Source organism: Leptinotarsa decemlineata, unplaced genomic scaffold (assembly GCF_025532065.1).
Source record: "Leptinotarsa decemlineata unplaced genomic scaffold, Ldec_3_MD MMD2_tig00026294_RagTag_RagTag, whole genome shotgun sequence".
Lineage (NCBI taxonomy): Eukaryota > Metazoa > Arthropoda > Insecta > Coleoptera > Chrysomelidae > Leptinotarsa > Leptinotarsa decemlineata.
In genome coordinates this window covers 9535278-10688710 of record NW_027412674.1, presented here as the reverse complement: position 1 = coordinate 10688710, position 1153433 = coordinate 9535278, and the positions used below count along the sequence as shown (strand labels likewise).

General features: G+C 35.1%; 13 protein-coding genes and 6 long non-coding RNA genes across 33 annotated transcripts; 9 read left to right on the top strand and 10 right to left on the bottom strand.

The window, feature by feature from the left end:
* Positions 1-53839: 53839 nt before the first annotated feature.
* Positions 53840-62796, top strand: LOC111515919 (cilia- and flagella-associated protein 144-like). The gene is made up of 3 exons (XM_074180343.1): positions 53840-53993; positions 54050-54191; positions 62644-62796. The coding sequence occupies exons 1-3, from the start codon at positions 53897-53899 to the stop codon at positions 62777-62779; spliced, it is 375 nt and encodes a 124-aa protein (XP_074036444.1). The 5' UTR covers positions 53840-53896; the 3' UTR covers positions 62780-62796.
* On the bottom strand, positions 62787-202267 carry LOC111515918 (ATP-binding cassette sub-family G member 8). Its single transcript, XM_074180342.1, has 14 exons — positions 201960-202267; positions 124166-124331; positions 110676-110807; positions 103258-103395; positions 98078-98219; positions 94229-94419; positions 90882-91032; positions 83919-84284; positions 78713-79118; positions 75624-75807; positions 70638-70926; positions 68578-68698; positions 66145-66428; positions 62787-63101 (listed from the first exon to the last, which is right to left on the bottom strand). The coding sequence occupies exons 2-14, from the start codon at positions 124309-124311 to the stop codon at positions 62862-62864; spliced, it is 2790 nt and encodes a 929-aa protein (XP_074036443.1). The 5' UTR covers positions 124312-124331; positions 201960-202267; the 3' UTR covers positions 62787-62861.
* A 2427-nt stretch (positions 202268-204694) lies between these two features.
* On the top strand, positions 204695-243654 carry LOC111514451 (ATP-binding cassette sub-family G member 5). The gene is made up of 11 exons (XM_074180354.1): positions 204695-204882; positions 212435-212552; positions 214735-214925; positions 217576-217720; positions 222097-222369; positions 224221-224443; positions 229478-229595; positions 229656-229749; positions 229810-229948; positions 234303-234488; positions 238523-243654. Exons 1-11 carry the CDS (start codon positions 204829-204831, stop codon positions 238914-238916), a joined length of 1935 nt encoding a protein of 644 aa, XP_074036455.1. The 5' UTR covers positions 204695-204828; the 3' UTR covers positions 238917-243654.
* Positions 243655-250558: 6904 nt separating this feature from the next.
* Positions 250559-252303, bottom strand: LOC141484883 (uncharacterized). Its single transcript, XR_012466855.1, has 2 exons — positions 251469-252303; positions 250559-251032 (listed from the first exon to the last, which is right to left on the bottom strand). It is a non-coding gene; the product is annotated as an uncharacterized lncRNA (long non-coding RNA).
* Positions 252304-273378: 21075 nt separating this feature from the next.
* Positions 273379-312296, bottom strand: LOC111504069 (lipase member J). Its single transcript, XM_074180341.1, has 7 exons — positions 312094-312296; positions 299256-299448; positions 296242-296356; positions 286050-286296; positions 281851-282006; positions 273659-273889; positions 273379-273541 (listed from the first exon to the last, which is right to left on the bottom strand). The coding sequence occupies exons 1-7, from the start codon at positions 312262-312264 to the stop codon at positions 273380-273382; spliced, it is 1275 nt and encodes a 424-aa protein (XP_074036442.1). The 5' UTR covers positions 312265-312296; the 3' UTR covers position 273379.
* Positions 312297-344346: 32050 nt separating this feature from the next.
* LOC111511248 (lipase member J) lies at positions 344347-364299 on the top strand. The gene is made up of 5 exons (XM_074180340.1): positions 344347-344408; positions 350030-350279; positions 355141-355293; positions 361649-361873; positions 363999-364299. Exons 2-5 carry the CDS (start codon positions 350040-350042, stop codon positions 364152-364154), a joined length of 774 nt encoding a protein of 257 aa, XP_074036441.1. The 5' UTR covers positions 344347-344408; positions 350030-350039; the 3' UTR covers positions 364155-364299.
* Positions 364300-371391: 7092 nt separating this feature from the next.
* Positions 371392-402992, top strand: LOC111511152 (lipase member J-like). Its single transcript, XM_074180500.1, has 7 exons — positions 371392-371517; positions 382271-382463; positions 385040-385154; positions 390451-390700; positions 393644-393796; positions 396720-396944; positions 402837-402992. The coding sequence occupies exons 1-7, from the start codon at positions 371392-371394 to the stop codon at positions 402990-402992; spliced, it is 1218 nt and encodes a 405-aa protein (XP_074036601.1).
* A 21803-nt stretch (positions 402993-424795) lies between these two features.
* On the top strand, positions 424796-1074016 carry AstC-R2 (Allatostatin C receptor 2). 4 transcript variants are annotated; one of them, XM_074180323.1, is made up of 8 exons: positions 424796-424973; positions 688511-688557; positions 851662-851702; positions 958294-958383; positions 1049918-1049993; positions 1064479-1065416; positions 1069228-1069431; positions 1072656-1074016. In XM_074180323.1, exons 6-8 carry the CDS (start codon positions 1064524-1064526, stop codon positions 1072867-1072869), a joined length of 1311 nt encoding a protein of 436 aa, XP_074036424.1. In that variant the 5' UTR covers positions 424796-424973; positions 688511-688557; positions 851662-851702; positions 958294-958383; positions 1049918-1049993; positions 1064479-1064523; the 3' UTR covers positions 1072870-1074016. The 4 variants fall into 4 exon arrangements, with proteins under 4 accessions (XP_074036424.1, XP_074036426.1, XP_074036425.1 ...); XM_074180325.1 differs by lacking the exons at positions 424796-424973; positions 688511-688557 and adding an exon at positions 850643-850999 and having other exon boundaries at positions 851088-851702; XM_074180324.1 differs by lacking the exons at positions 424796-424973; positions 688511-688557 and having other exon boundaries at positions 850643-851702.
* Positions 485471-501016, bottom strand: LOC141484837 (uncharacterized). The gene is made up of 2 exons (XR_012466833.1): positions 500339-501016; positions 485471-495651 (listed from the first exon to the last, which is right to left on the bottom strand). It is a non-coding gene; the product is annotated as an uncharacterized lncRNA (long non-coding RNA).
* On the bottom strand, positions 510815-511879 carry LOC141484882 (uncharacterized). Its single transcript, XR_012466854.1, has 3 exons — positions 511688-511879; positions 511534-511626; positions 510815-511230 (listed from the first exon to the last, which is right to left on the bottom strand). It is a non-coding gene; the product is annotated as an uncharacterized lncRNA (long non-coding RNA).
* On the top strand, positions 623133-624702 carry LOC141484836 (uncharacterized). Its single transcript, XR_012466832.1, has 2 exons — positions 623133-624530; positions 624589-624702. It is a non-coding gene; the product is annotated as an uncharacterized lncRNA (long non-coding RNA).
* On the bottom strand, positions 824714-902343 carry LOC111515617 (uncharacterized). 9 transcript variants are annotated; one of them, XM_074180332.1, is made up of 3 exons: positions 847868-848251; positions 842288-842539; positions 824714-825661 (listed from the first exon to the last, which is right to left on the bottom strand). In XM_074180332.1, the coding sequence occupies exon 3, from the start codon at positions 825656-825658 to the stop codon at positions 824720-824722; it is 939 nt and encodes a 312-aa protein (XP_074036433.1). In that variant the 5' UTR covers positions 825659-825661; positions 842288-842539; positions 847868-848251; the 3' UTR covers positions 824714-824719. The 9 variants fall into 9 exon arrangements, with proteins under 9 accessions (XP_074036433.1, XP_074036435.1, XP_074036434.1 ...); XM_074180330.1 differs by lacking the exons at positions 824714-825661; positions 847868-848251 and adding exons at positions 838702-839687; positions 864588-864703; XM_074180329.1 differs by lacking the exon at positions 824714-825661 and adding an exon at positions 838702-839687 and having other exon boundaries at positions 847868-848008.
* LOC141484838 (uncharacterized) lies at positions 851702-853302 on the top strand. The gene is made up of 2 exons (XM_074180337.1): positions 851702-852579; positions 852637-853302. Exons 1-2 carry the CDS (start codon positions 852313-852315, stop codon positions 853282-853284), a joined length of 915 nt encoding a protein of 304 aa, XP_074036438.1. The 5' UTR covers positions 851702-852312; the 3' UTR covers positions 853285-853302.
* LOC111516783 (uncharacterized) lies at positions 911766-941045 on the bottom strand. 3 transcript variants are annotated; one of them, XM_074180322.1, is made up of 2 exons: positions 940868-941043; positions 911766-912788 (listed from the first exon to the last, which is right to left on the bottom strand). In XM_074180322.1, exon 2 carries the CDS (start codon positions 912769-912771, stop codon positions 911803-911805), a length of 969 nt encoding a protein of 322 aa, XP_074036423.1. In that variant the 5' UTR covers positions 912772-912788; positions 940868-941043; the 3' UTR covers positions 911766-911802. The 3 variants fall into 3 exon arrangements, 2 of the variants coding, with proteins under 2 accessions (XP_074036423.1, XP_023026173.2); XM_023170405.2 differs by lacking the exon at positions 940868-941043 and adding an exon at positions 926074-926242; XR_012466831.1 differs by lacking the exon at positions 911766-912788 and adding an exon at positions 934652-937192 and having other exon boundaries at positions 940868-941045.
* Positions 977780-991986, bottom strand: LOC111512339 (uncharacterized). Its single transcript, XR_012466830.1, has 2 exons — positions 991636-991986; positions 977780-978854 (listed from the first exon to the last, which is right to left on the bottom strand). It is a non-coding gene; the product is annotated as an uncharacterized lncRNA (long non-coding RNA).
* LOC111512340 (uncharacterized) lies at positions 1001482-1012343 on the bottom strand. Its single transcript, XR_012466829.1, has 2 exons — positions 1010410-1012343; positions 1001482-1002527 (listed from the first exon to the last, which is right to left on the bottom strand). It is a non-coding gene; the product is annotated as an uncharacterized lncRNA (long non-coding RNA).
* A 10880-nt stretch (positions 1074017-1084896) lies between the features above and the next one.
* On the top strand, positions 1084897-1089267 carry Rala (Ras-like protein A). Of its 2 annotated transcripts, none has more exons than XM_074180339.1 (5): positions 1084897-1085063; positions 1085177-1085499; positions 1086205-1086379; positions 1087307-1087409; positions 1089155-1089267. In XM_074180339.1, exons 2-5 carry the CDS (start codon positions 1085186-1085188, stop codon positions 1089169-1089171), a joined length of 609 nt encoding a protein of 202 aa, XP_074036440.1. In that variant the 5' UTR covers positions 1084897-1085063; positions 1085177-1085185; the 3' UTR covers positions 1089172-1089267. The 2 variants fall into 2 exon arrangements, with proteins under 2 accessions (XP_074036440.1, XP_074036439.1); XM_074180338.1 differs by having other exon boundaries at positions 1084898-1085063; positions 1085169-1085499.
* An 8741-nt stretch (positions 1089268-1098008) lies between these two features.
* On the bottom strand, positions 1098009-1142312 carry mio (GATOR complex protein mio). Its single transcript, XM_074180321.1, has 13 exons — positions 1142085-1142312; positions 1141343-1141558; positions 1140855-1141172; positions 1137568-1137760; positions 1133519-1133715; positions 1125576-1125745; positions 1125281-1125525; positions 1118665-1119025; positions 1107242-1107380; positions 1107039-1107174; positions 1104092-1104290; positions 1100887-1101062; positions 1098009-1098230 (listed from the first exon to the last, which is right to left on the bottom strand). The coding sequence occupies exons 1-13, from the start codon at positions 1142197-1142199 to the stop codon at positions 1098158-1098160; spliced, it is 2538 nt and encodes an 845-aa protein (XP_074036422.1). The 5' UTR covers positions 1142200-1142312; the 3' UTR covers positions 1098009-1098157.
* Positions 1142313-1143868: 1556 nt separating this feature from the next.
* LOC111512070 (uncharacterized) lies at positions 1143869-1146491 on the top strand. Its single transcript, XM_023168164.2, has 2 exons — positions 1143869-1144144; positions 1144470-1146491. Exons 1-2 carry the CDS (start codon positions 1143983-1143985, stop codon positions 1146339-1146341), a joined length of 2034 nt encoding a protein of 677 aa, XP_023023932.2. The 5' UTR covers positions 1143869-1143982; the 3' UTR covers positions 1146342-1146491.
* The last annotated feature ends 6942 nt before the right edge of the window (positions 1146492-1153433 follow it).

The window sequence follows — 1153433 nt, the reverse complement described above, 5'->3', positions numbered from 1 at the left end:
AACACAATGGTATTTTCAGATCCATAAAATTATCAACGGTTTGTGAGATATTTGCAAAAAACTGAAAATGACAGATTTTATTTTTCTGCTCTAACGCCTACATTTTCAGTAATATCAAGAAATGACAAAAAACTTTTTGCTTTATTTCATGTGTTTTATATTCTGAGTAAATCATTTTTCAATGCAACGTTTAGTTCATTAAATTCCATCATTAATATATGTTTTTTAAATACGGACATGTATATTGTTTCATTCATTTTCGTAGTCATTATAATTAAAAATTTGTTGATATATCACATTTATATTTCCCGACGTTTCTTCCCGAAACCACATCATCACTATCATTTTTTATTAAAAGCTCGAATTTCCAAATGTTACTGAAATCCAGAGTTCTCCTGTCGATATGTCGTTCATTGAGATTATGAATATTAGTATTCGCTGAAATCCAACTAAATTTCTGTCAGGGTCGTCTTGAAAAAGAGAGACTAATAATCTTTGTATCAATACCAAGCCATTCATAATTTCCAAATGTCTTTTGAAAATTTGTAGCTACCCAAAAATTTCTGTTCAGAATTTTCAACAAGAATTAATTAATGAAAATAATGTATTGAAAAAGTCAAAGATTTTCACGAGAAACATGATAGGCGATAATTCATTTTTTTGAAGTAAGCCATGAAATGTGCTTGATTTGGTGAATGAGTTTTATGAAACTGGTTCAGTGACAAAAAAAAGTACTGAATGAAGCAGCTCGAATTCAAATTTTGAGAAAATTTTCTGCAGAGCACACAAGCTCCTCACGATTGGTATCATAACCAATGAAAATGTCACGCAAGACTGTAAGAAAAGCATTGAAAATGCATAAATTGCATCCCCATTAGGCACCTTCTTCAAGAGCTCCACGAGAATGATCATGATAGAAGAATAGAGTTTTATGAAATCATGTCTCATCAAGTCAATACCATCACAAATTTTTTTTGAACATTCGTTTCAGCGATGAGTGTTCATGTTTTTTGAATGGCAATGGTAATAGACAAAATTGTCGCTATGGAAGTGGAGAAAACTCAGATATTTTTCGGGAAAGGAATACACAACACCTACAAAAAGTTAACGTCTGGGCTGGAATTTTTGGAAATGCAATTATTGGTCCATTATTTCTGTAATGGACCAATAATGGATCTGTTTGAAGAAACTATTGATCCTCTTATAATTCCCGAGCCAGAAACTCGAATGGATGCAGAAGGTCATGGACTTTTTCAGAAGGATCTGTTGCATATCCAGCATATCCACCTCATTATTTCCTTCCTGTCCGACAGTGGTTGAACGAGAGATTTCCGGATGAATGGATCGGCAGAAGGGGGGCCGTAGAATGGCCTCCGAGATCACCGGATTCAACACCCTGAAATACGACCTTTTGATATGAATGGATGAATGGAATATAGAATGTTCCAATACAACTGAAAACCATTCATCAAACGTTTTGTAGACGATTTGATGCTGACCATACCTGCAGATGGAAAAGAAGAAACTTTGAAATTTAATTCATATGATCTCAATATCCAATTAACTATTGAAGAGGAATTAAACAACTCTATTCCTTTCCTCGATATGAAGTTATTGAGATCAGAACAAAATATTATCATCACTGAATGGTACAGAAAACCAACATCAAGTAATAGATTCATTAATTACCATTCCTATCATCCAAATAAAATGAAAATCAATTTAATAAAATCATTAAGAAACAGAATCATCAAAATTACCCATCCCGACTCACGAAACCACAAATTTACGAAAGTTTGTCTAATTTCAGTAAAATTATGATCCAAAATTCTCATCCTAAATCTTTAGTAAACAGAATTTCATTTTGTGAAAGAACAAACTTTCAAAATAACAATGAAGAAGTTGAACATAACAACGTTAGACCTTCATTCATATATAAATCACTCCCATATATTCAAGAATTGACACCAAAATTAATCAATGTATTCCGAAAGAATAACCTCAAAATATCTAAAACAAATGTCACTTCTATATCTAAACTATACAGTAAACTAAAAGCTCCAATCTCAAATAAACGAAAATCCAATTTAGTATACAAAATTTTTTGTATGGATTGTTCTAAAACATATATAGGACAAACATCTAGACCTCTAAGTAGTCGCATCACTTCCCATAAGAGCGACTGTAGACGAAATGTTAATTCTTGTGCATCAACAGAACATGTTAATTCGGAGGATCATAAAATGAATTTTGAAAATCCAAATATTTTAGATAGAGAAACCAATACAACTAAAAGAATATTTTTGGAAATGATACATATCAATAACGAAGAACATTCAATGAATAAACGAACTGATATTGATAGTCTTAGCAAAATTTACACGTACCTACTGAAATATGATAAAGAAAATAAAAGATCTAGTAATTCGAGTATCATTCAGAATTTTCATACTTGACATTGTCAGCCAAAAATTTTTATCAACTGTCATGTTTAAATGTTTTTCTATCTGTTTTTGAACCATTTTATATTTTATTCTCACGTTAGTAAGTTCTCCATATTTATATATTTTTTCCAAGATATATAATCTTATTATGGAACCACCTATTGGTGTGACACCCAAGTCAACTTACCAAGTTTTTATGTCAGTGTTGGTGGTTTGACCCATCAACCGACAACTGCGGTAGCAGAAATTTGGGAAGCTAACCTGAAATGCCATCGGAAAACGAATCCACATGTTTCTAGAAATGATATGAAATCTAGAAAGGTTGATGCAGTCAAGCTGCTGGAAAATGATTCCATGAAAATCAAATAATAAATAGATAAGTACTCTTTGATCATTCCCATATTGATTTCAATTTGAAAGCCACCGGTATACAGCCTATTGGGCATCGTCAGTACCGGGCAGGCGATGTCACACCAATAGGTGGTTCCACTTATGTTTCGCTTGCGTATACGTAGCTATTTTTATTGAGTACTTTCTTGTTTTTTTTTCATTTTGTATTCAATCGAGGACCGCCTGCCCGGTACTGACGATTCCCAATAGGCTGAAACAGCTGTATACCGGTGGCTCTTAAATTGAAATCAATATGGGAATGATCATATATATATATATATATATATATATATATATATATATATATATATATATATATATATGATGGTTTTTAAAATAGTAATATCAACACGAAGAACAACTTTTCGAGCCCAGAAGTAGATTTCAATCAATTTCAAAATATCGGCAAAACAACAATTGCCTTCAAGAAAAAAATGATCCTGTTACCCAACAAACCTTTCTGCAGAAATATTATTGAATCTCTAAGCTAGTGAACTGAGAATAATCTTTCCGTTCCAAAATAACAACTTCAATATAGGAACAAACAAGTCAGAAAACAAGAACAAATAATAGATCTCTCTATCGTTTAGTATATATCCTAAAACTTGTGTTCTCAAGAAATCCAATTTTGAGATTCAATTAATTCATTGTGCTTCCTTGTATAGCCGCAGGTTTTGTGAACATATCGAGTTGGAACATGGAACGATACTGTTTGATACAAAGTACAAAACAATTTTGTTTCTCAGAGCCCACTCCTTTATACGAGATCGATTGAATAGGAATGTAATATAGTTCGTAATGAGTTGATTTCGTCATTGATATTGTTATTTTATTTATTTATTTGAAAATAGGAAATCCTAATATAAATACAAGTACAATGGTGAAAATGGTACCTATATAAAAAATATTAAAATAGTATAAAAATTCTTCTAACAATAAAATACGTTCAAATAATATATAAATACAAGAATCTGAAAAGCTAGAAATAGAAATGTGTTCCTGAGAATATTGTCCCAAAACACAGAACAAATCAGGAGTATTCAGAATAGTTACTTCCGTATTACAATTATACTAGGGCATAAAAACAATTATTCAGGTGGGTAGGGAATGAAATATTTGACATATTACAATGTAACACGATGTAACACAATGTATACAGAACACATAAAAGCTCGAACCAATAAAACAATTCGATGATGTGAAACATAAAAATTAAAAAAATTCCGAAAATTCATAGCGTACGTGATGTAACATATATTTTTAACTGAGCCTCGAATGAATATAAAGTAACAGAATCTTTAACGTGGTAAGGTAATTGATTGAAATCATTCAATCCTCTGAAAAACAACGATTTCATAGATTGTCCTAGAAATTTGGAATTGATTGGTGGTTCATGTAGTCTTGAATTTGATTATTGAAGAAATCAAAATATTTTGGTAATAAATTTCTCGTTATTTTATAGATAAGTATCATACTTGAAGTAATACAGTCTATCTGCCACATCATACCACTTGAGGACAGTCGGCATGCATTGAATGGAAGTGTATCTATTACATTTTGAGATGATTTTTAAACCTCGATTTTGCAGTTTCTGTAACTTCTGTATATTGTTTTCATCTGAAAGATGAAGCAGAGTGGAACAATAATCAGAATGGAGCTGTATAATGGTTCTGAATATTGTTATTTTTGAAAACATGGAAACTTCCGATAAAATCCTGGAAAAAAAATAGTTTTTTTCATATCTTTTTACAAATATAGTCACAGTGTGTGCATTGAGTGTTAGTGATTCATCCAACACGAAGCCTAAATACTTGAATTCTGACACTCATTCAATTTTGTCCCCCTCCACTTCGACTTGAAGCTTTTCATAGTCAATTGATTTCAGTTTATGTTTCCTACTGATTATCATTGATATGATTTTATCCGTATTAGTTTTTAGTTTATTTTCGTTTAAATATATTTCAATTTTTTTCAACAATCGATTCATGCGCTCCACTGTTTCTACAGCATGCAAATAACGTGTCATCTGCAAATGAATTCAAAAAATTATAACTTTGTATATAATTTACATCATTCAGGTAAATTATAAACCAGGACACTCCCTTGAGGTACGCCTATATTGTTTGAAATTCCATTTGAGAAACATTTCCCCACTCTAGTTATTTGTGACCTGCCATTGAGATAATTTTTGAACCAACTTAAGGCTATTCCATCGATTCCATAATATCTCAGTTTACGAAGTAATATTTGCCTATCGATAGTTTCAAATGCCCTCTTGAAATCAAGGAACCCTGCTAGTATAAATTTATCACTATCGATTTCATTCTTCCATTTTGAAACTGTTGATTGAAGGGCAGTTTCACACGAGTGTTGTTCTCTAAATCCGGATTGATTTCCTATAAACAGGTTATTTTCAGTAAAGTACCTAGCAATTTTTTCATGCACAATTTCCAAAACTTTCCCAATAACCGGCAAAGAATGTATTGTTCTGAAGTCTGACAAAACAGTTTGAAAATAGTGATTATGACTTGACCTCAAGTTAAATTTCAGTTGAGTAACAGTTTTCAGTTGAGGTTTGTGGAAAATTTCGATCTGGTTATCCATTCAAGAATTTAGGTTCCAATTATGTCATGAAGCACGTTTTACCAATGATACTATCACTGAAAAGTGTACATACGAATCAATAAGGGGTGACTATTTATAGTTCTGGAATTGGCAACACTAAAGTCAAAAGGTAAAATGTGGCAACAACATAATACATTTTTATATTTTTTAGCATAAACGTACTCGCAACGTTTTTCTGTACAAATTCTATTTGTTTTGAATAACTTTTTTCTAGATCAGTTGCCCTAACACCAAATTGATATTTTTGCACTCGACGCGCGTTTTGCCAACAAAGTTAGCATCTTCAGGAGACGAAAATTGATACCTAGTCTAGTCTGGTTAGTCCTTATATACTAAAATTTGTTACCTGAGGTTGTATACCTGAAGTCCAATATGGAATTTCTCGGTAATTAACTACCTGCAAGTGCTTAGTAATTATTCTCTTTCTAACAGAAGATTAAAAAGTGGGCTAAACGAGATGGGTCCCTTATCGCCATTCATGCTGTTTTTACATTTTTCTATTTCTAGACTTTCACATGCATCGAGTAGCCTGGTGTCATGCACATGCTTAATCAGTTTCAGATTGTTTTCGCCAATTCTGTGGTCCTTGTCTAGAGCATGTTGGGCGACACTGGATTTTTTTATCCTTCCGTATTTCATGTGTGTACAATGCTCCTTGAAGCGGGTTTTAATCGATCGTCGGCTCTGACCGATGTATTTGCTGTTGCAATCTTGACAACTGATTTCGTAAAACCCCGACTTTTCTGTGTTTTCCAGTATATCTTTTGGATTACCAAGAAGCTGTTGCAATTTATGAGAAGTTTTATATGCAACTTTCATATTCACTTCATCGAATATCTGTTGAAGCCCTCTCGTGTATTGGGGTTCATATGGGATTACTATAAACTTGTTATTACTCTCCTCTCTTTGAAAAGTAGAAGATTTACGAAGTGCTTCCCTAAACTTGCATTTTCTGATTATCTTGTCAACTATATCTGGGTTAAAACCGTTTGCTTCAGCTTCATACCGATGAAGAATCACTCTCTTCTCATTGTCGTACTTATCTTTCTTTAAAGGAAAAGTTATTAACCTGTGTACCAGAAATTGTAGTGCCGCCATTTTGTGTTGTGGACAATGATTCGAGTCATTGGGAATGTATCTGAAAGTGCCCGTGTCTTTCCTGTAAATGTCAAATTCTATTTCGTTCTGTTCGTTCCTTATGACCAATACATGTAAAAAAGGCAACTTTCGTTCTTTTTCTACTCCATATGTGAATTTTATACTCTTACACCTATTGTTTAGTGCTGAAAGGATATTCTCAATTCTGGTTATCCTTGTATCCACTACAGCGAATATGTCATCAACATACCTGTTCCAGACCCTAGGGAAGTAACTGAGTTCTTTCCCAGCTTCCAACTTAGCAAATGAAGCTGTTGAAGAATACATTCAACTCACCAAGCTTTGCATGGATCAAAATTGTTTTCAATATAATGGCTCATATTATGAACAGCGTGAAGGAACAGCTATGGGTAATCCATTGTCTCCATTTATAGCGAACATTTTCATGGGTAGGTTTGAGACGGAAACATCTTCACCAACAACAATAGTTTTATTCGTCAAATTAAATTGCTCTATAGCTGTTTCCATATTCAGTACGTCGGCATCGTCTAACCAATATATTTTCGCCAATAAACTTATCCTTCAACATTGAAATGAACCGAGATTTGTTGTGAGTATTTGCAAGAAATTTCTGTTGATTGGTAGAAACTGTCATGGGTTCATCAAATACAATATCGAAAGATGAAGATGTTGCTAAAGTTCGACGACATTGTTCTGCAGCTTTAATATTTCTCGTGCAATCATCATAACCATCAAATACGACCGTAATTATGGCACCAAAATGTCTACGTACATACTGAGCGTATTTATCTAAAATAATACTAAATGTTTCTTCACTATCCCACACAACACGATGTAGTAAGTATCCACCGCCAATGATGTATGTCGTATTAGTATTGGCATACTTATGCATATAATGGCGATTACAACTTTTACAACTTTTTGACTAGTCGTATCTCAGAAACGGTGGCTCTGAGAAAAAAAAGTATCGATAATTTTTTTGTAGAGAATTTTATGATCTACAATTTTTATCTGAAGTTATTTTATGATAAAACTCACCGTTTTCCTGAAAATCGGGAAATTACAAATTTTTTTCGAGATTTTTGACCTTTGACCTCGAATAAATTTTTTTCCAGGCATCGCAATCATTCGGAATTTCAAAATCTTGTTTTTAACAATGTTTTGGATAATTACACGCATTAGCAGCTTGTTGTAAATTTATGTACCTTCACTCTTATTTTTTAGTCTAATTTTATCGGACTATTTCCATGGTTATTCACATTTTGTCTTCAATCGAGGACCGCCTGCCCGGTACTGACGATGCCCAACAGGAGGCTGAAACAACTGTCTACCGGTGGCCTTTAAATTGAAATCAATATGGGAGTGATCAGAATAGTTCACATGAACATCTATTAAACAAAAGTTTAATAGATGTTCATGCGAATTCATGATTCATCAGAACTCTTCGTTTAATTTTGATTTCGAATACATCTTTCAATTTCCTACTCTTTGAACTGAATTATCAAATATCAGTAGTATTTTTCCTCTATTCCAGGATCGAAGAAAATATACTCGAACTCTATCGAAATCATTTCATTGATAAACAACATGTCACTTCTACAATATACAATATAATAGTCCTGAGTATATGATGTTTAAAAATCGAGACTTCAAGTTGAATGATTACCGGGTGTTTATAACTTGGAATGTAAAACAGATTTCGATTGAAATGAAACAGCCAGAAGTGGGAACTGGAAAACAAAGAATTTATAGGATAAACGATTCAAATATGCTATACTTTGATTATATTTGACTCAATTTCAAATTTTTAGTCTGCATAAATCCATCAACAACGATTGAGAGAACATTTATTCCGTATTAATAAAATAATAAGAATTGAATATAGATGAATCTTGAGTTATGAAAAACAAGATGGAGCAGATTTGATCTCACTTTGAATCGAAGAAGAAAACCCTACTTCATTGTGGATTTTCGATTTCTCGCTATATCGAATTTACGATCAGCACATCTAATATTCTGTCCCTCCCTTCAAGCAACAGAGTCCTCCAAAACATCATCATGAATTGTGCACGTGATCTTTCAGACAAGGCTGCTTGTACAGAGTCGCACCTATAAACAACATTACAACTCAGACAAGAAAATGAATTAATTTATTAGTAATTTTACACAAATGAAGTTTTTGAAACTAGATGCCAATTCAGGTAAATAACATTTAAAAAATCACTATCGTCGATCAAGTTCTGCATTCTGCTTTTGTTTACATATCTGAAGTGATTACAAAAAGCAAAGACGTTTCGGAATTCAACAAATATTTACATGTTGAAATCAGAAAGTGGCTGTCACATATAGAAGCTTTTCATACCTACTGGAGCCTATTTTGGTATTTTTGTATTATAATTTATTGTTGAAACTATAAGTACCTCTATGTTTCAATAAAAAATGAATTCGGTCTAAGAGAAAATCAAATTTTATTTAGAGAAAATGCTCTTATTTGAAAAAAGATAAAATGTATGTTCAAAACAAGAGATTGACAAATTTGAATCAACGTGGAGGATTTTTCAGTTCAAATTAATATACTTTGCTTGCAGAGCTCGGCAAATGTAATAATGCATGTGTGAAAAATTACGGAGCATTGGTATAATATTCGCGAAATGAGGGCAAAATTAAGAGTTGTCGTCAAAGTTTACCACTTTCTCTTCGGTACTACGTATACAACGTGGTACTCACTGATATAGCGGAGTTTTATCTAACTATAATACTTACCCATGAAAATATCTTTCAACTGTTCAAGACCCCAGTCTTGTAAAATCTGTTCCACTATGGTAGATAAAAAATAATCGGAAAGAAATTGCACTGCTCACAGACACATAAAACACTTTCTTCTCAAAATCGCAACACACCAACATCACTTTCCAACACATACTGGCGCGTACGCGATGCTCACAACGGAATTCCCTGCGCCCCTCTCACTTGAGAAGATCATAAAAAGACCAGAGCACCACAGTTTTTCTCAAACTGAAATGAAATGAATGAAATACTTCTTTAAAAGAAACCCTGTTCCTTCTATACAAAATTCCTGTTATCTTCAGTCGATCATAATATAGTTTTGTATGTAGATTCACAAAACTCTTGTTACAAACGAATTGAGTAGGGATACAGTATTAATTTCAAACAAACACTATGTGTCCAGATTGAGTTGATATTGCTCTCCATTTGAAACAGTTTATTTTTCCCTTCAAATAGGTGGTGGATTTTGAGATGGAAGTATATTTTCTTGATTCAAAATAGTTCTTCTTTGCAATTATATAATCAAACGAATGATGTCGTTGAAAGGCCAAGAAATTAAATTTCTTTATTGAAAAAAGTGTGATTTTCTGGTGGAACATGGCGATATTGGCGTAAAGTAATAGTTTTTCCAAAAGAGATGAAAATTTCAAAGCAACCTATGATCTTCTTTGAAAGAAATACTTTTTACTGTGTATGTACACACCACGGGCGTTAAAGCGTAACTGACTACTCCGACACTATAACAATGAGTTCCGCCAGCCGACTGCAGTCAAATCTGATTGGCCAGCATAATGAATTATGTTTATTTTATCCAATAGATGCAAATGTGTGTGTTGATCATGCTTTGATCACGCATCTATCTTTGTTTGGGTTACTCTGCTTTTTGGATGAATATAATTCAGTAAATGTGATGGAATTGGCTAATACTTGATGAAAATACATACCGAAAAATACTTCATTGTGAAATTTCGAATATGCAGTTTTACGGAAACACCACACGTATTTCGCTATACAATAGCTTTTTCAGGCGTCTCTTTTCTAACTAACATCTACGTATTACATGCTTCATATATGTTTTTACAATCTCAAGTACCTTAACCTTAATAATTTCAAGTATCTGAGTTTACCCAGCCAATCAATGTTAAATAATTCAAATAATTGAATAGAACTGGCAGATACTTACTTGATGAAAATCCATATCGAAACTAATTAATACATTTCATTGCAGCGTGAACTACGCTTGAGAAAGCTATTGTTTAGCGTGTCGCGCGTTTTTGTTGAACACTTTTATAGTGAAAATCATCCAGTGTATAAAAGCCAAATGAAATACATTCATCATTTTGGTTACTGTACTTATTTAAGAATAATCCCGAAACACGTCAAATGTAAATTATAATTTGACATACTTCAACATTAAAATGCCACCCTAACTTTCAACCCCCTTCGAATGTCAGATACAACCACAATTTTTTTAAATGGGGAGTATAGGTTTGTGATATATCTCCATTCAGAAATGTTATCGCTCTCAAGTTTATCGCAACAATTCAGATGAAATAAATTTAAATCATGTGATTACCGAAATTCGATAAAATACACACAAAACTCAAAATGTAATGCAAAACGTAATAAAATGTAGAATACGAAAGAGAACTATAGATGTTAACGAAGTAGATGTTCGAAATGTTCACCGCGAACGTCTTGGAAACATCCTAATCTCAAATAAAACTGTCTTCTATCATATCAGCCGTGACCGACCTAATCGCAAGCGTTATTCGTTTTATAAGTCATTCAACCCTGAAGGTTGAGTTTTGTACACATTGCTATTTACATATCCCCATGAGAAGAAATCTAATGATGAAAGATCAGGTGATCGCGCTGTCCATTCAATCAATCCTCGCCTCCCTATCCACCGATTGTTATTGTTGTATTGAGGTATTGCCGGATATTAACTTGGTAATGCGGTGGTGCTCCATCCTGCTGAAACCATATCGTTTTCACTTCATTTTGAGGGTTTTCGGAATCGGGATATAAATTTGCTCCACTTGGAATGACATCATTTTGAAGTAGTGCCAAATAACTATCGCCATTCAAGTTGCCCTCAATGAAAAAGGAACCAATGATATGGTTTCCTACAATCCCTGCCCAAACATTAACCTTTTGAGGATATCGCGTGTGTTCTTCTCTCATCCAGTGAGGATTTTCCGTTGACCAGTAGCCGCAATTTTGCCGATTAGCATGACATTTAAGAGACAAAGTACACTAATCAGAAAACATAACGTCTTCTAATTGGATGATATTGTTATCCAACATGTCCATTATTTGCTCACAAAAATAAAATCTTTTATCAAACTCGACTTCCATGAGCTCCTGAGTTGGTGTTATTTTATAGGGATGTATTTTATTTTCTTCTAATATGTTTACTATCGATGTATGCCTAACATTGAATGTAGTGGATGCCTGTCTACTTGATGTATGTGGGTTTTTCTCAAACTCAAGCATTAAATCTAATTTGAGTTGGTACTGGCATTGCATTGGCAGCTTTTTCTTTTATCTGCTCCACATGATCAAGCTCGCGAAATTGCTTCTCTATTTTGCTTATTGTTCCTTGAGATCTGGGCGGTAAATTAGGAAATTTCTCATGAAATAGGCGAGCTATTTCCTGTTGTGTTCGGGTTTTATCTCCGTAATCAATCATTTGTAAAACTGTTATCTTACGCATTTCCGCTAATCTAACCATTTGTCAGACTTGAAGTTAACGAACTTTAAACTCAAATTGAGAAACTAACCACTGATGTTGTAACAAGTTGACAAAGCGTTTTGAACTAACGTTGCCACGGAAATTATTTACAGTTTTTTAAAGGATACCTTCTAAAAAGAACAGTTTTCTATATTTTCCATTATCATTGAAGTTCCTCCAAAATATGTCTGCTGCTCATTTCAATTTTATGTTTTCTATTATTTCTTATTACTGTTAAGTTTCCCGAACATCAGTTGAATTTCAATTTCCCCATGAAATCTACTGATTAACAGTTACGGGTACCCGTTCCTTTCTTTCATCTAGGTTTTGTTCTTGCTGAAATGATAATTACCTCCTGAAACGAATATATGAGTGGCCACTGCCTACACACAATATAGGCTATTCAGCTAGCATGTTCTGACATTCATAAGCTGCTGTCTGCAATGAAGAATTACATAAACGAGAGAATATATTCACAAACAATGGTATGAAAGATGTAAGTGGCTACTTTCTGTCCGGTAGGAAAGCCCACAATGAATAATAACTCATGAAGGAAAGGAAATTGAAACTTTCTATGTTTTTTAAAACTTTTATTTGTAACTGACGTTACTGAAGTTTCGGCCTATGAGGACATTTTCAAACTTATACATCAAACTTACAATGGTAAACTGAAAGAGGTAAAAGAACCGGCTACATCCATCAATTTCAGTAATAACTCACATTTGAAGCTCGGAACTTAATCGGAGTATCACTATTGAACTTTAAAAGGAAACAAACTTCTACACTTGTTAGGTACTGATTAAAAAGTAGCATGATTAATTTAGAAAATGAGAAAAATTGTATACCATATATCCACTTGTAGTATAACTATAACTACAAAATAGTAGGCACTGAAGTCTCAGAAATTACTGAAGTTCTTGCAGTGGCGTACGGAAATTATACGAAGCAGGTGGTGAAAAATGATGATGAAATATTTAGAATCACAACCTTGACAATGATGTTTTTATTTCAATGCAATACTATTTCTGGGAATGTAGTGCCTACTATTATTATGGAGTTGTACTATAGATGGATATAACATTACTTCACATTCAAATATACTTTTTTTTGAGGAGGAGGAGAATCTTCAAAAGACAGAGTATCGGATTCAAGAGTGAAGCCCTTGCCTACCAACAAAAAACCTCCCCCTTGTTTTTTTTGCCCTAAGAAGAAATCTGCATGGAATCATCCGGACGGATATACCTCATGCAAGTTCGGCAGACTGGTCCACTTTATATCTCTCTAACACTTGAAGTGTGCGCTCTTCTTTTTCTTTCAGAGTCATGATAGTTTTGACATACTTGTGAATAACATTCCAGTTCTGGTGACTCTCACACTTGGGTTGCTTTAGGCTGTCGACTGTCAATTGTCTTCCTAATTGGGTCTTCATCGCATGCCTCTCTCGGCTCCACCTATCACATTCCAGAGCTGTGTGTTCAGGAGTATCTGCCTGACAGTATGCGCACTTATCATCTTCTCTTTTTCCTATTCTTGATAGGTGACTTCCAAACGATCCGTGCCCGGTTAGGAACTCAAATCAAATCAAATCCTTTATTTTCCTGTTCGACAATTTCATAAGTAATTGTATTAGGAATAGTCAGTAAAGCTAAAATTATAAACTACTACACTAAAACTAGAAGCACACACGAAAACGCATGCACACACCACACATACACTTACGTTAAATAATCATCAACACTGTAATACGCATTCAGAACTAAAAAAATTTTAATCTTTGTTTTGAACATCTCTAATGTTTTGCTTTCTTTTATTTCAGTTGGTAAAATATTGAACAAACGAGGACCTGCAACATTAGGACCTATAAGAGCAATCCGCCCTCGAGCTAGAGGAACTTGATATATTTTTTTGGCCTAGTGTTAATTGTATGAGTAGAGCCTATTAAAGGAAATTGTCTTTTATTTTGAAAAACGTAGACACAAATTTCCATTATGTACAAGCAGGGTAAAGTCAGTATTTGTAATTTCTTGAAAAAAGGTTCACAGGACTCCATGTAACTTATACCAGTAATACTTCTGATGATGTTTTTTTGAGCCAAAAAAACTTTACCTGCGTTGGTTGACCAACCCCAGAAACGTACACCATAGCGCAATCTCGACTCCACTTCAGCATAGTATATAATTTTTAGTTGATCTAGACTGAGAATATAGCTAAGATTTCGTAGCTTGAATGCTAAAGAATGCAATTTTGGTATAAGGCCATCACAATGTACTTTAAAATTAAGATTTTCGTCAATTTCAACACCCAAAAACTTAGTACTTTTTGACAATGGAAGCAGCTGATTATTCACATCAATATATAGTGGGTCAAGAATTTTTTGATAATTACAAAATTGAATAATTACTGTTTCATTTGCATTGAAAACAAGCGAATTACTGAAAAACCACCAGTTCAATGATCTCATTGTTTGCTCGCATTTTCGTTGTATACTTGTTTGGTCGGAGCCTGTTACAATCGTGGCAACGTCATCAGCAAATTCCACACACTTTGCATCAGGAACAGATTCGTCAATTTTATCTATATATACTCGGAATAGTACAGGTCCCAAGACTGAACCTTGTGGTACTCCGAGTGATAGAGGTATCCGTTGAGAGTTCATTATTCTTTTTTTACCATTAATTACATTGGTGATGGTTACATATTGGCTTCTGCTAAACATAAATGAATCGATCCAATTATTCCAAATTTCCCCAAAACCCAGCTCATGTAACTTTCTTGATAGTACCTGAGGATTGACGCAGTACCTGGGTCAAGAAGTAGTCCAGCTTTCTGAAATTGCATGCCAGCCATGGTTCCATTCTGGGGATTAATGTTTTAGTCCACTGCGCCGTGTGTGTATGCTGTGCCTACCGAGTCTGCCATTTTGCAATAGAATCCAGTCTCATTTTAGCCTTACTCCTGTGACCCTCATCATCATACCCCTTGGCCTTCCCATTGATGAGTATGTCAATAGGAATAACACCTGTTATAACATACAGGCCCTCCGTAGCCGCAGTGCGGTATGCACTCGCTATGCGCAGAAGCATTCGCCTCTGTACCCTCGTGGCCATCCTGTGATATCTTTTGATACGCAGAGCGCCGTGCCAGATGGGCTACACCGTTCAGAACCAGCCTCCGCATGCTTCCCATACCCTCTCATATTTGGCATTATCCTTGTGAGCGCAGCAGTAAGTGTCTCCGCTTTCTGAACCGTTTCTCTTATATGCTGTCAGAAATAGCATTCATCATCCAGCCGAATCCCAAGGTACTTCAGTTTCCTGACTGCTATTATGGTCTTTCCGCCCACTACGAAAGTGATGCCCTCACGTTTTCTGGGACCCTTCACAATAACGGCTTCTGTCTTCTCGAGTGCAAGCTGAAGATGTCTTCGGGAAATCCATCTGGCGATCCTCCTTATGGCATGATTTGCTCCCTCCATAAGGCCATTTCCATCTTGGGCTCTCACGATGAGGACCAGGTCGTCTGCGTACGCGGCAGTGTACCACTCCTCAGGTAGTTCCACCCTCAGAACTCCATCATACAAGATATTCCACAGGCACGGCCCGAGCACTGATCCCTGTGGGACACCCTGGGTCTGGTACATTTTTCTACGGCCCATAAATACCTCTCTATCAGTAAAATAGCTATCGACGATGTTCACCAGATATTGGCTTATGCCTATGTTTCCAAGTCTCGCCAGGATTAAACTCCATACTGTATTATTGAACGCATTTTTGATATCGAAGGTGATGACCGCTGCCCATTTTCCTTGAAATTTCTCCTAAACCAATGTTCCTCTCTGTGCAAGATCTCAGCTTGGGACCACTCGATGTTGTGTTGATGGGTCCAAACATGGTCTGCTATTCCTGATTTGCTGGTTTCCCCTCGCTGTGTGTGTTTCTTGTGCTCGGCAATGCGAACATTCAATGTTCCAAACCAAGTTACTCCCCGACGTTTCGATTGTTAGTATCCACCATCGTCTTCGGGTGATAACTGAACTTATTCCTTAGAGATCTGACTATTTACAGGTCATTCGAGTGCTTTTACCTATCCCCTCTTCCCTCTCTCCGCTTCATCGGTTTTAGCGGAAATTGACCGTTTGGCGGGAGGTGATCGTGTTCCGCTTGATTGGAGGTTTCCATATGTTGCGCATCCCTACGCTAGCTTGGTTAAATGCGTTGTTGGACAACATATATGTGGCTCCTTTAAATTTTCTCCTAAAACAGTGTTCCTGTGTTGATTGTAGATACTAACAATCCAAACGTCGTGAAGTAACTTGGTTTGGAATCCTTTAATTTCCATTTATTGTTGATGATTTTTTTTATTTTCTCGTGTTCTTTTTTTTTGGTTGTTGCTTGTATTTTATTTCATTGTAATTGTAGTTTTTTTGACTAACTTTTCTTTGTTTAACACTAAGCAAAAGATTCAGGACAGGATAAAAACTTTTCAAAGTTTTTGTTCTGGGTTTTCTCGGAAGTTTCACTACTGTCTTTTTGTATTTTGAGTCCTGAATTTGGACAATAATCTCTCAATATTTCACTAATCCATGTATTGATCTGAAATTTCAATTGGTTTCGCTTCCTTCCAACATGTCTCTTTGAATATTTCCCAAATAATTCGAATATGATTTTTAATGTCTACCCAAGAAAGTATTCAGTTTTTAACATGAAGAACTTCAAGAAATCCTGCTTGGATTCACATTGCAGTGTTGAAATGTCAGTCATCAGAAAATAAAATAGCTGGACGTAATAAATCCCCGGAAGCAGGCAATCTCGATACTACGTGATGAAAATATATATCATTCATTCTATTCTCCCATTTTTCATTTGTCTTCAGTATCCCACAGCTTATGGAATTTTGTGGTATTTGGAATCCGCTAGAGGCTTTTGGAAGGAATTCAAAATTATTTCCTATATCCAATTAAACATTTCACGATTTTGTTTATGCACAAATAGGATGGAACAGAAACATGACATTGCAAACTCAGCAGTGATTCATGGATTTTGAAACCAATACATTGATTGCATTGATGAATGTAGTGAACATTAGAGCAGGGTCGATAATTTTTTAAAAAAACAAATAATAGGATGAAACCGATTAGAAAAGGAGAAAAACATGATAAAAATGAAAGGAAAAATAAATTACAGGCGATCTGAGTTCCGGAAGTGGAAGGGGTTGAGTTTTTAAGGGTAAAAAAGTTCCGGCAAAACTACAAGTCTTATGGAAAACAATTGAATGGCAAAGTTGTAGGTAATGAAAAGATCTATAACTTTTGCATTCACAATTCTTTCACGTATCCTCAGAATTTATGCGAAAAATTCAAACAAGTTTTTAGTTTTTTATTTTTCTTTTTCAAATAAAAAAATAAATTAACGAAATTTGGTGAAAACTCACCTTTTTATGTCCCACATACATAGTAATTCATTTGATTCGAAATATTTATTTAATACAGTGTGATATATTTTTAATGGAAACACTCCCCTAAAATTTGAAGTTGTAAACCGATTTCAATAATTTTTTTTAAATGTCAAGTACTGGAAGGTCTACCTTGGGACAAGATTTGAAATGTTTATTGAAGTTTCAGGGCATACTACGATATTTTTTCTTAGTCGAAAATCGGGATTTTTTATTAGCGATTTTTTTATTGGAAAAATCACTACGTCACCGGATTCAGAGTGCCTCTAAACAAGTGTGACCAAAATTTCATGAAGAAATATTCATTATTAACAAAGTTATGACAACTCAAAAATTCGAAAACTCACACAGCTAACAGTCACAAAAAACACTCTATATCAACAGATATAGCCATGAGAATATTTTTTTATGATTTCAACAATAAAGTGCCACCAGATGAAATGAAAATAATGGAATTACATTCAAGTTTTCACGCAAATTAACTAAAACTAAGACCTAACATTTCAATTTAAATCTTAGTTGCCATGGAAATGATATTACAGTTTGACACTTGTGAAAGACTTAAGTGTAATATTGTCAACAATATTCACCTTACAGTTCTTCGAATTATTTTGTCATGATTGCAAGATTGGGCGTAAGAGAGAAAATTGAAATTGTACGCCTTTCGGGATATGACGTTAGAAGTGCTAGAGAGGTTTGTAGAGTATTTAATGAGAGACATCCAGATCGTCCTCGTATTAGCTGCGGTACGGTGAATAAAATAAATAAAATATTTAGTGAAACTGTTGCAGTATCAAAAATGATGTTAGAAAGTAATCCTGTACAAAGACAAAACATGAATGACAGGAATGATCAAATCATCTCAGATTCTTTCGGAAATAATCCTAATGCCAGTTTAAGGAATGCCACTTTAGATTTGAATATTCCACGAGAAACTATTCGGAGATGTCTCAAGGCGAAGAATATTAAACCTTTCAAGCCAAAATTTTTACACACACTTCAAGAAGGCGACGAAGCAAGACGCCTGGAATATTATTTATGGGCCCAAGGGGAATATTTAAACAATAGAAATTTCCTAAAAAATATTTTATATGCCGACGGAGCCACTTTCACTACAAATGGAGTAGTGTCATCACAGAATTGTCGCTATTGGGCAGCGGATAATCCTAACTGGGTAATACACTGTAAAAGCCAGTATTCCCAAAAAATCAACGTCCGGTGTGGGATATTGAACGAACGAATTATTGGCCCTTTCTTTTTTGAGGAAAACATCAATGCGCAGAGGTTTCTAGAATTTTCAAACACAGAGTTTTGGGATGCTATTCACGAGCTGCGAATCAATGAACGATCAAATTTAATTATCCAGTTAGATGGGTGTTCAGTTCATTATACTAGAGCTGTAAGGCAATGGCTTAACGAACATTTTCCAAACCGATGGATAGGCCGTGGTAGTTCGTTTATAGAGTGGCCACCCAGATCTCCAGACCTCACAGTTTTGGACTTTTTTCTCTGGGGACTCCTCACACAAAAGGTTTACAAAAACCGCTCAAGAGATAGAAATGAACTTTGTGCAAGAATTCGACAAATATGTGCAGATATTAGCCCTCAAGAACTAAGGAACGTAATCAGAAACATTCGTAAGCGCTACGACACATGTATCGAAATACGTGGTGGATTAGTAGAGGCTACTAGAATATGAGTTAGAATTAATTGTTGCACTGAAACGAAACATTTCAATAATTAGTTCTCAGTTACGTTTATTAAAATTTTTTGATTCATTGTTAGTTGAATTGTGTGAATGAAATTCCGTTATTTTCATTGAAAATATTTACGCTATCTGTTTGTTTTTCATCTGGCGGCACTTTATTGTAGGAATCATAAAAAAATGATATATTGTGACTGTTAGCTGTGTGAGTTTTCGAATTTTTGAGTTGTCATAACTTTGTTAATAATGAATATTTTTCTATGAAATTTTCGTCACACCTATTTAGAGGCACTCTGAATCCAGTGACGTAGTGATTTTTTCAATAAAAAATCGCTAATAAAAAATCTCGATTTTCGACTAAGAAAAAATATCGTAGTATGCCCTGAAACTTCAATAAACATTTCAAATGTTATCCCAAGGTGGACCTTTTAGTACTTGACATTGAAAAAAAATTAATAAAATCGATTCACAACTTCAAATTTTAGGGGGGTGTTTCCATAAAAAATGGGTGACACTGTATATACTTTTATTTTGACTCAAAGCACCCTCATTTTCAATCGAAAATTCTGACGTCGAAATATCAGCTTTTTTCAAAAGGCGATGTGTTTTCTGTTCGTTGAAATCTCTACTTCCTGATGGTGTAAAAAAATATACATTACTATATTAAATGTTCTCAGAAAATGCAAAGATTCGAAAAACTCGAATTCCAAAATTTTCTTTCAATCATTATGTACAATTTCATCAAAACAATGTAGTTGCTGCAATTTTATTCAGTTGAAAAGTTTATTTATTAAATTTTATCACACTCATGTTATAGAAAATCTTATAAAATATAAATATACATGTAAATCGTATTATTGAATTTAGGTACTTCATTCTGATTACGTTATTGATTATAATATTTTCAAAAGTGTTGATCTTGATATTTATAAATACCTTATCTTGAGTTTCAATCACTTATCGATTAGTTTTTGTCTCTTTGATGGCATTTCTTCATCGTTAGAATCGACAAACCTTTCCAAACCTTTCCAAGGTTTGTCGATTCCGAGAGCTTAGAGCACAAAAACTGACAGTGTTCTTTCCTGTCCAAGCGGGAGTCAATGAAAATACCGAGAAATTTACACTCTTCATGGACGGATAACTGGGTGTTATTCAGGAATATATCTAAATTTTCATGTTCCTTCTTTGTTGGGTGGAACAGTATTAAATTTGTTTTTTCAGCGTTGAAATACAGACGAATTTTATTAAACTAAGCAACTACTAGTTGTTTCAAGGTAGATTCACAAGTTTCTTTTGAGGTATCGAGATTTTTGTGAGATATAAGTAAAGAGGTATCATCAGTATAAATTGTGAGTCCAACGTTTGGGAACGATTTCGTTATTTCATTAATGTATAAAATGAAGAGAACCGGGCCTGAAACAGAGCCCTACGGGACACCCATATCAATTCGACCCTCTTAAGATTTGATGTCCTGAAGTGAGTTGTTACTAAAATATTTCAAACTGACAAACTGTGAACGGTATTTGATGAAAGACTCAATCCAACTGAGACACCATGATTGCATAACTTCGATATGAGAATATCATGATCAACACAGTCGAAAGCTTGACTCATACAGAAAATGACATAAGGAATCTCTCTTCGATCAATGCGGTCTAATAGATCGTTAAAATAGTGATTAATAGCAGTTGTAGTTAATTTTTCTCTTCAAAAACCGTGTTGGCTGCTAGTTGAAATGTTAAATTCCTTCAAAAAGGCAATGAGTCTTTCTAAGTAACAATATTCGAAAACTTTTGAGAAGCTGCTGGAAATTATTATAGGTCTATAATTTTCCAAGTTTTCTGGCCATTTTTTCAATATACATGTATAACTTTCCCGATTTTGAGATCAGAAGGAAATTTGCCGGTTTTGAAAGAGAGATTCACCAAAAATGTTGAAGGATCAATACAATTCTAACAATTCTTCTCAGAATGAATATAGGAACTTCGTCGGGTCCTGACGAAGATTTATTTTTGAGCTTGTTCCTCAATAAAACTAGCAGTTCATTCGGCAAGTACGACCTCAAAAAAAAGTATGAGTTTGAATTTCATGCATTACGTTAGTTATATTAGGAACAGAGAGTTCACTCATGTATATGAATTATTTCAAAATAGCAATAAATAGGCATAGATTCTACAACCTTCTGAAAATATTGTGGATGTCCTATTAAATATTGATTTCATTAACTTTGTATGTTAATTATAGTAGTATATTTCGATTTGCAATTTTTTTGTTAATCAATTTAACATTAAATCTTATGTTTTGTGAGTAATTGAAGTGTTTGTTTTATTAAACAGCTCAAAATTGTACATAATAATTAAGAAAAAAATTGGAATTCGAGTTTTTCTCAATTTTTTGCATTTTCTGAGAACATTTTCTATGAGTGAATGTTCGATTAAAGATAAGGGGCTTTTTTGATATTGAGTCAATAAAAGTTAAAAAAAAAAGTTTTTTCATCAAATGAATAACAGTATTTGAAACATGAAAATGTAAGTTTTCACCAAATTTCGTTATTTTTATTTAAAGAATAAAAAATGAAAAACTTGGTTATTTGAATTCTTCACATAAATTTTGAGGTTATGTGAAAAAATTGTAGATCCAAAAGTTGTAGATCTTTTTATCACCTACAACTTTGCCATTCAACTTTTTTCCATAGGACTTGTAGTTTTGCCGGAAATCGAGATAAACCATTTTTTACCATTAAAAACTCACCCCCGCCGACTTCCCGAACTCAGGTCACCCGTAATTTTTATTTTTCCTCCCATTTTTATTATTTCCCCTCCTTTTTCAATTCAATTTTTTTCAGTTTTTACCATTTTTGAAGGCTTCAGTCCTGGTCTATGGAGTATGAAACTGATTTGTAAGTACAAATTATAGTTCGGTCAAATTAGACAAAAAAATAAGAGTAAAGGTACATAAATTACAACAAGCTTCAGATGCGTGTAATTGTCCCAAACATAGTTTAAAATAAGTGGCTCTAAGAAAAAAAAGTATTGATAAATTTTTTGTAAAGAATTTTATGATTCACAATTTTTATCTGAGGTTATTTCATGATAAAACTTACCGTTTTCCTGAAAATTGCGAAAAACCAATGCTTTTCGAGATTTTTGACCTTTGACCTCGAATACATTTTTTTCCAGGCATCGCAATCATTCGGAATTATGAAATTTCATTTTTAACTATGTTTTGAACAATTACACGCGTTTGCAGCTTGTTGTCAATTTATGTACTTTCCAATGTCTAGATTGACCGCATTATTATTTCAAATAGCTAAGCAGTTCACATGAAACATCCTTTGTCGATTTATGGAAAAACGCAATACATAATAGAAAATGAATATTTCGAAATAAAAAGTCGAAACATTCATCTCTCTTTATTAACGTACTTACACCGTAGCTTCCGGTAAATGCCTGCCGCAGAACTACTTTTCCGGCTAATACCACGCTAGACATTGATTCACATCTGATAGACATTTATGCAAGATACATCGCAGATGGCAGTTTCGCAGATTTTTTTCGTTTATTCAGCAGCAGGACTATGCAGAAATCAGTCGAGTATATTACCCTCCAACATGTAGGTTATTTATGTATCTCTCTTCGATACAGTCTCCAATCGTACAACGCAATACACCGAAATAGCATAATAACTCCCCATGGATTCACGGCTGTGGGAGATTACAAATGAGTTGTATTCCAGAGAGAAATTATTCGTGGACCATTCGCTTGAATGAATATTGGATTTATGGTTACTCCAGATATTATATCAGACCCAATGAGTTATATCGAAAACATTTCACATTCTTTTATATCAAGATATGCCAAAAATATGGTGGAAATTTCTGTTCAAATCGTGTGGGATCCACATTTCGAATTTTCTACCTTTACCAATATGTTTCAAATCATCGAAAACCACATGGGACCTGACGTCCACTTGTTTCTCCATTCCACGCACCGTTTGTGATGGGTCAGTCCATCCAACTGACACCAACAATTTCGAGACAAGCTCAGGGACGTCCAGTTGTTTCGCCATTCCACGCACCGTTTGTGATGGGTCAGTCCATCCAACTGACACCAACAATTTCGAGACAAGCTCAGGGACAAATTGTCTAGAAAATCACTCATAGTCGATCTCAGAATATCTAAATATTATTCAGAATTTAACTTTTTTCATAAATGCAAATAGAAATTTTATCATCCATGAGCATAAAAAACAATAAAACTGAATTTTTGTTGGAATCCCCTTTGTCTGATGAAATGGGGATTTTTGAAGCCCAGAAGTGAATAGTTCGGTGATTGAATATTCCCCCACGTGAAAATTGTGATTTATCAGTCCATATAAATTTTTTCAAAAAGTTTGGATCTTCGTATGTCCATGTTAGTGCCATTTCGCAAAATTATACCCGTTTTGGTGGGTCATCTCTATACCAAGCTTGCAGCCTATTGAATTCAAATCGTGCATATTATGTTTTTGTGAAATTGTCCCCATAAAAGGTCTAGATACTCCCAAATCAACCGCAGCACTAGATATTGATGAGGATAAGCACCAGGATCTCTAAATTCTCGTCCTGGGTTACTCAACAACGTTGAGGTCTTTTATTAGGCGCTTTATATCTTTAAATTTGAGAGATATCATCGAAATTTTTATTCGTTCCAAAGATCTTTTGATGCCATTATGTGTGAAATATAACATCGTTCAAATGTCCCATTTTCCATTACTCTCGCGCATTGATGAGGCTGAATTTGACCGATGGCAGGAGTTATGTTAGCTTTGAGGGCCGCTGTGGTTTGTGACTTATACATTCTGCGTTTTCTTCTTCAACTTATCACAGCAATAGTAACAACAATTAGGTAATCATTGGCTGTCGCGGGCCAGATTGATGATAGTAAATCATTGGCTGTCGCGGGCCGGATTGATGACACTGGCGGGCCGGATTTGGCCTGCGGGCCGTAGTTTGGATTTGAGACCCATTCGAAAGAATGGATGATGTGAGAAGAAAAAACTAATTTCGCTTAGGCGTTTACTGAAAATGTGATAATAAAAGTTTTTCACCAATTCACGTACTAATCATTAATTATTTTGACATGTCATTTTTCAGTTCAATTGTCTGGAAAACGTTATGTTAGTTTTGAGGACCGCTGTGGTTTGTGACTTATACATTCTGTGTTTTCTTCTTCAACTTATCACAGCAATAGTAACAACAATTAGGTAATCATTGGCTGTCGCGGGCCAGATTGATGATAGTAAATCATTGGCTGTCGCGGGCCGGATTGATGACACTGGCGGGCCGGATTTGGCCTGCGGGCCGTAGTTTGGATTTGAGACCCATTCGAAAGAATGGATGATGTGAGAAGAAAAAACTAATTTCGCTTAGGCGTTTACTGAAAATGTGATAATAAAAGTTTTTCACCAATTCACGTACTAATCATTAATTATTTTGACATGTCATTTTTCAGTTCAATTGTCTGGAAAACGTTATGTTAGTTTTGAGGACCGCTGTGGTTTGTGACTTATACATTCTGTGTTTTCTTCTTCAACTTATCACAGCAATAGTAACAACAATTAGGTAGTCATTGGCTGTCGCGGGCCAGATTGATGATAGTAAATCATTGGCTGTCGCGGGCCGGATTGATGACACTGGCGGGCCGGATTTGGCCCGCGGGCCGTAGTTTGGATTTGACACACATTCGAAAGAATGGATGATGTGAGGAGAAAAAACGAATTTCGCTTAGGCGATTACTGAAAATGTGATAATACAAGTTTTTCACCACTTCACGTACTAATCATTAAATATTTTGACATGTCATTTTTCAGTTCAATTGTCTGGAAAACGTTATGTTAGCTTTGAGGACCGCTGTGGTTTGTGACTTATACATTCTGTGTTTTCTTCTTCAACTTATCACAGCAATAGTAACAACAATTAGGTAATCATTGGCTGTCGCGGGCCAGATTGATGATAGTAAATCATTGGCTGTCGCGGGCCGGATTGATGACACTGGCGGGCCGGATTTGGCCCGCGGGACGTAGTTTGGATTTGAGACACATTCGAAAGAATGGATGATGTGAGAAAAAAAAACGAATTTCGCTTAGGCGTTTACTGAAAATGTGATAATAAAAGTTTTTCACCAATTCACGTACTAATCATTAATTATTTTGACATGTCATTTTTCAGTTCAATTGTCTGGAAAACCTCTTCAAGCCGTGACATTATTCAGCTTCAACATTGAACTGTTTCTCTCTTACAACAATTAAAAGCCGTTCACTGGAGAACGATGAATTGATTGGAATGATCAACGGCAACTCATCAAATTAGCAACTGTCAAGTATGATACTAAATCTGTTCAATCGCACCGAAGTATATTCATCTCCTTTCAGATTGGAAAATAATAATTTCATCGAAAATAGTTTCGTTATAAATTGTACGAGATATCCAACGACATTATTTTCAATTTCAATTCTTTCGGTCTATACACTTGATAAACACATGAAACAGAAGAAAAAGAATTCTACAGTCTTTTCCTCATGTGTGAATGCATGAGTTACACTATCAGACACATTATATTCACGCTCTAAAAGTTCCCGTTTCAGATCGGAGAAGACTTGTGAAATCTGGGGGATTGAAAGAATTTATGTTTGTCCCTTTCCGGATTCGTGTTCGGACGATAGATTATAGAATGAGCAGTTGAGATTACATAATATTCATTTCTCCTTTCTCTATATTGAGTGTTCGTAATTGGAGATGGTGGAAACAAAGTGTAACCTCAGTTGATAAACTTTGTTAGACATTTTGTATTTGGTAAAAGTGAACATCAAGCATCGATTCCCTAGCATAATAATCAGTGAATTGAAGATGCCCACTATTGCTTGCATCAAAAAATTATCTTTTCAAATTCCTTTTTTGATGTTCAGGATTAAGAAATTTTTCCAACATACTAACACGAGTTCGTTTTTGAATTCGGAAGTTAGGTTAGATGTTGAGGGTAGATGCTTTTTTCCAAATAAATCATTCTAAAATACGTTAGTTTTTACTTCAGATTTCAGGTTACATATGTTGGTAAGGATAGGTTATGTTAGGTTAGTGTACTTGAAAAATACTCGATTTTATTTAATTCATTTTCGATGTGTTTAATGGTAACTACAAACATCTAATTTCAGCTACAATCAACTCCATCGTTTGTAGTTTGAGGACAATTGTTATTTTATGATTTGAAGTCTTATTATCGTAGCTTTTTTGCTATACTTCAAAACAATATGAAATATAGTAATATTTTGTTGTTACTTCAATAAACTACAATCCAGTTAGAACCTATTTCAGAACTTTTTGGCACATTATTACTCGTCCTTCGTAGTTAGAATATCAATAGTGCTTTTTCAGTAACCAATAAGACTACAAAAAAATGAACATTACTACATTTATTAGTATCGTTTGTAGGTAAAGTAGGCTAAAAAAGTTGGATTTTTTTCAAAGCGAGTTCTAGCGTTCCAGCGTGTTTGCTGCCCATGTAAAACCAAATTATGTAGCTAATAATTCATGATTTATTTCCATATGATCATCATATACAACCGATATTTTACAAATACAATGTTCACTGGGATAGTTAATATTGAAAAACCATAACGAGGACTTCTGGTCACACTATAGACATTTGACATTTTGTTTCAATTCATAAACCTTGTTAGAGATACCATATCTGTTTGAAAAAATCTTGTTTTTCCGTTAACCAGCTGTCGTACCCGTAGGAACGACAACCCTCAGAAGTCGAAACTTGTGCCAGCTAAGGACTAACGAGGTCTTACCTTTTAACGTGTGATTTCACGTCCAACACGGGTTGGACGATAGCGAGTGAAAATCGATCTTTGAGCCAGGGGCTTGAATCATCGACCAACACGGCAGTTGAGTGAGTGAACAAAGCACTCACGTTGAACCGACCGGCCACCGATATAATAATAATGTTTATTCGAATTCAAATCACAAAAAGACATAACTAAAGTAATACATACAGTTGAATAAACATTGTAGAAACCACAGAAGCATCAGATGTTGCTTATATGTGGTGAAAGAGAGATCTAGAGGAAAAAAATGAATATATGATAAATATCAAAGTATGAGAATGAATTATATATAAAGGGAATTTGCATAGAAAAATGAACTACTTAATATATGAAATTAAAAACACATAAGATAATATAAAATCACAAATAAAAGTGTAAATATAAAAAGTTGTCAGTTTTGATATATAATATTATTTTTTAATATTGAATTGTACAAAAAGGATTTGAAACTGTATATCTTCTATTAATTATCTGCGAGCGCTTTCGACAGTTGGTAGTACTGTCACTTTCTAGGCACTCCTCAAACTGAACTTGTCATCCTGTCGTCTGCCTCTTTATACGGTCCGACCGTCTCAACTCAGGTATTTCAGGTACTTTAGGTAAATTTGCCTGTATTTGTACTGCATCAGGTACTCTTCTTTGTGTTAGTTGCATCATTCAAAATAATTTTATTTGACTATAAATAATACAATATAAAACTTAATTGACAGTTAATAATATATAAAAACATGTTGAAATCGATATAGATGTTGTTGAGAATGGATGTGACATATATTTACAAAACGATAGTGCCCATATATACACATACAGTGTGACAAGTACTGAAAGGTCTACCTTGGGACAAAATTTGAAATTTGAAGTTTCAGGGCATACTACGATATTTTTTCTTAGTCGAAAATCGAAATTGTTTATTAGCAATTTTTTTATTGAAAAAATCCACTGGATTCACAGTGCCTCTAAATAGGCGTGACCAAAATTTCATGAAAAAATATTCATTATTAACAAAGTTATAACAACTCAAAAATTAAAACTCACATAGCTAACAGTCACAATATATCATTTTTTTATGATTCCAACAATAAAGTGCCGCCAGATGAAAAACAAACAAATAGCGTAAATATTTCCAATGAAAATAACGGAATTACATTCACATAATTCAACTAACAATGAATAAAAAAATTTTAATAAACGTAACTAATAACTAATTATCAAAATGTTTCGTTTCAGTTCAACAATTTGTATGTACGACACATGTATTTCGATACATGTGTCGTAGCGCTTACGAGTGTTTCTGATTACGTTCCTTAGTTCTTGAGGGCTAATATCTGCACATATCTGTCGAATTCTTGCACAAAGTTCATTTCTATCTCTTGAGCGCTTTTTGTAAACCTTTTATGTGAGAAGTCCCCAGAGAAAAAAGGCCAAAACTGTGAGGTCTGGAGATCTGGGTGGCCACTCTATAAACGGACTACCACGGCCTATCCATCGGTTTGGAAAATGTTCATTAAGCCATTGCCTCACAGCTGTGGCATAATGCACTGAACACCTATCTAACTGGACAATTAAATTTGATCGTTCATTGATTGGCAGCTCGTGAATAGCATCCCAAAACTCTGTGTTTAAAAGTTCCAGAAACCTCTGCGCATTAATGTTTTCCTCAAAAAAAAGGACCAATAATTCGTTCGTTCAATATCCCACACCAGACGTTGATTTTTTGGGAATACTGACTTTTACAGTTTATTACCCAGTTAGGATTATCCGCTGCCCAATAGCGACAATTCTGTGATGACTACTCCATTTGTAGTGAAAGTGGCTTCGTCGGTATATAAAATATTTTTCAGGAAATTTCTATTGTTCAAATATTCCCCTTGGGCCCATAAACAATATTTAGGCGTCTTGCTTCGTCGCCTTCTTGAAGTGTGTGTAAAAATTTTGGCTTGAAAGGTTCAATATTCTTCGCCTTGAGACATCTACGAATAGTTTCTCGTGGAATATTGAAATCTAAAGTGGCATTTCTTACACTGGCAATAGGATTATTTCCGGAATAATCTAAAATGATCTGATCATTCCTGTCATTTCTTTTCGTCTTTGTACAGGATTACTTTTTAACATCATTTTTGATACTGCTTCAGTTTCATTGAATATTTTATTTATTTTATTTACCGTACCGCAGCTGATACTAGGACGATCTGGATGTCTCTCATTAAATACTATACAAACCTCTCTAGCACTTCTAACGTCATCCCTCGTCGAAAGGCGTACAATTTCAAATTTCTCTCTTTCGCTCAATCTTGCAGCCATGACACAAAATAATTCGAAGAACTGTAAGGTGAATATTGTTGACAATAGTACTCTTGAATCTTTCACAAGGGTCAAACTGTAATATCAATTCCATGGCAACTAAGATTTAAATTGAAATATTAGGTCTTAGTTTTAGTTGATTTGCGTTAAAACTTGAATGTAATTCCGTTATTTTCATTGAAAATATTTACGCTATTTGTTTTCTTTTTCATCTCGTGGCACTTTATTGTTGAATTCATGAAAAAAATATTCTCATGGCTATATTGTTGATATAGGGTGTTATTTGTGACTGTTAGCTGTGTGAGTTTTCGAATTTTTGAGTTGTCATAACTTTGTTAATAATGAATATTTTCCCATGAAATTTTGGTCACACCTGTTTAGAGGTACTCTCAATCCAGTGGCGTAGTGATTTTTTCAATAAAAAAATCGCTAATAAAAAATCCCGATTTTCGACTAAGAAAAAATATCGTAGTATGCCCTGAAACTTCAATACACATTTCAAATTCTGTCCCAAGGTAGACCTTTCAGTACTTGACATTTCAAAAAAAATTATTAAAATCGGTTCACAACTTCAAATTTAGGGGGGTGTTTCCATTAAAAATGGATCACACTGTATATACATACATATATGAGCACATAAGACTTACAGAATTGTAACAATATAGCAAAAGTTCATATGGTTTTTTTCCATCTACTCGAATAGAGGTAGAAGTTCAAGTTCAACGACCCTGACCATTAGAGGTGTAGTATACTGATCTCTTTGACGGGTGTGATATTGATGTGATGGAAGCGATGCCGTATGTCTATTTGTATGATATTTAGTGCTAGAGCATAAAAATACAACTGTCGTTTGTCTAACAGACGAGTTTTGATGTATAATTTATGAGAGATATAACTGAATACTGTCAATAACAAAACATTATAGATTTATTTCTCGATCTCTATCAGATAATTCATGATGAATTAATTTCATAAACTCATTTTGAGTTGAATAAATCACTGTTTGAAAACTGATTGATTGATGCAAATACAAAAGAAACAAAAGTCATGATTTCAATTCAAATCGAATAACATGTTTATCAATCCATTGTTGATGACATTTAAGGATATCGAACGCCTACATGTTGTTGAATTTTCAGTTCAACAATGCGTTTTCACACTTCAAGAACTCTAGGACTTTTCCAGAATTGTTTACGTGAATCTATTTATATGCTGGGTAGCGATAATAACATCAGAGAATACCGGCGTGAAGCGTTCATTCATAAACAAAGATATATTTCAACGATTATAAATCATAAGAAAATGGTAACTATATTCGTTGTATAGTCTATCCATTCCTGATTGGAACGGCAATAAAAATAAGAGTACAGTCATAAACATTTCTTGCCTGTGGCCCCTAGTCACCCAGATAATTGGTAAACGTGGTATCAATATAGTTGAGGAATAAAGGCTCGGCTAGCTGGACTGGCTGAATACTAATTTTTTGTCCGTTTCACAATATTTCTTTATAAGTGCCGTGTGTTCGTAGGGTTAGGTGAGGTAGTGAGTGGTTTCGCAAACCGATTTTTGAAAACTTTTTCTAGAGATCAATTACGCAAACACCAAACTGATATTTTTGCACTCGACGCGCGTTTCGCTGACAGGGTTAAAACCTTCAGGAGAAGCAAATTGATACTGAATCTGAAGACAAGGGTAAGCTGTTTAAATACCTAAAGTTTTTTGGTCCGATGTGGACTTTGTTTGTTGAATGATGATTATCCTAATTCATTTTTCGGTAATTAACTAGTGGAACTACTACTTACAAATTAATTTGTCAACAATAGATTAGGAAGCGAATAAATTAATTTGCAGGTAGTAGTTCCACTAGTTAATTACCGAAAAATCAATTAGGATAATCATTATTTAACAAAGTCCACATCGGACCAAAAAACTTTAGGTATATGAACAGTTAACCCTTGTCTTCAGATTCGGTATCAATTTGCTTCTCCTGAAGATGCTAAACTTGTTAGCGAAACGCGCGTCGAGTGCAAAAGTATTAGTTCCGGAATTTGAAAATAAGGACTTACATGTTCAAGTTCAGGAAGTAATTTAAAATATTAATGAATGCTTGAAGAAGGAAAACTGTCACACTTCACAGAATGCTATTGTGAATAGAATATGCGAGTTAACGAAACTATCTCGTTCGACAGTTCTTCGAGTCAATAAATAGGGGATGTCATTTACCATGCAATGAAACAAAAACAAAGGAATAAAAAATTCGCAAACGTTGATGGTGCTACAAAAGATGTGATTAGGCGAACAATTTATGGTATATACCAAAAAAATGAAATACCAACCTTGAAAATGATTTGGTATGAATTACTCGACTATCCCGATTACAATTACAAATCTTTAGAAACTCTACGAGGTGTCTTATTGTCTTGTGGTTTCAAATATAAAAAATTGAACAATCGGATGGTCATAATGGAATCGACACGCATTGTTCAACTACGACAAGAATATTTGAGGCGAATGAAAAGCTACCGAGAATCCAGCAGACATATAATAAACCTCGACGGAACTTGGTTTGACACCCATGAAGTTGTCAAATATGGCTGGGTAGACGAAACAAGTATTGTGCTTTGAACACACCTCCTTCAAGGGGAAAACGTGTTATAATTTTGCATGCCGGGAATTAAAGTGGTTTCGTACCTAACGCTTTGCTTCTGTCGGCCAAAAATATAAAATATCGTCTGCTGCTACCACGAAGATATGACTGCGGCTTTATTCGAAACGTGGTTCAGGAGCAGCTTCTGCCAAATATTCCTCCAAACTCGGTTATTGTTATGGATAACGCTTCGTATCATTCTCGGTTATTGACTACAATTCCAAACAATAACACAAAAAAAGCAGATATTGTTGATTTCATGCGAAATCATGACATGGAAATACCCGAAAAGATTCCAACGAAAGAGGTATCACTGGTGACCATAAAACAACGTAATTTCAAAAGAAAGTATATGATTGATTCGATGTGTGAAACACGTGGTCATATTCTCTTACGTTTGCCTCCATACTATTTTGTGTTCAATCCAATTGGAATGGTTTGGCCCACAATTTTGTTTTCTTTGAAGTGGTTGAATATGTTCACTCGTAGACGTTTTCATGCAACATGCATATTTTTTTTGTGCCACAATGAAAGAAAGCTTGCGGAAATGTAATCAGTCACCGACTCTGAATGCTGTAGTGCTTGACAATATAAGGGGAGTGGTGAATGAAGTAGGTAATAGTGATGTGTGGAAGAACTGTGTGGCCCACCATGAAAGAAGAGAACAGATATTATGTGCAAAGTTCCATAAATCCGATCGTTATTCAACTCGATGATGATTCCATCTCATCCAAATATGGCAAAGAAGAATTTTGATTTTTCTAGCAATTTTGTTGGCTTCTATTATTTTGTAAATAAATGTTTGATGAGAATTCGGTGTGATTATTTGAGTTTTCTTTGTATTTTAGAGTTTTCGACTTGGAAATCAACTACCTTCAATTTCTAAGTTTTTTATAATTACCCATGGTGGAAAAATTCAGTTGAGATAACTTTTTCATGGGGTGATCATTTGCTATGATTGTAAGAATAAGTAACTGAAAAACTACCACTGAAAAGTAATATGCCGACGCCTATGTCGAGGCGGGAATTCCTTTTCTGTGCTGTTCCAAGTGGTATTGGAAATACTATACCACAAAGTACATATTTCATTTTTGGAATTGTGTGGGAAGTGAATGTTTCAATAGTGCCGCACAGGTTAGGAAACTTAAATGTCAACATTTTCCTTGCCATAGTGTTACATCAGCTTGTAACTATTGGGTTATTTAAAATATTCGGTCCGTTTCAATGTCATGTGTTTTCATGTGTTTTTCAGCTCCATATCTTTGTAAATATTCATTCTACAGTGTCGTCGTATAAACTGATTGATAGAGCATTTGGTACTCTGTACATTGATGCTGTTCATTTTTCCAAATTTCAGTTTTTGGCCTCTTTTCAGCTCGTAACTATATGACGTCGTTTGACTTTTTCCAGTTTTCCTCTAAGAATTTAAGGTGAACCAAAGCGCCGACCAAACATCCCGAAAATCAACCAGTTATTTGGCAATGATGATAATAATAAATGAATTTTTCGACGTTGGTTTGCAAAATTTCGTTCCGGAAATTTCAGCTTCGCAGATGAGCCCTGAAATGGTCGACATACAGGAATCCAGGAGTAGCATTTGAGGAACCTGTAGGAAAGTGACCCAACACAAACGGTGCGTGAGATGGCGAAAGAACTGGGCGTCAGCTTCCATGCGGTTCATTATGGTTTAAAACTTATTGGTAAGGTCACAAAGTGGGTACTCCACGATTTGAACAATCTAAAGAAATTATCACGTTTAGAGATTTGTTTTCCTCTGCATTTGCGCATCCAAAATCATCATTTTTGGGTCGGATCGTCACGTACGATGAAAAATAAATCCTCTACGACAAGGAAAGATGTTCAGGACAGTGGTAGGACACCGATAAGCCACCCAATTACTTTCCACCAGAGAATACCGTACTGTACGGCTGGTGTAACTCACTATAACTTTCTGCAACTGGACCAAGCTGAGACCTATTGTGAGGAAATCGACGAAATGTATAGTTCAAGTAAACGATATAGTGCAACCCACCTTTCAATAGCTCCCCATTAATGATATAGTTAGAGAGCTAACTAATTTCGTTATTCAATAATCATTTATACAGGGTGTAACATAAGTACGTTAAAATATTCAAATGACGTATTCCTGGGACAATTACAAGAAAAAAAGTCTATATGAACTTGGGTTCGAAAATGCTTCGTTTTGGAGATACGGAGTGTTGAAATTGAATTTTTTTGTTCGCTTTTTGAAAACAACTCTTGCAAAAAATAAGTTATTTGCACGAAATTCGGTACCCGGGGTTTTTTGACGTGGGAAATCATAATTTCATATTAATTTTCATGTAACATCTAGAGGGCGCTGCGTACGCTGTCATTATTTATTTCAAATTGAAAGTAACTTTTGGTACTTCTCATGAAAAAACCTAATTTCCACACCTTTTCCAAGTAAAAAAGGTACACCTCCTCAACAACGCTGAAATGGTTGATATGGTTTTTGCATATGGCTTGGCTGACGGAAATTCAAGCGAGGCCAGACGCATCTATCAGGAAAGGTATCCCTAACGCGTGACTCCTTGTGCAGCGACATTTGCGAATCTTTTCCGGCGACTTTCCGAATATGGAAGCTTTGAAACAAATTCTGCAGTAGGACGGCCACGGACTACAAGAACTGTAGAATTGGAGGAGGCGGTTCGCGAAGAAATTAGTGAACATCCAGAAACAATTACAAGAAAAATTTGTCAAACTTTAAATGTGAGTCACATGACAGTTTACAGAATTTTAAAGGAACAGCAGTTATATCCTTATCATATTCAGCATGTCCAGGCACTTACGCTACGTGATTTTCAAGCACGTATCAAATTTGCTCAATGGCTTCAAAGAAAAGTCGAACAACATCCGCAAATTTTATCGAAAATCCTCTTCACAGATGAGGCTGATTTTTCAAGAAATGGTATCATGAACGTCCATAACAACTTCATCTGGGCGAAAGATAACCCACATGCGATAACGCAAACTCATTTCCAAGACAGATTATCGTTTAACATATGGGTAGGCATAATTGATGATTATTTAATTGGGCCCTATTTCCTCCCCTTACGTTTGAATGGAGATGCTTACCTACATTTTTTGGAATACAAGCTTCCCCAACTTATGTAAGATGTTCTCATTGGTCTCAGTTTATGCACGATGGAGCTCCTGCTCATTTTAGTGTGATAGTAATAAATTTTTCAGACGTAGCATATCCCCAACGATGGATAGGAAGAGGAGGCATTGAGCATTGGCCCCCTAGGTCACCGGACCTCAATCCCGTCGATTTCTCCTTTTGGGGACACCTAAAATCACTAGTTTATGCTAGTCCCATTGAAAACGAGAAAATATTGAGGGATCGCATCATAGCTTGCTGCGAAACGATGAGAAACACTTCGGGCATTTTTCAACGGGTGCGGAATTCTTTGTGACGAGAGCAGAAGCTTGTATTACTGTTGGGGGTCGTCACTTTGATCAATTGTTGAAATAGATGTTTCGTTCAATTTTTATATGTTTATTTTCCTCATAAATAACATAGTTCTTTTCCGTTCTCAGTTCAGAAGAAGTCTGTACGGGTAAACTGCGTATAAAGTTTGATGAAAATAACTAAAATTGCAAAAAACTTATGACAAAAACCCAACATGTTTTGAAAAATTTCAACAATCTGTATTTTGAAAATGAATTATTCTTCGTTAGACATTCTATAGGAAAAAGTTGTTTATTTTGACGAGATCCACCACATACTTAGTTTTTGTACTGTTCTCAGCAACTTCACTTAGCGCCCTAGGAGCTAAGTAATATTATGCATCGATATAGAAAATTGATCTCGAAAAAGATCACCTACAGCATTGTTGAGAAGAGGTACCTTTTTTACTTGGAAAAGGTGTGGAAACTAGGTTTTTTTCATGAAAAGTACCAAAAGTTTACTGTCACAAAAGTTAGGTCAATTTGAAATAAATAATGACAGCGTACGCAGCGCCCTCTAGATGTTACATTGAAATTAATACGAAATTATGATTTTCCACGGCGAAAAAACCCCGGGTACCAAATTTCGTGCAAATAAGTTATTTTTTGCATGAGCTGTTTTCAAAAAGCGAACAAAAAAATTCAATTTCAACACCCCGTATCTCTGACACGAAGCATTTTCGGACACAACTTCATATAGACTTCTTTTCTTTAAATTGTCCCAGGAATACGTCACTTGAATATTTCAACGTACTTATGTAACACCCTGTATATACATATAATTAAAATAGATTTTTGATTAACGACTAAAGGTAGTATATGGAAGGTAGGAACTAACGGGACTCTCAGTCAAACACGTTCAAAAAACAAACTTACTCTATATATTTCACAAATCGCTAAGCTTTCGTCTCTGAATAGAGACTTCTTCAGGATACTGAAATGAAATACAATAGAATAGAACTGAAAGAAATGGACAATACTCACAAGTAATCTTAGTTTCACAACTTAATAGTATATTATGCAACGATCATGTAATGATGGTTATTAAGACACGAGAATTAACCGGGATACGAAACGAGCCGAAGGCGAGTTTTGTATGGTATATGCGAGTGTATTAATAACCATTACATGAGAGTTGCATACGCTATTTTTTCTAAACCCGATAAATAATGAAAAACTATAAATATTATATTTGTATTGAACACATTTACAGTAATTAACTCATATTTCTAAAAAAAAAACACAAACTTGATGGTATTATCATGGATATATGAAAACTATAAAGATTCTAATTATATTTATATTGAATATAACAACTGTAATTAATCTGATCTTTTAAAAATATTGGAGTCGATGGTATTCCTTGTATATCGCTGTTTTCAGACATTTTGATAATATAGGTAGGTAATATGAAAACTGATTTTGACAAATAAAGCAATTAGTTACTTAGGTTAGAATCTAGGACAAACAAAGGAACAGGATTCTTGATTGAAAAATTATGGGTTTCTATTGGTTGATAATCTGTATCGTTATGAAAAATCTGTATCATAATGGATATCATTATGAAAGGGATTATGGTCATATAAGTGTATTGTTAGAGTACGGGTGTAGAAAATTTGAATATTGATGTAAACATTTCAAAAAATTGACGCATTGGTATTATTAATGTCATTTTCAGATATCTGATGTGAGTAATATCGTGTTCAAAGCTTACTGTAATGACAAGAATGACATTTTCTTTGAAAATAATTCTATTCCATAAATGCTCATTGAATGAATTTCATACAACGTGTGATTATTTCAAATTGAGAATATTACTGATATTTATCTTTGTCTAATAAATGATTATAAAATATACTCAGATTTTCAATGTATGCTTTTTTGTTCATATTATTAGGATTTTTGTTAATAAAATAAGTCTTTTGGACATATTTTTTTCTGAATATAAAACTTTTGCTTGATTAAATTTAATTTTGTGTCCTGTTTCAATAGAATGTTGAGCTAGTGCACATGAATTTTTGTTTAATCATATGTCACTTTTGTGTGAAGTTATTCTGCTTGATAATGTTCTGGAAGTTGTTCCAATATAATTTAAATTCATATTTCATTCTGTCTTCTATCTGACTACAATGCTTGCGGTATTGTGTAGCCTGAAGATGCTAATATATAGCGAAACACGTGTCGTATTTTTGTAAAACTTCAAGTGGAAATCTCACATTGAAGTTTGTTTTTTGAATACGTTATAATGAAGTTCTAAAATTATAGGTCAGTTCTATCAAATGTTTTTAATTCTTTAAAGAAATTTTCAATTTAAGATATATGAAGGGTGACTTTCCGACCGAGCTCGACGTACCATGTAGCGATTCACTAATCAAACTCACAGTCGATGATACATCATATCTCCAAAAATTGAATAACTTGTTGGCACTACAACGTCTGAAATATCAATTTTCAGGAATATTCATAAAATGGAAAATATTCGAAAGCACATATCTCTCGAAGAACAAATACTGAGGTAATAACCTGGAATTTTAGATTCACAAACATATTCGAGGGATAACATCAACACATCCTTTCTAGTTGGAACAAAAAACTCTAGACGGTCGTTGAATTTTATGCATGTTAAATAAGTACGCTGTAAAACTCAAAACAACGGAAAACGCTTACGAAAACTCCTCGAGAAGAACATTTGTGTCAATGATTACGACAAGTCACATTTATTCCAAAGGAATGATGGTCGGAGAAAAATATTCAAGTAAAGAAGAATAAGGTCTTTTGTTGTCGCTTAATATAAAATAATGTGTTGAATGATAAAAGGAAGCTTCACTCGAATTCTGAGCCCTTCACTTGTTGTCATTCTTTTGCTTTAAGAGTACGACGTCTGTTCGAAAAATAAGGTAAATTTTCATTTCGTCAAAAATAATTCAAATATTCATCAATATATATGTTGTCCCCGTCAAAGTAGACCCCCTCAGATATAATTTACTTGGGCCAGCGTTTTTTCCAGTCCTCGAAGCAGTTCTGCTATTCACTCTTTGGTATGTGTCAAGGTCTCTCAGCAATTCTGTTTTTACCTCTACAATGGTCGCGCTATTCTGTGTGTCTCTTCAATCTTCGGAACGCAATGGGCTGAATCTGGTGAATACGGTGACTGAGGCATGAATATGGTTGAAGGGAAAGATAATAATAATAATAATGTTTGTTTGAAGGTGATTGCCAATGTTTCATGATGAATTTCACTAGTTCGGACTCCCATTGTCTACTATTATAAAATGATTTGAAATCCCTGAAAAAACTAAAAAAGAAGAAATAAAAATGAATAGCTGAGAATAACAATTATATTAAGTAAAATAAACCTGAAATGAAATAATAGTGAAATAAAATACAGGTAAAATAGAACAAGTGAACAAAAAAGAATAAAAATAAAGGAATGAAAAAAGAAAATAAAAATGAAAAGTTGAGAGATTCCAAGTCACGTTAGTTCACGACGTTTCGGTTGTTAGTATGTACAAATGTCTTCGGGTGATGACTGGACTGATTCCTCCGAGAGATGATTATTTATAGGTCGTTCGAGTACTTTCACTCATATCTGCTTTCCTTTTTCCGCTTCACTGGTTCCGTGGCCATTTTTCGCTTGATGATGGGTTTCCATATGTTGCGTATTTCTACGCTGGCTTGGCTGAATACGTTGTTGGACAACATGTATGCGGCTTCCTTGAATTTTCTCCTAAACCAATGTTCCTCTCTGTGCAAGATCTCAGCTTGGGACCACTCGATGTTGTGTTGATGTGTCCAAACATGGTCTGCTATTCCTGCTGGTTTCCCCTCGCTGTGTGTGCTTCTTGTGCTCGGCAATGCGAACATTCAATGGCCTCTTAGTTTCACCAATATAGGATTTCCGCACTCACAGGGTATCCGGTAAATGCAATTCTTGGAATTGCAGTCCGCGTTTGGTGGCCTGGTTTTCGTAAGGCTGCTACGGATAGTGTTACCGGATCTGAAGCAGGTTCAGATGTTGTACTTGAAACCAATTCTTCTTATCCTCTCTGATAATCCTCTGATGTAGGGAAGTGCAAGCACTGGTTGTGACAGCTTCTCTTTCTTGCGAGGCTCCCGCTGTCTTTTAGCCAAGGTCTTTTCTACCATCGCTTTTTTTGATGATGTCTAGTTCCTTCTCGAGACCTATCTTCATGTTTCGAGCTCTGTAACAATCGAAACGTCGTGAACTAACTTGACTTGGAATCTCTCAACTTTCTACTTTTATTTTCTTTTTTCATTTCTTTATTTTTATACATTTTTGTTCAATTGTTCTATTTTTTTTGTATTTTATTTCACTATTATTTCATTTAAGTTTTATTTTGCTTAATATAATTGTTATTTTCAGCTATTCATTTTCATTTCTTCTTTTTTAGTTGTTTCAGGGATTTCAAATCATTTCATATAGTAGACAATGGAAGTCCGAACTAGTGAAATTCAATAATAATAATAATAATAATTCATTTAGAAATGAAAATTTCTATGTTTTTTACCACTTTTATTTGTAACTAACGTTACTGCAGTTTCGTCCTATATGAACATTTTCAAACTTGAACAATAAACAATAAAAGTTTATTGTTTTATTTGAAAATGTCCATATAATAAACAATAAAAGTTTATTGTTCAAGTTTGAAAGTGTCCATATAGGACGAAACTGCAGTAACGTTAGTTACAAATAAAAGTGGTAAAAAACATAGAAATTTCCATTTCTCTTTCCATCATGATCTCCTACCACATAGTAACGGCTACATCCATCACTTTATTATAATTCATTTATTTTGCTTGTTGAAAAGTTCATAACAGTGGATAATTCTATCAGTACAATAACAAGGAAAACTTCATAAGATTCTGTACTTTTCATATACATATATTCAAACTCAAGTATTTATCTAAATATTTTCAAAGAATTGAGATGAAGAGATGAAAAATATATATAGACACATAAAATTAGCGAAATACTACAACAGTAAAATTGAGGGTCATGGTTATAATTGAAAAGTTTGAAATAATGGTAATGTCAAATAGTGACGAGAATGTTAAAGAAGACAAAAAAAACACCTAACCTGAAATTTCTCAAGGATGTAGCATTTTTTTTTCTATGAGAGCAGCTTTCAGTCTTGATTTGAAAATATTGACATTTGGCGCATTCTTTACCAAATCATCAAGCTTATTGTAAAACTTTGGTCCAAGAAAAACGTGGCTTTTTTGGTATATGGTGGTTCGATACATATGGGGTATTATTAAGTTTTTAGAGCGGGAAGGGTATTTATGCTGATTAGATATAAAATTATCACCATTCTTGTACATGTATATGCATAATTCGTAAATATAAATACCCGCAACAGTGAGTATTTTGAGTTCTTTGGAAACGTTTCTACATGATTGCCTTCATCCTATACGAGCAATAGTTCTGATGGCACATTTCTGTGGTGTAAAAACACTCACTTCAGACGATCCAGTGCCCCAGTTCAGTATTCCTTATTGTATATGACAGTGCATTGATCCATAGGAATGTGTTAGGAATCACACGTAAAAAGGTAAGATCTCGTTAGTCCTTAGCTCGCAAAAGTTTCTCATCTTCTGAGAGTTGTCGTTCGTTGTCGAAGGAGCAAGATTCAACATACAACTCCTCGTTCTCATAAATGCTAAAATTGTCATGAGCAGAATTCAGCGAGAATTTCATTGATGATGTTTTCGTGATGTTCTGTGATAGTTGATTTTTTTTGTCCATGTTACTACCTGCTCATAGACATTCCCTGTTTTCTCTGCAAGTGCTATTGCATTGCTCTCCTTGATGAGGAAGTTGGTGTCGTCTGCATAAGCAATCACATGTATTTCCGTGAAACTATTCATGAACTGCAACAAGTCATTCGCATATATAAGGAACAGTGAGGGGCCAAGAATTGAGCCTTGTGGAACACCCTATTCAATGGTTGCTGACTGACTTACAGTTTTCCGAATCACTACTTTTTGGGTCCTGCCATGCAAATGAGAATTCATTGATTTCAATGCGGTTCCCCTCACGTCATATCGTTCCATTTTCTGAAGTAGAAGTACATTATCGAAGGCTCTGGAGAAGTCAATAAACGAACCACAGATACTTAGTTTGCCATCAATAGCATTTATGACATGTTCCTGGAATTCATACATTGCCGTTTCAGTACTTCTGTTATGGGTGAAACCATATTGATTTGGTGAAAATTGTTCATAAACACAAAAAAATTATAATAATTGCTTTTCAATATGCAAAAGTTCCTCGTTCCATCGATAAATTCAAGATGTATGCCAAAGGTTCACATACCTGAAAAACACATTTTTTCAATGACTACGTGCATTGGAAGTTTTCAATATTTTTACAAGGTCTACAATGTCATGCCTAGTTATAGGATGTAAGAAAATGGAGTTTTGGCATACTTTCATGTTACTTTACAAAAAATTCAAATCTATAGCTACTTGTTTATGAGCTACGGAAAAATGTTTATAGAAGTTGTTGGTCATTTCAATTTCAGGGACAGTTTTATCACTATCATGAATTATGATACTGTGAAAATTGTTTACTTTTTTCTGGATTTGGTTAATAATTTGCCACATTGTTTTCGATTTATTGTTCGAATTGGTTATTCTTTCATCTACACTATGTGATTATTTTTAAGTTTTTCTCTATAAGTCTGCGTTATTTGCCTACTAATGTCTACATAACGCTCATTAACTCTTGCGCTGTCTAAGTTTTTCAATTCTTGAAGTTCTGGTGTTAGTAAGCTGGGGTCAAATTTTTTCATTTGTTTGTGGGGTGGTTTCAGATGAAAGGCAACTTCAATGTAATGTTGAACTATATTATGGAAAATTTCATAGGCTTTGTTTGGGCAGATTTCGTTGTAGATATCCTTCCATGACTCATTTTTCAAGGAGAGTTTGAAGTTTTTTATATTATTTTCCGAAAACACTCTACCGTAGCTTGAAACATTTTCTACCTGTTTTTCACTTCTTGAAGTTGGAATTCGAATAATTTTACAAAGTGATCAGACAGATTGTAGTTCTTGATTGCAACTTCGTAGTCAATATTTTCACTGATTATAACATTATCTAGGCAAGAGTACTTGAGTTAGCAGTTACCCTTGTTGGTTCATCAACAGTATATTTGAGATTAAAACTTGCTAATTGGTCACGAAAGAGGTCGAGTTCCCTACTGGCAACCGAGAAGTTTATGTTGAAGTCACCAGCTATGATGATGGTATTATAGTTTTGACTCACCAGAGTAGGTAAGCATTCCCATGAAAAGTTTTGAAAAATATTTTAGATTGCTTGATGGAGGTCTGTAAATACACACACAAACCGTACTAGATTTATTCAATGTTATATCACAACACTCGAGGACTCATTCCTCGCAAAAGCCCGTTAAGTCTAGTTCATTAATAAATAACATGTTCATCATTGCCCCATCTGCCCTTGAACGGGGTAATCAAATGCATATTCGAATCGCCCAATTCCCGGATGAGGAAAAACAAATCATATGTAGTAAGAGGACATATTTGGAGACTGGTTGTGAATCAAATTATCTAAAAGGGCAATTCCTCCAGGCCAGTCTCAACTTACCCACACTATGCCAGTAGACTCCAGACTTCCAGACTTCGATATGGCATCTGCCTTTGGGAAAGGTCTTCGGGAGCAAATTATTTATTGTCTGCGTGAAAGAGAGTGATGTTTCAGATGTTTAGCTCTTTATATAAAGTTGTGTTGATGTATTCAAAACCTGTAAAATTATTACGCTACCATACCTCTTCATCGTTGGAGTATATGTTAATGTATTTAGTAATTATAACAGCTCTTCAACCATATATGGAATTCATAAACATGACACAAGAATGAAAAATCAGCTGAATATACCCTTTGCTAGGGTTCAAATATTTGAAGATTGTCCTGATTTAGTTGGTCCTTCATTATTTAACGAATTACCAGATCATATGAGGAAAAGTTGAACCTTAACATGTTTCAAAAAATATGTTGAAAAATTTACAGTTGAAAGATGCTATTATGGAGTTGATCAGGTAGGTACTATGATTTGTATTTGTGAATCCACTGTGATTCGTCTATTATACTAATCAACTGAATATAATGATATATTATCTACTGTTCATTTCAACTGTTCACTATTACTACAGATGAACGACTACTCAGGCACTGTGACAAGTACTTGTGAATATATGGCTACTGGAGAAAAACAGAGGTTACATCTTTTGGTGCAACCAACTGATCTTCAGCCTTTCCCGTTTATTTAATGTATCATTATGGGAATGAAGACCTATTTTTTTTTCACCGTAGTGTGCGCTGATCAGGCCCTATCCCCCGAAGCCCCAATACATTCGGAAGGGCGCGCCAGCATAATCAACCAATGACCACTCCCCACACCGTGGGGTAAGTGATCATTGTGTCCAAGAATCATGTGCCCTGAGCAAACGCAGTGAGCCAAGAATGATAGCCTTCTGCATCTGTGCGGCTAAGATTTCTGCCTTAGTGCGGCAAGCCGGTATGATTTTGAGATTCGAGAGTAGAGAAGACATCATTCCACCAAGGACTCCAATAATCAGAACAACCATCTTGACAGAGTGGTCTGGATAGAGTCTGCGGAGTTCGAAGAGAAATTCTCGATATTTTATCCGTTTTTCCTCCTCTTTTCTGACGATATTCGTCTCGCCAGGAGGTGAAAACTCCACGACAAATATCGTTTTGGTCTGGTGGTCGAGAAGGACCACATCAGGCTTATTAGCTTATATGAGCCTGAGGGTGGGGAACGAATAGTTCCAATAAATTCGGCACTTCTCGTTCCCCACAACGGATTCAATATCTTCCGGAGCGTAGGGCAACACCGGTGTCTCGTCAATACCGTAAGAGTGCCGTAGATGGTAATATAGCACTCTTAGGGCCGCGTTATGTCGATGGATATAGGCAGAGACCGCATATGCTGGACATGCTGATAGCAAGTGCATTAGGGTCTCGGGCGCCTCGCGGCAGGCCCTGCACCTTGTGTCAGGAACCTCTATACACATCACGCGACTGCGGTAGACTAAGATGTTGAAGACACCATCCTGGCAAGCCATGATGAACCCTTCAGTTTCCGACTTCAATCCACTCGACCTGAGAAAATCGAACGTCAGGCGCTTTGATTAGCCATTATTATTATTATTATTATTATTATTATTATTATTATTATTATTATTTTTTTTTTTTCACCGTAGTGTGCGCTGGTCAGGCCCTATCCCCCGAAGCCCCGATACATTCGGGAGGGCGCGCCAGCATAATCAACCAATGACCACTCCCCACACCGTGGGGTAAGTGATCATTGGGTCCGAGAATCATGTGCCCTGAGCAAACGCAGTGAGCCAAGAATGACAGCCTTCTGCATCTGTGCGGCTAAGATTTCTGCCTTAGTGCGGCAAGCCGGTATGATTTTGAGATTCGAGAGTAGAGAAGACATCATTCCACCAAGGACTCCAATAATCAGAACGACCATCTTGACAGAGTGATCTGGATAGAGTCTGCGGAGTTCGAAGAGAAAATCTCGATATTTTATCCGTTTTTCCTCCTCTTTTCTGACGATATTCGTCTCGCCAAGAGCTGAAAACTCCACGACAAATATCGTTTTGGTCTGGTGGTCGAGAAGGACTACATCAGGCTTATTAGCTTGTATGAGCCTGAGGGTGGGGAACGAATAGTTCCAATAAATTCGACACTTCTCGTTCCCCACAACGGATTCAATATCCCCCGGAGCGTAGGGCAACACCGGTGTCTCGTCAATACCGTAAGAGTGCCGTAGATGGTAATATAGCACTCTTAGGGCCGCGTTATTTCGATGGATATAGGCCGAGACCGCATATGCTGGACATGCTGATAGCAAGTGCATTAGGGTCTCGGGCGCCTCGCGGCAGGCCCTGCACCTTGTGTCAGGAACCTCTATACCCATCACGCGACTGCGGTAGACTAAAGTGTTGAAGACACCATCCTGGCAAGCCATGATGAACCCCTCAGTTTCCGACTTCAGCCCACTCGACCTGAGAAAAGCGAACGTCAGGCGCTTTGATAAGCCAAGGTCGTCGATGTTATTGAAGAAGACCCCATGCATCGGCTTATCCCTGTGTCTCCGCAGAAGTAAGGTGATCTCTGCGGCTTTTATCTGAGCTTTTTGCTGAACGGGTTATTATTATTATTATTATTATTATTATTATTATTATTGTTAAATGTACAGAAAAATGGATTATCGGAGTCTCTCAGTCAAAAATCGAAATCAAAACTTTGGTTCAATTGGTCAAGCTTTCGATTCTAGTAAGGAGCTTATTCAGGGCTTATAATTTATTGAGTTGTAAATATTTTTTTAATAACAATAAAAAAATACTTACAGTGAAAATGAGTATATAAGAAACATTAATTCAAACATATAAATTGATGAAACGCACTGAAACATGTTTCTATAGAGTATTGTGCTGATGCATATGATTTCTCATTGAGTATATTATCATGTACTATTTATTGTTTTTACTTTAGATGAACGACTACTCCTGTACAATACTTGTATCGACCTTCCAGAGAGTAGAATATTATTTCAATTTATTTTTTAAAACCATTTCACATACAATCATTATTATCAAAACAATCAATAATGTGAAAATGAATAAAATAAATAAAATAATGGATATTGAATAGTTGTTTGAGATTTTTTTTAATGACGTGAAGTAGACCCACGCTAGGCAAATATAGCCTGTTTTGTGATGTCTAAATCAGCATGGCATTTGTACAATTGTATATCTTATGTAACTGTATTCACATGGTGAGTGAAGCTCTCTTACATTTTTAATGAATATAGAAAGAGGATAAGAGAGATAATTTAAAATTAGAGTTCAAATGTCAGGGGTCAATATCTTTTACATTTTTAGGTAAGACGGTGAATATTTTTGGACCATGAACGAAAAAAGAATTCTGGGTGACCGTTTTATTAAAGAATTCAATTTTCATGTCCTGGTTCATTTTTGATCTTGTATCTCTTGATACAAGATCGGTGAATAAGACGGTGAATAAGACGGTGAATATTTTTGGACCATGAACGAAAAAAGAATTCTGGGTGACCGTTTTATTAAAGAATTCAATTTTTATGTCCTGGTTCATTTTTGATCTTGTATCTCTTGAATGTTTTTGCGCGAAATCTGCTCGTTTATGGAACATTCTTATTATGCAATGATAGTGAATGAATATTCAAAATGTTGGTTTCTGGATATAACTCTTGTTGAAGAGGGTCTATATTTTCAAAGATAACTTTCAATAAAGTATTTTGAGCGGTTTGTAATGGGTTAATAGCATTTTTGAGAGTCGCACCCCAAGCAGGAATACAATATTCTATTATACATTCGACAAGAGAGGTATAGAGTATTATAAGATTTTTTTGACAGTATGTCACGAAGTTCATAAAAATTGTGCATTAATACTCGGAGCGTTTTTGTTACAAAGATGATATGTTTCGTCCATTTTAGGTGCTGATCTAAAATAACTCCGAGGTATTTTACAGATGTGATTTGTTCTATGGTCTAACAGTCGCAAGTATTTTGATTATTACAGTGCGGTATATGCCTTTTCATTTTGTTTTTTGTGGGTTGATCACGAAGAGTGGGGGAAAAGGTCAGTTACTTCGTCTTGTTTACATTCAGTGATAGTTTAGTACTATTCAGCCACATGTATATTCTTTGTAAATTTGTTTCTACTGTCTTTCTTATCTGATGCCGTGTAAATTAGAGCAGTATCATCGGCTTAGCATATTATATCGCCTATGGAATTGTTGATTTCTGTTATAATGTTAATGTAAATCAGAAAAAGTATCGGTCCCAAAACGGTCCCTTGTGGTATACCAATTTGTACAGTCAGTTCGCTACTCATTTCGTTTCCAATTTTCACTCGTTGGATTCGATTTGATAGATAGTTCTTCATGAAAGCCTCGAAAACCATAGTTCTACAATTTTTTCATTAATAGTTCATGGTCAACTATATCGAATGCCTTGGCCAGGGCCAGGAAAACGGCCAAGAATTTGGTTGGCCTGTCCATGGCCTTTACAGTGGTTTCGAGAAAATCCATTTTGACATTCTCCGTGTTTGAATTTTTCACGAATCCAAATTGTCAGTTATTGAATGATGTTTATCAAAAAAATTGTGTAGTCTTTTTTTGACACACATAGTTATTAATTTGGGATTTTTTTCCTGCTTTGAAAATGGTGTTACATTGCTGGTTTTCCATTGCCATGATCGACGCTCGTTGGGATTGTCTGATTGATAATGTGGACAAGGAGGACTAAAATGTTGGTATGAATTGATTTCAGAGTCTTCGAGTTTATTTTTGTTGAATTTGTTGAATGCGTTCGATTTTGCTGCGTTTGATAGCTGCGAGCTGATATCATTGTTTTCAATATCTTTCTATTTCTTCACCTTGTATGTTATTTATTATATTTCATATTCTACGGTTCACGGTCAATTTATATTTACAGAATATCAACGAGAAAAAAATTATCAATCATTCAAAATTAAGTGTTCTCTCCTATGGCCATCTAGTAATCAATTACTTCAAACTGTGTATGAGCTACCGAGGTGACACCTACATAATTTGAAGTCGACCTAAGCATTAAAATGAAGATTACGGATACATTTATGTCTGCGCCATTGTCTGCGCACTAACTGCAATTCTATATTGATTTCCCAGTGTATGATTTTTCTAAACACTAACAGAGGGCGATACTATTTATATTCTTGGACGGAATATGTATGACACAAAGGTATGACTTTGAGAAATAACTTCATAATGTTATTAATGGAGGGCGGATGTATTCACTTTTCTGATGATGTTTCAAAAACTAAGATGTTCTTTAAATTACATTGTTATATCATTCAGAAAGTATACTATCAGGAATTACGTCACCATTTCAAATAAATGCAGAAAACTATCAATTTTTTTTAAGGAACCACGTTTCTTTACGTTTTTTGTCACCGCAATTTCACCTATAAGTGAATGTTATAACTACTCGATTATCTTTGATTTGGTAATATGTTTTCACTGACTCACTGCTACCCCCAACTAGCAATTTCGTATTTTATAATAGCTGCGAAAACGTTTCGGAGAAACAAATTATAAAACTATATTTCTCCCAGAAATGTTTTCAATGTGTTCATAAAACTGCTATAAATAGAAAATTGGCACCGTTTTATAAAACATTATAGTTATTATCAATATTTTGTAAGGCCTTTTACAAACACTACAAAACAGTTTTATAAACATTTTGGCAGTTACTACAAAATTTGTCTAACACTCTTAAAAAGTAGTTTTGTAAAGAATTCCCTCACTGCAATTTTGCAACGTATTTAAGCAACATTTGAGCAACATATTTTAGTAGTTCCAAGTAGGCGTTATAAAATATAATTCAGCCAAAAACGATAACAATAAAATAAATAAAAATAAAATAAAATAAAAAAGGGCGACTCAAAGCTTCCAGAAAGTTTTTTTATGGAACACCAAGTCATTTCTTCGTCTATTTGAAGCACTCCGAACTGAATCTAAAACTATTATATACCCATCAATAAATGAGTTATTATTTATTTATGATTCATATATTCGGAATACAAACAGAAAAATTCACTACAGTATCCACACAATGGATACTGGATTATCGAATTGAGAGTATAACATATATATACACATATATATGCATATCATAGTGTCTAAAATCAAGGATGAATTAAAAATATTGAATTTACTTATGGGGTCCTATACTCAATAAAAATCAAATATTTAGAAATGGCTGGAGAGCTAATTTCCACCACGATATCGATGGTGTCCCACTTGAATAACTAAACAAAAATATTCTTACTAAACATAACTAAAATTCTGAAGAATTTTTCAAAGTTCTGATTAGGAATCGATGTCAGCTGGTTGTTCTAGAATGCTGCATTTCATTCTTGGTGGCAGCAAAGCGGAAGCAATTTGATTTTATAACAGTTATATTAGTGTTTTTGAATTGTAGTTAATTCACCATACTATAAAATAGTTGGGAAATTATCATTGAAGTGACAATATGGTAATGAAAATAAAATAGTATCTGAAAGTATTCCAATGAAATAATTTCATTAAAGCTACAGGAAACAGTTATAAAATAAGCTTGAAATAGTTTTATAACTATAATAAAAATATCGCAGAAAAGTGTTATAAAACTGCTACATAACAATTTACTTTTATAGGAAAATAAGTTTTATAAGTTGCAAAAACGTTTCTGTGATAATTTCGTGACTATTTTATAATGGTTTTTTAATTTTATTTCATAAACGTTTCTATGACAAATTTATATAACACTTTTATTGCCTACAACTGTATTGTGTTCACCAATCATCCAATATAATCAATTAGCATTTTGGAAGTGATTATAAAATACTAATAAAATAAAACTGTTGCAACACAATAGAATTATAAAACAACTTTGCTGGTTTGATAACAACAAAAAAAGTGCAAAAAACGGACATTATGCAATATTCTTTCAATTTGTTATCAGCTAACACAGGTTTCTTCTTGAAATTATTATTATCCAAGAATATACAGAGGTACAATACACATTCAGAAACACAGGGTGATTTCAATAAGATGAAAGAGGAAATTAACATAAATGAAATTTGGATACGTATCCACAAACACGGTAATTCAATCCAAATGAGAGGATAAAGTCAAGCTCACCGATAATGCTATCAAACCGGAGACAAATTCCGTTTTCCCCACAGCTAGTCTCCTAGGATCCCTGGCGGATATCCCCTTCGAAGCTTGATACCAAACAGTTATGGACTACAGTAGGGATGGATTACCATGTCTAACAAGCCCTCTTACAGGTCACTGTTATTTGATTCATCTCATACAGAGACTTGGACTGTCGGAAGACAGTTTGTGTCGCCTCTGTTTGAAAAATGATGAAATAGCAGAGCTTTGGGTCTGCCCAGCTGGGCACCGAATCAGGTTTTCAGAGCTCGGCAGAGCCTGAAAGACCACTCACCATACAAACTAATCGGCTTCGTTAGGAAGCTGGGTTCATTTGGTCGAATGTGAATAGGTTTGAGCCACAATAAACCCTTGCGGGTTACGGTGGAGGGTCGAATAGACCCACTCACTTTTGACCTAACCTAACCTAACGTAATATTAACTTCTTCATGGATAGCTGAGTGCAAAATTTGGAATTCCATTTGATGATGAAGTCTTAAAATCAATTAAGTATGTATTACCTTGAGAGTCACAATCAACATATCCCTCTTACGATATTGGTGTTTCTTCTTGACCTTCATCTATTTCACTTTACCATACATAGTTCTTCTTTTCTTTCCCATGAATCGTAATTGAAATTTATTAACGAAGTTATTATCATCATCATTATTGATAATGATTATTACTTCATTACATTTTTATTTCGATTCACTTTAGAATGATTCCAAGAGTAAATCATCATTTCAGATCAGATCCGACATCATCGATTAATTTAACCTAATAGCTCCTGGTATACGAGTGATCGAAAAACCCAATTGGTTTCTTCTTGGTGCCCCATTATCTGATGATGTCTTAAAATTTTGTTTGGAAGAACAATTACAATCCCTTCGTGTCATGTCAGGACGTTTATCTATTTCACCAACCCATGTTGCATTCCACTTATTTGAGTTGTAGAATTGGCCGCGGTGGTAGTGCGCCCGACTCACGATCGTAAGATCGTGGGTTCAATTCCCGCCTCGACCAGATATTTTCCTCGAGAGAATTTATCTGGTTGAAGCGGAGATGATTCTGCAACCGTGTAAGGAATCACACGTTAAAAGGTAAGACCTCGTTATTCCTTAGCTCGCACAAGTTTCTCAGCTTCTGAGAGTTGTCGTTCGTATGGGGGCGACAGCTGATTGTCGGAAAACAGATTTGAACAAACAGATTTATTGAAGAATTCATTAGCAATTCCAAAATTATTTTATATTTTGAGGTGCCCTACTTGGCATGACAAACAGGGATTATAAAATATCGATGACGAATTGAGAAGGATGCTGGAACTCATCACTAATAACAGTATAGAAGACGAAACTTGGTTACAGGCATCACTTCCAGTTTCTAGAGGAGGATTAGGAATTCGTTCAGCCACTTCACTTGCTTTGCCATCATTTCTGTCGTCATTTTGCAGTGTTGCCGATCTGATAGAAATCATCTTACTATACCCAAAGCCAATATCTGATTGTGTTTTTGATCGGGGAAAATCTCTTTGGGAATCTAGAAGTGGCAATACAAGGAAAATTGAATACATGAAAAACCAGAGGGCATGGGATAAACCATTACTAGATTAAGCAACTAGTATTTTCCTGAAGACAGGTTCACACTTTAAAAAAATAAGGCTGATCTCCTCGCAGTAACTGTGAAAGAATCTAGTGCTTGGTTAAATGCTGTTCCTGTAGCATCACTTGGGACTCTATTGGATGACGACTCTTTCAGACTTGCCATCGGATTTCGACTTGTATGTTTAACACAGGTGTGGTGCATTTGTGGATGAATCAGGTACTCATGGGTTGAGCTGCCGTTTTAGCGCTGGTCGTTCATTTCGCCATTATGCAATAAATGGTCTAATCAAAACGGCTTTGACTTCAGCAAAAATTCCTGCGATTTTAGACCCCATAGATACATTAGCAACTTGCCAGTCACCTTCCTGCTACTTCTGCGAAAGCCGGTGCTGCTGCCTCTTTAGGAGAACGGAAATATCTGAATTTGGGAAATAATTATATCCTTCGCCCAATAGCTGTTGGAACGTTTGGTGTTTTTGGCTTTGAAGCCTTATCTTTCATCAATGAAATTGAAAAAAGGTAACCGATGGAACCCACGAATCAAGAGACACATCTTTTCTCATTCAGAAAATTAGTATCTATAGCCATCCAAAAAGAAAATGCAGCTTCGTTTTTCGGTAGTCTTCCTGATTCCAAAAAACTTGATGAAATCTACATGTTTCCTGAAAACCAATTTTTCAAAGAAAAGAGAGGTAATAACAAACCACTTTATGGAATATAAAATTAAGAAAATGGAAAAAATACTTTCTCTCAGCAAAATTCTCGAATGGGTTTCAAAGATATTTCGGATTGTTCAGTGATGAATTCTTCAGTCAAAACCTTTGGGTTAAATGGTTTAAAAAATGTTGGTAACAGTCGTTACATGAATAGTGTAATTCAATGTTTATCAAATACGAGATGGTTATTGGAATATTTGAAAAAGGATGAATTCATGAAAGATATCAATACTAGTATTTCTAGTATGAAAGGTGCTTTAATCGAAGCGTTTGCAGAAGTCATCAAAGAGTTGTGGTCAGAAGTTTTGCTCCTCGATTCATGGGTAATTCCCATCAAGACGCCCAGGAGTTTCTTCGTTATCTTTTAGTAGGTTTACATGAAGACGTTAATATAATTGATGAGAAACCTAAACCAATTTTAACGGAGATTGACGAAAAATTGAGCGACAGTGAAAATGCACAAGAGACATGGCTCAGATATTTGAGGATGCATAACTCTGAAATTGTAGATAATTCTGTTGATCAGTTGAAATCTACGATGAAATGCACACACTGTGGACACTCACCAGTAACATTTGATCCTTTCTGGGATTTGTCTCTCTCCATACCACAAAGAACCGACTAATTGAGTTTGTGGCAATGCTTGGATTCGTTTACAAGAGAAGAAACTTTGGATGGAAATGAAAAACCGACGTGTTCGAAATGCAAGGAAAGGAGAAAATACACAAAGTTTCTATCAATCCACTAGTTTCCCCACATTTTAATAACACATTCAAAAATATTTTCTCCAACGGAAAGTAGAGGCAAATTGAATGTCATCGAATTTCCTCTAAAAGGATTGGATATGGACAATTTTGCAGCAAAAAATGTGGCTACTTGTTGGTATAATCTATATGCACTTTTGAATCACAGTGGGACTGCTAATAGAGGGCATTATACAGCATACTGCAGACACGCGTATACTGACGCGTGGCATAAATAAAACGATTCACATGTGTCACCAATTTCACCAAAATCGATTGTGAGTGGAGAAGCAAACGTCCTCCTTTATGTAAAGGATGCAACAAAATCGCACCTCCAAGATAACCGAGGCAAAGTTTTTTTGTGCAATTATTATTTATTTTTGTTAATTTCTTACATGTACCTATTTCGTCAATATATTCATAGTTATTAATCTGACATGTGTCAGACTTGACAGTCGGATCAAATTTTAGAATGAAAGGCAAACTTCCTGATAATTTTATAAAAGAGAGATATTTGAAAGATGACAAATATATTCATGTTTATGATACATATACTTTCAATTACAATAGTAAGTTTTGAATTCTTTTATATTCTGGTCATCAACAGATTTTCATTTTCCACCAGAAACGAATGTAACGGCAAAGTTCTACTCGAAATATGAGGGACATTATGAAGAACCTGATCCAGTTCTTCTCGAAAATCTAAAGAGAGCAAAAGATTACGATCCCAAGCAAAAATTGCAATGGCCAGAAACCGAAAATCAGTGGTAAGTGAAACGTGAATGAACAAACTCATGAATATCCAGATGAATAATAAGATTCTCTAGAATACTCATTGGATTACCTTTTAGTTCAGTATTGATTTTGACTGAAACAACAGAAATAACTTTTCCATTGTTGAATTTTGAGTTACTCTTTTTTTTGCTGATATAGTAATGATCATGGTGTTCATTGGTTGTTATATAGAGTTCTAACCTGCAATTTAAGGCACTACAGTTCTTTACCACCACTTCCTTCGAAGCCAGATACGAAAAGTGGCAAAAAGAATATAAGAAATATAGGAACCAATGTAAAGAAACACGGAGTATCATAAAGTATCAAGTTGTCAAGTTTCTTTACTTGAAATTTCAACTTTTTTTCCTGAAAGTACCTATTCTCAATCATCCAAAATCATATTTCGTTACATAATTTTTGCTCAGAAGCGACTAAGCAGAGGTCTGCAGAATATTCCGGTTGACACCACCTAAACATTCGTATACCTGTGTGAATGAAATATCGTTCCACCTCATCGCTACTAGAAGGACAGAAAACTGCATCACCAGATTGAACGGCGATGCTAATCATGTCAATACACAGGCGTCACGTGATGCCTGGCAGATGTTGACCATCAATATTTTTGTAAACCATGCCCTAAAGAAAATAACACCGGCCGCCACTGGTAGCCATAAACCAATTGTGATGTGTAACCTGTAAAGGTCCTTTGTTCAGGAATACGAACAGGAAACCTGAGGAATCACCTGACCATGGTGTGGTACGGTCATTAACAACCTCCAAGGGTGACAATACCTTTAAGGCAAGATATTGTCGTAGCGCAGGAGGATCCGGTCGTGAAAACTGTACAAGAATAGTTTGACAAAAGAGTGAGGCTTTGATGGCAAGAGATCTCCAAGTACGGCCAGCAAAAAAGGGGTTACTGGCTACAATAGGACTCTGTGTGCCTACGAGTTGACCTACTCACTCGAAAATGGAAAAGCTCAGATAGGAAAACCCACAAATTCAAGATAATTCTTCTGCAGAAGCGTATCCCGAATATACTCGAACAACTCCACGATAGTCGCACTGGAGGACATTTCGGAGTAAATAGAACTGTAGCGAGAGGGCGTGACAGGTACTATTGGGTCAATTGCCATCTACACGTGGAAGGTTGGTGTGAGCAGTATGACCTGTGCTCTTTGAGAAATGCTCCGAAGACAAGGCAAATGAGAAAGTTGAAGCAATACCCAAGTGGGTCCCCTTTCGAGAGAATCGCAGTCGATATTCTGGGACCAGTCCCTATGACCAAATCCGGTAACAAGTACCTTATGGTTGTGATAGACCAATTCTACCAATGGCCTGAAGTAGTAGCCTTAGCCAACCAAGAGGCTAAAACGGTGGCAAAAGCCCTGTTGCAGTAGGTAATTGCCAGACACAGGATACCCAAGAACTACACTTGAATCAGGACCGGATGTATGGAAGGAAATGATGACTTTGTTGGGAATGAAGAAGATGTGAACAACTGCTCTTCATCTATAATCCGATGGAATGGTCGAGAGGCATAATCGCATCATTGATTACTACCTTTCGATGTTTGTTTCCGAAAACCAAAGAGACTGAGATGAATTGGTTCCTCTTTTTCTGCTGGCATACAGGAGCTTCCAACATGACGCGACAGGTTACACACCATCCATGCTGTTAACTGGTAGGGAACTGAAGCTTCCGATAGATGTATTGTATGGCAGTCCTTTTGATGAATCTCAAGAGGTACCTATATATTTCAGAGTATGAGAATGACCTGAAGGAGAGACCGAAAATTGTACACAAATCTGCCAGATCCAAATTACAGCTTTCCAGCGACATGATGAGGATAATATTTATCAAAGAGTCGCTGCCATTTGGCTTAATGGAGGGCGATGCAGTGTGGCTCTACCAACCCCAATGTCGAAAAGGTTTATGTCCCGGATTGCACAGACCTTGGCAAAGACCTAACCTGGATAAACGATCTGGTGTACAGAATCCAATTGTCACCCAGAAGCAAGCCTAAAGTTGTCCACATAGAGAGGCTGAAGTCTTACATGAGTCGAGATGTCTCCTTTCAGAATGTTGTTTGGGGCGAACAACTTCGGGGAAGGGGGTTGTAAATCATGCCCTATAGAAAATAAAGCTGGCTGCCGCTGATAGACATAAACCAATTGTGACGTAACGAAGAGCTCGCTCAGTTCGATCGACATTTCGCGACTAAACTATCGACTTCAAAGGAATTCCGTCTTCGATTGCCAAATAAAAGCGCCATCCACTCGCCCATCGAGTAGTCAAGTGGAAGTTACAATGCGGTACGCGAAGCGATCTAGTAAGGCGATAGACATTCGAATAATGAAGTTTTTGTTGAAGTGTTTGTTGTATTTGAAGAGAAAAAAAGTCAAGTTTGATTATTGTTCAGTCTAGTCAATTATTGGTCAACCCACGGGAAATACGTAAAAATATTAATATTTCATGACCCCTGTGATGATTATTAAAAAATTCCAATGTGGCTTCAATATATCAGTAAAATATAATATAATAGAGAGGATCGTAAATTATGGATAAAAAAATGAATATTTCAATATTTTCAATATGAATTATAGTTAAACTCAAAATTTTTCAATTTTTCCAACGGGAATATTTTTTGAAGGCTTTTAAGAAAAGCTCCAAAAATTGAAGAAACTTTTGAGGTTTTTAGTTCGAAAATTATCAGGTTTTATATGTAAATTTAAATGTACATGAAAAGATTCGGGGTAGGGGAGAAAATAGATGAATGTCACAAGCGCGGATGGAAGATGAATGTCAATTTAAATGCCCGGGCCACCGGTAGAGACCAGCAGTGTTGCGGAACCTTCCTCGCAACCAGCTTATCACTTGATGAATCGCGTAGTGCTAAATTCATATTGTTCTTGTGGCTTATTGTTTTTCCTGAATTGTTGGTGTATAAAAAAATAATATTGGATACCAGCATCATGGATACTCTGGATTCTGCAGAGAGTAGTGATGAGGTGGGAAAAGTTCCGACCAAACTGACAAAAAAGAGGAAACCGATTGAGAGAATGAATGAGGTTATGAAGAAACTGAGGCTCTCTTCGCATGAACTAGGTCCTGACTGTAAGTGTTCTCGGCTTAAATGTTTTCAAACTGTATCTGAATTTGCGAGGATGAAATTGATAAAGGAGTTCAACGAAATTAGGTCCTATGACGAACAAAGGTCCTTTCTTTCTAGACTCATTAATGTGCTACCCGTGCAGAAACGAAAGAACGTGGAAGGTAGTAGTCGCGAAAAAAGGCTTCTTACGCTTTTAGAGTGAGGGTCGATGTGCGTGGGACCAACAGAAATTTACCTGTTTGTTTCAAGGCGTTCACGTGTATTTTTGGTATTACGCCTAAACGAGTTCAGACGATTCAACAGTCATTAACTGAGAAGGGTTGCAGTCCCAAAGATAATAGGGATAAACATGCAAATCGACTTCATAAAATCACTGATCGAACTCGTGATCTTGTGAAGGAGTTCATAAATTCATTGACGGGACGGAAATCCCATTATTCTTTAAATGATTCGGACAAAATATATCTACCCGAAAATCTTAATTTGTCTAAATTGACCAAGATATAATGAAATTCACAAAGAGAAGTACATTATGACACATTCCGATCAATTTCCAACAATGAATTTAATATATCGTTCGGCTATCCGAGAAAGGATACCTGCAGCACATATGACGCCATCAGGTCTCAGAAATCAGCAATTTTTTTTTAATATACTTTATTGTCTGAAGAATAAATTCTTATTGACAAAGCCTTGTGCGAAATATAAGTAACATATACATGAAATCACAAAAGTAAAATCACTAAAAGTAGGTTATAACATGAACTGAAAAGAGACATGTAAATAATAACAAACGTTCAGGATATAAGAACATGGTCAACAAAATGTAAATAAATCAATTTAAAGTAAATTGAATGAAATGAAATCAATAAAATACCGTAGATATTACAGTTAGTCTTCTCAAATAAAATTATCATCATAGAATTCTGCTAAGCTATAATAAGGTCTCCCAGAGAGCAAGTCTTTCAACTCTTTCTTAAGAGCTCTAAGGTCATTTATGGTTCTTATAGCTTGAGGAAGGTGATTGAACATTTTAAGACCGTTGTAAATAATGGAATCTTTAACTAGCGACGAAGAAGGCAGCGGTAATTTAAAGCTGAATCTTTGCCTGGTTTGATACATTGGCGCGTCCAAGTTGTTAAACAATACCCTATTTTTGAAGACAAGGATTTGATTGAAGGATTTTGTTAGAGGCAAAAAGAGGTCGACAAGAGTGCCTAGGCTTGGCTTTGCATATGCATCGTATTGCACGTTTTTGTATTAGTAATACTGATTGAAGGCATGTGGTAGAACACACACCCCAAAAGCAAATACCATAACGGAGGTGTGGTTCAAAAAGGGAATGATAAACCATTCTAGCTTCTGTAGATTCGAGCTCAAATGCAGTTACTCGTATGGCATAACATCCAGAGGAGAGCTTCGATTTCAAAGTATCTACATGATTGTTGAATTTTAACCTATTGTCAATGAACAAGCCAAGGAATTTAGAAGCTGGTACGTTATCTATTTGAATATTATTTAGATGTACGGCTGGAATCTGGCAACGATAGGACACTAATTTTGTTTTTGATAAATTCAAGCTCAAGAGATTTGACTCAAACCAGTCCTTCACTATCGTGATGTCATTCTCAATAACTTCATACAACGTATGGTTGTTAGGAGCATGCCATAAAATTGTAGTATCATCAGCAAATAAAGTGAATTTTTCTTGGATGTTTATAGACGATAGGTCATTAATGTAAATTAAAAATAAAAGTGGGCCCAGTACCGAACCTTGTGGGACGCCGCAAGTAATTTTACCTTCATTTGAGTATGAAGTGGTTTTGACCATCTGGGTGCGATCTGCTAAGTATGACTCAAACCATTTAAGACTTATTCCAGTTATACCGTATCTACTGAGTTTCCGCAAAAGAATTTTATGATTCACACAATCAAATGCTTTGGCTATATCACAGAAGACGGCAGCTACTATTTCTTTGTCATTTATGTTAGGATAAACATTGTAAAGAAATGAAAATATGGCATCGGAAGTGTTTTTTTGCTTTTGGAAACCAAACTGGCAATCACTTATTATTTTGTTTCCATTCAGAAAGCACAGGAGTCTTGTTTTAACTAGTTTTTCTATCAATTTAGCCATTGCAGAGATTAGAGAAATTGGACGAAGACTTGATGGACCATTGATGTTTTCTCCCTTTGGCAGTGCTAACACAATCGACTTCTTCAAAGAAACTGGAAAGATTCCTTCTCTAAATGAATTATTTATTAGACTGACTAATTTATCGAGTATTCTTATCGGAATATTTTCTATGATTTTTATAGAGATTTCGTCTGAGCCTGTGGCGTTTTTGTTTTTAATGGAAAATAATGTTTCATGCAGTTCGGTAATATTTGTATCATATAATATAAAGGTATTCGTAACTTCGATATTCACATAGTCTAAGGGGTCACGGGCTGCTTTTATATTTTTCGTCAAGTCCTCCGCAATAGAGCAATAGAAGTCATTAAGTTCAGTAGGAGAAAACGGAATGTCTACAAATTTTTTGTGTCTCTTGCCAGTAAGTTCATTAATGATACACCAAGTTTCTTTTGATTCATTCGAAGCTTTATCCATTCTACTTTTATAATATTTGCTTTTTGCTAGTTTAACTACTTTTCTGTAAATGGTGCGATAGCGGAGGAAGTAATTAAGAAAAAATGGAGCAGATGTAAATTTTCTCAAATAATGTAATACCCTCATTGATTCAGGCACCGCAACCACTCTTCCAGACTTGCAAAAAATATTTGATCCCAAAAAGGATATACAAAAATTGGAAACTGAGCACAAATTTCACCTATCGAAAGCTGAAAAATTTTATTCAATCAAAAGGAATTTCAAAAAAATTAGTAAAAGAAATCATGCTGTTGCTGCCATTGCCATGGACTTTCAGAAGAATCTACCTACCCCCAACATAACCACCAACGACGTTTACTAAGAAAGACAGTTCAACTTTAACAGCTTCAACATTAACAGCTTCAACATCCACGTTCTGTCTACCGGAGATGCAGCTCTTTACACGTACAATTAGAGCGTTGCCCGTAAAGGATCCGACGACGTTTACTCCATGTTCGATAACTACGTAACCAATTTTTTGTCTGAAGAAGCTCGTAATCTCGTCATATTTTGCGATTCCTGTGCTGGGCAGAATAAAAATTATACCCCAATTCGATACCTTCATCATTTAGTGACTGAGAAGCATCGTTTCGACAGTGTTGAAGTATATTTTCCCATTCGAGGGCACTCGTACCTCGAATGTGATAAAAGCATGAGTTACATCAACCAGCAGACTTACGTTGAGTTGCTCGATGAATGGAGGGATGTTATAAGAAATAGCAGAGAGAGGCCGTTGCCTTCTGCTGTGATCAACTGCCAGCAAGAACTTTTCAAGACATGGACAGAATTCTTGACGCCTATGTACTTGAAAAATTGCCCCTTTCCCACTAGGCCCGTGCGTTGTTTAAAGGTCATGAATGAACATCTTTCAAAAATTTTTCACCGAAACACTTATTCTGGTTGTTACATGGACGTTGAAATCCTTTGGAAGCCATCAAAAAGGGGAAAAACGCAAGAAAACATCCTGCTCCACGTAGACCTTTAACTAACCTGTATGATGGGCCATTGCCGATTTCTCAATCAAAGTTCAACGACTTGCAACACCTAAAAAGATTTTTGGTTAACCCTGCTGCGAAGGTGTTCTTTGAGAATTTGTCCACCATCAATCCAGCAGCTGTTCACGATGACAGCGAAGATGTATACCTGGATTACCCAGATGAATGATTTTTCATAAAATTTGCTGTTCATTGTCAGTAAAATAAAGTTGTTCATTAAATTCATTGAGCTTTTTTTTTCACCTTCATCATTTCACCTAGAAGCTAAATGGAACTGCATATATTGATTACTGAAATCTAATAGGAATAATGCCTAATATATGTTAGTTATCAATATCAATTATTATTAATACACTAAAAAAAGGTATGATTATATCACAAAAGAAGTTAATAGAAATCAGTCTTTGTTTTACATTTTTCTCGAAATCACTTTTTGGTCACTTTCATCTTTTTTCCCCCTGGCCCTTCATATGTCATGAAATAATCACGAAAAAAAATTATTCCCATGTGTTTTCGTTCATTAAAGTGTCTAGAGGGTATGTGAATTTTTTTATAATGATATTTAATGGGTTAAAATAATTTGTATTGTTCAAAGTTCCGTATCGGCGCGCATCGCTCGCTTTAGCGCTATTCCGAATGGAACGAGCCCTGGAATATAATTTTAAGTGCCCTTGGACAGCAGTTCCAAAAAAAGGGTATTGTGATCCAGACTATAGAAGTTTTTGTCACATAGTTGTATGTTCAATATAAAGTATCTTGAAGAAATGCGCCGTTTGCGACAAGCAATACGGTGAAAACTTCCGTTATTGTGGAGAAACAAGTCGTGGCTTTCGCATTAAGGTGCGTATTCACCAAAAAAGCGAGCACGAGCGAGCATGAGTGAGCATTTGTGTATGTTTGCTCGTGTTCACTCATGTTTGCTCGACATATTGATGCCTCGTCCACACCAGAGCGAATATCTTTTGATGTACCGCCTTCTTCTCGATCTTTTCTGAACGCGAACAAGCATACGTTCGCTCGCTCGCTAGCTCGCTAGCCTGTACTTACCAGACGATTATTGATGCAGAATGCTCGTTCACTCTTGTTCACTTTTGTTCGCTCGTGCTCGCTTTTTTGGTGAATACGCACCTTTACGATAATGCACCTGCTTAGTCGTCATTGCCTGTTCGTTATTTTTTCGCCAAAACAACACCAAGATTGGAGAGACTCATGAAAGGACGGCGTTTTGCGACGATGAAGATTGAGGTGATAAAAACCGAATCGCTAAGACATACCAAAAAGTGCATATCAGAACTGCTCTGATGAGAAGAAAGTTAGCACAAGTGTATTATATCTGGGGTGGACTACTTTGGAGTAGTAATCAAATATGAAATATAATGAAGGGTTCTGTATTTGAAACAATCAAGAGAATATTAATCAAATTCACAAATTTTTCAATAACACCCGAAACTAATTGTTCATTTTATAATATGCTTCTTATCTCCTAGTCGAAATGATTCATACGAATTTCAATCGAACCTATCTCAATTTATATAATTAAATTTGTTTTTCTTTCATTATTACAGTGATTAGTTTTTGTTTTTAATTTATTACAATTGTATGAGATAATCCCATTTCACGTGCATACATTCATCAGATTATTTCAATACGTAACTCCCCTTTACACAATTTTCTGAAAATTCCAGGTATGGTTGGTTCAATGAACCTTTCGTAGAAGTGGATAAAAATGATGCTAGACTGTATTTTCCACAGAGATCTAGTGAACTAACTAAACATGGTTTGAAAATGCTTCAAGAAAAAATCCCAAAAAATCGAAAATAAAAACACATTCAACAAAATGTATTGTTTTATTCCATCATATATTACAAGATAAGATACGATTATAAGTTAAATAATGATTACTTCAAGGTTTATTGGCATCGTTCCTCCCCATCTGTTTTGAGCTTTTACCACTTTTGAAACAATTCGTAACGAACGCAACACAAGCAATTACAAAAAATGTAATATAAAACACTATCATGGCCACAGGAATGTTGTAGTCTGGAACTAAATTGTCGGATTTGAAAAATCCAAAATTTCTTAGGTTAGTGGTTCCGTTTGCTATAGGACACGGAGACTGAACAATTATATCTTGATGTTGAATCTGAAAATAATTTCAATAATGAGATAAATGAAGATCATAATAAAAAAATACTTTCAGTTAAAATTATGATCAATCAAAGCAAATCAAAATATGCTTTATTGTCTGAAGATTCATATCTTACTGACAAAGCTTGGTTGAAATAATTAAATAAAATAAAACAAAATTACACATATAAGCTATCGCTACTCAGTCATATAAAACTATGAACTATACAATAATATACAATTTCAAGTAGATACTGAATATATACAGTGTCACCATTAAAGTGTGCACCATGAGGGAAACTTTTTTTTTTTTTAAGTTTCAATGAAGTTTCACTTCGGCACGTGTTTATGCTTTGAATTTAACTCAAAACGATGCGGCCAACTGCAACCCACTAACGTTCAGTGTTTGTCAAATTCAACTTTTTTTTTGAAAAAAATTGAAAAGTTGCATTTCTGGATCGAATTTAATAAAAAGTTACTTGAAAAATTTGTGTCTACGGCAATTTTATGTCCATATGCCAAATTTTATGCAACTAGGATGAAATTAACGTTCTGCTTATTTTTGACAGATATCCCCTTTATTTTGAAAAACAAGTTCGGTTAATTGTCATCAATTCATGTATACACAACAAACTCATCATGGAATTTTACTTTTCTGATACTTTTTTACTTATACGGACATTTTTGGAAAGAAATTGAAAATGTGCTATAAAAATTTTAACATGACTGGTGCAAAGTTTCAATCCCTTGGCTAATTCCTTAAAAAAACGTCAGTACCTTCAATTTTGAAAAAGTAGATACAACTCAGAAACTGCAATAAGTATTAATAAAATTACTACTGGTTCCAGTTAGAAGGAACCACAAATGTGCAGTTGGCTCCAGTTGTTGACTCCGTGCGTTTGTGTTGTTTCCTGCTTTTGGCAAACAAGTGTTGCTCATCTTCACACTTGGCTGCACCGCGCTGATGAGGCCAATAGCCAGAAACATGTGTCCGAGATTTGCCCCCTTGTTTGGAGTGTTGTATCCACGAATTTTTCATTTTTGATTTATATCATGCACACTCGATAAAATCTCTATTTGTATTTATATCCTGGACCCCGGAAGTCACGCAGGTAGCTATAGCTGCCTACGTGGTCGTGTTAGATGTAGCCTGGGAAATCTCTATTTATATATATATATATATATATATATATATACATATATATATACATATATATATATATATATATATATATATATATATATATATATATATATAAATATATATATATATATATATATATATATATATATATATATATATATATATATATATATATATATATATATATATGATATTTATGATATTTATGATTCGTATACTGAAGGAATTCGCCGGTATCAGAGCGGTCAAATCTCTGTATTTCGAACTCTTCCATAGTCACATGGTATACGGCATAGTGTTGTGGGGGGATTCTTGTCATTCCAAAAAAATTCTCATATTGCAGAAAAGAGTTATACGTCAAATATCTAATGCCAACTTGAAAGATCATTGTCGCCCACTTGCGAGCGCTTTCGACAGTTGGTAGTACTGTCATCTTCTGGCACTCCTCAAACTGAACTGGTCATCCTGTTGTCTGTGTGAGATCTTGTTGTGTTTTGATTTGTACTTGTTCCTCGATAAGTGATTTATGACTGTTAAATTTATGGATGTTCAAGTTTTCCCAAATGTCCATGCGGTTTCCCTTGTTGACTTGTTTTATGAGTTTTATGTTCTCTGGTGGGGGGAAATTATGTTTGTTTTGTATGGCGTGAGTTGCGAGGTTTGATTTATATACTATTGGATTTATGTATGCCTTTTTGTGCTCATTGTACCTTTGGATCAGTTTTTTCTTGGTTTGGCCGATATAGAATTTGTCGCAGTCCGAGCATTGTATAATGTATATCCCGTTTTGGTCTTTGTCTTCTTCTTTTTCATAGTTGTTTATTTTTTGTGTTATCTTCGTGTTCGACTTGTATGTGATGTAGATGTTCAGTGGTTTGAAGATGTTTGTTAGTTTTTTGGTTTGGTGTCCTACGTACGTAAATGCTGTCCATCGTTGTGTTGTTTTGTCTGAATGCGTTATACCATCATACCCGCAAGTTCAAACCATCCACCATCACACAAAATGGCTGCCTATATATATAAACCAAAAATTCACGGCCTCCAAACCTGGATAATAGTGACACTGAAAACATTGGCCGCAAAAGCCTCAACCAGTTTTGTAGTATTCAATTAGTATATGGGGAACTACTTCAAATACATCTTCAAAACCATGTTGAAGTTTTCAGAATGAAGCTATTGAATGCATTTTCCATCTACCAAAACCTTTACTTGATTTCAATTCTATTCTTGAATTAAAAGTATGCACCTTTCTGCAGTTTGTTATGAACAATGAAACATTTCACTATGAAATGTATTGGACATAGAAATTAACATGACCATCAAACAAGACTGCTCAATAAATAATCTGTTAAAAAAAATTCAAATTTGCATTTTGTTTTACGAAGGAATAATCACCAAATAAATTTGAACAACACAAAAAAATTCATAATAACTTCATAATAACTACTTATTTCATCAATTCGTATAAACAAATTTGTTCGATTTTTCTGTTATCAGTTAGACCGATTCTGAAATAGCTCCCTTGTTTGAATAATTCCCTGTAGAAACTATTGTGAATTCTTGGAGAAAAATAATAATCAATTTCTGTAATCGAAAACAATTGAATTGAAAGGGGTATATTCCCAGAAAAGATCAGTTTTCAACAAAGAAAGATTTCGGCGTTCTGTTTCTCCATCTTTACATGAAAAAAATATGAGAATCTTCCAAAGGCAGGAAGGAACCGATTATTTTCAAAATAAACTCTTCACATTTTTTTCAATATACACATGGAGTTGAAAGCCAAAACATGTCTTTCCCAGAAAACAATTACTTCAGTTCTAACGGAAAATATCAGAACCCTCATAACTATTTCGAGACTTTCCTTTGATGATAGTCAAGCACAACACGATTTCTAGGTAGTAAATACTCCAATTACCTGTTTATTGCGGCAGAATGTTGCTGTATTGTGAAGACTCTCAATAGCTTCTTTTGAGAGTTCCCTATTTAATAAAAATGGTAGCAGCCAGGATGTGGGACTTATATTCTGCAACCATTTCAGATAAGAGGGCAGATCTTTCAAATGTAAAACGTAGCCGGAAGATAGAAATAATCCAGTTGAAATCGTTGACGCAATAACTGCTGAACTATTCTTCAAAGGAACTAGGTAAATAAACGCCAGCACAAACATTTGAATACAGCTCAAATAAAGTAACATCAAACCTGTGAACAGAAACATTATTGAAGATGATATATCTACAGGTATTAAATCCAATAGAGAACCCACTTTGTAATTTCAGTTCAAGTGGGCTTTGAAAAAAAAGAATGTAAATTAAAATTTTTTGTAAATTACATTAGACAATCGAAGAATAACATAATTCTTATAAGAGTGACAGAGACTACAGAAATTATCACAACTTATTAACGGAAATTTTTTTCATCCTGCCTTTGAAACAGTCTAGAGAGATTTCAAAATATTGAATATCATTGCAAATTCCGTTAAAGGTTTTGAGCATTCTATGAAGTGGTGAATTTTGAGCAGCATTTGTCCTTGTGCAAGTTACCTTAAAGAATTCTGTACGCCTCAACGTTCTACCCTGAACATTGAACTCAATTTTGGAATAAAGCTCTGGGCAGTGGACTAATCTTTTTATCAACTTGAAAATCATGATAAAATCCGTTCTACTATCCTTCATAGAGATAATATTGTATTAGGGCATAATGGGACTGTACTCGCTATTCGTAATTTGAAAATTCAATTTTTGACTAATGTAGCGGAAAAATTTGTTTTTGACTCTCTCAATACGATCTATGTTTGTGTGTTACTAAGGATTCCAAACAACCGATGCAGAGCCTACTATGTACATATGCATAATATAAATTGAGGAGAGGTTTAGCCATACTGAAATTTTGAGAGATTCTTTTGAGGAATCCAATAATACTATTACATTTATTGACGGTTTTTTCTATATGTGAATTAAATGACAACTTCCAGTCCATAAATATTCCCAAGTCTTTAACTTTTGAAACTGATTTCCGTTCGTGATATTCAAAGTAATAATTATTCCTGATTGTATTTTTGTCACTGGAGAATGAGATTTATACGATTTTTGTGGATTGAGAAACAAATCATTATCATCACAGAAATTTTTGAGCTGCTTCAAGTTCTCCTGAATTTCTCCGCAGTCATATGAATCCTTTACTGTGTGATATCCAGTCATCGGCATATAGTAAAAATTTACACTTATTAAAGCAACTAGAGATTTCGTTGATGTATATGATGAAGAATAAAGGACCCAATTGGGTGCCTTGAGGAACTCCGGAGGATACCGTGAAGGAAAGTGACGTAAATCCATTTATGGCCACTATTTGTGACCTGTTATTCAAATAGGACCATATCCATCTCAATAAAAAGTAATTCACACTGGCTTCAGCAAGTTTCTTCAACATTAATGTTGAATACATTAAAATGGTTATCAGTAAAAAATTACTTTCGTTATTTAGCATTAATATTTATTTTTAAAATTAAAACTGGTGATGTTCCTGTATATCTACGTGACAAATTAAAGTATAACTTTGAATATCATGAATACAATACAAGAAGTCGCAATAACTTTCATATACGTCAGACTAGTAATGTCAATTCAAATAATACAGTTTTCGTTAAAGGAGTTCAAGCATTCAACGAACTACCGGAGGATATTAAGAATGCTACCTCTCTAAATATATTTAAAAGAAAATTAAAAGTGCACCTTTTAGACCTACAAAGTGTTTAGTATAAGAACCTACTAATACAGTTTTTTTTTTTCTTCTTTTTATTTTATTTATTGTGCTGTTTTTATTTATATGTTTCAATGTACATGATTTTAAATTTTAAATTTTAATTGTGACATTTAAATTTTTAACCTAGATTAAGACTAATATTGTAACTGCATTAGCTTGTGCTAAATAAACGATACATATATACTAATCTGAAATTGACTTACTGAAATTGGTGTATACAATATCAACCTGAACCTGATTATCCTTCATCAAAAAAGCATTCAACAGACGATTCTTCAGGTAATTTTGAGACCAAATATTCATATAAACATGGGTCCGCAAATCCTTTGTTCTCAAGATACAGGGTGTTAAAATAATAAAAAAAAAGTTATTCGTAAATATCTTAAATATCATTCATCTAATTTTATTGTAATTTGGTAATATTATTTATAAAATCAAGGAGCTGATTTAGCCCGAACGTGATTCAATTTATCAAGTCCAGTGGCGTCTCGAGCGGGATTTGAAAGAATATTACAAAAGTTTCAACACCAAAAGTTGTTTTTCATGTTGAACATACTCCAATGGAAAATATCTACTTCATTATACTTACCTATGTAAATGTAGAATCCGTCGTAGTTATTCAAGCTCTGCATGAACAGTCCACTCATTGAATAGCTTGGCACTACGTAAATTAGCCAAACGAAGAGAGACGGAAATAGGTTCAACAATGTCTGAAAATGAGAAAAAAATTGAATTGTGATTCATTACATGAAACTTGTTTTTCAAAATTTTTAAATATATTAAATTGGAAGGGGAAAACCTCTTTCCTAATTTTTGGGAAAGAAAGGCTCTGGCTTTCTACTTCTCCATCCTTTTGTGAATAATGTGTGAATATTTCAACAATACTCCAAAGAGGGTCTTATCTGAGCTTTATAAAGCATCAAAAGTTGTTGAGGTCTGGTTCGGAAGAGAGTTCCGAAGTTTTTGAGAGGCAGCTTTTACAACTCCAGCAACATAATTGTTTCAAGACATATTGGTGTCCATAACTTCTCTGAAGAGGTGAGATACCTTGTTACTACGCTCGACAGTAACATGGAACTCTTACGTATACAGTAGAGCAAAGAAAAAATATATGGCTTATGAGTAATATCGAAGGCAAATGAGACGTACATGGGGGCTTTCACTCCATGTGATCACCTCGATCTACACTGCTGCAATGCCCATGTTGACAGAAAGTTCTACAAGCAACGATCATCAAAAAATCATATCAAATACAGCGATTGGCTTGCTTAAATATCACAGGAGCCAGAGAATAACACCAACCGTGGCAATGGAATTGAATACTGGTCTAAGCCCTCGGGACCTGTAAGTTAAGGAGGTTGCGTTAATGGCTCTGTTACGATTGCGCACGGCTGGTGTATACCTCAGAGTAGGAATGAGTCAATTGAGGCTGAGCCTATGGCGAGAAGTGCTTACTGCGCCACCTCTGCTGCAGGCAATCAGTGATACAATTGAACCCAGGTTTGTGTTTGATTAACCCTACAAAATACAAATAAAACATAGTACAGAGTCAGATGCTAATGAAGTAATACGCATATATACAGACAGTTTGAGAACCAAAGAAGCCTCACTAAGGCTAAGGATTATGTGAAATGAAGAATGGGGAAAAATATCAGCGTTGTTCAAACAGAACTGGCTGGTATCTCAATCACTCCAAAAGAAATAACCAGGAAAGACATTTCTGGCAAAAACATAACAATCTGCACTGATAGTAGACAAGATCTATTAGTTTTGAACAGATAATGTGTTACATCAGGGCTAGTAATAGAGTGCCACCAAGATTTAGCCAGAGCATCGGTAGATAATCCTGAAGTGGGTTAAAGGGTACGACAGGATTGAAGGTAATCGCATTGCCGACTCTTTAGAGAAGGAAGCGGCTGGACTAAGAATTTTAGGACCCAGTGGCACCTACGGCCTGATAACTTTGACAATTGCGGAATCAGCCAAACGTCACACCTATGCTCATTTCCTGAAGAGATGGGATGAAACCAAAGGATGCAGTCTTACCAGGATCACCCTTTGCGAGATTGAGAAGCTGGCACCAAAGAAACTGAGGAACCACCTCCATAATATGGGACTAGTGGACACATTTCTGAGCAGGATGTTCGAACAGGAAGATTAGACGGTCAGGCATGTCCTATGCGAGTGCCCGGAGTTATCGTCAATGAGAGAATGTGAGTTTGGCGAGTCTTGGCCCACACCTGTCGATATAAAGGAGATGTCTCCCAGTGACCTGTCCATCTTCCTGGAAAGGACAGAATGAACGATGCCCTAGGGGGACAACTCCTCTGGAGTGCACTAAGTGGCCTAAGTGCACTTACCCTTCATACTCTACAGATACAGATACAGATTGGTATCCATTTTCACCCCCGAACAACAAATAGAATGAGTGTGCTGTCGTTAGCAAAGCAATCTATTGGATCCATCGTTTTTTTCCAAAAAGTCGTTGATAAAGCAATTGAAACATCAAATATGACATTGAAAAGAACAAAACGCCGTACACAACCCAACAACTGTTTTTAAAAGAAATCATTTCTGTTAACAACTTTATGCCTTGAATTTTTTCATTGAGGCATTACTGAGGTACACTTATCAGATTGATCATCATACCTTGGTTATTACGTATGTTGTCCTACCATATAGTCCATCCATTATGTCCCTCTCGACGGTTTTTCTATTACTATTGACTTCTGACAAGGTGAGATGTAACAGTACTGGCCATAACATGACACACATAACAGTATAATGGAATCCCTGCCTGTCGTTGAGGATTAGCTGAGGATCAGAAGCAGGAGTGTCCCAAAATATTGCACCGAGAATAAGCGATATACTGGCTGAGAGAATGATCATCTTTAACCAGCTGAGGAAAGTTGCTGATTGTGTATATACGATGGCTTTTCTGAAAAAAAAAATCATTTGAGAAAATCCTAGAAAATCCCGGTTGAGATATATAGATCGAATACTTAAAAAATATTGACCCGACCATAAATGTGGGGAAAATAATGATTTTAGGTAAATTGAAAGGGGTATGTTTTTAGGTGAGATTGATTTTTGAGAAAGGAAGGTTCTGACTCTCTACTCCTCCATCTTGATATAGAAAAATGTGGGTAGTTTCTAAGGAAAGGAAGGAAGTATCAAATTTCAAAAAGGTAACTGGATACAAAGATGTGTTGATTATGCGAGTCTTAAGTTTCACAACGAAACATCGGATGTGTACCAGTGAGGATGACAGTGTTCCATGTGAGTGAAATTTCACTTCTTTCAATCACTATACAGGGTGTTTCATAACTACGGTAGAAAACTTCAGAGGGTGATTCATTGGGTCGTTTTAAGAAACACATCGATTCAGTTGAAATTTGCTACAGTCATTTGAAGTAATGAGGCGCTTGAGCCCAAACTAGATTGGAATTATTGGGCCCAGTGGCGTCTCAGTGGATACCAGAGCCAACAATGTTGAGAAAGGAAAGAACGTCACTGGCTTTTTGTAGTTTTGAATTCTTGTCGCTTGTGTTTTCTTCATATCAAGCTTCGTTTTGAAAAAAAAAATCACTTTCTTTTTGCATATAAATGACATTAGTATGCCAATCATATTCCTTTATAGTCAGCTGATCCTGATTGTGAATGCTTGATCTCACATTTCTGTTGATTCCATATGAACGCAGTTCATTAGATGAAAGAGTTCCTAAACAGTGGAGTTTGAGGTGTACTAAGTTGAACCTAAAAACGATGAGCAGCCACAGTCTGTCGCGTATTTCTAATATATACCGCTCTTGGTGAAATTAAATGTGCCAAGTCACTTTTCCAGTCAGGTGGGTGGCTCTTTTCTGGATAGAATTCAACAACTTCAGGTTTGTTTGGGGGCAGAGCTCCATACATGAGAACAATATCCCAAAGGAGGTATAATCTGAACTTTATATAGTATCGAAAGTTGCTGAGGTGCTTCGGAACAGTGTTCCAAGCTTTTGAGAAGCAGCATTTGCAATTACAGCGATATGATTGTGCCAAGACATATTGGTATCCATTTTAACCCCCAACAAACTTATCGAAACAGAAAGCATAATTGTCTGATCTGACATTATTATATCCGTTTCGGAGACATTCATCTTCTTGGAGAAAACCGACGCCTGGGTTTTTGTGTCATTGAATTGAACCTGGTTACTTCCACCTCAATTCGAAATCACTTCTAGATCCTTATTGAAATATGCAACATCCTACTGCTGGTGAAGATGTGCCTCCGTAATTCCGTCTTGTAATCCAAATGAAATGCTGTCGTCAGCCAAGCAATATATTGGATTCTTGTTTTTTGCCGTTGTTGTTGCTGTCGTTGATATACAATAAGAAGAGTGTTGGAGACAATATGTATCCCTGGGTAACACCAGCGTTGATGGTGAAAGTATTCGCTGGTTTGTTTGGAGGTGGTTGACAATGTTCCGTGGTGTATTTCATCAGTTCGGACTTCCATTGTCTAATATAATATAAATTGATTTGAAATCCCTGAAAAAAAATTGAAAAGATTATTGACGGTAATTCGTTGTGGAATTGCCTTTCTTAGACGTATTGGTGAAGAGGACCGACACTAAATGGGAAACATCTGTACATCGAAAACCCACTCACACAGGACAGTATCTGAAGCAGAAATCCAACCACCATCAATCGACTAAGAGATCTACTAGACCGTGCTTTGGGGCTCTGTAATACAAAGGAAGGTCTCGAAAAGGAACTAGGCTTCATCAAAAATGACCTTCAACGGAATGGTTACTCCATAGTGATGGTAGAACAGGCTTTAGCTAGAAGACAGCGAGAGCTCCACAAGGAAGAGAAGCCGCCACAACCAGTACTTGAACTTCCCTACATCAGAGGATTATCGTAAAGAATAAGAAGGATTTGGTCCAAGTATAACAGCAGGACCTGCTTCAGATCTGGGAACACTATCTGTAGCAGCCTCACGAAAACCAGGCCACCAAACGTGGACTGCGATTTCAAGAATTGCATTTAAAGGATACCTTGCGAGTGCGGAGAATCATACATCGGTGAAACTAAGAGGCCATTGAAAGTTCGCATTCCGAGTATAAAAAACACACAAAGCGAGGAGAAACCAGCAAATCCGAAATAGCAGAGCATGTTTGGACTCATCAACATGATATCAAGTGGGCTCATGCTGAAATCATCCACAAAGAGAAACACTGGTTTGGGAGAAAATTCAAAGAAGCCGCGTATATGTTGTCCAACAACGTATTTAGCCAAGCTAGCGTAGAGATATGTAACATATGTAAACCTCTAATCAAGCAAACAACGACCAACTCCCGCCAAACGGTCATCTCCCGCTAAAACCACTGAAGCGGAGAGAGGGAAGAGGTGATAGGTGAAAGCATTCGAATGACCTATAAATAGTCAGAACTCGGAGGGATAAGTCCAGTTATCACCCGAAGACGATTGTGGATACTAACAATCGAAACTTCGTGACGTAACTTGGTTTGAAATCTTTAAAATTTTATTGTTTTCATTTTTTGTTAATAATATTTTTTAATTTTCAGCTTCTCATTAATATTTCCAATTTTATTTTTTTTGTTGTTGCTTGTATGTTATGTTTTTGTCATTTCAGTTTTTGTTCAATAAAATTCTTATTTTATTTTCAGTGATTTCAAATCAATTTATATGGAAGTTCGAACTGATGAAATATTCGAAAGTAATTCATCGACGGTTACTTGCACGAAACGTTCTTTCAGAGACCTGAGGAGCCATCCACAAAAATGATCCGACAATCCATAGCACGGAAGTTTGGCCAGCAAACCCTCGTACCACACACGATTGAAGGGCTTAGAAATATCAAGCACAACAGCTCTTGATTCTCCATGTTTCTCGATTGCGTTATTCGAAATATGGGTAACATTCAATATGGCTTTTCCGAAAGCCATATTGATGATCGCTCAAGATGTTGAAGCCTTTCAAATATTTGAAGATATGGTTGTTTACTACTTTCTTCATGATTTTTTATATCATTGATAGCGAAGCGACTGATCTATAGTTATTTGGAAGATTTTTCTAGCACTTTTTGGGAATGAGCTGAACGCGAGCAATCTTCCAACAAGAAGAAAAAGTCACTTTCACATAAAAAAGGTTGAAAAATCTGCAAAATTCTGGTTCGAGTTCATTCACACTGTTATTCTTTCGGAAGGATTAATTCAAATCAAGCCAATAAATCCAATTCTAGTCAGGAAGGAACTTCATTGACGTTTTTACAATTTTTTCAATATTCAACTGACAAATCTTGTTCACAAACAAATGAAAGAATAGTAAAAACGTCCATAAAGTCTCTTCTTGACTGTAGTTGGATTTATTGGCTTGATTTGATCAATTTTTCTAAAACAATAACATTGGTGACCCCGACGTGATCACGATATGGAGCAGCGTAAATCACAAAGACTTGGTGCCGGTTTCAATCGAAGCCTATCGATGGATTATGTTCGGCCCGACCAATGTGACAAGTCAAATCGATCCCAAATTCCAGAAACTTCAAATGACCAGTAAGAGAAAATAGTCGTGAAAGAGCCAACTTCCTTGAGACATCACCAAAAATCGGAAGTATGCTCAAAAATTTCTAGAAAGACTGAATGTTCCCGTAGAAGTTATATAGATTTGGAAATGAAGAGAAAAGCTATAGAAATAGAAAAATAACGAAGAAATCTGGAATTGAAACAGAAAGAGATAGAAAATAGTTTAAATTTGCTTCAGATGGAAGAAGAGTTACACAAAGCTCAGCTAGAAGAAAAGAAAATGGCAGTACTCGTGATAGCGTTCGTCTTCAATATGAAATAGTTAGTTTGACTTCGAGAGAAGAGTTAGTTAGTGAACAAGAACACAGAGATACTGTAGCACAATGGGTTGAAAATATATCTATCAACCGACAGCAAACACCTGAAATGATAGAAAGAGTAGGAAAAAGTGACGAGAAAAATACATGTATCAGTGACATTAAAATGCTTGTGAAACAGTTACAAATGTTCTCAAATCAGTTCTAATACCAGTTCCAGTTGTTTCGAATCAATCCTCGAATGCACAATTTGCCAGAGAACTCGATAAATTCCAAATTCGGAAGACACTGGAGAAACATTTCCCACATTTTGATATAAATCCTCAAGATTGGTTCTTGTTTTATGAATCGTTCAAGAATCTTCGCAAACTCTGTGATTACAGCAATGAAGAAATTATGTTGAAATTGTAAAGATATTTCAAAGGAGAGGCTAAACCCGCAGTTGCTGGAATGTGTTCAACGACTGAAAACGTGGACAATGTCATTTCTACTTTGGAAAACAGATTTAGGTGACCAGAATATATAATTGATACAGTAAGAATCAAAATGGTGAATTTTGCTCAGGAAAATGAAGATAGAAGTTTCTGTATTTGTAATGTATCAAAATATATGAAAACTATGATGTTGTTTGCGACAGAATATTTTTGTTTCGATATTTCATTTTCTGATAGTTCAGTAAGTGAGAACATAAATTGAATGACCAAATCGTTTGAGTATTCCACCCCCACTCAACCAGATTGTTTCCAACAATGCAAAATATTCAAATTCCTTAAAAGAATTCTTACGTGAATAGCACAAATCCTTGAACTATGCAGTTGGAGTTCCTCACAGTCATGGGTAAGGTTGCAGGGCGCCCCGGGTCGCTCATGGGTTCCTGTTTCTGCCTAAAAATCTCTGCTAATTGTTCTATTCGTTGGGAAGATTCCAGCATGGCTTCGGCAGAGAGGTCGTCCAGAGTTACTAAATCAACTGAAAAATAAATCACTGTAGAATTGAACGCGCTCATCTTCCACAATGAGACTTATTCTCAAATTTTCAACCCGAATTGGATGAAAAGTAATAATGAATTATAATAATAATAATGTTCATTTCGAAATGTACAAAAAGATAAAAGACAAACATCCAACAAGTAAAGAAATAAACATAACAAATCACTGAAGCTCACAGAGCTTGTGCGTGATATTTATTAGATTTACATATATACACATATACATACATATATATGCATACACATATACATGCATCCACCCATTGACAGAAGATAGTGAACAAATCAAAAACCACACGAGGCCTTGAGTTTGAGTATTTGATTCATTCAAAAAAGATTAAATTGGAAGCAATGTGTAAAATAATCAAATATAGTATCGACGTAGGGGAACATGTTTTATGAATGGAATAGAATACATATATACACACGCATATACACAACCTACATATACATACATATACGTAGACACATTCTTGCTAAAATGAACTCAAACATATAAATTTACAAAGATCTACAGAGCGTTGATGGTGGGAGAGGATGATATTCAAATGTATTGATCGTTTTAATTGATGAGAAGGTGTAAATCCATTCTTGGGTAGTAATGTATCCAAATTTTAAGCTTTTTTTTATAAAGCGGATTTGAGTTAATACATTTCAATTCTATTGGTAATGAATTGTGGATTTTGGGTCCCAAGTATCAATACGATTTTTGAAATTTGGTTTTTTCGGGTTTGGGGACTTTTGATGCATTTTCTTTATGTCATGTTGAGTGGGGATGGTCTATCATTATGAGTTCAGTTTTATTTCTAGGCTGCCTCAATAGTAGACTATAAACAAATATTTGCTTCAGATCAAAAAGTTTTGTTTCTTCGAAAAGCTCGTTGGTTGGATAGGTATACTTTTTTTTATACCTACATTATTTTTAGGAAATATTTTTGAAGTACTTACAGATTTCTTAGATGGATATCTGCAGTTCCCCACCAAGCTACTATTTCATAGGTCAGATGACTTGCTACAAGAGCATAGTGAAGGATTTTGAGATGTTATATATCTAGTATGTCTGACAGAAATTTGAATCTTGGTAAAATAGATCTCACTTCTTTACAGACATACATAATTTGCTTATTTCACTTCAGATAGCTGTCAATGTATACTCCTAGATATTTACAATGTTCGGTGGAACGTATGGTGACATCGGAATTATCTGTAGGGATTGATAATGTTCGGAAATCTGGTTGCTTATTTTTATTGCAAGAAAATGGGATAAAGTAAGTTTTTCAGAAATTAACTGTTAATAGTCTATTGTTGAACCATGCAAATATATCTTGAAGATCTGTTTCAACTTTGCATTTTAAATCTGTTCTTCTCTCGTAGGTATGTTTATGGTCGATTGGAAGTTCGATCCGGCTAGTACATTTAAATAATTTTTTGAGTTCTCGGATGAATCTAAGATATTTATGTTCATGTCCCCTAGTAAAACATGCACATCTGCAGATTTTTCACATTCTTGTAAATATTCATGAAGATTTTTTATGAAAGGTTCAACGTCTGTGGAGGGTGGCCGAATTATGAATATAAAATGCAGCAGGTGATCGAACGTTGAAAGAAAACGTTCATATTTTCCTTTGATGTGCACAATAATTCTGAGAATAGAAAGTTGCTTGTGAGAGGATATGGCTGAAAGGAATTGAACAACTTGAATTGGGTCAGAAAAAAATACAAACCAGTAAAAAGGAAAGCTGAGATGGGTGAAGCTAACATTCACACCATCAACATTTCAATGAGGGTTATATTCTGTACAATTTCTGCAATCAAATGATCTTCCTCTTCAATGTCACTCTATGTTGACTCCAATTGATTCTCAATGTTTCGAAAACAATTGATAGAATTTGTTTCGACAGGTTTTTTTCCAATTTGTGTCTAAAAGTTACTTTTTTGCATGATCTACACATGTTTGTAGATAATTTTTTTCAAATGATTGCTTTCTTCTTTTTTTTGAAAAATTTCCCAAATTTTTCAGTATCAAGATGGAGAAGTAGAAAGCCAATACTTTTTTTCCACTAGTTATCCTCTTCGAATATGAGTGGGATTCACTCAAATAAGCGAATGATGTCATCACGTACTTTCATTGATGACTCGGATAGATTATGTGAATCAGAAACAAATCCCTTTAGAAATTAAAACCCAAAATTTGAAAAATCAATTTGAATACTTTTCGAAGTGAATTTGAAAAACTCATGGAATAAACTCAACTTTATTTTGTTCAAATTTGTATTTGCTGTAATAACCCAAATTGAGAAACATTCCCCATTCCATAACGAATGTTTGGAATACAAGAACACAGACTTTCAACAATGGTACGTTTATTTATCTTAGAGCTATGCATTTATGTATTTAATAATAGAGAAGACTTTACTTTGAATGTGAATATTCTGCTTGTTACCTGGGACCAAAACTTTTTAATAATCTCCCACAAGAGATTAGGGAAACAGGGTGCCTGAGAAAATTTAAATTTCTATCAAAAAGATTTTCAATCAACAAAAATCCCTATACGATACAGAAGTTCCTTTTGAAGTAGCGCTGCAAACATTCTTATGTATATGTAGATTATGTATATGTATATGTATATGTGTGTGTATACGTGTATACATGAATAAAAGTTATATATGTATATTTATATTTCTATTTTATGATAAACGTGACTAATTACTGTCTCATTTTAATAACATGTAATACTTTTACTTTTACTATTACTATTATTGAGTATGCTATTCTCTATGTACCTGACGAATTCTATACGTGTTCAATCATGTCAAGAAGAAAAATAGAGATTATTATTATTATTATTATGGTGACATATATATTATTCATAATAGAAACACTCACGATAGTAATCTGATGGGTTTTTATACGATGGGCAGGGATATTCAACTAATGCGAAATATGGCAGCATATCCCTTCGCTTCCCGCTGTACATTGTCCTTCCAGCTGATATTAGGAGAATCCTAGAAAGCATGGTAAAAATTTCGTATGTGGGTGGGTGCATGGTGAATATAACAATCCTTCCGAGAGCATTTCCCGCCCCTCCATTTGCCCATTGTTTCAAGTATTCAACTAGAAAAAAAGTGTCGAAAATGTCCATTCCTCTAGTTGGTTGATCTAAAATCACTATATCTGTATCTAATATGAGATGGCATGCTACGTTCAGTCTTCTTCTCTCTGAAATGGTCATCGATGAAACTTTGGTGTGTCTCACCAGTTCCAAGCCAAGATCTTCGATTAAAACGTTTATCTGAAAATATATTTTGATATTATATGTATATCTAAACGGAAATGAATTCACAACAGCTTTTGCTGGAAGTGATAGCTTGATCAATTACAGGAAATTCCTGTTGTTGAGCAGCATTTGAAAATGATAATCGCCTTTATTCCTCACAAATAGTTTACTTTATATTAGTGACCATTACCTAATCAACAGGGAGGAGTTCATTCAATTCAAAAACAAGACCTCTACTGAAATGTTCCATCACTCAATCCCAAAATCTGAAGTTTATTTTTGAAAACAAACTATTATACAGAAACAATTCCCAAAGAGTTGTATAACAGGCTTGCTTGTTCACGAGTAATCTTCAACAACTGAAAGGAAAAGGGGATACATATGTTAATATCAGTGGAACCACCAACTTCACTCTTTCTCACTGAATGTTTCTGGATCAGTTTGAGGTGTATCTAATATTGGACCAATACTCAAAGTGATTTGTAGAGATTCGCTAGCTGTAGTTGCCTTACTACTGACTATGAATCCCCTATATCAATACCAATTTCACCCAGCTGAGCAAGTTTCCTGGTGTGCCTTAGAGGTTTCTCAGTTTGTTTTCCCGAAGTTTATTTATTTTATAATCGAGGTGAGGGACTATCCAATTCCAAAGTTTATGCTATAGTTACTATAATGAAATGAATAAAAATGCATTTGTCTAATTAGCACTGGTAGTAATTCATTTCATTGAAGTGATCATGAATCACAACAACATAAACAAGTCATTAATCACACATACTATGGTTACTAGTAATACGTCTAATATTGCTGTATCTTGATCATTTGCTTATTTCATTAAAGTCAGTACCCCCACCAAAGTCAGGAGTGTTCATTCACGTCACAGCTCATTATGAGCAGTGATGTGACTGCTTGGCTGATCCTCACTAGCTATTTTACCTCCCTGGTTAATGGTTGTCTTGGACTATCTTGAGAGAGGTATGCATGCCTCGCCTGCCATCTTCAATATAATTCACGTAAATTCTTTCATACAAAATTTACTTGAAGACCGTATACTCCATTATTTTCTGATATTTCTATACATTTTTCTGATCTTTCTGAGATTTTGCTATACAATTTCCTCCTGCAGATCCAGGGTTTTTGTATGATCATGACAGAATCTCCAAACTTCCTCATAGGCATCACATTAGCAATAGAGAACCCCTCACTGAGTTGTAGGGGACTGGTTCTTCTATTATTACAAATCACAGGAGGTGATCATAGTGATCTTAAGTTCCTACTAAAATAGAGGAAGCATGGTACCACCTTGTATGAATGCAAGGCTAGGTACTCTAGAAGATCCGTTGCTTTTCTAGGTCTCAGAAAATACATTGAAAATACCTGATGAGGTCTTCGGATAGATGTGAATCTCATCTGGAAGTTATTGAAAATATTTTTTGTTGAATGCTAGATATTTTTCATGATGTTCATATTGTTAGTATCCGTTGTTGTCTTCTGGTAATGACTAAGTCACTATCTGTACTAATAGTGAAGGAAAGAGGTTGAGCAAACCGGCCATCGGATGCCTGCTTCCACGTAGCCCCGCTGTATATGGAAATGACAGAATCACTTGTGGTTCTGTTATTTCCTAACTGAATGACATCCCAACGATGGCTTAATCCTAAAGTGTGTGTATCCGTGCCGAGAGAATGAATGACACTGAGCCTATCAGCTGTCTCTACAGATCCTTCGAGATACCGGGCGCCCTCTCGTCGTAGCATCGCCTTGTCACGGTAATGCGGGGCTCTGCCGTGATTGACCTCATTCCCCTAGCTACTCGTGGGACTTTTGTTGACACAGTAAAGTTGAAAATTCTTTCTGACGCTGAGTCTATAGAGGAGATGGATGTCAAGCTTACGACTCCAATTGACCTCCCTGTAAACTTAGATCAGTAGCGAGTCTACAGAGGAGATGGATGTCGAGTTCACGACTCCAACTGACCTCCCTGTAAATTTAATTCAGGAATGAGTCTACAGAGAAGATGGATGTCGAGTTTACGACTCCAACTTACCTCCCTGTGAATTTAATTCAGGAGAGAGTCTACAGAGAAGATGGATGTCGAGTTTACGACTCCAACTGACCTCCCTGTAAATTTAATTCAGGAATGAGTCTACAGAGAAGATGGATGTAGAGTTTACGACTCCAACTGACCTAACTGTAAATTTAATTCAGGAGCGAGCCTACAGAGGAGATGAATGTCGGATTTACGACTCCAACTGATCTCCCTGTGAATATAATTCAGGAGCGACTCTACAGAGGGGGTGGATGTCGAGTTTACGACTCCAACTGACCTCCCTGTACATTTAGTTCAACAGCGAGTCTACAGAGGAGATGGATGTCGGGTTTATGACTCCAACTGACCTCCCTGTAAATTCAGTTGAGGAGCGAGAGCTTCTCAACACCCCAACTTCTGATCCAACAACTGAACCTTGAAAAAAGGTTTGGTGGTGCAGCCAGGAAAAGACTGAGTCGTCTCCCCGAAAGCGGGGAGACGACTTGCACCAAACTCTTGAGCGGCGTACGCAGAATCTGTCTCAGGTGGGGGAACAAACCTCCCCATGAGCAGGTTAGCAAACGTTTGCGCTCAAGTGATGATTCAACAAAACCAGAGGCGAAAAAGCCCTGCATGGCTGAATCTAAGCCATCGTCAGGTGTAGCTGACGTGCAAAAACCCTCATATGGAAAGGTTGTCGTGTGTATCAAGGTGGGATTCTTGCAACTTGACTATTCTACTACCTCATTAATAGAGCATATACTTCGTGTCTGCGCCGCTGGGGACCGAATCAGATCTATAGATTTCGACAGAGCCATACTCTCAATATTTGACCTGGAAGACCACTCACCATACAAACTAATCGGCTGCGTTAAGAAGCTGGATTCACTTGTCCGAGTATGAATATGAGTGAGCCACAATAAAACCTTGCGTGTTGCGGTAGAGTGTCGAATAGACCCACTCACTTTGGACCTAACCTAACTCTAGAAGATCGCTTGCTTTTCCAGATCTCAGAAAATTCATTGAAAATACCTGATGAGGTCTTCGGATAGATTTAAATCTCATCTGGAAGTTGTTGAAAATATTTTTTGTTGAATGCTAGATATTTTTCATGACGTTCATATTGTTAGTATCCGTTATTGTCTTCTGGTAATGACTCAGTCACTATCTGTACTGATAGTGAAGAAACTCGAGGGATAGGTAGGATAGATCTGAATTGAGTACTTCTATTCGACCTCTAGCTGCAACCCACATGGTTTCATTGTTTCTCATATCAATTATAACTCGACCAAATGAATCAGGTTTCTATTCGATGCCGATCACTTCATTTGATGGGTGAGTCTTCAGTGCACCTTGCCTCCTGGTTTGGTTCAGCAGAACTAAGAAGCTCCTGATTTGTTCCGATGTTACAGGTTCCATAGTTGAAGCCGATCGATTAAACTTCATCTCCTCTATGAGCTTAGCCCAAAAGCTGGAGAACTAGTTAGTTGTTTCTCTTGATTCGTCGTTGAATCGATGTTGATTAAAGTTATTTATAGGACCTACTCAAGGAAAGAATGTTTTTTCTCCTGATGCGGATTTTGCTCCTGCTGCTCAAAAATTTGATTCATGGCAGCTTCATTAAATATTTTGCTCTTAAATAGATCGTAGGTTGTTTTCAGGCTGCAACACCTAGTCGCTTGGGTTTACTTTAGGAGTTGGAGAACTGGGGAGCTCCTGCTCTTGATTTCATATTACAGAAAGGATAGTTGAGGGTTGCTTCATCAACACGCATCCCTTCTGTAAACACAGACCAAAAGCCGGAGAACTGATACGCTCTTTTTCTTGATCGTTCTCAAAAAAAAAATGTTGGGGTTTTTAGTCGATGACCACTTTCTCTTTACATTCAGGTTTGGGTGTTTGATTTCTTCATGGTCCATAGTATGCACCATGAGTAGCTGGGGAAAAAAGGTTCATTACAGAAGAAGTTCGAATTGACAACGCTTCATTCGACTGAGGGGCGCCCGATATTTCGTATGTTTAATCAGTGAATCTCAATCATACATCCTTGAAGCACAGATTTACACACCTGATAACAAGGCTTCATTTTCTTTTAACTCTATGAGCAAAACCTCATTCAGCAGGGGTACCTCCAGCCCCCCGTTAGGAGGCAAGGCAAAACATAAGCATGATCCCCTCTCTTCAATATTCCATTGAATGATCACTATATGCTAACTGTGGTATTGTCTGAATCAAATAATTCTTCTACTAAAATGGTAATAGAGAATACAGTATTCATTTTGTTAACGATATGAATATCAGAGAAGAATGATTCGTTTTCACGTATGTAATAATAGGTTATACATCTTCAGTAGAGGTTTGTCCTGAATAGATGAGCTCGAATGTCAGAAAAACTAGTTTTATGAGACGACGTATGGAGAAGTAACTTCTAAGGCCTTTCAAAAAACTATTCGTTTGTATTTTTGAAACTTGTGATGCACTGTTTGGATCCTTTGGTGTAGTAATGAATATTACTGCATTTTTTCCCAACACTAAACCGTTATTTCAACACCTCGACACGTGTTTCGATCACCAAGTGATCATCTTCAAGATTATCAGAAGATCAAACTGTTTGACCTTCCTCTTGAAGATGATCACTTGGTGATCGAAACACGTGCCGAGGTGTTGAAATAACGGTTTGTTGTTGGGAAAAAACTCCAGTAATATGTATTTTTGAAAGTTTTGAGAACTCAATTTCATGCATCTGCTTCTGAAGTTGATTGCAATCCACCCAATGCTATCCTTACCCTGTCCATGGCGTCGATTTTCAAATATCCTAATTTATCGGTGGGTTTCTTGAGATCGTAGTGAAACCTCAAAGTCTGTACAACTGTCATGTCTTTACATAAATGAGAATCACTTTGCACATATGCTACTCTGGACTTCAAAGAATGCGGCCGGACGTTCTGTCCATTCAAAAGAACGCTTCCTAGCACTGGTGCTCTCAGACCTGCGACAATATCCAGTAGAGCTGTACCTTCCTCTTCAGAAGTTGCCATCAGTGCCATGACTTCACCACCTCGTATTTCGAACGACACCTCATTGAGCAGGAGATGCTGATTGGACTGGAGGCAGCAGTTGAAAGATTTAGGGAAAATTCCAACACCACACACCTGGGAATGAAAGCATGTTATGTAGACAACCAGTTCAATTCTGAAGAATGAATTCTTATTGACAAAGCTATGTGCGAAATATAAATAACATATAAATCAAATCTCTGAAGTAAAATCACTAAGTAAGTGATAACATGAACTTAAAAAAGACATGTAAATAACAATAACCTAATACAAACGTTCAGGATATAAGATTAAAAAAATTAAATAAATCAATTCAAACTAAATTGAATCAAATCAATAAAATACCGTAGAAATTACAGTTAGTCATACTCAATTAAATTATCATCGTAAAATTCTGCTATGCTATAATAAGGTCTCACAGAAAGCAAGTCTTTCTCAAGAGCGCTAAGGTCATTTATGGTTCTTATAGCTTAAGGAAGATGATTGCACATTTTGAGACCGTAAATAATGGAATCTTTAACTATGGTCGAAGAAAGCAGCGGTAATTTGAAGCTGAATATTCGTCTGGTTTGATACATTGGCTCGTCTAAGTTGTAGAACGAGTTCCTATTTTGAAAGAGAAGGCAGATTGTCTCATATCTAAATAAGGAGACCACAGTTAGGATTCTGTTGGAGGCAAAAAGAGGCCGACAAGAATCCCTAGGCTCGGCTTTGCCATGCCTAAGGATTCTTGTAATAATGATAGCAGGCATGTGTTAGAACACACACCTCAAAAGCAAATATCATTACGGAGATGCGATTTGAAAAGGAAATGATAAACCGCAGATCCGAGCTCAAATGCGGTTACTCGTATTGCATAACATCCAGAGGAGAGCTTGTAATTGTTTGTTGAATTTTAAATTGTTGTCAATGAACAAGCCAAGGAATTTAGAAGCTGGTACGTTATCTATTTGAATATTATTTAGATGTACGGCTGGAATCTGGCAACGATACGACACTAATTTTGTTCTTGATAAATTCAAGCTCAAGAGATTTGAGTCAAACCAGTCTTTCATTTTCATGTCATTCTCAATAGATTCAAATTCAGATTCTTTATCAACCATTTGTAGCCAAGTTGTGCTTGGATATGGCAAGTCATATCGTGGGCGTACAAGCAGAACCTTCTAAGTCCACTTTTTTCGAAAATGAAGAATGTGTCACGTACAACTCTATATTAGGGTAACGCTCCAGGCAAAGAAACATTCAAGTCCATTTTGCGTTTGTTACTGGACATACACCGATTGAAATTCACTTAAGTCTAACTTCGTCATAATTCCAACATGCAGAATCGGTCAAGTGCACTTAAACGATTTTCAGTTTCTACTGACCAATAAGCGACAAGTCTGAACAGGAAAAAACCCGTAAGTCTGTCATTTGGTGTTTATTGTTGCGTGGTGTAGGATCCTAAGAGTTTATCCATATTGCATAAATGTCTTCCAGAGGCAAAAATATTGTTTTTTTAGCATGCAGTGAATAAGTGAGCCATGTTATCGATAAAAATAGTGTCACTTTTAAAACATCTATGAACAATCATGAAAACTTGATATGTGGAAACATCATTGAAAATAGGTGTGAAACATCATGTGCAGGTGAGCAGTAGTTAATTAAGATCACGGTTTTCTAATGAATTTATATGCATAGAAAATAATAGCATGCTAGTAAAGACAATAATTAAATCATTCTCTGATCTCCAATTGATATTGGGTATTTGGTTGGACTTATGTGGTTCTTCTTGTTAGTGGTGGTACCTGCACTTAAGACTTAATTGTTTCTTAAACCAAGAGAGTGAAAACTATTGATCAATTTTCTGCTTGTTTTCAGGTGATAATTGTGCTGATGAAAGTTTTATTGATGACTCAAAATTGCCAAGTATATCCACGAAAATTGTTTCTCAGCAAATTTTGAATAAAGACAGCAATTATTCATCCCCAGATTCGGACACTGAAACACTTGATGCTACAAACAACGGTAATAGACCTTCAGAACGCATTTTTTGGTTTATTAATTGAGCCTGATGCTCGTGCTTTCACTACCCACACTCATTCGAGCTCAATTGCAAACAACAGATTTTTTTTTATTCTAGTTGGAAATGATGCTGCTCAAATATATGGGAAAACCTCATCGAGAGAAAAAAGAAGTGAATTGTATCAGCTATCGCTGAATGAAGACAGTGATGACTCAGTAAAAGATCCTGATTATAGTGCAAATAATACATCAGAGTCAGAAAAAGGTAAAAAATAAGTTTATTATGGAAAACTACTCTCTACACCATTTTTGTTTTAGAGGAGGAAACGGAAAATGAAAAAAAGAAAAACAGCTAACAAGATGGAAAAGAAGTCATCCTAGTGATTGGAAACGCAATATCGCAAAAAAGAGAAGAAGTGATGGTTTGAAATATGAGATTAATAAGCGGCAAAGACCACCTAAAAAACTTCGAGCGGTCAATTGTGAAAAATGTCGTTTCAAATGTCAGACTAAATTCTCAGATGCTGAAAGGGAAGCTATTTGTTCACAATATTGGAAAATGGACAATTTCAAATGACAAAAAGATTTCCTACTTTCCAATATTACAAGCATGTCTCCAGAGAGAAGGAGACAAAGAAATGGAAATAGAGGCCCCAGAAGTAATTTCAAACAGTACTACTTCGAAAAAGATAAAAACAAAATGAGAATATGTCAAGCTTTTTTTCTAAAAACGCTCAGTATAAGTGGTGACGTAGTTAGAAACGCCTTTCAAAACAAGGGACCAGTTGGTACCTATATTGGAGAAGATAAACGTGGAAAATATGTGCCAGGAAATAAAACCGTTCCTGAGCTTGTTGCTGCTGTTAAGGAACACATAGAGAGCTTTCCAACAGTGATATCACACTATTCTCGTAAAACTACGAAGAAAGATTACCTGGACAGTAAATTATCTATTTCAAAGATTTACAGTCTCTACAAAGAAAAATGTGAAGCAGAAGAAAAACAATTCGTGACATTTATAACGTATAAGAGAATTTTTGGAGAGCATTATAACTTATCATTTTTCAAACCTAAAAAAGATTTATGTGAGAGGCATAAAACAGCTGAAAATGAGGCAAACAATAATGAGAATTATGGAAGTCATATAAGGCGGAAAAAAGATTGCTACATAGCTAAAGATAAGGACAAAGTACGAGCTACTAATAATGAAAGTTTTGTTCCATCAACTTTCGATTTGCAGCCAGTTCTTCAAATTCCCTGCTCAGATGTTAGCCCCATGTACTACTCAAGGAAAATTTGCGTGTACAACCTCACAATTTACAATTCAGCCCCACCGAATGATGCCTATTGTTATTGCTGGTCGAAATTGAATGGAAAAAGAGGCAGTGCCGAAATAGGTTCCTGTTTATATTTACACCTGACAAAAAATTTGCCTTCACATGTAAAGGAAGTGTCACTATGGTCTGACACATGTGGAGGACAAAATCGAAATCGGCATGTTGCCGCTTTGCTTATCTATGTGGTACAGTTTTCACAGCTCGAAACTATTCAGCACAACTTTTTGGAAAGTGGACATTCCTATATGGAAGCGGATTCCATGCATAGTGCTATTGAACATGCTAAAAAATTTGTACCAGTTTATACAATCAATGATTGACTCAATATATTCAGACTGGCAAGATCAAAACGGAACAAAAACAAAAAAAATGAGCCCTACAACGTACAAGAATTGAAGTTCACAGACTTTTACGATTTGAAAGCATTGTCAAAAATTTTGATCAGAAACAAATCGAAAGACTCGGAAGGACACACTGTAAACTGGTTACTTATCAAGAGCTTAAAGTATTCGAAAGGAAATCCAGGCGTTATCGAATACAAATATATACACGATGATCCGTTCAAATGTATCAATGTTTTTGGAAGAGGAAAGAGACCCACATTTCCTAGGCAGCTGAAGAAACTCTACAATGAACCATTACCAATAAGTGTAAAAAAAATTCCCATCAAATTCCATGGATGGTACAAATCATTACCTACCTCGACAAATGCGCTAGATCAATCTGCTGAGCCATGTGTAGATGATAGCGAAGTAGACGACATAAGTGACTCTGATGATGAACTGCCACTAGTTCACTTATGGTCACTTATGGTTAACATATGGAAGAGGAAGAAAACCTTAAGTACAGACTTGTGAAAAAACTGAAATGAAAAATTCTTTTTTTTTTGTAAATGTTTGTTTGATTGAATTATGTGCCTTAAGAAATAGCATACAAACTCTCCTTTGGTGATCAAAATCATTTATTCATGAAAACAAATTTTACAGGTGGATTTGAACATTCAATTGCGATTTTCTCGTTATTCACTTTTATGGACTTACATGATTCTGCTTGTATGCCCACGATAACACTCATTAATGTCAATTTTTAAAAAATTAGAAATTCAATAAATTATTTTGAAAGTACAATATTCATACAGGGGCATACTTACATATAATATTAACATAAATTAGGTACTTTTGCAATAGATCACAAATTCTTCAAGGCTGTAGAAAGCATTCATTGTCAGCATTTTTTAAATTTTTCTCTTGAAGAGGGGGTGCGATAATTCTTTATTATATAGTGTAAGTCCATTATGTTGTGGTGATTTTGTATAATATGTGTGATTGAATTTTTCGATGCTAAGGGTATCTTTGTTTCTTGTTTCAACTTCATAGAGCGTACGGTTGCTAGGAGCATGCCATAAAATTGAGGTATCATCAGCAAATAAAGTAAATTTTCCTTGGATGTTAATAGATTATATATCATTAATGTAAATTGAGAATGAAAGTGGGCCCAGTACCAAATCTTGTGGGACACCGCGAGTAATTTTTACCTTCATTTAAGTATGGGAGTATTTGGATGCGATCTGTTAAGTATGACTCAAACCACTTAAGATTTATTCCAGTTATACCGTATCTACTGGGTTTCCGTAAAAGAATTTCATGATTCACGAAAACAAATGCTTTCGCTATATCACAGAAGACCGCAGCCACTGTTTCTTTGTTATTTATGTTGGAATAGACATTGTAAAGAAATGAAAGTATGGCATCGGAAATGTTGTTTTACTTTTGGAAACCAAACTGGCAGTCACTTATTATTTTGTTTTCATTCAGAAAGCAAAGGAGTCTTGTTTCAAATAATTTTTTTTATCAATTTACCCGTTGCAGAGATTAGAGAAATTGGACGAAGGCTTGATGGACCATTGATGACTTCTGCCTTTGGCAGTGCTAACACAATCGACTTCTTCAAAAAAAACTGGAAAGATTCCTTCTCTAAATTAATTATTTATTAGACCAACGAATATATCGAGTACTGTTATAGGAATATCCTCTAGAATTTTTATAGAGATTTCATCTGAACCTGTGGAGTTTTTATTTTCACTGGAAAATAGTGTTTCATGCAGTTCGGTGAATTTTGTGTCATATAATATAAAGGTTTTTTGGGAAAGAAAGTTTTTGGATTTCTACTACTCCATCTGATACAAAAAAATGGATGAGAGAATCTTCCAAAGAAAGGAAGGATTAATCAATTTGAAAATAAGTAACTCTATACATGGATGTGTAGATCATGCAAAGAAGTAACTTTCAGACACAAACTGAAAGAAAGTCCTCCTGAAACAGCTACTTTCATATAAACATTGAATTACACGAAAGAAAAAATTCTTTCGAAACAAATACTTCTATATGAACACTGAATTATACAGAAGACACTTTTCTCTATTCAGTTTGTATATCGAACATTTGTGGAGGAATAAGAATCAGATATCATTCACATGAGTTCTACTTTGAATGAATGGTAATAAATTGTACTCACATGGAACACTGTCACCCTAACTGGTATACACGTGTTTCGCCTTAAGACACTTGCCCTAAGGCTCTTCAGTACCAAATTGGATAACATTATAGAAAATACACACACTTTATTCATGAATTACGATTTTGAATGTCACGGAATAAGCTTGATCTGCTTATGTCATCGATGACATCGTAATGACATTCATTCACCTATTTGATTTAATCCCAGCCATGAGGAATCTTATTTGATTTGAAAGGGTTATATATAACTTTCTTTCCCAAAAAATTAATCACTCCTAAAAATATAAGAATTGGCGATCCAGAACCAGGCAACGCTCTTTCGACCCTCCAAGGTCTCATCAGTGGTGCTAGGCTGAACCACGCATGCATCGCTGAACTAATTTTTCGTTAAAGGGGAATTCGTGGATTGGTGTCTACGAAAGATAAAACGTCATCAATTTTACTTATTCAGCTTTGCCCTCCGGAAGACAATTGAGTACAGTAATGCATTTGTGGTTCACTTCAGCCTCACTGATGAGGGCTGAGCGGGTCGAAATAGCGTTTTCTCTGTTTTGGAATACGAATACTTTGTTTTTGCTATCTGGATCCATCTGAATGTTCAATAATTGCAGTGAAAACTGATTATTATATTGAGACTTCAAGATCATATAACCAATAGGTATTGTTTCGAATTTTCATCATTTTTATACTCTTATATCCAAAATATCAAAAAAATATCATTTTTTGTTATTGCTCCAAATGAATTTTACTGAAATTTCATTTCAGAAATGACCTTTTTCTCTATTACTTTTTTTTTACTATTTTCTCTTGTCGCTTTGTATATATTGAATGAATACCTGCAAATTAGGATACATGAACGTAGTTTCAGGTTCTTCGTCTTGGCTGAGGTAATCTGTTCGTAAAACTGAAGGTGGACCTCTCCTTGATAGTGGTATCGAAACATGGCTCTCGGTTTTGGACATTGGTCTGCTGATTTGACTCATTACACTGAAAAATAAAAACCTTCAAATTTGAAACCTGGTTAACACTGGTACAAAAAATTTCAGCTAATATAAACCTCACTTTCCACTTTGAAATTCTTGCAACTATACGAACTTGATTAAAGACATCACTTTCTCCATAATGAAGCTTGTGGTGTACTCCAAGGATAAATCCTCGGTCCTGATTTTTTTCTTACTTATATAAATTCTTTTGCCGATTTGAAATGTATGGTATAAGCAAAGTATTTGCTGATATTACTACTACCATATATTTCTCAGAGAGTAAAGAACAAATAAAAAATTGTATGAGGATTTGGATGGAATTCTCATTTGAATTGATGAATATTAATTGAGGCTCAATTTCAATAAATTTCCATACATGAATATTTATCTGAGACTCATTGATACTTTGAATAATTTGATCGTGTTGGATCATAATTTAATTGAATGAACTGAAACAATATATAAATGAATGAGGAATCATCATGGAATAAAAAAAATGGAAAAAATATCTTCTATTATTGGATTTTTTTTACAAGACTAAACCTTTATACATGTAAAATTAAAAAAAATATGTATCAGTCTCATTTATTCACATTTACACTATCTTATTTCTGTTTGGGGTATAGCAAGTCAATCTATAATCAAACCACTGAAAATCATACGAAACAAAATAATTAAAAGCATTTATGAATTATTATATTTGGAATATTGAACTCATATTTATTGGACTTGAATTCCTTTTACAAACACAAAATCAGCTGTTTCAATAATTCTTGAATTTGCTTCGAATTTGACATATTCATAATCATGTCACAATACACCCATAGGTTGGGCTACCTATTGGGCGCGTCCCCAGGTGGTGGATAGAGGAACGGCCAGGGAACTGAGGACCCTGTCCGGGAAGCCAATGCGGCCCTACTAACGGGATCGTCGGACTCCTGGTTGATGGCAGAAATGAGTAGGGTGAGGGATACTAAAACTCCTCAAAAGCCTTTGCGAAACATGCCACCGTGGAGCAGCCTACCCAATCTAAGGTGTAAGGAATCGTGCTGACAGATGAATGCTCGCAGGGTGATATGGGGTTACGAACGATTGCCTTGGGAAACTGGACGAAACCTCATTATAATCAGCCTACCTCTGGTAATGCGGAGCTCTGCCAACTCTTCCCTTGCTACTCGTGGGAACACACATGAATGAAACAAACACAAAAACAGAAACCAATCCTGAGGCTGGACAGAAGTGCTCACCTCAATCTAAGGCGGTTGCTGGGGATGAACAGAAATGTCCACCCCGATCTACCGCTCGGAATGAGGCTGGACATAGCGAATCACCTCGTGATGTAAAACAAAGGCCAAAGCGTAAGCACATTTGCGACTACCTTCTCCTCCCCCACTCCACCTCTGACAGCAAAGGCACTTTCTGCGGCGGGCGCCAAGAGCTTCGCCTTGAATGAAAGCAAAGAATCGGCTGCCCTTGCAGGAAAGAGGCCTCGGGTGTCCCTCCACGGAGGGAACCCCAAGAAGGTTGAAGAAGCCGTGCATCGACAGTAATGTCGCTGCACCTTCCACGGAGGCCGCCGTGAGGCACCTCAAGGTTGCCAAAGAGAGTGTGTGTTCAGTGAGTTTTGGCCTACACCTGCCGATATAAAGGAGATGTCTCCCAGAGACCTGTCCACCTTCCAAGAAAGCACAGGATGGACGATGACCTACGAGGACAACTCCTTGGGAAGATGTACAACCGAAATTTGCCAATTAATTTCCATAAACAGCTGATCATTACTCAAATAATGAACAAAAGTAACTTTTTAGGAAGAAAATCAAAGTTTTATCGACCTTTGTTCATATAAAACTTGTATTCTAGAACTTCATACAAGTATTGCGAATTTATAGTTTTCATCAACAGGCACAGTTATTCTTCCTAAAGATGGTTTTAGTGATTTCACACCTTCATTTATTCTCTCATTCTTGAATTTATATACACATACATTTCCACCCGAGTATCAACGGTATATGAAGGAGTTTGGTCTGCACTAGGCTTCATATACATCAAGAACAGTATTAAGAACATAAATCTTTTCGTTATTATGAAAAGCACATTTGCTCATTCGTTTTACTCAAGAGAAAACTGAAGTTGCCACTTTGATTCACACACGCAGGGCTTTATCATAAACTCATGTTCTTCAGATAATAAAGTACATAATTGAAGCACTATCCAAACGGATCGAATCAAATCATGGCGTCATCTTCTTTTCCAGCCAAAATTAAAAATATCTCAGGCATATCTGATTCAATCAGGTGTGCTGTGCAGTTATGTAATACATTAAAACGTGCTTTTCATATCACTATTTGGGAATTACCATCAAACTTCAAAAATAAAAACGAAATTAATCAATAATGCGAGTGTTCCATATTTCCATCACTTACCGTATACTATGAAAGTCTTTTGAGATTTTTTATAGCAAATCATATGAAAGCATTGAATGCTTGAAAAAATAGTACATTTTTCACTTTTTATATGAAGGAGATGTCTCCCAGAGACCTGTCCACCTTCCTAGAAACGACATGATGGACGATGACCTACGAGGACAACTCCTTGGGAGGATGTACGAACGAAATCTGCCAATAAATTTCCATAAACAGCTGATCGTTACTCAAATAATGAACAAAAGTAATTTTTTAGGAAGAAAATCAAAGTTTTCATCGACCTTTGTACATATAAAACTTGTAATCTAGAACTTCATACAGGTGTAGAAAGGGCAAACTTTATAGTTGACCCCGATAAGTTACTGAGTGAATTCAAAATATTTTCATTGAGGAAAATATTCTATTCAAAAAAATACCTTCGACATCTATCGAGAACGTTTCAAAAATCAAACGAACCAAAGAAGAAACTGCAAGATTGAATAGATTCTTTTAGAATTTGATGACGAAGGCAGAAACGTTGAAATCAGTATTTTTCAGCTTAGCCTCTGTTTTTGATAGACAAAATCATCAAAAGCAACAAGTTACTGATGGATTGAATATTTGTTTTTCATGCAATATACTTGGAATTTATGCAGTAAGTGGTCTGAAAAAAAGTGTGCCCTGCCTTGATCTGCACGAAATTCTCCTCTACTATTTGTATATCTTTCAGATTATGAAATGTTATTACACCTAAAAAAATTCGATGAAAAACCAGTACAATTTCACACTGAATCTCACCTGTGATCAATGTCATGACTATGTACATATTCAGCCACACTGTGTCTTTTGGGGTCTCTCAGATGATGGTGGTGTACGTTGTAGTCTGTAGCCAGTAGGTTTGCTTCTGAATTGCTTTTGTTTCGGTTCCACTGATTTGCAGTTCTAATTCCGCCTTGATGCATCGCAGCTAGCGGCAAACCCGGACTTCCCTGTGTGAAGTAAAAGTGTTTTGTTTGGGTAATTAAGACCACCGCATGTTACACACTTTGAATCAGTTACACAATTAGATATCATTGTAAGTGGGTCAAAAAGACATGAATAGTTTCCAAGGTTGTTTGCAACAGAGTTGTCTTCAAAGATATACCAAAAAAATGTATAGAAACTGTTTGTACGTATGATTGAAATATAAGAAATGTCGCAGTTATATTTTGAAACAATTTCGTCTTTATGAAGTACAAATCAATTTTTTTTTCTTCCATCCGCTGTACACACTGAAATATAATCTTGATTTTATACTTCTCCAACTTCATACAAAAAATATGGGAATCTTGTGAAGAAAGAAAAAAAACAATCAATTTCCGTATAGAGATGTAGATCATACAATGTTACTTGATGTTACTTTCAGTAACAAACTGGGAGAAAGGCCCTCTAAAAACAATTAGTTTCATATAAACAACAATTCTCCAAAGAAGGTATAATCTGAGCTTTATAAAGCATCAAAAGTTGCTGAGGTGTGTACAGTTTTCTGATTCAGAACAGTGTTTCAAGCTTCTGAGGTGGAGCTTTTGCAATTCCAGAGACATGATTGTGCCAAGATATATTGATGTTCATTTTAATCCCCAACAAGCTCAATGAAGCAGAAAGCGGAATTGTCTGTCCTGACGTTATTAGATCCTCATTAAAATATGTAACCTTCTGCTGCCGGTAAAATGTGTATTCGCAGCTGATACAGAAAGCCAAAACCTACCTTTCTCAAAAACTATTTCCTCTCAATAATATATTCCTTTCAATTATTTTAATTCTTGCAATGAAATCAATGTATTTATTATTTTCATGAAACCTGTACGATGAATCATTTCAGCGATGACCTCATATCATCCATAGAGGTGGAAAAAAAGTTGAGTGGTTAGTATCAGTTAAAAAACAAGTAATGAACAATTGCATTTTTTTATAATAATCTCCAATTGAAGAATTTGTTTTCAGTAATCGAAAATTTTAAGAATTTGAAAATATCCTCTGGGAAAATACACCTGAAAGAAACAGTGAAACCTCTGTTGTGAAATGAATTGATCAGAAAAGATTACTTGCATACATATGAACTGAAACACTTTTATCGATGCGCGTTCTCTAAGCCAATTGGCATCGAAAATATTGCAGTTCTGACATGTCGCAGCCGTGATTCTTGGTGGATCTGATATCGTCGATACAGTCTTTGAATGCATACGTTAGAAAAAACAGAGACGAAACGCAGAAATGATGACAGGAGAATTAACACCGGAAACATGATAGGAAAGATGCTCAAAAGAATGAAAAGCTGGGAAGCCGTTAGTAAACTCTCCAAGACCATCCTGAAAAGAACTAGATGAATATAAATGAAGTACTGAAGGAAAAGAAAGAGCCCTGAATCATCACTACAGTCTGCTATTCCGAAGTAGTGCCTGAGGGTGGTTCCAGAGTAGCCTGCGTGACTCATGAGTGATTTTTAAGTCGGTTAAAATCCTACACTACCTGGTCACAGGGCGACCAGTTGTCTTTCAAAGATTTTTCCACTCGCCGAAAAAAAAAACACGAAAAACCCAAATTTATGCATCGATATGTAACAATGGATGAAACATGGCTTCATCATTTCACACCAAACTCAAAACGATCGTCATCTTAGTAGACTGCAGTTGGTTAATCGACTCCATAGAGTAAGAAGTTGCAAAAGTCGACTGGCAAGGTTATGGTATCAGTAGTTTGGATTGCGCATGGTAATAAATTCATTAAAAGGATTTTGAAAAGCTGAATACACTTATTTGAATTAATGAATCGAAGAGGTTTTGTATTAAAGTGTATAATATTTTAAAATTCTTGCAAAGCGCTTTCGACTTTCGTCATCATCAGTGCTCACTTGTCAGGCAACGGGAAGTATCAAGATAAGTGAATTGTACATTGTAATATTTGAATTATATAAAACAAAATAGGCTTATAGCCAATAAAATACATTTTTGGATTGAGGCCATGTGGTTCAGTCAAAGTATTGTCGGTGATTCAGCCCAGTGGATCTGATGAAGTTAACAACTGATATGACTGATTTTAGAACTTCAGACATATCCAAACATTTTCCGTACAAGGACTGTTGATGAATGATACAATGTAAGACTAATGGTTTTGAACCACCATCATTTTCTACAGACTTTGACACAAGTGCAACCACTCCTTTATTTTTACCATACATATGTTTGCCTCCATCAGTTGTTATAGATTTCAAATTTCTCCATCGAAGGTTCTTTTTATTAATGGCATTCTCAACTCCCTAAAAAATATCTGCCCCAGTTGTCGTGCGGTGAATACTATCAATATCAAGAAGTTCTTCATACACTTCATAGCTTTTATCTACTCCGCGAATAAAAATCAACACCTGAGCAGTATCTGACACATCCGTTGACTCATCCAATGCTAGAGAAAACCACTCATGATGTCCATTGTTGTCAGACAGTTGAGATAATATATTTTCTGCGATGTGTTACACCCTCCGAGCCACGGTGTTTGCTGACAAACTGACACTTTTAAATAAATTTACATTTTCAGGGCATATTTCTTCGGTTACTGCAGTCAAGCATTCTTTCTTGATTTGTCCATCGGTGAATGGTTTGCCACGTTTTCCGATTTCAAGAACCACACGGAAGCTGGCGCGAGTTGCAGACTCTTGTTCAGTATTCGCCTTGGTAAACAAAGATTGCTGCGATATGAGTCCGTGTTTCAAATCTTCAAATTTTTTTTTCTGCAAACTTCCTGTATACTTGGAGTAACTTTGAAGATATTTCGATTCATAGTGTCGTTTAATGTTATAGTCGTTGAAAACAGCTATGGTTTCTTCACAAATTAAACATAGCGCCTTATTACTGGACTCAATCACAAAATACTGAAAGTTCCATTTTTCTTGGAACGTTCTGCATCCACTGTCGATTTTTCGCTTCTTTCCCATACTAACAAATCACACATAAAAACAATCACAACTCGAATCAAAATACTTTCATTGACGGGTGTTACTTTATTTCACAATAGGCAGTTTCACTTCCTTCGCCTTTCCTACGCAGACTAACTCACAGTTGCGCCGCTAGCCTTTTTATATGCAATTATTACTGCCATCTCGAGGTGATCGGAATACACTAGCTAGAACTAGAACTTTCTCGAACCAACGCGGTTATTCCAAATATTCAATTACGCCTAATGCCACCTAGCGGGTAGCTGAAAAAGATTGTACTTAGTACCACTACTCGCCACTAGATGTCGTTAAGTGTCACAATACACAATAATGATTGAGATGCAAAAAAAGCGTAAGTTCGCTTAGGTCACGCACTTTGCGACTATCCTAGTCTAGAAATATATTCAAGGACAGAAATTGGCCCTTGGAACAAACTGAACAAATCATTATGGCCCGAAGGCTTCAAAGTTTGGAGACTCCTGCTCTGATACATTTGATCCCACCAAAAGACTTTATTCAGACAGTTTCACTCAATGCATGTTCACCTGTTCAATGGACGTCAAAATTATTGAAAAACGTTGAATGTTGGCAATTAGTTAAATGATGCATACAAATGGAACCATCAAATACACACAGTAGTATGTGAAATATTTAAACGGTAATGATTATAAAAGCCCTACCCCTTGGTACATATTCTGCATTCGAAAATCCGGATCGGAACGATATTTCCGGCTGTGTTTGTAGTGGTTGGATGTTTCATTATCCGAACTGTCATATCCGGAACTGCCGTCTCTTGGGCCGCGGCTTCCTGGTTTCATCGCCCTGAAAATCGAAACAATTCATAAGGAGTTTTTCATTCAGAATGGCCAATACTCAATGAATGAAAGTTCGATTATGTGTCGTCCCAATAGATCTCAAAAAAAATTCATAACGAAAATTATATTGAATATAATGTATGGAATATGGATTGGGAGTATGCTTGATAATTGTTTTCAAAATTATTTGCCAGAAAAATATTTTAATGGTTTTCTTAAGGAGAAAACGGAGCTTATCGTTACCCCATTTTCGATCCAGTTCCTTTTCTCATATATGTATTTTTTTCTGATTTGAATGTTAAAGACAGAGTTTGAATGTTTGCCAATGACACAATTTCTATTGACAAAGACAATTTTAACTTAGCTGGGTTTGATGACGTTTGTATAAATATTGTTAAAGCAGTCGAAACTGAAATCTCACCAATTTTTTAAAGTTTTTGAAATTTTTGAATATATTAATGAAGAAAGTGATACAAATCATGAAATTATCGCTGTGCTAGAACAATACTAGGACATCTTGAAAAATGGCCAATTTAAGAAATCTGTTACAAAATATTACTGAGAAATTGCTCTTTCTGGAACTATACTGGGATATGTTACATTCAAAACATTGAGTACGAAATAACCGATATCTCACTATTGCAGTTTATATTTTTTTTAATTTATTGTTCAATAGTGAGACTTGTTGAAAAGTTTATTTTTTTCGTTCGATATGCGACTCATATTCTCATGTTTTGTTTTGTGAATTAGTAGGACATTTTGAGTTGTCTCACTGTTTCCCCAGCTATAAGGATATTTTCTATAAGGTTTCTTCATTTTTGAAGTTATCCTAGTAACGTTAGTTAATATCCACGTTAATATTCAATACCTAAAAAACATTTCAAATATCTTGTATCTTGTCTTTGTATTGAACCAGATGAAGGTTGCAACTTGTCTGTGCGAATCAGTTTGTCGCTGCTACAGTAGGGAGCAGATGAAACCGAAGTTGAAACTTGTTTTCACAATGTCCAATAGGACACGAAGGCCGCAAAATGTGGTGCATCACTAAAAAATGTTGGGAATACGACGAATTAATATACAGAGTGAAAATTTCATGAAGTAATTATGTATTTTTTTAGGATACTGATAATTTTCCATCATAGGGTGTCGTTATCAAATGATAGCGGGTCATTCCCAAAACGAGGGATGCATTCATGCATAGAATCTTCGAAGAAGAGAGCTTTGTTGAGTGGGTCCTTGTATACTCCACAACAAGTGGAAATGGTTATCAAATTGGCAAAAAATAGGAAAACTTATTCAGTAAATAATATTGAATATTCTGACATATTAGATTGAGAAAGTTTCTCATCTAGTTTTTTATCGACCTTTTTTTGGGTAATTGTTACCTTCCACAATCTGAAAAAATATAAAAATTATAATGGAGAACTTTATACAACTTTATACATCTAATTTCAGACCCTTGATCAAAAATACTGATGGTGAGAAAGTACTTTGGGTTACCATCATTACCAGAGATCAGAGGATTTTTGAGGAATTCCACATTTAACGAAATCAAGAAAAAAACGGAACAGGTCAAGTTAATACACCAGAATGTACAGTCCCTAGGAAATAGTGTCGAAAAATTAGAAGAACTTTTGAATGAACATGATGATTGTTTATTTTTATGTATCACTGAACACTGGAAAACTGAAGACCAATTAAAAACTTTAGCGATTAAAAACTACGAGTTGGCGTCTTTTTTCTGCCGAGCCGAAAATAAACATGGAGGATCAGCAATTTTCTGCCGAAAGGGAGTTAAATACAAATTGATGAAAAATCTCAATACTTTGTCAGTTTGTGATCAATTCGAATGTGCGGCTGTTGAAGCAACAGTTGGTAGGTGCAATATGATTGTTATTTCGATCTACAGACCATCAGGTGCTTCTATTGATATATTTATGTCTAAAGCTGAAGAATTATTATTGAAAACGTTCCAAGAAAATACATCCATATTTATAGCTGGTGATTTCAATGTAGAATTGAGAGACACCAATAGAATAGGTGAGGATATGCTGTCACTATTCAGCTCATTCAATCTTATTCAAACAATATATTCACAAATCATGATCATTTCAATATTGCAACAGTTTTAAAAACTCATATTTCTGACCACTATGCACAATATATAAAATTTTCTATTGATATTATGAAGGAAAACAAATATACATACCGACGAATTTTTAGTGAACAAAGCAAAATTGACTTTAGTAACAAATTGAAGAATGAAAATTGGATTGAAACGTATAGTCACAGTATCTCCTCAGTCGATTTGCAATGGAAATCGTTCATGAGCAACTTTATCAACATCTTCAATGCATTTTTTCCGCTTAGATACATAAAAACTAAACCATACACCCACAAACATGTATATATCGATGATAATGAAGAACTGAGCCAGTGTAAACATAATCTTGATGTATTGCTAGTTTTGTCTGGGAATAATCCAAATTTCAAAGATCAGTATAATATTGCTAAATCGAAATATAACGAGTTGCTAGTTAAAGCCAAAAAAGATACGTACCATAAAAAACTGCAACGTACAGATAACAAAACTAAATGCATGTGGAGCTTCTGCAATGAACTTACAGGTAAGAATAAAATTTCTCATCGTCGAAACAGGGAAACCACAAGAGGATGCAGAAGAATACAATTTGTTCCTAACGAATACTGTACCTAATATAATAAGAAATATCCCAGATGTACCATTTCAGTGTAATATAAATGAAAACAACCAGTCAATTTATTTGAAACCTTTGTCTATGGAAGACTTAATTAATTTATCACGCAAGATTAAGAATAAAGAAAGTAGCGGGGATGATGGTATACCTTCAGCATTAGTCAAAGAAAATATTCCTAACATGTAGATCTACCAAGGTAGATCTACAATGTCAGCCATCTCCCAATTCACTCAACATGTATTGAATTTCATTGAAAAAAAATATTTATCTTTAGGAATGTTTTTAGATCTTTCTAAAGCATATGACTGTTTGGACAGATCTCTTCTGATGTATAAATTAGAGAAGTATGGAATTAGAGGACACGGTTTGAAATGGGTTAGTTCATACCTGAATGGTCGAACTCAGAGAGTTTCCATTAAAAGTGAGGGAATGATTTATAAATCATAGATACTTCAATCAAATATTGGAATACCGCAAGGTAGCATTCTCGGACCGATTCTATTTATAATCTTTACCAATGACTTATGCTCAATGAATACCAGAAATGATCAGTTCATAACAAGCTATGCTGATGATACAAATATATTGATTGGCGGTTAAAATTTTCCCAGAAATCATAGAAAATACTGAAAATCTCTTTGAAAAAACAAAAGAATGGTTTGATAGCAACAAATCAATTCTTAACGAATCAAAAACCCACACAGTATTGTTTCGCTCAAGACAGTTGCAGTTGGAATGTCCACCGACAATTAAAATAGTTACAAAAGACAGAGAAATAACATCAAAATCAAAGTTTCTTGGTTTATATATCAATGAATTTCTGACCTGGTCAGAACATATAGAAGATCTATGTATGAAACTCAATAGGGTGCAATATATGTTTATGAATAATTTTGCAACATATTTTATATCTACTTTATAATTTAATTTTTTTTTAGATTTTATATATACAAATGTTTAATGTTTTTCTCTGTGACGCCTTTTCATTCTATGTCTTCATTACTGCTTCAGCTGTATTAGTCTGCATTTTTTGAAATAAAGTATATTATTATTATTATTATTAATATAAAAGTATTGCGTATCACCAAAGAGGATCCAAATTCAAATGATTATAAAAATACTTTCGATACAGAATCTTAAAAAAAAATTATGATCACTCAAAAAAATAACGAAGGAAATAAAAGACCTAGTGCAGCGTATATTGACAGGCCAAAAATATTGTTTGAAAAACATACAGATTTTTTTTAGCTTACTCAAACATCTCCCAGTAGAACATCATGATTTCTTGAAGAGTTTTAAAGCCTTCAATAAAGGGCAAAAGGTAGATCATGAGGAGAGTGAGTAAACTTAAAGAAATTAATACCTTTTTCATGCTTTTCGTCATCAAATTTCCTATTTTTGTGCCAAGGAATAGTACCTAATAGTTAGTTTTGTTCAGTGTTGAGAATTTATATTCGTTTTACTTGTATAAACAAATGTTTTTTTCTTCCTATAGCTGTTCGACATTTGAAAGATAACATAAGAAACGAAAATAAGAGACAAATTTCTAAAATTTTCCTCAACAATCCATGCAATACAAGGTTATTGTCAAAAATGAGAAACAACGTTAAGTTTGTTCAAAAAAATATAGAACAATACAGGGACTTATTCAACAAAAGTAGGAATAACTTGTACCAAAAACAAAAAAGTAATTTCAATACTGAGATAACTTCATTCAAAAACCGAGATATCTTCAAAATATATTTTTTCCCAGTATAATACCTTAGAAAAAGGAGTTAAAAAACAAAATTGACACTTTATAATAATGATATTAACATTAGGCTTCCATATACCTTAGACACTAAATACCATAAAATGACATTGTCAGTTTGAAAAATATAAATATCAGCTACAAGCACAACATAGTATTGTTCTAACACAGCGTTATGAAACAACAAAAATCAATTGGCGCAGTGGGACGACTTCATTGATTCCAGTGGCGCATTTGTTTTTCAGCTGCAGGAAAACCCGTAAAAACTGCAGCACCACATAACTTGTATTTTATCCTTAAAAAAAACATGAGGGGACATTGTGAAATCAATTCAAGACTAGTAGATAAGGCAATACTGTTAAATTAATTTAAGACACTTAAGACGCAGATACCTAGAGGAAGTATCTATGGTATAAATAAGAATAACTTTGTAAATATGTTTAGTTCAATATTCCTCTTGAAGATGATCACTTGGTGATCGAAACACGTGTTGAGGTATTGAAATAACGGTTTGGTGTTGGTATTAAACTACAATAATGATAAGTAATATTATAGAGACATTGTATTTTTTATATCACCTGTTTTGTGGTCTTGTTGATGCGTTCCTAACGAAATGCTGAGGTGTTCCAGAACGGTTGGATCCATTGTGGTTTGGAGGAAAAACTCTAGGTAGTCCAAATTTCAAATATGTATACATATTGGAACCGAGAGCTGATCTGTAAAATTTCGGTATAATAATCTTATGTAAAAAAACAAATTTCGTGATGGAATTGGCTGATACCCGAACGTTCTTGTAAGGGTTCAATGGAATAGTTAATAATTGTAAAACGCTCAAACAGTTATATAATGAATCATATGTATCAAATTTGTCAACTGATTTTGAAATTCTCATAATTGTTTTTTTTGGGAAAGAAAGTTTTTGGCTTTCTACTACTTCATCTTGATACAAAAAAAAAAGGGATGAGGAAATCTTCCAAAGAAAGGAAGGAAGTAATCAATTTGAAAATAGTAACCCAAAAATTAATCACTCCTAAAAATATAACCCCTTCAATTCAAATAAGATTCCTCTTGGTTGGGATTAAATCAAATCATCGATGACATTAGGAGATCAAGCTTATTCCGTGACATAAAAAATCGTAATTCATGAATGAATTGTGTGTGTTTTCTATAATGTTATCCCATTTAGTACTGAAGAGCCTTGGGGCAAGTGTCTTAAAGCGAAACATCGGTGTATACCAATGAGGGTAACAGTGTTCCATGTAAGTGCAATTTATTACCATTCATTCAAAGTTGAACTCATGTGAATGATATCTGATTTTAATTCCACAACGAATGTTTGAAATACAAACTGAGTAGAGAAAAGTTTCTTCTGTATAATTCAGTGTTCATATAGAAGTATTTGTTTCGAAAGAATTTTTTTCTTTCGTGTAATTCAATGTTTATATGAAAGTAGCTGTTTCAGGAGGACTTTCTTTCAGTTTGTGTCTGAAAGTTACTTCTTTGTATGATCTACACATCCATGTATAGAGTTACTTATTTTGAAATTGATTACTTCCTTCCTTTTCTTGGAAGATTCCCTCATCTTTGTTTTTTGTATCAAGATGGAGTAATAAAAAGCCAAAAACTTTCTTTCCCAAAAATTAATCACTCCTTAAAATATAACCCCTTCAATTCTCATAATTGTATTATTGAATATGTTGAATGAAATTTGTTCCTGATTCTTTATGAAAAATTACAGTTATTATTTAACTGCGTGAAGAACTATTTTGACTTTTTGTGAAAAAAAATTGTTCAAGTGTCATGGTTCTACAATTTCGAATAATGAAAAAATATTAAAAAATTTTATGGGTGAACGTTCAAAATATCCATGAGTGGAATCTGTATCAATACGTTTTCATGTAGTATTTGCAGTAAAACGGATATGGGAGAATTTATAAAAAATTCCTATACCTACTTTCTGTGAAATCTGAATAGAGCTTCGAGGGAAATTCTTTCACAAATGATAATTGCTAATGCTATATGTAGTACTAACTGTTCCTCGCTATTTTACCCGCCTTACCGTGGAAACCTACCCCATGTGTTATTCCATGTCACGATCTATCTATATACCAACTCACATTTGAACCCGGTGATCTGTTTGGGCGTGAAAAAGTAAAAAACGTAAATACATTCATTACATTCATCATCCTCACAAACTTAACGCATTTATGATATGAGTGAGAGTAGGATTGGTAGGATTAAAAATGTATTTCTTTCTAATCCTTCCAGTTTTTTTGCTGATCCTATTCAATACTGTATAAGTGGGTACCTATTGATTAACTGACACCCTTATATTGACGAATAACCGAGGCTATTGATAGTCCATTGAAAAGTTGCATTTAGGGTTGCGTTTTTCAGATCAGGCAATTTTATTTCTTCTATGTGTAGGGGGGTCAGTAGAAGCCTAAGTTCAAGTTTGTTAGGTCGCCACCCTTGGAAAAAGGGGTGCAACCCTACAGAAAATTTTTTTGAACATCAAATGTAGGAAATGAAATTTTCTACAATTTCATTTTCATTACTTTTTTTCGTCAAGACATCAACAAAACAGTTATAAACAAAAATAAGTGAAAATTTTGTAACACGTTTTTTTTGGAGGTTATAACTTTTGTCCAGTTCATTTTACAATAAAATTACATCACAGTAATTTTGTAGAGGGTTTCTCAACGAATAATTTTTACTTAAAAGATGTTTGATTTCATTTATTTATATATTTATATAGCACTCCAATCTTGACCAGATTCTCGAATTCTCATAAAAACAAAACGTTAGGCTTACTTTTCTATCTATATATTTTTTTATTCATACAATTTATTATGATCTTAACATTCCTATGCTATTATCAAACTATTTTTGACCTTCCTTCCACAACCTATGAGGTAGAGTCTGGAGGCGCGTTTTTTTTATGTGGTATCCCCAGTAGGCCTAATCCATGGGCAATTTCTAGACAAAATATTATTATTTATTCTCATATGTGGAAAAGGTCTAGTTATTATTTTTTTATTCTTTTCGATGGACCAGGCTGCGAGAAAAGATCTGAATCAGTATCCGAGGTGAATTTTTATGGTGTAATGGGAGCGCTGAATTTTTTACCCACAATTCATCTTCTGAAGCATTTTCTTCACTTAATGTTGATATGTCGTTGCTGCAGCTTTCACCACCAAAATGGAGGTACACTGCTGAACATTTGAGGCCACTTCCACAGTTTCTTTTGCATTTGCAAAAGGTTAATTTCATAAACTCGGGAGTGCTGGTGGCTTGGAAGTTTGGATTTGTTTCCAAAATTTTCCATGCTTTCTCTAACCCTAATGTTCTGGATGACAATGTTTACGGAACCATGACTGAATCTGGTGATACACTCGGAGACTGTGGAAACGGGTTGCATCTTGTGTTGAAGGAAGTGGGGAGAGATTAAATGCATTGTTTATCACTATCTTAGCGAATCGTTTGTATCTTAGGGTGTCCAGAGAATCGTTTTTATTTCCTGTGCCACTTGGGATAAATTATAATAATAACAGTAATAGCAGATGTTCATTTATCCTCAACAACTACATGGGCATTTTCTACCTGTTTAGGGTTCTAAGTTTGTAGTGGGGAGAAGGGTCAAAAATAGTTTGATAATAGCATATAGTCCGGTCAAATTAGACCAAAAAAATAAGAGTGAAGCTACCTGAATTCCCACCAAGCTATGATTGAAAATAAAATTCGAATGTTCTCCATCTTTCCCCTGTATGGAAAAAATGTTATTCAAAGTCAAAAGTCAAAAAATGAGTTTTTCCCGACTTTCAGCATAACGGTAGATATTATCATGAAAATACTTCTGATAAAAATGGTAGACCAAAAAATCTATCAATACTTTTTTCATACGAGCTACCGTTTTTGAGATATAACGATTCAAAAAGTTGTAAAAGTTGTAATCGTCATAATATGCATGAGTAAGCCACGTACTCGTACATACATCTTTGTCTACTTTTGTAAAGTGTCAAAATCATGTACTATTCTTACACGCAATAACTGGCTGTGATATGACATCGGCACTTTACAGGTGGGGTGGAAAAACAGTTTTGAAAATGTTTGAAAAATAAAATTTAGTTCAAAGTGCTGAAGTTTTCAAAAATAGTAATTCAACTCGAAAAGAAATTATCACTAACGGCATTCGCTATCTTCTTTCTATTAACGGAGCTCCTAAAAAACTACCTGCTCAGATATGTATAGATATGGATGTTTCGTTAAAAATACCAAAAGTAAAAAACAAGTACAATTATCTTGTCTTCTTTCAACCTCAGTTGCTGCTCATCAACATCTTTTTCGGGTATATTACCAAGTTCAAGTGTGGCTTGGTTATCAGCTAGACCCTACAAACTGGGGTTGGAAGTTGGTCAACAATTAATTAGAACCAGTCCAAACTTTACTTCCAACTGCTGAAGACAATTTTTTGCAACTGATAAAAAGGAGAAAGTGCTAAATGTGGTTGCAAAAAGCCGGACTGTTTTGTTTTCTGGCATTTACACATTGTCAAGGCCGGTCGTGCTCTAATATTGAATCACCAACACTGGAGGATCCGTTTGATTTCATTAAGGCGACATGCGATACATCGATAAATTGCAGTTTACATGAATTCAGGATGAAGATGCAGACGAACAAGAAGAAAAACAAGACGAACAACAATAAGAAGATCAAGAAGAAGAACAAGAATTTGAAACTTACGACTCGGACCATTAAATTTCACATTTTTTTTTTACCTAATATGTTTTCATCTTTCCAATCTCTACTAATATTCATTGCAATTGTTCCTAATTAAACAGGACCCGTGGAATAGGCCTACTGGGGAAACCCCATTAAAAAAAAACGTGCTAAGTACACTACCTCACAGGAGGCGTGGAAACGTGTGCATATCATGCTGATTACAACTTTTACAACTTTTTGAATCGTTATATCTCAAAAACGGTGGCTCGTAGAAAAAACTGTATTGATACATTTTTTTGTAGATAACTTCATGATCTACAATTTTTGTCTTGGAGTATTTTCATGAAAAAACTATTTTTTTTTGAACTTTCACTTTGAATAAAATTTTTACCATAGAGGAGAAAAATGGGGAACTTTAAAATTTCATTTTCAATCATACTTTAAACAATCTCACTGATTTTTAGCTTGGTGGGAATTCAGGTAGCTTCGAATGTCTAAATTGACCGGACTAATAGGAATGTTAAGATAGTAATGAATTGGGAAAGAAAGTTTTTGGCTTTCTACTACTCCATCTCGATACAAAAAACGATGAGGGAATTTTCCAAAGAAACGAAAGTAGTAACCAATTTGAAAATAAATAACTCTATACGTGGATGTGTAGATCATGCAAAGAAGTAACTTTCAGAAACAAAAAAAATTCTTTCCGAACAAATACTTCCACTGAATTATACAGAAGATACTTTTCCTTTACTCAGTTTGTATTTCAAACATTCGTCGTGGAATAAAAGTCAGATATCATTCACATGAGTTCTACTTTAAATGAATGGTAACAAATTGCACTTACATGGAACACTGTCATCCTCACTGGTATACATAGATATTTCGCCGTAAGACACTTGCCCTAAGGCTCTGCAGTACCAAATTGGATAACATTATAGAAAATACACGCACTTCATTCATGAATTACGATTTTTCAATGTCACGGAATAAGCTCAATCTGCTTATGTCATCGATGACATCGTTATGACATTCATTCACCTATTTGATTCAATCCCAGCCAAGAGGAAACTTATTTGAATCGAAAGGGTAATATTTTTAGGAGTGATTAATTTTTGGGAAAGAAAGTTTTTGGTTTTTTATCGACCTTTTTTTGGGTAATTGGTACCTTCCACAATCTGAAAAAATATAAAAATTATAATGGAGAACTTTGGATAGTGGCGAAATGGCAACAAACTGATATCGGAGAGTACCTTGTATTACATCGAATATTTCAGTTGTCAATCAACAACATTGACATAATTTCATATTTCAAAACTTCTTTGACATCTGTCGAAGAAGTAAAGAAATAAGCTCTCAAAAAAGGAATAACTGCGTATATATTCGAATTTTTATCCATTTCTGAAGACGGAGGCAGATTTTGGCCTCCGAAACATAAAAGATAAGTATAATTTCTTGATATTTTTTTTTTTTTTTGATAGGCAAAATTGTGAAATACGACAAGTTACTGATAAATAGAAGATTTTTCTTTGTGAAAAATACTTTGATTTTTACGCAGTAACTTATCGGGGTAAACTAAAAAGTTTGCCCTTCTACACTTGTATAAAGTTCTCCATTATAATTTTTATATTTTTTCAGATTGTGGAAGGTAACAATTACCCAAAAAAAGGTCGATAAAAAACTGATTTTTTCCTCCACAAAAAATGACTTTTGTTGAATATTAAAGTTTTTGTTTGATGACTGGTCATCACCCGAAGACAATTGTAGATACCAACAATCGAAACAATGGAAGTCCGAACTAGTGAAACTCATTAAAGTTTTTAGCTTTTTACTACTTCATCTCGATACAAAAAAAAGATGAGGGAATTTTCCAAAGAAAGGAAGAAAGCAATCAATTTGAAAATAAGTAACTCTATACATGGATGTGTAGATCATGCGAAAAAGTAAGTGTAATGTGTTACCATTCATTTAAAGTAGAACTCATGTATACATCTCACATCCGTGTATAGAGTTACATATTTTCAAATTGATTACTTCCTTCCTTTCTTCGGAAGATTCCCTCATCTTTTTTTCTGTATCGAAATGGAGTAGTAGAAAGCCAAAAACTTTCTTTTCCGAAAATTAATCACTCCTAAAAATATAACCCCTTCAATTCAAGCAATGAATTGTTTCGTTAAAAAAATATATAGATAGAAAAGTAAGCCTGATAGTTTGTTTTTATTGTATCCCTATGAGCATTCGAGAATCTATTCAAGTTTGGAGCGCTGTAAAACCTAGATAAATAAGTCAAATAAACAGCTCTATAGTGAAAATTGTTGTTGAAAAACCCCCTACAAAATTGCTGTGACGTCATTTCATCGTAAAATAAACTGAAAAAAAGTTATAACCTCCAAAAGAAAACTTGTTATAAAATTTTCACTTATTTTTGCTTATAACTTTTTTGTTGATCACTTGACGATAGGAAAAAATGAGAAAAAATTTTTAGAAAACTTCATTCGCTACATTTTATGTCCGATTGAATTTTCTGTAGGGTTGCTAGTTCACAAGATACAGCGCGCAAACCCTTTGCACACCTTTCCCAAGATGGCGGCCGGGGGACAAGGGCGGCGACCACACAAACTTGAATTTAAGCTTCTACTGCCCCCACTATACATAAAGAAATTGAAATTGCGTTCTCTGAAACACGCAAGCTAAGACCTAGAAAATATTACATTTCAATGGACTATGAACCTAGAATCATAAAATATGGAGGTAGGTTCTTTGTACAGTGTAAGTAAGCAGCATCTAGAAAGGGAATCAGGAATTCGTCAATTTTGAAGTTAGAAACCTGAAGTTTTGGGTGGAAAAAAAATATTGTTGCTTTTTGTTCAAAATGGTAGGTTATGAAACTTAATGTGACAAACCAGATTCTACGCAGGCGAAGCCGCGGGCTACAACTAGTATAACATAAGTTTTTTCACTATTAAAAAAATCACAAGCTCATAAAATTGTTTTGAGGAGTGTATTATCATTTCTGTTACACTCAAACCCGACTCCAGTTTTCCAAATTATCACAGGATATACCAAGAGGTGATTCAGTTATGTTCACCCTTCGATAACCATTTGTGGTGAGACGTTGTTCATCACACCGTGGACGGAAAAGTAATTTCATCAGATTCATTTAACGGTGGGGGCCCTCACGTTCTTTGAAATGTGTACGTTGAGTCAATAAATTTGGGGATGAAATTGATTGCTCGTTGTACAAAGTAATCATCACGAGAAGGCATATAATACTTACTTGGGTCCGTAACGGGGGTGAGATAGGATAGACTGCACGGTGGTGTCACGTAATTGGAAATTTCCGTAGGGAAGTGGACTTTTATCCGTCGATCCAAGCGCGCTATCTGTGAAATCGGAATTGAGATTCTGCCTGAAACAAATTGGTTAAGGTCAGTAGTCTTCGGAATAGGAATTGGTTGATTATGCAAAAATTTCCTATGGAAATGTTTGTGATAAAAATGATGCGACGCAAAGAAATAGGTTAATTTGAATCCAATGATTTGACGAAGTTCGACCGAATATTTGTTTTTTCATCGAAGGGTAAAATTTTATATGCAGTGCATAAATTCATCTTCTGCTATATTTCACAATTTCAGCGATGCTTTAATGTTATTTATGAAATGACACCATTCGGTAGAAAACTTCAACTCGGTCTGAGGGGAAACTATTACTCCGAATTTTTCTTTTTTTTAACGACAAAACCCAAGCACTACAGAAAAATCCTTATGGTGCTTCCAAAGAGCAGGACATTAATCCCACATAAACGCAGTTATCCAGATGAAAGGGTTCTTTAACAGTGAAGTTCTGTACTGAGTTGAAACTCAAAGTGATGAGCAGCCCCTTTCCGTCGCGTATTTCTGATATGTACCGCACTTGGTGGAATCAAATGAGCCAAGTCACTCAAATACTTCCCGTGAAAGTATCTATAGAAGAGAGACAAACATCTTCGATGTTCCAGGCTATCAAGGTTGCACGTGATATTCTCGACTCCAGTCAAGCGGATGGTTCTTTTCTGGATGGAATCCAGCAACTTCAGGGTTGTTCTCATACATGAGAACGATACTCTAAAGAAGGTCTGATCTAAGCTTCATAAAGCATCAAAAGTTGCTGAGGTGTGTACAGTTTTGTGGTTCGGAATAGTGCTCCAAGCTTTTGAGAAGCAGCCTTTGCAATTCCAGCGACATGATTGTGCCAAGACATATTGGTGTCCATTTTAACCTCTAACAAACTTATCGAAGCAGAATGCGAATTGGTCTGATCTGACAGTACGATATACAGTTACGAGATATTTATCTTCTTGGAGAAAACTGATGTCTAGGGTTTTGTGGCACTGAATTGAACATGTTTACTTCCACCCCAATTCGAAATCACTTCTAGATCCTTATTAAGATATGCAACCTCCTGCTGCCTGTGAAAATGTGTCTCCGTTGCCGGTGTCCTGGAATCCAAATGGAATGACGTGACAATTGTTTGTCGTCAGTAAAGCAATATATTGGATTCTTAGTTTCTTCCAGTAAGTCGTTGATATGCAGTAAAATAAGGATTGAAGACAATACAGGGTGTAACTAAATAAGTGTAAAACATTCAAGAAGGTGATTCCTCATCGAAAAAAAGATAGGATCTTTGATATAAAGGAATTTCATTGAAGCATCCCTTGTTAAGATACAGCATACAGATAAAGGGGGTACATAAAATTTGTATAACAATTTTTTTCACAAGCACTAAAAAGTCACAATATTGAAATTAACCTGAGGTTTTGTACTACCAAAAAGAACCTTAGCCAGAAATTCATTTGGTCTACCCCATTTTTGTAAGGGGTAAAAAACGCAACCCCTAAAATTTATTCCCATTGTAACTTTTCGTCTGAGAGCCTGTTTCATTCTAAACATAACATTTCTCTTGGGTTTTTTGCCCAAAATAAACCAGTTCGCTGCAAAAAATTATTTTACGAACAACTACAGAGATTCATCGTCATAAATGCGAAAATACCAAACTAATCTATCTAGTAGGTGGCTGTTAGTGATAGTGACAATTAAATTGGTATGACGCTGTTAGTTTGTGAATTATCGAAATTGAATTAATACTAATTGTGTGTTGTTGTTCCTTTCCAAATTTGTTACTTTAATAATTCACTTGTTATAAAAATGGCGTACACAAATGAGGAAATGGCTGATAGACATTATGTTTACGGTCTGTCGCAGGGGAATGGGTTAGAAGCTTCTGAAAGATATGCTGAAATGTATCCCTAACGGCAGCATCCTTCACATTGAATATTTGCTCGACTTCATCAACGATTACAAGAATATGGTTCATTCGACAAAAGAACGCAGGATTGTGGTCGCCATCGAGAAGTACGAACACCACAGCTTGAGGAAGCAGTACTTAATTTGATTGAAGAACAACCTACTAACAGTACTAGAAAGATTGCTTTTCAGCTAAATGTTGATCAAATGACGATATTTCGAATTTTAAAGGAATAACTCTTATACCCTTACCATCTGCAATGAGTACAGGCACTGTTACCGCGAGACTTTCCGAACCGTCTTAAATTTTGCAATTGGATGCTGAAAATGATTTGAACAAATTTTGACTTTCTGAAGACGATAGAATTCACAGACGAATCTAGTTTTTCTCGGGACAAGATTATTAATTTTCATAATTACCACATATGGGCTGATGGAAACCCCTTACGCTATTGTCGAAACTAACCATCAATAACAGTTTTCTCTCAACGTGTGGCTCGGAGTTATTGGGGATAATTTAATTGGGCCTCATTTTCTACCTTCTCGATTAAATGGTGAGGCATACGTTCAATTTTTAAGAGAAGTGCATCCAGTACTGCTGGAGGAAGTTCCTTTGGGCGTCAGAAGGGATATGTTTTTTATGCATGATGGGGCTCCCGCCCATTTTAGTCAAGTAGCACGTCAGTATTTAACTGAAACATATGCAAATCAATGGATAGGAACTGAGGGAACTTTTTTTCACGAAGCTGAAGAGCCACACACAAAGATGATTCCACAAGCCATAGAATCGACGTTTGGTCAGCAAACCCTTTTGCCACACACGGTCAAATGCCTTAGAAATATCATGCGCTGCAGCTCTTGATTCTCCATGGTTCTCGACTGCGTTATTCCAAATATGGCTTAGATGCGATAACAGGTCGCCTGTTGATCTTTGTGTTAGGAATTACACGTTAAAGGGTAAGACCTCGTTAATCCTCAGCTGGCACAAGTTTCGACTTCTAAGGGATGTCGTTCGTAGGGGTGCAACAGCTGGTTAATGGAAAAGCAGATTTGAAACAGATTTTCAAATAGATATTGATGATCACTCAAGATGTTGCAGCCTTCCAAAAATTTTCTCCAGGATTTTTGATATCACTGATAGCAAAGAGACTGGTCTATAGTTATTTTGAAACTTTTCCTTGCCTTTTTTGGGAATAGACTGAACGCTAGTAATCTTACAACAAGAACGAAAAATTTCTTTGTTGTAAGACAGGTTGAAAACAACATACAGAATGGTTTCCACTTACATGATGTACATTTTTTTCGAAAGTTCCTTACATATAGTATTCATTGAGTGATACAGTTAAAATCGATATAAACTATTACAATATCTGTTTAAAATCTGTTTTTTCCGTTAATTAGTTAATAAAACAATAAATAATAAAATGGCCGTAAAAAGATTCAGACACATTTGAGCATTCGGAGGAGTTGTCCCTCTGTAATACTGAATATATTCAGTTCACAGTTCCTCGCCATTTTGTTAACTGTTTCGAGACATTGTTGAAGAGGAGACAAATTGTATGAGATACGAAATAGATTGTATCTTCTTCTCAGTCTTACGTCAGGTACAATAAAATCAATATTATAGAGAATTTCAAGTACTTTCAGTTTTCGAAAAATGTTAAAAACAAAAATCACTTCCGAGGATTCACGGCGGTCTTTCAATGGTTGCATGTTAAATTCTTGTAATTGGTTAGAATACGATATAAATAAAGGCCAAACATTGTGTTTTCTGAGAAAAAGGGTTCTTAATAATCGTTTCTGGACTTTTTCTATAGTTTCAGAATATAAAAAATCTTTGGATTCCAAATGACACAACCATATTCCAGCTTAGAACGAACAATGGAGTTAAAGAGTAACAAACAAATATCGTGATTGAATTCACGGCTAGATCTTAAGATAAAGCTCATTTTTCTATAACATTCAGATACTAAGTATTCAATGTGCCCAGAGAAACTGAACACACCAGTAAAAATGATCCCGAGATCTTTCATCTCATTGATTCTCTGTAAATTCGTATGATTAATGAAATAGTCCTTGATAGTAGGTGACTTCTTTCATGTGAAACTCATTATTTTGCATTTAGCTTCGTTGAGAGACAGGTCAGATACTGAAAAGTAAGTAAATAGATTATTGAGATCATCTTGAAGCATATCAGAATCTTTTTCGCTTTCGATTCTTCTAAACAGCTTGAGATCATCGGCATATAGGAGAAATTGAGAATGCCCGATATATCGAGAAATATCATTAACAAATAACACGAAACGGAGAGGTCCCAAAATCGAGCCCTGCGTAACTCCCGAAGTAGCGGTGAATTTGAATGAAGATACGTTGTTGAACTGTATGAACTGAATTCTGTTGGATATATAGCAGTGAAAGAAATCAAGTGTGTTGTTTGTGAAACCGAATGCTTTTAATTTCAGGATCAAAACCTCGTGGTTAATTCTGTCGAATGCCTTGGCCAGGTCAGTGTATATAACGTCTATTTGATAACCATTTTTTATTCCATCCGTAACAAAGTAACTTAATGTGCATAAATTGGTAATGGTAGATTTATTACGCATAAAGACATGCTGTTGGTCGATTATTACTGAATCCACGTGATTGTATACTCGATTATATATTACTCGTTCAAATATCTTCGACAAAGCTGGTAAGACTGTTATAGGTCTGTAGTTTCTTTTATTGCCGCTTTTGTGTATGGGGCTTTTGTGTATGCCAATTTTGAGAAAGCTTGGAAAACGATTTTCTTTCAGAGAAAGATTGAATATCAATGTCAGTGGTTGCAGTGGTTCAATAAGCCTTGAAAAAGTAGGCGGGATTGCCATCGATTCCAATGGCTGCTTTGGGTTTCAGTGTCTTAATAGCATTTTCAAACTCATGTTCCTTAATATCACCAATTTCAATGATGTCTAGGTTATACTCAGGAACTAGTGTGAGGTATGTTTTTCACCACCCTCATAATTTGTCGTCACATCTCTAGCAGTATTACTACCTAATTTTAAATGTAGTCTTGATAATACATGTAGGTGGATCATCCCAAAGTACATGGTATTTAACAAATCTGTCCCTCACCCCATATCACCAAATTGGATATAAATTTATTTCTGAGACTTCAAAAGTTCCAAGAGTCTAAGGAAAAACAATACAGTTACTGGAGCACAAACGAAGCTGTTTGAAAAAAAATCTGTCAAGGCCAATTTCATTTTAATTTATTCCTGTAGAAGTCAGAACTGAAATCCTCCATTCATGAAACTGATATCATATCGATCATTTATAAAGAAGAAAAATGTTGCAGAATATAACATTTTATTTGGGAAACCTGAAAAATGAGTGTTCAAGTTAACTGTGCATAAACTCTTTCAACGAGTTTATTATAACCGGATTATATTTTAATTATATTTTGTGTAATAAACTCACAGAGTACGTCCCAAATCGGAAAAGAGATTTTGTTTTGGATTCTTTTTTTCATTAGTGGAGGCCTTCAAGTAAATGGCATTGAAATAAAATCCCCATGGAGAAATTGCAAAATATCCCATTATAACAGTCGTTCAACTAGTTTCTCTAAATTATGAGCTCGATGATATTCGAAATGATTCAAATGGTGCAAACCAGGTGGATTGAATAGAAGCACAAAAATATATTTTTCAATAATACCAACTGAACCGGTTATTGACATCAAATATTTTTCAAAATGTAGGTAGCGAAGAATTTCAAGAAATTCTATTGCTTCAGTTGGGTGATTTTATGTGTTAATACAACTCTGAAGAAAAAATGTTTGCCGCAAAATATTCTTTCGTAACACTTAGTTCTGCTATGGAAATTATCAATTATCAAAAATCTGTTGAAACATATCCATTTCAAGTGAATACAATTAATATATCTCAAGTACCACTATAGCACAGACAATCTCTAGGTTAGGAAATCCGTGTTAGGAATCACACGTTGAAAGGTAAGACCTCGTTAGTCCTTAGCTCGCACAAGTTTCTCGACTTCTGAGAGTTGTTGTTCGTATGGGGGCGACAGCTGATTAACGGAAAAACAGATTTGAAAGAGATTTTTTGTATATGGTTACGTACGGTTCAGATGCTATCATTTTCTCATAAAAAGAGTGTATGGCAGTGATAGTGCAATCATTTTCGAAATCTTCTGGATCAGACTTTTCAAAAATAGGCGAGACAAGTGAATTCTCCAGTCTAGACGGGAAAATTACTTCTTTTAGAGATAGATTGATTGTGTAGGTGAGAGGGGCGATAGCGAGTAAGTTGTTGCCTTCAAAAATATCGCCAGCTGCAAAATTAAAATAAATGAAAGCAAGTAACCTCACAATCAAAGAATTAGGAATCAACTGCTTGTCAATCTCAACGGATCTAGGTTCTTCTGGTCGGTAGCCAATGCCATTAACACAAGCTGATGGTTCAATTGCAACAACAGCCATGGAAAAAGCAAATATATCAGCTGAACAATTTGAGTCCCAGTCCTGAGTCAATTTTCTGGTGAGGGCACAACCCACTATTCCCACACTAGAATTCACAATGCCAGAAATTACTTCTGAACAACATCTGGTCAGGTGAATTTTGGAACAGCTCAATATCAACAAAGCGTCTGGTCTAGATCGTACTTGAAAAGTACGACAATGAACTCACAGACTTTTCAACCTGTCTTACAATGTAGAGGTTTTTTTATTCTTATTGGAAGATTGCTCGCGTCCAGCCTATTTCCAAAAAGAACAAGGAAAATCTTCCAAATAACTATAAACCAGTCGCTTTGCTAACAGTGATATCAAATATTATGGAAAAAGCCGTGAACCACCATGTCTTTGAGTATTTGGAAGGCTTCAATATCTTGAGCGATCATCAATATGGCTTTCGGAAAAAAAGATCATCAAGCGACCTTCTTGCGTATGTCACCTATATTTGGAAGGACGCTATCAAGAAACATGGAGAGTCAAGAGCTCTTGCGCTTGATATTTCTGAAGCTTTTACCCGTGTGTGGCATGAAGGTTTGCTGGCCAAATTTCGATGATATGGCTTGTTGGGTCAGTTGTGTATGAGTCTTCAGCTTCCTGATAAAATGTTCCCTGCAAGTGGCCGTCGATGGATGTCTTTCGAACACTTTTACCATCATTGCTCTATTGCTAGGGAGCAATTTCGTCTCCAATTCTTCTCTTAATGTATATCAACCACTCACTGGAAAAAGATACTTTCAATATATGGCTTTGCAGACGACAGCATACTTGTCTCGTCATTCCATTTGGATTCCAGGACATCGACTGCGAATGCACATCTTCACCAGCAGCAGGAGGTTGCATATTCTAATGAGGATATGTATTTTCCATTGAGGATCTAGAGGTGATTTCGAATTGAGGTGAAAGTAACCAGGTTCAATTCAATGCCACGGAAATCTAGGCATCGGTTTTCTCCAAGAAGATTAATGTCTCCGAACCGGATATGAATGTCAGGACAGAAAATTCTGCTTTCTGCTTCGATAAGATTGTTAGGGGTTCAAATGGACACCAATATGTCTTGGCACATACACGTCGCTGAAATTGCAAAGGCTGCTTCTTAAAAGCTTGAAACCCTGTTTCGAAGCAGAAAACTGTACATCTCTAAGCGTAAAAAAATTATAGTAAAATATCAAGATTTTCTCTTCGAACTCCGCAGACTCTTTCCAGATCACTCTGTCGAAATGGTTGCTCTGATGGTATAACTTTAACACCCCCGAAAACCGGAGGCACAAGGTCACCCATTTGATACGGATCAAGACCCGAAAAATGATGCATCTATATAGGAGTTTGCATCCCGAATCGTCCGTTCCACGGACAACAGGGAGGCCGTGGACTATTGAGTTTGGATTATCTGCATGACAGAATGGTGCTGGATACAGCCTGTAAAGTCGTCAGGAGTTCGGATCCCCTTCTCTGCATGGTCCGTGACCATGAGAGAGTAGGTATTGGATCATTTCTCTTTAGGGCAGTTGCCTGAGCAGCTGATGAACTGGGTATAGTTTTCGACACTAAATGAGGTGACCACAACTCTGTCACCGAGTTGGAACCTGTTCAGCAAAAAGCTCAGGTAAAAGCCGCAGCGATTACCTTACTTCTGCGGAAACACAAGGATGAGCCATTGCATGGGGTCTTCTTCAATAACATTGGAGACTTTGGCTTGTCAAAGCGCCTGACCTTCGGTTTTCTCAGGTCGAGTGGACTGAAGTCGGAAACTGAGGGGTTTATCATGGCTTGCCAGTATGGTGTCTTCAATACCGCAGTCGCGTGATGGGTATAGAGGTTCCTGACACAAGGTGCAGGGCCTGCCGCGAGGCGCCCGAGCCCCTAATGCATTTGCTATCAGCATGGCCAGCATATGCGGTCTCGGCCTATATCCATTGACATAACGCGGCCCTAAGAGTGCTATATTACCATCTACGGCACTCTTACGGTATTGACGTGTCACCGGTGTTTCCCTACGCTCCGGGGGATATTGAATCTGTTATGGGGAACGAGAAGTGCCGAATTTATTGGAACTATTCGTTCCCCACCCTCAGGCTCATACAAGCTAATAAGCCTGATATGGTCCTTCTCGACCACCAGAGCGAAACGATATTTGTTGTAGAGTTTTCAGCTCCTGGTGAGACAAATATCGTCAGAAAAGAGGAGTAAAAACGGATAAAATATCGAGATTTTCTCTTCGAACTCCGCAGGCTCTATCCAGATCACTCTGTCAAGATGGTTGTTCTGATTGTTGGAGTCCTTGGTGGAATGATGTCCTCTCTACTCTCGAATCTCAAAATCATATCGGCTTGCCGCACTAAGGCAGAAATTTTAGCCGCACAGATGCAGAAGGCTGTCATTCTTGGTTCACTGCGCTTGCTCAGGGCACATGATTCTCGGACCCAATGATCACTTACCCCACGGTGTGGGGAGTGGTCATTGGTTGATAATGCTGGCGCGCCCTCCCGAATGTATCGGGGCTTCGGGGGATAGGGCCTGACCAGCGCACACTACGGTGAAAAAAATAATAATAATGATATTTTTTCACCATTTTTGATACACTTGGGTATATATGGTAGGTCAGTTGTACTACAAGCTAGTAAAGATAAAAAGAGAAGGAGAAGGATATATACACATATATACATATACATATATACACACATATACAAGTAAGCATAGATGCTCACAAATCAACTGAACATTTTGCATCATTCACATAATTTATTCTAAATAAAATTACGTCCACTGTGAATTTGATTGTGAGATTGTCAATTAAAAAATCTTGGTAACTGTAATAACATCTTTCTAAAACCATAGTTTTAACATAATCATGGAAAATTTGTCACTTGTGATTTTTTTAACTACATTTGGCAGCTTACTGGAACACGTAATGACATTATACTGAGGGAATTTTTTATAGCTTGTCATGAGATGCTGTGGGATTTTTAGAAGAACACCATTTCTTGTATTATGACTGTGATTTGAAGCAGTTTTATCATATAATTTATTGTTTTGCCTAGCATATGAAAAACATTCAAAAATGAAGATGGATGGGGCTGTCAATATTTTTTTGTCTATAAAGAGGGGCCGGCAGCTATCCCAGAAATCCATATTGAAGACTAGCCTCATGATGCGTTTCTGTGCTATGAAGACTCTGAAAAAATCCCTTGCTCTGCCCCAAGCCATAATATTCAGACTTATATGAGGGAATGCCATGGCATAATATATGCTGAGTAAGCCAGTTTCATCCAAACAGGATTTCAGCAGTTTTATGGCACATATGCTCTATTTTACTCAGCACATATATATCCCAATTCAGATTGGCGTCTAGGTAGGTCCCTAAAAATTTTCTTTCTTCAGGAGTTTTAATATCATAGCTAGAGTATCGACCAATTGGAATATTTCTTCTGAAGTGGAAGTTAACACTGATCGATTTAGAAGTATTAAGAATGAGTTTATTTCTTTGGCACTAGGTAGTGAACTGATCAATAATATGTTCAGATTTGCTGATGAGTTGCTCAGCATTATTGCCTGCTATAGTTATCGTTGTATCATCAGCAAACATTGTGACGTAGTCTCCCTTTATATATTGAGGAAGATCATTAATATAGAGAAGAAACAGTAGAGGTCCTAGAACAGAGCCCTGTGGCACCCCGAGTTTAACCGTCTTTGACTCAGATGTCGCTCCATTGCAGAATACAACCATTTCTCTGTTTGTCATATAGGATTGTATTCAATTTATTATATTTCGTAGAAACCCATCACTTCTTGTTCAGCAACATATGCCACGAAAGAACTATCAGGTATACTCGTGAACTTCTTGTGTTGATTTGGTCGCTAGTGCGATGGATAATTTGTATGAAAAAAATCTTTATAGATTTCAGAATTGAAGTGTGGTTTTTGTAGCACACTCTCATTAATGAAGAGTGGAATATTTCTAATGTTCTTCGGTCCATCATTTAGTTCGTTAATACCATTCCAAGCGGCTTTTTTCATGTTCGATGAGAAATATTTTATGTTTGAATGAAATTGACTTTCAGTCGATTTTATGAGGTCGTTATGTGGATTTTCTGCCGCTTTATGGTGTTGGTGTTGGTGTTGGTGAGTGTCTGATGGGTTTAAATGTGATCCTGCTCCTAAAATTCTGAAACGGCTTTGTCGTGAATACACCACCTAAGATCTCTTGTTCATCGGAAACGGAAAGCTGCGAATCCGCACGACAACGCACGAACGATCCAAACACATGGATCGGTAGGAGACCGCGTCCACTTGGCCAGTATCGTTCGTCAGTTTTCGTTCGACTAGATGCAAATTGTGAACCGATCCCGTTCTGCTGGGATTTGAATGCGATCTAATTCGAAAATAGTTACAATAATGTATTGAAATGTGTCTTTTCTCATTCGAAAATGAAAAAAGTGGTGGTCATCGTCGATTTGAAGATCATGCCACGAATGAGTAAATTCACCGAACTCCTTCAATTTTGCGTAAATGGGATTCACCCACATTTCCCGCTTTCGTCAGTATCGTCTGTGCCTGATTAGACGATGAATCAAAAGTGATAATTCCGAAGCGAAAAATTCTTTATCAGAATAATTGATGAACCCGTTCCAAAGAACCAACTCACCTACTACGAATCCGGACGAATACTGAGCAATGGACGATGGGCATGCACGATTTCGTAAGAACGGCATTCGCACGAATTCGTTGCTTCGCAGTTCTCAGCTTTCCGCTCTCAGTGGACGAGAGTTCTAATGATACCAACACTAAGTTTTTTAATGAAATCAGGAATTGCCAATTGAATTTCTATATTGCAGAAATTACACAACAACAATGGTTGCACAATATTTCCAACTTGTGCTCTATTGATTGATTACCACTATTGTTTACTGTTCTAGGATAGCGAAGATGGACAGATAAAGCAATACGTGTTAGGTATGTTAAGTATCCATGAAGTTTATTGTGAGATAAAAGCCAGACTCAGTTTGTGTATTATAATCGAGGATTGGGAAATTGGATGTTCACTTCCTCTGTTTTTTTTTACAATTTCGACATGATTGCGAAAATTGAATATGGTTTACAGCAACTCTTCGGTTCAACATCTTTGTTAATGACATTACATCATTTTTAGAAAATTCAAATTTCCTGATGTTCGCAGATGTCCTTAAAATTTTCAGGCCAACAGATTCATTGGACGTTACTTTGTTGCAACGTGATTCAAATAGCTTGGTGAGGTGGTATATTAAAAACAATTTACACACCAACAATGACGTAAAAACAAAGGAAAAATCTTTCTATTATCCCATATATGAACGAGTCAAATTTAGGTTTTCCTACTTCCAAAATGAAAAAAATATCAAAATGTTATCAAAACATTTCCAACACGTATTCAATCAGTATCATTACCGCTGAAGAGTCCTGGGCCTAAAAAAGAAAACTTTTTTTTTTTTCGTAGAAACTTGGCTTTGTCCGTCAACATAATCTCCATCGAAAGCCATCCAATCATTACAGCTCCCCTCTAACATTCCAATACTACTTTTGTGAAACGATTCATTTTTGCCACAAAATAGGCCTCAGTTTCAGAAATAACCTCTTCATTTGAGCGACGTTTCTTACCGGTGAGTATTTTTTTGAGGTTTTCGTAAAGCCCGTAGTCGCTGGGAGACAAATCTGGCAAATACTGTGGATGTGAGAGCAATTTGGAGCTCAATTCATGTAGTTTCACTATCGTTCTGATTTACTTGTGACTTGATGAAAGGATATTTCAATCTTTGCCATATGTGGATTTTTTTTTTAAATTTCGGCCTTCAAACGCTCCAGTAACGCTAAATAATATTATCCGTTGGTGATATTTCCTTTTTTGAACTAGTCGATGAATATTACACTACGTTTCTAAAACACTTTCCAGCCGACTGTTGTGCTCTCAGGCGCTCTCCATTGAGAAGACGATTGTTTTGATTTTGGAGTGAAGTGATGGATCCATGTTTCATTCATTGTCACATATCGATTCAAAAACACAATCATCCTCATCAACTTGTTTTGCAATCTCTTCAGAATGGAGATATCAGACGAAGCCTCTCATCCCCGGATGCCTGAATTATATATGATGGCAGGTTTGAACATCGTTTTGTAGATCTTAGTTTATTCTTCAGGCTTAGTTTGGATCGTCTATTGATCAGAGGGTACAGACATTTGATCCGACCATCGATCTTTGCCTTCACGGTTATGAAGTGCGGGTTTCAGGTGAGCCTATTGTCTATTAGAAGACCAAGGTACTTTACCTGCGCTTGCCAGTCGATCTCCCTTCCCCTTTTCTGTCCGGAGAAGATATCGTTCTTTCCATAGTTATCACCTGAGTCTTGACCGGGTACATACGGATCTTCCATTCGAGGTACCAGCGCTCAAAGTCCCGACCCATGGAAGACGAGAGGAGAGCCGTGTTGTCGGCGTAGAGAGATATTTTTACACGCTCAGACCTTGGAAGTCACTGGTGTAGAGATAGTACCGCTTGGGAGAGAGCACGGCCCTCTGTAGTACTCCAGCGAGGATCTCTCTGTTATCAAGCAGAGATCCCTCTACTCTAACCTGAAAAGTTCTGTCTTTTTTTAGGAAAGACCCAATCCACAGGATCAGGCTCCGAGGCAGGTCGAACGCGACTTTTTTATGCAGAAAACCTTCGTGTCATACACGGTCGAAGGCCTTCGAGATGTCTGATAAAACGGCATGAACTCTGCGATTTTGATTCAAATCTGCCATGGTGTTTTCAACCAGACTAAGTACCTGTAGCTTAGTGGAGTGTTCTCTCCTGAAGCCACAAACTCATGAGTAGAATATCATGGAATTTCAAGGTTTTAAGTCAGTACTAACTGAAAAAACGGTGAATGCAAAAAGACTAGTACCATCTATGTGTTAGGCCCAAGCCCATGCAGTATGAATATTCAATTGAGAATCAACACTAACCTGTAAATTGACCAAGCATGGAGATCTTCACTGGCAGTTCCTCCAGAAAAAGCTCGAGAGTCAGGATTAGAGGGAACTGAGTATTTCCTCTCCATTTCGAAGCCCTGCGAGCCTCCCCCTTGCGAGGGAGTGCGACTCCGCACCATTGCTCACAGCTATCTTCTTTCTGTAAAAAAAATATATCAACGTCTTGAAAATCACTGATTGTTTTCAAAATTGAGATTTTAAAAATTGACTATCAAATCAATTTTGACTATTTTTTCAACGCATGAAAATGATTAACAATTTTGATTAACATACAAAATTAAATGGACTAGATCTGTTGAACTGAATGAAGTGAACATAAATCGGTGTCTATAATAATTTCAGTTTACGAGTATATGTCCTTAGAACGACATGCTCAATCAACAAGTAATTTGCCTTAGGAAACACAGGAATTAACCTCAGGGGTCCATTCTTGGTCCATTCTTTCGTATATGAATGATCTGACATCGTTGAATATAATGAAAAAGTTATTCGCAGACGATACCACAATACTATGGCACAGTAAAAATACTCCAGATCTCCACAAGATTATATCTTCAAATATCGGGATTATCAAGTAGCGATGCTGATCCCTTATCTTTAAATGGAGTTCTATTGATAACTTTCCAATTTCTATCAATGAAAGTGGTATCGAGAATGAATTGAGCACTAAATTCTGGGATATTATCATCGATAACGAGTTGAGATTTGAAAACCACATCACAGCGCTCACTTAAAATATTTCTTTGGGTAGTTATGCGGTAAGAATATTTTCTAAAGAAATGGGATACTCTGCAGCTGAATCCGTTTACTATTCACTGTAAAACTCACACTTGGGATATGGAATTCCAATCTGGGGACTATATTCTAGAACCCATATGAATTCTGTGTTTGTACTCCAAAAAAGAGCGATACAGTATCTCTTCAAAATGAAACAAGACTACTGTAGGCCTATATTCATCATAAATAATATTTTGACAGTGGATGTCATTTTCATATCAGAAACGGCTTGTTTGGTAAACAAGTATGAAGATGAATTTCCTTGGCTTCCCTCTAACCACTCTACTCGTCAGACTGACCATTTCAGACTACCAATACCCACCTTCCACTTACTGAAAGCTCAGTAATTTACAACGGCCTGAAAATATTCAACCACATTCCAAAATACGTTAAATATATAGAAAGACCCTTCAAATTTAGAAAATCAAAGTTACATTTTCTGATAGATCCTATTATAGTTTGAACGAATTGTTTGATGATAACTTTCACTAACACTACTCTGGAATACATCGTATCCTAAGTTGATGTAAGTTGCCAAATTAAATCATAAGTTCATTCAGATTCTGCGATAACACACCAATTTTACGTTTTGTGTAATTTTCCTCGTGATTTTTATATTTCATTTTTTTATCGCCACATTCTAGACATGTGGACACTTTCTTTATTGTGGTAAACATCTTTTTTAGAACATTTCCATATGTATATATGTGTGCATATGTACGTATAAATATTTTTATAGGTTTTCAATTATATTGACTTAGTACATGCCTGTATACATTTTTTTGTATACATTTATAATTAACTCTTATATCGGATTTAGCAACTTCTTAACCAATATATCATCAACCAAGAGCAGATCTACAGAAACGCTACTGCAATGCATTGTCACAGGCTAAGAAAAGATATAATCATGATTTGAAGATGAAAGCAAATGATAAATCAAAAACTGTATGGAAAATTATTAATAATTTGAAAGGACGTTGTAAAAACAATATACCTATTCCAGATGTCTGCCTCGGAAATGACTATTAGAGAACCATTTTCGGTAAATCAGCATGATCTGGATTATCTAAAGTTGAATATGCCAGTGTCAAAAAAATCGTTTTTTGAAGCCAGATACACCTGTAGATGTTGAAATATTGATTGGTGATTTAAAATCTTCCAACTCAAGTGGATTTGATGAAATATCAAACAACCTAGTTACTAAAAAATCGTATGCAGGCTTATGTGAACCATTGGCTTTTCTCATCAATCTTTGTTGAACAAAAAAGGTGATTCTGATGACTTTTCCAATTATAGAGCCATCAGTTTATTATCAAGTATCTCTAAACTCATTGAAATGGACATCGCTAATCAACTCCCATCATTCTTGTGGAGTCAGAGACTGTTATCCAGAAATCAACATGGATTTTGTTAAAATATGAGCACAGAATCTGCTCTGTGTGATTTTCAGAAATGTCTTGTAGACAATATTGATAAAGGAAAATATGCTCTGGGTTTATCCATTGACTTTTCAAGAGCTTTCGACTTAGTCAATCATAGGCTTTTATGTGTTAAGTTAGAATCGTATGGAATTATTTGAATCATATTTAAATGGCACAAGTCAGGTTGTTAGACTGAATGGAATTCTGAGTAGTTACCGTGAAATGAATAGAGATGTACCTCAAGGAGCTGTATTGGGACCTTCATTGTTCAATATATTTGTGAATGAATATAATCCGTCTGATGGAAAGAAACCACGATATGAAAATAGTGTGTTATGCAGACGATACCAGTTTACTAATTTTTGAAGAAAACATAGACATGCTACTGAGTAAAACTGAGAAGATTTATGAAGATATCATTCGTTGTTCTGAAAAGAATTGTCTGTTACTGAATCACAACGAAACAGTCACAGTATTTTTGGGCGCTCCAAACAAAGATCACCTGTGTTATTCAAAAATACAGAAAAACAAGTAACTTGTAGTGATGAGGTGAAACTTTTGGGAGTAATTTTCGACAAACATATGCAATGGTCAAGTCATATAGAACTATTGTCTAATAAACTGAAAACTAGTTGCTAGAGCATAAAGTATATGAAAGACCACTGCAGGAAAAATGTCTTGCTTACGCTGTACTTTGCACATTCTCACTCCCACATGAAGTATGATATACTGAATTGGGGAAATAGTGCCCATATGAATCAGATCTTCATTCTTCAAAAATACGCAATTCGAATTATGGAAAGTATTGATATGATAACCAGTTGTCGTCAATACTTGATAACTCTTGGTGTATTAACAGTTTACAGTTTATATATACTGAAAGCTTGCACTTATATCTATAAGAATGAAAATAAGTTTGCAATAGATAACAATCATTGCTATAACACTCATCATAGAAATCTCTTGCAGCCTGATTTTTATAGCAGATCTCTGTATCAAAGAAATGTTTATTGTATTGGTTGTAAGCTCTATAATATTCTTGATGATCATATAAAATCATCCCCCAATGTTCACATTTTTAAATCAAGACTGAAAAAGATCCTATTTAGTGAGTGTTGTTATTCCATAGACGATTTCTTTTCCTGATAATAATTTTAAACTATATAAACTATTTAATTGATTTTTTTATATATACATGTATATGTAAATTTGTATTGTTGACATGTCTTTGCTCAATGTAATTATGTAACTGAAATATTGACGTTTTTAAATCATTTATGTAACCTTTGTGCGTTCAAATGATGAAATAAAGAAATATTATTATTATTTTTATCTTATTTACACACGCTTTGTCAGTAATATTCCTTCTTCTGGAAAATTACTGGCTAAAACCTTGGCTAAAACCACGAAAGGCGTTGGATTATACCCGACAGGAGTCAGTGCAGGATTATTCACTGAAGTTATTCCTGCATATGCTGTTGCCGATACAACTGGTGGAATCGGTTTTCAATTACTGTATCACACTTGCAGACCGGTTTGGGACTGCTTGGACACTCGTCAGTGCAAGGTAGTATCTATCATCAACATGAAGTCGATGATTTCCGATAATTGAGAATCGAATTCCTTCCAGAGTATCATTCCTTAAACTTTGCAGAAGTGAACAACAAACATCATGTTTGTCAACGCCCTATCTGCCTGTGAACGAGGTAACCAACCGCATATCTGAAATTTGCCCAATTCTTTCGGCAAGGAAGAAAACTTCACAAAACGAGTGGGCAAGTCATACATAGGTGTCAGTTCATTAACTCACAGTGTAGATAATATGAAGACTGGCCTGAACGAATTGCTCTTTCAGTAGCAGGGGAGCCCACGATGCAAAATGGGGATTTACTCGAGCATCATTGAGACATATTAGGTTGCAAAGCTTAGATGATGAGAAGAAGATGGGGGAAGTGGCTATACATTTTTAAATATGTAAAAAAATACTGCTGCATGGACATACTCGAGCGCATAAGATATTGATAGCATCAATGTCCTACGTATTTTTAATAATGTTGGTATGTTAATCTGATCGTTTGCATGATGTGGGTGGTTGTACGTAAGGGTTAAAAGTTCAAAGAAAAAAAATTTATCTGAACGCGTCAGATTTTTTAAGGGGGTGTTGAGTGCAACAAAAAAAAGCTCTCATTCAATAATCTGACGATTTCGATCTGACGCAAACTCGCGGCGATTATTATAATGTGCAAAATTCAAGTCACCATTTTGAAATACTCAAGCGCGTCAGATTGAAATATGTATGGTTCATCTTCATATTTTAGACGTGCTGTCTCATAATCTGACGATTATCTAGAGGGATTGGCTTAATCTGACAAAAACAATATTTTTCTTTTATTTTTTTAATTCATTGAGTTCAATCAACTGAAGAACTCAGGAAATAGCATGCAAATAAATAAGTGTATGTTTTTTAAGTATAATACTTGTATTTATAAGAAAATATTTTTTTTTAAATGCTAAAAAAAATAATTTTTTACAATCAATTGATTAAGAAAAGAGAAATGAAATTTTCTATGTTTTTTCCCACTTTCATTTGTAAGTAACGTTACTGCAGTTTCGTCCTATAAGCACATTTTCAAACTTATATATTGTATAAGTTTGAAAATGTCGTTATAAATTGTATAAATAAAAGTTGTTAAAAACATGGAAAGTTTAATTTCTCTTTTCTTCATTATGATTTTCCACCACATCCATCAATTAATTGATTAATTAATCATCTTCAACACGAACGAGTCTCTGTGATCAGCTGTGATGGCAATAGAATTCAGAGTGGGAACGGAGTAAGAGAGTAACATATAGAGAAAAAGTTAATAGAGAATACAGGAATAGAAACTTGGAAAGGGAAATACAGGTATCACACAGCTGCACGCATTAAACTTTATCGACGATTTTTTGTTATTTCGGCTTGCGGAAATCGTCAGATTATATATTTTTCGTTATCCTTGAATTATTTCCTTCAAAATGTCGAAATGACGTTATTTTTTACAACTTTGCTGCCCTCCTCTTTCTTTACGTCACTCTCAAATTGTCAGATAACTGGAATATACACTTTTTACCAGGTAATTCACTCACCCTAATTTATTCTGACGTGCTCGAGAATTTCTGATGATCAATTTTTTTTACTAATCTTATCCTTTATTCCTCACAGGCTCATATTATAGATAATTCGAATAATGAATCTAACAATGGTATTTCAACGATCAATAATTCGTGTCAATAACGGTGTAACTAGCCATGAAAACTTAGGAGATAATTTGTACAATTTATTGATTATTGCCATATCAAGATTTGATTGATATTACTCAAGACACACCTGCCAAATGGTTAACGGAATAATAATAGTTGAATATTTGTGAATAATAGACATACAAAACGCGACTCATACATGAATAGGCAACAGATGGTATGCGTTGTGTAGAAGACGTACTTTTATTGTTCTACTCAGAGCTGAATGGGATGTAATTGCTATATCATAACATATATATCTAAAAAAAAAATCAAAAATTTCGAAAATCATTGCAGGTTTTGAATAAGCTAGTGAGAGATTGTATCGAAGTAATTTCTAACTTCTTATGCAATTGTAAGTTAAGCGGAATTGAATTGTGTGCGGAGAGATTGAAAGAATCCAACGTCATACACAAGTCAAAAAAAAATTCTCGGACAGTCGTTAGGAAGTCTTGGCTCCTACCGAGCAACGTCTAAATTGGTAGCAAATTGCCAAAAACGACTCTCTTCAATAGAAAGACTTGACCCTTGCGGGTTACAGTGGAGGGTCGAACAGACCAACTCACTTTGGATCTAACCTAACCTAACCCAATTTCGAACTTGAAACATAATTTCTGTTACTGAGACATTTGAAAAAAGAAAATGGAGGCATTTTTTTTTCGCTTCAAAATATCTAGAATTATCAATCAACATCAAAATTTCAGATATCTAGAATACTAGTAGAGCATGAAAAGAGCATGTGCTTCATATTATGAATCTTTCTGAGTTATAGGTGAAGTTATTTGTATTTTGATATTTATTCGAGTCGATTTTGAATGAACTTTGAATAATTTTGAAAATAATTCCAACGATACGAACTATGGAAGATGTATACTACATTTGCGAGTCTACAACTATCACGAATTCCTCTTTCTATCACGAGACATTGGTCTGAATCGAACAACTAGGTATTATTTTGCTATATCTTATTATTGCAAGATGGAAATTCTTCGTATGGAAGTCATTTTGTTTCAGAAAGAAAGTTTCGGAAAAAAATTCTCCAAAATGTTTATGACCTCCTTTTCAATGAACTTGTTTTCTTCACTAGTTTGAGAAAGTTTTTGTTCACATATTTATCGTATTCTAATGGTCAAATTTTGGATCTTCCGTTGCCACCGCCATCCATGCCTTCTATGATCTAGTGCCTCAAATTTACATAAGGTGATGTCTCCGACTCTTAGCTGGAGCTGATGATTCAGTTATACAACCCCAATATATTCAATTTTCCGTCAAAGAGACAGTTGCCATTACAATTCCACTTCACGAGAAGAGGAGGAAAGAGTTACTCATGAAGGTTTTATTATTATCAACACGCATTTATTAGCGTCACCTGTATGTATGTATATATGTATGTTTGTTTGTTTGTAACTCTCACGCTCGGAATTTGTATTTGACAGAACTATCGACATTATTGCTTGATCTATTCGCGGGCAGATGGCGCTGTACATAACCCCATTGATATAATTCGAACTCACTTAACATGTATTTCTTCATTTGAAAAAAGCATTTTTTTTCATCAACACGCGCGCCTGCTGTCTTATTTGTAACCCTCCTTTGCGCGCCTGCTGCCTTGGGCTTGGTAGAGTAGAGTATAGTAGAGTACTTTATTTGACCATTTTACATACAGTTGTACATTTATGGCAAATCACAAATACAGAAATCCTTGATCAGAGATAAAATTCATCTACTATGGAATAAGTATAAGTAAAGAATATAAGTATGAATAAAATCATAAATATAAAAGCTTTCAAATATGTCGCTAAAATTAAAATGTAGGTAAGTTGATTTAATGAGGCCTTTCGCAAGTCAAAGATCCCGCCATTTCAATATATTCCTCTATATTATAAAAACAGTGTTGGAGGAGAAAGCTTTTGATAACAAATTTAAATTGAGTAAGGTTGAGCCACTTCACAGATGTATGAAGATGATTATAAAGATTTAAGTTCAGTGAATATCTTTGACTGATAGTCAGATTATGTCCCCAAATGAGAATACCATAAGAAATAACTAGGTGAAATAATCCGAAGTAGGATCTTTTCAGCGTCATTAAGGTGACCACATCGTTCAGTCGCCTCAAAACGAAGAAAACAGTAGAGAATTTGCTGAGCATAGCTTTGATATGATCAGACCAGCTCAATCTATGGTCAATAGTGAATCCTAAAAGCTTAACACTTTTAGATTGGGGAATATTGCGATTGGAAGATACGCTCATATTTTGAGTTTCATCTTCATTCAAGGTGAGTTTGTTAGCAGCAAACCAATTGTAAGCTAATGTTTTGCTATTTTTCAACATTTGTTGCAACAATGTGCTCTAGTAAAGTGTTTACTAGAGCACATTGAAGTTATATGATTTGCAAACAAGATACAACATGCTGGTTTCATGAGACTGCATAGGTCATTGATGTAGATCAAGAACAATAGTGGACCTAAAACGGATCCCTGAGGAACATCATGCTTCATTTCTTTGAGGTCTGACTTTACGTTGTTCAATTCAACAAATTGGCACCGATTTGTTAGATGAGATTGGACGAGCTTGAGAACTGTACCCCGGACACCATAGTAGCTCATCAAAATACTATGCGATACACAATCAAATGCCTTAGTCAGGTCACATAATGTCAAAGATGAGTGCTTTCCCTGATTAAGACCTTCGACTATGTTCGACACTAGCTAATTTTCAAGCTCCCTTTCCGGAATCGGAAAATATTAATGGTCATTTTTTTAAACAATATACGGCTGATTGATCCCAAAGTTGAGATAAAATAAATATAGTTTGAAGAGACTAAAAAACGCGCTTTTATAGCATACGAAACTGAAAAATGAAAAATAAATATAGTTTAAAAACTAAAAAACACGCTTTTAAAGAACATCGAAATAAAAAATAATTTTTTTATTTAAATAAGCTTAAAACAATAACGAAGGGAAAAAACTTGCATTATTGTAAAGAAAGTGTGGGCGCTGTGTGCCATATTTTTTATATATCAAGCACCCGTCGCTTTTTTCCCAATTATACTAGTATTTTTCGTTCTTCATTGTGTTAGGCTTATTTAAAAATAAATAGTTTCAACTTTTCAGTTCGATGTTCTTCAAAAGCGTGTTTTTTTGTTTTATGAACTATATTTATATAGATGATGGCCTTTTCCTGGTTCTGCTGTATGCCATGAGCGCTTACTTCGCTTGATTCGTCCGCCATGGCTTCTCTGAGTGGAACGCATCCGAAACGTCCAATTTTCCATAATTCTGGCGCATGAATCAGGTTGAATTTGACCAATGGCATGGGTTATGTTGGCTTTAAGGATCGCTGTGATTTGTACCTTATTTGCATACACTTGCAATTTAAGAAAAAGTCTAACGGGATCAAATCGTACGATCGCTGTGGCCACTTCACATCACCCCCACGTGAGATAACTATGCCCTCAAATCGCTGTTGCAGAATATCCGATGTGGTTGAGCTGTGTGTTACGTAACGCCGTTCTGTTGAAACCATATGTCATTGGTGTCCTGATCCAATAAAGACCAGAAGACGTAGGTCATCATCAACCTATAATGCTCGCCGGTGACAGTGATGGTCTGGCAAATGTCGTTTCCGACATTTAAATAAACCAATGACGCCACCAGGCCAAAATCCACCTCAAATAGTGACTTTTTCGGGATGCATAGGACGCTAATGGATCTCATGTGTATTAATATCGTCTCAAGTTCGTTTGTTCACGTTCCCATCCAGAAATGGACCTCAACGCTGAAGATATTTTTTCGATGAAAATAAGGGTGAGTTGCCAACTGATCCAGAGCTCAATTCAGCGAACACACGTCGTTGTTTATGGTCGTTCACATTCAGTTCCCGGGTTAGTTGAATTTTGTACTGGTGTAGGCTCAATAGTGCAAAATTCGCAAAACTTTGGTCTGCGAAAAGCCGAGTAAAATTGCGAGTAAAAAGCGACGTAAAATTGACTGCAGACTCTCATAGACAGACAGACGACGTACGGGTGTTGGTCGATCGTTTACTGAATCAGTGGACTCAAATTTATCCAACACATTGCGAATAGTTTTCATGGTAGGACGATTATGACCACCGTAAAATAGGCGAAGCGCCGGTACGTTCGCGTTGTCCGAATAGAACACCCATTTTGATAAAACAATTCTATCATTTGCAAGTGTTGTGGAATGCAATGTCCGTCTAAGATGATTTGACAAAATAGTTCAATTTGACAGATGTGGCTTCAACAAGATGGCCGTTATCAATTGTCATAGTTCAGAAGTGCCTGTTGAAAGACTAATTATTAGATACATTGAAACAATGACCTCTTACTCATCGAAAATCATAACAAAAAATTATCAACGTGTTGGATATTCAGGATATCATGAGTAGTAGGTCCCAGCTCGACTTTTTTATCAACTCTGAACCTCGAAATATTTCTCAAATGATATGACATATTCCTCTCGAAGCTGGAATCGAATTGAGTTATTTCCCTAATGTACAATGCACATATGTCTTGTTAATGTATAATTATAGCTAATGGAGCACCATTTCTCATCATGACCAGACTGAATAATTAATATCCCGCTGTAGTTTTTATAATGGAGCACCGTATGTAGGTCAGATTACTCTCCAATTAACCGGTAATTGCGGCAACTTCCATTATTTTGAAACCAATCACATTCAAGCGAAAAAATGTTTGTGAAATGTGTCGGACACATCCCAGTTTCGTAGAAACTCAAACGAAGATATGAAACGATTGAGAGAATGTATATTTTTCTTTTTTATTCTTTCAAAGTCATGAAGATACAGAATGATAACTTCATCAAGTCATCAAAGTGATCTGTATTCGCATGTGGAGTCCATTACTCAAGATTTCAAAATGTTATTGAATCACATTTATTCGGGAATTCGAAGGATTCACTTCCCAAGGATTTCCAAGAATGTTTACGACTTCGATGTGTATTTGAGAATTAATTCAGTGAAATCATACCTGTGGTGACTCAATACTATTTCGAAACTGAAATCTTTCACATCCGTATCGCAGATTGACCTTATAGAGACAATGTTAATAATTTTCAATGATAGGTCAAACGTGCAGCTGAGAAAAACAATTTCAATTCTGTCGCGGAAAAGATATTGAAGTATATTGGATGGAAGTGGAAGAAAATCAGTTTTGAAAATTTTTCCACGTTTTGAAATAGTTATTCACTGAACTTCAAATTGCTCACTTTTTCTTCAACTTTTTGTGTTGTAACTTCGAAATGAAAATAGTGATGAAATTCCTTACAAAAGAACTGTGATAAAACTGTTTTCAGCTTCATGCAGACAAGTTAAAAACCGTGAGATGACAGTTTTTTTTTGAGAAATTGTTTGACTGTTTTCGTAGAAATTTTTCACTTTTTTCATTCCGAAGTTACAACACAAAAAGTTGGAGAAATAGTGAACAATTTGAAGTAGAGAACGGAAAGATATTGGTGTATGTTGAAAGAACATTCAAGTTGAAAGTGGAATAAAGGCAATTTTAAAAACTGTTCTATATTTTAAAATACTTATCGACAACACTTCAAATTGATCACTTTTTCTTCAACTTTTTGTGTTGTAACATTGAAATGAAAATAGTGAAACAATTTTCCACAAAAGAACTGTGATAACACTGTTTTCAACTTCATGCAGACAAGTGGAAAACCGTGATATCAGTTTTTTTTTTTGAGAAATTGTTTCACTGTTTTCGTGAGACATTTTTCACTTTTTTCATTTCGAAGTTACAACACAAAAAGTTGAAGAAAAAGTGAACAATTTGAAATAAAAAACGGAAAGATATTAGGAAATATTGAATGAATATTCAAGTTGAAAATAGAATAGAGGCAATTGTAAAAATTTTTCTACATTTTGAAATAGTTATTCACTGAACTTCAAATTACTCATTTTTTCTCCAAATTTTTGTGTTGTAACTTCAAAATGAAAATAGTAATGAAATTCCTTACAAAAGAACTGTGATAACACTGTTTTCAACTTCATGCAGACAAGTTAAAAACCGTGAGATGACAGGTTTTTTTTGGGAAATTGTTTCACTGTTTTCGTGAGGAATTTTTTCACTTTCTTCATCTTGAAGTTACAACACAAAAAGTTGGAGAAAAATTGAACAATTCGAAATAAAAAAGGGAAAGATATTGGGAAATATTGAATGAATATTCAAGTTGAAAATAGAATAAAGGCAATTGTAGAAATTGTTCTACATTTTAAAATAGTTATTCACTGAACTTCAAATTACTCATTTTTCCTCCGAATTTTTGTGTTGTAACTTCAAAATGAAAATAGTAATGAAATTCCTTACAAAAGAACTGTGATAACACTGTTTTCAACTTCATGCAGACAAGTTGAAAACCGTGAGATGACAGGTTTTTTTTGGGAAATTGTTTCACTGTTTTCGTGAGGAATTTTTTCACTTTCTTCATCTTGAAGTTACAACACAAAAAGTTGGAGAAAAATTGAACAATTCGAAATAAAAAAGGGAAAGATATTGGGAAATATTGAATGAATATTCAAGTTGAAAATAGAATAAAGGCAATTGTAAAAATTGTTCTACATTTTAAAATAGTTATTCACTGACCTTCAAATTGCTCATTTTTCCTCCAAATTTTTGTGTTGTAACTTCAAAATGAAAATAGTAATGAAATTCCTTACAAAAGAACTGTGATAACACTGTTTTCAACTTCATGCAGACAAGTTGAAAACCGTGAGATGACAGGTTTTTTTTGGGAAATTGTTTCACTGTTTTCGTGAGGAATTTTTTCACTTTCTTCATCTTGAAGTTACACCACAAAAAGTTGGAGAAAAATTGAACAATTCGAAATAAAAAAGGGAAAGATATTGGGAAATATTGAATGAATATTCAAGTTGAAAATAGAATAAAGGCAATTGTAAAAATTGTTCTACATTTTAAAATAGTTATTCACTGACCTTCAAATTGCTCATTTTTCCTCCAAATTTTTGTGTTGTAACTTCAAAATGAAAATAGTAATGAAATTCCTTACAAAAGAACTGTGATAACACTGTTTTCAACTTCATTCAGACAAGTTAAAAACCGTGAGATGACAGGTTTTTTCAGGAAATTGTTTCACTGTTTTCGTTAGGAAATTTTTCATTTTTTTCATCTAGAAGGTACAACACAAAAAGTTGGAGAAAAAGTGAAGAATTTGAAGTAGAACAGGGAATGTATGTAGGGGTGTATGTTGAATGAACATTCAAGTTGGAAGTAGAATGAAGACAATTTCAAAAACTGTTCTATATTTTGAAATAATTATTCACAACACTTCGAATTGATCACTTTTTCTTAAAATTTTTTGTGTTGTAACATTGAAATGAAAATAGTGAAAGAATTTTCCACAGAAGAACTGTTTTCAACTTCATGCAGACAAGTGAAAACCGCGGTATCACAGTTCTTTTGTGAGAAATTTTTTTCACTCTCTTTATGAGAATTTTTCTCTATTTTCATTCCGAAATAACAACACAAAAAGTTGGAGAAAAATTGAACAATTTGAAATGAAGAAGGGAAAGATTTTGGGAAATATTCAATGAATATTCAAGTTGGGAATAGAATAAAGGCAATTGCAAAAATTGTTCCACATTTTAAAATAGTTATTCACTGAACTTCAAATCACTCACTTTTTCTCCACCTTTTTGTGTTGTAACTTCGAAATTAAAATAGTAATGAAATTCCTTACAAAAGAACTGTGATAACACTGTTTTCAACTTCATTCAGACAAGTTGAAAACCGTGAGATGACAGGTTTTTTTGGGAAATTGTTTCACTCTTTTCGTTAGGAAAATTTTCATTTTTTTCATCTTGAAGTTACAACACAAAAAGTTGGAGGAAAATTGAACAATTCGAAATAAAAAAGGGAAAGATATTGGGAAATATTGAATGAATATTCAAGTTGAAAATAGAATAAAGGCAATTGTAAAAATTGTTCTACATTTTGAAATAGTTATTCACTGAACTTCAAATCACTCATTTTTTTCTGAAAATTTTTGTGTTGTAAATTCAAAATGAAAATAGTTATGAAATTCCTTACAAAAGAACTGTGATAACACTGTTTTCAACTTCATTCAGACAAGTTAAAAACCGTGAGATGACAGGTTTTTTTAGGAAATTGTTTCACTGTTTTCGTTAGGAAATTTTTCATTTTTTTCATCTAGAAGGTACAACACAAAAAGTTGGAGAAAAAGTGAAGAATTTGAAGTAGAACAGGGAAAGATATTGGTGTATGTTAAATGAACATTCAAGTTGGAAGTAGAATGAAGACAATTTCAAAAACTGTTCTATATTTTGAAATAATTATTCACAACACTTCGAATTGATCACTTTTTCTTCAACTTTTTGTGTAACTTCGAAATGAAAATAGTAAAAAGATTTTCCACAAAAGAACTGAGATAACACTGTGTTTAACTTTATGCAGACAAGTAAAATACCGTGGTGTCACAGTTCTTTTGTGATAAATGTTTTTCACTATTTTTGTGAGAATTTTTTTGTAAGAGCATGCATGGATAACTATTATATTATTATGCACAAGCAGTACAATCGTACAAAGAGCTTATAAATTGATTGGAACAGTTGAAAGATTTAATCGAGGCATATCATTCATTTCGATAGTTGATATTGAAGTAGAGTTTTCCCTTCTTCACTCAATCTTTATACTGTATATCACGTTTCATTTTTGTGGTTTTCTGATAGATAATGTCCAAACTTGACATGTTTCAGCGCATAGTAATTTAAAAAGTGAAGTAATATTAAAGAATATGAGTAAAACATTAAAAAATATCTGAATGTTCATTTGTAGAGGAAACAAACTTTTGCGACCTGGAATGGAAACAAAATAATGAACAGTTCGAACAATAGGTGGAAAATCAATGATAGCAAAAAATTAAGAAAAATTATGAGAGTTCAAAAATGGAACAAATGGAACACTAGTAGGAAATGAAGTTCAAAAACCAAGTTATACTCCACAAACTTCCAATTTGTAGTGTATACACTACAACACTGCAGCCGTGTTAGGAATCACACGTTAAAAGGTAAGACCTCGTTAGTCCTAACTCGCACAAGTTTCTCAACTTCTGAGAGTTATCGTTCGTATGGGGGCGACAGCTGATTAACGGAAAAACAGATTCAAACAAATTCTGTGATCTGATGTAATGATATGATGTAATATAATGGAAACCATACCAACAGCAGCAATTAAAATATTGGTTGATGACTCATAATGAGAAGAGCAGACTGAGAATTCACCGAGTAAGAAGGGTAACTTCTCGTTCGCAGCATTAAACACGAAGACTGAAAAACGAGCAGTCATCTCAACAACCAGCTTGTCAGAAACACTTGGTATTTGGACGGGTCCATATTTATACGGTGAGACTTTTCTACAAATGTAAGCTACCTGCACACAATCACACGTTCAGAAAGGATGGAGTGTACTCTACTATATGATCTTTCACAGTGGAAGATATGTTAATTTGAGGCATGGTATTCGTTGCATTGATGAACCAAACAGTGATATCGATACTGATCTTGGAACGGTGTGGAGGATTGAAAAAACTGTTTAGGAATATATCGGCTCTGTATCATTATCAGAACATTCAGGAATCATAGGTAACAAAAAAGCCGATGAGTGTGCCAGGTACGGGTCATCAACTATAAATACAGGTTCTGAATCTGCTGTGGAAGTAGCAAACTCTTTGAAATGGGTACCGTAATTAGGAACCATAAAGGGGACTGGAAAAGAAACCTCAGGAAAACTTTTATGCTTACAAATGGATGATTTTGGTGCACACAATGCAAAAAGGGTGGATCAGAAGAATAAGTCAAACATTCAAGAGAGAATTGTATGAGTTGGTAAGGGGAACAAAGATTTTTGGGATGAATGTCATGAGAAAATTGAGGAAAAACGCCATGAGTCCGTGAAACTGCAGTGTTTTCCAGAGAATTGAAAGAAATGAGCAGGCCCAATGGCTCCCAAGTATCAGGAAGAGTAGATTTGTGTAACAATTGAAATTATATTCTATTTATGCAAATGACATTTATAATTACAAAATAAAATAATCACAAATATTCAATGTAGCCATCAAGCAATTGTCAGGAATTGGTCTGACTCTGTATGTAAATTGGTTTAGATATGTTTTGAAGTTAGAACATTTTGTTTTCGTTAATTGAACTGTCAGATTTTGATTTATTGTAACTGTTAAGGACATTTTCATTGAAACTATATTTTTACCAATCTATTCGTTCTCCTGTCCTTTGAGAGTAGTACCTTTACAACGGTTAGCTATGTTTGTATGTGACAGCAACTATTTGAATAGACATGAGCGAGTTTTCAAATTAGTATGATTGCAAAAGCAAATAATATTCGATAAAACCATTAAGCACCGTAAGCATGACTAAATCATAAGGATTTTCTCATGGGAGCATTGATTTATCATCAATATGTGATATCTCGGTAGTTTGAGTCACGTTCATATAAGGAATGTGGGAACTTTCATTGAATCCTTTGGGACATTCAAGACTTGTTTCCAACATTCACTGTAAACGGGTTGTGATCTATTGAAGGTTTCATGAGCGCAAATAACAATTGAGCGCTATCACCGCTATTAAAGGAATGAAAAGTTCGAATGCTACTTACTTTTTATTCGTTTCATTCGACATTTTCTATATCAGTTACAGTAAAACGACTATTTCACGATTAGTGACACTGTATTGAAGGTTGTTTGGTAGATAACTTGGAAGTTACTTTTTTCAAGATAACGAGGGTCAGCCTGGGAAAATCGGAAACCACGAGAAATGCAAAGGCGATTGAATTAGAAAAAACATATCAGTTCAGAGCTCATTCAATTGATATTTCGAATTTCAGGAAATTTAGAATAGTTTCGGAAATTTGTTTGAAGGTGATTGACAATGTTTCATGATGAATTTCATTAGTTCGGACTTCCATTGTCTGATATTATATGAAATAATTTGAAATCTCCAAAAGAATCAATACAAATGAAAAATCAAAACAGAATAGCTGAACATGACAATTATATTGAGCAAAAAACCTGAAATGAAAAACAGTGAAATAAAATACAAGGACTAACAGAACCACTGAACTGAAAATAAAAATAAAAATTGAGATATTCCAAGCCAAGTTACTTGTGAAGTAACTTGGCTTGGATTCTATTAATTTTAATTTTCATTTTCGGTCCAGTTGTTCTATTTTTACTTGTATTTTATTTCACTGTTATTCCATTTCAGGTTTCTTTGCTCAATATAATTGTTATTTTCAGCTATTCTTCTTTCAAGTTATTTCAGGGATTTTGAACCATTTCATATATCAGATAATGGAAGTTAGAACTAATGAAAGTTCTGGAAATATTACAAAAGAACCATAATTCGCCTATTCCGTTTCAATTTTCCTCTGACTTAATTTGGAAAAATATAAAAAAAACGCCAAATACTTTCAATTCGAAATTTTGTCATCAACAAATCATCAATTTCAATTTTTTCTTTTATCTGCTTGTGGTAACTCATAAAATGTTGCTAAAGAAGAAACCAGATTATCTACTGAGGAGAGATGTGAGATTTTCATCCCAGAATAAATCTCACACTCGCAATCAGAAAACTTTCATTATTCCTAGACACTCCTTCTCTCTATCCAAGCGCAGTTTTATATATAACTCAAATAAAAAATATAAGTGGAATGAAATTTTGCTTTAATATATTTGTTATTACCAACTGTTTTTTTTATTTTTCTCAGTTAGTTTTTACAGGGATTGCAAATCATTTAATATTTCATTTAATATCATGAAATATTGTCAATCACCTTCAAACAAATGTGAAAAATATAAAACATCACCCTGTGAATTAGGGCAATATTCCATTTATAATTTCAAGAAAAAATTAAAAGTTCATTTTGAATCAACTTGAGATTTTCTCCAACTGGAAACTGGAAAATTTTTTTTGCTGTTTCCTTACTGGTTATTGATTTCCTCGTAATATAAATCTTAGTCAAATGTTCTTTATACCCCAGCTAATCAATCATTCTAGTTCATTGTGATGTATTATATAGCAAAATTATTTCAGAGCTAACTTGTAATTTACATTTACTTAGTTTTTTTAATATGCTTTTTATTTTTTTCACTTGAAGTTAATAAGTTGTGCGTGAGCTGAACTTTGTCTTTCAACGGCAATCTTGTAACTTATGTACAATCAATAGAGACCATCAATTATTATTATTAATATTTAAGATACAATCAAATGATATAGATAAAATACTCTGTCTAATTTACACTTACTTAATGTATTGATATTAATACGACCAAGGTTTCGGTTTTCACACCATTCTCAAGTATTCTAACACTAACAGTGAGTAGTGTTAGAATACTTAGAATGGTGTAAAAACCGAAACCTTAGTGTTAGAATACTTGAGAATAGTGTGAAAACCAAAACCTTGGTCGTGTGGAAATTGGAAAGTGGAAATTAGACAAAGTATTTTATCTATATCATTTAATTGTAGATGAACTTCCACAAAATAAATGAGTTATCAATATCAAAAATTTAAGATACAAACTGTACATACATGTTGGGAATACGAAGTAACTTGGCCATAATACTACAATTCGATTATACTGGATAAAAGACCCCTTGAAGGAATGGGCATGCATTTCCTTTCAGCCCAACTTATCAATCGAAATATCTGAAATTGTGTTGAGAATGTATGTTTCTATTCTATAATAAGATGAATATAAACAACTGAATCATTTATACATTCATTGGTTTCAAATTCAATCCAAGAGACATTCAATCATGTAGGTATTCAAGAAACACTACAGAGTTTTCCAAAAATGCTACACATGTTCCGCTCTACAATAGATTTTTCATAGTGTCTGTACTAACATATAATATAACTCATCAGTTCGGACTTCCATTGTCTAATATAATATAAATTGATTTGAATTCCCTGAAAAAACATTAAAAAGATTAACCAAAAATAACAATCTTATTGAACAAAAAACTGAAATTACAAAGAAATAACGTACAAGCAGCAGCCAAACAAAAATAAAAGAAATTGAAATATTATTACAAGCTGAAAATTGAAAAATTAAAAAATATATTGACAAAAAATGGAAATTGAAATTCGAAAGATTTCAAAGTTATGTCACGACGTTTCCATTGTGGACCCACCCAACAAGCAATTTCGTATTTTATAATAGTTGCGGAAACGTTTCGGAGGAACAAATTATAAAACTGCATTGCTCCCCAATGTTTTTATAAAACAGCTATAAATAGGAAATTGGCACCGTTTTATAAAACATTATAGTCTTTATCAATATTTCGTAGGACCTTTCTCAAACACTACAAAACAGATTTATAAACATTTTGGCAGTTACCATGAGATTTTTCTAACACTCTTAAAAAGTAGTTTTGTAAAAACCTCTCTTACTGCACTTTTGCAACATATTTTGGCGATAAAATAATTAGAAAACAATTTTAAGAGTTTTTTAGTAGTTCCAAGTAAGCCTTATAAAATATAATACAGCTGAAAACGATAAAAATAAAATAAAAAAGTGTTAAAATTGTTTTCTTGAAGGCGCCAGAAGTAATTTTGTATTGGACACTAGGAAAATATAATAGATATGTCGCCAACTGAAAACTAACAAATAAAAAGTTTGAAGCCATTTTAAAATTTCACTTTTGTACTCATAAAACTGTTGAATACATTGTTTTTGTTTCGAAGATTGATATTTTTACTGGAAATGAAATTTTATTGACAAATATATAGCTTATTATTAGCAAAATTTAAGCGCGCCACTCATTTATAAGTATTTTCGGAAAAATTAATAATTATACAAAAATTCACTTTGTCAACGTATTGATTTTCTAGTCGCAAATCTAACTCCTTTGGTTCTAAATAATATAATAATTATAATATCTATGCACAGCTGTAAATATCACTATATATGCGGTATTTCATATTTTCAACTCATCTATTTCAGTTTCCCGGATCGCTATCATTTAAAATGGCGTCGTTCTATAAAATAAATTGGTATTAGTAGTAAGCATTTCAACGTATTTTAGCTACTCTGTTACCCTTATAAAACTGTTAAGAAATACTTAGTTCTAGGAGTGATGGTATTGCGGCAGAGTCGAACTACTTTTAAAGCTATAGGCTTCTACAAAAGTGTTAGTATGAATAAATGATTTCTCACATATAGTTTGGATAAATATTATCTAACGGGATGTTTCAGCTAGAAGTTTCTTCCATCGTTTATAAAGGCTATACGACGGGTTTAACCATTATAATAACCTTTTCCTATTTCTAGCAAGGAAAAAATTGGAGCTCTAGGTTATGGGGGATAGTTTGAACTGTTTTTTTAGTATTTCCAACATATAGGGCGACTCAAAAAGCTTCCAGAAAGTTATTTTATGGAACACCCACAAATTTCTTCGTCTTCGTTGCGTTAGAACTTAATATTGTGATTTTTTCAGTTGTTGTAGTAATGAAAACGTTCATTATTATTATTAATTTTCACCACGATATCGATGGTATCTCACTTAAATAACTGAAAAAATATTTTTACTTAACACAACAGAAATTGTGAAAAATTTTTCAAAGCTGTGTTTAGGAATCGATATCAGCTGGTTGTTCTTGAATGCTGCATTTCATTCTAGGTGGCAGCAAATATATATTTTCGAGAGCAATTTGATTTTATAACAGTTATATTAGTGTTTTGGAATTGTTGTAAGTATACCATACTATAAAATAGTTGGAAAATTTCAATATGGTAATGGAAATAAAATAGTGTTTGAAAGCATTCCAATAAAATAATTTCATTGAAGCTACAGGTAACAGTTATGAAATAAGCTTGAAATAGTTTTATAACTATCATGAAAATCTCGCAGAAAAGTGCTATAAAACTCGTACATAACACTTTAGTTTTATTGGAAAATAAGTTGTATAAGTTAGTTTTAAAAACGTTTTCGTGATAATTTCCTGACTGTTTTTCAATTTCATTCCATAAACGTTTCTATGACGAATGTATATAACACTTTTATTAATCAAAACTGTATTGTGTTCATGTGTACTATAATATAATCAATTAGCATTTTGGAAGTAATTATAAAATACTAATAAAATGAAACAGTTGTAGCATCATGAAATTATAAAACAACTTTGTTGGTTGGGGCAGTTATCACACGAAAACGAATGTGGATACTAACAATTGAAACGTCGTGACATAACTTGGTTTGGAATCATTCAATTTTTAATTTTCATTTTTGTTGATATATTTTTTAATTTCCAGCTTATAATGACGATACAATTGATGAAAATAATCGTTGAAATCAAGCATCAATGAATATAGTTAAAAAGAAACAATAAAAATTAATTGGCGCTCCGGTCCGACTTCATTGATTCCAGTGGCGCATTTGCTTTTTCAGCTGCAGGAAAACCCGGAAAAACCTGCAGCACCACATGTCCTCTCTTTCATGAAACAAAATGTAGGGTGTCTCCAGAGGAATAAATTCAATGCATCGCCAGAACACTTCGAGACACGACTATCGTCAAACTTAAACCAGTCCGTTTCGTCTTTGACCAAGGCGTAACGCCAAATTCAACGCCAGAACCAGAGCTTGTATTATTATTTCAATTTTTTAAATTTTTTTTGGGTGTTGCTTGTAAGTTATTTCTTTGTAATTTCAGTTTTTTGTTCAATAAAATTTTTATTTTTCGGTTATTCTTTTTAATTTTTTACAGATTCTTTCAGAGATTTCAAATCAATTTATATTATATCAGACAATGGAAGTCCGAAATGATGAAATACAACACGGAATTTTGTCAACCACCTGCAAACAAATATAATGTAACAATGATGTTTTTCAGTTTTTCAACTTGAAATAATGGTGGGAAAAAACAAATTTGTATCGCTTCGATAATTCTCTATGACTTCTTCGATTGACGACTTGTTTATTTTGTGGAAATTCATGTTCACTGAGGATACACTACAAAAACACACTTTTGTCTATTTTTTGTCTATTTTCCACTAAGAAATATAGTGGAAAATAGACAAAAGTGTGTTTTTGTAGTGTATTTTGTAGTGTATTTGTCTATTTTCCACTAAGAAATATAGTGGAAAATAGACAAAAGTGTGTTTTTGTAGTGTATCCTCAGTGAATTCTCTATGAGACAGAAAATAATGAAAATTATGGTTACTTTTCTTTGTACTTTGGAGTTGTTCTCTCCTTTTGTGTTACAACTTGACTACCGACAAACATACTTGTTAGCTTAGTTTTGAAGATGTTCTCTCCAGTATTTTGCAAAGTTTTTCAATATTTGTGTCTACCTTAAATCCACACAAACTCATTTCGATGTGTATTCGCCAACTTTCATTCATTTCCATATTTTTCCCATACTTTCCCAGTGTAATACTTGAAATATTCAGACTTAAGTGTTCATTCCATTATTCACCTCTGCTTGGCTGCGTAGAGATAAGTCATCTGAAGAATATAAAACCGTTTCCAGTTCACATCGCCAGGCAAGGAATAACTAGTGAAGTAAGTGCAAAATAAGAGAGGACATAAGACGTTGCCCCAGCCATTGGCCCAGTCAGTAACCTCTCCAAGGTCTCTCCGCAACCTCTTTATTTACCTTTGAATGTGTATGCGTAACTCAGAACGGATGATGCAATGGGGAATATATTTTCCGCCGTCGTTATTTCAGAGTCTCTTGGGAGGAATCACAGAGTTCATTCAAATTGTCAGGCTGCCTTTATTAATACATTTTCTACTAAAGGTCAGGTGAGTAAAAATATCGGCAAGTTACGGCACCGAAATCAATAACTGGGAACATTGAAAATATATACATAATACGAAAAACAAGCTTTGAGATAAATGTCAGTTCAGGTGAAGTCCCATGATTCCAAGATATGAGTTGAAAATAAGTTCAACTAATAATTCCACCATATTATCGATTGGAGTGGTCTTCTATTCACAATCTTCTATCATCTATGTTTGTTTGAAGGTGGTTGACAATGTTTCGTGGTGTATTTCATCAGTTCGGACTTCCATCGTCTGATATAATATAAATTGATTTGAAATCCCTAAAAGAAAATTAAAAAGATTAACCGACAATTTTATTGAACAAAAAATTGAAATTACAAAGAAATAACATACAAGCAACAACCAAAAAAATAAAAAATAGAAATATTTATTTATTTACGGTAATGCCTATTTTTTACAAGATAATTAACAAGTTCACACATATGTATTTAACAGTAATATGAGCTAGGTTTAAGGAAAAAATATATAAAATAAAATATAAAAATTGTTAAAATAATGAATTACAATCCTCTCACAATCTTTTTGAATGTTTTCAAAGAAGAATTAAAAATTTCTAAATCTACATTGTTATTTGCAATTTTCAAAATTCTACCTACAGATTCATTCCGGCCATAGTTGGTGCGACAAAAGGGTACTTTGAAGATATTCTAATTTCTTGTTCTCCTTGGATTCACATTTAAAGTTATAAGTTCGACAACTTCCGGGAAATTGATGCTACCATTGATTATTTCATGAATTAGTGTGAGGTCTGCTTCTAATCTTCTAGGAGCCAGAGTATTGAAGTTAAGAATGTCCAGTATAATTTTATAGTCATATTCACCAATATGATATCCCAGTTTATATGCAGAGTACCTTAAAAACTTATTTTTTGTACTCCCGTACGTGAAATAGTACTTTCACACACGTTCACGAATCGTAAAATATAATTTTACGCCCTTGTGCGTGAAATTATTTTTACGCCCTAGGGCGTGAAATAAACCCTTAAGAATAACATGGTACATTCAAGTGTTTTTATTACCAGTGCGTGAAATATACTCATAAGAAATACATTGTAGTCTGTCCATAAGACCTAATACATGAATATTTCGCTGATAGGCGGCCAAAGTGCATCTTTTGTTTAAGAGCAGCAATAAATCATAAATAAACTGGCAAAATAGCTTGATCATTATTGTTGTGAGCTCATTGTTGAGAGTTAATTATTAATATTTTAACATTATATTATAATGGATTTTGATCATTCAGATATACGAAGTACCCCGCCGGATGTTATGGATGCATCCAATGAGGCTATTAAAACTTTATTACCCCAAAAATCATTGAGCGTGTATGAAAATACGTATGAGAAATTCATGGCATGGAGGAAAACAAAGAATATCAATTCAATTTCTGAAAACGTAATATTGGCATATTTGTCAGAATTATCCAAGAACTTTAAGGTAGCAACACTTTGGAGTAATTTCTCAATGCTGAAAAGTAACATCAGCATTAAAAAAAACATATATATTGACTATCCTAAGGTACGTGCTTTTTTAAAAAGGAAGAGTGAGGGATACGTTCCCAAAAAATCCAGAGTTTTGGAGAAAGAACAAATACTGAAGTTTATACAAGAAGCTCCTGACGAAAAATTTTTATTGACCAAGGTAAGTTTAATGTCTCACGGTAGTATTAAATAAATAGAAAATAATATCTATAAATAAAGTAGATCCTAATAAGTATAGTTGGCCAAATCAGATATATTATCTAAAACTATGTTAATGTGATATCTAACTATGATCTTCTAAATTATTTCAAATTGGGCGTTGAGAATCGCGTTTTCACACATATATTTGTAAATACGAATGGTTCAGCGGTAGTGCGTCGGCCTCGCGCGCCCAAGGACCGATTTCTGACAGCCATAATCTTTTTTTAGTTTCTATATTGTAATTTCTTTTTCTTTTAGGTTATACTAATATTTGGATTCGCTGGAGCTCTTAGAAGAGATGAACTGTATAAACTGAAATTAGATGATATTGAAGATTTAGGTACAATACTCATAGTAAACGTCCATGATACAAAAACCAGAATCTCTAGAAAATTTACCATCACGGAACATCTTGAATTATACCGAAAATATACGGCACTCCGTCCGCAAAAATACGCAGAAAAAAAATTATCTATTAATTATCAAGGTGGAAAATGTACCTGCCAGATCGTTGGTATAAATGAAATTGGTAAAGTTCCTTCGGTAATCGCAAAATACCTAAATTCACCTCATGCTGAACAATATACAGGCCACTGTTTTAGGAGGTCATCCGCCACGTTATTAGTAGAAGCTGGAGGCGATTTGCTTACCTTAAAAAAACGTGGAGGTTGGAAATCCTCTGCAGTGGCAGAGCATTATATAGAAAACTCAATTACTCAGAAAATTGATGTGGCAAATAAAATTTTATCGCCTCAAAATCAAATTTCCTCAGCCCCTATCGCCACTACTTCTATCATCTCAACTTCCAAGTCAAGAAACACACTAATAGAAAAATCATCATCGCCTGAGGGCTCGTGTCGCAAATTCCACGCTTGTGTAAAAAAGTTGATTTCACGCACTTGTTACACAATATACTATTGAACACTTTCAAGCATGTCAATATCCACATGATATGAAGGGCACCAAATTTTGGAATTGTATTCGATTATTGATCTAACAATTGAACAATATATGATTTTTATTGAAGTGAGAGATAATTCAGTTGCAGATATAAGAATGAAACCTAACATTTTTAATGCTTTAGAAGTAATATTTGCAGTATGGGGTTCAAATGACATTTTTGGGTCGAGAGTGATTCCTAAATCTCTGATTGTGTTTGTTGTTTTCAGTTCTGATTGATTGATTTTGTATGGCCAGTTAATGGGATTTTTGTTTCGGAAAAAAGTAAATTTTTGACATTCGTCTATATTTAATTGCAGTAGATTTATATCACACCAGCGAACAAATTAGATAAATCGTACTGTAATAATTTTGTATCAGTTGAGTCATGAATAACTTTAAATATCTTCAGGTCATCAGCAAAAAAAATTAACTATAAAAAATAACATCTTTCAAGTCATTGACAAATAAGTTGAAAAACAATGGCCCTAAATGACAACCCTGTGGTACACCCGAAGAAACTGTGATTAAGGAAGATACTGAGTTACCATATTTTACAAATTGTACTCTTGTATTAATAAAAGCTGAAAATTGAAAAATATTATTACCGAAAAAGAAAAATTAAAAGATTTCAAACCAAGTTACGTCACGACGTTTCGATTGTTGTATCCACAATCGTCTTCGGGTCATAACTGGACTTATTCCTCCGAGATCTGACTATTTATAGGTCATTCGAGTGCTTTCACCTATCCCCTCTTCCCTCTCTCCGCTTCATTGGTTTCAACGGAAGATGACCGTTTGGCAGGAGTTGGTCGTTTTTTGCTTGATTAGAGGTTTCCATATGTTACGTATCATATGTTACGTTGATGAGGAAACAATGTCCAAATGCATAACGAGAACAGGACATATATGAAACCGCCAACGACATCAACATGAGTTCCCGTTCGCTCACGGACATAGAGGAATATTTGTTGAGGAAACGTCTGAACTTCGCCATTGCACCAACATCCGAGCCCACTTCGGAAATAATAACTGCAGGAGAATCCACCAGTTCCCTTATTGAGCAGATCGAGGCAGAAGAATTCAGATGGAAAATCAGAGAACAGCTAGATTGAGAAGCAGTTCCAACTTCTAACATCAGCAATGAAGAACGAAGAGCCCTAAACGTGCTACGTAGAGACAACTCCTGCAGATATTGCTACTGTTGTGATGGATACTGATCTCTACGAACAGAAGATCAAAGAAGTGCTTCAGGAAGTAAAATTCACGAAGATCGTAAGAAACCCTACTGAATCAATTGAAAGTAAGTTATACCAGACTTTGAAAAAACATCAATTCTATTCTTCGAAAAAAGAGAGATCATCGCTAACACCGCACCACAGTAAGCGCTCTCACTTGTAAGGACTACCCAAAATTCACAAAAAGGATGTTCCGCTCAGATCGATCATTAGCTCAAGAGATTCAGCCACTCAGAACTCGTCCAGATTTTCACTACCAATAATCAAACCACTACAATGTAAAACTTCTTTTGTGGAAAACTTATTTTGTTTAAAATTCAAGACATTTTGTTGAACTACTAGGGGAAATCGAAGTCAAAGAGTAGGATCAACTGATCAGTTTCGACGTGGAAGGCCTCTACACCAACGTTCTTGTCGAAGAAGCACCTCAAATCATACAGAAGAAGTTATCCGAAGATGAGGACCTGAAAGATAGAACACAACCGATACAATACAATCATGGAATTACTAGGATGCTGTGTACGAAACTGCTACTTCCAACTGAAGGATGAATTCTTTACGCAAGATGAGGGACTGCCAATGGGATCGCCATTTTCATCGATTATAGCCAATATATATGGGGTGGTTTGAAACTCTGGCCATTGAAGAAGCCCACAAGAAGCCTCGAGAGTGGTTGAGATACGAAGATGACACCTCCATAATATGGAACCATGGGAATGCAGAATTAGATACTTCCTGAAGTTCATCAACAACGTAAGTATTTCCATCACTTTCAGAATGGAGAAGGAAGTCCACAACGAATTGCCTTTCTAATACGTATTGGTGAAGAGAACCGACACTACATGGGAAACATGTGTATATCAAAACCCACTAACACAGGACAGTATCTGAACCAAAAATCCAACCACCATCAATCAACTGAGAGAGGAATCATCAAGACTCTAGTAGACCGTGTTTTTGGGCTCTGAAATACAATGGAAGGTTTCGAAAAGGAACTAGGCATCATCAAAAATGATCTACAACGAAATGGTTATTCCAGAGTGATGGTAGAACAGGCTTCAGTTAAAAGACAGCAAGAGCTCCACAAGGAAAAGAAGCCACCACAATCAGTACTTGTATTTCCCTACATCATAAGATTATCGACAAGGATAAGAAGGATTGGCTCCAAGTATAACATCAGGACCTGCTTCAGATCTGGGAACACTATCCGTAGCAGCCTCACAAAAAGCAGGCCACCCGGATACCCTGCGAGTGCGGAGATTCATACATCGGTGAAACTAAGAGTCCAATGAAAGTTCGCATTGCCGAGCACAAGAAACACACACAGCGAGAAACCAGCAAATCCGGAATAGCAAAGCATGTTTGGACTCATCAACATAACATCAAGCGGGCTCAAGCTGAAATCATGCACAAAGAGGAAAACTGGTTCAGGAGAAAATTCAAAGAAGCCGCGTATATGTTGTCCAACAACGCATTCGGCCAAGCTATCGTAGAGATACGCAACATATGGAAACCTCAAATCAAGCGAAAACCGACCAACTCCCGTCAAACGGTCATCTCCTGCTAAAACCAATGAAGCGGGGAGAGGGAAGAGGGGATGAGTGAAAGCACTCGAATGACCTATAAATAGTCAGATTACGGAGAAATAAGTCCAGTTATAACCCGAAGACGATTGTGGACACTAACAATCGAAATGTCGTGACGTATGTTTTGGAATCTTTTAATGTTAATTTTTCATTTTTTGTTAATACTATTTTCAAATTTTTTAATTTCAAGCTTTAATTGATATTTGAATTTTCCATTCTTTGGTTGTTGCTTGAAGTTATTTCTTTATAATTTCAGATTTTTGTTTAACAAAATTGTTATTCTCGGTTAATATTTTTGATTTTTTTTTCAGGGAGTTCAAATCAATTTATATTATATTAGACAATGGAAGTCTGAACTGATGAAATTCTATCTTCTATACTATTATAAATGTAAAAGTTTCACGCCTGAACGACTGAACGGATGTAAATGATTCTTTCAATAAATATATCAGAAAAGGCTACAATTTTCAAACCTATACAGGGGGATACCTAGTACCCGGTTATGTACCTCCACCAAATATGAGTCTCATATATAAGGCCGCCTGTGAGGGATAAAGGATCAGATTATTAAAAAAAAATGATCATCAGAAATTCTCGAGCGCGTCAGATTAAGGCAAGGTGAGTTAATTACCTGCTAAAAAGTGCATATTCCAGTAATCTGACAATTTGAGAGTGACGTAAAGAAAGGGGAGGGCAGCAAAGTTGTAAAAAAATAACGTCATTTCGACATTCTCGAGCGTGGCCAATTTTTTTTTATTTTAAAAGAAATAATTCAAGGATAACGAAAAATATATAATCTGACGATTTCCGCAAGCTTAAATAACAAAAATTCGTCGATTAAGTTCAATGGCTGCAGCTGTGTGATATCTTTATTTCCCTCTCTGAGTTTCTATTTCTCTATTCACTTTTTCTCTATCTATTACTCCCTCACTCCGTCCCCACTCTGAATTCTGTTGCCATGACGCCATTACAGCTGATCACAGAGACTCGTTTGTGATGAAGATGAAGATAATGATTAATTATTCAATTAGTTGATGGATGTAGCCATTACTACGTGGCGGGAAATCATAATGAAGAAAATAGAAATGAAACTTTCTATGTTTTTTACCACTTTTATTATTTCTAACTAACGTTACTGCAGTTTTATCCTATAAGAACATTTTTGAACTTATACAATATATAAGGAAATTTTCAAACTTATACAATATATAAGTTTGAAAATATCCTTATAGGACGAAACTTCAGTAACGTTAGTTACAAATAAAAGTGGTAAAAACATAGAAAGTTCAATTTCTCTTTTCTTCATTAATTAGTCAATTGTTATGAACAGATAATTTTTTGAGCATTTTTTAAAAATCATTTTCTTATAAATACAAGTATTCTATTTAAAAAAACAAACACTTATGCATTTGCATGCTATTTCCTGAGCTTCTCAATCAATTGAGTTCAATGAATTGAAAAAAACAATAATATTTTTGTCAGATTGAGTGAATTCCTCTAGATTATCGTCAGATTATGAGACAGCACGTCTAAAACATAAAGATGAACCATATATGTCCTAATCTGACGCGCTTGAGTATTTCAAAATGGCGAATTTTTTTGCACATTATAATAATGGCCGCAAGTTTGGGTCAGACCGAAATCGTCAGATTATTGAATGAGAGCTTTTTTTGTTGCTCTTAACACTTCCTTAGAAAATCTGACGCACTCGAATAAACTTTTTTTACGCTCAAGTAAATCCCCATTTTGCATCGTGGGCTCCCCTACTACTGAGAAACACACAATAACATCAATCGATTTGGCATAACTCAGTTCGAGTTTTGATTAATCCCATTTTGTAATCACACATAACAATTTTCTGGTGAGATATACCCCATTTCACTTCCCGAATTCATGTATATTCCTGTTTTTTCGTAAGAAACCATATGTCTCAAAACCGAATAGAAAATTTTCAAGACTTACTTGCGATTGAATGTTAAGAAACAGAAACACTATTCATAGCGGAATTTCATACCTGAAGAATGTTATTTTGAAAAAGTTCCAGGCTGAACATCTTGTTTTATTAAAATTTGTTAAGAACATTTCATTTTCATCTCTGTCTCATAAAATAATTCACATTGAATTTGCAACAGTTGTGTTTCATAATACGAAATACGTTGGCAGTATCTTCAATAAATCATTGAAAAAAAAAATCTAACAACTAAAATACGAATTGAACTAATGAAATAGAGTCATACCCTCATTCAATTCCGAAAGTAGTCATTGACATGAAAAAATGATTCCCGCTGTTCAGAGAAATTATCTTCAAGGTGTTTGGTGGTGATGCCGGATGGAGTTTTGAAATAAATTCCTCTCGAATTCCATCATGTGGGCAGGTTGATGGGTGTTTCATATTGGTAATGACATGACTAAACAAACCTTTGATAATTCGATTGGTATATAATTGTGACACAACTATTACGGAATATGAATATTTCGTTGAAAATGATCGAATTAATGAATCATTTACATAACTGAACTTGTGAGTTAAATTTGTTCTACAGTTCAAATTATTTCTTGATGACGAACTTTATTTTGAAGCATTTCCGAAACTATCGATAGAAATGAGAATTTCATTTCTGTTCGGTAGAGTTCATTGAACTGTTTATTGGCAACAAAAATTCAAGAAAATGTATCTATTGTCTATGTTGTGCTTTGCTAAGGTGCAAAGTCGCGAAATTATTAGAAACATTTAAAGAAAGGAGTAGTTTTTTAGGACAGATTGATTTCAGAAACGAATGATTTGGGCTTTTTACTTCCCTATCTTTACACAAGAAATGTGAAAAACTTTCAAAGAAAGGAAGGAAGCAATGAATTTCAAAGAAGTAACTCCATAAAGATGTGTATATCATGCACAGAAATAACTTTGAGACTTGAATTGGCAGAAAGGCCCTACCGAAACAGCTCCTTCCATATGAACTTTGAATTACACGAAAGAAAAATATTTTCGAAACAAATACTTTCTTATGAACATTGATTTATACGAAAAACAATTTCCTCTATTCCGTTTGTATTCCCAACATTCGTTATGAAATCAAATCATGTGCCATTCACAGGATTATAATAATAATCCTGTGAATGATAATAATAATAACGTTATGCATTCATTTGAAAGGTTTCACAAAGCATTATAATAATAATAATAAAAATAGTTGAATAAAGATAAATAACGATAAATGCAAAAGCACTTGCTTCGTATAACAAGAATGCAATTTCAAGAATTTATTGAAACACAGATATAGTATAGGTATAGATATAAAGTTAAACATTAATGATAGTAAAAACTATTCTTAAGAGTTCAAGATATAACTATCGTTAGTGGCAATTTCAGTTACATAACGTAAAATACAATTTTGCCAAAGAAAGTTTTTGGCTTTCTACTACTCCATCTTGATACAAAAAAAAGGATGAGGGAATCTTCTTTGGAAGATTCCCTCACCCCTTTTTTTTGAGTAGCGATGAGATGGAGTAGCCATGGAAAGCCAAAAACTTTCTTTCCCAAAAATTAATCACTCCAAAAAATATAACCCCTTCAATTCAAATAAACAATTTTGTTTTACGGCAAAGTTTCGGACTTTATTAAATCCATCATCAGGACTCTATGATAAAATAATTCAATAAGTGAACAGTATATGACAATACATATTACAAAATTTATAATGTTTTTGAAATCTCATATAATGTAAAACAGAAACAAACAGATGCACTTACCAAACATTAGTTATCCATGTCAAAGAAACGTTTAAAATATGTCACACAACATAGGTACAAACGAAAATGAGAACTAACCAAATGAAAACACATACAACACAGACACATTAAAAATGAAAACGATATCAAGGAAGACAAACTGATTAGAAATGGACGTTTTTGTTTGCCTTTAAAAAAAAAAATATATGGAACGATAGAAGGAGAATAATTATTTTTAATAAGAAAATCTTCTACAATTCTGATGTTTTTGTTACGAAACTCGGTATCAGAAATTGTGAATGCTTTTGATTTTAAGTTCCTAATGATATTAATTTCATTGTTGAAACTGTATTGTGAAAGTTTTATTAATTATTTATTGGTGAAAAAAAATTATAAATGAAAATAGACAACTTACCCTGGAAATTAACAATTCAAAATATTTCAAAATTCCTTATGTAACTTTTCTGAAAAACTTAGATAATGAACACATCAATATTGCGTTTGCAAATGCTAACACTGTGGGTAAAATATTTTTTTCCAAACAAAAAACAAAAACTCTGATGAATATGCAATCAAACGTCGTTTATAAAATTAACTGCAAGGATTGTCTAGAATGTTATGTAGGGCAAACGGGACGTTACTTAAAAACAGGTTGTCTGAACATGAAAGAGATACAAGGAAGTTGAACGTTGCCAATTCAACAGCCCTCGTTGAACACACAAGAGAAAACAACCACAGTTTTGACTTTGCAAACCCCAAGATTTTAGATATTAAACCTTTATTAGGTAAACGACTGTTTAGTGAGATGATTCACATTTTCAAACAAAAAAGTGTTCATTTTTAGGTACCTATTAATATTTTTTCCATTGCTCTGAGCGTTTTCTACAATGAACTTCGAATAAGAAAACCTTTTATGATTATTTGAAACATATCTACATCAAAAGTATATTATATGTGTTTTGATGAGCAGAAAAAAAAAATGGTAGTCATAATAATATCCGAAACGAACACTATAATTATGAAGAAAATTGAAATGAAGTAAGTAATTTATATACACAAAAAAATTAAATGTGCAATAAATGTTCGAATTGGAGTCCTTCCATTTCGAGACAAATAATGAGACGATAAGATGGTTTGCAAGATTACCAGATCTTACTATTTTGGACTATTTTCTATGGGGGACATTGAAAAATAGGAATTATACTGGCAGAGAGATAGAAAATGTGGAAGACTCGAGATTGAGGATTTTGAATGATTTCGCAACAATGCAATGTATTAAGGGCAAAAACCGAGTTTAAAAATGTCTCGAAATGGAAGGACTCCAATTCGAACATTTATTGCGCCAATAATTTTTTTGGGTACCTATATAAATTACTTCATTTCAATTTTCATTATAATTATAGTATTCGTTTCGGATGTTATTATTGCTATCATTTCTTTTTCTGCTCATTAAAATAGATATAATATATTTTTGATATAGATATGTTTCAAAAAATCATAAAAGGTTTTCTTATTCGAAGTTCATTGTAGAAAACGCTCAGAGCAATGGAAAAAATATGAATAGGTACCTATAAATGAAAAAAAAACTCTCGAAAAACTTTACGATACATAGGGAGACGTGAAAGTTGCTATTGTGTTTTTATTCAACCCAGTCAACCAATTTCCAGGGCCGTAATTCAAAAGGGAATAATTCATACAATTATAATCGAATATTCCCGAAACATCCCGAAATATAAAATGTAATTTAATTTCTCAGTTTGCAGTGAATGTGTACGATCCAAAAACTACAACAAAAAATACAGGTCGGTATTTAAAAATTCAAAGATGGGGGTGGCCCGAGTCAGATGACACCCTGTATAAAAGATTCATGGATATATTCTGAGAGCCCACATCAAGTGCCTAAAGCAAAATGTGGACAAATTTTCAATATTTCTGTATATCTCCAGAACCAAACCCAACTAGCAATTTCGTATTTTATAATTGTCGCGGAAACGTTTCAGAGAAACAAATTATAAAACCGCATTTCTCCCAAAAATGTTTTCAATGTGTTTATAAAACTGCTATAAATAGGAAATTGGCACCGTTTTATAAAACATTATAGTTATTATCAATATTTTGAAAGGCCTTTTACAAACACTACAAAACAGTTTCATAAACATTATGGCAGTTACTATAAAATTTGTCTAGCACTCTCTAAAAGTAGTTTTGTAAAGGCTTCCCTTACTGCATTTTTGCTACATATTTAAGCTATACCTATAAAATAATTAGAAGATAGTTTTATTTTATTAGAGTTTTTTAGTAGTTCCAAGTAGGCGTTATAAAATATAATACAACCGAAAACGATAACAATGAAATCAAAAAGTGTTGAAAATGCTTTCTTGAAGACGCAATAAGTAATTTTGTTGTGGACATTAGGAAAATATAATTGATATGTCACCAACTGAAAACTAAGAAATATAAAGGTTGAAGCCATTTTAAAATTCTGCTTTTGTACTCATAAAACTGTTAAAGACATTGTTTGTGTTTCGAAGATTGATATTTTTACTGCAAATGAAATTTAATTGACAAATATATAGCCTATTATTAGCAAAATTTAAGCGCGCCACTCATTTATAAATGTTTTCGGTAAAATTGATTATACAAAAATTCACTCTGTCGAGATATTGATTTTCTAGTCACAAACTTAACTCACTTTATTCTAAATAATATAATGTTATAATATTTATATATTTTTCAGTAGTAAATATCACAATATGTGTGGTATTTCATATTTTCAACTCATCTAATTTCAGTATCCCGGATCGCTATAATTTAAAATGGCGTCGTTATAAAATAAATTGGTATCAGTAGCAAGCATTTCAACGTATTTTAGCTACTATGGTACCCCTATAAAACTGTTGAGAAACACTTTGTTCCGGGAGTGATGGTATTGCGGCAGAGTCGGACTACTTTTAAAGCTGTAGGTTTCTACTGAAGTGCTTGTTTGAATAAAGGATTTCTTACATATAGTATGGATAAATATTATCTGTCGGGATGTTTTGGCTAAAAAGTTTCTTTCATCGATTATGAAGGCTAAGCGATGGGTTTTAACCATTATAATAACCTTTTTCTGTTTTTCGCAAAAAAATTGAAATACTAGGTTATGTGGGATAGTTTGAAGTGTTTTTTTAGTATTTCCAATATACAAGGCGACTCAAAGCTTCCAGAAAGTTTTTTTTTTGAACACCAACTGAAATTTTGAATAATTTTTCAAAGCTGTGATTAGGAATCGATGTCAGCTGGTTGTTCTTAAATGTTGCAAATATATATTAGTAAAAGTAATTTGATTTTATAGCAGTTATATTAGTGTTTTTGAATTGTAGTTAATATACCATACTATAAAATATTTGGGAAATTATCATTGAAGTGACAATATGGTAATGAAAATAAAATAGTATCTGAAAGCATTCCAATAAAATAATTTCATTAAAGCTTCAGAAAACGGTTATAAAATAAGCATGAAAAATTTTTATAACTATCATAAAAATCTCGCAGAAAAGTGTTATGAAACTGCTACATAACAATTTACTTTTATAGGAAAATAAGTTTTATAGATTAGTTGCAAATAGTTTCTGACTATTTTATAATGGTGTTTTGATTTTATTTTATAAACGTTTCTATGACACTTTTATTGCCTACAACTGTATTGTGTTCACCGATCATCTAATATAATCAATTAGCATTTTGGAAGTAATCATAAAATACTAATAAAATAAAACTGTTGCAACACCATGGAATTATAAAACAACTTTGCTGGTTGGGAAAGAGCTATATTCGATTTCTTTACATCATTAAATAGGTCTCTAAAATACAGAACTTTGCCACAATTCGACAGACACTCTATATTTTATCGTTTACGAGATCCCCATGTACAGAAACGAATTTGAATAGCCCTGTATATACACGTATATTTACATCTTTCATCACACTTTGTCAATGAGAATTCATTCTTGGACAATAAAGTATTTATCTATCTATCTATCACCACCATACTCCCCAGACTTCTTCCTAACCGACTACCATCTTTTCAAGCACTTTGATAACTCTGTCACCGGTAGAACCTCGCCATTCAGGACTAGACGAAAACGGCCTTCGTTGACTTCTTCGAATCCCCAGCACACAATTTTTATGCCGACGGAATTATTCAACTAAATGTTACGTTGGCAGAAATGCACTGATTCAAACAGCGCTGATTTCGGTTCACTCTAATATTACAAAAGTAGGCTCAGAAAAACGAATGAAACTTTTGAAACAAAATAGATCTCATTTATACTATATATATAGTTTATCCTCATCGTTGACTGATTTTATTATGCCCGATGATCATACAAATTGAAAAAATAAAAAAGTGAACGATGGAAAATTATTATCATCGCTTCAAAGCCTACTTGGAACATATGTCAATTATCCGTTATAGTCTGTATTCATTGTTCGGTAGTTAATGTTATGTAACAGTTATCAGTTGAAATGATCTTTCTCGGTCACTGAAAAATCTTAAGACATTCGCCATATGGTGCGACCGACCAGAATACATGTAGGTATGTACTCTTAATTCATTTATTTACATGTTTTAGTTGAACGGAACCTTATAAATAATACTGCACGCATTTTGATATTACCAATGATTTTATTTTACTCATTGGCTACAAGATAACTGTTGAGAATTGAGTCAAAGTGGATTGAATAATTGTTAAATAAACAAAATGACTAGTATAATCCAGTTCAAAGTTTGCCTCTACGACATATTCTCTAAACTGCAAGCTGAGTCATATCAGTTGGTAATTTTATATACTGGAGTGATTTTTCTCAACGATTTTAATTTTTCAGGCAAACTGTTATGAGATATCTTTTGTTTAGAAAGTTTTGTCCGTTTCAATCTCATTTGTTTTTGTTGCTCCACATTTTAATAAAAATTAATCTACTGTGTCATGGTGTATACTAAAATTGTTCCATGTCATCTCGATTTTATTTCTCTATATATTTTTGACAGTTGATAATACGTTTGTATGTACCGTTTTTTGTTTTTGATGTTAATGAGTGGAAATGAAGGCTCTAGCCTCCCATAGTTCAATCTTTTGTATATATGAAAAAAACTAACTAATACAGTCCATTGAATGATTTTCACTATAACTTTAGTTTATGCTTATAATCTTCCGTCGTTTACTTCACACGTGTTGCGGTTTTTGTAGAATCTTTTATAGCGAAAATCATACAATAAACTGAATTAATTAGTTTTAAATTCTCCCGTCGAATATGTATTATACACCAACGACCTCTTCCTCTACTGCCAAGGCAAAGTCACGGTCAGTACTTGCACCTCACTTCAGGCCCTAGACAGCATCCACAATTGGTCTCTCAAATCCGAATTTCACTTTTCAACAACCAAATCTGAAGTAATCCAGTTTAGCAAAAGACTTAATCCTTCACCTACACAATTAGATCTCAATGGGGATCAGTTACAAGTGGTTGATCAACATATATTCTTGGGAGTTATCTTTGATAAAATACTCACATGGAGACAACATATTCAGGAGACAAAAGATAACTGTCTGAATCGTATCAACATTTCAAAATCATTAGCTCATCACCAATGGGGAGCAGAAGAGGAAATACTAATACGGACTTACAGATCATTGGTTCGCTCCAAACTGGATTACGGAAGTATCCTTCATATGAATGCCTGCAGAACATACCTCAAATACCTTGACACAATCCAAACCACAGCACTAGGAATATGCCTGGGTGACTACAGATCCAGTCCGATGGAAAGCATTCATATTGAATCCTCTGAACCACCTCTCTTTATACGACGAAAATACCAACTATTATCATATTTCTCCAGGGTATCTGTTAACCCACAAAACCCGGTATTTAAATTAATTGATTCTATACAACCAGCTCCCCAAAACAGACCCAGAACGTCGCTTTCACCTCCACAATTATCATACCCTATTTCAAGAAACACCAATATCAAAGCTACAACTCTTATAAAACTGTCTAAAACTCCGCCATGGACCAAAAATCCGCCATTTTTGTATACATGCCTAAGGAACTACAATAAGCAGGATACGCCTAACATAGTCTTCATACAAAGATTCAGAGAAATAATAAATAACCAACAATTCGACAAAATCCTTTATACTGACGCATCCAAAGAAGTTAATGGTACCGGATGTGCTGTAACTACACTCGATGCAATAAGAGCAACATACAAACTTCCCAATGTCTGTGGTATATACACAGCTGAACTATATGAAATATTACAAGCGTTGAGGTCTCCAGTACAAGATAACAGTAACTTGTCATATGCACAGACTCCCTTTCATCAATATTCTCTATCAAAAATAGTTACTCACATCATCCTTTGGTTCAAGATATCTTCGACACCTGCCACCACCATCGTACCAGAGGTCTTGTGAATATCATCTGGATCCCTTCTCATGTAAGAATTACGGGCAACGAACGTGCAGACCAAGCAGCAAAACAAGCTTGTTCCTCCGAATTGCCAGAGGAGCAAATCCAACTTCACCAAGACTTGAAATCAGCAGCTCGACAAATGATGATACGAACATGGCAAACACATTGGAACACATGTACCACCAAACTACATACAATCCAACCCACAGTTTCTGCGCTGGACCTGCCCCCAATGACAAGAAAGGACAAAAGTGTTATAAGAAGTGAATTTCGTGGTAATGCGAGACTCACAAATGAGCACATACTTCTGAATTGTATACACTACATCCCAACTCGCCGCAAACACAAACTCAGTGGAACTCTCGGCCTACCTAACCAGCTCAGTGTCGTGATACAGTTCCTCAAGGACTGTCGACTGTTTCATTCAATCTGGTTTTTTTTGGAAAAGAAAGTTTTTGGCTTTCTACTACTCCATCTGATACAAAAAATGGATGAGAAAATCTTCCAAAGAAAGGAAGGAAGTAATCAATTTGAAAATAAGTAACGCTATACATCGATGTGTAGATCATGCAAAGAAGTAACTTTCAGACACAAACTGAAAGAAAGTCCTCCTCCATGTATAGCGTTACTTATTTTCAAATTGATTACTTCCTTCCTTTCTTTGGAAGATTCTCTCATCCATTTTTTTGTATCAGATGGAGTAGTAGAAAGCCAAAAACTTTCTTTCTCAAAAATTAATCACTCCTAAAAATATAACCCTCTCAACTGTTTTTTTTTGTTTTTGTATCATTATGTAAATATATCACAGATCCCGTGTCAGTGGTCATTAGATGCCGAGACACGTTAATATTAATAAAAAAAATATATGGATTTTCATCAAGTATCGGTCTGTTCTATCCAATTATTTCATAGATATGATTTTATAAACTTCCGTTGCTCACCAATTTTAAAGAAATATTATTTTTATCATTATTCACATGTCATTGTGACCATTCATCCAATTCGTGTAAGTATTTTATACTTTATTGTATCAACTATTCTTATATTATTCTTCTTTTATTGTAGAATTTCAAATAAATGATGATGAATCTATATAGGTTTGAACGGCTTCACCGTTCTAACATCTGAGGGCGATAATTCATTGTGAAGACGACTATGAGTTTTTATTCTTCACAAATCTACTGCATCCTCTTTAAGATATAATGTACTTCTATACCATAGGCGATCTAGATTTGCTGAAAGGGTTTTACCTGGGTATAGTTATATGGTTGTGACATCGAAACCAAATACCAATCGTTCCTGAGAAATTGTCCAAAAGAGCCAAGACCAAACGGAGCACGCAGAGTTCTATCAAGTATCAAGATTTTGCTCACTATTTCCTTGCTGCATGGTCGTACGGTCAAGAAGGAGTATCATCTTGAAGTTATGCGCTGTTTACGAGAAGCAACACCAAGAAAACGTCTGGTATTGTGGGAAAACAATTCATGACTTTTGGCAAAAGACAACAACGTAATCATGTATCAGCCACCGTATTCACCTGATTTAGCCCCCTGCGTCTTTTTTCTGTACTCAAGATTGAAGAGTCCCATGAAAGAATGTCGTTTTGCGACGATTGAAGAGATAAAACCAAATCGCTGAGAGAGTTCAAAGACAATTCAAAAAGTGTATATCAGAACTACTTAAAACAACAACTGATATGGTTTTATTAGTGTGTGTGTGTCAGTCGCAGCACAAACCGCGTTTTCATAATATTTTCGCACCTAAGCTAAAATGGATCCTGGAAAGCGTAAAGTGGACAGTGAAAATAGGATGTTTCTGGCAGAATGGACTGAACAATATTGTTCAATATTGAACAATATTGTTCAGTCCATTTAGACTTCTTGATGGGCCTCAAGCGGTTCCAGAGTGCCTTATATGCAATAAAACTTTCGCTATTGTTCAGAGAGTAAAGAAAAACTTCATGTATATCTCAGTTCTCACAAAAAAAGCACGAAATTACTAGTTTGTTGCATGAGCGGGTAAGAAAAATCCACAGAAGCAGCGTTACGTGTGTGTTGGACGCTTAATAAACACCAGAAGCCATTTTCAGATTCTGAGATGGTGAAGAATATATGTTGGAAGTAGTCGCGGCACTTTTTGAAGAATTTAAAGATGTTGTCGCTGCGTTTGAAAGTATTTCATTATAATCGAGAAGTAATACACGAATAACGGAAAATGTCTTCATAGGACAAAACTGCAGTAACGTTAGTTACAAATAAAAGTGGTGAAAAACAGAAAGTTTCAATTCTCTTTTCTTCATTATGATTTCCTACCACTTACTAACGGCTACATCCATCAATTTGCTGATATAGTTATATATATCTAGTTATCATAAAATAGTGTCGCTTTCAACTGACGAGGCCCCAGCAATGATTGGCAAAGAAAAAGGTGTAGTAAAGAGAATCAGGGATACAAACTTGGGTCTAATGTCGTATCAGTGCACAATTCACCAGGCAGTTTGGTCAAGTTAATTAATTTCATGAGGTCTCATTCTGCTCTTCAGCACCGACATTTCCAGGAGTTTCTTTCTGAACGTGATTCAGTGTATTCTGCCTTACTGCAACACAACAAAGTTTGTTGGCTAAGTAGAGGTCAAGTTATTGAACTTTTCTGGCTGATAAAAGAAGAAGTAACCTCCTTCTTGCAAAACTTAGGTACGGAGAGAGTCAGAAAGCAATTTGAGTTCATAACAAACAAGCGTAATATGCTGGTCGTGTCTTTTTTAAAAGATACACAGAATTACAAGGAAATGGAAAATGAACATGTGATCTGATACAAAGCGTGTCTGCTCTTCGTCGCAAGCTGGATATCTCTGAAAATGATATTGCAAAACAAAAATTTGTTAACTTTCCGACAATTCTTGAATATCAATAAAACTCTGAAGAAGAGATTGCAGTGTTTGTAAAACTTCCGGCCAATCTCAGGAACGAATTTGCTACAAGATTTCAAGACTTTGCAGAGATAGGCAAGCTATCTCCGTTTCTTAAATCGCCATTTGAAGTTGATGTAGCAGCATGATGGACATATGTGGCTGCCAAGTTGTTCAATCTATCAAAGGCATAATTTCAAATAGAGAAAATTGATTTGCAAGAAGATGTGTCTCTGCAAATGTATGAAACGATATCCACTGAAGAATTTTGGGCCAAACATGTCCCAGAAAATTACAAGAAACTAACTATAAATTTGGCCACTATGTTTGGCTCAGCATACATATGTGAAACATATTTCCCAAAGATGAATTTTTTGAAAAAAAAAGTATCGTTCGGGATTAACGAACTAGAAGACACTCCCAATTCGAATTTAATGAATTCATTTTCGTTATACTTGTGAATCTTGACAGTTATCAGACTTATTTCATCAAATTTGTTTAGTTGTATTTATACGTCCATATCAATGATTTTGATAATATTTTACCAAATTCGTGTCGATCATCTTAAAGAGAAGTCCTAGTGAAATAATTTCTCTTTACTTTGTTTTTCACTACTGTAGTGGTTTACATTAATGGATGTAGGTGTCGCCTACGGGTACTAGTTTGCTTGGTATAAAAATAACTCACATGTCAGAATAAGAATACATCAGTGACTCAATACCCCTTTTTCCTCATCAAATTGAATCTGAGATGTTAATACTTCGTCAATGTCCGTATTTTTGATAGAATGTTGTGTCTATCGGTTGGTATTTATGTTTTCCTTGATGAATTCCTTCTGGAATATGTTCACAATGATGGAGACACAGAAAGCCATCTTGGACGCAAGCTAAAAGTATAAATCAAATTATCTGTCACTCGTAGAAATGACATGAAACAGTAATAACATCGACTGAATAAGTGGAAGTCTTGAAAAAGGTGTTGATGAATGAAATAACAATGACGTAATCAAAACTTCAACTCGATAGAAAGCAATAATACTTTGTATTTAACGATATAATGTTTCAAGTTGGTGGAATAGATATATTTACATGTGTACCTACTAGCAATTGTTGAAGTGAATTAATCTTCTATTGGTACTTATGAAAGCGAAAGTCAACCACTTAACAATCACCCATTCATTTCTCTTTCTCCGTACTGGTGAGTCCAAGGAAGATAAAATCAGGAATATAGGTGCTTCTTAGGTCTCAGATATATTCCAACTGAGGCGCTCCCCGTGGCGGTAAAAGGAACGCGCTTACATATGAAAATTAACATTTTGTAAACGTGTATTCTAAATTAATGGCGGCCACTTCCAAAAGAAATTAAAAAACTGATGTGATATGTAAAATTTACTCTGATAAATATGATCTCATGAATACATTCAATTGTCCAAAAGCCAAAATCGGTGAATTTTCTCTCCAAATTCTTTGTAAAATCAAAATGAATATTATATTTTCAGGAAATTTATTGTTCAACCGTTTGTGGGTTGGTAATGAATCTAGTTAGATATATCCGTGAATCAACAGCAACTTATTTCAATTATAAGCTATCATTCAGTATCTCGTAAAAATTCAAAATGAGTGATAACGATCAAGTGATTTATGCTACCCTACCTGATATAACCGAGCAAGCAAATATTGCGATGAATAATCTGCTGACAGCCAATTAAAAAAAAATAGTAATATAATTTCGAAACCTTTGTAAGTCGGAGAGAGAAGAAAAACATAACTTCGTTTTCCGAAAACATTCTTTTCGTTTATTTCGAAGATTTAGCAGAAACTTTGAAATCGTCGTTATTATGGGCAATTTATCCCTTGCAGCCTAGAAGAACCTATAGTCTATTTCAAAAGAGTGTAGAGTAATAAAATCTCATTAAGTATTCAAAAGCGCTACAGGGTGATCCGTCAATAAATTCTGTCACTTCCCTAGTCCGCATTGCAAAATTATGTCGTTTCATAAAGAGCAGGTAGGTATCACCCTGTTTTAAGGGATTTGTCCATTGTTATCGACGGATAAATACTGAGCCAGAGGCGTGCTAGTGGGATAATTGCCAAAAGAATATGCATTCATAAAAATTATATTAAAGGAAATAAAAATTTAATACAGCAGAACAGTGTTATTAAAAAAATATAAAATGTAACAATAAAATATATACGAACCGAAATCGGGAAATACTCACAAACACACACGAACGAACTTTACGTATTGAAACACTTGTGGGGACTTTAAATCAATTTATTCACAAAAACGACAATAACTTTACTGGATACGTTATTACAATTTGACACTTGAACAATACTAAAACTGTGAACTTGCCTTAACGTTTAACAACACTCTATTTATACCCTAATTGAATGTTCTAGAGATTACTAGGTACAATTTTCGAGAACCTTCCGAGAAAATAATTATTCAGACTACCCTTAATTCTAAACCCTAACCTAAGCAAAAGTGTCACTGTCACTGATACACTGGTCTCTGTCCAGATTGCTTATCCCGCTACAGTATATTTACAATTCAATTAAATTATTCTACATCAGTATAGTCTTCATCCGAAGAACTGTCATCATCCCCTGGTGTTATAATTATAGGGTCAACCACCTGATCGACCAAGTTGTCCAGTTCCCACATTTTATCTTCCTCTTTTAAAACATGCTGGATTGCTTTTTGCCAGTTTTCTGATGTGATTTCCATAATGGCTTGATCAAACAATACCTTGACATCTTTCATTTTAAATGTGGTATTGTGCCTTGCAACATATCCTTTAACTTGTGCCCATATAAGTTCTATAGGATTTAATTCGCAATGATATGGCGGTAGGCGCAGCACAGTTACTTTATACTTTTCTGCTACATCTTCTACGGCATATTTCATGAAGCGAGATTTATGTTGTTTTACTATGGCTAGTAGTTCCTTCTTTACTGAATTCGTCTCAAACTGAATACCTTTATTTGACAGCCAGTTAATAATTTCTTGCTTTCTCCAAGCTGAAGTTGGTACCTTCTCTAAGCGCCTTGAATGGTAGCTTGCATTATCCATAACCACGACCGAATCAGCTGAAAGAAATTTTAACATTTCCCCGAAGTAGTCTTCGAAGACATCCGAATTCATGTCCTCATGATAATCTCCCGTCCGGCACGACTCAAAGCTTAACAAACCTTCTTTTAAAAATCCGTCTTCGCTTCCAATGTGAGCAATTATAAGCCTCTTCCCTTTTCCCGAAGGCACTTTAATACCCGTCGAAAGGCCTTCTATGAAAGCTTGGCGAGAACTTGTTATATTTTTATCTTGCCACATTTTTTTGACTATATAACCTTCGTTTATCTTTTGCTCTCTGCGGTACTGCTTTATAGTTGTCAAATATTTTCGTCTCCAGCAAACAATTTCATCACTTTCCAGTAATAGTGCCTTTCGATTGTGCTTTTCCCAGGCAAAATTCATACTTTTTAAAGTTTTCCATAAAAGTTTTCTGGATATCAAAGGAATATCGTTATCTTGGCTCATCTCGATAAATATTTTTTCAAGAGTGGGTATTTCCTTTTTAAAATAAAACGAATGAACTTTTCTTCGAATGTCACATTTGGTGTCTTCATCTAAGATTTTTATTGGTCTTCCTGATTTTCTCTTGCATGGACTTACCTGGCCTGATATCTTTCTTTCTCGCAATAATTTAAAAATCGTGGACTGTCCAATTCCAGTCATTCGGGCACATCGCTCAACACTTTCTTGCACAGACAAACTAGGGTGATCGTGTTTTATGCAATCATATACATTTAAAATTATAACTTTTTCGCAAACAGATAGCGGAGAATTTTTTACACTTCTTTTCTTTGGAGTAAATGTCCCCATTTTATAACTTTTTCACTATTTCTATATCACAATATCACTGTACGTTTAATTGGTGTAGTAACAATTACTATTATAACTCGAATGTTTAAGACACCATTACAATATATTTAAACCCTTTTTCTTAATTACCTGGGTTTAATAGGTATTGCATGATTGGTGGGCAGGGTCAAAAAGGGATTATTATAATGACATGGCACCTCGGAACTAAGTGTTAACCCTTTTTTGAGAAATCATGCTCAAGTATATGAACCCAAATTGCATATTAAATAAGTTTACAAGAACCACTAAAATTAATCTTAATCTTTTTTTAAGAAATTTTACTTACCTAAATACATGTAGGTACTTAGTTTTAGACCAAATTACTTCCCAAAAATGGCCTTTTATTATTATCTATGTCTGTAATTTTTAATTTACTTTAATTATTAAGTTTAATAATCCTAAGATTTGCCTACGCCCATGGACGACAACGAAATTCAGGCAAATTTTATGACACTTCATGATTTATTACTCTACACTCTTTTGAAATAGACTATAGAAGACACACTTCCAATTTGCTGTTCCTCTTGAGAACCAAACAATACCGTTGGTTTAATTTCCCACATTGATTTTAGGTCTATTGTTTTATAATTCAGAATTTGATTTGAAACCAAAATAATACAAAGGTAGCACCTAATTTTCATCAGTTGGTGTTTTTCTGGACCGCGTCAAAATTTTCCCGCAGTATCCGGATTCCACCTAAAACTACTTGCCAATCCCTGACTTAGAGCTTTGGTGACCCAACGAATTATACGCACAATAATATTCTGACAAGATAGTAGAAAAGTATTAATGAAGATATATCGCAGGAGATAAATAACAAGGAATACAAAACGGAAATTGCCTGTAAACAATTAACTTTGAAATCTGCCCAATAATATTTCAATGAATATGTTCGTTGCCTGTCTAGTCTAATGAAGTATCTTCTTGACTCAACAGCATTCTTTGTTATGGTTTTGGCCTCATGTTCATTATTTTCGAGACAAAAAACTACACATTTTTCAACTCTTGTGTAGCTGTTTTGACAAGTTTGATTGTCTATAAATTATTCATGAATAATTGATTATTCAGTCATTAGTTGCATACAATAGATATACTCTAATCAGGTAACCTTGGAATTTGTTGTTTACAATACCTTCGATGCAAAGTAGTCGCATATTTGTTTCATATTATCATCGTTTTGTTACTTCATTCATTAGATGGGCTCTCAATGATTTATTTCGAAACTCCGACAAAATTTGACTGGATCATTAACATTCATTTCTGTTCAGCCGGAGGGCTTCACTAATTGCTCAACAATATCAGAAATATATAACCATAAATTCTTATTGTGAATTTGAAATTTAGCTTCGGAATCACAGAAAGACAATCTATAATTAACCATGATGAGGGGTTGAATAATGAGAGTCATCTTAGTTCTTGTAACGTTGAAATTAACATGAAATTCAGAAGAGTTTTTCATATAATAGGAATTTATGGTTATATATTTCTGATATTGTTGAGCAATTAGTGAAGCCCTCCGGCTGAACAGAAATCAATGTTAATGATCGAGTCAAATTTTGTCGGAGTTTCGAAATATATCACTGAGAGCCCATCTAATGAATGAAGTTACAAAACGATGATGATATGACGCCTCTGTAAATGAATTCTGTTTTCACCTTGAGAAGACAATGCGCAATATGCCATCCACTAACAAGAGCAATGTACGAACTATTCTTAGGAAATTTTTTATGGTGCTTTGATTTAGCCTTCTCAAAAAAAAGGAAGGTAGCTAAAAATCGAAACTTTTCGGATAAAATAATCTTATCAGACAAATTGAAAAAGGACTTAGAAAATCTAAAACACTTAGACTGGTTAAGGAAAAGAACTGATGATATTGAAATTAAAACTCACTATATAAAAATGAAAATAGAAGTGGATGAAAATATTAAAAAGAAAAACGCGAATTCTACGACAACAAAATGAAAAAATCCAGTAATAAATCCAAAGCAATCTGGACTATCACAAATAATTTTACAGGGAAATTCAAAAAACAGAAACAATTAGAAATCTCTTATGAAGGTCATTTAACCACGGATCCAAAGATTATCGCAGATCTATTTGGCAACTACCTATCCACTGTTATTGAAAAAAAATGACTGAACATTTCGGAAATAATATATCGAAGTCGTGCACACCCTCCAACAGCATAAGTAATTCTCTTGTATTAATATCGGCCACTAAAGAGGAAGTTGAAGAAGTTATCGCTAACTTACCTAATAAAAAATCTAATGGATTAGATGAAATCCTGGTTGATATAATAAAAAAGTGTGCTTGTATTATATCACAATACCTTGCTGACATTATAAACCTATCAGTGAATTCAGGCACTTTTCCTAGTGTTCTGAAATCGGCTGCCATCATTCCCATATTCAAAAAAGGTGATACGAGCAACATAGAGAACTACCGCCCAATTGCTCTCCTGAGCATATTTTTCAAAATCATTGAAAAAATCATTTGCAAAAGAATTACAGATTTCTTCACAAAGCATAAAATACTCACTGATTGCCAGCATGGTTTCCGCCCTGGCCTATCTACCGAAACAGCCATAACAGAACTTGTCCAACACATTAATGATCTGATGGACAAAAATGAGTATGTAGTTGTCATATCGTTTGACCTAACGCGGGCATTCGACACGGTTAATCGTAATTTCGTCTCCGAAAAAATCAACAACCTAGGTCTACGTGGCCCAGTGAACGACTGGATAACGTCCTTTCTTGAAGATCGGAAGATCATCGTGAGAATCGGTGAAACCAAATCGAAGGAATACGATTTAGATCTTGGAACACGGCAGGGAAGTGCCATGGGTCCCTTGATCTTCCTTACCTATGTCAATGACTTGCCTCATAACATAAAGGACGGTAGAGTTTTCATGTATGCTGATGACACCTCTATTGTGGTGTCTGACACTGATCGCCAAAGACTACAGCAGAAAACTGACTCAGTTTTGAAAGATTTTGCGGATTACTGTATGCAGAATACACTAATAATGAATCAAAGTAAGACAGTAATAATTGAGTTTCACACAAAAAATGGAATATCTTCTAATTTCACCTTCGAAGTCAATAATAATATTGTTGAAACCTCCACTTCATCTAAATTCTTAGGAACGCTTATAGATTGTAACCTAACATGGGAAGATCAGATACAAATAGTATGTAAACAAATCAACAAAAGCTTTTATATTTTGGCAACACTAAGAAATATTTTGAACACAGATTCATCATCACAGGTTTACTATGCATTTGTGTATTCCGCAATTTCCTACAATATTATAGTATGGGGTCAGGCATCAGACATAACAAGAATTTTTGTTGCTCAGAAAAGAATTATAAGGCTTATCTTCAACATTAGTAGTCGCCAATCATGCAGACAGGTTTTCAAAACTAAACGGATCCTCACGGTTACATCAATTTATTTAATGAAACTATTATCATATATTTTCAATAACAAACATTCATTTCCCATTAATAGTGATTCACATTCTTACAATACCAGAAATAAAAAATGATATCAAATTGAACAAGCCCAAACACTCCTATTACAAAAAATGCAGGCTGCCGTTTTTTTAACTGTCTTCCGAAAGGAATAAAATACGCGGGATCCCTGGCGGTTTTTAAGTATAGACTTAGGGAACTCCTTATCAGAGAATGTTTCTATACTGTTGAGGAATTTGAATTATACTTTTCAATTTTGAGATGATATCGAAGTGTATTTTACATAGTCTATGTTAGTCATCATTGTGCTTGTTTCGTCCTGTTTGCCAATTAAAACTTAATGACACTGCTTTTGACTTATCCTATCTATTGTTAACAATAGTTGAAAGGATTAATAAATATTTTATTTATTTATTTTATTTATTTATTTTATTTATAACCCAAATATATTTTGGGAGAAGTCATATGAACACAGGACGAGAAAATGAGACTCTTGCGGAGGTGATTTACTTGCAGTTTTCGCGAAAAAAAATCAGTAATTTACAGATAATCAACATTTCATAGCTCCATCTGATAGCACACATTATTATATCTTTGACAAATATTGTATTGAATTATGACAAAACTATTGTAATATGATTGAAGATTTGATAACTTGATAAGAATAATCGATAGAATAAACAGTTTCAACTCATATTCTTCCATCTCCAGGATAGAACCCAGAGAGTGAAAATCAAAAACCGTTATAGCAACCCCCTTTCAATCACCATAGGCGTACCGCAAGGAACAGTAATGGGGCCCATACTCTTCCTAATTTATATTAACAATATTGGAGTACTGAGAAACACCGAAAGCTCAGTAATCTCATATGCTGATGACACAGCGATCATGATTTTGGAGATTCTTGGACAAAAGTGTACGAACAAGCCGAACGAGAGTTAAGTATATATTTCGATTACATTGATGACAGTCTTTTAACCATAAATACCGATAAAACAAAATTTATCACATTCAGTGCTGATATTAGAGACCAACCAGAGTTTGAGGGAATCACAGTAAAAAAAGGAACTTGTGGCCATATACACTGTACATGTCGAACTATAAAAAAATTGATGAAATCAAATACCTGGGTGTAATCTTAGACCAACACCTTCGATGGTCTGACCATGTATCGTATACAATTCTGAGACTTCGCAAACTTATACGTAAATTTTATCAGCTGAGAGATATTTTAAGCAGGAGAACCATTATGATGGTGTAAAATGCACTAGCAGAGTCCATTATACGTTACTATGTCATTATTTGGAGGGGTATGTACAAAACAGCCTTATGTGATCTAGAAACTACTCTAAACACAATAATGAAGATTATACTTAAAAAATCAAAACTATTTTCCACAAATGAGTTATATCATGAAGCTAACTTACTGAATCTTAAACAAATTTATATATACCAATGTATACATTGGATGATGAAAACCAAAACTTACACATAAACTAGTCATTCCTACAATACGAGGTCTATTTCTAATAATCTAGTGTCTGTTCCTTTTTATAAAAAGTCTCTACCACAAAGATTCATAACTTATTTTGGCCCAAAACTCCTCAACATGGTTCCCGAGTACATACGAAAAATCAAATCGAAACTTAAACTCTCTATAGAATTGAAAAAATTCATTGAAGAGATTTATGTCAAGCTTGGAAACATTGTTTACTGATATACATGTATGCATTAAATCACTGTGAAAAACAGGTCGTTATCACCACACGTAGTATTTGCAACAACAATTTTCTCTCTCTCTCTCTCTATGATCGTAGTTTCTTCTTTCCCTTCTTTTTCTTTTTTGATTGTATCTACCAACCAATATTATTATTAGGTATTCAATCATTTAAATTTAATTTAAGATTTTTTTTTATTTTTATATTTTGAAAAATGACTCTCTAGCACAAGGTGTGTTGTAATACAAGCCATTGGCTTAGATAATGCACCTAGTGCAAAGCATAAAATTATCTTGTAAATATGTCTGAATAAATATGTCTAAATATGTCATCTACTTTCTGGTAATTCTTTATTTTGAACAAACTGCATTTCTTAGTCAATAACTTCTTGTAGAAATTCACAATCCAGTGAGATGATGACAATAATTACAATTTTTCTCCTCAAAGGATACTCTCATCATTAGGTACAGAGGTGTTATGTGTTGTTCATTGGCATTTTCTATTCATTTCCAAGGTTACATGGATGAACAAGATCAATGTCAATGCTGGCTTATGCTGAATCGACATTCGGCAATACGCAGTTCTTAAAACAATGACACAAATATTCTTTATTTCTTGTTCCTCTTTTCAGACTATGGAAACAATATTTCCTTCTATCTGTACCATCCATAATGTGAATGTTTGTGGGAATGGATGTACGTATGTGGCTCTTCACATCAGAATAATACATGGGTTATAATTCACAAAGGTTCTATGTGATTTTGATCATAATGTAATGATATTAGGTATGTCGAAGAAATTCTTTCTCCCTGATAGTTACCTAGGCGTGCGCTGCCTATACCGTTGGAGTTATATGCAAATAATGTACCTACCAGAAGATTGTTTTTCTCAAATAGTTCTAAATGAAAGTAGTCAGTGATAACATATATCTACCTCTTAACGAGGCTTTTTACATTTCGGGATTAGAGAACAAAAACGAATAATAATCATCGAAATGCACTTTATTGTTTTTCAAAATATTCCCCATCAAGATCTATACACTTTTGGATGCCTTTGAACCAATTGTCGAAGCACTGTCACTAATTCAGGACTATACGACGGATGACTCATCAAATCGATGTTTTGGGTGCTCAAAAATGTAGTTGTTTGAGCCGATGTGTGAGATCTCGCATTGTCGTGATGGAGAGTGATCCGTCTTCGGCGGTTGGTTTTCCTGATTTCTTTGAAGACAACTGGCAAACAAATGGTTGTGTACCACTCAGAATTGACTGTTCTACGTTATTCTAGTCGTACGGTTGCGACATGTCCAGTTTTTCCGAAAAAACAGGAGATCATTTGTTGTTCGTGGACGAACAACTTTTATTGGATTTGGCTCATCTTGAAACACCCATACAGTCGACTACTGTTCACTTTCGGGCACATACGCGTAAATCCACGATTCATCATCCGTCACGATGTCATAGACTTGTTTCGAAGCACCGCGATCGTATTTTTTGAGCATTTCCTTCGACCAATCGATACGAGCCTTGTTCTGAGTGATTGACAAATTGTGTGGGTTCCAACGCGAACAATTTTTTTTGACATTCAAATGTTTATGCAATATTAAATGTATGCTGGTCCCACTATGCGTAAGGCTGTCTCAATCTCATTATAGGTGGATAGATGGTTGGACCCATCAACATAATATCGAATGACCCCAAGCAGAGATCATACACAGGAATTAGTCGAGTCATCACCCGAAGACGATTGTGGATTCTAACAATCGAAACGTCGCGTCGTGAAGTAACTTGGTTTGGAATCCCTTATTTTTTTATTTTTTGTTTGATTGTTCTATTTTTACTTGTGTTTTATTTCAATGTAATTTCATTAGCGGGTTTTTTTTGCTTAATATAATTGTTATTTTCAGCTATTTTTCATTTTTCATTTGTATTGGTTCTTTCAGGGATTTCAAAACATTTTATATAATATTAGATAATGAAATTCATCATGAAACACTGTCAATCATTTTCAAACAATCATTCACATACTATTCAAAAATGAATTTTATTACTCCTTCAATAACACATATTAGTAGGGTCCACTGTCAAATTGGAATAATTAAAAAATCAGCATTTCTTTTTCATTCACGACATAAAAGTTGTTTTATATTTTTTATTCAACTATATTCATAACTATAAACCTTTTTTATGACGTCAGGAAACAAAAATGTGTTGAGCGAAAAGCTGTGCTGAATTATTTATTCCACAGAAGATTCGAATCTCCCGCCACAATGTTCTGAGATGCAAAAGCGTGTGCTCTGATTGAATGGCGAGTTGCGTGACAGTTTGAGGACGCAACATGACAATTTGGTACACTCTGATTGGTTCACCGCTGGGTGACAGGACACCACGTGATAATTTGGTTGACTGGATGGTTTGTCTGCCTTAAGCTCAAAAATGTCCAACTTTACGATAGAGCTGTTAGATGCCAGATATCGTATGTGCTACCCGCTATATGCAAAATACTGAGCCATAAATATAATTGAATTGGATACCTTGTTTACAATGCACATTTAAGAAATGTTGGATTCTCATTAAAAATTGCTACAATTGTCTTTTCCAGTATTGAATATAGATAAACTGTGTCTTTTACACTAAGTAATTTGAACAAATCGTTTGAAAGTTATCACGATAAGATCAACTCGACGCAATTCAGTATGCCATTACGCGTCACGTCTTCTGTAAAACGATGAGAAATGATGCGCGAGGGTAGAGGGGTGGTCTAAGCAATGAAGCGCCATCGCCGAAACCGCAATCCGAACGCGGGCAGACTCGTGAGGGCAGACGTCGTTGACGTTTGTGTTAGTTTTGCGAATTTTTTCATAATATTAATTCGATTCTTGAAGCTATTCATAATTTGGTACAGATGGCATATTTTTTCAGTACCTGTATTTTTAAAGTAAAAAATATAAATAATAGCTGTTACCCGCTCTTATATTACTGTGCAGCCGAAGCTACTGCACCTAGAAACTTGAAATATGCGGGCAGGTTCTTTGTATAGGGTAAATGAGCATCAAGAAAGGGAATCAGGAATTTCCACCCCACAAAGGGGAAAATAGGGGTTCACAGATTGTATTGAATTTCATCAGTTTGGAAGTTGAAAACCTGAAGTTTTGGGTCGATAAAAAATATTTAATAATAATAATAATACGTCTTTATTCACCATAAAAATACAAATGGAATAGACAAAAATTAAATAGAACAGAATACAGGAACAATAACAAAAACAAAGAAAAAAAACTTCCAGTATATGGTGAATAGGCGGAGTATCAGCCAAGGCTGTTTTTCAACTCAACCTGGGAGAAACTATAGATAAATAATATGAACACAAGTCGAGTTAACAATATCAAAAAATTTTAGTTATTGCTTTACTTTAGAAAATTCATTTTAGAAATGCCAAGGTCGGGAACGGGCAAGAGGCTAATGAGATAAATAAGTCTTCAGTCTTTTTTTAAAGTTTACGATGGTGTATGATCGAAATTCGCAGGGTAGTTGATTGTAATATTTGGGTGCATTATACGAGAAGCAGCGGGTGAAGATGGAAGATTTGTGTTTGGGGATGACTAGAACTGAACTGTTCCTTGTAGTAAAGCTGTTAATCGTAGAGAATGTTTTAAGCTTCTTCAGTAAGTAATCAGGTTGTCGAGTTATCAAAACTTTATGTGTGTTGGTAAGAAGGTGTAGAGTTCTAAGCTTCCCAACATTTAACCATCCTGATTCTTGCATTGCTGGGGATATATGGTCATATTTCCGAATACCAAACGAGAAACGTAGACAGCTATTCTGAATACGCTGTGGTCGGAGAGTATCCGATTATTTCAAAGCAGGTCCATAAATACTATCGCAATAGGAAATTTTTGACATAATCAGAGACTCGCATAGTCTGAGTTTTAAGTTTGTGTTGAGCAAATCACGATTAGGAAAAAAGCTGTCTGAGAACGTTATAAGAAGATTGGTTCAGATAGCTGACATGTTTAGTAAAGCGGAGATCCAGATCAAATCACAATCCTAAATTTTTTATCTCGTCCACGGAGGGAAGTATATCGTTTTCGATGTGAACTTGAAAGGTAGAGTTGGTAAGCTCTCTGTTCTTCTTAGCTCCGAACATCTTTATTGCGGATTTATCTGAATTGAGCTTGAGCTTATGGGCAGTAGAAATGTCAAAGACGGCTTGAAGATCGTTATTAATATGCGACAGAGCAGATGTAGACTCGCCTGGCGAAAAAGAGAAATATAACTGCGTGTCGTCTGCATAGTGATGTATATTGCATTTTTTCGCGGACAGATGAAAGTCACAAATATACAAGCTAAAAAGCAAGGACCCAGGGATAGATCCTTGTGGCACTCCCTTCAATACCGGCAGAGCATCTGAAATAACTTCATCCACAACAACTCTTTGAGTACGATTCTTCAGATAGTTTTCTAAGAGAGACACTGCTTTCCGAGAAAAACCGAAGTAGACAAGTTTGTCACACAATATCACATGATCTAGAGTGTCAAATGCCTTGCTGTAATCTAGGAGTATTTTAATTTTAATTTTTTTGTTCAAAATGGTCTGTCACGAAATTTGTTGTGACAACAAATTCTACGCAGGCGAAGTCGCGGTCAACACCAAGTTATATTCATATAAATTCGTCCTGCGTGGCGAAATGAGTGAGTTATAGTTGTACTTTCAAGTTATAGTTGCAACACGCAGTTACAAGTTTGTTACTTCTTGTATTCATATTCAAAATTATATTTCGTATTCTGTAACTCTAAGGAACACAGTTTCCCTATTTCGAAATGGATAATTTTTAAAAACTTATATTTCAAAAGTGAGATATACCAGAAGTAACTCTCGTCTTCATTTTTTCAAGTATCGCTAATATTTCTGAATTATAATTACGAGTTGCCAAAATAAATATTGATTCAACTCATTGTCAATACACCGTTCGCACGACCTAATCAATATTTTAACGTAAGAATGTAGGTTTTTGGGTGTGACTAACTGGTTAGGTTACACACTGGTTTTCAATGAAGCAACTTGTATTTAAAAATCATCTATTGTAGTGTGAAATCACGTCTTTTTAATATGAACTTGAATTATCGGTGTTAGTGTCACAAAAATGTGGATTTCGAATATCATCAAACCAGTTATTTTAAATTCCACTAGTTACAACCAAAATATTTTTTAACATGAATAATGGAAACAATCGCGTTCAATATGAAATGAATGAATGAATTGAGCGTTTATTGGACAGAACTCATTAAATTCATCAAGGACAATTTCTCTCTCAGATCAGATTACTTATATACAGGGTGTAATAAAAATATAGGTCATAAATTGAACCACATATTCTGGTGTCAAATATAAGTCCATTGTGACTGTGACTAATACGTCAGTCAGACTAATAATTATAATAATAATAATATCGTTCATCATGCATAAAAATACATTTATACATGAAATGAAAAGGGTTAGCCAAAGGCTATCTTCCACCCCTCACAAAAATTATACAGTGAGTATAAGAAAATAATTATAAACATACTTATTTACTATCATAACAATAATAAAGGAAAGAAAAAAAGAATACATCAAATAGTTGCTAATAACTCTCAATATTCCTAACATTATTTTGGTCAATTTAACAATTTCATTGCACTACCATGCATTGAATTTTAAATTTTTTGAATTAGTACTGGGCAGTAAGCATTTGTGATTTTATTTCTTTCCTAAATTGATGAATAGTATGATTTAAAATAAAATTTCTTTCAGAAAGGAAAGGGCTATATGAGAAAAACATCGTTGAAATTTGGAAGTACGGTGCCTAGGTATGTTGAATGAGTTAATTCTCAAATTGACCATATGTATGTCAGAATGCCTGCTTAAAAAACTATATAAATAACTAGGTGTTATAGTTTGGAGCAACTTAAGCAAAAACATTTTCATCAAAGAAAGTTTTTGGCTTTCTACTACTCCATCTGATACAAAAAAATGGATGAGAGAATCTTCCGAAGAAAGGAAGGAATATTCAATTTGAAAATAAATAACTCTATACATGGATGTGTAGATCATGCAAAGAAGTAACTTTCAGACACAAACTGAAAGAAAGTCCTCCTGAAACAGCTACTTTCATATAAACATTGAATTACACGAAAGAAAAAATTCTTTCGAAACAAATACTTCTATATGAACACTGAATTATACAGAAGATACTTTCCTCTATTCAGTTTGATTATCGAACATTCGTGGAGGAATAAGAATCAGATATCATTCACATGAGTTCTACTTTGAATGAATGGTAATAAATTGTACTCACATGGAACACTGTCACCCTAACTGGTATACACGTGTTTCGCCTTAAGACACTTGCCCTAAGGCTCTTCAGTACCAAATTGGATAACATTATAGAAAATACTTCCTTTCTTCGGAAGATTCTCTCATCCATTTTTTTGTATCAGATGGAGTAGTAGAAAGCCAAAAACTTTCTTTCCCAAAAAATTAATCACTCCTAAAAATATAACCCTTTCAAATCAAATTTTCATCAAATATTGGACTCTGTATCTCACATTCAGCTACTTCATTTTCAACGAAAATGGAGTTACATGTTCACCATATGGTATACAGCATATGAATCGCTTGCAAGTATTTTTTATACGTTATAACTTCTGTTTGTTATATTGCGGCAGCAAATTGTAATACACCGAACAAAAATACGCGATATGGGGATAAATAAGGGTTTAAACTAACCTGAGTTTCATTTCTTCTGATAACTGATACTTGAATTTATATAGCGATTTGAGTTTGAAGAATGATACTTTGAAAATGTTTGTCACATGTTCATGAAAAGACAAAGAGCTATCTATGGTTACGCCTAGATTTTTAGCACTGTCTACCAAGTCAATGTCTGCGTTACCGAGAGTGAGCCTAAAGTTACACTGAGTTTCTATTTTTACTTGTGTTTTATTTCAATGTAATTTTATTAGCGGGTTTTTTTTGCTCAATATAATTGTTATTTTCAGCTATTTTTTATTTTTCATTTGTATTGGTTCTTTCAGGGATTTCAAAACATTTTATATAATATTAGATAATGAAATTCATCATGAAACACTGTCAATCATTTTCAAACAATCATTCACATACTATTCAAAAATGAATTTTATTACTCCTTCAATAACACATATTAGTAGGGTTCACTGTCAAATTGGAATAATTTAAAAAATCAGCATTTCCTTTTCATTCACGACATAAAAGTTGTTTTATATTTTTTATTCAACTATATTCATAACTATAAACCTTTTTTATGACGTCAGGAAACAAAAATGTGTTGAGCGAAAAACATTTTTATCAAATATTGGACTCTGTATCTCACATTCAGCTCCTTCATTTTTAACGAAAATGGAGTTACATGTTCACCATATGGTATACATCATATGAATCGCTTGCAAGTATTTTGTATACGTTTTAACTTCTGTTTGTTATATTGCGACAGCAAATTGTAATACACCGAACAAAAATACGCGATATGGGGGTAAATAAGAGTTTTAACTAACCTGAGTTTCATTTCTTCTGATAACTACTTGAATTTATATAGCGATTTGAGTTTGAAGAATGACACTTTGAAAATGTTTGTCACATGTTCATGGAAAGACAAAGAGCTATCTATGGTTACGCTAAGATTTTTAGCACTGTCTACCCAGTCAATGTCTGCGTTATCGAGAGTGAGCCTAAAGCTACACTGAGCTACTATTTGTCTTTGAGACCCTATGCATAAGGCCAACGTTTTATTTGGATTGATTTTCAGTCCATGATTGTCCGAGTATAGGAATGTTTTGTGCAAATCTGTGTTTATATTGGCCACGCAACTTTCTGTATTGGTGTTATGAGAAGACAAATATAACTGTATATCATCTTCGAATAGATGTACTTGACAATGTGGTAAGAAAGTAGGGTAATCAAAAATAAACACTGAAAACATCAAGGGCCCTAAAATACTTCCCTGCGGTACACCTGAGATTGTTTCTTCTAGGGATGACCATGAGTAATCATCCAGTTTGACCCTCTGTGATCGGCCTGTGAGATGGCTGGTCATCAATTCGAGAGCTTTACTCTGATCAAGCAGTATCAAAATGGTGACTTTTGATTGATCTCTGAATCTCGTAAGATCGTCGATTACTTTCAAGAGGGCAGTCTGGGTTCCGTGTTTTTTGCGAAACCCAGACTGCTCGTACGGGAGTATTCGACACCAATCTGCAAGATTTCTCCATGTCATTTTTGAAATTTCTTTTTTGTTCAAAACAAATTGTATATGTATGTGCTGTTTTTTCACGTTTTAATGTGTCATTGACGTAGTTGCGTGAAGTTACATAGTACTGTCTAGCGGCTGCTGTCTTTTCTTTAAGATATTTGGCATGAGCTCTATCACGGGTTTTCATCATCAATTCGATATTATAAGTTATATACGGGGATGATTTATGTTTTCTGTTTACAGTGCAAGTTGGAGCATGTTAGCCAAAAAGCATAATGATGCATTCGTTGAGAAAATTCACTTTGGAATTAATATCTTGCATAGTCACAATATCATCCCATGGTAATTTGGCAGCATCTTGGGAAAAAAGTTCATGATTGAAATTCTTGAAAATTCTATAAAAAATAAAGTTTTGATAAGTATCTTCGCCTTCAAAATCAATATCTCAAAATACCATCAGATGATCAGTTATACCATTCATATCACGTGTATTACAATTTCTTACCATTATTTCCTTACTAATGCAAATGACATCAAACAGAGATTCAGAAGTTGTCGTTATCCGAGTAGAATTTTCTTCAATTTGACTCTTATCAAAACAAGAAACTAGGGCAGTGAATAGGTACAGGAATGTGTTTTGAACAACGCAGCACGTTTCCGATTTCGGAGACCAGAAAAGTCTTGTGTCGCCCAACAGACCCTGGAGAACGGCCGTAGAATGAATAAACCCTATCTGAATCGATGAGATCAATTTGGATGCTTTCAAAAGTCTGAACATAGCAGCGTGAAATTGGCTCCACTTCGAAAAGCGAATTATTCATTTTCATATGTATAATCTGCCAAAAACTAACAAGAACTTTCACGAAAAAATGTTCCGCCAATTTCAAATGTGAATTTCAAACTAGAAGTGAAAATTTACCTTCTAAGATTTAAAAAAGTTATAATATTTTTTCAGAGTAACGATGAAAGCCCACGTCACTTCTGGAAAATGTCAAAACGGTTGATGGAATGTGCGTTAAGAAGAATGTTGCACTTCTGGTCTTTGGGAGCGATAATTGTTTTGATTTCTTTCATGTTAGGAGTTCTAGTTCTTCTTTCCATCTCATTGATCAACAAATTAAATAACAAATTTTTAAAATAGGGTTTAAAATGATTAATTGAAAAACTACCAATAAAGGTCGATTCTTTTATAATAATGATGATGATAAAAAGGTTTATTCACGAATTTTTACAAAATAAATTTCACAAATACATAGTAATACAACATAGAGATACAGCATATAAATAGGCAGGTATATAATAAAAATAGGTATATAATAAAATTGATTTGTGAATAAACAAGTGCAGTCATTAGGCTGCTAATGCGTGATATTCAAACTACTAAAAATTTTTGGGAATTTTATTAAAACAACGATAAAAATAAAATAAAAACAACAATAAAAAATTATCAGCGCTCCGGGGCGACTTCATTGATTCTAGTGGCGCATTTGCTTTCTTCAGCTGCAGGAAAACCCGGAAAAACCTGAAGCACCAGATCATCTGACACAATGTCCTCTCTCTTATAAAACAAAATGTAGGGTGTCTCCAGAGGCTCCAATAAATTCAATGCATCGCCAGAACACTTCATGACACGACTATCGTCAAACTCAAACCAGTCCGTTTCGTCTTTGACCAAGGCGTAATAATGACCAAATTCAACGCCAGAACCAAAGTGAACAATGACTGCATGAATATTATAATAGTGGTCTGCTAGGTTGAAATATTCATCTAATTCTAACCTTCCAAAGAGTTTCTTGCTTCCGTTAGAGGTTGAGTCTTGTTTGAAGGTCATCAGTGTTATTATTAGATTGACTGGTGCCTCAGCTATACTTGTTTCCGTATAACAGTCAGTTAGTTTGGCGCATGTTTGACAATACAGTCGATCATCACCTGCTAAAAATTCCATTTTTATGGTTATTAGTCATATTAGGAAAAGCTAGATGAAGTTCCAGAAATTCACATAAGTTTTCGCTACTTCTTGAACATTTACTACAAAGTAAACAAGTGAGGATTTTTCCAGCAGAAGATTTACAAACACAAGACGAGATGGGCTGTACGGAATTATTCAGTCCAGAGCGGTCAGGAGTATTGATTTTGCTATTGTTTTGCTCACGAAGAGTATTCAACAAGAACCCCAAGAATTCGGAACAATCCTCTTGTTGTCCTAACGAGTATCAAGTGGACTCCAGGAAATCGGTTGGAGGGAAAGATGATACCTTCTTACGAAAGGCTGCATGAACAGGTGTTTGAGTTTGATGAATAAGTAGGAAACATTTCCGTTCTCGTTCATCATTAAAACTTCGTTCTTGAAATTCTTCGTCATGAACAACACTTGTAAAATGCTATTCATGTAGCAAGTGTTTCTCAATTTATCCAATCCAATTTTCTTCTCTAGATTTTCAGGACAACTCTCTATTGATTCGTAAGGAAGAACATGTTTCACAGAATCTCCTTAAGAACCATTTCTCATGCTGCGATCGATCCTTCCAAGTGAAGATGGGTTTCGTAGAGGGATCGATTCGGCTCTTGCTTCATGAAGCTTTGTCACAATAGTGTGTTTGGCATCATAGTTGGTAGGTATAAGTATATTGTCATATTCGGTATATTGTCACTTTCGGTTAGCTCCATTTCTATAAATTATAAAACAAGGTATGCTCATTTTCCATTATCCATTACTCAAGTTTATTTTTATAATAATGAAAGCTTGAAATATTTTCAAGGTCTTCAGGTATCAACGACCATAATCTGGGCGCGACATATTTTCTGTTCCTTTGGCCAATTGTTTCTTCACTTCGAGGAAAAACCAGTCATCATGTATTCTCGTATGGTGAGTATGCTTATGATACTTCAGTATTATTTTTCCTTTTTTTTTAAATACAAATTTTTTTTTACAAAATAGTTGACGAGAATCCATTATTTGAATTTCTTTATACAGACTTTCAGAGGAAGAGCTGATATTTTTTTCAAAAATTATGTTCAAAATTCATTTTTGTAATACGTTTAGAATCTAAAAATGCTTTCAAATATTTGAATTTTGGAAGTATTCCTCGTATTTTAGTCGAAAGTTGCTTCATTTGAAGGTTCCATCTGAAATGCCGATCTAGCATTATTCCAAGATATTTTATAGATAGGGCTTCAGAAATTTTTGAATCTAGATCTATACCAACATCAATATCTCCCAAATGTGGCAATTCTGTTGAATAGGAACAGAATGGTAGATAACAGCTCTTATTCAAGTTGAGAATAAGTTTAATAGCCATTTAGCTATGTTAGGAAAATTATTCTCAATATTTTCCTGGAGTTCATACCAAGTGTTTGCTTTGTAAATAACAACAGTATCATCTGCAAAACCAATGCTTTCCCCCAAACTATCTATTTCGAAAAGACTATTTATGTATAGAATAAGAAGTACTGGTCCCAGAACAGACCCTTGCGAAACACCTTAAGTTATTTTTCTAGAACTGCTATCATGTGATAACATTGTTATATTCTAAACCATTACACATACGAAGACGATTGAATGGGAAAAAAGTTAACTGTCATCGGTAATAAAACAATGGTCGAACAAAAGTTACGGAGACTCTCGCCCTTCTCGAGTTATACGGGGAAAACAAAAAATGTTGTTGCTGAGAACATCAAAAAATGAAAGAGAAAATGTTATAGTATTCAAAGTGTACTATGACGATGTAATAATAAATATTCGATAAAACGTTTCGTGTCAACATGGCCACCATCAACTTTTTTTTTTAAATACGGGGCTGTATTTTTTGTTACAGATATTGATAAAGCAATGAATTCACAATCTGAGAGTGTATCATATTTGATATTTTTACAGCGTATCATTTGAAATAACTACCATCATTAGTGACAACTATTTTGAATTACGGTCCTGTCGTTACTTCTTCTGTGAATTGTTTCACTTTCATAAACATATAATTTAGACGACCCAATAAATTCAACAGGCAGGTATCCTAACACAATGAAAATTCGAACTTTTTCATTTTGGAAATTTTTGTATTGCCGTAATCCTTATTTCAAGGCTTATTTCTCCATAATTGATTATAATTTGTAATATTTTTATAATTCTCAATACTGGAAGTAACGGAAATATCACTTTTTCGTCGATTGTTCGTAATTTTTCAAATAATAGCAACACCGCAATCATGTCTCAGTCACCGTATTCACCAGTCTTGATTCCCTGCGAGTTTTTTTGTTCTCAAGGTTGAAGATGGTAAAAACCAGAACGCTAATAGAGCTCACGGACGATAGAAATTGATGAATGAATGAGAAATTTTTGAGAAACATGAAAATTCCACTTTATTTTTTCAACAGACACCATAGTAGATCAACGGAAAATGTTGCTACATCATGCTTCATTCTATATCGGTACAAATAAAATTCCATGAAAGGTACTCAGTCGTTGAAATCAAAACTCTCGATTCTCGAATAAAGGAAAGTGAATACCACAAGAACATATTACGTATATGAAAGAATGTTAACGAGTGTATTGCAAATGAGTTTCTTTCAACTTTCCTCTACATCTCTATGTTCTATATACAGCAAACCAATGAGGTAGAAAAATGTATTTATTGAAAGTGATCTCATTTCCTCGTTTCATACGATAATATATAATCTTTGATTTCATGTTCATTGCTGTGAGATTATTATCATGAAGAAATAGCGCAAACGATTCATCATGATCGGTTGATGACACAAAGAGCAAACTAAATATTTTTTCTGTCATTTATCCATTCATTGTTAGTTGCGTGCAATTTTAGAAAGTGTAATAATTTATCTGGTTACGTGAATGTGTGTCATTATTGAATGTGCAGAATGAGATGAAAAAATATTTCCAGTAATTTTCAACAACGCAGGTATTAGTTATTCAACGAAAGTCATTTTTCGTAGAAGAAAAAATCAGTTTTTTATCGACCTCTTTTGGGTAATTGTTACCTTCCACAATCTGAAAAATATAAAAATTATAATGGAGAACTTTATACAAATGTAGAAGGGCAAACTTTTTAGTTTACCCCGATAAGTTACTGCGTAAAAATCAAAGTATTTTTCACAAAAAAAAATCTTCTATTCATCAGTAACTTGTCGTATTTAACAATTTTGCCTACCAAAAAAATTATTAAGAAATAATACTTATCTTTTACGTTTCGGAGGCCAAAATCTGCCTCCGTCTTCAGAAATTGATAAAAAAAAATTCGAATATATACGCAGTTATTCCTTTTTTGATAGCTTATTTCTTCACTTCTTCGACAGATGTCAAAGGAGTTTTGAAATATGAAATTATGTCAATGTTGTTGATTGACAACTGAAACATTCGATGTAATACAAGGTACTCTCCGATATCAGTTTGTTGCCATTTCGCCACTATCCAAAGTTTTCTTCAAGATGGGTAGCCAAGTACGGTCTATTTCTAAGTTTCTAAGGAGCTATTCGAGATACAATTCTCTCCAGACATGAGGATATACGCTGATTCTTTTAGCTTACGTCTCTTAGAATAAGGCTCATTGGTAATCTTTCTTGTCCTATTCCATTCCACCCGATAATCACCGTCTGATTTTAAAATGTGTTCTGATAATTTTGATCCTATCAATAACATCAAGATTATATGAAAAATAGACAATTGACAGGATTAAAATTATCAGAACACATTTTAAAATCAGACGGTGAACATCAGGTGGAATGGAATAGGACAAGAAAGATTACCAATGAGCCTCATTCTAAGAGACGTAAGCTAAAAGAATCAGCGTACATTCTCATGTCTGGAGAGAATTGTATCTCGAATAGCTCCTTAGAAACTTAGAAATAGACCGTACTTGGCTACCCATCTTGAAGAAAACTTTGGATAGTGGCGAAATGGCAACAAACTGATATCGGAGAGTACCTTGTATTACATCGAATATTTCAGTTGTCAATCAACAACATTGACATAATTTCATATTTCAAAACTTCTTTGACATCTGTCGAAGAAGTAAAGAAATAAGCTATCAAAAAAGGGATAACTGCGTATATATTCAAATTTTTTTTTTATCCATTTCTGAAGACGGAGGCAGATTTTGGCCTCCGAAACGTAAAAGATAAGTATTATTTCCTAATAATTTTTTTATAGGCAAAATTGTTAAATACGACGAGTTACTGATAAATAGAAGATTTTTCTTTGTGAAAAATACTTTGATTTTTACGCAGTTTGCCCTTCTACACTTGTATAAAGTTCTCCATTATAATTTTTGTATTTTTCAGATTGTGGAAGGTAACAATTACCCAAAAAAGGTCGATAAAAAAAGCAGGTATTAGGTTTTTACAGAAGTTTCGGCTCTTTTCAGCCTAATAAAATATGATATCTTTGAGCAATTCCCGAAACAGCCCGAAAAATAAACTTGGCATTTGGCAATGATAGTGTTGATGAACGAAATTTCATTCCGAATATTTCGTCTTTGAAGATGAGCCCAATAGTCAGAGTCAGAAATGCTTTATTGTCATGAAAGTTCAGGTTTTGTTAACAAAGCAGGCTTAAGAACTGAAACATTAACATAAAGATCAAGATTTTAAAACAAGATATTGAAATGGCTCAAGCACACTTCAAAAAGTCTATGGTAAAAGTCTGTGATAAAAAATTTTGTAAGTTGCAATTATAAATTGAGAAGTCATCCGAAAAAAAATCCTTAGTTCTATAATGAGCTTTATCTAGCAGAAGTTTTTTTACTCTTTTTCGAAACTGTAGCATTTCAACTTTCTGATTGAGAGGAGAAGAACTTTGAAATATTCCTTGTTATTATAAAGAATCGAATTTTTAATTTGTGCTGTTGACGGGAAAGGAAAAGGAATATTGAATGTGAAACGAGTGGGATAACTTTGAGTTGAGTTCGAAATGTTATCTTTGTGCTTTTCGTGCATTAGGCAGACTGTTCCTGAAATAAAGAGGCAGTAGACTGTTAATATGTGATTTGTTAAAAAAAGGGCTCACAGAAATCAGGGACTCTAGCTCTGGTAATGAATCTCACTGCTCTTATTTCAATTGTGAAAACTTGACTCATGAAGTTTTGATAGCTGCTCCCCCAGAAACAAACTCCGTACCGCAAGCGGGATTCGAAAAGTACAAAGTATGCTTTTCTAGCAGAGTGATAGTCCAAAGAGTTAGAGATATACCTTATCGCATAATAATTTGAAGATAATTTTCTGCATAGTATACTAATATCCCAACCAGCAAAGTTGTTTTATAATTTCATGGTATTGCAACAATTTTATTTTATTAGTATTTTATAATCACTTCCAAACTGCTAATTGATTATATTAGATGATCGGTGAACACAATACAGTTGTAGGCAACGAAAGTGTTTTATAAATTTGCCATAGAAACGTTTATGAAATATAGTTAAAAAACCATTATAAAATAGTCAGGAAATTATCACAGAAACGTTTTTGCAACTAACTTATAAAACTTGTTCTCCTATGAAAGTAAATTGGTGTGTAGCAGTTTCATAACACTTTTCTGCGAGATTTTTATGATAGTTATAAAACTATTTCTAGCTTATTTCATAACTGTTTCCTGTAGCTATAATGAAATCATTTTATTGATATGATTTCAGATACTGTTTCATTCTCATTACCATATTGTTACTTCAATGATAATTTCCCAACTATTTTATAGTATGATATATTAACTACAATTCAAAAACACTTATATAACAGTTATAAAATCAATTTGCTTTTGCTAATATATATTTACTGCCACCAAGAATGAAATGCAGCATTCGAGAACAACCAGCTGACATCGATTCCTAATCACAGCTTTGAAAAATTTTTCAAAATTTTAGTTATGTTTAGTGAGAATATTTTTGTCGATATCGTGGTGGAAATTAGTTCTTCAGCAACTTCTAAATATTTGATTTTTATTGAGTATAGGTACCCCCTAAGTATATTCAATATTTTTAATTCATCCTTAATTTTAGACAGTATATATATGTGTATATATATGTTATACTTTCAATTTGATGATAATTCCATTGTGTGGATACTGTAGTGGATTTTTCTGTTTATATCCCGAATATATAAATGAAAATAAATAATAAATCAATGGTGGCCATTTTGAACAATTATTGGGGGGTATATAATAGTTTCAGATTCAGTTCGAGGTGCTTCAAATAAACGAAGAAATGACTTGGTGTTCCATAAAAAACTTTCTGGAAGCTTTGAGTCGCTCTGTAGATTGGAAATACTAAAAAAACACTAAAACCACCTAACCTAGTGCTTCAATTTTTTGGCAAAAAATAGGAAAAGATTATTATAATGGTTAAAACCCGTCGTTTAGCCTTTATAATCGATGAAATAAACTTTTTATCCAAAACATCCCGACAGATAATATTTATCCAAACTGTATGTGAGAAATCCTTTATTCATACAAGCACTTATGTAGAAAACTACAGCTTCAAAAGTAGTAATGATAGCGATCCGGGATACTGAAATTAGATGAGTTGAAAATATGAAATACCGTACATATAGTGATATTTACAGCTGAAAAGTACATAAATATTATATTATTCAGAATGAAGTGAATTAAGTTTGCGACTAGAAAATTAGTACGTCGACAGAGTGAATTTTTGTATAATCAAAAATTTTACCGAAAACATTATAAATGAGTGGCGCGCTTAAATTTTGCTAATAATAGGCTATATATTTGTCAATAAAATTCCATTTGCAGTAAAAATATCATTCGTCGAAACATAAACAATGTCTTTAACAGTTTTATGAGTGCAGAAGTGAAATTTTAAAATGGCTTCAACTTTTCTATTTGTTAGTTTTCAGTTGGTGACATATCTATTATATTTTCCTAGTGTCCAATACAAAATTACTTCTTGCGTCTCCAAGAAACCATTTTTAACACTTTTTTATTTTATTGTTATCGTTTTCGACTGTATTATATTTTATAACGCCTACTTGGAACTACTAAAAAACTCTTATAAAATTGTCTTCTGATTATTTTATAAGTATCTCTTCAATATGTTGCAAAAGTGCAGTAAGGAAAGTCTTTACAAAACTACTTTTTAAGAGCGTTGGACAAATTTTAGACTAACTGCCAAAATGTTTATAAAACTGTTTTGTAGTGTTTGTAAAAGGCCTAACAAAATATTGGTTATAACTATAATGTTTTATAAGACGGTGCCAATTTCCTATTTATAGCAGTTTTATAATTTGTTTTTCCGAAACGTTTCCGCAACTATTATAAAATACGAAATTGCTAGTTGGGATTGCATTTTCGGTAATTTGTTGAGGAGAGCTATAATATGTGAAATTATTGGTTTCGTCAAAAGACTCCTTCAAATCCAAAATCATCTATCTTCGAATCAGAGTTGCTGATTCATGAAAACTGGACGAGTTCTACAAGAAAAACCATATACCTGAACAAAAAATCAGTCAATGACCTTCATGCGTAGGTGCTTTTTACACTGTAATTTTTCTGTCCTTTGTTCTTCTCATTCATTAAACTTCCTAATGCCTCCTCATCATTAATCATATTGCACACTGCATATGAGTTCCTTGTATTTTTTCGAGAGGTAATGATTATGTATTGAATAATTCCACAGAATATATACTCTGTAATAAAAATGAACCATATTTGAAAAAGAAAAGAGCGGTTGGTTTTGAAATAAATAATCGACTGAATATTCATAAATGTTTCACTCGAACATCGTAAGTAATTTTCAGAAAATGAATAGGAAGACTAACAAAGTTAAAGAAGTCATAGTGGTTTTCACTATCAGTTTCAGAATGGGGAGTTTAAAAACGAGATTCTTGGTCAACCCACAGTCGCTCTTATGCAAACGCAACCCTTTAAAATGGAAAAACCGTAGGGACAATGGATTGAGGAAGTTTAACCTCTGAATGTGTGCAGCCTAACAAAGGGAATTTGATGGATTTGACCACCAATCCAAGAGCCAAACCTTGCGTGGAAACAGAATAAAGAAATGAATTGCTGAAAGATTCTGAATTCCTCAGTTGAATAAGATAAACAATTCAGAAACAAAAAATATTTGAAGATAACAAGTTATTTTGGAATGCTACTCCAGCTCCGAATGAACAGAAATGATTTGCATATAATGGGAAAGACGACATTCATTCGACATTCGACATTTCGAAATAATTTGTCAATAATGAGATGAAAAATTAGCAACGTAACGAGCGAAAACAATGGTTTTCAACTTTTTATCAGCAGTATTTTATATATAGCAAAACTGTGTTGATCTGTTAATCCCCTTCATCAGGAAAATTGGACGATCTAACGCCACTTTCCCTCAATGGTGAGGCCATTCCATTTGGCATTGTCCTTGATAAAAACTCACCTAGAACGCTTACTTGGAAAAAGTTTTACACAAAGCCAGACTGTCACTATGGACATGTCGAAGGATTTGTGGTAAAACTTGGGATTTAGGCCCCAAACAAATCAATTGGATACATGTGATGATTGTCAGTCCAATGATCACTTATGATGCAATCGCCTGGTGGCCGAAGGCTCTACAGAAAACTGCCCAAGCGAAGGTCTCTGGCTTACAGAGACCGGATTGTCTGGCCATCAGTATTGCCATTAGTACCACACCGTCAGCGGCCATGGATATCCTTTTAGATCTACCTCCTCTCCACATTTTTCTGGAGAGAGGGGCAGGCTGGACTTTAAACAGACTTGTTCACATTGCACACATCAATTAAATGCAGAGTGCAACAGCCTGTTGGTTGACACTGGAAGTCGCAGCATTCTGAAAATGACTTCTGACTTTATGCCTCCAACTGTCAACTACGAACTGTCCCATAAAGTACTGTTCACGAGTAGAGAGGACTGGATCTTTGGTGAGAAGGAAATATTAAGAGTAGATAGTTGTTGGTTCACAGATGGATCAAAAACACTATCCAATTCTGGTGCAGGTGTTTTATGTGGCAGATCCAGGACAGAGATATCAACCTGCCAAGGAACCTATGACACTGTATTTCAAGCGCTATTGAATTGTATGCGCAAATCAATATAAATATTCTCGGACAGTCAAGCGGCGTTGAAAACTCTTGGCTTCTACCGAGCAAAGTCTAAATTAGTGTCAAATTGCCAAAAACGACTCTCCTCGATAGGAAGACTTAACAGATCGTCTCTGGTCTGGATTCCTGTCTATACTGGCCTGGAAGGCAATGAGGCTGCTGATTCCCTTGCAAAAAAGGGTGCTGCAAGCAGCTTCATCGGACCTGAACCTGTAATTGGCATCGCTTTAGGCTTTGCCAAATGAAAATTGAACATCTAGATGGAAAAAAGGTTTATGGACTTCTGGCTGAATCTTCCAGGATTGGCTCACACCAAGGCGTTCATTTATCCTTCGAAGCTTGATGCCTAACAGTTGTTGGACTACATTAGGGATGAGCTACGGTGTCTAACAGGCCTTCTTACAGGTCACTGTCATTTGAGTAATCATATGCAGAGATTCGGACTGTCGGAAGACAGTGTGTCGCCTCTGTTTGGAAAATGATGAAACAGCAGAGCACATACTTTGTGTCTACCCCACTAGGGACCGAATTAGGTTTTTAGAGTTCGGCAGAGCCGTACTCTTACCATTTGACCTGAAAGACCAATCACCATACAAACTAATCGGCTTCGTTAGGAAGCTGGGTTTATTTGGTTGAGTGTGAATAGCTATGAGCCACATTGAACCCTTGCGGGTTGCGGTAGAGGTTCAAATAGACCCACTTACTTTGGACCTAACCTAATTGTACCTAACCTAATATTTGGCGCAGTGGTTGAGTACCCAGCTCTCAGCCCTGAGATCTTGAATTCAGACCCAATTTCGACCGTATAGTTTTCTGGCAAAAATTTTTTCTAGTTCGTTATTGGTGTAATAACGGCCATTGCGAGAGTAACATAAAATATTATTTTATTCATTGAGATCGAAGTCGATCACCCGTTTCTTCGGTGTCGATATTTTTCCAGTTGAAAAAGCGCTGAATTACTTTATGACTGTCGAACCTTCGAGCGTCGTTGTGGTCATGTTAAAATTCACTTAGACTAAACAAATAAATGTATTGCATCCTGCCGATGATCATGCACTTAGAAAGGTTGAAAAAACGTTGATATGAGGTTTTTGTGGATAGCGTAGCTGACGCGATGGCTTGGGAGTTTCTTACGATACAGACAAAAAAGGTCGGTCACCGGACCTCGTTGTGACGAGATCGGGGGTCTCATCCTCCCTCACCTTCGAGGCTGAGGGAGGTGGCCTAAATAGGGGAGATATTTTGTTTGTGAGCGCGTGGGGCGAAATTTAAGTAAAAACGATAGTGAAATCTTAAGCCGGTATGGGGTACAGGGGAGTTTAAATTAAAAGTGTTGGTGTAGAAGACACACCGGGTGAACGAAACCTATGGTTGACCACGAACCACACAAAGAGGCGTTATGTAAGTGTTTGTTATTTTTTTCTACTAACCAGTTGATATTTAGAGAGAGTTCACATAATATTTTATCTGAGTCCACTTCCTATTTACAAAGAGGTTACATATTGTGGGGTTCCTAGTGCTGATAGTTAAGCTAGAGTACAATTACAAAAAAAAATGGTGAAAATTTTAAGTTATACACCACTCTCCCTGAAGTAAAAGTAAATCAAAAGTATTGTTGGTATGTTTATAGTTGTTTAAGACTTTGAATTAAATAGTGAATAGCACAGTAAACATTTGCGGCGAATTATTTGTTCTATTTTCTCTTGTTTTATTGCAATTCAACATTTTTTGTATTAGATTTTACACGTTGTTTTTTTATTATTTTGTCCATAGAGTCGTATTCTACTTATTATACTTTATACTTGAAACTTTGGACTTTCATTTTCTCTTGGACTGAGAAAAATACCATCCTAGTAGAGTAATATGAAGTAAAGAGAACACAAACAAATAAGAGACCTTTTGTCAATCTATCGAGAAGAGAATAGTGAGTGAAAAGCATTTCAATTAAGATTAAAATTCAGTTCTGGAACCGCACAATGAGAGAGAATATAAGTAAGTATACCAAATGATCAGATTTAAAAAAAACCCGGCCTTCGTGCGATCGGCACGAACTCTACAGCTTTTTCGGACCTGCCTTGATATTCAAAATTTGATGCGGAGAAATCTGCATCTGGTGACAGCGCTGCTAAAATTCATTTCAGAAAATAAATGAAGGAAAAACGAGCTAGAAAGCTCCTATACTCGAAACTTTGAAACCTTCAGTTTACTTCGTTTTCTCTTGTCCTGAGAAAAGGACTATATTATTACATTGGGTTGATTCTGCTACTTCAAAAGGATTGACGGAAGTGAGAGAATCCATGATGTTTTCTACGTCGAAGATTCAAAGATACAAAGATGATATTTGTTCTAGTTGATGTCATTCACACAAAAAAAGGGCTGATTCATTGAGTAAGCTGTGCGTTCATTTTTCTCATAGTTGGCAGTATACGACCACGTTATTTGAAATGACTCACGAAGTTATTCATGACAACAGAAGTGAATGAACTGAAATATATCTTTATAACATTAGGGTTCATATAAGACACCCAACTTCAGCACCTAACTTTTCAATGACTTGCTAGATCGTTTCATTCATCCTCACTTCGATTACATACTTTTTTAATATTTTCTTCGATTCAAAACTTTCCATTTAGATCTCAGCTATACAAGAGACACTAATGGGACTGGCACAATTGATTCTGAATACTGAAATATCGTAAAATTTAATTTAAATTCCTGAGTATATTTTAACATAATTATTGTTATCAGCATCAGTTACAAATATTTACAAGATAGGAACAAGATAAAATCAAATTCATCACTCGATATACCCGAAAGAAGAATTTTAAAATCACCAAACCTATTCAATTACTCTCGAATTTTGATTATGATATCGCTTTAAAACAAGAAAGGATATTTCTTCCACTGCGTGTTTATTCTATTAGGTTAAACCTTGGAAATATGACTCTACCTATTTCAAACTTTTCACTGAGATATCATTTACCGTTGTTTACTATTGTTATAACGATTCGACCTAGTACACAGATCCATTCGTTAAAGTCTGTGTAAATTCTCAAAACGGTAACATCATTGAAATTCGTAATGTGGGTTATTTATAGTATAACTGTTGATAATTACGTGGAGACTATGAATATCACACGGAAATTTGAGTCCACCATTTTGTTTGAATCATGATATTAGTTTCACAAGATATTTCATTCAAATTGAATTTGTTTTTGTAAAAAACAAAGCCGCAAAATTGTGTTGGAACATCAATCATAACGCAGGAACGTCCGAACGGCAGTAAAACATTTGAAAATAGAGTGAATATCAAACGAATGAACTACACTTATTTGTTTCGGTTGATTACTGGGTTTTGCCGTGGTCTTCTTTGCTTATAATCTATAAACGTTTCAACTGCAACTGCAGCAGTCATCTTCAGTGGCGTGATCGAAGTACTCTTTTTGACGTATCAACTGTAACTTTTAGTTTCGAAAATAGGTCCTAATATGAAAGATACTTCGAGATAACGAGCGAAAACAGTTGTTCTCAACTTTTTATCACCAGTATTTTATATATTTTTGTGTAATATTTGTCAACTCCAGCAAAACTGTGTTGATCTGTTGATCTCCTTCACCAGGAGGAGAAAATTGGACGATCTAACGCCACTTTCTCTCAATGGTGAGGTCTTTCCATTTGGAACGGAGGTGAAATATCTTGGCATTGTCGTTGATAAAAAAACTCATCTGGAACACACACTTGGAAAAAGTTTTACACAAAGTCAGACTGTCCCTATGGACATGTCAAAGGATTTGTGGTAAAGCTTGGGGTTTGAGTCCCAAACAACTCCATTGGATTTATGTGATTATTGTCAGTCCAATGATCACTTATGGTGCAATTGTCTGGTGGCTGAAGGCTCTACAGAAAACTGCACAGAAGAAGCTCTCTGGCTTACAAAGACAGGCTTGTTTGGTTTTGCCATCAGTACCACATCGTCAGTGGCCATGGAGATCTTTCTGGATCTACTCCCTCTCCACATTTTTCTGGGGAGAGAGGCTAGATGGACTGTATACAGACTTGTGCACATTGCCAATTGCACAAATCAATTCAATGTTGGTTGACACTGGAAGTCACAGCATTCTGGAAATGACCTCTGACCTTATGCCTCCAACTGTCAACTACGAACTGCCTAATAAAGTACTGTTCCCGAGTAGAGAGGACTGGATCCTCAGAAGGAAGGAAATATTGAGAGTAGATAGCTGTTGGTTCACAGATGGATCAAAAACACCTTCCGAATCTGGTGCAAGTGTTTTAAGTCAGACAGGACAGAGATAGCAACCTGCCTAGGAACCTATGCGACTTCATTTCAAACGGAAATTTACGCTATTGAATTGTGTGCGGAGAGATTGGAAGAATCCAACCTCGTTCGCAAATTAATATAGATACTCTCGGATAGTCAAGCGGCGTTGGAAGCTCTTGACTCCTACCGAGCAACGTCTAAATTGGTAGCAAATTGCCAAGAACGACTCTCCTCGATAGAAAGAATTAACAGATCGTCTCTCGTCTGGATTCCTGGCTATACTGGCCTGGAAGGTAATGAGGCTGCTGATTCCTTTGCAAAAGAGGGTGCTGCAAGCAGCTCCATCGGACCTGAACCTGTCATTGGCATCGCTTTAGGCTTTGCCAAACAAAGATTGGACACCTGGATGGCAAGAAGATTTATGGACTTCTGGCAGTATCTTCCAGGATCGGCTCACTCCAAGGCGTTCATTTAACTTGAAGCTTGATACCGAACAGTTGTTGGACTACGATGTCTAACAAGCCTTCCTTCAGGTCACTGTCATTTGAGTCATCATTTGCAGAGACTCGAACCGTCGGAAGACAGTGTGTCCTGTGTTTGAAAAATGATGAAACAGCAGAGCACATATTTTGTGCCTGCCCCCCTAGGAACTGAATCAGGTTTTCAAAGCTTGGCAGAGCCGTACTCCCACCATTTGACCTAAAAAAACAGTCACCATACAAACTAATCGGCTTTGTTAGGAAGCTGGGTTTATTTGGTTGAATGTGAATAGCTGGGAGCCACAATGAACCCTTGCGGTTTGCGCTGGAGGTTCAAATAGACCCACTCACTTTGGACCTAACCTAACCTAATAGTTGGCGCAGTGGTTGAGTACCCAGCTCTCAGCTTTGAGATCTTGAATTCGGACCCAATTTCGACCGTATATTTTTCTGGCAAAATTTTTTTCTAGTTCGTTATTGGGTTGATTCTGCTGCTTTACAGGATTGACGGAAGTGAGAATATTCATGATGTTTTCTACGTCGAGGATTAAATGATAATACCCCTCCCAGAATACACGGATAATATTTGTTCTAGTCGATGTCATTCACACAAAAAAAAGGTATGATTCATTGAGTAAGCTGTGCGTTTATTTTTTTCATAGTTGGCAGTATACGACCTCGTTATTTGAAATGACTCACGACGTTATTCATATCAACAGAAGTGAATGAACTGAAATGTATCTTTATAACATTAGGGTTCATATAAGACACTAAACATTTGTTTCATCTCAGCTCTTAACGTTTCCATTACTTGCTAGATTATTTCATTCATCCTCACTCCGATTACATACTTTTTTATATTTTCTTTGATTTAAAACTTTCCTTCTTAATCCCAGCTATACAAGAGACTTTACATGAGGCTGTTTTGATTGATTCTGAATTTTAACAGTTTACTGAATTTATGTTCCACATTGGAAAATGTATATTTCTGTCAGATACTGATTTTTGGGGAAGGAGGATGTTGCCTTTCCACTTCTCCATCTTGATGCAAAGAATGTAGGAATCTCAGAAAGAAAGGAAAAAAACAATAAATTTTGAATTGAACTATCATCAAAACTATGTAGATAATTGGCACTAAATGTAGATAATTGGCACTAAAATGTATAACTCCTTTCCTGGAAGCATTAAATCTATTTAAAAAAAAAAAAAAACATTCAAATAGCATCTTACAATTTTTTTACTCCGGACTCCTAGATCATATTTTATTACCATGATTGAATCGAAGGGTTCATAGAAATTCAATTTTGTTTCAGTCTATTGTATTTGAAGTATTGTCATTGTGTTTTATTGTATTCAAATTTTATATCATGTATTTTATTTGTAGTACCGGTATTCAATTGAATTTTTTGGATCCTATATTATTTTATTGTAGCATTACTATATCTGTTTTTTACACCTTTACATTTTACGTATACACTTGATTTGTTTTTTTCTTTTTCCTCTTGAAATTTTCACTATTTTGCATTGTATTTTTCATATATAATCATATTTTCTATATTATTACGTTGTTCTTATATCCATATAATCATATTCTCATATTGTTATTTACCTGTACTTTGGTTATGAGAAACAGGTACTTGCACTAATCTCCACACTATTCTATTCAGATCAGTCATGTAGCCACTCAGTTTTATCTATTTTTCTTTTACTCTGTATGAAGTTATTATTATTTGTATGCGAAGAAGTAACTTTCAGACACGAACTGAATGAAAACCCTATCGAAATAACTACTTTCAAATGAACATTGAATTATACATAAAATACATCTTCCTATTCAGTTTGTACACCAAACATTCGTTATGGAATTGAATCAGATATCATTCATAGGATTTCTACACAATGTATTCGAAAGAGGTAAAATCTCACGGACATCGATGTTTCGGACACTTGCCTCATTGTCTCTTCAGCACCAATTTGAAAATTCAGAAAATTACGACTTCATGTCACGAATGAGTTGAATTTATTCATATATATATATATATATATATATATATATATATATATATATATATATATACAATACGCAATAACATTCATTCGCTTATTTGATTCATTGCCAGCAATAGGAATGTTGTTTAAATTGTAAGAAATATATTTTTAGAAGGAAATAACTTTTGGAGAAAAAAGTTTTCGGTTTTCTTCTTCTTCATTTTCATACAATCTTCTAAAGAAAGAAAGAAAGCAAATTATTTCAGAATGAACTCTTCACAAAGATGTGTAAATCATTCAAAGGAATAACTTCTAGACACAAACTGAGAGAAACAACTACTTTCATAAAAACATTGAATTTCACGAAAAATAAAATGGTCATTCGGACCATAATAACTTCTTGTTCATCAAAACACACACAGTGTTTCTCAGGAATGATATAAGAGGTGTGATGGTTTCAAATTTCCTCACTTTCAAAATTGAACAGGTATATTTTTAGGTTATAGGATTGTGTTCTTTTCAGTAAGTATCAATTCGAAGATTATTTTCCAGTTTTGAAGAAAGTCGGTTTCGACTGACAAATAGAAGTTTTTTTTCAAATATATTTTTTGTAAAACACTGTTGGACAAGGGTTATCAAAACTTTCCACTGACAGTTTCCAGAAAAATTCTTTCTTTGAATATTTTTGTATATCAATATATTGTAAAACGGTTGAATGAACACGACACATCTGACCGCATAGTGCTCAATATTACAAAATTACCACTTTTTGGGAAAGAAAAGTTTTGGCATTCTACTTCTCCATCTTTAAACAAGAAATGTGGGAAACTTATTTTTCTCTCCGGTTTGTATCTGAAAATAATTTCTATGCGTGATCCACACACCTTTCTGAAGAGTTTATTTTGAAATGATCTGCTATTCTCCTTTCTATGGAATTTTCCCACTATTTTTGTATAAATAATGAGAATCAGAAACCTAACGTTATTACCCAAAAAATAATCTTTCCCAAAAGTATACCCCAGTGAATTTCACATTCTATCGTTCAAATTTCGGTTCGAAATAAATTGGACGAGTACAGAAGGTTCCGTTACATGAACTTGAAGGGTCAGAATCATAACATTCGTTCCTGTGGTTACAAGAAATGTTTTTTTCATGTGTAATCCTATAAAACTGTACGAAGTCAAAGAAATCGGGGGTTACTGGGATTAGTTGATTGAAGTTAACTGAAATATTTGTTAAAAAAATATTAAATATGAATAGAATATGAAAATATTCATATTAACTGTATTCAATTGATATTGAATACAATTAAGGCAGAAAGTTTTTTCAGCTCCCCGATAGATATCAGCGGATATTATATATTCTTTGAATCTCAGTGAAACAACTTCAAAGCAGACATTGGAAAAGTTCAACATATATCGCGAAATCGAATTATTAATATCAATTTCAATTCTCCGAAGATGCTCCGCATGGATAACAGAGTCTTCATATCTATATGCTCTGGAATGTGTACTGGAGATTTCAATAGACGGGTAGAACAGATTTCAGAAAGTAATCTAAACTGGATCGTTCATGAATATTTTGAACAAACAACAAAAATATATTGAGATTTTCATGCAAGTGAATTTTGAATAAACAGATTTTCAGATTAATATCTTATAACTCACCGATCATTCTGCACGAATTGAAATCCACTCAACGAGTTCAAAATATATCAAATATTTCTGGATATATACTTGAAATAAACAATGAAACCAGTCACAACAGAGTCAAGTATAAACCGCTCGAACTCACTATTGTAGAGAACTAAGTACAGAAAAGTCTATAATATGTATTTCAAATATTGTAAACCCATTGTTTTGTTCAAATGTAGAGGTTAACAAGCACCACAGCTATACACTCACGGACTGAAAAGCCGATGTACTTTAACAAAAGTTTTCTCCTGACGTATTGAAGAATTCACTGCCAACTTCAACATAATACGTTTTACCAATCACGGTGTACCGTAAGCGTGGTTAACGTGGAGCGGAAGATAATTTTGAGCCCCCTGATATAAAATTTGTTGAAAATTGAAAATCGCCAAAAGAATTGGTATAATACGGATATGATATTGCATGTCAAAACTGCTGCACAGGTCTACTATATCGAAGGAAAGAAAATGAAAATTTATGATGATATTTTTGAACAGAATTATGATCACAATGAAATGATCCTCAGTGAACAGTCTGATTGATTCGGACTATGATATGAGTGCCACTATACCGATAATGAGCAGATTGTTTGATACATTGAATTGTAACACAAATTGCAACCGACAGTTTATCTAAAAATCTGTCTAAAATCTGGGTTAGTCATTGAATCACCGTTGATGTGGATTAAAAATGAATCTCTACTATGAGACTTGGGATGGTTCGCACCAGAAATCGCTTTAGCTCAATAAGTTTTGACGTTTGAGGTTTGAGGTCATACGAACTGAAAAGTTCAATTCCAGCCATTATTCATGAGATACAAAACTGTTCAACGGAAAGTAGTTTGTATGCTTTCAAAATATTGGGATATTATCGTTTTTTCGCAAGTTATAGTAACAATCCTGACAAGCAGTTTGGTTTTAAAGAAAACACGTCAACAGAAGATGCAATCCTGGCCCTAACCACGAAACTAAATAATGCTTTGAATGAAAACAAGTCTTGTCTATGTAGTTTCATAGACCTATCAAAAGTATTCGACACTGTAAGTCACGTCCTACTTCTGAAAACATTAGAAGACATTGGTATTAGAAATGAAAACCTGATATTATTTGAAAGCTTTGTCACAAATAGACGGCAGATCGTAAAGGTACAGATGTTCTCACTCAGGAAAAAACTATTGAATATGGTGTGTCTCAAGGTAGTGTTCTGGAACTTTTTTTGTTCAATATGTATTTATACATATTGTAACAATTGATAGTGATTTGAAATGGAAAAATCACATTCTGTATGCCATCAAAAAACCACAGAGCAGCCTTTATAAATTCAGATACCTCACTAAATTTTGTCATTCAAGCATATGAAAACACTATACTTTGATCCAGTAGAAAGTCACGTTACGGCCTAGTATGTTGGGGTAGGGCCCTACGAACACACATCATACTACTAGAGATAGTTTAAAACAGATTCCTGGAGTTGATTTTAGAAAAACCCCACCGACATTCTACAGATCTGTTGCCTGAGATAACTGTATCGTTTGAATGTTATATTGAAATATATAAAAATGAAAAATCAGGCCAGTTCACCTACGCTAGGCGTTCAATTTCATTCCTGACAATATTAAAGAAATAACGAACTTTATCATGTATAAAAATAAGGTAAAACGATTCATATACGAAACACCAAGAGCCAAATTTAATGAGATTGTCGAACCAAATTTATTTCATTTCATTTTATTTATAGTCACCTTTTCAATTCTAGATGAACGGGTTCAATTTTTATTTTCAAAACTATTACTTATTCTAAAATGTTTGTACTTTTGAAATGTTCTTGAATGTGTTTGTTTTTTTAAGTACCCCGTTGTTCTTATATATATTTTTAAGCGTATTGCTTTTTTCGTGGTGTTCTTCTATTAGACTGAATATTTATTAGGTAGTTTAGTAATGTACTTTCATCTCGAAACAGGTGTTTGCTCACTTATCGAGCATGTATCATCTATGCAAAAAAAATGACTGTATAAATATTTCCATTATTGTGTTTACTTTTTGTATTACACTGTCATTTCTATATATATTTTTTAAGTGTGATGCATTTTTTTCGTATGTTCTTGTATTGGATTGAGTATATATTTTTTTATGTAGTTAAGTATAATAATTTTATCTCGAAACAAGTATACAAGTATACTGTATTTGCTGTATACTTTATCTCTTTTCATTAGTAAATAATATTATTACTTTTTTTTATCACCGAAGTGTGCGCTGGTCAGGCCCTATCCCCCGAAGGCTCGATACATTCAGGAGGGCACTCCAACGACCACTCCCCACGCCGTGGGGTGAGTGATCATTGGGTCCAAGAATCATGTGCCCTGAGCACTGAGTCAAGAAAGACATTAGTATTACTTATTATTATTATTACTCCATAGGCATCGCTATTTCAAACTTCGTTGCAACCAGTGTAATTTTTGTGGCGTCTAAACAATGTAATCACAAAAGCCTTTGACTTTTCAATTTTTCACATCATTTTTAAACGTTGCGGGCAGAATGAAACTTAAATTCCCAATTGATCACTGAAATCAAGATGAAATTGATAGGTATCACAAAATTCATGAACTGAACCTGAGTCACTTAATTGAATCTTGCTCAGTCTGTCTCCCAAACGCAGCAGCGTCTAGTTAGACAAAACTGTTTTCCTCTTCTCACCTGGCTGGTAAAGTCAACTGGAATCAGTCAGCTTTGTCTACCTGTTGAACAAGCAATACAGGTATCTTGTATCAATTGTTTTCAAAATGTCGTAGTTAAGTTGTTGTATTAATCATTGTGTTCAATAACGGGCCTATTTTCTGAAAACCACGATGATTTCGAGCGATTATCTATTGGAATTGTGCAATGTGTTCTATTCAGGACAGGTAAACATTAAACATTATATACGAACATTTATTTTTCGGTAGCAATTTACCTTAGCACTCGTCGTTGATGCTCTTCGATCATAAATTAGTTCAGGATGTAGTGAATAATTCTTTTATAATTCAGCACTTTTTGCATTCATTAACTAACAAAATATGAAATTATTTTCATTCATTTGAATAATTAATTGATGATATTACATATCTCATTCTGTCCATACCTAAATAAAAAAGTCTTCAATTTGGAGTATTGCGTCAAAACTATTTCACGGATATGTTATCCGTGATCTGCAGGTATTTATGTCGGACGTTTCGTCTACGTCTGTGGTATACATTATAGAAGGCGATTCAATGTGCAATCATGTTGAGACTCATAAAATTCTGAATATAATAACCTCGGCTAATTTTAAGCCTATCAGTCAATTGAAACTGTGATAGCATTTTCTCGATTACGCAGTTCATATATTGGTTTGGACAATATTTTCAAGTAAATCAGTTACAAAATGTTATAAAACTGATATTCACATAACACGTTCAACAAAAACAAAAACAACAAAAAATAACATTGATAAATATTAGTAATGAATATTATTCCTTCTCATAATTGTATAAGTTAGTGAATAAATATAAAAGAATACATAAATGTCCTGTGAATATAAAAATATAAATAAAATATAATGACAATTCAAGTATAAAAATACTGAATAACAACAACAGTGCTTGAAACATACATACACATAAAACATGCATAAAACAAGTCAAAAATGATCGGTATAGAACTCAGTCAAACAGTAATAGAGTCTACTGCTCAAAATTTATTCAATAATTTTATGTACTGCAACATCTTCACACCATTGTAAAATAAGGAGTCCTTGATCAGAGAGTTGCAAGGGAAAGGTAACTCAATTTTTTTTTGCACGCTCTGACGAGTTGTATAGTGATATGTGGTGACCTCAAGTTTCACAAGATGTTTCTTAATTAAACACACTGTCTCCAGAATAAAAAGAGTTACAACTGTCAAAATTTTTTCATCTATAAACAGTTGCCTGTATGAGTCACGAGGTTTAGCTTAGCACAAGTATCGTATAGCTCTCTTCTGTAATACAAATACAGACTCCAGCAAATTAAGGCTACACACACCCCAAAAAGGCATACCATACCTTAAGTGAGACTCTACCAAAGCGTGATATGCTGTTTTTGCAGTATAAACTCCCAGTTCTCTAGCAATAACTCTTACTGCATAACAGCCCGTAGAAATTTTACTTCTCATTTTTCTGATGTGAGCGTCAAATTTCAGTCCACCGTCTATATACAGTTCCAGAAATTTAGTACACTCTCTGTTCTCAATGATACCGCTCGCTACAGATAAATTCTGAAGTGAACATTTGAGTGTCATAATATTTGTTTTAGAAATATTAAGGGAGAGTAGATTGGAATCACACCAAGACTTGATTTTTTGTATATCATGAGCTATTGTCTCATTGAGTATATCTATATCTTCACTTTGCCACAATATAGTGGTGTCCTCAGCGAAAAGAGTGAATGTTCCAGATACACTTATGTTCATCAAATCGTTAATATACAACAGGAACAATATGAGACCGAGAACCGATCCCTGTGGTACACTTGTATTTATTTCAATACTGTTTGAACATTCTAACTGAAATAACAATTAGGACTATACATCGTTTTCACAATTTGACTTCAACCATTGAGATACGACTCAAACCACCGTAGTGTTATACCTCTACATCCATAAATATTCATCTTTCGTAGCAGTATTTTATGATCAACGCTGTCAAACGCTTTTGTAAGGTCACAAAATACTGCTGCAGCAGCATCTTCATCATTCATATTGGAATGCACCTCAAACAGGAAAGAGAATATTGCATCATGTGTGCTCTTGTTGCTCTGGAATCCAAATTGATTTATCCTTATGGCGAAGGAGAAATTCATTGAGTCTTTTCTCAACTAGTTTTTCAATTATTTTTGCAATAGTAGGAATGAGAGATATCGGTCGTTGATCATCTACACAGTTACCTTTATATAAAGGAATCACTATCGCACAATTTTAGAAAGGATGGAAACCTATTTTCGAATGAAAGATTGATTAGTGATACAAGAGTTCTTTCTGAGCGCTTCCATCGGAAGATTTTCAATAATTTTGTTTGAAATTTCATCATAACCAGATGTGGACTTATTCCTTATATCACCAAAAACTTCAAACAGTTCATCAATGTTCGTACCATCTAATTAAAGAAATTCATTGATTGCAACATTTTCTAAATTAAGGAAGTGCATGGATTGCGTTTTCTATAACCATTTATTTGTTTCGTCACTTTATTGACTATAATCTGATCTAAAGGGTTGTGTCTTTCTGAAAAAGTAACAGATTTGTGAATCTACTATAGGGTGATATTTTCTTCAATGCAAGGTATAAAAGTCTGTTGTTACAGATATTAGTAGTGCTAAACAAAATTATTACGTAATCTTCAGATCTGTAATGCAGTGTATCGTTAAACATTTCACTTGTGAAATATGAAAGTTTCATTTCTGGTTTCAGAATTTCTGTTATTTGGTAATTGGCATTTTTAGTTTTTTTTCTCAAAACAAAAAAAAATTTTTTGCATACTGATCTCCTATGACTAATATTTTCTTAGTGTTATTAGGCTTTTCCAAGTCACTTTCAATAATTGAATTCGCAAAAGAGACTCTTGATATCTCCTCAAAAATAAGTTGACATTACCCAAATCCTTGAGAGTTGATTCTTCATCCACATATTAAACTTCTGCTTCAATATTTGCTGTTACTGGCTTGTTTTCATGAATTATTTATCGTGTGAATTCAGTTATGAAGGAGAGCGATTTATCTCAAGTAAATAATTATGAAAATAACCGAAACTTTCAAACCCACAAAAATCTACAAAAATAACATATATGTATGAATTCAAATAAATTTTTCAATCAAACAATCCAACAAATTTTCCATTCTCAAGTCAATTGAGATCCAACAAATATTCCATTCTCAAGTTAATTAAGTATTTCCATATTTCGTAGTTATACTATTTGTAATATCTTCATAGTTGCTCTTTCTGCCATCCTTGAAGCGTTGCCATATTTTCCCAATTTTCTATCGTTTTATATTTTTATATGGCTCACAGGAGAATTTTAAAAGCCCTGGATTTGGTTTTCTAGCAATAAATTAATCTGCAATGATAAAAAAGCATCCTTCTTAAGATTTAGTTATGCCCCAAATGGTCATGATCACAGTTTACTGTTAAAATCACAGCACGGTTTAATGAAACAGGTGAATTCAATAAAATTTCTAGGACTTACTCTCACTGAAGATTGTAAATAGAATCAACATAATAATGAAATATGTAAAAAAATAACGCCTATGTGTTACTGTATCTATCAACTCAGTAAAATTATAGATAAGTCCGTGGTACTCATGTACTATCATGCCCAATTACACTCAACAATTTCATATAGTATAGTAGCTTGGGGCCTATCACGTGAGTGAGTCACAAAGGGTATTTATTTTACAGAAGAGACCTGTCACAAACATTCAGAGTGTAAACCGACGTACTAGCTGCAGAGATCTATTCAAAGTTTTAAGCATATTAACTCTCCCATGCATTTATATGTACCAGCTGTTGATTTTTGTAAAATCGGATCAGCGACCTTTTACCTTCTTAAACAAAAATAATTACGGCACAAGAAATTCAACACTGTTAGAAATACCAAATCATAGACTGGCTAGATCAGAATCAAGTACAATTTTCATGGGCATCAGGCTATTTAACAAATTGCCGTATCATGTTAGAAAAATGTTACTAAGAAAATTTAAACCGTTCCTAAAAAAATTTCTGATTGATAAAGCCTACTACTCCATTGAAGAGTTTATAAATAACTTATCAGTATAACTGAAAAATTGAGATTGTCATCTAGGGATGTGAATATATTATAATTTTACTTAGTTATAAGTTTCAATATATAATTGTTTTTATAAGTTTATTTATATCATATTGCACTGACTTGTTCTATATCATTGAGTTATGATCCAGAAGAACCAATAAAATATTATTATTATTATTATTATTATTATTATTAGCAAGCTGTATAAGTTACTTTGATTTTTCTTAATTGTGCTGAACATTATTGAACACTTTATCTGTTGTTATCTATATTGATAATATATACACGCCTGAAGAGGTTATTGAATAACGGAGTGTTGCGTTTTTGTAAAACTGTTCAGTGCACGGAAATGAAAATTTTTTGAATGAAAGAAAATTCAGTACATTCAATGAAATGAAAGTGTCATATATGCACGACAAAATATTTTGTTGATGCAAGAAAGAATTATTCTTGATTCCCAATTATTTTTTCAAGCATATATGTTCATTGTATCCGACAAATCTTTGAATGAAACACTCAAATCGATCAATTATTTCAGTTCAATAAAGAATTGAATTCAAGGAATATTTTGCCTAATTGATAGCGAGAATGATTCAGAGTAATTCGAATATTTTATTAAACAAACAAAATTTAAAGATGGGTGAAATAGTGGAACTGATTGAAATAATCAAATGTATTTTCTATTTGAGTAAAAGTTATGTTGAAGAAACATAACATACCTGCGGGATGATGGGGAACTTTACTTGTTTTGATAATGGGAAAATTTTCACTGAAGTAATGATTTTGTTTAACAAATAACCAATAGTAGTTGAACGAACAATGTTTATAATTCATTGTGAGTATCTTGCCTTTAGAGTAAAGCATTTCAAGAGTTCAAAATGAGTATGAATAATGATGAACCAAATGAAATAAAGTTAAAAATCAAAATCCTTTCCTCTTGTTTGGATTTGGTTATTGAATTTAATCAACCAAATATTATACTAATTTGAGTACCAGCATCTCGTTGGTAGTAATGAACTTCAGATCGGTTCAACTGAAAATTACTTTCCTCTAAATTACTTTACTCTAAAACTTCAATATGTTTTTTACCATAAAATATTTTCCCATGAAAAAATAATTAGACCATCGATTGTTGTCATCTCCTGCTGATGCTGATTCGATTAGTACATGAAGTTTGTAGATAAAAAGCATAACGTAGTTTTAGTATTGAGAAAAGTACTTTTTGGCAGAATCAGAAATACGGAGAGTCAGTAATTGAATTTACATGAATCTCCAATCGAAATAGATCAAGTTATTGAATAATTGTGAGAATATATTATAGTTTGTTCAACAACTCAATTTCTCAATACATGAAATACAAGTAGTATCATTTTCTCAACTGAATGATTGATCTACTAACGTATCACGATTTTTTAATCAGCTGCTGACGGGACGAGAATGAACAAACTGTAAATAAAAATCGAGAAATTCTAGTAACAAATTTATTCAAACAATTAATAAATGACCTAAAGTTTTATAAAAACAACGATAAAAACAACAATAAAAATCAATTTGCGCTCCGGGGCGACTTCATTGATTCCAGTGGCGCATTTGCTTTTTCAGCTACAGGAAAACCCGGAAAAACCTGCAGCACCACATCATCTGAAGATCTTGATCTAACAATGTCCTCTCTCTTATAAAACAAAATGTAGGGTGTCTCCAGAGGCTCCAATAAATTCAATGCATCACCAGAACACTTCGTGACACGACTATCGTCAAACTTAAACCAGTCCGTTTCTTCTTTGACCAAGGCGTAATAATGACCAAATTCAACGCCAGAACCACAGTGAACAATGACTGCATGAATATCACAATAGTGGTCTGCTAGGTTGAAATTTTCATCTATTTCGTACCTTCCAAAGAGTTTCTTGCTTCCGTTAGAGGTTGAGTCTTGTTTGAAAATCATCAGTGTTATTATTAGATTGACTGGAGCCTCAGCTATAGGTACTTGTTTCCTTATAACAGTCAGTTAGTTTGGCGCATGTTTGACAATACAGTCGATCATCACCTGTTGAATTCCATTTTCAGATGATTTAACAATAAGCTTTGCACGGACTGGTTATTAGTCTCATCAGGAAAAGCTAGATGAAGTTCCAGAAATTCACATAAGTTTTCAGTAGTTTTTGAACATTTACCACAAAGTAAACAAGTGAGGATTTTTCCAGCAAAGGATTCACAAACTCAAAACGAGATGGGTTGTATGGAATCATTCAGTCCAGAGCGGTCAGGAGTATTGATTTTGCTATTGTTTTGCTCACGAAGAGTATTCAATAAGAACCCCAAGAATTCGGAACAATCCTCTTGTTGTCCTAACGAGTATCTAGTGGACTTCAAACACTCCAGGAAATCGGTTGGAGGGAAAGATGATACCTTCTTACGAAACTGCAGCTGCATGAACAGTTGTTTGAGTTTGATGAATAAGTGGGAAACATTCCCGTTCTCGTTCGTCATTGAAACTTCGTTCTTGAAATTCTTCGTCATGAACAACACTTGTAAAATGCTATTCATGTAGCAAGTGTTTCCTGAATTATCCAATCCAATTTTCTTCTCTAGATTTTCAGGACAACTCTGTACTGATTCGTAAGGAAGAACATGTTTCACAGAATTTCCATAAGAACCATTTTTCAAGCTGCGATCGATCTCTCCAAGTGAAGAAGGGTTTCGTAGAGGGATCGATTCGGCTTTCGCTTCAAGAAGCTCTTCCACTGAAGGGGATATATTGTATTATATTGTAATTATAAATTGTAATAGATTTCTACAAATGTTTAGATAAAAATATAAATTTTCACAAATGGTTAATTGATTTCGAAACCTTTCACTGAAGTAATGTTCTGAGATGAAAAAGAACTGAGATTAGAACAGAAATGTAGTGTCTACATTTTCGCAATTATACTATTGGATCAATTTCTAATAACTAGCTTGGATATTATGTCATAGAAATATAAAAATCTATTTTTTTTGTACAAATCCAATTTAACATACTGAGGTATCCTTATTTTATGATAATAGGAAAAAGACAATGATGTACCTCATCACAGAAAACTTTGATTAGAAATATGACTGTGATGACAAAATTTACTTAGCTCTCCAACCAAAACTTTCAGGCCTTCAGATCTACTAAATTTGAGAATTCTAGCATTTAATTACTTAGGTACAGACCTGAATAATAATAAGTATCTACAGCAAATCGCAAAATATATAGTTCTTCAAGAAAACTGAATATGTTTTTGATTGTAATGGTATACATATTTATTATAAAAGTTATGAATGAAAGACATACCTCTGTTATATATGATTCTTAATTCATTGCATCAATTGCTTCCTTGGTTGCCAATTTTTTGCCAATTCATGAAAATCTCACCATAACGTGTTTCCTTAATAACATATATTTATTATTTTATATAGTTTGGCAAGATTCACTGTGATCTCGTGAGGAAAAATATTTCGAAATACAAGTAGATGCGAAAAAATTTTTAATAAAGTAATGCTTTCGCGGTTCTTTGAATTCCAAACACGCGAGTGTTCATGTCACTGTTCATTTTGAATCACTATATTTTTCAGTGAGTTGAAAACATATTTGTTAACTGTGTTTTTCTCAGGTGGAATCCGGGTCCTGTATTCAAAGAGTAGCGGGAAGTATAAAAACTGGAATTATTCTCAAGGATGTCTCTATGGCAGTACATTCTGGAGAAGTTATGGCAGTATTGGGATCAAAAGGTGAATATATTCTTTTTTATTTTCATCAAAAGAAGATTCTGTATGTCATGGAATGTATTTTCCGCATTCTCCCAAACCTCAGTGGATTATAAATAAAAAATAGTATTTTGAAAGTAAATCTGCCTAGATTGTGGAGCGAAATCATTTCCTCTTCAAGTAATGTTATCTCTACCGTATTTTCATGATACGTTGGAATAATCCAAAAAAAGTAATTCATTATTCTTATCGTTGTTTTATATTACTTCGTTCCCATTAATCTATTATAAAAATAATCACGGTGAAGAGGTTTTTAATTTATTCATGTATCGCTGCAGATGACGCTGGAAGTCGCTTTGAATAAATATATTGTGCATGAAGTAATGATATCCTGACGTTATCTGAATTTAATTTGTGAGTAAATATAATTGTTTTTATTTAATTTGAAAAAATTGAAGTAGTGAATCTTCACGAAATTTTTTATGTTTCCAGAGTTCTCACCTCAAATTATTTTTCTCACTAACATTTTGATATATGAAAAAATACCTGATCTGAGAAAAGTTTTTGCTTCTTCGTCAAAGACGACTCGTTTTTTTAAACCTGAAAGTATTCTCCAAATCCATGATCAACGAGCAAAGGTCAATCCCATCACACCTTTTGTTACTACAATTCTAGGACACGCTGTATATTTAGTTATTGATCTGAGATGACGGAATTCTTCATACGATCTACATAAATCGCTTTTAATCTATCCATATACTTCATTTCCTCTCCCCTATAATCTATATGTTAAGTTTTGATATATAATCTCCATGAATCCTTTACATTTTTTGTAATTGGGTATATTCCGTTTGAATACTATCATTTTTATTATCATTATTATTGTGTGTCAACGTATGAATCAACCACCTGCAGAACATTAATCTTGGGTGACAATTTCGAAACAATAGAGCTTTGACCCGGGTACAGAAAATTTCTTTTTAGAACTGTTTAGAAACTTTTTGGGCTCGCTTCCTGCTGCAGTGTCATCTTCCTTGTACTATTTGAAGGAGCTTCTTCTGTCGCCTCAAGTATAACTTCTTCTAGTTCAGGCGTTGTTACAGTTTCTGGTCTTCTACCTGCATTTTTATCAAAACTCCCCGTTTCACATAATCTTGCATATAGCGTTCTGAATGTTTGAGCACATGAAAGTAAATGTATTTTCAGTTGATTGATCTGAAGAAATAAAAAACAACAAGTCAGTGGTGTACTTTCATTTCACAATATTATTGACACACCGAAACTCCACTGAACCTAATAATTCAATCTAGTTAGGAAGAAGAAGAATATATTTATTGAAATAGGTAATCCTAATACAGAATATTATATAAAAGATATTACTAACATAGAAATTGAAAATAATTATATAAAAAAACTCAAAATGTAGATATAGTTCAGAATTGAAAATGAAAATTTTCAGTTTGAAAAATCACGACATATGCTATTGAAAATACATTGCAATATAGGTGCAGCTCCAATACAATGATAAAAAGCAGAAAACAATATACAAAAACAATATTTAATATTATCTTACCGAGTATTATTCTATCTAGCATTATGGATGGATTTCAATAACTGTTTTTTAAGAATACCTAATGATGGACTAGATTCAATTTCATTTGGTAATTTATTGAATGCATCAAACCCCTTGGAAAATAAAAAATTCATGGCACTTCTCCTATTTGTTCTTCATAAATGCAAATTAGTATGATTTCTTGTGGCATATTTGTGCACTTCTGAATTTGAAGTAACAAATTCAGAAAAATATGAAGGTGATCAGTTATTCCGAATTTTATATATAAATGTCATAGTTGAGTAATACAACCGTAAACTACAACCGTAGGGCTGAATAAACTGCCTCATCACTTTAAATAACTGCAGCAAATTTCAACCAAGTCGGTGTAAGGATATTTATGATATTTTATAAACACTGTTTTTTGAACAACGCCCTGTATCTCAGAAACGAAGCGACTTCGGACATATTTTCATCGAAACTTTATATTTTTGAACGACCTGACGACTCATCCACTGAAGTTTCCTACAGAAGTTAGGAAACACCCTGTGTTTACATAACTCGATAACAATTTTCTCACATACCTATTTTCGAAAAGTGACGATGAATTGGTGAAAGGTCAATTTCATCAATATTGTCATTGTCAAATTTCAGGAAGCGGTAAGAAGGCTCTACTAGATGTGATTTCACGACGAGCTCAAGGACCAGTCAGAGGACAAATCCTTCTGAACAATCATCCAATGAGTTTATGCTTATTTCAACAGAGATGTGCTTATGTTACACATAAATGCGATTTCATCCCTGGTTTGACAGTGGAACAAACTCTATATTATACACCAACAAAAGTGAGTGCAACTAATTTCAATTCATATTATTGTTCATTAATTTGTTTCGTCACCAATTTGATAGTGTATAGTTTAACACATGAGTGGCCAACCCATGTATCAAATAAGTCAGAATTGATCTGAAAATAAGATAAAAATCATCAATTATCGTTTCGAGAACATAAAGGAAATATGGAAATAATATATTCGCGATACAATATAAACTACCTAGTAGTAACAATAGATAAACACGTACGCTGAGATCGTCACATAATTGACATAACAAAAATATTAAGATAGAAAATAGAAATTAATAGGAAAACATACCAACCTGAAAATACCACTCAGTTGGGATAGGTCAATCAAAACCCATTAAATCTCTTGGATGTCCTACAAAAATTCGGACGAGGCAATTATCTCAAGAATAGGCAGCAAAAAGTTATTCTCGAAGACAAATGCTCTGAATATTTGAAACTAAAGTCGGGTATCCAGCAGGGATCTATACTGGGGCCTCTTCTGGTAACTATATACTCCTCTCATCTGGTGACTGGAATAAAAGCCAGCAATATTCATTTATATACTGACTTTACTATAGTTTCCTCCCACATATGGTGGATGATGCATGCAATCTTATTAATAATGATCTTGGGGCCTTCGCAAAAGCTGCCAAAGACCATTGCCCACTTATTAATCCTGAAAAATCAAAAGTTTTGTATGGAAGTAGACTTCAGCGTGAAAAAGTGGAGGAATTTATCAATATTAAGGTAAGTAATAAGAAGCTGGAAATTGTTAAGGAAGCAACAAACGTAGGAGTAATTATGGACCCCGACTTCAGATTTGAAAAACATATAAATAGACAATCACAACAGGCGTACTGTAATTCGAAAATGATATATAATAATAGACATTTGTTACCCATTGAAGTTGAAAAATCATAATGTCAAACGCTAGTTTTATCGGCTTTAAATTATGATGACTCTCTCTACGGCCCTAATTCCACAACACTCTATAAGATAAAGACACAGAAACTGCAAAACTCATGTCTGAGATTAATCTACAGTATGAAAAGACGACAAAGAGTTTCTCATAAATTGAAATAAATCAGGTGGTTGAATATGGATAATAGAAGAAAACATAATGCTGTTGTTCTCTACTACGAAATAATTAAAAAACAAGTTCCCTCTTACTCACCGTACATATGTACATAATCTGAATATTCGAAATAAAGGCCTACTGACTGTACTTCCCTTTAGAATATTTTTGACGGTTATTTGGCTACCAAATCTATTCTCTGTGCAATCCGGTTCTGAATATTATAAGAACACAAAATGCTCACAAATTCAGACAATTTCACAAAGAACATCTTCCTGAATCTCCAATTCATAAAAATGATTTTTTGTTCTTATTCAGTTTTTAGCCAAGTTTGTTTTCTTTGTATCATTACACAGGTTTGTTAGGGTTAAGTGGAAGAATATTTTTTGTCGTGTTTTTACAACGGAAAGTAAACTTCGCCTTTTATTTCCATATATGAACCTTGCTTTCTGATATTTATTGTATTCTTTTGAATGTGGAAATAATAAAGACAATTATTATCATCAATATAATTATTATTATACAGGACACGATTCGAATAACTAAGTTGATTACCATTTCAAATCATTCAATCTAGAATGTTTCAACGTAGTTATAATGGTTTATAATGTTTCAATATAGCTATAAGCTTTAATTTAATAAGCTTATAGCTAGTAATGTCCATTGTTATGTGTATTTTGAGTTCATTTATAAACATTATTATTATTCTCATTCAATCAATGATGCATATTTCAGTAAGAGTTTTGAAGAAAAGTTACTCATCTTACCGTCACACTGGCATATGTCTGTCACACATAATAGAATCATCAGCAACCAAATAATCACAATATAGGATATGAAATTTTGTGCAAATAACTTATTTTTTGCAGTTATTTTTTGAAAACGAACAAAAACTTATTTCAATGTACTTATGTTACACCTCGTATATCAATAAGCGGAAATGAGTCGGAAAATTGAAATTTGGAAAAAAAAAATTACAGTATATATGTTTTGAATCAACCTCATATCTGCTTGGTTTGACTATCCAGTTGGAAAAATCAAAGCTATTGCTTTATATGATTAGCAGATGAATTTCAGTGATAGAATAGAATAGAATAGGATAGAAGTTTATTTAACCACATTACACTTTACATGTTTGCAGCAAGTCATGACAAATTTGTTACATATGCTTACGCACAGCAAAAGTAATTTCAGATCGGATGGGTATAAAATATAATTTAAGATAAAAAGTAGAGCAACATAAAGATTAACATTAAAAACATGAAAGAACAACATGATATAGCATATTTCCGGTAGTCAGATGAGTATGTTGCTTGTATGTTGAGACTTAAGAGCGATTTTTAAAATACAGAGACAGAGTAAAAGCAGCCCTCCAATAGTAGTTGTTTAATGGATTGTTTGAATTTATTCATACTAAGATCTTTCAGCTTGACTGGTAAACAGTTATATAAGTTTTTGATATTGTGTTTATTGATTTGAAACATCAATTGAATCAAAATGAGTACATCTGTTGAATAATGGTTTTATTTGTTCTGATTTCATAAGGAGTTAAAAGGATACGGTATATTCTCTGTTGCAGTTTTCTGGTTATTTGAAACGATCCAAAGTGAAACAGGTTATGGCTGATCTGGCGCTGTCCCATGTAGCTAACAGGTGCATAGAAGATTTGACAAAAAGTGAATATAGAAGGCTCATGATTGGTGTGCAACTGATAAAAGACCCAGGTATGACATTTTGTATTAGTATCAGTATCAAAACCTTCCATAATTCACCAAAAGTAACCAAAAGTAACTTCCGAAGGTGCTATCCCGTTCTTGATGGAAAAACTAGTATTATCAGGTTTCGATAATCAGCTTGATGTCATTCATTACTTAGAAAACACTAAAACAATGAATCATTTCTACCAATCTCATTTGCAGAGTTACAGAGCTTCAACTTGTCCAGTTACACTATTATAATTATGTCAATTTGAATAACTTCTTCCAATTGTCAAATAGAACAACAAACTTTGTTTTGAAGCTAGAAAAATATGCTGAAGAGAATTTTTGACTCAATCATGTATGTATATAGAATTCATCAAGTTGACACAAATCACTGATGACAATCGGAATATTGAATATTAGTGGAGTTTTTTCCCAACACCAAACCGTTATTTCAGCACCTCGACACGTGTTTCGATCACCAAGTGATCATCTTCAAGAGGTACATCAAACTGGTTGGATCTTCTTCTTGAAGATGGTAGGTTGAACTGGTTTGATCTTCCTCTTGAAGATGATCACTTGATGATCTCCCAATTTTAACCGACTACTTCAACGGTCCGGTCGCTACCGTTCCCATTAACCGACTTTTTAGTATTTCCAAGTCCGAAAAAGTGTCCCTAACACTCCTCCCTTTCACCGTCCCCTGATTGGTCTGATCTTTGTTTAATATTTCCGAATTTTTCCATAACCCTTCCTACTGAAGACCTATATCTTCTTTTCATTGAAGTCATTGGTCAGTTTTTTTAAATACATTTTCGGATCCACCTATTCAGATATAGCCGAACTTCCTGAAATGCAAACTTTTTCACGTTCCCAGTATTATTACTTATCAACAGAATTCGTTCGTTCAGTCTACTTTGAAGGAAACATAATGATGCCGTCAAGGTTCAACAATCATAACTTAAATTCAACGTTTACTCTGTTGGACAAATATCAATATCGAAAAACCGAGTGACCTACCGCGATCTTTATGAATGAAATGATATTTTTTGTTAACTATCACAATGTCAGTTATTACCCAATGGAAAGTGGTAAGTAAAGTAGAAAAACAACTTCGAAATGAATTTGAATAGGAGTGGTTATCCAAATACATCAATTCGTACTGCTGCACCAGATGGAGCATTTCTAAAGTGTCTGAAGTGCACGAAATCTTCACAAATTGTTGCATATGAAATATTAGAGCTGCCAAAACAGCCCGGAAAATTAACCAGACATTGGGCAATAATATTGTTGATAACCACAATATTCTACGTTGGTTTGGATTCCTGAGATTCGAGATTCGAATATGAGTCACGATGTGATTGACCTACAATAATCCAGGGCGAGGATATAAGGAACCTAGTGGAGGACCTATCACAAACGATGCGTGGGATAGTGGAATATCTGGGCGTCGGTTTTTATGGCTTGAAATGTATTGGAAAGTTCAAAAATCCTGAAAAGTTGGTGCTTCATGACTTGAACGATCGACAGATTTTCTTACATTTTGGGGACTATTCTTCTTTGCTTTTGCTCAACCGAAACGGGACTTCCTTGGATAGGATCGTGGCGTATGACGAAAAGCGGATCCATCGACAGAAGAAGACGTTCAAGACAGTAGTTCAACATCAATGAGTCACCAATGCATTTTCGATACCTAAGCGAAAACCCACCAAAAAAACCATGGTTACTGTATGGTGGTCAGATACTGCTGTGATCCACTACAACTTCCTGAATCCGGGCCAGACTATCACAGCGGAGTCCTATTATGGGCAAATCGATGAAATGTACTGAAAATTGCATCAGCAGCAGCCGGAACTGGTCAACAAAGTGGTCCCATCCTGCTTCAGGACAACTCCTGTCGGCATGTTCCATAAATCACCGTCCGAAAATCAAACGAAACGAGAGTCAAAGTTCTGCGCCATCCACCGTTCTCCCTAGACCTCTCGCCAACCGAAAACCATCTTTCCGAGCACTTCGATAACTTTCTCACTGATAAAACCTTCGTCAACCAGGCCCTGGCAAATACGGCTTCCTTCGACTCCATCAAATCCTGAGCAACCAATGTTCATGCTGACGGAATAAAACAACTTGTGTTACGTTAGCAAAAAACAGTGATTCAAATGGCGCCCATTTCGATTGAATTGAGTGGATACTCATTGATATATTACAGTTCAAAGTGGACTCATGAAAACGAGCAAAACTTTTGAAACAACAATTTTCCATCGATGTCATTATTCGTTTCTGTATATAATGCCTTCATTTCAAAAATTCCCACCCATAGTAGTTTTAACCCGCTTACCCCTAGCTACTCCCACTTAATAATTTTACATGGCACCCCCTATCTTGTAACACATCATTTTAAAGATCTTAAAAACCCTCACTCAACCCCGTTTAGAAAACTGAAATTGGTTGATCCGTTCTGTAAAAAAGGGAAAAAAGAAAATGAAAATGCAAAAATTTATGGAACCGCTACCAGTGAATCAATAACGATATGTTTACAGAGAGTTTTTTGCTTTAACTGAAAGTGAGATAAGGGCACACCATTGCTTCTTGGCGTCAGTTACAATTAAACGGTGAAAAAATTTGTTATTCCTGATTTTTAACTGTTTGTCAAGTGGTGTCAGTTGCACTGACAGTAATACAAATCGTAATGGTGTACACTTTACAAGAAAGAACTGAAAATAATTTTATTTATGGTGCTGAAGATAAGTGTGTTCGTAGGACAGCCCGGGTTTTTAATGAAACACATGCAGGCCAAAATGTGAGTCACCGATATGTTCGAGACCTTGTTCAAAAATTTGAAGAGACCGGTTCTGTGTGCAACAAAGCAGTAAAGCAGCCGAGAGTTCTTAGGGAAGCCACACATATTGAGATTTCAGGCCAATTCGCTGATGAGTCTACTACTTCAATTTCGAAAGTCGCTGAGTTAGTAAATATTTCAGTTGGTTCTATACACATAGTTTTAAAAATAAACAAGTTATTTCCTCACAAAATGAGTATTCTTCAGCAACTCAGTGAGGATGACTATGATAGGAGGATTGAATTTTGTGAAAAAATGACTGCGAGGATTCAAAATGACCCGAATTTAATAAAAAATATTTGCTTCAGTGGTAAATCAACTTTATTTCTTAATGGCTATGTGAATTAGCATAACTGTATATACTGGGATAATGAAAATCCACACTTGCTTCGAGAGGATCATACGCAATATCCACAAAAAATAAACGTCTGGGCTGGAGTTCTGTGAAACGAAATAATTGGCCTTATTTTTTTTTAAAGAAAATTCAACTGGTCAATTGTATTTGAACTTATTGGAAAGTGTAATCGATCCACTCATAACACAGTCCTAGAACGCCAACTTGATGAAGAAGACAACCCGCTCTTGGATGAACAAAATTTACATTTTCAACAGGACGGCGCACCGCCACACTACGCATTGCAGTGGCTCGATCAACGGTATCCTGACAAATGGTTTGGCAGAAGGGCGCTCTGGAATGGCCGGCGAGATCTCCTGATTCAACGCCATTGGATTTCTTTCTCTGGGGTTATTTGGGGTTATTTGAAGACAATGGTATACGTGACTCCCCCGCAGGACATTTAAAGTCTAAGACACAGGACTACTGACACATGCAGAAAATTAATAACGAAACATTAACAAAAGTCCGACAGGAATTCGAGAATAGATTGTACGTTTGCTTAGCTACCAATGGTGAACATTTTGAACACCTAATAAAGTAAGGTATATTTATTTAATTGCAATAGCTATTATTTCATTTTTTATAGTAATTAATTTTCTTTTTGTCCTATTTTACGAGAACGGATCAAAAACTTTCAGTCTTCTAAACGGGATTGAGTGAGGATTTTTAAGACCTTTAAAATAATGTGTTACAACGTGTGATTCCGTGTTAGGAATCACACGTTAAAAGGTGAAACCTCGTTATTCCTTAGCTCGCACAAGTTTCTCAACTTCTGAGAGTTGTCCTTCGTATGGGGGCGACAGCTGATTAACGGAAAAACAGATTTTGAACTGATAAAATTATTAAGTGGGGGTAGCTAGGGGTAAGTGGGTTAAACCTAAAATACCACTGGCACTGGTTTTGAACTTTCCTCTCGATATTTAAATTGACGTATTTTTTGCCTACGGCAAATTCTTCCTGCTAAACGAAGTACCAGCGGTGGAAAGTTTTGAAATGAAGGCACTGTATGTATAACATCATATTTTGTTTGTTCCTTGCATCTACTTGAATCTGATTCTTTTTCCTATATGAAGTACTCATTCAATGATGGTTATTCAAAGAATATTCCAATCTGCCGAGAAATCTAACCAATAATGGAAAATGACTCTTATCACTTCTTTTCAGTGGTTTTATTGTTAGATGAACCAACATGGGACTTGGATCCATTAAACACCTACTTGGTCGTGTCTATTTTATCGAACGCCGCGAAGAAATACGGCACTGCAATCATTCTTACAATGGAGAAACCCCGATCGGATGTATTTCCATTTTTGGAACGGGTTCTATACTTATGCCTCGGCGATGTCGTTTACACCGGTGGTACAAGGCAAATGCTGGAGTATTTCAACGCTATCGGGTTTCCCTGCCCGCAACTAGAGAATCCTCTTATGTATTATCGTGAGTATTTCATTTTTGTTTATTTTTGTCTGTACGAGAAATGAGATATGGCTATGGCGGTTTCGATATACTCTTGAAATAGTAATAGTAATAATATAGGTCTATATTTCCCATAGCTAATACATATGAATCAATAAATTGATGGATGTAGCCGTTACTACGTGGTAGGAAATCATGATGAAGGAAAGAGAATTGAAACTTTCTATGTTTTTTACCACCTTTATTTGTAACTACCATTAATGCAGTTTCGTCCTATAGGGGCATTTTCAAACTTATACATTAATCAATCATTGTTAGTTTAATCCACTTAGTCCGCTTACTACCTCTAACATAATAATAATGATAATGATAATAATAATGTCTTTATTTTTACAAATTACTTTGCACATCAACAGCATGATAATGCAAATAGGAAAAAGGAAAACGTCAATAGATTCAAATAGAGAAATGATATAAGGAAATGTATATACATATGAAATGACAAGAATGATTAAATATCTCTGGATGTGTATAAAACTATCACATCCACATCACAAACAATTATTACAAATACTACGAAACCCTTTTTTACTTGGAAGGATCGATCGCAGCTCGAGAAATGGTTTTTATGGAGATTCTGTGAAACGTGTTCTTCCTTACGAATCAGTAGAGAGTTGTCCTGAAAAATCTAGAGAAGAAAATTGGATTGGATGATTTAGGAAACATTTGCTACATGAATAGCATTTCAAGAACGAGGTTTTAATGATGAACGAGAACGGGAATATTTCCTACTCATTCATCAAACTCAAAAACCTGTTCATGCAGCTGCAGTTTCGTAAGAATGTATCATATTTCTCTCTTGGGGTTCTTGTTGAATACTCTTCGTGAGCAAAGCAATAGCAAAATCAATACTCCTGACCGCTCTGGATTGAATGATTCCGTACAGTCCGTCTCGTTTTGTGTTTGTTAATCTTTTGCTGGAAAAATCCTCACTGGTTTACTTTGTAGTAAATCTTCAAGAGGTAGCGAAAACTAATGTGAATTTCTGGAACTTCATCTAGCGTTTCCTAATGAGACTAATAACCAGTCCTTGCAAAGCTTATTGTTAAATCATCTGAAAATGTAATTTTTAATAGGTGATGATCGACTGTATTGTCAAACATGCGCCAAACTAACTGACTGTTATAAGGAAACAAGTACAGCTGAGGCACCAATCAATCTGAAAATAACACTGATGATCTTCAAACAAGACTCAACCTCTGACGGAAGCAAGAAACTCTTTGGAAGGTTCGAAATAGATGAACATTTCAATCTAGCAGACCATTATGATAATATTCATGCAGTCATTGTTCACTATGGTTCTGGTGTTAAATTTGGTCATTATTACGCCTTGGTCAAAGACGAAGCGGACTGGTTTGAGTTTGACGATAGTCGTGTCATGAAGTGTTCTGGCGATGTATTGAATCTATTGGAGCCTCTGGAGACATCCTACATTTTTTGTTTTATAAGAGAGAGGACATTGGTAGATCAAGATCTTCAGATAATGTGGTGCTGCAGATTTTTCCGGGTTTTCCTGCAGCTGAAAAAGCGAATGCGCCACTGGAATCAATGGCGGAGCGCAAATTGATTTTTATTGTTGTTTTTATTTTTATCGTTGTTTTATATAAAGTATAAATATAAAATATATTAAAGTTACTGATTCTTCGTATGTAGAAATAAAAAAGGTGTAAGTATATTAACCCATTACTGCCCATGGGGTCGCTAGCGACCCACTTATTATAGTTTCTCTTTAACCTTCTACTAATCATCTTCAAACAGTTTCTTCTCATCACTCAATCGCAACATTATTGAACGGAAACTTTTTCTTTGCAGTTTGTCTTTCCACTGTGGATCGAAGGTCAAGGGAAAGGTTCATGGAAAGTAATCACCAAATATCAGCACTTGTGGAAAAATTCAAAATTGAAGGTGGCATTTTCAGAAAGACTTCGACAATGACTGGTCCCAACCATACTTCGGAACATGGAATACATAGCAACAAAGTTCCAATACTCCTTGGAAAGCCTGGGTCTTTTCCAACCGGATGGAATATTTATCTGTAAGTGATTATCGATTACTCCATTGAACCTAATATTTCAGTTGTACCTTTTCAAATTAGTTCGGGTCGTGTCTTCAGAGGTCTGTTGAAAGCTATGCAGTAGCGTTGATATGACTCTGCGTCCTGTCATATGGTTCGTGAGTGGTAAGTGACTGTAAAATAAACGTTTTTGTTTTCAATGAAAGCAGCAATCTGAAAAAAAGTGAATTTCAATATTCTATGTCTTCACTTCACCATGCAACAGATTTTTGCAAGAGAACGTGGTTCATGAACTGGGTTCACTTTTATGTCCACTCATCTTCGTAAGGGAAACAGAGCAACATCGCCTGTGAATCGCGGAGCGCTCAGCATCATCACTGGCTTTACTAGCATTCATGTTTTTCATCAACAACGTATCACAGTTGATAGAAATGATACTTTCAGTCTCCTTCAACAATCTAATAGAAGGTTCAGTCATCAGAGGCCTATCTATTTGGTGTTGTCAAACCAAAAGTCATATGCCTATGGATCTCAAGTCACTTCAGAGAACATTGGACGAAACTCGACTAGATATTGTTTCGGATTTCATCACTTCATCTTTGTAATCTTCCTCTGACAAAGCTTCTCTCTCAAAGCCTTCAATATTAAATAATTCGGAGCTTGATTAAACGAATCACCTGTTGCTTTTTCGAAAACACAATTAGATAATGGTATTTTCAGGATAGCGATTGGACTCAAATCAGGTATAGATATATTTGTACCCCTCATAAATATATTTGTGGTAGTGAGGTAAATGACGTTTTCCATCACCAAGCCAACGATATCATAAAAAGCGCTTTGATATCAGCCGGGATACCTTCAATCCTAGAACCACTAGGTACTAGCCGCGATGATGGTAAACGTCCTGATGGATGACCCTTGTTTCCTGGAAATGTAGCAAAGCTGTTGTTTGAGATTCTACATGTGCGGACACATTGGCTCCATCTCATTTAGTTTGACCGTCCAAAAATGCAGGTGTGGCTGCCATAACTGATGAGAAAACAAAACAGCAACAGTACCGAAATAACTCCATATTTTATCATGTGGCAGTAGAAACTTTCGGTGTATTTGACCCCTTATCTCCTAATTTAGTCAATGGAATTGGCATAAGGTTGACTGAAGAAACGGAAAAAAAAAGTGTACCACCTGTATGATCCAAAAAATCATGAAGCAAGAGCCGAATCGATCTCTATACGAAACCCTTCATCACGGAAGGATCGATTGCAGCTTGAGAAATGGTTTTCTGTAGATTATGTGAGACATGTTTTTTCTTACGAATCAGTAGAAAGTTTTCCTGAAAATCTTGAGAACAAAATTGGATTGGATAATTTAGGAAACACTTGCTACATGAGTAGCATTTTACAAGTGTTGTTCATGACAAAGAATTTTCAGAACGAGGTTTTGAAGATGAACGAGAACGAGAATGTTTCCTACTTATTCACCAAACTCAAACACCTGTTCATGCAGATGCAGTTTCGTAAGAATGTATCATCTTTCCCTCCAACCGATTTCCTGGAGTCTCTGAAGTTCACTGGATACGCATTAGGATAATCAGAGAATTGTTCCAAATTCTTGGGGTTCTTGTTGTATACTCTTCGTGAGCAAAAAAAATAGCAGAATCAAAACTCCTGACCGCTCTGGATTGAATGATTCCGTACAGTCTAACTCGTCTTTTGTTTGTAAATCTTCTGCTGACAAAATCCTCACCTATTTACTTTGCTCTAAATATTCAAGAGTTAGTTAAAACGTATGTGAATTTCTGGAACTTCAACTAGCGTTTCCTAATATGATTGATAACCAGTCGGTGCAGAGCTCAATGTTAAATCATCTGAAAATGGAAATTTTAACGGGTGTTGATCGACTGTATTGCCAAACATGTGCCAAACCAGTAAATCTAATAATAACACTGATGATCTTTAGACGGGACTCAACTTCTGACGCAGGCACCAAACTCTTACGAAGGTTTGAAATAGGTGAACACTTCAATCTAGCAGACTACTATTATAATTTTCATCGGTCATTGTTCACTGTCGTTCTGGCGTTGAATCTGGTTATTATTACGCTTTGGTCAAAAACGAAACGGACTGGTTTAAATTTGACGATAGTTGTGTCACGAAGTGTTCTGGCGATGTATTCAATTTCTTGGAGCCTCTGGAGGCACTCTACATTTTGTTTCATGAAAGAGAGGACATTGGCAGATCAAGATCTGCAGCACAGCACTGATCAATGGAGTCGCCCCAGAGCGCCAATTAATTTTTATTGTTGTTTTATAATTTCATTATTTTTAATAAAGTTTAGCTATGAAGCGTAGTAACTCAGCTTCTGTTTTTCCATTCCACATTCCACATTTCCATTTCCTTCGTCACATTCACTGAATGGAGTTTTCCTTCACTCCGCTTTTTCCAAACAATATTTATACCCTGGTCATATTGAGAGATTGATTTCTCATTCAACCTTCCATATTTTTGGTGATATTTTTTATAAGTTCCCAGCAGAGGATACAGAGAAATATGAACAAGTTCTGAAAATTTGATTTTTCCCCATATATCTGCCTTACATCTAACCAATTCAGTTTCAAGCTGTTCAATTTTGAATTTTTCATCCCGCTGCTAAAATGATTGGGAGAATCACGGCATCCGTGTTTTTTCGGAAGAAGGCAGCAATGGCGAACATAGTATCAATAGGCACAACATTAGATGGTGGGTTGAGAAACACCTGTTCAATGAACAGTGTAATCCAATGTTTATCAAACATTGAAGTTGTGGTCTGAAGACTTATTTGATGAGGAAATAAACACATTCTACTTCGAAAGTCATATTCAAAGATTTGCCCCTCGATTCGTGGGTTGAACACATTAAGCCGCCCAGGATTTTCTACGATGTTTGACGAAGAGATATTACCTCCACAAATGCCCTATCAGCTTTTCAACAGTGGAGACGGGAGTGGGTATGAAGAAAGAAGAAAGGAGTAAATCAATTTGCGAATCTTTTATTGATGAAAGTTATGGAGAAGAGAGCGTTGGCAAATATAAAGAAAGCCAGTTATTTTTTCAGCAATAATAGAAGGTAAAAAAATTGTAACGAAGATTGTCAGTTTTAACTTCCGTGACAAATCTACAAAATTTGATTTCTTCACAAGGAAAAATAAATTATATTAGGATGAAGGATTTTGTCACAATGATTTTCTTGTTGTCTAATTCGACGATTAAATTATCTACCTTCAAGTATGCATTCCATCGGTTTACAGTTGTTTAAAGGTAGCAAAGGTTTCAAAATTTCAATTACAACACACTAAACTAAGTAAAAGTACCTTATATCTAGGTGATGTGGGTAACGCTGACAGTTTTGGTAGTGCTATTCCTGTAATGCCAATGCGTCGCGTTCAGACCCAAATGAACGATAAAAAGGAACAATATTACCTTTGAGACATGAGGCATACGATCATCCGCTTTTATGTCACTACCAATAGTGGCGAGTCATCTAGGAGTCCAAGAAGTGGAGATTCGCCAACCGCTATTCTCAAAGTTGGGGAGATTTTAAGGGCGTTATCAGTTAGCAACGAATATGCAAATAGAAAATGAAGGACTAAAAATTCATACATGTCTTGACATAATTTCTTACAAGCAAGAAGGTCGTATGAAACCTGAGATGGAGTGTGGCCTTTTGAGATGTCCGAGTTCTTCCACAAGGTAAACTTCAATTTGAAATTTTCCTACATATTCCTACATAAATTCCTACATAAATCCTACGACAGTAGATAATTGATTATCTCCTTTGAGATAATCAATCAGTTTTCGATTCAGAAATACTTTGAAACTTTCTTTAAAATCCGCAAATTTGCGATGTTCTTCCCGTGTCTGGTCCAAAACCGAAAAAAGAAGGAAGAGACGTTTTCTTTCTGAAGTTTCGAAATGTCGAAGTGACATGATATGTCATAAAACACAGAAAAAAGAAACGATATTTTATAAATAAACTTGGTGAATCTGCCGATTCAAGCAAAGATAAGAAGACTCGTTTTATATTCCTGGCATATACAGGGTCATCATGAATTGTATTACGAAATGAATTATTTTTGTTATATTTTAATAATTGAGGTAGTGATTTTGAAACCGTAACAGAGATTGACGAAAACTTGCGCGACAGCGAAAAAGCACAAGTCCTGGCTGAGATAATTGATGATGTACAACTCTGAGATTGTAGACAATTTTGTTGGTCAATTGAATTACACTATGAAGTGCACTTTGGACACTCATCACTAACTCTTGGTAATTTTTGAAATTTGTCTCTCACCATACCTCAAAGTATTGGCTAATTGAGTTTGTCACAATGGTTGGATTCCTTCACAAAAGCGAAAACTTTAGATGGAGATGAAAAACCAACGTCTTCGAGGTACAAGGAAAGGAATGTGAATGGACAAAGTCCCTAACAATCCATACGTTTCCTTTTACTTCAGTACATAATTCATTTGAAAATATTCTCTTCAACGGGAAGGTTCAGAGACAAATTAAACGTTGCCATTGACTTCTCTTTAGAAGCATTAGAAATGAGTAATTATTCAGCAGACAATATGCCTCCTTTTCGTTCTGATCAATATGCCCTTTCGAATCACCATGGAACTACTTACAACGGGCATTACACAGCATATTGCAGACACCCATATACTGTTCGATTTACACCTGTCCCCAATTTCTCCAAAATAGCTTGTGAGTGGAAAGACATATGCTCTTTTTTATGAACAGAAGAGAACGAATTCGCACCTTTGAGGTTATTTTTTTTTCATGAATTATTTGTAATTTATATTTCTAATAACTTTTCAGACACAGATCTGAAAAAACATGGTAACACCAAAATATCGTTTTAAAATCAGTAAACTAACTTGGACTTGAAAGTAACTGTATCCATTGCTGGATATATATTATAATATATTATAATATATAATGAATATTCTTAGGACACTTGCTATATTGCATAAATTATGAAAATGATTCACACATGCTCAATAGTTTAATTTTTTCAGGAGGCTTCTCTCGGCTACCCTGAATTTCAAGAAGGCAGGGTTTCGACAGTTGTTTCTCAGACTGTTCTTCTTACCGTTATTTTTCTTTTTCTTATGGATTTTCTATAGAGAAATGAAAGTAATTAATATCGTCAGATATACATTGAATTCAAATTCGTTTACTGTGAAATAATTTCAGGATTTTCAACACACCTTCATAACTAGGAGTGGACTCATTCTGAATTGCTTGTGTGGAGTTTATTTCATAGGAATCATGAATACGGTTTTCATGTGTAAGTATAGTAAAATGTCGACTGAGTGGATTTGTTCAATTCAATTCAATGGTTTTGCAGATCCCATATATCGGACGAGATATTTTCAAGAATCCCAAGAAGGTCTTTATGGAGGAACATTATTTTTGTTAACATATAATCTGGTTTCAATACCATTTTCATTTGTTTCGACCATCGCAGCGACTGCAATCATATATCCGTAAGTCCATGATAGCTATTTATGATTTGAGTGTTGAAAATAAGGTTGTATTTCGTGAGTGAAAAAGTTTGCGAAACGAGCGTAGCGAGTTGAGCAATTTTAGGAACAACATGAAACTTACTTTCAACACAAATATCATACAAAGTTTTTTGTACAACTGTCGTGTTTTCACGATAAAATAGATAAATTCTATGAATTGAAGGGGTTATATTTTTGGGAGTGATTAATTTCTGGGAAAAAAAGTTTTTTGGCTTTTTACTACTCCATCTTGATACAAAAAAAGGATGAGGAAATCTTTCAAAGAAAGGAAGGAACTAATCGATTCGAAAATGAGTAACTCTATACATGAATGTGTTGATCATGCAAAGAAGTAACTTTCAGATACAAACAAAGAATGTCCTCCTGAAACAGCTACTTTCATATAAACATTGAATTACACGAAAGAAAAAAAATTTTTCCGAAACAAATACTTCTATATGAATTTTTAATTATACAGAAGATACTTTTCTCTATTCAGTTTGTATTTCAAAAAATTTACCAAAAATCAATTACTCCCAAAAATATAACCTCTTCAATTCAAATAAAATTCCTCTTGGCTGGGATTAAATCAAATAGGTGAATGAATGTCGTCATTACGATGTCATCGATGACATAAGCAGATCAAGCTTATTCCGTAACATTAAAAATCGTAATTCATGAATGAATTGTGTGTATTTTCTATAATGTTATCCAATTTGGTACTGTAGAGCCTTGGGGCAAGTGTCTTAAGGCGAAACATCGGTGTATACCAGTGGGGGTGACAGTGTTCCATGTAAGTGCAATTTGTTACCATGATCTACACATCCATGTATAGAGTTACTTATTTTCAAATTGATTACTTCCTTCCTTTCTTTGGGAGATTCCTTCATCCTTTTTTTGTATCAAGATGGAGTAGTAGAAAGCCAAAAACTTTCTTTCGCAATAAATTCTATATTTTCATAAAAACACATTTTGACATCGCTTGTGGGTTAACTATTTTCATGTTATCGCATATGCTGTGAAGTGGCCGTGTCAGGTGATACCAAATCACCTGGTTACCAACAAACAGTATTGTTTACAGCTCATGGGTTTTATTTAAAGTTACATTTGAAGATTTTGCTGGTGTTCAATGTCTTGCATAGTGAAGAGCAATAGTGAGGAATTGTGTGTCCTTGACAATATTGAAGAGGCTGCAAAAAGAGCTTCAATTGAATTGTTAGCAAAAAAAATCGGCTCAGCAGTGCGACATCGCTTATTCTAATGTTCTTCTTGCTAGTATAGACGTAAAAAAGTCAAAGGACATTTCAGCGGAACCGTCTTCTTAGCCTATCTAGAAGATAAATAAAAAATATGGAACTCGTCAACTTTGTGGAGCAAGTTTTCAATGATGAAGTCGATTGCGCTCGTTGAAAATCAGCAAATACATGCAAATATTTCACAAAGCGGAAAAATTAAAGATATAGGCCCAAAAAATCAAAAACACTTCAGACAAGTCCAGAGTTTTGTAAATGAGGCACCAGATGAAAAATATTTCATGAAAAAAGTCGCTAGTATTTTCGGGATATATGGAGTCTGCTGGCGTGAAAAGCTTCGTCATTTATTAATATTAATATTAAATTAATGGATAACTAATTAATTCTCTAAATTCACAAATACAGAAGCATTGTTGGAAAATCATTGACTATTTCAATAAATTCGTTGCATTACGCCCTTCTATTATCAATGATCAACATTATTTTCTAAAATACTCAAATTATAAATGCAGTGCCAACCCAGTTGATCTAAACACGTTTGGAAAAAATGCCCTCTACCGTTGCTGAGTTTCTCAACCTCCCGGAACCGAAAGGAATATTCAGGTAAATGTTGCTAACAGAATCAAAGGCAAAAATAACGGATATTAAGAAGGACGGAGGATGGAAGTCTACGACAGTAGCTGAGGGTTACACCGATCATTCTTTTTTTTATAAAAAGGCTACTGGGCTCTTTAACATCGCAATGTATTGATATCAGCGGTTGTTCTAATTGTACTTTCCATATTAATATTATTGAATAATAATGATTATGTGATAATCAATGTATATGATATATTTGTAACATAATAATAACGGTCCATCGAGGGGCGGACCGTTCTTATCTCTAAAAGCGGATATTTGTCGATTTCTAAAAATTACAGACCGATAACATGCTTGAATTCGTGTTATAAGTTGTTTACAAGCATCTTATACACACGAATACTCACCGCAGTTGACCGAGTGTTCGAACGGATATATGAGCAGAGAGGGTCGAAGAGAGGAGTCGCTGGATGTAAAGAGAACCTGCTCATCGATAGATGTGTGACACAGGACTCGATACAATATAAGCGTAACCTCTCTATGGCCTGGATCGACTACCGTAAAGCATTTGATACAATTTCGCATGAGCTCATCTTGCATTTGCTCAGATGCCTTGCGCTACCCGACAACATAGTGAGATGCATTGAACAACTGATACCACTTTGGCGAACTCGCTTCACCATAACATCTGGTCAAGAAAGAGTCCAAACAGGGTGGGTCACTTTCAGAAGGGGTGTATTTAAGGGTGATTCCCTCAGTCCCCTTCTATCCTGCATCTCACTATTGCCATTATCCGTTGCGCTCAGAAATACTCGAGGGTATAACTGTGGCACCCCCGGAAACCGGAGGCACAAGGTCACCCATCTGTTTTATATGGATGATCTTGAACTTTATGCCTCTGGAGAGAAGGATCTCCATCAGTCCTTGAGGGTGGTGGAAGAATACACGCATGCTATTGGTATGAAATTTGGGATAGACAAATGTGCAATGGTTCATCTCAAAAGAGGACGATGCGGGGACTATGGAGAGGATGTGCAGCTCGTAGAAGGAAGCATCCTACACCATCTGGATGCCGGAGAGACGTATACTTACCTCGGGGTGGAACAGCGGCTCTCACAAGAGGTAACTGCGGTGAAAAACTCTCTCCGCGGCAAGTATCAGCACAAACTTCGACAGATCTGGTCATCGGAACTGTCGGCCAAGAACAAAGTTGCTGCAACAAATATGCTTGCCGTTCCAATCTTACTCTACTCGTTTGGAGTAGTGAAGTGGACTCGTGAGGAGCTGTATCAATTCGACGTTAAGACCCGAAAAATGATGCATCTCTATAGGAGTTTGCATCTCGAATCGTCCGGTCGTCCACGGTTGTACTTCCCCCGACAACAAGGAGGCCGTGGACTTTTGAGTTTGGAGTGTCTACATGACAGAATGGTACTGGATACAGCCTGTAAAGTCGTCAGGAGTTCGGATCTTTTTCTCTGCATGGTCCGTGACCATGAGAAAGCAAGAATTGGAGCATTTCTCCTTAGGGCAGCTGCCCGAGCAGCTGATGAACTCGGTAGAGTTTTCGACTCTGAACGAGTTGACTACAACTCTGTCACCGAGTTGGAACCCGTTCAGCAAAAATATCAGATATAAAAGCCGCTGAAATCACCTCACTTCTGCGGAAACACAAGGATGAGCCAATGCATGGAGTCTTCTTCAATAACATTGGAGACCTTGGCTTTTCAAAGCGCATGACGTTCGCTTTCCTCAGGTCATCTTTCTTCTGTCATCATTTCTCATGAAGAGTAGTCATGAGTACTCTGTACCTATAAGGTTGAGTTTGGTCGACAGAACGTGAAAATTCATTCGATTTATGATTTTCTGATGATAATAATCTTCAACGGAACGTTGAAAATCAAGAAATTAACTGGATTCTCGAGGTTGATCGGTGTTATATGAAACCATTTCATCTGTTCGGGAAATGAAAACAGCAAAGCACAGACTTTGAGCCTGCCCCGCTGAGGACCGAATCAGGTTTTAAGAGTTCGGTAGAACCGTACTCGCAACTCTTGCGGGTTGCGGTGGAGGGTCCAGTAGATCCATTCACTCTGGAACTAACCTAACCTAACCCCTTTATGAACATTTCTGATTTCAGTAAAGGAAAATAAAAAGCATTATTTTTTCAAAGTATCTAAAATTCAATGAAACGATTTTCTGGTGTTCCACCTTTTTCTGTTGCAAAGCCCTAATGAAATTATATGTATCTTTAAAAAAAACTGTTTTTGCGTTAATCAGATTTCGCCCTTATACGAACGACAACTCTCCATAAGTATCTCCATAAGTAGATTGTTGTTCCGTTATTCAGGAACGATATCTTCCGTTGACAGAATTGAATTCTAACAAATGAAATTATATGAATCGATTCCAAAGAAATGTCCCAGTGGACTGTAATAAATGATATTGAAATCTCCCTTTGTTCAGTGTAACGAGTTATCAATGACCAATTTGTCATGTTTCAGATTAATTGCCAATTTCAATCCGCTTAGCGAATACATTTACTTCAGTCTCACTCTATGGGCGTGTTATATTTTCTCGGAACAGCAAACAATGGCCATTATGATGACAGTCAAGAGTGATCTCACTGCAGCAATCACCAGCATTTATATCACCGGAATATGTATAACACTTGGCAGTGGTATTTTGAGGTGAGTAATTGTGTGTTTGGTGTTTTAAATATTGTCAATATTCGATTTCCTGAACGAGGTCTTTTGAAAATAAGGTGAATGTTTAAATTTCGCAGGCTACGTACGTTCAATTATTCATTTTCGAATTTGGGATGCACTGTTTGGAACCTTTGGTGAAATAATAAATATTAGTGAAGTTTTTTTCCAACATCAAACCGTTATTTTAATACCACGACACGTGTTTTGATAACCAAGCGATCATCTTCAAAAGGAAAAAATCAGTAATATTTATTTTCGGATTATTTATGTTGGTACACTCGTCTCGAATATATATTTACAGTTTTAACCTTTTAGCACGTATAGTTTGTTGGTCGAAAATAACACAGGTCTGGGATGTACTATTACGGAAAACACAGTATAAAAATTTTATCACCTATAGATAACGTGGGTTTTTAGGTTCGGTATGGGTTCGATGTTTCTTTATTATACAGGGTGCAACTGAATAAGTGTAAAACATTCAAGGAGGTGATTCCTCATCGAAAAAAAGATGGGATCTTTCATATAAAGAAATTTCATTGGATCATTCCTTGTTAAGATACATCCCCTTAAAGGGAGTACATAAAATTTGTATAACAATTTTTTTCACAAGCACTGAAAAAGTTACAATATGGAAATTAACCTGACGTTTCGTACTACCAAAAAGACATTTGGCCAGTAATTTATTTGATTCACCCCATGGTTGTGAGGGGTAGAAAACGCAACCCCTAAAATTTATTTCCAATGTAACTTTTTGTCTTATTATTTGTTTACCATTTAAAAATTTATTTCCGATAGCCTGTTTCATTCTAAACAAAAAATGTCTCTTGGGTTTTTTGCCCAAAATAAACCCAGCAAAAAGATATTTTACGAACAACTACAGAGACACATCGTCATAAATGCGAACTGGATTTATTGTTATTTTGTACCTGCATTAAACGATTGAAGAATAATAAACAAAACTAATTTATTAATGAACAAAAAACACACATGTAGAAATCATAGCAAATGTTCAATATGTCTATCTCAGATATTACGCATGCGTCTAGACATCGGCGCATTGAGCCACGTATTCACTCAAATATTCCTGGAGTCTCTCTGATTACCCTGCATGCATTGATGATGCGGTTTCTTGAGTCCTCTACATCGCGAACAGGAGTAGGGAACCCTGTAAATGGCCCGAAATAGAGAAATTGAGAGGATTGAGATCCGGGGATCTAGCGGGCCATTTATGTGGTTTTCCTCGACCTATCCACTGATTTGCATATGTTTCAGTTATATGCTGACGTGCTACTTGACTAAAATGGGCGGAAGCTTCATCATGCATAAAAAACATATCCCTTCTGACGCCCAAAAGAACTTCATCACCATTTAATCGAGGGGGTAGAAAATGAGGCCCAATTGAATCATCCCCAATAACTCCGAGCCACACGTTGAGAGAAACTGTTCTTGATGGTGGGTTTCAACAATAGCGTGAGGGTTTTCATCAGACCATATGTGGTAATTATGGAAATTAATAATCTTGTCCCGAGAAACACTACATTCGTCTGTGAATTCTATCGTCTTCAGAAAGTCACAATTTCTTCTAATCATTTCCAGCATCCAATTGCAAAATTCAAGACGGTTCGTAAAGTCTCATGGTGACAGTGCCATGGTACTCGTTGCAGATGGTAAGGGTATAAGAGTTGTTCCTTTAAAATTCGAAATACCGTCATATGATCAACATTTAGCTGGAAAGCAATCTTTCTAGTACTGGTAGTGGGTTGTTCTTCAATCAAATTAAGTACTGCTTCCTCAAGCTGTGGTGTTCGTACTTCTCGATGGCGATCACAATCCTGCGCTCTTTTGTCGAATGACCACAGAACTGGCCCGCTCGATCCCCGGATCTCAATCCTTTCAATTTCTCTATTTGGGGGCATTTGGTTTATCGTACTCCTGTTCGCGATGTAGAGGACTTGAGAAAACGCATCATCGATGCGTGCAGGGTATTCAGAGAGGATCCAGGAATATTTGAGCGAATACGTGGCCCAATACGCCGACGTCTAGACGCATGCGTAATGTCTGAAAGTAGACATAATGAACATTTACTATGATTTCTACATGTTGTGTGTTTTGTTATTATTGAATTATTTCTGTTTATTACCCTTTAATCGTTTAATGCAGGTACTAACTACAAAATAACAATAAATGGCATTTATGACGATGTATCTCTGTAGCTGTTCGTAAAATAATTTTTTGCTACGAACTGGTTCATTTTGGGCAAAAAACCCAAGAGACATTTTTTGTTTAGAATGAAACAGTCTATCGGAGATACATTTTTAAATGGTAAACAATTAATAAGACAAAAAGTTACATTGGAAATAAATTGTAAGAGTTGCGTTTTCCACCCCTTACAACCATGGGGTGAACCAAATAAATCACTGGCTAAGTGTCTTTTTGGTAGTACAAAACGTGAGGTTAATTTCAATATTGTTACTTTTTCAGTGCTTGTGAAAAAAATTGTTTTGTACCTCCTTCAAGGGGCTGTATCTTAACAAGGGATGCTCCAATGAAGTTTCTTTATATGAATGATCCTATCTTTTTTTAGATGAGAAATCACCTCTTCAAATGTTTTACACTTATTCAGTTACATCCTGTATAAGCGGTAAATTGAGTCTAAATTATGTCTAGACTTAAAGAAAGACATATGTCAGCCTTCTGTGTTTCATTTTCATGCTACCGATTTAGAGAAAGGGAATTTGTCTCTTTTTTTACACAATAAGGTGATCTAGTTTTCTACAACAATGTACCCGGCGTCATGGAAATGTTCAATATAACGTATGAACTAGAGAAATGGTGACTTTTCATCGATTTATCAAAAAGAAGTTTGATCATTCCCATATTGATTTCAATTCAAGAGCCACCGGTAGACAGCTGTTTCAACCTATTGGGCATCGTCAGTACCGGGCAGGCGGTCCTCGATTGAAAACAAAATGAGAAAAACCAAGAAAGTACTTGATAAAAATAGCTGCGTGAACGCAAGCGAAACATAAGTGGAACCACCTATTGGTGTGATACCCAAGTCAACTTGCCAAGTTTTTATATCAGTGTTGGTGGTTTGACCAATCAACCGATAACTGCGGTGGCAGAAATTTGATAATCATGCGTCACGCATGCGTCACGCATAATGTGAATAAGGGTCTGACGAAAAACAATATTTTATAAAAAATAATCTCAAGAATGTAGAATTGTATATCAAGTTTCATCTTCTCCAATGTATCAACATTTTTTCTTCAACATCAATGTAACCATCCTCACATAAGATTTTCCCTGATGATGGAAATAAAATTTTCCGAAAGCTTGGACTAACTTAAAAGAGTACTCATTTACTTGCTACAATACCCCACTATCCAATAGTTTTAATTTTTCTTAGTTATATATATATATATATATATATATATATATATATATATATATATATATATATATATATATATATATATATATTGATATATATTGAGTGAGATGGTATTATCAATGGAAAAAGGTTATTGGACAAAGCACTCATAGGAAGGTGGGCAAACCGCAGACACGTGTTTCTGGCTATTTAGCCTTCGTCAGTACGGTACAGCCGGATGTCACGCAGGTTGCTAAAGCTGCTCCCGTGACGAAGTTGGGAGTTAGTCCTTGTAATCTCAAGATCTTCCAATGATGACACGAAATCGCAGTTGGCCCCTGATGATGAATCCGCTTGCTTTGTTTGACTCATTTCTTGCAACCAAGTGTTGTCTATCTTTTACACTTGGCTTAGATTTAGTAGTTCAAATCCACAAATTTTCAAATCCACAATGGAATAAATGAGTATATCGATACCAGTTTTGAAAGAACGACTGAGGAATCTCAATTGACTTAAAGTTCCATCTAAACTGTTTTGAAAGACATGTCTGTCAATTTTTTCCTGAACCTGACTGCGTACAATGCATTATATCTGTGTTCACCGCCAGTTATGTTTACATCCTGATATCATTTTGATTTTACAGATCCATCAAAGGTCTACAACACTGGCTGTTTTATTTGACGTATGCCACTCAAACACGATATGCATCAGCTTTCCTAAACCGCAAGGTGTTCACAAACCCTCTTCTGAATCAAGCTCTTCCATATGACGAACAGCACAACTGCACAAGTATGAACCTGATAGAAACATCCCTACTGAGCGGAGCTAATGATCCTTACTGTAGGTATGCAAGTGGACAGGCTTTCTTAACGGAAAGATATAGCAGGGATCCCACTGATGTCATTTTCAGCGGAATTTTGGAGGAGGATTTCAATATCGGAGTCACTTTTGCTTTTGCATTGGGAATGATCGTATTCAATTTGTTCATGTACCTCATTCCTTTGCCTGCATTCGTGAAGGCAAAGTTCAGAGAATAAAAGAATGGATTGGTCGTGATGTGTATGTGGTTGAGCAATGAATGGGGTGCATTATTTTTGGAAGGAATGTAATCTCCTCGTTCTGGTGTTCTAGAAAACTGCAGTATCATAGATTCATCACTTTTTTTCAATATTTTCACAACCATTCCTTCAATAATCTCGCCCTAGAGGTCTTTTGTTGAATGTTTGTCATATTTTTCTAGATTCAATTACGTCTATGAATAACTCATCTGACTGAACACATCTACGAAAACACATCACGTCTCTGTATCTGTAGAGTAGGGAGAGTGAGTTCAATTATCCTTCCAATGGTACCCTGACCCATTATGTACCCACAGCACTTAGGCCACATGTGACCCATTGTACATCCTCCCAAGGAGTTGTCCTCCTAGGTCATTGCCCATCCTGTCCTTTCCAGGAAAGTGGACAGGTCACTAGGATACATATCCTTCATATCGCCAGGTGTAGGCCAAGACTCGCCAAACACACACTCTCTAATTGACGATAACTCCGGACACTCGCATAGGACATGCCTGAGAGTTTCATCTTCCTGTTCAAACATCCTGCATAGAGGTGTGACCACTAGCCCCATATTATGGAGGTGTTTCTTCAGTTGACAGTGACCAGTCAGAAATCTTACTGTTGTGCGTTGATTTCATCTGGTCATCGCTAGATATTTCTTCGGACCCAGCCAGTGGATCCTAAAATTCTTAGTCCAGCCGCTTCTTTTGCTAAAGAGCCGGCAATGCGATTACCTCTACTCCTGTCGTGCCCTTCAATCCACCTCAGGATAATATTATTATTTACCAAGGCTATGGCGAAATCTTGGTGGCACTCTAGTACTAGCCCTGCGGTAACACGTTGTCTCTCCAAAGCTAATAGGACTTGTCTGCTATCAGTGCAGATTGTTATGTTTTGCCAGAAGTTTATTTCCTGATTATTTCTTTTGTGGCGATTGAGATACCAGCCAGTTCTATTCGAACCACGCTGGTATTTTTTCCCATTCCCCACTTAATCCTTAGGCTTTGTGAGCTGTAGAACACTTCACATCCTGAGCCTTCTTTAGTTTTTGAGCCCTCTGTATATATGCGTATTGCATTTGTAGCATCTGACTCTGTGTTCTCATTCATTTGTATTTTTGTAGTTTATTAAATACAAACCTCGGTTCAATTGCATCACTGGTTGCCTGCAGAAGAGGTTGCGCAGTGAGCGCTTCTCGTCATAGTCTTAGCCTTATTTGACCCATTCCTACTTCGTGGTGTACACGGAAGATTCAGGATCGGCTTCAAAAATATTGATCCTCTTATTTCATTTTTATTTCACGTGACAAGACTGCCCTTATTTATGGAAGACATATATGTATCAGCTTCAGTTTGTGTAGAAAATAAATTTCGACGCCAAGAGATACGCGATCATATTTGATGTTCATCAACCACGTGTTAGTAAAATCATGTTTGTTCAGATCTGTTGTATCCCAACTCTTGTTTTTTCTCTTGAAGACGTTATTCGAAGTGGATGGATTTGAATGTGAATTTATTTGGTTCTAATAGTTGCCGCAAACTATAACGGGGTACATATTCAAATATTTTTCTGAAATGGTATCACTCATTCCCAAACAGGGATTTTATTTGTTAGTGTCAGTAACAATGTAGGAAGACAAGGTCCTACTTTCACCGTTGAGTCCAGCGATTGATCCCTTGGTTTTTTGAATCGGTCCATTCGAAACGTTAGCTTGTTTCTAATGGTACAATCAATTCTTCAGAAAATTTCTGTTTCATTTAGTAGATCGTCAAAACAAACAGTTCATGAGGAATATACAGGGTGTTCCTCAAACACATGCTAATATTTAAGGAGGTATATCTTAGACCCATTTTGAGGAAAAAACGTCCTATGGACGTATGTCCTAAACGACTTAACTTTTGATACACAGGGTGACAAAGTTTTCAAAAATAATTAGTTTTTTAATAATAACTGAGATAATTTTGTAGACATCTTTGGCATATTTGGTACATATGTTCCATGCCTCAAGGCACATTTTCTGATGTACAATTTTCCTAATTTTCTCTGCCAGTGGCGTACGTACGAGTTTTGAAATGTATATTTTTGGCGAAAAAAATACTACGCCACTGCTTTATCTTGAATTAAAAATTATTTTTAAAATCTCCATATATTTTTGAGCACATTTGATTTGCTGGGTTTTCTTTGTCCGACGCATGGACGCAAAAAATTGAAAATCGCTTTACTTAAGGATAAATTCCTTAAAAATTTGATGCGGTATCGTGCATCGATTGAAAGCAAACTAAGAGATCAGATTTGTTGCAGAATAATTGAGGATCTAAAAGGTATTTGTTTGTTGTCAGATGCACTGTTCTCAATTAAAATTACGTCATAACGCAGCACCGCTTAATAATTTTTGAAAACATAAATTTAGTTATCCTGGAATAAATGACGTGTAGCAGAATTTATTTACTGCACCTCTTGGAAATATGGAGTTTGTCGATATGTGATTTCTTTTAAAGATTAAAAGCAGAAAAAACAATGTACCCATCATAGCAATAAAAAACGAATTCTCTGTATGTACAAACGTCAGTAGCTGATATTGATGTTGGTTTAAAGTAAGGTGTTGGTGTTAAAAACTGTCACAGCGCGTTTTGATTGATTTTGAAGTGTTATTGAAGTTATTTTGGAGGTCCGCTGTTTTTCTGAATATCAGTAAATATATGGTAAATTATACGAATGCGGAAATGGCGCAAATGCATTACGTATATGGCCTTGTCGATTGTAATGCAACAGAAGCCAGGCGCATTTATCAGGAAAGATATCCTAATCGTGCCTTACCAGATAGCCGAACCTTTTCAAATATTCATCGTCGACTTGGGGAATTTGGTAGTTTCAAGAAAGGGACTCCGGAAGGTAGACCTCGTGTAGTAAGAACTCCTGAAATTGAGGAAGCGGTGCTGCAAGAAATTGAGGAACATCCTGAGACGAGTACGAGGAAGATCGCTAGAACTCTGGATATTTGTCATCAAATTGTTTGGCGTATTTTGGTTGATTTTTTGTTATACCCATACCATATTTCAAGAGTGCAGGCATTACTCCCCAGATATTTTCCACAGCGTGTGAACTTCAGTCAGTGGTATCTACAAAGTATTGCACTAAATCCGCAGTTTGTGACACAGACGAAGCAAATTTTTCTCGGAATGCCATTAAAAATTTCCATAACAATCATGTGTGGGCTGGAGAAAATCCCCATACAATAACCGAAACCCATTTCCAACACCAATTTCCGGTTAATGTATGGGCAGGATTTATATTTATATTTTATTCTTCTCGAAGAAGACTAACCTGGGTTATTGGAAGATGTGCCACTTGCGCATACTAAGTGCAGGTGGCCACTTCCAACAATTTTTATAATCAGTTTTGGTATTATTACTAATTAACAAATTTGTGCTATTCGTTTAGACTTACTGTCACAAAATAAAATAAAACTCGTTTTTGTGAAAAATTTATTTTTTTGCAGATTATGTTTTCAAATATTATTAGGGAATTGATAATGCGTTATGAAGCAATTTTCAGATTCTCATTCATTTTAGAATTGATCTAATTTCTTAATTTGCTTTCTGTCGATTTTTATTTTTTTGAGTGAAAATCATGCGTCGGACAAAGAAATACCAAGAGATCAAATTTTCTCAAAAATAAATGAAGATTTCAAAAATGACTTTATTTTGAGAAGAAAGCATTGGCGTAGTACTTTTTCCCCAAAAATATTCAATGCGAAACCCGTAGGGATGCCACTGTTTGAAAAAATACAAATTTGTGTACATCAGAAAATGCGCCTTGAGGCATAGAACATATGTACCAAATATGCCAAAGATGTCTACAAAATTATCTCAGTTATTATTAAAAAACTGATTATTTTTGAAAACTTTGCCACCCTGTATCTCAAAAGTTAAGGCGTTTAGGACATACGTCCATGGGAAGTTTCTTTCTTAAAATGAGTCTAAGAATTACCTCCTTAAATATTAGCATGTGTTTAAGGAACCCCCTGTATAAATTATATAATGATGACACTTCCAAAATACATATCAAGAAGGATATTTCGAAATTTCAATTATATACGTATTGAGATAATCTCAATTCTCAGTTTACTGTGGTATTTGAAAAAAACTATCAAAAGTAAATTTCTTGTACTGTGAATTTGGGAAATTTATGACACACTTAGACAATATTCCATAGTGGGTGTTCAATTCCATATCAATATTGACGTTGATCAGATAGGAAAGTCAGCGTTTCAGAAAGTTGAAACACTATTTTGAATCAGAAATTTGCACATATTGAAACTTGCTGAAACGATATTGGAACAACGCATTCTTCAACCTCTAGATTTATCCAATTTGGTACAATCGTGGGCTGGAGAGGTGAAATTTAGAATCAGTTTTTGAACTTGTATTGGTATGTTTAGTATTTCTCATTCATTTCATGATTTCTCCTGTTCTAACAAACAGTAAAAGCTCTAAGAGCTAAGAAAATAATAATTGTTGTAATATTATTTTTATTTCATAGTTGAAAACTGGTATGTGGAAATTCACTGTCAAGGTGGATACCAACCAGTTATATTTTTAATGTTTTACTAAAACTATTCAACTTTAGTCATTTATTTATTTTTTTTGAAATGTATATATGTTTAAGTGAGATTTGTCGTACTACATTAGATATAAGAATAAATGTATGTTGATACCTCGAGTTTCTTTCTCAATTCGTGACAGGGTATTCCTACATACTTTCAAGTTTAACCCTAATATACTGGACATTCGTAAAATGTACGAGGCGCGCATAAAGTCATTAAAGTTCGAGTACTTCCGGGTTATGTACCGCCGGGAGCTCCTAGATATTTTCCTTTTCCTGATTAGTCAACAGCTAGCCAGTGGTGCGTGCGTTTGTCGTATTTTTCACCGCTTAGTGATATATTTCGCGGGCTCGTCGTAAATTTTACAAAAGTCCAGTCTTTCCGTTAATTTTTATTGTAACTTGATCGTCGATAAATAAGGCTATTTTTGATCCTTTTGAAAGGTAAGGTCCTTTTTTTGATTTTCTGATGCTTAGGTAATAGTTTTTTTGTTAGATGGCGCGTAAACCCTTAACAGAAAAGGAAATAGAGGCCGAAATAGAGCGTATAATGGTTGGTGAAGAATTAGAGCCCGATCCTTTTGAAGATAGTGGTAGTGATTGGGAAGAGGACCATCTAGAATTCGAAGCAGAAGGTTCAAGTGATAAAGATATTTTTTTACCCGAGCCTCAGCCCAACGTCAAGCAATACAATCAGTTTGAAGACTCTTCAGCTCCGGAAGAAGAACATTCAGAAGAAGGAAATGGTGATAACGTCGAAAAAAAATTTCAAACCGACGTGACTCAGTCCCTTCCTGCTGGAAGTGACGATTCGGAGATAAATATAGTAGATAACCCTTTTTTACCTAAATATATAGTACAGCCCAGGAACACCAGTTTGAAAGGAAAAAATGGCCATAAATGGTCAGCGGTGTTACCTTCCAAGCATGGTATAACCAAAGCAAGAAATAGTATCCATTTTTTGCCTAGTCCCAAAGGGAATGCTAAAGATTGTTCAACTTTATATGATTTTTTTTACACTTTCTTTTCAAACGAAATACTAGATAGCATTTGTTTGCATACAAATGACGAAATTTTCAGACAAGCGCAAAAATACCAAAGCAATGCTAATGTATCACCAACCTCAAAAAACGAGATAAAGGCTCTTTTTGCGATTTTGATAAGGGCGGCAGCGATCAAAGACAAATATTTGTCTGCTAAATATATGTTCAATACTAAATTATCAGGAACATTTAACAAAGCCTGTATGAGTGGTGAGCGCTTTTCATTCCTAATACATTGTCTTAGGTTTAATGACAAAGAAACTAGACCGGAAAGAAAAAATATAGATTCGTTTGCACCTATTCGTGAAATATGGGATATTTTTGTTTCGATATGTCGAGTCTCGTATACACCTTCGTATTACTTGACTATTGACGAACAGCTGGTTGGAACGTTGTCCCTTTCGCAGGTATATACCGAGTAAACCATCCAAATATGGAATAAAAATAATCATGGTTTGCGATTCGTCTTCGAAATACATGTTGGATGCCAGCCCCTATTTAGGAAAAAACACAAAAACAAATGGGTTGCCACTGGCAACGTATTTTGTACAAGAGCTAACTAAATCTGTCCATGGTAGCAATCGAAACATTACTATGGATAATTGGTTTACATCGGTGAGTTTGGCTGATGTTTTACTGAAAGATTCCTATAAACTTACTCTCATAGGGACCCTCCGTAAGAACAAAAAGAAAATTCCCAAGGAAATGTTAGATGTTACAGGGAGAAATCCTAACACGTCTATGTTTTGCCACGATCAGATGAAAACCATAGTATCATACATGCCATACATGGTAATATTTTATGAAATGGTAAATATTGCAAGTATGAATTTCTACGTACTTTATAACTCAAAATTACTCAGACTAAACCAAGAAACCAATGTCAAGTCAATGTCTTGCGGAACCATGGCTTAAGGAGAGGCTCAATAATAAAACTTTGCGGCGCAATATTCGGCAAGGTATTGGTAATATACTAAATATTTCTGTGGAAAATGTGAAACCAGAGTGTCAAAATAAAACCGGAAAATCTGTTTTTACTGCCCTAGTAATAAAAGACGCATGACCACTATATACTGTAACCAGTGCGAACAAGCTATATGTGGTGAACACCGTGGAAATATATGTACGGCATGTGCAACTGTTTAAGATTTTACTTCCTAAATATACTTTTTTTACAATACTGTATATTATAAAATTATGTGGATTTTTTTGTAATAAAATATTTTTCTGAATTCAGTGTTTTATTGAACGTCGTAAATATTACGAACATATGAAATAGTCCAGTATACCAGGGTTGAAAGAAATATATTTTGAGAAACGCCTTCTCTCAATCTATATGAACCTGATAGTAGGGACTCCATACAACAGATGCATATTCCAGCCTAGATCGAATAAAAGTGAAATAAAGTAATTTGAATGTTGAAGCTCCATGGAAGCCTTCAGTATTTCTAATTAACATGCGATGAGCAGCTGTCAGAAAGTGTCAATTTGTTTATTGAACGAAAAGGATGAATCAATAGAATACCTATATCAGTTAGTGTGTCAGGACTCTCCAGACGTTGATTGTTTATGACGTAGTTTCGTAATGTCAGATTCCTTTCCAGTGAATAGGCCATTACATTACATTTGGATATGTTGAGAGATAGGGTATTTTTTTGACACCATGTAGCAACACGATTTAAATTCAAACAAAACTTTCGCAATCATCACAAACACGTTATGCTGTATAGAGTCTCAAGTCATCTGCGTATAAAAGGGAATTGCCATCAATCTCAGCTCGGATATCATTGATAAACATATTGAAAAGTAGGAGTCCCAAGTTTGGCCCTTGTGGTACACCAGATGTGGCTAGATATTCGACAAACTTGGGGCCATTGAATTGGACGTACTGCTTTCGGTTGTAAAAATACGATTTGAAGAGAGTAATTGAGTCATTGGATAACCCAAAGTCGAAAGCTTGTTGAGCAAAATATTATGGTCGAGTCTGTCGAACGCTTATGTCATTGTAATGCACTGTTTGGAACCTTTGGTGTATTAATGAATATTACTGAAGTTTTATCAAACCACCAAATCGTTATTTTCAACACCTCGACACGTGTTTGGTGATGGGATAAAACTCCAGTAATATGGATAACATCAGTTTGAGACTGCCAATCAACACCCTCCGCAACACATTGAGTAATTGTTACAAGATTGGTAATGTTGGAATTAATTTTCACATTTTGCAAATGCAAATTGTTTTGTGACTTCGATTCAGCTTCATGAAAATGTTAATTGCCACCAGGAATAACTTCAAGTGCTTCAACGAAATTTATACCTAACTTCTAATATTACCTGCACCGTGAGATGAAATAGAAATGAGTTTATCGCCCAAGAACTTCAAGTAGCTGAAACTCCTAGCATATATTCATCTAAGACTTTGGAATGGAAATTACCTACTTCCGCAAGTTGTTTTCAACTTTATCATGCATGAAAGTTCAGGAACATCAAGACAAATATCTTGTAGATAGGAAAATTAGCACAAATATATTCTTTTTCTTTTTAAGTGAAGATGAGACACTATTCCGTACAATGTTCTACTTATCTCTTGTCTCTCAACTTTACCCAGGGATAAAATGAGGGGATTAGTTTCTCTCAAGGATTTTACCGCTCTGAATTATATTACTCTAGAGTTTAGAGATATAAATCGTACAAGTCAAATGCCAGGCACAAATTGCGGTAGATTCTGAAACAACACAATTTTAAAATTGAATAGTTTGTATTGTAGATCGAAGAAAATAATTTTCTCTGACATCAAACTTTTCTCACAACAGTAATTGATATGGAATTGATTATGGAATGAATTCATTTTTGAACAAATAGGCTACTTCAGATGGAAATTTTTAAAAAGGTCAATATTTGATTTCAAATTACGTTTTCCATATATATACCTGACAGTTGGGCTGAAAGTTCTTAGGCTGGCATAGAAAACATTTTTTTCGTGAAATTTGATTGAATTATGCAATATAAATGCCAACGAGAGCGATAAATTATCATATGATTTGTCTTTAGCTTCAAAATAGTTCTCAGTTTCGAGACTACCACTTCATCGGCACTAAATTTCTTTCCGGCGAGCATTCTCTTGGGGTCTAAGAGCAGAAAAAAGGCGCTGAGGGGCAGCACTGGAGAGAACGGTGGATGCAGAAGCAATTTGAAGCACAACTCATGAAATTTTGCCAAAGTTTCATTTGATTTGTGCATTTTCTCGGTGAAAGAGCACTCCGTCCTTCAAATCAATCAATCAATCAAAAATGTATTCAATCAGTTTTCTTTCACAATCACATTAGACAAGAAAAAAAAACATAACATCATCATAAAATACTGGCTGATTCAACAGGTCAAACAAACATAAAAAAGATAAAAGAGTCAATATAAAACATAAAACATACATAAAAAATAAAAAGAATAAGCTGCAATCCAAATAAAGTATCAAGGAGAAACTCATCCACAGAGTAGTATGCTTTTTGCAATAGGAAAATCTTGAGTCGCCTTTTAGAGACATTGATATTTGAGGATTTAATGTCCTCACTAAGCTTATTATATAGTTCAACCCCACAGCACATGGGGTGATTCTTTGATACTGTCAAGATACTATGAGGTTGATGTAGTTGGGAGTTATTTCTGGGGAAATGTTAATGGATTTGCTTATTTCTAGGAATAATTGAAATTTTGTTCTTTATATACAGCGTGACTCACGGTCGATGGTAGGTTAGACGTGGAAAACGCAAAGCATGATTTTTCTGAAAATTTCACCTCTCAAATTTTCTTACCTGTTCTATCGATCTAAACTATTTTCAGCATTGCGGCGTTGCCACTTCCATCAAAAAGTCCTAGCAACTTTATTTTTTCAAATAGAACACCTCGTATATTAATACATTTTTGGAATTGCTCTGGTATTTTAATACTTTTTTGTCGATAATGTCCTATACCTATCTCTATATGTTTTCGAGATAAAAAATAAATTGTGCTAAATATGGTCCAAAACATAGCCTTAATTGAAATTAAGTACATCAGTACTCTCAATTCATGAAAAGTTGATATTTTGATGATAGTTTGGACAAACTCAAAATAATCAAATAACACCAAGAAATCGACTCCATATCATACAGGGCGTGCTAAAATTACTATTACTTCCATTGTGCATAAAAGTAGTCAAAAGTTCATTTTTTCAAATAAAACCCCCTGTATATTACTCAGTAAATTGAAAGATGGTGGAAAATGCTTCAAGATGATATATCATGTCCCTATACAAAAATCGTCAAGTTTTCTCAATAAAGTCGCTTCTTCTAGAAACATTATTTTTTTTAGAATTTGGATTTAGGTAGCAGTGAAATTATCAAGCTTATAGCAGTTTGGTTACTTTTATAAGTATTTTACGGTGTTTCCAATCATCTTCCAAAATGAATGCAAATATCGATTATTCAAACGAAGTTCTTATGAAATTATTTATTATACACATGAACAAAGTGATCAAATCATTGTCAGAACGTGTGAAAAATTCAACCAAATGTATCCTGATTCAACACCAATGAACGAGAGGAAGTTTGTAAGGATACAAAATAATTTCCTTAACTATGGCTCAAAGTTTCCAGGGAACAACTGTACCAAAAATCAGTCATTTCTAGGTAAAAAGTAAGATTTTGTGGGCTGAAACATGTGAAAGTACAGACAATAACAGAATAGGATGATTCAAAATAAAAAAATTGTAAAGAAAATATCACATTTTCACAATAAATGCTGAAAATGTTGTCCATTACATTCTAAACACTTTGAAATATTTTTTTGTACGCGACTTGTGGTTGCTTTTTCAATTTCCTGGGATGCAGATCTTCAATACTCCGTACTATTCGTCGTCGCAATTCTTCTTTGGTAGGCACTGGAGTACTGTATACCCTTTCTTATAAAACACCCCATAAAAAAAGTCAAGTGGGGTGAGATCGGGTGATCTCGGTGGCCAATCCCACGGCCCTAAACGCCTAAACCAACGATCGTCGAAGAGTTCTTCAGGTTTCCTGGAAACTTACTCGGTGGAATGAGCTGGCGCTCCGTCCAGTTGAAATCACAAATTTCTATATTCCTCTAAAGGCAAATTTTCAAGAAAATCGGTTACAGTCTTCCTTAATATTTGGAGATATCTCTCTGCATTCAGTGTGTCTTCATAAATAAAAAAGCTAATTTTATTGTTCTTCAGAATACAGGAAAACATTCAGGTCAAATTTTTCTTGAAAACCCATTCCTTTTGTAACATGAGGATTATGATCAGCCCAAAAATGTTTATTCCTTCTATTGAAAATACCATACCTCGTCAATTTTGATTCGTCGCTCCAAATTATTTTTGACAAAAATTCCCGATCTTCCTGTGTATGAATCAGAAGGGATTCACAAAAATGCATTCTACGTTCGAAGTCTTCTGCTTTTAGAGCTTGAACTTTGGTAAATTTATATGGTTGCATTCCGTGATTTTTCAAAATTCGTTGTACTGAAGCATGTGATACCCACATAGCAATAGATATTCCAGGTATATTTCATGAATATACATTTAAGGATATTGTATTATGCTATGAATATGCCATGGATATATATATCTTCTGGAGAATATTCCCTGGAAGTGCTCCTGGCGAACCTTTGATATATTTTAAGAATATTCCTTGGGAATATTCTTGGAATATCTTATAATATTCTTAGAATATCTAAGGTATATTCCATTAAGAATATTCCAGGAATAGAACCCGAGGAATATTCATAAAATATTAAGGATATTCTTAGTTTATTGTAGGAATATACAATAGAGAAACACCATAGAATATTCTTTAAATATATTTTATGAATATTCTAGGAATATCTGGAATATTCCAAGAATGTGACGAGTAACCGCTATTAGGCATGTATATATTGCATTTTGATACAAGATTCACACAAGTAATAAAACACATATTATTCATAAACAAATATATTTTAAAAACAATATACACTGAAATATTTGACGTTTCAACCAATATTAAAAATAAAAAATCTAATTCAAAATATTTATTCACTGAATAAAATATTCCTGAATACTGTCATATTACAAATATTAGAAATGTATTCAAATTAGGATGTTCCTACTCTCAAACAAATGTATACTAAAAAATATACTAAAATAACAACTCTGTGAATTCATCAGCACTAATTAAAAAATAATAAATATATCATTTCATTGAAAAAGAAAAAGTGTATTACATCAAGAAATAGGTTAGGTTAGGTTTCTCTCTTCGAAAAATAAACCCACAAATGAAGTTTTTAAAATGAGTAGTATGATGGGTTCTTCAATGAATTTCACTTACTAAAAGTTATTCAAACTTTGCTCACCAGAATAGTTTTCCTTATATTCGTCCAACAATGCATCAGCCAGTGTTTCAATAGTAATATCTGGAACAAAATGTACATTAACGTTCATTATCACTATTTGAAAGTGGCACAATAAAACTGGAATAAATATCAAATAGATATTTTTCGCAAAGGTTACTCATGAACATTTACAACATTTTATGACTTGGAGAGCAACTTGCATTGTCTTGTTGAAAAGTAATCATTACGTTTTCATTTCCTTGGCGCACCTGCCTATACCAGGTACCACTCTGTTTCCTTTTGGGCAAATTGATACTATCTTGAAAACGAGTGATAAAAATTATGAAAACAAATGATACAAAAGAATGTGTCATTCAATTACTTTTCTCTATTGAAGATACACAGCCCTCTGTGTATCTTCAATCACTCTAGTTCAAACATGTACTTAGTCAAACCAACAAATCCCACATGATTAATCACCATGACTTTACTATCGATACTATTGCATTTTACTTACTTTTCTTGAAGACTGAATAGATGCAACTCTCCTGTTTGAAGATCCAAAATCAAACTATTCGCTGTACTGCAAAGTGGACAACCCCAAATTATAAATGGTACACTGAACGTGACAGAATTATACTTTGATAATAACACCAACACATCATGCATTACACACGCGAACCTGCCACGTCAACCGCCATGTTGAATCAAATGTCGAATTTAACGCAAACGCAAATGTACCATGCATTAAGGGACAGTCGCTTTCACAGAGCTTATTCGACTGTCGCGCGCTACACTTCAAATGACCAATGAGAAACGTTTACTCCAATTATTCACTTCCCCATTTCTTTGTTTCCAGGATTTTTCGGTTTGTAATTAAATAATTTCAAATACAAAAAGACAAATAGGATGAGAATTAACCAATTTATTGATGCAATTGGTTCATTTATTGGCCCATTCAAATTTTTTTGTCGTTTCCAACAGTTGTTGTTGGAGCAATTCATCCAGAATCTTTGCGTTGAGTTCAAAAACTGGTTAACACTATCAGGGTTATATACATTAGGTTATGCTTTCGATTAAGATCTTCAAATATTTTTGTTTTTAATAATATTGAATTATTTGAATACGTTATTATAAGATAATTCAAAATTCCATTGTATAGAATATTCCAAAATATACCGTGGAGATATATTCTAAGAATATACCATATGGTATATTCGATCGACAATATTCTTAGAATATTCAAGGGAGAATAATCCATTTATAGACATTCTATGCACATTCTTTCGGGAATAATCCTGCCATATTCATTCAAGCATATTCTATGAATATTCTAAAGGCATGTATATATTCCCAGAATATTCTATGAATATTTGGAATATATACGTTCGTTTTATGATATACAGGGAATATTCCATGAATATCTAGTGCTGTGTGGGATACACCTAAATCTTTTTTCTGCACTGCGAATGGAAGCTTCTGGATATGCATAACAATATGCCAAAACGTTAACAGTATTGTCCTCATTTGAAGTAACATGTTTTGGTAATGTTGAAGGCGCTTTCAACATGGAGTCATAGTTAAGGAAATTATTTTGTAATCTCACAAACTTCTTCTCGTTCATTGGTGTTAATTCAGGATACATTTGGTTGAATTTTCTACAAGTTCTGGCAATGATTTGATCACACTGTCCGTGTATAATAAATAATTTCATGAGAACTTCGTTCGAATAATCAATATTTGCATTCATTTTTGGCGATTTTTTGAAACACCGTCAATAACCATTTATCAATTACTTATAAAAGTCACCAAACTGTCATAAGCTTGATATTTCCACGGCTACCTAGAAATCAAATTCTTTAAATATTATTTTTTGTACAACTGTTATTGAAAATCTCTTTGATAGAAACACTTCAATCAGAACACCTACCAAAAAATCATTTAGAAATGTTCACACATGCAGTTCTATAGGTAATATTAAATCCCTGTGAAGTTACTGACGATGACGAAGTAGTATTCAGTCCAACTGTAGAAAGTCCTTCATGACTAACCGTATGTAGTATGTAGTTGTAACATATGCCTTGTAATCCAAAGATCGTGTGTTCAAATCCCATGGACCCTATAATTTTTTTTATTATCAGCAGTAACGTTATACAAAAAAATTTGTATGATACATTTGTTAAAAGTGATTTAATTTTGCTCGTGAGTTTGCTCCACTTGCTGACGCTCGTTTTGCAATAATCCCCACTCACAAAATGAAATGCCACTTTCAACACTTGTAGGTAAAACGTGAATAACTATTTTTCCACAAAAACGGCTTTATTAAGAAAACTTGACGATTTAGGTATAGGGACATGTATATCATCTTGGAGCATTTTTCACCAGTTTTCAATTTATCGAGTAATATACAGGGGGTTTCATTTGAAAAAATTAACTTTCGACTAGTTTTATGCACAATGGAAATGATAGTAATTTTAGCACGCCCTGTATGATATGGAGTCGATTTCTTGGTCTTATTTGAATATTTCGTTTGTCCAAACTATCATCAAAATATCAACTTTTCATGAATTGAGAATACTGATGTACTTAATTTCAATTAATGCTATGTTTTGGACCATATTTAGCACTTTATTTTTTATCACGAAAACAGATAGAGATAAGTATAGGACATTATCAACAAAAAAGTATTAAAATACCAGAGCGATTCCAAAAATGTATTAATATACGGGGTGTTCCTTTCAAAAAAATAAAGTTGCTAGGACTTTTTGATGGAAGTGGCAACGCCGCAATGCTGAAAATATTTTAGATCGATAGAATAGGTAAGGAAATGTGAGAGGTGAAATTTTCAGAAAAATCATGCTTTGCGTTTTCCAGAAACGTCTAACCTACCTTCGACCGTGAGTCACGCTGTATAGTTTTGGTTTGTCGTGCGCAACGATCGCTGAACACATGAATTTCAAAAATGGCATTTTCTTTAAAAAACAACCATGAAATTTCCCGTAACTCGCTGAACTGTTTATCACTTTCGTGTTGATAAATCATGAACGGTCCAGACGCAGCACTTCAGAAAGTCTAGTTATATAAGAGTTTGGGAAATTGCCGTCGTCTGTCCAGCTCGATGACCGATGTCTCTTCCGGTCGACTATTCGTGAGTTATATGGATCATTGTTGTTGGAATAACTGTGGGATATTTTTATAAGACAGGAGATTTTCCTGATTTATAACTGTTGACTCTGGAAATATCTTCGTTTAGTTACACTGAGAAAAGTAAATACCGAGTTAGGGTGACTGAAAATTTTGGGATTCAACCTTTGCTCATTATTTGAAAAATATTAACATTTTTGAAGTTTGAATATTGAATATTTCAGGTAGGAGTGAAAATAATAAGAAAGACTGTCAAAATAGTTGAATTTATCGTGTCCAAGTCACCGTCATATGATTTCATATGCATTCAACACTGATGTTTTGGAATGTTTGGAATGAATATTCCTTCAATTATATCTGCTATTCAAAAATTAAGTTGATTGTTCAAATTCAACCGGGTACGTACATTCGACTAGCGATTTTTGAAGTGATAACTTTCTATAGGAGGGTGAACCGCAACGTTACCAAATGCGTAACGGCTCCAGTTTGGTTGGCTTCCCTTTCTCCCTCGCATACGTCAGCAAAAGGCAGGCTCCTCCTCTCTCGTCAGACAGAAGCTCAGTCTTCAGTGTGCGTTGTGCGATAGACATATATTGTTGACAGTATTATGAAAATCTAACCAGCAAGCACTTTCTAAGTGTTAATAATGTAAAAGAATTGTGTATTTATATATATACACACATCGGAAAAGTCTAGGGATATTTTTAAAAATGGCAATAATTTTTTTTTAGATCGCTTTAGGGAAAAAAAAGTTGACGGATGATTATTAAACGAATGTAACTTACAACAAAATGTAATAAATGGTCAAAAATACTGAGTGCGCATATAAGCAAAACTAAAAAAAAATATGGCTCTTCTTTGGCACCCCGAAAAAAAATCATAATACAAAAAAAATTGGAATCATTAGAAAGTATGGCCTCCATGCTGGTTTATTACGGCTCTACATCTATCGTGCATTGACAAAATGAGATTGTCAATGTCTTGTTGAGGTACATTTGCCCATTCAGCGATAAAAATCTCTCTCAATTGAAACGTTGTGTGAATGTTCCCCATATGCGGAGTAATTCTTCGTTGAAGCATGTCCCACACATGCTCGATGGGATTCAGGTCCGGTGATTGTGCTGGCCATGGCAATACATCAACTCCTTCGTTGGTGAGCCAGTCAGTCACTAGACGCGCGACATGTGGACGAGCATTATCGTGCATTAGGTGGAAGTTTTCACCAACAGCACCAGCAAACGGACGGACGATAGGTAGAAGAATGGTGTCGAGGTACTGTCGAGCTGTGAGGGAACGATTCGGAAAAACGAGATCGGTTCTGCCGCCGATCATGATTCCGCCCCATAGCATTACTGTACCACCTCTGTATGTGTGGACTTCATGGACGTGTCTCAAACGTTCATTATTTCCAGGTTGTCTCCACAGTCTTACTCGACGTATCTGGATGAAATCCAAATCTGGATTCGTCTGTAAACAAAACTGTGGCCCCATCATTTGCATCCCAGTTTTGATGTTCTTGACACCACTCTAATCTTCTACCGCGATTGCCTCTCGACAAAGGTGGACATCTAAGTGGCCTTCTGTTGTGGAAATCTGCTTCATGCAGTCGATTTCTGACAGTATCACGACCAATGGTTACCTGGTGCGTCTGCTGCAACACGTTAACCAACTCAGATGCTGTGATTGTCGGTTGTCTTCTTGCGGTTAATACCAAAAATCGGTCTTGAACTGCAGTTGTAGCGCGTCCTCGCCCTGGATGTTGTTCGGCTGGACTGCCAATTTCACGGAAACGCTGCCACAATCGACTGATAACACCTTGGGAGACCCCCAAACGAAGAGCTACATCATTTTGTCGCATGCCACCTTGAAGAAGCCCTACAGCTCTATTCATCTCAGCCAATGGTAAGTGATGGCGTTCCATGTTAAAGCACAATATTTCCAGTGTAATTGCTGAGCAAGAACTGCATAGAATATACAAACTCGACACTTTCAGATTATTCATTTTAGCCGAAAACCTACAGTTTGTAAAAAACTTGATAAAATATTAGTTACCGTTTTTTCAGGCTTTGTTTAACCCATAGAAATCTACGGGGTGGTCGAGTGTACCAATTTAATCGAAATTAAACGACCTCATGCATTTATTTTTATGATATTTAGTATGTTATAAAAATATCTCTAGACTTTTCCGATGTGTATATAACATGTGAAATGTTGAATACTCAAAATACTCAAATATACCAATATACAGGTACTAAGTGCACTTGGGATTACTTTGGTGCCAAATATTGATATCAATATTGGCCTATTGATTTGGCCTAAATATTCATTTCTTGACTCGTAGTATAGGTACACAAGGTTCAATAAGTTTGGTCTCATTGAAGATCTGAGTTGTAGCGATGTGGTAAAAGAATATTAGTTCGATATCAAAAATCTCAGACTCTTCATAGAGAGCATCACTCGCGTGTCTGTTGTTTTTGAAAAGTATCATTCTTAGGAATCTTTTTGCGATACTTCAAGTGGCCGCGAATCCGACTGTTCCACATTTTAGGTGGGATTCTATCAAATTTTGGTAAAGACTTTTGAGCTGTCTGGTTAGTTTTTTTAATAAATAATCTATATGTGAGTTCCATTTGAAGTGCTAATCAATCATTATACTAAGATACTTAGTTTTATCTGCTGAAATAATGGTGAAGTTATTACCGTTAGAAATTTGAGTGAAGTGCAGTGAATAAGTTTAATTGCTGCTGAAAGTTAAGTAAATGGTTTTTCTGAAATCAATTGACAGCAATCTATAATTTTTATTATTTTCGAAAAGTCATTTTCGGTTTTATGTTATAATTCCTGCCAAGTGTCACTTTCGTAGAACAGGACAGTGTTGTCCGCAAAACTTATTAGTTCACAGTTATTCAAGTATGGTGACAACATATGGCTTGGTATTCTTGATAATAACATTATTGGCCCCCACTTTTTTGAAACATCTTTGACCGGACATCTTATCAGGGACTCTAAAAAATTTGCCACACGACGGAGCTTCACCACATCGCAGGAGAATGTGCAGAGATTTCCTGAATATAACTATGTCAGGAAGATTAATGAGAAATTCTTGTCCTATTGAATGGCCACCACGCTCACCAGACCTTTCCCTTCTAGATTTTCCGTCATGGGGCTTCATAAGAGATGAAGCATTCAGAACAAATTCTGAAATTATTGAGGAAATGAAAGATTTAATCAGGAGAGCCTGGCATGGATATCACTCCACAGATGTTACAGAACTGCCACAAGCACACTTTTTCTAGAGCAAGTATTTGTTGAAGACATGATAGAAGACAATTTGAACATTTGACGCGATATCGCGTGAGATGGTAACTTAAAATCTGTTTTAAAATCTGTTTTTCCGTTAACCAGCTGTCGCACCCCTACGAACGACAACCCTCAGAAGTCGAAACTTATGCGAGCCAAGGATTAACGAGGTCTTACCTTTTAACGTGTGATTCCTAACACGGGTTGGACGATAGCAAGTGAAGATCGATCGTTCAGACTAGGGCTTGAACCACCGACCAACACGGCAGTTGATTCGAATGAGTGAACAAATCATCCCCGCCGATCCGCTTGGCTACCGACCGACCAGAATGTAACGAGAGGCATTCCGTTATGATGTTCAGTATTATTTCGTTACATTCTCTTTCGCCACTATTTCTTTTCCAGTGTGGTGTATAACGATACTATTCACCATGTGCTTGCAACGGTATTTAGAAATTTGATTTCTCATTGAAAAAAAAGTTCAATGATGGAAATTTGATGGTGTTTTTCGAAAGAAACGTCGAAAACTAGATATGTTGTATGTCAATGAACTTTTAAATACAATGACTATCAAAATATACAAAAAAGTGAACAGGTTTGTATCAAAAAAATATTGATGATGGATTTCAATGAACGAAACGTCGCATTGAAAAATTGATTCAACTCGATTATGAAAAAGTTAAATGAAGCAGAAAGTTCCACTGTAATTTTTTGAGATCATTGAAAATGGAGGAAGTAGAGCAAAAAACAAAATCTGTCATTTTCAGTTTTTCACAAATATCTCAGAGAAGGTTGGCGATCTCATCGATCTGACAATACCATATTGCACTCCTGAACTTTTGTTCCATTTAACCGTTTTTGTAGGACATATCGTGTCCGAGATAGCAATAGGGGTATCATCTGTAAAAAACGGCCTGTATATAAAGCATTGAATAAATTTGTACATTTAAGTTAGTATAGACAGGCTTGAAGAAGCTATTTCATGCGTTTTTGTGTTCGCAATCTGATGAAATAGGTATCAAATCGAATCAAATCAAAATATACATTATTGTCCGCAGATTTGCATCTTATTGACGAAGTCCAAGAAATACAATATAGATATATAAAAAGGTCCAAAAATGTATAAATGTAAATATGAAAAAAGTTCTAAAAATGTATAGATAAAACATCACCATGTATAAAGTGATAGTACAAAGAATAAATTGTAAATTTATTGTTAAAAGGATTCGCTAAAATACTCTTCCAAACTATAATAGGGTCTATCAACAAGTAGGTTCTTCACCCCTTTTTTTAAATGAATATTGCTAAGATTTGAGGATCTCATTTATAATTGATTGAATAACTTACTATTATTATAATATAAATTCGAAGTTGGGATGGGAAGTCTAAAGGTATAATTGCTATTACGAGTAGCATAAGGAGTAGAAGTAAAGTTGAACTTCGATTTATGTTTATAAATAAGGCATACCGCCTCTAGGATGAAAAGTGCGATGACTGTCATTGAACAAGTTCCTGCACGAATCTCTGGGCTCAACTTTACAGAGACATCTTAATGCCCTTTTCTGTAATATCAATACAGAAGAGAGAAGTTTGTATCCACTTGTGCTGTTAACCTTCAACCTGAAGTAGTTCATCCGTTTCAAACTTTATGGTATCTGCTGCATGTCGATCGGAAAGTTGTCGATTTATTTCTGAACTACTTTCCTCTCATGAATGAGTTTCAAAAGTCGATAAATTGAATTGTGGCAGATTTACGAGACTGCACTAGTTTGTAAAGCTGCATCAATTGAAACTTGTCGAACTGGGGAAGTCTTTGATTTAGATTCCGTTCATTAATCAATATTTTTTGCTGTTGATCTCTCAGAAAGAAAATAAATATGTGTATCTGATTCTTTTATATGGAACTCACGATTCGTTATCTGGTTTGGTGAACTTTGGAACAGTAGAAAACTTTGAATGTTTCCCGTTTGTGTGGAGCTCGTTTCAGATCAGCGATCAAAGCTATAAACATTACTTATTATAAGAACAACTCTGAAATACTTATTGTCAACTGTGAGCATTTCTTTTTCGATAATGTTACATTACGGATAAATTATCATTAAATTGGTCAAGAACCTATATTCAATTTTATATGGCATTTTTGAGGAACCCAAATCCAAAAATTTTTGTTTATCCTCAATGGTTTCATTCTGATATCATAAAAAACATTAAACAGTAGGCTAAATTAAAAAAAAACAGGAAATTTAGACGTGATGAGGATATATTTGGATTCCAACGTTTGCGTGCTATGATTAAAAGTCAAACAAAAACCACAAATGATAACTATCTTGTTAACATACAAATAATGTAGTCTAGAGATCCCGGCAGATTCTGGTCATATGTTCACTCAAAAAATAACAGCACAAGAATAGCAGGATCAGTAACCTATTCAGGAAACAAACTTAAGAATCCTCAAGATATTTTTGATGCCTTCAGTTATTTTTTCAGCGAGGTGTATTCAAAATCTGGCTTTTGAACAAAGTTGGTATACTGAACATTAACTGAACTAACTGAACTGAACTGAACTAAAGGATAAACTGACATCGGATCCAGATATGATTTCATCATTTTTGCATTAGCAGAACCTTCAAGAAACATTTTAATTTATGTCTGATATCTGAAACATTTCCAGATATTTAGAAATCAGCTAAAATATGTCCTGTATACAAAAGTGGTGAAAAAGCATATATGGAGAATTACAGACCCATATCTATTATTTTAGGTATGTTTTCTAAAATTTTTGAGATTATTTTATATAATCGCATATATGCTTCTGTTTAACGGCAACTATCACAACATCAACATGAATTTGTTACTAATCGTTCTACTGTAACAAATCTAGTCATTATTACTCAATCTATTTTCGAAGTAGGTAATTAGAATCAGTTTTTCTTTTTGTTCATTTTATTTTTTATTGTTCATGGTTGAGTATTGTGAATATAATTTCATATCGTCCTGTAAATGGGTAACTGTTGGACAATGAAGCTATTATTATTATTAGTATCATTCCGTATGGCACTCACTAGAATGAATTATATCATATACGGCGTGTACAAAATCAATCGAGGCAAAATCTAACATGATTTTTTTTAATGCTTTGAAACCATTTTGTACGTGATTCAAAGGTGGATGAAAAATGACGATATATCATGTTTCCATGTTCAAACAGCTAGTAATTTATATTTACACTTAAAAAATTTAAAAAAAACTAAAGAAATATGCCAATTGCACAAAGTAATGAATAGCTTCGAAAATCGAATTATGTTACTAATGAAGAAATTCACAAAAGTAACACAACCGTCAAAGACGTCTACCCTCACGCGTCTGCCCGCGTTCGGGTCGCGTTCTCGGCGATGGCGCTTCATTGCTTAGACCGCTCCTCTGCCCCAGCGCATCATTCCCTGTCATCTTACAGTCTTTTACTGCATTATGTCAAGTTAATCATATCGTGATAACTTTTAAGTTATCTAGTTCTTGTTCTAGTTCTAAGAGAGCAAGAATTTTTCTGACTTGCTTAAAGCTCATCGTTATATTATGACCGAAATTAACCTATATTATGTTATTCTGATGTATAAGCTGTATTTATGTGAAGTTTCATCCAAATCCGTTCAGTCGTTTAGGCGTAAAAGAGACACAAACATACATTCATACATACATTTACCCATCCTCACAAACTTCCACATTTGTAATTTCAGTATAGAAGTTTTGTGTATCAAATAGAAATCACATTGAATTTTGTTCTCAACACACAAAATTATTGGGAATAACAAAAAAGTATCCCGTTTGTAGGAGATACCATTGGGGGGATTTTGGATTTGTGAACGAAAACATACTTGCGACTCTCATTTGAATATTTAGAATCTTAGCGGGATTTAAAGCTTGAGCAAACTATTTATCATGCATAGAATATAAATCATCAGTTTATTGGAAAAGTATCCCGGCTTCGCTAGAAACTGGAAATGAACATGGTTATTCCAGCGACGGAAAGCAGATAATCAACATGTCTGGATTTTACGTGTTTATTCACCTCTGGCGTGAAAAATACATTTTCCGATACGAGATAAAATGAAATGTTTCATTGGGTTAGCATAGTGTTAATGTCAGTGTGACAAATTTGATTGTTATTTAAGTTCTCGTTATACTTTCATTATGGTTTCCCTAAGTAGGGTATAGACCTGATAAATGACTTGGTTTCGTAGTTTCTTCACAAGAATGAAATTGATAATATCTTATTTATAACTATTATTGATAGCAATTCATTCAGAAAAAATGACTAACCGTCACTGAAATCACTGACTAACCGTCGGAAACACACTCTGTATTTTTGAATATATTCCTAGGAATGATAGATAGATAGATGCTACTTCAAGAAAAAGTTTCTGTAACCTCTGTTTTCACCAATGTCTTTACATTTTTCAATAATAATAATATCAATAATAAATATGCTTCATTGTCCAAAGAGAAACTCTTATTGATAAAGCTTTATTGTCCAAAGAGAAACCCTTATTGACAAAGCTTTGGTGAACATTGCATTTTTTGAGAAATAAAAAACATAGTTATGAAATCAGAATATGAGCTAGTAGTTATTCACTTTCTCATTGAATACATTTTGATATGTTCGATTTAACGAACGTGCCAATATCTACCACTCAATGACCACAGAAGGGAAAGTAGTACCCACTTCGATGTGGGGTACCTTCTGTGGTCGCCCCTGGAGTATAGTCTGCTTGATGCTCTTGGCAGAAGAAAAGTAGATCTGCAAGCTTATGCAGTTAACCTTGTCAAGGTCCACGTTGAAAGGGGTACCTTGTAATATCCACCAAAGTTCGATGGACCCAGTTCACAGTTGTTGACAAGAGGACAAAATTGGACGATTTTACGCCACTTTCCCTCAATGATTCGAAATAGAGGTTGAATATCTTGGCATTGTCCTTGATAATGAACTAACCTTGAACGCTTATTTGGAGAAAGTTTTACACAAATACAGGCTGTCCACATGGACATGTCGAAGGATTTGTGGTTGAATTCGAGGTTTAGGTCCGAAACAAATCCATCTGATATATGTGATGATTGTCAGATCAAATATTGCTTATGGAGCAATAGCCTGGTGGCTGAAGGCTTTACAGAAAACGGCCCAGGCGAAGCTCTCTGGCTTACAGAAACAGGTCTGTCTAGCTATCTGTAGTGCAATCAGTACCACACCGTCAGCGGTCGTGGAGATCCTTCTAGAACTACTCCCTCCTTACATTTTTCTGAAGAGAGAGAGGCTAGATGGACTGCATATATACTTGTGCCCATCACCAATTACACAAAGCAGTCTAATGCAAAGTTCACTAGACTGATCGCTTTCACTGGAAATCACAGCATTCTGGGAATGACTTCTGACATTATACCTCCAACTGTCAACTACGAACTGCCTCATACAGACTTTTCCCGAGTAGAGAGAATTGGATCCTCCAGGAAAAGGAAATAATAACAACGGATAGTTGTTGGTTCACAGATGGATTAAAAACACCTTCAGGCTTTGGTGCAAGTGTTTTCAGTTGTAGACCCAGGACAGAGATATCAACCAGCTTAGGAACCTCTGCGTCTGTATTTCAAGCGGAAATCTACGCTACTGAATTGTGTGCGAAGAGATTGGTAGAATCCAACCTCACACACACAAGTCAATAACATCGGCATTGATTCAGGTTTTGCCGAATGAATATTTGAACACCTAGATGTCAAAGAAGAATTAAAGATTTCTGGCAAAATCTTTCAGGAGTGGCTCACTCCCACGAATCTTTAAACCAAACAGCTGTTGGCCTACAGATGCAGGTCATTGTTTTCTCTATTATCATATGTAGAGAATTGGACTGGCGGAAGACAGTATGTGTCGCCTCTGTTTGGGAAATTATGAAACAGCGGAGCATATTCTTTGCGCCCGCCCCGCTGCGGACCGAATCTGATTTTCAGAATTTTGTGGAACTAAACATTTACAATCTGACCTAAAAGATCACTCACCATATAAACCAATCGGCTTCGTCAAGAAACTGGGTTTATTTTATCGAGTTTGAATAGGTAAGATCCACAATGAACCCTTGCGGGTTGCGGTGCTGGGTCGAACAAACCTACTCACTTTTGACCTAACCTAATCTCACCTACCACTTAATGAAATAAATTATATACTAATCCAGTTACGACCCATTTCAGTTCGAATCTTTCCTGACAAAATGGACGATGAAATGAAATACTAGATTTGATTTTAATGTGAAGGAAATTGCTTGGAAACGACGTGTTATATCGGAGCAAGAGGAATTCCATACTTGATAATTTCCAGTATGACGAAGAAGCATTGCATGTCTTCAAATGATTCTATTGAATATTCAGTAATAAATTGTGTGAATATTGGATCAAACATGAGCTTCATGAGCTTCATGAGATGGTAATAACGACACATGTCTCCATACTGGAACTGGGCTGCTTTTTCTACAATTTTCTAAATTGCCGGTATTATATTTATGGGCCTCAAATCATTTGATGTTAAAGGTTAAGAAATTTTGTTTGTAGAAAAAATAATAGATTGTTTTCATAGTTCCGGAAAGATACTAGTTTTTGATCATTTTGATAGATATCTTATCTAATTGCATATTGATTTGATGAATTTAAAAATTTTTTTTTTTTCGAAATTGCGTTGTTTTGTAGAAGATAAGAAAAGTATCCGGACGCTCAGTAGAAATTTGAGTGACCCGAAGTAATGAAGTGATTGTTCATTTAATTTGGATTAGAAAGACTTTCAGGAATATCTGTCCTGACTTTACGATTGATTATGTCAAATAAGTGTAAGGTGTCCCATAGATGTTTAGCATTTTATTGTTTTTTGACGAAATTCAACTAGGCTTTTTTTCTTTCAGTATAGCAGCAGTCACCATGTTTCTCAAACCCTAATAGGGTTTGTACCGTATTTCGCGAAAGCTGAGTCTTTTCTCTTATTCATGATCTTCAAAACGTCAGTCAACCAAGGAGCTTTAGGTTTGCTTATTCTCGTCATTATTATGGGGGCATGAAAATCAAATACGCAAAGTAAATAATCGTTGAAAGTTTTTACAATTTCATCTACATTTTCTGAAAGATATGTGTCATGCCAAGGCATTTCTATGATATCATTTAGAAAGTTATCATAGTTGGAATACTTATAATTTCTGAAAATACGATAAATATGTTTTGTTTTCACTGATTGAAAAATCAACTCCCAAAAAACTAAACTATGATCGAAAATTATTTCTGCATTTAATATTTGTACGTTTTCAGTTTTATACTTGGTAATGGGCTCAAACATGAAACCGGTCGTATAAATAAAATCAACTAGTGGTAATTGGACAAGAGTTTTTTATTAATTTCATTAAAGTATTGTCTGTACGCTCAAAATATGTTTTGTATTGGTCGGTCGGTAGCAGGTCGGTTCGACGTGGGTGCTTCGTTCACTCGGTCAGATTGACCGCCGTGTTGGTCGGTGGTTCAAGTCCCAAGCTGAACGATCGATTTTCACTTGCTATCGTCCAACCCGTGTTAGGAATCATATGCTGAAAGGTAAGACCTTGTTTGTCCTTAGCTCACACAAGTTTCGACTTCTGAGGGTTGCCGTTCGTAGGGGTGCGACAGCTTGTTAACGGAAAAAACAGATTTTCAACAGATTGGGTACATCAGTGATATTAATCAGGGATGCACCTGAATTTGTTACTCTAGAGCAGGATTCTCCAAACTTTGAAGCCTTCGGGCCATAATGATTTTTCCAGTTTGTTCCAAGGGCCAATTCCTGCCCTTAACTATATTTCTAGAGTAGGATAGTCGCAAAGTGCGTGACCTAAGCAAACTTACGCTTTTCATGCATTTCATTTATTATTGTGTGTTGTGACACTTAACGACATCTAATGGCGAGTAGTGGTACTATGTACTATCTTTTTCAGCTACCTGGTAGGTTGCATTAGGCGTAATTAAAAATTTGGAATTACCGCGTTGGTTCGAGAAAGTTCTGTTTCTAGCTAGTGTATTCCGATCACCTCGAGATGGCAGTAATAATTGCATACAAAAAGCTAGCGGCGCAACTGCGAGTTAGTCTGCGTAGGAAAGGCTAAGGAAGCGAAACTGTCTATTGTGAAATAAAGTAACACCCGTCAGTAAAAGTATTTTGATTTGACTTATTGTTTTCATGTGTGATTTGTTAGTATGGAAAGAAGCGAAAAATCTATAGTGAATGCAGAACGTTCCAAGGAAAATGGAACTTTGAGTATTTTGTGCTTAAGTCCAGTAATAAGGCGCTATGTTTAATTTGTAATGGAACCATAGCTGTTCTCAAAGACTATAACATTAAACGACACTATGTATCGAAACATCTTCAAAGTTACTCCAAGTATACAGGAAGTTTGCGGAAGGAAAAATTTGAAGCTTTGAAACGCGGACTCAAATCGCAGCAATCTTTGTTTACCAAAGAGAATACTGAACAAGAGTCTGCAACTCGCGCCAGCTTTCGTGTGGTTCTTGAAATCAGAAAATGTGGCAAACCATTCACCGATGGAGAAATGATAAAAGAATGCTTGATTGCAGTAGCCGAAGAAATATGCCCCGAAAAGGTAAATTTATTTAAAAGTGTCAATTTGTCAGCAAACATCGTGGCTCGAAGGGTGCAAGACAACGCAGAAAATATATCATCTCAACTGTTTGACAAAAATGGACATCATGAGTGGTTTTCTCCAGCATTGGATGAGTCAACGGATGTGTCAAATACTGCTCAGGTGTTGATTTTTATTCGCGGAGTAGATAAAATCTATAAAGTGTATGAAAAACTTCTTGATATTGATAGTATTTACGGCACGACAACTGAGACAGATATTTTCAAGAGAGTTGAAAATGCCAATAATAAAAAGAACCTTCAATGGAGAAATTTGAAATCTATAACAACTGATGGAGGCAAAAATATGTATGGTAAAAATAAAGGAGTGGTTGCACTTGTGTCAAAGGCTGTAGAAAATGATGGTGATTCAAAACCATTAGTCTTACATTGTATCATTCATCAACAGTCTTCGTGCGGAAAATGTTTGGATATATCTGAAGTTCTGAAACAAGTCATATCAGTTGGTAATTTCATCAGATCCACTGGGCTGAATCACCGACAATTCCGCGAGTTTATTCAACATATTGGAGAAAATGATTCACGCCCATTTGCCGATTTAGAAAATACTGAATGGATGTGGAAGTTAGCCTTCTATGTCGATTTGACAAATCATATGAACGAACTGAATTTGAGATTGCAAGGAGAAAATCAGCTTCTCCCTGATTTATACACCAATATCAAATCCTATATAGCTATGTTCCTGTTGTTTCTGTAACTATCAAATCGAAATTGTATTTATCTATAATCTCTTTCAAACGGTCGAACCCACCAAACAGCGATTTCAGAGTTGCGATTTAGAGATTCATAACTAAGAGTACCTCGAGCAAAAAATTGCTTCATAATTGAGATCAAATCAGTGGAACTGAAGATACAGAGAATCCTAAATTCAAATGCATGTTCATATGTTTATATGATGGTGGAAAAATGAACACAACATTTTTATTGACACTTGGAATATAAAAAGCATTCTGAACATTATAGAAAGAAAAAAAAATCATATGAGTTGAATGTATCAACATTATCGAAAGACATTAAATTATAAACTAAGTTGATGAACTAATATTAAATTATAGTTTATTGAATACAGTGTGTTGCAAATTATTGAATCTTCGTCATAGTTAAATTACTTTTCTGATTTCAATTTTGTCACATCAGTAACACATATTTTTTTCTTTCTTCTGGTGCTATTATTATAAACTCTCAGTGTAAAAATGAAATATATAAGAGACTCAAGGAAATGAAACTACCTGGGAAAAATTCCATGAATTCATCACTTCTGTAGGTTTTCATGATGCCCATATATTTCATTCGAGGATGAAATTCATCCAGATAAAGTGACAAAAAATTCATCATCGTCTACCAAACTCGCATCAACTGAAGAAAAATGAAGCTCGTTTCAATTTATACTGGCACATTTCAGGATGAGGGGAAATTTCCTATAAATCGCATGATTTAGCTCCGGCTGGTAATTAATTAAACCTGGGGATTTCTAGTGGAAAATCCGGATATTTGAATCCACGCATACCCGCATCAGGGGTCATATTTTAGCGGGCTTCACAATCATTACAGATTTTGCGCTTTCAACGATTATACAGTTGATATTTCTTTTACGAATACGATGATTGGAAAATCTTTGGCACTTGAAATCGAGAGTGCACAGTTCTGAATTTCATAGACAGTGGCGGGGCAAGACCTAAATTCAATGTGGGCTAGGTACATTTTGCGAGGCCCGCTGATGGTGCAAGAAGGAGGGTTTATGAAATGAAAAACACTTAGAATTGAAGCCTTTGGAAACACCCTACATTTTGTTTTATAAGAGAGAGGACATTGTTAGATCAAGATCTTCAGATGATGTGGTGCTGCAGGTTTTTCCGGGTTTTCCTGCAGCTGAAAAACCAAATGCGCCACTGGAATCAATGAAGTAGCCCCGAGTGCCAATTGATTTTTATTGTTGTATTTATTTCATTTTTATCGTTGTCTTAGAATTAAACAATTTTTTATTCGTTAAGAAAATCTTTTTTTATCAACCTCCCACTCCTTGGCATCAAACTGATGGAGTTCATTTTGTCACAGACATTTTGAAATAAATCGAGTCACTATACTTCAAATTGATATTTCAGATTTGAAAATGGATGTGGAAATCGTTTTGTATATTTTTTCATTGAGTCTACCTGGAAGGACTGTTATATTGGTTGAAAACGAAATATAACATATAATATGACAATGTTTCGTGGTGCATTTCATTTGTTCGGACTTCCATTGTCTAATATGATATCAATCAATCAATCAAAATATACTTTATTGTCCAAGAATAACAATTCTTATGACAAAGCATACAGTCACCATGATAACATCACAAATATACAGTTAGCAAGGAGATCATTAACACACATAAATTCACACTTACAATAAGCGGACATAATTACATATACAGAAGCAACAAGATTTACACCACTAAGCTAAATAACATTGAACAACAAAACTACGATGTGCCAATTAAATGAATAAAGTAACATGCCGGAAAAACAAAAAGAAAACATTTTTAAATTTTGTACATAAAATTACAAGGACTACCTCTAAATATATAAAGAATCAGGCATACGTTATATGACCGCCGCCAAAGATAGAGATCTCAGCAAAAAGAATCCTGAAAGTATTCTTCCAGGGTTTAGTAGGCTCTCCCAACTATAAGCGTTTTTACAGATTTTCTGAACTTGACTTCGCTTTTGATGACACACAAGGTTAGGGGAAGGTGATTGAAAATTTTCTTGCCCTCAAAAATTAGAGAGTTGCGAATTAAGGTTGAGGAGGGAATTGAAAGCGTGATCAAGTGAGAGGAGCGAGTGTTATAGGTTGACTCAGAAGTAATTATAGCTTGGTATTTCTTGTGCATGAGGCAAGTCATTTCCAAAATGTAGGTACAAACCAATGTCAGAACTCCATGTTGCATAAACAAGGTACGACAGGATTCACGGTAATCAGAACTACATAGGTACCTATCTAATTGTCCTTTTTTGGAGAGAGAATACTCTTTGAAATAAATACTGAGCACAAGCGCCCCAGAAGCAGAATCCATAACGAAGATGCGATTCTATTAGTGCATAGTATACGTTCTTCGCTATACCCAAATTCAACTCATTAGCAACGACACGAACCGCAAAGCAACCTGAAGCTAATCCATTGCATAGTTTTGTAATATGGTTATCAAAACTTCAATTTATTATCAATCAGAAGTCCCAGAAATTTATTATCCGTAGAAATGGAGATTTGTTCCTTGTCCAAATGAACATCATCTAAGTCGCCCTTGAATGTGATGATATTTGTTTTGCTTATATCGAAAGCTAGAAGATTGGAATCACTCCAATTTTAACTTTTTCTATATCTATGCTTATGTGGTAGTTAAGCTCTGAAGAGCTTTTGTTGTGCCATAGAATCGATGTATCATCTACAAAAATAGTAATTTCACCATTGATGTCTAAGTTGGTGAGGTCGTTAATATAAATGAGAAATAGAGTCGGGCTCAAAACTGATCCTTGAGGAACTCCACTCTCAATTACTTGCTTTCCAGACTTAATACCATCAAATGATACAATTTGGCCACGCTCCGATAAGTACGACCTGAGCCAGGACAGTACCGTGCCTCGAAACCCATGAACTTCAAGTTTGCGGAGCAGTATTCCATGATTTACGCAGTCGAATGCCTTTGATAAATCAAAGAATATCGCCGCCGCAGCCTCTCGTTCATTTAAATTAATATAAAGAGATTCTAAGAAAGTGAAAATGGCGTCCTGAGTGTTCTTAGAACATTGAAATCCATATTGGCGGTTACTGAGAATATTAAATTTTTTGAGAAATGCTGTCATTCTCCTCTTCATAATATTCTCGACAATTTTTGACAGAACAGGTAGTATAGAAATTGGTCTGTAGCTGGAAGGCGACTCGAAATCACCACCCTTGTGAAAGGGAATGATAGTTGCCAATTTGAGGCATGACGGAAATGTCCCACGGGACAACGACAAGTTCATGGCTTCAGCTAGTACATTCAGAGCTATACCAGGTAATTTGAGAAGGATATTCACTGATATAAATCGATTTGAAATTCCTAAAAAAAATTAAAAAAGATTAGCTGAAAAATATCAATTATATTACGCAAAAAAAAAAATTAATTATATAAAGCAAAAAAACTGAAATTACATTGAAATAAAATACAAACAACAACCAAAAAATACAAAAAATTAACTATAAACACGAGATGGATGGAAAATTATAAAGAAATGAAAAAAATTAACAATCAAAACGTCGTGAAGTAACTTGGTTTGGTACCCTTGAATTTTCAAGTTTTTCATTTCCTGTTAATAATTTTTAATTTCATCTCGTGTTATAATCAATTTTTTTGTATTTTTTCGTTATTGTTTGTATTTTATTTCATTGTGATTTAAGCTTTTTGCTTTATTAAATTGATATTTTTCAGCTAATTTCTTTTCAATTTCAAAATTTTTTTTCCCAGATTCTTTCAGGTATCTCAAACCAATTTATATCATATTAGACAATGGAAGTCCGAACTAATGAAAGATAACATCTGAGATTTGTGTCTTGCAGGCAGTTATCAATTCTATGAAAAACACTTATCAGAATGTTTACTTATGTATTTTTTCGACTCAGAAGTAATAAAAAAACATCTTGTGTAGGACGCCGTATCAAAACCCCAGTCAAAGTTACTGACACTGCGGAATTTTGTTCAGTTTACTTCAAATAAAAAAAAAAACAACAATTTTCGTTTTTTATTGCTGAACCAGATTTTCATTTCTTCCCTTTATCTCTTTCTCTCTTAGCCCAAGCCTGATATGATTGATGAATTATTGTATTCGTAACCTGGAGGTGGTTTCTAGCGCCACAATTATAATATATGTAACAAATAATAGGCATAAAATTCATCGTGTATAGAAAAACTATAAAAAATGTGAGTGTGAATATATTAAATATATTTTACTTTATTCTTAATGAATGAAACCCCCTGACAGCAAAAGTAGGTGAAGATCTTATCCTCTCCTATGCTTAGGTGAACATTGTTATATATTTTTTTTTAATATTTTTTTTCATTGATTCATGGGCAGCAGTTATAATTTTAGAAATAAGAAAATTGATTCAAGATAGAGGACTTTAACGCACATAATGTACATTTAAACAAACTTTATTGACACGGTATTCAACAAAAAGTAAGGTCAAATGTTATGATATTGAGTATTATTGCGAAAAAAACAAAAGACTTCGAAGTTTCTGGCAAACATATCAATTCCAAATAACAGTCCTCAGTCCATAACACCGGACTCCATGATTCTATGTTTTCAATGAAATTGGATGTTCGCTGCTCACTTTTATTTGATTCCAGAAAGTTTACGTCGTTCTCATTGAGCCATTCAAGTTCGTGGTCCTCTAAATTTTGAATAATGCACATAAGTTCATTAGCACGACGAACATCGACAACATTGTGCGTGTTTTCGATGAGTCGATTTGGTGACGACGAAAGCATGATGAAGACCACACGTTTTGCATGTTTGACTTGATACCTTCAATTTTATCGTCGTACAAAATAATCGTGAGGCATTCGTGAGAAATTTTTGGGTGAACCATTCAAGCCTATAGATGGATAGGTTGGAAGATTGGGAAATTGCCCTTTATTATCCGAAACAAAGTCATCAACTGTTTGTTTTACTTTCATTGGTGGTGAAAGGAACCTGTTATCTAGTAATTGCTAGATTGCTCGCATTCAGCCGATTCCCGAAAAGGAGCAAGAAAAATCTTCCAAATAAATACAGACCAGTCGCTTTGCTATCATCGTAAATCACCATATCCTCAAATATCTGGAAGGCTTCAACATCTTGAGCGATCATCAATATGGCTTTCGGAAACAAAGATCAAGAGGCGACCTTCTATCGTATGTCAGCCATATTTGAAATAACGCAATCGAGAAACATGGTGACTCAAGAGCTGTTGCGCTTGATATTTCTGAGGCCTTTGACTGTGTGGGGCATGAGGGTTTGCTAGTCAAACATCGATGCTATGGCTTGTGGGATCATTTTTGTGTATGGCTCTTCAGATTCGTGAAAGAACGTTCCCTGCAAGTGTTCATCGATGGATATCTCTCGAATACTTTCACCATCAACGTTGGTGTTCCCCAGGGATCCATATGGTCTCCAATCCTCTTTCAATTGTACATGAACGACTTATTGAAAAAATCAAGAATTCATTATATTGCTTTGCTGACACAGCACACTTGTTTCATTATTTCATTTGGATTCCAGGACATTAACTACGGAGGCACATCTTCACCGGCAGCAGGAGGTTGCATATTTCAATGAGGATCTAGAAGTAATTTCGAATTGGGGTGGAAGTAACCAAGTTCAATTCAATGCCAACAAAACCCAGGCATCGGTTTTCTCCAAAAAGATAAATGTCTCCAACCCGGATAGGTCAGACATTTCCGCTTTCTGCTTCGATAAGTTTGTTGGGGGTTAAAATGAACACCAATATGTCTTGGTACAATCATGTTGCTGTAATTGTGAAGGCTGCTTATCGAAATCTTGGAACAGTGTTCCGAACCAAAAAACTGTACCCACCTCAGCAGCTTCTTATGCTTCAAGAAGCTCAGATCAGACCTTATTTGGAGTATTGTTCTCATGTATGGAGCACTGTTCACGAAGGGCAGAAAAAACGTTCCCAAGAAGTTTATTCTACATAAACGCAGTTCTCCAAATGGAAGAGTTCTTGAACAGTGAAGTTGGAGTTGTCCTGAGTTGAACCTCAAAAGGATGAGCAGCCACAGTCTGCCGCGTATTTCTGATATGTACCGATCTTGGTGGAATCAAATATGAAAGTATTTATGGAAGAGAGACAAACCCTCAACCGTTTTTCGGTGTTCCAGGCTATCAAGGTTGCACGTGATGTTCGCATCTCCAATCAGGTGGAAGTCTTTTTTCTGGATGGAATCCAGCAACTTCAGAGTATGTTTGGGGGCAGAGCTCCATACATGAGAACATGAGAGCGATACATCATTAGTAAATTTTTGCTAGAAAGGAACATTAGTAGTAGATGCCCGAGTCAGAACATGATTTTTTCAATAGAAACAATTTTCTTCTATTGCTCAAGAGCTTCCATATGAGAATCATAATTGTTTCTATTGATGCAACGAGAATTGAGCAATCACGATGTTTTCACATCTTTTTTCTGATAGCAGACCCAAACATTTTCATATTTTCACCTCCAAAAGGCGATTTGGATCAAAAAATTACACATATTCACTTCATGCCATAATCAGTTGTACTCATAGTTTTGACACTATTGACAATACTTTTGTAAGTTTCTTCAACATTTTTTCCATAGGCAAAATCATTGTGTGCTGCGTCAAGGTAGTGTAGCGTCTTGGGGCAATTCAACTCATTGTAGAAGTTGTTAACATCCTGAAAATTGAAAAAAAGGGTTTTTCAATCTAGTCTTTACTGATATTTACGAAACTACATCTCAAGAGATAATAGAAACATGTATTGTATTCATATATAATCTCAACATTATCTCACCTCTTCTGGAGCAAGGAAATCTTGTTTTCCTGAGAAGATATGGATTGGAATGGTGAAATCTCCCAAGTTATATTCTGGAGGGTCGCTGGAGTTATATATTTTCAAGTTATTCGAAGGTCCATAGTCGTAAAACTGGAACCGTCCAGATTTTGAATATATCTGACAATAATGTTCAATTGTTTTGATGGGGAGACCAACAGGGAAATTAGTGAGAATCAACGGCATGATTTCCTGTAATCAAAATGGAACGTAAAATTCTTTTCAAAAACTTTCTTGGTGAAAGTGACAAATGCAGAATTTTGAGCCTAGCACGAGAGAATGACTCTTAGAATATGACTTCACAGATATTCAGTGCAAAGATATTGAAGTTGGACAAGAATGAATGATTAGAAATCGTTTTTGCTATATTTTGATGAAAAAGCCAATGGTGTAACATCCCTCAGTGCAGAGGAGGAGCTTTCAACTGTTTTTATTATTAACACGCTTCTATTAGATTCACTTCTGAGTTTGTATGTTTGTAACCGAGTCCTTTCGACTCGATTTTGACTAACTTCAAACGGACAGTTCATTTTAAACTTTGTACACTCAAGGATCGGCCATAATATAATATTTTCATAAGTTATCTCATTATCCTGACCAGGATAATGAGGTAAACTTATGAAGCAATGGCCTCACGAGGCGTGAGTTTGAATCCCGTCCATGACTGGAAACAAATATTCGTTTTTTTTTCAGCAATTTCAGCGATTCCAGAAATTGGTGCCTTCCTTGAGTTGTAACATCCGTAGTCGTTGATTGAAATGGGTAACTTTGTTACTTAGGAACTAAATTATGGGCTGCCGGAACTCGGCGGAGAGGGATGGTGGGCAAATATAAGTCCACTTTGAGGATAAGTGTATTGTTTCCTCAAACACGCCAAGCTGATGGTGATTACAGGCATATGGCCCAGAAGTGTACTTTTGGGTTCACAGATATAAATGTAAACAACTTATCATTAAACTTGAGGTGTGATAAATACTTGGTTTATTCTAGAATTCGTAATTTGTGCCGCAATGTTGATTCGAGGTCGTGCGGAAGGGTGTAACACATAACAGGAAAGACCTTACATGCGTGGGATATGGGAAAGTAGTCTTCAACAGCACGATCCAACTCCTGTATGCAGTCCATTCAGGCAATGATATTTCCCATGCAGATGACTTGCTCCTTGGAAGACCGTAATCAGATATATAAGGGGTGTAGTGGTCTAGCCTTGCGAGAGATACACCAGGATATAGTTAACAATATCGACTTGAGGTGGTAATAAGAAGGACGTAGTTATTGTGTGGCCTGAAGATTGGAGATTAACAAGAGAACGGGTACTTAATAAAAATATAAAAATCTCCAATGCTGTGGGTGAATTATTCCTTCATATAACACAAATATAATTATTCTTGTATTGAATATTTTGGTTTCTTCAAATCCACAATGCGATGAGCTCAAAATACTCGCTCCAGAGAAGATAACCAAACTCAAGTCTCATTCCGAAAGAAAGAAGAGAAAGGAAAAGAAAAAAGAGAAACTATTTTTTCTTTTCCTTTTTTTTCTCCCTACATTTCAAGGTCGAATCATTCTGATTCCCTTTAGGCAATAAAAAACTGAAACTGAATTGTTTTAAATATTATACAGGGTGGATGCTGTGCATAAATATATGAATTTAATACATTATTTTTCTTTTATCTTATAAATACGCTCTTGCATTCTGAGAACCGTAACAACCCCCCTTTCTTCAAAAAAAAGTCTGGGACAACCGAACTAATGTTCTACAGGATTGATTTATATCTGAATCTACATGCCTCAACCTTCCACCTCATCATCTTGATCGTTTACGTCCTCGATTGGGTGAGCTTTCAAATCTTCGGCATGCCAAACTTCTCGGTTATTTCCCTCAGAGTCTATTAACTCATAAGACCAGGGAGATAAGAACTTTGGAGCGAACTTTGAAGTGAAACCCTGAGCTGCGTTGGGCAATGCATAATTTCGCTTTCGTCTCAGTTAGTATCATTCATCACGACGTCTTAAATTGTAACGTTGTCGGCTGGTTTCATATGGTCGTTTGATATTAGCGGAGACATCCTGGAATAGGTTATCCAAAGCTTTGGAACGTGAAGAAGGATCGTATGTATTCTGAGTGAGTATGTGAGCCAATAGATGACCATTTGCTCCTGAAAGTTGCAATTCTCGACCAAACATAATAAAATTTGGTGTGTGTTGAGTTACCTCGTATGTAGAGGTACTGATAGCACAAGCTACTTGCTGAAGACAGCTGTCTCATTTTCGATGATTTGATGAGACGTACGACGTTGAAATTGTCTTCATGACTCGGTGAGATCTTTCTACAGGTTTTGCCTGCGCGTGGTAGTTGGGAATATACAACGGTACAATTTTGTGGTTGTCGAACAAATTAGCCAGTTCCCGGCTTCGAAACTGTTGTCCGTTGTCCATAATGACTCGTTGCGGAGCTGCAAATAGAAGAATCACATCGTCCTCGAAGAGTGTTACAATCCGGGAAGTGGTAGCAACGGGAATAGCAAAATAAATCTGCTAAGAAGTGGTGTTTTAAATTTTATACAGGGTGGATGCTGTGCTTAATATATGAATTTAATACATTATATTTCTTTCATCTTATAAATACACTCTTGCATTCTGAGAACCGTAACAGAATGTGGTAGTCGTTTCTCAGACTTCCTTCAATACTTTAGAATTACCACAATGGGCTCAGTTAGGCTAATTTAGATTTTGATTGAAAATTATATATTATGAAAGTAAATCATCTCCCAAGTATCCCACAACATTTTCCGGTTTTTATGTTAATTAACAACTGAGCAAGACAATTGAAAATGTGAGATCGCCCGCGATACATTTTGACGTCACACCAAGCAACGAGCTTCGAGCGGTGGCAACCGGGCCTGTAGTTGGAGATTATGAATCGCTGCCATCGCGATCGCCGCCATCACTCCCTTGTCGCCGAGAGTCGACTGATGTGACGTCAAGCTTGACCACATTCAACTATTAATTTGAGAGGGAAGATAAAGAGTGAAAATTCAGATTTTTTGCAGATGTACTATTTGAAACATAAACTTTCAAATAATGAAATGAAAAAAATTGTTAAATGAGCCCACTATCCAAGTAAACGTAGGTAGGATCTAAGGAACCACAACTGATCTAATGAGCCATTTGATATTTCACATGATATGACACACATCAAAATAACTTCGAGTAGATTGTCACGTGATGTACTAAAAATTGCGTCCCTCCATTGCTACAAAGTAAATGATTTCGTGTTGATACAAATAGATGAAAACATACAGTGCATTCCATTCAAAAGGAGCCACACTGAATAACTTTTGGTACAATGATTTTCAAGAAAAATAAAAAAACACGTCAACAATAGTATATAGGGGGACACATTTTAACATGTTCACATTTGATGGTACTTCCCTATCGCACCCCCAGAGCATGTCACCAATTTTTTCAAATGGATAACCCTATATTGTTTCGCATTATCAGATGCTACATGAGCAGATTTCAACAAAATATAAACCATACGATCTGAAGCTTATGGTTCGGGAGCTACAAATTATCTGAGTTGAAAATGAGCCACACTGAATAACTTTTGAAACAATGTCACTAATTATACAGGAGCAATAAATCAGAAAAAGAGATTTTTTATTAATTCTTGAATCAAAATCTGATGACTGGACAGTGAAAAAAACTCCTTTAGTAAATGTTTCAAAAAATATCCACCAACTTCCATACAATGGTACAAACGAGTTTCCATTGCCGCCCTCAGATGATTGAGAATCTCGGAAGTTATTTCTCTGCAATGCCTCATGATATTCTCTCTCAAATCTTCTAATGTTATCGATTCTATCTCATACATTTTAGACTTCAAATAACCCCATAGAAAGAAATCTACAGGAGTGAGATCTGGAGACCGTGGTGGCCATTCTGTAGGACCTCTTCTGCCAATCCAGCGACCAGGAAAATAATAATTGAAAAATTGTCGCACTCGAGTTGCATAATAAGGAGGTGCACCACCCTGCTGAAAAACTATTTCGTTTTCGAATGAATGTATATCCTACTCAATTGCCCTAATGATGCACGGTATTATTCGATTCTCCAACATATCCTAATATTCATCAGTAGTCAAATCATCATCGATAAAAAAGGCTCCAATGATGTGGTCACCTGAAATTCCTGTCCAAACATCCAGTTTTTGAGGTCGTTGGGTGTGAATCTGACGGTATAACTCGTTTTCACTCCAATATCGACCATTCTGCTGATTCACCCCTCCATCCAAACTGAACGTACATTCATCCGAAAAACAAATTTCATACAAGACATCCTGATGTAAGTTGATCCTTTCAGTGAGACTTTCACAATATGTTAATCAAAATCATCTTCGTCAATTCATGAATTGGTCTAATCTTATATGGATGAAATTTGTACTTATGAAGGATCCTGTACGACTGATTCCTGACTCTCGGGAAAACTTAGTGGGAGATTGCGAATTTTCCATTAGTGCAACGTGACCTAAAACTACAGTACAAATAGCTTCATCGTTGACTCATGAAGAGTTATGTTGATTCGTACATTGAACATACGGGCAGCAGCTCCAACACTATTTCCATTCTGGAAGTACAAACTCACTATTTCAATCCATTCTCGAAGCGTATAAACCATTTTTCACCAGGAATTCACAAAAACAGAAACACCAATTGTAACTTCACCTGGTAGGTGATCGTTATTGTAGAATGAGACAAATCAAAATAAAGAGAATATTGAATTCAAACTCAACTAGGCAAAATAAGACTTTTTTGGAGTTTACTTCACAAAAACACCTATGAAACCTAGATAACAGATTGTACTGAAGTTCATTTAGCAGGGTGGCTAGTTTTCGCTATACAATAACTTTATCAATGATAAATTAATTTATGCTTGAGAAAGCTATTGTACAGTGTGTAACAACGAAAACTTAACAGAGCCGTTTTTGAATATAGAAAGTAAGATTAAAAAAAAAAGCTCAGACACGTCGATTTCTAATCAAAGGAGGACACCTTTCAGATTAATCAGATTTTTTGTAGTACGCACCCCTTCGGAGGGGTGCGTCCGACGACCCTTATTTAGATAGGGAAAGTAGGTCGAGTGGCACCTTGTTTAAAAGGTTTTTCGAAAACCTTCACAACTCTATTAAAAGAAAATGTTTGTAACGATTAGTTTTCGAGATAATTTGAAGTTAAAATTGCCATGTTGATAATACATCAGACAGACCACTCGGTAATTTGTATACCTAAATAAAAAATTTTTTGAGCAGTTCTTCCTATCAGTTTTTTGTTAAATGAAATCCCTTTTTTTAAAATCAAAACCCACTCCTCTTCTTCCAGTTTTCGTTAGTACATAGTTCGATTGTTTTGTTTGAACGGGTCATGTATTGTTATTTGATAAAAAATGCCTTACACTAATGCTGAAAGGGTTACAGTTATTGCTTTATTTTTTGGCAACGACCAAAATGCTGATAGAACATCAATTTAATTCAACGAGCAAAACCCTGGTAAACACCTAAGCAGAAATCACGTTCTGGATTTGGTCACAAAATTCAGGGAGACAGGTTCGGTTTTAAATAAGAAAAGAAATGTTGAGAGAAGGGTAGTGAATGACGATAATGCGATTGGAGTGATTGGTCAAGTCATCGCCAATCCCAGGTTAAGTACCAGAGGTTTATCAGCAATGGCCGGAATAAGCCATATAAGCGCATGGAGAATCCTTGAAAACCACAAATTCCATCCTTACAAAATTAAACTTGTTCATGAACTCAATGAGGATGATTTTGATCGAAGACAGGAGTTTTGTGAGGGCATGAGTGAGAGATTAATGCAAAATCCCGAGCTGCTTTATAACATCTGTTTTTCGGATAAAAGCTCATTTTATTTAAATGGTTGCGTGAACCGTCACAATTGCCGTTATTGGTCGGATGAAAACCCAAGACAATACGTAGAAATACATACCCAACACCCCCAAAAGTTGAATGTCTGGGCCGGAATATTAGGCAATCATATTAAAGGTCCATTTTTCATTGATGGAAATTTAACCGGTTATTCTCATTTACAACTTCTTGAAGAGGCAATACAACCTTGTATAGTTGAAATAATTGAACAGGATCCAAGATGTTGAGATGGATTTATCCATTTTCAACAAGACGGTGCACCACCCCATTATGCCCAGCAGGTTCGAAATTTTTTGAAGAATCATTTTGAAGGACAATGGATTGGCAGAAGAGGTCCAATTGAATGGCCAGCACGATCACCAGATTCAACACCACTGGACTTCTTTTTGTGGGGATATTTTAAGTTTAAAGTTTATGCTACACAGCTAGCCAATTTGGATAAATTACGTCGTAGAATTATTGATGAATGCCGAGCTATAACTCCTGAGATGTTGAATAATGTAGGAGCAAAATTCGAACAAAATCTTTATAGTTGCATGGAGCAAAATGGCGCACATTTTGAACATTCACTCTAAATTTCCTATGTGAGTTACCCTTATTAGGTGTTACTTTTTTTGTGTGTGCTTTAAAAACAATTATTGGGATTTATTAACCCTAAAACAGTTTTTTAAACTTTTCTGTGTCATCAGCATCCAAAGAAATCAGCAGGTTGTATTCGTTGGGTAGGTAAGTCTTTAGTAATTGACTTTTTTATCAGAAGCATAAAATATCCATGTCAAAAGGCAACCTTCATAAGGAGGTGCCACTCAATTTACCTGAAACGTAAGGGTGGTAACCAACCCCATCTCCCAAAAAAATTTCCTCGTAATAAACAAATAATTCTTACTTTTTTACGAAATCAAATGGACACGTATTAGCAGGTTGTCATAAAAAGCAAAAATTAAATTTTTTTCATGAAAGCTCTGAATGTAAATTGTACCTTGAAAACAATTTGATTTATTTTAATAAAATATAAAATACATTTAATAAAAATACATTTAAATCTTCAAATTATCTCGAAAACTAATCGTTACAAAAATTCTTTTAACGCAGATGTAAAGGTATTCAAAAGACCTTTAAAACAAGGTGCCACTCGACCTACTTTCCCTATCTAAATAAGGGTCATCGGACGCACCCCTCCGAGGGGGGGCGTACTACAAAAAATCTGATTAGTGTCCCCCTTCAATTAGAAATCGACGTGTCCCAGATTTTTTTTAAAATCTTACTTTTTATATTCAAAAACGGCTCTGTTAAGTTTTCATTGTTACATACTATATAGCGAAACACGTGTCGCGTTGAATTTATAACCTTTATGTTGGGTCTCAGTATTTCAAAAATTGTTGCAATAAGTTGTTTTACCTTCGGAAACGAATATTTGACATCTGAAGCTTCCTTAATGAATTGATTATTTGTTCAGTGGTGAGCGTCGACGATTTTTTCGGTTTATAACCATCAAATTTGCGTTTTAGAAAGGAACGTTATTTGGAATATTTGCTGATATCCACATTTTTCTTGATATTCAGGGTACTTTCAAGCATAGAGTAAATTGCCCATAATGACGATGATTTGAAATTTTTTCCTAAATCTTCGAAATAAACGAGAAGATTGTTTTCTAAAAACGAAGTTATGTTTTCCTTTTCTCTTCAACTCATAAAATTTTCAAAATGTTATCCATATTTTTCTCTTGATTTTGCTGGCGGCAAATTATTCATCGTAATATTTGCTTGCTCGGTTATATCTGATGGGGTAGCTCAAATTTCTTGATCGTTATCACTCATTTTGATTTTTTTACAAGATACTGAATGTCAGCTCATGATTAAAACAAGTGATTGTGGATTCACGGATTCATTACACGGATTCATTACACGGATTCATTCACGGATTCATTACCAACCCACAAACTGTCGAGCAATAAGTTAACTGAAAATATGATTTTTATTTCGATTTTACAGAAAATTTGAAGAGAAAATTCACTGATTTTTGGCTTTTGTACAACTGAATGAATTCATGAAATCATATTTATCAGAGAAAATGTTACATATCCTTTGAAATTATTTAAAATTTCTTACGGAATTTAGAATACACATGTATTCTAAATGAGTATTACTTACCTGCTGTCAAAACCGTAATGATTAGTTTGAAATGGAGGGAGTAGAAAAAGTTTTATACTTACAGGTCTTGCCTGTTCAAAAACTAATCCAGTTGAGAAGGCTTCCAATAATTTACAAGGAAGAATCAAGGGAAACCTAGAGCAGGTCAGTTTCAGTATAAACCTCTGCAACGTTGTAAATTGACCAATGGCGTGTATGCCAAGGAGTTCCAAAATTTTCTGTGAAGAAAAATTATTGATATTAGATGTGCTGTGACTGACTGTTTCAACGTAAATTCTATTCAATCATTTCGTAAATTATGGATTCGGTAGTGTTAAAAAAACTTTAAAAACCAGCTTTCATTAAAGTGCCCTAAAAAGATCGAAATGAAATTTCAAATAACATCAACCACATTCATTTATAACTTTACAGAATTGAAATTATAATAAAAGCTTGTCGAGATGCCTAAAAGGAATCTCTACATATTCAGTCAGATGAAATTCAAATAAAATTTCAAATCACATTGAATCATCTGTCAGAATGTTTCTCAATTCAAATTTCATCTGTGTGAATATGTAGAGATTTCTTCTAGGCATCGCGACAAGCTTTTATTATAATTTCAATTCAGTAAAGTCATGAATGAATGTGGTTAATGTGATTCAAAATTTTATTTTGATCTTTTAAGGGTACTTAAATGAAAGCTTGTTTTAAAAGTTTTTTTTTTTAATATTTTTTAGTTACAATCGATAATTATCGATCAATACGAAAGTCCATCTATAAAACGAAGAGTCCTTCAAAATAATTGTTTTATGCTGGGCTTGTACAGTTCACAAAATGCAGGGTAGTACGGTTGACCATGCTGTTGTATACTTGGGTTCAAAGTTGTTCGCTGCCGGCCAAACGTACGTGGCTTTAAGTAGGGTCACATCAATAGAAGGCCTCCTGATAGAAGAATTAGACTGTTCGGAACTTACTGGGACTTGGCCATGTAATAATGACGCCATCAATGTAATGAATAGACTAAGAAATATAACAAGCTAATTCTTCTATAAGGTATGCCGGAGGAGTAGGTACCTACCAGAATATAGTCTATCCTATTAATAGTTTTTGCCTTTCCTTGAGTTTTTCTGTTGAAGGACTCTCCGTTTCATTGATGGACTTTCGTATTGATCATATTTGATTTTGATTTTCATTGAAGCTAACCCTGCATGTGGCATTTATTTCATGGTGGGCCTACCAACTGCCTATCATTAACGAATGCGTATACAGAATTTCTTGTTCCTGCTATTTACCACTGCGAAGATCTTTCATACGGAGCCGATCCTGGCAGCAGTATCAGGTCACGTTGATGAATAACATGCATTGTCATCGGTTGTGGACCAGCATGCAAAATTCCAGGTCAATCAGATACCGGGAAGTGGGTCAAATTAAACTTGCAAGATTTGTTGTTAACATACATACAAGTCAAGTTTAAATAAAAGCTTTCATTGAAAGCTTCCAAAAACCTGTTTTTATCTGGTTGAAGCATACAGGATGTGACAGTACGCTAAAATATTCAAGTGAGACAATTTCAAAAAAACAATCCATATAGATTTGTGTCTGGAAATGCTTTGTTTCAGATATACAAGGTGTTGAATTTGATTTTTTTTTGTTCGTTTTTGAGAAATAACTTTCGAAAAATGTAAGTTATTCGAATAGAATTTGGTACCCGGGGTTTTTTTGACGTAGAAAACCACAAGTTTTTATTCATTTCCATGTAACATATAGAAAGCACTGCGTACGCTCATTATTCTTTTCAAATTGCTCTAATGTTTTTGACAGTAAACCTTTGGTACTTTTCATGAAAAAAGCTATTTCACACAACTTTTCCAAGTAAAAAAACACAATTTCTCAACAAGGCTGGAGGTGATCATTTTCGAGATATTTACAATTTTGTATATCCATGCATAATACTCAATGTATTATGCATGGATATACAATGTTACAAAAAATAAGTATGGAGTCAAAAGGTGAAAAATCAGATGTTACAACTAAAATTTTGATAATGTCGTTTCCTGTTATTTGTCTGTTAGTTCCGTGCATGATACGATGTGGGTAGGTTTTCTTCGAAAAATATTTATGATGGATCAAGAAAGTGAGTTTGAAGTTTTGATGCCTTTATAACTGTTTCACTTTTGTAAGCAAAAAATCAGCTCCGGCAGCTGTTGATGAAGTGTGTACCTATGACATGGCCATAGGTGAGGTTCTGTGGATTTGATATTATATTCATGTCAATAGTACCAGGTAGACGACACCAGGTAGAATTTGTATACCAATTAACACTCTCAGTTCTTGGACAACAGGTACATTTTTGAGTTTGGATAGACTCTTTGGTATTATTTAAAAATGTTTATCAATGGTGAGTTGTCAGCCTCCTGTTGGTCATTCAGCAGTCAACCCAAAGGTTTCCCATCATTTCCAGAGTCTCCAAAAGGTTCAACCTCTGTCTCTTAGGTTCTACAAGAAGTATGTCGTACATAGTGTTGAAATCGTGATTGTTCCCCAGAAGGTCCCATATAGGTGAAAATGGTCTTCTTGAATTCAAAACTCGTTTTGTGTTTGAAGATTCTTGTTTTGAAATTTTTTTTGTCCTCCCAACATACTCTCTTAGGAATTATCCGCCCACTTAGAATACTTCCACCATCAGATTTTAAACAGATAAACAGAGATCAAAGCTGGTATTCTCCAGGAATCATTAAAAAACGAAGATTCCAATGTATTACACTTGTCTCACCATTTCATTTCGATTCCAGGACATCAACTGCAGCAGGAGGTTGCATATCTTAATGAGGATCTAGAAGTGATTTCGAATTGGGGTGTAACCAACCAGCTCCAATTCAGTGCCACAAAAACCCAGGCGTCGCTTTTCTCTAAAAAGATAATTGTCTCCGAACTGAATATATTAATGCCCGGACAGACAATTCTGCTTTCTGCTTTGATGAATTTGTTGGGGGTTGAAATGAACAGCAATAAGTCTTTTCACAATCATGTCGCTGGAATTGCAAGGGCTGCTCCTCAAAATCGTGGAACGCTGTTCCAAACCAGAAAACTATACACACCTTCTTTGAAGTATTTTTTTAATGTATGGAGCTCTGCCCCTATGCATACCCTGAAGCTGCTGGATTCCATCCAGAAAAAAACCATCCGCCTGTTTGGAAACGCGAATCTTAATCGCAACCTTGATCTGTCTGGAACACCGGAGGAAGGTTGAGAATTTGTCTTTCCCCTATCGATACTTTCACGAGAAGTGTTCAAGTTACTTGGCACATTTGATTCCACCAATAGCGGTACATATCAGAAATACGCGACGGACTGTAGCTGCTCATCATTTTGAAGCTGAACTCAGTATATCTTGAACTTCACTGTTTAAGAACTCTTCCATTTGAAGAACTACGGTTATGTGGGATAAAGTTCATGTGAAATTTTTTCCAAATGGATCAATCTACAGTGATTCAAATCCAATGTACATCGCCAAATCCACAGAGGTACCTCTCCTGAAGCGCCTTGAGGATTTTCCTGTAATGCTTGTGTTTTGTGCTTAAAAAAACCTGATCTGTTATCCTTGTCTCTTTGTGACTTGTTGTAACTACCCAGGAAGTTAACAGTTTCATATACTATGTTGAAATTTTGTTTATTCAATGATCTTTCTGACGTTTTTCCGGTATATGTGAGTATACTTGGTTAATAGTTTGTTTGAAACATTTTACATCAAGGATGTGATGAATTACATTCGAGTTAAAGTTGTTATCCACTGCAGTTTGTTTCATCCTCATTGAAATTCTTTGTGAATATTGGTATGTTAATGAGTATGTGGATCACAACTGCTGAATTATAATGATAATAATAATCGTTTTCATCATTTTCAAATTCAAAAGAATACAATGAATATTAGAAATCAAGGTTCATATATGGAATGCTTGTTTATAGTTGTGTCTGTATGGGTTGATCAACGGTGAACTGTCAAATCATTGTGGAAATTGTGTGATTATGAATGATGGAAAGTGTTATTAATTTTCATCAAGTAACGGGTCAGTCCATTCACAACCTGAATAGGTTTTCAAAATCATTACTAGAAACCATAAAATACATAAATTATTTCAACTTGTAATCATTTCATCGAACATGAACAGTTTATCAATCTGTCAATGTCGGACAGATTATTACATGAACCTGAAAATAGAAGTTCGTTTTTGAAAGTTTCTTGGCCAATCACAAAATACTAAACATAGCAAAATACACTTACCACAAGAATGTCATGAAAAGGAATGATTAAGGCTAACACACCACGTAGTTGGAAAAATTTAATAACCGGTGCGAGATGAATTATTCCTTTCAAGTACTTTCTGGCATGATCGCTCCTCAAAATGGAATAAACAGTTGAGGCTGTGGCTCCCATAGAATGGCCAATATGAATGATATCAGTGCGGTTAGTATGTTTTGAAATTTCTTCAAGTATTGCTGGTAAATCATATATTCCCACTTCGTGAAAGCTAAAAAAAATTAAGCATGTTGAATAATTGCAATGACAACGATTGGGTGAAGGTTCGTTAACATATGAAGGGTCCTCAACATATGAAGGGTCCTTCAAATCACCCAAATTGAGGCAATCCTCAATTCACGTCCGCTATTCCCTTTATCATCCAGCCCTGATGATATGGATGTCCTTACTCCTTCCCATTTCCTCATTGGACGACGTTTGACTTCGTTACCAGACCCAGATGTTTGGGAAGTTTCAACCAACAGACTGTCCAAGTTTCAACATCTCCAAATGCTTCTTCAACATTTCTGGTCCCGCCGGTCTTCCGAATACATCACTGAACTGCAACAACGATGTAAATGGATGAAGGAGAAAGTCAACCTACAAGTTGGACAACTCGTCCTCATCGAGGATGATAATCTGGCCCCGTTGTATTGGTGTATGGGACGTTTTTCCTGGTCCACATGCAAAGTTTCCAGTCGCCACTGTAAAAACTTCAAATGGTGCAGTGACACGTGCCGTAACAAAAGTATGTCCACTTCCTGAAGTGAAGATATGCGTTCCACAAACTGTTATGTAGAATAAATTGAAGCTTAGTTTAATTATATGTAGTGCATCTCTGTGGAAGTCATTGGAGTGGAGTCGAGTCATTGAAGGCGGTATCGAGTGTGGATACCTGGTGAAGCATAGCCGTCGTGAAACAGTGGCGGAGATAACAATTTATAGTGAATTGGTGAGTCTTTCAATTATCATTAAAGCTACAGAAAACAGTTATAAAATAAGCTTGAAATAGTTTTATAGCTATCATAAAAATCTCACAGAAAAGTGTTATAAAACTGCTACATAACAATTTACTTTTATAGGAAAATAAGTTTTATAAATTAGTTGCAAAAACGTTTCTGTGATAAGTTCCTGACTATTTTATAATGGTTTTTTAATTTTGTTTCATAAACGTTTCTATGACAAATTTATAAAACACTTTTATTGCCTACAACTGTATTGTGTTCACCGATCATCTAATATAATCAATTAGTATTTTGGAAGTGATTATAAAATACTAATAAAATAAAACTGTTGCAACACCATGGAATTATAAAACAACTTTGCTGGTTGGGTAATCATCTAAGAAAGTGAACAATAGATACAGACAGCAAACACTGGAGATTTTCTTGGTTAGAATAATTGGAGTTCGAATTCAAGGGAATAAACCCCAACATAGTGGTTTCCAGATTCAATTGAAGTATTATTTTTTTTATATAACACGTTGAAGAGAACTTTTATCAATTTCAACTTGTGTCACACTGCAAATCATAAGAAAAAAATTGAACGAATCTTTCTTCAGAATAATCATTGAGTTTGGCTGTTTTGTTTATAACGCAAAATAGCATAGTTACACACTCACTTTTTGGCTTTATATTGGGTTGCAAAATTTCTCTCCATCTTTATGAGTCTACTTCAAATTGTAATATCTCAGTGAATACTTGTTTAATTCAATCGAATTGAACGCCATTTGAATCGGTGAATTTCTGCTAATATTCAATGCAACAGAATAATATAATATAGAAATGGAAAATCTATCAAAACCAACAAAAAATCGAAAAAACTCGACTAAGAAATCCCGTTGGATCCCAGACGCTGAGATGGTGAACATTATTCAGGTTGAATCGTATTGCTGCCCCTGTGAAATGGGAACTCGCGTTTCCTGAAGCTTCAGCTCACATTATTCCTGCACGATTTTCATTAAGGAATCGTCATATCTCAAATAATAGTTGTAGCCAATGTGTTGTCCTATGCTTCAGTCGCAGATTCAGGACAGAGATACCAACCTGTCTAGGAAACTATGAGACTGAATTTCAAGCGAAAGAATCCAGCCTCATACACAAGTCAATAAGAATATGCAAGGACAGTGAAGCGCCGTTGAAAACTTTTGGCTCCCACCGAGCAATGTCTAAATAGGTAGCCAATTGCCAGAAACGACTTAACAGATTGTCGCTGGTCTGGATTCCTAACCATATTGGCTAGAAGGCAATGAGGCTGCTGACCCCCTTGCAGAAAAGGGTGTTGCAAGCAGGTTCATAGGACCAAAACCTGTCATTGGTATCGCTTTAGGCTTTACCAAACAAAGGTAGAACACCTAGATGGCAAAAAGATTTATGGACTGGCAGAATCTTCCAGAATTGGCTCACTCCAAGGCGTTCATTCACCCTTCGAATCTTGATATCAAATAGTTGTTGGACTACACTAGGAATGAACTATGTTGTCTAACAGGCCTTCTCACAGGTCACTGTCATTTTAATCATCATATGCAGAGACTTGGACTGTCGGAAGACAGCAGAGCACATACTTTTGGAGATGAATGAATCTAATCCTTTACAAGAAAGTTGGCAGGAAAAAACTTTAGTTATTCCTTGAGGATGCTAACTTGCCTAGCAAGTCTGGAAGAGCAATTGAATGATAACTAGTTATCATGTAAATTGAACTTTGACTTTTATCTTCATATAATAAATGAATTGTACCTGAATAACTCATTTCAAATGTATTAGAAGATAATAAAGATGATATTAAAATGATTATCATTAAGAGTGCACTAGTTCTATGAGACACGACCGTTTTCAGTCGATATAAACTATGATGTTCAATATTCAGCTATAATATCCCAAGGACATTGATAACTAACGAAATGATTTTATCACAGTTTTCGTTGGTAACATCCCGACGCCGAAGGCGGAGGGATGTTACCTAAAATAACGTGCTTGAGGAAGTTGTGATAAAATTATGAGTTATTTATCAATGTTCGAGGGATATTCGGTGAGAAAATTTTTTGCAATTCGAACAAAATTATTTATTGAACACACAGTTATTAAAAGAACAATTCGTATAATGATATTCCGTTGATCTTGCTGTATTTGCCTCGGTTACTGCATAGGTGTTTCCACGCATAGTATTGATTATTTGGTTATGATGTTCCTGATCAATATTCAAATAAGGTTTTATGGAATTTCCATTATTGTGCCCAGTAATTTTCAACAATTGCTGTTCTTGAACTCAACTCTTAGCTAGTTTTCTGATTGATTCGGCCGTTACTTGATGAAGATCCATAGTAATTTCACAAACTACACTTAAACGATTTGATCTCCACTAACTTTATTGAAAATAATCATAACATGTTTCGCTAAAACATTAGCTTTTTCAAATGATTAATACATCCAAGCATCCTTACATTCATATTTATATACTACAGGTAAACCACAATCGAGACTACCTGTAAGAAATTACCTGAATCTCTACATCACATACCTGCTCGATTATGCTTACCTAAAGCAAATTGCCTACCATCTACATCAATAATAATTCTTTATGGGTTTTTAAGAAAACAAGTTCAATAATGGTGATCTATTCAAATCTAATTGGTCATTCATTAGAATATTTGAATTTTTAAGTTTATTAATTTCCATTGCTTCTAAATGATTCAGTTTGAAACCTTTATTTTCAATGTGCAAAATTTCGAATTCTTCATTAAAGATGTGATTTTCTTCTAGAAGATGATTTGAATACGTTGAATTTGTTTTCTTGTTTACATAGCTCTTATGATGTTCCTGGATTCGATTCCTAAATGTCCTGCCAGTTTGACCAATATATACCTTAGGGCACGTTCCACACTTTAATTTATATACCCTGATTTCTCGAATTTAGATGTCTTATCTTTATTATTTTTAACTAGCTTTCCCAACGTATTACTTGTTCTATATGCAATTTTAATATCTCTATTTCTCAAAAATGAAGCCACTTTTTCCGTTGGTTGTCCAAAATAGGTTAAAGCTCTATAATTTTGATTATCTACCTTATCAATGGGAAAAACGTCTCGCATCGCTTTTGTGTAGACTTTCTTGGCAAGTATTTTGTTTATTAATTCGGCTTTAAACCCATTGTTTACCGCAATTTGCTTGATGATATTGAGTTCTTTATTAAAATTATCTATTGAAAGAGGAACATTGACTAATCTATGAATCATGCTATTATAAGCTGATACTTTGTGTTGATACGGATGGGTAGAATCGTAATGTATCGTAATATCCGTATAGGACGGTTTGTGATAAATTGAAAAATCATGTTTGTTGTTCCTCCTACTAATTGTTAGGTCCAAAAAATTGATTGAGTTGTCTGTTTCTATTTCAATAGTGAATTTAATGTTCTCATGAATTTTGTTAATATCCCGATGAAAAGTATCTAATTGCCTCTTAGTACCTGTAAAACATACCAAAACGTCATCCACATATCTATGCCAATACAAGAAATTCTTAATCAAAGGGTGTTTAAAGATTGACTTCTCTAGATTATCCATGAAAATTTCTGCAAGTAATGGGCTTAATGGATTTCCCATAATTAAACCTTTTGAGGAGGAATAAATATTGTTGTTGAATTGAAAATAATTTTGGTTGAGACATAATGACAGAAGGTCAATTATTTCTCGTTTTATGACTGGGTTCACTCTATTTTCATCTAATAATTCTATTACTAAAGTAATAGTATCATCTGGAGGTATACTGGGAAATAGATTCTGCACATCAAAGGATAGTAATTTTGCGTTGTCTGGTAGAGATAAGTTCTCTATTTTATTGATTAAGTCATATGAGTTCCGTAGACTAAATTTTGGTTGGAAGTTACAATGGTTTAAGATGATATTGATAAGCCTTTCTGATAATTTCACTGATGGTGCAGTGACAAAGGAAACCACTGGTCTAATTGGAAAACCCTGTTTGTGCAGTTTTATGAGTGAATATAATTTTGGCATTTGGGGGTTCATCAATGTTAATTTGAACTTTTCCCTTTCTGTAAAAAGTATGTTAGAATTTTTCAAAAAATCTTTCACTTGTCTTTGAAATAAATTAGTTGGATCACGTTTCAGCGTTTCAAAATTTCCTAAATTCAAGAAATCAAGGGTTCCGTTGACATAGTCCTTTCGATCAATAGCAACTACAGTATTGCCTTTATCTGCTCTAGTTAATATAACATTATTTTCGTTAATTTTACTACGTATTGATTTAACAAGTTTCAATTCATTCGTAAAAGTACCTTCTTTCAGAAATTCTGACTTTATGATATGTGACGCCAAATGTTTGTTATTAATGTTATTCAATGTCCCTCCTAATGCCATTTCAGTTTCTATTCCCAAAATTTCAAAGTTGTTAGTGCTATTTTTATGTCCAATGTTGTATTTGAAACCTTTTTCTATCAACCCATTTTCCGTGTCTGTGAACTGAACTTTCGATAAATTTATGAACCTGTCATAAAATTTATGATTCGAGAAATTGTTTCTAATAGATAGAGATGGTTTCTGTGCTATTAGTGAATTTAGTTTTTTCTTTTGAATGCAGTACTTTTTATGAAAGAGTAAGAGAACAAGTAAATCAAATCATTCATAAAAAGTACTGCATTCAAAAGAAAAAACTAAATTCACTAATAGCACAGAAACCATCTCTATCTATTAGAAACAATTTCTCGAATCATAAATTTTATGACAGGTTCATAAATTTATCGAAAGTTCAGTTCACAGACACGGAAAATGGGTTGATAGAAAAAGGTTTCAAATACAACATTGGACATAAAAATAGCACTAACAACTTTGAAATTTTGGGAATAGAAACTGAAATGGCATTAGGAGGGACATTGAATAACATTAATAACAAACATTTGGCGTCACATATCATAAAGTCAGAATTTCTGAAAGAAGGTACTTTTACGAATGAATTGAAACTTGTTAAATCAATACGTAGTAAAATTAACGAAAATAATGTTATATTAACTAGAGCAGATAAAGGCAATACTGTAGTTGCTATTGATCGAAAGGACTATGTCAACGGAACCCTTGATTTCTTGAATTTAGGAAATTTTGAAACGCTGAAACGTGATCCAACTAATTTATTTCAAAGACAAGTGAAAGATTTTTTGAAAAATTCTAACATACTTTTTACAGAAAGGGAAAAGTTCAAATTAACATTGATGAACCCCCAAATGCCAAAATTATATTCACTCATAAAACTGCACAAACAGGATTTTCCAATTAGACCAGTGGTTTCCTTTGTCACTGCACCATCAGTGAAATTATCAGAAAGGCTTATCAATATCATCTTAAACCATTGTAACTTCCAACCAAAATTTAGTCTACGGAACTCATATGACTTAATCAATAAAATAGAGAACTTATCTCTACCAGACAACGCAAAATTACTATCCTTTGATGTGCAGAATCTATTTCCCAGTATACCTCCAGATGATACTATTACTTTAGTAATAGAATTATTAGATAAAAATAGAGTGAACCCAGTCATAAAACGAGAAATAATTGACCTTCTGTCATTATGTCTCAACCAAAATTATTTTCAATTCAACAACAATATTTATTCCTCCTCAAAAGGTTTAATTATGGGAAATCCATTAAGCCCATTACTTGCAGAAATTTTCATGGATAATCTAGAGAAGTCAATCTTTAAACACCCTTTGATTAAGAATTTCTTGTATTGGCATAGATATGTGGATGACGTTTTGGTATGTTTTACAGGTACTAAGAGGCAATTAGATACTTTTCATCGGGATATTAACAAAACAATGGGTTTAAAGCCGAATTAATAAACAAAATACTTGCCAAGAAAGTCTACACAAAAGCGATGCGAGACGTTTTTCCCATTGATAAGGTAGATAATCAAAATTATAGAGCTTTAACCTATTTTGGACAACCAACGGAAAAAGTGGCTTCATTTTTGAGAAATAGAGATATTAAAATTGCATATAGAACAAGTAATACGTTGGGAAAGCTAGTTAAAAATAATAAAGATAAGACATCTAAATTCGAGAAATCAGGGGTATATAAATTAAAGTGTGGAACGTGCCCTAAGGTATATATTGGTCAAACTGGCAGGACATTTAGGAATCGAATCCAGGAACATCATAAGAGCTATGTAAACAAGAAAACAAATTCAACGTATTCAAATCATCTTCTAGAAGAAAATCACATCTTTAATGAAGAATTCGAAATTTTGCACATTGAAAATAAAGGTTTCAAACTGAATCATTTAGAAGCAATGGAAATTAATAAACTTAAAAATTCAAATATTCTAATGAATGACCAATTAGATTTGAATAGATCACCATTATTGAACTTGTTTTCTTAAAAACCCATAAAGAATTATTATTGATGTAGATGGTAGGCAATTTGCTTTAGGTAAGCATAATCGAGCAGGTATGTGATGTAGAGATTCAGGTAATTTCTTACAGGTAGTCTCGATTGTGGTTTACCTGTAGTATATAAATATGAATGTAAGGATGCTTGGATGTATTAATCATTTGAAAAAGCTAATGTTTTAGCGAAACATGTTATGATTATTTTCAATAAAGTTAGTGGAGATCAAATCGTTTAAGTGTAGTTTGTGAAAAGATCTTAGCTAGTTGACTGACTGCAGTTGCTCTATTAGAGTGATTGGTTATTTTCCTCTGTTTCGTATCCAAGCCAATTGCTTCAGCAGAAGATTTCGTCCATCCGTTGATTATATTTCTACCCAGAGGCATATTGTCATACCAGTTATCGCTTCCTGTCTTCCAGTGACGATTTGGCCTTAAAAATAGTCTATTCGTCTTGATATTTGTGCCTCGTTTTGATAATAATTTAATGAATAATCTGACAGGACAAGCATTGTTATCACTATTTTGAACCAACCATTTGCTAGAGGCGCAGTTCTTTGAAGCCCTTGGCAGGTTTTACTGAAAATTGGATTATATTCTATCCTATTAGTTGGAGATCCATTGTTGTCCTTTTCGATATGAATCAACTAAGCAAGCAGCACCTTCACCACCTCTCCAAGCCAATTCCACCGCTGCTATGTGATAAAATTTGCGTAGGAGTCCTATAGGGGTATTTTCATCCCAAAAGTTTATAATTTCACTCATTTCTTTTGAAGTTAATGATACTGAGCTTGTTTTGCGTTTAGTGGGATCTGTTTGTAAATTTCTTCGTGCTGCATTTTGCACATTGAAAATAAAGGTTTCAAACTGAATCATTTAGAAGCAATGGAAATTAATAAACTTAAAAATTCAAATATTCTAATGAATGACCAATTAGATTTGAATAGATCACCATTATTGAACTTGTTTTCTTAAAAACCCATAAAGAATTATTATTGATGTAGATGGTAGGCAATTTGCTTTAGGTAAGCATAATCGAGCAGGTATGTGATGTAGAGATTCAGGTAATTTCTTACAGGTAGTCTCGATTGTGGTTTACCTGTAGTATATAAATATGAATGTAAGGATGCTTGGATGTATTAATCATTTGAAAAAGCTAATGTTTTAGCGAAACATGTTATGATTATTTTCAATAAAGTTAGTGGAGATCAAATCGTTTAAGTGTAGTTTGTGAAAAGATCTTAGCTAGTTGACTGACTGCAGTTGCTCTATTAGAGTGATTGGTTATTTTCCTCTGTTTCGTATCCAAGCCAATTGCTTCAGCAGAAGATTTCGTCCATCCGTTGATTATGTTTCTACCCAGAGGCATATTGTCATACCAGTTATCGCTTCCTGTCTTCCAGTGACGATTTGGCCTTAAAAATAGTCTATTCGTCTTGATATTTGTGCCTCGTTTTGATAATAATTTAATGAATAATCTGACAGGACAAGCATTGTTATCACTATTTTGAACTAACCATTTACTAGAGGCGCAGTTCTTTGAAGCCCTTGGCAGGTTTTACTGAAAATTGGATTATATTCTATCCTATTAGTTGGAGATCCATTGTTGTCCTTTTCGATATGAATCAACTAAGCAAGCAGCACCTTCACCACCTCTCCAAGCCAATTCCACCGCTGCTATGTGATAAAATTTGCGTAGGAGTCCTATAGGGGTATTTTCATCCCAAAAGTTTATAATTTCACTCATTTCTTTTGAAGTTAATGATACTGAGCTTGTTTTGCGTTTAGTGGGATCTGTTTGTAAATTTCTTCGTGCTGCGTCGCGTGCATTCCGCGCTTGTTTGAATGCAACACTTTTAAAGGGGTCTAGCATGATATTATACTCCTTGTAATACTTTTCTTGTAATAATATGCTTGTTATATTTCATACGGTTTTAACAGTAGCCTCCTTAAACTCTGTGCTATCCTTTTTTCTCATATTAATCGCCCAATCCTTGAGTATTAATGCAAGCTCTTCGAGAGTACGATTTCCATCCAATTCATATTTTCTGGCGTCACAAAACTCCATAAATATTTTCCAAGAGTATTTTTTACTATTGACAGTATTTTTTGGTGTATTTTCTTCAATGATTTTGTCAATTGCCGCATCATTTTGAACACCAAAGCGAGTAAGTGACATTTTCGAAATAAATTGAATTACTGAAATGTCAAACAACTTTATTGTGTTGGTTGCTTAGCAATGTCATGACATAAGTGATAACTACCCGTGAAAACTATCCATGGGTAGTTATCAGTGTAATGATGGTTTCATTGGTTATTTCGACACACATGACTAGAAATAGACAAATTTGATAGGATAATTTTTTTGGCAAAAAATTTTCAGCTATAATATCCCAAGGACATTGATAACTAACGAAATAATTTCATCACAGTTTTCGAAAGCACGTTATTTGGTAACATCCCGACGCCGAAGGCGGAGGGATGTTACCTAAAATAACGTGCTTGAGGAAATTGTGATAAAATTATGAGTTATTTATCAATGTTCGAGGGATATTCGGTGAGAAAATTTTTTGCAATAAATTGAATTACTGAAATGTCAAACAACTTTATTGTGTTGGTTGCTTAGCAATGTCATGACATAAGTGATAACTACCCGTGAAAACTATCCATGGGTAGTTATCAGTGTAATGATGGTTTCATTGGTTATTTTGACACACGTGACTAGAAATAGACAAATTTGATAGGATAATTTTTTTGGCAAAAAATTTTCCCTGAAATATACCTGTAATTCCAATAGTCCTTTTCAGAAATAGATGGATTAGTATGTTTCAATGAAAAAGGAGTTCCTCTTGAATTGACTATCCATACGTCTAGTCCGGAATTGGCCAAATAAAAAGCTGAAATGTAAAGAAATGATAATATGAATTTATGAAAATACCGAGTTCATCTAATAATATTATGAATAAAAATTGTATCTGCATAAATATTATAGTATAGTTAATTGAAAAAAATATTTGTTTATAGTCTTCAATTGATATCCAACACTTTCTTTCCTTTTTTGAAATAATTTTTTTTAAATCACAAATACATTGAGGTAGTTAGTTATTTTGAGCGAATTGATCTTTTGAAAAAGGGTTGGTAATTCAATTAGAAACTGGCCTTGTGGTAGATTATCAAAAAAAATTGAGTAAAATTGTTTTATCGGCGAAAAATACACTGAAAACATATGATGGGTCCAGAAAAAAAATCTTTATGTCCATTTGTATGTATTTTGCGGAAATAGGAAAATTAAGTTCACAATCAAAAAGATAGTAAAATTTGGGTTGTTAAATTTGTTAAAAATAACAACCATGTTCAAAAACAGTTTATTGCATAGATAGTTGAAGAAGAAAAATTGAAATTTTCACACAATAATGTTCAATGGGAGTGAATTTCCAGAAATTCTCCGGACAACAACATATCTCCCCTAGTATGTTGATTCATTAGCGGATATTGGCGGGTCATCCGTATATTCATCCTCATTCGCATCCTGATCACCTATGTCTGCTTGTAAATTGGGAGTAGAAATTTTTTGAATCCACTGCTTTAGGTTTTGATCTCTGTATTCACCCAACTTAATTGCAGTTGGGCCAACGGAGGGCTCAACGTCGTGATGCCTTTCTTTTTCATAGTGTTTTTCTGAATCGAAGACTCAATGAACGCACCAAAATATGAGCTCTTGTGCAATAGGAACAATTTTGACTTCTCTGATAGTTTTCTTCCGCACGGGGCATGTTTCTCCACACATTTCAGATAGATACTGTGTCCATGTTTGGAACTGTACATCTACTCAACAGTTCACAAAGATGAACGGTGACGTTACTTTGCTGTTTTTTAATCCATCACGGTAATCATCGCGTCAATACTGTGTAACATTCAGGGAGAAACCTTGCATCGTGGACATTTGTTTCTTTTTCATGTTAGGTTAGGTTAGGTCTGAAGTGAGTGGGTCTATTCGACCCTTCATCACAACCCTCAAGGATTTATTGTGGCTCACACTTATTTACATTCGACCAAATAAATCCAGCTCCTTAACGAAGCCGATTGGTTTGTATGGTGAGTGGTCTTCAGGTCAGATGAGTGTACTGCTCTGCCAAACTCTAAAAACCTGATTCGGTGCCCAGCGGGACAGGCACATAGTATGTGCTCTGCTGTTCCATCATTTTCCAAACAGAGGCGAGACACACTGTCTTCCGACAGTCCGAGTCTCTGAATATGATGATTTAAATGACAGTGACTTGTAAGAAGGCCTGTTCATCCCAACTGTTGTCCAACAACTGTTTGGTATCAAGCTTCGAAGGGTGAATGAACGCCTAGGTGTGAGCCAATCCTGGAGATTCTGCCAGAAGTCCATAAATCTTCTTGCCATCCAAGTGTTCAATGTTTGTTTGGCAAAGCCTACAGCGATGCCAATGACAGGTTCTGGTCCGATGAAGCTGTTTGCAGCACCCTTGTTTGCGAGGGAGTCAGCAGCTTCATTGCCTTCCAGGCCAATATGGCCAGAAATCCAGACCAGAGACATTCTCTCAAGTCTTCCTATCGAGGAGAGTCGTTTTTGGCAATTTGCTACCAATTTAGACGTTGCTCGGTAGGAGCCAAGAGCTTCTAACGTCGATATCCGAGAATATTTTCATTGACTTGTGTATGAGGTTGGATTCTCCCAATCTCTCCGCATACAATTCAATAGCGTAAATTTTCGCTTGAAATACAGTCACATAGGTTCCTAGGCAGGTTGATATCTCTGTGCTGGGTCCGCGACTGAATACACCTGCACCAGAACCTGAAGGTGTTTTCAATACATCTATGAACCAACAACTATCTGCTCCCAATAGATCCAGTCCTCTCTACTCGGAAACAGAACTTTATAAGGCAGTTCGTGGTTGACAGTTGGTGACAGAGGTCATTGGTGACTTCTACTGTCAACCAACAGTCTGTTGCACTGTCTGAACAAGTCTGTATGCAGTCCATCTAGCATCTCTCTCCAGAAAAATATGGAGAGAAGGTAAATCTAGAAGAATCTCCATGGCCGCTGATGGTGTGGTACTAATGGAACCACTGATAGCCAGACAGGCCTGTCTCTGTAAGCCAGAGAGCTTTGCCTGGGCCGTTTTATTCCTTTCTCATATGCTCCCGGTCCTAATCACCATTATTCAGAGGATCTTAACGTTCTTTTCCCTGAAATGAATATGTAATCTAAAATTCAGTTTGGGTTGGGTTTGATGCCACCATTAACTCAAAATCGATGTTCATTGATGTTCATTATTTTTCCATCATATCAAAACTCAATCTGTCAAGTTGATGTTTCGAATTCCTGCACCATAGATTTCCCTAGGAATAAAATAACATTGATGCCTAACAAAATAGTTCGAAATCTTCTTAATTTCATAACCCGGTTTGAGAGAGAGAGAGGTTGCAATATGTAAACACTTTGATATCATTCGATGCAGCTTCACTGTTCTGGAACATTTCCATAGATTATTTGGAGGAATGGTGAAGAAAATAAAAGAAATTAACAGGAATCTGCTTGGAACATAATTACTCTCAATTTAGCAGTTGCTTCTTCGAACAGGATGATCCCTGACTGGAAATTGAGATGAGAGTTTTTCCTATTTTTTAGGAATCAGTTTAGGTCATCTTCTGATAATTTGTATTAGACTGGTGGGTCTGTTGTCAAAAAACGGTTACCACACTATGGTGAACAAGAGGTGTTTTATTGGACTAAATTAGTGTTTTCAATTTTCAAAAACTGGATATTACCTAAAGAATTATTTCCCGAAATCATCCAGGATACACCATCGACCAGAACTCCATGTTGCAGTGCAACGGGTTGTCTACTTTTTTGTATCTTCCTTTGGGTATCCAGAAGTCGGAATATTGTGAGAATATAACCATCTTTGGTCGTAACTAAGTGGTCTTCTATGAGAAAACCATATCTTTTAGCAATCTGGTACTGAAAAAAATATTTGGGATTAATGTGATGTTTCAATGTTGGACTTCTTCAGACAAAAAACATTATCATAGACAGCTATCGGCGGAGACTTCCATTCAATCACATACTGACAGGGATTCAGGAAATATTAGTTTTTCTGAAGTTTGTTCATTCTGATATCATTTGTTTTTGTAGTTCTATATCTCAATTAATATAATATAAATTGATTTGAAATCCCTGAAAAAAATTAGAAAGATTCATCGAAAATAACAATTTATTATTGAACAAAATATTAAATGAAAATTTGAAGATTCCAAACCAAGTTTCGTCAAGATGTTTCGATTGTTAGTATCCACAATGGTCTTCGAGTGATAACAAGACTTATTCCTTCGAGATCCGACTATTTACAGGTCAATCGAGTGCTTTCACCTATCCCCTTTTCCCTCTCTCCGCTTCATTGTTTTTTAGCGGGAGATGACCGTTTGGCGGGAGTTGGTCGTTTTTCTATTGAGTAGAGGTTTCCATTTGATACGTATCTCTACTCTACTAAATGCGTTGTGGTATAACATATACGCGGCCTCTCTGAGTTTTTTCCTAAACCAGTGTTCCTTTTTGTGGATGATTTCAGCTTGAACCCACTTGATATTATGTTGATGAGCCAAACATGCTCTGCTACTCCGTATTTGCTGGTTTTTCCTCGCTGTGCGTGTTTCTTGTGCTCAGCACTGCGAACTTCCAATGGCCTCTTAGTTTCACCGATGTATGATTCTCCGCATTCGCAGGGTATCCGGTAAATGCAATTCTTGGAATCGCAGTCCGCATTTGGTGGCCTGGTTTTCGTGAGGCTGCTACTGATATTGTTCCCAGATCTGGAGCAGGTCCTGATGTAATACTTGGATCCAATCCTTCTCATCCTTTCCGATAATCCTCTGATGTAGGAAAGTACAAGTACTGGTTGTGGCGGCTTCTCTTCCCTGTGGAACTCTTGCTGTCTTCTAGCTCAAGCCTGTTCTACCATCAATCTGGAGTAACCATTTCGTTGAAGGTAATTTTTGATGATGTCTAGTTCCTTTTCGAGACCTTTCTTTGTATTACAGAGTCCGAAGGCACGGTCTAGTAGAGTCTTGATGATTCCTCTCTTAGTCGATTGACGGTGGTTAGATTTCTGGTTCAGATACTCTCCAGTGTGTGGGTTTTTGATATACATATGTTTCCCATATAGTATCCGGTCTATGGTCTATGGACTCTATGGAAAGTGATGGAAGGACTTACGTTGTTGTCTAGTTTTACATTCCCATGGTTCCATATTATGGACGTGTCGTCTACGTATCTCAACCAGGGATTTTTTGGGAGCTTCTTCAAGGGCCAGAGTTTCAAACCACTACATATATATATATATATATATATATATATATATATATATATATATATATATATATATATATATATATATATATATATATTAGCTATAACCGGTTAAAGTGGCGATCTCATTGGCAGTCCCTCATCTTGCGTAAAGAATTCGTCCTTCAGTTGGAAGTAGCAGTTTCGTACACAATATCCTAGTAATTCTATAATCACTTGTATCGGTAAGTTTGTTCTATCTCTCAGGTCCTCCTCTTCGGATAGTTTCTTCTGTGTGATTTGAAGTGTTTTTTCGACAGGAACGTTGGTGTAGAGGCTTTTTTCTTGCTGTTGATTTGTTGATTTTTTACCTAATTTGAAATGTTGCCTTCCTTTAGCTCTTTATTAAAGAATGTTGATGAGCGATTTTTGTCCAATTTTTCTCTACGAATTCAAATTAAACCAAAGCGCTGGCGAAGCAATCCGAAAAAACACTCGACAATGATGGTATTATTGAACGCACTGTTGCAAATTGGTTAGCGAAATTTCATTCTGCAGGTTTATGCCTCCAAGACGAGCTCCGAAGTGGTCGACCTACAGTTTCACAGGACAAGGATTTAAGGACCCTGGTGGAGACTGATCCGTCACAAATGGTGCGTGGAATGGCGGGAGAACTGGGCGTTATTTCCAATAATGTTTTTTAATGTTTTAAATGTATCGAATAAGTCGAAAAGCTCGAAAAGTGGGTGCTGCATGATTTGTACGATCAACAAAATCTGTCACGTTTCGAAGTATGCTCTTGGGATATAATTACAGTTATATTAATTTCTCAACGGTTGATTTGTCTGGTGCAAAGTCCGAATAATGTTTAACAAGCCACGCTTTGGCTTTACCAGTATTCTTTTCGCCAAAAAGCAATGCTTTATCAACACACGGAAATTCCTCTCATTCGTTTCCTTCAAACTAACAAAAGTGGCTTCGCTTAAAATTTTCTATCCCACGAACAAGTTTTTTTTGTAGATCAGCGTCAACAAAAAATCATATGGAGTCAATAATAGAAGCTCCATAATAGTAGTAGTAGTAGTAGTAGTTTATTTGACCAGATTATGTAGTTTATACATTTATGGCAAGTCACAGCAAATTCACAGTCATATTATTAAAATTAAAAATATATATATATATATATATATATATATATATATATATATATATATATATATATATATATATATATACAGTGTGTCCAAGATAAGGATCCTAAGCATGGGAATCTCAGTACCTGTTGGAGATACAGCTTAGGTTAAATTAGCAAAAAGTTGTGTTCTTCAAAGCTCATTTACATGCCGTTTAAAACTTGAAGAATTTTCATGGCCTGCTGAGATATTTGGGAAAAACGAGAATTTAACAATATCAATTTTATTTTTTTCTGACTTTAATTGGAAAGATATCAAAAAACGAATAACACTTTTTCATTGGCACTTTCAAGGTACTACACGATGGTATTTTTAGATTTTATATCCGACGTTTCGTTTTCAAGAAACCATCATCAACTTTATTTTTTTATATGACTCGAAACAAAAGTACACCCTGTAACTGATTTCATTTTTTATTACGAATTCAACGATGTATCACATGCCATTATTTTCTTTTTAGTTTAAAGGAAAATTACATTTTTTCTATTTAAAAAAAAATCTTTAAGTAGGCGTTGCAAACAAATGCTTTGACGTAAATACCTGTCACCGAGCCTGTCAAATATTATTTAATTACACGATAAAATAGTAATTGTCGTTGTTGTTAGCCTGTTTGTCGAGTTGTTGTTTTTAGAGTTATTGTTACTGTTGTCGTTATTATTGTTTATTGTTGAATAGATAATATTGTGTTATTATCGTCGAATATGCCGGGTGAGCATTATAGCCATGAACAAAAGTTTGACATGCTAACGTGCTACATTTTGTGCCACAAAAATACTGTGAATACAGCAGCAATGTATCTTAATACATATCCAGAAAGAAAGCAGCCATGTAAGTCCATTTTCTTAGAGCTGGCTCGAAATTTAAAAGAATATGGTTCATTTAAAAAGCCTGTTTTATTTCGAAAAAAGTAATCTTCAGAAGAAGCCCAAAATAATGTTATACAAGCAGTTGTTGAGAACCCTGAAATATCAACTAGGCAAATCGAAAATAATGTAGGAGTAACCAAATCCACAGCTCAATTTATTTTGCGTAAAAATAGATATCACCCCTATAAATTTAGGATTTGCCAAGGACTTGAACCAGGGGATTTCGAACGGCGCCGAAATTTTTCCGAATGGTATACACGCGCGTGTGAAGAAGATTATAATTTCCCTTCAAAAATAATATGGTCCGACGAAAGTATGGTCACTAATAATGGTATCTTCAACCGCCGCAATACGCATTACTGAGCTCAGCAAAATCCACGTGGTAAGAAAATATCAAGACATCAAGAACGTTTTGGGTTTAATATGTGGTGTGCAATTTTAGGAACTAAAATACTAGGTCCGTTTTTTTACTATAATTCCTTGACCGCCGAACGATACCATCATTTATTGCAAAACTATGTAGAAGACTGTTTAGATAATTTACCTCTGGCATAGGTCAATAACTGTTGGTTTCAACAAGACGGTGCTCCTGCATATAATTCTAGACAAGTTCGAGAGTAACTTTCGCAGCGATTTCCTGGAAGGTGGATTGGAACCTTTAGTGAAGTGTCTTGGCCAGCGCGATCCCCTGACTTAACTCCTCTGGACTTCTTCATATGGGGTTTTGTTAAAAACCGGGTTCACCAATATTCTTTTGAAACTGAACAGCAGTTACGAGAATGTGTAACTGTCGCATTTAACAGTATTACACCAGAGATGTTACGTGATGTTTTAAGTTCTACAGTTAGAAGATCATACTTATGTTTGGAAAATAACGGAAACCTGTTTGAACACCTCCTTTGAATTAACAAAAAAATGCGATAATTTCTTTGTTGTTTTCATTACTTTAAAAAATCATTATTAACCTACTTAAAAATACATTTTAAAAATAGAAAAAATGCAATTTTCCCTTAAACTAAAAAGAAAACAATGGCATGTGTTACATCGTTGAATTCGTAATGAAAAATGGAATCAGATACAGGTTGTACTTTTTTTTCGGGCTATTTAAAAAAATAAAGTTGATGATGGTTTTTTGAAAAAGAAACGTCGGATATAAAAACTAAAAATACCATCGTGTAGCACCTTGAAATTGCCAATGAAAAAGTGTTATTCGTTTTTTGATATCTTTTCAAATAAAGTCACAAAAAAATAAAATTGATATTGTCAAATTCTCGTTTTTCCCAAATATCTCAGCAGGCCATGAAAATTCTTCAAGTTTCTAAACGGCATGTAAATAAGCTTTAAAGAACACAACTTTTTCCTAATTTAACCTAAGCTGTATCTCCAACAGGTACTGAGATTCCCATGCTTAGGATCCTTATCTTGGACACACTGTATAATTAAAAGAACAATTTACGTCTAGTAACAGATTATCAATATATAGTATAAGATTTGAAATTCAGACATGTGCAATATATATTAAAATACAATAAAATACAATAAAAGATCATGATTAACCGTACTTATGATAGCTCATGAGGCTTAAAGTACCTAACTGAGTCCATATACTCATCGGTACTGTAAAAGCAATTGTCTAGTAGGTAGTTTTTTAGGACTAATTTGAATTTTTTGAATTCCAATATTTTGATAGAGTGGTGGAGAATGTTATATAGATTCAGATTAAGGGAGTTTCTGCGGCTTAAAGATAATCTGTGATGACGAGTATTTAGTAAGTCAGCTGATCTGGTATTGTGGTTATGGATGTCGGGTTTTTTTAGTAAAGTATCTTTATTGCGATTCATTTCTAGCAGAACAGTATAAATATATAAAGTAGGCAGAGGCATAATACCCAGACGAATAAAAAATTGATGGCAGTGGTCTCTGTATCCCAGGTTAGCCAAGATGCGTATGGCTTTTTTCTGGCATCTGAAAGCAGCAATTGCATTAGTAGAGTTTCCCTAAAGGAGAATACCGTACGAAAGTACAGAATGAAAAAGGGAAAAGTAAGATATTCTCATAATATACGGGTTCGTTACATGTTTTAACCTTCTCAGAACGAAGAGAGCACAAGATAATTTGCGAACAGCAAGGTCAAGATCATTTCTTCAGCTTAATTTGTCATCAATCGTAATGCCTAGAAACGATACATTTGCCCCCTCGCGATAATTTGTATTTATGGACACAATCAAATTTTGGGTTTTTCTTTCAATCAATTTGAGTTTATCCTTCGTGAACCAAAGCTTAGCTGAATTTTGTACTGTGATGATGGAGTCCTTCAAATTAGTGTAAGACTTGCTTGAGCAAATAATTGTTGTGTCGTCAGCGAATAGAAAACATTTGGTAGGTGCCATGGCGTGGCATAAGTCATTTATATACACAATAAATAAGAAAGGTCCCAAGATTGAACCTTGAGGGACGCCATGCTCGATTTTTTTGAAATCAGATTTCACATTGTTCAGCTCAACACACTGAAATCTGTTTGTAAGATATGAACGAAGGAGTTCAAGAGTAGTGCCCCTCATGCCATAATAACTTAGTTTTTCAATGAGTAGGGAATGTGAAACGCAATCGAAGGCCTTGGTCAGGTCGCATAATGTCAGAGAAGTATGCCTGCTCTGATCAAGGCCTTCAACTATCTCGGCAACAACCTTGGAAGCAGCGTGGGTAATATTTTTGTTTTTCCGGAAACCAAACTGTGATTCGCTGAAATAAAGTTTGTTTTCAAAAAAAGAGTAAAGCCTATCTTTTAGGATGATTTCAATTATTTTGCCAATTAATGGAATGATACTGATTGGACGTGTTAAGCCTTTGAATTATGCAACTCACTTAATATTCCAGACACAACCAGTCGCCATGGGTGTTCCTCAGGGCACTGCCATGAGTCCAATTCCATTTCTAATATATATATCAACAGCATTCACGACCTGAAGGACTTCGATGATGATATTGTTCCATTTGCCGATGATACGACATTGATTTTCTATGGTAACACACAAAATGGATTGAACATTATATTCTCATGGCTGAATTTTAGTCTCCTGAGTCTAAACATCGACCAAACAAAATTCTTTACCTTTTCATCAACAATAAGAGACCACTATAGGGAAACATTTTCATACATACTCCCAATTGCCAAACTCCTTTAATTTGTTCTTGTTCACGTATGAAGAAAACGGATACAATGAAATATCTGGGTGTGATACTTGACCAACATGTACGCTGGGACAAACATGTAGATTTTCCCGCGAAAAGACTTAGAAAACTTATTTTTGAATTTTACCAACTCAGAAACATTCTAAATAAATATTTATTACTGATGACATACGATGCATTAGCTGAATCAGTTATAAGGTACTGTATTATTGTTTGGTGTGGGTTGAATAAAACACACTTACATAATGTACAAGTGATACAAAACACATTGCTTAAAATAGTATTGAAGAAAGATAGAAGACATCCAACTGATAGCTCATACAAAGAGGCTAGTTTATTCAATATCAGAAAATTATACACCTATCACTGTGTACTATGGACGTTGAACTCGCCTCTCACATATCTGACACACATACCCGACACCCGAGCCAAATCCTAGAGAACAATTAGTGTTCCTTTTTGTAAAAACGTATATACCCAAAGGTTTCTTACTTACTTTGGACCGAAACTCAAGTTCCTATTGAACTTAGAAATATAAAAAATATTAATGAAGACAAGAAAACAATTAGATCCTTCATTGATCACAAGTTTGATTCCTTAAAAGGAATATTTGAATCAACTCAGTGAATTATGTCTGATTTTTTTTATCTCACACCTGCCTCCTCTTCGCCTTATTGTCTGATTCAATACTTCTTGATTGCTCTCCATTTTTTTTAATTATATTATACATTTGTATTCCTTACTGAAAGGTATTGATAATTTTTTTTCTCAAATTCGTGGTTGTGTTCTGGGAAAATACGCAACACAAGCTTGGCTTAGGCGTTTTCCAAAAACTGAACACCACCACTTATTTATTGTTATTACCTTTTTTTTTTAATTTTATTAATCTACTGTAATTATTATCAAAGATATGCTAACATCTATTATAGACAAGAATATGTATCTGAATTGAATAAATTGATTGATTGATTCGCCTCACGCCAGGGTTAAAAATCATATTAGTCGTCCTGTAATTCATCATATATTGGATACGAGACGCACGTTCTCTTCCCGATCTATAGAATATCATCATTATCATCATCATTGTTAACATGAACATCCTTTTTTTCTGCCTCTGAATTAAAACACGAGATTTCACTAACGTGAACGTTACAAATCATCAATTCTGTGAAACACTGTGTCAATTCGGTTTCTTCGTGAATGCATACTGATATTAAAATCTTATGTTTGAATATGCTCAAAATCCAATGTCATATATCTACCTTCGAACTCAACATCCAAACAACGAGAAACAGAAAAAAATATATCTCTTCTTTCACTTGGGAGTTGAAAAATTATTCAGTTCGCAAGGACACCAGTCATAATAACATGCCTTTTTCATTAATCATTCTTCATGAAACTTTCAGATCAATGCTCAATCAACATAATTAGTTCATGTGTCGGTAATGATTCTGAATATAACTTCAAATCACAACTATTCAAATATTTTGAATTTGATGAAATTGATTTGGAATTTGTAATGATTTCACCTCGAAGTCAGTGTTGAATAGTTTCATGAATACTCGTTATGTGCGTCTGTTCATGAATATTCAGAAAAATAATTTCAACATATATATATTTTAATTCTCTACCTGAAAATATCATCTAACTTTATGAATGAAAAGACCATGAATTTATCATAATGGTAGGAACACAAATTGTTCCTACATGATGATATAGCTTTCTTGTGTTCTGTTATTTCTCGGATGCGAACATCAGATATTCCGAAAATATTGCTTACGACATTATTGCAGGTAACATATACTCATGTTCTTAGACTTCCAAATATATAGCCTTCAAGAACAATGCCTATTGGGAGCATGCCTTTTACTTTTCTCTTGGAATTTGTCACTCCTCGTTCTGTAATTCATTCCTGAATTCTTGATTAGTGGTCGTTATTATATTATAATGATTGATACTTCGAGAAACTGTCTTCAATCGAGGACCACCTTCCCGATACTGACGATGCTCAATAGGCTGTAACAGCTGTCTACTGGAGGCTCCTAAATTGAAATGAATGTAGGAATATATATATATATATATATATATATATATATATATATATATATATATATATATATATATAAATCAAAAATTAAACAATTTGTGTACACAACACTCAAAAAAGGGGGGCAAACCGCGGACACGTGTTTCTGCCTATTGGCCTCATCAGGGCAGTGCAGCCAAGTGTAAAGATGGGAAACACTTGTTTGCCGAAATCAGGAAACAACACAAACGCACGGAGTCAACAACAGGAGCCAACCGCACATTTGTGGTTCCAGTTAGAAGACCTAGAATTCCCAGGCTACATCTAACATGACCACGGAGGCAGCTATAGCTACCTGCGTAACATCCGGGTCCAGGATAAATACAAATAGAGATTTAATCGAGTGTGCATGATATAAATCAAAAATTAAACAATTTGTGGACACAACATTCAAAAAAGGGGGGCAAACTGCGGACACGTGTTTCTGCCTATTGGCCTCATCAGGGCAGTGCAGCCAAGTGTAAAGATGGGAAACACTTGTTTGCCGAAATCAGGAAACAACACAAACGCACGGAGTCAACAACAGGAGCCAACCGCACATTTGTGGTTCCAGTTAGAAGACCTAGAATTCCCAGGCTACATCTAACATGACCACGGAGGCAGCTATAGCTACCTGCGTAACATCCGGGTCCAGGATAAATACAAATAGAGATTTTATCGAGTGTGTATGATATAAATCAAAAATTAAACAATTTGTGGACACAACACTCAAAAAAGGGGGGCAAACCGCGGACACGTGTTTCTGGCTATTGGCCTCATCAGCGCGGTGCAGCCAAGTGTAAAGATGGGAAACACTTGTTTGCCGAAATCAGGAAACAACACAAACGCACGGAGTCAACAACAGGAGCCAACCGCACATTTGTGGTTCCAGTTAGGAGACCTAGAATTCCCATATATATATATATATATATATATATATATATATATATATATATATATATATATATATATATATATATATATATTTGATACGATCCTGCGATAAAAATTTATTAATTTGTTAATTATGATTTTTTACAACTATTGCAAAATGAAATATCTAAAAGTTGTTGATGAAAATTTTTTTTCAATTGATATTTAGCTAAGTATGTCTGTTTTCACATTGAAAAATGGCAGTTATTAACATCGATTTTTCTATATTTCGATTGTTCAAATAATTAGTTGAGATATAATTTTGCTTTTAAAAATCATAATTCACACTTTTAAATAGTTTAACTAAAAAATATATATATATATATATATATATATATATATATATATATATATATATATATATATATATATATATATATATATATATATATATATATATATATATATATATATTTGATACGATCCTGCGATAAAAATTTATTAATTTGTTAATTATGATTTTTTACAACTATTGCAAAATGAAATATCTAAAAGTTGTTGATGAAAATTTTTTTTCAATTGATATTCAGCTAAGTATGTCTGTTTTCACATTGAAAAATGGCAGTTATTAACATCGATTTTTCTATATTTCGATTGTTCAAATAATTAGTTGAGATATAATTTTGCTTTTAAAAATCATAATTCACACTTTTAAATAGTTTAACTAAAAAATATATATATATATATATATATATATATATATATATATATATATATATATATATATATATATATATTTGATACGATCCTGCGATAAAAAATTATTAATTTGTTAATTATGATTTTTTACAACTATTGCAAAATGAAATATCTAATAGTTGTTGATGAAAATTTTTTTTCAATTGATATTTAGCTAAGTATGTCTGTTTTCACATTGAAAAATGGCAGTTATTAACATCGATTTTTCTATATTTCGATTGTTCAAATAATTAGTTGAGATATAATTTTGCTTTTAAAAATCATAATTCACACTTTTAAATAGTTTAACTAAAAAAAATTCAATAATTATTTAATTGTCTATTACTTTAACAATTTGTTATAAACGAATATTGACCAACGTTATATTAATTTTCCGAAGCAGAAAAAAATTATAAAAACAGCTATATATAAAACAGTGCCATACATTTTTTTTTCATTCATTATAGAAGTTTTATAATTATTATGAATGTATTACAATGAATAAAAAAAATTTATGGCACATTTTCATATATAGCTGTTTTTATAATCAGTTTTTGCTTCAGAAAAAAAATATAACGTTGGTCAATATTTGTTTATAACAAATTGGAACTAATAAACAAATAAATGATGAATTTTTCTTCCACACTATTTAAAAGTGTAAATTATGATTCTTGAAAGCAAAATTATTTCTTGATTAATCATTTGAACAATCGAAATATAAAAAAATCGATTTCAAACAATTAAAAATCAAAATTAGGACAAACATTTTTTTCAAATCAAAATTATATCTATACATCAAAATAGCAAAAAAAAAATTTTGTTCAGAACAATTTGATAAACAAATCACGTGAAAAATTCATATCCTATGTTAATAACTGCCATTGTTTAATGTGAAAACAGACATAGGTAAAAATCAATTGGAAAAAAAATTCATCAACAATTTTTAGATATTTCATTTTGCAATAGTTATAAAAATTCAAAATTAACAAATTAATAAATTTTTATGAACTTTCAATATCAATTTTTTAATATCAAAAGGGCTCCACAAAGTTTAAAATTTATAGGCAATTATTTATACCTTTTATCCCATCATTTATGTCAGCGGAAATTGAAAAAAAATTTTTCAGTTAACAATTGAATAACTTTTTGAAAAATGTTGATACAACTTTTTTTTCTACGGGACTCGATTCATTCAAGTGTTGAGAATATACTAGATTTTTCAAATTTTTAAAATGACATTTTATGTTATGAAAAGATTATTTCTTTTGACAAACTCTTTTTAGCGGCAGCGAGCGCTTGCCGTTACAGTCGCGCGGAACCCTATTTTCAACGTCAAAGTAAAATTATGAATAATGGAGATAAAGTTTCGGGAGTCGAAAAATTTTTATCGGAAATTTCCTCCTCTTCAACGAGCTCTTTTCAAAATTGCTAAAATATGTATTTTTTTTCAGTTAATAACGAAAACCTAAACACCTTTTATTTTAATCCTATTTTTGACCTGCACTAAAATCCTTCAATAACATTTTTACAGAGGTGATTTCGAATCGAATGAGCTATTGCTCATATTTTTAGGAACCTCATCTCTATTTTTCATGTTTTTGAACTTGTTAATTATACTATAAATAGAAAATGTGTTTTATGTTCATATAAAGTCATTTCGAAAGTATATTTTATTTCGTGTAATTCCAGTTTGTGTCTGAAAGTTACTTCTTTGCATGATTCATTATAATATAGAGCGTGATTATATAGAGCTTATTCTGATATCAATTACTTCCTCGTTCTCTTCGAAAAATTTCTACATTTTCAGTAAAGAGATGAAGAAGTATAAAGCCAAAACCTTCGTTTTTAAAAAAAAATCTACCCTGAAAATAAACTTCTTCTAATTCAAAACAAACATCATACACGGACACACCACACAATATAATATATGAAAAAGTATTATTATAAAATTATTGTCAGATGGACCTCAATATTTTCAAGCGTAAACTAGAACATGTTCTTGTTGATCTGCGTCCTTATACCACAAAACAATTCAGTAGCAATTCAGCTTTAATTTAGTTATACAACATATGCAATTTTAATTGTATTTTTGTATGTTTTTATGAAAGATAATATTTGTAAATGTGAGACTTTTCTACTGCTTTTATCAACTTGTCCAAAATCACATGCGATCTTACAGGATGAATAAATTATTGTGTTGTATTTTTGAATGTAATATTTTTTAAAGAGCACACCGTACATCAATGGAACATGTAAAGTTCAAGTAAGAAATAGATTGATATTCTGAAGAATCGGCTTTCACGTGAAGCTTATAATTCATAGCTTGAATTGAGAACTACGTAGATTCAATAAATCTTAAAAAAAATTAAATTTTTCAGACACTCAAGAGACTTACCGGCGTCGAATCCGCATCTGGATTATAATAACAATTTTTATCGTCGTTCACATTCGCATATGCTTCAAATGTTTTGCAAACGTTATTTCTTCTGGCCGGAGCACACCACACTTCTGTCATTGATAGACACAACAAAAATAACAAAATCATGGCAAGTGTATCATCTATCATAGTAACGATCACCAGCAGTAACGTAAAACGATTGAAATAGACGAAATAATTATTTCGTAACATGATATTGAACTTACAAAAAATGTTTTTTGCCGTAGATCCTTGAGGTGTTTACGTAGTTACAAGATGATAATTAATTAATGCGTGATAAATAGCATTTTTATCTATGAATATTATCAAACAATTAATTGAAAAAAATATTTGGACTTGTGTTTGAGATGGTCTTCAGTATATTTCATCTCGTTATATTTCTTCATTAGCAGTATTTATCCGGTCAATTCAGACATCCAAGGGTACAAAAATTTAGATCCAGCTCAAAGTTGATAGTTGATCCGAAACCTGGAAAAAAATTTACACGGAATCAAAGGTTACAAACAAAAACGGGTCTTTTGCGATTTTCAGCAAAACGGCCAGTTTCATCATAAAATTAGTTCAGACAAAAATTTCAGACCATAATTGACTATAAAAATCCTTTTTTTTTTCTAGATCTACGTGGCTAGTTAGTCCAGCCGTACACGGACCACATATTTCCAGTTGAGGCAACCACAACATTGTGGCCACGTTGACTACACTTCGCGGTTGACCCAACGACATTTTTGTAGTCGATTTGCCGTCATATAATAGTCCAGTCATTATAGTAAGTTCACCTCGGAATTCGAGATACCCAGCTGTAAGTCTGTAAATACTTGTATATTGACACCCTAAAAGTTGTCTCAAAACCAACACATAGTAGGGTGTAAGCAACTATTAAATTTCAAGGTCAAAGGTCACAAAAATCGGTTTTTTGCGCTTTTTTTGGAAATATCTCATTTCCTATGAGTTTTTTGCTATTTGTATTCATCATCAATATTGTAGAATACAAAATTTTCTACAAATTTTGTTTGAAAAAAATTTTTACACGGTGAACAGTTTTCGATATAGAGGGCGGAGAGCACGCGGTCACAGCATCACTTCAGGTCAACCGGTGCCTCCGGTCGAAAACGCGCCATATATAGTTGATGAACTATCGATAAATCAATGATTATAAATATTTGTCAATTTTTATTAACTATTATATTATATTTTATCATTTTCTTCCTAACTTATCCACTTTTTATTCAGTATTAATTTATTTAACAACACTTACCTGCCCATGTAATTGCAGAATTGTTAATGAAAATATAGGAATTATATTTGAATTTCAACCTAATTGATATTTATAACTTCTTACATGATGAAAAAAAAACAAATAAATTATGAATTGATCTTTTTATTAAAAAATATCATTGAATACATTTATTTTTATTGAAAGTAAAAAAATGGAATAAAGGGTACAAAAACTACAATTTATAATTTTAGTCATCTTTTTCCTCTTCATCGTCGTCTTCTGGCTGCTGGTAAATTTCAAACTGGTCTTCATTATCGTCTTCGACGACATTTGTCTCAAGTTCTTCAATGATTTCGGGGTCAAAGGTTCCATCTTCGTTAATGTCGCTCTGATATGGTAGAGCATTGAGACAAGCTTGCCCATTACATTGGCCACAAGCTAAAGAGCATTGCAAGCCCGCTTTCCTGCATCCGCATCGCGAACCACAACCACTCTTGCAGTTGCAGAAAATTGTATTTAGCAAATCTTCTGGAGCAGGTGGTAAAATTGTCATGATAGGCTCCAGAAAATCGTTTCGCATTGCCCAACCCCATACCTGGGGTTCCAAATCATGTCCTAACCAAGTTTGAACTTGATAATATACACGGTTGAAATGTTGATGAGCAGCTGCACTTGTTGGTGGAATATTTGAAAGCTGCACAGGTTTATTGAGTTTTGTAGACTTGACGTAATGCATATAACGAAGATGATCGAGACCTTTCACAGATTTCGGAGCATTATAGACTGCCAATAAGGTTTGAGTTCCACTCTCTAATAATCTCTGGGCCGAACAATTTTCTTCCTCAAATGCTGCAGCTAGTTCATCCAAATTTGTCAGTTTCTCAAAAACTTTTAAAAATAATTTTTTCCCTTTTTAAAAAGCGCAGAAGTTGTGACACAGCCACTTAATGCGTGCAGAAATAAAACATGTTTTTTAGAATGAGGATAATTATCGAAACTTTTAGTCGAGTATATCTCCGTTTTTACATTACCTTTCTCAACTTTTTTAAAGAAAATTTCTTGTTCGTAAGACAGTGTATGCCCAATTAAAATGACAAGTAAATCAATATCTGCAGTTTTTTTAGACTTTGATTCTTCAATTGCAGTTTCAACAATAAGAACATCCGCATCATCTCTGGCTTGTTTAGTAGTAATATTTGCAGCTTGTAATTTTTCAATTAACATATTAATGAACTTATCTTTGTTATTTCGATTTGATAAGAATTTTTCTTGAGTAACTGGTACAACCATTGTTTCATCGAAACAAACTTCATACGTTTTTGAAAGTGCAGCAGGTCTTCTCTGCTGCTCCATAGTAGTGGAAGAATTTTAAAATTTACAGATTTTGAAGAGGCACTAAATTATTTTGTATTTAAAATGTCATTACTGTAAATGGGAATGTAATTATATTATGATTTAAGTTTTTCTCTTGATTATTTTTTAATTTTAGTAAACGGTTATCAGTATTATTGAATAGATATAGATTTAATGCATGAAGAAAATGATAAAATATAATATAATAGTTAATAAAAATTGACAAAAATTTATAATCATTGATTTATCGATAGTTCATCAACTATATATGGCACGTTTTCGACCGGAGGCACCGGTTGACCTGAAGTGATGCTGTGACCACGCGCTCTCCGCCCTCTATCTCGAAAACGGTTCACCTTACAAAAAATTTTTCTTCACAAAATTTGTAGAGAATTTCGTATTCTACAATATTGATGATGAATACAAATAGCAAAAAACCCATAGGAAATGAGATATTTCCAAAAAAAAGCGCAAAAAACCGATTTTTGTGACCTTTGACCTTGAAATTTAATAGTTGCTTACACCCTACCATATGTAGGTTTTGAGACAACTTTTAGAGTGTCAATATAAAGACAAGTATTTACAGACTCACAGCTGGGTACCTCGAATTCCGAGATTCTTACCTAATTTAAGCTTAAATGACTGGATTAATAAACCGCACTTGCAGTTGAGGCAACTGACATCTGTATTTTGTGGTGTCAGAGTTTAGTGCCAGTTTCAATATGGATTTTGAAGAAGAAGTACTTGACAAGGTTGACAAGGTTGACAATGTTTCGTAGAGCATTTCATTAGTTTGGACTTCCATTGCCTAATATGACATAAATTGATTTGAAATCCCTGAAAGAATCTGTAAAAAGATCAGCAGAAAAAACAATTTTATTGAGCAAAAAACGGAAATTACAATGATATAACATACAAGTAACAACCGGTAAACTCCGGCAGAACGAAAAAACATTTTTAATCACTTCAGAATGTCCATTAGTTTGAATTGAAAAGGTTATATTTTAAGGAGTGATTAATTTTTGGGAAAAAAAGTCTTTGGCTTTGTACTACTCCATCTTGATATGAAAAAAGGATGAGGGAATCTTCCAAAGAAAGGGAGGAAGTAATCAATTTGAAAATAAGTAACTCTACACATGGATGTGTAGATCATGTAACTTTCAGACACAAACTAAAAGAAAGTCCTTCTGAAACAGCTACTTTCATATAAACATTGAATTACACGAAAGAAAAAAATTCTTTCGAAACAAATACTTCTATATGAACACTGAATTATACAGAAGATACTTTTCTCTACTCAATTTGTATTTCAAACATTCGTTGTGAAATAAAAATCAGATATCATTCACATGAGTTCTACTTTAAATGAATGGTAACAAATTGCACTTACATGAAACACTGTCATACATGAAACACTGGTATACATCGATGTTTCGACACTTGCCCCAAGGCTCTTCAGTACCAAATTGGATAACATTATAGAAAATATACGCAATTCATTCATAAATTACGATTTTTTATAACCCTTTCAATTCAAATAAGATTCCTCTTGGCTGGGATTAAATCAAATAGGTGAATGAATGTCATTACGATGTCATCGATGACGTAAGCAGATCAAGCTTATTCCGTGACATCCGTACGTTTGAAACTGAGTTATGATGATGAAAGCATTATCACTGAAAAATCGGAAGCATCAACATTCAAATGCTCAGTAAACAATCATCATGATATTTTGATTCAAGCTAGGTAAAAAAAAAGAATTGAAATGAAGGATTGCTGCAGCAATCATTCGCATAATTTGGGCGAGCGATTTGAAAAATTGAAAGTTAAATTTAGAGAATTATGAATTTGACCAATTAATTTCTTAATTCTTTCAATTCACCCCGCTTTCATTTTCAACCCCTACCAATATCTTTTATTAATAATAATAATAATGGCTTTTATTGATGGTTTCATGCATGATTTCATACAATTACAACCAATCAAATGACAGGATTCAATTTCTGCGTATGATAATTCATCGCAAAGATTGCTCTTCCATCCATAGTTTCAAATTGAACAGAATCACAACATATTCGTGGAATAGGCCAGGGAAACCATGTTGAAAAAAACGCAACAAGTACACCACCTTGAAGCTCTATGAGGATGATTATGGAAGAAGAATAAAGTTTTTTGAAGTCATATCTCATCAAACCAGATGAGATATGAATACCTTTCCTAGTCTTCTGTTGAACATCTTTCAGTAATGAGTGTTAATTTTTTCTGAATGACAAAAAGTTGATGTTTGGGGTGTCTCTATTAGTCCATCATTTCTGGAATAAAAATCGACTGGCAATCTGTACTTCGAAATGCTTGAAGAGACTATCGATCATCACACACAGATTAGAAACACACAAGTAAGAAACTCAAATGGATGCAGAAAGTAATGAAATTTTGCAGGAGGATGTGTTACATTTCCACCAGGACGATGCTTCACCTCATCATTTTCTTTCCGTCCGACAGTGGTTAAACGACGAATTGGTAGAAGGGGACCAGTTGAATGGCTCTAAGATTTCTTTCATTGGAGACATCTTGAATACGTTGTTTATAAAATATAAGTTTCTGATATTGAAGAACTTGAAAGACGAATTATGGAAGCATGCCAATCGATTCCTAGTGAAAGTTTTTTGTGATCTCAGAGGGGAGTTCAAAAACAGACTTTATTACTGTTTGGAGCAAAATGGACGACATTTCGAACAGTTAATTCTAAGGTAAGCGTGATTGGATTTTATGTTTGAAATGCCTTTTTTGAAAATTGAATTTCATTTGGTAAAATAACAAACAACAACAACTGAAAAACCCCACGCGTAATACATTTATTTCTGTCATTTGAGGGTTGAAACGGTGCCATCTACTCTTCGAACTATTCTGATTGAAAGGAGTTAATACAATGATGCATCTCAGAACAGGCGAATTCTTATTACATGTGTTATTTAAGAACGCTATTTTTGAAAAAATGTACATCGAAATATAATGAGTCAGGGTACCGTGGGTTGGGCTACCCATGGGCGCGTCCCCAGGTGGCGGATGGGGAAACGGCCGGGGGACTGGGGGCCCTGTCCAGGAAGCCAATATGTGACCTCACGGACGGGATCGCCGGACTCCTGGTAATTGTAATCAGCCTTACTCTGGTAATGCGGGGCTCTGCCAACTCTTCCCTTGCTACTCGTGGAACACACATGAATGAAACTAGCACATAAACAGAAACAACAAAAACAAAACCAATCCCGAGGCTAGACAGAAGTACTCATCTCAATCTATGGCGGTGGCTGGGAATGAACAGAAATATTCACCCTAATTTACCGCTCGGAATGAGGCTGGACATAGCAGATCACCTCGTGATGTAATACGAAGGCGGTGCATTTGTGGCGCCGAGGCCAAAAGGAGAAAAAGAGCAAAAGAGGCAGGAATGGCAGTAACCATAAGTGCACCCTCCTCCTCTTCCACTCCATCTCCAACTGCAAAGGCACTTCCTGCGGCAGGCGTCAAGATCTCCACCTTGAATAAAGGCAAGGAACCGGCTGCCCCTACAGGAAAGCGCCCTCACTTGAACATCTCCACCAGAGGAACCCCAGGAAGGTTGAAGAAACCGCGCAACGACAGTAATGACGCTGCACTTTCCAAAACCTTCACGGAGCCCGCCGTGAGATACCTCAAGATTGCCAAAGAGAGTGTGTGTTCGGCGAGTCTTGGCGTACACCTGCCGATATAAAGGAGATGTCTCCAAGCGGCCTGTCCACCTTCCTGGAAAGGACAGGATGGACGATGACCTAGGAGTACAACTCCTCGGGAGGATGTACAATGGATCACATGTGGCCTAAGTGCTGTGGGTACATAATGATGTGCCACTTGACCTTCTTCCCATTCAGAATTCTATTGGAAGTATCTATCCCTCCTAGGGGGTTGAACCACGAGGACTACAAATAGTACTTGAAACTGTCCCCCTTGACAATTGAATTGTCCTGTCATTTCTATTCCTCATATTGTTTACTGGAAGAAAGATGTTAAGGGTGGGAAGTTTTCAAAATGACCCCCTTTATAAGTGTTAACATTGCTGATTATTTTAGTTTGTTGTGTATTCTAGAATGTCCTCATAGGACGAAACTGAAGTAACATTAGTTACAAATACAAGTGGTTAAAAAATAAAGTTTCCCATTTTTCATAATAATAATTCATTCATGCAATACATAAATACAGATATCATTGCAAGAAAAATTTGTGTGATTGGTGACTTGTTTACTTTATGGTAATTCATGATCACTTAAATAAAATAAATAGAAACACTTTTGTCTGAATACCACTGTAAAATTTTATTGATACGACCGGTTTCGTGTTTGATCCCATTAACAAGTATAAAACTGAAATCTGAATTTTGAAACATCGATTTTATAGCAGGTATGCTGCAAGGACAGGTATTTGAGAGACAGGATGCAGAACTTGAAATAACATCCTGAAAATTCTAGGGGTTGCTGAACTCATAAATTCAGGAGAGGAGACCTACATAAATCAAGTTGCTCGTTTAGGGGTATATGTTTCTGGTTTTTAATTGATTTGTTAATTTCTATGGCCTCCAACAGATTCATGTTTCTCCCTTTATTACACATATGTAGGATTTTGAGGTTATCTTCATTTATCTTGTGGTTTGATTCTTGAAGATGTTCGTGCATTGTAGATTTTTTGTCCAAACAGACGTGTTCACGCAGTCTTATTTCAAAATTTCTCCCGGTTTGGCCTGTATATACTGCAGAGCATTCGCTACACATACAGGCTGATTCACGGTGGATGGCACATTAGACGTTTCTGGTGAACCAGACAACGGATCACTTTGAAAATTTAATGGAGGGCATATTCGGACATTCTCTAGCCAACTAAAATATTTTCGACAATGCGGTGTTGCCGCTTCTATTAGAAAGCAGTAGCAACTTTGATTTTTCAAATGGAACACTCTGTATATAATATTATTTTTGGAATCTCCAACAATTGCCCGACAACTTTTTTTGATATCTCCCTATACCTATCTGTTACCGTTTTCGAAATAAAAATTAATTTCAATTTTTTTCTTCGAAAATCATGACTTCTAAAAATGCCGATATCTTTCAGTTAAGAAGTACTATGATATCGAAATTTGGTTTGTAGTTAGGTGATACTTGGACACTTCCCACACGTCAGCCTAATCTCCGTTACTTCAATACAGGGTGGTAAAAAAATACAGTTTTTTCGTTTGCTTGAAAAAGTTGCTGAAATTTGATTATTTTGAAAGGAACACCCTGTATATTATTGAAAATTCGGAAGGCTGCTGAAATTTGCTTTCTTTCTATGTATATCATACCTATACCTAACTAGTCAAGTTTCGGACTTATGAACATTTATTTGTGAAAATGTCCCTTCAGAATGGTATTTGGTAAGCAGGCCATGATTACTATTTGACAGTAGCGTTGTGACATTCTCCTAATAATATCGACATTTTCGTCACTTCAGAAGTTGCAAATACCTTCAAAACGATGGAACAAAACTATTCAAACGAAGTTCTTATGAATTTGTTTATTATTTTTGGACAGTGTGACAAAATTATCAGCAGAACATGTAGAAAGTTCAATGAAATGTATCCGAATCTACCGCCAATGAACCTCAAGAAATTTGTACGAATTCAGAACAATTTCAATGCATTTGGATCAACTTTAAAAGCACCAAGAAACTTGCCTCGACCCGTAACTTTCGAAGACAACCAGATTAATGTCTTAGCATATTTTCACGCATTTCCCGAGTCATCGATAAGAAGTGCTGAAGAAGATTTGGGTATAAAATATTCATCGGTTCAAAGAATCTTGCGAAGACATAAAATGCATGATTATAAATTCACCAAAATTCAAGCAATGAAGCCTCAAGATCCTCAACAGAGAGTAGAATTTTGTGAAATGTTGTTGACACGGATTCAAGAAGATCCACTTTTTTTAAATAAAATTATTTGGACTGATGAATCGAAATTTTCGAGAGAAGGGATTTTCAATAGAAAAAATCGTCATTATTGGTCCAGTGAAAATCCTCACGTCACAAAAGAAGCCGGATTTCAAGAAAAATTTAGTTTTAATGTCTTCTGCATGTTGATGGACAACAAATTGAGGTACGTGATATACGAGGAGTCATTAACATCCAGAAGCTATCTGAATATTTTGGAGAATACTGTAGACAGTTTCGTGGATAATCTGCCACTCGAAGATTATCGAAACTGTTGTTACCAACTAGACGGAGCTCCTGCACATTGCACAAGAGAAGTGAGCGCAGAACTGGATAGACTATTTGACGATCGGTGGATGAGGCGCTTGGGACCATGGAATTGGCCAGCGAGATCACCCGATCTTAATCCATTAGTTTTTCATTTGTGGGGAATGTTTAAAGAAAAAGTTTACAAAATACCCGTGCGTTCGAGAGATGAATTGTTAGAAAGGATTGCCCAAACATTTGAAGATTTGGATCCCAATGAAATCAGATCTGCCACCACGAAAGCAGTCAACACCTGCATTTTAAAGTGCTTGGAAGTGAACGGCCAGCGATTCGAACATATTTTGAAATATTCCACATGATTGTTTTACTTTTTTATAATTATTCATATCAATATTTCCAATTTCAAGTTTCTTGGTGCTTTTTTGAAGTTTATCCAAACATATTGAAATTGTTCTGAATTCGTATAAATTTCTTGAGGTTCATTGGCGGTAGATTCGGATACATTTCATTGAACTTTCTACATGTTCTGCTGATAATTTTGTCACACTGTCCAAAAATAATAAACAAATTCATAAGAACTTCGTTTGAATAGTTTTGTTCCATCGTTTTGAAGGTATTTGCAAACTCCTGAAGTGACGAAAATGTCGATATTATTAGGAGAATGTCACAACGCTACTGTCAAATAGTAATCATGGCCTGCTTACCAAATACCGAATGGAAATACCATTCTGAAGGGACATTTTCACAAATAAATGTTCATAAGTCCGAAACTTGACTAGTTAGGTATAGGTATGATATACATAGAAAGGAAGCAAATTTCAGCAGTTTTCCGAGTTTTCAATAATATACAGGGTGTTCCATTTAAAATAATCAAATTTCAGCAATTTTTTCAAGCAAAAGAAAAAACTGTATTTTTTTTACCACCCTGTATTGAAGTAACGGAGATTAGGCTGACGTGTGGAAAGTGTCCAAGTATCACCTAACTCCAAACCAAATTTCGATATCATAGTACTTCTTAACTAAAAGATATCGGCATTTTTAGAAGTCATGATTTTCGAAGAAAAAAATTGAAATTAATGTTTATTTCGAAAACGGTAACAGATAGGTATAGAGAAGTATCAAGAAAAGTTGTCGGGCAATTGTTGGAGATTCCAAAAATAATATTATATACAGAGTGTTCCATTTGAAAAATCAAAGTTGCTACTGCTTTCTAATAGAAGCGGCAACACCGCATTGTCGAAAATATTTTAGTTGGCTAGAGAATGTCCGAATATGCCCTCCATTAAATTTTCAGAGTGATCCGTTGTCTGGTTCACCAGAAACGTCTAATATGCCATCCACCGTGAATCAGCCTGTATATACCTGACTTTTTCATTTTATTCCGTTTGGGTTTTGGAATAAACAGGGTTGGTTCTACTTAAATTATTATTACTTGTGAAAGCTGTTGAAATTTTGTATTTAGAGAAATAATTTTGAATATTATCTGAAAGTTTACCTGAGTAATTGATGCTACTGTACTTGACTATATGAGTTTATGAGTTTCACAACCCTTAGAATTCTCAGGATGATATTTTAAGTTGGCATCCTGTCTCTCAAATACCTGTCCTTGCAGCATACCTCAAAATTCTATGAAATCGATGTTTCAAAATTCTGATTTCAGTTTTATACCTGTTAATGGGATCAAACCGGAAACCGGTCGTATAAATAAAAAATGTTCCAGTGATATTTAGACAAAAGTGTTTTTATTCATTTCATTCAAGCAAGAAAAATCATCAATGAATAAACACAAAGGTAGAAAGACATACGGGATTTATTCGTGTACGTGGGTTTGTACATTTTTCAACATGAGATGAAATGAGAGTTGAGATATCTAGATGTGAATACAACACACGCTATTTCAGTGAAACCACAACAGATACTATGAAATATATCGATTCTAATGAAACAATTAATTTGAAATTGATTTTTTTTTTTTGAATTGGCATTAGTGAACTATATGACTGGAAATGTACCTTTTTTTAATACAAAATCAAATAAGACCTGAAAGAACTTTTTATGGGCATTTATTGATCTGGACAGCAAACTCAGTATCAAATTGACAATAAATGGTGTGATGAAGTTGAATTTCATATCAACATGCATATTGAATTGAAATTCAGTCTGCCTTGAAGTAATCACTTACGAGTATTTCCTTTACAATAACATATGTAATTCTGCTTACGTACAAAGAGGTTTACATTTCCATAGAATGAGGATGTATGATGATTAAAATTATAGCTGATGAGCCTTGTGTGTAAAATCATTAATATTAATGGAAATATACAACATACGAGGTCTCTTTGAAAAATAAGGTGAATTATAATTTTTCCAGAAAATATTTATTCATTCATCAATTTTGATAATGTTCCCTCCAAAGTATTTTCCTTCAGATATAATTCACTTGTGGCAGCGTTTTTATCAACTTTCGTAGTTCTGATATGCACTTTTGGGTATGACCTTGAGTGTTTTCAGCGAATCAGTTCTCATCTCCCAAATTGTCGCATAACGTCGCAAAACATTCATGTGTCTCTCCACTCTTGGGAACAGAAAAAAGTCGAAGGGGGACAAATCTTGTGAACACGGTGGCTGGGATATGATAACGGTGTTTCTCCACAAAATTATGAAGTAATGATGACTGAGTAAGTGCATTATCGTGATGCAAAAGCCATGAATTGTTTTTTTCAAAATAGCAGGCATTCTCATCTTATTCTGTCTCGCAAACAGCTCCATATCGCCAAAGTTATATCACCCATTGAAAGGAAACACTGTGCAGAACCTTGACATTTGAAGTCAATTGACAGTTGAAAACCTAACAAAACTATCATATCACTGAAGGAGAGAGACGAAGGCATGCTCCAAGTTTTGGAAAGATAGATGAGTAGATGAGTCTGCCAGACTTGCGTGAAGTATATCCGTCCGGATGATTCCGCGCACGTTCTCTTAGGGCCAAAATTAGGAGGAGGTGTTTAGTAGGTAGGCATGCGCTTCAGTCTCGAATTCGACACTCTGTCTTTGAAATATTTTCCTTCTCTAAAAAATGTTCAGAGTGACTGGGTCTATTTGACTCTCCACTGCAACCCGCAAGGGTTTATCGTGGCTCACACACATTAACACTGCCAAACTCTAAAAAGCTGATTCGATCCCCATCGCGGCAGGCACAAAGTATGTGATCTGCTGTTTCATTTTCCAAACAGAAGCAACACACACTCCCTTCTGATAGTCCGAGTCTCTGCATATGATGATTCATATGACAGTGACCTGTGAGAAGGCCTGTTAGACATCGCAGTTCATCCCTACTGTAGTCCAAAACTGTTTGGGTATCAAGTTTGGAAGAGTGAATAAATGCCTTGGAGGGAGCCAATCCTGAAAGATTATGCCAAAAGTCCATAAATCTTTTTGCTATCCAGGTGTTCAATCTTTGTTTGGCAAAGCCTAAAGCGATGTTAATGACAGGTTCTGGTCCGATGAAGCTGCTTGCAGCACTCTCTTATGCAATGGAGTAAGCAGCCTCATTGCCTTCTAGGCCAATATGGCTAGGCACCCAGACCAAAGACCATCTGTTAAGTCTTTCTATCGAGGATAGTCGTTTTTGGCAATTTGCAACCAATTTAGATGCTGCTCGGTACGAGCCAAGGGCTTCCAACCTCGCTTGACTGTCCGAGAATATTTTATTGACTTGCGAATGGAGTTGGATTCGTCCAATCTCTCCGCACACATTTCAGTAGCGTAAATTTTCACTTGAAATACAGTCGCTTAGATTGCTAGGCAGGTTGATTTTTCTGTCCTGTGTTTGCGACTGAAAACATCTGCACCAGAACCGAAAGGTGCAATTCCTGAGCGATGTTCATGGGACGGTTTTTTTTTGTCAAATTTCAGCCATTCTGGAACGAACTCCGCTGCCACACGCACCATACCTATTTGAGGACTTGATACATATGCTTCTCTATTTGACCTGATAAAGGCTTTTGATTGTGTCTCAACTGATATATTAAAAACTAAAGTTTTACAACTTTCATTCTGATAGTATAGCCTTTCTCAGGTCCTACCTAACAGAACGTTCTCAGTATGTTATACATGATGGTGTCTCTTCAGATATTATGCAGTTGCATCATGGAGTCCCACAAGGCTCAGTTTTGGGGCCTCTACTCTTCCTGATCTTTATAAATGACTTAAAAGTCAATGTAGCTGGCTCAAAACTCATACTATTTGCGGATGACACCACTCATCTGCAAGTATATATATCACCCGTCAGAACGAATTCAAGAAATTGTGGCTGAGGGACAGAATCAGATAAATGATGGAATCGGCCGATACTTGATGAAAATCCATAACTAACGTATTCCAAAAACACTTTATTGTGAGATTTTCACTAAATTGTTTTACAAAAACGCAACACGTGTTTCGCCATACAATGGCTTCATCTGGCGTGTTGAAAGACACGCCAGATGTCAAAGATTATTTGGTGAAGAAAGCCTTTTATTCAATTCAGGAATTCCTGGATAATAACTTCGATGACCTAATATGATTGTTTAAATTGTATTCAACTCAATGTTATTTTACTCATTTTATTTTTTAAACTGTAATTTTATAATTGAATATATTCTTGTGAATACATACATATTTTTTAAGCACTGAATTCAATTCTTCATACAAAAGTTGATGCAATTCTATAATCCCTTTCAGTCGATAGCAGAAAATTGCCGAACGCGCAAAACACTTCTAACTTCCATGCCTCTTATCAAAAAACTAAACATGCTGAACAGCTGAAACTCTTAACATATCTTTGAAACAAGCGTACCGACATGAAAAAATTGAAAAAAAGGCGCTAAATCGAATATACGTAGCCCGAAAAATTTAAACATTCGCCTCATTTTTTGAACTGACCTCGTATTCAAATACTCATACCAATCCAATTGAAATGTCTTCAGTTAGGGAAACGCTTTTGGCCTTCTTTCGAGTATTATAATTGTGGCTGATTTGATGACCTTGTGTTTTTGTTCTATTTGTGTATTCATAGATATTATACTAGTAAAGCTATCGGATATTCTTTCTTATTAGTCAGTGGGCTATGCTTGAAGACTGGCAGTAAACAAATCTAAAGCAAATGAACTTCAAACATTCAAGCCTGTCTCGATATACCTATACAGTAGGTTTAATGGACTGACGCCTATCAGAAAACAACTATTCCCCTGGCTAATACCACAAAGGGCGGTGAATTATATCCGACAGGCGTCAGTGCAGGAATCCTCACAAAAAATTTCCTGCATATGCAATTGGCAATGCAACTGAAAGTGTCGACCTCCAATTCTGGAACGGGCACACTTGCAGACCGGTTTTGAGTTTATTAGCCACTCATCAGTGCAAGATAGTGACCATCATCGACCTAAATTCAATGATATTCCACAATTGGAAATCGGAATTCTTTCAGAGTATTTCATTCCTCTTCCGAAGTTGGAGCGAACATCACAAAGTGTCACTCCATCTAGTAGACGATGTACTAACCAACTGCACATCCGTAATTTGCCCGATTTCTCTGCATAAGGAAGAAAAACTTTCTTATTAGTCAGTGGGCTATGCTTGAAAACTGGCAGTAAACCAATCTTAAGCAAATGAACTTTAAATGTTCGAACCAGTCTCGATATACCTACACAGTACACACACACACGGATATTCTTCACTTTGACCTCAAAATATTGTGAATTTTTATTTTTTCTAATGATACCAATAATGTCTTTTCTAATCGATCCCATCCATACTGAGAGGTGGAGTATTTTGCGGGAAAACAGAGAAAAAATGGAATAGTATCATTGACATTATAAACTGAAAAATCCAGATGCTCCAAATTTTTGGGAAATGTGTAACCTGAACAGTATTTACAGAGAATTGATGTCATTAATGCTCGAAATCAACCAACATCACTAACATAGAAATTTAACTTCTTTTGTTTATTTTGTAGGATTCCTGTGAATGATTTCTGATTCGAATCCATCAGGAATGTTTGGAATACAAAAGGAATTGAAAAATTCTTTTTGCTACTATGAGTGTTATTCAATAAAGGCTTGTTATTTTTGTATGGTATGCCAATTTCTAGTATTTTCAGGCGGGTAACCTTTCAAACAGATCTAGATGACAGTAGTGGAAGTGAAAGCCGTGTTGGTGATGAAGATGAAACTGAACTGACTGGATCATCAGATTCTGTGTCTATCATGAAACAAGTGTCTAGGAATTCCTGACCTCTTTACGTAGCTGTTTTTGGGACATCTAAAACGATCAAAGAATAAGATGGCTATCGTTGAAATGACAATGGTCGTCGTGTTGGTCATGAACTTGAGTTGCCATCAGAAAAAAAAATTGCTAACAAATCCCTGGGTCCTACAATCAAATTGAGTTTTGATTCTGATATAAGCCATTTCAAAAGAGGATTCAACCGTCGCTGTTTAGATCAATATACTCCTCGCTTAGTGAACATAATTATTTTGGAAGGTGATCTATGCATTGTGTTTTTTCTCCTAGTAGTAGTAAGATAAGTGGAGCTATTCGACGCTCCATCGCAACTCACATGTATCCACAATCGACCGAATGAACTCAGCTTCTTAACGAAGCCGATTAGTTTGTATGATAAGTGGTATTTCAGGTGAGGTTCGACTCTGCCAAACTCTAAAAAACTGATGCGGTTTCCTGCGGGGCAGTCACGAAGTATGTGCCCTGCTGTTCCATCATTTTTTAAACAGAGGCGACACACACTGTCTTCCGACAGTTCGAGTCTCTGCATTTGTTGAATTAAAGAACAGTGACCTGTAAAAAGGCCTGTTAGACATCGTACTTCATCCTTACTGCAGCCTTACTGCAGTCTAACTACTGTTTGGTATCAAGCTTCAAAGGGTGAATAAACGCCTAGGAATGAGCCAATCCTGGAAGATTCTACCAGAAGTCCATAAATCTCTTTGCCATCCAGGTGTTCAATCTTTGTTTGACAAAGTCTAAAGGGATGCCAATGACAGGTTCTGGTCCAATGAAGCTGCTTGCAGCACCCTCCTTTGCAAGGGAGTGAGCAGCCTTATTGCAGCCTTAAGCCTTGTGGCATGTGTCTTAAGGCGAAACATCGATGTATACCAGTGAGAATGACAGTGTTCCATGTAAGTGCAATTTGTTACCATTCATTTGAAGTAGAACTCTATGAATGATATCTGATTCATGTTACACAACGAATGTTTGAAATACAAACTGAGTATTTGTTTCGAAAGAATTTTTTTCTTTCGTGTAATTTGATATTTATATGAAAATAGCTGTTTCATGAGGAGTATTACTAATCTGATCCTTCATTCCTCACATATATATATGAGGCTCATATTTGGTGGAGGTACTTAACCGGGTACAAGGTATCTCTCTGTATAATAATCTGCCGCGCTTTAGTGAATCCCAGCTTGGGCTCCCCTATTATTAGGTCTTTCTATCGAGGAAAGTCATTTTTGGCAGTTTCCTATAAATTTAGACGTCGCTTGGTAGGAGCCAAAAGCTCCCAACGTGGCTTGACTGTCCGAGAATATTTTTATTGACTTGTGTATGACGTTGGATTCTTTCAATCTCTCCGCACACAATTCAATAGCGTGAATTTTCGCTTGAAATTCAGTCGCAAACGTTCCTAGGCAGGTTGATATATCTGTCTTGGGTCTGCGACTGTAAACACCTGCACCAGAACCGAAAGGTGTTTTTGATCCATCTGTGAACCAACAACTATCTGCTTTTAATATTTTCTTCCCATGGAGGATTCAGTCCTCTCTAGTTCCTCCTAGTATCACTACAGTTGAAGTTGTTTCGGCATCAGTCCTTGTCATACATAAAGTTGGAAGATATGCAAGATGATTGTAGAGAATACCTCAGCAGTCACTACCACAAAACTTCAACAGCTGCTGCGGAACCTTTCTTTGGAATTCTTTCAGTTGATGTTGAGATGCAGTGGTCATCAGAAGAAGAAAACAAATAAATATGGTCGTCGATTAGTTTTTGTGTCATATTTTGTGGAACTGTTCCACACGGACTTCCATTGTCTATTATATAAAATGATTTGAAATCCCTGAATCATCTAAAAGGAAGAATTAAAAATGAATACCTGTAAGTAATAATTATATTAAGCAACAAAACCTGAAATGAGTTGCCCATTTTTTGTTTGATGATGGGTTTCCATATGTTGCGTATTTCTACGCTGGCTTGGCTGAATACGTTGTTAGACAACATGTATGCGGCTTCCTTGAGTTTTCTCTCAAACCAATATTCCTTTCTGTGTAAGATCTCAGCTTGGGACCACTCGAGGTTGTGTTGATGGGTCCAAACATGGTCTGCTATTCCTAATTTGCTGGTTTCCCCTCGCTGTGTGTGTTTCTTGTGCTCGGCAATGCAAACATTCAATGGCCTCACAGGGTATCCGGTAAATTCAATTCTTGGAATAGCAGTCGGCGTTTGGTGGCCTGATTTTTGTGAAGCTGCTACGGATAGTGTTACCGGATCTGAAGCAGGTTCTGATGTTGTACTTTGAACCAATTCTGCTTATTATCTGCGATAATCCTCTGATGTAGGGAAGTGCAAGCACTGGTTGTCTAGTTCCTTCTCGAGACCTTTCTTCGTGTAACAGAGACCGAAAGCACGGTCTTATAGAATCTTGATGATTCCTCGTTCAGTTAATTGATGGTGATTGGATTCGTAGTTCAGATACTGCCCCGTGTGAGTGGGTTTTCGGTATACAAATGTTTTCCACTTAGTGTAGGTCCTCTTCACCAAAACGTCTAAGAATGGCGATTCGTTGTGGATGTCCTTCTCCATTGTGAAAGTGATGGAAGGTCTCACGCTGTTGATGTGTTTCAGGAAGGCGTTCAGTTCAGTATTCCCATGGTTCCATATTATGAAGGTGTCGTCAACATATCTTAACCAGACTCGAGGTTTCTTGTGGGTTCCTTCAATGGCCAGACTTTCAAACCACTCCAAATATATGTTGGCTATGACTGGTGAAAGTGGCGATCCCATTGACAGTCCCTTATCTTGTGTAAAGAATTCGTCCTTCAGTTGGAAATAAGTTGGAAACAACAGTTTCGTACACAGCATCGTAGTAATTCCTCAATTACTTCTATAGGTAGATTTGTTCACTCTTTTAGGTTCCTGTCTTCAGATAGCTTTCTCTGTATGATTTGGAGTGCTTCTTCGACCGGAACGTTGGTTTAATGGCTTTCCACGTCGAAACTAATTAGTTTATCTTCCTGTGTGACTTCAAGTGACCTTAGTACTTCGACAAAATGCCTTGAATTCTCCACAAAAGACGATGTTTTTCCTTGTAATGGGGAGTAATGTTTTATGGGGTGTGAAAATCTAGGCAAGTTTTCTACAAAACCTACGTTAGTCCAATCATGGAGTATACAGGTCCAGTGTGGTGTCCTGTTCTGGTGCGCGATAGGGATTTGTTGGAAAATGTATAGCTTCAAGCCACACTATGACTTTTGGCGAAGTGCGTCCAACCTATCCCGAAAGACTGAGGATGGCACAACTGCTAGCTTTCGACCAACGTCGACTCCGTGGGGACCTCATCATATCTTTCCGTATAGCTAAGTATAACTATGCTAATCAGAAAGAACTTTTTGTTTTCAACAATGATTCGCGGTTACGTGGTTACACACTCAAATTAAAAAAGGAAAAATTCGCAACGAGGCAGAGACAATATTTTTCGGTGAATCGTATTTTCGAAACATGGAATAACTTACCCAACGATGTTATGAATTCCGACTTAGTGAACAGTTTCAAAAACAAAATAGACATTTGCTTATTTCCTTAATCGCCTCTATGCGTATATTATTCATTTTTCCTTTCTTTTTGCATGCATTGTATTAACTTGTTCATATTCTCCATTTTTAGGCTTACATAGGACTTTGTCCTCAGCCTTTATTTATAGGTAATAATGATAATAATACTATTTCGTGGTGAAATGACAGGACAGGAGCTATTCAGGACAGTGGTTTGACATTGACGAGCCACCCAGGCACTTCCCGAGGGCGAAAACACACACAAAAAAGACCATGATTACTGTATGCTGGTCAGCAGCTGGTGTGATTCCCTATAACTTTCTGCAACTTGGCCAAAGCATCACAGCAGAGTCTTGTTGTCAGGAAATCGACCAAATGTACCAAAAATTGCGTCAGCGGCACTGGTCAACAGAAGAAGTACGGTCCCGCTCCACGACAACGCCCATCCGCACGTTTCACAAATCACCGTCCGAAACTTGAATGAATTGAGCGTCGAATCTTTGCCTCATCCACCATATCCCAAGACCTCTCATCAACCGACTATCGTCTTCTAAAGCACTCTGTGATTTCATCACTGGTAGAACCTAAGACCTTCGTCAACTTCATCGAATCACGAACATACATTTTTCATGCTGACGGAATTATTCGAGTTAGATATTACAGCTTGAAGCAGACTCATAAAAACGGACAGCACTTTTGAAACAACCTTATATCTATAGACAACATAATCAGGTATGATAAAAAAACTCAGCTATGTCATCTATGAAAGGAGGAAGAACTAGAATGCGTGATGCTATTCATGGAAAGAATTAAAAGTAGAAAATCCAAACGAATGATTTCGTGATAACATATTCATTTTCGATGTTTCATTAATGTTCGTTTCGTATATATGAATAATATTATTTTTACTCAACCCGATGTACGCATGTAAATATTCGAATCTTCACGAATAGTCATTATATCTCTGGTGATTTCAGTTTCGATGAAAAAGGTAGGTATGTCACGGCAAACTTGAACGAACTATGTTACCCAAGAGACAAGGTCTGTTTTCAATATATTTGGAACGTGTATATAATTCTATAAATTATGCTCAACGTAATGATCGTTACTTTTACGAACACTCCTATCAAGAATGTTACATTAACTATGCAACTCATTACGTTGGCGACCTACTAATTCGACTTTATCTATTCTAACATCTTATTTATATATTCGCGAACTCATTCATATTTGATCTGAATAAGACACCCAATATAATCCAACTTTGTTATTTTCATTTGTTTTTGAATATAATATCTCCGATCCATGAATTTGAACAGCATCAATCAATTGTACAACCGTTAAAAAATCTAGAATTTTTTTAACAATTCTATTGTTTGCAGTGGTAATTTCATGAATAGCTTATCAAATATGAAAACGAAAAATCACCTACGAGAAATGAGAGAAAATTTAAAACTGAGAACACTAAAATCAAATTCACCAATGATAAATTGCTTCCATTATGAAAACGAAGTGAAAAATATTATTATTCATTTATTCATTTATCCTGAATATATACAGACAGAGTCCTATTACATATACACAGTACCTAAACTACACTAAAAGTAACACATATATAGATAAAAAGATACAATTGACAATAAAATTATTATAAATATAAAATCCCTATAATGAAATATATAAAATCATTGCAAATAGGTGTTGAAAAATATAGGAAATAGAAATGGGCTAGTGTGTAAATTCATAATATATATGTCATATCTGTAAAAATAAAAGAAACATGTAACATTAATTCATTCTTATTGAATAGAGAATAACAGAGATCTGAGATTGGTTGGGGTAATGTTTAAAATATTGATATCAGTGTTTTCAACTAATTTGTTTGTAGTTATCAAGGAGCAATCAACTGACGAATTTACGTTGAAGTTATGAAATATGCAATCTCTTCGCCTCAGGCGGATATCTGGTATACTGAAATTGATGGAAGCGAGTACATCGGGAAGAAAAATGTTGTATCGTAATAAATTGAATATGAATAATATTTGAAAATTTTCTCGACGTTTTTAAGGGCCCTTAAATTAAAATTTTCCATTTGTTTTAATAGGATATCATAAAAGGGTATATTCCATATTTTTTCAGATACATTGACCTGAGATATCGTTTTTGTACCTTTTCCAGCATATCAGAATGCGTCAGCGTTTGGGATGACCATATTACACACGCATATTCGAGTTTTGAACGAATGTAAGGATTAAAAAGTACTTTATAAGTCTTAAAGGTAAATTCATGACAAGTCCTGAGGATGAATCCATGAATCCAATTACCGACCGACATGATTTTCCTGGTATAAGATATGAATTTGAATTTTTTTAACTAGGTTTGTAGCGCTGACAACGAAACCTAGTTTCATCGTATCACGTCAGCTTTTTAGTAAAATTGTCAGTTTTATTTTCTGCAGCAAAAATAAATCGAAGTTGCAAGTTTTGGTGCTGTTTTCTTGAATTGCGCGATCTCTCGTGAAAAAATTGATTATTAGTTGCAACAGGAATACATCCAATTGCAATGCGTAACAGTAACTTCAGTTACAAAATGTTCACTGAAGTAGTGCAGTTGCGTTTGCAAAGCAAAAATAAAAGAATAATGAGTTTGTGGAAAATGCGTATACGAGTATTGCTTATTTTGGCCATAAAATTCTATTGGAATCGTGTACTACGCAGTTAGTGTGTACTGTGTTGAAGAATTGAGTAGCGGACAAATGGCAAAAGACAATCATCACATTACGAAGAAATAACATGCAAGCTATAACCAAAAAATTGAAATATCAATAAAAGCTGAGAATTAAAAATATTATCAACAAAAAAATTAAAAATAAAAATCAAAAGATTCCAAAACAAGTTACGTCACGACGTTTCGATTGTTAGTATCCACAATCGTCTTCGAGTGAAAACTGTACTTATTTCTCCGAGATCTGACTATTTATAGGTCATTCGAGTGCTTTCACCTATCCCTTGTATCTGTATCTGTAGAGTAGGGAGGGTGAGTGTAAGCCCACGCACTTAGGCCACATGTGACCCATTGTACATCCTCCCGAGGAGTTGTCCTCCTAGGTCATCGTCCATAATGTCCTTTTCAGGATGGTGGACAGGTCGCTGGGAGACATCTCCTTTATATCGGCAGGTGTAGGCCAAGACTCGCCGAACACACACTCTCTTATTGACGATAACTCCGGGCACTCGCACAGGACATGCCTGACAGTCTCATCTTCCTGTTCACACATCCTGCATAGAGGTGTGTCTACTAGCCCCATTTTATGGAGGTGTTTCTTTAGTTGACAGTGGCCAGTCAGAAATCCTACTGTAAGGCGTAGATTTTTCCTGGTCATCGCCAGATATTTCTTCGGCGCCAGCTTCCCAGGGTCGCCCACAGTGATCCTGGCAAGATTACATCCTTGGATTTCATCCCATCTTTTTAAGGATTGAGCATGGGTGTAACATTTGACTAGTTCCGCAATTGTCAAAGTCATCAGGCCATGGGTGCCACTGGGTCCTAAAATTCTCAGTCCAGCCGCTTCCTTGGCTAAACAGTCAGCAATGCAATTACCTTTACTCTTGTCGTGCCCTTTAACCGTGCGCAATCGTACCATGGCCATTACCGCAACCTCCTTAACGTACAGATCCAGAGGGGTCAGACCCGTGATTAATTCCATTACCGCGGTTGGTGTTGTTCTCATGGCTCCTGTGATGTTCAAACAAGCCAGTCGCTGTATTTGATATAATTTTTGGATGGCCGTTGCTTGTAGAACTTTCGGTCCCCATGCAATGGCACCATACGTTAACATAGGTCTTATCATTGCAGTGTAGATCCAGGTGACCACACGAGGTGAAAGACCCCATGCGCGTCCCACTATCCTCCGACATTGCTCATAAGCCATTGCTCTACTCTGTAGATGAGAGTTCCATGTAAGCTTCTTTTCGAGGATACTTTCAAGGTATTTCACCTCTTCAGGGAAGTTGAGTTTGCTTTTGAAGATTTCGGGAGGTTTTAAGCCCGTTAAACGTCTTTTCCTGGTGAAAAGGATCATCTCAGTCTTCTTGGGATTGATCGACGGTGAGTGTTCCTCACACCACGTTTCTATCAATTTGAGCCCATCCTGTGCTCTATCGCACAGTATGTTTACAAATTTGCCGGTCTGCAAGATAACTATGTCATCTGCGTATGCAATTGTGTAGAATCCATTTTTGTTGAGGTGATTGATTGTGGTATCCACAACTATGTTCCAGATAAGGAGTGATAAGACCCCTCCCTGTGGACATCCCCTCATGACCAGTCCTTTCACTGTGATGTCTTCTACATTAATACTTATTGCTCTGCAAGAGAATGTCTGGAGTATCTATTCTCCTACTACCAGGGGTACATTCCTGGAGTGTAGTTGCTGGGTAATTGTTGGAAAGGTTGTTTCATCAAACGCTCCCTCGATATCTATGAATATACCCAGGGTGGATTCTTTGTTGTCCAATGATCTCTCGATTCTGCCAACCACATGGTGAAGGGCCGAATCAGTAGACCTTCCCGGGGTATATGCATGCTGATTTGGATGAAGTGGGTTGTTAACAAGTACTTCATCTCTTATATACCGCTCACATAGCCTCTCCATGGTTTTTAAGAAAAACGATGTGAGACTAATTGGTCGAAATGCTTTTGGTAGGGTGTAGTCCATCCTACCTGGTTTGGGTATAAATACTACTCTTACTTCTCTTCACTTACTGTGAATATACCTCAGAGCTAGAGAGGCTCTGAATATTCCAACCAGGTGCGGCATAAGAGTGTCCAGTCCCCACTGAAGAAGGGCTGGTCTTATACCGTCAGGTCCTGGTGACCTGAAGGGGGAAAAGCCCGATGTAGTCCATCTTATTTTGTCCTCATCAATTACTGCACGAGCATATTGCCAGTCGTAGTGTGAGGATATTGTTGAAACATCCATCCAGTGTGGCGTTCCAGGAAAGACAGAACCTGGGAAGTGAGTTTCCATAAGAATCTCAACACTCTCCTGGAAGTTGGCGGCTTTGTCGCCATTTTCCCTCGTTAGGATGCCGATACTCTTATGGTGGTCATTTGAGAGTGCTTTCTGAAGCCTAGAAGCTAGTGGAAAGGCTTCTCTTTGCTTTCGTCTGCAGACTTTTTTGAACTCTCTGAGTTCCCTCTTTTCGCTTCATTGATTTTAGCGGGAGATGAACGTTTGGCGAGAGTTTGTCGTTTTTCGCTCGATTAGAGATTTTCATATGTTACGTATTTCTACGCTGGCTTGACTAAATACGTTGTTGGACAACAAATACGCGGTTTCTTGAATTTTTTCCTGAACCAGTGTTTCTCTTTGTGGATGATTTCAGCTTGAGCCCACTTGATATTATGTTGATGAGTCCAAACATGCTTTGCTATTCCGGATTTGCTGGTTTCTCCTTGCTGTGTGTGTTTCTTGTGCTCGGCAATGCGAACTTTCAATGGCCTCTTAGTCTCACCGATGTACGATTCTCCGCACTCGCAGGGTATCCGGTAAATGCAATTCTTGGAATCGCAGTCCGTGTTTGGTGGCCTGGTTTTTGTGAGCCTGCTATAGACTAATCCGATCTATTCCTTGTTAATAGGATATGGATGCAATGAAATTTGAATTTGATAGTGTTCCTACATCTGAAGCAGCAAATATTTGAAGGCTCCTCGTATATTACGTGTGTTTCACTGTATTTTGTTGGTGTATGTTTAGTTTCAGGTGATGCACTAACTTTTATCAAGAAGAAATTTTCAAATAGACGTTGTTTCCTTTTTGTTAAAAAAACTGATATGGGAGAATATTTGGTAGTTCTTTATTCGAAGCACGCAATTTTAGTGATTTGAAATCCAAAATTTTTTATTTGTAGGTCGGTTTATTCTTAAACAAGGATATAGAATATCATTTGATATTTCTATGAAGAGTATTTATATTGAAATAGATCTACCAATACGGTTATGCAACAAATTGTTACAGATGAAACCTATTTCACACACATTATAGTGATATGTGTAAATGGAATTTGTGGGTAGAAAGGAGAAAAATGAAAATATATAAGATTAAAATGCTGGAAAATTGATGGGGAAGTTTCTCAAAACCAGTGAGTATTAGAAAAAATATTGCAATATGAATAACTAAAAAAAGTCTCGACAAAAACATGAAACAAAAACAGGCATATAATTTGTAATAATTCGTCTCGAAAATATCATTTTTCAAGTATTTTTTTACCATGTATCTAATACGTCTGATTATTTCAAAATAGTTATACTTTCAACACGAAGAAACTCATTTTCGAGCCTTGAAGAAGAATTCAATTGAATTCGAAACGTTGGCAAAAAATTGTTCAAACAATCATCCTGTTACCTAACTAACTATCCTTGAAAATATTTTTTGCCTTATAGTTCAGTATATTCCATAGAAGAGAGGACATTGGCGGATCAAGATCTTCAGATAATCTGGTTGCTGTAGGTTTTTCCGGGTTTTCCTGCAGCTGAAAAAGCAAATGCGCATTGGAATCAATCAAATCGCTCTGGAGCGCCCATTAATTTTTATTGTTTAAAAATCTGTTTAAAATGGGTTTTTCCGTTAATCAGCTGTTAATCAGTTGTTGTTTCATAATTCCATGATTTGTACTGCTCAGTAATTATTTGAAAATCAACTAGCTGTATTATAATGGAAAATATTTGAGAAATCAATTGAATGGACTATTAATAATTTGAATGAAAATCACCATAAATGAACTCTACTAAAAAATGAGGTGTACCACAATTCATACTTAGCTTTGAAAAAACACTTTGTTTTCCTTTATTATCATATAAATTTAATGTTTCCATCAATGTAATTGCTTTCTATCAATTGACTCAAATGTAAACACGATTTTGCAATAAAGGAGCTCTTACATCCCAATTTGCTGTACAAAAACAATAAAACGATATGTTAATCCAAAGTCTGAGAATATTTTAACGATAAATTGTTGCAGAAAAGTATATATGGGGTCTATTCAAAAAACTTAATGAATTTATTTCTGACCGGGATATTATAAGCTTATATCGTCATAGTTACGCTACCAATAAAGAGGGTCATAACTCCCTTAGGACATTATAGATTTTATAATTCCCTCTACCTTTCACAAGTAAAAATAAATAGAAATGAAAACTGAACCATATTTTATTTATTCACGTCATTACAAATAATAAATGTACAATTTTGAAATGTTCCCTGAAAATTACTTCCGCCACTGGAAACAATTTCTTCTTTTGTATGGCTGGAGCTTCTGTTCACTACAGTCGAGGTACCTGCCTCTTCTGATGACAAAGTAGACAACATATAAAACAGCAGACTTTTTCGGCTTATAACTCTTACTCTTCCGTTTCAAAAAAGCCTGTAGTTCATTGAACTTGGTGATATCTCGTTTCTCATGTATAGTCACCATCGATTTTAGCATTGACCATTTAGTCCATAAAGAATTCGGACTATACGTTTCTGACTGAAACGAATAAACACAATTACTACCAAATCTACCGAAAAACATAGAAAATTTCTTACCAGTTCTTAAAAATATGCCAGAAATACAGTTTCAGTGACATCTTTTGGCATAACATTTTTCCGTGTCAGCCAGTCCAGATATATCTTGTACTCTTTTTGGTATACGGCTTCACTTTTCGATGGAATTAATGATTCTCTTGCTTGTTCAGCTTTTTTCAAAATATCCTCCATTATATTTGGGGTAGAAAACACGTTTTCACCGCAAACACAGCTTGATAACAAAGTTCTGTTTATAAACAAGTAACATAGCAACAACCTAGCAACAAGAAAACTCTACTATAATCAACGGTACCTGATTCGAATATACCGGGAAGGTAATGAATTGGTACATTTTTCCGTTTCAAAAATGAACAAAATTTTATTGAAATCGGTCAAAAATAAAATTATCTATGTACCACGGGAATTAATGAGCCATAATAACCTCAGGCAATTGCTGTCCCTCGGGCCAGAGGCCCTCGGGACGCAAACTTTGCCATCGGTAATTAAGGCCCTCCTAATTCCCTTGATACATAAATAACTATTATATTTTTCTCAAAAAATATTTATTCATCAACTTTCATTTTGTTTCCTAGGGTATAACACACTTGTGTGTGTTGTGTTTTAGGACGAAACACAAGCACTACAGCAAAATTCTTGAGGCGCTCTCAGCCTGTGCGAAAGTAGCGATTCACATCAGATTTGAATCGCTGGAGATTAAATCCCCTTGGGAAAACGTTCTCAGGAAGTTGATTCCACATAAACGCAGTTCTCCAGACGGAAGAGTTCTTAAACAGTGATGTTCGAGGTGTACTGAGTTGAACCTCAAACCGATGAGCAGTCGCAGTACGTCTCGTATTTCTGGTATGCACCGCTCTTGGTGGAATCAAATGTGCCAAGTCACTTCAACACCTCCCGTGAATGAAGGGACACACATCTCCAACCTTATTACCAAGGTTGCCCGTGATGTTCGCGTCTCCAATCGGGCGGTAGGCTCTATTCTGAATGGAATCTAGCAGTTTCAGGTTATGCTTAGGGGTGGAGCTCCATGCATGGGAACAATACTCCAAAGAAGGTCTGATCTGAACTTTATAAAACATCAAAAGTTGCTGAGGTGTGAATAGTTTTCTGATTCGGAAAAGCTTTCAAGCTTTTCAGAAGCAGACTCTGCAATTCCAGTGACATAATTGCGCCAAGACATATTGGTGTCCATTTTAACCCCCAACAAACTCATCAAAGCGGAAAGCGGAATTGTTTGACCTGAATTATTTTATCCGGTTCGAAGACATTTATCTTCTTGGAGAAAACCAGTGCCTGAGTTTTTGTGGTGTTGAATTTAACCTGGTTGCTTTCATCCCAATTCAAAATCACTTCTACATCCTCATTAGGATATGCAACCTCCTGCTGCAGGTGAAGATGTGCCTCCGTAGACGATGTCCTAGAATCCAAACGTGATGAAGAGATAAATGTGCTGTCATCAGCAAAGCAATATATTCAAATCAAATCAAATATGCTTTATTGTCCAAAGTATAAACTCGTTGACGAAGCTAATCATGTATAAATGAGTTTCACTATAATAACTATACGTTATACATATACATTGGTTTAATGTATGTGTCATACTGACATATGGTTACGATTTTTAGTGAACAGCTAAAACAGTTATAGATAAATAAATGAAAATGCATATATAAACGCACATAAATACCACACACATACATATTTATATACATCCTAAATGAACGAATAGTCAGACATCAACAGGTAAATGAGGAAGTCAATAAATAAAATATATAAATAAATAAGATAAACAGACACTGTTTTCAAAATTGCAGGAGCTATTAAAATCAAGATAAGCAGTGCTTGAACAGGGAATAATTTTATTTCAGAGTTCCATCCATATCTTTATCAAAGTACTCTTGAACACTATAAAACACCTGGTCAATGAGAACTTGCTTTACAGATTTCCTGAACTGATAAGGTGATTGGATATCTTAAAGACTGGTCGGTAGATGGTTATATATTTTAGCTGCATTATAGATCAATGAGTTTTTAATCAAATTTGATGATGGAATAGGCAGTCTTAATTTGTCGCTTTGGCGAGTGAAACCAACAACAACATCGTAAGATGATTTGTTCTTATGTACTAGGCACACAGTTTAGCGTATGAATAAAGACGAAAGTGTTAGTAATTTTTGCTCCTTGAACAAGGGTTTACAAGACTCTCTAGGCCCAACTTTGCACAAATATCGGATGGCACGCTTTTGGAGAATGAAGACTGTATTGAAGTGTTGTTGGTTGCAGGTGCCCCAGAATGATATGCCATATCTTAGATGCGATTCAACCACAGCGTGGTACACAATTTTTGCAGTTACAATACCCAATTCATTTGACACCGTTCATAAAGCATAATATCCCGAAGCTATTTTTTTGCTCAGCAAATTGATATGGTTATTGAAATTGAGGTTGCTGTCCAGATTGATTCCAAGAAATTTATTTAGTTTTATGTTTGATATAATATCATTACCCATCGGAATGCCTGACAAGTTGCAATTGAATGATATCCGAATTTTTTTTCTATATTGAAGGATAGCAGATTGGAGTTGCACCACTCTCTCACTTTAAGAATATCTTGTGCTATTTTGTTTTGAAGATCATTTTCAATAGTGTCATGCCACAGGATGGTTGTATCATCTGCAAAAATTGTGAACGTTCCCTTAGAATCAATATAAGCTAGATCATTGAAATACAACAAAAACAATACTGGCCCCAGTACCGAGCCTTGGGGTACTCCGTGTCTAACAGGGACAATATCTGACAGTGTGTCAGTTCTCACAACTTGGGTTCTTTGACTCAGATATGATTTCTTGGTTTTTTCCACTGAGTCGTTGGTATGCAACAAAAAGAAGATTGGAAACAATATGGATCCCTGGAGAAGACCAACGTTGATAGTGAAAGTATTCGAGAGATATTCATCGACGGCAAAGGAAGGTCTCGGAAAAGAAATAGGCATCATCAAAAATGACCTTCAACGGAATGGTTACTCCAGAGTGATGGTAGAACAGGCTTTAGCTAGGAAACATCAAGAGCTCCACAAGGAAGAGAAGCCGCCACAATCAGAACTTGTACTTCCCTACATCAGAGGATTATCGGAAAGGATAGGAAGGATTGGGTCCAAGTATAACATCAGGACCAGCTTCAGATCTGGGAACACTATCAGTAGCAGCCTCACGAAAACCATACCACCAAACGCGGACTGCGATTCCAAGAATTACATTTACCGGATACCCTGCGAGTACGGAGAATCACACATCGGTGAAACTAAGAGGCCATTGAGAGTTCGTATTGCTGAGCACAAGAATCACACACAGCGAGTAGAAACCATCAAATCCGGAATGGTAGAGCATGTTTGTACTCATCAACATAATATCAAATGGGCTCAAGCTGAAATCATCCACAGAGAGTAACACTGGTTGAGGAGAAAATTCAAGGAAGCCGCGTATATGTTGTCCAACAACGCATTTAATCAAGCTAGCGTAGAGATACGTAACATATGGAAACCTCAAGCAAAAAACGACCTACTCACGCCAAACGGTCATCTCCCGCTAAAACCAATAAAGCGAGAAGAGGAAAGAGGGGACAGGTGAAAGGTGAAAGCACCCGAATGACCTATAAAGGCTTCAACCTCGGCAAAGGACACAACACCGGTGCAATCTTCCTAGACGTCTCCAAGTCATTCGACATCAAGGACTACTGGCCAAAATGAGCGATTTCGGATACTCAAAACCAATGGTAAGATCAATTCAGTATTTTCTAGGTGACAGGCGATGCCGATGCAGAGTAGGAGACGAACTATCAACAATTCGACAACTGGAAGCAGGGGTCCCGCAAGAAGCAGTCCTTTCGCCGCACCTTTTCTCCGTATACACAGCGGACGTGCCCAAGCCGGAGAACAACTTTGAAAAGTTGGCGCTCTACGCAGACGACACGGCCCTGCTGGCGAGATCCACGTGCCAAGTGCATGTTACAAGATACTTGCAGCAGCAGGCAGACAGATTAGAGGAGTGGACCAACCTGTGGAAGATCAGTATAAACCCTGACAAGAGTCAGGCGATACTGTTCACCCGCAGGTTTATACAACCGGTAGGCAACGTCACCTTCAACGGACAAGAGATTCCGTGGACCAGCAAAGCGACATACTTGGGGGTCATCTTAGACGGGAGATTAACATTTCAGTCTCATGTACGGCAGAGGATTGGAATGACTAGGCACGCCAGACAACGACTGGCACCTATCATAGGACGCAGAAGCAACATGGGGAAAAAGTGAAGTTGCTAATGATCAAAACCGTCCTCATGCCCATGATACTGTATGCCTCCACTGCCAGGGGCCAGTGCGCACAGACATACAGGAAGCAGATACAGTCGTTTATGAACGCGAGCGTAAGGGCTGCCGTAAACTCGCCGTACTATATCCCAAATAGATAAATATACAGAGACTTAGACCTGGACACGCAATATGTGGACGTGTATATGAGAGAACACGCAGGAAGCGTGTTCGATAGAATCAGATCGCACAACAACCCAGCGCTACGCGATCTACACGATGCGTTCAACATGGATGACCCCAGGTTCCGAGAAAGCGACAAACATCCAAAACCGACCAAGCAGAATCAACGACCGCCCCCACGAGTCGCCGTCAGGCGACTCCGATAAACATACTAATCAGATTCTCTTTCAGCAAGTTCACCGCAGAACAACTCGACCGCGATCCAATTATCCTTAGATTCACTGAGGAACGCACGACGTTAATAACAATAGCCACCGGTTAGTTTTTGGGGGCCCCTATGCAAAAATTCAGTTAGGAATAGTCAGACAAAACATTTTTTACCGATCGCGAAAGAATAGCACCTAAAGGCTGACTTTCGACCAAAAGAGGTCAGATGTCGATCTTGCTGAAGTGCCCATCAGTAAGTTGAGGACCGCTCGGAGAGCGGGGGTGGATGGAGTGGGGTAGTAGGTTTTCCTCGCCAAATAGCTGGGGGGGGAAGCTTCTACTTCAGGGCACTCAACCCGGGAGGCGGCATGGGGAGGGAATGACCTATAAATAGTCAGATCTCGGAGGAATAAGTCCAGTTATCACTCGAAGACTATTGTGGATACTAACAATCGAAACGTCGAGACGTAACTTGATTTGGAATCTTTTAATTTCCATTTTTATTTTTCATTTTTGCTAATAATATTTTATAATTTTCAGCTTTTATTAATATTTCCAATTTTTATTTTCTGGTTGTAGCTTGTATGTTATTTCCTTGTAATTTCAGTATTTTGTTTTATTGAATTTGTTAGCTTCGGTTGATCTTTTATTTTTTTCAGGGATTTCAAATCAATTTATATTATATTAGACAATGAAAGTCTGAACTGATGAAATAGTAAATTTCATATTAAACTGTACGTCATTCGAAATGGGGGACCCCCGTTGCTCGGCAGGAACGAAATGAAAATGTTCAATATAGGAATATGTAAAATTAATTTTAACGATCAGGTAGCTTTAGCCCAAAAAAGTTTTTCTGACAAAATACGTTTTTTGTTAAACTCTTATAAAGAAATTTGGGAACAATTGGGAACTTTCAATAAATTTTAAGTATCTTTGAAATAGAAAACGACCGACCGCTAGTCCAAAATTTGTCAAGGCTAGACCGGCCCCTTTCGCAATTGAACCAAAAATTGAAGCGGAAATAAATAGGTTGGTACAAAATGGAGTTTTGATTCCGGTGGAGTTTTCGAAATGGGCAACAGTTGTTCCAATATTAAAGCGAAAGGGAGGCATTAGACTACGTGGCGATTTCACGATCACCCTTAATCCACAACTAGAAAATCAACATATTCCTCTACCTAGAATTGAATATATTTGAAGCGAATTACAGGGTGGGCAAACAGATTGTTTTAACGCCTGAATCACAAAAGTTAGTCACCATTACAACTCATAAAGGAGGAGTCAAGTCAGATCAACATACAACTCTCTCTACCTCCGATCCAAATTACTGGGATTACAGGTAATTTCGACTAGATAATGAAATTTAAGACATGAAAGAATTCACAAGTACGTAGTACGTAGAGATGTAACTAGTACATATTCCTCTTTTCACTCTTCCATTAGCTATGGGAAAATTCTATGGGAGCTGCGAATATTATCAAGATTTGAAAAAAGACTATAATAATCATCATTCACTCTGATTACAGAGAGCATTTCCAACATCTTTTCATGAAATTCAAAATAATGCTATTACCTACATTATACATACTTGCAGTTTCAGTTGAAATTCACAAAAAGTCGAGTTTCTTGATCAGACAGTCTGATGCACATATATAATCGTATTTTTCTTGAGTTTAAAGTTCTCAGTAAATCAAAGTTTGAAAAATCGCTGAAAAACAATCCTCTGAGATACTGTTTTGAGTCAGTCAATGAATATTTCAACAACCTGATTTTGATAATACGTCGGCCTAAGATGCAAATGTCCCAACTCCAAAAATACAAATTTTACATGAGAGACAAAAAACTTCTCATTTCCCAAATAAAGTGAAACTTGATTTTTTTTTCTCTCAAGTGATGATTAATACTATGATATTATTAGGGTTATGACTTTTCTCATGATAAAGTGAAGGTTTTCCATTAAATACAGAAGATTGGCCATATTCAAGAGCTGTGTAGGCACTTTTGTGGAGTTAGGTTACCTCATATCTGTGAAGGAAATAATAATGGAAAATTATATATAAGGATGTTATCTTTATTCATACAACTCTGAAACTGAATTTGAGGCATAGTGAACTTCTACAAATGTGGTAAACTATCATAGAAAGCATGATAGTCCTTCTTTTGGGATACTTTGAGGCTCATGAGATCCTGAAATTTCTCATTTTCATGGGTATAGGGATACATCAGTGGCAAGTCATTATAATACCAAATTTTCTTATCTTACTGCATGGTAATTGTTTTCAGGACTCAGAATGACAGATTTTATAAATGATGCCATTTTCGTTATACTGAAGTGCTGTTATATTAGTCACAGTAGGATCGCCTGTTGCTCTTCCTGATCGAATAGACTTGATAATCTGAACATGTTGTAAATTTTTTAAAGTGTGATCCAGGTATTTTACTGTGTAGAACATGGTTTTGCATACCATGATTCTAGTAGTTGTTTCTAGATGAAACATGTATGAAAATTCTCTTCTTGATTCGTTCTCAACTTATCAATCTCTAGCTCTCTTGATTGGCAGTTTTTCAACTAGTACTAAAAGAAAAATTCTCTTCTCACTTCACGAAAGTTTCCAAAATGTTTCGAATATTTGTATCCTCTGTTGATCTGATATTCCTTTACATTTCAAGGCTGATTTTTCCCCACAGTTGCACCTTGCTCCCATCACTTTGGCTCCTTTCAGTACATTAAAATCCGATTCCTTCTCATGCTTTTTTCCAAAACATTTTTTTCCAGATTGTCTATTCAATTTATTCTTGTTTTTTTCCAGGTTGCTCGATCTATATGTCTTCTTTTTCTGCGCTTTCTCAGAGAAATTTCAGCTGCTTCTTCATTTCTTGGCATTTCTTCTCGATCTTCTTTGCCACTGGTATCAGTTTCCATGTCACTCTTCCTTTGTTCGTATGTCTGGTCGTTAGAATCAGAATGAGAATTAGGCTCTTGGTTATCATTTCCATGATCTTGATTATTGTGTTCATAATATTCGCGAGTCTCAGTTTCCAGAGTATCATGTACTAAAGTGTCAGGAAGTAACGTGTCAGGTACTTGAATATTAGCAGGTCCTAAAGTAGCAGGTTTTTGGGTAACAGGTTCATGAGTAGCAGGTTCTCGAGTATTAACTTCTTCAATGGCAAGTTCTTGATGAGTATCAGGTTCTTGAATACCATTTAGACCTCGAAAAGTGATTTCTTGTTCATAAATACAATTCAGTAGATTTATTTTTTCATCAGCTGCTTGCAATATTAAATCATCAGAAATTGAAGCTCCAGATGTAAATATTGCAACAATATCATTATTTTCAACCATTTTATCTACTTGAATATCGTATGCCTCAAAGAATACTACATTTTTAGTAGTTAATTCAGGAGGTAAAGAATCCAAATTCATTATATTAGTGCAAGTAGATGTTATCGGTTTGATAAATGATATTTTTTCTGAAGACCGTGTATCTGTTGCGGAACTAAACGTGGTTTGAATGTTAGCCCGGTTTATGTTATTTTCTATATTGAATGAATTTTGTGAATTGACACCCGCCATGGTGAGCATTCTATATGATCTTGATTGTTTGTTCATTCTGTAAAAGATACAGTCAATAATTATGAACAATCGTGGGTAAGTTTTTACTGAAAGTTGATAACATAGATTCCAGCAACATTGAATTCAATTTGGAGAGCAGATGACCAAACTCCTATCTACAGAAGACCGAAGATGGCCTAACTTCTCACCAACAAATTTGTGGTGAAATTGAATGAAGAATTACATATTTCAACTGAAACTATTTTTTGTATGCTCCATAAATCACCAAGATTCATTTTGAATAATATCATCGAATATTACTCACTTTTGAACGTACATTTTAACACATAAGAGAAGACATACACACAAACTTTGCTCTCTGTGTTGGAACTGGGAGTTTGGCAATTTGCTTATTGAATTTGACTGCAGTGGAGATTCTCCAAACGCGTTGTATTGTGAAGATAAAACGACTGTCATTAGATGAGGTGGTCGTTTGACTACCAGAGAGCAGCGAAAGCTCGATTTTGGCATAAAGTGGAGTTAGGACATTTGCATCTTAGGCCGACGAATAGTTAATGTATTATTTCTTCTTCTGTTTTCATTTGTGGGTTGATCATGGTTTGTGTAGATATTTTTTCTGACTGCAGATAATGTTAGATATTTTTGTGCTGTGTTGTCCAATATTTATAACTCAATTTGATTGTAAATGACCAGCTGCAAACATATTTGGGTATGTAACGTAGTCAATAAACTTACTTCACATTACTTCAGCTCAACTCGATCAATACTTGTGAGCTCATGTCCTTTTTTTTAATAAAAAAAAAAAGTGAAACAATTAGAGTAGGTATACGAAGCATTATTTGTAGACGAGAAGTTCAGATATAATTTACACATAGTACAGACGAACATTTGGAAAATTCAATAAGTTCTTCAAACCAAGTCACTTCACGTTTCGATTGTTAGTATCCACAATCGTCTTCGGGTTATGACTGGACTATTCCTCCAGGAGATGATTATTCATAGGTCATTCGAATGCTTTCACCTATCCCCTCTTTCCTCTCTCCGCTTCACCGGTTTGAGGATGCTTGACTGTTTCTCCGCTTCTTTGAAGGTTTTCGTATGCTGCGTATCTCTACGCTAGCTTGACTGAATGCGTCGTTGGACAACATATATGCAGCTTCTTTGAACTTTCTCCTAAACCAGTGTTGCTCCCTGTTTATGGTCTCAGTTTAGGACAGCTTGATGTTGAGTTGATGAGTCCAAACATGCTTTGCTATTTCCTATTTGCTGGTTTCTCATCGCTGTGTGTTTCTCTTGGGCTGAGTAATGTGGAATTTCAATGGCCTCTAAGTTTCATCGCACTCACAAGGTTCGGAAAATGGAATTCTTGGAGTCTGCTAAGAATAGTGTTTCCGGATCTGAAGCAGGTTTTGATTTTGTACTTGGACCCAATTTTTTAATCCTTCTCGACAATCCTCAGATGTACCGAAAAGCAAGCACTGGTTGTGACGGCTTCTCTTTCTTGTGAGGCTTTTGCTGTCTTCTAGCCACAATTTTTTCCACCATCACGTTGAGGTAACCATTTCGTTGAATATATTTTTTGATGACTCCTAGTTTCTTCTCGAGACCTTCCTTTATATTAAAGGGCCTGAAAGCACGATATGCTGGAGTCTTCATGATTTTCGTTTTGGTAGATTGATATTGGTTGGATTTGTGTTTCAGATACTGTCCCGTGTAAGTGGGTTTTCGTTATGCAGATGTCTAACACTCAGTGTTGGTCCTCTTCACCAAAACGTCTGAAACTGGCAATTCGTTGTGGATTGCCTTCTCTACTGTGAAAGTGATGGAAGGTCTCACACAGTTGATGTGCTTCAGTTGATGTGTGTTCTTATCGTTTCTTACTGTATCTGTAGAGCAGGGAGGGTGAGTTTAAGTCCACAACACTTATGCCACATGTGACCCATTGTATATCCTCCCGAAGAGTTGTACTCCTGTCCTTTGATTCAATCCCATCTCTTTAGGGATTGACTTCGACAGTTGCGGAACTTCAAGATAGTTACGCAATTGTCGAAGTCATCAGGCCGTAGGTGTCACTGACTCCTAATATTCTCAGTCCAGCCGCTTCCTTGGCTAAAAAGTCGGCAATGCGATTACCTTCACTCCTGTCGTGCCCTTCAATCCACCTCAGGATAATGTTATCATCTACCAAGGCTTTGGTTAAATCTTGGTCGGACACTAGTACTAGCCCTGAGGTTACACGTTGTCTGTTCAAGGCTAATAGAACTTGTCTGCTGTCAATGCAGATTGTCATGCTTGTACCAGAAATTCCTTTCCTGCTTATTTCTTTTGTGGCGACTGAGATACCAGCCAGTTCTGTTTGGACCACGCTGCTACTTTTTCCCATTCCCCACTTAATCCTTAGGCTCTTAGTGATCTGGAGTACACTCCACATCATGAGCCTTCTTTGGTTTTTGAGCCGTCTGTTTATATGCGTATTGCATTTGTAGTATCCGACTCGGTGTTCTGTTTCATCTGTATTTTGTAGGGTTTATTGAACACAAACCTGGGTTCAATTGCATCACTGGTTGCCTGCAGCAGAGGTTGCGCAGTAAGCGCTTCTCGCCGTAGGCCCAGCCTCAGTTGACTCATTTCTACTTCACGAGGTTTACACCAGCCGTGCGCAATCGTACCTAGGCCATTAACGCAACCTCTTTAACGTACAGGTTCAGAGGGGTCAGACCTGTGATGCATTTCATTTCCGCGGTTGGTGTTGTTCTCATGGCTCCTGTGATGTTTGAACAAGTCATTCGCTCTATTTGATATAATTTTTGGATGGCCGTTGCTTGTAGATCGTTTGGTCCCAACGCAATGGCTCCGCACGTTAACATAGGTCTTATTATTGCAGTGAAGATCCAGGTGATCACACGGGAATGAAAGACCCCATGTACATCCCACGGCCCTTCGACTTTACTCATAAGCCACATATGCTGTTTTTGCTCTACTCTGTAGGTGAAAGTTCTTTACTATGGAGGTGTCATCTACGAATCTCAAGCAGACTCTACCAACTCTCAACCAACCAGGGCTTCTTGTGACCTTTTCAATGGCCAGAGTTTCAAACTACTCCATATATATGTTAGCGATAACTGGTGACAGTGGCGATCCCATTGGCAGTCCCTCAACTTACTCAAAGAGTTCGTCCTTCGGTTGAAAAAAGCAGTACCGTACACAGCACCCCACTACTAAGGGAACTTTTGTATGATTTGAAGTGCTTCTTCGGCAGAAACGTTGGTGTAAAGGCTTTCCACGTCAAAACTAAATAATTGCTTGCGAAATTATAATAGCAGCTTTATCAAGTTGGCTCATTCTATTGCTTACAGTGGAAACTATCTCATTTATGTTTTCAGTTTTCATGAGATGGCAGTATATGATATGCCAGCAGTGATCGAGTACATATCAAAGATAACAAGGCATAGAAAAAAAATTATCTATATAGGTCACTCTATGGGAGCAACAATATCATTCGTTTATTCGAATTTGTTGAGGAAACATGCTGCACAACATCTGGAAGAGATAATCGCGCTATCTCCGGTAATATATACGAAGAATATGGAAGGTATAGCACCGCTTCTGGCACCATTTAGTAGAATTTTAAAGGTACGTGCATATCGTCATTGACTGGGAGAAGGAATTCAATACTACGCGCTTCATATTAGCTTCACCTGTATGTATGAATGTGTGTTTGTTTGTAACTCTCAAGCTTGGGATCTGTATTAGAGAAATATCGACATTATTGCTTGGTCTATTTGCGGGCAGATGGCGCTGTACTTAACCTTCTTGATATAATTCGAACTCACTTCACATGTATTTCTTCATTTGAAAAAAGTTTTTTTCTATTATAACACGCCCGCCTGCTGCCTTATTTGTAACCCTCCTCTGAGCGCCTGCTACCTTGGACTTGGTAGCTGATTTTTAGGCTCCCTCTCCGGAATCGGAAAATATCAATGGTCATTTTTCTAAACAATATACGGCTGATTGATCCCAAAGCTTAGATAATATAAATATAGTTTGAAAAGACTAAAATATACGCTTTCATAGCATACGATACTGAAAAATGAATAAAGTTCAAAAAACTAAAAAAAACGCTCTTGAAGAACATCGAACTGAAAAGTTGAAAATATTTTTTTTAAATGAGATTAAAACAATAACGAACGAAAAAACTTTTCAGTTCGATGTTCTTTGAAAGCGTATTTTTCAGTTTTTTAAAATTATTTGATCGATTTTTATCCAGTTTGATTATTTTTCTGACCAATAATTCAGTTACAAACTAACGCGAAATATCATATTGTTCTGTAAAGTGAACTTTGACCTACAGTTCCACAACTATTAAAAAGACTTTCGATCCAGCGATTTGTACTAAACATAATATGAAATTTCGTGATTTTGAACATTACAAGACGAATGCAACATATCGGGAAGAAAATAGTAGATACTGATCAAATCGAAATTGAATTTTCTCTTAGTAGGCTTTTGCAACAAATTTTTAGTTTTGGTTAATGTCAAATTCTTGGGTTTGAATTGCGAATGAATCGAATTGTTTTGTGTAGATACAGATTTTCGTTCATTTATAATTCTATAATTCACAAATAAGTTTAGTGGAAATCGTTCATGTATGTCATATCGAAATGTTACTTGTATTTTCAATCACCGGCATCCAGGAAGAAATATTCACTTCAGTAACGTGAGAAGAATATTCAACATTCAAAGGATCTGGCTCTGTGGACAATCGCTTCAAGAAACCACATAATCCAATGAAGTTTAAATTTCACTAGTTCGGACTTCCATTGTCTAATATATAAAATGATTTGGAATCCCTGACTCACCTCAGTTTTTTGTGCAGAGCAAGAGACAACATCATCCCCAAAGGTTTTCTGCTGAAATCGCTAATCCCAGGAGAGAGAGCTAAACGCATATTGGAGCGCGCTAGCCGAGCACTCGAATCGATTATCACCGTTGGAAGAGGTCAACTTTGTTGCAGGATGCCATGAAACGATTTGAAGAAATGAGAAGAGAGACATTGGAAGATGATCATGGAAAAATCTTTGCCAAGATTGAAAGCACGTGCTTGAAGATCCGACAAGACATGGAGAATACACACAACAGAAAGTGGGGGAAGTTAGTGAGGAAACAATGCCCAAATACAGACCGAAAACAGGATCACTATGGATCCGCCAACGTCATCAACATCAGTTCCCGTCCGCTCGCGGGAATAGAGGAATCCTTGTTGAGGAAAGGCCTAAATTTCGCCATTGCGCCAACATCTGTGCCCACTTTGCACATAATTACTGCAATGGAATCCACCAGTTCCCTTATTGATCAGACCGAGACAGAAGAATTCAGATGGAAAATCAGAGAACAGCTGGATCGAGAACCAGTTCCAACACCTAACATCAGCAATGAAGAACGTAGAGCTCTGAATGGCCTACGTAGAGGCAACACAATCAATACCCTACCTGCAGATAAAGGAAACGCTACTGTGGTGATGGATACTGTTCTCGACGAACAGAAGATCGAAGAGGTTCTTCAGAATGGACGATACACCAAGATCGTACGAGACCCTAATGTATCAATTAAGATTTTGAAAAAGCATCAAGTCTATATTTCGGACGAAGACAGATCATCGCTAACACCGCACCACAGTAAGCCCCTCCACTTGTATGGACTACCCAAAATCCACAAGAAGCATGTTCCACTTAGACCGATCATCAGCTCCAGAAATTCGGCTACTCAAAACTTGTCTAGATTTTTATTTCCCATGGTACAACGATTACAAGGAAAAACATCGTCTTTTGCGAAGAATTCAAGGCATTTTGTCGAACTACTAGGGTCAATTGAAGTCACACAGGAAGATCAACTAATCAGTTTTGACGTGGAAAGCCTTTACACCGACGTTCCGGTCGAAGAAGCACATCATACAGAGCTATCCGAAGACGGGAATCTGAAAGAGAGAATAGAAGTAATTATGGAATTACTAGGATGCTGTATACCAAACTGTTATTTCCATCTGATGGACAAATTCTTAAAACAAGATGAGGGACTGACAATGGGATCGCCACTTTCACCAGGCATAGCCAACATATATATGGAGTGGTTTGAAAGTCTGGCCATTGAAGAAGCCCACAAGAAACCTCGAGTCTGATTGAGATATGTTGACGACACCTTCATAATATGGAACCATGGGAATACTGAACTAGACGCCTTCCTGAAACACATCAACAGCGTGAGACCTTCCATCACTTTCACAATGGCGAAGGAAATCCACAACGAATTGCCATTCTTAGACGTTTTGGTGAAGAGGACCGACACTAAGTGGAAAACATCTGTATACCGAAAACCCACTCACACGGGACAGTATCTAAACCACGAATCCAATCACCATCAATCAACTGAACAAGGAATCATCAAGAATCTATAAGACCGTGCTTTCGGGCTCTGTAATACAAAGGAAGGTCTCAAGAAGGAACTAGACATCATCGAAAATGATCTTCAACGGAATGGCTACTCCAAAGACTTTGGCTAAAAGACAGCAGGAGCCTCGTAAGGAAGAGAAGCCGTCACTTTCCTACATCAGAGGATTATCGGAGAGGATAAGAAGAATTGGTTCCAAGTACAACATCAGAACCTGCTTCAGATCCAGTAATACTATCCGTAGCAGCCTCACGAAAACAAGGCCACCAAACTCGGACTGCAATTCCAAGAATTGCATTTACCAGATATCCTGTGAGTGCGGAAAATCCTATGTTGGTTAAACTAAGAGGCCATTGAATGTTTGCATTTCCGAGCACAAGAAACACACACAGCGAGGAGATACCAGCAAATCAAGATTAGCAGACCATGTTTGGACCCATCAACACAAAATCGAGTGGTCCCAAGCTGAGATCATACACAGAGAGGAACATTGGTTTATGAGATAATTCAAGGAAGCCGCAACATATGGAAACCAATCATCAAGCGAAAAATGGCCAACTCCCGCCAAACGGTCATCTCCCACTGAACTAGTGAAGGTGAAAAATGTAAAGCGGGGATGAGTGAAAGTACTCGAACGACCCATAAATAGTCATCTCTCGGAGGAATCAGTCCAGTCATCACCAGAAGACGATTGTAGATACTAACAATCGAAACGTCGTGAACTAACGTCGCTTGGAATCTCAACTTTTTATTTATATTTTCATTTTTATTTCTTTATTTTTATTTTTTGTTGATTCGTTTTATTTTCACTTGTATTTTATTTCTCTATTATTTCATTTCAGGTTAATTTTGCTCAATACAATTGTTATTTTCAGCTATCCACTTTCAATTCTTCTTTTTTAGTCGTTTCAGGGATTTCAAATAATTTCATATATTAGGCAATGGAAGTCCGAGCTAGTGAAATTCATCATGAAACATTGTCAATTACCTTCAAACATACTAAATGTTTGTTTGAGCGTTGTCGAAAACGGAAAACTAATATTTGTAGTATTAGTGAAGATACATAGGTTGGCAGAAAAACTGTGAGAAGAATTTTGACCAAATATAAATTCCATCTCATAAGCCACTCATAAAGAAAGAGATTTCAATATTTGAGTAGGATTTCCATTTTGGTTTCAAGATGAGAGAGAAAATTATATCGCAGGATTTTGTGGACAGACGAGGTGAATTTCACGTTGAACAGTTAGTTCCGAAATTGTCGCTGGTGGGTCCAACAATACTCCAGATTTTGTGATAGGATGCCGTCACCAATATTCATTCAAGATAAATGTGTGGTGTGTGTGTTATTACATAACCAAATAATTGGATCATATTCCTTTGGAGAAAATTGAAAGTAGGCATGTACAAATAACAAGAGTGTGATAAGAATGAAGAGAAATACATTTACTCGATTACAACGTCCATACATTGAAAATCCAAATCACTTCAACAATGAAATGGAAAAACCAGATGAACTTTGCTACAACAAAGACGAATATCTGGAGGTGTATTTATTTCTTTTTCTAGTAACAGGTCAATGCGGGTATTTTCTGGGCAAAATATGATATTGACGTCTCGTATTCATCAAAAACATGGAATTTGATTCGTTTGAATCAATAGAGCGAAAGATTCGAAAAATTAACAAAATTGGAAAAAAGTCGAAGTGACAGTCGATAGTACAAATTTCGAGCAAGGGTGTGAATTGGAAACCGAGCAATTTTTTTGGCATTTTCCGAAATTTAAAAAAAAAAAAGTTTTTTTGATATTTTCGAAAAAATCTCAAATTTGACAGATTTCCAAACCTCTCAAAATATCCTCTTTCTTTCTGTCATATGCTACTCTAGTAGCATTTTTCAAGCACAAAATAACTGCGAAGTCAAATTTTCATCATATGTATCTATAAAAAACCCTTCCATATGTCGCAAACTTTATGTGTTACATTGTATATCACAGTTTGCATCTAGAACGGATAACACTTTTTCTTTGAAATGAACTCAGTAATTCGTTACAGATATATCTGAATAAAGCCGGAATACACAAAACAGGGTATGACTCAGCTTTCAACAATATTTCCAGTACCTTCTGTGGAACATATCCAGGAATAATGTTTTGTGAAATGTTGTTATCAATGGCTTGTGGATTTCCACGGAAAGACTTACTTTCGGTAATAACTTCTCTTTAAATTCATTAACTCATTCAAAATATCCAACATTATTATTATTATTATTATTACCATTATCATTTTTTTTTCACCGTAGTGTGCGCTGGTCAGGCCCTATCCCCCGAAGCCCCGATACATTCGGGAGGGCGCGCCAGCATAATCAACCAATGACCACTCCCCACACCGTGGGGTAAGTGATCATTGGCTCCGAGAATCATGTGCCCTGAGCAAACGCAGTGAGCCAAGAATGACAGCCTTCTGCATCTGTGCGGCTGAGATTTCTGCCTTAGTGCGGCAAGCCGGTATGATTTTGAGATTCGAGAGTAGAGAGGACATCATTTCACCAAGGACTCCAATAATCAGAACGACCATCTTGACAGAGTGATCTGGATAGAGTCTGCGGAGTTCGAAGAGAAAGTCTCGATATTTGATCCCGTTTTTCCTCCTCTTTTCTGACGATATTCGTCTCGCCAGGAGCTGAAAACTCCACGACAAATATCGTTTTGGTCTGGTGGTCGAGAAGGACTACATCAGGCTTATTAGCTTGTATGAGCCTGAGGGTGGGGAACGAATAGTTCCAATAAATTCGGCACTTCTCGTTCCCCACAACGGATTCAATATCCCCCGGAGCTTAGGGCAACACCGGTGTCTCGTCAATACCGTAAGAGTGCCGTAAGAGTATTACCGTAAGAGTATTATTATTATTATTATTATTTTATTTTTGTTCACCGTAGTGTGCGCTGGTCAGGCCCTATCCTCCGAAGCCCCGATACATTCGGGAGGGCGCGCCAGCATTGTCAACCAATGACCACTCCCCACACCCTGGGGTAAGTGATCATTGGGTCCGAGAATCATGTGCCCTGAGCAAACGCAGTGAGCCAAGAATGACAGCCTTCTGCATCTGTGCGGCTGAGATTTCTGCCTTAGTGCGGCAAGCAGGTATGATTTTGAGATTCGAGAGTAGAGAGGACATCATTCCACCAAGGACTCCAATAATCAGAACAACCATCTTGACATAGTGATCTGGATGGAGTCTGCGGAGTTCGAAAAGAAAATCTCGATATTTCATCCGTTTTTCTCCTCTTTTCTGACGATATTCGTCTCGCCAGGAGCTGAAAACTCCACGACAGATATCTTGTTGCTCTGGTGATCGAGAAGGATTACATCAGGCTTATTAGCTTGTATGAGCCTGAGGGTGGGGAACGAATAGTTCCAATAAATTCGGCACTTCTCGTTTCCCACAACGGATTCAATATCCCCCGGAGCGGCAGATATTGAATCCGTTGTGGGAAACGAGAAGCGGGGGATATTATTATTATTACAAATAAATAAAGGTTGAGGACAAAGTTCTATGTAAGCCTGAAAACGAAGGATATCAACATGTTGGACGCACTTCACCAAAAGTCATACGTGTGGCTCGACGCTGTACATTTTCCAACAAGTCCCTATCGCGCACCAGAACAGAACACCACACTGGACCTGCATACTACATGATTGGACGAACTTAGGTTTTATAGAGTTTTATGGAACTTGAATATGATAGATGGAGGAACGTTTTGCGGATGAGGTAAATCAGTGTGTTTGCGCGTTTGCATGTGGGTGTTATATGTTCGGACCAAGTTGAGTCGGTATTATTAATCACTCCCAAGTCTACATGTGAGGACAATGTACGTGATGATTGACGTATGGAGTGGATTGCTCTTTCCTTGTCGATTACGACGCATTTGTCGACGTTAAGAGGTAGAAGCCAATCCTCGCACCACTGACTAATCGAGTTGAGGTCTTCTTCAAGGAAATGATGTTCGACTAAGGCATTTCCATACAGTTTAGTATCATCGGCATAGAACGATTTGCTGGACTTCATGTGAAGAGCAAGATCACTTGCATAAACAACGAAGAGGAGCGGGCCAAGAACAGATCCCCGGGGAACTCCACTTGTGACTTGTCTGTGCGAAGAAAAAGAGTGACCCACTTTGACCGAGAAAGTTCTATCTGTCATGTAATTTTCAATCCATAGGTTTAGTTGGCCTCGAATACCGTGTGTGTCAAGTTTGTGCATTAGCCTCCTCACTGGGACCCTGTGTCGAAAGCCATGGCAAAGTCAAGATAAACGCTATCTGTCCGTATTTTCCTATCGTAAGCTGTCGTCCAATCGTTCATGCATTGTAGTAGATTGCTGGTGGTTGATCTACCTTTGACGAAACCATGTTGTTCTGGTGGTTTGCGTTTTCTGACATATCTTCTACGATGATGGATTTCATTACTTTGGAAGGTATGGATGAAAGACTAATGGGCCTGTAGTTAATTGGATTGAGTTTATCGCCTATTTTGAAAATAGCGGTGACAGATGACTTCTTCCAAGCCCGTGGGATGCGAGATTTTGCGAAAGAAACTGACATAATTGTTGACAACGGAGAGCAGAGAGTTTCGGCAAAGTTTTTGAGAAAAAAGGGGCTCATTCCATCCAAACCAGAAGATAAATTCGATTTAATGTTCAATAAATGATTTTCAATTTTTTCCGAAGTAAACGACACATTAGTCAGATTATCACGTAGTCGTTCTGCTATAATTTTTGGTAATTAGTCATGTGGAGGCTCGACCATGAAGAAGCTTGTAAAAGAATTGGCCAAAATCTCTGCTGATTCGATGTCTATAGAACACAAGGGACCGTCAGGTTTTCGTAGGAGCGGAATGATTACTTTGGTGTTCAAGTTGAATCGTATGAACTTGTACAGTTTTTTATTGTTTTCAGAGTCTGCAATAGATTCTTCGAATTCACGACGTGAAGATTGTATTGTTGATACCAAGTGTTTTGAGAAATTTCAATGAGCTTGGTAATCTTTTGTGGCTTTTGATTTTTTGTATCTTTTCCAGAGTCTTTTTTTGTGATGTATGAGTGACATTATTTCGGCATTGATCCATTGGGAATGTTTGTTCAAAAAAGATTATTGTGATCATTCAAGATCGATCTGACGAAACTCTTTCATTCATGATAACGATTAGGCAGTTTTACAACTGAAATTTTCATTCTAGATCCTTTTCGATAACTCCACAATATTCGAAGAAAAATTATAGCTCACAATATTGCAAATGATACGGAGTATTTTTGTCAGATGTATTTCTAATGACATCATCGAAAGTACACGTTTGCTTTTCATCAATATATATTGATAATAATAAAAATAATAATACCACTCACAAGAGGTAACAGCAGTGAATATTTTTCTCCGCAGCAAGTATCACAACAAACTTCGACAGATCATCGAACTGTCGGAGAAGAACAAAGTTGCTGCAACAAAAATGATTGCCGTTCCAATATTACTCTACTCGTTTGGAGTAGTGCAGTGGACTCGGGAGGAGCTGTATCAACTCGACGTAAAGACCCGAAAAATGATGCATCTCTGTAGGAGTTTGCATCCCAAATCGTTCGTTTCGCGGTTGTACTTCCCCCAACAAGAGGAAGGCCGTAGACTTTTGAGTTTGGAATGTCTACATGACAGAATGGTACTGAATATGGCCTGTAATGTCATCAGGAGTTTGGACCCCCTTCTCTGCATGGTCCGTGACTATGAGACAGCAGGAATTGCAGCATTTCTCTTCAGGGCAGCTGCCCGAGCAGCACGGTTTATTTTTCGACACTGAATGAGGTAACCACAACTCTGTCACCGAGTTGGAACTCGTTCAGCAAAAAGTTCATATAAAAGCCTTAGAGATCATCTCACTTCTGTGGAAACACAAGGATAAGCCAATGCATGTGGTCTTCTTCGATAACATTGGAGACCTTGGCTTATCAAAGCGCCTGACGTTCGCTTTTCTCAGGTCGAGTGGGCTGAAGTAGGAAACTGAGGGGTTCATCATGGCTTGCCAGGATGATGTCTTCAACACCTCAGTCTAACGCAGTCGCGTGATGGTATAGAGGTTCGTGACACAAGGTGCAGGGCCTGACGCGAGGCGCTCGAGACCTTAATGGACTGGTTATCAGCCAGTCCAGCATATGCGGTCTCGGCCTATATCCATCGACATAACGCGGCCCTAAGAGTGCTATATTACCATCTACGGCACTCTTACGGTATTGATGAGATACCGGTTGTCCTACGCTCCAGTGGATATTGAATCCATTGTAGGGAACGGGACGTGCCAAATTTATTGGAACTATTCGTTCCCCACCCTCAGGCTCATACAACCTAATAAACCTAATTAGGTCTTTTTTGATCACCAGAGCATGACGATATTTGTCGTGGAGTTTTCAGCTTTTGGCGAGAAGAATATCGTCAGAAAAGAGAGAGAGAATCTGATAAAATATCCAGACCATTGTGTCAAGATGGCTGTTCTGATTATTGGAGTCCTTGGTGAAATGATGCCCTCTCTACTATCGAATCTCAAAACCATACCGGCTTGTCGCACTATGGCAGAAATCTTAGCCGGACAGATGCAGAAGGCTGTCATTCTTGGCTGACTGCGGTTGCTCTGGGCACATAAATTTCGAAACCAATGATCACTTACCCCACAGTATGGGGACTGATCGTTGGTTGATAATGCTGACGCTCCCTTCCGAATGTATTAGTGCTTTGGGAAATAGGACCTGACCAGCGCACATTACGATGAAAAAAAAAATACTATACAGACCTCTCTGTCAAGTTGGTTGTTCTGATTATTGGAGTTCTTGGTGAAATGATGCTCTCTCCACTCTCGAATCTTAAAATCATACCGGCTTGCCGTACAAAGGCAGAAATTTCAGACAGACAGATGCAGAAGGCTGTTATTCTTGGCTCACTGCGCTTGCTCATTGCACATGATTTTCGGACCCAATGATCACTAACCCCACGGTGTGGAATGTGGTCGTTGATAGATAATGCTGGCGCACCCTGCCGAAGATTTTGGGGTTTCGGGGGATAGGGCCCGACCAGCGCAAACTACGGTTAAAAAAAATATAATAATAATAATAATATATGGTGTTTATTTTCCTCTTTATGGAGTTCAGCTCACGCTATTCTATCACTCATTCAAGAATTTTTTCATACATAGTCATACAGTAGCATAACTTGAAACTAGGACCTAATCTAGGTTTCAACATCATAAAATAAAAGTAAATGTTGGTGAAATAACAAAAAAACATGATGAAGTAAAATTAATCGAATAATTCAATTAGTTTCAATTTGATTTAACTAAATTAAATTTAGGCAGATTCATATTTCAACTGATTTTTCATTCAGTTGGTTACAATTTCGAATGAAAACGAGATTAGACTCTGTGATAGTTCAGATGAAATTGAAGCTAATAAAATTAGAACCCTCAAATAGTTATATCCTAGTTATAACCCCAAACCCTATTTTCCCATTCATGTTTCAATAAAATTGATCATTATCATTGAACTGTTGATCATATCATTGTATTTTTGATTTATTTTTTCGGCATTGGTTACCAATATTCTTCAAAAGCCACAAAGTTGAACAAAATCATGTTTAAAAAATGAAATGAATCAATTCATCAATCAATTTCAAATAGTAAAGCTATTTTCCTAGTTTTTTGTCATGATCTTCAGGTTTTTGTTTTATTCATTTCATTTCATTGATCCATCACATAAAATCATGTTTAAAAAATGAAATGAAGTGTTGAAGCTATTTTCCGAGTTTTTTGGTCGTGTTCTTCAGATTTTTGTTTTATTTATTTCATCTCATCGATCCATGACATAATAATTAAAAACGTTTCGGCACAAAATTTTTGTATGAGGAAATCAAATTTTTGATTACGTTATTTCGGTAGAAGATGACTACACTCTTTTTGTATCATTTGAATTGTTCATTCAGCATTCCTAACTCAACCTCAATTAATATTACTCGAGTTCAATTTCAACACCAAACCGTTATTTTAACATCTCGACACATGTTTCGATCACCAAGTGATCATCTTCAAGAGGAAGATTAAACTGATTGAATTTCCTTCCAAAGATGATTATTTGGTTATCGAAAAACGTGTCGAAATGTTGAATTAACGATTTGGTGTTGAAATAAAACTCCAGTAATATCCATTACCACATCAACGGTTCCAAACAGTGCATCACAAATTTATTTCATTTTTTTTTTAATTTGAAAATCTATTGAAACAACAATGAACATAAAAACAACAATGAAAAGTAATTGTCGCTCCCGGGCGACTTCATTGATTCCAGTGACGCATTTGCTTTTTGACACGACTATCGTCAAACTTAAACCAGTCCGTTTCGTCTTTGACCAAGGTGTAATAATGACCAAACTGACTTGACTGAGTGGGGGAACATCTTCATTTATGAAATATTCATTGTAGTTCTTCTACGAGTTCATTCACTATATCAGTATGTGATTTTTTTTCCATATTTTAGGATATTTACCCCTCATTCTTCAATAATTTTCCAAGAGGTGTATCGCTGAAAACGCTAAGCCATTTTGCACAGTGCATAGTTTCCGGAAATATCCAAATGTATGATTATGGGAGCGAGAATATCTTCAAATATAATTCAACCTCACCTCCACTCTATGAAAGTGGAAAAATGTCCCTACCCATCCATTTTTTTGTTGGACTCAAAGATTATTTGGGAACCAGAAAGGTGAGATACTTGTGTCTGGGAATATATTAGTTTGAAAGAGTAGATGATTTTGTTCTGTATGAAAAAACAATATAATGCCTACTCATATAACGAATACCTATTGAATATAAACCTGCGCCATTAGGAAGCTTCAAACGCAAGATAAAAAAATATCTTCTTTCAATAAATAAATCCAACTAATTGAAATATGTCGAAATCAATCAACCTTTTTCCAAGATCAAAAAATATATATATTTTTTCAATTTTGCTGTATATACTGTTGCATTGTTTTTGATCGCATACTGTTCTTTTCTTGTCTCACGGTTGGGTGGAAGAGCTCTGCGATGATTTATCATACGCAGATATTGAATCCTTCTCTTCTGAATGTAATATGTCGTATTCATGATTAAACTCATGTCCTTCTGCTAAAAGATGGTTTGCAAATGTGGAATTGGTCTTTTCATTTACAAAACTACTTCTTTGCTCTTTAATGCTTTGGAAAACGTTCTCCCTGTTTGGCCTATATACAGTTTTGGGCAAGAGCCACAAGTCAGCTTATATACTGATCTATCCGATACCGAAGTTTTGTTTTTATTGTTTTTAATAAATTTTTTCAGGCTAATATTCGTTCTGTTAGCTACCTTTACGCATTCTTCATTGAAAAAACGGGCAATATTATTGGTTGGTTTACCCAAATATGACAATTTCCTATAACTGACGTTATCGCATCTTGAGTTTGGGTAGACCAGATCCATAGCTTACTTTTGTAGTTTTTTGGGAACAATGGAGTCGATAATATCTACTATATAACTGTTGTTAACCGCGATGGAAATTACTCTCAGACAGTGGAATATTCAATAGTCTGTGAAGCATACTATTAAATGCAGCAACTTTATGCTGGTAAGGGTGGGTTGAGGAGTTATGTGTGATAATGACCGTGTAAGACGGTTTGTGGAAAATTGCAAATTCATGTTTATTGCTATTTTCCGTAACGGTTGAGTCGAGGTAATTTTTTGAATTATTCACTTTACTTTCACTGGTGAATTTTATTGACAGGTGGATGGAATTGGCATATCCAACAAACTTGCCTAATTGCCTATCTGTACCAGTAAAACAGACGAAGATGCCATCTACGTATCTATACCAGTACAAGAAACTGTTAGTTACCTGATTATTATGGATTTCATACTCTATGCTATCCATGAAAATATCAGCCAGTAAAGGACTCAAAGGGTTCCCCATTATTAGTCCTCCACTGCAAGAATAATGTTTTCGTCGAAATGGAAATAATTTTGAGATAGACGAATAGTAATGAATCTCAAATATTCTGTTTTAGTAGTGGATTCACGTGGTTTTTGTCTAAGAAAGGCTCAACCAGTCCAATGGTTACAATTGGCGAAATACTGGGAAATAATGGACATCATACGATATTCATTTTGCGTTATCGGGAAGAAATACGTTTCTAATATTGTTCACTAATTGATGAGAATTATTTATACCAAATCTCGGCTCAATACTGGTATAGGTTTGAATCAATTTTATGAGGATTTCTGAGATTTTTACAGTAGGTGCCGTTACAAACGACACCAAAAGTCTAATCGGGAAATTGGTTTTGTGTAATTCAATAAGAGAATACAGTCTTGGTGGTTGTGGATTCATGATCAATGCTCTACATTTATCCTTTCCATTCACAACCAATTATACTGTCCTAAGGGTTTCCTTAACCTTTTTTTGGTACATAGTTTTAGGAAATCTAGGGTTTTACTTACGTAGTCATTTTTGTGTAATGCAATAATCGTTCGATCTTTATCTGTTCTCGTAAAAATCATTTCATTATCCTTTTGCCTAATTGATTTGGCATGTTGCGTTTTTGTGAAACTGTTGATTGAAAATCCCTCAATAAATTGTTTTTTGAATATATTAGTTATGGATTTTCATGAAGTATCGGCCAATTTCATCTCATGTGTAATAGTATAAATATTAGCCTCCACTCAGAATATTATATTAGCCAGTAACCTATGAATGTTAATGGATACAAGTATATTACAAAAACAAGTGGTTATTCAATGGAAAATTTGAAAAATATCAATGATCATAACTCTTCCCCAATGAATTCACGAATTTCATTAATGAATTTTTTTTTCAGGATGTCGAAAATTTGCATAATGAAATGAAGAGGAATGGAGTTCCCACTTCAATACATTACTTCGACTATACCCATAATGAATTTTTTCTAGGAAAAAACCTAGAAGAATTTTATGGAACACTGCTGAAAGTCATGAACGGTATTTCGAAAACTTGAATGAATACTGATGATGAGGAATAAAAGTGGATTCGATAAAAAGCTGTTAACAGTATTCAAAATAGACGATCTACATGGTAGGTGTTGAGTAGGTGTTATTCTGTTATTGTGTTGTATTAGAAATAAAATGACTTCATCATTTCAAGTTTTCAGTTTTCCTGGTAATTATCAGTGTTCTTCAAAAATTTAAATTTACCATACTCTAATTCACAACATATTGCATTTTTGAATGCTTGAAATCTCATATAACCTAAAAATAGGTCCACATTTTACCTGAATTATTCATTGGATGCGTTTAATTTTGAGAGTTGTCCAACTATGATTGTGGGCCTTGCGAAAAGGATTTATTGTTGAGTGCCAGACGAAGGTCCTCGGTGTTGTTTGATTGTCCTTCCTCTAGTCGGAAGTAATTTTCATAAACCAGTTGCGACAGAGAAACAAAAAACTAAATTAAATCAATTCTCATGAATAAAACTCAACTAATCAATTTGATTAGGTGTCAAACATAATTCAAATTCCCTGAGGTATTTGATTCCTTGTGATATATATTGAAATATAATATTCATTCTACATATAAATAAAATAATTATTCAGTCTATAAAACTGATAAAATAAAACTATCAATGAGGCTAAAAATAACATATACCGGAACGGTACTGTTGATTTTAGTTCTTGCCTTGGAGAAAAGAAAACTGAACTAGAGAAAAAACGAAAACAAAGAAGAGAAACAGAAGAGGAAGAAAAGAGGGAAGAGGAAGAGAAAACATGTTGAACGTTCATACTGAAATTTTTCAGAAGTGTGAAATCTATGAAATCAATGACTTCCTACTTGAGCAGCGATGAGATATTTTTTGTAACAGCACTTAAATAAGGAAACTTTAGTACCTTTACATTTTTGTGGAATATTATTATACAAACTATGTATGTTATAAGTGAAGGATCGACGATATAGAGTGGTTCTATGGGGCAGAGGGAAAAGTAACCCTTCAAACCTCAAATTTAAAGTATGTACATCGCTACGAAATGTCATATTGTTATACAAATATGATGGATATTTGTTAATTAATATTTTGAAGAGAGGATAGCCAAGTGTAAAACACATATATTTTTCATAGTTAACCATTTGGTTTCCTTAAGTTCATTTCAAGTTCAAATTCTGTCATATTGTCTGATACCATACCATACCAATACCACAAAAAGGATTTGAAGCTTATATGCGAGTGCTTTCGACAGCTGGTCGTACTATCATCATCTAGACTCTACTCAAACTGAGTTTTGTTTGAATTGATTTTGAGGTTATGAGCTTCAGATGTTGAAATGAGACAAGCTAGATCTTCATTCAATTTTCGATTAGCAGTAGCAACGTCATTAGGGTTAAATGATATGTATAGTTGTGTGCCATCCGCATACATATGTGAAATACAATGTTTCCACACAAAAACTCAATCACAAGTGTATACGCAAAATAATGAGGGTCGAAATATAGATCCCTGAGGCACTTCAAATTCAATAAATTCACTGCTTGATTTTCCCTTCGAAGTTTTCACAAACTGTGAACGATATTGGAAATAGATTTTGATTAAATTTACAGCAAGTTCAGAGAAGCCGATAAAGTTCAAAATAGCAGATAAAATTGAATAACTAATGGTATCAAAAGCCTTGGAGAAGTCTATAATTATCATAGCAGTCGTGTTACCTATGTCAGCAGCTTCAAAAATATCATCGGTTATTTTCAACAGAGCAGTTGTACAGTTGTGTTCTGTGTTCTGTACGAAATCCTGATTGGTTGATTGGTGAAATGTTGGAGGAGTTTAAACAGCATTTGATTTGAAAACCCATTCTTTCTTCCAATGCTTTTGTACATGTAGGTATTCAGAAAATATAAATGATCTAGATGATACGACCGCTTGGTAAGGTCTCTTTCCTGTTTTGGATCATTTGCTCATTTCGATGATACTTTTTAGAAACGGTTTCCCTATAAACAAGGACTTCCGAACATTAACAATTGATGACGGCCATCTTGTTGAAGCTACATCTGTCAAATCAGTTGTTATTTATTCGGACTGTTTGACAAATTATCATGGACGAATATAGCGTTCAACAACACGAGCTTTGATGTCTTATATTCGGGCAAATTAACGCGCGACCAAGGAATCTTGGTCCTCATGATCATTCTATCAAGAGAATCATTTGCAATGTGGTAGATGAATTCGAGTCCACTGGTTCAGCAAGCGATCGACCACACCCGTACGTCGACAAAAATATCGCTGATGTCTGTGAGAGTGTGCAGGAGAATCTGAGGTAGTCGATTTTGCGTCACTAACAAGAAGTCGTTCTGGCTAATGTGCTCTGAAACAATTGGCAACTGGCCCTGGTATTGATAAAAAAATCATCTTCAGCGGTGAATAGGTACGTGAGCAAACAAAATTGTCGAATATTTGAAGGTGGTTGACAATGTGGTGTGTATTACATCAGTTTGGACTTCCATTGTCTAATATAATATAAATTGTTTTGAAATCCCTGAAGAAAAATTAAAAAGATTAACCGAAAATAACAATTCTACTAAAACAAAACACTGAAATTACAATGAAATAAAATACAAGCAACAAAAAAAAATCAAAATTGGAATATTAATGAAAGCTGAAAATTAAAAAATTAAAGAATATTACTAAGTAACAAAAAATGAAAAATTAAAATCAAAATATTCCAAACCAAGTTACGTCACGACGTAACTTGGTTTGATCTGATATCTGACTATTTATAGGTCATTCGAGTGCTTTCACCTATCCCCTCTTCCCTCTCTCCGCTTCATTGGTTTTGGCGGGAAATGACCATTTGGTGGGAATTGGTCGTTTTTGCTTGATTAGAGGTTTCCATATGTTACATACCTCTACGCTAGCTTGAATAAATGCGTTGTTGGACAACATATACGCGGCTTCTTTGAATTTTCTCCTAAACCAGTGTTCCTCTTTGTGGATGATTTCAGCTTGAGCCCACTTGATTTTATGTTGGTGAATCCAAACATGCTCTGCTATTCCGGTTAATCTGTTTGATTTTTTTTTTTCAGGGATTTCAAATCAGTTTACATTATACTAGCTGACCCTGCGAACTTCGTTCCGCCTCAGAGGCAATAAAAAAGCACATTTTCTTATTTTATTAATTTAATTTTTTTAATTATCAGGTATTTCAATTATTCTTCATTAGGTTGCACTCTTTAGTCGAGCACTTTGTGATACACGATATTTTTTGTTTTATCAGGCGCAAGTATAAACAACTCAGATGGCCTTCCGACCCGTTAACAGGCCACATATAATTAACCATGTGAAAAACATTAATTTTCCAGATTCAGACCACACACCTTCCAGGATTGGCCTTGTGATTTGTTATTAGTCATGGCGAATGCAAGACGAATTGGAAATTGAAGTCTTTTAAACTCAAACGGCATATCGGTTGGGATCATTGGGATCCTCGAAATGAGAACTTCCTCACCTTCGAATTTTTCTTTGATTACACAACACAACAAAGTTTTTGTTTCGGGGTTGAAATTAGATGATTTTAATGTATTTCCACGTGTTAAAACCGAAAGTGACCATAAAAATTATATATTAGCTCTTGTTTTCAAGATATAGTATCATTATATTATATATATATATATATATATATATATATATATATATATATATATATATATATATATATATATATATATATGTATATTGAGTTTTCAACAAATGAAATATTTCATCACCAACAGTTGGTACACATTTTTGTTAAATAACACCCCTCTCATCAGCTGTTCTTAAGTAGTAAACATAACCTATGTGAGTTTGTCAATTGTACGCACGTGGTTGCTAGTGAAATTATCGTGTTAAGTTGATTTTTAAATTAATTCAAGTGCTGATCTGAAATGCCTCGAAAGTGTGTGAATTCTGTCGATAGCTTTTGCTATATATGTGGTGAAATAACATTCAAGACTCAGAAACGTAAAATGACACCTATCGTTAAGACAGCCTATGAACATTATTTTGGTGTGAAAGTTGGGACCAAGATAAATCATGGGCTCCTCATATATGTTGTAATTCTTGTTCCGTCATATTGCGAGAGTGGCTGAAAAATAAAAACCGGGCAATGGCTTTTGCAGTACCTATGGTTTGGCGTGAGCCTACCAATCATACAGACGACTGTTATTTCTGCTTAATTCCTCCCATTAAGCAAGGTTTATCTATGAAGAAAAGAGGAACGGTTAAATACCCTAATCTCCCATCTGCTCTTCGGCCTGTACCACACTCAGACAATTTGCCAGTCCCTTCTCCACCACAAAACTATGAAATTTTAGAGGAAGGTGATGAAGACTATTTAGAAGGAGCAACCCATCCTTCTATATCCTATGACCCTGATTTTGAGGTAAGCGATAGGTCTAGTGATCCGCACAGAATTAGTCAAGCAGAGTTGAGTGACCTTATAAGAGATCTTCGCTTGTCTAAGGAAAAGGCTGAGCTGTTAGGGTCAAGACTATAACAGTGGAATCTTCTAAAACATGATGTGAAAATATCTCAGTACAGACAGCGTCAAAAAGATTTGCTTCCTTTTTTTGAGAAAAAAGAAAACCTCGTAGTTTGTTCTGATGTTAATGGATTGATGGACTGCTTGAATTTGGATCACACTCCATCTGAATGGAGACTGTTTATAGACTCTTCAAAACTGAGCTTGAAAGCTGTACTTCTGCATAATGGAAATCAGCTACCCTCTATTCCTATAGGTCATGCAGTTCACATGAAGGAAACGTATATAAATATGAAAACACTTCTCCAATCAATCAAATATGAACAACACAAGTGGCACATCTGTGGTGATCTGAAAGTTATTGCTATACTCCTAGGAATGCAATTTGGGTTCACCAAGTACTGTTGTTTTTTGTGTCTGTGGGACAGTCGGGATAGAAAATCTCACTATAAAAAAATGAACTGGCCTACACGAGACCTAAACCCTAATGAGAAAAATGTAGTTTACGAGCCTTTTGTAGATCCTAAGGATGTTCTCCTTACCCCATTACATATTAAGTTGGGACTAATGAAAAACTTTGTGAAGGCCATGGACCAGGAAGGACAAGCTTTTAAGTACTTGAGGGCAAAGTTTCCCAGGTTGAGTGATGCTAAAGTCAAGGAAGGCATCTTTATTGGGCCTCAAATCCGTGAAATCGTAAATGATCCTGCTTTTGACATGATTTTAACAGGAAATGAAAAAAGAGCCTGGGAAGCCTTTAATGGGGTTGTACATGGGTTTTCAGGTAACAAAAGAGATGATAACTTCACAGCATTGGTTAAAGAGCTTCTGCAAGCTTACCACCAACTTGGATGCAACATGTCCTTAAAAATTCATTTTCTTCCCACAAAACTGTGGAGCTGTGAGTGACGAACATGGAGAAAGATTCCACCAAGACATTTCCTTAATGGAACAGAGATATCAGGGCCGTTGAAATGAAGCAATGCTTGCAGACTACTGCTGGTCTGTGTGTAGGGATGCTCCAGAAGTGTTTTTTATAAGACAAGCTAAACGACAGCGATCTTACAATGAATCGGATGGACTTAATTGAAATTTGGTGGTACAAACTTCTTTTATTTGTCAAAACACTAAGAATAATGTTTTTTTTATTAATTTTGTACTTGAAATATTCTAAAAAAAGCATAACAATATTGTTTTATGTACTTCCACTTTTCACGTATAGTATAACTACTCTTTAAGATTAAGTACTGTGTATCTCAAAAACCAGAGCTAATAAACATTTTTCATTGTTATTTTCGTTTTTATCACCCCATAATTAGTAGAAATTGACTAATTTAGTGTAGGAAACATTCAAAAAATATTTTTTTGTTGTGTTGTGTTATCGTCGCCTAAATCACCTTTTTCATCAATTCACTTACCACCAAACATGTACCGTTGCAAAGTTTTGGTGGGATTATGTTTCGAAGCATGAGTACTACGGAGCCAACCTTCAGGCGTAAATTTAGCGGTGGTAAGCCAGGCACATCCAAGGAGTTTAAAAACTCAATTGGATAGTTGGTAGCTTCATCTTCATTTGTTACTCAGTCAATTGATTTGAATGAATGCATTATTCCAATGATATCATTCTGAATTATGTAGTTTAGGTAATCTACATCTTTATTCTTAGCCGCTAAAATTGCTCGCTCACTCAACCATTTATTTTTGTAGTTAGTAATTATGTTTGGGAATACTTTGCTGGTAAGTCCGTCTTTCGATGAGACAAAGTTACAGAAATTCTAAAGAAATGAAATCAATCCGCTCGATTCGTCGACCGGTACTCGACAATCACCGATATTCAGCAATTGCTCAGAGGAATCTTCAGCAGATGTTTCATTAAGCAATGCAACTCTCATGTTTGTTGTCAGCTGAAGTTTCATCACATAGCGCCATAGATTCGATGATTTGAGGCAAGCGTTTATTTTGTTGGCAGCCGTTGATCTTGCAATTACTGCCAGTATTTGACGGAAATCGCCAGACAGTAAAATCATTGCACCTCCAAAACATCTCGAGTCATTGCGTAGATCTTTCAATGTTCGGTTAAGTGCTTCTAATGCACGTTTGTGCGCCATTGTGCATTCGTCCCATATGATGATTTTCGATGCTGATGAAACTTTGGCCATTGCGGAGTTTTTCGAAATATTGCATGTTGGTTCTTCAATAGATTGAAGATTTAACGGCAATTTTGATGCTGAATGAGCCGTACGGCATCCTTCTTACAATGTTGCTGCTATTCTAGAAGAAGCAACTGCAAGCGCAATGTTGGATCTCGCACGAACAGTAGCTAAAACTAATGGCATCAGGAATTTCTTACTAGTTCCAACAGGGGCATCCAGAAAATATAAATCACCATTTCCATCGTCAATTGCCTTCATTAACCATTAACTAAATTACGTTTAGCTGTCACTTACCCTCTTTTTGTTATTCCATGTCAGATGCGTTTTTGCTATATCGCGTTTTATAGTGACGTTTTATAGTTTTATAGTGATAGTGGCGTCATCAGTACATATTTTTTTGAGAACGACGTTAGCTAGGCCACCAGAGGCTGCCCTCAAGGTGTGGTACTATCTCCCCTTCTGTGATCACTCCTGATGGATAGTCTGTTTGATGTCTTCGACCTTGTCATCTTGGCGGGGTTCACGTCGGGAAGGATAGCTTGTGATATCCTCCAAAGCACGATGGAAGTTGTTCACAGTTGATGCCTGAGAAAGTAGATGTCTGTAAACCCAGTAAAACTGTGATAATCACCTTCAGCAGGAGGAGAAAATTAGACGATCTAACGCCACTTTTCCCCAATGGTGAAGTCATTCCATTTGCAACGAAGGTGAAATATCTTGACATTGTCCTTGATAAAATAAGTCACCTCGAACGCTCACTTGGATAAAGTTCTACACAAAGCTGTCCCTATAGACATGTCGAAGGATTTATTGTAAAACTTGGGGTTTAGGTCCCAAACAAATCCATTGGATGTATGTGAAGATTGTCAGACCAATGATCACTTATGGTGCAATTGCTTGGTGACCGAAGGCTTTACAGAAAACGGCCCTGGCGAAGCTCTCTTGCCTACAGAGACAGGCTTGTCTGAGCATCAGTGGTGCCATCAGATCCTTCCAGATCTACCTCCTCTCCACATTTTCCTGGAGAGAGAGGCTAGATGGACTGCATATAGACTTGTGCACATTGCCGATTGCACAAATCAATTTATTGCGGAGTGCAACTGACTGTTGGTTGACACTGGAAGTCACAGCATTCTGGAAATGACCTCTGATTTTATCCCTTCAACTGTCAACTACGAACTGCCTTATAAAGTACTCGTCCCGAATAGAGAGGATTGGATCCTCCGGTAGAAAGAAATATTGCGAGCAGATAGTTGTTGGTTCACAGATAGATCAAAAACACCTTCTGGTTGTGGTGCAGGTGTTTTCAGTCGCAGACAAATGACAGAGATATCAACCTGCCTAGTAACCTTTGCGAGGGTATTCCACACGGAAATTTACGATATGGAATTGTGTGTTGAGAGATTGGAAGAATCCAACCTCATACACAAGTCAATAAAAATATTCTCAGACAGTTAAACGGTATTGGAAGCTCTTGGCTCCTACCGAGCAATGTCTAGATTGGTAGCAAATTATCGAAAACGACTCACCTCGATAGGAACACTTGACCGATTGTCTCTGGTCTGGATTCCTGGCCATACTAGCCTAGAAGGCAATGAGGCTGCTGACTCCCTTGCAAAGGAGGGTACTGCAAGTAGCTTCATCGGACCAAAACCTATCATTGGCGTCGCTTTAGGCTTTGCCAAACAAAGAGTTTCATCATTTTCTCATCATTCAATATTATCTGCTCAACATTTAACAACACGTGATTAATGATAACTATATAATGAGCTATTGTCAATTGTTGGGAAAAGTAACGTTATAAGTTCTGGTGAGGATACTTCAAAGATTTATGGCGATGGTAGATAGCTGGTGTGATGTCAAAAATGAATTAGGAAAGAATTACCACTCAGTTTGCATTCTTCCACAGTAACTCACAGAAAAATTCTCCACGTGGCTTTCATATCCCCTTCTGAGTATTCACCGACATTTACTTTCAGATTAATGATACTGAATATAAAAAACATAAATCTTGCATGTGTTGGGCAAATAAGTATGTAAGTGTTAATGTCGAGCCACACAAATTATGTTACGAAATGTACAGAATGAATTATTAATATAAATATCTTGTTTACTCAATACTGCTTCATATGAAAATTCCATACCATTTTTTGGTTGACTGACACCTACTTCCTTGATTGATGAAGTGGGAAAAGTGGGAACATGTATCGTCTGATAAATCAACGTACAATGCGGTTGATAAGCTGTACTTGAGTAAGTTTTCAAACTGAAATGTAATCATCCAACCAGCATCTAGTTTTCAGAAACACAAATATTTGACATTCGTCAGTTTTTCTGTCAAAAATTATGAAATGAAGCATGGCCATAACAGTGGGCTGCATATAATTGCTTCGGTAGTACCGAAGGCTCAACAATTCATCACATTTCTTACCATCTGAAGAAATAAACTTCAAACGTTCAAGCCAGTCTCGAAAATACCTACAAAGTAGATTGAATGGACTGACGCCTATCAAACAACAACTACTTCTCTGGCTGATACCACGAAGGGCGTTGGATTATATCCGACAGGCGTCAGTGCAGGAATCTTCATAGAAAATTTCCTGCATATGCAATTGGCAATACAACTGGAAGAGTCGATTTTCAATTTTGGAACGTGCACACTTGCAGGCCGGTTTCGGGCTCATTAGCCACTCATCAGTGCAAGATAGTGGCCATCATCAACCTAAAGTCAATGATATTACCTAACTGAGAATCGGAATTCTTTCAAAGTATTTCATTTCTCTTCCTAAGTTGGAGCGAAAAACAAAATGTCACTCCATCTAGTGGATGAGTTACTAACCAACTGCATATCCTTAATTCGCCCGATTCCTCTGAATAAGAATGAAAAACTTTCTTATTAGTCAGTGGGATATGCTTGAAGAGTGGCAGTAAACAAATCTAAAGAAATGAACTTTAAACTTTCAAGCCAGTCTCGAATATACCTACACACTAGGTTGAATGGACTGACGCCTATCAGAAAACAACTACTCCCCTGGCTAATACCACGAAGGGCGTTGGATTATATCCGACAGGCTGCAAGTGTGCTCGTTCCAAAATTGAAGGTCGACAATTTCAGTTGTATTGCCAATTGCATATGCAGAAAATTTTCTATGAAGATTCCTGCACTGACGCCTGTCGGATATAATCCAACGCCCTTCGTGGTATTAACCAGGGGAGTAGTTGTTTTCTGATAGGCGTCAGTCCATTCAACCTACTGTATAGGTACCTATACAGTGTGTAACAACGAAAACTTAAAAGAGCCGTTTTTGAATATAAAAAGTAAGATTTTTAAAAAAAGCTTGGACACGTCGATTTCTAATTGAAGGGGGACACATTTCAGATTAATCAGATTTTTTGTAGTACGCACCCCCTCGGATGGGTGCGTCTGACGACCCTTATTTAGATAGGGAAAATAGGTTGAGTGGCACCTTTTTTTTAAGGTCTTCCAAATTCCTTCACAACTCTGTCAAAAGGAAATTTTTGTAACGATCAGTTTTCGAGATAATTTGAATATTTAAAGGTATTTTTATTGAGTTTGTTTGGTACAATTTACGTTGAGAACTTCCATAAAAATAATAAATATTTGCTTTTTATGACAACATGCTAATACGTGTCCATTTGATTTCGTAAAAAAGTAAGAGTTATTCATTTATTACGAGGAGATTTTTTCGGGGGATGAAGTTGGTTACCACCCTTACATTTTTGGTAAATTGAGTGGCATCTCCTTATGAAGGTTGCCTTTTGACTTGGATATTTTATGCTTCTGATAAAAAAGTGAATCATAACTTTCAGGCCTTCAAATCCACTAAATTTGAGAATTCTAGCATTCAATTACTCAAGTACAGACCTGAATAATAATAAGTATCTACAGCAAATCGCAAAAATATATAGTTATTTGAGAAAACTGAATATGTTTTTAATTGTAATGGTATACATATATTTATTATAAAAGTTATATGAATGAAAGACATACCTCTGTTATATATGATTCTTAATTTATTCCATCAATTGCTTGCTTGATTGAATATTTTTCTTTTGCCAATTGGGGGAATCATTTCTTTCATTTCTTCATCAGTGAGCCTTTTAGCTATGTCTAAGGTTACATCATTTTCTGTTTGAAAAGTATGTGTTTTAAATATATTAATGGAAGATAAATAATATATGTATTTTTTTACCTTTAAAAACGCCTATCATGTCATTTAATCCCAAGTTATTGAGAAAATCCTCCATGCCTAAAAATAAAAGAAATTATATTGCATGTTTTGAGTTTGTGCAGTTTTGTTGGATGCCATCATTTCTGTAAATATGTTACAAATAACTTTCCTTTTTCGATCTTACTGATTTTAATAAAATAATACAAGAGAAAACTGTGATTATTTCACAATGTTCTTTGAAAGAAAAATCTTAAAAAGAGGTCCCTTCAAGGATTCAGTATATACTATCATGATGAAAATGAAATTGTTTACGACACCATTCAATTATTTATGATGTAAGAAATTTACAATTCGAAATAAAGGTACAGTTCTTCGCTGACATTGTATACCTACACCTATTTCTGTGGCAAACACCTTAATTGTATTTACTCTGAAAATGTCCAATTCCTCCGTATCCAAAGATCAAAAGTCAACCAGGTACCTCTCTACCTCTCAATGATAATCATTTCACTCGACAACTTCTACTTTCTTAAAAGCAGAATTGAAAACAGGAAAGCTTTCCTTCAGTCATTACATTGAACAAAAAGAACTCCAAGCCACTTTTATAGATAGCTGTCGAGAAAAATGTATGGGCACGTGCTTGAAAAAAAAGATGTCCAATACATACTATTCATAATTATTATTAACGGTTGAATTTTTCAAACCAACAAATAATAAAAATATTGAAATGAAATTATCCATAGGCTTGAAATTATTTCCAAAATTAGTTAAATGTATTGATATGTTTTGTTGAAGTGAAAATAAATATTCAGTTGATTCAATTATATATTAGTGTCAAAACAGCACCCCATACTGCTAAACTGAATTGAAAAGTTTTCATTCAACAGACGTACTTTTGATTTGATGAAATTATATTGTTTGACTCAACCGAATTATTTTGAGAACTCAATAAATGATCCACAATTCATTTGACTAAGTAAAATACCTCTTGAATTGAAATATAAGAGAAATTAAAATGAGAATTACAAATTGTCTCCGCAAAATTATCATCTAATCGATACAATACACACGTCGTTTGAAATGAATGATATTTAATCAAAATGATGAAATAAATTCGACTAAATAAATTTCTTTGAAGGAACAAATCCTTTTTTTCCGTGTAGTCGATTTCGCGTCAGTCACAAGAACTCGGTCTTCCTCAGACCACAAATTGGCAACTTTTGGGTGGTGTTTTGGGCCTGTACCAATACAAATTTCAACTGACCCAGGAACTGAAGGAAAACGACAATAGAGAAAGACTTGTGTGTCTGAATGGGCTATGGAGCAGTTGGCAATCGACGCTAATTTTCATGAAAAAATCATCTTCAGCGATGAGGCCCATTTCAGGTCATTATTACGCCTTAGCCAAAGACGAAACGGACTGGTTCAAGTTTGACGATAGTCTCACTCAATATTCAGGCGATGTATTTTATTGATTGGAGCCTCTGGAGACACCCTACATTTTGTTTTATGAAAGAGAAGACATGGTAGATCAATATCTTCAGATGATGTGGTACTGCAGGTTTTTCCGGGTTTTCCTGCAGCTGAAAAAGCAAATGCGCCACTGGAATCAATGAAATCACCCCGGAGCGCCAATAAATTTTTGCTGTTGTTTTATAATTCAGACTAGACTGATTGTATTCGGTAGTTTAGGGGAAAAAATTCTGAATAATGATGGAAAAGTAGAAAGCCGAAAACTAATGTGTTCGAATAGGATATCACCTTTTCAAACTATCCAAAATATTCATATTTTCATATTCGAATCTAGGTTCTATTTGCTTTGTTACCGGCTATGGAAATTGAATGCATTTATTTATCTGTACCACTAATATTCATTACTCTCTCCTAATGACAGCTAATTAAAGTTTCAGTAATAGCAAAACTGAAGTTGTCAGGTATGCATTTGAAGACAATTTTTATTGTTAAACCAGTACGTGCTTATAAACTAATTGAACGTTTGATCTTGGCATAGTTGTGCGAGAAACTTTTTTGTTAAGTTATTCAAATTGACCCTGCAATTTGAGCATTCATCTGTGAAATGTCCACTGTACTTAGTTTTCTAAGTCATATTACGAGTAGTGACGGGCGTAGAGCAAACGATGTTGAGGTTCATACCCTTTGCAATTTTATTGCCAAGAATTTTCAGTGTAGCTCTAGTTCAAAATAATGTTTGTTCCACTTTACAAGATTACGCGAAACTAAATACCAGTAGAAATTGTTGGTTCAGTCCGGACTTACATTCTTCACCAGTGAGTATTTTTTCATGAAAATCACTCTATATATTTTATTATTTGTTTCCGTCCTGAATTGAATATTTTTATATGCAAATATTATATATACATAATTTGAGATAACATCTTTATTAACCTTTCAGCAAAACCGAACAGAGGCTCTGAAAATGAGTATAGAAAGTCAACCTCAGATTAGTTATAGCTAATACTTTAAGCCTCAGATTGCTCTGATTGCCAATATGTTTATTGCTCACACAAAACAAATGTATTTCATGCAGTGATATGATATCTAGAATTTGATAAAAAATAATCAATTTTCAGAAGTGATGGAAGGAAAGCCAATTTGATTTATGCATTTCACCACAATTTATGATTTTTTTAAAAAAGTTTACTGATAAAATATTGATGGGTATTCATTTTCGATATGAAAATCGTTTCTGCCAACATTTCATTCAAATTTGCAAACGAATTCAAGGGATTCCCATTATTTCTGATACAACCCGCTTCACATGAAAGGCCATGTAATTGAAACAATTCCAAATCGAATGATCTATAAAAGAAATCTATCAAAATAGGGAGGACTGGATCCTCTGGGAGAAGGAAATATTAAGAGCAGATAGTTGTTGGTTTTCAGATGGATCAAAAACACCTTCAGGTTCTGGTGCATGTATTTTCAGTGGCAGACCCAGGACAGAGACATCAGCCAGCTTTGGAACCTACGCGACTCTACTGTGTAGAAAGATTGGACGAATCCAACCTCAAACACAAGTCAATAAATATATTCTTGGATAGTCAAGCGCCGTTGAAGCTCTTGGCTCCTACCAAGCAACGTCTAAATTGGTGGCAAATTGCCAACAACTACTCTCCTTCCTAGAAAAACTGACCAGATTGTCTCTGGTCTGGATTCCTTGCCATATTGGCCTGGAAGGCAATCAGGCTGCTGACTTCTTCACGAGGGAGGGTGCTGCAAGCAGCTTCATCGGACCAGAACCTGTCATTGGCATTGCTTCATGACAAGAAGATTCATGGACTTCTGACAGAATCTTCCAGTATTGGATCACTCCAAGTTGTTCATTCACTTTTCGAAGCTTGATACCAAACAGTTGTTGGACTACAGCAGGGATCAACTACGATGTCTCACAGGACTCCTCACAGGTCACTGTTATTTGAATCATCATATGCAGACAAGGATTGTCAGAAGACAGATGATGAAACAGCAGAATACACACTTTGTGCTTGCCCCGCTGTGGAGTCATGTTTTCAGAGTTTGGCAGAGCCATTCTATCACAATCTGACCCGAAAGACCATCAACCATACAAACTAATCGGCTTCGTTGAGAAGCTGGGTTTATTAGGTCGAGTGTGAATAGGTGTGAGCAATAATAAATCCATGCAGGTTATGGTGGAGGGTGGAGAGATACTCTTCCCGTGAAAGTATCTATAGAAGAAAGATACTTCTCCAACCTATCTTCGAATCCAGTAACTTCAGGGTATGTTTGGGTGCAGAGCTCCATAGATGAGAACAATACTCCAAAAAAGGTCTAATCTGAGCTCTTCACAGCATCGAAAGTTGCTGAGGTGTGTACAGTTTTCTGTTTCGGAACAATGTTCCAAGCTTTTGAGAAGCAGCTTTTGCAATTCCAACTACATTATTGTGCCAAGACATATTGGTGTCCACTCCCACCTCCATCAAAATTATTGACGCAGAAAGCGGAATTGTCTGACCTGACACCATTATATCCGGTTCGGAGACATTTATCTTCACGGAGAAAATCGATGGCGGAATTTTTGTGGCATTGAATTGAACCTCGTTAGTTTCACACCAATTCGAAATCACCTCTAGATGCTTGAAGAGAGGGATGCAACAGGTGGTGACATTGTCTGAACTTTGAAGAGATACCGATTCCATGTGTCAAGGAGACATTTTTGAAAATGGTTTTTCTGTGCCTGGCTTCGCTTGAGAACACACAGAAATGATTTGAATAAATATTTTTGGGAATCATCCCTTCGGGTGAATTCCAACTATCAAGTTCTGCCAGGTAAGAACAAAAACATAAAAACAAAACTGAAACAATAAAAAACTAGAAAATAGATGGAGAAGTAGAAGCCAAAACCTATCTTTACCAGAAGAAAATGGAATGAATTTAATAAATTGGAAAAAAGGAAACAATAAAAAAATTTAAAATTTGACGAAGTCGATGACCTTGGAAATACACTGAATATTTAGAGGTTTCATTATACGCGAAAAGAAAATAATCTTTGACGTCTCTGTCTGGACTGTAAAACATATATCTGAGGTGGCTACTGTCGGAATCCCTGATCTCAAGAATCAGAGGAGTCTAATTGGAGGAGTATAGAATGGAAAGCTTGAGTTTCCTTCATGTTTTCTGGAAGTAGGATTTCGATCAAGAGTCATTACGTTCAGTACACTCAACCACAGGGAAAAACCCTGTATTCTGTTACATTTCCTACCGAAGCAACAGTTGGGGACTGTAGAAAATTTCAGAACTTCAATAATATGATTTCTCTTTACAGTGACAGTTTGAATTCGATGATAATCATTCATTACTCTCATTCATTTGAAGATTGGGGATGCAAAATCATATTTAAACTACTAAGTAAACTTCATTCCTTGTTTCATTGGCATGCTAACCTAACCATAACGGCTCTATATATATTTCAATGTCTTGTCTATATCAAGGCAGAAAATAACACCCCTCAAGTTGATCGTCACCATGAATATTTGACCAGAAATTGCCACAATCTTCTTATGACACAGCATTAACTGGCAATTACTCATAAAAGCTTTTTTCCTATGACGATAAGGCTCTTCAACCATCTACCATCATATATGAGGAAAGTACATGTGATTAAATTCAAAAATAAAAGGGCTGCTGGTTGATCTCTGCCCTTATGACCCTCCGTTTTAGTCACCAAGAGGACTGAAACGGAGGGTCTCGGACCTCTAAAACTTCGAGGTGAAGAAATACAAGTGTCGGGGGAGGTTGAATATCTGGGAGTAATCCTAGACTCCAAACTGACCTGGAACCAACACTTGGACAGGATAAAGAGGAAAGCGGAGGTAGCACTGATGCTCGCCAGACGCATGGAAAAACATGGCGGCTGAAACCAGACATGGTATATTGGCTATACACGATGGTGGTTGAACCTATGATAACATACGCATTTCTGGTCTGGTGGCCAAAGATGAAGCAGGCGAATGCCATCAACAAACTAGTCAAGGTGCAAAGACTTGCATGTTTGGGAATGACGGGAGCAATGAGAACTACCACAACAGCTGCATTGGAGACACTCCTGAATCTACCTTCTTTACACTTTGTGATAATGGGGGAGGCCAGGATGGGCCAATTCAGACTGGAAAAATCACCGAACTACAGAAGAGCGGACCGAACAGAAATTTCGGGACAAGTGGAGGAGTACATATTGAATATGTGCACGGACCACATGACACCGAAGTACACCTTTAACACAAACTTCACGGCCAAAATCATAAGCCGTGAAGAGTGGAAGACCATTAGTCATCCCGAAAACATGTTTGGAAAAAACATCTGGTATACAGATGGATCGAAGACCAAACATGGAACGGGAGCTGGAATATACCGAGCGGATAGAAATCTAAACTACAGCTATCCGCTAGGACTATACACATCTGTACTTCAAGCGGAAGTGTATGCTATCTTGCAGTGTGCAAGGCTTTTTAAATTGAGACCTTAAAGAAATGAGCGGATCAATATTTTTATAGACAGCAAGAGCGCACTAGGGACTCTGACAAACCCGAAGGTGACATCAAAACTGGTCTGGGAATGCCATGAAGAACTGAATGAACTTGCAAACAGGAACAAATTAACTTTGTACTGGGTGCCAGGGCATTCAGGAATCACAGGTAATGAAAAAGCTGATGAATGCGCTAGACGCGGGTCATCACCTTCATATATAGGTCCTGAACCAGCTCTGGGGGTATCAAAATCACTGGTACGAAACCAGATTAGGATATGGACCAATAAGAAGCACACAGAGTACTGGACAAATTTATCTGGCAACAAACACAGTAGAACCTTCATTGGGGAACCGTCCGAGAAAAGAACCGAAGAACTACTTCAATATAGTAGGGACCAGCTCAGAATAATTACAGGGCTACTGTAATTGCCCGCTCAGAGAACACCTGAATAAAATGGGGCTGTAAAATGGAGACCTCAGCTGCAGATTATGCAACGAAGGGATAGAAACAGCTCTACACACCTTATGCGAATGTGAGGCACTGAATCACAGGAGGCAGGCAATATATGGACGTACGAAATTGCATCCAGAAGAATATGACGAACATCCAACACGGAACCTGTACAAACTAGTACAGGGAACGAGACTGATGGAATGGGTATCATGAGAAGATGTGAAAACAAACGCAATAAGCCCAAGAGGCTGCAGTGTTTCCTGGAGACTTGGATTAAATGGACAAGTCAGACAGCTCCCAAGGTTAATAAAAAAAAATGCTTCGCCTTTTTAATGTGTATGTATCAATGTGTATGTTTTGTATTATATTCATCTACCTTGACGATGCTAAATCTGTTATATTGATAATAAGCAGATACATTGATTGATTGATTGATTGATTGTATCTTCCATCCCACTGTAACCAAGTATGTCTTGTGAAAAGTGTAGAACAGGGGTATAGTATTTCTGGATATTTCTGTAGATGACGTCCAAATAAGAACTTTCAATTTGGTGATCCTTTTCAGCACCCACAATTCAGAGCTAGTCATCCAAACTAGGTACAAATACTACTTTTCTGCTCTGACTCAAGAAATGATCATGGATACGATATAGGGTAAAAAAATATTTGCATTTTCATTTTTTTTGTAACGAATGTAAATTATTCATGAAATGCAATGATGTAAAATATTTTGAGCTACTGTGTGACAAGTAATTATCGTTATTTCATGCGGAATAACCTGATTGATTGTTCAATTCTCTGCTTAGGTTGAGATCGCCCGAAGGAATGGCTATCATTTGGAAGAGCACACGATAATCACAAAAGATGAATATATCCTCACTCTATACAGAATATCTCCAGACCACATTCAACTACGATCAAGAAGAGAGCCAGTTTTACTACAACACGGTATAGGTGGAACCGCTGTTATTTGGTTGTTGCAGAGTTATAACTCGATTGGTATGAATACATGAATTGATTGAATAGAGGTCGTCCCGCATTCGATCGCGAATAATTTGTGGCTGTCTGATTGATAACAAAAGTAATACTACAAGTACTCAAAATTTCATCAATAAATTTCCATTTTTCAACAAAATTTTGTTATTTAGCAATACCACAAGAGCAAAGAGTATGATAAAATCACAAATCCGTAGGACGGTCAATTGGTCGATTGGTATTGCTCAAAAATAGAATTTGAGTATGAAAAAATTAACATGGTATTCGTAAAAATTATTTCCTGAAATATTCTCAGTTGAATGCATCAATATAAGAACAAAATAGGTATCATTTCTCGAATTGAATTAATTTTATCAACTGAATGATGAGACATTTCATTCCCATGAATCATGGGAATGATTCCATCGATGAATTACATTTTGAAGTAGACATTTTGTGGTGGAATTGCTTTTGATTCAAAAATTTAGAAAAATCTTGGACAGTTTCGTCGATAATATGGCTGAATTCATCATATTTATAACAAAATATTATGAGGAAACTCTATTCATTTCGAACCATTTGATTGAACCTGGAGATTTCGATAATATTAATTTCATTTTGTGAATACAGAGCAATTCCAATTTGAATCTGTACTTTTGAAAGGAAGGGGATAAAAGTAAAATCGTGTCGGAGTTGGATACTACTGCAACTTTAGTGATACTAATGATAATAATGATAGTCATCAGGAAATTGGATCCTCTTCTCTGGATGGTCTGCGATCTGAGAGAGAGAGAGAGAGAGCACGGATAGCTCTCTGCTGGTGGACTTGGTTCAATTTCCGACATCGAACGAGATAATCACAATAATTCTGTCACCAAGTTGGAACCTGCTCAGCAGAAGTTGCATATAAAAGCCGCAGATATCATTTCATACCCACGGCTAAACAACTTCTACGTCGTCTCCACATTTTTCTGAAGAAAGAGGCTAGAAGGACTTCATATAGACTTGTGCATATTGCCAATTGCACAAATGAATTTGATGCAGAGTGCAACAGACTGTTGGCTGACACTAGAAGTCACAGCATTCTGGATATGATCTCTGAACTACGAACTGCCTTATGTACTGTTCCCGAGTAGAGAGGACTGGATCCTCCGGGAAAAGGAAACATTAAGTGCAAATAGTTGTTGGTTCATAGATCAAAAACACTTTTCGGTTCTGGTGCAGGTGTTTTTAGTTGCAAACCCAGGACAGAGATATCTACCTGCCTAGGAACCTATGCGACTGTATTTCAAGCGGAAATTCACTCTATTGAATTGTGTGCGGAGAGATTGGGAGAAATCAACCTCATACACAAGTCAATATTAATATGTTTGGACAGTCAAGCGGCGTTGGAGGCTCTTGGCTCCTACTTGGTAGCAAGTTTGCCAAAAACTACTCTCCTCGATAGAAATACTCAACAGATTGTCTCTGGTCTGGATTCCTAGCCATACTGGCCTGGAAGGCAATGAGGCTTCTAACTTTCCTGCAAAGGAGGGTACTGCAAGCAGCTTCATCGGAGCAGAACCTGTCATTGGCATCGCAATAGATTTTGCCAAACAGAAATTGAACACCTGGATGGCAAGAAGGTTTATGGAGTTCTGGCAGAATCTTCCAGGATTGGCTCACTCCAAGACGTTTATTAACCCTTCGACGTTTGATACCAAACAGTTATTGGACTACAGTAGGGATCAACTACGATTTCTAACAGGCGTTCTTACTGGTCACTGTCATTTGAATCATCATATGCAGAGACTCGGACTGTCGGAAGACAGTGTGTGTCACTTCTGTTTGGAATATGATGGAACGGAAGAGCATATACTTTGTGTCTGCCCCGCTGAGGACCGAATCAGAGTTTTAGAGTTCGGCACAGCCGTACTCTATCTTCGTTAAGAAGCTGGGTTCATTTTGTCGAGTTTGAATAGGCATGAGCCAAAACTCACCATTGCGAGTTGCGGTGGACGGTCGAATACACCCACTAACTTCAGAGTCAACCCAACCCGACCTTGGCTTAGCAAAGCGCCAGGCCGAGTGGGCGGCAGTCGAAAACTGAAAGGTTCATTATGACCTGCTGCAGTCGCGTGATGGTGGAGGTTCCTGTCACAAGGTGCAGGGCCTGCCGCGAGGCGTTTCAAACGCTAATGCACTTGCTGCCCGCATGTCCAGCTTATGCGGTCTTGGCCTATATCCATCGATATATCACGGCCCTAAGAATGCTTCATTATCACGCCCTACGCTCCAGAGGTTATTGAATCCGTTGTGGGGAACGAAAAGTGCTATTTCTATTGAAATTCTTTGTTTTCCACCCCCATGAGAAGAAACGAATGAATATTGAAATTTTTTCTTCAAACTCCGCAGAGTCTATTTAGACCACTCTGTCCTTGGTGGTATGATGGCCTCTCTGCTCTTGAATTTTAAAATCATGCCGGTATGTCGCACTAAGGCAGAAATCTTAGCCGGACAGATGCAGAAGGCTGTCATTCTTGGCTCACTGCGCTTACTCTAGGCACATGATTCTCGTTTTATAGCTTTCACACACAATAGTTAGTTTTGATTTCTTTTAGCATTTGTTTTGTCGAGAAATGGATATGATGTATGGCTTTCGACAATCAGAGGTGGAACGTACTCCGATCGGCATAAGAAACTGACTGTTTTAGATACAGAATACTGGGATTTCAGGTAAGTCAGTTCGGAAATAACCGTTAAAGTACTCATATTATTCAGAAACGTATTTCAATATCAAAGATATTTTTCGACAGTACTTGATATATGGTCGAATATTAGGTCACTTTGAATGTTTTCTTATGAAATAAATTTTTTCTGTCTGAATTCATGAAAAATACTCCTGAAAATGAATTGAATTCCATACCAAATTTTCACGAATTCTCAATGCATTAATTCAAATTGAAAAATATTGTTTGAAAATGTTAGGAAAATTTTCTGGTTTTCTGGGTTCAGACTGGGTCATTTGTCTCTGAATCTCGAAACGTTGTTACAGGTGTGCCCCAAGGTAGTGTTTTGGGGCCTACACTATTTATTTTATTTGTTAATGACCTTTCAAAAATTAATCATCCACAGTGCTCTATACAATTTGCTTATGACACATCTTTTACTGTCAGTGGTTCGGAATGTGAAACATTGTCAGTAAGAGCAAATGATGCTGTATTCAACATGCAAAATTATTGTTCTAAAAATGGCTTGATTCTAAATAATCTTAAAACCAACACCATTCTCTTTACAATTCAGGAAACTGATTGTAGTGTATTGGTTAGGTCTGAGATTAAAAGTATTGAACAGGTAAACTATAAAAAATTTTTAGGAGTTTTTATTGATTCACAACTCAATTGGAATCATCATGTTGATTTCATACTGAAGAAATTAGCGACACACTGTTTCGTTATATGGAATCTGCGTAATTTTGTGTCTATTGAAATTCTTAAAAGTTACTATTATGCATATGTTTACTCTGCCCTCAATTACTGTATTATTTGTTTTGGCAACTGCAATAGAATCAGTGACTTATTGATTTTCCAAAAAAAGATTATTAGAACAATTTGTTTTGAAAAAACACTCGATTCCTGTAAACCACTTTTTGCAAAGTTGAATATACTAACTGTTACTTGCATGTATATTCTTAATTGCGTAATCTACGTTAAATCAAATTGCTCCAAGTTTCAGAACAGAGATGATACATGTCTTCTTTCGGGCTTCACCCTGAGAAAAAACTATAACATTTTAATTCCTAGTCATAAGTTAGCCAAGGTCACTAATGGACCTCATATCATGTCAATAAAACTGTACAACAAGCTCCCAATATCCATTAAAAAATGACTAGTGTAAAGCTCTTTAAACAAAAAGTTCGGAAACTATTATGTGAAAAGGTATTTTATTCGCTTGATGAATTTTTTCAGTCTGATTTGGAATTTTAAATTTTAATTTTTGTGAATTTCACTAGTTCGGACTTCCATTGTCTACTATATAAAATGATTTGAAATCCCTGAAACAAGTAAAAAAGAATAATTAAAAAAGAATAGTTGAAAATAACAATTATATTAAGCAACAATAAACCTGAAATGAAATGATAGTGAAATAACCTACGAGTAAAAATATAATACTTGAATAAATAAAAATTAAAGGAATGCAAAAAAGAAAATAATAAAAATGAAGTGTAGAGATTCCAAGTCACGTTAGTTCACGACGTTTCGATTGTTGGTAACTACAATCGTCTTCGGGTGATGACTGGACTGATTTCTCCGAGAGATGACTATTTTATAGGTCGTTGAAATACTTTCACTTTCTCTACTTTCCATTTTCCGCTTCACTGATTCCGTGAGGGATGACCGTTTTGGCGGGAGTTGTTCATTTTTCGTTTGATGATGGGTTTCCATATGTTTCGTATATCTACGCTGACAACATGTATGCGGCTTCCTTAAATTTTCTCCTGAACCAATGTTCCTCTCTGTGCAAGATCTCAGCTTGGGACCACTCGATGTTGTGTTGATGGGTCCAAACATGGTCTGCTATTCCTGATTTGCTGGTTTCTCCTCGCTGTGTATGCTTCTTGTGCTCGGCAATGCGAACATTCAATGGCCTCTTAGTTTCACCAATATAGGATTTTCCGCACTCACAGGGTATCCGGTAAATGCAATTCTTGGAATCGCAGTCCGCGTTTGGGGGCCTGGTTTTCGTGAGGCTGCTACGGATAGTGTTACCGGATCTGAAACAGGTTCTAATGTTGTACTTGGAACCAATTCTTCTTATCCTCTCAGATACTGTCCCGTATGAGTGGGTTTTCGGTATACAGTTGTTTCCCACTTAGTGTCGGTCCTCTTCACCAAAACGTCTAAGAATGGCAATTCATTGTGGATTTCCTTCTCCATTGTGAAAGTCATCTCTCGGAGGAATCAGTCCAGTCATCACCCGAAGACGATTGTAGATACCAACAATCGAAACGTCGTGAACTAACGTGACTTGGAATCTCTACACTTTATTTTTATTATTTTCTTCTTTGCATTCCTTTAATTTTTATTTATTCAAGTATTATATTTTTACTTGTAGGTTATTTCACTATCATTTCATTTCAGGTTTATTGTTGCTTAATATAATTGTTATTTTCAACTATTCTTTTTTAATTATTCTTTTTTACTTTTTTCAGGGATTTCAAATCATTATACATAGTAGACAATGGAAGTCCGAACTAGTGAAATTCATCACGAAACATTGTCAATCACCTTTAATTTTTGTATCCCTTTTATGGCCTAAATGTTATATAGTATATCTTATTATTATGTTTTCTTATGATTGTGACCTCATTGTAATTGTTCTGAGTAATGTGACTTTTTCCATGCCTTCCCTAGGTCTACGGAAATAAAGATTTTTTGATTTTGATTTTGATTTTTGATTTTGTAGCGTTTTGCGAAATTGTGAATTGCGATACATTGCAATAAAGGTGAAGGGGACTTCTTCGCCATTGTGTAGCAAAACACGTGTTGCATTTTTATAAAATTGTCCAGTGGAAATCTTACAATTGAGTGTTTTTGGAATACTTGTGTGAACTTTTGTGTCACTACTTGTGATGCTCTATTTGGAACCGTTGATGTAGTAATGGATATTACTGTAGTTTAATTTCAACACCAAACCGTTATTTTTAACACTTCGACATGTGTTTCGATCACCAAGTGATCATCTTCAAGAGAAAGACTAAACGAAATTGCATACAATATATTCCTCAGATACCTCTGCTAGGTATCTGCATCCCAATTGTCTTAAATCAATTCTACATGTTGCTTTATCTATTAGTCTCAAAACTATCTTAGAATGTTCTCTTTTTGACAATGAAATGTTATATTCGTGCTGTTGTTTTCGAATATCGTTTGTCATTTGTACTATGACACTTTTAACCTTTTTCTAATATGTTCTTGTTGTGTCTTTTTTAATCAAGTCGGTAGGTTCTATGAATTTTTTATATTTCTATATACTTATATATTTCACTTCTTTTATATTATTGACTTATGAATGTATTCATATCATTTAAATTCTTTTCTGTAATAATTATGACGTTATCGTCAGTTTCTGCTTGAATGTATTCATACATTTATGCTTTTCAACTGAAAAATAGAGATTTATTATTATTATTTATTATTATTAATATTGCCTCATCTAACAGGACTTCCTCACTCAGAGCCTTCTAGAAAATACAAAGGACAAAGTCGGGATTTCGGAAAAATCTAATTCATGAAATTGAATGTGAGAACTGCGATGCAAAATATTATGGACAGACTGAAAGATCTTTTAAAATGAGATATAAGGAACCCTTAGCACACCTAAAATATAGAAGACTAGAAAAATCAGCAGTCACCTATCATATTTTACAACAAATCCATTCCATAGACTTCAGTTCATTAAGATCAGTTAGACAAGTTAACAACAACAGAGTGTAGAAATAAGTATAGAGTGTAGACGTAAGTAAACATAGGAAGATCATGAATAACGATAGTGGACCAATACCTGATAGTATACTGTATAGCTTGTTGATTTAACATTTTAGTATCAGATTTACCTGAATGTTACATGAGGCAATATTTTAAAATTCATTTGAGACCATTAAGATGCAGATACCTAGCAGCGGTATCTATCAACTAGTTTAGTAATCCAATAATTGTTCTGAAAAAAGTTTAGTTGGGTAACAGGATCAATTTTTTATTGAAATACAATTGTTTTCTTGCCAACGTTTCGAATTAAATTCTTCTTCAGGGCTCTGTAACAATGAATTTTCATAAACATACCTTCCACAAAACTTATACGATCATTATCGTTTCAATTTCGTAAGAAATAATGGGTTCTTAATTGAATTATCCACCGAAAAGTAGTTTTTCGTGTTGATATCATTACTATTTTATAAACCATGACAAATAATAGAAACATATTGAAAAAAAAATGCAAAACAAATAAATTTCCGAGACAACACCAATACAAAACGACACGAAACAAACGAATGGCTTCATCTGTGATTCTGATAACGTGGTGTTTGTTTTTTAATCAATGGCGGAAAGAAAAAGAATGAAAAAGGGTAACTTATTGAGGTATTTCTGTTTAAAATCTGTTTAAAATCTGTTTAAAATCTGTTTTTCCGTTAACCAGCTGTCGCACCCCTACGAACGACAACCCTCATAAGTCGAAACTTGTGCGAGCTAAGGATTAACGAGGTCTTACCTTTTAACGTGTGATTCCTAACACGGGTTGGACGATAGCAAGTGAAGATCGATCGTTCAGACTAGGGCTTGAACCACCGACCAACACGGCAGTCAATTCGAGTGAGTGAACAAATCACCCACGCCGAACCGCTTGGCTACCGACCGACCACTTATCACTTATCAAATTGAAATATACAGTATAAAGGCCATCGACATCTCTTCTCACTATAGCATTTGATGATATGTTGGATGATCAAAATCAAACATGTGTCCATATTCTTTTTCATGTTCAACGAGAGCTGTAGGATTTTCTATATTCAGTTTCTTAGAGTCTCTCATGTGTTCTGAAACTCGTGTTTTAAGATACCGTCCGGTTTGACCAACATATCATTTGTAATAGTTCCCACAGTTTAATTTGTACACTATATTGAATTGTATTTCTTGTGGTGTTTTTGTTTTTTGTTTCGAGGCCATTTTAATTTATTCGATACTGCGTAGCATTCCAAGTTTATCAGAAAGAGAAGAAAACAATTGTCTTTCCAAGAAAAAATGGAACCTGTTATCCATCCAACCTGTCATAAATAAGGACAATATTGTATGTAATTGGTGATGGAGACACGTGTCGAGATGTTAAAAAAACCGGTTTGGTGTTGGCATTGAACTCGTATTACTGGTATGTTCACTGTGTTCGTAAGATCACGAATATGGTAATTTTTCAGTTTTTTTTTTCATCAGAATATTTGCAATGAACACTAATGAAATTGGATTATGTTTCGTTACAGCTTCCATGAAATGGCATTCCTAGATCTTCCTGCAATAACAGAATATATCTCAAGGAGAACAAATTATAGAGAAAAAATCATCTATATAGGACATTCGATGGGAACAACCATAGCCCATCTTTATTCGAACTCAATGAATGAACACGCCTCCGCACATCTGAAAGGAATTATCTTGTTATCTCCAATAATATACTCGCAGAATATCAAAGGTGTGACACCACTCTTGGTTCCATTCACTGGATTAGTAGAGGTAAATGAATATGAAAGTTCTTATGGTATCTTATCCGATGAAAACGCTTTTCCTAAATCAGAACTGTCTCTCAATGTGCGTTTCGCCAAACAAGCCAACATCCTCAGATGCTTTTTTACTTCAGTTCTGGTGTGGATGAAGTGTTATCATCAGATTCAGAGATCAAATTGTAGTCTGTGAAAGTTGTTGTATCTTCTTTCAACAAGTTGATTGATATCCCATTTGAAAAATCAAAAAGTGACGCCTTCTGTATGTGTAGAAGAGGGAGGGTGAGTATAGGCCCACAGCACTTAGGCCACATGTGACCCATTGAACATCCTCCCGAGGAGTTGTCCTCCTAGGTCATCGTCCATCCTGTTCTTTCCAGGAAGGTGGACAGGTCACTGGGACACATCTCCTTTATATCGGCAGGTGTAGGCCAAGACTCGCCGAACACACCCTCTCTTATTGACGATAACTCCGTACACTCGCATAGGATATGCCTGACAGTTTCATCTACCTGTTCACACATCCTGCATAGAGGTGTGTCCACTAGCCCCATATTATGTAGGTGTTTCCTCAGTTGACAGTGGCCAGTCAGAAATCCCACTGTTGAGGTTTTTCCTGGTCATCGCCAAATATTTCTACGGCGCCAGCTTCCCAGGGTCGCCCAGGGTGATCCTGACAAAACTGCATCCCTTGATTCAATCCCATCTCTTTAGGGTTCGAGCATAGGTGTGACGTTTGGCTAGTTCCACAATTGTCGAAGTCATCAGGCCGTAGGTTTCAATGGGTCCCAAAATTCTTAGTCCAGCTGCTTCTTCGGCTCAAGAGTCGGCAATGAAATTACCTTTACTCCTATCGTACTCTTTAACCCACCTAAGTAAAATGTTAATATCTACCGAAGCTTTGGCTAAATCTCGGTGGCACTCTAGCACTAGCCCTGAAGTAACACGTTCAAGGCTAATAGGACTTGTCTACTACCTATGCAGATTGTTATGTTTTTGCCAGAAATTTCTTTGCTGGTTATTTCTTTGGTAGCGATTGAGATACCAGCCAGTTCCGTTTGAACCATGCTGGTATTTTTCCCACTCAATCCTTAGGCTGGAGTAAACTCCACATCCTGGTTTTTGAGTCGTCTGTATATATATATACGTATTGCAATTGTAGCATCTGGCTTTGTGTTCTGTTTTATTTGTATTCTGTAGGGTTTATTAAATACAAACCTGGCTTCAGTTGCATCACTGGCTGCCTGCAGCAGAGGTTGCCCAGTAAGCGCCTGTCGCCTTAGGCTCAGCCTCAATTTACCCATTCCTACTTCGAGGTTTGAACCAGCCGTACACAATCGTGACATGGCCATTAACGCAACCTCCTTAACGTACAGGTCCAGAGATGTCAGATCAGTAATTATTTCCATTGCCGCGGTTGGTATTGTTCTCATGGCTCCTATGATGTTCAAATAAGCCAATCTCTCATTTGATATAATTGACGCCTCATTAATTTAATTAGTACATTGTCAAAAAAATGTATGAGATATTGGTTGAGATATGTAGACGACACCTTCATAATATGGAACCATGGAAATACAGATCTAGACACTTTCCTAAAGCACATCAACAACTTAGTCCTTCCATCACTTTTACAATGGAAAAGGAAGTCCACAACGAATTGCCATTCTTAGACGTATTGGTGAAGAGGACCGACACTAAATGGGAAACCTCTGTATATCGAAAACTCACCCACAGAGAACAGTATCTGAACCAGAAATCCAACCACCATCAATCGACTAAGAGAGGAATCATCAAGACTTTACTAGACCGTGCCTTCGGGCTCTGTAATACAGAGGAAGGTCTCGAAAGGGAACTAGGCATCATCAAAAACGACCTTCAACGGAATGGTTACCCAGAGTGATGGTAGAACAGGCTTTAGCTAGAAGACAGCGAGAGCTCCACAAGGAAGAGAAGCCTCCACAAACAGTACTTGTATTTCCCTACATCAGAGGATTATCGGAAAGGATACGAAGGATTGGGTCCAAGTATAACATCACGACCTGCTTCAGATCTGGGAACACTATCCGTAGCAGCCTCACGAAAACCAGGCCACCAAACGCGGAATGCGTTTCCAAGAGTTGCATTTACCGGATACCCTGCGAGTGCTGAGAATCATACATCGGTGAAACTAAGAGGCCATTGAAATTTCGCATTGCTGAGCACAAGAAACACACACAGCAAATCCTGAATAGCAGAGCATGTTTGGGCTCAAGAGGAACACTGGTCAGGAGAAAATTGAAAGAAGCCGCGTATATGTTGTCCAACAACGCATTTAGTCAAGCTAGCGTAGAGATACGTAACATATGGAAACCTCTAATCAAAGGAAAAACGACCAACTCCCGCCAAACGGTCATCTCCCGCTAAAAACCAATGAAGCGGAGAGAGAGAAGAGGGAATAGGTGAAAGCGAATGGCATATAAATAGTCGGATCTCGGAGGAATGAGTCCAGTTATCACCCGAAGAAGATTGTGGATACTAACAATCGAAACATCGTGACATACCTTGGTTTGAAATTTTTTAATTTTTATTTTTCATTTTTTGTTAATAATTTTTAATTATCAGCTTCTACTATTATTTCAATTTTCATTTTTTGGTTGTTGTTTGATTTTATGTTTTTTTCTTGTAATTTCAGTATTTCATTCAAATAAAAATGTTATTTTCGGTTAATCTTTTCAATATTTCTTCAGGAACTTCAAATCAATCTATATTATATTAGACAATGGAAGTCCGAACTGATGAAATATGGAAGGAGTTTAATATAACAGTTATTTGCATAGCTGCGAAAATTCAACTTTGCCTTTTAGTATAACTTTATATATGTAGTTAGAAATATTGTGATTTTGTTTGTGGTTGTAGTAATGAAGACGTTTATTATCATAATTGTTATATACATTTCATTTTATTTCTGTTTCAGTCTGTGCTGAAATCATTAGGAATATATGCTTTAGGTTATCAGCCGGTATTGAACCGTTTTACGAGTACTTTCTGTGGAACATATCCAGGCATAATTTTATGTGAATTATCGGTTATTCTGTCAAGTGGTCTGGCATTGGAAGAAGCACGTCCGGTATTGTATATATTTTAATCACTTTCATTTTTGTAAAAAATAGGTACGCTGATATCAAATTCAAATGAGTTTTCTTTTTCATTGTTTATGATTGTTTTTATATTTTTCGATGTTCAAATATTTGGTTGAGAAATTATTTGTTTTCATCATGATTGACATTTCTCAACAGGGCAACAGATTACAGCTGAATATAACAAAAAAAATATGAAAACTTCTTGAAATAACCCTTTTTTGAAATCCACGTTAGCAGAAGGTTGATTTTTTTGAGAAAAACAATGATGAATATTTCAAACTCTTGAGGATATAATGAGATACACACACATTCATGTTTTTTTATATGAAGTATCAATTCATCTTTGAAATCAGCTGAAGATCAAATTTGTATTGCTTCAACTCATGAAGACGCGTCAAATTCTAGTATTTGGGAAAAATGCTGGTTTTGAACCTAATTGAATCTATAACCAGCCTTATTAACCAGTATATTGCTGAGGATGTTGCTGATAACCAGTGTTCCCTATTTATTATACCTGTATGTGGTAGAATTATTCAAATAATATTAGGGGAAGGTTCGATGACGTTTCTTTTGAAACATAACACCCTATATGGTGGGTGTTTTGGGTTTTTCCCGGAATATTATGAAAGATTATACAGTGTGTTTGATCGTTACATGCCAAAATTCTCGATAAAATACAAAAAAAATTATCCAGCCTACTTTGATGGTGTATTGATAAAGAAAATTCGAACTGAAACAAAATTTGGGTGTAAATACAAAAGAAACGGTGGCATTCACACTTTTCACGAATTAAAACGTCACCGGGCAAAAATCAAAAGAGCCATTAGAATAGTTTATAAAAAAATCATTCAGAAAACTGAGAGCGAGATAATCCATAATTACAATAAGTTCTGGTCATAATAAACGAATCGAATCGGATATAAAATGTTACATGAAGGCAAGCTACTAGATAATTCCTCAGATATTCTTGATGGTTTTGCAGATTTCTTCAATAGTTCTTATATAGTATCAACATCAAGTGACCATATGAACAAAAGTAGTGATATTCCCAGCTTAGTAATCAAAAACTTTAGTATTGAAGATGTTTATCATACCCTGAAAAAATTAAAGCCCAACCTTACTGCGGGACGTGATCATATTCCAGCATTTATCATTAAAGATTGTGCCTCAGCTCTGGTTGAACCACTTACAACTCTAATTTATATATGCCTGAAAACATCAACTGTACTTTATGCTGTACTGTACTGTATGCCACTATTGTGAAGAGAGAAGGCAATCTATTGTCATGTCAGCAACATTATTAGCCCCAATCAACACGATTTTATGAAAGGACGTTCAACCACCACCAATCTTATAACAATCACTTTATGTTTTGCAAAGGGGATTGATTGTCAGTCTCACACTGATCTCATCTACACTGGTGTTTCTAAAGAGTTCGACATACTTGACCATAGTATCCTGCTCAACAAGCTTTCGACTTTTGGGTTATCCAATGAATTAATTACCCTCTTCAAATCGTATTTTTACAACCGTAAGCAGTACGTACAAGTCAATGGCATGGAGTCTATCGAATATATAGCCACGTCTGGTGTACCACAAGGATCAAATCTAGGAACCCTACTGTTCAATATGTTCTTTAGTGATATCGGAGCTGAGATTGATGTCAATTTACTTTTATACGCAGATGACTTGAAACTCTATCACAATTTAACATGTTCTAATGATTGCAAACGTCTCCATCTGAATCCAAATCGCGTTGCTACATGGTGTCGAAAAAATCTCAACTTATCCAAATGTAATGTAATGTCTTATCCACTGAAAACGAACTTGACTTTACACAACTACGTCATAAACAATCAAGTTCTGGAGCGTCCTGACACACTCACTGATCTAGGTGTTACTTTTGATTAATCTCTCTCTTTGAATAAACATATTGACACAACTCTATGAGCAGCTTATCGCATATATGAATTCTTAGTTAGAAATACAAAAGACTTCGAAAAAGCTTCAACATTGAAATTATTTTATTTCACTTTTGTTCGATCTAGGCTGGAATATGCGTCTGTCGTGTGGAGTCCCTAATATCAGGTTCATATAAATCAACTAGAAGCCCTACAGAGGCGCTATCTGAAATATATGTCTTTAAAACTACTGTGGGAATACCCTATTATGAATTTCTTGTAACTTACAATTTTTGTAGTCTCGAGGTAAGGCGTGAATATTATTTATTTCTTCTTTATTCAAGGTCATAAACAATATCATCACCTGCTTTCAACTGTAACATTGTTGAACTTCTGGATTTCTAGACGGCCATCTAGGAATAGTGTCACATTTTATCTCAAAACTCCGCGTACAAATATAATGAAAAAATATCCAATTTATACAATATGCGATACTTCTAATTTTGTTAGTCATATGTCCTAGATATATTCAATTGCCAGATTAAACAAATCAAAAGACATTTCTTAGCTAACTGACAGTACTGTTTTAATTTGTTTTAATATAAATTCACAAATTATATTATGTAAGTACATATTTGTAACTGCCACTGTTACTCCTTATTCTGTAATTGGGTTCATCTTGTAGAATAGTGCATGAAATAAATAAAAATAAAATAAAAATTCCATAATTCAGGCGGTGAAAACTGTTCTTGAGAATTGGTTAGCAGCCTCTTTGTTCAACTTTTCAAAACTTTCGATTATGATTGTAGAGAAAAAAGTATATTTACCCGAAGACGAATGTGAATAGTAACAATCGAATCGTCGTGAAATCACTTGGTTCGAAACCTTTTTGATTGTTTTCATTTGTTTCTATGATTTTTTTTTTCAATTCTTAAATGAATATCATCATCAATGTTTATAGATATTCATACGCAAATTATATGAAGTGAATTATAATTTCAATTTTCAGGATCTTCTTCCACTTTTCTTCGATTATTTTCCAAGAGCCGTATCGGTGAAAACCTTGGTTCATTTTGCGCAGTGCATAACTGTAGGAAGGTTGCGAATGTATGATTATGGAAACGACAACATTCTAAAATACAATGCAAGTGATCCTCCTTTCTACGAGAACAATATAAATCGGATACCCACACATTTCTTCGTTGGAACCAAAGACTTTTTAGCAACAGAAGAGGTGAGTATCTGAAACAAGTACTTTTACAGTTTCTGTTACACTATACCAGGGGTCTCCAAACTACGGCCCGCGGGCCAAATCAGGCCCGCCAGTGTCATCAATCCGGCCCGCGACAGCTAATGATTTACTGTCATCAATCTGGCCCGCGACAGCCAATGATTACCTAATTGTTGTTACTATTGCTGTGATGAGTTGAAGAAGAATACACAGAATGATAATTACTCGGTTTTATTTACTTGCAAGGTAAAACTCAACGACAGAAATGATGACAAAGAAAACTTAACTTAAGTATCTGAGTTTAAGCATATTAATAACTAACAAATAATTGAAATGAATCACAAAAACACTAATGAGATTTATGTAATTGTGATTTTCCACCGACAATACTTTGTAGTTGTGGATCAATTTTACTTGTACCAATTATCAAAAGAGATTTAAGATGTTCATCGGTTAATTGAGATCAATAAATATTCCAAAATTGACAGGAAATTCAGTCTCTGTAGTGTGGCTGAATATTTCACATGTTTCAAAATGTGTGAAACATTTTTTACGTAATTGCGATTGAAATAGTATTATTTTTTGCCTGAAGGATTTGATATTGGTGTATAAATCAGGGAGAAGCTGATTTTCTCCTTGCAATCTCAAATTCAGTTGGTTCATATGATTTGACAAATCGACATAGAAAGCTAACTTCCACATCCATTCACTATTTTCTAAATCGGCAAAAGGGCGCTGCTTCTCATTTAAAAAAATTTCGATCTCTGCTCGAAGTTCAAAAAAGCGCTTAAGGACTATTCCACGCACTAAGCCAGCGTACGGCAGTATGATATGTTAAATCATTTTCTCCAATCTGTTGAATGAACTCGCGGAATTGTCGGTGTTTCAGCCCAGTGGATCTGATGAAGTTAACAACTGATACGACTTAGTTTTAGAACTTCAGACATATCCATTTTCCGCACAGACATTTTCCGCACAAGGACTGTTGATGAATATCAAGAAGTTCTTCATACACTTCATATCTTTTATCAACTCCACGAATAAAAATCAACACCTGAGCAGTATCTGACACATCCGTTGACTCATCCAACAGTTGAGATGATATATTTTCTGCGATGTCTTGCACCCTCCGAGCCACGGTGTTTGCTGACAAACTGACACTTTAAATAAATTTACCTTTTTGGGGCATATTTCTTCGGCTACTGCAATCAAGCATTCTTTTATCATTTCTCCATCGGTAAATGGTTTGCCACGTTTTTCGATTTCAAGAGCCACACGAAAGCTGGCGCGAGTTGCAGACTCTTGTTCAGTATTCGCTTTGGTAAACAAATATTGCTGCGATTTGAGTCCGCGTTTCAAAGCTTCAAATTTTTCCTACCGCAAACTTCCTGTATACTTGGAGTAACTTTGAAGATGTTTCGATTCATAGTGTCGTTTAATGTTATAGTCTTTGAGAACAGCTATGGTTTCATTACAAATTAAACATAGCGCCTTATTACTGGACTCAATCACAAAATACTGAAAGTTCCATTTTTCTTGGAACGTTCTGCATTCACTGTCGATTTTCGCTTCTTTTCCATACTAACAAATCACACATAAAAACAATTAGTCAAATCAAAATACTTTTATTGACGGGTGTTACTTCATTTCACAATAGACAGTTTCGCTTCATTCACCTTTCCTACGCAGACTAACTAGCAGTTGCACCGCTAGCCTTTTTATATGCAATTATTATTGCCATCTCGAGGTGATCGGAATATACTAGCTAGAACCAGAATTTTCTCGAACCAACGCGGTAATTCCAAATATTCAATTACGCCTAATGCCACCTAGCGGGTAGCTGAAAAAGATAGTACATAGTACTACTACTCGCCACTAGATGTTGTTAAGTGTCACAATACACAATAATAATTGAAATGCAAAAAAGCGGAAGTTTGCTTAGGTCACGCACTTTGCGACTATTCTAGTCTAAAAATATAGTTGAGAGCAGAAATTGGCCCTTGGAGCAAACTGAAAAAATCATTATGGCCCGAAGGCTTCAAAGTTTGGAGACCCCTGCACTATACGGTTTCTTTTATGGGAAATATTAAATTGACTGATCAGGTTATTAGAAGCTACTGGAAAAATCTTTTCAGCCAGACGAAAACATTTTTTTTCTGAATCAATAGATATTTTCACTCATTCATTTGGATAGGAGGTGGTCTATTTTTTTCGTATCAATGGATTTCTGACTGACCACTGTCAACCATTGTCACTGTCACTGTCACTGTCAAATATTGGGCTAGTGGACACACCTCTATGCAGGATGTTTGAACAGGAAAATGAGACTGTCAGGCATGCGAATGCCCAGAGTAATCGTCAATGAGAGAGTGTGTGTTCGGCGAGTTTTGGCCTACACCTGCCGATATAAAGGAGATTTCTCCCAGAGACCTGTCCACCTTCCTGGAAAAAACAGGATGGACGATGACCTAGGAGGACAACTCCTTGAGAGGATGTGCAATGGGTCACATGTGGCCTAAGTGGCCTACTCTACAAATACAGATTGTATCAATGGCATCGGCAACTATAGTATTGTTCTTGATACTCTATTTTGTTAACTCCTAGAGAAATCATGTGTATTCACAGTTCTGTCAGCCGTCTAACATAGCAGAATCAATCCACCTTGACCTAGATGAATCTCCACAAGGAAAATACCTTGTAGAATATGAAGACTTGTGACAAAAACCACGAACAGATATTCTAGCCATGTCCGTTGCTTGTATGCTTTCGAATCCAGGTCTTGACTCTGGTTTGTTGCATTAGATCTGACAAATGCATTAGAGTATGCATTTGTGACGATCAAATCACCTTGACCTCGTTAACAAAAAATCCTGCCCCAAACCTATAAAATCGTTGCGATGAATAACACTGAGCATTGTTATTGTCCTTATTAGGGTTGGGTTAGTTCACTTTTCGTTATTGTCACATTCAGAATAATTGCAAATTCTCTATTATAATCATTTTCATGGCTTCTTTCGTTACTGAATCCTCGAACATCAGAAATGAATAGAGTTTGAGGCTTCCCAAGGCGGTCAAATGTGAAGCCAGGCTTTGCAATTGACCGCCTCTGTTTTCCACTGTAAAGCAACTAGTTCAAAACCCGAATACAACACATTCATGTATCAACACCAGATAGCTCTGTTTCAATCCAACATAGGTCACATCAATGGTGCTGCTGGACCAGAAATGCGTTAATAGACTCATATGTACAAGTCTAAGTGAGTGAGATTGTTGACGTCTTCCTTTGAGAAGATTTCATTCATGGTATCGACAAATAACTCAATTCTCAATATAATAATAATAATGAATCATTGGCTCTATTGATATAAAAAAACACTACTAAAATACATAGGAAAATAAGTTAATAGAAATTTTGGTATTCATTGGCGAAGTCTAGCTCAGAGCTACTTACACTCAACCAACAAGCACCACTCCATAATGCACGCAAACATACAGAAGTTAAAAAAACAGTTACCAATGATGGTACCATGAAAAAATAAAAACAAATAAAATTATTAATTTGTGATAGTCCCTAAAGAAAGTTGATGAATGAGATTGATATCTGTTGCGAAAATTGACATTACTGACTATCATAGATGAAATTTACATATTTGTATTTGGATTTTCTGATATTGAATCTCTTCAATTGCTCAGGCAATGAATTGTAGAGTTTCACAGCACCAAAAAGAAATGATCTCTGAAACTGCGCAGAAAGATGTCGCGGCATAGTTAATTCGTTTTTATTTCCAATGTTTAAAGAGTGGATACCTTTACGAAGAATTTTTTTTATTGAAAGGGGAGACTGGAAAAGGGTAATCAATTTATGAACAAAACAACCCAAATGATGAATCATACGGCTTTTCATATTACGCCAGCGAGAGCTTCTTCAGAAATTAAACCTTACTTACGAATTCCATAAATTAGGCAACAAGAATTTTGAACTATTTGTAATTTTTTTTTATCTGAATCATATAAGTATGGCCCATAAATAAAGTCACAGTATTTGAAGTGGCTTGGCACCAAACTATCACAAAGCATTTTTTTAGAGGTTGGCTTGAAATAAAACGGTTGCAGTATAACAGTTTCAATGACATATAGGCTATTTCTATCAAAGTTTCAACATGACCGGTGAATCTAATGTCGGTGTCAAGCATCACCCCGAAGTATTTTGCTGTATTGACAGGAGTTAAAGAGCAGGAGTTTTCAGCAAATTTACGATTCTTCTACGATCCAAAATGCATCATTATTGTTTCATTAGGATTGATTTTCAAATCATGTTCACTTGATAGCTAAATGATCAAATATAGATCAGCTTCAATGAGATTTTGTGCCTCGGCATACTCATCGATTTTAAAGTGCATATATAATTGTAAGTCATCAGCCTAAGCCAGTATTTCACGATTCTTGATTGACCATGTGATATCGGTAGTATAAATGATGAACAATAAAGGTCCCATCCTAACGTCACTCTAGTTCACTTTCATACTGTGTGACGGAGATAGGTAAGTACATTTGTTTTTGGACGGCAAAAGTTATTTTTTGTGCATTTGTGTCGAGTCTCATAAATATACTAGAATTTTCTGTAGATATACGTCATTTCATGTATTTTTAATGTGCCATGACATGTATGTTTTATGATATCACTCTCCGTTTTCATGAATGAATATCGATTCAGAGTTATTTCAGATGGTTATATTTTGAAATGTGTTTTGAGGCTGGCTGTTTCAACTTGACGTGGGCTGATGGTCATATGTGACGAACAACACCATATATGTGGGCTGCATTTTTTGTTGGCTTTTTGAGCTTCGGCTACAAACAATTTTCTTTGTTTTAGAAAAAATCATAAAAATGTCATGGCATCGTATGATGAAGTCTGATCAAATAGTATTACACACAGTGATACTGCGTGCTGCAAAAGAAGTGATTTTGTGATCAAATATTATCGCACTCTGACACGGTTTTGCAAAAACCTCACTGTCGAAGAGATAAGAAACACGGTTTTATCAATACCATCAACAAAAATTGGTTATCAAAGGTATAGGCGAATCTTCACCGACAAATAGAAGAACGTATCAGAAAGACACATACTTATGGCTTCAAGTATTTATTTCGGTTCGTCTCCCTAAAATATTCGAAAATAAGCGTTACATTCACCAGGTTACATTTGCCATACCAGGCTACCAGGTTACATTTACCATTATTGTGATTCCTTATATTCACTGAGTTTTAGACTGACTAAATATAATTTTGCTAGGATGGGTATTTTTAGTTTACAAGAATTGCGGCCTGATGGATATTTTCTGTATTTCAGTTACCAGAAGAAAGTTATTCATTTAGAGCAAATATGTTTCTTTTTTACAAATGATACACTTTTTCCTCTTTTTAGATATAATCAATCACGTATATTATTCCACTCTCAATGAAAATATTCATTTGATTGTTTTTTAATTACCGTTATTCACCTATGTGACTAGCCAAATACTGTGACAACGATCCCCGGCCCGAGGTTGAAAGTCACACTTTTTCTTTTCCGTAGGAATTGTTATATATCCTCTAAGGATCATGTTGGAGAAATTTTTTTTTCAAATGAGTATGAAAACACTATCTACTGATAAAAATATCATTAACAATTTATAAAAAAAGGACACTGAAAGTGCAAAAGACAAAAAATGTGACTTTCAACCCCGGTCTCCCCAAATTTCTCAATGAAGTGATTCAATTCCATTGGAATGCCATAGGAATGAATTCATTCCCGTATGACTGAATTTGGTAAAAGACGAATCGAATTAACTGTCAGTAGATATGTTTCGAAAACAGTATACTATTTCTATTCAGTAATGTTTTTTTTTCTTGCAGGATGTAAATATCGCATACGATATGCTAGTATCTAGGGAAGTTCCTACATCAATTCAGTTCGTCAACTTTGCCCATAGTGACTTCTTCTATGGAAGGAATTTCGATGATTTTTATGGAAAGCTATTGAAACTCATGAATAAGATTTCAGAAACTTGAAAGTTTCCTTTACAAAATCCATTCTTTTTTCATTTTTTCAGTAAGGTTATTTACTATATTAAAAAAATTGTTCTGTGATAGTCAGAAGTCGGATAAGTCAATTTTTTAATGTGCCCGATGAAAATTTCGTTAAGATTAAATTAGAATATTATTTGATCTGTCATAATTTTATGAGTTGACACATGATCTATCAATTTTTCATTGTGAACAATAATGATAATTCTGAAAAAAGGTTTGAATTTAATTGAATTCGAAAGGGCGGCAAGAAAACAATTGTTTTTTAAGAAAAAATTGATCCTGTTACCCAACCAACCTTTTTTTAGAAAAATTATTGGATCACTAAACTAGTTAACTGAATAGTGATAAGTTCAACTAGGTAGAAAATCAATTTATGAAAGTGTCACCCGATTTTGGTTGGACAGTTATGATGCTTGTTTGTAACTTCCAAATAAGGCTCAGTACTTTTTATTGAATGTATTCCATTTCAGCCCAAAATATGCAAAATTACATATTCTACATACACTAGTCTTTTTTAATTTCTATCTTCTTTGTACATTTTGCGTATTGTATTTTCTGTTCGACATAAGTCGTACCACCATATAAATGTTATTTTCCAAAGAAGCATGTTGATTTAACAGGATAATCATAAATTATAAAAAGAAAGTTATTGATTGATACATTTTCATGACATTGAGAATATTAGTAACACATATAGTCTGCTACTGGAACTACACCAAGAACATAACAATCATGAAAATCATATTTGTCAATAAATCTCTTTCCAGAATTGATGATTATCCTATCAAATCACCACGCTTCATCGAAAAATGACATTTAAGTGAAGGTACGACTTTTCTCAAACGAAAAAATTTCAGACACATGTATTTATTTGTTGTTACCGGTTTATATGTTCAATTTATTGTGTCGAACTCATATTTACTGTAAGTATACAGGGTGATTCAAAAGTACTGTGTCAAACTTCAAGAGGTGATTCCTCACAATATTCTAATATGAATTGTCCAAATCAATAAATGTCCGGAAACGCTTCGTTTCCGAGATACAGGATGTTGAAGTTTTATTTTTATTTTCGTTTTTTTTTTTCAAATAACTTTTGAAACTCTGAACTTAATTAAACGAAACTTGGTAATAGGAGGTTTTTGAGGTGTCAAATTCGAACCTGATGTTCTTATTGCTCTTACTCGTAGCGGACGCCACCTACACGTCTTTTTCTTTTTTAAAGATTAATAACTTTCTGGGCGTACTTCCAGCACATTTTTCAGTAAAAAAATCGATTCCTCTATCATATCTACGTAAATAAGCTACCCTTGTTACTAGTCGCTGTAAGCAACCGTTTTCTGAATATTTGGACTTGAATACTTCAAGTCGATTATTTGATAAATAATCGATGCGTGTTGAAGTTATTACGAATATTTTGCATTTTTCACACTAATGCTTTGTAAATAAATTTGACGTTTGTGAGTAGTTTTGGTAATTACATATTTCGTGACAGTTAGACGTTTTGTTGAAGTTTCTGTAAGTAGAAGTAGAAAACACTTATTTTGAAAAAATGGATTATTTAAACAATACAAAGCAAAACGTATTTACCAGGAGCGATTTCCGTATTTACCAGGAGCCTTCAGCTCCAACATTTGCTAGTCTCCACCGTCGTTTGGCAGAAACAGGTAGCTTCAAGAGGGCACCTGATATTATTGGAAGACCACGTACAGTCTGAACCCCAGAATTGGAAGAAGCTGTTTTGAACGCTCTCGAGGAGAATCCAGAAACAAGCACAAGAGTAATTGCTGAAGCTGTCAATTCTACCCAGTCCACAGTTTGGAGAATTATCCACGATCAACAGTTTTATCCATACCATATTCAAAGGGTACAAGCTCTTTTGCCACGAGACTTTCCCCAACGCATTACTATGTGTCAATGGTTTTTGAGAAAATTGGCTGGAAATTCTCAATATTTAAGATATGTACTCTTCACGGACGAGGCAAACTTCTCCCGAAATGCTATCACAAACTTTCATAACAACTATGTTTGGCTCTCGAAAATCCGCATGCAGTTAGTGAAAGGCATTATCAGTATCAATTTTCTGTAAATGTGTGGGCGGCAATAATTGATAATTACTTAATAGGTCCTTTCTTTCTTCCGCTCCGACTGAATGGCGCAACTTACAGACACTTTTTAGAAGATGAATTGCCGGGACTACTTCAGGATGTTCCATTAGAAATTCGTATCCGCATGTGGTTTATGTATAATGGGACTCCGGCCCATTTTAGCGTTGTAGTCTATCCAAATCGATGGATCGGTAGGGGTGTAGAAGGGCACCAAGGTCCCCAGATGTAAACCCGATAGATTTTTATTTTTAGGGACATTTGAAGTCACTAGTTTATAAGACTCTAGTAGTGAACAAGGAAGATCTAAGAAACCGAATAGTAGACGCCTGTGAAACAATAAGAAACACACCAATAATTTTTAAGCGGGTACGAGATTCAATGACTAGACGGCTGACTGCCTGTATTTTCGCTGAAGGTGGACACTTCCAACAATTTATTTGAATACAATTCAGTTTCGTTTATTTTAGTTTATTCTACATATTCAAAATTTCCTGAAATAAAATGCTTGAGGATGTCATAAAGAACGTACCCAACAGTAACGACCTCTTCAAACGAGTAAAACGTCAAATTCATTTCCAAAGCATTCTTGTGAAAAAAGCAAAATATTCCTAATAACTTCAACATACATCGATTATCAAATAATCGACTTGAAGTTTTCAAGTCCAAATATTTAGAAAACGGTTGCTTACAGCGACTAGTAACAAGGGTAGCTTATTTACGTAGATATGATAGAGGTATCGATTTTTTCACTGAAAAATGTGCTAGAAGTACGCCCAAAAAAGTTATGAATCTTTAAAAAAGAAAAAGACGTTTAGGTGGCGCCCCCTACGAGTAAGAGCAATAAGAACATCAGGTTCGAATTCGCCACCTCAAAAACCTTCTATTACCAAGTTTCGTTCAATTGGGTTCAGTATTTCAAAAGTTATTTGAAAAAAACGAAAATAAAACTTCAACATCCTGTATCTTGGAAACGAAGCGTTTTCGGACATTTATTTATTTGGACAATTCATATTAGAATATTGTGAGGAATCACCCCCTGAAGTTTGTCAAAGTACTTTTGAATCACCCTGTATATTGTAATTTCATTCAAACATAAAATCCATAGCTGCTTTCCAGTAAGAAGCGAAAGCCTCAATATTTATCTTGAAAATATTTTGAGTGGGGCATTCAATTTTGACTATTTTCTAAACCGGTAGACAGCCAAACGTGATCTCTTAAAGAGTCTACTAGTTCATCTGATATGAAGCCTCTAGATGTATCTGAGGTAATGCGTGACATCTAAAGTATACGATATACACGAAGGTGCTTGCATTTCAAAATATGGGAGGAGATTTTATTATTGGCAGGAAGTGAATAATAGTGAATATTTATTGAAATGAACTGGAGTGAGTTTGAAATGATATTTTTTACATGGGGCTTGATTACAGTGTTGTTTTTGGCCAAACAGTTACGATCGAATGAAGAGTGAGCGGGTGTATCATTTCTTCGCATTGCTTTTCGCAAGCGGTGCATAATTTCAAGATAATACTCCTTATTGACCGTACGATCATTTGACAAGAACTGCTGATACACTATAGTCCGGTCAAATCAGACTAAAAAATAAGAGCGAAGGTACATAAATTTACAACGATCTGCAAATGCGTGTAATTGTTCAAAACATAGTTGAAAATGAGATTTTAAAATTCCGAATGATTGCGATGCCTGGAAAAAAAATTATTCGGGGTCAAAAGTAAAAAATCTCGAAAAAACTTGGTTTTTCGCGATTTTCAGAATATCATAGAACAACCTTAAATAAAAAAATGTTCCAATATTTTTTTTCTTAGAGCCACCGTTTCTGCTGCCATTTACGATTGTTTACAACAGGTCAATATTGAAATTAACAATACTAATACGACATACATCATTGACGGTGGATACTTACTACATCGTGTTGTGTGGGATAGTGAAGAAACATTTAGCATTATTTCAGATAAATACTTTCAGTATGTACGTTTGGTGCCAGAATTATAGTCGTATTTGATGGCTATGATGATTGCACGAGAAATATTAAAGCTGCAGAACAACGTCGTCGAACTATAGCAACATCTTCATATTCCGGTATTCTATTTGATGAACTTATGACAGTTCCTACCAGTCAACAGAAATTTCTTGCAAATACTCACAACAAATCTCGGTTCATTTCAATGTTGAATGATGAGTATATTGGCGAAAATATATTGGTTAAACAGGCTAATAACGATGCCGACGTACTGATTATTGAAACAGCTATAGAGCAATTCAATTTGACAAATACAACTATTGTTGTTGGTGAAGATGTAGACTTACTCGTACTTCTTACTGCTCGAAGTCCACCTGAAAAAAGTATTTTCTTTTTAAAGCCTGGAAAAGCTCAAAGTCAAACCGAAATATTTTCGTCAAAAAGTTCATCTACTTTTGCAAAGAGTCAAAATCATGTACTATTTTCACACGCAATAACTGGCTGTGATACGACGTCTGCTTTTTACAGGAGGGGTAAAGCCAACAGTCTTGAAAATGTTTGAAAAACAAGATTCAGTTCAATGTGCTGAAGTTTTCAAAAAAAGTAATTCGACTCAAGAAGAAATTATCACCAACGGGATTCAGTTTCTTCTTTCTATGTTCAAAGCTCCGGAAAAAACCACCTGCTTAGATGAGTATCGATATGCATGTTTCGTAAAAAACACTGAAAATAAGAACCAAGTGCAATTAGCTTCTCTTCCTCCAACCTCAGTTGCTGCTCATCAACATCTTCTACAGGTATATTACCAAGTTTAAGTGTGGCTTGGTTATCAGCTAGACCCAAAAGATTGGGGTTGGAAGTTGGTCGACAATGCATTAGAACCTATTTAGACTTTACTCCCACCTGCGCCGGAAAAACTGCTGAACACAATTTTTTGCAACTTTAAAAAGGGATGCAGCGCTAAATATGGTTGTGAAAAAGTTGGACTGTTGTGTTCTCTGGCCTGTACACATTGTCAAGGCCAGTCATGTTCTAAAGCTGAGTCAACAATAGTGAAGGATTCATTTGATACCAACGAGGAAACATGCGATATATCACTCTTGGCGTAGTTTACCTACACCCAGGATGAACATCAAGAGGAAGGATAAGATCAAGAAGAAGAAGACCAAGAAGAAGAACGACAAGAAGAAGTATTTGAAGGATATGACTCGGATGGATGAATTTCAAAATTTTTTCAATTTCAATAGCTTTTATAATTTCCAACCCTTCCTAATATATTTTATTGTGCAAGTTTTCAATTTGACAGAATCATAACAGACATGTGGAATAGACCTACTGGGGAAACCACGTTAAAAAAACGCGCTGAGTATACTACCTCACAGGTGGCGTGAAAACGTGTGCATATAATGACGATTACAACTTTTACAACTTTTTGACTCATCGTATCTCAGAAGCGGTGGCTCTAAGAAAAAAAAGTTCAATACATGTTTTGTAGAGAATTTTCTGATCTTCAATTTTTATTCAGGGTTATTTCTTGATAAAATTCACCGTTTTCCTGAAAATCGCGATAATACAATTATTTTCGAGATTTTTGACCTTTGACCTCGAATACATTTTTTTCCAGGCATCGCAATCATTCGGAATTTCAAAATCTCATTTTTAACTATGTTCTGAACAATTACACGCATTTGCAGCTTCTTGTAAATTTATGTACCTTCAAATGTCTAGATTGATCGGATTATTACGCCACGGTAATTGAAGAAAACAATAAGCAAAATTTTGACATTTGATCAAACTTAGCGTGCTTTTGTTGGTGTAATATTTTTCAATGTTTGAATAAATCCATAACAGGCTTTGGAAAGTATATAAGGATTTGATGTTTATTAATTTGTTGGTGTCACAATCTGTGCAATCTATGTTTCTTGAAGATTATTTATAATAATACTGTTTGCACGCAAGTCATTGTACTATGAAATGTACCGAAGAAACTTCAGTTCATTGTTGTGAAAACAAACATCACAATAAAAATAAGGTTTTATGAATGACAATTCATGGAATACTACTTTAATGATTCGACAAACACCAATGATCTCATGAGTTTGCATTTCTGAAGAGCACGCAGGTTTCTATATATTGATAGGTACACTTATCCCGAGACATTTCTGTTTTTACGATGCCACAAACTTTTTACGTCTTATATGTGGAGTGACATTCGCATCAATGAGAAATCGAATGACATCAATTCGCTGAGTTCCTGCGTCGATCAAGCAATTTTCGAACGCCTCTACCGATAATAATGATTCCCATCTTTTGACGTTACAGGAAATTGGGTGCGTTTGCAATATTCGCGAGTTATGGTAACTTTTTACCATTTTTTTATCGTAACGTACACTCTCATCAACCGCAACCTATTCAGATTCATTCCTTGATTTGGAAATGGTAGTTTTGTAAAACTTTGTTCATAATCAGCTGTATCGCATACCTACTTGAAGACACGAGTGGATGAAGGTGTTGAGCAGTGCTGCCGTTAAGGTACTATTGTACCGCATTCGGTACTATTCCATGATTTTGATACGAAGATACTACCCGGATCAATATGTAGACTATTCGGTACTATTTACTATAATCCCAATTTTTTACATTTTCACGTTGACTCCCATCGAGTACAGTGAAAAATAACAACAATATGTGTGGCAACAATGCAATTCCGTGTTTCAAGTTCCAGATCAGCAAATACCGTACTTGTGTCAAAATTGCGAGCTATCATCATAACTCTGCATTGTTTAATCTTGTGTTCTGTATTGTGCCTGTGAACTGTGGTTCTGTCATATGTCAGTCAGTCAGCAGAACAGCAGTTTCAACTTCTAACCTCACACCTCACCTTGAGAAATTGGTTTTATTGTTTTGTCAAAATAAAAAGGAATATGGACAGGTAAAAATAAATTCTCGAATCTAGCTACTTGAAAACGTCTTTAGTATTGTTCATTCTATTGTGACAGAAACCTAATTGAAACAAAACACATTTGCAATCGTGAAAGAGCAATTTGAAGAAGAAAAAAGACACCTTTTTATCAAATGTTCTGATTATGATCTTTCTCTTAAGGAATATTTCTTAGTTTTCAGCAAATTTTTCACTCCATATATTTTCCGAATTTAAATGGATAACATTATTACACGTTTGGCATTACTGGCATTTGGTCTGAAATGACTTATGCGCATTTGCCATGCCTAGTCTTGCGCAGTACATTTTGGGTACTATTTTCTTGTAAATTTCGGTACTTTTTGAATTGACGTTGCGGCAGCACTGGTGTTGAGTTACATATCCGAAAATTGAGGTCAAAGTTCAACTGATGGAACTTCTTCAGTTTAAGTCCTGATATAATTACACTAGCCAACAAATGAGAAAATGAATTGCGATTAATATTATGATAACTATGCATGAGACTTCAAAATCAAAAGTTGTCCGTCACGTAAAGATTTTGACTTATATTTATTTTTATTTTATACAAAAATGTCCACATATAAGAGGGAAATATAAGATCACAACAAGAAAAAAACAATATATTTTGAGGATAACAGACTTAATTTACAACACATATGAAAAAACATGAAGTCTTTTGTGCTAAACATTTTTACAAATGTTGACTTTCGTTCATATGTTTCATTGTTTTCCCTCATGAGGAACCAAAAATGATCCCCCATCATTGCTGCATCCCATCTGCCTTGTTAACGTTACACCATTATCAGTATGTCTTGGAGCAGAACGGCTTTTAAAATTGTTTTAGACGAATCTATAAATGAACGCCATTCGCTTGGGTTATCACACTATTTGGATTTGTGTCTTCCGACAGTCCACGTCTCTTCATATGATGATTCAAATGACAGTGACCTGTAAGAAGGCCTGTTAAACATCGTAGTTCATCCCTACTGTATTCTAATAACTGTTTGGTATCAAGCTTCGAAGGGTGGATAAACGCCTTGGATTGAGCCAATCCTGGAAGATTCTGCTGGAAGTCTATAAATTGTTTTGCCATCCAGGTGTTCAATCTTCGATTGGCAAAGCCTAAAGCGATGCCAATGAAGCTGCTTGCCGTAGCAAGAGTGTCAGTAGCCTCATTGCCTTTCAGGCCAGTATGACCAGGAATCCAGACCTTAGACGATCTGTTAAGTCTTCCTATCGAGGAGAGTCGTTTTTGACAATTTGCTGCCAATTTAGGAGCCAAGATCTTCCAACGCCGCTTGACTATCCAAAAATATTTTTATTGGCTTGTCTATGAGGTTGTATTCTCCCAAGTTCTCCGCACACAATTCACTAGCATGAATTTTCGCTTCAAATACAGTCGCATAGGTTCCCAAGTAGGTTGATATCTCTCTCCTGGGTCTGCAACTGAAAACACCTGCACTAGAACGGAAAGGTGATTTTGATCCATCTGTGAACCAACAACTATCTGCTCCTAATATTTCTTTCTCCCGGAGGATCCAGTTCTCTCTACTCGGGTAGAGTACTTCATAAGGCAGTTCAGAGTTGACAGTTGGAGGCATAAAGTCAGAGGTCATTCCCAGTATGCTGTGATTTCCAGTGTCAACCAACAGTCTGTTGCACTCTGCAATAAATTCATTTATGCAATTGTCAATGTGAACAAGTCTATATGTACTCCATCTAGCTTCTCTGTACAGAAAAATGTGGAGAGGAGGTAGATCTAGAAGAATCTTCATGGCCACTGACGGTGTGGTACTGATAGCACCACCAGGCCTCCAAATGCGGACAGCGATTCCAAGAATTGCATTTTCCGGATACCCTGTGAGTGCGGAAAATCCTATATTGCACAGCAAAAAATATTTCTTCAAAAGAAGATCGTAGGTTGCTTCGAAATTTTTATCTCTATTGGAAAAACTATTACTTTATGCCAACATCGCCATGTTCCACCAGAAAATCACACTTTTTTCAACAGAGAAATTAAATTCCTTGGCCTTTCACCGACATCATTCGTTTGATTAAATCATTGCGAAGATGAACTATTTTGAATCAAGAAAATATAATATCATCTCAAAATCCACCACTTATTTGAAGGGAAAAATGAACTGTTTCAAATGGAGGGCAATAACAACTTGATGTGAACACATAGTGGTTGTTTGAATTCAATACTGTATCCCTTCAAATAACTCTATTCGTTTATAACAAGAGTTTTATGGATCTACATACAAAAATATCTCTTTCAAAGAAGTATTTCATTCATTTCAGTTCGAAAAAAACTGGTGCTCTTATCGTTTTATGACCCTCTTAATTGAGAGGGGAGCGTTGTAAGCATCGCGTACGCGTCAGTATGTGTTGGAAAGTGATGTTGGTGTGTTGCGGTTTTGAGGAGGAAGTGTTTTATGTACAGACACATATGTTTCATGTGTTTGTAGGCAGTGCGATTTCTTTCCGATTATTTTGTATCTACCATAATGGAACAGATTTTACAAGACTGGGGTCTTGCACAGTTGAAAGATATTTTCATGGGTTAGTATTATAACTGGATATAACTCCGGTATATCAGTAAGTACCGCGTTGTATACGTAGTACCGAAGAGAAAGTGGTAAACTTTGACGGCAACTCTCAATTTTGCCCTCATTTCGCGAAAATTATACCAATGCTCCGTAATTTTTCACACATACGTCATTATATTTGCCGAGCTCTGCAAGTGTATAATAATTTAAACTGAAAAAAATCCTCCACGTTGATTCAAATTTGCCAATCTCTTGTTTTGAACATACATTTTATCTTGTTTCAAATAAGAACATTTTCTCTAAAATCGCCAATAAAAATCGACACCTGAGCAGTATCTGACACATCCGTTGACTCATTCAACGCTAGAGAAAACCACTGAAGATGTCCATTTTTGTCAGACAGTTGAGATGATATATTTTCTGCGATGTCTTGTACCCTCCGAGTCACGGTGTTTGTTGACAAACTGACACTTTTGAATAAATTTACCTTTTCGGGGCATATTTCTTCGGCTACTGCAATCGAGCATTCTTTTATCATTTCTCCATCGGTGAATGGTTTGCCACGTTTTCCGATTTCAAGAGCCACACGAAATCTGGCGCGAGTTGCAGACTCTTGTTCAGTATTCGCTTTGAAAAACAAAGATTGCTGCGATTTGAGTCCGCGTTTCAAAGCTTCAAATTTTTCCTTCCGCAAACTTCCTGTATACTTGGAGTAACTTTGAAGATGTTTCGATTCATAGTGTCGTTTAAAGTTATAGTCTTTGAGAACAGCTATGGTTTCATTACAAATTGAACATAGCGCCTTATTACTGGACTCAATCACAAAATACTGAAAGTTCCATTTTTCGTGGAACGTTCTGCATTCACTGTCGATTTTTCGCTTCTTTTCCTCACTAACAAATCATACATGAAAACAATAAGTCAAATCAAAATACTTTTATTGACGGGTGTTACTTTATTTCACAATAGACAGTTTCGCTTCCTTCGCCTTTCCTACGAAGGCTAACTCGCAGTTGCGCCGCTAGCCTTTTTATATGCAATTATTACTGCCATCCCGAGGTGATCGGAATACACTAGCTAGAACCAGAACTTTCCCGAACCAACGCGGTAATTCCAAATATTCAATTACGCCTAATGCCACCTAGCGGGTAGCTGAAAAAGATAGTACCACTACTCGCCACTAGATGTCGTTAAGTGTCACAATACGCAATAATAATTGAAATGTAAAAAAAGCGTAAGTTTGCTTAGGTCACGCACTTTGCGACTATCCTAGTCTAGAAATATAGTTTAGGGCAGAAATTGGCCCTTGGAACAAACTGAAAAAATCATTATGGCCCAAAGGCTTCAAAGTTTGGAGACCCCTGTATTAGACAATGAAAGTCCGAACAAGTGAAATTCATCATGAAACATTGTCAATCACTTTCAAACAAACAAAGAAGAATAACTTCTTGCGGGCGTACATAAGTAAATACACACTTCATTTTCATTATTATTATCATTTAACTTATCTGAGTATAATCGAAACCTCTGAAAATGCGCGTCCAAAAACAGTATTTTTGTTCTGGTATGTGAAAGTATGTTCAATTGTTACAGACGATATGGACGATTGAAGTACTGAGGCATTTGAAAAGCCGTTTTCACAATAAGAACCTCAGAAGACAATTATGTTTTTGGCCCCAGTTTTGGGGCCAATACTTTTTCTCATTTACATTAACAGTATAACGAAAATTAACAATTTCGAAGGTGATATAATATGCTATGCCGATGATACTGCTCTAATTTTTACGGGAACATCTTGGAATGAAATAAGGGAGACAGTAGAAACAAATTTACAAAAAATATACATGTGGTTGAATAATTCTAAACTATCACTGAATGTAAATAAGACAAAGTATCTAACCTTCTCCCCTATACGTCGTGATCAACCCAAAAACTACGAAATGAAAATGCATATACCGCTCTGTGATAATCAAGGTAGTTGTAACTGTCAGACCATAGAACATACTACATCTATAAAATACCTCGGAGTTATACTAGATCAGCACCTAAAATGGACAGAACATATCAACTTTGTTACAAAAAGGCTCAGAGTATTAATGCACACATTTCATGAACTACGTGACATACTATCAAAAAAAAATCTTATAATACTCTATAACTCTCTCGTCGAATCTATAATAAAATATTGTATTCCTGCTTGGGGTGCAACATTCAAAAATGCTATTAGCCCGTTACAAACTGCCCAAAACATTCTATTAAAAATCATCTTTAAAAAAAATAAACAATTTTCAACAAGAGAGTTATATCGAGAAACCAACATGTTAAATATTCATTCGCTATACGCTTATCACTGCCTAATAAGAATGTTCTATAAACGAGCAGATTTTGCGCAGACACATTCAAGAGAAACTCGTTCAAAATGAACCAGGACGTAAAAATTGAATTCTTCAACAAAACAGTCACCCAAAATTCTTTCTTCTTTCATGGTCCAAAAATATTTAACATCTTACCAAAAAATATAAAAGATATTACATCCTTCAAACGATTCAAAAAAGAAGCAAAAAAGTATGTATATAATCATCCAGAAAAATTTGCAATTTTATAATGTAATAAATACTTACCTTTAATTGTTCCTCTATATTGTGTATCTAGGCTCTTCACATACACTACCGGAAACTTACAATAATACCACACCAAGTTTAAGGTTAGGTTATACCCCAATCGAAATGTTCAAATTGTCCAGTCTCTTTCGAATGCTAATTTCGGAAATTTAAAATGATATGTATATATATGTATAATCATAAATAATGTAAGTGAACTGCATATGCCATCTGAATACAATTACATAAGACATACAATTGTACGAATGACATTCTGATTTAGACATCACAAAACAGGCTATAATAGCCTAGCGTGAGTCTAATTCAGTGAGTCATTAAAAAAAAAATATTGAACTGACCTATGTTAGTAAACTTGAGAATTCAATGAAAAACTTGAGATCGGTTTTTTATGGCTAGAAGCTACATGAAAATTATTTTTTGAAATTTTCATCTGATATTCTTCGAAAAATTGTTATAAACAAATTCTTTGTGTGTGTATAGATGTTGAATTCTGCCATTTGTTAGGATAGGTTAGTATGTCTTGTACTGAAGATAGTTATTATTATTATTAAACACTTATTAAACTTATTAAACTTATTATTAACCAAATTCTATGATTTTCATCACTGAACACTATGTAATTGGAGTTTTCTTTACCTATTGCTATCTGCTGCAAATTAAATCCACAGTAAACTCAATTTGTGAACACCGATATTAATGCTTAGTACCCAGACATGATTATTGGAGGTTAGTTATTCGGAAACTGTTCCCCAGGCAAGCATCCAATGTGACTTTGTCCAGTTAAATTTTGTATGTAATTCCGATTTAATGTTAACTGGGGTAAAATTGGTTTTCGTCTGGACCGACGAGCTGAATTGAATAAATGGAAACCTTCCAATGTTTTCGATTGTGAAGTAATTCTTTCAATTCATTCATTCTCTATTCGTACTTGAATCCGAATTTATAGGTTTTATATATGAGAAAAGAATTGCATTCAGAGATGAGCAGCTGAAATAACTACCGGTCTGTCATTTACCGATTCATTTTTGAGCTTACAGACGAAAGAAAAACATAATAAATTTCTTTCAATTTGAAGGAACGATATCTTGAATGAATCCTGCAAGTTGATTCCCTCACAACTCCTTTAGTGTTGTCACATTATTTGTCATTTATTCAGTCTGGTTTGCCGAATCACCATGGACGGATGAAGAATTTAAAAACACGTGTCAAAAATAATTTTTTTTCATCAAAATGGGTGTTCAAGAAATGTATCGCACGCTTCGCTCATTTTACGGTTGCAATAATCGTCCTATCGGAAGGACTATGCGAAATATGGTGGATCAAATCAAATTAAATGAAATTAATTAAATCCGTTTCCTATCATACAATGGATTGGACGTGTGAGATGTAAAACCCACACACTTACTACAAAAAGAGTTACTCCACACACTTACTACAAAAAAAGTTTACTCCTAAAGTACTAGTTCACAGGTTAAAAAATAATTTACATTGACAAAATAAAGTAATACATACATGGACATACTACAATGACACATGAAAACAATTTACAAGACATCTTGATATAAATATGAAATATCATAATGCACAATAAACACTATGAACTCAGTTAACACTGCTAGAAAAGAAGTCATCAAATTCCCCTAGGCTATAAAAACAATGATTCGTTAAAATTTTCTTCAACCTACTTTTGAAAATTCCGTGTTACTATTTTTATATTATCAGGAAGCCTATTGAAGTAAGACGCTCCAACGTCAGAGGTGATTTTTTGTGGAAACTGTGCTTCTGTTGTTGCTTTTGATTAATTTTGTTCACTTTTGTTCACTTAGTATGTTAAAATAATTGAATGAATATGAATTGAATGAATATGAATTGAATATGAATAAAGCGTGCTGGAATTTAGTTAATTTTGAATGTAATAGGAAATCTAACTCATAAAGATCTGATATACTATTGGCAAATGATTTAAATATTTTTTTCTGTACAGTGGCTGAAAAAATAATAAAAAATATTCCAAATATGTCTATTAACGCTATAGACTACCTTAAATCAATACCTCCGGTTATTTGTAATTTCTTTTTGTGCAAGACGACCCCCTCTGAGGTACTCCAAGTTATACAGATGCTGAAAAAGTCTTCAACAACGGATGTATATGGTTTGAGTGATTCACTCTTGAAAGAAACTGTAGACAGTTTAGTAGAACCGTTCACAGTTTTGATTAATAACTGTTTTATCCAGGGTATATTTCCAAATGCATTTAAAATATCAAAAATTTTACCTCTACACAAAAAAGATGATCTGGAAGAGCTTGACAATTACAGACCAATTTCTATTATCGTTATTTTTTCTAATGTTTTTGAAATACTGCTGAAAGACAGACTTTCGAGATATTTGGAGAGATTTGAACTGTTGTCTTCAGTTCAATTCGGTTTCAGTAGAAAAAAATCTACAACAAAAGCCCTCCTAGAGATTTTAGAAAGCATAGTCGAGAGTTTTGAGAGACATGGTCATTCAGTACTTACCATGTGTGATCTCTCCAAAGCTTTTGATTGTGTTTCACACGAACTTTTAATAGAAAAACTTACATTCTATGGCATTAGAGGCACGCCGTTGAACCTGTTCAAGTCTTACTCAGAAGCAGTGCTGCCGTTAAGGTACTATTGTACCGCATTCGGTACTATTCCATGATTTTGATACGAAGATACTACCCGGATCAATATGTAGACTATTCGGTACTATTTACTATAATCCCAATTTTTTACATTTTCACGTTGACTCCCATCGAGTACAGTAAAAAATAACAACAATATGTGTGGCAACAATGCAATTCCGTGTTTCAAGTTCCAGATCAGCAAATACCGTACTTGTGTCAAAATTGCGAGCTATCATCATAACTCTGCACTATTTAAACCTGTGTTCTGTATTGTGCCTGTGAACTGTGGTTCTGTCATCTGTCAGTCAGTCAGCAGAACTGCAGTTTCAACTTCTAACCTCACACCTCACCTTGAGAAATTGGTTTTATTGTTTTGTCAAAATAAAAAGGAATATGGACAGGTAAAAATAAAGTCTCGAATCTAGCTACTTGAAAACGTCTTTAGTATTGTTCATTCTATTGTGACAGAAACCTAATTAAAACAAAACACATTTGAAATCGTGAAAGAGCAATTTGAAGAAGGAAAAAGACACCTTTTCATCAAATGTTCTGATTATGATCTTTCTCTTAAGGAATATTTCTTAGTTTCCAGCAAATTTTTCACTCCATATATTTTCCGAATTCAAATGGATAACATTATTACACGTTTGGCATTACTGGCATTTGGTCTGAATTGACTTATGCGCATTTGCCATGCCTAGTCTTGCGCAGTACATTTTGGGTACTATTTTCTTGTAAATTTCGGTACTTTTTGAATTGACGTTGCGGCAGCACTGCTCAGAAAGTAGACAACAGTTTGTCCATCTCAACAACAGTTCTGATTCAGAACTGAAAATCATAAAACATGGAGTACCGCAAGGTTCTGTTCTTGGACCTCTGTTGTTTATCATCTACATTAATGACCTATGTTTTCACATGAGGACGAAATGTCAAATTGTCCTATTTGCGGATGATACCTCTTTCATCAGTTCAAACAGCAACATTTCACGTCTTCTTGATAATGCTGAAACCTTGATGACTAAAGCGGAAGCTTGGTTCTCTGCCAATAACCTTCGACTGAATGAAGGGAAGACACAAAACCTCATAATTTCCTGTAATAATCAGATCACGTTAGGTAAGCCTTGTAAATTGCTTGGGGTTGGTTCAGATGATCGTTTGAACTGGACCCCTCATATAGATATATTGAGTAAGAGACTGTCCAGTCTCTTATTTTTGCTTAGACAGCTCAGGTACTGCCTCAATTCGAGCATGTTAAAAAATGTTTATTTTGGATTATTTCATTCTGTGATCAGCTATGGTGCGATTCTGTGGGGTAATGCTGTTGATTCCTCAAAAATATTCAGGTTACAAAAACGCGTGATAAGTCTATTACCTGGGGCTAGGTATAGAGACCACTGTCAACGACTGTTCAAAACAATGAGGATTCTACCACTCCCTTGTGTGTATATATACCAAAATTTACTAGAAATCCATTCAGAAAGGCAGAATATACAAAAAGTTTCTGGCCTGCATCATTACACTACCCGGGCTGCTACGACTGATGATTTAGTATTGCCACGTTACAGGTTGTCCAAATCTGAGAAAAATTCATTAGATTTTAAACTATATAATAAATTGCCCTGCGAATTTAGATCCATGAACGAGAAATTGTTCAAAATTAATGTAAAAAATTATCTTCTCGAACATTGTCTTTATTCTAGAGACGAGTTTATTCAGACAAAAATTCAATTTTGACGTGTATTACCCAATTTGTGTGATTTTGATATATTTTATATTGTATACCTGAAGGTATATATGATATATTAATTGTGATTGACTTGCTATAAACCATATCATGTATGAGTTACATAGTTAAATAAATATCTATCTATCTATCTATCTATCTATGTTTATAAAAAAAGACGATTTTGACATTGCAACTCATTGCATTTCATGATCAAATTCTTGCTCGGTGAAGAAAGTGCATCGTGCACTTCTTCCAATTTATGCGCAGTTTCGTCGTCCTACTGAGGGAGCTATTCGAATTGTGACTAAATTTCGAACTCAGTTTACATTATTGGACATTAAACCACCAACACGCACACGTAGACTGAGGACCGAAGAAAATATTACGGCTGTATCCGCCAGTGTTCGTGATGACCGTGAAATTCGATTCGCCGCCGTTCGCAGCAATTGGGCCTCTGTTACTCCACTACGTGGAAAATTTTGCGAAACGATTTGGGTGTAAAACCTTATAAGATACAGCTAATGCAAGAATTGAAGCCACACGACCTCCCACAACGTCTAACATTTAGTGAATGGGCGCTGGCAAAGTTGAAGGAAGATCCACATTTTTATTGAAAAATTGTGTTCAGTGACGGGGCTCATTTCTGGTTGGATAGATACGTTAACAAACAAAATTGCCGCATCTGCAGTGGAGACCAGCCACAAGCATTACAAGAGCTACCGATGCATCCCAAAAAGTCACTGTTTGGTGTGGATTATGGGTCGGTGGCATCATCGGGCCGTACTTCTTCAAAGACAACAATGGCCAGAACGTTACTGTGAATGGCGAGCACTACTGTGTGATGATTGACGACTTTTCTTGCCTGACATGTGGTTTCACCAAGACGGTGCCACACTCCACACGGCCGCGAAACAATGTCCCAATTGAGAGCCGCCTTCGGTGAACAGTTCATCTCATGTTTGACCGCCTAGATCGTGTGATTTAACGCCTTTGGATCATTTCTTGTGAAGTCACGTTAAGGCTCATGTCTACAGGGATAAACCAGCAATGACTGACGCTCTGGAAGCCAAATCCAATACTTCTTAAAAATCACCCGTTAATAGGAAGGCTTCTATTCCCCAAAAAGTGTACTCGTCGCCAAAGTTATAAAAAAACTCTCAAATAAAACACGATAGATCTGAGCCAATATCATAAGGTGACAGTTTCAGCTGTCTAGCATGTTTAGTTTGTTGGTGAGAAACATAAAAGTAAAATATGTTTTGCAATTTTCTGCTGTCGAAAAAAAGTCACCAAAAATTTGTATAAAATTTTGTGTAAAAATGAATGAATTTGTGGCCACTTGGGGGAATTGTAAATGTTTATAGGGGAAAGGATAATAAGATTAGAGTTGTGGACGTCAAAACAAAATCAGGAACCTATAAACGGCCAGTTACAAAGATCTGTAAATTGATGAGTGGTACAGGTTCTTAACGACAATGAATTGAAGACTATGTCAAATACAGTGATTTCATCACGAGGGGGAGAATGTTGTTGCTTTCAGTTGATTTTGTTCACTTTCGTTCACTTGCTATGTTGAAATAATTGATCATAAATTTGTCTATAAAAAAAGATGATTTTGACATTGACAATAATTTGAATAGTTATAAAATAAAGATATTGACTTGAAACGTTTGATTCCTGGTTTATTTCGACTTTAAATCCAAGGAATTCACAGTAGGACTGACTAGTCCTAACAGTTTCGATTTTTTTTTGCAACGAGTTGTTTTTATGCCTTGTATTGTGGTTGTGAATATCAGAATTTTTTGGAGGTTTATTTCGGTTTAGGTAGATATGGCTCACTGATTCATATAAGTAAATAGAAGTAACAGTAAGAATTTTTTGATTTTTACATACAAGGTAACATGAGGTTTGATAAAGAAGGTCAAAAATTGATCGCAATATTCTTTTTTGTAATACAAATACCCTTTGATTATCACGCCCTTGCCCCCATACTATGATATTATAGGAAATCTGAGAGTAAGCATAGTAGTAGTAGTAGTAGTCTTTATTATAGGATACATCCTAATCTTACAAGCCATAATAACTTATTAACAATTTAAATTTCCACAGTGCCAAACATATCAATAAAATTCAAATCTGTTTATAGATAATAACAATAATGAAGATAAACTGAATAAAAAGATGATAATAAAAAATATACAATTTATAAGACCCAATGTTGAAAACCAATATTGATACAGTTACCTATATATAATATACATATTTTCCAACTAACTAACGCTCTAGGTATTCCAATAATTTACTTTTAAACCCTCTTACATTATTTTCCTCTTTAATGGCATTTAGTAAATTGTTAAATTCCCGTAGTCCCTTGTAGAATAAGTTTTTCGTTCCGCCACCAGTGTGAAATCTATATATATGAAAATTATTATAAGATTTTGTCTCATGTTCATGTATTTGATTATTAAAAATCAAAAATTCATCAAAATATGTTGGTTGGGGACTTTCGATTATTTTAAATATAAAAAACCATTGTTAAAAAGAATAATCGATTGGAAATCGACAGCCATTGTAGTATATTTAACATGTGATCAATGGAAGTATAACAACTTCATCCTAATATAATTCTCATGCCCTTATTTTGGAGTTTTTGAAATTGGGAAAGCCTACTTTGGTTTATTAAATGCATTAAAGTTGGACAGAAACTCAAAATGAGGTTCAGTTATACAATTATATGTTAATATTCTGGAGTTAATAGTCAAATCATTCGCTACCCTAGAAAAAAAAATTGAATTTTTTTTTATAACGTATTCAGCATGACTGTATTATCTACAATAACTCCCAGATACTTTATTTTAGACTCATATTCCAAGTGAGTGTTACCAATTTCAATTTTTATTATGCATAATAGTCACTCAATAAAGTATCCCTATCTAGCATAGATTTCAAAACAGTCAATAGATAGAAACACTGGTTGATTTTTTCACTACTACTACTACTACTACACTACTAATTTGTGCCTCCCAAGATAGATTACAGTCGAGTATGGTTCCGAAAAATTTTGAAGACTTCGATGTACTGATTGAAGAGTTATTTAATAATATTGAGCAATCAAATGGTAATTTTTGAGCTGTATGGTATTCAGTGCAAACCGTTTTCAAAACATTTGAATGATGTTATATCTAATACATGCTGGCGTCAATATGTCTTTCGAATGAACCAACAGTTTTGATTATATCTCATACACACTTTGTTTTATTGAAATTCCAAGATAGAAAGTGCTTGATGGAATATGTGATAGCCTATGGAAATTTCTAGTAGAGGTTGAAAACCTATGCTTGTACTGATAATTGAAAACACTGCTAGGAACATGGAACACACACTATCATGGAATTTTTTGTTTTTTTTTAATAATCAATTTTTTGAATGAAAGGTTTTTAACGTACTCGGGCAACATTAATTGTCGATGAAATTTTCAGAAGAGGACGTGAAAAACATCGTGTTTAAACTGACAGAGATATATGCTGCTGTATCATACGTCGCATCGTGTTTTATTATTTTTAACTCGCTTTTATTAGCTTCACCTCTATGTATGTATGTTTGTTTGTTTGTAACTATAGAATCATCGATATCATTGATTGATCTATTCGCAGGCAGATGGCGCTGTACGTAACACCCTTGATATGATTCAACTCACTTTTCATGTATTTCTTCATTTGAAAAAAGTATATTTTTATTATTATTTTATCACGCTTTATTAGTTTCACCTGTATGTATGTATGTTTGTTTGTTTGTTTGTAACTTTCCTTTTCATTTCATATTGTAAACTTTTTTTCGAGACAGGCACAGTCCCTACTCAACTCAAAACATCAAAAGTTATACCTGTGCACAAAAAAAAACTATAGAAATAAATTGGATAATTATAGGCCAATCTCTTTAACACCATCACGTACGCCGGCAACATTAATTGTTGATGACATTTTCAGAAGAGGACGTGAAAAACATCGTTTTTCACGTCACAGCAGATATATGCTGCTGTATCATACGTCGCATCGTGGTTTTGTTATTATTAACACGCTTTTATTAACTTCACCTCTATGTATGTATGTTTGTTTTTTTGTTTGTAACTCCAGAATTATCGGGAACGGGCACACTTGCAGACCGATTTCGGGCTTATTAGTCACTCATCAGTGCAAGATAGTGGCCATCATCGACTTAAAGTCAATGATATTCCATAATTGACAATTGGAATTTTTTCAGAGTATTCCATTCCTCTTCGTAAGTTGTAGCGAATAACAAAATGTCACTCCATCTAGTGGACGAGGTACTGACGGATATAATCCAACGCCTTTCGTGGTATTAGCCAGGGGAGTAGTTGTTTTCTGATATGCGTCAGTCCATTCGGTCCATTTTTAATCACTTTGAATACCTCACTAGTTGCACAATAAAAGAGAGCATCTTTATCATAGCTTGTAACTTCAAATGTCTTTAGTCATGAAATGCATCAAAAACTGTTCAAATTGAGTGATATTTATTCAGATGTATTCTCATAATTCACGATCCCCCAAAATTGAATTGGAAGAGTTCGAAATGTTGGGGATATATCAGAATCTATTCAGAACCAAATTTGTCACATCTCTTGAAATCCTATGACTTTATCTAGCAAAAGATTTATTGGCTTCAATTTGCAATCACCAAGGCACACATATTGCTATTTTACTCGATCACCTTGTTTCCAATTTGATGTAGAAGTTGAAGTCAGTGATTTCAGTTGTTATGACAGCGATATTATCTTTTCATTCCTCCAACAGTTATATCAGGTTCTCGATAGAATCATCTGAGTGCTCTTGTTGCGATCATTACTATTAACCAGAAACCAATTCACCATAATAACCTCATTTCCAAAAACACCAATTCTCTTCCAATCCGGAAAGTCTGAGGAAAGAGGATTCAGTTCCTTTGGACCTTTATGTTGACAGGTGATATATAACCAAGCAATAATAAATGGATTCCACCCAATCCCCAAAACATTTTGGCTACCATTCAACCGACAATAGCGAGATACCGACTATAAAAAGATAAAAAGATTGTTAGTCTCCACCAGCACATCATATCCACCCCCATAATCTCTTTTCCACTTCGGAGCGCATGCCTTCAAACTTTATGCTGGCCGTGAGCTTTTCGAGCGTCGCGACGGCAGTTGTTTTGTCGACGCTTCGCGTGAGAGACATTGTTTCCACTCGATTTCTGGGACTTCGATTTCAGACGTGCGTTCACCTGCGACCACTTGATCACGTGTCGTCATCTTATTATTTTCTTGTATTCTTCCATTGAACAGTTAATGTTGTTGAGGTTGTTTTTTGTGAACATCACGATGCCGCTGCTTCAGGAAGGTTAGTAATATTTTTTATATGATTGTTACGTTTGTGATCTTATCCAGTGAATGAGGTGATCAAAACTTGTAGAAATGATCAACAGAATTTTTCTGCCATTTTCTGAAAATACTGGAAATAATAATAATGATAACTGTATTCGTCTTTTCCATAATTTAAACGATATAAGACATGTCATAAATGAAAAATGTAACAGTTATATAAAACAATAATAACGGTTCACAGTATAGCATAGATCGAACACTTGAGATAGGTACTCAACCATATACATATATAAAAAATAAAAAAATACATATACATAAAAGTAAATCAATCTTTAACTAGGGTGAAAGAAATGCAGTGAAAGCAATAATCATCATAACATTGAATCTTTTTCTAAGATATCTTCTACGCTATAGTATCCCTCATTAGTTAATAGTTCCTTTGTTTGTTTTTCGATTGGTATAATATGCAGATCTTTAATATTTCGAGGCAACAACATTCCTTAAATGTCGATGTTTTATGTTTTGGGATAGTCAATAAATATCAATTTCGTGTTGCATAGTTATGAATTATTGATTCATCTCTCAGATTGGGTACATTATTTTTCACATGGAGCAGAGCTTTATATAGATATATAGATGCACAGTAACGTTAGCATCTTGTTCTTACAGAAAGCTATCCGTGAGTGTAATATTGAAGATAGTTCTAATTAATCTTTTATGAACAATAAAAACGTTTACCCTCGCAGAAGATTCCCACATTAATATATTTTCAGCCATATGTGAATAAGCCAATGAATAGTGAACAGTCCTGACACCATCTGAACCAAGCACGTCTTTGATCTGTCGTATTGCAAATATTGCTTGATTCAATTTTTTGCAGGCATGATCAATATGGGGCTCCCAAGACAAGATTTATTCTATAAACATACCAAGGAATTTGTCTGTTTCTGAGAGTTGGATGTTGTTAAGTGTCACTGTTTTCCTTAACGCGAAGCCTGAATGGGCTGTTTTACTGTAATTCAGTTTCAGTTGATTTATATCACAGCAAAAAATTATGTCATCCATGACTGAACCAATGTTGTTTCCTAGCTCCTCCGCAGTATTTCCGGAAACTGTCATGGTAGTGTAATCTGCGAATAGAATAATAAAAAACCTTGTTTTGTATACTTCGGAAGATCACTTATATAGATGGAAAAAAGCAGTGGGCCTAAAATGGACCCCTGTGGTACCCCAAGGATAACATGTTGAATATCAGATACTGCATTAGTCATAGTCACTACCATTTTCCTATCTTCCATAAAAGAGTTTATCCATTCCAAAAGGAACCCTCTAATGGCAATGTTATATAACTTACTAACCATTATATCACTATTTACTGAATAAAACGCCTTAGCCAAGTCAAATAATATGGGAACTACGTAATTGCCCTTAAAAATTTCCTTGTAAATAAACTCGAATTTTCTAGGAATAGCAGTCTCAACTGATCTAGCTTTTCTAAAGCTATGTTGATGATCGATTAGAATCTTTTATTTTTCGGGACACACAATAATTCTATTTACTACTATTTTTTTAATAAGTTTAGATGGAATATTCAGTAATTATATTTGGCGACAGTTATCTATATCTTCATATGAACCCTTTTCATGAATAGGAATAACTTTGGCTCTTTTGAAGACACTCGAAAACACGCCATCCGTTAAAGAGTGAATAATAAGATTCAATTGAATTTTAGATAAAGATGAATAACATTCAAATAACTAATAACAAACGAATTGTTTTTTGCCATTCCTGAAAAGAATCATATACATCCGATTTTACCCACTTCAAAGAAATTGGTTCACAATTTGAAATGTATGTACTGAGTGGACCAAATTGAAATGTTTTGAAGGGAAACTTCTGGTTTCAAATTAGATATATGGAAACTGATGGCCGTGTCTAGGGGTCAAATTTTATGACAAAGTCAATGGTGAAAACCGTATACCGATATCTATCAACGTTTCTGAGTTACAGCATATTTTTCGAAAAAATGCATTTGAGAAAAGTTGGAGTAACTTTTTTCCTGTCAAAGCTTTCTTGTTTTCATGAAAACATTTCCACTTTCAGTGATGCAGAAAACTGTAAAAAACTCAGTTTTTCATTTGAGATACATACAATTATTGATGGAAAACTTTTTTTATGAAACACCCTATATATTCCTAAATATTACAATAGAACGTGAGATTACCTTTCCAAAAATGTAGCATACATGTTTTGGTAGAGTCATTTTTTAAATACAGAGCTTTTAGGTTTATTCATGGAGACTTTAAAACGCACACTTTCATCAAGTAGGCTTTGGACGCTGCTGTGAGAAAGTTCCTCACAGCAGTAATTAAAAGGCATAGTTTCAATAAAACTGTTAAGAATTCATACTTTATTTACTACTCCATTATAATAATGATGGAGAACAAACAATGTAATATATTTGTTCAGAGACGGTGTTCGAAGTGTCTACCACTTTTCCTACTTACAGGCGACGACACTTTTTCTGAACGTTTTTTTTACCGGATTAGTTAGTTCAATAGGGGTGAGATTAGCAATACTTGGCATCACTGACGCCTGAAATTCGTAACTAGAATTGGTGAACAATTCAAAAATAAGATCCATTAACCTTTTCCAGAGGTGAAAGTCCATAGCCGTTAGATCCGGTAACCTGGCCGGTCGAAGGTTGGTTCCATGGTTGGGTATTCAGTTATTATCAGAATTTGTTGCCAAAAAACGGTGAGAATTGCAGTGTTGTGAGGCGAAGCCCCATCTCGTTGAAAATATATTTTTCTGAGTTCTATTTGTGGCAATTCATTAACGAGAGTTTCAATATACTGCCTTCAAATTTTTAAATTCCTCTGAGAAGTGACAGTGCCATCAAAATGAACGGGTCGCTAGTTCTACCATTGAAAACACCTACCCACAAACTGAATCCAAATATTCATTGACTCCTCTGCTCCACAATAGAATGGGGATTTTCTTGTGCCCAATTATAGGAATTGTAGCGGTTGGAAATGTCGTCATGGCTCACATAAGCTTCGTCTGTCCAGATACAATTTAACGAAAAATCACGCACTTGGTTACAACTTTTCAGGAAGCACTGGCAAAAAGCCATGCGGCGTTTAACATCTCCTGGTCTGAGTTGATTGTCAACAGCTCCTACAATGACAATTTCTTCCAACTTCTTATCCCTATATAATGATGTAATAATAATAAAATGTTCATTTTCTCATACACTGATACAAATTACATGGAGTGCTTTCGAAAATAAACAAGATAATCACAGAAGCCATAGAAATCTATAGCTTGTTCGTGATGAGACTATGTTGTGCATTAAGTATATAATATACATAAACATTTCATTAAAAAAATGATGAGTGATCAATCAATTAATAAATAAAGCCAATAACAAAAACAGTGGTTACAGACTTTATACATAGTTATTTTCATCTATTCAATAATTGTTTGAGTCAAATTGCTGTTTGGAATAGTTTGATTATAGTTTTGTCACATCGTGGTGCATTTGAAAAGTTTCCTCTCCCTTTTCCCTAGTATTGTAGAAGTGAATGATTGGTTCTATTTTGATGTTTCCTTTTTTAACATTACTCAGTATGCTCATACAAAAAGTTCTCGAATATCACATACACTTGCTTCTTTGAATAAGGCCTCAGTTGGATGAGTTTTTTTTCTAATAAATACAATTTTCAGTGTCCATTTCTGTGTGACATTTAGATTCCTAAGATTCATATGATTATGGCCTTTTTTTCAAATTGACCATCATCAAGGTTGTGTCGCAATCTTGCGAACATGTTTCTTAAAGGTTGTCTTCTCTCTGGATACCTCTTGTGACACAAATTGCTTGCTGCTTCTGCATTTTTTCCGGTTTGTATTAAACATACTATCTTATCCTATTTTTTATCATTCTTATACTTCACTGCGAATGTGTTTAAAAATTGAACAAAAACCACTAACTGAAGCGCATCTCTTCGAATCAAAATTAGACAGCTACCACTAAAGACGTGCATTCTGTTTATCGCTACATCGTCCAAAACATACTTGATCGAAGTGGGCGTTTCAAAGTCTACAACTAGCAATTTCGTATTTTATAATAGTTGCGGAAACGTTTCGGAGAAACAAATTATAAAACGACATTTCTCCCAGAAATGTTTTCAATGTGTTTATAAAACTGCTAGGAAATTGGCACCGTTTTATAAAACTTCATAGTTATTATCAATATTTTGTAAGGCCTTTTACAAACACTGCAAAACAGTTTTATAAACATTTTGGCAGTTACTATAAGATGTGTCCAACACTCTTAAAAAATAGTTTTGTAAAGACTTCCCTTACTGCACTTTTGCAACATATTTAAGCGATACTTATAAAATAATCATAAGACAGTTTTATAAAAGTATTTTAGTAGTTCCAAGTAGGCGTTATAAAATATAATACAGCCGAAAACGATGACAATAAAATAAAAAAAGTGTTAAAAATGCTTTCTTGAAGACGCAATAAGTAATTTTGTATTGGACATTAGGAAAATATAATAGATCTCACCAACTGAAAAGTAACAAATAGAAAGGTTGAAGCCATTTTGAAATTTCACTTCGCACTCATCAAACTGTTAAAGACAAACTGTTGAAGACATTCATTTGCATTTACTGCAAATGAAATTTCATTGACAAATATATTGCCTATTATTAGCAAAATTTAAGCGCGCCACTCATTTATAAAGGTTTTCGGTAAAATTATTAATTATACAAAAATTCACTATGTCAACGTATTAACTTTCCAGTCGCAAACTCAACTCTCTTTATTCTAAATAATATAATGTTTAATATTTATGTACTTTTCAGCTGTAAATATCACTAGATGTGCGGTATTTCATATTTTCAACTCATCTAATTTCAGTATATCAGATCGCTATCATTTAAAATGGCGTCGTTCTATAAAATAAATTGGTATCATTACCAAGCAATTCAATGTATTTTAGCTACTATGTTACCCCTATAAAACTGTTAAGAAACACTTAGTTCTGGAAGTGATGATATTGCGACAGGGTCGGACTACTTTTAAAGCTGTAGGTTTCTACAAAAGTACTTTTATGAATGAAGGATTTCTCACATACAGTTTGGATAAATATTATCTGTCTGGATGTTTGGCTAAAAAATTTCTTCCATCGATTATGAAGGCTTAACGACGGGTTTGAACCGTTATAATAACCTTTTTCTGTTTTTCGCAAAAAAAAAATTGAAGCACTAGGTAAGGTGGGATAGTTTTAAGTTTTTTTTGGTATTCCAATATACAGGGCGACTCAAAGCTTCCAGAAAGTTTTATTTATGGAACACCAAATCATGCATTCGTCTATTTGAAGCACCTCGAACTGAATCTAAAACTATTATATACCCCCCAATAAATGTTCAAAATGTCCGCCATTGATTTATTATTTATTCGGGATACAAATAAAAAAATCCACTACAGTATCCACACAATAAAATCATTATCGAATTGAAAGTATAACTTATAATACACACATAAATATGCATATCATAGTGTCTAAAATTGAGGATGAATTAGAATTAAATACAGTAACAATGAAAACTGATTATTAGTTATTGACAAAATGTATCAATGACTTATAATTTATGAAAATAATGAGTTTTCAATATTTTTTTGGCCGGAAGCTACGATGTATTAGAAGTATGGAAGTATTTTGCAAGAGTGATACCTCATATTACTGGAGTTTTCTCCCAACACCAAACCTTTCTAGATCCACTATCAAGATTTCCGACCGTATTTTTTTAATAGATAGATTTTCTGAAATATCAACCAAACTAACCCAAACCAACCATTATCTCTTCTTTTACTAAAAAAAAAAAATTATGAGAAAATATTTTTTACAAATAGAGTATTCGAATCCGCCACAAAAATTAAGCATACGTTAATTAGTCAACATCCCAACATCAAAGGCATTTACATTAACGAATACCTATGGATACGAACACTGTCACGAATTAATTATAGAAAGCGGGTAGCGAACCTATACAATCGAATTCGAACGCGAACGCATATTTACGCTCAAATCACACAATTACCGGTAACCTAGATACTCCCAAATGGATGAAATATAATGAATTACCTTGTATGTGTAGCACCCCGTTATTTTGATGTTTTTTTTCACACAGAATACTAAGAATACGGCCCTGTTAATATTTGTATGCCTTTCTGCTTCGCTGTGGCTCTACTGTCGGTACACAACTGTTGTGATTGTTTACAAGACAGTTGGCAACATTTTTGCCAATAAACGACACTTTGGTGACTCTTATAATATAAGTTACTTATATTCATCACATATTACCTTTTTTATGATGAATATCCGTTGTCTAATGCTAAATACATTACAAATATTAGACATAACGTAAATGAACGCCGATGAAAAATTGATATTGATATTTAATTTATCGTGCGTTTAAAGGAAATGCCGGGTAAGTTTTTGATGTCAGGATATATCTTTTGATTAGCTTCAATAATTGACCAAATATTTGATAATTCAGGCCTATATTTTCAGTTGATAGGTTTGTCTGTTCGAAGCTGGATTTGACTTATTTTATCTACGTTTTAGGTAGATATGTTCACCATAGTTCCGTCGTCATCCATAAACCAAAACAAAGTCATTTGATGACCTACCAAATTACTGAAGAAGAACTATTAGAACGAATGCTGAAGAATGACGATACAGAACAAGAAGAAATTATCGATTATATGCAACCCAAAAAGCACCGTCTATATGACAGTAGGTATAAGTTATTCGAGGAGTTACTTCTGAATATTTTCTGTAAAGCATACTTTGCTGTACCTGAATTTGCCGTCATTCAAAGGGTAGTAACACAAAGCTGCTTCACTCAGAACGAAATATTCACGTTTTCCAAATAGATAACTGAAAACTGAAACTTGAAAGTGCAAACCCTTTGTATTTTAGTCTCCAAATTGTGAATAATAAGGTTTAGTTACTAAACCCAATGCCTTAAAAATATTGAATTCACTTTGGGGGTGCCTAAACTCAATAAAAATCAAATATTCAGAAGTTGCTGAAGAACTAATTTCCACCACGATATCGATGATGTCCCAATTGAATAACTAAACAAAAATATTCTCACTAAACATAATTAAAATTTTGAAGAATTTTTCAAAGCTGTGATTAGGAATCGATGTCAGCTGGTTGTTCTTTAATGCTGCATTTTATTCTTGGTGGCAGCAAATATATCTTATCAAAAGCAATTTGATTTTATAACAGTCGTATTAGTGTTTTTGAATTGTAATAAATATACCATACTATAAAATAGTTGGGAAATTATCATTGAAGTGACAATATGGTAATGAAAATAAAATAGTATCTGAAAGCATTCTAATAAAATAATTCAATTAGAGCTACAGGAAACAGTTATGAAATGAGCTTGAAATAGTTTTATAACAATCATTAAAATCTCGCACAAAAGTGTTATAAAATTGCTACATAACAATTCACTTTTATAGGAAAATAAGTTTTATAAGTTAGTTGCAAAAACGTTTCTGTGATAATCTCCTGACTATTTTATAATGGTTTTTTAATTTTATTTCATGAACGTTTCTATGACGAATTTATAAAACTCTTTTATTGCCTACAACTGTATTGTGTTCACCGACAATCTAATATAATCAATTAGCATTTTGGAAGTAATCATAAAATACTAATAAAATAAAACTGTTGCAACACCATGGAATTATAAAACAACTTTCCTGGTTGGGAAGCCCTTCATTTCAAAGATGACTGTAGCAAATCACCAATTGTGCTACATGGTCGGTCGGTTCGACGTGGGTGCTTCATTCACTCGCTCAAATCGACCGCCGTGTTGGTCGATGGTTCAAGCTCCAGGCTGAACGATCGATTTTCACTTGCTATCGTCCAACCCGTGTAAGAAATCACTCGTTAAAGGTAAGACCTTGTTAATCCTCAGCTCGCACAAGTTTCAACTTCTGAGAGTTGTCGTTCGTAGGGGTGCAACAGCTGGTTAACAGAAAAACAGATTTCAAAACAGATTTTTTTGGGAAGACAATTTGACGCTCTATTAAAAATAGTTTTTCTACCAATAACTACTGATGTCTCATTTGGAAAAGTAAGTTATTTTTCACCATTACTGCGTAAGAAAATGCTCCGGAAATGTCTTCATAGGAATAAGAAACTTCTGACAGGAATAATGTTACAGCAAGTTTTCGAAATTGCGACATCAATTCCTGATTTGAGCAGAGGTTATTAGTTTGTTATAGGAGGAATCGTTTGATCCGGGGTTTAACGACATTTCTTGAAATACGGAATACCAATTGAGAATAGACAAAAATACGACTTTGTTCAAGAATCAACTCAAACTGATGCTAAATTCGAAAGTATAAAAATGGATGTGGTAAAATATTCATTATGTGAATATTAAGTATTTCACATTTTCAGGCGCCATTCATGTTCTTCACACCATCAAATCCATCAAAACACTTACTTTCAAAACCATAAAGTAACAGTCAAATCCTTTATTACAACTCTGAAGAGACTTTATCTGTTTCATATTATGTTATAACATTCCTGTAACGGCACCACATTTTGTTTTAGAGTTTCACAGTGCGGCCTCAGCTATTAATAAATGCTTTGAAAATGATTAAACTGTTTCGACTGACACTTATCAATCATTCAGCCGAACATCATTACAATTTCAGTAGTGAACTGTATGTTATAATTAGATGATGGGATGATTGAGATCAATGAATAATATAATTTGAAGAAAAGATAATTGAAACTTTCTATGTTTTTACCACATTTATTTGTAACTAACTCTACTGCAGTTTCGTCGTATAAGGACATTTGCAAACTTATACATTGAACTAACGATGATTGATTACAGTAACTCTTATATAACACCACTGTAGGTAATAATAGAGGTATTCAGCTCAATTGAATACCTGAATTTCATTTACTGGTGACAACAAGCATAAACATTGCGGGTGCAACCTGTTAAATGATAAAATCGATTTAGTTTATTCACCGGTTTTCAAATTAACATATCCATAGTGTCACCAGTAAATGAAATTCAGGTTCTCAATCGAACTTGGTACCTCTATTATATATATATATATATATATATATATATATATATATATATATATATATATATATATATATATATATATATATATATATATATATATATATATATATATATTAGAAATTTCCAAAAATAATTCTTTACAAGTCAAAGTTGGTAACAGCTTTTATCACTAGAACCACTGACATATGTCATGTCAACTATCTGTCAATCCCTCCAAATTAACGTTTTGTGAAATTTCGACATGTGACATTATTCTTCCTTCAAACTAATTTTAAACTGTAACGTTTTTCACAAATATTTTATCCAATATTAGACATCCTTTAACCAGTTTTATAAATGTATTGTATCAATGTTCATCCATCATGTTGTGTCCGATATTTTACATAACCATCGTATGAAACATTCTCAAAAAGTTGTAAGTCTAACCATTCATAATTATATATTAATATTACTTACACCCTCAAATTGTAGCATATATATATGTAGCATATATATATATATATATATATATATATATATATATATATATATATATATATATATATATATATATCATTATAAAATGATGATGATGTTGTTGAATGATTTTGAATTTGATTTGGGTTTTGGAAAATCTAAAAATTTCAAATTTTTCAATATTATTATTATTTTTGATGAAAATTTCAATCGGCTAGACTCTTATGTTGAGTTTAAATTCTATACCTCAGTGTATAGAGATTTTTCTCAACCTCTCAGGTGGATTCAGGCACAAACACAACAATTACTCACCAAACTTTGATTTTTCTAGTAGATTTCACCTGTGAAGAAATTTGGAAAGACACAATTGATCTTAGAAAATATATAACAGTTTTAATTTTAAGAGTGAAAATATGTGGAATTCAAAAAATATATAAATTTATCAATTGCCAAAAGAGAAAATTCGTCAAATCTAAGAATGTCCTAAATCTACAACGAACAAAGAACTATTCAAAGTGAATACACTGAACAAATTTGGTGAATGTCAGTTTATAATTGCAGATCACTGTAATTCGGCAGACTTAAATATTTGGTTCAAACTTCTATTTTTATGGTCATGTTGAGTTCTTGGATATTTTCATTAATATATGCATATATCATTTAGAAATGGTATAGGTAAATACCCTACTTTCCTCCAACGCTGGTGTGTGTGTGTGTGGTGTGATATTTCTGCGAAGCCGGAACTCATGGATATCTTACTAGACTTGGCTGGACAGGTAGGTTTTTTCACTGAATTTATTATTACAAATCAGTATTGACTGCTATTCTGTTTACTTCTTGAATTATATACTATATACTTAAAATTGTAAGGAGAGAAAAATTTAGCGTGGCGTCTCTTTCGTTGCTTCAAGAAGAAATTCCGTTGCTTCAAGAAGAAATTCCGTTGTTGATAAAAAAATTGAAAATTTATCTCGTTTCCCTAGTTACCATCTATCAATTTTCACATATACAAATTTTCAATTTCTTTATCAGGAAAATTATCTATTCTACTAATTTAACATTGGCTCTTGAATTTAGATACATTTTCATTTCATAGTTTCGTACAAAAATAGTCAACCTCACTTTTATGTAAATATAAATATTTTCCAAAAGCATCACTTGATGTCATTTTCTAAGGAAGTGATTTACAACAATAAATTTTTAATTTTACATCATTCCTAAATAATAATAATTAGTTTATTATGCCTTTTTTGTTTTTTCATCACAGATTTTAATTTAATTTTAACTGAAATTTCTTTCTTACCTATATCGGTTATCAGTTTTCCGTATTTCGATGCGGTTTGATGAAAGAATCTTTACCTATATTCGAAATTCCCGCTCTCATTTGCTTGTTTCCGGTCAAAGCTGTGGGTTTCAATATATGTACAGGGTGTCCTTGCTGTAATCATCTGTTTTATTTCGAGTCTTTCCGTAACAATATATATATATATATATATATATATATATATATATATATGATGTGTTGTTTTTCCGGGTGTTCATCCGTTGTGTACTATTCGATAGTCGACGTTTCGCCATCATGTGTAACTGTTACACCTCTCGAAGCGAAGCAGTAACTCGTCTTGATAATGCCATCTGAGATGATGGCGAAACGTCGACTATCGAATAGTACACAACCGATGAACACCCGGAAAAACAACACATCATATTCTACCATCCGTGAAAACCTACATTGTAATATATATATATATATATATATATATATATATATATATATATATATATATATATATATATATATATATATATATATATATATATATATATATATATATATATATATATATATATATATATATATAATATATATATTTTATTTTATTTTTTTGAATTAAACAAGAGTAAGAGTATCTACTCTTACTCTTGTTCAATATGGATATTTTATAACAAAGTAAATTACCAAAGTTCAACTATTGAAAAAGAGACCAGATCTGTTATAAAAAGGTCTATCCATCTACCTTTATTCAAAAAAGTCATTCACAGAAATCTGTATATTACTTTGGCCCAAAACTTTTCAATTTACTACCACCCGAGTCAAGGAATATTATAGACATAAAGAAATACAAAATTGCTATAAAAACATTTCTACGCTACAATCAACTTATTATTGAAAAATTATATTGAACACATATACTTGAAAGCTCCATTCTCCAGAAATATCAAATGTATATAAAATGTCTGACAGAATAAAAATAAAAATCTCCTTTTAAAAAAGGGATACCTATCACACAACACAAGCGCATTTGCGCTTAGGTGAAAGGTCCCAATATATGAAAGGGGATAAGAAATATTTATATATTATTATTATTTATTTGTAATTATTATTTGTAATTGTAATAATAAAAATTGTAATAATGCAACTAATTTTCCTTTACTTTCAGTATTTCAATATTGAATGTGGGTCACAAAAAGGATTTGAAGCTTTATAACTTCTATTTAATTATCTGCGAGTGCTTTCGACAGCTGGTCGTACTGTCATCATCTAGGCACACAAACTAGGCACTTTGAGTAGTGCCTAGATGATGACAGTACGACCAACCATCGTACTGTCATGCCTAATGCCTAATAGCATTTACTCATCACATTCTTGGATTATTCCAAATATTCCTAGAATATTCATAAAATATATTTGAAGAATATTCTATGATGACTCCCTTTTATATATTTCTACAATAAACTTGGAATATCCCGCATATTTTATTAATATTCCTCGGGTTCTATTACTGGAATATTCTTAATAGAATATACCTTACATATTCTGGGAATATTTCAAGATATTCCAAGAATATTCCCCAGGAATATTCTTAGAATGTGTCAAAGGTTCGTCGCACTTCCAGAGAATATTTTTCAGAAGATATATATATATATATATATATATATATATATATATATATATATATATATATATATATATATATATATATATATATATATATCCATGGCGGATTCATAGCATGATACAATATCCCTAAATGTATATTCGTGAAATATTCCTGGAATATCTATTGCTATGTGAGTCCATCGCTTTCATACTCCACATTTTTTTTATGGCGTAGATGGAACGAAACAAACCAAAATAATGATGTAAAAAGTATATATTTCAATACAAATTCGTTTCTCACGAAACAGTTAGCTAGAAATTTGTATAACCTCAGCCTACTTCAATTGATTACAATAATAAACGCCTTCATAGTTCAACGAGGGAACTATATTGATGCTTCTTGCGAATTGACAGTTAGGCAAATAAATTCAAGATGATTTGTGTGCGAGCCATAATCGTTCTTTTATTATTCCAAGAAATTGGTTTGCTTCCTTTGCCTCGATGCGAAAACAGATTGATAGTTCTCATCCGATGTGTTAGGCCAGAGTAGTGAACAAAATAGATGAGAAATTGAAATCATTCGGTTTTGAATATGCGCTGGTATTGACCGATACTTATGAAACGCTGTATTACTCTTTATTGTCAGAAATATTTATTCTCCTAACAATTTATTTGTTTGAATTTAATTGATTTATGCATTTGTTCAACACATTAAAAAAGATTGATTGCGAAATTTGTTCTATTTTGAATGACACTTGATTCAAAATGTTATATTAATAAAATTGTTATTTGAATAAAAAAGACCAATGAAATAACTAGCTTTTATTGATTCCGAAGAAAAATATTGTTTCAGAGTATTGGAAAATGAAATACCAATTTACTATATATGATGCTGAAAAATAATCTATATACATATAGTTCAACTCAACAATGAACAAAAATTTTCATTCAACAGTCAGTGGAATGTATTACTCGAGTAAATTCAACAAACGTTTCAATTCCGCATATAATTTTGACCTTTGAATAAAATGTTAGTTATTCATATGACTGTTAAATGATAATGAAACTTTTAATTCACTTCCTAAAAGTAAGTTTAGGAATAAAATTTCAATGAATATATTTCAATGTATGTCAAAGTTTTCCCATGAAACATTGTTGGTAATAAAAATAGACTTTCGTTTGTCTGAAAATATAGCAAATTAACTTTCCATACTGAATATTTTTATGAATAATAAAGATTGTTATATTTCAAATTTACTGAAAGTGTTGAAAATTTCCAACACTTAATGCATTCAATTTAAAATTTGGTTTCAACTTTTGTGCAAAACATTCTCAAGCAAATATCATTTCATTTCATCAATCTTTTTGAAAACCTAATCTCTGACGAAGAATTAAATTTTTTGATAATTTAAAAAGTTTGTTGTATTTGGAAGATACATTTAAAACAATTGTTGATAATTTCAATTCGGTGCTGGTGTCGAGCGGATTTATCAAGAACTTCAAGTGTCACATTTAGCAACATGCTAGTTCGTTTATAGTACAACAAAACGCCGTTCAACTGTGGCGCCGAATAAAAATTATTAACAATAAATTCAATTAATGTGTCACTGAAATTCAACAAACAAAATATTTCAGCTCATTTCAAAGGAATATTAATGATTGGTATTTTGTAAAAATGAATTGTTTTGACTGTTGCATGTAAGTGATACATAAATTAAATTGATTGTTGATAATTTTTATTTGTCAATGCGGTAGAACGGATTATTACCATACTATGTCCAACACCATACATATATGCAGTTATGTAGTTCCACAAAAATACGCCCGCGATGTCAGCGCCGAATAAAAATTATCAACAATCAATTGATAATCATGTATCGCTGAAATTCAACAAACAAAATAATCCAGCTCATTTCAAAGGAATATTAATAAAAAGTAAAACGGCGGGGCAAGCCGTTTTACTTTTTATTAACTTTTATTAACTTTCCATTGGTATTTTGTAAAAATGAATTGTTTTGATTGTTGCTTTTAGGTGATACATGAATTAAATTGATTGTCGTACGGAATATTGTGTTACTATCACTAGACTATCATGTTGCCAGATTTAAAAATTCAGCTTCTGCAAGAATCCGCTCGACGCTAGCGCCGAATTAAAATGATCAACAATCGTTTGAATTCATGTATCTATAATTATCAACAAACAATTTTATTCATGTGTCACAGAAATTGTCGTAAATTATTCGATAGTTACAAAAAAAGTAATATATGTCAAACATTTACTTTCAAAAATTTCAAACAATGAATCTATATTGTAACTGTTTGCAACTTTTCATCAAACAAATTAATTCATGTAATATTTTAAATCAAGTATCATTTAAAATAGAACAAATTTTGCGAACAATCGCTTTTCATGTGTCGAACAAATGCACGAATCAATTAAATTCAAACAAATAAATTTTCAGTTGAATAAATTGAGGAATGAATATTTGTGACAATAAAAAGTAAAACGGCGTTCCATAGATCATCTAGACATTTGAACTGATGGAAAAAATGAAGTTGTGCCTGAAAAAAAGAGAAAACTAAAATGAAACTCTGAAATGTGCAACTTTCATTAATATTGTGCACCCAGTGAAAGCATTCTTTTATTTCATGGCAATTCATTCGCGGTTGTTTTTTATTATGAACAGTGGTCTGAAATAGATATAGAATTAATTATTTATTGTTGAAATTTTAATTGCATGTCATCTGCAGGCAATTCACTAGGGACCAACGCTCCTTATGATTTGAAATTCTTCAGTAAACAAAGGGAGGAAATAAAAGCTTTGCCTACGGAAAACTGAGTGTGGTTTGATGATTCGCCTTCTATTTTCGAGGAATTAGTAACTTTGTCGCGATACTAGTATGTCTATGAGAATTGAATTATTGAGCATGCACATAATTTGAAATCAATTAAATTTCAACCAGTAAGTATACAAGACAACGTGAATTTTTTCGAACATTGTATGGTAATGATTTGAAACTAGTATCCCACTATTTTTTCTACCCGCTGTCATGATGTTTGCTATCCATGAACTTCTCAGATGGGATCCCATATTCGAATCATCTAAAGTTCTAAAGGAACAATTTGTTCAGGCGAATCTCAACTCCCTACACTGTAGGTTATTGGACTGGCACATATCAAAAAACAACTACTCGCTGGCTAATACCACGAAGAGCCTTGGATTATATCCGACAGGTTTCATTGCAGGATTCTTCACTGAAGTTATTTCTACTATGCTGTTGGCGATACAATTGCCGCAATAGATTTCCAGTTATTGGAACACACTTGCAGACTGGTTTCGGGATGTTTGGCCACTCATCAGGCCACTCATCATCAACATAAAGTCGATGATTTCCGATAATTAAAAATCGAATTCCTTCAGAGTATCATTTCTCAAACTAGGCTGGAGCGGACAACAAACAACAGATTTGTCATCGCTTCATGTGTCTGTGAACGAGGTAACCAACCGGATATCTCTTTCGAACATATCCGCTCCTTAGTTTTGAGAACTTTCCTGCACCGTGCAGTTCTTTCTGTTTGCACCCTGTTACTCATTTTGATGTCTCTTCAACCATAAAGTCTTTTAAAAATTCTATTTGTCTTGATATTCATGAACTAAATAGTCGAATCTTGAAGGAAACCAATTTAATTGCTGTAAAACCTTTCACTGAGCTCATCAATATCATGTTTAATACTGGTATATACCCTAACATTTTTAAATTATCTAAAGTATTACCTCTTTTTGAAAAAGATGATACCTCGCTTAACGACAATTATCGCCCCATCAGTATTATTTCGATATTCCGAAAAGTCATTGTAAAATTAATGAAAAAACAATTGTATGAATATTTTGATTCAAACGGATTCTTCAATAACTCTCAATTTGGCTGCAGAAACTCCCGCTCAACAGTACAGGCAGTTCTTAATGTTGTCGGTGACGTTGTAGAATCACCTGAACAAGACAATCGTATGGCTATAATTCTGTGGGATATTTCGAAAGCTTTTGACTGTGTGTCACATAGCATTCTCTTGGAAAAACTAAACAATTATGGTGTTAGAGGAATTCCCTTATTAGTTCTTATCTTCCCAATAGAAAACAATGCGTTTCAGTGAACAGTAAAACATGAGACTTTCAGATTGTTAGTCATGAAGTACCCCAAGGTTCGGTTTTGGGCCCCCTCTTTTTTATCATCTATATTAATGACCTCAGCTGCTTTGTGCCACCTTATAGGTCAGTTCTCTTTGGAGACGGCTCAACGTTTATTATTTCTGAGAAAGACAACGTAAACTTGGATGCTACACTGGATTGCGCTACTAACAAGGCAAATGAACGGTTTGCAGCAAACAAATTAAAATTGAATAGTAATAAGACACAAATAATGCAAATATCAGCAAATAACCGATCAACTGTTAGTCAAGAAACAAAAAGCGTAAAACTGCTTGGATTAGTGCTGGACCACAGACTGAACTGGCAGACACATATTGATCAATTAGTTGAACAACTATCTAGTTCCTTATTTATTTTACGACAATTGAAAACAATACCTAACTAATTTTATAACTCTTAAAACCACGTATTTTTCACAGTTTCACTCCCACATTAGCTATGGCATTACTCTCTGGGGTAATTCCTCCCATGTGATTAGAATTTTTAAAATGCAGAAGGTAATAAGGGTACTTGCCGAAGTTGGTTTTAGAGATCACCGTCAAAAGTTTTTTAAAAAATTAAAAATTATGCCTTCAACATGTTAGTTTTTATTTCACATTTCAAGTCAGTCGGGGTTGCCGAGAAATTCGGATGTACACAGCTACAACACTCGCAATGCTCATCTTATCCGAAGCAGCCGTTTTCGACTAAATATTTTACAGCTTTTTAACACATTGCCATCAAATGTAAAAAAAAAATGAGAATTAATGCCTTTAAAAAAGTATCTCCTCGAATACTGTTTTTACACTATTGAGGATTACATTGTGCATTGCTGAGTCAACCGCATTGCCGCATCTCTGCTGTGATAGTTTATTAACATTTTCTAACTCAATTCTTAAATTCCTGTTTTTACTGTATTTGCTGTAAAATTTTATGTAAAAAATTTTTTATTGGACTTTCGTTTTTGACGTGCTACAAACAAACATATATTGTAAAATAGTTAAATAAAATCTATCTATCTATCTGTCAGAAATTTTTCCAATTCCTCGTATAAGGAGAAAAGTTTTTCTCAAAAAACTACGAAAATTTTCAAACCTACACTTCACACTTCACACTTTTTTTATCATCTGATAGCTTTGTGATATAACGGTAGCTTGCTAATGAATGATCAGTACTGTAAATAGCATTCTTCTTGCTTTCACAACCGTGCTTGTAATTGTTTTCTGAAATATACTGGTAAGTATGACAAAATGCTGCATACCAGATCATCAGGATTTAATCTCGTTACAATTGAAACAAATGACGTCCTGACTTATCTCTGGCTTTTCAAAGATAAACGATAATCGTTTTGCTATTAATAGAGTCTGGTATCTTTCACCATGGATCATATCAGAAGGTCAGTTACATTGTACGATGATTCAGTGGTTCAATGCGGGTAAAGATGAAAAGTTCACAACAGAAAATTGAATGACAGTAAAATTCGAGAATGTGATTTATACAGGGTGGGGCACCGAAAACGAAACGTATCGAAAATCTCCAAAACATATGTGTTGTGAAAAAAATGCAAAAACACATCGATTTTCAATCCAAGGGGGACATCTTCCTATCATAACCTCAACTGTTATACCTCTTCCCCCACCCCTCGGTGACTATCACCCAAACAATTTGTATAGGAAAGGTAGTAAGTGTGACACATTGTTAAAAAGGTAATTCCATAAAGAATTCAGTCATGTCAATTTAAGCTACCTAACTTTCGATTTTGGCGTCTTTTTACGGAAAAAAAAACTGTTCCATATTCCAAATTATGATACTTCATTCGCAAGCTAATTTGACAATAATTTGGTGACAATGCATTATGGAGTTTTTCTAGCGAAAAAACAAGATTGACGGCTTCACAATGGCAGACAAGATTTGCAATTATGGTCCGATTTGATTCAAAATTGATGAGTGGAGGTTTTCAGTATGACAGTTGAGGTAACGATAGGATTTGTCACCTTAGGTGATTTAAAATTGACGTGATTTTGCATTATGTTCACAACATATGTGTTTTGAAGAATTCGTTTTCGATGTCGGGTTAAAACAAATCCGACATCAAAAACGATAACGATAACAATAATTACAAATTCCGTCTGCCATTTTGGAGTCACCACCTTGATTTTTTGCATTGAAAAACAATTCATAAATTCGGACCCTGAAAACCACCACTCATCAATTTAAAATCAAATCGGACCACAATTGCAAATCTTGTTCGCCATTGTGAAGCCACCATCTTGTTTTTTCCCCTAGAAAAACTCCATAATGCATTGCCACGGAATTTATGTCAAATTAGCTTGCTAATGAAGTATCATAACTTGAAATACGCAACAGTTTTTTTCCCGCAAGACGGCGCTAAAATCGAAAGTTAGGTAGCTAAAATTGAGATGTCTGAATTCCTTATCAAATTACCTTTTTACGATGTATCACACTTACTACTTTCCCTATTCAAATTGTTTGGGTGATAGTCACCGAGGGGTGGGGGAAGAGGTATGACAGTTAAGATTATGATAGGAAAATGTCAACCTTGAATTTCAAATCGACATGTTTTTGCATTTTGTTCAGAGCACATGTGTTTTGAAGATATTCAATCTGTTTCGTTTTCGGTGCCCCACACTGTATAATAACTATTCTGAACTGAACAGTAGGTTTTTGTTATTCCATTCATTTCTTAATTCTTCAACTGAATCCATTTTCCGCAGTCTGCCAGTAGTCTGATATAATGTTGGGTCGATGTCAATTGCTCTCTCTATTTTTGTCAATGGTTTCTCGATAGCAATAGAAATGAAAATAATCTGAAGGCCAATTTTTTCGTAGCCCACCAACTGATAAATTACATTCATTGAAAAAAATATGTTCATTCTGTTGAAAATATACGGTTTAAATATAAGCCATCGAACCAATTATCTTAACAAATTGACTTGCTTTTGTCAGTGTTTTGATGAGTATCTGACTAATTAAGGAATCATACTCCAATGCATTGTTCTTCGTAAAATCAGATATTGTTGAAGAAAGTACCTTTCATTTTCAATTTCTTCGGCATGATCAATATGACGACGGAATTTTTAACAGATTCATCATCATCATATTGCTTTCTCCCAATTCTTCTTGTGAAATTTTTCCATCCGACTGAAGACGGATATTCCTCTGTGAAGAAAAAATCTTCATGAATCAAAATGAATGAAACTTTCGTATTTTTTTTTTTCTCTTCAGTCAATTTCATCTTCTTGTCATTATAAACAACAATGCTTATAGATGCCGTTTTGATATCTTTATCCATTTTTCAAGATGCATAAAAAATTGAGAAGAGGAATCTTCAACTGTGTTTCAACTTGTGTTTACCAAATCAAGTATATTTTATATTCATTCGAATTGATAGCATATTAGTTTTTCAATGGTTGTGATGATTTGAAGTATTCAGGCTGTGAAAGCAAACGTTGTTGGCAGAAAAAAGTACATTATACAGTACGTAACTGAATAAGTGTAAAACATTCAAGGAGGTGATTCCTCATCGAAAAAAAGAATAGGATCTTACATATAAAGAAACTTCATTGGAGCATCCCTTGTTAAGATACAGCCCCTTAAAGGGGGTACATAAAATTTGTATAACAATTTTTTTCACAAGCACTGAAAAAGTTACAATATTGAAATTAACGTGACGTTTTGTACTACCAAAAAGACACTTAGCCAGAAATTCATTTGGTTTACCCCATGGTTGTAAGGGGTGGAAAAGGCAACCCCTAAAATTTATTTCCAATGTAACTTTCTATCTTATTTTGGGCAAAAATGCGAACCGAATTTATTGTTATTTTGTAGTTAGTACCTGCATTAAACGACTGAAGGGTACTAAACAAAACTAATTTATTAACAACAAAACACACAACATGTAGAAATCATAGTAAATGTTCAATATGTCTACCTTCAGACATTACGCACGCGTCTAGACGTCGGCGCATTGAGCCACGTATTCGCTCAACTGCACGCATCGATGATGCGGTTTCTCAAGTCCTCTACATCACGAACAGGACAACGATGAACCAAATGCTGTAAATGGCTCCAACTAGAGAAATCAAGAGGATTGAGATCCGGGGATCGAGCGGGCCACTTCTGTGGTCCTCCTCGACCTATCCACTGACTTGCATATGTTTCAGTTGAATGCTGACGTGCTACTCGAGTAAAATGGGCGGGATCCTCATCATGCATAAAAAACATATCCCTTCTGACACCCAAAGGAACTTCCTCCAGCAGTACTGGATGCATTTCTCTTAAGAATTGAACGTATGCCTCACCATTCAATCGAGGAGGTAGAAAATGAGGCCATATTGAATCATCCCCAATAACTCCGAGCCACACGTTAAAAGAAAACTGTACTTGATGGTGAGTTTCGACAATAGCGTGAGGGTTTTCTTCAGCCCATATGTGGTAATTATGAAAATTAATAATCTTGTCCCGAGAGAAACTACATTCGTCTGTGAATTCTATCGTCTTCAGAAAGTCACAATTTCTCCTAATAATTTCCAGCATCCAATTGCAAAATTCAAGATGATTCAGAAAGTTTCGCAGTAACAGTGCCTGTACTCGTTGCAGATGGTAAAGGTATAAGAGTTATTCCTTTAAAATTCGAAATATCGTCATATGATCAACATTCAGTTGGAAAGCAATCTTTCTAGTACTGGTAGTAGGTTGTTCTTCAATCAAATTAAGTACTGCTTCTTCAAGCTGTGGAGTTCGTACTTCTCGATGGCGACCACAATTGTAAAAAGTTTTTTTTGAAAATCATAATTATCTCTAGACAACAAAATATTTTTCAAAAATATTGAACTTACCTATTTGTTTAAAACAATTCAATAAACAAATTACGTAAAAATGCATATTCTATGTTTATAACTGACATTGTTCATTGTGAAAACAGGCATAGCTAAACATCAATAAAAAAAAATTATCAACCACTTTTAGATATTTCATTTTGCAATAGTTATGAAAAATCATAATTACCAAATTGATGAATTTTAATGAACTTTCATCGCAGGATCGTATGAAGTATATAATATATCAAAAGGGCTCCACGGAGTTTGAAATTTGAAAGCCAATTATTTATACCTTTTATCCCATTATTTATGCCAACCGAGACAGGGAAAAATGTTTAGTTAACAATTGAATAACTTTTTGAAAAATGGTGATAAATTTTTTTTCTACGGGACTTAATTCATTTAATTGTTAAGAAGATAATAGATTTTTTCAAATTTTTAAAATGACATTTTATATCATGAAAAAATTATTTTCTATCGGAAATTTTCTCCTTTTTAACAATTTTTTTTCAAAATTGCTTGAATATTGATATGTTTCAAGTTATTAACGAAAAACTGAATTCCATTTTTTCTTAATCTTGTTTTGCAATTGCAATTTTTCACCTGCACCAAAAGCCTTCGAAAAATGTTTTCTAGAGGTGTTTCCGAATCGAATGAGCTATCGTTCATATTTTCAGGACCTTTATTTCTATTTTTCATGTTTTTGAACTTTTTGATCAGACAACTTGTTTTTTTATAATAGTCAGTTAGTTTGGCGCATGTTTGGCAATATAATTGATCACTATCTGTTGAAACTTCCATTTTATGAGTCATATTAGGAAACGCTACGTTTTCGCTACCTATTGAACATTTTTCACAAAGTAAACAAGTGTGAATTTTTCCAGCAAAGATCTATACACACAAAACGATGCAGACTGTACGGAATAAATCAATCAGAAGAACACCAAGAATTTGTAGCAATCCTCTGGTTGTCCTAACTAGTTTCTAGTGGACTTCAAAGACTCCAGTAAATCGGTTGGTGCAGTTGCAGTTCTCATGAAACTGCAACTGAATAAACAATTGTTTGAGTTTGGTGAATACTAATCATTTCTATCAAAAAAGAAGTGGAACGGTATTTTTTCGTTGCTTGATCTATTTTCCTTCCGAGTTCATGAAAGAATAACAGAGATTCCGGGTCATGAACAACAAAAGTTTCAACCACCACTGGATGGAACAGATAGTTGTCACCAAGATTTTGGTAGTATTTTCGTATTAATTTTTCACCAGACAATGCCGAAAGATGACTATTTATAGGTCGTTCGAGTACTTTCACGTATCACCGCTTTAGATTTTCCGCTTCACTGGTTCCGTGGGAGATGACCGTTTGGGGAGTTGGCCATTTTTTGCTTGATGATGGGTTTCCATATGTTGCGTTTCTACGCTGGCTTGGCTGAATACGTTATTGGACAACATGTATGCGGGTTCCTTGAATTTTCTCCTAGACCAATGTTCCTCCCTGTGCAAGATCTCAGCTTGGGACCACTCGATGTAGTGTTGATGGGTCCAAACATAGTCTGCTATTCCTGATTTGCTGGTTTCCCCTCGCTGTGTGTGTGTTTCTTGTGCTTGGCAATGCGAACATTCAATGGCCTCTTGGTTTCACCAATATAGTATTTTCCGCACTCACAGGGTGCGGAAAATACTATATTGTAGTCTTTTCTACCATCGCCTTGGAGTAGCCATTCCGTTGAAACTAATTAGTTGATCTTCCTGTGTGACCTCAATTGACCCTAGTAGTTCGACAAAATGCAGTGAATTCTTTACAAAAGACGATGTTTCTCCTTGTAGTGGTTGTATTAAGGGAAGTAACAGTCTGGACAAGTTTTGAGTAGCCGAATCTCTGGAGTTGATGATCGGTCTAAGCGGTCTAAGTCTAAGTGGGAAACATCTATATACCGAAAACCCACTCATACGGGACAGTATCTGAATCACGAATCAAACCACTATCAATCGACTAAAAGAGGAATCATCAAGACTCTATCAGACCGTGCTTTTAGGCTCTGTAATACGAAGGAAGGTCTCGAGAAGGAACTAGACATCATCAAAAAATGATCTTCAACGGAATGGCTACTTCAAAGCGATGGTAGAAAAGACTTTGGCTAGAAGACAGCAGGAGCCTCTCAAGGAAGAGAAGCCGTCACGACCAGTGCTTGCACTTCCCTACATCAGAGGACTATCGGAGAGGATAAGAAGAATTGGTTCCAAGTACAACATCAGAACCTGCTTCAGATCCAGTAACACCATCCGCAGCAGCCTCACGAAAACCAGGACACCAAACGCGGACTGCGATTCCAAGAATTGCAATTACCGGATACCCTGTGAGTACGGAAAATCCTATATTAGTGAAACTAAGAGTCCATTGAATGTTCGCATTGCCGAGCACAAGAAACATACACAGCTAGGGGAAAAAGGGCCAACTCCCGCCAAACGGTCATCTCCCACGGAACTAGTGAAGCGGAAAACGGAAAGCGGGGATAAGTGGAAGTACTCGAACGACCTATAAATAGTCATCTCTCGAAGGAATCAGTTCAGTCATCACCCGAAGACGATTGTAGATACTAACAATCGAAACGTCGTAAACTAACGTGAATCTCTCCATATTTTTTTTTATTTCCGTTTTCATTTCTTCATTTTTATTTATTCAATTGTTATATTTTCACTTGCATTTTATTTCACTATCATTTCATTTCAGGTTTATTTTGCTTGATATAATTGTTATTCATTTTTAATTCTTCTTTTTTAGTTGTTTCGAAGATTTCAAATCATTTTATGTAGACAATGGAAGTCCGAACTAGTGAAATTCATCATGAAACATTGTCAAACACTTTCAAACAAACAGGTCAAATTATGACTTTAGGTTTCACTTGGGAGCCTCTCCAAGCAAAATTTCAAATTCACGAGTAAATTCATCCAACTAGCAAACATATGGGGTTTTCTATTGAAGCGCTTTTTCCCTTCTCAGTAAGCTTCTCATTCCTCCTATGTCGATCTTCTTTTCAAACAACTTTTTTCTGCAGGCCTCCCTATACACATTTTCATTTGTATGGTGGAGGTGAGACGGCGGATCCATGAAACTCAGTATCGCGAATATAAAAGGCATTTGGAAGATTGTCAGTCGTAAATCCGTTTCATTGTGCCGACGTCCATCAAACTGTTTTATTTCGACATGCGAACTCCTTTCAATGCATGAACGATGTTTGGGGCGTGGGAAATGTTTCTATAAATGGAAAAATTTTCGAGGGGTGGATATTTCGTTTTCATTCCTATTCGAATCCCACGACATTGGTAACATTATGTAGTCATGTGCTGTGATGGAATGTCTTTTCGTACAGTCGCCAGGCATGTATGGAATGCACAGGAAAAGGTGCATTAAATATTCTACTCAAATATTATATTGTACGCTGTTTGTTCAAAAAATAATGTGAATTTTATTTCTTCTCATGAAATACCTTTTTATTTACTCATTCATCAACTTTAATTTCGTCCCCTTTGAAATATTCCACCTCAGATATGAGAGGAAATATTTCAAAGCGTTTTTTACAATCCTAGAAGAAGTTCTGATATGCACTTTTTGTTATGTCCTTGAGCTCTGTCAGCGATTCGGTTTTTATCTCTTCAATCGTCACAAAACGCCGTTGTATCATGGGTCTCCTTAATCTTCGGACGAGGAATGTCGCAGGGGACCAAATCTGGTGAATACGGTGGCTGAGGCATGATAACGGTGTTGTTTTTGGACAAAAAATCACGATTAAGCAATGACGAGTAAGCAGGTGTCTTATCGTTATGCAAAATTCATTTATTGTTTTTTCACAATACTTTTCTTCATATTGGTTCACGCAAGCAGCTCACAACTAAGAAATAATATTCTTTGTTGACCGTGAGACCTCGTGGAAAAAACTCCTGATGCACTACGCTATGATAATCAAAGAAACTAGTTCTTCTGCATCTCACTATTGACAATATTCGTTACGCTCAGAACTACTCGAGGGTGTAACTGTGGCACCCCCGGAAACCAGAGGCACAAGTTCACCCATTTGTTTTATATGGATGATCTTCAATTGTATGCCTCTGGAGAGAAGGATCTCCATCAGTCCTTGAGGGTGGTGGAAGAGTACACGCATGCTAACGGTATGAAATTCGGGATAAACAAATGTGCAGTGGTCCATCCCAAAAGAGGACGATGCGGGGGCTACGGAGAAAATGTGCAGATCCTAGATGGAAGCATCCTACACCATTTGGATGCCGAGGAGACGTATACTTACCTCAGGGGGAAACAACGCCACTCACAAGAGGTACCAGAAGTGAAGAACTCTCTCCGCGGCAAGTATCAGCACAAACTTCGACAGATCTGGTCATCGGAACTGTCGTGGAAGAACAAAGTTGCTGCAACAAATATGCTTGCCGTTCCAATCATACTCTACTCGTTTGGAGTAGTGAAGTGGACTCGGGAGGATTTGTATCAACTCGATGTAAAGACTTGAAGAATGATGCATCTCTATAGAAGTTTGCATCCCAAATCGTCCGTTCCACGGTTGTACTTCCCCCGACAACAGGGAGGCCGTGGACTTTTGAGTTTGGAGTATCGACATGACGGAATGGTACTGGATATAGCCTGTAAAGTCGTCAGGAATTCGGATCCCCTTCTCTGTATGGTCTGCCACCATGAGATATCAGGAATTGAAGCGTTTCTCTTAATGGTGGCTGCCCGAGCAGCTGAAGAACTCGGTTTACTTTTCAACACTGAACGAAGTGATCACAACTCTGTCACCAAGTTGGAACCTGATCAGAGAAATCTCATATAGAAGCTGCAGAGATCACCTCACTTCTGCGGAAATATAAGAATAGGCCAATGCATGGGATCATCTTCAATAACATTGAAGATCTTGGCTTATGAAGGCGCCTGACTTCCGCTTTCCTCAGGTCGAGTGGGCTGAGGTCGGAAACTCTCGAATTTCAAAATCATACCGGCTTGCCGCACCAAGACAGAAATCTTGCTCAGGGCACGTGATTCTCGGACCCAATGAGCATTTACCCCATGGTGTGACGGATAGTCGTTGGTTGGTAATTCTGGCGTATCGGGGCTTCGGTGGATAGGGACTAACCAGCGCAAACTACGGTAAAAAAAACATTTCTCATTACCTACATCAAGTACATGTCTGCAACTCTGCACATGACTTATATTGGAGAATTGAGCATTATATTAGTTTTCGCTCTGAGAGGTCTGAAAATGGACTGCGATCGTGAAACTGGCCGTGGTACGTTAAATCTAATTTGTTCCAGAATTTAAGGACATTCTACTCTCCCATGCACTGAATTGAATTAAAATATGAGCGATGCACACTATCTGCGATATTCTAAACTAGAAAGTTCCAAACGTTCATATATTTCAATAAATTCTTTGAGGTAGCCGTTACTACGTGGTAGATCGTCATGAAAAATGAGAAATGAAAATTTTTATGTTTTTCACCACTTCTATTATCAACTATCATTACTGCAGTTTCGTCTCACAAGGACATTCTCAATCTAATACATTAAAACTGAAAATAAAACTGAACGCCACTGTAAATAATGACAGAGGTACTCAACTAAATTGAGTACCTAAATTCTGTCGACCTGTGGAAACGAGTGAGTAAACAAGACCGATTTGATCCTTTAGCGGGTTACATCCGCAATGCTCATGCTTATGAATTTTCAAGGATTATAAATAATTGAGTTTTCAACCTTTGCTTGCAAAGTGCAAAATTTCCGTACCGCTCAGATTCGGGAACTTGTGATTGCATCGCAAGGAATGGTTTAAAAACGTCGAATCATTTTTACCTAGTCTGAAAGACCTTTCCTATTCAGCATAACGTCTTGAGAGAAATTTCTGCCACTTTGTCCCACAAAAACCTATTACACTCCGGACACTTGAGCTTATAAACTCCAGATTTCTCCAAGTTGTCCACCCTATCTTTGGCATTGAAAAGAAAATCAGATGACCTGGCATGTGGTCTGATTGGCACTTCCACATTGTTTTTCTTGGAAAAAACGCAATAGTCTCTGTTCTTTCACCAAAATATTTTAGATTTGCAAATGTCTTGATTTCTCATTGTCTCATCTGGGGATATACAGGGTGTTCCTTGAATACATGCTTATATTTGAGGAGGTAATTCTTACACCCATTTCAAGGAAAAACCGTCTTATGGACGTATGTCCTAAACGCCTTAACTTTTGAGATACAGGGTGGCAAAGTTTTCAAAAATAATCAGTTTTTTAATAATAACTGAGATAATTTTGTAGACATCTTTGGCATATTTGGTACATATATTTCATGCGCATTTTCAGATGTACAGTTTTCTTAATTTTCTCTGCCAGTGGCGTACGTACGAGTTTTGAAATGTATATTTTTGGTGAAAAAAATACTACGCCACTGCTTTATCTTGAATTAAAAATTATTTTTAAAATCTCCATACATTTATAAGCACATTTGATTTGCTGGGTTTTCTTTGTACGACGCATGGTTTTCGCTCAAAAAAATAAAAATCGCTTTACTTAAGGATAAATTCCTTAAAAATCTGATGCGGTATCGTGCATCGACTGAAAGTAAACTAAGAGATCAGATTTGTTGCAGAATAATTGAGGATCTAAAAGGTATTTGTTTGTTGTCAGATGCACTGCTCTCAATTAAAATTACGTCATAACGCAGCACCGCTTAATAATTTTTGAAAACATAAATTCAGTTATCCTGGAATAAATGACGTGTAGCAGAATTTATTTACTGCACCTCTTGGAAATATGGAGTTTGTCGATATGTGATTTCTTTTTAATATTAAAAGCAGAAAAAACAGCGTACCCACCATAGCAATAAAAAACGAATTCTCTGTATGTACAAACGTCAGTAGCTGATATTGATGTTGGTTTAAAGTAAGGTGTTGGTGTTAAAAACTGTCACAGCGCGTTTTGATTGATTTTGAAGTGTTATTGAAGTTATTTTGGTAGTCCGCTGTTTTTCTGAATATCAGTAAATATGGTAAATTATACGAATGCGGAAATGGCGCAAATGCATTACGTATATGGCCTTGCCGATAGTAATGCAACAGAAGCCAGGCGCATTTATCAGAAAAGATATCCTAATCGTGCCTTACCAGATAGCCGAACCTTTTCAAATATTCATCGTCGACTTGGGGAAACTGGTAGTTTCAAGAAAGGGACTCCGGAAGGTAGACCTCGTGTAGTAAGAACTCCTGAAATTGAGGAAGCGGTGCTGCAAGAAATTGAGGAACATCCTGAGACGAGTACGAGGAAGATCGCTAGAACTCTGGATATTTGTCATCAAATTGTTTAGCGTATTTTGGCTGATTTTTTGTTATACCCATACCATATTTCAAGAGTGCAGGCATTACTCCACAGAGATTTTCCACAGCGTGTGAACTTCAGTCAGTGGTAACTACAAAGTATTGCACTAAATCCGCAGTTTGAGATACAAATTTTGTTCACAGACGAAGGAATTATAGGTGATCATCTAATAGGCCCATTTTTTCTACCAGGACGCCTTGATGGTCGTTCTTATTTACACTTTCTCGGAGACTTACCTGGGTTATGGGAAGATGTGCCACTTGCGCTAAGGAATCGAATATGGTACATGCACGATGGCGCCCCTGCTCATTTCAGTATAATTGTCCGAAACCATTCAAATACAGTTCATCCCAATCGTTGGATAGGTCGCGGAGGACCTCAGCAATGGCCGGCAAGATCCCCCGATCTCAACAGTTTGGATTTTTTTTATGGAGTCACCATAAAACTCTTGTGTATAAAACTCCCGTTAATACTTTAGAAGATTCAAGAGAGCGAATAGTTGCCTCGTGTGAAACTATACGAAATACGCCGGGAATATTTGAACGGGTGCGTAATTCCATGCGTAGAAGGGCGGAAGCATGCATACTAAGTGCAGGTGGCCACTTCCAACAATTTTTATAATCAGTTTTGGTATTATTTCTAATTAACAAATTTGTGCTATTCGTTTAGACTTACTGTCACAAAATAAAATAAAACTCGTTTTTGTGAAAAATTAATTTTTTTGCAGATTATGTTTTCAAATATTATTAGGGAATTGTTAATGCGTTATGAAGCAATTTTCAGATTCTCATTCATTTTAGAATTGATCTAATTTCTTAATTTGCTTTCTGTCGATTTTTATTTTTTTGAGTGAAAATCATGCGTCGGACAAAGAAATACCAGGAGATCAAATTTTCTCAAAAATAAATGAGGATTTCAAAAATGATTTCATTTTGAAAAGAAAGCATTGGCGTAGTACTTTTTCCCCAAAAATATTCAATGCGAAACCCGTAGGGATGCCACTGTTTGGAAAAATACAAATTTGTGTACATCAGAAAATGCGCCTTGAGGCGTGGAACATATGTACCAAATATGCCAAAGATGTCTACAAAATTATCTCAGTTATTATTAAAATACTGATTATTTTTGAAAACTTTGCCAACCTGTATCTCAAAAGTTAAGGCGTTTAGGACATACGTACATAGGAAGTTTTTTTCTCAAAATGGGTCTAAGAATTACCTCCTCAAATATTAGCATGTGTTCAAGGAACACCCTGTATTGATCTGTGATCTGTATAATTGTTTTGATTTCCCTATCTAGATTGTTGGCAGATGAAGGCTACGTGAATCCTCTGTATAGCATTGAATTGTAGGCTGCTAATTCATGACTGTCATGATGAAAAGAATCACTTGGGATTATAATGTCTATACTGGACGGAATCAGATCAGATACCATCAAGAAATGCATTGACCTCTCAATTTATCCTATTGAAAGAATCGTTAATTTGGTCTTGGAAACTGGTGTATTTCTAGAAATATTGAAAATCGCTGTAGTGAAACCTCTCTATGAGTCAGGAACTAAAAGTTCCCTTACAAATTATAGACCTATTTCAGTTATTTCGAATATTAGTAAAATAATAGAAAAATTATAAAAAAATGAATTTTCAGTTTTGTACTAAAGTACAATTTGATTTCTGATAATTAATTTGGTTGGGGGTGAATCAACACAAGATGCAATGGCCAATTTAATCAGAAAGATGTACGCAGTGGTAGACACTACGGAACTGGCCATCTGTGTCTTCATTGATTTGGCAAAAGCCTTCGATACTGTGAGCCATCCAGATTTGATGAAATCCCTCAAAAATATAGGATTCAGGGGAAAATCATGGAATTTAATGAATAGCTATTTGAATAATCGGCAACAATGTGTACAAATAGATAACACTCCGAGTAACAATGTAGCTATTCGTTATGGAGTTCCACAGGGCACTATTTTAGGACCTATTCTTTTCATACTTTATATCAATGAGATGTTTAACCTACCCATTCCTGGAGATATAACTGGCTTTGCTGATGACACGGTTGTTTTTTTCAAAGATCGAGACTGGAACACTCTGAAAGAGAAAATCCAAAATGTACTACCAGTTTTATTCAAGTTCTTCAATAGTAAACTTCTGACAGTAAATGTTGGAAAAACAGTATACTTACCACTGACCAGTTATAAACCAAACTTACCCGATTTCGACCGAATTGAAGTTAGAATTGAAAACCAATCTGTGCTTCTGATGGAAAACAGAACTGTTTAATATCTCGGTATCACAATAAATAGTCATTTGAGATGGGATGCTCACATCTGTAACATAATAAAAGAACTCCGATTCTTTTTGAGTAAATTCAAATATTTAAAACAATTTTTTGATATACATCACCTTCGCATCATGTATTATACACTTGTTCAAACACACATCAATTATGGAATTATTGCTTGAGGTGGAGTAATTAACAACTACCTGAAAAATCTCGAAACATTACAGAAATGGCTCATAAAAATTATACTCGGTAAAAAACGTGACTATTCTAGTAATGATCTTTATAGGGAATCAGGGTTTCTTGATATACGCCAAACTTTTTTACTCACACTCTTAGTATACCAAAGACAATATATTCCATCAAGCAAACACGTACATCATATATACACTCGATATAAGAAAGTAGCCTTGAAAGTACCTGAGATGGCTAAAACTATTGGACAGAGATGTTATGTTTTTCTTTCTCCCAAACTATTCAATAAAATTCCAACTGAAATTAAGAATCTCAATTCACTGTCCCTATTTGAGCGGGAAGCCAAGAAATGGATCAATATGAAACCAAGAAATGAGATACACTGTTTGATAGACCTCAAAAATGCAAATTGAAATGTATCCATGTTCTGAAATTGTATCTACTTGTGTATCATTTGTAAAATTATATATATATATATATATATATATATATATATATATATATATATATATATATATATATATATATATATATATATATATATATATATATATATATATATATGTGACTGTACTTCAATTATAATTATCGATTTTCTTGATTTTCTCCTCATTAGTATTTTAATATTATGTAATTGTGTTTGTGTTTGTTTACTAGCGTGAAATTATTTTATATATTTTATTTATTTATTTAATTGCTTTTCGATATTTCATCCAATATTTTATAAATTTACTATATATTTACAAATAACTAGTTACTTATTTTAGAATTCATTGTATAATAACATTAGTGATCCACGCGCAGGTTAGCCTTTGTGGATTTTCTCGGTGTTAGTTTACTCGCATTCTTCAATAATGAATTGAAAGTGTATGTATTAATTCTTTGGCAAATAAATATTATTATTATCATTATAACTTGGTTTTCTGAATAAATTGAACTCAAATTCATTCTGATCATGTGTAACATTCAGGTCTAAGAAATTATCAGTTTCTCCATCTCTGTGTTTCGAATGTGACCTGTATGTTTCTATTGAGATTATTCATAAATAAAATGAACTGATTGAACTGCCGTGTAGTACCACTGAAACAGGCGAGAATACCGTCTACATATCTGTACCAAGAAGAAATTTGTGTATTACCTATGCCTGAATTCATTATAGTGGTCTTTAAGCTGAAGAGCACTATATTAAACTCTTTCGATGCATATTTTACCTATAAATCTCATAGAATGGACTCCATATGATACTTACATATTCGAAATTCGAACGTATGACAACTTGATATCTTTAATATAATGAAAGTTTCTGCAATATCTAACAACAAAACCATAAGCTTTTGAGGACTCTGAAACATTTATCGACATATGTCTTTCAAATTTCAATTTTTGGTCAAGTATTACGCCTAGGTCTTTGACATCATTGCAGGTATGAATCTTGAATTACATACGAGAAGGTATAAACCTTCTTTTTTCGACTATTACATCCCTAATTACGGAAAATAACTTCAAGTCATCAGCAGAACATAACCGCTCTCAAGTTAAACTTTCACATAAATCATTAATGAAAGAATAACAACAAAAGAGATCTTAGGTTGGAGCCCTGAGGCACACCGGTAGGAGATAGATATGAATTTTCTAAGAAATTCTCCAATTTGGGTTGATACACACACGTTTCTGAAAAATCACGTTATGGAAGGAAACTGACAGTATTTCACAATCTCATTTGCAACATAGAAATATGTAGCAAATAACAAATATGTGAACATTACTCCTTCGCCATTTCAGAGTATTCGTCATACCCCGGTTCAATGTTTGAAGAAAGTTGCTCATGTAGAAGAAAATTCAGTAATTATATGCCAAGGTTCATGAGATTTTTATAGAAATGATAAACTCGACATTCTCAGGATGAATTGTCGTCATCGATATCATTTTCAATTGAATACAGAAAGTAATTTTTCAATTCTTAATCCACTAGAGATGTGGCAATGTATCAAGTTTCATATCTCTATCTAGCGAATTACTTTTTAAAAATTGAATATTGCCTCACCAAAGATATCTTGCGACTTCCCTTCTAATATTATTTTCTTCTACTACAGCTGGTCAATATATCATTCCACAATATAGGAATCTAGATGAAATAGGGGAGAATTATATTTCATGTTTCACATTCTTATCATCTTTATGGAGAGAGAGGGCCGAAAATTTGAATTAGATTTTTTTATCAATTGATTTATGTATATAATCATTTTATTCATGAACTTCAAAGAATGAAATGAACTTCAGTTGCTGAAAAAGTTGATGCGGATTATAAACTAGAATAGCTGGAAAGAATAAAGAGATTAGGATGAGCATTAAAGTTTGCTATTGAAATGGTTATAGAATATAATTATTCATGACAATATGGGTACCTTTCTTGATATTTTACAAAGTAACCATGAAACTGCTAGTGGTACCTATATAAAAATTTCATCATGGTCGGATTAAAACTCAAACTAAATTATTGTTTTCGTTATGAAAACAGATCTCACTGAAAAATTTGAGGTTCATCAAAAACCCACATAAATCAATGAGTGAGAACAGTCTTCGAAAAATATCAACTTATTGGAAAAAAAAGGTTTTGGTTTTCTACTTTTTCATTCTTATACAAAAAAAAAATATGGAAGTTTTTCAAAAAAATCAGGAAATTTTCCAGATTAAACTCTTCACAAAGATATGTAGATCATGCAAATGAATAACTTTCAGACAGAAACTGAAAGAAGGGATCCATCCAAACAGCTACTTTCATATAAACGACTTTTCTATTATAAATATTGAATTATATACAAAACACTTTTATCTATTCAGTTTGTACTCCAAACATTCGTTATGAAATCGAATCAGATATAATTCACAGGATTGCTACACAATATCGTATATGCAGAAGTTAATATTTCACTAATATGTAACACAGTCATCCTCGATGGTGAACATCGATGTTTCGGGCTAAGACACTCGTCTTGATGTCTTTTCAGCATCAACCTGGATAACATTAAAAGATAAAGCACCCAATCCATTTATGAAAGTGCGACCTTATCTTACGAATGGGCTGAATTTACTCTTGTCATCGACAGCAGCACCTACTGACATACATTCGCTTATCTGATTCACTCTCAGCCATAGGAAACTCATTTAAATTAAAAGGGGTATATTTTAAAAGTGATTATTTCTTGAGAAAGAAAGGTTTCGGCATTCTATTTCTCCATATGCATTCCCTACAATTTCGAAAATAATTGCTGTAGATAAATAATTTACTAATGGAAATGAAGCAGCGCTATTATAATAAAAGAAAATAAAATACAGAGTGTCAATTTGAAAACTTCTCATCCTTGTTATCTTCCTTCCAGTAAACAATATGAGAAATCAAAAAAATAAATTTCATTGTCAAGGGAGACACTTTGAAGGACTATTTGTAGCACTCGTGGTTCAACCCCGTAGGAGGGGTAGATGTTACCCTTACAATTTTTGAAGGGAAAAAGGGTAAAGTGGCACAGCAATTTTACTGGCGTTCCATTCAGCTTCCAATGGTACCCTGTCTTTTTTTTTTCGATGAGCACTTTCTGAAAAATAGCGTTGTCAACTTACACATGTAATTAGAATTTTGCTGTATCAACCCTTGAATGACAGAAATGAATGTATTATGCGTGGGATTTTTTATTTGTTGGTTATCGTCCTTTTACAAAATGAAATTTAATGTGCCAGAAAAACATTTCAAACACAAAATCTACTTACGCTCATTTCATAAACTGTTCGAAGTGTCGTCTATTATACTCTGAACAGTAATAAAGTCTGTTTTCGAATTCTCCTCTAACATTACGGAAAACTTCCCTAGGAATCGACTGGCATGCTGCTGTAATCCGTCTTTCAAGTTCTTTAATATCAGGAGGCAATGTTTCATAAACAACGGATTCAAGATGGCCCAGAAGGAATTCTAAGGGTGTTGAGTCCGGTGATTTCGGTGGCCATTCAACTGCTCTTCTGCAGCTAATCCATCTATCCGGAAATCTTTCGTTAAACCACTGTCGAAAGGAAAGTAAATGATGAAGGGGGCACCATCCTGCTGTTAATGTAACAGATCCTTCTGCAAAAGTTCAATACCTGCTGCATCCATTTGAGTTTCTAGCTCGTGAGGTATAAGTTTTCTTCCAGAAATAATGGACCACTGATGGCATTTCTGAGAATACCAGCCCAAACAATAACTTTTTGTGGGTGTTGTGTATACCTTCCCGCGGAATATGCGACAATTTTGTCTATTGACATTGCCATTCAGGAGAAAGGAACACTCATCGCTGAAACAGATGTTCAACAGAAAATTAGGGATGATATTGACTCGATGAGCCATGATTTCACAAAACTTCAATTTGAGCTACGTTCTGAGGCAATTTTTTTATCTGTCACTGAACCACTCCCGTGAAACTCATTTACCAAATGAAGCACCTACTGGTGATTCACATTACAATTTGGATCTTTTTCGTTGAAAAGACAAAAAAGGACGGCTATCTGTACAATTTCTGCGATGAGAATTGAAAATTCAGCATTTACTGAGCATACCTTCAGTACTATCTACGTTTCACTATCAGACTACATTTTGATGTGAATTATTTGAAGCTTATGATTAATGTTACCCCTTATAGAGGACTAGAACGGTACCACCTAATATTCTTACCAATTCTGATCAAACCTTGCATCTCAGTGAAGGCGTACTAATAATTACTCCTGTTAGTTTAAAACGCTATTTTTCGAAAAATGTTCATGAAAAAATAACAAATCAAAGTACCATTAGAAGCAGGATTGGACACCAATCAAAATGATGTGCCACTTGACCCCCTTCTCATTAATAATAATAATAATAATAATATTTATTTGACTACGTTACACAATACAATATGTTTGTAGCAAGTCATGTTTGGCTTTACATTTGAAATTTACAAGTTAAAATTTACACAACAATCACATATTTATGTAAAAACTTTGAAAATCAAAAAGAAGTAGTGACTTGTATGTTACCACAAAAATGTGTTCTGAAGTCATCGACAGAATAGAAGCAATGCCTCAACAAATAATTTTTCAATTTTCTCTTGTATGTGTTCAGACTGAGTTCTTTGAAATCTTGGGGCAAAATTGTGTACAGAGAGTAATCTATGGAATTGTTTCGCGTCAAGTGAAGACGAAATTGATTTATTCTAATGTGGTGAGCGTTTCGTGTGTTATGCTCGTGGATATGACATTGTTTCACTAAGTATGGTTCCTTTTCATGGATTTCAATCAAGACGCAATGAAAAAATGAAGTTGGCAATGGCATAATTCTAAGTTTTTTCAAATATTCTTGACAGTGATCCCTGTATCCAATATTAGCCAGCACTCTCAATGCCTTCTTTTGAATCCTGAATATTTGAATGGAATGACATGAATTTCTCCGAAGTTGTACACCATAGCTGATATGAGAGTGAAGTAGTGAAAAATATGAGGTTTTTATCATATTTGCACTAGTGATGCACTTCTATTGGCGAAGAACGAATAGAGAACCCGAGAGTTTTCTCTTCAGCTTAGAAATATGTGCTGACCAGTTGAGTCTATCATCTAATGTAATGCCCAGTAATTTAACTTCATTAGTTTCATAATTAGAAATAATTTGATTACTAGCAGAAATCTGTATGTATTGTGTTTTCTGACAATTTAGTTCCAGCTTCTTCAGCACTATTTGATACATCGTCGAGATGAGGCTGTAACATATCATTATTTTTATCCGACAGAATGAAAGTGGTGTCGTCCGCAAAGAGAAGCGATTTGAACGGCATCATATGTTTGCACAAGTCATTCACATAAATGACAAATAGAAGATATGTTCTCATTAAGTGAAGCGGAATACCTCTAACTCCGTAATAGTTTAATTTTTCCAATAGAATTTCATGTGAGACGCAGTCGAACGCTTTCGACAGGTCACAAAGCATCAATTGTGTGATTGCCATGCTCAAGTTCCTCAATCACGACGTCGAACACTGCATCTATTGTTGAGCGCGACTTTCTGAAACAATTTTGTTAGTTTCTGAAAAATGTATTATTCTCAAATTAGGCATAGAGCTGAATCTCAAATATAATTTCAACCACTTCACTAAATATTGAAATAATACCTATTGGAAAACGTATTCCAAAAACACTTTATTGTGAGATTTTCACTAAATTGTTTTACAAAAACGCAACACGTGTTTCGCCATACAATGGCTTCATCTGGCATGTCTTTACACGCCAGATGAAGCCATTGTATGGCGAAACACGTGTTGCGTTTTTGTAAAACAATCTAGTAAAAATCTCACAATGAAGTGTTTTTGGAATACGTTAGTTATGGATTTTCATCAAGTATCGGCCGATTCCATCAAATACCTATTGGTCTATAGTTATCGATGGCTTTTTCATCACCTTTTTTAAAGAGGGGCACTACTTTAGAAGACTTGAAGATATCTGGAAAGATACCAGTACATGAGATTAAATTGATCAGTATAGTAAGAGGTTTGATTATTATAGACGAGGTTTCCTTTAGTATTCGACTATTGAGTTCATGAGTATCTGAACATTTGGAGTTATTCAGTGAATTAATCGCTTCCAGATCTTCTATCTCATGCACGGGTCGGAAGAAAAATGACTTACACAGAGCGGGAAATTTTTTAAAACCTAAAAGCTCCTCGTTTGCAACATACGGAAGAGAATTAATGATATTATCACCAATGTTACTGAAAAAGTTGTTCATCTCATCAGATGATAGTTAGATTGTTGGTTTCAAATCGTATTTATTTCTCTCAAAATTTATTATTTTTCAGCAAGCTTTAGATTTATTATTGGACGAAGAAATGTATTCATCATACGCCATTTTTTTAGCGGATATCAGTTCATTACCATATTCTTTCTTGACATGTATGTACGCTATGAAACCACTTGGGGTCTTGGTTTTGTCTGCTATTTGTTTGAGGCTGTGCATATTATTTCTTGATTTGAGTTGATTAACAATCTCAGATCATCTGAAAACCATTGAACTAGTGATTTGTTCACTTTTCGTTCACATTTTTTCAGAGGAAAAAGTTTTAATGCGAGAGTATTATAATTGTCGACTAAGAAATATGCTAAAAAATTTCGATCAGTTTGGTCGCTAAAAAATATTTACCAATTAATATCACATGAGTAATTTTACGCCTAGTTATACCGTTAGCTGATATATGTCTTTTGTATTCATGATAATTTCCATGTAGATTATTCATAAGATCGATTTTGGCAAACTGGCCTCTATGGTCATATGAACAGGGTTCATTGACACCCGTGGTAAGCAATTCATCAGTAATGTTTGTAATTATATTGTCAATGCACTTAGAAGAAGTAGCTGTTACTCTGGTATCTTCTCTAATTGTGACTGATAAACCAAATGAAATTAACAGGCAAGTAAAGTTCAAAAGGACTTCGGATTTAACTTTGAAGTTTATATTGAAGTCTCCTAGAATTATTATTTTATCATATTTATTTGTGAGCTGGTGTAAAAAAAATTCAAAATTCGTAAAAAAACATCGATATCGCCCAAACCTGATATATAAACAAGTACGACAGCCGTTTTCAACTGAGTTAGGTAGATTGCAGTAAATTCATAGTCTTGTTCAATACTGAGTTCTTTCAAGTCAATAAGAGAGTGTTTTAGGCCCGAGTCATTACTGTCATTTAGGTAAATGGCTAAGCCACCATGTATTTTGGTGACCCTGCAAGAACTGCTAATCAGTTTATAACCCTGAATAATAATTAGTTTGAGACACTCTTCACTCTACCAATGTTCGGAAAAACATAGAACGTCGTAGCTATTGTCAATAAAAAAAGCCTTGATTTTTGCAACTTTGTTAGCTATACCTTATATGTTAATGTGGTACATAACCATTAACTTCTGTCGATGGTGGTCAAACATTTTGAGGAAGTCTCTTTGTTGCTTTTGCCATTATTTGTTGTGATTGAAAATTTTTCATGTATGTTATGGTTTGGAGCTGATGAGGATTCGTTCAAAGTTTCACTGTTTTCTGTCATACATCCAATATGATCTGGGACAATTGAGGGTATAAAAAATTATCTTCTGAAGTTTTGAGCTGATGGTCTCCACCGAGGTCATCCATTTCTATGAGTGTTTGGTTTGGTTTTTCGGAATTCTGATTTTTTTGAAGATATTATGAGGTCAGTTGAACATCAGGTTTTACATGAGCTATCTCCTGATGGCTTAATTCCTCGTTACATTCGGTGATTATTCGGTAGGTCTTCGTTAGATTGAGTTTTTTACAAACTTCATAATTGCTTTACTCAAGAAAAATTCTCCTTGAAGATTTATTATGTTGCCGTATTCATAGTTGAATCTCCTCAAGTAGTTATTGCACTCAAATATATATATATATATATATATATATATATATATATATATATATATATATATATATATATATATATATATACAGGGCTTTTCATGATGTGCGTTAATTAGCCGTTTCCGGCAAACTATTCAACGGATCAACCTGAAAATCCCACAGTATGCATAAGTCAATATGACCTATACGCCTAAAATATTTCAGATGAAGCGGCGTTGTTTCTTCTACTATAAAGTAGCGGCTTCTTCGATTTTTCAAATAGAACACCCCGTATATAATATCATATTATGATTCACTATTACTTTGTCAACAAATTCATATACTATTTCCCTATATTTATCTATTACCGTTTAGAAGATATAAATTAATTTCAATATTTTTTTTACCAAACATGTACTTTTCTAAATGCTGATAATCTTGAACTCTCTTGCACTGAAACGATCAAATTTGAAATAGAATGGAACGATACTATGAGGATCTTCACTCCGAGTCATATTTTCATTTGCCTCATACAGGGTTTTCAAAAAATGCAGATACTTTGATCTCATGAATAAATGAGTGAAACTCAATTTTTTCAAATGGAACACCCTGTATATCTCAACATTTTTGAGTTCTACATTCAATTTTAGATTAACTTTGTTCGGATAGTACTATTTCTATTTTGAACCGTTTTCGAGATAAACTGTTTCAAACGGAAATTGACATTTTTGTAAAACAGATTTCGTTTGATGTTTCTCAATTGGTTACAGATAATACAATGAAAAGATAATTATCAAAATACTCCTCAACCATCGAATGAAACTTCTCTTCAAACAATAGTTTCATTAACGCTGAAACACGAACTGAAAATAATAAACCCATAAATTAATGAATTAATTTAATCGTCAGTGTATTTCAGAATATGTTTCAAACACAACTCCACCTCTACTTGAACAAACATGTAATCTCTTCAAAAGATTGTCATGTATAGCGCTTCTGATCAAGTCTGGAGTCAAACTATTGAAAGCAGTTGTAACTCTCGATTTCATATCTTCCATTGTTGTTATTGGAGTAGAGTAAACCATATTTTTAATGAAACCCCACACGAAGTAATATAATGGATTGCCATCTGGTGTTTTAGGAGGCCAACGAAAAGGTCCATTATTACCTATCCATCTGTCTTCGAAAATTTCGGTTAAAGCTTCTCTGACTGAATGAGAATTATAGGGTGGAGCACCATCCGTTTGGTACCATACACGTTCTCTTCCTGGTCTATTATTTAAAATCATTTGAATTCCATTCCTCAGTAAATCTTCATATTTTGATGCATTCAAATTATCATCATAAAACTCGATATAAAAAATTGACTCATTTTTTATGGCACAAAATACATTGAATTTCCATCTTTCTTGAAAATCCCTTTGGCGGACAACATGGAGATTTTCTGGCGCCCAATAATGACTGTTGTGTCTATCGAAAACTCCATTTTTTGTGAACTTGGCCTCATCTGTCCATATGATATTGTCAAGGAAATGTTCATCCTCTTGAGTCTTGACAAGTAACCATTCAAAGAATTCCACTCTACGAGGTGAATCAGTCTCTTTCAAATGTTGTACACAGTAGAACTTATAGGGATGCCATTTATGCTTATAAAGAATTCGACAAATTGTCACGTAGGGTATACCTATCTCCCTTTCAGCCTCGTGCAGAGAAGCATTTGGATATGCATCATTCACTTTAGTCTTCTTACGAATGATTATTGTTCTTCCAGACAATTCAATTTACAGCCAGCCCACTCAATATGTGAAAAAAACCTATTAAACTTCAGTTATCACTGAATAGACAATTAAAATACCTCCCAAATAGGACTAATCATGAACCTCAAGGTGATTTGAAAACCATCTATTCGGTTACCTTCTCAAAACCGATTGAAAACCATAAGGCTTTCAATGAAAAAAATGTTGAGGAGATTAACGATTCTGCAACATAATTTATACGCTCACTTTGATAAACAATGAATTAATTCAGTTTATGATGCACAACTTGATGCTGTCCATGATTTTTTTATGCACCTTACTCGGTCAAGTTTACATTGATCAAAATCTGGTTGATATCCTTCACCTCCGATGTACTTCCGAAATTCATCAATTATTTTCATCTCGATGGTATTTATTTTATTGAGTTCCAAAATCCATTATGATGATATAAATTTGTTTTACGGTTTGTTGACGTTGCATTAAACGAAATTTATGGTTACTACATGTTCTATTCAAAACATTTGATTCAGTACTGGAGATTATTTTCAATTCCACTTCCAATAAAACTATTTATAATCTACTCTAATGTCTAATAGAAAACTGTACAGTGTGTCCAACATGAGGAGGGCTGGCATGGGAAAATAAAAAACCGTAAATGATAAAAGGATCGTTTCAAAAGTTTTCTGTTTTTTCGAGTCTAGTTCAGACATCTCAGTAGATACTTATTCAATAGAATCAAAATGAGCGATGAATCGATGTACTTTTGCTCAACAGAAATCGAATAATTCCATCAGTATAAAAATTGGTCGCTAGGGATTGTATGGAGCCGACAAAGATTGTTTTTGCGCGATCCGGTAAAAAAATTGTCGAAGTGATCGGGAAAATGGTAGTCGATTGGCAAGAAGTCTGGGGAGTATGGTGGGTGAGGCAGAACTTAGGCACTCAATTCGTTCAATTTTTGGACGGTGGTAACTGGAAATACGTATTTTAACAAGATATCAGTAAACTATTAGGAATTGATCTACCATCGTTATTCATAATATTATTATGTTCACTTTATTCTACACTCTCATAGGCATACAGATGCCTGTTGTTGTTAACTTGTCTATCTTATCGTAATGAACTGCTAAGTGTTTCTTATATCTCATTTCATCAGATCTTTTTTGTCTGTCCATAATATTTTGCATAGCAAAGATTTCGCGAAGTCCAAAGTTTTTCGAATTCTCGACTTTGTCCTTAGGATTTCCTAAAAAGCTTCGTTGTGTATGACATGTTTTAGAAATCACTTCCATACCTAGTTCCTTGAAAATCGTTTCAAAGTTCTTCGTGTATTGGTGGTATGGAACTGAGATATATTCATCAGGGTTTTTTTCGTTTCTAAAAGTCGAGATTTCGTTCATTTTCAACCTGAACTTTTCCTTCCTTATAATATCATCTACAATACCGCTCGAGAACCCGTTAATCACTGTTATTTCCTGTGTTCTAACTTTTTCTTTTGAGAACCTCTCATGTGTGAGAGAAAACGTCAAAAGACGATGCACTAGAAAATTCACACCAAAACGCCAAGAAATAGAAGTTGGCTTTTATTTTCTAACTCAAACGTGAATTTCATCGATAGAGATCTGTTATTTTAAAAGGAAATGAAGTCCTCAATAATCGATTTTTTCATTATCGAATATCGCAAAAGCATCATCCACCACATTCCTAAGCCGTATCCTAAAAATACTCTGACGTTTATTTGTTTTCCATTTTGAATTGGCTCATGAATAGGTCAGCCAGGCAAGGTGACAAAGGGTTACACAAAGCCGTTCCTTTCTGTTTCTCATAAAAGCAACCTTCTACCTGGAATCGGTTTTGTTTCATACACAAATCAGTGGGAGAGATGAATTCATCAATTTCGTTATCATTGAATTTATTTTTCTCTTGTAAGTAGGTATGTGAATTATGCATACCTATTCATGACTGTAGTTTCTTGGGAAAGGTCTATTAAATCTTTAAATACGTTTCGAACTATTTAACCACATAAGAGCTGACGCCCAGTTTTTCTGCCATCCCAGGCACCGTTTGTGATAGGCCAGATCCAGGTCCTGGATTACTGTAGGTCGAGCACTTAGGGACTGATCTTCCAGGCTGAAATCTTCGAAACGAAATTTCATAAACCTACGTTGAATAGTGCGTTCATTAACATCATCATTGCCAAATGCCTGGTTGATTTTTCGGGCTGTTTCAGCATTTTCCTGATTCAATTTGAATACGTAGAGGAAAATTGACCAAAAGTCTATTGAAATATGGAGTTACAGAAATATATGACGATAGAACGGACAAAACTTCCAAACTTGGTTGAAGGTATTTTTTCCACCAGGTATACTACTGCTATAGCGAGAGATGTCTGTTTTTAGAGATGTACTTCCATGTATCACAAAACCGGCTATTCGGGTGAAGTTCCACTGTTATGCTTTACTGACAAAAACAAGAACCGTCTAATATCCGATAATGCGAATCACTCGAAATGAAAATCATTCGAAATAAATTACTACTTCAATTCAATATCTGATGAAACACAATATTGGCTAATATGAGAAATGTGTATTGTATAACAAAACAGCACACAATAACACAGTACCAAACACTTGAAGAATTTTGAATTTGAAATCAGTCACAATGATTTCAAAACTGACAGCTGGCAGCTCTCCGGGCCGACTTGATTGATTCCAGCGGCGCATTTGCTTTTTCAAATACAGGAAAATCCTGAAAATCTGCAGCACCACGTCATCGGAAGATCATGATCTGCTAATGTCCTCTCTTTCATAGAATAAAATGTAGGGTCTCTCTAGAGGCTCCAATAAATTCAAGACATTGCCTGAACACTTAGTGACATGACTATCGTCAAACTTAAACCAGTCCGTTTCGTCTTTGATCAAGGCGTAATAATGATCAGATTCAACGTCAGAACCACACTGAACAATGGCTACATAAAGATTATAATAGTGGTCTGCTAGATCGAATTGTTCATCTATTTCAAACCTTCGTAAGAGTTTGGTGCTTCCGTCAGAGGTTGAGTCATGTTTGAAGATCATCAGTGTTATTGTTCCTTTGACTGGTGCCTCAGCTATACTTGTTGTTTTATAACAGTCAGTTAATTTGGCGCATATTTGCTAATACAGTTGACCGCCACCCGTTGAAAGTTCTATTTTCAGATGATTCAACAATAAGCTTTGCACGGACTGGTTATCAGTCGTGCAACTTCTACTTCGTTACCTAAAACGCTAGTAGAAGTTCTAGAAAGTCATTCACGTTTTTGGTACCTCTTGAACATGTAAAATTATTTGTTGAGTATGGGTTTGTGCAAAATCAATTTCTCATTCAAAGGCGTATTAAATGATTCATGATCGTTAATTTTTCGTGCACTAAAGTCTATCCAAATTCAAGATAGAGTAAAACAAAACAAAACCGAAGCGTGATCTTCACGTGATCGCCCAGTGTTAGATGGAAAGGGCGGGGTTCATTGGTGAATTCGCCTTCTTGGTACGAGTTCGGTACCAGAACAGAGTTGTAATCAGTCGTTTGCGTGTTTGTGTGGCGTGCGTTATAGTATATTGTTTAAAATTGTTTTCCAAGATGTCCAGTACAGACACTGCTGATGACACTGTGAGCTATCCTCTGAGTCCAGCCAGGAAACGATCCAAAAAAGACATTTAAGTGTTGAGATGGAAGAAGTCATTTTAAATGTGTTCAAGAAAGAGATGGAAGAAATTGAGACATCGACTGTCGACGAAGTCGTATCGAAAGTTTCCGATAAAATTGGAGTGTGTTGCGCTTCGATTTACAATGTTTTACGGGAATATAAACAAAATCATACATTTTCCAAACCGAATACAAATCAGAATCGTCAAACCATTATAAAATCAATAGATGCTGCTGATGAACATGCAATCAGGATGAAAGTGCATGAGTACTTTTCCAGAAATGAAATACCCACGATAGACAAAGTACTCACAGAAATAAATGAAGATGTTTTATTGCCAAGTTTCAAGCGGTCAACATTTCATGAAGTATTGAAACATTTGAATTTTGTATGGATAAAACGAGGGCGCAATAGTTTATTATTGGATAGAGAGGAAATTGTGTTATGGAGGAGAGAGTATTTGACCAAAATTAAATATTATAAGGAACAACAGAAAACTATTTATTATATAGATGAAACCTGGGTTGATGCTGGTCATACTACCCCTAAAGTATGGGTCGATGAAACTGTGACCTCATCTAGGAGGGCCTTTCTAGATGGACTATCTACCGGATCAACAAATCTATCAGGTAAACTTATATTTATATTAAGACCTGCCTCAATCTCGAAATATAAAAAGTAATCCTCGTATTTGTTTTATTTACTTACATACCTTTTCATAATTTAAGGTAAAGGAAAACGGCTTATTATTTTTCACATCGGCAGTGAGAATGGGTTTGTTGCTGAAGGGCTGTGGTGTTTCGAGTCGAAGAAAACGGGATATTATCACGAAGAAATGACCGGTGAATCTTCCGAACAGTGGTTTTCCAATGTTCTACCCCATCTGGAGGATAATGCTGTGATTGTAATGGACAATGCACTTATCATTCGCGACGGTTAGAGAAGATTCCGACAACGTCTTCAAAGAAGGTTGAAATCCAAAATTGGCTACGATCAAAGAATATTAGCTTAAAAACTCAATGCTAAGAGTACAGCTACTAAAAATTGTCAAGGAGCGCAAGCTTGAATACCAAAAATATATAGTCAATGAGATGGCAGCAGGCCAAAACAAAATTGTCCTTCGCCTACCTCCATACCACTGCGAGCTCAATCCCATCCAGTTAATATGGGCGTATGTGAAGTATTTTGTAGCTCAGCATAACACCATGTTCAAATTTGCTGAGGTTTTGAGAAGAGTCACAGCGGAGAGGATGACACTACTGATGAAGAGACAAATTCATCCAGTTGAATAATTTGGATTGAAATTCCTTTTGATTTTACATAAAATAAAAATTATCAATAAATAAATAATTACGTCTCTTTTCATATAATGCTTGGGTGCGCTGTGGAAAATTCAATGAAAATCTTTTTATATCACACATATCATCTACATTTTTCCTGCTGAACTGCAAAACTTCTACATTCCACTCGTTATTATAAAAAAGTTTTCCCAAGTATGATATAGCATTTGCGATCAATAAGATGTTGGTTCTGAATACGACCCTGGCCAATTCTTGGGATTTTCAATATCACGTGCGTAGGGCATGTCAATGTTTACATCCACTCTATTTCGGATTTGAATTTGCTTCAGTGAAAAGGGAGCATGAATCAAGAAATTGGTTTATTGATTACCGGATGATCACCATTGGTAAGTGAAAAATTAGTCTGGTGGAATGCCTACACTCATCCATCATGGGATAAAATGTTTTCCCGTGTTGTTTACTGAATACTATTAATACCGAGTTCAATAATATGTTTTAATTACAGACTAATCTAGAGATTAGATACAAGTATTTGTAGAACATATGTGTTTATCTTGCGTTCCGATAGGGTCGGATCAACAATTATAATAAAAAAGATAACTCAGAGAAACCTGTCAGCTTCAATAATCTGTCTGGATGTGGCTTTGGTATTTCATCAGATTGGTCATTCAGTCGAATCTTGAGAATATTTTTTTGAGAGCCCTCAGAGGCGATTTCGACTTTGAAGATTTTTCTTTTATCAAGTATTAACATTGCTAAATTCTAACCCGTAACAGATACGAAGACGATTGAATAGGAAAATATGTAACTGTCATCGGAAACAATACAATGATCGAAAAGAAATTACAGGGACTCTCTCCCTTCTCGAGTTATATGGGGAAAACTAAAAATGCTGTTTTCGTTTTTTTCGAATGGAATTGTTATTTCGGATAATATCAAAAAATGGAAAAGGAAAATGTTATTGTTTTCAAAGTGTACTATAACGATGTGATAATGAATATTCGATAAAACGTTACGTGTCAACATGGCCACCATGAATTTTTTTTAAAACGGACCTGTCTTTTTTATTACAGATATTGATAAAGCATGAATTCACAATTCAAGAGTTCATCACATCTGATATTTTCATAGCGTTCCATTTGAAATAACTACCACCATCTGCGACAACTATTATAAATTACGATCATGTCGTTACTGCTTCTGTAAATTGTTTCAATTTCTTCAAAATATAATTCAACCCAATAAATTCGACAGGTATGTACCCTAACACAATGATAATTCGTACTTTTGCATTTTGAAAATATTTGTATTGGCGTAATCCTTCTTTCACGGCTTATTTCTCCATAATCAATTATAATTCGTAATATTTTTATAATTCTCAATCCTAGAAGTAACGAAAATATCAGTTTCATGTCAAAATTCGATTGTTGTATAATTTGATATGGTGAAATGTATCTCCATTTTTGTTTGAAGGTGATTGACAATGTTTCATGATGAATTTCACTAGTTCGGACTTCCATTGTCTAATTATATAAAATGATTTGAAATCCCTGAAACAACTAAAAAAGAAGAATTGAAAATTAATAACTGAAAATAACAATTATATTTACCAAAATAAACCTGAAATGGAGTAATAGTGAAATAAAATACAAGTAAAAATAGAACAATTGAATGAATAAAAGTAAAGAAATGAAAAAAGAAAATGAAAATAAGAAATGGAGAGATTCCAAGTCACGTTAGTTCGAAACGTCGTTAACTAGTTCGAAACGTCGTGAACTAACGTGACTTGAAATCTCTCCACTTTCTATTTTTTATTTTTTTTTTCATTTATTCATTTTTATTTATTCAATTGTTCTATTTTTACTTGTATTTTATTTCACTATTATTTCATTTCAGGTTTATTTTGGTTAATATAATTGTTATTTTCAGTTATTCATTTTCAATTCTTCTTTTTTAGTTGTTTCAGCGATTTCAAATCATTTTATATAATAGACAATGGAAGTCCGAACTACTGAAATGTATTTCACTAGTTCGGACTTCCATTGTCTACTATATAAAATGATTTGAAATCCCTGAAACAAGTAAAAAAGAATAATTAAAAAAGAATAGTTGAAAATAACAATTATATTGAGCAACAATAAACCTGAAATGAAATGATAGTGAAATAACCTACAAGTAAATATATAATAATTGAATAAATAAAAATTTAAGGAATGAAAAAAGAAAATAATAAAAATAAAAAAGTGTAGAGATTCCAAGTCACGTTAGTTCACGACGTTTCGATTGTTGGTATCTACAATCGTCTTCGGGTGATGACTTCGTCATCACCCGATGACTTTTTTATTTTTAATATTTTCTTTTTTCATTCCTTTAATTTTTATTTATTCAATTATTATATATTTACTTGTAGGTTATTTCACTATCATTTCATTTCAGGTTTATTGTTGCTTAATATAATTGTTATTTTCAACTATTCTTTTTTAATTATTCTTTTTCACTTGTTTCAGGGATTTCAAATCATTTTATATAGTAGACAATGGAAGTCCGAACTAGTGAAATTCATCACGAAACATTGTCAATCACCTTCAAACAAATAGTGAAATGTATCTTCATTTTCTATTCAATAAATTTGATGGATAATAAATTTGATGGTTACTTAGAAGAATTGCCACTGGATATCTGCCATGGAATTCAATATTTCCAACAGAATGGCGCTCCTCTCCATAATGCAGCAATAGTAAGGAAACAGATTGGAAACAATGGACCAATTAACTGGCAAGCTCGATCCCCAGATCTTACTCCTTTAGAGTGTTTCGTCTGCGGATACATAAAAAATTATGTTTTTCAACAGCAAGTACAGATATCAATCATCTCAAAAAAAAAAGACATGCATGTATTAGTATTACACCTATTATACTAGAAAATTGTCATAGACATTTTCTGGACCGACAATCTATGTGCATTCAACAAAAAGGTCGTCAATTCGAGCATTTGATGTAGATTGCAATGTATCTTTGATTTTCCTTAATGGTTTAACTTTTCCCAAAAGTTCATAATGAAATGATTTTTTTTTTCTGTATGATTGTCGTCAATGATGATGGTGGTTATTTCAAATGAATCGCTATAAAAATATTATATGGTGCACCCTTGGATTGTAAATTCATCGCTTCATCAAAATTTGTGATGAAAAAAGACAGGTCCGTATTTAAAAAAAAGTTGATGGTCGCCATGTTGACACGACACGGTTTATTGAATATTTATTATTACATCGTCATAGTAAACTTCCAATACAATAACATTGTTTTTCCATTTTTCGATATTCCTCGAAATAACAATTCCATCTGAAAAAAATGAAAAACAGCATTTTTGGATTTCCTCGTATAACTCGAGAAGTGCGAAAGTCCCCGTTAATTTCCTTCGACCATTGTATTAATAAAAACCATATAAAGACAAAAAAATCTTAATTTTATTTTATTTTTATCGATATGTATTGAAAGTAAATTATAGAAATTGGTTTTATATTCGATTTATCAAATATCTTCTCGAACGAATATAAAAATCCATTGAACATTGAAAATAATTACCTGTATCTTTGAAATCAGTTTCCGTGCTACAAAATGGAATCAAATATCTATATATTATTCAGGAATAGCACTTATTAATTCTGATATGGGGTTTGTCTCAGGAAAGTTATCTGAATAATGAATCCGCAAATTAGGAGAAATATTAATACCTACAAAATTTTCAAGTGTCTTATACAATTTTTTTTATTCATTTACATTTTTCGATATTTTCCTACACATAAGATTAAGTGAAATTTGAATATGTTACCACATAATGGTATTGTTTGGAACCATTGGCATAGTAATGAATATTACTGAAGTTCAATTCCAACACCAAACCGTTATTTTTAACACTTCGACACAAGTTTCAATCACCAGGTGATCATTCACAAGTGGAAAAAATTATCGTTATTTCCATTTCTCATTCATAATTTCTTCCATATCTACATTCTGGTCGTAGAAATGTCGATACTTACTGATTTATTCTCTTCCAAGTTTCAAATTAATCAAGGCCTTTTCAGATAATAGAAATTCTTCCAATATTCAACTCGAATTCATTGTTGTAATCCATTCAGAACAGTTTTTTTCAAACTGCGTTTTATTATTTCTCCAAGTTGAGTGTTCTCCATTTTCTTCGGTGAAGTGGTATTTACTTCCCAACAACAAAAACAAGGACAGAACAGCCCCGATTATATAAACCGTCAGAATTACCATTGAGTCTATATTTTTATTTTTACCACGAATTTTTTCTGCAACGACTTCCCAGGCATAAAATGTGACATTAACAAATGTTGTGGTGAACGTGTATAACTCAGGACATTATTTATGTATACTTTCTCCCCGAAGAAGATACCAGAGTACGGTTGCTGAAAAGATAAATAACGTAATTAACATTTCAAAAAGAAAAATGACAAAATACACTGCTTCTCCGCGCTAAAACATCAGAATTATCCGAGGGATGAAATTAAAATGAGATACAAATGTCCTGAGCTTTCCACTAAACGACTTTCAATAATGCAAGTGACATGTGATGAGATGCAGAGTCATGCTAACTTTTGCCACCACAGCTTCCCATGGACAACAGAGCATATATGCAAAATTACGTTTTTCTCCCATAATGTTGCGTCGGCTTCTAACTGATAACGATGACCTTTCACAGACCTGTTAACGAAAGTATTCTCATCACCATCAGCTTCAATTTTGAAATAGGTGATTACCTATCGATACTACTACAACACAAAACAAACTTGCAACCTCAACCTCCAAATTGATCCAGCATGTATCTACAACGGAATCAACGCAATCGCATCCTTTTTTCATCACGAAAGAACTCTGCGGTGGTAATTTGGCCCACTTCTGGTGAGTTGTTGTATTTGAGAAGTACCTGAGTGGTTCATCAGTATCCAATCACTGTCTTGATCGTCTCCTGTCGTAGAAGAATTGTCATAGAGGATCCACTTTTGATAACACGTGCCTTGAAGGATTATTCAGCGCGAAAGCAAGAGCAAAGAACAGATCTCGAAACTTGGCAATTTTTTTCGATCATTTAAATCGTGAGCTTCTTCGAGTTTCTTGACTTTTCCTATTTGTTTTAAATCACCCAAAAACCGCATGGGGCTGACGCCCAGTTCTCCACCATCCCACGCACTATTTGTGATAGGTCAGTCGTCACCTGGGTTCTCAAATCCTAGTCCAAGATTACTGTAGGTCGAAAACTACGGGGCTCATCTTGTAGGCTGAAATCTCCAGAATGAAATTTCGCAACCCAACGTTGAACAGAATAGAATCAAAGAAGTGATCAATGATCGACTCAGAACAGTCACAAAGCTATTCACTGAACACTTAATAATAATGATAATAATAAATCGTCTTATGGGGAATGAGAAGTGCCGAATTTATTGGAACTATTCGTTCCCCACCCTCAGGCTCATACAAGCTAATAAGCCTGATGTAGTCCTTCTCGAACACCAGAGCAAGACGATATTTGTCATGGAGTTTTCAGCTCCTGGCGAGAAGAATATCGTCCAAAAAGAGAAGGAAAAACGGATAAATTATCGAGATTTTCTCTTTGAACTCCGCAGACTCTATCCAGACCACTCTGTCACGGTTGTTCTGATTATTTGGAGTCCTTGGTGGAATGATGTCCTCTCTACTCTCGAATTTTAAAATCATACCGGCTTGCCGCACTGAAGCAGAAATCTTAGCCGTACAGATAAAAAGGCTGTCATTATTGGCTCACTGCGTTTGCTCAGGGCACATGATTTTCGGACCCAATGATCACTCACCCCACGGTATGGGGTGGTCAATGGTTGATAATGCTGGCGCGCCCTCTCGAATGTATCGGGGCTTCGGGAAATAGGGCCTGACCAGCGCACACTACGGTGAAAATTATAAATCGGCTTTATTGATGATACAGAAAAAAAAACAATACCAAAAATTCATTTGAGAATGAAAATAGGTTACAGGAGATTCTGGTACTCCTTGGCGAAGTCTAGCTCAAAGCTACTCAAACTCAAACAACAAGCACCACTACAAAATGCACTCCAACATACAAAAATAAGACAATTAATAGTGATGGTACCACGAAATGAGAAACGTAAGTGAAGATAATAATTTGTGATAACATATAAAGAGAGTTGATAAATAATTAAATTCAATTGATCTGTTGTTTAATATTATGTCCAATGAGCAAACGTTAACATTACTGACTATCATATATATATATATATATATATATATATATATATATATATATATATATATATATATATATATATATATATATATATATATATATATATATATATATATATATATATATATATATATATATATATATATATATATAATTAGAATAATTAGTGACTGAATTAACTATAAATCGATTTAATTCGTGAGGTTGCAGTCAATAGCTGGGCTGTTACAAAGAAAACTCTTCGTCACCTTCGTCAGGACAATTACAATAATAAGATTATATATCTTGTAAAAAATATATAAATATGGAGAACTTACTAACGTGACAATAAAATATAAAATGGTTCAAAAACAGATAGAAAAACATTAATAAATGACAGTTGATACAAATTTTGGCTGACAATGTCAAGTGGGAAAATTCTGAATGATACTCGAATTACTAGATTTTTAATTTTCTTTATCATATTTCAGTAGGTACGTGTAAATTTTGCTAAAACTATCAATATCAGTTCGTTTATTCATTGAATAAATGAATTTTGAAAATCCAAATATTTTAGATAGAGAAACCAATACAACGAAAAGAATATTTTTGGAAATGATACATATTAATAACGAAGAACATTCAATGAATAAACGAACTGATATTGATAGTCTTAGCAAAATTTACACGTACCTACTGAAATATGATAAAGAAAATAAAAAATCTAGTAATTCGAGTATCATTCAGAATATTCCCACTTGACATTGTCAGCCAAAATTTTTATCAACTGTCATTTATTAATGTTTTTCTTTGTAACAGCCCAGCTATTGACTGCAACCTCACGAATATATCTATATATATATATATATATATATATATATATATATATATATATATATATATATATATATATATATATATATATATATATATATATATATATATATATACCTTTAATATTTGTATTTGAATTTTCTGATATTGAATCTCTTCAATTGCTTGGGCAATGAATTACAGAGTTTTACAGCAACAAAAACTCTGAAACTGTGAAGTGCGATGTTGTGGCATAGTTAATTTGTTTTTATGTCTAATGTTGCTTGGGTGAATATTTTCACACATAATTAGTTTTTGTATTGAAACGGGAGAATGGGGAAGGGAAATCAATTCATGAACAAAACAATCCAAATGATGAATTATACGGTTTTTCATATTGAGCCAGCGGGAGTTTCTGAAGGATTCAGAAATTGAATCATACTTACGAAATCCATAAATTAGGCGGCAACAAGAATTTTGCACTTTTTGTATTCTTTTTTTTATCTGAATCATATAAGTATGACCCATATATGAAGTCACAGTAGTTGAAATGGCTTAGCATCAAACTATCACAGAGCATTCTTTTTAGAGGTTGGCTCAAAATAAAACGATCACAGTATAACAGTTTCAATGATATATAAGCTTTTTTCAATAAATTTTTAACATGACTAGTGAATCTAAGATCAGTCTCAAGCATCACCCCTAAGTTTTTACCTGTTTTGACAGGAGTCAAGATAGTATGACCTAGTTCTAAATGGAAATTGTTTTCTGCAAATTTACGATTCTTTTGTGATCGAAAATGCATCATTATCGTTTCATCAGGATTAATTTCCAAATCATGTTCATTTGATAGCCCATTGATCAAATCAAGACCAGTGTTGAAACTATTTTGTGCCTCAGCATTCCTATCGATTTTGAAGTGCATGTATAAGTGTATGTCATCAGCATACGCCTGTATTTTACATTTCTTGGTGGAAGAGATAATGTCAGTAGTATAAATGATAAACAATAAAGGTCCCAAAATGGAACCCTGTGGTACTCCTGATAGAATATCAAGAGGTAAGGAGTGATGACCATCAACAACAACTTTTTGAGATCGACCAACTGAATAAGACCAGATGAGAAATGAGGCAGCACTATCAAAACCATAATATTTGAGTTTAATTCAAATCAGCTCATGATTGATGGTATCGAATGCTTTCGAAAAATCTAGTAGAACCAGAGTGCTAATCATTCTCTTATCAAATCCCTCAACAATGTCACGTGTGACAGTTGCAAGAGCTGTAGCTATGCTAGAACCGTGCCTAAAACCACATTGCGATGGTGATAACAGATTATTGGTATTGAAATATTAATTAATTTGTACATAAATAACTCATTCAAGAATTCTAGTCATGGTTGGGATTATACTGATAACCCTGAAATCAGAATAACTAGCCGGATGATTGGACCACTGAACAAAATAGGTTTGTCTGATGGAGTCAGCTCATCATATTTTATAAGAATGTAAGATTTTGAACCACAAGGGATAGAAAATTCAGGACAAACCAAATTGTGACCAGAAGAATATGACATATGTCCAGTAGGAGACCTTACGGAGGAGTACAGGGAACAAGATTATCGCAATGTTTGTGAAGAAACGATGAGGGAAAGCGCAACGATCGACAGCAAAGAGGCTGCAGTTTTTTGGAGCTGTCCAAGAAATGGGCATGTCAAACAGCTTCCAGGAAGCGTAAAAACTGAAAATTCGCTCGGTAGCAGTAGGTTGCATATCTCAATGAGGATCTGGAAGTGATTTCAAGTTGGGGTGGAAGTAACCGTGTTTAATTCAATGCCACAAAAATTCAGGCATCGTTTTTCTCCAAAAAGAGTAATGGCAGGGCAAACAATACAGTTTTCTGCATTGACGAGTTTGTTGGGGGTTGAAATGAATACCAATATGTCTTGACACAATCATGTCTCTGGAATGGTAAAAGCTGCTTATCAAAAGATTGCAAAATTGTTCCGGACCAGAAAACTGTACACACCTCAGCAACTTTTTATGCTTTATAACGCTTAGATCAGACCTTCTCTGTAGTATTGTTCTCATGTATGAAGCCCCGCCCCTGACCATATTCTGAAGGTGCTGGATTTCATTCAGAAAAGATCCATTCGCCTGACTGGAGAAGCGAACATCACTTGTAACCTTGATAATCTGGATCATCGAAAAAATGTTTCTTTTAGAGCAACTTGAGGATTCTCCTGTAGTGCTTGTAATTTTTCCTTGGAAAAATACAGATAGGCGAGGCAATGGGACTCCCCTGTTTGCGGGATGAGTTTGTGATATGTCTAGTTGAATACTATTTCATTTAAAATACATATCATGATTCCCCTGGATGAAGTTATGAATTTCGATAACAATTATATATTACCTTCAAATAATTCACTATTAGTTATTCTTTGTTGAAGACTTTGAATTACAAGTAAAATCTTTTTCATGTTTGTAACGGAACTCCTGCAAGCGCAAATGCTACGAACTGCATATATTGCATATTGCATATTGCATAATTGCATATATTTTTACTGAGTTTTAATAAAAGCATTCTTTTCCATTGTGTTCAAAGTTACTTAATCTATAAATGAAGTGAATGATTGGAATTTTTCAGGTTACGTTTTATAGATTCGCAAATGTTCCGAAAAGTATATACGTAAGTCCAATCGAGAGATTTTTCACTAATAATTTTTTAGGTTTCTGGATCGGAAGAAAATTACCTCACTAAATACTTATCATGATGAGTTATCCAAGTTTGAAAATACATTTGATTCATTCATCCTACTCATGGTCAAAATTTATGAATACGTCAATTCACTGACTTATTATACCAGAGTTCTCTTCACTATATAAATTTCGAATTCAAGTATATATTTTTCAGATTGTGGAAAGTCAGATACCCAAAAAACATCAGAGATAATATTTTTTTTTAATTGAACAGGGTATATTTTTATGAGAGAATACTTTTTGGTGAAGAAATGTTTTGAATTCCTATTCTCTTATCTTCATTCAAAAAAATGTGAGTATCTCTCGAAGACAAGACAAAAGCTAATGATTCTTAATGAACTCTGCGCCAAGATGTGTGAAATTTCAAAGAAGCAACTTTCATGCAGAGGAGTAACTTTCAGACTCTCTGGCTTACAGAGACAGGCTTGTCTGGCCATCAGCGGTGCTATCAGTACCACACCGTTATCGGTTATGGAGATCCTTCTAGATTTACCTCTTCTCCACATTTTTCTGGAGAGAGACTAGATGGACTTCATATAGAACTGTGCACATTGCCAATTGCACAAATCAATTCAATGCAGACGATAATAGATTGTTGGTTGACACTAGAAGTCACATCATTCAGAAAATGACCTCTGACTTTATGCCTCCAACTGTCAACTACGAACTGCCTTTTGAAGTACTGTTCCCGAGTAGAAAGGACTAGATCCTCCGGGAGAAGAAACTATTAAGAGAAGATAGTTGTTGGTTTACAGATGGATCAAAAATACCTTCCGGTTCTGGTGCAGACCCAGTACAGAAATATCTATCTGCCCAGAAACCTATGCGACTGTATTTCAAGCGGAAATTTGCGCTATTGAATTGTGTGCGGAGAGATTGGGAGAATCCAACCTCATACACAAGTCAATGAGAAGATTCTTGGACAGTCAAGTGGTGTTGAGAGCTCTTGGCTCCTACAGAGCAACGTCTAAATTGGTAGCAAATTGCCAAAAACGACTCTCCTCGATAGGAAGACTTCACAGATTGCCTCTGGTCTGGAATCATGGCCATACTGGCCTGGAAGGCAATGAGGCTGCTGACTCCCTTTCAAAGGAGGTTGATGCAATCAGCTTCATCTAACCAGAACCTGTCATTGTCAAACTTTGAACACCTGGATGACAAGAAGGATTATGGACTTCTGGCAAACTCTTCCAAGGCGTTTGTTCACCCTTCGAAGCTTGATACAAAACAGTTGTTGGACTACAGTAGGGATGAACTACAATGTCTAACAGGCCTACTTGCAGGTCACTGTCATTTGAATAATCATATGCAGAGACTCGGACTGTCGAAAGACAGTGTGTGTCGCCTATGTTTGGAAAATGATGAGACAGCAGAGCACATACTTCGTGCCTGCCCCGCTGCGGACCAAATCAGGTTTTTAGAGTTCGGCAGAGCTGTTATCTTATCATCTAACCTGAAAGACCACTCACCAAAAAACTAATCGGCTTCGTTAAGAAGAAGAAGAAGAATGCACCTACCACGTTCAGTGACCTACGGTCTATTAGCATTCCGGCCTCATTCTCTAAAATATTCGAGAAAAATGTTTTCGTTCAAATGAAAGCTTTTCTTGAAGAAAATCGAAGACTCCCTTACGATCAGTCTGGGTTACGCAAAAAACACGGAACACAGACTGCCCTTTTGCGAGATTCAGAGATCAATCAAAAGTCACCATTTCAGTACTGCTTGATCGAAGTAAAGCTTTCGATTTATGTAATTTCGATTTACTCATCAGCAAGCTCAAGTTCATAGGATTTGATGACATTACTCTTAAATGGTTGACCAGATATCTCACAGGCCGATCACAGAGGGTCAAACTGGATGATTACTCATGGTCAACTCTAAATGAAACAATTTCAAGTCTACCTCAAGGAAGTATTTTAGGACCCTTGATGTTTTCAGTGTTTATTTTTGATTACCTCACTTTGTTATCACATTGTCAAGTACATCTATACGCAGATGATATACAGTTATATTTGCTTCTCATAACACAGATACAGAAAGTTGCGTGGACAATATAAACACAGATTTGCACAAAACATTCCTATACTCGGAGAATCATGGACTGAAAAATAATCCAAAGAAACTTTGGCCTTATGCATAGGGTCTCAAAGACAAATAGGTAGTAGAAACTTTAGGCTCACTCTCGATAACGCAGACATTGACTGAGTAGACAGTGCTAAAAATCTTGGCGTAACCATAGATAGCTCTTTGTCTTTCCACGAACATGTGACAAACATTTTCAAAGTATCATTCTTCAAACTCAAATCACTATATAAATTCATGTTTCAGAGTTATCAGAAGAAATGAAACTCAGGTTAGTTAAAACTCTCATTCACCTCTATATCGAGTATTGTTGTTCGGTGTATTACAATTTTTTGCCGCAATATAACAAACAGAAGTTACAACGTATACAAAATGCTTGCATGCGATTCGTACGCTATATACCATATGGTGAACATGTAACCCCATAAACCGAATGAAAATAATCAACAAACAATTTAATTCATGTATCAATGAAATTCAACAAACACAATAATTCAATTCTGTTCAAAGGAATATTAATGAAAAGCAAAACGGCGTACCACGCCGTTTCCGGTTGCCACCTTCTGAAGATCCATCACCCCTGAAATACACCCCTGATAAATGTTTTTTTTATTTGTATTATTGGCTTGTTGAAGTATAATTTTGATAAAGCGCAACGTTGTTGAGGGTCATGTTGTTTGCAATAAACTCGGCGCCTTCACCACATGTCGCGGCCCAAATGACTCGCGAATTGGGGGTTAACTCAGGTTTAGGATTTGTATAAAAATAATAATAATAAGTGAAAAATACTAAAATTTTTTGAAAATATTAAATATTTTCGGAAATTAGTATTTTCGACAATTTGGCTTTTGACAATATTAGACAATGGAAGTCCGAACTAATGAAATACACCACGAAACATTGTCAATCACCTAATTAATACTATGCTAACGTCTATGAGTTTTCATTCTGAGTTGTCTTTGATTATTATAAAAGAAATTACTAGTATATGTGATACTATTTGAAAAAACATGTGGATGCATTTGTAACGGAATCAAAAATTTTAGGAGCGTTTAGGTTATTTTCCATCTGGGTATTCAGTGATAAATACTTATCGAAAATTGAAGAGCAACATTTCGAAATTTCATTCCGAAGTGTATATTTTCCAGTTGATTGTGATGGAAATTAAATTTCGGTATGCTCATTTTTTTTCAAATTACAAAGATAAACGAGACGAATTTCACAATTCTGTGCGAAAAATAGCCACAATGATGAATGAGTTTATAGACAATGTTGCCAGTGCCCATAAAATTCAAGTTACTGACGCAGAGGTGGAAAAATACAAAGAGACTTTATTTATGTGCTAACAAATCCTTTCTCTCTGAACGTAATAGCATGTCAACTACAGCTCTTTGTATTCTGCTTTCAGAGAATGAATGTGATGAATATGTGTTTGTTGCGTAATTGAAGTGAATCAAGATTATCGAATAGTCGGAAACAAAAAATATCATTATTGAGGACAGAATGAAAAAACGATCATGAATTATTCGTCTCTATTTGTGTTTCACAGCCTCAGCTGACATATTTTTGAGCTAGGTTATGTTTTCTGATAGTTGGGAAAATACTCGTATGATGATGAGAAATATGTAATAGTTGAACATCTGTTCAAAATCAATACAACCGTTACTCCATACCATTACAATTATTTCCCGAAGATTCAAGACAGGCGAAGAATATTGACAGCTTCACTGCTAAACGCAAATATGAACATAAAGTTTCGTAAGGGAAATACTATTATTTGATTCAAATTTGAAGAGTATAGGTTTGGTTAGGTCCAAAGTGAGTGAGTCTATTCGACCCCCCACTGCAACCCGCAAGGGTTTATTGTGGCTCACACCTATTTACATTCGATCAAATAATAATAATAATAATACTAATAATATAATAATAATGATGATGCAGAAGGCTGTCATTCTTGGCTCACTGCGCTTGCTCAGGGCACATGATTCTCGAACCCAATGATCACTTACCCCACGGTGTGGGGAGTGGTCATTGGTTGATAATGCTGGCGCGCCCTCCCGAATGTATCGGGGCTTCGGGGGATAGGGCCTGACCAGCGCACACTATGGTGAAAAAATAATAATAATAATATCGTTTATTATGCATAAAAATACATTTATACATGAAAGGAGAAGGGTTAGCCAACCCTTCCACCCCTCCCAAAAATTATACAATGAGTATAAAAAAATAATTATAAACATACTCATTTACTATCATTACAATGATAGACAGGAGAATAAAATAATACATCATATTGTTGCTAACAAATTGATTTTTTCCAAAGGAATAATAATAAAAAGTAAAACGGCGTACCACGCCGTTTTACTTTTCATTAATATTCCTTTGAAATGATCTGAATTATTTTGTTTGTTGAATTTCAGTGATACATAAATTAAATTTATTGTTGATAATTTTTATTCAGCGCCACGGTTGAACGGCGTTTTGTCGTACTATGAATGAACTAGCATGTTGCCATATGTAACACTTGAATTTCTTGATAAATCCGCTCGATACCAGCGCCGAATTGAAATTATCAACAATCGTTTTGAATGTATCTTTCAAATAGAACAAACTTTTCATATCATCGAAAAATTTAATTCTTTGTCAGGAATTGACTTTTTAAATAGATTATTGAAATAACAAGATACTTGCTTGAGAATGTTGTAAACCAAACCAAAAGTTGTAACCAAATTTTAAATTTAATGCAATAAAGTGAATGTTGGAAATATTCAACACTTCCAATAAAATTGAAATATAGCAATCTTCCTTATTCATAGAAAAATATTCAGTATGGAGAGTTAATTTGCTATATTTTCAGACAAACGAAAGTCTATTTTTACTACCAACAATGTTTCATGGGAAAACTTTGACAGTCATTCAAATATATTCACTGAAATTTTATTCCCAAACTTACTTATAGAAAGTGAATTTAAAGTTTCATCATAATTCAACAGTCATATAAATAACTAACATTTTATTCAAAGGTCAAAATTATATGCGGAGTTGAAACGTTTGTTGAATTTACTCGAATAATACATTCTATTGATTGTTGAATAGAAATGTTTGTTCATTGCTGAGTTGAACTATATGTATATAGATTATTTTTCGTTTAATTGGCGTTCCATTTTCCAGTACTCTGAAACAATATTTTTCTTCGGAATTGATAAAAGCTTGAAGCTATTTCATTAGTCTTTTTTATTCAAATAACAATTTTATTCATGTAACATTTTAAATCGAGTGTCATTCAAAATAGAACAAATTTTGCGAACAATCGTTTTTAATGTATCGAACAAATGCATGAATCAATTAAATTCAAACAAATAAATTGTTAATTGAATAAATTGAGGAATGAATATTTGTGACAATAAAAAGTGAAACGGCGTTCCATACAATTTGTCTTTTGACAATATGATATAGATTGATTTGAAATTCCTGAAAAAATCTGTGAAAAATAAAAACAAAATTAGCTGAAATATAACAATCATATGAAGGAGAAAAACCTAAATTACAATGAAATAAAATACAAGCAACAACAAAAAAATAAAAAATTGAACTATTAACATGAGATGAAAATTAAAAAAATCATTTACAAGAAATGAAAATTTAAAAAATCCAAACTAAATTTCTTTACGACGTTTCGATTGTTAGTATCCGCAATGGTCTTCGAATGATAACTGGACCTATTCTTTGGAGATCTGACTATTTACACCTAGGTCATTAGAGTGCTTCCACCTATCCCCTCTTCCCTCTCTCCGCTTCATCGGTTTCAGCGGAAGCTGACCGTTTGAAGTCATCAACATAACATCAAGTGGGCTCAAGCTGAAATCATCCACAAGGAGAAACACTGGCTCAGGAGAATATTCAAAGAAGCCGTATATATATTGTCCAACAACGCATGTAGGCCAGCTAGCGTAGAGATACGCAATATGTGGAAACCTCTAATCAAGCGGAACATGACCAACTTCTGCGGAAGCTAAAACTGATGAAGTGGAGAGAGTCAAGAGATGATAGGTAAAAGCCCACTTATCTAGTCATTCCATTTGGATTCCGGGACATCGGCAGCAGGTGCACATCTTCACTGGCAGCAGGAGGTTGCATATTTCAATGAGGAACTAGAAATGATTTCGAACTGGGGTGAAATCAATTCCACAAAAACCCAGGCATCGGTTTTCTCCAAAAAGATGAATGTATCCGAACCGGTAATAGTGATGTTAGATGAGGCAATTCCACTTTCTGCTTCTATAAGTCTGTTGGGGGTTGAAATGGACACCAATATGTCTCAGTACTATCATGCCTCTACTCAAAAACTTGGAAAAGTGTTCCGAACTAGGAAACTGTACACATCTCAGCAGCTTTTGATGCTTTATAAAGCGCAGATCAGATCTTCTTTGGATTATTGTTCTCATGTATGTGTTGTTACTATATTTTTCTGTTTAATTAATTCCTTGCATCGATTCAACTCCAATTGAATATATTTCCTGTATCACGAACACCCTATAAAAGTAGTCAGTTCATCATACATTTTTTTTCTATGCGACAAAAACTCTTGGGCTCGGTACTGATTGGAAACGACGTAAATGAGATAGCGATTTCTGGAGAAAATCATGAAGATATCTGCCTAGTAAATGTGTTTTTAACTATCATTGATTGATTTTCGCAAAAGTGCGGATTTACATTTCAAAGGCTGTTAAGGGTTGAATGTTTGATGCATTTTTGGGTTATTTGAAAGTGAATTCAACCCTTGTTTCAAACGAGTTTGGATTAAGATAATACATTGATTTCGAAACGTCTCCTGCTGTGCTAGGGATCTCGACACAAGGAGGTAAGCGTTCAACATTTTTTTAGAAACATAAACTTTGAAAATACCTTGAACTGTTCATAATTTCAGACGTTTCATTTCTCACGGACCACGTTCCATATTTATGAGTTTCCTACACTCGTTTTGTATCCAGAAGAAACTTTTAGCCTGTTTTACTTCCTGAAGTATTGCGACTACTTAAAGTCTGGTATTGCTACACCTTTTTACCTGGTGATGCAACGGACTTGGATAATAGAATCGACGAGGATAAGTACCTCGTAGAGGATTTTCTTTTTCTTTGAAAAAAATCGTTACGGAAGCAATAAACATAAGAATTGAAAGATCATATTTTTGTGAAGTGAATTAATTATGGACAAACCGATGCCTATATTTTATGTTATACTAGGAACCGTATTCATAGTTAAGAAGAATTGAATGATTGATGTGTTGCCTATTCACATTCAATTCTTCCCACCAAAGTTCTTGCAAGAATCGGCTCATTATATCGTTGAGTAGAACATTAAGACTCAATGACCTTGAAGTTTTTTTATCGTGATTTATCATATCCATATATTAGGTCACACCCTGGATATTAGTTTAGGATTGAATCTTTTAGTTATCTCTTGTATAGTTTAGTGATTTTTGTAATAAAAGCCAGCCAAATCACTTGGCGCCCATTTTGATTAGAAATCTTTTACTTTATTGGTAATAACATCTTTGATCCACGGCCCTGTTGAATGTTTCGAGTTGCTAACTAAACCGACCGTACCTAAACCAAAACAAAAAGTAACTACGTTATATCTGGAAATTAATAAACCTACGGGTAAACGTAATAGTGTTTTCGCCCCTATGCATACCCTAAAGCAGCTAGATTCTATCCAGAAAAGAGCAATCCATATGATGGGAGACACAAACATCATTTGCAACCTTAATTGTCTGGAACATCGAAGAAAGATTGGAGATTTGTCTCTCTTCTATTGATACTTCCATGGGAAGTGTTCAAGTGACTTAGCATATCTGATTTTACCAAGAGCAGTACATATCAGAAATACTGCTCATCGTTTTGACGTTCAATTCAGTACACTTCAAACTCCACTGTCAATACCATGAGATTGCCGTAGGTGGTATTGAAGCATTCTTAGGGCCGCGGGTATAGACCTAGACCTCGTATGCTGGACATGCTAACAGCAAGTGCATACTCAGGAAGTTGGATCGTCAGACGGAACATTCCATTGACCATTTTGAATTTTTTTTCCAAAGATGCCCAATATCCAATTATCTTATGTTATGTTCTCGTAATGGAAACTTTATTTGGGATAGGAAGGAATTGAAGTACAAACAGTTATCAGAAATGTTTTCAGTTGAAAAAAAAATTGAATTGAATTTCTAAAAAGCGCAATAATTCGATTTTTCCTGTCTTAGTAACACAAGTCTATATTTGATTCCTTGATTGATTTTCAGAATAGCATTGACTTTCTATCATAAAAATATCCATTTACCTTTCAAGCTGAAAATATAAGGTGTTTTTCAAGATTTCTCATGATGAGGTAGATAAAAACGCTTGATTTTGACAGTACGCCTACATCTCAATATCACTGGAAGAGTTTGAACTTTATTCCTACTCCAAAAATTGTGTAATTATGGTATTAGAGGTCATGCTCTGCAACTAATGCAGAATTATTTAAAAGAACGAACTCAAACTGTTAAAATTGGTAGCAAGCTCAGTACAACATTACAAATCAATGTTGGTATACCCCAGGGTACAGTACTTGGCCCGATTCTTTTTCTTGTTTACATAAACGCAATTACACAAATTAATGAATTTCACGGTCATATAGTGTGTTATTCTGATAATACGGCCTTGATCTTCACTGGTGAAAGTTGGGATACAGTCTATGAAACTGCTGAAATCAATGTGAGAAAAATTCTTCTTTGGCTGAATAATAATCTATTGAGTCTAAATGTGAATAAAACAAAATTTATGGCTTTTTCACTAAATTCAGATGATCAGCCGCATATTGATGAACTAAAATTACACAAAATGACCTGCACAAAAAATTACAATTGTAAATGCTCGATAATAGAAAAAACTGTATCCATTAAATATTTGGGTCTTGTTATTGATCAACATATGAGATGGGACAAACAAATTTCATATGTAATACAAAGGATGAGGCTACTCATGCGTAAATTTTCTTTCTAAAAAAAACTTATTATCAATATATCAGTTCTTGGCAGAATCCATTATAAGATATTGCATGACATCATGGGGGGGTACTTTCGACAACCACATCAACAGCTTACAAATAACACAGAACTCAATTTTGAAAATAATTTTGAAAAAAAATAGACGATTTTCAACGGATCATTTACATCAAGAGACTAAATTACTAAACGTAAGATCATTATACAGTTACCTGTGTCTAATATGGATGTTCCCGAAATTTAGTAATTACTCAACACATATAACGGTAAGAACTAGAGCAATCGAGAATTTAAATATCAAAATACCTCTATACAAGAAAAGCCATACACAAAGATTCGTGTTTTATTATGGTCCGAAATTATACAACATACTCCCAGTAGAATTGAAAATTATCAAAGGAATTAATAAACTTAAACAAAAGCTCAAACAATTCATAATCGAAAACCCTAAAAAATTTGACATATACTAAAAGAAATAAAAAAGAATTTTACACATTGAATAGCAATTCCTATACCATTTGTATATTGTATTTTTTTTGTTTTTGTTTCCTCAGAGTTTGAAAAAAAAATGTTTATTTTATTTTTTTCTCTTTCTCACTAATCGTATTACCATGGATTATTATAATAATATCATATTTTTTTATTATTTTATGAAATGTACTTACTGAGCTCTCATCTTGGTGAGTAACAGATCACAATACAGGCATTTCAATGTCTAGGTGAAAGTTACTCATTCAAGATAATTGAAATTTATTAATTATGTATGTCATACAACAAATTGTATATTAACATGGAATAAATAAATTTGATTTGATTTGATTTGAAATTTGATTTATTTCATTCAATATCAGAATAAAATATTTTTTAATGGAAAACGCCTTCTTCAGCACCGAAGAATTCCTGCACTGTGATATAAGTTCCTTAACCATGTAGACATTTGTCGTTGTTTGAAAATACCCAATTTTAAATTTTACTGCTTTGTTTTAAGATGTGCTCGTCGTCATAACTCAGATGTACTCATAAGATATAAATATTTTTTATAAAAAAAAACTCGTTCTATGAATTGTAAGCATCTATTGTTTATGTAAATATTAATAGATGCCTGACATATACTAATTTTAATTATATGTACATATTGACTTGTGTAAATACTGATGAATGTATGAAACACCAATGAATTATCTATCTATCTATCTATCATTCCCACGATATATGGAAGAATCAGATTAATATTTATTTTCACACAATATACCGGGAGCAATATTACAACTGTGAGATGATTTCAGATTGCAGAGAATTACATTTCTTTCCATGAGATTGTGCTGAACCTTTTATGTTGTTTTTCACGAAAAAATTATAGCCCGTCAAACTGTTTATTGGTATTTTTTCCACACAAGAACTCTGATTGACATAATTATTCCATTTATATTGAAAGTAATAAAATCACTGAAACTCTTTCCGATGTTAATGGGTTTCACTTTTTATGACGATTTCACTGCTTCACAGAAAGTGTTTTTCGAAACATAGAATGTTATGGCATCAACTTTATAAAACAAGCAAAAATTAGCTTGCATTCTATGATGAGGGTTGTTGAAAACAGTGTGACCGAAATAATTCGTACCGTCTTAGAATTGATAAATGTACCAAATTATGATCTGGACACAAGTGGCCAAAGGCTTTACAGAAAACGGCCCAGGCGAAGCTCTTGCACAGACAGGCTTGTCTCAGTGGTGCCATCAGTACCACACCGTCAGTGACCATGGAGGTCTTTCTAGATTATTTGTTCTCAAAGTGGGCGATAACGTCCTCCTTGTGGGTGCTGGAGACCTATAGGGGGGCAGTAAAGAGCACAGAGAAGATTGGAGGGCGTTGAAGCGGTTTGGGGGGCGATAACTAATTTAAAAATGTTTTTTTTGCTTTTAACACAAATTTCACCACTTCTTCAGGCTCAACGCGTGTTTTCTGGTGTAACGCCATCTAGGGGACTAGACAGTAACTATTGCCTGTCCGATAGTTGTGAAACTGTACAATAGATGGCGGTAAGCTTCAAGTTTTTAGTCTCCAATATCAAAAGTACTATGCCTGCCCGCTGCCTCATATGAAAGCGTGGGCGCCATCCAGCCACTCATTCTACTCCCTCGCTGACAAAGCGTTGGCTTTTGCTGACACGATGGAACGTCAGTTTCAACTTAACGTTGACGACAACGACGACATTGACCGCGATATTCTGCTTGAAGATCGGGTTCACCGCATCCTCAGGGAGGATGACGATGATGACAATCGTCCGGCTTCTGTGGAAAAATTAAAGGGCTATATCAAGGCCGCAAAGGCCAAGAAAGCCCCGGGGGTTGACTCAACAACAAACAAGTTATTGAAGAAGCTCCCGCAAAACTGATGGAGAGCTTACTGTCCATCATTAACAGCTCTCTGGCTCTAAGATACTTCCCCAGAAGATGGAAACATGCGGTCGTCGTTATGCTCCCAAAACAGGGGCAGAACCAGCTTTTCCCGCAGAAATATCGCCCGATTAGTCTGCTCTCGTCGGCGGCTAAGCTGGCTCAAAGAATCGTACTTCAAAGGCTCAACGAAGAAGTTGAGGACCGAAATGTTCTGCCTGACGAGCAATTCGGCTTCAGGAGAGAACATACCACTGAGTTGCAGGCTCTGAGACTGGAAAATACCATCGCGGAGCTAAACAGGAACAAAAAAGTTCACTTAGTCTTATTAGACATTTCGAAGACCTTCGACCGTGTTTGGCATGAAGGCCTTCTACACAAATTAATCGCGTTCGACCTGCCTCGGGGCCTGATCCGGTGGATTGGGTCTTTCCTGGAAGACAAAACATTTCAGGTTGGAGTAGAGGGCTCTCTGTCTGACAACAGAGATATCCTTGCTGGAGTGCCACAGGGGGCCGTGCTCTCTCCCACGCTTTACTCCCTTTACACCAGCGACCTTCCGAGGTTCGAGCATGTGAAGGTATCTCTTTACGCCAACGACACGGCTCTCCTCTCATCTTCCATGGGTCGGGAGCTCGGGATCGTCTATATGCAATGTGCATTGGGCGACCTCGAGCGCTGGTACCTCGAGTGGAAGATCCGAGTGAACCCGGAAAAAACTCAAGCAATAACCATGGGAAGAACGATAGCTTCTCCGGCTATGAAAGTAAGAATCTCTGGAAGGGAGATTGACTGGCAAACGCGGGTCAAGTACTTAGGTCTTCTTATAGACCGTAGGCTCACCTGGAACCCGCACCTGTTAAGCGTGAAGGCAAAGATCCAGGGTCGGGTGGCAAGCCTGTACCCTTTGATCAATAGAAAATGTATGTCATCATGTATGCTTCAGGCGTTTGGGGACAAGCGGCTCCGACTAACATCTCCATCTTGGAGACCTTACAAAATAAAATTCTACGGATGATTGTGAATGCTCCGTTCGTGCGGAATAAAGCCATCTGCAGATATTTGAAGCTGCGTTCCATTCAGCAGTCCATCCAGTCGAGGAACCGGCGAGTTTTAGATTACGCTGAAACTCACGAAAATCCGTTAGTCAGAGAAGCTATAGATTACGTTGTAGACGACCCCTCTCGATATAGAAGGCCCCGAAACTCTGTCGAATGAGGCCTCTATGTCCTCCGTTAACAGATGAATAATATCTTCATCCATCTCATCCCAGCCAGGTAGGGGAACACCGCGAAAGGCGGTATGGATGTCTGAGGACTTTCATGCCACCAACAAAAATCAGTCATGACTCATTTGTCCCTCTGAGGAAAACCAGCCCAAAGGGTAAGGGAGCAAGGCTCCAGCCTGATTAAAACGACGATGAACATCGCAGCCAGTCATTCGACTGGTTAGCGAATTTAGTTAGCGACTAGCTAGGTTAAGTGCTGTACGTGCGGTGGTGAATACTGTGAGCAAGTTTTTAATACTCGATTCTCTACTTCGGCTTTTTGGAAGACAAAATTATGACGGAACAAAAAAAGAATAAACGGCAGTATAGCGCCAAATATATAAAATATGGATTTATTGAAAATCCCATGAATCCATCTTCGCCTATGTGTCTTCTTTGTCAAAAAACATTTTTGAATGAAGCGATAAAACCCTCAAGTGTGAATTATCTTCAAGAACTGGAAAAGAAACACTTAGCTCAGCCAAATGTGTCAAAACTTTTTTCAGCGACTTCTAAGCAAGACGACGACGGACTCCGAGCTTCCTACAATATCTCCTTGTTAATTGCTCAAACCGCGATTCCAAGAATTGCATTACCGGTTACCCTGCGAGTGCGGAGAATCATACATCGGTGAAACTAAGAGGCCATTGAAAGTTCGCAGTGCTGAGCACAAGAAACACGCACAGCGAGGAGAAACCAGCAAATCCGGAATAGCAGAGCATGTTTGGACTCATCAACATAACATCAAGTGGGCTCAATCTGAAATCATCCACGAGGAGGAACACTGGTTTGGGAGAAAATTCGAAGAAGTTGGGTATATGTTGTTCAACAACGCATTCAGCGAAGCTAGCGTAGAGATACGTAACATATGGAAATCTCTAATCAAGCGGAAAACGACCACCAAACAGGGGATAGGTGAAAGCACTCGAATGACTTATAAATAGTCCAGTTATCACCCGAAGACGATTGTGGATACTAACAATCGAAATGTCGTGACGTAACTTGATTTGGAATATTTTAATTTTCAATCTTCATTTCTTGTCAATAATATTTTTAAATTTTTCAATTTTCATCTCGTATTGATATTTCAATTTTTTATTTTTTCGGTTGTTGCTTGTATGTTATTTCTTTGTAATTTCAGTGCATTGTTTAATATAAATTGTTATTTTTCGGTTATTCTTTTTAATTTCTTCAACTTGTTACAGATTCTTTCAGGGATTTCAAATCAATTTATATTATATCAAACAATGGAAGTCTGTACTAATAAAATACACCATGACACATTGTCAACCACCTTCAAACATTCATCGGTTGTTGATGTGCTGGAGCGTCCAGAGTAAGCGTCTTCACCAACATTTTCTTGACGTTCTGTGGAGACCTTGTACCACTAATAATTTCTCTTATCCAGAGTAAGAGTATTTTTGAGCACTCAATTCTACTTTTCACACCTTACTTTTTCAACAGTCCACGTATATGACAAGATGTCGTAGAAATAAATGTAAGACTAATAACCTTCAAATGATACTGTTCACGATCCTTCCTGAAACATGAAATTCAAACACGCCAAACTTCCACTCGTCGGTTCTATCTGTGGCCTGTAACAAAATTAGGAAGTTGAAGATTATTGAATTAGAGAAGTTTCAGTATCATTATTACTGAACGCGACTTTTATTGAATTTGTTCGCTCTACTGTCGGGATTACTCTCATCGTGAGATATTTACAAAGTAGACATCAATATCCAAAGAGAAGAAGCTGAGATGAATAAAGGTTAGAGACAAATAGGTATATCAGATTGATTGAACTATTCCATCATGCTCAGAAATAGATGGAACTTCAGAAATATCCGTCTTTATGTATCTCTTATTGGACATCTTGAAATCATAATATCGGAGGAAACGATGCAGCACATTATGTTGAATCCTCATCAATATCATACATATAATATGATATATAATATATATTCCATATAATATGAGTTGAATGGGGTGCTATAGTTACGGATACGTTTCCGGAGCCACCCTTCATGAATTTTTTGGAGAGACAATAAACCGAGTATCTTATTCCGAAACGTCGAATGTCCGCCTTTGAGGATGACAGTGTTCAATGCAAGTGAATTATTTATCTTTATCACATAGTTTCTTGTGTAGCAACCCTGTGAATTATTTCTGATTCAATTCCGTCTCGAATGTTTGGCGTACAATTTGTTTTGTGTATAATTTAATGTTCGAAACTTTCTATATTTGTACCACTTTCATTTGTTACTAATGTTACTGCAGTTTCGTCGTATAAGGACATTTTCAAAAAACTAACAAACATCTTCAAACCTCTGAACATCAACATCACATACAAGCCGAACACGAAGACAACACAAAAAATAAACAATTATAAAAAACAAGAAGGCAAAGATCAAAACGGGATATACAGTATACAATGCTCGGACTGCAACAAATTCTATATCGGCCAAACCAAAAAAAAACTTATCCAAAGGTACAATGAGCACAAAAAGTCATAAATAAATCCAATAGTATATAAATCAAACCTCGCAACTCAAGCCATACAAAACAAACATAATTTCACCCCACCAGAGAACATAAAACTCATAAAACAAGTCAACAAGGGAAACCGCATGGACATTTGGGAAAACTTGAACATCCATAAATTTAACAGTCATAAATCACTTATCGAGGAACAAGTACAAATCAAAACACAACAAGACCTCACATTCAATATATTAAACAAAATCATACACATTCCTAGAAAAGATCTGACACAAAGAAGAGTACCTGATGCAGTACAAATACAGGCAAATTTACCTAAAGTACCTGAAATACCTGAGTTAAGACGCTCTGACCGTATAAAGAGGCAGACGACAGGATGACAAGTTCAGTTTGAGGAGTGCCTAAAAGATGACAGTACTACCAACTGTCGAAAGCGCTCGCAGATAATTAATAGAAGATATAAACTCAAAACTCCATCGTTTTGATTTACTATCTCAATATGAATGCTTTCGTATCCAGGTTAATTGAAAAGGTTTAAATTTTACGACAAAATAACACAATATTTATTAGTATGAGAACGATTATTAATTACAGATAATTAAATCTGAGACGAGATATATTGGAGTATTGTATGTATGGTGCTCTACCCCCAAACATACTCTGAAGTTGCTGGATTCCATCCGGGAAAGAGCCATTTGCCTGATTGGAGACGCGAACATCCCCTGCAACCTTGATAGCCTGGAACATCGAAGAAATGTTGGAGATTTGTCTCTCTTCTACAGATACTTTCACGGGAAATGTTCAAGTGACTTGGCACATTTGATTCCATTAAGAGCGGAACATATCAGAAATACGCGATGCACTGTGACTATTCATCGTTTTGAGGTTCAACTCAGTGCTCTTCGAACTTCACTGTTCAAGAACTCTCACATTTGGAGAACTGCGTTTATGTGGAATTAACTTCCTGAGAAGGTTTTTCCAAATGGGCTCAATCTCCAACGACTCAAATCCAATGTGAATCGCTACTTTCGCACAGGCACCGCTTTCAAGATTTTTCTGTAGTGCTACAGTTTTGTCCTTGAAAAAATTCACCAAGCTGTCTGTGGAATATTCAGAATATGGCATTACTCACTCTGTAGTACCACGAAGAACGAAATTCCCATGCCTTGGTGATGTATAAACGAGTCTATTTCACTAATTGAATTATTGATCGCATGTATTTTCCCCGTCATTGTTTGCCGTCTTTCATATAAGGAGCACACCCTTGTTAATTCAGATTTCAGTAACGCTCCAATATATTCTGAGCAACCAAGCAATCTCTGGTTAATGAATGTTCTTGGGATATTTACTCACCGACTTTATTGAAATAAAAGTAGAATCCAAGGAGTGAGTGAGGAAATACTAAAGATATTTTTTTCAATCTTGAGTTCGCTTACAAAACAGAGACAAAAATTCACTTAGAGTTTTATAATAAGTATTCTCTCACAACACAGAAATTCGGTACCTGCAAATAACAACCATGTTTCGACAAAATCGGTACTCGACATAGTTGAGTGCTATCGAATTTCAAATATACTAGTTTTATGAATTCAACTTTACTACCCACTACAAACTGATATTTCAGAAACACACCGAAGTAGGAGACGTGGAATTTTTTTCAAAGTGTGTAAAACTGGTAGGAAAATATTGAAAGAGAACATGAACATACAACACTGAAAAGTGACGTTTCCGTCTTCTTCCAGAACAAAACCCTTATGGAAAAGTAGAGTAAACTACAATATAACCCCAGTTAACAAATTTGTTGTTTTTCAAGAATTCAAATAAGAATTTTCAAACTGAATTATCCTACATCCTGCTAATAAATATCTTGTTGGAACTATCCCACATTTCAATTGATCATTTGAAAAAATTGCTGTGACCCCATCATTTTGTGGATAGTTTCAGCTATAATTGAAAACTTGAAAAGTCTAACTGTTCCGAAATATACGGACTGAACCGCAAAATTCTAAATGATGTATAAAAGTTATTAGTAGGGCCTCCTACCAATCTAATCAATCTATTTCCACATATAGTCAGTGGGCATACTTGAAGACTGGCTATAAATTAAATCATCTAATGGAACAATTTTTCAGGTCAGTTTCAATTCGTTCAGGTCAGTCTCAACTTGCTTCACTGTAGGTTAATTGATAATAACTACGCCCACGATGGGCGTTTGATTATATACGACAGGTGTTAGTGCAGGATTCTTCACTGAAGTTATTCCTGCATATGCTGCTTGCAATACAACTGCTGCAATTATACCCACTGACTCTATGTAAAAAGTTCTGTTTCCTTAAACGAGGAATTGGGCAAATTTTGGATATTCGGTTGGTTACCTCGTTTACAGGAAGACAGGGCCATGACAAACCTGTTGTTTTTTGTCCGCTTCAGCCTAGTTGGAGGAATGATACTCTGAAGGAATTCGATTTTGAATTATCGGAAATCATCGACTTTATGTTGATGATAGACACTCCCTTCCACTAACGAGTGACCAAACAGTCCGAAACCGGTCTACAAGTGGAAAATATATTGCGGCAGTTGTATCGCCAACAGCATACACAAGAATAATTTCAATGAAGAATCCTGCACTGACACCTGTTAAATATAATCCAACGCCCTTCGTAGTATTAGCCAGGGGAGTAGTTGTTTTCTGATAGGTGTCGTTCCATTAACCTACAGTGTAGGGAGTTGTGACTGGCCTGAATATCATCAATAGGAAAAATAATTGAGAAAATTGTGAAAATCAGATTTATATCTCATATGGACAAACACAAACTTTCAAACCAAAAACAGCTTGGACTTAGGAGTTGTAATTCCACAGTTCTAGGAGTTCAGTAGTTGGTTGTGGATAAAATAGACGGTTTCGAATCGAATAGGTTTATTATTGCAGTAACTATGTGTGATCTAAGTAAGGCGTTCGACTGTGCCTCACAGGATTTTTTCTTGCAAAAACTTGAACATACAATGGAATTCGAAGTATGACATTGATTTTTTTCAATTCATATCTCACAAACAGAAAACAAGTGGTTCACTGTAAACGAAATGGACCTGGTTTTCAAATGATCAAATATGGAGTACCTCAAGGGTCAGTCTTGGGACCTACCCCATTTATAATATATGTAAATGATATTTCATATGATTTACAGCCTTTCTCATGTATTATGTTCGCTGACGATGTAACACTATATGGATCAAGTGATGATAAAAACCTGTTAGAGTTTTTCAGTTGAAAAGAAAGCTGGTGAATACTTTGTAGCGGATAATTCTAAGCAGAAACCTGATGAAAACGTAGACTCAGATGTTCGTGTAATCATCTGAATTGAAAGTATGGAAACACCAATCTCCTAGGGCTCCTACGAAATGGCATTGCCACATCGACACACTAACTAAAAGTTTCATAACCAGTTAAACATTCTGAAACAGTTCAAAGAAGCAACAAGTTGTGTTACTTTGAGAACAGCCTATTTTTCTATTTCATTTCCATATCTGTTATGGTAAAAGGCTTTGGGGTAACTTCAGCTTATATTCTAATATTGTCAAGTACCAAAAAAAGGTATAAATTCCTTGCAGAAATTTGTTCAGTGATTAAAATCCATAAAGATATTTTCTGTACAAAGCGTGACAATTCGAAAACCAACAATGACTTTATCCGAGCAACCAAGGAATTTCTGAAAACAACTTCCATAATAGAAAGGGAAAAAACAAAATGATGTGAAAGCTAACATGTTTTCACTTACTCCTCACCCCCAGAAACTTGAGGAATGCCCTCCAGTGGTGCCCCTACATTCGGTGTGGAAGTTTTTGGTTTATTGAATGAAACACTATTTATTCAAATTGAAATGTCATTTTATAATAATAATTTGAGATTTCAGGTGGCCCCAGAGAATAATATCGAAAGAAAATAGGTCCGGAGATTTAGGAGGCCATTCAGTAGAACGTCTTCTTCAAATCCATCGATAAGCATAATTATTATCTGACTGGAACTACATAATGAGGAGGTGCCCTATGCTTTTGAAAAACGTAATAAATTTTCTTCCGAAGATGGATTGCCATGTAAGTCCCTCTGATTCTCTGGGTCATGAATTATCCAATGTTCGATAGATCTTTCTAGCATGTGAGCATACCTTTCGCCATTTGAATTTCCTTCTACAAATGATGGACCAATAATTGCATTACTCAATATAAATTTTTTGGAGTCGTTTGTCATCATCATTCAGTCACGTTGGATCACAAGCAGTTGTGGATCGTTGAAGCCCTTCCGTGTTTTGAGAACATTGTTTAACAGTTTTGTTGAATTACTCTCGATTATTATTACACCCACAAATAAAGAACGATGTTTCATCAAATAAACAGCTGGTAACAACTTTTCAACCTTGTTGCAACTGCAGTGAAATTGAACTACTCTAAAAATACACAAGTCATAGATATACTATGGAATAAAATATTAGTAAGCAATGATAATAAACGGCATAAACTATATCTTATCAAGATTATACAGATAACGTTTGGATTAAAATCATAGTCATCAATATACAAAGGTAACGTTCGAATCAAAATTGATGTCAGCTTTTTCCGGGTTTTATCTCTGTGGATAGCCCAGGAAAAGTGGGCATCGTAGTCCAGGAAAAGTGGCAAAAATGTAATTACTCCAGTAATGGCAGTTTTGTTCATTTGCCTGTCCATTGGAATAAGAAGTGCACTCGTCACTGAAGAAAATATTTTTAAATACCGAGGTTGTTACGATAATTATAGGTATCATAATTTCACAAAATTCAATTCTTCTGTCTTGAAGGATATGCATTTTATATGGATGTATGTAACTTGAGTACTTTTCTTACAGATTCGCGCGATAATCGGGTTGTTGTAGCTGCCTGACGAGTCGATAAAGTATAATTAACTGCAAACGGTCCAAGTACTTCAATTTGCGTTGATCTTGGTTGATTTTTTTTAATGTTTGACAGTACACGTGACTCACATTCCTGTACGGGTGTCTCTGGTTGGATACTTCAGTTGTCAGTAACAAACATTGTTCTTCTCTACCAAGAATGAAAAACATTCCCACACGTTCAGCCGTGTTGTACACCATTGTAGTAGATGGAAATGTTGTTTCTAGAGTATGACGTATCGATATGAGAATCAAATGTATTAATAATAAGAGTATCGTTTTCCGTCTCGAAGTAAAAAATACTGGGACCGAGGGGTAAGTGGAAACAAGTTAGCTACCACATCATTTTGTTTTTTCCTCCCTATTATGGAAGTTGTTTCCAGCTATTTCTTGAATTTTATTTTGTTTTTCAGATATATCCATTGTATGTTTTGAAATTGTCACCCTGTATACATATAAATTCATAAGAATGTTGCAAAATTTCAATCTCATCCTGAGTAAAATAACTACAACAGAAGAAATAATAATCATCGTTTATTTCTAGATTTCTACATCAGTTGGTAGTTCCTTTGATTTAAACTTGTTAAGTGAACTAGCACATGAGGTGAAGAACGAGAGTCATGAAAAGTTTCAAAATACAGTCAAGCAGTTCTTTATCGAAAATTATTTTTACACTGTGAACAAATATAAACTTTGCAACGTGTATTGCTACAATCATGACTATGTAAATTTTCTCAAACTCATATTTTCTCATCATGTATTAGCTTGCAATAAAATTCAGTACTGATTTTTGTATGTGCCAACCATATTCATATTTTTTTTTTCGTATTTATAAGTACGGTGTACATTCTCGTTGTGTATGTTCATGTTTTCAACGTATTGTAGTCAAAACATTTCTTTACTCGGAGAATTATGGACTGAAAATCAATCCAAATAAAACTTTGGCCTTATGCATGGGGTCTCAAAGACAGATAGTAGAAACTCAGTGTAACTTTAGGCTCGATAACGCTGACATTGACTGGGTAGACAGTGCTAAAAATCTTGGCGTAACCATAGATAGTCTTTGTCTTTCCATGAACATGTGACGAACACTTTCAAAGTATCATTCTTGAAACTAATATCGCTATACAAATTCATGTATCAGTTATCAGAAAAAATGAAACTCGGGCTAGTTAAAACTTTTATTTACCCCCATATCCAGTATTGTTGTTCGATGTATTACAATTTTTTCCGCAATATAACAAGCAGAAGTTATAACGTATACAAAATGTTTGCATGCGATTCGTATGCTGTATACCATATGGTGAACATGTCACATCATTTTTGTTGAAGATGAAGCAGGTGAATGTGAGGTACAGAGTCCAATATTTGATAAAAAAATGTTTGTTCAAGTTGCTTCAAACTACAACACCTAGTTATTTATATAGTTTATCAAGCAGGCATCCTGACATACATATGGTCATTTTGAGAATTAACTCATTCAACATACCTAGGCACCGTACTTCCAAATTTCAAGGATGCTTTTCTAATATAGCCCCTTCTTAACTGAATGAAATTTTACCACTTTTAAATCATAATTATCATAAATTTAAGAAAGAAATTAGATCACAGTTGCTCACTGCTCAGTGCTAATTTAAAAAATTTAAAATTCAATGTATGGTAGTGCCATGAAATTGTTAAATTGACCAAAATGATGTTAAGAATATCAAGAGTTATTAGCAACTATATGATTTTTTTTTCTCTTCTCTATCATTGTTATGATAGTTAATAAGTATTCTTATACTCAATTTCTTACACTCACTGTATAATTTTTGGGAGGGGTGAAAGATAGCCTTCGGCTTACCCTTTTTCTTTTATGTTAAAATGTATTTTGTATGCGTAATAAACGATATTATTATGAAAAAAATTAAAGTATCTATCTATTTACCATAGATAGATAGATATATATTTATTTTCCATGCCTTCCTTTCTGTCAAACCTGGAAATGATTTCTAATAACATGCTATCATGATCAACCGTCAACGTTGAAATGAGGAGAAAAACAGTTGACGATTCGAATTTTCAATAATTTCATATGATGAAAAGTGAGTCACAGTCTATGGACTATTCCCTTTTAGAAAACTTAATCAATAATGTCATGTTAGGATTCAACCCATCATCAATCTAAGATACGTCAATGTTGGCTGAAGTGGAAGAGAATCTACTTTTTTCGTTCTCCAATAAGATTAAATCGAGAAAAGCCGTTTCATGATTCAGCATCATACATTAACGTTCCAATTACTTTCTTTTTCTCGTACTAGCCAAAGAAAATAGAATCGAAACTATGTCTAATAAACTTTAGCCTGAAGAAGAGACACGGAGGCAATTATTTCTTTTTATGTGAGGCTGTTACTGTCAGCATTTCTCAAACAATTTCATTGTTTGGAACGAATAATATTCGCATTGAGTTGTTGGGTTAGAAATTATTAATTCTATAAGTTTACTGCATTTGATCGCGGTAATATAGTATGAAATTTGGATAGGAACCCTTGAAATTGTCATGATATGTTCTGAGAAAATTAATTTCATCTGTGAAACCGGAACATCTGGCATAAAAGAACTGGAAAAATTGAAACACATTGGATTGAAACTTCAATCAGGAGGAAATTAGTTTTGATGCATTTAGACTGAATACATCTAGAAGGATCAACATGAAATTACATGTTGATTGACAAAAATTGCCTTTTTTTGTTCAAGGAAAAGACACAAGCACTACAAGAGAATCTTTGAGGCACTTTGAGAGCGGAGCCTGTGCGACTCAAATCCAACAGATATCATGATCGATTTGAATCGCTGGAGATTAAATTTTGTGCATCCGCAGATGAGACAAGTGTGATGTCATCAGAAAAGCTATACAGTGTCATCCACAAAGAATGCACCATATGGAAAACTTATTTATTAGGGGTTTTTCAACAAAAAGTTATTCTTGATAAAAGTTTGTGCATCTCCTAAAACTAAAAATGCACCAACAAAATACTGTTAATCACACGTAATATACGAGGAACCTCCAAATATTTCATTTTGAGACAAGAATAAAGTACTCTTATTTTGAAAAATTTCAAGAAATGTTATCGAGCAAAGTTGTTCAGCATTGAAAAATACATCATGGCCATCTAAGTGAAGTTTTACTTTTTACCCACTTTTTTGAGATGGGGATTACGAAAAAAAAAATGCTAGAACAATAAGTAGGTAACATCCTGTATACGACGGTTTATTTTAAAAGCCTGCAATATTACAAATTACACAACTATGGTGTTAACCACGATCAATTCTTTTGAAAAGTAAAATAATCAACTGCAAAGTCATTTTTATTATTTGTTAACACCGAAAATTACTAAAAATTATTCAGTATTATAACAAGAACTTGATTATCAATAATATCAAATTACAAAACTTCAAAATGAAATAGTTATTTCGGAACAATCTCATTAATTTTCTGGAGACTTTCTTGTCCAAAATGATTCTCCAAAATAATCTCCAATTTGTTTCAAAATTCCCATTTCATTTCGATGTTTTTTGATTTGATATTATTGAATATTGAGTTCTTGTTACAATACCATATAATTTAGAGTAATTTTCGGTGTTAACAAAAAATAAAAATAACTCTATACCAAAAACTTTGGTGCAAACTCTTCAAAAAAATTGACCGTGATTAACACCATAGTTGTGTAATTTGTAATATTCCAGGCTTTCAAAATAAACTGTCGTATGCAGAATGCTGTCTACTTATTTTTTTAGCAATTTTTTTTTCGTAGTCACCATTTAAAATAATGGGTAAAAAAACAAAACCCCACTTAGATGGCCATGACTTCAAAGCTAGATTCGGGCGTTCGATTGCATCAGTCATACAATCTTATTGAATAAACTATCTCGATACGGTATCCGAGGTGTCACTTATGAATGGATAAAAAGTTTTTTGAATAAACGTAACAATCGTGTCACTATTGGTAACCATATGTCATCGTGCAATGATTATTCAGGAGTAGGTGTCCCTCAGGGTTCAGTTCTAGGACCTACTTTTATACTTTATATCAATGATATTGCGAAGATATATGATAGCTCAATCATTGTTCAAGCTGATGATACATCAGTTATTGTATCATATAGGGATGAATATTGTATACATCAGAAATGTAAAAAAATTCTTTTGATATGGCTCAGTGGTTTAGAGCCAACTCACTTCATCTAAATACAAATGAAACAAAATGTATACGCTTTCACAATAGACAAAAAGAAGCTAGTGTAGTTGATTTCGGAGACTTACAGTCAGTTGATAAGACCATCCGATTTCTTGGATTATATATAGACGAACATATTTCCTGGGGAGAACACTGTAAAATCTTAATCAATAAATTGAATTCTATTTCCTATCAATCACGTAATTTGAGATCAGTTCTGTCTAATGATCAGTTGCTGATGTTCTACTATGCCCAAGTGGACTCCAGACTTCGATATGCCATCTCCCTCTGGAGAAGGTCTTCGAGAGCTAATTATGTATTTGTTGCAAAAAAGAGAATACTCCGAGTAATGTTTAGTCTATCCTCTCGACAAAGCTGTGTTGTTGTATTCAAAACATGTAAAATCATGACGCTACCATCACTCTTCATCTTTGAAGTTTGTGTGTATATATTTAGTAACTATAACAGTTTTTCAACCAGATCTAGCATTCATGAACATGACACAAGATTAAAAAATCAGCTGAATATACAATTTTCTGGGGTCCAATAATCTGAAAACTCTCCAAACACACCAGGTCCTTTATTATTTAATAAATTACCAGACTATGTAAGAGAGAGTCGAACCTTAACATGTTTTAAAAAAGTCCTAAACATTTTTTAATTGAAAGATGCTATCATAAAGTCGATCAGGCACTATAATAAGTTTTTGTGAATCCTTTATGATTTGTCTGTTATTTGTGTATTTGGGTGAATATATGTCTGTATATGTATACAGCGTGACACACGGTCGATGGTAGGTTAGACGTTTCTGGTAAACGCAAAGCATGATTTTTCTGAAAATTCCACCTCTCACATTTCCTTATCTGTTCTATCGATCTGAAATATTTTCAGCATTGCGGCGTTGCCACTTCCATCAAAAAGTCCTAGCAACTTTATTTTTTTAAATGGAACACCCCGTATATTAATACATTTTTGGAATCGCTCTAGTATTTTAATACTTTTTTGTCAATAATGTCCTATACTTATCTCTATCTGTTTCCGAGATAAAAAATAAATTGTGCTAAATATGGTCAAAACATAGCCTTAATTGAAATTAAGTACATCAGTACTCTCTATTCATGGAAAGTTGATATTTTGATGATACTTTGGACAAACTCGAAATATTCAAATAACACCAAGAAATTGGTGCTAAAATTACTATTATTTCCATTGTACATAAAAGTAGTTGAAAGTTCTTTTTTTCAAATGAAACCCCCTGTATATTACTCGGTGAATTGAAAGATGGTGAAAAATGCTTCAAGATGATATATTATGTCCCTATACCTAAATCGTCAAGTTTTCTCAATAAAGTCGCTTCTTCTAGAAACATTTTTTTTTAATTTGGATGTAGGTAGCAGTGGAATTATCAAGCTTATAGCAGTTCGGTTACTTTTATAAGTAATTCACAAAGAGTTATCGACAGTGTTTCGAATCATCTTCCAAAATGAATGCAAATATCGATTATTCAAACGAAGTTCTTATGAAATTATTTATTATACACATGAACAAAGTGATCAAATCATTGTACACAGACAGTGTGATCAAGTCATTGCCAGAACTTGTAGAAAATTCAACCAAATGTATCCTGGATTAACACCAATGAAGGAGAGGAAGTTTGTAAGGTTATAAAATAATTTCCTTAACTATGGCTCAAAGTTTCCAGGAAACAACTATACCAAAAATCAGTCATTTCTAGGTAAAAAGTAAGATTTTGTGGGCTAAAACATGTGAAAGTACAGACAATAACAGAATAGGATGATTCAAAATAACAAAATTGTAAACAAAATATCACATTTTCACAATAAATGCTGAAAATGTTGTCCATTACATTCTAAACACTTCTTGTGGTTGCTTTTTCAATTTCTTGGGGATCCAGATCTTCAATACTCAGCACTATTCGCCGTCGCAATTCTTCTTTGGTAGGCACTGGAGTACTGTATACCCTTTCTTTTAAAACACCCCATAAAAAAAAGTCAAGTGGCGTGAGATCGAGTGATCTCGGTGGTCAATCCCACGGCCCTAAACGCCTAAAACAAAGATCGTCGAAGAGTTCGTCAAGTTTCCTGGAAACTTCCAGGGTAGAATGAGCTGGCGCTCCGTCCAGTTTAAACCACGAATTCCTATATTCCTCTAAAGGCAAATTTTCAAGAAAATCGGTTACAGTCGTCCTTAATATTTGGAGATACCTCTCTGCATTCACTGTGTCTTCATAAATAAAAAAGCTAATTTTATTGTTCTTCAGACTACAGAAAACATTCAGGTCAAATTTTTCTTGAAAACCCATTTCTTTTGTAACATGAGGATTATGATCAGCCCAAAAATGTTTATTCCTTCTATTGAAAATACCATCCCTCGTAAATTTTGATTCGTCGCTCCAAATTATTTTTGACAAAAATTCCCGATCTTTCTGTGTATGAATCAAAGGGATTCACAAAAATGCATCCTACGTTCGAAATCTTCTGCTTTTAGAGTTTGAACTTTGGTGAATTTATACGAATGCTTTCCGTGATTTTTCAAAATTCGTTGTACTGAAGCATGTGATACACCTAAATCTTTTTCTGCACTGCGAATGGAAACTTCTGGATATGCATAAAAATATGCCAAAACGTTAACAGTATTGTCCTCATTTGAAGTAACAGGTTTTGGTAATGTTGAAGGCGCTTTTAACATGAAGCCATAGTTAAGGAAATTATTTTGTAATCTTACAAACTTCCTTCGTTCATTGGTGTTAATTCTGGGTACATTTGGTTGAATTTTCTACACGTTCTGACAATGATTTGATCACTTTGTTCATGTGTATAATAAATAATTTCATAAGAACGTTTGAATAATCGATATTTGCATTCATTTTGGAAGATGATTCGAAACACCGTCGATAACTCTTTGTGAATTACTTATAAAAGTAACCGAACTGCTTATAAGCTTGATAATTCCACTGCTACCTACATCCAAATTAAAAAATGTTCCTAAAAGAAGCGACTTTATTGAAAAAACTTGACGAATTAGGTATAGGGACATGATATATCATCTTGAAGCATTTTTCACCATCTTTCAATTTACCGAGTAATATACACGGGGTTTCAAAAAATGAACTTTTGACTACTTTTATACACAATGGAAATAATAGTAATTTTAGCACGCTCTGTATGATATGGAGTCGATTTCTTGGTGTTATTTGAATATTTCGAGTTTGTTCAAACTATCATCAAAATATCAACTTTTCATGAATTGAGAGTACTGATGTACTTAATTTCAATTAAGGCTATGTTTTGGACCATATTTAGCACAATTAATTTTTCATTTCGAAAACAGATAGAGATAGGTATAGGACATTATCAACAAAAAAGTATTAAAATACTAGAGCGATTCCAAAAATGTATTAATATACAGGGTGTTTTATTTAAAAAAATTAAGTTGCTAGGACTTTTTGATGGAAGTGGCAACGCCGCAATGCTGAAAATATTTTAGATCGATAGAACAGGTAAGGAAATGTGAGTGGTGAAATTTTCAGAGAAATCATGCTTTGCGTTTTCCAGAAACGTCTAACCTACCATCGACCGTGAGTCACGCTGTATATGTGTTACACAATTATTCTATACTATAGATGAACGACTATAATATATGCAAATTCACTGTTTTGTTATATACAATTTAACTGAATGTTATCATGTTCTGTTAATTTTAAATGAACGACTACTCCTATACAATACTTGTATTGTCCTTCTGAAGAATTATTATCATTATTATAGATGTATTTTTCAATACTGAACAACTCTTTTTGATAACATTTCTCAAAATTTTTCAAAATAAGAGTACTTTACTCGTGTCTCAAAGTCAAATATTTGAAGGCTCCTCATATATTACCTGTGATTTACTGTATTTTGTTGGTGCATGTTTAGTTTCAGGGGATGCACAAACTTTTATCAAGAATAACTTTTCGTCGACAAACCCTCAATAAATAAGTTTTCCATATGGTGCATACTGTGGGGATGCCACTGTATATTAGTTTCTTGGTTTTCCACCAGCGTCGATGAGAAGAGTATTCTAGAGACATTCATCGATGGCCACGTGCAAGAAACGTTCTTTCAGGAAGCGGGAAAGTCATACACAGAAATGATCCGACGAGTCATAGCATCGAAGTTTGACGAGCAAACCCTCATGCCGCAAACACACAGCTCTTGACTCTTCATGTTTTTCGATTGCGTTATTCCAAATATGGGAGATATAAGATAGAAGGTCTTCTGAAGGCAACAGCTTGCTCGCAACCTTTGTTCGCAATCTTTGTTGAACCAAGGTTTGCCGTTAGAAATACGTTTCATTAAAATAAAATAATTGCATCCATGAATGATAGAATAACGTCCGTGACTTCGGCAGCACAAGTTTATTGATCATTGGAGCTGAAACAAACATCTAGTCAGGGGAAATTTCGGAATTGTTCTTGGAGATCTGTAATGCCAACATTTATTAGTAATTCAGTCAACACTAAAATGAGTGTGGTCAGAAGATCCCACTGGAGACCTCACGGTGACTGTGAATTTCTGGATTTGAGGTATAGATCCAGAAGTCCAGCATATTCTTCATCACTGTATTTCCCAGGGATCTACCCACATAGCAATAGATATTCCAGGTATATTTCATGAATATACATTTAAGTATATTGTATTATGCTATGAATATGCCATGGATATATATATCTTCTGGAGAATATTCCCTGGAAGTGCTCCTGGCGAACCTTTGATATATTTTAAGAATATTCTTTGGGAATATTTTTAGAATATGTAAGGTATTTTCTATTAAGAATATTCCAGGAATAGAACCCAAAGAATATTCATAAAATATTCAGGATATTCTCAGTTTATTGTAGGAATATACAATAGGGAAACCTCATAGAATATTCTTTAAACATATTTTATGAATATTCTAGGAATATTTGGAATATTCCAAGAATGTGGCGAGTAAACGCTATTAGGCATGTATATATTGCATTTTGATGCAAGATTCACACAAGTAACAAAACACATAATATTCATAAACAAATATATTTTAAAAATAATATACACTGAAATATTTAACGTTTCAACCAATATTAAAAATAAAACATCCAATTCAAAATATTTATTCACTGAATAGAATATTCCTGAATAATGTCATATTACAAATATTAGAAATGTATTCAAATTAGGATGTTCCTACTCTCAAACAAATGTATACTAAAAATATACTAAAATGACAACTCTGTGAATTCAACAGCACTAATTAAAAAATAATAAATATATCATTTCATTGAAAAAGAAAAAATGTATTACATCAAGAAATAGTTTAGGTTAGGTTTCACACTTAAAAAAATAAACCCACAAATGAAGTATTTAAAATGAGTGGTATGATGGGTTCTTCAATGAATTTCACTTACTTAAAGTTATCCAAACTTTGCTCACCAGAATAGTTTTCCTTATATTTGTCCAACAATGCATCAGCCAGTGTTTCAATAGTAATACCTGGAACAAAATGTACATTAACGTTCATTATCACTATTTGAAAGTGGCACAATAAAACTGGAATAAAAATCAAATAGATATTTTTCGCCTAGGTTACTCATGAACATTTACAACATTTTATGACTTGGAGAGCAACTTGCATTTTTTTGTTGAAAAGTACTCATTAAGTTTTCAGTTCCTTGGCGCACCTGTCTGTACCAGGTACCACTCTGTTTCCTTTTGGGCAAATTAATACTATCTTGAAAACGAATGATAAAAATTATGAAAAAAAAATTGATACAAAAGAATGTGTCATTCACTTACTTTTCTCTATTGAAGATACACAACTGAAATCACTCTAGTTCAAACATGTACTTAGTCAAACCAACAAATCCCACACACCAACTCTCCTCGAACCTATAGGTATAGTAGGTTAATCACCATGACTTTATTATCGATACTATTGCATTTCACTTACTTTTCTTAAAGACTGAATATATACAACTCTCCTGTTTGAAGATCCAAAATCAAACTATTCGCTGTACTGCAAATTGGACAACCCCAAATTATAAATGGTACACTGAACGTGACAGAATTATACTTTGATAATAACACCAACACACCATGCATTACACACGCGAACCTGCCACGTCAAACGCCATGTTGAATCAAATGTCGAATTTAACGCAAAGGTACCAAGCATTAAGGGACAGCCGCTTTCGCAGAGCTTATTCGACTGTCGCGCGCTACACTTCAATTGTCCAATGAGAAACGTTTACTTCAATTCTTCACTTCTCCATTTCTGTGTTTCCAGGATTTTTCGCTTTGTAATTAAATAATTTCAAATACAAAAAGACAAATAGGATGAGAATTAACCAATTTATTGATGCAATTGGTTCATTTGTTGGCCCATTCAAATTTTTTTGTCGTTTCCAACAGTTGCTGTTGAAGCAATTCATCCAGAATCTTCGCGTTGAGTTCAAAAACTGGTTAACACTATCAGGGTTATATATATTAAGTTATGCATTCGATTAAGATCTTCAAATATTTTTGTTTTTAATAATATTGAATTATTTGAATACGTTATTATAAGATAATTCAAAATTCCATTGTATAGAATATTCCAAAATATACCGTGGGGATATATTCTAAGAATATACCATATGGTATATTCGATCGACAATATTCTTAGAATATTCAAGGGAGAATAATCCATTTATAGACATTCAACGTACATTCTTTCGGGAATAATCCTGCCATATTTATTCAAGCATATTCTATGAATATTCTAAAGGCATGTATATATTCCAAGAATATTCTATGAATATTTGGAATATATACGTTAGTTTTATGATATACAGGGAATATTCCATGAATATCTGGTGCTGTGTGGGTATATTATCTCCAGCAGGAGGTTGCTTACCTTGATGAGGATCTACAAGTAATTTCGAATTGGGGTGAAAATAAGCAGGTTCAATTCAATGCCACAAAAACCCATGCATCGGTTTTTTCCAAAAATATAAATGTTTCCGAACTGAATAGAATACTGTCAGGTCAGACAATTCCACTTTCTGCTCCAATAAGTTTGATGGGGGTCAACATGGATACCATGTTTTGGCAGAATCATGTCGCTGAAATTGCAAAGTCTGATTCGCAAAAGCTTGGAACCAGAAAACTGTACACACTTCAGCAACTTTTGATGCTTTATGGAGCTCAGATCAGACCTTCTTTGGACTGTTGTTCTCATGTATAGAGCTCCACCCTCGGGCATAACCTGAAGCTGCTGGATTCCATCCAGAGAAGAGACATTTGCCTGATTGGAGACGCAAACATCACTTGCAATTAATCTGGAGCATCGAAGAAAGGTTGGAGATTTGTCTTTCTTCTACAGATACTTTCACGGGAAGTGAAGTGTACACTAAGAGCGGTACTTATCAGGAATACGTGACGGACTGTGGCTGCTCCTCGTTTTGAGGCTCATCACTGCCCTGAACTTCACTGTTCAAAAACTCTTTTGATGAAAAAACTGCGTTTATGTGGAATAAACTTCCTCAGAACATTTTAAATCTTCTGCGATTCAAATTCAATGTAAATCAGTAGTTGAACACAGGCACCGCTCCTATTATTACTATTATTATTCGTACTTGAATACTTTTTTTATTGTGGGGTTGAAAAATAACAGTTTCTTGCAATTGTTCGAATTATTTCGATTTGAACAATATGATACGGAGTTGGCCCATCGAAACATACATTCATATAATCAATAGGGTGATGTCAAGTAGATTGAAAAAAAATTGGGGTGGAATAGTTTACGATAGTCATGCGCTGATTCCTCCTGTAAAGTGTGAAACCTTGAAACACATTCTTGAACAAGAAACCTTAAACCAAATGTTCTTTGTTCGGGGTATTATTTCATTCACAATAATTTTTAAACACCAGAAATTCACACAGTCACCGTAAGGTCTCCATTGGGATCTTTTGATCACAAACTCTTTTTCGTGTTGAGTGAATTACCGAAAAATTCTGGGGAACAATCTGAGCCGCGCATATAGTACGGTGTAATTAGACCTAAACCTCAACATCCAAAGTAAAAGTTTTCCTCCAACACCAAATTGCTCTACATAGTCCCCTTATTCTATAGTAAAAAGTTACACCATTTTGAGCGTCGGATTTGGGGGTGAGGGGGGGGGGAATTTGAAAAATCACTAGTTTTTTTAGTTTTTCGTAAATATTTCAAAAACTAAGCGGTTTATCCTGAACATTGTTATATACAAAAATGTTCTACGTTAAATTTTAAATAAGAATGGTCCTTTCCATAATCACTCTAAATTGTACGGTTCAAGAGTTACAGACGGTGTAAATGTTAACTTTTTCGTAATTTTGATAATTTTTTAAAAAAATAAGCTTCGTAAAAGAATGTTGCTATTTCAGTGGCCGGTGGTATGTTAGTGATAAGCCCTTGAAGGAACGACAACCTCACCACCTTATCAAGGGGCACTCTTTTTTAAGGGAAAAGAGGCTTCCACAGGCCTAGGCCATATAAACCTGTGGTACGGAGAAACCCACCCTGAACTTTCTACGAACATTGCAACATAAATTCACTTCTTAAGCATAAATATCTTTCAAATTTGGAATGTTCAATGTCTTTATTAACTTCACTCATCCTCCAGCACATTATCCTCCTCCTCTAGCTCGTCGTCTAAGATGTTATTATTGTCCATGTTATCACATGCTTGGCCTGAGCAATTGCTGCATATGCTAGTGCAGTTTAGACCACTCCTGTCATGAGATGCTGCGGCTACTATTTCACGAGCTTTAGCATACAATGGCTGATCAAAAGTCACCATTGTTATCGTTTGACCATTGCTGGCCCCTTGTTTGGCAGCTTGAAGAAGAGCTGTATAAATTGTTGATGGATTTGAAGGAGCTAAGTTGATAAATGGAACAGGGACTACAGCCGAAGTTTGGAACTGTTCCTTCGCATAAAGCTTTTCCATGCAGCCACTCGAACCAGGTTTACATTCTTCTGGACATTCTAACCAGGTGCCACTCAACCAAAACATATTAAGTGTTCGTCCATTTTTGTATGAAAGTGATGGTTTGTCTTCTAGGGAAGCAAGGTTTGTAGCGACTATTTTAGAATATCCAGATGTAACCGGGGCTTTGTAAGTTTGCAAGTCAAACAGGCCTTTGTTTTCAACAGCTTGAGCAGCAACATTCTTTCGAGGTATATTTTCCTCAACCTGAAGAGCTGTTTTAGGTGTAATGCAAGCAATTCCACCCATGACGTGGAAGGTGTTATGACCATCTAGTGTGTGAACATTGTAGTCTGCATTATCGAACACGAATTGCACATAACCGTTCTCTATTCTTGTGTTCTCTTGGCAAGTGACGGATCTCTCATATCTCAACACTTCCTGGTAAGGTACACCAACACCCATATTGCACAGGGAGTCAATCAAGACCTTCGAACCAAATTTTCTGTGTAACAAAACACCCGTTCCAAGTTGGGCTGGGGATAAAAACGATCTTGGACGAGCAGCGCGTATTATACTGTGACATATTGCTGTTTTTTTCCTTTCCATAATTTGTTTTGTCCTCTGGATTTTCTCGGATGTTTGTCTTGTACAAGTAGGCTGAATAATTTCAGTTATCAAGACATTGAGCAACTCAGGTACCAGTTCAGATCCCCCTTTACAAATATCTTCAATTGTTGGAAACTGGGAATAGTCGTAACTTTTGGACTTTATCTCACGTCGAATAACTGCTGCTGCAGTTTTGATCAATCTCAGTTCCTTTTCAGCTTCATTATCACAGTTCCGATTTTTATACCAGTTGTCTGATAAAATATTAGTTGATGCTCCAGAAAAACAAATCACACTTCTTTTTCCTGGTAAAACTGCAAAATTTAAACTATTATCATAACGCTGGATAAGTTTTCTTTTGAAATGTGTGACAGTATATGGCTCAACTTCAGGGCTCAGACGAAGGAATATATTTTGTAGTTCTTTTGAAATGTCTGGTAACAATGTCAGTGGTACCTCCCATCAGAACTTACGAGATCTATGACCTGAGAGAGCCTCACACTTACCTCATCTCCCCACTTGTCATGCCTGTTATTTGCTTCCGTTCTGATGCTTTCAATCAGTTCAAGTTTCTGCACTAAACTCCACTTTTCAGTTTGGTTTGGTATTTCAGATCAGCTGAATGAGAGGATTTTCAAGATCATTTCAGAAATTTCCCACGGCTACATGTTTGTTTCAACTCTAAAGATCCATCAACTTGTGCTTCTGAAGTCACGGAAGTTATTCTATCATACGTGGATGCATATATTCCTTCTTCAATGGAACGGCCTTGTAACGGCAAACCTTGGTTCAACAAAACTATCGAGCAAACTATCGCCTTCAAAAATCTCGCCAATCAGCAGTGGCGCAAAAATCCCAGTGACGAAAACCGAACTAGGTTCGTTAATGCTCGCAATAGCGAGCATTAACGTATATCATAACGTTACAAAATCTAAGGATGCCTTAAGGATTTTCCTGTAGTTCTTGTGTTTTTTCCTAAAAAAAACGTATTGTGTTCGTTAATACGTTTTGTGAAGGCACCTAAGTACTATGTCTGGTATAACGTTAATTAATAATCTATATCAACATCGAAAAATTAATTTGTTTTCCGATCTTCTACCAAGCTTTCAATAACTCTATAATTGTCAAAAACACTAAATCACAGCCCAGAAAATGCCAATGCTACAGCCTTGTTTATTTTCTATCATTCATTGGAATTAGGCAACGATTATGGACATACAGGATTGCTTACTTACATATATCGCCACGTTAAACAAGCGCCGAGATGTGACGTAACACTGGTGACACTTTTAGTAGCTGCCATAAAACTGTGTGTTATTTAAAAGGATTATTTTCGGACAGAATTACATTATTCTTGTGTATTTTGATAAAATTTTCATTCCACTGTACCAATTAGGTTTCTGAAACATTGAGTTTGTTATTGTGAAAGTCGTATTTTTTATGCTTTCGGACATTTTTTAAACTGGACGCCATATAAGACCGTTTTAAGGTTTGTTTTTTGCCATTGTGGAACTTTTTTTATTTTTTGAACTGGAAATATTCACATTTTTGTAAGTAGGTAATAGCAATGATTGTCTAACCATCAAATAACCTTGTAATTTTTAGTTAAATTGCCTGGTCGTATTTGTGCAGTGTGAACTTGCAAAAGCAATCAGTTGACTTTAAAGAAATAACAGAGGACTCTTTAGAATATATTGCTGGATACTTTGCTAAAAAGCATAAAAATGATCCACCTGGTTCAGGCGATTATACTTATGAAATAAAAGCAGAAGATTATAATTATAATGTACCTTCTTGGGTCCAGCCACTTTGATTGGAAGGTCTTATTAAACCCACAGATCTGTTTGAAATCTAATGGATTCAGAAAAGAGCCAGGAGTTGTAAAAACTTTTTCAAAAAAATTGCAAAAAGGGAAGATTTTCTTTTAAATATTATTTTTGAATTTTACAAACTGCGAACAATTATCAAAATGAATTATAATAACTTGAAGGTCGACGAAAATAGGTCAAATTTGAATAATTCTTATAATAAAAAAAATCGACAATTAAATAAAGTAATAGATTAATCCTTCAAATATTTTTCTACAGTCATGCAAAAAAATTATTCAAATATATTTAGTGGATTTCACACTTCAAAAAGGCAGAAATTCTCAGGAACTGCATGAAACTAAAAGGATTTGGAATATCAATATCCCAGGATCTAACTTTCAAACAGAGATCAGAAAACAAAATACTCAGAAGATTCCTACGCGAAGCACAAGAAAACGAAAGCAGTATAAATTATATCAAAGGGAATAACCTGTATGTTGATAAAATCGTCTACTCGATCGAGGACCTGGAACAAGCGGATAATACATCAGAAAACCCAAGACACAATAGCGCACTACAAACACCAATAGTACCAGTCAACATACTTACAAATAGTGAGGCCACCAATACAGAAGAACAAAATACGGAAAAAAGTACTTCTAGCCGTAATCCAAGCAAGAACCTGAAAAATGTCTTAAGTGGACATCAACAGATTTCCTCCAGATCTCTCAGATCGACCTCCCAATCTAGCACAAGTAACAATATAAAGATTAGATTGCTGGCTGCACATCTGATTCTGTAACTGAAAGAAAAGATAACTCATGATTATTATCAAAAATGGATACTTTCGTACAGGAATATGATGTTGAGTTAGTAAAAGCTAAAATTTTAGAGAAAACTTCTGATTTTGAAATCCTAAATGAAAAATCGAACCGTACGAAGTGAACATCAGAAGTTTACAAAAGCACTACGATTATTTAGTACTATTTTTAAGCCAAATTAATAATCAATTCGATGTTATTGTTCTAACGGAAACTTTTAATCTTGAAGATTTGGATCTGTGTTTTATAGAAGGATACAATATAGTTTATAATCAGGGAGATTTAAATTCTCATGATGGCGTTGTTATATACATAAACACACATTTAGACTTCGAACAAAAAATTATAAATCTAGGGTCATCAAAAGCAATTCATCCCAACATAACAAACTTTAAGTCGTTACGATAACAGCAATATACAGATCACCAAGTAGTTCTATTAAAGATTTTAATTTTGACCTCAGTACTTACCTAACTAGGAATAAACCGAAACATCATATTATCATAGGAGACATAAATACAGTGTGTCAATTTGAAAACTTCCCACCCTCAATATCTCCCTTCCAGTACATAATATGAAAAAATGGTCAGACAGGTCAACTTTATTTGCAAGGGGGACACTCTGAATGAATATTTTCAACCCTCGGGGTTCAACCCCCTAGGAGGGGTGGATGTTACCCTCAGAATTTCAAATGGAAAGGGGGGTCAAGTGGCACATCATTTTGAAGGGCATTCAATTCTCTTGCCAATGATACCTTTTTCATTGGTTTTTGATGAGCAGTTTTTGAACAATAACGTTCCAAACGAACGGTGATTAGAAGTGAATAAGAATAAATGATTAAAACTCGCCCGCACTAGATGTTTGGTATTCAGGTTGGTATTCAAAACAAATGATTGTAATGGACTATTGGAAAAGGTGAGCATCGTACTAGGTAGCATCGTTCCAACCCTTGAGTAATATTCGAATTCGTGGATGTGAGAGGAATGTAGAACTACTTAGTTAACGAAATACGCATCGAGTGCAAACAAAAAATACTAAATTGCAAAAAACAAATTTCAACCATCTTGTTACGCTTTATCTGATAATATGTTCAAAATGTTGTCCATTCTGCTCTAAACAGTAATACAGTCTGTTTTCGAACTCCTCTCGAACATTTTGGAAAACTTCACCACTAATTGACCGGCATGCTGCTGTAATTCGTCCTTTGAGGTCATCCATATCAGTGGGCTGTGTTTTATAAACGACAGATTTGAGATATCCCCAAAGAAAAAAATCTAATGGAGTCAAATCCGGTGATCTCGGTGGCCACTCAATTGATCCCCTTCTGCCAATCCATCTCTCCCGGAATCGCTCGTTCAACCATTGTCGGACGGGGCGAAAATAATGAGGTGGCGCACCGTCCTGTTGGAAATGTAACAAATCTTCCTGCAACAGTAAATTACCGTATGCATCAATTTGAGTTTCGAGCTCGTGAGTTATAAGTGGATCGATAGGTGCTTGAAGCATATCTAGGTACAGATCACCATTCAAGTTTTCTTCAAAAAATAAAGGTCCGATAATGGCATTTCCAAGAATACCAGCCCAAACATTAACTTTTTGTGGGTGTTGTGTATGTCCTTCTCGAAAATTGTGAGGGTTTTCGTCACTCCAATAGCGACAATTTTGCCTATTAACATTGCCATTCAGGAAAAATGAACATTCATCACTGAAACAGATATTGAACAGAATATTAGGTAAAGCATTGATTCGAAGAGTCATGATTTCACAGAATTCTATTCTTCTGTCATAATCATCCTCATGGAGCTCGTGGAGAATCTGCATTTTATATGGATGAAATTTGTGCATTTTCAGTGCTTTCCTTACAGTCTCGTGTGACATTCCCGTCTGTTCTGCTACTGATCGTAAGGAGCTAGTCGGCTCTGCAGCAAATGTTCCCAACACCTCAATTTGAGCATCCTCATTCAGTATTCTGGGGTTATTCCTTTTTTTATTCTTCACCGAACCAGTTTCGGAAAACTTTGTCACCAAATCAAGCACATACCGGTGACTTATATTAAGATTTGGATTTCTTTCATTAAAAAGAGATGCCGCCCTTCGTGCGCACTTGCCCACCTCTCCATAAATAAAAATTATTTCAATTCGGTCTTGGATAGTGTAAACCATTCTTACAATTTATACACTTTCTAAGGTATCGCTGATCAGCTCAACAAATGAAACTGAAATGATAGTACTACCAAATGGCTTGAATGCGATGAACACCTTTTTTGCTCAAAAAACGATACTTTTTATAGCAGAAGTAACAAAAAAGGGATAAGAGTTTTAAATCCGATAATAAACCCAAATGAAAGTCACCGAAATCAGATAACTAATTAATGTAAATTTTTTGAGGCTTGTCTAATTTTACCCCTGATGGAAAGTTGAAAAGCTGACCCGTCATCACAAGTTTTACTTATAAGAGAGTCAATAAATTGTATTTCTTTGCATACTTACTTGATAACCAGGCATTTTAGTATAGGCCAATTCTAATTACTTCTATTAGTTTAGAACTACATTTTCGGATACTGCTGATCGGAAAATAATAAATGAGGGCACCGTCGGCAAGCGAATTGAATGCCCTTCAAAATGATGTGCCACTTGACCCCCCTTTCCATTTGAAATTCTGAGGGTAACATCCACCCCTCCTAGGGGGTTGAACCCCGAGGGTTGAAAATATTCATTCAGAGTGTCCCCCTTGCAAATAAAGTTGACCTGTCTGACCATTTTTTCATATTATGTACTGGAAGGGAGATATTGAGGGTGGGAAGTTTTCAAATTGACACACTGTATAAACATATTGGAGAACCGTGATCCTGATATTGATGAATATAACAATATATTAAATTCATTCGATTTTGTATCATATATAAACGACCCTACCCGAAGAGCAAGCAGAACCTGTATTGATCATTATTTTGTTAAAACGGACTCACATAATAATTCATGTCAATCTTTCATTCATTTATGTGATGGACCAGATCATGACCCAATTGTTTTCCAAATGACCTTTGAAGATGACATTGACAGATAAAAACTCAAGACAAAATTATAAGAAGTTCATCGATTTTACGAAACTTAGAAATAAAATAGCTCTAGAGGATTGGGAAAATGTGATAAATAGAACCGACATTGATGATATCACAGACACCTTCATTGAAATCCTACAAAGGAATATCAATAACTGCACTGAAACAGTTAAAATTCCGAAAGAAAAAAGAACCAAGAAACCGTGGGTAACTGAACAATTACTACAAATAATATCACATAAAAATGATTTATACCTACAACATCGAAAAAACCCAAATAATATAATATTGCATGAACAATATAAACGATATAAAAACATCATTAATCGTGAAATACAAAAAAGTAAGAAATATTGCATAAACAGTATGATAGATAAAAACAAAAACTCCTCTAAAACACTCTGGAGCTGTGTAAATAATATTTATAACAAACCAAAATCTGAAACAGGTTAAAAAAATCAATACAGGAAACCACATTTTAACAGAAGATAAGGAAATGGCTAATTATTTCAACCACTATTTCAGCAGCCTGGGAAAAGAATACGCTAGCAAAATTCGTGATATATCTACATTCCAAGATAATATCAAAAATATATCGTGCTCCATGTTCTTATATGAAACAAATGAGTCAGAGATTATAGAAATCATAAAAAGTTTAAAGACCAAAAAAGCACCCGAAGTAGATGGAATTAGAGCTGAAACCCTGAAAGAGATTTCGGATCATGTTGCTTTTCCATTGTCTGTACTCATAAATAGATGTTTCGAAAGTGGTTATTTCCCAAAATCCCTGAAAAAACAGTTTGGCTTCAGAGAAGGTTGCTCAACTGAAGATGCTATTTGTGCATTATCAAAAAAATATATATGAAGCAATAGATAATCGAATACCAGCACTTTGTATCTTCATAGACCTCTCTAAAGCATTCGATACTGTTTCACATGACATTCTATTGAAAAAACTGAACGCTTATGGAATAAGAGATAGAGTTCATGATTTGTTGAAGAGTTATTTGACTGATCGACATCAACAAGTATCTTTGAATAACAGTGTCAGTCAAATGAGAGCAATAACATTTGGTGTTCCCTAAGGAACAGTACTTGGACCTCTTTTATTCAGCGTTTATATAAACAGTCTGTTGGAATTTGAATCAAGGGGTAGTATTATCGGTTTCGCTGATGATACTGCTATATTTTACACGTCACAAAGCTGGGAGAGACTGAAAATCGATGCGGAGGGTGATTTTTCAATGGTTCAAAAATGGTTTCAGTTGAATAAGCTCACATTAAATGTCGATAAAACACAGTACATGTCTTTTGCCTCATATAAAAGCCACTTACCAAATCTAGGAAATCTAATAATTGACTCAGACACACATATTCCAGAAGTCGCAACAGTAAAGTACTTGGGAATTACCATGGATCAACATTTACGGTGGGATCTACATATCAATAGTCTTGTCAATAAATTGAGAGACCTTTTGGGAAGATTCAGATTCTTGAATCAGTTTCTGGATATAAATCATCAGAAAATCATTTACTTTTCTTTGGTTCAGTCTCTCCTAGCCTATGGCATCCTTGGATGGGGAGGAGTATACGATTCCCATCTAGAAAAACTAAACGTCTTACAGAGATGGATATTAAGAATCATATACAAAAAAAAAACATCAGTTACCCCTCTGACAAACTATATGAGATAAGTCAAGTATGCGATATAAGGCAGTTATATGGACAAAAACTTCTCATCTATATGTACTCAAACAAAGATTTAATATGCCCACCAGAATATTCTTACTAGACAAGAACTAAAAATATCAGAACACAAGTTCCTAAGTGCAATAAAAGTATCGGACAACATACTTTCTATTATTTGGGTCCTAAATTATATAATATGATACCAGAAGAATGACAGGATATGGTAAAATCGTATTTAAAGAAAAAAACTGTTAAACTAAAAATATAAACATGGATTCTTGAAACAGGAAGAGGTATATTTAGTAAACTGATAAAAAACCATATCAAAAAAAAAACAGAACCTTCTAATTTGTCAAAAAAAATGTTTAAGATACTAACCAGAATACACGTTCAATGTGGGAATATGGGATTACCTGATTATAAATATAAAATAAACCAGATATACCAAATAATTATGTTATATGTATGTAGGTGTGTATATGAATGTGTATATGTGTATATATGTATATATTTTTTGTTTTTATATGTGGAGTTATAGTATATTTAGCACGCTAAGTAAACTCACGTACAAGAGGTGAATAATGTAAGTTATTCACCACTTCAATGAGATCTGTCATGTTCATTTGTATCATGTTTATTAGTATTTTGTGAATTTGAACATTTCTAAAACCTGTCAAAAAAAAAAGATAAAGAAGTTCCTTTCTGCTCCAATGTAGTATAATAATACCAAAAATTGTAGATTTATTCATTTCATCATTTATGGAACAAAGATAATTGTTTTATCTGAATTTCTCATTTTCCTAATAAAAAATAAAAGACGTTCCATGTATTTTCTGTCAGATAAATAAAAAAAATTATTACACCTATGAACAATTTATTACTTATACAGGTATATTTTTGATTATTAAGCGTTTATTTTAAAAGATGCAACAAAAACTTATGAAATTTTTTTTAGATAATACTATTACCTACCTAAAACAAAGTTCATTACAAATTTTTTGTGGGAGTTACAGTTTCAAAGAAATAAAAAACTGATGAAATCCCTTACTTTTAAAAACGGCAAAATTGCTCGCCCTATCATCCATAAAAGAAAAATTTTCACTTAGTATCAATCCATTTATATTAAGTAGTTCATCCTTTATAAAAATGATATTTTAATGGGGGATTTACATGAAATTTGTTCATTTTAATTTAAAACTGCAGTACCGAATCAATCCAGTCAGTCACCACTGTTACGTCACGAGATCACGTGACGTGTCTAATAAAATCGCAATAGTAAGCAATCCTGTATGTCCATAATCGTAGGGAATGAGGTACCAATTTTTTCCATTCACCATCGAAAACGAACTATATTACATCTCTTAGACTGATCGTTCATCGTAGATTTACGTTTCAATGGGATAGGTACATAAAACTGAATGTTCTCACGGTGAGGTCAATACCGTTTTATCTTATTATCCAATCTTTTCGGAAAGTTTCGAAATGACGCCAGAAAGTTTCTTTCCAACATACTTTCATGTCTTGAAGAGCGTCGCTTGTGTATGAAACAGCTTTTATGACGCTTTCTATTGGTGACTGAACCTCAGTTAAATAGATTGTACACTTCGCTTTGAACGCTTATTGTGTTCCTCCTGCAGGCTTATAATTTTCAACTAAGTACAGAACATATATCTGTTTCTGTTATGTTGTTTCTTCTGGAACAAACTGATGTTATAATCCACGATATTATTTGGCCGAGTTAAATTTGATCTGTAATGAAATTAAAAAAATTACCCCAGGTGCACATTTTTTAAATTATTTGGGTAGGTGAAATTAATTGAATTGAAGAGGTTATATTTTTTAGGAGTGATTAATTTTTGGGAAAGAAAGTTTTTGGCTTTCTACCACCCAATCTTGATACAAAAAGAAAGTTGAAGAAGTCTTCCAAAGAAAGGAAGAAAGTGACTCTATACATGGATGTGTAGATCATGCAAATAAGTAACTTTCAGACACAAACTGAAAGAAAGTCCTCTTGAAACAGCTACTTTCATATAAACATTGACAATAAAAATCGCAATTCATGAATGAAGTGTGTGTATTTTCTATAATGTTATCCAATTTGGTACTGAAGAGCCTTGAGGCAAGTGTCTTGAAGCGGTGTATACCAGTGAGGATGACAGTGTTCCATGTGAGTGCAATCTGTTACCATTCATTTAAAGTAAAACTCATGTGAATGATATCTGATTTTTATTCCACAACGAATGTTTGAAATACAAACTGAGTAGAGAAAAGTATCTTCTATATAATTCAGTGTTCATATAGAAGTATTTGTTTCGAAAGAATTTTTTCTTTCGTATAATTCAATGTTTATATGAAAGTAGCTGTTTCAGGAGGACTTTATTTCAGTTTGTGTCTGAAAGTCACTTCTTTGCATGATCTACACATCCATGTATAGAGTTACTTTCTTTCTTTCCTTGGAAGACTTCTTCAACTTTCTTTTTGTATCAAGTTGGAGTAGTAGAAAGCCAAGAACTTTCTCTCCCAGAGAGTGAAATTAATGTACTTTAAAATGTGAAAATTTATATAAAACATTGAATAATATGATAAATTGTACCTTACAAGTTAATGATATTAATAATTATCACAAAATCTCATTGCCATTCGATTGGCGATGATGCAAGACAAATATAAATACTCATCTTCCAATTTGGGATAGTATTCCGAGTAAATATATTTTTATCACATTTAATAATCCCCACAGTGAAACTACGACATCGTGAAACTCGTCACGTTCGACGTAGATCGAATAATGATTGCTTGATAAGGGTTGACAGTGTCTGCAAAATAAGTTCGAAGCGTCCGTAGGATGCGAACAAATTTTATTTTATGAGCTATTTTAACGAAAATAGTCCCAAAACACTTTGAGAAAATAACATCCACTTCGTGTATCCGAATTTTTCATTTAAGTTTCTTTCATCCCTCATTCCGAATGCGAAGAGAATTCATATAGGGAAGAATCGCAAATATCCACTATCAAAGAAACCATTTAACAAATATCGGTGGGTTTCAATTATCGGAAAGATTTCTCCTTCACCTAAATGTTCTGTAGAGGAATATTGAAAATTGAATCAGTTTTAAATACACACCAGTGGCGGCTCGTCAGAGGAGGCAAGGGAGTCTTAGCCTCCCCTTAAAATTTGAGGCTATTCAACGCAGTAAATTAAAAAATATTGACAAATAATTATGATTATTTTTTTCTAAAAATGCTTGGGTATCATTTATCATTACTTTACCATTAATTTTCAATATAAATACATTATATGTCCGAAAAAACACTATCACTGACTACATAGTACGTACCACACTATATCCTGCATCAACAAAACTCAAACGCACCGCCAATAAGGAATAAACCACCGAAATAATAAATGCCATAAGTTGCAGGGGAGCCAAGCCTCCGACCGCTTTAAAAAACACAGGCTCCTCGTGACCGATCCAACCAGCGACAGACCCGATTTGTAATTTTAGTTGCAGAAATTATAGCGTTAGAGGCGGCAAGCCTCCAGTTGGTCTCCGTTAGTCGTTAGTGTTCGACTGCGTTTGTTTTCTATTTAATTTTTCGGACGGGATGCCGTGACGGAACGAGACTGAAAAATATTCCGGTAAATCGTTTTAGTCTTTCTTGATAATATTTGTTATTTGTGTATAAAACAAGCAGTATTGTATTATAGCAGTGATTTTTGGTAATATTTTTAATGTGTTTCTTTAGGGGAAATTCATCATCCGTCGGTTATCTCAACCTTTTAAATAATGAGGTTGATGAAGTTTTAGATAATATGCCTTTAAATATTAAATACAACCTATGGTATCAGCTTGATGGCGCACCAATACACACCAATCACACGGTTGCTGTAAAACAGTCCGTCCTACAAATGTTCAGAGGCAAAGTTACTGGACGTAACTGGAAACATTATTGGCCACCTAGATCACCCGACTTGACGCCTCTAGACTTTTTCTTGTGGAGTTACCTGAAACAAAAAGTGTACCGAAATAGACATACAACATCTGGAAAATACCATTCGCGAGTACTGTGCAAAAATAAATCCCCGATTTGTTAAAAATGCAGTTACAGACGTCGGTAGGAAGACCATAATATCAGTTTTTTATCGAACTTTTTTTAGGTAATTGTTACCTTCAACAATCTGAAAAAATATAAAAATTATAATGGAGAACTTCATACAAGTGTAGAAGGGCAAACTTTTTACTTTACCCCGATAAGTTACTGCGTAAAAATCAAAGTATTTTTCACAAAGAAAAATCTTCTATTCATAAGTAACTTGTCGTATTTCACAACTTTGCCTATCAAGAAAATTCTTAAGAAATTATACTTATCTTTTACGTTTCGGAGGCCAAAATCTGCCTCCGTCTTCAGAAATGGATAAAAATTCGAATATATACGCAGTTATTCCTTTTTTTGAGAGCTTATTTCTTTACTTCTTCGACAGATGTCAAAGAAGTTTTGAAATATGAAATTATGTCAATGTTGTTGATTGACAACTGAAATATTCGATGTAATACAAGGTACTCTCCGATATCAGTTTGTTGCCATTTCGCCACTATCCAAAGTTTTCTTCAAGATGGGTAGCCAAGTACGGTCTATTCGAGATACAGTTCTCTCCAGACATGAGAATATTCGCTGATTCTTTTAGCTTATGTCTCTTAGAATGAGGCTCATTGGTAATCTTTCTTGTCCTATTCCATTCCACCCGATGTTCACCGTCTGATTTTAAAATGTGTTCTGATAATTTTGATCCTGTCAATTGTCTATTTTTTATATAATCTCGATGTTCATTCTCACGCACTTTCAATGGTCTTGAGGTTTCACCAATGTAACTTTTACCACAAGAACAAGGTATTTTATAAATACAATTTTTTCTTTTTTCTTCAGTGTTGTTGGGTTTTGTATGTGTGAGTATAGATCTCAGTGTATTTTTTGTTCTGAAAGTAGTTCTAACATCATATCTATTTCCAATTCGTCTTATTTTTTCAGATAGTCTTGGAATGTAAGGTATAACTTTAGTCGTAAAAGGTGTCGTTGGATGTTAACCTAACCTAAACTAACCTAACCTAACCTAACCTAACCTAACCTAACTAAACCTAACCTAACCTAACCTAACCTAACCTAACCTAACCATAATATGTATTGAACGTGGAGGACGACATACTGAAATGTAGGCTATAAGTGTTTGACAACCTCAGTTAGATCATTAAGTAATTTTTTGTACCCCTTTGTATTTTCTACAATATTATTGTTGTTTGAAATTTATAATAATAATCAAAATTATTAGCAATTTTTTTAGTTACCTCTGCTTTTTCGAAATTCGGAATTTCGACCTATTCTGTAGGGGGAGAGAAATGTTTCGGGATTTGATTCAAAAATATTAATTTTCTTGATAAAACTCAGTTTCAATTGATACGTCAAGAAGAGTACTCTGAACACTGATGACTGTCACAGTTGTAGTTGAAACGTTTGGAGATTGTAACCAGAGAAGACCACGACAAAACCCAGAAATCAACCAAAACATACGCTTTGAACTATCATGAAGATTATGAGATGAAATGCAAATTCATTTCAGTTCACTATTTTTTATTGAGTTCTCAATTTATCTGTTCGCATTGATATAAAAATTTGCCTTTAATGTAGTTTCTCTCGCTTTCAAAGGAGTCAATTATACTGTTGAAAACTCGTACATTCCCCACAAAACGAAAAATTGCCATTTCCTCAGTTCACTCACTCAAATATCATCATGAATATTCCCAAACCAGACCTTCATAGTCCCCAAAGTCGAATTCACATCGAAATACCCATCTAACTTTGGAATTAACGAGCAATTCATTCTGTGCGTCAATCACTTCCAGAAATATTAAACTCTGAAATCTAATCATTCGATCCTTGCCAATAAAATTCTGTCCTGATATGATCTGGTCGGAAACATCCTCTCAAGGATAAGCGATGGTTGTCGTTTATATGTAACTCACATTAACAAACAAAACTTTCAGATGGAGTCAACATTAATTACTATTTCGTGTTTGGGAGTTAGAGGACTTTATATTCAACTAAAAGCTCGTTGTTTGGCATAACGGATCGAAGGATTTATCAGTATCTTAGGCGGATCTATGTTACCCTTGGGGGGATTTTCCTACGAGGGTTGACACGGCAGTGTATACATTCCTGCACTACCACTGGAGCAGTAATTAATCTTTTGTGCGATAATGAATCGGCGTTTTATTTCCAAGGAAATATAGAACAAAGAGCAGTTCTACTATAAGGGTTGAACGTCTTTCGATAACGAATCAGAACGGAAAATCAAATTCAAAGTTATAGAATATGTGGTTGGAATGCCGAAGAAAATGAAAATGAAAGTAGAAACCTATGCATGCGAAGACATCGTGTCGTGTCTACATGTTTCAAATGTGTTATTCATTTTCAAGAGTCTATTACTGTATTACTGAGATATTACTGTAATATCTCAGTGAATATTTATTCAATTCAATCAGTATCAGTGGAGTTTTTTTCCAACACCAAACTGTCATTTTCAACACCTCGACACGTGTTTCGATCACCAAGTGATCATCTTCGAGAAGAAGATCAGTTTGATCTCCCTCCGCACTTTTGTTGTGCAGAAAATATGAAATATTTGTAGTGGTTTGGCCTGAGTAGGTTGAGATTCTATAACTTTCATCTTCTTCTCTCCAAATTGGGTAAACTTTCTTCAAAGCTTGGCTCCATAACTTTTTTAATAAACAAAATATATTAGACTGCTATCGTAATCATTGTTGACGGCTATTTCGCCCTCTATTTCGAAAACGATCCAACGTATGAAGAACTTTCTGAAACGATAATTGTAGAGAATTCAATCGTCTACAACAGGGGTCTCCTAACTTTGAAGCCATCGGGCCATAATGATTTTTTCAGTATATTCCAAGGGCCAATTTCTGCCCTTAACTATATTTCTAGACTAGGATAGTCGCAAAGTGCGTGACCTAAGCAAACCTACGCTTTTTTTGAATTTCAATTATTATTGTGTATTGTGACACTTAACGACATCTAGTGACAAGTAGTGGTACTATGTACTATCTTTTTCAGCTACCCGCTAGGTGGCATTAGGCGTAATTAAATATTTGGAATTACCGCGTTGGTTCGAGAAAGTTCTGGTTCTAGCTAGTGTATTCCGATCACCTCGAAATGGCTGTAATAATTGCATATAAAAAGGCTAGCGGCGCAACTGCGAGTTAGTCTGCGTAGGAAAGGCGAAGGAAGCGAAACTGTCTATTGTGAAATAAAGTAACACCCGTCAATAAAAGTATTTTGATTTGACTTATTGTTTTTTATGTGTAATTTGTTAGTATGGAAAAGAAGCGAAAAATCGACAGTGAATGCAGAACGTTCCAAGAAAAATGAAACTTTCAGTATTTTTTGATTGAGTCCAGTAATAAGACGGCTATGTTTAATTTGTAATGGAACCATAGCTGTTCTCAAAGACTATAACATTTAACGACACTATGAATCGAAACATCTTCAAAGTTACTCCAAGTATACAGGAAGTTTGCAGAAGGAAAAATTTGAAGCTTTGAAACACGGACTCAAATCGCAGCAATATTTGTTTACCAAAGCGAATACTGAACAAGAGTCTGCAACTCGCGCCAGCTTTCGTGTGGCTCTTAAAATCGGAAAACGTGGCAAACCATTCACCGATGGAGAAACGATAAAAGAATGCTTGATTGCAGTAGCCGAAGAAATATGCCCCGAAAAGGTAAATGTATTTAAAAGTGTCAGTTTGTCAGCAAACACCGTGGCTCGGATGGTTCAAGACATCGCAGAAAATATATCACCTCAACTGTCTGAGAAAAATGTATATCATGATTGGTTTTCTCTAGCATTGGATGAGTCAAAGGATGTGTCAGATACTGCTCAGGTGTTGATTTTTATTCGCGGAGTAGATAAAAGCAATGAAGTGTATGAAGAACTTCTTGATATTGATAGTAATCACGGCACGACAACTGGGGCAGATATTTTTAAGGGAGTTGAAAATGTCATTAATAAAAACAGCCTTCGATGGAGAAATTTGAAATCTATAACAACTGATAGAGGCAAAAATATGTATGGTGAATATAAAAGAGTGGTTGCACTTGTGTCAAAGGCTGTAGAAAATGATGGTGATTCAAAACCATTAGTCTTACATTGTATCATTCATCAACAGTCCTTGTGCGGAAAATGTTTGGATATGTCTGAAGTTCTAAAACCATTCATATCAGTTGTTAAATTCATCAGATTCACTGGGCTGAATCACCGACAATTCCGCGAGTTCATTCAACAGATTGGAGAAATTGATTTACCATACTACCGTACGCTGGCTTAGTTGCGAAAAAGTCCTTAATCGCTTTTTTGAACTTCGAGCAGAGATCGAAATTTGTTCAAATGAGAAGCAGCACCCTTTTGCCGATTTAGAAAATAGTGAATGGATGTGGAAGTTAGCCTTCTATGTCGATTTGACAAATCATATGAACGAACTGAATTTTAGATTGCAAGGAGAAAATCAGCTTCTCCCTGATTTGCTTGAGAACAAATATTAAAATGCATTTTTATTGGAATTTTATAAGAGTCTTCAACTGAAACAATTTGCATAAATTTGTTCGTGGGTTGTTTTCTGTTTTTGGTACTACTTACTTGTGTGAGAAAACGTTTTCCAAGATGAAGTACACAAAGAATGTTTACAGATCTCAATTAAACGATGAGCATCTTAAATCTCTTTCGATAATTGGTACAAGTAAAATTGATCCACAAGTATTGTCGGTGGAAAATCACAATTACATAAATATCTCCAGTGTTTTTGTTTTACTGTGATTCATTTCAATTATTCATTAGTTATTAATATGCTTAAACTTAGATACTTCAGTTAAGTTTTCTTCTGTCGTTAAATTTTACCTTGCAAGTGAATAAAACCAAGTAATTATCATTCTGTGTTTTCTTCTCCAACTTATAGCAGCAATATTAACAACAATTAGGTAATCATTGGCTGTCGCGGGCCGGATTGATGACACTGGCGGGCCGGATTTGGCCCGCGGGCCGTAGTTTGGAGACCCCTGGTCTACAATAATGTTGATGAATACAAATAGTGGAAAACCCATAGGAAATGAATTATCGGCAAAAAATATGCAAAAAATCGATTTTTGAGAACTTTGACCATATATTTGATTAGTTGCGTTCATTCTACCATATGTAGGTTCCGAGACAACTTTTAAGTTATACGAATTTATATAATCCCGTCATTTAAGGTTTTTCAAACCTCGATCTGCGGAATGATTCCAACAGAGCTGAATTTAGGTATACACCTTCATTATGACGTTTCAATGAAGATTTGAAAAATCGACATTGGTTTCGTGCCGGCTAAAAAAGTTATAAGGGTCAATAGGTCACGAAAATCAATTTTTCGCGAGTATCTCGTGACCTATGACTGCTAGGTCAATAAAGGTCATTATAAAAATTATTTCTCATACGATTATCAACAAAAAATATATTTTGCATTTTTCTGTAAAGTCAACCATTTTCGGACTAGAGCGCTGAGAAAGCGAGTAGAAACCAATCGCATAGGGTATTGTATATCGTATACATATAAGCCGTCAACTCCATTGCTTTTTATCACTGTTTTTGTTTTCTTAAAACTTCTCACTTCTACTCAGGCGTGCATTGTGTTGTATGGCAAAAAAAATATACATTCAATATTATAATTGAAAACTATATTGATTATTTCATTTCATTAATTTTGGTGAAAATACTGTTGTTGGTTACTCCGATACCAGTAAAAATGTCAAAGCGATGGAACAACTGAGACGAACCGCAGTTGTTTCTACATCTTGTGAAGTACACTTCAATGAATCGATGGAAGTTCCTATCAGTCAAGAAAAATTTTTATCTAATCGATTTAACAGAAGAAAATCAATTGAAATGCTCATTGAGAATCTCGAAAAAGTTGGTATTTCTACGAGACAATCACGTGATGATGCTGACGTCTTGATAGTTGAAACAGCAATTGGAAAATCTATAAATACTACAATTATCGTTGGCAAGGACATAGATCTATTGGTACTTCTCATAACACGCACACAAATACTTGACCAACCTACATTCATTTTTTTAAGAGACCAAGGAAAAACAATCTTGAAACAAAAATATACTCGACTGAGAGCCTCAACAAGTATCCACAATGCAAGAAAAATATTCTGTCACATCTGACCGGATGTGACACAACTTCAACTTTTTTTGGGAAAGGAAAAATTAAAGTCATGAAGATGTTTGAAAAAAGACCCAATCTGCAATTCTGCAGAAATATTCCAACAAGAAAATTGCGCTCGAGATGCCCTTGTCAATGCTGGAATACATTTTCTACCAGCGATGTACGGTGCTCCAATAACAGGAAATTCAATTGGTAATTACAGATACTGCAGCTTTGCTAAACTAACAAGACAAAGCACAGCTGTGAAATTCAAATTATTACCACCCACTTCTTCAGCAGCTCAACAGCATATTTATCGAGTCTATTATCAAATACAAACCTGGCTAGGAAAAGAAATTGATCTAGAACAGTGGGGTTGGGAGTTGAAAAAAATATATCACAACCAATAACGACTTTATTGCCACCAGCACCCGATGATCTACTGAACACAATATTTTGTAATTGTACAAAAGGTTGTGGCGGCAAATGTGGATGTAAAAAAACTGGATTGAGATGTTCTAAAGCTTGTGGACATTGTCGTGGTCAGTCATGCTTAAACGCACAGTTCACTAGTGAGGAAAATTATGAAGATGTTGATTCAAATACAACAATAAGTCCACTCGATGTTTTGTTAGCAACTTTTGATGAAGTTGAAACTGAGGGTATCGACGACGAATGAATATAAAAGAAAATTATATGCAAACATTTTTTTCTCAATATTTCAATGTGCAAATGAAGAATTATTGAGCATTGATTATACCTACGGGGGAAAGCATGTTAAAAAAAACTCGCCTTGCATTCTACCTCAAAGGTGGTGCGGAAAGGAGTGCATCATCATAATGTAGTCGCTTTCTCAGCGCTCTAGTCCAAAAATGGTTAACTTTACAGAAAAATGAGAAAGACATTTTTTGTAGACAATCGTATGAGAAATAATTTTTATAATGATTTTTATTGACCTCCGAGCCACAGGTCGCGAGATATTCCCGAAAACTTGATTTTCGTGACATTTTGACCCGTATAACTTTTTTAGCCGACACGATATCTATGTCGATTTCCATATCTTCATTAAAACGCTATAATGAAGGAGTATACCGAAATTCAGCTCAGTAGGACTTCTTCCGCAGATAAAACCTTAAATGACTGGATTAATAGCTGAGTGTCTCAAATTCCGAGATAATTACCTATTTTTTACTAAAATGACTGGACCAAAAGTGTTCCTCGAAATTCATTATGAAGATGAAGCAGAGAAAGGTTTTTTTTTGAGAATTTGTGAACTAGACTTCAACTTAATTCTTTATCAACTGGTTGTTGAAAATATAAACGTCTTTTGGATACAGAGAAAATATTCTGATTGATTTTCAATTTGTTTTGGAAATGTATATATTTGACGTCAAAATAACAAACTCATGATAGATAGACAGTACTAATTTGTAAATTCCTCAATCAGAAGCAGACATTTGTTTGTTTCGAATTACTTTCATTACTTTCAATAATTAACGAGTACCTGAATAAGTTTTGCCTCACTTTTCATACAAGCAAAAAAAATCATTTCTATCAGGATGTACATAACATATTTCATGAATATTCATACCAGAATTATGCCGGATTTTTGTTGGTTTCGCGATACATATTGATGTTTATCAAATATAATTTCCAATTTGTGTTCATTGAAATTTAATGTATTTCCGAATCCACTCGCCGAACATATTGATTCAATTATTTAGGAGTTAATTGAAGCAGAAAAACGAATTCATTTAGGACAGTGATATTGAATGAAATATATGACAGCTATACCAGAATATATCTATTATGCAAATCATGTCCATGATAGAATTGAACGCCTCGACTATCCAAATTTACAAAAATATTGAAAGTGGACAGTACGAACTACCTGAGTTAACATATAGTTAGTTTGTAGATTTATATAGCTTTTAGAACTTGAAGGATCACACCAAGAGTTTCAGCGGATTGTTGCAGTTGGAATTCAATCCAGTTGCTTCGTTTAAAAAAGTTAGTAATAATCATTCACTGAACAAAAACTGGAAAACATAAACAAATAACTCCTCAGTGCTGTGTAGTAACGTTACTATTCATTTGATTTCCTTTGATTACAGCATTTTAGGAGAAAAGCTTCCACCCCATAAAGGTTACTTTCACATGGACCTTCAATTGGTGTACCAATCTACTAGACACTCTGGACTGAATCCAGAAAAACCTCCCTTTTCGATTCCTTTCCAACGAACTTCATAACACAATGAAAATTACACCCACAAATTCGAGATTTCAGGAAAGTCAACGCCAATACGTCGCCAGAACCCTCAGCAGCATCAACACCATGGTTATAGATATGCTAGCCACCCCTGGAAGCTCTGATTCATCCAGCCTGGATCCTAGGAGCAATGGAAGATATCCTGGAGCAATTTCAGGATATCTTCGATGAATTCCCGCTGGCGGTCAGGCAAGACAGCTCACAGTCTAGAGCACACTGAAGTACGACTCATTCACCCATTCCCACCCCAAGCCTCACCGTATTTGGACCAAAATCCGTCAATTCTGTCACCTCACAAACTACAAGAGGAGACTAAATCATCTGTCGGTAACAAATAAGACAGATGGGTATCCTCGGCTAAGCTAAACAGTGGAGACGGGAGTGGGTTAACCAAATTAGTAAATTTCAAATAGATCTCAATAGGCGGCAGGTGAATTTAATCCTCCACATACCCTAAGTGACTAACAATATCAATAACTTACCAATTAATATTGGAAATAAAAGATGAAGATCCCCAATATGATTTATTCAGTAAACCTAACTTACATGGATTAACCGACAACGCTTCTAAGACAATAATGCCATATTCACACTACTATGCGATGTTGAAATGTCAATAAAAGAGGTCATTGAGCGCGGTGTATATAACCACAAATTCAATCACTTATAAATCATGGTAGTAACGACGCTTGAAAGAGAAGTACAATACGTTAAATAAAACTACAATACGTTAAGGTGTGGGCGAAATCGTAAATACTAGTATTGGAAGGTAAGACAATCTCGTTTGCGTCGCGTGAGCTCAGGCGTAGGCGCATCGGTGTCAACAAGCAATTGTAAAAGGAAGAAAACACCTCAATTTGCGTTTTACAAATGAAACCAAACGCGTTTCCAACTAGCGGTGAATTCAGCCAGAAAGGCAATCACTATATCAAACAGGTAACAATAAACAAAAGAGCAAACAATTATTTAAATAGGTAACAATGAACAAAAGGGCAAACAATTATTTGAATGACTCAGTATCACACAAATATTCAAATGAACCAATTATAACTTGCGTGCTCCTTTTGGGCCATCCGGTATATGGTGTTAGGCTACCCCGTAGTTCGACGGAGGTGGATCACCCTGTGGTACAGCGGAGATGGATCACCCTGTAGCACCACCAAGATAGATCACTATGTAGGGCACAACAAGATGGACCATTAATGAATCACCAAATAGGACCCCAAAGGTAGCTGAACACCTCTAAGACCGGGAGTTTGTCAACAAGGTGTTCTACACCCCAGAAAAAAACCCTACGAAAGGAAATTCTCAATCAGAATCGGATAAAACCAAAGTGAGATTCAACCCCATTCAATAGGGACTAGTTGACTAATCGATACCCCTGGTATATTTTCATTAAGAAAAGTAGCAAGATAACAAGAGTATATTTTTGGGTGCCCTGTATAACCATATAATCCGTAAAAAAATCAAGAAAATTGAATGAGTGTTGAAACATCTCTTCAAAACTAGTATTCAGTTGAATTACAACGATGGAATCAAAAATTACTAAAATGATTAAAAACACATTCTCACCCTGGCCAAGGGGTTTTCTATACGTTTCTTCGTGTGCGGTGCTCTACACGGAAGTCCTACTGAGACTTGATGAGTGACTAAGGGCCTTCTGTTTCTTATGAATCTAGGGACGAGAAACGAAGGTTGTAGAATTGAAGAGATGATACCATAGCTAAGACCTCATGAGAGATGCGATAGTGATTCAGACATGCCTGATTTCGGAAATCCTTCCATCTGGCACAATGAGTTCGGTAACCACCACAAATCCTCAAAAGAGTTAGAGTTTCAGACTGCAAATATCTATACCAAAATGACCAATCATTCTTCCACTATACAATCCTGACTTGTAGAAATAATTTCCGTGAAGGATGGCACAAATACAACCATATATATCCTACAAGCCAGTCAGATGGTACACTTGAACTCTCAACCAAGCTCAACAAAGGTCAACACCGAAGTCCGGGAGACTGCCACATCTGACAGCTATCCAGTTGTTGCCACAGTGTGTCCAATCTACGCTACAAGCACCAAGAGGGCGCTGTGCACAACATCATACATCTATCAATTCCTCCACAGCCACTCGAGACATCATCAACAAGTCCATGACCCATCAAAACTCCTTCTCAAAGCAATGCAACCCTAAAACAATCCTTGACAATTTGAGTAACCGATCAATCCCTCACCTTCGAACGACTATAGAACTAGTTCGGTGTAAGTCGTTGGAACGACGCTACGAAAGTTCGGCAGATGTCAACCAACAGTTGTCTCTTAACCTTGTTATTGAATGTTTACAAAAATATTGACTTCAACCTATTTTCCACTATTCACCGATCCTTATTCATGCCATGGAATAGAAACATATAAGGTAAGTCGCCACATCTTTCCCATTCAGTACGAATATTTGAACATTCATATCATGCAGAATATTTACCGAACAGTATTCAGAAACCCAGAGCTAAATAATATTGTTTTTCAGGCGATATGGCTCTAATATGTAAGTTAACCTTCTGAAAGTTATGAATAACAGTCTATGCAATAAATATTCTTGTAAAGGTACAGAGAATAAGGCAGACAACGGCTGAAAAATGATAGGTGAAGAAAACTGGTAAACATACAATAACAACAAAATCAACTTGTAACTGAATTACATTGTTAACATCTTCTGAATAAAGATCTTGAAAGGTAAGGTAGTGTTTTGAAAGGTCACATAAGAGCAGTTTTGATCTAGTGCTAAATTGAAACGTAACAATTTGACCGCCAGCTGCTGTACCCAAACCCAGACCATTCGCCAAACTCTACAATAGGATAACACCACATATGGAACAAAAACCGCAAAGCCTAAGGAACACGGGAAACCCCACTAACTATACCAACCTACGCGATACGTCGTTAGAACCCTCAGCAGCATAACAGCAAAACAGCAAAAACAGTGAATTTCATTTCATCGCTTCATTCGAAAAAAACCGTGCCAGTAATAAAATGAAATTAAATATCCTCCTTAATCATTTCATGAATCTGAACCTGCAAAACAACTTTCATGTCTCTCACCAACATAACATACTTAACAGTCGAAACTGTGAATATATGTTCGAGACGATTGTACCAACACAAAAAAATCCCTAATCGAATGTAAGAAGCCCGCGAAATTTCTACATCCACCATAGTTTTTCAACAGTCTACGTATAACAAAGTGAATTTTCGTCTACACCAATCAAGTTTACACAAATTCCAATATATCTTGTACTTCTTAGCACAGCATTGAGTGAAAAAAGATATCGTAATTGTTCCAACAGAACTTGACACATTTCCGAAATAAAATAAAGAAAATTGTCACTTTCACTATGTTCAATATAATGCCCGTCCATGAAAACTTTCATAACGTTCGTTCCACCACATTCTCTCAAGTCCAGTCAAATCAATGAGCCATTGAAAATGAAATCATTTCAACCCTACTCAGGATTCTGGAATGTGAATATTACACATCGTTGTCCTCTTTTATATCGAGCAATACGACAATTTTCAACTTGACGCTTGTCATAAAAACAAACCACACTTCCAATGACCTCTTCTAAACGTTCTACAACATGCACATCTGCTAGGTCGAACAATATTTACATAACAATAACAGTCGTTCGGGAAAATATATGGTTTTAATAAAAAATAAATTGGTCCAACATGAAAATAGAACATAACAGTGTACGATGGATCTGAGCTCTTGGAGATATGAAATGGAAATGGAGAAGTGAATTTTTATAAGGAAACCGTTTCAACATGAAAATTATTTAAGTTGTTGACGCAGGTCGGGTGAATACTTCAGAAGTAGTGGATATGATACATGAAAAATGAATTTTCCTAAGCTCTACAGTACCATTATAATACAGGGTCTTTCACGACGAGCGTTCGTTAGAAAAATATGGGGAACGTTTCAAAATAAAAACTTAAAATTTTGTGGTGGTGGGTTTTACAGAATGGCCTTCTCAACTGAAAAATTTTCAACTTCCGGTCTCTTTCTGTTATACCGGAAGTTGAGGGCAACTTCCTTATTTCAAATAGAACACCCTGTATTTTCTTATATTTTTGAATTTCTCAGCACATTTCAGGCCCACTTTGTATGACAATGCCTATACCCAAATTTGTTAATTTTTGAGATATCAATTTTTTCTAAAAAATTTGACAGTTACAGCACCACTCCGAAAAAATCATAACGCATAGACAGTAAAAGTTGAAAATGTGAAATTTCACAGAATCACACCTTAAGTATCAAGTCATAAACAGGTCCACCGAATTTTCGAAAATTATCTACAGGGTGGTCGAAATTTCCACCTAAAATATAACATCGAGAAAACTGATCAAACACGATTTTTCCAAATGGAAACCATACAGTATTCTATCATTTTTGGAGGTAAAAAATTTAGGATTGTGGTTTGATTTGAATCTTCGCTTTACTAAACATGTCAGCTACGTGAACCAATCTTCTTATAACGATCTCAGACAGCTTTTTCCTAATCGTGATTTGCTCAACACAAACTTAAAACTTAGATTATGCGAGTCTCTGATTATGTCAAAAATATTTTCTATTGCGACAGTATTTATGGACCTGTTTTAAAACAATCGGATGCTCTCTGACTACAGCGTATTCAGAATAGCTGTCTACGTTTCTCGTTTGGTATTCGGAAATATAACCATATATCCCCAGCGATGCAAGAATCAGGATGGTTAAATGTTGAGAAACTTAGAACTCTACACCTTCTTACCAAGACACATAAAGTTTTGATAACTCGACAACCTGATTACTTACTGAGAAAGCTTGAAACATTATCTATGATTGATAGCTTTACTACAAGGAACAGTTCAGTTCTATTCATCCCCAAACACAAATCTTCCATCTCCACCCACTGCTTCTCGTATAATGCACCCAAATATGATAATCAACTACCCTGCGAATTTCGATCATACACCATCGTAAACTTTGAAAAAAGACTGAAGACTTGTTTGAAGGTGATTGACAATGTTTCATGATGAATTTCACTATTTCGGACTTCCATTGTCTACTATATAAAATGATTTGAAATCCCTGAAACAACTAAAAAAGAAGAATTGAAAATGAATAGCTGAAAATAACAATTATATTATCCAAAATAAACCTGAAATGAAATAATAGTGAAATAAAATACAAGTAAAAATAGAACAATTGAATAAATAAAAATAAAGAAATGAATAAAAAAGAAAATAAAAAGTGAAGAGATTCCAAGTCACGTTAGTTCACGACGTTTCGATTGTTAGTATCTACAATCGTCTTCGGGTGATGACTGGACTGATTCCTCCGAGATATGACTATTTATAGGTCGTTCAAGTATTTTCACTTATCCCCGCTTTCCATTTTCCGCTTCACTGGTTCCGTGGGAGATGACCGGGAGTTGGCCATTTTTCAAGCGAAAAATGGCTAACTCCCGCCAAAACGGTCATCTCCCACGGAACCAGTGAAGCGGAAATGGAAAGCGGGAATAAGTGAAAGTACTCGAACGACCTATAAATAGTCATCTCTCGGAGGAATCAGTCCAGTCATCACCCGAAGACGATTGTAGATACTAACAATAGAAACGTCGTGAACTAACGTGAAAATAAAAAGTGAAGAGATTCCCTTCACTTTTTATTTTCTTCCTTTTTTCATTTCTTTATTTTTATTTATTCAATTGTTCTATTTTTACTTGTATTTTATTTCATTATTATTTCATTTCAGGTTTATTTTGGTTAATATAATTATTATTTTCAGCTATCTCATTTTTAATTCTTCTTTTTTAGTTGTTTCAGGGATTTCAAATCATTTTATATAGTAGACAATGGAAGTCCGAACTAGTGAAACTGAAGACTTATTTATCCCATTAGCCTCTTGTCCATTCCCGACCTTGGCAATTCAAAAATGAATTTTCTGAAGTGAAGCAATAACTAAATTTTTTTCATATTGTTAACTTGACTTGTGTTCATATTATTTATTTATAGTTTTTCCCAGGTTGAGTTGAAAACAGCCTTGGCTGATACTCTGCCTATTCACCATATACTGGAAGTTTTTTTCTTAGTTTTTGTTACTGTTCCTGTATACTGTTTTATTTTATTTATGTCTATTCCATTTGTATTTTCATGGTGAATTAAGAAGTATCATTATTATTATTATATAATACGTGTATTTCATAGTTTTCTATTTGTGTGCAAAATGTCTCGATTGGGGTATCCTAATGAAGATTTCCTGAATTTAATAATCATTTATGGTGAATGTAATAAAAAAAAGGACAGAATTTGTCGTGTTTTTGCAGAAAGATACAAATGATTATAGAACTCTAGCCACTCCAGAAGGCAAAAGCTTGGGCTATCTTCGTGGATATCTTTTGAGAAAATATTTAAGAAAATGAATTGATGGATGTAGGCGTAACTACGTGGTAGGAAATCATAATGAAAAGAGTTTCTTGTATGAGTTTGAAAATGTCCGTATAGGACGAAACTGCGGTAAGGTTAGTTACAAATAAAAGTGATAAAAAACATAAAAATTTTCATTTCTCTTTTCATTATTTAAAAAAACATTCATGTGAAGTATGTACAATTTTTACCAAGGCGGCTAGTACCACACTGAATGAAACAAATGTATACAGGGTGTAACTGAATAAATGTAAAACATTCAAGGAGGTGATTCCTCATAGAAAAAAAATTGGATCTTTTATATAAAGAAACTTCATTGGAGCATCCTTTGTTAAGATACAACCCCTCAAAGGGGGTATATAAAATTTGTATAACAATTTTTTTCACAAGCACTGAAAAAGTTACAATATTCAAATCAACCTGACGTTTTGTACTACCAAAAAGACACTTAGCCAGTAATTTATTTGATTTACTCCATGGTTGTAAGGGGTGGAAATCGCAAACTCTAAAATTTATTTCCAATGTAACTGTTTGTCTTATTATTTGTTTACCATTTAAAAATGTATTTCCGATAGCGTGTTTCATTCTAAACAAGAAATGTCTCGCAGCAAAAAATTATTTTACGAACAACTACAGAGATACATCGTCATATATGCGAACGGGATTTATTGTTATTTTGCAGTTATTACCTGCATTAAACGATTAAAGGGTAATAAACGAAACTAATTTATTAAAACAAAACACACAACATATAGAAATCATAGTAAATGTTCAATATGTCTGCCTTCAGACATTACGCATGCGTCCAGGCGTCGAAGCATTGAGCCACGTATTCCCTCAGATATTCCTGGAGTCTCTCTGATTACCCTGCACGCATCGATGATGCGGTTTCTTAATCGAGAGGATTGAGATCCAAGGATCGAACGGGTCAGTTCTGTGGTCCTCCTCGACCTATCCACTGATTTGCATTAAATGCTGACGTGCTGCTTGACTAAAATGGTCGGGAGCCCCATCATGCATAAAAAACATATCCCTTCTGACGCCCAAAGGAACTTCCTCCAGCAGTACTGGATGCACTTCTCTTAAAAATTGAACGTATGCCTCACCATTTAATCAAGGAGGTAGAAAATGAGGCCCAAATAAATCATCCCCAATAACTCCGAGCCACACCTTAAGAGAGAACTGTTCTTGATGGTTAGTTTCGACAAAAGCTTGAGGGTTTTCATCAACCCATATGTGTTCATTATAAAAATTAATAATCCTGTCACGAGAAAAACTACATTCGTCTGTGAATTCTATCGTCTTCAGAAAGTCACAATTTCTTCTAATCATTTCCAGCATCCGATTGCAAAATTCAAGATGGTTCGGAAAGTCTCGCGGTAACACTGCCTGTACTCGTTTCAGATGGGAGTTGTTCCTTTAAAATTCGAAATACCGTCATATGATCAACATTGCTGAAAAGCAATCTTTCTAGTACTGGTAATAGGTTGTTCTTCAATCAAATCAAGTACTGCTTCCTCAAGCTGTGGTGTTCGTACTTCTCGATGGCGACCACAATCCTGCGTTCCTTTGTCGAATGAACCATATTCTCGTAATCGTTGATGAAGTCGAGTAAATATTCTAACCCATTCCCCTAAGAACAGAACAACAACACACAATTAGTATTAATTCAATTTCGAAAACTCACAAACTTACAGCGTCATACCAATTTAATTTTCACTATCGCTAATAGCGATCTAGTTTCGTATTTCCGCATTTATGACGATGTATCTCTGTAGTTGTTCGTAAAATAATTTTTTGCTGCGAACTGGGTTTATTTTGGGCAAAAAACCCAAGAGACATGTTTTGTTAAGAATGAAACAGGCTATCAAAAATGAATTTTTAAATGGTAAACAAATGATAAGACAAAAAGTTACATTGGAAATAAATTTTAGGGGTTGCGTTTTCCATCCCTTACAACCATGGGGTAAACCAAACGAATTTCTGGCTAAGTATCTTTTTTGGTAGTACAAAACGTCAGGTTAATTTCAATATTGTAACATTTTTAGTGCTTGTGAAAAAAATTTTCATACAAATTTTATGTACCCCCTCTAAGGGGCTGTATCTTAACAAGGGATGCTCCAATGAAATTTCTTCATATGAAAGATCCTATCTTTTTTTCGATGAGAAAACACCTCCTTAAATCTTTTACACTTATTCAGCTACACCCTGTATAGCCTTTTCAATACATATAGTAATATAGTAACCAAACAGTTTGAAAGTTTACATGTGCCTCCAGTTTCATTTTCACAATGTATCATTCAACTAGAGACAGAATTTCTTAACCATTTCAACAATTTATGTGTGCCACTGATTGTGATAATTTTCCTTTGGATTATTTATTTTCTCTTTTCACAAGGGTAAGAATTGATTATACTTTGAATTTTGCCAATAGAAATTTGAAAAAATCTAAAACTCATCATTCTGAAAAACCTTTAGAATAGATTAGCATCAGTTTTTTACGTAAATTGTATAATCTTACTTTATAAAATATACGTTTATTTCACCACCTTGTTGTATTTTTTATCAATTCCTAAATAGTTCACAATTATATGAGACATTTATTGGGAGCTCCTCGTAGCAATGATGATCTCGACCCGAAACATCAAAGAGACCGACCAGGAGTAAATTTACTTGAGGAGTGAGTGATTAGGCATTGACATTCATTAGAGATTCAATAGATACAAGTTGCGACTGAGACGTTGATACGAGAGCATTGACGAGAAAGTAGTGACAGTTCACAGTTTATAAACCGCTATCTCCTAACGTATTTAGGTTTATACGTGACACAATCTGAAAGATGCAGGTAAATTTGAGAGATGCAATACTTGCATCAATAGCTGCGACATCAGACCGGTAGGATATTGGCAGTATAGAACTGGTAAGATCATACAAATACTTTGAAAAAGTAATGGAATTGAACCTCAAATATCGCGATCCAAAGTATTACCAACTCTTTGTGGCATTATCAAAAAACGAAAATGAAACTCATGACTCAGACTTCGACGACATTCTTTCGGACGAAGAAGGAACTCAAGAGGAAAAAACCTGTCAAAAACGAGTGGCCACGCCGGAGCTTCCCGGCAAGAAGCCAAAAAGTACGGCAAGCGAGCATATACCAGCTCAGCGGTCAAGAAAGAAACCGAAAAGTTCCGAGACCGACCGGACTAACAAATAAAAGACCTCTGACGTCACACCCGGTACGTCACAGCAACCGGGTAAGTAGCTGCTCAAGTAGCCCAGAAGGATAACACCCGAACAAAAGAAGACCCTATACCCAAACAAATGGATTTAGGCGACGCCGTAAGGTCGAGGATGCTTCGGCAACTTATCAAGGCAAAAAATAGAAAAAAAGCTGACAGACCCACAAATAACTATTCGTGCTGAAAAAAAGTGGAAACAGTTCAATACGATCGCCACCGCTCAAAACATAACCATTTCGCGGGCGGTAAACACGACCGACGGGATCAAGGTTCATCTGAAAACCTCAGATGAATACAGGAAAATAACGAGAATCCTGGAACGCGAAGAAATCCCGTTTTACGCCTATACGGTACAAGCATACAAACCAAATCCCTGGAAATGGAAGACATCGAGACAGAATTGGAAGGGAAAGGCTTTGAAATCCTTTCCATCGCTCGCATGGGCAAAACAAATGAAAAACCGATCCCGTTCGTGTTAGTCCTGATTCTCAGAAGCCCAGCCAACATCTACGAAGTGAAGGAAATTCAAAACGTGCGCGTAAGCGCCGAAACTCAGGGTCCCAGAAACAGAACAGGACAATGCTATAGGTATCAGAAGTTCAGGTACACAAAGCGGAACTGCAAAGCAGTTTCAGCCTGTGTAAAGTGTGCCGGATGACACCTAACAAGCGAGTGCAAGAAACCGAAAAACTCGCCCGTGCGATGCTTCAATTTCGAGGGCGAGCATCCAGCGAGCTTCTACGGGTGCCTAGAACGCCCCGAGAACAAAAAAAAGGCCTCAGATGGGCCAAATGACGGACGACAGCCCCCAAATCCGAGGACTGCCAGACAAAACATAGTCAGGAGCGGAGTCTCTTATGCGTGAGTCGCATCTTCAGCAGAGAACTCCTGCAACTCTCCCGAGGGTCTCCCAATGGCCCTAGGGCAGTTGCAGGAGATTCTTGCGAAATTCCTGGTCCTGCAAACTATGTTTGCCGGTAATGAATAAAGGAACACTGCCTAAACGGCAAAAAAAAAGCAGAAGAACGCTGCGACTTCTGCAACAGGGCTACAAGCCGTAAGAAGACGACAGAGGCTTGCCTCTGTCGCCTCTGTAACCCAGTGACACTCTAGTTTGCCGATTACTGCCGTTTGTTTGCAGTTGCCTTAGAAACGAGGTGGTCATGAGGTATAGTGAGGAAGAAGTAGAACTGTCGAAAAAATCCATGTTCACTTCATCTTAATTGATCTTGTTTACAATGGTTTCCTGGGTTGTTGATTAACTGCGTAATGCTATTGTTGGAATATCGAATGTATCGTTTTGATGTTGATTATTAAAACTTGTTCCAATAGAGTTCACAGTTCGATTATAGTTCTACAAATTACGACAAGAATAACCTTATTTGTTTCGGTTCGACCGTTACAGCCCGTTACTTGTAGCCCACCAAAACTACGTTAATTCTACTGTTGATAAATTGATGTATGTAGCCATAACTACGTGGTAGGAAATCATGATGAAGGAAAGATATTGAAACTTTCTATGTTTTTTATCACTCTTATTTGTAACTAATTTTATTGGAGATTCGTCCTATAAAGACATTTTCAAACTTGAACAATAAACAAAAAATGATTGTTTACATTCGTCCTTATATAACACTAGTGTAGGTGATAATAGAGGTACTGAGCTTAATTGAGTACCTACATTTTGTTTACTTGTGATAATATGGATATGCTAATTTGAAAACCGGTTAGTGAACTAGATCGATTTGCTCATTCAACAGATTGCACCCGCAATGTTTATGCTTATGAATTTACAAGGATTCCAAATAATTGAGTTAGCAACCCACTTCTCTTGAAAGTATGCCTTCTGCCTTCTCTGATTGTCACTGGTATAATTTGATGGCCATATAGTGTGGACATCTTTATGAATTTCTTAATTTATGTTTATGAAGAATGAGGTTCGAGTTTTTCCTAGTAAAATACTCATGAATGTCTTTATGAATGATGAATTTTTTTTATTGTCATAAATCAAAATAATACAAACATAAATGCAGGAATAACTTCGATGAAGAATCCTGCATTGACACCTGTTGGATATAATCCAATGCCCTTCGTGGTATTAGCCAGGGGAGTTGTTTTCTGATAGGTGTCAGTCCATTAACCTACAGTGTAGGTAATTTGAGACTGGCCTGAACAAATTTTTCTAGAGACGCTGTCAACTGTTTTCCAAATTATAATTTTTTGCACCTTTTCAGCTTATATGATATCGTTAAGCGATTTTCGGTTTAGGATTTAAAATTTAACCAAAGCACTTCCGAAACAACCCAAACATCTAACCAGTCATTTGGCAATGATGGTGTTAATGAACGCCGTTGGTTTGCGAAATTTCGTTCCCAGAAGATGAGCCCCGAAGTGGTCGACCTACAGTAATCCAGGACGAGAATTTGAGGTCCCTGGTGGTGTCTCACTTAGTGTGCATGGGATGGCGAAAGAACTGGGCGTCAGCTCTCATGCGGTACTTGATGGTTTGAAACATATTGAAGTCGTTGAAAAGTTTGAACAGTGGGTACCCCACGATTTGAACGATCGATAGAAGTAATCAAGCTTCGAAGTCAGTTCTTCTTTGCTTTTACGCAACCAAAACGATCCTTTTTTGTATCGGAACGTCACGTGTGATGAAACGTGGATTTTCTACGATGAGAGGAGACGTTCAAGACATTGGTTGGATACCTTTAAGTTATCTAGGCACTTTCCGAAGGCGTCAATGCACAAAAAACATGAATACTGAATACAAATAAATATTAATTTAACTTCTAATGACTAGTACACACTAGTAGAGAATAGATGAATACATACATAGAAAACATAGAAAGAGGGGGTGTCGGGAAAAAAAGCAATGGTTTTTTGAGGCAGTGTTAACAGCTGTATTAATTTCTTCTTCAAAAAATTATTATTATTACTGGATTTTCTATAAGATATTGTTTAACGACAGTTTTGAATTTATTTATATTGTTGATATTCTTCAGGTTTGTTTGAAGCATGTTGAATAGTTTTGGACCAAAGAAAAAGACGAATCTCTGCGTATGGCTTTTTTTGTAAATTGGTATTTGGATATTTGAGTTTTCTGAGAATCTTGTGGGTCTGGATATATTAGTTCTATATCCGTTGATGTGTGAGAACATCCATATTGAACACTGGTAGGTGTACAGACATTTTACATTCAATAACTTAGTTTCCTTGTAAAGTTTTTCCGTTGAGAAGCGCCAATTTTTTTTCAATATTATTTTCAGTAGCGAGTTTTGTGCCGATTGTAAGTAATGCAGCGTATTGTTGAAAGTACTACCCCATACTATAATACAATATTGAATTATGGATTCTGCTGGAGAGTTATATACTGTTAGCAAGTTTTTCCTTGAGAGCATGTCTTGGAGGTTGTAAAATTTATGTATGAGAAGTCTCATTCTTTCAATGACATGTGACACTTGTTCATTCCATCTCAAATGATGGTCAATAACTACACCCAAATATTTCATGAATGATGTTTTCTCAATAGTGGGGTAATTACAGAATAACTGGTTTAGGCAACTAGGTTTATGTAGATACAATTCGATATTGCTTGGCTGAGTACTCGAATTCAGTGAGAAAGTCATGAATTTGTTTTTGTTTGTTTTGTTTCTAACTGAGTAAGTTATCATTTAACCACATCAGTACTTTTTGCAGTTCTATTTCTACAGTAGTAGGAGTGGCGCCTCTACTGTGCCCCCCCACTCCTCCACTTTTCGTCGAGCAATCAGAAGCTACCGCGCCCACAGCGTGAAGAGCATCGAGTAGATTCATTTGGTAGATAACGCCGCGATGGAATTACAAAAAATTACAGTATGATATTAATAATGAAAGAAAAATCGGATTGGAGAGAAAAACATGGCCACGGGCATTAAAGAAAAAAAAACATGGCTGCCAATGTAATAGAAAAAAACATGGCTGTCATACAGGGTGCCTCATCGTTTGAGAAAAAAAAACATATACAGGGTGTCTCAAATACGTCAGCGTGGAAGATAATGACATAATGATAATAATGAACAAAAAATCGGATTGGAGAAAAAAACATGGCCACGGGTGTTGAAGAAAAAAACATGGTTGCCAACGTAATAGAAAAAAACATGGCATCGAAGTGTACAGGGTGTAGGAGTGGCGTCTCCACTGCGCCTCCCACCCCACCACTTTTCGTCGAGCAATCAGAAACTACCGCGCGCACAGCATGAAGAGCATCGAGTAGATTCATTTGATAGATAACGGCGCGGTGGAATTACAAAAAATCATGGTATAATATTAATAATGAACGAAAAATCGGATTGAAGAGAAAAACATGGCCACGGACATTAAAGAAAAAAACATGGCTGCCAATGAAATAGAAAAAAACATGGCTGCCAATATAATAGAAAAAACATGGCTGTCATACAGGGTGCCTCATCGTTTAAGAAAAAAATCATGTACGGGGTCTCAAATACGTCAGCGTGGAAAATAATGATATAATAATGATAATGAACGAAAAATCGGATTGAAGAAAAGAACATGGCCACGTGTGTTAAAGAAAAAAACATGGTTGTCAACGTAATGGAAAAAACATGGCGTCGAAGTGTTCAGTGTAGGAGTGGCGCCTCTACTGCGGCCCCACTCCTCCACTATTCGTCGAGCAATCAGAAGCTACCGCGCGCACAGCGTAAAGAGCGTTGAATAGATTCGTTTGATAGATAACGGGTGGAATTATAAAAAATTACGGTATAATATTGATAATGAACGAAAAATCAGCTTGAAGAAAAAAACATGGCCACGGCGTTGAAGAAAAAAACAGGGCTGCCAACGTAACAGAAAAAAAATTAGCTGCCATACAGGGTGTCTCATCGTTAAGGAAAAAAGCATGTACAGGGTGTACGTCGGCGTGAAAAATAATGATATAATAATAATAATGAATGAAAAATCGGGATTCAAGAAAAAACATGACATCAATGTGTACAAGGTGTCTCAAAATACGTCATTTAAAAAACATGACAGTTTAACGAAGCTCCATCGTTTTGGCGTGTGATTATTCAATGTGTACAGGGTGTCTCATTCAAAAAAGAAACATGCCAGGAGGCGATCCCAATGGGAAACGTTTGAAAATGGGGCAATGGGGGGGTATTTAGCAATGAAATTTCAACATCAACATCATGCCAGGTTTCACCTTTAAATATTGAGGCTGTGTCATCAGAATAGCAAACTATGTGCCCCTGAAAATCTCTGATCTGTGTAATACTGTTTACGTAAGCAGCGAGTAGAATTGGTCCCAAATACCACGCTGGTATTTTTTTCCATTCCCCACTTAATCCTTAGGCTTCGTGATCTGGAGTACACTCCACAACTTGAGCTTTCTTCGGTTTTTGAGCCATCTGTGTTCTATTTCATTTGTATTTTGTAGGGTTTATTTGACACAAACCTAGGCTCAATTGCATCATCGGTTGCCTGCAGCAGAGGTTGCGCAGTAAGCGCTTCCCGCCACAGGCCCAGCCTCAATTGACCGATTCCTACTTCGATGTTTACACCAGCTGTGCGCAATCGTACCATGGCCATTAACGTCCAGGTCCTTAACGTCCTTAACATCCAGGTCCAGAAGGGCCCGATTCGTAATTAATTCCATTGCCACGGTTGGTGTTGTTTTCATTGCTCCTGTGATGTTTAAACAAGCTAGTCGCTGTATCTGATATAACTTTTGGATGGCCGTTGCTTGTAGAACTTTCGGTCCCCATGCATTGGCTCCATACGTTAACATAGGTCTTATTATTGCAGTGTAGATCCAGGTGACTACACGGGATGAAAGACCCCATGTGCTTCCCACTGTCTTCCGATATTACTCATAAGCCACATATGCTTTTTTGCTCTACTCTGTAGGTTAGTTTGCTCTTGAAGATTTCGGGAGGTTTAAAGCCCGATAAACTTCTTTTCCTGGTGAAAAGGACCATCTCAGTCTTCTTGGGATTGATCGACAGTGAGTAATCCTTACACCTTGTTTTTATTAATTTGAGTCCATTCTCTCCAATACACGTTTTTCTATCAATTGGGAAAAGAATGTTGAAGAGTATTGCACATTTGATACCGTACAAAATGAACTTTTCGAATGAAGATGTTTGGATTTCTATCATTTGAAAAACGATTAATGGATAGAACTGGACTGGACTATTGGGATACATTTTTCGAAAGTCTTAGCAATATCCAGAAATATGAGAAGGTATGGAGTATTTCAAATGCCTATTCTGAAAAAAAAGTGAGTGTAAATATCTGTAATGTTCATTTCAACAATAATTTCAGCTTGATTTTCTGAACAATAACGTCGAGTGCTGCTAATTCAATTGGCAAAATAACAAAATAAAATAGTTTTCTATTTTCGTCACGACACGTTTCGTTCACGAATGAGATGAATTATTGATGTGACACTCAACCTTCCAGTAGGCAAGTCTCTAGATTATTTCTGAAGTGGTTGTTCAGGAAGTCACTGGGGAATATTACTGATGAAGCGCTAAAGGCACAACATGAAGATTCATATTCCCCGAACAGCACTCAGTTGTTTGTCCGACGAAAGGTCTTTTTTTATAGTTTACGTGAAGAACCAGACGGAATTTTGTGAAAACTCTCTTGGAATACTTATATCACAAGGAATACTCGTTTTTCGAGAGCAATGTTTGAGTTAATTGACCTGAATACTAGTCATACAATTAGTATGATTGTATTATAATGAATACTGACAATATGGAGTTAAATTAACATATGAAAACTTTTGAAACAGTGGTTCATACATATACAGGGCTTTTCATGATGAGCGTTAATTAGCCGTTTCTGACAAACTATTTAACGGATCAACCTGAAAATTCCACAGTATGCATGAATCAATATGATCTACACGCCTAAAATATTTCAGACGAAGCGGCGTTGTCGCTTCTACGATAAAGTAGCGGCTTCTTTGATTTTTCAAAAGGAACACCCCGTATATAATATCATATTATGATTCATTATCACTTTGTCAACAAATTCGTATACTAATTCCTTATACCTATCTATTACCGTTTAGAAGATATAAATTAATTTCGATATTTTTTTTATCAAACATGAACTTTTATAAATGCTGATAATCTTGAACTCTCTTGGACTAAAACGATCAAATTTGAAATGGAGTGGAGTGATACTATGAGGATCTTCATTCCGAGTCATATTTTCATTTGCCTCATACAGGGTCTTCAAAAAATGCAGATACTTTGATCTCATGAAAAAATGAGTGGAACTCAATTTTTTGAAATGAAACACCATGTATATTTCAACATATTTGAGCTCTACATCCAATTTCAGAATAACTTTGTTCAGATAATACCATTTCTATTTTGAACCGTTTTCGAGATAAACTGTTCCAAACGGAAACTGACGTGGTTTTCTTGCTCGTTTTTTTGAATTTATCAATTATTTTGGATATTCAACATTTTTTTATACTTAGTAATATTTTTTTTTCCAGTTTTTTAACTGTCTCAGATCAGTGAATTCGAAATTGGTATGTACCTACCTTAGAAAAAGTTACAATTTGTATACATTGAGGTATTGGTCTCTAACGTACAAAAGTACACATTAATATTTTTTAATAGTGTGCTTTGGAAAAATAAATAAACCAATTATTCAACATCAGACTTTCGTTGGTGGTTTTGACTGATTGTGATAGCTACCAATTATAATAGAATAATGTCAAGATTAGGTTACAGTAATGAAGATTTCTTGAATTTAATAATAATTTATGGTGAGTGCAATAGAATTGCAAGTAGAACATGCCGAGTATTTCATGAAAGATATCCACAACTTCCGAAGCCGAATAATAATGTGATAAATTGACTACTAAAAAACTGTAGGTTGAATGGAACCTTCCGTCCAAAAATCATTAGTAAGAAGAATAAAGTGAATGATGATGACAATGGTATAACAGTTTTAGGATACTTTCTTGCATTTCCAAATGCTTCTCTGCACGAGGCTGAAAGGAAGATAGTGACAATTTGTCGAATTCTTAATAAGCATAAATGGCATCCCTATAAGTTCTACTGTGTCCAACATTTGAAAGAGACTGATTTACCTCGTAGAGAGGAATTCTTTGAATGGTTACTTGTCAAGACTCAAGAGGATGAACATTTCCTTGACAATATCATATGGACAGAAGAGGCCAAGTTCACAAAAAATGGAGTTTTCAATAGACACAACAGTCATTATTGGGCGCCAGAAAATCCCCATTTTGTTCGCCAAAGGGGTTTTCAAGAAAGATGACATTTCAATGTATTTTGTGCCATAAAGAATGAGTCAATTTTTTATATCGAGTTTTATGATGATAATTTGAATGCATCAAAATATGTAGATTTACTGAGGAATGGAATTCAAATGATTTTGAATAATAGACCAGGAAGAGAACGAGTATGGTACCAAATGGATGATGCTCCACCCCATAATTCTCATTCAGTCAGCGAAGCTTTAACCGAAATCTTCGAAGACAGATGGATTGGTAATAATGGACCTTTTCGTTCGCCTCCTAGAACACCAGATGGCAATCCATTAGATTATTTCGTGTGGGGTTTCATTAAAAATATGATTAACTCTACTCCAATAACAATGGAAGATATGAAATCGAGAGTTACAACTGCTTTCAATAGTTTGACTCCAGACTTGATCAGAAGCGCTACATATGACAATCTTTTGAAGAGATTACATGTTTGTTTAAGTAGAGGTGGAAATGTGTTTGAACATATTCTGAAATACACTGACGATTAAATTAACTCGATAATTTATGGGTTTATTATTTTCAGTTCGTGTTTCAGCGTTAATAAAACTAATGTTTGAAGAGAAGTTTCATTCGATGGTTGAGGAGTATTTTAATAATTATCTTTTCATTGTATTATTTGTGACTAATTGAGAAACATCAGACGAAATCTATTTTACAAAAATGAGTGATGAACAAGGAAACCATGTCAATTTCCGTTTGAAACAGTTCATCTCGAAAACGGTTCAAAATAGAAATAGTATTATCTGAACCAAGTTAATCTAAAATTGGATGTAGGGCTCAAAAATGTTGAAATAATTTTTACTGCAGAATTGCTCAAAAAACTTCATCCCATGTTCCTACTTCAACTCCTATTGATTATTTGAATAATGTAAATATGCCCAACAACAAAGTAAAAACAAAAATAAAACAAGAATTGATCAAATTTTAGCAGAAATTTTGAATAATCTTCCCGATTTCGCTTTGAATAACACTAGTGATGGCTACAAATAGATCCTTTTCCCTTGGAAATTTCCCTCTGTGCCTAAAAACAGCATTTGTGGTTCCTATTTTCAAAGACGGTGATTCAGAAGATCCAGATAATTTCAGACCTACCTCCATGTTCTCAACACTCTCAAAAATCATAGAAAAATTGGTGGAAAAAGGGTATTTTTTTTATAAATACAATATATTAACCAACTGGCAATTTGACTTTCAGTAGGCAAAAAGCACAAATGATGCAATCTCTTCCTGTCTTGAACATGTCTACAGACATCTCAAAAATGATGAGGTCGTAGCTGCTGTATTCTGCGATTTCTCCAAAGCTTTTGATTGTATAAATCATGAAATTCTGTAGCAAAAGTTGAACAACTATGGCTTTAGAGGAGTGTGTAATGACTGGTTCAGTTCTTACTTAAGTGATAGAAAAGGGTTATATTTTTGGAATCAGCCCAGATAAATGTACCAAAATTAGTTGATTTTTTTCGGCAGCAAGACAAAATTGTTTTTTGGTGGGCTGTGTTATACAGTGTCACCGATAAAGCCCGCATCAAATGGGAAACTTTTTTATTTATCGTTTTATGTGAAATTTGATTCTGGCAGTAGATTTTGCTTTATAAATGATGTCAAATGACGTCTACAAAATAGGTCACGTGATTTCCTTAACCTGTCAAAATTGACATTTAAAAAAAGAAACATCGAAAAATGACATTATTCTTCAAAATATCCAAAAATATCAAAGGATAAAAACATTTTCTTCTGTGATTTTATACCCACACACCAAGTTTCAAACCCATAATAAGTATTTTATATGTTCACTATTTTTCCGCACTCCTGCTTTTTCTACTTATCAAAATTTAAGCACACCTGTACTAAATCATTTATTTTAACTAAACTCGTCACCGAATTTCTTGTTTTGTACTATAATAATATTTTAAGAGCCTTTCTGATGTTAAAAACAAATTTTGAAAAATAAAAGTTGTCAAACTTGATGCAAAGTTCATCTAGTTTCAACGGGGCTTTCAAAACTATACAGTACTTGAGTTTTTTAATGAGCAAATGACCTCACAATATGAATCAGAACAATACGGAACATTAGGAAACATCATTTCGTGATTCTTGAAGCCCATTCAATAAAAGAAAAAAACTCATAGTATTTACATTCACCTACTCCGCTAACAACACTAATTTAAAAAAACTGGGTAGGCTGTGAAAAAATATGAAACTACATAATGTGTTTTAGAAAACGTCACTGTCACTGAATAAATTAATGCCCGTTAGTTCAATGTAATGTATGAAAATTAAAATAATATGTTATCTTTACAAGAAAAAATTGAAATTGTGCTAATTTGTGGTGAAAACACCTTGCATCGACAAGTGGCTGATATTTTTAACGCAAGACATCCTGGTAGACATGTACAGCAATCCACTGTAAGTAGGATTTTAAAAAAATTTAAACTGACTGGTTCAGTTGAAAATACTTTTAAAAAACGTCATAATCCATCACGCAATAATGATGAGGTTCAGTTGGCTGTCTGCCTGGATGTTATCGAACAGGGAAAATCAAGTACTACCAATATTGTAGATAGAACTGGCGTTAAAAGAGAAAGCGTAAGAGAAATAAATCCAAATTTATAAATACCTCAAAGGAAAGAGATTTCGATGTTCGACTAGATTTCTCTTTCTGGTACCAAGGAGAAGTAGAATTAAACAGAAAATTTCCTTACAAAATCATATGGACCGACGAAGCTACCTTCACATCGAACGGCGTAGTCAGTTCCCAGAATTGTAGGTGGTGGGCTCAGGAAAATCCTCATTTTGTGATAGAATGTCGGGACCAATATTCATTTAAAACAAATGTGTGGTGCGGTGTTTTAAATAATCAGGTAATGGGACCATTCTTTTTTAGACACAATTTAACTTCTCAGGATTATTTGCAATTTCTAAATACTGAGATCAGTGATATAGTGGACAATATGCCGGTTGAAATAAGACACAGTCTGTGGTATCAATGTGACGGGGCTCCTATTCATAGTTCAAGACAAGTCAAAGAGAAACTATTAGAAATGTTTAGGGGCAAAGTTATTGGGTGAAATATGGAGCAAATATGGCCGCCTAGGTTGCCAGATTTAACCCCACTAGATTTTTTCTTGTGGGGTTACTTGAAACAAATCGTTTATAAACAAAGACCTATTCGTGACGTGAATCACCTAGAAACTGTTATTAGAAACTCTATTTTAAACATAAACCCTGTGAGTATCAGCAAAAGATGTATCAAGAAGGACAATTATCTGCATAGAACGCGATGGAAGACATACAGAAATGTAGTGTATTTAATGTCGTGAGTCTTTTTTTCGTGTTTTTTTGCTATTAGGTATAGGTACATGTTTATTTTCAGTTCCTTTTAATTAAGATTAAATTCCACTGTATTTTTTGTTAAAAAAACAATAAACACTCTAAGATATTGTTTCCTAATGTTCCGTTTTGTTCTAATTCATATTGTGAGGCCATTTGCTCATTAAAAAACTCGAAGTACTGTATAGCTTGGAAAGCCCCGTTGAAACTAGATGAACTTTGCATCAAGTTTGACAACTTTTATTTTTCAAAATTTGTTTTTAACATCAAAGAGGCTCTTAAAATATCATTATATTACAAAAAAAGAAATTTGGTGACGAGTTTAGTTAAAATGAATGATTTAGTACAGGTGTGCTTAAATTTTGATAAGTAGAAAAAGCAGGAATGCGGAAAAATAGTGAAAATATAAAATACTTATTATGGGTTTGAAAGTTGATGTATGGGTATAAAATTACAAAAGAAAATGTTTTTATCCTCTGATATTTTTGGATATTTTGAAGAATAATGTCATTTTTCGATGTTTCTTTTTTTAAATGTCAATTTTGACAGGTTAAGGAAATCACGTGACCTATTTTGTAGACGCCATTTGACATCATTTCTTAAGCAAAATCTACTGCCAAAATCAAATTTCACATAAAACGATAAATAAAAAAGTTTCCCATTTGATGCGGACTTTATCGGTGACACTGTATAGATAATTGAGCAGGTTAATATCCCTGTCCTAGAAAAGCGACAGTGTACACCAGTACCCGATCCTGGAGGTGTTCAAAATTGATCGCCATTCCATGTAAAGGGTAAAATAATTCTCCTCCAGTTGTGAACTTAAGTGCAAGCTGACAAATTATTCGTATCACCTTCGTTACAAAGATAAATAAAATGAACGAGATACTTGAATCAAAGAACAGAACAGTCCAATTGCCTTTTGATTTCTAATCTATCTCTCTCAGGGATACAAGAGCTGTACTTCAATTTCCTTATTCCACTCGTCGAATATAACACCACGGAAATTCAAGAATCTGACAGAAACCTTCATAATTCAGAACTGCAAACCCATAAATGAAACTTATCTCATGTCACAAGTCAGAGAACAACCCTCCCACTAACCAAACATTCGTGAATTATAACAGGAAAACCTATCCAGAGTAAGCCAATAAGTGGTGATAGGGTCAGGTACAAGTAGATGTTATTAGATTTGTGGCGCCATTTGTACCCCTAAATGCTGTTGATTGCCTGTCGCTGTCAGCCACACTCGCTACGAGGATCATAAATTGACTTAACTGGACACGGTAATATGATTGAAAATGTCGAGGGTCAAGGTGAAGGGTGGAAAACGAAGGCACACTGGATGGCGTCGAACTACATTTCAATATCAGGGTAGCAGTGATATAAACCCATCTGCCATGATACAAATTGAGGACAGAAAAACAAAGAAAAACAAATAGTTTCAAACCGTGAAAATCAACGTAGGTTAGAGAGACATAGAAAACAGCAGTACATGAAACGAATATACACAATGAGTCAAAAATATTACTTTTTGTCTATGTATTACAAAAAAACCCGCTGAATAGTTCGTGAGCTAACACACAGATGGCGTTACTAGTATTGAATCCATATGATTTTCAGTTAACGCCACGTGCCAAAACACAAATGTACAGATTTCACAGCTGTCGGACTATTAGTTTGTAGGATAAAACATTTCGAGTGAAGCAACTTCTGTTGCTCTACCTCCTCAGGTGCTCATGTTCATTTATCAATATTTTTTTTTCATTTCAGAGCATACTCAAATTTCAGTTAGGATATATTTGGAAAACAATGTCCCCATACATCTTCTGTTGAATATTACTGGAGTTTTTTCCCAACACCAAATCGTTATTTTTACACCACGACACGTGTTTCGATCACCAAGTGATCATCTTCAAGAGGAAGACAAAACTAATAACTACTCAAAACTAAAGCTACTTATACTAATCAGGTACATCATACAGGTAGGTAATCAGTAATACCACCCATACAAGTGTACCATCCTAAATTAATTTTACAATTGGCCTTTCTATTATTTACAATATGTCCTTATGTATGTTTAAATGTTACAGCTATATATAGAACAATTTTCGGCTATATAAAATTAGTTTCACAATATTGCCTATCTAAATATATTTACAATTTGTCTTTTTGTAGTAATCAGTAAACCCAACAATATTATTTCAACAAGCTATATAGTATGCTATTTGGTATTGGTCCGTTATCGTTATTCATAATATTATTATGTTTACTTATTCCCACAGTCTCATAGGCATCTAGTTGCCTGTTGTTGTTAACTTGTCTAACTAATCTTAAAGAACTGAAGTCTATGGAATGGTTTTGTTGCAAAATATGATGGGCGACTGCTGATTTTTCAGGTCTTTCATATTTTAAGTGTGCTATGTGTTCCTTATATCTCACTTTAAGAGATCTTTTTGTGTGGCCATAATATTTTGCATCGCAGTCCTTACATTCAATTTCGTAAATTCCAGACTTTTCCGAATTCTCGACTTTGTCTTTTGGACTTCCCAAAAGGCTCTGCAGTGCAGGCTCTTGTTTTAAAAACCACCTTCATACCTAGTTCCTTGAAAATCTTTCCAAAGTTCTTCGTATATTGGTGGTATGGAACTGAGATGTATCTTGGTTTTGTCCTTTCAGAAAGTCGGGATTTCGTTCATTCTACACTCTACACCTTCTTACCAACACACATAAAGTTTTGATAACTCGACAGCCTGATTACTCACTGAAGAAGCTTGAAACATTATCTACGATAACACAAATCTTCCATCTTCACCCGCTACTTCTCGTATAATGCACCCAAATATTATAATCAACTAAACTTCTTTTTTTTAGGTCAAGTTTAGGTTAAGAAAGAACGAAATCTCAACTTTCCGAAGGGACAAAACCAAGATAAATACATCTCAGTTCCATACCACCAATATACGAAGAACTTTGGAAAGATTTTCAAGGAACTAGGTATGAAGGTGGTTTTTAAAACAAGTCATACACTGCAGAATCTTTTGGGAAGTCCAAAAGACAAAGTCGAGATTTCGGAAAAGTCTGGAATTTACGAAACTGAATGTAAGGACTGCGATACAAAATATTATGGACAGACAAAAAGATCTATTGAAGTGAGATATAAGGAACACATAGCACACTTAAAATATGGAAGACCTGAATAATCAGCAGTCGCCCATCATATTTTGCAACAAAACCATTCCATAGACTTCAGTTCTTTAAGATTAGTTAGACAAGTTAATAACAACAAGCAACTAGATGCCTATGAGAGAGTGGAAATAAGTAAGCATAATAATACCAATACCAAATAGCATACTATATAGCTTGTTGAAATAATATTGTTGGGTTTACTGATTACTACACACATTGTAAATATATTTAGATAGGCAATATTGTGAAACTGATTTTATATAGCTGAAAATTGTTCTACATATAGCTGTTACATTTAAATATACATAAGGACATATTGTAAATAATAGAAAGGCCAATTGTGAAATTAATTTAGGGTGGTACACTTGTATGGGTGATATTACTGATTACCTACCTGCATGATGTACCTGATTAGTATAAGTAGCTTTAGTTTTGAGTAGTTATCAGTTCTATCTTCCTCTTGAAGATGATCACTTGGTGATCGAAACACGTGTCGAGGTGTAAAAATAACGATTTGGTGTTGAGAAAAAACACCAGTAATATTCATTACTACACCAAAGGTTCCAAACAGTATGTCACACGTATCTTCTGTTGAGTTTATTGATTCTTTAGAGAATCATTTCAGTCATCCCTCCACAAAAATTGCGGTGATGCAAAATGTTGGAAAAATAATGGTAGAGCCAATGTTCAACAATTATATTTCTTCATCCTTGTGAGGATTTTTCAATGGATCATTTGTTATATTTATTTGTAAGAGATGGAAAACAAATAAAACAGAAAGAATAAACTACTGACTTTGCAACATTTATGAAGATAATTTTTCTTTCAATAAGCCGCACAAAGTTTGGCATTACATATCAATTAAATGGAAGGGTATTCAAGACCATTTCTGAAATTTTTCCTGATAGATGTTTGTTTCAGCTCTGAAGATCCATCAACTTGTGCTTCTGAAGTCAAGGAAGTTATTTTATCATCCATGGATGCATATTTTTCTTTTTCAGGGAAACAACATTGTTGTAGCATCAGTCTTATTATTAGAATGAAGAAGTTTTGTTTTATTATTTGGCAACATTGCTTCGCAGAAGTTTCACCTGCGAATGAAAATTCGAGAAGCCAGAGAGAGTAGCAAGGAAGAAAATTGTCGGAAGTTGGTCGGTCCGATTCATATTGTTTAAACAATTTACGGTAATTCGGTATAGTTTTACGGTAAAAGGTGAAAGTCAGTATATCGTGCTTTTGATCCGTTATTCATTTGGTTAAGGGTTGTGTTTTTCCTAATTCCTCCTTTCCTTTCCAAAGCCATTTACAGCACCATCAGAAATCGAGAAAACAAATTACGGACCAGTGAAGTAAGAACTTCCTTCATATTTCTTACAGAACATCATCGGGATGTTCTAGAGAATAAAAAGAACAAACCTACCAATGGCAAATCTGGGTTCAACAAAAATTGCGAGCGAGATGTCGCCTCCTAAAACCTTGCTTACCGACAGTGGCGCAAAAATCCCAGTGGCGAAAACCGTAATAGGTTTGTTAATGCTCGCAACAGCTGCAAACTTAGGATAAATGCAAGCGACGAACTTCAAAATCAGAGAATTAGGAATGAACTGCTTGCCAATCCCGACGGGTCTAGATCCTTCTGGTAGGTAGATGTAGCTGTTGATCGGTCGGTAGCCAAGCAGTTCGGCGTGTGTGCTTTGTTCACTCACTCGAATTGACTGCCGTGTTGGTCGGTGGTTCAAGCCCTAGTCCGAGCGATCGATCTTCACTTGTTACCGTCCAACCCGTGTTAGGAATCACACGTTAAAAGGTAAGACCTTGTTAATCCTTAGCTCGCACAAGTTCCGACTTCTGAGGGTTGTCGTTCGTGAGGGTGCAACAGCTGGTTAACGGAAAAACAGATTTCAAACAGATTTTAAACAGATCAGAACTTTACAAAATCCACAGTTCCACCTCTAACACAAGCGGATGGTTCAATTGTAATAACATACATATAAAAAGCGAAACAACTAGCTGAATAATTTGCTTCCCACTCCACAGTCGACTTTCCGGTAAAGGCGTCTAGTCAGGCGAATTTTGAAACATCTCAATATCAACAAGGCGTCAGGCCCTGATGAAGTACCCGTCTTGTACTTCGAAAGTGCGCAAATGAACTCGCACCAGTATTTTGCAGACTTTCCAACCTGTCTTAACAAGAAAGGGGTTTTTCCTTCTTGTTGGGAGATTGCTCGTGTACACTCTATTTCCAAAAAGGAAAAGAAAAATCTTCCAAATAACTATAGACCAGTTGCTTCACTATCAGTTATATCAAAAACCATGGAGAAAGTCGTGAACAACCAGATCCTCAAATATTTGGAAAGCTTCAAAATCTTGATCATTATCAATATGGATTTAGGAAACAAAGATCAACAGGCGACCTTCTATCATTTGTTACACATATTTGCAATAACGCAACCTAGAAACATAGAGAGTCAAGAGCTATTGCGCTTGATATTTCTAAGGCCTTTGCGCGTGTGTGGCATGAGGGTTTGCTGGCCAAACTTCGATGCTATGGCTTCTCGGATCACTTTTGTGTATGGCTCTGCAGCTTCCTGAAACAACGTTTCCTGCAAGTGGCCGTCGATGAATACTTCTCGAATATTTTAATCATCAAGCTGGTATTTCTCAAGGATCCATATGGTCTCCAACCCTGTTTTTATTGTATATCGACGACTTATTGGCAAAATCCAAGAATCCAATATATTGCTTTGCTGACGACATCTCACTTGTCTTGACAATGCATTTGGATTTCAGGACACAGAGGCACATCTTCACCGGCAGCAGAAGGTTGCATATCCTAATAAGGATCTGAAGGTGATTTCTATTTGGGGTGGAAGTGAGTAGGTTCAATTCAATGCCACAAAATCCTATGCATCGGTTTTCTCCAAGAAGATAAATGTCTCCTAACCGGATAAAATAATATCAGGTCAGACAATTCCGCTTTTTGCTCCGGTAAGTTTGTTGGGGGTTGAAATGGACACCAATATGACTTGGCACAACCATGTCGCTAAAATTGCAAAGGCTGTTTCTCAAAAGTTTGGAACACGGTTCTGAACCAGTAAACTGTACACACCTCAGCAACTTTTGATGCCTCATAAAGCTCAGATCAGACCTTCCTTGAAGTATTGTTCTCATGTTAGGAGCCTTTTCCCGAACATTTCCTGAAGTTTCTGGATTCCATCCAGAAACTTCCGCCTGATTGGAGACGCGAACATCACATGCAACCTTGATAGCCTGGAACATCAAAGAAAGGTTGGAGATCTGTCTCTCTTCTATAGATACTTTCACAGGAGGTGTTCAAGTGTCTATGTCTGGACTTTGTTTTGAGAAATTGAAATTCCAAAGGAACTTGGAATACCTTAAGAACGCTTGATATCCTGAGAAACAACAAAAAATCAGATATCCCTGATGAATTAAAAGACGTTAATCTCATTAACCGACACTTCGATTTCATATCAGATCTGCTCACCAATTGTCCTCATTAGATCGATATGTTAATTCGGAAGAAACTGAAAACTCCTTTCACTTCACCTCAGTCACCTGTGAAATTGTGCGAAGACGCATCAAGAGCAACACTTTGGGTTATGACGGGATATCCCTCAAAATGATCAAAATCAATGATTCTTATTTGATGAATCACTTCACCTTTCTCATAAACTTTATCATTACCAGTCGTCAATTTCCAAAATGTTGAAAGGATGGATTGGTTATCCCTCTGGCTAAGTGTAACTCACCTACTGTCTTTTCTGACCTAAAACCAATTACAATCCTACCGTAACTCTCTAAAGTAGTGGAATCGATTCTGAAAAATCAGATTAATGAGTACGTCAATGAAAATCATATTATAACATCTGTACAGTCAGGATTCAGACCTCAGCGTAGTACCGCCACGGCTCTTCTGTCAATTACTGAAGATATTTTTCCAGCTGCAGATGAACAAAATTTGACCTGTTTAATACTTCTAGATTACAGCAAGGCATTTGACACTCTAGATCATGGGATATTGTGTGACAAACTTGTCAACTTCGGTTTTTCTCGGAAAGCAGTGTCTCTCTTAGAAAACTATCTAAAGAATCGTACTCAAAGAGTTGTTGTGGATGAAATTATCTCAGATGCTCTGCCGGTATTGAAGGGAGTGCCACAAGGATCTATCCTTGGGCCCTTGCTTTTTAGCTTGTATATTTGTGACTTTTATCTGTCCGTGAAAAAGTGCAATGTACATCACTATGCAGACGACACGCAGTTATATTTTTTTTTTTTCGCCTGGCGAGTCTACATCTGCTCTGTCGCATATTAATAACGATCTCCAAGCCATCTTTGACATTTCTACTGCCCATAAGCTCTCGCTCAATTCAGACAAATCCGCAATAATGATGTTCGGAGCTAAGAAGAACAGAGAGTTCACAAACTCTACTTTTCAAGTTCGCATCGAAAACGAAATACTGACCTCCGTGGCCAAGATAAATAATTTAGAATTGTGATTTGATCTGGATCTTCGCTTTACTAAACATGTCAACTAGCTGAACCAATCTTCTTAAAACGTTCTCAGACAGTTTTTTATAATCGTGATTTGCTCAACAGAAAATTAAAACTATGCTACTATGCTATGAGACTATGCGAGTCTCTGATTATGTAAAAAATTTCCTATTGCGACAGTATTCATGGACCTGCTTTAAAACAATCGGATGCTCTCCGACTACAGCGTATTCAGAATAGCTGTTTACGTGTCTCGTTTGGTATTCGGAAATATGACCATATATCCCCAGCAATGCAAGAATCAGGATGGTTAAATGTTGAGAAACATGAAACTCTACACCTTCTTACCAACACACATAAAGTTTTGATAACTCGACAACCTGATTACTTACTGAAGAAGCTTAAAACATTACCTACGATTAACAGCTTTACTACAAGGAACAGTTCAGTTCTATTCATCCCCAAACACAAATCTTCCATCTTCATCCGCTGCTTCTCGTATAATGCACCCAAATATTATAATCAACTATCCTGCGAATTTCTATCATACACCATCGTTAACTTTAAAAAAAGACTGAAGACTTATTTAACTCATTAGCCTCTTGTCCGTTCCCGAACTTGGCATTTCTAAAATGAATTTTCTAAAGTAAAGCAATATCTAAAATTTTTTGATATTGTTAACTCGACTTGTGTTAATATTATTTATTAATAGTTTCTCCCAGGTTGAGTTGAAAAACAGCCTTGGCTGATACTCCGCCTATTCACTATATACTGGAAGTTTATTTCTTTGTTTTTGTTATTGTTCCTGTATACTGTTTTATTTTATTTTCGTCTATTCCATTTGTATTTTTATGGTGAATAGAGACGTATTATTATTATTAAAGTTGTATTAGTAGCGGATACAAATTACATATTTCCATCCAGGGCTTGATGAATTAATAAATTGATTATACAATCGCATTGTTTTTTTCTTATTCTGTTTTACATCAACCAAACAAGAATTGTGCCAACACAACAATAGTCAGTTTATCAGAAGATTTTATCAGTTACTTTTTTATATAGAGTTTTTAAATTATTTTTTGAAGATAATCACAGATCTAGTAAAAAACCATATATTGAATATTCTTGCATCAAATACTATACAAAATTAAATAATTTCACCTTGTGTTATACTCAGTTTTAGATACATACAGGCTTCTTAACGCAGCCGATCAGTTGGTATGGTGAGTTGTCTCACGTCAGATGGTAAGAGTACGGCTCTACCGAACTCTGAAGACCTGATTCATTCCCCAGCGGGGCAGGCACAAAGTATATGCTCTGTTAATGAAGTAGTCGTATAGTCAAGTTGCAAGATTCCCACCTTGATATCCACGACAACCTTCTCATACGAGGGTTTTTGCACGTCAGCTACATCAGACGATGCCTTAGATTCAACCGTGTAGGGATTTTTCGACTCTGGTTTCGGTGAATCATCACTTGAACGCGAACGTTTTCTAACCTGCTCATGGGGGGGTTTGTTCTCCCATCTAAAACAGATTCTGTGTATGTCGCTCGAGAATTTGGTGTAAGGCGGTTTTATAAAGTATCCCGCTCTTCAGGAGACGACTCAGTCGTTTCCTGGCTGCACCACCAAACCTTTTTTTTAAGGTTCACTTGTTGGATTCACAAGGTCAGTTGGAGTCGCAAACTCGACATCCATCTCCTCTGTAGACTCACTCCTGAACTAAATTTACAGGGAGGTCAGTTGGAGTCATAAACTCTACATCCATCTCCTCTATAGACTCGCTCCTGAACTAAATTTATAGGAAGATCCGTTGGAGTCGTCAACTCGTCATCTATCTCCTTTATAGACTCGCTCCTGAACTAAATTCACAAGGAGGTCAGTTGGAGTCATAAACTCAACATTCATCTCCTCTGTAGACTCGCTCCTGAATTGAATTTACAGGGAGGTCAGTTGGAGTCGTAAACTCGACATCCATCTCCTCTGTAGACTCGCTCCTAATCTAAGTTTACATGGAGGTCAGTTGGAACCGTAAGCTCGATATCCATCTCCTCTATAGACTCAGGATCAGAAAAAAATTTCAAGTTCACTCTGTCCATAAAGGAGTAGCTAGGGAATGAAGGTCAATCACGGCAGAGCCCCGCATTACCGTGACAAGGCGATGCTACGACGAGAGGGCGCCCGGTATTTCGAAGGTTCCGTAGAGACAGCTGATAGGCTCAGTGTCATTCATCCTCTCGGCACGGATACATACACCGTAGGATTAAGTCATCATTGGGATGCTATTCAGTTATGGCATAACAAAACCACAAAAGATTATGTCATTCCCGTATCCAGCGGAGCTACTTGGATGGCCGGTTTGCTCAACCCCCACATCCCAAGCCAATGCACTCGCCGAAAACAGCATGCACAGTGGTTCAGGCAGTGAAAGATGAACAAGGACAGGCAACCCGCCTCTCGTAAAAGTAACCTCCAATTATGTTCGAAGATGGTTGACAATGATTCATGGTGAATTTCATTAGTTCGGACTTTTGAAGGTTAGTACTAAGTGAGAAAATGGTGAAAGTAATGAGACTAGCGCTATCTATGTATAAGTCCCAAGACTTTTCAGCCAATGTAGTAGTATATGAAGCCATCATTCTCTCTCTCTCTCGAAACGATTTTATTTCATGAAATTACAATAGAGCAAACTCGTTTTATATCAGAGTTCAAATAACTGGAAATTCAATACTTTCCATTCCGGGAACCATATATCCTTCAGATATTTCCAGGAAATGAAACGATCAGAAAACAGTTGTGAGACTCAATAGGGTCTGAAAAATATCTAAAGAAACTTAGTAGATGAATGGAACTCAACCGAGGGATTATATTTTCCGAAAGGAACTTACAACGGGTTTGGAATATTTCGTTCAATCCGTTCACTCAGAAATATCGAAGTCAGGCTACAATCACAATAAGTTCAGACCAGCCATTGAAAACGTTTTTCCTGAATGCATGTTGAAAACTTCGGTTCACGAAACCTAACAATTCTGAATGTAGTGAAAGTGACATTTTACGGGAACAAAAAGCTGTTTTGAGAAGGGTGCCTATTCGGACCGTATTGTAGAGGAACAATCAACCCCAATTATTGACATATATTTCGGATACCCTCATCAATTACGAAACCTGTACGCAAATAATTTCAACCCTTCTCAGAGGTTTTTCATCATTTATGACTGTTCAGTTAACAATTTGGGAACAATTTTAATTCCTTTTAGGCTATACGATGGAATTGGTCAATACTTGATGGAAATCCATAACGTGTTCAAAAACCAATTGTGAAATTTCCACTGAACAATTTCACAAATACGCAACACGTGTTTTGTCATACTTTGGATCCTTTGGGCGTGTCTTCACTAACCAAATTCTACATATTCAATGTTAAATACATCTAAAGTTACAATTTTATGTACCTTTATTTTCCTCCAACTGACCTCCCTGTAAATTTATTTCAGGAGCGAGAGCTTCTCAACTCTCCAACTCCTGATCCAATGACTGAACCTTATAAAAAAGGTTTGGTGGTGCAGCCAGGAAAAGACCGAGTCGTCTCTTAGAGAGCGAGGTACCTTATAAAACCGCCTTGCACCAAATTCTTGAGCAGCGTACGCAGAATCTGTCTCAAGTGAAGAAACAACCCCCCATGAGCAGGTTAGCAAACGTAATGACTCACCAAAACCAGAGGCGAAAAAGCCCTGCAAAAACCCTCATATGGGACGGTTGTCGCTGGTATCAAGGTGGGAATCTTGCAACTCAACTATTCGACTACCTCATTAACTGTGAAACAGCAGAGCATATACTTTGTGCCGGTCCCGCTAGGGACTGAATCAGGTTTTTAGATTTCGGCAGAGCCGTACTCTTTAATCTGTCTATCTGTATCTGTAGAGTAGGGAGGGTGAGTGTAAGCCCACGCACTTAGGCCACATGTGACCCATTGTACATCCTCCCGAGGAGTTGTCCTCCTAGGTCGTCGTCCATCATGTCCTTTTCAGGATGGTGGACAGGTCGCTGGGAGATATCTCCTTTATATCGGCAGGTGTAGGCCAAGACTCGTCGAACACACACTCTCTTATTGACGATAATTCCGGGCACTCGCACAGGACATGCCTGACAGTCTCATCTTTCTGTTCACACATCCTGCATAGAGGTGTGTCCACTAGCCTTACTCTCTGTGTTTCAATATTCAAATGCATTTTAATCTCATTCACTGGTATCCTATTGTTCACAATCGCTATTGGAATCACCACACTAGAAAATGTCTGCGTTGTTTTCATACTCGTTATTACTATTAGTACTTGTCCAAGGACGCCATATTTTGAACAGATAACTGAAATTTTAAATAATTATTACTGCACCAATATCGAATTTTGAAATTCAAATCGGTATCAGTTCCTGAACTGAACACGATGGCGATAATCATCCCCGCATTCGCCGTACAGTCCACGTGGACTTGTTCGCAGCCGGCTCATTCCTATGTATCGGTTTTTTGACATTTGAAAGTGCCGCCAACTTCAAGGATGCATAATATCGGTAAAGTTTAACCACCACCAAGCAAAACAAAAGAGAGGGGTAAATAAAACGTTGATTTAGAGAGCACGATTTATCTGTGAACCTGAGAATCTTCCTGAAGAACTCAATGACATAAAAAATGCCTTCCAAGAAAATGGTACAGCAAAAGAAAATTCGAGCAGGGCATACGACTCAGGAGAGAGAACGACAAAGTAACCCCAGCTAGGCTAGTCAGAGAAAAAGCTTTTCTTCCCTATGTAGAAAATGTTACAGACCGGATCTTAGAGAAACATGATGTGAAACCAATATTTCCGAAAAGAAAAACTGTCAGAGAAAGTCTAAGGTACACTTAGGAAAGGGTATACCCATTGATTATGATGTTTCGTTTCATCACATTAAGTTCCTTAGAGAAAACTGATGCTTTTCCTAGTAGGTATAATGCACTGTTTGTAATCTTTTGTGTAGTAATGAATATTACTGGAGTTTTTTCCCAACACCAAATCGTTATTTTTAATACCTCGACATGTGTTTTGATCATCAAGTGATCATCTTCAAAGAGGAAGATTAAAACTAGAAACAGTTCCTAGTTTTAGTTCTAGAAACAGTTTCTAATTTTAATGTTCCTCTTTGAAGAAGATCACTTGGTGATCTTCTTCACCACGTGTTGAGGTGTTAAAAATAACGATTTGGTGTTGGGAAAAAACTCCAGTAATATTCTTTCCTAGTAGGAACTGATCTTCATTGAGACATAAAACATATTCTTATCACTCGTATAGTGTACATTGGCAGCAGATGTTGGACATCCAAATGGAAAGAATAGACAAGTGTGCTGTCGTCAGCATTGCTAAATATTGAATTTGCCATATTTGTCAATGGATCGTTGACGTATGATGAGGATGGAAACATCATGAATCCCTGTGGAGTACCAGTATAGATAGTTAAGTGAAATATTTTTGAGAAAGCTGAAAAGCCACAAAGGTTATTTTGTAAGCCAAAGTATAATGAGTGAACCCTCATGTCAGACATGGTCATAGGCCTTGAAAATATCAAGTGCAAAGACTGAGACTATCCGTGTTTCTCGATGTGTACTATCATAAGACTCCAAGCCTTCGCCAACAATTTATTATGAATAATTGTTACATTGACTAAACATTCCTTTGCTCATTCTTTCCCATACACTGGAGGCCAAAACTTGAGAGGTCGACCTGTATAACTGAGAATAATAAGGAATCTACGCCAACCGATTGCTGACAAATGCGAAACAACTGGAGTTCCAAGAAAGTTATTTTCCTGTGCTAACCTATAAATTTCGTTTTCTTTTTCAGATTCGACTTCTCCAGTGCCCTATAGAAGGATAAGTCATTAATCATATCCTCAACGAAAAATATTTCCCAATGCCGGCGCTAATGGCTCAACCTTCCCTTTACTTTCTATGCGGTGAGAGTCATATTTCATTCAGACAAAAGATGTGCCACTCGACTTGCCATCAACAAATCTCGCTGTTTGTTTCGCCTTGAAGGAATTCGTCTTCCGGATATAGTGTTTCCGGATTGCGGACTCCGGATTTAACTTTGTGACAAAGTTCACTTGTCTTCCTGTCAGATCAGAGAGGTTGTCTGATAAACGAATCTCATTTGGTTGACAATGGCTACGCGTTGTAGATTTTCAGAATTTACATTTTTTTCTGACTGACCTGAAATTAAAATTTGGTGCGCGGTTTGCATTCTTAATCGTTTCACTATAGTTCCTGGGTGATATTGGATATTAAATGTTCCGTGGTAGAGAGTAGACGTGTTTCAGGTCGCTTCCCAATATTCGTTGTTGATTTCAAACTTCTGTGTTAGGCCAAGAAAAGAAAACCAACTCGATATCGAAACACAAGTACAGCAAATCTGTGAAAAAAATATATCATCTAAGTTGTTCTTGCAAAAATTGATTGAAGTGATTACCACGCAAATTCCCGCCATGATCGAGGCACACATCAAGGTCTATAAAGAAAAGGTTAGCTCATTAGAATTTAGAGTGGATCAGTTCGAATAGGAAGCTAAACAAAATAACCTGCGTATACAGGGTGTAACTAAATAAGTGTAAAACATTCAAGGAGGTGATTTTTCATCGGAAAAATGATAGGATCTTCATATAAAGAAATTTAATTGGAGCATCCCTTGTTAAGATACAGCCCCTTGAAGGGGGTACATAAAATTTGTATAACAATTTTTTTCACAGGCACTAAAAAAGTTACAATATTGAAATTAACCCGACGTTTTGTACTACTAAAACGACACTCAGCCAGAAATTTATTTGGTTTACCCCATGGTTGTAAGGGGTGGAAAACTCAACCCCTAAAATTTATTTCCAATGTATCTTTTTGTCTTATTATTTGTTTAACATTTAAAAATTTAGTTCCGATAACCTGTTTCATGCTGAACAAAAAATCTCTCCTGGGTGTTTTGCCCAAAATAAACCAGTTCGCAGCAAAAAATTATTTTAGGAACAACTACAGAGATACATCGTCATAAATGCGAAAATACGAAACTAATCTATCTAGTAAGTCGCTATTAGCGATAGTGACAATTAAATTGGTATGACGCTGTCAGTTTGTGAGTTTTCGAAATTGAATTAATACTAATTGTGTGTTGTTGTTCTGTTCCTAATTTGTTGCTTCAATTCACTTGTTATTAAAATGGCATACACAAATGAGGAAATGACTGATATGCATTACGTTTACGGTATGTCGCAGGGGAATAGATTAGATGCTTCTAGAAGATATGCTGAAATGTATCCTCAACGACAGCATCCTTCACATAGAATATTTACTCGACTTCATCAACGATTACGAGAATATGGTTCATTCGACCAAAGAACGAAGGATTGTGGTCGCCATCGAGAAGTACGAACACCACAGCTTGAGGAAGCAGTACTTAATTTGATTGAAGAACAACCTACCACCAGTACTAGAAAGATTGCTTTTCAGCTAAATGTTGATCATATGACGGTATTTCGAATTTTGAAGGAACAACTCTCATACCCTTACCATCTGCAACAGGTACAGGCACTGTTATCGCGAAACTTTCCGAACCGTCTTGAATTTTGCAATTGGGTGCTGGAAATGCTTAGAAGAAATTGTGACTTTCTGAAGACGATAGAATTCACAGACGAATGTAGTTTTTTTCGAGACAAGATTATTAATTTTCATAATTACCACATATGGGCTGATGAAAACCCTCACGCTATTGTCGAAACTAACCATCAAGAACAGTTTTCTCTCAACGTGTGGCTCGGAGTTACTGGGGATGATTTAAATGGGCCTCATTTTCTACCTCATCGATTGAATGGTGAGGCATACGTTCAATTTTTAAAAGAAGTGCATCCAGTACTGCTGGAGGAAGTTCCTTTGGGCGTCAGAAGGGATATGTTTTTTATTCATGATGGGGCTTCCGCCCATTTCAGTCAAGTAGCATGACAGCATTTAACTGAAACATATGCAAATCAGTGGATAGGTCGAGGAGGACCACAGAACTTCGCTTGATTCCCGGATCTCAATCCTCTCGATTTCTCTATTTAGAGCCATTTACAGCATTTGGTTTATCGTACTCCTGTTCGCGATGTAGAGAACTTAAGAAACCGCATCATCGAATCGTGCAGAGTAATCAGAGAGACTCCAGGAAAATTTGAGCGAATACGTGGCTCAATGTACCGACGTCTATACGCATGCGTAAAGTCTGAAGGTAGACATATAGAACATTTACTTTGATTTCTACATGTTGTGTGTTTTGTTAATAATAAATTAGTTTTGTTTATTACCCTTTAATCGTTTAATGCAGGTACTAACTACAAAATAACAATAAATCCAGTTCGCATTTATGACGATGTATCTCTGTAGTTGTTCGTAAAATGATTTTTTGCTACGAACTGGTTCATTTTGGGAAAAAAAAACCCACGAGACATTTTTTGTTTAGAATGAAACAAGCTATCGGAAATAAATTTTCAAATGGTAAACAAATAATAAGACAAAAAGTTGCATTGGAAATAAATTTTAGGGGTTGCGTTTTCCACCCCTTACAACCATGGGGTAAACGAAATAAATTACTGGCCAACTGTCTTTTTGATATTTAAAAACGCCAGGTCAATTTCAATGTTGTAACTTTTTCAGTGCTTGTGAAAAAAAATTGTTATACAAATTTTATGTACCCCCTTTAAGGGGCTGTATCTTAACAAGGGATGTTCCAATGAAGTTACTTTATATGAAAGATTCTATCTTTTTTTCGATGAGGAATCACCTCCTCAAATGTTTTACACTTATTCAGTTACACCCTGTATATGGTATACGGGAAGACCGAAGTCAGGATAGAAGCCATGTCAAGCAAATTGTTGCCATATTTAAAAGTGAAACTCAATGTCAATGAGAAAGATATAGAATTGTTACCGACTGCCTGTCAGCAAGAAAGGTGGGTCACAATCTTTATTGGTTAAATTTCGTTCAAAGGAAAGAAGAAATTCTGTATTCTCCAACAAATCCAAGCTGAAAAGAACGAATGTCGTCGTTGAAGAAGATCTTACGCCCACTCGTTATGGACTTTTGACTTGGGCAGATGTTGCATTTGGTAATAAGAACACCTGGAGTATGGGCAGGCAAGTTCGAGAAAAAATTAATGGCAAGGTAAATAAAACTGTTTTCCATGGTGATATCGCAAAATTCACCCAAACCCTAACACAGAAATAATCTTATCTGGAATGAGCAGACCTGTATTTGCACAGTACCCTTGGATAAAGAAGAGAGTAGCGACTGCAAATCAGAAAGAGTTACTTTTTCTTTTCTCTTTTTTTATACCTATATCTTTTACTTCTTAGCTATTCAGAAAAAGTATTTGATATTTATCTTGTTTCTTTAGTTATTATCGAAATATGATACAGAATAATCTAAGAATAATGCACTTGAAATGTTCGTTCTATTTTGGGTAAATTCACTGATTTCAAAAAATTTTTCCTAACAAATGAATGTGATATTATTGCTTTTAGCGAGACGTGGTTGGATGAGAAAGTAAGAGCGTTGGCACTTACGATTAGCGGGTATAAGTTCTTAAGAAAAGATAGGTGTTCGCGTGGTGGCGGGGTAGGCATTTATAGTTCTAATAAACTTAAATTAGAACTCATTGAAATATCAAAAAAAATTGAGCAGTTATGGTTAACAGTTCAATTGCCAACGTCCGTGAACTTTATCTGTAGTGTAACCTATCGCAGATATTGCTTCCTTCTTCGATGAATTAGACAATACATTTTCCCATTCCGTAAATATGTCTGACAATGTTATTTGCATGGGCGATCTGAATGTGGATGTTTACAATCCCAGTAATTATTCAAGCAAGTATTTAGAAAATTTTATGAGCGATCACGAGCTATCGCAAATCATAAACTCACCAACAAGAGTGTGTGAGAAAAGTTTGACACTGATAGATTCAATAATGGCTACAAAAACAGAACTTTTATCCAATTCTGGAGTCGTAGTTTGTGATATATCGGACCACAATGCGGTTTTTTCATATCTTGGTATTTCAAAGCCGGAACCTGTCATGAAATACTGTAGAATATTTAAAAATGTTGAAAATAATAAGGTTTGCTCCGAACTAGAGGAAATGAATTGACATAGATTATGCTATATTAAAAATATAGATGAAAAATTGAAAATACTCAATGAATCTATCCTAACAGTAATTGATCGTTATTCCCCAATGCGGTTAAAAAAATTAACGAAAGCACCTTTTCCATGGTTGAACAATAATCTCAAAGAATTATTGAACCTCAGAGACAAAGCCAAACTGAAATACAAGCAAACAAAGTCAGAGGATAATTTTCGTCATTATAAAAATCTTCGAAACATTACCAATACTTCTATGAATCATAGGAAAACAGTTTATTCCACCATGTTTGTGCCAATAAAGACTAGATGCAACTATGGAAAGAGCTACGAAACCTGAATGTTACAAGCAGAAAACGTTACGTTGCAATCCCAGAAAATGACGCCAATCAGATCGACTCCCATTTTGTAAACAGTGTCTCAAATTTCAATACTGACAACAAAAAACTTATTGAATTTTATAATAACAACTTATTCCCGAATCTGGATGGAAATGATTTCGAATTTCACCTTGTATCTGAAGAAGACGTTGTAGATGCAGTAAATTGGTGGAAAACTAATGCAACTGGAGTAGATGGTATTAATATGACAATGACGAATATATGCTTTCCCATAATGAAAAATGCTTTATTATATATAGTCAATAGCTGTATTCTAGAAAAAAAATTCCCAACTCAATGGAAAACTACGTATGTTATACCTTTCCCCAAAACAGCTGATATTTTAGACTACAAAGATCTCAGACCCATGAGTATTCTACCCACCATGTCTAAGTTATTGGAACGCATTTTGAACAAACAAATCAGGGAATATATAAGTAACTTAAATCTAATGCCTCTCTTTCAGTCGGGTTTTATGCCTCTACATAGCTGTACAACAGCTTTGCTCAAAATAAAGGATGACACATTGGCAGCAACAGATACAGGAGACATATCGTTATTGATCTCACTGGACTACAGTAACGCATTCGACTCATTGTATCCAGAAATACTTATACCGGGTGTCCCACATTTTATGTGACAGGCAATATATGGTTTGTTGAAGGAGATACACAAAAATGTTTCATACAAAAGTTTTAGGAGTTCATGAGAGCTATATTTTGATATAATTTTTAAATATACAGGGTGTTTGGTGTTTAGGAGTTCATGAGAGCTATATTTTGATATAATTTTTAAATATACAGGGTGTTTGGTGTAGGTGCTACAGACCAAAAGTCCATTTTTTAAAATAGAACGCCCTGTATATCATTACATATTCAGATGCTACGTTAAATTCTGATATCATTTCATGTTTGGTTTTTGAAATTAGGTTACGGCGTATACAATTATTCTCTCTGCATCAGATTACATGAAAATTAGTCAAAATTTTGGGTGTTCGAAGTAATGGTTTCAATTTTGAGTTGTGGAATTCAGTCAGGAATCATTTTGAATATGAAACAATTGCGAAATTGAAAGAGGTGTATTCGAAAACAAATATTTAATTAATAACAATGTAAATAATATAACTTGATAAATCATTTCATAAGAATGGCAGGTATCTAGAAATAAGTCATAAAAATTGTTCAAAGTGATGCCCATTAGATATTATACAGGCTTCGAAACGTCGAATCACTTCTCTCGTACAAGTCGCTCTTATAATACCAGGCGTAATATCACTGCAAGCTAGTCGAATTTTCATTTGCTGATCATCCACATTCAAAGGGGGAGTAGTGAAAACGATATCTTTCAAATCACCCCATAGGAAAAAATCAAGCGGTGATAAATCTGGGGAACGAGACGGCCACCGAATTGGTTATTAACAATCCATCTATTTGAGTACGTTCTATCCAGATATTCAGTAACAACCTGTGAATTGTGAGGAGGAGCACCATCTTGTTGCCACCAAATTCCTTGTCGTTCTGCTATGGGAATATCTTCCATCAACTGGATCAAATCATTTTCTAGAAAATGTAAATATCGCAATCCATTGAGATTTTCATTGAAAAAGTAAGGTCCCATGATGCGGCCATTGAACAATCCACACCATACATTAATACCCCAAGTAGTTTGAAAATTACTTTCGCGGACCCAGTGGGGATTTTCTTGAGACCAATAGTGACTGTTATGTCGATTCACAACTCCATTATTGTGGAATCGCGATTCATCGCTCCACAAAATTTGACTGAATATGTTAGGACTTTCATGTAATATTACCTGAATACAAGCAATGAATTCAAGTCGTCGTTCAAAGTCCGTGGGTTTCAAACCTTGTACCAACTGAATTTTGAATGGGTGGTATTTATTTTCTTTCAGAATTCTCTGTACATTAGATTTACTCACACCGACTTCTTCTGCAAGAGTACGGATAGAAATATGTGGATGAATAATAATATAAGCCAACACATTGATCTCTAAATCTTCAGTTCTAACAGATCTCGTATGATGACGATGCTTTATAGTAGAAGGAAATGACCCAGTTCGCAATTTTTCTACAACTCTCGAAAAAGTCATTCGTGACGGAATGGGTCTGTCTGGAAAACGTTCTTGGTATAGACGTTGTGCTTGACGGCAGTTTTTCTGACATTCCCCAAAAATTAATAACATACCAATGCAATCACTTGGACTAAACGCGAAAGGCATACTGGAGTTTTCGCACAAAGAACACAGTTAGTGTTTTGCAAAGAATCACTGAATCGAACTGACAAGTAGATACAATTCAACAACATTTGTTACTATGGCATCAACAAGCATAAGCTACTTGATGAAATTGTGCAATATAGAGCAATTCACCCTCAAGTTAGTCACATTCTCAAGAATTTCAATATTATATTCAACTGATATCGATATCGTATCGTAGAGGTGAGAATAATGGTTTGTATTCAGTAGTAGTCTAGTTCAATTTAATGAAAGATATAGACTGGATTCGTGTACGAGTAAATACGTTTTTTTGAAACTTTATATTTAAGGAAAATTGCAATAACTCAACAACGCCGTAACCGAATTTCAAAAACCAAACATGAAATGATATCAGAATTTGACGTAGCATCTGAATATGTAATGATATACAGGACGTTCTATTTAAAAAAAAGAAATTTTGGTCTGTAGCACCTACACCAAACACCCTGTATATTTGAAAATTATATCAAAATATAGCTCTCATGAACTCCTAAAACTTTTGTATGAAACATTTTTGTGTATCTCCTTCAACAAACCAGATATTGCCTGTCACATAAAATGTGGGACACCCGGTATATATATGCTCAATTATAGTAGCTTCTCTAAAACAGCCGTTAAGAAGATGCAAGAATACTTCACAAATAGACATCAAATGGTGAAACTCGAAGGCGAACTATCTGAATCGGTGAGATTAATGCGCGGTGTTCCGCAAGGATCTATACTTGAGCCTTTGCTTTTTAGTTATATACCTCAAATATACTGACTAAGATCAATATCTGTAAGTATCATGCTTACGCTGATGATACCCAACTTTATGTATCGTTCGAACCAGAATTGATGAATGAACCTGTTGCTGACATCAATACTGAACTTCAAAACATTTATGATTTTTCTGTGAAACACGAACTGCAACTCAATCCTAATAAAACGCAGGTTCTTATGTTTGGTTTCAAGTTATTATGCCAAAGGTATTTACCTCAAGTAAATATTTCTCTGAATGGTATTACCCTAAATATAGTACCGACGGCAACAAATCTTGGCTTGATGTTGGACAATAATTTCAGGTTCGACAAGCGAATTTCATTATATATCCAGAGAGCTTACACGAACTTAAGATTAATTTACTCTCACCGAGCATACCTAAATACTCAGACAAAAACCAATTTATGCCAGACTCTCATCCGTTCACAGTTCACCTACTGTTCACCTGAATATTTTCCCTGTTTGATTTTCACAAACTTTATTTTCAAAAATAGCTCATGTTTCGCTATCACAGTAGCCATGGAAAAATCACCGTGATAGCGAAACATGTCGTCATATTCTTTCGGGTGACAATCTGATTGCAAACAAATCCTATTTGTCAATTTCAACTTGTAGATTTTCACATACCATTTATTTCTGATATGTAACAAATGTATGAGCAGTTTGCAGCAGTACTCCGTTAATCATAGTAAAAATTCTGACAGCTATTTGAACTTCATATCAATTGTATATTTTATTAATTTCACGGTTAGGAAGACAAACTGATGTTATACATTCTTCTTTGATTCGGTCACTGTGTTTAACGTGAAGTGAGGTACAGACAAGGATAATCATCTCCGAGGATGTCATGTCGGTGGGAGCTCTTTGTGTACATGTTTGAAGGGACTCATGGAACAGGTGGTAACATTGCCTAGGTTCGAAACTATAACCGACTCTATGTGTGAAGAATGAAATTTTGAAAGAGTTTTTTTGGAGTCTGTCTTGACATGTGGAGCACGTAGTGGTGATTTAATTAGATTCAAATAAACACCAAGCAGGAAATATTCAACTTGTGACGAGTTCTGCTAGACAAATTGGGACAGATTCAGGCGAATTGAAAAAAAAATGAGGCAATCAAACACAATAGCAACTTTCACGTCTCTCTATGTACAGAAACGAATTTGAATAGCCCTGTATAATCGGCTACCCATTGAATTGAAATCCCTACTACCACCCATATTCAAGAAAAATGTGAAGAGATTTATGCTACAATCCGGTTCTCTTCTGTTATAACATTGATCAATTGACACTAATACATATGTTTTTACCATAAATATGTAGAAATCATAAAATTTATCATTATGTTTGTGACATGATTTTTCACATATAAAACATCAAATTCTGATTTATTCGTTTTTTGTCTCTTTTTCTGCTTTTCATTATTTTTCTTTTGCTTCTCTCCCTTCTTTTCTTTTTTTTTATTTTTCATTGAGTTCGATTGCAAATAATATGTATTATTATAAGTTATCGCGATTTCTGCCTTGATTTATCATGCGCAGACGTTGAATTCTTCCATTTGTTAGGTTGGATTAGTATCTCCTGTACTGAGTTCCGCAGTTCATTGAGCTCAGGCTGTCGAAGCTCTCTGTTGAAAGCTTCGAACTGCTCTAGAGCTAGAGTGTCTAAATTGAGTTGCTGCGGGTTTTCATAGATATCCTTCCAGAAGGATTCCACCTGATCAGCGGTCGGCAAATTATTCACAACACGTGGAGGCTCTTGGAATAAGCGAGAAGAATAAGCGATACTTCTCGCTCGCCTCACTAGTGACTTCTTAGCAGCCACTAGCATTCGTATACTATCAAAGCATTACTGTTTAGTGGTCTGCAGCATTCCTTGACTTAAAGTGTGATAGATACGTCATAGTTTGGCGCCTATTCACCGCACTACGGGCGTGAAAGGTCTGTTGGCCGCCCTGTAATCCATCACACATTGGATACGAGACCCGTGTTGTCTCGCCGACGTGATCTGAGCCTCCATCTTGTGTACTCGCCGTTCAATATCCCGAAATGCAAAGCCGGAATTTCGTCCTTCCGATTCGGAAAGCGATTGGACGACGCTAAACACGGCGGTGTTGATATGCCAGATGTCAGCGTCTTATGTTAGAGCACTATGAACCTCCGCATCGATACAAACCAGTTCTTATGGCTTCAGGGGCCTAATTCTGTGGAGTGCCCTGCGTGTTCTGATTGTCGTCTCCATTGGTGGTATGGTACGAGTCTCCTCTCCAGCCGTGCCAACGGGTGGTAGAACTGTCACTTCTACCATTACTATTATTATCATTATTCAAATCCAACGTGACTTACCACTTTCGCACATGCACCGCTCTAAGGATTTTCCTGTAGTGCTTGTGTTTTGTCCTTGAAAACATTGCTGAATTTTGACCAAAAAAACAGTAGCATTAGCATCACTCAAGAATTGTTAAATGACGTCAGCGGCGATCCAGATTTGCTTGAAAAGATCATAATTGGTGACGAATCATGGATATATGGTTGTGACATCGAAACCGAAGTCCATTTGTTCCAATGGAAGAGCCTAGGAGAGACAAGACCAATAAAGAGCATCCTTAGTTCGATTAATGTCAAGGTTCTGCTCACTGTTTTTTTCGATTACCGTGGCGTAGTGCATCAGGAATTCTTGCCACAAGGTTGTACGTTGAATAAGGAGTATTATTTTAAGGTTATGCGCCGCTTGCGAGAAGCAATACGAAGAAAACGTCCGGTATTGTGGAAAAAAAAATTCATGGCCTTTGGCATTACGATAATGCACCTGCTCAGTTGTCATTACTTGATCGTAATTATTGGCTAGAAAAAACACCGTAATGCCTTAGCCACCGTATGCACCAGATTTGCCCCCTTTTGACATTTTTCTGTTCCCGAGATTGAAGAGACCGTTTTGACGATTGAGTATTGAGAAAACGCTGGCTCAAGTGTATGATATCTTAGGGAATCTACGTTGACAGGACAAAATGAAAATTAATGAATATATTTTGAGATAAATGAAAATTCACCTATTTCTTGAACGTCCCAAATACATAGGAAATCAACAATACATTCTGTTCCAATTTTATTTTTCTGAACTCGATTCAACTGTAAGAACTATGTTAGTATATTGTATCCATTCTATAGATGAAAAGAAAAATTCCCCACAAAGCTTATAAATTAATTCCGTGGATGTTAGCGTGCAGCTTATTTAGCGCAGAACTCGTTATTCGATAAAATTGAGTAGATTGATTATCAACAGGGTTTCAATAAAGACGATAGTGAAAATATATAACCCAATCAATTGACAAGAATCGAGTTTATTGATTGGTTTGTATATTTTGCTTTAATATATATATACATATATAAAGATTTCAGTATCATATGTTAATTTGAAGAAACATTTAAATAGATAACGAAAAATAGGAAAAATAGGTATTCGAAAACTAACAAACAGAAAATAACAAAGTCATACGTTAAGAACTTGTACATTTATACATTAAATTATTATTGAAACAGTGATATTTGGTTTCATTACAGACACAAATAATCTAGTGAACCATTAAAAACAATAAATGATTGCCAATAATGTCCCGAATAATTCCACATAACTAAACAATTGGTGTTCTATTACTTTTTTAAAAATTCTTCGAGTGCTGTTTCGAAATCTTCCAAATGGATATTTTTTTCATCTCTTCCGGTAATTCATTGAACTTGTGGGAGCCCTTAAAAATAATGAGTTCATGGCACTTCCGAATGCAGTTCTGTTTATATTTATATAAACTAGAATTTACTAGAATTTCTAAAATTATAAATGTTTTTATTGAATTTTAAGTACTCATGAAAATATTATGGTGCCATTCCATTCACAATTTTGTATGCTAGAGTCGCTGTGAAATAGTAGAATCTACTTTCAACTGATAACCAATTTAAACAATCTACCATACTTTTTATGGGAGTACTATGACTTGTTTTCAAGAATACTCGATTTTGTAGTTTTTGTAGCATATTTGATTTATTGAGGTTAAATAAAAATAATACCGACGCACAGTAATCAAAGTGTGGTTGTTGAATAATGGAATTTATTGTAAACTGTTACTTTGGACTGCATTGACGAATTTTGTGCTATTTTACTGGAAAAATATAATTTTTTTTTGCATATATTCAAAGTGATTATCAAATTTCAAAAAATTATTCAGTTGAAAACCTTGGTTTTCTGATTGATTCAGTCATTACTTGATGAAGATCCATATTCATTTCACAAACTACACCTAAACGATTTGATCTCCACAAACTTTATTGAAAAATATATCACAACATGTTTCGCTAAACATTAGATATTTCAAGTGATTAATACATCAAATTATCCTTACATTCGTATTTATATACTACAGGTGACCATAATTGAGACTACCTGTGAGAAGTTACTTAAACCTCTACATCTCGTACATGCTCAATTATGATTACCTAAAGCATATTGCCTCACATCTACATCAATAATAATTCTTTCTCGGTTTTTAAGAAAACCAGTTCAATAATGGTGATCTATTCAAATCTAGTTGGTCATTCATTGGAATGTTCGAATTTTCAAGTTTATTAATTTCCATTGCTTCCAAATGATTCACTTTCAAAACTTTATTTTCAATGTTCAAAATTTCGTTCTTCTATAAGATTTGAATATGTTCAATTTGTTTTCTCATTTTCATAGTTCTTATGATGTTCCTGGATTCGATTCCTAAATGTCCTGCCAGTTTGACCAATATATACCTCAGGGCACGTTTCACACTTTTATTTATATACTCCTATATAGAACATATATAGAACAAGTGATACGTTGGGAAAGCTAGTTGAAAATAATAAGGATAAAACATCCAAATTCGAGAAATCAGGAGTACATAAATTAAGGTATGGAACGTGCCCTAAGGTATATATTGGTCAAACTGGCAGGACATTTAGAAATCGAATCCAGGAACATCATAAGAGCTATGTAAATAAGAAAACAAATTCAACATATTCAAATCATTTTCTAGAAGGAAACCACATCTTTAATGAAGAGTTCGAAATTTTGCACATTGAAAATAAAGGTTTGAAACTGAATTATTTGGAAGCAATGGAAATAAATAAACTTAAAAATTCAAACATTCTAATGAATGACCAACTAGATTTGAATAGATCACCATTATTGAACTTGTTTTCTTAAAAACCGAGAAAGAATTATTATTAATGAGGCAATATGCTTTAGGTAATCATAATTGAGCAGGTACGAGATGTAGAGGTTTAGGTAATTTCTTCAGGTAGTGTCAATTATGGTTACCTGTAGTATATAAATATGAATGTAAGGATAATTTGATGTATTAATCACACTATTGATATTGAGGTTCAAACCGTTGATATCTAGAGAACTGTATTTATATTTCGTGTTGAATAAATATCATTGTTTTTGTTACATTAATTTGTTGGTACATAAATACTCATTTATCTTTCCTTAAATCCAGTATATTTCATGAATATCTTTCGAATCACTCTGAGACAAAGTTACTGAAAAAAATAGATTGGATTTGATTGATTTATTGGCCATAAAGCCATGTTACTCTTGGATAATATATTTGCTCGTATCATACAACTTTGTATGAACAGTTTGTTCAAATAGTTTTGCTAAGGAACATACTACTCATATATTTATTTATTTATTCATTGAGAAAATACATCCAACAGGTCAAGAGTCGTTAATTTAGCGGCGTTTTTTAAGTGATGTATAGTTGACCGGTAGCCACCGGTATACAGCTGTTTCAGCCTATTGGGCATCGTCAGTACCGGGCAGGCGGTCCTCAATTGAAGACAAAATGAGAAAAAACCAAAGTACTTGATAAAAATAGCTGCGTAAACGCAAGTGAAACATAAGTGGAACCACCTATTGGTGTAACACCCAAGTCAACTTGCTAAGTTTTTATGTCAGTGTTGGTGATTTGACCAATCAACCGACAACTGCGGTAGCAGAAATTTGGGAAGCTAACCTGAAATGCCATCGGGAAATGAATCCACATGTTACTGGAAATGATATGAAATCTAGAAAGGTTCCATGAAAATCAAAAAATAAATAGATAAGTACTCCTTGATCATTCCCATATCGATTTCAATTTAAGAGCCACCGGTATACGATATTCCAGATTGCTCCTGAACAATTAATACTATATAGAGCTAATTGCCTCTAATGATGATCATTTTTTGCTATTACGCCCAACAAATCTTAGCATTTTCATTGCACGGGATGTTATTCATTCGATATGTGACGAGAACGTTAGTATTTTATCGTAGGTACTACCTAGATCTCTCGATTCGGTAATTCTTGCCAATGTTATATTATCCAATTTGTATTTACATATTATTCATACTGGGGATTTCCTTGCAAAAATCATAATTTTACATTTGCCTATGTTTATTGATAGTTCATTTTTCGGACACCAATCATGTAACTCAGTAATATCGTTTTGTGATGATATACAACCAGAGTAGTCTTCAATCTACATGATAATCTTCATATCATCAGCAAAAAGTAGTTTTTAGAGTTGATACTCAGAAATGTCACTAACAAACAGAAGAAATGATAGTGGACCCAAGTTTGAACCTTGAGGAACCCAGGAAGTTGAATTATATATAAATGATTGAATTCCTTCGTATTCCACAAATAATTTGCTATCACTGTATGATTTCAGCAGATATTGAAGGCTCTTCGAAATGCCAAAGCTTGATAATTCATGAGCAACTGATGATGTGAAACCCTATCAAAGGCTTTGCTGAAGTCCGTATACTTGTTTACGTTGGTCCAGTTTATCGGAAACATATTGTGTGAAAACACCAAGATTTGATGCAGTGCTACGACACTTCACAAAACCGTGTTGGAATTCGGAGATTGTATTTCTTATGTGCTTATAAATGAGGTCCGATAAAATTATTTCAACAAACTTCAAGTACACTGATATTGTGGTAATCGATCTATAATTTACTATTTCCGAATTCTTGCCGGTTTTAAAAATAGGGCCTACCCTCGACAGCTTCCATATGTCTATATATTACGTTGTGTAATTTCCTGAGAATGTAATCTGTTGAAATTCCATTACGGACATTAGCGAGAAAAAAATTATTTCCGTTTAATTAAATGTTCATATCCTCAAAAGTAGCTTATATTGAAATTTTTATTTCTGTTTGTTCTTTGAACTTCTGCGTGTGATATAAATATCTTCGTAAACAGTTTTATGTTACGTAATTCCTTTTTTTTGTGGACTGTTTCCTGAAAATCAATGAATATCATATTATTTCCATTAAAGTATACGTTGATACAAAATTAACTCTGCTTTCATCTTGAAATTGAGTTAATGCTGAAATTTGGAGCTTCTCAAAACGTCAACGATAATGTGTAGGGATATTTTGAGCAGAGATTCATATTCAGTTAAAACTTACAACGGGTCAAAATGCAAATCTTTTTGGACATATATTCAGCATGGAATCATTTTACATTTTCAATGAATCAATTTTTGAAATAACACGACACATTTTTATGAAAAACCAAATTGTTGAACAATTGTAAAGTTTACAGAATCGAAAATTGTACCTCATATTATCTCGAGAAATAACTCATAGATTAATTTATTGAAGAAACTGAACATCTAGAATGTATTGTCATGTACTAAATTGAAACGATGATAAAATCTCCAAGCCAGAGTAGTCGTTCGACAAAGAATGCAGTTCATAACACAATAGCACATAAAATCTTGATCAGTTTCATCTCGGTACCTACCTGAAATCCCAACCCTTGTTCGACGAACCACCCCCTAAAACGAAGGTAGCTCTCAGAAAGGTCACAGTCACAAATTAGTTCTTAAAAGATTCGTGTCCGCCTTCATTTCGGTGATTTCGATAAATTGATGCTGCATTTTCCGAAACAGTCATGAATTCCGACACCAACGAGCCGCTTTCCCGTCTCAAGAATGTGGAAGACACCGTTAACAAAATCGGAAGTTCCCTCAAGTCTCTCTCCACTGAAGTGGATGGAATCAAGAACAATTTGCAGATGATAAGTGAAATAATCAACAAATTCGTGGTAGAAACCAGAGATTTGGGAGGAGGAAAATATAAAGTTTTCGGAAAGTTCGTCGAAGAGAGTTTGGAGAGGATGTCACAAAGCGACGCAGAAAGTGCTGTTCTGGAAATTGTTGAGGTTTTGCATAAACATAAAATTGATTGTGAAATTTGAGTTGGGCAACTGTGCTTTCAATAAAACGTGTTCGCTCTGCTTCGCTTTTTATTATTTGGTTTAGAATAATGTGTGATATTTATATAGTTTGTGTGGTACTACAATAAATGTTGAAGAAATTTTTTGAGCAAGGTAATATGATCTAAATTATATGCTGAATGTTGGCGAAACTACCTTAGTGAATTTCATTAAACCAATTTTGAGGGAATATAGAAGATGTTTAGTCTCAAGACCTATAATATTTTTTAAACTTCAGATATATAACAAAATTATTAACTGTTTCGTTCAGGAGTTGCTTTTCGTGCTTATTGCACAACCAAACATAAGTGTAGAATTATAAAATGTGAATGTAGAAACACCTACAAAAAAGTAAAGTTAGAACATACACTATAGTTTAACGTCGAAATTTTGTATCAACATGGTTGTGTACAGATTTGTTCAAAAATGTTATCAACACTTATATAATACACACATATATATATATATATATATATATATATATATATATATGTACACAAAGGTGTACATATATACCCATATATGTACACCTTATACAGCGTGACTCACGGTCGATGGTAGGTTAGACGTTTTTGGAAACCGCAAAACATGATTTATCTGAAAATTACACCTCTCACATTTCCTTACCTGTTCTATCGATCTAAAATATTTTCAGCATTGCAGCGTTGCCACTTCCATCACAAAGTCCTAGCAACTTTATTTTTTTGAAAGGAACACCCCGTATATTAATACATTTTTGAAATCGCTCTGGTATTTCATTACTTTTTTGTTAATAATGTGCTATACATATCTCTATCTGTTTTCGAGATAAAAAATAAATTGTGCTAAATATGGTCCAAAACATAGTCTTAATTGAAATGTACATCAGTACTCTCAATTCATGAAAAGTTGATATTTTGATGATAGTTTGCACAAACTCGAAATATTCAAATAGCACCAAGAAATCGACTCCATATCATACAGGGCGTGCTAAAATTACTATTATTTCCATTGCGCATAAAAGTAGTCAAAAGTTCATTTTTTCAAATGAAACCCCCTGTGTATTACTCGGTAAATTGAAAGATGGTGAAAAATGCTTCAAGATGATTTATCATGTCCCTATACCTAAATCGTCAAGTTTTCTCAATAAAGTCGCTTCTTCTATAAACATCATTTTTTTTAGAATTTGGATTTAGGTAGCAGTGGAATTATCAAGCTTATAGCAGTTCGATTACTTTTCTAAGTAATTGATAAATGGTTATTGACGGTGTTTAAAAAAATCGCCAAAAATGAATGCAAATATTGATTATTCAAACGTAGTTCTTATGAAATTATTTATTATACACGGACAGTGTGATCAAATCATTGACAGAACTTGTAGAAGATTCAACAAAATGTATCCTGAATTAACACCAATGAACGAGAGGAAGTTTGTAATAATTTCCTTAACTATGACTCCATGTTGAAAGCGCCTTCAACATTACCAAAACCTGTTACTTCAAATGAGGACAATACTGTTAACGTTTTGGCATATTTTTATGCATATCCAGAAGCTTCCATTCACAGTGCAGAAAAAGATTTAGGTGTATCACATGCTTCAGTACAACGAATTTTGGAAAATCACGGAATGCATCCGATCGTAGAATGCATTTTTGTGAATCCCTTTTGATTCATACACAGGAAGATCGGTAATTTTTGACAAAAATAATTTGAAGCGACGAATCAAAATTTACGAGGGATGGTATTTTCAATAGAAGGAATACACATTTTTGGGCTGATCATAATCCTCATGTTACAAAAGAAATGGGTTTTCAAGAAAAATTTGACCTAAATTCTGTATTCTGAAGAACAATAAGATTAGATTTTTTATTTATGAAGACACTCTGAATGCAGAGAGATATCTCCAAATATTAAGGACGACTGTAATCGATTTTCTTGAAAATTTGCCTTTAGAGGAATATAGAAATTCGTGGTTTCAACTGGACGGAGCACCAGCTCATTCCACCCAGGAAGTTTCCAGAAAACTTGACGAACTCTTCGACGATCGTTGGTTAGGCGATTAGGGCCGTGGGATTGGCCACCGAGATCACCCGATCTCACGCCACTTGAATTTTCTTCATGGGGTGTTTCAAAAGAAAGGGTATACAGTACTCCAGTGCCTACCAAAGAAGAATTGAAGAGTATTGAAGATCTGGATCCCCCGGAAATTGAAGAAGCAACCGCAAGTCGCGTACAAACAACATTTTCAGCATTTATTGTGAAAATTTTTTTTTTTTGTTCACAAATTTGTTATTTTGAATCATCCTATTCTTTTATTTTCTGTACTTTCACATGTTTTAGCCCACAAAATCTTACTTTTCACCTAGAAATGACTGATTTTTGGTACAGTTGTTCCCTGGAAATTTTGAGCCATAGTTAAGGAAATTATTTTGTAACCATACAAACTTCCTCTCGTTCATTGGTGTTAATTCAGGATACATTTGGTTGAATTTTTTACACGTTCTGACAATGATTTGATGACTTTGGTCATGTGTATAATAAATAATTTCATTAGAACTTCGTTTGAATAATCGATATTTGCATTCATTTTGGAAGATGATTCGAAACACCGTCGATAAATTCTTTGTAAATTACTTATAAAAGTAACCGAACTGCTATAAGCTTGATAATTCCACTGCTACCTTAATCCAAATTCTAAAAAAAAAGTAATGTTTCTAGAAGAAGCGACTGTATTGAGAAAACTTGACGATTTAGGTATAGGAACATGAAGCATTTTTCACCATCTTTCAATTTATCGAGTAATATACAGGGAGTTTCATTTGAAAAAATGAACTTTTGACTACTTTTATGCACAATGGAAATAATAGTAATTTTAGCATGCCCTGTATGATATGAAGTCGATTTTCTGGTGTTATTTGAATATTTCGAGTTTGTCCAAACTATCATCAAAATATCAACTTTTCATGAATTGAGAGTACTGATGTACTTAATTTCAATTAAGGCTATGTTTTGGACCATATTCAGCACAATTTATTTTTTATCTCGAAAACAGATAGAGATAGGTATAGCACATTATCAACAAAAAAGTATTAAAATACCAGAGCAATTCCAAAAATGTATTAACACACGGGGTGTTCCCTTTAAAAAAATATAATTGCTAGGACTTTTTGATGGAAGTGGCAACGCCGCAATGCTGGAAATATTTTAGATCGATAGAACAGGTATGGAAATGTGAGAGGTGAAATTTTCAGAAAAATCATGCTAACCTACCATCGACCGTGAGTCACGCTGTATACTCATACATATACACCAGAAAATCAAACATTTATATCAAAACAAGAATATAAACAAAAATCTCATATAAACCCAATTCAAATATGCACATTTTGCCTATCTTATATCTGAGGACAAGTGAATAAACATCTTGACTTCATCATTGTAATAAATAGAATCTCTGGCCAAATTTGGTAAAGGAATTGGCAATTTCAACGCAGAGGAACGGGTGCTATGAAAATAGCATCCCTCAAATAGGGATATATTGCTCAACGAATTTGTGTCTGCATGAGACACGAGGTTTAATCTTACACATATACCTGATACCCCGTTTCTGCAGTACTAATACAGACAGAAGGGCTGATGAATTGCATACTCCCCAAATAGGGTTAACACCTCTTAGCTGTCTAAATCCGGATGAAAAAAGAAACATTGATCATTATAACTTTTTATTTTATTTTGAACTTATATTTTACATTTGAACGAACAGATTTTAAAATATCTGGTCTAGAATAGACAAATTTAAAAAAGTCTTTGCAGTCCATTTTTAAATTGAAAAACGTTTGTTTGAATTTCCGCCTTGACATGTTCTTCATTTAAACGATTTCTTTCCTTTGTTCATTTATCGAATACCATGCTGAAACACGCTCGCATGCAGCGTTAGATACAGGTACAGATAAAACAAATTCAACATTTTTTTTCCATAACACCAACACCATTTTCGATGGTTGAGAAACATTTTGCCCACCTCAAATCCACTCTTTCATTTGATTCAACAATGCTGCCTTGAACTTCCCTTGAAATGCAGAAATCTTCATAAAGTTCATTTCCATCAAAACTGATCTTCAAATCCACGGCCAAATCTCTCAAATCATCCCACGTTATCGGTTAGAAATTTCGACACCGCGTGTCGTTACTTTTGCACAGCTTGTTATTCCGGGAGAATTTTGTATATTTTATATTCTTATTAGTCAGTGGGCTATCCTTGAAGACTGGCCGTAAACAAATCTAAAGTAGATGGAACTTCAAACGTTCCAGCCAGTCTCTGGCTGGAACGCTGGAACGTTTGAAGTTCCATCTACTTTAGATTTGTTTACGGCCAGTCTTCAAGCATAGCCCACTGACTAATAAGAAAGTTTTTTTCCTTATTCAGAGGAATCGGGCAAATTACGGATATGCAGTTGGTTAGTACCTCTTCCACGAGATGGAGTGACATTTGTGATGTTCGCTCCAACTTCGGAAGAGGAATGAAATACTCTGAGATAATTCCGATTTTCAATTGTGGAATATCATTGACTTCAGGTCGATGATGGTCACTATCTTGCACTGATGAGTGGCTAATAAGCCCGAAACCGGTCTGCAAGTGTGCCCGTTCCATAATTGAAGGTCGACTCTTTCAGTTGTATTGCCAATTGCATATGCAGCACATTTTCTGTGAAAATTCCTGCACTGACGCCTGTCGGATATAATCCAACGCCCTTCGTGGTATTAGCCAGGGGAGTAGTTGTTTTCTGATAGGTGTCAGTCCATTAAACCTACTGTGTAGGTATATAGAGACTGGCTGGAACGTTTGAAGTTCCATCTACTTTAGATTTATTTTATATTCCTTCCGGGAGCCGGGCGATTTTGATTTTCAGAGCTTAAATTCGGGAGACTCCCGGAATTCCGGGAGAGGTGGGAATCCTATCCCCAAAACGGTATTGCAAAACGTAGGTGGGATTCAACGAGGGTGTAATTCACCGTTCTGGCAGTTTGAAGTTACTCTCACTGCATAGCATCCAGAACAAAATTTACTTTAAAGTTGTTTGATATGTTCAATATTGTTCTTGTGAATGCCTAGAAATTTAGATTGAGTCTCGTTCTTGATCATTCAGTTATCACCAAATGACAGATGATAAAATGTTTGTTTTGGTGATATAAGGTTCGTTCCAACCTTGAGTCACAAACAGATTTCCAACTGTTTGTAAATCGTTGACAACGCGCATGTCTGGTAAATATTGGTTTCTGATTAATTTGAAATTTCTGATTGGAACAGCTGATAGTTCAACTGAAGTTTGGCATGGAATTTCAACATAATCTTTAAAAATAATTTGGGAAAGAAAGTTTTTGGCTTTCTACTACTCCATCTTAATACAAAAAAAGGGGATGAGGGAATCTTCCAAAGAAAGGAAGGAAGCAATCAATTTGAAAATAAGTAACTCTATACATGGATGTGTAGATCATGCAAAGAAGTAACTTTTAGACACATACTGAAAGAATGTTCTCCTGAAACAGCTACTTTCCTATAAACATTGAATTACACGAAAGAAAAAAAATTCTTTCGAAACAAATACTTCTATATGAACACTGAATTATACAGAAGATATTTTCTCTACTCAGTTTATATTTCAAACATTCCACAACGAATTTCACTCCTAAAAATATAACCCCTTCAATTCTTCAAAAATAAATCTAATCAAGTGTATTTCTGGAGAGTAAAAGAAGGTTGCAGTATTTTATATCTCTATTCTATTTACTTATCAACATGGAACTGGGAGGTCACCGCAATAATTAATTTGTGTAATCAAAGATGTTCAAATTATAGGTTCACTTAAAGAATTCCCAATTTTTCCTGCGCCAGCATATACATAATTTATTTTATAACAATTTTTGCAGGTTATGTTGTTTGTAATTTGCATGAACATAAAACAGAAACAGTAATACGGAAAACGCATGCGTCAGATTGATGGTTAGAAGATGATCCTCAAACCATTCTAATAGATTTCGAACAGGTTTGAATCTTGGATGGAACAGAAAACTGATAGTTTACTAATGGTTGGAAACTCACGTTGAAACGCAATCACATTACTGCGCAGAATCCTGACTGTCAGAAACTGTTTCTGACGCTGGTTGGAACGAACCTATTTGAAAGATAGCAAATTAGCGTTACACCACTCTTCGAGTTTTTTCATATCAGTGGATATTGCATTGTTCCACAATATCCTCGTGTCATCAGCGAAAATAGTGAAATTTACAGAAATGCTTGAATTTGCAATATCATTGACAAGCCCCAGGCTTAACGCTAGATTTTCACTTGGTATCGTTCAATCTGTGTTAGGAATCACACATTGAAAGGTAAGACCTCATTAGTCCTCAGATTGTCGTTCGTAGGGGTGCGATAGCTGGTTGACGGAAAAAACATATTTTTTTAAACATATATAATAAGCGAAACGTCGTGAAATAACTTGGTTTGAAAAATGCATTCTAATTGTTTGAATTTTTTCCAGTTTTCGACTCTTTTTTGTTTTTATTGCTTCCTTTTTTTTATCTATGATCATTTTCATCTTTCATCTTGAACATTTCATTCGTTTCATGATACTTCAATTTCACTCTATTTTTCTTTTCGAATCATATCAAAGTCATAGTAGACAATGAAAGTCCGAACTAGTAGAATCCACCATGAAACATAGTCAACCAATTTCTAAGATCTTTACGTGTTATGCAAAACAACCTTGTATTATCTACTCAACTAATCTACATGTAAATTTTCATGAAAATTCACGAAGGAAAATGAGTTAAAAATCTGACTAAAGTCAATTCATGTTTCACTTGAATCTTCTGAAAACCATTTTGTCTTTGATTTCTTACCAAAACATTTTTTTTCAAAATGCCGATGAATTTTTGTAACTTGTGTATGAGAAAACTATTTACATCTACAGTTCTCCACAATCAATCACTTTTTGGAGAAATATTTAGGGAAACAGCATGATCCAGGTGCAGGGCCGTAGCGAAAAGAAAAACCAGGGTGGGAGGGAATCCAAATTTTCCCAACCCCACCAGCAAAATTTCCCAACTCGCGAAGAAATGAAAGCCGAGGGATTAGTTACTACTATGATATATTAATTTTCTTACTTAGCTATCCAAAGATTGGCTGAATGCTTATGCCCGTTAAGGTATACAGAAACAAAAATAAATTTTGGTGATTATAAAAATAATAATGGGACTTATTCTACTTCGGACCAGGGTCCTTGGTTTTCCACCATATCCACCATGTATAGGAAAATTCAATACAAATGAAAAGAAACAGCACTTAAATAATACTGTGCTTATTGTTTTCTACTTTTATTTTTTCTATCTTCACGGCCCGAAATTTCCCAACTTTTCCAAGTCCAAAAAACAGCGAAAAGTTGGGAATTTTCTAAAATTGCCACTTCAAAATTTGTGAACTGTTCAGGACTGTTTTATTACTTGGGAGAAATTAAACTTTTTTGAAGATTTCAAACAAATCAGAATTCTCTTCAGGTTATGTATGTTGGGAAATCCCAATATTCTTCTGGTTCTTTCCCTCTTCTTATTACCTCTCCTTTTCTTTTCTCTCATTTTTATTTTTTTTAATTTTTATACATTTTTTTAATATTAATTTTTTTCTATCTTCATGTCCCAAAATTTCCCAACTTTTCCCAACTTTTTCCAAAGTCAAAAAGCAGGGGGGAGGCTTCCCCCATCCCCCCCATGGCGACGGCCCTGTCCAGATGATATGATAGTTTAAGTTTTTGATTACTGAAGTTATGATTTATCCCTGAGTGATCTATCACTACCATTGTTACTTCTACAATATTAAACTTAATCGCCCAGCGCTGATGATTTTCAAATAAAAAATAATAATAGGAAGATGAAACCCATTAAGAAAGAAAATATTTCGAAAATGAAAGGATAAATAATTTTATGGGCGAGAAGGGGAAGAGGGTGAGTATATAAGTTTAAAAAACGGTTTATCACGATTTCCGGCGAAACTACAAGTCCTATGGGAAAACTTTGGAAAGCAAAGTTATAGGTAATGAAAATAGACACAACTTTGATACTTCGAAGTTTCAATTTTTTCTCCTTATTTTGATTTTATACCGAAAAAGCACCCCAATTTCCAATCGAACATTATCACGTCAAAATAACTGTAAATAAAATCGGTATGCTTTTTGTTTTCTGGAATCTCTTTTTTTTGATGGTGTGAAAAAAAAATATATAAATATACATACATTACTATTGCAAATTCTCGGAAAATGAAAAAAAAAACAAAAAAACACGAATTCGAAAAATGTAAAATTATTTATGAAAATGTTCACTTAGATTCCTTGAAAAATATAACCTTCAGTGTTACATTGATGAATAAAACAATTTTAAATCCATGAAACATAGACGTTGCCAATTATATGCAAGAGAGTTCATTTTCTGAGGATTTAAAGGGAATTTTGCAATTTTTTTCACTAAAGAAGCTGAATTATTGAATTTTAATTGAATTTATGTCATATAAAATATCATTCATTATATTTAAATATGCATGTAGATGTTGGGCATTTCAATAACAAAAAAATATGCTACGATTCTAGTAGAGCTTCGAAATCTTCAAGACCATCATTTGTCAACAACATTTTTTCCAGTCTGTATCAGTTCTTCATCCACAATTTCATGTGAAGTATGAACTGCTTCGTAGGCTTTCTCTTTACCATTGGAGCCTTTTTCAGGACTAGAACATTATTTTGAAGCTCCTGACAAATACTTCACAACCCTTGAATATGAAATCAATATTTTTACCAACAACAAAATGGCGGAACATTTAATAATTTCCGAAGACAAACACATTGATGTCGATATTTCTAGAAATATTTCTTTTTATCAGCCACATGGCAATTCCAACAATCCGATAAGTTTTTTTGAGTTATTTTTTATTTATAAAAACTTCAAAGAATGTCAGTGCGACAATGAACATCATTGTTCAGTTAGAATATTCTCATTTAGTTTCCGGTTGTGTAAAAAGGTACCACGTCAACAATCTCTAAAATGGTCAATTCTCGTCCATTGAAAGAAAAAATTGAATCTATTTTTATTTACGGTTCAACGCGTAACTTTCACGAGAACGGAAAACACATACTCAATATCCAGAAAAAATTGACGTTTGAGCAAAAATATTAGGAAACCATATTGTAGGACCTCTATTTATTTATCCAAATTCAACAGGGGAACTGTATTTGAATATGCTGGAAACTACTGTTGACTCTCTCATCGTCGAAGCGAATCCCAATGAATTCGATATGAATAGAATAGAATATTCATTAACCAATATTTGATACAATAGTGTAGGTACATTTGGCACGTTACTTAAATACTATAGAGTCATGTAACAAAATAAATAAAGACATATTAAAAACTGATTCATCACATTTTAAAAAATGAAAATACTTCAAAAATATGATTGTATAATATAACTTATACCTGTCAAATTCACAAAAAACCGGTGTATATGGGCCTAAAATAGAGCCTTGTGGAATACCGAGAGTTACGTCATGCATGTCCGATTGGAATTCGTTACATTTTACAATTAATTTCCTATTTTCCATGTAGGAATCGATATAGCTTAGGAGACATCCTCTTATAACGATATTATATAATTTTTTAGAAATTATGTTCCTGTCTACCGAATCAAAAGCTTTAGATAGGTCAGAAAATAAATTTAAAATATATGTGCCATCATTTAGCTCTTTATATACATTTTGAAAAAAATGTGCGGATGCTGTCTCTATTGATTTTGATGGCCTAAATCCATGTTGACAATCTGTAAAAATTTTGTTTTGATTGGATATTGTATTTCAACAAGATGGAGCACTCCCATATTACTTCACACATTGCGTTATAGGGCATACATTAGTGAGTTTTGTCAAATGGTTGTTGATTCTACAAGGTAATATTTTTTCAGGAGTCATGTTCCATTTTCTCCCCCTGAACATTTTTACTGTGCGCCGCTGGTAGATTCTAAAATACAAAATGAGTTTTCCGTTTTATTTCGAAACTTTTTTTGTTCAGAAACTCTTTTCGTTTCTGCGACCGTTATCGAGAAAAAAATTAAAGATTTTTTGTAGAAATGATTTATTTTACAATACAAAAACCTCTATTTAGTTGTTCTCATACACTTCATGTAAACACTTCCGAGACAAAATAGAAAAATATGCTGGAGTGCTGTCGGGCATAAATCAAATTTCTCAACAAAAGAGGCAAGTGTTCGAGTAATGAAGGCGATTCCTGCAGTTCTTATTGAACTTCTTTGCAGTGCGCCGCTGGTAGATTCTACGATACAAAATAAATGTTTTGTTTTCTTTAGGAGTTTTTTTCGGATTTGCGTTTTAACTATTTAAGGTTTTAGTTTGACACTCTACGGTATGAAATTAATTGTTTTAATTACTCGTTACAATCTCAAACAATGTCAATTTTTACCAATTCTGAAATGGCTGAGATGTATTTTATCTATGGTCTTGCGAATGGAAATGCACGAGAAGCCAGATGTTTGTACATGGAGCGCTATTTCAATAGAGTAATACCTGATCAAAGAACATTCTCGAATATCCATAGGCGTCTTGTAGAAACTGGATGTGTTAATAAAAAGGTATGTGACGGAGGTAGACCACGTACTGTTAGAACTCCACAGATCAAAGAAGCTGTTCTAAATGAAATAAAAGAACATCCCAGTACTAGCACCAGAATAATTGGTAAACATTTAAATATCAGTTATCAGGTTATTTGGAGAATATTGTGCGAGTCTCTACTATACCCTTACCATATTCAAAGAGTGCAGGCGCTTCTTCCTCGAGATTTCCCTTTAAGGATCAATTTCTGCCAGTGGTACCTTAATAGATTAGCAGATGACCCCGATTTTGACTGTAAAATCCTTTTTACTGACGAAGCCAATTTTTCAAGGAATTCCATTATTAATTTTCATAACAACCACATATGGGCACAAGAAAATCCACATGGAATTGTAGAAGCACATTTTCAAGAGCAGTTTTCATTAAATGTATGGGCTGGTATACTACGTGATCATTTGATTGGTCCTTTCTTTTTGCCTGGTCGACTCAATGCTCGCTTCTACAGACATTTTTTGCAACACGAATTGCCTTTGTTACTCGAAAACGTGCCTCTTTTGATGAGAAATCAAATTTGGTTTATGCACGATGGCGCCCCAGTACATTTTTCTATTTTGGCTAGGATTATTTGAACGGAGTGTATCAGAATAAGTGGATAGGACGGGTTGGACCTCAATCATGGTCCCCTAGGTCGCCTGATTTAAATAGTCTAGATTTTTTCCTATGATGATATCTCTAGTGCATACAACACCGGTGAATAACGTGGATGACTTACGAAATCGGATAATAAATGCATTTGAAACTGTAAGAAATACTCCAGGAGTCTTCGCAAGAGTACGGGCATCAATGAGAAGAAGAGCGGACGCATGAATAAGGGTAGGAGGAGGTCACTTTCAACATTTGTTATAATGCAGTTTAATTGTTATTATTTAGGTTTTTGTATTGTAAAATAAATCATTTCTACAAAAAATCTTTAATTTTTTTTTTCGATAACGGTCGCAGAAACGAAAAGAGTTTCTGAACAAAAAAAGTTTCCAAATAAAATGGAAAATTCATTTTTTATTTTAGAATCTACCAGGGGCGCACAGTAAAAAAGTTCAGGGGGAGAAAATGGAACATGACTCCTGAAAAAATATCACCTTGTAGAATCAACAACCATCTGACAAAACCCACTAATGTATGCCCTATAACGCAATCTAGATTCCAAATTTGAGCTCAATATCTCAAACACTGCAGGAGCTCCAAAGAAATAACAAGAAAAATCTTGTAATTTCAACACCCTGTAAATCGGTAATGAAGCGTTTGCGGACCTATGTTTATATGAACTTTTAGTTATGAAATAAGCCAAAGAACTACCCCCTTTTGTATGTGCACGATGTTTAGGAATACCCTGTATATCGAATGGTCAGTATAAACTATTAGATTTAGTGATAGGAAACGTTGATTCTATTGTGAGACGGGAATATATTCCATTAGTTAAGGAGGATACCTATCACCCAGCTCTCATATTTGATATTAATAATGTGCATGAACAAAAAAACAAAATGGACGTAAATCACAACCAAAGAACTTATAACTTCAGAAAGGTAGATTTTCCATCACTGTACAACGCCATCTTGTTAACTGATTGGAGTTTCCTAGATGAAATTCCTGAAATCAATTTTGCTGTCGAAAGTTTCTATGATAAACTTCATACACTGCTTGATGATCATGTTCCTACACTTAAATACTTCAGACACACATACCCTGTATGGTATACGAGTGATATCATACGAATTGTCAAAGAAAAGGCCAAAGTACACAATAAGTACAAAAAAACTAGAAGTAATATATTTTTTGAGAAATTCAAACGTTTGAGACTCAATTTTAAACAAAAAAGTAAAGAGGTATAAGTATCAAAATTATTTAGAAAATGCTCAAAATCAGTTGAGAGTTGACCCAAACTTTTTTTGGTCATTTGTTCATCAGAAAAATAATACATCTAGAATTCCAAGTATAATGAAATATGGGGAAGAAGTTTATGATAATCCTGAAACTATAGTAAATGCGTTCAGTAACTTTTTTAAAACTGCATACCAATCTAATGAAATCAACGAAGAGATTGTGGATCTTAGTCCCAGTCACGATATATCTGTAGAAATAACTTCTGAACCTATAAGTGAACGTGAAATCTTTGAGGCAGCAAAAAAATTAAAAAATAAATTTACAACTGGACCAGATAACATTCCCTCATTTCTATTCAAAGACTGTATAGGGGTCTTAGTGCGTCCCCTGAAAACTTTATTCAACTCTATACTAAGATCTTCCATATTTCTCGATATTTGGAAAGTGGCTAAGGTGTGTCCTTTACACAAATCAGATGCCAAGAATCTGATGGATAATTATAGGCCAATATCTCTCTTGAATATTGGAGCCAAATTATTCGAGATAATTTTGTACAACCGCATCTTCTTGTCAGCGAGACATATAATTTCTGTTTATCAACATGGATTCATGAATTCTCGTTCGACAATTAGTAATCTATCGATATTCAGTCAATTTCTGTGCGAAACATTAGATAATAGGGGTCAGGTGGATGTGGTGTATACAGATTTCTCGAAAGCTTTCGACAGAATAAATCACACACTTCTATTACACAAGCTCTCGAACGTAGGTTTTCCCAAAATGTATATAGCACTTTAGGAATCTTATTTAGTCAACCGTAAACAGTTTGTTCAATACAATGGTTACAAATCGGAAGTGTATACGGCAACCAGCGGTGTACCACAGGGATCTAATTTAGGCCCACTGTTGTTCTTGCTAGACATAAATGACCTGTGTACATCTCTCGAATGCAGGATGCTTATGTTCGACGATGATTTAAAATTATATACGTCCGTCACTTCTTTAAGTGATTGCAGTTATTTGCAGATCCAGTTGAATATTTTTCATAGGTGGTGTATCAAAAATAAACTCCCAGTGAATATATCCAAATGTGAAGCAATGACATTTACTAGGAAAAGTAATAGTCTTCAGAGATAGTGTAGAACTGCAGCGTACTGACAAGATAAAAGATCTGCAGTGAATGCAGCATATCGTGCATACGGCTTTATTGTAAGAAATTGTAGAAATTTCACAAATTTGTCTGCTCTAACAAAAATGTATTTCTGTTTTGTCCGATCAAAACTAGGATATGGATCTGTAATATGGAAACCCATATATGGACAATATATTTCTATCGTGGAGAAGGCACAAAAATATTTCTGAAATGTTTGAGCTATAAAATTGATGGAGTATACCCACCTAGAGGCCAAAATCATGTTTCTTCATTACAAAGATTTGACTTTATATCCTTAGAAAAACGCAGGGCGCAGACTTACTTAATATTTCTGTACAATCTTTTGAACAATAAAATTGATTCCTGTGAATTATTATCTTACATCAACATATTTGTACCTCGGCAAACATCTCGAAAAAGCTGCACTTTTATGTGTAAACGGGCGCAAAGTAACCTCATGCTTTAGGCATCAATCTATGTAATGTGCATGAACTATAACAAAATTTGTGAATATTGTGATATTTTTTCCTGTTCTTTAATCGAATTAAAAAATAAGTCTAGAGCGTATATCGTATGATACCGCTGAGATCTTTATGTATTAGTGCTAGGAGTATACTTAATATATATTATCATCTTAAATTGCTCTGTAAATGGTTGTTACTGTTGGGCAATAGATGCTTTATTATTATTATCCCGTTTATTCCGCTTTTTAATCTTCTGTTAGTGAGAGAATAATTACTAAGAACTTGCAGGTAGTTAATAACCGAGAAATTCCATATTGAACTTCAGGTATACAACCTCAGGTGACAAATTTTAGTATATAAGGATTAACCAGACTAGACTAGTTATCAATTTTCTTCTCCTGAGGATGCTAACTTTGTTGGCGAAACGCGCGTCGAGTACAAAAATATCAGTTTGGTGTTAGGACAATTGATCTCGAAAAAAGTTATTCAATTTGAGTATTTATTGATCATCAACAATGCAGAACGTCTCCTTCTCTTCGATCCTGCTGGGTGGCAGTATGATGTGAGTTTTTGGTGTTTTAATGTATTTGTTTTATTAATATTTGAGTGTGAGTTCATTTTTCCGTTTCTTTACAATAAATATCTAATTAAGTTTCTACATGAGTTTTTTCATTATTTTGGATGAATGATGAATGGGTGAAACAGCTAATAAAATCCTCTCGTTAATAGCCAAGCGAGGACTGAGTTGCAACACTATTTACAAACAAAGCGTTGAGGAAAGAGATGTTTTTTGATGTTCTTGAATTTTCAGTCTTGCTTTCAGTGTTATCCGAAGATTGGTGTGGCGGACTTTCGAAACATCATAAATGAAATTATATCATTTTTTCATTGATTTTTTTTCTGTACTGTATATTTTGTGTTCGGCAAATTAGGCTCTTCATATATATTAATTTTTATTATTCACTTCTCCTGATGTTGATTTTTGGTATTTTCTTGGCATTTTTTTCAATCAGAAAAATGTTCTCAGAGAATTGATAGCTCCCTTCAATCCTGTACTTCTTCAATTGAAGTTTATCACTGTCATCATCAACCTGATAGCGTCATATGAACCATTAAAACGTGACATTTCCTGGAAGCAGTTAAAACTTGGAGTGCCTGAAACAATAACCTATCCTTTCGAGCCACGTAGTTACAGAATCCGGCCAGATATTCATTCGGGTAAATTGCTGAACATATCTCCAATATTGGGTATAACTTTAGGAGAACGACGTCAAGTGCAAAAGTGCAGCATCTGCCGCTCAAATTTCCATCTCTAGTCGTTTACTCGCAGAGACTGTAAATGCATTTTTCAAACGTGATTTGAATGTGTATCGTTAAGTTTCGTGAAAATTTACAATATGAACGTTGAATAGGTGATTTTTTTCAAATTTATTAATTAATTCAACGGTAAAGCTAATTTACAAAAACATATTCAACAAAGTCTGAAGAACTACAAAATATTTTTTGAATTCTCATGTCTGATGTCTACATTACAATTCACAATTTTACAAAACATTTAGCAAAGTATGAAATACAAAATATCAATAAATTCATATGTCTAGTGACTATATTACTGAAAGATGAAACAATTCTGGTATTTACTAGAAAAAAGATGCAACAAATCTGTTACTTACAAAGAAAATAGTACGGTAAAGAAAAGCTTCGAGAAAGCTATAGCCTTTTCAATTGATTTTTAAAGGCCTGAAGTGATACATTAAACAAATCTAAGTTTTTGGGAAAGAAGGTTTTTGGCTTTCTACTACTCCATTTTGATACAAAAAAAAAGGATGAGGGAATCTTTCAAAGAAAGGAAGGAAGTAATCAATTTTAAAATAAGTAACTCTATACATGGATGTGTAGATCATGCAAAGAAGTAACTTTCAGAAACAAACTGAAAGAAAGTCCTCCTGAAACAGCTACTTTCATATAAACATTGAATTACACGAAAGAAAAAAAATATTTCGAAACAAATACTTCTACATGAACTCTGAATTATACAGAAGATACTTTTTTCTACTCAGTTTGTAGTCCAAACATTCGTTGTTGGATAAAAATCAGATATCATTCACATGAGTTCTACTTTAAATAAATGGTAATAAATTGCACTTACATAGAACACTGTCACCCTCACTGGTATACACCGATGTTTCGCCTTAAGACACTTGCCCTATGGCTCTTCAGTACCAAATTGGATAACATTATAGAAAATATACACAATTCATTCATGAGTTACGATTTTTTATGTCACGGAGTAAGCTTGATCTGCTTATGTCATCGATGACATCGTAATGACATTTATTCACCTATTTGATTTAATCCCATCCAAGAGGAATCTTATTTGAATTGAAGGGGTTATATTTTTACGAGTGATTCATTTTTGGGAAAGAAAGTTTTTGGCTTTCTACTACTCCATCTTGATACAAAAAAAGGGATGAGAGAATTTCCCAAAGAAAGGAAGGAAGGAAAGGAATTTGAAAATAAATAACTCTATACATGGATGTGTAGATCATGCAAAGAAGTAACTTCCAGACGCAAACTGAAAGAAAGTCCTCCTGAATCACACAAAAATGAGTCACTCCTAAAAATATAACCCCTTCAATTCAGATCTAAGTTATTATGATATTAATAATAATAATAATAATAATAATAATAAATCGACTTTATTCATCAAAAATAAATTAGATGAACAGGCGGATTATCAGCTATAATATCCCAAGGACATTGATAACTAACGAAATAATTTTATCACAGTTTTCGAAAGCATGTTATTTGGTAACATCCCGACGCCGAAGGCGGAGGGATATTCGGTGAGAAAATTTTTTGCAATTCGAACAAAATTATTTATTGAACACACAGTTATTAAAAGAACAATTCGTATAATGATATTCCGTTGATCTTGCTGTATTTGCCTCGGTTACTGCATAGGTGTTTCCACGCATACTATTGATTATTTGGTTATGATGTTCCTGATCAATATTCAAATAAGGTTTTATGGAATTTCCATTATTGTGCCCAGTAATTTTCAACAATTGCTGTTCTTGAACTCCACTCTTAGCTAGTTGACTGACTGCAGTTGCTCTATTAGAGTGATTGGTTATTTTCCTCTGTTTCGTATCCAAGCCAATTGCTTCAGCAGAAGATTTCGTCCATCCGTTGATTATATTTCTACCCAGAGGCATATTGTCATACCAGTTATCGCTTCCTGTCTTCCAGTGACGATTTGGCCTTGAAAATAGTCTATTTGTCTTGATATTTGTGCCTCGTTTTGATAATAATTTAATGAATAATCTGACAGGACAAGCATTGTTATCACTATTTTGAGCTAACCATTTGCTAGAGGCGCAGTTCTTTGAACCCCCTTGGCAGGTTTTACTGAAAATTGGATTATATTCTATCCTATTAGTTGGAGATCCATTGTTGTCCTTTTCGATATGAAAATAATCAACTAAGCAAGCAGCACCTTCACCACCTCTCCAAGCCAATTCCACCGCTGCTATGTGATAAAATTTGCGTAGGAGTCCTATAGGGGTATTTTCATCCCAAAAGTTTATAATTCTATTTGAAAGGGTTATATTTTTAGGAGTGATTAATTTTTTGGGAAAGAAAGTTTTTGGCTTTCTACTACTCCATCTGATACAAAAAAATGGATGAGAGAATCTTCCAAAGAAAGGAAGGAAAAATCAATTCGAAAATAAATAACTCTATACATTATTCTTATTCCTCCACGAATGTTCGATAATCAAACTGAATAGAGGAAAGTATCTTCTGTATAATTCAGTGTTCATATAGAAGTATTTGTTTCGAAAGAATTTTTTCTTTCGTGTAATTCAATGTTTATATGAAAGTAGCTGTTTCAGGAGGACTTTCTTTCAGTTTGTGTCTGAAAGTTACTTCTTTGCATGATCTACACATCCATGTATAGAGTTATTTATTTTCAAATTGATTTTTCCTTCCTTTCTTTGGAAGATTCTCTCATCCATTTTTTTGTATCAGATGGAGTAGTAGAAAGCCAAAAATTTTATAATTCTACTCATTTCATTTGAAGTTAATGGTTCTGAGCTTGTTTTGCGTTTAGTGGGATCTGTTTGTAAATTTCTTCGTGCTGCGTCGCGTGCATTCCGCGCTTGTTTGAATGCAACACTTTTAAAGGGGTCTAGCATGATATTATACTCCTTGTAATACTTTTCTTGTAATAATTTGCTTGTTATATTCCATACGGTTTTAACAGTAGCCTCCTTAAACTCTGTGCTATCCTTTTTTCTCATATTAATCGCCCAATCCTTGAGTATTAATGCAAGCTCTTCGAGAGTACGATTTCCATTCAATTCATATTTTCTGGCGTCACAAAACTCCATAAATATTTTCCAAGTTTATTTTTTACTATTGACAGTATTTTTTGGTGTATTTTCTTCAATGATTTTGTCAATTGCCGCATCATTTTGAACACCAAAGCGAGGAAGTGACATTTTCGAAATAAATTGAATTACTGAAATGTCAAACAACTTTATTGTGTTGGTTGCTTAGCAATGTCATGACATAAGTGATAACAACCCGTGAAAACTATCCATGGGTAGTTATCAGTGTAATGATGGTTTCATTGGTTATTTCGACACACATGACTAGAAATAGACAAATTTGATAGGATAATTTTTTTGGCAAAAAATTTTCAGCATAAGCTGTTTTCCAAATCAACCTTACAAAAATATACAATAAAAACTATAATAATAACAAGTATAGAATAGAAGATAAATCAACCAATATAACAATAAACACAATAATAAAAGCTTGATTGAAATTAATAATAATAAGGGTTTTGCAAAAATCGACATACAGAGCACCTATTACCAGGATTTAAGCAGAAGTTTCAAGCGTTTTTTAAATGTCATTATCGTGTAAAGTCTGAAATCACTGGGCAACTTATTATACAGCTTAGCGGAAATATAGGAGAAACTTCGAGTAAAAAGTGCCGAGTTGTGTTTGGGAATGACCAAGACAGATCCATTTTGAGTATAATAGTTGTTAGTCTGGGAAAAACTAACAAGTCTATTATATAAATAATCAGGTTTATTTGTTAATAGTAATCTATGTGTATTTCTGAGGATGTGTAGAGTGCGTAGTTTTTCAAGTCTTAACCATCCGGAGTCATCAAACCTACTACTGATGTGATCAAATTTACGTATACTGAAGGAAAATGTCAAACAAAAGTTTTGAATTCTTTGGAGGCGAAGAGAGTCGTATTGATTAAGTGCAGGTCCATATATGCAATCGCAATAAGATAATTTAGAGAAAATTAAAGTTTCGCAAACCTTAAGTTTGAGTTGTGTAGAAAGAATGTCTCTATTGGGAAAAAATTGAGAATGTTATAAGACGATTTACAAAGATGACTGATATGTTTAGAAAATCTCAAATCGGAGTCAATCCACAAACCCAAGTTTTTGCATTCAGAAGTGAAAGGCAAGGCATCATCATTTATGTGGATCTTGATGAGGTTGGAAATGAGGCTCCTTTTAGATTTGGGTCCAAATAACACATATGATGATTTTTCAGCATTCAATTTCAAGTTATGTGCGCACGAGACGTTATACAGTGATTTCCCAGTTTCAGAATACAAGGAATCGAGGAATGTCAGGATTTCTCGTATATTTTTGTTTGATATGGAAAGTTATAAGTTTTAGAATTTCTGGACAACTTATATCACTATTTATTATTTTGATGAGGAAATTCAAATTCATAGAAATTCTCCTATCTTCCAAGAACTTTACATATTACTTGGTTGAGAGTTGACTGTACTCATATTTATTTCGTTGAATACCAAAGTTTTAATTGTTTAATTGAAAAATCGTTTTGATTGAAAAATCAGTAGAAATTCTCAACACAAAACACAGCATTTTGAGACTTTTTGCCACAATCTGACGTAATAATATATTCTATTGCCAGAAGAAAATAGCTAATGCGAAAATGTTTTGGACTTCAAAAACTCTAATACATCAAACTACACATATTTACGTTTACACTTACTTCATGCATGAGCCAAACATCCATAAAGAAAACGGAAATTGACATCATTATTAGAAAAGTATAAACAACGTGACACACAATTCAATTGATTCCAGTCCCAATATTCGAAAAAAAATCAATAAAAATTATTTGAAGTTCTGTACTTTCTGAATTCTTGCAGAAGTTATGAAATCGATACAAGGGCCATAGACGACATCACAATAATTAAACATGGATAGAATCAGTACGTCTGAAAGGGTAATTTTGAGAGACCTACTAAGATAGTGTCTGTTTGAATACAGATGTTTCAGAGTACCGTACGACCTTTGAATGAGAGTATTGACTTGATGAACAAATCTGAGGTTGTAGTCTATATGAAGTCCTGAACATTTTATTTTGTCAGTCAATTCCACAGAATGTCCATCAATATACGAATCAATGTTATCAATGGCCCTTCCACGATCATTGGCTTTTTCAAAAATTAATAAAGATGATTTACTAGGATTTAGACAGTGTTGCTGCGAAATCTGAACAAGATTTTTTATGTCATTATTGAGCCATGTTTCGTGATCAATAAGCTGATTTACTTTATCGAAGTAGTACAAGTTAGTGTCGTCTGTAAATGTATGAATATTGAATAACTCAAGGACCTTGAAGAAGTCAGATGTGTAGATAATAAAGAGTAGCGGGGTGAGTATTGAACCTTGTGGGGCTCCATGACATACACTCATATCATCAGACTGACTACCCTTTATCACAACACGTTGCTCTCTATTTTTTTTTAATGAACTAATAAAGTCACATGCCTCCATACTGAAACCAAAAAAACCAAATTCAGCGCACATCAGATCGTGATTCATGGTGTCGAAAGCCTTACTGTAATCGAGAGACAAGAAAAGAGTGACCTTTTCATTATCGGTGGCTGAAAAAATATCGTCGGTCATTTTCAACAGAGCACTAGATGTACTGTGATTTTTCCGAAAACCAGATTGGTGCTCAGGCAGGATGTTATTATCAGAGACATAAGAGTATATCTGACTATAGGCTGCCATTTCTACAATTTTTGATTTCGCCGGTACTATATTTATGGCCTCAAATTATTTGGTGTCAAAGGTTTGGAAATGTGTCCATTTTCTTGAGATCTCTTCAGTATGGGAATTTAAAGTATATTTTCTATTTGATGATTAAATTACCAAGGAATAATCTGGTTGAAGGTTGCATATGATTTTTTTTTATTCACTCATTCTCCCGGAATTGGATTTCTGAACACATTATGCTGCTTCAGCGTTGAAAATTCCAACTCTCGACAGAAATTATTAAAATCCCTAAAATTGGACGGAAATATCCGGCAACTTGTTTGAACAGCGATGTGTCACCCATAATTCGAATGCAGATCGTTTAATTTTATGAGTTAATGTGCACATTGATGACAAACGATCTGCAATTTCAGCTAGGGAAATATGGTTAACACACGATTGATGAATTTCAAACCACACGTTAGTTGGTGTTGATGAAAATTTTGTTTCAGTTGGTGTAATGTGCACCAAAAAATTCATGGCATCTAATTTGTTCGGAATTGAGTGGAATTTCAGAAATTGTCAGGATTCCACATATTTATGAGTAGTTCATATCTATCTATTTATACTGATATTAAAAATGTGAAAGTTTGTGAGGATGGATTGATATATGCATGTACTAGCTGTTTGGTTTGTCACATCAAGTTTCGTTACAGACTATTTTGAACAAATAGTTACAATATTTCTTTATTATCCAGAAACTTCAACACTGACGAAATTCAATACAATCTTTGAATCCTGAATCCTTATTCTCTTTCTTGATGCTTATTTACGCTATACAAAAAACCTACCTGCATATGTCAAGATTCTGGTTTCAGTAGCTTCGGCTGTACGTTGATATAAGTGTGTCAGTCAATCAAAAGGTACCCACTCATACAATATAACTGTTTTCCTAGTCTAATCAACAAGTTCCAAAACATGAAAAATAGAGATGAAGGTCCTAAAAATATGAGCGATAGCTCATCCGATTCGGAATCACCTCTAGAAAAACATTTTATTTGCAATTGCAATTGTTATTAACAAAGTAAGATTTGAAAAAAATGGTATTTAGTTTTTCGTAAATAACTTAAAAACTATTAATATATAAGCAATTTTGAAAAAAATTTCGTTGAAGAGAAGGAAATTTCCGATAAAAAGGTTTCTTTCGAAAGTTGACTTTCGAAACTCTATCTTCATTATTTACAACTTTAATTTGACGTTGAGAATAAGGTTCCGCGCGGCTGTTAAAAAGAAATAATTTTTTTATCACAAAATGCCATTTTAAAAATTTGAAAAAAATCTAGTATCTTCTTGACACTTGAATGAATCGAGACTCGTAGAAAAAAAAGTTTTATCACCATTTTTCAAAAAGTTATTCAATTGTTAACTAACAAATTTTTTCCAATCTCCGTTGGCATAATAGGATAATAGGTATAAATAATTGTCCTATAAATTTCAAACTTCGTGGATCCCTTTTGATACACATACTTCATACGATCCTGCGATGAAAGTTCATAAAAATTTATTAATTTGTTAATTATGATTTTTTATAACTATTGCAAAATAGTTTTTTCCAATTGATATTCAGCTATCTCTGTTTCACATTAAACAATGGCAGTTAATAACATAGGATATGAATTTTTTACGTAATTTGTTTATTGAATTGTTTGAAACAAATAGAGAAATTGAATATTTTTGAAAATTTTTTTTCCATTTTGTTGTCTAGAGATAATTATGATTTGAAAAAAAAATGTCTTTCTCAATTTTGTTTAAATTCGATTTTCTATATTTCGATTGTTTGAATCATAATTTACACTTTCAAATAGTTGAGGGAAAAAACATTTTTTATTGATTATTTAATTGTTTATTAGTTTAACAATTTGTTATAAACAAATTAAACAAATATATATATATATATATATATATATATATATATATATATATATATATATATATATATATATATATATATGAATTATAAGTATTATAATAAATAAAAAAAAATGTATGGCACTTTTTTATATATGGCTGTTTTTATAATTTTTTTCTGCTTCTGGAAAGAAATATAACGTTGGTCAATATTTGTTCATAACAAATTGTTAAACCAATGAACAATTGAATGATCAATAAAAAAAATTTCTTTCCCAAACTATTTAAAAGTGTAAATTATGATTTACAAAAGCAGAATTATTTTTTAACTTATTATTTAAACAATCGAAATATGAAAAAATCTATTTGTTTAAAACGATTCAATAAACAAATTACGTGAAAAATTCATATCCTATGTTAATAACTGCCATTGTTTAATGTGAAAACAGACATAACTGAATATCAATTGAAAACACATTTTTATCAACAATTTTTAGATATTTCATTTTGCAATAGTTATAAAAATCATAATTAATAAATTTTTATGAACTTTTCTCGCAGAATCGTATGAAATATATATCAAAAGGGCTCCCATGAAGTTAGAAATGTATAGGCCAATTATTTATAACTTTTATTCCATTATTTATGCTTACGGAGATTGGGAAAAGATTTGTCAGTTTACAATTGAATAACTTTTTGAAAACTGGTGATAAATTTTTTTTCTCTACGGGGCTCGATCCATTCAAATGTTAAGAAGATACTAGATTTTTTTCAAATTTTTAAAATGACCTATTGAACCTAGAATCTTGAAGTATGCAGGTAGGTTATTTGTTCAGCATAAATAAGCACGAGGAAAGGGAATCGCGAATTTCCACCCCCCCCCAGGAAGAAAAATAGGGCTTCAAAGATTGTATTGAATTCCGTCAGTTTTGAAGTTGGAAACCTGAAATTTTGGGTTGTTGAAAAAATGTTGTAACTATTTGTTGAAAATGATCTGTCACGAAACTAAATGTGACAAACCAAATAATACGGCCTCGAAACCGCGGGCAACAACTACCTAGTATAAAATATATAAAAAGTTATAATACTGAAACTTTCAATTCATTTTCATTTCCAATGGTACAAACGAAAGTGAGTTACAGTCTCACATGTTTGAATGTTTTCTTGTCACTTTCACCTATGAAGTTTCTGAAGAAAATCTAATGAGGTCTCGATAATTTGCAGAGGTAACGAGAGTTCTCATTTTCTCTTGTCTGTTTCATTTGGACTGTTTGCTCTTGTCTTATAGATGCCCAGTTGGACCTGAAAGATACATTGAAAGCTTTATTAACTATAGTAACTCTAAAAGATATGATTAAGACTGGAAAGCAGCTTCCACCGTGTTAGGAATCACACGTTAAAAGGTAAGACCTCGTTAGTCCTCAGCTCGTACAAGTTTCTCAACTTCTGAGAGTTATCGTTGGTATGGGGGCGACAGTTGATTAACGGAAAAACAGATTATTTGAACAGAATCAAACTGTAAAGTAGAATCCCATAAACTACACCTCACGATTTCATCTCTACAAACTTTATTTGAAAAATATATCACGACATGTCTCGCTAACACAGTAGCTTTATCAACAGTGATTTCAACAGTGATATTACTGTTGATGAAGCTACTGTGTTAGCGAAACATGTCGTGAAATATTTTTCAAATAAAGTTTGAGGAGATCAAATCGTCAGGTGTAGTTTTTGAAATTACAATGGATCTTCATCAAGTAAAGGCCGAATCAATCAGAAAAAAAATGTTGAGTAAAATTCCCTCGATACGGTGTTATGTCAATACGGTTAATAGTATTTCCTGAAATATTGGCGAGTTCTATTATAAGCTCATACAGTGCGGTCCTGAAATAACGGATAAATTCACGTAATTATGAGTGCGAATGAAAACTCCTGAAACAAGTTGATTTTTATATATGAAAATACACTTCCCCAATGAAATCATTCAATTGCTCATCAACCCCCTAGGGGTTAAGCTACCCCGATGAAAACTTCAAATGGAAAGGTGTAGCGTATGATACCTCGTCTGGAAGAGTTTTCAATTCTCTTTTCAACAATATGGTATTTTTTCATATGGTTCCATTTGATCAGCTTATACTAATGAAACTATGGAACGAAATGAATTTTTACGCTGTCAAATACATTTGAAATGATAACAGTCTGAAACATATGGACCGCCGTTTTACTTTTTATTGTCACGAATATTCTTTCCTCAATTTATTCACCTAACAATTTATTTGTTTGAATTCAATTGATTCATGCATTTGTTGGACACATTTAAAACGATTGTTGGCAAAATTTGTTCTATTTTAAATGACACTTGATTTAAAATGTTACATGAATAAAATTGTTATTTGAATAAAAAAGACTAATAAAATAACTTAGAATTTTTATTGATTCCGAAGAAAAATATTGTTTCGGCGTATTGGAAATACAAAAATACGCCCGACGTCAGCGCTGAATAAAAATTATCAACAATCAATTCAATTCATGTATCATTGAAATTCAACAAAGAAAATAATTCAGCTCATTTCAAAGGAATATTAATAATTGGTATTTTGTAAAAATGAATTGTTTTGACTGTTGCATTTAGGTGATACATGGATTAAAGTGATTGTTGATAATTTTTATTCGTCGCTGCGGTCGAACGGATTATTACCGTAGTATGACCAACGCCATACATATATGCAGTTGAGTAGTTCCACAAAAATACGCCCGACGTCAGCGCCGAATAAAAATTATCAACAATCAATTTAATTCATGTATCACTGAAATTCAACAAACAAAATAATTGAGCTCATTTCGAATGAATATTAATAAAAAGCAAAACGGCGTGGCACGCCGTTTCACTTTGTTTTAGTAGTTTGTGAAAATGAATTGTTTTGATTGTTGCATTTAGGTAATACATAAATTAAATTAAATGTTGATAATTTTTATTCGTCGCTGCGGTCGATAGGATTATTACCGTACTATGACCAACGCCATACATATATGCAGTTGAGTAGTTCCGCAAAAATACGCCCGACGTCAGCGCCGAATAGAAATTATCAACAATCAATTTAATTCATGTATCACTGAAATTCAACAAACAGAATAATTCAGCTCATTTCAAAGGAATATTAATAATTGGTATTTTGTAAAAATGAATTGTTTTGACTATTGCATTTAGGTAATACAAGAATTAAATTGATTGTTGATAATTTTTATTCGTCGCTGCGGTCGAACGGATTATTACCGTACTATGACCAACGCCATACATATATGCAGTTATGTAGTTCCACAAAAATACGCCCGACGTCAGCGACGAATAAAAATTATCAACAATCAATTTAATTCATGTATCACTGAAATTCAACAAACAAAATAATCTCCAGCTCATTTCAAAGGAATATTGATAAAAAGGCGTGGCACGCCGTTTCACTTTCTATTGGTATTTTGTGAATATAAATTGTTTTGATTGTTGCTTTTGGGTGATACATAAATTAAATTGATTGTTGATAATTTCTATTCGGCGCTGCGGTCGGACGGAATATTGTGTTACTATCACTAGACTCCATGTTGCCAGATTTAAAAATTCAGCTTCTGCAAGAATCCGCTCGACGCTAGCGCCGAATTAAAATTATCAACAATCGTTTTAATTCATATAACTATGATTATATCAACAAACAATTTTATTCATGTTTCACAGAAATTGTAGTAAATTTTTCGATAGTTACAAAAAAAGTATACATGACAAACATTTACTTCCAAAAATTTCAAACAATGCATCTATATTATAACTGTTCGCAACTTTTCTTCAAAAAACTTATGTCATGTAACATTTTGAATCAAGTGTCATTTCAAATAGAACAAATTTTGCGAACAATCGTTTTTAATGTGTCGAACAAATGCATGAATCAACTAAATTCAATAAAAAGTAAAACGACTTTCCATAGAAACATATGCTCAAAGTGGAAACCGTTCATCTTCTTACTAAAAAATAGATGGGGTTGAAATTTTTCGACCACTTTTTGCAACATATCTGCGGTGATTTGATTGATTTCTTGCCTGATGCGGTGTTACAAGCCATCAATATTAGCTGGTTTCCTCTTGTGACTTCCTTATTTCGAATAGCCTCACAAAAAAGCAAGTGGAGTCAGATCGCCAGAACGGGTTGGCTATTCGATTTCGCCACTTCTACCAATCCATCGACTGGGAAAAATTTATTCAAATAATATCTGACTGCTGCTGCATAATGTGGTTCAGCTCCACGACTGAGTCGCTTCCTCAAGAGCGGGGTACCTTACGAAATCGCCTTGCACCAAATTCTTGAGCAGCGTGGAGCAGGTGGAGGAACAAACCCCTCATGAGCAGGTTAGCAAACGTTTGCGCTCAAGTATTGATTCACCAAAACCACAAAAACTCTGCACGGTTGAATCTAAGGCATCGTCAGGTGTAGCTGACGTGCAAAAACCCCCATATGAAAAGGTTGTTGCGGGTATCAAGGTGTGAATCTTGCACCTTGACTATCCTAGTACCTCTTTGACAATGAACCAGCAGAGCATATACTTCGTGCCTGCCCCGCTGGGGACCGAATCAGGTTTTTAGAGTTCGGCAGAGCCGTACTCTCACCATCTGACCTGAAAGACCACTCACCATGAAATTGTAATCTACGGTCAGGATCATGATGTAGTTGAATTTTATATGGATGGTATTTATGTGTTTTGAAAGTTCTCAATTCAGAAGTTTTATATACATCATTATAACCAGATACTTCTCTTGTAGGTGTCTGTGGGTTTTCCTCAAAAGGTAATAAAACATTCAATTTCTTGTCGTCGTTCAGTTTTTATCTCCCAGCTTCGGGAAGATCTTAGGGAAGATCTTAGAATTCACGAAATTTCTGTTCTGTTCTTCTCACCGTAGACTGGGAAATATGCTGGTCAGGATACTCCTCAATAAATATTCTTCCTACCTCACATTGTGTTGTTGTTTTATCCCCTACCACAAGTAATGTCAATATCTCAATTTGCTTAGTCTCAGATAGGCGCATTTCGAAACAATTCACAAAAAATTTTTGAAATTCCTGAATGAAGGATTCATAACAAAATACAAAACAAATAATTAGAGATGTCCAGCAAACTAATTGAATTTTAATTACATGTCATCTCTTTGTGACATCCATATGTCACAAAAAATCCGATGCTATTTTTTTGACAACAAAATAATTTGTTTGAAGGTGATTGACAATATTTCATGATGAATTTTACTAGTTCCCTTATTGACCAGACCGAGACAAAAGAATTCAGATGGAAAATCAGAGAACAGCTGGATCGAGAACCAGTTCCAACATCTAACATCAGCAATGAAGAATGTAGAGCTCTGAACGGCCTACGTAGAGATAACACCATCAAGATCCTACCTGCAGATGAAGGAAACGCTACTGTGGTAATGGATACCGTTCTCTACGAACAGAAGATCGAAGAGGTTCTTCAGAAGGGACGATACACAAAGATCGTAAGGAACCCTACTGCATCAATTGAAAGGAAGTTGTACCAGATTTTGAAAAAACACCAAGTCTATTTTTCGGACAGGGAAAGATCATCGCTAACATCGCACCACAGTAAGCCCCCTCAGTCGTATGGACTACCCAAAATTTACAAGAAAGACGTTTCGCTTAGACCGAACATCAGCTCCACAGATTGGGCTACTCAAAACTTGTCTAGATTTTCACTTCCCATAATACAACCATTACAAGGAAAAACATCGTCTCTTATGAAGAATTCAAGACACTTTGTCGAACTACTAGGGTCAATTGAAGTCACACAGGAAGATCAACTAATTAGTTTCGACGTGAAAAGCCTTTACACCAACGCAAAGAAGCACTCCAAATCATACAGAGAAAGCTATCCGAAGACGGGAACCTGAAATAGAGAACGAATCTACCTATAGAAGTCATTACGGAATTACTAAGATGCTGTGTACGAAACTTCTGCCAAACGGTCATTTCCCACTAAACCAGTGAAGCGGAAAATGGAAAGCGGGAATAAGTGAAAGTACTCGAACTACCCATGAATAGTCATCTCTCGGAGGAATCAGTCCAGTCATCACCCGAAGACGATTGTAGATACCAACAATCGAAACATCGTGAACTGTCGTGACTTGGAATCTCTTAACTTTGTATTTTCATTTTCCTTTTCCATTTCATTATTTTTATTTGATTTTTGTTCAGTTGTTCTATTTTTACTTGTATTTCATTTCACTGTTATTTCATTTCAGGTTTTTGCTTACTATAATTTTCATTTTCAGCTATTCATTTTTTAATTATTCTCTTTCAGGTGTCTCAGGGATTTCAAATCATTCTATATATTAGACAATAGAAGTCTGAACTAATGAAATTCAACAAAATAATTAATAGACGAGACAATCGTGACAGGTATTTGTCACGAGCATCTGAGTTGAGTATATGATTTCAAAAAATCAAAAAATACTATCTGCCTGAATAGAGAATGCAAAACCTTTTCAAACGAGATATCACACGCTACCCCTTTCTATTCTAAAATTCGATAAGGGAAGCTATAGCTTCTAGGGGGTTAATGGGGCAGTTAAATAGTTTCCTTGAAAAAGTGTATTTCCATATACAAAAATTGACTTGTTTCAGGATTTCCTTTTTGCATTTATAAACACATAGGAAATGAATGCAACTGTTACTATAGGACCGAAGTATATGTTTTTGGCATATACACTGAAGAAAATCTGAGTCATTATTGAAACCATTCACATTTCATTTATACAAAAAAAATATTCACAAATAGGTCACGATACAATTCAATAAACAGATTTCTTTATTATAATATCAAAAATAACAGTACAAAAATAACATTTCAAAACGCTCAAAGGTGCGAACTTGTTTCCTTCTTTTCATAAAAGAGGATGTATGCATCTCCACTCACAAGCGATTTTGGTGAAATTGGTGACACTTGTGAATCATTGTATTTGTGCCACGTGCCAGTATAAGGATGTCTGCAGAATCCTGTATAATGTCCGCTGTAGGTAGATCCAGTGTGATTCAAAAGTGCATATAGATTATAACGACAAGGAGTCACATTTTCTGCTGCATAATTGTTCATGTCTAATCCATCTAGCGGAAATTCGATGGCAACATTTAACTTGCCTCTAAATCTTTCTGTTTGAGAAAATCTTTTGAAATGAATGACTAAAATACGGGGAAACTTATGGATCGATAGAGACTTTGTGCATATTCTTCTTTCTTTGCAACTTGAACACGTCGGTTTTTCATGTCCATCCAAAGTTTTCTCTCTTGTGAAGAAATCCAAGCACTGTTCAATTGGGCAGTTCTTTGTGGTATGGGGAGTGACAAATCCCAGAAAGGATCGAAGGTTACAGATAAGTCTCCACAATGTGTGCACTTCATTGTGGATTTTAATTGACCAGCGAAATTATCAACAGTCTTAGAGTTATATGTACTCAAATAAATCAGCCATGACTCTTGCGCTTTTTCGCTGTCGCTCAATTTTTCGTTAATCTCCGTTAAGGTCGGTTTAGGTTTCTCAATAATTCTAATAACGTCATCATGTAAGCTTTGTAAAAGATAACGAAGGAACTCATGGGCGTTTTGGGCGTCTTGATGCGCATGACCCATGAATCGAGGGGCAAAACTCTGAATCTGACTTTTGAAGGAGACTGTATTCACTGCTTTATTAGATAAATGTTCTGACCACAATTCCTTGATAACTTCTGCGGAAGTTTTGATTGAAGCACCCTCCATATTAGAACTATTAGTATTGATATGTTTCATGTACTCATCCTTTTCCAAATATTCCAGTAACCATCTCGTATTTGACAAACATTGGATTGCACTGTTCATGAAACAGGTGTTGCCAATATTTTTCAACCCATCAATCCCAAGGGTTTTGACTGAAGAATGTCTTACTGATTCAATTGTGTTGTAGGTGATACGTTCGCCTCCTTTGTTTTCATTTCAGTAATCACGGATTTAATGATTCTTTCCATTATTGCACAAACGGGATGAGGAATTTGAAGTCAAATTTCTTGAAATTGAATCAGAAATGCTCATGGTGGTTTTTTCGAATTTTTGAAAGAAATATAATTCCAGAACTTGTTTATTGTCCTCTGCATCTTCTGAGACAGTTGGGCAGTGATCAATCTGCTGACTCCATTTTGCGTTGTTCATAGGAAATTTTGATTTGATTTGTGGGTTCAGGAATATTTCATCAAATTTTTGAGTAGACGGAAGAGTACCCAATATCGATGTGGCATTACCCCTTTGAATGGCGATACTGATTCTTTCAATCAAAAATGAATAGGCACGGTTGTTATTGGTGGAATTCATCATTCTTCTACCAATTTCTTTCAACAATTCATAAGCAGCAAGAATCTAGCAAAGTGGACTCATCCCGTCTGGACGCTTTCCATCATATCGACTAACACCAAGGGGTTCAAGAACTGAAGGAACCTCTGCAGTAGCTAGAGCTCTTTTTATAAGAATGATGTCTTGAAAATTTGCCAGAACTGAATTCACAACTTAGGCCATGGTAAACATTTTCTTCTACAGTGGATCCACATCTGCATTTATGACTAACACAAATTGAAGAACCTAACCGAAGACATATCGAAATCCTAAAAGATGCATCGTCTGAGAGGGTACCCAAAGAAGCCACGTGAGGAGCATTTAGCCAGGCACCAGATTCTTTGGACATAACAGCTTTGAATCTAGCCATTTGAATATCGAAACGTTCAGCTGACTCAAGAAGTTGATGGACCAAATTGATCATTGGATAATCCCACGCTTTGTGACACTTTTTATTTTCGGGAAGGGTATTTTTTGTTTGAGATAACCATTCATTTTCACCATTCAAGTAATACGCATGTTACTGTATAGGCAGATCTTCTCATGCTGTTTTCGAAGAGATTTGATCAAGAGAACAGTTTATCCAAATTTGCTTATTTTCATTCCATTCTATTCAGTCTGTTTCCTAACCGAAAGATGTCGGCATGATTTAAGCACAATCAGTTAACACTGATATGAGTACTTAGATATCAGTGGTTTCACTTAGTTTGTAAAACTAGCAACCACACACATGTGAGTACAAACTAATTTCAGATACTAAAATGAATAAAAAACATTCAATCTTGTTTTCATTAAAGACGTATCATTTCAGATGAAATAATATCGGTTAATTCCTGTGTTCATACGATAAAACGCTGGGTTTTCTGTTTACCGACTTTTCGGTAGCCTGTTGAAATTGTTAAGTCAACACGCGCTTGTGCATTGAACAAACAATCGCTTGTAAAATGTCTTCAAAGCGTCAAGAAATTCCTTTCAGCCAGAGTTAATTCCCTCTGAAATCTCGTACGTGACTTGGATATTATTACAGAACACATACTGAGGATATCATTCAGGGTGACAATTTGAAAACTTACGATGGCTATTTCTGAGCAACCAAATGAAATATAAGAAATCGCTGAAAATAACTTCCATAATAGGGAGGGGGAACCGAAATGATGTTTTCACTCACCCCCTCGATGTACGATGGACGTGGTTCAGAGTTGGTGCCTGAGGGAGCAGATGTCTGTCAACGCCAGCAAAACTATGATAATCACCTTCACCAGGAGAAGAAAGTTGGACCATCTAACGCCACTTTTCTCCAACGGAGAGGTCATTCCATTTTGAATGGGGGTGAAATATCTTGGCATTGTCCTCGATAAAAAACTCACCTGGAACGCTCTTTTAGATTGACAATAATAATGTTTATTCACTCCATATAGATGAATGGTATACATAATTCTCAAATATAAAAAGGAGTAAATAAACAGCGGCATCACAGAAGAAGCATCGCCGAAGGGGTGTTCCTTTTACGTGATATAGCCATAACAGTAAATAATAAAAATATATTCGTTACGATTCTTGTGTATTGAGCAAGTGGTTTCTAAAATGAAAATTGAAGTAACTGTGACGATTCTATTATATTGCCATAGACTAGGTGGGCTTCAATAAGAGCAAAATAAGTTGTTTTTGCAGCTGTAAAAGCCAACTTATATGATATCATTTCAATGGCGTAGCATCCAGATAACAATTTTTTGCACGATTTCGTGACATAGTCGTTAAATATCAATTTATCATCGATGTGAAACCCTAGAAATCTGGTGGAGGAAACATTTTCAATGTTTTTTGTGCCCAAGCTCAGGGCAGAAAACTCACAGCAGAATCCTTATAGATTAGATTGAATAGCATTGAAGATAAGTAAGTTATGGTCATACCAGGTTTTATTTTTTTTCAATATCTACTTGTACCTTGTAATGTAATATTATGCCAAAATATGGTGGAATCATCGGCAAACAACGAATACTTTTCAAATATATCAAGTTTTGTGAGATCATTTATATAAAGTAGAAATAGTTTGGGATCAAGCGCTGAACCCTGAGGCACACCGCATTGAGTTGCCTCCATTTGAGAGAGATGATTAGTTTTCATCATTTGTGGGCGATTTTATAGCTATGATTTGAACCATGATACATGTTCCATGAAAGAGAAATTTCACCTGTTGCTTACACTATACCACAAATCGCCCCGGCTTTGCACTGGTACAATGGTGAAACCAAATATAAATTCACTCACTGGAAATTTGAGGGCATGGAAAAACAGAGATGAAAATATTTTTTTGTTTTATGGAGGCGACTTTTTTCTCGCGGCTGGCGTCCCAGTTGGGATACATGAAAATCTTTATATACAAAATTTTACCCTCAAAAATATAGCGGTACGGACAAAAGGTGATGAAAAGTTAATTTTCATATGTGAACGCTCCTCTTCCATCAATTCCAATTCAATTCCAATTCTCATATATAAACAAACACGTGCCTTTCACATCCACGGGGGGCTCCTCAGTTGAAGTATTTGAAAATTATTCTTTACTGCGCATTTGAGACTAAAGAAGCACATATATACAAAATTTTAGCTTCCTAGTGAGTATTAGGTGAGTGACTTTCGCATTTATAAGTATAGATTGTGTAGCAATCCTTCAAATGATATCTGATTCCTTTCCATAACGAAGGTTTGAAATACAAATTGAATAAGAAAAAATGTTTTTGAAGTGATAACTTCTTATGGGATGGTGAACCGCTTCGTTATCTAATGCGTTACGTCGTCAGTCTGTATGGCTTCCTTTTCTCTGATGCATATGTCAGCGGAAGGCAGGTTCCTCCTCTCCCGTGGGACAGAGGCTTAATATTCAGTGTGCGCTGTGCGATAGATATATATTGTTGACAGTATTATGAAAATCTAACCAACAAACACGTTATATTATTATATGAAACTTATCTTGAAAATGATGATATTAATTTCGTGTACATTATTACTATCAGTATTCAATTCAACGAAAGTAACAAGTGGTTTAGGTAGCTACAATATATGTACATTGACAAAATAATCAATGAAAGATTTTATTATTGAATAAATTTTCCTTACATTATCATAATAATATATAAAATTCAAGGTGTTGTTTAAAGAGTATATTTTCTTTCTTGTAATTCAATGTTTATATGAAAGTATTTGCATGATCCACTCATTTTTGTGAGGAGTTCATTTTGAAATCAATTGCTTTGTGCCTTTCTCTGAAAGATTTCCACATCATTCTTCAAATTTGTATGAAGTTCAATTAGACGAGAAAATTAATTCATTAATTTTTGTGGAAACATTAGCCTAAGGTTCTCATAATATTTTTCTAATGACACACTTTGTTCTTATGCTTGAGATCACTCAAAAATAAATGTTGGACTATTCTATTTTCCACTCACTCAAGAAGCAATGCACTGACACTGATGAGGTTAATTTCAGATCGAAATTTTGCTATCTCTCTTGGATCATGAATCCCTTTTGTGTCATCTTTCATTTCAATCAAATCTGGTAACACCATATTTGATCAACGTAACACACACCATATTATCTATCACAATAATTCACCGCAACAAAATCTAAATTATTTGTTCCAATGAAATGGTAGCGGTAATTTTATAAATATTTGCCACAATGACAAATGTTGCTACATTCCCAAAATGCCAATATCTGAAGCGCAACGTTTTGCATCCATATTATAATTGATCACGTTCTGACGTCCGGATAACCTAACGATTTGCCTCAGATATACGTCCATGTTGTTGTTTGATTATCTACGTACACGCAATCGGGTTGGGATCGTGCTTGAAATTGATCAATGGATTTCATATCGTTATCCAAATTGTGTTTCTTACAGGAAAGAACCCCATTTTAGGCAATTTATTCATACTAGACTAGAATAGACGTAGAATTTGGTTTGTCACGCGCCAAGACAGCTCTCAGGAAGCAAGAATTTTTCAGACTTACTCAATACTTATCGTTATATTATGACCAAAATGACACAAAACCAATTGTCAATTGCAGGAAATTTTCTGTGAAGATTCTTGCACTGACGCCTGTCAGATATAATCCAACGCCCTTCGTGGTATTAGACATTTTGTTGTTTCGCTCCAACTTAGGAAGAGGAATGAAATACTCTGAAAGAATTCCGATTTTCAATAATGGAATATCATTGACTTTAGGTTGATGATGTTCACTATCTTGCACTAATGAGTGACTAATGAGCCCGAAACCGATCTGCAAGTGTGCCCGTTCCAAAATTGAAGGTCGACTCTTTCAGTTGTATTGCCAATTGCATATGCAGGAAATTTTCTGTGAAAATTCCTGCACTGACGACTGTCGGATATAATCCAACGCCCTTCGTGGTATTAGCCAGGGGAGTAGTTGTTTTCTGATAGGCGTCAGTCCTTTTAACCTACTGTGTAGGTATATTCGAGATTGGCTTGAACGTTTAAAGTTCATTCCTTCAGATTTACATCCGGGTTTTTTGATAAGTCACAAGCCGATTTTCGCAAGCCGTGTCGCCTCACAAACCACAAGAGGAGACTAAATCATCTGTCGGTAACAAATAAGACAGATGGGTATCCGCGGCTAAGCTAAACAGTGGAGACGGGAGTGGGTTAAGCAAATTTCAAATAGATCTTAATGGGCGCCAGGTAAATTTAATCCTCCAGATACCCTAAGTAACTCACAATAACAATAACTTACCAATTAATATTGGAAATAAAAGATAAAGATCCCCAATATGATTTATTCAGTAATCCTAACTTACATGGATTAACCAACAACGCTTCTAAGACAACAATACGATACTCACACTACTACGCGATTTTCAAATGTAAATACAAGAGCGCGGTGTATATAACCACGAATTCAATCAGCCCCAAATTACGGTAGTAACGACGCTCAAAAAAAAACTACAATACGTCGAGTTAAACTACCACGAAAATTGAGTAGGTGAAATCGTAAATACTAGTATCGGATGGTAAGACAAACTCGTTTGCGTCGCGTGAGCTCAGGCGTAGGCGCATCGGTGTCAATCAGCAATCGTGAAAGGAAGAATATACCTCAATTTCTGTTTCACAGATGAATCACTATATCAACAGGTATCAATAAACATAAGGGCAACAATTATTCAAATAACTCAGTATATCACAAATATTCAATTAAATCAATTATAACTTGCGTGCTCCTTTTGGGCCACCCGGTATATGGTGTTAGGCTACCCCGTGGTTCGACGGAGGTGGATCACCCTGTAGTACAGCGGAGATGGATCACCCTGTAGCACCACCAAGATAGATCACCCTGTAGGGCACAACAAGCTGGACCAGAAATGGATCACCAAATAAGACCCAAGAAGAAAATAGAAAAAAAACCCTTAAAGAAGAAAAAAACCCTACGGAAGAAAATTCTAAATCTGAATCAGATAAAAACAAGGTGAGATTGAACCCCCATTCAATAGGGACTATTTGACTAATCAATACCCCTGGTATATTTTCATTAAGCAAAGTAGCAAGATAACAAGAGTATATTTTTGGTTGCCCTGTATAACCATATGACCCGTAAAAATCAAGACAATTGAATGAGTGTTGAAACCTCTCTTCAAAACTAATATTCACTTGAATGACAACGCTGGGAGCAAATATTACTAAAATCATTTAAAACACATTTAATGGTAAAATTCTTACCCTGGCCAAGGGATTTTCTATACGTTTCTTCGTGTGGGGTGCTCTGCACGGAAGTCCTACTGGGACTTGATGAGTGACTAAGGGCCTTCTGTTTCTTATGAATCTAGAGACGAGAAACGAAGGTTGTAGAATTGAAGAAGTGATATCATAGCTAAGATCACATGAGAGATGCGACAGTGATTCAGACATACCTAATTTCGGAAATCCTTCCACCTGGCACGAGTTCGGTAACCACCACAAATCCTCAAAAGAGCTTAAGTTTCAGACTGCAAATATCCACACCAAAATGACCAATCAGTCTTCCACTATACAATCCTGACTTGTAGAAATAATCCCCGTGAAGGATGGCACAAATACAACCATATATATCCTACAATCAGTCTGGTGGTACGCTTGAACTCCGAACCAAGCTCATCGAAGGCCAACTTCCGAATACTAAGAGACTGCCACATCTGACAGCTAACCAGTTGTTGCCACAGTGCGTCCAACCTACCCTACAAGCACCAAGGGGGCGCTGTGCACAACATCATAAATCTATCAATTCCTCCACAGCCACTTGAGACATCATCAACAAGTCCATGACCCATCAAAACTCCTTCTCAAAGCAATGCAACCCTAAAACAACCTTGACAACTTGAGTAACCGATCAATCCCTCACCCGTGAACAACTGTAGAACTAGTTCGGTCTAAGTCGTCGCAACGACACTACGAAAGTTCGGCAGATGTCAACCAACAGCTGTCCCTCAACCTTGTTATCGAATGTTTACAAAAATATTGTTCCAACCTATTTTCAACTATTTACCAATCCTTATTCATGTGATGGAATAGAAACATATAAGGTAAGTCGCCACATCCTTTCCTTTCAGTACAAATATTTGAGCATTCATATTATGCAGAATATTTACCGAAAATATCAAACAGTATTCAGAAACCAGAGCTAACTAGTATTGTTTTTCAGGCAATATGGCTCTAATATGTAAGTAATCCTTCTGGAAGTGATGAATAACAATCTATGCAAGAAATATTCTTGGGAAGGTATAGAGAATAAGGCAGACAACGGCTGAAAAATGATAGGCGAAGTAAACTGAGAAACAAACAATAACAACTATTTCAACCTAGCGAGGAATTTTCGGATCTCCAACGTCGATTGGCAATAGGAGAATGTGTAAGTACTGGTCAAAGCAGTTAGTCAGGGAGCATACATATATTCTTGTACATTTCAGGTATAGTTTTCTATGGAACGGAAGATTCCCATTACTATGATGTTAAATGAATAAAATCTACTTGTAACTTAATTACATTGTTAATATCCTTTGAATAAAGATCTTAAAAGGTAACGTAGTGTTTTGGAAGGTCACATAAGAGCAGTTTGATCTAGTGCTAAATTGAAACGTAACAGCCGAAATAACAAAAATTCGTCGATGAAGTTTAATGCATGCAGCTGTGTGATACCTATATTTCCCTCTCTGAGTTTCTATTCCTCTTTCACTTTTTCTCTATCTATTACTGTCTCACTCCGTCGCCACTCCGAATTCTGTTGCCATGACGCCATCACAGCTGATCACAGAGAATAAAATAGTTTTCTTATAAATACAAGTATTATACTTCAAAAACATACACTTATTTATTTGCATGCTATTCCATGAGTTTTTTAATGATTTGAAAAAAATTTAAAAAATAATTTTTTTGGCAGATTAGGCGAATCCCTCTAGATAATCGTCAGATTATGAGACAACACGTCTAGAACATGAAGATGAACGATATATGTCTCAGTCTGACGCGCTTGAGTATTTCAAAATGGTGAATTTTTTTGTAAATTATAATAATAGCCACGAGTTTGCGTTAGATCGAAATCGTCAGATTATTGAATGAGAGCTTTTTTTTGTTGTACTTAATACCCCCTTTGAAACTCTGACTTTTAACCCTTACGTACAACCACCCGCATCATGCAAACGATCAGAATAATATACGAATATTATTAAAAATACGTAGGACATTGAGCTATCAATATCTGACGCGCTCGAGTATGTCCATGCAACAGTATTTTTTTACATATTTAAAAATCTATAGCCGCTTCCCCCACCGATGAAAAGGTATATGTTATATAACATTTTTTTCTCCTTATCATCTAAGCTTTACAACCTAATATGTCTCTATGACGCTCGAGTAAATCCCCATTTTGCATCGTGGGCTCTCCTGCTATTATCTTCGACAATATCTTTTAAGTTTTGTATCTTATATTTCTTAGAATAGTAACACTTTGTCAATGAGATTACATCTTCGACAATGAAGTACATTTTGATTTGATTTGATTTTATATATCAGCGACACCAGCATACAGAAATACACGACGGAATACGAAAGAAGGGGAATGGTAACCTAAGTATTTTGAGCAGTAGCTAACTCCCTTGTTTGAAAACAAACGCTCTCAAGCTCATCAGCACTAATTGAGGTCACGAATTAACGTATTTCAGAGATTGTTATTGGAAACTTCCGAGTACTATAATACTTTTATTCGAAATTGATTAATTGAATGATGCTGCTGAATAGCGTTAAAAAAAAGCTATTCACAGTACAGCCGTTTCGGTCTATGGTATGGTGAAGTCTAATTAACTTGCTTGTTTTGTCGTCGTTATTCAGAGAATTTGAGTATTCGAGCACCCCCTGAATTGCACTGTTTCGTGAATATTAATGAACGTAAAATTCTACGTGATCGAGTATGCTCAAGTTGGATGAATGCTCGACAACAAATGGTTTGACACTAATTGAAGCTATCCCCGTTTGTCATTAATTGAGTAGATCAATAGGAGCTGGTTCTCCGTTAGTGCTAGCCTGTCTAGGGTTTATTTGTGTCATGGGGTATGATTATCCCAATTGGGCCAGTGATGTAGATCTGAACTCAATATTCTGATTAAGGATGGAAGGAGTGATGGAAGTTAGGGAGAAATTGAAAATTCCAAACACATCCAATCAATCAATCAATTTATTCACCCAAAGAAATATATAAAACAAATAGTCTGAATGGAAGTAGAAATACATATTGGTAAATAAATACAAAACGCCCCAGAAAAGGTTTAATCCGGTCAATCTAGACGCTGGAAGGTACATAAATTTACAACAAGCTGCAAACGCTTGTAATTGTTCAAAACATAGTTGAAAATAAGATTTTTAAATTCCGAATGATTGCGATGCCTAGAAAAAAAATTATTCGAGGTCAAGGGTCAAAAATCTAGAAAAAAATTGTTTTTTCGCGATTTTCAGAAAAACGGTGAGTTTTATCATAAAATAACTTCAGATAAAAATTATAGATCATGAAATTCTCTACAGAAAATATTTCATTACTTTTTTTTCTTAGAGCCACCGTTTCTGAGATACGACGAGTCAAAAAGTTGTAAAAGTTGTAATCGTCATTATATAATGACGTATTCCACATGATTGTTTTACTTTTTTATAATTATTCATATCAATATTTCCAATTTCAAGTTTCTTGGTGCTTTTTTAAAGTTTATCCAAACATATCGAAATCGTTCTGAATTCGTATAAATTTCTTGAGATTCATTGGCGGTAGATTCGGATACATTTCATTGAACTTTCTACATGTTCTGCTGATAATTTTGTCACACTGTCCAAAAATAATAAACAAATTCATAAGAACTTCGTTTGAATAGTTTTGTTCCATCGTTTTGAAGGTATTTGCAACTTCTGAAGTGACGAAAATGTCGATATTATTAGGAGAATGTCACAACGCTACTGTCAAATAGTAATCATGGCCTGCTTACCAAATACCGAATGGAAATACCATTCTGAAGGGACATTTTCACAAATAAATGTTCATAAGTCCGAAACTTGACTAGTTAGGTATAGGTATGATATATATAGAAAGAAAGCAAATTTCAGCAGCTTTCCGAATTTTCAATAATATACAGGGTGTTCCATTTAAAATAATCAAATTTCAGCAACTTTTTCAAGCAAACGAAAAAACTGTATTTTTTACCACCCTGTATTGAAGTAACGGAGATTAGGCTGACGTGTGGGAAGTGTCCAAGTATCACCTAACTCCAAACCAAATTCCGATATCATAGTACTTCTTAACTAAAAGATATCGGCATTTTTTAAAGTCATGATTTTCGAAGAAAAAAATTGAAATTAATTTTCATTTCGAAAACGGTAACAGATAGGTATAGGGAAATATCAAGAAAAGTTGTCGGGCAATTGTTGGAGATTCCAAAAATGATATTATATACAGAGTGTTGCATTTGAAAAATCAAAGTTGCTACTGCTTTCTAATAGAAGCGGCAACACCGCACTGTCGAAAATATTTTAGTTGGCTAGAGAATGTCCGAATATGCCCTCCATTGAATTTTCAAAGTGATCCGTTGTCTGGTTCACCAGAAACGTCTAATGTGCCATCCACCGTGAATCAGCCTGTATGCACACGTTTACGCGCCACCCATGAAGTAGTGTACTTAGCGCGTTTTTTTCAACATGGTTTCCGCAATAGGCCTATTCTACATGTCTATTGTGATTCTGTCAAGTTGAAAACTTGCATAATAAAATATATTAGGAAGGGTTGGAAATTATAAAAGCGATTGAAATTAAAAAAATTTAAAAATTTATCCATCTGAGTCATAACCTTCAAATACTTCTTCTTGTCGTTCTTTTTCTTGATCTTCTTCTTCGTCTTGATCTTCTTCTTCTTCTTGATGTTCATCCTGGGTGTAGGTAAACTACGTCAAGAGTGATGTATCGCATGTTTCCTCGTTGGTATCAAATGAATCCTCCACTATTGGTGATTCAGCATTAGAACATGACTGGCCTCGACAATGTGTACATGTCAAAGAACACAACAGTCCAACTTTTTTACAACAACTTCCTTTTTACAGTTGCAAAAAATTGTGTTCAGCAGTTTTTCCGGCGCAGGTGGAAGTGAAGTCTGAATAGGTTCTAATGCATTGTCGACCAACTTCCAACCCCAGTCTTTTGGGTCTAGCTGATAACCAAGCCAAACTTGAACTTGGTAATATACCCGGTAAAGATATTGATGAGCAGCAACTGAGGTTGGAGGAAGACAAGCTGATTGCACCTGTTTCTTATTTTTAGAAAGAAGAAACTGAATCCCGTTGGTGATCATTTCTTGTTGAGCCGAATAACTTTTTTTTAAAACTTCCGCACATTGAACTAAATCTTGTTTTTCAAACATTTTAAAGACTGTTGCTTTACCCCTCCTGTAAAATGCAGACGTCATATCACAGCCAGTTATTGCGTGTAAAAATAGTACATGATTTTGGCTCTTTGCAAAAGTATATGAACTTTTTGACGAATATATTTCGGTTTGACTTTGAGCTTTTCCTGGCTTTTGGAAGAAAATAGTTTTTTCAGGTGGAGTTCGAGCAGTATGAAGTACCTACGAGTAAGTCTACATCTTCACCAACAACAATAGTCGTATTTGTCAACTTAAATTGCTCTATAGCTGTTTCAGTAATCAGTACGTCGGCATCGTTATTATCCTGTTCAACCAATATATTTTCGCCAATAAACTTACCCTTCAACATTGAAATGAACCGAGATTTGTTGTGAGTATTTGCAAGAAATTTCTGTTGACTGGTAAAAACTGTCATAAGTTCATCAAATAAAATATCGGAAGATGAAAATGTTGCTGAAGTTTGACGACGTTGTTCTGCATCTTCAATATTTCTCATGAAATCATCATATCCATCAAATACGACCGTGATTCTGGCACCAAAATGTCTACGTACATACTGAACGTATTCATCTAAAATAATGCTGAATGTTTCTTCACTAACCCACAAAATACGATGTAGTAAGTACTTACGGTCAATGATGTATGTCGTATTAGTATTGTTAATTTCAATATCGACCTGTTGCTAACAATCGTAAATGGCAGACTTCTGTGTTTTATCCCGAGGTCATCAAACAATGATGAAGGGTAGAGAGCCAATTCATATTCAAAATATCTTAGAAACGGTGGCTCCTCTATGAAAAAAAAGTATTGATTCATTTTTTGTAGAGAATTTTATGTTCTACAATTTTTACCTGTGGTAATTTTATGATAAAACTCACTGTTTCCCTGAAAATCACGAAAAAACAATTTTTTTTGAGATTTTCGACCTCTGACTTCAAATAATTTTTTTTCCAGGCATCGCAATCATTCGGAATTTCAAAGTCTTATTTTCAACTATGTTTTGAACAATTACACGCATTTGCAGCTTGTTGTAAATTTATGTACCTCCACTCTTATTTTTTAGTCTAATATGACCGGACTAGTTACTCTTGAGCATTGATGTGGTGTATAATATCAGTATATGAGTATAATGGTATAATATCAGTGGCATATAATATTATTATATACAATGCATTCTATTTTAAATGAGCCACCATGAAAAAAATTTGGTACAATGATTTTCTGGTAAAACAAAAAAACACGTCAACAATAGTATTACAGAAAGAGACATTTTGACACATTTGAATTTGATGTTATTTTCGCTATCGCACCCCCAGAGCATGTCCCAATTTTTTTAAATGAATCACCCAATATTGTTTCGCATTATCAGACGCTCCATGATGATCAGATTTCAATAAGGTATAAAACATATGTTCTGAAGCTTATGATTCGGGAGCTACAAATTATTTGAGTTGAAAACGAGCAACCCTGAATAACTTTTGAAACAATTATTTGCAGAAAAAATAAAAACACAGGTCAACAATTATACAGAAGGTCACATTTTGAAATATTCGTTTTAGAGACAAATATGGAAGCAATAAATCCAAAAAAAAATATTGTTAATTCTTGAATCAAAATCTGATGACTGGACAATGAGAAGAAACACATTTTCCATAGTGAATGTTTGATAACGTTTCCACCAACTTTCATACAATGGTACAAACAAGCTTTTCTTGCCGCCCTAACATGGTTGAGAATCTCTGCAATGCCTCATGATATTCTCTCTCAAATCTTCTAATGTTGTTGATTCTACCTCCTATACTTCAGACTTCAAGTGACCTCATAGAAAAAAATCTATAGGAGTGAGATCCGGAGACCTTGGTGGCCATTCTGTAGGATCTCTCCTGCCAATCCAGCGACCAGGAAAATGATCATTCAAAAATTGTCACACTGAAGCTGCATAATGAGGAGGTGCACCATCCTGCTGAAAAACTATTCTGTTTACGAATAAATTTATATCCTCCTCAATTGCTCTATTGATGCACGGTATTATTCGATCCTCCAACATATCCAAATATTTATCACTAGTCAAATTATCATCGATAATAAAAGGTCATATGATGTGGTCATCTGAAATTACTGCCCAAACATTTAGTTTTTGAGGTCGCTGGGTATGACCTTGATGGTATATGAGGATTCGCATCACTCCAATATGGACAATTTTGACGATTCACCTCTTCATTCAAAATAAACGTACATTCATCCGAAAACAATTTTAGTACAAGAAATTCTAATGCAAGTTGATCCGTTCAGTGAGATTTTCACAAAACTTGATACGTCTATCGAAATCTTCTTCTTTCAATTCATGAAGTAGTCTAATCTAAAAATGGATGGAATTTGTACTTATGAAGTATCCTGAGAACATTTGTATGACTGAGAAACTTTGTTATTCTCAATGTGCATGCCTAAACCAACATCTTATGCATGCACATTAAAAATAACAAGATAAACGTTGAGTTTTAGAAAAATCGGGAGTGTATAAATTATCATGTGAGCCATGTCCCATGTTTTATATAATCCAAACTGGAAGAACTTTCAAATCCCGCATAAAAGAACACAAAAATAGTTTTCAGAATGGAAGAATAAATTCAACGTATGCCACAGAGGTACATGAGTTCAATCATGCATACAAGCCACTCCATTTCCAGAAGAAAGATTTGAAACTTAACCTGTTGGAGAGTATGGAAATATACAAATTCAAAAACTCTCAATATCTTATGAACGATCAAACTGAACTGAATAATTCGCCATTATTGAATATGTTCATTTCTAAGAAAAATAGTTAAGTAGATTTATGATACTTTCGAAAAATGTATTCATATAATTAATGAATTCATACCTGACCTTTCCAGGTAGAATCATCCATTGAAAAGTAGGCATATAAGTGGGTGATATGTTAGAGTCTATATGCAGCGTGACTCACGGTCGATGGTAGGTTACACGTTTCTGGAAACCGCAAAGCATGATTTTTCTGAAAATTTCACTTCTCATATTTCCTCACCTTTTCTATCGATCTAAAATATTTCCAGCGTTGCAGCGTTGCCACTTCCATCAAAAAGTCCTAGCAACTTTATACATTTTTGGAATTGCTCTGGTATTTTAATACTTTTTTGTTAACAATCTCCTATACCTATCTCTATCTGTTTTCGAGATAAAAAATAAATTGTGCGAAATATGGTCCAAAACATAGCCTTAATTGAAATTAAGTACATCAGTACTCTCAATTTATGAAAAGCTGATATTTTGATATTGGTTTGGACAAACTCAAAATATTCAAATAACACCAAGAAATCGACTCCATATCATACAGGGCGTGCTAAAATTACTATTATATCCATTGTGCATAAAAGTAGTCAAAAGTTCATTTTTTCAAATGGAACACCCTGTATATTACTCGGTAAATTGAAAGATGGTGAAAAATGCTTCAAGATGATATATCATGTCCCTATACCTAAATCGTCAAGTTTTCTCAATAAAGTCGCTTCTTCTAGAAACATTTTTTTTTAGAATTTGGATTTAGGTAGCAGTGGAATTACCAAGCTTACAGCAGTTCGGTTACTTTTATAAGTAATTTACAACGAGTTATCGACGGTGCTTCGAATCATCTTCTAAAATGATTGCAAAATCGATTATTCAAACGAAGTTCTTATGAAATTATTTATTATACACATGAACAAAGTGATCAAATCATTGTCAGAACGTGTAAAAAATTCAATCAAATATATCCTGAATTAACACCAATGAAAGAGAGGAAGTTTGTAAGGTTACAAAATAATTTCCTTAACTATGACTCAAAGTTTCCAGGGAACAACTGTACCAAAAATCAGTCATTTCTAGGTAAGAAGTAATATTTTGTGGGCTAAAACATGTGAAAGTACAGACAATAACAGAATAGGATAATTCAAAATAACAAAATTGTAAACAAAATATCACATTTTCACAATAAATTCTGAAAATGTTGTCCAATACATTTTAAACACTTTAAAATGTTTTTTTTGTACGCGACTTGTGGTTGCTTTTTCAATTTCCTGGGGATCCAGATCTTCAATACTCCGCACTATTCGCCGTCGCAATTCTTCTTTGGTAGGCACTGGAGTACTGTATACACTTTCTTTTAAAACACTCCATAAAGTGGCGTGAGATCGGGTGATCTCGGTGGCCAATCCCACGACCCTTAACACCTAAACCAACTATCGTCGAAGAATTCGTCAAGTTTCCTGGAAACTTCCTGGGTGGAATAAGCTGGCGCTCCGTCCAGTTAAAACCACGAATTCCTATATTCCTCTAAAGGCAAATTTTCAAGAAAATCGGTTACAGTCGTCCTTAATATTTGGAGATATCTTTCTGCATTCAGTGTGTCTTCATAAATAAATAAGCTAATTTTATTGTTCTTCAGAATACAGAAAACATTCAGGTCAAATTTTTCTTGAAAACCAATTTCTTTTGTAACATGAGGATTATGATCAGACCAAAAATGTTCATTCCTTCTTTTGAAAATACCATCCCTCGTTAATTTTGATTCGTCGCTCCAAATTATTTTTGACAAGAATTCCCGATCTTCCTGTGTATGAATCAAAAGGGATTCACATAAATGCATTCTACGTTCGAAGTCTTCTGCTTTAAGAGCTTGAACTTTGGAAAATTTATACGGATGCATTCCGTGAATTTTCGAAATTCGTTGTACTGAAGCATGTGATACACCTAAATCTTTTTCTGCACTGCGAATGGAAGCTTCTGGATATGCATAAAAATATGCCAAAACGTTAACAGTATTGTCCTCATTTGGAGTAACAGGTTTTGGTAATGTTGAAGGCGCTTTTAACATGGAGCCATAGTTAAGGAAATTATTTTGTAATCTTACAAACTTTCTCTCGTTCATTGGTGGTAATTCAGGATACATTTCTACAAGTTCTGGCAATGATTTGATCACACTGTCCGTATATAATAAATAATTTCATAAGAACTTCGTTTGAATAATCAATATTTGCATTCATTTTTGGCGATTTTTTGAAACACCGTAAATAACCATTTATCAATTACTTATAAAAGTCACGAAACTGTCATAAGCTTGATATTTCCACGGCTACCTAGAAATTAAATTCTTTAAAAATTATTTTTTGTACAACTGTTATTGAAAATCTCTTTGATAGAAACACTTGAATCAGAACACCTACCAAAAGATCATTTAGAAAAGTTCACACATGCAGTTCGTGCTATTGGTAATATTAAATCCCTGTGAAGTTACTGACGATGTCGAAGTAGTATTCAGTCCAACTGTAGAAAGTCCTTCATGACTAACCAATAATACTCCTTAAAATAACGTTAGTTGGCGTATGTAGTTGCAACATATGCCTTGTAATCCAAAGATCGTGTGTTCAAATCCCATGGACCCTATAATTTTTTTATTATCAGCAGTAACGTTATACAAAAAAAAATGTATGATACATTTGTTAAAAGTGATTTTATTTTGCTCGTGAGTTTGCTCCACTTGCTGACGCTCGTTTTGCAATAATCCCCACTCACAAAATGAAATGCCACTTTCAACACTTGTAGGTAAAACGTGAATAACTATTTTTCCACAAAACCGGCTTTATTAAGAAAACTTGACGATTCTAATAATAGGGACCTGTATATCATCTTGAGGCATTTTTCACCATCTTTCAATTTATCGAGTAATATACAGGGGGTTTCATTTGAAAAAATGAACTTTCGACTACTTTTATGCACAATGGAAATAATAGTAATTTTAGCACGCCCTGTATGATATGGAGTCGATTTCTTGGTGTTATTTGGATATTTCGAGTTTGTCTAAACTATCATCAAAATATCAACTTTTCATGTATTGAGAGTAGTGATGTACTTAATTTCAATTAAGGCTATGTTTTGGACCATATTTAGCACAATTTATTTTTTATCTCGAAAACAGATAGAGATAGGTATAGGACAATATCAACAAAAAAATATTAAAATACTAGAGCGATTCCAAAAATGTATTAATATACGGGGTGTTCTATTTAAAAAAATATAATTGCTAGGACTTTTTGATAGAAGTGGCAATGTCGCAATGCTGAAAATATTTTAGATCGATAGAACAGGTAAGGAAATGTGAGAGGTGGAATTTTCAGAAAAATCATGCTTTGCGTTTTCCAGAAACGTCTAACCTACCATCGAGAGTGAGTCACGCTGTATAATAGTTGTAATTTAGAAGTAACTTTCAGTTTACCCTTGAGGAATCTATTGTATAGCGAAATACTTATCGCGGTTTTTCTAAACCAGTTTTATAGTGAAAATCATACAATGAACTGTATCAATCAGTTTTTTTACACCATGTATTCTCATTACAAATGAAATTTACTGTTTCTCACTTATTTGGGACTTCGGTTTTCTGATAACCTTGATGTTCTGCCATCAAACGGTAATCCAAATTGACGTATTGGGTCTGTATCGATTATTCAAATTGGAAGATGTCATTATGAATATTCACGTCGAACTAGGTTCATAAAACGCCAGATTAAGTCCTGAGGGAATTTCTTGACTGAAAATTTGCACTGAATGGATTTCTGTATCAGGGAACTAATTTAGTGAAATATTGAGAACCATGATTATTTTTGAGGACGAGATTCTCCACTATTTATCTACCAGAAGTAAATCGACTGGTGGACATTGTAATTGCCTGTATAGGTTATGTGAAACGTTGTACGAGGTCCGGCTATTAAATAACGAGACTGGTTAGGAAAAAGGGTTTCATTATGAAAATTATTCTATATATATTCGAATACTCCTCTTCAATATACTCCCCTTCCCTCGCCACACAACTTTCCATACGTTTTTTCCATTGATCGAAGCTAAATTTATTTTTTGCTTTTTAGTTTTATATTCTATAAAAGCGTGTTTTTTAAATTTTTATTTGCTTTATATGATTGTTTGAAATTTTTTTTTGGTAGTGTTATTGTATTTGTATTGGTCCAAACTAGTGACATTCGAACGATGGAAATGTTAAGAAACTGTTGAGAAACCAAGACGGAAGAAAATTTTTTTCATTTATTTATTTATTTGAAAATAGGAAATCCTAATATAAATACAAGTCCAAAAAGGTAAAAATGGTATTAAAAAAATATTAAAATAGTATAAAAATTCTTCTAACAATTGAATACGTTCAAATAATATATAAATACAAGAAGCTAAAGAGCTAGAAATAGTAATGTGTTCCTGAGAATATTGTCCCATAACACAGAACAAATCAGAAGTATTCAGAATAGTTACTTCCGTATTACAATTATACTAGGGCATAAAAACAATTATTCGAGTGGGTAGGTAATGAAATATTCAACATATCACAATGTAACACGATGTAACACAATGTATACAGAACCCATAAAAGCTCGAAAAGCTCGAAAAGTTTACGAAGTAATACTTGCCTGTCGATAGTTTCAAATGCCCTCTTGAAATCAAGGAACCCTGCTACTATAAATTTATCACTATCGATTTCATTCTTCCATTTTGAAACTGTTAATTGAAGGGCAGTTTAACACGAGTGGTGTTCTCTAAATCCGGATTGATTTCCAATAAACAGATTATTTTCAGTAAAGTACCTAGTAATTTGTTCATGTACAACAGTTTCCAAAACTTTCTCTATAACCGGCAAAGTATTTATTGCTCTGAAGTCTGACATTTCAACTGCATTATTTATTTTTGGGATGGGAATAACTGTACTTTTTTCAACATATTTGAAAAGTTACCGGAAGACATTGATGTTTATATTAAGTTCAGGATATGAAATCCAAGTGGAAAAAATGTTTATTTCAAAAATGTAGCAGACATTACTTCATCGGCTATGCCTTTAATTTTGGGAGAGAAATAATTATTGACTGCAGCTTACTTATCCCAATCTCCTCGATTTCAACAAATCTCGTTTCTATATTATTTAGATTTTGAGGAGACCATTGTTTTACAATCTTCATATCTTTTATCTTCAATGCTTTTAACAAAAAATTAATTGAAGTTGTTAGTAGCTTGTAGCTCCGTTCTCGCTTTGACGACAGCGCCATTAGTACTAAAATTGATAGATTTGAAATTTAACGGTTGTTTGTCACCTTTTATCAATATTTTCATTGTTTCCCACATTTCTCGCAAGTTATTACTATTCGCATCAATTTTGTTTTCATAGTATTGAGACTTTTTGATTTTTAACATATCAACAACTCGATTCCGTCTCAGTTCCAAATCAAATCAAAATATGCTTTATTGTCCAAGAATAAATCTTATTGACAAAGCGTGTTATACAGAATGGATAGTAAATATAAACATAAAACCTAAATATATAAGTAATATACATACAAACATAAATATATATATAAATCAAAATGTAAATATAAATACATAAATATAAAAATAAATAGAATAGAATAGGATAGAATAGAATAGAATAGAGTAGAATAGAATAGAATAGAATAGAATAGAATAGAATAGAATAGAATAGAATAGAATAGAATAGAGTAGAATAGAATAGAATAGAATAGAATAGAATAGAATAGAATAGAATAGAATAGAATAGAATAGAATAGAATAGAATAGAATAGAATAGAATAGAATAGAATAGAATAAAATAGAATAGAATAGAATAGAATAGAATAGAATAGAATAGAATAGAATAGAATAGAATAGAATAGAATAGAATAGAATAGAATAGAATAGAATAGAATAGAATAGAATAGAATAGAATAGAATAGAATAGAATAGAATAGAATAGAATAGAATAGAATAGAATAGAATAGAATAGAATAGAATAGAATAGAATAGAATAGAATAGAATAGAATAGAATAGAATAGAATAGAATAGAATAGAATAGAATAGAATAGAATAGAATAGAATAGAATAGAATAGAATAGAATAGAATAGAATAGAATAGAATAGAATAGAATAGAATAGAATAGAATAGAATAGAATAGAATAGAATAGAATAGAATAGAATAGAATAGAATAGAATAGAATAGAATAGAATAGAATAGAATAGAATAGAATAGAATAGAATAGAATAGAATAGAATAGAATAGAATAGAATAGAATAGAATAGAATAGAATAGAATAGAATAGAATAGAATAGAATAGAATAGAATAGAATAGAATAGAATAGAATAGAATAGAATAGAATAGAATAGAATAGAATAGAATAGAATAGAATAGAATAGAATAGAATAGAATAGAATAGAATAGAATAGTTTATTGGCTACGTGATGCATTTGAACAAATATTTGTAGCAAGTCAAAACACAAAAATTTATAAATATGACGTCATATATACAAATAAAACCATCATAATGCTTGTATAACAGAACAGTGTACATAATAATGAGAACAATCAATCAACTAATGTTAAAAATGAGAACAATTGTTACTCACTCAAAGTCACATGAATTATCTATGTTGTATGACATGTATTCATCTGTAGAATAAACACAGCGATTCAAAAAAAATGATTTCAGTTTTTGCTTGAAACAGTAGAAACTGAGTTGTTTTATGTGACATGGTAACTTATTATAGAATCTCAAATTCAATGAATTATTTTGTGAGGTGCTCAGTCTGAATTTCTCAGTTCTTATCAGATTCCCTGATCGTGTAGGATATTCATGTTGTTGCGATTGTAAAATGTATTTTGATTCATTTTTATGAATTTCAATCAATGTTTCATATACAAAAGCTGTAGCAAGCGGCATTATTTTGAGATGAATAAAAAGTGGGCGACAATGATCTTTAAAGTTGACATTAGATATTAGACGTATAACTCTTTTTTGCAGTATAAAAATTTTTTTGGAATGACAAGAATCCCCCACAATACTATGCCATATACCATGTGACTATGGAAGAGTCCGAAGTACGAAGATTTGACCGCTCTGATACCGGCGAAATCCTTCAGTCTACGAATCATAAATATTGCACTTGATAATTTCTTAGCCAGTTTGTCAACATGACATGACCAGTTCAATCTGTCATCTGTATGAACTCCCAGTAGCTTAACACTTTTACCCGAGGTTAAATACGTATTTGTGGAAATTATAAGATTTTGATTTTTAGCCTCATTAAAGAGAAGTCTATTTGAAACAAACCAGTTACTTGCAGACTTCATGGTGGCGTTGGCAGAAACACTCAAAATCATTAATACTACCGTGACAGTCCACCAAAGTGGTATCATCCGCAAAAAGAAAACATTTTTTAGGAAGTATGTGGTAGTATAGGTCATTTATATATAGTATAAACAAGATTGGTCCCAGTACAGAACCCTGGGACACACCATGTTTGACAGATTTCACATTCGATTTAATCCCATGTAATGATACACACTGTGATCTATTGTGCAAATAAGATTCAAAGAATTCAAGGGACAGTCCGCGGATACCATAATAGGAAAGTTTATTAAGCAGAATATCAAACACAATCAAATGCCTTCGATAGATCGCACAACGTTATGAATGAATGTTTGCCCTCCTCAAAACCTATCACTATACTGGATATGATATTCAAAAGAGCAGCGATTGTGGACTTACCCTTTCTATACGCAAATTTTCCAGGGCAGAAAAGAGAATTAGCTTCTAAGTATGCTATTAATCTGCTTTTGACAATTACCTCGATAACTTTTCCAAGTATAGGTATTATTGAAATAGGTCGAAATAATATGAGGGTCTCCTTTTTTGAAAAGAGGTAGGACTACAGATTTTTTTAATATTGCAGGAAAAACCCCATGAGAAAAACACTCATTTATTAATAGGAATAATGGGTACGCAATCATATTGGCAATACTTTTGATGATTCTACTATTAAGCTCAAAATAGTCCGAACAATTGGAGTTCTTGAGAGACTGGATACTTTCCATTACTTCCCTCGGTGTCGTGGGGAACAATACGAAGGAGTTAACTGGTGTTTTAAGAATTTTCAAGAAATCTGTCGCTTCATAATTTACTTCAGGAAGAATTATGAACATAAAAATCAAAACTAAGACTAACCAACAATTACCAATCAGTATGTATGATGGTATGTCATAAAAAATAAGTACGAACACCTAAAACATATATATGTACATACATTTTTAGAATGATAAAAGCAGAAATGATCCAAATTACGGCAAAAATTATAAGCGACATAATTACAACTTCAAGGCTTTTCAGGACTGAGCCAGATTGTCAACATAATACTCCTGTTTATATTGCTTCCAGGAAAAATATTAGTATTATTGTGAAAAAATCGATGGGCGCTTGATATGAAAAAATATGTCCTAAAGCATCCACGCTTTTTCATAATAATACGCGTATTTTTCGTTCGTTATTGTTTTAAGTTCAATAAAAAAAAATATTTTCAACTTTTTAGTTCGATGTTATTTAAAAGCGTGTTTTTGAACTAAATTTATTTTTCATTTTTCACTTTTGTATGCTATAAAAGCGTGTTTTTGAGTCTTTTCAAACTATATTTATTTTATCCAAACTTCGGGATCAATAAGCCGTATATTTTTTAGACGAATGGCCATTGATATTTTCCGATTCCTGAGAGGGAACCTGAAAATCAGCTACCAAGCCCAAGGCAGCAAGCGTGCAAAGGAGGGTTACAAATAAGGCAGCAGTTGCCCGTGTTAATAAAAAAAAAACTTTTTTCAAATGAGGAAATACATGTGAAGTGAGTTCGTACAGGTTACGTACAGCGCCATCTTCACGCAAATAGATCGAGCAATAATGTCATTATATCAAGAAGGTTATGTACAGCGCCATCTACCCGCAAATAGATCAAGCAATAATATCAATAATTCTGTCAAATACAGATCCCGAGCTTGGGAGTTACAAACAAACAAACAAACATACATACAGGTGAAGCTAATGAAAACATGTTAGAAAATATAACACCAACAAAACGCCGGATGAAAATCTGAGCTCCGGTCAACAGATTCTACTCGTATCTATGGTCCGGCGCATTACAGCATTGTTAGGTTTATTTATGACCTCGTACTGGATCGCACTAATGAAACCAGCGCCCTTTTCCAATTAAGTCCCCACCTATCGAACCTTCTATTTGTTATGCTTCGGATACGAGCGAAGCTGACATCCTGCTTGATGGACGGTCGAGCGTTTGTCTCGAACGTCAAAATTAAATTCAGTCTCCATACTTCCGGTCACTCGTACTTTGAACGGAAACGAATCTATCGATTTATCGAAAATATATTCTGCTCCGGAGAGTTTTGATCTTTTGACAGCTATTCAGTTTCTAGAGAATGAAAAAAGAATGAATGGAATTCACGGCAGCTGAAACCGAAAAACAGAGAATCTACCACACTAATTCGTGAAGTACTACATAAATCTGGATTGTTTTTGGGTTTCTGACCCCTAGTTTATAGTAATGCAGGGTAAGGTAAGGTAATGCAGGTGGGGAATCCATTTTTTGACGTTCACGAAAAAGGAAAGTATGAAGAATTTCCATAGTGATTGTAGGTTTTGGTAATTTTTGGGTTGGCAGGAATGCATAAACAAATATTCACATTCCATTTCCATAATCTTGACAGCAGCAATCATTTAAGTATATGAAATAAATAATAACTTCCATTTCTAGAAAATTATGGAAGACGCATATTTTATATCATTAATAGAACAATACCCAATAATTTATGATAAAAAAGATTAAAAATTTTAAAACAAATTAATGAAGAAGAAGGCATGGCAGGTTATTGCCAAAATAGAGGAGCAATGTCAAAGGCGATGGTAAATTTTCGTTATGTGGACACCCGGCAATTTTGAAAAAATTTTTGACTGTACTTACGTATTTTGTTGCGTAGATTACGAATCCGAAAGAAAAAAGCGGCGCTCTCCCTTATTTAAAAAGTTACGGCCCTTCAAAGTTCAGAAAAGGGCAACTTTTCAGCCTTCTTTTTCACTAAATAAACTATTTAAAAACACAAGCATTTATTCACTAGGTCACCTTTACACCTTATTCCTCCTTCTTTAACACTTTTCACTTCAATAATCAACATTTTTCTTATAAAAAACTGAATTTAAAAACGAATGCTTCTCCTGGTGACATTATTCTATTTTTAGGTTAGTTACTAGTGACATTTCAGAAAAAAGCGGTTGGTATTTGCCGTCGCCTACTATTTCAAATTCGTAATACACCACCAAAAACCAATTTACGATCCAAAGAATGAAGGTAAAAAACATTTGAATTACTTCAGGAATATGGACTGCATCAGTCGTACCAACCATATCATTAACCTTAAAAACGTAAAATACAGTGATATGTAACCAAAAAGCAGCTCCGTACATTTTTTAACATTTCTCTAAGAAAAATGTTGATTATTGAAGTGAAAAGTGTTAAAGAAGGAGGAATAAGGTGTAAAGGTGACCTAGTGAATAAATGCTTGTGTTTTTAAATAGTTTATTTAGTGAAAAAGAAGGCTGAAAAGTTGCCCTTTTCTGAACTTTGAAGGGCCGTAACTTTATAAATAAGGAAGAGCGCCGCTTTTTTCTTTCGGATTCGTAATCTACGCATCAAAATACGTAAGTACAGTCAAAAATTTTTTCAAAATCGCCGGGTGTCCACATAACGAAAATTTACCAAAACAAATTAATGAAGAAGAAAGCATGGCAGGTTATTGCCAAAATAGAGGAGCAATGTCAAAGGCGATATAAAGTTTTGAGAGACAGATATACCAAAGAAAAAAAGATGTGGCTCAGTGTGGAATGTCTGGTACCGAAGCAACTGATAGAAGAGAATGGCCTTTATTCAGGGCAATGTTTTTTTTGGATGACCACATACAACCCAGAAGAATATATATGTAGATTGAATACTGATCAGAATTGTGATTTTGAATTTTAATTCAAGTACCCAATACAGGCAGTAGTTCGTAGATAGGATGCATTGAGTAGCAGTAGTGTAATTAAAAACAACGAAACCACTCGGGGTCCACTCCCCATTTTTGTTGATTCCCATACTAGTGAAGCACAAAAAAAAATGAAGGCTCTCGGTGAGAAGTTGAAGTGATAGAAAATTTCGAAGGTGTAAAACCACACAAATCTTTCAAAAACACGTATTCAAATATTAAAAAAAAATAGAAAGAATATATTGTAAATTCAATTACTACCCAGCCAAATAAATAAACAGATTCAGACCTAGCCTTTGGGTATTATGTAGGCTAAGCTTTGAAAAATGTTAACAAATAGAAAAATAAAGGCGAAACTGAAAACAAAAATTACACAACTCACTGTTGGTTTTCAATAAGTTATTTTTGTTACAAATTTTCTATGACACGCAATTTTTGGTTTCTTATGCTGTTTTATCTTTTTCCTGGTATGGAATATTTCAAGTTTTGGTGATAGATAAAATTTAAGTTTTTCATGATACAGAATATGTTTGAAATGTTTATATGACTTACGTTTTTTCTTGTTTTTTTTGTAATAGGTACTGCAGTTTTGTTGTGATTATTTCGTGGCAATAAGAATTTGAGATCCTCATGTATTATTGCAACCAATATTTTTTGTTCATGGGAATGTAAAAAAAAAACATTTGGGAGAATGAAAATTTTGTTTTAAAGATCAAAGTAAAATAGTCTCTCGACAAAGTAATGGAAATATCACTTGAAAATGAATTATAACTAAAAGATTATAGCTGAATTGACTCGGCTTCAGTCGTTGGTGGTTTAAGATATATTGGAGCTTAAATTTTCCACTGAACACCGCAAATTTCCTTAATAATTTTATGGATTGTGGTTTTTCTCAAATGGTATGCCCACGCTACCAACTGTTGAGAAGTTTCTTGTGATAAATAGCTGATTTTTTCAGATACATATTTACAATTTCAAAAATTCACTTTACTGGAGTGTTAAAGCCAATTTCTCTTCTGGAGATATCGATCCATATATTTTTTCCAACAATGAAAGCGCTAACAATTTCACTAAATGTTGAAAACATATTTTGTTCATTCTTGTGTACATAAAATATTGATCCTCATCATTTTTCATTCTTTTAAATAACTGAAATTACCCCTGAGCTTTTTTGCTTCTCAGAATGGGTCTAACATTAAACCTCCTCCTTTTTCGGTTTTTTTTCTCTTGAGTAAAAGATACACACTTACTATTGACACAATCGCGGCAATTTTTGTGTAAAGTGGTGGTTTCCATTTGAAAAAGTTGAGATTTTTCATTTTTCTCATTCACTTATTGGACCATAATTTTTGCGCACCCTGTGAATTATTCAGTGGACGTGAAAAGGATCCGTTCAACCTTCAATTATCGCGATTCACTTGCTGCATATTTCAAAAATGTCAATTTACATAAAAATGAGGTATGTTCGAGAGGCTGCATCTGTCACTTTTCCTAAAAAAACTCGAATAACTCAAAATCGGTTCATTTTGGATATAGGGTATGAGAATGAGTCAGAATCTGAATCATGTGAAGAACTCAAAAATGGTGGGAAATACAGGGTGTGTCATCAAAAATAACAAAGATGACGTCACTTAGGGTAAAACCCGAAACGTCACCTCAACGGTAATATTTCGGTTGAATTCTCCATTAGTTCTTCACCCATCCTACTAATTTCCAGAATGGCCCTACTTTCAGTTTTCTATATATAGATTGCGGTTACTCGTCAAGATATACCCTGTATATCGTGTGAGGAATTACACGTTGAAAGGTAAGACCTCGTTAGTCCTTAGCTCGCACAAGTTTCTCAACTTCTGAGAGTTGTCGTTCGTATGGGGGCGGCAGCTGATTAACGGAAAAACAGATTTTAAACAGATTTTGAACAGATATTTGAACAGATATCGTAGACCCCGCATTCGAAAAAGATAACCTAGTTAATGACTACTTTATTACAGTACTGAAAATTGCGTCCGCAGCAACTGGCACTGATCAACAGAAAAGTTCCAATCCTGCTCCACGACTACGCTTGTCCTGACTTTTCACAAGTCACCTCCCGAAAACAAAACATATTGAGCGCCGAATTTCTGCCTCAACCACCATACTCACCAGATTTATCGCCAACCAACTACCATCTTTTCAAGCACTTAGATACCGAAAGAAACTTCGCCAATCAGGATCAGGCATAAACGGCCTTCGTCGACTTCATTCAATCCTGATCGCATAACTTTCATGCTGACGGAATCAATCGATTCGTGTTACATTTGCAGAAGTGCTCATTTCGATTGAATTGAATTAGTATTCACTGAGATATTACAGTTTAGAGTAGAGTTAAACAGACAAAACTTCCTAAACAACCTAATATCTGAATTACTTAAATGTCCCTGATTTGCCGACCTTATTGTCGGTGAATTCTATGTCAAATTATTCAGTCACTCATATTGTGACATCACTCTCGTTATATCAATGTCAGAATGATCATGGACGAAAAGGAAATTGTGTCAAGCCATGAAATCGAATGTTTCATTTCTTAGAAAGTTCAAGGAAGGATGATGCTCCTCATAAATCATGTCCTCTCAAAACAAGCAATTCCACGCTTCTTCGTCGCCCATACAGAAAATCTGAAATATTCACGACATCACATCCACTTTATTATACTGAGAAGCATCATATATAGTTTTTTCCGCAAACATAGATCAGTCAGTTTGAACAGTCCTGCTATATATCACCGCGAATGTAACCATGATTCGATCGGGAAAATATATTTTCATTTTTTGTTCAGCGCTCGAAATAAATTCTTTGGATAACAGCCTCACAACACGAGGAAAAGCACGTAAAAGTGATAAATTATCGGCATCTGCTCTACGCCATGATTTAACGGAGGAGGAAGTGAAAAGGGCCACTTATATTGCGCAAATATGAACATTATTTCAAAAAGGGAAGATGCAGTTCGGCAGAGGATCCACTAAACAGAGGCGCTGCAAAATGAGGATCATTCGATAACTAATACTCAAATAATGGTTTCAGAACGTAATCCATTCATTAACAATGGTATTTTACCAAAAAGAACATCTCTTCGAAATTCATAAATCTGTTGACATTGAACTATTTTTTGAAAACATTTAGGTTGCGCACGAACAATTATGTTCATTTATGTTTTCAAAAAACACTTCATTGTGTGATTTTCACCTAACAGTGAAAATCACCACACATGTTTTGCTATTTCATCAGTTCGGACTTCCATCATCTAATATGATATAAATTGAAAAAAAATCAAAAAGATTAACCGAAAATAACAATTTCATCAAACAAAAACTGAAATTACAAAGAAATAACATACAACAACAACCAAACAAATAAAAATTGAAATATTATATCATTAACAAAACATGAATAAATAAAAATTAAAAGATTTCAAACCAAGTTATGTCACAACGTTTCGATTGTTAGTATCCCCAATCGTCTTCGAGGGATAACTGGACTTATTTCTCCAAGATCTGACTACTTATAGGTCATTCGAGTGCTTTCAACTATCCCCTTTTCCCGCTTTCCGCTTCATTGGTTTTGGCGGGAGATGACCGTTTGGCTGGAGTTGGTCGTTTTTCGCTCTATTAGAGGTTTCCATATGTTACGTATCTCTACGTGTTGCGCTGTTGGACAACATATACGCGGCTTCTTTGAATTCTTTCCCGAACCAGTGTTCCTCTCTGTGCAAGATCTCAGCTTGGGACCACTCGATGTTGTGTTGATGGGTCCAAACATAGTCTGCTATTCCTGATTTGCTGGTTTCTCCTCGCTGTGTGTGTTTATTGTGCTCAGCAATGTGAACTTCCAATGGCCTCTTAGTTTCACGGATGTATGATTCTCCGCATTTGCAGGGTATATGGTAAATGCAATTCTTGGAATAGCAGTCCGCGTTGGGTGGCCTGGTTTTCGTGAGGCTGTCACGGATAGTGTTCCCAGATCTGAAGCAGGTCCTGATGTTGAACTTGGACCCAATTCGTCTTTTCCTTTCCGATAATCCTCTGATGTAGGGAAGTACAAGTACTGGTTGTGGCGACTTCTCATCCTTGTGGAGTTCCTGCTGTCTTCTAACAAAGGCATGTTTTACCATCACTTTGAAGTAACCATTCCGTTGAAGGTAATTTTGTATGATGCCTATTTCTTTTTCCTTTGTATTACATAGCCCAAAAGCACGGTCCAGTAGAGTTTTGATGATTCCTATCTTATTCGATTGATGGGGGTTGGATTTCTGGTTCAGATAATGTCCTGTGTGAGTTGGTTTTCGATATACAGATGTTCCCAATTACTGTCAGTTCTTTTAACCAATACGTCTAAGAAAGGCAATTCGTTATGTATTTCCTTCTCCATTGTGAAAGTGATGAAAGGCCTTACGTTGTTGAGGTGCTTCAGAAAAGTGTCTAGTTCTGCGTTCCCATGGTTCCATATTATGAAGGTGTCGTCTACGTATCTCAACCAGACTCGGGGCTTCTTCTGGGCTTTTTCAATGGCCAAAGTTTCAAACCACTCCATATATAAATTGGCTATAACAGGTGGAAGTGGCGATCCCATTGGCAGTCCCTCATCTTGCGTAACAGCCTCCTAGTGATTCCATGATTACTTGTATCGGTGAGTTTGTTCTATCTTTCATGTGCTTATCTTCGGATAGCTTCTTCTGTATGATTTGAAGTGCTTCTTCGACAGGAACGTTGGTGTAGAGGTTTTCCTCGTCGAAACTGATCGGTTGATACTGCTCTTTGACTTCCCCTAGTAGTTCAACGAAATGCCTTGAATTTTCCACAAAAGATGATGTTTTACCTTGCAGTGGTTCAATTATTGGTAGTGAAAATCTGGACAAGTTCTGAGTGGCTGAATCTCTGGAGCTGATGATCGGTCTGAACGAAATATCCTTTTTGTGGATTTTGGGTAGTCCATACATGTGGTGCGGTGTTAGCGATGATCTCTTTTTTTCCGTAAAATAGACTTGGTTTTTTTCAAAGTCTGGTAAAACTTCCTTTCAATTGATGCAGTAGGGTATCTTACGATCTTCGTGTATTTTCCTTTCTGAAGCACCCCTTAGATCTTCTGTTCGTACAGATCAGTATCCATCACAACAGTAGCGTTTCTCTTATCTGCAGTTAAGATCTTGATGGTGTTTTCTATACGTAGCCCGTCCAGGGCTCTTCGTTTTCATTGCTGATGTTAGAAGTTGGAACTGGTTCTTGAACTAGCCGATCTCTGATTTTCCATCTGAATTCTTCTGCCTCGATCTTATCTGATTAGTGAAAAGGACCGACACTAAATGGGAAACATCTATATATCGAAAACCCACTCACACAGGACAGTATCTGAACCAACCAAAATCAATCGACTGAGAGGGGAATCATCAAGACTCTACTGGACCGTACTTTTGGGCTCAAGGCATCTTTGTCCTATATTGGTGAAACTAAGAGGCCATTGAATGTTCGCATTGCCGAGCACAAGAAACACACACAGCGAGGGGAAACCAGCAAATCAGGAATAGCAGACCATGTTTGGACCCATCAACACAACATCGAGTGGTCCCAAGCTGAGATCTTGCTCAGAGAGGAACATTGGTTCAGGAGAAAATTCAAGGAAGCCGCATACATGTTGTCCAACAACGTATTCAGCCAAGCCAGCGTAGAAATACGCAACACATGGAAACCCATCATCAAGCGAAAAATGGCCAACTTCCGCCAAAACGGTCATCTTCCACGGAACCAGTGAAGCGGAAAATAGAAAGCGGGGATAAGTGAAAGTACTCGAGCGACCTATAAATAGTCATCTTTCGGAGGAATCAGTCCAGTCATCACCCGAAGACGATTGTAGATACTAACAATCGAAACGTCGTGAACTAACGTGACTTGGAATCTCTCCACTTTTTATTTTTATTTTCTTTTTTCATTCCTTTATTTCAATTCATTCAATTGTTCTATTTTTACTTGAATTTTATTTCACTATTATTTCATTTCAGGTTTATTTTGGTTAATATAATTGTTATTTTCAGCTATTCATTTTCAATACTTTCTTCTTCAGTTGTTTCAGGGATTTCAAATCATTTTATATGGTAGACAATGGAAGTCTGAACTAGTGAAATTCAAATAACTATTATTATTCGCATCAATTTGACAGAAGTAGCTTCATCAAAATGGACGCCTTGTTTGCGTCATATCTGCTAATGACTGTTCACTTTTGTCCTATTTATTATTACTTCAAATAACGCGTTGTCTTATGTGGTACGACCCTGTTTGAAAATAAATAAAAATGTATCCAATATCTCTCAAGCTGTCATGAATCTGAGGATTTATGACTCCATGGAAAATTGAATCAGAAGCCTGTATAAAACATTATTTATGGATATCCGACAAATTGTTTCTCCTTTATTTCACAAGTATAGCGAAGTAAGTTTATCCACATTCTAAGATTTGTTGCCGATTGATATTTTAATGCGCACCTCTTGTATGACTCGGGCGAAATAAAAAAACGGCGGTTCTCCATAGAAAACAAATTGAATTTGTTAGCAGATGTTCTGTGGAAGATTGAAAATATGATTTTCTGGATTATAATTCCAGACATGACACATGGGCTCGATATAAAATGGCCGCATTCGATGCACGCTTCGAGTTCATTTGATAAAATCCATTTGGAAACAGAGTTCACGATAGAATCAATGATCCATGAACGTAACGCAATATTGAGAGTGTCAGACATTTTATCAGAAGTATGATGTTACCACAGCCGACATGAGCAATTCGCAGTTGTGCGAGAGAAACGGCAAAGCTGTCACAGATTCTTTGTTTTGAAAGTCACGTTTAAATCAAGAAGAAATCAGATAGTTCTCTGTAGTTTCAAAAGTATCGTTAATTTATTGTTTTTGTTTTCTTATTTTAAAGTATTAATTCATTATATGTTCGCTGTCTCTTCAAAAAAGAAGGTGGATTTTCATTTTCCTCAAAAAATTATTACTTACTCATCAGTTTCTATTTGTCCCCTTCAAAGTAGTATCCCTCATAATACGGTATGTTGCCCTTTATGTTTCGGGATTTGTTAACCCTTGTAACGTTATAATTACTGCATATTTACCAGGCTAGTGCAGTGGAGATTGGAGTGGTGTTCTTTGGACTGATTTGCCAGTTTCAGATTGTATTAAAGCCAATTCAAATCCAAGATAGAGTGGATGTAAACATTGACATGTCCTACGCACGTGATATTGAAAATCCCAAGAATTGTCCAGGGTCGTATTCAGAACCAACATCTTGTTGATAGCAAATGCTATATCATACTTAGGAAAACGTTTTCATAATAATGAGTGAAATGCACAAGTTTTGCAGTTTAACGGGAAAAATTCAGATAATATGTGTAATATAAAAAGATTTTCATTGGGAAAGAAAGTTTTTGGCTTTCTACTAATCCATCTGATACAAAAAAATGGATGAGAGAATCTTCCAAAGAAAGGAAGGATTAATCAATTTGAAAATAAGTAACTCTATACATGGATGTGTAGATCATGCAAAGAAGTAACTTTCAGACACAAACTGAAAGAAAGTCCTCCTGAAACAGCTACTTTCATATAAACATTGAATTACACGAAAGAAAAAAATTATTTCGAAACAAATACTTCTATATGAACAATGAATTATACAGAAGATCCTTTTCTCTATTCAGTTTGTATATCGAACATTTGTGGAGGAATAAGAATCAGATATCATTCACATGAGTTCTACTTTGAATGAATAGTAATAAATTGTACTCACATGTAACACTGTCACCCTAACTGGTATACACGTGTTTCGCCTTAAGACACTTGCCCTAAGGCTCTTCAGTACCAAATTGGATAACATTATAGAAGATACACACACTTCATTCATGAATTACGATTTTGAATGTCACGGAATAAGCTTGATCTGCTTATGTCATCGATGACATCGTAATGACATTCATTCATATACAAACTGAATAGAGAAAAGGATCTTCTGTATAATTCAGTGTTCATATAGAAGTATTTGTTTCGAAAGAATTCTTTTCTTTCGTGTAATTCAATGTTTATATGAAAGTAGCTGTTTCAGGAGGACTTTCTTTCAGTTTGTGTCTGAAAGTTACTTCTTTGCATGATCTACACATCCATGTATAGAGTTACTTATTTTTAAATTGATTAATCCTTCCTTTCTTTGGAAGATTCTCTCATCCATTTTTTTTGTATCAGATGGAGTAGTAGAAAGCCAAAAACTTTCTTTCCCAAAAAATTAATCACTCCTAAAAATATAACCCTTTCAAATCAAATGAGATTCCTCATGGCTGGGATTAAATCAAATAGGTGAATGAATGTCATTACGATGTCATCGATGACATAAGTAGATCAAGCTTATTCCGTGACATTCAAAATCGTAATTCATGAATGGTGTGTGTTTTTTCTATAATGTTATCCAATTTGGTACTGAAGAGCCTTAGGGCGAGTGTCTTAAGGCAAAACACGTGTATACCAGTTAGGGTGACAGTGTTCCATGTGAGTACAATTTATTACTATTCATTCAAAGTAGAACTCATGTGAATGATATCTGATTCTTATTCCTCCACAAATGTTCGATATACAAACTGAATAGAGAAAAGGATCTTCTGTATAGATCAGTGTTCATATAGAAGTATTTGTTTCGAAAGAATTTTTTTCTTTCGTGTAATTCAATGTTTATATGAAAGTAGCTGTTTCAGGAGGACTTTCTTTCAGTTTGTGTCTGAAAGTTACTTCTTTGCATGATCTACACATCCATGTATAGGGTTACTTATTTTCAAATTGATTAATCCTTCCTTTCTTTGGAAGATTCTCTCATCCATTTTTTTGTATTAGATGGAGTAGTAGAAAGCCAAAAACTCTCTTTCCCAAAAAATTAATCACTCCTAAAAATATAACCCTTTCAAAAAAAAATGTTCATTGGATTTTTCACAGCGCACTCAAGCATTATATGAAAAGAGACGTGATTATTTCTTTATTGATAATTTTTATTTTATGTAAAATCAAAAGGAATATCAATCAAAATTATTCAACTGGATGAATTCGTCTCTTCATCAGTAGTGTCATCCTCACCAATCTGAATTATCAGTGGCTCGATTTGTGCCTCTATTATGTTATCAAGCTTCCACATCTTTGTCTCGACTTCCGATATCACATGCCGAACACACTTCTCCCATTTTTCCGTTGAGACTCTTTTCAAAGCCTCATCAAAAAGTACTTTGAGATCTGCCAATTTGAACGTGGTGTTATGCTGAGCTACAAAGTTATTCACATCCGCCCATATAAACTCGATGGGATTGAGCTCGCAGTGGTATGGAGGCAGGCGAAGGACAATTTTGTTTTGGCCTGCTGCCATCTCATCGACTATATATTTTGGGTATTCAAGCTTGCGCTCCTTGACAATTTTTAGTAGCTGTACTCTTAGCATTGAGTCTTCAAAGCTAATATTCTTTGATCGCAGCCAATTCTGGATTTCAACCTTCTTTGAAGACGTTGTCGGAATCTTCTCTAACCGTCGCGAATGATAAGGTGCATTGTCCATTACAATCACAGCATTATACCCCAGGTGGGGTAGAACTTTGGAAAACCACTGTTCGAAAGATTCATCGTTCATTTCTTCGTGATAATCTCCAGTTTTCTTCGACTCGAAACACCACAGCCCTTCAGCAACAAACCCATTCTCATTGCCGATGTGACAAATAATGAGCCGTTCTCCTTTACCTGAAATTATGAAAAGGTGTGTGAGTAAATAAAACAAATACGAGGGTTACTTTTCATATATTGAGATTGAGGCAGGTCTTAATATAAAAATAAGTTTACCTGATGACTTTGTTGATCCGGTGGATAGTCCATCTAGAAAGGCCCTCCTAGATGAGGCCACAGTTTCATCGACCCATAGTTTAGGAGTAGTATGACTAGCATCAACCCAGGTTTCATCCATATAATGAATTGTTCTTTGTTGATTCCTATATTATTTGATTTTGGTCAAATACTCTCTCCTCATTAACACAATTTCCTCTCTCTCCAATAATAAACTATTGCGCCCTCATTTTTTCCATACAAAATTCAAATGTTTCAATACTTTATTTTGAATGTATACATATACATATACATTTATTCAAATGTTATGGAATGTTGCCCGCTTAAAACTTGGCATTTTTGTGAGTACTTTGTGGGTATTTCATTTCTGAAAAAGTACTCATGCACTTTCCTCCTGATTGCATGTTTATCAGCATCATCTATTGATTTTATAATGGTTTGACGATTCTGATTTGTATTTGTAAAATGTATGATTTTGTTTATATTCCCATAAAACATTGTAATTCGAAGCGCAACACACTCCAATTTTATCGGAAACTTTCGATACGACTTCGGTGACAGTCGATGTCTCAATTTCTTCCATCTCTTTCTTGAACACATTCAAAATCACTTCTTTCATCTCAAAACTCAAATGTCTTTTTTTGGATAGTTTCCTGGCTGGACTCAGAGGATAGCTCACAGTGTTATCAGCAGTGTCTGTACTGGACATCTTGGAAAACAATTTTGAACAATATACTATAACGTACGCCACACAAACACGCAAACGACTGATTACAACCCTGTGCTAGTACCGAACTCGTACCAAGAAGGCGAATTCACCAATAAACGCTGCCCTTTCCATCTGACACTGGGCGATCACTGAACATCACGCTTCGGTTTTGTTTTGTTTTACTCTATCTTGGATTTGGATAGACTTTAGGTGTCAAGCAAGATTCTTAAAATTGAATTTTGGCTGGACGCCAGAATTTTTTGATTTTAGAGAAAGGATAAAAATTAAAACTTATGTATATGGAATATAATAAAAATAATATGCAATTCTATGACAATGGATTCTATATAAATACAATTGAATATAATACTACCTGTTAGGGTAGTTCTTATAATGGTTGACTGCACCCTGGTTCGGTGTAGGTTGTCTTGGGTATCTGTCAGAGTTCAATGAGTAGGGCTTCTATATTCACCCTTGTATTTCTTGGAAACGGAGCGTGGACCTTGAAGATCAGGCGATTGGTTGGGGATCACAATAGGGCTACCATATTCACCGTTGTATGCCTTGGAAACTGAGCGTGGATTTGAAGACAAGTCGATTGGTTGGGGATCACAGTAGTGATTTTATATTCACACTTGTTGGTAACTATACCTTGAAGGTCAGCAGCTATAGTCTATTTCAAAAGAGTGTAGAGTAATAAAATCTCATTAAGTATTCAAAAGCGCTACAGGGTGATCCGTCAATAAATTCTGTCACTTCCCTAGTCCGCATTGCAAAATTATGTCGTTTCATAAAGAGCAGGTAGGTATCACCCTGTTTTAAGGGATTTGTCCATTGTTATCGACGGATAAATACTGAGCCAGAGGCGCGCTAGTGGGATAATTGCCAAAAGAATATGCATTCATAAAAATTATATTAAAGGAGATAAAAATTTAATACAGCAGAACAGTGTTATTAAAAAAATATAAAATGTAACAATAAAATATATACGAACCGAAATCGGGAAATACTCACAAACACACACGAACGAACTTTACGTATTGAAACACTTGTGGGGACTTTAAATCAATTTATTCACAAAAACGACAAGAACTTTACTGGATACGTTATTACAATTTGACACTTGAACAATACTAAAACTGTGAACTTCCCTTAACGTTTAACAACACTCTATTTATACCCTAATTGAATGTTCTAGAGATTACTAGGTACAATTTTCGAGAACCTTCCGAGAAAATAATTATTCAGACTACCCTTAATTCTAAACCCTAACCTAAGCAAAAGTGTCACTGTCACTGATACACTGGTCTCTGTCCAGATTGCTTATCCCGCTACAGTATATTTACAATTCAATTAAATTATTCTACATCAGTATAGTCTTCATCCGAAGAACTGTCATCATCCCCTGGTGTTATAATTATAGGGTCAACCACCTGATCGACCAAGTTGTCCAGTTCCCACATTTTATCTTCCTCTTTTAAAACATGCTGGATTGCTTTTTGCCAGTTTTCTGATGTGATTTCCATAATGGCTTGATCAAACAATACCTTGACATCTTTCATTTTAAATGTGGTATTGTGCCTTGCAACATATCCTTTAACTTGTGCCCATATAAGTTCTATAGGATTTAATTCGCAATGACATGGCGGTAGGCGCAGCACAGTTACTTTATACTTTTCTGCTACATCTTCTACGGCATATTTCATGAAGCGAGATTTATGTTGTTTTACTATGGCTAGTAGTTCCTTCTTTACTGAATTCGTCTCAAACTGAATACCTTTATTTGACAGCCAGTTAATAATTTCTTGCTTTCTCCAAGCTGAAGTTGGTACCTTCTCTAAGCGCCTTGAATGGTAGCTTGCATTATCCATAACCACGACCGAATCAGCTGAAAGGAATTTTAACATTTCCCCGAAGTAGTCTTCGAAGACATCCGAATTCATGTCCTCATGATAATCTCCCGTCCGGCACGACTCAAAGCTTAACAAACCTTCTTTTAAAAATCCGTCTTCGCTTCCAATGTGAGCAATTATAAGCCTCTTCCCTTTTCCCGAAGGCACTTTAATACCCATCGAAAGGCCTTCTATGAAAGCTTGGCGAGAACTTGTTATATTTTTATCTTGCCACATTTTTTTGACTATATAACCTTCGTTTATCCACGTCTCATCAAGATAAAAAATTTTCTTTTGCTCTCTGCGGTACTGCTTTATAGTTGTCAAATATTTTCGTCTCCAGCAAACAATTTCATCACTTTCCAGTAATAGTGCCTTTCGATTGTGCTTTTCCCAGGCAAAATTCATACTTTTTAAAGTTTTCCATAAAAGTTTTCTGGATATTAAAGGAATATCGTTATCTTGGCTTATCTCGATAATTTTTCAAGAGTGGGTATTTCCTTTTTAAAATAAAACGAATGAACTTTTCTTCGAATGTCACATTTGGTGTCTTCATCTAAGATTTTTATTGGTCTTCCTGATTTTCTCTTGCATGGACTTACCTGGCCTGATATCTTTCTTTCTCGCAATAATTTAAAAATCGTGGACTGTCCAATTCCAGTCATTCGGGCACATCGCTCAACACTTTCTTGCACAGACAAACTAGGGTGATCGTGTTTTATGCAATCATATACATTTAAAATTATAACTTTTTCGCAAACAGATAGCGGAGAATTTTTTACACTTCTTTTCTTTGGAGTAAATGTCCCCATTTTATAACTTTTTCACTATTTCTATATCACAATATCACTGTACGTTTAATTGGTGTAGTAACAATTACTATTATAACTCGAATGTTTAAGACACCATTACAATATATTTAAACCCTTTTTCTTAATTACCTGGGTTTAATAGGTATTGCATGATTGGTGAGCAGGGTCAAAAAGGGATTATTATAATGACATGGCACCTCGGAACTAAGTGTTAACCCTTTTTTGAGAAATCATGCTCAAGTATATGAACCCAAATTGCATATTAAATAAGTTTACAAGAACCACTAAAATTAATCTTAATCTTTTTTTAAGAAATTTTACTTACCTAAATACATGTAGGTACTTAGTTTTAGACCAAATTACTTCCCAAAAATGGCCTTTTATTATTATCTATGTCTGTAATTTTTAATTTACTTTAATTATTAAGTTTAATAATCCTAAGATTTGCCTACGCCCATGGACGACAACGAAATTCAGGCAAATTTTATGACACTTCATGATTTATTACTCTACACTCTTTTGAAATAGACTATAATGACACATTGAACCAGGTAGATGTACACTACACTTGAAACTTGGATGTCTATCATGGCTAGAGTCTTTCAGCGAATATACAATTGAAGAATATATTGAGTGCAGAGGAGAAAAATCATATACATCAATTCTAATATCAAAAATCTTGAGTAACAGTTCCACAATAATATTTTAACAAGCTTTATGACTAAGGTTTATCACTGAATGTATATATAAAAATATATATGATTGAAACCGTTTATATATACAAAATATTACCAATACAAGTAAATTAAAGCAAAAGAATATTAAAACAAAGAAAATTTTGTTCATTAAATTGAAACATTTGTTAACGTGATAGAGCGTTCCAAGAAAGAGATAAGCAAATATATCTTTGCAATTCAAGTAGATGAGTCTTGAGTTCAAGGAATTCCATTCAAATAAACTGAACAAAGGTGAAGATAATACAGGGGGACGTGAGATCAAGATAAGACCAAGTTAAGAGTTAATTTCCATAATTTGCAATGAAGATAAGAAATTCCAACTTTCAAGAAAATTGTCACTGGACCTGGCGCCTTAAAAAGTGACTCTGCGTGAGATCAAAGACACAATTAATGATTGATTGATTTATAAAATTAAAGAAAAATGTGTGTATCAATACTCACCCAGAATCGTCTCCAGCCTTGATATACAGGAATCCATGTGACTTGCTGCGGTTCTAATTATATTTTTCCAGTAGAAACAGCCCTGAGCTTCTATTTCAAACCAATTGATTGGGACCCTTCTGGAGTTTCATTCGTCATGCAACCAAATGCTGTGGAAATAAAACCGCAATCAAATTCTTAAAAATCAAGAATTTCCATTTCAAGAAATTGTAAAAATTGAATTGATAGATCCCTCACGATAAATAACCTGAAAATATCCATGAACGAAATAGATAACCACTCAAATACTCAAGGATTACAAAGATAAATCAAGATATCGACTGCATGAAACCATGCAAATCGCAATTTTGTGATAACCAAAAAATTAAGTTGAGGTAACAAATAATTCTAGGGATCTTTTTTCACATACCTGATGTTCAATTCAAACAACGAACACATTTTGAAGTGGAAAAGGAAGATTATGTCAAGATATTGTCGCAACTCAGTTCTCGCTTGGCTATTTACGAGAGGATTTTTATTTGCTGTTTCACCCATTCATTCATTCATTCAAATAATAAAAGAACTCATTTAAAACTTAATAAAATATTTATTGTGAAAGAAACGGAAAAATACTTTAAATAAACTCACACTCAATGTTAATAAAAAAAATACATTAAAATAATCAAAAAAACTTACATTACACTGCCACCCAGCAGGATTGAAGAGAAGGAGATGTGCTGCATTTCTGATGACCCAATCGATACGTAAATGAATACTGTCTGTTGACTGTTAACTGTTAACTCTTATCCATGATCTTGACCTCCCTCAATATTTATAAAGAATTATACGCTGACATTGCGACTTTGATCCGGTCACTGTACTGAGGTAAAATGCACAGCATGCAATCTGTGCCAAGTTTGCATATTTGGAGATTGTTTTATATTCCATATCCTGTGATCGGATCAATTTCGATGTCTATGAACTTGAAATATCAAAAGATGGAATTCTGAATACTGAGTGTTTTTGTGTTAAAATATTGAAGTGAGGTTGGAACATCTTTCAATTCATGTATTTACTTAAATGAATCTGAATAATTTCATGATTATCTTCTATATTTGACACATCTCCCCTCCACGTTAAAGCTGGCCCCCAGCTTTCTGGGTGGTAATGAAAAACAAAAAAAAATGAAAACTCACAACTCAATAAAAATATTTTGAATAATAAAAAAACAATGGGTTTAAAATATGATTATAAACATCAATTACAAACTACATGTCCTATAAAAGTTGGAAAAAACTATATTGTCCAATTGATTCTGCAACTATGAGTTCCCACACTAATATTGTCATAGTCCGGCACTGAACTTTATCTGTCTTTGTGTCACTCCACCAATCTGTCCGCACATCGTTCCGTGTCTTGGTTCTGATACTGTTTAGGTTGACGGCTGCTCGGCTACCACAACTCAACTGGATGGAAACATTGGCAACGTAACAGTGGACTGAATTGGACTGGACTATAATTACGTATTACGTTGTGCTTTGCGTTTTCTCGTACTCACAGAAAATGTTTTTATGGTTTCTGTGAAATGTATCTGTCATTCTGTTCCATGCCTATTCTCTCAATTGTGTATAGAGAAGAAGATTTACGACTTGACATGACATATGACATACATATAATTTGATGAATATGTGAATATTTAGCGGCATTTTTCGTTCACTGAAGTGATTTTGATTTCACACTTTGAAATATATTTATATCTGTGTGTTCATCGTGTAATAGTGTGATCAAGTTATTAGCTGCCCAGGAATATAGAAATTACCCCTTCGAGAGCTTTTGGGAAACTTCAAACATCATCGTTTGTGGTTCTGTTGTGTCAGCATTTATGAAACTAGCGTTGTTTTCATAAATTACTTGCGAAATATTTTCTGTAGGCTGCTTGGGATTTGGATTATCCTGGTACTCAACGGTATGATGGTGATTCTGAATTGTTTTGAGTATTACAATTCTATTCACATATTATGTCTGTGGATGATGTCTGCCCACACAGGAACTGTTTATCAGCTACTCAGAACAACTGGTAACGCAACAACGTAAGTATTTGTTTCTGGTTGAATATGGCACTAGTGACTGCGATATTCCTATAGTCCATTCATTTGAGCCATGATGATTCAACTTCATGTTTCCCTAGGTCATCGTGCTGTCTGTGGTACGATCTGCTGAATGTCCTGGAGTGGAAAACCGTAACAGTGGTGATGGAGTAGTGGAGTAGTGACTGCCTCGAAGTGCCTTGGGGTGTGGTGTTGCCTCGATTGCATGAAACAAGAGAGAAGTTCGGCAGTAAGTTCTTTCATGATATATTTTTATTCTTATAGCTAGGTTATGTTACTATTCGATAAAAAAAAAAAAATCAACAAAAATCACTGCATTATATAGTTAACAATCATTTGACAATTTAATCTAATTGGTTAGAGTACATATAATATACATTAAAGTTAATTTGACGATAAATAGCAAATAGCTTATAGACTTTCTTTTTCAACTTTGAAACATACTTTTTGATTTATGCTTGAACATACTTTCAAAATTCATTGGTTCTTTATGACACACCCATTTCAACATTAATTTCTTTTTGTACAATTTTTTACTGATTCCTTACAGTCTTTGTCACCTGCCTATTTAATTGTCACCTCATGTGATATACATTTCACTGAATAATAGGAAATTGAAAATAGCAATAGCAATTTATTTTCTTTTCAATGAAAATAAACAGCTATTGGAAATATTTATCGAAAACAACTACTTTCCTGGCTAGTACCAACGACGAATATTGAATTATATCTGATAAATATATATTAGAAACCACATGTAAATTGCATCTCTCAGATTTTGCATATATTATTATTATTCTCTTTATACTCTTTCACCTTTTTTCATAATTACCATGACGTAGTAACTTTCTACATCTTGAAACATCATATTTGTCTTTTCTTAAGACAACTTTCTGTGTCGTACTTTTTACAACATCGTACCTATTGTCTTTCTTCTAAAGACCTCATGTATGCGCATTTCATTTCATGCCTCATACAAAATTCATATTATTATCATCATTATTTCTCATAAACACCTAGCACATTTTACACACCTTTAAAATGAAAAATTTCATGCAGTTTTGGGAGCGTCCTCCACAGTCTGCCTTTTCATCTCGTGTGTATAGTCTACCTATATAAATGATTCTTCTTCAATACATAATCATCAATTCTCACCTTTTCAATATATCTATACGCTTCTTTTATTTCTCATAATATTACAAACTTAACTGTTTGTAGATCATCAGTCTGAGATGCTATTTCCTATTACTTTCTATACAAAATAAAATAAAAATAAAACTATGTGGTGACATTGAATTGTTTGTACTACTTCTGGCAAGGGGTGTGTCAATAATGCATTCATTATTATTATGTTTCTTTTCTTATGTAATTACTGCTTATTTTTCCTTAATTAATTGTATGTAAAATTGTATTTTAAAAAACTAATTGTAATAAACTTGTCGTATTTGAAATTGCAACTGAAAAAATATTTTGTAACTGCATTTTTATTTAATTACTATTCTCTAATGTTTATATCCTAACTATTCTGGATTCTTATATGTTTAAAGTTGAATATTTTAATTTGAGTCAGAATCCTCATATTTATGCAGTGTGCATGACACACTTTTTCCTTTTGATAAGGATGATGGGTTTTCAGAAAGTTCTAGAACAAATCTATTTCCTTGTTCTTCTAGTTTTCCTGTTCTTTCAGCTGGTACAGGACTTTCTGTTATTGTTTTAGGTTCTTTGTGGGATGAGAAGAACTTGACAATGAGTTTGTAACAGAGGTACGAAAGAAAAATGAGGAAGGCTGTACATAGGAGGGAGAATAATACATCATGGTGAGTGTTGTTCTCTCTGTCGGCTTGTGCGCGCGGTAGTGCTGGTAGGAGGGCTAGGTTTGGATGGTTACGGAACAGAATGAATACCACACAAATAGACAAGATTGAGTTCCATATTATGAAAATTGAGTCTCCATGCATTCCGTAAGTATCAGAGTAAGACCAGGCTGTCTTTTCTTCTAGTGTTTCCAAGATATCATGCATACTTTCTTGAGATGACGTTAAATTGATGTAAGGAATATTAACTGTCCAATTTGTGTTCAGGCATTCTGATATATTACCAAATGTTGGCAAGTTCGTTTTTGTAACAGGGTTTATGATGAATGATTTCAGGTTAGACCAGGCAGCAGGAATGATGTGTGAAATAATGGCTGTCTGTGGCAATGTTTCAATGCAGGGGTACCTTTTTGGAATTATTTCTTCGTTATTCATTGACAACTTACAGTTACAGGGAATATGTGCTTTTATTGCCCCAGGGGTATTGTATGCTAGGTCAGGGAATCTTGTTATAGAATTAGGACATTGTATACGGGTGGTTTTCTTTGGGTGAGTGATTATGTAGATTTCATCCTCAATTTCTGAAATAACTGTAGTTGATGATTTGTGGCAAGTTAGGGGGCAGTGATGGTTAATTTCTTCTACAGTTGCTCCTGTGAATAACTGTTTTGCACATGCTGGTCCTCTAATGGAATCGGCTGAGAAGCGTGGTAAATAACAGAGTTTATCGTGGAATGGTTTACAGTGCTGAAGGCCTGTACCGGATATTTGTCTCAATTGTATAGATTGTTTGAAATTAGAAACTGCTAAAAATACTGTGTCATGAATGATTTTACAAGTTTGGTTGTGCCAAGCAAAGGGGGTGGTTACTAATTGATATAGTTCCCAAGAATGAAATTGTTGTGAGATTGGTATACGGACATGAATAAAGATATTATCATCAGTGAATGTGCAGTCACAAATAGGGAGTTGATAGTATTTTGATATGTCATTAATTGAAATGGCCAATGTTTGATTGGAATTTTGCAGCTCTTTCAGTAAATTACTGAGGTCATGAAGGAGTATGGATGGGTCTAAAATTGCTATTGGGATTTGGTGTTGACGACATGAAGCAAGAATGCCTTGCCTTTTTATTGCTCTACCAACTTGTATAATATTTTTCAAACTTTGGAATTCATTGTTCAACAGTGAATTCAGAATTTGATTTTGTTCATTTTCTTCTGAGTTAATATCATTTTTCAAATTGTCTATGAATCCTTCCAGGTCATGAATGTGTTTTTCTGTTGTTCTGAATGACATTGCCACAGACTTTTCATATTGTTTGAATTTGATTGAGTTTTCACTTATAGCTCTTATTGACTTGGTCAATCCTTTTTTAATATTGAACATTTTTTCTTTCAATGTGTTTTCGTTCAGAATCATACCTTCTAATTTATTTTCAGTAGCAACGCCACAACACCAATTGAGTGCGTCCCCTAAGAAATCCAATGACCTTTTGTCTAAAATGTGACGTTTGTCATTTCCTGAACAATTTCTGAGGTAAATGGGACTCCAACTTTTTGAAAGTGATTGAAACTCAATATTAAATGCGTTTTGTAGTAAATTCAAATGTTCAATTGCCCTACATCTGTATGAAGTCTGATCAGTTTTCCCTTTGCAAGTACCGATCTGCTGGATTTTATTATTTTTCATCTCTGATTTTTCATGCCAGTTGGATTGGTAAACTAGAGGGATTGTGGCCTCGTAACTCACCGTTTGGGGAAGGGGTCTCCAAAATGCTCCTGCTGTAACCTCTAAATTGTGAGAACTGTGGACTCTCTTTATGTCAAGGATGAAGAACCTGGGGGTTGATTATTTAATTACTATATGCTATATATATTCTGTATGTACATGGTTAACCAGAAGACTTATTTACAGATAGTATCTTCTGTGGGTGACATATTCTGAATGAGGATCTGACTGTGATTAGAGTATGTGCTTTATGTTGAAAAGATATATAATATATACAGGGGATTTTAGTAAAAATATTGGGTTGAGGTATTGTGATTGAGTTGATTGGAGCTTTGTGCTCTATCAAAGTGTATGTCCTGTCAGGAGTTACTATTCACTCATTTCTTCATATTTCTCAATCCTCTATTTCTGTGTTATCTTCTGGTTTGGGAGTCCATGGGTCATAGTAGGGGAGAATACGACCGACATGGACTATTTCTTTTTTGGAGTTCGCTGCAGTGCCTTTTTTCACTTCGTAATCTACTTCTCCTATTTTTCTAGTGATGTAGTATGGGCCGAACCATCTAAGTATTAGCTTTTCACTCTTTCCTACTTTGCGGACTGGGGTAAACACTTTGACTTTGTCTCCAATGTCAAATTCTAAATGACGATGCTTGTCGTCGTATCTTTCCTTGTCTAGTCCTTGCCTTTTACGAATATTTTCAATCGCCTCATTCCGTACAGCAAGTGCTCTTTCCCTTATTTGCTGGGCATCTGGTGAATTCAAGGTTGACATCAGGTTAGCTTCGGTTGGAAGAATGGGTTCTCTGGCGTACACTAACATGAAAGGTGAATATTTAGTTGTGTCTTGTCTTGCTGTGTTGTATGCAAAAGTGACATGAGGTATGTATTCGTCCCAGTCGGTTTGTTCGGTATTGGTGTACATTGATAGCATGTTTGCCAAACTACCATTAAATCGCTCTACCAACCCATTGCAACTAGGGTGGTATGCTGTTGTGTACTGGTTGACGGTTCCCATTATAAGTAGTAACTCTTGTACAAGTTGTGACATGAAGGTTTTTCCGCGATCGCTCAGTAAGTGTCTTGGTGAACCATGACGGGTAATTATTTTCTCTAGAATGAATTTCGCAACTGGACCTGCTTTTCCATTTGGCAAGGCTTCTGCCTCTGCCCATCTTGTTGCGTAATCTGTGGCTACCACAATCATCGTATTCCCATTTCTACTTTTGCGGAAAGGGCCTAACAGGTCTATTCCCACTTTCTCAAAAGGGGTTCCTACAGGGATTGGCTGTAAAAGGCCTGCTGGTTTTTTATTTTTTTGTCCTTTTCGAGCTTGGCAATCGGTGCATCCTTTTACAAATTTTTCTACATCTTTGTACAAGTCTATCCAGTAGTACCTTGACTTGACTCTGTGTAATGTTTTAGCTATGCCCAAATGTCCAGAAAGTGGTTCAGAGTGATTTGTAACTAAAATTTCGCTCACTAAATGTTTTGGGATTACTAGCAGGTTTCTTAGTCCTTCCGGATTAGGATTGGATTTGTATAGTACTCCATCAATAATTCTGAAATTTTTCGCGCGTCTTTTCATGCCGATGGTGGCAGATGTATTCAAAGGGTCCTTTATAATGTTGAATATTTTTCGAAGTTCGGAGTCAAGTTGTTGCTGCTCTGCAATATCTGTTGGTAGTAGCAGAAAAGTAGGGATATCTTCGAACGTATTATCATTTTCATTATTAAGGACAGGATTCCTTGATAAGCAGTCTGCATCCATGTGTTTGCTTCCATTTTTATGAATTATGCTGTAGTCATACTCCGATAATTTTAGAGACCATCTAGCAAGTTTTCCTGTGGGATCCTTCAGTGATTTTATGTAGCAGAGAGCGTGGTGATCGGTTACAATTTTCACTGGCCTACCATATATTAAATGACGCAGATAAGATAATGACCATATTGCTGCAAGTCCTTCTAATTCAGTTATGGTATAGTTTGCTTCATTTTTTGTTAGACTTCTACTTATATATGCTACTGGGTGTTGTTGTTTGTCTGCACCTTCTTGTAATAAAATCGACCCAATTCCTACTGTACTCGCATCAACTCGTAATTCGCATTCTTTGTTGGGGTCAAAATGCTGTAGAACTGGGGCAGTTGTAAGTTTTGTTTTGAGCATATCAAAAGCTTTCTGTTGTTCTTCACCCCATTTGAATTTGAATTGTTTTTTTGTGACATCATGTAGAGGACGGGCTATAGTTGCAAAATCCTTTATAAATTTTCTATAGAAGTTACATAGGCCAATAAAACTTTGTACTTGTTTGACACTCTTAGGTTGAGGAAATTTTTCGATTGAAACGAGAATGCTTTGGTCAGGTGAAATTCCTTCATCACTAACAATATGTCCCAAGACTTTTACATTATTTTTTACATAAACACACTTGCTTGGTTTCAAGGTCAAGCCTGCATTCCGTAATCTCTCAAAAACATTTTTTAATTTTTCCAGATGAGCTTCCAGTGTATCAGAGAAGACAATTATATCATCAAGATAGACAAGGACGTCCCTCCATTTCATCCCTTCAAATACTCTATCTGCGAGTTGCTGGAAAGTTCCTGGAGCGTTACATAAGCCGAAACTTAAAACATTAAATTCATAAGTGCCGTGACCTTGTGTAGTGAATGCTGTGTATTGTTTTGAGTTTTCTTCGATTTTCACTTGCCAATAACCGCTAAACATATCTAGGGTAGAAAAATATTTTGCCCCTCCAAGATATGTTAGGATGTCATCCATGTTGGGAATTGGGTATGTGGTTTTTTTTGTTACACTGTTTACTTTTCTATAATCGACGCAGAAACGAATGGAACCATCCTTCTTCCGAACTAACACCACCGGACTAGCCCACGGAGAATGGCAAGGTCTAATTATATTATGTTTTAGCATTTCAGAAATTTGCTCCTCTATTATTTCCCTTTCCTTTTGGCTTACCCTATAAGGACGACATTTTATTGGCGTTGCATCTCCTACGTCTATCCGATGTTCAGTGATATCAGTGAGACCCATGTGCCTAGTGGATTTCGAAAATACATCCTGATATTCTTCTAGTAATTCCGTAATCTGAGTTTTGAAGACTCCTTCTTCTATATGGTCTAAGTTGTGGTCTTTAATGGTTACCTCTTCATCGCATTCTGATGTATAGAGTAGTAGGGCTGTATTCGATATTTCATTATTCTCAAGAAATAATCCAATTGTGGACCCTTTGAAAAGTTTTATTTGGTGATATTTCAAGCAACGCACAAGAATGTAGGGCTGGTTTGACAATGTTGGATGTTCAATACAGATGAGTCCATTTTTCAAAAAATATTCTTCATTAATTTTAAAACTGTATTGGTCTGTTGTGCTATTTTCGATTTGAACTGGTAAGTAGTAATCGATGCCTGGTAGAACAACAAAATCGTCAGTGAGTGTGACCTTTATTACATTTTTCATTTCCCTATCGTCGTGCCAGTCATCCTGTATAGCAATTTTATCTTCAAGTGTTGAGGGGTTTCTTGAAGTATCCTTTTTTTCCATGGTAATATTATCACTGAATTCCGCTGGTGGTGGTATAATAAGATGATCCTTGTGTATTTCTTCTTCGAAATTGTCGTGTTCATGGTGCAGATTAGTGGTTGGGTTTTCATCTAACTGAGAAATATTATCGAAACTAATGTTGAATAGAGCCTCACTGGATATTTTTTCTTTATCTATCTTTTGGGAATTTTCTTTATTTCTATTTGATGATACAGTCCCAATATCATTAAGGGTTTTTTTTAAATTATTTTTGCACTCTTCCTGATATAGGTCCTTGTATGAGAAACATTTTCCTAAATTTTGTATCGTAGTCACTACAAATCTCTCTTCCTTATTCTGGGACAAATTAATAATTGCGTTGGCATTTTTATTACTGAATTTTATTGAATTCTTATCAAAATCTATTATTGCTTTATGATTTCTCAAAAATTCCATTCCAAGTATCAGGGGATGTGGTAGCTTATCTATGACTATAGTATCACAAGTTGTACTCAGATTTTCAATTTTCACTGATATTTTTGTTTTGCCAAGAGTTGGAATTCTTCTACCCCCTACTGCTAACAGATATTTATTGATATCATTGGGTATATAAGAGTTAGCCAAGTCTCTGCTTACTATATTTTGTTCTGCCCCTGTGTCTAAAATTATTTTAACGTTTTGGTTATTTACGGTGCCGTCTATTGTCAGTATGTTGTATTGCTGTGAGGGGTTGTGAACCCTGTTTGTGGATAGGACAGCACCCGGGTTCAGTTGTGGTGTCCATTGCTGTTTGGGTTTTGTCTATCCCGACACCCTGAAGCAAAATGTCCAATTCTTCCGCAGTTGTAGCACTTAGGCTTACCGTCTGTTGTTCTTGTGTTTGGAACATATGATGTATTCTGGTTTGGATGACGAGGTCTGTTGTTCTGATTATTTCTTGGCCCATTTAGGTAATTAGAATTTGGTTGCGATCTTGGGTTTGTTTGAAAATTCCCTGGATTTTGTTGCGGGTTGTATCGTGGTCCCATGTATTGGTTATTGTGATTTTGGTTGTAGGTAGGACGTGGTTGGTAGTAATTATGTCTTTGATTTCCTCGAAAAAACTGATTCGGTTGGTAGTGTGACTGGCGTTGGTTGGCATAGTGATCCTGTGGCTGAAATTGGTTGTTTTGATGATGTTGATTTGAGAATTGGTATCTTTGTGGCCCATGAAATGAATTTCGATTTGTCATAGTTGTAGTAGTATTTTGAGTAGCTAGAGGAATGGTGCTGAGAGAAGATTTCGAAATTATATCATCTAATTTATTGATGATAGTCTTGAAACTATCCATATCCATTGTGTCTGGTCTTATCAGACGATATGCTGCATATACTTCGGGTCTGATTCCATTCTCAAAAAATTTGCGAAATTCCTCGGCATTTAGTGAAGGGTCATATTCGTAGAACATTGTTTTCAGGTCGTAGTAGTAGGACTTAACGGGTTCATTTTCTTCTTGTTTCCTTTGAAGTAGGCGGGCTTCCAAACTCCTTTTGATATCTTCATCTCCAAATTCCTTTATAAAATCTTTGCAGATTTCTTTCCAGGTTTTTGCTGCATTATCCGCTTCTTCACTGTAAATTTTGTACCAGATGTTCGCTGCACCCTCTAAGAATGTCCCGAAGTAGTATATTTTCAGTTTATCATCCCAACCGTTTGCTATTGAGGTACGTTCATAGCAATTAATGAATGAGTTTGCATTCCCCTTGTTTGGATTGAAAGTTTGTGGTGAAATAAAGGTTGGGGTCGCTGCCGATTTTGCTGCTGTGAAGGCGTCTGTCAGTGTAATATTGGCCATGTTTTTTAAGATTGGTTGTTGAGTGTGAATTCGTGCTGGGATTCGTCTAAAGATTTATTTATCGATTGAGAGAGTAACTGTTGAATGAATTTTTCGTTGTTTTCAGTTTCCTCCCCGGTATTTCTTAAGTAATCTTGTTGAAAAGTTTCGAAGTAACTGTCGTTAATTTCAAAATTTTCCTGAGTCAACTGTGTTTTCTCGTCAAAAATTTTGTTTTCACTGTCTTGATTGTCTGAAAGTCTGTCTTTGTTTTCAGTGAAAGGTTCAACGTTACAAGCTTCTTCGAAAAGTCTATTGGATTCTTTTTGTACAGTTATGGGACTCAGTGGTTTTTGTGGGGAACGTGGAGTTTGTGTGGATCTGGCAAATATATTTTCTGATCGGTCAATTGGGTTCAAAAACAATTCCGTACTTCGGTGGCTGGGGTTAAAATTTTTCTCTGTTAGTTTCACCAAAAGTTTATCTCCTCTAGTAAAAGGTTTTCTACCTGACATTCCTATTTATTACCATGTTATTTGTATTTTATATATAGATTATTTAATTGTGGTTAAACATTAGTGATAAGTTATGTTTATGCTGTGTATATGTATTTTTTGTTAAAAAAAAAAAAATCAACCAATAAAAACCTTCTACCAACATATGTGGTCTTTATAAAATTCAAGAAATATTACAAAAATGTATGAGAATACATCAGAATCTATCTACTTCTTCGTACAAGGAACTTTCGCCAGAGATAACTGTAATATTGATAATTTAAAAAAACAAAATCACCAAATCTATATTCACTTTTGTGTAAATAATATAATAGAATTAATAATTAGTTAATAATAATCATGAAGTCATAAAATATATATCATACTCAATTATCACCAAATAATCTTTTAAATTTCTCTTGTAATTTTTCTTCATTTGTCAACTCTATTTTGGGACACTTTGACATTTGTTCAGGGTTATGAAATAATTTGGGGTTGGTTTCATAGATGTCTACTAAAAGGGAAAGACTGATGCTTACTATCAATTTTTGTTTTTTTACTGCTTGGTTTAATGCTAGTTTTGCCTTCAATTCTTTAATGAGCTGACGTTGACGACGACTAGGATTTTTACGAGTCATTACCAATAAATTATTAAAGGATGATTGGGAACAAGGAATATCTTATGAATCCAACTAATTGATACTATGATACACATTCCCAAGCTGATGAAACAGATATTGGTAGGTGTATCATTTATTTTTCAAAAAGTCAGATACATATGCAAAATTTCAAAATCATGTAATGGGTAATCGTACGGAGCTGGATGAACAGATATTCCATACGTTTAGCCAATTCAACTGTACAATTCCAAGCTGATAAAACAGATATTGGAAAATGTACCGCTCATACTTTCGAAATTTACAGATGATAAATGAAAATTTTTTCAAATTATTCCATTGGCAATCTTAAGAAGCTGAATGAACAGATATTCTTTATGATTGCTCAACTTCAGTAATACTTTTCTTTCTAAGCTGATGGACAGTTATTAGAAAGTGTATTACTCATAATTTGAGGAGAAGGGAAACATGGAAAGTTGACTGAAATGATAGGTTATATTTGGATTAAAAAAAATTGAAGCACAAGAACCAACTTATAACATATTCAAAACTAATTATCAAACTATCAAAAAAAACATTTATTTGAAGTATATTAAAAAGAAGGAAAAACTGTAATTTTACTGGATGAAACAGCTATTAAATTCTCTCATTATTGGAAAACAAAAGAAAAATACACTTTTCTGCTAATTATCACAACATATTTTCAAAACTTGAACAATTCAACTTTTTGTATCAGAAAATTAGGCCCATTATGAAGAATGAAGCCCCCGAGAACGAGAGAGGCGCCTCCACCACGTGTCGCAACTCAGTTCTCGCTTGGCTATTTACGAGAGGATTTTTATTTGCTGTTTCACCCATTCATTCATTCATTCAAATAATAAAAGAACTCATTTAAAACTTAATAAAATATTTATTGTGAAAGAAACGGAAAAATACTTTAAATAAACTCACACTCAATGTTAATAAAAAAATACATTAAAATAATCAAAAAAACTTACATTACACTGCCACCCAGCAGGATTGAAGAGAAGGAGATGTGCTGCATTTCTGATGACCCAATCGATACGTAAATGAATACTGTCTGTTGACTGTTAACTGTTAACTCTTATCCATGATCTTGACCTCCCTCAATATTTATAAAGAATTATACGCTGACATTGCGACTTTGATCCGGTCACTGTACTGAGGTAAAATGCACAGCATGCAATCTGTGCCAAGTTTGCATATTTGGAGATTGTTTTATATTCCATATCCTGTGATCGGATCAATTTCGATGTCTATGAACTTGAAATATCAAAAGATGGAATTCTGAATACTGAGTGTTTTTGTGTTAAAATATTGAAGTGAGGTTGGAACATCTTTCAATTCATGTATTTACTTAAATGAATCTGAATAATTTCATGATTATCTTCTATATTTGACAATATTTAAACAACGTGATACAATTCAAGCGATCAATCATCTAATCGATGTTGCTCAGACCACTGTCCAAACGGAAGAGAGCGAGCCATTGTCCCTTGTTAGACTTATGAACCTACGAAATTGATATTGCGTTCTGCAAAAATGTAAGTGTTGTAGATTTGATTGAAGGTTTTGTACGAAATCATTATTATTGATTTATTGAACGAATCCAATGTTTTACTCTTGATCATTAGATAGTGGGCTCATATGAATGGTAAATTCAGTTAGTATAAATGATGTAACGTTTAACCGTTACCCCCTTCTGTTGCAATCTGGCAACTGAAAGCTGTACATTAACTTAAAAGATTCATCTCGGCCAAAAGATGAAATTAAATCATGAACATTTTCGTGCGATTATTTTTTACAACTTTCGACTCAGCAACAGTGCATGGATGAACTTAATTCAATTTTTGGCGATGAAGCTCCATCAAGGACCAGTGTTTATCGATGGTATGTTGATTTCAATCGTGTTCGTAGTTCACTTCAAGACGAATTTCGTGAAGGTCGTCCAAAATCAGTTGTTGTTCCGAAAACCATTGATGCTGTGCTCGAACTGTTTTTGCAAGATCGTCATGTGACCTATCGTGAGATTGAGACAACTTCAGGCATTAGTGAGACCAGCATACATTCAATATTGCATAAACATTTGACTCTCAAAAAAATGTGTTCGCGTTGGATCCCACACAATTTGTCAATCGCTCAAAAAAGGGACTCGTGTCGATTGGTCGAAGGAAATGCTCAAAAAATACGATCGCGCTTCTTCGAAACACGTCTATGACATTGTGACAGGTGATGAATCGTGGATTTACGCGTATGAGCCCGAAAGTGAATAGCAGTCGACTGTATGGGTGTTTCGAAATGAGCCAAATCCAACAAGAGTTGTTCGCGCATGAACCACTTACAAGCAAATGGTCGCCTGTTTTTTCGAAAAAACTGGACATGTTGCAACCGTACCACTAGAACAACGCAGAACAGTCAATTATGAGTGAAATACAATCATTTGTTTGCCAGTTGTCTTTCAATAAATCAGGAAAACCACCCGCCGAAGACGGATCACTCTTCACCCAACAATGAGAGCTCTCAGACATCGGCTCAAACAACTGCCTTTTTCAGCACCCAAAACATCGAGTTGATGAGTCATCCGCCGTATAGTCCTGACTTGTCATTGAATGATTTCTTTTTATTCCCGCACGTAGAAAACAAACTGAGAGGTCAACGTTTTTCGATACCTGAAGAAGCGGTTGCTGCATGTTTTGGAGATACCTCAATCAGAGTGGCAAAAGTGCTTCGTCAATTGGTTCAAACGCATGCAAAAATGTATAGATCTTCATGGGGAATATTTTGAAAAACAATAAAGTGATTTTTGATGATTAGTATTTGTTTTTGTTCTCTAATCCCGAAATATAAAAGGTAACCCTCGTAATATACTTGTACCAGCGTATCTTCCAATTCTCAAAGCATTTCTAATATGCACTTTCTGGTATGCCCTTGAGCTCTCTCGGCGATTTAGTTTTATATCCTCAATCGTCGCAAAACGCATTCCTTTCAATTTTGGGAAAAGAAAAAAGTCACAGTGGGGCAAATCTGGTTGATACGATATCTGTGGTATTACGGGGTTGTTTTCAGTCAAAAAATTATGAACAAGGAATAACGAGTTGACAGGTGTATTAACGTGATGCAAAAGTCATGAATTGTTTTTCCACAATATCGGAAGTTTTCTTCGTTTAGCTTCTCGCAAGCGTCACGTAGGTTAGGTTAGTTTAGGTCCAAAGTGAGTGGGTCTATTCGACCCTCCACCGCAACCCATAAGGGTTCATTGTGGCTCACACCTATTCACATTCGACCAAATAAACCAAGCTTTTTGACGAAGCCGATCAGTTCGTATGGTGAGTGGTCTTTCAGGTCAGATGGTAAGAGTACGGCTCTGCCGAACTCTAAAAATTTGATTCGGTCCCCAGCTGGAAAGACACACAGTATGTGCTCTGCTGTTCCATCATTTTCCAAAAATAGGCGACACAGTCGACACAGTTCGACAGTCCGAGTCTCTGCATATGATGATAAATGACAGTGACCTGTAAGAAAGCCTGTTAGACATCGTAGTTCATCCCTACTGTAGTCCAACAACTGTTTGGTATCAAGCCTCGAAGGGTGAACAAACGCCTTGGAGTGAGCCAATCTTGGAAGGTTCTACCAGAAGTCCATAAATCTTTTTGCCATCTAGGTGTTCGACCTTTGTTTTGGTAAAGCCTAAAGCGATGTCAATGACACTTTCTGGTCCTATGAAGCTAATTGCAGCACCCTTCTTTGCAAGGGAGTCAGCAGCTTCGTTGCCTTCCAGGCCAGTATGGCCAGGAATCCAAATCAGAGACAATTTGTTGAGTCTTCCTATCGAGGAGAGTCGTTTTTGGCAACTTACTACCAATATAAACGTTGCTCGAGAGGAGCCAAGAGCTCCCAATGCCGCTTGACTGTCCGAGAATATTTTTATTGACTTGTGTATGAGGTTGGATTATTTCAATCTTTCCGCACACAATTCAATAGCGTCCTGGATCTGCGACTGAAACCACCTGCACCAGAACTTGAAGGTGTTCTTGATCCATCTGTGAACCAACAACTATCTGGTCTTGATGTTTCCTTCTACCGGAGGATCCGATCCCCTCTACTCGGGAACAGTTCTTTATAAAGCAGTTCGTAGTTGACAGTTGGAGGCATAAAGTCAGAGATGCAACAATCTGTTGCACTCTGGATTGAATTGATTTGTGCAAGTCTATATGCAGTCCATCTAACCTCTCTCCAGAAAAATGAGGAGAGGAAGTAGATCTAGAAGGATTTAGGATTTCCATGGTTGCTTACGAACTACTGATGACCAGACAAGCCTGTCTCTGTAAGCCAGAGAGCTCAACCTGGGTCGTTTTCTGTAAAGGCTTTGGCCACCATAAGTGATCATTGGTATGACAATCATCACATAAATCCGATGGATTTGTTTGAGACTCAAACTCCAAGTTTCACAACAGATCGTTTGATATGTCATAGGCACAGTCTGACTTTGTGTAAAACTTTTTCCAAGTGAGCGTTCCAGATGAGTTTTTTATCAAGGACAATGCCAAGATATTTTACCTCCGTTTCTAATGAAATGACCTTACCATTGAGGTAAATTGGCATTGGATCAACCAATGTTCTCCTCCTGGTGGAGGGGATTATCACAGTTTTGCTAGGGTTGACAGACATCTGCTTCCTCAGGCAACACTGTGGATAACGTCCATCATGCTTTGGAGGATATTACAAACTACCCGTCCCGACGTGGACCTTGCCAAAATAACATAAGCTCCTGCATAAGCTTCTGTCAAGGGCATCAAGCAGACTATCCATCAGGAGCAACCACAGAAGGGGAAATAGTACTCAACCTTGAGGGCGGCCTCTGCTGACCCTGAACCTAATAGCCTCGCCTTGAAGAGTCGTAGTTGCAGTTCTCTTCACCATCATGGCAAAGATCCAGCCAGTTATGATTGATTCTATACCTTTTGTAGCCAGATATGATCCTATAGATTTAGGTAGTGCATTGTCAAATGCTCCTTCAATATCAAGAAATCCGCAATCTCCTTATTGTCAAGGGATTGAGATATTTCCTCTAAAGGGTTTGTTGGAGTTGAATCTGTCGATTTGCCGCTTTGATGAGCAAACTGGTGTTTATTCAGGGGGATGCATATAATGCTACCCTCCTGATGTGTCCGTCCAGTATCCTCTCAAGTCCTTCGAACAGGAAAGACGTAAGGCTGATTGGTCATATCGATTTACGGTTTGGGTCTTTCTAACCCACTTTAAGTATATATACCACCCTTGCTGCCAACCAACTGGGTGGTATATAGTTCCACGCCATAGTAACTCTATTCAATTTCATGAGCGAAGGTTTGAAGAAGAGCTGGAAATATACCATCCTCTGCAGGAGATTTGAAGCGGCACGTAACTCAAGATAATACTCTTTATTGACCATGTAGCAAGAACTCCTGATGCACTACGCCACAGTAATCGAAAACTATAGTGAGCAAAATTTTGATAATTGATCGAACTTGCTTTGCTTTTTTCAGTGTTGCCCCTCCTGAGACGATTGGACTTTATTTGCGATGTCATAGCCATATACCTATGATTCGTCACTAGTTATGACCTTTTTGAGCAAATCTGGATCGCCGTTGACGTCATTCATCAAATCCTTAGCGATACTCATGCGACGTTTTTTATGGGCCAAATTCAACAATCTTTAAATCAACTCCACTGTCAAACGCTTCTTTTCTGAAAAAATTACATGGCATGAGCCAATCGATACATCACCATTCTCAACAACTTCTCTAATGGTGATTTGACGATACTCCATAACAGTTTTTATTACTTTCTTGACATTTTCATCGGTTGTTTCAGCGTCGTCATTCACGACTTCTCGACCTTCTATGGCAAGCTGTACCACTTGTAAGCTTATACTGACTCAGAGTACTATCACTGTATGCCACTGTCAACATTTCAAGTGGTTTTCAGCATTCATTTCCATTTTTTATACAAAATTTGTTACAAGTTCTTCGATTCACTTTTTTCGTTAGCAGAAAATCGCCAAACACGTAAAACACTTTCAACTTTTATGCCTCTCACCAACAAAGTTTACATGCTGAGTAGCTGAAACTGATAAAATATGTTCGAGTCGAGTATACGAACACAAAAAAATAAAAAAAACCATCATATAGCCCGCAAAATCGAAACATTCACTTCATGTTTTGAACCGTCCATATCTATGGGTAATAATGTACACCATAAAGTTGTACAAAATGATCTGATGAAATGGCTTTCCACTTCGCTTGCGCAAAAGTTACACAATATAGTTCACGTTGCTGTTTTTTTCACAATTTTTGTAAATGTTTCATCTGAATCCTTTAAAAATTCTGGAAAACAAATAATTTTCTTCTATACAGAACTAGTGTGTTTTTTCTTCAGAATCAACAATTTATGATATTATGATTTTCACCCAACAAACTGTAATTCCTAACAAACATACAAGGTTCCTAATTGGATTATGGATATTGTCAATATCTGAAAATCTCTTTGTACTGGAAATTCTATTCCATGTTAATGAATCGTTGTGAAGCAAATAATTTTCTATTAACTTTCTATGTTTGTTCATTCGTTTATTCAGAACGTAGCAACGCTATATACAGCTATTGAGTGGATTAAAATGGAACTCGAAAATCCATTCCAATAATTAATTACGACAAAGTGGATGGCAGCTACTGTATATTATTTTTGGCCGTTATCCAGTGGATTGAATAATTCAATAGCGAGAGTGTTCTGGTCTTATCAAATACCTGTTGTTATTATTCAGAGTAGATGTTAATCGCATTTTAGTAAAACCCTTTCATTATTCGCAATTGAAATAAATGAAATGAAGAGTGGCGATATTCTGCAAAATGTAATTTTTCAGTTATTTTTTCGAAAAGAACATATAGGTACATGATAAGTGGATAATAGAAAACTTTTTTTAAATGTTTTTCATTGGTATCTCTTGAAATGCTATTTCAGACATTATTGACTATAGCTAAATCTGAAATAAATGTTATAAAAGAAATGAAGGACTGAAATATATATTATCATCAATTGCCTATTTGCTTTGTGACCTGTACTGATATTGCGGTTGTTGTATTTCTTGATATTGAAGGAGCATTTAACAATGCACTACCTAAATCTATAGGATTGTCTCTGGCTAGGAAGGGTATAGAATCGATCATAACTAGCTGAATCTATGCCATGCTAGTGAACAGAACTACGATTCTTCAAGGCGAGGCTATCAGGTTCAGGGTCACCAGGGGCTGCCCTCAAGGTGGGGTACTATCTCCCCTTCTGTGGTCGATCCTGGTAGATACTCTGCTTGATTTACAAGATTTGAAGTTACAAAAAGTTACAAAGAATATGTAAGTATATAAATATTTCTAAAAAAGTAAGTATAGCGTTCATACTACGAAACATTTTATTAAATTTTGTGAATTTGGTGTTATAGTTGAACAAATTATATTTCGGCTTGAGGTGAAGAAGCCGATTAAATACTAGACAAACAAAAAATAAAAAAAATAGATGAAACCTTGGACAAATATTACACGTTCTATAAAAATAAAATATTAATGTACAAATAGAAAAAATATTAGGCAATATGGATAAGATTATGCTACTTACAATACACAAATTTGGGATAAATTTGACTAAGACTAACTTATTTCACTCTAACAGTTTTTTTGTGTCTATCTTTTTTGAGAATGAGAATTTTTCATTTTGTGAGGTACAGTGTTATACAGTGTCACCATTAAAGTGCGCACCATATGGGAAACTTTTTTTTTGAAAAGTTTCAATGAAGTTTAATTTCTTCCCTTGTTTGTGCTTTGAATTCAACTCAAAATGATGCGGCCAACTGCGACCCACTGACGTTCAGTGTTCGTCAAATTCAACTTTTTTTTTTGAAAAAAATTGAAAAAGTGCATTTCTAGATCGAATTTAACAAAAAGTTGTGTCTACGGCAATTTTATATCCATATGCCAAATTTCATGCAACTAGGATAAAGTTAACGTTTTGCTTATTTTTGACACATATACCCTTTATTTTGAAAAACAAGTTCGGTTTATTGTCATCAATTCATGTATTCATAACAAACTTATAATGGAGTTTAACTTTTCTGATAAATTTTTACGAATACGGACGTATACGTAAATTAAAAATTTGCTATAAAAATTTTAACATGACTGGTGCAAAGTTTCAATCACTTGGCTATTTTTTTGAACAAACGTCAGTACCTTCAATTTTTAGAAAGCAGACACAACTCAAAAACTGCAATAAGTATTAATTAAATCACTAGAGTTGAAATTACATTAAAATTTCAATATTCAGTATTTACAGATTATTTATAAACACCAACTAGGGCGGTAAGGATGCTTAATCACGTTGAATAAAATTTTTAAGTAGGTCTTGACAAACAAAATGGTAGTGTCAAGTTGTTGATTCACTTGTCGAATTTTCAACAGTTATTGTTGCGATAATGTTGTCTCTTCAGGAAAGAACAGAAATAGTTTTAATATGTGGTGAGAATACACCATACCGGCAAGTAGCTAACATTTTTAATTAACGGCATCCAGGAAAAAATGTTCAACATACTACTGTGTCAAGGATAAGGTCGAAATTCAGAAAAACAGGATCCGTAGCAAATCAATTTAAGAAAAAAGCACACTCCAAGTAAATATGATGAGGAGGCCCAACTTAACATTTGTTTAAAAGTTATTGAACACGGGCAAACGAGCATAACCGATATTATAAAAAATACCGATTACAAGAGAGAAAATGTTAGAAAAAATATTATTCAAGAATGAATTTTGGTCTTACAAGTCAAAATTTATTTATAACATATTGAAAGAACGAGATTTTGATGTCCGTTTGGGGTTTTCATTCTGGTTTCGAAGAGAGAAAGAAGAAAATGTAAAGTTTCCGTATAAAATTTTATGGACAGATGAGGCAACGTTCTCTTCAAATGGAACGGTAAGTTCTCAAAATTGCCGATGGTGAGCTCAAGAAAATCTCAATTTCACAGTTGAATGTGATGATCAATATTCCTTTAATACTTAACGACCAAATGATTGGGCCATTTTTCTTTAGTGAAAATTTATCATCCGTCGGTTATCTCAACCTTTTAAATGATGAGGTTGGTGAAGTTTTAGATAATATGCCTTTAAATATTTAATACGACCTATGGTATCAGCTTGATGGCGCACCAATACATCACACGGTTGCTGTAAAACAGTCCCCCCAACAAATGATCAGAGGCAAAGTTATTGGCCGTAACTGGGAACATTATTGGCCACCTAGATCACCCGACTTGACGCCTTTAGACTATTTTTCTTGTAGGGTTACCTGAAACAAAAAGTGTACCAAAGTAGACCATTTACTGACATACAACATCTGGAAAATACCATTCGCGAGTGATGTGAAAATATAAATCCCCGATTTATTAAAAATGCAGTTACAGATGTCAGTAGAAGGACCATAAATTGTATTGAACGTGGAAAACGACATAATGAAATGTAGGCTATAAGCGTTTGACAACCTCATTAAAATCAATGAGTAATTTTTTGTACCCATTTGTATTTTCTATAATATTATTCTTGTTTAAAATTTATTATAATAATAATAGTTCTAAAGAAATTATTTGCATTTTTTTAGTTGCCTCTGCCTTTTCGAAATCAAAGGTTTGTTTAAGAAAATAGGCAAGTGATTGAAACTTCGCACCAGTCATGTTAAAATTTTTATAGCAAATTTTTAATTTCTCTCTAAAAATGTCCGTATGATGTATCAGAAAAGTTAAACTCCATAATGAGTTTGTTATGTATACATGAATTGATGACAATTAACCGAACTTGTTTTTTAAAATAAAGGGGATATCTGTCAAAAATAAGCAAAACGTTAACTTCATCCTAGTTGCATAAAATTTGGCATATGGAGATAAAATTGCCGTAGACACAACTTTTTCAAGTAACTTTTTGTTAAATTCGATCTAGAAATGCACTTTTTCAATTTTTTTCAAAAAAAAAGTTGAATTTGACAAACACTGAACGCCAGTGGGTCGCAGTTGGCCACATCATTCCAAAGTAAATTCAAAGCACAAACAAGTGCCGAAGTTAAACTCCATTGAAACTTTTCGAAAAAAAAGTTTCCCATATGGTGCGCACTTTAATGGTGACACTGTATAATTCATTTGCCATGAAATAATATGCTCTTTGTGAAAATGACTTTTTAACAGTAGGATAGGTTAGGTGGTTGCGATGTCGTGTGTTATAGTCGTGCTTTCGTGATGATGCTTTACTTTTTCTGAAATGATACTTCACGTTTGTACAATCGTACAATTATGCGTAGATCATGCACAAACTAGAAAAATAAGCTCTCTTGAAACAACTAATTTCATATGAACATTGAATTATACAAAAACACTTTTTTCTATTCAGCTTGTACTCCAAAGTCACGTTATGGAATTGAATCAGATATCATACACAGGATTGCTACACAACATAGTATATGATAGAGGTACAAAATTTCACCCAGATTTAACACTGTCATCCTCAATGGACGACATCCTGAACATTGCATGACAGACATCCGAAACATTGGCTGTCCGTCATTGAAGTTAGTAACTGACTCCTCTTAATCATCTTCGAATGACTGACGAAGTGCATATATATTGAATGTTTTGTAGGTTGGACATATTGTTTTGGAAATCTTGATTCAGTAATCCATGATCCATATTTCATGGCATGGCAGATGTGCACTATAATTAGGTTTTTGAAAGTAATTTTTCAATAATTTTTTATCAACAATTTATGAAACCTATTGATTTTACAATTGAATCAAATTCCATTAGTAATGACTTAGAAATTGACCCCGAATTCCCTAACACCTACGATCAACCAAAAACGATTCCAATTTGATAACCACTCGAGAAAACCTACTCTTGCAATTTTCAGTTTCACCCACAGTCCAAGATTTTTCGCAATATCGGTTCTAAAAAACGTGCTTTGGCACGAATAGGGAGTGTCGGAATCCGATATATACGCAAGTCATTAATAACAGCGTAGAAGATGTTTCACAGGGTGAGGTTTTCCTGGTACTTCGCATTTCATTTAAAAATCTTTCTAAGCAAGCATGTCACGCGAGAGTCGTTTCTCATTAGAAACAGATGGTGTTCTGTATTATATAACCAATTTCGACTCGGAGCAAAAACGGAGCATTTTAATTTTCGCTTCATCTGCGAAACGGCTGAATCTTTCACTAAATCTTTTTTGATCGATTTTGATCGCAGTTTTAACGTGGTTATATGAGATCAGTGAATGGAGGTGTCATAGATATTCAAATCTACCTTAATTTATTCCTCACGAATACTAGAAAATCATGATGTATTTTATAAAGTATTCTAAAAGACTGAACGTTTTTTCGAAACATATCTGAAAAGAGTGAAAGTATTTATTATACACATTTTTGTATGTTTTGGTTCACCAAGTTTTATAATTGAGATACCAGACTTTTCAACCTACCTTTCAAAGAAGAGGTTTTTCCTTCTTGTTGGAAGATTTCTCGCGTTCAGGCTATTCCCAAAAAGGGCAAGGAAAATCTTCCAAATAACTATAGGTCAGTCGCTTTGCTATCAGTGACATCAAATATCATTCAGAAAGCCGGAAATCACCATATTCTTGAATATTTGGAAGGCTTCAACATCTTTAGCGATCATCAATATGGCTTTCGGAAGCAGATATCAACAGTCGACATTTTATCTTATGTCACCCACATTTGTAATAACGCAATCGAGAAACATGGAGAGTCAAGAGCTGTTGCGCTTGATATTTCAAAGGCCTTTGACCGGGTGTGGTATGAGGGTTTGCTGGACAAACTTTGATGATATGGCTTGTCGGATCATTATTGTGTGTGGCTCTCCAGCTTCCTGAAAGAACGTTACCTGCAAGTGGTCGATGGATATCTCTCGAATACTTTCACTATCAATGCTGGTGTTCCAAAGGGATCCATTTTGTTCACAACCCTGTTTTTATTGTATATCAACGACTTATTGAGAAAAACGAAGAATCTAATTGTGGCATAGGACAGTTTACTGTGCTATTCATCGCCAAATGGTACTATAGTTGGTCGTTTGCGAAATAATTGTTTACAATTCAGCATTGGTGACGAAGGTTTTTGTTGTTTTTCTTTTTATTTGACCTTTTGCTTTTCATTTTCAACCTCATTCCGTGAATTTCGATGCCGGCAGACCAAGCTGACAGCCCTTTGGAAATCAATTTATTTGTTGAATATTGCAAAGCAAATTTTTCTTCCTGGTGTTAGGTAAGTGATATTTATGTTCTTCAAAAATGAATAAAATACTGAATGTAGTAAATTTTTAGATTTTTGGAGTCGTTATCGACAATCATAAATGAACTGAGGCATCCTAATAAACTTTTACTGTTACCTAGAACCCACACACAAAATTTTCCTGTTACACAATATATTGCTTTGCTGACAACAGCACACTTGTCTCATCGTTCCATTTGGATTGCAGGACATTGCAGGACATTGCAGGACATTGCATATCTTAATGAGGATCTTCAAGTAATTTTAGATTGGGGTGAAACTAATTAGGCATCGGTTTTTCTTCAAAAAGATGAATGTCTGTATTTCTATGGCTTCTAAACTTATTCTTGAATAATGATTGACTTTGCCAGTTTCTTGTTATTTTTTTCGAACAGGATCTTGTGTTTGCCATTGGAAAGTGCATATTCAGCGACTGCAGACTTCTCGGTCTATCCCAATCGGCAACTCCGCTTGTGCTCGACTAGGAGGTACCAATACTTATTTTCGTATGACCCATATAGACTTGACTACAGTTACAAGGAATCCCTTAAACTTCCCCTAATTTGAGTGGATCTCTGGACGGCATTTGCTGATCTCAGATACTCCTTCTCTTCAAACCAACGAAAATATAGAAGTATCTGATATCAGCAAGAGACAGCAGAGATCCAGTTCAATCAGCAGGGGTTTATAGGATTATATGTATCTGTGGTTGAGTCTATATCGGTCAGACGGAAAGAAGCATTGGTACTGCACTGTCCGATGGGAAACACAAGCTCCTGTTCGAAAATACCGAGAACATACCCACCAAAGTTCTGGCACACAGTAAAGAAAAGCGCTAAAACGAAAACAAGTCACTCAAATCGCGCGGGAAGTACGCGTAAACCCGTCATAACAAAAAGTGCGCGAAAAATCAGCACTTTAACTGTCACAGCAGATTCAAGAGCGTCAGTTTCACTTGACGCGTCATGCAGAGTACTTCGACCGCGCCACTGAAGATGGTTGTCGCAGTTGCAGTTGAAATCTTTGGAGATTGAAACCAAAAAAGACCACAACAAAACCCGGAAAGCAACCAAAACATTTACACTGAACACTTTCACAAAAACACAACACGTGTTTCGCTTTACTTGTCTATAAACGCCTGAAGAACCTATATTGTTCGCAAAACACGTGCTGCGTTTTTGTTGTACTGTTCAGTGAAAATCTGTCGATATAGATATTTATGATACGAGTGTTGACAGTAAGGTTTTATTTTGAAAAAGTTTGTGAAACCAGCGTAGCGAGTTGAGCAATTTCACCAACAAAATAAAACTTACTTTTAACACAAATATTATACAAAGTTTTTTTACAACTGTCCTATTTTCATAATGAAATAGATAAATTCAATATTTTTACCAAAACACATTTTGACATCTCTTGTCAGTTATTTTCATGTTGCCGCATTTGCTGTGAAGTGGCCGTGTCAGGTGACACTGAATCACCAGGTTACCAACAAACAGTATTGTTTACAGCTCACGCGTTTTATTTAAAGTCACATTTAAAGTTCTTGCTGATGTTTAATGTCTTGCAAAATGAAGAACAATAGTGAGGAATTGTGTTTTCCTGACGATATTGAAGAGGGCGCAAAAAAAGTTTCAACTGAATTGTTACCAAACAAATCGACTCAGGACTACGACCTCGCTAATTTTCTTAGCTGGTGTACACTCAAAAACGTCGAAGGAAATTTCAACGAAACCGTCTTTCCAGCCTATCTAGAAGAGAAATCAAGAATATTGGACTCGTCAACTTTGTGGAGCAAGTTTCCAATGATAATGTCGAGTACGCTCGTTGAAAATGGTGTTAATACATGCAAATATTTCAAGGTAATAGCATTCTAAAACCAGAAAAATGAAAGTTATTGGCCAAAAAAATGAAAAACTCTTAGAAGACATTAAATTAATGGATAAATAATTAATTGTTCGAATTCCAAATAAAAAAACAAAAATAGGTCGTTCTTTTTGCATTTTTGAAAAAAAGATTGACTATTCCAATAAACACGTTGCATTACGCCCTTCTGTTATGAATCATCAACGTTTTTTTCCTAAAATACTCAAATTATAAATGCAGTGCCAACCCAGTTGATATATACACGTTTGGGAAAATGCCCTCTACCATTTCTGAGTTTCTGAACCTTCCGGAACCAAAGGAATATACATGTCACTATTACAAATGGTTTCTGCTTCTTTGCTAGCGGAATCAGGAGCAAATATGACGGATATTAAGAAGCACGGAGGATGGAAGTCTACAACAGTAGCTGAGGGTTACATCGATCAATCTATTTCTTATAAAACAGCTGTTGCTGAAAGAATAATTCCAACAGCTAGCTCTAGCATTACAGCATTCACTTCAAGAATCAACCCTGTGTCACATACGTAGATATTTTTTTCATTAGTACATACGTGGGGTGTGACAAACCCCAATTTTTTATAAAAATTGTAAATTTTTTCTAATACCATTTTTTCATTTTTTTTTATTTCTCACCCTCAAGTGATCATTTAGGGACCATATAAACACAAACTCAATGATTGAAATACCTTTATTGGAGAGAAATTAACAATAAATCAAAAGTAGGTATTTCTCCACGAACGAAAAAACATATTTCACTTGAAAAATCCTTCCAAAAAAATTTAAGATATTATAATCTAAAATACAGTCGTATACGAAAGTTTAATAGTTAGATAACACAAAGAAAAAATTTACAGGATGTACACTGAAGGCAAAAAAAATTAGTCGCTGTCTGAATTCAAGCAATTTTGACAACTTATAACTGCATGTTCCAGACATACTGATGATTTACAATTTACACAAGAATATTTAGTCTTTCGATCTCGGCTCCAATAAGTTTTGAAACCTTGGCAGGTGGCACTGCAGAAGTATTTGGCCTAAGATGTTCACGATTTTGGACTAGCATTTTGACAAACAATCTTCTGTTAATGCCCATGAAATTGTCAACTCAGGTAGTTCAAATTGATTAATTAATTACAAGGCTCTTAAACATTGCAAGATGATATCAGCAGTTGTTCTAATTGGTCTTTTTATATTATTGTTCATGCATAATAATAATAATAATAATGTAATTCATGTATATAATAAATTTGTAAGAAATCGTGTTAAAATACTTTTAACACTAGTGTTGAAAATACTTTAACACTAGTTTTGAAATTACTTTTAACACTAGTGTTAAAAATAATTTTTAACACCCCACTTTGTAAACATCATCTTTCAATACTCTTGACAACCATCAAAAATGTAACTTAAATGACAGTATTTTTTGAATAGTTTCCAATACGTTTTTATTCATCAAAAACTGCCTGGGAACAGATGCCCAGTTCTTCCCAGAATGGCATCTATATAGTTTCGAAAACTTTATTCGTGTAAAATTACTAATAAATTAACTCATTGTCTTGCCTGACTTGTAATATTGTTTATAGGCTTCGATTTTATTTTATTTGTTAATTTGCAGTTTGTCAAGTGTGCAAGATCTCAGCTTGGGACCACTCGATGTTGCGTTGATGGGTTCAAACATGGTTTGCTATTCCTGGTTTGCTGGTTTCTCATCGCTGTGTGTGTTTCTTGTGCTCTGCGATGCGAACATTCAATGGCCTTCTAGTTTCACCAATATAGGATTTTCCGCAGTCACAGGGTATCCGGTAAATGCAATTCTTGGAATCGCAGATCGCGTTTGGTGGCCTGGTTTTGGTGAGGCTGCTACAGATAGTGTTACAGGATTTGAAGCGGATTCTGATGTTGTACTTGGAACCAATTCTTCTTATCCTCTCCGATAATCCTCTGATGTAGGGAAGTGCAAGCACTGGTTGTGACGGCTTCTCTTCCTTGTGAGGCTCCTTCCATGGACCCTCACAAGGAAGAGAAGATGGTAGAAGCCATTCCATCTTGAATGGAATGGCTTCTACCATCGCTTTGGAGTAGCCATTCCATTCAAGATCATTTTTGATGATGTCTAGTTCATTCTTGACCCCTTCCTTCGTATTACAGAGCCGAAAAGCACAGTCTAATAGAGTCTTGATGCTTCCTCTTTCAGTCGATTGATGGTGGTTGGATTCGTGGTTCAGATACTGTCCCGTATGAGTGGGTTTTCGGTATACAGATGTTTCCCACTTAGTGTCGGTCCTCTTCACCAAAACGTCTAAGAATGGCAATTTGTTGTGGATTTCCTTCCCCATTGTGAAAGTGATGAAAGGTCTCACGCTGTTAATGTGTTCGTCCTTCAGTTGGAAATAACAGTTTCGTACACAGTATCCTAGTAATTCCATAATTACTTCTATAGGTAGATTCGTTCTTTCTTTCAGGTTCCCGTCTTCGGATATTTTTTTCTGTATGATTTGGAGTGCTTCTTCGACCGGAACGTTGGTGAAAAGGTTTTCCACGTCGAAACTAGTTAGTTGATCTTCCTGTGTGACCTCAGTTGACTCTAGTAGTTCGACAAAATACCTTGAATTCTTCACAAAAGACGATATTTTTCCTTGTAATGGTTGTATTAAGGTAAGTAAAAATCTAGACAAGTTTTGAGTAGCCGAATCTCTGGAGCTGATGATCGGTCTAAGCGGAACGTCCTTCTTGTGGATTTTGGGTAGTCCATACAAGTGAGGGGGTTTACTGTGGTGCGGTGTTAGCGATGATCTTTCCTTGTCCGAAAAATGGACTTGGTGTTTTTTCAAAATCTGGTACAACTTCCTTTCGATCTTTGTGTATCGTCCCTCCTGAATCTCCGATCTTCTGTTCGTAGAGAACGGTATCCTTTACCACAGTAGCGTTTGCTTTATCTGCAGGTAGGACCTTGAAGGTGTTGTCTCTACGTAGGCCGTTCAGAGCTCTACGTTCTTCATTGCTGATATTAAATGTTGGAACTAGTTCTCGATCCAGCTGTTCTCTAATTTTCCATCTGAACTCTTCTGCCTCGGTCTGGTCAATGAGGAAACTGGTGGATTCCACTGCAGTAATTATCTCCAAAGTGGGCACAGATGTTAGCGTAATGGCGAAATTTAGGCCTTTCCTCAACAAGGATTCCTCTATTCCCGTGAGCGGGTGGGAACTCATGTTGATGACGTTGGCGGCTTCATACGTCGTGAACGACGTCGTGAACGAGTTTATTTGATTTATACAATTAGAAGCGATTGAATGAAAAATGCTTCTCTTCTAAAATAAACAATTAATTTCTCCTAGGGAGATATTCAAATAGTGTTCCAAGTTAACATATCATTCTTTCAAAACTCAAAACAGTTTTGCTCGGAGATGAATTTTGCTCACACTTAAGAATGCATATTTACTTCTCCCGAGCAAATGTGATGATTTCTATTGAAATGTATCCACAATCTTGGTGGAATATTTGTTTTGCTTGAAAGAAGCGTTTATTCAGCCCATTTGAATCAATGATTCAAATTCAAATTGATATAAGAGAGCAAGATTTCTTCAAATCAGGATGATGTTCTTCACTTTGAGATTTTTATCTTAACTGTGCAGAAATCGCACGTTAAGAGGTTCCTTAATTTTAATTTTCGACTTCAGACAGTTTGCGTTCGTAAAAAGCGACAGCTGTTTGACGACAAAAAGTCTCAACAGACAGATTCGTTGAATTCATTCACAGATTGGTGTTGAAACATCTCGAGTCGAGCTGGAAACTGCATCCTGGTCAAATAACAGGGGTCAAATCGGAAAGTTCGAACCGCTGGAGTCGAAATATTTTGCTCTGTCAGCAATTTTTCTGAAATGAAAATTCATACATTCCCGAACACACGGTATCTTTTCCCTTTAGAAATGATCATCCCACCGTTATCAAACAGAAAACTCCTATGGGAAATCGCAATTTCATTAGATTGTTTACCGCATCTGTTTCCCTTCAAGAAATTATCTCTTCGAATGTGTTTTCTTGGCGAGACTTTGCAATCAATCTTTCACGAGGCAAACAAATTTTCATGAGAGCTGATCAACAAATCGATGACGTCTACTTCCTATATCGTTCTTTTCAGCGAGTGGGCGAGTTTCCTTTGTTGATATTGTGGCATACCTCATTTCTCACTGGAGTTATTTTTTCTCATTGTGTATATCAATATCGTTTGTTGAAAACTCTCTTCAATTGAAATATTTTCTGATTCGTTGATTTCAGTTGGAAAATCATACGAAATGGCTTGTCGGATCACTTTTCTGCATGGCTCTACAGCTTTCCTGGAAAAAACGTTTCTTGCAAGTGGCTCTCGATGAATATCTATCGAATAATTCTATCACCAACGCTGGTGTTCCCCAGAGATCCATATTGTCTCCAACCCTCTCTCTATTGTATATCAACGTCTCATACTGACAACTAATTCTTCACTATTAAGAATCGCACGTTAAAAGGTAAGACCTTGTTAATCCTTAGCTCGCACAAGTTTCGACATCTGAGGGTTGTCGTTCGTAGGGGTGCGACAGCTGGTTAACGGAAAAACAGATTCTAAACAGATTTTTTTTGAACTTCAAATTCTCCACGTAATCACTAGTGAGAACTACCTGGTCATGTACATTTTGGTTCGTAATTACCTAAAGCATTTATCATTTATACATCTACTAACCTTTAACATGTGATTCCTTACACGGGTTGGACGATAGCAAGTGAAAATCGAGCGTTCAGCCTGCGGCTTGAACCATCGACTCACACATCAGACGATTGACTGAGTGAACAAAGCACCCACGTCGAACCGCCTGGCTGCCAACCGACCAATTATTATTACCTAGAACATACAATACTACTAAATCAATAATAATGTCTTCAGAGACTGGGATAACATTGGTTTCTGAAAAAATAGTTCAATAATGAATATTACTGGAGTTTTATCCCAACACCAAACCGTTATTGTTAACACTTGGACACGTGTTTCGATCATCAAGTGATAATCTTCAAGAAAAAGTATAGTAGGTTTTTATAAGCGCTACAAGTTACTCACTACCCACTGCGTTGAAATACGTATATATAACATGTTCAGGCTTCAAAATTCTTTCAAACTCTGCAAAAACTTTATATTATGAATATAACAATATAATATACAATTTGTAACGCGTACAACATCAAATGATATTTTGATTTCTTTACAGGTAGCAGTTCCATAATCCAATAAAAATTCGCTGTTCTTCGCAGTAAGGTAAGTTAATTTTATTGAAAATTTAAAATTTCTTGAGAGTTACAAGGTTGTTTGTATCGTAGAGAAATTGCCTTTTTTCCATTCATTTCATTTAATTTCATAAAATTTCGTTCTTCTCCTCTCCTCTCCTCTCCTCTCCTCTCCTCTCCTCGCCTCTCCTCTCCTCTCCTCTCCTCTCCTCTCCTCTCCTCTCCTCTCCTCTCCTCTCCTCTCCTCTCCTCTCCTCTCCTCTCCTCTCCTCTCCTCTCCTCTCCTCTCCTCTCTCTCTCCTCTCCTCTCCTCTCCTCTCCTCTCCTCTCCTCTCCTCTCCTCTCCTCTCCTCTCCTCTCCTCTCCTCTCCTCTCCTCTCCTCTCCTCTCCTCTCCTCTCCTCTCCTCTCCTCTCCTCTCCTCTCCTCTCCTCTCCTCTCCTCTCCTCTCCTCTCCTCTCCTCTCCTCTCCTCTCCTCTCCTCTCCTCTCCTCTCCTCTCCTCTCCTCTCCTCTCCTCTCCTCTCCTCTCCTCTCCTCTCCTCTCCTCTCCTCTCCTCTCCTCTCCTCTCCTCTCCTCTCCTCTCCTCTCCTCTCCTCGCCTCTCCTCTCCTCTCCTCTCCTCTCCTCCCCTCTCCTCTCCTCTCCTCTCCTCTCCTCTCCTCTCCTCTCCTCTCCTCTCCTCTTCTATCCTTCTGTGCGGCTAAGCACAGATGCAGAAGGCACCTGTACCCGTGGGTTCGAACGGATATATGAGCAAAGAGGGGTGTATTTCAGGGTGATTCCCTTAGTCCCCTTCTCTTCTGCATCTCACTATTGCCATTATCCGTTGCGCTCAGAAACACTTGCACCACAGTTATACCCTCAAGTGTTTCTGAGCGCAACGGATAATGGCGATACTGAGATGCAGAAGAGAAGGGGAGTGAGGAAATCACCCTGAAATACACCCCTTCTGAAAGTGACCCACCCTGTTTGGACTCTTGCTTGACCAGATGTTATGGTAAAGCGAGTTCGCCAAAGTGGTATCAGTTGTGCAATGCATCTCACCGCAAGGCATTTGAGCAAATGCAAGATGAGCTCATGCGAAATTGTATCGAATGCCCTACGGTAATCGATCCACGCCATAGAGAGGACACGCTTATATTGTATCGAGTCCTGTCGGTCAACTGCGGTGAGTATTCGTGTGTATAAGATGCTTGTAAACAACTTATAGCACGAATTCAAGCATGTTATCGGTCTGTAATTCTTAGGAATCGACAAATCTTCGCTTTTGGGGATAAGAACGGTCCGCTCCTCGACAAACCAATCCGGAATCGGCTGCTCTCCATCCAGTCATGAGTTGAAAATTCTGGCCAGATGGCGGTGGGTGCTTGGTAGTTTTTCCCACCAATGAGTGTTCAGCCCATCTGGGCCTGGAGCAGCAAAGTTCTTGGAACCAACAAGGGCCCTTTGAACGTCATCCGGTGTTATCGGGTTGCGCAGTTCATTGGGCTTAGGCTGTCGAAGCTCTCTATTGAAAGCTTCGAACTGCGCTAGGGCTGGAGTGTCTAAGTTAAATGGCTGCGGGTGTTCATAGATATCCTTACGGAAGGATTCCACCTGATCAGCGGTCGGCGGATCATCCACAACACGTGGAGGCTCTTGGAATAAGCGAGAAGATTTCTCGCGGAACTTAAGGTTTTCCGCGATACTTCTCGCTCGCCTCACTAGTGACTTCTTAGCAGCCACTAGCATTCGTATCCTATCAAGGCAGTGCTGTTTGGTGGTCAGCAGCACGCCTTGACTTAAAGTGTGATGGATACGTCATAGTTTGGCGGCTATTCGCCGCACTACGGGCGTGAAAGGCCTGTTGGCCGCCCTGTAATCCATCACACATTGGATACGAGACGCGTGGTGTCTCGCCGACGTGACCTTAGCCTCCATCTCGTCTACACGCCGTTCAATCTTCCGAATCCCAAGGCCGGGATTTCGTCCTTCCGATTCGGAAAGCGATTGGATGACGTTATACACGGTGGTGTTGATTTGCCAGATGTCAGCCTCTTCTGTTAGAACACTATGAACCTCCGCATTCAAACGAGCCAGGGGCTCAATCCTGTGAGCACCATGCGTGTTCTGATTGTTGTCTCCATTGGTGGTATGATGCGAGTCTCCTCTCCAGCCGTGCCAACGGGTGGTAGAACTGTCACTTCTACCACTTCGTTAGCAGGCTGGGAAGGAGCTAAATAGCCCTGTTGCCGAACATATGATACATAATCCCTAAGGTTTTGGGCGGAAAAGGCGGCATGCTCCGGATGTGTTTCACACCACAGAGCATGCAATCTCGCCATGTACCCTCTTCGCGCGGGCTCACTACTCTCGTAGCAATGCATAAGGCTATCTCTCAGCTCATGCATCCACTCAAAGCGTCCATTTTCATTGCCAAGGTTGTCATTAGTAGGCAAATCATCGTTATGGGCCCCACCATCTTGCCTCTGACCCCTCCAAGCGGGTCGATTGTGGGGGCCCCTTTCTTGATCACTGGGAACCAAGTATTGGGTTCATCGGGTGGTTAGCCCTGTGGACCCACGGCCGGCACCGGAGGAAGAATAGTGTTCTCCTTCCCGGGTGCGCCTGGGCTGCCGGTCCGATTTTGCACCAGTTGCTCGGGTAAGTGGTGTCGCAACTCACCAAAGGCCATAGGTGTTAGTGGCCATCCCTGCTAATGTAGTATTATTATTATTATTGTTGAAGTTTCATTTATTAGTAGTTTATCTTTTTTTTATATTATTAATATTTATCCACTAGAACAAATGACAAAGTTAATTATATAATACATAATAATTTAACCAGGTAGGTAAATGATTTTGATGATATTTCTGTAAATTAACATAGTATTATATCATGAAATGAAATATAAATGAATAAATATGAGTGATAATCCACAAAAACATATGCTTGTCGTGGAACAATCAAAGAAAATAATGATAGTAAATAATAAAAGAAAAAGGTGTATACGTGTTGACGAAAGATCAACTACCGTATACATATACATACATATACACACATACACATATATAAATGAAACAATTTGAGATTTATAGTACCGGTAGGTACTTTTTCATTGAAGAAAACTTGGTGTAAAACGGTTCTGTAACAGTCAATATAGTATAATCTGTTATTGGAACTATGCGTTTTGATCACTGCTGTGGAAAGCTTTCTTAATATTTGAAAGCTACTATTGAATAATTTCTTTCTGTTTTATCGCCGAGTTGTCCAAAGCCTATTCGATCAAACGTTTCAAAGTCTACATGAGAAAAAACTAAAAGCCCTGTATTTCAAAGATGACTCTAGCAAAACATCAATATCTATTATCGTTTTTAGAAACGATAATAGATATTGATATGTGGTTTTCATCATTGAGTTTGTCCTAAAATTAGACCTCCAGATACAGCCATCAGTTTTATCTTTTTATTTTGAAAAGCGGAGTTTCCATTTAAAAGTGTCCAACTTGACCCCACTCTGTATATTACAAACGAAAGCTGTTTGTGACACACTTCTGATTTCACCTTCGCACTTTTTACTTGAAATTTCAATATGAGGTTTGGTGATAATTCTATAGTTAAAAAGTTTAATATTCGCCATTTCTCAATAAAAGATTTTTGAAACAAACGGTATTTTTTCCTCATTCTACAACGATATGACAAAAAAATCCACGATTTCAATAAAAATATTATTTGATATATTCATCACATTGAACCAAGTGAAGCAATTAAAACTTTTAATGAATGGAGAGGAAAGTCAGCCACTAGTCAAGTTTTTGACTCTATCACTCAAATACTTGTTATTAATTATTTCGTGGTGATAAATCAAAAAGTTCAGAAACAGGAATTAAACTGTCGAGACTTTGCACATTAATTGAAGTTTGTGTTCATCATGATTCATTAGAGTTATAACCGACATTTTCAATCAGACTTTCTTGGAATTTTCAGATTCAGCTGTTTATGAAATGAAACAAATTACTGAAAAGAAAAACACTATGTGAAAATTGCCTGAAATGTTCTTCAGAGACAGTGTGTGATGAAAAATTTCTGAAAATCGAAGTTTCTTTGATCTAAACACATAAAAATTTAAAAATAGCCAGAAAACCTTGTAACTTCTGATGTAGTAGTATGGATATAGACCTTCCAGGAATTTTATTCCTTAAGTTAGATACCTGTCTTGGCTTGGAATGTGGGGGTTGAGCAACCCGGGCATCGGATGCCTGCTTCCACGTAGCTTCGCTGGATACGGGAATGACAGAATCACTTGTGGTTCTGTTATTCCCTAACTGAATGACATCCCAACGATGGCCTAAGTCTAAGGTGTGTGTATCCGTGCCGAGAGGATGAATGACACTGAGCCCCGAGAATACCTACCACAGAGAAGTGACATTAACGTCGGATCCTTTGATGTTCGGTGTCCCAACTCCGAACCGAAGATTTTGAGTGATAGACAACCTGGTTCACTGAGAAAAAAGACCTCTCAGCGATATATACTAATATAAATACATACTCTTACGTTCTAGTATAGTACGTGGGCTCACTGTGGAATATAAAATTATAGTGTGAAGGGCATCTTACTAGATTCAATTTTTATATTGGTAATTGAACAACTTTCGCAGTAATAATGGAGAATATTCAACTATGTGGCCAATTTATTATTATTTATGATGAATTGGCTTTTAAGAAATAAATTAAATTACTTTATTTTGTAAATCCAATTCATTAGATAGAAAATTAAAATGAAGTTACGATAATAGAATAATGCTTATATTATATAATCATTTTATATCCTCTGAAATAAATAAGTCCACTTACAATGAAATGAATAGAAGTGACTTTTGTAATTTCATGTAATCTTAACTTAAACTTTCATTAACAACATCAATACAATCTGAGGGTTTTTAATCAAGTTAGGTTCCAAATGAAAAAATAATGAAACAAGATATTTTACCAAAACCTCTTAATTTAAAAATGTGACAGAATCTTAAGTTTCCTTTTCACAGTCTTACCTCTGGTATTATTGATATCTCTATTAGTATATTTGATTCTATAAAAAATTTTCATTTTTATTAATAGCTTAATTATGTATATTTTTGGAAAATTTTCACTAGGATGAAGAAAATCTACATCCTTCATTAGGTTGAATAATATATTCGAAACTGCTCCCCCAGTAGAAATTTCTGAAAATCGATTGTTAAATAAACATTCCAACTGATATATAAAATTAATGAATTTATCTGGTGGTGAGTGCAAATTTTCAAACACGTTTTTTTCCGTAGTATAAGCTTTAAAATAGCTTAACAGACGATTTACATCCAAAGTCCTGCACTTGGTGCTGAAAGAGTGACACACATAACATGTATGAACTTGAAAAGCTTTTTTTAAAATGTATCCACAAACGTAAATGAATGAATCCTGAGTACATACATCTTCATTTTTATAATCATAATCCGAAAGGGCAAGGGCTGGAGAAAAGTGATTCTCATCTGATATAAATATATCATTTACGTTTGTGGATTGTATACTGATTAATAAATCATCTAAATCATTCTTACAATTCATATGATTGGAATGAAAATGATTTTGGCAAAACAACTTCCGGAATGCGTTTTGAAATCGATGGGGGTCGGATTAACATTATTTCCGCGTTGTTGTCTTACAGCACCAAAAAAATTTTCAAGACAGTCTGATTTGGGTCGTCTCGTTTTTAAATATTCATAATTTGATTTGGAAAGCTTATCCCATATTTTAATTATACTATTCATGGAAATAATCCAGCATTTTCTAAATTTGACACGATTTGTGACATTTTTGTCCTTTGAATTGAAAATTTCAAGATTTTTCAAAAGCGTTAGAGCCTCTTCAAAAAAATCTAATTGGAATTTCGAAGCTTCAAAAACGTTTTTGTATTTATAGGAATGTCGTAATGAACACGAATTCAACAAATCAAAAAGGTTATTGAATATCTCTATTACTTGAATTGTACCAAAAGAAGAAGCAGGAAGTAAGTTCATTGCCACGAATGCATTCATTCCACTGGCAACTGTACGGCTCAGAACTTGTGTTGCTAGACTCACTTTCATGTTTTCAAAATTGTTTGGAGTGATATGTGATTTGGTAAGATTTACAATAGTAACCAGGTATTTCGATTTTCACTTCTTATAAATACACACAAAATCTAGTTCTATGTTGATATTAGTTTAACTCGTAGAATTTCACTCGAAAATTGTCACTAGTATCGATTCAAAAACACAACTACTGTTTCTCTCACGATGGATTCTGCAAAACTAATTATCTCCTGAAAACTCTTTCTCAAATAGCATGATTTCAATGTATACAGAGCTAGGTAGGTAACTTTTGTCACTAACTACCTAACTCATTATGTTTGCTCAGTGCTCACAGACTAATGGAGACAACTAAGCCCGAAAATGACGTGTAGTCAACCAAGTCGACGCATGCGTCTACGCATGGAGACTAATGGAGACAACTAAGCCCGATAATAACGTGGAGATAACCAAGTCGACGCATGCGTCTACGAAAAAGGGACACAAAATGGCCGTCTTTGTCGCTTCTTTGTGGTAGGTATTCTCGGCTGAGCCTATCAGCTGTCTCTACGGAACCTTCGAGATACCGGGCGCCCTCTCGTCGTAGCATCGCCTTGTCACGGTAATGCGGGGCTCTGCCGTGATTAACCTTTTCTCCCTAGCTACTCGTGGGACTTTTATGGACAGAGTAAACTTGAAAAAAATCTGACGCTGAGCCTACAGAGGAGATGGATATCGATCTTACGACGCCAACTGACCTCCCTGTAAATTTAGATCAGGAGCGAGAGCTTCTCAACTCTCCAACTCCTGATCCAATAACTGAACCTAAAAAAAGGTTTGGTGGTGCAGCTAGGAAACGACTGACTCGTCTCTTCAAGAGCGGGGTATCTTATGAAACCGCCTTGCACCAAATTCTTGAGCGGCGTACGCAGAATCTGTCTCAGGTAGAGAAACAAACCTCCCATGAGCTGGTTAGCAAACGTTTGCGCTCAAGTGATTATTCACTAAAACCAGAGGCGAAAAAGCCCTACACGGGTGAATCTAAGGCATCGTCAGGTTTATCTGACGTAGAAAAACCCTCATATGGGAAGGTTATCGAAGGTATCAAAGTGGGAATTTTGCACCTTGAGTATCCGACCACCTCATTAACGATGAAACAGCAGAGCATATACTTTGTGCTTGCCCCGCTGGGGACTGAATAAAGTTTTTAGAGTTCTAACGATCTGACCTGAAAGACCACTCACCATACAAACTAATCAGCTTCGTTAAGAAACTGGGTTTATTCAACGTTTGTTTGAAGGTGATTGACAATGTTTCGTGATGAATTTCACTAGTTCGGACTTCCATTGTCTATTATATAAAATGATTTGAAATCCCTGAAACAAGTAAAAAAGAATAATTAAAAAAGAATAGTTGAAAATAACAATTATATTAAGCAACAATAAACCTGAAATGAAATGATAGTAAAATAACCTACAAGTAAAAATATAATAATTGAATAAATAAAAATTAAAGGAATGCAAAAAGAAAATAATAAAAATAAAAAAGTGTAGAGATTCCAAGTCACGTTAGTTCACGACGTTTCGATTGTTGGTATCTACAATCGTCTTCGGGTGATGACTGGACTGATTCCTCCGAGAGATGACTATTTTATAGGTCGTTGAAATACTTTCACTTTCTCTACTTTCCATTTTCCGCTTCACTGATTCCGTGAGAGATGACCGATTTGGCGGGAGTTGGTCATTTCTCGTTTGATGATGGGTTTCCATATGTTTCGTATATCTACGCTGGCCTGGCTGAATACGTTGTTGGACAACATGTATGCGGCTTCCTTAAATTTTCTCCTGAACCAATGATCTTCTCTGTGCAAGATCTCAGCTTGGGACCACTCGATGTTGTGTTGATGGGTCCAAACATGGTCTGCTATTCCTGATTTGCTGGTTTCTCCTCGCTGTGTGTGCTTCTTGTGCTCGGCAATGCGAATATTCAATGGCCTCTTAGTTTCACCAATATAGGATTTTCCGCACTCACAGGGTATCCGGTAAATGCAATTCTTGGAATCGCAGTCCGCGTTTGGGGGCCTGGTTTTCGTGAGGCTGCTACGGATAGTGTTACCGGATCTGAAACAGGTTCTAATGTTGTACTTGGAACCAATTCTTCTTATCCTCTCCGATAATCCTCTGATGTAGGGAAGTGCAAGCACTGGCTGTGACGGCTTCTCTTCCTTGCGAGGCTCCTGCTGTCTTTTGGCCAAAGTCTTTTCTACCATCGCTTTGGAGTATCCATTCCGCTGAAGATCACTTTTGATGATGTCTAGTTCCTTCTCGAGACCTTCCTTTGTATTACAAAGCCCAAAAGCACGGTCTAATAGAGTCTTGATGATTCCTCTTTTTGTCGATTGATGGTGGTTGGATTCGTGGTTCAGATACTGTCCCGTATGAGTGGGTTTTCGGTATACAGATGTTTCCCACTTAGTGTCGGTCCTCTTCACCAAAACGTCTAAGAATGGCAATTCATTGTGGATTTCCTTCTCCATTGTGAAAGTGATGGAAGGTCTCACGCTGTTGATGTGTTTCAGAAAGGCGTCTAGTTCAGTATTCCCATGGTTCCATATTATGAAGGTGTCGTCAACATATCTCAACCAGACTCGAGGTTTCTTGTGGGCTTCTTCAATGGCCAGAGTTTCAAACCACTCCATATATATGTTGGCTATGACTGGTGAAAGTGGCGATCCCATTGGCAGTCCCTCATCTTGTGTAAAGAATTCGTCCTTCAGTTGGAAATAACAGTTTCGTACACAGCATCCTAGTAATTCCATAATTACTTCTATAGGTAGATTCGTTCTCTCTTTCAGGTTCCCGTCTTCGGATAGCACAGGAAGATCAACTAATTAGTTTCGACGTGGAAAGCCTTTACACCAACGTTCCGGTCGAAGAAGCACTCCAAATCATACAGAGAAAGCTATCCGAAGACGGGAACCTGAAAGAGAGAACGAATCTACCTATAGAAGTAATTATGGAATTACTAGGATGCTGTGTACGAAACTGTTATTTCCAACTGAAGGACGAATTCTTTACACAAGATGAGGGACTGCCAATGGGATCGCCACTTTCACCAGTCATAGCCAACATATATATGGAGTGGTTTGAAACTCTGGCCATTGAAGAAGCCCACAAGAAACCTCGAGTCTGGTTGAGATATGTTGACGACACCTTCATAATATGGAACCATGGGAATACTGAACTAGACGCCTTTCTGAAACACATCAACAGCGTGAGACCTTCCATCACTTTCACAATGGAGAAGGAAATCCACAATGAATTGCCATTCTTAGACGTTTTGGTGAAGAGGACCGACACTAAGTGGGAAACATCTGTATACCGAAAACCCACTCATACGGGACAGTATCTGAACCACGAATCCAACCACCATCAATCGACAAAAAGAGGAATCATCAAGACTCTATTAGACCGTGCTTTTTGGGCTTTGTAATACAAAGGAAGGTCTCGAGAAGGAACTAGACATCATCAAAAGTGATCTTCAGCGGAATGGATACTCCAAAGCGATGGTAGAAAAGACTTTGGCCAAAAGACAGCAGGAGCCTCGCAAGGAAGAGAAGCCGTCACAGCCAGTGCTTGCACTTCCCTACATCAGAGGATTATCGGAGAGGATAAGAAGAATTGGTTCCAAGTACAACATTAGAACCTGTTTCAGATCCGGTAACACTATCCGTAGCAGCCTCACGAAAACCAGGCCCCCAAACGCGGACTGCGATTCCAAGAATTGCATTTACCGGATACCCTGTGAGTGCGGAAAATCCTATATTGGTGAAACTAAGAGGCCATTGAATATTCGCATTGCCTAGCACAAGAAGCACACACAGCGAGGAGAAACCAGCAAATCAGGAATAGCAGACCATGTTTGGACCCATCAACACAACATCGAGTGGTCCCAAGCTGAGATCTTGCACAGAGAAGAACATTGGTTCAGGAGAAAATTTAAGGAAGCCGCATACATGTTGTCCAACAACGTATTCAGCCAGGCCAGCGTAGATATACGAAACATATGGAAACCCATCATCAAACGAGAAATGACCAACTCCCGCCAAATCGGTCATCTCTCACGGAATCAGTGAAGCGGAAAATGGAAAGTAGAGAAAGTGAAAGTATTTCAACGACCTATAAAATAGTCATCTCTCGGAGGAATCAGTCCAGTCATCACCCGAAGACGATTGTAGATACCAACAATCGAAACGTCGTGAACTAACGTGACTTGGAATCTCTACACTTTTTTATTTTTATTATTTTCTTTTTGCATTCCTTTAATTTTTATTTATTCAATTATTATATTTTTACTTGTAGGTTATTTTACTATCATTTCATTTCAGGTTTATTGTTGCTTAATATAATTGTTATTTTCAACTATTCTTTTTTAATTATTCTTTTTTACTTGTTTCAGGGATTTCAAATCATTTTATATAATAGACAATGGAAGTCCGAACTAGTGGGTTTATTCAGTTGAGTGTGAATAGGTGTGAGCCACAATAAACCCATGCAGGTTGCGGTAGAGGGTCGAATAGACCCACTTAATTTGGACCTAACCTAGCCCGACCTAGATTCCTGTCTGTGTCTTACTTTCATTGTTAACCAAAACTCTTGATGATTTGACAATGGACTCAGCGAAAACTAAAAAAAACTTCTGTAAACACTCTTCGAATGTAATACGAATTATAATTGTTATAACCACCTATCCACTACCCCTTGATGGTGGTGGAAGAGTACACCATTACACCCATGCTATTAGTATGAAATTCGGAATAGATACATGTGCGACGATCCATCTCAAGAGAGGACGATACGGGAACTACGGAGAAGATGTGCAGCTCGTAGATGGAAACAACCCGCACCATCTGGATGCCAACGAGACGTATACATACCTCGGGATGGACCGCCATTCACGACGCCACGGTTGTACTTCCCCTGACAACGGGGAGACCGTGAACTTTTGAGTTTGAGTGTCTACATCACAAAATGGTACTGGATGGAGTCTGTTATTTTGCGACAACAAAAGGGTAAGCCAATCTATGGGGTCTTCTTCAACAACATTGAGGACCTTGGCTTATCAAAGCGCCTAATCTTCGCTTTCCTCAGATCTAGTGTACTGAAGTCGAAAACTGAGGGGTTCATCATGGTCTGCCGGGCCACTTCCGTATTTTTGTTTCAGTTAGTTATTTCTGCGATAGTTCTACTGTTTTTACTATCAATTTTCCCCTAAAAATTTCGTCTGATGAGTTTACCTTCAGGTTGTGTTACCTGTAGAAGGTGGTTTAGAGGTTCGTTATCTGTGATCTCTTCTGTAGATATTAGGACATCCATAATCAATCTATTATCAGCTACGGCATTGATAAATAGTAAAGAGTTCATTGTTCATTCCAGAGGAAAATTGAAATGCTGAACTTGGATTGCCAGAACACTCAGAAATCGCAGACGACGAAAATGTATCCCTGCATTGTTGCTTGAAAATTTTGCAGGACTGATTCCTGACATCTAATATTTGAATTGAGAGGAACATGTAGTGATTTTTCAAAGGTGCCATTCATGTGTTGGAATATGAATATCTCTGCAAGATATCCTTTGCAAGTTTGGATTTTTATTACAATTTTATGTGGAACATGCTTTTCTAGAATGTTCGACCTCTGAAAGAGAAACTCTGAGAAATATACATAAACAAAATATGAAATCATCTGATTGAACACGTTCATTATGTGCAAGTATGAATATTCGCAACACTGAATCAGTGTTCAGATTCTTCAATGGATTTCCTCAATCCAGAATAAGCTGGGGATTTTGCAAATTAATTAATGATCGGGGTAGCTGAATCAATATTAAGTGCCCAGTTTAAGGGCTACTCTAATTACAAATAACTAGACAATTCCTAAATCCCACAATTTGAACTTTAGATCTGGGGTACATAGAACGACATCGTTGATTTCACCGAGGATATGATGTTCATTTATTCTTGAAGCAAGAAACATGCTTGGAACTGATTTCACATCACATAATGGATATAACAAGGAGAGTGGATGTCAACATTCTCCTAGAGAAAGATTTCGAAAGGTCATGTATTGGGAAAGAAATAACGTCACAGTTATTTTCTACAGTCAACTCGAAACAACTATGAAGTTGTAGTGACATAACTGTCTAGTACTCATAAATAAATGAATGATACACTAAATTTCGTTGACATAAAGAAATAGTGAATATTCACCAGAATTTTCATTACTTTCGTTAGTTTGCATGACGGATAACACAGTCGAAATTTCATGTTCTCGATAGACTATTATTTCACATCAATGACATAAAGTTATTATCACCAAAATCTCTTTTCTTCTCAGGTATACACTGGGATATTAAAGTACATAGTACACTCATGAAACGGCAAAACTTTTCAATCAACCTGATATTTTCGCTGGCGGCTATGCTTCATTCTCTTTATTTTTGGGTTTATATTCAGCTAGAAATATTTGTATATCTGCACGGTAAAAAGTATTTCTTTCAAAGAAGATCATAGGTTGCTTTGAAATTTTTATCTCAATTGGAGACACTATTACTTCATGCCAACAGCGCCATGTTCCACAAGAGAATCACACTTTTTTCAACGAAGAAATCAATTTTCTTGGCTTTTCAACTACATCATTCATTTGATTATATAATTGCGAAGATGAACTATTTTGAATCAAAAAAATATAATAATAATAATAATAATAATAATAATAATAATAATATAAATAATATAATATAAGCAGGGATGGCCACTAACACCCTTGGCCTTTGGTGAGTTGCGACACCACTTACCCGAGCAACTGGTGCAAAACCGGACCGGCAGCCCAGGCGCACCCGGGAAGGAGAACTCTATTCTCCCTCCGGTGCCGGCCGTGGGTCCACAGGGCTAACCACCCGGTGGACCCAACACTTGGTTCCCAATAATCAAGGAAGGGGCCCCCACAATCGACCCGCTCGGAGGGGTCAGAGGCGAGGTGGTGGGGCCCAAAACGATGATTTGCCTACTGATGACAACCCTGGCAATGAAAACGGACGTTTTGAGTGGACGCATGAGCTAAGAGATAGCCTTATGCATTGCTACGAGAGTAGTGAGCCCGCGCGAAGAGGATACATGGCGAGATTGCATGCTCTGTGGTGTGAAACACATCCGGAGCATGCCGCCTTTTCCGCCCAAAACCTTAGGGATTACGTATCCTATCTTCGGCGGCAGGGCTATATAGCTCCTTCCCAGCCTGCTAACGAAGTGGTAGAAGTGGCAGTTCTACCACCCGTTGGCACGGCTGGAGAGGAGACTCGCACCATACCACCAATGGAAACGACAATCAGAACACGCAGGGCGCTCCACAGGATTAAGCCCCTGAAGCCACAAGAACTGGCTCGTTTGGATGCGGAGGTTCATAGTGTTCTAACAGAAGAGGCTGACATCTGGCAAATCAACACCGCCGTGTATAACGTCGTCCAATCGCTTTCCGAATCGGAAGGACGAAATCCCGGCCTTGCGGTTCGGAAGATTGAACGGCGTGTACACAAGATGGAGGCTAAAATCACGTCGGCGAGACAACACGCATCTCGTATCCAATGTGTGATGGATTACAGGACAGCCACCAGGCCTTTCACGCCCGCAGTGCGGCGAATAGCCGCCAATCTACGACGTATCCATCACACTTTAAGCCAAGGCGTGCTGCTGACCACCAAACAGCACTGCCTTGATAGGATACGAATGCTAGTGGCTGCTAAGAAGTCACTAGTGAGGCGAGCGAGAAGTATCGCGGAAAACCTTAGGTTCCGCGAGAAACCTTCTCGCTTACTCCAAGAGCCTCCACGTGTTGTGGATAATCCGCCGACCGCTGATCAGGTGGAATCCTTCTGGAAGGATATCTATGAACACCCGCAGCCACTCAACTTAGACACTCCAGCCCTAGCGCAGTTCGAAGCTTTCAACAGAGAGCTTCGACAGCCTGAGCCCAATGAACTGCGCAACCCGATAACCCCGGATGACGTTCGAAGGGCCCTCGTTGGTTCCAAGAACTTTGCTGCTCCAGGCCCAGATGGGCTGAACACTTATTGGTGGAAAAAACTACCAAGTACCCACCGCCATCTGGCCAGAGTTTTCAACTCATGGCTCGATGGAGAGCAGCCGATTCCGGATTGGTTTGTCGAGGGGCGGACCGTTCTTATCCCCAAAAGCGGAGATTTGTCGATTCCTAAGAATTACAGACCGATAACATGCTTGAATTCGTGTTATAAGTTGTTTACAAGCATCTTATACACACGAATACTCACCGCAGTTGACAGAGTGTTCGAACGGATATATGAGCAGAGAGGGTCGAAGAGAGGAGTCGCTGGATGTAAAGAGAACCTGCTCATCGATAGATGTGTAACGCAGGACTCGATACAATATAAGCGTAACCTCTCTATGGCCTGGATCGATTACCGTAAGGCATTTGATACAATTTCGCATGAGCTCATCTTGCATTTGCTCAGATGCCTTGCGGTACCCGACAACATAGTGAGATGCATTGAACAACTGATACCACTTTGGCGAACTCGCTTCACCATAACATCTGGTCAAGCAAGAGTTCAAACAAGGTGGGTCACTTTCAGAAGGGGTGTATTTCAGGGTGATTCCCTCAGCCCCCTTCTATTCTGCATCTCACTATTGCCATTATCCGTTGCGCTCAGAAAGACTCGAGGGTATAACTGTGGCACTCCCGGAAACCGGAGGCACAAGGTCACCCATTTGTTTTATATGGATGATCTTAAACTTTATGCCTCTGGAGAGAAGGATCTCCATCAGTCCTTGAGGGTGGTGGAAGAGTACACGCATGCTATCGGTATGAAATTCGGGATAGACAAATGTGCAATGGTTCATCTCAAAAGAGGACGATGCGAGGACTACGGAGAGGATGTGCAGCTCGTAGATGGAAGCATCCTACACCATCTGGATGCCGGAGAGACGTATACTTACCTCGGGGTGGAACAACGCCACTCACAAGAGGTAACTGCAGTGAAAAACTCTCTCCGCGGCAAGTATCAGCACAAACTTCGACAGATCTGGTCATCGGAACTGTCGGGGAAGAACAAAGTAGCTGCAACAAATATGCTTGCCGTTCCAATCTTACTCTACTCGTTTGGAGTAGTGAAGTGGACTCGGGAGGAGCTGTATCAACTCGACGTAAGGACCCGAAAAATGATGCATCTCTATAGGAGTTTGCATCCCAAATCGTCCGTTCCACGGTTATACTTTCCCCGACAACAGGGAGGTCGTGGACTTTTGAGTTTGGAGTGTCTACATGACAGAATGGTACTGGATACAGCCTGTAAAGTCGTCAGGAGTTCGGATCCCCTTCTGTGCATGGTCCGTGACCATGAGAGAGCAGGAATTGGAGCATTTCTCCTTAGGGCAGCTGCTCGAGCAGCTGATGAACTCGGTATAGTTTTCGACTCTGAACGAGGTGACTACAACTCTGTCACCGAGTTGGAACCCGTTCAGCAAAAAGCTCAGATAAAAGCCGCAGAGATCACCTTACTTCTGCGGAGACACAGGGATAAGCCAATGCATGGGGTCTTCTTCAATAACATTGAAGACCTTGGCTTATCAAAGCGCCTGACCTTCGCTTTTCTCAGGTCGAGTGGGCTGAAGTCGGAAACTGAGGGGTTCATCATGGCTTGCCAGGATGGTGTCTTCAACACCTTAGTCTACCGCAGTCGCGTGATGGGTATAGAGGTTCCTGACACAAGGTGCAGGGCCTGCCGCGAGGCGCCCGAGACCCTAATGCACTTGCTATCAGCATGTCCAGCATATGCGGTCTCGGCCTATATCCATCGACATAACGCGGCCCTAAGAGTGCTATATTACCATCTACGGCACTCTTACGGTATTGACGAGACACCGGTGTTGCCCTACGCTCCGGGGGATATTGAATCCGTTGTGGGGAACGAGAAGTGCCGAATTTATTGGAACTATTCGTTCCCCACCCTCAGGCTCATACAAGCTAATAAGCCTGATGTAGTCCTTCTCGACCACCAGACCAAAACGATATTTGTCGTGGAGTTTTCAGCTCCTGGCGAGACGAATATCGTCAGAAAAGAGGAGGAAAAACGGATAAAATATCGAGATTTTCTCTTCGAACTCCGCAGACTCTATCCAGATCACTCTGTCAAGATGGTCGTTCTGATTGTTGGAGTCCTTGGTGGAATGATGTCTTCTCTACTCTCGAATCTAAAAATCATACCGGCTTGCCGCACTAAGGCAGAAATCTTAGCCGCACAGATGCAGAAGGCTGTCATTCTTGGCTCACTGCGTTTGCTCAGGGCACATGATTCTCGGACCCAATGATCACTTACCCCACGGTGTGGGGAGTGGTCATTGGTTGATTATGCTGGCGCGCCCTCCCGAATGTGTCGGGGCTTCGGGGGATAGGGCCTGATCAGCACACACTACGGTGAAAAAAAAAAAAAAAAAAAAAAAAAAAAAAAAAAAAAAAAAAAAAAAATAATAATAATAATAATAATAATAATATTTAATAACAATATTTATTACATCCTTTAAGATCACAAAAAATGATATAGGATACGTCTCATAGAAAATAAAATATATACATACAAACATAAATATAAATATACATACATATAATATAATATCATCTGAAAATCTACCACCTATTTAAAGGGAAAAATAAACTGTTTCAAATGGAGAGCAATATCAACTTGATCTGAACACATATTGTTTGTTTGAATTTAAAACTGTATCCCTTCAAATAACTCAATTCGTTCATAACAAGAGTTTTGTGAATCTATATATAAGACTATATTATGATCGACTGAAGATAACAGGAATTTCGTATAGAATGAACAGGGTTTCTTTGAAAGAAGTATTTCATTCATTTCAGTTTGAAAAAAAACTGTTTTATTTGAACATAGATATTATTGAAAAAAATTTAAATTTTGTATTATGAGAAACTAATAATGTCGTACAGTGTTGCCAGTTTTATGAAGTAAATTTAGAACCCATGCTTCAATTCAATCAATCATAGGTTTTTAAAATATTATCAGAAAAAATGATCAGGTTTAGTGAAAAGTCATAATTCAAAAGTCGATTGGTGAAAGTGGAAGTAAAATGAATCTAAATTGTTCACACATCATGAAATGATGTGGCAACTATGACCATGTTTTGTGAGAAGGGAGCGGGGAATTTCCATGTAAGCATCGTGTACGCACCAGTATGTGTTGGAAAGTGATGTTGTGTGTTGTTATTTTAAAGACGAAGTATTTTATGTGTCTGTAGGCAGTGCAATTCTTTTCCGATTATTTTGTATCCACCATAAGGAACAGATTTTACAAGACTGGGGTCGTACACAGTTGAAAGATGTTTTCATGGATAAGTACCTATTATAATCAGATGAAATTGAGGTGTTTGGGTTACTTGAGAAAGAAACTCCGCTATATCAGCATTGTATACGTAGTACCGAAGAGAAAGTGGTAAACTTTGACACCAACTCTTAATTTTTGCCCTCATCTTGCTAAAATTATATCAATGCTTCGTAATTTTCACACACACATTATTACATTTGATAGAGGCATTGATAAAGTCTTCAGAAAATTTTTTCTATGTATCTGTCAACTGTAAGAAATATAAAACAGCATTTTATCAAAATCAATTCTCGGATCTGAAAAAAACTGTCAAAACTAAAATGAAAGCAAATAATATTTCATCTGACAGCTCGACTATCTGGTCTTCGTGAAAATCCTCATGATAATGATTTGGATACATTAAACATCCCTACCTTCTCTAAAATCGATATTGTTACTGCTTCAAAAAAAATAAGAAATAAACTCACCGCGGGCGTTGACAGTGTTCCTAGTCTTGTGATAAAGGACTGTATCAACGTTCTCTCTATAACTATAATAGGCATATTCAACTTAATGTTATCAACTTGTGCGTTCCCTGAGCAGTGGAAAACGGCTCGAATTTGTCCGGTATTAAAAAAGGCAAATCTAGCGATATCACAAACTACAGGGCAATATCAGTTTTATGTAACTTTTCCAAACTCTTCGAGGTATGTGGTCATGTACTCCCACATTCAAAAAGTTATTTCTCCTTCTCAGCATGGGTTCGTACAACAAATATAATGTATGACAAATCTTGCATATTTAAATCAATATCTCTGTACGTACCTAGACAAGCAGAAACAAGTCGTTGTTGTATAGTTAGAGTTTCAAAAAGCCTTCGATCAAATAGACCATTATGTTCTCTTCAGCAAATTGACAAAATTGGAATTCTCTAACCAACTGCTCACTCTAATTGAATCATATCTAGTTAACAGAATACAATTTGTCGAATATGAATCTTCCAAATCGGCTCATTACGTAGTTACATCTGAGGTACCACAAGGTTCTAATCTTGGACCTCTTTCATTTTTAATTTCCATTAATGACTTGGCAACCTTTTTGAATATTCCTAGCCTACTATTTGCAGATGACCTTAAACAATATTGGATATTTTGTAGAGCCACAAAGAAGACAAAGAAAGAAAAGAAAAAAAAGAAAAACAAATTATGGCACAGGCGAAGTGGATAAAAATGTTCGTGGAAAATCGGAAAACAAAAAAATTTAGTTGTATATCACCAAAATTCCAGATAACACAACACAGGATGATATTACTCAATTTCTGCAAAATAAGTTGAAATCACAAGATGTGAGTGTAAAAAAAGCTAGAGTTTGCGAATCACCGTCCTGACAATCAATCATTTATGATTGGCGTCAGCCCAGAACACTTACACATAGTGTATGATCCCAACTTTTGGCCAAAAAAGATTGCTTTTGAAAGATTTGACTTCTGAGAAGGCAAGAGATTTCTCAGAATTCCACAGAAAATCTTCAGAAGATTTTTCATTTGAACATTCAGTGTCTCACTAATAAAGTTGACCAGTTCTGATTATGTCTTGAAGATAAATGTCATGATATTATTTGCTTGACTAAACATTGGCTGAATATAGACTGCTTGAATATTTTAAACATTCACAATTTTAACCTAAATCATGCTACTGCAGAAAAACTATGCAATACGGTGGTACTGCAATATATGTAAATGGCAAAATAACTTGTAAACCCCTTCTTTTAGAATCGTTTTGTGCTGAACAACATACAGAATTTTATGGAATCGTGTTAATTGAATCTAATACTGTCCGGATAACTTTATTTCTCAATAAAGTTGAATCAATTATCACAAGAATTTCAGATCAATACAAAAAGATAATCATTACACAACACAACAAAAAAATATTTTTTGAATGTTTCCTACACTAAATTAGTCAATTTAGACTTGAAATGTCATTTCGAAATTCCATTGACACTAAATTATTTAACAAACTTCCATATAATGTGACTGAATTGAATTTCAATTTGTTCAAAAGGAAAATCAAAGAGTACCTTATACGGAATTGTTTTTATTCTGTACTTGATTTCATGCATGCAAGTACATATTTTGACTAAATAGCCTCAATTTTTTATACAGGGTGTAACTAAATAAGTGTAAAACATTCGAGGAGGTAATTCCTCATAAAAAAAAGATAGGATCTTCCATATAAAGAAATTTCATTGGAGCATCCCTTGTTAAGATACAGCCCCTTAAAATGGGTACATAAAGTTTGTATAACAATTTTTTTCACAAGCACTAAACAAGTTACAATATTGAAATTGAACTGACGTTTTGTACTGCCAAAAAGACACCCAGCCAGAAATTTATTTGGTTTACCCCATGGTTGGAAGGGGTGGAAAACGCAACTCCTAAAATTCATTTCCTAAGTAACTTTTTGTATTATTATTTGTTCAACATTTAAAAATTTATTTCCGATAGCCTGTTTCATTTCAAACAAAAAATGTCTCATGAGGCTTTTGCTCAATATAAACCAGTTCGCAGCAAAAAGTTATTTTATGAACAACTACAGAGATACATCGTCATAAATGCGAAAATACGAAACTAATCTATCTAGTAGGTCGCTATTAGCGATAGTGACAATTGAATTGGAATGACGCTGTCAGTTTGTGAATTTTCGAAAATGAATTAATACTAATTGTGTGTTGTTGTTCTGTTCTTAATATGTTACTTTAATAATTCACTTGTTATCAAAATGGCATTCACAAATGAGGAAATGGCTAATATGCATTACGTTTACGGTCTGTCGCAGGGGAATGGAGTAGAATCTTCTATGAGATATGCTGAAATGTATCCTCAACGGCAGCATCCTTCACATAGAATATTTGCTAGATTTCATCAACGATTACGAGAATTTTGGTCATTCGACAAAAGAACGCAGGATTGTGGTCGCCATCGAGAAGTACGAACACCACAGCTTGAGGAAGCAGTACTTAATTTGATTCAAGAACAACCTACTACCAGTACTAGGAAGATTGCTTTCCAGCTAAATGTTGATCATATAACGGTATTTCGAATTTTAAAGGAACAACTCTTATACTCTTACCATCTGCAACGAGTACAGGCACTGTTACCGCGAGACTTTCCGAACCGTCTTGAATTTTGCAATTAGATGCTGTAAATGATTAGAAGAAATTGTGACTTTCTGAAAACGATAGAATTCACAGACGAATGTACTTTTTCTCGGGACAAGATTATTAATTTTCATAATTACCACATATGGGCTGCTGAAAACCCTCACGCTATTGTCGAAACTAACCATCACGAACACTTTTCTCTGAACGTGTGGCTCGGAGTTATTGGGGATGATCTAATTGGGCCTCATTTTCTACCTCCTCGATTGAATGGTAGGGCATACGTTCAATTTTTAAGAGAAGTGCATCCAGTACTGCTGGAGGAAGTTCCTTTGGGCGTCAGAAGGGATATGTTTTTTATGCATGATGGGGCTCCCACCCATTTTAGTCAAGTAGCACGTCAGCATTTTACTGAAACATATGCAAATCAGTGGATAGGTGGACGAGGACCACAGAACTAGTCCGCTCGATCCCCGGATCTCAATCCTCTCGATTTCTCTATTTGGGGCCATTTACAGCATTCAGTTTACCGTACTCCTGTTCGCGATGTAGATGACTTAAGAAACCGCATCATCGATGCGTGCAGGGTAATTAGAGAGACTCCAGGAATATTTGAGCGAATACGTGGCTCAATGCTAGACGTATGCGTATTGTCTGAAGGTAGACACATCGAACATTTACTATGATTTCTACATGTTGTGTGTTTTGTTATCAATAAATTAGTTTCGCTTATTTCCCTTTATTCGTTTAATGCAGGTACTAACTACAAAATAACAATAAATCCAGTTCGCATTTATGACAATGTATATCTGTAGTTGATCGTAAAATAATGTTTTGCTGCGAACCGGTTTATTTTTGGCAAAAAACCCAAGCGACATTTTTTGTTAAGAATGAAACAGGCTCTCGGAAACAAATTTTTAAATGGTTAACAAATAATAAGACAAAAAGTTACATTGAAAATAAATTGTAGTGGTTGCGTTTTCCACCCCAAATAAATTACTGGCTAAGTGTCTTTTTGATAGTACAAAACGTCAGGTTAATTTCAATATTGTAACTTTTTCAGTGCTTCTGAAAAAAATTGTTATACAAATTTTATGTACCCCCTTTAAGGGGCTGTAAGGGATGCTCCAATGAAGTTCCTGTATATGAAAGATCCTATCTTTTTTTCGATTAGGAATCACCTCCTTAAATGTTTTACACTTATTCAGTTACACCCTGTATTAATAAATTTGAGAATCTCTTTTTTTTATAATTCGATTCTTCATTTGTTCACTATTCTGTTGATCATTTTCAAAACGTATATTAAATGATGCTTTTATATTGTTCTCTCTATTTGCACACCAATTGTCTATGACTTGTCACAGAAGTATATTCATAACGTGAATAAATTGAAATCTATCTATCTATCTAATAGTTATTCGACGATTCTCCATAACATATTTTCTTCACTTTTTCAACATTTTCATCGATTGTTGATGTGCTGGGGCGTCCAGAGGGAGCGTCGTCATTCACATCTTCTCGACCTTCTGCGAAAAGCTTATATTTCTGGTTTACACTTTTCTTACCCAGAGTACAATCATCGTATGTCACTGTTTTTTGAACACTTTATTTCGTTTTTACATACATTTCATGCAAATTTCAATAGCAGAAAATCGCCAAATACTTCTCTTTTATGCCTCTCAACTGACAAACTAAACATGCTAAACAGCTGAAACTGTAAACGAGTGTACCACTATAAAAAATTGCTGATCAAATGTGCGTAGCTTGTGAAGCTTTAACATTCACCTTAATTTTTCAACAGTCCACGTATTTCTCAATAACTCGAAAGTAAATATTACCCGATACCACTTTTGTTGGCACATGAAGTGAGCTTGAAAGTGACAACAATTCACCTTTATGTAAACTTGTTTTTCCTTCAACTTCCAAAATTAAAGTTCCAATAAAAGTCTACCACCCTTATATTCGAGCGGTACGCCCTTGGAAAAAGACTGCAAGTTCTATAATTATGCCCCAAGGATCTATGAGGACATTAGCAGTAAATCAGTGTTCCCCACTGTTTAAACAAATATTAGACAGTAAGTGGAATTATCTCTGTTAACGCATACGTACTTGTATATTCTAACTACGATAAATTACTTCACGTGAGCGAGTGTTTGATGATCCGTTAAATCGAGTAAATTCGGACAGTTATGTCATTTGAGTAGAATTTATTGGTATGAAAAAAGTAACCTTCCCCTTTCATTCTTCACTATTCACATCATGAACACATTTAATAGTCTGGTTCACATGTACTCGATTCAGCTCTTTTTGGTGACATTCGATTTGTATTTCTGCCTAGAAAGTTTAAGGAAAGGTCCGAAAACGCGCCGATAAAAATTACAAAAGTTATAAACAATTAAGTGAAAAAAAATGGGGCTTTAATTTTTTCTTAATATCTGGGAAAATTTTCAAAATTTTGGAAATTTGGAAAAAGATTTGAGAAGATCAATGAATTTATGTAAAAAAAGTATCGACTCCCGAAACTGTATCTCGATTATTTATAATTTTTACAGAGCCCTGAAAATAGAGCCAAAAGCGGGTAGTCTGATTTCCGCGCGCCTTTCGTCACTCTGACATAAAAACACGAAAAAAATTATTTAAACATATTAAATGTAAATATTAAGGGATGAAAAAATTCATATGATACTGGGATACATCAGTAAACAATACTCCCAATTTCAACGTTGATTATAAATTTGTTAATTAATAACTTTTTCTGAATTGAAAGTTAATATAAAAATCCATATAAGTATTAAACTAAAACCCTGGCATTTTTTTTCTTTCGGTGAAGTTATCCTTAATGGGCAAAAATATAGATTACCGTTGCCAAAATGAAAAAATGTTATTTTCTATTTTTATATCAACAATTAAAAATTGTAATTTTATAAAAAATACATTACAATATTTTTCTCAATTTCTCATTATTTCAATGTCTCATGGCTAAAAACTATTTATTATATTTTTTTTCAAATTTTTACAGCTATTGTTAATAAATTTATTACAAACAAATACAAGCAATTCGAAAAATTTTTTTTGCATTATGTTGATTGAAAAAAATCATGATTTCTAGAAGAAAGATGGTTCTTTAAAAAAATTTCTTTGTTGTTAAAAAATGTGTTTGTTGATTAACTATCGTTTTTTGCAACTAAATATAAAAATTAAGGAACCATTTTTTTTTGAAAATCATAAATTCTATTGTTCTTTAAGGTTTTGAAAAAACTTTTTTTTAATTATTTTTTGATTGTTTATATAAAAAAATTGTTATAAACAATTTTTAAATAAAAAAATTGTTATAAACATTTTTTTTCAATACTTATAATACTATAATAAAAGTAGTTATGTGTTTTTTTTAAATTTATTCTATTTTTTATAAATCTTTTGATATTGTGATACCTTGATACTTGTCTTTTTCATTCGCTCCTTTGCTTTTATAATTATAATAACTTATGATGACAATGATGATACTGATATCATGATGCATCGATTAAATGCTATCGATAGTTAACCCGATGGAAATGAAGACGACCTTAATGATTATCAAGCTTTTCCCGTAGGAGTTCAAGAATACTGTGAACCGATACTTGAAGAAGTCGAAGAGGAGGAGGTTCAAGAAACATCACGACAAGAAAATAAAGAAGAAACCACTGATGATGAGCCACCGCCACTAAAACGATCTAAAAGATTACAAAAAAAATAATAAAAATTATAAAAAAACTTTTAACTGTAATAAACATAATTTGATAAATTTTAAAAATAATTTTCAGTAGGTTTTTGATTTAGTAAATTTCCTGAAAACTTGAAATTTTTTTTTTTTAATAAATAACGATCAATAATTGAATAAATAATCAGACTACAACTTTAGTAAAAGGCTTAAATTATTAATGAATTCATAATGAACAGAAAAGCAGAAAAGCATATTTGTCATAACTGCAATAGTTCAAAAGTTATTATAATTATAAAAGCAAAGGAGCGAATGAAAAAGAAAAGTATCAAGGTATCACAATATTAAAAGTTTTATAAAAAATTGAATGAATTAAAAAAGACACATAGTAACTTTTATTATAGAACAAAGTATTTTTTCAAAACCCTAAAGAACAATAGAATTTATGATTTAAAAATAAAAACGGTTCCTTAATTTCAATTTTCACTTGCAAAAAACGATTGTTAATTACGAAACGCATTTTTAGCAACAAAGAAATTTTTTAAGAAACCATTTTTTTTTATCATGATTTTTTTTCAATTAACATAATGCAAAAAAAAATTTTCGAATTGCTTATATACAATGCATTTGTTTATAATAAATTTATTAACGATAGCTGTAAAAAATTAAAAAAAAATATTATTGATCAGTTTGTAGCCATGATACATTGAAACAATAAAAAATAAAATAAAAAAAATTTGTAATGTATTTTTTATAAAATTATAATTTTCAATTGTCAATAAATAAATAGAAAATATTAATTTTTTCATTTTGGCAACAGTAATCTATTGTTTGCCTATTGAGGATAACTTCACCAAAGGAAAAAAATGCCAGGGTTTTGGTTTAATAATTATAGGGATTTTTATATCAACTTTCAATTCAGAAAAAGTTATTAATTAACAAATTTATAATTAACGTTAAAATTGGGATAATTTTTTTTTTCTGCGGATTATTGTTTATTGATGTATCCCAACATCACATGAATTTTTTAATTCCTTAATATTTACATTTAATATGTTTAAATTATTTTTTTTTGTTTTTATGTCAAAGTGACGAAAGGCGCGCGGAAGCCAGACTACCCGCTTTTGGTTCTATTTTCAGGGCTCTGTAAAAATTATAAATAATTGAGATACAGTTTCGGGAGTCGAGACATTTTTTTACCCAAATTCATTGATCTTTTCAAATTTTTTCTCAAATTTCCAAAATTTTGAAAATTTTCCGAGATATTAAGAAAAAACTGAAGCCCCATTTTTTTTTCACTTAATTGTTTATAACTTTTGTAATTTCCATTGGCGCGTTTTCGGACCTTTCCTTAAACTTTCTAGGCAAAAATACGAATTGAATGACACCTTGGTCGTAATTTTTGGACATGGCTGAAAAATATTACAAAAAAAATTACATGTGAACTAGACTATAATGAGTATAGCGCGTGAAACAGACAAATGATTCACCCCGTTTTTTCCTTTATTTCTTAAACAACTTTCACAATATTGAATTGAAAATATTGAATATTCAAAATTTTTCTTTTCAATTTCTTGATGATAAGCATTAGAGATGGTGTGCATTCAATAAATGAAAAAAGAAGTACTTTTGGCGAATGTTTCACTCATTACTACGAGCTAAGGTGAACATTTTCACTGTCCTATGTTGAACTGTCCACTGTTGAAGTGTACAATTGGATGTTTCGTTCTTGATATAATTTCAGTATCAATTGGAGTCCTTTCTGAATATTAATTTTGAAGGCAGCTGTTGAATTAGTAATCCCAACACAATCAAAAGCACACTCCAATATAAACAAGTAATGGGCAAGTATGAATCATATTCGATATGAATTATTAGCGACATAGTGATTATGAAACTTTCACGAATATTCATAATTCCATTCGTGAATTATTATTAACCTCAACAAATATAGATTCAAATCAGGACGCTTTTCAGCTGAATCAATAAACTGCCGTTCCCAATTCATGCATAACTATGAAACTTCTCTATCCGAAGTGTACATAGAGAGACACCAAGTGCAGCTCTAACCGTTAAGTGACAAAAAAAAATTCAGAACACATTTTCTTCATCATCGATTTTGGAAACCCTGTGCCGAAATATTTATACATCTTTGACGATTTCAATGTCCACAATATCGATTGATTTAAATTTGCGGAGCCGAAATTTCTGCAGTTTCTTGTAAGAAGACCCTCGGAATACATCCTATATCCGAGGAAAAATTTGCAAAAATAGCAATGATTGACTCAACATCTATCTGTTCCTGAAGACTATATTGACGACAAATACATACGTTCGAGAAAATAAATATTTCCAAATGAAATTTCGAAACAATCATCTTTCCCAACTACCTACACAATAAGTTCATTAGAGTCACATGCCCAAACAGTGATTTCCGGAGCACCTCAAGGATCAATTTCGGGACCTATTCTTTTTTCATCTATATTTCAGATTTTCATGAGTGTCCAAAGTTCTGTACTACCCACCACTATGCCGACGATACTCAATTATACCTAGATTTTACGAGCAATACAATCCTTTCAGCAACTTCAGGAAAAAGACTCATCATCTTCATACATCTCGGAACTAAATCAAAACGTGATCAGCTAACTTGAGGTTTTCAAATCAGATTAGCAGAAATGCGCTGCAGCTGAAAACTGAAAAAGCAAATGGGCCACTGGAATCAATGATGTCGCCCCGGAGCCTCAATTAATTTTTGTTGTTGTTTTTAAATTTTATAATAAGCATACCTATTTATTATTAGGGTAATTCCGGTGGAGATGTCCCTAGTAAGTTTAAAACTCTATTATGAAAGAATTATAATGAATAAAACATCAATTAATACATAAACTTGAACTCTACTTATAATTTCCATTGAATTTCAAGGAAAAATCACTTCGACAAATGCAATAACGTAATTTTGAACTTATAAAAAAATTAGGACTGGCAATCTCTCCCAGGATGTCCGGGAGTAATAGCCATATCAGTCGGGGAGAGATGGCCAATATTTTTTTGCCTTCCCCTTTACCCTTGGGATCTTTTAGCTCCTTTTTTTTCTATTACCGCAGAATGAATACATTTCCTCAAACTCGGTGTAATTTTCACGCACCCAGAACATGCAAATATTGCATTGTATCCATTCTTGTATCAGTTGTGTCTTATGATAATTTTCACCATAATCTCTGCAGTTATCTTTCTCTCTGTCTTCAGTTTCACTTTTAGTCCAGTCATTATAGTAAGTTCACCTCGGAATTCGAGATACCCAGCTGTAAGTCTGTCAATACTTGTATATTGAAACCCTAAAAGTTGTCTGAAAACCTACATATGGTAGGGTGTATGCAACTATTAAATTCAAAGGTCACAGGTAACAAAAATCGTTTTTTTTTGCGCTTTTTTTGCAAATATGTCATTTCCTATGGGTTTTCTGCTATTTGTATTCATTATCAATATTGTAGAATACAAAATTCTCTACAAATTTTGTTAAAAAAATTTTTCATACGGTGTACCGTTTTCGAGATAGAGGGCGGATAGCGCGCGGTCACAGGATCACTTCAGATCAACCGGTGCCTCCAGTCGAAAACGCGCCATATATAGTTGATGAACTATCGATAAATCAATAATTATAAATATTTGTCAATTTTCAATAACTATTATATTATATTTTATCATTTTTTTCCTAACCTATCCACTTGTTATTCAGTATTAATTTATTCAACAACACGCCCATGTATTTGCAGAATTGTTAATGAAAATATAGGAATCATATTTGAATTTTAACCCAATTATTAACTTCTTACATGATGAAAAAAAAATAACAAATAAATTATCAATTAATCTTTTCATTAAAAAATATCATTCAATACATTTATTTTTATTAAAAGTAAAAAAATGGAATGAAGGGTACAAAAACTACAATTTATAATTTTATTCATCTTCTTTCTCTTCATCGTCGTCTTCCGGCTGCTGGTAAATTTCAAACTGGTCTTCGTTATCGTCTTCCACGACATTTGTCTCAAGTTCTTCCATGATTTCGGGGTCAAAGGTTCCATCTTCGTTAATGTCGCTATGATATGGTAGAGCATTGAGACAAGCTTGCCCATTACATTGGCCACAAGCTAAAGAGCATTGCAAGCCCGCTTTCCTGCATCCGCATCGCGAACCACAACCACTCTTGCAGTTGCAGAAAATTGTATTTAGCAAATCTTCTGGAGCAGGTGGTGAAATTGTCTTAATAGGCTCCAGAAAATCGTTTCGCATTGCCCATCTCCATACCTGGGTTTCCAAATCATGCCCTAACCAAGTTTGAACTTGATAATATACACGTTTGAAATGTTGATGAGCAGCTGCACTTGGTGGAATATTTGGAAGCTGCACAGGTTTATTAAGTTTTGTAGACTTGAGGTAATGCATATAACGAAGATGATCGAGACTTTTCACATATTTCGGAGCATTACAGAGTGCCAATAAGGTGAGTTCCACTCTCTAATAATCTCTGGGCCGAACAATTTTCTTCCTCAAAGACTGCAGCTAGTTCATCCAAATTTGTCAGTTTCTCAACAACTTTTAAAAATGATTTTTTCTCCTTTTTGAAAAGCGCAGAAGTTGTGTCGCAGCCACTTAATGGGTGCAGAAATAGAATATGTGTTTTGGAATGAGGATAATTATCAAAACTTTTAGTCGAGTATATCTCCGTTTTTACATTTCCTTGAGCAACTGTTTTAAAGGAAATTTCTTGTTCGTAAGACAGTGTACGCCCAATTAAGATGATAAGTGAATCAATATCTTGTCCTATTATAACTGCAGTTTTTTCAGACTTTGATTCTTCAATTGCACTTTAAACAATAAGAACATCCGCATCATCTCTGGCTAGTTTAGTAGTAATATTTGCAGCTTGTAATATTTCAATTAACATATTAACGAGCATATCTTGGTTATTTCGATTTGATTAAAAATTTTCTTGAGTAACTGGTACAACCATTGTTTCATCGAAACAGACTTTATACGTTTTTGAAAGTGCAGCAGTTCTTCTCAGCTGCTTCATAGCTTTTACGTTCTTACTGTAGTCTGAATATCCGTCAAATACAACAATTATTTTGGAAGTGTAATACTTTTATAAATAATTCATGTATTTATCAAAAATGATAGAAAAAGTATATTGTCTGCTCCATACAACATGATAAAAAAAAAATCCGCCATCAATAATGAACGTCACATTATTTTCATTGAGAACAAAATAAGTTGGGTTCATGTTGTCATACAATGACGATTTTGTTGTTTTTCTCATGCCATCATCAAATAGAGCTGTTGGATACGGACTCAATTCATATTGAAGATATTCTTCAAGATTAACTTCAAATTGTTTGCTGAGAGTAATTCTTTGGAAGAGTAATAATGGATCCACTGCAAATTTACAATCATTTATTTTTACAGATTTGTTAACACTGGAAAGCGGCATTACTTTTTCGGAACGTTTAAACTTTATTTCATTAAATGATAAGCAGGTGATCCTCTTCATAGACTCTAATCCAATTTTGTTAGCTCTGTGGCTGTTAATTTGCTCATTTCCAACAATTCCAGAAGCTATCGATATTAACTGCGTATTTGGAAAAGCATGATGGAGTTTGAATCAATCGAATAGTATATTTATGTCAGCACTGTCTTTTTTTACTCTTGAGTCTCTGGAATCTACGTGTTGCTTGGTTGACTCCAAGGAGATATTACAGAACTTCTCCATTTCCTCACATAGCATATACCCATTTACACAAAACACTTTCTTTCGTACTTCGACCACGAGATACTCCTCCTTCGGTTTTCATAGATTTCATGAGTTGTTCATCAACTATATATGGCGCGTTTTCGCCGGAGGCACCGGTTGACCTGAAGTGATCCTGTGACCGCGCGCTCTCCGCCCGCTATTTCGAAAATGGTTCACCGTATGAAAAATGTTTTCAAACAAAATTTGTAGAGAATTTTGTATTGTATTGAACTTTGACTACCTAGTTCTTGTAGCTTCAGGCTTATTAGCTTTTATGAGCCTGAGGGTGGGAAACGGATAGTTTCAATAAATTCAGCACTTCTCGTTTCCCGCAACGAATTCAATGTTCTCCCAGAGCGTAGGGCAACACCGGTGTCTCGTTAATACTGTAAGAGTGCCGTAGATGGTAATATAGCTCTCTTAGGGCCGCGTTATGTCGATGGATATAGGCCGAGACCGCATATACTGGATATGCTGATAGCAAGTACATAAGGGGCTTCGGGCGCCTCGCGGCAGGCCCTGCACCTTGTGTCAGGAACCTCTATAGCCATCACGCGACTGCGGTAGACTAAGGTGTTGAAGACACCTTTCTGGCAAACCATGATGAACGCCTGAGTTTCCGACTTATCATTATCTGCTCATTATATTATTTTCAGGCAGGGAGGCAGGTAATTCCGCTAATAATTTCCCGGATGAAAAGTAATGAAATCAAGAGATTTGTTCTCCGCCAAAATCATTTTTGAACGCATTTTACGACGTCCTTAATTCGTTGTTGCTATTTCCATATTTATACCCTCCATCAATAAATTTCATCTCAAATAAGAAAATTTTCCTTCATTCCACTTTGGATGTTGTCCTATGAATATTGAAAGATTTTTCTTCGGAATTTAAAAAAATGAAGGCTGCCAGGAATTCATATCTTTTTTTTTTTTCACTTGGTGGTATTTTTCATGACATAAAAAATTGCTGAAATATTATTTCACTTCGGGATAATCCACCGCATGAATTAATTTTGACAGACCGTTTTGAGATTTTTCATAACAAATGAAATGTTCTTTACTGAAGTAATAATTTTGCGCAGGGTTACTTCATATATCATCCAACAAAATGTCAGGGCATAATTGAACCTCCTGTGGACTTCAGTTGTTGGAGAGCAATTAGTTACGGCAATTAAGGCAATCAGCAGGAAAACCGAGCGCATTAAGGGAAAATGGATTTTGAAATATTAGAAAATATATTGTTTCACTGTGACGAAAATTACATTTTCTGCAAGAGAGAATAGTTTACCGAATGAGACGAAGTCGTTTTCCATCTTATGAAAATCAATTTCGACGAGTAAAATGCTGTACCTACTACATTATTATAAATCAAATAATTTCATTGTTCTGAGCTTTGAAAAAAATAATAAATACATTTTTAGTAATCAACATCCAAGAACCAGATACGTACAATCAATTAATATTCATTTCATGCGTTAGAGGTAACGTCAAAAGACGATGCTGTGCTGTCCACAGTGTTGTGAACTGTCAGGGATATACCTGTAAGTACAGTGTTACTATCTTTATTGCTGCAAACAGCTTCATCGGACCAGAACCTGTCATTGACATCGCTTTAGGCTTTGCCAAACAAACATTGAACACCTGGATGGTAAGATGTTTTATGGACTTCTGGCAGAATCTTCCAGGACTGGCTCACTTCAAGGCATTTATTCAACCCCGAAGCTTCATACCAAAGAGTTGTTGGAATGAACTACGATGTCTAACAGGCCTTCTCTCATGTTACTGTCATTTGAATCATCAAATGAAGAGACTCGGACTGTCGGAAGACAGATAGAAGTATAAAAAGTCTCCTATGTTTGCTGGTATTCGTCTCTTTGATATACTGAAACAGTTGAAAGTGTTTCTGTCAGAAAAATGTTTCTACACAATGGATGAATTTATACTTGAAGTTAGTTATGTCACTATAAAGCATCGTCATCATACGAGATCTGTTAGAACTGAAGATTTAGAGATCAATGTTGGCTTATATTATTATTCATCCACATGTTTCTATCCGTACTCTTGCAGAAGAAGTCGGTGTGAGTGAGAATTCTGAAAGAAAATAAATACCACCCATTCAAAATTCAGTTGGTACAAGGTTTGAAACCCACGGACTTTGAACGACGACTTGAATTCATTGCTTGTATTCAGGTAATATTACATGAAAGTCCTAACATATTCAGTCAAATTTTGTGGAGCGATGAATCGCGGTTCCACAATAATGGAGTTGTGAATCGACATAACAGTCACTATTGGTCTCAAGAAAATCCCCACTGGGTCCGCGAAAGTAATTTTCAAACTACTTGGGGTATTAATGTATGGTGTGGATTGTTCAATGGCCGCATCATAGGACCTTACTTTTTCAATGGAAATCTCAATGGATTGCGATATTTACATTTTCTAGAAAATGATTCGATCCAGTTGATGGAAGATATTCCCATAGCAGAACGACAAGGAATTTGGTGGCAACAAGATGGTGCTCCTCCTCACAATTCACAGGTTGTTACTGAATATCTGGATAGAACGTACCCAAATAGATGGATTGGTAATAAGGGTCCAATTCGGTGGCCGGCTCGTTCCCCAGATTTATCACCGTTTGATTTTTTCCTATGGGGTTATTTAAAAGATATTGTTTTCACTACTCCCCCTTTGAATGTGGATGATCTGAAAATGAAAATTCGACTAGCGTGCAGTGATATTACGCCTGATATTATAAGAGCGACTTGTACGAGAGAAGTGATTCGACGTTTCGAAGCCTGTATAATATCTAATGGGCATCACTTTGAACAATTTTATGACTTATTTCTAGGTACCTACCATTCTTATGGTATTGTTATTGATTAAAGATTTGTTTTCGAATACACCTCTTTTAATTTCGCAATTGTTTCATATTCAAAATGATTCCTGACTGAATTCCACAACTCAAAATTGAAACCATTACTTCGAACACCCAAAATTTTGACTAATTTTCATGTGATCTGATGCAGAGAGAATAATTGTATGAGATATTTTTAAAAATAATAGTCGTTCTCAAGACTATACAGGGCGTTCTATTTTAAAAATGGAATTTTGGTCTGTAGCACCTACACCAAACACCCTATATATATATATATATATATATATATATATATATATATATATAAATATCCGTAGATATCAAAAAATAGTATGAATCAGTGAGAAATCAATTACAATTTTATTATACTGTTAGTCTCAGAAACCCTGTAATATCTAAGAATCAGATAATTAGAGGGAAATACCGATTATTTTTGGTAGGCCGCTCTAGATCCCCTGAAAAATCAAAATACAGATCAGAGATTTTTGGAAGCAATTTCGTCTACAACGGGTACATCAACTCTGGCCACTTTAGGATCGGAGCTTGATTTGGGACTCTTTTTAGCACAGGAAAAAACTTATCAGATAGAGATGAGTACCAACTTTTGAAAAGTGTCTTCAGTCCCACCACCGAATTTTCATACCCTCATAGTATATACACAAAATCTAACAAAATTGTTAATTGTTATTTATCTCATAAACATTTCGAGAAATTCAATTGGCTCACGTATTCTAAAAGTAAAAATGGTATTTTTTGTATATATTTGTGCCAGTTTTGTTGAATTTGGCGGTAAAGATAATGCAACAGTATTAAGAAAACTTGTGACAGTTCTGATTCAGAAGTATTAAAAACTTTTAGGTGAAGATGGAGATTTAACTACTCATAACGAACATGTATATCATAAAACCCCAACAATATTTGCCAAAAATCCTAAAAAAGATATTGGAAATATCTTAGATTCAAAAAGAAATAGCCAAGTTTTAGAAAATCGTGCTCGTTTGCTACCAATAGTGAAATAAATAATTTTTTAGGAAAACAAAATATTTCCTTAAGGGGACATAGTGACAGCGGACCATTATCACCAAGTGGATCCATAGTTAATGAGGGAAATTTCAGAGAACTCTTACATTTCAGAATTAAATGTGGTGACATTTTTTGAAACAGCATTTAGAAAATGCTTCCTCAAAAGCCACGTATATCAGTAGCGTAACCCAAAATGAAATAATTGAATGTTGCAGGGAAGAAATTATTAGTAAACTATTGAATCAGATGGCAACTAATAAATATTACAGTATTATTTTTGATGAGACCACAGATTGTAGTCATACCTCACAAATGTCTTTAGTACTTCGATATGTAGACAGTAATGGAGATCCACAGGAATCTTTTGTAGGCTTCATCGATTGCCATTCAAATAACTACGGTAATGCAACTCATGAGCCCTGTTTAACTGGCGAAGTACTAGCTAAGACCGTTATAAATTTTCTGAAAAAGCTCAACTTGAATTTAGATAATTGTGTTGGTATTGGCACGGATACTTGTAATTTAATGTTAGGAGAGCAAAAAGGAGCTGTAAAAGAACTTCTGAAATATTTGGTAAATGCAATCAGATGTCCATGCAAAAATCTTTCTTTGAACTTATCAATTTCGAAATTTTCATTCGTTCAATTGATTAGGAATTCTGTTGAAATAATTTCTGAAATAATTGCGTTCTTTAATGCTTCCTCCAAGCGGTCTTTTGTATTGAAACAAATAAATCAAGGAAAATTAAAATATCTGTGTGATACTCGATGGATAGATAGGCATGATGCAGTAATACTTTTCAAAAGTTCCTTTAAAAACATTATAGAATGTTTGGAACATATAGCGGAATGGCGTGAATCTGAAACTTCTTCAAGAGCTGAATGTTTCTATATTGACCACAAATTTTCTAGTTTCTCTTTATTGCTTGAGCGAAGTTTTGAGCATTACTCTGAATGCAAGTAAAATTTTACAAACCAAGGCCATTTCTCGACAATATGCAGCTAATTTAGTAAAATCCATTATTGAAACATCAAGAGAACGTCAAAATGCAACAAGACATTTCCACGTTATTTTTGAACAGGTGAGGAATATAGCATCTGAAATAGGTGTATCAATAATACTGGCCATAATAACAAAATCACAGGTTCATCGGAAAAGAAGATTATTATCGAATATCAGTGTTCATTCCACTCTTGGACAATATAATTGATGATCCTTGTACAAGATTCAATGATAATGAAATGTTTATTTTCGATTTTGATATTTTGGTACCAGGAGTGGTAAATTCAAAAAATATTGAAGAAATTCAATCAGCAATTGGTAATATCTCCAAATATTTATCAAAGTTAGAGAGTATATCAGAAGACTATATAGTTTCAGGTATTTCTGGGGAAATTGATCTATACAGACAGTTCTGGCGGAGCGTTAGTGACGTTCTCACTTCCATAGATAACGCTTTTAAAAAGTGCGATTCTGACATTTTTCATTTAATTGAAAAATGCATGATATTGAATTTGCCTGGTCAAGCAGGTCGCTTCAGCAGAGCGAAGTTTTTCAGCCCTAAGGCGCCTCAAAACTTGGCTCAGATCCACAATGTGTCAGGATCGTTTAACTGATCTAGCACTATTACATGTACATGCCTGGGACTTACCCATAGAAGCTAATGCAGTAATAGATCGATATGTCAATAAGGAAAACCGAAAACTAGAATTCATAATTTAATTTATCTGTTGCATTATCTTCCGTACAATTAGTGAGATATACTTTTCAATGAACCTACCTATATTGGTATCTAGTATGATAAGTACAACGAATATCATTGATTATTTTTACTCACCTTGCCAAAGACAAAAAATGTTGTTTTTTTCTGAAATCTAAAGTTTGTTTTTATTGAAATTTTTAGTTATTTATACTTTCTCATTTTATTTATGTTAAAATTAAAGATTTAACAAATCTGACGTTTTTATTTTATAGTTTCCTAATAATTCAAGTCATTGTGAAAGGTGAGTTGGTGAAAAGGCCAGTATGCATTTTTTTCTTGTTGAAATGGTGGTATGGTGAAAATATTTTTCTCCGCAATTACCCCCCCTCTAAACGAAAGCTGTATACGCGCCTGACTTCTTTCATATGCAGAGACTGGGACTGTCGGAAGACAGTGTGTGTCGCCTCTGTTTGGAAAATGATGAAATAGTAGAGCATATACTTTGTGCCTGCCCCGCTGGGGATCGAATCAGGTTCTTAGAGTTCGGCAGAGCCGTACTCTTACCATCTGACCTGAAAAACAACTCACCTTACAAACTAATCGGCGTCGTTAAGAAGCTGAGTTCATTTGTGTGAATAGGTGTGAGCCACAATAAACCCTTGCGGGTTGCGGTGGAGGGTCACTTTAGACCTAACCTAACCCTAACCTAGTTATGCGAAGCCAGGACGCTTCGCTAGTTATTTAAAATTCTGCCTCCGTTGGATACTTGTGAATTTCTTTTTTCAATGAAAGGTATCCGATACAGTTATTATTGAAATAACATTCCATTCCTATATTTTCAATGTATGAATAAAATATTCAAATGCTTCAAAATAAGGTATATTGAATTTATAAAATGATCCAAGAAACTTTCTTTCCATTTCCACAAAAACACTCCACCAATAATACATATTTCCGTATGAAAAAACGAAATTCTCAATCTACAATCATTTGATAAAGTCTTTCCAAAAACCATTGAATTATTTCAGGTACAAAAATCCCAAGTGATATAACCGGAATGATTCAATATTTCCGTTTCATTTCCAAACAGACTTCAAAAGAACTCCTTTACAAAATCCAAACAAATTGTCTGGAATAATTCCCAATTGAATAGGAGAGAGACAGGGGTATATGTCTGGAAGCTCGAGCGGATTCATTCAATTCTTAAAGTTCCTCAAATTTATGCGTCCCAGCAAAGGAAAACAATTCTTATGCCATTTGAATTCCTAACGCAGAACTTCAGATGTAACCGCAATAAGGATATTCCGAAAACTCTGAACAGTCTGATTGGGATTTCAAAGGGTGTCAATTGTCTCTCTACAGATGACTCAGTTTGAAATGGAGTGATTCGTGAACGCCATGAGAGTGAATAATATTTGAAATGTATCACAATCAGAAGTTTTTGGGTTGATAATAATTTTCGAAAATTGTAAATGTGACTTTTTATAATAGCATAAAGATCGCGAATCGTTTCGATTTTTTCAAGATTTAACTTTGTGTCCATTCAATAATGAACGTAATCACTACGTAAATTTCAAGCTAGAAAGTTTTCAATTAATGAGATTCACTTCTCGGGGAATGAAATAGAAGTTGAAAATTATTGTTGACTAGTTTTGATTAGTTTTGAGTTATTTATTTATTTTCCTGATCTTATTACTGTTGAATTATTGTTGTAATGGTGTTGTTGAAAAAAAAGTCTATCACGCCCCTGCGTTTCTCCCGTCTTCTACCAATTTTGATGGAGGAGGGACCAAAATAATCCATGCCAACATTTTCAAATAGTCTGAGCCCTCTCGTCAGTCTTACTTCAGGAAGTTGACCCATTATTTTTTTATTTATTTCCTGTTGACAAATACAGGGTGTTCCTTAAACACATGCTAATATTTAAGGAAGTAGTTCTTAGATCCATTTTAAGAAAAAAAACGTCCTATGGACGTATGTCCTAAACGCCTTAACTTTTGAGATACAGGGTGGCAGGGGTCAAAAATAATCAGTTTTTTAATAATAACTGAGATAATTTTGTAGACATCTTCGGCATATTTGGTACATATGTTCCATGCCTCAAGGCGCATTTTCTGATGTACAATTTTCTTTGCCAGTGGCGTACGTACGAGTTTTGAAATGTATATTTTTGGCGAAAAAAAAACTACGCCACTGCTTCATTTTGAATTAAAAATTATTTTAAAATCTCCATACATTTTTGAGCACATTTGATCTGCAGGGTTTTCTTTGTCCGACGCATGGTTTTCGCTCAAAAAATTAAAAATCGCTTTACTTAAGGATAAATTCCTTAAAAATCTGATGCGGTATCGTGCATCGACTGAAAGTAAACTAGGAGATCAGATTTATTGCAAAATAATTGAGGATCGAAAAGGTATTTGTTTGTTGTCAGATGCACTGTTCTCAATTAAAATTACGTCATAACGCAGCACCGCTTAATAATTTTTCAAAACATAAATTTAGTTATCCTGGAATAAATGACGTGCTAGCAGAATTTATTCACTGCACCTCTTGGAAATATGGAGTTTGTCGATATGTGATTTCTTTAAAAGATTGAAAGCAGAAAAAACAGCGTACACACCATAGCAATAAAAAACGAATTCTCTGTATGTACAAACGTCAGTAGCTAATATTGATGTTGGTTTAAAGTAAGGTGTTGGTGTTAAAAACTGTCACAGCGCATTTTGATTAATTTTGAAGTGTTATTGAAGTTATTTTGGTAGTCCGCTGTTTTTCTGAATATCAGTAAATATGGTAAATTATACGAATGCGGAAATGGCGCAAATGAATTAAGTATATGGCCTTGCCGATGGTAATGCAACAGAAGCCAGGCGCATTTATCAGGAAAGATATCCTAATCGTGCTTTACCAGATAGCCGAACCTTTTCAAATATTCATCGTTGACTTGGGGAAACTGGTAGTTTCAAGAAAGGGACTCCGGAAGGTAGACCTCGTGTAGTAAGAACTCCTGAAATTGAGGAAGCGGTGCTGCAAGAAATTGAGGAACATCCTGAGACAAGTACGAGGAAGATCGCTAGAACTCTGGATATTTGTCATCAAATTGTTTGGCGTATTTTGGTTGATTTTTTTCATACCCATACCATATTTCAAGAGTGCAGGCATTACTCCCCAGAGATTTTTCACAGCGTGTTAACTTCAGTCCGTGGTATCTATAAAGTATTGCACTAAATCCGCAGTTTGAGACACAAATTTTGTTCACAGACGAAGCAAATTTTTCTCGGAATGCCATTCAAAATTTTCATAACAATCATGTGTGGGCTGAAGAAAATCCCCATGCAATAACCGAAACCCATTTCCAACACCAATTTTCGGTTAATGTATGGGCAGGAATTATAGGTAATCATCTAACAGGCCCATTTTTTCTACCAGGACGCCTTGTTGGTCGTTCTTATTTACACTTTCTCGAAGAAGACATACCTGGGTTATTGGAAGATGTGCCACTTGCGTTAAGGAATCCAATATGGTACATGCACGATGGCGCCCCTGCTCATTTCAGTGTTATTTCATTTAAATACAGTTTATCCTAATCGTTGGATAGGTCGCGGAGGACCTCAGCAATGGACAGCAAGATCTCCCGACCTCAACAGTTTAGATTTTTTTTATGGGGTCACCTTAAAACTCTTGTGTATGAAACTCCCGTTAATACTTTAGAAGATTTAAGAGTGTGAATAGTTGCCTCGTGTGAAACTATACGAAATACGCTGGGAATATTTGAACGGGTGCATAATTCCATGCGTAGAAGGGCGGAAGCATGCATACTAAGTGCAGGTGGCCACTTCCAACAATTTTTATAATCAGTTTTGGTATTATTACTAATTAACAAGTTTTCTTGTGCTTTTCGTTTAGAAAAGCACAAACTAGTGCTTGTATTTCAAATATTATTAGGGAATTGGTAATGCGTTATGAAGCAATTTTCAGATTCTTATTCATTTTAGAATTGATCTAATTTCTTAATTTGCTTTCTGTCGATTTTTATTTTTTTGAGTGATAATCTTGCGTCGGACAAAGAAATACCAAGAGATCAAATTTTCTCAAAAATAAATGAGGATTTTAAAAATGATTTTATTTTGAGAAGAAAGCATTGGCGTAGTACTTTTTCCCCAAAAATATTCAATGCGAAACCCGTAGGGATGCCACTGTTTGAAAATATACAAATTTGTGTACATCAGAAAATGCGCCTTGAGGCATGGAACATATGTACCAAATTTGCTAAAGATGTCTACAAAATTATCTCAGTTATTATTAAAAAACTGATTATTTTTGAAAACTTTGCCACCCTGTATCTCAAAAGTTAAGGCGTTGAGGACATATGTCCATAGGACGTTTTTTCCTCAAAATGGCTCTAAGAATTACCTCCTTGAATATTAGCATGTGTTTAAGGAACACCCTGTATACATTGTGTAGAAGCCGTCAGTGATAAAATCTTAGGTACTACTTACAAACTAATGGGACATGTACTCTTCAATAGTATAAATGTAGTTTGCAAATGTGGAATTGGTCTTTCTATTTACACAACTACTTCTATGTTCTTCAATTTTTTGGGAAAATGTTCTCCCTGTTTTCCCACATTTGCCATATTTGCAAACCACCTTTTAGCAGAAGGACATGAGTTCAATCATGAATACGACGTGATACATTTAGAAGAAGAGAGTTTGAAACTCAATCGTCTAGAATATTTAAAAATCAATAGATTCAGGAATTCTTCTTCTACTCTAAAAAATTTCTCCGATATCAAAAAGTTTAAAATAAACCTCGAAGAGTTTTTATTTGATCGGACTATTTATTCAGTGGAAGACTCCTATAAAAATTACTGTACATAATGTGTGTATTATTTATATGTATTTGAATGCATATTGTATATAATAATTGTTTTTCACTTGATGTATCTGAATATTCTGAATATTGGTGTTTGAATATACTTGTATTTGACATTCCCCACATCATGATTGCCCTCTAAAAGGAATAAACACTATTATTATTATTATTATTATTATTATTATTATTATTATTATTATTATTATCATTTATTTTATTACAAACTTAGGTGAAAACCAGGTATTCGAAAGGGTGGTTCTTCAATAAGGTATATTTAGCATTGAATGTGAAGAATTAGTTAGTGAAGACATGCATGAAAAAGCCATTTTATAGCAAAACACATCTTGCATTTTTGTAAAACCGTTTAGTGAAAATGTCACAATGAAGTGTTTTTGAATACGTTACAAACAAAATAAGAAAATTCTTGAATTTGAATCATTGGAAAAACATTCCCAGTAAGTCATTTACACATAAATGCAGTTCTCCAAATGGAAAACTTCAAAGACAGAAGTTCGAGGTGCAGAAGCGATTAGAAAAAAAAGTTATCAATCAACATAAAATCATTTCTCAATCGTATTTTCTGTCACTAACTTTGTCTTGCATTCGTTTATTTGGCACGCTAGCGTTGACTAATTTCCATATATACGATCAAGGAGAACAATAAGCATTAATTGCGGAGTCAGCACCCTTCTCTCAATCTATGAATATGCGTCTCAAAGTTGAAAACGGCTTGCGAAGCACCCACGTTAAGTACTCCCAGTTCTGAAGTGAGAACATTCAACACTCCAGTTTGAAGTCACGACAACTAGACAAAGTCTTCCCGGAAAGTTCATGCCAGAACCACATATTATGAAGATTTACATTACTAGGTTGTGCAGTCATTATCGTGTCACTACCCTGAAAATTGCCGATTCGATAGTTCTCTTTTATGAGCCATGCAAATAACAATGACAGCCGCTCCTCACTCGATTGAACTTTGTCTTATGAATATAATCAAGCGAATGATGAGAATGGTTATATTCACTTCTTCAAATGAAATTAATTTCAATAAATTGATTTATATAGCATCATGAAAAATGAGAAATGAAACTTTCCTAACTCTTTATTGTACCGATTAGTTTGAAAATTTCGGTATAGAAAGAAACTGCATTAATAGTCTGGGTCACAATATCTAATCCTTCTTTTGGAACTTCTGTTCAAGGGCACCGAAAATTATGATCCAAGGCTCATTCGATTCGCAGTGACATCAAGCAACTTTTTGAAAATTTTCAAGAGAGGCTCGAAAAAATTGCAAAAGTTATAAACATTTTAGTAAAAAAAGGGGGTTTGGTTTTTTTGCAAATATCTCGGAAAATATTGAAGATATTCGAAACTCAGAAAAAGTTTCATAAAGAGAAGGAAATCTTCTAAAATAATCGTACCTGCCGTTTCAAATTCACATAAGTTTTAAATTTACATAAAAACACTGATAATTTTCAAAGTAAAAACCTTGATTTTTTAACTCCTTGGAGCTTTTCTTGGAAGTATTCAGAAAAGATTTCCGTTGTGAAAATTGAAAAATTTTTATTTTTCACTTTGTTATTAATAATCAAAGACGTTAAAAAGTGAAAAATTCAATTGAAGCAAAGAAAAAAATGTTGTTTCTTCAATATTCAAATGTATTCGTAGTCTTATTATTTGAAGATTCATGAAAATGGTTTTTCATAATTTTTAGCTGTATTTGTTGTAAAAATTGTTATAAACAAATGTATTTTTATAACATATTCTGAGTTTTTTGGAAAACATTTTTATCAGTAATGAATATTATGATTTAAAAACAAAATGGTTTTTTAAAAAAAATCATTGCTTGAAAACACATTTGTTGATAAACAATTTACTGCTACTGAATATGAATAATTAGGAACGATTTCTTAAAATGATTTCTATTACTCTTTGATATTCTGAAAAATAACTTTTTTTAATTTATAATTTTCCTTTATTTATTTGATAAACAATTTGTTTCAAAAAATCAATTTTCACGATATATATATTTTTTCAAATACTACCAAAGAAAAAAAAACCAGGTGTCACTTTTTGTGTGAAACAAAATTCTCTATTTTTTTCACAATTATTTTTAATATTTTTCAAAAAGTGACACATGGTTGTTTTTGTTTTTTTTGGTAGTATTTGAGAAAAAGTATACCGTTGAAATTAATGTGTTTGAAACAAATTGTTAAATTAATAAATAAAGAAAATATAAATTTAAAAAAAAAGGTTTTTTACAGAATACCAAAATAAAACAAGGAATCATGATTAAGAGAAAAAATCGCTCCTTGATATTCATATTTATTAGCTAAAAAATTGTTAATCAACAAATGCCTTTTTAAGCAGTAAAAATTTTTTGTGAGAAACGATTTCGTTTTTGGAAATAATAATATTCATCACTGATAAAAATCCCCCCAGAAAATTCCTAATTTCTTACAAACATAAACATAAATTGTTTATAACAATTTTTTTAACAAATAGAGTTAAAAAAAATCATTTCAAAGTAACTTTAGATAATGAGAATACGGATAAATTTGGATATTGAAAAACAAAACATTTCATTGGTTTCATTGAATTTTTAACTTTTTAACGACTTTGATTATTAATAACAGGGAGTGAAAAAAATTTGCAGTTTTTAGTTTAAAACTTATCAGGGTTTTTATGTGAATTCAAAACTTGTGAAAATTAGTTAATTAACTGAAGAATATCTAATAAAATGATCACAGAATTTTTTTTTCATGGATTTTTGTTATTCAAGTGTCTAGAAGGTATGTGAATTTTTTTCTTAATAATGATATTTAATGAGTTGACGCGTATTGCCAACTTTCAGCACTATTTTCGCCTCTAAATTATAATTATAAATATTGTTGATAGAGTTCCAGGAGGTGGGAATTATTTTATTTTAGGAAATTTCCTCTTCTTTAAGGTTTTTCTTTATAATTTCCTTTAATATTTTTCGAGATATTTGCAAAAAACCAAACTCCCCCTTTTTTACTGAATTATTTATAACTTTTGCAATTTGTTCGAACCCCTCTTGGAATTTTTCAAAAAGTGGCTAGAGATTATTCCGAATCGAATAAGCTCTGGATTATAATTTTCAGTGTCCTTGTAGAGAAGTTCCAAAAAAAGTATCTTGTGACCCATCCTATAACGATAATCACAAACAAAAGTGTTAAAAAACATAGAAAGTTTCATTTCTCATTAAAATCATTTCATAAATTTTCAGTGCTACACTGAAAATGCTCAATTGGATAAATAATCTTGAAAAGTCACTCCTTCAATCGTCTATTGAATGTGTTTGGAAAGGTTTAGATCAAATGAACAATATTTGAATGAATAAGGAATTATTTGCTGGCTGCTATGCTCTGAGGGTAGTCAGTATATTGATCTTCAGTAGATTCACATACATAATACGAGACTCCATTTCGGAGGGTTTATATTAATTTATAATCACAAAGTATATTTGTCCAACGAAACAAGCTTTGAGAATCCTGCTTTAACTATAATTCCGGAATTCGTGCCAACCGTACTCTAAACAAGACAAAATTCTCGTAGCCCACGAGCTATTTCATGAGTTTCATTTCCAAAAAGATTGATCGTACTTAGAGTTTGACAATGCTGATTTTTTTTCAGAAAATCAAGTTACGAACTGGTATCATCTATTCTCTTTAATTCATTCGTATCGAAACAAACTAGGTATTATGTCACATTCTGAGGTAAATGTTCGCAAATTTCACGACTAGCGGGATTTTTATTTTATTATGTTGGTTTCAAACATATAGTTGAAGATTAGAAATGTTTTGCCTGTTCAACGTTTTTCTGCTGTCGAAAAAATGGATCAAAGGATTTGACATGGAGAGCCTTTACACCGGTCGAAGAAGCACTCCAAATAATACTGAGGAAGCTATCCTATGGAAGCTATGGAATTACCAGGATGCTGTGTACTAAACCGTTATTTTCAACTGAAGGACCAATTCTTTACACAAGATGAGGGACTGCCAATGGGATCGCCACTTGCACCAGTTATAGCCAACACATATATCGAGTGGTTTGAAGCTCTAGCCATAGAAGAAGCACACAAGAAACCTCGTGTCTGGTTGAGATACGTTGACGACACCTTCATAATATGGAACCATGGGAATACTGAACTAGCTGCCTTCCTGAAACATTTCAACAGCGTAATATCTTCCATCACTTCCACAATGGATAATGAAGTCCACAACGAATTGCCATTCTTAGACGTTTTGGCGGAGAAGACCAACACTAAGTGAGAAACATTTATATATCAAAAACCTACTCACACCGGACGGTATCTGAACCAAGAATCCAACCACCACCAATCGACTAAAAGAGGAATCATCATGTTGCAAATATTACCTAATTCGGTTGAAAAAATCACATCTTACCCCAAAAAAATGTCGCTAGTTCCTTTCTTCCACCCAATACGTTGGCAGTTAGGGAAAATAGGAAAGTAAAGTAGAAAAATGAAGGAAATATGAACTCTAATCAAAAGATCTTTCGAAAATTGTTCCCAAACAAATAAATAACTAAATTCAACTGTATCACAAACCGATGAAACAATAATAATAATTTATAATGTGCTCCGTTTTTCATAAACTCAAGGAACATACTACTTTTTTGTACCAATGCGCGGTTGCCGAACTATATAATGTGTACCTGTATTTACAAACTTCGAACGATACGGAACACATCAAGGCTCTAATAAACCATGTCCTCGGGCTCTGTAATACGAAGGAAAGTCTCGAAAAGGAACTAGACATCATCAAAAATGGCTACTCCAAAGCGATGGTAGAAAAGACTTTGGCTAAAAGACAGCAGGAGTCTCGCAAGGAAGAGAAGCCGTCACAACCAGTGCTTGCACTTCCCTACATCAGAGGACTACCGGAGAGAATTAGAAGAATTGGTTCCAAGTACAACATTAGAACCTGCTTTAGATCTGGAAATACTATCCGTAGCAACCTCACGAAAACCAGCCCACCAAACGTGAAATGCCATTCCAATAATTGTATTTACCGGATACCCTGTGAGTGCGGGGAATCCTATATCGGTGAAACTAAGAGGCCATTGAATGTTTGCATTGCCGAGCACAAGAAACACACAGAGCGATGGGGAACCAGCAAATCAGGAATAGCAGAGCATGTATGGACCCATCAACATAACATCGAGTGGTCCTGAGTTGAGATCATACACAGGGGGGAACGTTGGTTTAGAAGGAAATTCAAAGAAGCCGCATACGTAGAAATACGCAAACATATGCAAACCCATTATCAAGCGAAAAATGGCCAACTCCCGCCAAACGGTCATCTTCCGCAAAACCGATGAATCAGAGAGAGGAAATAAGTGAGAGTGCTCGAGTGACCCATAAATAGTCATCTTTCGTAGGAATTAGTCCAGTCATCCTCCGAAGATGATAGTGGATACTAACAATCGAAACTTCGTGAAGTAACTTGGCTAGAAGTTTCTTTATTTTTGTTGAATTGTTCTATTTTTCACTCGTAACTTATTTCACTGTAATTCAATTGTTTTAAATTCTCCATTCGTATTTATTTTTTCAAGGATTTTAAATCATTTTATATAATATTAGACAATGGAAGTCCGAACTAATGAAATTCATCATGAAACATTGTCAATCACCCTGAAACAAAAGGATTTGCATCAAATTTCTCGTGAGAAAGTGCTCAAAAACGTTCGAAATTTTGACAGTAGCAGACGGTGATTGTACTCTCAATCAGAAACATGTTTACAAGTGTTACAAGCTTTTCACAGAACGTCGAGAAAATGCGAATGACGACGCTCGCTCTAGACTGAACCTGTTGGAGAGTATCGGAATAAACAAATATATGATGGAATCGGCCGATACTTGATGAAAATCCATAACCAACGTATTCCATTCTAATCCATTCCATTCTAATCTTATTGGAATAAACAAAATTCAAAAACTATCAATATCTTATGAACGATCAAACTGGATTAAATAATTATCCATTATTGAATCTGTTTATTTCCAGGTAAGAATAGTATATTTACGGTACCTTCGAAAAATGTATTCATATGTATAGCTAATGTAAGGTACCGAATGAATAGGTAATATGTTAGACTTTTGAGTATAAAATGATTTCAATTTAGAAGTAACTTTTAGTTTACGCTCTTGTATAGCGAACCACGTATCGCGGTTTTTATAAAACCCTTCATAGTGTAAACTGTATTGATCAGTTTTGATTATTATCTTGCAAGACGCAATACGAAGAAAATGTCCAGTATTGTGGAAATACAGTTCACGGCTTTTACATCCCGATAATACACCTGCTTGTTGTCAAATAGGTAGTAGCTGTAGTTATGAGTTCTGATGAATAGGAAAATAAATGATCAACCGTTTTCCCCTCTATTATCATCCACCATTTCTTTTTTTTTATTTATCAAAATCAAATCAAACTGGCAGCAAGGTCTCACCCCATTCAATCAAACATCATTTTGATAGAAAATTCACATTCTGACACATTAAGAAACTTTTTATGTCACTGAATTTTTACACGGAGTAATTGCTTACGCGAGTCAATTAATTCGATTTCATAACGCCTATCTTCTTTCAAGAACTGAAACTTCTGGAAATTTCATATTCGACGAAAATGGTGTTTCAGGAACTTAGATTTTATAAAATCATCCTTCAAGTTGTCGTGTTAATGTTGTCAAATACTTCAATAACAGCTAATAATTCAAAAAAATGTTCAAATTGGAATATACCTATATCCCTTCAATCGCGAATAAATTTATCGTCAGGTGTACCTAGTTTTTATAATTTTTTTGAGTTTACTTTCATAAATTTCTTATAGACAGAAAGTGAATATTTCTAGTCGTCTAATCAACGTACATCCAACAGTGTCATTCTTTGGGTATCATCATTCGAACTATTCATAGCTCCCCATAAACTTCACGTGCTTGTTTTTTCAGGGTAACGATGTTATTGGTATGTACTGATTATTGACAGTTGCGAAAATTCCACGAGACTAGTTTTATTGTTGAATTCTTTTGATCTTGGAGCAAAATAAATACTGCGAAAAAGAAAAATGGATCACCCGTTGAGAAAACAAATTTCAAAGCGACCAGAACAAAAGAATATTTGTGAGACTTCCCAACTGTTCCAAGGGTGAGCCGAAGCGTAGATTATTTGTTTCTGATCCCGTCTATACATCTCTAACATGGATAGATATGGATATTGATTAGATTCTCGGATTGACTGTCGTGATTTCGGGGATGAAAGAAATTGGCAGATTACTTTTAGAGAAATATTAAAGCCAAGCTTTCAAATTTGTATCACACATGTGAACCAGTTCTTATTAGGTCTTGATTCGAACTGTCTGCTTGTCAAATAGTTGATGAAAACTCACCAATATAAAAAATAAATATTTCCAAACATTCATCTCTACCAACTACCTACAAAGTAGGTTCTGGTAATTGCCCACCGGAAAACAACTACTTGGCCGTGTAATACCAGGCTAGATATTGAATTATATCCGACATACATTAATGCAAAATACCTCACAGAGGTCTCGCAGATTTTTCTTGTTCAACAAGCAGCAGGACCATGCTGAAATTATTCAAGTAGATCACCTACTAAACAGTTTCGAGATATTATCTTTCGTAAGGCAGCAAAATACCTGGAACTCGATTAATTTCATCGCGGCTTTGCTGCATATGTGGAACCTTCGTCTGGGGGAAAGATTGTTATAGTCCATTCGGTATTATTTGAGAGTGAAAAAATTTCAAGGATGCAACCATGCAGGTACATCGATGAAAGCAACATATCCGTCTCTTGAGGACGCATTTGAATAGTGACTTACGACAAACGACGATTTTTCAATGATATATTCTGTATGATGTGAAGATATTTGAAATATATATATATATATATATATATATATATATAAATCAAAAATGAAAAATTCGTGGATACAACACTCCAAACAGGGGGGCAAACCGCGGACACGTGTTTCTGGCTATTGGCCTCATCAGCGCGGTGCAGCCAAGTGTGAAGATGGGCAACACTTGTTTGCCGAAAGCAGGAAACAACACAAACGCACGGAGTCAACAACAGGAGCCACAAATGTGCGGTTGGCTCCTGTTGTTGACTCCGTGCGTTTGTGTTGTTTTCTGCTTTCGGCAAACAAGTGTTGCCCATCTTCACACTTGGCTGCACCGCGCTGATGAGGCCAATAGCCAGAAACACGTGTCCACGGTTTGCCCCCCTGTTTGGAGTGTTGTATCCACGAATTTTTCATTTTTGATTTATATCATGCACACTCGATAAAATCTCTATTTGTATTCATATCCTGGACCCGGAAGTCACGCAGGCAGCTATAACTGCCTACGTGGTCGTGTTAGATGTAGCCTGGGAATTCTAGGTCTTCTGACTGGAACCACAAATGTGCGGTTGGCTCCTGTTGTTGACTCCGTGCGTTTGTGTTGTTTCCTGCTTTCGGCAAACAAGTGTTGCCCATCTTCACACTTTGCTGCACCGCGCTGATGAGGTCAATAGCCAGAAACACGTGTCCGCGGTTTGCCCCCCTGTTTGGAGTGTTGTATCCACGAATTTTTCATTTTTGATTTATATCATGCACACTCGATAAAATCTCTATTTGTATATATATATATATATATATATATATATATATATATATATATATATATATATATATATATATATATATATATATATATATATATATATATATATAGGGCTATTCAAATTCGTTTCTGTACATGGAGATCTCGTAAATGATAAGAGATAGAGTCACGGTTAAATCATGCCAAAGTTGCGTATTTTGGAGACCTATTCAATGATGTGAAGGTATCTAATATAGCTTTTTTGGTTCTGGAAATATACAGAAAAAACCAAAAAATCCCAAATTATTTTTTTATCTATATCTTCTTTATTCGCAGACATATTGAAAATCTGTCCAAATTTTGCTATTGGCACTTGATGTAGGCTATCAGAATATATCCATGAATCTTTTATACAGGGTGTCATCTGACTTGGGCCACCCCCATCTTTGAATTTTTTAATATGGACCTGTATTTTTTCTTGTACTTTTTGGATCTTAGATGTTCACTCCATACTGGTAAATTTAATTCAATTTTATATTTAGGGATTTTTCGGTAATATTCGATTATAATTGTGTGAATTATTTCCATTTTAAAAGGAAAAGGTTTTCTTATTCAAAGTTCATTGTAGAAAACGCTCAGAGCAATGGAAAAAATATGAATAGGTACCTAAAAATTGAAGAAACTCTCGAAAAATTCTACGATACATAGGGAGACGTGAAAGTTGCTATTATGTTTTTATTCAACTCAGTCAACCAATTTCCAGGGCCGTAATTTAAAAGAGAATTATTCACACAATTATAATCGAATATTACCGAAACATCCCGAAATATAAAATCGAATTTGATTCCTCAGTATGAAGTGAACGTCTAAGATCCAAAAACTACAACAAAAAATACAGGTCCGTATTTAAAAATTCAAAGATGGGGGTGGCCCAAGTCAGATGACACCCTGTATAAAAGATCCATGGATATATTCTGAGAACCCACATCAAGTGCCAGTAGCAAAATGTGGACAGATTTTGAATATGTCTGCGAACAAAGAAGATATAGCCAAAAAATAATTAGGGATTTTTTGGTTTTTCCTGTATACCTCCAGAACGAAAAGAGCTATATTCGATTTCGTCACATCATTGGATTTGTCTCTAAAATACACAACTTTTCCACAATTTAACCGATACTCTATCTCTTATCGTTTACGAGATCCCCATGTACAGAAACGAATTTGAATAGCCCTGTATATATACTATATATATTCGTTTTTCTGAGAAACGGATAATCACCAACTTGAACCCCTCCTGCCTATAAATAGTCCGGTATGAGAACTAGGAATACGTATTAACAAGTTGTTCCCACTTCACAGCATCAAAAACTCACTGACTTCAGTGGAAAACATAAGGAACCAAACCACGCCACATAATTTAATTTTAGTTTTATTCGATGTAAAGAGTATGTTCTCCAACATACCGTACAACGAATGTAAGCCCCTCATTTTAGATATATTAGATCTGGCCAAAGTAGACCATATCACTTCCTTTGAAATTTCAACCGCTTTCGATGTGTGCCTAATTCAGAGCTACTTACAGTTCGATAACAAATTTCATAAACAGGATTCAGGTTTACCAATGGGCTCACTTCTTAGTCCTTTCAGCAGACATATATATGAACAGCTTGGAGACCACTATAGTCAATTCCGACCTGGGTAAAAAACATAATCATTTCTGATACATATATGTAGAAGATATTCTCGCCTGTGTCAGAGGTACCTACTACACAACAGCTGAGCCAATTTATAACACTCTTGAATAATCTCAATAGCAACATTCAGTTCTCACTCGAAACAGAGATAGCAAAACAGATAAATTTCTTAGACCTGACCATTACAAACAATTAGAATAAATTTGAGTTTAATGTTTTCAGAAAACCTAGCTATACAGGCATTAGCATCCCAAGTGAGTCTATCCATCCAGATAGTCATAAATTAGCAGCCTAAATTAGCAGCATTCTGACTGCCTTTGTCTGCTAACAATCTAGCTAGGGAAATTGCTATGATTGCACAGTTAAGTCATAATAATGATTTCAACGCAGATACAATAAAAAAGTTAGTCAAAATTACTCTAGATAACCCTAGATCAAACAATCGGAAATCAAAACAGTGGACAAGTTGGAGAAATCTGAAGCTTGAGTGTCTGGAGTGAAATAGTGTTTATGCGGGTCAATGTGGCCCAAATTTCTCAAAAATGTATGATGAACATGAAAATTTCTTCGGGCTAGGTAAAAATGATTCGACGTTCTAAAACCATTTTCTGGAATATAACCACAAGTTCCCGAATCCAAACGAAAGAAATATTTCGCACTATGCAGGCGAGGGTGAGAAACACAATTAGAAAGTTTCATTTCTCTTTTCTTCATTATGATTTTCTACCTTGTAGTAACGGCTACATCCATCAATTTAATGAACACAATTATTATTTGGAACCTTCTAAAATTCATAAACAGAAGCATTACGAAATAATAAAATTGACCTGGTCTACTCGCCGGTTTTACGATTAACGTACCCACATTGTCACAGTTGGACAGAATCCAGGTAATAAAGTGACTGATGGTGGTATAAGGTATATAAGGGTGAACATTGCTTTCATTCCAGTTTATTGTATTCGTTTGAACAATGTTTGTAGGAAGAAACTCTTACCACGTAGTAACGACCACACCCATCAATTAATTACTTTTATGACTTTCCTATTCTCACTACTTATGATTTCTACTTTGTTACTGATGCGCATTTTTGAAACGCGAAATTCAAAGCATTCTCTTCCCAACAACATTATACTCCTTTCACGAATAATATGAACCGTTTGAATTGAGTTCTTTTGATACCTGTCGTGGAAAGATAGATGCAAACAAGAACTGAAATAATATATTATTGTCGGAATTGAGGATTACCTACCTCAAAGCTTTCAGCTTGAATGCGCTTCTACTAACAGACGTGACTGAACCTCGTTTGTTCCATGCGGAACGGATTATTGTTCCGTTGCAATGTGAAGTGCTGAGGAAAGAAGTTTTGAAAGCCGATTTCGCTCTCAGAATATTTTATTGCAGTGAATTGGAAACGTTCTCTAATGGGTTATGTGGTCGGTAATAGCGAGGTAACAAGAACTTCAAACTGATAACTAGAACCTCAAAGTATTATACATGGAGCCATGACTATATAGTGCTTCATTTCAATGAAAGCATATGATGCGAAAACTCGCGCAACACAGTGGAATGATTTGAGCATTGCAGAAAATGGTTTTATGTTGAAATAATGTCATGTAACATTTTATTTTGCCACTTTTCATTTTATACTGTTTGCGAGACATTCTGAACACAAAGAATCTCTTTTTTCTAATTCTGAAGTGTAAATTGTAACATACCCATTATTTAAAATTCCCATTTTCTATTTCCACACTTCTGAGATCATTCTGAGCAGTCAACCACAGAAGTACTTCATGTTGGAAGATTGCTAGCCAGCCTATTCCCAAAAAAGGCAAAAAAATCTTTCAAATAACTAAAGACCACAATCTTGCTATCACAAGACACAGTATACGTATGTACAGTACTCCCACTTAGCGTCGGTCCCTTTGATGTTGGCATTCAGACGTTTTACTTTTAACAATGCTGACGTATTTGACACTGATGACATTTCTCCCTACTACAATCTTAACCAAAGTGTCTAAACACTGGTCAACATAACAATTATTCATATAAACTGCTCAAAAAAATACAGTCGATGAAAACCATGTTGGGCACCTCGGAAAATTGTACAAATGATAATTTTGCATTTGTGTAATATTCAAGTAACCCAGATTATTTATACAATGATGAACTATGTTCCAAGTAGATTTAAAAAATTCATGGGATCGGCAGATGTTCATATTCGGATGTGACAAAACATATTTTCATTCCACGGTAGGTTGGGTGAAACCCATGAAATTCGACAACTGTGGAAGGGTTGCGTGCTTGTCTTGAACTCAACTTTTGCGCAGACCTTCTGAGTCTGCATGTACAAAATTGAAACCAAAAATTACCCGAAGTGGGATTACTGTATAAAGCAGGGGTGGCCAACTCGATTAGACATAAGATCTACTGTTTACTGATGAAACCCTGTGCGATCTACCACTTACATACTTCTTGAGATCTTAAATGAAACAGCATAGTGTTTAGTACACAATCATAAAATATTTTTTAGTGGACAGTCTTAGGAGTTTCTTTCTATCACATATGAGATTGTTTCCTTAAATTTACTCAATACTTTGGAATGGAAGTCTGAGTTGATGATGTTTAATCAACATTTATAGGTCCTATCTATATATTAGTATGAGCATTGCGTCGCAGTATCTTCCACTAGTTTAGCATAATCTGGTTTGTAGTTGGAAATTGCCAACCTTAAAGAATCCAATGTATGAGCGTCTGTCAAGCGAGAACGGTGTTTACTTTTTGTTTGTTTTAAGTAGGAAAATGCTGACTAACATAAATATGTTGAACAAAAACACGAATGAAGTTGTTTAACACATTTCTTCAAATTTGGATATTTTTCATTGGAGACCAATGCCCAGAAATCTTGACCTGAGAATGATCTTGCTTTTAGAAGTATGTCGCAGCGCAGAGTAATAATTTCGTTTTGTAACATAATGTGCTCCATTTGAATTATATCTGCGAATTTTGTAGCCAATTCATAGATATCACTATGATCAATGGAATCATTAAACGGATAACTGATGAATTGAACCAATTTCTCAATTTTTTCGAAATCACTAAAGCGAATTTCGAAGTCTGCTATCACTGCCCTAATTTCTGTCGTGTACTTCTCAGAAATGAAATTGTAGGTAGGATGTTTTTCCATATGGCCCTTGATGTTTACAAATTTTTCAAATGTTGTCTTCTTTATGTCAACTATCATAGACGGTGTTTGACTTTGAAATGCTGCAATAGAACTCTCATTTCTGTTAATGTTTTATTCTTGCCTTGTAGATTCAGATTTAATGTACTCAGTTTTCTAATAAAATCGGCCAAGAAAGCTAAATCACATTGCCAGTCTAAATCACGTTGCGCAGTCTGGTCTATTTATTTATATTTTTTGCCTTTCCACGATCGACTGGACTAATGGTCGCGATCGACCGGTCGATCGCGATCGACCGGTTGGCCACCCCTGGTATATAGCATACTATGTAATTGATGTCAAAAATCATTGAAGAAGTCGTTAACCTCCATATCGACAAACATTTGGAAGGCTTCAACATCTTGAGCGATCATTAATATGACTTTCAGAAACAAAGATCAACAGGCTTTCTTCTAACTTATGTCACCCATATCTGGAATAACGCAATCGATAAACATGGAGAATCAAAAGCTGTTGCGCTTGATATTTCTAAGGACTTTGACCGTGTGTGCCATGGGAGTTTGCTGGACAACATTATGGCTTGTGGGATCATTTTTGTGTTTGGCTCTTCAGCTTCCTGAAAGAACTTTTCCTGCAAGTGGCCGTTGATGAATATCTCTCGAATACTGTTACCATCAACGCTGGTGTTCCCCAGGGATCCATATTGTCTTCAATCCTCTTTTTATCATATATCAAAGACTTATTGGAAAAAAACAAGAATACAATACATTGCTTTGCTGACGACAGCACGCTTGCCTCGTCATTCCATGTGGATTCCAGGACATCCGCTACGGAGGCACATCTTTACCGGCAGCAAGAGGTTGCAAATCTCAATGAAGATTTTGAAGTGATTTTCAATTTGAAGTGAAAGTTCCTAGTTCAGTTCAATGCCACAAAAACCCAGGCATCGATTTTCCTAAAGAAAACAAATGTAACTGGATATAACTGGATATAATAACTGGATATAATAACTGGATATAATAATATCAGATCAGAAAATTCTGCTTTCTACTTCGATAAGTTTGTTGGGGGTTGAAATGGACACCTATATGGATTGGCACAATCATGAGAGCTTGAATTGCGAAGGCTGCTTCTCAAAAGTTTGGAACACACAGACCTTTTTTGGAGTATTGTTTTCATATATGGAGCTTTGCTCCCAAACATACCGCGAAATTACTAGATTCCATCTAGAAAACAACCATCCGACTGATGGATTTTATTCTCCAAGTCGCTTATGAAAATTTCAGCTAACAAAGGACGCGAAGGGTTTCGCATTATTAGACCATCGCTACGGGAGTAAAAACAGTCATTGAATTGAACATAATTCTGGGATAGGAAAATTATTAGAAAATCTTAAATTTTCTGTTTCATCATTGAACCAACATGGTTTTGGTCTACGAAGCTCTCAACTAACCCAATTGTTCCTATCGGTCAGATCCTAGAAAATTAACTTTGAACATCAAAAGACGTTAATTTAGCGTTGTCGGGAAGAGTTATGTTTTCAATTGCATTCATAAATTGGTACGTATTATCTATAACGAATCATGATTTGAAATTTTTGTAGGATGAAATTGATTTCATGAGATTTCTGAAACATTTGCAGATGGAGCAATTGCAAACAATATCACCAGTGTAATTGGAAAATTAGTTTTATATAATTCAAGGAGGTAATTTAGTTTGGGTGGCCGGGGTTTGTCAACTTCACTAATTACCACCTCTATTGGCTTGAGGGTTTCTTCAACCTCACTCTGGTGGATCATACCTTAGAATATCGTAAGATCCTAAATCCGAAGAGATTTGTTCAAGTATTAGCCTTTATCTTTAGCAATTACTGATCGACCTTTATCTGCTTCCATGAAAACTAAAATATCATCATTTGTTTCCTATTTTATTGATTTTGCAATTCCGTGTTAGGAATCAGGTAATTCGGGTAATTTGATTTCAGGTAATTTAATCAGGTAATTCAGGTAATTTACAGAGAAAATTTTACAAAATTTTACAAAAAGGGAAAAAAAAAGAGGTAATAAACCACTGTGAGTCACCTAAGCAAGCTTGTGATATGATTCTCACAGCGGTATTACGATATATATATATATATATATATATATATATATATATATATATATATATATATATATATATATATATATATATATATATATATATATATATATATATATATATATATATATATATATATATATATATATATATAGTATAGATGTAGTTAGTAGCAACCCTGTGCAGGTCTAGAGGATTTGTTACAAAATCTACGTTGTTCAGGTCAATATGTATTTAGAAATAGGTCTTTTATTTTTTCATGATTTTGTTCTATAAAACACTTCAGTTCTTTTTTCAACTTATAGTTCTTAGTGATATTTTTTATATGAGGAGGCAACATATTGAAGAGTTTGGGACCGTAGTAACTCATAAATCTTTGAGTATGATTTTTTTTACATAATGGTACCACTGTGTTTCGCTTGGCTTTAGCACGAGTATTGTGAAAGTGTGGTAAAGATGGTAATTGAGATTTCATCATCCATAGTAAGCAATGGTAGGTATATAGTTTTCTTACATCAAATAATCCTGTCTCCCTATAAATTGCTTCCGTGGAGTACCTCTTGTTTTTCTTAAGTAATATTTTTAATAACGTATTTTGCATGACCTGTAGGTTATGTAGATAAGTTTTGCTCAAGCCTCCCCATGCTGTAATGCAGTATCTAATAATTGATTCTGCTAAGGAATCGTATATTATTAATAAAAGTTTATTATTTAGCACATTCCTCAGTTGGTAGAATTTATACATGAGCTTTCTAAGTCTTTTAACGGTATAGTCAATGTGTCTATCCCAACGCAAATATTGATCCAGCATTACACCAAGATACTTTATGTAGCATCTTTTTTGTATGGTAGGACAGGAGCAACCAGGAAAATGATCACACTGGAATTTATGAATCACAATTTTATCACGGACTGGTTGGTCTTTTGAAGTTGTAGTGAATGCCACAAATTCAGTTTTACTGATATTTAGCATTTAGCCAGCAATATAGAATTTTTAAACTATTTTCTGCTGTTTCATAGACTGCATCCCATGTGTCACCAACAAAAAGTAGTGCCGTGTCATCAGCATGAGAAGTTATTTGTGCTTCAATATTTTCAATTTCAAATATGTTATAGATGTATATTAAAAAAAGTATGGGTCCAATCACTGTTCCCTGAGAGACGCCAATGGTAACGGGTAGTGGATTACTAAATGAGTCGTTAATTTTTACTATTTGGTTTCTACCTGAAAGATAATTTGAGAATAACTTTAATGCGATACCTCGAACTCCTATTTCTTCTAATCTATCTAACAAAATGTTGTGGTTGACAGTATCGAAAGCTTTCGCGAGGTCTAAAAATACTGCGATACTCTTTTTGTTCTGGTTACAACTTTCTATTATATCACCAACCAAGAGGTTAACGGCGTTTTCAGTAGATAAGTTCTCGCGAAACCCGAATTGTCCTGAAGATACAATATTATATTTATCAATAAACTGTATAAGTCTACTTTTTAAACATTTTTCAAAAATTTTTGCGAAATTATTTATAATAGTTATTGGCCTATAGTTAGTTGCAAGTTTTTTGTCACCACTTTTGAAAATTGGTACAGTAGTGGATTGTTTAAACAAATCAGGAATTGAACCTTCCATGAAACATAAGTTAATTATGTGGCAAAGCGGATCTAAGAAGAAAGTGTGAAATTGTTTTATCACGTCAACTGTAATTCCATCAGGTCCAGCAGAAGTGTTGGTTTTTAAGCTAGATACACTTATAGTAATTTCATTTTTTGTTACCGGATGAAGAAATAATGGTGTTTTCAAGTGAGGTTTATTTCTGTTGGAATCAATGTGACTGGCCAAAGCGGTTCCAATGTTTGCAAAAAAATTGTTGAAGTAATTAGCCTTTTGGGTATCAGATGTGAATGTTTTCCCTTTGTCATTTACAATATCATATTTCCTATTTTTAGATAAATTGTCTACATTATTGCTAATTTGATTAATTTGTTGCCAAATTTTCTTATAATTATTTTGAGCTTCCTCTATTTTATTTTTATAAAATTCGTTTTTTGGGTCTTTGATGAGTTTATTGAGTAAATTCCGATAGTTTACATATTCTTGCTTATTTTCTTCAGTGATCGATTTGTTGTATTTTCGCTTTAGATAGTCCCTGTGCCTTATAGATTTTAGTACACCTTGAGTCATCCAAGGCTTGAGTTTAACTAAATATTTTTTGGAGATCTGTTTCGTTTCAGTGCTCTCTGATATTATCTTTAAAATTTTTGCAATGAAGATTTCGTAAGCAGCATTAGAATTATTACATTGAACAACTTGATCCCAGTTAGATTTTGCCAACAGTTCTCCTAATTTTTTTTGTTCAGAAAGCTCCGAGTCTTTATATCATTCTCATTTTCTTTGTTGCCTTTAAAACTAATATTTTTCATTGTTAGTAGAATGGTGTATTGATCAGTCAAATTTGTTGTTATTATATAGGATTTAAAATCTAATGTCCTTAAACATTGATTTGAAGCCTTAATAAATACGTGATCTATTAAGCTGGAGGAAGTTCGGGTTTCTCTAGTAGGTTTATCAATATAAGAAAAAAAGCCTTTGATTTCCATCATACAAACGTACTCGATAACGCTTATGTCGGATGTATCCAGTAAATTAATATTAATATCGCCCAAAAATATTTTGATATCCGCTTTATTTTGGGATGAAAAATAGTTTTCAAGTTCTGTTATATAACAATTTAGATTTGTTGAAGGTGGACGATAACAGGTAGTTAGTATAAAAGACATAGTATTCAGTGTGTAAGAAATTTCTAAAAGTTTAAGTTCACTAAGGTGATTTATAGAAGTTATATAATCAAGTTCACTCTTCATATAGATAATTACCCCATCATTAAATAATTACCCATCACACGTTAAAAGGTAAGACCTCGTTAGTCCTTAGCTCGCACAAGTTTCTCAACTCCTAAATTTTGTCGTTCGTATGGGGGTGACAGCTGATTAACGGAAAAACAGAATACAATCAGACATGAACTAGACAAATGAAAACAAGTGTACACCACAAAACATTTGTGATGTGACGAAAGCTAATCACTTGTTTTCTGGGAGAGAAAAGTTTTGGCTTTCTAATTCTCTATCTTGAAACAAAAAAATGTGAAAAATTTAAAAAGAAAAGGAGCAATCAATCTCGAAGAAAAAATTTAAAACAGGAGAAAATGCTTTATCGAAACAGCAATATTCATATGCATATTGAATTACACGAAAGTAAAATATTTTTGAATCCTGTGAAGGAATCCTGTAAATGATATCTGACTCAACCTACTGTGTAGGTATATCCGAGACGGGCTTGAACATTTAAATTTAATTTCTTTAGATTTGTTTACTGCCTGTCTTCAAGCATAGCCCACTGACTAATAAGAAAGTATTTCTTTCCCATTCAGAGGAATCGGGCAAATTTCGGATATGCAGTTGTTTAGTACCTCGTCCGCTAGATGGAGTGACACTTTTGATGTTCGCTACAACTTAAGACAAGGAATGAAATCCTCTCAAATGATTTCGATTTTCAATTGTGGAATATCATTTACTTCAGGTCGATGATGGTCACTATCTTGCTATCTTGCACTGACGAGTAGTTAAGGAACCCGAAATCGGTATGCAAGTGTGCCCGTCCCAGAATAATTGAAGTTGCATATGCAGGAAATTTTCTGTGAAGATTCCTGTACTGACGCCTGTCGGATATAATCCAACGCCATTCGTGGTATTAGCCAGTGAAGTAATTGTTTTCTTGGAGTAATTCTAAAAGTTACTTCTTTCCATGATCTACACATCTTTGTACAGAATTACTGAATATTGAATCTTCTTTGGTACTTGGTACAGAGAATCTTCTTTGGAAGATTCTCTGTACCAAGATGGAGAAGTAGAAAGCCAAAATCTTTTTTTCACAAAAAATTCATCTCTCTAACAATAAACCCCTCTCAATTTATCAACTCATTAATAACAATAAGATAATGATAAAAAACTTCTTAAAACAAGCTTTTATTTAAGTGCCCCAAAAAGATCAAAATAAAATTTTAAATCACATTAACCACATACATTTATGACTTTACAGAATTGAAATTATAATAAAAGCATGTCGCGATAATTTCAATTTATAATTGAAATTTTGTAATTAGGTAAGCACTTACTGAACTTGTAAGCAATTCATAATGTTTGTAATTAAATAAAAGTGCTGTGAATGCTTAAAATGTGGAAATTTCACCTTGAATAACTTTTTTGCACACATAGGATTTATCAGGTTTGAAATTTATTGCACTACCTAGTTGATCTGTAAGAATGTTTCTTAATTTGAATTCCATCTGACTGAATATGTAGAGTTCTTCTAGGTATCGCGACAAGCTTTTATTATAATTTCAATTCTGTAAAGTCATAAATGAATGTGGTTAATGTAATTTAAAATTTTATTTTGATCTTTTTACGGTACCTACTCAAATAAAAGCTTGTTTAAAAAGTTTTTATCACTATTTTATTTTATATTTTTTACTTCCAATCAATAGTTACCGATGAATACGATAGTCCATCTGTAAAACAGAGAGTCCTTCAACAGAAAAACTTAAGGAACCAATGCTTATGACGTCCATCTCACCAAATTACACAAGTCATGGTATGCCTATTGTGCCTGTTTCTCACATTGCATGATGGACCCTCTTACTCTGGGAACTTAGAGGAAGGTAGATAATATTTTTCCACAATGCAAATGAATATGGGTTCTTACAACCTACTACACCATTTATTGTCTTCATTTTGGAGTCGGGAAGTAGGCATTTGAAGGTAAAAGCTTGATTAATTTTTTTTTTAGAAATATATTTTTTTTCTTGAAGCCAACCCTGGATGTGGCATCTATTTCATGGTGGACCTACCAACTGCCTATCATAAACGAATGCGTATACAAAATTTCGTGTTCCTGCTATTTACCGCTGAGAAGATCTCTCGTGCGGAGCCGATCCTGGCAGCATCAGGTCACGTTTATGATTTACATGCATTGTCATCGGTTCTGGACCAGCATGCAAAATTTCACGTCAATCGGATACCGGGAAGTGAGTCAAATTAAACTTGCAAGATTTGTTAACATACGTACAAGTCAAGTTAAATAAAATCTTTTAAAAATAGAATATATTGAAACTCAAACAGTTTTATGTTCCAATAATTTGTATTAACGTTTGTGGAGTATAGTTATTAGAACACGAGAGTGATAAACCGAAGTTTTTGAGTTCACATCCTACTGGAGGCAGGCTTTCGTCAACTTTTTCAACCAATCAGTTGTCAAACTAATAACAAGAATGAAACATATTCTTCTTGAATGGGTTTTCCACATTGTTTTTCATTGAAAGAGTAGTGACCAACAACTCTTTGGTTTATTTCACACAAATCCATCTGCTTCCGAAATATTTTTGAAAAACGCTGTAATTTGCTCGAATGAATTACAAACTTCACTCTCTTGTTGTTATTCAACGATATTCAAATTAAATCGAATTTTATTTATGAATTACTGCTACAAACTTCATAAAATTTCGGTAATTATGTGATTTCGAAAAAGCCCAGAACTCGTTTTATTTTTAATTTGACGGGGTATATTTTTAAGGGGGGGTAATTTTTGAAAAAAAATCTGAATCTTCAATCTGAATTAGCAGCCAGATTCAATTTTAATCAATTCAGTTCGCCGGGAACCAAAATGATGTACATACTTTGAAAAACTTTCAATTGTACTGAATGAAACAGCAGTGTTTATTTATTTCACCAGTATGAAATTTCAACCCTAACTAGAAATATAATTTCATTTCAGTAATTTGAGTTCTTTCTTGTCACATAAACTTTGTATATTCCGCATTAATTAAGTTAGGAACACATTGCTACAAAATATATTGTAAATTTATGATAATATCCGTTTTCACAGTCGGAAAGTCATCGTTTTTCAGAACATTCTTGAATAATAAAGTTGCAGAAGTATAATTCTGCACGCGACGTAGAAATAAAGTTAATTATGAGGTGGAAAATTTACACCAGATATTATTGTTAACTAAACTTTGGTATTTTTATATACCAAAATATATTTTATTCAATATCATCTTGAAGGGTATCGATTCTAGTCAAATATCAGAATAGAATATGTTCATTCAGAAAGCTATTGGGTTATTTCAAAAGTTTTGCCGGTTTCATGAGTCTACTTCAGACTTGTGATATCTCAATTAATATTTATTCTATCAACTCGGAGTTAACGAAGGCTGTTTTTGCCTGGTCCTGATTAGCGAAGCTTCCAAAGGTGAGAAATTTATAGGAATGCTCGAAAAGATATGGTAGTCGATTGGCGGAAGGTCTGGAAAGTATGGTGGGTGAGGCAGAACTTCGACGTTGGATTCGTTCAATTTTCAGAAGATGATTTGTGGAACGTGCGGACATGTGTTGTCTTGGAGGAGAATGTGTTGACCAGTACCGGCTGCTGTTGATGCAATTTTTGGTAGAATTTGTCGATTTTCTCACAATAGGACTCTGCTGTGATGGTTTGGCATGGTTGCAGAGAGTCAAAGTGAGGCACAACAGCCGCTGACCACTATACAATTACCATGATTTTTTTTTGGTTTTCGCCTGACGTAGACAATCCGCTTTTCATCACGCATGACAATCTGATCTAAAAAAGGATCGTTGTGATTGCGCAAAGGCAATTGGAAAATTCAAGTTTTCTACTTCCACCCAGCTTCTTAACCATGCACCACATGTAATGATAATGATAATTATCATATTTATCCACCATTTGGAATAATACAGTGAATGATACAATGAATAAAATAGAGTGAATAAATCAGGTTAGGCCCACGAAGTGGAGAATTCCATTTGTTCGTGAGAGAGAAATAAAACAGAAATACAAATAATAATCAAATACAATAGAAATGTGAGGGGAGGGGGAATATAAAATATATATGAAGTAGATATAATATGTGTCAATATGAGGAATAAAACATAAAATAATTCAAAGGCATTGATTAGTACATGTAAACATATTTCTCAAACTAACAGATGCAACACAAAATGAAATTAGAAGATGAAAAAGTTATAGAATAAAATCATTGAGGTGAATATGAAAGTTACAGAAAATAGTCAAATAGATTAGTTCAGTTTCAACAGTTGAAAATTAAAATTATGAGCATTTTTGACCTGTTTGTTTTGAATTATTTTTCTCATTTCTTTCCGTGGTGTATTTCCCAATAAAATTTTCAGTTTTCTTAATAATAAGAGTTCTTCTGTATTATTGACTTTTTCGTTCAAGTTAATGAAATTGCCTGTTTGTTTTGTGTGGAAGGAATAGTAATGATAGGAGTATATCAGCTTAAATTTGTTCTTATATTGTACGATAACTAAGTTCATAAATTGACACTCTCCAGGATCAGAAATTTGGGACTCAGCATACATGGTCACTATGATAGTCAAATTTTTTCTCAGGACACATCTGAGAAACCCTTTTTGAATCACTTCTAGAACATTGAAATAAGTTTTGGAAACTCCAACCTAACCAATTATTCCATCATTCATATGGGATTCCACCAAAATCTTATAGAGTGTTATTCGTTGCTTTGTGTCGAGAATGTTGGTAACTTTTTGAATTCAAAAAGAATACAACATTGTTTTTTTTATTATCTACCCAATGTGGTGATCCCATCTGAGATGACAATCAATCATTATACCCAGATATTTCATCATCTTCGCAGGTCTTATTACAGCTTCCTTGGTTACTATAATTTCAAATTTTGTTAGGCAAATATTATAGCTACTGAAAGGTAAGTAGAAGATTTTCTTAAAATTGATCGATGGAAGCCTTCAGTCAAAGCATGTTTTGATTTCGTACAGATCTTGCTCATTTTCAAATCAAACCAGTTACAGGTTAGGTTAGCTCAGAAGTTAGTGGGTCTATTCGAGCCTCCACCGAAATCCGCAACGATTTTTTGTGGTTCACCCTCGACCAGTTTTTCAAAAAAGCCGATTAGTTTGTATGTTGAGTGGTTTTTCAGGTCAGATGGTGAGAGTACGCCTCTGCCAAACTCTAAAAACCTGATTTGGATTCCAGCGGGGCAAGTACAAAGTATATGCTCCGCTGTTCTCATAATTTTCCAAACATAGGCACCACACACTGTCTTCCCACATTCCAAGTCTTTACATGTGATGATTCAAATGGTAGTGGCCTGTTAGACATTGTACTCCATCCCTACTGTAGTCCAACAACTGTTTGGTATCATGCTTCGAAGGGTGGATAAACGCCTTGGACTGAGCCAATCCTGGAAGATTCTGCCACAAGTCCATTAATCTTCTTGCCATCCAGGTGTTCAATGTTTGTTTGGCAAAGCCTAAAGCGATGCCAATGACAGGTTCAGGTACGACAAAGCTGCTTGCAGCACTCTCCTTTGCAAGGGAGTCAGCAGCCTCATTGCCTACCAGGTCAGTATGGTCAGGAATCCAGACCAGAGACAATCTGTTGAATCTTCCTATCGAAAAGAGCTACCAATTTAGACGGTGCTTGATAAGAGCCAAAATCTTTCAAGGCCGCTTGACTGTCCGAGAATATTTGATTGATTTGTGTATGAGGTTCCAATCTCACCTGCACCAGAATCTGAAGGTCTTTTTGATCCATCTGTGGACCAACAACTATCCGCCTCCAACATTTTCTTCTCCTGGAGGATCCATTTCTCTCTACCTGGAAACAGTACATTCTGAGACAGTTCGTAGTTAACAGTTGAAGTCATAAGGTCATCCAGCAGTCTATTGTACTCTGCATTATATTGTTTCGTGCAAATGGCAAGGTGCACAAGTTATTGTCACCACTGCAGAACTGATAATTTCTGAATGGGTTTTCATCAAGAAGAGGTTATTCAGATGGATATTGAAAACTGTATGTCCCAACACCGTTCCTTGGAACACGCCACAGGTTATTATTTTTTCCGACACTTATTTTATCCGTTATTTTCACCCGTTGTGTTCTTTCGGTAAGCTTACTTTCGAACAGCTTATGTGGTGTGCCCCAATACGAATTCCACAAATACTCCACTCTCACTCTCCTCCCTTGAATAAATATCATCATGGAATATTTCACTGAAAAAAGTTCAATTATGCTATCAAGTACAATCCAGAATAAATAATTTCGACATTTTCAGTCCCCTTGGATCGATTCCGCTCAATAACTGACTTGTTTTGGGATATTATGATACATATAGCGTAATTTATCGTTGACGTTTTCTGGTAGTCAATTTGTAACTAAGAATAGCGCGCGTATTGCTGAATTATTCGCGTGATATGACTACAATATCCTCAAAGACCGATTTTCGAAAGCAAAGCAGCAATGGATAGCGATGAATTATCACATCCCAATTTTTCTGCTTGAAAAGGAGGAAATGATTAGCCTAATGAAAGAGTTAAAAGATTCACAAGGATCTTCAGATCGAAATTTGTATTTCTACCATCAACCAACTCGATTTTTGAATTGTTGCTGGAAGTTCTTTCGTCTGCAGTTCTACCTCACAGAGTTTTCGATGCCCCACTCTGTATGTCCTCAAATGTCCATGCCGCTATGTAATAGGCGACATATAAAACTGATATTCATTGTTCTATTCAATGATTTACATATCATTATTTGTGACGTTATATAGAAAAAATACCGGAGATACTGAAGGAGACTTTATAAGGGAAACTTCCGAAGTGATCGTTAATACTTTTGATGCTCTGGCGCAAGTTCTGCAGGATTTTAACTGAATAAAGACCATTTTCTCCGAGAACGACTTATGTACGGATCTTTTTTATTGTATTAGGATGTAACAACCGGCCGTAGCGTCTAGACGATTTTTACTATCAAGTTTTTCATACTATTTTCTAATGAGAGGCAAGAAAACCCTTTCGATACTTGAATTTTCTCATTTTCAAATGATGGTTTTCAAAACTTCGACGTTAACTGAAAACGAATCACCCACAGAATACTAGGTTTATAGGTATACTTCAATGAATAAAGACAGTGGTATCATGTAATGAAATAGACAGTGTATCACGATGAGGTGCTCACGACGAGGCTGACGAAATACGTGGCTTTTTTTAAGGATAAAACACAAGCACTACAGGAAAATCCTCAAGGTACCCTATGAGCGGTGCCTGTGTGAAAGTAGCGATTCACATTGTATTTAAAGCGCTGGATATTAAATTCATTTGCAAAATGAAGTTTATTCCACATGAACGCAGTTCTCCAGATAAAAGAGTTCTTGAACTGTGAAATTCGAGGTGTACCGAGTTGAACCTTAAAACGATGAGCAACTACATACAGTCCGTCGCGTATTTTTGGTATGAATAAATAAATGAATGATTTGTATTCGCAAATTGGAAATTCAGTAGTTAATTTCACAAAAACCAGCACAGTAAAAAGTATTTCTTTCAAAGAAGTTCGTAGGTTGCTTTGAAATTTTTATCTCTATTCGAGAAACTATTACTTCATGCCAACGGCGCCATGTTCCATAAGAGAATCACACTTTTTTTAACAAAAAAATCAAATTTCTTGGCCTTTCAATGACATACTTCGTTTGATTATATTATTGCGAAGATGAACTATTTTGAATCAAGAAAATATATCATCTCAAAATCTACCACCAATTTGAAGAGAAAAATGAACTGTATCCAATGGAGAGCAATATCAACTTGATCTGAAAACATATTGTTTGTTTGAATGCAAAACTGTATCCCTTCAAATAACTCAATTCGTTTATAACAAGAGTTTTGTGAATCTATATACAAAACTATATTATGATCGACTGAAGATAACAGGAATTTTGTATAGAATGAACAGGATTTCTTTCAAAGAAGCATTTCATTCATTTCAGCTTGAAAAAAACTGTTTCATTTGAATATAGATATTATTGAAAAGAAACTAAATTTAGTATTTTCAAAAACTACACCTGACGATTTGATCGCCACAAACTTTATTTGAAAAATATATATCACAACATGTTTCGCTAAAACATTAGCCTTTTCAAGTGATTTATACCTAGTATGATGAGAAACTAACAATGTAGAACAGTGTTCGATACGCGCCAGTATGTGTTGGAAAGTGACGTTGGTGTGTTGTGATTTTAAGGAGGAAGTGTGTGTAGGTAGTGCAACTCTTTTCCGATTTCAAAAACTACACCTCAACGATTTGATCCCCACAAACTTCATTTAAAAAATATATCACGACATTCGCTAAGACATTAGCTATTTCAATCACTTGAATCACTTCTTCAAGTGATTGAAAAAGCTGATGTCTTAGCGAAACATGTTGTGATATATTTTTCAAATAAAATTTGTGGAGATCAAATCGTTGGGGTGTAGTTTTTGAAATTACTATGGATCTTCATCAAGTAACGGCCAAATCAATCAGAAAATCTTTTCCGATTATTTTGTATCTACCATAATGGAACAGATTTTACAAGACTGGGGTATTACACAGTTGGAAGATATTTTCATGGGTAAGTATTATAATTGGATAAAATTGAGGTGTTTGGGTTACTTAAGAAAGAAACTCCGCTATATCAGTAAGTACTGCGTTTGTTTGAAGGTGATTGACAATGTTTCATGATGAATTTCACTAGTTCGGACTTCCATTGTCTACTATATGAAATGATTTGAAATCCCTGAAATAACTAAAAAAGAATAATTAAAAATGAATAGCTGAAAATACCAATTATATTAAGCAAAATAAACCTGAAATGAAATAATAGTGAAATAAACTACAAGTGAAAATATAACAATTGAATAAATAAAAACGAAATGAAAATAAAGGAATGAAAAAAGAAAATAAGAAGTGTAGAGATTCCAAGTCACGTTAGTTCGCGACGTTTCGATTGTTAGTATCTACAATCGTCTTCGGGTGATGACTGGACTGATTCCTCCGAGAAATAACTATTTATAGGTCGTTCAAATACTTTCACTCATCCCTGCTTTCCATTTTCCGCTTCACTGGTTTCGTGGGAGATGACCGTTTTGGCGGGAGTTGGCCATTTTTCACTTGATGATGGGTTTTCATATGTTGCGTATTTCTACGCTGGCCTGTCTGAATACGTTGTTGAACAACATGTATGCGGCTTCCTTGAATTTTCTCCAAAACCAATGTTCCTCTCTGTGCAAGATCTCAGCTTGGGACCACTCGATGTTGTGTTGATGGGTCCAAACACGGTCTGCTATTCCTGATTTGCTGGTTTCCCCTCGCTGTGTGTGCTTCTTGTGCTCGGCAATTCGAACATTCAATGGCCTCTTAGTTTCACCAATATAGGATTTTCCGCACTCACAGGGTATCCGGTAAATGCAATTCTGGGAATCGCAGTCCGCGTTTGGTGGCCTGGTTTACGTGAGGCTGTATACTTCTGTATAGTCAGTATACTGAACTAGACGCCTTCCTGGAACACATCAACAGCGTGAGACCTTTCATCACTTTCACAATGGAGAAGGATATCCACAACGAATTGCCATTCTTAGACGTTTTGGTGAAGAGGACCGACAATAAGTGGGAAACATCTGTACACCGAAAACCCACTCATACGGGACAGTATCTGAACCACGAATCCAACCACCATCGAGCAACTAAAAGAGGAATCATCAAGACTCTATCAGACCGTGCTTTTGGGCTCTGTAATACGAAGGAAGGTCTCGAGAAGGAACTATACATCATCAAAAATGATCTTCAACGGAATGGCTACTTCAAAGCGATGGTGGAAAAGACTTTGGCTAAAAGACAGCAGGAGCCTCGCAAGGAAGAGAAGCCGTCACAACCAGTGCTTGCACTTCCCTACATCAGAGGATTATCGAAGAGGATAAGAAGAATTGGTTCCAAATACAACATCAGAACCTGTTTCAGATCCAGTAACACTATCCGTAGCAGCCTCACGAAAACCAGGCCACCAAACGCGGACTGCGATTTCAAGAATTGCATTCACCGGATACCCCGTGAGTGCGGAAAATCCTATATTGGTGAAACTAGGAGGCCATTGACTGTTCGCATAGCAGTGCATAAGAAACACACACAGCGAAGGAAAACCAGCAAATCAGGAATAGCAGACCATGTTTGGAGCCATCAACACAACACAAAAATTCAAGGAAGCCGCATACATGTTGTCCAACAACGTATTCAGCCAGGCCAGCATAGAAATACGCACTATTATTTCATTTCAGGTTCATTTTGCTTAATATAATTGTTATTTTCAGCTATCCATTTTTAATTATTCTTTTAAAGTTGTTTCAGGGATTTCAAATCATTTTATATAGTATAGACAATGGAAGTCCGAACTAGTGAAATTCAGTAAGTACTGCGTTGTATAATAGTACCGAAGAGAAAGTGGTAAACTTTGACAGCAACTCTTAATTTTGCCTTCATTTTGCGAAAATTATATCAATGCTTCGTAATTTTTCACACATGCATTACTACATTTGCCGAGCTCTGCAAGTGTATATTAACTTAAAAAGAAAAATCCTTCACGTTGATTCAAATTCGCCTATCTCTTATTTTGAACATATATTTTATCTTGTTTCAAATAACTGCATTTTCTTTAAATGAAATTTTATTTTCTCTTAGACCGAATTCATTTTTTATTGAACGGGAGAGATACTTATAGTTTCGACAATGAATTATTATACGAAAAATACCAAAATAGGCACCAATAGGTGTAAAAAGCACCTACACATGACAGCCACTTTCTGATTTCAACATGTAAACGTTTGTTGAATTACGAAACGTCTTTGCTTTGTTTTTATGTCATTCACTGGGAACAAATTGAATATACCGTACTCAGCTTGAAATTATTTAATATATTTCCTTTAGGAATGTAATAAATAGGTAGAAATATTACCAAACTCCCTAGAGAAAAAATCAGAATCTCCAAAAACGTGAAAACAGTGAATGTTTTTATTCAAATAGCGAATCATTAGGTATGTTTATATAATCATGAGTTGAATTTTTTGAATGAAACATTTTATATTTTCCATTGATCCTCTAATAATACTCACACAACACTTTGAATTCCTATAACGGTTCCAAAATGATTATTTTGAAAGGCAATATTTCTAAAAAGGCGTCTGCCCACTTCAAAGGGATTTGAGGTACGTCTGGATTGTTTATTTCTGATCAAGGAATGTTTAAGCACCCTTCAACTTGATAGAAATCGTATGTTGAACAATAAAACCTCAGACAAGTTTAAAATTTTCAGGGTTGTCGTTCGTATGCAGACAGCAATTGGTTTGGTTAACGGAATAAACCCACTCAGTTTTTTATAAAAATAATGATTTATTTTTTCGATTAAGTGGCAGCTGTTTCCATAATTTCAACTTTGATATTTGAAATAGTGGCTAACGATGATGTGCTGATTTCTTCTTTCGTTTCAGAATCCAAGTGATATTCCGGCAATTGTAGATAAACAATAGCAGAATGCAGAACCTGATAGACGATAGTAATTTTTTTAATGTTATTTACCAGAATGGCATCTAGTTTTGAAAACTTTATTTCTATAAAATTACTAATAACTTAATTATTTTTCTTGTCTGAGTTGTAATGTTGTTTATAGGCTTCGATTTTATTTTAATAGGTAATTTGCGATTTGTCAAGAATATATGTTTTCGGATTGAATATTTATTTCTGTTATTTGTATAACTGTATGATCTCTCAATAGTGTGCGGTTGGAATATGACATTTAAGCAAAGATTAGCAAAGAAAATTTAGTTCTCTATTACGTTTTGTTTTATATCATATGCTTTTTCAGGAAAATATTTATTATTTGCAATTGCTTCAAATCAACCAATCATAATATATAATGCATTATTCCTTTCCTTACCACTTATAGCTGCTCATATTACAGATGAGATACTTTGGATTCAAGTAACTAAAGCCATCCGTATGAGAGGGACTATAAATAGATGAAGTAAATGAGTTTATTTGAGTTATACAAATAAAAGCGTTTGAACGAAAAATGCTTCTCTTCAGAGGAAATAGTGTTCCAAGTTAACATATTGTAACAAATTAAAGAATTAACTGTCTTAAACAAATTTATTTTAACAATACTTCACTATCACAACTAATTTATTTACACCACTCAGTAACTAACGCTTAATTTATCTTCACCGTTTGTTAACCGCTCGATTCGCTTTCTTGGTACAGACTACTCTTCGGGACGAAGAGAGACGTTTTTATATCGTCAACGAACGTTCCGGATCCCTCTGCGGATTTCGGGACCCATCCGGAGTTTTCGCGGTATTTCGTGATGCGTCATGCGTTTGCTGACTGGGACATCGGTCAGGGCCGGCTTCAGATTCATTACATTGTCCCCTCCTTAAAGACGTTTCGCCCCGAAATGTCATACTTGGCGTGTGTCGATACCTGCAGAACTCTCCATATTTGCACTGTGAAGTTCTATGGAAGTAACACTCTACAGTCTTTATGCTCGGTCGTGGAAGATGGTTACCACACACCAAAATCTGGATGCCGCTGGATCTGAAGATCGTTTCCAACATGCTTCTCATAATTCTCCAGTCCAGCCTGTCGAGCCCAGAGGCTAATTTCGGGATCGCCAACTCCACGAGATTCTGGTCGAGCATCGTCTCCCTCAGTCTAGTAAGACTCCTCCAGACATCTTCATAGGACGGTTTGTCTCGAAAATGCTTTTAGGTCACCAAGTAGAAGATGTTTATCTGACCCGTCTTCAACTGTAGCACTCCTCCGACTTCTGGATTCAGTTCTCGTAATGTTTAAAGCTGACCGAATTTCTTGTTGAATACCACATCGATGCCCTTGGACATTTGGAGATCCTCTGCCACGCAGTGCGCTAGGGCGTAATCAACTGGAACCTTGAAAAGGTCTCGTGGCTCTTCTCGAGTTACCCCAAGTACGACCTTCTGTCCGTTCGAGTATAAGGACATGAATTGCTGGAACGTCATTTCATCCTCTGGTGGTCTGAGGGCGCGAACTTGGTCGTGATTTTCAGCATAAGGAGCCAGTCTATTAAAATGGACGACCCTAGGCTTTCCTCGAGGTGGCTTATGGATTCGGTAGACGAGGTCATTAATCTTTTTCATGATTTTGTACGGACCTTCCCACGAGTTCCGCAACTTCGGTGATAAACCACGGCGGCGCTTAGGATTGTACAGCCAAACTAGGTCGCCGATTTCGAATCCTCCAGCATTCGCCTTGATGTCATAGGCCTCCTTCATCCCACTTCTGACACCAATTGTAACGAATTAAAGAATTAACTGTCTTAAACAAATTTATTTTAACAATACTTCACTATCACAACTAATTTATTTACACCACTCAGTAACTAACGCTTAATTTATCTTCACCGTTTGTTAACCGCTCGATTCGCTTTCTTGGTACAGACTACTCTTCGGGACGAAGAGCGACGTTTTTATATCGTCAACGAACGTTCCGGATACCTCTGCTGATTTCGGGACCCATCCGGAGTTTTCGCGGTATTTCGTGATGCGTCATGCGTTTGCTGACTGGGACATCGGTCAGGGCCGGCTTCAGATTCATTACAATATCATTCTTTCAAAACCCAAAAAAGTTTTGCTTCGAGATTAATTTTGCTCACACTGAAGAATTGCATACTCACTTCTCTTGAGCTAATGTGATGATTTCTATTGAAATGTATGCACAATCTTGGTGAAATATTTTTTTTTGATTGAAAGAAGCGTTTATTCAGTCCATTTAAATTATTGATTCCAATTCAACTTGAAAGAATACATTTCGCAGTTTATAAAAATATTTCTTCATGAATATAGGAGAACAACATTTCTTTAAATCGTGATAATGTTCTTCACTTTGAGATTTTTATTTTTACTCTGAGAAAGAATTGCTATAGTCGATCATAGACTGTTAATATGAACAAAGTATGAGAGGCAAATAAGTGCAATAACACTTGTTTCAGCATGGGTAAGAATTACTTATAAAATATTACTATTTAGAATATTTATATATGGAAAGGGTTAGTAATCTGAATCGATTATCAACATTCAGTGAAAAATTCAAAGTACAGGATACTTAGAATGAATATAATCGGTAAAGGTTAGTATAGTATTTCCAATACCAATTGGAACAGCACAAAGAAGGAATTTCCGCCTCGACATAGGCGTTGGCATATTATTTTTCAGTGGTAGTAATTCCGTTACTTATTCTTAAAATCATAGCAATTGATCACCCCATGAAAAATTTATCTCAACTGAATTTTTCAACCATGGGTAATTATGAAAAACTTCGAAATGTTAGGTAGTTGATTTCCGAGTCGAAAACTCTAAAATACAATGAAAACACAAATAATCACACCAAATTCTCGTCAAACATATATTTACAAAATAATAGAAGCCAACAAAATAGCTAGAAAAATCAAAATTTTTCTTCGCTATATTCGGATAAGGTGGAATCATAATCTGGTTGGATACCGATCGGATTCATGGAACTTTGCACATAATATTTGTTCTCTTCTTTTATAACGTGGGCCACACAGTTCTTCCACACATCCCTATTACCTACTTCATTCACCACTCGCCTTATATTGTCAAGCACTACAGCATTCAAAGTCAGTGACTGATTACATTTCCGCAAGCTTTCTTTCAGTGTGCCCCAAACCATTTCAATTTGATTGAACACACAATAGTGTGGAGGCAAACATAAGAGAATATGACCACATGTTTCACACATCGAATCATTGATATACCCTTTTTTGAAATTACGTTGTTTCATGGTCGCCAGTAATACCTTTTTCGTTGGAACCTTTCGAGTATTTCCATGTCATGATTCCGCATGAAATTAACAATATCAGCTTTTTTGTGTTATTGTTTGGTATTGTAGTCAATAACCGAGAATGATACAAAGTATTATCAATAACAATAACCGAGTTTGGAGAAATATTTGGGAGAAGCTGCTCACTGAACCAGATTTCGAATAAAGCTGCAGTCATATCTTCGTGGTAATCATCAGACGAATCTTTTATATTTTTGGCCGACAGAAGCTAAGCGTTAGGTACGAAACCACTTTCATTCTCGGCATGCAAAATTATAACACGTTTTCCCTTTGAAGAAGATGTGTTCAAAGCACAATACTTGGTTTCGTCTACCCAGCCATATTTGACATCCTCATGGGTGTGAAACTATGTTTCGTCAAGGTAGATTATATGTCTGCTGGATTCTCGGTAGCTTTGCATTCGCCTCAAATATTCTTGTCGGAGTTGAACAATGCGTGTCGATTCCATTATGACCATCCGATTGTTCCATTTTTTATATTTGAAACCACAAGACAATAAGACACCTCGTAGAGTTTCTGAATAAAGATTTGTATTTGTAAACGGGATAGTCGAGTGATTTATACCAAATCATTTCCAAGGTTGGTGGTACCTCATTTTTTTGGTATATACCATAAATTGTTCGCCGAATCACATCTTTTGTAGCACCATCAACGTTTGCAAATTTTTTATTCCTTCGTTCTCGTTTCATTGCATGGTCAATGACATCCCCTATTTTAATGACTCGAAGAACTGTCGAACGAGATAGTTTCGCTAACTCGCATATTCTATTCAAAATAGCATTCTGTGAAGTGTGACAGTTTTCCTTCTTCAAGCATTCATGAATATTTAAAGTTACTCGCTGAACTTGAACATGTAAGTCCTTATTTTCAAATTCTGGATCCCTGTCGATTGACACAGATTCCTCACACGTAATGTTATCATTTGTTGCAAAAGGTCTCCAGAAAGCCATATTGATGAAAGTACCCAAAAACACTAAGATTTTCACAAAAATCGGTTTAAACGATGGGATTGGAACCTTTGGTATAAAAGTTGAAAACTTTTTCTAGAGATCAATTACCCTAACACCAAACTGATATTTTTGCACTTGACACGCGTTTCGCTAACAAGGTTAGCATCTTCAGGAGAAGCAAATTGATACTGAATCTGAAGACAAGGGTTAGCTGTTTATATACCTGAAGTTTTTTGGTCCGAAGTGGACTTTGTTTGTGAAATGAAATTAATTTGTCCGCTTTTCAATATATTGTTGACAACGGTATACTGTTGTACACATAGCCAATTTGGTAACTGATAGATCGCTTGAAGAATTCATGATGGTGAGTTGATGGAATTGATGATCCCTCGAATCGAATATTGATTGTATGAACATCAGATCAAAATTAAATTTTTCATAAAAATGAATCGGAATTTTCGTTATGATCATTCTGTACATACAGCCGCCTAGTCATAGTCAACCAACTCGTCACAACCAATTCGTTGAAAATACTTTCTCGCCTTCGAACTCCATGAATGTGACGTAAACAGAAAGTTTGAATCTTTTGGGATGTTTGCTAATATGTTTTCGTTAAGCAGGGACCGTACACTGAATCAACAAAACCCATGGTAGACTGGATTGAACTATCACATACCTACTCTATTTCTATAAAGAATCTTAAAGAGTTCCATAAGCCTTTCGAATACGTGTGTTTCGAATCTAAAATTACATTCGAGAATAAGCCTCAGACCTTTCGCTGGATCTAGAATGGGCTGGTCATTGTCAAGTATTTTCATTTCTACTTTGTCTTCAGTTATCTCTCTGATATGTTTCAACCCAACGATTGAAATATTTCACTTCCTTGAGACAATATCAGTTGGAGTTTCAACAAAATCATTGATAGTTTTATAAACTTGTACACGAGCCTTAACAGCCTCTTGAGGTTTGGGTGTTTGGGTGTAGATGGGAAGAACTTTGTGTAATGGGGTTACCAAGCTGGCTGGTATAGATAGAGAAGAGTAGTAGTCCAAGAATTGAACCTTGTGGTACTCCCGACTTCGATTCAAGAATTCAACACCCCCTTTTATATCCATCTCGAAAGTTACAATGAATAAAAGTACATTATGTATTTACCAAATTATGCCTCTAACAAATTTCCTGGATCTGGACAAATTGACATCATCCTCGAAGTATAAATATCATGATTATTGGATGACCACACTAATGGAAAGTCATAAAACCAAATGAAACAATAGAGACCCTCCCTTTTCCGTATAAAATCTGACTCTTTCAGTCGACATTTGCCTAAAGCTGCAATAATCCCTTTCAGGATTCCTGCGTATCACAGCGCATAATTTTGTTTTCCTCATACATATTTATATCTTGTTATCATTAGACCAGTATGAAACAAGATTAGCCTAACAATTTTGTCCCGGTTGACCCTTATCAAATTGCATGTGATATGTTACATATATAGGGCGTTTTTTCATTGTTTACAATTTGTTTGGGAAATGCGTGATGAAATTTACAGTTGTGTAATTTACTCGATTGATTCAGGTGTCCGCGTTTTAGATAGACATTATGGTGGTAATGTGATGAGATGGCTTTCTGTCTGGAATATTTTTGTGAATTGAATTCCAGATGGAGATCGTTAAACTGTAAATATAACGGTGATCATTTTGATATGTTCATCATTTGAACTTTTCATAGTGTTTGCGAAGAAAGTTGATTTGATTAGTTCTTTCTCAACGTTCTCATTGGTCGACATTCAACTAAACTAATATTTTGAATTCACTTGAAGTCGAGATTGAGAATTTTTCACGAATTAATAGGGTTGTTTCAAAAATTTACGTCCGTTTTGATGCGTCTAGTTTGAACTGTAATATCCACGAAAATGTTTCAGTTCAGTTTAGTTTATTGTCCCATCAAGAAGCAATGAATGCTTATAATTAGGGACTGTAACTGACTACAAAGTATAAAAAAATAACAGAAATAACATATTTTACAATAAACACATATTATATCTAGAAGAAAAAAAATACCAATGAAATGCAGTCAAATAATGAAATTGGTAACAGAAAGTAAATATTGAAAACGAATTCAAGTGTAATAGAAATAAAATGAAAACTATGAGATTTCACTAAATAATTTTTTTTCAATTGATACTTGAATTTTGTAATGAAATACTGCTCCAGTATTTTTTTCCGGAAATGCATTATATATAATGATACATACCATTATGATATATCGACTTTGTTCCAAAATTTTTTCGTATCCTAATTTTTCTCTTGTGGCATGATTGTGAATATATTCAATTGGAATAGAACAGAATAGACATTGATTTCTTTGTAATATTTTCAACAGAATAAATGAAACAGCTACTTTTGAGTTTATAGAGTGAATTCCAGTCCAATAAAAAGTTTGGTTTAGTTAAATTCAATGTTGGTTCCAAATATGGTAATTTATGAATGCTTCCTATTTTGTTTTGTAAGGTTGTCAGAAGTTTGATCATAGATTAATTTGCTGTTCCCCAAACAGAAATAAGATAGTGCAAATGTGAATAAATGAGACTGACTGACTGAGTCAGTCCTAACAGTTCAGTCCTAACCAAGTGAGGACCGGGTGAAGGAGTTGACTGGGAATGTTCTAACTTTTAACCTAGCCGTGGCCTCTGTTTTCCAATAGAAAAATGGAAAATATACTCGTAAAAATTTGAATAGGAATTACATCTACAGAGTGAGGACTGTAGTATTCTCCTAGTGAAGAGAGGTCCGTATATATTTTTCGAAGATCCTAAAAATGTGAGGACATATATACACGTACTAATCCATCATAAAGGCAAAGTGAGTTCCATTAAACGTTGCCGAGTTTTTCACATGTGAAACAGATGGATGCAAGGTGGATAAGAGATATGTATATTAGCGAAGATTCATGAAAGTTTGATTGTTGCGTCGTGGAAACTACTGCTTAATTCAAATTAGTTTTGATCAAAATGAACTTGAAAAATACATGTTGTTCATGTTTTGAGTATTTCAGTTCCACAAATACATTTTTCAGGATGGACAGAAAAATCTTGAATATGGTGAAAAATAATAAGCCGGTATGATTTTGAGATTATTACTATTTATTATCATTATATAAGCTGGAAATTGGAAAAAAATAAACAGCTTCATTGTATATTATTCAAAATTCTCCATCGATCAACTTATTCCACCCACGGCACAGTAGAATGAATATTCATTGAGATATGGGGCTACAATAATTCATAATATTGAAACGGACAAAACTTTTGAAACAACCTGAAACAAATCTGTACCTACAACTTTTTGATATTTCAACTTTGGGCCCAAATATTGAAGAAAATGTAATAGGTTTCGGCTATAAAACAAATATGTAAAGCTTCTCAATGAACTGAAACGGTTACTTTATATCCGACTAGTTGTTGCCCGCGGCTTCACCCTCGTAAAATTTGGTTTGGTGGTGGCAGACCACTTTAAACAAATGGTTGCAATATTTTTTTTATGAATCCAAAACTTCAGGTTCACAAATTCAAAACTGACCAAATTCAATAGAATCTTTGGACCCATATTTTCTCCTTGGGGGTGAAAATTCCTGATTCCCATTCTTGGTGCTTACTCACGCTATACAAAGAACCTACCTACATATTTCAGGATTCTAGGTTCAGTAGCTTTGGTTGTACGTTAATACAACAGCGAGCAACAGCTAGTAATTTATATTTTCACTTCAAAAATACAGTTACTGAAAAAATATGCCAATGAATGGCTTCGAAAATCGAAATATGTTACCTATAGAGAAATTTGCAAAAGTAACACAACCATTGACGACGTCTACCCTCACACGTCTGCCTGCGTTCGGGTTTCGTTCTCGGCGAAGGCGCTCCATTGCTTAGACCGCCCCTTCACCCCCCACATCGTTTCCCGTCGTCTTACAGTAAACGCGACACGTAATGATTTACTGCGTTGCGTCAAGTTACTCGTATCGTGATAATTTTTGAACGATTTATGTCTCAGTATTTTGCATACAATGACTAACACATCGCAGACTTTTATTCAGTACAAAACTACACAAAACCTTCGTAAATTTTAGCTTATATATTATTCTGATGTATAAGCTGTATTTATGTAAAGTTGCATCTAAATCAGTTCTGTGGTTTAGTCGTGAAAGAGCCACAAATATACATAAATACATCCATCCTGACAAATTTTTACATTTTTATGAGTACAGGTATCATACATGAGAGGACAAATGAAATTGATTTTGAAAAATAATACATATTCCTGACTAAGAACCTCTAGGGAAAACAATTCCTATGAATACGTATGAAACAAGCGTTTTTGTACTACATTTGAATTCATTAATTTCGCGTAATGGAGTTTTCACCTTGAATTTTCCCACAACAAAAAACCAAATGCAAGTGAAGGTATCATATGCATGGTATCATCGGAATGTATTTCGAAATTTCGTTGAAAATGCGAAACGATAAATCTTTCAGAATAGCAGTAGGACTTAGGATGAGTTCATCTATTTGTGTGCCTCATACTTGTGTTTGAGGTAGTATAGTTGATGAGAAAGGTACACATGGTTTGAGTTGTAGGAGAAGTGCAGGGCGTACATCTCGACATCACCAAGTGAACGACATATTGAAAAGTGCTATGTGGTCAGCCGATGTTCCTGCAATTCTGGAACCCTTAGGTACCAGTCGAGATGATGGTAAACGACCAGATGGTATGTCTCGCATACCATGGAAATACGGTAAACCTGTGTTATGGGACTTCACTTGCGTTGACACGGTCGCGGCTTCCCATCTAGCCGAAAGTTCGAAGTCTGCTGAAACTGCAGCATTGTCTGGCGAGAAATTGAAAAGAAAAAAATTCCAAAATCTTGGGAACAAATATCTGATCCATCCAGTAGCGGTTGAAACTTTTGGTGTTTATGGCCCAGTGTCTCTGTTATTCGTTCATGAACCCGAAAGGAGAATATGCCAAACAACGAAAGATATCCGTTCTACCTCTTTTTTTATAGAAAGAATTAGTATTGCTATTCAACGTGGCAATGCTGCTTCGGTCCTTGGAACTATTCCTCATTCACATAATTTTGATGAGATTATGCATTTCCCTAATTTCAGTACGGAACTGAAACCTCTTCGAAACAAGCCGAAATATGTTGATATTCATCAGTCTCCTATCAAGGTTAAATCACAAGTGATTGATCCACCTTCTTCTTTTTCAGTGCGGTCACTGGACTCAAGGTCATTCTTGCCCCCCAAATTTGAGTGGCAGTCCCCATAGTTCTGGTTCCCTTTCAGTGGAAGAGCTTCATGAAGCAAGAGCCGAATCCATCCCTTCTTCACTTGGAAGGATCGATCGCAGCTTGAGAAATAGTTCTTATGGAGATTCTGTGAAACATGTTCTTCCTTACGGATCAGTAGAGAGTTGTCCTGAAAATCTAGAGAAAAAAATTGGATTGGATAATTAACGAAACACTTGCTAGATGAATAGCATTTTAGATAGAAGTGTTGTTCACGACAAAGAATTTCAAGAACGAGTTTTTAATGATGAACGAGAACGGGAATGTTTCCTACTCATTCACTAAACTCAAACACCTGTTCATGCAGGTGTAGTTCAGTAAGAATGTATCATATTTCCCTTCAACCGATTTCCTGGAGTCTTTGAAGTCCACTAGATACTCGTTAGGACAACAAGAGAATTGTTCCGAATTCTTGGGGTTCTTGTTGAAAACTCTTCGTGAGCAAAACAATACCAAAATCAACACTCCTTACCGCTCTGGATTAAATGATTCTGTACAATCCATCTCGTCTGGTATTTGTAAATCTTTTGCTGGAAAAATCCTCAGTTGTTTACTCCGTAGTAAAGGTTCAAGAGGTAGCGAAAACTCATGTGAATTTCTGGAACTTCATCTAGCGTTTCCTAATAAGGCTAATAACCAGTCCGTGCAAAGCTTATTGTTAAATCATCTGAAAATGTAATTTTTAACAGGTGATGATCGACTGTATTACCAAACATGCGCCAAACTAACTGACTGTCATAAGGAAAAAAGTATATCTGAGGCACCAGTCAATCTAATAATAACACTGATGATCTTCAAATAAGACTCAACCTCTGACAAAAGCAAGAAACTCTTTCGAAGGTTCGAAATAGATGAACATTTCAATATAGCAGAACATCATTATAATATTCATGCAGTCATTGTTCACTGAAGTTCTGGCGTTGAATTTGGTCATTATTACGCCTTGGTCAAAGACGAAACGAACTGGTTTAAGTTTAATAAATTTGCCTTACACCAATCTGAAAGTTTGGAAATATCAGAGCAAATGGAATTATATAGATCATTTGTGTTGGTATTGCGCCATAATATTGTAGTGTCGTCGGCGAATAAAGTAAATTTACCCTCAATATCAATGGTAGTCAAGTCATTGATGTAGAATAGAAATAGGGTAGGTCCCAGTACTGATCCTTGTGGTAGTCCGTCAGATATGTTAGAAACATTAGATACTGTTGTATATTTAATCCTTTAACTTCTACCCGATAGATGAGAAGCAAACCATTTATGAGTAATACCTTCAATACCATAGAGATAAAGTTTCCTGAGCAGAATTTCGATATTAAGACACTCAAATGCTTTAGAGAAATCGCAAAAGACTGCTGTTGTAATCTCCCGTCTATTAATTTGTATGTATCCGACAAGAGATTAAACATTGTGTAAGCCAAATTGATGATGATGACTTGCCATCATGTGAATTAAACTTCGCCTTTTATCTTCATATTATAAATGAACGGTATCTGATTAATTTGTTTCAAATGTATCAGAAGATAATAAAAACGATATCATTATTATTATTAAATAGAAGAAACAGTGTGAGCGTTTGGTCCCCTTTATTATCTTAGTTTTTACGGTGTCACTGGTGTTACAACACATATCATAAATGTGTTATGTTTGTTTCATAATGTGTCTATTTTTATATGTGTGAGTAATTGAATGATTTTCAATTCTTTGGTTGAATAATTATCAAATTATCAGAAGAACTTTTGGCTCTTTTGAACCTACTTTCCCCGGCTAATACCACGAAAGGCGTTGATATATCCAAACTGAGCTGAAGCGAATGACCAACATATTTGTTATCGCCCCATCTGCCTGTGAACGAGGTAACCAACTGCCTATCCGAATTTGCCCAATTCCTCATATAAGGAAGAAAATGACACATACATTAACAATTCAGTTACACTGTATGTTTATGAACTGACACCAATTAGAAAACAACTACTCCCCTGGCTAATACCACGAAGGTCGTTGGATTATATCCAACAGGTGTCAGTGCAGGATTCTTCACTAAAGTTATTCCTGCATATGATGGCGATACAACTGCTGCAATAGATTTTCAATTATTGGAACACATTTGCAGATCGGTTTCGGGCTGTTTAGCCACTCGTCAGTGTAAGGTAGTGTCTATCATCAACATAAAGTCGATGATAATTGAAAATTGAATTCCTTCAGAGTATCATTTTTCGAACTAGGTTGAAGCGGACAACAAACGACTGGTTTGTCATCGCCCCTTCTTCACATTCGCCTGTGAAGGAGATAACCAACCGCATATCCGAAATTTTCCCAATTTCCTTATACGAGAAATGGGGCATATATTCCATCAAATATTAAAAATAGAAATATAAAATGTATCTGAAGAGCGATTTCTAGAAGTTGACAAAATCATGAATGTCTTCTCTTTGGCATTTTAAGAGCCATTGTTTTGTTTTTTCTTGAAGGGATTGATATTATTTATGTTCTTTATTCCGTCAGGAAGTAAAAGGTATAGTCTTTGTGCTGTCCTATTGTTTTACGGCAGCGTAAAACTTCTGGTTTTAGGTTGATTTGCGAATAACATTCTGAGGGACCTCAACAGACTTATGGAACAAGCCGCTTCAACTGAGCGCATCGAATGGTCATTTAACCCCCCGTCAGCATCTCATTTTGGCGGGCTTTTTGAGGTTGGCATCAAATCAGTGAAAAACTACCTTATTCGAACTATTGGTTCCCAAATATTGAGTTATGAAGAGTTCTACACCATTCTGTGTCAAGTTGAGGCTATTCTAAATTCACGTCCTCTTTGTCCTCCAAGTAATGACCCAAACGATTTATCCGTTTTGACCCCGGGTCATTTTCTAACTCAGGAACCGCTTAATACTATTCCCGAACCAGACTTATTGGCTGTGTCTCTTAATCATCTTAGTAGATGGCAGTTAGTGCAGCGCCTCGCACGTGATATTTCATGACTCTTATTTGAATACGTTGCAACAACGAAATAAGTGGCTTAATAGTTGTCACAATGTCAGTCGGGATACCTTAGTTCTAATTAACAATGAACTAGTTCCACCTCTTGAGTGGAAAATTGGTAGAATTGTAGAACTTTATCCAGGACTTGATGGCGTTGCGCGTGTAGCTATGGTAAAGACTAACACGGGTTTATTGAAAAGGCCACTGGTGAAGCTAAGCCCTTTGCCTGTGTCAAACTATCACAGCAGAGTCCTATTGTGATCCTTCAGGAGAAGATAGTTGTTGGTTCACAGATGGATCAAAAACATCTTCCGGTTCCGGTTCAGGTGTTTTCAGTCGTAGACCCAGGACAGAGATATCAACCTGCCTAGAAACCTATGCGACTGTATTTCAAGCGGAAATTTACGCTATTGAATTGTGTGCGGAGAGATTGGAAGAATCCAGCCTCATATACAAGTCAATAAAAATATTTTCGGAGAGTCAAACGACTCTCCTCGATAGGAAGACTGGTCTGAATTCATGGTCATACTGGCCTGGAAGGTAATGAGGCTGCTGACTCCCTTACAATGAAGGGTGCTGTGAACAGCTTCATAGGACCAGAACCTGTCATTGGCATCGTTTTAGGTTTTGCCAAACAAAGATTGAACACCTGGATGGCAAGAACACCTGGATGCACTTCTGGCTGAATCTTCCGGGATTGGCTCACTCCAAATGTTTATTCACCCTTCGAAGCTTGATACCAAAAAGTTGTGATGAACCAGTAGTGATGAACTAGGATGTCTGGTTTGGTGGCCAAAGATGAAGCAGGTGACCGCCATCAACAAACTAGGCAAGGTGCAAAGACTTGCATGTCTGGGAATGACGGGAGCAATGAGAACTACCACAACAGCTGCATTGGAGACACTCCTAAATCTACCTCCTTTACACTTTGTGATAATGGGGAAGGCCAGGATATGGCCAATTCAGACTGGAAAACTCACCGAACTACAAAAGATCGGAACGAACAGAAATTTCAGAACAAGTGGAAGGACACATATCGAATATGTGCACAGACCACATGACACCGAAGTACACCTTTAACACAAACTTCACTGCCAAAATCATAAGCCGTGAAGAGTGGAAGACCATTAGTCATCCCAAAAACATGTTTGTGAAAAACACCTGGTATACGGATGAATCGAAGACCAAACATGGAACGGGAGCTGCAATATACCGAGCGGATGGAGATTCAAACTACAGCTATCTGCTGGGACTATTTACATCCGTCTTTCAAGCGAAAGTGTATGCTATCTTGCAGTGTGCAAGGCTTATCAAACTGAGACCTCAAAGAAATGAGTGGATCAATATTTTTACAGACAGCAAGAGCGCACTAAAGGCTCTGACAAACCCGAAGGTGACATCATAACTGGTCTGGAAATGCCATAAATACCTGAATGAACTTGTAAACAGGAACAAATTAACTTCTTACTGGGTGCCAGGGCATTCAGGAATCACAGGTGATGATAAAGATGATGAATGCGCTAGACGCGGATCATCAACTTCAAATATAGGTCCTGAACCAGCTCTGGGTACCAAAATCGTTGATACGAAACCAGATTAGGACATGGACCAATAAGAAGCTCACAGAGTACTGGACAAAAGTACCAGGCAACAAACACAGTAGAACCTTCATCAGGGAACCTTCCGAGAAAAGAACCGAAGAACTACCTCAATATAGTGGGGCCCGGCTCAGAATAATTACAGGGTCACTAACCGATCATTGTCCGCTTGGAGGACATCTGAATAAAATGGGGCTGTATAACGGAGACCTCAGCTGCAGATTATGCAACGAAGGGATAGAAACAGCTCTACACATCTTAAGCGAATATGAGGCACTGAATCACAGGAGACAGGCCATATATGGACGTACGAAATTACGTCCAGAAGAATATGACAACACGGAACCTATACAAACTAGTACAGTGAACGAGACTTATGGAATGCTTGTCATGAGAAGATGGGAGAATAAACGCAATAAGCCCAAGAGTCTGCAGTATTTTCTGGAGACTTGGACTAAATGAACATGTCAGACAGCTCCCAAAGTACCAAAAAAAAGGATGTCTAACGGGCCTTCTTACAGGTCACTGTCATTTGAATCATCATATGCAGAGACTCGGACCGTCGGAGGACAGTGTTTGTAAAACAGCAGAGCACATAGTTTGTATCTGCCCTGCTGGGGACCGAATCAGGTTTTTGAAGTTCAGCAGAGCCGTACTCCTACCATATGACCTGAAAGACCACTCACCATACAACCTAATCGGCTTCGTTAGGAAGTTAGGTTTATTTGGTCTAGTGTGAATGGGTGTGAGTCACAATAAACCCTTGCGAGTTGCGGTGGAGGGTGGAATAGACCCACTCACCCTGGACCTAACCTAACCTCACCTATTGTGAAGAAATAAAAAAAATGTATCGGAAATTGCGTCAGCAGCAGCTGACACTGGTTAACAGACGAGGTCCGATCTTGCTACACGACAACACCCGTCCGCACATTTCATAAATCCGAGCATCAAAGTTCTGCCTCATCCGTCATATTCCCTAGTCCTATCGCCAGCCAACTACCATGTTTCCAGGCATTTCAATAACTTTTTCACCGGTAGAACCTTTGCCAATCAGGACCAGGCTAAAACAGTGTTAGTCGAGTTCATCGAATCCCGAGTCCCCAATTTTTATGCTGACGAAATAATCCACTTATGTCACGTTGACAGAAGTGCTCTTATTGAAATGGCGTTTATTTTGATTGAAATAAATAAGCATTTACTGAGATGTGTGTCTGTCTGCATTACGTCAAAAAAATTTATTTTTCAATAATTTTCACCAAGGCCTTCACTTGACTGTTATCTATTCTAACTATTATCAAATTCATTCACGAAAAATATTCAGTCGAAATAGTTTCTTCATGAAATTGATTTCGTATTTTCTGAAATTCAATTCGATTGAGAAGGTCCGTTGCTATCCTTTTTTTATCACATTCTTTTGAACGATTCCGACTAGACCTTTACATCATCTGATCCTTTGTTGCACTTGACAATCACTTTATGAGCCCAACAAGAATCCTCGCAAAAAGTAAGTGGATTGGATATCGAACTTGAACGCTGGAACTGATATAACCGTCAGAGTAAGCCCCTAATAAAATTATTAGTTTACCCCATGCTACCATTCAGTTACTTATCGAACTTTGCTGATTAGATTGAGCCACTCCTGCACTTTCTGTCTCCATGCTTTTTGCATTTTGCTTTGAAAGAATCCATCAGTTCATTGTGATATCCTTTTCGAAGGTACGGTTGTGTGACAAATTTCCATTTTCACTGAATGATTTTACTACATTCTTTGTATTCTTTTTCAGAATGAGAGACCAGTATACAAAAATTCCTCAGAGAGCTTTAGAAAATATGGAATCAAATGACGTATATATATTTATATATATTTTATTAAAACAACGATAAAAATAAAATAAAAACAACAATAAAAATTAATTGGCGCTCCGGGGTGACTTCATTGATTCCAGTGGCGCATTTGCTTTTTCAGCTGCAGGAAAACCCGGAAAAACCTGCAGCACCACATCATCTGAAGATCTTGATCTATATATATATATATATATATATATATATATATATATATATATATATATATATATATATATATATATATATATATATATAATTCGTTTCTATACATGGGGATCTCTTATTGTAGATTTTGGATCTTAGACGTTCACTTTATACTGAGACATTATATTCAATTTTATATTTCGGGATGTTTCGGTAATATTCGATTATAATTGTGTGAATGATTCTCTTTTAAATCACGGCCCTGGAAATTGGTTGACTGAGTTGAATAAAAACATAATAGCAACTTTCACGTCTCCCCATGTATCGTAGAGTTTTTCGAGATTTTTTTTTAATTTTTAGGTACATATTCATATTTTTTTCATTGCTCTGAGAGTTTTCTACATTGAACTTCGAATAAGAAAACCTTTTATGATTATTTGAAACATATCCCCATCAAAAATCCACATTTTCTATCTTTCTGCCAGCGTAAATCATATTTTTCAATGTCCCCCAAAGAAAATAGTCCAAAATAGTAGGATCTGGTGATTTTGCAGACCATCTTATTGTCCCATTATTCGTCTTGAAATGGAAGGACTCCAATTCGAACATTTATTGCACAATAAATTTTTTTGTGTATATACTTACTTACTTCATTTCAAGTTTCATTATAATTATAGTGTTTGTTTCGGATGTTACTATTGCTACCTTTTTTTTTCTGCTCATCAAAACATATATAATATATTTTTGTTGTTGATATGTTTCAGATAATCATAAAAGGTTTTCTTATTCGAAGTTCATTGTAGAAAATGCTCAAAGCAATGAAAAAAATATGAATATTTACCTAAAAATTTTAAAAAAACTCTCGAAAACTCTACGATACATGGGGAGACGTGAAAGTTGCTATCATGTTTTTATTCAACTCAGTCAACCAATTTCCAGGGCCGTAATTTAAAAGGGAATAATTCACACAATTATAATCGAATATTGACAGAAAATCCCAAAAAATGAAATTTAATTTATTAAGTGAACATAACGTGATAAGTGAACGTCTATGATCCAAAAACTACAACATAAAATACAAGTCCGTATTTAAAAATTCAAAGATGGGGGTGGCCCAAGTCGATTGACACCCTGTATGAAAGATTCATGGATATATTCTGAGAGCCCACATCAAGTGCCAATGGCCAAATGTGGACAGATTTTCAATATGTCTGCGAATAAAGAAGATAAAAGCTAAAAAATAATTTGGGATTTTTTGGTTTTTCCTGTATATCTCCAGAAACAAAAGAACTATATTCGATTTCTTTGCATCATTGAATAGGTCTCTAAAATATGCAACTTTACCATATTTGAACCGACTCTCTATCTCTTATCGTTTACGAGATCCCCATGTACAGAAACGAATTTGAATAGCCCCATATATATATATATATATATATATATATATATATATATATATATATATATATATATATATAAAAAAATAAATAGATAAGTACTCCTTGATCATTCCCATATTGATTTCAATTTAAGAGCCACCGGTATACAGCTGTTTCAGCCTATTGGGCATCGTCAGTACCGGGCAGGCGGTCCTCGATTGAAGACAAAATGAGAAAAAACCAAGAAAGTACTTGATAAAAATAGCTGCGTAAACGCAAGCGAAACATAAGTGGAACCACCTATTGGTGTGATATATATATATATATATATATATATATATATATATATATATATATATATATACTGGGTATTCCTTTTGAAAAAATATAACTTCGGTTGGCCACGCTTGGATAAATCACCCAGTGTGCGAAAAAATTGTTTTGAAATATTGTTTTCTCTGAAAACAATGGACCAAGGGAGTCTCGTTGTCACACCCTGTACATCTAATGCATGAATCGTGACTTTTTCCGAATATAATGTTTGTTTTTATGTCGATGACATCGTTAAATTGTTTATGAAGACCATAAATCTATATCAAATGTAAAGAAATAGGAATTTGTGCTGAAGTCGTAAGAACGCGGAAAAATAAAACTTAAACGAAACATCACATGAATGAACGCAGCTTCATAAGCACCATCGATCATTTTCCAAAGAGTTTTCTGTATGCTTCTGTATTCACCAGATATTCCCAAATGGTCACAATTGATGAAAATGAGTAGTGAAAATACGTGTCTATACAAACAGGGTGTTAATTAAGTATGTACCATAAATTCAACAGACGAGGTAATTTTAAAACGAAATGTTCATATAAACATGGTTCCGCAAATCCTTCGTTCTCAAGATACAGGGTGTTAAAATAAAAATAAAAAAAAGTTATTCGTGAATAATGTAAATATCCTCCACCTAATTTTGTTGTAATTCAAGAAACGTATTTATTACATTGGGGAGCTGATTTAGCCCGAGCGTGATTCAATTTATTAAGTCCAGTGGCGTCTCGAGCGGGATTTGAACGAATATTTTTGACTTAAAAATGTACTCCAATAACTTTTGTGCAATTTTTATTATTTCATTGGATTGAGCAATTAGAAGTACAACTTTTTTGTATCTTGAATTTTTTCCGTATCTGGCTTAGTTTTTAAGAAAAAAAAAGTCGACCTAATTGCATATTCCTGGACCTCACAAGGCATAATATGGAAGGAATTGAATGTTTCTTTTAGAAATTATTATTTTTACAATTTGTCATTACTGATCATGTAACAATAACAACAAATATTGAATAACATTAACATCTAGACTAACGAATTGCACTAAATTAAGTGTTGGAAATGGCCTCCTTCGGCTTCAATACAACCGTCTAGCCGCCGCATCATTGAATTTCGCACTCTTCTGAAAATACCATATAATATAATTATAATTGTTATGAAAAGTGTGTTTAGTGGTTATTTTCGTAAAACTTCAATTAACTAACAGTGAAATGGCAGATATGCATTTCTGTTATGGAATAGCTCACGGAAAGACGCATTCACCATGAAAGATATCCTCAGCGTGTAGTGCCTAATAGAAGAACTTTTTTATGTCTCCATGCACGACTTTCTGAAACAGGCAGCTTTAAAAGATCGACGGTTGTCATTGGGAGGCCTGCAACGGTACGAACAGTTCAAATTGAAGAAATTGTTTTAAATGAAATTGAAGTGAATCCTCATACCAGTACTCGGAAAATAGCTGAAGAACTGAATATTACCCATGTCACAGTGTGGCAGATTTTAAGAGCCCAGCAGCTATATCCCTATCACATGCAACGTGTGCAAGCTCTATTGCCCAGAGATTTGCCTGTAAGACTAGCTTTCTCAAATTGGTTACGCGGTGAAATAAGAAGAAATTCAGGTTTCCTAAGTCGAATATTGTTTACAGATGAAGCTTGTTTTTCTCGAAATTCAATTATTAACTTCCACAACAATCACATTTGGGCCGAAAACAATCCACACGCCTTGATAGAAAATAATTTTCAAGAACAGTTTTCTTTTGATATTTGGGTTAGAATTGTCGGTAACCATCTCACTGGGACTCACTTTCTTCCACTTAGACTTTATGGAGAAGAATACCAAAGGTTTTTAGAATGAGTTTTACCTGGACTTTTAGAAGAAATTCCAGTCATAGAAAGATTCCGTATGTGGTACATGCACGATGGTGCTCCACCACACTAGAGTGTAGTCGCACGGCAATTTTTGGATGAAAATTACCATAATCGCTGGATTGGGAAATCAGGCCCACACCCATGGCCACCTTGCCCGCCCGAAATGAATCCCTCAGATTATTTTCTCTGGGGACACATTGAAGCGTTGGTATACAAAACTGCTATTCAAAGTGAAGAGGATTTACGGAATAAAATCATTAATTCATGTAACATACTGAAAAATACGCCAGGTATTTTCAGAAGAGTACTAAATTCAATGATGCGGCGGCTGGACGGTTGTATTGAAGCCGAAAGAGACCATTTCCAACACTTAATTTAGTGCAATTCGTTAGTCTAGATGTCAATATTATATAATATTTGTTGTTATTGTTGCATAATTAGTGATGAAAAATTGTAAAAATAATAATTTCCAAAAGAAACATTTAATTCCCCATATTATTCCTTGTGAGGTCCATGGATATGCAATTAGGTCGACTTTTTTTTCTTAAAAATTAAGCAAGATACGAAAAAAATTTAAGAGACAAAAAAGTTGTGTATTTCTAATTGCTTGATCCAAAGAGATAATGAAAATTGCACAAAAGTCAGTGGCGTACAATTTTAAGTCAAAAATATTCGTTCAATCCCCGCTCGAGACGCCACTGGACTTAATAAATTGGAACACGTTCGGTCTAAATTAGCTTCTTAATGTTAGTAATACCATTGCCAAATTACAATAAAATTAGGTGAAGGATATTTACGGACAACTTTATTTTTTTAAATTTCAATACCCTGTATCTTGAGAACGAAGGATTTGCGGACCCATATTTATAAGAACATTTCGTCTTGAAATCACCTGAAGAATCTTCTGTTGAATTTATGGTACATACTCAATTTACACCTTGTATAAGTATTCTTACATCTTCAACACACTGATTAAATAAATATAGTTTGAAAAAGTAAAAAACACGCTTTTAAAGAACATCGATCTGAGAAGTTAAATCATTTTTTTTGGTACGCCTGGATGGTTTACCTGTATGGGATACCTATATGATATAAATAGGGTTAGCTTCGCATTAGTTTCTAGTTTTAATCATCCTCTTTGAAGATGATCACTTGATGATCGAAACACGTGTCGAGGTGTTAAAAATAACGATTTGGTGTAGGGAAAAACTCCAGTAATATTCATTACTACACCAAAGGTTCCAAACAGTGCATCATAAGATCAGCCGTTTATTGTTTAGAAATATGACCATTGATATTTTCCGATTCCGGAGAGGTAGACTCAAAATCAGCTACCATGTGCGCAAAGGAGGGTTACAATTAAGGCAGCAGGCGCGCGTGTTGATAAAAATATACTTTTTTCGAATGAAGAAATACATATAAAGTGAGTTCGAATTATATCAAGGAAGTTACATACAGCGCCATCTGCCCGCGAATAGATCAAACAATAGTGTCAATATATCAAGAGGTTACGTACAGCGCCATCTGCCCGCGACACTATTGCGAAATCACGCAATAGTATCGATGACACTATTTTTGAATTACGTTTGAAATGTTTACTGAGGAGTCAACAAATTGACGTCGGTGAATTTTTTTCTTATTTTCCGGTTGTCAGTTAATTTCACGATGGAATATGCAGGTCGTTTGTTTCAGCAGATCACACTGTTGCCATCTTGGAAAAGGTATGACCTACAAGGTCGGTTGTATTGGACAAAACTTTCCTATTTTGAGGCACTTTTTGGCAGAAGTCATTAGTATATGGTTATGACGTCGAAAACAAAATCCAATCGTCCCAATGGTATTATCTGTATTGAATTCACCTTTATAAGTCTGGGAGATCAAACAGCCGTTGCTGCCTTGATCGCCATACCTGAATATTTGATAGTTAGATTTGATTCAGTGATGAACAATTAAAGTTTTTCTTGATGAAAACATCTGATGTCTCTGGTGTATATAACACCAATACCAAGACCTGAGAAACTGAATAATTGGTGGATGGTGAATTACAAGGAATGTTGTTAGGATACTCAAAAAACTACGATTCAGTATTTAGAGGTAGTATGTTTGCAAAAATTGTTGTGAGGAAAATATCACTGGTCTACAGTGGTTTTGTTGCCTTAGATATAAGATTAATTTCGGATGTATTTATACTCACAATTCATGAAATTATTAATGGTTTTGTAAGATTTGCTTTCGTTTTCTTTTAAATATTCATTTTCATTTCACATTACAAAAATTCGAAAACAAGAAACAAAATAACAGATATATTTGTAATCTCAGTTTTATTTGGAGAAAAATATGATACTTTGAAGTAAATAGAGAGGGAAATTTCGAAAACATGTTATATTTCCATGAAACGCCTTTTAAGAGCTTTTCTTTTATAATTTTTCAGAGGACAATCTCTTTTTAAAGACCAGCAGTAATCGGCCATCATGTGACAATCCCATCGACCCTGATATCTCTCTTCCATTACTTTTAGATCCTGGTGGAACCGCTCTCCCTGCTCCTCACTATAATTTCCTAAATTACCTGGAAATGTATCCAAATGGTTGCGAAGATAGTGTAACTTGATACTCATATTTGTTTGTTAGCATATTTTGTACAATTTCTTCATAATTTGGTGCTTTATGGTTATCTAGGAAATTTTCGACTACCAACACAAAACTTTCCCAAGCTTTACTTTCTGGAACAGTCATAACTTTAATAAAATCAGTGTCTTTCATCAATTGCCGTATTTGCGGACCATCAAATATTCCACTTTTCAACTTTTCCATACTAAGTTTTGGAAATTTTCTACAGATATATTTAAAACAATCTCCTTCCTTGTCCAAAGCTTTTACGAATTGCTTTATCATTCCTAACTTAATATGCAATGGTGGAAGTATAATTTTGTCTCTGCTCACCAACGACTCTCTTATTACATTAGCTTTACCGACAGTTAAAGAATTTCTTTCAGGCCAAACATCTTGTTCCCAATGACGTTGCTTTGCTCTACTGTCCCACATACAAATGAAGCAAGGGTATTTCGTGTATCCACTTTGTTGACCAAGTAAAAAATTAATCATTTTTAAATCCACACAGATCGACCATTGATGCTCCGAGTAATTGATTTTTTCTAAAACTAATTTGACATATTCTTCTTTGAGTTTTGTAGAATGGGCAATTGGAATTGATGCAAATTTATTTCCATTATGCAGTAAGACGCATTTTTAACTTCTTTTACAGCTATCAATAAAAAGACGCCACTCAGTAGGTTTGTATTCTTTCAAACCCATGTCCAGAAGCAGCTTCGCAATATTATTACAGTATACCAATCCTTCATTTTCATCAAAAAATTGTAATAGCTCTATTTCTCGCGTTCTGTACGTTGTAATTGTAACTGTCGGTGCCAATAAATTTTTTTGTGATCCTTGTTTTGATAAATTTAGATCACGTATTAAATCACTGAGTTCATTCTGAGAAAACAACTTTGGCGTAGATGTTTCACCCTCCCATTCACTTCCACTGGTAGACTGATTCGATTCCTGTGAATTTGGCAACATCATTGTTTCTGAGGGCATGCGAATCACTTTTGAAACATAAAAAGGCAGAGGGAGATTTTCACTGTATAAAACAGGACATTTTGTAGACTGTAAGTCTGGATATCTCCACGTTTGATTTCGATTAAATCCTTTAGCATCTACCACGCAAAAGTAACAATCATCGAAATGATTCTTAGGATCCATCCAGATCATAGGGATACCAAAGTCTAATCCAGAACGTTCTTCTTTTTTCCACAACCGCAAAGACTCAACGCAAGACTTACAAACTTTATTGAGAACCCATGATTTATCCAATTTGTCCATTTTAAAACCGAAATATTCAGCATAAGATTCCTTAACAAAGTCTGTGATATTTCTTTTTTGTTTTTTTGATATATAAATACCACAAATATAACAGAATAAATCACTACTATATTTGCACTTCCTTCGTGACAAACTCATGTTTAAAAAGACAAGATAAATATATCAGAACGGACACTCAACAATTGAAACAAAATATTAATATTTAACAACTCATCCAGATTTCCGTGTTAGTACTTCAATATTACCAAATAACTGAGTTCTCAGCTGTTTTGCAGAGCAAGGAGCCCGAGAAGTGGGGATCACGTGATGTTTGTACGCGCAGAGAAGTTGCGCAGAAGCCTAATCATGAGTGAGAAAATAATTTTTTTTTACCAACAAGCCGATTATTATCAAAAATACAAGATACGTAAAAATCATAAAAAATAGAGCACATTCAGTACTTCCATAAATATATTCGTGATTTAGGCACTCGAAATCATAAAAATTTGCAAAAATATCCAGGGCAACACAAAAAAAAAATTTTTGTAGAGCTGTGTATTAATTCACATCATTTGTGTAATTCTATTTCTCATTAATTGTGAAGGAAACGGAATGAAAACTGAACTGTTTTTGTGTAGTGAAACCCTTGTTGCTGTTTCGAAAATTGTTGAGTGACAATCTGATATTGACGTATTATAGCAACAGAGTGTTTCGAAATTTGAATTTATGAAACTATTCTTTCTCGGAATCGTCCATAAAATCACCTCCTCAAATATTCATGACATTAAGAAACACCCTGTATACTATTGATTGAACTAGAATGATTCACAGAATTCAATATACTCTGATATTATGTCTAGCATCAACATTGGTACGAAACAATGCAATTTTCGTTTCGCGGAGCAAATCGATTTCTACCATCATAATATGAGTGTTACTTATTTGACGAAAATTATCCCTGATTTTACTGCGGAGGTACAAGCGTAGGTTGTGTATATTTCTTTGAAGTCTGAAAGATTCTCAGAACTTCATTAATGAAGTGTATGTAGGAGTAGATGTAGGCGTATCAACATAACTGTTCAGCAGGTTCGTTTATAGTGGCAAATTTCAAGTGAGTACGTTGAAAGTGAAAATAAAAATTCTAGATATCTTTTCAATAATTAAGAAACATTCTGAAAGATGATTGAATGTGATTTGAAATTTTATTTGAATTTCATCTGACTGAATATGTAAAGATTTCTTCTAGGCATCGCGACAAGCTTTTATTGAAATTTAAATTCTGTAAAGTCATAAATGAATGTGGTTGATGTGATTTGAAATTTTATTTTGATCTTTTTAGGGCACTTAAATAAAAGCTTGATTTAAAAGTTTTTTATCATTATTTCATATCAGTAATAATTTCATTTTTTCTGCTTGATATTTGCTCAATTTTTGTTTCAATTTTTGCCTCACCACATATTTAATTGACGCATTGCCATAGGTTCTTAGAAGTGTATTTATTTTTTTGAATGATGTTAATTTCGATGAAATTAAGAAAGTATTCACTGATATATTACAGTTTCTATAGACTCCCTTATAGGAAGAAACTACTGTAATATTAGTTACAAAAACAAGTGTTAGGTATGAAAATATAGGAAATTTTATTCCTCATTTCTACACGATTTACATTAGCTCCACCTGTATGTATGTATGTATGTATGTATGTATGTATGTATGTATGCATGTATGTATGTATGTATGTATGTATGTATGTATGTATGTATGTATGTATGTATGTATGTATGTATGTATGTATGTATGTATGTATGTATGTATGTATGTATGTATGTATGTATGTATGTATGTATGTATGTATGTATGTATGTATGTATGTATGTATGTATGTATGTATGTATGTATGTATGTATGTATGTATGTATGTATGTATGTATGTATGTATGTATGTATGCATGTATGCATGTTTGTGTGTAACTCTCAAGATCAAGATCTGTATTGACAGAATTATTGGCATTATTGCTTGATCTATTCGTGGGCAGATGACGCGGTTCGTAACCCAATTGATATTTCTTGATCTATTCGCGGGCAGATGGCGTTGTACGTAACTATCAATTATTGCTTGATCTATTTGCGAACAGATGGCGTTGTACGTTACTATCAATAATTGCAATCAAATCAAATCAAAATGTACTCTATTGTTGAAGATGAAATCTCATTGACAAAGTGTTACTATTCTGAGAAATATAAGATACACAACTTAAAAGATATTGTCGAAGATAAAATATTGTCAAAGTGTTATTATTTTGAAGAACATAAGTTATACAAATAGAAAGTAATATTTGAACATTTGGTGATTTCAGCATTTTGGGGTGAAAAAGTAGTCAGAAAGTGATAATATATATGCTACATATTGAAATAAATAATAATAATAATAATAATAATGAATATTCTCATGCAACACATAAATGTAAGTATGAGAATATGAAAACTATAAAGCATAAAAATATAAAAAAGTGAATAGATAGAAAATATTAGTAAGAATCAACTTCAATTGAGCTATTCGCGGGCAGATAGCGCTATACTTAACCGCCTTGATAGGTAGTTCAAAAGAAAATCAAAATAAAAAACATATTTTAAGAATTATAAGTGTTAGCGAAATTTTGTACTACAGATGAAATATTTAAATATTGTCAATTACCTGTGATTCAGTACAGAAAAAAGTTTTGAACGAAACGAAAGATACATTTTAAAATCTAATTCGATTATTTGAAAGCAAACCAGAATATGGATTTCAACAATGAAAACTTTATCGTAAATTGTACACCTGAAAAATTCAGTTACTTGAATATTTCAAAAAATCGAAAAATTAGAATTAAGGTGCTTGACATACATGTCAAATCAAAAGATTGATTTGAAAAATAAAATTATTCACTGAAAAAATATTTTCAGTCCATTAATATTTTGAATCAAATTTCAAATCAGAACATCAGAAGTGAATTGCTTTTTGAAATTATTACTGCAAATTTTCTCTTTACTTCGAAACAAATTTTACAACTGTCCGCCCTCTGTTGGAGACTTACTGCATCTCATTATTACCTACTAGACCTCAAACCAATGCTCAAACTTTATTATGTTGTTTGAGAGGAATTTTACGCCGTCTTCTTGCGCCGTCTGTTAAAGACTCATAATACTAGTGACTAGAACAAAAAAAAAAAGTAATTTTGACAATAAATCGGACTAAAAAGTGAAAAATAAATATAGTTTGAAAAAACTAAAAAACACGCTTTGGAAGAACATCGAACTGAAAAGTTAAAATTTTTTTTTTCAAATAAGCTTATTTAAGCTTATTTGTTGTTTTAAGCTTATTTAAAAAAATATTTTTAACTTTTTAGTTCGATGTTCTTCCAAAGCGTATTTTTTGTATCATAGATAATCCAACCGCTGAAAGTTTAAAATCTGGAACACGAAATGTCTCGAATTGAATCTCAAACCCAACAACTCCAACCGAATAAGAATTGGTAAGAATTAAATTCGCTCGTTTCTTGTAATAAACGAAATCCTTTTCAGCTGACTTCCCGTCCTTAATTGATGAGACGAGTGCTCTGAAGATTATAGGGGCGTAAAAAATCCGAATCACTCGACTCAGATACTTGACGTTGAGTCCTTTCTTTTTCCAGCGAACGTCGCCAATTTTTCCAGAGTCGAAAATCCAAGGTGGAACGCTGTTCTTTCCATTATCAGCAAGATGCTCAGCTACATAGTACGAGACAAGTTTTCCGACATGATTATGTACATTGAATTCAAGTATTTTTTTGTCAACTAAATCGGAAACTACTATCCTAGGTTAGGTTAGATTACGTTAGGGGAATAACATGATGATTTTTTCTGCTGGTGTTGGGCAATTACACGAAAGAATTATTTTCTTTCGTGTAATTCAATGTTTATATGAAAGTAGCTGTTTCAGGAGGACTTTCTTTCAGTTTGTGTCTGAAAGTTACTTCTTTGAATGATCTACACATTCATGTATAGATTTTCAAATTGATTACTTCCTTCCTTTCTTTGGAAGATTCTCTCAATCCTTTTTTTTGTATCAGATGGAGTAGTAGAAAGCCAAAAACTTTGTTACTTTATTTAATTTTCGATTTTTTTTTCTATTATCAGAATTGTTTGAATTTTTTTCAAGTGACCTATTTTCGTTAGCATTCAAGTTATTATATTTCATTGTGATAATTGTTCTCAGTTTGCAAAATTCAAAAATAATATTTAAAGGAAAATCTTCTCTTTTGCAGTTTTTTTTCATTTACGACGCAAAGGCGAACCTATTAAAAAAATCATATTTATTTTAGGCCTTAAATTAATAAAATAAATATAATATAATATAAATAAAATAATATATTAATAAATTAATATATATATATATATATATATATATATATATATATATATATATATATATATATATATATATATATATATATATATATTATTACTATTGTAAGTTACAAAAAGGATTTGAAGCTCTATGACTTCTACTTGATTATCTGCGAGCGCTTTCGACAGCTGGTCGTGCTGTCATCTTCTAGGCACTTGTCTATCTGAACGTGTTATTCTGTTGTGTGTTTTTTTATAAGGTCCGAACGCCTCAATACAGGTACTTCTATTTTGCCTGTATTTGGATTACATCAGGTACTATTCTTTGTGTTGAATCTTCTCCAGGTTCTTTGCTTCTAGGAGTGTATATTGATTTGTTTAATATACTGAATGTTAGGTCCTGTTGTGTTTTGATTTGTACTTGTTCCTCGATAAGTGATTTTTGACTGTTAAATTTATGGATGTTTAAATTTTCACAAATGTCCATGTTCCCTTATTGACTTGTTTTGTGAGTTCTATGTTCGCTGGTGGGGAAAAATTATGTTTGTTTTGTATGGCGTGTGTTGCGAAGTTTGATTCATATACTATTGGTTTTATATGCCTTTTTGTGTTCATCGTACATTTGGATCAGTTTTTTCTTGGTTTGGCCGATATAGAATTCGTTGCAATCCGAGGATTGTATACAGTATATCCCGTTCTGATTTTTGTCTTCTTCTTTTTCATGGCTGTTTATTTTTCGTGTTATTTTCGTGTTTGGCTTGTATGTGATGTTGATCAAATAGGGTCATAAGCTTTCTTCTGTTGGCTAATGATGGTTCACCTGCTTCACAGTATAAGCTTTCAGTTGGACTTGTGCAAAAAGCTCCAAGAATAGCTCTGATGGCGTTGTTGTGGATGGTACCGAGGTGTATCGGAATTGATTGTATCAAATGCATTTTCCTGTATCTGTTTCCTGTCAACTCGTCTGTGCTATATATTCATTATAGTTACGAAGACGTAGCAGCTCGCCTGTTTCAAACTTCCATAACGATGAAAGCAACTCTCTCGAGTATGCTACCGCGAACAATAATAATTCTCCCAAAATAATCGTATATACCAAATATTACTTCAAGCAAATAGTCCAAAATGTTTTAATTTAATGAAAAATAAATATACGGAAACCTTGAGCATCTACTCTACGGCATTATCAACTGCACAATGAAGATATTATGTCCTCTAATCATCACCGTTTTTATGTTCAGCTACATTGGGTTTCTTACTATATACAGTATATGTCATAAAAGGTTTCCATTAGAAATTGTCCAAGACAAATTGTTTGGGATTAGTCACAGGGTAATAATTCATTTATTGACTACGTTATAAGAAAAATTATTTGTAGCAGGTCAACTACAAGATATATATGACAATCAAAGCACCTTATCAAAATGAATAAAAATATGAGATGAATATATAGATACATACATATATACATGCACATATACAGACACATATAAAAAAACAAATATACCGACACGATATTACACAAATAAGATAAAAGTAAAAAAGAATAATAAAGAATTATTGTGTCAACATGTAGTCGGTATCTGATAATATACGTTCACTGTGTAGAGACTGTGAGCTATTAAGAGTTTTTTTATCGTGAATGTAAATTCGGCATAACTCAAATTTTTATAGTTCTCTAGCAAAAAAGGTTCAAATTTAAACTGTTTCGAGATGAAGTCTCTAATCTAAATCTTTTATTTAGAAGAAAAGAACCATGCCTAGTATTATATGTATGGTTTGTGTCACTTGTAAGATATGTATGGCAATTTTTGTGAATCTCCAGTAAACTCAAATGAATATAAATAGAAGGAACTGTTAATATGTTGAGTTTTTGAAAGTGATTTCGGCATGAATCCCGAAGACCTAAACCGGCGACTATTCTTACAGCACGTTTCTGTAATGTCATGATTCGATGAGCATGTGTAGAGTTCCCCCATAACACAGTTCCATGAGATACATGAGAATGGAATAATGAGAAATATGAGATCAGAAGCACATCCGGACTAACTGATTCTTTGAGTCTCCTTAGCAAAAATGGTTGACTAGATAGTTTTTTTGCTAGGCAGTCAATATGTTCTGTCCACTTGAGGGACTGGTCTAAGGTTATACCTAAAAGTTTTACGGAGTCATGCTGATTTAATTTACTGATCATAGTGAAGGTAATTTCCTGAGTTTTTGTCTCATTTTGTGTAAGTTTATTTGGTATCAGCCACTTATTTATATTTGGCAAAATTGACAAGTTTTTTCTCTCAAATTTATTAAATTTGAATCGGAATGATAAAATGTAGCATCGTCTGCGAATAAAATATAATGAAGATGTTCAAATATATCATTAATGTAAATAATGAAAAGAAGTGACCCCAGAACTGAACCTTGAGGTACACCACAAGTAATTTCCTAACTAGAGGATAATGTTGAACCATGAAAAACCGCGTGAACTCGTTGAGTTGAATATGACATGAATGTTATAAGTAATACTTTTCCTGATAGTTTCACCTGGACTATCCTTAGGTAAATGGAAGCGTACTTTTACCTACGATCATTATTGAGTTATTACAATTTGTTTTACACATGATTAAATGGCAAATTTGGAGAACTATCAGATTTTGATTTCTACCCTTATTCAATTCACCAGCCAGTATTCTGTGAATGTCGAGTATCTTCAGAATATCTGATTTTTATAGTTTTATCTCATTGCCGTGGCTTAAAGAACTAAATTTTATTAGATTTGGTTTCACAGTTGACCAGATCATGTATCTTTCATTTTATTGACTGTGTGGCGCCCAACTTGGATCTTTATAAAACAAAATATTCAATTGCTGAAATTTCAGGGTACAGAAAAGTTTTTTTGAACGAAACCCATAGTGCATACCGACGAAGAGCTGCCGTACGCATTGTGCCTATCTTTCGAGTAAATCTATTATAATTTTTGTTTTACATGAAAGATAAGGTCACAAACTGCCTTTCTCTTGCCTCTACAGTAATATACAAAACGCAACTCTCTCTCTTTCTATCTTCAGTAACTTAAACCTCACTTCACTCCTCAAGTCAAGCGCGGGTAAATAAGTATTACTTCAAAAATTACTTTAGTTCAATTTGTATTTAAAATGAAAGATTTTCATTCCTTCTTGGGTCTATTTGCTCGCTTCCTCTTGAAGTCTCGATCTTCTCGCGAGATTTTGATTCATTCTTTAGACTTTGGATTCCAAGGAAAAGTTGTGTTTTCGAAAAATATTTCTGAGACAGTCAAGATCTCTAAAAATAGACCTCAAATCGATATCTTGAGATGAAAATTATTTATTTGAAAACAGGAGTTTGACCCTTAAACGGCCTCGTCGGTATTTCAGTGACCACTTTTTTATTCATTCAACCATTCTGAAAACCACACTTCTGTTTCCGAATTCTAATTATTTGAGTTATATCATCGCGATAAAGTAAAGGGTTGATACGCCAAAATCGTTTGTGGATTTCTGTCAGTATTTACTTAGGATTCGGATGAATAAATATTATCCAAAGCCTCAACTAAATTGTTTTCAATCTCTTGGGAAATCCATTACAAACAAAGATTTCACGACCATTTCTGTTACGCACTCCAACTTTACAAGTCCTATATTACCTATTGAAATATTTCACAAGATGGCGTATAACGATACATCTTGTGCGATAGCTCTTCTTAACTCTACTGCAATATTTCTTGGAATGATGGAGTGTTGAAAAACTACTTATTAACTCGATATTTGAAATTGCATATGATGATAATGATAAAAATGATGGTAATTCACCAAATATAGATAAAAATGTATACATAATTCTCGAATATCACAAAGGAGTGAATAAACAACGACATAACAGAAAGAGCATCGACAAAGGGGTGTTTTATTTATATTTAATGTTATACAGGGTTGCGCAAAAGTCCGGAATAAAGTTAATATCTTTTCAACCAGTATTTTAGGAAAAAAACACTGAAACACATCAGTTCATTTCACGTTGTACGCATTTTTTTAAAATGGAATGAATTTTTTTTTTCAACCCCTTAGCTGCAACCCTCCCCAACTTTTTTTTTCAAATGCAAACCTATATCGTGTATGGGCTCATTGAAAAGCTCGTAAAAAATGGAATCTGACTATACCCTTAATTTTTTTTACTCATGCGGTTACCACGAAATGAGAAAAAACTCTTTTAAAACCAAAAAAGTTAGAAATACCTACTTAGTGCTATTAATGGGTGAATAATTAACGTTGCAAAAAACAAATAAGTGGTTATGATGTACATTGCTCAACAATTGCTAAAGATTACCAGTACCTACTTTCTAAAAGTTCACAAATTTTAAAAACAGACCAACCGGGCCAGGCACCACAACAAATTTTATTGATTTATGTGTAAAACTGATAACGTAATGTAGCATTAACATTCTGTGGATTTTATTTTTTCAGCAAAAACTTACACATGAAATTAGTTCCATCCCAAGCAATTGTTGACCAACCAGTGTACCTCAAAAAAAAAAAAGGTTGTTGCATTTTTCATACCAAAATGAATGCCCTGATAAGAACTATTCTCTTGACTCAGTTTTGAAATTGTGGCATTTCTGGATGAATTTGAAAATATGTATATTTAGTTTATTAATTGGGTACCTTCAAAGTATTCTTTTTCAATTTGCTACATAAAAATGATATTGTAGGAGAGGCAGCGTATCGAAGTCTTGATATTGTTGGGATATGGGGATAGAATACGAAGTCAAAGTGAGGTGTGTACTTTATTTAATGCAAAATATCCGGAAAATCACATTTCCCAGGCTACTCTGAGCTGTGACTATTTCCAAGGCCTCATCAAAAAGTACTTTGAGATCTGCAAATTTGAACGTGGTGTTATGCTGCCCATATTAACTCGATGGGATTGAACTCGCAGTGGTATGGAGGCAGGCGACGGACAATTTTGTTTTGGCCTGCTGCCATCTCATCGACTATATATCTTTGGTATTCAAGCTTGCGCTCCTTGACAATTTTTAGTAACTGTACTCTTAGCATTGAATCTTCAAAGCTTATATTCTTTGATCGGAGCCAATTTTGGATTTCAACCTTCTCTGAACACGTTGTCGAAATTACAATCACAGCATTATCCTCCAGATGGGGTAGAACTTTGGAAAACCACTGTTCTAAATATTCACCGTTCATTTCTTCGTGATAATCTCCAGTTTTCTTCGACTCGAAACACCACAGCCCTTCAGCAACAAACCCATTCTCATTGCCGATGTGACGAATAATAAGCCGTTTTCCTTTACCTGAAATTATGAAGAGGTATGTAAGTGAATAAAACAAATACGAGGGTTACTTTTCATATATTGAGATTGAGGCAGGTCTTAATATAAATATAAGTTTACCTGATGGATTTGTTAATCCGGTGGATAGTCCATCTAGAAAGGCCCTCCTAGATGAGGTCACAGTTTCATCGACCCATACTTTAGGGGTAGTATGACAAGCATTAACCCAAGTTTCATCCATGAAATGAATTGTTCTCTGTTGTTTCCTATAATATTCAATTTTGGTCAAATACTCTCTCCTTCATAACACAATTTCCTCTCTATCCAATAATAAACTATTGCGCCCTCGTTTTTTCCATACAAAATTCAAATGTTTCAATATTTCATGGAATGTTGACCGCTTAAAACTTGGCAATAAAACATCTTCATTTATTTCTGTGAGTACTTCGTCTATCGTGGGTATTTTATTTCTGAAAAAGTTCTCATTCACTTTCCTCCTGATTGCATGTTTATCAGCATCATCTATTGATTTTATAATGGTTTGACGATTCTGATTTGTATTCGGGTTGGAAAATGTATGATTTTGTTTATGTTTCCGTAAAACATTGTAAATCGAAGCGCAACACACTCCAATTTTATCGAAAACTTTCGATACGACTTCGTCGATAGTCGATGTTCCAATTTCTTCCATCTCTTTCTTGAACACATTTAAAATCACTTCTTTCATCTCAACACTCAAATGTCTTTTTTTGGATCGTTTCCTGGCTGGACTCAGAGGATAGCTCACAGTGTCATCAGCAATGTCTGTACTGGACATCTTGAAAAACAATTTTAAACAATATACTATAACGCACGCCACACAAACACGCAAACGACTGATTACAACTCTGTGCTGGTACCGAACTCGTACCAAGAAGGCGAATTCACCAATGAACGCTGCCCTTTACATCTGACACTGAGCGATCACGTGAACATCACGCTTCGGTTTTGTTTTGTTTTACTCTATCTTGGATTTGGATAGACTTTAGTTACTTTCACCCCAATTGTTTCGTTTGTTATTGTAATTACAAATGTCAGAAATTGAAATAAATAATGCAAAATTTTAAACTTGAAAATTTACAAAATCGCAATACGCGTTGCGCTAAACAATCTTTGGGTGTGAAATGATTTGAAAGAATCTATAAAAATTAAAAAGAATATCTGAAAAATAACAATTATATTGAGCAAAAAATTACAATGAAATAAAATACAAGCAACAATCAAACAAATTGAACTATCAACACGAGATAAAAACCAAAGACAACCAAATTGAAGACAAAAATAACTAGAAATTAAAATTGAAAATTAAAAGATTCCAAACCAAGTTACTTCACGGCGTTTCGATTGTTAGTATCCACAATCATCTTCGAGTGATAACTGGACTTATTCCTCCGAGATCTGACTATTTATAGGTCATTCAAGCGCTTTCACCTATCCACTTTTCCCTCTCTCCGCATCATCGGTATCAGCGGGAGCTGACCGTTTGGCGGGAGTTGCTCGTGTTCCGCTTGATTACAGGTTTTCATATGTTGCGTATCTCCACGATAGCTTGGCTGAATGTGTTGTTGGAACATATATGCGACTTCTTTGAATTTTCTCCTAAACCAGTGCTCCTCCTAATGGATGATTTCAGCTTGAGCCACTTGATGTTATGTAGATGATCTCCTATTCCTAATTTGCTGCTTTCTCCTCGCTGTGTGTGTTTGTTGTGCTCGGCAATGCGAACTGTCAATGTCCTCTCAGTTTCACCGATGTATGATTCTGCGCAATCGCAGAATATCCACTAAATGCAATTCTTGGAATGGCATTACGCGTTTAGTGGCCTGGTTTTCGTAAGTCTGCTACGGATAGTGTTCTCAGATCTGAAGCAACTTTTGATGTTATACTTAGACCCACTTCTTCTTATCCTTTCCGACAATCCTCTTATGATGACGATGACTCCACCGAACGGTCAGCTCCCGCTGAAACCGATGAAACGGCGAGACGAGGAGATAGGTGAAAGCACTTGAATGTCCTATTAATAATCAGATCTCGGAGGAATAAATGTTATTTTTCAGCTAATCTTTTTAATTTTCTATAAATCCTTTCAGGGGTTTCAAATCAATACATATCATATTAGACAATGGAACACCTAACTAATGAAATGTCAACCACCTTCAAACCAACGTAGTTATTATCCTTTTGGAATTTTTCCAAATCAGTTCTGAGAAGTCCATAATAAATAACTTTGCAAAAATATTTGAAATAACTTTGAAAAAACGTATGATGAAATTTTTCCGTGAAAATCAAGTTATTACAGACAGGCAGTTCGGTTTTATCGAAAAATCAAATACAGAATGTGCAGTAATTGATCTAATGAATAAAGTTGTGGTAGCCTTGGATCGATCAGAAAAGTGCTCAACCATTTTCCTCGATCTCGCCAAGGCCTTCGACACTGTACCTCATGCCAAGCTCTTAGACAAATTATATAACTACGGGATTCGTGGTCCAACGTTACTTTTAATAAAAGACTATCTCTCACACAGAATGCAAAAAGTAAAAATTGACAACCATTTGAGCAGCTCTAGAGAAGTCACAATAGGAGTTCCTCAGGGAACAGTATTAGGTCCATTACTTTTCCTTATATATATTAACAGTATCAGTAAGATCAACAATTTTAACGAACATCTTATCTCGTATGTAGACGATACAGCTATTGTAATTGTAGGCGACTCTTGGGATAATGTGTTCCTTAAATCTGAAAAGGTTCTCCAAGACATACAAACATGGCTTAATTTCAATCTACTGACCTTAAACATAAAAAAGACAAAATATGTAACATTTACTTTATTACATAGAGATCAACCAGTTAATAATATAATCAGTATACATCAAAAGGACTGTAATACGAATGATTGTTCCTGCCCTAATACAGAAAAGACTCAAAATATAAAATACTTTGGTGTGATGGTGGATCAACATTCAAGATGGGAGGTACATGCTGAGATACTGATGAGACAATTCTACGCCCTCCGTGATATTCTAGATGAAAAAAATTTATTAATGATTTATAACTCCCTAGCCGAATCAGTATTAAGATATTGTATCACCGTTTAGGGAGGAATGTTTGACAACGTTCTGAGCCGACTTCAAACAACCCAGAATACTGTCCTAAAAATATTATTCAAGAAACCTAAAATTTTCTCAACAGAAAAATTGTATCAAGAAAATGGATTAATGAATACCCGTAGTTTATAGATTTATAACTGTCTCCTATGGATGCATTCAAATAAACATAACTTTACTTTCACTAAAATATATAACAATGAAATACAAAGGCAAACCAGATCTGTGGAAAATCTATTCATCAGCATCCCAAAGTTCAATAAAACTCATACACAAAGATGTATTTTTTATTTTGGTGCTAAATTTTTCAATGCGTTACCCATGGAAATCAAGGTTATAGAAAAACCACATCTGTTCAAAAAAGCGGTAAAAAATTGTATACGTGAAAACCCAAATATATTTTGCATCATCTGATCTCCCCACTCAATTCATAAGAAAGACTCCAGTCTCTATTTCCCTCGCTCTCTCTCTCTCTCTCTCAACTCCATTTCTTTATGTAATTTTATTATTTTTCTCTATTTTGTTACTTTTTTTTTTCTTTTTTTAACATCTCATTGAATAAGTATTAGTTTATTATTGTACTTAGTTGTACACCCTCTATATTAAAATTGATTTTACATGTATTATTTAGGTACTATTAATTTCTCGCTCGGCGAATTATAACTAGTGTGTAGTCCACTTCGAGGTGGGTTGACAAAGCAGCACATATCACATGCTTAGGTAATGTCGCCCCACTCGAAATGGAAATTTATTGTTTACAAATATTGTACTATATAATTGCACTGTACCCAATCTGAATTTATACATTAATACATTATAATGAAAAACTAGTAGAATAAAGTTTTTTTATAGTATAGTTCCAGAACGATAAAAAAAAAACTGTTTCGAAAGAACAAAAACAAACCTACATGTTTAGTTTTCACATTTGTTGCACTTTTTTTTTCAATCTTTCTATCTGTGGAACAGTAAAAAAATTAGCTTTCAATATAGTTTCAAATAACCCTGTAGTCTCGAAACTAGTTTCCCCTGAACTCATGAAATATATTGGACTGACTCGAAGACCTACTACAGAAGTTTTCTACTCAGATTATCTTAGGTGTCATAAATTATTAGTTGTCCCCATTCGTGAATGTCTTGGAATGAAGCTAGTCCAATTAGAGATTATCGTTCATTATCGCTGTTTCCAAATTATTTCTACGTCAATAACTCATCATCGTCACTGGACATCATTCCATAGAGACTTCACTTTTTCAGTCTCTTAATTCAAGTCACATCCAAGTTAACACCATGTAATGACTGTCTGAATCAGATAAACACATTCACGACAAAGCAAACATAAATTGAAAAGAAGTTGGTTTTTCAGGCGACATTTAATTTGCGTGAAAAATGTGTTGTGTTCCTTGCGGAAAAAGGGGATGCGACATAATGGCTTTTCACTAATTTATCGTCCAGAGGGGATAGCTGAAAACAATAAATTCGTTTTTTCAACGGAGAGCTTCTAAAAGGAAACGGAATTTGTAGTTTATCGCTCATCCTCAATTAGTGGGTAGCATGGGATTACGTTGGATGTTGTTAATGTATTTTTACACAATTATCAAAGAGATTCTATTCGTTGAATGAAATAGAACGTCCCCATTGGATAAATACATCCAAGAGAAATATTGAAGCAATAGTCCATCAGACTATTGCTTCAATATGCAATTGAGAAAAAAATGCAGTATTCAATAATATTTATATATTTCCTCGATATTCACATAACTCATGAAATGTAGTCTCGATAATCCTGGTGTCGATGTATTTTGTTGAAAGCTGAATAAAATGAATTTGCAATTTACCACAAACCATCGTACACAGACATTATAATATATACTTCCTCCACACAGCCTTACCAGCATAAAGTTGCTGCATTTAATAGTATGCTTCACAGATTATTGAATATTTCACTGTCTGATAGGGAGTTACAGAAAGAGCTGAATTTGATCAAACAAATCGCGCTCAATAACGGTTATGAACTAGATATTATAAACGCCATTCTTTCTACCCATATTCGAGATGCGATAACGTCAGTTATAGGACATTGGCATATTTGGGTGAACCAACCAGGAATATTGCCCGTTTTTTGAAGAAAGAAGGCGTAAAAGTAGCTTACAGAACGGATAATAATTTAAGTAAATTTATTAAAAACAATAAGGACAAAACCTCGTTGTTGGATATTTCAGGAGTATATAAGCTGACTTGTGGCTCTTGTCCAAAACTGTATATTGGCCAAACAGAAAGAACATTTTCCCAAAGAATTAAAGAGCATAGAAGTAGTTTTGTAAATAGAAAGACCAATTCCACATTTGCAAACCACCTTTTAGCAGAAGGACACGAGTTTAATAATGAATACGATGTGTTACATTTAGAAGAGGAGAGTTTGAAACTCAATCTTCTAGAATGTTTAGAAATCAATAGATTCGGGAATTTTGGTAATTTACTGAATGATCAATTAGGATTAAATAACTTTCCGTTGCTGAATATTTTTCCAAATGTGGAAAATGGAACATAAGCTCATGTACTTCAATTCATTACAAACTTATGTAAAAAATCAGGTACTTGAAATTCAGGTACTTGAAATAAAGGTACTTCACGCCCGAGGAAGCCATTGTATGGCGAAACACGTGTTGCGTTTTTGTAAAACTGTGAAGTGGAAATCACACAATAAAGTATTTTCAGAATACGAAAGCTGAATTGCTAGCGAAAGGAATTACTAGAATAGGAAAGCTGGAGGTATTGTACAGTAAATTGATCCAACCTTCGAGAAAGCAGAAAACATAAGAGTAAAAATTGAGTACAATGAAATTGCCCGTCACCTGAAAGTAGGCATCTCTGAAGCATATACTACATTGGCTGAAAAGTCGTGGGTCTAACATAGATTGGAATTTAGTATATATATTTTATTATTGCGAATACAATTAGTATTATTATTAACCTGTGTTAGGAATCACTCGTTAAAAGGTAAGACCTCGTTAATGCTCAGCTCGCAAGTTTCGACTTCTGAGGGTTAAGTTCGTAGGTGTGTGACAGCTGGTTAACACGAAAACAGATTTTTTTAACGTCCAATGGATATTCGATATCCATAAGATATATGCGTCTTGCACGTCTGAGGGATACTTTTTTGTAATCTGAAAAATAGCTACTGAATTAAAAGAAAATCACTGAAATCAACCTCCTGTTCATAGACATGAATCTGCAACTGAATAAAATAATTTCACCAACTTTGCATGAGAAGATATTCATAAATGTTGAATCCAACATTTGTTAATATTTGAGCCACATATAATACTCGAAACTATGAATCAATCAAGGGGCTGAGAAGTTTGTTGGCTAACACACAGATGGCACTACATTCAAATGACAGGTGCACAAATTTCACAGCTGTCGGACAATTAGTTTGTGGGATAGCAATGGAACTTTCGTTAGTTTAAAGGAAATGGGTAGAAAGGAATTTGTTGTGTTAGAAAAGCATTGCAATTTGAGGAGAAAAATAGTGATGAAGCCAAAGCTTGGCTTTATAAACATCACTCGGACTTTTTTCCAGGAAAATCAACCGTTGAGAAGTGGTTTGCTGAGTTTGATCTGGGCAAAATGAGCACCGAATATGATGCACGCATTGAACGCCTCAAATATGCTATTACCGACGATAAAATCAAAAAATTATTTTGTGTGACCTCGAAATGAAGCTCATCAAGATATCTGTGGCTCTTAAAATATCAAAGAAATGTGTGGGATATATCGTGCATGAATATTTGAATATGAGAAAGCTCTGTTCATGGTTTGAACCTTTCCTAGCATGAAACACCCTAATTTATGCGTCGATATGTGACGATGGATGAAACATGACTCCATTATTTCACACCAGAATGAAAATGATCGTCATTTGAGTGGACTGCACGTGGTGAACTGATTTTAAAGCGTGCAAAGACGCAACAATCGGCTGGCAAGGTATCAGTATTTTAGGATGCGCATAGTGAAATATCCATCGACTATTCTGGAAAGGAAACAACCATCAACAGCTACTATCACCTACCAATGTCGTCCCCTGACATATTTAATGAATCTGTCTTCTGCAATTGGAATTTTTCCAGCAAATTTGAAGCTTGCAACAGTATGCCCATTATTTAAAAAAGGTTTTTTATTGACCTTTTTTTGGGTAATGGTTACCTTCCACAATCTGAAAAAATATAAAAATTATAATGGAGAACTTTATACAAGTGTAGAAGGGCAAACTTTTTAGTTTACCCCAATAAGTTACTGCGTAAAAATCAAAGTATTTTTCACAAAGAAAAATCTTCTATTCATCAGTAACTTGTCGTATTTCACAATTTTGCCTATCAAAAAAATATTAAGAAATTATACTTATCTTTTACGTTTCGGAGGCCAAAATCTGCCTTCGTCTTCAGAAATGGATAAAAAATTCGAATAAATATGCAGTTATTCCTTTTTTGAGAGCTTATTTCTTTACTTCTTCGACAGATGTCAAAGAAGTTTTGAAATATGAAATTATGTCAATGTTGTTGATTGACAACTGAAATATTCGATGTAATACGGTGAACATCGGGTAGAATGGAATAGGACAAGAAAGATTACCAATGAGCCTCATTCTAAGAGACGTAAGCTAAAAGAATCAGCGTATATTCTCATGTCTGGAGAGAATTGTATCTCGAATAGCTCCTTAGAAATAGATCGTACTTGGCTACCCATCTTGAAGAAAACTTTGGATAGTGGCGAAATGGCAACAAACTGATATCGGAGAGTACCTTGTATTACATCGAATATTTCAGTTGTCAATCAACAACATTGACATAATTTCATATTTCAAAACTTCTTTGACATCTGTCGAAGAAGTAAAGAAATAACCTCTCAAAAAAGGAATAACTGCATATTTATTCGAATTTTTATCCATTTCTGAAGACGGAGGCAGATTTTGGCCTCCGAAACGTAAAAGATAATTATGATTTCTTAATATTTTTTTGATAGGCAAAATTGTGAAATACGACAAGTTACTGATAAATAGATTTTTCTTTGTGAAAAATACTTTGATTTTTACGCAGTAACTTATCGGGGTAAACTAAAAAGTTTGCCCTTCTACACTTGTATAAAGTTCTCCATTATAATTTTTATATTTTTTCAGATTGTGGAAGGTAACCATTACCCAAAAAAAGGTCGATAAAAAACTGATTTTTTCCTCCACAAAAAATGACTTTCGTTGAATATTAAAAAAGGTGATGTGAATGACCTAGACAATTCTAGAGCAACACGCCTACTGTCATGTCTCTCCAAGCCATTCGAGTTGAATCTAAAACAGCAGTTGACTATGTTTTACGAACAAAACAAACTATTGTCATCCTCACAGCACGGTTTCACTTAATCCAAGAGTACAGATTCAGCCCTATGTTAATGCTCTCGACAGAGAAAATGTGTCATGGGCCTTTCTATAGATTACTCACGTGCTTTTGATTGTGTGGACCATGAACTGTTACTATCTAAGCTTAATAGATCAGGTGTAAGAGGGGTACCACATGATTTGGTGAGATCTTATCTTATAGGTAGGAGGCAAAAAGTGAGAATTGGTCCATGTACAGGCGATGATTGTGAAATGAAGTATGGAGTTTCTCAGGGTTCGAATTTAGGCCCCCTTTTTTTCTTGTTATTTGCTAATGATCTAATTACGTTCATCAGTAAAACAAACTCGGTATTCGTTACAAGTTATAATAATAATAATGACTTTATTCATAAAAAAGAATAATTATAATCATAATATAATCATATGTTGAATAAAGTAAAATGGCAATAAGTGCAGAAGCACTTGTTTCACCTAAAAAAGAAAACTTAACACATACACACACAAATACATACAGACACTTTTTTTTAGATAATGTTAGGGCTATAAAATGACCAGATTGTAAACCTAGAAGGTGAACGATCAGAAGGGTGATATTTTTCAATTCATAATAGGTACTGTTGTAAAAAAATTCAAAAAAATAATAACGCGCATTATACATTATATTATAAAACTGCTTTATACTTAAATGAATTGATGTTAATGATGTACATGCAAACATATGCATCATATGGGTTCAGGTATATAACAAACATAACACACAAATTTCAAATATTTTTTTGTCAACAAGTTCAGCAAAAAAATTTCTTGGTTGAGATGATATGAATAATCTTAATTTTTTCTTGAACAAATGAATAATTGTGATACTGCGCATTTCGTCGGGAATAGTATTGAACAGCTTAGGAGCAAGGTAATTGTATGAATGCTGGAAAATTGATTTTTGCCTTTGTGGAATAACGTGGTTTATTTTTTACGGGTGTTGTATAAGTGAGTCGGAAGAGTGAAACATCTGTTCTTGTAATAAGCTATGACAATATTATAGTAAAACAGTTGGTGGATATCGAAAACTTTAGCTTCGGAATACAATGATTATGTTGAATAATGTGGTGGTTTTGATAGTATCAATTTCAGGAACCTGTTTTGGAGCACCTCAAGTGGACGAAGGGGTATATGGAATGTTCCACCGCAGCAAGCGATTCCATAGCTCAGATGACTCGCCACGAGTGCGTGATATAGAATTTTGAGATCAGAGTATGTCAGTATTTTCAACAAATATTTGAATTTGTATAGTATACAACGTAACTTATTACAGATATATTGAATATGTGCCTTCCACTTGAGATGTGAATCAATTATCACACCTAGATATTTCACTTTTGATTCGGGAAGTATTACATGTTGTCCAATCTTCAATTGTGAAAAAAAAGGATTACCGAAATTATTGCAAATGAAGGGTAGATAATGAGTTTTATCGAAATTTACTGTCAACAATCGATGTTCAATCCAATTTTTTATTGATCCGAGATCAGTTTCAACAATACTTTTCAGTTCCTCCCAGCCATTCGGCTTGTAGAAAATAGCCGTATCGTCTGCAAAACCTAATATTTTACCTTTGCTTTCGATAGAGTACAGTCTATTCACATATATGTTGAGAAGGATTGGTCCTAAAACCGTGCCTTGGGGAACCCCAATAACAGTTTTTCGCGTGTCACTCAACACGTCATCAATTCTCACACACTGGAATCTATCAGTGAGGTAACTTCTGCTTCTGTTATGCTGACGATACAAATATTTTGATTGTTGAAGACAACATGGAGGCACTCCATAAAACTGCTAAGGATATATATGATAAAATCATATTGTGGGCTGAAACGAACAATTTGAAACGCAACAAATCTATAAGTAACACCATATTGTTCAGCAGACGTGGTCAAAGGGATTCGAATGTGATACTATATGAAAGTAGTGAAAAATCAATTAGTCCTGTAGAAACTGTAAGTATGCTAGGAATTGTTCTAGATAAAGAATGAATATGGAATCAACATATTGATACCTTATGTAATAAACTGAAGAAAAGCTGCTATTCTATTAGATTCAAATAATTGCAACTCTAGTATACTCTTAACATTGTACCATGCTAACTTTCATTCACATCTTCGATATGGGATTCTCAACTGGGGTATGAGTGTTTCTGATAAAAGGATATTTTTCCTCCAGAAATATGCAGTCAGAATAATAGCTAAGCTAGGGTATTGTGATTCATCTAGAGATGCTTTTGAACAGCTAAAAATTCTTACAGTTGCCAGCACCTACATACTAGAGGCTAGTGCATACGTTTTCAAAAATAAATCTAATTTCAAATCATTACCACAATACTCGTTCGAAAGATCTAATCGTACCAAACGCTCATAGAACTTCTTTTTATGAAAAAAGCGTAGAGTACAGTGTATCTAAATTATATAATTTGCTTCCAATAACTCTTAAGAATTTCCCAAATATTAATGTTTTCAAAAGTCAGCTAAAACAAATGCTACTTCGAAAAACTTGTTACACCATTCAAGAATTCACCGATTAACTAACCTGAGATCTTGAGCTTTAACACATTTGGTTAAAGTGTTTACTTTCAATACGTGAGAAATTGTGTGTTGATTATATTTTATTGGCTTTTTTAAAGTCTATAACTAGTTACATTTATATGCTACTTCCATTACTTATGGATGTTTATCACTGTTTGTGTTATTGTGTTGTTTATCTTATTTTAACTGACTTATAATATGGTTACATATTATTTGGACTGACTTTTATAAAATGGTTGTATGTAGTTATTTACATTTTTTCAATATTAAATTTTACAAAAAGGATTTGAAGCTTTATTACTTCTATTGATTATATGCGAGCGCTTTCGACAGTTGGTAGTACTGTCATCTTCTAGGCAGTCCTCAAACTCTACATTTATATGTTTTTACATTTACTTTTATAATTGACATTTTGTTTGTTTATTGTGCATTGATTTTTGTCAACTGTACTTTTCAAACAAAGAAATAAATATTAATATTATTATTATGGGTTGCATATAAACTTTACACCCCAAATTGCAGTTGAACTCACGGCTTGCGCTGAACATGAAACTGAAAATCATTCTCCATGAAATAACCCGCAGTTTTGAACTGAGTTGGTTTAGTCATATCAGTGACATGTCATAAAATCATGAAATTCACCTCCTCGTATCTTTTATTTATAACCTTGGAGATTTCAAGCTTCTTTTATAGTAATCGTCAACATTCACTGAGCAGCGAAATCGATTCAACTTCGACGGGGTTTATATTGGAAATTAGATTTACAAAATCAACCTGAAATTGAAACGACAAAATATCCAATACAGAACAGAAAATAACCCATCAGAGACTATTTCGAGGGAGGTCGTTATTGTCTTATCGCTTCCATTCATTCATTTTGTTATTGAGAACTCAGTATAGCGGATTTTGAAGTGAACGTTCTGTAAGGAAAAAGATATTTTTCATTTCATACGAGGATGGTCCCAGAAGTACAAGGCATGACCTAGAGATGGTGGTAGTAGTTTGAAAAATATCACTGTATTAGAAAGTACACAATTTATAAAGCATACGTTTCAAGATTGAAGACGCTGATTTTGAAATAAGGTGCCTAGGTATGTTATAATAATAATATAATAATAATAAGGTTTATTTGGATAAAATTCAACATTATATCTTATAAACTATGTAATACAAATAAACAAGGAGAGAAACCGCAAAGCCATTGGCTGTCCGCGGTGAGGGTGGTTTTTTAATAGTTATTTCTTCCTTAAGTATTTTGAATTTAAATTATGTAATACAATGTAGGTTGCAAATATTGAACATAGATGAAATTGATGCAGTATAATTTGTAAAACAAGATAAAAATATAACAATAAAAAATATGAATCATTACAATACTAAAAGCATATTATAGATTATTATAAAGAAAGAGTACGATAGAACTAGTAATAATAATGTTTAGTTACCAAGTGCATGGATATGGTGAAGTTTCCAGAATAAACCTTCAGTAAACAAACATGAATACCTCAGAAACTCGAGGTTGTACTACATGGATCAATAAGTCCCGAGACTAACCCAGAGATGGCGCTCTTAGTAAACCAGTAACCACGTCTTTCTAGAGTACTAACCTTTGCTTGAAACGTGTCGAAATTTTTAGTCGATCGGACCAGAAACAGCTGAGTTATCGAGGTTAGAGTAAAGTCGTTTTGTAGTTTGTTTAAAAAATGGAAAAAACCGAGTTTCGTGTTCTGATAAAACATTGTTTTTTAATGGGTAAAAACACCGTGCAAGCGAAAGAATGGATTGAAAAATGTTACCCGGACTCTTGTCCATCAAAAGCAACGATTTGTCGGTGGTTTGCCGAGTTTAAACGTGGTCGTACCGACACAAATGACGCAGAACGCTCGGGTAGACCTGTGGAAGCTGTTACACCGGAAAATGTGAGTGAAGTGACAAAAATTGTAATGAAAGATCGTAAAGTGAAGCTCCGTGAGATTGCTGAGATGACACAGATATCATATGGAAGTGTATTTACTATCCTTCATGAAAAATTGAGCATGAAAAAGGTTTGGAACAATGGAACAAAAACAGCAACGAGTCGATGATTCAGAAAGCTGTTTATCGCTATTTACTCGCAACAAAAAAGATTTCTTGCGTCGTTACGTGACCATGGACGAAACAGAGTCAAAGCGGCAGTCATCTGAGTGGCGCACAGCTGGTGAAAGCCGTCCGAAACGTCCGAAAACGCAGCAGTCAGCTGGCAAAGTGATGGCGTCAGTTTTTTGGGATGCGCTTGGCGTGATTTTCATTGACTACCTCGAAAAAGGTAAATCGATCAACAGTGATTATTATATTGACTTACTGGTACGTTTGAAGGAGGAAATCGCAAAAAAAACGACCGCACATGCAGAGAAAAAAAATCCTTTTTCACCAAGACAATGCACCTTGCCACAGGTCGATGAAAACAATGGCAAAATTAAACCAATTGGGCTTTGATCTGCTTCCCCACCCCCCATACTCACCAGATTTAGCCCCCAGTGACTACTGGCTCTTTGCTGATCTTAAAAAAATGCTCCAGGGAAAAAGATTTGGCTCAAATGAGGAGGTCATCGCTGAAACTGAAACTTATTTTGAAGCGAAAGATACATTTTTTTATAAACATGGTATTGAAAAATTGGAAAAGCGTTGGAACCATTGTATCACCCTAAAAGGAGATTATGTTGATGAATAAAAAAAAAATTTGTTAAAAAAATGTTGTTTTCATTGTTAGTCTCGGGACTTATTGATCCATGTGTTACATGGGAATCCGGTAAGTATACATGTATCATCGCCATAAAATGCAATTTCCATGTTAGTTGGCAATTAAATAATGATTCCTTGTACATTGTATACGTAAATTGATGAATTTATTAGCTAACACGAATTCTAATCTACTACCTATTTCTCATTTACATTTTAGGAAGTCATGTATAGTATTCGTCTGCAAAGTGAATATATATTGTTAGTTGCAGTTGTTTTCGTATACAAATTTGTTTTTGTCTAGTTTGGTAAGTGTGGTCTAATTTTTGTAGTATGTTATTTTTGTTTTTGTGTGTAATGTTGAAAAAGTGGAGTTGCCTCAAATCAAAAATATTTGTTTCAACAGTCGAAAGCGCTCGCAGATAATTAATAGAATATATAAAGCTTCAAATCCTTTTTGCATAATTTAATATTGATATATATATATATAATATATATATATATATATATACATATATATATATACATATATATATATACATATATATATATATATATATATATATATATATATATATATATATATATATATATAAAATCTAGAAAGGTTAATGCAGTCAAGCTGCTGGAAAATAATTCCATGAAAATCCCGGTACTGACGATGCCCAATAGGCTGAAACAGCTGTATACCGGTGGCTCTTAAATTGAAATCAATATGGGAATGATCAAAGAGTACTTATCTATTTATTTTTTATATATATATATATGTATATATATATATATATATATATATATATATATATATATATATATGTATATATATATATATATATATATATATATATATATATATATATATATATATATATATATATACACTCCTCAAACTACAGTTTGAGGAGTGCTTCAAATCCTTTTTGTAGAATTTATTATTGAAATACTCAAAATGAAGGAAAATTAGTTGCATCAATCAAAAATATATATATATATATATATATATATATATATATATATATATATATATATATATATACAGTGTGTCAATTTGAAAACTTCCCACCCTCAATATCTCCCTTCCAGTACATAATATGAAAAAATGGTCAGACAGGTCAACTTTATTTGCAAGGGGGACACTCTGAATGAATATTTTCAACCCTCGGGGTTCAACCCCCTAGGAGGGGTGGATGTTACCCTCAGAATTTCAAATGGAAAGGGGGGTCAAGTGGCACATCATTTTGAAGGGCATTCAATTCGCTTGCCGACGGTGCCCTCATTTATTATTTTCCGATCAGCAGTATCCGAAAATGTAGTTCTAAACTAATAGAAGTAATTAGAATTGGCCTATACTAAAATGCCTGGTTATCAAGTTAGTATGCAAAGAAATACAATTTATTGACTCTCTTATAAGTAAAACTTGTGATGACGGGTCAGCTTTTCAACTTTCCATCAGGGGTAAAATTAGACAAGCCTCAAAAAATTTACATTAATTAGTTATCTGATTTCGGTGACTTTCATTTGGGTTTATTATCGGATTTAAAACTCTTATCCCTTTTTTGTTACTTCTGCTATAAAAAGTATCTTTTTTTGAGCAAAAAAGGTGTTCATCGCATTCAAGCCATTTGGTAGTACTATCATTTCAGTTTCATTTGTTGAGCTGATCAGCGATACCTTAGAAAGTGTATAAATTGTAAGAATGGTTTACACTATCCAAGACCGAATTGAAATAATTTTTATTTATGGAGAGGTGGGCAAGTGCGCACGAAGGGCGGCATCTCTTTTTAATGAAAGAAATCCAAATCTTAATATAAGTCACCGGTATGTGCTTGATTTGGTGACAAAGTTTTCCGAAACTGGTTCGGTGAAGAATAAAAAAAGGAATAACCCCAGAGTACTGAATGAGGATGCTCAAATTGAGGTGTTGGGAACATTTGCTGCAGAGCCGACTAGCTCCTTACGATCAGTAGCAGAACAGACGGGAATGTCACACGAGACTGTAAGGAAAGCACTGAAAATGCACAAATTTCATCCATATAAAATGCAGATTCTCCACGAGCTCCATGAGGATGATTATGACAGAAGAATAGAATTCTGTGAAATCATGACTCTTCGAATCAATGCTTTACCTAATCTTCTGTTCAATATCTGTTTCAGTGATGAATGTTCATTTTTCCTGAATGGCAATGTTAATAGGCAAAATTGTCGCTATTGGAGTGACGAAAACCCTCACAATTTTCGAGAAGGACATACACAACACCCACAAAAAGTTAATGTTTGGGCTGGTATTCTTGGAAATGCCATTATCGGACCTTTATTTTTTGAAGAAAACTTGAATGGTGATCTGTACCTAGATATGCTTCAAGCACCTATCGATCCACTTATAACTCACGAGCTCGAAACTCAAATTGATGCACACGGTAATTTACTGTTGCAGGAAGATTTGTTACCATTCCAACAGGACGGTGCGCCACCTCATTATTTTCGCCCCGTCCGACAATGGTTGAACGAGCGATTCCGGGAGAGATGGATTGGCAGAAGGGGATCAATTGAGTGGCCACCGAGATCACCGGATTTGACTCCATTAGATTTTTTTCTTTGGGGATATCTCAAATCTGTCGTTTATAAAACACAGCCCACTGATATGGATGACCTCAAAGGACGAATTACAGCAGCATGCCGGTCAATTAGTGGTGAAGTTTTCCAAAATGTTCGAGAGGAGTTCGAAAACAGACTGTATTACTGTTTAGAGCAGAATGGACAACATTTTGAACATATTATCAGATAAAGCGTTGAAATTTGTTTTTTGCAATTTAGTATTTTTTGTTTGCACTCGATGCGTATTTCGTTAACTAAGTAGTTCTACATTCCTCTCACATCCACGAATTCGAATATTACTCAAGGGTTGGAACGATGCTACCTAGTACGATGCTCACCTTTTCCAATAGTCCATTACAATCATTTGTTTTGAATACCAACCTGAATACCAAACATCTAGTGCGGGCGAGTTTTAATCATTTATTCTTATTCACTTCTAATCACCGTTCGTTTGGAACGTTATTGTTCAAAAACTGCTCATCAAAAACTAATGAAAAAGGTATCATTGGCAAGAGAATTGAATGCCCTTCAAAATGATGTGCCACTTGACCCCCCTTTCCATTTGAAATTCTGAGGGTAACATCCACCCCTCCTAGGGGGTTGAACCCCGAGGGTTGAAAATATTCATTCAGAGTGTCCCCCTTGCAAATAAAGTTGACCTGTCTGACCATTTTTTCATATTATGTACTGGAAGGGAGATATTGAGGGTGGGAAGTTTTCAAATTGACACACTGTATATATATATATATATATATATATAGATATATATATATATATATATATATATATATATATATATATATATATATATATCTTGAAAAAATATATATAATATAGTTATTGTGATTCCTATATATTCAGAATAATCAGAAATGATTATTGAATAACAAAATTAGTTAGCTCCCTAACTATTTTATTGAAAGGAAACTGCTGGAAGGTACGGTACACTATATCGTTAACTTAAACTATACCACTGGCATAAGTTACATGGAGTCCTGTAAACCTTTTTTAAACAATCAAAAATACTGACTTCACACTACCTGTACATAATGGAAATTTGTGTCTACGTATTTCAAAATAAAAGTCGATTTACGTTAACAGGCTCTACTCATACAATTAACACTAGGCAAAAAAAATTATATCAAGTACCGCAGCACGAGGGCGGATTGCTCTCAAATATTGCAGATACACGTTTATTTAATGTTCTACCAAGTGAAATGATAGAAAGCAAAACATTAGGGATGTTTGAAACAAAATCATTTTTTAGTTTTGAATGCGTATCGCAGCGTTAATGATTATTTAACGTAAGTGTATGTGTGACGTGTGCAGGCGTTTTCATATGTGCTTCTAGTTTCCGTATATAGTAATTTACCTTATACTGACTATTTCTAATACAATTACTTATAAAATTGTCGAACAGAAAAATAAAGGAGTTCATTTGAATGACTTGATTTGAAAATAAGTCTGAATAATTTCTTTTAGAAAAAGACAAATTCAATATTTTTAAATCTAGTTTATGTTGGTGGTATTGAGTAGTTTTCACTTATCACTACTTTCAGTGGAGCTGGATCTAGGGCATGATCAAAACTCCATTTATATTTAGTGAAAGTATAATCTGGGCAAAATGTTGATGTGTTTGTGGAAATTGTCATTTGCTTTAGCAGAAAAACTATTCTACTCACGTGTGGCCAGCAATAAATTTCATTCATTCATTTGGTGCATTTTATTAGTTTGTGTTGATTCATCATCCAGTGAATCACAAAATTTACATTCATTGGAAATATCATTTCGTATCCATACCTCTTGAGTTCCGTGCCGGACTATTTGCGAATCAATGTTCAATTCATATGTTTCAAATTAATTGCAACCTTGAGAGTAATGAACTCAATTACGAATGAAACCAAATCCCAATGAAACAGTCAAACATAAGCCATCTGCCAGGAATGCTATTAGCAATTTTGATTTTGCGGTTGTGGAATAATTGAACCAAATCCGTTAATAACATGACTTCGAAATGGAAGTTGGAGGTGATGAATTTCATAATTTCTTCTCCAGAGATTGGAGTTGTTGGGCACGTTTCCATGTTAATTTGTTCCAACGAGACCTTGGATAAAGGGGGACAAAATTATGTGGGATACAAGTGAATATTCCGTGATGAGACCTTTCCAACATTTTCAATGTGAAATTTTCAATACTATTGTCAAAAACATATTATTACTGTTCTTCATATCAATTCTTCATCAAAGTACAATCTTTATTGAAGGAACTTCAATTTTTTTCCTTTTAAGTTTACGGAATATACTTTTTACAACTTGAAATAATAACATCGTAATAATGAAAAATGCGGATTTATTGTAGCTAATAATGCGTTTTTTTTTTTGGTTGATTAATATACAGTGTAACCCATTTTTAATGGAAACACTCCCTTAAAATTTGAAGTTGCAAATCGATTTTAATAATTTTTTTTAAATGTCAAGTACTGAAAGGTCTACCTTGGGACAAAATTTGAAATGTTCATTAAAGTTCCAGGGCATACTACGATATTTTTTCTTAGTCGAAAATCAGGATTTTTTATTAGCGATTTTTTTATTGAAAAAATCACTAAGCCACTGGATTCAGAGTGCCTCTAAATAGGTGTCACCAAAATTTCATGAAAAAATATTCATTATTGACAAAGTTATGACAAAAAAACAAATAGCGTAAATATTTTTAATGAAAATAACGGAATTACATTCACACAATTCAACTAACAATGAAGCAAAAAATTTTAATAAACGTAACTAATAACCAATTATTGAAATGTTTCGATTCAGAGCAACAATTAATTTTAACTCATATTCTAGTAGCCTCTACTAATCCACCACGTATTTCGATACATGTGTCGTAGCGCTTACGAATGTTTCTGATTACGTTCCTTAGTTCTTGAGGGCTAATATCTGCACATACCTGTCGAAATCTTGCACAAAGTTCATTTCTATCTCTTGAACGGTTTTTGTAAACCTTTTGTCTGAGAAGTCCCCAGAGAAGAAAGTTCAAAACTGTGAGATCTGGAGATCTGGGTGGCCACTCTATAAACAGACTAACACGGCCTATCCATCGGTTTGAAAAATGTTCGTTAAGCTATTGCCTCACAGCTCTGGCATAATGAACTGAACACCCATCTAACTGGACAATTAAATTTGATCGTTCATTGATTGGCAGCTCGTGAATAGCATCCCAAAACTCTGTGTTTAAAAATTCTAGAAACCTCTGCGCATTAATGTTTTCCTCAAAAAAGAAAGGACCAATAATTCGTTCGTTCAATATCCCACACCAGACGTTGATTTTTTGGGAATTCTGGCTTTTACAGTTTATTACCCAGTTAAGATTATCCGCTGCCCAATAGCGACAATTCTGTGATGACACTATTCCATTTGTAGTGGAAATTTCTATTGTTTAAATATTCCCCTTGGGTCCATAAACAATATTCTAGGCGTCTTGCTTCGTCGCCTCCTTGAAGTGTGTGTGAAAATTTTGGCTTGAAAGGTTTAATATTCTTCGCCTTGAGACATCTGCGAATAGTTTCTCGTGAAATATTCAAATCTAAAGTGGCATTCCTCATACTGGCATGAGGATCATTTCCGAAATAATCTGAAATGATTTGATCATGCCTGTCATTCCTGTTTCGTCTTTGTATAGGATTACTTTCAAACATCAATTTTGATACTGCAGCAGTTTCATTGAATATATTATTTATTTTATTTACCGTACCGCAGCTAATACGAGGAGGATCTGGATGTCTCTCATTAAATACTCTACAAACCTCTCAAGCACTTCTAACGTCATCTCCCGAAAGGCGTACAATTTCAATTTTCTCTCTTACGCTCAATCTTGCAGCCATGACACAAAATAATTCGAAGAACTGTAAGGTGTATTGTTCACAATAGTACACTCAAATATTCAACGAAAGTCATTTTTTGTGGAGGAAAAAATCAGTTTTTTATCGACCTTTTTTTTTGTAATGGTTACCTTTCACAATCTGAAAAAATATAAAAATTATAATGGAGAACTTTATACAAGTGTAGAAGGGCAAACTTTTTAGTTTACCCCGATAAGTTACTGCGTAAAAATCAAAGTATTTTTCACAAAGAAAAATCTTCTATTTATCAGTAACTTGTCGTATTTCACAATTTCGCCTATCAAAAAAATATTAAGAAATTATACTTATCTTTACGTTTCGGAGGCCAAAATCTGCCTCCGTCTTCAGAAATGGATAAAAATTCAAATAAATATGCAGTTATTACTTTTTTGAGAGCTTATATCTTTACTTCTTCGACTGATGCCAAAGAAGTTTTGAAATATGAAATTATGTCAATGTTGTTGATTGACAACTGAAATATTCGATGTAATACAAGGTACTCTCCGATATCAGTTTGTTGCCATTTCGCCACTATCCAAAGTTTTCTTCAAGATGGGTAGCCAAGTACGATCTATTTCTAAGGAGCTATTCGAGATACAATTCTCTCCAGACATGAGAATATACGCTGATTCTTTTAGCTTACGTCTCTTAGAATGAGGCTCATTGGTAATCTTTCTTGTCCTATTCCATTCCACCCGATGTTCACCGTCTGATTTTAAAATGTGTTCTGATAATTTTGATCCTGTCAATTGTCTATTTTTTATATAATCTCGATGTTCATTCTCACGCACTTTCAATGGTCTTGAGGTTTCACCAATGTAACTTTTACCACAAGAACAAGGTATTTTATAAATACAATTTTTTGTTTTTTCTTCAGTGTTGTTGGGTTTTGTATGTGTGAGTATAGATCTCAGTGTATTTTTTTGTTCTGAAAGTAGTTCTAACATCATATCTATTTCCAATTCGTCTTATTTTTTCAGATAGTCTTGGAATGTAAGGTATAACGTCAGTTGTAAAAGGTGTCGTTGGATGTTGAGTCGGTAATTGTTGAGTTGGATGTTGTTGAATTTGTGAAGCTGTTTGTATGTTCGTTTGGTTTTCAATTGACTCTTTATTTTCTATTGAATTTATCGTTGAATTTATGAAAGAATCTGGATAAGCGTTATCTTTCAAAACAGATTTAATTAATGATATTTCTTTATTTTTATTTTATATATATCATATATATAAATATATGATATTTATTTATATTCTTTATTCAGAAGTTTGCCCTTCTACACTTGTATAAAGTTCTCCGTTATAATTTTTATATTTTTTCAGATTGTGGAAGGTAACCATTACCCAAAAGAAGGTCGATAATACTCTCAAATCTTTCACAAGTGTCAAACTGTAATACCATTTCCATGGCAACTAAGATTCAAATTGAAATATTAGGTCTTAGTTTTAGTTAATTTGCGTGAAAACTTGAATGTAATTCTGTTATTTTCATTAAAAATATTTACGCTATTTGTTTTTTTTTTCATCTGGCGGCACTTTATTGTTGAAATCATAAAAAAAATATTCTAATGGCTATATCTGTTGATATAGGGTGTTTTTTGTAACTGTTAGCTGTGTGAGTTTTCGAATTTTTGAGTTGTCATAATTTTGTTAATAATAAATATTTTTTCATGAAATTTTGGTCACACCTTTTTAGAAGCACTCTGAATTCAGTGGCGTAGTGATTTTTCCAATAAAAAAATCGCTACTGAAAAAACACGATTTTCGACTAAGAAAAAATATCGTAGTATGCCCTGAAACTTTAATAAACATTTTAAATTATGTTCCAAGGTAGACCTTTCGAAACTTGAAATTTAAAAAAAAATATTAAAATCGGTTCACAACTTCGAAATTTAGGGAGGTTTTTCCATTAAAAATGGGTCACACTGTATATTATAATTTGTTCTGAACCAAAGATACAACGAGCACAAAAAAGCATACATGAACCCAATAACATATAAATCAAACCTCGCAACAGACGTCATACGAACATAACTTTCCCCCACCAGAAAACATCAAACTCATAAATATTACTGGAATTTTTCAAATGTACCTGCATGTTTGGTTTTCAGAGGTCAAGAAAAATAAATTTATTCGATTCGTGGGAGGGTACCGTTTCCAATAGTATTTCAAATATACCTGCACACCATTGTCAACCAATATTCGATATCAGATTCGATTGTTCACCGCAACAAAAGTCTTTATATTTTTTTCTCTTAATGAATAACCCCAATATCGGTCTCTTTGTTTTTTCTGCTTTATTTGCTGAATGTTAATTGAATTGAAAAATTGAAGCGCTGAAGCATTTGGCTCTTTTGTTGAAAACTTTTTAATTACAGCCCCGCCAACTTCAAAGGAAAATTCCGTTCGCCTCTCTCAAACTTTCTGAATATTTCAATATTACAGATTATCTTTGAGTGCTCGCTAACGTAGATGGTGAACGAAAAAAATTTTTTTTGAAAGGAGACAACACTGCATTCATTTTTATTCAGAAGGAGTGATTTTTGTTGGAGTGTGTATTGCGATGAGGTTTTCTATTTATTGGTATGACGAACTCTTGCTATTTTCTTATTTCAGTAAGAAATTTCTATTTCCCAGGTGAAAATGACTAGCTCTTGAGTTTTCGGAGACAATGACGAGGATTGACTTTTGATTTTCAATAGTAATTCAATTGAAAGCTTTGAAAAGAGGTCTTCAAATCAACTGGTCTCAGTTGGACGCCATCTACAGTTAATAACATAAGTATTGTGCTCCCTGTACACAGGAGGCACTCAAAAAAAAAAACTTTCTGACTTATTCGAACAAATTGTTCATACCCAACTTTGTAATTTCTTTATTTTCAGTGAAAACGCCTCTGATACCCATATATAGGTACAGACGGCTCAAAACCAAAGAAGGCTCAGGATGTGGAGTGTTAGGTTAGGTTAGGTCTAAAGTAAGTAGGTCTATTCGACCTTCCACCGCAACCCGCAAGGGTTTATTGTGGCTCACACCTATTCTCACTCGGCCAAACAAACCCAGCTTCTTAACGAAGCCGATTAGTTTGTATGGTGAGTGGTCTTTCAGGTCAGATGGTGAGAGTACGGCTCTGCCAAACTCTAAAAACCTGATTCGGTCCCCAGCGAGGCAGGCACGAAGTATATGCTCTGTTAATGAGGTAGTCGGATAGTCAAGTTGCAAGATTCCCACCTTGATACTCATGACAACCTTCCCATATGATGGTTTTTGCACGTCAGCCGTGCAGGGCTTTTCGCCTCTGATTTTGGTGAAACCTCACTTTAGCGCGAACGTTTGCTAACCTGCTCATGGGGGGTTAGTTCCCCCACCTGGTACAGATTCTGCGTACGCCGCAGCTCTCGCTCCTGAACTAAATTTACAGTGAGGTCAGTTGGGGTCGTAAACTCGACATCCATCTCCTCTGTAGACTTGCTCCTGAACTGAATTTACAGAGAGGTCTGTTGGAGTCGTAAACTTGATAGCCATCTCCTCTGTAGACTTGCTTCCGAACTAAATTTACTGGAAGGTCAGTTGGAGTTGTTAACTCGACATCCATCTCCTCTGGAGACTCGCTCCTGGATGAAATTGACAGGAAGGTCAGTTGGAGTCGTTAACTCGAAATCTATCTCCTCTGTAGATTCGCTCCTGGATTAAATTTACAGGAAGGTCAGTTGGAGTCGTAAACTCGAAATCTATCTCCTCTGTAGAATCGCTCCTGGATTGAATTTACAGAAAGGTCACTTGGAGTCGTAAACTCGACATCCATCTTCTCTGTAGACTCGCTCCTGAACTAAATTTACAAGGATATCAGTTGGAGTCGTAAACTCGACATCCATCTCCTCTGTAGATTCGCTCCTAGATTAAATTTCACAGGAAGATCAGTTGGAGTCGTAAACTGGACATCCTTCTCCTCTGTAGACTCGCTCCTGAACTAAATTTACAAGGAAGTCCATTGGAGTCATAAACTCGACATCCATCTCCTCGGGAGACTCGCTCCTGGATTGAATTTACAGGAAGGTCAGTTGTAGTCATAAACTCGACATCCATCTCCTCTGTAGACTCGCTCCTGGATTAAATTTCTCAGGAAGATCAGTTGGAGTCGTAAACTGGACTTCCTTCTCCTCTGTAGACTCGCTCCTGAAATAAATTCACAGGGAAGTCCTTTGGAGTCATAAACTCGACATTCATCTCCTCAGGAGACTCGCTTCTGAATTAAATTTACAGGGAGGTCAGTTGGAATCGTTAACTCGACATCCGTTTCCTCTGTAAACTCGTTCCAGAACTAAATATACAGAAAGGTCAGTTGGAATCATAAACACGACATCCATCTCCTCTGTAGACTCGCTCCTGAACTAAATTTACAGGAAAGTCCTTTGGAGTCATAAACTCGACATCCATCTCCTCGGGAGACTCGCTCCTGGATTAAATTTACAGGAAGGTCAGTTGTAGTCGTAAACTCGACATCCATCTCCTCGGGAGACTCGCTCCTGAACTAAATTTACAGGGAGATCAGTTGGAGTCGTAAACTCGATATCCATCTCCTCTGTAGACTCGTTCCTGGATTGAATTTTACAGGAAGATTGGTTGGAGTCGTAAACTCGACATCCATCTGCTCTGTAGACTCGCTCCTGATCTAAATTTACAGGGAGATCAGTTGGAGTCGTAAACTCGACATTTATCTCCTCGGTAGAATCGCTCCTGGATTGAATTTACAGAAAGGTCAGTTGGAGTCGTAAACTCGACATCCATCTTTCCTGTAGACTCGCTCCTGAACTAAATTTACAGGGATATCAGTTGGAGTCGTAAACTCGACATCCATCTCCTCTGTAAACTCGCTCCCGAATTAAATTTCACAGGAAGATCAGTTGGAGTCGTGAACTGGACATCCATCTTCTTTGTAGACTCGCTCCAGAACTAAATTCACAGGGAAGTCCATTGGAGTCAAAAACTCGACATCCATCTCCTCGGGAGACTCGCTCCTGAATTGAATTTACAGGAAGGTCAGTTGTAGTCGTGAACTCGACATCCATCTCCTCTGTAGACTCGCTCCTGAACTAAATTTACAGGGAAGTCCATTGGAGTCATAAACTCGACATCCATTTCCTCGGAAGACTCGCTCCTGAATTAAATTTACAGGGAGGTCAGTTGGAGTCGTAAACTCGACATCCATCTCCTCTGTAGACTCGCTCCTGAACTAAATTTACAGGGAAGTCCATTGGAGTCATAAACTCGACATCCATTTCCACGGGAGACTCGCTCCTGAATTAAATTTACAGGGAGGTCAGTTGGAGTCGTAAACTCGACATCCATCTCCTCTGTAGACTCGTTCCTGGATTGAATTTTACAGGAAGATTGGTTGGAGTCGTAAACTCGACATCCATCTCCTCTGTAGACTCACTCCTGATCTAAGTTTACAGGGAGATCAGTTGGAGTTGTAAACTCGATATCTATCTCCTCTGTAGAGACGCTCCTGGATTGAATTTACAGCAAGATCAGTTGGAGTCGTAAACTTGACATCCATCTTCTCTGTAGACTCGCTCCTGATCTAAGTTTACAGGGATATCAGTTGGAGTCGTAAACTCGACATCTATCTACTCTGTAGAATCGCTCCTGAACTAAATTTACAGGGAAGTCCATTGGAGTCATAAACTCGACATCCATCTCCTCTGTAGACTCGCTCCTGATCTAAGTTTACAGGGATATCAGTTGGAGTCGTAAACTCGACATCTATCTTCTCTGTAGAATCGCTCCTGGATTGAATTTACAGGAAGGTCAGTTGGAGTCGTAAACTCGACATATATTTTCTCTGTAGACTCGCTCCTGAACTAAATTTACAGGGAAGTCCATTGGAGTCATAAACTCGACATCCATTTTCTCAGGAGACTCGCTCCTGAATTAAATTTACAGGGAGGTCAGTTGGAGTCGTAAACTCGACATTCATCTCCTCTGTAGACTCGCTCCTGAACTAAATTTACAGCGAGGTCAGTTGGAGTCGTGAGCTCGACATCTATCTCCTCAATAGACTCTGCGTCAGAAAGAATTTTCAAGTTTACTTTGAAGTCCCACGAGTAGCTAGGGAAAAAAGGTCAATCACGGCAGAGCCCCGCATTACCGTGTCAAGGCGATGCTACGACGAGAGGGCGCCCGGTATCTCGAAGGTTCCGTAGAGACAGCTGATAGGCTCAGTGTCATTCATCCTCTCGGCACTGATACACACACCTCAGGATCAAGCCATCGTTGGGATGCCATTCAGTTAGGGAATAACAGAACCACAAGTGATTCTTTCATTCCCGTATCCAGCGGGGCTGCGTGGAAGCAGGCATCCGATGGCCGGTTTGCTCAACCCCCACATCCCAAGCTAATGCACTCGCCGAACAGCATGCACAGTGGTTTAGGCAGTGAAAGATGAACAAGGACAGCCAACCCGCCAGGATGTGGAGTGTACTCCAGATCACTAAGCCTAAGGATTGAGTGGTAAACAAACAAAATGGTCCTAAAGAGATGGGATAAAATCAAAGGATATCATCTTGCCAGGATCACCCTATGCGATCCTGGAAAGCTCATCTTGTCCCATCTCATCTTGTCCACGTCAATTACTGTACTAGCAGATTGCCAGTCGTATTGTGAGGGTGTTGTTGGTACTTCCGTCTAGTTCGTCGTTCCAGGAAAGACAGAACCTGGCAAGTGAGTTTCCATAAGAATCTCAACACTCTCTTGGAAGTTGGCTGCTTTGTCGCCATTTTCTCTCGTCAGGATTCCGATACTCTCATGGTGGTCATTTGAGAGTGCCTTATGTAGCCTAGAAGCTAGTAGAAAGTTTTGCCTTGTTGAAGATCGTTCTTACTGTCTACCTGAGGAGTTCCAGTTCAGTTGATATTATAAACATTGTATATATTTCATTCATGTATGATTGGTCTGTTTGGATACGAAATGAAAAATGAATGAAATAAATGAAAACAATGAATGAGGTTGGAAATATTCGTAATTGAGAGGCCTGGTATATATATTTCGTTATTTTTACGTTAAATATTGTATATATTTCATCCATGTAATTAGACCTGATTTGTCTGTTTAGATAAAAAATATTAAATGCAAAATAAATAAAATAAAAGAACAATGAATGAGGTTGGCCTGTTTGTTGAAAAACTTTTTCGAAAAAAAAAATACTAAGTGCTCTATATTTCCAATCTGTTTCCACGATAGGAATATTCATCAATTTGATCAGTGAAATATAGGGACTTTACTCAGGGTTTAATGAATTCAACCTTACAACTCCTAATCGTTATCATATCTCCAACAAGGAACCAGAGATTATCTTCTTTCCATTCCTCCAATGGCGATTCAGGATACCGGCAATCTTATCAGCAGTTATGTGAGAACATCCACTATATGCTTGATTTTGATTCGACCCGAAATTCAACGTTAACCCTGATTTCGCCGTGAACTTTTCTTAATTAGCCTGAATTTGCATGATTTTACCTTGATTTTTCTGGATTCCCTCAAATTTTCCCGGCAGATTTCTTCAAAGTTGGAATATTTCCTGCTTGGTGATTATCAAAATTTCAAATTGAATCACCACAACGTGTTTTTCACGTGAACCCAGTCACAGAAAAGAGGCTAAGCCTATGGCAAGAAGCGGTCACTGCGCAACCTCTGTTGTAGGCAACCAGTGATTCAATTGAACCCAAGTTTGTGTTTAATAAACCCTACAAAATACAAATAGAACAGAGCACAGAGTCAGATGCTACAAATGCAATACGCATATATATATATATATATATATATATATATATATATATATATATATATATATATATATATATATATATATATAGACGGCTCAAAAACCAAAGAAGGCTCAGGATGTGGATTGTACTCCAGATCACAAGGCCTAATGATTAAGTGGGGAATGGGTGGTTCAAACAGAACTAGCTGATATCTCAATCGCCACGAAAGAAATAACCAGGAAAGGAATTTCTGGCAAAAACAACAACCTCCACTGATAGCAAAAAGCCCTGTTAGTCTCGAACATACAACGTGTTACCTTAGGGCTAGTACCAGAGTGTCACCAATATTTAGCCAAAGCCTCGGAAGATAATAACAGTATCCTGAGGGGGATTAAAGGGAGTAAAGATAATCCCATTGCCAGCTTCATAGCCAAGGAAGTGGCTGAACTAAGAATTTTAGGACCAATGGCACCTACAATTGCGGAACTAGCGAAATGTTACACCTATGCTCAATCCCTAAAGAGACGGGATGGAATCAAAGGAGGCAATCTTGCCAGTATCACCCTGGACGACCCTGGTGAGCTGGCGCCGAAGAAATATCTGGCGATGACCAGGGAAAATCTACTCCTTACAGTAGGATTTCTAACTGGCCTAAGGAAACACCTCTACAATATGGGGCTAGTGGACACACCTCTATGCAGGATGTGTGAACAGGAAGATGAAACTGTCAGACATGTTCTATGCGAGTGCCCGGAATTACCGTCAATAAGAGAGTGAGTGTTCGGCGAGTCTTGGCCTATACCGGCCGATATAAAGGAGATGTCTCCTAGTGACCTGTTCACCTTCCTGGAAAGGACGATGGACGATGACCTAGGAGGACGACTCCGCGGGAGGATGTACAATGGGTCACATGTGGCTTAAGTGCTGTGAGTCTACACCACCCTCCCCAATCTACAGATACAAATCCTTTTTTTAAATTTCATCTTTCACACATAGAATTGTTTTCGGTCCAGAACCCATGCAATTATACCACCTGTTCCATCAGTCATGTCAAACATATACACAAAGGGGGCTCACTAATTCTAGGTATGACATCCTCGCGGGCTAAGTAGGATTTCTCCTACTTAGCTTGCGACACTTAAAAACATTCACCTCATTTTTTAAACAGTCCACAATATGTTTTCATTGTCGTTGTGAACCTATTTTGTCTGAATGTGTGTGATAACCTTTCAAATAAGATAATACAGTGAACACATTTTCTCCAAATGTTCTTCTGCGAATGCCACTAATACTGTTAGTCAAGTTAATTACTGAATTAAATCTTTCCGAGGCTAAAGTGCGCAGCTTATTCTAGTAGAGGTTAAACTCAATTAGAACGTTACATGATTGAGTTATATTTTTAGGTGACAACACAGAAAATGATATTAATGTTATACAAGATGATGAAATTCGTTACACCAAACCGCTTCAGCTCAAGTTTTGCGAACATCTCAAAACATAATTGATTTATTCTCTCAGTAGTGTGTCTTGCTGAATTTCTTAGGTTTCTATACATGCGAACGAGTTCATAAAAGTTTCAAATATCTGACAATTGTGTAGTTTCAGTTACTGAACATTTTCTGGGAGTTAATAATAATATTAATCATTATAATATATTTATTCTCAACAGGTTTACATCCACAAATAGAAAAACTACAACTAATTAGAGAGTTTATATAAATAAAAAAAATTAGTACCACACAAAAATGGAAAACAATCATAACATTGAATTTCTTAAAATAAACTGTTTGCTGTCATGATGTATATGGCATAGGTCGAATACTTTATTGAACAACTCACACATTACAAATATCGGCGACTTTTTCGAAAAAATTGTCCTAGGATTCCTATTGTTGAAAGTAGTAGATGAACAAAGAGACTTCTGGCTCACTTCAAGGTCCCACGTCATTGATAAGTGCTTCAGAGAGAGAGAGAGAGAGACTTCAATGAGTGGAATAGAGAAACGTGTGAGGTAATCGATGCAGAGAAGGATGGAATGAGTATGGAAGAGAGTGTGGGCCCCTTTGGGACCCCTCCTCATATCTCAGGCCTTCACCTGTGAGCCACCTTGTCATGTACCAGTCACGTGGCCCTATTGGTCATCGACAGCTGAGGGAAATTAATTTTAAAAAACACACAGGTGCAAGAAGGTTGAGAATCCCTGGGCCACTTGATCAAAGTGTCCATTTCGGAAATCTAAAAGCTCTGTTTCAAAGATGACTTTAACAAAGCATCAAGTGTGCTACATTTTTGTAGCACACTTGTATTTGTATTTGAATAAATATAGTTTGAAGAAACTAAAAAACACGCTTTTTAAGAACATCGAACTAAAAAGTTAAAAATATTTTTTTAAATAAGTTTAAAACAATAACGAACGAAAAATACTAGTATTATTGTCAAAAAAGCGACGTGCGCTTGATATATAAAAATATGGCACAAAGCGCCCACGCTTTTTTCACAATAATACTAGTATTTGTAGTTCATTATTGTTTTGAGCTTATTTAAAAAAATTATTTTCAACTTTTTAGTTCGATGTTCTTCAAAAGCGTGTTTTTTCGTTTTTTTAAACTATATTTATTTTTCACTTCTTAGTCCGATTTAATGTCAAAAATACTTTTTTTAAGTTCTAGTCACTAGTATTATAAATCTTCAACAGACGGCGCACCAAGACGGCGTAAAATTCCTCTCAAACAACGTAATAAAGTTAGAGCATTGGTTTGAGGTCTTAAATTCTATAGTAATAATGAGATGTAGTAAGTCTCCAACAGAGGGCGGACAGTTGTGAAATTTGTTTGGAAGTAAAGAGAAAATTTGCAGTAATAATTTCAAAAAACAATTCAGTGTTGATGTTTTGATTTGGAATTTCATTCAAAATATTAATGAACTAAAAATATTTCTTCAGTTAATAATTTTATTTTTCAAATCAATCTTTTGATTTGATATGTATGTCAAGCACCTTGATTCTAATTTTTCAATTTTTTGAAATATTTAAGTAACTGAATTTTTCAGGTGTACAATTTACGATGAAGTGTTCATTGTTGAAATCCATATTCTGGTTTACTTTCGAATAATTGAATTAGATTTTAAAATGTATCTTCCGTTTCGTTCAAATTTTTTTCTGTACTGAATCACGGGTAATTGAAAATATTTAAATATTTCATTTGTAGTACAAAATTTCGCTAACACTTATAATTCTTAAAATATATTTTTTATTTTAATTTTCTTTTGAACAACCTATCGAGGAGGCTACGTATAGCGCCATCTGCCCGCGAATAGCTCAAGCGAAGTTGATTCTTACTGTTATTTTCTATCCATTCACTTTTATATTTTTATGCTTCATAGTTTTTATATTCTCATACTTACATTCATGTGTTGCATGAGAATATTCATCAGTATTATCATTATTATCATTCATTTCAATATGTAGCATTTATATTATCACTTTCTGACTACTCTTTCACCCCAAAATGCTGAAATCACCAAACGTTCAAATATTACTTTCAATTTGTATAACTTATATTCTTCAAAATAATAACACTTTGACAATAATATTTTATCTTCGACAATATCTTTCAAGTTGTGAATCTTATATTTCTTAGAATAGTAACTCTTTGTCAATGAGATTTCATCTTCAACAATAAAGTACATTTTGATTTGATTGCAATAATTGATAGTTACGTACAGCGCCATCTGTTCGCAAATAGATCAAGCAATAATTGATAGTTACGTACACCGCCATCTGCCCGCGAATAGATCAAGCAATAATGCCGATAATTCTGTCAATACAGATCCCAATCTTGAGAGTTACACACAAACATGCATACAAACAATCATACATACATACATACAGGTGAAGCTGATATAAAGCGTGTAAAAAAGTGCTTTGATAATGTTTTCATAGTATAACAAACTTTTGATAGGAAAATAGTAACAGCAACTTTTTGAAAATGCATATTTTCGAAAAACATGATATAACGCAGAAATAATGATAGATATCGATATTCGTAAACAATTTTTGTTTTAATTTATGTTGGTGGCAATCTATGAATAAAATAGTCGAACATCTCTTCAACATTTATTTTCATCAACGTTAACATCGTTATTATAAATAACTTGGTGTTCCTGAAATTCTTCCTGGTACTGCCTACATTTACAAGTAAGTACATGTCTGAAAAATGTATGGAAATCATCGTCGTATTTATACAGTATCATAAAAAAGTATACAGGTGTCATTATTGATATGAAAAAAGTTGTGTATATAGTAGCTAACAAAACTATATAATTGAATTCTATCAATAACCCAAGGAAAAGAGAAACAACAATTGGGATATAACAAACAAAAAAGGTATTCGACAGAACGAATGGCAAATTTCGTTTATTGGAGTTATGAGGCAAACTTTTTTTTCTGACTGCATGAATTATATTCATGATAACCATGAAGAGAAAAAATAGCAAGTACGATAAAAATAAGGTGATTTGCGCCAAACCGAATATGTTATTGTTACACGAATGTATTTCAAGAGCCAGAATAATAACACATAATACATACAAACAACCAATATAAATAACGAAATATTTAACAATATTCTGAAATTTACTTGGATAATATAATCTTAGATACCAGTATATCACAAGAAACGTAATTAGAAGAATATCAGCTAAGAGGAAGGTGTGTTCAAATTGTTCTACTATACAATACACCGATAAGTAATCGATTGCATCTGAAAAATCGTGCATGAATCTGTAATTCGTAGGCGTAGACAACATGAAAAGAGAATTTATAATCGCCCAATGAAGTAAAATAATGTTCGATTTTTCCTCTCGGAGTCTTCGGTATCTCAAGATGACGAAACTGATGATGATGTTGAAGGCAATGCATATGAAAGACAAGATGGTGAACAATTCTAAGAATATTCTGGAAGCCAATTCTTCAACTCCACGATTGAATACGAATTCCTGTTCCAGGTCGGATTCGTTGAACGTAGAATTTGCCAGTGAGATATTCATTTTCTGTAAAACATAGGAGTGGTTAATTTATGTTTTGGAAACTGCAAAATTATGAATATTTTTTTGAACAACTGTCAAAAAACTAGGCATTTCTGCATCTCTATTGATGCGTAAATGTCCACTTTTTCCACCGTGGAAAATAGCTATTTGTATAACAAGGGAGGAAAGTGTTACTTTTCCTCCCGAGAATGAAGTTTACTGCCCTCCGCTACGCGTCCGGCAGTAATCATTCAAGGGAGGAAAATTCACTTTACCCCCATGTTATACATATGATTTTTCCGCCTCCCTCATATTTTTAAATAATTTATTCATGAAACTACCAAAAAATAATTTATTTATGAATCTTACAAACAAAATTTATTAAAGAACTAAAACTGAGGAGTAGGTACAGTATAACTCATAGGGACGGTATTTTCATACTTGCATCCTACATATTTTTAATTTCTGCTAGAGTAATTATTTATAGTGATGTTGAACGTGCAGTTTTGAGCAGTGGTTATTTGAATACCATTAGAACTGAGAGCTGGATCCAACGCAGTTTTCGTGATATTTTCACTAACTATATTATTATACAGTTGGTATCCCTCGGAAATACCCGTACTTGGCTGATTACAATCAGTTTCATTAACTTTAGTGACTCCCATAATTAGGTTCGAAATTTTTTGCTTTTTTGCAAGAGATTGCTGCACATATCCTTCAGCGATATTTGTAGACTTCCAACCTCCGTGTTGCTTTAAAGTGAGAATGTCTCCTCCAGAATTTGCAAGTAAACTTGCCGAGGTTCTTCTGAAACTATGCCTGGTATAATTTATGGCATTAGGCAGTTTTAAAAATTCTGCAATTTTTGTAGGAATTTTAGCTGTAGTATTTTTCCCAACCATTTGGTTGATACATTTTCCTGCTTTATAGCAGACAAATAAACGTGTCTGATCTATTTTAGGGCGTAACGATATACAGGGTGTCCCTGGACTTCCTCTTTTCCTCTCGGGAATGTATAGATGGGGTCAAAATATCACCAGTACTTCATATAACTTTTTTTCCTAAAAGTCTTCGTAACCAAATTACGGGCCCTCGAAGTTACAAAATGAAAAATGTTTTTCTTTGATAACTTTCCAAGTGAATATTCAAAATCATCCAAATTTTGGTAATTGACTACACAAATGAATTCCGGCGATGAGCTTTCATGCAGGAGTCAGTTGTTTTGCTACAAAGTCAGGAACGGACTACCCCCGATGGTCCACACCCCAAAACTTTGAAATGACAGATATTTTTCAATATTTTTCAACAAAATAAGGTTACTTGGACAATTTTATGAATAAAAGTACTCGTGTGGAAAGTCGATCGGAGCAACGAGTCTTGTTAAAAATGTAGTTCTACTCGACGACATCAAACCCGCTCGTCCACCATTATTTGAAATGAATAATTATCAAAGCAGAAATAATAATGATAACGTTAATTCAACAACATTTATAACAGGAATAATACAAAGTATGCTAAAATGAAGTCGTAAACAAAAAGTACAGTACCTATATGGAAGTTTAAGTCACAATTGTGATAGCAGATATTTTTTCAAAAGAAATATCAAGTTCTGTAGATTCGTGGTGTTTTTAAACTAACAAGCTACTCTACTATGAAATATCGAATTCATTCCATATGTTGTATGTACATAATACGTGTGGAATAATCACGTTTCGTGTTGATCAGTTATCTGAATCTCATGAAACTCAACATTCGAATGTTTCGAATTCTTCCTCACAGCTAAACTGTTGAGGAGTTTCACTGATAATTATAATTTTATGGGAGAAATTCTTTAACACGAATCTAAATTTAGCTGAAAAAACGCACATCGGAAAAAATATTTACTATACTAATAAAAAGCAAACGAATGAACTACAAAAACGGCTGCACATGATCAGGTGAAAAATATCCAGGGAATAATTATGTTCCATTTCTTTCACAGATGTTGACAAAAAAACCTTTTAGAAAGTTTTGATAAAAAATGAGAAACTGGAATGCGATTTTGTTTTGTTGAGTGGTGCGTTGTCATATGACTATCATTGTATTGTCAATATTCTATAGGATATTTTGAATTTTTTTGATATGGCCGAACAGTTTACATTCAATGAATATGCAGATATGCATGTATTTTATGGACGAGCATTTTGTAATGCTGCAGAAGCTCGTCGTCTGTATTCCGAGCATTTTCCCAATCGAACGGTACCGTCAAAAGAAACATTCGAGCGTGTCGATCGCAGCTTGAGGGAGACAGGTATGTAATAATTGATAATTAATTTGAGCACGTTGTTTTATTTCGATATTATTGTAGGTACAGTTTTGCCAAAACGAGGTGGCGAGGGCGCTCCTAGGACTGTACGTACCGTTGTATTGGAGGAAAATATTTTGGAAGCCGTTGCTGATGATCCTTCAATGAGCATCAGAAATCTATCAGAACAGTTCCATACATCCAAGTCCACTATTCACAGAATAATTAGGAAACAACTGCTCCACCCATTTCACATCCAGAAGGTACATGCCATGACACCTCAAGATTTTTCAGCACGACTGGAATATGCCAATTGGTTCATGGATAGGCAAAGAGAGGATATGACTTTTATTAATCGAGTTTTATTCACTGATGAACAGATTTCAGTAGAGATGGAGTTATCAACTCTCATAATCTCCATATATGGGCCGAAGAAAATCCCCATGGGATATTGCAAACCAAACACCAACGGAAATTCAACGTGAATGTTTGGGCTGGTATCATAGGAAACCATCTTATAGGACCATTCGTTCTACAGGACCGATTGAATGGAGAACGTTATTTGGAGTTCATTCAGAACGATTTGAATGGACTTTTGGAACATGTTCCATTGCAAACCCGAAGAGATATGTGGTTTATGCATGATGGCGCTCCTCCTCATTTTAGTTTGATTGTGCGTGACCATCTGAACCATATTTTCCACAATAGATGGATTGGTAGAGGTGGGCCATATTCATGGCCATCGCGGTCTCCGTATTTAAATCCATTGGATTTCTTTCTGTGGGGGCATCTAAAAAGCCTTGTTTACGCTATACCTATTCACACAAGAGATGCATTGTTGAATAGAATAACATTACATTGTGAAGCCATACGAAACGACCCTGGAATGCTATTTCAAGTACAGAGAGGGTGTCTTCGCAGACTAAGAAAATGTATAGAGAGAGAAGGTGGTCATATCGAGCAATTTCTGTAGCGGATTTTTCATTTCTGTTTGCTCTTGAGGCTCTTAAAAATTCGTTATGAACATTTTACCTATCATTTCCATTTTCTTCAAAAACTAATATTTTCGAATAATGGTAGACATCTCAGGATAAATGTTGTTGAATTAACGTTATCATTATTATTTCTGCTTTGATAATTATTCATTTCAAATAATGGTGGACGAGCGGGTTTGATGTCGTCGAGTGAAACTACATTTTTATCAAGACTCGTTGCTCCGATCGACTTTCCACACGAGTACTTTTATTCATAAAATTGTCCAAGTAACCTTAATTTGTTGAAAAATATTGAAAAATATCTGTCATTTCAAAGTTTTGGGGTGTGGACCATCGGGGGTAGTCCGTTCCTGACTTTGTAGCAAAACAACTGACTCCTGCATGAAAGCTCAACGAAGGAATTCATTTGTGTAGTCAATTACCAAAATTTGGATGATTTTGAATATTCACTTGAAAAGTTATCAAAGAAAAACATTTTTCATTTTGTAACTTCGAGGACCCGTTACTTGGTAACGAAGGATTTTAGGAAAAAAGTTATATGAAGTACTGGTGATATTTTGACCCCATCTATACATTCCCGAGAGAAAAAGAGGAAGTCCAGGGACACCCTGTATATTTTCTATAAATATCAATATAATTAGGGCCATTCCCCAGTGGAGCATTGATTACAAACGTTCTCTGAATATTTGTTTTAGGATTTGGTATATTTACTATTAATATTGAACCTTTATTTTCAATATCTGTAGTGGCCATTTTAAGGAGCTCGCCACACCTGCATGCTCTTTAAATTTCGAAAATGAGGAGAACCTACAAAACAAAGAAAAATAATTTAAAAAAACTGTCGACGCTGGAATTCGAACCAAAAACTACAAGGCCGTCATGAATAATGAGCGGTGCACCAACTTACTGAGCTACTGAGCCTAATGAACTACTTTTGCGGAATCATAAACATAGCATAAAGCTTTAGCTCTATTATAATATTTAACTTTTATTTTTTAAATATATTTACTTCTCGGAAATATCTTACCTTCATTAATAATTAATTATTATCGGGGGCTTCTAATAAACATTTATTTAGTTCCTCTCTTGAGAAGGTATTTGCCTTATTAGGTTTATATCCTTGGTTTTGCCTTTTCAATAAAGCAATTAATTTTGGGTATTTAATATCCATATTTTCTTTTATTTGAAGCATGGTATGTAGCATCGAATACTTGGACCACAATGTAGAGGCTTTTAGTGTATTTGCTAATATCGAAAAATATCTCAACATAACATTTTCTGAGTAAATACGAATATGCTTTTCTTCGGCCCATCGCTTGAAATGTAAATATTGTTTTTCGTATTTATCTTTAGATTTTTGGGGCAATAAAGATTGTACCGTTACATTAACTTGTTCCAAAATATCCGGTGGTGTATTATTTATATCTTCAAAATCGCTTGAATCACTCATTTTCAAAATATTCTTAATATTTCACAGATATACCTATTAGGTATGGTGAATCACACTTTGAAACTGTCAAACGACCATAGCATGCTATAAAATTTGTCATAAATTCGAAAACCGGATGGATCTATGAATCTAACAAATTATCGATGAAAAAATCGCTAAATTAAAATACCTACTAATTTATACCATATTGCAAAATACAGGTTGTTCTATAAATAAACGGTAATTTTTATATTTATATAATAGAATATAGTTTAGGTTGTCAATGCCGTATAAATTATTTCATTGACTATGTACCATGACGTCACTTTTACTTTTCCTCCCTAGTGAGGAAAAGTACGACTTTGCTCCCTACAACGAGGCCAGGAAATGTATACTTTGGATAGAGGTAGGCGGAAAAAGACTTTCTTCACTACCAAAACTATTCACTAAAAACACATAAAATATTACTTTTTGAAGGATTTGTTTTCAACAGAGTCAATTATTAATTGATTATTCGTCATTGACAGTAAAGTCTGAACAAATACTTTCAATATAAACTCCCGAAGATGTTCCATGTTGCTACTGATCAGAAACGTCATTTTACAAAAACCTGAAACACGTCGTTTTTTAATTTTGACATGCTACATTTTACAATGAAATTTCATTGTACAGGGTGATCCATATTGATGTGATGACATCGCTATCGATATTTTTTTTAAATGCAACACCCTGTATTTGGTGTCAGTTTTAGATGATCCGTAACGAGCTGATTCCGAAAAGATATGATACTTGGGGTCTAACGGACGGGATTTGAAAGATATACGCTTGAAAAATAAATTTTATTGATATGTACCTAAAAAAAGTAGAAATTAAATAATTATTCTTTCTTCTAATAATTAATTTACCAATGGGAAAGTGATCCAGTACTAAATACATTTTGAATGTTCGAACTGTAGTCCTTGCTGTATTTGACAGTATTTGCTGTATTTGACTTTTCCCAATTCTCGACAAAGTCGAGAATTCGGAAAAGTCTGGAATTTACGGAATTGAATGTAAGGACTGCGATGCAAAATATTATGGACAGATCTATTAAAGTAAGATCTATTAAAGTAAGATATAAGGAACACATAGCACACTTAAAATATGGAAGACCTGAAAAATCAGCAGTCGCCCATCATATAATGCAACAAAACCATTCTATAGACTTCAGTTCATTAAGATTAGTTAGACAAGTTAACAACAACAGGCAACTAGATGCCTATGAGAGTGTAGAAATTATGAATAACGATGACGAACCTATACCAAAGAGCATACTATATAACTTATTAAAATAAAATAAAATAGAATAATGTTGTTGGGTTTACTGATTACTACATAAGGACACATTGCTAAAATGAATTTGGATAGGCAATATCGTGAAATTAATTTTTATATAGCTGAAAATTGTTTTATATAAACATATATTGTAAAATAATACATAAGGCAAAATTGTAAAATTAATTTAGGTTGGTATGCCTGGATGGTTTACCTGTATAGCATAAATGGGATTAGCTCGCACTAGTCCTTAGTTTTATTCTTCCTCTTTGAGGATGATCACTTGGTGATCGAAACACGTGTCGAGGTGTTGAAAATAACGATTTGGTGTTGGGAAAAAACTCCAGTAATATTCATCAAGTAATAGATTTATTAATTACCATTCCTATAATCCAAATGAAATAAAAATCAATTTAATAAAATCATTAAAAAACAGAATCATCAAAATTACCCATCCCGATGTACGAAACCAAAGTTTGTCTAATTTCAGTAATTTTCTGATCAAAAATTCTTATCCTAAATCTTTAGTAAACACAATTTTATTTTGTGAAAGAACAAACTTTCAAAATAATAATGAAGAAGTTGAACATAACAACGTTATACCTCCATTCATATATAAATCACTCCCATATATTCAAGAATTGACACCAAAATTAATTAATGTATTCCGAAATAATAACCTCAAAATATCTAAAACAAATGTCACTACTATATCTGAATTATACAGTAAACTAATAAGCTCCAATTTCAAATAAACAAAAATCTAATTTAGTATACAAAATTTCTTGTATGGATTGTTCTAAAACATATATAGGACAGACATCTAGACCTCTAAGTAGTCGCATCACTTCCCATAAGAGCGACTGTAGACGAAATGTTAATTCTTGTGCATTAACAAAGCATGTTCATTCGGAGGATCATAAAATGAATTTTGAAAATCCGAATATTTCAGATAGAGAAACCAATACAACTAAGAGAATATTTTTGGAAATGATAAAGAAAATGTGATAAAGAAAATAAAAGATCTAGTAATTCGAGTATCATTCAAAATTTTCCCACTTGACACTCAGCCAAAATTTTTATCAATTGTCATTATTTCATGTTTTTCTATCTGTTCATGAACCTTTTTATATTTTATTCTCACGTTAGTAAGTTCTTCATATTTATATATTTTTTACAAGATATATAATCTTATTATTGTAGTTGTCCTGACGAAGGTGTGAAATATACCGAAACAAAGAGTTTTCTTTGTAACAGCCCAGCTATTGACTGCAACCTCACGAATTGAACCGATTTATAGTTAATCCAGTCACTAATTATTCTGTTATATATATATATATATATATATATATATATATATATATATATATATATATATATATATATATATATATATAAATGAATGGATAAGTACTCTTTGATCATTCCCATATTGATTTCAATTTAAGAAATATATATATATATATATATATATATATATATATATATATATATATATATATATATATCATGGTCAACTGTGTCAAACGCCTCGAAAATCTGCATATATTACATCAAGTTGCGATTTGGTTTCCAAAGTATGCAGGAATATACAGGGGGTGTCATTAAAACAATTGTTTTCCATCAATAACTATTGATATCTGAATTGAAAAAATGAATTTTTCACACCATTGAATTCTACGTAGGAAAGTGCCTTGAAAATGTTTTCAGGAATTTTCATCAAGTAACAGGTCAGAGTGTTTATAGTTCTGGTAAACTTTCCACAAGAGATTTGTGAAAGTAAACCCAAGAATACGTCAACATACTATCTGCCATGCGACATTTCATTAGATTCGGGAGCGGAACAAGTTTTCATTAAAGTAATTTGCCCAATTTAGTTTACTGGAGACACTTGTGTTGTGTCCTGTGTAGATTGATGTGTACTAAATGTTTAGTCTACCACACTCAGGAGCCAGAGATGATGTAATATGAACAATCATAGCCCGTTCTCTCCTTTTAGGTGAGAGTTTGAACTTTGTAGATGATTATATACAGGTAACCTCAAACGATTTTCCACACAATGAATTCAGTTAGCATCAGGATTTTCGTCTTCAGAAATTTTTCAGAATGACGAATATAACTCATTCAGGAATAATATGATGAATCGAATATCACTGAAGAAATATTGGATATTTTGTAGGAAGTCATTAAGTGTATATATAAAATATAACTAACTATAAATATTATCACTTATTATCATTATTATATATCATATATTATTATATTATATACAGGGTGTAACTGAATAGGTGTAAAACATTCAGGGAGGTGATTCCTCATCGAAAAAGAAAAATGATCTTTCATATAAAGAAACTTCCATTGGAGCATCCCTTGTTAAGATACAGCCCCTTAAAGGGGGTACATAAAATTTGTATAACAATTTTTTTCACAAGCACTAAAAAAGTTACAAAATATTGAAATTACCCTGACGTTTTGTACCACCAAAAAGACACTTAGCCAGAAATTTATTTGGTTTACCCCATGGTTGTAAGGGGTGGAAAACGCAACCTCTACAATTTATTTCCAATGTAACTTTTTGTCTTATTATTTGTTTACCATTTTAAAATTTACTTCCTATAGCCTGCTTCATTCTAAACAAAACATGTCTCTTGGTTTTTTGCATAAAATGAACCAGTTCGCAGCAAAAAATTATTTTACGAACAACTACAGAGATACGTCGCGTCGCCATAAATGCGAAAATACGAAACTAATCTATCTAGTAGGTCACTATTAGCGATAGTGACAATTAAATTGGTATGACGCTGTCAGTTTGTGAATTTTCGAAATTGAATCAATACTAATTGTGTGTTGTTGTTCTGTTCTCAATTTGTTACTTTAATAATTCACTTGTTATTAAAATGGCATACACAAATGAGGAAATAGCTGATATGCATTACGTTTACGGTCTGTCGCAGAGGAATGAGTTAGAAGCTTCTAGAAGATATGCTGAAATGTATCTTCATCGGCAGCATCCTTCACATAGAATATTTGCTCGACTTCATCAACGATTACGAGAATATGGTTCATTCTACAAAAGAACGCAGGATTGTGGTCGCCATCGAGGAGTACGAACACCACAGCTTGAGGAAGCAGTACTTAATTTGATTGAAGAACAACCTACTATCAGTACTACTAGAAAGATTGCTTTCCAGCTAAATGTTGATCATGTGACGGTATTTCGAATTTTAAAGGAACATCTCTTATACCCTTACCATCTGCAACGAGTACAGGCACTGTTACCGCGAGACTTTCCGAACCGTCTTGAATTTTGCAACTGGATGTTGGAAATGATTAGAAAAAATTGTGACTTTCTGAAAACGATAGAATTCACAGACGCATGTAGTTTTCCTCAGGACAAGATTATTAATTTTCATAATTACCACATGTAGGCTGATGAAAACCTTCACGCTATCGTCGAAACTATCCATCAAGAACAGTTTTCTCTTAACGTGTGGCTCGGAGTTATTGGGGATGATTTAATTGGGCCTCCTCGATTAAATGGTGAGGCATAAGTTCAATTTTTAACAGAAGTGCATGCAGTACTGCTGGAGGAAGTTCCTTTGGGCGTCTGAAGGGATATGTTTTTCATGCATGATGGGGCTCCCGCCCATTTTAGTCAAGTAGCACGTCAACATTTAATTGAAACATATGCAAATCAGTGGATAGGTCGAGAAGGACCACAGAACTGGCCCGCTCGATCCCCGGATCTCAATCCTCTCGATTTCTCTATTTGGGGCCATTTACAGCATTTGGTTTATCGTACTCCTGTTCGCGATGTACAGGACTTAAGAAACCACATCATCGATGCGTGCAGGGTAATCAGAGAAACTCCAGGAATATTTGAGCGAATACGTGGGTGCCGACGTCTAGACGCATGCGTAATGCCTGCAGGTAGACTTATTGAACATTTACTATGATTTCTACATGTTGTGTGTTTTGTTATTAATAAATTAGTTTTGTTTATTACCCTTTAATCGTTTAATGCAGGTACTAACTACAAAATAACAATAAATACAGTTCGCATTTATGACGACGTATTTCTGTAGTTGTTCGTAAAATAATTTTTTGCTGCGAACTGGTTTATTTTGGGCAAAAAACCCGGGAGACATTTTTTGTTTAGAATGAAACGGGCTATCGTAAATAAATTTTTAAATGGTAAACAAATGATAAGACAAAAAGATACATTGGAAATAAATTTTAGGGGTTGCGTTTTCCACCCCTTGCAACCATGGGGTAAACCAAATAAATTACTGGCTGAGTGTCTTTTTGGTAGTACAAAACGTCAGGTTAATATCAATATTGTAACTTTTTCAGTGCTTGTGAAAAAAATTGTTATACAAATTTTATGTACCCCCTTTGAGGGGCTGTATCTTAACAAGGGATGCTCCAATGAAGTTTCTTTATATGAAAGATCCTTTTTCTTTTTCGATGAGGAATCACCCCCCCCTAAATGTTTTACACTTATTCAGTTACACCCTGTATATAATATATAATATAATATATGATATATAATAATGATAATGATAATATTTATAGTTATTGTGGAAATTCTTTTTCGCTTCATATCTTTTCGAAACAAAGCACCCCATAAAAATAATCAGAAGACAAAATATCTTCTGAATAGTCCAAAGAATAGTCCCTTGAATATTTGCCGCATGTTCAATAAACACCTTCTATACAGGGTGTAACATAAGTACGTTGAAATATTCAAGTGACGTATTTCTGAGACAATTTTACAAAAATAAGTCTCTATGAACTTGTGTCGGAAACTGCTTCGTTTCGGAGATACGGGGTGTTGAAATTGAATTTTTTTGTTCGCTTTTTGAAAATTACTCTTGCAAAAAATAAGTTATTTGCACGAAATTCAGTACCCGGAGTTTTTTTGACGTGGGAAATCATATTTTCATATTAATTTACAATTTTCTATATCGATGCATATTACTTAATAGCCAAATTTGATTTCAATAGTTTTTGTCACTCTTCGCTTGCAAATTAAGTCAACTAAATTGAGTAGGCTATGAAAGTTTGTTTATAAAAATAGAAGTTCGCTGTCACATTTTTAGCTATTGATTGACAAATTCACAGTTCGGAGTTTATAAAGTGATTTTTTGGTACCATGCCCGACTTTACGAATGCTGAAATGGCTGATATGGTTTTTGCATACGGCTTGGCTTAGGGAAATTCAAGCGAGGCCAGACGCATCTATCAGGAAAGCTATCCCCAACGAGTGCCTCCTTGTGCAGCGACATTTGCGAATCTTTTCCGGCGACTTTCCGAATCTGAAAGCTTTGAAACAAATTCTGCAGTAGGATGGCCACGTACTACAAGAACTGTAGAATTGGAGGAGGCGATTTTCGAAAAAATCAGTGAACATTCAGAGACAAGTACAAGAAAAATTAGTAAAACTTTAAATGTGAGTCACATGACAGTTTACAAAATTTTAAAGGAACAGCAATTATATCCTTATCATATTCAACGTGTCCAGGCATTTACGCTACGTGATTTCCAACCACGTATCGAATTTGCTCAATAGCTTCAAAGAAAAGTCGAACAACATCCGCAAATTTTATCGAAAAGCCTTTTCCATAACAACCACATCTGGGCGGAAGATAACCAACATCCGATAACGCAAACTCATTTCCAAGACAAATTATCTTTTAATGTATGGGTAGGCATAATCAGGGATTATTTAATTGGGTCCTATTTTCTCCCATTTAGTTTGAATGGAGAAGCTCACTTACATTTTTTGGAACACGAGCTTCCCCAACTTATGGAAGATGTGTTATGCACGATGGAGCTCCTGCTCATTTTAGTGTGATAGCAAGACATTTTTTTGACGTAGCATATCCCCAACGATGGCTAGAAAGATGAGGCACTGAACATTGGCCCCCGAGGTCACCGGACCTCAATCTAAAATCACCTAAAATCATCAGTTTGTTGTTGTTGAGGGATCGCATCATAGCTTGCTGCGAAACGATAAGAAACACTCCGGGCATTTTTCAACGGGTGCGGAATTCTTCGATGAGGAGAGCAGAAGCATGTATTACTCTTGGGGGTCGTTACTTTCAACAGTTTCTGTGATTGCTGTTTTGTTCAATTTTTATATGTTTCTTTTCCTAATAAATAACATAGTACTTCGCCGAATTGTTTTTTTTACAAATTCCGAAATGTAGCACTTTCTAATTGAATAATTAAACCTGACAATTTTTTTTATTTGAATTGAATAAGCAGTTCAATAATGCTCAGTTTAGAAGAAGTCTGTAGGGCGTATACCTACTGCGTATAAAGTTTGATGAAAATAACTTAAATTGCAAAAAACTTATGACAAAAACCTACCATGTTTTGAAAAATTTCAACAATCTCTATTTCGAAAACGAATCATTCTTCTTTAAGCATTTTATAGGAAAAAGTTTATTTTATTTTGACGACATCCACCACATACTTAGTTTTTGTAATGTTCTCAGCAACTTCACTTAGCGCTAGGAGCTAAGTAATATGCATCGATATAGAAAATTGTAAATATCTCGAAAACGATCACCTCCAGCGTTGTTGAGGAAGTGTATCTTTTTTACTTAAAAAAGGTGTGGGAGTTGGATTTTTTCATGAAAAGTACCAAAAGTTCACTGTCAAAAAAGTTGGGGCAATTTGAAATAAATAATGACAGCGTACGCAGCGCCCTCTAGATGTTACATGAAAATCAATATGGAATTATGATTTCCCACGTCAAAAAACCCCGGGTGTCGAATTTCGTGCAAATAGCTTATTTTTTGCAAGAGTTATTTTCAAAAAGCGAACCAAAAAATTCAATTCCAACACCCCGTACTCCGAAACTAAGCATTTTCGGATACAAGTTCATATAGACTGTTTTCCTTAAAATTGTCTCAGGAATACGTCACTTGAATATTTCAACGTATTTATGTTACACCCTGTACATATAGACATCATTACATCATAAATTGCGAAAGTTTTTGTTACTCCCTGCTAAAACCATAAAAACAATATGTTACTGAAGTAATTTTATTTGTATCACACATATTCACAATAATATTATCCTAATTGAACGGACCCGTTAAAAACAACAGGTTCTTCTTGTAGTTCATCGTCCTTATATTTGCAACATTTGGATGAAAAAACGTGCCCGAAAAATGTTCTGTAATCTTTATCAAAGTTGTACAATATTATAAAAAAGTAAATGGGGTTCATCACTGCAAGAATAAGTCCCCCAATTAAAATAATCAAAGAAAATAACTGGTCACGCAACAAAAAATGCGAAAAAATAGCTAAAAGCAAAGGACATATTGACAAAAAATATGTGTTGACTAGATATAAGGGCATATTAGAAGTAACGGTTGAGGGTGCCAATCTTCTTCTCTTTACCAGATGAACAATATTCATCGCTATCATAAAAACAATGAATTTAAGATATGAAATGAGCAAGAATACTTCTGAAGTTATGAGTCGGTATTCAAAACATGAACTAACATGAACACCCGTCGAAATAATAACAAGTACATAAATGGCCACTAGAATATAGTTGAGGTAATTCACAAACTTTCCATATATGACAGTATGATACACTTTCAAGTACCAATTTATCAATAAAAGGTCCACCAACAATAAATTCGCAAGTAAAATACAATATTGTGTTTGTTCCAAAGAACAAAAAAAGGTATACGCTGCAAAGTACGTCTCCCAGTCCGTTGATAGCCTCTGACTGATTGGAGAAGTTATCATAAAAAGATTGTTGACGATCGTCCAGTTCAATAGAATTATATTCGATTTGTCCAATCTCAGTCGTCTGTACTTTATGATGACGAAGGCGATAATTATATTACATGCAACGCATATCAATGACAGAATGGTGTACAACTCAATATATATTTTGACAGTTAGGTTTGTTTTCATAAGTAGATCTTCGTAGCCATCTGGAAAGGTCGTATTTTCGAAAGAGAATTCGGTAACATTAGTGCTTGCAGGTTCTTCCATGTTCTGAAAACCAATAAAAAGGAATGGGAAAATAAAAAATGTAGACAGATGTTGATGAATGTGGAATGTAAGAGTAATGATTATGATGTAATTGTAATGAATTGATGGATGTACGTGGAATGAAATCCTTACAGGACAAAACTGTAGTAACGTTAGTTACGAATGAAAGTGGTAAAAAACATAGAAAGTTTAAATTCTCTTCTGTTCATTTTGATAAAACTTCAATATGTGTAATAGGACATAATGTTTAATGATCAAATAAAAAACAATGATAATTCTATAGGGAAGAGAATTCCAGTAGAAAGTAAAGAAACTTCATAAGACTTGGGAGTTCCGTATTAAATTAATTTTTGATTTGAAGAATGATATTTATATCAATTTGACGTATGACAATTGTTCGAAACATATATGATTTTTTAGCTTCAGTGAAGTTGAACTATCACGGGTTAATTTTTCACATATCACAATTGACTTCTTCGTCGAAAAATAAGAAATTTCATTTTTGAAACGAAAACTTGACCCTCTTTAAGTCAGAAACGAACGTGTAGCAGCAACTACTCCTCCTATTTCTTTCATTGGCATGGGGGAGTCGAGTGATACATCATCTGAAAGATATTTTGTCCCTATATTACTTCTGCAATTTTTTTAGAAATTGGTTCTTTTGTTATTGAGAAATTGAATATTGAACGTTTCATTTAGGAAAAAACAGAAAATTCGCTGTCAATCATTTTAATGAGGAAATCAACAACAAATAATATCAATGGACACAAAATCAATGAATAAGTTGCTCAAAATGTCCTCCATCTAGTTCCGTACAGCGGTTGCTGTATTTCTTGATATTGAAGGAGCATTTGACAATGCACTACCTAAATCTATAGGATTGTCTCTGGTTAGAAAGGGTGTAGAATCGACCATAACTGGCTGGATCTATGCTATGCTAGTAAACAGAACTGCAACTACTACTCTTCAAGGCGAGGCTATCAGGTTCAGGGTCACCAGGGGCTGCCCTCAAGGTGAGGTACTATCTGCCCTTCTGTGGTCGCTCCTGGTGGATAGTCTGCTTGATGCCCTCGACAGAAGAAAAGTTGATCTGCAAGCTTATACGTTGTTCACAGTTGGTGCCTGAGGGAGCAGATGTCTGTCAACCCCAGCAAAACTGTGTTGATCCCCTTCATCAAGAGAAGGAAATTGGACGATCTAACGCCACTTTCCCTCAATAGTGTGGTCATTCTATTTGGAACGGAGGTGAAATATCTTGGCATTGTCCTTGATAAAAGAGTCACCTGGAACGCTCACTAGGAAAAAGTTTTACACAAAGCCAGACTGCCTCTATGGACATGTCGAAGGATTTGTGGTAAAACTTGGGGTTTAGGTCCCAAACAAATCCATTGGATTTATGTGATGATTGTCAGACCAATGATCACGTATGGTGCAATTGCTTGGTGGCCGAAGGCTTTACAGAAAACGGCCCAAGCGAAGCTCTCTGGCTTACAGAGACAGGCTTGTCTGGCTATCAGTGGTGCCATCAGTACCACACCGTCAGCAGCCATGGAGATCCTTCTAGATCTACCTCCTCTCTACATTTTTCTGGAAAGAGAGGCTAGATGGACTGCATACAGACTTGTGCACATTGCGAATTGCACAAATCAATTCAATGCAGAGTGCAACAGACTGTTGGTTGACATTGGAAGTCACAGCATTCTGGAAATAATGACCTCTGACTTTATGCCTCCAACTGTCAACTACGAACTGCCTTATGAAGTACTATTCCCGAGTAGGGAGGACTGGATCCTGCGGGAGAAGGAAATATTAAGAGCAGATAGTTGTTGGTTCACAGATGGATCAAAAACACCTTCCAGTTCCGTCGCTGTTTCAGTCGCAGACTCAGGACAGAGTTATCTACCTGCCTAGGAACTTATGCGACTGTATTTCAAGCGGAAATGTACGCTATTGAATTGTGTGCGGAGAGATTGGATAAATACAACCTCACTCACAAGTCAATAAAATATTCTCGGATAGTCAAGCGGCGTTGAAAGCTCTTGGCACCCACCGAGCAACGTCTAAATTGGTAGCAAACTGCCAAAAAAGACTCTCCTCGACAGGTAGACTAAACAAATTGTCTCTGGTCTGGATTCCTGGCCATACTGGCCTGGAAGACAATGAAGCTGCTGACTCTCTTGCAAAGGATGGTGCTGCAAACGGCTGCAAGCGGCATCGCTTTGGCCTTTGCCGAACAAACACTTAACACCTGGATGGCAAGAAGGCCTTCTTACAGGTCACTGTCATTTGAATCATCACATGCAGAGACTTGGACTGTCGGAAGACAGTGTGTGTCACCTCTCTCTGGAAAATGATGAGACTGCAGAGCATATACCTTGTGCCTGCCCCGCTGGGGACCGAATCAGGTTTTTTGAGTTGGGCAGATCCGTACTCTCACCATCTGACCTGGAAGACCACTCACCATACAAACTAATCGGCTTCGTTAAGAAGCCGGGTTTATTTGGCCGAGTGTGAATAGGTGTGATCCACAATAAACTCTTATGGGTTGCGGTGGAGGGTCGAATTGACCCACTCACTTTAGACCTACCTACCTACCTACCTACCTACTCTCGAAAGCGTTCCGTCAATTATTCAAGATGTCCGGAGTCATCAAACGTCATTCTCGACCAATTATCTGTCGCAGGAAAGTTCACTTTCGACTTCAGGTGTCCCCAAAGAAAGAAGTCCATCGGTGTGAGATCAGGTGATCTAGCTGGCCACTCCACTGGATCCTTTTTGCCGATCCAACGCATTGGAAAACGTTCGTCCAAAAACTGTCTCACCCGAACATGAAAATGTGGGGGTGCACCGTCTTGCTGGAATGTTATTTCATTGTCTAACAAATTGTAATCATTTTCTTAAATTTGTCTTGTACTACTAATTGATATCTATAGTCAGTTACATAATTCTGTTATGTGCGAATATATTGCCTTCACCTTCAACAGACCCAGAAGTAATCCTGAGAAATTCAAAAGGAACTGGGCGACAGAGGAAAGAGTGAAAATCAAACATTGAGTTACTGGTAAAATTACTATGGATCGACCATCATGAAGAGATATTCTAGTGTATTGTACAGAGAATGGTACTTCAAAATAATCAGTTTCTATCTACACCTTGGAGAATTTTCCGAAAACCGTCAATATATTAAGATGAGTGCAGTGGAATGGCAAAGGGAGAATTATTGATGACAAACACGTTCACTTGGTATGACACGGTTCGAAGTCGATGACATAAAAAAATAAAATACGGCATTATCTTCAATCTGAATAGTGCTGTTTATAAGATCATCTGTGTAATGAACAATTTCAATCAACCGTGATAGGAAGATATAGCTTTGTTTTAGTTTCTACAAGTACATATAACTATGTAGAAGGGAAGTATGGTGACCATTCCTTGTACATTGTTACTTTGAATTATCCAACTCACAATTTTCTGTAACATGAAATGTTTTACATACTGAAGCATACCCAAAAATTGGTTTCCCTTTTTTTCCACAATCATTGATAGTATGTACTCATTCATATAGCAACGTGACTTGGGAGTAGGGCGTGAGTCAGGTCAAAAAGAAAGTGAACTGTGATAATTGTATTATGAGTCAACTTTCATCCACCTTCAGTACTGCTCAACTTTTGAATGTTCATTACGCTGTCATTTATTCCCTCGCCTACAATATTGTTGTGCGAGGTTGCTCCACTTTTACTCCCTGTGATATTCCTCAACAACTAAGCCAGTCAAGCTCATTCATGAGCTCGAACTCATTCTATGCAAATCATAAGATGAATAGATAAGTACGTACTATTCTGATCACTCTCGCTTCACAACTGTTTCAGCCTGCTGTGCATCGTCACTACCGGGCAGGCGGTCCATGATTGAAGACAAAATGTGAATAACCAAGAAAAGTACTCGACAAAAATAACTGCGTAAATGTAAAGCCGGCTTCCAACGGCGCTGGACTTGGCGAGTCTGGCTCGCGAATTGGCGAGTCACGCGCCGTGGAAATGCGAAGGCTCGCCCGTTCGCCAAGCGGCTTGGCGTTCCCGTCGGTTGTCGGTAAATTTGGCACGAGTCAAAGGATGAACAAGCATCGCAGGCTCGGCTTGTCCGAGCTTGTGAATCCGTTCCCACACAGAATGCTTGCATTTGCAGTTTTCCCTCAGTGGCGTTGTGTTGTCAAAAGGTGGCTAGTGCATCCAATGTTTTTAAATTTTCCTATTCTCACTTTAATTTTACTTTCATAATGGAGTGGTCTAACGATTTGATTCTAGAATTTTTGGAACTATATGAATGGGAACCAGCTATATGGAACCCAAAGGATCCGAAGCATAAAAACAGAAATTTGGTGCACGATAGCTGGAAACGGATTGAAAGCAATTTGACTATGAAATGTTCTGTTGCAGATCTCAAAAAGAAGAAAGAAACGCTGATGACAACTTATCGAAAACTGTTGCAAAAAGTTAAAAGAAGCAGTGGAACTGGCTCTAGCTGACGACGTTTATAAGCCAGATTTACTTACCTACTTCGACTTTTATACAAAGACGTCATCCACCATCGTCTTTTTCTTTTTTCTTTATTTTTGTTTGCTTTTAAATATTCACCGCTCATTACTATAAAAGCTGCAGCACAAATTGCAATACGCTGATTTTATTCTTGCTGGCGTCTCATCATTTTCCTTGATGCAAACTACTCCATTGTTTTCGCCAGAATAACAATCCAGTGGGTGCGTCGAGCGCAATTTATAACTTGGCGAGTGACGTTGCAAGCTGTTCAACGCGCTGTGGGAATAGTCACGGCTCGTCGACTTGCCATTTGGCAAACTGTTTGCCAAACCGATGAACTCGGCAAGTCACTCGCCAAGTCCCGTGCCGTTGGAAGCCGGCTTGAGCGAGACAAAAGTGGAACTACCTATTTTCAAGCAGCTTGACTGCATTAACCTTTCTCGATTTCATTTCATTTCTAGAAACATGTGGATTCGTTTTCCGATAGCATTCCAGGATACCTGGAATGCATATATCTAATCTGGTCTCAAAAATAAGAAAAACCATCTATAAATTTCATTTACTGAGAAATATACTGAATACTGTAACTCTTAAAACAGTGTACTATGCTATCACACAGAGCTTACTGCAGTACTGCATAATAGCATGGGGATCGGCATATGAAACAATTATGGAATCATTGGTTACAGCACATAAATACATTATCAAGATCTGCCTTCGGAAACCTAGAAGATATCCATCTGATCTTCTTTTCAAAGAATTCAGAGTCCTAACAGTCAAAGAACTGTACCTCAAGAACTTATTGATATTTACCCACAAAACTCGAAGTCCGTCTAATGCATTATCTTATGATAGTGTCACAACTAGAGCTGTGTCTAATAGAAATATACAAGTTACATCCTTTAACTATAAGTTGACGAGATACAGTTTTAATTATCTCGGTAAAAAATTGTACAATATTGTAGATAAATCAATTAGGGATATTAAGTTTCTCAATTCCTCCAAACCAAAAATAACACTGTGGATCGTTGAGAATTCCAACCAGTTGTTGCAATTGTTATATCATCCAATACAATAAAAAGTTGTATTCACATTTTCAAACTCACACACTTTATATTCAACTACTGTCTACCGACACATCTCTACCCCACATCTTTTTTTTTCAGCCTTTTTTACTCATTTTTTTTTTCTTAAATTTTGTTGCAAATAATTATGTCTGAGTTCATAGTCCTGTATTACGCGACACATAACACTTACAAACGTTGCACTAGAGACATATTTAAAATTACGGTATTACTGTTTGCTACACACGAGCTTGCTCTGTAGTAATTTGTATTATTGTTTTGTTATATTTGTTTGCTCAGGTTGTGATATTACACACATCGTGGTGCGTTGTATTTACTGTACACAAAAAGCATATTTATATATGTAAATTAAACTATATCACATATATCATTATTCCAAAATATCATAACGTACTATAATTTTGGTGCGCTATATTCTCTGTGCTCATATATTATATCTATGTATTTGAATGAAACAATAAATTCTATTCTATTCTATTCTATTCTTCCTTCCCAAATTTCTGCTGCCACAGTTGTCGGTTGATTTGTCAAACCACCAACACTGACATAAAAACTTGTCAAGTTGACTTGGGTGTCACACCAATAGGTGGTTCCACTTATATGTCTCGCTTGCGTTTACACAGCTATTTTTATTAAGTACTTTTTTTTGGTTATTCACATTTTGACTCCAACTGAGTACTGCCTGCCCGGTACTGACGACGCCGAGCGGACTGAAATAGCTGTCTACCGGTTGCTCTTAAATTGGAATCAATATAGGAATGATCAGAATAGTACTTATCTATTTATATATGAATATAAACTACTCATAGAGACACATTCTTAAAATCCAATATGTAATAAAATAATTTTTATTTCATGATAAAAATTTCTGATGTGTACTCCATACTAATTCTTATCTGGTTCCATTCGGTTGTTGTTTACTTTTTTACTTCTTTTTGTACTTTCAGCTACAAAATCAACAATAAGAAAAATTCTGTATTTAGTTTCACTCTACTTTAGTTCTTAATAGGTATTAAATTTTAAAATTCAAACATGTAGGGTGTACCTCAACGAAAATCAAGTTGCTAGAGCAGTGGCATTGATCGAAGTAGGGTATGCAAGGCGTCGTGTAGCCCAAATGCCTAATGTGAGTCACTCTGCGGTTTCCAGAGCTTAGAATCGCTACCAAATTTACGGCATAGTAAAAAAAGCCCCTTATCCCAATTGACAAAGGGCAACAACCCGCAGAGAAAATCGTTTGTTACGACTTTGGGCAATTGGGAGTCACACCGATTCTGCTGGAACACACACGAATTTCGAACCAAACGATACGAAACCGACTTCACGAAGTACAACTCCATGCAAGATGACCTGCTAGAGCCCCTAGATTAACTCTAGCTCATCGAGGAAATCGTAGAAAGTTTTGTCAAAAGCATCCTAATTGGAATTTAGAACAGTGGGCCAATGTAATGTTTACAGATGAAAAAAAAAATGTTATTCAACAATGACAGACGTGTTCGGGTATGGAGACGTCCTGGTGAACACTGTTCGGATGACTGTGCAAGAAATTGTTTCATTTGGAGGTGGATCGATAATGGTATGGGCTGGTATAACTTTGACAGGACACACGGACCTTGTGGTATTTCGGGAAGGGACTTTTGCGGCTGTCCGTTACTTAGAAGAGATATTCGAACCTCATGTTGTCCCATTTGCCCAAAATACGGGCGCTGGGTTCATTTTACAACATGATAATGCCAGGCCACACGTAGCCAGGGTAGTAAGAAATTTCCTACAGGAGCACAATATTAATGTCATGAGATGGCCAGCTAATAGTCCGGATATAAATCATATTGATCAGCTTTGGGATGAACTGGAAAGACGTTTGAAGGATCATCAACTCTTCCAAAATCTAAACTGAATTGCAGATGCTCTTTTGACGATTTACGAGCAGTTACCACAACAAATAATTAGGAATTTGGTGGAAAGCATGCCTCGTCGTTGTGCCGAACTTCTTAGAGCCAGGGGTGGGCGTACTCACTATTAATGTACATTTTTCTCAATTTTTTTCTGAAATGAATTTTATTTGTTTTTGACACTCGAATAACTTTTACACTAGGTAAAGCTTCAATAAATATCATTTTTTAAACTCCCAAGTAGATTATTAGATGACATCTTGACTCTGATATGAATCCACCAATCATGAAAGTTTCGTAAGGTGTATTACCTTTTGTCAAAGTTATTGTTACTTTTGATGCTACACCCTTATTATTTGGAGAAAGATCTAACTGTTCTTAAGAAGAAATGTGATTTCAGGTGTTACTGAAGTAAAAATAATTTCAAAAAGGTGATTGCCTGAAACAAAAATCGAGATGATCCTAAACAAACCCACTATATTGCAGAAGCGAAATACCTTGTACGTATATACGAGAATATTACACAGTTGTATAGATGGTTTATGAAGATTACACGAGTTTCATATCCGGAAAGTAGCAGCTGATCCCAACCGAGTTATTAATAAACCAACATGGCACGTATGAAGGAAATCGGGACGGTTCAGTTTATCCTCCAAGATATACCTACTCACCGAGTTAACAGAGATTATCCAAATGCAGAGAACAAGCGAATCGAAACAATCATTTTTAATATCAACACAACTGCTACTCACAAAACTCGTTTAGTTACTAGCAAACAACAAACACTGGTCCACCGACTACCTAATATCAATTTCAAGGTCATTCATTAAGACCGACTATGCACGACGAAAAAATTATTGTATACACGCTCTGTTAATTGATTGAGCGATGGATTTCTTTTGTTGGATTATCATCATTCCACATAATTCGAATCACGATCGGAAAAATAATTGCTAATTCATAATGAAAGCTACTACACCATTCTTATAGTATGAGGCACGAAATGAATCTCTCAATTGCAAGCTGCAGGTTATAACAATACGGATTTTCCGATATAGAGATTGACGTATGCCTTTATAATCAATAACTGTGGTATCAGACAATTATTAGGCTGTTTCAAAAGTTTTGTCCGTTTCAATGTCATGTGTTTCTGTAGCTCCATATCTCATTAATATACATTCTGAATTTTATTAGTTTGGACTTCCATTGTCTGATTTTATATAAAATGATTTCAAATATCAGAAAGAACTAATGAAAAAATAAGCATTGAAAATGAAAAGCTGAAAATAACAATTATATTAAGCAAAATAACCTGAAATGAATTTATAGTAAAAAAAAATTGTTCAATGTCTGAACAGGAATAAATCCCAATAACAAGACATATTAATAGTATTAACAAGCATGTTACAGTTTTATATCTGCATATATACACACAATACACATACATATATACATACATACATACACATATACATGAATACAATACTAATTTATCAACTAGAAACATCTGAAGCGAGTAAACAAAAAACAAAATGAAGTAAACATTTAGGAGAGTTGAGCAAAAAATTAAGTGAAAAACTTGTGTGCAGCAAGCTAAGATAGTAATTGAAAAAAACCATAAGTCAGATATAGATAAGTAAGTGTATTACAAAAAAAAACATAATTCAGCAGTAATACAGTAGTAGTAATAAGCTCACATGGTAGAATTACTTTCAATTTGGGCTCATGTATTTTGACTAGTTTGTTAACGTGGTTCTTAACTTGACCAATAGGTTCATAATGAATGTCGAGATTTTCACAGAGTTGATTGTAAAGTTTGCTCATTGCAACAACTGGTGACTTGAGTAATATGTTTGTTCTAGAATTTGGTAGATAAAAAGTCAGTTAATTTCTAGAATTGATTCGTGGAACATACAAGTTGGAGTGGGAGAGTACTTCGGGACAGTCAATCAGAATATTCACTTGTTTATAAATGAAAATCATAGAGTAGTAGGTTCTTCGGTTTTGAAGGTATAATAGATTAAATTTATTCAGTAGTATTCTGTTGTCGACGCCTTGTTCAGGGTGAACTCGTTCTAGCTTGTAAGTAATATATTTCATGAAGCCTACTTATATAGACTCGATTTTGTTTATGTGGACATTGTATATGGATGACCATATAAGGGAGGCATATTCCAGCCGAGATTTGACGCATGCATTGAACAGAGTTAAAAAACTGTCTCTGCTACGAAAGTTCTTACAGTTACGATGAATGAGCCCTAGCATCCGTTTGGCTGAGCATGTTATTGTTTCATAGTGAATGTAGAAACTCAGTTTAGAGTCAAATGTGACACCAAGATCCCTTTGATGAGTGCTTATTTGAAGAGGTATGTTATTTCTGCAGTAATCATGAGAAATAACATTATGTTTGAGGGTGTATTTTGATTATTTACATTTGTTTGTATTGAGGGGAAGATTATTTTCGGTACACCTCTTGTGATGTAATGATAGTGAAATAAAATACAAGTAAAATCAGAACAATTGAACAAAAAATAAAAATTAAAGTTAAGAGATTCCAAGTCAAGTTACTTCACGACGTTTCGATTGTTTATATCCACAATCGTCTTCGGGTTTCTTTTATCATGTGGTAACATTGCTATATTCTAAACCGTAACAGATACCAAGATGATTGAATGGAAAAAAAATTAACTGTCATCGGAAACAATACAATGGTCGAAGAAAATTTACGGGGACTCTCGCCCTTCTCGAGTTTTACGAAAAAAACAAAAATGCTGTTTTCCGTTTTTTTTTTTGGAAACTTATTGTTATTTCGGAGAATTTCAAAAAATGGAAAGAGAAAATGTTGTTGTATTCGAAGTAAACTATGAGGATGTAATTATAAATATTCTATAAAATGTTTCGTGTCAACATGGCCACCATCAACTTTTTTTTAAATACGGACCTGTCTTTTTTATAACAGATATTTATAAAGCAATAAATTCACAATCCAAGGGTATATCACATTTGATATTTTTATAGCGTTTCATTTGAAATAACCACCTTCATCAGTGACAACAATTTTGAATTACGGTCCTGTCGTTACTTCTTTCGTGAATTGTTTCGATTTCTTCAAATTATAATTCAGACAACCCAAATAATTCAACAGGTAGGTACCCTAACACAATGAAAATTCGTACTTTTTTGTTTTGGAAATGTTTGTATTGCCGTTATCCTTCTTTCAAGGCTCATTTCTCCCTAATCAATTATAATTGGTATAATTCTCAATCCTGGAAGTAACGGAAATATCAGTTTCTGGCAAAATTCGATTGTTGTTTAATTTAATATGATCAACTAGCATCTCTATTCATTTACCATCTTAAACGCGTAGGCTTTACTTGGTTTCTATGACAGGAAAAATGAATGGGTTGTTGATATCTGTTGAGAACTGTCAGACGTTTATGATCATATTAAAGATTTTTAGGGAAGAAAGTTTTTGGCTTTCTACTCCATTTTGTTACCAAAAAATATGGGAATCTTCCAAAAAAGGAAGGAAGTAATCAATTTTAAAATAAGTAACTCTATACATGGATGTGTAGATCATATAAATATTGATTCCCACATTTTGTTGTATCAAGATGGAGTAGTAGAAAGCCAAAAACTTTCTTTCCCAAAAATTAGTCACACAAGGAATATGTATGTTGAGCTACACCTGAATCTTCGTATTCCGAAAATCCAAATGTTTAGACGATTGGAAAAAAATTCGAGGGGACTATGGTGCATTTGATAGAAGAAAAAAAACAAGAAAATGTGTGGTTACTGAAAGTGTGAGAAATCAAATAAACTTTATGGATAAGCAAATATAACCACATAAAAATCTACACAGTAAAAACATATTTTTTTTTTTCAATTTAGGATTGGCCAGTTACAAAAATCATGCTAATCAAGATTGTTCTTCACGAGAAATTGCCCACGAAATGGGGATTTCTGTAAAATCCACCAGAACTATTTTTAAAAAGAACAAATATAAATGCTACACGATACGCAAAGTTCATTACCTCAATGAAAGCGATCACGGAAGGAGAGTACGATTTTTAAAAGTGGTTAAGACGTAGAAATAGGGAAGTTGGAAATATTTGTAAAAAATAATATGGACGAACCAATCGAAATTCACCAACAATGGATGGTTTAACAGAAATATCCATCATGGGTGGAATAATACAAATCAACATTTACATAGGGAAACCAATTTCCAAGGAAAGTTCCACTTTTTTTGCTCTTTCAGTGTTGTGTCTGGAAGTTACTTTTTTGCATGCGCTACTCTCCTTTATAAACAGTCCATTTTGAATTTTTGCTTTCTTTCTTTGAAATATTCCCACTTTTTTCTATATATATATATGAAGAAATGGAAAGTCAAAACCTTTCTTTCCCAAAATATCCCGTAAATATACCTCTTTGGATTGAAACTGATAAGTCTTTTTAATTTCAGCTGGGATTACGAAAACTCGAAAAAGCAACAACGACAGTGACGTGAGTAGAACCAAATTGTTAATTATTTGTTAAGAAAGCATAAAGGTATGAGTCTATTTTCAAAAAATCGGTTTAATAGTTATTTATGTATCAAGGGAATTAGGAGGGCCTTAATTACCGATGGCAAAGTTTGCGTCCCGAGGGCCTCTGGCCCGAGGGACAGCAATTGCCTGAGGTTATTAAGGCTCATTAATTCCCGTGGTACATAGATAATTTTATTTCTGACCGATTTCAATAAAATTTTGTTCATTTTTGAAACGGAAAAATGTACCAATTCATTACCTTCCCGGTATATTTGAATCAGGTACCGTTGATTATAGTAGAGTTTTCTTGTTGCTAGGTTGTTGCTATGTTACTTGTTTATAAACAGAACTTTGTTATCAAGCTGTGTTTGCGGTGAAAACGTGTTTTCTACCCCAAATATAATGGAGGATATTTTGAAAAAAGCTGAACAAGCAAGAGAATCATTAATTCCATCGAAAAGTGAAGCCGTATACCAAAAAGAATACAAGATATATCTGGACTGGCTGACACGGAAAAATGTTATGCCAAAAGATGTCACTGAAACTGTATTTCTGGCATATTTTCAAGAACTGGTAAGGAATTTTCTATGTTTTTCGGTAGATTTGGTAGTAATTGTGTTTATTCGTTTCAATCAGAAACGTATAGTCCGAATTCTTTATGGACTAAATGGTCAATGCTAAAATCGATGGTGACTATACATGAGAAACGAGATATCACCAAGTTCAATGAACTACAGGCTTTTTTGAAACGGAAGAGTAAGAGTTATAAGCCGAAAAAGTCTGCTGTTTTATCTCCTAAAGATGTTATCAGATTCCTAAAGGACGCTCCTAATGATATTCATTTATTGCATAAGGTAATTTTTTTCTTATTTTCCTTTTTGTGTGTATTTATTTCCTTTTTTTTGTTATAGGTTGTTTTGATTATGGGTTATTTTGGAGGATGCAGAAGTCAGGAACTTTTGAATATGAAGATATCGGATATAGAGGACCGGGATTCCGTTATGGTAGTGAACGTACCGGAAAGTAAAACTGGTGTATCGAAGAAATTTACAGTTGTGGATGAAAAAGAGTTCTCCGCTTTGCCTTTATTAAGACTTTATATGTCTTTGCGTCCTAAAGGTATTGAACGATTTTTTTTGAGCTTCCGACAAAATAAATGTACATCTCAGCCAATTGGAAAAAACATGTTTGGGAAAATCCCCAGCAAAATCGCAATGTATTTAGGATTGCCAAACTCATCTTCCTATACGGGACATTGCCTTCGTCGCACTTCTGCTACTGCTCTAGCCAATGCAGGAGCAACTATGACTAACTTAAAAAGACACGGAGGTTGGAAAAGTTCCACGGTGGCGGAGGGGTATTTGGAGGATAGCATCGAATTGAGAAATAAAACGGCGCGTATGTTGTCTACTTTGTCATCAGAAGAGGCAGGTACCTCGACTGTAGTGAACAGAAGCTCCAGCCATACAAAAGAAGAAATTGTTTCCAGTGGCGGAAGTAATTTTCAGGGAACATTTCAAAATTGTACATTTATCATTTGTAATGACGTGAATAAATAAAATATGGTTCAGTTTTCATTTCTATTTATTTTTACTTGTGAATGGTAGAGGGAATTATAAAATCTATAATGTCCCAAGGGAGTTATGACCCTCTTTATTGATAGCGTAACTATGACGATATAAGCTTATAATATCCCGGTCAGAAATAAAATCTGTTTTTCCGTTAATCAGCTGTCGCCCCCTACGAACGACAACTCTCAGAAGTTGAGAAACTTGTGCGAGCTAAGGACTAACGAGGTCTTACCTTATAACGTGTGATTCCTAACACGGTCAGCCCGAAACTCCAAATAATTCAGCTATGCTCTGGTGCAATATCGTTTCTGAATATAAATCCCATCGGAAATTTAAAGGCATGGAGAAACAGTGATGGAAAGATAACTTTATTTTATGAACGATCTCTTTTCCCCATGGTTAGCACCCTTGTTAGAATATTCAAAAATCCTTTCTTATTGCAAATTTACAATATAAAACGAACCTACATACAGAATTTCATCCGCTGAAAATATAGCGATACGGAGGAGCAGTAACAAAGAGGTAATTCTCATATGAAAACGCACCCCTTTTACCCCCAAGGGGGGTGCCGGAGTTGGGGTATTTGAAAATCCTTTTATATCGCGCATCTTAGACCTGGGTAGCACCTACTTACCAAATTTTAGCTTCAATACTCATCAATATGAAGAAACAACGATGAATGGGTGAGTGTTAAGTATAAATTCAATATTCTCCAAATTCAATAGTTGATTGCAGTGGGAGATTTTTGGGATACCCCACTAGGAATTTTCCTACAAGCATATATTCAAAACTCCTCAGTCACATAGATACAGGGTTTCGAAAGTTGGTGTGAAAATATACATTTTTGTATACAGGGCTTTTCATGATGAGCGTTAATTAGCCGTTTCTGACAAACTATTTAACGGATCAACCTGAAAATTCCACAGTATGCATGAGTCAATATGACCTACACGCCTAAAATATTTCAGATGAAGCGTCGTTGTCGCTTCTACTATAAAGTGGCGGCTTCTTTGATTTTTCAAATGTAACACCCCGTATATAATATCATATTAAGATTCATTATCACTTTTTCAACAAATTCATATACTATTTCCCTATACCTATCTATTACCGTTTAGAAGATATAAATTAATTTCAATATTTTTTTTTTACCAAACATGAAGTTTTATAAATGCTGATAATCTTGAACTCTCTTGCACTAAAACGATCAAATTTGAATTTTAGTGGAGTGATACTATGAGGATCTTCACTACGAGTCATATTTTCATTTGCCTCATACAGGGTCTTCAAAAAATGCAGATACTTTGATCTCATGAAAAAATTAGTGGAACTCAATTTTTTCAAATGAAACACCCTGTATATTTCAACATTTTTGAGCTCTATATCCAATTTTAGATTACCTTTGTTCAGATAATACTATTTCTATTTTGAACCGTTTTCGAGATAAACTGTTTCAAACGGAAACTGACGTGGTTTTCTTGCTCGTTTTTTTGAATTCATCACTTATTTTGGATATTCAACATTTTTTTTCATACTCAGTAATATTTCTTTTTGATCCAGTTTTTTAACTGTCTCAGATCAGTCAATTCGAAATTGGTATTTGCAATTTGCATACATTGAGGTATTGGTCTCTAACGTACAACAGTACACATTAATATTTTTTAATAGTGGAAAAATAAATAAACCAATTATTTAACGTCAGACTTTCGTTTGTGGTTTTGACTGATTGTGATAGCTACCAATTACAATAGAATAATGTCAAGATTAGGTTACGGTAATGAAGATTTCTTGAATTTATTAATAATTTTTGGTGAGTGCAGTAGAATTGCAAGTAGAACATGCCGAGTATTTCATGAAAGATATCCACAACTTCCGAAGCCGAATAATAATGTGATAAATCGACTACTAAAAAACTGTACGTTGAATGGAACCTTCCGTCCAAAAATTATTCGTAAGAAGACTAAAGTGGATGATGACAATGGTATAACAGTTTTGGGATACTTTCATGCATTTCCAAATGCTTCTCTGCACGAGGCTGAAAGGGAGATAGGTATACCCTACGTGACAATTTGTCAAATTCTTAATAAGCATAAATGGCATCCCTTTAAGTTCTACTGTGTCCAACATTTGAAAGAGACTGATTTACCTCGTAGAGTGGAATTCTTTGAATGGTTACTTGTCAAGACTCAAGAGGATGAACATTTCCTTGACAATATCATATGGACAGATAAGGTCAAGTTCACAAAAAATGGAGTTTTCAATAGACACAACAGTCATTATTGCGCGCCAGAAAATCCGCATGTTGTCCGCCAAAGGGGTTTTCAAGAAAGATGGCAATTCAATGTATTTGGTGCCATAAAGAATGAGTCAATTTTTTATATCGAGTTTTATGATGATAATTTGAATGCATCAAAATATGAAGATTTACTGAGGAATGGAATTTCAAATGATTTTAAATAATAGACCAGGAAGAGAACGTGTATGGTACCAAATGGATGGTGCTCCACCCCATAATTCTCATTCAGTCAGCAAAGCTCCAACCGAAATCTTCGAAGACAGATGGATTGGTAATAATGGACCTTTTCGTTGGCCCCCTAGAACACCAGATGGCAATCCATTGGATTATTTCGTGTGGGGTTTCAATAAAAAATATGGTTTACTCTACTCCAATAACAAAAATGGAATATATGAAATCGAGAGTTACAACTGCTTTCAATAGTTTGACTCCAGACTTGATCAGAAGCGCTACACATGACAATCTTTTGAAGAGATTACGTGTTTGTTTGAGTAGAGGTGGAGATGTGTTTGAACATATTCTGAAATACACTGACGATTAACTCAACTCATTAATTTATGGGTTTATTATTTTCAGTTCGTGTTTCAGCGTTACTAAAACTATTGTTTGAAGAGAAGTTCCATTCGATGGTTGAGGAGTATTTTAATAATTATCTTTTCATTGTATTATCTGTGACTAATTGAGAAACATCAAACGAAATCTGTTTTACAAAAATGAGTGATGAACAAGGAAACCATGTCAATTTCCGTTTGAAACAGTTCATCTCGAAAACGGTTCAAAATAGAAATAGTATTATCTAAACAAAAGTAATCTAAAATTGGATGTAGAGCTCAAAAATGTTGAAATATACAGGGTGTTCCATTTGAAAAAATTGAGTTCCACTCATTTTTTCATGAGATCAAAGTATCTGCATTTTTTGAAGACCCTGTATGAGGCAAATGAAAATATGACTCGTAGTGAAGCTCGTCATAGTATCACTCCACTCCGTTTCAAATTTGATCGTTTTAGTGCAAGAGAGTTCAAAATTATCAGCATTTATAAAAGTTCATGTTTGGTAAAAAAAATATCGAAATTAATTTATATCTTCTCAACGGTAATATATAGGTATAGGGAAATAGTATATGAATTTGTTGACAAAGTGATAATGAAGCATAATATGATATTATATACGGGGTGTTCCATTTGAAAAATCAAAGAAGCCGCTATTTTATAGTAGAAGCGACAACGCCGCTTTGTCTAAATTATTTTAGGCGTGTAGGTCATATTGACTTATGCATACTGTGGAATTTTCAGGTTGATCCGTTGAATAGTTTGCCGGAAACGGCTAATTAACGCTCATCATGAAAAGCTAACACTTAGGCGTTGTCGTAATGCATGATCTGTTCATTCCATTTTTCCCTTCGTGAAGTGCCTGGGTTGTTCATCGGTGACCAACCACTGCCCTGAACGTTTTTTTTGTCGCAGTGGATCAACTTTTCAATACACGTGACGATCCGATTAGAGACCTCGAAGCGTGACAATTTTTGTCAATCGTTATAATCGTAGAGCACTCATTTTTTAAGCTTAATCACATTTCCAAAACGTTTCAAACCATCAAAACCACATGGGAGCTGACGTCCAGTTCTTCTGTCATGCTATGTATCGTTTGCTAATGGTCCGACTCCACCAGGGTTCTCAAATCCTCGTCCTGAATTACTGTTACCAATTTTGGGGCTCATCTTCGAGGCTAAACTCTCCGGAGAATTGCCAAATGCTGGGTGATTTTTCGAGCTATTTCGGCAGCGCTTTGGTTCAATTCGTAGAAATACATTGACCAAAAATCGCACAACTATATTATAATAAGCATATTGTAATGAGCTGGTTTGAGGTTTGAATGTGGTGGTGTAGGAATCTGGTTGAAAAATTATATAAATTACTCTAAAATTGATCTATCGCAATTTTGCGACGAAAAAAATATTGAAGTTTGCAGTGTTTTGTTTAAAATAGAAAATACAAACACAATTGTAATAGTGTGCTATCGCTTCCCATCAGGAGACTAAGATACATTTTATAATAATCTTCAGGGAGTTCTAGAATATCTATAAACCGAAAAGAAATATTGCTTTACGGGGATTTCAATCTAGATTTGTATAACACTGGCGAAGGCAAAGACTTTAAAAGTCTATGCCATATGTTGAGTGGTTTTAATTTAAAGCCACAAATAAAATGGCCTACCAGAGTGAGTAGACATAAAGTAAAAACTATTGATCAAATATTCGTCAATTTTATTAATTCCGGTGTAAATGGTGTCTTCGACAATGTAAAATCGGATCATAGATCGATTTTTTATGAATTAGATTATTTTACAAATGAAATCAAATACTGTAAAAGGAAACATAGATCTTTCAATGAGGAATCCATTCAAAATTTCGAAAATGGTCTACAAAATGAAATTTGGACAGTATTATATAGTATTAGTGAGGTTGACGATGCATTTCAGTATTTTTTTAAATTTCATTAACTTCCACTTTCTTAATAATTTCCTGTTAAAAAATCATGTTATGAAAAAATAAAAAAAAATTGGGTCACTGGAGATATAAGGCGTTCAAGTTCCAAATTTAAATATTTGCATTATTTAAAATTACATAGACTCGAACTCAGAAAAATATATTTGGAAGAGAAAAAAATACACCAAGCATTGATTAAAAAATCCAAACAAGAATACTATCAACACAAAATAGAGACGGCAACATGGCATGCTGTGTCTGAAATAACACAAAAAAATATGTTGAACAAAAAAAATATGATTTTGGAGTTCAATGGTAGATCCATAGAGAATCCCAAAGAAGTATCCAATATGTTTAATGAGTTTTTCAAATCAGTTCCTGAGAAAATCCATCAAAATATTTTAGAAAAAACATCATGCAGAAATGAGCAAGTTTCAGTTAATTTCAGAGAACCTAAATTAACACCAATTTCAAAAGCATTTGTCCTTTCATTTTTGAGAAATAGGAGCAATATGTCAGTCTACGATATCAAGATGGAAATTCCATTCAATTCTGATAGTAACTAAATCAATATAGGTGTTCCTCAAGGTTCCATCTTGGGTCCCATATTATTTCCTTGCTACATAAACGATCTTCCAAATGATGGAGCCTCGTACACTTTGTTTGCAGATGATACATCTATAGTTGTTTCCAAACAAGACACAAAATTTTTAGGCGTTTATGTGGATGAACATTTACATTTCAATAAGCATTGTGAACATATTATCTCTCACCTGAATTCAGAAAGTTACAAACTGAAAAACCTTAAAACTGTAATGAATGAACCCCAACTAATACAATTATATCACGCTTTAGCTGAATCAAAACTGAAATACAGTCTTTGTTTCTGGGGAACATCTGCGCTAGCTGACAACGTGTTTAAAGCGCAGAAAAAAATTATCAGATGTATAGCAGGAGTTTCTTCAAGACAAAATTGTAAAGAACTCTTCAAAAAATACAAAATTTTAACCTTACCCTCACTGTTCATCTTTGAGTTGTGTATATATTTGAAAACAAAAATAACTTCCTTATGAATTTTAATTATCACTCTAGGACAACAAGACAATGTTCTTTATTTCATATTCCATTTGCCAAATATGAGGTTGGAAAGAACTCCCCAAGTATACTTGGTTTGAAAATTTCCAACAACTTACCAGATGACATAAAAAATTGCGAAAGAATAAAAATATTCAAGTTGAATTTGAAACGTTTTTTGATAAATAATTGCTTTTACAGCCTTTCAGAAATTTTCGAATAGTTTTCACCGCTTTAACTGATACTATGGTTTCATGGTTCCTATTTTTATTAATATTTTTGTTATGTTGATGTTCCGTTGTTGTTACTTGTTTGTTGTTGTTTGACTTCGATAATAGAACTACCTCGAAAGACAGCACGCATTTCCGTTGCCTTTCTGCATTTTATTTATCTTATTTTAGTATCTGAATGTTGGTATGTAACACAGTACCATGTGCTGAATGTAGTTATATAAGCATGACGATTACCATACAATGTAATTTTTGTCTAAAAGGTAATAAAGTATTATTATTATTATCATTATTATAGCTAAAAAGCAGAAAAAAAATAAGTTTGAAGAAAATTACCAGCATCAATTTATAGAAGACAAAATTTTTTATCCATCAGTATACAGGGTGGGCCATCAAAAACCTGACATGGAGGTTTTGGGTACTAATCTTGTGGATCCGAAAAAACGCTCAGGCAGGTCGATTTTTATTTTGAAGGGGACAGTTTTTCCCCATTTACAGCGTCGTCACTTCAACCCCAGAGCAGAGGCGTGAACAACCCTTGGAATTTCAATAGGCAAAAGGGGGCGAGTCGCACATTGTTTGAAAGATTTTGGAATTTTCCAAACAATGATTTAATTTTTTTTTAATTTGGACGTATTTGAAAGAGTTCTTTCCGATAATTAACTTTTTCAATATTGTTAATAGTAACAAATTGTTGTACGCCACTGCTCAGTTGGAATGTATTTGGAACTCTTTCATTCGTTTCTTACGCTACTTTTTTATTGATTTTTTAGTTCATCTCTTATAAGAGGACTATTACAGTTGAGAAATGGTTAAAAATGCTGTTTCTATTTCTCATTTTTATGTTAAAAGTGATATCTACATTATTACTAGTAGTGAGTGCCGTAGTGTTGCTGAAGAAACAATGATTCACACAACTGCAGAGAGGATTGAGTTGATTGAACTATACTATGAAAATAGACGTTGTGTTTCGAGAGCCGCTGAACTGTTCAATCAACAGATATAGGAAGAATGTGTCGCGACAATATGTTTTCGATTTAATTGCAGAATTTCGCGCAACAACTGGATCTGCAACAAATAACAAAACGGCAAAGCGAACCACCAGTAACAAATGAGGCAATACAAGTAGCAATTCTGGGCCATGTTGAGCTTGACCATACTTTGAGCACAAGAAAGTTAGCATTTGTTTCCAGGGTGTCACGAACTAGCGTTCGTCGTATTTTAAAAACCCACAAAATGCATCCTCACTAGATTAAATTAACGCAAGAACTGAATGAAGATGATTCCTATCAACGCTTGCATTTTTGCGAGTTGGTTAGTGAACGGGTGGTGGAAAATCCACATGTTTTCAACATTTGTTCCAGTGATGAATGTTCTTTTTGCCAAATGGCACAGTTAATCGTCATAATTGTTGCTATTGGGCTGATTCAAATCCTCACATTTTTCATGAAGTGCATACTCAACATACAGAAAAATTGAAAGTATGGGCTGGAATTTTTGGTGACCGTGTTGTTGAGTCATTGTTTTTAGAAGGCAATTTAACCGAACAAAAGTTTCTGGAGCTTCTGGAAGATACTATTAATCCCCTTCTCACTGATATTATTGAAAATGTCCACAATTATCGGGAGGATCTGTTAATATTTCAACAAGATGGGGCTCCTCCGCACTATGCTCTGTCTGTTCGGCAGTATTTAGATCAGACTTTTCCGGATCTCTGGATTGGGAGGCGGGGCACTATCGAATGGCCACCACGATCACCAGACCTTTCGCCGTTAGATTTCTTTCTGTGTGGTCATTTGAAAAGAAGAATTTACTGTACTCCTCCTGCATCACTCGAAAATTTACGGTAACGAATCAAAAATGAATGTCGCGAAATCCCTCCAGAAATGCTCCACAATATTCGAGAACGTTTCCAGCAGAATCTCTATTATTGCATGGAAGCTGGAGGTGCTCATTTGCTAACATGAGAATGAAGTGAGTAACTTCAACTCTAAAAATATTAAAAAAAAAGTGTACACCGTTGTTTGGAGAACTCCAAGATGTTTCAAACGATGTATTCGCCCCCAGTTCCCTGATAAAACTCCCTCTGCTCCCTCTGAGCATTTTCTTGGATTTGCAAGATTAGTACCCAAAACCACCATGTCAAGTTTTCGATACAATAGAATGAATATTCTGAGATATGGAGCTACAAGAACACATGACATTGAAACAGACAGAACTTTTGAAACAACCTGATACTTTGTCTCTTATGAGACATTCGAATGATGTCCATCTCAACAGCTAATTTTCAAAGAGTTGACCTATACACCTGTGTGGATCGTGTTTAAGCTAACTGCTTACATTGATCACAAGTTGTAGTTCGATACATGCATTTTTTGTATTCTATTGTAACGTATCAAGTTATGAAATATTTCTATATCATGATGTCAGCTTATAAAAATAAGTGAATTATATTCAAACACTTTCGTCTCCACTAATGATGAGAACTGGCAAAGAAATATTAGATGATAGGGTTTTCCTATTTACTCCAATGACGAAACAATTATTTTCCATAAAACCACAGGACTGGACAAATTATATAATGATTCGGCGTAACCTTCATGTTTGTACACAATTACATTCTTGCCTAACTAACAACCTCGACGCAAACACTGCGTTGATGGGAAAATGAATTTGAAAATTGATATTCAAGTGTGTATTTCTAGATACAATTTCATGAACTAATAATTTGAATGAGGTGGGGAGTAACCAAATGATGGATTCAAGTGTTGCTGTGACCAAAAAAAGGTTATTTCATTCATAGTTGTTTATATACAGGGTGTTTCTAAAGATCAGTCTTAAATACGAAGCTATTGAAATTCGAAATGGAAATGTTCCTTTCAGAAGACATAATGGAAACTAGTGGATCTGTAAAATCTATATTATGGTCTTATAATAGAAAGAAATACGAAATCAGGAGTGTATGAATATGGGCTAAGTGGGCTGGAACATAGTTCTGGATACCCTGATTAATCACCTCAACAATAATGGATTCCACACAATTGCATATGCAGACCGGCATATTTGTGAACACACTGTGCGATAAAGCGCAGGATGAGCCCAAATTAATAGAAACATGGTGTGAGGAACACTCACTGATGGTCCTTTTCACCGGGAAAAAAGTTTATCGGGCTTAAAACCTCCCGAAATCTTCAAAAGCAACCTAAACTTCTCCGAAAATGTGAAATACCTTGGTACTATCCTCGACAGAAAGCTAATATGGCACTCTCACTTACAAAGTAGAGCCAAAAGAGTATATGTGGCTTATGAGCAATGTTAGAGGACAGTGGAACGCGCATGGGGTCTTCCACCCCGTGTGGTCACCTGGATCTTCATTGCAATAATAGGACATATGTTAACGTACTGAGCCATTGCATGGGGATCGAAAGTTCCACAAGCAACGGCCATCCAAAAATTATATCAAATACAGCGACTGGCTTGTTTAAACATCACAGGAGCCATGACAACAACAGCAACCGCGGCAATGGAATTGATTACGGGTCTGATCCTTCTGGACATGTAGGTACGTTAAAGAGTTTGCTTTAACGTCCATGTTACGATCGCGCACGGCTGGTGTGAACTTCGAAGTAGGAATGGGTCAATTGAGGCTGATTCTATGGCGAGAAGCGCTCACTGCGCAACCCCTGCTGCAGGCAACCAGTGATGTTTAATAAACCCTACAAAATACAAATCAAACAGAACACAGAGTCAGATACTACAAACGCAATAAGCATATATATATATATATATATATATATATATATATATATATATATATATATATAGACGGCTCAAAAACCAGTATGTGGAGTGTACTAAACATGGCCAAGCCTAAGGATTATGTGGGAAATGGGAAAGAATACCAGCGTGGTCCAAACAGAACTGGCTGGTAAGTCAATCGCCACAAAAGAAATAATCAGGAAAGGAATTTCTGGCAAAAACATAACAATCTGCACTGACAGCAGGCAAGCCCTATTAGCCTTGAATAAAAAACATGTTACCTTAGGGCCAGTACTAAAGTGCCACCAAGATTTAGCCAAAGCTTCGGTAGATAATAACATTATCCTGAGGTGGGTTAAAGCACACGATAGGAGTAAACGTAATCGCACTGCCGACTCTTTAGCCATGGAAGCGGCTGGAGTAAGAATTTTAGGATCCAGTGGCACCTACGGCCTGATGACTTCGACAATTGCGGAACTAGCCAAATTTCAATCCCCAAAGAGATGGGATGAAATCAAATGATGCAATCTTGCCAGGATCACCCTGGGCGACCCTGAGAAGCTGGCGCCGAAGTAATATCTGGCGATGAACAGGAAAAATATACGCTCAACAGTAGGATTTCTGACTTGCCACTGTCAATTAAGGAAATTATTCCATAATATGGAGCTAGTGGACACACCTTTATGCAGGATGTGTGAACAGGAAGATGTGACTGTCAGGCATGTCCTTTGCGAGTGCCCGGAGTTATCGTCAATAAGAGAGTGTGTGTTCGGGGAGTCTTGGCCTTCACCTGCCGATATAAAGGAGATGTCTCCCAGTGACCTGTCCACCTTCCTGCAAAGGTCAGGATGGATGATGACTTTGGAGGACAACTCCTCATTTGGGGTTACACCTGTCATTCGAAGGGGTTGAAGGTAGGGGTGGCATTTTTACGTTGAAGAATGTCAAATTATAATTTACATTTGTACATATGTACAGTAACCGTAATAAGGAATTTATTCCATGTGGCTTTTGCATACTATATAGTTTTAAGAGGTTGTACATTGTTGATTATTTTGGTGTTCTATATTCGTTTGAAAATGTCCGTATAGGACAAAACTGCAGTAACGTTGATTACGAATGAATGTGGTATAAAAACATATAAATTTCATTTTCCAACTTTTCTCTATTCTCTCTCTCTCTCTATTCCGAGCGAATAAATTTTGATGTGTAAAATAAATGATTACCAAGTTTGGTAACGGTTGTTTGAAAAGTAAACAACATTTCAATAAAAACTTGTTTAGGTACGTCAATTCAGTTTAAGTTTATACACCAAAAACACTTTGACCATTCTTCGCAAATCTTATGATGTTTCTCTGTTGATGATTCTCAAATTCTTCATGGGTGAAATACAACTTATATGAGTGCAATGACAGAGATGAAAAAGTGAATGAAGTTTTTACTCACTCAGTCTATGTTTTCTATGAGTACCCGGAAAGTTACACCATGACGAAACACGCTCCACTGAATAAACCACAATAATGTTAAATATGGATGTAAGATCTGGCCTCTTATCAGTATTTCACAGTTATCAATAATAAACATGCGGTGAAATGAAATATTTAAATATCGTTTGCACTCCGTAAACAGAGTGAAGTAAACAACATTTTTTTCAACGTGGTTTCCTCTGTAGGCCTATTCCAAGAATCTGTTTCTATTTGATGGATGCAAGTGAATTTCCTCAATAGTGATACATCGTATATCTTCACGTTGGTATCAAAAGAATCTTCAACTGTTGGTGGTTCAACATTGGAACACGACCTTGACAATTTGTAAATGTTAGAGAACAAAACATTCCAACTTTTTTGCACCCACATTCAGCACAACATCCCGTTTTACAGTTGCAAAAATATGCGTTCCGCAGTTTTTCCAGCGCAGGTGGTAGTAAAGTCTGAACTAGTTCTAATGTATTGTCGACCGATAATCAACCAGGGTCTTTTGGGTCTAGCTGATGACCAAACCACAATCGAACTTGGTAATATACCGTTGAAGATGATGATGAGCTGCTGAGGTTGAAAGAAGACAAGATAATTGCACTTGTTTTTTATTTCTAGTATCTAAGTAAGTTTCTTAGGAGCTCCATACATAGAAGCGAATACCGTTGGTGATAATTTCTTGTGGAGAATTACTCTTTTGAAATACTTTGGCACATTGAACTCAATCTTGTTATCCAAACATTTTAAAAACTGTTGTTTGATCCCTCCTGAAAAATGCCTATGTCGTATAACAGCCAGTTATTATGTGTAAAAATAGTTCATGATTTTGACGATGAATATATTTCCGATTGACTTTGAGACTTTCCAGGTGAAACAAAAATCGTTTTTACGCTTGGAGTTCGAGCAGTAAGTAACACGAGTGAGTCTACATCTTCACCTACAACAACAGTTGTATTTGTTAAATTCAATTGCTCTATTGCTGTTCCAATTACCATTCACATCAGCATCATTTTGAGCTTGTTTCACAAATATATTTTCAGTAGTGATTTTCATTCAACATTGAAATGAATCGAGATTTGTTGACTGTTAGGAGTGGCGCTGAAGACTAATAGTATTGCATGTATTGGGTTATATTAGGTTAGGTACAGAGTGAGTGGGTCTATTCGACCATCCATCGCAACCCGCAAGGGTTTATTATGGCTCACACCTATTCACAATCGACCAAACAAACCTAGCTTCTCAACGAAGCCGATTAGTTTGTATGGTGAGTGGTCTTTCAGGTCAGATGGTGAAAGTACGCTCTGCCAAACTCTGAAAACCTGATTCGGTCCCAAGCGGGGCAGGCATAAAGTATGTGCTCTGCTATTTCATCATTTTCCAAACAGAGGCGACACACACTATCTACCAACAGTCCGAGTCTCTGCATATAATGATTCAAATATCAGTAACCTGTAAGTAGGCCTGTTAGACATCATAGTTCATCCCTACTGTAGTCGAACAACTGTTTGATATCAAGCTTCGAAGGGTGGATAAACGCCTTGGAGTGAGCCAATCCTGGAAGATTCTGCCAGAAGTCCATAAATCTTATTGCCATCCTGGTGTTCAATCTTTGTATGGCAATCTGTTGACTCTTCCTATCAAGGAAAGTCGTTTTTGGCAATTTGTTACCAATTTATACGTTGCTCGGTAGGAGACAAGAGCTCCCAACGCCGCTTGGGTGTCAGTGAATATTTTCATTGACTTGTGTATGAGGTTGGATTCTTCCAATCTCTCCGCAGACAATTCAATAGCGTAAATTTCCATTCGAAATAGAGTCACTGTACTGGGTCTGCGACTAAAAACACCTGCACCGGAACCAGTAATAGGGGAGCCCAAGCGGGGATTTCGGGATGTACTAAAGCGCGACAGATAAATACATAGATAAATACATATCTTGTACCCGGTTAAATACCTCCACCAAATATGAGCCCCATATATAAGGCCGCCTATGAGGGATGAAGGATCAGATTAGTAAAAAAAATGATCATCAGAAATTCTCGAGCGCGTCAGATCAAGGTAGGGTGAGTTAATTACCTGATAAAAAGTGTATATTCCAGTAATCTGACAATTTGAGAGTGACGTAAAGAAAGGGGAGGGTAGCAAAGTTGTTGCTATGACGCCATCACAGCTGATCACAGAGACCCGTTCGTGATGAAGATGATGATTGATTATTCAAATAATTGATGGATGTAGCGATACTACGTGGTAAGAAATAATAATGGATAAAAGAGAAATTAAACTTTCTATGTTTTCTACCACTTTTATTTGTAACTAACGTTACTGCAGTTTGGTCCTATAAGGACATTTTCGTACTTATACAATATATAGGAACATTTTCAAACTTATACAATATATAAGGTTTAAAATGTCCTTATAGGACGAAACTGCAGTAACGTTAGTTACAAATGGAAGTGATAAAGAACATAGAAAGTTTCGTTTCTTTTTTCTTCAATAATTAATCAATTGATTATAGAAAATTATTTTTTTTAGCATTTTTTTAAATTATTTTCCTATAAATACAAATATTTTACTTAAAAAACATACTTATTTCTTTGCATGCTATTTCCTGAGCTTTTCAATTAATCAAATTCGATGAATCGAAAAAAAAAAATATTGTTTTTGTCAGATTAAGCGAATCCCTCTGGATAATCTTCAGATTATGAGACAGCACGTCTAAAACATGAAGATAAACCATATATATCTTAATCTGACACGCTTGAGTATATCAAAATGGCGAGTTTTTTATTTGCACATCATAATAATGGTCGTGAGTTTGCGTCAGATCGAAATCGTCAGATTATTGAATGAGAGCTTTTTTTTGTTGCACTTAACACCCTCTTAAAAAATCTGACGTGCTCCATTGAATTTTTTTTCTTTTCACTTTTAACCCTTACGTACAACCACCCACATCATGCAAACGACCAGATTAACATACCAACATTATTAAAAATACGTAGGATATTGATGCTATCAATATCTGACGCGCTCGAGTATGTCCATGCAACAGTATTTTTTTACGTATTTAAAAATCTATAGCCGCTTCCCCCACCGATGAAGAGGTATATATTATATGACATTTTTTTCTTCTGATCATCTAAGCTTTGCAACCTAATATGTCTCAATGACGCTCGAGTAAATTCCTATTTTGCATCGTGGGCTCACCTGCCACGGATGGTGTTTTTAATCCATCTGTGAACCAACAACGATTTGCTCATAATAGTTTCTTCTCGGTAACAGTACTTTATGAGGGAGTTCGTAGTTGGAGGCATAAAATCAGAGGACATTTTCAGAATGCTGTGACTTCCGGTGTCAACTAACAGTCTGTTGCACTCTGCATTAAATTGATTTATGTAATTGGTAATTTGCACAAGTCTACATGCAGTCCATCTAGCCTCTCTCTCCAGAAAAATGTGGAGAGGAGGTAGATCTAGAAGGATCTCCATGGCTGGAAGGATCTCCGACGTGTCTATAGGGACAGTCTGGCTTTGTGTAAAACTTTTTTCAAGTTAGCGTTCCAGGTGAGTTTTTTATCGAGAACATTGCCAAGATATTTCGCCTCCGTTCCAAATGGAATGACCTCACAATTGAGGAAAAGTGGCGTTAGATCATCCAATTTTCTCCTGCTTGTGAAAGGGATTATTACAGTTTTACTGGGGTTGACAGACATCTGCTCCCACAGGCACCAACTGTGAATAACGTCCATCGTGCTTTGGAGGATATCCTTCCCGACGTGGACCTTGCCAAGATGATAAGGTCATCTGCATAAGCTTGCAGATCTACTTTTCTTCTGTCGGGGATATCAAGCAGACTATCCATCAAAATCGACCATATAAGGAGAGATAGTACCCCACCTTGAGGGAAGCTTTTGGTGACCTAATGGCCTCGCCTCCAAGAGTCGTAGTTGCAGTTCTATTTACCAGCATGGCATAGATCCAGCCAGTTATGGTCGATTCCTTACCTTTCCTAGCCAGAGATGATGCTATAGATTTAGGTAGTGTATTGTCAAATGCTCCTTGAAAATCGAAGACATACAGCAACCGCAATTTCCATGTTGTCGAGGGATTGGGAGATTTCCCCTACAAGGTCCCTTAATGCTGACTCTGCTGATTTGCTGGTTTGATTAGCATACTGATGGTTATTCAGGGTGATGCATATAAGACCCCCCTCACTGATATGTCCGTCCAGTACTCTCAAGTCCTTTCAACAGGAAGGATGTATGGCTGATTGGTCGTACCGATTTAGGGTGTGGGTGTTTCCGACCTACATGTATTGGGTATTCCAAGATAAAGCAGGTATAAAACGCTAGACACGCAAGCAAGGCTTGGTACACAAAGTATTTGGACATTATAAATAATTATTTGATCTACAATTTCTGTCTGAACTAATTTTACGATGAAACTTACCGTTTTGCTGAAAATCGCGAAAACCCATTTTTGTGACCTTCGACCCCAAGTGAATGTTTTTCCAGGATTTCATTTATAATGGTGTTCAGAACAATCCTATCAACTTTCAGCTGCATGTGAATTTTTGTACTCCTAGCTCACTAAATTGACCGGATAAGTACTTTGTATGTACCAAATAAAATCTGATCTGGTAGAACATAGTTGAATGGAACCTGAAGCACCAAACGTTTCGTCATCTGCTGCGGCATACATCATCAGTGCTAACTAACTGCTAGGATGAAGGTTAGTTATATCTTAAAGTCTGAGCAGTCAGTCAGACATAACCATTTTCCTCGCAGTCATCGCATATATCACTGATGATGTCTGCCACAGTTTCAGACGAAACGTTAGGTACTTCAGATTCTATTCGACCACGGCCTGACAGCCCGGATTTTATTCTCTTTCATCGTGACTTAGCCGTGAAAACCATTTATCTTATATTGAAGAATGATTTTTTATAAAATATTATCTTATTTTCTAATATACGTTATACGTTTATACGTTGTCTTTACCATTTTCAACCATGTCATCCAGATCTGCAACTATCCGCACTTTTCCTCAAAAATATATTACTTCAATAGTTGAATAAAACAATTATTTGGAACTTTTTTTATTGGTATCGATCTATTACAATTTTGAAGTTTTGAGAAATTTATTGGTTTCGTACACAATTTAAAATATTCAATTCAATTTAAAATATTCAAAACTCAGGATATACAAATGGAATGAATAACAATCAGTTCTCTGGCAGCAAATCCATATATGAAGATCATGATTGATCAGTCTTAAATAGCTCTTCATAATCCGTTGGAGCTACGGGTCTTCTTAAGAATGTTCGAAAACCTGATTTAAAATGCTTGTTTGACTTCCAGAGTTTCCACATAGTAATCAACGATAATGAACATGCCAAATATTCAGGTAGGAATGCTAGATTCCATAAAATCATATCGACTTGCGGAAAATCTCTGAAAATATTCATTAAATTGTAAATTACAAAAAGTGGTAGCCAACATAATAGAAGTAATATGGATATATTCAAAACCCACTCATTACTGGTTATTAAATTTGTATTTCTATTTTGTATACCGAAATATAATAAGAGTAGCACTGCCAGTATATAATATGAAGTGATGAAGTAAAAATAGAAATCATTTTTCATTCCCACTTTGAAGCAAATACCGCCAGCTGCAGCAAACAGTATACCGTGAAAAAAATAAATGAATGAGAATAAATGTGCGATTCTTTCTCTGTACTTATAAAACCAGATAGATTTTTTTGCTTCCATGATAACATCTATTCCGAATCCAGCAGTAAAACTTATTGTTAGAGCCATGGCTAAGAATTCACTTCTTGTCCATAAACAAAACCAGTGTACTTCCAGTTGACCCTCGAAGAACATATCGAGGATTATATAAAACAGTGGCATGGAGATTATATAGAAAATATGCGAGAATCCAAGATGCACCAAGTACAGATTGGTTCTGTTCCTAAGCCTCTTGTATCTTAATATTACCATAATGATCAGTATGTCAGCCACTACAGATACAATACCCAACGGTAAACTGATATAGTCCGTTGTAATACTCAAATATTCCCATGCAGTTTTGTCGGATTCATTTGGTTGTATTATGTGCGGATTATCTTCCATCTTTGTGTGCCCTATCTGCAACAAATGGAACCGGAATCAATTCAGATTTGAACGCACAAGAATATTTAATTTATGCCAGAATTTTTTTTTTATTTCACTTCGAGCTCATGAAAATAGTATATCTAATATCGAAAGAACTGCTTTTCTCAAAAAGTAGCTTCAACAGTACTGTCGATCATGAATAGCACAGAAGGAGACAACAGAAATATACTAAATAGAAATGGCATATTTATATTATATACAGGGTGTAACTGAATAAGTGTAAATCGTTTTAGGAGGTGATTTCTCATCGAAAAAAAGGGAAGCTCTTTCATATAAAGAAATTTCATTGGAGCATTCCTTGTTGAGATACAGCCCCTTAAAGGGGGTACATAAAATGTATATAACAATTTTTTTACAAGCACTGAAAAAGTTACAATATTGAAATTATTCTGACGTTTTGTCCTACCAAAAAGGCACTCAGCCAGTAATTTATTTGGTTCACCCCATGGTTGTAAGGGGTGGAAAACGCAACCCCTAAAATTTATTTTCAATGTAACTTTTTGTCTTATTATCTGTTTACTATTTAAAAATTTATTGACGATAGCCTGTTTCATTCTAAACAGAAAATATCTCTTCAATTTTTTGCCCAAAATGGACCAGTTTGCAGTAAAAAATTATTTTACGAACAACTACAGAGATACATCGTCATAAATGCGAACTGGATTTATTGTTATTTTGTAGTTAGTACCTGCATTAAAAGATTGAAGGGTAATAAACAAAACTAATTTATCAGTAACAAAACACACAACATGTTCAATATGTCTACCTTCAGACATTACACATGCGTCTAGACGTCGACGCTTTGAGCCACGTATTTGCTCAAAAAATATTCCTGGAGTCTCTCAGATTACCCTGCACGCATCGATGATGCGGTTTTTTGAGTCCTTTACATCGTGAACAGGAGTACGATAAACCAAAAGCTGTGAATGGCCCCAAATAGAGAAATCGAGAGGATTGAGATCCAGGGATCTAGCGGGCTAGGTATGTGGTCCTCCTCGACCTATCCACTGATTTGCATATGTTTCAGTTAAATGCTGACGTGCTACTTGACTAAAATAGGCGGGAGCCCCATTATGCATAAAAAACATATCCCTTCTGACGCCCTAAGGAACTTCCTCCAGCAGTACTGGATGCACTTCTCTTGAAAATTGAACGTATGCCTCACCATTTAATCGAGGAGGTAGAAAATGAAGCCCAATTAAATCATCCCCAATAACTCCGAGCCACACGTTGAGAGAAAACTGTTCTTGATGGTTAGTTTCGAAAATAGCGTGAATGTTTTCATCAGCCCATATGTGGTAATTATGGAAATTAATAATCTTGTCCCGAGAAAAACTACATTCGTCTGTGAATTCTATCGTCTTCAGACAGTCACAATTCCTTCTAATCATTTCCAGCATCCAATTGCAAAATTCAAGACGGTTCGGAAAGTCTCGCGGTAACAGTGCCTGTACTCGTTGCAGATGGTAAGGGTATATAAGAGTTGTTCCTTTAAAATTCGAAATTCCGTCATATGATTAACATTTAGTTGAAAAGCAATTTTTCTAGTACTGGTAGTAGGTTGTTCTTCAATCAAATCAAGTACTGCTTCCTCAAGCTGTGGTGTTCGTACTTCTCGATGGCGACCACAATCCTGCGTTCTTTTGTCGAATGAACCATATTCTCGTAATCGTTAATGAAGTCGAGCAAATATTCTATGTGAAGGATGCTGCCGTTGAGGATACATTTCAGCATATCTTCTAGAAGCTTCTAACCCATTCCCCTGCGACAGACCGTAAACGTAATGCATATCAGCCATTTCCTCATTTGTGTATGCCATTTTAATAACAAGTGAATTACTAAAGTAACTAATTAAGAACAGAACAACAACACACAATTAGTATTGATTCAATTTCGAAAATTCAAAAACTGACAGCGTCATATCAATTTAATTGTCACTATCGCTAATAGCGATCTACTAGATAGATTAGTTTCGTATTTTCGCATTTATGACGATGTATCTCTGTAGTTTATGGGGCTGTATCTTAACAAGGGATGCTCCAATGAAATTTCTTTATATGAAAGATCCTATCTTTTTTTCGATGAGGAATCACCTTCTTGGATGTTTTACACTTATTTAGTTACACCCTGTATAATAGCCCGCTCTTATTTGTCATTTATGTGAATGACTTGTGCAAATATATGATGCCGTTCAAATCGGTTCTCTTTGTGGACGACACCACTTTCATTCTGGCGGATAAAAATAATGATATGTTACAGTCTCATCTTAACGAGGTATCTAATATTACTAATCAGTGGTTCATGTCTAATAATCTGAAACTAAATGGTCAGAAGACACAATACAGATTTCTCTAATTGTGAAACTAATAAAGTTGAATTACTGAGCATTACATTAGATAATAGACTCAACTGGTCTGCGCCTATTTCTCAACTGAAGAGAAAACTCTCGGGTTCTCTATTTGTTCTTCGCCAATTCAAGTACATCACGAGTGCAAATATATTGAAAACCTCATATTTTTCACTGTTTCACTCCCATAATAATTATGGTGTACAACTTTGGGAAAGTTCATGTCATTCCATTAAAATATTTAGGATGCAAAAGAAGGCACTGAGAGTGCTGGCTAATATTGGATACAGGAGTCACTGTCAAGAATATTTCAAAAAACTCAGAAATATGCCATTACTAACTTTATTTCTTCATTACGTTTTAATTCAAATCCATAAGAAGAAACCATCCTTGGCGAAACATTGTCATATCCACGAACATAACACACGAAGCGCTCACCACATCAGAATGAATCGATTTCGTCTTCAGATATCGCAAAAAATTTTCATAGATTCATAGATTTCAAAGAACTCGGAGAGAAAATTGAAAAATTATTTGTTGAGGCATTGTTTCTATTCTGTCGACGATTTCAGAGCACATTTTTGTGGTAACACACGATCACTACTTCTTTTTGATTTTCAACGTTTTTGCATATGTGATTGTTGTTATCTGCTTGTGAATTTTAAATGTAAAGCCAAATATGACTTGCTACAAACATATTGTATTATGTAACGTAGTCAAATAAATATTATAAACATTGAATTTCACAGAAGAAAATAAACTTTCGAAACAAATACTTTTATATGAACGCTCAATTTTGCGAAAAACACTTCTTTTTATTCCGTTTATATTTCACCTACATGGAACACTGTCATCCTCACTGTAAAGGATCACCCGGTATATTTATTTGAAATGAATTCACTTTGAATGCTTCAGAGGAAGTGAAAAAATCCAATATTTACCTAGCTAGTATTTTATTCACATGGCGCAGTTGGTAGGACAAGTTGTAAAAATCGAAACAAAAAAGTAAATATTCATAATATGGCTGGAAACGGAACTCCACCTCTATGATTCCAAGGAAATATGGAGAACAATTGGATTTCGTGGAAAAAAAATATTTCGAATTATTTAATAGCAATGGAATATTCAAAGAAAGATGATTCTACGAAATGTGCACAAGTCCTCCATTATACATATAGTAGAAGAGGTATATCGTATGTATACAACATTCAAATTTGATCCAGATGAAGACGGAAAGTTGAATGTTATAGTAAAGAAATTCGATAATCATTTTATTCTTTTTCAAATCTCAATTCTGAAATTGAGTATTTTTTGTTAGGCAAAAGTAAAATCATTTTAGTTTAGTTTTAGTTTCACAATAGTATATGTTAATTTGTTGTAAATTATTACTCGTGTATAATTTTGGAAAGAAGGAAGATGTTGAGGATCATCCGATATATTTATTTGAAATGTATTCACTTTGACTGTTCTAGAGGAAGTTAAAAAAACAGTATTTACTTAGCTATCGTTTCATTCACACTCACTGCTAGACACCCGATGTTTCGCAGTAAGACATTGGCCTTATCGGCTCTTCAGTAGCAAATACAGGTGACATTTTAAGAAAAAACACTCAATTCGTTCATAATTATGACTTTTCGTCACTGAATGGAATAAATCCACCCATGTAATCGATGACAGTACGTAATTAATATTCATTCGCTTATTCGATTGAATCCCAGCCACAAGAATCTTGTTTAAATTGAAAGGGTATATATATGGAGATAATTTTTGAATGATTCCCCCAAATTTTTGTATCAAGATGGAATGGAAGGCCAAAAACTTCCTTTTCCAATGAATGTACTAGTTTCTACAGAGCTCTCAATATTTTTTTATCGTGTAAAATATTGTTGTATTATTGACTCGGAATTGTTACAATCAAAAGTTGACGATTCTTATGTTTCAAACAATTCATCGAAAATCCACATAAGTACTGCATTTCTTTTTTTGGTATATATACAGAAAAAAATCACTTCACGAAAAAAATATATTACATTTTCCAATATCAGCCACAGTTTTTCTATATTTTTTGGCATACCATAGCCTTGAAAGAACCCACTTTCAAGGCTATTGTCCGTTTCAATGTCATGTGTTTTACCAGCTCCATATCTCAATAATAATTCATCCTACTGTGTCTTAGTATATATATATACTAATCGATAATGCTGTTAATTTTTTTCCAAATTGTTAGACGTTGGTGTGTGAAATTTGTTTCTGAAGATAATCCCCGAAGTGGTCGACCAATAGTAATCCAGGACGAAGATTTTAAAGACCCTGGTGGAGATTGATCCATTACAATCGACACTCTTGACTTTGACATCAGGTGCGTTAAACTCAGCGTCTTTGGTTTTTCTGTGAATGCGCTCACTAACCAAACAACTCAAACTAAAATTATGTGAGGCGCTAATCAATTCGAAAGTTTCATATTGCGATAGAATTTATGGCCCTGCGTTACTTCAATATGATTCCCTTCGTCTTCAGCGAATCCAAAACAGTTCCCTTCGTTTTTCTTTTGGCATTCGAAAATACGACCACATATCACCGGTCATGAAGGAATCAGGTTGGCTGCAACTAGAGGAACTCAGGACACTGCACCTACTTACTGACACCCACAAAGTGTTCAACATCGGAGTGTCACATTATTTAACGAAAAAATTGAATTCTTCTTCATAAACTAACAGCTTTTCCACTAGAAACAGGTCGTTGTTGGTCATTCCTGAACACAGGTCTTCTGTTTCAAGTCTTATGCAGATGACATTGTCATCTTGGTAAGGTCCACGTCGGGAAAGGTCCTCCAAAGCACGATGGACGTTGTTCAGAGTTGATGTCTGAAGGAGCAGATGTCTGTCAACACCAGCAAAACTGTGATAATTCCCTCCACCAGGAGAAGAAAATTGGACGATATAACGCCACTTTTCCTCAATGGTGAGGTCATTCCATTTAGAACGGAGGTGAAATATCTCGACATTGTCCTTGATAGAACACTCACCTGGAACCAGAAAAAGTTTAACACAAAGCCAGACTATTCCTCTGGTGGTAAAACTTGGAGTTTAGGTTCCAAACAATGCCTGGCTTACAGAGACAGGCTTGTCTGGCCGTCAGTGGTGTCATCAGTACCACACCATCAGCGGTCATGGAGATCCTTCTAAATCTACCTCCTGTAGATTTAGAAAGTTGCGCTCTGCACAAATGAATTTAGTGCAGAGCGCAACAGATTTTTGGTTGACACTGGAAGTCACAGCATTCTGTAAATGACCTCCGACTTTATGCTTCCAACTGTCAACTACGAACTGCCTCATGAAGTAGAGAGAACTGGATCCTCCGGTAGATGGAAATATAAAGAGCAGATAGTTGTTGGTTCACAGATGGATCAAAAACACCTTCCGGCCCTGGTACAGGTGTTTTCAGTCGCAGACCCAGGACAGAGATATCAACCTGCCTAGGAACCTATGCGACTATATTTCAAGCGGAAATTTAAGCTATTGAATTGTGTGCGGAGAGATTGAAAGAATCCGACCTCAAACACAAGTTGATTACAATATTCTCGGACAGTCAAGCGGCATTGAAAGCTCTCAGCTCCTACTGAGCAACATCTAAATTGGTAGCAAACTACCAAACACGACACTCCTCGATAGGAAGATTCAACAGATTGGCTCTGGTCTGAACATACTGACCGTACTGACCTGGTAGGCAATGAGGCTGCTGACTCCCTTGCAGAAGAGGGTGCTGCAAGCAGCTTTGTTGGACCTGAACCTGTCTTTGACATCGCTTTAGGCTTTGCCAAACAAACATTGAACACCTGGATGGCAAGAAGATTTATGGACTTCTGGCAGAATCTTCCAGGATTGGCTCACTCCGAGGCGTTTATTCACCCTTCGAAGCTTGATATCAAACAGTTGTTAGACTAAAGTAGGGATGAACTACGATGTCTAACAGGCTTTCATACAGGTCACTGTCATTTGAATCATCATATGCAGCTACTCGGACTCTCGAAAAGCAGTGTGTGTCGCATCTGATTGGAAAATGATGAATCAACAGAGCACATACTTTGTACCTGCCCCGCTGGGAACCGAAACAGGTACCATCTGAGCTGAAAGACCACTCACCATACAAACTAATCGGCTTCGTTAAGAAGCTGGGTTTATTTGGTCCAGTGTGAATAGGTGTGAGCCACAATAAACCCTTGCGGGTTGCAGTGGAGGGTCAAATAGACCCAGTCACTTTGGACCTAACCTTACCTGTGTTCAGATCTTCTGAATCCTACACGTTGAAAAACTAAAAAAAAAAAGACCCAAAGAACATTTATTTGTGTAGTTCACTTTCCTCATGCTGACTGTGGCTCATTCGTTAGCGCAAAAGTTTGGGTGACCGAATAATAACTATTTTTAGAAAATCTATGTATGTACTGTAATTTTTTTTCATTCTTTTCAAATTTCTTTTTTTTTTTTCTTGAAGGTTGAGTTTGAAAACAGCTTTGCTGACAATTTGCCCATTCACCTCAGGTGAATAAAAACGTTATATCATTATTATTATTATATTATATAATATTCAAATCATCTTCGAACCATACAGTTTGTGAAGCTAATCGAATTATGGATCAGTAGTGAATAATTTGTTTTCTATATTGGGATGAATTCAGACCACAAACACATTTTGATAACCTTTTAACATCATTGATAAACACAAATTTTGTTGACTTCTTTCTGTAGTGATAAGTGATGATTTTTTTCATCATTATGGGAATCCAAATTACGTAATTTTTCTGTATCAATTCGCGAAAACTTCATGCACTCGAGAAATCGAGATCCTACAGATACGCTTCCATGTTTGATTCAAGGATGTTTCATGATGTATTCCATCAGTTGGGACTTCCATTGTCTAATGATATAAATTGATTTGAAATCCCTGAAAGAATCTGTATAAAATTGTAAAAAATATCTGAAAAATAACAATTATATTGAGTAAAAACTGAAATCACAATGAAATAAGAACAAGCAACAACCAAAGATCAAAAAAATTGAACTATCAATACGAGATGAAAAATTAACAAAATATCAACAAGAAATGAAAATTGAAAATTGAATCATTCTAAACCAAGTCACTTCACAACGTTTCGATTGTTAGTATCCACAATCGTCTTCGGGTGATAACTGGAATTCCTCCGAGATTTGACTGTTTATAGTGTCAAATATAGGAAATGAACATGAAATAATTCAGATTCATTTAATTACAAACATGAATTGAAAGATGTTCCAACCCCACTTCAATATTTTAACACAAAAACACTCAGTATTGAGAATTCCATCTTTTAATATTTCAAGTTCATAGACATGGAAATTGATCCGATCACAGGATATGGAATATAAAACAATCTCCAAATACGCAAACTTGGCACAGATTGCATGCTGTGCATTTTACCTCAGTACAGTGACCGGATCGAAGTCGCAATGTCAGCGTATAATTCTTTATAAATATTGAGGGAGGTCAAGATCATGGATCATAGTTAATAGTTAACAGTCAACAGACAGTATTCAGTATTCATTTGAGTATCGATTAATCATCAGCAATGCAGCGCATCTCCTTCTCTTCGGTCCTGCTGGGTGGCAGTATAATGTAAGTTCTTGATTGTTTTAATGTATTATTTTTATTAACATTTGAGCGTGAGTTTATTTTTTCTGTTTCTTCACAATAAACATTTAATTAAGTTTCAAATGAGTTCTTTCATTATTTTGAATGAATGAATGGGTGAAACAGTAAATAAAAATCCTCTCGTTAATAGCCAAGCGAGACCTGAGTTGCGACAATAGATCATTCGAGTGCTTTCACCTATCTCCTCCATCTATATATCGAAAACCCACTCACACAGAACAGTATCTGAAAAAGGAATCCAACCACCATCAATCGACTAAAAGAGGAATCATCAAGACTCTACTAGATCGTGCTTTCGGGCTCTATAATACAAAGGAAGGTCTCGAAAAGGAACTAGGCATCATCGAAAGTGACCTTCAACGGAATGGTTACTTCAAAGTAATGGCAGAATAGGCTTTAGCTAGAAGACATCAAGAACTCCACAAGGAAGAGAAGCCGACACAACCAGTACTTGTACTTCCCTACATCAGAGGGTTGTCGAAAAGGATTGTTTCCAAGTATAACATCAGAACCTGTTTCAGATTTGGGAACACTATCCGTAGCAGCCTCACAAAAACCAGGCCACCAAACGAGGACTGCGATTCCAAGAATTGTATTTACCGGATATCCTGCGAGTGCGGAGAATCATACATCGGTGAAACTAGAGGCCATTGAAAGTTTACATTGCCGAGCACAAAAAACACACACAGCGAGGAGAAACCAGCAAATCAGTAATAGCAGAGCATGTTTGGACTCATCAACATAACATCAAGTGGGCTCAAGCTGAAATCAACCCCAAGGAGGAACACTGGTTTAGGAGAAAATTCAAAAAAGCCGCATATATGTTGTCCAACAACGCATTTAGCCAAGCTAGCGTAGATATACGCAACATATGGAAACCTCTAATAAAGCGGAACACGACCAACTCCCGCCAAACGGTCAGCTTCCGCTAAAACTGATGAAGCGGTGAGAGAGAAGAGAGAATAGGTGAAAGCACTAGAATAACCTATACATAGTCAAATCTCAGAGGAATAAGTCCAGTTATCACCCGAAGACGATTGTGGATACTAACAATCGAAACGTCGTGAAGCAACTTGGTTTGGAATCTTTTAATTTTTAGTTTTCATTTCCTGTTAATATTTTTACATTTTTACATAGTTACATTTTGTTTTTGATTTCTTGGTTGTTGCTTGTTTTTATTCCATTGTGATTCCAGTTTTTACCTAATATGATTGTTATTTTTCAGATATTTTTTTTACTTTTCACAGATCCTTCCAGGGATTTCAAATCAATTCATATCATATTAGTACTATGTTGCTGTATCGCTGCTGTTCCAATATTTTGACAGAATCAGAATCAACGAACTTGGGAAATATTGTTCTACAGCGCCATCTAGTGGCGAGTTATAGAAAAAGTAATAGCCTATAAACCTTCTCTATGAAAAATTACTCATACATGTCAAGTTTCATCACGATCGGTTGAGCGATGTAGAAGTTTATCACTTACCAACCAACCAACCGACCAACCAACCAACAAACATCCATTTTTATATATTAGATTAGACAACGAAAGTCAGAACTGATGAAATACATACGCTTCCATATTATTCAGTCTTTGAGACGCTCTACACGCTCTGAGTACCAAAGCACCAAAACTTATAAATTCAGTATTCGACCATCCCACATACAGGGCTTTTCATGATGAGCGTTAATTAGCCGTTCCTGGCAAACTATTCAACGGATCAACCTGAAAATTCCACAGTATGCATAAGTCAATATGACCTACACGCCTTAAATATTTTAGACGAAGCGGCGTTGTCGCTTCTACTATAAAGTAGCGGCTTCTTTGATTTTTCAAATAGAACACCCCATATATAATATCAAATTATGATTCATTATCACTTTGTCAACAAATTCATATACTATTTCCCTATACCTATCTATTACCGTTTAGAAGATATAAATTAATTTCGATATTTTTTTTACCAAACATGAACTATTATAAATGCTGATAATCTTGAACTCTCTTGCCCTAAAACGATCAAATTTGAAATGGATTGGAGTGATACTATGAGGATTTTCACTCTGAGTCATATTTCCATTTGCCTCATACAAGGTCTTCAAAAATGCAGATACTTTGATCTCATGAAAAAATGAGTGGAACTTGATTTTTTCAAATGGAACACCCTATATATTTCAATATTCTTGAGCTCTATATCCAATTTTAGATTAACTTTGTTCAGATAATACTATTTCTATTTTGAACCGTTTTCGAGATAAACTGTTTCAAACGGAAATTGACATGGTTGCCTTGTTCATCACTCATTTTTATAAAACATATTTCGTTTGATGTTTCTCAATTAGTCACAGATAATACAATGAGAAGATAATTATTAAAATACTCCTCAACCATCGAATGAAACTTCTCTTCAAACAATACTTTATTAACGCTGAAACACGAACTGAAAATGATAAACCCATAAATTAATGAGTTAATTTAATCGTCAGTGTATTTCAGAATATGTTCAAACACATCTACATCTCTACTTGAACAAACATGTAATCTCTTCAAAAGATTGTCATGTGTAGCGCTTCTGATCAAGTCTGGAGTCAAACTATTGAAAGCAGTTGTAACTCTCGATTTCATATCTTCCATTGTTGTTATTGAAGTAGTGTGAACCATATTTTTAATGAAACCCCACACGAAATAATCTAATGGATTGCCATCTGGTGTTCTAGGAGGCCAACGAAAAGGTTCATTATTACCAATCCATCTGTCTTCGAAGATTTCGGTTGAAGCTTCGCTGACTGAATGAGAATTAAGGGGTGGAGCACCATCCATTTGGTACCATACACGTTCTCTTCCTGGTCTATTATTTGAAATCATCTGAATTCCATTCCTCAGTAAATCTTCATATTTTGATGCATTCAAATTATCATCATAAAACTCGATACAAAAAATTTACCCATCCTGACTGTTATATCTATTGAAAACTCCATTTTTTGTGAACTTGGCCTCATCTGTCCATATGATATTGTCAAGGAAATGTTCATCCTCTTGAGTCTTGACAAGTAACCATTCAAAGAATTCCACTCTACGAGATAAATCAGTCTCTTTCAAATGTTGGACACAGTAGAACTTATAGGGATGCCATTTATGCTTATTAAGAATTCGACAAATTGTTACGTAGGGTATACCTATCTCCCTTTCAGCCTCGTGCAGAGAAGCATTTGGAAATGCATGAAAGTATCCCAAAACTGTTATACCATTGTCATCATCATCCACTTTAGTCTTCTTACGAATGATTTTTGGACGGAAGGTCCCATTCAACCTACAGTTTTTTAGTAGTCGATTTATCACATTATTATTCGGCTTCGGAAGTTGTGGATATCTTTCATGAAATAATCGGCATGTTCTGCTTGCAATTGTATTGCACTCATCATAAATTATTAATAAATTCAAGAAATTTTCATTACTTTAACCTAATATTGACATTATTCTATTATAATTGGTAGCTATCACAATCAGTCAAAACTACCAACGAAAGTCTGACGTTAAATAATTAGTTTATTTATTCTTCCAAAGCACACTATTAAAAAATATTAATGTGTACTGTTGTACGTTAGAGACCAACACCTCAATGTATACACATTGTAACTTTTTCTAAGGTAGGTACATAACAATTTCGAATTGACTGATCTGAGACAGTTAAAAAACTGGATCAAAAAGAAATATTACTAAGTATAAAAAAAATGTTGAATATCCAAAATAAGAAAACCACGTCAGTTTCCGTATGAAACAGTTTATCTCGAAAACGGTTCAAAATAGAAATAGTATTATCTGAACAAAGTTGATCTGAAATTGGATGTTGAGCTCAAAAATATTGAAATATACAGGGTGTTCCATTCGAAAAAATTGAGTTCCACTCATTTTTTCATGAGATCAAAGTATCTGCATTTTTTAAAGAACCTGTATGAGGCAAATGAAAATATGACTCAGAGTGAAGATCCTCATAGTATCACTCCACTCCATTCCAAATTTGATCGTTTTTGTGCAAGAGAGTTCAAGATTATCAGCATTTATAAAAGTTCATGTTTGGTAAAAAAAATATTGAAATTAATTTATATCTTCTAAACGGTAATAGATAGGTATAGAGAAATAGTATATGAATTTGTTGACAAAGTGATAATGAATCATAATATGATATTATATACGGGGTGTTCCATTTGAAAAATCAAAGAAGCCACTACTTTATAGTAGAAGCGACAACGTCGCTTGGTCTGAAATATTTTAGGCGTGTAGGTCATATTGATTTATGCATACTGTGAAATTTTCAGGTTGATCTGTTAAATAGTTTGTCAGAAACGGCTAATTAACGCTCATCATGAATAGACCTGTATACATATATCTATTGGCAGTTATCAATGTTCGTTGTCACGAATCAAAACCACAAAACCACACTATAGGAAAACAGTATTTCTTTATCTGAAACTGGAAGTAGTTATATTTTTATTCCTACAGTACAATTGGTATCATGGTTTAGAATATCCGACAGATTATGCTGCTAATTTCGTTTATGGATTCGGAATATTCAAAGTATTATTTTATTTCCAGTTGAAATGTTTTAACTTTACAATATCGAACAGATGGTTTCAACCCTCGTAAAAGTAATTAGAGAAGCGCAAATAATCGATCTACTGTGAGAATCAACTCATGGTGGTGTCCTCCGATAGGTAATTTCATGTGGAATGCAAGGACAAACTGGTACATAGGATGCTCCATCTATGAAAATCTCATTACTGAGCGCGTTATAAATCAGATGACTCTGATAAGTCATGACTCCAATTTGGGTTGAGAGAGAAAATGAAAACTTAGCCCAATAACGTTCGGGAAATTAGAGACAACTTCACTTTGTCCTAAAGGAAAATAAAACTACAATGGAAGGATGCTGATATAATCATTTATTAGAGAGTGATTTTTTTCGATTCGAATCTGATTTTTGAAGAATGATTATAGATTTAGTAACATGCACACAAAATTTGATTGAATACCACTCAATGAATAAAACTCTCTTGATTGTGATCATTGGCATACTTATTACATGTATAGTAGTGATGTTATTTTTCAAAGATATTACAAAATAAACTAATTGAGCCAATAACCATGACTACATTTCAGTATCGACAATTCGAAATAGTTATTCAAAAATATAATTATTGTGAACTGACTCCCCTTTTTGAATGGGAGGAAGGGCAAATTTCCCATTCCACTTTGTTCATATTTCATATTTGTTGAACAATTCTTGTAAGGGGAATAAAATACTCTCATTGAAAAGGCATAGACGTTCTTTTACACAAATTTTTCATTGGTAAATTCATTTATATTCATTATTAATTAACATAAGAATAAGGTATAATGTTACACAGTTACCTGAAAGGAACGAATTATTTCCTCTATGAAACTAGGAAAATCAAACCGAAAAAGCTGATGGTCGAAAATGACGTTGAAAAATAGTTTTACCAGTGAAACCAATTCCTCAAACTAACTACCAGAATCTATCACTTTTCACTTGAAATATACAGGCAGTTTTATCACACTACGAAGACTTCCACCTCATTATTATTATTCATCTAACAAGGAGAGGCAGGTCAGACTTACCTTGGAGCTCTAACCCATTTGGAGGGCGAGCCAATATGGTTGACCGATAACCACTCTCCATTCTCTGAAATGAGTGGTCATTGGGTTCGAGAATCGTGTGCCCTGAGCTGACATAGTAAACCATGAGAGCCTTTTGCTTTTACTCTGTCATTTCAAAACAAACCGTGAAATCTCAAGATTAGAGAGTGGTGTAGGTAGGAATACAAAGAGTACATGTCGGTACTTCATCCATTTTTCTTCTATCTATCGGATGATAATCGATAAAAACTCCATCACGCATATTGTCTTATTTTGGTAGTGGAGGAGAACTGCATCAGGCTTATCAGCTTGATATTTGAAAAAGGAATATCCCCCAATAAAAAAAATATCAATCCCGTTCCTCTGGGCAAACTATAAATGACTTGTAAATTTGATCCTTGACCTTCAAATTCAAGGTCACACTTCTATTTGATTTTCTATCCTTCTCATAAATCATGAAAATTCGCCGTGATACGATTTTTTTTCTGACATGTTATAAATTGTTCTCTCTCCAGTGAAGGAAAACATTGAAAAACAACAAAACTATGAATTTCCATAAACTTGTCTGTTTTTGAACTTTCGAAAAATTATAAAGACGTTCATTTGGAGGGTGGCTTCATGCTGAATTTCAGATTGTTTCCCTATTGCAAATTAAACAATTAGTTTTATGTACGAAAATTTGTTTTGCTTTTCCCTCTACCTATCGACTCGTAGACATTGTGGATTCTTTTTTATTACACGCTTTATATTAGCTTCAGCTGTATGTATGTATATATGTTTGTTTGTTTGGATGTTTGTAACTCTCAAGCTTGGGATCTGTATTTGACAGAATTATCGACATTATTGTTTGATGTATTCACAGGCAGATGGCGCTGCTGTATTTCTTCATTTAATTTTTTTTTTATTAACACGCGTGCCTGCTGCCTTATTTGTAACCCACCTTTACGCGCCTTGGTAGCTGATTTTCAGGCTACCTCTCCGGAATCGAAAAATATCAATGGTCATTTTTCTAAACAACTACTACCCCGGCTAATACCACGCTTGATATTGAATGATATACCACAAACATTCCCAGCAGCTGGACCATGCTGAAATTATCCGAGTAGATCACGTACAGACCGGTTTCAAGGTATTAATCCTAATCAGTACAGGAAAGATACGACCCAAACAGCGAAACAGCGAGATTGAGCTTTCACTAGTTGATAATCTTTCTCTTAAATACAGTTGAGCCGCATTGAAATTAATCAAGTCCTAGGCACATTGTTCTCTGGGTCGGATCTCTCCTGCACTGACGGGAGGTAATATCTCGAAACCGGTCCTGCTGCTGGATGACCGAGAAACTTTTGCGAGACTAATCTCTGTGAGGTGTCAGAATGCAATGCTTGTTATCTACACATAAAAAATCTGACAGAATGATCATTACTCAAAATTCTGACTACGGTTCAAATCTAGAAGAACACTTTTGTGTTGCTCGACTGATAATCCTAGTATTCAGAACATTTCACCTACTATTTATAGCAATAGGGTGGGCTTTTGCCGTTTTTCTGTAGCTGTTAAAACAATTGGGCAACTGAAATGAAGTGAAATTATTACATAAATATAATATCCTAGAAGCATCAACAAAAATAAGCTATCCTCAAACATTGCAAAGGACTGGAGTTATCTTCTTTAGTCGGTCAGTAGCCAGGCGGTTCGACGTGGGTGCCTTGTTCACTCACACGAATTGACTGTCGTGTTGGTCGGTGGTTCAAGCCCAGCCTGAACGGTCGATTTTCACTTGCTATCGTCCATCCCATGTTAGGAATCACACGTTAAAATGTAAGACCTCGTTAATCCTCAGCTCGCACAATTTTCGACTTCTGAGGGTTATCGTTCGTAGGGGTGTGACAGCTGGTTAACGGAAAAACATAATTCAAACAGATTTCAAACAGACTTTCAACAGTAGAAAACTGCAATTATGATGCAGAAATTCAAGTCAGGTTTAATTTAATTCAGGGAAAAATCTCCACTAATATTCAATATCAGCATTTGTCATCAAGAAACTTTGTAAGGCCGCAATATCAGATAAAAACTGGGATTGATCAAAGAATGTAAACTGTCAACGCCGCAGATAACTGTGTGAAAGCCATTTTCCGGGTTTTTTGACCGTAGTCTGCAGGCTTTTTTGTCTGATGTTTCGTCTACTACTGCGAAAGACATTATTAAAGGCAATGATGTGTTCGAGTTGTTGTTTCCGTTCTTCCTATTTGACTCCTGTTTATTATAATTATTAGTGAGCGTGGGTTGGTTTCTCCTAACTGGATTACCTGAGAGGTAGCCCTTTTTTCATTATTGTTCATATATTTTATATACAGGGCTTTTCATGATGAGCGTTAATTAGCCGTTTCTGACAAACTATTTAACGGATCAACCTGAAAATTTCACAGTATGCATAAATCTTTATGTCTTACACGCCTAAAATATTTCAGAGGAAACGGCATTGTTGCTTCTACTATAAAGTAGCGGCTTCTTTGATTTTTCAAAAGGAACACCCCATATATAATATCATATTATGTTTCATTATCACTTTGTCAACAAATTCATATACTATTTCCCTATACCTATCTATTACCGTTTAAAAGATATAAATTAATTTCAATATTTTTTTTACCAAACATGACCATAAATGCTGATAATCTTGAACTCTCTTGCACTAAAACGATCAAATTTGAAATGGAGTGGAGTGATACTATGACGATCTTCACTCCGAGTCATATTTTTATTTGCCTCATACAGGGTCTCAAAAAATGCAGATACTGAGATCATGAAAAAATGAGTGGAACTCAATTTTTTCAAATGGAACACCCTGAATATTTCAACATTTTTGAGCTCTACATCCAATTTTAGATTAACCTTGTTCAAATATTACTATTTCTATTTTGAACCGTTTTCGAGATAAACTGTTTCAAACGGAAAAGGACGTGGTTTTCTTGCTCGTTTTTTTGAATTTATCACTTATTTTGGATATTCAATATTTTTTTATACTCAGTAATATTTCTTTTTGATTCAGTTTTTTAACTGTCTCAGATCAGTCAATTCGGAATTGGTATGTACCTACCTTGGAAAAAGTTATAATTTGTATACATTGAGGTATTGGTCTCTAACGTACAACAGTACACACTAATATTTTTTAATAGTGTGCTTTGGAAAAATAAATAAACCAATTATTCAACGTCAGACTTTCATTGGTGGTTTTGACTGATTGTGATAGCTACCAATTATAATAGAATAATGCAAGATTAGGTTACAGTAATGAAGATTTCTTGAATTTATCAATAATTTATGGTGAGTGCAATAGAATTGCAAGTGGAACATGCCGAGTATTTCATGAAAGATATCCACAACTTCCGAAGCCGAATAATAATGTGATAAATCGACTACTAAAAAACTGTAGGTTGAATGGAACCTTCTCGTAAGAAGACTAAAGTGGATGATGATGACAATGGTATAACAGTTTTGGGATACTTTCATACATTTCCAAATGCTTCTCTGCACGAGGCTGAAAGGGAGATAGGTATACCCTACGTGACAATTTGTCGAATTCTTAATAAGCATAAATGGCATCCCTATAAGTTCTACTGTGTCCAACATTTGAAAGAGACTGATTCACTTCGTAGAGTGGAATTCTTTGAATGGTTACTTGTCAAGACTCAAGAGGATGAACATTTCCTTGACAATATCATATGGACAGATGAGGCCAAGTTCATAAAAAATGTTTTCAATAGACACAACAGTCATTATTGGGCGCCAGAAAATCCCCATGTTGTCCGCCAAAGGGGTTTTCAAGAAAGATGGCAATTCAATGTATTTTGTGCCATAAAGAATGAGTCAATTTTTTATATCGAGTTTTATGATGATAATTTGAATGCATCAAAATATGAAGATTTACTGAGGAATGGAATTCAAATGATTTTAAATAATAGACCAGGAAGAGAACGTGTATGGTACCAAATGGATGGTGCTCCACCCCTTAATTCTCATTCAGTCACCGAAGCTTCAACCGAAATCTTCGAACACAGATGGATTGGTAATAATAGACCTTTTCGTTGGCCCCCTAGAACACCAGATGGCAATCTATTAGATTATTTTGTGTGGGGGTTCATTAAAATTATGGTTTACTCTACTCCAATAACAACAATGGAAGATATGAAATCGAGAGTTACAACTGCTTTCAATAGCTTGACTCCAGACTTGATCAGAAGCGCTACACATGACAATCTTTTTAAGAGATTACATGTTTGTTTAAGTAGAGGTGGAGATGTGTTTGAACATCTTCTGAAATACACTGACGATTAAATTAACTCATCAATTTATGGGTTTATTATTTTCAGTTCGTGTTTCATCGTTAATAAAACTATTGTTTGAAGAGAAGTTGCCTTCGATGGTTGGGGAGTATTCCAATAATTATCTTTCCATTGTATCATCTGTGACTAATTGAGAAACATCAAACGAAATCTGTTTTACAAAAATGAGTGATGAACAAGGAAACCATGTCAATTTCCGTTTGAAACAGTTTATCTCGAAAAGGGTTCAAAACAGAAATAGTATTTTCTGAACAAAGTTAATCTAAAATTGGATGTAGAACTCAAAAATGTTGAAATATACAGGGTGTTTCATTTGAAAAAAAATTGAGTTCCACTCATTTTTTCATGAGATCAAAGTATCTGCATTTTTTGAAGACCCTGTATGAGACAAATGAAAATATGACTCGGAGTGAAGATCCTCATAGTATCACTCCACTTAATTTTAAATTTTATCGTTTTATTGCAAGAGAGTTCAAGATTATCAGCATTTATAAAAGTTCATGTTTGGTAAAAAAAATATCGAAATTAATTTATATCTTCTAAACGGTAATAGATAGGTATAGGGAAATAGTATATGAATTTGTTGACAAAGTGATAATGAATCATGATATGATATTATATACGGGGTGTTCCATTTGAAAAATCAAAGAAGCCGCTACTTTATAGTAGAAGCGATAACGCCGCTTCGTCTAAAATATTGTAGGCGTGTAAATCATATAGATTTATCAATACTGTGGAATTTTCAGGTTGATCCGTTGAATAGTTTGCCAGAAACGGCTGATTAACGCTATTTCGGTAGAGATATTTTACGGTTAACCTCAAAATGACAGAGTCGGACAATGCAGAAGGCTGTCATTCTTGGTTTGTTACGTCTGCTCAGGACACACAATTCTCGGACCCAATGACCGTTTACTTCGGAGAGTGGAGAGAGTTTATGGGTTTATGGAATAGAGTAGAATAGAATAGAATAGAATATTCATTTAACTATGTTATATACAAAAGTACATTTATGGCAAGTCAGTTAGATTAGAAATACATAAAGATATATTAAAAATATATTAAAATACCTAGAAGGTCATAGTAGCGACAAATGAAGATTGCCACGTTGAGTATATTTATGATAATTATGATCCAAAAAAAAGAAAATAGTGATGATATTTATCAGAGCACTTCTGAGAAAACAGAGTCGAGCGAATGGGATCTGAAAGGAGTGTTCAAAGAGGCACTTTAGGATGTTGCATATATTCTTTAAACTCAACCACTGAATAGAAGCAGAGCTGCAAAAGAAATCTTCTTATCTTTTTTTGAAATGAAATTATATTGGGTGACTCGATATCAGATGGTAATATATTATACACATGATAGTCTGGTGAATTTCTTTGGGAGACTGTAAGCCTGTAACTGGGAATTCTGATATAATCTGATCGTCTTGTATCATAGGAATGTACTTGAGATTATGTTACCAAACTTTTTTTTTGTCTATGTATTTCTATAAGAGTCTCATATATGTATGAGGAAGGTAGCGATACAATTTTGAGGCGAACAAATAAAGGACGACAATGTTCTCTGCTATTACAATTTAAAATTATTCTCAGGGCCTTTTTTGTAGTCGAAAGATTTGCAGTGACTTTGAGGAGTTACCCCACATTATGATACCGTAACTCATATGAGCATGAAAAAGTGCAAAGTAGGTACTTTTCAGTGTATCATTATTAACATATCTTTAATTTCCGAAGTAAAAATAGCGTACTAGAAAGTTTATGTCTAAGTTGTTCAATATGACAATTTCAGCCAAGTCTATTATCAATAGTTATTCCCAATAATTTAACGTTATTGTCCTCCGTGAGCGAATTATTTGTAGAAAATGTGATACTCTAGGTTTTACCATTATTAAGTTGTAGCTTATTAGCCTGAAACCAATTTTTGGCTTTTTCTTGTAACGCCAGTGATAACATCGGTAGTTGCTGATAGTCATAGTGAGAGGTAAGCAGAGAAGTATCATCAGCAAACAAAGTACACTTTTCCGGCAACAGAAATCGGCGCAAATCATTAATGTAAATTATAAACAGTAACGGTCCAAGGACCGAACCCTGTGGGACACCATGTATGTTAGTTTTCAACTCTGACCTGGGTTAACGTTACTGGTTTGCCCTCCGAATGGGTTGGAGTTCCGGGTATAAAGTGTAACCTGCCACTTCTTTCACACAATTCTAGGATTGTGACTCACAAAAAGTTCTGAAATCTGCTGCTTCCATAAATCAATATCGTGAGAGAATCCATTTTGAGCAAAACGAAATAGATATCAAGAAACCGATCAATATGCAAGATTGTTATATTTCGATAGATTATTAGATTGGTAAGCGAGTATGAAATTGGATAGTCATCAAATTTGCAATTACATTTATTCTTGTACAAGAATCCACGGGACTCGAATAGATTTCATTTTCATCATTTTTATGTTCTTATTTATCATCGTTAAAAAGAGAGATGAATCATCTAGATTCCAAATTGTCAGTAAGGAAAAGTTCTTCATAATCCAAAAGTGGTATAGATCTTCGAAATAATTTATTGAAACCAATTTTGAAATATCTGTTTGATTTCCATAGTTTCCAAACAGAAATTAACGAAGTAGAATATGTCAAGAATGCTGGCAAAAATGATACATACCAAAGAATCATTTCGACATAACGCATATTTTCAAAAATAACTATTAAAGTGTAAATCACAAATAGAGGTAACCAGCAGAGTGAAATTATGATAGCTGTTTCGAGGATCCATTCTTTTTTGGTCAACAGTTTTTTGTTTTTATTTTCGATGCCCGAATATAGGAGGAGAATCACCAAGAGGAGATAATAGATTGTTACGAAGTAAAAATTGAAATCGTATCCGAATCCCACCCAAAAACAAATGGCCCCAGCTATTGCGTATATGATAGCGTGAAAAACATAAATCGAGAAAATTAAATGAGAGTGATATTGTTCATATTTATGAAACCAGGATGGTTTTTTTGCTTCCAATATAACATCCACCCCAAATCCTGATATGAAAGTTACGGTCAGAGCCATGGTAAAATACTCTACTCTCGACCATAAACAAAACCAGTCCTTGATGAGTTGGCCCCCATAAAATATATCCAGAATTGTATAGAAAAATGGCATCGACACTATGTACAGAATATGCGAGAAAGCGAAATGCAGCATGTATAGGTTTGTTCTGGTCCTTAGCCTTCTGTACTTCAAAATAACCATAATGAGAACAACATCTGCCATAACAGATGCGCTGCAAAGAGGTAAGCTGATGTAATCCGTAGTGATACTCAGATATTCCAAAGCTGATTTTCCTGTTTCATTGGATTGTCTCAAATGTGGATCATCATCCATCTTTGTTACTTTATCTGCAACGAATTAAAGTTATGTCAGGGTCAGGAAAACTGAAATGTAGTGATAACAGTGGAATTGATAAAAAAACAAGATCTCCCTATGCCGTAGTGCTGCAGGTTTTTCCGGGTTTTCCTGCAGCTGAAAAAGGAAATGCGCCACTGGAATCGATCAAGTCGCCCCAGAGCGCTAATTAATTTTAGTTGCTGTTTCATAATTTCATAATTTGTATTGACATCTTTTTCTGATAATAATTAATTTTTTTCTACGGAAGCTATACAATGTGCCACTTCTCTCATCGCTTTCATACGTTCAAAACGAAAGATTTCTCCCGCAGTGAGAAATATCCGCCATTACAGTGAGAAATAATTTCTCACTGTTATCACGATAACCCAAGTCAGTCATGAATTGTTACATGTCAGATTTAAATGACACGTTCTCCATGTTGACAACGCTACGCCAACAATTCGCGTGCAATATCCAAGTAGCCCATTGTCGTCGTTTCTATAACAATAAAACCGAAGCAATGCATATTTATTGCTGTCAACTCACGCAACGAAAATAGTTTTATTGTGTATTGTTGTAGTATAAACAGTTCAGATTTATTAAATATTGAATATAATGGAATATAGAGATTTAGAGTTGGAAAATCCACCTCCAGAAATTGTACAGGTAAATTTTCGTTTTGTGGACGCCCGGCGATTTCGAAAAAAATTTTTACTGTACTTACGTATTTTGCGTAGATTACGTATCCGAAAAAAAAAGGCGGCGCTCTCCCTTATTTAAAAAGTTATGGCCCTTCAAAGTTCAGAAAGAGCAAATTTTCAGCCTTCTTTTTCACCAAATTAATCATTTAAAAACACAAGTATTCATTCACTAGGTCATCTTTACACCTTATTCCTCTTTCTTTAACACTTTTCTCTTCAATAATCAACATTTTTCTTATAAAAATGTTTAAAAAATGTACGGAGCTGCTTTTTGGTTACATATCACTCTATTTTACGTTTTTAAGGTTAATGATATGGTTGGTACGACTGATGCAGTCAATATTCCTAAAGTAATTCAAGTGTTTTTTGACTTCATTCTTTAGCTCGTAAATTGGTTTTTGGCACTTTTCTTGAACTCACAACAAATGTACTGAGCTTTTTTCTTCGGTATTTTCATAATCCGCTTTCTATTGCATCTATCTATACCATAAAGTGTCATAATTTAATTTGCACTCTTCATTGCAATTAGTACAACGTATTGTTGCTGCAAACACTCCTACTTGAACCAAATATAGAATTAAAATATTTCTTACTCTCACTAAATTATGAATTTCGTTCAAATTCATTTTGTATTTTTCTCTCACGTCAAACTAAAAATTCAAATCTACGAATTTAAAGTAGTAGGTGACGACAAATACCAACTGCTTTTTTCTGAAATGTCACTAGTATCTAACCTACAAATATAAGAGTGTCACCAGGAGAAGCATTCGTTTTTAAATTGAGTTTTTTTATAAGAAAAATGTTGATTATTGAAGTGAAAAGTGTCAAAGAAGGAGAAATAAGGTGTAAAGGTGACCTAGTGAATAAATGCTTGTGTTTTTAAATAGTTTATTTGATGAAAAACAGGGCTGAAAAGTTGCCCTTTTCTGAACTTTGAAGGGCCGTAACTTTTTAAATAAGGGAGAGCGCCGCTTTTTTCTTTAGGATTCGTAATCTACGCATCAAAATACGTAAGTATAGTCAAAAATTTTTTCAAAATCGCCGGGTGTCCACCAAACGAAAATTTACCATTGTTCAGAAAGCAGTAGATCTTTGCAATAATCTAAGCACATCAAAAGAAAAATATGAAATCACTCACAGAAACTTTATGAACTGGAATGAAAGCCAAGGTAAATTCTTGTTCCAAAAATAACTTGTTAATTTATTTAGAAGAGTTGTCAAGAAGATTGAAATCATCAACATTATGGTCTCAGTACTCGATGCTGAGGAGTACCTTGAATATTAAAAACTGTGTTGATATATCAAAATACGTAAAACGTGCATTTTTAAAACGCAAATCTGAAAAATGTGCTCCAAAATAGTTAAAAACATTAACTTCTGAAGAAATTCAATAATTTAAAAAAAATGTACCTGATGAGAAGTATATTTGCTGATAAAGGTATGAATAATGTTTTTTCAAATTGTTATCGATTGGTTTTGATTTCAGGCTGCTTTAGCTATTGGCCTTCCAGAGGCATGCCGTTGTGATGAACTTCGAAAATTAAAAATTGATGACATGGAAGATTTTAATTCGGCCCAAGGTTGCTAGAAATTTCACAGTCACTGGAGAACTCTACCAAATTTACAAGAAATATGTGAAGCTTCGACCATGCACAAATGGAACAGATTTTTTTTCAACTTACAAAAATAAAAAATGTACGAAAGACAGCAAAATTTTTTCATTTACCGAACCCTGAATTATATACTGGCCACTGGCCTCATCTGCGACTATTTTAGTTGATGCAGGGGCAGATTTTTCAACTTTAAAACGCCATGGGGGTTGGAAATCCAGCAATGTTGCTGAATCTTATATCGACAACTCCACAGCTAAAAAATGAAAATTTCAAAAAGTGTAGTACAATTCATTCAGCCTCCAGCGCCATTAGAACCTGAACACAACAATGCTGTGGAGGCTCAGTACGTTTCCCCATCAACTTCAACTTCGACCGCAGCTAGTATTTCAATTACCGAAAACATGTTGAAACAAAACGGCCTACCAGGAATTACTTTACAAAATTGTTCAAATATAACTGTTAATTACTATTTTGAATAAAATATAAAAATTAGTTAACGACTTAGGGGAGACTGGGGCAAGATGAGATAGCTAAGACAAAACTCGTTATACAAGGAAAATTAAACTCTTTAATAACATTCTTTAACAAAAGAGGTAACCATTATACATTTCTTTCTTATAATTAAACGTTGTAGCATGCAAAATCACAGAACTTTTTTTGGCAACTAATGAAAAAATGAACTCGGCAAATTTCCCGTTTTGCCATAACTGGGGTGAGATGTGAAACGCTGTGGGGCAAATCGAGTACGCTTTTTAATCGGGTAGACAGCTTTCACAAATTTGTGCCTCTTCATCTTCCTCATCTACTCCGGCACATGAATTATGCGCCCAACCGTGGCACACGCCGCAGATGACCCAACCTTCGGTTAAATCTGAGTATAAGTACCCACAATAGATGCAAGCACAGTCATCATCCTCTTCTTGGGATGAACTATCTTCCGACTCAGTTTCTTTTTTGCACCTTTTGGTTTGACGCTTTTTCTGCAGGTTTTCCTTGTCAGTTGTCTTTTTAATCTTCTTTGCAGTCTTTTTTCCAGGTTTATTTATTTGTTTTTTACCTCTTTCAGTCACTTGATTATCAGTACATAGAAAATGTTATTTTAATCACAAGGGCGGGGCAAAACGGGATAGTATCCCATTATGGCCCGATCATCTTGCCCCGATCCACACGTAGGTAAAAAAGATGACGCATTTCTAACCTCAAACTTTACCGGCGAAAAAATATGGTTTGAATTTAATGTTTTGGACTACTATAATAAGCTCGGGATTGAAATAATACATTAACACAGGTACTTACATGTCTGTACATCAGTTTTCGTATCAAATATCGCGTAAAAACACTTGCAATATCACTTTTTTCTCTCTGCAACGCAAAAACGAGTTCTAACCTGTTCGCTCTGCTTGGACACACTAGCGGAGAGTGAAGTTCGTGCAAATGGCGCTGTCGCCACTCCGAACACGATTACTATTCACGCACACAAGCATACTTCCCGTGCTGCCCCGAACTTCATCTTGCCCCGGTTTCCCCTACAAGTATTATCATATAAGTAGATATTTCAATTTTCAATACTTGAAAACAACGCAACCGTAGTAAAAGTACAGTGTACAATGCGTGAAAAAATGACATATTCCTCACTCGCTTGATTTGCGGTAGTCGGCTTCGGCTCGTGCCAAAAAACTTCTACGCTCGTGAGAATTATGTCTTTTTTCCCACTTGTTGTACAATATACTATTGTATTCTTTACTATTGAATTGTTCGTTCGAAAATGATTGTGATAAAAGGGATCCTCCAAAATCCATGAGAAATTAATCGATTTACCTCTAATGAACTTATATATTCTAATAAAGGGTCTATCAACAGGGACTTCCGAACTTTGACAATTGATAATGGCCATCTTATTGAAGCAACATCTGTCAAATTAGTTGTCATTCATTCAGTCTGTTCTTTCAAATCACCATTGACAGAAATAGCATTCAACACGTGCAGATAATGAAAAATTGTTTTATCGAAAAGGGTGTTTGTTCGGGCAACGTACCGCGCGCTTCGCCCTTTTACGGTCGCCATAATCGTCCTACAGAGAGGACTATTTCCAATGCGGTGGATGAATTTGAGTCCCCCCGTTTAGTGAACGATCGACCAGCAACCGAATGTCGACGAAACGCAAGATCTGCCGAAACAATACCGCTGTCTGTGGGAGTGTGTAGGAGAATCCGAAATAGTCGCTCATAAGAACTCGGTCTTTCGCAGATCACAACTTTGCGATAAAATTGTCGACTTTGGATACCAAACCACATGAGATCCAAGAGCGTCCAATGCATCACGAAAAAGTCATTGTTTGGTGTGGATTTTGGGCTGGCGGCGTCATCGGTTCACATTTATTTTACCCCTTTTAAATCATAATATTCATCAATTTAAGAAAGAAATAAAATCACAGATGCTCACTGCTCAGTGCTAATTTGAAAAATTTAAAATTCAATGTATGGTAGTGCAATTAAATTGTTAAATTGACAAAATAATGTTAACAATATTAAGAGTTATTGGCATTTATATAAACTATTTTTTTCTCTTCTCTATCATTGTTATGATAGAGAAGAGATAACTATTTTTATAATTGAATTCTTACACTCACTGTAAAATTTTTGGGAGAGGTGGAATATAGCCTTTGCCTAACCCTTTTCCTTTAATGTATAAATGTATTGTTATGCATAATAAACGATATTATTATTATTTATACGTTTTTTATATTTACTTTTGAATTTGGCATTTTCTTTGTTCATTGTACATTCGTGTTTTCTTTCAACTGTATTTTCCAACCAGAGAAATGCCCATTAATTTTAATATAAAATATATACGCATGCGCAGACAGTGTGGTTATCTCACTTGCTCTTACACAGAGACTGTATGAGGAAATTATTCAATCCTGACGATCCCGATCAGGATAATGAGATAAACTTATGAAATGATTACAAAGTTTGAAATACATCTGTCCGTTAAAATTTTGTCAAAATCGAGTTTAAAGGAGACGATTACAATTAAACATACAAGAAAAGATAATTAAAGCGTGTTAAAACGAAATACAGATGCGTTAACTTGTTCGTAGTAAAAAAGTTTCTCCAAAATTTTGAAGTTGGTACTTCAACAATCAGTTCACAACTGATAAATTTTATAGTAAATAATAAATATTTCTTTCAAATATCAAAACAAACATCAATATTCAGACGAAAATTTGATGACGCAAATGTTAATCAATGATTCAACGAATACATTTCTTTCAATATTATATCATAGGTCATAGTGATTACGGAGAAAATTTCAGATTGATATTCAATGTTGACATGAATGAAAAAATGATTGACAATGCTGTTATTTTCCATAATCTTTGGAGAAAGATAAGACAGCAAAATAACAGTTTTTTTTCTAAAATTTTTCTTAATTTTCTAAAATACGAAAGGAGAACTAATGAAAGTGAAACCACAATAAAAATAGTGGACTCAAATCGAATGACTATGCGAGTCACACTACTGGTTTTCTTCAAGCAATGTGATGATTGTCAGACCAATGATCACTTATGGTGCAGTTGCCTGATGGCCGAAGGCTTTACAGAAAACGGTCAAACGAAGGTCTGTGGCTTACAGAGACAGGCTTTTCTGGTCATCAATGGTGCTATCAGTACCATACCTCCTTTCCACATTTTTCTGAAAAAAAAGTACCTGGACTGCATATAGACATGTGCATATTGCCAATTGCACAAATCAATTTAATGCAGAGTGCAACACACTGTTGGTTGGCACTGGAAGTCACAGCATTCTGGAAATGACCTATAACTTTATCTCTCTGTCAACTACAAAATGCCTTATAAAGTACTGTTCCCGTGTAGAGAGGACTGGATCCTCCGGGAGAAGGAAATATTAGGAGCAGATAGTTGTTGGTTCAGAGATGGATAAAAAAAAACCTACCGGTTCTGGCGCAGGTGTTTTCAGTCGCAGACCCAGAACAGAGATATGTACCTGCTGAGGAACCTATGCGACTGTATTTTAAACGGAAATTTTCGTTATTGAATTGTGTGCGGCGCGATTAGGAGAATCCAACCTCATACACAAGTCAACAAAAATATTATCGGACAATCAAGCGGCGTTAAAAGCTCTTGGCTCCTACCAAGCAAGGTCTAAATTAGTATAAAATTGCCAAAAACGACTCTCCTCGATAGGAAGACTCAACAGATTGTCTCTTGTCTGCTTGCCTGGCCATACTGACCTGAAAGGCAATGAGGCTGCTGACTCCATCGCAAAAGAGAAGGCTGCAAGCTGCCTAATCTGTCCAGAACCTGTCATGGGCATCGCTTTAGGCTTTGCCAAACAAACATTGATCACCTGGATGGCAGAAGATTTATGGACTTTTGGCAGCATCTTCCAGAATTGGCTCACTCCAAGGCGTTTATTCACCCTTCAAAAATTAATACCGAAGAGTTGTTGGACTTCAGTAGGGATGAACTATGATATCTGACAGGCCTTGTTACAGGTCACTGTCATTTGAATCACCATATGCAGATACTCGGGCTGTGTGTGTCGCCGCAGTTTGGGAAATGATGAAACAGCAGAGTACATACTTTGTGCCTGCCCCGCTGGGGACCGAATCAAATTTTCAGAGTTCGGCAGAGCCGTACACTTACTATCTGACCTGAAAGGCGACTCACCATACGAACTAATCGGCTTCGTTAAGAAGCTGGGTTTGTTTGGCCAAGTGAGAATAGGTGTGAGCCACAATAAACTCTTGCAGGTTGCGGTGAAGGGTCGAACAGACCCACTCACTTCGAATCTAACCTAACCATCAACGCGAAGCAAAATATCGGGTTCGGAGCTGTCGCTCGAGGTAAGTATTCGAAAAAGTGCAACTCATGGAAGTGTACGTCTGTTTTCGTAAATGACTGAAATACAGGAATGTTCACATGTGTATCAGATTGTAAATTATTGATACATGTTATGAAACACACTCCATTGTCAACCTCCAATTACATTTTTTCAACAACTACTCTGTAGTCATATCAGTTTATATCCGAAAAGATTCAGATTGTTTGAAAATTATTAAACCTATTCACTCTATGAATGTACTACACTGTAGATGGGACAAAAAATCATTTCTGATATTTCTGAAGAGTGTGCATGTATTTCTGAACTGTATGGCTAATCAGTTATTACTGAATACAGGGCTTTTTATAATGAGCGTTAATTAGCCGTTTCTGGCAAACTATTCAACGGATCAACGTGAAAATTCCACAGCATGCATAAGTCAATATGATCTACACGCCTAAAATATTTTAGACGAAGCGGCGTTGTCGCTTCTACTATAAAGTAGCGGCTTCTTTGATTTTTCAAATGAAACACCCCGTATATAATATCATATTATGATTCATTATCACTTTGTCAACAAATTCATATACTATTTTCCTATACCTATCTATTACCGTTTAGAAGATATAAATTAATTTCGATATTTTTTTACCAAACATGAACTTTTATAAATGCTAATAATTTTGAACTCTCTTGCACTAAAACGATCAAATTTGAAATGGAGTGGAGTGATACTATGAGGATCTTCACTCCGAGTCATATTTTCATTTGCCTCATACAGGGTCTTCAAAAAGAAAAGATAATTATTAAAATACTCCTCAACTATCGAATGAATCTTCTTTTCCAACAATAGTTTTATTAACGCTGAAACACGAACTGAAAATAATAAACCCATGAATTAATGAGTTAATTTAATCGTCAGTGTATTTCAGAATATGTTCAAACACATCTCCACCTCTACTTAAACAAACATGTAATCTCTTCAAAAGATTGTCATGTGTAGCGCTTCTGATCAAGTCTGGATTCAAACTATTGAAAACAGTTGTAACTCTCGATTTCATATCTTCCATTGTTGTTATTGGAGTAGAGTAAACCATATTTTCAATGAAACCCAACACGAAATAATCTAATGGATTGCCATCTGGTGTTCTAGGAGGCCAACGAAAAGGTCCATTATTACCAATTCATCTGTCTTCGAAGATTTCGGTTGAAGCTTCGCTGACTGAATGAGAATTATGGGGTGGAAAACCATCCATTTGGTACCATACACGTTATCTTCCTGGTCTATTATTTAAAATCATTTGAATTTTATTCCTCAGTAAATCTTCATATTTTGATGCATTCAAATTATCATCATAAAACTCGATATGAAAAATTGACTCATTCTTTATGTCACAAAATACATTGAATTGCCATCTTTCTTGAAAACCCCTTTGGCGGACAACATGGGGATTTTCTGGCGCCCAATAATGACTGTTGTGTCTATTGAAAACTCCATTTTTTGTGAACTTGGCCTCATCTGTCTATATGATATTGTCGAGGAAATGTTCCTCCTCTTGAGTCTTGACAAGTAACCATTCAAAGAATTCCAATAGTTTATCAGAAACGGCTAATTAACGGTCATCGTAAAAAGCCCTGTATATCAGCAGAAAAGTTGGTGGAACAATACCCTCTTTGTCTCTTGAACGCAAGTTTTGAACGATTTGTTACAGAGATACATGAATATAATTTTCTATCTCAACTGACAAAATCGAAAAAATAAATTTGGAAATTATAATATTTTTCTGTTGGGAAAGTCAATTGAAAACAATGAAGATAAAACATCGAGATTCGAGAAATCAGGAATATATAAATCAAATTGTGGAACTTGCCCTGCGGTATATATTGGTCAAACCGGCAGAACACTCAGGAATCGCATCCAGGAACATCATATGAGCTATGTGAATAAGAAAACAAGTTCGACACATTCAAATCATATTTCAGAGAAAAATCATATATTTAACAAAGATTTCCAAATTTTTCACATTTTAAATGAAGGTTGGAAGCTGAATCATCTGCAAGCAATGGAAATTATTAAACTTGAGAATTCAAAAATTCACCGAATGACCGATTAGATTTAAATGGATCCTCATTTCTGAAAATATGGAAACCGATATTATCAGACTCTTCGTAGAAGTATCATTATTGATTTATATAATATGGTCTAGGTAATCATGATTGAGTAAGTACCTGAAAAGTAGTTTTCACGGATGTTTACGTGAGGTATATAAAAATTATAATAAAAAGATAACTTTCAGTATGTTATTGACTACGAAAAAGTTACTGTAATAATGGAACATGTGATATTCTTGGAAATAAAGTTTGTGGAGATCGAATCATTTGGTATAGTTTGTGAGATTATGATAATCTATATGTATTGAATATATTTGTAACATCGTTACAACTATATGTAACATCGTTTCAGGTTCTTTCCATTCAACTTGCCCCCACTGGCAGAAATATTCTACAGACTTGCTTGAGGTAAGAAATGGTGGGAATCTTGCGTCTTGTTGGGTTATCTCAAGCAACAAATGGTTTCACAATACTCGTTAGAACAACAAAAAAAAAGGATGTTTGGAAGTAAAAAAGAACGTGCCACAATTTTCAACAGATTTTTCTCGGCTAGTTTTGATCGATATGATTTGCAATTTGAAAATACAGTCCTTCCAATCAAATTAATATTTGGTAAAATGAAACTCAATCATAAATGAATGCAAAAACCTCAATTATGTCTCACCCGGTAATCAAATCTATCCTTCTTTCAGTTCGTACGTGACAAACGTACTTACAACTAGCTTACTAAAAAAGTATCGAACAAATCAGCAAATACGTACCTACTCGTACAATTGGAAAACCAGCCACAACAAATTCTTTCAAACGCTGTCAACCGTACTGAAATCATAACGCACTTTAAACAGTTTAATGGCTGCTTCAAAACCTACACAGTACCAATTGATGAGCACAAAAAGGTAATTTACGGAAATTGTTACTGCTGTCTGTTATTATTTTCTCTCCCACAGGAAACGTTTTATCCCAAATGAAAATAATTTGCCACTTGAATATAATGTTTTTCTAAAGACCTTCGCAATCCACAATCGGGATTCAATTATTCGAGACCTATTATTAAAGTGACTTTCTCAATTTCTTTCTATTTTCGTGCTACATCCTTCAGGAGTGGTTTTTCTGCAGTGCTCAGAGCGGAACCAACATTTTTTATTCGATCTATAGTTGAACTCATGCTTATCGATCCTGTATGTCTGTCATACCCCTGCTTCTTCATACAAATGAAAATATTGAAATCTTCAGAAGAGAGGGAGAAAACAATCAATTTCAAAAAATTAACTCTATACAAAGATGTGTAGATTATGCAAAGAAGTAACTTTCAGACCCGAACTGGAAAAAAAGCCCTTTCGAAACAGTTAGGTTGTCACCTTCGAACTATACGCAAAGGACACGTGATCACCTGTCAATATATCATATGACAGATGGGTATTTGCCATTTAGCTAACAGTGAAGATGGGTGGGGTTCCCAACTATTGTGAGTTGATTCGATTTTAAATGGGCGCCAGGTAAATTGTAAAATGCCAAGTACCTCAATATAATATATTCGCAATGAAGATCAATATAGAAAATATTGCAGAAGCCACTGGACTCTACAACAAACGTTCTTTATTCCAAAATTTAATTATCAGCAATTCCCATGAGCAAATTAAGCAATCAAATATATGCAATCAAATAACTATTCACTCTTCCAAAATTCATCCAATTGAAGAAACTAATAACTTTAGTACAAGCAAAGAGTGCAAGCTCTCAATAAAACAAATAAACAGATAAGGCAAGTGCAATAGAATATTAACTATTAACCAAAAAAATAATAATTATCAATAGCATACGCATAAAACTGACCGCCTTCAATAGTTATACGACCAGTTATCAATAAGCACTAGCATAAGTATAAACATAGGCATAGACAGCAAAATCTGATCCGTTTCTAAATTAACCTAATTATCGATAGTAATAAAATCCAACACCATGTGACGTAGGTATTTGAATTGTTCCATGACAGAAATTAAATATTCACTGAATATCAGTACGCAAGAATCAGATATAATGCGTTTTAAAAAATGTTCATATACAGTGTGACCTATTTTTAATGGAAACACCCCCCTAAAATTTGAAGTTGTAAATCGATTTTAATCATTTTTTTTATGTCAAGTACTAAAAGGTCTACCTTGGGACAAAATTTGAAATGTTTATTGAAGTTTCAGGGTATACTACGATATTTTTTCTTAGTCGAAAGTCAGGATTTTTTATTGGCAATTTTTTATTGAAAAAATCACTACGATACTGGATTCCGGGTACCTCTAAATAGGTGTGGCCAAAATTTCATAGAAAAATATTCATTATTAACAAAGTTATGACAACTCAAAATTTCGAAAACTCACACAGCCTAACAGTTACAATATATCATTTTTTATGATTTCAACAATGAAGTGACGCCAGATGAAAAAAAAACAAATAGCGTAAATATTTTTAATGAAAATAACGGAATTGCATTCACACAATTCAACTAACAATGAAGCAAAAAATTTTAATGAACGTAACTAATAACTAATTATTGAAATGTTTTGGTTCAGTGCAACAATTAATTCTAACTCATATTCTAGTAGCCTCTATTAATCCACCACGTATTTAAATACATGTGTCGTAGCGCTTACGAATGTTTCTGATTACGTTCCTTAGTTCTTGAGGGTTAATATCTGCACATACCTGTCGAATTCTTGCACAAAGTTCATTTTCATCCCTTGAGCGGTTTTTGTAAACCTTTTGTATGAGAAGTCCCCAGAGAAAAAAGTCCAAAACTGTGAGGTCTGGAGATCTGGGTGGCCACTCTATAAACGGACTACCACGGCCTATCCAGCGGTTTGGAAAATGTTCGTTAAACCATTGCCTCACAGCTCTGGCATAATGAACTGAACACCCATCTAACTGGACAATTAAATTTGATCGTTCATTGATTGGCAGCTCGTGAATAGCATCCCACAACTCTGGGTTTAAAAATTCTAGAAACCTCTGCGTATTAATGTTTTCCTCAAAAAAGAAAGGACCAATAATTCGTTCGTTCAATATCCCACATCAGATGTTGATTTTTTGGAATTACTGGCTTTTATAGTTTATTACCCAGTTAGGATTATCCCCTGCCCAATAGCGACAATTCTGTGATGACATTACTCCATTTGTAGTGAAAGTGGCTTCGTCGGTATATAAAATATTTTTTAGGAAATTTCTATTGTTTAAATATTCCCCTTGGGCCCATAAACAATATTCCAGGCGTCTTGCTTCGTCGCCTTCTTGAAGTGTGTGTAAAAACTTTGGCTTGAAAGGTTTAATATTCTTCGCCTTGAGACATCTCCGAATAGTTTCTCGTGGAATATTCAAATCTAAAGTGGCATTCCTCATACTGGCATTCCTCATACTGGCATACTGAAATAATCTAAAATGATTTGATCATTCCTGTCATTCCTGTTTCGTCTTTACTTTTCAACATCATTTTTGATACTGCACCAGTTTCATTGAATATTTTATTTATTTTATTTACCGTACCACAGCTAATACGGGGACAATCTGGATGTCTCCCATTAAATACTCTACAAACCTTTCAAGCACTTCTAACGTCATCTCCCGAAAGGCGTACAATTTCAATTTTCTCTCTTTCGCTCAATCTTGCAGCCATGACACAAAATAATTCGAAGAACTGTAAGGTGAATATTGTTGACAATAGTACACTTTTTTTATTACAGAATTTAATACAACGATAAAAATAAAATAAATACAACAAAAAAAATTAATTGGCGCTCCGGGGCGACTTCATTGATTCCAGTGGCGCATTTGCTTTTTCAGCTGCAGGAAAACAGTTTGACACTTTCACAAGTGTCAAACTGTAATATCATTTCCATGGCAACTAAGATTTAAATTGAAATATTAGGTCTTAGTTAATCTGCGTGAAAACTTGAATGTAATTCCGTTATTTTCATTAAAAATATTTACGCTATTAGTTTTTTTTTCATCTGGCGGCACTTTATTGTTGGAATCATAAAAAAAAATATTCTCATGGCTATGTCTGTTAATATAAGGTGTTTTTTGTAACTGTTAGCTGTATGAGTTTTCGAATTTTTGAGTTGTCATAACTTTGTTAAAAATGAATATTTTTTCATGAAATTTTGGTCACACCTGTTTAGAGGCACTCTCAATCCAGTGGCGTAGTGATTTTTTTCAATAAAAAAATCCCTAATAAAAAATCCCGATTTTCGACCAAGAAAAAATATCGTAGGATGCCCTGAAACTTCAATAAACATTTCAAGTTCTTTCCCAAGGTAGACCTTTCAGTACTTGACATTTCAAAAAAAAAATATTGAAATTGGTTCACAACTTCAAATTTTTAGGGGGGTGTTTCCATTAAAAATGGGTCTCACTGTATATACAACTTTAATTTCTGCTTCAAAGCAAGAAAATGAAAATAATGATGTAGGATTACGATAAAACGCTAATATTATACCCTTACTATTAATAAAAAAACTATAGCCAGTATATAAAAAAAAACAACTTGAGCAAAAAATAACTTGCGTGCTATCCCACGACGGTCGGTTGAATAAAGCTGGGAGCTAAAATTCAGGCTGGGACATCATGTATGAAAGACTTCTCGAGTCCAATCCCCTGGGACACCCTGTATGATGGATCATCGGAAAGCTAAGACTCAGGCTGGGACACCCTGTATGATAGACTTCTCGAGTGCAATCCCCCTGGGACACCCTATATGATGGATCATCGGAAAGCTAAGACTCAGGCTGGGACACCATGTATGAAAGATTTCTCGAGTGCAATCCCCCTGGGACACCCTGTATGATGGATCAACGGTTAACTAAGATTCAGGCTGGGACATCCTGTATGATGGATCAATGGTAAGCTAAGATTCAGCTTGGGACATCCTATATGATAGTTCAATGGTGTTGCTATGATTCGGACCAGGGCACCATGTAGGATAGTCTTCTCGAGTGGTCCCCTCAATTGGATAAAGGATAGTATAGCCTCAGGACAGTGAGGGTATTAGGACCCACCTTTTATCCAGTCCTTATAATCTATAGTGAACAGAACTACCGGACCAGCAGCACTGCGAATTTGGAACCACTTCACAAATCCTCTAAGAACTGAATTTTGGATTGAATCACAAAAATATCTCTATGAAACCCACAATCAATTCCAAAATTCAAATGTTTCTATATGCAGGAACGTTACCAATTGAGGATGATTCAAATAATCATGAATCCTACAAATCAGCAGGTGGTATTTTTCGCAGGAAAAACTAGTACGGTACGCAACCGCGAACAGCAGGAACAAGACTACCCCTCGCGCATTGGTCTTTGCGCATTTTGCATGAATTTTATTTTGTATGGTCTGCATGTTGTTCTGTTTTCATTTAGAGTAAACCCGAGTTAAACCGAACAATTTGCATAATGGTCAGTGTAAAATATATAAGTCATTACCTAGGTATCCCACAATATGTTTGACTAAAACACGACAATGAAAGCAAAATCTCATATCTTCTTCAAATTATTAATTGCTTAACGCGAAACGTTAACCGTACTTGGCTACCCATCCTGAAGAAAACTTTGAATAGTGGCGAAATGGCAACAGACTGATATCGGAGAATACCTTGTATTACATCGAATGTTTCACTTGAAAATCAACAACATTGACATAATTTTATATTTCAAAACTTCTTTGACATATGTCGAAGAAGTAAAGAAAAGAACTATCAAAAAAGGAATAACTGCGAATATATTCGAATTTTTTATCCATTTCTGAAGACGGAGGCAGATTTTGGCCTCTGAAACGTAAAAGATAAGTATTATTTCTTAACAATTTTTTTTTGATAGGCAAAATTGTTAAATACGACAGGTTACTGATAAACAGAAGATTTTTCTTTGTAAAAAATACTTTGATTTTTACGCAGTAACTTATCGAGGTAAGCTAAAAAGTTTGCCCTTCTACTCTTGTATAAAGTTCTCCATTGTGATTTTTATATTTTTTAGATTGTGGAAGTTAACAAATACCCAAAAAAAGGTCGATAAAAAACACCGCAACCCGCAAGGGTTTATTGTGGCTCACACCTATTCACACTCGACCAAATAAACCCAGCTTCTTAACGAAGCCTATTAGTTCGTATGGTCTTTAAGGTCAGATGGTAATTGTACGGCTCTGCCAAACTCTAAAAACCTGATTCGGTCCCCAGCGGGGCAGGCACAAAGTATGTGCTCTGCTGTTCCATCATTTCCCAAACAGAGGCTACACATACTGTCTTCCGACAGACCGAGTATTTGCATATGATGATTCAAATGACAGTAACCTGTAAGTAGGCCTGTTAGACATCGTAGTTCATCCCTACTGTTGTCCAACAACTGTTTGGTATTGAACTTCAAAGGGTGAATAAACGCCTTGGAGTGAGCCAATCCTGGAAGATTCTGTCAGAAATCCATAAATATTCTTTCCATTCAAGTGTTTAATCTAAAGCGATACCAATGACAGGTTATGGACCGATGAAGCTGCTTGCAGCACCCTCCTGTGCAAGGGAGTCAGCAGCATCCTTGCCTCCCAGGCCTGTATGGCCAGGAATCCAGACCAGAGACAATATGTTAAGTCTTCCTATCGTGGAGAGTCGTTTTTGGTAATTTGCTACAAATTTAGACATTGCTCGGTAGGAGCCAAGAGCTTCCAACCCCGCTTGACTGCCCCAGAATATTTTTATTGACTTGTGTATATATGAGGTTGGATTATACCAATCTCTCCGCACATAATTCAATAGCGTAGGTTCCTAGGCGGGTTGATTTCTCTGTCCTGGGTCTGCGACAGAAAACACCTGCACCGGAACCGAAAGGTATTTTTGATCCATCTGAGAAACAACAACTATCTGCTCTAAATATTTCCTTCTCCCGGAGGATCTAGTCCTCTCTACTCGGGAACAGTACTTTATAAGGCAGTTCTGAGTTGACAGTTGGAGGCATAAAGTCAGAGGTCATTTCCAGAATGCTGTGACTTCCAGTGTCAACCAACAATCTGTTGCACTCTGCATTGAATCGATTTGTGCAATTGTCAATGTGCAATATGCTATATGCAGTCCATCTAGTCTCTCTCCCAAAAATGTGGAAAGATGGTAGATCTAGAAGGATCACCTTGGCAGCTGATGTGTGGTACTGATGGCACCACAGACAAACCTGTCTCTGTAAGCTAGAGAGATTCGCCTGGCCCGTTTTCTGTAAAGCCTTCTGCCACCAGACAATTACACCATAAGTTATCATTGGTCTGACAACCATCACATAAATCCAATGTTTTTTGTTTGGGACCTAAACCACAAGTTTTACCACAAATTCTTAGACATGTCCATAGGGACAGTTTGCCTTTGTGTAAAACTGTTTTCAAGTGAGCACTTCAGCTGAGTTTTTTATCAAGGACAATGCCAAGATATTCCATCTCCGTTCCAAATGGAATGACCTCACCATTGAGAAAAAGTGGCGTTAGATCGTCCAATTTCCTCCTTCTGGTGAAGAGGATTATCACAGTTTCGCTAGGGTTGACAGGCATCTGCTTCCTCAGGCACCAACTATGAACAACGTCCATCGTGCTTTGGAGGATATTACAAGCTACCCTACCCGACGTGGACTTTACTAAGATGACTAGGTCATGCTGCAGTCTGCCAATTTTTCATTACATAATGGATGTTATTTCATATAAATTAAAAGGGTATATTTTTATGAGAGATTCATTTTTGGGGAAGAAAGTTTTTGACCTTCTACTTCTCCATCTTGAAGCAAAAAATGAAGGAATCTTCCAGAGAAAGGTAGATACCCCCCTCTCGATTTAAACATAATCAGTTTAATATTTATATCATAAGTGTATTAACCACCACTGTTTTGAGTAGAATTCCAAAAACTATTTTTGTATTTTTTGAAGATAATCCTTTGAATATAGGTGGGTTATTATTGTCTAATCAATTTATTCAATTCTGTAAATGGATATTGATATAATATATATTATCTTTTTTGGGAAAGAAAGTTTTTGGCATTCTACTACTCCATTTTGATAAAAAAAATGTGGGAATCTTCCAGTTTGTATCTGAAAGTTACTTCTTTGCCTCGTTGAGAAAATCTCCCAATCTCTTGACAACAAGGAGATTGCGGTTGATGTATTTCTTGATATTGAAGAAGTATTTGACAATGCACTACCTAAATCTATAGGATTGTCTCTGACTAGAAAGGGTATAGAATCGACCATAACTGGCTGAATCTATGCCATGCTAGTAAACAGAACTGCAACTACGACTCTTCAAGGTGAGGCTATCAGGTTCAGAGTCACCAGGGGCTGCCCTCAAGGTGGGGTACTATCTCCCTTTCTGTGGTCGCTCCTGGTGGATAGTCTTCTTGATGCCCTCGACAGCAGAAAAGTTGATCTGAAAGCTTATGCAGATGACCTTGTCATCCTGGCAAGGTCCACGTGGCAAGGATAGCTTGTAATATCCTCCAAAGCGCGTTGGACGTTGTTCACAATTGGTGCCTGAGGGAGCAGTCAACCCCAGCAAAACTGTGCTAATCCCCTTCACCAAGAGAAGGAAATTGGACGATCCAACGCCACTTTCCCTCAATGGTGTGGTCATTCCATTTGGAACGGAGGTGAAATATCTTGGCATTGTCCTTGATAAAAGACTCACCTGGAACGCTCACTTGGAAAAAAAATTACACAAAGCCAGACTGTCTCTATGAACATGTCGAAGGATTTGTGGTAAAACTTGGGGTTTAGGTCCCAAACAAATCCATTGGATTTAGGTAATGATTGTCAGACCAATGATCACGTATGGTGCAATTGCTTGGTGGCCGAAGGCTTTACAGAAAACGGCCCAAGCGAAGCTTTCTGGCTTACAGAGACAGGCTTGTCTGGCTATCAGTGGTGATATCAGTACCACACCGTCAGCGGCCATGGAGATCCTTCTTGATCTACCTCCTCTCCACTTTTTTCTGGAAAGAGAGGCTAGATGAGCTGCATACAGACTTGTTCACATTGCCAATTGCACAAATCAATTCATTGCAGAGTGCAACAGACTGTTGGTTGACACTGGAAGTCACGGCATTCTGGAAATGACCTCTGACTTTATGCCTCCAACTGTCAACTACTAACTGACTTGTAAAGTACTATTCCCGAGTAGAGAGAACTGGATCCTGCGGAAGGAGGAAATATTGAGAGCAGATAGTTGTTGGTTCACAGATGGATCAAAAACACCTTCCGGTTCTGGTGCAGGTGTTTTCAGTCGCAGACCCAGGACAGAGTTATCTACCTGCCTAGGAACTGCCTTGGATAAATCCAACCTCACTCACAAGTCGATAAAAATATTCTCGGACAGTCAAGCGGCGTTGGAAGCTCTTGGCTTTCACCGAACAACGTCTAAATTGGTAGCAAACTGCCAAAAAAGACTCTCCTCGATAGGAAGACTCAACAGATTGTCTCTTGTCTGTTTGCCTGGCCATACTGTCCTGAAAGGCAATGAGGCTGCTAACTCCATTGCAAAAGAGAAGGCTACAAGCTGCTTCATCTTTCCAGAACCTGTCATGGTCATCGTTCTGGGCTTTGCCAAACAAACACTTAACACCTGGATGGCAAGAAGAGTTATGGACTTTTGGCAGAATCTTCCAGAATTGGCTCACTCCAAGGCGTTCATTCACCCTTCGAAGCTTGATTTCAAACAGTTGTTGGACTACAGTAGGGATAAACTACTATGTCTAACAGGCCTTCTTACAGGTCACTGTCATTTGAATCATCACATGCAGAGACTTGGACTGTCGGAAGATAGTGTTTGTCACCTCTGTCTGGAAAATGATGAAACTGCAGAGCATATACTTTGTGCCTGCCCCGCTGGGGACCGAATCAGGTTCTTTGAGTTCGGCAGATCCGTACTCTCACCATCTGACCTGAAAGACCACTCACCATACAAACTAATCGGCTTCGTTAAGAAGCTAGGTTAATTTTGCCGAGTGTGAATAATTGTGAGCAACAATGAACCCTTATGTGGTGCGGTGGAGGTTGGAATAGACCCACTCACTTTAGACCTACCTACCTACCTACTTCTTTGCATGTATAGAGTTACCTCTTTCGAAATTGAATAATTCCTTCTTTTGGAAGATTCCCACAATTATTGTTTCAAGATGGGGTAGTAGAAAGCCAAAAAATTAGTCACTTCTAAAAATATAACCGTTCCAATATATTATATTGATATTCGTATACAAAAAAATCTCATATATTGATAATATTAAAACAACTTCAAATTAAATTCATGATTTAATTTCTCTGAACGTACAGATTTCATATCGGAGTAGCGTTATCATAAACGTTTGTACCATTTTCACCGATGGTGTTGTCTTCAGATTCATCCAAACCATCCTCATCACTAGCATATTTCCGGACAGACCTCTTGAATGCTCTAGAATAAGCCATCTGAAAATATTTATTAGATTTGCCCAACGAAATAATAACCATGATAGGGCTACCGTACGCCAACCAGTCTGGTATAAAAAGTGTGATTTTCAAGATGAAGTAAAGCGTCATGCTACTGTCATTGTGAATGAAGAGTTCATCGTATAAATACAATGGGAGCCAAAAAAATATTATAATATTTGCTGCAGTGAGAGCATATTTGTTATCATCCATACCAGAAGTTTTTTTGTATGCAAAGTAATTGCAAACTCCAAGAAAACCACAAATTCCAACAAAAGTAACTCTGTCTATCATGTGTCTAACAATCCAGTCGTCTGTTAAACAAAATGGAACCGTTGATAAAAACTGTATTGTTCCAATCACATAGATTAAATATACGGAATATTTGTGAATATTCCTGAGGAATTTTCCTGGAGATGAATCAAAAACCCCGAAGAACCATTCGAATGCCAGTCCGAACCCGAACATGTGAGAAAATAATACACTTGACGATTCAATTTGTTTAACAATACAGTAAAATCGTCCAAAGTAAAAATCTGTTATCTCCATCAAAATTCCGAATAATGGAGCAGCCAATAAAGAGATCATATTGAAAATGGCATAATTCACTATAAAACTATTTGTTTTTGTTTTGAGTTTTTTTGTTTTACAGATGATGGAGATCAAAAAAATATCTGCTGCTATCACGCATAGGCATAAAATGAACTTGATCAACGCCGTTATCATGGATGAAACATCCAGAACTCTCATCAAGGATGCATTTTTCTCATATTCGTTCTCATAATCATCATGGAGGGGATCGCCTTCTAAGTCAGTCATATTGAAGTTTGCAGCCATGATGTTATGATATCCAACTGGAAAAGAAAAAATAATCACATTAGTCACTGTTGGTTTATTCTATACAGAAAAATCAATAATATCAATAAATTGATAGATGTAGCCGTTACTACGTGGTAGGAAATCATATACAATAAACTGAGTTTATTGTATAAGTTTGAAAATGTCCGTATAGGACGAAACTACTGTAATGTTAGTTACAAATAAAAGTGGTAAAAACATAGAAAGTTTAATTTCTCTTTTCAATAATATCACTAGTTTACAGCCAATTTACGACTGTAATGCCAAACGCAATTCTTTGTTAATTTTTGGTCTGTAAATACGAAAATTTCCTAACATATAAGATTTTTGAGTTTTGATTTTTTCACAAAAATTTTATGAACACAACATTCCAAATTTTCTTTTTCCCTAAATTGAGAAAATTGTTTGAAATCTGGCAACACAGCGGCTCTGCCCAGTATTTGAATCTGCTTCCGCTGTATAAATATGAGACTCGTAACGCCGCTTCTCGAACTTTCGATACCCGAAGTTTCCAGAAAATACCAGAAATACGGAACCGCTATAAAACAAGCAGGTTGACAATCGGATCATCAATATTGGTTTACAGTGTTATCTTTGTGAATGAAATAAGTTGACTCTTGTAAATGCAGTATCACATATTTGAGCTCGACGTACGCAACAGTACAAAAATGTCCAAAGTACAAAAGCGTGGTTGCATTGATCCCACAAATAGTTTTTGCTATATATGTGGCTAGTTTACTCCTAAATCGCGAAAATGGCCAATTATTCAAATGACCAATGTAGTTTCCCATAGATATTTTGGATATGTTGTTGGTGATCAAGATCGGTATTGGGCTGCTCACGTATGTTGCCAAACCTGTGCAGCAAATCTAAGCAACTGGTTGAATGGCAAACGCTCCTCTATGCCTTTTGCAGTTCCAATGATTTGGCGAGAAACAACAAGTCATTACAACGACTGTTACTTTTGCATGACAAACGTGTCTGGTTTTTCAAGAAAGAGCAAACACAAAATTGTATATCCTAATATTCCTTCTGCAAGAAGGCCGTTTCTTCATGGAGAAGGTTTACCAGTTCCAACACCCTCGGCAAATTGAGAGGAAGATTTGGAAATGTATGATGACCAGGCAGGTTCCCATGATATGCCAGAAAAAGACCGTCCTTATTTTCCCGAAAATGAAGGAAGAATACCCCATTCAATCGAACAACCTGAATTAAATGATCTAGTTCGGGACCTCCACTAGAATTTACTAGCCCCTAACCAAATTTACAATATTTAGGAACCGTAACCATGAGGTTCCTTGTTTTTTACTATGCTGGATAAAATGTGTGTTTGTGTAAATCCAAATGGTGTTTATGTATAGATTTGTCTAAAACAAGTTTGAAAGCCGTTCTGCTCCATAAAAGACCCTCTATTCCTCTTGCACATGCAGTTGCCATGAGGGAAAAACACGAAAGTATGTCATTTATTCTAAATGCAATAAGTTATAATACGTATAAGTGGAAAATATGTGGTGACCTAAAAGTCATAGGACTATTACTAGGTCTTCAGGGCGGATTTACGAAGTTTTGCTGTTTTCTTTGCCTTTGGAACAATAGGACAACACAAAGCCATTATCAAGTGAAAGAATGGCCTCCGAGTGATAAATATATTCCAGTTCAAGCTAACGTGAAGAATATCATGTTACTCCCAAAAACATTTTGTTACCTCCATTACATATTGAACTGGGATTGATGAAAAATTTTGTAAAAGCATTAGACAAAGAAGGTGATGCGTTTAAATATCTTGAACATGTTTTTCCAATTAGGTGATACAAAGCTCAAGGAAGGTATATTTGTTGGACCACGAATTAGAAAACTACTAAGTGATCAACAGTTTGATCAAAATTTAAATAATGTTGACTAAGCTGCGTGGAGTTTTTTCAAAAGAATTGTTTTGGAGTTTTTAGAGAACAAGAAAGTAGAAAATTATGAAACACTTGTAGAAGAACTACTTGAAAACTATTGCAGAATGGCATGTCGAATGTCTCTCAAAATCCATTCCTTGCAATTTTTTTCCAGAAAGTTTGAGTGTTGTCAGTGAAGAGTAAGAGGAAAGGTTTCACCAAGATATACCGATAATGGAGCAACTTTACCAAGGCAGATGGAATGCAGCAATGTTGGGGGATTATTGTTGCAAGTCAACATTTGCAAAAAGGTTATGCACAAAAGATTTCATTTGGATGTTTTTTTTATGTGTATTGTAAATAAAGTCCGCTTTCCTCAAAATATATTGTTTTTTTCTTGTTTTGATTTAATATTTTCCTGTAATATGGGGAAATTTTTGTATAAAATAAAAATAACTATAACTCAAAACATTTAAAGTGATAGAAAATGTTTGATGTTGAAGTCGCAGTCAGGATGCTTCAAACTCTCATGTATAGTCATTATAATTTTATGTTTTGTTTGGTTTGCGGGTTTTGTCGGGGTCTTCATTGGTAACAATCTCCAAACGTTTCAACTGCAACTGCGGCAGTCATCTTCAATGGCGTGGTCAAAGTTCTCTCCTTGACGTATCAACTGAAACTGAAGCTCCCATTTCTGCCATGTTATTTACAGTGCTGATTTTCCGCGCACTTTCTTTAATGGCGGGTTCGCGCGTACTTTTTGTGCGATTTGGGTGACTTCGTTTTGGCGCCTTTCAAAGCTTTGTGTCAGATCTTTGGTGGATATGTTCCCTCTTCCTTTCTGTTGAAGTTCTCTTGGTATTCGTGTATTTTGATGGCTTCTAAATACATTCTTTTTGGGCTTCTAAATACATTCTTGTTGAATAATGATTCGACTTTGCTAGCTCCTCGGTATTTTCGAAGATGATCTCGTGTTCCCCGTCGGTCAATGAATGTTCAGCGACTGCAGAGTTCTCGGTCTGTCCCAATCGGCAACTCCGCTTGTGCTCGACTAGGCGGGTACCAATGCTCATTTTCGTCTGACCGATATAGAGTTTAACACACTCACAAGGAATCCTGTAAACTCCTTCTGATTTGAGTGGATTTCTGCTGTCTTTTGCTGATCTGAGACACCAGAGAACCAAGAGAACTTCAACAGAAAGTGAAGTGAACATATCTACCAAAGATCCGGCACATAAATTTGAAAGTCGCCGATACCAAACCAAGTAAGTCAAATCGCGCGGGAAGTACGTGTGAACCCGCCATTACAGAAAGTAAACACAAATTTAGCACTATAAATGACATGGCAGAATTGCAGTGTTGTCAACCGTAGCGCAATTTCGCTATCGTAGCGGAATTTACTCGACGGTAGCGGCGTAGCGGATTTGAACATGAAATAGCGAAATTTCCTACAAATAAGCAATATTGGAAAAAATATGGAAGAAGAAGAGGCAGTGGATAGCACTCGAAGATGATAGCTGACAATTGAATGCACAGGCAATACGTTATAGTCTCAATAAATTGATGAATGTAGCCGTTACCACGTGGTAGGAAATCATAATGAAAAGAGAAATGAAAATTTCTATGTTTTTTACCACTTTTATTTGTAACTGACGTTACTTATACAATAATCTGAGTTTATTGTATAAGTTTGAAAATGTCCGTATAGGACTAAATTGCAGTAACGTCAGTTACTAATAAAACTGGTAAAAAACATAGAAAGTTTCATTTCTCTTTTCTTCGTTATAGTATCAGTAGCTGAAGCCATTACATGATGATAGAGAAGAAAAAGATTTTTTAATATTTATACAGCGTGACTCACGGTCGATGGTAGGTTAGACGTTTCTGGAAAACGCAAAGCATGATTTTTCTGAAAATTCCACCTCTCACATTTCCTTACCTGTTCTATCGATCTAAAATATTTTTAGCATTGCGGCGTTGCCACTTCTGTCAAAAAGTCCTAGCAATTATATTTTTTTATATGGAACACCCCGTATATTAATACATTTTTGAAATCGCTCTAGTATTTCAATACTTTTTTGTTGGTAATGTACTATACCTATCTCTATCTGTTTTCGAGATAAAAAATAAATTGTGCTAAATATGGTCCAAAACATAGGCCATAATTGAAATTAAGTACCTACATCAATACTCTCAATTCATGAAAAGTTGATATTTTGATGATAGTTTGGACAAACTCGAAATATTCAAATAACACCAAGAAATCGACTCCATATCAAAAGGGCGTGCTAAAATTATTATTATTTCCATTGTGCATAAAAGTAGTCGAAAGTTCATTTTTTCAAACGAAACCCCCTGTATATTACTCGGTAAATTGAAAGATGGTGAAAAATGCTTCAAGATGATATATCATGTCCCTATACCTAAATCTCTCAATAAAATCGCTTCTTCTAGAAACATAATTTTTTTTTAGAATTTGGATTCAGTGGAATTATCAAGATTATATCAGTTCGGTTACTTTCCGAGAGTTATCGACGGTGTTTCGAATCATCTTCCAAAATGAATGCAAATATCGATTATTCAAACGAAGTTCTTATGAAATTATTTATTATACACATGAACAAAGTGATCAAATCATTGTCAGAACGTATAAAAAATTCAACCAAATGTATCCTGAATCAACACCAATGAACGAGAGGAAGTTTGTAAGGTTACAAAATAATTTCCTTAACTATGGCTCAAAGTTTCCAGGGAACAACTGTACCAAAAATCAGTCATTTCTAGGTAAAAAGTAAGATTTTGTGGGATAAAACATGTGAAAGTACAGACAATAACAGAATAAGATGATTCAAAATAACAAAATTGCAAACAAAATATCAAATTTCCACAATAAATGCTGAAAATGTTGTCCATTACATTACATTAAACACTTCAAAATGTTTTTTTGTACGCGACTTGTGGTTGCTTTTTCAATTTCCTGGGGATCCAGATCTTCAATACTCCGCACTATTCGCCGTCGCAATTTTTCTTTGGTAGGCACTGGAGTACTGTATACCCTTTCTTTCAAAACACCCCATAAAAAAAAGTTAAGTGGCGTGAGATCGGGTGATCTCGGTGGCCAATCCCACGGCCCTAAACGCCTAAACCAACGATCGTCGAAGAGTTCAAGTTTCCTGGAAACTTCCTGGGTGGAATGAGCTGGCGCTCCGTCTAGTTGAAACCACGAATTCCTATATTCCTCTAAAAGCAAATTTTCAAGAAAATCGGTTACAGTCCTTCTTAATATTTGGAGATATCTCTCTGCATTCAGTGTGTCTTCATATATAAATAAGCTAATTTTACTGTTCTTCAGAATACAGAAAACATTCAGGTCAAATTTTTCTTGAAAACCCATTTCTTTTGTAACATGAGGATTATGATCAGCCCAAAAATATTCATTCCTTTTATTGAAAATACCATCCCTCATATATTTTGATTCGTCGCTCCAAATTATTTTTGAGAAAAATTCCCGATCTTCCTGTGTATGAATCAAAAGGGACTCACAAAAATGCATTCTACGTTCGAAGTCTTCTGCTTTTAGAGCTTGAACTTTGGTAAATTTATACGGATGCATTCCGTGATTTTTCAAAATTCGTTGTACTGAAGCATGTGATACACCTAAATCTTTTTCTGCACTGCGAATGGAAGCTTCTGGATATGCATAAAAATATGCCAAAATGTTAACAGTATTGTCCTCATTTGAAGTAACAGGATATGGTAATGTTGAAGGCGCTTTTAACATGGAGCCATAGTTAAGGAAATTATTTTGTAATATTACAAACTTCCTCTCGTTCATTGGTGTTAATTCAGGATACATTTGGTTGAATTTTCTACAAGTTCTGGCAATGATTTGATCACACTGTCCGTGTATAATAAATAATTTCATAAGAACTTCGTTTGATTGATCAATATTTGCATTCATTTTTGGCGATTTTTTGAAACACCGTCAATAATCATTTATCAATTACTTATAAAAGTCACCAAACTGTCATAAGCTTGATATTTCCACGGCTACCTAGAAATCAAATTCTTTAAAAATTATTTTTTGTACAACTGTTATTGAGAATCTCTTTGATAGAAACACTTTAATCAGAACACGTACCAAAAAATCATTTAGAAAAGTTCACACATGCAGTTCGTGCTATTGGTAATATTAAATCCCTGTGAAGTTACTGACGATGACGAAGTAGTATTCAGTCCAACTGTAGAAAGTCCTTCATGACTAACCAATAATCCTCCTTAAAATAACGTGAGTTGGCGTATGTAGTTGTAACATATGCCTTGTAATCCAAAGATCGTGTGTTCAACTCCCATGGACCCTATAATTTTTTTTTATTATCAGCAGTAACGTTATACAAAAAAATTTCTATGATACATTTGTTAAAAAATATTACTGGAGTTTTTTCCCAACACCAAATCGTTGTTTTTACATTTCGACACGTGTTTCGATCACCAAGGGATCATCTTCAAGAGGAATATAAAACTAATAACTACTCAAAACTGAAGCTACTTATACTAATCAGGTACATCATATAGGTAGGTAATCAGTAATACCACCCATACAAGTGTACCATCCTAAATTAATTTTACAATTGGCCTTTCTATTATTTACAATATGTTCTTATGTATGTTTAAATGTTACAGCTATATATAGAACAATTTTCAGCTATATAAAATTAGTTTCACAATATTGCCTATTTAAATATATTTACAATGTGTCTTTTTGTAGTAATCAGTAAACCCAACAATATTATTTCAACAAGCTATATAGTATGCTATTTGGTATTGGTCCGTTATCGTTATTCATAATATTATTATGTTTACTCATTTCCACACTCTCATAGGCATCTAGTTGCCTGTTGTTATTAACTTGTCTAACTAATCTTAAAGAACTGAAATCCATGGAATGGTTTTGTTGTAAAATATGATAGGCGACTGCTGATTTTTCAAATCTTCCATATTTTAAGTGTGCTATGTGTTCCTTATATCTTACTTTAATAGATCTTTTTGTCTGTCCATAATATTTTGCATCGCTGTCCTTACATTCAATTTCGTAAATTCCAGACTTTTCCGAATTCTCGAGTTTGTCTTTTGGACTTCCCAAAAGGTTCTGCAGTGTATGACTTGTTTTAAAAACCACCTTCATACCTAGTTCCTTGAAAATCCCTCCAAAGTTCTTCGTATATTGGTGGTATGGAACTGAGATGTATTTATCTTGGTTTTTGTCCTTTCTGAAAGTCGAGATTTCGTTCATTCTTAACCTAAACTTTTTTTTCCTAATTATGTCATCTACAATACCCCCTTTCTTTTCTAAATATATCGTATTCTAACCCTCCATCTTTGCTCCTCATTACCAAAACGTCAAGAAATGGTAGTTGTCCCTTATTTTCTACTTCATACGTGAATTTTATTGATGGAGATCTATTATTTAAAAAGGAAACAAAGTCCTCGATATTCGATTTTTTGGTATCGAATACCGCGAAAATATCATCCATATACCTTAGCCAAATCCTAGGAAAATACTTTGACTTTTCTTTAGTTTCCATTTCGAATCTGCTCATGAACAGGTCTGCCAGGTAGGGGGACAGGGGATTTCCCATGGCCGTTCCTTCCTGTTGTTCATAAAAGCAACCTTCTACCTGGAAAGATTTTGTTTCATACACAAATTGGTAAGAGAAACGAATTCATCTATGTTATTGAAATTATTTTTAATTTTTTTTTCTCTAGTAGTTCCCTGAGGTATTGCAAGGTCTGTGGAATTGGGACGCTAGGAAATAATGAACTAACATCAAAAGAAACCAAAATCTCACCTTCTTGCAGAACCATGTTTTTTGTATGTTGTATGAACTCTAAAGAGTTTTTTATACTAAAACCTGGTTCCGCAATAGACAAGGTTTCAAATTCCTTAGTGAGCCACTTCGCTATTTGGTAGGTAGGAGCTCCAATAGCTGACACAATGGGGCGCATTGATTTTCCCGGTTTATGGATTTTTGGGAGGCAATATAGTTTCGACACCGTTGGGTTGGAAACTTGTAACTTTCGTTTCAGTTGAGGGGTAAGTATGTTGTCGCATTTCTTTAGGACGTCTTTTACTTCTGCAATCATCTTTGGCAACGGGTTTCTGGATAATTTCGCATACGGTCCGTTGGTAATCAGAGTATTGACCCTTTCGTAGTAGTCCGATTCATCCAGAATTACTACTTTGTTACCTTTGTCGGCTTTCAAGTAAAAAACGTTCTCGTCTTTCAATGGTTTGATAAGTTTCTTTTGGTTTTTCTCGTTGTTCATTGAATGCTTCCGTTTATCTGTTATCATGTTCTTAGAGATTTGATTCCTGACCTTTTCTCGAACTAGTCCCTTCGAGGAATCGGGCATATATTGAATCGAACTTTCAACACTAGCAACGATATCCTCAAGAACTTTCTCGGAAGGCGAGATGCCAAATTTCAAACCGTTGTTCAAAAGGTTGATCTCTTCCTTATCAAACGATTGTGATGAATGATTTTCAACAATATTTATGACTTTCGGAGTGGTTCCTTTCGGTTTATTCTTAGATATGACGGGGTTTTGAGTTTATTATTCAGTGAACACATTTCAGTGAACACAAGTCATACACTGCAGAACCTTTTGAGAAGTCCAAAAGACAAAGTCGAGAATTCGAAAAAGTCTGGAATTTACGAAATTGAATGTAAGGACTGCGATGCAAAATATTATGGACAGACAAAAAGATCTATTAAAGTGAGATATAAGGAACACATAGCACACTTAAAATATGGAAGATTTGAAAAATCAGCAGTCGCCCATCATATTTTGCAACAAAACCATTCCATGGACTTCAGTTCTTTAAGATTAGTTAGACAAGTTAATAACAACAGGCAACTAGATGCCTATGAGAGTGTGGAAATAAGTAAACATAATAATATTATGAATAACGACAACGGATCAATACCAAATAGCATACTGTTGAAATAATATTGTTGGGTTTACTGATTACTACAAAAAGACACATTGTAAATATATTTAGATAGGCAATATTGTGAAACTAATTTTATATAGCTGAAAATTGTTCTATATATATATAGCTGTAACATTTAAACATACATAAGGACATATTGTAAATAATAGAAAGGCCAATTGTTAAATTAATTTAGGGTGGTACACTTGTATGGGTGGTATTACTGATTACCTACCTATTATGTACCTGATTAGTATAAGTAGCTTTAGTTTTGAGTAGTTATTAGTTTTATCTTCCTCTTGAAGGTGATCACTTGGTGATCGAAACACGTGTCGAGGTGTAAAAACAACGATTTGGTGTTGGGAAAAAACTCCAGTAATATTCATTACTACACCAAAGGTTCCAAACAGTATATCACAAGTACATTTGTTAAAAGTGATTTTATTTTGCTCGTGAGTTTGCTCCACTTGCTGACGCTCGTTTTGCAATAATCCCCACTCACAAAATAAAATGCCACTTTCAACACTTGTAGGTAAAACGTGAATAACTATTTTTCCACATAAACATGTATATCATCTTGAAGCATTTTTCGCCATTTATCGAGTAATATACAGGGGGTTTCATTTGAAAAAATGAACTTTCGACTACTTTTATGCACAATGGAAATAATAGTAATTTTAGCACGCCCTTTTGATATGGAGTCGATTTCTTGGTGTTATTTGAATATTTCGAGTTTGTCCAAACTATCATCAAAATATCAACTCTTCATGAATTGAGAGTACTGATGTGCTCAATTTCAATTAAGGCTATGTATTGGACCATATTTAGCACAATTTATTTTTTATTTTGAAAACAGATAGAGATAGGTACAGGACATTATTAACGAAAAAGTATTAAAATACCAGAGCGATTACAAAAATGTATTAAAATACGGGATGTTCCATTTAAAAAAATATAATTGATATGACTTTTTGATAGAAGTGGCAACGCCGCAAGGCTGAAAATACTTTAGATCGATAGAAAAGGTAAGGAAATATGAGAGGTGAAATTTTCAGAAAAATCATTCTTTGTGTTTTCCAGAAACGTCTAACCTACCATCGACCGTGAGTCACGCTGTATTCATATAATTTCCAATATTTTGAAACTCAAAGTCTGGAATATAATACTCGAAGCTACCTACGGATACCTAAAGCTACATCCCACATATCAGAGTCAGATTCAGAGTAGATTGTCTATCTTTCATTCGGATTGCAAAACGTTTTTCCTTTCTTTTTTGATTGTCATATTTTGAAGTTTATTCAAATGTATATTATTGATATATTCGTTAGTTAACTCGGTATTTGAGAATGTTTTTTTATATTATTTACAATTCTAGACCGACTACATACGTGAACAAATTGTTATTCATTAACACGCTTTTACTAGCTCCACCTGTATGTATGTTTGTTTGTAACTCTCCTTGCTTGATCTATTCACGGGCAAATGGCGCTGTACGTAACCCCCTTGATATTTCGACATTATTACTTGACCTATTCCCGGGCAGATGGCCCTTTAAGTAACCTTCTTGATATATCGACATTATTGCTAGATCTATTCGCGGGCACATGGCGCTGTACCTTATCTCCTTGTATTTCTTCATTTGAAAAAACAATTTTTTTTATTAACACGCGTTATTGACAAATTCCGAAATTCATTTTTTGATATCAGTCATAGATAACAGGGTTTTTGAAGACAAAAGCAGTATACATATTCTTTAGGTTTTTTACGCATTTTTCACCGTTGAAATCGATGAAAACTATCACTAGATGGTATAAAAAAATCCTAATGTCGTAGCGATTAGTTTGAATACTAGAAAAAAAAATTTGAGTAAGTGAACCTAAGGAAATACATTTTTTGTGGTAAAAACGATTAATAAAACTGGGAATGATTTGTAAAATATTTGTTTTTCGTTTAGTATACTTCAGATAAAAAATGTAGTGAGATGTTAGAATATTTCATACAAATGAAAAAATACAGGGTGTTCTATTTGAAAAAGTTGAATTATGTCTGTTTGAAAATGAATGAAACTTGACCAGTTTTACCGAGCACCCTATATATTATTTCCGAAAGTTGAGATTCCCGAAATTATCAAAGTGATGTTGACTAACTGTTTCTAAAAAAAATCTACTTAATTGCTGTAGATATGCGGGTGGTGAATTAAAAAAATATTGTCTGCAAAATATGTTTTTCTGAAATAACAATTCCGCAATGGAAATTCGAAAAGATATTCCTCAGGGAGCTAAATAAAATATATAATTGAATGACGTATTCATATAGTGGATGTTCCATTTAAAAAATATAACTTCCCAACCAGCAAAATTGTTTTAAAATTTCATGGTGCTGCAACAGTTTTATTTCGTTGATATTTTATAATTACTTTCAAAATGCTAATTGTTGATATTAGACAAGTCGTGAATAAAATACAGTTGTAGGCAATAAAAGTGTATGAAGATTTGTCATAGAAACGTTCATGAAATAAAATTATAAATACGTTATAAAATAGTTACGAAATTGTCACAGAAACGTTTTTACAACCAACTTATAAAACATATTTTCATATAAAAATAAATTGTTTTGTTTTACAGCACGTTTCTGTGAGGTATGTATGCTCTTTATAAAGCTATTTCAAGATTATTTTATAACTGCTTTCTGTGGCTTTAATAAAATTATTTTATTGAATTTCTTTTAAACACAATTTTGTTTTCATTACCATATTGTCACTTCAATGATAATTTTCCAACTATTCCAGAGTATGGCGTATCTACTACAATTCCAACATAATAAAATAACTGTTATGAACTGTTTTTCATTTTTATCTTTAAAAAAAAATTATACGAAATTTGTTGAAAACTTACCTTTTTATGTGTCAAATACACTGTAATTTATTAGTTTTGAAATATTTATTTTTTCACCTTATTTTGATCAAAAAAGCACCCTAATATTCAATCGAAAATTCTCGCGTCAAAATATTAAGTTGCTCGATTTATGTAGGTCTCCACATTTCCGAAATGCAACAATTATTGAAGGATTCATGTTTGAAACTTTTAGACGTAAAAAATAGATCCTTAACATTTCCAGAACATCGAGAAAATAAATGTCATGGTTATTTGAATTTAATTGATTTGAAAGGACCAAAAGATCAATATTTTTATTTACATCAATGACAGTTTCATTAGTTTCTCTGGCAATTTCTATCGAGTTCTCAATTATGTCAGCATCTTCTTCTACTTGTTTATAGAAAAACCCTTGTGAATGTAATCTTTTCATTTAAGTTTTTATTATATTGTCTTCTTCCTTCTCGTTAGATAAACATTTATCTTGCAAAAATGGTATTTTTGTATGGTTTTGATAATCAAACTGCTGTACCAGCAGATAAAATAAAAAACCAAAAACTTAGTTATTTGAATTTTTCAGGTTATGTGAAAAAATTGTGAATAAAGAAGTTGTATATCTTTCAATTACCTACAACTTTGCCGTTCAACTTTTTTTCATAAGACTTGAAATTTTGCCGGAAATTAGATCGCCCGTAATTTACTTTTCCTTTCATTTTTACCATATTCACCTCCTTTCATAATGGATTTCATCCTACTATTGATTTTTTTCACTTTTTACCATATTTTAAGGCTTCAGCCCTGGTCTACAATGGAAGCTCGATAAGACACACAGTATACCATTCAGATAATCCTAAATTGGAAGGAGATATCTACTAATAGCCAAATATTGGTGGTTTCGAAAGTTGTCTATTTTGAACTGTAATATTTCAGTGAATATTTATTCAATTCAATCGAAATAAGCTGCATTTGAATCAGTGTACTTTTGCCAACGCAACTCGAGTCGATTCATTTCGTCAGCATGAACATCGGGCACTCGGGATTCGATGAAGTCGGCATTTTATCAGAAGGATTGATAGCACCAAAAAATTTCAGGTAGAGATCAGCTACTTTCCTATGAAATGATGAAGTTGCATCTATGGAAAGCATACCGGTTCCCATCGATTAGAAAGTTTTCGAGATTTTAATTTTGTACTGTTGTGTTAGGAATATTGAAAATTTGTTGTATAATTGTATAATTACCGATAGGCAAGAAAAATTATTCTTTTTCAGTTTTGGTTCACCCAGTATGAAAAAAGTTTTAATCAACACACAACAAAATAGACTTATCATCTGAGTGGATTAGATCATCTTTCCTGAACCACTCGGTTATAACCATACAATCCTACATTCATTTGAAGAACTTTCCCAATAAAATCCGAATTTGAAAAATATTATACAACATTTCATCTCCAAAACATAACTCTCATACGTCACGCTTTTTCTCGATACTTGTATCTCTACTACTATATTGAAATAAATATTTTTTACTCACTTGTCGAAGTATATCAACCACACCGATGGATTTCTTTCTTTTAAGGCAGATATTCTTTGAATGGGGTAATGAATACGCCTCCAAAATTTGAACAGACACCAACGTGACGAAAACTTTCATAAATCAAACATGGTTACTTCTGACTGTTTCGTAGCAGAGTTTCATGATTTATATTATTGAATCGTTTGAACTAATCCCAAGGGACCATTCACCACAAAATGAAAGATAAGGTTTCAAATTAATAATTTCAAAAATGTATCTAGAAATTGTTATTCGTGCCGCAACAGATACGTATGAGTACAAAGTTTCATTAGTAAATACCAATGGAACAGTCTTGTGTTCAATTCTCTAATGGATCAAATCAGTACAGAATAGTTAATAATAATAGTAGTAATTTATGCATCAGTAAATTATATTACATAAATATAAAGTGAAGTGACTGGGGAAAAATGTACTTTCGTTGAGGGGAAACCCTGAGTTTGGTAAAGGGCAATTACAGAACAATTAAAAAAATAGAACGATTATTACAATGGAAAACAATAAGGGTCAAAAATATTATGATCCAGATATCAAATAGAATAAAATATATATTTAGGTTTTACAGTTTCTGTATAAATGAAACAATACAATAATTAGGACAATAAAGAGTCACTGAAAAAAATAAACACAATAAACATCTGAAACTTTTGAACATAGAATGAAATCAATATTTATAATTCACAGTTTTGTGAATAAAACTTTGTTGTTCGACTGTTTTGTTAATTTCTAGAATAGCATACCTATGTTTCAGTCTCATACTGTAGTTACCCCGATATTTGTTTGAAGATTGGAAAATCACAAAAAACTTGGACCACAATTTATTACAGAAATCGTATGCACTTTTTTGCACAGTTACAAGTAATCTGAAAGCAAAATGATTTCATTTATTCACCTCATATCTTTGAGACATAAAAAATCATTATTTAACAAATTCTCAATATATTCAACAAATGCCAAATTTTCAGCCAAATGAACTGAACTGAAAAATGTATTTCTCTAATTTATTTTCAAACAATTGTTGGCCTATACGAATGCATAGTCAAAAATTCTGAAAACCTTAGGTTTTTAGATAAAGACCCACAATAATGATGTTTCTCAATTATATCCTATATACAGACAGTGATCAGATACATTTTAATTTTGTGTAATGAGTTTTGCTATCCCACTGATAAAAAATCGAATAAAGACGTAAATCAAAGCAGTTCCTCGTTTGTTTGATGAAAAGTTCCTAATTGCTTGTATTTGATTTGTATTCAACCAACCACAAAGTTCTCTAATTCGACCAGCTTGTGAATATTGAAATCTTGGTGGATATGGTTTCATTAAATGCAGTTGTTCATTACCATATCAGCGAAATAAAGACTGATATCTGCAGGGTGTTTCAAATTCGATCGTCACCATTGGGATCTCGGAAACTATGAGGAATACGAAAATGGTTGAATTGGGGCAAAGTTGCGTATTCAACTGACCAACAATATGCCGTTGAGAAAGTTCTGAAATTTCGAGTATATCCAGAGATATCTGGGAAAACAGAAACTTTGAAAAACGGTTTTTATTTTTTTCTGGCTTTGTTTTTCGAAAACTTCAAAAATAAATTGCACTTACCCATTACCACTTTCTACTTTATAATGGTGTTTTCAGATTTGCTATCCAACGTTTCGTCTTCCGGCCACCATCATCGACTTATGGGCGCTACATTGTATTCTTTCTCTTTTGAATAGAAACAGATTTTACCTTTTCAATTATTTGTCATAACTTATCATTTTTTTTTCAAAAAATTGGAGATATCAGAACTAAAACTATTCTTATCATAATAGGGTTTGACTTTGATGTTTCTAAATTTGACTTTCAATTTGTTACACTCAATGACATTGAATGTCATTGAATTTTTAGCGAAAAATGGCTTTCACGAATGAAGAAAAAAAAGATATGATACAAATTTATTACAAATACGATACAAACAGTGTTAGGACATATTTAAACTTGTATTCCGAAAGACAACAACCACATCGAACTATGTTCAAGTTATTGGATAAAAATCTCAGCGAGTTTGGTTCATTTGAAAAGCCGAGGAAAAAATACGGAGACAGAATGGACCCGAAAACTAAAGAAACTTTCATAAATGTGGTATGTATGAGTGTAAGTTAGACATTGTATCCTTTTCAATAAAAATTAATAATTTGCAGGTAAACATGAACCCGGGAAAATCTACACGTCAAATTTCCTCCAAATTGAATATTTGGAAACATCTCAAAAAAAACGGTTTGAAATGTTACAAAATACATATATCTCAAAAACTCATCCAGGTGGTCCAAAGGCGATTAGAAGTTTGTAATTGGCTATTGAGAAGACCTGATTTTCCTGTTTTCCTGAAAATGTAATTTGGACAGATGAAAGCACTCTCACGAATTAGGGGATATTCATTCGAAATAACGAAATAACAACTGGGGAGCATAAACTACCCCAGGAAGTTTCGAGAAATTTGACCTCAAGTGCAATTCAGTATTACAAAGATAGAATTTTGGGTCCTCATTTATTTGACGGAATTCTGAATGGAGAAACCTATCATCAGTTTTTAAATGTCGATTTTCGAAGACTATTTGAATGATCTACCTTTGGCTAACTATAACAACATCTGGTTTCAACATGATGGTGCTCCACCGTACACTAGCGGACGAGTATCTTATTACCTGATTAAAGGTTTGGTGATAAAAGGATAGGGAATAATGGGCCGATGAGGTGACCAGCAAGGTCTCCAGACTTTAGTGTTATAGATGCATTCCTATGAGGTACACTAAAAAATAGAGATTATGGTCAGAGGGAATATCAAAATTTTGAGTACCTTCAACACAGCACTGTTAGAGAGTTCGGAAGATTGAGGAGAAGGGAAATTAATCGTGCAGTGAATGATATTCGAAGAAGGGCGGAGTTGTGTTATCATGAACAAGGCCAACATTTTGAACCTTTGCTGTGATTAACTTTTGTCTTTACATTTTAGTTAATTATTTTATTAGTTCAAAGTTCTATTTTCATTGAAAAGGACACAATGTTTAATTTACTTCATTCACGCCTCATTTATCAAATTTTGATTGTTAATTATGTCTCCATATTTTTTCATTGGCTATTCAATTGAACAAAACTTGAACAGAGTTCGATGTGGTTGTCATCTTGCGGGATACAAGCTAAATACATTTCCGATGTCTTAAAATCTCCTGATATCTCCAATTTTTCAAAGAATAATGATAACTTATGATACATCTTTGAAAAGTTATAATCTGGTTCCATTCAAAACAGAAAGAATCCAATGTAGCGCCTATAAGAAAAAAATAAAGTTAATGCTAGTGGCCGGAAGACGAAACGTCGGATAACAAATCTGAAAACACTATTATGTAGCAGGGAAGAAGAGGCACTGTGGAAGTGCAATTTATTTTCGAATCCTTCGAAAAATAAAGCCAGGAAACAATAAAAACAATTTTCCGAACTTTCTGTTTTTTTTTTCGGATATCTCCGGATATAATCGAAATTTCAGAACTTTCTCAACGGCATATTGTTAGTCAAATAAAGGCGCAACTTTGCTCCAATTCAACCAACTTCGTATCTCTCATAGTTTCCGAGATCCCAATTGTGAGGATCGAATTTGAAACACCCTGTATTTGACATGAAATTAGTTTTGCTTGGTTTAAAAATGAGCCTTATGAAATTTCCGATGCAGCAGCTGCTGCTACGGTACAATCATACCCTGAAAAATCGAACACAATACAAATAAGAATCGAAATTTTGTTCTACAAAAAATATTTAATGAAAACATGTGTCCCAGTGATTTGTTGTTCCACACGGTTGCGGAAAAATAATTTACGCAACACTCCCGAAAACAGTTTGTTTTGGCTTGCCTCCGGCTCGTCCTAAAATTATATTTTCTCGCCCAAAAAATTTCAATTAAGTTCAGAAAATACCGTTTTCGAAAAAACTGATTACACCATGGAAGCGTTTTTCAATGTTGTTTTCATTTGGCAACAAATTGATATTGGCTGATTTCTTTTCACATTATGAATCTTGACAGGTTTCGATTCTTGCATCTTGTTGATAACTGTGTGTGAAAAGTGCCAATTACATACGTAACGTCATTGAATGAAGTATTACTTTTTGTTATTCTTTGAATTTCGGTAAATTTCACAGGGTGTGGCACCCCATACGACCTGGTCAATGTAAACTGAACCAATGATTTTTTGGAAAATTCCTCCTTTTCATTATATGTATATTGATTGAAGCTGCAGAAGGAAATTATTTTGGAATCTGCAGGGTGGCTCAAAAAAGTGTGACATATCAAAGTTGTATCTTTTTAAATGACATACCCTGTCTTTCGTTACAAGTCAGGTAAAAATAATATGATTTCATATAAGGTACTATTCACCTAACTATAACCGTACTCGAGTTTTAAAAATGTGGTACAAATGGAAACTAAATAACATCGGAATGTAAAGAAACCATCCCTTCGAATTCTGACCAAGCATAAAAGAGGCTTTGAGCTTTCGATTTCGATAAAAAGTTTTTCAATATTATACAGCATATTCAAAAATCATTGTCACATTTTCATAATTTCGAACACAGATAACTTCTGCTAATATCTGAAAAACTATTGTAATGAATCTAGAGCCGCCCTTGACGGATATGTCGATCAGCGAACAAACACATGACATCACCACAGAAGGAATGCAGTCGGCAACCGCCGCTTAAACTTTAGTCGAGTACCGTAACGACTACAGAGTTCTAGAACGATCGTTACCGATATATAAGGCCGGCTTCTTGTCCCAATTGGGTAGTTGAGTTCAGAAAGTGAATCGAGCGGTTAAACGAAGAATTCAAATAGTGGAAATGAATCAAGCGTTACTTGCTAAGTGTTGTAAATTAATTAGTATGTGATAGTGAAATATTGTTGGAAATAAATTTGTTCAAAGCAGTTGATTCTTTAATTTGTTACACTATATAGGTTAGGTACAGGATACCCCAAAATGAAATAAATGATAATTGAATTTTATATTGTTCAGGCAGAAAAATACAAGGTTCTCTATTCGAAATGACGGAGTTATCCTTTCCCGAAATTATAAAAAAGTGACAATGATTTTTGAACATTCTCCATTTTGAGCTGACTCATTCAGTACTCTGGGGTTATTTTCTTTTTATTTGTCACTGAACCAATTTCGTAAAACTCATTCACCAAATCAGGCACATACCGGTGACTTTCGTTGAAGAAACATGACGTGCGCACTTTCCAACTTCCAACTAAATTATAATCATTTCAATCCTCTTTTAAAGAACGTAAACTATTTTTATACTTTTATACACTCATTGAATTAATCACTGAACAGCTCAACAGGTACAACTGTATGCACAATACTATCACATCGTTCAAATTTGCTAACCAATTTTTTGCTTGAAAACAGAAACTTTCCACAGCAGAAGTAGCAAAAAAAGACGGCTATCTACACCCTTTCCGCGATCCAATATATCGCTCTGCTGACATCACACTTATCTCGTCAATCCATTCTTCACCGGCAGCAGGAGGTTGAATATCTCAATGAGGATCTAGAAGTGATTTTAAATTAGTGTGAAAGTAATCAGGTTCAATTCAATGACACAAAAACCCAATCATCGGTTTTCTTCAAGGAGATAAATATCTCCGAACCGGATCTCAGGTCAGACAATTCCTCTTTCTCATGTAGCTGGAATTACAAGGGCTGCTTCTGAAAGTTTGGATAGCTGTTTCAAACCAGTAGATTGTACACACTTCAGCAACTTTTGATGATTCATAAAATTCAGATCAGACCTTCTTTGGAATATTGTTTTCATGTATGGAGCTACGCCCCCAAACATACCCTGATGCTCTTTTACTGCTCCTCACTTCCCATGTGACATTATCTTTGTTCCATGCTTTAGTGGCCTCCTCATGCACCTTTTTTTGCCCAGATTGCCATCATGGTGTCCCTTCCGCCAAACAACTTCGGTCCGTGTTCCCCGTACTCTCCTTCCTTCAATCCCTCGCTGATTCAAGAACCCTTCTATTCTTCACTAGTACTGTTTTCATCAGTTCCACCGCTATGGGAGAGTCACAGGATGGGGCGCCTTTTATCGACCTCGTCGTTTTTACCACCTTGACTAGGTAAAATCCTACCTTCGAATCTCAAACGGGCTCATGTGTCAAGCCATAGCTCATTTGAAAGGTCTTCGATTTTACTCTTCAACGCTTCCCTCTGTTCGAGATTTGATGCACTAGTTTCCCAGAAATAAATTCGCGTGTTCTCTTGACTTCACTGAGCACACCTATTACAGTCCTTTTAAGAATCGAATAACAGTTAACGCCGATAATAACAATTCGTTTGTCGAAAGTCCTCGACAGACAAAGAAAGAGAAAAAGAAAACAACTACAATGATTGAAGATCAACTGAAAGAAGAAATCATCAATTTGCAGTGAAAGACAGAGAAATCTCGTTCGGCGGTTGATGTTGAAGCTTGGCTCTGCAACTGACCTCGTTCATCTTTGAATTTCGCGGATTGAGTCTTCTTTCGATCCCATAAATGGTGTCTTGGTAGGGAGTTATTTTATCACCCACACTTACAAGCTTGTCCTTTCTAGGACAGTTGGGTGTTCAGCTCATCACCACTAATAAGGTTTTGGGGAGTCAAAACCATTGTTGAATCCATCTAGTTGCCTTGCAGTGAAAGCTGAAATTAGATATAAAGAATGAATCTCATTCAGTGATCGATTTCGAAAATTGGGTCTTATCTCTATACAATAGATGGTGTTTCCAAGGAAGCCGATATCATCATCTTAACTTCAACAGTACTCGATACATTGATGCCCATAACTGCATGATGTGATTGAATGATTTTTGGCCAATTTTTCTCTATGAATTCAAATTGAACCGAAGCGATGGTTGGGTGAGCACTGATCAATAGAAGAGATCCGATCCTGCTCCACGACAACGCCCGTCAGCACGTTTCACAAATCACCGTCTGAAAATTAAACGAATTTGGCGTCGAAGTTTTACTCACCCACTCTCTCTTACCGGTAGAAATAGGCAAAAACGGCTTTTTCGAGCACCAAATTTTCATGTTGGTGTAATTAATTGACTTATGTTACGTTGGCAAAAGTGCACTGATTCAAATGGCGCTTCTTTGATTCAATTGAATAAATATTCACTTATATATTACAGTTTGAAGTAGACTTATAATAAACTAAGTGAAAAAAATATTATGTTGAACGGTTTCATGATGTAGATAATGTACTAAAAACTAAAAAATAATTCGAAAGGTCTAGGTAGCAGTCTTCACACCACCCGCCTCAGCAATCTACGGTATTGAGCAGATAAAATGATAATAAATATAGTTTGAAAAACTAAAGAACTCGCTTTTGAAGAACATCGAACTGGAAAGTTAAAAATATGTTTTTTAATTGAGCTTAAAACAATAACGAACGAAAAATACTAGTATTATTGTGAAAAAAGCGCCGGGCGCTTGATATACAAAAAATATGGCACAATAATATTAGTATTTTTCGTTCGTTATTGTTTTAAGCTTATTTAAAAAAATATTTTTAACTTTTCAGTTCGATGTTCTTCAAAAGCGTGTTTTTCAGTCTTTTTAAACTGTATTCATTTTATCTAAACTTTGGAATCAATCAGCCGTATATTATTTAGAAAAATGGCCATTGATATTTTCCGATTCCAGAGAGGGAGCCTGAAAATCAGGTCCAAGTCCAAGGCAGCAGGCGTGCTGCCTTGGACCTGCCTTGGACTTTTTTCAAATGAAAAAATACATGTAAAGTGAGTTCGAATTATATCAAGGGGGTTATGTAGAGCGCCATCTGTCCGAGAATAGATCAAGCGATAATTCTGTCAACTACAGATCCCGAGCTTGAGAGTTACAAACAAACAAACATACATACATACCTACAAACATTCATGTTAAACTAATAAAAGCGTGTTAATTAATAAAATCGTTGGGCGTAGTATTCATATATTTACTCAAGTTACGCTACGTTTTTTTTAATTTGTTCAATACCGTCGATTGCTGAGGAAAGTGGTGTGATGACTGCTACCTAGGACGTATCAAATTATTTTTTAGTTTTCAATTCATTATCTACATCGTTTTTATCTTTTTTTTTCAACATAACAGTTTAATATAAACATTTTTTTGCTCATTTTATTTTTCAAGTTGTCAGTTTCTGATTTTCATTCACCCCAATATCAAACAGTTCTCGGCACGTTTTAAACTTTTACCTCAACTTGGGTGGTGATTCGCTAACGACGTATATTTTTAGCCACCCTGTCGCCACACAGTCCTCGAAACGATACAAAATCTTGACTTGGGTGGGAATCCAAGCTTGTATACCGATTCTGAGTTGATAAAATCATTTGTATAGATTATATTGGATTTGCATCTTTTTAATAATGTACTACTATCGTTCCAGTCAAGCCCTGTCATTTGATACCCATATTGAGGTAATTGCAAAAAGGATTTGTAAAATTAGAGGCTGTTTGTAGAGAAAATAAACTTTATTACATATTGAATTCATAATGAAAAAATGTATTTTTGAATTTTTCTATTTTATCTCATAACTAACCAGAAAACATATTCCTTAAAGTATAAATACATTGTATAGTATTACAAATATAAAGTTAATTGAGTGAACGACATCAATAATATTACTGACGGATTTAAATTATACATACATGTTTTTACGCTTTCCTAAATTTATAAACTTTTGTTCACAGAACATTTTTTTTGTTATGAACCCGAGCTATTGAATAATTACACTTTTTCTACATTCCCACCTTTCACCAGCATTTTTTCAACAGTTTACGCAGAACAGTTTCCATCGATATTCATATATTCATTTCTCAATTTTGTGGAAAATCGCAAACTCAAAAAAGCTAAAGAAACAATGGCTCTTTTACACAAAATGCATTACAAAAAATATTTTTGAATTCTTCACAAGTCTTGTATACATCTATCATTGATTCATTCAGTATTTTTTTGTCAGTTAACTAGACATTCCCAATTCTGAATTTCATAACAAAAATTTCTAATTAATTGAGAATTACCTACTGAAAAATAATTTTCCTAGGGCCCTCATTAGAAAAATAATTGAAGAAAGAAGTTCCTCTTTCCAAAATACAGGCGCAGAACACAAATATCACAAAATTCCATTTGTAGAAAATTCATCTGATGAACTTGGAATGCTACTCAGTAATTAAAGTGTACTTTTCGAATGAATATACAGATAGAAAGCATTTTTCCCAAAACAAAAAACTAAAACACCACAAGACATAGAATCGAATATTGTGTACAAATTGAACTATGGAAGCCGTCACAAATGATATGTTGGTCAACCGGGCGGTATTTTCAAACAAGAGTTTCCACAGCACTCGTTGAACATGAAGAAGAAAATGGATACATTTTTCATTTTTATTTTGATCATCCAACTATTCTATCTTACCCATATTTATCATCTCGAGCGAAATGATACATATCTTCAAATGCGACAATGTTAACCCTAAAAGGGATGTCGTTGGCCTCAATACTGCATATTTCAATTTGATAAGTGAAATACCTGAAAAAGTTCCCATTTTTTCTTTCTCTTTCTTTCTGGCATTGATTAAAATACAGACAACACCTTTAAATTACAGATGAAGACATTCGTTTGTTTCATGTCGTTTTATGTTTGTGTTGTTTCGAAAATTTGGTTGTTGCAATGTTTTTTTTTTATTTTTTATTGAGTATCTGATAGGTCTGGTGGTTTTGAAAATAGTTATATTATTAACTCAAAGAAACTTTTCGACAAGTAAATCAATTGATAATTCATTATTTCTTGTAAAATTGAAACGATAATAATGGTATGAGTTTATGAAAATGCATTGTTACAGAACCCTTAAGAAGAATTTGTTTTAATTCGAAACGTCGGCAATAACACATTGATCCTGTTACTCAACCAATCAATCTTCAGTTTTTTCAAATTGAAAACTTTCACCTATACTGGAAAAGTGGTCAAACCTTCATTGTTTGGTTTCTTTCAAAATGAATATATTCAAAGGTAGACCTGATAGTTATATATAAGTGGTGTCATTATAATCGACAACACACTTCTGATCGGCATAATTGATTTGACAATCATCCATATCGTATTTTTGTTGTGATTTTTTTGATGAACTCGTGCATACAACTTTGAGAGACATGTCCACATTCTTGAGCATGACAACAATAATAATTGTGCAACAATAAGCCAACCACTCTGGTATAAACATGGTTAATAAAATTACAATTCTGGGAATTACAGTTTTAGTAGTTAGATCTATCAATTTCTGATACAAATACAGTGGTCCCCAAGAGAGGATCATGATATTAGCAATAGTTATTGAATAACTTCTGTCAGGGTCTCGTGAAACTTTATTAGTATATTCAAAATAGTTGCAAATTCCGATGGAAATGAGAGTGGTAATATAAACTGCCTGTCGAATTATTTGCCTCACTCTCCAATAAATTGTAAAACACATAACATTTTGAATCACAAAGGTCACAAATCCTGTGGCATAAAATATGTGAAACGAATATTTTTGTATCCATCCCAATCTTCCTCCACGTACTCCTGGATAAGAAGCAAATATCCATTCCAACACCAGGCCAAAGGAGAACAAATGACAAAACTCGATAGAAGAAGTTTCCACTTGCATAACCATGCATAATACTGAAGTACCGAGGTACCTAAATAAAGCAAATGTGTCAATGAAAGTCCACAACACAGATGTTCCCATCATGTAAGTGAGATGGAAGATTGTGAAGTGCTTTACGTAGTTATTCGTTTTTGTGTGGGTTTCCTGGGCTCTGCAGATGATTGAAATCAAGTATATGTCTACTACTATAACACACAGGCACAACATCAATTTGATGATGTCTGTCACCAGATTGAAGTAATTCAGAACTGTGTAGATGGTTATCATCTCTACATTTGTTTTTCCGCTTCCATTCATCCCGATATATTCGTTATAACTGACATTAAGTTCTCCAGGCATTGCTATGAGGTTTCCTGAAAATTAAAAAAAACCAGTAGACAGAAATGTTATGAATACTTCGACACGGTAGCATCATCAGTTACTGGTACATCAAAGAATAACGCACATTTCATGTCAAAACTTAATTAGATGAATGAATAATTCGAAAAAACAGATATACATTGAAATCACAAATCATTCACATATTGACTGCTTTCCTAGAAATACTAATGTATCAGTTTGTGCTTTCCAAATCTACCGGTTGTGTCAGAATTATTCCTTTATCTAATTGAGTTTTGACATAAAATGACATTGATATACCTGTTTCCATTAAGTTATATTGTATGGAATCTGATTATCTATTCAAAATCTATCTACTTCACTAGATTCATTCGTTTATCTAATGAGTTTTATAACATTTCGATACTATTATGTTCTTAAGACATAATACAAGTAGATCTCAGAAATTATAAAGAAACAAAAAAAATCTCAAGGGGTAGATGATACCTGCGGAAAAGCTATAAAGAAATTTGTAATACACAGTTTGGAACCTTTGGTGTAGTAATGTATATTACTGGTATTTTTCCCAACACCAAACCGTTATTTTAACATCTCGACACGTGTTTCGATCGCCAGGTGATCATCATCAAGAGGAAGATTAAACTAAACATACTTACAATGTAATCCTCATTTACACCATAGATACATCTTCAAGGTACCTGCGTTTTGAGTGTAACTTTACAATGTGTCCTCATATAATAGTCAGGTTAATCTAATAATCAAAATATTATTTCAACAAGCTATAGAGTGTGTCTCACTTCTCATGGAAACACCCCCGTATCTTCCGTAATATTCGAGGTGGAACGATGAAACTCTCAGGACTGATGGAAATGCTCAAAATGCACCTACCACCTGAATGAGGTTGGCCAAAGTGATATACACTGTCCGCCACTCGCGATGGAACACCCCATTTTTACGGTAAAACATATTAGGGGGCAGAATAGGCTCAAAATTCCTTCAGAATCGTGATCAGGACAACCAACTTATTACGATTACACTTTTTTCCTGAAAAAATTTCAGTTCTGAAAAATCCGAATTTGTCTCACTTCCTATGGAAACACCCCCGTATCTTCCTTAATAATTGAAGTAGATTTTGTTTTGGTTTTGACATCAAAACATGAACGAAATTGTTTAAGAGAAACTCGACTTTTGTTTTCACATAAATAATTTATTTTTTATTTTGTTGTCAGGAAAGTTATTCCTTCTCAATAAGAGAGAAAATGAATCTGAAGGAATTTTGAGCCTATTTTGCCCCCTTATATGTTTTACCGTAAAAATTGGGTGTTCCATCGCGAGTGGCGGACAGTGTATATCACTTTGGCCAACCCCATTCAGATGGTAGGTGCATTTTGAGCATTTTCATCAGTCCTGAGATTTTCATCGTTCTACCTCGAATATTACGGAAGATGCGGGGGTGTTTCCGTGAGAAGTGAGACGCACTGTATAGTATAGTATTAGGTATTGGTCCACCATCGTTATTCATAATATTATTATTATGTTTACTTATTTCTAAATCTAAATACCTGTTATTGTTAACTTGTCTAACTATTCTTAATGTAAAACACTTGAGATGCAGGTAACTAAAAGAGGCATCTATGATATAAATGAGGATAACATTGTAAGTATGTTCATTTTGATATTCCTCTTGAAGATGATCACTTGGCGATCGAAACAAGTGTCGAGGTGTTAAAATAACGGTTTGGTGTTGGGAAAAAAATCCAGTATAATGTAAAAAAATTTGTTGATTCCATATGTTATCCACTATCACACATAATAAACGTGTCGTTTGTTGGTTGACATTATTCAAAGGTTTCAAAGATATCAAAATCAGTCCCAATTTATGAGCGTGAAGGATTTAGAGAAGATGTTGGCAATCACAGGTATGTATGCCTACAATTCCAGTTTTCCAAGGTAATTGACAGTACCTTCAATATACGGCTCACTTTTTCTAGAACAGAACAATCTCGTTTCAAATTGTCAACACGGGTTCAGACATAAAAACTCCATTGAAACTGCCACTGAAGTATTGTGCATACAAATATATCAATACCTGGATGATAAAAAATTCCTATTACTTTATTTTACGATCTGAGTCGCACTTTTGACACAGTTTATCATAACGCATTATTAGATAAAAGCTCTACAATCTGGGCATTCGGGGTGTAGCCATGTGGATTGCATCTTACTCAGAAAACAGGACACAGATAGTAATGATTGAATCTGTAAAGTCAAATCCTGCGAATGTAACTGTTGGGGTACCACAGGGATCGGTTCTGTTTTCTTTTTTTTTATTGTACGCTTTATATTAGCTTCGCCTGTATGTATGTTTGTTTGTTTGTTTGTAACTCTCCTTTTGATTTCATAACGGGATCTATATTTGACAGGAGATCGACAGTATTGCTTGATCTATTCGTGGGCAGATGGCGCTGTACGCGCTTGATATGATATAATTCGAACTCATTTTACATGTATTTCTTCATGTGAAAAAAGTATTTTACACGCTTTATATCAACTTCATCTATATGAATTTATAATAGTATATTTGTTTGTAACTCTTCAGCTCGGGATCTGTATTTGACAGAATTATCGACAGTATTGCTTGATCTATTCGCAGGCAGATGGCGCTGTACGTACCATCCTTGATATATCGACATAATTGCTTGATCTATTCGCGGGCAGATGGCGCTGTACGTAACCTCCTACACGTACACAGTAGGGTATGCTAGAGCTCTGTCGAAAAACAACAACTTTCCCGGCTAATACCACGCTGGATATTGAATTATATCCGATCGACCTTAGTGCAAGATATTCCACAGAGGCTAGTCTCACAGATGTTTCCCGTTCATCCAGCAGCAGCACCATGCTGAAATTATTCAAGTCTGTCTGATATAATTTAATATCCAGGGTGGTATCAGCCGGGGAAGTAGTTATTTTTCGACAGACGTTTACCACACCCAACTGTATAAGTAGTTGGGATAAATTATTTCGAAATTTATTTCGAAATATTACTTTCCTTATACTTATCATTCTATTTTTGATGAAGACAAATCCAAAAAGTAAAAAATCATAAAAATTGGTCCAGCTGTTTTTTATTTTATTATTATTACTACTATTTTTATTGATAAAATATCATTTCTCAATACCTATTATTTTATTCCCGATGAAAACAAAGCCAAAAACACAAAAATCATAAAAATTGGTTAAGACGTTCACGAGTTCTTTTATTACTATTATTATCATTAATTTTTGTCTTTTTTTATATTCACTCACTTTTTGAACCTTTCCTGGGCTTCCAAGAATAATTCAAAACCAAAAATAACCAAATCGTCAGTTTATTTGGTGAAAAAGAAGGCTGAAAAGTTGCCCTTTTCTGACCTTTGAAGGGCCGTAACTTTTTAAATAAGGAAGAGCGCCGCTTTTTTCTTTCGGATTCGTAATCTACGCATCAAAATACGTAAGTACAGTCAAACATTTTTTCAAAATCGCCGGGTGTCCTCAAAACGAAAATTTACCATATTATGTTTTAATCACTCCACTCAGAAAGACATTGTAAACTTTTGATTAACCATCTCAAAAAGTAGAAGTAAATCGGTTTAAATCAAAATCATCTCAGAAAGTCTATTAGAATTGTCCAAAGACATTGTACGTACCTTTTCAATGAATCAACCTTCACGTCACTTCAAAACTGTTCGTTTGTTTTGTGGATTCGTAGTTTATCAAAGTTGGATAGTATATATAACAAAATTAGTGTTGCTCCTAATAGTAGTAACAGTTACATACTGCATTGGTAATTTATCGGTATTTCAATCAGAGTAATGACTTTCAAAATGAAAATGGATTTGATATAATACAGTTCCAACTATAGAAGATATCCATTTCATTTTCATACGAAATATAGTTGAAATATAATATGCAACATTAACTAATAAAATATCTACCTCCTTCATGTACAGTGTGACCCCCGTATCTTCCGTAATAATTATTGGAGTAGGACTCTATTAATTTCAGGATCGCTAAATATACGAGTCTAAATTTTGTCTGGGGTTGATCTGAATGACATATACTACTCGCCAGTGGCGATAATATCACCCAGTTTTGCGAAAAATTGTTTTAGGGCACAATATAGCCTCAAAATACCAACAGAATTTTCCTGAAAAATTGTCAGTTATGAAAAAACCAATTTGTCCCACTTCTCACTGAAAAACCTACGAAACCATAGAAACATGAACCCGACATTTCTTTGGTCAAATAATCGATTATTTATGAGTCATTATACTTTTAGTTCTACATAAATAATTAATTTTTAGGAAACAATGTTTTTGGCTTTCTACTACTCCATCTTGATACAAAAAAAGACGATGAGGGATTCTTCCAAGGAAAGGAAAGAGATAATCAATTTGAGAAGGAGTAACTCTATACATAGATGTGTAGATCATGCAAAAAAGTAACTTTCAGACACAAACTGAAAGTTTTCAGTTTCAGTCCTCCTGAAACAGCTACTTTCATATAAACATTGAATTACACGAATGAAAAAAAAATTCTCTCTAAACAAATACTTCTATATGAACATTGAATTATACAGAAGATACTTTTCTCTACTCAGTTTGTATTTCAAACATTAGTTGTGGAATAAAATTCAGATATCAAGATGAAGTAGTAGAAGGTAGTATTTTGGTTTCAAGTATTTCCTTTTCTGAAAGTCAATAAGAAAAGAAATTTTCAGGTGAGGTTCAAAGATAGAATTTTGATTCATATTCTTATATTTCCGTTACTTTCAGTTCTAGTAGTTCTAGGTTATCTTCAATGAGTAGATACTTTCAAAATCACGTTTCCGATGTAAAAAAATCATCAGTATAAATAATTTCAAATTTTTTCGGTGTCTTTTTTTTCTTCAACTCTTCTCAGTTCCCTAGGTGTAATTTCACTGCACGCTTGAATAATTCTTGCACGGAGATCTTCCCTATTAGTTATCTCATCATCATGAACCACATTTTTCAACATTCCTGACATGAATGAAAGTCTCGTGGAGTTGGATCTGGATATCGTGATGGCCATACTACGAGAGGACTATTGGGTCCTATTCAATTCTGAGGTAGGTTCCTATTCAACCAAACTCTTGATACCTTACTATTCTGAACTGATGATTCATCTAACTGAAAAGTCAGGTTATTTCTCACCTCTATAGATAGTTCCTCCGACACATCCTAATGTGCAATACCAAGGAAAAGTAGTCCGTTCAGATTCCGATTGAATAAAAACGTCCGATGACATTTCCATTCAGAATATAAACCACACATATTCTTTTAGGTTCGGAATGTTTGCGTCGATCTGTGACATTGAATCAAACATATGGATCCATCATTTCTGGGGAACTTCGTCGAAAGCGCCCCAAAGCACAATAATGGACCGGAAATGTTATGGCCTCAGTATTTTGGGATGTACCTGGTTGATATTCATCGACTATCTTGAGAAGGGAAATATTATATAGCGTTATTGGATCGTTTGAAAGACGTAACGTACCGTATCACAAGTCAATCAAAAAAATGGCCAAATTACACGAATTGGGCTTCGAATTTCTTCCGCATCCACCATATTCTCTAGGTCTGGCCTTCATCGACTTTTTTCTTTTAGCAGACCTCAAAAAATGGTCACCGGTAAAAATTCCTCTCGAATGAAGACGTTATTGCCGACACTGAGACCTATTTTGAGTAAAAAGTAAATCGTTCTACATAAGTGATATTGAAATGTTACAGTATTACAGAGCCATTGTGTGGCTCTTGATGAAGATAACGTTGATGAATAAAGTCGACTTTGAACAAAAAAAACACGTTTTTTTTCTTAGGTCCGGAACTTTTCAATCCGAGTGTTACTATACGTGACATAATCTGAATTCTAGCAAATGCTAGCACCCAAGATGTATTCGAAGCAACTGATAATAATGAAGTAACTGCCATGGTACTCTTGGACTACAGTAAAGCATTCGATGCATTAGACCACCATATTCTGTGTAGGAAAATGTAATTTTTCGTGAAGGGACTTTAGATCTATTGAAAAGTTACCTCAGAAATCGGACTCAGTCAGTATGTCTGGATGGAAAATGTTCTAGTGCTTCACCTGTTGACTATGGAGTACCTCAGGCTTCTATCCTTGGCCCCATTCTGTTCTCTCTATATACAGCGTGACTCACGGTCGATGGTTGGTTAGACGTTTCTGGAAAACGCAAAGCATTATTTTTCTGAAAATTTCACCTCTCACATTTCCGACTCCATGCTAAAATTACTATTATTTCCATTGTGCATAAAAGTAGTCGAAATTTAATTTTTTCAAATGAAACCCCCTGTATATTACTCGATAAATTGAAAGATGGCGGAAAATACTTCAAGATGATATACATGTCCCTATACCTAAATCGTCAAGTTTTCTTAATGAAGCCGTTTTTGTGGAAAAATAGTTATTCACGTTCTACCTACTAGTGTTGAAAGTGGCATTTTATTTTGTGAGTGGGGATTATTGCAAAACGAGCGTCAGCAAGTGGAGCAAACTCACAAGCAAAATAAAATCACTTTTAACAAATATATCATACAAATATTTTTGTATAACGTTACTGATGATAATAAAAAAAATTATAGGGTCCATGGGATTTGAACACACGATCTTTGGATTACAAGGCATATGTTACAACTACATACGCCAACTCACGTTATTTTAAGGAGGATTATTGGTTAGTCATGAAGGACTTTCTACGATTGGACTGAATACTACTTCGTCCTCGTCAGTAACTTCACAGGGATTTAATATTACCAATAGCACGAACTGCATGTGTGAACTTTTCTAAATGATTTTTTGATAGGTGTTCTGATTGAAGTGTTTCTATCAAAGAGATTTTCAATAACAGTTGTACAAAAAATAATTTTTGAAGAATTTGATTTCTAGGTAGCCGTGGAAATATCAAGCTTATGACAGTTTCGTGACTTTTATAAGTAATTGATAAATGGTTATTGACGGTGTTTCAAAAAATCGCCAAAAATGAATGCAAATATTGATTATTCAAACTGAGTTCTTATGAAATTATTTATTATACACGGACAGTGTGATCAAATCATTGCCAGAACTTGTAGAAAATTCAACCAAATGTATCCTGAATTAACACCAATGAACGAGAGAAAGTTTGTAAGATTACAAAATAATTTCCTCCAACTATGGCTCCATGTTAAAAGCGCCTTCAACATTACCAAAACCTATTCCTTCAAATGAGGACAATACTGTTAACGTTTTGGTATATTTTTATGCATATCCAGAAGCTTTCATTCGCAGTGCAGAAAAAGGTTCAGGTGTATCACATGCTTCAGTACAACGAATTTTGAAAAATCACGGAATGCATCCGTATAAATTTACCAAAGTTCAAGCTCTAAAAGCAGAAGACTTCGAACGTAGAATGCATTTTTGTGAATCTCTTCTGATTCATACACAAGAGGATCGGAAATTTTTGTCAAAAATAATTTGGAGCGACGAATCAAAATTGACGAGGGATGGTATTTTCAATAGAAGGAATAAACATTTTTGGGCTGATCATAATCCGTATGTTACAAAAGAAATGGGTTTTCAAAAAAAAATTGACCTGAATGTTTTCTGTATTCTGAAGAACAATAAAATTAGCTTTTTTATTCATGAAGACACAGTGAATGCAGAGAGATATCTACAAATATTGAGGACGACTGTAACCGATATTCTTGAAAATTTGCCTTAAGAGGAATATAGGAATTCGTGATTCCAACTGGATGGAGTGCCAGCTCATTCCACCCAGGAAGTTTCCAGGAAACTTGACGAACTCTTCGACGATCGTTGGTTTAGGGCCGTCGGATTGGCCACTGAGATCACCCGATCTCACGCCACTTGACTTTTTTATGGGGTGTTTTGAAAGAAAGGATATACAGTACTACAGTGCCTACCAAAGAAAAATTGCGACGGCGAATAGCGCGGAGTATTGAAGATCTGGATCCCCAGGAAATTGAAAAAGCAACCACAAGTCGCGTACAAAAAAACATTTTAAAGTGTTTAGAATGTAATGGACAACATTTTCAACATTTATTGTGAAAATGTGATATTTTGTTTACAATTTTGTTATTTTGAATCATCCTATTCTGTTATTGTCTGTATTTTCACATGTTTTAGCCCACAAAATCTTACTTTTTACCTAGAAATGACTGATTTTTGGTACAGTTGTTCCCTGGAAACTTTGAGCCATAGTTAAGGAAATTATTTTGTAACCTTACAAACTTCCTCTCGTTCATTGGTGTTAATTCAGGATACATTTGGTTGAATTTTTCACATGTTCTGACAATGATTTGATCACTTTGTTCATGTGTATAATGAATAATTTCATAAGAACTTCGTTTGAATAATCGATATTTGCATTCATTTTGGAAGATGATTCGAAACACCGTCGATAACTCTTTGTAAATTACTTATCAAAGTAACCTAACCGAACTGCTATAAGCTTGATAATTCCACTGCTACCTGAATCCAAATTCTAAAAAAAATCATGTTTCTAGAAGAAGCGACTTTATTGAGAAAAATTGACGATTTAGGTATAGGGACATGATATATCATTTCGAAGCATTTTCTACCATCTTTCAATTTACTGAGTAATATACAGGGGGTTTCATTTGAAAAAATGAACTTTCGACTAATTTTATGCACAATGGAAATAATAGTAATTTTAGCACGCCCTGTTTGATATGGAGTCGATTCCTTGGTGTTATTTAAATATTCCGAGTTTGTCCAAACTATCATCAAAATATCAACTTTTCATGAATTGAGAGTACTGTTTTGGACCATATTTAGCACAATTCATTTTTTATCTCAAAAACAGATAGAGATAGATATAGGATATTATTAACAAAAAAGTATTAAAATACCAGAGCGATTTCAAAAATGTATTAATATACGGGGTGTTCCATTTGAAAAAATTAAGTTGCTAGGACTTTTCGATGGAAGTGGCAACGCCGCAATGCTGAAAATATTTTAGATCGATAGAACAGGTAAGGAAATGTGAGAGGTGAAACTTTCAGAAAAATCATGCTTTGCGTTTTCCAGAAACGTCTAACCTACCATCGACCGTGAGTCACGCTGTTTAACTAACTTTCATAAAATAATTGATCATTGCACAATTCATTATTATGCAGATGACACTCAGTTATATCATCGATTTCCTGTAACTGGCAGGTAGCAATGGAAAAAATAAACAGCGATCTACAAAAGTTACTGGATATATCTATAGCCCAAAACCTGAAATTGAATTCTAAAAAATCTCAGCTGATACTTTTTGCCCCGAAACACAAAAGGTGGGAAATTGAAGGAAGAATTGAAATCTATCTTGGACAAGACTTACTACAAATAATTACATAAAGCAAGAACTTGGGTTTGTGGCTAGATGCTGATCAGAGATTTCACAAACATATAAATTCACTTTGTCGTAGCTCGTACAGTATCTTACGTCAACTCTATCAACGTAGAGATATTATGACTTCCAAGTTGAAGTTGAAACTTTGCGAAACCCTCATATATTGTCGAGATTAGCATATTGCGATATAATCTACGGGCCTGCTTTGATACAATTTGATGTAAATCACTTACAAAAAATACAAAACAATTGCATTCGTCTTTTTTTTGGTGTGAGAAAATTCGACCATACATCCAAGTTCAAGGAGTCAGGTTGGTTACCGATTGCTAAAACCTGGAAGTTCTACCTACTCGTCAATACAGATAAATTCCTCATTTAGAAAAAGCCAAATTATATTAATGAAAGATATGAAACTTTCAAATCTCAGAATAACTAGAGGATAAGAAACCATCACACTTTTATTATTCCAAAACACTCAGCAGACTGCTTTTCTTCTAGTTTTATTTACAACTATATCAAACAGTTTAATGCTCTGCTCAGAGAATTTAGACATTACTCCATATATGCTTTCAAGAAAAAGTTGAAAACATATCTGAAGTCTCCTGGATAGATACTATATTATTATGCCTTGCTCATATGGTTTTCCCTTTGTCTCACTTTTACAATATATTTTATTTTATTTAAGCTAAATTGATTTTTAATATTTACTTTGGAGTTTAAAGCCTTCGTTTTTTTCTTAGTTTTCCAAAAATTCATGAACTACTAACTTATCAATATATTATTTTTATATTTCTATATAATACATGCTATATCCTAGGTTAATTTATAAAACAGCCTCGGCTTCGCTTTTTTATTGATTTTTATATATACTTCTTTTTTATAAACAATGTATGTCAATGAATAAATCCCATTTATTATTATTTTTATTACTTGCCGAGTTGAAATTTTTCTTTAAAAAATAACGGTTATTTTGATGTTATAATATGTAGAAACTCTTGTTTCGGTTGCCAAAATGCTCTCCTAATTCACAGAGTTTTACTGTAATAATTTCGGAAGATATGGAGATGTTTTCGTAAGACGTGAAAAAAGTTGTTTTTTCAGAACTGGATTTTTTTCTGTGAAAATCTGTAGTAAAATGGATGACCAGATTCCGAATCTGCTGAAATTTCAATCCTACATTGTGTATGTCACTCAGATCAACCTCATACAAGATTTAGGCTTGTCATCGGTATATATACGAATCCTGAAGTTTACAGAGTTCTACTCCAATAATTACGGAATATACAAGGATACGGGATACAATGTGACACACTTCCATTCTGATTCATCCCCCAGTCGATAAATTCAAATTGAAAAAAGAATTCATGTCGAAATGTACCGCAATTCTTTGATGTGTGATGCCTGAAAGCTGTTTCCCGTTATCAAGAGGGAATGACTCTTGATAAGGTACAGGGTTAACGTTTCCTCCAATATTTGAATAATATACCGTTCACCCCTTATAATAGGGGAGCCCAAGCGTGGATTTCGGGATTCACTAAAGCGCGGCAGATTAATATACAGAGGAATACCTTGTACCCGGTTGAGTACTTTCACCAAATATGAGCCCCATATCGATGGCTAAGAGGACAAATACAGTGTGTCAATTTGAAAACTTCCCACCCTCAATATCTCCCTTCCAGTACATAATATGAAAAAATGGTCAGACAGGTCAACTTTATTTGCAAGGGGGACACTCTGAATGAATATTTTCAACCCTTGGGGTTCAACCCCCTAGGAGGGGTGGATGTTACCCTCAGAATTTCAAATGGAAAGGGGGGTCAAGTGGCACATCATTTTGAAGGGCATTCAATTCGCTTGCCGACGGTGCCCTCATTTATTATTTTCCGATCAGCAGTATCCGAAAATGTAGTTCTAAACTAATAGAAGTAATTAGAATTGGCCTATACTAAAATGCCTGGTTATCAAGTTAGTATGCAAAGAAATACAATTTATTGACTCTCTTATAAGTAAAACTTGTGATGACGGGTCAGCTTTTCAACTTTCCATCAGGGGTAAAATTAGACAAGCCTCAAAAAATTTACATTAATTAGTTATCTGATTTCGGTGACTTTCATTTGGGTTTATTATCGGATTTAAAACTCTTATCCCTTTTTTGTTACTTCTGCTATAAAAAGTATCGTTTTTTGAGCAAAAAAGGTGTTCATCGCATTCAAGCCATTTGGTAGTACTATCATTTCAGTTTCATTTGTTGAGCTGATCAGCGATACCTTAGAAAGTGTATAAATTGTAAGAATGGTTTACACTATCCAAGACCGAATTGAAATAATTTTTATTTATGGAGAGGTGGGCAAGTGCGCACGAAGGGCGGCATCTCTTTTTAATGAAAGAAATCCAAATCTTAATATAAGTCACCGGTATGTGCTTGATTTGGTGACAAAGTTTTCCGAAACTGGTTCGGTGAAGAATAAAAAAAGGAATAACCCCAGAGTACTGAATGAGGATGCTCAAATTGAGGTGTTGGGAACATTTGCTGCAGAGCCGACTAGCTCCTTACGATCAGTAGCAGAACAGACGGGAATGTCACACGAGACTGTAAGGAAAGCACTGAAAATGCACAAATTTCATCCATATAAAATGCAGATTCTCCACGAGCTCCATGAGGATGATTATGACAGAAGAATAGAATTCTGTGAAATCATGACTCTTCGAATCAATGCTTTACCTAATCTTCTGTTCAATATCTGTTTCAGTGATGAATGTTCATTTTTCCTGAATGGCAATGTTAATAGGCAAAATTGTCGCTATTGGAGTGATGAAAACCCTCACAATTTTCGAGAAGGACATACACAACACCCACAAAAAGTTAATGTTTGGGCTGGTATTCTTGGAAATGCCATTATCGGACCTTTATTTTTTGAAGAAAACTTGAATGGTGATCTGTACCTAGATATGCTTCAAGCACCTATCGATCCACTTATAACTCACGAGCTCGAAACTCAAATTGATGCACACGGTAATTTACTGTTGCAGGAAGATTTGTTACATTTCCAACAGGACGGTGCACCACCTCATTATTTTCGCCCCGTCCGACAATGGTTGAACGAGCGATTCCGGGAGAGATGGATTGGCAGAAGGGGATCAATTGAGTGGCCACCGAGATCACCGGATTTGACTCCATTAGATTTTTTTCTTTGGGGATATCTCAAATCTGTCGTTTATAAAACACAGCCCACTGATATGGATGACCTCAAAGGACGAATTACAGCAGCATGCCGGTCAATTAGTGGTGAAGTTTTCCAAAATGTTCGAGAGGAGTTCGAAAACAGACTGTATTACTGTTTAGAGCAGAATGGACAACATTTTGAACATATTATCAGATAAAGCGTAACAAGATGGTTGAAATTTGTTTTTTGCAATTTAGTATTTTTTGTTTGCACTCGATGCGTATTTCGTTAACTAAGTAGTTCTACATTCCTCTCACATCCACGAATTCGAATATTACTCAAGGGTTGGAACGATGCTACCTAGTACGATGCTCACCTTTTCCAATAGTCCATTACAATCATTTGTTTTGAATACCAACCTGAATACCAAACATCTAGTGCGGGCGAGTTTTAATCATTTATTCTTATTCACTTCTGATCACCGTTCGTTTGGAACGTTATTGTTCAAAAACTGCTCATCAAAAACTAATGAAAAAGGTATCATTGGCAAGAGAATTGAATGCCCTTCAAAATGATGTGCCACTTGACCCCCCTTTCCATTTGAAATTCTGAGGGTAACATCCACCCCTCCTAGGGGGTTGAACCCCGAGGGTTGAAAATATTCATTCAGAGTGTCCCCCTTGCAAATAAAGTTGACCTGTCTGACCATTTTTTCATATTATGTACTGGAAGGGAGATATTGAGGGTGGGAAGTTTTCAAATTGACACACTGTATTGCATGTCCAAATTTGATGTTTTCGGTAAAACCAATTTGAAAGTTTGAGTTAACCGTTATACACCGTGAATCATTGGAAAGTAATCAAATTACAGTGAAGTTCATCTTAAATCTTCCTTTTATATCTTATTTAGGTAAATTTCTATTAGGGTTGAATATTAATCACATTTTGGGATTTCAACAAACTAAAGGTAACCCCCTCTATGGACATAAAATAAATGTGGATTAGAATATGGACATAAATATAATGGTATTGCTTCCGTACTGCAATTCTGAAAATATCATGAAATCAGGTCAAAAGTAGTACTAGTTGTACAAATGAAATTTTTATTAACGGAACAGACATTCATAAAGTTAAACACAATTAAACCTTAGTCTGTTTCGTATTCAGAATCACTTGGAACAATATCTGTAGCCCCTACGGCTATAGGTAATGTCTACACGAAGTTTCTGTAGTCTTCTGGAATCACCTTCTCGCGTAAGAGGTACAAATGGTCATGTTTTTTGCATTGGATATTGCTGCTATACTGTTGCTCAAGATGTACATCGTTGACATTTTCACACGGTTTGCGTGTTCTCCTTCGTTTACTTGTGCCTACTTCGCATGTGTTCAATTTCAATAAATCGTCACTTGCAACATCATACTTAAAAGAAATGGTTGACGGATCTGTCTTTGTGAAGCGTAACCATTTGATTTGCAACTATTTAACTTGATTTCCGTTGGTGTTACGGATAGTATTCAGCATAATTTTCGACACTAGCTCCTTAAAATTATAGAAATCGGAGTATGTGAGATGGTCAACTATGTAGGGGCAAGGTTTCTGCCTTGCCATTTGTATCAAAACACCCCATTCACGGGGTGGGTAAAACTTCTTATTTTTTTGAGCACGTTCTATTGTAGCATGCATCGAATCCACTTCTAGGTACGTATGCCCTGGGCCCAAATATTTTAGATCTATTACTTGAAGATTAATAATTTTAGCAACAGCATAGATCATAGCAGCAGTCACATACTTGTTACGGTTTTGTCCACCGCAAGTGTCTGAAAATGAAGAAACATGTGTGACAGTATTGGGTAGAGATTGCAAATATTTCAGCAAACAACTTCCAATTTCAACTGTTATTTGGCTATCTCCAGCATAAGGCACATTAAGTATTGACTGTAAGTCAAATGTTATAGCTCGAAACGTTTCACCTTTATTGTCGACGCTTTCTGTTTGTCAGCTGCTTTCATTTTCATTTCACTTTTTTCTTTAGCTTTATGTGCCTCCCACTGACTTTGTAATTCTGTTTTATCTGTAGCAGTGCTATAAGCGTTACATGTTACACATTGATCTTTTTTCGGTTTATAAAATAACAAGGGTGGATCATAACTATTAAATACTGATCTAAATACATTGTACTTAACAGGTGGCACATTATTTTTGGGGCAATAGTCGTTGCAGTATAAACGATATATCACACTGATATTCAAGACACTTGAATATCAGTGTGATCAGATAATACCTCATAGTATCACGACGACAATAATGGGATGCCATTCGAGGGAACATGTCAATATGAGTCTTAATGTGGCAAACTTGCTCAGTGGATGTTACATTCGGAGCAGGTCTTCCTTTGCGATGATCAAAGCCGACATAAATGCCACTGTCTCCACGATACTTCAATGCAGTTTCAACAACTTGAAAACTAAATGCAAATGTAGCACAAAAATATTTTTGGCACACCCTTACACGTTCTTTAGAGCCATTCAACAAATAATAATATCGACTATGTTTTATGTTTTTTTTCTTCCATTGCGATTTCTTTCTCTGTCAATTTTTTTCTCTTCAACTAAAGAGGCAATAAAAATTTTTTGTTTCGTTGAATCAGCAAGGTCCCAATATTCTTTACAAATTATCATTTGTCTTTTCCGAGGTAAGTTAATGCTACATTTAAATCTACAGTTGTTGCAATCAATAATACCTGGTGACTTGGCTATTACTGTTTCCCCTTTTCTGTTTACATATTCTTTGCCAGCCACTCGTAACAACTGCATCTTATTTTTCTTCCATAATTCCGGTTTGGCAACTAGCCTGCGTTTTCTTTCTCTTTGTGCTGAACCTTCTATGTTGTCAACTACAGGCAAAAGTACTCGAATTTCTGTGTCATGTGTTGACGAAGCTGAACTACTACTACTCTGGTCAGACGGAAAGTACTCACTTCCAGAGTCGACAAATGACTCATCGACATCGTGTTGATTCTCATCTACATCTGAATCAGAAAATATTCGTGCTGTAGTTATTCAACACTCTTCACTATAATCTATAGAATAAAAAATATTCCTAGTCCAAGTACTTACTAGTTAATGCAAGTTGAACTATTCGCTTTCCTCGGTTGTTCATTTTATTTTTATATTTCGAACACTATACGTCTATTTATAATCAATTTCGTACGTAACTAGCTCGTTGACATACAATGTTGAACTGGAATAAAATTATAAAATAACAAGTTTCTATTAGCACAGATAGTTATATACCCCACTCACCAACTTCATTGCTGCCTTCACGCAGACGCGTGCAACACGTATTTTAGGCTGACAAGCCTTAAAAATAATGTGGACAAATATTGTATCTTTGAACATACAATAAAAAAGTCGTTTGATTTGAAATTTGTGTACTGCACAAATATTGCATTTGACATACAACATTTGTACACTAAGTTAATGGTGTTGTGAATGGACATGTCTTCAATGCTACATTAGTAACTAGTGAACGGTTCCAAGGGGACGTACAATATTTGGGCACGATAAAGATCTCATCTCGACTGGCATAGACCAGGACATATTCAATTTTCGACAAATATGGACATACAATATTTGTCCTCTTAGCCATCGATATATAAGGCTAAAAAGTGTATATTCCAGTAATCTGACAATTTGAGAGTGACGTTAAGGAAGGGGAGGGCAGCAAAGTTGTAAAAAAATAACGTTATTTCGACATTCTCGAGCATAGCTATTTTTTTTTATTTTGGAGAAATAATTCAAGGATAACAAAAAATATATAATCTGACGATTTACGCAAGCCGAGATAACAAAAATTCGTCGATAAAGTTTAATGCGTGCAGCTGTGTGATACCTGTATTTTCCTCTCCGAGTTTCTATTCTTCTATTCTCTATTTCTCTAACTATTACTCTCACTCCGTCCCACTCTGAATTCTGTTGCCAGGACGCCATCACAGCTGATCACAGAGACTAGTTCGTGATGAACATGAAGATGATGATTAATTAATCAATTAATTAATGAATGTAGCCGTTACTACGTGGTAGGAAATCATAATGAAGAAGAGAGAAATTAAACTTACCATGTTTTACCACTTTTACGCTTTCTGTTCCGATAGTATATCTGTACCAATGAATGGATGAATCAGATTTTGAAACATTTTCCATAATAATTTTTCTGCTGTGATTATTTACTAAGCTTTCATTTTTAGAACTTTCCGACCAATCAGTGGAAATTTCTGTTACATATTCGAGATTGGGAACCCCTTTGGAATATGTTGCAGATAATTGAAATCTTGTTTACCCATCTGGAAGTTTTTTTCATGATACGTTCCAAATGCGAAACTTTTCTGTTTGAGAATCACTTTATGATCGTCAATTCTGCTTTCAAATCGGCCTTCAAGGATTTGTTTGTTTTCGAGCATTAACAAAATAGATCCTCGGGGTATCAACTTTGCTATTTATTCAAAGCAGTTTGCATGTGTCTGATACGTTTATGAGAAACCCAGTAAGTTTTTCCTGAACGGAAAAATTCTGCCGATTCTATACATTGAATATTATCAGTAAATTCAGTTAACTAGTTTAGTGATTCAATATTGTTTTTGAAGAATTGTTGTTTGGGTAACAGGATCAATTTTTCTTGAAAACATTTGTTTCCTTGCCGACGTCTAGAATTTAATTGAATTCTTCTTCGGGGCTCGAAAAGTAGTTGACCGTTTACAAAAACACAACCTGTGTCACTATTTTGTTGTGGGGATGCCAAAAAGTATTTTGTACCGCTCCACCGACTTGAATAACATACAGGGTCTAACATAAGTACGTTAAAATATTCAAGTGACGTATTCCTGACACAATTTTGAAAAAAAAAGTCTATATGAACTTGTGTCCGAAAATGCTTCGTTTCGGAGATACGAGATGTCGAAATTGAATTTTTTTGTTCGCTTTTTGGAAATAACTCTTGCAAAAAATAAGTTATTTGCACGAAATTCGGTACCCGGGGTTTTTTTACGTGGGAAATCGTATTTTCATGTAACATCTAGAGGGCGCTGCGTACGCTGTCATTATTTATTCCAAATTGCTCTAACTTTTTTGATAGTGAACTTTTGGTACTTTTCATGAAAAATTCACACACCTTTTCCAAGTAAAAAAGGTACTCTTCCTCAACAACGCTGAAGGTGATCGTTTTCGAGATATTCACAATTTCTATATCGATGCATATTACTTTATAGCCAAATTAGATTTCAATAATTTTTGTCATTCTCCGCTTGGAAATTGAGTTAATTGAATCGAGTAAGCTATGAAAGTTTGTTTATAAAAATAGAAGTTCGCTGTCACATTTTCAACTGAAAGGGCTGATATGGTTTTTGCATATGGCTTGGCTGACGGAAATTCAATCGAGGCCAGACGCATCTATCAGGAAAGGTAACCTCAACGCGTGACTCCTTGTGCAGCGACATTTGCGAATCTTTTCCGGCGCTGTCACATTTTTAGCTATTGATTGACAAATTCACAGTTCGGAGTTTATAAAGTGATTTTTTGGTACCATGCCCGACTTTACGAATGCTGAAATGGCTGATATGGGTTTTGCATTCGGCTTGGCTGACGGAAATTCAAGCGAGGCCAGACACATCTATCAGAGAAGGTATCCCAACGCTTGAGTCCTTGTGCAGCGACATTTGCGAATCTTTTCCGGCGACTTTACGAATCTGAAAGCTTCGAAACAAATTCTGCAGTAGGACGGCCACGGACTACAAGAACTGTTGAATTGGAGGAGGCGGTTCTCGAAGAAATTAGCGAACATCCAGAGACAAGTACAAGAAAAATTTGTCAAACTTCAAATGTGAGTCACATGACAGTTTCCAGAATTTTTACGATACAGCATATATATCCTTATCATATTCAGCTTGTCCAGGCACTTTCCAACCACCTATTGAATTTGCTCAATGGCTTCAAAGAAAAGTCGAACAACATCCGCAAATTTTATCGAAAATCCTCTTCACAGGTGAGGCTAATTATTCAAGAAATGTATCATAAACTTCCATAATAACCTCATCTGGGCGGAAGATAACCCACATGCGATAACGCAAACTCATTTCCAAGACATAGTATCTTTTAATGTATGCATAATTGGGGACTATTCAATTGGGCCCTATTTTCTCCCCTTACGTTTGAATGGAGATGCTTGCCTACATTTTCTGGAACACGAGCTTCCCCAAGTTATGGAAGATGTTCCCATTGGTCTCCGAAATCACTCTTGGTTTATGCACGATGAGCTCCTGCTCATTTTAGTGTGATAGCAAGAAATTTTTCAGACATAGCATAGCCCCAACGATGGATAGAAAGAGGAGGCACTGAGCATTGGCCCCCGAGGCCACCGGACCTTAAGCCCGTTGATTTTTTCTTTTGTGGACAACTAAAATCACTAGTTTATGCTAGCCCCATTGAAAACGAGAAAGTGTTGAGAGATCGCATCATAGCTTGCAACGAAACGATAAGAAACACTCCGGGCATTTTTCAACGGGTGCGGAATTCTTTGATGAAGAGAGCAGAGGCTTGTATTACTATTGGAGGTTGTCATTTTGAACAGTTGTTGTAATAGTTGTTTCATTCAATTTTTATATGTTTATTTTCCTAATAAATAACATAGTACTTTTTGTACAAACTCCGAAATGTAGCACTTCTGTATCTGTAGAGTAGGGAGGGTGAGTTTAAGCCCACGCACTTAGGCCACATGTGACCCATTGTACATCCTCCCGAGGAGTTGTCCTCCTAGGTCGTCGTCCATCCTGTCCTTTCCAGGAAGGTGGACAGGTCGCTGGGAGACATCTCCTTTATATCGGCAGGTGTAGGCCAAGACTCGCCGAACACACACTCTCTTATTGACGATAACTCCGGGCACTCGCACAGGATATGCCTGACAGTCTCATCTTCCTGTTCACACATCCTACATAGAGGTGTGTCCACTAGCCCCATATTATGTAGGTGTTTCCTTAGCTGACAGTGGCCAGTCAGAAATCCTACTGTAAGGCGTAGATTTTTCCTGGTCATCGCCAGATATTTCTTCGGCGCCAGCTTTCCAGGGTCGCCCAAGGTGATCCTGGCAAGATTACATCCTTTGATTTCATCCCATCTCTTTAAAGATTGAGCATGGGTGTAACATTTGACTAGTTCCGCAATTGTCGATGTCATCAGGCCGTGGGTGCCACTTGGTCCTAAAATTCTTAGTCCAGCCGCTTCCTTGGCTAAAGAGTCGGCAATGCGATTACCTTTACTCCTGTCGTGCCCTTTAACCCACCTCAGAATAATGTTATTATCTACCGAGGCTTTGGCTAAATCTTGGTGGCACTCTAGTGCTAGCCCTGAAGTAACACGGTGTCTGTTCAAGGCTAATAGTGCTTGTCTGCTATCAGTGCAGATTGTTATGTTTTTGCCAGAAATTCTTTTCTTGGTTATTTCTTTTGTGGCGATTGAGATACCAGCCAGTTCTGTTTGGACCACGCTGGTATTTCTTCCCATTCCCCATTTAATCCTTAGGCTTAGTGATCTGGAGTACACTCCACATCCTGAACCTTCTTTGGTTTTTGAGCCATCTGTATAAATTCGTATTGCATTTGTAGCATCTGACTCTGTGTTCTGCTTAATTTGTATTTTGTAGGGTTTATTAAACACAAACCTGGGTTCAATTGCATCACTTGTTGCCTGCAGCAGAGGTTGCGCAGTAAGCGCTTCCCGCCATAGGCCCAGCCTCAATCGACCCATTCCTACTTCTAGGTTTACACCAGCCGTGTGCAATCGTAGCACTTTCTAATTGAATAATTAAACCAGACAAAATTTTTCAATTTGGGTTGTTCGATAATGCTCAGTTTAGAAGAAGTCTGTACGGGGTATACTGCGTATAAAGTTTGATGAAAATAACTAATATTGCAAAAAACTTATGACAAAAACCTACCATGTTTTGAAAAATTTCAACAATCTTTATTTCAATTACGAATCATTCTTCGTTAAACATTTTATAAGAAAAAGTTGATTATTTTGAGGAGATCCACCACATACTTAGTTTTTGTAATGTTCTCAGCAACTTCACTTAGCGCCCTAGGAGCTAAGTAATACGCATCGATATGGAAAATTGTAAATATCTCCAAAACGATCACCTCCAGCGTTGTTGAGGAGGTGTACCTTTTTTATTTGGAAAAGGTGTGGGAATTAGGTGGAGTAGTTGTTTCCTGATAGGCGTCAGTCCATTCAACCTACTGTGGCGGTATATCCGAGACACGCTTGAACATTAAAAGTTCATTTCTTTAGATTTGCAAAAAAAACACTTCAAATATGGGCAAGAATGTCCACATACAATGATAAATCATAATATCCTTTGAAGAATATTGCTCGCAGTCTGCATTTTCGTTTAGAACTCGTGCATTATTATATATAATAAAAATTCATGAAGACTGAAATATTGTACATTGTTTTTTTTTCAGGATGCAGCTACTACAATTGTGACTTTAAACATCCTGCATGTGGTATTGACTCCAGGAGAAATTTGTACGTTTGGAAAACTCCTGATAGAGGTTTGTATTTTTCCTGCTTCAATGTATATCTTTTGATGATCGTAGATGAAAATATTCTTCATGTAGTTGGGTAAGGCATCCTTCACATCATCCAAATTTCATTTTATTAGCAGCAAATCTACCAATCCATCTTTCTCTCGTACAATCCAATATATTGCTATGCTGATAGCACACTGACAGCACACTTGTCTCGTCATTCCATTTGGATTCCAGGACATCAGCTGCGGATGTACATCTTCACCGACGGCAGGAGGTTGCCTATCTTAATGAGGATCTAGAGGTAATTTCGAATCGAGGTGAAAAATGTCTCCGAATTGGATATAATAATGCCAGAACAGACAATTCTACTTTCTGCTTCGATAAGTCTGCTGGAGGTTAAAACGGATACCAATATGTCTTGACGCAATCATGTCGCTGGAATTGCAAAAGCCGCTTCTCAAAAGCTTGGAACGCTGTCCCGAACTAGGATACTGTACACACCTCAGCAGCTTTTGATGCTTTATGAAGCTCAGATCAGACCTTCTTTGGATTATTATTCTCATGTATGGAGCTCCGCCTCTAAGCATACCCTAAATCAGCTAGATTCCATACAGAAAAGAGCCATTCGCCGTTTTTCCAAAATAATTTAATCACCAGCGATTCAAATCCAACGTGAATCGCTACTTTCGCACAGGCACCGCTATCAAGGCGCCTGAAGGATTATCTTGTAGTGCTTGTGTTCTGTTCCTATAAGAAAATCACTGTTGAACTGAAAAAAAATAATGAAGCACCATTTTTCTGTGAAACCAAATCACCTTTTGCCTGAATGTGGGCCATCAAAGATAGATTGTTCTTTCAAGCGTGCAAGTTTTTGTCAAGTTTTCATTGGGAAATGAAGAACTGATCATGATATCTCCAATAATCTCAGCTAAAACCCTGTATTGGAGGGTTTCTGTTACTTAAATAGCAATAATTTCATTCTTTTATGATTCCATTTAGAAACATTACCCAATCATCTCTGGAACAAATATTCAGCAGAAGATTAGGAATGGTTAAAATTGAAAGGGGTAGATACAGACCTGTATCCTCCTAGAGCTCTTGACATCTCACCTCACCTTGATCACATTCTGATCTATCTGCTATTGTTGGTAAGGAGCTGGTGAGCTCTTCAACAAATGTTCTAAAAATCTCAATTTGACCTTCTTCACTCAGTACTAATGAAGTATTTGTCATCAAAATAGTCCCGAAAGAGTCAACCACCCAATAGAAATATACCTGTGACATTACGACTGTTGCGTTCTTTTCAACATCATAAATGAAAATTGCTTTCTACTACTCCATCTTGATACAAAAAAAGGTATGAGTGTTCTGTCCACAAATTTTTCCTTTTGATTTATATCATACACATTCAATAACATCTTTATCTCTGTATTTATATCCTGGACCCGGAAGTCACACAGGTAGATATAGCTGCCTATGTGGTGATGTTTAATTATGCCTGGGAATGCTAGGTCTTCTAATTGAAACCACAAATGTGCGGTTAGCTCCTGTTGGTGACACCGTGCATATGTGAAGTTTTTCATTCTTGGTAACCAGTTGTTGTCCGCTGATGAGGCCAATAGCCAGAAACACGTGTCCGCGGTTTGCGTCCATTTTTTGAGTGCTCTGTCCACAAATAACATCTTTATCTCAGATCAAGCTTATTCCGTGACATAAAAAATCGTAATTCATGAATGAATTGTGTGTATTTTCTATAACGTTATCCAATTTGGTACTGAAGAGCCTTGGGGCAAGTGTCTTGAGGCGAAACATCGATGTATACCAGTGAGGGTGACAGTGTTCCATGTAAGTGCAATTTATTACCATTCATTCAAAGTAGAACTCCTGTGAATGATATCTGATATACAAACTGAATAGAGAAAAGTATCTTCTTTATAATTCAGTGTTCATATAGAAGTATTTGTTTCGAAATATTTTTTTTCTTTCGTGTAATTCAATGTTTATATGAAAGTAGCTGTTGCAGGAGGACTTTCTCTCAGTTTGTGCCTGAAAGTTACTTCTTTGCATGATCTACACATCCATGTATAGGGTTACTTATTTTCAAATTGATTATTTCCTTCCTTTCTTTGGAAGATTCCCTCATCCCTTTTTTTTGTATCAAGATGGAGTAGTAGAAAGCCAAGAACTTTTTTTCCCAAAAATTAATCACTCCTAAAAATATAACCCCTTCAATATAAATAAAAATCTTGTCAATTTTCGTCACTGGTTGAAATCACCACTGAACAATAAAAAGAACAAAATTGAATTACTGGTATATTATGGTATATTATAAACCTATATATTATGAACCTTTTGGAATTTTTTGCACAGTTTTTTTTGAGCTTGCTACTTCGGAAATCTGTTTAATGAAGCAGCCAAAAAAAAGGCTGACCAAGAAATTCCAGTCGGGAGAAATGAAAATCTGCATTTAATGAACGCAAAAGAACTACTACTAATACGTTTGAAGAAAACAGCTGCTGAATATTTTGTTGAAACTTCTCATGCAATTGGTAGTCATTTCAGTAAAATCAGAAGAATACTAGTATTTGATGAATCGACTGAAACCTTGTAGAAAAGTTCTCAATCAGAACAGAAGTACTTTTGTGAGAAATTTGCCACTATTGATGATTTAAAACGAAGAAGTACATACCTGATAAAAATGCAAGTTGAATTTGTTGTTCACATATCAATTGTTGATTGATGGCTACGAGAACTGTCATTCAGTAAATCAAGAAAAATTTTCAAACGCTTCATACTATTTGAGCCCAACGTACATAGTACTGACAGCAGCAGCTAGACAGTACTATGTAACTTTACGCAACTACGTTAGTGACGCAGTAAAACGTAAAAAAATAGCATATATACAATTTGTTTCTAACAAAAATTAAAACAATTCGAAAATGACATGGAGAAATCTTGCAGATTGGGGTGTTGCTACAAAATCATCCCCGCAAACCAATTGCCTGTCAATTGAACTACGTAGACCTGAAGAAATCAATGACTATTTTTGAAACGTGGCTGGACATTCAATAATAAATAATAACACTCTTTCATTCTACAATAATAATAAATTGAACGCTCCTATGAACTTTTCCCCCACCGATATATGTGATGATGATATGTTGAATGCTATCAAAGAAATAAAATCTAATGCTTTAGGTATTGACAATTTGAATATCAAGATGATTTCTTTAGTGATACCACACTGTATTGATGAAGTTAAACATATTTTCAACGAGTCCTTCAGACAGGGTCTTTTTTCAGATGTTTGGAAGGTTGCTAATATAATTCCAATTCCGAAAAAGACTGCACCTACCTCATACAGTTACCTATGCCCTGTCAGAATTCTGCCCTCATTCTCTAAAATATACGAGAAAAATGTTTCCCGTCAAATAAGAGCTTTTCTTGAAGGAAATCGAATACTTCCGTGCGAGCAGTCTGGGTTTAGCAAAAAACACGGAACACAGACTTCCCTTTTGAAATTAATAGACGAACTTGCGACATTCAGAGATCAATCAAAAGTCACCATTTTAGTACTGCTTGATCAAAGTAAAGCTTTCGATTTAGTTAATTTCGATTTACTCATCAGCAAGCTCAAGTTCATAGGATTCGATAACATTTCTCTTAAATGGATGACCAGCTATCTCACAAGCCGGTCACAGGGGGTCAAACTGGATGATAACTCATGGTCATTCCTAAATGAAACAATCTCAGGTGTACCGCAGGGAAGTATTTTAGGACCCTTGATGTTTCCAGTGTTTATTTTTGATTATCCCACTTTCTTATCACATTGTCAAGTACATCTATGCGCAGACGATATACAGTTATATTTGTCTTCACAAAACACCGATACAGAAAGTTGCGTTGCCAATATAAACACAGATTTGCACAAAACGTTCCTATTCTCGGAGAATCATGGACCGAAAATCAATCCAAATAAAACTTTGGCCTCATGCATATGGTCTCAAAAACAAATAGTAGAAACCCAGCGTAACTTTAGGCTCACTCTCGATAACGCAGACATTGACTGGGTAGACAGTGCTAAAAATCTTGGCGTAACCATAGATAGATCTTTGTCTTTCGATGAACATGTGACATATATTATTCATCAAACTCAAATCGCTATATAAATTCAAGTACCAGTTATCAGAAGAAATGAAACCCAGGTTTCACATGGACATGCTGATAGCAAGTGCATTAGGGTCTCGGACGCCTCGCGGCAGGTTCTGCACCTTGTGTCAGGAACCTCTATACCCATCACTCGACTGCGGTAGACTAAGGTGTTGAAGACACCATCCCAGCAAGCCATGATGAACCCCTCAGTTTCCGACTTCAGCCCAATCGACCTGAGATAAGCGAAGGTTAGGCGCTTTGATAAGCCAAGGTCTCCAATGTTATTGAAGAAGACCCCATGCATTGGCTTATCTTTGTGTTTTCGCAGAAGTGAGGTGATCTCTGCGGCTTTTATCTGAGCTTTTTGCTGAACAGGTTCCAACTCGGTGACAGAGTGGTGGTCACCTCGTTCAGTGTCGAAAACTATACCGAGTTCATCAGCTGCTCGGAGAGCTGCCCTAAAGAGAAATGCTCCAATTCCTGCTCTGTCATGGTCACGGACCATGCAGAGAAAGGGATCCGAACTCCTGACGACTACATGCTGTATCCAGCACCATTCTGTCATGTAGACACTCCAAACTCAAAAGCCCACGGCCTCCCTGTTGTCGGGGGAAGTACAACCGTGGAACGGATGATTTGAGATGCAAACTCTTATAGAGATGCAAACTCTTATAGAGATGCATCATTTTTCGGATCTTTACGTCGAGTTGATACAGCTCCTCCCGAGTCCACTTCACTACTCCAAACGAGTGGAGTAAGACTGGAACGGCAAGCATATTTGTTGCAGCAACTTTGTTCTTCCCCGACAGTTCCGATGACCAGATCTGTCGAAGTTTGTGCTGATACTTGCCGCGGAGAGAGTTTTCCACTGCTGTTACCTCTTGTGAGTGGCGTTGTTCTACCCCGAGTTGAGTATACGTCTCTCCGGCATCCAGATGGTGTAAGATGCTTCCATCTACGAGCTGCACATCCTCTCCGTAGTCTCCGCATCGTCCTCTGTTGAGATGGACCATTGTACATTTGTCTTTCCCGAATTTCATACCGATAGCATGCGTGTACTCTTCCACCACCCTCAAGGACTGATGGAGATCCTTCTCTCCAAAGGCATCCATATGAAACAAATATGTAACCTGAATTTCACTAGTTCGGACTTCCATTGTCTACTATATAAAATGATTTGAAATCCCTGAAACAAGTAAAAAAGAATAATTAAAAAAGAATAGTTGAAAATAACAATTATATTAAGCAACAATAAACCTGAAATGAAATGATAGTGAAATAACCTACAAGTAAAAATATAATAATTGAATAAAAAATTAAAGGAATGCAAAAAGAAAATAATAAAAAAAATAAAAAAGTGTAGAGATTCCAAGTCACGTTAGTTCACGACGTTTCGATTGTTGGTATCTACAATCGTCTTCGGGTGATGACTGGCAGTCATCTGGCAGTTATTATTATTATTATTATTATCATTACTATTATTGAAGTTTTTCCACTTTCACTGAAATAGTGAACCTTGTCATTTTCCAGCAGATTCATTGAGTGAATTCCAAACTTGATGATGAAGTAACATTCAGCAAGTAAACGTTATCTCTGATCTGGTATCCATTCTTATTGATCAACGGATGGCTACAATACAATAAAACTACTGTTACATATCAACAATAAATATAATATTTGTATGCACACAGTATTGTACTTCAATAAGACTCATTTATCTTCAGAAAGTACTAATTGTCGATTAAAACCACCAGTTTTTCTTCTCGACTAGTTTCGTTCCTATCATGTGGCAACTCATCTAGTAGTTCCAACTGTTTGTTTTTACATCTGAAGATTGCTCTGAATACTTGATTGAAATGTTTATTATACTTGAATAAAATAAAATAAATCAAAATTGGATTTGATATGAATGAGATTTCAGATAAAAATTTCGCAAAGATCAAAATCTCTTTCAAAGCACGGTATTCGCTGAAAATCTCAGATAAATGTACACTTATGAACAATGGTGAAACAGATAAAATTGCTGCATTTGCCACATAAATAACATATTTGCTCTCTTTGATTATGTTTGAGGAGACGATGAAGTACCTCAGAATATTCAAAAATATCGCAGCAAAAATCATCAGATCAATAGTAAAGGTTATAACACGAAATCTGAGTGTTCTAAAGTGACAACTCAAAAATGTTGCTGTATATATAATTGTACCACAGACGTACATAGTGAAGATACAATTCGCTTTAAAGTTATCTCTGTATCTTGAAAACGATTCGTACTCAGAATTTATCAAAATCCAACCTGATAGTAGAAATATGACACCGATCATTCCTGTAGCAATCAAACTGTTAGGAATATCTGTAAGAAAACAAGATAAGGATTGAAATGCCCGGGTTTTCAAGAGTACAATATGAATTGTAGGTTGCAATACAAAAAACATCAAGTTACACCAGCTCACATGATAAATCACATTGTTTTCCCACGTATTCAAAATTTTGCATTTCCTTATTGCGTGGATTATGAAAGAGTTTGCGATTATACTGAGTGCCCATATGATGAGGATTATTTCCAACCTGATGATAGCCAAGGAACTCTTCGAGACGAGAACCCTGTCTTCTTCCTGTTCGATGAAGTCTTCCATGGAAGAGGCATAACGAGTGACCGTTTTCTTGAAAATGTTGTCCAATTCCATCTGAAATATTATATTCAGTGATAATGAATGACGTCAGAAGACGTGATTGAGTACGTTTTATTTATATTGTTATTATTTGTTCAGAAAGTTTCAATAATGAACGAAGTAACTTTTAATAATAATAATAATAATAGCCTTTATTACCTAACAGTTAAAAACCATTCACAGGGTTAACTAAGTATGTTAAAAAAAGTAATATCGATCCTTATAATTACAAAGTTACAATTTGACAAAATGAATGAATATTATGATATAATAAAATTTTAAAAAACTATACCAGAACAACAAACAAAATTGATATCATACAGATGTTACAGAAACGAAAAAACTCCACTGAATAGGCCAATAAATTATTCATAATTGGCAAATAGAAAAGGCTTGCTAACGGGATAGATAGATATCATTTTTTTATCCTTTGTGCTACATTACATAGACGGACAGAACAAACAGATAGACAGAATATATACAGGCCGTTTCTTGTATCATGTGGTAACATTGCTATATTCTAAACTGAAACAGATACGAAGACAATTGAATTTTTTGATATTCTCAGAAAAACGAGAAACAGCATTTTTTGTTTTTCCCATATAACTCAAGAATGGCGAGAGTCCCCGTAATTTTTTTTTCGGCCATTGTATTGTTCCCGATGACAGTTACCTTTTTTACCATTTAATCGTGTTCGTATATATATATATATATATATATATATATATATATATATATATATATATATATATATATATGATGACTGACTGTTGAGAAAGTGAGTTCATATTAAAATTCAAAGTATTTATTTCCTTAAAATGACAAAGAAATGTATATGATATAGTCATTATACATAGAAGAACAAAACAAAATATATATACAAGAATGAACAAGAAAAATACACACAGTAGCAGATCACATTTTTGTATTCAAAAACTTGTCAAGAGTATAAAAACATATTTCTAACAGGTATTATTTTAATTTTTTTTAACAACGAAATGCTGCATATTGACTTCAATTTATTTGGTAAACAGTTGTGAACTTTGAGTTATATTATACTTAGCCGCTCTAACGTGAATCATTTGCTCCTGCAGAGTGTTTTTACTATGAATATTGCTATTGAGAATGAAGTCATTCCTGTTAGTGAAAACATGAACTGACAACTCATAAATATATAGTCCAATCAGTGTTGAAATTTCGTGTGTAATGAAAATGTTTCTGCATGCATACTATCGAAGAACGTGGAAACAAACAGTGAAGGATAGCTTTTTGTTGGATAAATACATTTTTACTCTTTGTAGAGTTGTCCCACAAACATACACCATGCCGCAAGATGGTTTCGACCTGGGCATGATAAACAGTCATAATTTGGTTTATCTTGAGAACATTTCTCAAGTTGATGAAAAGATAGGTTATAGAGCTCAATTTTGAAACAAGTGTGATCAACTCATTCCAAGAAAGACTCTCGTCCATTTGAATGCCTAGGAATTTAACAGGATCATGGGTGTTTCTCAAAATAGAGTCAATAACAATCACCTGAATATCATCGGTTTTATTCCGATAGTTGTGAATGCGGATCAACTGAGTTTTTTTCACATTGAAAAACAGGTCGTGACTTTTGAAATAGTTTGAAACTACATCCAGTGTATATTCAAATTTTCGTGTTAATTCTTTCGTCGCACCAAATCAATATCATCTTCATAGGCAGTTACTACAGAATATGGTATTTTACTGTGCATATTATTGATATATACTAGAAATAAGAGTGGCCCACGTATAATTCCCTGGGATACTCCCAGTTGGACCTACCTCATTTCTGATTTTGAAAACGAATAAACATCACCTTTGTCAAATTTGAGCGAAACACACTGCATTCTGTTGCTGAGAAAATATGAAACCCATGAATGTGAATTTTCTCTTATTACATAACGATTTGACTGTGTTACTCATACCAAGCTATTAGCTCGGTTTCATGGCTGTGTCCATTCGATCTCAAGGTCACTTCAAGGTATTTCAGTTCCCTCTCCAGATGTTCTGGTTTACATATTCTCTGAGCCCGTTCCGTTAGAGTGGAGATGACTCCTCTCTTTTGGCTAGGATGGTGCTTCGATAGTGCGTGCAAGTATCTATCTGTGTGTGTGGGTTCTCGATACACTTTGTGGGTTCTACTAGTACATCGTTCTACTAGTACATCTAGGAAAGCTATCCGTTGGTCCTGCTCAATTTCCATGAGGAATTCTATGCTCGGGTGTTGGGCGTTCAAGTGGTTTAGGAAACGGTTAAGGGCGTCTCTTCTATGTTTCCAGATGACGAAGTGAAATACCTTGAAGTGACCTTGAGATCAAATGGATACAGTACCTCCGAGACTCGAAAAGACATGAAACCGAAGGACACCACGGTTCAGAAAGCGAAAAAGGATCAGATGGTTGCACGCGCATATCTACCGCTTATCCCTAGAGTCACAGACAGAATTGGAAAACTATTGGGCAAACACGACATCAAAACAGTCTTCAAACCCACGAGGAGCCTCAGGTCGGCTAAAGACAAAAGAGACCCATTATCAGCAACAGGGGTCTATCGCATACCGTGCACATGTGGAAAGGTATATATCGGAACCACCAAACGATCCATGGGAACAAGACTAAAAGAGCATAAAAGGAACTGCAAACTAGGCCAAACGAACAAGTCAACTATGGCAGAACACGCACTTAGTGAAGAAGACCACAGAATTTTGTTTTAAAACACAGAACTAATTGCCCCCAACGAGGGATACCATAGCCGACTGGTACGGGAGGCAATAGAAGTTCAACAGAAAAGAGGAAGCGGTGAACCTCAATCGAATACGGAACCCCATTTTAAGGAATTCGAGAATAACGAACAGAACAACAGACAGCGAGATTGTTAATGTTCCAAGTTCAAGTGCAGATACGACTACAGGTACAAGAGCAGGTACGATTGCAGGTACGAGTACAGGTACAAATACAGGAACAGATACAACGGATTACCTGACAAGACATAAATACGCTTTACAAAGCCTAAAAGGTAGTCATCGGACAGCAAGCCATGATGGTTAAACATCTGAAAAAGCTAGCCACTCGCGCCAGCGAAACGTCAAGAAGAAATTCCAAAAATCCACGGCTTTCAAACTCGAAAAGCAATGACACTGAAAACCTCAGCCGTGAAAGTCTAAACCAGCAGGTATATGGTTCCAATCGTTCCAATGGAAGAGCCCAGCAGAGGCAAGAGTGAAAAAGGCTTTCTTCGATTACCGTGGCACCACATGGTCGTAGGTTAGCAAGGAGTATTAGCTTGAAGTTATGCGTCGCGTCGTTTACGAAAAGGAATACGTAGAAAACGTCCGGTATTTTGGAAAAACTACACCTTAATCATGCCTCAGCCACCGTATTCACCAGATTTGGCTACATGCGACTTTTTTTCTATACCCAAGATTGAAGAGACCCATGACAATACGGCGTTTTGCGACGATTGATGAGATAAAAACCGAATCCCTGAGAGATCTCAAGGACATACTGTTACGAGTATTGGAGATAAAGCTGGTTTATTATATCTGAGGGTGGCAACTTCGAAGAGGACAAAATATAAACTGATGATTCAACTGAATACTTTTTGAGAAAAATTAAAATTAACCTAATTTTTTGAACAGAGAGTATATTTATCATAAAATTTTGCTGATATCTGGTATCACGGGTAGAACAACGGATTCAATGGGTTGCTGATTTGAAGATTTCAATATTTTCAACTTTTCCAGCACTACCAATTTTGTTGTACAACGTACTGATTGTGATGTTGTTTTCATCTTGGACGTTTTGCCTGGATTTGGAAATCTTTATTGAATTATTGAGTTCAATTAATAGTATCGAAATGCTGAGCTGTAATTTTCAGCTGTACTGATTATATTTCCGGTATTAATTCATGAAAATACTCCAAACAAACTCCAAAGTAAAACAGAAGCGATGATTTAACCCACTGTGTACACTGTATCAAGTTAAATGATTTTAACTCTTGATGTTAGTTACTTTCTCAAATTTCATAAGCGAATACTGATGTCAAAATATTTCTCAACTGTTTCACTTGGTTCTTGGAAAATTTCTCCCCAATTCGTAATTAAGCGGCTCAAAGTTACATGCAGATGTTTCAACCCTCTCGTACTTTGGCTGTTTGCGAATCAATTACAATCAGTATTCAACCAAATATTTTCTCTTGAAACTTCGTTGCGGAAAGTTGCTTTTTCAACGAAATATTGGGTTTTTCAAAAATTAGGGTGGAAATAGTACTAACAAATCTCCTCCCGATCTAATGAAATCCATAATCTGCAGAAAATATGAAGGATGTTTTGATATATTTTGTATTCAGTTCATTCTACTATAATGATAATAAGACTAATTTTGTTTCGTTTGGGTACCTACGGGTGTATGTAGATGAGCTGAAATATGAGGTAACATACTGACAGCGCTACTAGCATCAAATCCATATGATTTTCAGTTAACCTTAACCTAGAAAAGTCACGTGTACACATTTCACAGCTGTTGGACTATTAGTTTGTGAGATAGAATATTTTGAGTGAAGCAACTTCTGTTAGTTTGAAGGAAATAGATAAAATGGAAATGCGTCTGTTCATAAAGCATTGCAAAGACTTATTTCGAAATTTACAAACGAATGAAAGTTATTCAATGATAACTCCACAAACTGTGTGATAACTTTCTTTGACGAAGATTCATTTAAAATATGATAAACTTTGTCTACCAAAATTGGAGACAAAAAAAATGTTATTAGAATGGTTCTTCTATTAATGCAATCATCTGTTTATGAAATGAAGGGCATCTCGAGCAATCCTCTTTGCAGTATTGCTTTCAGATGGAATGGTTGAATTATTGAAATCCATAATAATCCCAGTTATGTTAACATATTCACTCGAAACATATCTATGAGGAGCTAATCTACAACCACTCTTCTGCGAAGTTATTCGGCCTTTCAATGTTCTGGAAGTTTGGCTAACATACATTTTTCCACGAAAACAAGGAATGAAATATACTACCTCTGATTTACACATAGAGAGAGTTTTATTGTTGAGTTTGGGGAAAATGAAGTTGATGGTGAAAACTGTTTTATTAGCTATTTTATAATATCGAAATTATTGAAAATTTGAGCTCGTTTTGATGTATCAGCAATGAGGACCGTTAGACCAGGAGATGCTGAAATATTTTGGTAAATAATTTCTTACAGTATGGCACTTTTAGGGTGGTTAATATATGTAATAAGTGAAGCGAAAATGATGTTCTTACCGGTGGTGCGCGGAACGCAATTCCAGAATAATTAATAGAAATTGCTCGAAAATTCGGAGGTGTCAAACAATTTCTTACACAAAATGTCTCCAATTCATCGGTATTTCAACAAAGAAATCTGGCGCTCGCTATACAGGGTGTTTCAAATTCGATCCTCAACATTGAGATCTCGGAAACTATTTTTTGCGGATGTCTCCGGATATACTCGAAATTTCAGAACTTCCTCAACGGTATATTGTTAGACAGGTAAATGCGTAACTTTGTCCCAATTTAACCATCTTCGTATCTCTCACAGTTTCCGAGAAACACCAACACGAAGAATTTTAGCTATTGTAACCCAAGTTCAGGCAAATTCAAAGAGACATTCGAATAAAAGGAAAGGACAAATATCCGCTCTGAGGCGTTTTAACCGTATAAAAGAACAAACAAGAAGATAAAACGTTCAGTTTGAGTAGAACCATGAAGATGATAGATTTTTGTTTTAATTCCCTCAAAGTATAATGTTCAATATTATATTCATTCATTCAATATTCATTAAACACGAATTTCCCTACATACAACTTTGAAATTTAGTTTTTCCGTTAATCACATGTTCAACTCAAAGAAAACTGGGGCTATACTGTAAGAAACTGTTCAAATGTTGCATAGAATTTTACAAAATTACATTGTACGCATATATAACATATATGCGTAACATATTACAACTTATATGTTTCTAATCATAAAAACAACTAATTGTCCAAAGTTTAAGGTGGAAGAAAAATGTTTTAGAATTTTGAAAAATGACATGTTTGAGGGGATATGGAGGGTATTTTGGACCGTCAGAATAGTATGGCGTGGTGATTTTAGTACAAGTTTGGTAAAAAACAATTGTTTGAAAAAATCAGCCTGTGAGAAATAAATGAAAAAAAACATCTTCAAAAAAGTATGGCGGGCCTAAACACCCACCATAGAAGTATGACATATAGCGAGCGCCAGATTTTTTTTTTTGTTGAAATATCGATAAATTGAAGAAATTTTGCGAAAGAAATTGTTTGACATCTCCGGATTTTCGAGCAATTTTATTTAATTATTCTGCGTCCCTCGCACCACCCGTAAGAACATCATTTTCCTCTAACTTATTACATAAAAGAACCTCCCTAAAAACACATACTGTAAGAAATGACTCACCAAAATCTTTCACCATCTCCCAGTATATGTATTCGCTTGGAAACAGGCAAATTGTGTCCGCTGCGGAGACCAGTGACCAGTTTAACGCAGCATTCAACACTCAATTTTATGTCTGAAGTATCAACCCCAATATAGTTTATATGAGATACCAGTGAACGTCGAGAAATAATTCCATCCAATCTAAGTTCTGCAACCCAGATACGGAAAGACACATATTTCAAACAAGTATTTATATATATTTCAACTTGAAAGCCGTATCCTGAAGCCCAACAGTATTTTTAAAGGGTTCAGAGTAAATGTATGTATAGCGACTCATTCACCTCACGAAATGAAATAATTGAAAACCGTCATATAATATCTCATAATATGATTAGATATTGAAACAGTCGAAATTACTCCTCAGAGTACAGAACCAGTAGGAAAGAAAAACATTTACTGGTGACTTTTCTATATGCTCTTTACAAAGGCGTTGTTGAAAAAAATACTGAAATTTTTCTCTAGAAACTCACTGTTATAACTTTGGTAGATGTGGTCATCTTCAATGAAGGGCCTGATAAGTATTTGTTTTAGAACAAACCGCAAGTTCTTCAGGAAATTCCTTAAGTCGGTCTGAGAGCGGTGTCTGTGCGAAAGTTGTGATTCACGATGAATTTCACTAGTTGGGACTTCCATTGTCTAATATATAAAATGATTTGAAATCCTTGAAACAATTGAAAAAAAGAAGAATCCCAGGAGAGAGAGCTAAACGCATGTTAAAACGTGCCAGCCGAGCACTGATAAGGTCTCAAGTCAATTATCACCAGTGAAAGAGGTCAACTTTGCTGCAGGATGCCACGGAACGATTTGTAGAAATACGAAGAGAGACATTGGAAGAGATGATCATTAACCAATCTTCGCCAAGATTAAAAACACGTGCTTGAAGATCCGCCAAGACATGCAGAATACCCACAACAGAAAGTGGAGATATTTAGTCAGGGAATAATGCCCAATCACAGACCGAAAACAGGACAACTATGAAGCCGCCAACGTCATCAACATGAATTCCCGCCCGCTCACGGTTATAGAGGAATCCTTGTTGAGGAAATGCCTAAATTTCGCCATTGCGCCAACATCTGTGCCCACTTTGGAGATAATTACAGCAGTGGAATCCATCAGTTCCCTAATTGACCAGACCGAGGCAGAAGAATTCAGATGGAAAATCAGAGAACAGCGGGATCGAAAACCAGTTCCAACATCTAACATCAGCAATGAAGAACGTAGAGCTCTGAACGGCCTACGTAGAGACAACACAATCAAGATCCTACCTGCAGATAAAGGAAACGCTACTGTGGTAATGGATACTGTTCTCTACGAACAAAAGATTGAAGAGGTTCTTCAGAAGAAACGATACACAAAGATCGTACGGGACCCTACTGCTTCAATTGAAAGGAAGTTGTACCAGATTTTGAAAAAACACCAAGTCTTTTTTTCGGACAAAGAAAGATCATCGCTAACACCGCACCACAGTAAGCCCCCTCACTTGTATGGATTACCCAAAATCCACAAGAGGGACGTTCCACTGAGACCGATAATCAGCTCCAGAGATTGGGCTACTCAAAACTTGTCTAGAATTTTACTTCTCATAATACAACCATTACAAGGTGAAACATCGTCTTCTGTGAAGAATTCAAGGCATTTTGTTGAACTACTAGGATCAGTTGAAGTTACACAGGAAGATCAACTAATTAGTTTCGACGTGTTACGTCAACGTTCCGGTCAAAGAAGCAATCCAAATCATATAGAGAAAGCTATCCGAAGACGGGAACCTCAAAGAGAGAACGAATCTGCCGATAGAAGTAATTATGGAATTACTAGTTTGCTGTGTACGAAACTGTTGCTTCCAACTGAAGGACGAATTCTTTATACAAGTTGAGGGACTGCCAATGGGATCCCCACTTTCACCAGTCATAGCCAACATATACAATATGGAGTGGTTTGAAACTCTGGCCATTGAAGAAGACCACAAGAAACCTCGAGTCTGGTTGAGATATGTTGACGACACCTTCATAATATGGAACCATGGGAATACTGAACTAGACGCCTTCCTGAAACACATCAACAGCATGAGACCTTCCATCACTTTCACAATGGAAAAGGAAATCCACAACGAATTGCCATTATTAGACGTTTTAGTGAAGAGGGCCGTCACTAAGTGGGAAACATCTGTATACCGGAAACCCACTCACACGGGACAGTATCTGAACCACGAATCCAACCACCATCAATCGACAAAAAGAGGAATCATCAAGACTCTATTAGACCGTGCTTTCGGGCTCTTCGATACAAAATAAGGCCTCGAGTAGGAACTAGACATCATCAAAAATGATCTTCAACGGAATAGCTACTCCAAAGCGATGGTAGAAAAGACTTTGGCTAACAGACAGCAGGAACCTCGCAAGAAAGAGATGCCGTCACAACCAGTGCTTGTACTTCCCTACATCAGAGGATTATCGGAGAGGATAAGAAGAATTGGTTCCAAGTACAACATCAGAACCTGCTTCAGATCCGGTAACACTATCCGTAGCAGCCTCACGAAAACCAGGCCACCAAACGCGGACTGCGATTCCAAGAATTGCATTTACCGGATACCCTGTGAGTGCGGAAAATCCTGTATTGGTGAAACTAAGAGGCCATTGAATGTTCTCATTGCTGAGCACAAGAAACACACACAGCGAGGGGAAACCAGCAAATCAGAAATAGCAGAATATGTTTGGACTCATCAACATAACATCGAGTGGTCCCAAGCTGAGATCATACTCAGAGAGGAACATTGGTTTAGGAGAAAATTCAAGGAAGCCGCATACATGCTGTCCAACAACATATTCAGCCAAGCTAGCGTAGAGATACGCTTGGAATCAAATTTACCAAGTCACTTGAACACTTCCCGTGAAAGTATCTATGGAAGAGAGACAAATCTCTAACCTTTCTTCGATATTCCAGACTATCAAGGTTGCAGCTTTTGAGATGCAGCCTTTGCAATTTCAGCGACATGATTATGCCAACACAATGAGTCGATGAAATACAATAAAAAAGGGTTGGAGACAATATGGATACCTGGGGAACACCAGCGTTGATGATAGTATTCGAGACATCCATCGACAGCCACTTACAGGGAAGTTTCAGGAAGCTGAAGAGCCATAAACAAAAATGATACGACAAACCATAGCATCGAAGTTTGGCCAGCAAAGCCCCATGCCACACGTGGTCAAGGCCTTAGAAATATCAAGTGCAACAGCTCTGGACTCTCCATGTTTCTCGATAGCCTTATTCCAAATATGGGTCGCCTGTTGATCTTTGATTCTGAAAGCCATATTGATGATCGCTTAAGATGTTGAAGCCTGCCAAATATTTGGTAGTTTAGGGCTTTTTCCATGATTTTTGATATCACTGATAGCGAGTATAGTAGACGAAAGTTAGCTGGATGATGAAAACCTCACTACTATCAACTAGCAAAATGGAAAAACTTTTGAAACAACCTAGAACCTCCGATGGCATTCACTATTTTATTCTCTTTTTCTGTTGAGTATTCCTAAGCTATTCTCTAGTTTATGTTATCGCACGTTCAGATTGGTAATGAGCACTTTTTTCCGTAGATCTTATTAGGTTAGCTTCCTTCTGAATAAACAAAACACACACCCACCTTAGAAACTGCCAAACTACGCACTTAAATTCAAGCAATGTCAATTCAAAGCTGTTCAAGAATTATCGTCAACAAAATAATAACTATTCGCCTACTGATACAACAGTCTTTTCTCATTGACGATTCAACTGCATAAGTTTTACTATTATGAACATCCTTCATTTCGGAGTCATTGAAAAATTAAATTGTCTATTATTTGCGAGGCAGTGAATTGGACAATATGCACGTCAAGCCTGTCGCTGGGGCTTGCAAATTATCGCAATAAGAAAGTCGGCAGTGAGTGCACGTATTTTCTGAAAGCTTCTGTTGAGATAATTATGTTCCGTTCTAGCTACAGGGGTAAGCCAATCTAATAAACAAAACATTTGTATGAAGGTGGTTGACAATTTTTCATGGTGAATTTCATTAGTTCGAACTTCCAATGTCTAATAAAATATGATTTGAAATAACAAAGAATAGCTGAAAGTAACAATTATATTGAAAAAAAACCCTGACATGAAATAATAACGCAATAAAAATAAAAATTAATCAAGCCAAGTAACTCGGCTTGAAATCTTTTAATTCAGAATTTTTATTTCATTTTAATTGATCAATTTTCAAATTTTCGCTTATTATATTTTTCGAATATACTATATTTCTCAACTGTCATGAAATATTCGAATCTCTTGGGAAAGAAACGTTTTGGCATTCTTCTTCTCCATCTTCATAGAAACAAAATATGGGAATCTTCCAAAAAAAAGAAGAATACTACAATTGGTGAAATCTTCACAAAAATGTGTAGTTCATGCTGAAAAGTAACTCTTAGACCCAAACAGGGAAAAAAGACCTCTCGAAACAACTACCTTCAGGATTGCCACACAATATAGTAAATGAAATAGGTAAAATTCCACTCTCGGGAGACACTGTCTTTCTAGTTTGTTTGAAGGTAGTTGACAATTGTAATATCTCGGAGGAATAATTCCAGTTATCACCGGAAGACGATTGTGGATACTAACAATCGAAACGTCCTGACGTAACTTGGTTTACAATCTTCTTGATTTTTATATTTTTTCATTTCTTGTTAATATTTTTTTTCAATTTTCATCTCGTGTTAACAGTTTCATTTTCTTTTTGATTTTTTGGCTATTGCCTGTATTTTATTTCATTGTGTTATTCAAATATATTTTTTTATTTTTTATTATTTTTTTATTCATGCATTTTTTTTTTCATTTTATTTTCATTTATAGGTATATTTTATTTTCATCAATCATTTGTTTCATTTGGTGTTTAAACGAACTGAGTTTATATATTTTTTTTAATTTGAAGTGGTAATTTGTTATATAGTTTCGGACCTATGTAAAAAAGGCTATTTTGGGAGTGACTATTTCTAAATAATGGTATATCAATTGATAGTTTCGTAATAAATCGGGTTGGATGATCTATCTATCTATCTATCTATCTATCTATCTATCTTCGAAACAAATTTTACAACTGTCCGCCCTCTATTGGAGACTTATTGCATCTCAGTATTACTATAGAATTTGAGACCTCAAACTTTATTATGTTGTTTGAGAGGAATTTTACATTCGTGCGCCGTCTGTTAAAGATTTATAATACTAGTGACTAGAACTTATAAAAAATATTTTTGTCAATAATTCGGACTGAAAAGTGAAAAATAAATATAGTTTAAAAAAACTAAATAACACGTTTTTGAAGAACATCCAACTAAAAAGTTAAAAATATTTTTTTTAAAATAAGCTTCTTATTGCAAAGCGCTTTCGACTTTCGTCATCTAGGTGAAAAGAAGGTTTTTTGTGATTTTTTTTTTATTTTGAGGTTATGACTTTAGAAAATTATTGATGATTACTCACTTATCAGGCAACAGGAAGTATCGAAAAACGAGGACATATTACGTTTGTAAGATTTGATTTGTATAATACTTATTAGCCTATTAACCAATGAAATACATGTTAGAGATTGAGGCCATGTGGTTCGGTCAAAATGTGATATGAATGAATGACAACTTGTGACAGAATGTGTCAAGTGTCATATTGGAAATATTGGTACCAACTTGAGGAGGGATTCACTATGGATTTAAAAAAAATCTTGTTGTGGAGAAGCCGATATGAAATTATATATATTTTATTAATAAATTTTTAATTTTTCAATCACAATTCATAATTCTTCTATGAAGGGGGAGGAAATTTCTGTATAAGTTTACTTGAGTATTCAGGCAGTTATAATTATTAGAAAGTTCTTTGGAATTGTTTGGAATTATTGAGAGCATGCTTTGTTTTCCATTTCATTTTTATTCATACAATGTACATGTTTTCAATTTCTTTATCTTTCTATGACATTCCTTGATCATTTTTCAAATGAAGTATCTTAATTTGGAATACAAAAGAGTTGTATGAAATTGCAAAGACCATAGGAATAAAAATCATCTCCACTAGAAAAATATGTACGTTTTCATTCATTTATTCAATATTGGAATTATTTACAGTATCAAAGCTTCATGGTCGAGATTCGAATTATAATTATCAGCATGAACATAAGTGTTTTCAATTTCATTATTGCCAATGTCAGAATCCTCACTCCGTTCGTCTTCCCTATAGACATTAGTTGATCTCTTGAAGCAAAGAGAACATGCTACTTTGAATTCTTTACTTCCCTTCCAGAATATATACAAAATCAAGAGAAAATGGAAACATCCTATCGATTCAGGAAGAACTGATGTATATAATAAAAAAATGTCGAGCAGAATATGATTAAACGAATACGTTTCAATAATATGATAAAGAAAGAATGGGAAAAATGAATATATGCTAATATTAGCGATAGTTAGAGCATATGAAGTTTTACTGTTGGTGTTTTTAAGGGCAAACTTTCCAGCAAGAATATTCACAATCAAAAGTGTGACTGAAATGGTTATGAAAAAACCGACAATGAAATTAAAATTTCTCAACATCGCCCAGAATGAGTGTATTGTACAACCTGAGGAGTCTACAATGACAATTATGAAGGCAATAACATATATAACTGCGATTACAAATTTGAAATACTTATCTAGTTTATCAGTCAAATAGGGCTTATAACAAGTCGTAAACCAATCAATGGCCAATCCTAAACCAAATGAAATATATAAACAAAAAAGAATGTATTCCATTATAGTATTGAAACATAACCAGTCAAGTGTATTTAAATTACCGACGTTTCTAATCAAATAAGTTATGACCCGTAACAATTGTTTCGATAAATCTATAATAGAGCAATTCAAGATATACAAATTTAGTCTAGATCTTAATTTTTTATGTCTGAAAAAGTTGTACAAAATAAATATATGCAGAGGACATATTACAACGACAATAATCAAATTCAATATGATGGAGGAAATGAAATGGAAAGTAAAATAGTTTTCGAGAGCACGAGCTATATTATCGTCGGTTGGCCACCCTTCGATATCCTCAAAAGGGTCAACATCTGCTTCTGATGCGTTGGAGAAATTTTGTAGTGATTCTTCAACCATTTTCTGAGCATCTGTAACAAAATGACGGTATGACATTTTTTGAATAAACATCCAGAAAAACAATGCAAATAAGGAAAATCTAGCATATTTTTTCAAGAAACAAATACTCAAAGCACCCTTGGTTACAGTATTCCAATATTATTGCAATTAATAATGATAATGATGGTTCACCATAACATCTGGTCAAGCCAGAGTTCATACAGAGTGGGTCACTTTCAGAAGGGGTGTATTTCAGGGCGATTCCCTCAGTCCCCTTCTCTTTTGCATCTCATCATTGCCATTATCCGTTGAGCTCAGAAATATTCCAGGATATAACTTTGGCACCCCTGGAAACCAGAGGCTCAAGGTCACCCATTTGTTTCATAAGGGTGATCCTAAACTTCATGCCTCTGGACAGAAGGATCTTCACCAGTACTTGGGAGTGGTGGAAGAGTACACGCATGCTATCGGTACGAAATTCGGGATAGACAAATGTGCAATGGTTCATCTCGAAAGGGGACGATGCGGGGACTACGGATAGGATGTGCAGCTCGTACATGTAAGCATCCTACACCATTTGGATGCCGGAGAGATGTATAATTTCCTTGGGGTGGAGCAACGCCGCTCACAAGAGGTAACAACAGTAAAGAACTCTCTCCGCGGCAAATATCAGTACAAACTTCGGCAGATCTGGTCATCGGAACTGTTTAGGAAGAACAAAGTTGCTGCAACAAATATGATTGCCGTTCCAATCTTACCCTACTCGTTTGGAGTAGTGAAGTGTACTCGGGAGGAGCTGTATCAACTCGACGTGAAAACTCGAAAAATGATGCATCTCTATAGGAGTTTGCATCCCAAATCGTCCGTTCCATGGTTGTACCTCCCCCGACAACAGGGAGGCGGTGGACTTTTGAGTTTGAAGTGTCTACTTGACAGAATGGTACTGGATACAGCCTGTAAAGTCGTTAGGAGTTCGGATCCTCTTCTCTGCATGGTCTGTGACCATGAGAGAGCCGGAATTGGAGCATTTCTCCTTAGGGCAGCTGCCCGAGCAGCTGATGAACTCGGTATAGTTTGCGACTCTGAACGAGGTGACCACAACTCTGTCACCAAGTTGGAACCCGTTCAGCAAAAAGCTCAGATAAAAACCGCAGATATCACCTTACTTCTGCAGAGACACAAGGATAAGCCACTGCATGTGGTCTTCTTCAATACCATTGGAGGCCTTGGCTTATTAAAGCGCCTGACGTTTCCTTTTCTCAGGTCGAGTGGGCTGAAGTCGGAAACTGAGGGGTTCATCATGGTTTGCCAGGATAGTGTCTTCAACACTTCAGTCTACCAAAGTCGCGTGATAGGTATAGATGTCCCTGACACAACGTGCAGGGCCTGCCACGAGACGCCTGAGACCCTAATGCACTTGCTATCAGCATATCCAGCATATGCGGTCTCGGCCTTTATCCATCGACATAACGCGGCCTTAGGATTACTATATTACCATCTACGGCACTCTTACGGTATTGACGAGACACCGGTGTTTGCTCACCCTCAGGCTCATAGAAGCTAATAAGCCTGATGTAGTCCTTCTCGACCACCAGACCAAAACGATATTTGTCGTGGAGTTTTCAGCTCCTGACGAGACGAATATCGTCAGAAAAGAGGAGGAAAAACGGATGAAATATCGGAATTTTCTCTTCGAAGTCCGCAGACTCTATCCAGACCACTCTGTCAAGATGGTTGTTGTGATTATTGGAGTTCTTGAGGAACCTGTACTCTCAAATCTTAAAATCATACCGGCTTGCCGCAGTAAGGAAGAAATCTTAGCCGGACAGATGCAGAAGACTGTCATTCTGAGCTCACTGCGCTTGCTCAGGGCACATGATTTTTGAGCCCAATGATCACTTACCCCACAGTATGCGGAGTGGTCATTGGTTGATGATGCTGGCGCGCCCTCCCAAATGTATCGGGGGATAGGGCCTGACCAGCGCACACGACGGTGAATAATAATGGTTCCATACAATTATTCAATATCTGCGTATGATAAATCATCGCAGAGATTGCTCTTCCATCCAACTGTCAGAACAAAAGGGAAAGAAGAAAACAGTATGCTATCAGGAACAGTGCAACAGTATAGGTATACAGCGAATTCGAAATCAAAATATAAATATTTTTTGTGCTTGGAGAAAGGTTGATTGATTTCGACATAATTTGATAAGTTGGACCTATTTATTGTAAGAAGATATTTTTTTATCTTTCGTTTGAAGTTTCCTAATGGCAGAGGTTTATATTCAATGGGTATCCAATTATATGAGTAGGCAATATGGTAAGTGAAAGATCCGCGAAATAGAGAAGTTTTATAATAACGTATTCTAAAAACACTGAATTTCAAGTACCTGTTTTCTTACCTAAGTTTGTAATTAATTTAATTACCTGATATGATCCATTTTCCACATTTGAAAAAATATTCAGTAACGGAGAGTTATTTAATTCTAATTGATCATTTAGTAAATTACCCGAATTCCTGAACCTAGTGATTTCTAAACATTCTAGAAGATTGAGTTTCAAAGTCTTCTCTTCTGAATGTAACACATCGTATTCATGATTGAAATCATGTCCTTCTGATGAAAGGTGGTTTGCAAATGTGGAATTGGTCTTTCTATTTGCAAAACTACTTCTATGCTCTTTAGTTCTTTGGGAAAATGTTCTTCCTGTTTGGCCAATATACAGTTTTGGACAAGAGCCACAAGTCAGCTTATATACTCCTGGTCTATCCAACAACGAAATTTTGTCTTTATTATTTTTAATAAATATGTTTATTCTTAATGTTTATTGTTTTCATTAAATAATAATAAAGAAGTTTTATGTTGTGGTATTGTTACATGTGTTCTGAATCTAATGTTAAGATGGTGTACGTCATTTCTAAAGGATATTTTTTTCAGAGAAGATAATAGGGTTTTTTGTTTTAAGGAGTTTTTGAACAAATGTTGCAGAATGGAATGTTCGTCTAGATTCCATATTCAACCAACCGACATCCCCAATGGAAAATGTGTTCTCGTTTCCTCGTACCTGTAATGATACTAATGTATGCATTCTGGAGCTTTTGCATTCTCAAACTGTCACTATTCAAAATTACCGGACCATACACGTAGCTGGCATGTGAAAGAACTAAGGCATCGCAAAGTATGTTCTCACTTTTTTTATTCAGAAATACTCTGTTGGAATATATTGTTCAAATTTGCATAACCCCGTTTCAGAATTTGCGAACTGTTGTTGAGATATAGGCCCAAGTTTTTTGTAACTCCTTTCAAGGCAAGTTCTGTCCCGTCTATTACAATGTTTATGAGGCCAGAACGACGATTTCTCGCCGCTGTTCTACCAACGAGCATGACATTAGATTAAGATGCATTAACAGATAGGCAATATTTATTTGACGAAGATAATGACATATCGAGAGCGGTATTAATTTGCCATAGCGCCTGAATTCTCGTCGAATTCCATGTACAGCTGAGTATTGTCGGCATAACAATGCATGGTTGCAAATTGCAGTGACCTATGAAATTGAGATGTGTATAAAACGAACAAGAGAGGGCATAATGTTGAACCTTGAGGAACACCGTTTTAATTTGTATTAAATCAGATGTTTTTGATCTTGCTCAGTCTTCATGGTGAATTCTATGCTCGTGTATTGGGCGTCCAAGTGGTTTAGGAAACGGTTCAGGGCGTTACTTCCATGTTTCCAGATGACGAAGGTGTGTCATCCACGTAACGTAGCCACAAGGTCGGCTTCAATTCAAAAGTGTCTATCGCCTACCCTTCAAACCGTTCCATGAAATAATTGACTATCACTGGGCTAAGTCGGCTCCCCATCGCAACGCCATCTAGTTGCTAGTTACTTTCAATGCTAGTTAATTTCCGAATAGTCCTATCTGTAGAAAATATTTAAGGGAACTTGTATCCAAATTCACAACCACCGGTAGTGTACATAACAAAAAGCCCCCAGGTCATCCGTTCATTCCGGAAAAAAAACAAGTGCAAATAATTGGTGAGAGGGTAGTAAATCCTGAACAGAATCCATACAAAATTAAAATGGTACACCAATTAACTGGAGATGACCCTGATTGAAGAATCTGCAAAATCATGACGGAAACCAACGGTAATGTTTACAGACAAAATTGCCGTTATTGGAGTGACATCAACACTGATGTTTTCCGGGAAACACATACTCAATATCCAGAAAAAATTAACGTTTGGGTAGGAATATTGGAAAACCATATTGTAGGACCTCTATTTATTGATCAAAATTCAACAGGGGAACTGTATTTGATTATGCTGGAAACTACTGTTGATCTCTCATCACTGAAATCGTCGAAGCGAATTCTAATGAATTCGATATGGATATTGTATTCCAACAAGATGGAGCACCACCACATTACCCCAGACAAGTAAGAAACTCTTTGGATACTACTTTTCCCGGTCGTTGGATTGGCCGTCAATGTCATACAAAATGGCCAGCCCGCTCGCCAGATTTGACACCTTTGGACTTTTTTCATAAGGCTATTTGAAGCCAAAGGTGTACGAAAGGGAACCTGTTTCAATATTATATATACGGCAGAGAATAATAAATATTTACATAGAATAAAGTTTTGTCAGTTATTCGTGAAGACAGTTTTTTCCTGATATGAGAAGAACTCGATTATGGAAGATATTACATGAGCTGAATTTTACTTTTGGAAAGCAGGATAGAAAAAGCATGTTGATAGAAGAATCAGAGATTGTAGAATGGAGAAGAAACTATTTTTTTTAAATGTAGTGATAAATCCAATCCCAGCAACTATCGACCAATTTCTGTAATAGATAATTTTGCGAAGATATTGGAGCATGCCCTCAAAATTCGCCTACTGGAATTTTTTCAAAAAAATGAGGTATTAACAGAAAGACAGTATGGATTCATTAAGGGAAGTAATACTGAACTAATTGTTTTAGATTTATTTAAGCAAGCATCGGATGCCTTAGACAATTCAAAAAAGTGTCTTGCAATTTTTCTTGATTTGGCCAAGGCCTTTGATACAATTTCTCATGAAGCACTCTTGAATAAACTGAATTTATATAGAATACGAGGACCAGCAAATAATGTTTTTACTGATTATCTTTCTTGTAGAACCCAACGGGTCAAAATAGGTAACAATGTTAGTGAACTGGCTAAAATCTCTAGTGGCGTACCTCAAGGTACCTTTTTAGGCCCGATACTATTTTTAGCATATATTAATAGTTTAAGTCGCATAAATAATTTCAAAAGGCACCTCATATCATATGCTGACGATACTGCAATTATCTGTACAGGTGATACATGGCAACAGGTATATAAAGTAGCAGAAGAGTGTTTGGGTAAAATACAAATTTGGTTAAGTAACAATCTTCTCAACCTCAATGTTGAAAAATCGAAATTTATTACTTCCACTCTTCTGAGCAACCACCAACCTGTCCAACAAAAAATTTATTTACCCAAAAACAAATTTCATAAAAAATTCATGCATATATAACGCTGCCAAAATATTCAATCATCTGCCAACAGAAATAAAACATTCTGAAACATATGCTGTGTTCAGAAAAAAATTGAAAACTTCTCTTCTGGATCTGGCTTTATATAGTATTACGGAATTTTTTGAGACAGTGTTCACTGACGTCTAATATCAGCTCAGTATGTTATATGTTATATGTGTTATTTAATTTATTTATCTTAATACTAGTTACAACCAATTGAAAATTAAATTAATTGATAGTCCGATATTTTATTGACAATATCATGTGAACCATGATATATCAAGTTTTATGAATGTCTACACTTTGTCGATAAGATTATTGTATCTTCAGACAATAAAGTATATTTATTATTATTATTATTATTTACATATGCCAAATTGTTCTGAAACCATTTGTGAATGTCCATATATTGAAAAAGTAACTGAACTAAAGTATTTAGGAGTTGTAATGGACCAACATCTGAGATGGGATGAACATTTGCAATATATAGTAAAAAGACTTAGACATCTTAGCTATAAAATGTATGAACTCAGGGATATACTCACAAAAAAAAGCTTAACTATCGTTTACAAATCTCTTGTTGAGTCAGTTATACGATATTGTATCACAGTGTGGGGTGGAATGTTTGAGAATGTGCTAAATATTGTACAGGTGCTCCAGAATACAGTTTTGAAGATAATGTTGAAAAAAACAGACAATTTGATACAGAAAAACTCTATTCTGAAACTAATCTGCTTTATATAAGAAGTTTGTATGCACACCAGTCTCTTATATGGATATACTCAGACAATATCAATTATTCTAAGACAAATACAAAGTACACCAGAAATGTACATAATTTATCCATTGATATACTTTACAAAAAAAGGCATACCCAACGTTCAGTCTACTATTTCGCTCCAAAACTGTATAACATGCTTCCCCTTGAAATAAATATAAATACCACATTTTTAAAGTATAGAAAAATACAAAAGAATTCATAATTGTAAATAATACCCGTATACACAGTTTATTCAAACATACCCAATAACCCAGAAATATCACTCAGTACATTTTCTAATCTTCCAATGTGTCTTTCAGTGTATGTGTACCTATTTCCAATATTATGTAAACCTAGATGTATAGATAATTATAGGTACTTATTCTCATAAAATATACCAGCTTCATCTGTCTATTCACTAATACAACTGCAACAGTTATTTAATATTTTGTTACTTTCGTGCCTGATATATTTTTAAAGTACTTCCACGGGGAGACAGACGGAAGCACATTACAAGCTACCTGCGCTTAGGCTGCTTTCCTCAAACTCCTAGTGGTCCTAACCATAATATTAATAAATTGTATATTAACATATTCCAAATATTCCAAATAAATAAAGAAAGCCAGAGCACTAGGTGAATCTATTTTTCATTTGGATGAAACATGGGTCAATAAGGGTCATATCGTCTCGAAGATTTGGCAAGAACAGAACATCAAAAGTGGGAGACAAGCCTTTATGAAAGGTTGGTCCACTGATTTGAAAATTCCAGTTGGAAAAGGTCATCGTCTTATCATCACTCACATAGTCAGCAGTGAAGGATTCGTGAAAGATGGATTGATGGTGTTTGAATCGAAGAAAAATGGGGATTATCATCAAGAAATGGATGCCACAGTATTCGAAGAATGGTTTGAAAACATACTTGTAAATCTTCTGCAGGGATCCGTAATAGTAATGGATAACGCAAGTTACCACATTAGACGAGTCGAGAAGCTGCCGACGTCGTGTTGGAAGAAAGCAGATATTACTGAGTGGTTACAAATGAAAGCTATTCCTTTTGAATCGAACATGTTAAAAACGGAGCTCCTCAACTTGGTTAAACGTCATAAGTCAAAATTCGTCAGGTATGTTACTAATGAGAAGGCGGTTGCCGCCTTATCACTGTGAATTGAATCCAATAGAGTTCGTTTGGGCTCAAGTTAAAGGATCCATCGCAAGGAATAATAAGACCTTCAAGCTGTGTGAAGTAAAGAAATACTTATACAGGGCTCTGGAAACAGTCGACCAAAAACTTGGGAAAAATGTATCCACAAAACAATCAGAATCGAAGCAGAGACTCATTATCAGATAAAATTATTCCAGTTGTCATCAATCCTAATGAAACAGATTCATCCAGGAGCGAATCACTCAACAAATCCCTGTAGACTTTTTTCAGATTAAAATTATCGCAATGTCTTATTCGAAGTAAGTATTCCCATTAAATCTATAAAATTGTTTCTGAATCAACTATAAAATCCAATAAGGAATATGAATCTTCATTTCCAAACCAACAAGAATATATAAGGTTTATCTCTCATTGCAGCCACGCTTTTCTACTTCCTGAAAATGTCAAAGTCGAAGCCGAAACGTCGAACAACGCCAAATTTTGAACGCGTTTCAACTTGAAATCAAATGTTCAAATTTCTAACCGCGGAAATCTATTCTATTTGTATACTTATCTGGTGATGTTTCGAATACTTCATCCATCTTCATTATCATACCGACGATCAATTTGATATTATCAGTGTCAATGATAATAATAATATCAAATTGATTTACATCAGAAGACGAATCATAACTACACATTATAATGTTTTGATTTAAATAGGCTGGATAAAGAAAATGGATAGAGTTTTTAAACGTCACCAGTTGATACATATTTTTTTCAATATGCAAAATTTTTTAAATTCAAGTTAATGACAAATTTGATTTTTTTTCCAAAAAGCTAATTTATCAAATGCAGTAACTTTTTGCCCTTTCTACATTTGTATTCATTTGTAAATTTAATATTCTGATTATTTTATAGATCTGTAGAAGGTAACAATTCTAAATAATAAAAAACTATTTCAGATATAAATTGTCCTTCCCAAAATAATATTTAAACAAAATCAGTTTTCACCATATTTTAATTATATTCTCATCATACAGAATATATCAATCGAAAATTTATATTAATACCCCCAGTCCGACGCCTAATAATATTATCTTAAACGTGAAATCAGAAAAAAACATCGAGCGGTTCTTTTGGCGGTATTTTCGCATTCTTTGTCGGTGTTTTCGCGTTCTTTGTCACATATCCCTATTTTAGTGGCTCGTTAGCGGCGTCCTCAAGGGATATAGATGGTAGACATATCTCAATGATTTTGTGGGTGAATTGCAGTCCTATTTGCTCGAGACGACTATGTTGCTTTCTTTGATTTAGGTACATGTTTGCATTCTTGAAATTCTTTTACCCTCAGACAATACTGAACGAACTATAGTTGAAGATATTGACATTATATTTTAGAATTGTGAAGCATTTATCAAGAACTTCAAAAAGATGTATCAATTTTTTTCCAGATGGCGCCCAGTTGCCATCTTGAAAGTTTCATCTGTCAATTGGACAGATGGAAGAAGCAGTACGAAGAAAACGTAAGGTATCGTGGAAAAACTATGCAGGGCTTCTGCACCTGCTCACTGCTAATTATTTGGCAAGAAACAACACTGCAGTCATGTCTCGGCCACCATATTCAGCAGATTTAGCCTCCTGCGACTTTTTCCTCTTCTCGGGTCTGAAAAGACCCATATAAAAACGATGTTTTGCGATGTTTGAGAAGAGCTGAGAGAGCTCAAGAACATACCAAAAAGTGCATATCAGAACTGCTTTGAGAACTGCTGGCACCAGTGTATTATATCTGAGGGGGTTAGGTAAGGTTAGGTCCAAAGTAAGTGGGTCTATTCGACGCTCCACCGCAACCCGCAAGGGTTTATTGTGGCTCACACGTATTCACACTCGACCAAATAAACCCAGCTTCTTAACGGAGCCGATTAGTTTGTATGGTGAGTGCCGAACTTTAAAAACTCCGATTCCGTCCCCAGCGGGGCAGGCACATAGTATGTGCTCTACTGTTTCATCATTTTCCAAACAGAAGTGACATACACTGTCTTCCGACAGTTCTGTCTCTACAAATCTGAGGGGGACAACTTTGATGGGTACAAAATATAAATTGATGAATAATGAAGAGTTTTTGAGAAAATGAAAATACACTTAATTTTTTCAACAGAGAAGTACATAGGAGTAGGACCTTTCTAGTGTTGTGGACAGAATTCCGTGAATTTTTCTATAAATTAAAAATTTACATGAAAATGTTCCCAACATATACATACAGCGTGACTCACGGTCGATGGTAGGTTAGACGTTTCTGGAAAACGCAAAGCATGATTTTTCTGAAAATTTCACATTTCCTTACCTGTTCTATCGATCTAAAATATTTTTAGCATTGCGGCATTGCCACTTCTATCAAAAAGTCCTAGCAATTATATTTTTTCAAATGGAACACCCCATATATTAATACATTTTTGGAATTGTTCTAATATTTCAATACTTTTTTGTTGATGATGTCCTATACCTATCTCTATCTGTTTCCGAGATAAAAAATGAATTGTGCTGAATATGGTCCAAAACATAGCCTTAAGAGAGAAAGAGAGTACATTAGTACTCTCAATTCATGAAAAGTTGATGTTTTGATGATTGGATTGACTGGACAAACTCGAAATATTCAAATAACACCAAGAAATCGACTCCATATCATACATATATCATACATACATAAAATTACTATTATTTCCATTGTGCATAACAGTAGTCGAAAGTTCATTTTTTTCAAATGAAACCCCCTGTATATTACTCGATAAATTGAAAGATGCTGAAAAATGCTTCAAGATGATATACATGTCCCTATACCTAAATCGTCAAGTTTTCTTAATAAAACCGTTTTTGTAGAAAAATAGGGTCCATGGAATTTGAACACTCGATCTTTGGATTACAAGGCATATGTTGAAACTACATACGCCAACTCACGTTATTTTAAGGAGGATTATTGGTTAGTCATGAAGGACTTTCTACAGTTGGACTGAATACTACTTCGTCATCGTCAGTAACTTCACAGGGATTTAATATTACCAACAGCACGAACTGCATGTGTGAACTTTTCTAAATGATTTTTTGGTAGGTGTTCTGATTGAAGTGTTTCTATCAAAAAGATTTTCAATAACAGTTGTACAAAAAATAATTTTTAAAGAATTTGATTTCTAGCTAGCCGTGGAAATATCAAGCTTATGACAGTTGGTGACTTTTATAAGTAATTGATAAATGGTTATTGACGGTTGTTTCAAAAAGTCGCCAAAAATGAATGCAAATATTGATTATTCAAACGAAGTTCTTATGAAATTATTTATTATACACGGACAGTGTGATCAAATCATTGTAGAAAATTCAATCAAATGTATCCTGAATTAACACCAATGAACGAGACGAAGTTTGTAAGATTACAAAATAATTTCCATAACTATGGCTCCATATTAAAAGCGCCTTCAACATTACCAAAACCTGTTACTTCAAATGAGGACAATACGGTTAACGTTTTGGCATATTTTTATGCATATCTAGAAGCTTCCTTTCGCAGTGCAGAAAAAGATTTAGGTGTATCACATGCTTCAGTACAACGAATTTTGAAAAATCACGGAATGCATCCGTATAAATATACCAAAGTTCAAGCTCTAAAAGCAGAAGACTTCGAACGTAGAATGCATTTTTGTGAATCCCTTTTGATTAATTCACAGGAAGATCGGGAATTTTTGTCAAAAATAATTTGGAGCGACGAATCAAAATTTACGAGGGATGGTATTTTCAATAGAAGGAATAAACATTTCTGGGCTGATCATAATCCTCATGTTACAAAAAAAATGGGTTTTCAAGAAAAATTTGACCTGAATGTTTTCTGTATTTTGAAGAACAATAAAATTAGCTTTTTTATTTATGAAGACACACTGAATGCAGAGAGATATCTCCAAATATTAAGGACGACTGTAACCGATTTTCTTGAAAATTTGCCTTTAGAGGAATATAGGAATTCGTGGTTTCAACTGGATGGAGCGCCAGCTCATTCCACCTAGGAAGTTTCTAGGAAACTTGACGAACTCTTTGACGATCGTTGGTTTAGGCGTTTAGTGCCGTGTGATTGCTCACCGAGATCACCCGATCTCACGCCACTTGACTTTTTTCCTGAGGTGTTTTAAAAGAAAGGGTATACAGTACTCCAGTGCCTACCAAGGAAGAATTGCGACGGCGAATAGTGCGGAGTATTGAAGATCTGGATCCCCAGGAATTTGAAAAAGCAACCACAAGTCGCGTACAAAAAAAACATTCTGAAGTTTTCAGAATGTAATGGACAACATTTTCAGCATTTACTATGTTTACAATTTTGTTATTTTCAATCATCCTATTCTGTTATTGTCTGTACTTTCACATCTTTTAGCCCACAAAATCTTACTTTTTACCTAGAAATGACTGATTTTTGGTACAGTTGTTCCCTGGAAACTTTGAGCCATAGTTAAGGAAATTATTTTGTAACCTTATAAACTTCCTCTCGTTCATTGGTGTTAATTCAGGATACATTTGGTTGAATTTTTTACACGTTCTGGCAATGATTTGATCACTTTGTTCATGTGTATAATCAATAATTTCATAAGAACTTCGTTTGAATAATCGATATTTGCATTCATTTTGTAAGATGATTCGAAACACCGTCGAAAACTATTTGTAAATTACTTATAAAAGTAACCGAACTGCTATAAGCTTGATAATTCCACTGCTACCTAAATCCAAATTTAAAAAAAAAATAATGTTTCTAGAAGAAGCGACTTTATTGAGAAAACTTGACGATTTACGTATAGGCACATGATATATCTTCTTGAAGCATTTTTCACTATCTTTCAATTTACCGAGTAATATATAGCGGGTTTAATTTGAAAAAATGAACTTTTGACTACTTTTATGCACAATGGAAATAATAGTAATTTTAGTACGCCCTGTATGATATGGAGTCGATTTCTTGGTGTTATTTGAATATTTCGATTTTTTCCAAACTATCATCAAAATCTCAACTTCTCATGAATTGAGAGTACTGATGTACTTAATTTCAATTAAGGCTATGTTTTGGACCATATTTAGCACAATTTATTTTTTATCTCGAAAACAGATAAAGATAGCTATAGGACATTATCAACAAAAAAGTATTAAAATACAAGAGCGATTCCAGAAATGTATTAATATATGGGGTGTTCCATTTAGAACAGGTAAGGTAATGTGAGAGGTGGAATTTTCAGAAAAATCATGCTTTGCGTTTTCCAGAAACGTCTAACCTACAATCGACCGTGAGTCACGCTGTATATAAGAAAAACTATTGAAGAATAATTGTGAATAAAAAATTCACACTTACCTAGATTTTTCAGCTTTTGCAGTGTATGTATACGTTCAATAATGCTGTTAAAAATATTTATTGAAATATTCTTCTACTTTTTATAATTCTGAAACTGATCACATCACTTTTTGTTGTTCAATTAATTCGTCTGTGCCCGGTTTTGTTTATTCAGTTCGTCAACGGATCATGATTAAATGAATGAAATTATCATCCCTTGAACGCCCACTAAAACTTCATATTACATTTCGATGAAATTGTATACCTCTGCAAAATGTTGACGTTAAATATAATTCAAGGAAAGAGCAGTACCGATTTTTTGTTATTGATTGATGGAAGTCATCGGAAATTTATGACCATGAGTCGGTTCACTTTTTGGAAATATAGCAAAATCACTTTGAATGAGTTGTTACTGGGCCGGATTGAGTCAGAAGGGCCCGGTCGGCTCCCCACAAGCTTGAGATTAAGGTAAATTGGATGATATGGAATGCGCATCTAATAGACAGATATATGGAATTCAATTTCCAACAGCTGAACATCAAATTACAGGAAATGTTGAATGCTGAAAATGTAACATGTATAGATTCGATTGACATATTGAAGATGATTTAGTCTTTACAGTGTTTATATAAAACCATTGAAAATTATAAGAAAAATCTATGAATGAAAGGTTCTATGTGAGGTACAATCCTTGATACAATTGAAGGAACTTTTGGTTATATAACATATGTCAAAAGAAAGGTTGCATCTTTTGAAACAACCAACTGATTTGAGCCTTTCCTTTTTCAGTAATTGTTCATAAATATTGATTGTACATTCTGGGAATGAAGACCTATTATTGTTATTATTGTTAATAATTCGAATTGCACGTAAAACACATTATTTTTACTGGTGCTCTGAGATTCGAAACTAGTCAATACAGTTTATTGTATGATTTTAACTATAATACGTGTTTCTCTATACAATAACTCCCTCTAGCGCAGGGGTCTCCAAACTATAGCCCGCGGGCCAAATCCGGCCCGCCAGTGTGATCAATCCGGCCCGCGACAGCCAATGATTTACTGTCATCAATATGGCCCGCGACAGCCAATGATTATCTAATTGTTGTTACTATTGCTGTGATAAGTTGAAGAAGAAAACACAGAATGATAATTATTCGGTTTTATTTACTTGCAAGGTAAAACTTAACGACAGAAATGATGACAAAGAAAACTTAACTCAAGTATCTAAGTTTAAGCATATTTATAACTAACAAACAATTGAAATGAATTACAGTAAAACAAAAACACTAATGAGATTTATGTAATTGTGATTTTCCACCGACAATACTTTGTAGTTGTGGATCAATTTTACTTGTACCAATTATCAAGAGATTTAAGATGCTCATCGGTTAATTGAGATCTGTAAACATTCTTTGTGTACTTTATCTTGGAAAACGTTTTCTCACACAAGTAAGTAGTAACAAAAACAGAAAACAACCCACGAGCAAATTTATGCAAATTATCAAATTGTTCCAGTAGAAGACTCTTATAAAATTCCAACAAAGATGAATTTTGATATTTGTTTTCAAACATATCACTGCTCCGTAAATCAATAATTTCCATTTGGACTTCCGGAGCCAGGGTTTCAATGTCAGAATCAAAAGGATTTTGAATAATCCTAATTTCATTCGCAATGACATCAAAATCTGAAAAACGAGTATCAAAATTTATCTTCAAAGCACTCAAAGTTTCGATTGCAAGATTGACGGGAAATTCAGTAGTGTGGCTGAATATTTCACATGTTTCAAAATGTGTAAAACATTTTGAAATAGTATTATTTTCTGCTTGAAGGATTTGATATTGGTGTATAAATCAGGGAGAAGCTGATTTTCTCCTTGTAATCTCAAATTCAGTTCGTTCATATGATTTGGTAAATCGACATAGAAGGCTAACTTCCACATCCATTCACTATTTTCTAAATCGGCAAAAAGGCGCTGCTTCTCATTCACAAAAATTTCGATCTCTGCTCGAAGTTCAAAAAAGCGCTCAAGGACTTTTCCGCAACTAAGCCAGCGTACGGCAGTATGATATGGAAAATCATTTTCTCCAATCAGTTGAATAAGCTCGCGGAATTGTCGGTGATTCAGCCCAGTGGATCTGATGAAGTTAACAACTGATATGACTGGTTTTAGAACTTCAGACATATCCAAACATTTTCCGCACTGTTGATGAATGATACAATGTAAGACTAACGGTTTTGAATCACCATCACTTTCTACAGCCTTTGACACAAGTACAATCACCCCTTTATTTTTACCATACATATTTTTGCCTCCATCAGTTATTATATATTTCAAATTTCTCCATCGAAGGTTCTTTTTATTAATGGCATTTTCAACTGCCTTAAAAATATCTGCCCCAGTTGCCGTGCCGTGAATACTATCAATATCGAGAAGTTCTTCATGCACTTCATAGCTTTTATCCACTCCGCGAATAAAAATCAACACCTGAGCAGTATCTGACACATCTGTTGACTCATCCAATGCTAGAGAAAACCACTCATGATGTCCATTTTTGTCAGACAGTTGAGATGATATATTTTCTGCGATGTCTTTCACCCTCCGAGCCACGGTGTTTGCTGACAAACTGACACTTTTAAATAAATTTACCTTTCCGGGGCATATTTCTTCGGTTACTGCAATCAAGCATTCTTTTATCATTTCTCCATCGGTGAATGGTTTGCCACGTTTTCCGATTTCAAGAGCCACACGAAAGCTGGCGCGAGTTGCAGACTCTTGTTCAGTATTCGCTTTGGTAAAAAAAGATTGCTGCGATTTAAGTCCGCGTTTCAAAGCTTCAAAGTTTTTCTTCCGCTAACTTCCTGTATACTTGGAGTAACTTTGAAGATGGTTCCATTCATAGTGTCGTTTAATGTTATAGTCTTTGAGAACAGCTATGGTTTCATTACAAATTAAACATAGCGCCTTATTACTGGACTCGATCACAAAATACTGAAAGTTCCATTTTTCTTGGAACGTTCTGCATTCACTGTCGATTTTTCGCTTCTTTTCCATACTAACAAATCACACATAAAACAATAAGTCAAATCAAAATACTTTTATTGACGGGTGTTACTTTATTTCACAATAGACAGTGTCGCTTCCTTCGCCTTTCCTACGCAGACTAACTCGCAGTTGCGCCGCTAGCCTTTTTATATGCTACTGCCATCTCGAGGTGATCGGAATACACTAGCTAGAACCAGAACTTTCTCGAACCAACGCGATAATTCCAAATATTTAATTACGCCTAATGCCACCTAGCGGGTAGCTGAAAAAGAATGTACATAGTACCACTACCCGCCACTAGATGTCGTTAAGTGTCACAATAAACAATAATAATTGAAATGCAAAAAAGCATAAGTTTGCTTAGGTCACGCACTTTGCGACTATCCTAGTCTAGAAATATAGTTAAGGGCAGAAATTGGCCCTTGGAACAAACTGAAAAAATCATTATGGCCCGAAGGCTTCAAAGTTTGGAGATCCCTGCTCTAGCGTAAACTTAAAGTTACTTCTGAATTACAACTAGTTTATACTATAACATATTACCTACTTGTATGCCTACTTACTAATTAATGAATATACCTGAAAAGATCAGGTATGAATTCATTTACTATATCAATAAATTTTTCGAAAGTACCGTAAATATACTTAACTATTCTTACCTGGAAATAATATATTGAGAATAAGATATTGAGAGTTTTTGAATTTGTTCATTACCATTCTCTCCAACAGGTTGAGCTCCAAACCTTTCTTCTGGAAATGAAGGGGCTTGAAATCTGAACTCTTGTGATTAAATGAGTGACATATGTGGAATTTATTTTTCCCTCCTGATTTTTCTGAAATGTGCATGCATTCTTAATGTGCATGCCTAAGTTGTTGTTGGTTTTGAAAGCAATATTTACACCTTTTTCTTCTCTTCAAATTGGGTAAACTTCTTTCAAAGCTTGGCTGTATAACTTTTTCAATAATGAAGAATGTCTTAGACTACTATTGTAATAATTGTTGAGAGCTATTTGTTTTATCATGTTCAGTTCTTTATTGAAATTAGCCTCTGACAAGGTTCTTGTGTCTGTGCATCATATTCAAGTGCATGATTTTTCGTTGAGTTGTATTTGGACAAACGAAGCTTATGTGAGCAGTGCCGGCATTTACAACCGCTACAATTCTTACTTGGGCACAAACATCCTCATTCTATTGTGGAGTAGAGTAGTGTGTGGGCAGGTGTTTCAGGGGGTGGAATTATTAGCTCGTTCATTTATAATGGCACTCTCACATCTAAGAGGTATTTACAAATTTCACAGCAAAATATTGAACCCCTTGTTAATGAATAGTCATTAATGAAATTTCGAAAACTATATTTTCAACAAGACAGAGCTTCGCCTCACAACACAGCAATTGCCGCCAATTTCTTGGCTGTGAATTGTGGTAATAATTGGATAGCCAACCAAGGAACCAACCGTTGGCCGGCTAGGTCACTGGGCCTAACACCTATGGAGTCTGGGGAAGGTTGGAAAATTTAGATTGCCGACCAATTCTATATATGGATTGGAAGCGGCAGTGACGCAAATTTTTGCTTCTCTCACTCCTATTGAACTAATTAATTCGGCAAAAAACGTTCATAAAAGGTATCGCCTATGTTTAGGAGAAGCTAGAAGATATTTCAAACACCTTTTCTGAAGAAATATATTTCGTTGTTTATTCTTTATCATTATTATTATTGTTGAAATTTCATTTATTAGTAGTAAATATAGTATACATTGTTATCAGTTTTATTGAAACAATGTGTTTCAATTACTGTTGTAAAAAGCTTTCTCAACATTTGTTAGCTACCACTGAACAATTTCTTTCTGTTTTATCGCCGCGTCATCCAAAGCCCACTTGATAATAATAATAATAATACCGTTTTATCTTCTAATACATTCAAATGAAATGAATCATATACAGTTCATTTATTATAAGAAGACAAAAGGCGAAGTTCAATTCACATGATGACAAGTCATCACTCAATTGCTCTTTCACTTAACCTCAAAAATGTCGCCTAGTACGCAAAGGAATAAACAAAAAGAATTTTTAAATATCTTAAAATATTATGACTATTTATAGATTTGTAATAGGTAGGTAGTTATTGGGTCATTAATAGTTTGAAGATAATAAGAATCGTTTAAAATTGATATTGAAATGATTGAAGTCATCTCGTTTCATGGGCTCGAGAATGTCACTATAAATTGCAGAAATCTGGTAGCTGAAACTCCTTCTAAAGAATATATTTAACCAGCCGGTATCCTTCGATTTATGTGATATTCTTTCTCTTCTTCTTATACCAAAAATTAACCGTAGGCAGGAATTCTGAACTTTTTTATCTTTTTCTTGAATTGGTTGGTTAAACATGGACCATACGAAACATCAGCATAATTGAATATAGATAAAACTAATGATTCGTACAAATTCGCCTTCACCTTCATGGGTAGGAAATTTCGGTGTCCATATATAATTTTGAGCGAATAATATGCACGCCGAATAAACTGATTAACCTGGCTTTCGAAGGTCAAGTCCTTATCTAAAATGATGCCCAGGCTTTTGGCTTCTGAGACAACCCCAAGTACATGATCATTTATTACTACTTTCACAGATTTGCAAATATCATTTCTAGGGCCTTTTGGCCCGAAAACAATAACATTAGATATACTACAATTTATATTTAAGCAGTGATCAGAAGCATTTTTCACAAATAATTTCAAGTCACTATTGATTTGAGTACACGCATTATCTATCATTTCAGGTGAGAAGCTATATAACAACTGGGTATCGTCTGCATACAAATATATATTACAAAATTTTCAACATTTTGCAAGTTGGGATGTGTAGATAGCAAACAAAAGGGGTCCCAAAATAGAGCCCTGTGGCACTCCACATATCAACTTCAAATATTGTGAGCTGTTTCCTTCTATGGTAACCTTTTGTTGACGGTTGGTGAGATACGATCCGATTAGTGATATAGCATTTTTAGAGAGTCCTATATAGCCAAGAATTAATAACATTTAATCGAAGTTAATAGTATCGAACGCTCTACTGAAATCAAGGAGTACCAATACTGTATTATTTTTTTCGTTACGTGATCTATATATGCAACACTATATGCAACAAAGCAGTTGCACAACTAAGTATGTCCTTTACGAAATCCGGATTGAGTTATTGGAAGTATAGAGAAATTGTCAGTGTGTTCTTTCAACTGAACTTCAATAGCTCTTTCAAGAACGTTTGACAAAGTTGGTAATAAACTAATGGCTCGTAAGTCTTTGTATTCTGATGGATTATTTTTTTGGAACAACTTTTACAATTGCTTTCTTCCATACCGTCGGAAAAATATTATTTTTCAGACAAAAATTCACAATATGTGATACATATGGAATTATATGTGGACAGCACATTTTTATGAGTTTTATATTCAGTAAATCGTATCCCATTGCATTTGTTTTTATATTGGAAATTGTTTCAAAAACGAACATATCATGTACTTCTTGAAATTTAAAGTTTAATTCTATCAATTTATTGTCAGTATAGAAAGAGGTGAGTTCGGGGGGTGGTTCATTAATAGGAATTGAGTTAACAAAAAAATCATTTAACTGCGAGGGATTCTTCAAATTCTCTGGAATGCTGTGAATTTTATTTGGTATGAACTCATTAGATTTTATGGCTTTCCAGCGATCTTTGTTGTTTTTTTTTGTTGAGCTCTGAAATAAAATATGCCTTCTTTTCTCTGTTAATCGCCTGATTTGTGACGTTCCGCATGTCCTTATAGAAATGATTCTGAATTTCTGATTTAATTTTTTTGAATCTTCTGAAAACTTTATCCCTTATTAACATCATCTCTTTTATTGTATCAGTTAGCCAAGGGGATCGCTTCTTAGTTATTCTTGATGTTTTCAAGGGAGCATGTCTATCGAAAAGATTGGTCAAGCAGTTAACTAAAAAAGTTATTTTTTCATCAGCTCCTTCCAGATCAAATATATTGAAAAAAGGATCAAAGTGTGAGTTAAAAGTCTACATGAGAGAACCTTAAATCTCTGTATTTCAAATAGGGAAAGGTAATTTTGAACTCTATGGAAATATCCAGGAATATACAGGGTGTCTCATTGAAAAAAAGCAGTTTTCCAATAACTATTGATATCTCATTTGTTTTATACACCATTGAATTTTAAGTAAAAAAAGTGCTTTAAAAATGTTTTCATAGAAAAAAAACATTTTTGACGGGAAAAAGTCACAGCAACTTTTTGAAAATGCACATTTTTGAAAAACATGCTGTAACTCAGAAACGATGATAGATTTCGACATGCGGTTTGCACCATCAAGTGGTGAAAACCACTCAATAGTCTACAATAGTAGCTGAGGGTTACATCCATCAATCTATTTCTTATAAAAAGGCTATTACTGAAGTGACATTTTGTTACCTGTCATCAGAGATAAAATGTCAAACTTTTTTCCCGTCAGGTCCAACATGTCTTTTTTTCATTTTTCAGTCTTTCCTTATGTTTGTCTTTTATCTTATTATCTGCTGCTAAGTCACTGATGGTTTGTTCCAATAAACTCATTTCACCTGGGATAATAGAATCAGCCTGGTCCTCACAGCAAATTATTATATTGTCTCGCAAAAATCTCACCTTAGACTTGCAACTTTTATGAAGGCAACTTTGATGAAATACACTGTTTCATCTGCTACAAACATAATGCATGAAAGGTTTTGACTTACAGCATTTAAAGGAAATGATAGACATATTAGATAAATATCGGCTTGCACCAAACAATTTACAGCTCAAGCTCCTGGACTATAGGATTCAATATCACAATCTCTAAGTAAAAACAGAGATAATGATAAAATCCGCCGACTTTTTCTGGTTGTTTCAGAATAATATATTATATTCAACGAAAGTCATTTTTTGTGGAGGAAAAAATCAGTTTTTTATCGACCTTTTTTGGGTAATTTGTGGAGAAGAGCAAACTTTTTAGTTTACCCCGATAAGTTACTGCGTAAAAATCAAAGTATTTTTCACAAAGAAAAATCTTCTATTTATCAGTAACTTGTTGTATTTAACAATTTTGCCTATCAAAAAAATTATTAAGAAATAATACTTATCTTTTACGTTTCGGAGGCCAAAATCTGCCTCCATCTTCAGAAATGGATAAAAAAAATTCGAATATATACGCAGTTATTCCTTTTTTGATAGCTTATTTCTTTACTTCTTCGACAGATGTCAAAGATGTTTTGAAATATGAAATTATGTCAATGTTGTTGATTGACAACTGAAACATTCGATGTAATACAAGGTACTCTCTGATATCAGTTTGTTGCCATTTCGCCACTATCCAAAGTTTTCTTCAAGATGGGTAGCCAAGTACGGTCTATTTATAAGGAGCTATTCGAGATACAAATCTCTCCAAACATGAGGATATACGCTGATTCTTTTAGCTTACGTCTCTTAGAATGAGGCTCATTGGTAATCTTTCTTGTCCTATTCCATTCCACCCGATGTTCACCGTCTGATTTTAAAATGTGTTCTGATAATTTTGATCCTGTCAATTGTATATTTTTTATATAATCTCGATGTTCATTCTCACGCACTTTCAATGGTCTTGAGGTTTCACCAATGTAACATTTACCACAAGAACAAGGTATTTTATAAATACAATTTTTTTGTTTTTTCTTCAGTGTTGTTGGATTTTGTATGTGTGAGTATATATCCCAGTGTATTTTTTGTTTTGAAAGTAGTTCTAACATCATATCTATTTCCAATTCGTCTTATTTTTTCAGATAGTCTTGGAATGTAAGGTATAACGTTAGTTTTAAAAGGTGTCGTTGGATGTTGAGTCGGTAGTTGTTTAGTTGGATGTTGTTGAATTTGTGAAGCTGTTTGTATGTTCGTTTGGTTTTTAATTGACTCTTTATTTTCTATTGAATTTATCGTTGAATTTATGAAAGAATCTGGATAAGCGTTATGTTTCGAAACAGATTTAATTAATGATATTTCTTTATTGAGATTTTCAGTTGAATTGCATATCATTTTAGCTCTTTTGTAAAGGCAATTTATTATACCTTTTTTAACACTCGCATGATGATTTGATGTATAGTGGAGATATCTATTTGTATGTGTTTTCTTCCGATAAACATTTGTGAAAAATACTTTGATTTTTACGCAGTAACTTATCGGGGTAAACTAAAAAGTTTGCCCTTCTACACTTGTATGAAGTTCTCCATTATAATTTTTATATTTTTCAGATTGTGGAAGGTAGCAATTACCCAAAAAAGTTCGATAAAAAATATATTATATTGATTAATTTTTCTATTGCTTCTAATGAATATTCCAACGTTTTGTTTGAATAATTTGAAAGGAAGTACCTTGCCTAAGGTCTGTCAGAAAAATCGTAGTCTCACTGCACTTTAAACTACTATAAATTGTCCGTTAATGAAGAGCACATTTTAACACTGTTTGACACTGTCAACACTGTTTAATGACAGTAAAATGGTTTAAAATAATCAAAATAAACAATATCGACTTTGAATAGATATCAGCATTCTGATCATGATTGATTTGGAGTACTTCTGCAGACTGCTCAGAAGAATTCCACATCCGTGGAAATAGAAAATGAAAATTTTAATAGTTGGTAAGTTACAATCTACACGTTAAAATTGGCGAAAGGGTTTCTTTTTGTTCAGATTGTCTCACAAACAGTATAAAATGATTGATGGAAAAATGAAATCTTACAATCTCCTTATAGAAAATGTGTTTTAGGTATATTGGAATATTTTGCTGAATCATGAAATAAAAAGGATGTTCAGTAAAAAAATGTATTGATCAGTAATGTCAGCTTCATATCTCTAAAAGATGCTTGTCATTTCTTTGATCCTCAGTTACTGTCACATGAATTGTGTTGTTTCTCACACCCCCTACTTCTGATACATCATCCAAATTTTCTTCTACGCCATAGTTGCGGGTAGATCTCTTGAAAGACTTATTATATGCCATTTTAAAATATTTATTCATTCTTCCCAACATGTATACGACCAAAATCGGATGACCTATCTCAAGCAAGGAGGGGATGAACTCAGTATATAAAACAATTGTGAGAACAGTGATATTCGACGAATGTCTTACAATCAGATGATAAATGAGTATCGGCAAAAAGGCAGCATATATTATATTTGCTGTTGTTAAAGCATGAGCCGTTTTTGTGGTATCCTCTTTCGGGCTCAATCTACACTTCAATATATTTATGGTTACTAACAAAACCAGGAACGTTACATAGAAAACTGAAAAAATTGACATTCGAATCATGTGATGGTTTTCCGCGTAAATGAATGCGAAAATCCATTCTATGACGAAAACAACGTAAATGCCAGAAAAAACGTAGTGATAATAAATTTTATAGTTATACATCAAAGACGGAACATAACCGGAAAAGTACCAATCGACAGCAAGAGCAATAGCAAATGTTATGTACAGAATCAAAATTGTAGTCTGTGTTTGCAGTAAAAATATCGTAGGTACATAATCAGTGTAGACTAAATGTTCAAATATAAAAAATAGAGGGGCGGCTAGGTAATATATAATATTCAGAATTGCAAGATTCAGAATGTACTTATTGATTCTAACTTCCCACAGCCTCCCAAATCTAAACAATACAACTAACAAGAATATATCAGCAGATATGCTAGCCAAACATATTGCTAGTTTGATCATTGATATAATTAGAACGAACGCTACGTTTCCTACATCATAATCTGCCTTCACAGAAGTATCGTCAACCTCAGCGAATGGATCATCTTCGAATTCTGTTCTGTTGATGAATGCGATAGTATCCATTGTTATTCTAGTTCTGCCTGAAAAAACAAACCATACTGCAACTTTTGCGAGCCAACATTCAGAAAAAATTAAATGTTAAAACATAGATTTACTATAGCATAATAAAAAATAAAAACTGGTGCAATTTGATTTTGAGGGCACATCATTCAGTCTGGTTCACATGTACTCGATTTAGCTCTTTTTGGTGACATTTTTCAGCCCTGTCCAAAAATTACGACCAAGGTGTAATTCGATTCGTATTTTTGCCTAGAAAGTTTAAGGAAAGGTCCGAAAACGCGCCGATAAAAGTTACAAAAGTTATAAACAATTAAGTGAAAAAAATGGGGCTTTAGTTTTTTCTTAATGTCTCGGGAAATATTCAAAATTTTGGAAATTTGAAAAAAGATTTGAAAAGATAAATGAATTTGCGTAAAAAAAGTCCCGACTTCCGAAACTGTATCTCGATTATTTATAATTTTTACAGAGCCCTGAAAATAGAGCCAAAAGCGGGTAGTCTGGCTTCCGCGCGCCTTTCGTAACTCTGACATAGAAACAAAAAAAATATTTAAAGATATTAAATGTAAATATTAAAGAATGAAAAAATTCATGTAATGTTGGGATACATCAATAAACAATAATCCGCAGTCAAAAAAATTTTATCCCAATTCTAACGTTAATTACAAATTTGTTAATTAATAACTTTTTCTGAATTGAAAGTTAATATAAAAATCCCTATAATTATTAATCTAAAACCCTGGCATTTTTTTCATTTGGTGAAGTTATCCTAGATAGGCCAAAAAATAGATTACCGTTGCCAAAATAGAAAAAAATTATTTTCTATTTTTTTATTATTAATAGAAAATTATAATTTTATAAAAAATACATTACATTTTTTTTTTTAATTTTTATTGTTTCAATGTCTCATGGCTAAAAACTAATTAATTTTTTTTTTTATTTTTTACAACTATAAATTTATCATAAACAAATACATTGTTTATGAGCAATTCGAAATTTTTTTTTGCATTATGTTAATTGAAAAAAGTCATGATTTTTAGAAGAAAAATGGTTTCTTAAAAAAATTTCTTTGTTGCTAAAAAATGCGTTTGTTAATTAACAATCGTTTTTTGCAACTAAATATTAAAATTGAGGAACCATTTTTTTTCAAATCATAAATTCTATTGTTTCTTAAGGTTTTGAAAAAACTTTTTTTCATTCTTTTTTTAATTAATTATTGAAAAAATTGTTATTAACAATTTTTTTTTCAATACTTTGTTCTATAATAAAAGTAACTATATGTTTTTTTTTTCAATTTATCCTATTTTTTATGAAACTTTTAATATTGTGATACCTTGATATTTGTCTTTTTCATTCCCTCCTTCGCTTTTATAATTATAATAACTTTTAAACTATTGCAGTTATGACAAATATGCTTCAAGTCTTTTTTGTTCATTATGGATTTATTAACAATTTAAGTATTTTACTGAAGTTGTAGTCCTTTTATTTATTTAATTAATGATCGTTATTTATTAAAAAAAGAACTTATTGAAATCAAATTAACAGAATGACTGATTGCTTCATTCAATTATCTTAAACTCCATACAAATATGACAATAAGTGAATGTAAATGATCCTACAACTACTAAAAGTGCAAGTAATAAAACCCTTATGATTTATTATTACATGACACGAAGTTTATGTTGAAAAGACTTAAAAATTTTCCTTTTTTTTGGTAAATAACGATCAATAATTAAATAAATAATAGGACTACAACTTCAGTGAAAGGCTTCAATTGTTGATAAATTCATAATGAACAAAAAAGACTCGAAGCATATTTATCATAAGTATCAAGGTATCACAATATTAAAAGTTTTATAAAAAATAGAATAAATTAAAAAAAAACACATAGTTACTTTTAATATAGAACAAAGTATTGAAAAAAAAATAAATAAAAAAAATAATTTGTTCATAACAATTTTTTTTAAATAAACAATTGAAAAAAGAATTAAAAAAAGTTTTTCCAAAACCTTGAAGAACAATAGGATTTATGATTAAAAAAAAAGGTTCCTTAATTTCAATATGTAGTTGCAAAAAACGATTGTTAATTAACAAACGCATTTTTAGCAACAAAGAAATTTTCTTAAGAAACCATTTCTTTTTTAAAAATCATGATTTTCTTCAGTTAACATAATGCAAAAAAAAATTCGAATTGCTTATAAACAATGTATTTGTTTATAATAAATTCATCAACAATAGCTGTAAAAAAAATAATATCAACTAGTTTTTAGCCATGAGACATTGAAACAATAAAAAATTAGAAAAAAAAATTTGTAATGTATTTTTCATTAAATTATAATTATCAATTGTCAATGAAAAAATAGAAAATGACAATTTTTTTTATTTTGGCAACGGTAATCTATTTTTTTGCCTATCAAGGATAACTTCACCATGGGAAAAAATGCCAGGGTTTCAGTTTAATAATTATAGGGATTTTTATATTAACTTTCAATTCAGAAAAAGTTATTAATTAACAAATTTGTAATTAACGTTGGAATTGGGATAAAAAAATTTTAACTGGAGATTATTGTTTATTGATGTATCCCAACATTACATGAACTTTTTCATTCCTCAATATTCACATTGAATATGTTTGAATATTTTTTTTTGTTTTTATGTCAGAGTGACGAAAGGCGCGCGGAAGCCAGACTACCCGCTTTTGGCTCTATTTTCAGGGCTCTGTAAAAATTATAAATAATCGAGATACAGTTTCGGAAGTCGGGACTTTTTTTACACAAACTCATTGATATTTTCAAATCTTTTTTCAAATTTCCAAAATTTTGAAAATTTTCCGAGATATTAAGAAAAAACTAAAGCACCACTTTTTTTTCACCTAATTGTTTATAACTTTTATAATTTTTATCGGCGCGTTTTCGGATCTTTCCTTAAAATTTCTAGGCAAATATACGAATCGAATGACATCTTGGTCGTAATTTTTGGTTAGGGCTGAAAAATGTTACAAAAAAAAGTACATGTGAACTAGACTACAGAAGAAAGGCATGAGAATCATGACTGGGGCATAATTCAGAGGACATTGTGTTGAGATAAACTACTTGATTGCAATGATTTTCTTGTATTTCAGTAAATGCGTATGAATGGAATAAATAAGAAGAAGAATAATAGGTTAGTTTAAAAGTGGTTGACATTGTTTCGTCGTGAATTTCATTAGTTCTGACTTCCATTGTCGACTATGATATAAATTGATTTGAAATTTCTCAAAGAATCAATAGAAAATTAAAAAGATTGGCTGGAAAATAACAATTGTATCAAGCAAAAAAACTGAAATTACAATGAAATAAAATACAAGCAACAATCAAAACAAAAAAATTGAACTATCAACACGAGATGAAAATTAAAAAATATCAAAAAGAAATGAAAATCAAAAATTGAAACATTCCAAGCCAAGTTACTTCACCACGTTTCGATGGTTAGTATCTACAATCGTTTTCGGGTGATAACTGGACTTATTCCTCCGAGATCTGACTATGTATAGGTCATTCGAGTGCTTTCACCTCCCCTCTTTCCTCTCTCTGCTTCATCGGTTTTAGCGGGAGCTGACCGTTTGGCGGGAGTTGGTTGTGTTCCGCTTGATTATAGGTTTCCATATGTTGCGTATCTCCACTCTAGCTTGACTAAATCCGTTGTTGGACAACAAATACGCGGCTCCTTTGAATTATCTCCTGAATCAGTGTTCCTCCTTGTGGATGATTTCAGCTCGAGACCACTTGATGTTATGTTGACGAGTCCAAACATGCTCTGCTATTCCTGATTTGCTGGGTTCTCTTCGCTGTGTGTGTTTCTTGTGCTTGGCAATAGGAACTTTCAATGGCCTCTTAGTTTCACCGATGTATGATTCTCCGCACTCGCAGGGTATCCGGTAAATACAATTCTTGGAATCGCAGTCCGCGTTTGGTGGTCTAATTTTTGTGAGGCTGCTACAGATAGCGTTCCCAGATCTGAAGCAGGTTCTGATTTATTAGTACAGTACAGTACAAGAAAATCTCCAGAAAATTAATGAGTTTGTTCCTAGATACCTATTTTATTTTGATATTTTGTGATTTGATATTATTGAATATTGAATTCTTGTTACAATACTGTATAATTTTGAGTAATTTTCGGTGTTAACAAAAAATAATAATAACTTTGCACCAAAAACTTTGAAAATTATTTTACTCGTGTGTAATTCGCAATATTATAGGCTTCTAAAAAAACCGTCGTTTTTTTCATAGACCCAATTTTATAACAATCGAAATTATATTCAACGGTCGCCATCCTATTCAACTATTAACTTTTCACTTTCTGAACAGTTCACTACGTTGGTGTACATAACCTTTCACCCCACATAAATATACCAATTACGAAATATTTATCAAAATTATTCTTGAACCACGTTATCTTTCAAACCTTTGGCTTCAATTCGATGAAAATAATATGATTTTGAAAAACGCGATCACAGATTATCGAAAATTTGTCTGGAGTCGGGAAGAAAATCAAATAAATTAATTTTTTGATACACTTGACATGATTTATCAGACATCAATCATTAATAATTCAGTTTGGAATGTTGAAGTTTTTCGTTATATACGTTATCTTTTTTAAAAGATGCACAAGCACTGGAGAAAACTCACACAACGGATTCTGTGTCAAAATAGCGATTTACTTCATATATCAATTTCTATAGGCCGAATTCATTCGTTAAACTACTACGTAAAGGTAATTTCATAAAAACTTCTTCCTCCTAATGTTACACAACTGTTACACAAAATGAGAAATTTACCACAACCTTGCAAATAGCTAGGCGAAGAAAGAAATTAGTCAAGTGGGGTCAGATGGACTGAATTCCAACGTAAAAGAATTCATCAACCCCCAGTCTATTGAAGCTTTACAATGAGAATAGAAGTTTCAATAACTTATTCCGTGATAGCTGATAAAATGTTCATGAAACATATTTTATAAAACATAATTTTCAGTAATGGAATTCTAGAAATGTCTCAACACCATTTGTATGTACACACAATGGATGCAGGTTCATGAAGCATTTATGCTCATGAATATATTTTGTTGAATAACATCCACAGATCCAATAACGAATAACAATTGTTGGACAATTATTAAAAAATAGGCTTCCAGAAACCACTGAGGAGTAGTCATGAATGAAAGGAACAATTCTTCTACTGAGAAAATTCAATATAAATGATGTAACTGGACATATAATTTTAAACAATGACTTGATCAAAAAGTTATCATACTTTCGAGGAGCAATATGTCCACCATTGGGTGAATTGGATGGAATTGGCCGATATTTGATGAAAATCCATATCAAAGGTGACTTCGAAGGTTACTTCAAAAGTTTTGTTTATTCAAATATCAAATGTTCTTGAAGCACCATATCTCAATAAATAGTTATTCTACTGTATCCTGGTGTAAACTGATCAACAAAGAATGTTGTATTCTATACAATGATGCTGTTCATTGTTTTTCAAATTTCAATTTTTTGCCTCTTTTCAGCCCATTTCTATGAGCGATTTTCGGTGTATTTCTCTCTACGAATTCAAATTCAACTGGAGCGCTGCCAAAACACACCAAAAAGTCAACCAGGTACTTGGCAATGATAGTTTTAATGAACGCATTTTTGGTCGTTGGTTTGCCTCAAAGATGAGCCCCGAAGTGGCCGACCTACAGCAATCCAGGACAAAGATTTGAGGTCACTGGTGGAGACTGACCCATCACAAACTGTACGTAAGATGGCGGAAGGACTAGGCATGGGTGTCAGCTCCTATGTGGTTTTTGTTGGTTTGAAATGTGTTGGAGGAACAGTCGAGGAGCTCCATCATTTGAACGATCAACAGAAGTTGCCGTTTTACTCCTCTACGACAACAGAACACGTTCAGGGCAGTAGTTGGACACCGATGAGCCACCCAGGCACTTTCCAAAGACGAAAATCCACCAGAAAAAGACAATGGTTCTCTATCTGTATCTGTAGGGTTCACACATCCTGCATAGAGGTGTGTCTACTAGCCCCATATTATGGAGGTGTTTCCTTAGTTGACAGTGACCAGTCGGAAATCCTACTGTTAAGCGTAGATTATTCCTGGTCATCGCCAGATATTTCTTCGGCGCCAGCTTCCCAGGGTCGCCCTGGGTGATCCTGGCAAGATTGCATTCTTTGATTCTATCCCATCTCTTCAGGGATTGAGCATGGGTGTAACAATTGGCCAGTTTCGCAATTGTCGAAGCCATCAGGCCGTAGGTGCTACTGGGTCCTAAGATTCTTAGTCCAGCCGCTTTCTTGGCTAAAGAGTCGGCAATGCGATTACCTTTACTCCAGTCGTACCCTTTAACCCACCTGAGGATAATGTTATTATCTACCGAGGCTTTGGCTAAATCTTGGTGGCACTCTAGTACTAGCCCTGAGGTAACACGTTGTCTGTTCAAGGCTAATAGGGCTTGTCTGTTCTCAGTGCAGATTGTTATGTTTTTGCCAGAAATTCCTTTCCTGGTTATTTCTATTGTGGCGATTGAGATATCAGCCAGTTCTGTTGGGACCACGCTAATATTTGTTCTCATCCCCAACTCAATCCTTAGGCTCAGTGATCTGGAGTACATTCTACATCCTGACTTTGTGTTCTACCTAATTTGTATTTTGTAGGGTTTATTGAACACAAACCTGGGTTCAATTGCATCACTGGTTGCCTGCAGCAAAGGTTACGCAGTAAGCGCTTCTCGCCATAGGCTCAGCCTCAAGTGACCCATTCCTACTTCGAGGGTCAGACCCGTAATTAATTCCATTGCCGAGGTTGGTGTTGTTCTCATGGCTCCTGTGATGTTTAAACAATATGATATTTGGATGGCCGTTGCTTATAGAAATTTCGGTCCCCATGCAATGGCTCCGTACGTTAACATAGGTCTTATTATTGCAGTGTAGATCCAGGTGACCACACGGGGTGAAAGACCCCATTCGCGTTCCACTGTCCTCCGACCTTGCTCATAAGCCACATATGCTCTTTTTGCTCTACTCTGTGAGAGTTCCATGTTAGCTTCCTGTCGAGGATAGTACCAAGGTATTTCACCCCTTCAGAGTAGTTCAGTTTGCTTTTGGAAATTTTGGAAGGTTTTAAGCCCGATAAACTTACACCATGTTTCTATCAATTTGAATTCACAAATTTGAAGGTCTGCAAGATAACTATGTCATCTGCATATACAATTGTGTAGAATCCATTATTGTTGAGGTGATTAATCAGGGTATCCATGGTTACTTTGTGGTAATCAGTGGCTGGTGTGATTTACTATAGCTCCATGCAACTGGGCCAAATTCGTATTGTAAGAAAATCTACGAAATGTAATGAAAAAAGTGTCATCAGCAACCGGCACTGGTCAACAAAAAAAGTCAGATACTGCTCCACGACAACACTAGTCCGCACGTTTCACAAACCACTGTCCGAATATTGAACGAATTGAGCGTCGAAGTTCTGTCTCACCCACCATACACCCCAGACCTCTCTCCAACCGACTACCATCTTTTCAAACACTCCGATAACTTTCTCATTGAATCCAGGGCACTCAAATTTCATGCTGACGGAATTAATCAACTTGTGTTGCGTTGGAAAAAGTGCTCTGATTGATATGCCATTTATTTCGATTGAATCAAAGTATCAACTGATATGTTACTGTTCCAAGTGGATTCATAAAAACACACACAAGTTTCGGAACAAACTAATGATAAGATTCATTTTGATTCTTACTCTAATGGGTTTACAAAGCAATATTTTCCTCAAACAGAATCCTGCTTGAGGGTGCTACTGAGAAATTTAATCTTTGCATTTTGAATTATCATTATTGAAGTGATAAAGGATATAATATAATTACCTTTCAGAGTTGAACATTCACAATAATGGAAAACAACTTTTTTCACTGAACTTATACCAATCGATAGTCTATGGTCGATAGTCGAAATTTATGTTGTGTTATACAATAATTTTAAGTCACACAGTGTCATCCACAGATTCATTTGATGCTGATCTTTGAATATTCGTATTTGTTCAGTCTTTGGTAATCAAACAAATGGAGTCAATATATTTTCAGTTCTTATCTTAGTTCTTATGCATGTGCGTACTCTAATTTATTTGACATGTTTTCATTATCATGAATAATTATCGAATACATGGCTATTTAAATATATACATATAAGTATATATACAGGCCGTTTTTTTAGCTGACACCACTATTGCTACCTCGGAAACGGTAGGTCGTATAAGGACGGTTAAATGGAACAAAAGTTACCTTTTTAGTGATGCAACACAATGGTATTTTCAGATCCTTAAAATCATCAACGGTTTGTGAGATATTTGCAAAAAAATGAAAATGACAGATTTTATTTTTTTGCTCTACCGCCTCCATTTTCAATAATATCAAAAAATAACTTTTTGCTTCCTTTCAGGTGCTTTATAATCTAGGTGAACACATTTTTCAATGCAACGTTTCGTTCATTGAATTCCATCATCAATATATGTTTTTCAAATACGGACCTGTATATTTTTTTATACATGTTCCTAGTCATTATAATTACGAATTTGTCGATATATCACAACATCTATATTTCCCGACGTTTCTTCCTGAAACCACATCATCACTATCATTTTTTAGTGTAAGACGAAACTGCTCATATAATTAACATCACTCATACTTTCGAATAAGTCGACTGATCATTCAATTATTTGTAAACAATTTCGTGAAAATGTGAAGTAAAACTTCTCATGTTTTCATACCCCTCTATTTGTAAATAACGTTACTGGAGTTCCATCCTGCAAAGACATTTTGAAACGAATACATTACGAGTATGTATTCCAAGTTTCGATTTGAGATAAAAAAGATAAAAGACGTAATTTCGAAATTAAAATCAAAATATCGAGATTGAAGTCGAAATTTCGAAGTTAAAGTTGTAATTTCGATACTAAAGTCGTAATCAAGAGATTGAAGTCGTAATTTCCAGTTCAAAGTCTAAATTTCAAGACTGAAGTCGACATTTTGAGATTCAAGTCATAATTTGAAAATAAATTGAAGTCGAAATTTCAAAGATAAAGTTGTAATTCCGAGATTGAAGTCGTAATTTCGAAATTGAAGTCGTGATTCCAAGATTGAAGTCGGAATTTCGAGATTAAAGTCGTAATTTGTAAACTGAAGTCGAAATTCCAAGATTGAAGTCGAAATTTCGAGATAAAAGTCGTAATTTCGAAATCGAAATCAAAATATCGAGATCGAAGTCGAAATTTCGAAGTTAAAGTCGTAATTTCGATATTGAAGTCGTAATCAAGAGATTGAAGTCGTAATTTCCAGTTCAAAGTCTAAATTTCAAGACTAAAGTCGAGAATTTGAAATTTAAGTCATAATTTGAGAATAAATTGAAGTCGAAATGTCAAAGTTAAAGTTTTTATTTCGAGATTGAAGTCGTAATTTCAAAATTAAAGTCGTAATTCCAAGATTCAAGTCGGAATTTCGAGATTAAAGTCGTAATTTAGAAACTGAAGTCGAAATTTCAAGATTGAAGTCGAAATTTCGAGATAAAAGTCGTAATTTCGATATTGAAATCAAAATATCGAGATTGAAGTCGAAATTTTGAAGTTGAAGTCATAATTTCGATATTAAAGTCGTAATCAAGAGATTGAAGTCGTAATTTCCAGTTCAAAGTCTAAATTTCAAGACTAAAGTCGAGAATTTGAGATTTAAGTCATAATTTGAAAATAAATTGAAGTTGAAGTTTCAAGGTTAAAGTTGTAATTTCGAGTTCGAAGTCGTAATTTCAAAAATGAAGTCGTAATTCCAAGATTGAAGTCGGAATTTCGTGATTAAAGTCGTAATTTCGAAACTGAAGTCGTAATATCTATTTTCAAGCACGTAATTTTCAAGAAACGAATAATCAAAATATGTGGCGCTTCCATTATAACCCATACATTCAGCGATTTAATTTACAAGAAACATATGTTATGTTAAATATCGATGTGAGACAAACATGTAGAGGATGAATGAATGAACAAATTGAAATTGAATTGAACACGTTGTGTATCTATCGACTTGCCTGCGATAATTGATTTCAATCATTCGATAATTTCAACTCTTCCTTTAGTGTCAAAATATCGAAGTTATTCAGTGATTTACCGGCTCGATATTTCACTACTTGATATTGTACAGATAGGTGAGAGTCAGGTCATATAAAGTTGTGTACATAATTCAATTTTACAATCTTTATTACAACAATTTATTCTCCTATTTCAGCCCAGTTTTACATTTATGACATCCGCCATACATCCAATTGAATAAAAGGTTCCACCCTACAAAGCAACTCCAACAAAGGATGGCTGGGTAACCCCCATATTGAGTTTTTTTAATCTGCGGAATAGGCGTAATCTGCATTGTTCAGGAAAAACATTTCAACTCTTGCTTCGGTGCGAATTGAAAGCCATTACAACTCCTTTGATGAAGAGATATAGCACGATTCCACGATGTTTTTCCAGTGCAGGTACTTTAATTTTGTCGGAACTTTTAATTTTGATAACAGCTATTAAGGGAAATATGATATTGGTGTTCGTACATATCGTCTCTAATTGCACTTTCAGCTTATTTTGATGCCTAGAAGTCCAATAATTTTCTAGAAAAATGTTTTCAAAATATTGGTATGTCTGGCAGCAAAAGCATTCCACCACAATTTTTCCGATCCAGTGAAAATGATTTGAAGGCAACCTATAAAACTTGCAAACGCCTATAATAGTCTGGTTCACATGTTCTCGATTTTGCTCTTTTTGGTGACATTTTTCAGCCCTGTCCAAAAATTACGACCAAGGTGTCATTCAATTCGTATTTTTGCCTAGAAAATTCAAGGAAAGGTCCGAAAACGCGCCGATAAAAATTACTTAATATCTCGGGAAATTTTCAAAATTTTGGAAATTTGAAAAAAGATTTGAGAAGATCAATGAATTTGCGTAAAAAAAGTCTCGAATTTCGAAACTGTATCTCGATTATTTATAATTTTTACAGAGCCCTGAAAATAGAGCCAAAAGCGGGTAGTCTGGCTTCCGCGCGCCTTTCGTCACTCTGACATAAAAACAAAAAAAATTATTTAAACATATAAAATGTGAATATTAAGGATTAAAAAAATTCATGTGATGTTGGGATACATCAATAAACAATAATCCGCTGTCAAAAAATTTTTATCTCAATTTTAACGTTAATTATAAATTTGTTAATTGATAACTTTTTCTGAATTGAAAGTTAATATGAAAATCCCTATAATTATTAAACTGATACCCTGGCATTTTTTTCCTTTGGTGAAGTTATCCTTAATAGACAAAAAAATAGATTAACGTTTCCAAAATCAAAAAATTTTCATTTTCTATTTTTTTATTGACAATTGAAAATTATAATTTTATAAAAAATACATAACAAATTTTTTTTCTAATTTTTTATTGTTCCAATGTCTCATGGCTAAAAACTAATTAATATTTTTTTTTATTTTATGCAGCTATTGTTAATAAATTTATTATAAACAAATACATTGTTTATAAGCAATTCGAAAATTTAGTTTGCATTATGTTAATTGAAAAAAAAATCATGATTTAAAAAAAATGGTTTCTCAAAAAAATTTCTTTGTTGCTAAAAAATGCGTTTGTTAATCAACAATCGTTTTTTGCAACTAAATATTAAAATTAAGGAACCGTTTTTTTTTTAATCATAAATTCTATTGTTCTTCAAGGTTTTGAAAAAACTTTTTTTTATTCTTTTTTTAATTGTTTACTAAAAAATTGTTATAAACAATTTTTTCTGGCTACGAAAAAAATTTTCGCAGTGTCAAATCATATGAAAGATTCAGAAGAGTTTCCAAAAAAGTTGCTCTTGAAATCACCTTTGAAATAGATATGAAGCTAACCGAAAAAAAATAATTGTTTTTAGCTAATGAAAGGAACATGTCCCGTTTCATTACTAAATTGAAGAGTGCGCTTATAGCCGACACAAACTCATCAATTAAACAAGCTAAAGAAGATGCTGATACACTAATTATTCAAACAGCCATAGACCTTGCCGAAAAAAATCCAGATAAAAAAATTGTTGTCGTTGGGACTGATGTAGATCTTGCTGCTTTACTGATAGCTTTGACACCAGAGAATTCAAATATCACAATGTGGAAACCACGAGCATCTACCAAACAGTTAGATGTTATTTATGAAACCAGAAATAATAAGCACTTGAAAAATATCATTCTGTTCGCGCATGCCTTTACGAGCGCTATTTTTGGCAAAGGGAAAAAAAATTGCTGGATATTATAGATAAAAATCCTCAGCTGGTGCAATACGTAGAAGTCTTCTACAATCCCGATGCCTCTCGTCAAGATATCGAAGTAGCTGGAGAGCAAATTATGCTGGCCTTGTACGGTCAATTCGATAATAATTCAACATCAGGCCAGTGTCGTGTTTCTCGATTTTTAAGTATGATTGCGAAATCGAAGACTGCCATCAACTTAGCAACTTTACCTCCAACAACAATAGCAACACATTTACACTCATTTAAGACGTATTACCAAGTTAAGTTTTGGATTGGTAATTATAATTTGAATCCGAAAGATTGGGGTCGGATCAAATCTGAAACAATGTTCCTGCCGATAAAAACAACGGAAAAACTGGCGCCTGACGACTTACTTAAGCTGGTTAATTGTGCCTGCATAAAAGAGTGTAATAATCGATGTGGATGTAAAAAAGCTGGGCTTCCTTGCTCATCTTTATGCAAAAATTGTAAAGGTGAAACATGTTTTAACAGTACAAGGCCATCACTTGATGATGACAATGATGATACTGATATCATGATGGGTCGATTAAACGCTATAGATAGTAATCCCGATGGAAATGAAGACGACCTTAATGATTATCAAGATATTCCAGTAGGAGTTCAAGAATACTGTGAACCGATACTTGAAGAAGTCGAAGAGGAGGAGGTTCAAGGAACATCACGACGAGAAAATACAGAGGAAACCACAGATGATGAGCCACCGCCACTAAAACGATCTGAAAGATTACAAAAAAATAATAAAAATTATTAAAAAACTTTTGACTGTACTATACATGATTTAATAAATTTTAAAAATAACTTTCAGTATGTTTTTGATTTAGTAAATTCCCTGAAAACTTGAAATTCTTCTTTTTTTAATAAATAACGATCAATAATTATATAAATAATAGGACTACAACTTTAGAGTAAAAGGCTCAAATTGTTAATAGATTCATAATGAACAAAAATGACTTGGAGCATATTTGTCTTGTTATTATAATTATAAAAGCGAAGGAGCGAATGAAAAAGGCAAGTATCAAGGAATCACAATATTAAAAGTTTTATAAAAAATAGAATAAATTTTAAAAAACACATAGTTACTTTTTTTATAGAACAAAGTATTGAAAAAATTTTAAAAAAATAATTTTTCCATACCAATTTATTTTTAAATAAACAATTAAAAAAAGAATAAAATTTTTTTTTTTCAAAACCTTAAAAAACAATAGAATTTATGATTAAAGAAAACGGTTCCTTGATTTTAATATTTAGTTGCAAAAAACGATTGTAAATTAACAAACACATTTTTTAGCAACAAAAAAATTTTTTTAAGAAACCATTTTTGTTCTAAAATTCATGATTTTTTTCGATCAACATAATGCAAAACCAAATCCGAATTGCTTACAAACAAATAATTTTTTTATAATAAATTTATTAACAATAGCTGTAAAAAAATTTAAAAAAATATTATCAATTAAATTTCAGCCATGAGACATTGAAATAATGAAGAATCTGAAAAAAAAATTTGTGATGTATTTTTTATAAAATTATAATTTTCAATTGTTAATAAAAAAATAGAAAACAACAATTTTTTTATTTTGGCAACGGTAATCTATTTTTTTGCTTATTAAGGATAACTTCACCAAAGGAAATAATGCCAGGGTTTTAGTTTATTGATTATTGGGATTTTTATATCAACTTTCAATTCAGAAAAAGTTATTAATTAACAAATTCATAATTAACGTTAAAATTGGGATAAACATTTTTTGACTGCGGATTATTGTTTGTTGATGTATCCTAACATTACATGAATTTTTTCATTTCTTAATATTAACATTTAATATGTTTAAATATTTTTTTTGTTTTTATGTCAGAGTGACGAAAGGCGCGGAGAAGCCAGACTACCCGCTTTTGGCTCTATTCTCAGGGCTCTGTAAAAATTATAAATAATCGAGAGACAGTTTCGGGAGTTGGGACTTTTTTTATGCAAATTTATTGATCTTTTCAAATCTTTTTTCAAATTTCCAAAATTTTGAAAATTTTTCGAGATAACAAAAAAAAACTAAAGCCCCATTTATTTTTCACTCAATTGTTTATAATTTTTGTAATTTTCATCGGCGCGTTTTCGAACCTTTCCTTAAACTTTCTACACAAAAATACGAATCGAATGATACCTTGGTCGTAATTTTTGGACAATTTTTGGACAAATGTTACAAAAAAAAGTACATGTGAACTAGACTATAACTGATAGACGTTTGGAGGCTTCGTTGGGGGTTTTATTGGTGAAAAATAATGTGGTTGGCTACTTTCGGAGAGTATGTCGTGGAAAAAAATAATCTTATGTGATAGAAAGTAGAACGATCCGTTATGCAAGCTGCAAGTAGATGATTTAACTACATTGATCCATTCAAATTCGCATGAAGAGGTGAAAATGATCATTTGATAAAATATACTGTGAAGGCGAAACCTTAAAATATTTAGTGTCGATTCGAATAGGATGAATGTTGAAACATGTCAATACAATAAACAAGTCACTACATTAAAATAGATTGACTCCTCACTGGATGCAAAGAAGAATATTGAATTAAAATTTACTAAAAAATCGTTATTTGTTTTAAAATTATGGATTACCGGTAAAAGCCATGTGGTTGAAGAACAAAGAGAGACAGAAAACAATTGACAATGACAGCTGTCATGTAATTCAGTTTAAAAAAGTGTGTTAGTTTGTCGATGACAAAACTATGGAACAAAAGAGAACTATTATGGTGCAAGTGTGATCAGAGACATCTGCTGTTCTATCTATATCAGTAATCATGTCTCCAAAGAAGGTCATAAAATAGACTATAATTCAACAAAAATGTTATCAAGTGTAGGAAATACATCTAAAAGATTGTTTTTGGAAATTTCATTTATATTACAATCAAATAATTGCCTTAATGAAAGATCAAACATTGAACACCTCAGTGAAATCTATGCCTTTTTATTAGACATTGACAAAAATCTACATGATTTCCAAATCAATAATAATTCTGGTTTTTCATTACTATAATTCATAACATTTCAATATTTTCTTCTTTGAACAAATTTCCAACCTCCCTATGACAGGATTTTACTTTCATTTAACGAAACCTCTTCACTTGTTTTCCTCAAGACTAATGAGGGTGTTGTCAATTAATTAACATATTTGATTTTTGGGTTTTCTCATTAAGTTACTTACAGAACAGCTGATGTCTCTGATCACACTTGCACCATAATAGTTTTCTTTTATTCCATAGTTTTATCATCAACAAACAAACACACCTTCTCAAACTGAATTACATGACATATGTCATTGTCAATTGTTTTTTGTCTCTCTCTCTCTTTGTTCTTCAACCACATGGCTTTTACCGGTTATCCATAATTTTAAAACAAATAACGATTTTTTAGTGAATTTTAATTAAATATTCTTCTTTGTATCCAGTGAGGAGTCAACCTCTTTTGATGTAGTGACTTGTTTATTGTATTGACATGTTTCAATTGTTTAAATGTAACATTCTTTTCGACACGGCCAACCCCACTAACAGTAAGTTGTGACCTTTCATATTAATTTTTATATTGTATCACCATCATACAAATTTTGTAGCTTTTCCTCGAAGATGATAATAAAGTTTATCGAAATATTGGAATAACTTGTGTTATAAGAGTACACGTCTGTTCTGCTGATCTTTCAACTAGTCTAGTTGAAAAAACCAGACATCACCAGAAGATGGCAAATGAGACTTTTCCGAAACGTTGTGAAAATAATCCTTATGGGGAGAAAATACACAGAACACGGAGCGAAACCCGAGAAAACAGCTCATCATATATATATATATATATATATATATATATATATATATATATATATATATATATATATATATATATATATATATATATATATGTTAACTCGAAGATTCTCACGGATAAAGTTTGATGAGCTGTTTTCTCGGGTTTCGCTCATCATATATATATATATATATATATATATATATATATATATATATATATATATATATATATATATATATATATATGTTAACTCGAAGATTCTCACGGATAAAGTTTGATGAGCTGTTTTCTCGGGTTTCGCTCCGTGTTCTGTGTATTTTCTCCCCATAAGGATTATTTTCACAACGTTTCGGCAAAGTCTCATTTGCCATCTTCTGGTGATGTCTGGTTTTTTTCAACTAGACATCACCAGACATCACCAGAAGATGGCAAATGAGACTTTGCCGAAACGTTGTGAAAATAATTCTTATGGGGAGAAAATACACAAAACACGGAGCGAAACCCGAGAAAATAGCTCATCATACTTTATCATACTTTATCATACTTTATATATATATATATATATATATATATATATATATATATATATATATATATATATATATATATATATATATATATATCAATGATTTTCTGATTACCAAAGACTTCTTGTAGTATCGTAACAAAGGTAACAATAAAAGCGAAACGTCAAGAGTTAAACAAAGGAGCGCACAAAGAAGGAAAAGTAACATAACGGCCTAAAACAAAGTATGGTTATATGAACAATTATGTGTCAAGTTCTAGTTTTATTGAAAGTAGGTGTCTACTAAGATACATCTCAATCATTAGTTGACAAGCTAGCCAAAGACGTACCTGTAGATGATGGGTGGCCCTAAGTGGAGTCTAATGATTAGGCTAGATTAGGAAGATGGAATAATTCGAATCCAAACCACTTGAATGAGTATTTCTTCCTTTTAACAAGAATAAGTAAACTCCAGAGAAGAATCGTTTTGGTTGTGCAATACGTTTCAAATCATCAAAAACCGCATGGTAGCTATATCGCCCCAATCTCACGCACCATTCGTCATGGATCAATCTCCTCTTGGGTCCTCAAATTCTCGAGGCTGAAATCTCCGAACGAAGTTTCGCAAACCAACGTAGAACAATGCGTCCATTAACACTATCATTGCTAAATGCCTGATTGAGTTTTCTCTGCTGGTTCAGCAGCCTGCTAGCTGAAATAAAACAAGAAATAAAAATTTGGAAAAATATGAACAATATCAATGTATAGAGCACAATATTCTCTATCGTTCAGTATAGACCACAACACAGTAGAATTGATATTTTTTTAGTTATGGAGCTACAGACCATATGAGATTGAAACGAACTGAACTTTCGAAATAACCCAATATATCCTTAGCATCTGTATCTGTAGAGTAGGGAGGGTGAGTGTAGACCCACAGGCCACATGTGACCCCCCGAGGAGTGTCTTCCTAGGTCATCGTCTATCCCGTCCTTTCCAGAAAGGTGGGCAGGTCACTACGAGACATCTCCTTTATATCGGCAGGTGGAGGCCAAGACTCGCGAAACACAAGTCTCTTTGGCAACCTTGAGGTGTCTCACGGCGGCCTTCGTGAAAGTTTCGAAAGGTGCACCGACATTGTTGTCGTTGCACGGCTTCTTCAACCTTCTTGGGGTTACCTCCGTGTAAGTGCTCAAGTGAGGGTGCTTTCCTGCAGATGCAGCCGATTCCTTGCCTTTATTCAAGGAGGTGCAGCGACATTGCTGTCGTTGCACGGCTTCTTCAACCTTCTTGGGATTACCTCCGTGGAAGTGCTCAAGTGAGGGCGCTTTCCTGCAGGTGCAGCCGATTCCTTGCCTTTATTCAAGGTGGTGCAGCGACATTGCTGTCGTTGCACGGCTTCTTCAACCTTCTTGGGATTACCTCCGTGGAAGTGTTCAAGTAAGGGCGCTTTCCTGCAGGTGCAGTTGATTCCTTGCCTTTATTCAAGGCGGAGCTCTTAGCGCCCTCTGCAGGAAGTGGGGAAGTGGGTGCTCTTATACTTGCTGCCACTCCTGCCTTTATCGCTCTCTTCCTCCTTTTGGCGTCAGCGCCGCAAATGCGCCTTGGCCCTTGTATTATATCACGAGGTGATGTCCAGCCTCATTCCAAGTGGTAGATTGGAGTGGATATTTCTTTTCTTCCCCAGCCACCGCCATAGATTGAGGTAAGCATTTGTGTCCAGCCTCGGGATTGGTTTTTGTTTTTTCTGTGTCTGTTTTTGTGTTTGTTTCGTTCTTGTGTGTTCCCACGAGTACCAGGGGAAGAGTTGGCCACTCTGGCAGAGCCCCGCATTACCAGAGGAAGGCTGATTACAATAAGATTTCCCCTGGTTCCCCAAGAGGATTGTTCAAAACCGCATTCAGATGTCGGCACGATTCCTTACACCTCAGCCTGGGTAGGCTGGTCCACGGTGGCATGTTTCGCAAAGACTTCTGGGGAGATTAAGTTCCCCTCACCCTACTCATTTCTGCCACTGACCAGGAGTACGGCGACCCCGTCCGTAAGGCCACATTGGCTTCCCGAACAGGGCTCCCAGTCCCCTGGCCGTTTGCCTATCCGCCACCTGGCGACACGCCCGATAGGTGGCCCAACCCAAGGGCTAATATATTTGTAAACCAACAATAGTATTCCTTATCAATCGTCCACTGGTGATGCACTGTTTGGAACCTTTGGTCTACTAATGAATATTACTGGAGTTTTTCCCAACACCAAACCGATATTTTGAAACCTTGACACGTGTTTCGATCATCAAATGATCATCTTCAAGAGGAAGATCAAACTAGATCTTGATCTTCCTCTTGAAGATGATCACTTGGTGATCGAAACACGTGTTGATGTGTTGAAATAACGGTTTGGTGTTGGGAAAAACTCCAGTAATATTCATCCGTCCACTGAATCATAAATATTCAAAAGTGAACGAATACATGAACGGCCTACAATATAAAAACTAATACAGAGGGTAAGAAAAACAAATCACAACCCTGAACAACTAATTTGAATGAAATTGAAATGAACATGCAACAAGAGGTTCCAGTTCATTGATATCATAATTTTACTTTGTTTCGGAATGCGATTTTCTCCAATACCTCGAAGAATATCATCCTGCTGCAGTCTCTTCCGATGTCTTTCTTAATCCTGCTTCGTTGTTCCACTTAAGGTCAATATGCCCGTTTTCTCATAATCCAGTATACTGCTTAAAAAAAAAACTAGTTTTTCGTATTACTGTAGCAGGCAAAAACTGCCTTCGTTGACTGCATCGAATCACGAGCACACAATTTTCATGCTGACTGAATTGATCGACTCACGAAACGTTGGCAAAAGTGCACTTATTCAAATCACGCTTTATTCCATTTTCTTGAATAAATATTCACTGAGATATCACAGTATAAAGTAGACTCATGAAAACGGACACATTTTCGTCAAATATATTTTTTTATAAATTTCATACTATTGTCAAATATGGAAAATAGTCATGAAATAAATCAAATTCATTTTAGCGAATACATGAAAGATGTTCCATCTTTGAATCTCCCAAGTTCATAGACATCGAAATTGATACGATCACAGGATATAGAAATATAAAACAATCTCCAAATACGCAAACTTTGCACAGATTGCATATTGAGCATTTTACCTCAGTACAGTGACCGGATCAAAGTTACAATGTCAGCATATAAATCTTCATAAATATTGAGGGAAGTCAAGATCATCAACAGATAGTATTGAGAAATTCATTTAGTATCTATTGATCTTCAGAAAAGGTTCCAGCAATGCACGTCTCCTTTCTTTCGATCCTGCTGGATGGCAGTATAATGTAAGTTTTTGGTGATTTATTGTATTTTTGATTTACATTTTTAGTGTAACTTTATTCCTGAAGTATTTTCCCCGTTTCGTTACAATAAATATTCAATTGAGTTTTTAAATGAGTTCTTTCATTATTTTGGATGAATGTTGAATGGGTGAAACAGCGAATAAAATCCTCTCGTTAATTAGCCAAGCGAGTGCTGAGTTGCAACACTATTGGTTCAAATATATAATTTCTCTATGAGAAGTACATATCATGGTATCTGTAATATTATTGAATATTCAAGTAACCTGGATTAACATGTGAGATAATACGAAGAGGCTCGATCCTGATTCATGGAAAATAACATCGAAAGCTCCAGGTCAGACTGCTATTGGATCAAACTTTTTTCCATTAAATTCTTCGAAAGGGTGCGAATAGAGTTCACAGGTCGGGGTGGATCAAAGAGAATACTTTTAATGTAAAACGAATACAGGGTCGTTTGGATTTCAGTTGGTTAGAAACAGCACCAAAGACAAACACACGAGGTAAAGTGGTGGTAATGAATGAATAAATTTTACAGAATTTTGACAAAGCAAATACGGCTCTTGGGAAGCTGTGAGCTTTCTTTCTCAAAATGACATCAATCATTGAATTCGAAAGAAATCATAACGGAAGCTTGTGGAAGTTTGATAAATAAAACTTTTCAATAAGAAATCACGAATATCAATCAATCAATCATGCTTTATTGTCCATGAAATCCTTATTGACAAAGCTAGTGAAACTTTATGAAGAAAACAATGTTGAAGTTTTCGAAAAATATTAAAATTACGATATACAATGAACAATCATTATAGGGCTGAAAAATGTACATATACGAATACATATAAATGAAACAATATGTAAACCATTACAGATAATAAATAAATAAATCATTACAGGTATATGAGCATTTGAGTTAAAATACATCATCGTAATATTTCTTCAAGTCATAGTAGGCTTTTTGCAGAAGTACTTCTTTAACTAATTTTTTGAATTTTTCAAAATTTGTTATTGCCCTATAGCACATTGGAAGATAGTTGTATATTTTCTTGCTCTCATATATCAAAGAAAATTTTGTAATTGATGATTTTGGAACTGGCAAGGGTAAATTCAGACTTCCTCTCGTGTGGTAACGTCTATCATTATTTGCTGCAGAATTGGAGTATTTTTTGTGAATTAGGCAAACGGTTTCTAAAACGAATAAACAAGGTACAGTAAGAATTTTCTGACTAATGAAAAGTGATTTGCAGTCTTGTGATTTTGCCGTACATATTTATCTAACAGCCCTTTTTTATAGAACAAATACTGAATTCAGTGGATTGCTGACTACAAAAGCCCCAAAAGACAATTCCATATCTCAAGAGCGACTCTATCAAGGAAAGGTACATAGTTCTGGCTAAGAATTGATTGAGTTCGTTAGAAACAACTCGAACTGCATGGCAGCCAGATGCTATTTTTTGCAAAACTTTGTTATACGATCATCAAATTTTAATTTATCATCTATAAATACAAAAACTCACACAAATGAAAATTTGTGTGAGTTTTGCTAACTATAGCGTGATTTTCTATAAATAGGTCGTCTGAATTGAGTTTGAAGCAAACTATGTTTGTTATATTTGTATTGAAACATAAGGAGTTTGAATCGCACCCCTGTTCAACCCTATAGAGATCCAGATTTATGATGTCTCTTAATTTGTCCCACACCAAAAGTTCCTGGTGTCATCCGCAAAAAGTACGAACTTCCCTTTAATATCAGTTGTCACCAGATCATTCAGATAAAGCAGAAAAAGGATAGAACACAGAACCGAACCTTGTGGTACACCTGATGTATTATTCTCAATATGCGATTTGTTTCCCTGGAGTTTTACTAATTACTTCCTGCCTGTTAGATAACTGTATAAACAATAGATTCATTATTATTCAAACCAATATATACATCTTCCAGAAAAAAGAAGATTGCATCGCCTGTGTTTTTATGGCTTTGGAATTTTGATAGAAAGAGGTCCGGTGATGATTCGCTATCAGCAACCCTCTAGCTCTAGTTGCGTATGGGTGGTCTTGTTGGTTCGCGCTAAATTTTTCACAATTCTTATAAACGTAGAGATACATCTCAGCATGCTCCTGCATGAATGTCACCATGCTAAACTAGCAATTCTTCTGACCGCGCGCTTTTGTAAAATAAATACTCTTTCAACTCATACCCCAACTCAAGATTTCATAGCGCAAGTGACAGCCAACAGTCGCATAATACAGATTTAGGAGAACCTCTCTTCCTCAATGATTCGACATAAATCTCAGTGCATAAAAGTTCTTTAGTAGTTTATCACATAGTGAATCTATATGAGGGCTCCAGTTGAGCTTATGATGTAGAATTAGACGTAACATGTTTGTTTCTGGGTTGGATGTCACCTCTAGTTGGCTATCTTCATATATTTTGAGAGTTTCGGTGGTGTTCTGCATTGAGAATTTTACTAATGCTGTTTTGCCGATATTTAGTGCTAAAAGATTTTCATCAGCCCATTTCGTTATTTTCTCATATATGGATTATGTTGTTTCTGCAAGTGTTAATGTATTCAGTGACCAGAACATTTATATCGTCTGCATATGCAACTATATGTACCTTCGAAAGACTATTTAGGTACTGTATCAAGTCGTTCACATAGATAGGAAAAAACAGTGTTCCGAGTATAGACCCCTGTGGAACTCTTCGCTTGCAGGCCAAGGACTGACTGTGAACACCTTGGATTATAACTGTTTGTGACCTGTTCTCTAGATAGGACCTCATCCAATCTTGGGCAACTCAACGAACCCCATAGCGATGCATTTTCTGGATCAGTACATAGTGATCAACACAGTCAAATACTGTAGAAAAATCGATGAACAAACCACAAATTTGTAGTATGTTATCCAAGGCTGGTACTACGTGTTCTATGAAATCATACAAAGCTGTTTCCGTGCTTTCATAGCACGGAAACCATACTGGTTTGTCGAAAGTAGTTCATTTTTGAGGAGAAACGATAGTAACTGATTTTTAATATTCACTTCGTATAACTTGGACATACTAGAGAGAAGACTCACCCCTTTATAGTTCTCATAGCTATTTAAATCTCCTTTTTTAAAGATTGGGGTTACGATTGAAAATTTTAATTTTTCAGGGAACGTTCCTCGTTCCACGGAAAGATTTATCAGATAGGTCGAAGGGTAGACTATTTCTTCCATGCATTTTTTCAGAAGATTGTTTGAGACCTAATCATATCCGCTAGCATTAGAGTTATTCAATTCGTTTATTGAATCAAAAACCTCATATTCCTTGATTGGGTGGAAAAATATAAAGGTTGGGCAGAGTGCGACTAGATTTTCCATAAAATCGAGATCATATTCTCTTCATCCTTCCCTTTCGTGAAATGAGCATTAAAATTGTTAGACATGTCAACACATGACATCTTATGTTATTGATTATTCTGCTTTGGTTTATCCCTGTATCTTATAGTTACTTGGCGACATATATTCTTGAAATTTTCGTTCACTCTCGCGCATTCTGAATATAGAGAAACCTTGTTCTTGAGGTTATAGAGTTCGGGGGTTAGGGGGTTAGGGGGTTATGACTTTCTTTGTTTTCTTTGTCTTTTTGAGTGGAAAAGATACCTCAATGTAATATTGAAGGATTTCATGAAATCTATTATATGCTTCGTTAGGATATGTTTCCTTGTAAACATCATTACATCTATTCCCGAAGCTATAATACCGGGTGTCCCACATTTAATGTGACAGGCGATATCTGGTTTGTTGAAGGAGATACACAAAAATGTTTCATACAAAAGTTTTAGGAGTTCATGAGAGCTATATTTTGATATAATTTTTAAATATACAGGGTGTTTGGTGTAGGGGCTACAGACCAAAATTCCATTTTTTAAAATAGAACGCCCTGTATATCATTACATATTCAGATGCTACGTTAAATTCTGATATCATTTCATGTTTGGTTTTTGAAATTCGGTTACGGCGTTGTTGAGTTATTGCTCAAAATGTAAAGTCTTGAGAACGACTATTATTTTTTTAAATATCTCATACAATTATTCTCTCTGCATCAGATCACATGAAAATTAGTCAAAATTTTGGGTGTTCGAAGTAATGGTTTCAATTTTGAGTTGTGGAATTCAGTCAGGAATCATTTTGAATATGAAACAATTGCGAAATTGAAAGAGGTGTATTCGAAAACAAATCTTTAATTAATAACAATGTGAATAATATAACTTGATAAATCATTTCATAAGAATGGTAGGTACCTAGAAATAAGTCATAAAAATTGTTCAAAGTGATGCCCATTAGATATTATACAGGCTTCGAAACGTCGAATCACTTTTCTCGTACAAGTCGCTCTTATAATATCAGGCGTAATCACTGCACGCTAGTCGAATTTTCATTTTCAGATCATCCACATTCAAAGGGGGAGTAGTAAAAACAATATCTTTCAAATAACCCCATAGGAAAAAATCAAGCGGTGATAAATCTGGGGAACGAGCCGGCCACCGAATTGGACCCTTATTACCAATCCATCTATTTGGGTACGTTCTATCCAGATATTCAGTAACAACCTGTGAATTGTGGGGAGGAGCACCATCTTGTTGCCACCAAATTCCTTGTCGTTCTGCTATGGGAATATCTTCCATCAACTGGATCAAATCATTTTCTAGAAAATGTAAATATCGCAATTCATTGAGATTTTCATTGAAAAAGTAAGGTCCTATGATGCGGCCATTGAACAATCCACACCATTCATTAATACCCCAAGTAGTTTGAAAATTACTTTCGCGGACCCAGTGGGGATTTTCTTGCGACCAATAGTGACTGTTATGTCGATTCACAACTCCATTATTGTGGAATCGTGATTCATCGCTCCACAAAATTTGACTGAATATGTTAGAACTTTCATGTAATATTACCTGAATACAAGCAATGAATTCAAGTCGTCGTTCAAAGTCCGTGGGTTTCAAACCTTGTACCAACTGAATTTTGAATGGGTGGTATTTATTTTCTTTCAGAATTCTCTGTACATTAGATTTACTCACACCGACTTCTTCTACAAGAGTACGGTTAGAAACATGTGGATGAATAATAATATAGGCCAACATATTGATCTCTAAATCTTCAGTTCTAACAGATCTCGTATGATGACGATGCTTTATAGTAGAAGGAAATGACCCAGTTCGCAATTTTTCTACAACTCTCGAAAAAGTCATTCGTGACGGAATGGGTCTGTCTGGAAAACGTTCTTGGTATAGACGTTGTGCTTGACGGCAGTTTTTCTGATATTCCCCAAAAATTAATAACATATCAATGCAATCACTTGGACTAAACGCGAAAGGCATACTGGAGTTTTCGCACAAAGAACACAGTTACTGTTTTGCAAAGAATCACTGAATCGAACTGACAAGTAGATACAATTCAACAACATTTGTTACTATGGCATCAACAAGCATAAGCTACTTGATGAAATTGTGCAATATAAAGCAATTCACCCTCAAGTTAGTCACATTCTCAAGAATTTCAATATTATATTCAACTGATATCGATATCGTATCGTAGAGGTGAGAATAATGGTTTGTATTCAGTAGTAGTCTAGTTCAATTTAATAAAAGATATAGACTGGATTCGTGTACGAGTAAATAGTTTTTTTGAAACTTTATATTTAAGGAAAAGTGCAATAAGTCAACAACGCCGTAACCGAATTTCAAAAACCAAACATGAAATGATATCAGAATTTAACGTAGCAACTGAATATGTAATGATATACAGGGCGTTCTATTTTAAAAAATGGAATTTTGGTCTGTAGCACCTAGCACCTGTATATTTAAAAATTATATCAAAATATAGCTCTCATGAACTCCTAAAACTTTTGTATGAAACATTTTTGTGTATCTCCTTCAACAAACCAGATATTGTCTGTCACATAAAATGTGGGACACCCGGTATATACTGACATACAAAGCTTTCGCTAGGTATTACAACCTCTATCCAACCAACTTCCATATTTTCAAGAACTTCAATAACTTTCTCAGCGGTATAACCTCAGCCAGGCAAAAACAGCCTTTTGTGTTGACGAAATTTTTCGAATTATGTAACGATGGCAAAAGTGCGCTGACTCAACATAATGAATAGCCCTAATTCAGATGTAGAGTTTCATTAAATTCCATCTCCTGATGATGCTGCCTCAATAAAGCTCTTCAACTTCGAATGAAAATTCGCATCACTCAATTTGCTCTGACTTTCCATGATGAAATCCTTTTCATGATAAAATAAAAGTCTAGTGAAAAATCCTGCCAACTAAAATTACTATTATTTGAAGATTCAAGCTTTCATTTCATGAAGAATCTCATTTCAAACAAAAATTCAATTACCCATCTCCTTTCACTTTGGTAATGAATCACACTACTAATTGAAATGCTTTCAAACTGACTTTGAGACTTTCACGAATGTTAGATCCGTACGTAAATCATTGGTGAAATATAATTACTAGCTACATTCTGATATGAGATTGTATATGTGATATATGACGCAACTACGAGGTTACCCTCAAAGCAATTCAATTCATGGGCAAATATTGGATTGAGGTGATAATATACTCAAGTTTTAATGAAGTTTAATCAAGGCATGAAAGTGATATAACTCTGAAACTCAACTTCATATTTTTCAAATGTGTTAATTCAGTTGAACCGTTAATGAACAAGGATTACATATTCTGAAATAACTCGCATATCTGTTTGAGTTGACAGATATTCATCAAGCCTAAATACAAGCCTAATTCCAAGCCTAAATACAGACATGATCATAAAATTACTCACGAAAAAATTTTCGACAAACAACTCACTTGCTAGCTCCGTCAAGCCAGAAAATGCTGGATCATTTTTCTTAGAACCTATCACATACACTGAGGTTGTTATTGCAATCTCTGATTTAAAAAAATCCAATTCATTTGATATATACAATTTGAATAGCAAACTGATAAAAAAAACTGCTTCAAACATCATAGAACCTCTTACCTTTTTATTCAATACATGCATAGAGGAACGTCAGTTTCCTGATGAATTCAAAATTGCTAGAGTTCTTCCTATCTTTAAGAAAGGGGATGAAGATGATATTGAAAACTATAGACCATTTCAATAATTCCCAAGAGCTATTCGAGACGTTTTTCCTATTGATAGGTTAGATAATCAAAATTATACAACTTTAAAGTATTTTGGACAATCAACAGAAGAAGTGGCTTCATTTTTTGAGGAAATGAGATATTAAAATTGCATATAGAACAAGTAATTCGTTGGGAGAGTTAGTTGAAAATAATAAAGATAAAACATCTGAATTCGAGAAATCAGGAGTGTATAAATTAAAGTGTGGAACGTGTCCTAAGGTATATATTGGTCAAACTGGCAGAACATTTAGGAATCGAATCCAGGAACATCATATGAACTATGTAAATAAGAAAACAAGCTCAACATATTCAAATCATCTTTTAGAAGAAATATTTAACGAAGAGTTCGAAATTTCACACATAGAAAATAAAGGTTTAAAACTGAATCATTCGGAAGCAATGGAAATAATTAAACTTAAAAATTCAAACATTCTAATGAATGACCAACTGAATCTGGATTATCATTATTTAACTTCTTTTCTCAGAAAAACTGAGAAAGAATTAGTATTATTGATGTAGAAGTGAGGTTATATGCTTCAGGTGATCATGATGAAGAGGTACCTCAGGTAGGTAATTTATGGGGGATAATCTCAGTTATGATTACCTGTAGTATATAAATATGAGTGTAAAAAGCAACGTGAGTATTCAAATAACTTTTGATGTAGCTACTGTGTTAGCGAAACATGTCGTGTTTGACACAGTTTATCTCGAAAACGGTTCAAAATAGAAATAGTATTATCTGAACAAAGTTAATCTAAAATTGGATGTAGAGCTCAAAAATGTTGAAATATTCCATTTGAAAAAATTGAGTTCCACTCATTTTTTCATGAAATCAAAGTATCTGCCTTTTTTGAAGACCCTGTATGAGGCAAATGAAAATATGACTCGGAGTGAAGATCCTCATAGTATCACTTCACTCCATTTCAAATTTGATTGTTTCAGTGCAGGAGGGTTCAAGATTATCAGCATTTATAAAAGTTCATGTTTGGTAAAAAAAATATCGAAATTAATTTATATCGTCTAAACGGTAATACATAGGTATAGGGAAATAGTGTATGAATTTGTTGACAAAGTGATAATGAATCATAATATGATATTATATACGGGGTGTTCCATTCGAAAAATCAAAGAAGCCGCTACTTTATAGTAGAAGCGACAAAGCCGCTTCGTCTATAATATTTTAGGCGTGTAGGTCATATTGATTTATGCATACTGTGAAATTTTCAGGTTGATCCGTTAAATAGTTTGTCAGAAAAGGCCAATTAACGGTCATCATGAAAAGCCCTGTATATATATATATATATATATATATATATATATATATATATATATATATAAATATATATATATAAGTAAACATCAAATAAATAAAAAAATATTTTTTTAAAAATCATCATTATAAAATTCTTGTACATTATAGTATGGTCTGTCACTTAAAAAACTTTTCACATCTTTCCTGAAGCATTGTAAAGATTTCATTTCTGTTATATTCTTTGGCAAATGGTTGAACATTTTGCAACCATTATAGATAATGGAATATCTTATGAGTGATGTACTAGGTATTGGCAACTTAATGTTGTTGGATTGCCTTGTCACATAATGGGTTGGTGAAGATTGAAATGTTATCGAATTTTTTTTCAATTAAACAAACTGTTTCCATTATAAAAATATAAATCACTGTTAGAATTCCATGAGTGTTGAAGAGTAATCTACAAGAGTCTGTACGTTTTCATTTGCACATATATCTCATGGCTCGTTTTTGCAAAACTAAAATATTTTAAAGTAGATAACCACTACATACTCCCCAAAATGGAATTCCATATCTCAAGTGAGATTCCACCAAAGAAAAATAAACAGTCTTAGCTGCTGTTAAACCAAATTCAGTTTACTATCGATATGTACTCCTAAAAATTTTAGGCTACTTTTCTTCTCAATGATGTTACTCCCAATGGATATATTGTCAAGTTCGCATCTGAAGTTCTATAGATAACAATCTAAGATTCCGCCATATTCTTTTGAAATGACAGTTTTGGCTCTCATAACAACTTTCCCGAAATGAAGGCAAATTTTATAATTCTTCTAGAATATCATAGCTTTCAGGTGCGAGTTTTAAATTCAGAGGAATTGTATCACTGGCAATGAGATTATTTGAAAAGTATCCCAAAATTAAAACTCATTTGGAAAACTCCATAATATCCACCTCATCTACTTTATTACCCTTATCACAACAGCGGACAAATAATACCTTTCACAAAAATATGTCGCGTAGGTACCTAACTGTTACGAATGAAAAGCTTTTTGCAACATAGCTCGTAATGTTCACTTTGTTCCCGATCACAAAGCCTGCGATGATACCACATTCAATTTGAAAACGACAGCACGACTAATGATATTATTTTCGCTACGTATAAAACGTATAAAAAGCCAGTAGTAACGAAATTGGTTGAAAATATAATCAATTCATATATTATTCAGAATTTTCCCTGGTTTGATGATCTAAAATATTTTCAAATGCGGTTTTTTCTGTTGGTTGGGAAACGGATCAAAAATATTCGTAGATAAACAAATAAGTTTTATGCCAACGTTTCGGACTTTATTAAATCCATCATCAGGGCTCAAACATTAGTTATCCATGACATAAAAACGTTTAAAATATATGTGTCAGACAACATAGGTACAAATGAAAATGAGAACCAACCAAATGAAAACACATACACAACAGACACATTAAAAAAATCATTTTTTTAATGTGTCTGACATGGATAACTAATGGTTGAGCCCTGGTGATGGATTGAATAAAGTCCGAAACGTTGGCATAAAAGTAAATTGTTTTTCTACGAACATTTTTGATCACTTTCCTAACCAATAGAAAAAACCGCATTTGATTATTCAGAATGATAAGTAATATATATATTGGACCGATGGGAAAATATGACAATTCTAAAAAGAAATTTGCTTTGAATGTGTTCAAGTAACATTTGTCCTAAAGTTTTCCTTTAGGACAAAACACAAGCACTACATGAAAATACTTAGGAGCGATGCCTGTGTTCTCCAAATCTAAGAGTTCTTGAACAGTAAAGTTGAAAGTGTACTCAATTGAACTACAAAACGATGAGCAGGGCAGCCACAGTCCGTCGCGTATTGCTTATATGTACCGCTTTTGGGGGAATCAAATGTGCTAAGTTACTTGAACACCTCCCGTGAAATTATCTATAGAAGAAAGACAAATCTCCAACCTTTCTTCGATGTTCTGGGCTATCAAAGGAACATACAGGAACTACAAGACAGCAGATCTGTCACCTTCAAGGAGCTTTATAATCAGGCGGCTACTTTGGGCACAGATATGGACACGGTAATTCAAATGCATAGAACACAGCTCGACAAAAAACCGACCTAATGTACAAACAGTCTCACCTGAGGTCTATTATCGTATATCAGTGTACATCCCGTTCCCCAAAAAGGGGATGGAATGTGTAGGCAAGCTGCAACACCTATTGACACACGATATAAATGATGCCTACATTAGTGACATTCAAATACAAAGAAGATATGTCACGCTTTTTGGTCTTGAAAGGTGAGTTGCAAATTTGGAAACAAATGTGGAAATCAAATCCCGAAAATAAGTTGCCTAGACATCCGATGTTAGCTTACAAGTTTGCCGATTCTCTCCCAAACATAAGGATATTACTGCAGCTGTTGTGCACTCAGAGAGAACTTTTTCAGCTTTGCTTGATTTGAAAAAACATATCTACGCAATACAATGACTGAAAGGACATTAAATTGTTTGGCTTTACTACACGTACACCAGAATATTCCCAATACGATGAAAGCTGAACAACTCTTGGACGTATATACAGCGTGACTCACGGTCGATGGTAGGTTAGACGTTTCTGAAAAACGCAAAGCATGATTTTTCTGAAAATTTCACTTCTCATATTTCCTTACCTGTTCTATCGATCTAAAATATTTTTAGCATTGCGGCGTTGCCACTTGTATCGAAAAGTCCTAGCAACTTTCTTTTTTTAAATGGAACACCCCGTATATCAATACATTTTTGGAATCGCTCTGGTATTTTGATACTTTTTTGTCAATAATGTCCTATACCTATCTCTATCTGTTTTCGAGATAACAAATAAATTGTGCTAAATATGGTCCAAAACATAGCCTTAATTGAAATTAAGTACATCAGTACTCTCAATTCATGAAAAGTTGATATTTTGATGATAGTTTGAACAAACTCGAAATATTCAAATAACACCAAGAAATCGACTCCATATCATACAGGACGTGCTGAACTTACTATTATTTCCATTGTGCATAAAAGTAGTCGAAAGTTCATTTTTTCAAATGAAACCCCCTGTATATTACTCGGTAAACTGAAAGATGGTGAGAAATGATACATCATGTCCCTATACCTAAATCGTCAAGTTTTGTCAATAAAGTCGCTTCTTCTAGAAACATTATATTTTTTAGAATTTGGATTTAGGTAGCAGTGGAATTATCAAGCTTATAGCAGTTCGGTTACTTTTATAAGTGATTTACAAAGAGTTATCGACGGTGTTTCGAATCATCTTCCAAAATGAATGCAAATATCGATTATTCAAACGAAGTTCTTATGAAATTATTGATTATACACATGAACAAAGTGATCAAATCATTGCCAGAACGTGTAAAAAATTCAACCAAATGTATCCTGAATTAACACAAATGAACGAGAGGAAGTTTGTAAGGTTACAAAATAATTTCCTTAACTATGGCTCAAAGTTTCCAGGGAACAATTGTACCAAAAATCAGTCATTTCTAGGTGAAAAGTAAGATTTTGTGGGCTAAAACATGTGAAAGTACAGACAATAACAGAATAGGATGATTCAAAATAACAAAATTATCAACAAAATATCACATTTTCACAATAAATGCTGAAAATGTTGTCCATTATATTCTAAACACTTTAAAATGTTTTTTTATATGCGACTTGTGGTTGCTTTTTCAATTTCCTGGGGATCCAGATCTTCAATACTCTGCACTATTCGCCGTCGCAATTCTTCTTTGGTAGGCACTGGAGTACTGTATACTCTTTCTTTCAAAACACTCCATGAAAAAAAGTCAAATGGCGTGAGATCGGGTGATCTCGGTGGCCAAACCCACGGCCCTAAACACCTAAACCAACGATCGTCGAAGAGTTCGTCAAGTTTTCTGGAAAGTTCCTGGGTGGAATGAGCTGGCGCTCCGTCCAGTTGAAACCACGAATTCCTATATTCCTCTGAAGGCAAATTTTCAAGAAAATCGGTTTATTCCTTCTATTAAAAATACCATCCCTCGTAAATTTTGATTCGTCGCTCTAAATTATTTTTAACAAAAATTCCCGATCTTCCTGTGTATGAATCAAAAGGGATTCACAAAAATGCATTCTACGTTCGAAGTCTTCCGCTTTTAGAGCTTGAACTTTGGTAAATTTATACGAATGCATTCCGTGATTTTTCAAAATTCGTTGTACTGAAGCATGTGATACACCTAAATCTTTTTCTGCACTGCGAATGGAAGCTTCTGGATATGCATAAAAATATGCCAAAATGTTAACAGTATTGTCCTCATTTGAAGTAACAGGTTTTGGTAATGTTGAAGGCGCTTTTAACATGGAGCCATAGTTAAGGAAATTATTTTGTAATCTTACAAACTTCCTCTCGTTCATTGGTGTTAATTCAGGATACATTTGGTTGAATGTTCTACAAGTTCTGGGAATGATTTGATCACACTGTCCGTGTGATCAAATCATGTGTGTATAATAAATAATTTAATAAGAACTTCCTTTGAGTAATCAATATTTGCATTTTTTTTTGAAACACCGTCAATAACCATTTATCAATTACTTATGAAAGTCGCCAAACTGTCATAAGCTTGATATTTCCACGGCTACCTAGAAATCAAATTCTTTAAAAATTATTTTTTGTACAACTGTTATTGAAAATCTCTTTGATAGAAACACTTCAATCAGAACACCTACCAAAAAATCATTTAGAAAAGTTCACACATGCAGTTTGTGCTATTGGTAATATTAAATCCCTGTGAAGTTACTGACGATGACGAAGTAGTATTCAGTCCAACTGTAAAAAGTCCTTCATGATTAACCAATAATTCTTCTTAAAATAACGTGAGATGGCGAATGTAGTTGTAACATATGCCTTGTAATCCAAAGATCGTGTGTTCAAATCCCATGGACCCTATAATTCTTTTTATCATCAGCAGTAACGTTATAAAAAAAAATTTGTATGATACATTTGTTAAAAGTGATTTTATTTTGCTCGTGAGTTTGCTCCACTTGCTGACGCTCGTTTTGCAATAATCCCCACTCACAAAATAAAATGCCACTTTCAACACTTGTAGGTAAAACATGAATAACTATTTTTCCCCTAAAACGGCTTTATTAATAAAACTTGACGATTTAGGTATAAGGACATGTATATCATCTTGAAGCATTTTTCACTATCTTTCAATTCATCGAGTAATATACAGGGGGTTCCATTTGAAAAAATTAACTTTCGACTACTTTTATGCACAATGGAAATAATAGTAATTTTAGCACGCACTGTATGATATGGAGTAGATTTCTTGATGTTATTTGAATATATTGAGTTTGTCCAAACTATCATCAAAATATCAACTTTTCATGAATTGAGAGTACTGATTTACTAAATTTCAATTAAGGCTATGTTTTGGACCATATTTAGCACAATTTATTTTTTATCTCGAGAACAGATAGAGATAGGTATAGGACATTATCAACAAAAAAGTATTGAAATACTAGAGCGATTCCATGAATGTATTAATATATGGGGTGTTCCATTTAAAAAAAGAAAGTTGCTAGGACTTTTTTATAGAAGTGGCAATGCCACAATGCTGAAAATATTTTAGATCGATAGAACAGGTAAGGAAATGTGAGAGGTGAAATTTTCAGAAAAATCATGCTTTGCGTTTTCCAGAAACGTCTATACTACCATCGCGCCAGGTATCCCGGAAAATTCCCATGCCCCGTGAGAAGCTGGATCACCATTCGCAACAGATCCAATGATTCACTGCCGACCGTTCTACAGAATCTGTAGAACAGTCGCCCAGTCGCAACTCTCTTCCATTCCCTTTGACATTCCCTCTTGATGCTCTTTTTTATGCGCTTTCTCTCATCCAATTTATTATGTAGTTGTCTCACGTGTAGCGAGACCTGATCTTTGTTCATGCCCATATGGGCCTCTTCATGAGCCTTCACGTTTCCCATATTGCCGGCTACGTGTCCCCTCCTCCATATGATTTGGGTACGTACTCCCCTTTCTCTCCTTTCCCAAATCATCATCTGTATCCTTGCTATCCTTTTATTCACCACTCTTCCTGCTTTCACTCGTTCTACAGCCATAGCAGAGTCACTAACTATTTTCAAATTCTCCTCCATACTCCACATGCCAATCACCCGCTCTATCGCTTCTTCTGCTGATTATTTCATTCCCTGTGGTCCATTCATCCCCTCTCCTCTTATACGCCCATCCTATTTCCATTCTTTCTTCCTCCATTATCGCCCCGGCGTCCACGTATACTTCACTCACTTCCTCTCCCTCCATCTCCTCCAGCAACTCCCCTTGCAACCAGGGGAAAATTTTGTCTTCACCTTTCACTCTGTCTTCTATCTTCCTTCTCTCATTCACTCTCCATTCATGATATCAGGCCCACCCTTCTATTTGAAGTGGAGCCATTCCGGTGATGACGCTGAGTGCCGCTACTAGCGTCGCGTCGTTCTGTATGCTCCACATGAAGCTAACAGAAACGGCCTCTGTGCTGCACTCAATTGCCTTTTCACCCCACTATCATGTGCCCTTTTCCCCCAGACTTGTACTCCATACAAGTGCCGCACAAGTACAAGTGCCGAAGGTTTAGATACCCTTTCATATATCATCCTTACACATTCTCTCTTCAGTCCAACATTCTTCCCGGTCCACCTTCTCAATTTCCCTGCCAGCTCGCTCAGTTTTTTCCTTACCTCTTTGTGGTGGTCTATGAACAGAAGTCCTGTGTCCACCACAATTCCGAGGTATCTCACACTCGCTTTTTGTTCTATCTCTCCTCTATGCATTCTCAGTACCGGGAGTCTTACATCCTTACCAGTTGGTATGAACATGCACTCTGTTTTCCTCTCGTTATACTTCAACCACATCTTTTCCTCTCATGCTTTGCACTCACCCCATACCAACTTCCATCTATCCTCTATGCTGTCGACAGAGTTACCCTCGATTATGACAAGCTGGTCATCCGCATAGGCCTGCACTTGTACTCCTACTGCTCCAATGCCTTGTCTGATATTCATACTGTTGATTCTCTCGAATCAAAATTCATCTAATGAACATATCTAAACAAATAATAACAACTGTCAGACTGTCCTGAAATTAACCGCCTCTCATTATTTCCCAGGGTCTCATCCAATACCTCCTCGGTAGTCTCTTCTAGAGATTCTTCAGTCCAAAAGACTAGCCTGAAGCCACTCTCATCCTGTATTATTTCCTGAAACTAGGATTACTTTCTCGGATACCAGTTCTTTGACAATAATTGTTGGAGCCTTCGGGTTCATGTCATTTTCATCTCAGTCACGGAAATAATTCAAACTTGTTTTGCAAGCGCCTGTTCGTCCCGTTCGTTATATTTTCCAATTAATCCACTCAGACGGAGTGGGGCTTGAGAGCTTTTGCAGAATAATAAGAAATATTCCAGTATACATACCGGTCCGCTCAACAATCACTTAACAGTGATTAAGAGCGCTGAAATATTCAATGAATAACGAATTTCAGCCAAAAAGTTTCAAAATGGGCCAAAATCCTGAAGTAAAGTATACTCTGAGTTAACAAAATTATACAGAAATAACTGTTTATGTTGGAAATCACATTATATTCAATTACTATCTCACTGAGAAAAAACTTGATGGAAATTAAAGTTTATGAGTTGTTTTACTCGTACACAAATCAGTGCAAAACAATTTAATAATAATATCATTTGAATTGTTTGCTAGTGAAATAATTACAGAATTGTGAAGTGCGCAGAGAGCTCGTCGTTTCGACCAATTGAAATCAATTTCAGCTTTTCATATACAGGGTATTTCCTAACTAAGGTACGAAACTTCGGAGGATGATTCGTTAGGTTGTTTTGAGAAAAACAGTTCCAATGAACATATGTCCGGAGTTAATTCGTTTCTGAGATACAGGGCGTTGAAATTTCAAAAAACACGATATCTATAAAATATCATAACTATTTCAACACTGATTTGGTTGAAATTTGCTCCAGTTATTTGAAGTAATAAATTAGTTCAGGTCCAAAGTGAGTGGGTCTATTGCACCCTCCACCGCAGCCCGCAAGGGTTTATTGTGCAAGATTCCCACCGTGATACCCGCGACAACCTTCCCATATGACGGTTTTTTGCACGTCAGGTACACCTGACGATGCCTTAGATTCAACCGTGCAGGGCTTTTTTGCCTCTGGTTTTGGTGAATCATCACTTGAACGCAAACGTTTGCTAACCTGCAGAGTTGCCAACCGTAGCGGAATTCCGCTACAGTAGCGGAATTTACTCGACGGTAGTTAGCGGCGTAGCGGATTTGAACATGAAGTAGCGAAATTTTCTACAAATAATCAATATTGAAGAAATATGGAAGAAAAATGTAACGTACCTTTTTAGTTACGGGTTTATGCAGTCACGATTTTTATGACAAGCATCTATCGGTTCACCACAGTGGATACGGGGTGGGTTCAAAGTACGTTGATAGCAATATTTGGGTGCCAGGTAAATTTAATTGCCGATTGCCTGCGTATTAAACTATTCCCCCAATTTACCAAGTGGAATAAAAAAAATAAATGACAACGGTCTGATTAGAATAAATATTTACTCTTTTTAGCTGCCCGAGCTTTCGCTAATGTTTATTAGCTTTATCGAGGGCTGTAATATAAAAAGGACATAATAAATATATATATATATATATATATATATATATATATATATGTATATATATATATATATATATATATATATATATATATATATACACATATATATATATATATATATATATATATATATATATATATATATATATATATATATATATAAAACATAATAACGGATAAAACAGAATACCTGTGATATGTGAGGATATTCAATTTGGAAATTTCAATTTTGAAAGAAGTCTTCAACATCAAAATGACAACTTTTTGACATTGAATAATGTGAAATACTTTTTCAAATTTTTTATTATCGTTTATTATGGGGATTTATACTGTGTTAATATTACAGGATGTATTCAGATTTATATTTTTTGTTAGTGAAAATGAATAAATTTTGCTGAGGTTGTCGATGTCTGTCTTTTTGTTGGTATTGTTTTCTTTAATTTTGATCTCAGCCATTTCCAGAAATTGCCTTTTATTTTAATCTGGTTCTTAATGGAGAATTTTGGTGTTAGTATAATTGGCTGAATGATCATTATCTAGAACATGTTGTGTGAGTGCACAAGAATTTCGTTTTAAATTTTTACAATTACTTTTATGAAGAGCTATGCGGGTTTTTAAATTGTTTTTTGTTTGACCTATATATATCTTATCACAATTGTTGCAGGAAATTTCGTAAACTACATGTGACTTTTCAATGTATCGTGTAAACCTATATAGGTTTACACGATAATATTGTGCATTAATTCGTCAGAAGCTTTGGGCCCAGAGCGCAGACGCCGCAAAAATATTTATACACATATGTATATATACAACTATTTATATAGGTTGAACGCAAAAGGTTAAATTCGATATTCCTCTTAAAATGAATAAGTAACAATAATCTATAGGTGTCTAGCTTTTCCCACTACTTGCGTGTCTTGATGCCTCCCTGGTCATGTCTGAACTGTCGTGAAGGCTGGTAAGTTCCCAGATTCCCTTTCTGTCTTCCAAAAATCAGTGTCATCCAAAATCTAGCCGTACCAAACAACCCTTATGAAGAACCAAAAACAGTGTATCAGATAAGTATCGAACGTTTGCAAAACAAACTAAAAACTACTGGAGGTCAAATCTCTCCAGAATTATTGATTACCAATTTTGAACCATTAAGATTTATTGAGATGGTCTGATCTTCCTAAATTTATTAAATTTTAACGTTAACGGAATGTAATAAGAAAAGCCAAAAGTGATTGAATGTTATACTGCCCCCCGTATATAAAAACGAGACATTATGATCTATATATCGGTTACAAGTGAATTAAGAAGCTATTAATGATAGTAGCAGATCGGTCTAGATTGGAGTCCAATCATAACACTCCTGAGGTCTATCTGGTATATTAATGCATTAGAAATAATAATAAATGGGAACGACTATAAAGCCCATTGAAATGAATTAGGTAAAGTAACTTTCTCAATCACTTCCTCATTTTTTTTTCATGGCAAACCAGGTAATCCTCTTATTTTCAATATATTTTATGATAAGAACACATCGGATATCCAACTATACAATAAAGTACCACCGTTTTACTAAAGCCTGATTTCGGAAATATTACTTGAAAAGAAACACAATCATGAAATTCATGTGTACAAGCAACCATCTGTCTACCAGAAAGAAGATGTTGCTTTACATTTGGAAATTCTTTGAAAAACAATCATGAAATTCATGTGTACAAGCAACCATCTGTCTACCAGAAAGAAGATGTTGCTTTACATTTGGAAATTCTTTGACGAGTTTATAAATTCCCGCTTTAAAGTGATTACAATAACTTTGTCTAGGCAAACCGAGAGTAATTCATCATATAAGTGACCTACCTTCTTTTCAGAAGAGTTGTTTTTTTTTTCTCCTTTCTGTTTCTGATCGTATACGTAATTTTGTAAATGTTAAGAGGCAGAACCTTGCGCCTTTGTTTTGTTGATCTTCTTATGATTTTATGTAAACGTTAGAATTTCGATAGCCACTAAAATTTAATGAGAAAATTAGTTCGAAGCATTTTTTTTTCATTCGAGAGGTAAAATGGCGTGACTGACTTACGTATAGTTAGCTTTATTAATCCTCCTAAGAGTGCGGAAATATGGGTCATCCCTTCCAAATTCGCAACGATATATTTGGAACAATACCCAATACACACTTTCCACTTATTATTTATCCAAATAAACCTACTCCCGTCAGGATGTTTGAGAAAACATTTATGTCTATTTGGAAAATGCTAACTATCACGTACAGAAAAGGGCACCGATCTCCAAAAAGTGAGAAGGCCTCGGTTTTCTTCCTTCCTCTCGATTTGTCAACCTCATTAGAAAAAAAAACAATCGACTACGTCTTTGTTTCAGCTCTAATGATCCTTCAACTTATGCTTTTGATGGCACGGAAGTTATTCTATCATCCATTTGCGTTCCACTCCACAGTCGATTTTCTGGGAAAGATACCACCCATTCCCACACTAGAATCCACAATGCTGGAAATTACTTTTCGACAACTTCTAGTCAGGCGAATTTTGGAACAGCTTAATATCAACAAGGCGTCTGGTCCTAATGAAGTGCCCCTTATCATACTTAAAATCTGCGCTAATGAATTTACACCAGTATTTTGCAGACTTTTAACCTGTCTTACAAAAAAGTGATTTTTCCATCTTGTTGGAAGGTTGCTCGCGTATAGCCTAGGCTCTGCGAGGTTGGTTTCTACCAGTCTCCCCACATGTTAATCAATAAGGCATAGTTTTGCTGAACATACGGTCACAAGTCCCCTGGTAGTTTTATATTTCTGTCCTGTATCTGCACCTGTGTGAATCTGCACCAGAACGCCAGAAACTGAATGTGTTTGATATCTCTGTAAACCAACAGCTATATCTGCTCTTTGTATTTTTTCCTTCCAGAGGAGCCAATCTTTCCTACTCATGGCAGTATAAACCAGATCGTAGTTGACAAAGGCATTAAATCGGATGTCAATCCAGAATTCTTCGACTTTCAGTGGTCTGTTACGCTCCGCACAAACATGATGTTTTGTTCAATGGACAATAGGAACAATTTTGTACATTATGCATCTAAACTCTCTTTACAGAGAAATGTGAAAAGGAGATATGTCCAGAGTTCAGAAGGTTATCGAAGTCACTGAGAATGTGGTTAGCTGGTTAGTCTAGATACCAGCGAGCTTCTCCTAAACCATTTGCGGTAATTACTCTTCACATGATCATTAGTGTGGCAATCACAACATATATCTAGTAGATTCAGATGTTCAGATGAGTTTCTCGTCAAGGGGAATCCTGATAATTGAAGTCAAGTGAACTCAAAACATGCAGATTCACTTTCCTGATAGAGGGAAGTATCACAATTTTACTGGGATTTACAGATATCTGCTTCCTATGGCACCAACTATGAGCATCATCTAGCATTTTTTGGAGGGTGTTATAGGCTATCCTTCACGACATGATCCTTATGAGGGTGATGAGGTCATCATATTGAGCTTTTAGATCTACTTCTCCTCTGTTGACAATAAATAGTACACCGCCCTGAGGGCTTCCCCTGGAAACTCTAAACCGTAAGAAATCACTTCACCAGCTTGGCGGAGATCCAGCCAGTAGAGGTCAGTTCAAAGCCTTTTCCAGTTAAGATTGACGGCGCGATAAGATTTTTTATGAAAGGAAATTCAATGGATTAATTAGTCGATTTGCAAGTTTGACAAGCATATAGGTTTTTCATAAGCGTCATACATGAATCGCATCATGTATCTGTCCAGAATTATTGCAAATACTTTAGGTAGGAAATATGTTGAGCTAATTCGTCGTACCGATTCAGGGTGCGGGATTTGGAGATCCTCTTCAGGTATATATTCCACCCTTGTCCCCCAACTAACTTTGTGATACATTATTTCACGAAAGACCAACTCTATATAGTTTTGTGACGATGGATGAAAGTATTTTCAGTCCATTTTGAAGCAGAGCTAGAAATATGCCATTATCTTCCAGATATTCCATGGACCGAAATGTTGAAATATCATCATTGAAATATTACTCTCAGTCAAAATCGCTGAATACTCTTCAAGTTTCGAAATACAATGACAAATCATTTACCACATACAGTATATGCATTTTAGAAACACACGTCGGTGTGATCTCATAATCAAAATAAATAAAACTATCGACTGATCTCATCAAATTCAAACACATGTTTGGTCTTGAATAGCCATGCCTTCTTAGTACACTTCAAAGTTGAATTCCTGAATTTGCCAACAGTCATAATAAAGTCAAGTGGTAAATTGAAACTATCAATCATTGGGAATGATTGACTGGTGGTTCTTGTGAATTGAGGCGAGTACAAAAGTTAATATTCACTCATTTCTACAATTCAAGCTAGGTACATTTTTAAGATATAAAAAAAAAATTCTCTCACCATGCACACATTTTCAATATGTTCAACAATAAAGCACTTTCATTTCTCTGAAATGGAGAAATTATGTTTGGATGTATATTTAAAACCTTGGATTCTTTCTTTGACAAAATGTATTTCTCTCACATTTCATTCCAATCACGTAGATGAATCGAAGTAAGTCCAAATGACGAATCCTTATTCATGGAACAATATTGTCATCAGAATTTTTTATCGGTGGACATTGACTACAGTGGTCATTAGCCTAGGCCTAAAATATCAAGTATGCACGTTTTGCACATATTATGTATTATCTAAAGAGAGTGACTTATGATTTCTGAGTGTAATCACTGAGACTATGACGCTTTGCAAATTGCCGTTATTTACAATATTTGATAACCTATTTTAAAATCTGTTTTTCCGTTAACCAGCTGTCGCACCCCTACGAACGACAACCCTCAGAAGTCGAAACTTGTACGAGCTAAGGATTAACGAGGTCTTACCTTTTAACGTGTGATTCCTAATACGGGTTGGACGATAGCCAAGTGAAAATCGATCGTTCAGATTAGGGTTTGAACCACCGTCCACAAAAGTTCACATCAATTTTATGTGCTTAGTGAGGCCAAGCAGCTTCATAAATTTCCGTAATCTACATTATGTATTCGAAAATACAACATGTGAAGCACATAAATTTATTTCGATTTTTACAGCATCCTTCGATAACATAAGAGTTTCAGTGCTCACAAACTGAACAGCTTCATGAATTTTCAAAATTTACAATATTTGAAAATACAACATGTGAAGCACATAGGTTCACTTCGATTTTCTGTGCTCACTGAGGATGAGCAGCTTCATAAATTCTCATAACTCACAATATTAGAAAACACAACATATGAAGCACATAAGTTCACTTCAATTTCCTGTTCTCACTGAGAATGAGCAGCTCATTCCCATAACTCACAATATTAGAAAATACAACATGTGAAGCACATAAATTCACTTCGATTTTTTCAGCATTCTTTGATAAAATAAGAGTTTTCGTGCTCACTGAAACTGAGCAGCTTCATTAATGTCCAATAATATTTGAAAATACAACATGTGAAGCACATAAGTTCACTTCAATTTCCTGTGATCACTGGGGATGAGCAGCTCCATAAATTCCCATAACTTACAATATAAGAAAATACAACATGTGAAGCACATACATTCACTCCGATTTTTTTCAGCATTCTTCGATAAAATAAGAGTTTCTGTGCTCACTGAGACTGAGCAGCTTTATGAATGTCCACAAATTATAATATTTGAAAATACAAAATGTGAAGCACATAAGTTCACTTCGATTTCCTGTGCTCACTGGGGATGAGCAGCTCCATAAATTCCCATAACTCACAATATAAGAAAATACAACATGTGAAGTACTTACATTCACTTCGATTTTTTCCGCATTCTTCGATAAAATAAGAGTTTCCGTGCTCACTGAGACTGAGCAGCTTTATAAATGTTCACAAATTATAATATTTGAAAATACAACATGTGAAGCACATAAGTTCACTTCGATTTCCTGTGCTCACTGGGGATGAGCAGCTCCATAAATTCCCATAACTTACAATATTACAAAATACAACATGTGGAGCACATAAATTCACTTCGATTTTTTCAGCATTCTTCGATAAAATAAGAGTTTCCGTGCTCACTGAGACTGAGCAGCTTCATAAATGTCCACAAATTACAATATTTGAAAATACAACATGTGAAGCTCATAGGTTCACTTCGATTTCCTGTGGTTACTAAGGATGAGCAGCTTCATAAATTCTCATAAGTCACAATATTAGAAAACACAACATGTGAAGCACAAACGTTCACTTCAATTTTCTGTTCTCACTGAGAATGAGCAGCTTCATAAATTCATATAACTTACAATATTAGAAAATACAACATGTGAAGCACATAAATTCACTTCGATTTTTTCAGCATTCTTCGATAAAATAAGAGTTTCCGTGCTCACTGAGACTGAGCAGCTTTATGAATGTCCACAAATTATAATATTTTAAAATACAACATGTGAAGCACATAAGCTCACTTCGATTTCCTGTGCTCACTGGGGATGAGCAGCTCCATAAATTCCCATAACTTACAATATAAGAAAATACAACATGTGAAGTACTTACATTCAATTCGATTTTTTCAGCATTCTTCGACAAAATAAGAGTTTCCGTGCTCACTGAGACTGAGCAGCTTTATAAATGTTCACAAATTATAATATTTGAAAATACAACATGTGAAGCACATAAGTTCACTTCGATTTCCTGTGCTCACTGGGGATGAGCAGCTCCATAAATTCCCATAACTTACAATATTACAAAATACAACATGTGGAGCACATAAATTCACTTCGATTTTTTCAGCATTCTTCGATAAAATAAGAGTTTCCGTGCTCACTGAGACTGAGCAGCTTCATAAATGTCCACAAATTACAATATTTGAAAATACAACATGTGAAGCTCATAGGTTCACTTCGATTTCCTGTGGTTACTAAGGATGAGCAGCTTCATAAATTCTCATAAGTCACAATATTAGAAAACACAACATGTGAAGCACAAACGTTCACTTAAATTTCCTGTTCTCACTGAGAATGAGCAGCTTCATAAATTCATATAACTTACAATATTAGAAAATACAACATATGAAGCACATAAATTCACTTCGATTTTTTCAGCATTCTTCGATAAAATAAGAGTTTCCATGCTCACTGAGACTGAACAGCTTTATGAATGTCCACAAATTATAATATTTTAAAATACAACATGTGAAGCACATGAGTTCACTTCGATTTCCTGTGCTCACTGGGGATGAGCAGCTCCATAAATTCCCATAACTTACAATATAAGAAAATACAACATGTGAAGCACATACATTCACTTCGATTTTTTTTCAGCATTCTTCGATAAAATAAGACTTTTCGTGCTCACTGAGACTGAGCAGCTTTATGAATGTCCACAAATTATAATATTTGAAAATACAACATGTGGAGCACATAAATTCAATTCGATTCATTCAGCATTTTCAAAAACAGAATAGTTTCTGTGCTCACTGAGACTGAGCAGCTTTATACATTTCCATTATTCACAATATTTAAAAATACAATATGTGAAGCACATAAGTTCACTTTTGATTTTCCATGCCCACTGAGGCTGAGCGGCTTCATAAATTTCCATAACTCACAATATTCGCGCTTATGTGAAGCACATAAGTCCTTTTTCTTTGAAGGATAGAACACAAGCACTACAGGAAAATCCGTAAGGCGCCCTCAGAGCGGTGCCTGTGCGAAAGAAGCGATTCACATTGGATTTGAATCGTTGGAGATCAAATCCATTTGGAAAAACGTTCTTAGGAAGCTTATTCCACATGAACGCATATGAAAGAGCTCTTAAATAGTGAAGTTCGAGGTGTACTGAGTTGAATCTCAAAACGATGAGCAGCCTCACTCCCTCGCGAATTTTTTATATGTACCGCTCTTGGTGGAATAAAATGTGCCAAGTCACTTGAACACTTCCCGTGGAATTATCTGTGAAAGAGGGACAAATCTCCAACCTTTCTTAGATGTTCTCGACTATCCAGGTGGCAAGTGATGTTCGCGTCTCCAATCAGGCGGATGGCTCTTCTTTGGATGGTATTCAGCAGGTTCAGAGTATGCTTTGAGGCGGAGCTCCGTAAATGAGAACAATACTCCATAGAAGGTCTAATCTGGGCTTTATAAAGCATCAAAAGTTACTGAGGTGTTTGAAATTGCACCGACATGATTGTGCCAAGACATAATGATGTCCATTTTAACCCCCAACAAAATTTTCGAAGCAAAAAGCGGAATTGTCTGTCGTGACATTATTATATCCGGTTCGGAGACATTTATCTTTTTGAAAAAACCGATGCCGGGGTTTTGAACCTGGTTTCTTTCACCCCAACTCGAAGTCACTTCTAAATTTCCATTGAGATATGTAACCTTCTGCTGCCGGTGAAGATGTGCATCTGCAGTCGATGTCCTGGAATCTAAATGAACAGACGAGACAAGTGTGCTATCATCAGCAAAGCAATATATTGGATTGTTGGTTTTTTTCAACCAGTCGTTGGTATAGAATAAAAAAAGGGTTGGGCACAATATGGATCTCTAGGAAACACAAGCGTTGATGATAAAAGTCTTTAGAGAGGTATCCACCGACAGCCACTTGTAGGAAACGTTCTTTCAGAAAGAAGAAGAGCCATACACAGAAATGATCCCACAAACCATAGCATCGAAATTTGACCAACAAACCCTCATGCCACACACGATCATAGACCTCAGAAATATCAAGCGTAACAACTCTTGGCTCACCATGTTTTTCGATTGTGTTATTCGAAATATGGGTGACATACGATAGAAGGTCGCCTGTTGATCTTTGTCTCCGAAAGCCATTTTGATGATCGCTCAAGACGTTGAAGCCTTCCAACTATTTGAGAATATGGTTACGACTTTTTCCATGATTTCTAATATCAATGATGGCAAGGCGACTGGTCTATTGATATTTGGAAAATTTTTCATGTCCCTTTTTTGAAATAGGCTGAACGCGAGCAATCTTTCAACAAGAAGGAAAAAACCCCTTGTAAAACACGTTGGAAAGTCTGCAAAATACTGGTGCGAGTTTATTAGCGCACTTTTTCAGTACGATGAAGAGCACTTCATCAGGACCAGACGCCTTGTTGATATTTAGCTGTTTCAAATTTCACCTGACCATACATTGTCGAAAAGTAATTGTGGATTCTAGTGTGAGAATAATGGGTGTTGACTTTCCCAGGAAATCGACTGTGGAGTCAGACGCAAATTGTTCAGCTATTAGATTCGCTTTTTCTATGGCTATCGGTAGTGTTCGTGGTGAAATTGTGGATTTTAAAAATTTTAATCAACAGTTTTAGGTAACGACCAATTGGGGATAAATTGGCAAGCAATTTATCCCCAATTTCCTAATTGTGAAGTTTTCGGCTTTCATTTATTCTAAGTTTGCAGCTGTTGAGAACATCAACAACAAACCTAGTTCGATTTTCGACTTTGGGAGCTTTACGTCACTGCCGGTAGACGAAATTTCTGGGGACAACAGTTTGCTTGCAATTTTTGTTGAACCATGGTTTGCCGTTAAAAGTTTGTTTCATGGAAAAAGAAAAATATGCATCCATGGATGATAGAATAACTTCCGTGACTTCAAAAGCACAAGTTTATGGATCATTAGAGCTGAAACAAACATCTAGCCAAGGAAAATTTCGGAAACGGTCTTGAAGATCCTCCCACTCAGCAGATCTGTAATGCCAAACTTTGCGCAGTTTAGATTGTTTCTCGTTTCCCCACATTTATCGGTAATTCACTCAATACTGAAATGAGTTTGTGGTCAGAAGATCCCAAAGAAGATCTTACGGTGACTGTGAAAATTTCTGGATTGGTTGTTAAGTACAGATCCAGAAGACTAGCATATTCTCCATTTCGGTAAGAAATTCTGATTAATCCATTTATAATGTGAGTAAGTCCGCTGCTTAGTGCAAAAGCCTCAGCTTCGCGACCTTGTTCTTCGTTGATATTTGAAAATTTGAGCCATTGAGCCATTGAACCATGTCTTCCAACATTTTTTTTTTAATAAGAGTTTCTCTGCTCATAATTGATTCACTTACTCTGTACTTTGATTGAAATGAAAAATCAAAATATTTCTCTGTGAGGAAATGAAAATGACAAAAATCATACCAAATTTGATCATCATCGGAATGACACTAAAAATATTGATACATTTTTTATCCCGATGTTTTTTTTTCTTTTCAGATACCTGCCAACTGCCAGGAAAGGATATCACTGAATGTGAACCAGCAAAAAATCTAAATTGTGTCGTTTCAAGAAGGTAAGATCCTAATAAATCCTTTTACTATCTCACCCAGTCATCATATTACGAAAAAATGTAAAAATAACTGAATTCAACTAAAAACGTCATCATTCAAATCGCTCTGACTTTTGCATTTTCAAATGTCACATTTCTTGGGAAAGAAAGTTTTTGGCTTTCTACTACTCCATCTGATACAAAAAAAGGGATGAGAGAATCTTCCAAAGAAAGAAAGGAAGTAATCAATTTGAAAATAAGTAACTCTATACATAGATGAGTAGATCATGCAAAGAAGTAACTTTCAGACACAAACTGAAAGAAAGTCCTCCTCTTTACACATCTATGTATAGAGTTACTTATTTTCAAATTGATTACTTCCTTCCTTTCTTTGGAAGATTCTCTCATCCCTTTTTTTTTGTATCAGATGGAGTAGTAGAAAGCCAGAAACTTTCTTTCCCAAAAATCAATCACTCCTAAAAATATAACCCCTTCAATTCATCAAAATTCTATTCCTGAAATTCCCCAATTTTTTTCACTGCGCAGTACATCTTAGGTTGTTTAAAAAGTTTCGTCCGTTTTTATGAGTCTACTTTAAATTATATCGGAATAAGCGCTATTTGAAGTGCGCTTTTGCCAACGTCATTTTGTAGTATTTCGTTGTCATTAGGTGACTCTATGATGCGAAAAACCTTCAGATCATTATAAAATGATAGAATTCCACTATCTATATTCAATGACACGTCGTTGATGAACAGGGGGAATAGAAGAGAAACTAGGTTGCTTCCCTGCCAAGCGCCACTGGTAGTAGAACTCCAAAGAAGGTCTGATATGAGCTCTATGAAGCATCAAAAGTTGCTGAGGTGTGTACAGTTTTCTGGTTCGGGACAGTGTTCCAAGCTTTTGAGAAGCAGATTTTGCAATTCTAGCGACATGATTGTGCGAAGACATATCGGTGTCCATTTTAACCTCCAACAAACTTATCGAAGCAGAAAGCGGAATTGCCTGACCTGGCATTATTGTATCCGATTCGGAGTCACCCATATTCTTAGAGAAAACCGACGCCAGGGTTTTTGTGGCATTGAATTGAACCTCCTGCTGCTGGTGAAGATGTGCCTCTGTAGCCGATGTCCTGGAATCCAAATGGAATGACGAGACAAGTGTGCTGTCGTCAGCAAAGCACAATATTTGATTCATGGTTTTTTTCCAATGAGTCATTGACATACAATAGAAAGAGGGTTGGAGACAATATGGATCCCTGGGAAACACTAGCGGGTTGGAAGATTTTTCTTGACCTTTTTGGAAATAGGCTGAATGGCAAGTACAATGACAGGCACGTCGTCAGACGCCTTATTGATATTGAGCTATTTCGCCCGACTAGACGCTCTCAAAAAGTAAATTTTCGGCATTGTGGATTCTAGTGTAGGTGCCTTTCCCAGAAAATCGACTGTTGAGTGGGACGCAAATTGTTCAGCTAGTAAATTTGCTTTTTCTATGCCTGTTGTTGCAATTGAACCATCCGCTTGTGTTAGTGGTGGAAATGTGAATTTTGTAAAGTTCAAACTAGCAGCCCTAGCTACCGACAAAAAGGATCTAGACCCGTTGAGATTGGCAAGCAGTTTATACCTAATTCTCAGATTGTGAAGTTCTTTGCTTTCATTTATCCTGAGTTTGTAGCTATTGCAAGCATTAACAATCTCTTATGAAGGTCATTTAACCACGGATCCAAAGATTATCGCAGATCTATTTGGCAACTACCTATCCACTGTTATTGAAAAAAAAATGAAATGAACATTTCGGAAATAATATATCGAAGTCGTGCACAACCTCCAACAGCATAAGTAATTCTCTTGTAGTCATATCGGCCACTAAAGAGGGAGTTGAAGAAGTTATCGCTAACTTACCTAATAAAAAATCTACTGGATTAGATGAAATCCCGGTTGATATAATAAAAAAGTGTGCTTGTATTATATCACAATACCTTGCTGACATTATAAACCTATCAGTGAATTCAGGCACTTTTCCTAGTGTTCTGAAATCGGCTGCCATCATTCCCATATTCAAAAAAGATGATACGAGCAACATAGAGAACTACCGCCCAATTGCTCTCCTGAGCATATTTTCCAAAATCATTGAAAAAATCATTTGCAAAAGAATTACAGATTTCTCCACAAAGCATAAAATACTTACTGATTGCCAGCATGGTTTCCGCCCTGGCCTATCTACCGAAACAGCCATAACAGAACACATTAATGATCTGATGGACAAAAATGAGTATGTAGTTGTCATATCGTTTGACCTAACGCGGGCATTCGACACGGTTAATCGTAATTTCGTCTCCGAAAAAATCAACAACCTAGGTCTACGTGGCCCAGTGAACGATTGGATAACGTCCTTTCTTGAAGATCGGAAGATCATCGTGAGAATCGGTGTAACCAAATCGAAGGAATACGATTTAGATCTTGGAACACCGCAGGGAAGTGTCATGGGTCCCTTGATCTTCCTTACCTATGTCAATGGCTTGCCTCATAACATAAAGGACGGTAGAGTTTTCATGTATGCTGATGACACCTCTATTGTGGTGTCTGACACTGATCGCCAAAGACTACAGCAGAAAACTGACTCAGTTTTGAAAGATTTTGCGGATTACTGTATGCAGAATACACTAATAATGAATCAAAGTAAGACAGTAATAATTGAGTTTCACACAAAACATGGAACACCTTCTAATTTCACCTTCGAAGTCAATAATAATATTGTTGAAACCTCCACTTCATCTAAATTCTTAGGAACGCTTATAGATTGTAACATAACATGGGAAGATTAAATACAAATAGTATGTAAAAAAATCAAAAAAAGCTTTTATATTTTGACAACACTAAGAAATATTTTGAACACAGATTCATTATTACAGGTTTACTATGCATTTGTGTATTCCGCAGTTTCCTACAATATTATAGTATGGGGTCAGGCATCAGACATAACAAGAATTTTTGTTGCTCAGAAAAGAATTATAAGGCTTATCTTTAACATTAGTAGTCGCCAATCATGCAGACAGGTTTTCAAAACTAAACGGATCCTCACGGTTACATCAATTTATTTAATGAAACTATTATCATATATTTTCAATAACAAACATTCATTTCCCATTAATAGTGATTCACATTCTTACAACACAAGAAATAAAAATGATATCAAATTGAACAAGCCTAAACACTCCTATTACAAAAAATCTCCCATCAATGCAGGCTGCCGTTTTTTTAACTGTCTTCCGAAAGAAATAAAATACGCGGGATTCCTGGCGGTTTTTAAGTATAGACTTAGGGAACTCCTTATCAGAGAATGTTTCTATACAGTTGAGGAATTTGAATTATACTTTTCAATTTTGAGATGATATCGAAGTGTATTTTACATAGTCTATGTTAGTCATCATTGTGCTTGTTTCGTCCTGTTTGTCAATTGAAACTTAATGACACTGTTTTTGACTTATCCTATCTATTGTTAACAATAGTTGAAAGGATTTTATTTTTTATTTTAAACCAGTTCGGTTTTCGTCACTGGGATTTTTGCGCCCCTGTTGCAAGGCGAGATTTTGGGATCTATTATCATACGATTCTGTGTGTCTGTTTAAAATCTGTTTTTTCATAAACCAGCTGTCGCAGCCCTACGAACGACAATCCTCAGGAGTCAAAACTTGTGCGAGCTAAGGATTAACGGGGTCTTACCTTTCAACATGTAATTCTCAACACGGGTTGGACGATAGCAAGTGAAAATCGATCGTTCAGCCTGGGGCTGAACCGACCCGGCAGTCAATTCGAGTGAGTGAACAAGCACCCACGTCGAACCGACCGGCCACGATATTATCCATTATCTAACATGGTTGAGAAGTACTAAATAGTGAACACAAACATACAACACACATGTTTGAAAGAAAACACCGTCGTGGAGAGAGATCGACGAGAGAATTTTCAAATATACAGGCTGATTCACGGTGGATGGCACATTAGACATTTCTGGTGAACCAGACAACGGATCACTTTGAAAATTTAATGGAGGGCATATTTGGACATTCTCTAGCCAACTAAAATATTTTCGACAATGCGGTGTTGCCGCTTCTATTAGAAAGCAGTAGCAACTTTGATTTTTCAAATGGAACACTCTGTATATAATATTATTTTTGGAATCTCCAACAATTGCCCGACAACTTTTCTCGATATTTCCCTATACCTATCTGTTACCGTTTTCGAAATAAAAATTAATTTCAATTTTTTTCTTCGAAAATCATGACTTCTAAAAATGCCGATATCTTTTAGTTAAGAAGTACTATGATATCGAAATTTGGTTTGGAGTTAGGTGATACTTGGACACTTCCCACACGTCAGCCTAATCTCCGTTACTTCAATACAGGGTGGTGAAAAAATACAGTTTTTTCGTTTGCTTGAAAAAGTTGCTGAAATTTGATTATTTTAAATAGAACACCCTGTATATTATTGGAAATTCGGAAAGCTGCTGAAATTTGCTGCTATTATCATACGATTCTGTGTGTCTGTTTAAAATCTGTTTTTTCATAAACCAGCTGTCGCAGCCCTACGAACGACAATCCTCAGGAGTCAAAACTGTGACAAAATTATCAGCAGAACATGTAGAAAGTTCAATGAAATGTATCCGAATCTACCGCCAATGAACCTCAAGAAATTTATACGAATTCAGAACAATTTCAATGCATTTGGATCAACTTAAAAAGCACCAAGAAACTTGCCTCGACCCGTAACTTTCGAAGACAACCAGATTAATGTCTTAGCATATTTTCACGCATTTCCCGAGTCATCGATAGGAAGTGCTGAAGAAGATTTGGGTATAAAATATTCATCGGTTCAAAGAATCTTGCGAAGACATAAAATGCATGATTATAAATTCACCAAAATTCAAGCAATGAAGCCTCAAGATCCTCAAAAGAGAGTAGAATTTTGTGAAATGATGTTGACACGCATTCAAGAAGATCCACTTTTTTAAATAAAATTATTTGGACTGATGAATCGAAATTTTCGAGAGAAGGGATTTTCAATAGAAAAAATCGTCATTATTGGTCCAGTGAAAATCCTCACGTCACAAAAGAAGCCGGATTTCAAGAAAAATTTAGTTTTAATGTCTTCTGCATGTTGATGGACAACAAATTGAGGTACGTGATATACGAGGAGTCATTAACATCCAGAAGCTACCTGAATATTTTGGAGAATACTGTAGACAGTTTCGTGGATAATCTGCCACTCGAAGATTATTGAAACTGTTGGTACCAACTAGACGGAGCTCCTGCACATTGAACAAGAGAAGTGAGCGCAGAACTGGATAGACTATTTGACGATCGGTGGATGAGGCGCTTGGGACCATGGAATTGGCCAGCGAGATCACCCGATCTTAACCCATTAGATTTTTATTTGTGGGGAATATTTAAAGAAAAAGTTTACAAAATACCCGTGCGTTCGAGAGATGAATTGTTAGAAAGGATTGCCCAAACATTTGAAGATTTGGATCCCAATGAAATCAGATCTGCCACCACGAAAGCAGTCAACACCCGCATTTTAAAGTGCTTGGAAGTGAACGGCCAGCGATTCGAACATATTTTGAAATATTCCACATGATTGTTTTACTTTTTTATAATTATTCATATCAATATTTCCCATTTCAAGTTTCTTGGTGCTTTTTTAAAGTTCATCCAAACATATTGAAATTGTTCTGAATTCGTATAAATTTCTTGAGGTTCATTGGCGGTAGATTCGGATACATTTCATTGAACTTTCTACATGTTCTGCTGATAATTTTGTCACACTGTCCAAAAATAATAAACAAATTCATAAGAACTTCGTTTGAATAGTTTTGTTCCATCGTTTTGAAGATATTTGCAACTTCTGAAGTGACGAAAATGTCGATATTATTAGGAGAATGTCACAACGCTACTGTCAAATAGTAATCATGGCCTGCTTACCAAATACCGAATGGAAATACCATTCTGAAGGGACATTTTCACAAATAAATGTTCATAAGTCCGAAACTCGACTAGTTAGGTATAGGTATGATATTCATAGAAAGAAAGCAAATTTTAGCAGCTTTCCGGATTTTTAATAATATACAGGGTGTTCTATTTAAAATAATCAAATTTCAGCAACTTTTTCAAGCAAACGAAAAAACTGTATTTTTTTACCACCCTTTATTGAAGTAACGGAGATTAGGCTGACGTGTGGGAAGTGTCCAAGTATCACCTAACTCCAAACCAAATTTCGATATCATAGTACTTCTTAACTAAAAGATATCGGCATGTTTAGAAGTCATGATTTTCGAAGAAAAAAATTGAAATTAATTTTTATTTCGAAAACGGTAACAGATAGGTATAGGGAAATATCAAGAAAAGTTGTCGGGCAATTGTTGGAGATTCCAAAAATAATATTATATACAGAGTGTTCTATTTGAAAAATCAAAGTTGCTATTGCTTTCTAATAGAAGCGGCAACACCGCATTGTCGAAAATATTTTAGTTGGCTAGAGAATGTCCGAATATGCCCTCCATTAAATTTTCAAAGTTGTCTGGTTCACCAGAAACGTCTAATGTGCCATCCATCGTGAATCAGCCTGTAGTCTCATCCCTTTCGCACGCACGGTAACCAGACGCGTGCTGCCGCGATTCCTGCAGGCGAGCGGGCGGGTATTTTGAACTATATTGACGCGCCTCGCTAATAATAACGTTCGTGCCTAGTGTAGGAAAAAGTTAAGTAAATGATGAGTTGTACATTCGTCTGTAAAGTGTGAATTTGGCCGCCGTCTAAACTTGCCGCCCGGTTCATGGGCCCCGGCTTGCCCCCCCTAGATCCAGGCCTGACCGTATCGAAACAATTCGTAGTTACATATATTTTACTTCTTCTAGTAGTTTCAATGGATGCGGGTATAAGTTTTTCGTTCTTCAATATTCATCTACACATAATGATAATGGATAAAGTTTGCTAGTTGAATGAGCCATAAATAAAACCTCATAAGTCCCGATAAATAAAATGGTTGTAGAAATATAAAGAGAAATAAAGAATGGTTAATAAAAGTTTGATACGATCTTGGAAAAGTCTCACTGAGCACCTTTCGAAGAAGTGAACTTTAATAACAAAAGTTTTTCATCAGACTACTCCGAAACTTCATGAAATCCAATATCGGATACAAAAATGAAATTGGATCGATGAATACTGTGGATTCCCAAGATAGGAGGCGTTTATATCCTGAAATTTATTTTCAGTGATATTATCTTTGTTTTGCCTGTGTGAGATTGGATTCTATTCACATTAGGCTTCTGAAGACTTCATGAGCATAGTTCAGGAAATTGATGAAGACCTTGAAAGTATAAGAATGGGGAGTAAATGAAAACGAAATCGAATCTATATGTTTGGTGCACAACATAAAAGTTTCTCAATTCGTGAGTGGAATATGGAAACGGATTTCGGTTACCGTTCCAAATAAAAATCATAGTGTAATGAAAATACTGGATTGCTTGAAAATATATGAAAGTCACTCAGTCCTCAACAGATATCAGACTTGATTGAATAAATTATTTTCAGAATAGCCAGGAACTCCAAATCCATGAATCTCGAACTGAGGATTTTTGAATAAATTACAACCCAAAGAAAACATCATACACATAAATCTGGAACATCAATTGTCCAGTGGTGAAGTTAAAAATAAACAATTCAGAAATTACATTTGCTCTAGTTGTTCGTGTAAGGTCTACCTCTTCGAAAATAAATTACAGGTTCAAGCATTTTCTTGGATCATATTCTCATTTAAGTGTTGAAGATGAAGCATATTTCGTATTCTTGAACTTCTTCCCTTCATACAAAAAATGTGTCAATCTTCTGAATAGAGCAGGGGTCTCCAAACTACTGCCCGCGGGCCAAATCCGGCCCGCCACTGTCATCAATCCGGGCCGCGACAGACAATGATTTACTGTTATCAATCTGGCCCGCGACAGCCAATGATTACCTAATTGTTGTTACTATTGCTGTGATAAGTTGAAGAAGAAAACACAGAATGATAATTACTCGGTTTTATTCACTTGCAAGGTAAAACTTAACGACAGAAATGATGACAAAGAAAACTTAACTGAAGTATCTAAGTTTAAGCATATTGATAACAAACAAATAATGGAAATGAATCACAGTAAAACAAAAACACTAATGAGATTTATGTAATTGTGATTTTCCACCGACAATACTTTGTAGTTGTGGATCAATTTTACTTGTACCAATTATCAAAAGAGATTTAAGATGCTCATCGGTTAATTGAGATCTGTGAACATTCTTTGTGTACTTCATCTTGGAAAACGTTTTCTCACACAAGTAAGTAGTACCAAAAACAGAAAACAACCCACGAGCAAATCTATGCAAATTATCAAATTGTTCCAGTGAAAGACTCTTATAAAATTCCAACAAAGATGAATTTTGATATTTGTTCTTGAGCATATCACTGCACCGTAAATCAATAATTTCCATTTGGACTTCCGGAGCCAGGGTTTCAATGTCAGAATCAAAAGGATTTTGAAAAAGCTTAATTTCATTCGCAATGACATCAAAATCTGAAAAACGAGTATCAAAATTTATCTTCAAAGCACTCAAAGTTTCAATTGCAAAATTAACGTGAAATTCAGTCTCTGTAGTGTGGCTGAATATTTCACATGTTTCAAAATGTGTGAAACATTTTTTACGTAATTGCGATTGAAATAGTATTATTTTCTGCCTGAAGGATTTGATATTGGTGTATAAATCAGGGAGGAGCTGATTTTCTCCTCGCAATCTCAAACTCAGTTCGTTCATATGATTTGCCAAATCGACATAGAAGGCTAACTTCCACATCCATTCACTATTTTCTAAATCGGCAAAAGGGCGCTGCTTCTCATCTAAAAAAAATTCGATCTTTGCTCGAAGTTAAAAAAATCGCTTAAGGACTTTTTCGCAACTAAGCCAGCGTACGGCAGTATGATATGGTAAATCATTTTCTTCAATCTGTTGAAGAAACTCGCGGAATTGTCGGTGATTCAGCCCAGTGGATCTGATGAAGTTAACAACTGATATGAATGGTTTTAAAACTTCAGACATATCCAAACATTTTCCGCACAAGGACTGTTGATGAATGATACAATGTAAGACTAATGGTTTTGAACCACCATCATTTTCTACAGCCTTTGACACAAGTGCAACCACTCCTTTATTTTTAGCATACATATTTTTTTCCTCCATCTGTTGTTATAGATTTCAAATTTCTCCATCGAAGGTTCTTTTTATTAATGGCATTTTCAACTCCCTTAAAAATATCTGCCCCAGTTGTCGTGCCGTGAATACTATCAATATCAAGAAGTTCTTCATACACTTCATAGCTTTTATCTACTCCGCGAATAAAAATCAACACCTGAGCAGTATATGACACATCCGTTGACTCATCCAATGCTAGAGAAAACCGCTCATGAATTTACCTTGTCGGGGCATATTTCTTCGGCTACTGCAATCAAACATTCTTTTATCATTTCTCCATCGGTGAATGGTTTGCCACGTTTTCCGATTTCAAGAGCCACACGAAAGCTGGCGCGAGTTGCAGACTCTTGTTCAGTATTCGCTTTGGTAAACAAGGATTGCTGCGATTTGAGTCCGCGTTTCAAAGCTTCAAATTATTCCTTCCGCAAACTTCCTGTATACTTGGAGTAACTTTGAAGATGTTTCGATTCATAGTGTCGTTTAATGTTATAGTCTTTGAGAACAGCTATGGTTTCATTACAAATTAAACATAGCGCCTTATTGCTGGACTCAATCACAAAATACTGAAAGTTCCATTTTTCTTGAAGCGTTCTGCATTCACTGTCGATTTTTCGCTTCTTTTTCATACTAACAAATCACACATAAAAACAATGAGTCAAATCAAAATACTTTTATTGACGGGTGTTACTTTATTTCACAATAGACAGTTTCGCTTCCTTCGCCTTTCCTACGCAGACTAACTGGCAGTTGCGCCGCTAGCCTTTTTATATGCAATTATTACTGCCATCTCGAGGTGATCGGAATACACTAGCTAGGACCAGAACTTTCTCGAACCAACGCGGTAATTCCAAATATTTAATTACTCCTAATGCCACCTAGCGGGTAGCTGAAAAAAATAGTACATAGTACCACTACTCGCCACAAGATATCATTAAGTGTCACAATACACAATAATAATTGAAATGCAAAAAAAGCGCAAGTGCAAGTTTGCTTAGGTCACGCACTTTGCGACTATCCTAGTCTAGAAATATAGTTAAGTTAATTGGCCCTTGGAACAAACTGAAAAAATCATTATGGCCCGAAGGCTTCAAAGTTTGGAGACCCCTGATCTATTCTGTCCTTTCCAGGAAGGTGGGCAAGTCAGGTCAGGAAACATCTCCTTCATATCGGCAGGTGTAGGCCAAGACTCGCCGAACACACACTCTCTTTGGCAAATTTGAGGTATCTCACGGCGGCCTTCGCGAAGGTTTTGGAAGGTGCAGCGACATTTCAGTCGTTGCGCGGCTTCTTCAACCTTTCTGGGATTCCCTTAGTGGAGATGCACAAGTGAGGGCGCTTTCCTGCAGGGGCAGCCGATTCCTTGCCTTTATTCAAGGCGGAGATCTTGGCGCCCGCCGCAAGAAGGGCCCTTGCTGTTGGAGGTGGGGCGGAGTAGGAAGAGGGTGCACTTATAGTTGCTGTCACTCCTGTCTCTTTCGCTCTCTTTCTACTTTTGGCCTCAGCGCCGCAAATGCGCCGCCTTTGTATTACATCAAGAGGTGATCTGATATGTCCATCCTCATTCCGAGCGGAAGATTGGGGTGGACATTTCTGTCCAGCCTCGGGATTGGTTTTTGTTGTGTCTGTTTTGTTTGTTTTATATATGTGTGTTCCTACGAGTAGCAAGGAAAGAGTTGGTAACCTCTGGCAGAGCCCGGCATTACCAGAGAAAGGCTGATTATAATGAGGTTTTGCCCGGTTCCCCAAGGGAATCGTCCGTAACCTCATATCACCCTGCGACCATTCAGCTATCGGCACCATTCCTCACACCTTAGTTTGGGTAAGCTTGTCCACGGTGGCATGTTTCGCAAAGGCTTTTGGGGAGTTTTAGTTCCCCTCACCCTACTCATTTCTGCCACCGACCAGGAGTTCGGTAATCCCGCCCGTAAGGCCACATATTGGCTTCCCGGACAGGGCCCCCAGTCCCCTGGCCTTTCCCCTATTCACGGCAAATGTGAATGTATAACTTGGGTATCCATTCTATTACTGAACATATAGATAAAGCAAATTTCTTTACATGGACTGAGGATATGGCGCATCGCGGTAGCGTTGAAGTATGCAGCGCATTATTAACAATGTTAGAATATAATTTTCCAAACAAATCCATACCCCACGTAATATTGTGGACTGACTCATGTGCAGGTCAAAATAAAAACTTTTTAATAATATGTTTATACCAGTACCTGATATTCAGATCGCGATTTTGGCGCATTGAAAAAGTTTTACGTCGCCATGAAAACATAAAATATACTTACCTGACGATTATCGAACTATAATGAGCCAATCAAGTAAAAAGAGTCACATTAGAGATATGCTTCAACACTTCAGGAAATTTGATGATTTAGCCACTGAGTTGAATTTAATTAATCGTAGAAAAAACACTCTAAATGAAACCGTTCCATTTAGAGACGGAAAAAAATGGATACGTGTCTGCAAATATGGATTATACTTGTAGGTATAAAGAGAACTATAATCCCAACACTCCTTTTAAAGAAGTGAACTTTATTCGAAACTCACATACACCCCCTCCAGATAATGTTGATATTGGAAGTATTGAAAAAAAAAACTGGTCAGTTGTCAGCTGAAAAAATTGCGAATTTGAAAAGTCAAGTGCAGTATGTTGAAGAACCATTCCGATTTCGATTCCGTGTTAGGAATCACACGTTGAAAGGTAAGACCTCGTTGGTCCTCAGCTCGCACGCTTTTAACGGACTATTTTGGCTAAAATGAAAGTGTTACCAGCGGCGCAAAGGTAAGTGTATATATTATATTAATATTTACTTGACACGAACTTCTTAGCTCGCCTCACATTAACGGCGGTTAATAATTTTTTTAGATTGGAGAGCCTGATCGGAAGAAATTAACTAGTTCTGCTCTTAATGAACCTGGTACCTCAGCCTCAAGCTCCAGCCATACACTAGACAATGTCAACATAGACTGCAGCAGTAAAATGGATATTTCTTTGAACAAAAACAAACGGTTATCGGTCACAGAGAAGTTACATGTTGTGGAAAACTTGTTTTCCAGCGACGACTGATGGAAAACAGGAAAGGAAGTTTTTGTATTCCTGGTTGCAAAAGTATAAGTGGTTGTCATACTCTGAGATAGAAAACCGGACTTACTGCACTTATTGTGTACTCTTTGCTCCAACTGAAGTGGGTATGAGATCATCCCAGAAAACAGGCCAGCTTGTCTCAGAAGAATTCCAAAATTGGAAAAAAGCTATTGAAAAATTCGAGTCACATTCCCAATTACAATACCACAAACATGCCATGATCGTTCTCAACAATTTGAAAACAGTAATAGAAGGGAAGATGAATCCTATAGACAAATCTTTAGATGCAGGCAAAGCCAATCAGGCGAAAGAAAATACAAAAGGTAATTTTTTGTGGACGACAGGGAATATCTCTTCGAGGCCTCAGAGACTATGGAGACTTCAACTTAGATGCAGATGATGAAAAATTAAGAGACCATTTCAAGTCATGTGGTTAAAATGCCCCTTATATATGCTGGAACATCCAGAACCAAATCATTGATGCTTGTGACAAAGTAATAAAAAGTCACATAGTCAAAGATGTTAAAGATGCTACTTTTTTTAGTGTGTTAGCTGATGAGACTACAAACATGTCGTCTCAAGAACAGGTTTCATTGTCTGTGAGGTATGTCTCTCATAACACAAAAGATGGTTGTAAGATTAATGAAAAGTTTTTGCAGTTTATGCCTCTAGAGTCAACGATTGGCGAAGTACTTGGAGAAACACTGTTGAAAGGGCTTGAGAGTGCAATTTCGACATAAAAGATTTGAGAGGACAAGGTCGAAGCGGAAAGGTCAAAGGTGCTCAGGCTGCTATGCAGAAACGTTGCCCGAAGGCAATATATGTACACTGCGCGTCACACAGCCTTAACTCAGCCATTACAAATGCTGCAGAGGTCAGAAATTGTTTTGGCACTGCTGAAAAAATGTGGTCTTTTTTCAACACACCAAAGAGGCAAAATGTTCTCCGTGGAAAAATTGAAACCCTAGCCCTAAAAACTAAGAAACAAAAACTCAAACAGCTTTGCCCAAGAAGATGGGTTCAAAGGCATGATGTTGTCCTCGTCATGAAGAAGCTGTACAACTCTATCATTTCATCGCTAGAAGAAATCAAGTTTTGGGATGATGAGAACACATCTTCAGGGGTCGATGTCCTTTTGACAGGTATATGTCAGTCAAAGTATATCGTAGCTCTAGTATCAGCTCAAAAGCTACTCGGCTACACTTTGATATTGTGTCAAAAGCTACAGTCAAGTGATGCGGATCTCTGGGCTGCTTTGAACTATTCTGGCTATGTACTTCAGAGTATGAAGTCACTAAGAGAAAAAGTTGATGAAGAGTTTTCAGTCTTGTTTCAAGAGACACAAAAAATGACCGAATTGAATGAAACTACTATTGGTGTTGGGCAGACACACAGAAGCAATGTATCAGGAAAGCACATAACAATTTTATAGAATTAACGTATTCATCCCCTGGATAGAAAGTTTTATTTCCTACATCGAAGAACGTCTCTTGAAGCATAAGAACATTTTAAAAGGGTTTCTTTGCTCGCTTCATACTTATCCAGAGAATAGTGGAGAAAGTAAAGAGATGAAAAAGGCGTTTTTGATGTTAATTGAAGTTTATGAAGAAGATTTGGAAAACAACAACTTAAACGTGTTTATGTAAGAAATGGAAGTTTGGCAAGCTTTTCTCAAACGAAACAAAGCACACCACGTCAATGCAATTGATTTTCTAAATATTTGTGATAAAACAATCTTTCCAAACATCCATATCCTACTTAAGATTTTCATCACCATACCTGTATCGACCAGCACAGCAGAGCGCTCCTTTTCCACTCTTCGGAGAATCATGACATACCTAAGAAACACGATGATATAAAAGGAGTTTGTCAAAATAAAACCTAAAATCTTATTTTATCTGATGGGTTTTATCATTCATTCCTATGGTCCCTACTCAAAACTTGCATGTAAAGAGCTTAAATAAACTTAAAGTATTGCCTTAAAATACCGATTATTCTAAGAAATTTTTAAAAAGTTTTCCGTTGGTTGGCCCAGGGTTAGACCCCCTTAATTATTTTCTGAGTGCACCACTGAGCCCATGCATAGCGATTTCGCCAAACTCACGTTTCTCAATAATTATGTATTTTCTGTTTTTCAGGTGTCGTGCATTCAACGAACTATTTCATGTATGTTCTGAAACGAAATGACTGCTTTGTTGAATATAACTGCAAACTCCACAGATTTGGGGTATGACGGTGAGAACCTCTTTCACGTAATTCTTCAAACAGTTCAGACTATCCTCTTCTCAATAGTATGTATGGTTGGATTAGTAGGAAACACCTTAGTCATATACGTCGTCATCCGTTTCTCAAAGATGCAAACTGTGACGAACATGTACATCGTGAATTTGGCCATAGCAGACGAATGTTTCCTCATAGGAATTCCATTTCTAATAGCTACCATCCTGCATCGTAAATGGATTTTCGGAAATTTTGCTTGCAAAGCCTACATGATATCAACCAGTATCAATCAGTTCACCAGCTCTATTCTACTTTGCATCATGAGCGCCGACAGATATATGGCCGTTTGTCACCCCATATCATCCCCAAGATGGAGAACACCCCTCATTTCCAAAGTGGTGTCGTTACTAGCATGGACATTTAGCATCGTTCTCATAATTCCCATCATCCAATATTCTTCAGAAGTAGAATACGACGGAAGAAAGTCATGTGTAATCGAATGGTGTGATGATGATGACAACTCCACCTATTATGACGATTATAACGACAGCTCATATGTTGATTTCAACTATTCTGCTTATGACAACCAAACTTTGGAAGCAGAACCTGTTGGTCCGAAAATATTCACTTTGTATACTTTTTTCTGCAGTTTTGCTATACCTCTAAGCCTCATTCTGATATTTTACTGGTTGGTCATAAAGAAACTCAAAACTGTGGGACCAAAAAACAGATCGAAGGAGAAGAAAAAGTCGCATAGAAAAGTCACCAATTTGGTTCTGACGGTGGTCACCGTATACGTCATTTGTTGGTTGCCGTATTGGATAACACAACTTGCACTAAATGGCAGTGATGGTTTGTAAGTATACATTTTTTATAACGATTCTATATAAATTTTTGTTTTTCTGTACCATCTCGATAATCCAACAAAAATTAGTTGTGTTAATTCACAAATGGAATTGGGGATAACCATGAAGTATCAATTGAAAAGTAGGTAAAAGAAGGTTATTCATCCTTTTTCTTCTAAGGGGGGTGGTGGATTGCTTGACTCTGAAGCATTTCTTTCAATCAGCCAGGGTAGTGTCGTGCGCTACTTCGACTAACCCCCACCCTTCGCCAGGATAGCCCAAAACTGTCTTTCGATGTCTCCCTTCCATTATCCTCTGATGTCCTCTGTCTTCCTCCTCTTTTTTTTCCATTATTTCTCTCAAGAAGGTCTTCCCCTTTTCCAATCAGTTTTATCTCCAATCATTGTATTTATCAAGTTTTCTGGGCTCGAAAAAATTTAGTAAAAAAAGAGGGTTTGGTTTTTTGCAAATATCTCGGAAAATATCAAAGATATTCAAAATTTGAAAGAAGATCCTTGAAGAGGAGGAAATTTCCTAAAAAACAATCCTAGCTTCCGGAACTCTATCACCAATATTTATAATTTTAATTTAGAGGCGAAAATAGCGCTAAAAGCGGGCGATGTGCATCGGAACATTATCGGAACACTTAGTTTAAGAAAACCAAAAAAATTAAATAATTACCATCATTAAGAACTAAAATTTTCAACTAAAATTGGGTCTTTCCACTATCTTTTTAAATAATTAAAATTTAAATATTAAACCATAAAAACTCAATTTAGAGAATATTTTAGTAAACAATTGTCAAAAAATTTGATAAATAATACGGTTAGAGCATTTGTTTAAAATCTTATTTGTTTATTACTAAAAAGAAAACAAAAAAGTTTCGAAGTGTCTTTGTACTATCTGCATTAGTTCATAAGTTATTTTAATAACAAATATTCAGAAGCATGAGGAATTGCCAAACGCAAAAATAGAAAATTATTTAAAAAAATTAAAAATGGAGAAAAAAATTTACGCAAAAAATGACACATGGTTGTTTCTGTTTTTGGTTTTTGGCAATATTTAAAAAAAAATATCGTAAAAATTAATTCGTTTAAAACAAATTGTTTACTAAATGAATAAAGAAAATATAAATAATTCATATCTAGTAGCAAAAAAAATTAATAACCAACAATTGCGTTTTTAAGCAATAAAAAATGTTTTCAAGAAACGATTTTGTTTTTTAAAATCATAATATTCATCACTGATAAAAAAATGAAATGCTTCATTCAAATAGGATACATCCTAATATATACAGCAATCATAGTAATGTTAACGTTAATATACATATAAATACAATAATACAAAAAAGATCTACTTATATTTGTTAATAAGTAGTCTTACCTACGATAATTGAAAATACAAAAAAATAAAATAAAAGATAAAAAAATATCACATAATACCTTAATGGTCATAATTGAAAATTACAAATTTGTCAAAATATGAGGGTAGAAGTTTATGTAATATTTTGTAAATATAAATCATGGTTAAATACGTAAGCCTACTTTCTATAGATAACCATTCTAGAGTATTTAACATTAAAGATATATGGGTACTCCTGTCACATCTCAAAATAATCCTCATTGCGCGATTCTGTAGTTTTTGTAGTGTTCTCATTTTATTCAAATCACTTGTGCATAGAAGAGTGGGACAGTATTCAAAATGTGGTTGTATAATTGTCTTATATACAGTTATCCGTGATTGCATACTCAAGTGTTGATATACTCTTGTGAAAAAATATAATTTCTTCAAATTTTTTTTCTGTATGTTGGTGAAATGGTTATTCATTGATAGATGATTGTCTAACATAAATCCTAGATATTTTAATTCAGTAATGAGCTCAATTTTATTATTTTCTCTTTTTATTTCAATTTGATTCAAATCTAATTCTCTGTATTTAAACGGTGTAGTATCATAGCCATTGTTTTGTTTACATTTAGCTTCAATTTATTAGTTTTCAAATATATAGCAATATTATGCAATGCTTCATTCATTTTTCCCCAAATAGTTTCAAATATCTTGCAAACAATACATTCGTTCATAACAATTTGTCAAACAAATAGAGCTAAAAACTATGAAAAATCATTTTTATGTAACTTTAAATAATATGAATACAAATAAATTTGAATTAAAAAAATTCATTGCTTCAATTGGATTTTTCACTTTTTAACGTCTTTGATTATTAATAACAAAGTGGAAAATCAAAATTTTTCAATTTTTTCAACGGTAATCTTTTTTGAAGGCTTTCGAGAAAAGCTCTATGAAGTGAACAAAATTTGAGGTTTTCAGTTTAAACTGAAAAATGCTTACCCATAGTACTATGCATCAGCTTACAACATTATAACATCGTAAACAAGATTTTTATAGAGATTTATTTGTAGCACTTCACCTTTAGGTTTATTTTATCAAAATTTGAAATAGGTTCAGAATAACATTATAAGTTTGAATTAATCATAAGTTCTGGCCTTATTCGTCCTCTTCACATAACATTAAAATGGAGGTACTACACTATCTAGCTGGACACCACCAAAGACGTTTTCCCTACAATTGAAGAAAAGGAAAGATCAGAAAGATCTGTACTGTACTACCAGTTGGACGTAATAGCATATGCAACAGCAAAGTGAATTGATTCACTATTTTCAACATAAACTACTTATTCACCTGATGTCGTTCTACAACCCTAAAATTAAATTTTAGCTAAAGCAAACCTAACACAAAAAGGCATCCAGAGTATTATCCAATTTCTGGAGCTTCTCAAAGACTTACCTCTAAAGAGGGTACGCAACGGTTTATCTATCAAAAACCGGAAGCCTGGTGGTTTGATTAAGCAGAAAACTGGAATTTCCAGGGCTAGTTCACAAAATAGCCAGAATATTATTTTACTCAATTCAGGAAAAGCAATTATCAACTTCAACAGGAAGAAGAATTCAAATCCAAAAACTGTGTCCCTTCACAACCACCTTGGCACATCTGCCTTGGCAGGAAAAAATATCGAATATCGAATCGAATTCACATCAGTCATCGGACAAATGGAAGGTGAGATATTTAAAATTCCGCATTCATTGGGAGCTGCCAACTAACCATACACAAAAGGGTTTGAATGGTGACCCGTATGAGCTGAGTTCTCTTGGATTTATTTCAAAAATTATAGAAAATAAAAGTAACACAAACTAAACGTTGCAAAACATTTCTATTTCCTTCCCGAATAAGAGAGCCTCCTGATCGGATGTTTGACCAGACATTGTTGGGTCCCATAGAACTTCGGTTTAGGAAACGGTTACGGCACAAACAAAAGCTATAGTTGGAGAAGTCTTTGTGCAAGTGCAGATAGATTCAACATCCTTTAAATATTCCCTGCTAGGGGAAACGATACTGAGAAAATTTCAATTACTGTTCGTCAGTTCAATCAGTTCTTCACACCCATGGAACTATCATCTGCTAAGCCAAACATTTCCAAAGAGATTCATACTCCAAAGTAGGGGTTGAGAGTATCAAGATTCATCCTCATGCTAGTTTTTCCATTTCATCTTTTCTTGATAAGATATCGAATATTTTTTGTTTTTTTTAAGATGCAGTAGCAATTAAAGTTTGACATGTTATAATTAGTTTCTATAGGATGGAAAAATTGAATCAGTGAAAACGGTCTAGAAAAATGTATAGCTTTCTCAAAAACGTTTCATTCATTCACGAATCAAAATAAGATTCCCCAGTTCAGAATTATGAATGATCATCAATTATGAAATCATCATTACAGCAAAGATTGAATAAAAACTTATTTTTCAGATTTTCGACGACATTGCACGTCCTCGTTTCGTGTCTGAGCTACTCCAATTCAGCTGTAAATCCGATACTTTATGCATTTCTGAGCGACAACTTCAAAAAGAGTTTCTTGAAAGCATGCACTTGTGCTGCCAACAAAGAAGTCAACGCAACGCTGCACCTTGAAAACAGCGTGTTTCCAAAGAAGAATAAACAAATTTCTGAAAGGTAATATTATGGTTGCTAAGAGCACAAAGTCACAGCTTCGTTGCGATTTCTTTATTTGCGATTGGTCTTACTTTACCCTTGTTGCCTTATGCTTGTTTGCATTCACGTCGTTCAATGAATGTTAAATATTTGAAATAGATAATTAAAGTCGTTTTATTGGTATTTTGTCGACATGCAGATTTTATATATTACAGAACTACGATAGGTACATAATGTGATACAGCAACGATACATAATGTTTTTAGCATATCATATAAATAAACGGTCTAACTAATGGGTAAACAAATACTTAGACACTTAAAGAACAAAATAGTAAAACAATAACTGATATAGCAAAAACGAATCATTTCATTATATCTTCAAAACCAAGATCAACAACTCTTCTTATACATTGCATTTCTTTAATGCCTCCCCCCTTTTATTTTGAATGAGTCAATTCAAAAAATTGAAATTTGAAATAATAAAATTAATGCGTGAATACTTTATTTTCAAGTGAAATTGACAGATGAATCTCTCAAGATGGCGACTGGGCGCCATCTGAGAAAAAAATTAAAAAGAAAGGGGGGTCGTGTGATACATAATTTTGAAGCTCCTGATGAATACTTCCCAACCCTAGAATATAAAGTCAATATCTTCACCTACTACAAAATGGTGAAACATTTAATAATTTTACAAAGACAGACACATTAATATCGATATTTCTAGAAATATTCCTATCTGCCATATGGCCAATTCCAACAACCCGATAAGGTTTGTTTAGTTATTTTTTGATTACAAAAACGACAAAAAATGTCAGTACGACAATGAACATCATTGTTCAGTTAAAATATTCTCATTTCGTTTTCGGTTTTACTAGTAGAAAGGTACCACGTCAACAATCTCTAAAATGGTCAATTCTCGTCCATTGGAAAAAAAATTTAGGCGATTTTTATTTACGGTGCGATGCGTTACTTTCACGAACCCGAAAAGATTTTCAATAAACGTTTTCTGAATCGTCCTATCTGTAGAAAATATTTCAGGAAAGTTGTATCCAAATTCACAACTACCGGTAGTGTACATAACAAAAAGCCCCCAGGTAATCCGTCCATTCCAGAAGAACACCAAGTGCAAATAATTGGTAAGATGGTAGTAAATCCTGAATACTCTACTCGCGAATGTTTGTGAGGTGTCTCCTTCTACTGTGTGGAGACTTTTGAAGAGGAATAGGTATCATTTATACAAAATTAAAATGGTACACCAATTAAATGAAGATGACCCTGACCGAAGAACAGAATTCTGCGAAATCATGAAGGAAACCATTGTAAGGCATCTTACCTATCTCCACAATATTTATTTTAGTGACGAATGTACATTTTTTCTAAACCGCAATGTTCACAGACAAAATCTCCGTTATTGGAGTGACACCAACCCTCACGTTTTCCGGGAAACACCCAATATTCATAAAAAATTAACGTTTGGCAAGAATATTGGGAAACCATATTGTAGGAACCCTATTTATTGAACTGTATTTGAATATGCTGGAAACTACTGTTGACCCTCTCATCACTGAAATCGTCGAGGCGAACCCTAATGAATTCGATAGGGATATTGTATTCCAACAAGATAGAGCACCACCACATTACTCCAGACAAGTAAAGAGCTATTCAGATACTACTTTTCCCGGTCGTTGGATTTGCCGTCGAAGTCTTACAGAATGGCCTGCCCACTCGCCAGATTTGGCACCTTTGAACTTTTTTTATGGGGCTTTTCGAAGCAGAAGGTGAACAAAACTGAACCTGCTTCAATACTGAATATACGGCAGAAAATAATGAATATTTGTAAAGATATTGACGTTACTGTGTTCGAAAATGTGCGGCGTGAAATATCGGATAGGCTGTTCATATGTCAATAAGTTCAAGGCAACCATACTTTTTAATTTTCATTCGGGAACATAAAATATGCAATAATAAATTGGGAGATGTTTTGCTGATATAGAAATATTAAGTCATTCCAATGAATGAATGAATCTTCATTGAATAGGAAACTTATCCTTATACACATACAATTGAAATAAGAAAAAAATAATAATACCGAAAGGAGATATTACAAACATGTATAATAGGTCCGGTATAGTTTTCGACTCTGAACGAGGTGACCACAACTCTGTCACCGAGTTGGAACCCGTTCAGCAAAAAGCTCAGATAAAACCCGCAGAGATCACCTTACTTCGGAAACTGAGGGGTACATCATGGCTTGCCAGGATTGTGTCTTCAACACCTTGGTCTACCTCAGTCGCGTGATGGGTATAGAGGTTCCTGACACAAGGTGCAGGGCCTGCCGCGAGGCGCCCGATACCCTAATGTACTTGCTATCAGCATGTCCAGCATATGCGGTCTCGGTCTATATCCATCGACATAACGCGGCCCTAAGAGTAATATATTACCATCTACGGCACTATTACGGTATCGACGAGACACCGGTGTTGCCATACGCTCCGGGGGATATTGAATCCGTTGTGGGGAACGAGAAGTGCCGAATTTATTGGAACTATTCGTTCCCCACCCTCAGACTCATACAAGCTAATAAGCCTGATGTAGTCCTTCTCGACCACCAAACCAAAACGATATTTGTCGTGGAGTTTTCAGCTCCTGGCGAGACGAATATCGTCAGAAAAGAGGAGGAAAAACGTATAAAATATCGAGATTTTCTCTTCGAACACCACGGACGCCATCAAGATCACTCTGTCAAGATGGTTATTCTGAATATTGGAGTCCTTGATGAAATTATGCCCTCTCTACTCTCGAATCTTAAAATCATACCGGCTTGCCGCACTAAGGCAGAAATCTTAACCGGACAGCTGCAGAAGGCTGCCATTATTGGCTCTTTGCGCTTGGGCAGAACACATTCTGTTTTTTGGAGTGTCCAACAAGAAAGTATCCAAAACTGTAAGGTCAGGTGACTGCCGGTGGTATCAATGAATTTTTTTGTTGGTTTTGAGTTATGTTGTCAAATAACGCTAGAAAAAAATAAGAAAAAATTTCCGAAATTCAGTTTTTTCCGTTCAGTATTTTATTAAACACAAAAAACGCAACTTTGCCCCAATTTAAGCTTCGACGTATCTCTGGTAATTTAGGAGATCCCAATTGTGGGGACGAATTTGAATTACCCTGTAGATCATGTTCCCTTTTTAGTATTACTCTCCATATAGCCTGTGAAACCTTTCACGTGTTTATGTAATTTTCCAGATTCAAGTCAAGCAAACACAAAGGAACCTCTCTCTGCATCAACAACGATGACGAATGTGACGCTGGACCACTAGTTAGCAAAGGAGATGCATCAACATCAGCCATAACGATGACGAGTCGTAATACTACTCTCTGTGATAGCAGAGATAACGTTTCGAAAAACAATTTGATGAAAAATGGCGGATCCCCTGCATCCCAACCAACTAGTTTATAAATTTTGGGTAGTGTGACTTTTTTATGTGAAATGAAAGATAATTCGTGCTTAATAGATATGGAGGAGACTGAACAGAAGGTTGTATGTTTCTGAATGTTACCCACTCGTTTTAACTGAATGTTTATAAAGAGAAAGAATATTCATGAGAGACGTCTGTTATAATATGATGTCATCAATTTCAGGTGGTGGTCATATTTTATGAAAAAACGTTCATATGAATGTTTGTCCTAACTTGCTTCGTTTCCGAATAACGAAATGTCAAATGTTACTGAAAATATTGTTATTTTATTAATAGTTCAAAACTATTTTCGCCGATTTAATTGAAACTAGGTACGAATGCACTTAATTGAAAAAAAATATTAATTTAATTGTTTGAGCTAGATTAAGATTTCATACAGACGCCCTGAAAAAAAAATCTGATCTAGGTGATTGCGTAAGATATTCAATATCTTCTCGCGCAAGATTATCTATCTACTTTGTATCCGCGGCAAGCCTCTTATTCACAGAATGTCTTAGTTCAAACAATAAAACAAATTAGTTTTTAATTTTAAGTGCGTTTGTATGAAGCTCTTTTTCAAAAATATTTCCCCATTTCTACTTCACTGACTCTGATTCGATAAAGTAAAGCTATTTCAAATAATATCAAACTTAGCGAAAATAGTGGCTCACAATAATTTTGTCCGTTAATATCAATCAAGTAACTGTCTGCGCCGCCACTGGAATTAACATTCCAAATCTATTTTCATAAAGATAAGCTTCTTGTTACTCACAATAAACACATGTAGTTTAATCAAAATCGGCGTAGATAATTGTGAGTTATTATTGAAATAACAATATTTTTGGTAAAACTCCGACTCCGGGTTACTGGGAAACAAAGCAAGTTGGGACACAAGTTCATATGAACTTTTTTTTATAAAATATGACAAGTAATCACCACCTGAAATAAATGGCACCATTTGAAATACACCCGTATAACTAGAGATTTCCACAAGTGATCATTGGTCAGATTTTATACTTCTAGAATGTTTTGAAATGTATTTAAATTCACAATACAATATACAGGGCTTTTCATGATGAGCGTTAATTAGCCGTTTCTGACAAACTATTTAACGGATCAACCTGAAAATTTCACAGTATGCATAAATCAATTTGACCTACACGACTAAAATATTTCAGACGAAGCGACGTTGTCGTTTCTATTATAAAGTAGCGGCTTCTTTGATTTTTCAAATGGAACACCCCGTATATAATATCATATTATGATTCATCATCACTTTGTCAACAAATTCATATACTATTTCCCTATACCTATTTATTACCGTTTAGAAGATATAAATTAATTTCGATATTTTTTTTACCAAACATGAACTTTTATAAATGCTGATAATCTTGAACTCTCTTGCACTAAAACGATCAAATTTGAAATAGAGTGGAGTGATACTATGAGGATCATATTTTCATTTGCCTCATACAGGGTCTTCAAAAAATGCAGATACTTTGATCTCATGAAAAAATGAGTGGAACTCAATTTTTTCAAATGGAACACCCTGTATATTTCAACATTTTTGAGCTCTACATCCAATTTTAGATTAACTTTGTTCAGATAATACTATTTCTATTTTGAACCGTTTTCGAGATAAACTGTTTCAAACGGAAACTGACGTGGTTTTCTTGCTCGTTTTTTTGAATTCATCACTTATTTTGGATATTCAACATTTTTTTATACTTAGTAATATTTCTTTTTGATCCAGTTTTTTAACTGTCTCAGATCAGTCAATTCGAAATTGATATGTACCTACCTTAGAAAAAGTTACAATTTGTATACATTGAGGTATTGGTCTCTAACGTACAACAGTACACATTAATATTTTTTAATAGTGTGCTTTGAAAAAATAAATAAACCAATTAGTTAACGTTAGACTTTCGTTGGTGGTTTTGACTGATTGTGATAGCTACCAATTATAATAGAATAATGTCAAGATTAGGTTACAGTAATGAAGATTTCTTAAATTTATTAATAATTTATGGTGAGTGCAATAAAATTGCAAGTAGAACATGCCGCGTATTTAATGAAAGATATCCACAACTTCCGAAGCCGAATAATGATGTGATAAATCGACTACTAAAAAAAAATCATTCGTAAGAGAATAAAGTGGATGATGATGACAATGGTATAACAGTTTTGGGATACTTTCATGCATTTCCAAATGCTTCTCTGCACGAGGCTGAAAAGGAGATAGGTATACCCTACGTGACAATTTGTCGAATTCTCAATAAGCATAAATGGCATCCGTATAACTTCTACTGTGTCCAACATTTGAAAGAGACTGATTTACCTCGTAGAGTGGAATTCTTTGAATGATTACTTGTCAAGACTCAAGAGGATGAACATTTCCTTAACAATATCATATGGACAGATGAGGCCATATGATATTGTTGAGGCCAACAGTCATTATTGGGCGCCAGAAAATCCCCATGTTGTCCCCCAAATGGGTTTTCAAGAAAGATGGCAATTCAATGTATTTTGTGCCATAAAGAATAAGTCAATTTTTTATATCGAGTTTTATGATGATAATTTGAATGCATCAAAATATGAAGATTTACTGAGGAATGGAATTCAAATGGTTTTAAATAATAGACCAGGAAGAGAACGTGTATGGTACCAAATGGATGGTGCTCCACCCCATAATTCTCATTCAGTCAGCGAAGCTTTAACCGAAATCTTCGAAGACAGATGGATTGGTAATAATGGACCTTTTCGTTGGCCTCCTAGAACACCAGATGGCAATCCATTAGGTTATTTCGTGTGGGGTTTCATTAAAAATATGGTTTACTCTACTCCTATAACAACAATAGAAGATATGAAATCGAGAGTTGCAACTGCTTTCAATAATTTGACTCCAGACTTGATCAGAAGCGGTACACATGACAATCTTTTGAAGAGATTACATGTTTGTTTAAGTAGAGGTGTTTGAAGATATTTTGAAATACACTGACGATTAAATTAACTCATTAATTTATGGGTTTATTATTTTCAGTTCGTGTTTCAGCGTTAATAAAACTATTGTTTGAAGAGAAGTTTCATTCGATGGTTGAGGAGTATTTCAATAATTATTTTTTCATTATAGTATCTGTGACTAATTGAGAAACATCAAACGAAATCTGTTTTTCAAAAATGAGTGATGAACAAGGAAACCATGTCAATTTCCGTTGAAAACAGTTTATCTCGAAAACGGTTCAAAATAGAAATAGTATTATCCGAACAAAGTTGATCTAAAATTGGATATAGAGCTCAAAAATGTTGAAATATACAGGGTGTTCCATTTGAAAAATTGAGTTCCACTCATTTTTTCATGAGATCAAAGTATCTGCATTTTTTGAAGACCCTGTATGAGGCAAATGAAAATGTGACTCGGAGTGAAGATCCTCATAGTATCACTCCACTCGATTTCAAATTTGATCGTTTTAGTGCAAGAGAGTTCAAAATTATCAGCATTTATAAAAGTTCATGTTTGGTAAAAAAAATATCGAAATTAATTTATATCTTCTAAACGGTTATAGATAGGTATAGGGAAATATATATGAATTTGTTTACAAAGTGATAATGAATCATAATATGATATTATATACGGGGTGTTCTATTTGAAAAATCAAAGAAGCCGCTACTTTATAGTAGAAGCGACAACGCCGCTCCGTCTAAAATATTTCAGGCGTGTAGGTCATATTGACTTATGCATACTGTGGAATTTTCAGGTTGATCCGTTGAATAGTTTTCCAGAAACAGCTAATTAACGCTCATCATGAAAAGCCCTGTATGCTCCACTCCACTCCACGCACATTGCCGTAAGGTTTTTTCATTGTGTTTCGGGGAAGTTTCTTCAATTTTCTCTTTCAAGCACTTAGTTTGTTTTTCCAAGGACTTGATAAAATTTCCAAAGAAGACTATGGCAAAACCTGGAAACCAACCAAAACATTGACGCTAGCCGTGAAAGCCTACATTCCTATATTAACCCTAGTTAGAGCTTGATATAATTCATTTCATGTATTGTTTGAATGTGGAGTATCAAAATTCATTTGCTTCATTTATGAAAGTTATTTAATTTTCCAATCATTATGCAGTGAATAGACGGAATGAGATATTCAGCATTTCAAAACATTTCTAGCGAATTGTGGAACTAGGGAACTGGAGTGCGAAATGGAATCATTCGGAATATGTTTTTCAAAATCAATTCAAAATGTTATTTACAGAAATGACAGTCAGTGCATAATAGACAGTCTCCCATCATGTTGATTGTTCTTGAAATATATAGCTTTTATGGAAAGAAGCAGGGTATCATCATCATTAAATGATGAAAATTGTTTTGATTTATGGAGTTGTTGTACTTATATTTATTTGAATGTCTATGAAAGGTGAGTCAAAAGTATGGATCTTCTCATTTCTCTCAGTATATGACTTCCCAAATATTAAAATCTTGTAAAGATGAATGATTGGTACTTTTTTATAATAACCAAGGCGACATTACACTGATATAGAAAATAGGTATTATATTTTTCCATTATGTATGTATCAATTTGCTGTATAAGAATGTCAAATCAGGAAGTCAATCCAAATTCATCAGGACATAATATCCTTATAATTAGAAGCGAATGAAAATATTTGTACTCTTGACTCATAACACTACAATATATCAATGTGTATAGTGTATAAAGAAAAAGCAAGTTTTTCATAGGATTTTATATAATGAGCCCATAAAATCTTATGACTGTATTTACTTTTTCATTCTACAGCATAAATGTAGAAAACTATTTTGAACTGTCAATATAATTTTCTAGGAATTTGACGGTATAGTCTTTTCAATTTTCACGTGAACCTCTGATGAACAATATTATTGTATGACATATCATTTCCATTACAAATCAAAATAGTTTTCCATTGTGAAGCCAATAAATGGTCTGCAGTAATCAATTCTGCATCATTGTTTCTGAATGTTTTTAACCAAAATGTACATAATATTTGATGTTTTCTGTTACAATCTGTGATATTAACATAGTGTTAATTCTCGTGAAAAATTGTATATAATCACACAATTCGAAAGAATGTATTCTCAGAAATGGCACTCTTATATTTTTTAATAATCAATATTCTCAAATGAGTCTCAAAGTCTCTATATGTTTATTCATATGAATTAGTTAAGTCCTATGGAAAAAAATAAATGTCTAGGTGTGAATGTATACAATAAATTTACTGTATAATAAAGTATTGCAAAAAATGGCTTTCAGTTAATACTTTCATTCAGTATACTTAAAGTATGATTCAAGTGATTTTTTTTAAAACAAGTTCGATGTAATTATTATCAAATGGAATGTAGGTACTTCTTTAACAAATGATGCTCTTCATAGTACAGTCAGTCACTTATAAAATACAAAACAAAAAATATATAAAAATAGAAACAAGTCACATTTTGAAAACAAAAAACTAGAAAACAAGACGAATTATTGATGACTATTACTTGAAATATATTCACTACATTTTTTTTGAATGAATTTAATGAATCACAGCTTTTTATATGACTTGACAAATTATTAAATGCAATCAGACCAAAACTATACAACGAGTCACAACCTAAATATTCTCTGTTGATATAAAAATGTCCTATTCTATTTCTAGTGTAGTGTGTATGGATACTACTTGTGTAGGTTAACTGATCACTCAGATAATTTGGCAATATATTGTGTTCAATTTTAAATATTAGTATATTCAGTGTTATCCTTTGTTTAGCAGACATAAGAGACAGTGTTTCCAACGTGTATTCTACAGATGTGCGTTTATTACAACTTAATATTGCCCTCATGGATCTGTTTTGAAGTTTCTGTAGTCTGTTTTGATTTTCATTGCTCACAAAATAGAGTAATGTACTGCAATAGTCAAAGTGGGGTGCTATTATTGATTTATAAATTGTTAATTTTGCATATTCACTTATTTTATTTTTCAATCTATATAAAAGATGAATTGTTGTGGCTATTTTCTTCTGAATATAACTACAGTGCGCATTAAGGTTCAATTCTTGATCATATACCTACCGCTTCCAGATATTTAAAAGTTGTTACCCTTTTAATGATGACATTATCAATATAAAGATTCAATGACAGCTGTTCATCTTGCAGTTGTCTTGAACGATATTTGCTACCTATTAACATGCATTTTATTTTATTAAATTCAACTTGAGGCCGTTGTCACATAACCACTCGTTTATATTTGATAGTTCCTCATTCAAACATTCTGAGATTTCATTTGTTGTCCCAGAACAGTACAACATACTGTCGTCAGCAAACAATTTTATCTTACACCTTTTAACATTTATCACAATATCATTTTATCATTTATGTACAGCAAGAATAGCAGTGGACCCAATACTGACCCTTGAGGGAGTCCTGAAATTACATTTACAGTACTGGATGTCACTTGATTAAATTTAACTAGCTGCGTCCGATATGTGAAGTAATTTGTGAACCATTTTAATACTTTATAATCTAGTCCAGGGGTCTCCAAACTACGGTCCGCGGGCCAAATCCAGCCCGCCAGTGTCATCAATCTGGCCCGCGACAGCCAATGATTACCTAATTGTTGTTACTATTGCTGTGATAAGTTGAAGAAGAAAACACAGAATGATAATTACTCGGTTTTATTTACTTGCAAGGTGAAACTTAACGACAGAAATTATGACAAAGAAAACTTAACTTAAGTATCTGAGTTTAAGCATATCAATAACTAACAGTAATTGAAATGAATCACAGTAAAACAAAAACACTAATGAGATTTATGTAATTGTGACTTTCCACCGACAATATTTTGTAATTGTGGATCAATTTTACTTGTACCAATTATCAAAAGAGATTTAAGATGCTCATCGGTTAATTGAGATCTGTAAACATTCTTTGTGTACTTCATCTTGGAAAACGTTTTCTCACACAAGTAAGTAGTACCAAAAACAGAAAACAACCCACGAGCAAATCTATGCAAATTATCAAATTGTTCCAGTGAAAGACTCTTATAAAATTCCAACAAAGATGAATTTTGATATTTGTTCTTAAGCACATCACTGCACCGTAAATCAATAATTTCCATTTGGACTTCCGGAGCCAGAGTTTCAATGTCAGAATCAAAAAGATTTTGAAAAAGCTTAATTTCATTCGCAATGACATCAAAATCTAAAAAACGAGTATCAAAATTTATCTTCAACGCACTCAAAGTTTCGATTGCAAAATTGATGGGAAATTCAGTCTCTGTAGTGTGACTGAATATTTCACATGTTTCAAAATGTGTGAAACATTTTTTACGTAATTGCGATTGAAATAGTATTATTTTCTGTCTGAAGGATTTGATATTGGTGTATAAATCAGGGAGAAGCTGATTTTCTCCTTGCAATCTCAAATTCAGTTCGTTCATATGATTTGTCAAATCGACATAGAAGGCTAACTTCCACATCCATTCACTATTTTCTAAATCGGCAAAAGGGAGCTGCTTCTCATTTAAAAAAAATTCGATTTCTGCTCGAAGTTCAAAAAAGCGCTTAAGGACTTTTCCGCAACTAAGCCAGCGTACGGCAGTATGATATAGTAAATCATTTTCTCCACTCTGTTGAATAAACTCGCAGAATTGTCGGTGATTCAGCCCAGTGGATCTGATGAAGTTAACAACTGCTACGACTGGTTTTAGAACTTCAGACATATCCAAACATTTTTCGCACAAGGATTGTTGATGAATGATACAATGTAAGACTAATGGTTTTGAACCACCATCATTTTCTACAGCCTTTAACACAAGTGCAACCACTCCTTTATTTTTACCATACATATTTTTGCCTCCATCAGTTGTTATAGATTTCAAATTTCTCCATCGAAGGTTCTTTTTATTAATGGCATTTTCAACTCCCTTAAAATATCTGCCCCAGTTGTCGTGCCGTGAATACTATCAATATCAAGAAGTTCTTCATACACTTCATAGCTTTTATCTACTCAACTTCTGAGCAGTATCTGACACATCCGTTGACTCATCAAATGCTAGAGAAAACCACTCATGATGTCCATTTTTGTCAGACAGTTGAGATGATAAATTTACCTATTTGGGGCATATTTCTTCGGCTACTGCAATCAAGCATTCTTTTATGATTTCTCCATCGGTGAATGGTTTGCCACGTTTTCCAATTTCTAGAGCCACACGAAAGCTGGCGCGAGTTGCAGACTCTTGTTCAGTATTCGCGTTTCAAAGCTTCAAATTTTTCCTTCCGCAAACTTCCTGTATACTTGGAGTAATTTTGAAGATTTTTCGATTCATAGTGTCGTTTAATGTTATAGTCTTTGAGAATTGCTATGGTTTCATTGCAAATTAAACATAGCGCCTTATTACTGGACTCAATCACAAAATACTGAAAGTTCCATTTTTCTTGGAACGTTCTGTATTCACTGTCGATTTTTCGCTTCTTTTCCTTACTAACAAATCACACATAAAACAATAAGTCAAATCAAAATACTTTTATTGACGGGTGTTACTTTATTTCACAATGGACAGTTTCGCTTCCTTCGCGTTTCCTACGCATACTAACTCGCAGTTAGAATCGGAGTTTTTTTATTATGTTAAAACTGGTAGTGCACTTTGGATTTTCTCTTTCAGAGTGTTCCAGTCTCAATCTTTGAAAAAAACAACCGTGTCATCATCAAAGCCAGTTATATATCCAGGAATGGGTAGGTTAAACATTTCATTGATATAAAGTATGAAAAGAATAGGTCCTGAAACAGTGCCCTGTGGAACTCCATAACGAATAGCTTTATTGTTACTCAGGTTGTTATCTATTTGTACACATTGTTGCCGATTATTCAAATAGCTATTTATTGAATCCCATGATTTTCCCCTGAATCCTATATTTTCGAGGGACTTCATCAAATATGGATGGCTCACAGTATCGATCCAACTTACTTCAAATGTAAACAAACTCTCCATAACCCTCATTACCCGCCACCTCCCTTCACCAATAATTTGTACAGAAAAGGATAGTATGATACCCGCTTCAAAATACATGTATTGTATTAGTATAGGCATTGCAACTCTATGTCTTATTATTACTTTGAGAGAAAACTCAATGTCAAATAATTTGTGTAATTGATGACTTGTTTTATTTTGTGAAATGTCTGATTTCCATTAATATTTCAATTTTTACGACCGGTTTTGGGTTTTATTCATTATCAAGTATAAGTATTCTTGATCACTCTAATGAAATGAATAAAAAAACTTTTATCAATTTCCACTAGTTAGGATTATGAAGTTTCCTGGTAATTTCTTCCACATTGCCATCAAACTTTTCACTCAGTTCTTTGTGACACCTCCACATTAGGTCGCGCGATTGCCGCGAGGCTCTTTTTCGTATGGAAGTCGCGCGGCAGCACCGCGACCCAATGTGAAGACACTCTTAGAGCGTTCTTTCACTTATAAAATGTCATCACCAAAGTATGCACCATATGAGAAACTTATTTATTAAGGGTTTTTCGACAAAAAGTTATTCTTGATAAAAGTTTGTGCATCCCCTAAAACTAAACATGCACCAACAAAATACAGTACAACATACGTAATATACGAGAAGCCTTCAAATATTTGATTTTTTGACAGGAGTAAAGTACTCTTATTTTGAAAAATCTCGGGAAATGTTATTTAGAAAAGTTATTGAGCATTGAAAAATACACCTATTTTAAGTTATGGCCATCTAATTGAAGTTTTATTTTTTAACCCTTTTTTTTTAAATGGGGACTACGAAAAACAAATTTTTGATAAAATGATAAATAGACAGCATCCTGTATAAGACGGTGGTTCATTTTAAAAATATTACATTGTAATATTACAAATTACACGGTCAATTGTTCTGAAAAGTGAATTAATTTTCAAAAGTTTTTGGTGCAAAGTTATTATTTTTTGTTAACACCGAAAATTACTCAAAATTATACAGTATTGTAATAAGAACTTAATATTCAATAATATCAAATCACAAAACATCAAAATAAAATAGGCATTTCGGGCAAACTCATTGATTTTCTGGAGATTCAACTTAAAACACTTTTTTTGTGCATGTTTAGTTTTAGGGGATGCACAAACTTTTATCAAGAATAACTTTCTGTCAAAAAACCCTTAATAAATAAGTTTCCTATATGGTGCATACTTTGAGGATGACACTGTATGTATTCAGTTCATTTCGTTATTAATTTTGCACTAGCTATGCCGGCGATGTTGTTGGCGTTGGAGTTGATATCGAAAAAAACAATCATACATATTGTTCATTAGAATATTTATTGGAAATAAATAATTTTTAAACATAGGTAGGGAAGAGATTTTGAATTTCTAACAGATATTCTATCAAATAGGGTATCACACCTTGATGATAGTAGGTACTGCCTGGATTAAAAACTTCGGATTGCAGAGCAGCAACTGTTGGAAAATTTGACATAATAGAAGTTTTATCTGTAGGTACTGAAGTCACAAACAAGAATAAAGTATTTGCAGTTTTTCAGTTTGTCAATTACTGCCTCAAGCAAATTTTTGTAAATATCTTAACACGGTGGCGATAGATGGATTCAGAAAGCGTAAGCTTTTTCACTCCTGCCATTATTTGTTTACTATTTGAAAAATTTTGAAATAATGTTTGAGAAACAATTATCATAATACTCTTTCATCAATTCAGCATCAGTAAAGGGTGTCATCCGTTTTGCAAGAATATTAAATACTTGGTATAGTCTATCCATTCCCAATTGGAACGGCAATAAAAATAAGAGCACTACGAGGGGTGTTCATAATCACTGCCCGGTAAATGGAAAATGTATAAACTACCAGTGCTTTTATGTTCAATGCGTCCCTGGTACAGTCATAAACATTTCTGGCCCCTAGTCGCCCAGATAGTGAGTAAACGTGCTATCAAATGTAGTTGAGGAATGAAGGCTCGACTAGCTGGACTGGCTGAATACTAATTATTTGGCCGTTTCACAATATTTCTTTATCAGTGCCGAGTGTTCGTGGGGTTAGGTGAGATAGTGAGTGGTTTTGCAAATCGATTTTTGAAAACTTTTTCTAGAGATCAATTACCCTAACACCAAACTGATATTTTTGCACTCGACGCGCGTTTCGCTAACAAGGTTAGCATCTTCAGAAGAAGCAAATTGATACTGAATTTAAAGACAAGGGTTAGGTGTTTATATACCTAAAGTTTTTTGGTCCGACGTGGACTTTGTTTGTTAAATGATGATTATCCTAATTGATTTTTCGGTAATTAACTAGTGGAACCACTACCTGCAAATGAATTTGTCAACAATATACCTCTATACAAACGTATAAAAAAGAGACAAAAATTAATGATGAAGATGGCATTGAACAGGGATGGGAAGAAGGTTTTGATTACATTTTTCCTGAAGATGAGGCTAACAGACCTGGTTCAAAATTCATGGCATTGGTCAAAAATTGGAAAACCGCTCAATATCCTATTTAATCATTTATGTAATTGAGAAGTTTCATTACGACTATATTGAAATATTTTATATTGTATTTATATGTGTTTGATCGAATTCTTTGTCGAATACAATTGGAAAATAAAAGATTTAGCATAGTTTTTAGTGTTTTTTACTCGCTTTTGAGGGTGCGCATCCCTGTTCAGACAATAATACAATGATGAATTGTGGATTGTTATCTCCTCATCCTTGTATTTGGAAGTCCTAGGAATGGTAGGAGAACAGATATTGCCAACTTAGGGTGATTAAGATTGAAATTCCATGAATTTAAGGAAATATCGTGAATTTTATGAATGAATTTTTAGATTGTAATTCTGAGAATCATAGAATTTTACAAAATTAAAAATGGTAGTAGAAGAAAAAAACAAAATTCTAAAAATTTAAGGAAATATTGTGATTGAATCACATAAATCGAGAATTGCTCTTATGCGACCATCTATCAAATGTCATCGAACAAGTCAACTGTCAACTTGTAGCGTGTAAAAGTTCCTTCAAACGTCAAAAGCCAAACCTAAACAATCGGTGAGTCAGAGTTCAGAGTCAATAATTGATTGTTTATTGTGTGAAAGTAGTTTACTTTTGCCTGAATCAAATTATATGCAGTGTTAAAGTGATCGCTATTGGAGCGTGAATTATTAAGCGTTCAATCACAGGTAATTTAGAATGTTTCATTCTGACTATTGAAAAAATAAAGACTGTTAGGGTCAATGACTGTGTGGGAGTGCGAGAGTCACACCTATTTAGGTATATATTTTCAGTTTTTTAGTTCAAAAACATGGCCAAAAAACCGGTAGTACAACCAGCTTTACACAAAGTTATAATGGTTGGCAGTGGAGGTGTAGGAAAGTCAGCTCTAACTCTTCAGTTCATGTATGATGAGTTTGTGGAAGACTATGAGCCAACAAAAGCAGATTCATATAGGAAAAAAATACTTCTTGATGGTGAGGATGTTCAAATTGACATCTTAGATACTGCTGGTCAAGAAGACTATGCAGCAATTAGAGATAATTATTTCAGAAGTGGGGAAGGATTTCTGTGTATATTTTCCATAACAGAAGATGAAAGTTTTCAAGCCACCCAAGAATTCAGGTAGGAAGCAAAACAGTCATTTTACTAATACTGGTTCACGTTATCTTTCACTAACTGAAAATTTCTGATTTGAAAATGTCCGTTTTCACGCGGGTCAAGCGTAACTACATATCAATTTTTATAAAACCCGTCCCAGTACCATCATTGGCAACATAACACTTTTTACTGACTGTTCGTGAGTTTGACCCAAGTAGGCGCTGTCAGACATTAGTGATTTTTTTGCTATAGAAAGGAATCCACTGAATGCTACATTGCTGTTCTTTACAAGTTGGTCATTTGATCTAATAATATTAGTGTCGTACAGTATAATTCAATGTGAAAATTTGTAAACAAGATCAATATTTTTGGGAAAGAAAGTTTTTAGCTTTCTACTACTCCATCTTGATACAAAAAAAGGGATGAGGGAATCTTCCAAAGAAAGGAAGGAAGTAAGAAAGCCAAAAACTTTCTTTCCCAAAAATTAATCACTTCTAAAAATATAACCCCTTCAATTCAAGATCAATATTGTGTTAAGATTTATAGGCTTCTGCTTTTTCATAATAGAATGTAAACTTTATCAACATCAAAGTCATTGCTTCATCTACAACAGTCAGAGAACTGATTGTCAATCGAGAAGTGAAATCAAAATATCGACAATAATCTTATCATTATTTAACAATGTTTTGTTTGTTTATTATATTGTCATCATTCGTTTTTATTTTCCAGGGAACAAATACTTAGGGTAAAAAATGATGAGAACATTCCCTTTTTATTAGTAGGCAATAAAAGTGATTTAGATGAGAGAAGAAAAGTTTCCTTTCAAGAAGCAAGTGATCGGGCAAAACAATGGGGTGTTCCGTATGTGGAAACTTCTGCAAAGACTAGGGAACACGTCGATAAGGTAGGTGGACACATAACTTCTGGTGAGACAACTGAATCAATGTTCATAGATGTTCATCGATGTACATAGTTCATAGGTGATCATTATCAACATTACTAACATAAAAAAAATTTAAAAAATCGCTAATAGAATGTACATAGCCCGTGAAATTTGAACATTCACCTTATTTTTTCAACAGTTCACATTCAAAACATATAAAATGATAATGTCATAAATAACTTACAAATAATATTGTAAAATAATTATTTTGTTAATAATAATCAGAATATTAAATTTTCAAGTTATTCAACATAACAAACTAGATTCTTCAAGATATCTCGCTCATTAAAATAACAATGAAAACTGAGAATTAAAAGGAATATTGGTATAAGTTTATTGTATTAGTTTGAAAATGTCCTTATAGGACCAACTGCAGTAACGTTAGTTACAAATAAAAGTATTGAAAAAAAAGAAATCTTCATTTCCTATTTTTCATCATATTCTCCTACCACGTAGTAACGGCTACGGCCATCAATTCATTTAAATAATAGTACTTACGTAATAATATCAATATTACTTTCAATAGTTAGACAATTTATACTTAAATGTTTGTAGCCTTCAAGACTTCTTTGATTTCAAAAAATAAAATATCTACGAAGAATTCTATCTTGCTCAGTTTATATGTAAACTATTTGAAGATCTTATATTATAATGATGAATTTCATTGTTATAATAAAGACATCTTCAATTGAGGTTAGGTGACATCAACTTTTTAATTTTATATACGAGTACCACTGACATAAACAAAGTTCTGATTTAAATGAAAGCCAATAAAGTAACCTTGAACTTGGGGATATTATTTATAATAAGGTATGAGTGTTGGTTGTTAGAAGCATTATTGTCAGTTCTGTTCGCAATAAGTTTTCATAATATATTATTATTTTCTAGGTGTTTTACGATCTTATGAGAGAAATTCGCGCAAGAAAAAGCGAGGAAAATAAAACAAATAATGGGAAAGGGAAAGACAAAAATAAGAAGAAAAAGCGTTTGTGTAAAATACTTTAATTATGTATAAATGTTTCGCTTGTTTATTCGCTTTATGTGTAAGTTATACAAAATGGGAAGCCCAAATCCCTGATGATTTCCAAATTTGGTTCAAAACGTGTTTCAGTTTCAGTGTTTCTTTTCTAAAATATTTTTTTTTTATCATGTTAGGTTAAGGCGAAAACTATGCTTGTATGTGTTATTCGTTAGAAGGTGCTTGTTAGTGTTGAAATTACCAAAATGTCTGTAAAATATTGATCTTGAGATAGTTTCATAATATTGTTTCACCTTAATTTCACCTTATATAGTTAATTTTGCAATATAATTTTAAAAAATACTCATATGTTTCCAGTTATGTATTCTATTTGAGTTAGAAAATATTCATCGAGTAGATAATTATTATAATTTCGTTATGAAATCGGTCATTTCAATTTATCTACAGTTGCTAATAAAACAGTTGGACACAATCAACTAGGAGAAGATTTACGTAAAGGTTATTATAGTTGGAAATCAAAGTATCGGCATTTAATTTTTTCACCGAGTGTATATAATTTAATTGTATATTAGTATGTAGAGTTCAGATACTATTTAAATGAAAATAATTGAGACTTTCTAATAAAGAAATAAAACTGCTTTCGACCTCATTTCTACCTTAGTTTTGCAACATTCTTACTTCTTGAAATAAGGATATCTTCATTTTTCACACTCTTAGAAGTCAATATTATTTACCAAAAAAATGTATGAACCTTTCATTGAGAATAATTAGAATTTGTATTAGGTTATCAAAAAATGTACCAATAATACATTGAGATTTAGTTCTGTTAGCAGTGACATTATTGAATATTTTTCTATTTGCAGTTTGAAAATCAATAAATGTAAGCTGAAATTGCAGCTCAAAATCTGAAAAACACAAGTATTACACACTTTTTTTAACCAGATATTTTGACATGTAGACTAGAATAATTTCAAAAAACTCTATTGTGATTTAGTTTTTGAATACTTTGTACTGCCATTAAAATAAAAAATGATCCACAACCATCTATTTTTTACACGCTTTATATTAGCTTCACCTGTATGTATATTTGTTTGTATGTATGTTTGTTTGTAACTCTCAAGCTCGGGATTGACAGAATTATCGATATTATTGCTTGATCTATTCGCGGGCAGATGGCGCTGTACGTAACATCCTTGGTATGTCGACATTAGTGCTTGATCCATTCGCGGGCAGATGGCGCTGTACGTAACCTCCTTGATAGCTTGTTCAAAAGAAAATCAAAATAATAAATATAGTTTAAAAAACACGCTTTTATAGCATATGAAACTAAAAAGTGAAAAATATAGTCTTGAAAAACTAAAAAAACGGTTTTTAAAGAACATCTAACTAAAAAGTAAAAAATATTTTTTTAAATAAGCCTTAAACAATAACGAACGAAAAAATCTAGTATTATTGTGAAAAAAGCAACGGGCGCCATACAAAAATATGGCACAAAGTGCCCACACTTTTTTCACAATAGTACTAGTATTTTTCGTTCGTTATTGTTTTAAGCTTATTTGAAAAAAATATTTTTAACTTTTTATTTCGATGTTCTTTAAAAACGTGTTTTTTAGTTTTTTAAAACTATATTCATTGTAACTACTGTCCGCCTGTTTTTTTTTCGTGCTGGAAGTATTTACAAAATATTGCTTCTTGTGAAAGAGTCTGTTTTCTGTGATAAGGGCAAATGAAATAGCATTAAATTCAAATGTTTTCAGGTTGTCTCTTCTGCTGATGGACCATCAGAAATACAAAATGAAGTTAATATTCAAATATTAGTGTCATTTTTTTACTTTCATTAATAAAAATTGTGTTGGTTTTGTTCAAGAAATACTTCTTATTCATCAGTAAATCAGCTCAAAATATTAGATTGTTTCAAAAGTTTATTCCATTGTGTCGTGTTATACATTGATCCAATACCAATTTTCATCAACGAATCCAACTTGAATTGAAGCGCTTCCAAAAAATTAAACAGGCATTTGGTAATGATGGTGTTGATGACACACTGTTCGACGTTGGTTCGCAAAGTTTCATTCTGGAGATTTTAGCCTCGAAAATGAGCCCCGAAATGGTCGACCTACAGTATTCCAGGACGAGGATTCAAGGCCGAAGCCAGAAAACCATTTCGGAGGGGGGGATTTTGATTTGATGGAACAGTAGAAAAATATAAAAACAACGAAAGAAAAGGAAGAAAATTGTGTTCTGTTTAAATCTGTTTAAAATCTGTTTTTCCGTTAACCAGCTGTCGCACCCCTACGAACGACAACCCTCAGAAGTTGAAACTTGTGCGAGCTAAGGATTAACGAGGTCTTACCTTTTAACGTGTGATTCCTAACACGGAATTACATGATCATATATATTTATTAGAAAAACATTACAGAAATATTAACATCTTTCTACAAAATCAAATTCAGTTTTCTAGCTTTCTTTGCAGCAAACAAATCAATTACCTCCTTGGTGTCGATGTCAATTCTACGGTGGATTGACATTAACGCCAAACCGTTTAGTCGTTTTTAGCTTGTGGAGTTTCTTAAATGAATTTTGAGGCGTTTCAGAGAAGAGAAAGTCCTTTCAGGGGTACATGTGGAAACAAGTAGTGTTGCCAAGATCTTTGAAAGTTTGTACGTACATTGCCGTAAGGTATTTCCATTGTGTTTCCCGGAAGTTTTTTCAATATTCTCTTTCAACCACTTGGTTCGTTTTGCCAAGGACTTGCCTGTCCTTTCCAAGAAGGTGGACAGGTCACTAGGAAACATCTCCTAGTTTCACAATTGTCAAAGTCATCAGGCTGTAGTTGCCACTGGGTCCTAAAATTCTTAGTCCAGCCACTTCCTTGGCTAAAGAGTCGGTAATGCGATTACCTTTACTCCTGTCGTCCACCTCAGGATAATGTTATTATCTACCGAGGCTTTGGCTAAATCTTGGTGGTACTCTAGTACTAGGTCTGAGGTAACACGTCTGTTCTAGGCTAATAGGGCTTGTCTGCAATCGGTGCAGATTGTTATTTTTTTGCCAGAAATTCCTTTCCTGATTATTTCTTTTATGGCAATTGAGATACCAGTCAGTTCTGTTTGAACCACGTTGGTAATTTTTCCCATTCCCCACTCAATCCTTAGGCTTAGTGATTTGGAGTACACTTCATATCCTGAGCCTTCTTTGGTTTTTGAGCCGTCTGTATATATGCGTATTGCATTTGTAGCATCTGACTCTGTGTTCTGTTTCATTTGAATTTTGTAGGGTTTATTGAACACAAATCTGGGTACAGTTGCCTCACTGGTTGCCTGCAGCAGAGGTTGCGCAGTGAGCGCTTCTCGCCATAGGCTCAGCCTCAATTGACCCATTCCTACTTCGAGGTTTATACCAGTCGTGTGCAATCGTAACATGGCCATTAACGCAGCCTCCTCAACGTACAGGTCCAGAGGGGACATACCCGTAATTAATTCCATTGCCGCGGTTGGAGTTATTCTCCTGGGATGTTCAAACAAGTCAATCGTTGTATTTGATATAATTTTTAGATGGCCGTTCCTTGTAGAACTTTCAAAGAGGATCAATCCCTCTTGATCCCCCCCTAGCTACGGCCTTGCGAGGATTTGAGAACCCTGGTGGAGACTGACCAATTTAAACGGTGCTTGGTATGGCGGAAGAACTGCGCTTAACTTCCGCTGCGGGTTTTGATGGTTTAAAACATACTGAAGAGGTCAGAAGACTCGAAAAGTGGGTGCCTCACGATTTGAACGATTGACAGTAATTAATTGTCACGTTTCAAGGTCTTTTAAGTAACAAAAATGATCTTTTTTGGATCGGATTGTCACATGTGACAGTGAACTTTTGCCAACATAACACAAGTTGATCGATTCTGTCAGCATAAAAATTGTGTGCTCGAGATTGGATGAAGTTGACGAAGGCCGTTTTTGTCTGGTCCTGATTGGCGAAGGTTTGGCCGGCGAGAAAGTTATTGAAGTGCTAGAAAAGATGGTAGTCGGTTGGTAGGAGATCTGGGAAGCATGGTGGGCGAGGCAGAACATTCAATTCGTTTAATTTTCGAACGGTGATTTTATAAACTTGCGGACGGGCATTGTACCAGCCGCTGCTGACGAAGTTTTTGGTACATTTCGTCGATTTCCTCAGAATAGGACTCTGTTGCTCTGATGGTTACTCTATGGTGGTGGTCAGAGCCCTATTGTGGGGGAAACCGACGAAATATACCGAAAATTGCAGCAGCTAACACTGGTCAACAGAACCGATCCTACTCTACATCAACGCCCATCATACGTTTCATCAATTACCGTCTTGTAGAACCTTCGCCAATCAGGACAAGGCAAAAACGGTCTTAGTCGACTTCATCGAAACCCGAGCACACAATTTTGATGCTGACGGAATAAATCAACTCGTGTTACGTTGGCGAAAGTGCTCTGATTCAAATGGCAAAAAAAATATGTTTTTTCCGTTAACCAGCTATCGCACCCTTACGAACGACAACCCTCAGAAGTCGAAACTTTTGCGAACTGAGAACTAAAGGTCTCACTTTTTAACGTTTGATTCCTAACATGGGTTGGACGATAGCAAGTTAAGATCGATCGCCTGCGGTATGAACCACCGACTCACACATCGGTCGAATGAGTGAATAAGTAAAGCACCCACGTCGAACCGCCCGACTACCGACCTACCATATACTCATAAAACGGACAAAACTTTTGAGACAACCTAATTTTGGGAAAATGTAAAAGTTTTTTTAGTGGATTCTATTCATTTATTTTAACATCACTTGCACATCTTGACTGTTTCTTTTTCATGCATTTACTGTAGCTGAATACTACAAGAAGTGAACATTTTTTTTGTGTAGAAACTTGTGAGGGAAAAAGTTTAAATAGGGTCGAAATTGTGAAGAGGTTTTCCTAACATATTTTTTTCATTCAGAATATTCTATATGTGAACAATACAGAATAATAAGTGCTTGTTCAAATTATTTTTCATTCCATTCTATTCACTTTATTCTAAAAAAAAATCACAGTTTAATAGCGGGGAAAATCAAGTCGTAAAAACATTATACTGGGAATGCTTCAAGGCTCTGACCTAGGATCGCTTTTATTCATCAACTTCATAAATGGCTTGTCAGAATTCTTATCTGAATGTCCCAATATTATATTTGCTCATGACACCGAAATTACCGTGTCCCAAACACGATTAACAATTATCAGAAAAAATGAATACCTTAGTAGACAAATGCAGTTCTTGGTGTTGACGTAACAAACTTATTCTGAATAAATCTTAAATATAAGAAGAGGCATCTAACGAAGTTATTTTTTATGAAGGTTCTCGAACGAAAATCAACTTGGTGCAATCTGTTGAAACATGTTTTTACGTCAACCAGCTGTCGCTCCCTTTCAAACGACAACTCTTGGAAGTTGAGAGATGTACGAGGTAGGATTGTCGAGGTCTTACCTTTTAGCGTGCGATTCCTAGCTCGGATCGAGCGAAAAAACAATGTCCAGATCACCTCTACTCAAAAATGAATCTACGAAACCTTATTAACATCAATATGCTCATCCTCCCGCGTCACTTTCTATCTTTTTTCGAACGTTATTTCTCTTGTAGCGCTGTAACTGAGTACAACTCATATCCTGATGAATTGAAATTACTACCTCCGTCTGCGTTTAAAATTAAAACGAACGCCAACCTCTTCGGTAAACAGTGAATCTGCCTGAATTGAATTAAATTAAATTGAACCCAATTAAATTATGCAATTAATTTTACTTCATTATTATTTTTTCAATTATTAATTCACGTACATGTACTTTTGTTTTATATGTTAAAACCTAGATAAGGTCCTAGTTTTATGTTATGCTACTGTATGACTATTTATACACACATGTATGAAAATATTCTTGGTTGAGTGGTAGAATAGCTTAAGCTAAACTCCGCCAAGATAAAAATGAAGATCATTTATAATTATATGCAATGAAAATCCTACAGTTGGACGCTAACAAACTGGATACCGACCAATCACATTCAAATCGTTTACAACAAACTAAATTCTGCATATTATCTGACAACTGATGAACTCACTATTGTTTAATGTCTACTTCTCTGTGGTCTATTCTCATCAGCTACAATATCATGTCTTTGGGATGTACCAGGGGGTTTCTAAAAGTTTTGATTACTTATAGAAGACTAATATGATTGATATTCAAGTTTTCAAGATAATTTTTGACTCCAACTTCCACGCCACTTTGGAATATGTCATTCTTGCATGAAACTATCAATATATTAACAACAAATTTTAATACATGCGGTCGGAACACCTGCCTTGGAACCACACATAAACCTCATTTTAAATCCCCCCCCCACTCGTTCAATACAATAAATTTGCCGTCACCTGTCAGGAAAATCTAGTCACAAAAGGTTTTTGTCGAGGTGACAAAATTACACTCGTATAGAATTTTTGCATGACATTTTCTCTTGACATCTTGCAGATACTTGGTAGTAGAACTGCTTCTTGAATTGCAGCTCGATGCTCATTCATATCGATATGAATTTTTCTGTTATGAATGTTCTGTTCATGTGACTTAATCTATTTTTGGTAACATTTTGTACGTAAGTGTTGAAAGTTCCTCATGCTTCTCCCACATTTCCATTTGGTAATCCATAAATCCCAAGTAGCCGGGCGGTTCGACGTGGATGCTTTGTTCACTCAGTCAATCGGCCGATGTGTGAGTCGGTGGTTCAAGCCTCAGGCTGAATGCTCGATTTTCACTTGCTATCATCCAACCCGTGTTAGGAATCACACGTTAAAAGGTAAGACCCCGTTAGTCCTTAGCTTGCACAAGTTTCTACTTCTGAGGGGTCGTTCGTAGGGGTGCGATAGCTGGTTAACGGAAATACATATTTTAAACATAAATAAAATGCATGTCAGCCATTTCAGCGATAGTAAAAGTATTCATGATGGAATCACAGCTAATTGACGTCTCTAAGTTTTAATGATATGACAATACAACTATTACTGTCGGCTGGTCTAGGTACTTGATTGGACTTGGCAATAATTTGTTATAAAAAGCAGATAAATGTTTATTTTTCAACAGTTAATATATTGGAACCAGTGGCTTACAAATTTTAACTCAGTTGCTTCCCCAAACGACCCTGAATTGATTAAGTCGAATATGACTGCTAGCTCTCAATAAAAGTAGTGAAACTTTGAGATAAATGGGCAAGATTTTTTTTCAATATAAATAAACAATCAATTCAGTTGGATTAGTGCCTCATTAGGAATATATTAGGTTGTAGCCTCTTTTCAGCTTATTATTATATGATGTAGAGTGATTTTCGCCAATTTTTCTCTACAAATTCGAAGTTCAGTTGTTGATCTAAAGTGATCCCATGGTCTCTTATATCGTTCACCCTATCGAGTAATTTTCCATCAATATCATAGTCATAATAATAAAGGATATTTTTCGATTTGGAAAAAGTGATGATGTGACATTTCTTTATGTTCAGGTATAAGTTGTTTGTTAAGGACCAATCACATATAATATCTTATCATTCCTTCTGAAGAATTTGACTGTCTAAGATATAATTAACTGATAAATATGATTTCGAATCATCTGCAAATAGTAAAAACTGTGTAAACTGTAAACAATTTCCAGGCGGGTTGGCTGTCCTTGTTCATCTTTCACTGCATGAACCACTGTGCATGCTGTTTTCGGCGAGTGCATTGACATTGGATGTGGGGGTTGAGCAAACCGGCCATCGGATGCCTGCTTCCACGTAGCCCCGCTGGATACGGGAATGACAGAATCACTTGTGGTTTTGTTATTCCCTAACTGAATGGCATCCCAACGATGTCTTAATCCTAAGGTGGGTGTATCCGTGCCGAGAAGATGAATGACACTAAGCCTATCAGCTGTCACTACGGAACCTTCGAGATACCGGGCGCCCTCTCGTCGTAGCATCGCCTTGTCACGGTAATGCGGGGCTCTGCCGTGATTGACCTTCTTTCCGTAGTTACTCGCGGGACCTTTATGGACAGAGTAAACTCAAAAATTTTTTCTGACGCTGAGTCTATAGAGGAGATGGATGTCGAGTTTACGACTCCAACTGACCTCCCTGTAAATTTAGTTCAGGAGCGAGTCTACAGAGAAGATGGATGTCGAGTTTACGACTCCAACGGACCTCTCTGTAAATTTAGTTCAGGAGCGAGTCTACAGAGGGGATGGATGTCGAGTTTACGACTCCCTGTAAATTCAATTCAGGAGCGAGTCTCCAGAGGAGATGGATGTCGAGTTTATGACTCCAACGGACCCCCCTGTAAACTTAGATCAGAAGCGAGTCTACAGAGAAGCTGGATGTCGAGTTTACGACTCCAACTAACCTCCCTGTAAATTTAGTTCAGGAGCGAGTCTACAGAGGAGATGGATGTCGAGTTTACGATTCCCTGTAAATTCAATTCAGGAGCGAGTCTCCAGAGGAGATGGATGTCGAGTTTACGACTCCGACGGACCTCTCTGTAAATTTAGCTCATGAGCGAGTCTACAGTGAAGATGGATGTCGAGTTTACGATTCCCTGTAAATTCAATTCAGGAGCGAGTCTTCAGAGGAGATGGATGTCGAGTTTACGACTCCAACTAACCTCCCTGTAAATTTAGTTCAGGAGCGAGTCTACAGAGGAGATGGATGTCGAGTTTATGATTCCCTGTAAATTCAATTCAGGAGCGAGTCTCCAGAGGAGATGGATGTCGAGTTTACGACTCCAACGGACCTCTCTGTAAATTTAGTTCAGGAGCGAGTCTGCAGAGGGGATGGATGTCGAGTTTATGACTCTAACTGACCTCCCTGGTAATTTAGTTTAGGAGCGAGTCTACAGAGAAGATGGATGTCGAGTTTACGACTCCAACGGACCTCTCTGTAAATTTAGTTCAGGAGCCAGTCTACAGAGGGGATGGATGTCGAGTTTATGACTCCAACGGACCTCTCTGTAAATTTAGTTCAAGAGCGAGTCTACAGAGGGGATGGATGTCGAGTTTACGACTCCAATTGACCTCCCTGTAAATTTAGTTCAGGAGCGAGAGCTGCGGCGTACGCAGAATCTGTCTCAGGTGGGGGAACTAACCCCCCATGAGTAGGTTAGCAAACGTTTGCGCTCAAGTGAGGTCTCACCAAAACCAGAGGCGAAAAAGCCCTGCACGGCTGAATCTAAGGCATCGTCAGGTGTAGCTGACGTGCAAAAACATTCATATGGGAAGGTTGTCGTGGGTATCAAGGTGGAAATCTTGCAACTTGACTATCTGACTACCTCATTAACAGAGCATTTACTTTGTGCCTGCCCTGCTGGGGACCGAATCAGGTCTTTAGAGTTCGGCAGAGCCGTACTCAGGTCTTCAGAGTTCGACAGAGCCGTACTCTTACCATCTGACCTGAAATACCACTCACCATACAAACTAATCGGCTTCGTTAAGAAGCTGGGTTTATTTGGTCGAGTGTGAATAGGTGTGAGCCACAATAAACCCTTGTGGGTTGCGATAGAGGGTCGAAAAGACCCACTCCAATGTCATTAACAAACAGATTGAACAATAATGGTCCACAATGTGATCCTTGCGGCACACCGGGAGATACAGAAATTGTTTCAGAAATGTTATTATCGATTCTAATACACTGAAACTTTGTGTAAGGAAGCTTCTTATCTATTTTAGTATACCAGTACCAAAACCTAGAGCTTTCAGTTTTTCCAACAACAACAAATGATTAACCCTGTCAATACCTTCCAGACATCGGTATATATAGATACTATTTGATTACCTTTTTCCAAGGCATGTAACAAATGGTGTTCATGTGTTATACGATTCGTCATTGTAGATGGAATGTACCGTGGAATGGAATGTACCGTGTTAGGAATCACACGTTAAAAGGTAAGACCTCGTTAGTCCTTAGCTCGCACAAGTTTCTCAACTTTTGAGAATGGTCGTTCGTATGGGGGCGACAGCTGATTAACGAAAAAAACAGATTTTAAACAGATTTTTTTAAACAGATCGACCTGAACAGATTGTAGCCTCGAAACTTTTCTTCATCACTATACTCCCCAGACCTCTTACACCAACTACCATCTTTTCAAGCACTTCGATAATTTCTCACCAGTGGAACCTTCGCCAATCAGGACCAGGCAAAATCGGCCTTCGTCGACTTCATCGAATTCCGAGCACATAACTTTTATGCTGACGGAATTATTTGACTTGAAACAACCTGATACTTCAAAATAACTGTAGCTTATATAAACTAAATCAATTCAAGAATATTTATATTATGAACATTCAACGCCCTTTATATCAGAAATAAAGCAACTCTTCGCACATATGTTCGTGTGAACTTTTTTTCTAGAAACGACCCAAGGAATCACTTCTGAAGTTGTTTACTGTCTAGAAAACTTTTTTATCGATCCCAAAAAAAAACCTTTGATTTTAATATTTTTTTAATAAACAAATAAAATTGTTGAATTTATATAACCGGCATATCTCGTGATTGGATATTTACAAACCATTAAATACAACAAACTCCAAAAGAATCACTACTAAAAACAGTAGAAACTTTATGAAGATATTAATATATTAAAAAACTCAGAACTTCTTAAAGTTCTTAAATATAGTTCATTCTATCATTTTTCACTTCATTCAAGTGATACATATTATCATAATTTTAAAATACAAAATATTTATATTTCGTGTAGAAATAAAAACCTATACTGCAGCAATCGAATCTATAGAAGCACATCTGCACGTACATCCACTCACTGGACATTCTTGATGTTCCCTGAAATTAAAGTGTTATACAATGAAGGTCCTTAATATACGAGGTCTGTTCAAAAAAATAAGGTACATTTTCATTTTTCTCAAAAAATCCCATTCAAAGTAATCCCCCTTGAGCCAGCGGTTTTTCCAATCCATGAAGCACTTTTTGGTACATCTTTGAGCTCTCTCGGCAAGTCGGTTTTTATCTCCTCAATCGTCGCCCTTTCATGGGTCACTTCAATTTTGGGAACAGAAAAAGTCGCAGTTGGCCAAATCTGGTAAATACGGTGGCTGAAAAGATTTTTTCACGATACCGGACGTTTTCTTCGTATTGTTTCTCGCAAGCAGCAACATAACTTCTAGATAATACTCCTTATTGACCTCGACATTTGATCGAACTTGGCGTGTTTTTTTTTCGTCTTGGCTGTCCTGGGATCTTCCACTGGGACGATTGGACTTTGGTTTCGATGTCATTACCATATACCCATGATTCGTCACCAGTGTTAAGAAATTTTGGAACGAGCTTCTCTGCCACACATTTCATGCCCAAACTTTCCGAAAAAATTGCATGGCATGAGCCAGCCGATATGCAGACATTCTCAACAACTTCTCTAATAGTGATTCGATGATTCTCCATAATAATTTTCTTCACTTTCTCAACATTTTCATCGGTTGTTGATGTGATGGGATGAAGAGCCCTATAAATTTGTGTGTCTCCAAATTTTCAATTTTTACATTTTCCAAGTGTACTTCCCCTGTATGTTACATCTAAACGTGACCACATATGTCAACATGGACTGTCATCGACATAAATGAGAAATAACACCGATCCCAAAACGGAACCTTGTAGGACCCCACTGCCAATGAAATGTTCCTCTGATGAAATTTCATCTAATAGAACATTCTGCCGCCGATGAGAAAGGTACGTCTCAAACTCAAGTAATGCAGATCCTCTAAATCCGTAAACTTCTAGCTTGAGAAGAAGTAGCACGTGGTCTACACAATCAAAGGCCTTGGTTAGGTCACAAAACATGGCCGCCGCAGATTGTCTTTAATTAAGATTGGTGTACAGGTTTTCCAGGAGTGAAAATATGGCGTCTTGTGTACCTTTCGAAGACTGAAGGCCAAACTGGAATAAATTTATTATATTGTTTTTGTGGAGGAAGGATATTACTCGTTTTTTTACCAGTTTTTCTATAACTTTAGACAAGACGTGTAGCAAAGCAATTGGCCTAAAATTAGCTGGGTTGTCAAGATCGCCTCCTTTATGTAGATGAATGATTGTGACAATTTTCAGACACGATGGGAACATACCTTTGGAGAATGAGAAATTTATTGCCTCCGCCAAAGCACTCAAAGCCTTGTCAGGCAGAGTTATCAGAATCAGGGTCGTCGCCATGAGGGGGTGGGGCGGGGAGCCTCCCCCCTGCTTTTTCGACTTGGGAAAAAGTTGGGAAATTTTGGGCCATGAAGATAGAAAAATATAATAGTAAAAAAATGAATAAAAATCAAAAAAATTAAAATGAGAGAAAAGAAAAGGAGAGGTAATAAGAAAAAGGAAAGAACCAGGAGATGGTTGAGATTTCCCAACATGCATAACTTGAAGAGAATTCTGAGTTGGTTGAAATCTTCAAAAAAGTTTAACTTCTCCCAAGGAAGAAAACAGTGATAATTTTACAAAATTCCCAACTTTTCGCTGTTTTTTCGACTTGGAAAAGTTGGGAAATTTCGGGCCGTGAAGATAGAAAAAATAATAGTAGAAAACAATAAGCACAATATTATTTAAGTGTTGTTTCCTTTCATTTGTATTGAATATTCCTATACATGGTGGATATGGTGGAAGGCCAAGAACCTTGGTCCAAAGTAGAATAATTCATTATTATTTTTATAATCACCAAAATTTATTTTTGTTTGTGCATACCCTAACGGGCATAAGAGCATTCAGCCAATCTTTGGATAGCTAAGTAAGAAAATTAATATATTATCGGCTTTCATTTCTTCGAAAGTTGGGAAATTTTGCTAGTGGGGTTGGGAAAATTTGGATTTCTTTCCCCCTGGTTTTTCTTTTCGCTACGGCCCTGATCAGAATTTTTAAGGAAATAGCATCCCACCCCACCGAATTTTTATTTTTGATTTCACCAAACATTTCTTTTATTTCATAGGTATCCGTAGGTGTGAAGAAGGTACTGCAATATTCTTCAAGTATGACATCGGGTCGTTTTTTACAATTATTTTTTCAGCCAGTTTAGTTGCCACAGAACAATAAAATGAGTTCAATTCATCAGAGTTAAGAGTTGGCTTTTTTGACTCGGTCATATGCTTTCCTCTCAATTCATTGATAATATTCCATGTTTCTTTTTTTTTATTCTTGGAGTGTTCAATTCTGTAGAAGTAATACATAATAAAATAAAATAATCTTTAATCGAATGTATGTAGCCCGCGAAATTTGAAAATTAGCCTTATTTTTTTAACAGACCGTGTATGCCTAGGATTATTGAAATCAAATAAGTATCAGTTTTAAATTGATTTTTGAAAATTAAATTAAAATAAATAAATATATAAAATGAATTTTTTTGAACAAGAAAATCAATTTATATGACTATTTTCTGTGTTGCCTCAGGCGTTACTGTAATTTGTGTTAATGAATTCAGTACTCTGTATGGGGTGAAAGTACTTACTCGAACCAATCGCATATATGTCCAGCATGTCCACCGTGCCTACAAGTTTGGCACCAAGTAAACCACTCTTCGAAAGGTTTTGACTTACTACTAGATTCTCCTGTAGTTGTACCCATGTACTGAAGGCAAATCGCACATCTTGGTAAAGGTTTTCGACAATTTGGACATGATGACAACTGGAAAGAAACGAATCGTACCGTTTTCTAGAAGCTATCAATCAATCATTTAAAAAAAATTATTAATTATAAAACATATATATATATATATATATATATATATATATATATATATATATATATATATATATATATATAAATGTTTATTGAAGTTTCAGGGCATACTACGATATTTTTTCTTAGTCGAATATCGGGATTTTTTATTAGCGAATTTTTATTGAAAAAATCACTACGCCACTGGATTCAGAGTGCCTCTGAACAGGTGGGACCAAAATTTCATGAAAAAATAATTATTATTAACAAAGTTATGACAACTCAAAAATTCGAAAACTCACACAGCTAACAGTCACAATATATCATTTTTTTTATGATTTCAACAATAAAGTACCGCCAGATAAAAAAAAAACAAATAACGTAAATATTTTTAATGGAAATAACGGAATTACATTCACACAATTCAACTAACAATGAAGCAAAAAATTTTAATGAACGTAACTAATAACTAATTATTGAAATGTTTCGATTCGGTGCAACAATTAGTTCTAACCCATATTCTAGTAGCCTCTACTAATCCACCACGTATTTCGATACATGTGTCGTAGCGCTTACGAATGTTTCTGATTACGTTCCTTAGTTCTTGAGGGCTAATATATGCACATACCTGTCAAATTCTTGCACAAAGTTCATTTCTATCTCTTGAGCGGTTTTTGTAAACCTTTTGTGTGAGAAGTCCCCAGAGAAAAAAAGTACAAAACTGTGAGGTCTGGAGATCTGGGTGGCCACTCCATAAACGGAATACCACGGCCTATCCATCGGTTTGGAAAATGTTCGTTAAGCCATTGCCTCACAGCTCTGGCATTATGAACTGAACACCCATCTAACTGGACAATTAAATTTGATCGTTCATTGATTGGCAGCTCGTGAATAGCATCCCAAAACTCTGTGTTTAAAAATTCTAGAAACCTCTGCGCATTAATGTTTTTCTCAAAAAAGAAAGGACCAACAATTCGTTCGTTCAATATCCCACACCAGACGTTGATTTTTTGGGAATACTGACTTTTACAGTTTATTACCCAGTTAGGATTATCCGCTGCCCAATAGCGACAATTCTGTGATGACACTACTCCATTTGTAGTGAAAATGGCTTCGTCGGTATATAAAATATTTTTTAGGAAATTTCTATTGTTTAAATATTCCCCTTGGGCCCACAAACAATATTCCAGGCGTCTTGCTTCGTCGCCTTCTTGAAGTGTGTGTAAAAATTTTGGCTTGAAAGGTTTAATATTCTTCGCCTTGAGACATCTACGAATAGTTTCTCGTGGAATATTGAAATCTAAAGTGGCATTCCTTATACTGGCATTAGGATTATTTCCGAAATAATCTAAAATGATTTGAGCATTCCTGTCATTCCTGTTTCGTCTTTGTACAGGATTACTTTTTAACATAATTTTTGATACTGCACAGATTCATTGAATATTTTATTTATTTTATTTACCGTACCGTCATCTCCCGAAAGGCGTACAATTTCAATTTTCGCTCTCACGCTCGATCTTGCAGCCATGACACGAAATAATTCGAAGAACTGTAAGGTGAATATTGTTGACAATAGTACACTTAAATCTTTCACAAGTGTCAAACTGTAATATCATTTCCATGGCAACTAAAATTTAAATTGAAATATTAGGTCTTAGTTTTAGTTAATTTGCGTGAAAACTTGAATGTAATTCCGTTATTTTCATTAAAAATATTTACGTTATTTGTTTTTTTTTTCATCTGGCGGCACTTTATTGTTGAAATCATAAAAAAAAATTCTCGTAACTATATCTGTTGATATAGGGTGTTTTTGTGACTGTTAGCTGTGTGAGTTTTAGAATTTTTGAGTTGTCATAACTTTGTTAATAATGAATATTTTTTCATTAAATTTTGGTCACATTTGTTAAGAGGCACTCTAAATCCAGTGGCGTGGTGATTTTTTCAATAAAAATTCGCTAATAAAAAATTCCGATATTCGACTAAGAAAAAATATCGTAGTATGCCTGTAACTTTAATAAACATTTCAAAAGTTGTCCCAAGGTATACCTTTTAGTACTTGACGTTTCAAAAAAAAAATATTAAAATCGGTTTACAACTTCAAATTTTAGGGGGGTGTTTCCATTAAAAATGGGTCACACTGTATAATAAAATGAAGGAAACATTTAGGAGAGTTAAGCAAAAAATTAGGTGAAAATTTGTGTGCAGCAAGCTAGGAGAGTAATTGAAAAAAAAACATAGGTCAGACGTAGAGCTAATAAGTAAAAACATAGTTCAGGTGAATTACAAAAAACATAATTCAGCTGTAGTACAGTAGTAGTAATAAGCTCACATAGTAGACTAACTTTCAAGTTAGGCTCATGTATTTTGATTAGAGTGTAGAAGTTTTTTAACATGGTTCTTAACTTGACCAATAGGTTCATAATAAATGTCGAGATTTTCACAAAGTTGATTGTAGAGGTTGCTCATTGCAACAACTGGTGAGTAATATGTTTGTTATGTCTGTGGAATTGGCCGCGGTGGTAGTGCGCCCGACTCTCGATAGGAAGGCCGTGGGTTCGATTCCCGCCTCGACCAGATATTTTTCTAGAGAGAATTTATCTGGCTGAAGCTGGGATGATTCTGCAACCGTGTTAGGAATCACATGTTAAAAGGTAAGCCCTCGTTAGTCCTTAGCTCGCACAAGTTTCTCAACTTCTGAGACCAACAACTCAAACGACTGGTACATAACAACTGCGCGTCCAAAATAGCTGAAACTTTGGTGAGTAACTGTCAACAGATGAACAACGAAATTCACTAGCTTTTATTTACGAGTGCTGTTATCTTCATGTTGACGCCACAAACTTTTCAGACCACCCTCGTAAATAATTTACAAAACTGACACACATGTTTCACTATGCAGTGAGACTATTAGTGACACAATAAGTAGTGGTTTTGTAAACTGTTCAATATGTAGAAATCACACAATGAAATGATCCCAGTACAAATATTATACTTACTTTCGTCTTACTAGATGAACTTTTGTGAAGTCTACTTCGATCCTGCCCCGCTATATAAGCTGAAATACTCTTTCCACAAAAATTGCAGGACACGTATACTTGTTGAGGTGGTCTTTCGTTGGGTTTGAACGATGCAAGCATGATATCAAAATCGGCTCTCTGTTCGAACATTTTCGGTCTGTTCAGCAAATCTTGATAACTACAATAATAAATGTCATAGCGTAAACAAACGAAAGAATATCCCTTCTAGGAGCGATGAGAGATTAACGATGAAAGCATGTGGATTAATGAGATCAGTATTTTTATATCTAGTGTCCTTTGCAAACGTTCTAGAATTTTTTCTTCCCCAACCTTCAATCGAAAACAAAGGACTTTATACACACATCATAGATTGACGTGACTAGTGAATACGCAAACAATCATTGAATTGAATTAGTGAAATACTGTGACTGTCTCTGTACTCTGCAGAAGCCTACTAAGCCAATGGCTGCTTCCAACTGATTTATAACATCGATAATTGCTTCAGGTTAAAGTGAAAATAAGGGTAAAAATTTCAAATTGAAAGTTACATCTAGAGATGCGGGAAAAAATTTGTGACATTCTAATCAACTGTGATTAAAATCCTGTTTAAAGTTTGTGCAATAATTAAAAAACAAGCATTATATTGAAAGGGGGATGTTTAAGGAGAGATAAGAGAGAGAGAGAGAGTTTAATGTCATTAGAAATACATCTTGTCGCAAACATTTTTCTGCTAAAGAAAAATGTATAACTATTTTTTTTATTTGTTAATTCAATTAGGATTCCCTAATATACAGGTTAACTAATTTAAAATATAATATAGGTAATCAACAAAATTTATATGGAAATGAAAATTTCTATGTTTTTTACCACTTTTATTTGTAACTAACGTTACTGCAGTTTCGTCCTATAAGGCCATTTTCAAACTTATACAATAGATAGATTTCTTTATTTCCTTCATTATGACGAACATTTACATTTCGTATAGGAATTGTCAAAGCACATATACATATTCAACATAAAACAAGTAAATAAATAAATACGAGGTGAAACAAATACAAATATTCAGATAAAATATGAGTAATCATGAGGCAAAAAGATTAAAATATTCATTCAGTGTATAAAAAAATGGTTGAACAAAAACGACTTCAGTCTATTTCTGAATTTCGTTGGGTTTTTGGTGGTTTTTATTATATTTGGTAATTGATTGAAAACTTTAGGTCCCATTAATTTAGAAGAATTTTGAGTAATTTTATATTTAGGGGTCTTAGTGTATATTAGTCCCTTTTGACGTATATCAAAATTATGGATATCACTTTTCAGGGTGAAATCGGTTTTGTTCGTAAACACATAGACGCATAACTCAAAAATATATATACACACTAGAGTTGAAAGTTTATATCTTTTAAAAATTATTTTGCAGGAATCTCTCTGAGAAATATTAAATATACATCGAAGTATTGCTTTTTGTGCAATAAAAACATTATTGCTCATTGTTGAGTTGCCTCACAAGCAAACACCGTAACACAACCTGGATTCGACCTGAGCATAATAAACCTTCATTAGTTGGTCTTTATTAAGAACAACCCTCAAATTTCTGAACATATAGTTAGTTTATTGTGTAAGTTTGAGAATGTCCATATAGGACGAAACTGCAGTAACGTTAGTTACAAATAAAAGTGGTAAAAGACATAGAAATTTTCATTTCTCTTTTCATTATGATCTCCTATCACGTAGTAACGGCTACATCCATCAACTTATTGAAAATTTATATAAATAATACAACTATACAGGGTGTAACATAAGTACGTTAAAATATTCAAGTGACGTATTCCTGAGACAATTTTAAGAAAAAAAGTCTATATGAACTTGTGTCCGAAAATGCTTCGTTTCGGAGATACGGGTTGTTGAAATTGAATTTTTTTTTTCGCTTTTGGAAAATAACTCTTGCAAAAAATAAGTTATTTGCACGAAATTCGGCACACGGGGTTTTTTCACGTGTGAAATCATAATTTCGTATTAATTTTTATGTAACATCTAGAGGGCGCTGCGTACGCTGTCATTACTTATTTCAAATTGCCCTAACTTTTTTGACAGTAAACTTTTGGTACTGTTCATGAAAAAACCTAATTCCCACACCTTTTCCAAGTAAAAAAGGTACACCTCCTCAACAACGCTGGAGGTGATCGTTTTCGAGATATTTACAATTTTCTATATCGATGCATATTACTTAGCTCCTAGGGCGCTAAGTGAAGTTGCTGGCAACATTACAAAAACTATGAGTATGCGGTGGATCTCGTCAAAATAAACAACTTTTTCCTATTAAATGTTTAACGAAGAATGAATCGTTTTCGAAATACAGATTGTTGAAATTTTTCAAAACATGGTAGGTTTTTGTCATAAGTTTTTTGCAATTTTAGTTATTTTCATCAATGATTTATACACAGTATACCCGTAGAGGCTTCTTCTGAACTGAGCATTATCGAACTGCTTATTCAATCCAAATTTTAAAAAATTTTTTAGGTTTAATTATTCAATTAGAAAGTGCTACATGCATACAAAAATATAATAGGCCTAAATTCCTCCGCTCTGATAGTTTAATTTACCTTAAGAATTGGAATAATAGTATTAATTTTTAGCAGATCTGGGATCTTTCCAGTCTGAAGCGAAGTGTTGATAAGATTCAATAAAGCATGTCTAGAAATTTCAAATATTTGTTTAACAATTTTGGCATTTAGGGTTTCATATGTATTAGAAGAAACTATAATATACAGAGGTTTCTATTTTACAAAATGTTAAGTCGAAAACACAACGCTTGATTGATTTTTTATTTCTTGCATCTGGATGAGTGTAAAAAGTTTTCCAAATTAACCTATTTCTTATTTGCAATATTAACAAAGTTCCCAGGATTCCTGTCCCTATTACTTACTGTAATATCCAATTTTTGACACGCTCTGACCCAAGATCATCATGAAATGCTCTCGTTGCAATCAATGTTGTAGACTGAATGTCTGCTGTACAGTCCAAGTACTTTTGTAGAAGTTTCAAACCATCAGAACTATTTCCTGCAAAATATATGATACTGATTCAATTCTACTTGAAATGAGCAACCGGATTAAATTAAAATATTACCAGTAACCAACAATCCATCCAAATTTCCCTCGTTACACAATTCATCTGACAACCTTTTAACGTACTCTAATAGTTTTTCATCTGGTAAGTATAAACAAGCTAAAGCCACACGATCATCGACAGCTATACCATTTTCATTCTGAAATTTAAAAATATTTCTAAAGAAATTTGAGGGTGATATTTTCATTGTTATCTACCATCTACAACTTTTCTATGGTACTGATTTATTGGAACTACGGTAGAACTCTAATTATCCCATTCAATTGGGACAAACTATAACAAATGTCCGGATAACTTGATTTTAACACAAATAAATTACTCCAGTTTAAAAAACTAAAAAACACGCTTTTAAAGAACATCGAACTAAAAAGTTATAAATATTTTTTAATAAGCTTAAAACAATAACGAACAAAAAAAATTGTATTATTGTGAAAAAAGGGAGGGTTTTAAGCATATCTTAAAAAATATTTTTTACTTTTTAGTTGGATGTTCTTTGAAAGCGTGTTTTTTAGTTTTTTAAACTATATTTATTTTTCATTTTTTAGTTTCGTCTGTTATAAAACCGTGTTTTTTTTGTCTTTTTGAGCTTTATTTATTTTATCTGAGCTTTGGGATCAATCAGCCGTATATTGTTTAGAAAAATGACCATTGATATTTTCCGATTCCGGAAAGGGAGTATGAAAATCAGCATGGGCATGCAAGGCAACAGGCCTTGAGTAAAGTGAGTTCGAATTATATCAAGGACGTTACGTACAGCGCCATCTGCCCGCGAATAGCAATAATGTCGATAATTCTGTCATATACAGATCCCGATATGAAATGAAAAGGAGAGTTACAAACATACATAGAGGTGAAGCTAATATAAAGCGTGTAAAAAGGCAAATTTTTAAGGAAGAACACTAGAAAATGATTCGGGTGACTAAAAAAAATAAACTGACTTCAATGCGGTATTTATTAAGTTTATTAAAAGTTTTGGCGGTTTTGATGTCATGTGTTTTTGTAACTCCATATACCTTTTTATTCATTTTTTATTTTATTTCATTATACATTACACATTATACACGGTTTTTCCTTTTTTACATATGAAATATAATATAGATACATACTTATACTAAATATAAACTAAAAATTAATAATTTGGCAGTATTACAGTAATAGACAGACACTTAGGTATACTAATAATCTATTTGAACTGGTTTTGAATGAATATGATGTTTATCCACTAAATTGTAAACCTCTATTATAATATTCATTAGCTAATCTAACAAAACGTGACAAAGTACTATGATAACCATAATTTGTGCGATGGTAGGGAACTTGGAATAATTCAGATAGTATCTTATAGATCAGGTGTCTCCAAACTTTGAAGCCTTCGGGCCATAATGATTTTTTCAGTTTGTTCCAAGGTCCAATTTCTGCCCTTGACTATATTTCTAGACTAGGATAGTCGCAAAGTGCGTGACCTAAGCAAACTTACGCTTTTTTGCATTTCAATTATTATTGTGTATTGTGACACTTAACGACATCTAGTGGCGAGTAGTGGTACTATGTACTATCTTTTTCAGCTACCTGCTAGGTGGCATTAGGCGTAATTAAATATTTGGAATTACCGCGTTGGTTCGAGAAAGTTCTGGTTCTAGCTAGTGTATTCCGATCACCTCGAGATGGCAGTAATAATTGCATATAAAAAGGCTAGCGGCGCAACTGCGAGTTAGTCTGCGTAGGAAAGGCGAAGGAAGCGAACCTGTCTATTGTGAAATAAAGTAACACCCGTCAATAAAAGTATTTTGATTTGACTTATTGTTTTTATATGTGATTTGTTAGTATGGAAAAGAAGCAAAAAATCGACAGTGAATGCAGAACGTTCCAAGAAAAATGGAACTTTCAGTATTTTGTGATTGAGTCCAGTAATAAGGCGCTATGTTTAATTTGTAATGAAACCATAGCTGTTCTCAAAGACTATAACATTAAACGACACTATGAATCGAAACATCTTCAAAGTTACTCCAAGTATACAGGAAGTTTGCGGAAGGAAAAATTTGAAGCTTTGAAACGCGGACTCAAATCGCAGCAATCTTTGTTTACCAAAGCGAATACTGAACAAGAGTCTGCAACTCGTGCCAGCTTTCGTGTGGCTCTTGAAATCGGAAAACGTGGCCAACCATTCACCGATGGAGAAATGATAAAAGAATGCTTGATTGCAGTAGCCGAAGAAATATGCCCCGAAAAGGTAAATTTATTTAAAAGTGTCAGTTTGTCAGCAAACACCGTGGCTCGGAGGGTGCAAGACATCGCAGAAAATATATCATCTCAACTGTCTGACAAAAATGGACATCATGAGTGGTTTTCTCTAGCATTGGATGCTAGGTGTTGCTCAGGTGTTGATTTTTATTCGCGGAGTAGATAAAAGCTATGAAGTGTATGAAGAACTTCTTGATATTGATAGTATTCATGGCACGACAACTGGAGCAGATATTTTTAAGGGAGTTGAGAATGCTATAACAACTGATGGAGGCAAAAATATGTATGGTAAAAATAAAGGAGTGGTTGCACTTGTGTCAAAGGCTGTAGAAAATGATGGTGGTTCAAAAACCATTAGTCTTACTGTGTATCATTCATCAACAGTCCTTGTGCGGAAAATATTTGAATATGTCTGAAGTTCCAAAACCAGCCATATCAGTTGTTAACTTCATCAGATCCACTGGGCTGAATCACCGACAATTCCGCGAGTTTATTCAACAGATTGGAGAAAATGATTTACCATATCATGGCTTAGTTGCTGAAAAGTCCTTAAGCGCTTTTTTGAACTTCAAGCAGAGATTGAAATTTTTTCAAATGAGAAGCAGCGCCTATTTGCCGATTTAGAAAATAGTGAATGGATGTGGAAGTTAGCCTTCTATGTCGATTTGACAAATCATATGAACGAACTGAATTTGAGATTGCAAGGAGAAATCAGCTTCTCCCTGATTTATACACCAATATCAAATCCTTCAGGCAGAAAATAATACTATTTCAATCGCGATTACGTAAAAAATTTTTCACACATTTTGAAACGTGAAATATTCAGCCACTGAATATTTCAGAGACTGAATTTCCCGTCAATTTTGCAATCGAAACTTTGAGTGCTTTGAAGATAAATTTTGATACTCGTTTTTCAGATTTTGATGTCATTGCGAATGAAATTAAGCTTTTTCAAAATCCTTTTGATTCTGACATTGAAACCGTGGCTCCGGAAGTCCAAATAGAAATTATTGATTTACGGTGCAGTGATATGCTTAAGAACAAATATCGAAATTCATCTTTGTTGGAATTTTATAAGAGTCTTACTTGTGTGAGAAAACGTTTTCCAAGATGAAGTACACAAAGAATGTTTACAGATCTCAATTAACCGATGAGCATCTTAAATCTCTTTTGATAATTGGTACAAGTAAAATTGATCAACAACTACAAAGTATTGTCGGTGGAAAATCACAATTACATAAATCTCATTAGTGTTTTTGTTTTACTGTGATTCATTTCAATTATTGTTAGTTATTAATATACTTAAACTTAGATGCTTAAGTTAAGTTTTCTTTGTCATCATTTCTGTCGTTAAGTTTTACCTTGCAAGTGAATAAAACCGAGTTATTATCATTCTGTGTTTTCTTCTTCAACTTATCACAACAATAGTAACAACAATTAGCGTCGCGGGCCGGATTGATGACACTGGCGGGCCGGATTTGGCCGCGGGCCGTAGTTTGGAGACCCCTGTTATAGAGGGTAATCAAGTCATATCTTGTTCTACTACTTTCCAAGCTAGTGATATTCAAATTTTGCATAACTTGCGTATAATCGTATTCACTATATCGCAGATTGATTTTAAATGCTATACACCTTAAAGAGCATTTATCTTTGCATTGAAAAACTATTTCATGTATAAGATCACAAAGTATTTATATACTTTGTATATTACTTTATTAAAACGTTTTTGATGCTGAAGATAAAGTTATTATACAGTGCATGAAAAATCTTCTGAAATATTTTCAAAGCAATCTTATCAAACACTATAACAATGTAATTTTTTTATTAAAAAAAATATTGTTGCAATGCAAATTTTATAAACTATTATATTATTCTTAAAAGAACTTTTTTCTACAAACACAAAAATGTCAATCAGCCTCAGTGTCATTGTGTGATTTTTGGAATTTCTTCCTGACGTTTCGCTGGCGCGAGTGGCTAGCTTCTTCAGAGGTTCAACCATCATGGCTTGCTGTCCGATGACTACCTTTTAGGCTTCATCAAGCGTATTTATGCCTTTTCAGGTAATCCGTTTTATCTGTACCTGTATTTGTACCTGTACTCGTATCTGCTCTTGTACCTGAAGTCATACCTGCACTTGAACCTGGAACATTAACAATCTCTTTACCTGTTGTCCTGTTTGTTATTCTCGAATTCCTTAAAATGGGCTTCCATATTCGATTGAGGTTCACCGCTTCCTCTTTTCTGTTGAAATTCTCCGTGTGTTTGTGGATCTCTATTGCCTCCCGTACCAGTCGGCTACGGTATCCCTGGTTGGGGGCAATTAGTTCTGTGTTCTCAAACAAAATTCTGTGGTCTCCTTCACTCAGTGCGTGTTCTGCCACAGCTGACTTGTCCGTTTGGCCTAGTTCCTTTTATGATCTTTTAGTCTTGTTCCCATGGATCGTTTGATGGTTCTAATATAATATATAGATAGCAGGTTATGATCTAGTATCCAGTTTTTGTAGAACACAAAGTGAACATGGTGGTACTGCTGTTTTTGTTAAATCAAAATTTTATAATGCAAATAAATGCAAACCCATCCCATATTTGTCTGACAACTCACTTGAATTGCACTTTGAGTGTTCTGCCATAGAGGTAAATAAAAAACTTTGTATAGTCACTTTATATCGTAGTTCATCAAACGACTCTGAAGTTGATGTATTTCTTGATCAGTTGAATATTATCTTAAATTACATAAGTAAATATACAGAAATAATAATATGCGGAGATTTCAACATAGACTTCACAGGAGAAAGCCGCCCTAAAAAACAACTATTTTCCTTACTTGAAATGTTTCATCTTATTTTGCTGTATGCTGAACCAACACGTACGGCAAAATTTGGGAAAAAGATAACTTCTAGTGGACTGGATTATATAGTTACCAACATAAAATCATAGTCATAAAATTTTATCTGATTCTCAACATGGATTTCGCATGGGCAGGTCAACTGAATCTGCTACTACCCTTTTTGTTGATTTCATATCTAGGAATATGGACAATAGGAAGCACGTGGCAGGAATTTTCTTTGACTTGTCTAAAGATTTCGACTGTATTGATAAAGTGTTTATGGCTTCCAAACTGTATAATATTGGCATTAGAGGAAATATTCTTGACTGGATCATTTCATTCCTATCAAATAGACAATTCTTTGTAGAAATAGATAGTGTTGAGTCAGAAAGATATTCAGTTGATGTTGGAGTAGCGCAAGGTTCAATTCTGGGACCATTGCTTTTCTTACTATTTCTCAATGACCTCCCAATTAATGTCGATAGGCGCTTTTATCTAATCAATTTTGCTGATGACACAACATTTGCTATAGCTGAGTCAACTATGGAGGATATGATTTTATCGGTCGAACTCTGTATTAGTGAAATGACAAAATATTGTCATTCCAATAAACTGATGTTAAATGCACAGAAAACAAAAATTATATATTTCAATAAGAACAATTTGATCGATAGTAAAGTCCTACAGATACATAACTCCACTAAGTTTCTGGGTGTAATGATTGATAAATCACTCTCATGGTCTGAGCATATTGAAGGTTTATCTAAAAAACTATCCAAATCATACTTCGCAATTCTGCAATTGAGGTATGAACTTCATGAGAATATACTCATCCAAGTTTATTATGCATTAGTATATTCTGCACTATCTTTTCACATCACGTTATGGGGAAATGCTACAGAAATAAATAGGATATTTGTTACTCAAAAACGAATTGTTAGAATGATGTTCAACATGAAGCCACGTGATTCTTGCAGGGAAATTTTTAAGAGTAAAAAGATTATGACAGTTTGCTGCATTTATATTTATAAAAGTTGCTTACACATTAAAAAGCATGAAAATGAGCTAATGAAAAACAATTACCACCATCAATATTGCACTAGAAATGCTTCTAATTTAATAACAATGACTCACAGAACATCCGCATTTGAAAAATCGTCAACTTATGCTGGGGTAAAAATATATAATAAACTCCCTAATCTAATGAAGGCCTGTAATACTATCGAATTAAAAAAATCACTGAAAGATTTCTTATTGGCTAAATCTTATTATACATTACAAGAGTATTTCGCTGATTGAGTTTTTGTGGATATCTGTGTGTAAATAATCTTATTCTTTTATGTTTTAATCTTACATTTTTACACTTGTACATCTAGACGTTTTTACATTTTTATTTATACATATATGTATATATATATATCTGTATTTTATGGTCCTATGTTTATATGTATTGAATGTATATTTACATGTTTGTTTGTTTACATATTTATAAGTACAAGATACCATGTAGTTGGTCCATGAATGAATAAATTTCTTTCTTTCTTTCTTTCTTTTTTTCATAGCGTACGTCTCCTGTGAGGTCTATGATATGGGGGTATCGGATCACTTTGCCCAAAGACTGACATTTAATATAATGAATGAAATCAAAAATACAAAATACATTGTCACTCGGAAAATTAATGACGTTTCAATATCAGAATTTAAATCACTATTAATCGCGGACAACTTCTCGTATGAACAAAATGAGAGTGTTGATGTCATGTTCAATAACTTCTTTTCACATTTCCAATGGTGCTTCGATGTTGCAATACCCAAGCAAAAAATGAAACCATCAAAAAAATCGAGTTCAGGAAAAATTCCATTTTCAAATGAACTCTATGGAAAGCTGGATGATCTAAAACAAATGAATTGGTTGCGGAAAAATACCAATGATCCTGTAATACATGAATACTATAAAAAAAAACAAAAAGGAAATTGATAGAGAGATCTACATTGCAAAAAGGGATTATCATACAAGTGTTATTCAAAATTCCAACAATAAAGTGAAAACACTATGGAACTTAGTGAACAACAAAACCAACCGCGTAAAACAAAAACAGAAAATCACCTTAAATTACAATCACAAAATCGTAATTGAAAATAAAGATATAGCAAATGTATTTGGAGTTCACTTTGCTAACTCTGTCAAAGAGAAAATAGATTCCCTTGATCTCCCTTGCGATATGTGTACCAAAGTTGAAGCGATGAGTCCAAACTCCATGTTTTTCGCTCCCGTTACTGAACATGACATCAACCATATAATTCTTAACTTGAAGAAAAAATTTTCTGCTGGCATTGATGAAATTCCTGCCACAATTCTAAAAGAATCAGTTGATATTATATCTAGCACTTTAACGTTAATAGTAAACAACTCTGTAATGAGTGGAACATTCCCAAATGCACTAAAAATCACAAAGTCTATTCCTATATTCAAAAAAGGGGATACACAGTGTGTTGAAAATTATAGGATGATTTGCCTCCTCAGCTGTTTTTCCAAAATAATAAAAACAGCAATGTACAACCAAATAATCAACTATTTAAACAAATATAATATTATTACTTCATCTCAGCATAGATTTCGACCTAACCATTCAGTATTGATTTGAAACAATATATAAATATATGATAATATCAACGAAAACTAAGTTGTAGGAGGACTTTTCTTTGACCTGTCGCGTGCATTTGACACCATAAAGCACGAGTATTTACCAACCAAATTAGAGGCAATAGGTATACGAGGCTCAGTTCAGCAGTGGATCCTATCATATATATCTGGGAGGATACTTAAGGTGCAGATTGAGGACGAGTTCTCTGATAACTTTGACATTACAATTGGCACTCCCCAAGGTGGTGTCTTAGGCCCTTTGCTATTTTTGCTTTATGTGAATGATTTACCCACTCACATTAAGCAAACCTTTATCTATGCGGTTGATACCACAGTTATTGTTGTGGCTGACACCGCTACTGAATTCCAAAAGAAAATTTAATTGGTTACAGAGGAATTTTCGCACTGGTGTGAGGTGAATCATTTAATTAACAAAACAGAAAAAATGGTGTTCATAGAGTTTACAAGTCCCCTCAGGCGAACACACAATCTTACAATAAACATTGATGATATTGAAATAAACACATCAGAGTCAGCACGATACTTAGGTATGGAACTAGACTACAAGTTCTCATTTAACAACCAAATAGATTCTATTTGCAAAAAACTGAATGAAGTATATTATGCTTTCTATACACTCAAGTCAAATTTTCATAGACCTTACTTGATCAATTTATATTATGCACTGGTATATAGCACCATCAGCTGCAACATCATAGTATGGGGAAGGTCCACAGAAACATCCAGGGTCTTTGGAATACAAAACAAGTTCATCAGAATGATATATGATTTAGACTACAGAGAATCGTGTAGGAACACCTTCACAAATAACAATATTTCAACATTCACATCTATTTATTTGTATAAATTACTGACGTATACCTTTTTGAATAAAGGAAAACTAAACAAAAACAGTGAGTACCACAGATACGATTCGAGAAAGAAAAATGCCTTTCACTTACATCCCATACTCAGATCACATCACAAAAAATCACCTCTGTATACAGGGGCATATTTATTCAACTTACTGCCTGAAAGCATGAAATCGGAAACAAAAATAAAAACTTTTAAACATACACTGAAAAAGTTCTTAATCCAAGGAGCATTTTATACTTTAGACGATTTTATTCAAAAGTGTGGCCGATTCATTTTCATCTATGTAGTATGCATTATATGTAGGTTTATCCCAACGACATATCTGTAGACAGGTTAAACTCTTTTTTTGTAGAAAATGCTGACAGAATGATTCAGAAAATACCTAAATCCCCGATTGACTCTGAAACTTTACTCTCTAATATGAAACTTAATTCTGCACAGTCTCTATTCATTAAACCAGTCACTCCAGATGATGTGAGAGTAATAATAAACGGTCTTAAAAATAAAAAAACTGAAGATCTTGATGGTATAAATATTTTTATTATAAAAAAATGTGTATTATGGATTATTGATCCCCTGGCTGATATAATAAACTGCTGTATATCACAAGGTCACTTTCCTACTAAACTAAAAAAAGCTAAAATCATCCCTATTTATAAGAAAGGAGATCCATCTCAACCAATAAATTTCAGACAAATATCAATACTACCTTCGTTTTCAAAGATCTTTGAAATAGCAATCTATAGTAACTTAAACAGTTATCTTAATATGTTTAATACAATAATACCTCAACAGTTTGGATTCAGAAAAGGTGTTTCAACTTCTGATGCTATTCTTTCTTTAACCAAATTTATTGAAAATTGCTTTGAAAACAATCAACATTGTATAGGATTATTCACTGACTTATCAGCAGCATTTGATTGTGTTGATCACTCAACTTTATTGAGTAAACTCAATTATTATGGTGTTCGGGGAAACACGCTTGACCTATTCTTCTCTTACTTATGCAACAAAACTCAGACTGTTGAATGTAATAATGTAAGAAGTAATCCCTTGAAATAATGAGGGGTGTGCCTCAAGAGTCAGTTTTGGGACCATTACTCTTCCTAATTTATATCAACGATATGACGTCTTTTATTACCTACCATAATACAGCAACAGTTTTCTTTGCTGACGATACTACAATCAGTGCTAGTATTGATAGACGGGAGGATCCCGAAATTGCCCTTGAGGCAATTATGAATCAAGCCAAAACATGGTTCTCTGCGAATGATCTCTTACTGAATGAAACAAAAACTGTAACTCTTAATTTTGATTCGAGGGCCTTAAACAACAGCTGTAATTATACTTCCACCAAATTTCTTGGTATTCTAATCGATAGTCACTTAAACTGGTCTGAACACATAAGTACTCTCTGTAACAAACTTGCTAAATGTGTATTTGAAATAAAAAAAATTCGAGAAGTAGTCAATCAAGATGCTGCTCTTACCACCTACTTTTCTCTGTTTCATTCTCTTCTTCGCTATGGTATATTAGCCTGGGGAAACTCAGCTCAATCACATTTAATGAGAGTATTTATCTTACAAAAATCTGCTGTACGAAAAATTGTCAAAGCAAATTGGGACTCGAGCTGTAAAGTGATATTCCCAGCTCTGAAGATCATGACTTTATATGCCGTCATTGTATATGAAAAATTACTATATGTCAGGAAACATATTAATGAGTATTCAGCTCATTCTGATGTTCACGCCCATGACACCAGGTCAAAGAACAATCTGATAAAACCACAATTGAGGTTGCAAAAGACGCAAAAAGTGGACACTTACCTTTTCAATGCCCTACCCATCCATTTTCGCAACTTATCGTTTAAAATATTTAAGTACAAATTGAAAAACATACTGACTGAGCATTGTCTTTATAGTATTGACGATTTTACTAAAATAGCAACTGATAAATGTATTTTCTTGTAACTTGAAATTGTTATATTTAATTGTAGTTTGTATTATTGTGTGTAATTTGTATTTTATTAACTGACTGGTTCATAAAATGTAAATTTTCTTAGCGACTCAAAATAAATATTATTATTATTATTATTATTATTACTGTTTTTAATATGTATCAATCCAATATGTTTTAACTTTTGTGTGAAATTGACCATTGTTAATGTGTTTGTACTTGTTGTTTGTTTTTCATTTTTTTTGACATATCTCATGTTGTAAGAACAACCTAAAGAGACAAATATATTATCTATCTATCTATCTATCTATCTATACCTTTCCACACGTGCACGGTATGCGATAGACCCCTGCTGCTGATAATGGGTCTCTTTTGTCTTTAGTCGACCTGAGGCTCTGTTGTATCTTCCTCGGGGGTTTGAAGACTGTTTTGATGTCGTGTTTATCCAATAGTTTTCCAATTCTGTCCGGAGAGAATTGGGAGAGATTACCATAAATACGCTTTACGAAGTCTAAAAGGTAGTCATTGGACAGACAGCCATGATGGTTAAACCTCTGAAGAAGCTAGCCACTCACGCCACCGAAACGCCAGGAAAAAATTCCAAAAATCCACGGCTTTCAAACTCGAAAAGCAATGACACTGAAAACCTCAGCCGTGAAAGTCTAAACCATTTTGTCATTCAGACTCATATGATTATAAATCATAGAATTGTGACATTTTTGTACTACTCATCTTCAGAAAATTCTTATAGAACACTTTATACCCATTAAGCAATAGTTTTGCTACCTGAACAGAGCCACACATCTGCAAATACATGTCTCTTTTCCTGTGTTGCTTTAAGAACAATAATCTAAAATGTTGAAACAATGTCTTACTCACCAAGGCTTCATCATAATTATAATCATTAGCAGTTAGAAAACTGAACATTACTTTCAGGTAAGGATCCATCAGTTTCCCCAAACTTGCTAAGCAATTCTGCCTCCACAAGCTGTTTGGATCATCGGAAAACCCAGATAAAGCCATTGCCACAACGTTGAGACTTGACCCGTAGTCTGTATCACTAGGAGCCCGGCCTAGTATTTCAATAGCCAGTTGGATTTTGAGATTGAACACTGCAATGGCGGCAGCTCTAGTATAAGCTTTAGCTTTTTCTAATTTCTCAACGAATTCTGTCAAAAACTGTGAATCTTTGTCCAAAGGCCAACTGCACAATTGAAGTGCTTTGTCTCTTACTTCGTGTCTAAAAGAGAAAATACTTTAAAAACCTTATCCAAAATTTGTTTTAATATTAGGTTGTTTCCAAAGTTTTGTACGTTTCTATGGATCCACTTTACACTAAAATATCTCAGTGAATAATAATAATAATAATAATAATAATAATGGAGACGACAATCAGAACACGCAGGGCGCTCCACAGAATTAGGCCCCTGAAGCCACAAGAACTGGCTTGTTTGGATGCGGAGGTTCATAGTGTTCTAACAGAAGAGGCAAATCAACACCGCCGTGTATAACGTCGTCCAATCGCTTTCCGAATCGGAAGGACGAAATCCCGGCCTTGCGGTTCGGAAGATTGAACGGCGTGTATACAAGATGGAGGTTAAGATCACGTCGGCGAGACAACACGCGTCTCGTATCCAATGTGTAATGGATTACAGGGCAGTCAACAGGCCTTTCACGCCCGCAGTGCGGCGAATAGCCGCCAATTTACGACGTATCCATCACACTCTAAGCCAAGGCGTGCTTTTGACCACCAAACAGCACTGCCTTGATAGGATACGAATGCTAGTGGCTGCTAAGAAGTCACTAGTGAGGCGAGCGAGAAGTATCGTGGAAAATCTTAGGTTCCGCGAGAAACCTTCTCGCTTATTCCAAGAGCCTCCACGTATTGTGGATAATCCGCCGACTGCTGATCAGGTGGAATCCTTCTGGAAGGATATCTATGAACACCCGCAGCCATTCAACTTAGACACTCCAGCCCTAGCGCAGTTCGAAGCTTTCAACAGAGAGCTTCGACAGCCTGAGCCCAATGAACTGCGCAACCCGATAACCCCGGATGACGTTCGAAGGGCCCTCGTTGGTTCCAAGAACTTTGCTGCTCCAGGCCCAGATGGGCTGAACACTTATTGGTGGAAAAAACTACCAAGTACCCACCACCATCTGGCCAGAGTTTTCAACTCATGGCTCGATGGAGAGCAGCCGATTCCGGATTGGTTTGTCGAGGGGCGGACCGTTCTCATCCCCAAAAGCGGAGATTTGTCGATTCCTAAGAATTACAGACCGATAACATGCTTGAATTCGTGTTATGAGTTCTTTACAAGCATCTTATACACACGAATACTCACCGCAGTTGACCGAGTGTTCGAACGGATATATGAGCAGAGAGGGTCGAAGAGAGGAGTCGCTGGATGTAAAGAGAACCTGCTCATCGATAGATGTGTAACGCAGGACTCGATACAATATAAGCGTAACCTCTCTATGGCCTGGATCGATTACCGTAAGGCATTTGATACAATTTCGCATGAGCTCATCTTGCATTTGCTCAAATGCCTTGCGGTACCCGACAACATAGTGAGATGCACTGAACAACTTATACCACTCTGGCGAACTCGCTTCACCATAACACCTGGTCAAGCCGGAGTTCAAACAGGGTGGGTCACTTTCAGAAGGGGTGTATTTCAGGGTGATTCCCTCAGTCCCCTTCTATTCTGCATCTCACTATTGCCATTATCCGTTGCGCTCAGAAACACTCGAGGGTATAACTGTGGCACCCCCGGAAACCGGAGGCACAAGGTCACCCATCTGTTTTATATGGATGATCTTAAACTTTATGCCTCTGGAGAGAAGGATCTCCATCAGTCCTTGAGGGTGGTGGAAGAGTACACGCATGCTATCGGTATGAAATTCGGGATAGACAAATGTGCAATGGTTCATCTCAAAAGAGGACGATGCGGGGACTACGGAGAGGATGTGCAGCTCGTAAATGGAAGCATCCTACACCATCTGGATGCCGGAGAGACGTATACTTACCTTGGGGTGGAACAACGCCAATCACAAGAGGTAACTGCAGTGAAAAACTCTCTCCGCGGCAAGTATCAGCACAAACTTCGACAGATCTGGTCATCGGAGCTGTCGGGGAAGAACAAAGTTGCTGCAACAAATATGCTTGCCGTTCCAATCTTACTCTACTCGTTTGGAGTAGTGAAGTGGACTAGGAAGGAGCTGTATCAACTCGACGTAAGGACCCGAAAAATGATGCATCTCTATTGGAGTTTGCATCCCAAATCGTCCGTTCCACGGTTGTACTTCCCCCGACAACAGGGAGGTCGTGGACTTTTGAGTTTGGAGTGTCTACATGACAGAATGGTACTGGATACAGCCTGTAAAGTCGTCAGGAGTTCGGATCCCCTTCTCTGTATGGTCCGTGACCATGAGAGAGCAGGAATTGGAGCATTTCTCCTTAGGGCAGCTGCTCGAGTAGCTGATGAACTCGGTATAGTTTTCGACTCTGAACGAGGTGATTACAACTCTGTCACCGAGTTGGAACCCGTTCAGCAAAAAGCTCAGATAAAAGCCGCAGAGATCACCTTACTTCTGCGGAGACACAGGGATAAGCCAATGCATGGGGTCTTCTTCAATAATATTGAAGACCTTGGCTTATCAAAGCGCCTGACGTTCGCTTTTCTCAGGTCGAGTGGGCTGAAGTCGGAAACTGAGGGGTTCATCATGGCTTGCCAGGATGGTGTCTTCAACACCTTAGTCTACCGCAGTCGCGTGATGGGTATAGAGGTTCCTGACACAAGGTGCAGGGCCTGCCGCGAGGCGCCCGAGTCTCTAATGCACTTGCTATCAGCATGTCCAGCATATGCGGTCTCGGCCTATATCCATCGACATAACGCGGCCCTAAGAGTGCTATATTACCATCTATGGCACTCTTACGGTATTGACGAGACACCGGTGTTGCCCTACGCTCCGGGGATATTGAATCCGTTGTGGGGAACGAGAAGTGCCAAATTTATTGGAACTATTCGTTCCCCACCCTCAGGCTCATACAAGCTAATAAGCCTGATGTAGTCCTTCTCGACCACCAGAGCAAGACGATATTTGTCGTGGAGTTTTCAGCTCCTGGCGAGACGAATATCGTCTGAAAAGAGGAGGAAAAACGGATAAAATATCGAGATTCTCTCTTCGAACTCTGCAGACTCTATCCAGAGTGGCCTGTCAAGATGGTTGTTCTGATTATCGGAGTCCTTAGTGGAATGGTGCCCTCTCTACTCTCGAATCTTAAAATCATACCGGCCTGCGCACTAAGGCAGAAATCTCAGCCGGACAGATGCAGAAGGCTGTCATTCTTGGCTCACTGCGCTTGCTTAGGGCACATGATTCTCGGACCCAATGATCACTTACCCCACGGTGTAGAAAGTGGTCGTTGGTTGATAATGCTGGCGCGCCCTCCCGAATGTATCGGGGCTTCGGGGGATAGGGCCTGACCAGCGCATAATTCAGTATAAAAAATAATAATAATAATAAATTTCTTTATTTCTGAAGAATAATCGCAAAAAGATACAAAAACAGAAATAACGTCACCAGCAAGATAGATTATGTCAGACAGCATGGCTGAGGTATTCAGCAATAGTATTGGGTTCAATATTCAGTAGAATCTTATGAATTCCCTTTTTGAATTCACCAAGTTTATTAATTAGTTTGATGCTGGTGGGGAGTTTGTTGAACTTTTTCATGATTTGATAGAACGGGCTCCTTTCTGTAACAGTTAGTCTATGTTTTGGGTATACATAGTCAAACATTTTTGTGGTAGACTATTTTCAAAAAAAAGTTCGTTTCTAAAAAGGAATAACAAAAGTTCCTGTATATAGACTCCTATAAGTGTAAGTATTTTTAAGACTACTGAATTTGCCTCTACATGATTCTTTTGAGTTTTGTTTCAGCATAGTTTTCAAGGATCTTTTTTGTACAATAAAAATTTTCTCTGCATTTCTACTACCTCCATAAAAATAATCCCATATCTGAAGATGATCACTTGGTGATCGAAACACGTGTCAAGGTGTTAAAAATAACTTTCTTATTAGTCAGTGGGCTATGCTTGAAGACTGGCAGTAAACAAATCTAAAGCAAAAAATTTTAAACAATCATCTCCCTACCTATTTTAATGACTTCATTGTTTTCAACTCTGATATTCATAGATATTCAACAAGAAATAATGCAAATTTTTATTTACCTATATGCAATCTGTCAAGTACTATGAAGTCCATGTTCTATAGGGGTTTGAACGATTTCAATAAATTACCGAATGATATAAAAAAAGCTCAGACTGTTAAGGAATTGAAAAAACGCCTTATCAGATTCATACAAATTGTGAAATGAATTTGATACCTATTTTATATTGTTTTGTCTTTAGATAAATTTATATTTAACTACCTGTATACTTATTTTTATTTGTATTTTTTAATATTGGTCTTGTCAGAAAGTTAATATTTTTTTTAATATTACTACATATGATTTTGTATGTAAATTATGTTTTCCTATTTTCAATAAACTGTTATTATTATTATTACAAATTGTGAACTGAATTTGATACCAATTTTATATTTTATATTGTTTTGTCTTTAGATAAATTTATATGTAACTACCTGTATACTTATTTTTATTTGTATCTTTTAATATTGGTCTTGTCAGAAAGTCAATGTAAATTTTTTTTTTTATATTTCTACATGTGATTTTTGTATGTAAATTAGGTTTCCTATTTCAATAAACTATTATATTATATTAAAATGAACTTTAAACGTTCAAGCCAGTCTCGATATACCTACACAGTAGGTTTAAAGGACTGACGCCTATCAGAAAACAACTACTCCCCTGGCTAATACCACGAAGGGCGTTGGATTATTTCCGACAGGCATCAGTGCAGGAATCTTCACAGAAAATTCCCTGCATATGCAATTGGCAATACAACTAGCATTAGGCATTAAACCTAGGTATATCGAGACTGGCTTGAACGTTTAAAGTTCATTTTGCTTTGGATTTGTTTACTGCCAGTGTTCAAGCAGAGCTCACTGACTAATAAGAAAGTTTTTCTTCCTTATTCAGAGGAATCGGGCAAACTACGGATATGCAGTTGGTTGGTACCTCGTCCACTAGATGGAGTGACATTTTGTGATGTTCGCTCCAACTTCAGAAGAGGAATGAAATACTCTGAAAGAATTCCGATTTTCAATTCTGGAATATCATTGACTTTAGGTCGATGATGGTCACTATCTTGCACTGGCGAGTGGCTAATGAGCCCGAAACCGGTCTGCAAGTGTGCCCGTTCCAAAATTGAGGGTCGACTCTTTCAGTTGTATTGTCAATTGCATATGCAGGAAATTTTCTGTGAAGATTCCTGCACTGACGCCTGTCGGATATAATCCAACGCCCTTCGTGGTATTAGCCAGGGGAATAGTTGTTTTCTGATAGGCGTCAGTCCATTAAACATACTGTGTAGGTATATCGAGACTGGCTTAAAAGTTTGAAGTTCATTTTGCTTTAGATTCAAAAATAACGATTTGGTTTGAGGAAAAAAAAACTCCAGTAATATTCATTACTACACCAAAGGTTCCAAACAGTACATCCCAAGTACATCTTCAACTTGATTAATAACACACTTAGATGAAAGTGTTGCAAAAAAACTAATAAATAGAGTTTATTCGATGATTTACACTATAAGGGTTTTACAAAAACCGCGACACGTGTTTCGCTATACAATAGCTTCTTCAAGCATAAGCAAGTTATGCTTCAAGCAAGTTATGCTTTAAGAAGCTATTGTATAGTGAAACACGTGTCGCGGTTTATGCTTATGCTTGCTATGCTTATGCTATTGTATAGCAAAACACGTGTCGCGGTTTATGCTTATGCTTGCTTGCTTATGCTTGAAGCATAAGCAAGTTATGCTTCAAGCAAGTTATGCTTTAAGAAGCTATTGTATAGCGAAACACGTGTCGCGGTTTATGCTTATGCTTGCTATGCTTATGCTATTGTATAGCAAAACACGTGTCGCGGTTTATGCTTATGCTTGCTTGCTTATGCTTGAAGCATAAGCAAGTTATGCTTCAAGCAAGTTATGCTTTAAGAAGCTATTGTATAGCGAAACACGTGTCGCGGTTTATGCTTATGCTTGCTATGCTTATGCTATTGTATAGCAAAACACGTGTCGCGGTTTATGCTTATGCTTGCTTGCTTATGCTTGAAGCATAAGCAAGTTATGCTTCAAGCAAGTTATGCTTTAAGAAGCTATTGTATAGAGAAACATGTGTCGCGGTTTTTGTAAAACCCTTATAGTGAAAATCATAGAATAAACTCTATTTATTAGTTTTTTAAATATGGACTTTCATCAAGTATCGACCAGTTCTATTCGATGAAAGTGTTGCAGTTGTGGTGTACGGTAAAATGCTTTTTATATAATTGAACCAGATACGAATAATAATAATAATAATGTACTGACTACCTGTAATACTTGGCAGAAGTTTGACAATTAGGGTAGCCCAAATCGCTCCAAGACACTGTGACAGTTTCGGATTTTTGTTGGGTCAGCTCAATATTTGACAAAACATACAGAACACCTGGATGTTTGTATTCACTATCTTTAATCATGCCATCTTCCACTAGTTTTTCAGTTAAATGTAGCCAATTCCAAACGTTTGCCAATGACAAATGATTTTTCACCACTTCCCCATTTTTATTCAATTCTTGCTGAAACCATTTAAAATGAGGAAAGGAAAACTCATCAAAAAAATATATACCTGTATTCCATAACGTAATTTGGCCCTCTCCTTCATATGGTAGGAAATGTCTTCTATCTTGAAGTCATCAATATACCTCAGCATCTTCTTTCCATATGACCATACCAAATTTGTCTGTGGTGATGAGTTAATAGTTATTCTATCACAAACAGTGTAATCCTTGATTGCACCTTAAAAATTCAACAATACAGATAAGTAAGCAAGTAAGTAGTCAATATCTACCAATTGCAAAATATGTACAAGTAAATAATAACTCGGAAAGAGAATTTGAATGTTCTGTAGGCTATGTTCAGTTGAATAAGTTCAAATTATATGTTGTTTCAGTATATAAAACACCAGATAGTAATGTAGAAAACTTTCTCTGCAAAATGTATGAAATGTTATGTGATATTTATTCAAATGATAACTGGTACATAGTGAGTGGAGATATGAATAATAATAATAATAATAATATTTTATTGGTTCTTCTGGATCATAACTCAATGATATAGAACAAGTCAGTGTAATATGATATAAATAAACTAAAAAAAAATTATGTATATATAGAATATGAACAATTATGTAAAATTATATATTAAAACTTATAACTAGGTAAAATTATAATATATTAACAACCCTAGATGACAATCTCAATTCTTCAGTTATATTGATAGTCATTTATAAACTCTTCAATGGAGTAGTAGGCTTTATCAATCAGAAAGTTTTTTAGGAATGGTTTAAATTTTCTTAGTGACATTTTTCTAACATGATTTGGCAATTTGTTAAATAGCCTGATACCCATGAAAATTGGACTTGATTCTGATCTAGCCAGTCTATGATTTGGTATTTCTAACAATGTTGAATTTCTTGTGCCGTAATTATTTTTGTTTAAGAAGGTAAAAGGTCGCTGATCCGATTTTACAAAAATTAACAGCTGGTACATATAAATGCATGGGAGAGTTAATATTCTTAAAACTTTGAATAGATCTCTGCAGCTAGTACTATTTACACTCTGAATGTTTCTGACAGCTCTCTTCTGTAAAATAAATACCCTTTGTGCCTCACGTGATAGGCCCCAAGCTACTATACTATGAGATTGTTGAGTGTAATTGGGCATGATAGTACATGAGTACCACCGACTTATCTATAATTTTACTGAGTTGATAGATACAGTAACACATAGGCGTTATTTTTTTACATATTTCATTAATATGTAGATTCCATTTACAATCTTCAGTGAGAGTAAGTCCTAGAAATTTTATTGAATTCACCTGTTTCATTAAACCGTGCTGTGATTTTAACAGTAAACTGTGATCATGACCATTTGGGGCATAACTAAATCTTAGGAAGGATGATTTTTTATCATTGCAGATTAATTTATTGCTAGAAAACCAGTCCTGGGCTTTTAAAATTTCCCTGTGAGCCAAGTCTACTGTGGATGTAACATTCTTACCACTAACCAGTAGTGTTGTGTCATCCGCATACATTACAAAATTTCCTTCAAAGTCATTGACATAAATTATATAAAGTAGAGGTCCCAAAATAGAGCCTTGTGGTACTACAATAGTATACTTTGAACGTTTAGATTGATACTGATCTATTTCAACGTATTGTGTTCGATTTTGGAGATAACTTTCAAACCATCTACGTGAGTTTCCCCTAAAACCATACTTTTCCAATTTGTCTAGTAGAATTCTGTGGTCTACAAGATCAAATGCCTTACTTAGATCTAAGAAAATACCCAGAGTTCGATTACCCATATCTAGACTATTACATAGCTCTTTTAGTAGTTTTATTATAGCTTGTGTTGTTGAACGTCCCTTTCTAAAACCAAATTGATTTTCATTGAATAGCTTATGAAGATCAAAGAATGAAACGACTGAATTTGACACCCATTTTTCATAAACCTTTGCAAAAGCACTGGGGACAGTAATGGGCCGGTAATTTTCAACTTGAGTTTTATTTCCATTTTTATGTATAGGTTTTATTTTTCCAATTTTTAAGCTATCTGGGTAAATACCTTCTTCCAACGAGCAGTTGATGGCAAGAGTTAGTGGGCCTGCAATAAATGACGAACACTTTTTTAAAAGATTAGGACTTATTTCATCATTACCAGTAGATTGAGACGATTTTAGGTTTTTGATGATATCATTTATTTCAGGTTCTGTTGTTGGTTTAAATGATGATTCTTCAACATTGCTAGCCAGTAGTGTGGGTATGGTATTAAAATATTCAACAAAGTGATTTGCTACATTCTGGGGTGCCTGTACAATATTGTTATCAATAGTTAAGTGAATTGGTTCCAACCTCCTTTTTGATTTTTTGCCTGATCCTATAATAGTCCAGGCCGTTTAAGATTTATTTTTTGCTTTTGCAATTATGCTATTATTATATTGCTTTTTTGATACATTCAATAGATGTTTATATAACTTTTTATATTTTTTATAATATTCTTTGGTATCCTCATTTCCGTTTAAGGTTAGCGTATACAGATATTTTAATTTCTCTCCAGAAATGAGTAAACCTTTAGTTAACCATGGTTTTCTTTTATATGATGCCTGTTTTTCTTTTACTTTTTTTAGAGGAAAAGCAATGTCGAAGTAATATTTAAAAGTTCGAAAAAAGATCTCAAATTTTTCGTTTGCATTACCCCCACACATATACATATCATTCCAATCTTCCTGCCTCAAAAATGAGATAAAGTGTTCAATATTAAATTTATTATTAAGGTCTCTAAATTGCTGTCAAGGTTTTGTTTCTGTAATTTCATGTGAGTTGGTATCAATATAGATCAGTTGAGCATTTTGATGATCACTAAAATAATTATCTACTACTGTACTCTTATATAATTCATAGTGAATGTTTGTGCAGATGTTATCCAGGCAATTATTTCCTCTTGTTGGGGTATTAATGGTTGGTATGATATTATAAGAAGTTAGCAGATCTGTTAATAAGTTGAGATTTTTCGATTCTTTGAGAAAATTGATATTAAAATCTCCACATAATATTACCTTATAGTTTTTGAATTTTACCATTAAATTTCGGAGCAGTTCCTCAAGATTTTTGATAAAAATGTCAAAGTTCCCATTTGGGCTTCTGTAAACTGTTATAACTAGGCTATTTAACATGCCTTTGCCAAGTGTACCTGCCTTACATCTGATTGCTGTCACCTCTAAATCCATTTCGACAGAATTAGTTTTTACTATGTCAAAATTTATATTGTTTCTGACATATATAGCTACCCCTCCATGTATAGATTTATCCCTACTGACACTAGAGGTGGAAAAGATCTGATTAATATGTTTGAAGAATTTGGAATGACGAATCATATTTCACAAGCTACACGTATAACTGATAAGAGTGCGACCTGTATTGATCTCATTTTTTCCAACCTTGACTGTCGAAGAACAAATATCAAGAATAATCACATATCAGATCATACATTCCAACTATGTGAGTTCAACCTCCCCATAACGAACCCATCAAAATACCAAAATCACTTAGTAAGAGACCTATCAGAATCTAATATGATAACATTCAAAAACTTAATAACTTCAGAACAGTGGCAAGAAGTCTATAGCTCTTCTGTCTTGAATGTTATGTTCAATGAATTATATAGTTCATTTATCTATCACTATAATAATGCATTCAACTTGAAAAAAATCAACAGATCTAATTTGAAGAGAAAATGGTATAATAATGATATAAAAGAATACCACAAAATGTTATGCGAAATGAGTAACATTGCTAAAACATCAACTAATAGTATCATTAAAGAAAGATACAAACAACTGAAATTAATTTATATAGAGAAAGTGAGGCAAGCAAGATACACATTCAATAATAATAGACTGGAAAATTCATCGAATATAACAAAAGAGAGCTGGAAAATAGTGAATAAAAAAAGAGGTGTATCAAATAGTAACACAATCAACCAATTAATTATAGACAATAACACAGTATCTGACCCAATCCAAATCTGCAACATTTTGAGTAATTGTTTCACTAACACATCAGGTTCTATCCCAGACCGTAGTGGGCTAACGATGTCACCAATGTATGAGCACTCATTCTTTCTAACACCAATAACACCCTATGAAGTGGAATCAATTATCACAAAAACTACATCGAAACTAGGTACTCTGGAAACAATGGCAAATAAAAACTCCGCAGGTACTGATGGTATCTCAATAGTTACTGTGAAAAAAATTGTAGACCTTATAATCGAGCCACTATTGTTTTTGATGAATCAGTCATTTTTTGTAGGTTGTTTTCCAAATGTATTTAAAATGGCTCTCATATTTTCTCTATATAAAAAAGGCGACAAAACTGAGGTAGACAACTACAGACAGATATCTTTACTTTGTTCCCTCTCTAAACTGTTTGAGAAAGTTGTTAGTAACAGAATTCTGAATTACATGGATCAAAATAATCTTTTTAGTAATAACCAGTATGGCTTCAGGAAGAACAAATCAATTGAATCAGCTTCATACCATTTATTAAATTTCATTTATACACAGGTTGACTCGAATAAACTAGTTGTAACACTCTTTTTCGATTTGTCAAAAGCATTTGATACTATTTCTTCCGAATTTCTTATAATTAAACTTGCAAGCCTAGGTTTCCCAAATAAACTATTGAACTGGGTGAAATCATATATGGAAAACCGTAGTCTAATAGTTAGCTGCAATGGAATTTTATCAAGTCCCAAAGATGTAAAACTAGGAGTGCCTCAAGGTTCTGTCCTGGGACCATTGTTGTTCCTCAATTTCATAAATGACCTGTCTGAATTCTCTTCTGAGTGTCACATAACCATGTTTGCGGATGACACTGCAATTACTGTGGCCGACAAAAACGAAGTTGAGTTGTCAGACAAAATAATAGATAAATTCAGTGCTTGGTGTCAACGTAACAAACTTATTCTGAATGAATCTAAATCTGTTTCAATGAAATCATTCATTAGGAAAAATTTCAGCAGTGACTCTTCCACAATAAATGGTATTCGATCTTCCAGCGAAGTCTTGTTTTTAGGAACGTCTTTAGACGAAAATTTGACCTGGAGCGGTCATATTCAGAAGGTCTGCAACAAACACAATTCCCCATATTACTCAATCAAACAATTGAAAAACACTCTAGATAATTTTGGATTGATGAATGTCTATTTTTCTATGGCTTATTCTCACATCAGCTTTAATATCATTTCTTGGGGATGTGCAAGGGAATTTCCACGAGTTTTTGTTGCTCAGAAAAGATTGCTGAGACTAATTTTTAATATAGATTTTCAAGATAGTTATAGACCAATTTTCTTAAGAGAGGGCCTATTGACGGCACCTTCTTTATTTATCTTGAAGTGTGTCACTTTTGCCCGAATAATATAACTGAATTTGTCACAAATGCGGATATACATGGTAGAGACACCCGTCATGGGAAACTGTTAAGAACCCCCTCACACAAAACGGCTCACTTTAGATGCTCCCCACTATTTCATACAACAAACTATTATAATAACTTGCCGGCATCTATTAGGAAAATCGAGTCAGATAAACTTTTTAAAATTGAGGTGAAGAAACTTCTCTTACAGAAGTGTTACTACAGTCTTGAGGAATTCTTGCACGACACTTTTTCATGACATTTTGAGAGTATTTGCTAGAGCTTCTCCGATTTTTTATATTTTTTATATAATACTTCTATGTTGTGAAAGTGTGTGGACGTGAACCATATTTATTGTTTTTGTATTGTTCAACTTCTGTAGTTTTATTTTTGTTTTTTAATTATGACTTAGCACATGTACTCAATGTACCAAAGTGTCAAATAAATAAATAAATAAATAACCGTCAGCTGGTATCGACGAAATAGATGGCAAAGTAATTCGCTTTGTGGAAGAGCAAATAAGCAAACCATTAGCACATATAATTAATAAATCGTTCACCTCTGGAAAGTATATTGATTCCTTGAAAATCTCTAAATCAATACCTATCTATAAAAATAATAAAGGGTCGAGAGATGACATGAATAATTATAGAAATATCTGCTTACAGAGTCAGATTGCAAAGATCATAGACATGGCCTTCAACACGAGATTAACAAGTTTCCTTGAATTTCGAAATCTCTTAGGCTCATCTCAACACGGTTTTCGACAAAACAAGTCTACCAGTTCTGCTATGGCAGAATTATGTTTGCAACTATATGATGCTTTGAACTCAAAAAACAGCTCTATTGTACTCTTCTTTGATCTGAGTAAAGCGTTTGATACGGTCGATTACAATCTCCTAGTTGAGAAACTCTATCACATTGGTGTTAGAAGGACGCCACTAAATTGGCTCACATCGTATCTCGAAAATCGAAAACAAGTATTGATACTGGGTAGTGCAAAATCGGAAGAGAAAACTGTAAATGTAGGGGTACCGCAAGGATCGCTACTGGGTCCAATACTGTTCACTATTTTTGTCAATGATATCACCTCAACATGCAAACAAGTGCACAAAATAATGTATGCAGACGACACAACTATGATAGTGAGAGAAAACAACTTAGCAAAAACTGTAGAAACTGCCAACACTGTTGCAAACCAATTTCACACATGGTGTACCAGTACGGGCTTGTGTGTGAACAGACAAAAATCAAATTTTATCTCATTCATTCCAAAAAACATCAATAATACGTTCTGTTCCCTGATTAGAATTGATGGCAAAAGTATTGAACAGGTCACATCAAAGAAGTTTCTAGGTATTACCTTGGACCATAAACTAAGCTGGGAAAACCATATTAACAGCTTATGTAATAAACTGAGTAAAAACTGCTTTGTACTAAGGCAATTGAAGAATACAGTGTCAATGGACGTGCTGTAATTGGTTTACTATGGTTTGATACAATCAAATATATCCTATGGGTTGATATTTTGGGGAGGCTCAACTCAAATAGAAAAAGTATTTCTACAGCAAAAGAAAATTATTAGATGCATAAAAGGGGTACATCAAAGAATATCATATTTACTGAATTATCTATTCTAACTGTGCCATCATTGTACATATTTCAAACTATTTTAAACGTAAAAAAACAATTGGAAGTACTACCTACAAATAGTGCTTACCATAACTATAATACACAAAGTGCAGGGAATTTGAGGCAGCCGTTTTCGAGACTTGCCATTGGTCAATGTTCTCACATATACAAACGCATCGTATTTTATAATTATTTCAAGAACAAATATGGCAGTGAAAAAAATGTCAATGATTTTAAAACTTTTAAATCTCTTTTAAGTAAGTTCTTGCTGAGAAAAGCATTATATTCTGTGAAGGAATTTTTAAATTACTGAATATGACCTTTTTTAACCTTTTTTAACAAATTGCCATTGGTCAATGTTCTCACATATACAAAGGCATCGTATTTTATAATTATTTCAAGAACAAATATGGCAGTGAAAAAAATGTCAATGATTTTAAAACTTTTAAATCTCTTTTAAGTAAGTTCTTGCTGAGAAAAGCATTATATTCTGTGAAGGAATTTTTAAATTACTGAATATGACCTTTTTTAACCTTTTTTAACAAATTTCAGCGTTGAAAGTAGGTTGTGTATGTAGAATAGTCTTATAAATAGGTATATATTCTGATTTTAGTTGACTAGTCTAATGAAGTAGTAACATTTGTGTACCAAATCATTTTGTAACATATTATGTTCTGCTTTTACAGATGATTAAATTCTATTCTATATTCTATTCTATTCTATTCTAATATCCTGAAAGTAAAAATAATACCTAGTCTAAATTTAAATCTACATATATCTGTAAAGTCTGAAATCGGTGCAAAAAAAAATTATTCTACGGAATGAAAAACTTGATGCAATAAAAATTATTTCAGTGCTAATTTGAATAATTTCGTTCAGGAATAGATTTCATAGTCAATGGTAATTGTTTATCGAAGAATATCACATAAAACTATAAAGAAATATACAGAAACAATACTCACCCGACAAAGCTATAGTTAAAAGTCTGTTTTCATCAGTAGGATGCCAAGAAAAAGAGGTAATATTATGAGGAGATCCAGGAACTACACTTCTCTCCATGACATGAAGTTCATGCTCTTCGTTGTTCAACATCTCTTGCTTTATTTGGTATAAGTTGACTGATGAACTTTCTTTCTGCAACGATGCTATACAACTGACTCTAAAATTAATATGAATGATTCAAATCACATTTTGACACCACAGTTATTGAATTTTTTTTATCACTATTGCTTTCAATTCTAATGAAATGTTTCATATATGAGTCCCAGCAAACACTTTGCAAACAAGTTCATTCTAACACTAGAGTATCATTTCTATGGGGTCTGTTGAAAAAGCTGGGTGAACTGTAATGTTTCTCAAAAAATAATTATTTATTCATCATTTTATGTTTTGTCCCCTTCAAAGTAGTCCCTCTCAGATATAATACACTTGTGGCAAGGCTTTTTACAATCCTCATAGCAGTTCTGATATGCACTTTTGGGTATGTCCTTGAGCTCTCAAAGCGATTCGGTTTTAATCTCCTCAATCATCGCAAAATTCCATACTTTCATCAAAAAAGTCGCAGGGGGCCAAATCTGGTGAATATGGAGGCTGGGGCATGATTAGTGTTATTTCTGGATAAAAGATTAGGAACAAGCAATGACAAGTGAGCAGGTGCATTAGATAGATAGATAGATATTCTTTATTCGTTCATGTGTACAATACATAATACCCAAACTGGTGTAGAACACGTCAATAATAAAAATAAGTTTTAAAATAAAGTAAAAGAGTGGAAGAGAATACCCGTAGGTGGAAATATAATAGCTTATAAACTAAAATTAAATATTAAAAGGATGTTTTTACCTATGGAGCAAAACATTTTATAAGTTGTACAATTATATAGGACTGTCTTCAAATATTCGTCTAATTTATAGAAAGTCTTTTGTATTAATAACTGTTTAAGTTGATGCTTCATTTCATTAATTGGCATTTTTTTTATATTATCATAAAAATGATTGAAAATGTTTATGACTGTAAATTCCACATTTCTTTGAATATAAGTATATTTTTTTAAATCCGTAGTTAAATGTTGTTTGAATCTAGTATTGTAGTCATGTTCTAGTGTTTTGAAAAGTTCATTATTTTCCCTAACAAATATTACTGCTTCATATAACACATGGATCAATAAGTCCCGAGACTAACAATGAAAACAACATTTTTTTTACAAATTTTTTTTTTATTCATCAACATAATCTCCTTTTAGGGTGATACAATGGTTCCAACGCTTTTCCAATTTTTCAATACCATGTTTATAAAAAAATGTATCTTTCACTTCAAAATAAGTTTCAGTTTCAGCGATGACCTCCTCATTTGAGCCAAATCTTTTTCCCTGGAGCATTTTTTTAAGATCAGCAAAGACCCAGTAGTCACTGGGGGCTAAATCTGGTGAGTATGGGGGGTGGGGAAGCAGATCAAAGCCCAATTCGTTTAATTTTGCCATTGTGTTCATCGATCTGTGGCAAGGTGCATTGTCTTGGTGAAAAAGGATTTTTTTTCTCTGCATGTGCGGTCGTTTTTTTGCGATTTCCTCCTTCAAACGTACCAGTAAGTCAATATAATAATCACTGTTGATCGATTTACCTTTTTCGAGGTAGTCAATGAAAATCACGCCATGCGCATCCCAAAAAACTGACGCCATCACTTTGCCAGCTGACTGCTGCGTTTTCGGACGTTTCGGACGGCTTTCGCCAGCTGTGCGCCACTCAGATGACTGCCGCTTTGACTCTGGAGTGTAGTGATGTATCCATGTTTCGTCCATGGTCACGTAACGACGCAAGAAATCTTTTTTGTTGCGAGTAAATAGCGATAAACAGCTTTCTGAATCGTCGACTCGTTGCTGTTTTTGTTCCATCGAAAGCAATCGCGGCACCCACTTAGAAAAAACCTTTTTCATGCTCAATTTTTCATGAAGGATAGTAAATACACTTCCATATGATATCTGTGTCATCTCAGCAATCTCACGGAGCTTCACTTTACGATCTTTCATTACAATTTTTGTCACTTCACTCACATTTTCCGGTGTAACAGCTTCCACAGGTCTACCCGAGCGTTCTGCGTCATTTGTGTCGGTACGACCACGTTTAAACTCGGCAAACCACCGACAAATCGTTGCTTTTGATGGACAAGAGTCCGGGTAACATTTTTCAATCCATTCTTTCGCTTGCACGGTGTTTTTACCCATTAAAAAACAATGTTTTATCAGAACACGAAACTCGGTTTTTTCCATTTTTTAAACAAACTACAAAACGACTTTACTCTAACCTCGATAACTCAGCTGTTTCTGGTCCGATCGACTTAAAATTTCGACACGTTTCAAGCAAAGGTTAGTACTCTAAGAGCGCCATCTCTGGGTTAGTCTCGGGACTTATTGATCCATGTAGTATATACAGTCCCACAGGGGTAAGCACATTTAACTTTTGAAATACATTTTTGCAGCTCTCGGTTTGTTTCATACTTAGTATGCTCCTAAAGAATCTTTTTTGGATTATCAAAATTCTGTGGGCATCTGTAGAATTTGCCCAGAAAATAACTCAATATCTAACGCGAGATTGTATGTAAGCATGATACGCAGTTAGAATAGCCTCTGAATTTACTGATTGAGCCAATACCTTAAGTGCATAGCAGTATCCTGCCATATTTTGTGCTAGTTGTTCAACGTGTTTTTTTCAATTCAGTCTGGGATCTAATAATTTTACATAATGAGCAGCTGTAATTTCTTCTCCATCATAAAGTGCCATTTTGCTGCATATTAGAAAACTTCATGAGTTGAGTTTTATTAACATTCATTTGCATGTTATTCACTTCAAACCAGGTTTTCAGTATATTTAGAGATTTCGATATGTTGTTTTTTATATAATTTTCAGTTACATCGCTGAATATTAAAGAAGTATCATCTGTAAATTGGATAATTTTTTGGTCAACTATATTAGGCAAGTTATTGATATACAAAATAAACATTAAACGTCCAAGTATGGAACCTTGTGGAACCCCCACTCTTATTTTTTCCTTTTTAGATTCAATTTGTTCTCCGTTTTCATCTCTTTCTGTTAGGTATTGAAATCTATTTGTTATGTAAGAGTGTATCAATTTCAAGGACACTCCTCTTATTCCAAAATATTCAAGTTTTTTTAAGAGTGTAGTGTGGTCACCCTATCGAATGCTTCAGAAAGATCTATACATACTGCTATAGTTTCATTTTTATTGTTCAGTGAGTTTAATATCGCAGTAAGGGCATTATATAGCGCTAGTATAGTGGATTTACCCTTTCTGTAGCCGTTTTGAGAATCTGAAATCAGTTTGTGACTTTCAACAAAATTCACAATTCTTGAGTACATTATTTTTTCAAAAACTTTACTGATATTTGATAAAAGAGCTATTGGTCGATAGTTTTGCCAATTGGATTTTTCTCCTTTTTTATAAATGGCTCTGACTTCAGCAAGTTTTAACTTATCTGGGAAAATTCCTTTGGTCAACACCAGGTTTGTTATGTAGCTAAGAGGATAACAAATCTCCTCAGATACATATTTTAATACTTTTGTTGGTATCTCATCATCTCCTACTGATGTTTTGTTTTTTAGTGATGCCACAGTAATCAAAGAAAACAGTAAGCAAAACCTTGACATTTGATGGAAATTTGAGTGCTTTTCTTTGTCACTCTTGGGCTCTTCCATTGGGACGATTGGACTTTGGTTTCAATGTTTTTTTTAACAGACCTCGTATATGAAATAGTTAAATAAACAACAACTACTACTACTACTACAACTACTCCTACTACACAACTACTACTACTTCAACTATTACTACTTACTACTACTACTACTACAACCACTACTACAACCACTACTACAACCACTACTACAACCACTACTACAAATACTAATACTACATTTAATGTAACTTGGCACTGAAACTAACTTCATAATCTCTCAATTAGTCATTATCAATTTAGTTTTATATCATTATTTTTACTCACTTTGTTGGACACCAGCCAATCTTCAGAACAGGCTTTGTTTGTTGTATAATAACGGCAGGTTTATCCAAGTTTCTAGTGTCCCACACACAAACTTGGTTATCAATGAATGATGCCAGTTGTTTATCATTAAATGGATTAGCACAGATACCGAAAACAGCTTTTGTTGTAGTGGAGTATACCATTTTGTTCGGATCTGAAAAGAGTTTTATCAAAACAACATGTTCAGTTAAAAATGGAATTTGGCTATTTGAAAATATCAAGTATATATTCTTTATCGGAGAAGTTTTTCATATTTCAATTTCATTAACTTCAAGTAAGATCAATATCTGAAATTGCCCTTATTATAGTTATAGTTATTGGTTATAATTCATTCATATATTTAGTCAATAACTGTTAATCAATTTTTTTTGTTATTGCATTTAATTCTAACTCATCCTTTATTTTATGTACATGTACCATACACAAGTGTATTGTAAGTTACTTTTAATTTAATACTAATTCAATTATGTGGATGCTGTAGTGGATTTTTTATTTGTATCCCGAATATATAAATAAATAAGTACGTTTTCTCTACTATTATAATATTTTTGCTTTTCACATTCAGATTTATAATCGGTATTACTATAGTCCGTTCATAATTTGTCGATAGCACAAAATGAGGGCCCAAGTCATAAAACGGTCGTAAAACTCGTAAAATCATAGGCGGAGATTCCTGAGGTGTTTATTCATTAAATATAAAGCTTCAGTTTATATTCGAAACTTGCCTTGAAAGGGTGAAGTTGTTACGAACGAAAATAATTTTTGGTTTAGTACATTTTTAATCACATTTAATTTACGGTTCGTTGTTGTTTCGGCGTCTACGGCAGTAATTAACGTCTCTAATATTTATTTTGCGAATTTTGTGCAGTGCGTGAGTAACTTTTTTTCATATTCCTACAAACATATACGTACCTTTCGTTCCTGCTTGTTTTGTTTGATTGCTTGCGATGGCTTCGTCATCATCATCAACATCATCAAGTTTTACACCGGTACTGTTGCGTACAGTCAGTAAGTCTGTCTATTCACCAAGAGAGAAGACTATTGTTTTGAACGTTCACGATGCTCTGCTTTCTCAGAATCCCACAAACACTGTTCAGAACATAATCAAGAGTTGTGCCAACATGACGGGCGTAGGGGAGTCAACAATATATAGGTTTCCTATCAGAAAGAAAAAAAAAAGGTATAGCTAACCCAAATACAAACGAATACTTAAAGAGGGGGAGAAAACCTATTGAAATTGATGAATTTGCCAAAAATGGTATTCGAAGGAAAATTCACGAATTTTTTTACAAAAAAGAAATACCCAACTTAAACAAAATTTTACAAGAAGTTAGAGACGACCCGGATTTGCCTCATGTCGGACGAACCAAATTGTGGCAAGTTTTGAAAGAATTAAATTTCCGGTGGGAGAAATCAGACCGAAAATCACTTTTGATTGACCGGGAAGAGATAATATGTTGGAGAAGAAAGTATCTAAGATCTATACGAAAATTTCGGGCTGAAGGAAGGCCAATTTACTATCAGGACGAAACGTGGGTAAACGCAGGTCATACTCTCACAAAAATTTGGACAGATAAAAATATATCAAGCTCCAGGCAAGCCTTTATGGAAGGTTGGTCTACTGGTATTTGCCCACCCTCTGGTAAAGGCAGTAGATTAATAGTTTCTCACATTGGCAGTGAAAAAGGATTTGCTAAGCATGGTTTGTTGGAATTTGAATCCAAAAGCACAAAAGACTATCACGAGGAGATGACAGCTGATGTTTTCGAAGAGTATTTTGAGAAGATGATTGAACATATACCACCAAACTCAATTATTGTATTAGATAATGCACCTTATCATTCACGACTAGTTGAAAGACTTCCAACGACTGCGTGGAAGAAACAAGATATCATTGACTGGCTGCGGAATAAGTCCCTGCCTTACAAAGATGAAATGGTTAAAGCAGAACTTTTAAAAATTGCCCGGCAACACAAATCTAAGTTCAAGAAATACGTAGTTGACAAAATGGCGGAAAGACGAAACATCACAGTCCTTAGACTTCCACCCTACCACTGCGAATTAAATCCAATTGAACTCATTTGGGCACAAATGAAAAGCTATGTGGCTAGAAAAAATACGTCATATAAAATACAAGCTGTACGTGAATTGTTATATGAGTCTTTACAACATATTACAGAACAAAATTGGCGAGATGCAGTAAGACATGCAATAGAAGAACAAAAAATGTGGGATCTTGACAATATAATTGATGCGACTGTAGAGACACAACCGCTAATTATTAACCTGCAAGACGACTCGGATTCCGAAGATGATCCTGTTTATTTTGAATTTGAATAGTTTTGTAAGTAATCGTAGTTTATATCATTTAAAAATAGGTATTAATTAAATAAATGTATCTTTTACAAATTGCAAGTAACTCATTATTTTTGAATAAAATAAAGAAATTTTTTTAAAATATAAATACAGTTTACAGTACCTACAGTTTAAGAATATTAATATATTTATTTATTTAAAGTAACTAATGTTTTAATCATATACTCTACGACAATGGTCACTCATTTCCACTCAAAATACCTACATAATCGAATTAAAAGTTTTATAGCTGTATTGTATTTCTTCAGATACAAGGTGGGTTAGTCGAAAACATCTTAAACTGCCAGTTTTAGTTTGGTTTTTGTTATTATATCATATTAGCTGTCCTCTCTGTATTTCAGTTCTCTAATGAGGGTCAAACTTGCAGTGAGCTATCAACAAATTATGAACGGACTATAGTTTCTTGAACAAACAACTGATAACCATAATATTTCTTGAACTGCCATAGCACAATACTGGCGTCACAAAACAGTATGTGATGCCTGAAGATGCTATTCTATAATAATATTCATTGGTTTCTTTAGGACATCTTGATACACATACATTATTATAAAATATTCATTTTCACAATTATTCCAGAATGTTTTAAACATGTATATATACACAAAGAATATATTACAATACAGAAAAAAAATCAGGGATGAAATTTTATATAGTTGATGATTTTTTTTGAATTGGAAAACATTTATCATTCAAACCTTTATGAAATAAAGACTTCGTCGTACTAGCGAAACACGTGTCTCTGTTTTATGAACTTTCAAGTGGAAATCTCACGTTAAAATGTGTTTTTTGAATACGTTAACTCATTTTGATAACTGTATTGGGTTCATAAAAATTATGTACATATGAACACAGTCAACTGTTTTACTCACCTCTCAAGTCATAAATCTTTATATTTTTTCCATTCATTCCAGAGGCTAAAACTCTACTAGAACCATAAATCCAAGCCAAGCTATAGGTCACCTCAGATGGAGCAAGTTCTGCAACAGGTTTCAGCAATTCCACAGCTGAAGCCATAGTATTTACTGCCATCCGACTACTGTTGTTGCCATCACTGGGCGAGTTTAGTTTATTGATGTCCCAAATGAGGATAGAATTGTCAGTTTTGTATTTTTCCAAGCCAGCAGCTAATATATTACATTCAACAGGATTGAACAAAACTGCATTACAATATCGACTATGCCTGGGAACTGCCCAATTTCATTACTTACATAATCAAATATTAATTTGTTCAAAAAGTTTTGTCTGTTTCAATGTCATGTGCATTTGTAACCTGCCTTCAGAAAGGCAGGTAACATTAAATATTCTGAATAATTAAATTCAGAACACCGTTTCTAACTTGATTTCATACAACACTCACCCAATTCTTTTCCTGGAAAACCATGAAGATCATGTTCGGAAGGTCCAAATGTTGTCAACGAGACTCTGCCATTAGCAAGTCCAATAGCCAGTAGCAAATCTACCTCACACTTTGGGTAGATGTCTATACTCCTCACATAGTGGTAATTGGTATTAGTAGTTAAAAGTTGAGCACAATAAGTGTCCGAAATATTGTAACATGGAAGTTTGGAATTATCTGCAAATGAATTCTGATCAATTTTTTATCCAACGTGTGACTATAAATATATAAGATTCAGAAAACTGAACCATTGATTATTGTACATTTTCAATTCGATTTGTTATTTCTGGACATTACAACATAGGGGGCTTGGAGAGAATGCCTCAACATATTTTGCACATATGGATTGAAAGTAAGAATAGTTGTACAACTGAAGTCTACCTGAATATAATTTTGTTTAATTTGTTTCTTGAATAAGTTATTGATTTTCTTCAAGTATCAGCCGATTCCATCAAATATCAAAAACCATCAGGTTATTCTCATCAATATACTAATGTCATCAATACTAGTCATTAGTATATTGTTAAAGAAAAACTTGTTTCTGCAATATTACCAAGGAAACTCTTGAAATTTCACTAGTTATCAGACATGAATGGATGAAAAAAGTGTGCTCCTACTCACAAAAAGGTGACAAACAAGATATTGTAAAACTACAAACCAATCGACCTAAACATATTTTGAATAGAATTTTCTATTATTTCACCTGCAAAACTATTGTCCTTTGAAATAGGCTGAATTTCATATAAACTTATCTCTGCTCCCCAAGTAATGAATTTGTTTTTCACCGAAGACCATTGTATTTCCAATTTTCCAGCCATAATAGGAGCTCTAAAATTGAATTAAGGAAGGAATGTTTTCTAAAATATTGTTTACTAACAGACATGACATGAGTAAGTAAATAAAAAACTTTCCGTTTTAGGTTAAGAGGGTTAAAAAACCAGAGTATAGTCACGTCACAGAATAGTAAACAATTATTCTGTGGTATAAAAAGGGCGAGTTCTTAAATTCTTCGGCAACCCATCCGCATTCGTTTTGTCGCCAGTAAAGCTCAGGATGTGCGGCGAAGAAACTTAAATCAACGCTCGGTTTCTCCGAATTTTCAGTTGGGCACAGCAGTAACGCTTACAAAACATGAAATATATTTCGAATTTTTGTTGTTTCACGAATCAGTTCGTTTTTATTAGGACCGAAGCATAAAAAACTATCCACTATATTGACTGTATTTATAATTCAGTTATTATCTCCATAACGAAGTTTATGAAAATTATATTCTTTATTTCACTTACAAACTTTTTACTTCAAGAAGTGTTCAAACTAATTATCGAATGCTACTGGAAAAGAATCAATATTTCATTCACATTTATTTTCATTTATTTGCTGGACGGACTATTTCTATCATGATTTCAGATATTTTGATTCATATTTATTCGAAAATCACTTGCTCTACACAGATTATTCAGAAATATTCCGTACTGATAATACTGAGGAAAAAATGAATTTGTTCAGTGAGACTATATAAAATTTGTTTAATATTCATGCTCCGATGCGAAATGCTAGAGTCACTAAAAAAATTATAAAAATGATGATTAGGACACATGTGATGATGCACATAATAGATTTTAAAAATCTCGAGAGCAGCACCATTGGGAATATTATAAAGCTTTGCGTAACGAGGTGAACTATGCAATCAAACGTAAAAAAAATAAATATACAATTCCGACTCGCTTATGTTTGCAGTAATATGTGAAAAGAACTGAAAAATCTGAACATCATTACTAGTAGCAAGAGGTCTATCATTCAAGACAGTCACCAGTCAGGTTTTCGTCCAAATCATAGCTGCGCTACTGCTCTCCTTAAAGTGATGTATGACATATTATCATATATAGATGTAAACAAGCTTTGTGTTCTCGTACTTCTTGATTATTCAAAAGCTTTCGACAGAATTAATGCCATTTGCTACTACTTTTCTTTGTTATTGCTGTTTGCGTAGCAATAAAAACATTCATTATTATTATAAATTACCAATCTGCACTGCCCGTTCGATAGAGCGTCAAATCGAATGAAGCTCATTGATGTCTCTGGCAGATTTGACAGATTGACTTTGATAGACATTGGTTGTATAGTTTATATATGAATGAAAATATCCAAAAATATTCTTCTTCTCTTTCATCATGTAATGGCCTCAGCTACTAAGTCTATAACGTATTGACTGTGCATTCAATTATTCAAGTGTCAGCTTCGAGTGTTGTCCACTTTCATATTTTTTTCAATATTGATTATCTATAGAAAATTCCGCTACTTTATGTTAAAATCCGTTACGCTGCTACCGTTGAGTAAATTCCGCTATAGTAGCGGAATTCTGCTACGGTTGGCAACTCTGCTTCAAAAATCGGATAAAGTCGTAGTCACCCAAATGAGCTGGCCTGGCAAATTGCATCAAAAGGGAGCAGAGCCAAGAGAAGAGGAGAATCATAGTCTTATTCTGTCTTATAGACATATAGTAATGTCAATGTCTGTGTCTACCAATGAATTAAAAATAAATATGTGATAAATAATTATGAAGTAATATTAATTATTTGTAATAATCAAAATTGAATCAAGATGGAAGTTGAAGGCGAAATGGAGAAAGTTCGTCCCAATATTAGGATAGAAATTCAAAACGAAAAAATGGATGTAGATGGAAGTGAAAATGAGGAAGGAGAAATAGTTGAAGATGATTTACCTCTGAACGCCAAGAAAGATGTTCCTGATAATACCAAAAATGTATGTACTATCAGCTCGGTTTGAAGTTTTGATTATAGGCTTTAGGCTAAAAAGAAAGTCATTTATAGATGAGATACTATTCAAACACAAAACTTGTATCTCGAATCAAATATTAAAATGTTTTCAAAGCAATATCTAGAAGGGACATGTTTGTAGTGTATATAGTAATTTTAATCTAATGCTATACTTTTTCTGATTTGAAAAAGTATTTTGAAAATGTCAAGTTTTACTTCAATTGAGTTATTTTAGTATTATTATAAATTATATGGTGCCTCAAATTCTCCTTCAAGAGATTTTTGTGCTGATTTTGACAATTTTTTTTTAGGTGCAATCTGTTTCCAGGAGTATTTTTACAACGGGAATAAATATTTTCGAGGAAGGGGAACAAAAGAAATTACAGAAGAGAGCTGAAAGATTTGCATTGAAACCTGAGGAAATACATAATTTTACAGATGCTGATTTAGAAGAACTTTACGAAAGTTTGGGTATTACCAGTCAAAATGATATCAATGTAAGATTTGATACAATCCATGTGCTGGGAGTTAATGGATTAATAGCTGAAGATGTTTTGGAGTATTTTGCTAAGTATGCTCCATCAGGAATAGAATGGGTTGACGAAGAAAGTTGCAATGTCACTTGGACGGAAACTATTACAGCTGCAAGAGCTTTGTTTTATGCATCTAAAGCTGTTCAAGGCATGCCAGCTCGTGAACCAGTTGATACATTTCCAAAAGAATTCATGGATGATGTTGATGAACCTCAGGAAGGTACTGGACAGAGCATTCTTCTTAAAAATCGAAAAGTCGAATTGAAAATAGATGACCCTCTAATATCCAATAAAGTAAACTTGAAAAATGCGGTCGATATAAGTGAAATTAAAATTCCAATTCCACCAGGTTACTGGAGGTTAGGAGAGAAATATCATAAAGCTAAGTGTTTACTATTGCGATTTTCTCTTAAAACTGATAAAAAACCGTACAAAGTAGAAACTTTCCATAAGTATTATAAAAAGCTGAGCACCAAAAATATCATATCTGACAGAAAGAAACAAGAAATAAGGGGGATTTTTGAAAGAAATAAAGACTTCAATCAGGATAAAAACCCATGGGGCTCATTAGCAAAAAACTGGGACAATGATGCTAAATTTCGAGAACGTGAACCAAATCATATCGATGAACCGAAAGTAGAAATAAAAAATCCCAGCCTTTTGGTGAGGCTTGGAAAAAAGAAAGATGGTTCAGAATCTGAAAATGATGTAGAGGTACTTGAGAATGATGAGAGTGGTCAGAAGAAGGCAAAAGTGGCATTTCCACGTATGAGAATGTATGCAGACGAAGAAGAAGAAAAAGTGAGAAGAAAAAAGCTGTTGCAGACAATAAAGAAACAGACTGAAAAAATATCAAGGGATGACAGGCAAGAAAGTGACTTGAGAAACATTTTATCTGTAACGAATTATACTGAACCGATAGAGGTAATTGATTTAGTAGAGGAAGACCTTGGAAGTAAACTCAAAAACAGATCGAAACAAATGGTATTCACCGTTGAAAGGAATTTAGAAGACATTGATTCGTTTGACAGAAAAGAGAACGTGAGATCCGATGTGAGGTCTCTTTTAGACCATCGTAGAAACAGATCTCTTTTACACAGGGAGAGAATGTCTTCCCATAGATCTCCGGAGAGACGAAGGTCCCCAAAATACCGTACGAGAAGTCCATTGAAAAGATATGCTTCTCCTGCCAGAAGATATTCACGAGACAGGATAAGATCTGTTCACAGAAAAAGAACACCTGAAAGGACATTGCATAGTGATCGCTTGAGCAGTCGACATAAGAGGGCCAAGTCGGATTATTCAGAGGACGAGAAGTACAGTGAAAAACCAAGAAGTAAGGTCGCAGTTGTCGTTAAAACACAGAAAAAACCAACAGTTGCTTCTACCATTTGGTCGAGAGTTCAGCATAACTCCGACAGTGGCACTTCTAGTGATAGTGACAGTGAAAGTTCAGAATCAATATCTGACAGCAGCAGTTCCAGTGAAGATAGTGAATCAGAGTCGGACTCGGAAAGTGAATCGTCTTCAGATACAGGAAGAAAAAGAAGAAAGATAGAGAGGCCGGGTTTTAGTAGTAATTCTGTTCCAAAAATAAATCAAAAGAGTCCTTTGAAAATTACCATGACAAATGATCGTTTTCGAAGATGACTGAGTTGTTGTTCGAGTGTTTTTTAACAAGTTTTTTCTTAGGACTTTATGGGTATTCTACAGTTGAATACTTTGATTAATATTGCTTTTTAAGTCAATTTATGTTTGGAGTAGCAACCTGGTGAATAAAAAGTATTCTTTTAAAAATTAGTACTAGTTTATTTCAACAGTGATCAGATACTATCATTCATCATCAGTATTATTCAATTGACTTAACCTGTTCAGGACTGCAAAGATTTTAACTAGTCATACCTGCAGGGCCACAGCCAAAGTGCAAGGCAAATGTGTTTAACTTCTATCATAGAAGTATGGCAATGTTTTCTGCTGGGGTTCTCAAACTTTTAGGCACTGGGACCCCCTTTTTAAGCTGAATATTTTGGCGAGCCCCCCAAGGTTTAACTCTAAAACAATAATTAAAAAACTACACTAGTGGCAGAGTTGTATCCATAAAAAAACACTAGTAATTAGTAAAATAAACAATAATTTTTGTCACTTGAATTATTTTATGATAAATAAGGGACAGTAGAGGCCCTCACTGATTTTAAACGCTTGCAGTAGTTTTATGACAGTTGTTAACCTCAAGCTCATTCAAGCTTGAGTCCTAACTATCAACAATGCTTGTATCGACAAATTTTGTATAGGTATTGGAGAGGAATACCCAGAACTGTTGCCGTTTTATACATCTTACAACTGTGAACAAAGATTCTCTATAACGGTGAATTTAAATACAAAATCAAGAAATCATTGTGACGCTGGACAATGAAGCACATATTTCTTACTAATAGAATTTTAAAAAAGTTTTATGTGGATTAAAATCTTGTACGTATATATTTTTTTTTATGAAAAAACTACAGCAATAACTAATTTTTTTAATTCTCTTCCATATCTTAACCACTCTGAACACATCCTGTAACCTACCGTTTGAGAACCTCTGTGTATAGTATAAGTTTTTACCCAGCTGAAAGTACGAAAGTGGCTTAGATCTTACCTGGAGAATCGTAGCCAGTTGGTAAAAACTGACCACTATTCACGTATTGGAGCTACTAGATGTGGTGTGCCTCAGGGTTCGGTACTGGGACCTATTTTATTTTTGTTATATGTCAACGATATCTCCCATTTGAATATATCTGGGAGGTTCACGTTATTTGCAGATGATACCACTATACTTTGGCACAGTAGTGATGAAACATCTTCACACAATGTCATACAACGTGATCTCGAAACAATAAGAACGTGGTTTGACAATAATCTCCTTGTACTCAACATCTCCAAAACTAACTTGTTAACCTTCAAATGTGAATTGGACACAATAATTCTTGATTCAACTAATATTGACAATTCCCCCTGCACAAAATTCTTGGGTCTTCATATTGACAGTAACCTGAGATTCGATGAACATGTTAAAAAACTGTCTAAAAAACTATCCTCTGGGTGCTATGCCATTAGAGTCATCAATAATGAGGTAGGATTTGCAGCAGCAAAATCTGCCTACCATGCATTAATTGAATCGCATATAGGTTATGCAATTGCTTTTTGGGGTGCATGCAATAAAAATTTATTACAGATGATCCAAGTTGTACAAAAAAGAGCCATTAGAGCCCTCTTCAAGATTAAGAGTCGCAAATCGTGCAAAGAATACTTTAAAAATCACCAAATCCTCACAGTGATCTCTATTTTTATATTGGAAACATCTTGTTTGATTCATAAGCAGCGTGATCTATGTAAAGGAGCGTCATCGTCTTACAATACTCGATCTTCCCAAAACTCGACTCTTATGTTGCCTATACCCAAAAGTCGCCTCGTAAAGGACTCTATTATATATAACGGCTTGAAAATATACAACTACCTTCCAGCAAGAATTAGGGAAATCAAGAATTATAATAGATTCAAAGGTAGTGTGAAGGTTTTACTCTTTGATCATCCCTTCTATAGCTTGGATGAATTTTTTATAGCCAAATTATCTGAATGAACTCATTATCCATATCTGTCATTGCTGAGGCTCAATTATGTGAATATGTATGTATGGATGGGTGTGTATATATATATATATATATATATATATAATCTAGAAAGGTTAATGCAGTCAAGCTGCTGGAAAATAATTCCATATATATATATATATATATATATATATATATATGTACCATTATTTACTCTAATTTGATCAGATCCTGTGTTTATTTGTGTTTATACATCTGTAAGTGTTATTTTAACTATATTTTAACATACATCCATGTACGACAACTGACTTTGTCAACAAGAATTGTATTCTTTCGACAATAAAGCATATTCTGATTCTGATAGAGGAGCCACTCGATTCATTCAAAATATAATTCTCATATCAAAGTCAGAATTTATCGCTTAAGAGAGGTTATTCTAATGATTCATCAAACCTAAGACTAAGGATCATCTAAATATGAGCAAAATAATCACTCCTCATCAATTTGGGTTTCAGAAAATTAAAAGCGCCAATGACGCAATATTTAGTTTTCTGCATGAAGCATACAGTAACTTGAGAAGGTACTAGAAACAGCAATATATAATCAACTAATAGAATATGTTGAAAAAAGCGACATTTTAATCAACAATCGATCGGGATTTCGCCAAATGCACTCGTGTGAGTCATCAGTGCAAGTATCTCTAAGTAAATTTAAAACTGAACTGGATAATAATAAGTTTGTTGTGGCCGTGTTCCTTGACCTCAAAAGAGCATTTGAGACCATTGATGGGTCTATAATACTATCTAAATTGAATATATATGGAACAGAGGGCACCGTGTACAATTGGTAATCTAATTATTCGACTAACAGAAAACAACGAGTAAGAGTGAAAGACATATTCTTTTGTGAAATTGACAATTATGTTGGAGTTCCTCAGGGTAGTATTTTGGGTCCCCTTCTATTCATACTATATTTAAATAACATGCCACTGTTTGTTGATTGTGAATTTATGAAATTTTTTGCTGAAGCGATGTGAACCTCGAAATGGCTATACAAAAAGTGAATAATACTCTAGCAAATGTCAACAATTATTTGAAAATGAATAAACTAAAGCTGAATGTATTGAAAACAAAAGCTATGATAATCATCAGCAAATTTAAATACAGCCAAATAGACTCAAAAATTATTAACCTCAGCATTGATGATGAAAGAATTGGAGCAGTCAATTCCACTAAATATCTGGGATTTCTGATAGATAACACTCTGTCGTTTGATGAACATTTTGAGTATATTCATAAAAAAATTCAAAAAAATTATTCTTTTTCACTAGAATTGCCAATAATCTTTCAACCAAGTCAAGTATCACAGTTTACAACTCAATTGTTCGGCCACACTTAGACTACTGTTCCTGTATCCTATATCTATTCAATCAGAATAAATTGTCTCAACTCCAAAAACTTCAGAATCGTGGTATGAGGATCATTAAGTGCCGTAGATATACCCCTATTACTATTATGCTTAATGTTTTAAATTAGCACTCTATTTTCCAAAGACAAATCTTTCCTTTTTTTTAAGGACACAAGCACTACAGGAAAATCCTTAAGGCACTTTAAGAGCGGTGCCTGTGCGAATGTAGTGATTCACATTGCAAAAAATAACCTTCCACTCTCGATAGAAGTCGTAAACAAAACTGCAGAAGAATTCTTATACTAGTGTAAAAATAATGGTTTACTAGTTACTACCAATAAAACAGTCTTCTTTCTTTTCCAACAAAAAAAAAATGTCATATGATTACAGTCCCCTCATAAGAATCGATCATAAATCTATACAGCAGGTCAGTCATATTGAATACTTAGGACTTACAATTGATCAAAAACTGACTTGGGAAGTACATGTAGAAAATGTTACCTCAAAAATGAGTAGCTTGTGTTTTGTAGCGAGACAGTTATGGGGAACTGTCTCAATGCAGGTACTCAAACTGACGTATTTTGAACTCTCCAGTCTGCAATGTCTTATGGGCTGGCCTTTTGGGGAAATTTCGCCCATATGACACAGGTATTCACTGTGCAAAAAAGGATAATAAGATGTATGGCAAGTCTACGTCTTGCGTAGAAATACCTTTAATGACTGGCACTCTCAACATTGCCTTCACTGTTTATCTTCATCATAACAATGAATATCAAGAAACATGAATTAGGCTACATTAAAAATAACATGATACATAAACATCACACTCTGAATGGTAATGAACTGCGATTACCCTACTCTCGACTGGCTCTTGGCCAGGGATCCTTAAGTTATCAGGGTATCATCTGCTACAATAGAGCACTTCAGCTATTTGTAGTTTCACTGAATTCCAAAGTGCTTTACTTGACTACCTTACAAAAAATGCATTTATTCTCTAGTTATTATTGTATAATTGCTTTATTTTACTTGTACAAATATATAGATTTTACAATTTTAACTAAATTAAGCTGATCACCGTTCTTGCATCTTTTTAATATGTCCACTTAACTGCTAACATCTATATAGACATTGTAACTATAGATAAGCACAGTTGCTTTATGTTCTGTTCTGACTAGTCTGATAAAGTTTTATATCTGTATGTACATGTATAAAAATTTCAATGATGAAAAAATTTCTATTCTATACTATTTGAATCGCTGAAGATTAAATCCATGTGGAAAAACGTTCTCAGAAAGTTTATTCCACATAATGCAGTACCTCCAAATGAAAGAGTTCTTAGACAGTAAAGTTCGAGGTGTACCGAGTTGAACATCACAACGATGAGCAACCACAGTCCGTCGCGGATTTCTGATATGACAAAAATCGATCAGGAGGTATCTTACTTCAGATTCAGAAAAACGCTGAAAACATACTTACTGGATAACTCGTATTATACTATGGACGAGTTCTTATCTTCGTAGTGAACTCTCTTTGCTCCTTATAGCATTTTAAAGTAAATGTATTGTTTGCCTAGTCTATGTTCAAATTTCTTTTGACTTGTTTTATACCTTTTAGGTCTTTGAAACCAATAAAGATTATTATTATTATTATTATGTACCGCATCTTTCATATATCATATTCAAGAAACAAGCCTTAATAATTGTTAATTTTTCTGCATAAGCGTGTCCGTTGGAAAGTGAGGAATTCCACATATCTCAGTTCCACCTGGTGTACCGCAGGGATCTCATTTAGGACCATTATTTTTCAGCCTATTTGTAAATGACTTGAATGATGCTATTCTCTAAGGTGAATTTCTTTTGTTTGCTGATGAACTGAAGATGTTCAAAGTTATTCATAAATCATTTGATGCTGAATTATTACGGAAAGATTTATCTAACTTTGTACGCTGGTGTGATATATACTTATTGCAATTGAATATAGACAAATGTCATTAATTTACTTTTTTCCAAAACAAAATTCCCATAAATAGTCCATATAAAATCATGTAATCGGAATTGGAAACAACAAATCTGTTTGCAATCTGTTTTTCCGTTAATCAGCTGTCGCTGATACAAACGACAACTCTCAGAAGTTGAGAAACTTGTGCGAGCTAAGGACTAACGAGGCCTTACCTTTTAACGTGTGATTCCTAACACGGTTGCAGAATCATCACACGGTTGCAATCATTCTTGACCAAAAAATGCCATTCAATCCCCATATTGCAAATGTTACTTCTACAGCACTAAAATGTGAAAGCAGGAGTACCACAAGGATATTGTCTTTTCATTAAGAGAAAAGTAATTTCCCCCAAATCGGTTGAAACAGTAAACTCATGAAATTATTTAAACCCTGGGGCCCTATTCTGGAGTGGTACATTGGGAATATGGATTACAATTCAGCACTAGTAAATATATTCCGTGACAACGTTATAAGCATTCCTGATGTGGATGATAACAGATTTTGAAACCTGAGTAAAAATACACTACTGTTGTAAATCATCCTCTGAAAAAATAACGCCGGCCGCCGCTGGTCTCCGTCAATCAACTGTGGCTTGGCAAAGGTCGTGCTCAACTCGACTTGCATTTCGCGATCGTTCTAAATATCGCGTAGTTTTGAGAGACTTTCCTAACTGCTCCAGAGACTTCCACCGCAATATATAAACATTACCAACACGCAGATCGGGGAAGTTTAGTTGAAAGTGCGGTACGAAGTGATCTAATAAGGCGACAGAGATTTGAGTATCAGTCTGAAGTTTCAGTTGAAGTGTTTGTGTTGTTTTGTCAGTGTAGCAGTGAAATAAATTTGAGTGATAAATTATTGACAAACCCACAGGGAAAACGTAACACTACTAAATATCACAAATTCGGTTTAACAACACAATAATATTAATTTTTATTGGTTTCGAGAGATTTTCACCTGATTCAAATAAATGATTTTATGGTGAAATTGATTGAATTTCAAGAAAATCAGGAAAATTTCGAGGCATTCAAAAAAGTACCCAATTTATAATGAAAAATCTCAAATCTTCTGACAGCTGTCTGACACGATTGTCCAAACTTGATATTTTCCAAGAAAATGGTGTCTAAAGGTTATAAAATTCCAAAATACTTACAAAAGCGAAAAATAGAGATAATCCGCAAGAAAATCATAAAGCGAAAATATGGTTATCTTTTCTATAGAAGAACCGTTTCTAAAATCCTACCGTCTCAAGCAATTAAACTTTATCAAAGAAGACTGAAAATCAGTGCATTAAAAAAATGGACGTTGTTCTGGTATAAAGAAAGAAAAGAGTGGAAATTTTTAATCAGAGCAGAAATCCACTACAATTTGACACAAACTTACAAATCTTTACAGAAATGGAAACATTTTCTACTACTTCAAAAATCATCAAGAATAAAAGCCCAAATTGCTTCAATCCACAGTTCTGCAAATTATTCTCGACGTTTGTGTCTTCAAGTTCTCAGTAAATGGAAATGGTTCACAAGATGTCGGTTGAATGAAAAAATGAAAAAGAATATGGCTGTGAATTTTTTTAAATCAAAATACAATCCAGAGATACTGAAAAGTTTTATGTCGAGGTGGATTATTTACACAAAAGCTTCAAGAAGGAACAGATATAGATATTCAAGAGCTGTAAAGTATCATGAGAAGGTTTTAACCTCCAAGGCATTTCATAAACTACAGAGGTATAGGAATAAGAAAAAAA

Coding starts and splice junctions, on each gene's coding strand:
- LOC111515919 (XM_074180343.1), top strand. CDS start 53,897: ATGAAAGGCAAACTTCCTGATAATTTTATAAAAGAGAGATATTTGAAA. Junction 53,994..54,049: donor ATATACTTTCAATTACAATA/GTAAGTTTTGAA, acceptor ATTTTCCACCAG/AAACGAATGTAACGGCAAAG. Junction 54,192..62,643: donor CCAGAAACCGAAAATCAGTG/GTAAGTGAAACG, acceptor TGAAAATTCCAG/GTATGGTTGGTTCAATGAAC.
- LOC111515918 (XM_074180342.1), bottom strand. CDS start 124,311: ATGGTGCGGAGTCGCACTCCCTCGCAAGGGGGAGGCTCGCAGGGCTTC. Junction 94,420..98,077: donor TGCAGAATATGTACCAAGGG/GTAGGGCTTTTA, acceptor TACTTCACACAG/GGAAGTCCGGGTTTGCCGCT. Junction 66,429..68,577: donor CGGATTCTACATTTACATAG/GTAAGTATAATG, acceptor TTCTGTTCACAG/GTTTGATGTTACTTTATTTG.
- LOC111514451 (XM_074180354.1), top strand. CDS start 204,829: ATGATTTCGAGCGATTATCTATTGGAATTGTGCAATGTGTTCTATTCA. Junction 212,553..214,734: donor GGCAGTATTGGGATCAAAAG/GTGAATATATTC, acceptor GTCAAATTTCAG/GAAGCGGTAAGAAGGCTCTA. Junction 217,721..222,096: donor GCAACTGATAAAAGACCCAG/GTATGACATTTT, acceptor ACTTCTTTTCAG/TGGTTTTATTGTTAGATGAA.
- LOC111504069 (XM_074180341.1), bottom strand. CDS start 312,264: ATGATAGATGATACACTTGCCATGATTTTGTTATTTTTGTTGTGTCTA. Junction 299,449..312,093: donor CAGATGCGGATTCGACGCCG/GTAAGTCTCTTG, acceptor TATTTTTTTCAG/TACCAGATTGCTAAAAGATA. Junction 296,357..299,255: donor TTCGGGAAATAATTCTTTAG/GTAATATCCAGT, acceptor TTTACATTTCAG/CTTTTTATTTGGCCAATTCC.
- LOC111511248 (XM_074180340.1), top strand. CDS start 350,040: ATGGCAGTATATGATATGCCAGCAGTGATCGAGTACATATCAAAGATA. Junction 355,294..361,648: donor CACGGAAAGACTTACTTTCG/GTAATAACTTCT, acceptor TCCATATTTTAG/GATATTTACCCCTCATTCTT. Junction 361,874..363,998: donor ATTATTTGGGAACCAGAAAG/GTGAGATACTTG, acceptor TTTTTTTTTCAG/GATGTCGAAAATTTGCATAA.
- LOC111511152 (XM_074180500.1), top strand. CDS start 371,392: ATGCCTGAGAAAGTAGATGTCTGTAAACCCAGTAAAACTGTGATAATC. Junction 390,701..393,643: donor CATTCACTGGATTAGTAGAG/GTAAATGAATAT, acceptor TTTCTGTTTCAG/TCTGTGCTGAAATCATTAGG. Junction 396,945..402,836: donor ACTTTTTAGCAACAGAAGAG/GTGAGTATCTGA, acceptor TTTTTCTTGCAG/GATGTAAATATCGCATACGA.
- LOC111515617 (XM_074180334.1), bottom strand. CDS start 825,658: ATGAATATCTCACTGGCAAATTCTACGTTCAACGAATCCGACCTGGAA.
- LOC141484838 (XM_074180337.1), top strand. CDS start 852,313: ATGTTTTTCGGTAGATTTGGTAGTAATTGTGTTTATTCGTTTCAATCA. Junction 852,580..852,636: donor ATATTCATTTATTGCATAAG/GTAATTTTTTTC, acceptor TTTTTGTTATAG/GTTGTTTTGATTATGGGTTA.
- LOC111516783 (XM_074180322.1), bottom strand. CDS start 912,771: ATGGCTGCAAACTTCAATATGACTGACTTAGAAGGCGATCCCCTCCAT.
- AstC-R2 (XM_074180323.1), top strand. CDS start 1,064,524: ATGACTGCTTTGTTGAATATAACTGCAAACTCCACAGATTTGGGGTAT. Junction 1,065,417..1,069,227: donor CTAAATGGCAGTGATGGTTT/GTAAGTATACAT, acceptor CTTATTTTTCAG/ATTTTCGACGACATTGCACG. Junction 1,069,432..1,072,655: donor AATAAACAAATTTCTGAAAG/GTAATATTATGG, acceptor GTAATTTTCCAG/ATTCAAGTCAAGCAAACACA.
- Rala (XM_074180339.1), top strand. CDS start 1,085,186: ATGGCCAAAAAACCGGTAGTACAACCAGCTTTACACAAAGTTATAATG. Junction 1,085,500..1,086,204: donor CAAGCCACCCAAGAATTCAG/GTAGGAAGCAAA, acceptor TTTATTTTCCAG/GGAACAAATACTTAGGGTAA. Junction 1,086,380..1,087,306: donor CTAGGGAACACGTCGATAAG/GTAGGTGGACAC, acceptor ATTATTTTCTAG/GTGTTTTACGATCTTATGAG.
- mio (XM_074180321.1), bottom strand. CDS start 1,142,199: ATGGCTGGAAAATTGGAAATACAATGGTCTTCGGTGAAAAACAAATTC. Junction 1,133,716..1,137,567: donor ATTGGCTGGTGTCCAACAAA/GTGAGTAAAAAT, acceptor TATTAATTTTAG/AGTCAGTTGTATAGCATCGT. Junction 1,125,526..1,125,575: donor AATTACGTTATGGAATACAG/GTATATATTTTT, acceptor AAATGGTTTCAG/CAAGAATTGAATAAAAATGG.
- LOC111512070 (XM_023168164.2), top strand. CDS start 1,143,983: ATGGAAGTTGAAGGCGAAATGGAGAAAGTTCGTCCCAATATTAGGATA. Junction 1,144,145..1,144,469: donor TTCCTGATAATACCAAAAAT/GTATGTACTATC, acceptor ATTTTTTTTTAG/GTGCAATCTGTTTCCAGGAG.